Source organism: Mustela putorius, unplaced genomic scaffold (assembly GCF_011764305.1).
Source record: "Mustela putorius furo isolate JIRA1106 unplaced genomic scaffold, ASM1176430v1.1 tig00000145_pilon_pilon_pilon, whole genome shotgun sequence".
Classification (NCBI taxonomy): domain Eukaryota; kingdom Metazoa; phylum Chordata; class Mammalia; order Carnivora; family Mustelidae; genus Mustela; species Mustela putorius.
Genome location: NW_025421294.1, coordinates 3,400,975 through 4,538,198, shown reverse-complemented (window position 1 = coordinate 4,538,198; position 1,137,224 = coordinate 3,400,975). Strand labels below are relative to the sequence as shown.

General features: G+C 41.4%; 2 protein-coding genes, 4 long non-coding RNA genes and 2 pseudogenes across 18 annotated transcripts; 3 read left to right on the top strand and 5 right to left on the bottom strand.

Moving 5' to 3' along the window:
* Positions 1–42,885: 42,885 nt before the first annotated feature.
* LOC123390749 lies at positions 42,886–45,843 on the bottom strand. Its single transcript, XR_006605316.1, has 4 exons — positions 45,616–45,843; positions 45,235–45,518; positions 43,837–44,135; positions 42,886–43,264 (listed from the first exon to the last, which is right to left on the bottom strand). It is a non-coding gene; the product is annotated as an uncharacterized LOC123390749 (long non-coding RNA).
* Positions 45,844–247,943: 202,100 nt separating this feature from the next.
* On the bottom strand, positions 247,944–259,920 carry LOC101686787. Its single transcript, XR_006605432.1, has 4 exons — positions 259,255–259,920; positions 249,128–249,343; positions 248,895–248,962; positions 247,944–248,291 (listed from the first exon to the last, which is right to left on the bottom strand). It is a non-coding gene; the product is annotated as an uncharacterized LOC101686787 (long non-coding RNA).
* A 55,885-nt stretch (positions 259,921–315,805) lies between these two features.
* On the top strand, positions 315,806–878,619 carry MAST4 (microtubule associated serine/threonine kinase family member 4). Of its 11 annotated transcripts, XM_045075265.1 has the most exons (30): positions 315,806–316,487; positions 462,503–462,656; positions 485,990–486,114; positions 604,835–604,866; positions 619,978–620,013; positions 755,817–755,905; positions 800,465–800,534; positions 806,057–806,135; positions 812,529–812,686; positions 814,977–815,052; positions 817,131–817,340; positions 822,598–822,699; positions 825,030–825,162; positions 828,725–828,792; positions 831,205–831,290; positions 837,452–837,660; positions 839,040–839,178; positions 840,938–841,070; positions 841,954–842,119; positions 843,992–844,093; positions 849,846–849,968; positions 850,172–850,284; positions 852,103–852,230; positions 852,588–852,823; positions 856,988–857,188; positions 859,522–859,751; positions 860,299–860,421; positions 869,164–869,300; positions 871,653–871,834; positions 872,199–878,619. In XM_045075265.1, exons 1-30 carry the CDS (start codon positions 316,131–316,133, stop codon positions 876,068–876,070), a joined length of 7,869 nt encoding a protein of 2,622 aa, XP_044931200.1. In that variant the 5' UTR covers positions 315,806–316,130; the 3' UTR covers positions 876,071–878,619. The 11 variants fall into 11 exon arrangements, with proteins under 11 accessions (XP_044931200.1, XP_012917917.2, XP_044931201.1 ...); XM_013062463.2 differs by lacking the exon at positions 619,978–620,013; XM_045075266.1 differs by lacking the exon at positions 856,988–857,188.
* On the bottom strand, positions 690,280–707,764 carry LOC123390748. The gene is made up of 3 exons (XR_006605315.1): positions 707,534–707,764; positions 692,779–692,933; positions 690,280–690,534 (listed from the first exon to the last, which is right to left on the bottom strand). It is a non-coding gene; the product is annotated as an uncharacterized LOC123390748 (long non-coding RNA).
* Positions 878,620–882,427: 3,808 nt separating the features above from the next.
* Positions 882,428–901,586, bottom strand: CD180 (CD180 molecule). 3 transcript variants are annotated; one of them, XM_045075264.1, is made up of 4 exons: positions 901,326–901,414; positions 894,741–895,092; positions 893,874–894,040; positions 882,428–889,876 (listed from the first exon to the last, which is right to left on the bottom strand). In XM_045075264.1, the coding sequence occupies exons 2-4, from the start codon at positions 894,744–894,746 to the stop codon at positions 888,148–888,150; spliced, it is 1,902 nt and encodes a 633-aa protein (XP_044931199.1). In that variant the 5' UTR covers positions 894,747–895,092; positions 901,326–901,414; the 3' UTR covers positions 882,428–888,147. The 3 variants fall into 3 exon arrangements, with proteins under 3 accessions (XP_044931199.1, XP_004764570.1, XP_044931198.1); XM_004764513.3 differs by lacking the exon at positions 894,741–895,092 and having other exon boundaries at positions 901,326–901,586; XM_045075263.1 differs by having other exon boundaries at positions 893,874–895,092.
* On the top strand, positions 896,111–896,648 carry LOC101684565 (annotated as a pseudogene).
* A 21,302-nt stretch (positions 901,587–922,888) lies between the features above and the next one.
* Positions 922,889–933,344, bottom strand: LOC106007058. Its single transcript, XR_001181564.1, has 3 exons — positions 932,885–933,344; positions 927,611–927,738; positions 922,889–925,330 (listed from the first exon to the last, which is right to left on the bottom strand). It is a non-coding gene; the product is annotated as an uncharacterized LOC106007058 (long non-coding RNA).
* A 114,874-nt stretch (positions 933,345–1,048,218) lies between these two features.
* On the top strand, positions 1,048,219–1,048,347 carry LOC123390861 (annotated as a pseudogene).
* Positions 1,048,348–1,137,224: the final 88,877 nt, after the last annotated feature.

The following is a 1,137,224-nucleotide window of genomic DNA, read 5'->3' as shown; positions in this document are numbered from 1 at the left end:
TTCTATAATTATCTCTTTAAGCCTGATTGTTTAATCAGAGTAGATTCTTTTCCTGAATTGTGTTGCTATTCACCATTTTAGATCTCTTGTTCTTTCTTTTCAGCAATGAGATGAATTATTTATATTAAGATGGGCCTTCATGATAAGCTGGCTATTTTCATACGTGAAAACAAGTATAAATCCACAACTTCTGCAGTTGTCTCATTATTCTCTATCTAATCCAATTAATTTATAATTGCAAACACTAATCAGCTTGTGATTTTGTTCAGAATTCTTAAATTCAGGAGGTTCTATATATACTGTGTTGATCTTCAGAAATGTCTGAGGTTTAAATTTTGAAATGCTCAAAAATAAGAACTCATATTTAGAATCCTTTCTTTTTTGTGAAGAAAATAACTTCATTTGTGATATTAGTTATTTCTAAGACCTCATTCATTCCTATATATATGTTGCTGTCTTTATCTTAAAACTTAAAAAAAGCCCTTAATCCAAGTCAACTCTGAAGATATTAATTTAAAGGATTATAATATGTAGTGACAGGCTTTTAAACATTTAAAAATCTATTAGAAATAATATGATTTGATTTAAAATTTTTTTTTAGTAGTTGAATTAACTATTAAAATGAGTCCTTTTGGAGGGATGCATTGAGTAACTTAACATTTCAGTGAATCACTATATTTTCACTAAAACATACTATCTGGTTTTAACTGGGTGGGTTATGAAGTTGTCATTTCCACATGTTCTTTATGTTTGAGATTTTTAAAAAATTTTTATTTTACTACTTACATACTTAGTATTCTTTAGTATTTAGTGTTTATTTAGTGTAATGTTCATTTAAAATTGTTTATTTTCAGATTTCAAAAGTTAGTGCTCTTAAAAGGGCTAAATTATATTTCTGGAAGCAGTAGTCCAGTATAATGTAATAAAGTCTTTTAAAATAAAGTTGACTTCCCTACTTATTTTTGGGTTTGTGGATGTATTTGTTTTTCTTAAATCTTCTATTGGTGATTCTGCCTGAAGATTGATAACATTATTTAAAAAATAAAAGCTGGAGCTATTAATGACTTTTGGTCCCTATTCAGGTTGGTAGTAAGTAATAACTAGATTTCTTTCCATTCTATTTTAAGGTATTTTTATAGTTCCTAGCAACTAATTATAACTATTAGTTTATATTTAATATAATGTTTCTTAATATATTATTTTTAAAAGCAGTATTTTAGTTCATTGACTGTTTTTTTAAATTTACTTTGTATCTGGCTAACATTTTAATTTTGAAAATTACCAATCTTTGGGAAACTTCAGATATTTTACTGCTAAGACTTATTTTCCTGGGATTAGAATGGAATAATATAGTTTTCTCCACTCCTGATTCACTTTTATTTGCTAGATAGATAATTAATTGACTATATATGCAAGCCAAATTTATGAAAATCACACTGAAGGAATTAGAGTTGGAGGGATGGAATTCCACCAATCTGAGCTTGTGTGGCAGGCAACAGACTTTTGGGCAACAATCAACAGAGCTCCCTGATTTCCACTGAAGAGAACATTTGGGTGTATTATGTAGTTGTGTAAGTAGTTCAGTTTCATAGTTAACTATTACTCTCCTGAATCTTAACAGTAGTGTTCTTTACATGATGCTATGGATTATTAGGGGAAGAGTTTAAAATGTAAACAAAGATGCTGCATTAGGTGGTGTATATTTATGTGAGTAGGACTACTTCCAAGTGGTACTAGTAAAGATTTATCAAATGATGCTGCTATTGTGTTGCTATATTTTTAATAAAAAAATCTTCAAATCTTGCCACTGTTGAGTAGTAATTTCATGTGTTTCTGAGACATTTACATATTTACGGCTTTTAAAAAAATAACTGAAAAGTGGTAGTAAGCTTTTCCAGGATTTTGTCATGTCTTTGATTTGGGTTTAAAAGGGTCATGCTGGCCTAATAGGTTCAGTGGGAAAGTGTTGAGTTCCTCCTCTTTAGTTTTCTGAAGGACTGGGTATCATATTGTCATTACTTCTTCCATAGTGTTAGGTAGAATTTACTAATAAAGCCAACCTGAGTCTAGAATTTCCTTCTTATATTACATATCAATATTAAAAGTAGATTTAGGGTTATTCATGTTACTTACTCTTTCAAGTAAGCTTTGGTGTTGTGCGTCTTCAAAGGAATTTGCTGTCAAATCTATTGGCAGAAATTGGAAGTTCCCTTGTATTTTTTTTAAAAGCATTTTATTTATTTATTTGACAGAGATCATGAGTAGGCAGGCAGGCAGAGAGAGAGGAGGAAACAGGCTCCCTGCTGAGCAGAGAGCCCAATGCGGGGCTCAATCCCAGGACCCTGGGATCATGACCTGAGCCGAAGCAGAGGCTTAACCCACTGAACCACCCAGGCGTCCCAGGAGTTCCCTTGTATTTTAATAAAGTAAGCTACATGGTGATATGGTGATCTTTTCTTTCAGTCCTAATGACAACATGCCTTTTAAAAAAATCAGTTTTATATATTTTTATAAAATAGAAATATACAATTTTACATATAATATAATTTATATAATATAATATTAACAATTAATATTATGTTTATACTGCAGAGGAATAAGGAAATGCCTACACATTATTTTAGAGCTTGAAAAGATTTGGGAAATGATTTAGTTCTTCCCTTCTTGCTCTTTAATGGATGATGATCCCAAAACTCAGAGGACGTGAGTAGCCCCATGTTCACCAGGGGTAAGCAATGAGTCTGGACAGGGTTTGAATGACCTAATACTTGACGATCAGTAATTTCCTACCCAGTATTTAATAACCATTTTAAATTAAAATTTGAATAGTTTCTTTTCCCCCTCCAAAATGCTGCTTACATTAAAACCCATCTCAAAAATTCAGATAAAAAGGTAATTTTTCTGATTCAATGCGTACAGGACTGCCAAGCATCACTGTTTGTAGTATTTGGAAAGACACAATTATCATTTCCGTGGAATCATGGCTTCTGGCAGTAATAATTCCATTACTGTTGATGAACCAACTGAGACTTTAGAGTTAATGCAATTTGTGTTCAGAGATGTCCTCAAAGGCCGATGTAACTTCATTATCAGTACCTGACTTTTAAAAAGTACTACAGCTATTAAACAATGAGAACATCTTCGAACCTCACTGTAATAAGATTTTCTGTTCTTTCAGGCTAGGTGGCAAAAGTTTAATGAGCAATTTAATTGCTTGAAGAATTAAATATGTCTTATTTTCTGCTTCAGGGGCTGGGGTAACATTGGTTTGGATGAGATATTAGAGTTTGGGTGAGAGTTTTTACCTTTGGGGAAGAAAACCTACGTTAGAAATCATCTCTGGGTTCTCCAAATCCTATATTGGGCCTAACTTCACTTCTGACTAATTACTCTTCGTAAAATCCACAAAACTTAGAGCTACATTTTACTTTAGAAATTACTATCCTCTCCTCACTTGACTCAAGTGAGAGACGACCATCACAAACCTGGGTGGCTTAAAGCAACAAAAGTTCAGCCTCTCAGAGTTCCAGTTTTGAGGCTGGAAGTCCAAGATCAAGGTGTTGGCAGCACCATGCCGTTTCTGTAGGCTTCAGGGGATAATCTGTCCCAGGCTTGCCTTGTACCTCCTGGAGCTGCTGGCAGTCCTTGGCTCCCTTGGCTGATGCATACACCACTCCAGTCACTATTCTGTTGTCACCTGGCATTCTCTCTCACTGTGTCCCCAGTTTCCTCTTATAAGGACACTAATCATATTGGATTAAGATGAGGTCCAGTACGACCTCATCTTAACTGGTTATATCTGCAGCAGTCCTATTTGTGACTAAGGTCATGCCCACAGGTTCCAGGGATCAGGAAATGAACATATCTTTCTGGGGGATGCAATTCTACCCATTATAGCATGCAATCTTACTACTTCTATGGATACAGAAACACTACAGATAGTCCTTAATTCCTCTCCTTTCCTGTGGAGCTCTTTGAGTTAGGTGAAAGTGGGGTGCAGGGAATTATCATTTATGTCAATCATTCCTGTCCCCACAAAGCTTTTAGTCTAATGGAAAAACCGATAAGTCATGGATAGGTATTCATTAGAGAAAAATAAGTATGTACAGGACCCAGTTCACATAGTGCGATCAGGGGAGGCCTCTCTGAGGATCTACATTTAAACTGAGACAGCTATGGGAAGGTATGGAGAAAAACATTCCAGGTGGAGGCAGCAGCAAATACTCTGGCTCCAAGGTGGGAAAGAGCTCAGATCTCCAGGTATGGAAGGAACCAAGATGGAGAGATAAGGGAGGATGAGATCAAAGACATAGGTAGGCTCCTTAACCTGATGGGCAATGAGTGGCTCTTGAAGTTTTTGATCGTGACACTGCAGCTGAGAAATAAGAATACACAGATGCATATCTATATAACTGGACGGTAAAAGAGAGGAGAGTAGGTAGTAGTTAGATTTGTAGTTACAATTTGTAGGTGGGTCTCAGGATGCTAATGTACCTTGTGTGGGAGGGTGAAGGAATTCAGAGCAATGCTCGTTGTTGAGAGGAGTCCCCTCAAAAGCAGTACCCGTAAGCAAAATGGTGAAGAACGAGGAAGGAAAAGGATTTTGCTGGAAAGAGATGGACTGTAAATAAACAGTTCAGTGTTTGACATATTCCATTTCAGACCCCAAGAAATCATGGATGTGTTGCCTAGTGGATACATCTCCGAAGCTCAGGGATGAGATCTGGGCTGACAATATAAATTTGAAAGTTGATGACTATATATAGAAAGAATTTTTTTAAAAGATTTTTTATTTTTATTTATTTGACAGAGAGACATCATAAGTAGGCAGAGAGGCAGAGGAGGAAGCAGGCTCCCTGCTGAGCAGAGAGCCCGATGCGGGACTCGATCCCAGGACTCTGAGATTAAGACCTGAGCCAAAGGCATCGGCTTAACCCACTGAGCCACCCAGGCGCCCTCTATATAGAAAGAATTTAGAGCCATGAGAAGAAGATGAGATTTGAGGAAAGAGAGTAGAGAAGGAGAGTGTTTGGGCACAAGACTTAAGAAACTGAGAACAAATCGTGCTATTACCCCGTGTGTTAGTTACCATTATTTTGTACCTGACAGAGTGCACAGCACAAATGCTCCAGGGCATGGCAAGCCAAGGCTTGGAATGCCAGCCAGAGCAGCCTGTGAGTCCTAGGCCTGATTTGTCCCCCTGTGTGACTGCAGCAAGGAGTTTAATCTCTGTGCTCTGTTCCCATATTTGCAGAGTGGTAACAGGACTACCTATTTCACAGGACTTCAGTCCATACATGTTGATTTCCTGTCCCTTTCCTCCTGGGCATGTGTTTCAGGGCCGAGATGGTGGGGAGGAGAAAGGGCAAGAGAAGAAAGACGCTCTAGAGCAACTTGAACGTACTTAGTACTTTGTTTAACACCAAGCCAACAAGTATCACATTATGCAAGTATTTAATAGCATGAGGGCTTCCTCTTCTGTCACAGAATCATGGGCTCCTTACTCCTCTGCTGGGTAAATTGGGAGACCCTGATCTGTTACCTCCTGGGTGAGTCTCATTCTCTCTGTGGAGCATGCTGGCTGGGATTCCCTTTAGTGATACTTATTTCTCATTTAGGAGAGCTCCTGAATGCAAGTCAATTTCTTCATCTGGGACCCAATGGAAGGAAGACATCAGAGGCAATTTTGACTTTCCTGCACTTTTGCTTTATTTGCTTCAAGTACCTAAGGGAGCCATGTGATTATTGCTTATGTATTTAAAAGCCACTGGTAACAAAAGAGATCATGGATACTGTTCCTATTTGACAAGTCTCCTCTGAGTTCACACAAGAGATTGAAGATTGTGCTGTAGCTGAGTCCTTGCTCAGGTATTTAACAAAACTCCAGACCTACTGAGTCATTATGGTGGCTGTAGTTGGGATGGAAGAGGTGGGAATATAATTTTAACATACTTCTCTGGTTATTCTTATGCAGATTAGAATTTGAGAACCTTTTCTATGTGTTGAGGAGAAAGTTGTTATCCATATTAGATCCCTAAACCAATAATTTCTTGCATCACCTAATATCACAGATGAAGCTGACCTACAGAGGACATTCTCCGTGAAGCACATCTTACTTAGGAAGTGGGTGGCCTCTGCTCTTACAACTCTGAGTCTTTCAACCACGAGTTCCCAACATTTCTTGAGCCATGACAAATTGGGCACAAATTAAATCTCAGGGCACAGTAAAATATAGACATAAAATACAGTAATAACAAGTCACATTTTGACCTAAAAAACAACGTTTATTTAAGGAAGTTTTTTTTTTTTTTCCACAAAACAGTGTTTTGAAATATGAATCACTTGTTAGGGTTTGGAGTGGGTGCATATGTGCACGCGTGCATGTGTGTAGACAGGCAATCCTGCCTCCGTTTGAGATCCACAGATGTGGGCCTGCAGGCTCCCTGCCCCTACTCAGAGTTGTCCTCTGCAGCTCCAGTGATTTAACATGCTGCGGGTTCACACCAGGAAGGGCTGCCCTTCAAAGAGCAGTCATCATAGACTTGACAATTTTCTGGCAGATACAAGGAAGTTGTCTTGAGGAAGGAGTACAATTTTCTTGATCACGCAAAGGCTCTGTATGAGTCGGCAGGGGTGCTGCCTGTGGATCTCAGGAGCAAGTTTCCTTCCAGGATAACCTTAGTTTCGGTGTAAGTACATACTTCAGTATCGGGGTTTGGGCTGCTCTTGGGAAGTGGACTTGGGTTAAATCTCTACTCTGTATCCTATACCTTCTTTGTGACTTCTGTGAATTTCAGACTTTTTTTTTCCCTGACCTTCTTAACTGTCTTCTCCATCCAAGTGTGCTGTCTTAGTTTGACCCTATACGAGTGCCTTCATGAGCCTTGTTCTTATTTTTTTTAATATTTTATTTATTTATTTGACAGAGATCACAAGTAGGCAGAGAGGCAGGCAGAGAGAGAGGAGGAAGCAGGCTCCCTGCTGAGCAGAGAGCCCGATGTGGGGCTCGATCCCAGAACCCTGAGATCATGACCTGAGCCGAAGGCAGAAGCTTTAACACACTGAGCCACCCAGGTGCCCCCATGAGCCTTGTTCTTGTCCCCATTTTGTATCAGAAAGTCCAGGGACACTCCCATGATTTTGTGAACTCAGGAATGCTCCTGGAGTTCTAAGATGTTTCACTTCCACACTGGCACTGTTACTATTTTTTTTTTTTAAGATTTTTTTTTTTATTTGACAGAGATCACAAGTAGGCAGAGAGGCAGGCAGAGAGAGAGGAGGAAGCAGGTTCCCTGCTGAGCAGAGAGCCCAATGTGGGGCTCGATACCAGGACCCTGGGATCATGACCTGAGCCAAAGGCAGAGGCTTTAACCCACTGAGCCACCCAGGCACCCCTGGCACTGTTACTATTTAGTATAACACTGTTTTTTTCCATCTCTGGTTCCACTTGTTCCCAAAGAAGCATGGTCCCAATATTTAACCTTCCTTGGGTTGCAGTCTTTAGAAGAATACTCTCCCCCACAAGTATACTATTATTGGTCCAACCTTGCCTACTCTACCTTGAAATTCTGGGGGAATTGAAATATTTTAAAAATAAATATGTGTTTTTAAATTGTGTTTTAATTACTTCATTTTGAACAGGAAATTCAGTCTGTTTCAAAATTCAAAGGCCACAAAAGGATACAGTTTCCTTCCTCAGAGATCGTATAATTTGTTTCTTGTGTTTCTTTCCAGAGATACTTTCTCTCTCTCTTTATCCTTCCTTCCAAGATTTATTTATTTATTTATTTATTTATTTGAGAGAGAGAGTGGAAGAGGTACAGAGGGGTAGAGGGAGAGATAATCTTAAGCCGACTGAGCACAGAGCCCAATGTGGGGCTTGATCTCATGACCCCGAGATCAGACCTGATCTGAAACCAAGGGTCCGATGCCCAATTGCTTTTGCCACCTGGCAGCCCCAGAGATATTTTATTTTTATGCAAGCAAATGAGTTTCTTTTCTTCCATTTTTACACAGTTAGTAACTTACCATACACACAGCTCTGGACTTTTGCTTTTCTCACTTAATATTAGAATGAAATTTTTCTCTACCTCATTTCTTTCGTGCCCTGGGGGGGGCGGGGGGGGGGAAGGAGTGTTCCTTGTTTACAGAAAGCATCCAAGCTGCTCGGGTGGACAGCAGGTATCACTGAACGAGCAAAGCTGTGCCCTTGTGTGCAGACATTGTGAAATTCTAGAGGACTCGGTTGATTTTTCAGAAAGTCTGAAGGAGAAGGTGGATACTGGCTGGGGTCTGAAGGCAGTCAGGGAGAGAGCGTGCCTTTCCTTACCTTCTTTGCTTCCTCTGATGATAGAGGCTAGCTGAAAGGAAGACTCCGAATCTTCCCCAGGAGCTGGCAAGCCATTTTCTTCTCAGGAGATTCAGATTCAGGCAGGCACCTTCTGGTGAGGAGTTCTGGGTTGGGGCACTTCAGATATTTCAGGATTTCAAATTCTTCATTCCTGGGTTTGAAAAAATAAAGGCCGTTTGTGAGATGAGGTGTTTCAAAGGGTAAGTGGCTAGTGTAAACAAAGGCACCAGGAGCTGGTTCTGGAATTTTCCTATTTTCTCCTGAGGTTCAGTATCCCGAAGTGTCTCCTAAAAACCCATCTTTCAGGCCCAGGATGACCTAAGACATCTTCAGAAGATGTTAAGCTACTGAAATCAAAACCACAGAGATTATCACCTAAATAAAAGGAGCAAGTTTCCTTTGCTTCTTTCAGGCCGAACAGCTCTCAACCCGGTCTGCCGTGTGTGCGTGTATGCACGCAAGTGTGCACTGCAGGGCTTCTCTGAGGTAAACCGGAGTTCATGAGCCGAGACGGGGCTGAGCTGTCCAAATTGGTTTCAGCTGAGGGCCTTTGTTAGTGGAGGAGGCACTCCTGCTATCTGTCTTGATATTTTTTTCATTTTCTTTCTGAATTCATTTCTTGAGCTTGGGGCCTCAAAAATAACAAGCTTTTAAAATGACTGAGTATGCTCTCAGGCTCCACGGAGCTCGACACCCCTGCTTCGTGTTCTAAGCAGGATGCTGGGATCTCATTTTCCCGACAAGTCCACTAGAATGGTGGTTGGGAGGCACGTCTGTTAATGTCCTCGGCTGGGGGAGGAGGGAGATGAAGGTTAGGAGGGCAGGAAAGGCGAGGGCCAGAGGCATGAGGGAATGCTCATAAGTAATGGCTAAATTCTCAGGCATTCTTGAGCAAATTTCAGATGGTATCTAAGTTCAAAATTGCCAAGCAAATGCCTTTTGGTAAGGGACATACGCTCCGCTTCATGCTCTCTCGGACCATGGTGTAGGGACCCGTGGAAACAGCTAGGAACTTAGGCAGGCCTTGCCTCATAAGAGAGTTCCATCTTCCTTAAGGTCTGCCCCACCAAGATTTGCTTTTGACCAGAACCAGAGTCAGAGTGGAGCATAGCTCCAAGGCACAGAGGAAATGTTGTACTCACTGAAAGAACTGTAGGAACCGAGTCCTAAAGTGTCTACTGCCTCTGGGGGCTTGTGTGTGGCTGTAGCGCGGAGGTTTGAACTGGGGCTGTGGAGGACATAAGATAGATGGCAAGGGGAATTATCGATAGGGGAGCTCCTCCTGGCAAAGACATCTGGGCCAGTCCTGACGGCGGCTCGCTTACTTTCTGAGACAGAGGCAGAGTGGTGACCTACAGTTAACCAGGTGCAAAGCAGAGCTGCCCAAATGGAGTGCTGAGAAATGCTCTGGGGTACAGAGGGCTGGGAGTATTAGGAAAGATTATTTCGTGAGGCCAGAAAAGGGACCCTAACTATGTTCCTCCAGAGAACTAGAGCACACTCCCTTCACCAGGCTGATAAAAGAGTGTCCGGGGCCAGGGGGCAGGGGTGGCCCTGGGTGGCTCAGTTGGTTAAGCAACTGCGTTCGGCTTGGGTCATGATCCTGGGGTCCTGGGATCAAGCCAGGACCATGGTGTAGCACATGTAGCAAATGGCAAGGGTGTCCTGGGGAGGAGCGGCTGGACATTCTCTAAAAGCTCAGGGAAGGTGCAGGTGACAGGGTAATGTGCTGCCACTGAATGGCCACTCCAGTATTAATGGGGATGATCGAATCATCAGATGGCAGATGCAAAGTGGATGAAACTAACCTACTAGGGAAAAAAAGTGAACGCTGGTGAATAATGATAAAGATCATAGAACAATGGAGTTGACCTTAAGAAAGCTCTCCTCTGGGCATGTGGGTGGCTCAGTCAGTTAAGCGCCTCTGCCTTCTGCTCAGGTCATGATCCCAGGGTCCTGAGATCTCTTCTCTCTCTCAAATAAATAAAATCTTTTAAAAAAAGGAAAAAAAGAAAGCTCTCCTCTTTCTATGGACCATCATCCAACAGCAGCTCAGACCAGAAAATGGCAACCAGTAGCCCTAGCTCTCGCATCCCCTGCTCAGCGTGTGAACCTTGCTCTTGGATGTGAGAAATTTCCATCCTCATGGCTGCCAACTTCGTTCAGGCCCTCAACACCACTCCTGCCTTTGCATGGAGCCTATCAATGGCTCCCTCTTGTTCTCAGAGCAAAGTCCCATGTGGGGGGAAGGAGGGGGAAGAGGGGGTTGGTACTCAGGTGGGGTGACTGAGCTGGCCCCTACCTCCTGCTCTGAGTTGCCTTTGTAGACCTTCCAGGCTCCTCTGGCCTCACTCCTCTGCCCTGTTCCCTCAGCCTCCAATGTCTGCTCCTCTGACTATTGTTGGTCTGGTCAACGCTCCATCCTCTTTCAAGTCTAAGCACAAGAAGCCTCTCAATGGAAGCTTCCTGAGGCCCCAGAGAGAACTAACCATGCCCACCACTGTACCCTCTTCATCTCCACCCAGAGCAAACCTGTTGTGTCCCAAGTCACCAGTTCAAGGTACAAAAAATTCCAATGCCTTTCCTTTACAATGTACGTTTTTGCCATGTATACACAACATTGACACAATGCCCATGGATACTGTTATTACAAATGGAAACCTGCTTATTTTATACAACATCAGAGTGTTGCTGTTATAAAGTGAAAGTTCTCTCTCTTCTCTGCGAATCAGTGCTGACAGTTTGTGTGCAGCCTTCTGGATCTTATTCTGTGCACATACCAAGTTAATGTCTTTATCATCCCGAGCCCCTATCTGATGCCCCCAGGCAAGTTCATTCTGCATTCCACCTCCCCTCCGATGTTCAGTCTGAGACAAGCTTTGTGAGGGTCACAGGCTTGCAGAGAAAACACGGAACCCTGGTCTTTTCGAAGACCACCCCACCTACCCTTTCTCTGGTGCTGTTGCTATTTGGTTGTCAGGATAAAGACATAAGAACAGTCCTCTCCCAGTGCTTTGCTTTTCCCTATTCTACCATGGCCAGGACCTACCCTTGGGCTCCCTGGGGGGTCAAATTCAGATGTGAGCCCCTGGAGCTGGAGGGACCCTCCCTCATGCCTGACCCCTGCAGTCCACCCCATGCACTGTCACTGGACTTCCTTATGTAACTCTCATTTCTGATCAGTCATCTTCTCTGCTGGAAGACAGAAGTCACTGTCCCTGCTATTGTCTAAACAATACAGTGCCAACCTCCGACACTGACTTCCGATGCTCTCCACGACGTAGCCTTGTGGTAGACCGTGTTAACTGTTACTTTTGCCTTCCCTCTCCTCATCTTCCATCTTCTGGGTACAGGCCCTTTTCTGTGGCAATAGGGTGGGTGGATAACTCAGGCCCGGCCCACCACTGCTCCCCATTTACAGGCACCCAGCGACGGGTGCAGGGAGAGTTTAGGAAGTGTCTTGCACAAGGCCAATCAGATCAAGCTACTGCTCTAGGCGAGGGAGACGCTCTCCCACCTGAGTTTCAGACGAGGGGATGTATCCCTGTAACTGCTGCTGGTTTTTCGTTGACCACTTGAGGAAGTTGGCCAGCACCCATTGGTGAGTACAGCTGAGGGAAGGGGACAGGGACAAACGGAGGGTCTTTTTAGTGCTTGGATCCAATCTTACCTGAGTCTAGCAAGAGCCCTGGGTGTTCCAGTTATGAGAGCCCAATGAATTCCCTTCTTTTTTCACTCAGCAAACTTGAATTGGGTTTCAGTTCCTTCCACTGAAAACTCCCTTCCTAATGCAGGCCCTATCCTTCTTTGAATATACACCCTATGCTGTAGTCAAACTCTGCTCCCCGCACCTTGGTCCCCTTTCCTGGGCTCTGGCCTTCTCAACTTGGAATATCATCTGCTCCCTATCCCTCCAATCCCATTTCTCCAAGTCGAAATCCTCTTCTTCAATGCCCAGTGCATTGGGCCTCCTCCATGCCAAGCTCCCTCGGATGTTGTCTCAATCTGCTTGGACTGGTCTAACAAAATAGCATGGACAGTTTGGCTCATAAAAACAGACAACTATTTCTCATAGTTCCGGAGGTTGGCAAGTCCAAGATCAAGATGGCAACATGGTTGGGTGTGGGCCCTTTTCCTGGTTCTTAGCGGATACCTTCTCACTACATCTTTGCTTGGTAGAAGAGACTGTGTCTCTCTAGAGCTTGTTTTATAAGAGTACTAATCCCACTCATGAGTGCGCTACTCTCCTGGCATAAGTCCCACTGCCATACAAGTGTTTCAACATACAAATATGGAGGAGGTCACATTCAGACCATAGCAGACATGATAGTTGAACGGTTTAGATACTCTTTCTTTCTGTGTGCACTGCAGCTTGGCCTAAAACTTTCCAAGGTAACAATCCTGTTATGATGCTCCAAGAGTGGTGGCCTTTAAGAAGTAGATATGCTGGGCCCCGATGGGGCTGCCCACACAGCCCCCAGACAAGACAAGCATCACACCATTTATCATAAAAATCGATTTTTCTCCAGCACGTGTTGCTAAGATATATCCATCTTACTTTGAACTTGGAATGTGCTGCAGCACAGAAATCACAATAAGCGTTCAGCAGCAAGGTCAGTCGAAGGTATTGATGCTCAGAAACATAAATTGTTTCTCTCTGATCCTAGAATCCAGAGTGGTTTTGCCGTTTGCACAAAGCTCTCTTCAACTTTCTCAGCCTTTTCTTGCATGTTATTTGCGGGGAGGCTTAAGAGCCATAGTCAAGACCTCCCAGTTCACATGCATTTTATTGGCTTGGACTTCTCTGGGATTTATGGGGTTGAGTCCATTTCAAAATAAACCAAATGAGCCCAGTTTTGTCAGCTATAGAGTCAGAGGATTAAAGTAGAAGCACATTACCAAGGTCAGTCCAGCTTAGATTCTGTGAGCCCAGAAGATGCTTCAGGATAGATCCAACTTAGCAGAACCCGAGAAGTCTAATTATTGTAAACGCAACAGGCATACAAATCACAGTAGCTAATGAGACTGTGTCCTCTTTTGTTAAGTGGGGGATAATATTATCTGTCTCACAGGGTTTTGGTAAGAATTAGAAATAACATTTGTAAAGGGTTATACTTAGTGCCTCATCTGAGAGAAGATGCCTAACAGATAGTTGTTGATATATATTTTTTAAAGATTTTATTTATTTAATTAACAGACAGAGATCACAAGTAGGCAGAGAGGCAGGCAGAGAGAGAGGAAGGCAAGCAGGCTCCCTGCTGAGCAGAGAGCCTGATGCGGGGCTCGATCCCAGAACCCTGAGACCATGACCTGAGCTGAAGGCAGAGGCTTTATCCCACTGAGCCGCCAAGGCACCCAGTTGTTGATATTTTTATTAATATTACTAGCTACTATATTACAAAGGCTCTCAGTTATAAATCAAATGGCTAAGGGGATGTAACAGAAGGAAGTGAGAGAACCTTGATGAAGTCTTCATGGATTGAAGAAAGATGGGTGGATGAAGTTGGGTTTTGGCAGGTGAAAGTGAGGACAGACCTTTTGGTACAGGACTTGTTCTGGTTTGCAGAACATTCTCCCTGCCCCTGATTCCTATTCAGAGCTTGAACATCTTTTTCATTAATTTTGTTAATTAAGTTCTTATTCTAATACCACCACATAAGTCCCTTTACCTTCCTCACCGTATACAATAGTGATCTTCTCTATTACATCTACATCCAACAGAACCCTATCAGACAATGTTACAATTTTTGTGTTCATCTGCCATTGTTACTTTTATCAGATATTTACCATTTTTGTTTCTCTTCCTTTGTTTCCGAAGATAAGTTTCCTTCTGATAATGTTTCCCCAGTTGGAAGAACTTCCTAAAACAGTTCTTTGAGAGCAGATGTGCACACATGAATTCTCTTCGTTTCTCTTCGTGTGAGAATGGCTTCTAATCTGAGGAATGTTACCTCTGATATAGAATGCCGACAGTTCTATTCCTTCAGACTTAAAAAAGTATTGCTCTCTTCTTTCCAGTCTTCAGGACTCAGCTCTGAGGAAAAACCTGCCTTTATTCAAATCATTGTTCTCTGACAGCTTTCAAGATGTCTCCTTTGCTTTTGGTTTCCTGCAGCTTGTGTATGATGTGTCCGGGTGGGTTTTGGAATTGCTGGGCTTCTTGAATGGGTAGGTTTGTGTCTTTCACCAAATTCAGAAAACTTTCATTGTTTTTTCAAAAAAAGTGTTTTACACCCCATCTTTTTTCTCTCCTTCTGTTACTCTGGTGACATGAGTGTTTTTAGACCTTCTGGTATTGTCCCGACACTTTTGAAGTAACTCATAGATTCACCCTTTTTAAATCTTTTATTCTCTTTGTTGCTTGACTTATGTAATTTCTCCTGGCCTCTCCTTATGTATGCTCTTTCCTCTGTCATCTCCATTCTGCTAAGAAGTCCCTCCAATGAATGTTGTTTGAAATTTTCCATTTGACCCTTGTTTCTGTCTTCTGTTGTTGTTTTTTTAAAATATTTTATTTATTTATTTGACAGAGAGAGAGAGAGAGAGAGAGAGAGAGAGAGTGATCACAAGTAGGCAGAGAGGCAGGCAGAGAGAGAGGAGGAAGCAGGCTCCCTGCTGGGCAGAGAGCCCGATGCAGGGCTTGATCCCAGCACTCTGGGATCATGACCTGAGCCGAAGACAAAGGCTTATGTTTGTTTGTTTGTTTTTTTCTATGTCTTCTGTTTTTTTTTTTTTTTTTTTTTTTTTTTTTGACACTTTCTTTTGTTCCTTTCAAGAATGCTCACCATTACCTGGTGGAGGAATTTGGTAATACCTGCTGTAAACTCCAAATCAGGTAACTCCAACAACTATGTAGTGGGCTTTCTTTTTTTTTGGTATTGAGTTGTGTGAGTTCTTTATATATTTTAGGTATTGTTCATTTGTTAAAGATATCATTCACAGATAACCTCTTCATTTCAATAGGTTGCCTTTTCATTTTGTTGATGGTTTCCTTTGCTGCAGTAAAGTTTTTTGTAGTAGTCTCTTACCTGAGGTGACGAATGCTGAAAAATGGCTAAGGCTGATGTCCAAGAGATTACAGGCTGTGAGTTCTCTCTCTCTCTCTTTTAAAAAGATTTTATTTATTTGAGAGAGAGAGAGCAGGGGGAGGGACAGAGGGAGAGGAAGAAGCGGGCTCTCTGCTGAGCAGGGACCCCAACTTTGCAGGGCTGTTCTGATCTGTCCCAGTGGTGCCATCAGCCTAACTCTTTGGTAGTGGTTTATCCCTTAGTTCAGCTCTCAAAGTCGTCATTCGATTAGGATTAAGTTGGAGCTCGTGCAGTTTGGCAGTGAGGCCAGGGGTCATCAGCAACTCAGTGGGATGATTTTCCAAGTGCCTTTCTCTGATTGCTTCAGTACTCCATTTCCCCGGGGAGTCGCCTTTTTGGTACCTCCCTCAGAAAGTTGTGGCTTTATTTACCATGCTCTGCGGACCACTTCTGCAACCATATGGGCCTAGTTGACAGAACACCGAGGGGACACAGAGAAAAAGGCAACAGGATCTGCTCTATTCTTTTGGGAAGGCAGTTCTTTGAGAGAGTGTAGTTTTTTTCCGGAGTTTTATAGGTGGTCGCGGGCTACCTTTGCCAGAATCATCACTGCCAGGAGAGCTGGTCAGTGTTCCTGGAGCCAGATGTCTGGTGGGTGCCCACGGTGGCTTCCTGATGGGCCCCCAATACCCCCAGACCAGATAGGGCCATAGTGGAGTTAAATAAAATGGTAAGTTCTCTCCACTGAATCAGGGTACTTCCAGTGCCAATCTTCTTTCCCTGTCCTTTTGCTGCTGCTCTGTTTCCAGAATCTTCAAATTGCTGGTCCCCATGTTATGTCCCGGTTTTGTAACTGCTTTCAGTTGGGGAGAGACAGGGGTGAACCTGCTTATCCCATTTTCCCCAGAATGGGAACCCTACTACTCAGAACTAAACATTGTTTGTATTTTGGTCTTTTCTTCCAGTATATTTTCTTTGTGAACATATACACAAATTTGGAATCAAAACCTGTGTATAGTTTAGTAGTTTACCTTTTAAAATATCATTGTGAGACTTTTCTCAAATATTAATGTAGGAACAAAATATTTTAAATCTGATTTCAAAATGTTATATATTTATTGTTGAAGTATTGGGTAAAGGAGAAAATCATAAACAATAAATTAAAAAGGACATGTAGTTCCCACCATCAGAAATAACTCTGAGCATTTTGAAGTACGCCCTTCTAGTTTTCTGAATATTATCTGGACATAAATTTCTGTATGCACTACTCTAAGACTTTCTTTTAATTTAATAACATTGTGAATATTTCCTTACTGTTTAATAATAATCTTTAGCACATTTTTAAAAAAAGATTTTATTCATTTATTTGACAGATAGAGATCACAAGTAGGCAGAGAGGCAGTCAGAGAGAGAGGAGAGGAGGAAGCAGGCTCCCTGCTGAGCAGAGGGCACGATGTGGGGCTCTATCCAAGGACCTTGGATCATGACCCGAGCCAAAGGCAGAGGCTGTAACCCACTGAGCCACCCAGGTGCCCCTCTTCTTTAGCACATTTTAAAGGGCTGCATTGTAATCCATTACATGAATGAGCCAGAAATATATCATAATATATTTAAGTAACTACACAATGTTGTAAATTTAAGTTGGTCATGCTTTTTGCTTTTACAGGAAAAAAATTAATCACCATTTTTAGCATTCATAGAAATGACTCTTTCGTTCATCTCTTCTTTTATTCTTAGGATAAATCCTAGCATACTATTGCTGGGCCAGAAATTTTACACTTAGTGCCAAGTTGTCCTTGAAAAAGATTGTACCGGGGTGCCTAGGTGGCTCAGTTGGTTAAGTGGCTGCCTTTGCCTCAGGACATGATCCAGGGTCCTGGGATCGAGCCCCACATCAGGCTCCCTGCTCAGTAGAGAGCCTGCTTCTCCCTTTCCCTCTGCCTCCCGCTATGCCTACTTGTGCTCTCTCTCTCTCTTCCCCTGTCAAATAAATAAATAAGTAAATCTTAAAAAAAAAAAAAAGAGATTGTGCCTATTTAGAATACTAACATACCCTACACTTTTGCCAAATTAGGTATCATTTAAATGTATCTTCTAATCTGATAGGTTAAAATAGGCCATTAATTGCTTCCAGTTAATTACTGTTTTGCATATATGAGTGAAAATATCTTATGATTGAATAATATTTCACAATGTAATGAAGCATTCTTTAATTACTGGACATTTTGTATGCTATGTTACTTAACTGTCCCACAAATGTATGTCTCTATCTTTATCAATAATATTGGTGTTATCTATCATCTACCTAGTGTCTTTTCCTACAGCTCTCTCTCTTTTTTAATTTATTTTTTTCTGAGAGAGAGAGAGAGAGAGAGAATGAGCATGAGCAGGGGAAGGGTGGAGGAAGGGGCAGAGAGAGAAACAGATTCCACACTGAGCAGGGACCCTGATGCTGGACTTGATCCCAGCAGGTGCTTAACCACCCAGGTACCCAGCTCTATCTCTTTAATGTAGATTTATTGAATAAGCTTATTGTTACTGGATCTAAGACTATTCAATTATATAGATAGATAGATAGATAGATAGATAGATATAGTATACCCATATATATGTATATAGATAGAGAAAGAGACAGAGAGGTGGGGGGGAGAGAGAGAAGCGAGGAGGCTATTAGGCTATTTCAAAATCTAGAAGTGAACCCGGGGGGACTTGGATTAGAATGCTAGCTGTGGCTGCAGGGAGCGAAGTAAGAATGTGGATGCGTCTAGAATACAGAGCCCATAGGATTTCCTAGTACACTGGATGTGGGGCTGGTGAGGGAAGGTCTCCACAGTGTGGACAGAGACCTTTCTGAAGTGTAAATTTAAAATGTAAATGACTTAAAACCCTGCAAGAGCTCCCTCTCATTCACCATGAATAAATGCCGAGGTAAAATGTTGACAGAAACATCGGGGCCCTCCATGGTCCAGCCGAGGCTGTTCTCACCCTCCATTTTGCATTTTACCATTGCCTCCTCTACTTGCATCTGCACACCCTCTATGACTCAGCACATGCATTTGTTTTCCCTCTAAAGTCTTTCCCAATTCTTGATGTGTTAGTTTCCTATTTCTGTGGACCAAACTGACACAAATTTAGTGGCTTACCACAAAAGAATTATGTTCTCTCCTGGGTCTGAAGGCCAGAGTCCCAGTCAGGGTGTTGGCAGGGCTGCACTCTGGAGCCTCTGGGGAGGAGACTCTTCCTTCCCTTCTCCAACTTTCGGTGGCTCCTGACATTTCAAGGCTTGGGGCTGCTTCATCCAATCTCTTTTGTCCTCACATGGCCTCCTCTTCCAAGTGTCCAGCCCACATCTCCCTCTGCCTCCTTGGAAAGATGCTTGTGATCAGAGTTTGGCCCATTAGTATCACCCAGGATGACCGCCCCTTGTCCAGATCCTTAACTCAATCCCATTTGCAGAGGCCTTTCTTCCTTATAAGGTGGCATTTCCAGGTTCCAGGCTTTGAGGCCTGCCACCTTTGAATGGCCATCAGCTGTACTCATCGGAGGCCCTTAGCCAGGTGAGTTCCAGCACCGTGTTTCTTCTCCTGTGGCACTTACACACTTGTTCGTCCGACCTGTTTTCCCGTGGATGTTCACACATAGGTGTTCCCTCTAGGCTTCGATCCCCTCACAGCCGGGGAATGTGCACAGTTCCTGATCACCGTGTTCCCCTCACAGCTGATGGTCTGGGCACGGTGATGGGTGAGTGACCGAAGATTCAAGCAGCAGGTCTGAACGGCTGTGTGTGCCTGAAACTTAATCATCTTCTGGAAATTAAAGTAGGATTGGACTCTTCAGACATCTGCTCAGTGGCTCTCATGTGTCTTTCCTGTTTTCATGTCCAGCCATTGTATTAGGTTATTTCCATTCAACAAACCTGCTCAGTCTGGCCAGTTACAGCCCTTGATATACACGGGTATCATGGGATGGAAGGAGAATATATGTTTTCCTTGAATGGGTAGATGGAATCTAGAATTTAATATCTTTGAGGTTATCTGGGGGGGGGGGCTAGACAGGTTGGTCATGCTGCCTATTTGGGACATTGGATCTCTCAGCATTATTTTTTAAGATTTTTAAAAATTTACTTGACAGAGATCACAAGTCGGCAGAGAGGCAGGCAGACAGGGAGGGGGAAGCAGACTCCCCACCGAGCAGAGAGCCTGAAGCAGGGCTCAATGCAGGGCTCGATCCCAGGACCCTGCAATCATGACCTGAGCCGAAGGCAGAGGCTTTAACCCACTGAGCCACCCAGGCGCCCCATCTCTCAAAATTATTAGTGAGGGTAGCAGGACTTTCTAATCATGGTCTTTCCTTTGCCATGTGGGTAGTCCTGGCATTGTGTCAGGAGGTGAGTAGAGTCATCAGCGTTATTTCTTGGAAGTTACTCTGACTTTGGCCTATAAAAAATGTGCATTCCCTTATTTGTGTTAGGATTTAGCTGGGGCATTGGTTGACTTACATGGTGTGTGATACGAGGTCAAAATAACTCTCAAATTTCTACGTGGCAAATGGTTCCTGATTTTTATTTACATTTCCCAGGACTTAGTCATGCACCGCTACAAGAATAGATTCTTGTGGTTAAAATGCAAACCAGTTTGTTCTTCAACAGGCTTAATCGGTCCAGAAAGGGCATAGTATTTGCTTTTCTACCTTACAAATTAGTTTCCTATCATTTTCTCTCTATGTTCCTTTGATTATTATTATTTTTAAATTTTATTTTATTTAAATTCAATTAAGATATAATGTATTATTCATTTCAGAGTTAGAGTGTTCCTTTGATTATTTTGAGCACTACTTTGCAGACAACAGTGCCCTACTTTGCTATATTTAGTAAATCAAATTTATTATTAACCTATGTTGACAGAGACCAGACACACTCAAACATTACGCTGGTTAAAATCATAGATATTTTAAGATCCCTTTGGGGCAAACTGCAGCACATTTTAAAATCCTTGAGCCAAGTTTGGATAAATTTCCCCAGCTGTCATGGAAAGACAGTGATATGAATTAATCATCTGCCTGAACGCGAAGTCCTGAATGCACTCTTTTTAGTTATAGTCTTCCTTCGATCCTGGCAGCTTGTCCCCAGTGTCCCTTAGGCAGCCCAAGCCCAAGCACCACGGATCTCCCTTTTATCTGTGAGAAAATCCTAAAAATGTGTTGACAAGGAGGCATTCCATGACTGGGAAGTTGAAGTTGAAGTGGAGAGGGGAAGCGGAAAAGAGAGGTAGGAAAGCTCTTTCAGGCGGGTTCACCTGGGTCCCTTTATTTATTATTTTTTAAAAATTTTATTTTTTCAGTGTTCAAGAGTCACTATGTATGCACCACACCCAGTGCTCCATGCAACACGTGCCCTCCATAATACCCACCTCCACCCTCCCCTCCAAAACCCTCAGTTTGTCTCTCAGGGTGCACAGTCTCTGGTGGTTGTCTCCCCCTCCAGTTTTCCCCAACTCACTTCTCCGCTCCATCGGGGTCTTTTTTTTTTTTTTTTTTTTTTAAGATTTTATTTATTTATTTGACAGAGATCACGAGCAGGCAGAGAGGCAGGCAGAGAGGCAGGCAAAAAAAAGAGAGGAGGAAGCAGGCTCCTGATGAGCAGAGAGCCCGATGCGGGACTCGATCCCAGGACCCTGAGATCATGACCTGAGCTGAAGGCAGCGGCTTAACCCACTGAGCCACCCAGGCGCCCTTCGGGGTCCCTTTTTTAAAAAAATTTTATTTTTAAAAATTTTTTCAATTTATTTATTTTCAGAAAAACACATTATTTTTGCACCACACCCAGTGCTCCATGCAATCCGTGCCCTCTATAATACCCACCACCTGGTACCCCAACCTCCCACCCCCCAGCCACTTCAAACCCCTCAGATTGTTTTTCAGAGTCCATAGTCCATCGGGGTCCCTTTAAACTTGCTGTCACTTGTGACAATTTTGCGGGGACTCCCACTGAACCAGGCGCCGGCGGGGCGGGGGTGGGGGGGTGGGGGCGGTGCTTTGCTCTGCCGTGTGCTGAGCGCGGGAAAAGCCGAGAAGATCACGAAGGCGGCTTGCTCGGCCTAGAGGGCGCGCAGGACAAGAAGGGACGGGGTCACAAGGAGCAGCCTCGCGGCCAAGGGCGCCGAGCTGATTTCGCGCGCTGCACGAGGGCCTGCTGTTGGCGCGGGGCGTCGCTGGGGCGCTCCGCGGGGGCTGCCTGCCCGGGGGCGCCCTTCCAGCCGCCAGGCCTCTCGGACCTGCCAGTGCTGCAGCCTCTCGCCTGGCTTGCCGCCCCGCCGGGCCAGGCGCTCTCGGTGGGGCCCTCGGTGATGGGTTACCACGGAGAGGTCTCCCCGGAGAGGCATGTGCATTTTAAGAGCGAACGTTTCCAACGTATCTTTTTTTTTTTTTTTTTTTTTTTTACCCTTGTTTGGTAAATAGTGTGCCTGAAGTATAACGGACATACAGCAAAATACCCATGTTTTAAGTGGATCGCCTCAAGTCTTCCGAGGGAAAGCCCCAACCCGGATCAGTTCGTTAGCAGCACCTAGTGCCACTTTCGGAGCATCCTGTTGTCCAAGGTAACTGGTCTTCTGATTTTTGTGACCGCAGCTTAGTTTTGCCCGGGGTCAATGGCATTGTAAGGTATATGGCATTCCCTTTTGGGGGTGAAAAACCCTCACAACTTAGTCATTCTCTTGTTGATGAACATTTGAGTTGATTTTGGCTACTGTAAGCATGCTTCTGTGAATATTCTTTTTTTTTTAATAGTTTTTTTTTTTTAAGATTTTATTATTTATTTGACAGACAGAGATCACAAGTAGGCAGAGAGGCAGGCAGAGAGAGAGAGGAAGGGAAGCAGGCTCCCTGCTGAGCAGAGAGCTTGATGCGGGGGCTCGATCCCAGGACCCTGGGATCATGACCTGACCCGAAGGCCAGGTGCTCTTGCTTCTGTGAATATTCTTAAATATCGTCTTTCATGTGCATATGTGCCTTGCTTTGGGGGATATATCTAGGAGAGGAATTGCTGGGCCCCCTAGGAGTGTCTATATTCATTGGGGTTGATACGGGCAATTCCCATTGTAGTTATCTACCCATTTACATTCCTACCAGTGGTATATGAGTCCCAGCAACTCCACACCTCATGAATCTGCGGTGTTGTCGGGTTTTAAAACTTTGTTCATCTTAATTCTCTCCATGCCAGTGGGTAAGTAATGGAGTCTCACCATGGTGTGGATTTGCACTTCAGTGGTGGCTAGTGCTGTGGAGTGTGTTTTCATAGTCTTACTGGCCATTTCTATATTCTCTTCTGTGTGGTGCTTGTGCAGTTGAGAATAGATTTCTGTGGATGGTCTATCTGGTCACATATCACAAACATTAAAAACATGTATACTCTCTTATAGATATTTAATTTTTTCAAAGCATAATTGGGATAATGTAGGACATGCTTGTGATAGATTGATTGAAAATTGGCCCCAATTCTGTCTTTTTTTGTATTCAGAACTTCCGTAGTATGATTTTGCAAATTCCCCATCAAGAGGCAATGTCAGTTTTCCCTCACTGTTTCCTGGCCTTGTGATGCGATTTGCCCAATAGAAGGTGGTGGAAATAATAGCGTGCCAGTTCTGAGGTGGGGCCTTGAGAAACCCATGTGTTTCCACTCTCTCTACCCCTGCCTCGGCCCTGATAACCAACCCAGGCTAGTCTGCTGCAGAGTGAGTGAGCCCAGGAGCCTCAACTGGTAGGCACCATCAGTAGGAAGTCCTTTCCTTAATGACATAGTCCTTATTAAGGGAAAATAGCCAATTTAGATCTGGTAGATGAATATACTATTTTATTTTAATTTATATTTCCTTGATTATGAGTAAAATCGAACATTAAAAATACATTTAGTGGTCATTGCTTGTTCATATCCTTTGCACATTTTCTCTTGAGATTTTCATCTATTTGCAGAATGCTTTTTTTTTTTTTTTTAAAGATTTTATTTATTGGGCGCCTGGGTGGCTCAGTGGATTAAAGCCTCTGCCTTCAGCTCAGGTCATGATCCCAGGGTCCTGGGATCGAGCCCCACATCGGGCTCTCTGCTCGGCGGAGAGCCTGCTTCCCCTCCTTTTCTCTCTGTGTGCTTGTGATCTCTGTCTGTCAAATAAATAAATAAAAATCTTAAAAAAAAAGATTGTATTTATTTATTTGATAGAGACACAGCGAGAAAGGGAGTGGGAGCAAAGGGAGTGGGAGAGGGAGAAGCAGGCTCCCCAAGGCTCGATCCCAGGACCCTGGGATCATGACCTGAGCCGAAGGCAAGACGCCCAATGGCTGAGCCACCCAGGTGTCCCTTTGCAGAGCTTTTTATACAGAAAGGATACTCTTTGTGTTATATGCAGAAAAATCATTCTTCATTTTGTTGTTTCCCTTTAAAGTTTAATTATGTATCTCTCGTTAAAAAGTCTTAACTTTCTGTGTGGATAAATGTAGTAATATTTTCCTTTGTAAATAATTTCCTTTTGTGCAGTATTAAGAAAAATAATCCTGGGGCGCCTGGGTGGCTCAGTGGGTTGAGCCTCTGCCTTCAGCTCAGGTCGTGGTCTTGGGGTCCTGGGATGGAGCCCCACATCAGGCTCTCTGCTCGGCAGGGGGCCTGCTCCCCTCCTCTCTCTCTGCCTGCCTCTCTGCCTAGTTATGATTTCTGTCTGCCAGGTAAATAAATAAAATCTTAAAAAAAAAAGTTTTAACTTTCTGTGTGGATAAATGTATTAATATTTTCCTTTGTAAATCATTTCCTTTTGTGCAGTATTAAGAAAAATAATCCTGGGGCACCTGGGTGGCTCCGTGGGTTAAGCATCTGCCTTCGGCCCAGGGCGTAGTCTTAGGGTCCTGGGATTAAGCCTCACATCAGTCTCCCTGCTCAGAGGAGAGTTAGCTTCTCCTTCTCCCTCCAGCCTTCCCTTGCTCCCTTGCTCTCTCTCTCTCATATATACATGAGATCCAAAAAAAAGAGAAGAAAAATATTTCCTTTTCTAAGATTATATGGTTATTTACCTATGACCAGTTAAGGAACACAAATATTGAAAGGACTGAATCTCTAATTGTGGAACACGGCTACTTGGTAAGCTTTAAAGAGGATGATGGGGGCCGGGAGCCATTATCCAGTTAGAAGGCTTTTATATGCCAGTGACTGCAACTGTGCCTCAAATTAGTTAAAAATAAAGGCACATTTTACTTCACACAATAAGAAGTTCAGAAGTATGACACTTGCAAAAATTTGTTAAGTGAGCAGCTCAATGGATTTTTTTTGTATAGATTCAGGTCCCCTTCACACCCCCCCTCCCCCGCCCCCCATCTTGCTACAATTGCATTCGTGGGGGCTTGGCTTTGTCTTCACCTGGTTTTCTTCATGGCTACAGTATAGCTGCCAGTTAGCCAAAGAACAATGTACTTCCTTATTTTTTCCTGAGGAGGGAGAAGAGTATCTCCCCTATATTATATATAGCCCCCTCCCTTCAGTATAACGGGTTGCCCAAGTCGTGCTCACTCACAGACCAGTAACAGTGGCAGAGAGAACATCCATCAAGGATTTTCTTATTTTAATCAGGACTCTTCCCTTGGGAGCTGCAAATTTGATGATTAAGTATATAACATAATTGAGGTTTGAACAGGAAGGAGGGAAGGGGGGGAAAGATGTTGGGCAGGTCACCAGCAGGGGTCGCTCCAGGCCCTTCTAGGCGTACCTCAAATGGGATGCCACTTCCCAATTTGTAGTCCTAAAAAATTTCTAGCCATTTTCAATGTAGTCTTAAATAATTGATGGGCTTTGGATTCAGCTCCACCTTGATTTGGATCAAGGCTCTGCTTTAAATCATCTGTAGCATCTGCTGAAGCTTATTCAGCTTCTTTAAGCCTCAGATTTCCCTAGTCATAAAATAGGAATAATATCTAGCTTGGTGATCAGTATATTTTTAAAATTTATTTTATTTTATTTTATTTTTTTTTGATCAGTACATTCTTAAGAAGTGCTATTTATTGTTATGACCACTCACAAATCAGTTCATAACTCCAATTTCCTCTGTTTTGTGTCAATAAGACATTTGAGTCCATTTCTGCTTAATGTGCCATATATGACTTGCTTTGAGGCTGGTTTTATTTATTAATTATTTTCTGTTAAGGTTTTATTTTATTATTTTAAAAAATATTTTATTTATTTATTTGACACAGAGAGAGATCACAAGTAGGCAGAGAGGCAGCCAGAGAGAGAGGGGGAAGCACGCTCCCCGTCGAGCAGAGAACCTGACGCAGGGCTTGATCCCAGGACCTGAGCCGAAGTCAGAGGCTTAAAGCGCTGAGCCACCCAGGCGCACCTAAGATTTTATTTTTAAGTAATCTCCACACCCATTGTGGGGCTCGAACTTACAACACTGAGATCAAGAGTTGCACGCTCCCCGGACTGAGCCAGCCAGGCACCCCGTAGCCAGTGTTAAAACACTGACCTGGCTTTTCTTTCTAATAATATTCCCATTTGTACTTCCCCTAGCCTTCGCTTTATCTTGTATGCTTGGGACTCTGGGTGTTTTCTGTACTTTATACCTGAACGGCCTTGAATTATGACTTAAAGTTTTGCATTTACACAAAGCATTTACACAAAGATGATTCTCTCTGTGACAAAGCTGCCAACTCTCCAACACACGTCAAATCATCCTTTGGTTTTATAATAAAAATCAACTGCCTTTTCCCTTTTGAAACTAATGTAAGCAGAGCTCTTTAATTTATCTCATCCCACGCTTGTAGGTGAAGCCACGCTCCTCTCAGGGCTTCGTCTGTTTTCCCTCCAACACGACGCAAGGCCTTCTGCTGTTCTGACGGGTGAGGAAGGAGTGCCGTAGGTAGGAAGACTGAGAAGCAGGAAGTCTCCTCGTGCTTTAGTCTGGGCCAATGCATGTGGTAGAGCAGGTCAACGCTAACACCTGGGCCATGACCAAGTGCCGTGTTTTTGCAGCTGGTAGTCGTGATGGCCTGTGGTTGAGCTGAGGCAGAGTTTTGCTTTCCCTTCTCGTGACGGGATTGACTGCCTCCCCATTTATCCAAACAGTGCGTGAGCCATCTGGATCTCCAGAAGATGGGTATATGTTTTCATTGTTACACATGGGTTACCTTTACTCAAAGGCAATGTGACACCTCAGAAGCATTCGGATATTCTTGCCATCACTGTGTTTATTTTTTTTCTCAAGGGAGGTGCCTCATTACACCCTAAGGTTGGAAGGTGGTATACATTAATGATTAAGCATATAGCCTCAAAGGAACCTACACCCCCCGGTTCCTAGCTGTAGGACTTTTTGCAAGTTAATGAAACTCTCTGAGTTTTAGATTTCCTGTTTGTACAAAGAAGGGAATGATGGCCATTTGTGATATCGTAGAAAACTATTTAGTCTTTGTCCCAGGTTCCTGGCACAGAACTCCAAAAACCCTTGTATTTTCCGGAGTGAAAAGAGTGTTCAAGTGTTGGCCCTTGTGCAAGGAGAAGAGGAGGCTGGACTGCATGGTGCCTGTGAGCACTTGCTGACTTTGAGATGAGACAAACTGAGTTCAAATCCAGACTCCAGCAAATCACTGTGGGACCTTGGGCACTATTTAATATCTCTGAACTTTATTTCTCTAATCAACAGCATGCATAACCCCAAAAACAAAAAAACCCAGAGTGTTCAAGTGTCTTTGATTCTAGTGGAAGGACTCTTCATGGACCCTAGGTAGTTTTAGGATAGGGGTCAGGCCATAGAAAGACCAAGTCTTGAATGGAGTGTTGGCAGTTTTACCCTACCTCCCGACCTCTGGGTGGGGAGAGGGGCTGGGGGTTGAGTTCAGTCACTAGTGCCAATGATTTAGTCATACCACTGTAATGAACCCCCATAAATATATTTAAACAGTGGGGCTCGGATTCTTCATCTGGCTCTTCCTTTGTCTCCTTCATAATAAACTGCTGATATGAAAGTAAGTGTCTTCCAGAGTTCTGCGAGCTGTTCAAGCAAATCACTGGACCTGGAATGAGGTCGTGGGGGAACCCTCAACTTTGTAGCTGTGTCAGACAGAGAGTGGGTACCCTGGGTGCCCGATATTTGCAACCTGCAGTTTGTGGGAGAGAGCCCTTACACTTGTGGGGCCTGGTGTTGACTCCTGATAGCTCGTGTCAGAGTAGAGCTGATTTGTGGGATACCCACCCAGTTGGTGCTGGAGTGTTGGAGAACTGGTTGTCTGTCGGTATAGAAAAGCCCACATGCTGGATGTGAGAATTGCTGTGAGTGAAATCAGCTCCTGCTGCTTCAGGGGGCGGTGTGAAACCAGGGAGGTCCAGCTTGCTGCCTGACCCGCAGTAAACTCCTCACAAGTGTTCATGTTCGTACAGGGTAGGGCTTTTTTTTTTTTAAATTTTTTTTTTTTTAATTTTTCACCACAATTAGTGCAACTTATGAAAGGATGATACCTGCTTATTCACTTGGATGTTATTATTTTGTTTCATTTTTCCCAGTTGTAAAGTTGACTTCAAACATTCAGCATATCGTCCCTTTCTTGACAGTGTTCTGGAGGCCAGTCAATACCACTCATTTCTTTGTGGGATGGGGTTGAACCCACAGCCCCGGGATCAAGAGTTGTATGCTCCATCAGCGGAGCCAGCCAGGCGCCCTGGTGTCCATACTTCGCAAGGACCGTGGAGAAACACATTTTTGTAGAGAAATAGAGAAACCTCCCCCTTCTAATGAGCTGAAGCCCTGTTTGCATGTTTGTTTGTGATGTCTGTTTTCCTGTCTTGGTTCCTCTTCCAGGGAAAGGAACTGTGGTTCGACGTGCTCATCCCCTGCGGGCTGGTGTGGGATCCTTTGCACTGGGCACTCCGTGCAGTGGGAAGGGCTGAGAGGCAAGCCGAGGCAGGGGTGAGAGGGCTGCACTTACTCTCCCAGGGATTTTGCTGGCCTTTAGGGACGGAGCGTGTTGGTACAGAGGCTGGATGGCCTCGTTGCATGGTGGTCAAGATCCTGGTGTGGCCTGCATGAGCCCCGTAAGCCCATGAAACTGTGTTTGGCACCTGGCCTGAATAATTCCTCTCATCATAGGGACTCCAGGAAGAAATAAGGGGTGGAGGTCCTGCTGGTCCAGAAGACCGTCAGTTTGGCTGGCTTGTATTCTGTTTGCCCAGCTTTGCAGACTGAATATTTCTAGGAAGGACGCCCGGGGTGGAGTTGTTGGGGGGCTCCCCCCAGAATGGGGTCCTGCCCTCTGCCTCTCTGTGTGGTCAGGAGGATGTAACTCTGAGCACTGTTTTCTCAGTGTGGAGAAAGGAGTTTTCCTGCTGCGTGACCCTGAGAGCTGTGGCTGAGGTCCTCCAAATCATGGACAAGATCTCCTTCCTTCTGTCCCCTGGGCCCAGGCCACCAAGTGGCCCAGGCCACTGATCTGCCTCAGCGTTACAGGGCCAGGATGTGCAGGGGAGCTCCTGGATGGCGCGTGCGTGGGGAGCATCTTGAAGTGTTAGGGCTGAGGGCTCTGGAGGTCTTTTCTTTTCTTTCTTTTTTTTTTTTTTAAGATTTTATTTATTTATTTGACAGACAAAGATCACAAGTAGGCAGAGAGGCAGGCAGAGAGAGAGGGGGAAGCAGGCTCCCTTCTGAGCAGAGAGCCCAATTCGGGGCTCCATTGCAGGACCCTGGGATCATGACCTGAGCCGAAGGCAGAGGCTTTAACCCACAGTGCAGAGACCCAGGCGCCCCAAGGGCTCTGGAGGTCTTGAGCAGGGCCAGCTGCCACATGTGTGGGAACTATATGTGGCTCTTGCCAGAATGCCACTTCTGCCTGAGGAGATCTGGGAGGAAGTCTGAGGCTCTGTGTTCCCCCCAAGGTCCCTGGAGCTGCTGCTACTGGTTCTAGGACTACACTCAGAAGTCAGGGTCTTGAGCAGAGGGTCTCAGAGTGTGACACCACCCCCCCCCCGGGGAAACAGCTACAAGCACAGATACATGCACTTGACTCCAGGGGCATTGAAACAGGAACTCAGGGAGGGGGGTGAACCCATAGTCGGTGTTTTAACAGGCCCAGCAGGTGATTCTGATGTTTGCTCAAGTTTGAGAACCACTGCCCACTTTATCATTCTGATGTCACCAATGTATGTTTTCTCAGAAACAACAGAGTGGAACTTTTAGAATATTCATGTGTCCATGTGAAAGCCAGGTTTGAACAGAAAGCCTCTCCTGCAGATCACACGTAACCTCTCCCGACGTTACTGCCCCACACATGGCTCTTTCCATGTGGCTAGTAGCTGTGAATAAAGAGGAGGCAAACAGGTTTTTGTAATTACAGATGATGTCCTTGTTCACTTTCACAAAGTGCTAGGTACTGACATCTGCAGGCCAGAATTAGGTGCTAAGGGGAACCCAAAATGAACACTGCTCAGTGCCTGGGCCCCAGGGGATGTGCAGTATAGTAGGACCGAGAGGTGCTGTCTGCTAACTGACTGTTCAGGACAGTCAGTCCTGAACAGCTACAGCGTGCAATTTAGTGGCTGTTGTATGTATGTCCTTTCATTCATGCTTCACCACAGCCCTGCCAGGGAAAGGTGCTCCGTCCCTTTTGACGGGTGAGCACTGTGAATCCCAAAGGGGTTGGGTAGTGGGTCCAGGTCACAACTAGCACGTGGCAGGCCTGGAATTTGAACCCAGAACTGGTTTCAGTAGAAGTTCATGCACATTTCACTTCATCCCACGACTTCCTGTAATGGCCTAGGACTTGGAACACAAGGACACACTCAGCCTAATTGCATTTTTACAGATTTGAACCATGGTTAGCAAATTATGGCCCGTGGGTCAAATCTAGTCTGTGATCTGTTTTTTTGTAAATAGAGTTCTGTTGGCACACAGCTGTGCCTCTCCGTCTGTGTATTGTCTGAGTCTGCTTTCGTGTTGCAACAGCAGAGATGAGCGGTTGAGAGAGACCAAGTAGCCTAAAGGCCTGAAATATTTATTATCTAGCCTTTTACAAAGTTTGCCCCGATTTAAACAATGCCAAGCAGTCTCTTGTTTATCTTTAATCTTTAAAAATAAGGGCACAGCAAACTTGTCTCATGAAGATTTAGCTTTTGTGACTGTGTCTCTTTGTGAGCCAACTGGGACGTTCGTTCCGTGAGACTGGGTGGTCCATCAGTGCAGAGACCGTGGCCTTGGGTAAATGTGTACTCAGGTCCTGGTTCCACCACTTACCTGCTCTGTGGCCTTTGAGAGATGGCCTCATCTGCCTAAATCTATTGGTTCACTGATTCAGAATTGTTTATTGAGTATTTACTATGTCCTGTGTGTTGGAGACTTAGCAAAAAGAAACACAAAAACCCGTGCCTCTGTGGAGTTGGCATTCCACCGGGTGGAGGCAGACACTAAGGAAAGAAGTAAGGTTTATAGCATGAAGAGGACAGTAAGTGTCATGAAGGAAAAAAAGCAAGAAAAGGGGACAGGGTGGGGAGAGAGGGTGTAGAGGGGTTGTAGAGGGTGTAGAGGGGTTGTAATTTTAAGTTGAGTGGTTAGGGAAACCCTCGGTGAAGTGATCCGAGTAGGGACCCAGGAGAGAGGAGAGTAAGGTAAAACCCATCACAAGAAAACATTTTTACTTGAGGTGAGAGAAAGAGCGAGGCAGAAGCGGGTCTCGTATGTTGAATAAACAAAGAAGAATAAACAAAGCAGAACAAACAACGTGGTACTGCCAGGAAGGAGGTCCGAGAAGTGCTAGGGTGCCCTCACTGTAAAGACTTTGGTTTTCACTTTAAATGTGACTGAAAAGCCAGCAAAGAGCTTTTGAGGAGAAAAGGCCATAACCTCAAGTATGTGGTTGTTGGGTTTTTTTCTTCCTTTTTTTTTTTTTTTTTTTTTTTTTTTTTTTTTTTTTTTTTTGAGAGAGAGAGTGCATGGGAGAGCAAGTGTGAACAGGAGGGAGGGGCAGAGGGAGAGAAACTCTCAAGCAGGCTCCATGCTTGGCTTGAATCCTGATGCGGGGCTTGATCTTACGACCCTGAGATCAAGACCTGAGCGGAAATTAAGAGTCAGAGGCTTAACCGACTGAGCCACCCAGATGCCCAGGATTCTGGAAATATTTTGAAAGTAGATCCACTGGGATTTCTTGACGGACTGGATGTGGAGTATGAGAAAAATGGTCCACATGCCTGGAAAGATGGTGTTGCCAAGTTTGAGGCGGCCATAAGACAAGTGGGGATATAAATAAGCAGTGGAAATATGAATGAAATTCTTGAAATCAATGTTTTGGAGGGGATACCATTATTGGAAATGACAGGGTCTAGGGTATGACATTAGGAATGAGTGACTGAGGAAGAGTGGAGGACAAAACTTTAGGACATGAAAAGACAGCCTCTTGGTATCTTTAATATCTAAAAAGATATTAAAATCACAAAAAATAAAAACAAACAAACAAACAAACAAAAGATATTAAAATCACCAAGGATTTTGAAGAAAGTACTGTTGGAGAAAGGGACAGTGAGCCAAGAGCAAAAATCTTAGAGCAAATCGGTGATGTTGGGCCTCGGTAGATGACTGTAACCAGGAGGGGTAATGGGTGGGAACAGGGTGATGGCAGAAGATCAAAGCGGAGGTTGGAGGATGTCGGAAGAAGAGATCGAGAAGTGGCAGTGAGGATCCTAGGACAGCTACTCCATCCCCAGCCCAGTTGTTTAAGTAGCGCGAGAGGGATAACAGCCGTCACTTAGAAGGGCTGCAGAAGACGTGGTCTCCTCAGGTTTTAGTCAAGAGCAAGAGGTAAAGGAAATGGTCCTGGAGGGGGCTGAGAACAGCCGAGATTTCCCTGAGGACTGCTATGTGATTCAGCAGGTAGAGAGTTCAGAGGTGGGGGGGGGGGCGGTGGTGAGTGACGGTGGGTGGCAGGATCCATAAAGGGAATTCCAGGTGCTTTGTGGTCCTGAGCTTCTTGTGGTGGCTGCTGTAGCAGGAGAAAGGACCTGTGGCCCCAAGGCAGGTGGTGGTAGCCCGGGTGGGGGTCGTGGCAGGGGGTCTGCAGAGTTTGGAAGCTCCCTCTTGGTTCCAGCTGATGAAGGCGCCCAGGTGCGGGGGGGTAAGGTCTTCCTGGAGGTACAGAGCACTTTCTTCTCTCCCCGCCTCAGAGGCAGGGAGGTTGAAGCAAGGAGCAGAAGAAGCCAGTCTAGTTCAGGAAGAAGCAAGCTTGCTGGAAGATCCCTCACGGGCCCCAGGGCTGCTGGGACCTTGGCAGCGGGCGACTGCGACTCTTCTTTTTGGTCTGCCGCTAAGACTCAGCAATCGGCTTTGAGACCCCCCGCCCCTTGTTCTCTGGTCGAATTTGGGGTTTTGACTGGCTCAACGGACAGAACCAGGTGGCACAAGTGTGTTTCCAGGGATCCACCTCACTGGATGGCGGGGCAAAGACGCAGGGGTTCAGTGAGGTGAGAACATGCCTGTGAACAGGACAGTACGGACCCTTGCTGAAGTGTCTAACTCATTACATGTAAGATTCTCATCTGTAAGAGTGGGCTCATAATAGCATGTGTCTCATTTGGTTGAGGTGTAGATGAAATGAGTTCTGATATAAACAACACTTAGCACACTGCCTCATATCCCGTTGGCACCCCGGACCTGTTAGCCACCATTTTTATAATCATAATACTTTGTAGTCGTCCTGAGGGAAAAATCTGACTTATTCCTGTTGTGAGTGAATCATTCAGGTTGCGAGAAAACTAGGGGGAAGGCCTCTGTGTTTGGGGCAGGATGGGAACCCTGGGGTCTGGTGAGGTCCCCAGCAGGACTCCCAGCAATGGGCAATGACATTTCAATATGGCTTTGTTGTTCTTTACGTGGGTCTGAAAGGGCATTGTGTTTCTCTTGGTATTTTATTGCTTTTTATGGAGGAATCCTATCCTATAGAGACTTGTTTGAATATGGGGACCCCTGATGGTCTGGGGACTCATTCTCAGCTAATGCCAAGGGTCTCAGTGGGTCTCCTTTTGGTACCACCTGCTACTGGCTGCTATGGCCGCCCCTTCATCTCCCTGACCTTCACAGCCGACCTCTGCTAGCTTGCTTTTGTTTAGTTTCTCATTCAGTTTCTATTAGGAGAGATCTTGAACTTGAACAGCCATGCATTCTCCCCTTGAATAAGAATTTTAGTTCTTTTATTTAGTTATTTAGGATTTATTGGCTTATGTATCTATCTGAGCACTTGTGGGTAAATGTGGGCACAATACATAGGTGTGCCCTTTATTATGAGTTTTAAAAGAGAGCATGAATGTATTGATGGAAGCTGTGTGATAAGAAAAACGTGGTGTGTGCTGGAATATTTTTGGTTCCTACTGAGAAATCCTGAGGACGCCTAAGTGCACGGAGTCTGTAATGTATTATTGGAAGGGAGACCATTATAATTCAGATCACAGTGATTTGCAGCTACGGCAAGGTCACTGAGACCCTTTCTGTGATCTCCCGGTTGTCCCAGGTCGCAGAGAATGCTAAGCTGTGGATATCAAATGCTGATTTTTCTGATGTCTTGCTTTATTGCTGTGGATCTTGGTATAAAACAGGGGAACAATTTTGGGACAATAAACTGCTGTGGAATTGAGGAGCAAAAGTCCCAAGGCATTTTTGACACGAGTCATAAATAACACACTGTTGTAATTTGGGGAATATATGACTATAGACATTCCCTGGGCATATTACTGATGATATTATTTGATCAGTTTCTTCCAATTTATCCTATCAGATGTCTGAAAAAAGTAGATAAGTGACCGAAGACAGGTGTTTTGAAATAGATGGTTTTAAGAACATGGGCATTTTTATGCTTACCCTCTAGAGACAGACCAAGTTTCTGAAGCTAAGTGACTTTTCCTCATTATTACAAGTGACAAATGACGAGCTTCCCCATAAAATCTCTTATCAGGACTCGTATTCAATTACTCCTGTTCTTGAACAGGACATGGCGTATACTGGTCGGTCCTCTTTAGAATGCTTTAGTGTTTAGTCCCTTCACTTTCTCTTGTTTCGAAGGATTTCATGGCAAAATGCATACTTCATTAATTAAAGTGGATTCTAAAATACATGGTGAAATCCTGCATTATTATAAAATGAAGTAAATTGATTCAATTTGCCCGATTCTTGGAACAGGAAATTTTTAAAAGTTATCTTCAGTTACCAAGTTGCAGAGAACCCTCTTTTTATTGTGTAGAACAATCCATTAGGGTAAACATGGTATAAACACTGGATTTTATGTAGGGGAAAGGTTTTGATTATCACAGGCCATAAAACACAGTGCCCCGAGTCTTTAATTAACTTAATTCTAGACTGAAAAATAAAGCATAAACCTGCTTTATGCTCCGTTCTGTGGCTCCGTGTGAGATCCTGTTCCTCAGCCAGGCTGGGTCATGTGATTTGAGCAGCTCCGGGCGTGTCATCCGCCATGGGGTGAATTACCAAGCAAGCAGTTCTCTGTCAAGACCTCAAAAGAGAATGGAGAGGGTTTATAAATGTATATTTGGTGCAGGATCCAGCTGTGGAGTCAGGATGCGCCTTCATGCGTGGACCTGGCCAGTTTTTCTGTTACTTGTCAAAGCCGGTGCCGGTGTGTGGTCCGAGATCACAATGACCCTGGGTACCCAGCAACCATTTACCTCACACAGAGATCCCACTCCACCCCCATCAAGGGAACAGGGGCAGAGTCTAACTCTGAGCTCCTGCTCCAAGAAAACAGCTGCTGGTTTTTGTTTTTGTTTTATTTTAATTTTTACTTTATTATAATTTATTTATTTAATAACTTGCATATTTTTTTAAATTTAAATTTTAGGGAGTTAGCTAGTGTACAGGGCAATATTGATGTCTGGAGTAGACTTCAGTGATTCATGACTTAGATACAGCACCCAGTGCTCATCATAGCAAGTGCCCTTAGCACCCATCACCCATATAGCCCATCCCCACCCACCTCCTTCCATCAACCCTCGGTTTGTTTCCTATCATCAAGAGTCTCATGGCTTGTTTCTCTCCTTTTTTTCTTTTCCCCCTTCCCATATGTTCATCTGTTTTTTTTTAAGTTCTATATATGAGTGAGATCATATGGTATCTGTCTTTCTCTGACTTATTTCACTTAACATAATATACTCTAGCTCCAGCCTGTCATTGCAAATGGCAAGATTTCATTATTTTTGATGGCTGAGTAATATTCCATTATATATGTATGCATATATATACATATGTGTGTATATACATATATATATACATACCACATCTTCTGTATCCATTCATCAGTATCCATTTGTCAGTCGATGGACACTTGGCCTCTCTCCATAGTTCGATTGTTGTTGATAATGCTGCTATAAACATTGGGGTGCATGCATCTTTTTGAATTTATTTAAAAAAAATTTTTTTTAAAGATTTTATTTATTTCTTTGACAGAGAGAGATCACAAGTAGGCAGAGAGGAAGGCAGAGAGAGAGAGGAGGAAGCAGGCTCCCTGCTGAGCAGAGAGCCTGATGAGGGACTCGATCCCAGGACCCTGAGATCATGACCTGAGCCGAAGGCAGTGGCTTAACCCACTGAGCCACCCAGGAACCCTGTATTTTAAAATTTTTTAAAGAAATTATTTATTTGACAGAGAGAGAGGGAGGGAGAGAGCACAAGCAGGAGGAGTGGCAAAGGGAGAGGGAGAAGCAATCTCCCCACTGAGCAGGGAGCCTGATGTGGGGCTTTATTTCAGGATCCCTGGGATCATGACCTGAGCAAGAGGCAGATGCTTAACTGACAGAGCCACCCAGGCATCCCTGTATTTTTTTTTTTTTTTAATCTTTTGGGTAAATACCTAGTAGTGCAATTGCCGGATAGTTTGATAGTTCTGTTTTTAACATTCTGAGGAACCTCCACACATTGTCTACAATGGCTGCACCAGTTTGTATTCCCACCAACAGTGCAAGAGAATTCCCCATTCTTTTCTTTCTTTCTTTCTTTCTTCCTTCCTTCCTTCCTTCCTTTCTTTCTCTTTCTTTCTTTCTTTCTTTCTTTCTTTCTTTCTTTCTTTCTTCTTCTTCTTTTTCTTTTTTTTAAGATTTTACTTATTTGTTTGACAGAGAGAGATAAAAGTAGGCAGAGAGCAAGGCAGAGAGAGAGGAAGAAGCAGGTTCCCCACTGAGCAGAGAGCCCGATGCAGGGGTCCATCCCAGGACCCTGAGACCATGACCCGAGCCAAAGGTAGAGGCTTAGCCCACTGAGCCACCCAGGTGCCCCGAGAATTCCCCTTTCTTTGCATCCTTGCCAACACCTATTGTTTCTTGTGTTGTCGATTTTAGCCCTTCTGACAGGTTCTTTTCTTCTATTTCTTTGTGGTTTTGATTTGTATTTCCCTGATGATGACTGATGTTGAGATAGCTGCTGTTTGTGTGAGACTTGTCATCCCTTCCCCAAAGCGAGGTTTTTTAATACCCATGGATCAGTTAGTATCTACATGGAGAACTTCAATTGCTTTCATTTTTTCCATTTTCTCATCTCTCTGCCTTTGCACAGTCTCTTTCCTCTACCTGGAACACCCTTCTTGTGGCCCTTTCAGAGGTCAGGTTTGAGGTCTCTTCCTTAGAAGCCACTAGCTTAACTGAGATGCATTTCTAGCACTCTGCACTTCTGTGAGTGGAGCCCTTCTTGCTCCATCTTGGGATTTTGGTTTGAGTAACTCTCTCCACCACTAGGTTATACATTTTTTCTTAGTATTTAAAAAAAATTGTTTCTTCTTTATATTTAAATCTTTAATTCATATTGATTTAATTTGGTGCAAAATGTGAACTAGGGGTCAACTTAAGGAAGAATCCTTCCTTAATCTTTTCCTTACCTACATCTGGAAGATCACTACATACTCATTTGACATTTATAGAGGGACCACTGGGCATCAGCCACAGTAGTTGATGATAAGGATGAGAAATGCCTGATATACTCCTGATCTCAAGAAGCTTATGTTCAGTTGGAAAAGACCTAAATACAAACAAATAGTCATTAGTCAGACCATATGAAATTGCCATTTTTATAAGCCAATTACAGTCAAATCTTGGCAATTTCATGTGGTGTAATCCAATACAAAATAAGCACAATGTCTTAGCTTGACTTTCTCTGACCATGGAGCTGGAGGCAAGACACATGCATGTAGGCAGTTTATTTGAAAATGATTCAAGGGAGCAGTAGAGAGGGAGGGAAGAAGGGAGTGAAATAAGGAAGGAGAGAAAGCCAGAACACAGGGATGCTTATGGAGTTGGCCACTGCCCCAGCCACTGGCACTCAGTTTGCTGGAACTTCTAAGGACTTTGATAAAAAGTTAGTCAGAACATCCTGCCCAGGGGATGAAAAGGGCAACTTTATCCAGTTCCAGAGTATTTCTTCCATTTGGCCTTTGCATGTATCTAGTGGGTTTCTGTGGGTGTTCCATTATTGGCATCAGAGAAGGCCTGGGCCAGGCAGGGAGGTGCAAGTGGTGTGGGCCGAGGAGAGGGGGGTCAGATCACACCTGTGCGCAGCTGGTTGACATGGGGTTGACGCTAGTAGCTGCACCAGTGGCTGGAGTAAGAGACGGAGCTGAGACCATGGGAAGGGTTGTTGGGTCCAAGCAGCAGTAGTGGTACATCTGGGGATGAGTGGCTGATTCTGTGGAAGTTCGGCTGAGAGGGAGAAGAGCACAGTGACCAGGGAAACGGAAGAAGGGAGGGTTGAACTGAGCCTTCCAGGACTCGTGGGTACCCTCCAGGTGGAAGGGGGCTGGTAGTGGTCACTCCACATGGAGACAGCAGCATGGGCACAGGCCCAGAGGCCCAGAACCTGCTACATTTGGAGAACCTGAAGTCAACTGATATGGCTGTGTTATGAAGTCTGGGTGTGAGAGGTGGGATGTGGCTGGAGAGACAGGCAGGGGTAGATCAAGAAGCAGATTTGGGAGTTGTGTTACTTTACCTGGTTGGCCATCACAAAATACCACAAACTGAGTGGTTTGAACGACAGAAATTTATTGTCTCTGAGTTGTGGGGTCACAAGTCCAAGATCAAGGTGTTGGCAGGATTGGCTCCTTCCGAGGGATGCGAGGGAGAATCTGTCCCCAGCCTCTCCCCTAACTTTTGGTGGTCTGCTGCAGTGTCTGGCATTCTTTGTCTTGTTGACCCATCGCCCCGATCTCTGCCTCTGTCTTCACACTGTGTTCTCCTGTTAGTGCGCCTGCCTTCCGATGCCCCTTTCTGTAAAGATACCAGTCATACTGAATTAGCACCCACCCTACGGACCTTATTTTGACTGGATTATCTCTCTAAAGATCTGATCTCAAAAAAGAGGTTATATTCTGAGGAGGTCCTGGGGGGTATGAAGTTGGGGGAGAGGCACCATTCAGTCCATAAATGGAGGGAAATCAGATAATGTGTTGGGAGTCAGAAGTTGAACCGAGTAGGCTCTCCCGAACTCTGCTGACCTCTCCTTGCCACCATCTCCCCCCACTTTGCCGTGGGCCCCGGGGGCTGAGAGCTATTTCTGTGCTTGGACTTCTTTCCCCTCCCCAAACTCTTTGTGGCATTCAGGAAAGCACAGCAGCTACATGGGGCTGGGTATTTGAACAAAGAGTTTAGGAAATGTCTTTAAACATCTGAATTTGCAACATCTTTCCCAGGCTGGGTCACTTTGTTTCAAGTTGTCATAACCCTTTCACTAGAGCGTGTGTGTGTGTGTGTGTGTGTGTGTGGTTAAAGAAGGTTGATGTCAATGAGCTTGGGCTTTATTGGGTAGGAACTGAGGAGATACTGGTAAGTTCTCAGGCAAGAGTGGCATGATGAGTGTTTTTGAGAGATCATTATGAAAGCAGTGTGAAGAGGGATTTGAAGAAGTCTACATTGGAGGCAAGTGTTGTCTCATGCAGTGATTCAGATAAGGAACGGAGCATAAACTAAGGCATGGGTGCGTGGTAGAGTCCCTGGGAACTTTCACAATATCCGTGTTCAAACCCCACCTCACACGAACTCAACCACAGTCTCTGGAAGCAGGACCCAGACACTGGCCCAGTTTTATTAATACTGTCTTGGTGATTCCAGTCTGAGGTCAAGGCTATGAATCATTGACCTAAGACAAGACCATGGGGGAAGGTTCATAGCAGATAGATAGATGCTGAGGAAGTAGAACCACAGGTTCTGGCAATCATTTCAGTGAAAGACTGACAGGAAGGACAAGTATGGAGGGTGGGTTTGGTGTTCTTGCTTAATTGGGCATTCCTATCGCTGCTAGATAAGCGTTATGCATTTTTAAAGAATTAGAGCATGCTGATTTATACTAATACCAAAATTATATTAAATGTGATTTAATCTTTTATTCAGAAGGCATTTGGGATTTTCCAGTAGCCGTGTGGCACTGTTCTGTACATAACTGAGCTTCCGTTCAGCACTACACTAGATGTCCCCGTAGAAGGAAGGGTTGGAGCAAATCACTACCATTTCCATTGTCCCATGGTGCACCTTCTGACCTGTTAGGAAACCTTCAGGGACCCACCCGTGTTTATGTAGTAAATTCCACGTTCCTTGCCTGGAAATCAAGACATGATGCTTCCACCCATTCCTTAAATAAATAAACCCATTGCTCAAACTATTTTCTGTGGTTTTACAATATTTTACAATAAATTAGTATCTGTATTGGGTGTGTGATATGCATCAGCCACTGAGGCATTTATTTTATTTTATTCATTTTATTCTATTCTATTTATTTTTTAAAAAGATTTTATTTATTTATTTGACAGAGAGGGAGAGATCACAAGTAGGCAGAGAGAGAGGGGGGAAGCTGGCTCTCTGCCAAGAGAGCCCAATGTGGGGCTTGATCCCAGGACCCCGAGATCATGACCCAAGCCGAAGGCAGAGGCTTAACCCACTGAGCCACATAGGCACCCATATTTTATTTTATTTTTAACATATAATGTATTATTTGCTTCAGGGGTACAGGTCTGAATCATCAGTCTTACACAATTCACAGCACTCACCACAGCACATACCCTCCCCAGTGTCCATCACCCCTCCACCCCACCCCTTCCACCTCCCTCCCCTCCAGTAATCCTCAGTTTGTTTCCTGAGATTAAGAGTCTCTTATGGTTTGTCTCCCTTCCTGGTCCCATGTTGTTTCATTTTTTCCCTCCCTACCCCCCCAACCCCCTGCCCTGCCTCTCAAATTCCTCATATCAGAGAGATCATATGATAATTGTCTTCCTCTGATTGACTTATTTTGCTCAGCGTAATATCCTCTAGTTCCATCCACATCATTGCAAATGACAAGAATTCATTTCTTTTGATGGCTGCATAGTAGTCCATTGTATATCTGTACCACATCTTCTTTATTTATTCATCTGTTGATGGACATCTAGGTTCTCTCCATAGTTTGGCTATTGTGGACATTGCTGCTATAAACATTCAGGCACACGTGCCCCTTCGGATCACTACATTTGTATCTTTAGGGTAAATGTGCAGTAGTGCGATTGCTGGGTCGTAGGGTAGCTCTATTTTCAACTTTTGAGGAACCTCCATGCTGTTTTCCAGAGTGGCTGCACCAGCTTGCATTCCCACCGACAGTGTAGGAGGGTTCCCCTTTTTCCGCATCCTCACCAACACCCATCGTTTCCTGACTGGTTAATTTTGGCCATTCTGACTGGTGTGAAGGTTTTATTTATTTATTTGAGAGAGAGACAAAGAGAGCACACACACAAGCGAGGGTGGGGCAGAAGGAGAGGGAGAAGCATACTTGCTGCTGAGCAGGATCCCATTGAGAGGCTTGATCCCAGGACGCTTGGAATCATGACCTGAGCCAGACAGACGCTCAGCTGACGGAGACAGCCAGGCACCCCCAGGCACTATCTGAGGCATTTAAAACTATATTCTTCCTAATTCTTGTAACAGCATGATATGGTTGGCTTTATCATCTTACTTGTGACAACACTTAGGCTCATTCATGTTTTGCAGCCCCTCTAAATTCACCTAGTTAATAAATAGCAGAACTGGGATTTGAACCCGGGACTATAGCTCACATTATTCCTATCACACCACATTATCTATCCCGTTTGCTATGAATGTTTCAGCTTCTGCTGTTTTATACATGCTGTTACTTCTTTATGATGTGGCCTTCCTCCAGTGGTGTGTAAATGTTTCATAACTGGCTTTCTCACTGCAGTTCTGCTGTATTGGTTGACATATTTTTTTTACATAAAAGGTATTTTTAAAAAAAGATTTTATTTATTTATTTGGCAGACAGAGATCACAAGTAGGCAGAGAGGCTGCCAGAGAGAGGAAGGAAAGCAGGCTCCCTGCTGAGCAGAAAGCCCGATGTGGGGCTCGATCCCAGGACCCTGGAATCATGACCTGAGCTGAAGGCAGCGGCTTAACCCACTGAGCCACCCAGGTGCCCCCATAAATAGGTATTTTAGAATGTTTTGATCATCAATGGTGTGAGGGACTTTGCTGAATCACACAACAATTTTCAAATGCTGGAAGATTTCTTCAAGTCTTTGGTGTCATTCACGATGCAACAAATACCGACATAATTTTTTGTTTTTAAGATTTATTTTTAAGTAATCTCTACACCCAAGGTGGGGCTCAAACTCACAACCCCAAGATCTAGAGTCTCTTGCTCTTCTGACTGAGCCAGCCAGGCACCACCGCCCCCACAACATGGTATCTTTAAAAGTTGAATCTGTGTTATTAAGATTTTTCCATTACTTTCTTAGTCTAAACAACCAACAAAGCAATAAATCAAGCCCTGATTCTTAGCATTTGCAGATTTCTGCTATGTAAATGCTCCCAGCATGAAAGAAATTTGGAAGAGCTATGCAGTAGCTACATTATATTATATTAAAATATATATATATTATGTATATAGTATATAGTAATGCTGTGTATGATTACATAGCATATCCACCATATAGATACCATAGATGTTAATATCCTGAGCAGCATAAATTACAGTAAAATGCAGTAAAGTAATGAGGAAGCAGTGAGTTCTGAGTGTTTATTTAGATAATGTTCAATTATGTATTGATACTATATTATCCATTATAGTACTAAATAATATAAATATACATTTATAAGGTATAATTTATTTAATTTTAAGATTTTTATAATTTAATTTTTAGTCATGGTTGCATTTAATGGCTGTCTGACGGTATTCCTGAAAAAGGTAACCAGCAGCTCTCACGAGACCGTGTGAGCTGGCTCCCACACACCCCTGCTCTTCTTCCTCTCCACTGACCCAGACTCAACCCAGTCTGCAAGCTCTGGCCAAAACCCCAGCTTGCTACAAAACCCTCCAAGCACCCCATTCGGTTTTCCTTCCTGTAAATCCTTCTGTCCTTTTAGTGGATACCAGTCCTTAACACCTATCTGATGGGATTGTTTAATTCCATCTTTTATTTTTAGTAGGTCTGTTTCGTCAACAATCTGGTCAGCTCTTCGAGGGCGGGGAGCTTGCTTAGTACCTTTGTACTTTCGGACAGTACTTTGCATCATCTTCGCACGTGAAGTACTTGATGTTACACTGTTGGTTTTTGGATCCATTAGCCAGATGCAGTAGTACCATTCGTCCCCGTCTGCAGAGGAGCACAAAAATACCAGCCTGGTTCCAGGCAAATGGGAGCTGATTGTGTTTGCAGAGCTCACACACCACCGACTTCGGGGTCGGGGGGGCAGCAAAACTCACTTAGCGTGATCTTGGCACACACTGTTCACATCTTCAGACTCTCTTTCTTTGAAAAGCTCAGCCTTTGGCCCTCCGAGGCCCTGGCAGCCCGCATCCAAGCATCATTACTGTATGGCATTACTTGCCTCCTCCTTTTCTTATGCGGGAGTTCTATCTACCTGTTGAATTTTGAATGAAAACCCAATGAACAGAAGCTCTGCACTGAATTCTGTATTTTGTTCCTTGCTGGGCTTCCATGAATATAAAACACCAACACAAAGGGGAGAGTCAGCAGGTAGAGATCAACACCATCCATATTTAATGGGAAGGGAGCCTGACCTCATAGATGGGAAAAGCCATGTTAGAAGAAGGCAAAGTTCAGTAACTTGCCCATGCTTACTGAGTGAGTGCTGACAAAAAAAAAAAAAAAAAAAAGGAATATATGTCTTATAACAAATTTTCCTGATTTGTAGTACCATCATTTTAATTCTTAAGGAGAAAAATAATGCATACAAGTAAGGGATTACATAGTGATTGGTAATCAGGAGATTTCCTTCTCCTACCATGGGGTACAAAAGCAGGGACAGAGATACACCTCTTTCACTGAGAACCCAAGCTCTGTGTGATTGGGCTGGCCTTGTGCCCACTTTAAGGGAAGACAGTGGAACACTCACAGTCCCTACCCCCTACCAGAAAATCAAGGATTGCAAGGCAGAGATGCATAGAGCCAGAAGCACAGCAGTCTCCTTACCTGTCACCGGGTATGTGGCTCCTGATGGTGGGGTCCATGGTGGCTCTTGGCAAGGCTTTCCCAGTGAAAGTATGCCTCAGCAGTTTCTTCCCTGGTCCTCAGTGGTTTTCAACTTCTTTCTGAGGCAGCTTTTCTGGTGGCAACATGACCAGTAGCAGTAGCTTCCATTATAGCACCTGTAGCTCTCAGTAGCTGTGGCTTCCAAAATCCCCGTCAGGGTTCCTGGGATCTCCGATATGTCTCCAGACTCTCCAGTAGCTGCCATGTCTCTCTGCGGCTGGCAGACATCACGGCTTTTTCTGCATCAGATGTACAAATCAATACATGTTTACAATACCTACATCAACAGATATAAAACATGGAGTCTCACAGGGTGTCTGGGTGGCTCAGTTGATTAAGGGCCCAACTCTTGGTTTTGGCTCAGGTCATGATCTTGGGGTGTTGAGATCAAGCCCTGTGTTCTCTCTGATCAGCGCAGAGTCTGCTTGAGATTCTCTCTCTCCCTCTTCCTCCCCATCCCCCATCAAAGAAATAAATACATAAACATTTAAACAAAAACATGGAGTCTCACCATTGTCCCCTGTTTCTATTTACACATATTCCTTTTGCACTGGACATACAAACATCAGTGAATATCTATCCAGAAAGATCTAGGAAGGTCCCAACCTACACTCAGTGGGACCATGGGTTGAATTCTTATTCTACTACTGCTGCTTCCTCATTTAAATAGTTTTCCATTTATTCAGTCATTCAACCTCCCACTCAATATTTATTGAGCACCTATTATGTTCTGGGGACTACACCCTGGAGAATTAGACCTAATGTTCCTATTCAGGGTGCTCACTAAGTCTAATAATAATTGTTATTATAACAACAACAATAAAAAATACTCATAAAATGCTTAGTATGTGCCATTCCTCAATATCATCAGGTAAATACTCTCATTCTTCCCTACTTTCAAGTGAGAAACCAGGGCCTGGAAAGATACTGCTGCCCATGTTTGCACAGCAAGTCAAGTAAATGGGCAGTCTCTGTTTCATGTCCCAGCCCCTCGGGGGTGGGGCAGAGTGTATAATTGTACATCAGGTGTGATTCAACCCTAACCAGGTGGTCATAGAGTCTTACCCCCACCTCATTCTAAGATTTTCCAGAGGGAACACTATTTAAAAAAGAAAAAAAATAATTGTTTTTAAGAGGAACTAACAGGGAAGCAGTAACCATAAAATGAGAAAGTAGCCTTCTAAAATGGGAAAAGCATTCGGCTTTAGGATTCACATAACCTTCCCACATGTCTCTAGCCCTTCTGAACTCAACCTTATTTCTGGAGAAAGGGTCTTTACAGTGTTGATTTAGAAAGAGTCAGAAAGGTCTGTGATTGCTAAGAAGCTGTCAGGAAACCTTCTCAGGGGAGAAGAAATCAGGTGCGCGCAGAGCCCATCTCCTTGCAGCTGGGGAAAGGCTTTCTGTGGACCCGGAGGAGAGTCCCCAACTCCAGGGTATCAGCAAAGTCGCACCCTCCCTGATGTATGCTGCTTCAGTGGGGCAGCTCTTTGAATGGGAAGCGATGCCAGATCTCCTAGCACCAGTCTCTCAGGAACGTAAATCAGATAACCAACAGTCCGAGAGGATTCAACAATACACACTGTGGCGAGAGTCATGTAGTACCACAGCCATCATGGGTTCTGTCCATGTAGAGAAGAAAGGAAAAAGTCAGTACAGTACAATACTCCCCCCGTGCCCCCTTTTGGTCACAAGCTCAAAAGACGTCCTTAGACTGACCTGTGCAGCCAGTTGGCTTGCTGTCCTGTAGCGATGACAGCCCGTGGTGGGTTCCTGTGTTTTGGGTGATCATCTGCTTTGGTGATCAGCTGAGAACACTTGCTCTGGAGCTGAACCCTCCTGGTGGTATTTTTCCACGCCCGACTGGGGCTTGACAGAAGTTTTTCCTGTCCGCAAGAACAGAAGATGATGCCAAAAGGAAAGAGCTTAATGAGCTCTTGGCAGTGATTCTATATTATTTCTAGAAGAAAGGGCTTAAGTTCTAGTGTGGTTTTTCAAAGCAAAATTCTTCGTGGCCATACTTTTCCTAACTATGGGGAAACTGTGCCAGTAAATCTCTAAGTAATACAGGACATTTGATGAAAATCTTTTGTTTGAGGCTAAGAGATTTGGGGGGGCCTTGCCAATTATTTTTTTTTTTTAACCTTCATTTCTTTGATTATTCTCTTTCCCTTTTCTCTCTTCTTTTTCTGGGACTTCCATAGTGTATCTGCTGATATGATTGATGGTGTCCAGTAGGTTTCTTAGATTTTTTTTTTCATTTTTCTTCATTCTCTTTCTTTTATTTTCTCAGACTGTGTAATTTCAATTGACCTACCTTTAAGTAGTCAAGTTTCAATTCCAGTTATTGTACTTTTCAGCTCCATAATTTCTGTTTTGTTCCTTTTAATAATTTCTCTCTTTATTAATATTCTCCTTTTGGTCAGACACTGTCCTCACGATATCCTTTAGCTTTTTGAACACATGTAAAACAGCTGACTCATAATCTTTTCCTAGTAACACCAGTGTCCGGGCTACCTCAGAGATGGTTTCTATTGAGTGTCCCTCCCCTTCCCCCAGGTATAGACCATATTTTCTTGATTCCTTCCATATCTCACAATGTTTAGATGAAAAGTAGACAGGTTGAGCATTGTAATGTGTGACTTTGGAAACAAGATTCTCCAACTTCCCCAGGGTCTGTTGTTTCTGCTTGCTTTTAATGTTTGTTTTTTAGGGGCTTTTCTGAGCCAGAGTTTAAGTCTATATTTTTGTCATTTTTGACCTTTGAAGTTTCTGTTCTGTTAGCCTCCTGGTCAGACAATGAGTGGACACAGGTTTCCTTCAGTGTTCGGAAATCACATATCTCTGAGTTTTTGCCCGGGACTCTGTGTGTGTTGGGGTGAACCTTCAGTCCTCAGCCATGCAGTTTGTAACCCTGCTTTAGTCTTCACTTCCTGTGTGTGCAGAGTCTGGATCAGCCAGGGGTGAGGATGAAAGGTCTTCTCAGGTCTTTCCTGAACACATGTAGTCCTGTTTTTGAGGCTGTGGCTTTCCAGGTTATCGGAATACATTGGAAATTTTCCAAGCTCTTATGCCCCAAGGGTAATATTTCCCAGCGTTTCCTCCATGCTTTTTATTTTTCAAAATTTTAGAAAAGTTTTTTATTTAAGTAATCTCCACCTCCAACATGGGGTTCCAACTCATGACCCCAAGATCAAGAGTCACAGCTTTTCTGACTCAACCAGCCAGTCGCTCCCCCCACCCCGCCATGCTTTTTAATCTATTGTCTGTTCCAATTGTAAATTGTAAATGTTTTTACAACATTATAAATGTTTTTGACAAATGCACTTTGGGTAATGGTTATAGTACTGGGTGTGTTCCAGTTGGGGGAGATAAAACAGGCCTCTTTGTGGGCACCTGGTGGCTCAGTCAGTTAAGGATCTGACTTCAGCTCATGTCATGATCTCAGGGTCCTGGGATCGATTACCATATCGGCCTCCCCATCAGTGGGGAGTCTGCTTCTCCCTCTCCCTCACCATTCCCCTACCCCTGCTTGAGCGCCCCCCCTCAAATAAATAAAATCGTCAAAAAAGAGAACAAAAACATGCTCTTTGAGCAAGGCTTCCATGGAAGCATTAGATAGATCACCAAGGACAATTCTTTGCAAATGAGAATGGTTCTGCTCTCTCTGGAACCTCATAGATACTGGGACTGCGGGCTGTTACTTTCAAGGCAACTGTTAAGCTGAGGGCAGGCAAGGGGACTAGAGTAAATTAAAATGCCCCAGAGCTCACTGTTCTTACTGAGATTCAGCCCTTTTTGTTGATTGAGTGCCCCCCAAATTGTAGCCATCTATTGGGTTCATTTCCAGAGTTCCAGAAAAAGTGGATTCTGACAGTTCTTTGCCAGTGTTTTATTTGCTCTCACGGAGGAGTGCACTCCTGCCATTTCTTACTCTGACATTTTCACTGGCACCGCCTTGCTGGTTTTTCTCTCAGGGTTGTTGGACCTTGTTGTTGTGTTCTGAGAAGTTCTTCCTTCCTTTCTTTCTTTCTTTCTTTTTTTTTTTTTTTAGGTTTTATAAACATATCATGTATTATCAGCCCCAGGGGTACAGGTCTGTGAATCGCCAGGTTTACATACTTCACGGCACTCACCATAGCACATTCCCTCCCCAATGTCCATAACCCAACCGCCCTCTCCCGACCCCCCTCCCCAAGTTCTTTCTTAAAGATACTAATATTTTGTGATCTTAGCAATAAATAGTTTTGCCTAGTTCACCTTTTGGTTGTTGACTATGTTCATGGTGTTTTGACCTCTACAAAAGTTTTTGGTTATTATGTTATCAAGTTTATTAACCTTTTCTATGGATTTGAGCCATACTGAGAAAAATTGCCCTTCTCTCTAATTCTGGAGCTATTTACATATATTTTCTTAAGGTACTTATATAGGTTTATGTTTTATCTGTAAATCTCTAATCAATTTGGATTTTATCATGATGTGTATTATGAAAAATGGGTTTAATTTTCTCTTTTTCATATAGCCGGCCCCTCACACTGTTAGCATGACTCTTTCCTCTCTGACTTGAGATGCTTCCTTTATTGTATATGAAATTTCCATGTGCAGTTAGGCCTAGGTCTGGATTTTCTATTCTGTTCCATTGGTTTCTCTAGTCATGTGTTAGTGCCACACTGTTTTTTATTAACTTATAGAGGCTTTATTTTATATAAGCTAGTTCCCTGTCTTCACATTGTTTTTCTTTTTTTTAGGTTTTCTCCCCCTGGCATTATTGTTTATTCTTCTTCCAAATGAACTTTGTAGTACACTTACTTTGTGCCAGACAAAAATTCTAGTGATATTTTATATTGGAATTTTATTCAGTTTATATATTGCCTTCACGATAACTGATATGCCAAAACATGCTCTATTTCTGGACTTTTTCAAGGCGACTTTTGGGACACGAAAGAATCCTTTGCGCTTCCCCCCATAAAGATTTTGGGCATTTCTTATTAAGTTGGCACCTGTGTATTGATATCATAAATGGGGTACTCTCTCTCATTCTAAGGTTCTTCTTTGTATATATAAAGCCCACTAACTTTGGGACATTGATTTTATAATCTGCTGTTTTGTTCTTCTATAAAATAGCTTTTCCATGGGTTCTTTTGGGTTTTCCAAATATAAAATAATGCCAGCTGTTGGGATATTATGTTTGGGTGGCTTTAGTAAGGACTGGGCAAGCTCCCTTGTGAGAGAGTTCTGGACATCACTATTTATTTATAAGACCTATACGCCAAGGTAACCTCTCATATACTTCAGCATTTCTTAGGGTATTACTATGATTTTAGGCCTAAACTAGCCTCCACCAGAGAAGTTGAAAAGTTTCCTTATCGGGATCCTTTTTGTCTACAAATACACATGTATAAACACAACACGGACACACACAATCTGTTTGGCTCTTGAGAAATAAACATGTGTGCAGAGCTAAAGACGCTCTACCCCATGAGGTTACCAGGTAAATCAGGGCCCTACTGTTGACAGTGACCAGCAGCCCCTCACTGTGGTTCGCCAAAACGGAGATAACAATTCTGACCTTGAGGTGAAGCTCTTTACTTTCTCAGGGCGATTTTGTGCTTCACATTCTTTTTTACTCTAACGTTACTCATCCAGTGCCATGTGGGGGCAGTGGCAATCCCATTCCCATTTCCCAGAAAACAGGGCTTCCTGGGCTAGTCAGCTGGCTAAGGGAGGAGCACGGATTAGAACTCCGCTTTTCTCTCTTACTGTCTGTTCTTTCCAACATGCTCAAATACCTGCAAACCCTTTTGTTGCTATTAAAGCCCATTTCTTTCTTACCTTCCCTCCGAGGAGTCCGGACAGCATCCCCTATTATAATTTCTCTTCATATGTATGAATCCTGTGATTTTGCTCCCTTCCAGCTTCCCCTTCGGCAGGTTAAATCGCCCCGATTCCATTCCTCATAGAGTTTATCTCCCACCTCTTTTGTCAGTTTTAACAAAGAGGTTGTGACTCTTGGGTCCCTGCTCAACTGAGCTCTTCCTCATTATTTTGTAACCTTTATACCTCCTTCCAGGGAGAGTTAAATAAAGCCTGTGGGTTTTTGATACGAATGTCTGGCAGGCTCGTGCTCACACAGGAAGGTTTCCAGCCAGGCTCGCTGATGAAAGCCTCGCTCCGGTGACGGAGGCTCATTCATGGCAGATGAAAGGCAGAGCTCCTCTGCTCATTCCAAAACCCACAGATGGGGACGGTGCCCACATGAAGGTCCAAATTCCAGCGCAAGTCCCGTTCTGGCAGGAGGAGACAGGCTGTAATGAGAATATCGAGAAACTAGAAACCACCGGCTAATTACTTCAGGTGAATAATTCATTTTTTGGAAAGACACTGTTCTTCCAGCCTGTTAATCATGTGTAAAAATTATCCTTGACCTAGAATTCCATTATTGCACCTGAGCCAGCCTGAAAATTAGAGAAATTAAGTAGCATAACATATAAGTAGTAAAAAGGAGAATAAATCTTGAGAGTTAACGGCTGCGCGATGTTCTGTATGTTAAAGCGTGAAGCGTGTCAAACGTGCTTGGGTGGCATTTTAAATATGGCACCAGAATCTCCTTCTCTTTTGGCATCCCCAGTTTCCCTTCCTAGCTCTTTCTCTCTGCACCCACAAAGAAGGTGCCAGATTTGGATGATAGGAGGGCATGGCATCCATCAGCCAGGTGAATTGCTTTCTTTCTTTCTAGGAACGAGAAGTGGCTATCGCAGTCCTTCAGAGAGCACTGGTTTTGGAGTCAGAGAAACGTGCTCAGGCCTTACCTGAGCACCTCCTAAATCAGGCTCAACACCTTTATTTTGCGGAAGAAAGAACTGAGGTCCAGACAGAGCAAGGGACTTGCTTGGCTCCCCATCTCCACGACTGGAGCCCAGTGCCCTCTCTGTTGAGTTCATGGCTTCTCCGGCTCAGTGTTCACATAATATTTGTCAGTGGCTATATTCTGCTTGCGGCTTGGCTCAAGACGTTCACCTAAAGGTAATTACATCTTTTAGATTGAATACCTATACGGAGTTGTTAAGATTGTATTTTCAAAAATGGGGGTAGCGGTGTGTTTTCATAGAACTAAAGCCATCTGCAGATGAGGCTTATTTTCGCAGAAGATTTAAGAATCAAGTCACAGAAACCAGATCATTAAAAAAATGTAAAGATTAATTTGATTATCATACAATTCCAAGTATTTAAATCCTATTTTGAGATCATTATTTAGTTACGGTAAATTTTTTTTTTTTTGCTTCCATTTTCCTTTCTTTATCTTATTTAAAATGAGTCATTTTATTGTTCTCCAGAATGTATATTTTTAAATGAGTTAAAATTTTATATCACATTTTCCTTTATAACCTGAAATTTAATTATATTGCATTTAATTCAGTTAAGTGCTCATTTTCAGACTCAATTTATAAGTGTTTTTCAAGTTACTGGAAGGAGAACTTCTTTTTCCTCCTCATTCTTTTTTCCTTTGATTTCCTTCTTTCCTTCCTTCCCCTCTTTCTCCTAAAGTAAATGCTTTAGCATTATCTGCTGCTCCCAGGTTTTTCCAAGGTGTGGCACTTTGCAGCTCGGAGTGGCTGGCGAGGTGCTCCTGTCTGGGGGCTCCTGGTCTGTGGCTCACTTATACATGTGAAGCCCTAGGTAGACTTTTGTGGGGACCTTTTTTTGGGGTATCGTGATACTGTGTGCAAAGTTCTGTGTTCGTGTGCATTTCTCTGGGAAGAGGGTCTGTAGCTTCATCAGATTCTCAGAGGTGTCCTTGACCCCAAAGGTTAAGTGAGTGTCATTGATGAGAAAAGCAATGCCCAAGAAGTGCAAATGAATCTGCCAGGACCATGTAAATGTATAGTGACAGACCAAAGAGTACACTCTAGGTTGTTGGCTTCCAGTACAAGGCTCTTTCTCCTGCATTATGAAAGCAGGCTTAGTTTCAATTTTAGAGGAGTCACTGTACATGTAATCTTTATGTCTTCTTCTTCTTCTTTTTTTTTTTTTTTTAAGATTTTTATTTGTTTAATAGAAAGAGCACAAACAGGGGAAGTATCAGGCAGAGGGAGAGTGAAAAACAGGCTCCCTGCTGAGCAGGGAGCCTGATGTGGGGCTAGATCCCAGGAACCTGGGATCATGACCTGAGCCCAAGGCAGATGCCCTAACCAACTGAGCCACCCAGTCGCCCCTCTTTATGTCTTCTTAAATCTGTGTGCCGTGGATGGGTAAGGAATTAAACATAAGTGACTAATAAGATCAGAATAATTAAAACCTCTTATTGACCAACCCAAACCAAAATGCTCTCTAAATTTCAAGTGCTCCAATTCCTTTCATATAAAATTTCACCTACTCCCAGTGTGCTGGAATCATATGTATCTGAAGACAAAGTGAATGGGGCGCGGGGAGAGAGAAAGAGGCAGGTGGGTAGGGTAGGTTACGAGTGAGTGTTGGGGGTGTGGACTGGAGGTAAGCCAGGGAAAGGATCCATGGGAGGATCCAGGATTTGTGGAAATTTCCAAAGTGTTAGCTCTGCCATTGCTCTCGGTGAAGTAAGCTTGTCAGAAGAGAAAATTGCAACACCCCAGCAACTGATGATGGAGCCACAGGGACCCGGGACATCCCTGCAGGAACCACTGTGTGCCAAGTACCCTCTCGTGAAGTCTGCAGGCACCAGGCAGCCCATAAGTAGAGCTGGAAGAGGACAGTGTTTGCAGAGCACTCAGATCTCTTGTCCCCCAGGCCACCCCACAGATTCCTCATGCTGGTGGGTGCCGTGAGCCCTCCTGTAGGTTGTACAACCTAAGAAAGTTCGTCTCTTCTGGTTTCCACGTTTCCGTTTCACTGTTTCATCTTCATTTTTAGCTTCATGGTCCATATTAATGTAAATTACCGTCTTCACAGGCACAGTTATCAACTCTTCCCCAAATGTGCTGGTAGTGGCCAGCTCATTGATTGTTAATAACCATGAATGGATTTTAATTTCTCTGTGAACGGAGGTGTGGTCTTCAGTATGCAGGGAAAGGTGCTTTTTCTCCCCAAGGGTGATAAAGATGATGGTTTAATCTTTTTCTCTCATGCTCTTATATAATGGAATCAAATCATGCCCAGGCAGTTTAATCATACCTCTCATAATGGTGGCTGTAATTCTTTGGGTTCTGTTTTATTAGCCGTATTTAAAAATCTGCAGAAACTCAGATCGCTCAACGGGCCAAACATCTTGATGTCTCTTTCCAGACAACAACAAAAATTTTTTTAATAAAATAAAGGCAAGGAAGGAAGACAAAGTTAATTGAGTGTCTGATGGAGGCTATTTGGGCAAGGCCGTGTTACCGCCCGCTGCTTGAGAGGGGGTGGGGGTTCCAAAGGCAGAGAGCTGCAGAGGGGGATGCTGTACCCGAGCCCGGGTCACTGACCGCACACCCTTTAGTGTGCTAGTGAGACGTCGGGGTGGTTCTAGGGAAGGTGTTGAGGTTGGGTCTGCTCTGGGGGTTTCAAGTCTGGCTTTTTTCCTCCTTTGCTCCTGAGACTGCTTGTACCGGAGGGTTATTGGGACCTTCATGGTTGATGTGTTGGGGAGGGAGGTTTGACTCTGCTGGGACCCTCAGACACCCTTTCCTTGGGCATTTGGGAGCACAGGTAATGCACTTGCACTCCTCCACCGAATTGGCCATCTTTTCTCTGGGCTTTCAGGGGCAGGCAGTGATTTTTGGCAAGACTAAGGTCTCAGCAGCAAACAAAGGCATCTCTTTGAATTGTCTGCAATTTAGCACCATTTACTAAGCCTCTGGCTATGGGGACAACCCTATGGTGTCATGTTCTGGAGCATCCAGCATTTGGTGGCAGCCTCCTATCCTCCGGGGGTGGGGGTGGGCATAGGGATGAGTTTTTAATACAACAAGACCATGATTTTGCCTGTGGGAACGACCATCTGCCAGCATCCGTTTCCTGGGGGGAAGGAGGGAACAGGACGGCACATGACAGGCAAGCGTAAGCACTTGTGTTTCCTTGGCTGGTGGACTTAGGATCTGAGTTTGAAAGTTAGGTATCACCCTGTGAACTTCCCAACATATGGATGGCCACTGTGATATATGAGTAAATCGAAGCACCTGATGTCAGAAACATCTTTGAGTGACTTCCAGAGATTTTTTTTGGCAGAAGCTTCTTTGATGGATTTCCACAGATTTTTTGCATCATTGACATCAAAATTAGATGGAAGGGAATCTTGAACAGCTTGGCAGCAAGAGTGTGTGTGTGTGTGTGTGTGTGTTTGTGTGTGTGTGTTTAGAACCTTGGATCTTGATATTGAAAGGATACCCTATAACCTTTCAGGGGCTGTGTTTGGAGGAAAGCCAATAAATACTTAAAGAGACTTATGGTTTATTTCTTACTAAAATAATCACAAATATCCTGTATAATATGAGCATTTACTCCCCCAACCCAAACTACGCAACCTGGTAAGAGAATCTGGGAGGGATTGACAGTAATCATAAAGCAGATGGGTTTTGACTAGGAAAAACTCCTCAAGCTTTAGAGTTGTTTCCAAAGCAGATGGTCTTTAAAAAAAAAATGTCAGGAGGTATTATATATCCCACCTTCCTTTATCCTCTATCTATATGAACTTAGGTCCTATATAATTTGAAAATGATCAGTTATAATTTTTATGTCTCCCTCTTGGAGGCTGGAAGAGTAGATGTCTCCTTTCCCAACTTTGTATATCTAGGGAGAGCCTGAAAATCTCAAAAATTATCTGAGCATGAAGTGTGTGTGTGTGTGTGTGTGTGTGTGTGTATGTGTGTGAATAAAGCATTAGTTTAGGAGCAGAGATAGGAAGTGCATGTTGGGAATTCCAGTCTCTCATGTACTCCATTGGTTCCAGTATGAGAGAACAAGGAAGAAGAGGTTTGAAGTCGGTACCTCTGCAACAAATCGGTGATCAATTAGATGAAAACCCATGCAAAATCAAGAATTAGCCTGGGAGATTGGCATATCACACTCTCCATTGACAAACTCTAAGGCTAGATGTAGGTTTCATTCAAAGAAGAGAAAACATTGACATGGAGCCTGAAAAAAATTGTGTGGAGCCACAGAAAGGGTATAGGACCTGGACAACTCAGAGGAAACGCATACCTTTAAAAATCATCTCCCATGGAACTCAGAAGAAAATTTCATAAGGCTTCTTGACATTCTTGAAATAGTTCAAGAGGACTTGACCTCTGTGCATCAAGAGAGAAAGCCAGCAGTGAAAAAGAATTGCAGCGAAAAGGCAGCCTTATAAGATAAAAAGGCAGCTAGATGAATAGAAAGAGGATTGTTCACAGCTGGAATGCCTTTGCAGAATTCACAATTACTTGAAGGCAGCAAAAGCAGAATTGAGGTGAAAAAAAAAAAAAAAAGAGCTGAATTAAAGTGTCCCACAATCTTTTTTAAAGGAGACATATAATATGAAATTAACAATAATCCAGGTTTTAAAGTCCATATGATATTAATAAAAGAACCTGAAAGAATGGAAGAAAGAATGTGCTTCATTTCTTATCTCAAAAAGAGGCAACTGAAAAAAAAATAAAGTATTTTCTTGGTTCTGACAGAGAAATATAGGTGAAAGAATTATTTACAGAAGTAGTAGATTATTTAGTGCAATAAGAAACAAACTAATATCCAGAATTCTGGAGCATATAAATCAAAACCAAGTGAACAAACATAGAACAGAAAAAAAAAAAAAGAAGAAGAATCAATATAGTTAAAGACTTAAAACTAAATTAGCACTGAGAAAGCATTGACTACTGTGATAAAAATAAGAACAACCAGCTCAGTTGCAATGATAAATATAAATGGGATAAAATATCCTCATTAAAAGAAGTAGAGTTTCATACTGAGTCAGAAAACAGAATCCAACCTTATGCTATCGAAAAGAAGTAGACCTAAAACAAAGTGAAGCAAGTGCTTAAATGTAAAAGGATAAGAGGAGATAGATCAGATAATTGAACAAATTAAAAACAGGTGATAATGTAGATACAATAAAATAGAATCTAAGGAGCCAATAAATTGAGATTAAATAAGATTGTGGGGTCTTCTATGTTAATAAAACAAATTACTGTCAAAAATATATAACTATTGGGGTGCCTGGGTGGCTCAGTGGGTTAAAGCCTCTGCCTTAGGCTCAGGTCATGATCCCGGGTCTTGGGATGACACTTGCATCGGGCTCTCTGCTCAGCAGGGAGCCTGCTTCCCTTCCTCTCTCTGTGCCTGCCTCTCTGCCTACTTGTGATCTCTGTCTGTCAAATAAATAAATAAAATCTTTAAAAAAATATATATATAACTATAATGAACTCTTATGAACCAAATAATACCACTTCAAAATATACAAAGCAAATAATGTTAGAAGTAATATAGAAATATAATCTGAACAGCATCACGAATAGGGGTTACTCTGATATATAGTCTTTGCAAGGAACCATAAAAATATTATCAAAATCATCTAAAATAGATATTAAAGTAAATACATTTTACAAAGATTAAAAATTAATAAAACAGAAACTCCCACAAATAATAGGCATCATAAAACACTTTCCTAAATATCTCTAAGGCCAGGTGGAAATAAAAACTTCAAGTAAAGTAAATACAGAATAAGTAAGCATTGTCTCAGAGTCTCATTTTTTTCTTGATTAGAATGTTCTACTTCAGGATGTTGTGGAATCTTTTTCTCTTAATGACTATCGTTAAGAAAATCCTAGAATAGTGATGTTCTTAGAATGGTTGAAATAAGTCTAAATAAATGTTCAAATGGCTTAAATATTCTAATATACAGGGGTCTCCTGAAATTTCTGAATATATCTCCTAATTTTCCTAGAGTGCTCCAACCCAGTAAGAAAATTACTTCTTTCAATGAAGGAATAAAATTAAACAGACAAAAATCAAGGTCCCAAACAGGCAAAAGCTTAAAAACAAAACAAACTCGAAACAAAATTCCACTAAACAAAAACCAACCCTCCAAAACACACTGAAACACAACACAGTATCACCACCACCACCACCACCACCACCACCACCACCATTGTGTCCTTGAGATCAAGAACCTTTTTTGTATTTCTTCTTTTAAAGATTTATTTATTTGAGAGAGCGAATGAGTGCACGCACACATGAGTGGGGGGAACAGACAGAGGGAAAGGAAGAGAAGCAGACTCTCTGCTGAGCCAGGGAACTCATCTGGGGCTTGATCCTGTGACCCCAAGAACATGATCCCGGCTGAAAGCAGTAGTGTGATGCTTTACCAATGGAGCCACCCAGCTGCCCTGTGATTATGAACTTTTAAAACACACATCCTGGGGTGCCTGGATGGCTCAGTGGGTTAAGCTTCTGCCTTCAGCTCAGGTCATGATCTCAGGGTCCTAGGCTCAAGCCCCACATTGGGATCTCTTCTTGGCTAAGAGCCTGCTTCCCCCTCTCTCTGCCTGTCTCTCTGCCTACTTGTGATCTCTCTCTCTCTGTCAAATAAATAATAAATAAATACAATCTTAAAAAAAAATAAAATGCACTTCCTTTCCTGGCTCAAGTTTGTGTAGTACCAGTAGCCCCTGATTGTCTTACTTATTTGCGTTACTGGCCTGGCCTTATACATCTGAATTTGCCATCCTTGAAAAAGGTGAAGAGTTTAGACAGATTCTTACTGTCTTCATCTGTGTTGAAAGCTAATACGTGGGAGTTTGCGCTCATGGGATCCTCTGGGGGCAGGGCTGGAGCCGTCTCCCAAGTGTGAAATGAGTTCATGTGCAGCCAGCATTGTAAGGGCTCCGCCAAAACTCTAAGGAAGTGGGGCTGTTCAGTCCTGATTGGGAGGTGAGCCAACTACATCGTCCTAAAGCAAAACAGAGAAATGGAAGGAAGATTATGCAGTAATGGGTTATAGATGTATTAGGGTGGTTTTAATATTTCCTGTAGGCACTGGTATTTGGAGGTTTCTAAATATGTCTTTTAGGTAGATTTAGTTCCTAGGTATGCTTACATTCTTTTATTTATATTTGCCTCATTTTTTTTTAAAGATTTATTTATTTGACAGAGAGAAATCACAAGTAGACAGAGAGGCAGCCAGAGAGAGAGAGAGAGAGGGAAACAGGCTCCCTGCTGAGCAGAGAGCCCGATGCGGGACTCGATCCCAGGACCCTGAGATCATGACCCGAGCTGAAGGCAGCGGCTTAATCCACTGAGCCACCCAGGCGCCCCTATATTTGCCTCATTTTAAAAAGGATTTGAGGCTGTTACTACCAAAGGGTGGAGAACCATCTCCCCTAGAGATAAGCAAAAGAGAAATTTAATAAGAATTAAAAGAGAAGTTTAATAATAATAATAATATTTTTATTTTAATAATAAAACTGACTAGAATCCAGTTTGCTTTTTATTAGCACCTGTACCAGTAATTCTAAACAATACCTGTGGTAAAATATCCCTCCTCAGGAATCCAAGATGGATGACTCTATTGTTTACTTTAAATACAAAGAGTATTTGTATCTATTTAAAATAAGTGTTTGTATTTATTTCAAATCATGCTTCAAAATTGTGTATCATTTCCTGTAAATTGTAATATGGCTAGTGTCGATGCTTCATTTGTAATTTAGATTTATATTCAGTGCAAAATGTGTGCTATGCCTATAAAATAATGGGTCACATTCCTATAGGACTCAGCCCGTGACTTGATGAGATAAATTACCTGGTTAAGCTGCCTTTCTCATCAGACTGTTCATCAGGAATTACCAATAGCCTAGGCCTACTTGCTCAATTTAAGGCAGATGAACTAGAAAAAAAATAGAATTCTTGCTATATGCTAGTGTTTCAAGCCTGCACTTTTAAAAAGACAGGAAACAGTACCCTAATTCACGTTTTTTTGAAAAGTTGCCATGTATATTTAGTGACTAAATAGAGCCAACATTGTACCACGTGTAGACCCAGTAAAGTATTGGTTGGATGATTTTTCTTCACTTATCATCTATATGGATTTAGTCTCCTTTAAATAGCTCTTGAGCCGAGTCTGTGTATGTTCAGGGTTCCTGGTGTACGCCTTGCACCAGCAGCTCTGTTATCTGCCCGCTGATCATTGCCTGGCGTCTCGATCCAGTTCTGCTGAGAAACTGGAAGTGGAGAAACCATGGTGTACTGCTGTGTATCAGACTTGGTAACGATGACCACGGAAGTCAGAGATTCCCAATAGTTGTCACCAGGATCCTGAGATGTCACAAAGGGTCACATGTGTGCTGAAAGGTATTGTTACGGCTTGCCTTAAGGAGGCGGGGCAGGACCTGCAGGGACAGGAGCTTTGGAGCCCTCACAGGGGGCAGCTCAAGGGGAGCAGGGTCTCGTGGTTGCCCTGTGGTCGCATTGGGTGGCCAGCATGAGGAGCAACACGCAGCACTCAGGAGTCTAGGTTGATGTGCTGCGTGAAGGCAGAGTCCTACTGCCCAGAGACCTAATTTCGCAGCCAGCTGCAAAGTACGCATGTTGTGGACAAAGGCTTATGGAACTGTTGGAGAATTTGTGTTTCTGATGCCCTAGAAATAGGTGGTCGGAGGTAGGGGAGATGCAGAGGTTGGGTAAGTTTCCTTGTGGGTGTGGCTCCAGGTCCTGTCTCAGCATTAGTTTACATACATGTTTCAGTTTTCTATTGTTGCTCTGACACATAGCCACAACTGCAGGGGCTTAAATAATAGCAGGGATTTATTATTTTACTATTCTAGAGGTGAGAAGTCTGAGATGGGTTTCACTGGACCCACGTCAAGATGCTGGCAGGATCGCATTCCTTCTGGAGGCTCTAGGGGAGAACCTGTTTCCTGATCTTTTCCAGCTTCTAGTGGCCCCTTGCCTTCCTTGGCTCACAACCCCTTCCTCCAACAGCATGCCATGTTCAGATCTCTCTGACTCTACCCTTGGTTTCTGTTGTCAAGTCTATTCTGACTCCAGCTTTCCTGCCTCCTACTTTTCCTTATAAGGACCCTTGGGATTACATTAAGTTCACATGCATGACCAGGATCATCCTTTGAGCTGAAGACCTTTCATTTTAACCACATTTGGGAGATTCCTTTTGCCATATGAAGTAACATAGTCACAGACTCTGGGGATTGCAACAGAGACACTTCTGGGAATTTGATAATCAGCCTACCACACAGATGATGGCTCCATTATCTGTTTTGCAGCTGATTGGCCTTGAAGGATGACTTTCCTGCCCTCTCAGTCAGAGTGTTACCATTGTTTTTGGAATACTTGATGTGAAGATTTCATTGGATTAAAAATTCATTCCCATCATTAAATACATTTCAGTATTATGTTGCCAATGAAAAGAAAGAAGAGTGGTTAGATTTTTTTTTAAAGGGTAATCTTTGGGGCGCCTAGGTGGCTCAGTGGGTTAAGCCGCTGCCTTCAGCTCAGGTCGTGATCTCGGGGTCCTGGGATCGAGTCCCACATCGGGCTCTCTGCTCAGCAGGGAGCCTGCTTCCTCCTCTCTCTCTGCCTGCCTCTCTGCCTACTTGTGATCTCTCTCTGTCAAATAAATAAATAAAATCTTTTAAAAAAAAGGGTAATCTTCACTGTTGTGAATTTTTCAAGGGTGATAAAAATGATTTTAAAATTTACATTATAGTTCTGTCAATGAAGTTTCTCGCTTATGTGACTCACAAATTTGAAGGATCATCATTAAGACTTTTTTTTTTTTTAAGATTTTATTTGTTTTTGAGAAAGAGAGAGGAGAGAGAGCCCATGAGTGGGAGGAGGGGCAGAGAGAGAAGCAGGCTCCCCACTGAGAAGGGAGCCCAGTGCCAGTCTGGATCCCAGGACCCTGGGATCATGACCTGAGCTGAAGGCAGACACTTAACTGACTGAGCCACCCAAGCATCTGAGAATTCTTGATTAGGAACTATGTGTAACTATTTTAGCCTTAGGATATGATATAAGAACTTTAGTTTGCTACCTTCATGGAAATAAGCTCAAGGTTCTTATTAAAATATATCAAAAAATGTTGGGGGAAGTTTAATATACGTTCAGTATTTAACATATTCCCCAATATTTTAAATCTTCTCATCATGATTTTATATATAAAACAAATAAAATATAATGAGGATTTTTTTTTTTTTAACTGACACCAAGTTCCAAAGAGTTATGCTCCAAATCTCCCCCAGATTACCTTAGCCTATCATACAAATATGCTCATTTTCTATGGGTGGATAATGTGAAAAAAAGTTGGGGAGAATGGTTTTGAGTGACCCGATCCTTTGTGATTGGGTGGGACCAGCTCAAAACAGTTTCAAAGGAAAAATTACAGAAAAATAGGCGATTCCAATATGAGATCAATTGTAGTGTTTAGAACACACAATAAATCCCTTAATTTGGCCATAGAGACCTATATAGCATTTATACACAGAATTTCAGCTATTCCCCATCCCTACCAGGAGGCATTGAACAAATTCTTGCAGGCTGTTATTTGAACAGGTGCCTAACTATTAATTAGCCTTCTGTGGGTGCCCCGTATCTGAGTCTTTACAAATCTGGAAGTTTTCTGAGATTCTGGATGGTTGTAAAAGAAATCGTTAGTTTCCAAAGAAGTTGACTCAAAGTGTCTGAAGAAATAAATATTTTAGTAAGGATTGCACGGATACATTTATTTTCATTAAGAACGCCAGCTGAAATAGATCATAAAACCACATCCTGTAAGGGTGATCCCCATTTTTAATGCTTACGGACATGGAAGCAGAGTCCTGCCGAGGGAACCCTGGGAGGGAGAGTCCAAGAGCAGGTGTGTGTGGCAGGTAGGGAAAAGTTATAGGGAGGGAGACCACGTGGTGGGCCTCTTGGTCTTCCTCTGCTTTTAGTCACCTGTCCTCAGGTGGCCTCTTCTCTGCCTTCAGTCTCTCCTCCAGCCCTGTCATCCCCTCACCTGCAAAATCTGGAAACTGGGCTCCACACACAGCTTCTGGTCCCACCCTACCTTGTAGCATACAAAAGCAAAGCACAGTCCAAATAGTTCTTCCTTGCTTGGAGCTGATGCTACTTTGTTCTAGTTTTCAATTCCTTTCCTTTACTGCCTGGTCTTCCCGTCTCTCTCCCTGTCCCGTAGAAGGTTCTGAGGACAGTAACTGTAGTCCTTTCATTGCCAGGAGACTCGGAAGGGCAGATCTCCTAGGGGCGGTGGTTCAGTACTTGATTTATCCGTAGGTGCTTAACAAACGCCAGACTGAGTGAGTGGGTGTAAATGAAGAGAGGCGTTTTCTGAAACTGATTAGATTACACATGAAATCCAGGGAGAAAGTTAACGGAAACAGAAACTTACTGTTTCACTGGACGTGAAATCCTTAGGTTTTGTTTTTCTGATTGAACTTTTTTATCTTGTACTCTTATTTATTTATTTTTAAAATGTTTTTATTTTATTTTATTCTTTTAGTGTGTTATGTTAGTCACCATACAATAGGACTTAATTGTTTTTTTTTTTTTTTAAGATTTTATTTATTTATTTGACAGAGAGAGAGAGAGAGAGAGATCACAAGTAGGGGTAGAGGCAGGCAGAGAGAGAGGGGGAAGCAGGCTCTTTGCCAAGCAGAGAGTCTGATGTGGGGCTTGATGCCAGGTCCCCGAGATCACGACCTGAGCCGAAGGCAGAGTTTTAACTTACTAAGCCATCCAGGCACTCCAGGACTCAATTGCTTTTATTGGAAGAGTTATTTCTGCCCATTGTATGCATCTTTATGAGTTACAGAAAAGTATACAGAATGAAATAAAGATTATGTATGACCTCCTGTCTCTGAAGTAAGCACTGCTAACATTGGTATATTTGTTAGACTTTTTTCTAGGTACACAGGTACCACCCCTGACAGAACTATACCCACACTAATTTTTTTTTTTTTGATTTTACAAAAATGAGATTCTATGATCTCATTTCTAAAATGTTTTGTAAGATAGAACTTATAGTAGTAGAAATATAACAGTGCCTTGTTAAATGCCTTGTTAATATAGATCAATGCCTTGTTAATATAGATCAACCACCACCCTTATATTCTTAAAGAGTTTATATATATATGCATATAAAGTAAAAAATAAATATAAAAAATAGAAATAAAATAAATTTAATATAAATAAATGTGTGTATATATGTGTATGTACACACACACACACACACACACACACACGTTTAAGAGACTCCTGTTTCAAGGTCCTAATCACCGACCTGTTTCTGGACTCACCTGAGGTGTAAGGTTCAGACAGGCTGGGGCATTTCTAGACCTCCCTCCTTTGTGGGCTGTTGAATGAGTTAATTACCTACGTCACAACTGTTGTACACATCACAGGCTTATTGCTAAGGTTAAGGAGGTGAGATGTACACAGTGTCATAACTCCAGATGCTAATAGTGATTACCCAGTAAACGTTAACTCTTTCCCCTTTTAATTCTGAACTGAGAAAGATTCATGTCTCTAGGTCTCCTAGGTTTTTTTTTTTTTTTTTTTTTTAAGATTTTATTTATTTAGTTGACAGAGATCACAAGTAGGCAGAGAGGCAGGCAGAGAGAGAGAGGAGGAGGAAGCAGGCTCCCTGCTGAGCAGAGAACCTGATGTGGGGTTCGATCCCAGGACCCGGGATCGTGACCTGAGCCGAAGGCAGAAGCTTAACCCACTGGGCCACCCAGACGCCTGGCCTCCTAGGTTTTTTTAAGTGTAAAAATATCCATTTTATAAATAGACGAACTGAAATGGCTGATAGGTAGTCACGTCAGAATGAATAGTGCCAGGCCTAACTGCAGAACCCTGGCGGCTGGGCGTGGGGATGCCCAGGGTGTCTGGCCGTGAGTCGGGTGCAGCAGCAAGATAGTCTGCCACACACCCTCTCTCTATTCTCTCCTACACCCACATAGGTACTCACTTCCTAACATGTTTTCTGATACAAAGGACAGCAGACAGTTTTTGCTAAAAAGCCCAAGCTCCTGAGTGTGCCCTGCCTTTAGCTTTTTTCAGGTCTCGACAGGCGGGAGCTGTGTGGGGCAGGGACGCCCAGCAGAAGGACCCAGGGTGCAGACTTCCTACAAGGCCCAGCTGTCTCTGAGCATCCCAGCACCCCCACAGGCACGCACCCTGAAGTCAGCATCATCTGTGACAAATACTTAGTAAACCCCATTCTGCACTTGGTTTCTAGGTATAATAAATGAGGTGGCAGAAGACTTTAGGTTAAAAGGCCTAAATCCATTTAACGCCTGGATGGACATCAGAATTAGGTGACAGATGAATCAGGCGAAAGCCGAGGCAAGAAACGGTCTCTTGCTGAAGGGAGTATAAGCACTGAGATGCTGGTCTCCGGGTTGTTTCTTATATTTTATAGTCTTTATGTTTCAGGGGATGCTGGAGGTGCCACCTGGTAGATGTGGGTTAATTTATTGTGCCAAGGACTTTAGAATTAGATGAAGCATTCTCTAATTTACAAACATGCAAGACAAGTGATTGTGTGTGGTGTACGAAGAGGTCTGCAGGTGTGGTGGGGGAAAGAATTCAGGGATTGAAGACAGATGGGTGTGAGCATCTCTCTTAGATGAGGAGCGAGACTGTCAAGCTTGACCCATGGCCAGAGCAATCTGTCCTGCAGGCCTGGTGCCTCTGTTCCCTGAGTGTGCCCGTGCCCGGGGAGCCCACAAGACTGCCTAACTTCAGTTTGGGGATACATCCCCCAAAGCAAAGAGGCCTAGGCTTTGGCAGAAGTTTGCCAAAGGACTGATGCCTAGTGTCAGGATTTCTAGACTCTTGCATCCTGGGCGGCAGCGGGAAGGGGGCAAGCGAGGAGGGGACAAAAATGACAAGACTGACCCCCTTTCTCCCTTTTCCATGACCATTTCCTCCCTTGGCGGTTGCCCGTCTATTTATTCAACGAACATTACACAGCGCGGGGAGCTTTGTAGAAGCCTGTGGGACAAGGCAGGCCCTGTGCCCAGAGGATCGCGGGAGAGGCTGGTCAGAGGGTCTGCGTGGGAGGGGTGGAGGAGGGTTGAGCAGGAGGAGTGCCCCAGCAGAGGTCCGAAGGGAGGAAACACGCATAGCCAGGTTCTGTCAGCGACTGAAGGTCCTTCTGTTGGCTAATCCAGAAACCAGGAGTTAGTGCGGTGGAGAGCAGGAAAAAGACGTCAGAAACGGTGAGGAGACCTGTGGCAATTCTTTTCCATTCTCTCCTTTCCTGCCACCCTCCCTCCCTGTTTTCCTACCTACATACCTACCAACCTAACCTATCTGCGGACTTTGAAACCTCCCAGTTGCTGTGGACTTCCTCTAGAATGGAAACCTGAAGACTCAGAAGGACCAAATCAGCACTCCTCCCCCCACCGCCTGCACACTCAGTCAGACATGGCAGGTGCTCTTTCCTCTGCCTCCTTGCTGAGTGGTTCTCCAGTGCTTGCGTGTGTCGGAATTCCCTGGCGGGCTTTATTTTTAAAAATATTTTATTTATTTATTTATTTATTTATTTATTTATTTTAATACTAGAGCACAAGCTTGGGGAGCAAGAGGCAGAGGGAGAGGGAGAAGCAGATTCCCCACTGAGCAGGGAACCCCATGTGGGGCTCAATTCCAAGACTCTGGGATCATGTCCTCAGCCAAAGGCAGATGCTTAACCCACTGAGCCACCCAGGTGCTCCACAGAGACAACTTCAAACACCTTTTTTCATATATAATTGACACAATAAAGTACACATACCTAAGGTGTGCCATTTGACAGGTTTTGACATACATATTGATCTGTGAAATAATCACCAAACTCAAGAAGATGAACATATCCACTAACTCCTTTCCCATCCTGAGGCTTTCAGTTACTATAGATAAGTTTGCCTTTTCTAGAATTTTATAGAAATGGAATGATATAGTATGTACTTATTTTTTTAATGGAATATTTTACTCAGAATAATTACTGGCGGGGTTTTTAACACAGATGGCAGGACCTAGAGTTCCAGTGTCACTGTGTCTGGGGGTCAAGCTCACGAATTTGCATTTCTAGCAAGTTCCTAGGCTCTTTCTGCCTTGGATGGGTGGACCATTTTAGGGCCCTTGTAATTTTAAGGCCATTGGGCAGAACTTTATTGGCCCCATGCTGGCTTCAGAGATGGAGACAGAGAGGGAGACATGTGTAAGAACTATTAAGTGGAGAAAGGCTGACATACAAGACTTCTGAAAGGGCATGCACAAGTTGCTGGTGGGTGTTGTGGGGACACAGAGGGCTTGTATGTGAACGGATGGCGAATGGCTCAGCCCTTGCATCCTTAGTAGGAAGTGCCAGCCATCGTAGTAGCTCCTGGCTGTGCTCAGTAGAGCTGCTGTTGCTGAGTTGTTTTGGGTCATCCTAGTTATTTATCTCTCTGTGCCTCAGTTTCCTTACCTATAACATGGGAATAACACCCATTGAGTAGGGTTTTTCTTTTCTTTTCTTTTTTTTGTTAATAGACTTTTTAAAGAGCAGTTTTAGGTTCACAGAAAAACTGTACAGAAAATACAATGGGTTTTCTTGTACCTTCCTCTCTCCCCACTTATGTTGTACAGGTCTATGGGTCTTGACAAATGCATGTATATATCCATCATCGCAGTATATATCCATATTGCAGTATATATCCATATCGCAGTATCATCGCCGTGTCACGCCCCTAAAATTCACCTGTGCTTCATGTTGCTGCGTGTCCCCCTCACAGTCACTAATCTCTTGACCATCTCCACAGTTTTGCCTTTTCCAGGAAGTCATATAGTTGGAATCATACAGTGTGTAAACTTTTCAGACACCTGTCCTCCCTATTTTTGTGTGAGGTGTAAGGAAGTGGTCCGGTTTCATTTTTCTGCATGTGGCTGTCCAGTTTTTCCAGCACCATTTATTGAAGAGGCTGTCTTTTTTCCATTGGACATTCTTTCCTGCTTTGTGGAAGATGAGTTGACCATAGAGTTGAGGGTCCCACTTCTGGGCTCTCTATTCTGTTCCATTGATCTATGTGTCTCTTTTTGTGCCAGTACCATACTGTCTTGATGATGACAGCTTTGTAATAGAGTTTGAAGTCTGGAATTGTGATGCCACCAACTTTGGCTTTCTTTTTCAACATTCCTCTGGCTATTCGGGGTCTTTTCTGGTTCCATACAAATTTAAGGATTCTTTGTTCCATTTCTTTGAAAAAGGTTGACGGTATTTTGATAGGGATTGCATTAAACGTATAGTTTGCTCTAGATAGCATAGTTGTGCATACATTTTTATGTGCGTCAGTTTTCACATCATTTGGGCGAGTGCCTAGGAGCATGATTTCTGGAAAATATGGGAAGTCTATACTGAGCTTTATAAGACAGTGCCCAACTCCTTTCCAAAGTAGCCGTACCATTTCGTTTTCTTTCCAGCAATGAATGAAAATTCCTCTTGCTCCACAGCCTCACCAGATTCTGGTGTTGTCACTATTTGGGGTTTGGGCCATTCCTTAGGTTTTTGTATGGATTGAATAAAATAACGAATATAAGCCCTGGGCAAGGTGCCTGGTATGAGGCAGAGTTCAGAATCTAGAAGCTGTTCCTACTGGTTTCAGTTCCATTCCCCCTTCCCTCATGGCTTTCTGCTTTTCTTGGCCTGTTTCAATCCCCTGTTTTCTCTGAGGCAGAACCCTGGTCTGTAATCTCTGAAAACCCTCTCCTCTCCTCTCTGCCCGTCTTTCCTCCATAGAAAACCTCCTGTCCCTTCTAATTAGACCTGTGACATCACATACTTCTACAGTCACCTTGAGGGTTATATTAGTTCTCTAGAGAAGCAGAACCAGTAGGGCTGTGTGTGGTGTGTGTGTTCGTGGAGAGAGAGAGTGAGGGAGATTTGTTTTCAGGAATTGGCTCATGTGGTTACGGAATCTGGCAAGTCCGCAATCTCCAGGCTGGAGGCCAGGAGAAGAGCCAGTGTTGCAGGTGAAGTCCAAAGTCATCTACTGGTGGAACTCCTTTTTGCTTGGGAGAGATCAGTCTTTTTGTTCTATGCAGACCTTCAGCTGATTAGATGAGGGCCCACCCACAGTAGGAAATGCAATCTGCTTCACTCAGAGTCCCACTGATTTAAATGTGAATCTCATTCAAAAACCACCTTCACAGAAGCATCCAGAACAATGTTTGAATAAGTATGTGGACACTGTGGTTCAGGCCAGTCCCCCAAAAATTAACCATCACACTGAGAAGCATTTTGAAATTGGGAACCTTATTCTGAACTTCTCATGTCTTTGGCAGCTCTCACACCCTGCCAGTTTCCAAAAGGGGCTGTAAATGCTGGCTGTGGGGAAGCTGGAGGGAAGAAGTTACTTAATTGGCAAGATTCAGACCTGGTGTGGGGCTGAGGCAGGAGGGTTGAATGTGACGGTTCTACCACCTGGGGGACCATTGAGGCTGAGGTGCTTCTGCCTGGAGCCTTCATTGTGCAGGTTAATTTTGAATTACGTGAAAAATTTTGAACAAGTGTTAGAGATAATGGTATTTCTTTTCTTTTTTTTTTTAAGATTTTATTTATTTATTTGACAGACAGAGATCACAAGTAGGCAGAGAGGCAGGCAGAGAGAGAGGAGGAAGCAGGCTCCCTGCTGAGCAGAGAGCCTGATGCGGGGCTCGATCCCAGGACCCTGAGATCATGACCTGAGCCGAAGGCGGAGGCTTTAACCCACTGAGCCACCCAGGCGCCCCAATAATGGTATTTCTGAATGCAGCAGAAAGCAGCTTACTACCCTTTATGATTTTTCACTACCTTTATTTCCCTGCCTCCTTCTATCCTTTTATTCCTTCTTTGGAAGGGATATAAAATGATAATTATCTGAAAATATATGTGCAGATGTCTACAGTTTCCAAGGAGACAGATCTTTGTAATTGTTACCTTGTGGGTTGTTAGAAACTGGTCACCAGTGTAAAGAACTGGGAGTCTGTGCACAGTCAACATCTTTATATAATCAGTGTGGGAAATAGCTCAAGACCTCCCTCCCTCCAGAGTTCTCTCCCCCAACTTCATTTCTGCTTCTTCACGTGAGGACTCCACAGCACAACTGGAAAAAGTAAATAAGCAAAAGTCAAAGGGAATGGTAATATACAGGGTACTGACTATGTGCAAAGATTAATTTTATGTGTCAACTTGTCTAGGCCCATGGTACCTAGATATTTGGCCAAACATGTCTGGATGTTGCTGGAAAAGTATTCTTTGGATGACATTAACATTTAAATCAGCAGACTTTGAGGAAAGAAGATTATCTTCTATAATATGAGTGAGCCTCATCCAATCAGCTGATGGTCTTAAGGACAAGAGTTGATGAGCCATCAACTGAATTCGACAAACAACCTCAACAAGCCTCAAAGAAGATTGCTCCCTAGAATCTCTAGAGAAGACCACAGCCCTGCTGTCACTTTGATTTCAGGCTTATAAGACCCTGAGCAGAAGACCCACACATGTGGTGCCCAGACTTCTGATCAACAGAAGTGTCAGACGATAAATGGTTGTTATTTTAAGCTGACAACTTTGTGATCATTTGTTACGTGTCAAGTGGAAGCTGACACAAGTACCAACTCTGTAAGGTTTGGGTGAGGGGGAAAATGGATATAAAGCACTTAGCACAGTTTCTCACGCACAGCAAATGCTCAGGAAACATGACTCTCATCACTGATGGGTCCAGCAGCGCGCAGAGAAAAGACAAAACTTTATGCCTTTAAATTCTGATTTTGGATAAATTACTTAATACCTCGGAGTCTCAGGTTCCCTGTTAATAAAATGAAACAGTAGAGCTCAATAATAATACTGGTATATTCACAAGTGGTAGTTCATTTAATTGTTCCAGTAACCTAGAAAGGTAACGTAATTATTATCACGTTATTATTATTATTATTATCAGTACTCAAGGCGGCCGCATTCCTTGCCACCCGCCCTTATAGGCATTTCACAACATGGTTGTGGCTTCTTCTTCCAGGCCAGCAAAAATGTGTATCTTTGACTTCATCCTCTGACCAGCTGGAGAAAATGCTGTTTTTAAAGTGCTCACCTGATTAAACCAGGCTCACCAAGGTAATATCCCTTTCTTAAAGTCAGCTGTGCTATATCACATAACCCAGTCATGGGAGTGAGATCCATCATATTCACATTCCTGGAGGTTATACAGGGCATGTACAGAGGGAGTATGGGTCTTGGGGCCATCTTGGAATTCTTCCTGTTAATTAACATTTCCATTTAAAGGTCGGGAAACTGAGACCAAAAAGATTAAGTCAACTGCCCAAGGTTACACAGCACTAAGAGGAAAAGGCAGAAATCCAAATCCATGTTCATATCCACTCTGTTCCACTGCATCTTGCTGCTGCCAAGACATTTCCCTGGAGTCCCTTACGCGCTTGAGAAGATGCCGCTCTCTGACCAGGAGTAAATAAATAGTGTTGGATATACCAAATAAATCCTTCTTAGAGATGGCTAGCCTCCATGATCACCAAAGTTTACCCGATGAACAATATTATCCTTGAGTGTATTTCTCTTGCTTACTAGGATGCCTTAGGTCGGTCAGAACATTTTGGGGCCTTTAAACGATGTCACGAATCCCAGAAGTTTCAGACAACTTGCAAGAGCTGATGATGTCAAATGGCCTTTTTACTCTTCTTAAAAAGGTGTTGTGCAGGTGCAGGTCTATTTTGCTTCGCAGGGAAAGCATGTGCACCCCTGTGCACGCGGTTCTGTCCCCCCCTACCATCCTTTTCGAGGAGTTGTTGTGAGAACAGTGGGTGTGTAGCCGGACAAAGACACCTAAGTGGAGTTCATGATTCATGATGCTTTGTCATGCAGTCCCACATCTGCCATTTGCTGCTTCGTGATCCCCATGCCCTCCCATCTGTTGGGATGCACCTGGACAAGCACTCCAGGAGGGAGAATGTGGGAGGCTGACTAAGTGGGGTTTTGTTTTCTACTAGGTCGTATCCGTAGTGCTCAGAGGTGAAATAAGCACAAAGGTATCATGCTTGCATTTTATAATCTTTATTCACTGTTGGCCTCTCGAAGAGATGAGGGAGTTGAATGAAATAATCATAACCTCCCACACATTATCTTTAGCGTCCCGTTCCTTGAGGATGATCCTTGAACGGTACGACTTTAGTGCTTTGGCTTAAATCCCCAAGCTTTTGTGCAGAAAGCAGGAAAAGAGGGTGTTCTTTCTTTGGAACTCACTGCTGACCAGGGACATGGTGTTAGTGTGAAGACGGGGATGAGCAAGACTTTTCATGGAGATGGGTTCTGGCCAGCACAGAGAAGCACATTCTGGAACAAGAGATGTGGTTTGTAGCAAGCTGGTACCTTTCCATATCAGGTCTGGGAAACTTCCTTTGGGATTTTCCCCTCTTACTTGTTGGAAGATGTGCTCAGGAAAATGAGAGGAAAATTCAGACTCTGTTAGCACTCTGTGCTCTTGTAAGAATGCTGATAGTGACAAGTAGATTTATTTGACTTATTTGCTGGGAAGGCTCAAACCACCCAACACTGCCCTTCTAGCCCTATAGATGGGCATACTAGAGAGGCCTCATAGGATTTGTTTAAAAAAGAAAAAAAAGATGAGGGGTGGGGCGCTGGGGTGGTGCAGTTGGTTTCTGCTCAGGTCGTGATTGCAGCGTTTGGGGATCGAGCCCCACGTAGGGCTTCCTGCTCTACACAGCGTTAGCTTGGATTTCTCTTTCTCTCTGCCCCTCCCCATGCTTGCTCTCTCTTTCCCTCTAAAATGAATAAATAAATCTTTAAAAAAAAAGTGAGTGATGGGCGTGGGGAAAGCATGAAAGGCATGCCACAGAAAATGGAAGGAAGACATGCCTGTGTGTGGACTAGCCAGCAGTATAAGGGGAACAGTGAGCAACCCTTGATTGCTCCTTTGAACGCCATGCATCTGTGTGTCTGCCTAGTAGGGAGCAGTATACTGTGACTTCTGCCTCTGCAGATGTTGACCTGTGTGATTTGCCCCCCACCCCCTCCCCGCCTCCTTATCAGTCTGAGCTTATGATTGGACCTTATGATTCCTGTGCACAAACACAGGAAATGGTCTTGAACATTCCTATGCTGTTTTGTCATTCTTGATGTAATTCTTAAGGACATGGGTCGGGAAGGGCCACACTCCTCCTTCCATATTCTCTCTTCCATGGGAGCTTGAAGCCTGTAGACTACAATTTCTCCCTGTTGGATCTGGAAGGAGACAGAAAGTCTGGGGGAGGAAGGGAGCCATCTTTTTGGATGGCTTTCTTTGGGTACAACTCTCTTCTCCTTGGTTCTCCTTCAGCCCTACCACACATGTTCCCTTTTATTTAGCTTTTCTACTGCCTCTATACCCAGTGCCCTGCATTAGATTTTTATCCTCAAAACCTCCCCGAGGGTTTCATTTTCCTGAGTGAATCCTGATCCAGGTGGTCAATTTGACTCAGCCAAGACTGTTCTGAACTGGGGGCCCATATTTGCTTGCTTTTATTCTCGTAGTTTCCAGGTTTAGCTTGACAATTCTGTCAACTCTCCCTTTGATGATTAAGAACCATTAATATTATTATTTCAGGGTTAAATCTCTTTTTTAAGACAAACAGTCAAGAAGACGATGGACGTATCAATAAACTGTCATCGTGAAGCCAGGGCAGAAAGCAGAGGGCACTGAACAGTGATGAGATTTGCTCTTGCCTCAGTTCTGACATGCCTGTAATTGCCAGGAGGCCAGCCAGTAGACAAGCTTTGTCCAAATGTGACCAGATCTGTCAGCTGGCTTTATTGTGTGGGCAGCTGGAGCTGACATGGGTTGCTCTGCCAATTCCCCTTAACCTGTACTCTATTTCAGAGTCAGATGGGATGCTGGGGGCGAATATGGTTTAGTTGTGAAGAATCGATCAGGGCATCAGAGATTAAGTGGATTTTTCCAAATGTACATATATATGTATTATTTGAGGACATGTTTCAGGTGAGATAATTTTATTATGAGTAAAGCCATAGCATAGAGACCATAAGAGGACTTAAAAAAGAAAGATGTTTATGAGACTATGTCAGTCAAGGTCCAGAGATGGGGCAGGCTTCAATGCTGGTTTAATCCAGCAGCTCTTGCTCCATTTTTCTAAGATGTTCTTGGCTTTGCTGGCCTCTGTGGGTGACCTTCCTGGGCTGGTCGTGTTTGGCCATGTCTAGAGCAAGAGAACAGGGGTTGCTTTTAAAAGTTTGAGAAAGAGGGGCGCCTAGGTGGCTCAGTGGGTTAAGCCTCTGCCTTCGGCTCAGGTCATGATCTCAGGGTCCTGGGATCGAGCCCCGCTTCGGGCTCTCTGCTCAGCAGGGAGTCTGTTTCCCTTCCTCTCTCTCTCTGCCTGCCTCTCTGCCTACTTGTGATCTCTGTCTGTCAAATAAATAATAAAAAAATCTAAAAAAGAAAAAAAAAGTTTGAGAAAGATCCCAGAAAATATTTTCTAATGTCATGCTTGTCCAAATTCAGCCATATGCCTTTGTGGAGCCAGTCACTGGGAAGGAGTGGGAATGACATTACCTTTGTGGCATTGTGGAGCTGGGAAATGAGGTCAGATAACCCATACAGGCTGCACGGGGAGAGGCAAATTTCCTTGAAGGGGATCGGTTTCTGTTAGGGAGGAAGAAGAGTAGTGAAGAGATACTTGAATAATGAAGCCCCTGGGAGAGCAAAATGGTTTTCACAGGCCTTTTACTACTCTGACTCTGAAAAATCTCTCCATGTTATTGATTGAACGGATGCCTTACACCATTTTAGTCATTCAACAAACACTTACAGAACCATTGAGTCTGTGCTTGGTACTATGCCAAATGCTGGAGAGACAAAGAATAATAAAAATATCATTCCATCCCTTGAGGATTTTATAGTCTACTGGAGGAGACATATGAGGAACAAAAGTATAATGAGAAGGATATGAAAAAGTTGTTAAATAGAGATAAAACCAAGTTTTATGAAAACTCAGAGGAAGGAGCAACAAAATCTATAGGAAAGGAGGCTCAGAGGAGAATGGAAGTCTGGGAAGATGGGCACCCTGGTTAGAAGGAGCAGGATGTGTGATGGTATCAAGACATAGCAGAGGGTGGAATGTTCTGAACGTGCGACTACTTGTCTTTATGGGAAACACTGTGAGTATGGGAGGGGAATGAGGGATGACCCCCTAGGATCTAAATCATGGAGAGACTTGGATTCCGTCCTGTACATGATGGGGACTCAGGAAATTTAGTAGGTAGGGGGGCCATGAGATGGGACCAGACTGTTCTGGCTTTGGTGTAAATAATGAATTGGAGGAAGCACGCCTGAAGGTAGGGGGTGGTTTCAGTAGCCCAGTGAGAAACACAAGGTTTTAGGGGCTTGCACTAAGGCAGGAATAGAGGGACACATTACAGGAATAAGCAGCTACTGGTACCTGCCTGGATGTGGAGGGCATAGGAGGGAGTAGGTTGTGGGGGGCGGTGCGCAGGGAGAGAGAATGGGTCAAAGATGAGAGAAGCCCAGAATATCTGCTTGGTTGTCCAGATAGTGACAATGCCAGTAATTGGGTTGGGGAGCCCAGGGGCAGGAGAAGCAAGTCTGGACGAGCCCTGTTTTGGGTGTGTTAAGGACAGAATGCCTGCAACACATCCGTGAGTCTGAAGATCAGGACAGAATTCTGGCAGTGAACACTGGGCGGGAGTCTCGAGATAAACAGGGCAGTAAAGGCCATTGGGAGGAAGAATCATTCGAACAGATACCTGCATGGAATCCCAGAGCATGCCATACAGATATTTCAGACAAATAGCTAGCCAGTTTTCCAGCTGCTTTTCCTAATGGTTATAGAGCCATGGAGCCAAGGTTGGGAGGAATATGCCCACTGACGGCTAAATGTGTAACTACCTCCCTCCTTCTGCGAGTCTGTGGGTAGCAATCTGTCCATCTGTGAGCTCCAGTGAGGCTCTTGGCTGTGAAGTTGTGTGTGCTGGAGATGGCAGGGTTCCCCACCCTCCAGCCATGCCTGCTGCTTCTCCCTCCCACCCCTGATTTGGCAGACTGCTCTCCAGGTCTTCCCTAGGTCTTGGCGGAGTCTGGATCTGGTTGCAGGGAGCTCTGCTTGGTGCAGATATGGCTCCTCAACACTAGGGGGCTCTCCCAAGAACCTGAATCAGCCCGAATGACATCTAGGGCACGCTGTCCTTTGAGGGTGGTTTATTGCAGGAATGGGATGCAAGGGACCGAAACATTATATGGGTATTCCAGCTCGAATTACACTTTTAATTTGATATAAAAAGATACCTCATCCAATAAATTCAATGACAAAGACATGGAAATTTCATAAAAGTCTCCTTTCTCTTCTTTACTGATCTTAATCTTGAATTATTTGTTGAGTGAATGAATGGATGAAGGAAGGAGTACTTATGCCAAATCCCAGGAGAATTCTAAGAAAGGGCTGAGAGTGGGCAGTAAAGCAGCTGCTGTTTTCCTCTACTTGAGGCAAATCCCCTTGGAGTTTTATCTTTTACTTGAAATGACCCTTGTTCCTGTCACTGCTGATTTATACAGAGACCTTCTCTGGCTTCTTGGTAATAAAGCCCTCACAGGAATAGGTGTCCTAGAAGCTGAAGCTGGTGGCCATTTGCACACTTTAAGTTTTCAAAGACACACTGGAAAGGTATCCTCTTGCTACTTCAATGTCAAGGAATATGCTCGACCTATAAGATGGAGTTCATGTTACCCAGGACCAGATGAAATAGAATAGAAACATAGAAACAATAAGTCCAATGGGCAGTTGGGAGAATGGCTACTATTTGCAGATGAACAGCATCTTTTAAAAGTCTTTTTTTTTTTTTTTTAAGAATTTATTTGTTTGTTTATTTGGCGAGAGAGATCACAAGTAGGCAGAGAGGCAGGATGAGAGAGAGAGGGAAGCAGGCTCCCTGCCAAGCAAGAGCCCAATGCAGAGCTTGATCCCAGGACCCTGAGATCATGACCTGAGCTGAAGGCAGAGGCTTTAACCCACTGAGCCAACCAGGCTCCCCTTAAAAGTCTTTTTAAAGGGGAATATGTTTGGGGCATCTGGGTGGCTCAGTCAATTAAATGTCTGACTCTTGATTTCAGCTCAGGTCAAGATCTCAGGGTCATGGGTTCGAGGCCTACGTCAGGCTCCACGCTCATTGAGGAGTCTGTTTGAGATTTTCTCCCTCGCCCTCTGCCCCTTCCTCCACTTGCTCCCTCTCTCCCTCAAGTAAATAAATAAATAAATAAATAAATAAACCTTTGGGGGAAAAAGAGGGAATGTGTTGTTTGTTCCTTGTAAGAGGTTGTTGTTGGAGCCATGTGTCTTTAGCCTACTGTCTGCAGAAGAAGACCTATTCCAGGCACTGTTTCTTGGATTATTGGCCCACAAGGGCCATGTTCTTGTTTCTAAAATCCTCTGTCGCTTCTTTAGGAAGTCGGCTATGTTAAGCAGCAGTTCATAAAAAATGAACAGTACAACGGACTCGACGATGGCCTATTCTTCTCTGTTACTTTTGTCACCATTTGGTGCCATTGGATGTGGTTTCTCAAGTCGTGGTCTGTGGGGGATGGGCAAGTAAAAAGAAGAATTGTAAAAATACCGTTTCCACGGAGAGGCAAGTTTGGTGGCTTCATTGTTTTGCCAACCTCGAAATAACATCCGTGGATGCTTTTCTAGCCGACGCCACTAGATGTCACTAAATAACAAGCTTCTTAGAACAACTGGGTTGGCGGCTTTAACAGCCATTGCTCCCCTCATTCTATCAATATTTTACAAGTGTATTTGTACTGTATACATTTCCCACATCATTATTTTTTTCTGAATCTTTTACTTTTAATGCGACATTCATTCTCAGGAACACAGCTTCATCCTATCTGACTGTTCACCAGCTTATTCTTTGGACAGGGATAAGGCTTCTAGCCCATCCTCTGTGTGGCAAGAGAATTCAACATTTCGTTGGCTATGAAACTAATGTGGTAGGAATGTACATGGTTCTGTTTTTGACGTTGGTGGAATGCTTGATCTCTGATGTGTATCTGGGTGACCAAATGCAATGTAAAAAATTGAAAGCTTGATTGCCTTTTGTATAATTTAGGCTCCTCAGAAAGCATGAGGCCATCAGAGATCAGTGTGGTCATCAGACTGGGCCACCATGTAAACCATCCGGGGACACTGAAAAAGCCCATTCTGGTTTAAAGACCTCTATGGAAAAAGGTCTCTGCTAAAACAAAACCCCTTTCTTTGATGCCTCTTAATTCCTTTATCTTTCTCTAGGCTTCCTTGTCATATTTTCTGTGACAGCTCTCAGGGGACCAAGGCTAACAAAATTTTCTATGCCCTGGGAATATCTATCCCCATCAGTAATTCAGACAGAAGGAAGGAGGGCTTGTCGTGTGTCCCCGAGGGACCCTTCAATTGTGCATTTGATGTTGACAGCTTTCTTTGTCACGAAGAATGGAATTCTGGGGTGCATGGATCACACGGTCTAATGATAAAACTTTGGAGTTATATCAGGCTTTGCAATTTACAGAGCACTTTCAAATCTATTACCTCACTTTATTCTCAAAACCATCTATTAAGAAAGGCAGGATGGGTATTTTATTTCTGTCTCACAGAATAGGAAACAGAAGCTCAGGGAAGTTAAAGGGCTTGCCCAAGGTTGATTGCATATAAGGTGGGGCTGTTGTTACAGCCCCTTGTGCCTCCAGGTTCCTGGGCTCAGACACACCCCTCCGCAATGCCATGACACCGAGCTGCTTCTTGTGGTGGAATTGTGAGGGGCCACAAGAAATGGACTTACTGTAGCAAGGCTCCTTCCACAAAGCTGGCAAAGAATGAGAGATCTGGTGCTAGAGAATTCAGGGCAAGAGCAGAGGAGTCCCTGGTTTTTCTGTTGCCAGCTGCCCACCTTCACATGGCACCTACCCAAGGCACACCACTGCCTGGATGATGGCTAGAGTGGCACTGCTTGCTGGAAGTGCTATTTCAGAGACCTGAAGAAGATGGAGGGTACAGAGGACGCCTAGAAAAATGCCTCTGCAGTTGTGAGGTACTTTGGGAAGTCAAAGGAGTCAAGATACGGAGCTTGTTTCATTTAGAAAAGCAAAATTGAGAAGGAGACCTTGAATATTGTCATCAAGTAAAAAAGCAGAACTTAACCTCTCCTCAGAATGTCTGAGGGGATAGAAGGAATGGAGCACATAGAGCCTCTGTGGGACCATTTCCTGCCTCCCCAGACTGAGGGTGGGCAGTGGTGAGAGAAGCTGTGGGAGACCTCTTTTGTCAGTATATGGGGTACGGCCTGACCCTACTCCATCTATAAAGCATTTTGCTAACCTGATGAAAAACACTAGCTAGTCACTAAAGTACTCTGTTAATCTGCTGAGTGGTGACGTCCCTTTCCTGATGAATCGAGACTTTGAAAAATACTGCTTGATCGATGATGACGATGGAGCTAATTTTCAACTGCCTGGATATTCGACTGAGAGCAGAGCGGACACTTCCTACTCAGAAGTCAGAGGATGTTGGAACTGAAGGTACCTGTCCGCTGTTATTTCAGGAAGAGCCACTACCCACAAAATCCATGTTTGTGAATTGCATAGCAGCTTGCTTTCAGGGGACACTCTGAAACACTAGTCTTTCCACCAGATGCCCAATTATTTCTAAGGTTCAGCCTGAGTGGCATTTGAGAAACAGGCAGTAACGTTTGCCTTTGCTTCCTGGGATGGGTTTTGCAGGACTAGCCGCTCCCTTCTCCATAGAGCCCGTGGTTCTTGACCTTGGCTGCCTTTAGAATTGCTTGGTGAGCTTTATGAAATTGCTGATACCTGGGCTCCCCCCCGGATGTTCAGATTTAATTGAGTTGGGATGGAGCCTGAGCACTGGTATTTTTAAAAAATGTCCTAGATGATTCTAGTGCAGCCAGGGCTGAGAACCATGGTGTCAGAGCTTCTCAGCTGGAGGTACTTCGTTATACGATGCCCTCCTCATCGGTGTGGGTAACCAATGATCCTAGTTAGCATGGTTTTCCCCCCCCCCCCCTTTTTTTAAAGATTTTTAAAATTTATTTGTCAGAGAGCATAAGCAGGGAGAGTGGCAGGCAAAGGGAGAAACAGGCTCCCCACTGAGCAGGGAGCCCAATGAAGGACTCCAATGAAGGACCTGACTCGAAGGCAGACACTTAACCGACTGAGCCAACCACGCATCCCTATAGTTTTCCATTCTTTATTTTTTGTGTTTCGGTGAAAGAAAAAGGAATTTTAAAAAAAGATTTTATTCATTTATTTGATAGAGAGAGAGAGCACAAGCAGGCAGAGCAGTGGGCAGAGGAAGAGGGAGAGGCAGGCTCCCCACAGAGCAGGGAGCCCTATGCAGGGCTTGTTCCCAGGACACTGGGATCGTGACCTGAACTGAAGGCAGACACTTAACCAACTGAGTCACCCAGGGGCCCCCCGTGAAAGAAATTTCATGCAAATAGCTAAGTGTAAACATTCACTGATCAGTAATCATTCTATTAAAAAGCTCAATCACATTTTAATGCTAAATTGAAATGGTAGCATCACATAAGATATAATTTATTCCACAACTTAATATAACGTTTCTCAAAGTGTGTTTTATGACAATTTATACCAAAACCACCTGGGTGCTTGCTAATATGCAGGTTCCTGGGCCCCATTCCAGACCTACAGAATGGAGCACTCCCGGTGGAAAGCCAGGAATCTGCAATGTGGGCACTTGCTCTGGGGGATTTTGGTGAGAGTCAAGAAAAATGCTTAACTGGTTTTCATTAGTATTAACCTGTTTGTCCTGAGGGCCTTAGTAAATGTTAGTCCTTACGACATTCTTTTTTTTCCTCTCTCCCACCTCCCACACTTTTTTTTTTTTGCTTGCTTGTTTCTTTTTGTTTTGTTTTTGTAATTGCAAGACTTCTTGTAAACTCCCAGTACTTCTTCATCAGAACCACAATTTTTTTTTTAGTATAGACTGTTTGCTGATGAGAGGGATGGCCTGATTTAACCTTTCCTGTGTTCACGACCAACTGAAAATCTCTGGGTCTTCAATTCTGTAAAAAAGTGGAAAAAGAAAGAAAAATAAAGTAACAGTATGATGTCACCAGTCTGCTTAAAAACCCCATGATTGTCTATTTTCAATTAGCAGTTTCCCTGCTGGCTGGCCTCTGAGTCTCTCCAAGCTTGCCCTGGTATTAGGTATCCAGCTGCTTTGTGTTTCTGGTTTATTTGGATCAAATAGTCCCTTAATAACTATCTCTCGGGATCAAACACCTCTGCTTTTTGCATAGTTTTCTTTCATGAGTTTAGAGCCAACCTCCATCCATGATGTTAAATGGGTTATTAGAGAGCACAATGTAATTGTAAAGTAGCTAGCTGTAAAATGGTTTCTCCATGCAGATGAAATCTTTCAGATTTCTGCATTGATGTTGTCTCATCACCTGGTTCTGGTCTTTCTAACATTAAACGGATTCTGGATGTCTTCCTCATACTTCTACTGTCATATTTTTCTAAAAGAAAGCTGCTTTGGTTCTGATTCCTGGTTATACTGAAGAATTAATACAATGACTTCTGAATCAAAGGGTCAAATTGAACATGTGCTAAGAGACACTATTCCTACATCAAAGATATGGAAATGCCTAAAAACAATTATTCAGAGTCAAGTTAAAAGGAGCCAAGCAGAAATCTTAAAAATGAGAAATAGATTCCTAGAAATAAAAAACTCAATAAATGGGTTATAAATTAGCTTAGACATAGATAAAGAGAGAATTAGTGATTTGGAAGCCAAGATTTAAAGAGGCAGTGGCTGAATATTTTCTAAATATGAAGGGATAGTGTTCTAGAAAGAAGTCAAAATGCCAAGAAGAATTTAAAAAGAAAAAAAAATCCTTCTGTAGATTCCATTGTGGTGGGATGGTTGAATATAAAATTCTAAATTCACAAGAATTATTATCTACAAGGCTGTGGCCATCACACTTACAGCAGACTTCTTATCATAGATGTCAGAACACAATGACTACTACTCATAAACAGGAACCTAAAATTTCATACTCAGCTGTAAAGAACTAACCTAAGCCTATTCAATATTCAGTCATTGCCTTGTTTTGTTTTATAAGGGAAAGAGAGAAAGAGGGAGGGGAAGGGCAGAGGAAGAGGGAGAAAGAAAATCTTAAACAGGCTCTCACAACCTGAGCTGAAATCAATCAAGAGTCACATGCTTAACTGACTGAGCCACCCAGGCACTCCAGTCACTCACTCCTTGTTCTTTTGATGAATCTGGAGGACCTCCCAGTGATTAGTGGTGAGGTCCTCTTCTGCATAATCTTGCCACCAAGTAGAATCTTATAAAGAAAGCAAGTCTCAGATCAAATTCTGCTGTATTCACAAACATTTTTGGTAAGCAGGCACAGAAAAAAAAAAAAAAAAGTCTTACCTGTTTTTAGAAAATAAAGGAAATTCTACTGGGAGATAGAAATGCCTTTAGGCATTTCTCCCAATGGCTTGCGTAAAACACTCCCTAGAGGCAAATGTGACAATATTCTAGAAGTAGGGTATTCCTGCTGGATCAAAGGACAGCATTTTCTATTAAATAGTAGAACAGAGGTCAAAGGGGAGACCACTGCTCGGCAGGGAGCTAAGCTATTGGGCCAGCCCAGTTCTACACGCTACCCACACAGGAGCAGGAGGAGATATCTGTACAATATTTCTAACTGATCCACATAGCTTGACCCCCCAATTACTGCAACAATATATTTTTTTTTCTGTAAAATTATGCTCATTTCATGATCTCTGTGTGATTTTAGATAGCAGCATTTCCAGGGCCTATGAAAGTTGCCTCAGGGGAGGGAGTCTTCAGTGGACTCTGAGATTCAAGAGAACCACTCTTGGAGTGTTTATTATTGATTAGCATACTGCTAATCTTAACCAACCAGGACCACAGCCTAAAACCAGCATACATTCATAGATAGATGTCATACTATCTCGCTGAAACATTGTAAAGTAAATTATAGACTATTTAACACAGGAAAGTGGTATTTTTAAGAGTTAGGGCAAAGCCAGGACATTTTAAAACCTAAAAGAACTTTGAGACTTGGCCACCTGCAGATGCAGGGACCTAATACAGGATGTCTTAAAGCAGGGATGCAGATGGACCTGGAGGGAAGGCATGGGATGCAAGAGGAAGACAATACTTTATGTGTTGTCTTGAAATGTAATGAAAACTCTGATTGTAAATACAGCAAAGGTTTGAGACTGGGTTCATTTGGAAGAGAAGTTAAAGCCAAGCTAAGGTTTGTGAGGTGGGATACTGATAATCAAATAAGTCAATTATTTTCGTTGGGAAAATATGTAGTTAAGTATGCATTTTAAAATCTAAAAGTGAGGGGCGCCTGGGTGCTCAGTGGGTTAGGCCACTGCCTTTGGCTCAGGTCATGATCTGAGAGTCCTGGGATCGAGTCCCGCATCGGGCTCTCTGCTCAGCAGGGAGCCTGCTTCCCTCTCTCTCTCTCTCTCTGCCTGCCTCTCTGCCTACTTGTGATCTCTGTCTGTCAAATAAATAAAAAAAAATCTTTAAAAAAAAAATCTAAAAGTGAAAAAAAAAATCTGAACGTGAATCCCTGAAAGAATGGAAATTGCGAAGCTTTTAAACCAGGAGCAGAAAAGGCAGGCTCGTGAATGTAAAATTGTAGAAAAAGATGGACCAAAAAGTGTGCCCTAAAGTCGTGGTAGTGATTCTCTGAGGGGTGAAGGTTTGGGGTGAGAATGCACGTGTTAGACTCACAAGGAAAGAGAAAGCGGACAGAATCACTAATTCCGCATGGTGGGAGTGTGGACTTTAAGAATGTTATTGTTTGCTGTTTTTTGGTACTGTTTCACTACGAAGTCTTCAAAAAAGAGAAACAAATGTTGCAACTTTGGATCAATTTAAATATAATGCTGGGAGCCAGTCAAAAGCTTAAGTGAAGGAAGACCACCATGAGGCCAAGGACCCAGTGTTTTGATCACTGTATGAATTCAGCTCATGGTAGGACCTGAATTAATGCTTGTAGGTGCAGTAATCACTGTCTTCCTTCCTGGGCATTTCGGCGCCTCTGCACAGCTTCCTTTCTCTGAAGGTCCAAAGTTATTCTTGGCATTCTCTATGACCTTGATCTGCCCTTTCTGAGGTCCCTACCCCAGCACACCCTGCAGCGATGAGAGCTCCTTCAGCTAATCTCAGGAGGTCAGGCCTTCACATGTTTTCAAACTCTTGGGCTGGTGTTGAGGACCGGGAAGGTGTAAAGGACACGTCCTCAAAACCTTGCCTCAAAGACCAGCTCCCTGGGCTGCTTTGTTTCTGGGTCAGGGCACCTTAAGGGCACCAGAAGTCAGGCTGCCCCCCAGGCAGAGCTGTTTTGGGGCCAAGCGCAATGGCAGCTGAGGGCGGGCAATGGAGGGAGGTCTGTGACTCTGACAGATTGTCACCTCTGCTGCGTTTGCATTTCAACAGGGGGCTCTCAGTCCCAGAAACAAGTCTAGGGTTCAACAGAATATATCTGTAAGGTGAGATGTGGCCCCTTGAGTCCAGGGGGTGGGACATCTGTGGCGGGGCTGGGAGGATGACGTACAAGCGGGCGGCCCGGGCTTGCACCCTCCCTGGTCCTGCTGACCCCAGCTGCTAAGTCCTTCCCAGAGCGGAGCACCCTAGGAAGCCCCAGTCCCACTCACTCCTGTCTTGCCCCATCCTCCCTGCTGGCTGTAGGGTTCTGGGACAGAGAGGATTCCCTTCTGGGAGGAGCGGGGCTGGCCAGGAGCCAGGTAAGTCCGAAGGGTCTCAGACTACCTGGGTTTACATCCCTGCCCTGCCATGGACCAGCTCTAGGACTTTGGGCAAGTTACTTGAACTCACGATGTCTCAGTTTCCGCATCTATGAGATGGGGATAAGAATGGTACCTCCCTCACAGGGCTTCTGTGAGGATGAAAAGAGTTGTTTCATGAGGTGTACTAAGAGCTGCTAGGAATTCCTGGCACATCAAATATGCGGAACACTCATGTGGAAGTGATGGTAGGGGGTACGAGCTCTAAGGAGCCCTGGATCCGGTGGGTAGGGATTCAGATTCATACTCCGCTGCCTACAAGCCATGTGCCCTTAGATGAGCCTCTTCAAGTCTGTTTCTCATTCGTGAAATGGAGAGTGTACCTGTACCAAATGCTTGTGAGAAATAAATGAGATAAGAGGTGGAAAATATCTAGCAGGGTGTTTGTCGTTCATAGAAGTGTTCCATAAATGTTACATTTGCCGTAAAATGTCCCACTGAAGATTTAATTTGTGTTTTGCATGAGAGATGAGGTCAGTGCTGGAAAATGCAGGAGGCAGCTCTGTCCTCTGGGCAGGGGGGAGGAGAAGGTGGAGAAGCCCTGGGGAGGGACTGGCAAAGTGGGGTGAGGGGAAGGGTTGGAAGGGAGCTGGCAGTATGGATGAGGGCTCCGCTTTCTGCAGACAATCAATGGCTGTCCTTGGTTGTTTCAAAACAATTAAAGAAAAAGTCAGCTTGCCCTCAGAGGGGACAGAGAGCAGGGGACCAAAAGGGCTAGAGGATTCTTGCCACATGAACTAATTCTGACAGAACTCCGGAGAGCCCTGGCATCTGGGGATGGCTGGGGAGAGAGAAAGAGAACACCCGAATGAGCCACATTCTTGGCAACCCGTGTTGGGGGTGGGCATCCTCAGCTAAACGTGACATTGAAATCATCTGTCTTCCCGCAGAAGACCGAGAATACTGGACGGCGAAGGCTGGATGGGCACCTCAGGCTGGGGCAAGGAGATTTCAGCTCTGGTGACAGCAGGAAAGCAGGATGGGAGTGGGCGGCCTGGAGCCCCGCATGCTTCCTGCTGCCTGTGGAAGGCCGACTGGCCGTTACTTTGAAGCTGTCGTTAGGAGAAATACTGGACTGGGTGCTGTGGGGGTGAAGGGGTGGTCGTGCCAGTTTCTGTTTTTCGGAAAGAGAGTCTGAGAGTGTGTGAGGGAGCTGTGCCCTGGATGAGTGGAGCAGGTCTTCCTTCCTAGGACACCTTGGATGAAGGATGGCCTCTTCCCGTGGGCCTGGGCTCAGGGAAGGGGACAGTTTTGTGACAAGACATGTTGGACTTGGACACGCAGGATGCCCACAATACGTGTTTGTTACCACTTTGAATTGTGTCTTTTCCTTAGACCACTAAATGATCACAACCCCGAGGGTCAGTATTTCTGCCCACTTTAGAGACAAGAAAACTGAAGGCCATAGGGGTCTAGGAATTTGCCCCAGGTCTCCTGTGGATGTGGTGCTGTCTGACCAGGTCCCAGGAAGCCATTCTCCTCCTGTGAGATTGCCCACTTCTGGTGTGAATTACTCCTGGCATTGGAACTGTGTGCGGCTCTCGTGGACTGCTTCTGCTTTCCATATTGCGGCGAGTATAGGCTTAAGTCCATAAATAATACATAAATTAGTATGTGGAGCTGATTCCCACCTTTCTTCTATCAAGCCTTCAGCTCTTCCCGAGATCAATAAAGCTTAAAAGAAAAGAAAAAGCCAACTCAGCTTTTGTGTGGATCCTGGACTTTGCTCTCACACAGACCCCTTTCCTGGAGTGGAAGCCATGCTTGACAGCTCAGCTTTCTTGTCACTAATGAGTTGGGACGTGATTGTGCATTCAAAATCTAGTAAGGACTAAGCCAGCACAGTTGGATCCACACTGCTGATTAAACACATTTGATAAGATTTTTTTTTTTTTTTTGAGGACATATTTAAGAGGAGATGCAGAGAGAGAGAGAAAGAGAAAGAGAGAGGGTGAGAGTTGGGTGTACTCAGTGCTTCCTCTGGGCCAGGGCTGTGCCAGGGGCTGCCATGCTTTCCATGGAGGACGACAGAGATGAAATCAGACGGGTGAAATTAAAGGAAGAAAACAGTGACAACTCAGCACAATCGGAAGCCACGACAATGATATAATCATCCATTGGCCCAACTTAACACCTGGAGGAAATGGCCCACTGAGATCCCAGAGCTGCTGCCCACTCAGAGATGTTGGTCCGGTGCAGAGTGGGAGAAGACATACTCTAGGCACACACAGCTCTGCGCCGGCTTCATTTCAGGCTCTCTCACCCCTCACCCAGCCCCCTTCATGTAGGGAACCTCATCAGGGGTGTGCATGGGGCCCTGAGCATCCAGGTAATATTCGCAACCTTTCTTTTTCTCAGGTTTTCCTTTTTGAAAAAGGTCTCAGTAGCTCATTTTTTTTCTAGGGCTGTGAAGCTTCAGCCTCTGCCATGATGTGGAGATGAAAGATGTCTCAGGGATAAGAGCTAGAGGAAGCTTTAATGAGAGGAGCTTAGACCACTTTCAAAGCCCCTCCGCCGTGCACGGAGGGGCCCTAGAGCTGGTGGAGCCCTGGGTGACACTCCATGGGTGACACGTGGTGGCAGTAGGCTCTTGCTTGTGCTGAGGCCTTGCTCTGATGAGCTGGGCAATTGGGGGACTGTTTGAACAGACCAAAGAAAAATATCAAAAGGCAAATTGGAGTCAGGGAGAAAATGAATAGCCCATGATCTCCAAGGGAGATTACAGAGGTAATGACAAAGCAGTCAGGTTTTAGAAGGGGCCGTTATTCCAAGAAAGGTAATTTTGTTCAACTTTTTTTTTTTTTTTTAAATGGAAAAGAAGATGAAGAGATCAGAACCAGTTAAATCAGAACTGTCAGATAAAAGATAAATCTTTCATTAGGAAACATTTCTTTGCATGCCCTTTTGACATTGAAGAATATATTTGATGTAAGGATTTAGGGCTTTATCAAAACTGTAATATGCTAAAATAAACAACACCACAATGTGATGTTTTATTGGAGAAGAGCAGCCGTAAAAAAATGGAAGAGAACTTTCAAGATTAATAGCATGTTTTCCCCACAGGTGCTTTGCTCTTTTTAATCATTCTTGAGATCCCTACTCATGAATGTTTGCGCATTCAGCAAACACAGGCTTGGATAACAAGAGGGGCTGCCCCGATGCCCTAGAGATTCAGGTTCAAAACTTTCAGTGACTGCAAAGCTCCATTCCCTAAATAGGTTTCTTGTCCCAGGCCACGGCTGAGACCTGGCTTCTGCCTCAGGGGACCACTGACCTGCCGTCCACCTTTCCCATGCCGCCCGCTTCACCTAGCTCCCTGCCGCCCCAGGCTGCTCTTTATTCTGGGTGCATTGGGAAGGGACAAAAGAAACCCTCCCCAGGAAGAGTGGCTGCTGCTGGGTCTACTGGCACCTGGTCCTCACAGCGGGCTCCTGTCGTCTTTCTGCCTCACACTCCCCCCTTGGATCCCCTTCCACCGGACTAGGACTGCATGGCAGCCAAGTCTGGAGAGACTGGTGTGGTGTTGTCCCTCACAGCCCCCGCCGCTGACTTCTGAAGGCTGTCCCCAGTCTCCTGGGCATTCTAGTCCCATCTCCCTGTCAAGAGCTCTGTCACTTGGCAGGATCTCACTCATGACCTTGGGCTGTCATTCTTTTCTCCCTGCCCTTTGTCAGCTTCCTGCTTCTCTGCACACTGTCTACTGACTGCTGGGTTTCCTCCTCCTGTCTATAGCTGGCTTCACACCTCAATGTCTCTCCTTTTCTCATGGATAAATAACTTTCTTGGATTCTCAACTCCCTGGTCTTGCCTATAAAGCTCTGCCTCAGTAGGAAGAGCCTGTGGTTCATTTTAGAGCTCTGCCATTAGCACAGCCCTTTCTGTGTGCTGCTCTGTTTTCGGGGGGCTGAGTCTCCTCATCCTCCCCTCAGTGGTTTTGTTCTACTAAGTGTCGGTATCACTCATGGTGTGTGCTTCTTTGTTACGTCCCCTTGTACATGGCCCATTTTAACCTGCCTGTCTTCTATCTCTCTGTCTCTTTTTGTCTCTCAGTCTCTGTTTTCCCACCCCACCAGTTTCTCTCTCTGTCTCTGTCCTTCTCTCTACATTTATATAGAGAAGTACTATATAAATTTATTGATATATTTATATAGAGACATTACCTGCAGACAGTTTCATTTGGACACTTCTCTGGGGCTGTGGTGAGCACTGCCACTGGGCCCCACCCAGGTCCCCATTGTTGGGCCAGTGAGCCCACCCCCTAGCTGCTGGGAGCAATGCCTCCTAACATAGGCAGCTCATAGCTGCTCCTTTCTCTAGAGCATTATCCACTGCTGATAGGACATCAGATACCCTCATTGTAGGGGAGGTCCATAGCTGGAGCCTGAGGTCACATCTTTGCTTAGCCCTTTCCTCTTTCCAGTACTGCTTCACTTGCTCCCTCACAGGCATTTCTTGAAGAGCACTCTTTTTTTTTTTTTTTTTTTAAATCTATTTATTTAAGAGAGAGAGAGAAAATGAGAGAGACAGAGCAAGCAGAGGGAGGGGCTGAAGGCAAGGGAGGCAGGCAGACTCCCTCTTGACCAGGGAGCCCAATTCAGGACTCAGTCCCAGGACCATGAGATCATGACTTGAGTCAATATCAAGAGTCACAGACTTAACCAACTGAGCCACCAGGTGCCCCAAAGAGCATTCCTTTTAATAAAGCATCTGTGCTTGAATCCTTGTCTCAGGCTCTGCTTAAAAGCAGAGGGATGTGGCTTAGAGAATCAGTTTGCATCTCTATAAAATGTTGTAGGAAACTGGGCTAATGAGCTCTTAGGTCCCTTTCTATTGTGATAATCCATTGTTCTTTTGTTGTGCATATTGTCATTTCTGTTTTGCAAACAGACAAGGCTTAGAAGAAAACCAGTGATAAAATTGGAATAGCTGTGTTTCCATGTAGCTTATTAGATAATTGACATAAATTAAGGGATGTCTTTGCCATTTGGATTACAACACTTACTTTATTGCTTCTGGCAGTAGGATTTGGAGACATTCTAGGGGTGACCACTGCGGAATAGTAGCATGTATACTGAACGCATACAATGTTCTTGTCTTGCTGAGCCCTGCCGACATTTCAGGATGCTGAGTTTTTGAAATGTGGACCTAGGTAGTCGCTTATGTCAGCCTGACTTGTTACCTGTTGACACCTGGGAAAGCATTTGGAAGTCTCATGTGGTGGTCTTCACATAGAGTAATTTGTAAATCATTCAGAGCAATAAGCAGGCTGTGTTTCAAATTATTTATATCTTGAAAATGTTCACTGCACATGTGACTATTTTCAGCTTTGGCATGGATCATGGAAAATCTGAAGGTGAATTAGATCATCAAAGTTAATGGCACAAACAGCCCTACAAAAGAAAGGATCTTTCTCTAAATTAAAACTCTATAACATAGTTCCTCCAGCATAACTATTCCAAGCATCCAGTATTTCCCTTTCTTAAAAGATTTGTTTATTTTAGAGAGAGAGAGAGAAAGCGAGTGAGAGCAAGCGAGCAGGAGGAGGGGAAAAGGGAGAGGGAGAGAGAGAATCCTTAAGCAGACTCCCCATTGAGCACGGGGCTCCATCCCAGGACCCTGAGTTCAAGACCTGAGCCAAAATCAAGGGTTGGCCGCTCGACCGACTGAGCCACCCAGGCGCCCCTAACATTTCCCTTTGATATTCTCGAAACTTAATCGCATTTGCCCAAACTTTATCACATGACCCTTGCCGAGTAGCCATGAATTACTTTCACTTAGGGAGCCCTGTTAAACTAGGGTACTGCACATGTGGTTTTTAGTTTGGAACTCCAGACCTGACTCCCCTGTCTTCTACTTCCTTTATCTTGTTAGCGGGACAGGGCCATCAACACCCAAGGGGCTGAATAGTCTTAGTTATCAATGGGAGGTCATGATTATTCTGTGAGAGTTGTTTAGGGAACCCTTGATTGTCAAACCTGTGGGAGGGCGCCAAGCCAGCTCACATTGTCCCTTGAAACGCATACACCTCACCAGGATTATAGCAACACTGAATTCAGAATTAAGTCGTTCTCTGGTGCTTGTTGCCCCAGGTCTATACACAGTCTCAGCAGAGATGTTCTGCGGGGCTTGCTTGGCCCTGGGCTGCAATTTTAGCTCTGAGGGGTGGGGGCGTGTTGTGGTGGAAGATGGAAGGACTATGCTAACAGCATTACCCTTTGCCACAGGGAGCCAAGGAGTGGATGGCAGGCTCCTTTTACCCTTTGCTGTGTTTCTCCTCAGTTCTTATTTGTAATATCTAGAGCCTTCTGTGTCCCAAGGTTCAGGGTGGATGGTACCTGGTTTGGAATTGTTCAAGGGAGCGAGGACCAGGAGGCAGAAGTCCAGGCTGTAATGTTCTGTGTGAGCTTGGCCAAGTCCGTGTACCTCCCAGGGCAGAGATTTCTTCATCTGAAAGAGAAGATTTTCAGGAGAAATGTTCCTGTCAGTGAGAAAATTGTGTTGTTTTAGATATGGTAGAGCCCTAGAAATCAAGACCAACTTCTTCACTGATGGATGAAGAAATGGCACCCAATCACTTCTCCTGAGTCCCGAGTCTGTGCTCAGAGTCACTCAGCAGTGCAGCTGTCATCACTCTGACTACTTACCAAGCACCTACCAGGTTTGACACATGTGGCCTGGCCACCTGGTCCATTTTGATGATGTTGGCAACGAAGAGTCCGTTTCAGGGTATAGTTTGAAAGTGGACTTTGGATCCCTCTGGACAATTCCTGGCATCTAATTCACATGCATTCCTTGTATCCTATGTGGATAGAGTGGATGTATAAAGGGGAATTAGAAATTTCTAGTGTTCCAAGTTCTTTACATACTTGAGGAGATGGTAAAGGGTAAGGGGTGGGATTGGGCTGGCACTGGGCACAGACATGCTGGCACGTTTGGCAGTGAGCCTGTGCCCTGCTCAGAGCCCAGCATGGTGGTGGCAGAGGAGCTGAGGAGTATGACACCAGGTTGGTGAGAGAAGGGGGTGCGGTGTTCCTCAGCACATTTCCTAGTGATACTGGTTATGGACCACTTCCTTAAAAGTGCTTGGCGACCACAAGGCAGGGACACTATTGTGCGGTATCTTCCAGAGATGAGCTGAAAGAGTGCTTCTGGTCCTCCCGGGATTACCTAGAGCACAGGGACCGAGGGGAGAAGCTTTCCAAAATACTTGCTGGTAATCACTTCAGGTGTGAGGCTGTGGACACAGAAGGAGAAATCACAAGTAGATGGAGAGGTAGGCAGAGAGAGAGAGAGGGAAGCAGGCTCCCTGCTGAGCAGAGAGCCCGATGCGGGACTCCATCCCAGGACCCTGAGATCATGACCTGAGCCGGAGGCAGCGGCTTAACCCACTGAGCCACCCAGGCACCCAAGGAGAATATTTTAAGTGAAGCTTTGTACCATCCTTTGGAGAGTCTGACCACTTATGGGGAAAGGAGGCTAGCTCCCATTCAGGGCTGCACGCCGCCTGGGGGAGGATGGCAGGATTTTCTATCAATAAACTTAGAAATTTGGAGATCCATAAATTCTAAGTGGGGAATTGAGTTGGTATTCAGACCGTTGGATAAAAACTTGATTTCAGAGTCTCAGTGTGGGGTGGGGGTAGGGGGTTAAGGATGGCAAGGCTGCCTCACCTGAACAAATGAGTCATGGGAAAGCCTTCGGTCTTCCGGCCCCACCTTCCTCCACCTCAGAATTCCCTCACATGACAGCTCAGACAGATGAGTATACGCTTCTTGTTTCAGTTCTTCCACTGAAAGGAAACTTAGTCATAATATCTCTCAACAGTGATAGACTTGAACATTCCATTGTGGCACAGCCCTGGTTTTTAGAAACTGCTTCATTGCATGAAATTAAACACACCTCTCCCTGGTCAAGGTTTTGTTCTCTAGATATCAACGTTCAAATTTATTGACTTTCCGTGTCATTCAAAGTCCCAAAAAAGAGCTCTCAGCTGCCACCTTCACCCTTCCCTCAACAAGGGTTTTCTTTTTTAGTTCATTCTCTTGTTGATCGTATACACTACAGCTCTATATCCCTTCCTGTTTATCAAGATATTCTCTGCTGTGTCAGTGTGAACCACAGTCTGTCTCCTTTTCCTTCTCTGAGATGGTGGGTTTCCCTGTGTGTGGAGGTTGGGAGCCCTCTGGGTCTCTGTCTGGCCTGCTTTGTGTCTAGCAACTTATGGCTGCCCAAAGACAGGGGCTTTGTCCAGGTGGGAATAGAGAGGCCCAAGAAGTTAGATGTTCCCAGTAAGTATAGAAAACTAGATTGGTAAAGCCTTACCTGTCCTCTTTGAGGACCTGTCTTCTTCCCAGAAATAGTCCACTCTTCTCAATTTATCCCAGACTACGATCCCATAAAGTTCAAGGATAGAGCACAAAATTAACTTTGGCCCTAGAGGAGAGTAGATACTGATCTGGCATTCCTGACTTCTACCCATCCATCCGTCCGTTCACACATACAATCGTTTATCAACGTGTACTGAACATAGACATCATCACAGGCCACGTACTAAGTAAGCATGGAGACAGCACCTGTGGGATGTGGGTTCCTGCTGACTAACCTCTCTTACCTTCTTGAGCCCCACTCCTCTGAGAAGCCACATGCCCAAAGAAGACTTAAGAAAATCCAAGGGGAGTAAGACAGAGAGTTAAGGTCACAGTAGAAAATAAATTTATAATAAGCATTTCCAAACAGGGGAACAAAAGTGAACATCCTCATTTCAGTCAGGGCTTATTAGAATCTGAGGCCATGGGGGTGGGTATGGGGATTGGAAACTGGGAGAGAGGGAGAAGTAACAAGATTTGTTCAAAAAGCACATGCTTAGGGGCACCTGGGTGGCTTAGTGGGTTAAAGCCTCTGCCTTCAGTTCAGGTCATGATCCCAGGGTCCTGGGATCGAGCCCCGCATCGGGCTCTCTGCTTATTGGGGAGCCTGCTTCCCCGTCTCTCTCTGCCTGCCTCTCTGCCTACTTGTGATCTCTGTCTGTAAATAAATAAATGAAATAAATAAAATCTTAAAAAAAAAAGCACATGCTTAGATCACCATTATGCCTTGTACTTAATCAAAGTTGGTATATTTACTTTATTTGAAACTTGTAAGAGAGAGTGAATGTTTTTTTTTACATTTATTACAATAGAGCATGACTTCTTAAAAATACCACAAACCAGCAGATCATCTCTCCTTTGCATTTTGCCTGCCACTGCCTTGCAGTGCATTCAGTAGGCTTCTATGTCCTCTGTTCTGCCTTGGGTGAATTCTTTCACCGCCCACACCACCAGCCTCCACCCAGTCGGCTCACCCCACATTCGGTAGCCCATATGGGGAACCTCTGCCGGATTGAGACTTCTCCTGGATTCTCCAGGGATTTCTTGGGACCAACTCTAGTACTCCTTGGGGAACTGACGACTTCCAGCCGAGTTTAGTCCTTGATGAAGATCCAAATTCCCAGGGGGAGACTTGTTACACCCCCCTTGCCCAGAAGGGTGAGGGCCTTCTCCTCTTGCCCTGTGGAGGGACCCTGCCTTCCCTTTCCTTTTTCTTCCTTTGGCGGTCTAATCCTAGCAGTCCTCAGACGACTGAAGATCTCTGACCAGGTGAGCTCCCTGGTGTGGTCTGAAGGTCTAAGGGTGAGCAGGTTGGTCTGCCTGTTCCCGTGAGGGTGAGGGACCTCTTTCCTCTCTCGCTCTGTCCACTCCGAGGTCCCCTTTCCCAAAGTGTGGTACCTGTGGCAGCAGCAGCTCGTCCAGGGTGACAATGTTCATGGTGTGGACTCGGTTGGGACCCTTCCCTGAGACTGGCTGACTCTTAGCCTCCTTGCTTCTTTGGGGGCTCCTCCTTTGTTTCCTTTGTTTCCATGGATCCAGCCACTGTCTTGATCTCTAGGCCAAATATGGTCCTACACATCTGAGTGTCTTCCTCCCTCTGGCACCGTGCAACACAAGGATGGTTCTCCTGGAATGAAACCTGGTCGTGGCTATCACGGCTTCTTCCTTTCTTAGGACCCCTGGCTTTAATACTGATACTACTAATTCCTGGTCCCCCTCTCTTTAATCTCTTTTTAAATTTGTCTCCTCTAGAATCCAATACTTCCACATATGAATGATCCCATGATCCAGTGAATGATACAACAAGGGTCCCAGCCCATACCCTTGGAGGGTCCCCTCATCCTAAATCCTGTGGACCTGGACACCAAGGAGTCTCACCCTAATTGCTTATCATCATGTTGCTATAGTAGCTATGCTCTTGTCTGTAACTGCACAGAACCCCTGATGAGCCAACAAGTTTAGGGAGGCACAGTGTACCCCCGTCCAGCACGAAGCAGCTGCTGAACGAGACATCTGCCTAAATGCCAGAGGTTTGTCGTGGCCATTTGTCAATGCCAGAGTCTGTCTGGGGGAGCAGAGAGGCCGCCTCTGGGCAACAGGCTTGAGCAATGGAAACCCGAGTAAGACAGAAGGGCGCCCAGTGACCACTGGGCTGACTACAGACAGGCTCAAAGCCATAAGCCCTAACTGACCAATGGGCTACTTACACCCAGGTGGAGTTACGAAAGGAGGAAAATTCCATACTTTCTCATACCTCCTGACTCCCCCACTTAACTATAGCCCCCACCACTACCTCCTGGAAGACGGTGTCTCCTTTGCTGTCCTGCCTGCTGCTCCCTTGCAGTGCGGTCAATAAACTTTTATCACATTTTAAAAAAGATTTTGGTTATTTATTTGAGAGAAAGAGAGGGAAAGGAGAAGAGGGGGACGGACAAGCAGACTCTGGGCTGAGCACAGAGCCCCATATGGGGCTTGATTTCAAGACCCTGAGATCATGACCGGAGCTGACACCAAGAGTTGCACTCAACCGACTGAGCCACCCAGGTGCCCCCTTCCATCACTTTTTTTGGTTTTGTTTTTTAAAGCCAAAAGCCCAGCTTAGAGCTGATTTGGAAGAGTAGGTCCTTCTGTCGCTATTTCTGGTCTCCCTCCTGAGAAGGATGCAGTTATTTTTACTCTCACTGCTCATGGCTTACAGCTCGCTGATTCTGATGAATGGGGAGTCTTTTCTTGGCATCCCCTCTGGACCCACTCCCGGGACCTTCTCTCCTTTGGGTCTCTGGCTCCTCACAGAAGAGGGCCTCTTGCAGAGGCAGGGAAGAGAGATTAGTTAGCAGGAACCTGCCTCTCAGCCCTGCGCCCGCTCCCCAGTCTCCCACCTCTCTGCAGACCACTTTCTTCAAGTTCTTCTCTGATTCTTCCTGTTCCTGTGCCTCCAGACACTGAGGGCTCTTTGGCCACCCCAAACACTTTCTCTCAGGGAAAGTGAGTCCAGCCCACCCCAACCACGAGACTGATGTCCCGGAGGATTGTGGCCAGGGATGTAGGACCCCAGCAGTCATGCAGCTCAGAGTAGGCGGGACACTTCTTCACAGCAGAGAAATAGGATGGGGTGGGCAGCGTCTCACCGGCTGCTGGAGTCAGGGAGAACACAGCCCTACCTCCGTGCTCTCACCCCTGTTCCCAGAATGTGCTCTTTGTCCCAGGAGAACATTTCTCAGGTCAAATTGCATGAAATTTTACTCGCTCTAGGTCCTGGGGAACATCGCTCCTTTAGCTCAGTTCCTGTCAGTTCTGGGTGGGTTTTGCCTGCTGCCAAGATGACAGGACTCATCCTGCCCAGCTGGGTACTGCGTATATCGTGGGTACTTAGTAAGTACTGCTTGAATGGAAGGCAGATGGGGCTGGACACAGGGATGGTCTTAAATTCTGGGAAAGGTTTTTATGGAGGGGAATATGGCCTTTATATTGAGAGCAATGGCCTGGGGTAGATGTAGTACCCACTCAGTTACCCACAGAGAAGCTGGGGTGGGTCATATGGATTAGGAGGTCTGGAGTTGAGAAGGAGAACCTTCTGGTGTGTCTAGTATGCCCACAGGCTGGGATATCAGAGGAGCATCAAGGGTCTGAGCAGCTCAGGAAGCTTCTGAGGAGGAGTGAGCTGCCTCAGAGGAGACAGTTATTAAAACCCCATCAGTCTCAGTAAACAGGAGCAGGGCTGGCAGCATAGTTTGCTGGGACCAGTGTTCAGAAATTATTAAGAGTTTCAGGACAATGATGGCAGAACCTAGAGTGAGTGTGGGCTGTTGTGACTGCTCAGGCCACACACCCTTGAAGCCAGGTCTGGCTGTGGGTCATCGCCTGGCCTGTTTTTCAAAGTAGCTGAGTCAGGTCCTCTGTGAGGAGGTCCCCTTTTACACTCTTACTGGCCCAGTGTCTTGAGCCCACTTTGCTGCGGTTCCAGGCCTTCTCTGTTCAGTTTTATTCCCTTACTCCATTGTTTTTTTTTTTTTTTAAGATTTTATTTATTTGACACAGAGCGAGCAAGAGAAAGACAGAGAACAAGCACAAGCAGGAGGAACGGCAGGCAGATGGAGACACAGGCTCCCCACGGAGCAAGGAGTCGATGCAGGGCTCGATCCCAGGACCCTGGGATCATGACCTGAGCTGAAGGCAGATGCTTAACTGACTGAGCCACCCAGGCGTCTCATCCCTTGCTGCCTTGTTAGTTTTTTATAAGCCAGTGGCTCTCCATAGCTAACTAGGCTGTTACCGTTGATCTGATCTTTTGCTAGGGGTCTGCCATGTGCCCTCCTCCCCGTGTGCTTTCTATGCGTTATCTTTCTAATCCCTTCAGAAATACTGGGTGGCCTTTCTTGGTTCATTTTGAAGAGACAAAAGGTGATTTGGCTAAGGCCACATAATTCATAAAGGACGGAACCAAGATCAGGATGGCTTCAAAAAGCCATCTTCTTTCAGTTACCCCCTAGACTTCAAGGGCATCATTGTGTCTTCAAGGGCATCATCATTGTGACACTTCCGTGTCATTACAAAATTGGCCATACAGGTGTGCGTGTGCATGTATATGTGCTGAATGCCAGGGTTTGTGTCGGGAAAAGCAGGCAGAGGTGAAACTAGAGATAATTAGGGGTCTCGCCTCGTAGGTCACGCTCTGCTGACAGCAGTGTGGTGCCATCCCGTGGATCCTGAGCCCCTAAAAGAAAGATGGCTGCTGTATGGCCGGGGCTTCCTGGATTCCTGGGCTCCCCTGAGGTTAGGGGTTCCCTGACTCCGGCCTGATTTGCATCTCTTCCTGCCTCTCCCAGGCACCAAGCTCATCCCAGGCAAAAGCACTCTCGTGGGTGGTCATCTGCCTCGCACTCATCTCTTCTCCCGCTGGGGATCTGGGCTGACAGTGTATACAGAAACTCAACAACGTGGTGTCCTCTTTTTTCCTGAAGACTCAGCCAGAGCAGGTCTGGATCAGCCACGTCTGCTCCCTTCCCCAGCGCTGCGTTCTGACCCCTGGAAGCCTTCCCGAGGGCCCCTCCCAAACAGAGGGCAGTCCAGGAAGGCCAGCAGGGAGCAAGTGAACACCCAGGCAAGGAGATAGTTTTCTAATGATGCCAGAGTTTCCACCCCCAAATCTGGCGCGGCGGGAAGGGCATAGGAGGTGAGCCGTATTCCAGGTGAGGCTGTTGTATATGGTTGAGGCCTTATTTCATGCTTAATTGGATCCTCTTCCTTTGGGGAGCCTGCAGGAAGTCGGGTGGGCGGGTTTGGTCAACACTGTAGCATTCACTTAAAACCTCATTGCTCTCCGGCTTCTTTTATTTTTATTTATTTATTTTTGCCCTCCTGCTTTTTCAAGCAAGACTCACACATACTTCTTTGTGTTTCACATGCATACCCCGCTGTGAACAGGTGTGTGGTCCAGTCTTTGCCTTGGAGCACTGTTGTCACCTCCTGGGCCCTACCCAGCCTGGACACTTCACGAGGCCTGGCTTTTTGTGGCTTTGCTGTCCTTGTCGTCCTGCCTCATAAGAACCCCTGAGTCTCAGAGCTCGCCCACTAATTTAGAAGTCTGGGGCTCACACTCTGCTCTCGTTTGCCTTTGAATGGGATTAGGTTAGTGCCTGTGTGCAGCCTGGGATCTCACTCAGCCGACCTCCTCTCCCCCTGGCTTACGATGAAGAATAAATTGAGAGGACTCATAGGGATATTCTGCTGATTCTTACTGTTTGGGGAAAAGGGGCTGTGTTGGCAAATCTCATTTTGAAAGCATCACTTCTGTGTCCAAAATATTCAGCAGGACTGGTTTTTCCATAAATAATGTGGACAACTGATGGTATGTGCTTGTGGGGCCATAAGGGATTTCCTCTTTGGAATCACAATTTAAGCAACGAGATTGGGAGGACACTGCAGCTAACTGGAGTTTCCATTCGGAAGATCCTATTCTCAGGAGTCCTTCTGCGTGAGCTGGTTCAGGTTTCATGCTGTTTTGCTCATCTCTTTCCTGTGTTTAGGAGCAGCAGAGGAAGGAGGAAAACCAGGCTTACTGTCCATTTGCTGAAAAGAACAACATCAAAGACCAAGGGTCTCTAAAATATTGCTTTGTGGGTAGGTTGTTCACTTGGTGTGTGCATAGAGGAGTATTTTTTGTGTGCGTGAGCGTCCACTGGCTTCCCTGTGTGATGGAAAATAAGATGTGAACGCCATGGTAAAAAATAAGGACGGGAACGTTTTATAAAGAATTTTTCCCCTTTTGCTTTCCTTTTCCCCCCAAAGCTGCCAGCTTCCAGCTGTAATTACACCTTCAACTCAGGGCTTGCTGAGAATCAGTTCCGTGCACACTGTTGCATTGTTGTGTTTATCTTTCCATTTGGAAATGTGCTGGAGAGACAAAAAGGAGGATCAGAGTTCCGGAGTCTCAGGGAAGGCAGAAGCCAACTGAAACGTGAGACCACAGCTCTCTCTGTCTGCTTGGGGAGAGAAGTTCTAGCCGCTGGACTTGGGGCTCAGGCAATGCCTCCAGACATGGGCAGGCATCCACAGGCCATTAGAAAAACCATTGCCCGGGAACATGGGTCTGTAGAAGGAGGATGAAGAAAAGGTGGTAAAAGACTGCCCGAGACTGTAGCCACCAGAGGCTGCTGATGAAAATTGTGCATAGCTCAAAGAGCAAATAGCTCTCATTTCTCAGTGATTGCACTGGATTTTGAAATTAAACCCAGTGGGGAGAAAATACCTGCCTGAGCTTCTAAAGGGGCACTGGGCTTGCAGACTTGAGAACCAAGAGCATCTATTTTCCAAGCTCTGGCTCTGTGTGCCTGGGCTGCTGTGGCTTCCATGTGACAAACCGCAGCATCGGTGATCTCTTTTTAGCCCTGCTTTAGGCGGAGAGGAAGCCGATTTTACCTCTGAAGTTGGAGGGGGAGGGAAAAGGCGGGGCAGCCCAGGTAGGGAATCACAGCCCTTCATTGGGTCTCTCCACATCTGGAAGGCTTTAATCCTACTCCTCAGGCTATGCTTGGGGGTGACTTAAACTGTTGAAAGTAAAGACCTACTCTCAGAAAGCCTTAAAGATTTCCCCCGATTCAGATTCAAACGTACTCAGTGCTAAACCAACAGAAGAACAGAAGTGCTGGGCTGCTTCTTCTTAGGAAGGATTGGGTTCTAAAGGCAGTGTGGAGGGCGCAGACTGCAGGCGGTCCGAATTGGGCTGGAGAGTTCTGTTAAGTCACTTGCAAGGTATGCTTCAGGGTACTTAGACTGGGCCGGGCTGGGAGATGATCCTTCTCAAAGGGGAGGGCATGTATTCCTGTTCCCGTGGAGCTCATTTTGGGGCCTGTGCTCTTTGAGAGGAGCAGGGAACTAACTGGTAACATTCTATTATTATTATTATTATTATTTAGAAGATTTTATTTATTTATTTGAGAGAAAGTCAGTGAGAGAGAGCATGAAAGGAGAGAAGGTCAGAGGGAGCAGACTCCCCATGGAGCAATGAGCCTGATGCGGGTCTCCATCCCAGGACCCTGGGATCATGACCTGAGCTGAAGGCAGAGGCTTAACCAACTGAGCCACCCAGGCGCCCTAACTGGTAGCATTTAAATAGTTCTCCGCAGTCTCATCCAACCAGGTGGGCATTTTTGAGTTTGCTTAAATGAAATCTGTGTAGGATGCAGTCTCCTTGCACCAATGAGGGGGCGGTGTCCAAAAATATGCATTAGTTATATGTGGAGGAGAAGAGGAGGTGGGGGGATGAGAAGAGGAGAAAGAGAGAGAAAGAGAAAGAGAAAGAGAGGACTCTTCTGTCTTCATATCCCTAGCCTGAGCTCAGGGAACCTGTAGCTTCACTGTGACACGTTTATAGGGCTTCTGTCTAATAACAATAGCATTAACAATATTGTAGCACCGAAAATAAGCTAGGCCCCGGTCTAAGCATTTACTTGTATTAACCCATTCAATATGCACAGTAACTCTGTAAGATGAACTTTATTATCCCATTTTATAGATCAGGAAGCAAGGTCTTGGAGTCCATTCAGTTTGGTCCCTGTGGGAGTTTGAGATGAAGATGACCGCCAGGGGCATGTGGGCGGGAGCTGCAGAGAGGAGCCGAGCACTTCTGGCTTCCTTCTTAGGGGGTTGCTGCAATGGGGAGACTGCTCTGCTTGGCCTCTGGGGCTCCGTGGTGCAGCCAGGTGTAGCTGCCTTGCTCCCTGTCTCTGGACTTCTGCATGGGCTAGTCCCTCTCTCTGGCCTCCTCACTTCTTTTAACCATGTGAACTTTTACTCATCCCTCTCTGGCTCTTGGAGCTGGATTAGAAATGCACCATCCCACCCGTTCCTGCAGCTTCCATTGGCTCTGACCACATCCTGAGGCTGGAGGCTTGGCACAACAGGGCTGCTGGCTTCTTCCCCACTCTCTCCCCAGCCCTCAGCACAATGCCTGGCTCACTGTCCTTAGGAGGTGTCCACTGAACACATGTCGAGTAAGTGAAGAGCTACCGGGCATCACTTCCCATCCAGTCTCTAAAATACAGGCACCTTGCACTTAACATCAGTCACCCACATCTAAAAATCAGATCTTCTGGGGTGTCCGGGTGGCTCAGTAGGTTGAGCCTCTGCCTTTGGCTCAGGTCCTGGTCTCAGGGTCCTGGAATCGAGCCCTACATCGGGCTCTCTGCCCAACGGAGAGCCTGCTTCCTCCTGTCTCTCTGCCTGCCTCTCTACCTGTGATCTCTGTAAAATAAGTAAATAAAATCTTAAAAAAAATATATTAAAAATCAGATCTTCTGCCCTGAAAATGCTAACCAGAGCCTATTTCCCGTTATTTGAAAGGGGAAAATTATCCTGCGTTATGGATCAGTTCCAAGTTCCTAACCAATGTCCTAAAATGTAACAGAAACATAGTAAAACACCTACATGCGACTAAAAAGCTCTCATTTAGGATCTAGGATGGCTAAAGCACTCCTTCCTACTCGTGGAATGTTAGCTGCTCTAAGTACAGGAAAATCCTCCCTTCCAGGGCCTTTCGTTGCTTCTCCAAGTATTTCTTCAAAAGTTTCTCAAATTTTGCAGGTCTTGCTGCACAGCACGAAGCACAAATCAGGGCCATTCATCCAAGGCTTCTGGCAATACATTCAGGTCAGGGACACGGCCGGCAGAAGATGACTCACCCTGAGTACGAAACCTTACCAGTTGAATCTGGAATGTTACTGAAGTCTTTCCCCACATATTGTTTTGTTAAAAATGATACGTTGATTTTTGGAAATGTGAATATAATTTTTCTCCCTGAAATTCATCCACTGCCTGAAAAACTTTTTATTATAGGCAGTCCTTGCCTTTCTTCCATCTTTCCTTTAAATTTTCTTCCTCCTTCCTTCCTTTCTCTTCCCCCCCCCTTTCCCTCTTTCTTTCTTTCTCATTGATTCTATACAGTTTGGGTGAATAGAAGGGGTCCAGAATATGCTGCTGTGGCATAAGGATTATTTTGAACCCAAAACATTTGAAAATCAATGGATTCTGGAAGAGGTTTTTTTTTTCTGCATGCCCTTCACCTGCCTGCAAGCACAGCCTTCCAAAAGAATTCAACCATAGCAAATCCCCCTTTAAGGGGGGCTGCCTGCATTAGAGGGAAGGAGATGAGAAGTCAGGGCTAGATGCGGAAACAGACCTTAGGAAGACAAGCCTTCCCTGATACTAGTTTCCCCATATAATTCTCAGTCATTCCTTAATATTTATTATCCCATGACATACTGTGCCACTGTTCTTATTAAGATATGTATAAGCTCTAACTTCTAACCACTTCTTTGAGCCACTTTCTTTGTGAGCTCCCACTTGGGTAAGTGAATAAACTTTGTCTTTTCTCTTGCTCATCTGTCTTATGTTAGTTTAATTTTTTTTGCCCCCTCATACTGAATCTAAGAAGGTAGAGGAGAAGTTTTTCCTCCTTGATCCCCCCAAAATATTCTATTAGGAAAATGTAAATCAGAGATAATTCTGCAGGGTGTGCTTCTGCTTTCAAACTTTAAAAAGGTCCACTTATTATGCTCTGAATAGGACAGAGCACTCTCTGTCTTTTCTGAAATTTGTGTGAATGGTGATGCCTATGTGGTTCACTTGTCACTCCTCAAGGGCCCCCAGACCTGTGCCTGACTCTGAGTCTGTGACCTTGAAGTAGGATCAAATCCTGGTCGAAGAATCTGCCCACATGGCTCTTGGCTCCTCTATCTCACTGTAGTATAGAAATACTCAAAATTCTTACCTCATCAGAATTTCTCCTTATGATTAGGACACCAAAGCTTGTGTTATAAAAGCGCTTATCTTAGGATAGCAAAGATTGGTTTTTCTCTTCTTTCAACTGGTAAGAGAATCCCTGAGTTTTCCCTGGGCATGGAATGAAGATACATTGCCCAGCTTCCTTTGCAGATAGGTGTGGCCATATGATATGTTCTCCCCAGTGGAGTGTGAATCGAAGTGTATGTCACTTCTGGGGTGATGACATCTTTTGGAAGATGTGAGGTCAACACAGATACTCGATTTTGTTATAGACAGAGTTTTGCTCAAGTTGGGGCCTGTGTGAACTACTGAGAGCCTGAGGTTGCATGGCTCACACTGGGAGCATGTTCAGCCCAGTGCCTGGCACGAAGTAGATTCTCGACAAACACATCTGTGTTGAGTGAACGAGTGGGTAAAAACACGAGTGGACTGTATTAGAAATCTAGGTATTCGTGCAGAAAGGCAGTCATCTTTAATTATTCAGGATAGATAACTTAGGAGCCAAAGACTGTCTTAATTCTGCTTTCAGTGGCCCCCAGACAGGCTACTACTATCACCTGGACCTCTCCACTCCTGTCTGCAATCCCTCTAACTTTTTCATGGTAGTGCCCTCCTTATTTTGTGTGCCCATGCGTCCTGCCCATCCTACCTCTTCATAATGTTTTGGGGTCCTACGAAGAAATAGAGTTGAAACTAAGACATGGTATTTTGTGGCATTTGCCAGCCTGTTCTATATCATTGCCAGTTTCTTTCTTTTAAAAAGTTGTTCTCTAGGGGCACCTGGGTGGCTCAGTGGGTTGAAGCCTCTGTCTTCGGCTCAGGTCTTGATCTCAGGGTCCTAGGATCAAATCCCGCATCGGGCTCTCTGCTCAGCAGGGAGCCTGCTTCCCTCTCTCTCTCTGCCTGCCTCTCTGTCTACTTGTGATCTCTTTCTCTGTCAAATAAATAAATAAAATCTTAAAAAATAAAAAGTTCTCTAGACCCAAGTGCAAATTATCAAATAAAGAAACAGAAAGTCATTTTTTTGTGTAGGAAAAAGTAAGGACAATGTCTTGAGGGTAACAACTTTCCACACACAGGATAAGAGCACAAAGGCCCTGTCTGAAGCCTACCAGGGCCAGTTACCAAGAGGTAAGGAAATCAGATACTGATTTCCTCCAACCCAGTGTGGACTGGCTTGAACTTTGCTTGCAAGAGAATGAGGTCTCAGGGGAACAAACCCTCCTGCACAGCAGATCCGGCCTTTAGGAAGGGAGTTAAGCCCGATAGAGTTAAGGGAGGCCTTGGGAGCAGCTCGCCTACCTCCTTAGGGCTCTGTCCTTGGATTTTATCTTTTTTATTTGGAAAAACGTATTACAAGGACATGAGGCCTAATAGCATTGATCGTCTTGCTAGTTTGTTGATTAAGTCCAGGAGGTGCTGGGGAGTAAATTGTCCCTGCCCTCCAGCATGATACAATAATTAACTCTAATACTAACAACTAAAAGTTAATCACAACACGTGCAAAGCCGGGCTCTCTTTGTCTGCCTGCAAAACCTTTTTCCCACTGTGGCTTCAAGGTGTTCACTCTGAGGCTTGGAACAGGTTATCTGAAAAAGAGCTGTTCCTTCCAGTAAAACTGTTCCACATATTATTATTTTAATTTAATTACGTTTTAAAAAGGTTAGCCATGACATTTTAATAGCTTAAGCTCACATTAATATTCTGAGACTACTGTTCAGCCCAGCCACTTGTGATTCGAAGGGTGTTTTTCCAGGAAAGGAATTGGCTTTTAGGACAATTACTGAAAAATAGCTTTCATTTGATTAAGATGGCTATCTCGCTATTAAAAGACAGTTATTGAAATAAAATATGTATACGATATTGAAAAATGCAAAACCGTGGCTTGATACTATTTATTTAGGAGAAGGGGAGCCTGGGCAGTGTGTTTATGGAGATTATCCCGAAGACGGCTAATGTCCTTCAGCAATGAGCAAATTAGTGAAGTGTGCTTGTGATGTGCTGTGTGTTGTCAACCTAATGTTTTATTTATTTGCCTGAGAGCTGCTCTCTTCATTAGGGAGTTTAGAGAGCAAAGCAAGATGATATTTACTAGCCTGGCAAACTAATAAACTCTGCTCATGTTTCTTTTGCTATGATGGGCTAATCGCGGTTTTTCAAAAAATAGCCATTCCGTACGCTAATGGGTCCTCTAGGAACAGCGTTAAACCATAACTTCCTGTCCAAGGAGGCAGCAAGGACTAGGGTCAGCGTTTCAGACGGGGCTGGCTGGCAGGTACCAAGCCTTGTTCCCGTGGTGTGGAGATGCTGGGGCGGTGGACCGGCCCTCCAGGCACTCACAATTAGCAGGGAGCTGGCAGCGACCATCCAGCAACCTCTCATTACACAGTGTAATAGGCGCTCGTCTCTCCCCAAAGCAGCACGGGGGACGAGTAATTAGTTCAGCTTGGTGGGACTGGAGATGGCTGCAGAACTAGGAGGAGCTGGGGCTTGAGGGCTGGAAAGCTTTTTGCCTGGAGAAGCAGAGGGCAAGTCACGTAAGGCAGGACGACTGCTTAACCCCCTTGTTCTCTAAGTGTGGTCTCTGGCCGGCAGCTTCCGCCTCACCTGGAACTTGTTAGAAATGCACATCCACAGGCTTCCCGCAGGACCTGCCGAATGAGAAAGTTTGTGGGAGAGGGCTTGTGTCCACAGTCCACATTTGAACTGCTTTTCAGGCGATTCTGAGGCTCCTGAAAGTTAACAATGTGTGTAGTCATGGTCCCTCTGGTCAGCTGTGAGAAGTTTGATTTGACCTGAGCTTTGAGTTTGTTTGTTGGGCCGGGGGCGGTGGGGAGGGAAGGGGATGGAAAGACAGAGCATGGGAAAGAGCAATCGGGATCAACTATGGAGGAAGGATGGGGAGGTTATTAATATTTATATTTGCTATCTTTATGTGTGAGTTTTGAAAATAATTATGATGTTTCTGGAGCCAGGTAATAGGAACCAACTGGATGTAGCTCGAAGAGAAAATCGATTGAAAAAATACCGTGATATGTCATTGCTCCCCAAGGGAGAATTCAACAACCAGGTCTCAGGAAGATATTTTTTTCTCTCTCTATTTCATATTATTTCCTTAGGACAGATTCTGAAATGTAAGATCACTGGTTCAGAGAGTGTGAGCAGTTTCGTGGCTTCTGATTTAGAGCCCAGAAGCTTCCAAATGGTTGTAGCAGTATATAATGGCACAGGGTTAAATGTAAACACCATCTTTGTTGCGTACTCCGCAATCTCAGTTCTGTTGTTGCTAACTTGGTAGGGGGAGATGGCTCACCATGCTTGTTGTTTGCAATTAATGGATTCTTTATGAAGTCAGTTGTTTAAAATTGTGTTTATTTGCCACTTGTGTATTTTACTTGAAAAGGATTTCTAGTCCTTATTTTAGCAGGGGAGCATCTCTGCTCTCTAAGGATTTAGGATGAAAGTCATTGTAATGCAGTAAAGAGGAAATCAGACTAGTTTTGGCTGCTGTCCAGGCTGTCAGCGTACTACCGGCCACACCCTCATCACTCTCCTCACTAGCCGCTGAAAGGTCCCTGCCGTGGAGAAACCGTCTCCAAATTCCAGTCTGCCACTTACTGACCATGGGATTTGCTGTCATTTTCTGCACTTCTGTGAGCCCCAGTTTCCTCATCTGGAAAATAGGAAAAATCAGAATCACCCAGCTACATGGTATTTTAACGATCAGAAGGAGGTCAGGTACCCGAGCATGCTTGATAAACTCTAAAGCATTGTAAAAATGTTGGCTATCACTGTTGTAACATTGCCTTACCTGAGGTCATGCCAGGTCAGGACTTCTGCTGTTGAGCTATAAACAGAAACCTCCCTGGTCTAGCTCAGTGTTTTCACTTTTTTGCACACATGGGGCTCAATCCATAGATGCAAATTCGGGAAAGACATGGTCATAGTTCAGCTATATAGTTCTTTCCCCCAGCACACTTCACAGTTACACGGACAGACCTGATACTTCCTTCCTCCCGCTCTCACTCCTTCCTCCCTCACTGCTTTCATTCCATGTGCCAGGCCCTGGGAATACGTTAATAAGTGAGAGCCAACCCAGCCCTCACTCTGGTGGAGCTCGCATGTTTATTCAGAAAGGAACACTGGCTGTGTGTTCTCATGCCTGACACAGTTCTCAGCAGGCTGAACAGCGCTTTACAGTTTGTAAGACTCGCTTACAGCAATGCACGCGTTTAATCCTGCCACCTCTGTCATCAGGAAGACTCGGAGGCGTAATCTTTTGAAGTCAGAGAGGTTAGGTGACTTGCCAAAGGCCATGTAGCTGATTAAGCTGTGGGGCCTGGCCCTGTGCCGTCCCCTTGGCCCCTGGTTCAGCGCCTTTTCCACGATACGACGTTGACTGACACTTTCCATTCTCATACATACATACATACATACATACATACATAAACTTAGTCCTGCTTTGAGGAGGGAGTGGGAATGATGGGATTCTGCCATAAAACGCTAACTCACCTGAAAACTGAGTTGGCTTCTGTTGTGTGAAATATAGCTCTGCATGTAATTAAAAAAAGAAAACCCAGCAGCCAGAAACTAAAAAGCTAAAGAAAAAAGTGGTAGGCCTGGGAAGTCTCCACTGACCTAAAAAGCCAGGCAGTGGGGGCAGAGGGGCTGTGGAGTTAGTGGGGTGGGTCCTGGCGGTTCCGCTACACTCTCTGAGGGAAAATGTCGCCACTAGTAAATGGAATTAGGGGAGAGGGTTCTGAGGGATCAAGGGAGATAAGTGAGCCAGATAGAAAAGCTTGCAGAAAATTGAACAAAACCAGGAAAAGATGAGATGGGCTAAAAAAAAAAGCCGCTCAGGGAACCAGGGTAAGAAAGCAGTGATTCCTAGTCTCTCTTCATCAGGGTGGGAGAAAAAAAAGTGCGGTGTTTGCTGGCAGCCTACTCTGCTGGTCAGAGGAGAGGCAGTCTGAGACTTGGCAAGTTCCTTCAGTCATCCTGGGTCTACAGTGAGTGAGTGACTTCTCTGAGGGACCCCGGACTCCACTGGACTGCGGATCCTCAGAGGGCAGAACGCCCAAGTTCTGCTTTTACTTGCAGCATGCAGTAGGCTGCCCTTGAAGGAGCCGGCTTGGCCAACAACTATCACGGGATTGTGCTAAACAATGCTGGCTAAATCTCCTATTCATATGTTACCATCTTCAAAACCACTGATTTTTTTTTTTTTTTTAAGATCTTGTTTATTTGTGAGAGAGCTTGTGAGCACTAGTGGGGCAGGGAGAAGCAGAGGGAGAAGGAGAAGCAGGCTCCCCGCTGAGCAGGGGAACCTCCCCTCCCCACCTCATGGGGGATTCCATCCCAGGACCCTGAGATCACGACCTAAGGAGAAGGCAGATATTTAACCGACTGAGCCACCCAGAAGTCCTGCCACTGAGGTATTTTTTAACACAAAATAAAAAATGAATGCAGGATGCCGAGGTGGCTCAGTCCTTTAAGTGTCTAACTTCAGCTCATATCATGATCTCAGGGTCATGGGATCAAGCCCTGCATAGCGCTCCACACTCAGCCTTAGTAGGGAGTCTACTTGTCCCTCTCCCTCTGCCCCTGCCCTCGCTTGTGCTCTCTCTCTTTCTCACCTAAATAAATAAAATCTTAAAAAAAAATAATAAATGAGTGCTATTATATATACGGACTATTTCCTGACTCCCATGAGGTAAGGAATAGACTTGGAATAATTCTAATATACAATAGAATTATTGTATAGCATGAACCCACAGATGAAGTGGAGACGTGGGACAATTTCCCAATAATTCAGGCCAAGGTGATTTTTAAAATTTAAAAAAATTTTTATTTTATTTCACTTTTTAAAAAGGTTTTTATTTATTTGAGAGAGAGAGTGAGTGAGAGAAAGCAGGAACAGAGGCGGAGGGGGACGCAGGCTGAGCAGGGAGCCTAATGTGGGGCTCGATCCCAGGATCCTGGGATCATGAACTGAGCAGAAGGCAAACACTTAACCGACTGAGCCACCCAGGTGCCCCGCAAGGTGATTTTTAAAAAAATCCATATTTCTAAGAAACCTCTTCATTCTCTGACTTAATCTGATGGAAGAACGGTTTGACCGTTGCCTCCTAAGTCTAACGTGGGCTGTAACACTCTGCTTTCCAGGGGGGCACAAACAGCCAGCTCTCTGGCTTCGCTTTCTGACACCTGAAATAGAAGACAAGAAGGAACTTTTTTTCTTTATCTGTCTCCCTACTTCCTCTTCCACCTTTCACCTTCTCCAGCCTTATCTAAAATTTTAGGCCTGAGTAAGACAACCTAGAGATTTAGAACCCAGATGTCAGCTGCCTGAGTATCCACAGTTTTCCCCAGGTTTTTGGAGCCACTTTCCCAGTTGGCTTTCTAACAGAATGACTTGAGCCTTTATCTCATTGTTGGGAAGGCCATTGCGTCCCTGTATTTCCCAGAGTTGTAGATAGCCTTATGTTTCTTCTCCACCTCCATGGTCCTGCTACTGTTGAATTCTTTCTTGAAATCTTCTCATCTTTCCTCCTCTGCTCACACACACACTGTCCTTTCTGCGCCTCATATTCCCCATATGGGCATAGCTCTTTCTTCTTCAGTTCTCCAAGGCAGCCGTGCACGTAGGCCATGATGTGCTATGGCCTTGTTTTGAGGACCGTATGTACTGAAGCTGGTTACACTGCCATATCGCATGAGAGAGGATTGTCACAAAATTAGAAAAAATTGGATATTGGACACTTCTGTTTTTGGAACTTTTTATTTTCACTGGCTCTGCTCACCACCGTGTTTGCTTAAATTTTCCAGTTTCTTTCTCCTTCCTCATACCTGTCTTTTCCCTTTCACTCTATCCCTCCCTTGCAGATCACCTTTGGGAAGAGACTCCCAGGGGTAAGAAGGGAGACACTGAGCTGAGCCAGCCCCAATTACTCCTTTTTTTAACCAATCATGGGGAACATTGCAGAGGAAGAACTCCCAGGAAGAGGGATGAGAACCAACATGGAAAAAGGCCAGGAGAATTTCTCATCTTGGAAACTATTCTAAGCCTGTTGACATTTGTTTGTTTGCCATCCTTTATTCTCAGCCTAGCCTGACTAGCTTTCATATCTAAATGTAAAACCGAGGCCAGACAGTGGCCAGAAAGAGTTTGTGATTTTCAATGCTTCATTGAGCAGATAGTTTATTATAGAGTACATTCCTTTTGCTTTTAACTGCCACCATTCTTTTTTAGATGTCAGGTGTAATATGTCAACCAGCAGGTATCTTGAACCTTTATTTTTTGCTTTTGTTTTCTTCTTATTTCATGACAGCTGTTATTTAAAATCAACATTTATTGAGAACCTAATGATAGCTCTGAGCTAGGAATGGTGGAGTATACAAATGTGACTCACGCATATTTCCTGCCCACAAGGAGCTCATGATCCCATTGGAAATAAATATAAGTGTGTGTTACAAACTTTAACGTGTTTCTGAAAACATTATTGACACAACGATAAAACAGACACCCACCTCTTAAGGCCAGATTCACACAGCTTGTTAGTAATGGACCAGAACTGGAACCCAGGCTGTCGCTCTAGGCCTCATCCCCTTCCCGTTTCCTACACCACACTTAGTGCATCACTCTTGCTCTCAGCACATTCCTGGAAAGAGAAAGGAGTATTCTGAAGATTATTGGATTGGTTCTAGACATGGAGGAAACTCATCAGCTTTTGGGAAAAACAATATGTTGTGGTAGGTAGTAGCTTTCCTGTCTTCCTTTTTTTTCTTAAAAGGCAGTGTCTAAAACCATGTCAGCCTCAGTAAATCATATCAGGATGATTTGCCAGAGAATTGAATTCCAGAGGCCATTTTTGTTTGTTTGTTTGTTTGTTTTTTCTGGTTCGTTAGATGTGAGCTCTTGTTTCATTAGGGTTCTTTTCCTATTCTTTCGTAGATTTTAAAGCCAAATTTTAAGAAGATTTTCTTTATTTATTTGACAGAGAGAGAGATCACAAGTAGGCAGAGAGAGAGGGGGAAGCAGGCTCCCTCCTGAGCAGAGAGCCAGATGTGGGGCTTGATCCCAGGACCCTGAGATCATGACCTGTGCTGAAGGCAGAGGCTTAGCCCACTGAGCCACCCAGGTGCCCCGATCTTAAAGCAAATCTAACTTGCGAGAGTTGAATTCAATTTTGGACACCTCAGATGTCCCTCAGTTAATGTTTACTGAATGCATTATTAGGCAAATTATATGAAAAAAGTCTAGTTTGACGCAATTTGCTATTGTTAGAAGCTTATGTTTTCCTCTCCTGGTAGGAGAAAACCCAACAAGGAAGATACGATGTGCGAAGAGTGAGGTGGTACAATCCTAGAAAATGGAGAGGCAGAACAGATACTGAGTAACCTTCAACACCTCCTGAGCCAGGTTGGTTTTTTTTTTTTTTTTTTTAAGATTTTATTGATTTATTTGACAGAGAGATCACAAGTAGGTAGAGAGGCAGGCAGAGAGAGAGAGGAAGCAGGCTCCCCGCTAAACAGAGAGCCCGAAGTGGGGCTTGATCCCAGGACTCTGAGATCATGACCCACTGAGCCACCCAGGCGCCCCTGAGCCAGGTTTTCATACCATGACTTTCTCTTCTTTAGTCAAGGCTTTGTACATTCCAGAACAGCCATCAGGCAAATTTAACTCTATCTGTACTTCTGCATCCAGAACCATAAAACAGAAATGGAGATAATCTTTATCATTATTGTGTTGCTTATTAGTCAGCTCCTGAAGACTGTCTTACTTACTTACTTCTGGACCTGCTTCTGTATTGTTGGGGTCAGACTGATTTGAGGCTTTTGTTTATTTGTACAAAACCCAAAACAAATGAGGGTTTACTTATCTACCATTTTGGATTGTCTCTTTTCCTGTAGTGCTGTATACAGATTATCAAAATATGTGGGGGCATTTCTCTATTCTGGTCACTGATACATGTGTGGAAGTTGTATGTGTATTAGATTGTGGCAGAAAAATTAGTGGTGGTTGATATAAATTAACCAGCTCCTGGTATGGGGTCTGGCATGAATACTTGGTAAATATTTGTTGACTATCTGACTATAGGTCTCTGATAAATATATTTTATATTATCTCTCTCTTTAAACCATCACTGGGATATTAAATATTTGCCCTCATATGGCTTACTGCATTTAAATATGTCTTGTCATATTGCTTGGTATTATTTGATACATAGTAGCATTGTTGTTTGAAAATAATAATGATAGTTATCATTTAGTATATTCTAGGGGCTAGGATCTGTGCTCAGTATTTATTATGTGTTATTTAATTTTATCTTGTTAGATTTCTTTTTTATTTTATTTTATTTTTAAAGATTTTATTTATTTATTTGACAGACAGAGATCACAAGTAGGCAGAGAGGCAGGGAGAGAGAGAGAGAGAGAGAGAGAGAGGAAGCAGGCTCTCCGCAGAGCAGAGAGCCCGATGTGGGGCTCGATCCCAGGACCCTGAGACCATGACCCGAGCTGAAGGCAGAGGGTTTAACCCACTGAGCCACCCAGGCACCCCTATCTTGTTAGATTTCTATAAGGTGTTATCATTCCCATTTTGTAAATGAGGAAATTGAAGCTGTTTCTTGATGAAAACAATCTTAGCTTTAATATATTCAAATTTACGAATCTTTTTTATTTAAGAATCAATGCTGGATATATCTTCTTTAAGAAATCTTTCCTTATTCTAGGGTCTAAAATATCCTAAATTTTCTTCTATAAATTTCAATACTTTTTGACATGTAAGACATTAATTCATCTGGGATAAATTTTTTACATATGGGATCATTTAGAGATTCCTTCTTATCTTGTTCCATATGGAAAATTCTTTTATTGTTATTCTTTTATTGTTATTGTCTAGCTCTCTTTAGTTGAATTTCTCCTTTCCCCACTGATAAGGTCTTAAACTCTGACATAGATCATTGATCTATACATGGATTCACGTACTGGATATCACATAGCAGTTTAAAATATATCACCTACATGCAACAATATGAATGAATCTTTGCAATACGCTGGGCTAATGATGGGAATAGGTCATGAACCAGGGGTTGTGATGAACCAGATTCTGTCCATCTGAGGTCCTAGGGGGGAAAGAAACAAATCCAGGGCTAAAAGCAGTGAAATGATTTGCCCAACCTCACTTGGCTAGGAATGTGGTAGAACTGGGACTCAGAACCAATTCATCCAACTCCAGATGCCAAGTTTTCCATTAGACAGTGGGTACAGTCAATTCACAACCTTTCTAGAAACATATTATTCTTTGTTAAGATACCAGCGCTTGAGTACAGCTGTATTTCCTACTAGTAAACCAAATACCATATAAAGATAGTAGGCTCTAGGGGCGCCTGGGTGGCTCAGTGGGTTAAGCCGCTGCCTTCGGCTCGGGTCATGATCTCAGGGTCGTGGGATCGAGTCCCACGTCGGGCTCTCTGCTCAGCAGGGAGCCTGCTTCCTCCTCTCTCTCTGCCTGCCTCTCTGCCTACTTGTGCTCTCTGTCTGTCAAATAAATAAATAAATAAATTCTTAAAAAAAAAAAAAAAGATAGTAGGCTCTAGAACTCGCTCCCTTCCTGAATCCCGGAGTGCCTTGATGCATTAGTTATCCCCTCTCTCCCCTCCATATTCTTCCTCTCTCTTCCAGCTTCCTTTCCAATAGTGTCTATCTTTGAATTCTTGAATTTGTTTGGATATACTTGCATCTTTGCCTCTTGATTGAAGAAGCACAAAAATCCCTTATCCCTGCCACATCCCCTCTCACCACATGAAATATCCTAGCATACTCCTCCCTTGTTTGTCCCCCTCAGTACAGAAAGCTGTGCAAGAGCAGGGTCAGTTGCTGTATTCATTGTCACCCCTAGTACCTAGCATAACAGCCAGTGCAGAGGAGGCCCTCGATAAATGTTGACCTAATGAATGAAGAAAGCTGACATGCTTACCTAACCTCTGATTCATTATTTCTAGTTTCTGCCCCACTCCAAGCTCTTAAAAGTACCTCCCCACCTTTTTTTTTTTTAAAATTTATTTATTTATGGGGCACCTGGGTGGCTCAGTTGGTTAAGCAACTGCCTTCGGCTCAGGTCACGGTCCTGGAGTCCCGGGATCGAGTCCCGCATCAGGCTCCCAACTCCATGGGGAGTCTGCTTCTCTCTCTGACCTTCTTGCCTCTCATGCTCTCTCTCAAATAAATAAATAAAATCTTTTAAAAAAATTTATTTATTTATTTGACAGAGAGAGATCATGAGTAGGCAGAGAGGCAGGCAGAGAGAGAGGAGGAAGCAGGATCCCTGCTGAGCAGAGAGCCCGATGTGGGGCTCGATCCCAGGACCCTGAGACCATGACCAGAGCTGAAGGCAGAGGCTTTAACCCACCGAGCCACACAGGCACCCCACCTCCCCACCTTTTTTAACAAGAGAAATTTATTCCTTATAATTCTGGAGGCTGGAAGTCCAAGATCAAGATGTCAGCAGGTTTGGGTTTCTGTAAGGTCCTCTCCTTGACTTGCAGTTGGCTGTCTTCTCTCTGTGCCCTCACGTGGCCTTTCCTCCCTACACGTGCACACTCCTGGTGTCTCTTCCTCTCCTGACCTCCTGATTAGAACACCACCCTTCCGTTTGACCTGAATGTCTTCTTTAAAGGCCCTGTCTCAAAATACAGGCACACTGGGGATTGGGGCTTCACCATAAGGCTTTGAGAGGACACAATTCAGTCTGTAACAAAGGGTTACTAAGAGTTAGTTACAGATAAGCTGTGAATCGAGTTGTTGAAGGTGCTGGTGTTACTTGACGCCGAGTCCCATTTGCACCCTGCTGTGAGGCTCGGCAGCCATGCACACCGGTGCACCTCCGGCATCTGTGTTAGTTGTCAGAATAGCCTCACTTCCGCTTTTCCATGGTAGTGTTGTCAATGAAAGTGCCCCATTTTGAGGAGAGGGAATTCAAAGTTACTCTAGGTGCCTAGCTGGGGTTTTAATAAGCCAGCATTGTTACTAAATACCCTGTGACTATGTGTTTCAGCTCTAATAACCGGTTTCTTGCTTCATTCCTGGTTAGTAAGCTCCTGCCTTTGATTCTGCTTCCAGTAAACAGGTCCCTGCTCAGTTCCTATGGTAGCTGTCCAGGGCACATGAGCCCTCCCACGAGCCTTGATTCTCATGACTGAGTCCCTATCCCCATCCACGCATGTCCCTGACACAGTTCTGCCTTCAGTCTTCAGCGGAGAGACTTCTCTGTGTGGCCCCCAGCCCAGACTCCCTGACGTACCAGCCTCATTCTTACTCTTGTCTCCTGCTAAGGCCTTAAGGGAGCTGCCCTATCCCACAGGACTCCAGCCTTGGAGTCCATTCCTCTTCTCCATGCCTCAGGGGCCCATTCTAATGCTGTGGAGCCCCAGAGGGTCCCACACGCCATCCAGAATGTCCTCAGAATCACCTCAGGCAGAACCACTGATCCTTAGATTCTTGCGCTCCATGAAGAAGGGAGGGCTGGGTCAGGAAGGCAGGCGAGGAGCCGAGAGGAAATCCCCAGGAAACTGGCAGGAGCCACAGAGTTGCTCTGAGTCCCACACCCTGATCAGAGAGGAGATTTCATCCCAGTGGCAGTGGGTGACCCAAACTGAGGAGGGTGCGTATAGGTACTGGACGGGGAGCATATCTTACTGTCTGTTTATGCCCAGTCCCTGCTACAGAGACTGACACAACAGGCGGTCAGTCAGGACATGTTATGGAATGGCATGAACACACTCGAGCCTAAGCTGTGTCCCCAGTACCCTGAGTGACATGGGACCAATCCATTCACCTTTGAGCTTCATCTCTTAAGTGTAGGTCAAAGGGACTTTCCCACTGTTCTTTCAAGGATGAAGTAATTTAATGAATTTGGGAATGTGACATCAGTAGCCTCCAATATTTTTCAGGAGGTCCTCCTGTTAGTAGAAAGTTTAAATAGATATCCCACTGTATCTGTAGCTATCTATATCTTTTTTATCGCTCTCTCTCTAAATGTATATATAACACATATGTTCTTTTATATACGTACATAATGTATATTTTAATGGACAAGGCAAAAAGACCCCAGACACTCTAATATATTTGTCCTTTAACTCTCTGAATAATGTCATATACCCTTGGGGTGTGTTTGTCTTACTTTGGATATCATGACTGTGAAGTCTGATGTACACTTGGGGGAAAGGATGAAATGTTGAACTGCTTTGACTCCCAACACTTCTGACATCAAATGCATGGTGTCTGCTGCAACCAGGACAGCTCTCTGACGCCCGCTGTGTCCCGCAGTTCCATTACATTCTGACAGTGCTTGGAGTTAATGCCACATCACACAGGCTGAATGCTCAGTCCCACAAGACCGCCCCCACTTCAGATACCCGTCACAAGTCATGGACTGTCACTAGTACTTATGGCCAAGCAGCTGTAAATTTGGGGGGTACCCATAGCTCCCTCCTTAGGTTTGATAATTTGTGAGAATGACTCACAGAACTCGAGAAAGTTCTTCACTTGCCTGTTTATTGTAAAGGGTACAATTCAGAAATGGAAAAATAGAAGAGGTGTGTAGGGAAAAGGATGGGGGAAGGGGTATAGAGCTCCCTTGCCCTCTTCAGGTGCATCTCTTCCCAGTACCTTGATGTGTTCACCACCTTGGGAATTCTCTAAACCTCATTGTTTGGGTGTTTTGTTTTTTGTTTTTTGTTTTTTTTTTTTAAATGGAGGTTTTATTACATAGGCATGGTTCATGAAATCTTTGGCCACTGGTTATTAAACTCAATCTATAGCCACTTTCTCCTCCCCAGAGGTGGGGTTGGCACTCCTCCTCCCAGACACCCCCCCTCCCCAAAGCTCTAACCCTCTGATCATAGACTAGATTCCTCAGGCCAACAGCCCCCATCCTTAAGCCATCTAGGAGCCCATCAAGAGTCATCTCATTAGTATAAACTCAGGTAGAGTTGAAAGTGGCTTGTTATGAATAACTTGAGATGCTCCTATTATCTTTACCACTGAGGAAATTCTGACAGCTTAAGCTCTGTGTCAGAACCAACAAAGACCACACATATGTTTCTTATGATATCACAGATATCTATGACTTGCTGCTCACATTAGCATCTCAGTGGCTGAAAAGTAATGCCCATTGTCCATTGAAATTTGCCTTATCAATAAAATACATCATCTCAATGGTAAAAAATACACATCACTCCCTGTGCCCCATAGGACTGAATAAAGTTTCTCATCCTATTACATTTAGAAAGGCTGAGCAGGAAAGGTTGCTCACCGATAGGTTAATGTCAATAGTAACCACTTGTGTTTTTTGGAGATGTAAATTCTGGGGCTTGTTAAAGCAAAATGCTCCATAGGGTACTATAAACAGATGTTGTGGAGACATTACCCACATCAACAGAGCAAACTTCACTCTTCCTTTTGCTCCATCAAAGAAGTTACATGGGCAATAAGCTGGGGTCCACTGATTATTTCATTTAACACGTCCTCACTAAATGCCAGGTGCTGGGCTAATTCCTGCAAATGAGAAAGGAAATACAGCCCATGTGGGTTTTGCCTTCATGGAGTTGACACACCAGCTAAGGTGAAAGACAGCAATAAACAAAGGATACAGGTCTGCAGGAAATCCTCTCAGTGCCGACACAGAGAACTGTGGGGGCAAAGGTAGGCACAGAACCTCCTGAGAGTTAAGGAAGTTTCTCTGAGGAGTTTCCCGTGTCAGCTCTGTTTGTAGGCCAGGAAGCCTTAGGAAGTGTGTGTAAGTAAGCAGGCCATGGGACAGACTGGTGGAGAGCACGGGTGGGGAAGGGCTTAGAAAGCCTGACGACTGAAAGAGGCCAGTGTGGCTAGACAGTGGTAGCTGGGGGATAGGGGTAGATCGCACAGTTGGAGAGGAGGACGCTTTGGGCACCAGCGTTGGGGGAGGAAGAGAGGTGGGGGTCAGAAGCAAGAAGAACATAGGCCAATAGCTTCACATCTCATCTCTCTACATTTTCCTCCTAGTAAAGTTCTGAACAACTTCTTATGCCCCACTTTTTGTCACCCCCACCTGGCCCCTTATTGTCCCCAATGGGGAGCTGGGGCAGGAAACCCGCAAAGGCACTCTTCCTGTGAGCATTCCTTAGAGGTTCCTTTGCATGGGAAAGATTAGACAGAAGAGAGAAAAGAGAGAGAAGCTGCCCAGGTTCTGCTTTGTAATATCAGAATAGGATCTGAATATCAAGACAGTGAGAGCATCTTGAGAGAAAAAGGTGTTTTGCACATTTATGAACTAAGATCCTGGACTACACAATGGCCAAAGAAGATGGGTCCAAACAAGCTTTCTCCCATCCCAGAAACAAGGTGTTTGCGAGGCCACAAGAGCAGAGATGAAGAGCAGACTGGGGTCCAGGCCTCCCATAGAATGTGGTGACATGGGCTTCTTGAAGAGTGGGAGTGAGAGAGCGGAGAATGAGGCTTAGTTTTCCATCAGGAGAAATACTGTCCTCCTCATACACCCCTTTCACCCTGAAATGCCGTGCGGTGGGGGGTAAAAGACAAAATCAGGTTGAAAGGAAAGGGGTGTTCTCAGGTCAGAGTGAGTTTTCAATGAACACAAAGAGGCAGAGTAAGTAGTGAAGAGGTGAGGATTAGGGGATTTGTCTTTCATGGATTGTGTCTTCTAGGACAACTTGGGAGTCATTTCATGAGAGGAGAGTGGGTCAGGAAAAATGAACATAGAGTCAGTACAGAAGATAAACAATCAGAGGGACTTAGGTCTTGGACTGGGACCAGGCCATGTGAGAGACAGTGGGTCTGTGGGGCAATGAGGCTTCCACCTTCAGGAGCCTGGGGAGGACTCAGGCTTCCAGAAGGAGCCTTGACCAGAGATGCAGGGATTCCTATCAGTAGCCTCTTGCGACTGGAGGAATATTTATGAGTCTATGGTCCCTGACATGGAAATAGTGGTCACGGACAGTGTCAAGCCTTGTATCCTTCAGAGCACTGTACGCCTTTTGTGGCCCTACTGGGCACTTAGGAAATGTGTAATGAATGAAGAAAATTGTGCCTTCCTGTTATATTGGTTTGCTAGGTGTGCTGTATCCAGTGCTTAAACAACAGAATTTTTTTCTCACAGTTCTAGAGGCTCTTGAAGGCCAAGATTAAGGTGTCCATAGGGTTGCTTCCTTCCAAGGGCCAGAGGGACGATCTGTAGGACCCAAGGCAGGCTGCTCCAAGATGGGCCATTCTTGCATGAAGATTGTTTTGAGATCCTGTGGGCTAAAGAGAACTTCTTGCCCTTAACGATGTAAAGAGAAAAATTTTGCCCTTAACTACGTAAAAGAATCTAAACTGAGGTTCTTTCCCAGAATAAGAGTTTTTTTTTTTTTTTTTTTTAAAGATTTTATTTATTTATTTGTCAGAGAGAGAGCGAGCGAGAGCGAGCATAGGCAGACAGAGTGGAAGGCAGAGTCAGAGGGAGAAGCAGGCTCCCTGCAGAGCAAGGAGCCGGATGTGGGACTCGATCCCAGGATGCTGGGATCATGACCTGAGCCGAAGGCAGCTGCTTAACCAACTGAGCCACCCAGGCGTCCCCCAGAATAAGAGTTATTAGCAGAGATAAATTGTATCTGAGAGGCTTTTCTGTCTGGCAGGACAGGCATCTCATCAGCAAGCATCTGCTCTTCTTCTTACTGTCTTGTGAATTACATTCCTTCCCTCTGAAGTCCCAGACCCCCATCTCTTTGTCCTTACTTTGGGATAAACTTGTTTTGCCTGGCTGTCTTTGGAATTTCCATGTCTGTGTAGATTTCTCATACATGGGCTGTTAAATCTGATTTTCTCCTGTTAATCTGTCTCATGTCAGTTTGATTCTTAGTCCAGCTAGGAGGACCTTGAAGAGCGCAGGAGTTCCTACTCCCTGTCAGTTCTGTACCTCTCTCTTGCCTCTGTGGTTTGTTGAACATCTTTGGCATTTCAGTCATGTTCAGTGGCGTTCTTCCCGTATCTCTGGCATCACCAGGTTGTCTTCTTCTTCTTTTTCTTCTTTTCTTTCCTCCCCGCCCAAGGTTGTCTTCTTATGAAGACACTAGTCGTATTGAATTAGGGGCCCATCCTACTCCAGTGTGACCTTGTCCTAACTATTATATCAGTCATGACCCTGTTTTCAAGGAAGGTCACATTCTGAGGTACAGGGGACTTTTGCATATGAACTACTTGGGAACATAATTCAACCTATAACATCGTATTTCTTGGAAATCTAACCCATTGCAGTGTCCCCTAAATACTGCCTCCGAAATATGACTTAAAACCATTCCCTTCTTCCCAGCTCCTCTCCCCCTTCCAAGTCCGGGCTGCCATCCACACTTAGCCAGCTACTGCTCTTAGTCCTCGGAGTTGGGTTCTCACTTCTCGTGTACAGAAATGTAGAGTTTTGAATCTTCCTGTGGCTGTACTGAGTTTCTCCCTCCAGGCACTGTGGTGACTGATGCAGAAAGTTCAGTCTAATCATGGCCAGGTTGACTCAGTGAAACGCAGGAATTTCTCAGTTGACTTGGGCTTAAGCTCAGTCATATGCAAGTATTTCTACCCCACCAGCAAGGCAAGGCTGTTCCTGTTGGGGGACGTCACAGTGTAGTGGTACTTAGGAGGCACTTAGATTTGTGCTCACTCTGGGCTGGCGTCCTGTATGTTGTCTCATCTTGCTTGTTGGCTTGTGATGAGGATCCCATACTGGAATCCACTGAAGCAGTCTGGGCCCACATGTCAGGAACACACTGCTGCCCATAGCTGCACCTCGACCTCAGTCTGCAGTTCTCATCAAGCTCTTTCCCTGGAACCTGGGAGAATCTGGTTGCTCTCCTTGCTGCTGCTGGGATCTATGGGAACTTGGAAGGCAACCCCCCACCCCGACCCCCGGCCCCAGTGGCCCAGGAACTTTGCAGAGTAATTAGTCCTCTCTAGGTTTATCTGCTCGGTTTGCTAGGGTTCCAGAGCTCTATATGGAAAGTCAGCACCTGCTTCTTTTATTCCTGGATTTCCTGATGCCTATTTGAGGGTTCTGTTGTCTGTTTTTACAGGACACACCATTTATTGACTGTAATTTCTTATCTGTCTTTAGTAGGCCATAAGCTTCCTGTATGCAGCACAGTAGCTGACATATTGTATAGGTGCTTGATAAATATCTGTTGAATGACTGAATCTCCAGCTATCTTCTGAAGAGAATGTGTGACATCTAGGGTGCCATGTCTTAGGAGTTACAACATACTGGCTAAATCATGGGCTTTGGAGGTAAAGCAGACCCTCATTCAGATCCCACCCCTGGCTTTTGCTGGTTTTGCCACCTTGGGTAAGTGACTTTTGCTCTATAACCCTTAGCTTTCTCAGAAATACATGAGAGTCTTTTTCTTAGGTTGAGATTGGATATAAATCAAATGATGTATAGAAAGCACTTAGCATGCTTCTTGCTGCTTAGGTAAATGTACTATAAATGGCTACATTTTATTATTACTGTGCTTTCATTAGCTTCTATGAACCCCTCTGAGCTTTCAGGTAAGATGATTACTGTGAACTCTGAAGGAGGGACCAGTGCTGCTTGGCCTTGAATTTGCACTTAGCTGATCATGGAGAGTCGGGTTCCTCACCTGACTCTGCTCTGGAAAGGAGCAAGTGAAAGCAATGATCATCCTGGGTTTGATGCTTGCATCTCAGCTGGAAGGATGCGTGGTTCTGGCAGCTGTTCATGTGTTCAGATAGAGGAATGAACAAGTTACTGTGTCTGAAACATGAAAGCCACTTTTTTTTTTTGGTCCCCTGGAAGGTGCCTGATGATGGATTTGAACTGTAAGTTCTAGAAGCAGCAGAGATAGATCAAGAGATTCTAGAGTGTCAGGGAGGAAAAGATGTATTTTCCTGGCAGGAGATCCTTTTTTTTTTTTTTTTATTAATTTTGTCTTTATTTTTTTAAACTTTATATTTTTTCTTTCTTTCTTTTCTTCTTTTTTTTCTGTTCTTTTATTTTTTATTATGTTCAGTTAGCCACTGTAAAATACATCATTAGTTTCTGATGTAGTGTTCAATGATTATTAGTTGCGTATAATGCCCAGCTGGTGGGAATTCCTTTTGAAATTTAGGTGTAAGCCTCTGTGACCATTGGCCATGTGCTCTAATTACTGTAATAAAACAGGGGACTGTTGCTACCTTCTCCTCTTTCTGTTCTTGTCTTGGCTGGTTACGTTTGGAAGGGTCAGTATGGGGTCGGGAAGTGGTGACATCACTGTTTTCTGTCTCTCAGTCTGTCTCAAAGACCTGCTACTATTTTCCATAATTAGGTCTCACTTTGTTGGGGAAATTTCCCAAGGTGCCATCCTATTCTGAGTACCGCACTTTTATTTTAATGGAGAAAATCGAAGGGAGTCTAGCAAGTCTGAAATGGTGGGTGAGTTGGCCAGGAATACCAACCCTCTTGTTTCTAAAATGCACCAGGGGAAAATAAAATCACCCAGGAGCAGTACCCACAACACCAAAAATCAATCTTACAACCAGAGTGGAATTTAATGGGATAAGTAGTAAAACAGGAGACTGAGCTCCAGAAGATTCTACCAACAACTGGCTGCTTTGGTTTGCTTGTTTATAAAGTAAGGATGATAGTAATGAGCCCACTTAAATCATTGTCTGTTAATTAAGCTTCTAATAGAAATAATTGATAGTGTTTTTTGAGTATGTACCAGGGCTGTTTTTTTTTTTTTTAATGTTAATCCTCATACAGTACATCGTTAGTTTCTGATGCAGGGTCCATGATTCATTGCTTCCGTATTACACCCAGTGCTCCATGCAATAAGGGCACCAGGACTGTTTGTCACAACAACCCTTGGAAGTAGGTTTTATGACCTCCATTTTACAGGTAGAGGAAACTGAGGCCAAGGGAAATTCAATAATCTGCCCTAGTTTGTGCTGTCAGGAAGTGCAGCGCTGGGACTTGAACCCAGCTGGTCCGATCTCGGTCTGTCTGGCCCTCATCATACCCTCATCTGGCCTTTGTCACGAGACCTTCCCTGGTCACTGGCAAGGAGTGTGAGGTTGCCCTCTGCCAAGTGAGATGCAATGGTGCTGGAAAACTGTCTTGATAAAGGAAGCTTAACCCTGTAAGGCTTTAAGTCTCATGCGAGCCATTCGATAATGTCTTTCCGTAAACACCTTTCTTGCCTTCTACTCTTGAACAGAGTGGACAAAAAAAATGTCATTGTTCCTATGCTACCATACGTAGGCTCGCTTGCGCACTCCGTGCCAGAGCCGTTGCGGGTGCGTTGCCGCCGTTGTTGCGCTTGAGTCTCTTACTCACCAGAGAGACAGGCCCTGACCGTGACTCACTCTTCTGATAATAAAAATGAGGCACAGAGATGTTAAGGGACTGGCTTTGGGTCACAGAGCTGTGATGGAGCCTGCATCTGAGCCCAGGCAGTCAGGCTCCAGGAGCCTGCGCTCTTCCTGACCAAGAGTTCTGGATCGTGACCCGGTGGAACATGCGGGGCAGCATGATGGGAACAGATGACTTTGCCGCTTAAGATCCCTCAGTCGGTGCCAGGTACTGTGCCTGGAGCTTTATGAAGCTTAGCTCACTCATTCTCCTTCATGGACCTTGCCAGTGGGCTCAGTGTTGACCCCATTCTGTAGCTCAGGGAACCAAGCCTTAGAGACTTCATGTAATTTGCCCAGCATCACATCGCCAGTGGGTGACAGCGTTGGGGTTCTAAGTCACATCCATAGTGCGCAGACTCATGCTTCTTCAACACTACAACCCTGCCTTTGGTGCTGGCCTCAGTGAAAAAGACCTTCAGTGGTGACCGGTAATGATATGAGGTTGCCCTCTGGGAGGGGTGGCTCTAAGCTCCTTTGCGGCCGCTGTTCTGTTTGGCTGTGTCAGCCTTCCTGGTCCCAGGTCCCTGTCTCTCTCCGCGGTCCCCTGGCCACCCAGGATGAGCAGAGGCTGAGAGTGCCTGCTGGTGTGACAGCCACTTCATCGTCAGACAGCCTGCTCTCTGGGATGTGGTACCACTGCAGGGCACAGAGAGATTGAATTTGGGGTTTGATACAGCACAGAGGTCCTGTCTAATAGAGTCAGCCAGCTACAAGGCAGGAGGGGACCCAGAGGTGACAAGAGCCATCTGAGGCGAGAGTGGGGCCAGACATTGCTAATGACTGACTTCACCCTACAAATACTCTTATCTTGCTTCTTGCGTGCAGGCAAAGCCCTCCTACCCCAGCAAAGACCAAAAGCGCCAGAGGATCACTTTTCCAGACCCCTTTGCGGCTAAAGATGATCCTAGGACACAGTCTGGGCCTTGGAGATGTTAAGGGAAATTTGCTGGAAAGATTTTTCTCTTTGGTAAAAGAGAGAGGTATGTGAGGACAACTCTCCCTCCACCCCCCGCCCTTTCTTCCTGTTCTGGATTTTCTGGTGTGAGATCCTGGGGCTGAGAGCTGGTGACCATGAGAAGCAGGACTTGGAGTAGAAGCTGGGCGGGGTTCCACAGAGGAATGAGAAAGGGGTGGTCTAACTGAGTGGCTGCGGCAGTGCTGGAACTGTCTACCTCTGTGTCTCGTGTTCTGTGAACAAATAAGTTTATGCCACTTTCATGCTGTATGGAAGCGCCCTCCACAGTGCACTCCTTCAGGTGGGCTCCCTCAGTCACCTGTACCTTTTGCTCTTGCGAAGGGTGCTGCTGCACCGCTGCCACCGCCATCAGAGCCACAGGCTGACAGCGCACAGGCAGACCTAGAGCTGCACAGCAGACCCCTAGCTGGAGCTCAGGGCAAGCAAATGGGAAACAGCACTGTTGGGTGGGGGGGAGGAGAGAGGGAAGGGAAAGGCTGGTCATGCCGTTGCTCTCTCCTTGTCTGAAGGCACTCATTATGCTCTTTTGCAACCAAGCTATGTGTCACAATTTTTGGATTCAATCATACTTTTCCTCTTTTTGCATCCTTTAAGGTTTGTCAGCTTCAGGATAACTTGTTCCTTGACTACTGCCTTTATTTTGTGGTAGTGCTGATGGAAGCAATTTTTAGATTTTTTTAAAAGGTTTTATTTATTTGATAAATAAATAAAGAGATAGAGAGTAGAGGTGGCAGAGCAGCAGGAAGAGGACCCTGGGATCATGAGCTGAGCCGAAGGCAGACACTTACCTGACTGAGCCACCCAGGCGCCCCTCTGATGGAAGCAATCTTAACCTTGACTGGCATCAGGTAACTGTTGCTCCACTAGCTGGTCATCAACACCTGTTGTATGTTCCCTTCCTCCTCCTGGGATCCAGACCCAAAGACCAGGGCTCCCGTGAATAGTATGGCTGCCACCTGATGGCTTAAGAGGCAAAACTGGCATTCACTAATTTTTGTAGGATGGCTGTTGGTGACATTGGTGACATCGGAGCTGGGACTTGAATGGAAGGCCATTTTCCAGGCGGAGACCTAGAGGCCTAATAGCCTTCATCTGACTGGTGTTTGCCCTCACCTCAGTTTTTAGCACAAGTCAGGGCTCACAGCAGCGCTTTCTACCTGTTTGAGGGACAGAGAGTTGGTGGGCCTTGGAGGACACTGACTGGGAGAGATGGGAGAGGCCCTGGAAACACGGCAGGGTCACCCTCCTGCCACATTCCCACCTCTCACAGCAAAGCACTGTACGAGGGAGCTCAGAAGGCAGAGATGAAAGGATGAGAGGGCGGGGTGGGAAGAAAATCTAGGGAGAGTTTAGAAGTCCACAAGACTTAGGAGCTTAAATGAAGTGGCACTTGAAGTTGTGCCCTTATTTGGAAGAGAAGGCAGGGAAGGAAAGTCCGTTAGATGACGTGTGGTTCGCACTTTTTCTCCTATAGGAGGGCTGGCTTTCTGAGAGGATTTTTATCGTGAATTGTTGATGGGCACCAGCATTAAAGAAGTCCAGAAAAGCCCACTGCATAGGCAGAAAACCAATTCTAGTGAAAACAGAAGACTGGAAAATTATTATTGAAAAGTGGTTTTTCTGTGGTTAATCATTTCACATCTGAGAGTTGAGTTTTTTCATTGATGTAATTAGTGATTACATTTTCTACAGGACATTTTTCATGTCAAGCACATAATGGCTCCAAAGAAGAAGGAGGGTGAAGCTTTGTGGAAAGACAAAGAAGAGTTCACACTAATACAGGGAGGGGTGAAATTGGATTCAGTGGAGGTACACTTCCTGCACCATAAGTTACTCCCAAAACATCCGCAAGCATGAGCTAATTTTTGAACTGTAGTTGGAACCCTGTGATAACATGTCCTTTGGGATCGCCAAGTGATTTGGCTGTGGTGGAATTTTACGAGTTCAGTTCAATTCACTTAATCTCTCTTTCTCCTGCCTGGCCCCCATCCCTCCGTCCCTCTGTTGTTTTCTCTCTCTCCTCCAGTGGGTGTTAGAAAAACTCAGATGAATAAGACACAGTCTCTGTCCTCACACAGAGACAGGAGAGTACACCCCCACAAGGTGATTCAGTGTGTTCAGTGTCGTGAAAGGGGTAAGAACAGAACGCTGGAGGAACACACAGGACGGGCACCCAACCGAGCCCTGGAGGGTGGCTCACCAAAGGCTTTCAGAGAAGGCCATCATGTCTGAAGTGAGCTTTATCAGAGGAGTTACCACAGTTACTTACTTGGTTGTGGCTGCTGAAGTCTTCTTTGGAGCGAATGCTTCAAATTTGTTCTCTTTGTTTCAACCTGTCCCTGGGAATCTCCTTGTTTATGACTTTGGACCACCTGTCTTAACTCATCCATTAGAACTGTCACTAATATCAGCAGCATCCTGACTCCCAGCCAGTTTCCCATCCCTGATGGTCCCAACTGTGATAACTGACCCTGATCTCATGGCTTCACAGTCTTGCTCTTTTGGGCCCCTGTATATTAATTAGGCTTCCTCAGGTCTGAGTGTCACAGCCATGCTCTAGAGTGGAGGTGAACTGTGAAGGTCGCTGGAGGTAGAGGGATAGCGAATACCTCAGCAGGCGCATGGTCAGGACTCCCGTAGGTCTGGACCATGGTTCTGTCATGGGCAGCTGGGTGTGCTCCTCTACTGTGGGTCCTGGCTCCCTGCTCAAGCGACTCTCATGTGCTGGGTATCCAGCCTTCATCTGCAGGTTGTCTACTGCCTTGGCTGCTGCTTTTCTGACCTGTCCCTTCTTCTTCCTGCCTCTTTTATTTGAGTATCCTCTGGAAATTTCTTCCCTAAGTCTGGAACTAGTTGGCATTTCTTGGGTAGCACCTTTTCTTGACACAGATACAACGGTATATGTGCCTGCAGTCACCCAGAGTCTGCTTTGTCCAGAATGGGGCTGGGAAATGACACAAACGCAGGTATCCACTGATTGACTGGTATTTGGGATGAGTTTCCATTCCTGGCTATATCCTCAGTCCCAGAACTTTCGGGAATTCCTGTCTTACCTTTGATGCTAGCTTCGTACTAGGATTTCTACAGGAATCTCCCATTGATTGCCCCGCAGTGTGACATTACATCTCACTGCCATTAGCATCTTACCTTCTCACATTAGTGTCGCTTTGCCACAACATTGTCATGAGGTTGGGTAAACCATGAGGGCTATCTTTTTCAGGCTTGGTGACTGCCCAGCCCAGCCCCGCAGGCTCGCCGTCTGCCAATAAAGCCGCTCAATTTCGCCTTCTCAGATTCTCAGGGCAGAGTGGCTGCTTTGTGCTTTCTGTGCTTTAGCTGACTTCATTTTACTGCTATCATTCCACTTGTCATGGTTCTAGATTGCGTTCCTTTGAAAAAATATTTCTTTGCCATCACATCACCAGTTCTCTTAAAAAGTGAGAACCATGAAGCCCCAGATTAGGGGTCTAGCAAAGGTTCAAACAAGGCAAGCCAGTTCCACACAAGCCCCGAACCCACATAAAATCTGCCCCTGGTTCCTGGAAAGGCTTGGAGGTTGCAAAGCCAGCCCTCTGGGAAGGTCTGCAATTCCCCCATGCCCGGTGTTACCCCTCTAGGTCACTCAGCACAGCTGACTAAGGCTAAGTAAACTTAGCCTCAAAATTGTGCAGTAGAGCCACTGAATATTGGTGATTTTTGTTTTGTTTTGTTTTGTTTTTATTTGACAGAGAGAGATCACAGGTAGGTAGAGAGGCTGGCAGAGAGAGAGGGAAGCAGGCTCCCTGCTGAGCAGAGAGCCTGATGTGGGGCTCGATCCCAGGACTCTGAGATCATGACCAGAGCCGAAGGCAGCGGCTTAACCCACTGAGCCACCCAGGCGCCCCAATATTGGTGATTTTTAAAAGGCCCTTCAAGGTATATGTTAGTGTATTAGTTGACCGTAATAGGTCTCTGATGTTTTGCTCTTGGCCAGGTCTTCCAAAGCAGCATATACCTGTTAATGGACTGAGAGGGATGTAGGCAGTGTTCCTCTCATGTCAGTCTTTTATATGCTCGTCTCCGTCATTTCAACATTATGTCACCTAGACTACTATTGACTGAATTCAACTCAATTATAACATAAATACTTACCTAAATCTGGTCCTAATCAGTGATATATCTGAAATCATATTTTTGGTATATAACTTACATTTAAACTAATTAACATGAAATAATTTCAGTGTAGTTACAATAAAACATTTGCTTGTATACAAATTAAATCCTCATACATATCTATGGGGGCAACATATATCAACCACACTTTGTAAAACACATACACAGAGGAGCTTTTAGTGACTAGAATTCCTTATATGTCACCAGAATCCATTCCATCAAAATGATTAACCTTTACTCAAGGTAGGATTTCCAAAGGATTCTCCTTGATGCAACAACTCCTGATGCCTCCTCATTGTGGAAGTCAAGGTCACTTTCACCAAGGTCACTCTCATTTTTCACCTATTACTATACTTCAAACACTCTCAATTCTACAAATATTTGAGTGCTTACTCTGCGGATGGCATCACATGAAGCACTATGATTGGGGCACTCATGGTCCTATATTTAAGTGACCCACTTTCCCTGTGAAGTTACAGAACACAGTGGCAAAAGAATGCAAAGTCTCATTTACTGTGATAGGGGTTCATGCCAGAAGCCTCAGTAAAGAAGTCTTGGCTTAGCCTGATGGTCTAAGGGGGAAACTTCTCCCTCTTCTGAAACCTGAACCACTCGACTACCCATCAGCCACATCAGAGGATAGAAAATGAAGCAGATGAGAGAGTATGGAGAAGAAAAGAGAGAGAGAGAACCAGATGCCCAGACTTCCCTGTGCCCATTTATATCTACTATGTACAGAGAAAAGCACTGATGACTTGAAACATCAATGGTAAAGATCTCATTCTTTAGTAAACAAGGTTTACTCACACCCTGAACGCTCTAGTCTGAAGCATTCTGCAGTCCCTGTGTGGGAAATAAGAAGAGATAAATGGAGAGGCCTATCTAGAGAAAACTGCATCGACAGAGGTCCATGAAGGGTGAGAAGGTTTCCAAATGCATGAGTAGATTTAAAGTTCTGTCTGCTATCACCACTGTGGCTAGACTCCACTCTGTATCCAAATATAAATTAAGTCTATAAATATCCATAATTGGCAATTATTATGGTAGGGGCTTCTGGAATAATCTCCCCTCCAGGAAAATGTCACTGTGCGATGAGACATTCTTTTGTCACCAGTCTGTCCTGTAGAGCAGGGAAAGCGGATAGCCTTAGCTATGAGCCTGGTTGATACACATGGATAGGAACACTACAATTTGAGTGAAGTGTCAATGCTATGATGGACATTTTACTGCACCATTGTTCTCTAGCTGTACATAATGCCTTATAAACTTGTATTTGAAAGTATCACTAATCAAGATTTAGGACAGAACTGAGCTGGTACCAAATGGGTGATTTGCCATTTCCCATCCCCCAGGATCAGCCTAAGGAATGAGAAGAGCCCTGGGTCCCTGCTACTGCTCTTGCACATGCTGGAATGCTGGAAAATGTTGGGATGGCCCCACTGCCCCTGTTTAGAATCTGTATGAGGAGGATTCTGCCTAGAGTTGTGGGAAAATGTAACTTTGAACTCTCCACTTTATCTCAGGACCCTTCCCAGCCCTCCCCACTGGGTCTGGGGAGAAGGAGAGGCAGAGGGAAAGCGGTTTTGGGTTTTACGCATGCTGTGAATCTGGCTCTTTGTGCAAACTCCCATCAGTGTAGAAGAAAAAGAACTGGCTCTGTTTTTACAACAGGAATGAGTAAATGAGTCCTTAAACAGATGAATGCAACATCCACTCTGCCATCAGCTCCCTGAGTGTCTAAAGAGAATGGATGACTCTTTAAACAACAGAAGCAACAAATGGCATGTCATACACTCGTGAGAGACTCAGCTGATAGTTGTCTGCGACCTAGTGATTGCTAAAGGCCACTTGACACATCTGTCACTTGAAAGACACAGTCTAAGGTACATGCTTCCCATCACTTTCACTCCATCCTCCAGTCACCATCTGTATATTAATTCAGGCTTCCAGGAAACAGCACGCCAATGCTTTTGAGCTTCCTAAAGTAAGGTCTCACAGGGCTGAAGACTGAATGTTCTGCTTTTGAAAGTTCTGAGAGTTGATACAGCAAAAGGTCCTCCTGCCAGTGATCTTTCCTAACTTCAACACACCTGTTTTTGCGAGTGTCGCTCATCATCTGATGCATTCCTGAAATTCACTGCCAGGAGACATTGACCCAATTAATTTTTTTTTTTGTTGTTCTCTCCACAAACCTTTATTGGACATCTTGCGAGTGCCAGGCCCTGGGCTTGATTGGAACGTGGTGAACCAGTATGTTTTCTTTTATTTGATGTCACCCAAGGGGTATTCAGTTTTGCTCTATCTGGCACACCAAACTAAATTGAACATGCAAGGACAGTCCCTCCTCCCCGGGGCCAACTCTTTTGGACTCTTCTTTTTTTTATTGATTCAAACTCTGTTCTAAAAAGATGAATTTTCGGGGCACCTGGCTGGCTCAGTAGTTAAGCGGCTGCCTTCGGCTCGGGTCATGATCTCAGGGTCCTGGGATCGAGTCCCGCATCGGGCTCCCTGCTCAGCGGGGAGTCTGCTTCTCCCTCTCCCTCTGCCTGCCTCTCTGCCTACTTTTACTCTCTGTCTCTCTGCCAAATAACTAAATAAAATCTTAAAAAAAATAAAAAAGATGTTTTTTCATTTCTAAATATTCCTGTGGTACCGAGAAGTTCATAAGATGTCTGCTCTTCATACATCTTCCAATTCTACTCCTGGGTGTAACCACTATTGGCTGTGTATTGTGTATCATTCTAGCTACTAACACACAGAGACACACACATTGTCTTTCATTGCACATGCCTGTGACTCACACACTGGCACACCAGGACAAGGCACACCAGGACAGGATTGGAATGGTTCACCCCAGGTGCAGGCAATCAGGAAACGCGTTGTTAAAAGAGGATTGCAAAAAATAACGAAACCTAGAAGCCAGTCTGTTTTTTTATTAATGCTATGCACCAGCAATTCTAAACAATGTCCAGAATAAAATACTCCTCCCTCTGGGGTAGACTGGGTGCAGGCCCACCTCCTCCATTGCTGTAACACTGAATATACACACACAGGCAAATGCTTATGTATGGCGTACATGTGTGGGCAAATGCATATATATGTGTTTGTACAGCATATATCTTTTGCCAGATACAGATGGAATAGCATTATGCATTATTCTTACAATACTTTTTCTTTTTTTCAACTGGGCTCCACACTGGGCCCTGAGATCAAGACGTGAGCTGAGATCAAGAGATGAACACTTAACCAACTGAGCCACCCAAGCACCCTTCTCACAATACTTTTCTGTTAATTTATATTGGATTTACTTCCACATTATTTCCTACACATCTACTTCTTTCTTAATGACTGCCAGATATCTACTATATGAATATAGCACAACTTTTTTATTGAAGCTTCTTATTTTTCACTTTCAGCATAAATAGATGCGTTTTGCTAGTCCAGACTGAGTCTTGTCTTTTATTATATAGATTTATCTCGTTTACATTTATTTTTGGGAACACACATTTGCTGCATTTCATTTTATTACACTATTTATTTGGCTATAGTATATCTATATTCTCTGTATATTGTTGCTTAGTTTTTTTTTTTTGGGTATTCTGTACATTCTTTGTTTTACTTTTTTTTCTCTTTTATTTATTAGAAGTAATAACACTTCTAATAATAATATTTGAAACTTTGATATAGTTAAATCTCTGTTTCTTGTTTTATCAACATTGGACAGTTTTTACCTCATTGTAGAAGAAGAGGGGAATATATATTTCATACTTCATTCTAACTTCTTCCCCTCATCTTATTTTTTATGACTTTTTTGTATTGCCCAGATTTATAACTTTTACAAAGCATTGAGCTCTGGAAACATAATTAAGCAGTCAGTGGTAACCAGCAGTCTTTCTGTCCATGGCTTCCCTGTTCATGACATGACTATAAACATTTTCTACATGTCTTTGGGTTAGCTATATTTTGTTATGTTCTTTTCTTTTTAAAGAAGGGATCAGAAGTGTTGTATTATTAGATTTTTTTGCATTATTAAAACTATGCTACCTTTAAACACAAAAGATATATTTCTTTTTTTTTTTTTTTAAAGATTTTATTTATTTGACAGAGAGAGAGAAACCACAAGTAGGCAGAGAGGCAGGCAGAGAGAGAGAGAGTGGAGGAAGCAGGCTCCCCACGGAGCAGAGAGCCCGACATGGGGCTCGATCCCAGGGATCCTGGGATCATGACCCGAGCCGAAGGCAGAGGCCTTAACCCACTGAGCCACCCAGGCACCCCCAAAAGATATATTTCTTGGGCCATATATTTTTCTTATTAGAATTCTGTAGATATAGTTCCAGCAATTTTTGGCATTGATTACTGGTATGGAGAAGGCTGAGGTCAGCCATTTTCTCCTTTGGGCCAATACACTTTTAATTCCGGAGTGCCCCAAAGGTTGAAATTTGAGGCTGTATTTTCCTTTAACAAAAATTCAGTTTTCTGCAGATCTTAATCAGTCATGTCTTCCTTCATGTGTTCATGTCCTTCCTTTCTTTTGTTATCTTAGTATATTTGTTCTGTCCCCCACTTTAGGAAAATCAGCTACATGCATGATGAACCTAAACCACCTCACTTTTCTCTCAAGCCCATAGTTATTTTGTGTCCTTCTTGATCACTAATCTGTGCATATACAACTTTTTTATTCAGTTAGTGAGGTAGTACCCACATGCTTGAGTTTTCTCACTTAACAGAATATACACTGGCAAGTGTTTCATATTTGCAGATATTAATCTACTTTAGTCTTGTTAGTAGTGGCAGAGGGTTCTTTAAGACTCATACTCAGAGTATCCTGAATAATTTCGGCTGTCTGATTTCCAATCATGATGAGGGTACCCACATGCTTGAGTATTAACAGAATTTCTGTCCTTTTTGTTTTAATCTTTTAGTCTTGTTAGTAGTGGCAGAGGGTTCTTTAAGACTCAGAGTATCCTGAATAATTTCGGCTGTCTGATTTCCAATCATGATGAGGGAGTATTTTCTGTCCTTTTTGTTTCTTTTCTTTTCTTTCTTTCTTTTTTTTTTTTTTTTAAGATTGTATTTATTTTTTTGAGAGAGGGAGTGAGCGAGACAGAGCACAGACCAGGGAAGGGACAGAATAGAGGGGGAAGCAGACTCCCCACTAAGCAGGGAGCCTGCTATGGGCTCAGTCCCAGGACTCCAATGCCATGATCTGAACTGAAGGCCGGCACTTAACTGACCGAGCCATCCAGGTGCCCTGTCCTTTTTGTTTCTTCCAGGTATTCCCTCACCTCATAGGTTGCTTGGGTTGTCAGGATCCTGTGGAGGTCTAGTAAGGGGCAGAGTGAGGAGTGATCCTGTTTGTTAAAGGTGACAGGACATTCAGTACTTCTTGCTCATACCTTTGTCGGTGCAACCTTAATGTGCACAACTATGTGAAAAGTGATTGTGATAATTTGATAAAACAGCTATTAAAATGGGAAATAAATTTATGTAAGTGAATACGTACTCCGGATACCTTCATGTTCTCTCTAGTTCTTTTTGTACCCCAGGAAATGGAAACCCAGGAGATACCAAAGTGTGTTTTGTTTTGGCCTACCAGAAGGCTGGCTTACACAGCTGGCTTCTCTTTGTACTTAAAATGTTTTCCTTAAAAACAGTATAGTTACATCTGAGATTGGGACAGAAAATAAGTTAACAATATCAGATAGATTAAATAAATAAATTCAAGTAGGGTTGAGATAAACCAGTGTGGAACTTCTGGCCTCGGTGGGAGTGATTGTTAAAACACAAATCTTGAATCTGATCTCCCAACTTATATTTATTACCTTCCATTCATGAAGACAAATAGAAACTTCTCCAGGGGGGTTATTGGGAATGCTTTCCCTGGTTAGGTAAGGTTCTTTCCTGTGGTGCTACCACATGGAGTAGAATTCAGCATACGCAGTTGCTAGGCAAACCCTCTGCAAATTGCAAGTCTTTCGGTTGTAGTGGGAGTGGAGGAAGGGTGGGGCACTCTTATTTAAAGGGATCTTTTAAAAAAATTTATTAGATGTGCTTGTTAGACACCTGGCACTGTGCTCAGTATTTTATATGCATTATCTCATTTAATTTTCACACACAACATGAAGAGATAGATGTCAGATGCCTAGGATCAAATTCCAGCTCTGCCAACTCTTAATTCTTGGCAAAATTGTTCATCTTCTCCTGGCTGCCATTTTCTCATGCGTATGTTGGGAAACAGCGATAACACCCACCTCATAAGGCAGCATGAGGATCAAAAGAGGTGATGTATGGAGAGCTCCCAGCAGGATGCCAGGATCCTAGTCAGCGTTCATAAAATGTCTGATTATTCATAATATTACTCTTACAAATGAAGAAACTGGAACCCCCCCAGAGGGAGTGTCTTTTACCCTATCACCCAACCACTGGATGGGGAGAGCATGGACCCCATACCCTGGTCTGGCTGATGGTAGAGACTGAGCTTTTAAACACAGTGCTATCTGACCTCTTCACCATGCCCAACACTGAAGCTTAAATTTGGGGCTCAAAGCTCTTTGGGGATCCCATGTTCTCTAATAACACAAAATGCTTTTGATCTTCCAGTAAGAGAAGCATTCCTGAAAATTTTGTTCCTACTGAATCCTGGTTTTCCTGGCTTTCATTATATGAATGATTTTATGTTTATACCTTTCTTGTTTGGTATTTTCTTTTCTTTCCTTTTTTTTTTTTTTTAAAGATTTTATCCATTTACCTGACAGAGAAAGATCACAAGTAGGCAGAGAGAGAGAGAGGGAAGCAGGCTCCCCGCTGAGCGGAGAGCCTGACGCGGGACTCAATCCCAGGACCCTGAGATCATGACCCGAGCCGAAGGCAGTGGCCTAACCCATCCAGGTGCCCCTCGGTATTTTCATTCGAAGACTCATAAACACATTTGAATCCTATTTCACTCTCTGGAATCTTTATTATTCTTTCAGAGTTCTCATCCATTTACTGAAGAACTAGGCCTTGGCTAGAGTAAGTCATAGGAGGGGCTCAGTAGTCATGTGTTGGATGTCACTGGGAATCTCACTGATAGTGTCCCTTCACCAACTAGTGCATTCTTATTCTTATAAATGTTTTGCCTAGAACACAAGGTTGTTTTCTGTAAGGCCAAGTTGGTATTTATGTGCGAATGTTGTTTATGTTTTGTGTTTTACAAGTGTGCATTTATAGAGAGAGATAAGAATAGAGATTTTGTTATTTAAAAGTCTCTTTTAAAACAGTAATGCTTAAAATGAACAAAAACACAGTTGGTTCTCATTTCTTGAGGTAATCATGTTCTGAAAAACCATTGCAGGCACTGAAGTCGTGAAAACGGAACCATTGCTCCTGGGCAAATATGGGGTTAAGTTCTTGTGAGCCTCTGGTCACAACATTTTCATCAATCAATCAATACATAACCTTGTTTTAGATGTCTGTCTGTTTAAAGAGCCCTTATTTAGAATATTTTATTGACTTGCTAACATTGAGTTCATGGCCAATAGCACTGTAACTTGTGCCTGTATGAAGCTTCTCCAACGTACTCATTTTCTTCTTTGGGCACGTCCCAGGCTTCTTGTGCTCAGGAACACGGGATGGCCCTTTGACATCATACCTGGGGGCCATTTTATTTTATTTATTTTTTAAAAGATTTTATTTATTTATTTGACAGAGAGAAATTACAAGTACACTGAGAGGCAGGCAGAGAGAGAGAGAGAGAAGGAAGCAGGCTCCCTGCTGAGCAGAGAGCCCGATGCGGGCCTCGATCCCAGGACCCTGAGATCATGACCTGAGCCGAAGGCAGCGGCTTAACCCACTGAGCCACCCAGGCGCCCTGGGGGCCATTTTAAATAGGGAAATCATGGGCGCCTGGGTGGCTCAGTGGGTTGGGCCGCTGCCTTCGGCTCAGGTCATGATCTCAGGGTCCTGGGATCGAGTCCCGCGTCGGGCTCTCTGCTCAGCAGGGAGCCTGCTTCCTCCTCTCTCTCTGCCTGCCTCTCTGCCTACTTGTGATCTCTCTCTGTCAAATAAATAAATAAAATCTTTTAAAAAAAAATAAATAGGGAAATCAAAAAATTGCAAATAATGTGGCATGAAACCTACAGTTGACTCTTAAACAATGCGGGGGTTCCGGCACTGACCTCCCTCCTCCATTGCACCTGAAAACTCCATGTAACTTTTGACTCCCCCAAAACTTTACTACTTAAAGCTTACCGTTGATTGGAAGCCTTACAGATAACATAAGCAGTCATTCAACATATGTATGTTCTATGTATTATATCCTGTATTCCTAAAGTCAACTAGAGAGAAGAAAATGTTAAGAAAATCATAAGGAAGAGAAAATACATTTACAGTGCTGTATTCACTGAAAAAAAAAATTACATTTAAGTGGACCGCACAGTCCAAGCCTGTGTTCTTTAAGGGTCAAGTGTACTATGAAAACGGCACTTGCTTGCAGTGTGAGAGCTGAAATAAGGAAGCAGAACATCACCTTGAACCACCTCAGCAGAGGGAATGTGTGCACCAGGCAACTCACAGTTTTTACCGCTTTGCTTGTGTAGGAATGACTGCATAAGTGCCCCAAATATTGATTTTGAAGTTACAAATTGGTCTTTGCAGGTAGGCAAATTTGCAAATATGGAATTTGTCAACAATGAAGTTTGACTTTATTTTGTTTTCATAATATCACTTTCTGGGGCATGTGGGTGGGTGGCCCTGAGGTAGGTTAAGCATCCAACACTTGATCTCCACTGAGGTCTTGGTCTCAGGGTTGTGAGCTCAAGCCCTGCATTGGGCTCCACACTGGGCATGGAGTCTACTTGGAGAAGGAGAAGGAGAAGAGGAGGAATGACCTTTTTTGTTCAGGTTGAGGTTTTAATTAGGGAATTGTGGTAGACTGGTTTCCTACTATCAGGCTTTCTGCCTTGTAGCCCTTGGTCCCTTCCTATTTTAATTCCGGGCTTAGCCATGTGACTTTGCTTGGCCAACAGGATGCTCACAAGCCTGATGCCCACAGAATCTTGACAAATACATGCATTTTCCTCTTTCCCTCTTGGACTCCTGCCACCACCATGAGGACATACTGCACTGGCCTGCAAGAAGCATGTGAGACGCACATGGGAGGGAGCAGAGTTGTCTCATACAAGGCCATTTAGACCACCCGGCCTGCCAGCTGACCACATATGCAGGAGAAAGCCCAGCTAAGATCAGCCAAACTTGGCTTAGGTCTGCTAGGACCCTATCCAATCCACAGACCACAAGAGATAATCAATAGTTTTTGTTTTAAGCCTCTAGTCTGGGGGTGATCTGTTAGGCATCATTCACTAACTGAAACAGAGACTTGAGTACCATCAGTTTTACTTGCAGCCTTTAGCTTTCTAGATCTTCCAGAAAAGTGTCAGGTAGCCACTTCAATGGAAGATCAATATCTGCCACTCCATCAAAGGGGAGGTAGAAAAGACCAGTCATTTCAGTGCAGACCAGGGAAGATAGAAGGAAAACACTGTTAAAGAGGGAAGGACATTAGTCCAGGGCAGAACTGAGAGTATAGGTTTTCATGTCCGGTTTCCCAAGTCTTGATGAGTATCTGCCCATTCTTTTAACTCTCGCTTGGTGCAAATACAACCTGTTTTGTTTGTTTTGTTTTATTTTGTTTTAATTCTTCCATTGGTAAGGGTGGTTATTTTATTTACTTTGCACTGAAAGAAAAAAAAAAGGCAGCAAGGGAAAAGGAGGGGTAGAGGTGGAAAGAAGGGAGTAAATTATGTACAGAAAATAATTTCTCTTGTTTCAGCCTCAGAACATGAAGGGAAATTCACAAGGGGTACCGTACGTCAATAACTCCAGTATATTCCTCTAGAAAAACTGCTGGCCCCAAGGCATAATAAAAGTTACACTTAAGAATACCATAAACCTTTTAAAAGTCACATTTAGAATCAAAATAATTTTCTTATAAAATATTAATTCTCAAAATGTGTTGTAAAATATGAACATAAAATAGCTGAGGCTATTTTTATTTCTGGCAATAAGACTAAAATTTTTTGGAACGACAGCTACTAGAAGGTAGCTCTGAGAGGGAATGAGTGAAAATGAGTATATAGCTCCCTCCACTTCTGTTCTTTCTTCAGTCTGCCATCACCGCGCAGGGACCAGGCTCTGTGCTAGGCACTATGGGGGACCGCATTCCAGGCTGTCTGGAGGGAAATCTCAAAATACAGTCAGAGCTCAGAGTGCAATGTCAGGGTAACTCATCATTCTCGGGTTGTTCTGAACTTACTTCCTGGCTTTTGAAAATGAAAAGATGGATCTGAGCTAATGATACAAATCATAGGTAATTATTTTAAAATGTAGAAAAAATTAACTTACTTATTGAAGGACAGCTCTGAGTAGAACTGAAAATTCTGTAATTAACTGAAAATTACTTTATGGAAATTTATGCTAATATGGTACTTCACAGTTAATGGTAAAAGGATCAGTTCCCTGATTTATAAATTTTACAGTTGGGATTTTTGGTACAACCAGTATTGTACTTGTGATGGCCTGTAGTCAGACTCCCTGGGTTCAAATCTTAACTTTAGCATGTATGCAAAGTGTAATTCTAGGTAAATTGCTCAGGTTAATCTTCTCTGTGCCTCAGTTTCCTCATATGTAAAATGATGATAATATTAGCTGCTTCATTTTATTACTGTGTGGATTGAATGTGAGGATAGGTGTAAGTGGTCTTTCTTTATCTGTTACTGGTAAATGTATTTTAGCATCAACTAGGAAACCATAGAAAACCATCTGGCATTTCCCAAATCCATCCCCTGACCTGTCTTATGTGTTGGTTCCAGTTCCATCAATATATCATGCCCTCCTCCTCTTTTCCCCCAAAGCAGACAAATGTTACGGCTGACCATCAGAGTCCTTTCCCACCAGGAACACTGAAATGCAAAATCAACACAAATCCTTCTGGATTTGGGTGACTAGGCCTACTGCAGCTTCTTGTGTGGGAGACAAGAGGGCCCCATTCCCAGGCTCCTGCTGGACCCCATAGCACCACTCTCCCGTCCTAAACCCTGCCCATCACCTCCTGCCTCAGTGTCCCTGCTTATCTTGCAACCTGGAAATTCCCTCTGGTTCTGCGTTTGAGAAATTCTTGCCCCATCAGGGCTAGGCCCTGGTGGTGACATTTTCTGGAGCTATTGAAAATAGCTGTTTACATTTCTGTGCTGTACTTAAAAGTAACGGCACCATAATTCTTCATAAATGTGCACATTTGTATTTTCCCTACATTAAAACAGTCTGCTTATTTAGAGCTCCAGGTCTCTGGGACTTTCCTCTTCAACACTAGGAAATTCTAGGTACCTGGTGGTCTCTGACCCCCAAAGACACCCAAATAAACCAAGAGTACACCCTTGTTTTCCTCCTACCTCTTTTTCAGATCTAAGTGCAATTCCAGCCCAGAGCCTCAGGCAACTGCCTCTCAGAATCTTGAAGCCAACCTCCTGATTGACTGTCAATAGATCAATTCACATCTTGCCTTGCTTCACTCATGCTCTCTTGAGCTGTTGTTACACAAACAACAGCGCATGGGGGGTCACCAGGGGTAAGGGATAATTTAGAGTCGCAAGATGAGGTGCGGTTCTGTGAGGCCTGACTTCAGCTGACCCAGCCTCCAGCCATAATTCTCCATCGCCATCCACACTGACCTTCATCAATCTTTTCTCTTCCAATTAGCCCCCTTCCCTAAAGAACAGCAGCTCGCTCACAGCTATGTGGAGTCCAGTAACAAAGGTGATTAGGAGCTAGGTCTCTGAGTAGTTCTTCCCTTCCCTAGGAAAGGATTCCTCCTGTTTCTAGAAAATGGGGTTTAAAACAAAGCAAACAGAAAATCTGAGGGAGCGTGATGACATTACTGTGAGATGAAGCCATGCCTGTTGTGTGTTCGTTTGGGGGAGATAAAAAGGACAGAGGAAGACCGAGGCAGACTGAGTGATGTTATTTAAATAATAATAACAACAGTTATTATTATTTAATAAAGCAGTTATTAATGGCTAACATCGACTAAGCGTATAATACACCACACACTGTGGCAAGAGAGTTCCATGTTTTACCTCCTTTTGATGCCCATGACAATCTGTTAGTCATTAAAGGGACTGTATGCTTACCGTGTGCTCAAGAAGTAAAAAAGAATGTAGGTGTGACAGTGATAATGTTTTCAAAATATTAAGCCACTGCATTTCAGGTTTTCTCCCCACAGTGCCTCGCAGCCATCCTCTCCCCTATTAGAGCTGAGAAATGGAGTTTTCAGGATATGACACTGGAAGTCAAGGAAAGAAAGGAAGAGAAAGTGAAACCCTATTCCTTCCATCCTTGGGGGTTGTGGGAGGAAGAGGGAATGAACTAGGGGACAGAGGTGCTAGAAATATGTGGGTCCTGATCTTGCTTCCTCTGGCTGGAGTCTGGGGGGATAGGTGAGTGTTTTTATGGGTGGGGGACCACTGTTCTTTCTGTTGAGGTACATGTTGGTAGCCGAAGAGATCTTGCTGAGATACTCTCTTGGGCCCCATGAAGAAGACTCATAGAATGAACCCCACCTGGGGCTGCCAACTTACGGATCAGAGAGGGGCAGAGAGAAAGCCTGAGGGAGAACTTTGGAGCCCTGAATAGGATAAAATGGATGCAGTTGTTTCTGTAGTTTAGTGTGGAGATGACTGGCTGTCTCCCTACTATGAATTTCTTTGTTTCTTTTCTTTTCTTTTTTAAGAGAGTGAGAGTGAGGGACATGGGAAGGGACGGAGGGAGAGGGAGAGAAAGAGAATCTTAAGCAGGCTCCATGCTCAGCGTGGAGCCCAATACGGGGGTCGATCTCACAACCCTGAGATCATGACCTGAGCCACCCAGGCACCCCTCTCTGTTTTCCGAATTCCAATTTGGGGGCAGAAATGCACCCCATTGAAAGACTATATTGCAGTTAGGTATGACCATGAAACTAAATTATGGACAATGAAATGTGAGCAAATGTTTGAGTGAAACTTCTGGGATGGCTTTTTAAAGGAAACCAACGTAGCAGGGAGATACTCCCTGCCCTTCTTTCTGTTGCTTGGAAGCTGGACACAATGACTAGAGCTCCAGCTGCCTTCCTGTAGCTTGAGGTTGTCTGGAGCATAGAAGCATGCTCAGCAAATATAAGGGAACCCTGGATCCCTATTGATTTCATGGAGCTACAACCTTGGACTGTGTGCCTTTAGGTTTTTTTTTTAAATGAGAGAAATATAATCCTAAGAAGTATTTCGAGTCTGCTTAGAGTCAGCCTTCCTTCCTTCCTTTTGCTCCTCATTTGGCAGTGGTAAGAAGAATCAGAGCAGATATAGGGGGGAAAAAAAGGTACTAACTACATTTGTTTTGTATATATGAATATAATGCCTGCATTGACTTTACCACAATATGGATACTTTTATCCCCATGTCACTGAAACTTGGGAGTAGCTCAATGACTTTAAAGTCCCATGGTTATTAGTCATCTTCATATTTAATAATTCTATTTCTTTTCTTTAATATAAGATTTTACTTATTTACTTGAGAGAGAGTATGAGAATGAGAGAGAACGCATAGAGGGAGAGGGAGAAGCAGACTCCCCGCTGAGCATGGAGCTGGATGCAGGGCTCAATCCCAGGACCCTGGGATCACAACCTGAGCTGAAGGCAGATGCTTAACCAGCTGAGCCACCCAGGTGCCCCTAATAATCCTATTTCTAACAAATTTTAGGTTTAGAGCACTCTGTGTTTTAGTCCAAGAGAAGGAGGACTAGCACTTGCCACAGCCATGGTCTCCTTGTTCTGTGTGTTCTGTGTTGGATGGCAGGCCAAGCCAGAACCCCTCCTCAGAGCCTCACCGATTTCCAAATTCGTTTCTGCTAGGTCATGCAGTATTTAGGAACTGAGTGCTCTGCTTCTGACTCCAAAATATACCAGTATGCAGACATGAACCTATAATTCTTGGCTACTGAGACTGTCAACATATAATTGATTTTTGAAATGAAAGTCAGAAGCCTATAGATCCACATATAAAGTGTCAAAACTGAGTCTAATAGATTTAAAGGGTACTTATTCACCAGGGTGAAGCTAAGAGGAGGTGGGAATGGCCAAACCTAAAACAATGATCTTGGATCCTTGAGCTAGTGTTCATCGTTACATTATTCATTCATTTGTACACTCATTTATTAATTCATCAGATAGTTTTCTGAGGATCTATATTGAGCCAGGTGCAGACTGAGTGGGGAAGAAAAGACCAGAGAATAGCTAAATAGAAGCTGATCTCTCAGTGCTCTGTTATCTTTTTATTAGCCTGCCACATTTCCTACCTCAAATATTCCAGTTTTTTCAGAAAATTGTATTCAACCACTCATAATAGAGGCCACCTAGAACACAATCTTGTAAAACTGAAATGTCTAGGGTAAATAAAAAGATGTGAGGAATGTATACAGAGGTCTTCCCAAAGGATTGATACTTCTCATGTGTTCATTTCTGGGGTTCAGTTCTCTAAGTCATCAGTAAGATTTGTAGTTATGATTTATACTCTATCTTTCTGTATTTATCTACAAAAATGTTAGAGGGGGTGCCTGGGTGGCTCAGTTGTTAAGCATCTGACTTCAGCTCAGGTCATGATCCCAGGATTCTGGGATTGAGCCCCACATCGGGCTCCCTGCTCGGCCTGCTTCTCACTCTCCCCCTCCCTCTGCTTCTGTTCCCTCTCTCACTCTCTCATTGTCTCTCTCTGTGTCAAATAAATAAATAAAATATTTAAAAAAATGTTGGAGGAACATACACTTTGACCGAGATAAATTCTAGGTATTTATCCTTATGGATAGACTTGACCATGTGCTGAAACATACACACACACATACATACTCACTATGGCATTGTACAAAATAACAAAAGTCTGGAACATCCTAAAGGCCCATGCATATGGAACTGGTGGAACAAATGACAGTATACAGTGGAATATTCTGCAGCCATTGACACCCTGAAGCAGAGCTATAGGTCTACTGCTATCAGTCTAAGATGAAACAGTTCCAGCTTATACTGTGAAGTGAGAAAATGCAAGAGTCAGGAGTATGAAGACATTGTTATTTAAATAATAGCTTACTGGGCGCTTGGGTGGTTCAGTGGGGTAAGCCTCTGCCTTCGGCTCAGGTCATGATCTCAGGGTCCTGGGATGGAGCCCCCCCATCCCAGGATGGGGCTCTCTGCTCAGCGGGGAGCCTGCTTCCCCCTCTCTCTCTGCCTGCCTCTCTGCCTTCCTGTGATCTCTCTTTTGGTCAAATGAATAAATAAAATCCGTAATAAATAATAAATAAATAATAGCTCACTGGTTGGGAAAATTTATAGAGAGATCCCCAAACCCAAGAAAATTTATCTTTCTTATAATTGTTAGAAACCGTGTGATAGGTGAGACCCTCCCAATTTGTGCGATATGCTCTGAATGGGCATCTGGAAGACACATTGGCTCCCTATAAAAATAGTGATAGTTACAGTTAGCCGGAAGTTGCAATGTCATGACATGGTTGAGGTAAGCAGGGTTTAAATCAGGAGTTCGGAGACGGAGAGGCGCTGCCATGTACTGTGCTTGCTCTGCCTGGGATGAGGTGGGAAGAGGTCGGGAAAAGGCACAATGGAGTTTAACTTTTGGAAAGCCTGGTGTTCGGGAAGGCGGCGGGGAGGGCCTGGGAAAAGCCATGAGTTGAAGGCCTTGGATTTCCTGGGGGAGGGGGCGGGCAGCCTTCCTTGCTTCTTTCCTGTTTTCTTTTCCTGATGTGCTGTCAGTAAGGAAGCCTTCCAGGAGAGAGGTGCTGCCCCGCCCCTCACATTTGGAGAAGAGGAGCTTAAGGAAGAGGGAGAGAGAGCGATGGCTCCTCAGCAGTTACCCCTGGAGAGGGTAGGTCTCTCAGGTGTCCCTGTGGTCCCAGCCGCCTTTGTGTGCCTGACATTTAGGATTCATTATAATCATTCCATTGGACAGATTCATGGTGGGCAAACAGCTCTGAGTCACCATTTCCCTTGTGAATAGAATGTGAATGGAATTCAATATTTGCAGAAGGTGGGCAACAGATGGCTGTTTAGAAGAGTCTCATTTATGGTCATTAAACGGGACCTTTTGAAACAGAGCACCTGGAATACTGGCGGTTCCTTTCCAGGAAGGAATTATGGGGTTGGCCACAGTCTCCAGAGCCTGGTTCCATATGTTCCCCCAGAATCCCAAGCGACTGTTCTCCAGTTCTTTGTGCCAGGTCCCTGTGTGTCCCTTCACTGGTGCAGATGAATCCAGCCTGAATTCTGCTTTCTTCCTCTCCCTGTCTCGGGACCATCAGGGACCCATCTCCTACCGCTAAGGTCCTTCACTGTAGAGGAGCAGTGGTTGTTTCCTGGGAACAGATACTGAGGGGGGATACGGGCCCAAACCTCTGGTGGTGGCATGCAGAGTCACCTCTGCCTGAGACTGGCCCGGCCTGAACTTGTCTTCCTTATTTTGTTTTGTAAGTGAAGTACTAAAGTGAAAATATGTGTCTCATTGGCAGTAACAATAAGCAACCCTCCAGAGGACTGATGTGCATTAGGCCCTGGGGGCACAAGGGTACCTGTCACAGCTGTCATGGGCAGGGGAGGCCCAACTGCTCCTTGGCACGTTTGTGCCTTGAATCCAGAGCTGTCTAGTGTCTTCTGCGGCTACACAGCTGGCCTCCCGCACAGCTGAACTGGAAGCCCTCTCTCTTGATTCCACAGGGGTAGCTGTTCCCACATTGCTGAGATATGGTGAGGCGGTGTTTGATTCTCATAGGAAAGAAGAGGGGCTTTGCTTTGCAGTTTGCTCATTCTGTGGAGGCATTAGAGCCCTGCAGGCGAAAATCCCTTTAGACTCTGAAGACATGTGTTCTTTACACTCTCACCCTAGGGCACCTACCTCCAGAGCCTTCAGCCACTGTGTCACAGTCACCCACCTCCCTTGCCCCCTCACACTCCCGCTCAGCCCTGCTGAGGGCCTACACCTCTCACCCACTAGTCCCTTCAACAACTCTCCTGCCTCTCTCCTTCTCAGGCGCTTTCCACGCTCTGACTCCTGTGGCCTCTCTCCCCAGTCTGCTTCAAGGAACATGCAATCATCTTCGAAAAGGGCAGCGAGGTCTGCTGAAGAATGAATGCTGTGAGCTTCATGGGGGCTCCTGGCCAGGAAGTTACCACAGAAGTGTGTCTATTTTGGCCTCCCGCTCCATGACACTTGCTTTCCCTTTGACTCTGGTATCTGAGTGTCCCCCTGAGGCATGTGAGTCTACTTGTAGTAGAGGGTACAAAGGAAAAGAAGAGAACAGAGCCAATGCACTAAATGTGAGCCCCAGAGAGTGAAGGCAGGCTAGCCATGGGGGCATCTCCAAGGGACACCTGTGTTCAGTGAGAACCTTTAGCTGCTCTGAGTGAGCAGAACCCTGGGATAAGGAGCCAGGAACCAGGCCAAGGTTCAGAGGCTCTGCCAAAGTCCTGTCTTCTTAGGATCATAGGATCTTAGCATTGGGAAGGATTACAGGCACCAGAATTGAATTTCATACTCAGTGTTCCACATCTTTGACCTATTCACCATGTGCTTGCATACTTCCAGTGATGGGTATCTCACCCACCTAGGAAAGAAGTCCATTCCATTTTGGATACCTCTCCTGCTATCATTGAAAAAATTTTTTGTTTAAAGATTTTATTTACTTAATAGAGAGAGAGAGAGAGAGTGCACAAGCAGGGGGAGCGGCAGGCAGAGAGGACGAGGGAGAAGCAGATTCCCAGCCGAGCAGGGAGCACCACGTGGGGTTTGATCCCAGGATTCTGGGACCATGACCCAAGCTGAAGGCAGACACTCAACCTAATGAGCCACCCAGGCGCCCCTTAAATGTATCTCCTTGTGACTTCCAGTTGATCCAATTTCTACTTACGGAATAATATAAAACAGTTTATTTTTCCAGTTTCCCATCAGTCCCCCCCCCCATCCCTAAAGTCTCCTCTAGGCTGTGCAAGTTTAGTTTCCTGGATACTCTCATTTGGACTCACTGTATTAATAAAGTATCATATAGTGGACAAAGCATAGACCTTGAAGTCAAATAAGGGCTCCAACCTAGGCTATGTCATTACATTAACTTCAGGACCTCAGCATTTAAAAAGGTCTCTCACATCTGTCTTGTCTCTCAGCTCTGCCTCCTCTGTAAATCTGGGATTTCACCCTTGTCTGACAGCTTCCAGCTCTAGGACCAAGAACAGAACCTTACCAGGGGTGATGGTTCATTTCATGTGTCAACTTGATTGGGCTGATGGGGGGTGATGCTGAGATATTTGGCCAAATATTATTTTGGGTGTTTCTGTAAGCATGTTTTTGGAGGGGATGAACATTTAAGTCTGTAGACTGAGCAAAGCAGATTGGCTTCCCCAATGTGGGTGGATCTTACTTAATCAGTTGCAGGAATAAGTAGACCAAAAAGGCAGACCCTCCCTCAAGAAAGAGAGAATTATTCTTGACTAACTGTCTTTGGGATGGGACATGGTTTTTTCCCCCTGCCCTCAGACTCCAGCTGAAACATTGGCTCTTCTGGGTCTCAAGCTTGTCACTCTGCAGACCAGAGCTACACTATTGGCTCGTCGGGTTCTCAGGCCTTCAGACTCTGATGAAACTCAGTCATTAATTCTCTGGATCTCTGACTTATGCTACAGATCATGGGCCTGGCCATTTCCATAGTTACTCAGCTCAATTTCTTTCTTTCTTTTTTTTTTTTTAAGATTTTATTTATTTGGCAGACAGAGATCACAAGTAGGCAGAGAGGCAGGCAGAGAGAGAGAAGGAAGCAGGCTCCCTGCTGAGCAGAGAGCCTGATGTGGGGCTCGATCCCAGGACCCTGGGATCATGACCTGAGCTGAAGGCAGAGGCTTTAACCCACTGAGCCACCCAGGTGCCCCCTCAGCTCAATTTCTTATAAAAAAATCAATCTATCCATCTATCTATCTTTCTATTAAGTAAAATCGTATAGGTTTTGTTACCCTGGAGGACCCTGACAGCTGCTACACCACGGAAGGTTGTGCTCTACACTGACTGAGAATCATCAATCAATACACTAAAATGGAGATCAGCAAACAATGACCACTGCCTATTTTTAAATAAAGTTTTACTGGAACACAACCATGCCATTATATGTATGTATGGTTTATAGCTACTGTCACATTGCAATGGCAGAGGTGAATAGCTTTGTCAGAAACCATCCATTCTGCAAAGCCTAAAATATTTACTATCTGGCTTTTTGTAGAAAAACTCTGCCCTACAATATGGTTGTTTGGTCTAACTTGCCTGTTCATGTTCTTTTTTCCCCCTTTTTGGCTTGCTTATTTCCTTTATTGTCCATCTCTAAAATGTGGGCATGCGCATCTCTGAACTTGGAGCCTTTAGCTCCAACCTGGTTTCTGGCATGCCACCTAGGAATCACTGCATTAGAGTAGATGAACTATTTCTAGAACCATTTGTTCAGGGGTCTAGAATTTCTAGTTCTACCACTATCAACTATAGCTCAAAATAGGAGGAAACAGACTTCCAGTTAGCGGAGAGATTTAGGGGAGCTGTAAGGAGTTTCTCAATGGCACCAGTACCTACAGGCATCAGTACCCTCTGAATTTGGGGGACCCTACCCAGAGAACCTTGAGAATGGCCTAGGACTAATTTTCCTCATTTAACTCACAGGTGATTCTGTTCTGAGATGGGAGAATAGATTAGACCTGTGTTTTCCAAAACATAGTATGCTTTGCATCTGACAAGCAGCATATAAGATAATTTTAGATGATACCTGGGTCAACATTCCTTATTTTAATATCAATATACTAATTGTAATTATTAAAGAAATACCCCAATGTTAATGTGCATTAGAAAAAAATATATAACTAGCCCATCTGAGCTCCAATTTCATGGTTATTATTGCTTAGACTGGGGCTAAATAAAAAATCATTTACAGTTGATTTAAGGAAAATAGTAAATAAATAGAGTTACAGATATTAGGCCGAAATGGCAAAAATCATGAAGGTGGAGCACAGATGAGGGAGGCTGGGGGAACACCGGACTCCGCCGGAGGGCTCCTGCCCGTGCCTCTCCCTCCTGTGACCTTGGTAAGAATTTCAACGCGACGTAGGTCTTTGAGGTCTCTTTCTTCCGCCCCCTCCTCCCATCCCGCCCCCGTCGGAGTGACGAGAGAGATTTGCCCGGCTAATGTGATTTCCGGGTGTTCGGGGCTGAGGCCCTGCCGCTGACCTGGGTAATGAAGAGCTCATCTCCCTGGCAGCTCAGGCAGCTTCTCATCCGCGGTGCGGCGAGTGGTGCGCGGCCGCTGATGAAGATCGAATGGCCAGGCCTGCAGAGTTATTAATGCTGGCGCTGGAGCTGTGCGCGTCGGCGAGTGGAACAAAGTGAGATGCCCTTCACTGAAGCCCAGGAGGACAATGAAAGCCCGCATGCCGCCTGGACGGGTGCCAGCATGGGGCCTGTCCTCAGAGTCAAAAGAAATTGATCTGAGGAGATCTCTTAGCAAGGACCGAAGAGAAAAAGAGAGACACGCATTGCTTAAGCGACAGCAAATTAAAACTTTGTCGCTTGCTCTGGGATGCACTTAGGTCCCTGCTTCTTCTGCTGATTTAGGACCAGGAGGCCTGGTGGGGGTGGAGGGCCCGTGAGTGCCTGTGGTTCTCTCAATGCAGCTCGCCTGCCTCCTGAGCATTCTAGTCAGAAGCAAGGGCTCTCCAGACATTTCTGTATAGATGGCAGAATTCTGAACCAGGAGACATGCTGCCAACAGAGGACAGAAGTCTGAGGACCACTGACAGGGTAAAATGACAGCTGGTCAAAGTTTGCGAGTGTAAAGGGGGGGTAAGGCAGGTCACAGAATTTGAAGTGGGCCAGGAGTGTGTGGCAGTAGGAAGTGGCTAGGTCATAGCACCTGGGGGGCCCATGCCCCATTTAAACAGGGCTGCTTGGTAGCCCAGTGATATTTTTCTTTCTTTTTTTTTTTTTTTTAAGATGTTATTTATTTATTTGACAGAGATCACATATAGGCAGAGAGGCTGCCAGAGAGAGGGGGAAGCAGGCTCCCCGCTGAGCAGAGAGCCCAATGTGGGGCTCTATCCCAGGACCCTGGGATCATGACCCGAGCTGAAGGCAGAGGCTTTAACCCACTGAGCCACCCAGGCACCCCTCTTTATTTTTTTTAATTAAGTTTAAAAATTTGATTCCATTATAGTTAGTATACCGTGTTATACTAGTTTTGGCTGTACAATATCATGATTCAACAATTTCAGATATTACCCAGGTGTTCATGGAAACAGGTGTGCTCCTTAATCCCTATCACCCATCTAACCCATCCCTCCCACCCACGTCCCCTCTGGTAACTATCAATTTGTTCCCTGTACCCAAGGTAACCATCTGTTTGTTCTCTATAGTTGTTCTCTATAGTTTTGAGTCTGTTTCTTGGTTTGTCTCTCCCCCACCCTGTTTGTTTTGTTTCTTAAATTTCACATATGAGTGAAATTATATGGTATTTGCCTTTCTCTAATTTATTTTGCTTTTAATTGTACTCTCTAGCTCCATCCATGTCATTGCAAATGGCAGGATTTCATTCTTTTTTATGGCTAAATATTCCACATGTATATGTTGAATATATATATATTTACCTAATGTCTGTCATATTATTCATCTATTTCTATGTACCACGTCTTCTTTATCTGTTCATCTATTGATAGACTGTTGGGCTGCTTTTGTATCTTGGCTGTTGTAAATAATACCAGCCTATTTTTTTGATGAGAGAATCTAGGCCCTTGTTCCTAGATCTCCTGAGGTTTTAAAAGAAACTATATTTAAAAATATATAAACTATCCTAATAAAAAAGGTATTTTTTTAAAAGAGGAAAGAAAAGAAAACACCAGGCTGATGAAACAAAACATGTCCAATGCCTGGTTATGGCCTGTTGGCCTCTGTGGTGAACAGTGTATTGGTCCCCGAAAGATGTCTCTGTCCTAATTTCCAGGACTTGTAAATGTGTTGTTATATGGCAAAAGAAGAATTAATGTTGTCAATGAAATTATACTGCTAATCAGCTGAATTTGAGATGACATTTTCTTGGACTGTCACAGTGGATCCAGTATCATCCACTTCAAAGGGATCCTTTAAAATGGAAGAGGGAAGGCAGAGGGGCTGGTATCAAAGTGATAGATGTGAGGAAGAGTCAGTGCAGTGTTGCTAGTTTTGAGGATAGAAGGAGGCCAGGGGCCAAGGAACATGTGTGGCTTCTGGAAGCTAGAAAGGGCAGATTTGAGACACGCAGCTCTGTCCTGGGGGCAGTTTTGGAGCAATGACCCACAGGATCTCAAGGTCAGTTGTAATTAGCTTACCGTGGTGGAGATCCCTTGGTGTGCACTAATATCTGTGGATTAGCTGTATTTCCCTTACAGCTGGGTTGGAGCCACAGGGCCAGTGGGATATGAGCACAAGTGGTGTAGGCTATCTCCAGGCCAGGTGCTTTGATTAAACCCAAATGATCTCCAGCTCCTCCCTCTCTGTCTCTCTTTCAACACCATGGTGCTCCTGGAGGTCTTGCATTCAAGATGAATTTAGCCATGAGCTGGAGGAAGGCTGTCTCACCTGTGTTGTGAGCAAGAAATGAGCTTGCATTTTGTTGAACCCAAGATATGAGGAGCATCAGTTCACCATCAGTTATTCATCATCATCATCAGTTACTCATCAATTATTAAGTCCAGCCATGGACCCAATAAGATGAGGAAGTGAGTGTGGACAGATAACTGACTTGGGAATTCAGGGGGGAGGATGTGTGTGCTGGTTCAGAATAGGACCCTGATTTCCAGGTGCCACCTATCAACCATGAGTAGGACCTGAGAGTATGGAGGTGGCAAACAGAACAACACTTTAAAACTTTTAATAGGCATACATTTATCTGATAATACATTAAAAAAGATTTTACCTAGCATGGATGTCTACTCTGAATTTCACAGATATTTTTTGCTTAGAAGGAAATTAGAAGTAGCCCAAAATAATTAATGGCTATGTAAATGGTACATGGGAATGGAATGAAACTGTGAAGGTGGTGTTTGAATTACTGAAATTTAGGGACTATGAAAGTAGGCCACAGGAGAACAGAGCAGGCTTGGAGTATATTTCTGAAAAGAACAGGCAGCTGCCATGGCTTTGCTATGGGTAAGTCACATATTTAGCTCTAACATTTTAGGACTTAAGGGGGAATCTAAAATAGCCAGCTTTTTGTTGCCTTTATAATTATGTCTAACTTCCTCAGGCTGCCATTCAAGACCTTCTAGATGTCTAGCATATAACGGTAACTTACCTTGCCAGTTTAATTTCTCTTGGCCTCAGTCCATGACTCTACCTCTTAATTCCACCAACCTTTGAGCCACAGCTCAAATCCTTTTTCCTCCATGAAGTTTTCCCTTACTGCCCCCAAATAAAAATGATCTCACCCTCTTTAAAAGTCTTAGGGCAGCTATTCCTGGTAAGACCCAGACATACTGTCTTGAAGTAGAGTTCTTTGTATAAACATCTTGCCTTCTCATTTTAAAATTGTAGGCTCCTGGATGAGACTGATCTTATTCTTATATATTTCTTTGAATCTTGCACACTTCCAGATAATTTTTGGTAACATACAATCAACATATTTATTGTAAGTTTTTGTTGTACAACATCTGTTTCTCATGCTTCAGAGATTTTCAAAGCACAAGCCAAGAATTGCTGGTTGTAGCAGAATGAGCTGTCCTATGACATGAGGGTAATTTAATGAGCTTTCTGTTCGAAGAGAATTCTAGGCTGTAATGAAGATGTTTATTGGGAGTATCATGAGGCTTGTGAGTACCTTGTTTATTCAAATGGTCATGTTGGCGAAATGTGTTCAGGTAGGATGTTAAAGTCATGGTAGCTGCTGGAACAAACAGACTTCAAAATTAAACAGTAGAATTTAATTTCTCACTTAAACAATAGTCAAGTCCGGCCAGTTTCCCTCATCGTGGTTACCCAGCGACCAAGATTCCTTCCTCTGTGTGGTTTAGCCATTCTATCAGCCACATGATCAGCTGTATCCAGCTGGCAAAAGATAAAAGGGAACATGAAGCAGGTGCTCCCACTTTTCAAAAACTCTTTTCAGGAGGGGCGCCTGCATGGTTCAGTTGGTTACGTATCTGCCTTTGGCTCAGGTCGTGATCCCAGGGTCCTGGGATTGAGCCCCTCATCGGACTCTTTGTTTAGTGGGGAGTCTGTTTCTCCCTCTCCCTCTGCCTGCCACTCCCCCTGCTTGTGGTCTCTCTCTGTCTCTCTCTGTTAAATAAATAAATAAAATCTTAAAAACCCAAACAAAATCTACTCAGGAAATCATACACATGATTCAAACTCACACTCCCTCTCTGGGTGAAGACTCATTATGTGGTCACATCTAGATGTCAAGGGGATAGGAGATGTAAGCCCTAGGGGCTTCCTATCACAATTTTTAATTAGGATTTGGAAAGCATAGACTCTGGGTGGATGGTTGACTCTCTGGGGCACGCTGTGAGGTCCAGGCTGCTAGGTGTTCAGCCACCACTTAATTCGATTCACAAGGAAGAGTTTGTAAAATAAGAGCAACAGCAGAGGAGACGCAGTGGGATATGATAACCTGAGAAATCAGTAAAACATAAATGAAGCCCATCTGGGTCCCTCAGTCACCGTCTTCATCTTCATCTTCACCTGAAGAAAGGCCTTGCACAGGGACCTCAGCCATGTGTGTTGAATTCTGGAATGGGCCAGCATGGTAGAATGTGGCTCTTCTCACCTGTGTGCTTCTCAGAAGAGTCATTTTGGGGTTTTGGCCAAGTGGAGGAGTACAGCTCCCAGGCCCTTGTGTCTGACTGCTACCCAGCTGTGCTGTTTCTGTGGCCCCCCCCTGTATGGGAGAGAACTCGTAGCTCTTGCTGCCTTAGAGGAAGAACAGTGTATTTCTTTTTTTCATTGCATTTTCTAATTTGAACTTTGTAATTATCTGGTTTAATAGAGAATACTGCCACTTAGTAGACTAGAAAAGTGAGGCATGGAAGTGACCCAAGACCTCACATGAGTGTGTGAGTCAGGACAGCACCTGAAATCTTCTGATTCTATATTCAAGGCCCATTTCATTACAGCACAGTCTTCCCTCTGGGGAATAGGTGACTTTTGGTAAAAATGTGAAGTAGGTAAATTCTGTCCTGCAGTCTTCCAGGTTCTTTTTTCTATGACCTTTTGCCCTCGCAAATATCAGTTGACTAATTTTGAGCAAAACTTTCTCTGATCCCCGCATGCTAACTTGTGGCTCTCCTGGAGGCACTGGTGTGTTTTCTTGGGCTAAATATAAAAGGGCGTGGCTTTATTAGTGGATATCCTGTGGGAGGATGTTGATGAGCATGAGGGCCCTTCCCAGCACCTAGGAAACAGAATTAAACAATCACATGGTCCATAAAGCTGGCTTTGGCTTCAGCCGACATGGTCATAACCATCATTTCTTGCCAGAGGATAAATCACACAAGTCAGATTTCACAGCTGCAGGCACCTTAGAAATTACCCAATCTAGCTATTTATGTTTGGGTAATAAATATATGAGTACTTGAAAAAGCTGTGACTCCCACTCCTTTGCAATTAGAGCAAGGCAATTAAAACAATAAGACAAAGTTTGTCCCTATCAGATTGGCAAAAATGAAAACATACCCAGTATTAGCAGGCGTGTGGGAAAATTTCACTTTCTCATACACTGTTGTGCAAGTGTAGATTAGTAGCAACCTTTTGGTGGCACAGTAGCATATTTCAAAGCAAAAGTTGAAACAGTAAGTTAAAAAACAAAAATTTGGATAGCAAAAACTTTTTAAAGCAAAAAATTAAATTGACCCAGCAATTTCATGTGCAAGGGTCCTGATACCTGTGGAGTTATACAAAATTATGTGTTCATGAATGATCATGATTAATTATAACCATGAAAAATGGAGAAAATGTGAATGTATTTAAGAGGGGAAGTGTTACATTCATCATAGAACATTAATATTGCTGTATCGTGGGTTATTATATAGCTATTAAAAAGAATCAATTAGAAATGTAAAATGGTACAGCTGCTTTGGAAAACACTTGGTAGTTCCTCAGAAAGTTGAACAGTTACCATATGACCCAGCAGGATATAACCCAGAGCACTAAAGCGTATGTTCACATAGGCCCTTGAGAATGAATATCATGGTAGCATTATTCTTTTTTCTTATTTTTAAAATTAACATATTATGTATTATTGTGCTTCAGGGGCACACGTCTCTGAATCGTCAGGCTTACACATTTCACAGCACTCACCATAGCACATACCCTCCCCCACCCATGTCCATAACCCAGCCACCCTGTCCTTCCCCTCCAACCTCCAGCAACCCTCAGTTTGTTTCCTGAGATTAAGAGTCTCTTATGGTCCATCTCCTTCCCTGGTCCCATCTTCTTTCATTTTTTTCCTTCCCTACCCCTCACAAACCCCAGCCCTGCCTCTCAAATTCCTCATGTCAGAGAGCTCATATGATAATTGTCCTTCCCTCATTGACTTATTTCTCTCAGCGTAATACCCTTTAGTTCCATCCATGTCATTGTAAATGGCAAATTTCATTTCTTCTGAAGGCTGCATAGTATTCCATTACACACACACACACACACACACACACACACACACACGTATATATATATACACACACATATACCACATCTTCTTCATCCATTCATCTGTTGATGGACACCTAGGCTCTTTCCATAGTTTGGCTATTGTGGACACTGCTGCTATAAGCATTCGGGTGCACATGCCCCTTCAGATCACTACATTTGTATCTTTAGGGTAAATATCCAGTAGTGTAATTCCTGGGTCGTGGGGTAGCTCTATTTTCAACTTTTTGAGGAAGCTCCATGCTGTTTTCCAGAGTGGCTGCAGCTAGCATTCCCACCAACAGTGTAGGAGGGTTCCCCTTTCTCCACATCCTCGCCATCACCTGTCATTGCCTAACTGGTCAATTTTAGCCATTCTGACTGGTATGAGGTGGTATCTCACTGTGATTTTGATTCTTCTCTAGTGCACATGGTAGCGTTATTCTTAATAGCTAAAAAGTAAAAATAGCCCAAAAGCCCATCAGCTGATGAATGGATGAGCAAAAGGTGGTATACACATGCATAAGATGGAATATAACTCAGCCATAAAAAGGAACGGAAGCATTGATTCATGCTACAGCACATATGAACTTTGAAAACATTATACTAAGTAAAAAAAGCCAGACCCCAAAGACCACGTATTGCATGATTCTATTAATATGAGATGTCCAGAATAGGCAAATCCACAGAGACGGAAAGTAGAATGTTCATTTCCAGCGATCAGGGAGAAGAAAGGAATGGGGAGTGACTACTGATGAATCCAGGATTTCTTAGGACAGTAATGAAAATATTCTGGAATTAGGTAGTGCTTTGTGGGCAATATAGTAAGAGCCACTGAATTATTTACTTTAAAAAGATGCATTATTATGGTACATGAATTATTTTTTAAAAGTGTGTTAGATCTATTGGTCTAAAATACAGGGTTGTCCTTGATGCACTGTAGGGTTAAAGAACAAGGAGTTGAACAATATAGAGCCTACTTATATAACATAATATGCATGATATGACGTATATAACATAATATGGACCATATCAGTTATGGTCCAACCAGCCAGATATAAAGCCCTGTAAATATTTAAGAGAGGGAATCTCTTACAAAGGTGAAAAGCTCCTCTACATTGGAGAGACAAAGTGAAGAGAGTATTAGCAGAGCTCAGGTGCTAGGTCACTTCACTGGAGGTCTGAAGCCAGGGAGGAATTGTAGCCACTACCAGAGATGCCAGTGGAAGTGGAGTGAGGGGGAGAAAGGCCACGTTCTCTGCTCCCACCCTCCAGTCTTCTCCTGTCACCACCTGCTGGTCATTTCTACTCGGGAACCAGGAGGAAAGAGAGCCCTCGAAATGCTGTAGTTCCTGAAGTACAGAATAGAGCTAAAGAGGAACAGAGAGTGATGCGAAGCAGACAGCCTTGACCTATATTTCTTTTGTCACCTGGTGTCCATTCCTTTCTGCTTGACTTGAGGCACGTGTCCTATAAACAAAGTTCTCACCCTATCATCAAGGGGAGATGCCAAGTCCCATCACTTGTCATCTGTTGCAAGCACATATTTTCCAGTTGAGATGATCTTTCCCAAAGGTATGGATGTGGCTTCTTACAGTCTCGTGGCTTATCAATTTAATTGTGAAGTTAAAGATCATGAACACTTATCCTTTAAAAAAAAAAAAAGGAGAACATGAAAGAAAGAAACATAACGAAATATTTGTAACTGCTAGAGTCATCATTTCTAGAACTGGTCATGGGACCACAGTTGATATTTATCACAGTTAATATTTATCATTCTTCCACCACTCATCCCCTGTTGCCTTGTCCTTAGGCAGCGCTCTGTCTGATCAGGGTTCTTGGCCTGCTGGCATGACTAAAATCACAGTTCCTAGAGGTTCTAAGTCTTTAGTGGCCATGCCTTTATTGGATTGCTGTATTCTGTTGATTTTTGTTTGGAAGCTCTAAGGGGTGCATGAGATTATCCTCTGGGCTCCAATGATGCTTTTTTTGCCTCCACCATGTAGTAGCAACCCCATCCCCCTTGGGAATTGAAATCAACCCCATCCTCTGTCTGTCGATCAAGTGGCACGGAGAAATCCAAATACCTAGATGGCAGTCTCCCTTTCCTCTTCCCTGTGGAAGCCTTGGGGAAAACTCCCAAGATTGCAGGGATGGGAAGCGGACCTGAATATGAATATAATGAATAAAATAGTGAACAGGACCCGTCCTCAGCCCTCGGTCCTCCAGCCCATGTGACCTGGCTGCAGGAAAAAGAGCACCAGCCATTTATTGCAGTTTAAGGCATAGATTGTGTCCTACAGGATAGTACCCAGCTCAGTGGATGTTGTCTCTCATCTGGCACTCTAACTGGGTGTATACCAAGCCATTCTGTCTGGCCAGCTCCTTCTGGGCAACTGAGGTGAATGTAAAGTCAGTGAATTAATTCCATGGGTGTGAAATCCTCACTGCTTTTCCTTTGCTGTGAAACGTACTACTTGCTCAGAATGTATGAAATACCATGTTGATAAATGAGGCATTCCCTCAACCCATGGGCACTGGCTCTGAAAAACATGCAAAGGCCATTGTACCAGGGAAGATGGGGCATCCCGATGTAACCACATGTAGGCAGCTGCATCCAAGTTTCAGTCAACCACTCAAAGAAACTGTTGGAACTGTTTTGAGCTACATGATTTAGAACAGGATGTCTGGAATCCTGAGTTAAGTGTGTCCTTATTGACAATTTCAGCTTCATCTAATGCAATGTTTTCTTCTTTGGCTGTCACCTTTAGAATGTGATTGCACAGTTGTTCTCCAGGTCCGTGCTCTTAAGAATGGGCAGGATCTTACTTTTCCTGTGGTGTATAAAATGCCTTTTCCTAGAATGCTCCTTGGGAATGTGCTTCTAGAATACTATAGGATTCAATCCCATCTATGAGTCCAGAGGCAGAAAGAACTAGTAGGAGTGGGTCTTGAGGAGGCTAGTATCCCATCGCAAGAAGCTTCCTGGGGTAAGATCATTACATTACAGAGATTTTAATAGGGGAAATCTTGTTTGCACAGACAAGGGATGATGGATGGTCTCTGGAGGACAGGGAAGTTCAGGAGGGTTTTCTGGTTCAAGGTTCAAAATGTGTCAGCTCATCTGAATGTCCCCTCTCAAGGGTCAGGAGCCCAGTCATTCTCAAGTATACTCTGACATGAACATATGAGATATGGGTAGCTTTTATGTTCAGCTGACAGTGTGATTCTGCAACCTGTGCAATTAGATTTGGAGCCAAATGTTCACCCACGTGGCTATTAGAAATAAGAGATTCTTTTAAATACACCTAAGTAGCTCAATGGCTCTATACCTGTGCCCAAGCTCATAGTTGACTTTTGTAAGCTCTTTGCGTCTTTGGAAGCAGGAGGCCAACCGACAGCTTACGCCAGTTGTGGGCGGGAGTTACTGGATTCCCCAAAGCCTGGTCTTAACTGGCATATTATCCCAGGCGAACTTCAGGCAATAATTTAAGGCAGGTGTTGCCACTGCATGCCACATAGCCCTTCTGTTTGTGAGGAGATCAGCACTATATTCATGTTCTAACCGGTAAGCAACCCAAACCAGAATTCTGTTAAGAGAGTATGTTTCATAAAACCACTCCATGAGCTACATCAATTGGGGAAGTAGAAATGTCTCTAGTTTTTGTTTTGTTTTGTTTTGTTTTGTTTTTTAAATAGAAAGAATAGACTGGACACCACTGAACTATGCGTCTGGCTCAGATGATTTTATAAGTGAATCTAATACAGGGGATTGGCTCTGTGAAGTGGAAGAACAAAGGAACAAATAAAAGATGTGGAGCTTTTCCAGTGACTACTGACAGTGGGAAGCTGGTGCCATCTCTCTGCTAGGAGATGAGGAGAGAAGACAGGCCTTCAGAATCAGAGCCTCTCTGGGAGCTGACGGTGGTGGGCCTGTCCCATGGGGGTCACAAGCTCTGGAGGAGATGCTATAGGAAGCGGACCGGGGCTTCTTCCTGGCTCCTGCCCTCCGATCTCCCACAGTGCCTTCCACTGGCGGAGCTGACAAGGTGCCCATTGATAGAGGAGCATCCCAAGGGAAGGATAGACAGGCAGCTAACCTGTACACAAACCTCTTTTTAGGTATGTGAAAATGCATAGAGAAAAGTCTGGAAGCAATATAACCCAACGACAAACTAGACCATCTCAGTCAGAGGGGTGCTAAGACTTGCAGACAGCCCCCGTCCTGGAGAAGCCCTGCCTTTGCAGAGCCCCCTGGGTAGGGAGATGCTGTCTGCCAACAGAAGTAGGGACCTGGCAGGAGACTCTCCTCCCGCCAAAACGCGTCACACAGGACACCCTGTCTTCTGTGCCAGAGTTCTTCCCTGGGAGGAGCAAAGCTGGCAAGGCCCAGAGTCGAAGAGGAAGGCGCCTCTGCCGAGTGGTGAGCACTGGTTTTATGGCCTCTGAGGCTTGGAGCTGAGTGAGTGCTGGAAGGGGTGAGAGGAAAATGTGTGTGGGGGGGGGTTGGGAGGGGGAAAGGGAGCAGCAGGATACAGACCCACCACTGTCTGTGTGTCAAGTCCCAGCCCATCTGTATTCCTCAGGAAAAAAAGGGAGGGGGGAGAGTGTGGGCCGGAGTGTGGATGCCTTGGAATATTTGGCTTTCCTTCTCTTCGGCTGCATCAGTTCCAACATGTTCACCTCAGACTGGCAGTTGACAGTGTCTTTTTTAACCACGCAAATCAAACCTTCTGTGGGGTTGATGCAGAGTCATCATTAAGTGGCCCGCCTCTGGGAACTGGACGTACTGCTGTCGTCAGGCTGGTGCTTTTCTGTCAGGCAGGCTCAAGTCCGGCCACAGGCGCGGTTATATCACGACCCAGACACCACCACAGGGAGTGGAGGTGCCCTTGGGAACCCAGCCTTTGCTCTGCGTAGATCAGCATTGGGTCTTAACTGAATTACGTAAATCCCCATTAAAAAAAAAAAAATGTCACGATGAGGCAATTGCTTAAGCAGAATACATATATTTTGTGCGTGGCTCTTTCTCCTCTGTAGTTAAGGGGTCCCAGCAAGACCAGCCCTCCAAGTCCTTCGGGAGTGCCCAGAATGGGAAAAGTGTCTGAAGAGCAGGCAGGACACCCATCACTTTGACAGGCCTGAGGGATCCCTCCAGGGCTGAATTACCCTGGGCCTGGGTTGCAGGCCAGGAGCGGAGGTGGGGTCAGACACACAGACTGAATGTGTGCCTTCCCGTTATGGCCCCAGGAAAAGGGGAAGTGGCCGGTCCCAGGGCCCCGGGAAGACCCTGGGGAGGCCTGGCCCAGCCTCCCTCACACCCGGCGTGGTAGGCCACGGAGGCCTGCCCATCTGCCACACTGTGTTGGTTTTCCCAGAATCGGCTCACGTGCTGCTGTTCATTCCTAATTATCTGCTCTGGCCTGGCTGGCTGACGTGTTTATTTTGTGGCTGCCAGACTGGGGGAGATGGGTCTTTCATAAAGAAATCACACTCCTTTCAAGTTTAGTTTCTTTTTGCCCATCATTTGTTTTTGCAAACATTTCGGGATTAATTGAACACTCTTTCCCCTTCCAACCAAAACACATGCTCGCCTTCCCTGTGCAATATGGCAGTCTTGGCATTTGGATATGTGCACTCTTTCATTTCGGAGTCCCCAGTGCTGACAAAAGACTGGTCTCAAGTCACCCCAGGCTGCTGTGGGCGGGGGGGGGAAATGGTGCTTCATTTCAGATTAGCCTCTTCAGTTTCTGTCTCTGAAAAGCTCATTTTCTATAAATCTAGGTTTGGCTATCTTCAGCCTCACCTCAAGCATGCGACTGCATATCTTTTGCTCATCTTTTTAATTATAACGATAGGTTTGGAAGCTTCACAGAACATGTCATGTTTTGAGTAAGCGAAGGAGGGGGAAAGAGTCAGCTCTGGGTATCTTTAAGAGGTGTCCAATAAAAATTGTTCTTCTCTAACAATTTTGCTGTTGAGACTCCACTGGAAAAAAGGAGCTAGGAGTTGAAATGAATTGTCTTCTTTATTTCAACCATGGCACACCCTATTAAAAAAAATAAGACAGAAACAAAAAACTATTAACTCCATTATCATCCTCTTTCTTCTTCTAGCGTTGCGTATCCTGGCTGCTCAGGAAAATCACCAGGGGTGTTGACAGTTTTCCGTATGTGTGGCAATTTGAATCACAGCCTCCCAGAGAGGGCCATCTTCTAATCCCCACAGGCTGTTAGTTTTCCTGGGATTAAAATGGATTACATGGAATCCTGAGGGTCTTTCAAAGTGGAGAAGGAGGCAGAGGAAGCGAATAAGAGGGGGTTATAACTATGGAAGGAAAGAACAGAGACACAGTGTTGCTGGTTTTGAAGAGGAACAAGGGGGTTGCTTCTCAGAGCTGGAAAAGGCAAGAAAACAGGTTTTCTTTGAAGTCTGTAGAAAGGAACAGAGCTCGGCCAACACCTTGATTTTTAGCCCAATGAGACCCATGTCAGACTTCTGACCTACAGAATTGTGAGAGAAATTTGTGATGTTTCAAGCCATTAAGTTTATGGTCATTTGTTACAGCAGCAAGAGAAAACTAATGCATCGTGTAAATTCACTCTGATCTAATCAGATCTCAATTTGGACAGGTGAGCCCAGGTGTCAGTGAGTCGCCAAAGCTCTGCAGGTGATTTTTGCATGTGGTAGGACTGAGGGCCTATGAGCTGCACTGTCTCCACGTCTTCAACCTTCCTCACCCCTTGGTCCCCGGCAGTCTGGCCACTGCTGCCACCGCTCAGCGGAAACTTCTTCCACACCTGCCCCCTCCTCATTGACAAATCCAGTGGACACTTCTCTCCTCTTACTTTATTAGCTGTCTGACGCCATCGGCCATTTCCTCGTGCTGAACCGGTCCCCTATGCAGGCTTCCCTGACACCTCCCTGGTCTTCCTCGTGATTCTCTTTGGCTACTGGTTTTCTTCAGCTCAGTTCTTCAGTGTTGATGCTGTGAGGGTTCCGCCCTCAGGTCTCATCACTTTTTCTCACTCTGCACAGGGTTCCAGGGGTGTTTCCTTTATCACTCTGGCTTCTATAATGATGAACACCTAACCTAAATCTTCTGCCTAAGTCTCATTTTTTACTTTCAAAACCATATATTCAACAATCTGTTTTAAACGCAGTATGTCCAACACCGAACTCATTTCCCCCACCTTAATTCCCCTTCTCTCTGTGTGGCATTATTGGCCATGCAGAAACTTAAGCCAAAAACCTGGGAATCATACTTCCTCCTCCTTCTTCCTCACCCCCTCCCTCCTTCCCTAAGTCTAATTAATCACATCTCTGGAGCCTCTCAGTATCATCCTGGCTCAGGCTCCTTTCCTCTCTCCCTGATTATCACAATGGCCAAAGCCATCTCTCACAAATGAAATGTCGTAACTCTACATAAAACATTTAAACGTCTCCCTCATCCTTAGGAGTGAACTCCGAGCTCTTCCCTCGTCTTGAAGATGCAGTATCACCTTGCCCTATTTTCCTATTCTTGGCCTCTTTATACCTGCCTACCATCTCTCCAACTCTGCCCCAGCCATTTGGACCTGCTTCAGTTGTCTAAATTTATCATGCTTCCTCTCTTCCCAGACTTTGCGCATGTCTGCCGTTCTGCCTTAAATATAATCTTCTCCCACTCCAGGACTAGCTAAGTCTTCCCCGTGAATCAGGTTCAGCTTACCTGTTACCATGGACTTTTGTCAGTTTCAGCTGCATTCAGCCTTTCTTGAGCAGCCTCACTGCTTTCTGGATAATTAGCCTTTTTTCCTTTGTGTATCCTTGGTTAGATGGTAAAACAAAATGTCCATTCCTATCACAGAACTTAAAAGGAGTTAGCTCTTCCTCTCATGGCCCCAGTATGATCAGGTAGACGAAGTGGGACCTAAGCTGGTTAATCACCTGCTTTCTTCGTGGACTTTGAGTCTCGCAGAAATTGTGCCAGGTGAAAGAAAGCAGAATTCCTCCTGCCTCTGGCAGGGCTCTGATGGGACTGCTCTGGTTCAGAGACACTGCCTGGGCTCCAGTTTCCAAACTCTTCAAAACTGCCTTGATTGGGTTCCATAAAACTGTTTATCTAGCTGCTTCATTGACTCTGCTTGTATTCAATACACTTCTGTAAAATGTCATTGTTTTTAAGTTAAATTTGGTTTCTTTGTTGTTGCTTTTTAAAATCTATAGAGTCTTTTGTGGCTCCTTAGCCCTCCTATGGTCTTGTGCTTTTTATAGTAGTTAATACAATGCAATTAAAGTATCACTTTACTTTTCTGTTTGTCCTACAAGACCATGAACTTCTTGAGGGCAGGAACAATACCTAGTTCATTCATTGTATACCCAGAACAAAGCACAGTGGCTTATATATAATAAGCTTCGAATAAGCAATTGAGGAACATGTGAGTACGATTCATTCTTTTACATGAACAGAATAAACGCGGAAAAGACTCATCACTTACTAATCTCAGTATTTCCTAAACAGGCTATTGCCACCTTATATATTATCACCAGAAAGTTTAATTAAGTATTCCTCTGCCAGGTGGCAAAAACATGAAGGTAATTGTGCATGATCTGTGCAATTAAAGTCCAGACTAAACCGAATCAAATCCAAACTAAAAAAAGCAGAACAAGGATTTTCCCTTCTAGGTAGATGTAGAAGACATAGTTTTCTCTGTTCTACCCCAAGAACAACAAAAATTTATGGAGAAACATCTCTAATCATTAGGGATAATGCAAATCAAAATCACAGCAAGATTATCACCTCAGAGGTGTTAGAATGGCTATCATCAAAAAGATGGGAAGTAACAAGTGTTGGCAAGAATATGGTGAAACTGGAACTCTTACCCACTGTTGGTGGGATTGTAAATGGGTGTAGTCACTCTGGAAAACAGTGTGGAGATTCCTCAAAAAGTTGAAGGTAGTGTACTCCCATAAACTGTACTTCCAAAATCCTTGCAGCATTATTCACAATAGTCAAGACATTGAAACAACCTAAGTGTCCATTAATGGATGAATGAATAAAGAAAATGTAAGATACACACATATATACACACACTCACTCAAAAAAAAAAAAAAAGGAAATCCTGGGGTGCCTGGGTGGCTCAGTTGGTTAAGCGACTGCCTTCAGCTCGGATCATGATCCCAGGGTTTTGGGATCGAGTCCCACATCGGGCTCCCTGCTCCATGGGAAGCCTGCTTCTCCCTCTCCCTCTGTTGCTCTGCCTAGCTTGTGCTCTCTTGGTCTTTCTATCAAATAAATAGATAAAATCTTTAAAAAAAAAAAAGGAAATCCTGCCATTTGCAACAACTTGGATGGACCTTGAGGGCATTACCTAAGTGAAATAAGTCGGAGAAAGACAGATACTATATGATCTTATTTATATGTTGAATCTAAAAAACCAAAGTCCTAGAAACAGAGATCAGATGTGTGGTGGCCAGGGACGGTGGGGGAGAAGAGGGAGCTAGGGGCTGAGGAAATGGGAAGGTGGCCAAAAGGTAGAAACTTCCTTTTAAGATAAATAAGTTCTGGGGATGTACTTTATGAAGTGATGCCTATCGTTAACCATATGGTACTGTATGATTGAAAGCTGCTGAGAGAATAGATCTTAAAAGTTCTGGTCACAAGGAAAAAAATTGTGAATATGTGAGGTGATGAATGTTAACTTACTGTGGTATCATTTCATAATGTCTACATTTATCAAATCATTACACTGTATACCTTAAAATTACACAATGCTATGATAATTATGCACCAACAAAACTGGAAAAAACATAACAGTATACATTAAAAATAATGTGTAATGAGTCATTAAGGAAATGCAAAACTACAATGCAACACCACTACACACCCAACAGAATGGCCAAAATAAAAAAGTGTTGATGAGAATGTGGAGGAATTAGAATTCTCATACATTGCTGGCGGGAGTATAAATTGCTACGATCATTATGAACAATGGGGAGTTTTTACTAAAACTAATTGTATACATGTATTAGGACTCTACATAAATGGAGGGCTTTACCCTGTTTGGGGATTGGAAGAATCAACATAACAAAGATGTCAGTTCTACTCGAACTGATACACAGATTTCACATGATGTCTATCAATAGTCCAGAAAAACATTTTTGGTAGATATAGACAAAATTATTCTAAAATTAATATGGAGCAGAAAAGAATTAGAATAGGTAAAAAAAAATTGGAAAAGAATAAAGTGAGAGCAAATAGTCCACCTGACTTCAAGGTTCATATAACTATGGTAACTGAGATTGTGTGGTGTTGGTGGAAGGATAGACCCACAGAATAGAGAGCTTGTAAACAGACTCACATAAATATGCCCAACTGACTTTGATGAAATTTCAGTAGCAATTTAACGAAAGAAATATAGGCTTTTCAACATTGACATTGGATCTTAGATATGCATAGGGAAAAAAAAAAGAAGAGTCTTAGCCTAAGTTTTACACCTTAATATAAAACTTCTGTAAAGACATAGATAAATTAAAATTAAAGAGATAGAAAAAGATATATTTTGTAAACAATAACATAAGGAATTAGAGGAGCTTTACTAATATCAGACAAGGCAGACTTGAGAACAAGGATTATTACCAGCAGTCAAGGGGCATTATATAATGACAGAAGAATCGATTCACCAGGAATAAATAATTCTAAATGTGTGTTTCAGGCCTTGTTGTAGATCAGCAAGATAACTGGTTGGTTGTTGTTATTATTTTTAACAGCTTTGGCAGTGTAGGGAGAGTGTGAAAGAACAGGTCTATTGGAAATGAAAAGTCACATTTATTGTATCCAGTGATAACTTCCAAAATGAGCTCCTCATTGTTTTTCAGCCGGTGAAACATCCCTTGGAATCATGTTTTCTTCTCCTATCATCTAGGGTAGGAATCTTGAACAAACATGGCACCTGGCTTCTGACAGGCTGGTTCCTGACCCTAAAAGTTATGAGTGTTTGAAGCTCTAAGTCAGGAATGGAGTGAGTAATCACAAATGACCTCATACTTACTGCTCTCAGTCCCAGTATACTACAAGATTTTTGCGTCTGACTTAATGAAAGAAAAAAAAAAATACACAATAAAAAATAGAAACCAAAGCAATGACCTTAGAAATTCTCTAAACTCCCTGCCTCCGGAGCCCCCTCGTTCCTGGTAGCAGGAAGCCTTGATGGGCAGGTGGTCACATGACATGGCTCTAGGAAGTGTTTCCTATCTTTCCTTCTTTAATGGGATGCAGGGACATTACCTGATTCTGATTTCCTTCTGTGTTTCCTCACAAGTAAGTGAGAGGTGACAGGCTAGTCAGTTAACTGGCTTTTGACCCATCTGCCAAATGTGTCTTTATTTCATTTTTTTCCAAATGTGTCTTTAAGACACAGAATAGAACATGAGGAGGAAAATCAGAAATCAAGAAGATGTTGGTAGGTTGGGGCAATGAAATGAAACTTTAAGATGAAATTATCAGGAATAGGGGCGCCTGGTTGGCTCAGTGGGTTAAGCCTCTGCCTTCGGCTCAGGTCATGATCTCAGGGTCCTGGGAACGAGCCCTGCATCGGGCTTTCTGCTCAGCGGGGAGCCTGCTTCCCCCTCTCTCTCTGCCTGCCTTTCTGCCTACTTGTGATCTCTCGCTCTCCGTCAAATAAATAAAATCTTTAAAAAAATTATCAGGAATAATCATCAGGTCCAATATTTATGTATAAGAGATTAGTTTCATCATAATGGGCCTATAGGAGGCCAGTGTAAGGAACCCCTGAGGAAACTGGCAGCGAGGTCACTCTCTGAGGGTGCAGCTAGTAAAAATCAACTTAAAATAGACAAGGGCAAAGAACATACATGTATCAACACATACAAACATACAAATCTACAGATAGGCCTTCCTCGTGACAAAAAGTGCTAAAATACTGATACAATGGAATCATTGGAATGATTCCATGAGGAATTTATTACATAAATACAAGGCTGTTTCAGTATTTGCATATTAATGTATTTTGCTTTCATTGATATAAATAGAAAAATCATAGGATTATGTTTATGAGTGTTGAAAGGTTTTTGAAAAAATTGAACACCCATTCTCCATTAAAAAAAGGGATTTTGACAAAATGAGGATCAACTGATATTCTATTATGGAAAACCCCAGATTATGCACAACAGAGTGGAAGCATTCCTATTGAAATTGGGAACAAGGAAAGGACACACTATCACTTGTACAATTTTTCACAGTCTGGTGATATTCTTTGGCACAATTAGAGAAGAGAAAGAAACGAGTGGTTTAAAAGTTGAAATAGAGGACATGAAATTACAGTTATTATAGTTATTAGTGGAAAGCATAACTATTTGCCTCAAAAATCCAAGGGAGAGTACATTGAAATGCTGATACTATCAGGGAATTCTGAACAAAGATAACTGAACAACAATCACATATGGAAACCAAGAGCTTTCACATGTGCAAACAATAATTGATCGGAACAGGCGATCCCAACAGCAAATACAAAATACACAAAATACTTATGAATAAACTTAACAAGAAATGAGCAAGATGTATAGAAAGAAAACTTTCAACACTAGTGAAGATCCCAAATAGGACAGTGGAGTAAACGAACCATATAGTGAATGAATAGATAGGGAATTTTATGGCCATAAAGGTATTGATTCCCCCCAAGAAGTGCTAAAATTATAATATACTTTCAATAAAATACAAACTGGAGTTATAAAACTTATATGGAAAAGGAAACAATCCAGGAAAGCTAGGAAAATTCTTAAAGGGAGAAATAATGAGAGGAGACTGTCCCTACTAGATATGGAAACATAATCTTCAAAACAGAGTGACACTGAACCTTAAATAGACTAATGGAAAAAAAAAATAGAAAGTCTTAGAAATAGACCCTCACACATGGAGAAATTTATTCTGTAATAAATGTGGCTTTTCAAATCAGTGGGTGGGCTGGTTGTTAGCCCTCTGCTCCATTCTTAACCTTCCCTGCTCTCTCACGTTACAAAGTTGCTGGCTGGAAGCCAATGCCCAGACTCCCTTAATCATTTTCTTTTGGTTCAGTTCTGCGAATGGGTTTCACTGGTCCGGGTTAAGAGGCAAGTGAAGGAAGGGACCATGTTGTTGCTTCTATTGCCTTTTCTGGCTCTGGTTAATCCCATCAATGGTGGGCAATTTTGGTTTCACCAGTGTTAGAGAGGGTAGTAGCGTATTCAGCAACATTATTAGAGTTTCTGGGTTCCTGCTCAGTGTTTGCACTGAGATTACAAAACCAGAAATGACTGTGTGGCCAGCCGTTCCACAATGAGCATCAGCTGGTGATTTCCAGCCCAGAGCCCTGGATGCTTTGCGGCCACAGAATAATATCCCTTTTCCCCTTTGCTCCTTTAGCCCGTCCAATGTCTTTGTCACTAATTCATTGCATTAAATTTCCCTCTGCTTGAAATCTCTAGAGTGCTTTCAGATTTCCTGGCAGGACACTAAGTGATATAAAGAGAAAATAATGCGTATTCAATAAATGATATTGGTGAAAAAAGGTGGTCTCTGAAAAAAATAATAATAAGATTTGGTTCACTCGCTGACACCTTGTATCAAAATACATTTTAGGTGGATCAAAGATTTGAATGTAAAAGAAATAAGCCACAAACATACAGAAAAAAGCATGGTGGAATTAAAAAACAACAATCTCAGAGGAAAGGTCTTTCTAAGACAGTCCAGATAAGAAGCATTTGAACAATTGAATTCCATAAAAGATGTGGGCATGCCAAAAAAAAAAAAAAATAAATAAAATTCCCAGCACAAAGGAAATCAACAAACAGGAAAAAAAAATTTACAGTGGCTATCTGTAGACAAACACCAAAACCCCAGTGAAAATTCAACAAAGATCAGGAGAGAAAATTTGCAGAACGAATATATGAGTAATCTTAAGTCAGAAACTGGCCCTGGGCTTCTCTTTTCTGGGAGGTTTTTAAGATCAGTCTCCTTACTCATTATTAGGGTGTGGAGATTTTCTATTTCTTCATGATTCAGTTTGAGTATGTTTTGTGTATACAGGAATTTATCCATTTTCTCCAGGGTTTCTAGTGTGTTGGCACGTAACCCTTCATAGTGGTCCCCGGTGACCCCTTTTATTACTCTGGTATCAGTGATAATGTCTTCACTTTCATTTCTGATTTTATTAATTTGAGACTTTTCCTCTTTTTTCTTAGTTATTCTAGCTAAGATCTGTCAATTTTGTTTTGGAAGATGTTGGATGTATCCATTATGTGCGATGTTGATGAGATGGTATCTGCATCTGTCCGAACATCTCAAACTGTACACATTACATATGTGCAGGCCTTTCTATATCAGTCAGACTGCAGTGAAGCTATTAAAAATACTGTCTCAACTATCATATTGTTAGGGTCCGTGATCAAAGGAACGAGACTGATACAAAGCGAAGGTCAAACAAAACTTTATTTCGCGTCAAGCATCAAGAATCAAACTGACCGGTCAGGGCTGTCTCTTACGAAAAGGCGAGGACGATGATCCCGACAAGGTCACTCCCAAGAAGGCCGCTCCGGACGAGGCTGCTCTAGATGAGGCCGCTCCGCGATCGGAGCCGCTCCCAAGAAGAGGCCACTCCCAAGATGAGGCCGCTGCTCCATGAGGTTGCTCCCCAGACAAGGCCGCTCCCAAGAAGATGCCATTCTGGACAAGACCGCTTCCCGGATGAGGCCACTCCCGACGACGAAGAGGCAACGATGACAGCGATGATGACAAGGAGGACAACCCGGATGACACAGACTCTGCTCCCCACGATGCCACTCTGACCAGGCTGCCACCCAGAGGAAGCCACTGCTGTGGACAAGGCCGCTCGTGGCTCGGGGTAGCAAGGCATTTTGCGGCAAGGCTGCTGGCGGCTAGGGGCTGTTGGCATCTCTGGGCCACTGGCGTCTCGGGACCGCTGGCATCCAGGGGCTGCAGGCATCAGGACCGCTGACCGCTGGACTGCTGGTGTCTCGGCACCACTGACGTCTAGGGGCTGCAGGCGTGGGGACCGCTGAGCACTGGACTGCTGGACCACTGTATCTCGGGACCGCTGACCGCTGGAACACTGGAGTCTCAGGGCCGCAGGCGTGGAGGGACCGCGGACAGCTGGACCGCTGGTGTCTCAGGGCCGCAGATGTCGAGGGACCGCTGACAGCTGGACCGCTGGTGTCTAGGCAGCTCGGGGCTGCTGGAAGCTGCACGGTTGAAGGCTGCAGGTGGCTCGGGGCCACCAGAGGCGGGGCCTCAGGCGGCTTGAAGCTGCCAGCAGCGGCTGGGGACCCCAGGCGGCGGCTCGGGGCCGCCGGAGGTGGGACCGTCGGGGCTGGAGGCTGCAGATGGCGGCTCAGGGCCGCTGGAGGCAGGACCGCCGGAGGCAGGGCTGCAGGCGGCTGGAAGCTGCAGGCGGCTGGAGGCTAGAGGCTGCAGGCGCAGGGACCGCCGGTGGTGGGACCACTCGCGGCGGTTATAGCTCTTACAAGAGCTGTTATAGCTCCTCCACTCCGCTGACTCTTCTCTCCCCCTCCACTCTTCTGCTCCCATCAACTCTCCTGCTCCCGACGCAGCTCTCTTCCTGCTAGCCTCGCAGCAACCTTTATGCGGTTGGTTGAGTCCCACCCCTATACAGGTGGCCAATCGGATCTCAATCCACCCTAGTGGATATACACATGCTACACCGATTGGACATCTCCACCTGGCCTGCCCCACCCCTACATCGGGGTCCACAAGCAAGTTCCTCTGGGAGGGGCAGGCCCTTACAATATGATCTCCCTGATATGAGGAAGTAGAGAGGCAACATGAGGGATTTGGGGGTAGGAAAAGAATAAATGAAACAAGATGGGATTGGGAGGGAGACAAACCATAAGTGACTCTTAATGTCACAAAGGGGGGCCGAGGGGAGGGGTAGGGAGAGGGTGGTGAGGTTATGGACATTGGAGAGGGTATGTGCTATGGTGAATGTGCTGCGAAGTGTGTAAACCTGGCAATTCACAGACCTGTACCCCTGGGGCTAATAATACATTATATGTTTATAAAAAAAAATACTGTCTCACTCTTAATAAGTAAGTGCACATTAATGTCATAGTAGATATCATTTCCACCTATCAGATGGGCAAGAACAGAAAAAGATTGATAACTTATCCTTTTGGTTTTAAAATATAACCACAAGTTCTTTGATACTCCTCTTCAAGAGAAGGAACTTAATTTTCCTCCTTCCAAGGAAAGTCCGGTGTCCCCTGGACATAGTCCCTCACTTGTAATGAGCCAAATACACTAGACACGATGGTTTGGGACTTCTGAGATTAGGTCATGAAAGACATGGCAGTTTCCTGCTTGCACTCTCTCGGATCCCTTGCTCTGGGCCAACTGGTATGTCTTGAAGACACTCAAGGAGGCCTGTGTAGAAGTGGAGACGGCAGTATCCTGTGAGCCAACAGTCAACAAGGAACCGAGGCTTTCTGTCCATAGTCACTGAGTGACATACTTTGGAATTGGATCATCCAGCCCCATTAAGCCTTGGGATGACTGTAGTATCGGCCAACAAGGTCGTGAGAAACAGTAATGCAGAACCACTAGGATGTACTCCTCTTAAACTTCTATCTCACAGAAACTGTGAAAAAATACATGTTTTTTAAGCTGTTAGGTGTTATGGTAATTTATAATGCAGCAATTGATGACTAATGAACTCACTGGCTCCATCCCATGGTGAATGTATGGGAATAGGCAGCCTCATAAATTGGTGGTAGGAATGGAAATTGTATCAATGCTATGGGGACATATAAGGCAATATTAATTATAGTAAAAATGTCATTTCAGATCTAGAAATATTTCCAGAGATGCACAGGTATGAAATATTAAAGATTTATTATGTAATAAATACATTTGTTTTAAAATATAAATATAAAATATATAAATATATATTTATATTTTAATGTATTTATATATTTATAAATATAAATATATAAAATATACAATATACAATTAAATTTTTAAATTAAAATAATAAAAGTCGTTCATTGCAACATTGTTTATGATGACAAAGACTGGAATCTAAATGTATGTTGTTACTGGGACTATTTGAATACCATACGTCCATGTGACAGAATTCTCTGCAGCTGTTAAAAGGAATAATGTAGGGTGCCTGGGTGGCTCAGTGGGTTGAGCCGCTGCCTTCGGCTCAGGTCATGATCTCAGGGTCCTGGGATCGACTCCCACATCGGGCTCTCCGCTCAGCGGGGAGCCTGCTTCCCTCTCTCTCTCTCTCTGCCTACTTGTGATCTTTCTCTGTCAAATAAATAAATAAAATCTTAAAAAAAAAAAGGAATAATGTAATTCTATAAGAAGGAACAAAACAATACATGTGGCGTCCTACCATGAGTGTAATATGAAAGAAGAGAATGTATGGATTTTCTTTGAATGACTACACAAGAGATTGATAACAGTGGAGATGGGGATCAATCAGGAAGGGGAGAGAACTTTTCACTATATGCTTTTTTAAAAACATCCTTTGGAAGGAAATATCTTACCATGTGCATGCATTGTCTATTCAAATCATTAAATAGTTGGAAAACTAAAATAGATGAACAGTCTTCCGTTCAAAGAGAGTTTTCAAATGCATAGCCGATGTAGGACTGGAGAGCCTCCTACTACTATCATGATAGCTGGGAGAATATCTTCAAGCCTGGAATCTAACTTCAGAAAACTATAACCCCAGCCATTGTGTTTTCTTCTGTTTAGAGAAAGAATAGATTTAGAGGAGGTGAGTAGTCTGCTTAGAGTCTAGATAAAGAGAAATTGGAGAACAAGGATTTGTCATGTTTACCCAGACCCTGGGAGAAAGGCAGTATTTAGTAGACATGCATACTTAAGTACTAGGGAGGAATATTTTATACTATATTTATATGAGTTCAGAACATTCAGTTGCCTTGGTTTAGATTCTGTGCTCAATTGAGCAAACTTTTAGTTACTAATTAGGCTTCCCTGCATCTTTACAAGAGATCCCTTTCATATTAGACACAAGTATTGTTGTCACTGTAGCACTGTAGATCTCACTAGAAATTTTAAAATGGCATTTTAGGTTATATATCAATTTTTCAGGAGTTTTGTCTGAATCAGACCTAAGAACTTGAACGGCCACGACCACTCTGAAGCAGTCAGGTTTCCTGACACGTATAATTCAGAAGAAACGGCCACCTAGGTGCTGTCCTCCTCTGATGCCAATAGCATAATCAGCCCATCTCTCTTTTAGACAGATGAGTCTCCTTTTTCTTTCTTTCTTTTTTTTTTTTTAAGATTTTATTTTTAAAGTAACCTGTACATCCAAGTGGGGCTCAAACTCACAACCCCGAGATCAAGAGTCACATGCTCCCCTGACTGATCCAGCCTCCAGGAGCCCCAGATGAGTCTCTTTTTTTGAAATGTAGTAGGCATATACACAGCAAAGGGAGACCATGCCGATGACAGTGCCTATACAAAATCCCTTGGGCACCTGGGTGGCTCAGTCGGTTAAGTGCCCAACTCTTGCTTTTGGCTTAGGTTGTGATCCCAAGGCAGTGGGATTAAGCCCCATGTTGGGTTCTGCACATGAGATTCTCTCCCTCTCCCTCTGCCCTTCCTGCTCCTGCTCAATCTCCCTATCTCTCTCTCTCTCAAATAAAATGAAAATCCCTATGTGATCTGATGGTATGACCCAGCTAAGAAAAGAAGGCTGAAGGAGAGCTCAGTGCCACCATTGTCAGAGGCATCAGATAATGAGAAATTGTCAGTTACAATGGGATTCTTTGTTAATCCATTTGGAAAATCTTTTACCATTATTATTTGAGAGGAATGTGGCCTAAAATCCTCTCAAGTTCCCAGAATTTCTGATACCATGATAGAATATCTTTTGCCCTATGCCACACACACATAATAAAAGTCAGATTGAGATTTGAATATTGGAGTATCAACTAGGCACACTTATGGACTAAGTGGTTTAAATGACTTAAATGTCATATCAACCTGGTAGCATCAGTCCAGATTTTTTCTTTTCTTTTCTTACTTTTTTTTTTTTTTTTTTTTGCCATAACCAAAGGACAAATTACTATAAGGTGTGTGCCTTTAGAGTCATCATAAATAGTTAAAACCACAAGTGTTAACGTAGCGACTGTCAAAAGTCAACTGTACTTAGCAGCTGTACTTAGCCCAGGTCTGGCACCTCACTTAAAGAGCATTGTTGACAGACTTGAGAGGGTGGGAAGGCTAATATCTGTGCTCACCCTAGTGCTCACCCCTCCATTCACTTATTCATCTATTTAACTTGCATTTATTGAATATCTCCTATTTGTTGAGAGCTGTAGTACATTTTTTGGGTGGTCTGTTATGGGAACACTAGGGAAGTTTTAAAGGGGACATGGAGGCTATGTGAAGAGGGAGGAGGCTTTTCTGTAGTTTTTCTGGAGGGCACAACTAGGGAAAGTGAGCAGCTGGGAAAGAGCATCACACTTGGGCACAAATTGCAGAAGAACTTTTTGACTTTGGAACAAGCTGAGCAACAATGGAACCCACTGCCTTGAAAAGCAGTGATCTTCCTGCCAGTCAGGGGAACGGTCCGGGTACAGACAAGAAAGCTGGGGCCCAGAAGGACTGGATGACCGGAGCAAGAGCGCATGGCCAGTTCGCGCAGGGGCTGGTGTGGCACCTGCACTCTGAGTCAGCCCAGCCCAGCCAACTCTCAGCATGTGAGGCTTTAAGTGTTGTTGTTCTTTTAAATTCAAAGCTCCAGGATATGTTGTAATTTATCATTTTGATGATAGCATGTGGGAGTGAGTCCCCAAGCTGGCAAGCAAATACCACATCTCAAAGAGACTTAGAAGCTCTAGGCTTGTGGAGTACCCAGTAATTCTTGTTGATGTATCCCAGTGTTTTTCCATGACAAAAAGTAGTTACTGCTTCTGGTAATGAGCCAAAAATCTCAGGTTCCTATATGCTGTATGAAGTTTCAGATCACTGAGAGCGGCGTGTTAAATTCAGGGGTGATGTGGATCCGTAAGACGAGATCGTTTCCCAGAAGGTTCCACAGTTGTAGCAACCTGCCATAGAGGCGGATGGGGAAATATTCAAGAAGAACGAGATTTTGTCCTCGTTCGATTATATTGCGCCGTCTGCCTTGATCTTTTTTTTTTCTAAATAATTTGAGCAGCACTGGTTTGAAGGTATTGCACAGCGTCTCATGATATGAGGCTTCCCTGCAGGTCTAGGCAGGTAATGGGAGAATCTGGCCCCCTGTGACTTGATATTCCAAGGTGATGTGCCACAGTAGAGGCACCAGGTCCAAGACATTTCTGTCTTTCTCGTCAAGAAACAGGTCTCCTCTTGTCAGCTCGAGGCCTAAGGGACTGTTTCAGCATCAACAGTTTTCCCCTGGGTATCAAAGGCAGTTCAGTCTTTTTTTTTTTTTTTTTTTTGGAAGATTTTATTTATTTATTTGACAGAGAGTTAGAGAGTACAAGTAGGCAGGGAGAAGCAGGGAGCCCGATGCGGGGCTCGATCCCAGGACCCTGGGATCATGACCAAGCCGAAGGCAGTCACTTAACTGACTGAGCCACCCAGGCGCCCCAAAGGCAGTTCAGTCTTAAATAGTGAAGATAGAACCAAATTTTCAGTGGAAGACTCTATCCCCCACCTTACCCTCTCATATAAAAGTTCTTCAAGGGGTGCCTGGGTGGCTCAGTGGGTTAATACGCTGCCTTCGGCTCAGGTCATGATCTCAGAGTCCTGGGATCGAGTCCCGCATCGGGCTCTCTGCTCAGCAGAGAGCTTGCTTCCCTCTCTCTCTGCCTGCTTCTCCATCTACTTGTGATTTCTCTCTGTCAAATAAATAAATAAAATCTTTAAAAGTTCTTCAAGCTGCTGGAACAGCAGCATCTGCATTACTTGGGAACCCATTAGAAATGCAAATTTCCAATCCTCCCCACCCTCTCCCTTCCAGATGTACAGAATCATAAACTCAGGAGATAGGAGGGGTCTTAGCAACTAGCGTTTTCACCAGTGCAGCCAGGGAAACTGACAAGCGCTTGAGGTGAGGGACCGGATAAGACGGGCAGGACCCGGAAGACGGACTTGGGTTCAATGGACTTGGGTTCAATGGCTGGTTTATGTCCCACCTGGCCTGTCCAGGCTCCTTCTCACCGGGGAGGAGGAGAGCACCCATGGAAGCCAGCAGTGATCCATGCCATCCTGCTTTGCATCCGGAACAGTAAGTAGAAAATGCCGTTAGAAGCTTGCTGCTTGGCTCCCCGCGGCCTGGCTAAGGTTTAAGTGGCACCCAGATTTTTTCACAAGTGAAGAATGGATGATAAGTCATGAGCAGTGATTCAGTTTGCAGAAATGGGCCGAGACCCCCAAACCAGCTGCTTTTTGCATTTTCTACCTGCAAAGCTGTCAACATAGCACTTTCGCCAGCTCTGGTTTCCCTTAAGAAAGCCAAAGCCCAGTGATTTATGTGATTCCCATCTTTTATTACCAGGACCTTACCAAATGAAATGTTTCAAAACTGAAATAACACATTCTCTGCCTGTGTGTGTTTGGTGTGTGTGTGTTGTTCACCTGGTAAATATTTCAATCGTTGTCATTTTCCTCCTCCCTTAGTCACTCGGTTCCTGTTTTTCTTCTTTACTGCTGGCTGTGTTTATGTGACAGCTGTTTTACGTTGAAATAAACATGCACCCCACTTCTGTGGAATAAATGTCAGGAGAACAGCGGGAGGCCTGCTTCTTCCTGTTACATCCTCTTCCAGCTCTAAATGTGTGTGACCATTAATGACAAGTCCCAGTTTGCAGAGTCCACACCTGGAGACTAATCCATGGTGCCCATGTCTAGAAGAGCCCAGCGATGTGGGACGTCTCAGGGGTAAACCTTGAGTGGGTCTTCCGTAGCAGCCCTGGGTTCTACCCACTCCTGGTTGATGTCACCGGTGTATTTCTGGGGTCCATAAACCGCCGAGAGGGAAGGGGATGGCTAGCAGCAACACCACCGCAATCCAGCGGTTTGTGACGAGGGGGAGAAGCCCCTCACATTGCTGGATCTCCCCTACTTAAAAACATAGACTACTTGTCAGTTCTGAAGTGTCCTATTTCCAGCTGGTGCCCTGGCTAGCAGACGGCTAACTGCTTCATGGAGTCTTTTTCTCGTTATTGACGGCAGCTGATTCCAGACCTTAACCCTGAAGTCTCTGGTCTTTTTCCTGAGTCTGTGGAGGGAAGGGGGAAAAATACCAAAATTCAGATATTATGTCCAGAAATTCTAATTTGGGGAATAATATGTTTTGGTTGGCAAATGACCCTTAAAGATTTGAGATGTGGTTCCCTCTGACTAAGGAGGAGTGGGGGGCTCTCCTGTGTGTTCCCTGTCTTCTCTTCTGGATAGGGCTAGGGGCCAGGGGAGGAACTGGCCCCTAGGGCAGCTACTTAATGAATACCTGTTGTGTCAGGTAATTCTGGGTTTATGGGTAAAAGTGGGCCTCTTCCTGTAAACCTCTGTCTAGTAGCTAAAGGGCCATCTTGAATGAACAGACGAATCTAGGTTGGCCTTTACCTAGTTGGCAGAATCCATTCTGGTAGTTTGCTTGTTTTATACAAAACTTCTGTGTGCTAAACAAAGGTCAACAGAACAGTAGGGAGTCTGTTTCATCCCATTATGTCCTTGTCTCATCACAAACCAGTTTAGCCTCCAAACCTTCTCGACAATACAAGGCTTTGAGGGTGACTGTGCCACAGAACTCTGGGTGGCCCGGCTGTCCCACTGTTCTATTTATAGTCGTTTCCCTGAATGGCGTTCAGGATCCTGGTGGGGGCTGGGGTGGCTGAGATTGTATCTGTATCATGGGGCAGAGACTGGGTCAGCTCTTAGAGGGTCCTGTGTCCCTTCAGGCAGCCCTGACATGGACACTGCCACCTCCCAAACAGAAATTTGGGAGTTGGGCTGGGAAACAGGCAGGGAGTTGGTTGGAGGAAAGATTGATGACAGTCTATGGATTATGAAATGGAGGGTATTCCTAAAGACATGGGGGAGGGGCCAGAGCAAATCAGTGTGTTGTAACTCCAACTATTTTACCATGTTGAATCACATTAGGATGAATGACAAGGGAGGGGCCTGAAGTACCATGGATTGAGCATTTGCTATGTGGTAGGTGTTGTTCCTAATACATTGTGTGCATTGTCTCTAGTAGTCCTTAAAACAAAAGATTCTCTCATTTAATCCTCATAATAATCCTCTGATGTAGAGTTTTTTTTTTTTTTTAAGATTTTATTTATTTGACAGAGAAAGAGAGATAGAACACAAGCAAAGGGAGTGGCAGGCAGAGGGAGAACCAGGCTCTCTGCAGGGAGCCTGATGTGGGACTCAATCCCAGAACTCTGGGATCATGACCTGAACTGTAGGCAGCCATTTAACCAACTGAGCCACACGGGTGCCCCTGATGTAGACAGTTTCACTGTCTGAAATTTCACAGAATGAATGGAGGTTAAAGAACATACCTGGGGTCACGTGGATGGTTTAAGTGGAGAACCAGGGACTCTATTTAGATGCTTTAAATCCAGTCTGTACACTTAACCACTGTGAAGAACAAGTCTCAGACTTCACTGTGCACACGGATCACCCGGAGATCTTGTAAAAAGCAGAAACTAATTCCATTGGGCTGAGGTGGGGCCTGGGATTCTGTATTTTTTTTTCTTTTATTAGAGATTTTATTTTTTTTAAACCTAAGTAAACTCCACACCCAGTGTGGGGCTCAAACTCCTAACCCCGAAATCAAGAGTTACACACTGTACCAACTGAGCCAGGCAGGAGCCCCTGGGATTCTGTGTTTCTAACAGTCTCCCAAATGATGCTTGTGTTAGTGGGCTGCTCCAGGCTTTGGGCCGCCCTTAGGCAGGAGATGAATGATTGACCTAAGAGCCCAGGGCCTAGACTTTTAATCCAGGAAGAACACAGGGGAAGGGACTTTGGGAATTTCCACTGTGATACTTGCTCCCAGCTGCAGGGAAAACCTTTGCATTCATGACCAATGAGCTACCACCTCCCTAATTTCATGACCCTGGGGGCCAGAGTGTGCAGCAGAAAGATCATAGAAGCCATGTTGCAGAGAGCTATAGATTCACATCCTCCATCTTTACCCTTGGCTCTGCCCTTAGAGTCTAAATCCCATCTTATAGTCACAAGAAGACATTTTTGTGTGTCTCTTGTTTGTACTAGTGAAAGGGAAACAGCCCTGGATTGGACGGCAGGGCCGTGCGTTCCATCCTGAATTTACATCTTCATTTGGTCAGTGATGGGAAGCTAGAAGCTTAGCCTTTCTTAAGCTTCATTTTCTCTATTGCTAAATGGAGCTAATAAAACTAATGCCCAATCTGTAGCTTAGGAATACTCCAAAGATTAAGGAACTTGCATTTATAAAGCAATTTGTGCTCCCTTGGAAATAAGTTCTTATTATGGAAATGTATAAATAATAATATAATTATGGCCAAAATCTGTGAATGCCTTCTGTGGCATTCAGCCATTCATTAGACTTAATGACCAAGCCTTTCTCTTTGGTTTTAACAACCTCTTCTCATTACAGCATTTCCCTGAAGTAGTCAAAGGAAATGGCCTGCCTGAAATTCACACTCAATTTCACCATCCGTCAAACCCCACTTAAGTACCAAGACACTGCATTTTTCGAGAGAGAATGCCACATCCAGGCTGGAACAGTGTGTGGCTGGGCTTCTGTGCAGAAACAGTCAAACGCGGGATACGCTCCATGCAGATGGGCTACAATGGAACCCAGACTGTTTCTTTGTTTCCCTAAGAATAGCCGGTCTTTTGGTCAGTTCCCGGAAGCTTCGTATTTGCATCGCCCGTTTCACAGGCTGCATCAGTTGGAACAGCCAAGAGAGAGCTCTCTCAGCGGGCATCCAGAGCCTGAGAAGGACGGCAGGCTGTGTGAACACGTCTGACAGGCACTTTGAATCCCTTATCCAAAGTGCCACTTCTCACTTCCTCTGCAATACACAGAGAAATTGTTCTTGTCTGAGGGCAAGATTGCTTCATTCCGAAAGGGAGAAGTTCGCCCGGCGTATTGTCTGCCAGGGAATCAGGCAATCACATTGAGGCCATATTTTATCTTGTACACGGGCTGTCTTAACAATCTTTCAATCACTTCATTACCATGTTATGTTTTACTTCCCCTGGTCTCCTGACACACCGTGTGGAGTTCTCCTGCCTTTTCCCATTCGATACTCATTTGTTCCCCTGCCGCCCGCATTATGAAGCCAGGGGTTCCCATGGCTCAGAAATCATTTATATGCAGGTGGGGCAGGGCGGCCCAAATCCAAGTGCACTCAGAGACCTAGAGGGTTGATTGGTTTGTTTGTTTCCTGCCAAACAGATTATCTTTGATTTTCATGTAAACGGATGAAACGGTGAGTGGAGTCCACAGCTCTCCCAGTGGCCCTCTTGTCTAACTGGTCCTCCTGATGCGGACCCACTCTCTCGAGGCTGCTCACTCGGGTCCACGTCGCTCATTTGTCGTTTTAGTCTTTCCTTTCTTCTCAGTCTCTTCTGCTTCCCCTTCTCCCTCCTTTCTTCTCTTTTTCTTCTTCCAAGTCTTTACATCTGGGACAGCCACGTGCTTTCCTTGCCACTGTACTTAGCCTTCTGGTCTCCAAACTGTCCTCCGGTGAATCGCATCAAAGAAATCTAGACAAAGGACATGGTGACATCCCAGCACGACCACCTCGATTTCCCTCTCCCCTTCAGTTTCCAGTCAAATCGTTACCGGTCAGAATTGATTGTTCCCTTTCTCAGTAGGTTTGAATCCATTGCCGTGCCAGAAATAGGAGAATGTGTCTATAGCTGCTGTGGAAACAAAATCAAACCCTTTTATAAAGGACCAAGTCTCACAGCACCCAACCGGAGTTCTGGTTCTGCCTAAGTTGGCCAGTGCTCTGTTGTCCTGGTCCTGCCCTGCCTTCTCCAGGGAGCCAGGCAATGAAGGCCTGTGGGGAACTGGTTTCTTCCGGAGTTCAGGAAGAGCCATTCTTGCCCACTGTCCAGGTTCTGTTGCTTTCTGGTGATGCTTGATGTGCTGACTACCTAAGGTGTGGAAACATTGGTTTTACAACCAGTAGCTAGGTTCTTCTTGTTCGTGGCTGTTTGATTTGGAGCATAGTATCCCCATCTGTAAAATAGGAATGATACTCTGGACTACATGGGATTGTGGAGAGGCCAGAACCAAATACTCTACACAAAATATTTAGTACAGGGTCGCCTGGGTGGCTCAGTCAGTTAAGCGGCTGCCTTCTGCTCAGGTCATGATCCCAGGGTCCTGGGATGGAGCCTTGCATTGGGCTCTCTGCTCAGTGGAGATCCTGCTTCTCCCTCCCCCTCTGCCTGCTGCTCTGCCTACTTGTGCTCTCTCTGTCTCTCAGTCAAATAAATAAATAAAATCTTTAAAAAATACATTCAGCACAGAGTCTGGCATATATTATGGAAATGATAATTTATTAATTATTTCATCATCAGATACCTCTAAAGCATGGAAATGAGTTCCGTTTAGAACATAAAAGTAGCCTGCCCACCCCCCCACCCCCAGCAGTCCTCCTCACTGCACTGAGCTGCATGAACTACTCAGTTCACAAAACAATTCTCCCCTCTCCACCCCCACCCCTAACTTTTGTTTTTAGTCCTGGATACTTACTTTTTCCCCAGCAACCTGGATAGAGCTGCCTTTGACTCTATATAATTCAACCCCTGGAAGAAAATCTCTTTTTTTCTCCTTGACAGGGTTTTTTTTTTGTTTTTTTGTTTTTTTGGGTTTTTTTTTTTTCCAATAAAGAACCATAAGAAATCATCATTGTTATTATATGAACAAAACCCTCTCAAGACTTTTGGAAAGGCTTTGCCTACGTGGCTTTGAAATGCCCCATTTATAAGCACTAAGAGTTGACATCAAGCAAACAAAATAGTTCACATTTTCTTCATAATAAGAGACTTTGTCTCGCTTATCTAATTCAGTGCATTTGGCAAAATGTTTTCAAGAGAACTTTTCCAATGCTGAAGCTAGCTGCTAGATAAAGTTTATATTTCTTCCAAATAAAAACCCTCAGGACACTGACCTGGCCCCTCATTTATATGTTCTTGCTGGTAATATATACTTGGGAGGCACTGTTTTATTTTCATTTTAAGTGCTTTGGATTTTAGGGAATTGAGTTTTGTTTTGTTTTGATTTTTTTTTTTTTTAAGATGGGGTGGTGTGCATGCATGTGTTTTACTGCCTCCCAACCCGCTGACCCTCTTCCCTGCCTCTCTCTTTTCTTCCTAAAATAAATGATAGCTGTATACTTCTCAAGCACTCACTAAGATTCAGCATTTTTAAGCTCCACCAAGTCTTTCTTACTCATTTAAAATATGGATGCAGGGGTGCCTGGGTGGCTCAGTGGGTTAAGCCTCTGCTTTAGGCTCAGGTCATGATCTCAGGGTCCTGGGATCGAGCCCCACATCCCCACATCCGGCTCTTTGATCAACAGGGAGCCTGCTCCCCTCCTCACGCCCCCGCCCACCTCTCTGCCTACATGTGATCTCTGTCTGCCAAATAAATAAATAAAATCTTTAAAAAAAAAATATGGATGCAGGGGCGCCTGGGGGGCTCAGTGGGTGAAGCCGCTGCCTTCGGCTCAGGTCATGATCTCAGGGTCCTGGGATTGAGTCCCGCATTGGGCTCTCTGCTCAGCGGGGAGCCTGCTTCCTCCTCTCTCTCTCTGCCTCTCTGCCTACTTGTGATCTCTCTCTGTCAAATGAATAAAATAAAATCTTTAAAAAAAAATATGGCTGCAGAGAGCACCGTCCAGTGTCATGAGCCCTGCCCTCGCTCTAAATGGGGGTGATTCAAGGGTCAATACACTGACCACATCAAGGTCAATTGCTCCATGGTCACCAAGCCCTTGATTTGATTTGTCTTACCCAGATCAACCATTTGGCCTCAACAATTTAATTGTTGTCCAATGTACTATATTGTTTGTTTTTCTATTAGCCACAGCTGTGGAAGCAACCCATTAGAAAAGAAAATTACTGAATAGAGGTACCAAGAGAACGCTTTGAAACCTCTCTGTCAAAAGTAGAGCTACTGTCAGGGCATGTCAAAACTGCTTGGAATGAAATTCCTGAGTGGATCATTTTTTTATCGATTTGACTGCTTACTGTGGTCAAAATACCTATCAGCTGACCATGTGACCAATTTGGTCCATAATGTATATAGGACACTGAATTGACACAGTAGTTCATTCAGAATGGTCACTATAGCAACTGCATTCATTTATTCACTAACTCATGCCTTCAACACAAATTATTGAGCATTTGTTCTGGGTATTCTAGGAATTGGAGATACGATAAGAAGCAAAACTGTCCCTGCCCTCATGGAATTACATTCAAGTGGAGAAAAAGATGATAAGCAAGAAAGTAAACAATCCACGTAGCAATTGTAACAGAGAGAAATGCTCTAAAGAAAAATGAAGGGAGAGACTGGAGAACAATACAGAGAATCATTTAATATTGAGTGTTGAGGGGTAGGCAGCCTGGGAGGGTGATATCTGAGATAGCCTCCTGTAAGTATGGTGAGCCCACGAGGCTCTTCTCTTCTCTCAGCCTGCCCACCCTCTTCTGGAAGGAATCGTGGAAATTTCTGTTTTTAATCAACTTCTGTATCATCCAAAAGAAACTGCTTCTTCTGAGCTGGCCCACCACTGCTGTTTCTCAGATATTTCATTTCTGTGGGTTTTCACAAGTTATAGAATATGGTACAGTTGAGCAGACTTTTTGGAAAGCCACAGACAATATTTCATGATTTCCTCTTTATTCATTCAAACATGTCTTCTCTACTATTTTTTTTTTCCTTTTTGATTTAAGAGCCCCTTTTATTTTCCCACAAAATAATGGTCACTGTAAACAGAATTGAAGCAAGTACTCAGGCAAAAATCCATGTCAGGATGTGGAGATGAAACAGTTGTACCACAAATAAAGTCTCTTCCTTCCAAATCCTCTTTCTCAAATAGCATTTTAGTCAAATCCTCCAAACCTCGCTCCAAAAAAGCAAATGCCTTTGAAATTCTTACAGTTCCAACCATGAAATGTGTCTGTTGTGAGTTTTTGGTTTCATTTCAGAGAGTTTTTTTCCCTCCTTCATTGAAATCATCTAAATAAAGTATCTGATGCAGTTGGGATTTTTTCCAGTTTGTTTAGCTGAACCGAAGATGTTAATTGAATTTAGGAGTTTTTCCAGAGCATGGTTGCGTGAATGCATCATTGCCTGCCTATGTGGATTCAACATGTCTAAAGAAGTGAGACTCTGTTCTGTAGGTATAGGGAGGCGGAGTTGCTCAAAGCTAAGTTATTCAGAAATAATATTAGCAACTCACATCTATTAGTCATTTTAATGTGCCAGGCCTTGTTCTAAAAACTGGTTATGGTTCTGTGGTCATCCTCACGCTATAGATAAGGACACTGAGACACAGAAAGTTTAGTAACCATCCCAAGATTACAGAGCTAGAAAGTGGTAGAACCAGGGATAAAATCCAGTAAGAAGGGATCTGAAACCTCTTAACTTCTACCCGATACTGCACCTCAGTGGTAATAAGTGAGAGTCTTGAGGGCTACATAATCAGCCAGAATGTGATGGTATGATTTTACAGGTTGATGATGTCCTGGTGTTCCTGCTGACTGCTTGGTTGATGGCCCATTCTGATTGGTTGGTGCCCCTACTGCATTGATTGTTAAAAATTTTGATTCTATGGCAGCTTTAATCCATTTCTTTAATTCTTCAGGTAGAGAAGGAGTGAGTGATGTTTTTTTTTTTTTTTTTTTAATGATTTCTTTACATATTTTAGAGAACAGAGGAAGGGGCAGAGGGAGAAGGAGAAAAAAAAACTCAAGCCGATTGTTGAGCCTGGAGCCCTACACAGGGCTTGATCTCATGACCATGAGGTTGTGATCTCAGCAGAAAACAAAGAGTTGGTTACTTAACTGACTGTGCCACCCAGGCGCCCCAAGAAATTTTTTCATGACATGATATCCCACCAAAGCATCTTGAGATCTTGCCAGAATCATTGATTTTTTATGATATTTTATGTTGATTTTTTATTGCTTTACTTGGGCATTCCCCTACACCTTTCTGTCTCTCTGTAGATAGGTAGATCTAGGTACTACATAATAATACATATCCATCTGTTAGTCTATTGAATATATAATATATTGATGCTCTCCACGGGTCAAACTTTGTCCTACTTCTCAAACTGTACATTCAAATACATCCTTCTGGCTAACTTTGAACTGACATGGCTTCATTTACCACTCATATGTGAGTGATATCTATCCATTTTTAGGCTCATCTTCTCTCCTAAGATATTAACCCTTATTTCAAGCTGTCTGTTGTATTGGTTCAATGACTTAAGCTCAACATGTCCCAAAATAAAGTTCATTGTCTTCACCATGAATTAATTCTTTCTACAATATCCTTCCTCCATAAATCTCATATTTTTTTTTTCAAAAAGATGTATTAACTTATCTTAGAGCAAGGGGGGAGGGGCACAAGGAGAGAATCTTCAAGCAGACTCCCTGCTGAGCATGGAGCTCTTCCATGGGACCTTGATCCCAGGACCCATGAGATCATGAGCTGAGCCAAAACCAAGAGTCAGATGAGCTGACTGAGCCACCCAGGTGCCCCAATACCAATATTATCAACCTGACATCCCAAATGCTGACACCTGTGTTTCTTGTTCCCATTCTACCAATTATCAACTTTTATTGATTTTACATCTGAAATCTGAGTACTTTTCCCCACTTCAGCATTAATGCAGAGCTACTCATATCTCTTCTCTCTGCTGAGTTTCTTTTTTCTTTTTTTTTTTTTTTAAGATTTTATTTATTTATTTGTCAGAAAGAGAGAGCGCGTGCACAAACAGGCATAGTGGCAGGCAGAGGCAGAGAGAGAAGCAGACTCCCCACTGAGCAAGGAGTCCAATGTGGGACTTGATCCCAGGAGCCTAGGATCATGACCTGAGCCGAAGGCAGGAGCTCAACCCACTGAGCCTCTCAGGTGTCCCATCTTTTTGAAATGAAGTGTAATAAACATGTAAGAAACTCCTCACATCATTAGTGCACAACTGAACTCACCCACTGACCAAGAGCAAGGTCAGGAAGGACAGTATTACATCACAGCCTTGCTTCTGTCATGGCTGGGGTCTAGGATTCTACCATTAATGTTTAATGAGCTTAGAGCTCTGATACTTAATAAAATTCAAATATGCATGGTGGTGTAGCATTTTAAGTCACCATTAGTTTTGTATAGAATGTATGAATCATTTAAGAGCATAGTTTAGAAAATGCGGAGAGGGAGAGCATGGGCCACTGGGATTGGGAGATGAAAATTTACCCAAGGGATGAAGGTTCTGAGAAACACGGTTGGAGATGCTACACTTGTGTGCCAAAGGCAAGCTGCCCACTCCATGGTTGCTATGGGAACTAAATAGGGTAACAAGACTCTGTAACCCTCACATGTTCTGTTCCCTATTTGGATTCAGTTATTTGTTGTAAAATTTGAAAGAGTTAGAAATAATAATAACAGGAACAAAAGTCAGGGTGAAATTCATGGGATCTTCAAAGTCAGGGTGGGTAAAACCAAAGAACTGAAAACCCACTTAGGTAAATTTACTTAACTCAGTGTAGATCTGATTCATTCTCAGCTTCATAACACACAAAAGTACAGTTCTCTGAATTCAACTGTGTTTGAGGCGAGATCCTGAAAGATATACTCCTTATCCTTAATTAAATCCATGGGAGAAACATCTCAGAGCAAGCCTTCTGTAAGTTCATTGTTGCTCTTCTGGAGGGGCTCTTTGTCTAACTGTAGGATTGCAATTTGCACCCTCCACTAGACTTCTACTTTGGCGCTTACGACCACAGTTCCCCCCAGTTAAATAGCTGTTTGTTGAGGAAAAACTCTCTCCAGCTTTCTTTATAGCCATTATAAGAACATTCAGATTTATTTTTGATGACTAGAAAATAGAATAATATTACTGGTCAAAATTTTTTTAAAAGGGCCTCCCCTAGGGTGGCTTGAATGCAGAGAACAAAGGTTACAATTGTTGCATGCCACGAAGTTATGCAATAATTTTTAAGCCCAGCTGAATGGTGAGAAGAGATTTTCAAATGCAATTCTGTTGCTCTCAACTCTATCAGACATACTCAGTTGCCCTTGAACATGTCAACAAGCAACTCAGTTGCATCCGATTTCTTCAGAAACAATTAGATTGCTCCAGAGTAACTCAACTGACTCTCACTTTCTCAGTCAGAGCTCAGTTGTACAGAAAATGAAAGACATGTGGTTAAAGAAGTACTCAGTGGGTGTCAGGTAAGAATTTTTCAGAAGCTTTTCTGCACTGTAGAAGTTGTTGAGCTGGAGTAGGGGAAAACACACACACACACACACACACACACACACACAGACACACACCACAGAAGATGAGGTAATACTCACATATCACACATTTATTCTTGCCTTAAACAGTCTACATTCATCAGGTGCTGTTCTGGGAGGTAAAAGGGGAAGTTAGGTAGAAAGACCATAGCTCAATTCTTTTTGTGGCTATGGTCTCTGACTTTGGAGGTGGGAAATCCACCTTTCATCCTTGGTCTATGCAGCTTGCTGTGGGATTGGGGGGAAGGTTTTATCCTAAATTTTAGAGGTGGGATGTACAATCATGGTTTAAGCTAATGACGGCATCTCTTTTCTCAGCCCCAATGATTGTTTCAAGAGATGCATGTGACCCAATCCGATCCAATTAGAATGAACCTCAGCCTTTTAAGAGAGTTTTGCAAAGACTCTTGCTTTTTCTGCTATCTAAAAAGACCCTTGCTCCTTTATCCACATGAGAGGTTTTGTTTTGTTTTGTTTTTATTAATATATAATGTATTATTTGCTTCAGGGGTACAGGTCTGTACCTGTTCAGTCTTACACAATTCACAGCACTCACCATAGCCCATACCCTTCCCAATGTCACCCAGCCACCCTATCCCTATACCCTCTGCCCCCTAGCAACCCTCAGTTTATTTCCTGAGATTAAGAGTGTCTTATGGTTTATCTCCTTTCCCAGTCCCATCTTGTTTCATTTTTTCCCTTCCTTACCCCTGACCCCCCTGCCCTGCCTCTCAAATTCCTCATATCAGAGAGATCACTTGATAATTGTCTTTCTCTGATTGACTTATTTTGCTTAACATAATACCCTCTAGTTCCATCCATGTCATTGCAAATGGCAAGATTTTGGGGTTTTGTTTTGTTTTAAAGATTTTATTTATTTATTCGACAGACAGAGATCACAAGTAGGCAGAGAGGCAGGCAGAGAGGAGGAAACAGGCTCCCTGCTAAGCAGACAACCCCATGCAGGGCTCGATCCCAGGACCCTGGGACCATGACCTGAGCCGCAGGCAGAGGCTTTAACCCACTGAGCCACCCAGGTGCCCCGATTTTTTTTTTTTTTTTGATGGCTGCACAGTATTCCATCGTGTATATAAGCCACATCTTCTTTATCCATTCATCTGTTGATAGACATCTAGGCCCTTTCATAGTTTGGCTATTGTGGACATTGCTGCTGTCAACATTAGGGTGCACGTGCCCATTCAGATCACTACAGTTTTATATCTTTAGGGTAAATACCCAGTAATGCGATTGCTGGGTCGTAGGGTAGCTCTATTTTCAACTTTTTGAGGAACCCCCATACTGTTTTCCAGAGTGCCTGCACCAGTTTACATTCCCACCAGCAGTGTAGAAGGATTCCCTTTTCTCCACATCCCCACCAACATCTGTCATTTTCTGGCTTGTTAATTTTGGCCATTCTGACTGGTATGAGGTGGTATCTAACTGTGGTTTTGATTTGTATTTCTCTGATGCTGGTTGATGTTGAACACTTTTTCCTGTGTGTCTTGGCCATTTGTATGTCTTCGGAGAAGTGTCTGTTCATGTCTTCTGCCCATTTCTTGATTGGATTATTTGTTCTTTGGGTATTAAGTTTGATAAGTTCTTCATAGATTTTGGATATTAGCCTTTATCTGATATGTCATTTGCAAATATCTCCTCCCATTCTGTCAGTTGTCTTTTGGTTCTGTTAACTGTTTCCTTTGCTGTGCAAAAGCTTTTGATCTTGATGAAATCCCAGTAGCTCATTTTTGCCCTTGCTTCCCTTGTCTTGGGCAATGTTTCTAGGAAGAAGCTGCTGTGCCTGAGGTCGAAGAGGTTGTTGCCTGTGTTCTCCTCAAGGATTTTGATGGATTCCTATCTCACACATGGGGAAGTGCACCCAACTTCTCATTCTTCTAGTTTGCTTTCCTATTCTTCAGAGGCTGGAAGCTATAACTGTCTCAACTCCCTTACATTTAAGATTCTTGAATAGATTTAGGTTTCTTCAACTAGATGTACCCAAATGAGGTTTGAAAGACACAAGTGATGTATTGGACAGATTAGAAAGACTTCTGTTTTTGCAATATTTTGTTGGTATACACAGGTGGGGAGGTATTGGGTTTCTCTGCAGCAAGATGCCAGTGCCCAGTCACTGGCTTCATGGGTGTTGGTAGGTAGATTATGGAGTATCTTTTTTGGGGGGGAGGTGGAGATCAGATCTGGTGGACATTGCTATAATCTTAGAGCTCCAGTTGCAGCAGCAGTGACAGCTTCCTGATTCCTAGATCAAGTGAGGGTGCTGTTTGGGAAGTCAGAAGTTCATTTGGAGCCTTGTGAGTTCCTACCTTCAAGACAGAACAAGCCTTGATGGTTGTTCCTTGATGGTTGAATCTCCAACATGGTTGTTGGGGGCCCAGCCTTACCCCCACTACTCTAGGCTTTCTTGTGAATTTGTAAACATCTACGGCCCTCTATTAAATCTGTTTCTACTTAAGATAGCTAGAGTTATTTGCTGCTACTGAACCCTGATTGAGACAATCACCATGATCAAAAGCATTTATGAAGAAAGAGTTCTGTTTTGAGTACTATAAAAGCACAAAACTCTTTTCCTTCCTTTGAGAAAATCATACTCTAAGACAAAAAACAGATATAAGCAGGTTTTCATAGACTCAAAACATTGTGTACAGGTCAAGAAAGTAGAGAAGCAATGGGGAAAGAAGAGAATACAGAGTGTCTGAATTTGGTGCCCAGGCTGAGTGGGGTGAAGAGAAATAATTAAGACCAGGAAATCCTCAAGAAAAAAGTGAAGCTGGATTCTTATCTTATAGCATATATAAAAATTAATTTTAAATGGACCAAAGACCTGTGTGTAGGACTAAAACTCTAAAATTCTTTAGATGAAAGTGGGGGAAATTTTTTACAACATTGGATTTGGTAAGGATTTCTTTGATACGATATCAAAAGCACAGAAAACAGAAGTAAAAATAAGTAAGTTGGATTTCATCAAAATTAGGAAGTTTTGTATATCAATGGAAAATATCATGAATGAAGACATTACAGAATGGGAGGAAATATTCACAAGTCATATCTGATAAGGGGTAATATCCATGACATATAAAGAACTACAGTTCAGCTACTAGAAAAAAAATGATTTAACAATAGACAACTTGAATGGACATTTCTCCAGAGAAGATGTACAAATGGCCAATAAGCGCATGAAGAGATGTGCAACATCACTAGTCATTAATGAATGCAAATCAAAACTACAATGAGCTAGCACTTCATGCACATTAGAATGGCTATTATAAAAAATAACAACAGAAAACAAGTATTGACAAGAATATGGAGGAAGTGAAACCCTTGTGCTTTGCTCGTGGGAATGTGAAATGGAGGAGCCCCTGTGGAAAACAGTATGGTGATTCCTTGAAAAATTCAAAATGCAATTAGTATATAATGAAGCAATTCCACTTCTAGGCAGATACTCAAATGAAAACAGAGATTCAAACTGGCATTTGCACAACACGCTTGCAGTAGCATTATTGACAAGAGCCAAAAGGTAGAAGCAACACAAGTGTGTACTAATGAATGAATGGACATGTTAAATGTGGTATGTACATACAATGGAATATTCAGCCTCAAGAGGGAAGGAACTTCTGACTTAAGCTACAACATGTATGTACCTTGAAGACATGATGCTAAGTGAAATAAGCCAGTCACAGAAAGATTATTCATCTTTGTATGATTCTACTTATATCAGGTACCTAGAGGACTCTGGTTCTTAGAGACAGAAAGTAGAAGGATGGTTGCCGGGGGTTGAGGGGGAAGGGAGAATGGGGGAGGTTCGTGTTTAATGGGCACAGAGTATCAGTTGGAGAAAATGAAAAGTTCCGGAGATGGATGGTGGTGATGCTAAATACAGTGGCAACATACTTTATGCCATGGATCTGTAAGCTTAAAGATAGTTTAAATGGTAAAATTTTATGGGTATTTGACCATTTTTTTTCCGAAAGGAAAAATCATAAAGATAGGTTTTCGTTAGAAAACAGTGAAAGAGGGACATGCCAGGATGGTGTGGAGAGAAAGGAAGAATTAGGCAGAAAACAAAGTAATAACAGGAGATGTGTTTAGGGGATAGTTCCAGGGATGGGCTTTAGTTTAGTATTTCAGAGTTGCCTTATTTGAGATTCAATTATCTCTAAACTTTCAAAAAAACCCCTATATGTATATACTTCAGTAGTATTTTTTAAAAAATGGTAAGTAATATCTCCACACAGTGCTGATGATGTATGTTACGCTCAAGGCAGATTTCATGCATCTCCGATGTCCATTTTCAAATCTCAGTTTTAATTCCATAGTAGGATATTTTAAAATCCATTTTACAATGTAAAGTAATAATGACATTTCAAAACTGGCTTGGAGTGGTTGTCCATGTTACCTTGTAATGGTTCACCGTGTACTTTTATTGCTCTAATTTGTCTCAGTGACATCATGGCGAAAGTTCGATTCACTTATGGAAGATGATCTGTTAGGAAGAAGTGCCAATGATGTTTGCAAAAGGAGCTGTGTGTTCAGGAATACTTTGATTTCAAAGTAATTAATTCCAAGGGGAACCTTTCTGAGATGAAATAGTGAGGTTATTTGGTCATGAGAGCTTTCATAGTCATGAAGAAAAAAGGAAGCACAATTCTTTTATTAAATTGACATTGCATAAGGAAAAAGGGCTAAAAATGATTGATTGCAAATATAATGTAGGGGATAGAAGCATCTGGTTCAGACATAAATAACAAAGGCTCTTCAACATATGGCACTAATTTGCGTTTATGCCTATGTAATCTCACCTTTTCAAATTGCTATGCTTTTCTCAAGATGGGCTGTTCGGGGAATCAGTGTGGAGTCCTAGCAGGAGAGAACAGGTATCTCCTTGGCCTGTTTCTGAAAGGAAAAGGTGCTCAGTCTTATTACAGGGACTTGTGGCAGGTGTGTGTTTCTGGCTCGGATTCATCCGTGATCACAGCTGCAAACCAAGAATGGGATGGCATTAATTCTAGTGGTCTTGATTAAAAATCAGACTCCAAATGCTAAGTGCTGAAGCACTTCAAGGTTTAATTGAGGTTTAAATTCTCCTTCTTTCTAATGCAAAGCTGAAAACGTAGCTTTGGCAAAGCTTGAAAAGCTGGGTTTTTGTAGGCCTGGATCTCCATACCAACCATGGGAATTCCACTGTATTTAGCTTCAAGAAAACCCCAGAGGACTCAGCAGTCCTTTCAAGGTTGGTAGCACTAAAGAGGGTGTCTAGTTGGGGGGGGGGGCACCTGTGTGGCTCAGTGGGTTAAGCCTCTGCCTTCCGCTCAGGTCATGATCCCAGGGTCCTGGGACAGAGCCCCACATAGGGCTCTCTGCTTGGCAGGGAGCCTGCTTCCCCCCTACTCTCTCTGCCTACCTCTCTGCCTACTTGTAATCTCTGTGAAATAAATAAATAGAATCTTAAAAAAAAGAAAAGAAAAGAAAAGAGGGTGTCTAGTTGGTGACTGATCCAGAAGACAGGCACCAACATTTCCTCTCCCTTACCCTTTGTGGTCTTTAGGAATTTGTACCCCAGGCATGCATGTGAGCCCCAAGCCTTAGTCCTTGGCACTCGGCTCCTAAGAGCTCACAGAATAAGAAAGCAGGAGAAATACATTTGCAGAGAGGATTAGAGATATCCAATGGACCTCAGCTAATAAAGAATAAATCTGCCTTTGCTTTTACCTATTGAGAAAAATATCCCCTCCTTCTTTTAGAAAATGCTCCGTTGAAACCTGCCTTTTCTCAGTTTTCTGAGGAAAGAGCTCTAACCCCTGGCATAGTCCAGAGTGCTCCACTCTCAGCTTGACCTTGACTCATGGTGGCGCAGTGACTTAGCCCATGGCTGTCTGCAGCCATAACCTTGTGTATAATTTCAGGCTGAGATTTCATCCATGAGAATAGCAAGTCTTATTCTTATAAACAGCCATTCTGTTTTCTCCTGGAAGAAACTGTTCAACTTTTCGTAACCCTCTTCTCAGAAATCTTATTTTTATATTAAGTTTTTCTTAAACAATAAAAAAATAGAAGTCTTCCAAGTTGAAGAAGAACTAGAAGTTCCTTCTAGTCAGTTGCTGGCTGCTACCTGGAGCAGAAGTCTGACATGGGACTCCAAGTGTCTCGGGCTAAACCCAGAGCTTTACTAACTCTAAACTGTTTTATATAGATCACTTCTAACTTTCAAAATAAATATTTATCTTTTCATTTTTTTAACTTCCTTGCTGATATATGCAAACTTTCTTGACACTTGTATTCCAAGTCTTACCTCTTTGCTGGGACAAAAGCTTCTATTTCATGTTCTGATCTAACGAAACATAGCAATTGATTTAATAGAATTATTCTCCCTCAGATATGGCCTAAGTAAGTGAGTGCTTTAAGATTGTGTAGATAGAACATACAGTTCCTCCGTTTCTTTCATACTTGAAAAAGGTCATTTTAGTGTCAAATAAAGTTTAAAATGCCTATTTCAGCTCAGATCTTCTAATTAGGAAGTTCATCCCATATTCTAAATTTATCTTCCAAAGATTTGTCATCTCCATGAAAATCCATTGGCTGAAAAGCAGATGAAAAATGTTTGGGATCCATAATAGTTCCCTGCTGCAAAGAATATAAACAACCAACCGAAATACACACAAACCACACCTTTATGTCCAAAATATTTCTTCCTGTAAGTGTGATAGTTGCTAAAACACTTTCACTCCTCTAGGAGACTGCTTTCCTCAAAGAATGATACCCAATGGATAATTTAGAGGACAAAAGATGGTGTGACTACTCTTGTTCTGGAAGCTGAATTGTATTTATCCAAATTATAAAAAGTGGTTGTTTGCATACATTTCTGGAAAGAAAATTGGAAATGCCAAATTGTAGCAGTAAGAACTTTTAGACTGTAGCCTGAAACCACAGTCAAATAAATGTATCTGGTAAACCTAACAGCTACTTTGTGTCTCTGTGGTAGTGAAGGCTCTGGAGACATCTTCGGGGAGGAGGAAGGTAAAAGGCTCTGGGCACTTAACGCTTTCTGTAATGGAGTCGTGGCAGTTGAGAAAGCCATATGCAGTTGTCACAGGGGCAAGGTGGGGGAAGTACCTGGAGCACACTCAGTCTGAGCTTCTTTCACTGTGATACTTCATCAGAACTGGTGGTAAATCATTGATTTAACCTCATGGAATGAGTTGTTTTTTTCTGTTTGTTTTTTGTTTGTTTGTTTCAAGAAGTAAGTGTTTTTCAGGGGTTTTAAAAGTCATAAATATTATCATTTACCATTGACAGTTATTCATTTGTTTAGTAGTTGGGGGGTACTTTAAATGTTTATTAGAAGGTAGAGAAAGCACCCCTGTTTTTGTAAGATGTCTAAATCTTTTTTTTTAATTTACTTATTTGACAGACAGAGATCACAAGTAGGCAGAGAGGCAGGCAGAGAGAGGAAGGAAAGCAGGCTCCCTGCTGAGCAGAAAGCCCAATGTGGGGCTTGATCCCAGGACCCTGGGATCATGACCTGAGCTGAAGGCAGCGGCTTAACCCACTGAGCCACCCAGGTGCCCCTCTAAATCTTTTTTTTTCTTTTTCTTGTTCTTCTTCTCCTGATCATTTTTAAAAAAAGGCACTAAACCATAAGATGGATAATGTCAGCAGTATAGTTTGTAGGCATAGTTCATATACAAATAGCCTGAAAATATGGGAAATACAGAAAATCAAACTAAAACATGACTTTGATAAATAATCAGTAATAGATGAACCCCGGAGGAAGTTCTGTTTGTTTCTTTCTAAATGTACTTTGTGCTCCTTTTTCAGTTCTCCCCGATTGTCTTTTCTCCCTGTCTTTACCTGTTACAATTACATGATAGCCCCAAACAAGAACCCTTCAGAGGCCAGACATGATCTCCATGTCAAATCTCTGTAGAACCCAATTTCTGTGCCACTTACCGTGCAAAGGCTTGCAGGAGAGTTGACATGACATAGGTCCTGATTTGACTGGGAAGTCCAGATTAACTGCTTTTCCTCACATTCCTTCTTATTTAGTGTGTGTTCCAGGATTTTTGTTTTTGTTTGCAACAGAATCTTATTATTAGTAATGGTGTTAAATAAGCCAGGATGAGTTGGGTAGACCTCCACTTTGCACTTCCAGCTTCTGCCCAGGTCTCATCTAGTAGTCTGTGAGATATCCCTGTGCTGAACCCAGAACTCTTGTTTTAACACAAGTTAAATCTAAGGATGACCAGCAAAACCCTCTCTTTTCTTGAACTTTTTTAGATACAACATCGTCTAACATTTCCCTTTCAAGGACAGTAAGCAGGACATTTATTGATAAAAGCAAGGGCTTGGGAATGCAAGTAGTGAAGGCCAGCTTGCTCATAAAAGCCTCTGGTGGTGATGAAAGTGATTGGCATCGTTGCTTTAGCTGAATAGTGATGCACCAGCCAGTGTGCCAAAGCCTCTAGAAGCAAAGTTCAAGGCCTCCAGGCCACTTGGCGTGAGGGTCAGTGGAAAATTGAGAAAGTTATAGGTTGTACCACAAACAAGTCCAGAAAACAGGCTGAATGATCCTGCCACAGGGCATACAGAGAAGATTGTTGGAATGCTTTTGTTGCAACATTTCTCTGATTTATTATAGGATACAAACCAACGTTAGTTTATTTTATTGCTTGGCAACGCCTTTTATTTTGCAAAAAAAAATCTTGTCATGACATGAGGTTTATAGTTATGAGATAAAAATCCACAGAAAACTCACCATCCCAACAAATTTAAAGTGCCAAATTAAGTGGTTTTTTTGGTGTGCACACAGTGTTGTGCAACCATGACCATTATCTGATTCTGGAACATTTCTATCACTCCAAAAAGAAACCCTGTATCTGTGAGCAGTCACTTCCATATTTTCCCTCTCCTTCTATTGTCTGGCAACCATTCATCTACTCCGTGTCTTCATGGATTTGTCTATTCTGGATATTTTAAGTAAAGTCACAGAATATGAGGGATTTTGTGTTTGGCATGTTTTACTTAGGATAATGTGTTTTTTCCAGGTTCATCCCTATTGTAGTAGGTATCAGTCCTTTACACCTTTTTATAGTTGAATAATAATTCACTGTATAGGTATACCACATTTTGTTGTCCACTCATTAGTTAATGGACAATTGTATTTTTACCATTTGGGGGCTATTATAAATAATGCAGCTATGAACATTTATGTACAGGCACACCTCAGAGGTATTGCAAGTTCAATTCCAGACCACTGCAGTAAAGTGAATATTCCAACAAAGTGAATCATATAAATTTTTTGGTTTCCTGGTGCATATAAAATTTATGTTTATCAAGGATATTGGTCTATAGCTCTCTTTTTTGATGGGATCCTTGTCTGGTTTTGGGATCAAGGTGATGCTGGCCTCATAAAATGAGTTTGGAAGTTTTCCTTCCATTTCTATTTTTTGGAACAGTTTCAGGAGAATAGGAATTAGTTCTTCTTTAAATGTTTGGTAGAATTCCCCCGGGAAGCCGTCTGGCCCTGGGTTTTTGTTTGTTTGGAGATTTTTAATGACTGTTTCAATCTCCTTACTGGTTATGGGTCTGTTCAGGCTTTCTACTTCTTCCTGGTTCAGTTGTGGTAGTTTATATGTTTCTAGGAATGCATCCATTTCTTCCAGATTGTCAAATTTGTTGGCGTAGAGTTGCTCATAGTATGTTCTTATAATAGTTTGTATTTCTTTGGTGTTAGTTGTGATCTCTCCTCTTTCATTCATGATTTTATTTATTTGGGTCCTTTCTCTCTCTCTTTTTTTTTTTTTTTTGATAAGTCTGGCCAGGGGTTTATCAATTTTATTAACAGACATTTCTGCAAAGAAGACATCCAGATGGCCAACAGACACATGAAAAAGTGCTCCATATCACTCGGCATCAGGGAAAGACAAATCAAAACCACAATGAGATATCACCTCACACCAGTCAGAATGGCTAAAATAAACAAGTCAGGAAATGACAGATGCTGGCGAGGATGCGGAGAAAGGGGGACCCTCCTACACTGTTGGTGGGAATGCAAGCTGGTGCAGCCACTCTGGAAAACAGCATGGAGGTTCCTCAAAATGTTGAAAATAGAACTGCCCTATGACCCAGCAATTGCACTATTGGGTATTTACCCTAAAGATACAAACGTAGTGATCCAAAGGGGCACATGCACCCGAATGTTTATAGCAGCAATGTCCACAATAGCCAAACTATGGAAAGAACCTAGATGTCCATCAACAGATGAATGGATCAAGAAGATGTGGTATATATACACAATGGAATACTATGCGGCCATCAAAAGAAATGAAATCTTGCCATTTGCGACAACATGGATGGAACTAGAGCGTATCATGCTTAGCGAAATAAGTCAAGCAGAGAAAGACAACTATCATATGATCTCCCTGATATGAGGAAGTGGTGATGCAACATGGGGGCTTAAGTGGGTAGGAGAAGAATCAATGAAACAAGATGGGATTGGGAGGGAGACAAACCATAAGTGACTCTTAATCTCACAAAACAAACTGAGGGTTGCTGGGGGGAGGGGGTTTGGGAGAAGGGGGTGGGATTATGGACATTGGGGAGGGTGTGTGCTTTGGTGAGTGCTGTGAAGTGTGTAAACCTGGTGATTCACAGACCTGTACCCCTGGGGATAAAAATATATGTTTATAAAAAATAAAAAATTAAAAAAAAAGTTATGTTTACATATACTCTAGCATACTCTATTCAGTGTGCAGTAACTCTATGTCTAAAAAAAAAATGTATAAACCTTAACTTGAAAATACTTTATTATTGGGGTGCCTGGGTGGCCCAATCAGTTAAGCACTGCCATTGGCTCAGGCCACGATTCTGGGGTCCTGGGATTGAGCCCTTTGGGCTCCCTGCCCAGGGGGATCCTGCTTCTCTGTCTTGCTCATGCTTGCTTTTTCTTCCTCTCTCTCAAATAAATGAATAAAACCTAGGAAAAAAATTATTAAAAATTGTGAACTATATTCTGAGCTTTCACCAAGTTGTTATCTTAATTGGTTGAGGGTCTTGCCTCAGTGTTGTCAGCTGCTGAGTGATCAGAGAATGGTTGCTGAAGCCTGGGGTCGCTGTGGCAACTTCTTAAAATAAGGAGAGAGTGAGTTTTGCTGTGTCAGTAGAGTCTTCCTTTCACAAATGATTTCTCTGTAGCTTATGATGCTGTTCGGTAGCATTTCACCCACAGTAGAACTTCTTTCAGGATTGAAGTCAATCTTTTCAAACCCTCCTGCTGCTTTCTCAACTAAGTTTATGAATATTCTATATCCTTTGCTGTCATTTCAGCAATCTTCACAGCATCTTGCCAGGAGTAGATTCCACTTCAAGAAATGACTTTCTTTGCTCACCCATAAGAAACCAGCCCTCACCTATTAAAGTTGTAGCATGAGATCGCAGTAATTCTGTCCCATGTTCAGGCTCCACTTCTAGTTCTCTCACTGTTTCCACCACATCTATACTTACTGCCTCCACTCAAGTCTTGAACCCCTTGAAGTCCTCCATGAGGGTTGGGATCAATTTCTTTTAAACTCCTGTTCATGTTGAAACTTTGCCCCCCCCTTTTTATATTAATCACAAATGTTCTTAATGGCATCAAGAATGACGAATCCTCTCCAGAAGATTTTCAGCTTACTCTGCCCAGATCCATTCAAGGCATCCCTACATGTGGCAGCTAAAACATTATGAAATGTACTTCTTCTTTTTTTTTTTAAAGATTTATTTATTTATTTATTTATTTGAGAGAGAGACAGTGAGAGAGCCTGAGCAAGGAGAAGGTCAGAGGGAGAAGCAGACTCCCTGTGGAGCTGGGAGCCCGATGTGGGACTCGATCCCCGGACTCCGGGACCATGACCCGAGCCGAAGGAAGCTGTCCAACCAACTGAGCCACCCAGGCGTCCCTGAAATGTACTTCTTTTCTTTTCTTTTTTTAAAAAGATTTTATGTATTTATTTGACAGACAGAGATCACAAGCAGGCAGAGAGGCAGACACAGAGAGGAGGAAGCAGGCTCCCCGCTGAGCAGAGAGCCCAATGCAGGGCTCGATCCCAGGTCCCTGGGATCATGATCTGAGCTGAAGGCAGAGGCTTTAACCCACTGAGCCACCAAAGCACCCCTGAAATGTACTTCCTAAATAATAAGACTTGAAAGTCAAAATGGCTCCTTCATCTATGGACTGCAGAGTGGATGAGGACAGTGTTAATCTCCCTGTATATCTCTATCAGAGCTCCTGGGTGACAAGGTGCTTTGTGAATAAGCAGTAATATTTTAAAAGGAGTATCTTTTTTCTGAATTGTAGGTCTCAAGAGTGGGCTTAAAATATTCAACAAAACGTGTTGTACATGGGCTGTCATCCAGGCTTTATTGTTCCATTTATAAAGCACAGGCTGAGAAGATTTAGTATAATTTTTGAGGGCCCAAGGATTTTCAGAATGGTAAACGAGCGTGGTTTTCAGCTTCAAGTCACCAGCTATACAAAGCCCTAACAAGAGTGTCAGCCAGTGCTTTGAATCTTTGAGGCCAGGCATTGACTTCTCCTCTATAGCTATGATAGTCCTAGATAGCTTCTCCATCCAATAGAAAGCTGTTTCATCTGCATTGAAAATCTGCTGTTTAGTGTAGCTACATTCCTTAATTACCTTAGCTCAGTCTTCTGGGGAACTTCACGCAGCTTCTGTATCTGCAGTTGCTGCTTCACCTTATACTTTCGTGTTATGGAGATAATGTCTTTCCTTAAACCACATGAATCAAACTCTGCCATCTTCAAATTTGTCTTCTGCAGCTCGTTTACCCCTCTCAGCCTTAACAGAATTGAAGGGAGGACCTTGCTCTGGATTAGGCTTTTGTTTAAGAACATGGTGCGACTGATTTGACTTCTACCCAGACCACTAAAATTTTCTCCAACAGTAAGGCTGTTTTGCTTTCTTATCATTTGTATGTAAACTGGAATAGTACTTATAATTTCCTTTAAGAAGCCTTCGTTTAGACCTATCATGATGTTTGACATGCTTTCCTCACCGAGCTTAATCATTTCTAGTTTTTCATTGAAAGTGAGAGACATGTAACCCTTCTTTTCACTTGAACACTTAGAGGCCATTGTAGGGTTATTAATGGGACTAATTGCAATATTGTGTCTCAGGGGATAAGGAGGCCTGAGAAAGAGGAGAGAGGGGAATAGTAGATTGTTAGGGCAGTCAGTACCACACACAACATTTATCAATTAAGTTTGCTATCTCCTATGGGTACAATACATGGCACCTCCCCCCAAATTACAACAGTAACACTAGAGATCACTGATTATAGACCACTGAAAGAAACATGAGAACAATAAAAATGTTTGAAATATTCTGAAAGTTACCAGAATGTGACCCAGACACTCAAAGTGAGCAAAGGCTGTTAGGAAAATGGTGCCAATGGACTTGCTCAAAGCAGGGTTGCCACACATCTTCATTTTGTAACAAATGCAATTATCTGCAGAGTGAATAAAGTTCTGCCTATACAAACAATTATATATACACCTGTGTTTTCCATTCTTGTGGGTGTATATGTAGGAGTAGATTTGCTGAATCATAAGGTTACATTTTAAGGAGCTGCCAAACTATTTTCCAAAGCAGCTACACCATTTTACATTCTTGCCAGGGATGTAAGAGAGACCCAGGTTTTCCATATCCTCATTAGCACTTGTTACTGTCTGCTCTTTGATTGTAGCCATCCTTGTGGGTGTGAGCATGTATCTCATTTGTGGTTTGATTTGAATTTACCTAATGACTAATAAATAGTGTTGAGCATCTTCCATTTGCATATTAACCATTTGTATCTCTTTTGGAACACTATGTAATAAAATCTCTTGCTGATTTTTTAATTGGGTGATTTGTCTTTCTATTATTGAGGTATAAAGGTTCAAAATATGTCCTGGTATTAGACCTGTAACAGATATTTACAATTTTTTTCTTCCATCCTAGAGGTTGTCTTTTCAGTCTCTTGGTAGCCTCTTTGGCAAAAATGCTTTGCATTTTGGTAAAGTCCAATTTGTTTTTTTTCTTGTGTTGTTTTTATTTTGATGTCATATTTAAGAAACCATTGCCCAATTCAGGTCAGGAAGAATTACATATATGTTTTCTTCTAAGATTTTATAGCTTTAGCTTTTTGATTTAAACCTTTTATCTATTTTGAATTAATATTTATTTATGGTGTGAGCTAGTAACCCAGATTTTTTTCTTTCTTTCAGTTTTTTTTTTTTTTTTTTTTTTTTTTTGGCCAGGGTCCTTGAATATCCTTGGCTTAGTGTTTAGGTAATGATGGGACAGGGATTTCCTTCAATGTCTTGAACCAAAGAATCTCCTAATCTTTTGCAGAGGGGTTTCTGCAGACCTCAAAGTCATTCAGAGGAGGGCCTTCTCCCATCTTTCCTGAACTGGAACACAGCTGAACCCAAGCATGACCTGGGGATGTGTATGACTTCCTAAATTTTCTGGGATATGTCAGCGCTTTCCTAAGCCCTTACTTACTTTTTTTTTTTTTTTAAGACATCTCACTCCAAGACTTTCCTCCCAAGTTTTTTTGGTTCATCTGTTGTTTGCTCCAATGGTTACTTATTGAATTAGGCAGCAGGGACTACAACACTGGCCTATAAATATTTTCCGCAGAGTCCTGACCCTTTGCTTTTTAGCACAAGAGAGTACCAGTCAGGTCAGTCACCTTTTGAGAAACCCCTTCAGAGAACCACCAGTTAGGTCACCTGAGGACAGTTTGCAACTGATGCCTATCTGCTCTCTGCTCCACTGTTACCAGGAAGGTAGAATGTTATTTTCAAGGCTACTGTTGAGCTAGGGATTAGGAAACAGGAACAAAGTAAGTTAAGATGCCACAGGCCTCACTGTTCTTACTGAGATTCAGCCATTTTTCTTGAATAAGCACTTCTGGGTTACTGAAAGCCGTGGGTTAGTATAAGGGCCCATTTAGTCAGAGTGATTCTATTCGGTTAAACAGTGATTTTGTTGTTTATGCAGTAAAACTTAAACTGACCCTGCCCCCACTCCCCCCATGGGAACCTACTTAAAAGCAAGTCCAGGAAACCAGTAAAATACGGTCAACCAGTCCCAGATAACAGAGCCCAAATACAAGGGTGGGTCAGTTCAGGTGGGGATAACAGAGCCTGGATGCAGAGATGAGTCGGGCCGGGTAGAGACATCCAATCAGTGGGACCCGCAACTGTCTCCCTAGCTACCGAGGAGTGTGGGCCCCTCCTTTTGGGCGCCAGTTCTGACCAAGGTGATAGGATAGTTCAAATAGCTACTATGGGGTGAATTGTAATTCAATTGGTCACCTGTGTGTGACCTGGCATGACTGTGCAGCTTTCAATCTCATTGGCGCCAGGCTCAACCACATGGCCTTTGCTCTATAAAAGTTAGTCTGTAAGGCAGGGAGGGATCACCCTCTCTGTAAAAGGCGGCCCCAAATGGTCGGTTTGATTCTCAGTGCTGGCTCGAAATAAAGCCTTGCTTGACCTTCACTTTGTATTAGTCTCATTCCTTTGATTTAGGACCCAACAGTTAGTTTCCAGTGATTCAAAAAATTTGGTCATGTTGTTGTCAACTTTTCTATTGCTTGTATAGAAGAGTGGGCTTTTGGAGTTCCTTATGCCCCTATTTTGTCTAAGCAATGAGCTTTTTAAGTGTACATGTCTAATGAAGAATTAAAAACTGAATTTTAGTTTCTCAAAAAAAAAAAAAATCAACCATGTGATGTGAGCAAAAAAATTGTTAACCATTCACCATGGAGTCAGTGGTGACATCTTTGTCCACTGAAAAAGAGACACAAATTTGCTGAAGATCTGTCAGAATCTACTTGAAAAGTTGGTATTTATTCTAAGAATACAATGTTTAAAGACCATTAAACATGTATAGCTGCAGAAAGTATGTTTATACATCACTTTGTGAAGTATGACTTTTCCTTGGATAAAATGACTGTTGTTCTAAATTGATTTCTCTCATTTTTAATTGCAAATTCCTTGTGCACGTACAAAACAAATGAAGCAATGACTGGCAATGTGTTGTGTCCATTAGCAAAGAAAGAATTTGTGAACGGAAAACTTATGTCTGTTTTATGCCCATGACATCAGATGCTTCAGACAAAATCCATTAATATCAATAAGGCTTCGTTTTTTTTCATAAAATTAATGGCATCTAAGTAAAGCTTTTTGTAAGTTCATTGTGTTGAATTTGAAATATCTGACATCATAGTGAATTTCATTTCTAAATACAGTTCAAAGACTTAACGCTGAAGAGAACATGATTTGTTTTTGTAGTCATAATACAAATACAAATTTTGTTAAGGCACAGAGTCATAGCAATAACAATGTTCTTTCTAAATTAGGAAACTATGGAGCAGAAATGTATTTGGAATTGGTTGTATACATGCATAATTCATAATTGTGTATTCAAACAAGCTGCAGTACTCTACCAATAAAAATAGAAGTTGTAGTTGTTAAGATTTACAAATATTTTTATATATGCATAAAGTAACTGAGCTATAATTTTTTTTTAACAAAGCTGGTGCTGAATTTAGAAAGATCTTTCAGTCTGGCTCTATGTTGCTCTCTTTATTGTCCATTTTTAAAATCTTGAGCCTTTGGAAAACTGCAAGTCCACGTGAGTGACCCATGATGGTATTATGTAACTTTGTAAATGAGTCCTTTAAATATTGGTTGCATTTCGTTCATAAAAAAGCATTTTTCTTCTCATAAAAATCACTGTAATAACCAACAGACAATATATTTGCGAAGTTTTATCCTATAAAAGGAGAATTACTCTGAATTGAGACAAAAAGGGAAGTACATGTGAAAATACGGGGCTCAAATATTTATATTTATTTTAAAAGTAGAATTGAGAGGGCACTTGGCTGACTTACTCAGTAGCGCATGACGCCCTTGATCTTAAGGCCACAAGTTCAAATGCAATGTTAGATGTAGAGCCTACTTTAAAGAAAAAAAAGTAGAACTGAGAATATCTTCCATTTAGTAGAATTTGCAATGAGCTCCCCATTTACCTCAACCCTGTACAGAGTGGATTTTGTCATCTAAAATATTATGGCCTAGAGAGAAAAGTCAATTGATGGGGTCAACAATTGCAAATTTAGTAACTATAAATATAATATTGAAAATATTACAGTAAATATTAGGAAGATTTTAAGAATAACTGTACTAAATAATTATACTTAAAAGCTTTTATACAATGAAGGAAACTATCAAAATGAAAAGGCTATCTATTCAATAGGAGAAGATATTTGCAAATCATACATCCAATAAGGGGTTGATCTATAGAATGTACAAAGAACTAAAACTCAACAACAAAAAAAGCAAACAACCCAATTTAAAAATGGGGAGAGGATCTAAAGAGACATTTTCCCAAAGAAGATATATAGATGGCCAACAGGCACGCGAAAAGATGTTTAACCTTATGAATTATTAAGGAGATGCAACTCAAAACCACAGTGAGATATCTAACATCAGTCAGAGTGGCTAGTATCAAAAAGATAAGCATTATTGAGCTGGAGAGGATATGAAGAAAAAGGAGCCCTTGTACAAAGCTGGCAGCATTATAAATTGCTATAACCACTATGGAAAACAGAGTCTTCAAAACACTGAGAATGGAATTACCATATGATCCATTTATTCCATGACTGAGTATCCAAAGAAAATGAAAACACAACTTCGAAAAGATATATGCTCCCCTATGCTCATGGAGGTATTATTTATAATTGCCCAAAAGTGGAAACAACCTAATTGTCCATTGATGGATAAGTGGATAAAGAAGTAATTATATTTATGTAATATATATAATACATATTATATAAATAGGCATAAATATGTATATGTATATATATGTATATATACATATATATATATAACTCAGGCATAAAAAAGAATTAAATCTCGCCATTTGGGAAAACATGGATGGACCTTAAGAATATTATCCTAAGTGGGGTGCCTGGGTGGCTCAGTGGGTTAAAGCCTCTGCCTTTGGCTCTGGTCATGATCCCAGGGTCCTGAGATCGAGCCCCGCGTCGGGCTCTCTGCTCAGCAGGGAGCCTGCTTCCCCTTCTCTCTCTCTGCCTGCCTCTCTGCCTACTTGTGACCTCTATCTGTCAAATAAATAAATAAAATCTAAAAAAAAAAGAATATTATCCTAAGTGAATTAAGTCAGAAGGAGAAAGATAAACACCATATGATTTTACACATGTAGAATCTAACAAAATAAACAATGCCCCCCAAACAGAAAGAACCTCCCCAAACAAACAAAAAAACCCTAATGAACAAGCAAAACAGAACAAACTCATAGATCAGATCAGATCACTGGTTACCAAAAGGGAAGGAAGTTGTGGGGGGGGGGGTGAGAGGCAGGGGAAGGAATATGCAAATGAGGTGAAAGGCTATAGGGTGGTGGATAGTAACTAAGAGTTTTGGGGATAATCACTTTGTAATGTACACAGATGTTGTTGAATTATATTGTACACCTGAAAGTTCCACAATAAAAAAGTATATTCAGAAAAGTAACTGTGACATATTAGAAACAGATATGATTAGGGGCATCTGGGTGGCTCAGTGGGTTAAAGCCAATGCCTTCAGCTCAGGTCATGATCCCAGAGTCCTAGGATGGAGCTCCACATTGGGCTCTCTGCTCAGCAGGGAGCCTTGTTCCCTTCCTCTCTCTCTGCCTACTTGTGATCTATCTCTGTCAAACACATAAATAAAATCTTAAAAGAAAGAAAAGAAACAGATATGACTAAAAAACTGATTAAATGAAAATGTTCCAGCAATCTTTATTCAGTTTTTAAATACTCAGATAATCAACATAAGGAATTGTTGTAATTTTTACTTTAATGTACATGGATATGTAATTTTATTTTGGATATACTAATTGAAATTTTCAAGAAAGTTTTTTAAATCTGGAAGATTAGAATTTTTAAAGAAGATTTTATTTACTGAGAGAGAGAGCATAAGCTGGGGTAGGAACAGAGGGAGAGGGAGAAGCAGACTCCCTGCTGAGCAGGAAGCCCCACATGGGGCCTGATCCTACCCTGGGAACATGACCTGAGGCATGACCATTAACAGACTAAGCCACTCAGGCACCCCAGATTAGAACTTTTTTTTATAGATCCACTAATATGATACCAATTTGTTAATAAAAAGTGTGTATAATCATACAGTAGTAATTATTTTTAAAGTCTTTTTCCCTCAGTGATATCCTCATTTGAATGATAAATGATATAATCCTAGTTAGAGTATTAATCATGTACTCAGAATACCTGGGCTTCTGGGTTATCATGGTAAATCTATACATTGAGTCATTTCTTGTCCTATAAATTCCACCAAAACGACTGTAAGAGAATAAAATACTTTAAAGCCAGAAAGCCAGATTGGAAGCACGGAGACAACAAAGAATGTGCAGTAGCAATGAATTGCTACAAGATTCAAAGCAGGTGGGTGGAGGTATCTGCTGAAAAAGAGTCAGGAGGGGGTGCTTGGGTGGCTCAGTCGTTTAAGAGCCTGCCTTCAACTCAGGTCATGATCCCGGGGTCCTGGGATTCAGCCTCTGTGGGGTCTGGTCAGTGAGGAGTCTGCTTCTCCTTCTGCCTCTGTTCCTCCCCCCGCTCATGCTCTCTCTGTCTCAAATAAGTAAGAATCTTAAAAAAATTAAGAAGATTCAGGAGGCTTCAATTTAAGTGTCTACAGAGGGGCTAGCACGTCCTGCGCAGAACCCCACTAGCTGTAGGACTTGTAGTAAGGGGGGTGAGCTGTGGGGTTGAAAACCAGGAGAGAGTCTGAGAGTCTTGATATGCATTTGTTACTGGCCTTTCTCTTATGGGGTTTTGCAAGAATATTAAGTCCTATAGAGAATAGTATGAGGGGATATTCTTTCAGTTCTTCCAAGGATGGTACACAGTGCTATTTTTAATGCATAAGAGAGCAGTTCCTTCACTAACTGCAATGGATGCCTTAGCGCATCAGAGCCCAAGTGTCTTGCAGTGCCCAGCTGTTCGCAGTGCCAGCTGAGAATGAACAGCTGGACTCTCAGGGCTTTCTGTACCCTGAACAGCCACTACTGAAAACATTGAATTCTCAGACCCTCTGGCTCTTCCTTCACGCATCCACCACATTTATACTTCCTGAGGCAGAAGATTAGAAGGTGCTTCCTTGGGGAGATTGAAGATTCAGAAGAAAGAACTACAGGTGCCTGGGTGGCTCAGAGGATTAAGCCTCTGCCCTCGGCTCAGGTCTAGTTTTAGGGTGCTGGGATCAAGCCCTGAGTCAGGCTCTTTGCTCAGTGGGGAGCCTGCTTCACGCCCCACCCCCTGCCTGCCTCTCTGCCTACATCATTGTGATCTCTCTCTCTCTGTCATATAAATAAATAAAATCTTAAAAAAAAAAAAAAAAAGAAAGAAAGAACTACAAATATGGACAGTGAAACTCTCCGGTCAACAATCCCTACCCAGAGCCAGGGTTTTCCAAAGCAGCATTTTAGGGTCTCTCCCTCACACAGGAGCAATTGTATTGATCAGAGGTCTCCAGAGAAACAGAACCAATAGAATGTGTGTGTATGAAGAGATGATTTTTTTTTTAAGATTTTATTTATTTATTTGACAGAGATCACAAGTAGGCAGAGAGGCAGGCAGAGAGAGAAGAGGAAGCAGGCTCCCCATGGAGCAGAGAGCCCAATGCGGGGACTCTATCTCAGGACCCTGGGATCACGACCCCAGCCGAAGGCAGAGGCCTCAACCCATTGAGCCACCCAAGCACCCCTGAAGAGATGACTTTTAAGGAAGTAGTTCACACCCTCATAAATGTGGGAGAGTCTCAAGATCTGTAGGGTGAGTTAGCTAGCTGGAATCCCAAAAGAACCAATGGTGTAGTTCCAGGGAAAGTCTGAAGACCTGAGAACCGGGAAAACCAATGGTGGAGTTCCTAGCCAAAGGCTGGTAAGCGCAGGACTGGGGAAGAGCGAATATTTCAGTTGGAGTCCGAAGGCAGGAAATAATTCCCTCTTACTTGTGGGAAAGTCAAGCCAATTTCATATAAAATATATTTACATTTTCAACCAATTTCATATAAAAAATATGTAACAGTTCCCAGGCCTGAAGAACTATAGATATAGACTGTCCATCAAGTTCACTGCCCAAAGAATAATAATAATTTCAAAAAGATCCACATCAGTTTATATTAAAGAAGGAAAAAAAGCAGGGACGCCTGGGTGGCTCAGTTGGTTGGACGACTGCCTTCGGCTCAGGTCATGATCCTGAAGTCGCGGGATCGAGTCCCACATCAGGCTCCCAGCTCCACCGGGAGTCTGCTTCTCTCTCTGACCTTCTCCTCGCTCATGCTCTCTCTCACTGTCTCGCTCTCAAATAAATAAATAAAAAATCTTAAAAAAAAAAAAAAAAGAAGAAGAAGAAGGAAAAAAGCAGGTCACGTACAAAAGATCGGGTGTTAAAATGACACCAGGCTTCTCATCAGCAGTAGAGAAATCTTGAAGGTGCTGTAACAAGACCTTCAAATCCAAGCGAAAGTGACAATCGGCCTAAAATTAACACTACTAAATCACCAATAAAATTTAAGTATAGAGTAGAGATATTTTCAGACATTTAGCAAATGTGCTGTAGTAAAATAAGGAAGTAAATCAAGATAGGACGGGGTGAGAGTCCAGGAAATGGGTCCCAGGAAACCACTCACAGCAGCCTGGATGTGAACCATCTCTGACTGGACAAAAACAGGGGATGTCAGGGGAGAGGCTGCCCAGGAAGAAATGGAACCAACAGATGTCAGGTAGGGGTGACCCAATGAAGAAGAACATTGAGTGGTTCCAGAGAGCTGTTAGAACTACAGGAAGAGTCAGGGAAGGTTTTGTGGGAAATTGAGCAAATAAGAAAAACAATGAAGTTAATGAAAGGGAACAAGACCCAGGACTTGGCTCAGCAGTCCTCAATGTTTGCATCCACAATCATTGGGAGGAGGACAGTAGAAGGAAGGAGCCAAGACAGAAACACGTGTATTTGTGAAGCACTCAGCACCACTGTCCTGGCGCCGGTGGTGTATCCGGCTCTGTGCTGGACTGGAGGTGGCCACGTGATGAAGACAGCCGTGCAAGGACCGCCTCCCCTGAGGGTGAGATGGGAAAGTCATCTGCCTTAGTAGGATACTTCCAGCCTTTCCAGGCTGTGCTTTACAGGTGTGCCTGGTTCCCTTTTGAGAGCCGTGATCTTTTAAATGGTTGGCAATTTACACTTGAAACAGGATTTTTGCATTTTCACCGCAGGGCTCTTGTCATTGTGGCTTCCATTCTTTACCTATTCGTTTACACACCATTAAGTATTGCACATGGTGAGGTCTTACTGGAATTCTAAATTTCCTCTCCTAAGAGATAGAGTACTGTGTCTTTGAATCTTTAATATGCTCCCTCTGTTGCTTCACTGCCCCTTCCCTGGTCTGTGCTTACCTTCTTGAAGAAGACGAAAATCCTTTAGGCTTGCGCGTTTCCTTAAGTTGGTAGGCACAAGAGTTCTCCTAACATTCATTCATATGAGGCACTTACGATGGGCCTCATGATGAGACATATCTGATCCACTTAATTCAGAAACAGGATGTCTGTCCAGCCTGAGCACACCATTGGGAGGAGGTCTGGTGAAGCCTGAAGGTGGATGACATCCTCAGCAAGAGAGAAGGTCTTTAGAGCTTCGGAGAAGGGACTCGTAATAGTACTCTGCCCAACAGAACTTTCTGTGATGATGGGAATTTTGTATGTCATCTAATACCTTAGCTGTTGCAATCAAGCCCTTAAGATAGGGCTTGGAAGGGATGCCTGGGTGGCTCAGTTGTTTGAGCAGCTGCCTTCGGCTCAGGTCATGATCCCAGCGTCCTCAGATCGAGTCCCACATCGGGCTCCTTGCTCGGCAGGGAGCCTGCTTCTCACTCTGCCTGCCATTCTGTCTGCCTGTGCTCGCTCTCTCCCCACCTCTCTCTGGTAAATTAAAAAAAAAAAAAAAAAAAAAAAAAAAGATAGGGCTTGGAAAATCCAGGAAATGGAATTTAAATTTCATTTCATTTCATTTATTTAAATTTACATTTAAGTAGCCTTGTATATCTAGTGGCTACCATAGTGGACAATCAGGCCTAGAAAGAAATTGTAAATGTTTCTGGTTTTCGTAAGTTACACATATAAATTTTTAGGATTTTCTGAACTTGTTATTTCCTCCATAGGAGAACCTAGAACTACAAGGGTCAGACTGATTATTTTAGGGAGAGTGGAAAGAGGGAGGAAAGAGATTAGCTTGGGGAATAAGCTATCTTGGGGGAGGAAGGGGAAGCTATGGTTGCCACTGGAAATCAGAATGACCAAACTAGTCACTATCTTTGGAAGAAGAGAGAGGACAGAAGGAAGGAAGGGTGTTTAGAAAACTTGTCAGGGATGAATAGGAGAGCCCAAGGGCTGCAGCCTTCTAGTTGCTAGGGACCCAGGCTACTGAGAGATCATACTAGAAATAGTGTGATCAATTCTTTCATTCATTTGATCAAAGTTAACCACTCATTTATTTTAAGAAATACCTTTCAATTTAAATACTTAAATTTACTTTGAATAAATACGATGTGTTTACCTTGGTAAGTGTAATCAAGGCTATAATTCTTTTTAAAAGTAGTAGGTCAAATCTAATTATGTATTTACTAATGAATGATTTAAATACCAAAATGTGTACACAATGGCAAATGTGTTCACATACTGTTAATCTTACCTTACATCTTTTCTGTAAAGCATCTAGATATTTCCAACTTATTGACTGAAAAAATGTATGAGCAAAGATCCCAAGGAACTTCCTGTTCTCTAGAACATGTGATGTCCTTCCCTCAGCTTACTTTAAAGGATTCTACTCTAGGTAATCCAATTTGAACATATTTTATACACACACACACAAACACACACACGTCCTGCTTACTTTTTTTATTTGTTTGTTTTTAATAAACCTTTAGGTAAATGAATAGGTGACTTGAGTCTTCTGAAAACCTACTTCTCAGAAGATAAAACAAGTTTCTTCAGTCTAAATTTGGCCAAATGTCTTAAATATCAACATTTACTCTAAACTATCATAGATGTGTAAGTCCAGGACCTGAAAGATACTCCTTTTGGAAAGTAAAATGTAATTGATCAAGTAGTTCACATTTGACTTACAGCATTATTAGGAGGACTCATTGCTTTAGAGGAACAGTTACTGTATCATAGGGGATTGTGGGAAAAATTCGTGAAAACTCTACAGGTTCACTCAGGAGCATTTACTGACAGTGATCGCCAAGTAGCTATAGCAGTACTCAGAGTAATACACTTGATTATATTTAGGACTCTGGACTCTTTGAACAGTCAAAACTTGATCAACAATTCTTTATTTAAAGAGCTCTGGAGGGATGCCTGGGTGGCTCAGTTGGTTGGACGACTGCCTTCAGCTCAGGTCATGATCCCAGAGTTCCAGGATCAAGTCCCGCATCGGGCTCCCAGCTCCATGGGGAGTCTGCTTCTCCCTCTGACCTCCTCCTTGCTCATGCTCTCTCTCACTGCCTCTCTCTCAAATAAATAAATAAAATCTTTAAAAAAATTTAAAAAAAAATTTTTTTAAAAAGAGCTCTGGAGATTGGCAGGTTAGCACATTTCACTGGGTTGGTGAGAAAAATAAAGAGTACCGTTGAGGAAAAGAAAAAGACGTTTTGAATAAACTGTTCGTCAGAAAGGCTAGAAATTTTATTTTTTCCCTCTCAGCTCTTTCAGTTTTCATACTTGCGAATTACAAGTGTCCAGTTACCTGTATAGTCATGTAGGTCTGTCAGTCAGTGGCACTTGTTGGGTCTGTCCTCTGGGCAGAAGTGTGAGCTCACATGGTTGCAGGGGTTTCAAGAATACTGTGCACTGAGGTCTTCCTTTCAGCAAACAAAAAGAAATGAAAGCATATTCATAGAATAATACAGTGAGAGCACATGAATAGAGTAAAATCTCTAGGTACATAATTAATGAAGGCTCATTGAGTAAAGAGATTAAGAGAATTGGGTCAAGTTAATCAGAGAAAGTTCGTAGGCAGTGATTTTTGAAGCCAGATTTGTTTGGAAGGTGAGAAAGAGTTTAATAGAATGGTGCGGGAATACGTCCCTCATGGCTTGCCCGGCTTGCCCGAGGATGGCAGTGACTGGGGCTTGTGTCTCCAGTGTTACTTGTGTCCGTTGTCGGTGTGACCAAAGCATGGCGGCATCCCCCTGCGGCGCTGTTGTGCTGAGCTACGAGGCAAGCAGGGGAGGGGTGGTGTTCCGTGATCCTTCTCTCTGAATGCCAAGTTCGAAGCCGACTTCAGATGGGACAAGAGTACTGATCCTTCTCAAGAGAAGAGGCAGTTGAGGGCAGGGAAGTGTGCCGTGTGTTTGGGAACAAATGAGTTGCCGAAGAGCAGAACGCCTTGCAGGTACCAGAAAAGAAAGGAGGGACCTTGGGAGAGAGTGCCTGTCTGTGGACCACAGGGTGTGGGGGAGTGTTCAGTAGATCCAGGGCTGTTGGCCGCACCTAATATCTACTTCCTCAAGGTTAAGGTTGCTGCTTTCAAGGAGCAGGGATGGGGTGGGGACAGTGGGTGTGGAGAGAGCCCTGGGTTCAGGCAGTGACCACGTGGTGTTAGCAAGTGCTGTGATAGAAGGAGAGGGAATACGTCTGGGACCTGGGGATGTATTTTGCCAAGGGCTTTGGGAAGACTTCACAGAGTTGTGAGAGACATGTGACTTTTGAATTGGACCCTGAGGACTATGGTGTAGGTTTCTAGGTGGAGGAAGCAGACAGGGCACTTCAGGCAGTGGGATGAGCTGGGAAGAGAACGAATTTATAAAAGCATGAAAGGGGTGAGGTGCCCAGGGAGGCTGACTGTATCTTGGAGGGAGGGCCCTTCCTCAGGGGCTTGGAGAGAGAAGGAAAGAAATTTTGATTTCCAGACTTGTTTCACTCAGGCACTAGAGAGAACACGACTTCTCTTTTGTGGGCAATCCCAAGGGCAGGAGAACATATCGGACTGTGCCAGCAGGGAGCTGTCAGCCAAATCCAGGTGAGGCAAATTCTACTGGCAAAATGTCGTGAGCTCTTTGACGGATAAGTTTTAAGGAAAAGAAAAGGATTGAGGGGGTATTTGCAGGTTTGAAGAGACTTAAAATACACCTTGTCTTTTTACTAGGCAAGATTAAACCATAGTTTTTAATCACTTGGGTGAAAAACTCCAAGGGAACCCAAAAAGCCCTCTTTAAAAATCAGACTGGTAATGGCTTTGGGGGGAATAGAAGGTTCATGGCTGGGGCATGTCAAGGGGTTCCTGGGGTTTTTAGCACAGTCCTGTTAGCTGACCTGAATGGTGATTAAAAGGCTGTTTGCCTCAGTTGTTCAGTAAACTCTACCTTTAGTTTGCGAGGTTTTCTGATTTTCTGTATGAGAAGTTTTAAATGAGGGATGCTCTTCCAGGAGCGAGCTGACTCTCATGCAGAGGGTGGGCATTATGGATGGAAGAGATCTTGCTGGCACCAGCCCCAGCTCCGTCTTAACTGAGCCAGAGTGACAGTGACAGGCAACCCCGACGTGCTGATTACGACAGCGATCCGCTGTGCCGCACGCTGGCTGCTCAGAGCCCCGGAGCTGAAGCCATGGTGTGCTCTGCCTAGAGGGCCATTACCTTCCAAACCCGCCTTTCCAAAAGGAGCGTCCTGTATTAAAACAAAACAAAACAAAATACAACCGGATACCACAAGTATCCCTGACCCCGGTTTCTCTTGGCCCCCAAGCCTCAGTTCACTGCAACCTACTTTGATGAGTAACTTAATTTTAGTTAACTTGGCTTAGAGTATTTCTGTTCACTCTTTAATTTGCCTTTTAAGATGGGGATCGATGTGGTTCTAGGGCAGAAAAAGAAAAAAAACCAAAACCAACCACATTCATGTAAACCGCCTGCCTTTTCCTTTTCCCAATAATCTATGCATCAAGCAGTTTGGTGTTAAGTTTCAGATCACATCTCCCGGTTCCTGAGATGCTCACACATGTTTGTTTTATAACAAGGAGATAAGCCTCTCAAACTGTGGGTTTCAGCATCGAAGGTACATGACCACAGTGACATTACTGATATTAAACAAGTATAATAATAAAGCAATAAATAATGCGGTTAAACAAAAACGTTTCCTATTCTCTTTGTCTTCTTCAAATACTGAACGCAGAGGTCTCTGTCTCCTTATTAGTCCAATGCTTTGCTCCCCTGTCTGCCCTTCCTGAGGCATGGGTTGGGACCAGCGTGTCTTCAAGAGCTATTTCTTATGAATAAGGGTGTCAGACTCCCTTAAGTATAAACAAGGGAAATACGGACTATTTTTGTGCTTGTGGTGTTTCTGATACTGGTCCCTGTAGTAATTCTAGCTTACTCGTTTTAATGAGTAAGGTTTGGACCTTGCTGTCTCCATATGTACATTAAGTTGTCACACAAAGGCAGGGTGGATATGGTGTGAATAACAATTCAAGGATCAGAGGCTTCAGGTTAATAGGGCCTTCACAGACAAACACCGTTCAGTGTTATAGCCAAGGTCAATTGAAACTAAAGCCACCTGGGAGAGGGAGACAAGACCAAGAATGAGTCTTCAAAGTTGGAAACGGATTAGTTATCAAGAGTTAACCAGCCTGTGTTAGCTATTTTTATAAAACAGAGCTCACTTTGAATAGTTTTCATGCAGAACTCTCATCTAGAATTTGTGAGAGAGTTAGAATCTCCTTTTTCCAAAGCCTCACTTCTTTTGGGATGAGTCCTTTCAGAGAGCCAAGCACTCTGACCAGCCAGACTATGTTTTACATAGTCCCCTAACGGCCAATAGAAAGAATGCACACTTTGGAGGGCAAGAGGCTTGGATTACTCAGAGCCCTATTTACTCACTGAGCGTCTTTGGTTAACTATCCTTACTGGGCCTCAGTTTCTTAATCCGTAAAATAGGTATACTTGCACCATATAGTAAGTATTAGTTAATTGTACGACACTGTACGTACTTTTAGGTATTGGTTTCTCTGAGGCCACTGGCCTGGCCCTACTCTTCCAGTTTATGGAATGTCAGATAAATGTTAGATAAACACCTGGGAGAACACCAATCCCTAGAGGGGGCTCAGAAAGGATGGAAGGACCCCTGGTTTGAGAGGTCTTTGGGGAGACTGGGGTGGTTTGGGTAAGGCTGGCTCTAGTGACTGAGTAGACAGCGTCTTTGTGATGTGGCTGAGAATGATCTCCTGCCCCCAGTCTTTCCCATCTATGGGAATCAGGCTGCCTCTTTTGAGAGCTGACTTCAATGCTTGAGAAATTTCCTCTTAAACCGAATCTTGGAGGATGTGGCAGACGTGACAAGTCACCCAAAAGATGCCCCTGTAAGCAAGGTCTTACTGCCCAGCTTCAAAGAGCGTAATTAGTTGTAGCTTCCAGCTATTGTGAAAAAATGAACTTCTGTTGTCTGTAAGGCACCCAGTCTGTGGCATTTTGTTAGAGCAGTGGCGCAGACTAAGACACCAAGAGTGGGGTGGGGAGGGGCGCCTGGGTGGGTCAGTGGCTTAAGCCGCTGCCTTCGGCTCAGGTCATGATCTCAGGGTCCTGGGATCGAGTCCCGCATCGGGCTCTCTGCTCAGCGGGGAGCCTGCTTCCCTCTGTCTCTCTCTGCCTGCCTCTCCATCTACTTGTGATTTCTCTCTGCCAAATAAATAAATAAATAAATAAAATCTTTAAAAAAAAAAAAAGAGTGGGGTGGGGAAGTCTACCCAGTTGAATGGGGACCCAAAAAAGTGGTAAAATTTCCAGGCAGCCAGGGGTCAGCTCCAGGAGTTGGGGTTGTAGGGAAGAGGGTGGGTGCAGGTGAACGCTGTCTTCCTCACTGTAGGCTGAGGACTAGAGTTTGAGGGGATCCCCTTGGGGACATGGTAATCAGACAGGAACGCAGACAGAAGGACCAAGGGAGCTTTACATAGATGATCTTCAACCTTGCAACAGCTCTACAAGTTTGATATGAATGAGAAAAAATGAGCCTCATAGGAGTTAGGTAACTTGTTCCAGCTAGGGAATGGTGCCCATCTGTCTGATAATAAATCCCTTGCCCTGAGAAGTCTCTGGAAAGACTGAGATGTAGATTTATTACTTTTTTTTTTTGGTCTGTTCAGCACCTTTAGCCTTTGGAAATGGGCTGTCATGTAGCTTTACCTTTCTCCTTTAGGGGGTGTGGGTAAGAATACCCACCCTGCTACCCTGACAGGCTTGGATTGGCCCATCAGATGACTCAGAATCCCTGGGTCTAGTGAATTGTCTGAAAGAACATGTGACTCAAGGGGGCCATAATATTTTCAATGATTGCTGTGGATGTTGGGGGTGGGGGAGGGTTGTCTCCTTCTTTTTACTGGGATTGGAAGCCAAAACACAGTGTAAACCTGGATCTACTGGGGGCATCTTTCCTACCATATGGAGAGAGCCATTTTGAGGATAAATCCATCAAGATTATATAATTTGAGGACACTTTAGATACATAAGAGAAATGGATTATTTTTTATTCCTTGGGCTATTTTGGGTCTCTTCTATTTATTGTAACTGTGTATTTTGACAAAGACAATGCCAGTTGTCCAAATCTATCCTGTTGCTAAAACTGATACTGCCTCTAAAAAGTGTTGAGTTGTTAATCAGAAACTAATGTGATTTTTTTGAAAACTAACATCTGTTTCTAAAAAAGATGGCCTAATCCTGTTTACTTCTTAACAAGAAGCCAATTATACCTTGTTTGTAGGTCAAAAATAGTCATTTCTCTTAGATTTGTCAGGTTCTATAATGCCTTATTCTGATGCAGGGTGTTCTATCAGGGAAATACCTAATTTTGTAAAAAGTTGAGCATTCACGAAAAGCAATTGAAATGTGACCATTGGGTAGCAACACGAAACTGGGTATCACAGGGTCTGAGAAAAAATGAAAATGAAGATGTTCCTAGATTCTAAACCTGTCCAAAATGACATACTTCTTTCTGATACGTTACAAGAATCTCACTCTTCGAAATTGCTCATTAAAGAGAGGGAGAAGTAGACATCTGGGAAAATCATCCCACGAGTTAGTCTGCCTCAGAAATGATTCGTTAGTGGCAGTACTGCAGAGAATGAGGTATTTCTTCATTTCAGAAAAGGTTTTAGGTGATTCCCTTCAAAGGAAGCCATCAACGTAAAAACACCTATGGTTGTTGACAAATCCTCTGTAATCTTGGAAATGGAGAAGTGTAAGGACAAGTCTTAATGATTCAATACAGAATATTAAAGAAGAAAGGTTGTTGAATATTAATTCAGATTGGTACATGGGAGGAAGATACTATCTCAGCCTGAAATCCCAGACTCCATTGACTGACTTAACACACCCTCTGCAGACTTCTTTGGGCTCGACTGAGCTCTACCTGCTTCATGTTTCACTGGCTTTATGGGACAACTGCACTAGCTGCTGGTTAACGTGGTTGGCTTTGGGTTAAGTGCTCCCTCAGCCCTTCTGGCTTTAAGATTTTGATTCCTGTTGTACTCAGATGCTCCATCCCTGTGCTCCCTGCCCCCATCCCTGCTACCGAAGTTTGATTTGAGAGGTCTATTCAGTTCTTGTCTCATCTGCAAAACCCTATCACCCACCGGCGGCTAACTTGCTCACTTTCCCAAGTTCTCTGTTCTGTCCTTTCCTAATACCCAACAGCTCTGTTAACGCATTAACCAATAATTACTGTGCTTTTATATATACCTGGCCCTGTTTAGGTATTGAGGTTGTAATGGTGACAAGATAGACAAGTATCTGCCCTCTTGGAGTTTCTATTCTCTGAATAACTTGCAAATACGGTTTGACAAGTGGGAATGCCCTCAATGGATTGCCCACCCCATTCCATAAACAAACTTCTCTGTGTACATATGCATCCTCCCCCTTCCTCTCATAGATAAGCTCTTCTTCAACCTGTTCAAAACTAACCTTGCTACCTGAGATATGTCTCATCCCTGATGCCTCATGGCATTCCCCCCACCCCAATCAATTCCTCAGTCATCAATTTTTGCCTTCTTTACTTTATCAACTAGTTTTCCTTTGTAGATAAATATAAGCCAAATATAAATGAAGGCCTCGTGCAGTCTTTGGTTGGTAATGTAACAAGGGAACAAGCAACAAGGGGAAGATAGGTGGTAATTGCATGAAAACAAACACACGTGTACAAATCATTTTATTGCAAATCATTTTAATGTACAAGCACATTTTATTCTTGGTCGTGCTTTAAGAATAAGTTTCCTAGCACCCTTCCTCAACTGAAGAAAATTAAACTCTTGACCAACAGCGATCCCACAAAAATGCTATATCAACTGAAAGTCTTTCTGAAATAATTAGCTCCCCCAATCTGTCTCCATTCAGGCTGCTATTACAAAATACCACAGACTGGGTGTCTTAAACAACCCATAGTCAAGTCTCATTGTTCTGGAGGTTGGGAAGTCCTAAGATTGAGGTGCTAGCAGATGCACTGTTTGGTGAGGGCTCTTACTCTGTTTGCGGTGGTTGCCTTCTTGCAGTACGTACACAAGGCAAAGAGAAAAAGAGAGCTAGCTTTCTGGTCTCCTCTAAGGGTGCTAATCCCATCAAGCACACCCTACTCATGACCTCTTCTAAACCTAATTATCTCCCAAAGGTGCCACCTCCAAAAGCATCCCATTGAGGGTTTCAACCTGGACATTTTGAGGGGACACAGCCATCTGTCCATAACACCATCTCCTGGTAATTCAGCCTAAATTTCCTTTGTGTATATTGAGACTATGTTGTTAGATGTGTATTAATTAAAATTTTTTTTAACATTTTATTTATTTATTTTTTCTTTTATTGGAACTTAATGTCCTATTTTATCCCTAATGTTATTGCCTTAAAATTTATTTTGTCTGACAAAAGCTTTGTTATCAGCCTTTCCTATTTTATTTTCTTAGTATATCATTTCCATCTTTTTGAACTTTTGGTGTTGTTAAGTTCAAGGTGTGACTCTTTTTATAGCTTATAATTGGATTTAATTATATATATATTTTAAATATAACCTGAGTACTCCTGCCTTTTAAACAGAGAAACTTAACCCATCTGTATTTGATGCAAATTCTTGTATATTTGAATTGATTCCTGCCTGCTTTTTTGTGTTTTCCATGTATTATTCTTTGGCTTTATTTTTTTTTTCTCTGTTTCCTTTTCTGACTCCTATTGAATTGCAACTTAAAAAGACTTAACTTTTAATCCTTCTACTGGTTTTGGAAGTTAAATATTTCATTTATATTCTTGTGAGGTTTTTCTTTAAAATTTTTACCTTGCATACCTGACTTAAAATCTAAATTACTGTTGCCCATTATTATGGTTCCATCTTATTTTTAAGAACTTCAAAATCATTTATTATTATTAAAGCATATTTAATTTGCCCATTGAAAATGGATCTCTGGTCATCATTGCACCAACCCCTTCTTTTTGGGATCACTTTGTTCTCTCTGAAGTATACTTTTCCCTGGCCTTTTCCATCAGGGTATGTGAATTGTAAACTTCTTCAGTATTTGTTTCAAAATATCTTTACTTTAGCCTCACTCTTGAATGACATTTCCTTTGGGTATAGAATTGTGGGTTGTCTGTTATTTTCCCTCAGCTCTCTGATTTGATCCTTTTGTTTTTTGGATTCTATGTGTTAGTGATGAGAAATGTGTTATCAGCTGTTCTATTGCAGATACTCTGTTCTCCCTAGTTGTTTATAAAGTTTTTCCCTTGATCCTTGAATTCTGAAATTTCATTACAATGCAATTCAGTGTACTTTATTTAAATTTGTTTATATGTAATTTGCTTGAGACTCAATAGACTTATTCAGCCTAAAGATCAAGAGTTTAAAACTTCAGGAAGATTATTGACTCTTATCTGACATATTGGCTTTGACCCATTATCTTTGGACCAGTGGTCAGTAAACTATGGTTCGTGAGCAAATCTGGCCGCTGCCTGTGTTTGCAAATAAAGTTTTATTGGAACACAGCTATACCCATTTGCTTACCTATTGTCTTTGGCTGCTTTTGTACTAGAACTGCAGTGTTGAGTACTTGTGACAGAGATTACATGGCCCACAAAGTGTAAAAGATCTACACTTTGTAAAAGTTTGCCAGTCTTGGCTCTAGACTTTTATTCTGGAACTTGTATTGGACATAAGTGGACTTTTCATGCTACCCTTGTATCTATTTTTTTTAAAGATTTTGTTTATTTATTTGACAGAGAGAGGGGGAGAGAGAACACAAGCAGGGGAAGTGGTAGGTAGAGGGAGAGGAAGACTCCCTGCTGAGCAGGGAGCTGGACACAGGACCTGATTCCAGAACCCTGGGATCATGACCTGAGCCAAAGGCAGACATTTAAATGACTGAGCCACCCAGGCGCCCTAGCCCTTGCGTCTATTAATTTCTAGCTCTACTTTTTATAATTTTGTTTCTCTATGCTGCAGTCTTGGTAATATTTTTAAGTTTAGTATTTTTCAGTATTAAGTTTGGTATATTGTATTTTGTGTATCATTTCTGTGAATGTGTATCAAGATTCAGGGTTGGTTAGCTAGGTCCACCACATTTCAGAACCAAAAGTCTGCCTATCATGTCAATACATCATGCTAACTCAAGCACTCATGGCAGCCATTAACAAGTAACCTAATCATCTGGTATATTAGAGTTCTCCAGAGAAACAAAACCAATAGGATATTTATTTGTTTTAGAAATTTGGCTTGCAAAATTATGGAAGATGGCTAGTCTAAAATCTGCGGGCCAGCCGGCTGGAGATCCAGGCAAGAATCAGTGTTATAGATCAAATCCAAAGGCAATCTGCTGCAGAATTCCCTCTTGCTCAGGGTTAGTCTTTTGTTTTATTCAGGCCTTTAACTGACTGGTAGAAGCTCACCCACATGTTGAGGGGCAATTTGCTTTACTCAAAGTCTGCCAACTTAAATGTTAATCTCATCCAAAAATACGCTCACGGAAGCACCCAGAATAATGTTTGACCAAATATCTGAGCACCATGGTCCAGCCACGTTGACGCATATACCATCTCAGGTCCACGTTTTGTCAATTGAGCACCCATATTCATCTTCTTAAATCATATTTAATCTCCATATAAAGATAATCTCCTTTCTAGGGTCAAACTTAGGCTTCACAAGACACAACTATCCTGCATGAAATAAAAAATGCACTAACCCTTTCCCCAGAAAATGATACATAGTCCTTGGTGATGTTTATTTTTCTCTTTGATATCCTGTAACTGAAATATTATGATGTTAAGTTAGCAATTATTAAATACTATGCTCTAAAGTCACTGTATCTTATGTTACACGGTAAGGGGATAAGAGAAGAAAGGCGGCAGAGATATTTGCTACATCAACAATATGTGTACACACAAATATATTCATAAATCTATAAATACTCATAACAGTTACCGTCCTTGTTGCTGTAACTGGTCACATAGTTGTAGCTGATATTTAGAAAATTGTCTTTTACTACCCATTCCACATTATCTTCACTCTCAGTGAGCACCTCATTTGGTTATAGTTCTTTTCTTGGTGGCGTGACCCACAACTTCATTCCTGAAGAATCTGTGCCTTTAGAAGTCCTTCTTGGGTAGGGTTGTTACAGTTTTCCATTGACTTTTATCACAGCACATGGTAACACTAAGAGATATCCTAAGGGATCTCCTATATTCAAGCACTCTTCCTTACCTCCATTGTGGAGTAGCTGTCCACTTGCTCCTTGGCGTCAGGATCCGTCACCCCAGCCAGCACTGTAACTTGCTTTTTTGCTGTTAATTGAGAGGCCCAAGGAGGCCAGAGTAACTGGGTGGCAGTCTTCACTTCTAGTTCAGTGGAATCATTATTGTGCCTCCTGGTGGAATTGTTCCTCTTATTGAAATGAAAACGTCTAGACTAGCAGCAGAGCATAAAATTGTAGGGACAGAAAACAAAACCTTTGCTCATCAGTCTTTTGGGGGTAGTACTGAAAGGTGCCAATTTCCATCCCTAATTCTTTCCCTAATTCCTGGACCTCTAAATTGTGTCTGTAGGACAAAAAAATATAATTAGACATTTATATAGAACATGTCTATCCTCTTGGAGAACATTGACCCAGCCCCACAAGATAATGTCATCCAGCTAGCAGGTGCTTTAATCGAGTCTTCAAAAGGCCATTCCACTGTTCTGCTAAGCCACCTGCCTGGGGATGGTGGGAAACACAATGAGACCAGTGAATTCTATGAGTACAGACCCACTGCCACAATTCATGTGTTGTGAAGTGATTTCCTTGATGAGAAGCAATGCTGTGTGAAAAGGCATTCCATGAAGGCCATGGCCGGTGGTTTTGGCAGAAGCACTCTAGGCAGGAAGGGAAATGTATATCCAGGGTAAGTGTCTTTTTTTCTTTCCAGCACACAATGTACTAAGTCAAGTCTCCTTTCTAAAACTGTGTATAATCATAAACACAGCTGGTGGACTTGTTGTAGGTACCAGAAATAAACTGGAGCTATGGGAAGCTTGTGGAAGAATTAACAGTATTTTAAAACCAGGAAAAACATAATAAGTCTTGATATGACACCACCAAACCCACAAAAGTATTGAAGTATTCATATTCCAAAAATCAATCTGAGATACAAAAATGATTAAAACCTCTACAAATACATACTCATTTTCCCATGTGCTAAACATAGCTATCTTTTAAAAGGAAACACCCGCGATCCATATTTTTAAATGAAAATACTACCTTGAGTAAAAAAGCAAAGCCATTTAGAGCAGCTAATTAAAATGCCATTTAAGTCATTACAGTGGCCACCAGGATCACAAAATCATTTGCAAAGTAGCAGCTATGTCTGAAGCTTCCATATCTTCTTGAGGACAAGTCGACTGGCCAGGCTTCAGAGACATCAGATAACTGAAGTCACCCCATGCCGTTACCTCCTCACATTTCAGTGTCCTAGTTCTTTTCTGAAGAGCATGAGAGCAAAGAAGAAAAAGCTGTGGTAAGGAAAACACACCACGTCCTATGGTAAGGATTGGTCTGAAGTTGAGGCATAGAAGTTTCGTGTTGATTTCGTGTATATAAGCCATGTAGGTCACCTACACATTACTTGCATCTGTTAGTGTTTAGTGGGTGACTCTGGGGAAAGACAAGAGACATTAAATACTGGGAGATGCTTCAGCCTCATTGGAAAGACTTAGGCATTGAGTTAAAGCCCAAGGTGTGTACTGCAGGGTGAAATCAGGTAGTACCAGCTAGGAAGGAATTTGTGCCTCCCACACAACACAGCACCGCTCAGTGGGAGAGGCAGGGATTGCAGCAGATGGCGGAGTATGGGGAGGGTCTGGCCACTAGGGCTCCTCACCCTTAGTAGCTCTTGATGCTAGGAATGAACTCATATCCAGAAAAGCGATGTCTTATTTGGTTTTGATTTGCACAAAACCTTTTCATAATTTAAACCACCCAGTTATTTTGCTGCCTGGAGTGAGAACTTCCCAGGAAGCCCAGCACTCCTGCTCCTCTTCAGTGATGAATGCCATGCCCTGTGGGGCTCTTACTTGTTCTTCAGCTATACAGACAGACCTTTAAGGCCAGGACCAGGTACCCCGGAACAGGTGGTCTCAGGTGTTAAAGGACAGGATGGCAAACAGCTTCTGCCCTGAGAGCAGCCTCCTTCTTGGTATGTCTTCCAGCGTATTCTCCCTAACTCTGGACTCCAGACATCCCTGAGCCTCTACCTTAGAGCTGTGCCTCAGCCTTTCTGCCTTTCCAGGTCCCCGGTTGCTCCTTGCCTGACAGCTGATGTCGGCCTTGTGCTTCCAATTCTGTCCATTGCCCTTGATGGTTTTCATGGTTTCTCTGACTTGTCATTCCAACAGATCTGTTCTATCAGTGGGACTCTGAGTCCTAAATACTCCCGACACCTGAATCCATTGTGCCCTAGATGGTCTCACTCTGGGGAAACTGGCAGAGGAAGATAGTCCTTGAAGTGACTGCCTTCAGGGGCACAGTGCTGGCTTTCCGCCCTGCCCAGCCTTTTCATGTAACTATTCCTCAGGGCCCTGTCCTTGACCCACTTCTTTTTTTCACCCTGACACTTTCTCTCTGGACCCTGGACAATCTCATTCACCCCTGCGGCTTCTACCGCCATCTTTTCTCTGAGGAATCCCCAGTCCCTGCTTCAGGTTCCAGATTATAAGCTGGTTAGGGATCTGAGCTGCAAGCTACAGAGGCTTACTCAAGCAAAATGTAAATTATCAAAAATATATCTTGTAGCTCAATTAATTTTGCAAAACTTAAAAAGCAAGACCCAGCTAATGGGCTAGAAGAAAGGGAAGCCAAAGCTAAGCAGCGTCATGAGTCTAGAAGGGTCCCTGCTGTCCTAAGCACTGGACACCATAGTTTGCACTACCAGAGACCATTCTTCCTTAGAAAGTGGGTGTGTTGCTGCCTGCAGAACGAAGACTCCGTTGTCCTTGTTCCTTTTTTTTTTTTTCTTTTCTAAGATTTTTATTTATTTGACAGAGAGAGAGAGAGAGATCATAAGTAGGCAGAGAGGCAGGTGGGGGGGGGGCGGGAAGCAGGCTCCCTGCTGAGCAGAGAGCCCGATACAGGGCTCTATCCCAGAACCTTGAGATCATGACCTGAGCCAAAGGCAGAGGCTTAGCCCACTGAGCCACCTAGGCATCCCATTGTTCTTGTTTTTTTTTAAGTTACTCATTCCTAATTCATACTCATTCCTAATTCATTCCTAATTCATAGTCTCGGATGGGTGCAATTGATTGGTTAAACCTGCCTCAGGTGTACATATCTTAGCTACGATGGGGCAGAGAAAACAAAATCTGGCCCTTTAAGATTTTATACTGGGATGTGGGACTCATTCAGTGGGGAATTTCCCCTATACAAAGCAGGAAACATGGGCAATGGGAATAAATAAGAAGGAAAGGGAAAGGAAAAGAAAGGAAAAACAAATACCACCATAGAAACATATATCCAATTGCCCACTGTTCAACTTCAGTACATCTCCTACAAACACCTCAAATTCTATGTGTTCAAAAGTGAAATCTCCATCATTTACCCCCCAACACTCCTCCTACTCTCTTTCCTTTCTTGGTATCTGATGGAACTCACTCATCCTGCCACTCAGGCTCCCACACTCAAGCTCTTCTCCCTTCCCTCTTAAAGCCACTGGTCATCAAATCCTATGGATTGTACATTATAAATGTTTCTTATATTTCCACTGTATCTAAATGAGATCCCCAAATCATCAATTCTTACGGAGATAACACAGGCATCCCAGCCTCTAATATCTGTCCATGGCCCTTGGCTCTACCGCCACCCCATTTGTTATGGGATGTCTGCCCCTCCTCATCTCCAGTTCTACTTTCCTCTGATCTGTTCATGCCATGTCTTTATGCATCTGAAAGTAGAACAGTGAGAGAACCATCTAAAAATGGAGTTAAGTGATCACAACTCAGACTGCTGCTCTTGGCCTTGGCTCACTCTGAGGTTAGGAGAGCCGTGGAATGGCAATACTCCCCTGTAAAACGGACTCCCAGGAAAGAATGAACAGGGGGAAGAACAAAAAGGCCATGCTGACTGCACTTGGGTCTGGCATGGTGCTTATTTTTATTGTTGAGCTTGGAATTTGGTTAAAAACCCCTTAAATGGTACCCAGAGGACCACACCTTATAGTATATACCATTTTATGTTTCCAGCCCATTGAACCTGGGCTGGATCTTTGCCTCACTTTAACCGTAGAATTTGGCAGAAAAGACCTTATGCTAGTCCTGGGACAAAGTCTTAGGCAGATTTGGTAGCTTCTACTTCTATGCTTTTGGGAATCCTGGGCTGCCATATTAGAGATGTGGCTACCTTACCAAAGAGATCTCGTAGAGAGGCCATATAGAAAGGGAATTCCATGGGAATTCCAAGCCAACTGCCCCAGTGACCCAGCTGTCCCCAGTCTTTCAGCTGTCCCCACCATGGCACCAGTTCTTATGAGGGCTCCGGCTTGGAGGACCCAGCCTAATCATGCTCCCAGATGACTGCAGCCTCGCTGACATCATGCAGAGCAGAACTGCCCAGATGAGCCCAGTCAACTCACTCCATCATGAGGGTAATAAAATGGTTGTGGTTAAATCCACTGTTCTGAAGTGGTTCCTTACACAGTGATAGATAACTGAAACAGGGGTCATTGATTATGTGTGTGGTCTTGTTTAATTATTCATTTAACTGAATTCCACTTGCAGGCATTTAGTATGGTTTTTCTGTAGGTTAACACTAGCTGTTCAATGCAGAACCCCTTTTGTTCACTACCAAGACAGGGCTTTGATTTTTTAAAAGATGGGCTCATTTCATGGCCCTTATCAATATTTGAAGCCCAGGAAAGCACATGCATAACAAAACAATGAGCTTCAGGCTATCAGTTGAATTGGCCAGATTCCTCCTGCTCTTTTCTCCATCAGACTTAGCATAGCACAAGTACCTTGACCCATGAAGAGAGTTGTTGAAGACCCTGAAAGAGATAGATCTAAAATTCCTTTGATCTAAAATTCCTTTTAGATAGATCTGAAAATAAGGACAATGAAGAAGAGGAGTGAAGTTTTGATTTGGAGAAATTGTGTGGAATAGGAGGGGAATAAAACAATATGTCTAAATCAAATAATGTGCCTCGTGCTTGAAGATGCTATCCTTTGACCTAATGGCAGCAGGGAATGAATGCTATATTATACTGACACTGTATTCCCCCACCACAGGATAAGGCTGTCACTCGAAGCAGCTGCCTGGCTAGGGACCGTCCTTCCCAGCACTCTCTGCACCTGGGTGTCACCGTGTATTTGGTTCTTACCCACGGAATGCCAGCAGAAGTCCTGGATAACTCTGAGTCCAGAATTTTAAGAAGTCAGTATACCTTTTCCATGTTTTCTTTCCCCTTGTGCTCACTGGACATGATTGGCTTTAAGGTTCTAGGGGATGGCAGAACTTCCACATGGAAGAAAGCTGGATGTATGAATCATGATGGGGAGGAGACTTATTTACCAACTGGGAAGCCACCTTAAAGTGTTACATGAGAGAAATTAATTTTTTCTGCATGTGGGCTTTTGCAAACTTGAGTTTCATTTGTTACAGCAGCTAGCATTCCCCTAATGAATATAGTTGTTCATTCTTTTCCTTTGTTTCATAGGAGACATCATGGCTAGTTTTAAAATTGTGAGAAATTGAGTTCATTTTCCTTAGCTTCTGTGCTCACATCTATAAAATAGATATATAATGCTTGTACCTCGTAGGACAATTATTGTGCTAAATGAGATGTTATAGTATCTCATCTATTGTAAATTGCCATGTGCTAAGCAGTTTATACTTACTGAATCCTTCCAGTTACGCTTTGAAATAATTTCTATTAATATCATGGTTAGTAGGCAAGAAAAAGGAAGCTCGGAGGGGTTACATTCTTGTCTCGTGTTACCTGACTAGTGACTGCAGACCCAGGGTTTTGACCTGAGCAGTCTGACTTCAAAGGCCATGTGCCTAAGCACTAGACTATCATCAGGCCCAGCACAGAGCCTGACATAATGAATACACAGTAAATATAAATTTCATTTCCCTTCCATTTCAAGGAAAGAAGCAATACAAAACAGAAGTAGTAGTGTATGCATTTGCGGCTAAGTGTCCAACACACACGTACACACACAGAAACCTACGTGACTTCACCCCTCACTCAGCCTGCTGTGTTTAAACTGGCAACAAACTAGAATTTACTTGTGGTCACTGCTGCAGAGCACACGTAGGTCCTCTCACCCAGGAACATTATTTTGTGCTCATAGCCCAACTGCCGCTGCACAGTCAGAAGGATCAGCAAGAACACTGAAGAAATGGATCCCAAAATGACTAATGCATTTTCAAGTTGCTTGTGAAACATTCATGTTATCGACCTGCTGGAGGAAAATTGACAGAAAACCCAGCTCAGGATGAACATTGCTACAGGAAGTTGAGGGAATGCCGGGTCCCTAAAGTCTTTCTTATTTCACTTATTATACCACATATTTCTTGAAGGAAACTAGTTTAAAGCATCAGTCTGAGCTATAGCTTAGAAATAGACTGACTGTCATAGTTTTGGTCATGTGGTATTTTATATACCTGAAGTACTTAAAAAAAATTACGAAGCATGATAGGAGTGCTAGTGTTTTCTCTAAAGTCATATCAGCTATTATTAGATTGTCTACAGAACCAAGCTCTGAGTGCTTTTTCAAAAAGGTACAGCAATTTCCCCCATTCTAATTGCTGTACCAAGAGTAATTTGTCTTCTGGGCTTTGGGGCGGCTGAACTACTTTCTTCTTTTGCCTGAAGTTTTATCAAGGCAATATGCTTAATCAATGTTTGCTGATGTTTCTGGTCTAATGCTTACTGACAGCAGGTGCAAAAAAAAAGTAAATTCCCATCTGCATAAAGATCTTCCTTAAATTCACCTGCATGCTGTTTTGCTGTAATTTTAGTAGACAGGTGATTTTTCATGGCACCTTCATGCGTTTCATCCACCCCCATAGCTGGCTTCCTTTCCCTACCTGCTGTTCCCAGAAGCTGTGCTCTGCTTTGCACAACTGTGTGGCAGATCCTCTCAGTCTATCCTACTTGGCCTGTTGATGAACTCTCCTTAGTGCTTTGTGTTGACATGCTGGCCCAGGAAATAGACCCTCTCTCTGAGTAATATAGACTCTGGTGCTAATCCAGCAGTTAAGCCAAGCCAGAGGTGGGCTATGAAACTGGGCCTTCTGGATAACAGCAGAAACCGTAGAAGGACTTTGTTGACCTGAAGGATCTATTTCCATGGATTTCCATCTATTTCCATGGAAATTTAACCAAGGGAAGCCCATTAACCTTGATGATAGTCACTTGGCTAATTACCCATCAAAACCCTGGGAATGTGCATTTAGATGACGGCCTCTTCCTCATCAGTATTTGTTTACTGCAGCAAGGGAAGGGGCTCGCCTTTCTGCTCCCCACTAGAGAAGCGTAGTTTCTAAACCCACAACAGTATACAGGGCTTCTGGCAGGCATTTTTCCACACTGGCGTCCTCATTTCAGCTGGCCTTCGATTCTTTTCAGCAAAGGGGACACCTTGCCTTCCATTTCTGCTGAAGAGGAAAGAAAAGAAGAGTGTTTGTCCCTTAGAGAGACTCTTCTCTGTTGCTAGAGGTTCCCAGTGTCCTCTGTCAGCTTGCATGTCCGTTCCTGTCCTACCAGTGTGCGGGGTTGTGCTGAAGATCACGTGAGGTCCCACACAGATCTGAAATTGAAAGTGTAATATGAGGGCAAGGCCTTATTTTACTCTGCAGAAGGAAAATTTCAGTAGCACCGTGCACGGACAGCAGCCATCTTTGAGGCTCAGGCTACAATAAAGACAGTAGAACTGAACCACAGCATTAAGTGACTGTTTGGTTTGCTTGTTCTTTTTTTTTTTTTTTTTTTTATTTTTTATAAACAAATAATAGATTTTTATCCCCAGGGGTGCAGGTCTGTGAATTGCCAGGTTTACACACTTCACAGCACTCACCATTGGTTTGCTTGTTCTTATGGAACAGACGCAACCGCCCTGCCCCGGTGCACTCCAAAGACTTTCTGAGAATAAGGTAGACATTTTTAAACGGAATGAAGTTGTGAATACACCACTGCTGTTTCACTAATGCGGCTCCCTCCTCCCCCCTGCACATTATTTCCAAAACACTACATGCAGATCATCCTAAATCAGCTTTAAAAAATAAGAGAAGGAGGATGAAAGAAGAGGGAGGGGTAGAAATCAAGCCCCTCTGGGGGTTCAAAGGTCAGACATAAAACGACAAGCAAGTGAGAATTAAACAAAGCTTTGTGAGAGAAATCTTAAAACAAGATGCATCAGAACCAATAGAAATTCAAGATCAATTGTGTCAGCAGATCAAAGACGGGACCTAGCCTAGCGAAGAGCGTTAACCATCATCAGGGGAAATGCATCCCACTTACTAGAGTGAAATAGACCCCTTCCTTCTCTGTGGTGATCGGACTGGCTTTTGGGTAAAGAACCAAATGAGAGAATGCAGATATATTTATCCATAGTTTGGGTTTAGAGAAACTGAGAAAAGAGTATATTAGCTTTGTAAAAAGACTCTAGAGAGCTTGGGTACTAAAGATGATAGAGGCTAGAGTTGATGATCCTTGTTATAGGAGCTTTTCTATTTAAACAGGATCTGTACCCCACCGGCAGGTATTTTGTAGGAAGATTTCCTCTGACTGGGTTTCAATGAGTAACCCTTGCTGCTTATCTGGCAGATAAGCAAAAAACCTGTTCCTCAATTTTAATTTAGCAGACTTAAATAAATGTATCGTTGGCTGAAAATCAGGACCATGGAGTGATGGTAACAGTCATGGTAGAAAGACTTGGCAGGAACAACTGCACAGATTTGTCCAGACTCTATTTAGAGACCTGCATTACATGGAGGGTGATAGACTGCCAGCACTCTGCCTAGCTGCCAGGAGTCTATATTCATCTCAGTGCTGGAACATTTAAGACAATGCTCAAAATGAACTGTACTGTCCATGCAGGATGAGTGATACACATACCTACAAAAGGAATAATTTACAAGTGTAACCCTAAAATTGAAGTGTTTTGAATCTTTGTCTTTTGGGTTAAGATAAGAAACAGTACTCACTTGCCAAAGATAAGACCATGGTCCATTTTCTTGTTGGCCCATGGTCAATAGTAAAATAATTCTTGATTCCTAAAGCAAAGAATGGTATAATCGGAGCTAGAGCTTCAGGAGCAACAAGTGTGATTAAGCAGATGATTCGGAATGCAACTGAACTGTCATATAGTGGTTATCAATACATGGAATAGAAAAAAGCCCCAGCAAAATGGGACAGATTGACTGTTAATCGAATATTTGTGTAAGCTCTGTAATGTTGTTAGAAGAAAGTAAATTATTATCACCAAGGGGTACTTGAGAAACACACACAAAGAAGTAAGACCAGCCAATCCAGCTCGATGGGATGGACAGGTATATCTCAGATAATAATCCAGTTTCTGATCTACTGGTCACCTCATTGTAACAGAGTGGCTGACTACTGCTAAATACATATTAGGATTTTTTAAAAAACAGAGATAGTCCTCTAAGTCTATAAGTAGGCTGATGTGGAAAATTATCTCCATGACATTCCAGGCAGGTAGTCTTTCCCCAACCCTTCTAAAAATCTCTCAGTTGATATAGTTTAAGTAGAGGATGGGTGAGAAACCTTAAGACTTCATATAGAACTTGGGCCTCACATTAATTTCTTTGCCTTGAACAAAGACCAAATGGTATTATTATTACTTAGAATACTTTTTCCTATAGAGAATATATTTTACTCACAGCAATCATATAACAGAGTTCTTGCTGAATAAGGATACACAAGAGAGCTTAAATGAATAAATGAGCCAACTAATTTATTCTCAAAGTATTTTAAAATCTCCCAGTCTGGTTGTGGATTCATCTATTGCCCCTTGAAGTACTTTAAATTTTTGCTTTATATATTTTAACACCATATTATTATATGCATACAAATTTAAAGCAGTTTTTCCTTCTGGTGAATTGAACATTTTATAATAAGGTATCCCTCCTTATCTCCAATGATGGTTTTTACTTTAAGGGTTACTGTGTTTGACAATAAAATAGTCATGTTATTTTTGTTTTGGTTAATATTCAGATGTTCTTTATTTCCCCCTTGTTTTGCTTTCCATATCCTTATGTTTTTGATGTTCCCTCTTATAAGCATCATATCTGTTTTTTGTTGACTTCCCTCACCTCAACTTTGCTGCAGTCCTAGATTATACAGAAAAAGTCCTATATTCTAGCCACTACCTGTGCATTGTCTGTTCTGTGGTAAGCTCAGGGATTTCCTTGTTTCTCCTGGCATTCATGACATTAACGTTTGAAAACCCATTTTTAGGAGGTCAGACTTCAAGATGCCCTTCCAAGAAACCAGTCACCTCAGATGTGGTTTCTGTTCTCTTTCAAAATTATAGGGAAAAAAAAAGCTCCTTACAAAACGGAAAATACGATCCCAAGTTTACTAAAAATGTAGATGGCATCCAAAAACATGGGAGGCTATTTTCCAAATGATTTCTATGATTGTTTCAGAGCAGTGCGTTATTATAGATGGTGCCAGTTTACTTAGATATATATGGATTTGCATATCCTCAGTTTCAAAAGTGAAGGTATAATATCAGAAAAGAATAATGCATGTACACATATATATTTATGGTTGTTTTCCCATGTGTAAGTCTGGCATTTCCAACAGCACTGTATGACCTCAGATTCATAAGACAATAAGTTTAGAAAGGAGAGGTGAGGGGATGTGATTTAATTGTCCTTTAGTAGTGCTCTAGAATTCTATGTCTGAAATGTATTTTGAAGGCCTCTACTTAATAACACTCCTCACAGCTCTCCCAAGAGGCTTTCCCTTCGATGATCAACTTAAGTTTTAAGATGTGCTGATGTGTTGAGTCTCTCTTGAAAGTCAAGTTTCTCTCTCTTGGTGTTCCTTACTTCCTTTCCTGGTTCATGCCGCTCCTCTCCATCCTTAAAATCCAATGATGTGTGCAGACGCGGCTTGCCAGCTGGACTAGAGTTATGGCAAACGAAGTATTGACATCATCTGGCCAAACACATAGCCAAGGAAATGAACAGGCCTGATATACGTGTGTCCTGATTTACTTTGGAACGCCATTGCACGGCTCACAAAAAAAGTCAGTTGTATTTTTTCCATATGGCATCCCAAAACCCACATACTCGTGGCCAAAGGTTAGGGTGTTTTTAAGTGGTTAGGGAAAGACAGGAAAACCGGCCACATCATATGTACTCTGAACTGTCTGATTAGGGAGAGATTATGTATTTGATGTTATGTTTTGAATATTTTAACTCCAGGATTTCCATTCTAGACTGTGTGACCTCACCTGGTTATAATCTGCATTTTGCCAGAAGAGTCCGCGGAGCACTAACCCCTTTGGAGACATTACCTCATCAGTCCTCCCCGTGGTCCTGCAGGAGAGATGGGGTCAAGCGTGTTAGGGAAGAGGAAGCAGAAATCAGGCTTTCCTCTTCGGACTGCGACTCAGAGGCCTGGGCCCCAGTTCAGAAAGGAACGTGGGCTCCTACACTTGGGAAGTCATCAGGGGAATAGCTCTCTTTCTTTCTTTCTTTCTTTCTTTCTTTCTTTCTTTCTTTCTTTCTTTCTTTCTGTCTTTTTTTAAAGTGTACCTCCTGTTCCTGATCTACATGGTGATGCTAAGAACCTTCTGATGGGTGTTCTGTTCTTTGTTTCTCTTTTTCCCTATGATTTCTTTAATTTCCCAGCCCAGTCCAAATCCTTTTAGAGTTTAACTCAAACCATAAACCAAACAACTTGTTTGGGCCCCTAAATGTCATTCTCTGGTGTTTAGCCTCTTGTACAGACTGTAAACTTATGACAGGGGTGGTATTTTGTGATTTCTGTTATCACTCATGGCGCCCACCCAGAGCAGCACGACCCATGCCCGCCTCTCCCCACTTCATCCCTCTCTAGTTTTCTACTCAGCGTTGTTGTTCTGTTTTGTGCTTTTTACTTAGTGTGTGTCTCCATCTCTAGAATGTAATTTCCTTAAAGGCAGGAGCTTTGTCTGTTTTGTTCATCCCTGTGTCCCAAGTGCCTAGGATGGGGCCTGGGACATAGGATGCCCTCATGAACAAGTAAGTAGTCATTGAAGGAAAGAACTAATGTTTGTAGGAGGAATTCAGTTACAGCATGGACATATATTTTTGTTGCTATTAATTGTTGGGGTCTGGTTCTCCAATCACTTTGTTTGGATTGTGTTTTGTTTTGTTTTGTTTTTTTTCTTTTCCTGCTCTGAGGGTGTCCAAGCAAAAGATCACAACTGATAATTTTTGGATTTACAGAAATGATGAGCCATTTTTAAGTGGAGAAAGATGAAGGAGGCAGAGAACTCTCAAATGAATGTCATTTTTAGAGCATTGATGTTGCCTGGCATTGAAGAGAGCTTTTCATTCCAGATGACATAAAAAAATGTACGCTCTATCAGAGGGGCAGGGAGAGTGCCATTGAAATGCCAACTGGGTACAGGACACTGCATATCCATAGACTCAAAGAGGGCCCCCACAAACAGGGATGTAGGCAAGGAAACTGGGGTACAGAGAGAGACAGTCATTTACGCAAAGTAACAATGTCTGAGCTGACTTTTGATCAGATGATCCTTAAGAAGTTTTAATGGAAAAAAAAATCTACTAGGGCCTGTATCTGGTAAGCTTCTATGGTTTCTCAGCAGCCCAAATATATGTTATCTAGTTTTACAGTTAGTGTTCATATAGAATCAAGTGTAGCATGTTGTTCAGCTTCCGGTTGTAGCCACTCAAACCAAGTTCACCTGCTTTGGTAAGCGAGGCAGACCTTATAGCAAGACACCAGTTCCCCATGTTATAGAGTGCTCAGGTACAAATCTAGCTGGTCCCGTAGATGCTCAGAACTGCTTATTGCCTGTGAGTACACAAAAAAATCACCCTGGCAGGGTACTCCTCAGGTCCGGCTTTGTGAAAAGCCAAGCAGGGATAGAATCAGGTACTTGCTACGACAGCTTAAGGACTGTGTCCTTTTTTGTTTTATTTTATTTTTTTTTAAAGATTTTATTTATTTATTTGACAGAGATCACAAGTAGGCAGAGAAGCAGGCAGAGAGAGAGGAGGAAGCAGGCTCCCTGCTGAGCAGAGAGCCAGATGTGGGACTCAATCCCAGGACTCTGGGATCATGACCTGAGCCGAAGGCAGAGGCTTTAACCCACTGAGCCACCCAGGTGCCCCATGAGGACAGCTTCTTGAAAAGGAATGGAGCAGGAATGCTGCACACTCCCCCTGTGTGGGCTGTCAATGAAAGGTAGTGCTTTCCTTCTCTCCTTGGAGCTCGTGGTAATCCCAGCTTATGGCGTGGCTTTCTGATCTCCCCTCTTCTCCTCTTAGCCTTGTCATGTGAACAGGAGATAACACCGGAGTGAATCCGAGAGGCTCAGAAGCAACTTAAAACCTCTCTTTCAGCAATTGGAATCAAGTTGACACTCTTTGTGTTAATAGAATACCTGTTCTATGAAGATGTTAACGTTGACATTGTAGATTCATTCCAGAACCTGTATGTCTTTCTTAGTAGGACACAAGTTAGTGGCAAGGTACTGCTCATTACCCACTGTACCTTGTTCTTTGTCTCTCCTTTACGTTCACTCTTTTATCTCTCTTTTTCTCTTGTTGGCCCCTTCCTCCTTGCCTTCCCCCTCTGCCTCCCTCCTACGCTCCCTTCCACTTCACTCTTGCCTGGGTCTTGGGCCTGTGAGGGACGCTCACAGCCATCTTAGGTCTGTCATCAGCAGGCAGAAAAGTTCCTGATTCTCCAGTTGTCAAGATGTTCTCCAATATGGTAATTTCTCTTCATTCAAAATAGAATATTCTAGGCTGTGGTTTCTTATTGTTGCTGTAACAAATTACCACAAACCCAGTGGCTTACAGCAACACAAATTTACAGTCTTATTTCTGGAAGTAAAGAAAACCTAAAAATCAAAGTATCAGGAGGGCTGAGTTCCTTGTGGAGAATCCATCCCTTTGCTTTTGCTAGCTTCTAGAGGCCACCAGCATTTCTTGCCTCATGATCCCTTCATCTTCAAAGCCACCAGTATTGCATCTTCAAAACTCTCTCTCTTTCCCTCTTCCATCATACATGGTGGCTTCTCTTGCTCTAACCTTCCTATTTCTTTCTTATAAGGTATTTGTGATGAAATTGGGCCTACTCAGACAATCCAAGATGGTTCCTCATCTCAAACTCCTTAATTTAATCACATTTGAAAACTCTGTTCTGCCTTGCCATGTGGATATTTGGGGGGTCATTATCCTTTCAACCTGAGCTGTGAAACCAGTGACCTCGAAAGGAAGTTACTGGCTTGAACATTCTCATTCAAAGAACAAGCAACTTTATTTAGGTCCTCTTGTGGGAACAAGCTCAGTTTCCAAAAACAAAACAAATGAAATAATGAGCACGGTCTTGCCCAGAAAGAGATTGGATTTTAGCTGCTTGTGGGTGAATTCCCATCTCTAGTGGTTTGATTTGGAAAAGATAAAGCCACAAGGGTGATTAAGCAGAGCATTGGAAAAATCTAGATCCTGAGTTTGAGGTCTAGCTCTGGCATTTGCTATAGGATCTTATGTGTGTCTTTCTTAATTATAGGCAAATCTCTACTTAACTATAAAATGGGTATGATAATTTTACCCTCATAAGGTTGGAAGATTAAGACAATTATATACGTAATATGTCTAGTATGGTGCCTGGCTTATAGAAGTTACTTATTTTAACTCTTTCCTTGGTGATTAGATTAAAGGTCAAGAATGAAATTGCAAAGTGGACCAAAGTAATTAGGTTGAGAGTAATCAAATGGATTTTGAGCAATGGAATTTTAAAATAAACTCAGAGGATATTCTTACACAATCCAATGGGAACTGATAAAATCTATTTCTTCTTATCTGGCTTTATTCTGATTACATTTTATGTCTCCAAATTGAATGAGGATGTGTAAGGGAAGATTTGACCTGTCTCATGTCTATACCTGATGAATTGTACAAAGATAGCAAATAGCTCTCATTCTCAAGTTTGACAGAAACATACCATCTAAAGTTCCAGTGGGTCTTTAGGAACCATCCAGAACAACCTCACAACAAATGTTGGTGCTTTTTGCTTGTTTTTACTTAAATGTTTTCTGCAACGAGAATTTTATAACCTTTTGAAATAGTTCATTGCATTGTTGACCAGTTCTTATTAGAAAGTTCCTCCTTATTTTAGCTAGTGAACTGCTTCCCTAAAGTTTCTTTTTTTAAAAATTCTATTTCTTCTCTCTAAACTTACACAAACCTAATGCAGCATTTATAATAACAATCCTACAGATGCACACCCCCTCAGCCTTGTCTTTCCTAAGTTAAAATTCCAAGGTTTCTAAAACTTATCGTCATTTACTATTCTTTTCAGGTTTTTCCAAATCTTATAGTTTCCCTTCTTTTAGTGTGCTGTAGTTTATCAATGTCTCCCACAAAGTAAGTTATCCAGAGCTAAACAGAGTATTCTGGAGGTAGTCGAATTAGTGTACAGTATGCAGAGACTACTATTTCTGTTGGATCCGGCTTAACTTTCCAGTGATGAAGTCTAACTTCATCAGTTTTTTAAAAACATTAGTCTCATAGTTTTGTCATTTGGCTTTTTCTGAGCTTATAGTCAATCAGTGCTTTATAAATAAGCATTTCTTTTCCCCTATCCTTAGCTGTCCAATTGATTTATCAAAATGTTTATCGTACAAACAATATTATGAGGATAGATAAATATGAAATAACTAACCCAGGATCTTTTTATGCCCATATCTGTAATTTTCAATTATCCATATACTTTTTTAGTCCCCACTCGTAAGCTTCTGTGACTCTTACATAGTTTTCAATATAATCTAGATTATATTTCCACTTTAAAGACTAACATGCTAAAATATTCCCATGCTGCTACATTATATTTTATAATTACACTCAAAGATACATTAAATTCTATAAGATGTACTATTTACTCATCCATTTCCTGTCCCAGACATTGAAGCTGCTCTATCAATGTTCATAAAATGTTTTGCTTTGGGGAGATTTTAATATAGTCCTTGAAATCAATGACTTTTTGGGCCAAAGTCAGAATTTGATGTTTCTCTATTTCAAATTTCCTCCTTTTTAGTTTTACTCCTGTTCAGACCACTTCTTTATTCTCCTGATCTTTGCTCTTAACATCATCTTTCAAGTCTAAACAAATATAAGAGAGAAGTAAAACTAAGACTTCAGATTTTACTATCCACATTAATTCCTACAGTTAGTTCATAAGAATCTCTCCCTGAAACAGCAGCCCCTGTAAATGCCAGCCTAAGATCTCCAATGTCAAGGGCAATTAGGAAACCCATTTCTACCCTTCACTGCTTTTTTTCTTTCTGGTCAACTGATGCCTGCAATTACTGGCAGCCGAATTTGGTTAAGTTGCTTGGGGGCAGGCTCTGGGGTTGCTTTCCCTTACTACATAACAACCTCCTCATGGAGGGCTCCCAGTTAATACTTCATGGTAGAAGGAATGAAAGAAGATAATTAAAGATAAGATTTAACCATTTAAATCAACCTGGGGAGCTACATCTTCATTCACACTAATGAGTAATTTGTTGGTGTTAGACATTTCTCTGGGCACAGGTTTCACTACGAGAAACAAAGATTGTGAAGCGCTCCAGTCCTGTTGGAGAGAGGATAGTAATGGACTTGAACACCTCAAATAGGTACATTATAATTTGGTCCAGGGCCAGTCTTGGACTTTACAGACCCAAACTATTAGTGCTAGAACTAACCCCAGAGACTTAGAACTACTACAGCTCACGGATACTACTCTCAAATGTGTGGGATGCTTTGTGGCCTTTTAGAATTTTTATTATTATTATTTTTTATTTAGATATTTTTATTAACATATAATGTATTATTTACCTCAGGGGTACAGGTCTGTGAATCATCAGGCTTACACTTTTCACAGCACTCACCATAGCACATACCGTCCCCAATGTCCATAACCCAACCACCCTCTCCCTACCTCCGTGCCCCCCAGCAACCCTTAGTTTGTTTGTGAGATTAACAGTCTCTTACAGTTTATCTCCCTCCTGATCCCATCTTGTTTCATTTTATCCTTCCATACTCTCCAACCCCCCCACCCTGCCTCCCAAATTCCTCATTTCAGGGAGATCATATGATAATTGTCTTTCTCTGATTGACTTATTTCATTCAGCATAATACTCTCTAGTTCCATCTATGTCATTGCAAATGGCAAGATTTCATTTCTTTTGATGGCTGCATAGTATTCCATTGTATATCTATACCACATCTTCTTTATCAATTCATCTGTTGATGGACATCTAGGTTCTTTCCATAGTTTGGCTATTGTGGACATTGTTGCCATAAACATTTGGGTGCACGTGCTCCTTTGGATCCCTGCATTTGTATCTTTAGGAGAAATACCTAGTAGTGCAATTGTTGGGTCATAGGGTAGCTCTATTTCAACTTTTTGAGGAACCTCCATGCTTTTTTCCAGAGTGGCTGCACCAGCTTGCATTCCCACTGACCATGTAGGAAAGTTCCCCTTTCTCCACATCCTTGCCAGCATCTGTCATTTCCTGACTTGTTAATTTTAGGCATTCTGACTGGTGTGAGGTGATATTTCATTGTGGTTTTGATTTGTATTTTCCTGATACTGAGTGATGTGGAGCACTTTTTCATGTGTCTGTTGACCATCTGGATGTCTTCTTTGCAGAAATGTCAGTTCATGTCTTCTGCCCATTTCTTGATTGGATTATTTGTTCTTTGGGTATTGAGTTTGTTAAGTTCTTTATAGATTTTGGATACTAGCCTTTATCTGATATGTCATTTGCAAATATCTTCTCCTTTTCTGTTGGTTGTCTTTTGGTTTTGTTGACTGTTTCCTTTGCTGTGCAAAAGCTTTTGATTTCGATGAAGTCCCAATAGTTCATTTTTGCCCTTGCTTCCCCTTGCCTTTGGTAATGTTTCTGGGAAGGAGCTGTCGTGGCTGAGGTCGAAGAGGTTGCTGCCTGTGTTCTCCTCAAGGATTTTGATGGATTCCTTTCTCATATGGAAGTCTTTCATCCATTTTGAGTCTATTTTTATGTGTGGTATAAGGAAATGGTCCAGTTTCATTCTTCTGCATGTGGCTGTCCAATTGTCCCTACACCATTTGTTGAAGAGACTGTCATTTTTCTATTGGACATTCTTTCCTGCTTTGTGGAAGATTAGTTGACTATAGAGTTGAGGGTCCATATCTGGGCTCTCTATTCTGTTCCATTGATCTATATGTCTGTTTTTGTGTCAGTACCATATTTCTTGATGATGACAGCTTTGTAATATAGGTTGAAGTCTGGGATTGTGATGCCACCAATTTTGACTTTGTCTTTCAACATCCCTCTGGCTATTCAAGGTCTTTTCTTTTTCCATATAAATTTTAGGATTATTTGTTCCATTTCTTTGAAAGAAATAGATGGGATTTTGATAGGGATTGCATTAATGTGTAGATTGCTTTAGGTAGCATAGTCATTTTCACAATATTTGTTCTTCCAATCCATGAGCATGGAACATTTTTCCATTTCTTTGTGTCTTCCTCAATTTCTTTGATGAGTACTTTATAGTTTTCTGAGTACAGATTCTTTGCCTCTTTGGTTGGGTTTATTCCTAGGTATCTTATGGTTTTGGGAGCAATTGTAAATGGGATCAACTCTTTAATTTCTTTTTCTTCTGTCTTGCTGTTGGTGTATAGAAATGCAGCTGATTTCTGTGCATTGATTTTATATCCTGACACTTTACTGAATTCCTGTATGAGTTCTAGCAGTTTTGGAGTGGGGTCTTTTGGGTTTTCTGCATAAAGTATCATATCATCTGCAGAGTGATAGTTTGACTTCTTCTTTGCTGATTCAGGTGACTTTTATTTCTTTTGTTGTTTGATTGCAGAGGCTAGGAATTCTAGTACTATGTTGAATAGCAGTGGTGATAGTGGACATCCCTGCTGTGTTCCTGACCTTAGCTGAAAAGCTCTCGGTTTTTCCCCCATTGAGAATGATATTTGCTGTGGGTTTTTCATAGATGGCTTTGATGATATTGAGGTATGTACATTCTATCCCTACACTTTGAAGAGTTCTGATTGTGAAAGGATGCTGTATTTAGTCAAATGCTTTTTCAGCATCTATTGAGACTATCATATGGTTCTTGTTGTTTCTTTTATTAATGTATTGTATCACATTGATTGATGTGTGGATGTTGAACCAAACTTGAAGCCCAGGAATAAATCCCACTTGGTCATGGTGAATAATCCTTTTAATGTATTGTTGGATCCTATTGGCTAGTATTTTGGTGAGAATTTTTGTATCGCTTTTCATCAAGTGTATTGGTCTGTAATTCTCCTTTTTGGTGGGATCTTTGTCTTGTTTTGGGATCAAGGTAATGCTGGCCTCATTAAATGAGTGTAGAAGTTTTCCTTCCATTTCTATTTTTTGGAACAGTTTCAGGAGAATAGGTATTAATTCTTCTTTAAATGTTTGGTATGATTCCCCTGGGAAGCTCTCTGGTCCTGGGCTCTTGTTTGTTGGGAAATTTTGGATGACTGCTTCAATCTCCTTACTGGTTATGGGTCTGTTTAGGTTTTCTATTTCTTCCTGGTTCAGTTGTGGTAGTTTATACTCTCTAGGAATGCATCCATTTCTTCCAGATTGTCAAATTTGCTGGCGTATAGTTGCTCCTAATATGTTCTTATAATTGTTTGTATTTCTTTGGTGTTGGTTGTGATCTCTCCTCTTTCATTCATGATTTTATTTATTTGGATCCTTTCTCTTTTCTTTTTGATAAGTCTTGCCAGGGGTTTATCAATCTTATTAATTCTTTCAAAGAAGCAGCTCCTAGTTTTGTTGATTTGATCGACTGTTCTTTTGGTTTCTATTTCATTGATTTCTGCTCTGATCTTTATGATTTCTCTTCTTTTGTTGGGTTTTAGCTTTCTTTGCTGTTCTTTCTCCAGCTCCTTTAGGTGTAGCGTTAGGTTGTGTACTTGAGACCTTTCTTGTTTCTTGAGAAAGGCTTGTATCGCTATATACTTTCCTCTGAGGACTGCTTTTGCTCTTTCTCACAGATTTTGAACAGTGGTGTTTTCATTTTCATTTATTTCCATGAGTTTTTTCAATTATTCTTTTATTTCCTGTTTGACCCATTCATTCTTTAGTAGGATGCTCTTTTTCTTTTTTTAAAAGATTTTATTTATTTATTTGACACAGAGAGAGATTACAAACAGGCAGAGAGGCAGAAAGAGGGATGGGGGGAAGCAGGCTCCCTGCTGAGCAGAGAGCCCAAAGCAGGGCTTGATCCCAGGACCCTGAGATCATGACCTGAGCTGAAGGCAGAGGCTTAACCCACTGAACCACCCAGGCACCCCTAGTAGGATGCTCTTTAGCCTCCATGTATTTGAGTTCTTTCCAGCTTTCCTCTTGTGATTGAGTTCTAGCTTCAGAGCATTGTGGTCTGAAAATATGCAGGGAATGATCTCAATTTCTGGTACTGGTTGAGACCTGGTTTGTGACCCAGGATGTGATCTATTCTGGAGAATGTTCCATGTGTACTAGATAAGAATGTGTATTCTGTTGCTTTGAGATGGAATGTTCTGAATATATCTGTGATGTCCATCTGGGCCAGTGTGTCATTTAAAGACTTTATTTCCTTGTTGATCTTTTGCTTGGATAATCTGTCCATTTCAGTGAGTAGGGTGTTAAAGTCTCCCTCTAATCAATACTCTATTGGTTCCCTCTAACCAATAATATTATTGTGTTATTGTTGATGTGTTTCTTTGATTTTGTTATTAATTGATTTATATAATTGGCTGCTCCCATGTTAGGGGCATAGATATTTACAATTGTTAGATCTTCTTGTTAGACAGGCCCTTTAAGTATGATATAGTGTCCTTCCTCATCTCTTATTATAGTATTTGGCTTAAAATATAATTAATCTGATACAAGGATTGCCTCCCCAGCTTTCTTTTGATGACCATCAGCATAGTAAATTGTTTTCCATCCCTTCACTTCAAATCTGGAGGTGTCTTTGGCTCTAAAATGAGTTTCTTGTAGACAGCATATTGATGGGATTTGGGTTTTTTATCCGTTCTGGTACCCTGCGTCTGTCTTTTGATTAGGGTATTTAGCCCATTTACATTCAGGGGAACTATTGAAAGATAGGAATTTAGTGCCATTGTATTGCCTGTAAGGTGACTGTTACTGAATATTGTCTCTGTTCCTTTCTGCTCTACTACTTTTAGGCTCTCTTTGCTTAGAGGACCCCTTTCAATATTTCCTGTAGGGCTAGTTTGGTGTTTGCAAATTCTTTTAATTTTTGTTTGTCCTGGAAGGTTTTTATCTCTCCTTCTATTTTCAGTGACAGTCTAGCTGGATATAGTATTCTTGGTTGCATGTTTTTCACATTTAGAGCTCTGAATATATCATGTCAGTTCTTTCTGGCCTGCCAGGTCTCTATGGATAAGTCTGCTGCCAATCTAATATTTTTTCCATTGTATGTTACAGACTTTTTTTTTCCCGAGCTGCTTTCAGGATTTTCTCTTTGTCACCAAGACTTGTAAGTTTTACTATTAGATGATGGGGTGTGGATCTATTTTTATTGATTTTGAGTGGGGAGGGGGGGTTCTCTGTGCCTCCTGGATTTTGATGCTTGTTCCCTTTGCCATATTAGGGAACTTCTCTACTATACTTTGCTCCAATATACCTCTCTCTTTCTTCTTCTTCTGGAATCCCAATTATTCTAATATTGTTTTGTCTTATGGTATCACTTATGTCTTGAATTATTCCCTCATGGTCCAGTAGTTGTTTGTCTCTCTTTTGCTCAGCTTCTTTATTCTCTGTCATTTGATATTCTATACCACTAATTTTCTCTTCTGTCTCATTTATCCTAGAAGTAAAAGTTTCCATTTTTGATTGCACCTCATTAATAGCTTTTTAAATTTCAACTTGGTTAGATTTCAGTTCTTTTATTTCTCCAGAAAGGGCTTTTATTTCTCCAGAAAGGGATTCTCTAATATCTTCTATAACTTTTTTGAGCCCAGCTAGCACCTTGATAATCATTCTGAACTCTAGTTCTGACATACTGCCAATGTCCATGTTGATTAATTCCCTAGCTGTCAGTACTGCCTCCTGTTCTTTTTTTTTTTTTTAAATCCAGATATGAATATATGAACGAGAGAATAAAAGACTAAAAGGGTGGCAAAGACCCCAGAAAAATATATGCTAACCAAATCAGAAGAGACCCAAAAACTGGGGTGGAGGGGGGAGTAAAAAGGGAAAATTAAAATAAAAAATAAAAATTATATATGTATTAGACTGGCAAATAGAACAGAGCTACCCAGTTGATTTTGGTGTATTCTGGTCTCTTAGAAGAAACTACCTCCCAAAATTTAAAGAAAGAAAAACTTATATATACAGAAAAATAAGGGTAAACACGATGAAGTGTTGGAATATGACTGTAAAGATGAAAATTTTAAAAATATTCTAAAAAAGGAATTGATAAGTTGGTTGAAAAAAGAAAAAAAAAGCAAAAGAGGTGAGAATATGATTAGACTGGAGACTAGAACAAAGGCATGTGCTAGATAGCATGTATGTTGATCTATTAGAAGAAATTGTATCCCAAAATTTTAAAGAAAAATAAGTCTTATATGTATCCAAAACTAAGATTAAATACAATGAAGGGATAAAAATGACTATAACAATGAAAATTTTAAAAAAATTTTTTTAAAGATAATGTTAAGATAAAATAGTTAAAAACTGTTAAAAGGGGAAAGAGGAAATGTTAAAAAATATAAGAAGAAAAAAATAAAGTTAAAACAAATTCACTTTGCAAGTCTAAAGGATTATGGGAAAAATGCCATGAATTCTATGCATTGCTTTCCCCTAGGTCTGGAGTTCCACTGTTCTCCTTGATTGGTGAGGTTGGTCTTAGCTGGATGTTCTTGCTGATCTTTTGGGCGTGGGGCCTGTTGCAGTGATTCTCAAGTGTCTTTGCTTGAGGTGGAATTGCATTGCCGTTGCCAGACTAAGTAATCTGCTCAGGTTTGTGCTCAGGAGATTTTGTTCCCTGAACACCTTCCATACAGCTTTGGAGGACAGAAATAAAAATGGCGGACTCCCAATCTCTGGCCCAGAGGAGCCAAGATCTCAGGCCCCCTACTCCTCAGTGCGCCTTCAGAGAAAAGCAGTCAACCATTCCCATCTTCCTGGTCTTTGGCTGCACTCCGTGCTCACCTGGCCTGTGACTGGCAGTTTCTGTCTCTGGCTCATGGCCTTGCTTGGAGTCTCCAAACCCAACATGCTCCCCCACTGCTCCTCCCAGAGGAAGGAGGTGAGTCTCCCCAGATCTGCCAGTTGTGGGGTCCCTGCTCAAAGAGCAGTGGTATGACTGTGCCACGGATCACAGTTTAAGATAACCCTGAGCTGAGAGCTCACTCCTTGGCTCCATCTCTGTAGCTGGCTTCCCTACTCATACCTGCATGCTCTGCTACACTCAGACCCCCCTGATCCTTCTGTGACCCCTTGGGACCTGAGACCACACTGTCCCCACAATGGCTCCACCCCCACCTAGCCTCTAGAGTGAGGTCCCTCAGTGGAGCAGACCTGTAAAAGTTCTGATTTTGTGCTCCACTGCTCCACTGCTTGCCAGGAGCTGGCTCCTCCTCCCACAGTCTATCTTCCCGTTGCTTCAGATTCACTTCTCCACACGTCCTACCTTCCAGAAAGTGGTCGATTTTCTGTTCCTAGAATTGCTGCTCTTCTTCTCTTCGATCTCCTGTTGAGTGTGTAGGTGTTCAGAATAATTTGTAACTATTTAGCTGAACTTCTAGGACCTAATGCTGTTTCAGTCTGCTCCTCCTCTGCCATCCAGCTTCCTTCGCCTTTTAGAATTTTTGACTGATCTGTTTAACTTGGGCTGATGCTACCAAACAAGAGAATTTGCCTTTGCTTTTACTACAGAAATGTCTAGTGTGGGGCGGAGAGAATAATGGGAAATAGTGAAGACTTGATAGGATCTATTGAGCCCTAGTAATTCTTTACCTAGGAGCTAGCAGGATGCAGATGGCAGATTGGTATCATTTAGTATTCATTGTTCAATTCAAGACCTGACTTGTGAGAAGGATTATGAGGGTGACCCATCATCTCAGTTTGCCTAGGACTCTCCTGGTCCTCATCCTGAAAGTTCCATATCTCTGGAGACTTTCAGTCCTGGCCAGACTGTGACAGTTCGTCACCCATGTCCAAGAGCTTACCAGGAGCCCTGCCATGATTCTCTGAGAATTAAATGGAGAAAAGCCAAAGTATCCCCACTTTTGCAGATATCTCTCAGTTTTCTGACCCTGTCCCTTGGCAGTGGCCTTCTCTACCTCCCCTTTTTGCCCTGAATGTGTGTTTCATATCATGTGACCTAAGAAGTCACAGCAAAAGAAATTCCCTATCCAACCCTGTGTTCACAACTAGACTGTCAACTTGGCCAAGACACCTTTGGAGCCTAAATGATTATTTCTAGAAAATCATCTAGAATCATAAGTGCTACTGTAAATTGACTCATTCATATTCCCATTCACATTTGTATGGGTAAGTTTAACAAACCATCACTTAGAACACTGTTCTGAACTTAGGGGACAGCAGATAGGAATATTTTCATGGGGCCAAGGAAATAAGTAAATCAGGTGGGGCCTCAGTGATACTTTCTGTCCAGCCAGGGCAGGAAGAGACACTGGATCCCTTGGAAGGAAGTTACTCATTGTTTATAAACCAACTTATAATGCGTGTTGACTCTTCTTTAAGTTCCAGAACAGAGATACTCTCCCAAGTTACGAGCTTAGATTTGGACCATGCATATAATTAGTCCAATGGTGTTTTTCCTCGTGCTCTGCACAGCTGCACTGTCCCTGTGTGTGGGTCTCATTTACTAGACTAATGCCCAACACCTCCTGGTGGCAGGCTTATGTCTCTCTCTTCTTTTTCCCTTCTCTTTTTGCTCTTCATAAACTAATTTATTTCTTCTTCCATACACATATGTTCTTCCTAACTCCTTCCCCTTTTCTTGATTTAAAGTTACCCCCTTCAGCCATATTATTCTCTTTCCCTTCTGTGTCCCTTTACAAGTATATACATTCCTACATGTGTGTGTGGATGTATTCTTCCATGTACACACATGCATACACAGATATCGATATCTATATCCTCACAGCCTACTTATATATACTGTTTCAAGTAAAAATGATGGGCAGAGATTTGAAGTTAAATTCAACATGATAAAGACTCAAGACCTACAATTTCTAGAGTATTTGAAAGTGCTCAGGGGATTTTTTTTTTCACAATTTTTATAAAAATCTCCATCTGCCCCTTTATGCACCACTAATTTACTCAGCCTTTCCTCAAGCAGTAGCACTCAACATAAATAGAATAATTTCCTACTCATTTTTCCTTTTCTCCTTTCTCTTTTCTTCCTTTTCTCTTACTTAAAAAAAATGAGAACAAGCATGGTAGCAGCAACTTTTACTATTTCTGTTGTAAATCTAAGGCATATGCAACAATATTGCATGTTAAACAAGGTTTTGTGGACCAGGTAGAGACATAGACAGTATTTTACTAGAAATGATTAGAGACAGGGAAAGCAGCTGGCAAGGTGGCTTAAACAATGAGACTAGATGTTTGAGACAGTTAAAGACACAAGCAGGAATGCCTGGATGGCTCTGTCAGTTGAGCGTCCAACTCTTGGTCTCTGCTCAGGTCATGACTAAGAGTTGTGAGATGGAGCCCCACATCAGGCTCTATACTCAGTGGGTAGACTGCTTGAGATTCTCTCCCTTTGCACCTCTTCTTGCTCTCTCCCCCTTTCTCAAATAAATAAATGTTAAAAAAAAAAAGACACAAGCACATCAGGGTTTTGAGCTGTGATCCTTTATTTGTTGTGGGAGGGACCTCAGATACCTTCTAGAGACCTGAAATGTGGCATGTGTTGAAAATAGAGCACAGGGCCCCAGTATATTCTGGAAAGTTCTGTTACAGTCCAGTGGTCCTCACCTGAGAGTATAATGTCTCCCAGACCTTCAAGAAAAGAGGATATGTCAGTCTTGCCCTTCCAGCTGGATCTCCTTCCCTGCGGCCCTGGCTGCTGGAATGAGGAGGGCAGCTCTGGGCCGTCTCAGTTTCAAATAACGGATTTAAATTGCATCTGTATGCCAGTGACTTCTTGTATTTGACAGAGGTCTTTTTATTAATTCACAGGGCAAACCTGTAAAACACAGCTATTATCACTATTTTATAGATGCTAAGTAATTTGCCCAAGTTAATAGTATATTTGACTTTTCTTTCTCCCTCAGCTCCAAAGAATCAAAGCCTTGTTGATTTTCACTTCAGCATGCTACTCATGCTCATTGATTCTTTTTCATTCCTCTGTCACCCACCCTCTTCTAGGCCTAGGTCACTTCATGCCCACACCCCTATAGTAGCCTCCTCCCCGCCCTCCTGTCTCCTGCCTGCCTCAGCTTCAGTATTTCCAGATAGCCAAATGCTGCTGCTAGGGTTCAGTGTTTCATTGTCATTGTGCTGCTCTCGCTGTATACCTTCCCTATGCACACAGTTCAAGGACATTCTCATCCCTCTGTGAGATGTGACCAAACACTTGAGCCCTGCATTCAGGGTTTCCTGCAGTAGTCTCTCAGGCTCCCCTTGCAGGCTTATTTCAGTCCCCACATGCAGCATGACAGTCAAACTCTTAGATTCCTTTTGCCCCAAAACAACTCCACATTCACACTTCTGCTTATTACGTTTCTCCACTTGAAATTCCACCTCTTCTCCCTTCTGCCCATCTAAATCTGTGCAGCTCAGAACTCACCCTTCTGTGAAAAGTCATTCTTAGGGTCTATAAGCCCTCGAGGGTTCATCATGTAGATCGAGTGACACCTCTGTCATTTCTTTTTTTTTTTTTTTTTTTTTTTAAATATTTTACAGACAGAAATCACAAGTAGGCAGAGAAGCAGGCAGAGAGAGAGAAGGGGAAAACTGCTATGTGGGGCTCGATTCCTGAGACCATGACCTTTAATCCACTGAGCCACCCAGGCACCCCACCTCTGTCATTTCTGTTTAATATTGTTACTCTCCTCTTTATGGTTATTAACTTTTCATGAGTTTCCCCATTTTTCATGTTTTTCCAGTTATATAGGCAGCTTGGAGGCAAGAGTCATGTTTTCTACTGTTTTGATGTGGCAAGATAATATCTTGAAATATTAATCTTTGTGCTTTTGTTTTCCTCTTGTCCTTGCAAGTGATTTTCCTCCCTCATTGCTGTAGAGAGAAGAATAGGAGCAAGAGAAAAAGCAAGAGACTGTTAATGTTCCAGGTTTCTTTTTAACTTCTGCAATAGATTTTTTTTTTTCTGAGAATCAAAAGGGGCAGGCTTTATACAATAGCCAGAATTTATACCATAACAGTGGAATTGGAGAGTGTGTGCCATATTGCCTGTGGTCTACTCGGCAAAAGGAGGCCTGCATCTGCCTTAAGATTCTTCTGAGACCAGGTTAAAATGATCCACACAGATACCTTCTGCCAATACTGTGGTGCAGGATGCACGTAGCAGCACCAACCCTCAAAGAGGGCTTTGATACCCTGGGGGAGTTGGAAGTGGGAAAGGAAAACCCCAGCACTGAGGCTTGGGAGGACAGACAGTAGGAAGCTCCCCCTCTGTTACTTTGTATCTTGTATCTGTGCTGACCAAAACGGTAGTCATTAGCCACACTGAATACTTGGAATGTGGTGCATGGGACTAAGGAATTGAATTTCAATAACCACATGTGGCTAGGGGCCGCCATATTGAACAGAGCAGTTCTAGAGTACCTGACCATAGTCTCCCTGATTCCAATGATTCCCAGTGGCTAGCACCATTCCTGATGCATGGTAGGTATCCCATAAATATTTTTAGTATGAATTAGTGGCCGCCACAGTTTAGAAGCAATACATACATGTTGACCACCAGTTCAAGATAGACCTGAGGTCTCTGAGCTTCAGTGTTCTCTGTTCTACCGTTCATACAGAAGCTCCTGTGGTTTTCCCCATTTAAAAAGCTTTATAGGAATTGATTTTTCTAGTGGTGTATAATTCCCAGACCATTGACATCAACAGATAGCTAGCTATTGAGCCTGACAATCACTGCACTGCTTTGAATCTGAAAGCACCTAGACCAAGCTTGCCAAGGCTTTAAATTGCTCTCTAACACCCTGAAGGGAACCTGGGTCACAAGCTTTTTTTCATTTTTCCTAGCTGAGTTTAATTTTGCTTTAGATATTATATTTGGGCCCTCATTCCCAATCGGGACCTCCTCCGTCTGTGGATAGAGATACAGTCATATTGATATTCGAATGTCAGCAGCCCTGTCTGCCCCTTGCTAGGTCTGTGTCCTTCCCATGATTTCTACTGCTGCTGCCTTCTTGGACAAGCAGGTCTCCTGGGAGCTGCTTCGTGTCCTTAGAAATGTCTAGGCGCCAGTGTGGAACAGGGCTGACCTTTACTTTTCTACCTGGGCCTTGAGGCAGTGGCTGATGATCCAAGTTCCAAGACAGCTTTCATTTTGTTTTGTTTTGTTTTGATGAACATAGATCGTTCAGCTTCTAGCCCTCCCCACACTCCTTTGGGGATCCAAACCAGTTGATTAGACAGAAGGACTAGACTGAATTAAATAATCAACAAATACTTGTGCATTCTATTATATGCAAAGCTTCTGCTTTTTCTTTTTTCTTTTTTTTTTTTTTCCCAGTTAATAGATATTGAATAAGTACCCCGCCTACAATCCAGGCAAGACATCTTCCATCTGTGTCTCCTTCATGTAGGAAACTTGAAACTCCTGTACATTTCAGTTCATGAAGCTAGAGACCCATAAGTTTTACAAGTTAACACCAGTCGCCAGATGTTGAAACTTAGGTTGGGCTCAGCTGGGAATAATTACAAATCATTCCTTTAAGCCAAAGGTTATCAAATCTTAGTGTGTATCAGAATCACCAGGAGGGGTTATTAAAACCCAAGATGCTGGGCTCCACCTGCAAATTTAGTAGGCCTTGGGTGGGACCCAAGAATTTGCATTTCCAGCAGGTTCCCAGGGGAGGCTCATCCTAGTATGGAAAACACACCTGAAGAACCACTGCCTTAATCATTTGGTGACTAGCTTTCTGGAAAAACAGTTCATGCATGTAATCACAATCCTCCAACTTCATTTTCATTTTCACCTGTCCTAAATCTTAGTTTAGGCTCAGGCAACTTGTTTTGTAGGTGGTAGAAAGCAGTGATTCACTGAGGAGTCAAGGCGTTGAGTAATTTGGGTAAATCTCTGTATTCTCACCATAAGGACCTGTGAAATTAGGCAGAGTTCTGTCTGCTGTCTGAGACCATAAGAATGAGTCCACCGTCAGATGGACATTGTTACTCTAATTTTATAATATAAATTACTTCAGAACAAGATCAGACAATAGGACTTCTATGCTTTTCTTTATTTGGGTAAAATTTCCCCAAAGCTGCAAAACGTTTACTGAGTTCAATTAATTCATTAATGAATCACTTACCTTACAGCTGTTTCATGCACATGACTTTAAAGGATTAGCTGGATGAAATTTTCACTATTACCAAATGTGTTAGGAAGACAGAGCTTCACTTAAAATATTTTAAGAATATATTAAGAACTTAATATATTATTAATTAATAATTAATTCTTAATTATTAAGAACTTAATATTTTTAAGAAAACTATTTTAGATTTTTCTGCATGCTTACTCACCCTTCTGGTCAATAAGTTCTTCCCTCCATGCTCAAACTTCACTGTTGCAATTTAAACTCATTCCGGCTTGTTTCTATCTCATATAATGGGAATGAGCTGTACTGTTAATTATCTATTGGTAATTACTCTTAATTTATTTGAAGACAGCTAGTCACTCTTTTTCTTTTTCATGCAGAATTACCTCCGACCCTTTATAAAGCATTCCTCATAGATCCTAATTTCAGTCTCCTTAATTTGCTCGTAACTGTCCTCTAGACCCTTTTTTCCAGGCTTTTTTTTAAAGTGCAGACCCAGACTGTGAATCCCTGTGTCCTGACAGATGCGTCCTCCTCCTGTGGGCCCTCAAGAGTGAAGATTCCTAATCCTGTGGTTGCTGGGCCATCAGCCTTGTTGTGCTCCGTCTCTATCCCATGCAGTGGTAAAGCAGGACAGCCACACATCATCTGGTTTGAGAAACGTGGTGAGGTTGCGGGGTTCTCTTTTTAATAGTTTTTTTTTTTTTTAAATATATGAATTCAAAGAAGCTTTTAGATTTATACAAATTGGCTTGGTTTACCATTAAGTAAAATTAATATTGGGTTCAATTAATGAATGCAGATTTGTCTGTCCTTCATTTTCATCCCTTGGTTCCTCTGATTTTTTTTTTTCGGGTGTTTTTCATAAACAAAAGTTAAGGCAGTTCTCATGGGTATGTGACAAAAATAATGATTTTTTTTTTTAATTGTGAGAAACCTATTGCTCTAGGGAAAAAGCAAGATACAGACACCAATAGTAGCGTCTTTCACCCTAATTGTCACCACCTCCCTCATTACTGAGGTCTGGGGCCCCACCAACTTCCCTTCTCTTCTGGGTTCTGTGAGGCTCAAATCCATTGACTGCAGTCACCATTCTTATATCATTCTCCTACTGTGAGAGAACAGAATGAGGAAGAGATCTCTCCTCACAGGTTACACTTAGATCAGCATATGGTATAAAATCTTTACAATGGGTAGCCTAATTCCTGGTTTCTTGTCTTTTGTGATATTATTATAATTTTTTCTTCCTTGTATGTATAATTTACATTTTCAGAATATATTGATATTTTTATGTTAAACAATTACTTAAAAAAATTTTTTTTGAAAGAGAAAAATGTCTTTTTATCGACATATTTACCATTTCTGGCTCTCTTTATTCCTTTATGCATTTCCATCTGCTATCATTTTCCTTCTGCCTAAAGAACTTCCTGTTGCATTGCTTATAATTCATGTTGGCTGGCAGGGAGCATTGTTTGTCTGAAATATCTTTAGTTTGCCCTCAAGTTTGGAAGTTTTTTATGGTTAAAAAATTTTAGATCGCTGCTTTTTTCCTTTCATACTTTAAAGATGACTTTCCATTGTCTTCTGATTTGCATAGACTGTGGAGAAGCTTGCTAAAATTCTTATCGTTATTCCTTTTTACATACAGTATCTTTTCCCCCTGCTTTAAAAATTTTTTTCTTTATCACTGGCTTTAATAGCTTAATTATAATGTACCTCTTTTTTCATGCTTATTCTGCCCTAATTCATTTGAGTTCCTGAATCTGTGAGTTTATAGAAGTCATCAAATTTGGAAAATTTTGACCATTATTTCTTTAAAAATTGTTCCCTCCCTGATGTGGTTCATTATCACTAGCCATCAGGGAGATTCAAATTAAAACCACATTGAGATACCACCTTATACCAGTTAGGATGGCCAAAATTAGCAAAACAGGAAACATGTGTTGGGGAGGATGTGGAGAAAGGGGAACCCTCTTACACGGTTGGTGGGAATGCAAGTTGTTACAGCCACTTCGGAGAACAGTGTGGAGATTCCTCAAGAAATTAAAAATAGAGCTTCCCTATGACCCTACAATTATACTACTGGGTATTTACCCCAAAGATACAGATGTAGTGAAAAGAAGGGCCATCTGTACCCCAATGTTCATAGCAGCAATGGCCACGGTCGCCAAACTGTGGAAAGAACCAAGATGCCCTTCAATGGACGAATGGATAAGGAAGATGTGATCCATATACACTATGGAGTATTATGCCTCCATCAGAAAGAATGAATACCCAACTTTTGTAGCAACATGGACGGGACTGGAAGAGATTATGCTGAGTGAAATAAGTCAAGCAGAGAGAGTCAATTATCATATGGTTTCACTTATTTGTGGAGCATAACAAAGAGCATGGAGGACAAGGCGAGTTAGAGAGGAGAAAGGAGTTGGGGGAAATTGGAAGGGGAGGTGAGCCATGAGAGACTATGGACTCTGAAAAACAATCTGTGGGTTTTGAAGGGGCGGGGGGTGGGAGGTTCGGGGAACCAGGTAGTGGGTATTAGGGAGGGCACATATTGCGTGGAGCACTGGGTGTGGTGCAAAAACAATACTGTTATGCTGGAAAGAAATAAAATTTTTTTAAAAAATTCTTAAAAAAAAATTATTCCCTCCCTCCTTCTTTCTGAGATTATAATTGCATAGAAATTAGCCCACTTGACACTGTGTCCCAGGTCATGGCTGCACTTTTCATGTTTTTCCAGTTGTTTTGTTTCATTTTGGATATTTTATTATTGTGCCTTGATAATAATGAACTTTCCTCTTCAGTGTCTAGTCTTAATTTACACAATCTATTTTTCATTTCATGTTTTCTTTCCTTGAGTCTTTGGGTCTTTCTCTATCTTCCATTTTTTCCCACATCATGGTCATGTTTTCTTTTACCTTCTTAAATGCATGGAGAATATTTATAATAGGTGTTCCAGTTTTGTTTTGTTTTGTTTTTTAAGATACTGTTTGCTACTTCCACTCTCTGTCATTTCTGGGTCTGTTTCTATTAATTCAATTCTGTCCTGGTTTTAGGTCTTATTTTCTTACTTCTTTGCATGCTTGCTCATTTGTTATTGGATGACAGGTGTTGTGAATTTTACATTATTGATCGCTGGATTTTGTCATATTCCTTCAAATAGAGTTAGATTTTGTTCTGGCACCTGAGTAATCTACCTGGAACTAGTTTAGAATGTTAGAGATTTCCTTTGCTTTTAAATTTAATTAGAGCAAGTCCAGAGAAGCTTTTAGTATATTTCTGATGGTAATTTTCCTGGATTCATGTAGTTTCTGCTCAGACATGCACAAATTAGTATTCAGGCAAAGACTCCAAGCGACCCCTCAGTAAATTTTCTGAGCCTTTTCTTTGTACATATGTACTCTGTCTCATACATTCTTGCTGCCTTAACATCCTGAACTATTCTCTCTGTATCTTCACCTTGCAGAGTGCACTGGACTCTGTTTGATTTCCGCTTTCAAGCATCGTAGCTTGGACCTGTTTCCTGGTAGTAAGCTAAACAGTTGTTCAACTGACCCTCTTTATTTCCTTTCTGTTAGAAATTACAGTCCCTTGATAACTGTTATTGAATGCCTGTATGGTAGGCAGTGTCTGGGCTGGCCTTCAGTGATCTCTGCCTTCTGGTATTCATATTTCATGTATCCCTCTTTTCTTGAGTATGGGTGAGATCTAGTGACCCATCAAAGGATATGGCAAGTATAGTAGGATGCCATTCCTCTGACTACAGAAAGTTACAGAAAACTGTGACTTTCTTCTAGCTTGCAGACTCTTGCTTGCTTGCTTTGATGAAGCAAGCTGTCATGTTGGAGTGGTTTCAATGGCAAAGTACTGAGGGTAGCCTCTGGCCAACAGCCAGAGAGTAATGAAGGCCCTATGTCCAGCTGTCCACAAGGAACTGAATCCTGCCAACAACTCGGGTGAGCTTAGCAGTAGATCCTTCTTCAGTCCAGCATTCAGATGATACCACAGCACTGTCTGACTCCTCAGGTGCAGCCTCAGGAAAGACCCTGAGCTACAGACTCATTCTTGATATTAGTAATCTGTGGTAATTTGGTGATAGTTAAGCCATGTCTGGATTCCTGAAACACTGGATTCCTGAAACACTAAAACTGTGGGGTAATAAATGTGTGGTTTTATTAAGCTGGCAGATTTGGGGGTATCTATTCAGTCAGACATAACTAATATAGTCTGAAAGTCACCATTTCACATATGCTGTTTTTGTTCTGCCATTTAAGGCATTTTAGGTCTCTATTACCTCATCTTGATCAGAGAGAAGTCTGGATTATTCAAATTAGAATCTCTAGAGATGGGACCTAGAAAATAGTAGTGCATAAAACCTTCTAGGTGAGCAGGATCCTGTAATTCCTCTACTGGATATTTGTCCAAAGAGTAAAAAATACTAATTCAAAAAGACAGATGCACCCCTGGGTTTATTTATTGAAATATTATTTACAATAGCCAAATAATGGAAGTAGCCCAAGTGTCCATTGATGGATGAATGGATATAGAAGATATGGACTATATACAACAGAATATTACTCAGTCATCAATACAAATGACATCTTGCCATGTTCAGCAAATAGCAACATAGATGAATCTAGAGAGTATAATGCTAACTGAAATAATTCAGTCAGAGAAAGCAAATACTGTATGAATTCTCTCATATGTGGAATTCCTTGTAAGAAACAAAAAACTTAACAATAAATCAAAAGACAGGCTCCTAACTATAGAGAACAAATTGGTGGGAGAATGCGTGAAGTAGGCGAAGGGGATTAAGAGAACAGTTATTATGGGGCACCTGGGTGGCTCAGTTGGTTAAATGTCTGACTCTTGGTTTTGGCTCAGGTCAGGACCTCAGGGTCATGAGATCAAGACCTACATTGGGATCCATCCTCAGCATGGAGTCTGCTTCAGATTCTCTCTCCTTCTCCCTCTGTCCCTCCTGCTTGTGCTTTCTCTCTCTCAAATAAATAAATAAATAAATAAATAGATAGTACACTTATCATGATGAACACTAAGTAGTGTATATAATTTTTGAGTCATTCTGTTATACACTGGAAACTATACTGGAGATAAAATTTTAAAAAAGAAAGAAAATTGTCCAGGTGATTCCAATCTAGTGCCAACTATGAAAGCCACTATCTTAGATTATCATTCTTACCTGTTAATGTTCATTTGAATCTCTTGAGGATCTTGTTTAAATCAAGATTCTGGTTTAACAGATCTGGAGTGGAAACTGTGATTATGCATTTGCAACAAACTCCTAGATCCTGCTGATGACACTGGTTCATGGACCAAGGTTTGAAAAGCAAGGTCTTACATTATTGGGTAACTTCTGTTTATTCCATCTACTGAGAAACTTGGAACAAGTTCCTAGTATCTGTTCCAAAGAATATTTGAGTGGCTCTACCCACTTTTTTAAAAATTTAATTTCTTTTCAGTGTAACAGAATTCATTTTTTATGCACCACACCCAGTGCTCCACACAATATGTGCCCTCCGTAATACCCACCACCAGGCTCCCCCAACCTCCCACCCCTCCGCTCCTTCAAAACTCTCAGATTGTTTTTCAGAGTCCTTAGTCTCTCATGGTTCATCTCCCCCTACAATTTCCCTCAATTTCCTTCTCCTCTCCTCCCCATGTCCTCCGCGTTATTTCTTATGCTCCACAAATAAGTGAAACCATATGATAATTGACTCTCTCTGCTTGACTTATTTCACTCAGCATAATCTCTTCCAGTCCCGTCCATGTTGATATAAAGGTTGGGTATTCGTCCTTTCTGATAGAGGCATAATACTCCATAGTGTATATGGACTACATCTTCCTTATCCATTCGTCTGTTGAAGGGCATCTTGGTTCTTTCCATAGTTTGGCGACCGTGGCCAGTGCCGCTATGAACATTGGGATACAGATGGCCCTTCTTTTCACTACATCTGTATCTTTTCTACCCACTTATTTAAAAACACCCCTCTTTATTAATTGATGTCTCATTTCATTATTTGAACAAATATTCATTTTGTATTTCTTGTATGACAGTTGCTTTGCTAGATGCACTCTCTGTTCGTCCCCCACCCCAATCATCTTTTGCAATCTGGAACATCCTGTTTAGCCAAATAAGTATATAGGTGAGAATGTACATTATAAAGTAGGCTGATCGGCACAAAAATAGAAGCACAAATTAATTATGAATTCTCTTCTGGTCAGGAAGTCTTCTAAAAGAGGTGACATTTGAAGTTTGGAGTTATGAATGGCCTTCCCTGTGTGAAGTTGGGGAAAAGAATGCTAGAGTGAGGGTGAATCCTAAAACACCAGTCCTTCCTCTCTCTCTTCCTGAGAGCCTTAATCTAGGTATTCTTTGCTCTCACGTAAATTGGATTCACACTGGTCCACCCAGAAGTCCCATACCCTGAGCTATGCAGATTATGTCCCTCTCTTAGCCCTCACTGTCTTTACCCTCTGTATTTAGGCAAATTTAAGAAATATCTTTATTTTTGCCTCAAGTCCATTTTATTATAAAAAAAGTTTCAACTGTTTGGATGCCTGGGTGGTGAAGCATCTGCCTTCGGCTCAGGTCATGATCCCAGGGTCCTGGGATCTAGCATTCCAACAGGCTCCTTGCTCAGCACAGAGCCTGCTTCTCTCTCTGTCTGTTGCTCCCCAGACTCTCTCTCTCTATCTCTCTGACAAATAGATAAATAAAAGCCAAAAAAAAAAAAAAAGGAAAGTTTTAACTGTCATAAACTACCATCTTTCATTTTTATCTCTTCTCATGTCTCAGAAGGTGGGATGTGGAGTGGACAATGATAAGCTTCACACTCTTTTCATCCCATAGCTGAGTTCCTCGCTTTTCCGTCCAGGGGAATTATTTGTTGTGAAACCCCTTTCAATTCTTTCCCAAAATATTTCAAATTAATTAATGAAAGTAACAAATGAACTTACCTATGTTGAAAACAAAGCAGGAATTTCTAAGCTTTACTCAGATGGAATCATAAGTAAGAGAATGTTAGTTTATTTTTGTAGAATAGCCAGTGCAATATAGGCTTATGGACTGATAACAACCCAGAATTTTTCCCCTTAAGGTGGAAAAAATCAGCCCCTTAATATTACTTCACAATTTTTCAATAAAGATTGGAGAGGGGAGCAAGGCTCCATCCTCCTCATAGCTAGAACATGAGGTGAGGTCCTTTGCTGTTTCATGTCTGAAACTTCATCAAACTCAGCATCACCAGAAAAAGTGTGGTTAGGGAGGCAAGAGAGCTGGTAAATAGTCCAGCAGAGTCCTTGTACTCACTCACAACTTATAAGAGTATTGGAATTCTAGAACCAAAGTATAAGCAGTGTGGCATCCAAATTTAGAAGATTTGTTTTCTTTTAGTCGTAAGGATTCAGTGACTTACCTCCCCAAAGTCCAAGGACAGAATCCAAGTGAATGATTCCTATCTGATGTCTACTATCCTAATTAGGATTGTGAGGAAGAGAGTAAGTAGGGCAGTGTATAAGTTAGCTTTTGCTGTGTAACAAACCACTCTACAACTTAGTGATTTAAAGCAATAAACATTGATAACTTCTCAGTATCCTGTGAGTTTTATCAGCACTTCTTACCTAGATCAGCTTTGCTGAGGCCGATTGATTTAGGAATGTCTGGGGCAGAACCTCCATCCATTAGGTCTCTCATCCTCCAGAAGGCTAGCCTGGGCTTGTTCACACGGTGATGGAAGAGTTCCCAGAGAACAGCAACAGATGTAAACTGCAACGTGCAAGCGATTTTCAAGCTTCTGCTTGCATCACATTTGCTAATGACCCACTTGCCAGAGCTAGTTATATGGCCACGCCCAGATTCAGATAATGGAGAAACATACCCACCCCTTGATGGGAAGAGCAGCAAAAGTCCCATTGAAAAGGCCAAGCATGAAAGGATTTACAAGCTATCCCAGGCAGCCACATCTCCTGTTCTCAACACCCTGGTTGAATCATCCTAGGCCTCAGTTAGCCAGGCAGTCAAGTAAGTACAAACTGGCCACGAATGGTACTTTTCAGAGTAACCTGTTATCAGTCTCCAACCGTATACCTCCAGGTTTCTCCTACACATCTTATCTTGTGGCAAGAACAGCTATTATCTCTGGCCTCTGCATCAGGCAGAAAGGTCCATCCACAACATAGCCATTGAATGAACTCCTGTGGGTACACTGATCCCTGGTTTACAAATCACTGTTCTTGAGTCTTTTCATGACCTCCCCAGGTGGATATAGATGAACTCCCTGTCATGTGCTCTCAGATCACATTGTTTAGAACTCTAGGTTGCTCTGTGACATCACATCAAAATCTTTATCTGTCACTCCCCCTGGGCGACAGAGGAAAGGTGTTTTGTCACATTCATCTTTATATTCCTGGTGCCTGGCCCAGGGTCTGGTTCACAGTAGACATCTAATAATTGTTGCTTGAGTATGTGATACATAGCATAAATAATGCTGTACTCAGGTAGTTTTTGATTTGGTTGGAACAGCAATATATTTAAATAGAAATCAAAATAGATTTCTCTCATGCCAGAGGAGAGGACTGTGAAACATGTAGAGAATGATATAAATTATTCGCTGTAAGAATCAAAAGAAGGCAGGGTGGAGGGGGACAGTTCCCAATTCGGTTTATAGCCTCTTGCCCACCTTAACTTCTTTCTTTTCCAGTATTCCTTTTTGTCTTCTCCTTCCCCCAGATCTAATTAGTCACTATTTGCATGGCTCTGGACACAGTCACTTTGGGTCCTAATCCCCATCCCTTAGGGACTGCATACAAGTCACTTAATCTGGGTCTTGGTTTCCTCATCTGTTTTCTGAGGATCCGAGAGGACCAAGTAAGTTAAGACACCTAAAAGGAAATGGCCTGGTGGTCAGTAAATGTCACTTTGCATTGATGTTCGTAATACTGTTATTGTTACTACATTTCCAACCCCACTCCTGCTTCTGTTGGGTCTTGTCATTCCTTTCTGGCCTGTTCAAGTCACCTTCTCCAGACTTTCCCCTAACCTATCCTCTGATCATCTTTTCTAAAGCCACACATCTGACCACTTCTTTTACATGCTTCGAAACCTTTTCTGCTTCCCTTTGCCTCAATCAATTTCATACTTCTCAGCTCTCCTCCAAGCAGTACTAGACAATTTTCAGTTCCCTGAATATGCCCTGCTATTTTAAAACCCTTGCTTTGCACAAAGGCAGATTTTCAATGATGACAAGGGGTTTATGCTCCAGCGACTCATTTGCACATATACCTTCCAAAGCCTGGAATGATCTTCAGGATTCAGGGAGGAAGGAGCAGCCTAGCTAGGGGCCTGAACCAAAGAGTACTCTTGCCCTGTGGGGAGGTAGTTCTGGTACTGTAGGCAGAGCCATTGTGCTGTGGACCCTCCTTCTCCCTCTGCCCAGAACTCAATGACAGCTTCTCTCTGGCAACATCATTGAGCATCTGGGCTCTGTCTTGGACCCCCCAGTAGAAGAGCTGAAGTAGACAGCTTGGGGACAGTATGACTCAGGCTCTTCCTTGCATATTGTAAACCAAACCCAGGGTCAGTATCAGGGAATGAGGCGGCCTCTTATGCTTTCCTCTGCTTGAGCCAGAGCTGGAGAGGAAGTTAGAGAAGTTAGAGATGAGGCATGACTGATAACAAAGTTACAAAATGAAAAGAAATTTCTAAAACCATTAGTAACAAAAAACAGATGTCTCTCACCCATGCCACAGGAAAGACTGAATTGTCTTCCCAGGCTCTCTGCGGACAATAGAAAATCAGACAAAGGGGCCAAAATATATGGGGGAAAGTATCATAGTATCAAAGTGTCATCGAAGTGTTTCAGGCTGTTGATTTACTAATAATTTTGCTGTTCGCAAAAGAACAGTGTGCTGCTCTTCTAGAACTTGCAGTGTGTGTGGTATTTGTCAGCTTTCGAACTTTTAAAATTTTATCTTATTTGTGAAATTGCATTCTTTTTTTTTTTAAAGATTTTATTTATTTATTTGAGAGAGAATGAGATAGAGACAGAGACAGTGAGCATGGGGTGGGGGGAGTGTCAGAGGGAGAAGAAACTCTCTGCAGACCAGGAAGCCTGATGCAGGACTTGATCCCAGGACTACAGGACCATTACCTGAGCTAAAGGCAGTCGCTTAACCAACTGAGCCACCCAGGCACCCTGAAGTTGCATTCTTTTTTAATCAAGGGCCCCAAATGGCATTATCAGGCCCCACAAACTGAATTGCCCCGTTGCTCACATGAAGTCCCTTGCTCATAGAACATGAACTTGCTCTGAAGACACAGTTTAAACCTTGTCACCTGGATCCCTTTTCTCCGCTGTACCCCATGCACGAACCATTCCTGCTGTATGTCGCACTTCCATCAAAAATCACTGATCACCTCTCTCTACCTCTTCAGGGAAGGAAGCTTCTTTGACCTGTCTTTGTGTTCCCTACGCCTAATGTTGTGTCTATGACACAGTAATTGCTTCTATAAATGTTTGTTGAATACATGCATGAATGAGTAAATAAATGGGAGAATAGCTGGATCCCTGTGCGGTGAGTGGACATAATCAGAGAGTTTCACAGACCCCTGGAATTTGTGTGATAACTTGAAAGATGAGGAGTGTGAACATTCTCGGTAGTGAGGTCAGCTAAACAGAAGGTTAGCCAAGGGAGGTGACAGAAAGGAGGCGTGGCAGACAACAAGGGGAGCTTTCCAGGGTGCTGGAGCCATTCCGTGTCTTGATTATGGTGACGATTACCTGAGTCTGTGCATGCGTGTGCTAGCCGGCGTCCAACTGCACATCAGAAAGAAAGAAGCACATTTTCTTGTCTGATAATTTCGAAAATAAAACCTAAGTTAAAACAGCTGGGGCCAGACAAAACCTGGTATTTGGGACAGACAAGAGGGAAATTAATTTGATGCAAGTAAGTATTAACTTTTATTACTTGCATAATACAATTTCTAAAGTAACATGAAGCAAGCGATTTCTATTTTGGAGATGGTGGGAGATAACACTGAACAGGCACAATGACTGGGCTTTCAGCCAGGGCTGGTATCTAACTTTGATCCAGTATGTAGCAGAAAGACACGCAGGTTAAGAGATCGATCTGTGATCACAATGAGCTTAGATGACAGAAGTGGCATCAGCAGTACAATGAAAGTCAGAGAACAAAGATGGTGGTGGAGACTGGGGCTTCTAGGGCACTGGAGACGCTAGTAGGAGGCTCAGCTCCAGTGAAACAGCTGTCACTCCAGAGAACTCCATTCTCACTGCCTGGCTTATTCTATGCCAAGCTGTGCCCTCAGGATGTCCCCTGCCCCGTACCTCCTTTAGTCTTTACGGTAACCCTATGGGGTCAAAGCTCTTTTATCCGCATGTTATAAAAAAGGAAATTGATGCTTAGAGAGTTTAAGTCATTTGCCCAAAGTTATAGCTCGAGTGTTTTAAACTTTTTTAAAAAAGATTTTATTTATTTATTTGACAAACAGATCACAAATAGGCAGAGAAGCAGGCGGGGGGGGGGCAGGCTCCTTGCCAAGCAGAGAGCCCAATGCGGGGCTCGATCCCAGGACCCTGAGATCATGACCTGAGCCAAAGACAGAGGCTTAACCCACTGAGCCACCCAGGTGCTCCTCGTGTGTTTTAAACTCTTTTTTAAATTGAAGTGTAGTTGATTTATGGTATTATACTAGTTTCAGGTGTTCAAATAGGGATTTGACATTTATATATATTACAAAGTAATCACCATGCTAAGTCTAGTTACCATCTGTCACCATACAAAGTTAGTAAGATACTTTTGTCTATATTCCTTATGCTGTATTTTACATCCCCGTGACTTACTTCTTTGATAACTGGAAGGTTGCACCTCTGCATACCCTTATTTCATGCATCGTCCTACCCGCTCCCCCTTCTAGCAACTACCAGTTTGCCCTCTTACTTATGAGTCTGTCTCTGTTTTGCTTATTTTGTTTTTTAGATTCCATGGATAAGTGAAATCATACAGTATTTGTCTGTCTCTGATTTATTTCACTTAGTATAATACCTTTTCGTTCCATCTGTGTTGTTGCAAGTGATAGGATTTCATTCTTTTTTAATGGCAGAGTAATATTCTACCCTGTGTGTGTGTGTGTGTGTACATGGCACATCTTCGTGGTGTATTTATTTATCAGTGGACACTTAGGTTGTTTCTGTATCTTAGCTATTATAAACAATGCTGGGTGCTGTATCTTTTCAAATCAGTGTCTTTTATTTTCTTTAGATGAACACCCAGAAGTGGAATTGCTGGATCATATGGTATTTCTATTTTTGATTTTTTGAGGAACCTCCATACTGTTTTGCATATTTGCTACACCAATTTACATTTCCACCAACGGTGTTCGAAGGTTCTGCTTTCTTGGCATCCTCCCCAACACTTGGTATGTCTTATCTTTTTGATAGTAGCCATTCTGACAGGTGTGAGGTGATACCTTGTTGCAGTTTTGAACTGCATTTCCCAGATATTTGGTGCTGGTGAGCATCTTTTCATGTTTCTGTTGGCCATCTGTATGTCTTTGGAAAATGTCTATTCACATCCTCTGCCCATTTGTTAGTCAGATTGTTTTTTGGTCCTGAGTTGTGTAAGTTCTTCATGTATTTTGGATATTAACCCCATATTGGATGTATCATCTAGAAATATATTCTCCCATTCAGTAGATTGCCTTTTCATTTCCTTGATAATTTTCTTCACTACAAAAAAGCTTTTTAGCTGGATTTACCTATTTGTTTATCTTTGCTTTTGTTGCCCTTGCCTGAGGAGGCAGATCCAAAGAGAGTTCTTTAAACTCTTCAACTTGACCTGTACTTGTTACCTCTCTCCAATAAAGACATCATTTAGGTTCTATTTATTTTAAAATATTCTTAGGAAAAAATCTGAAGTGGTATGTAATGCTTAACAACATCACAGTTTCTACTCAAGGGCATAAAGTCCATTGTTACTTCATTTGTGCCCCCAGTTTGCTTTGTTTAATGAGATAGGTTTTATTGTCTTTTATACACAGAGCAGGCTGCAGTTACATTTGTTGTATGGTGGAGGCTTTTCCCAAGAACCAAGGTGCTTACAATTTAAATCTTTCTAGAATTGTTGTGCATCTCTGTCAGGGGGATCCATTTCCCAGAATTCTCTGTAGTTGGCTCTTTGGACATTGAATGTACACTCTGTGCAGAGTAAGATGGCACCCATTTCTCTCTGGCCGTAGTAGGCTAACGAAAACTATTTCTCTCTTGGCTTCATGTCCCCTGGTATGTGGCTTTCTGCCATTGCCAAGGCCAAAGATGAGTAAAGCAATGAGTCACATGAATAATCATTAATGTTTTCTTGACATATCGCAAAGGAATTTGCAGATGCTTATATGTTCCCATTCTTTCAGCTGAGCCTTCTTACATGGAACAAGAAATCAGAGCAGAAGGATGTGAATCACTTGGAAATGATGAACAGTGGCCTGTGGCAGAGAAAGAGCTATGTCAGGTGTACGATTTTTCTAACCCCAAAATATTTGCTTTCAATGCACTTAGCAGGATCATAATTATAGGGTGTTAAACTCTGAGGAGTGTCATGCCTACTCAGCACTCCACTTGATGATAATAATAAAAAAAATAACAGCTTTATTGAAATATAATTTACATATTTACAAAGTGTGCTATCATTATCTCTCATTTACCGGGCAGCTATCACTTTCCATTCCTCCCTCTTCCAGACCCTGGCAACTGCTAATTTACTTTTGGTCTCTATGGATTCACCTATTCTAGACATTTCATATAAATGGTCTAGAATTGTTGTATGGTCTTTTGTGACAGGCTTCTTTTATTTAGCATTATGTTTTCATGTTGTATCATGTATTGGTACCACAATATTTTTATGGTTGAATCGTATTCCATTGCATGGCTATACCATATTTTGTGTATCCATTCATAAATTGATAGACATCAAGTTGTTTCCACGTTTTAGCTATTATGAAAAATGTTTCCATGAATACTCATGTACATTTCCACACCATGTGGAAATTCTCTAAGGTATATATCTAAGAGTGGTATTGTTGATAATATGGTAACTGTATGTTCAGCTATTAGTAGAACCTGCTAAACTGTTTTTCAAAGTGGTTATACCATTTTACATTCCTACAATGGTCTATAAGGGCTCCAATATCTTTATATCCTCACCAGCACTTGTTATTACTTTTTAGTTATGACCCTTCACTGGTTGTGATGTAACACCTCTTCATGGCTATTCATTTGATCATGGTAAAATATACGTAACATAAAATATGTCATTCAAAGTATTTTTAAGTGTACAGTTCAGTGGCATTAAATACACTGACAATGTTGAGCAAGCATCATCATTGTTCATTTCCAGAACTTTTTCATCATTCTAAACAGAAACTACCCACCAAACAATAACTTATCACTTCCCTTTGTCCCTTCATTGTAGTTTTAATTTTTGTTTTCTTAATGGTTTCTAATGGTTGACCATCTCTTCATTTGCTTATTGATCATTTGTATATCTTCTTTGGAGATACGTCTGTTCAAAACCTTTACCCATTTGTAAATTGAGTTGTCTTTTTTGTTTTTTTTTTAAGATTTATTTATTTATTTATTTGACAGAGAGAGATCACAAGTAGGCAGAAAGGCAGGCAGAGAAAAGTGGCGGGGGTGGGGGGAGCAGGCTCCTTGCTGAGCAGAAAGCCCAATGTGGGGATCGATCCCAGGACCCTGAGATCATGATCTAAGCTGAAGGCAGAGGCTTTAACCCACTGAGCCACCCAGGGGCCCTGAGTTGTCTTTTTATAGTTGACTTATAGGAGCTCTTTACATATTCTGGGTACAAGTCTACAAGATATTTAGTTTGCAGATATTTTCTCTGGGTTGTTTTGCTTTCTTGGTGAAAAAAGCACAAAAGTTTTAAATTTTGATGAAGTCCCCTTTACCTAATTTTTCCTTTTGTTGTTTGTGCTTTTGGTGTGGTAGCTCAAAAACCATTGACTAATCCAAGGTCATGAAAATTTACTGATATTTTTTTTCCTAAGCATTGTATAGTTTTAGTTTTTGCATATGGGCCTATGACCCCTTTTCAGTTAATTTTTGTACAGAGTGTAAAATAGAAATCTGACTTCATCATTATATGTGAATATCCAGTTATACCAGTATCATTTGTTGAAAAGACTATTCTTTCCTCCACTGAATTGTCTGATGCCATTATGCAAAATTAATTGACCATGGGGACCTGGGTGACTCAGTTGGTTAACTCTTGTTTTTGGCTCATGATCTCAGGTGATGGGATCGAGGCCTGCATCGGGCTCCATGCTCAGTGGGGAGTCTGCTTGGGATACTTTCTCTCCCTCTGCCCCCACTTCAAATAAATAAATCTTCAAAAACATTTAATTGAACCATAAGTGGACTTTAATATAGATTCCATTTATCTACATGTCTGTCCTGTTAGGACCACAGTGTCTTGATTATTGCAGCTTTGTTGTAAATGTTGAAATTGGGAAATATAAGTCTTCCACCTTTGTCCTTTTTTTTTTTTCTTCAAAATTGATTTAACTCTTCTGGGTTTTTTTTCATTTTCATGTGGACTTTATGATCAGTTTGTTAAGGATTTTGATAGGGAATGCACTGAATCTGTAGATCATTAGATGCAGTATTGCCATCTAATAATATTATGTCTTTAGATTCATGAAGTTGGGATATCTTTTCATTTACTTAGGTCTTATTTAGTTTTTTTCAACATTATTTTATAGTTTTCAGCGTATAAATCTTGCATTTCTTTTGTTAAATATATCCTGAAGTGTTTTGTTCTTTTTGATACTATTAGAATTGTAATTGTGATCTTAATTTCATTTTTGGATTGTTCACTACAAGTTTATAGAAATATTACTCTTCCCCTTTATCTGAAGTTTAATTTTCTGGAGTCAGCTGCAGTCCAGAAGCAGGTGAGCCTCCTTCTTACCTATTGTCAGAAGGTCAGTAGTATTGTAACACTACATCATAAAGTCTGTGTCATTCACCTCCCTTCATATAATAAGGTAAATATTATTTCACATCATCACAAGAAGATTATATATAGTACAATGTTTTTAGAGAAGCCACATCCCCATCACTTTTATCACAATATATTGTTATAATTGTTCTATTTTATTTTTGCTAACCTCTCACTGTGCCTAATTTATAAATTAAATTTTATCATAGGTTTGTATGTATGGTGTATTTAAGGTTTGGTATTATCTGCAGTTTCAGGCAGTCTTGGAATGGGAGTCTTGGAATGCATCCCTCTCAGATAAGGGAGGACTACTGTACAATTAATTTTTGATGAGACTTCATCAAAATGTAAAACTTTTGTGTTTTCTTCACCAATAAAAGAAAACCTACGGAAAATATTTGCAAACCACGTATCTTGTGGACTTGAACGCAGGATATATAAATATATCCATTTATATTACATATGTAGGTATATAATATATTTTTTAAAAGATTTTATTTATTTATTTAACAGAGAGAGATCACAAGTAGGCAGAGGTAGTCAGAGAGAGAGGTGGAAGCAGGCTCCCTACTGAGCAGAGAGCCTGATGCGGGGCTTGATTCCAGGACCCTGGGATCATGACCTGAGCTGAATGCAGAGGCTTTAACCCACTGAACCACCCAGGTGCCCCCAGAATATATAATTTTTGAATATTGATACTGAATATTGATATTGATTTTTGAATATTCATCCTGCAACCTTGCTGAACTTTTTTTTTATTAGTTCTAATAGTATTTTTGACAGATTCTTAAGGATTTTTTATATATAAGATCATGTCATGTGCTGGTAGAAATAGTTCTCCTTTTCCAATCAGGAAGCCTTTTATTTCTTTTTCTTGACTAATTGCACTAGCCCAGTGCTTGTTTTAAATTCAATTTAAGAAGAGTCAAAAGAATTTAGAACTTCTTTTGTCAGATAAGGAAAAGATCAGCAAGGCAAGATCAAGAATATCTAGGAACCCACTGTCTTGCAAAGAAATCTATTTGTTGATATTCCTGTTTCCTCAGTTTCCAGTTAAACCATCTCTTCTCTGACTTCCCCAGAAGGTATATTTGAAGGAGGGTACTTTTATCTTTTTAAAATGTGTGTCCTTCGGTATTCCCATTGACCTGGTGACCAGCTTTCATTCAGTCCTCTTTCACCCCCCAATCTCCTCTCTCATCCTAAACCACCATACTAGATACAAAGGACAGGAAAATGTAGACTTTAAACAGTAGAAACCAATGGACTTGGGTTGATTTTCATTTATAAGCTTGGACTGGAATCCCCAACTACCAGTTTTTCATTTTTGGTCTTCTCACCCTGACTTGGGATACCTCATTGTTTATTTATTATATATTCCCACCTATGTCAATGTTGAGAAATAAATGTCCCAACTTAGAGACTGTGTTTATGATTGGGCCCCTACAGCACATACATTATTTAATCTTCTTATTACCTGGCCAATGTAGAGAATTTAAAGCATCAACATAAATCTGATTTTAATTTTCTCCCAATAAGAGCTGAAAAATACATCTAATTATAAGGATGCTATAGACTACAGTGGGAGAATATTCAGTTCCAGCTAATAACCCTGACAAGTCTGAAATAGTGTGTGATTTTTGGAATTGCTATATTGTGCTTTATGCTGGTAGAGCTATTTTTCAGGGAAGCAGCTAAAAAATCATAAAAAGCATTGCCTGCTAGGAGTGCAGTCCTGGGTTCTGGTTCTTCTGCAGCAGGCAAGCTGTGTAGCCTTGGCTAAGTTAAGACACTTGAGATCTCCAGGCCTGAAATGAAGGAATAGGACAGAAGAATCCCAGCAAACCCTGATAGCCTATACCCTTGCTTTGACTGAGTGTGCTTTATGCAAGCCAAGTACCATGTCATTTCAAGAGGTGCGTGACTTCCAGAAAGCAGGTGTGGGGCACAGTCACGGGAGGTCAGCAGAGCCTCCTGAAGGAGGGCGTGCCTCGGGTTTGATTATAAGTCCCTACCTACAAGTCTGTACAGTCTTCATCTTCAAAGATCACAGAGCAGTGGTGACCATACTTCGATGGTCATACTGAATGAAGCTTATGTCCTACCTGGGAACTGGTGTTTCCAGATAATTCTTAAGAACAGAGTTCATCTTGGGGCGCCTGGGTGGCCCTTACGCATCTGCCTTCAGCTCAGGTCGTGGTCCTAGGATCCTGGTTCAAGCCCCACATTGGGATCCCTGCTCTGTGGGGACCCTGCTACTCCTTCTCCCTCTTCCACTCACCTTGCCTGTGTTCCCTCTCTCACTGTATCTCTCTCTGTCAAGTAAATAAAATCTTAAAAAGAAAAAAAAAGAACAGAGTTCATCTAAGCAGGAGGCCACATAAACTTATAATCTCCTGCATATTGCTGGCATACAGCCTTGGGATTTTCTCATGGATGTTTATTATTCCTCAGCCTAATGACCTTCCTGAAGCAGGGACTTGTGGACCAGGTGAGGGTCCAGAAAAGGTCCCATAGCTATGGGCTCACACCTCTGGCTGCTGATAGGTGGACTCCACATCCCTGTTTGCCCGGGACAGTCTGTTTCTACCTGTTACCCCAGATAAATTGTTAATAGGGCCCTCTTCTTCTCTAAAGTCCCCTAGTTTAGATAATAAATTATATAAACACTCCTAGGTCCATTTGCTCAAGTGGGTTTTTTAGTAGTAAAATAATTAAAAATGTTATTCAATTAAGTTTCCTCACTTGCTTCATCTTCTTGCCTTAATAGCATAATGAGCTTCCGTTTATTCTCTAGCCACATGCAGCACACACTGGGCCAAGACTCTTATAGAGGAATTCTTTTTTTTCTTTAAGATTTTATTTATTTATTTGACAGAGAGAGATCACAAGCAGGTAGAGAGGCAGGCAGAGAGAAAGGGGGAAGCAGACTCCCTGCTGAGCAGAGAGCCCAATGCAGGGCTCGATCCCAGGACCCTGAGACCATGACCTGAGCTGAAGGCAGAGGCTTAACCCACTGAGCCACCCAGGCGCTCCTATAGAGGAATTCTTATTCATAGAACCTGATAGAGCGAGAATTATTAACCTCCTTTATAGATGAGGGAACTGAGGCTCTGAGAGCAAAAGCAGCAGATCCGGAATTTGAACTTAGGTCTCCTGGCCCCAGAAATCTTTTGTCATCATGCCTCTGTGTATGCAAACCACAGGCTATTTTTAACTTTCAGGAGGAGAAAATTGTCTCATTTGTCATTTTAGATTCAGAGGGGGTGATGATGAAAAGAAGGAAGCATTTCAAATCATGGCAGCAATGCCCATTGTGTGTTCTCTGTTCCTCAGTTTCCTCTTCAGGAAAATGGGGCTATTCGTAGTTCCTACCTCATAAGGGTGATAAGGGAAAATCTGTGTTCTGAGATGGCAGACCGAGTCTGTAAAGGAGTCCCAGCCACTACCCTAGGGCTCTTCCGGGTTCTTCTCTCTGCCCTGCTTCCTGCGTGCAAAAGTGCCTCGTATGCGGCAATAGTACAAGTATATAAATTACCCCCCTTTGTCTGTGCTCAGGGCTCAGACCTTTGGAGACCATTCTCCTCTGAGCCCGCTGGTGTTTTAATAAACCTCTGGTCCTCCAAAGTCTGCGAGCGCCGCTTTGTTCTGTCAGGACCCAGTCCAGGTTCCATAACAAGGGTATTGTCAAGATTAAGAGCTAATACATGCTGGGATTGGGAGGGAGACAAACCATAAGTGACTCTTAATCTCACAAAACAAACTGAGGGTTGCTGGGGGGAGGGGGTTTGGGAGAAGGGGGTGGGATTATGGACATTGGGGAGGGTGTGTGCTTTGGTGAGTGCTGTGAAGTGTGTAAACCTGGCGATTCACAGACCTGTACCCCTGGGGATAAAAATATATGTTTATAAAAAATAAAAAATTAATTAAAAAAAAGGAAAAAAAAAGAGCTAATACATGGTAAGTGCTTAGAATGGAGTTCCTGGGCACCTGTGTGACTCAGTCGGTTGGGAGTCCTACCCTTGATTTTGGCTCAGGTCATGATCTCAGGGTCCTAAGATTGAGTCCCCCGTGGGGCTCCCTGCTCAGCATGGAGTCTGTCTGTCCCTCTCCCTCTGTTCTTTCCCCTGCTCACCCTCACTCATTCTTTCTCTCAAAAAAAAAAAAAAAATCACTGCCCAGAACACTGAAATCTCTCCACTTTTAACGATACCATCATCATCACCATTTCCATTTATACTTGAATTCAGTGCCTCTAGTACGCGTGCCGTACTGATCAAGCTGCTGGTCCTCTGCTCTCACAACGGCCCACCTTTTCCTCCCTGCTGGTTTCCACTCACCTCGCCATCTGTCTTGGCTTATGGTAACTTTTCATAAACATGTCTGCACTATTATAATTTCATGAATACAAAATACGTAAGAATTGAATGTTTTTACTGTGTAAACATACGTTTTTTACTCTCTCTACGAGCGCATTTATCCTACTTTGAAAAACTAACGGGGTCTGTGGTAACACCTGAAATGACTTGAAAAGGAAACTAAGGGACCCATGATGACCTCTCAATTTGGCAATAATTCACAGTGTTATTTCACTCCTCTGTTTCTCCGTCCCTAAAATGAATAGAACAACAGTCTGAAGATTCTTTTTTTTTTTTTAAGATTTTATTTATTTATTTAACAGACAGAGATCACAGGTAGGTGGAGAGGCAGGCAGAGAGAGAGGGGAAAGCAGGCTCCCTGCTGAGCAGAGAGCCTGATGCCAGGACCCTTAGGTCATGACCTGAGCCAAAAGCAGCCACTCAACCTACTGAGCCACCCATGTTCCCCGGATACATATTTTTTAAATCGAATTTTTAAGCAATATTGCAGACATTGTCTTTTAGAAAGTCTGTACAAATTAACCTGCTAACTATGGGCATTTTCATAAAAAGTAACACCCTGGCCAATGTATTGGTTAATGGCACAATCAAAAAACTTAGAACCCTCCCCCCAAAAAAGAAAACTTAGAACCCACTCAGATATCTTAAAATTAGTAGAGGCAGGGAGATAAACTCTCCCACATGTGAAAGGATTTTGTTCTTTTTTTTTTTTTTTAAGATTTTATTTATTTATTTGACAGAGAGAGATCACAAGTAGGCAGAGAGGCAGGCAGAGAGAGAGAGAGGAGGAAGCAGGCTCCCTGCTGAGCAGAGAGCCCGATGTGGGACTCGATCCCAGGACCCTGAGATCATGACCTGAGCCAAAGGCAGCGGCTTAACCCACTGAGCCACCCAGGCGCCCATGAAAGGATTTTGTTCTTAAATGTTTGCAGAAAATTTAAAGACAATGACCCTACCCTCAAAGCTCTTGTATTTTACAGTAAAAATAAAATAAAATAAAATAAAATAAATAAAAAACGTGGGGAAAATCTTGTTCATTCCTATGAACTGGGGTTAGGAAGTTTTAACATAACAAACACTCTTAAAGTAGGAATCCAGAAGCACCAACTGGCCTGAACAATGTTGGGCCTTCTGTGGGCACTGCTGGTAAGGCAGATACAACCTGACCATGTCATGTAGCTTTAGTCAGCATGATGATCATACACTAGGCTTCCTGGGTCCCAGGCCCAGTAAGTAGTCTCACTCCAGTGTAGGGGCAAGTCCTTGAAAAAGCCATCTTGAACTCCCTTCATGAAGTCAGTTTTGGCTACCTGACGGTGCTCTCTTGCTTCTAGGCTTCTGCCACAAGAGCAGTCCTCTAACCCTGCAGTGCTATGGTGTCAATAAAGTCACACTGGGTGGGGACAGCAGCCTGTGGTGATGTAGCAGCGAAGCATCATCTCATCCAAGTTGGGTAAAATTTTTCTTCCCTTTGCCCTTGTGAAGAAGAGACTGACTTATATTCCCCAGGAGTTTCTTGTGTTTTTTTGCACTGACTACCTTCACAGTCACTGAGGTCTCTAGAGATCTCTCTGAAGAGAGAACCTATTTACTTGTTGAAAAAGTCGGTGTAGGGGTACACTGGGTACATTATACCTTTATTTGATTCCTCCTGTTCCTTTATTTGATACTAAGAGTCCCTATACTAGCACTGAACAAAAATTTCCAAAGTCTTTTTATTAAACCAAGGGAAAGTCTTGCCATAGATGATTTCTTAGATATAAATTACCCTTGCGTTTCTTTTATGCCCTAGGTTACAAGAGACTCCCATCTCCAGGCCCTGTACTGTACCTGGTCAGGGGTCCAAAGCTAACCGCCTTTTTAGAGACACAAGTGACACCTCAGCTCAGACACAAGTAACAACCTGGCTCAGCTCTCCGAGAGTCTCAGCCCTGGCGACACACTGGACTCTTCTTGGAAACCTTCGCGTTCAGATACCTCGATCCAGCCCCAGACTTCGACATAATTGGCCTGGGATGGGGGCTGGGCATGGCACAATTTAAGGAGCTCCCTGGATAATTCCAGTGTGCAGCCAGGATTGAGAATCTAGGCTTAACTCAGTCTTTTTTTATCTCATATTTTTGTCTAAGAGCTGGTTTGAATGTACGTCACTTGAGGGAAACTGGGGGAAAGAAGAAGAAAGAGAACGGAAGAGAAGTAATTTCTCTCTCTTAAGAAGGTCTGTTTGACGCTTTCAAATAACTACTGGGGAACAAGATCAGGGTTCTCTGCCGTCATCAACTTAACTTGCCTGGAGGGGGGTTGAACATTAGGGCAAAGACATGGACAGTGTGAGAAGATAATTTGAAATTAGTATCAGTTTAATATAAGTAACGCCTTCTTACAGCAACGTTGCTAAGCGGCCAGCATGCCTAGAGCAATCATTCCAAGCTAAGTTCTTGGCAATTTGGAAGAAGGCCCTTTTCCTCTGAATCAAGCGATTAATTATTTGATTTGTCTGGGATCTCGTTGTGGAGCTCATTACTAGATTCATCAGGACCAGAGGGTGTCAGAATGATGTAGCAGTCTTATAAATTTCTCTATATTCACTAGTGATTCTCATTGTATGTTAAATGCTGCAGAATGGCAGGAAGATGTAACTTATCAAAATGACTGGGGATGATCTTGAAACTTTTTTTTTTAAGAGGAGAAAAGAGCTGTGGAAAAGGTCTTTTAAATCCCCAAATTGCTGGGGTGCCTGGGTAGCTCTGTGGGTTAAAGCCTCTGCTTTCGGCTCAGGTCATGATCCCAGGGTCCTGGGATCGAGCCCCGCATCGGGCTCTCTGCTCAGCAGGGAGCCTGCTTCCTTCTCTCTCTCTGCCTGCCTCTCTGCCTACCTGTGATCTCTGTCAAATACATAAATAAAATCTTAAAAAAAAAATCCCCAAATTACTATTTAACTAAGTTAGCACTAATCCTATTCTCATTCAAATCCTTGATTGCTTTATTAGGAGTAATTGCTTATCTACGTTTCAGAAATTTGGTTGAAGCAGGTTTCTCCTTCACGTCTCATTCATATAAACTCTTTATTAAGTATTTTATATGTGTTTTAACTCTTAAAATTTTGTGAATTAGACAGGAACCTACAGAAGGAAGAGGTATTTTTTTTTACAACAATATATTACTCCTATTAAAAAAAAAAAAAAAAATTTCCCACTAATGTCAAATGGTCTTTTGGTACCTAATGATCTTGACAAGAACAAATACAACCATGCAGACTTGAAATTGGGAGAGAATATGGTCATTTATCTGTGGTGCTGTGGGAGAGACATTTTCCTTTTCAATTTTCTCCCTCCATTTTCTTATTACAATTACTGTTTTGGGTTCATTATGACAACTCCCATCATTATGACTTTTCTAGCTCACAAGCCAGAGAAAGATTAATGACAGAAGCAAATACAGTCTTTGGCACGAGAGCTACATCTAGCTGTTAATATAACAGAAATACATGAAATCCATTTATAAGATTTATGCTTGTGCTGGAGAAAGTGGTACAAGGTATAAAATGTTAAGGTGTGGAACCTGCAATCTTGGCATAGAGCAGGTATATTTCCTTCCTTCACTCACTCATTGAGCAGATCTTCAGTGCCAATTAATTGTGCATGTCACACACTGAGATAAAAGTAAGCCCTAATAAGATGAAATCTTGAAGGGATGTGGGGTGAGGATGCATGGGGGGGCAGGGGATGGGGGAGCTACTTACATGGTTTTGTGCATTCTGAAGGTGAGAATTTTGATTCTCATTATCTGGCAGAAATCCTTAGGTCTAAGGTATCTATGATAATGAAGACTAGTGGTTGTTTAACCCAAAGCTCTGTTGAGAATAACTGAATCCGTAAATGAGAACCGTGTATTTACTAATTCATCCTGTAGTACACAAACAACAAAGGATCCGCAGTGAGTCTGAGATAAGCCTCTAATTTCTCCTCACCAAAGAAATTGGTCTTTTTTTTTTTTTAAGATTTTATATATTTATTTGAGAAAGAGAGAACGAGAGAAAGAGCATGAACAGGGGGAGGGGCAGAGGGAAAGCAGGCCTGTATGTGGGGCTCAATGCCGGTCTGGATCCTAGGACCCTGGGATCATGACTTGAACAGGAGACAGATGCCTAACCGGCTGAGCCACCCAGGTGCCTCTTGGTAATCCTTTTTTAACCTTTGTGATAGAGGAGTTCTGGCCCAGACTGGGTTATTTTCCTGTAATGTAGTTGTATATCCAGGTGGCGTCTTTTCATGCTGGGTTTGGGGATACCTTCCTTGCTGCAGGTCTCTTACTCCTGGCCCCAGAGACTTACTAGACTCTGTTTCTTCGACTTGGGAGGGAAGGCCCCAGGGCTTTCTTGCAAGGGCCCTCCACATGTTCTCTCTCTGTGGCATTTTCTTTCTCAGCCCTATGGTTTTGGGTGGGGCATTAAAAAAAAAAAAAAACTAGGAAGGCAAAGAGTTGTATCCTACTTACAGGTCTAACTGTAAATGCTTTTTTCATTGCTCAGCAATGGGCAGTCTGGGACAATTGTTGTGCAACACCATTTAACAGCTTCCCAGGTGGAATAGGTTAGGAGTTAGCTTAAGGTTGTTGCCCTTCATCACTTCTTGCTCAGTCTCATGTAGGTTACAGTCAGCACTCTGCCAGGCACTGGAAATGCAACATTGACAGCAGTGTCCTTGTCCCTAAGGATTTCACAGTCCGCGGCTATCAGACAATGATAAAACTGTGCTGGGGCGTGCAGGTGGGGGGGGGGTACTATGGGATCACAGAGAAAGGTTACTTAATCCAGAAAGGCTAAAAATGCCAAAAGTTATGTTAAATAGCATGGTTTTTAGAAAGTTCATCTTCCGAAATAACCTGGAAACTTTCTCCACGGTTTTGTAGTTCTTTTTAAAAATACAAATTGGTGAAACTTGTGCTGTGTTTGTCAAGGTAGTATCCTGTTATCATGCAATTTCATTAACTTAAAAATGTGAGATGTATTCGGAGATAGTCAGGGATGGTTTCCTGCAAGAATCCTGCCGGGGCAGGGGTTTAAGGAATAAATGACAGTAAAACAGAGAAAACCAAGAAATGGAGAGGGAGTGTTCTTTGCAGGGAAACAGCACCAACAGCTCCCAAATGCTGGGAGACATGAGGAGAAGGGTCAGGAAGGTTGGGTCAGTGCTTCCCGTGCAGGATTAGGGAGGTGAGCTTAGGGCAAGGAAGGAATGAGGCTGGAAAGGTAAGCAGGGTTCTGACCATGGAGAGCCTTAAGGCTCCCCATTCAGATAAGGAGTTCCTACTTTAATTTGAAGGCAATGGAGTAGCGGGACAAGATCAGATTTGTATGTTAAATAGAACATTCTGGCAGAACCCTGGAGGATAACTTGAAGGGCCAAGACTGGAGGCAGGAAGACCAAAGGGAGGCTTATTCTATAAAGCAGGGAAGGGAAGCTGGTGACCTAAACTTAGGCAAGCACAGTGGGGCATAGAAAGAGCTGATGGATAGACAGATCATTCCCTGAACAGATTGGGTGACTGGTGAATAAAGGGATGAAGGAAAGGGGAGCATCTTTTTCTTTCTTTTTTTTTTTTTTTTAAAGGAAAATACAGATGAAGAAGGAATATTTCCTAGTCTTTCTTTTTTTTTTTAAATAATTTTTTTCTAATATTTTATTTATTTATTTGACAGAGAGAGATCACAAGTAGATGGAGAGGCAGGCAGAGAGAGGGAGAGGGAAGCAGGCTCCCCGCTGAGCAGAGAGCCCGATGCGGAACTCGATCCCAGGACCCTGAGATCACGACCCGAGCCAAAGGCAGCAGCTTTATCCACTGAGCCACCCAGGCGCCCCGTCTTTCTTTTTTTTCTTTAAATATTTTATTTATTTATTTGACAGAGAGAGAGAGAGTCGTAGACAGAGGTAGAGAGAGAAACAGGCTCCCTGCTGAACAGAGTCCAATGCAGGGCTCGATCTCAGGACCCTGGGATCATGACCTGAGTTGAAGGCAGAGGCTTTAACCCACTGAGCCACCCAGGCGCCCCTGATTATATACATCTTTGATAAATTCCCAGTAGAGAGAAGACAGCTTTTCCATTCAAATCTCTGCTACATGAAATCAACCTCTAGCTTAGATCTTAGAATGCAGATCCCATGAAGCTTCTCCCTCCAAAAGGCTTATCTGTTCTTGCTACCAGTTAGTGTGGGATTTGGATGTGGATATCCTATGATATGGAATAGCGTTACAGTCCCTCCGCTAGCTAAGGCCACACAACACTTCCTTTCTGTCAACATCCAAGTTAAGAAGCCCTGCCTATGTCAACCCGAAGTCTGGAATTTAAGCCTGTTGAATCTGTGGTGGTTCCATTTTCTTTCTTTCTTTCTTTTTTTTAAATTATTTTTATTAACACAGGGGTAATGGGTCTGTGAATTGTCAGGCTTATACATTTCACAGCACTCAGCATAGCACATACCCTCCCCAATGTCCATAACCCAACCACCCTACCCTCCACCCCCAGCAACCCTCAGTTTGTTTGTGAGATTAAGAGTCTCATGGTTTGTCTTACTCCTGATCCCATCTTGTTTCATTTTTTTCCTTCTCTACCCCCACCAACCCCTGACCCTGCCTCTCAAATTCCTCATATCAGAGAGATCACTTGATAATTGTCTTTCTCTGACTGACTTATTTCACTCAGCATAATACCCTCTAGTTCCATCCACATCATCACAAATGGCAAGATTTCATTTCTTTTGATGGCTGCATAGTATTCCATTGTCTATATATATATCACATATTCTTTATCCATTCATCTGTTGATAGACATCTAGGTTCTTTCCACAGTTTGGCTGTTGTGGGCATTGCTGCTATAAACATTCCGGTGCATCTGTCCCTTCAGATCACTACATTTGTATCTTGAGGGTAAATACCCAGTAGTGTGATTGCTGGGTGGTAGGGTAGCTCTATTTTCAACTTTTTGAAGAGCTTCCATGCTGTTTTCCAGAGTGGCTGCACCAGCTTGCATTCCCACCAATGCTATTTATAGTCAGTAGGAAAACTGAGAGGATAGTGAATGTCCCTAGGTGTTACTCAGAAGCTCAAATAATACTTGGACATCAGAAGAAGGAAAATGCTGTGGCCAAAACTGGGGGTTGTCTTCTGTTTTTCTCATGTCTTGCTCACTGTTAACATAAACCCTCTGCAACCCTGCAGACCAGCTCAGTGCATGGTGTCTGTTGATCTTCACTGGGTGCCAACTTGTCTTCCTCACCCCTCTCCCCCAGAAGTTCACATGTGTTGCCTCTCGGTATTGAAATGTCCCTACCTCCCTGCTCTCCCTGCCACTATTTTGCTCATGTGTTCTCTTCACAAGACAGGGACTCTGGGGTGAATTATCCCAGCAATTCACAAACTTCATTATGCTTCAGAGTCACTGGGAGCACTTGTTAAATCCTTGGTCCAAGGCCTATTAATCTGGATTTCCATCAGCAGGCACCACCTTATACCTCCTGGCCACACTTGGAGCAGCCCTCAGATTTACTGTGGGAGAACTACACCGTTCTTGCAATAGGAGACCTGGGTTTAGTTCTATCTCTTCCCCTGCCATTTCTTTGGCTTTGAGTGTATCCCACCAGCTTCGCACTCTTCTACTTCCTCCTCTAAAGCATGGCAACCCAGAAGAGAAATTGCATTGGAAATAATTAACTCCCTTGCCCTACTGTCTTTTCTTTTCAGCTGCTCAGGAAACCCCAACTTTGAGAGGTCCTGTAATGTACCTTCTCTTCCCTGTACCCTGGCTGTTTAATGAAACTAGAAAAAAAATCACTGACCTAGGCCCACTGGTACTGCTCAGCTGAGCTCTCCCCACAGTGCTCCAGCCACTCTCCCATTCTGCCCAAGCACTGTTCCAAATGTTCCTTTCTCTCCTCAGAGGTCAGACCTGACCACTTCCCCCACATCTTAGCATGTAAACCCACCTTCCAGCTCACAGAGAAAACAGAGGCCATGAGAAGGAAATTCCTTAACTTCCTGCCACCAAACCCACAAATGCTCCTGTTTCCACTCTTGTCCTGTCCTGCTTCCTTTCACGACATTGTCTCTCCTCCTAGCTAAGCCAGTGCCCTTGAATGCCCTGGATCTCGTTCCTCAGGGCTTCCCCATCTCTCTTGTATCTTCAGCATCTTCCTCTATGCAATTATATTCCTGCCACCCAGAGGTTAGTACTGTTAAAATATTGATGTATTTCCCTCCAGTTTGTCTATCTATATCTATCTATACATGGGCATACATTTTATCCATCATTCAGATTTTTATCAGTTTGAGTTCAAACAGGGGAGCAAAGCTACTATGCTACAGGATTTATTATAGGAATTGGACCTTACATGATTGTGAGAGGAGAGAAGTGAAGGTCCATGATGGGGAGGTGGGAAGAAGACAGGAGTCATTAATCAGTCAATTCAGAAGCCAAGGACATTATCTTGGATTATCCAAGTGGACTCTGTGTGGGAATAGATGTCCTTATAAGAGGGAAGAAGGAGATTTGAACACAATAGTAGCAAATGCGATGACAGAGCAAAGTGAGGAAGGGGTCATGAGCCAAGGGATGTGGGAAGCCTCCAGAAGCTGGAAAAGGCGTGGAAACAGATTCTCCTCTAGAGCCTCCAGAAGGAACCAGTCCTGCAAACTTATTGGCCTTAGCTTAGTGAAACTGATTTTGGATGTCTGGCCTCTGCACCTATAAGAGAATAAATCTGTGTGGTTTAAAGCCACTAAATTTGTGGCAATTCAGGTATAGGAGCAAGAAGAATCAAATGTCACAAAGTGAGATCACAGGGAAGTCTCTAGAAAGGGGTTGTTTCTGTGTGACTTTGTCCTCTGTGGATCTACAGGCAAGCCTCTTGTGCTGGGCCTGAGACCACTGTTGACTGGTCTGCAAGACCAGGAGCAAGAAGTGCTGAATGTTGAGGGGAGAAGAGCTAGAAGCTACTAGACATCTCTCGATCTGTCCTTTGTTGCATGTGACCACAAATGCCTTCAGAAAGCAATGGCAGCTTTGTCGTATTTGCCTTCTGAATCTCACACAAGTTCTTGCTTTGGCCAGCTCCAACCCATAGAGGGAACAGAAATTTAGTTCTGGGACCCACAGTTCCCAGCTTAACCAAGCTGACACAACACATTCCAACCTAAATTGCATGGTTTTAATAGGTTTTCATTGGAACTTTTCTCCCACTAATATTATAGCAAGACCATTTTCCTATGTCACTGAATATTCTCCCAAACTAATTTGGAAAGAAATTCTGATGACCTGTAATTCATTTAAGTATCCCTCTATTATTGGTGACTTCAGATGTTTTCTTTTATTCTGCGTTACTAATAGCCCTCCAGTAACTCTGTATGCATACATATCTTTGTCCGTGTCTCTGATATTTCCTGGGAATGGATTCCTAGAAAGGGGGTTACTGAGCTTTAAAAAAAAAAAAAAAAAAAAGTGAATTGCTACAAGTTGTGAGGATTCCTGCCAGACTGCTTTCCAGAAATGATGTATCAGCTTTCGTTCCTATTAACACTGGGCCCTGACCAGCCTTGAAAACTGTGTTTTAAATCCATTCAAAGAGGCACTTTTGGACTATTTCTGATGCTGGGAATCATTATTGCTTGAGAACTGGAAGTGAGATGAGCTGGCTGTAATGCTCATTCCAGCTGGCTGGAGAGGCTGGGGACACCTTCCTTCCTTTACCTTCACGGGCGCCTGCATCTTCAGAAGCTGGACTGTCGCTCTAATAGGCAGTCCAGCATTTTCCATTCAACAACTTGGGGAAATATATTGCCTAAAATTATTTATGCCCTCGATAAACACTTGTGTGCAAGGAAAACTGCTATTCCTATTTCACAAATAGAGAAACAGAAATTAAATGAGAGCACATTATTTCTCCAGCTATAACGAGCAGTCCCTAGCAGATTAATAATGCTAATTATTAATTAGCATAATTCCTGAAGTTTTCAATCATTATTTAGGACATCTCAAAGCATCTCAATTGTATCAAAAACTAGATTCTGGATCAAATGTAGGAAAAGCATATTCTCTGGTTTACTGCTTAAACACTAAAATGAATTACCTGGCTCATTCCCATTGCAAATATTCGAATTAATAAGGATGGCTTTATGGCACACTATTTTAAATAATCTTTTTGATTGTGAGCTTTCTTGCAACAGAAATGAGAAATAAAATGTGATTGTATAATGATGAAGTGACCCAAGGAAAAACGCCTCTCACATCAGAGAATTTTGTGCAGGGAATGATTAAGCGGTGTGTCTACATGTTTTCCCAATTTTATATTTCAGCTAAAATGTGATGGCTAGATGGATAAGAAGTAATTGGTACATTGAGAAAAGAAATTAATACTGACTTATCTTCTCCCCAAACTGCAAAGTTTATTTTTATACATAATTTCAGAATACTAATAAAATAATTTAGTTTACACTTTTTTTAAAAATTAGAGATGCCTGAATTTCTGATGACGGTTTTGCTTTATGAAAGCCTATTTTAGAGTTAACTGACTGTCTGTGATCTTTAGAGCTTTTGCATTAAGCAAGCCAACCAGCAGACAGGCACTTAACACATACAAAATCCTAGGAAGCTGAGCTACAAGGAACATGGCAGAGATGGTGAGTCGTCCTCAGGGCGGTCCCTAAACTAGCAATATCGGCACACCTTGGAATTGATCAGAAATGCAAATTCTCAAAGCCCAACTCAGACCTATTGGATCCAAAACCCTGGGGTAAGGGCTGGGCAGCTTGTGTTTTAACAAGCCCTTTCTACATGCTGAAGTGTATTTAAGAGCTTCTGATCTAGGATGATGCCTTCATTGTGCTGGTGAGGAAGCCAAAGCCCGGAGAGGTTGGATAATAGTCCTTGAATCACATGAGGAGTTAATGGCATAGCAAGACCAGGCTCCCTATCCTCTCCACAATTTCAATAGTCTTTTTTTTTTTTTAAATAATTTTATTTATTTATTTGAGAGAGAGTGAGCGAGCTTCTGTGTGAACTTGAGAGAGAGGGAGAAAGAATCTAAAGCAAACTCCACGCTGAGTGCAGAGCCTGACCTAGGGATCGTTCTCACAACCCTGAGATCGTGTGGAAACTGAGAGTCTGCTGCTTAGCTGACTAAGCTTCCAGGCACCCCAGTAATTTCAATAGCCTTTCACAACATGTGGTTTCTTGGAGATACCCAGTGAGGATAAAAGTGTATTTAGCATGCTCTGCCAATGCAGCCAGGCAAGCTGCATGGAAACTTTCTTGAGAAAGGAAAACCATGCTACAAAAAACAACCTACACAAAGCTTTGCCACAAAGAAAATTCACTCCTGTGGAACAGCCAACCGATCCTTTGGTTGATGAAGGGACTAGATCAAGGGACAGTTTAACTAGATGGAGGGACTATTATTATACCTCTTGATGAGGTATTTTAATCATGAATATTAGGGAAAGCTCTCTGTTGAGATCACAAAAATTCTCATACAGCTCTGTATAAAATTGGACCTGTTATCCATTTTGTAAAACACGAAAAACTGTGTAGCTTTACCTCTTGAGGGAAGTTCCCTGTTCAAATGACCTTCTTCATTGGAGGCAGATGAAAAAGGGAGGAAAGTTTGCCAAATTACATCTGCAGAGTTTATCTCTGATTTCTAACCAAAGGGAAATTTCTATTTCTAAAAAGAAACTCTTGATATATTATTTATGGGAAGAGAATGTGATGTTAACTGATTTTTGTGATATGTTAAGAATTCCATAGTTGACAAAGAAAAGGAAAAAAGTAAGTAATTTTAACTCATATTGTGACCTTATTAAATAATTAACTTTCTCTTCATTTAATCAAGTTGTATATCACCAGATGGAAGAAGGGATTTATTTGATTGAAATTCCTTCATAGTCACCAAGGACTTCCTAAGCCTCACAAATATCAAGGATATGATACCTCGATTTTAACAGTTTCCCAGTTTAGTGAGGATCAAATGATCCGTATGGCATTGTCTTTGCTAAAATACAGGTTTATCTGCACAACATAAACACATAGCTAAAATATGCCACAAAGAAAAGATCACTGTCTGTGATCTTTAGAGCTTTTGCATTAAGCAAGCCAACCAGCAGACAGGCACTTAACACATACAAAATCCTAGGAAGCTGAGCTACAAGGAACATGGCAGAGATGGTGAGTCGTCCTCATTAACACTTTTCTGTATATTGTGGACATGACCTGTGCTGTAAGAAATATTTGGAGTAAATACCTCTGAAATTCTCACATAAATTCAAGAGTACTTTAATAGGGCACAGTGATTTTTTTTCTGGAAAACCAGAATAAGACTATGAGCAGAATATTCTAGACTAGCCCAATAGAAATAGAGAAAGAGAAGTGGAATGTGAATAACATATACAATTTCAAATTTTCTAGTAGCCACATTGAAGCAAAGAAACAGGTGAAATTAATTTTAATGACAGTTTTACTTAACCCAATATATCCAAAATATGATTTGAACATGTAATAAATACAAACATTACTAGTGAGATTTTACATTTTTTCCAGTTTTTTGAAACTCATTGTGTAATTTATACATTTACACATCTCATTTCAAGAAGCCATGTTTTAAATGCTCAACTAGCTTTGTGTGGCTAGTGACTACTGTGTTGGACAACACCGGTATAAAGTCAGTAGTCGACTGAACATATTTCTAGATTCTTCCTTCAGCCTATTTTTATCCCAGTCCTAATTTCCAAAATGTCAACCTTACCCTCTGATCTCTATAAGTGACTCTTTTGAAATGCCTCTAGGTTTCATTCTTTGTTCTCTTTTTCTCGGCAGTCTCTCCTTAGGTCCAAGGCTTTAAATGCTAGCCATATGTCAATGACTCTCAAATTTATGTCTCCATCCTAAAGCTCTATTCTGAGCTCCAGACCCTCATATATAACTATACACTCAACATTTCCTTGTGGATATTTAGTAAACACCAAAAATGTAATGTAATTAAATTAAGTATTAATCACCAACCCCGGTATAATCACCCTATTTTCTTCTCCATAATCTTCCCTCCTGATAAGAAATGGCACTACTACCTACACATTTGTTCAGTGAAATAGCTCTCTTTCCCGCATACCCACACCCCATCTCTAATCCATTAGTCAACTCTGTTGGCTCTGCCTCCACAATGTATATGTATTCATACTCCTTTCGGCCTCCACTATTATCACCCGATTCTAAGACACCATAATCTCTCTCTGGATTACTGCAACCATCTCCTAACTAACTTTTTGCCTATAGTCTAGTTACCATTTAGCAAACACATTGAGCTTTAACATATACATGGTATCATATATTTTCCTTGCTCACAACTTCTCCATTGGATGCGCAGCATCTTTAGTCATTAAGGAAATGCAGGAGAAGCCTATGATGAAATACCATTTTGCATCCAGTAGAGCATCTCTCATAAATGAGACACACAAGAACACATGTTGTTGAGTTTGTGGAGAAATTGGAAACCTCATGCACTGTGGTCAGGAATATAAAATGGTGTAGCCACTCTGGAAAAACAGTTGGGCAGTTTCTCAAAATGCTAAATGTGAAACTACCACATCACCCAGCAGTTCTACTTCTAGGTATTTACCCAAAAGGAATGAACACAGATGTCCACTCAAAGACTTGGATGCAACTGTTCATAGCACCTTCATTCATAGTAGCTAGAAATGAGAACAACCTACCTACTCATCAGCAGGTGAATACATAAACAAATGGTGATGCTTCCATACAATGGAACACTATTCAGCAATAAAAAGGAATGAACTACTGACATAGAGCCTCAAAAATACTATGCCAAGTGAAAGAAGCCAGACACAAGAGACTAGATATTCTATGGTTCCCTTTATATAAAATGTCTAGAAAAGACAAATTTAAATAGACATGGACTTGCATGGGGCTAATGGTAGGACTAGAGAATAACTGTAAGTGAGTGTGAAGGATCATATTAGGAAGATGAGAACATTCTAAAATTTCTTTATGGTGGGGTGCCTGGGTGGCTCAGCCATTAAGCATCTGCCTTTGGCTCAGGTCATGATCCCAGGGTCCTGGAATCGAGCCCCGCATCAGGCTCCCTGCTCAATGGGAAGCCTGCTTCTCCCTCTCTCTCTCCCTCTCCCTGGCTTGTATTTTTCCTCTCGCCGTCTCTCTCTGTCAAATAAATAAATGAAATCTTAAATAAAATAAAATTGCTTTATGGGGATGGTTGTGTTCTTCAGCTGAAGTTATTAGAAATCATTGAACTACATAGTTGAAATTGGTGAATTTTGTGATATGTAATGTATACCTTAATAAAGGTGTTTTTAAAAACCCCAGAAGGTGCCTGGGTGGTTCAGTGGGGTAGGTAGGCTTCTGCCTTCAGCTTGGGTCATGATCCCAGAGTTCTGGGATCGAGCCCCACATCGGGTTCTCTGCTCGGCGAGGGACTTGCTTTCTCCTCTCTCTCTGTCTGTCTCTCTGCCTACTTGTGATCTCTCTCTGTGTCAGATAAATAAATAAAATCTTAAAACAAAACAAAAACCCAGAAACTTCCATTACACTTGAACTAAAACCCGGACTCCTTACGGTGGTCTACAAAGCCTATGTGATCGACCCCTACCTACCTCTCAGGCCTCATTTCCCCCTAACCTTCATTTTGCTCATCATACCCCATGTACATTGATCCTTTATCCTACTCTCTAACATCCAAAGTTCAGTGCTGTCTTAAGGTGTTTGTTCTGCTAGGATTGCTGTTCGTTCAGTTCACACACCTGCTTCCTTCTCAAAATTCAGGACTCATTCACAGAACTTCCTCAACTCCACCAGAGCTAAAGCAGCTGCTCCCCTCCCCTCTCCCACACCACAGTCCAAGTTCTGGGCAGTGTTGCTTCTTTCTTATCTCCATGGTAATTACCAGTACCTGACCTTATCTTTCGTATACTTGCTGTCATGATATGAATATTTGTGCCCCACCTCCAAAATCATACATTGAAATTGTAACCTGCAAAGATGATGGTGCTAGGAGGTGGGGACCTTGGGAGGTACTTGAATCATGATGGTGGAGCCCCAATGGGTGGGATTAGTGTCTTTACTAAAGTGGTTCCAGAGAGATCCCTTGCCCCTTCTACCAGATGAGGGCACGGAGAGATGTCTTTGATCTGGAAGAGGACCCTCCCTCCCCTGAACACACAGGCACCATCATTCACCCTGACTTTCCTAATTCCAGTCTCCAGAACTGTGAGAAGTAAATTTGATTTGTTTAGGAGCCACCCAGTCTGTGGTATTTTGTTATAGCAGCACCAACGGAATGACACCTGCTTAAGACACATGTTTACCACCGGTCTCCCTTTGCTAGCTCCCACATTCATGACGAAGGGACTTACCCACCTTTTGGACCCTGTTCAGAACATTATGTGCTGATACACAGGAGGCACTCACTAAGCCAGACAGATTGACTGACTTGCTGAATATTCTTGGATGTTTCATAAAATGCTCCGAGCCTTGAATTATTCTTCTGTAAAATAATAAATAATAGTATCTGTCCCCCCTCCCTCACAGGGCTGTTTGGGAAGGTTAAATCAGAATGATGTGAAACACTGTGGTCACAAAGCTAGCCATTATCATTTTTACCAGAGGATGATCTCATGACTCCTTTGGACTGTCCTGTTTATGTATTTTGGAGGCAGGAAACTACTAGAAGTGAAAGATGGAGGTAAACACACTATGTACTTCAGGATACAGGTGACACAGCACAGAAACAACCATTCTATGTGGTTATCCAAGGAAATCACTGCTCTACTGCTATGTAGGACAAACAATCCCTTTCCTGTCCCCTGATTCCACAAGTGAAAGGGAACCTCATACAACCTTATAGGAAACCAGCTATTCTGGTGACAATGAGGAATCTTTCGGGAAGTAGATCTGTTCATTTGCCCTTTGCCCTCACCATGTAAAGGGGAACAAGGGTAGAGCACTTTCCATATTAACTGAGAATATAAAACCCCAAATTCCATATATAAGAAAGTAAACTTCAAAACTGGATCATTTTGCATAAGTCACTAAAAAGATATTAGAAGGTAATCATTTTTTGCTGCCTATAAGTAAGCTACTGAATACAAAGTTATCCTCAGCTCACTTTCTCCCTTTTTCTTTCATTCTTTTTCTTTTATCTTTCCTTTTGTAATAAATACATATAATGTAGTCTATGTAGATTATGTATGATGTATATAATAACGTTATATGTAGCTTTATATATTATAAAATTTTGTATATATGTTAAATATAGATAATATATATGAAGACTTCACTTAGGCAGTTTTATTTTACAGCAAAATTAAGAGGAAGATACAGGAGCACCTGGGTGGCTCAGTCAGTTAAGTGTCCCCCTCGTAATCTCAGCTTAGGTGTTGATCTCAGGGTTCTGAGTTCAAGCCCTGCATTAAGCTCCATGCTGGACATGGATCCTGATAGATAGGTAGATAGATAAAACAGAGATTTCACATATATCCCAGCCCCACACATGCATAACCTCCCCCATTGTCATCAGGTCCACCAGAGCAGCATGGTCTGTTACAATTGGTGGGCCTACAATGACACATCATAATCACCTGAGTCCACAGTCTGCACAAGGTTTCACTCTTGGTGTCGTATATGCTGTGACTTCAGACAAATGTATAATGACCTGTATCCATCCTTGTAGTATTACGCACAGTAGTTTCACTGCCCTAAAAATCCTCCTTGGTCTGCTTCTACATTCCCTCTGATATTTTAACTATCTGATATTTTAGCATGTTTTAATTATCTCTGATATTTTAACTAGGTCTTGCTTTTTTCAGAATGTCATTGTTTGAGTTGTATAGTATGAAACCTTTCCAGGTTGGCTTCTTTTTACTTAGTAACATTCATTTAAGTTTCCTCTATATCTTTTCATGGCTTGATAGCTCTCTTCTTTTTAGCACATTCCTTTGCCTGGATGTACCAAAGTTGGCTTATGCATTTACCTGGGTGCTGAAGGACATCTTGGTAACTTCCCAGATTCGGCAGTTATGAATAAAGCTATAACAAACGTTCACACATGGTTTTTGTGCGGATATAAGTTTTCAACTTTTGGGGGGTAAATATCAAGGGGTGCAATTTCTGGATCATATGGTAAGAATATGTTTAGTTTTGTAATATACTATCAAACTGTCTTCCAAAGAGCTCACCATTTTGCATTTTTACCAGCAGTGAATGAGAGTTCCTGTTGCTCCACAATCTCACCAGCATTTGATGTTGTTACTACTCTGGATTTTCACCAGCTAAGAAGTATATAATGATATCTTGTTGTTTTTATTTGTATTTTCCTGATGGCATATGATGTGGAGCATCTTTTAATATACTTATTATTATAACTATACATAGTTATTAAAGATAACTGTATTCATTATTTTTTTTAAAGACTTTATTTATTTACTTGACACAAAGAGATCACAAGCAGGCAGAGAAGCAGGCGGGGTGGGGGGTGAGGGGGGAGCAAGCTCCCTGCTGAGCAGAGAGCCAGATGCGGGGTTCGATCCCAGGACCCTGGGACCATGACCTTAGCCAAAGGCAGAGGCTTTAACCCACTGGGCCACCCAGGTGCCCTTGTATTCATTATTATTATAAGCATCTAATAATACGCTTAATTTCCATCTGTATATCTTCTTTGGTGAGGTGACTGTTTGGGTCTTTGACTCATTTTTTAATTCTGTTGGGTTTTTTTGTTGTTGAGTCTGAAGTGTTCCTTGTACATTTTGTGTAATAGTCCATTATCAGATGTGTCTTTTGTAAATATTTTCTCCCAGTCTGTGGTTGTCTTCTCATTCTCTTGACATTGTGTTTTGCCAAGCAGAAGTTTTACATTTTAATGAAGTCCACCTTATCATTTGTTGCTTTCATGGATCATGCCTTCATTGTATCTAAAATGTCATTGCCATAACCAAGTTCATCTTCTTCTTATTCTAGGAGTTTTATACTTTTACATTTTACATTTAGGTATATGATCTATTTGGAGTTACTTTTCGTGTAAGGTATAAGGTCTGTATCAGGATTTATTTTTTTACATGTGAAAATCTAGTTCTAGCACCATTTGTTGAAAAGTCTATCTTTGCTCCATTCTTTTCTTTTTTAAAATGTACATCTTTAGCAGTTTCGTTGAATGTTCTCTTGAGAATTATTTCAAAAGCAATCAAAATCTTTCTTTCCTTCAGATTAAAATATGGTTTCCCAACTGCCTCAACATTTTAAAACTTTAATCCCTTATAAATTCTTTAATGCAACAAGAGCTACTTGCACTTAAAATTGTCATTTTCTTCTTGTCCTATAACTTGAATTTTAATTTTTTAGGAACAAAATACTGCATTCAAAATACTTTCCCTGTAAAACTGAGATTTCCTAGTGTCTTTCAGCATTGTTTTTTTGTTTTGTTTTTGTTTTGTTTTAGAATTCTGTGTTTCTAATGGCAGTATGGATACCCAATCAATTTACATTCTAAGTTGTTTTTTTTCTTCAAGATTTTATGTTTATTTGTCAGAGAGAGAGCGAGAGTGAGCACAAACAGTGAGGAGTGGCAGGCAGAAGGAGAAACAGGCTCTCTGCAGAGCATTGACCCCAATGAAGGACTCCATTCCAGGATCCTGGGATTAAGACCTGAGCTGAAGGCAGACGCTTAAGGGACTGAACCACCCAGGAATCCCCTCATTCTAAGTTCTAAGTCGTCTTCTCTCTCTCTCTCTCTTTGGGAAGTTTCTCTTGATCGTTGGTATTCTATAATTTTATCAAGATATATCTATTTAATTCTGCTTAGAATTAAGCAGAATTAAGCAGTTCTGTGGGTTCTTTCAATCTGAAAACATGTACCTTTATTCAGCTTTGGGAACTTTTCTTACATTATTTCTTTGATGTTTTGCCTCTGCCTGTTTATTATTTTTTTCCATTCTGGAGTTCCTCTTAAACCATTCCCACTGCATTAGTTATATTTTGTCTGCATGATTTGGTCTGTGGTTTACCAGCATGATCACGTCATCTTTTTTTTTTTTTTTTTAATTTCTTCAAAATTTCTGGAGTACTGAAAACACACTCTTTCTACTTTTCCAAGGCTGATTGTATGTATGTGTGTTAGTTTGTTTCTTGTGATTTGAGACTGAGAGTTAGAAATACGTGACTAATCGGCCATAATGATCTAGGCTCCCAAGTGATTATTTCTTTTTTTTAAATGCTTTATTTTAAAAAAAATTTTTTAAAAGATTTTATTTATGTATTTGACAGGGAGACACGGAGAGAGCACAAGTAGGCAGAATGGCCGGCAGAGGCAGAGGGAGAGGGAAAACCAGGCTCTCCACTGAGCAGGGAGCCCAATGCAGGGCTCGATTCCAGGACCCTGGGATCATGACATCACCTGAAGGCAGCTGCCCAACCAACTGAGCCACCCAGACACCTCTTTTTAGTGATTACTTCTGTAAGGCTGGAATTTGTCTGTTTCACATGTGGAAGTTCCCTATGTAAGATTTCACAATGCCTTCCTCAGATAAAATTTTTCAAAGAAATATGCTTTTTTTTTTATAGATACAGAATACAAAAATTATTCCTTTATTGTTGTGATTTCATGTAAGCCAACTCTTTCCTTTCTAGTCTGCCCCACTCCTTTCTAGGTTCTACTTTCTCTTAATAGTTGCGTTTTCCATATTCTATTACTTTCCATGGAGTATAAATATAGTCACTATGATGAGGCAAGGACTCTAATGTTCATCCTCTAAATCTTGAAGATCTTGAAAAGAGATGGTTCTTTTATGTGGTTCGGGGACGGAGGCTTTTTAAAACTTGTTGCGTAGAGAATTAACCTATGTCAGCAACACCTTTATAAGTTCTAAACATTCTAAGGGGAGAAGAGACCATTAAAGAAAGAAAGTGGTCATGCCTCTCAACTCCATAGTCCTGGGAACTGGTCAAAGGAATAATAATGCTCCAGCCAGAGTAATCAGAGCAAATATGGCTAATAGGTTCCAACTTGAATTGAAACAAATGATTGATAGGGGCTGCCTGGAGCACAGCTGTGTTGGAAAAGATTTTGAGGCCACATCTGGGTTCACAGGACAAAGTGTGATTAATGATGTCTGCCGTGATTATGAGAGGAGGTAGTGGTGGTGGCCATGCCATGTATATTTAATCCCTGAATAAGAGTCTTCTGATGAATAGAACTATTCATCCATGAAGTTGCCAGATTGCGGTTAGAAGATTATGGGCATGTTCTGACAGCATGGAGGTAAGATGCTAATGCCATTTGGACTGATTTTATTCAGCTTTTAGTCAGAATGATTGCCTGAGTTGCCAGCACCAGTAAGTTGGAAAAGAAACCGTGCCATATTTGTATATCTACCACTTAGTTCAAACTTAAGCACTGGACCATAATGCATCTCGGTGCAGACACGAACAGGTTGTTACATAGAAAACTGGGATATTAGGCTGTTAGAAAGATTTTTATTAGAATGATAATCCAGTATCTTAAAAGGCAGGGATGAATTTTTTTTTTTACTTGCTTTATCTTATACTTCATTTAACCTATATAGAAATACAAAGAAGGGGGTGATATTTATCCATAATACTTCCAGACACAAGTCACTATTATTTTGGTATAGAACCTTCTAGACTCTTTTCTATGTATACATTTAATATTAATGGGATCAGACTGTGCATCCTGTTTCAGCCGAGATTTCAGCGTCTTTCTAAATTAATAATAAATATAACCACATTATAGTATTTAATGGATCAATAGTATTTTGCCATATCTATATCTCATATTTATTTAATCAAGCTTCATAGGTTGTTTCCCATACTTCGTTATTACAAACAGCATTTGGGTGAATATCCTTGTACATGAGTATTTGTGTGCTGATTATTTCCTTAGAATGATTTTCTAGAAGAGCATTTCCTGGGTCAAATTAATCAATGCTTGTTTTTATTTTAAGAGTTTTGATACTGTCCTCCAAAAGGTGCTAATAATACACTTAATAAGTCTCGAAGAGAGTGATATAGAAAGTACAATAAAGTTGTTAAGATCACTCCTGTGAGCAAAGAACCTGAACAATTCCCCACCCACACAGTCTCTTTTCCTAATTCGTGGTGTTGTATCTCTTGATCATATAGACCGTTATAGTTTGAACTACAGCACCCAGTTCTGAAGCAGGCATAAGCACTTGGGGCCTATGGAGTGGAGCCAGATATGATCATGGGGGTGGCTTCATTGCACAGACCACACAGCTGCACAACTCCAGCTGTTCAAGGACTACTGACTCCCAGGAATTACTGAGCATTCTTCCCTGTACTTCCTAGAACATGCTGGGCTCATGCTGACACATTGCATAGGTCCCAGTTCCATTCTATCGTTTAATCTCTGAGGTTACCTGCAGGCATGCAGAGTTTGGAAGGCTGGCAAATGAAGGGCTGGTGGAGTCTGGAGGAAGCCTTGGCTGTGGTTCTTTGGGTGTCAGGGGTGGGGGGCAGAGAACTGCTTCACAAAGCAAATATTATAGGGAGGTTGGATTTAGTGACTTCCTTCTGGAAAGACTCAAATATTAATGGGTCAGGATGGTGTTCTTTGACCTATATGCCTTTTCTCTCTTCCTCTTCAGATACATGTCTTTATCCCATTCCATCATTTTATTTCTCTTGAAGTAGTTTTTGACCTTCAAAAGTTCCCTTTGTCATTTGTGGCAGCTGAACAAGTGTTTGGTGTTGTGTAGAAATACTGGAATAAAAAAAAACACAGTCTAGGGCATCATAAATTACAGTTCATACTATCTATAAAAAGTAGGAAATTAAACTTCAACTCATCTACACCTACATGTTTGGGGGGAAAAGTTGTCTTTCTACCATTTTCAAAGAGTAGCGTGAATATTTAGCTATCCCAGCTTTCAAGGTTTCATTCTCCCGATAAATTATTGTGTTGGTGCCTTTAAAAAACTGGAAACCAGAGCAACTGGATGCTGGGAAACACAGTGAACTAGAAGGTGGAGTGCATAACTGATCGCTCAATAGTATTTGCAGGGCAGGCTTCCAAACACACCCAGTCTGAGGAGGTGGCAAGAACGGTCATTATCAGTGATAACAGAGTTTAGTTTCAGACCTCGAAAATTCTAGTGGTGTGCACACACACGCACACACATCTCTCAGGAGACTAGAAAAAAACAATTACTCTCATTCCACTTTGTTTTTTTTTTTTTTTTTTAAGCACGTTAATTGTAGAGATTTGTTCTTTCTTTCAAAAAGAGAAAGTATTTAAGGGTAGGAGAAAACTAAAAACAACTGGGGAATTAGAAATATATTGAAATTTATTTCTGGAAATTTTTTACTCTTTATTTTATATGGAGAAGTAGAAAAAAATTTGTACATTTACAAACGTAATACATGTGTGTGCATTGCAGAAAATTTGGAAAATATGGAAGTTTAAAATACGGAATTACTTATATTCTTGCCGCCCAGAGACCACCCAAGGATAAGCAGTTGTGTTTCTTCTTCTTTGTATCTGTCTATGGAGATAAAATTTCTCCTCCTTCTTTATCTTCTTCTAAGTTTGGATCAGATTTTTTAGGTAGTTTTGTATCCTATTTTTTTCATCTAAAATTTTATCATGAGAATTGCCTGGAATTTTTGGGGTATTTATTTAACAGCTACTTATCAAGTGCTTATGATGTGTCATGTATTTTCCCAGGCAATGGGGATATAGTGAAGAAGAAAATAAACATGGCCTCGTCCTCTTGGACTTTGTAGTCAAATGAGAAGACAGGCAATTAAAAAGCAACTGTAATGGAATAAGGTAAGTGTCACTATGTGGGAAGAGAAAATATGAGAGTAACACCTAATTAGGAAAACTTTCTTGAAGAACAGAGCAGATAGTTAAAGGATGAGTAGAGGTTAGCCAGCAACCTCTTTTATGGCTACATAATATTCCATAATATAAATGCACCACAATTTACAATCTCTTGTTATTATACAACCTGACTGCATCTTGTTCCTTGCTGTTATAAATAATACTATAATGAGAAAGCTTGCATTTAAATCTTTGTCAATATTGCTGATATTTCTTAGTATCAGATTCCTAGGAATTAGATTACTGGGTGAAAGAAAACAAACCCTGCACAGTTTCTTGATACATACTACTGAATTGCTTTCTAGAAAGACTTCTTTATATCACCCCCAGCACGTGATATTACCTGTGGTACTCCTCTCTTGCTCTAGTTGAATATTATCATCATTTTAAAATATGAAATTGAGGGTACCTGCATGGCTCAGTTGGTTGGGCATCTGCCTCCAGCTCAGGTCATGATCCCAGGGTTGTGGTATAGAGCCCCATGTTGGACTCCCTGCTCAGTGGGGAGCCTGCTTCTCCCTCTGCCCCTACCCCCATGAAGTCCTGATCATGTTTGCTCTCTTTTGAAAAAATAAATACATAAAATCTTAAAAAAAAATAAAAATAAAATACTAAATTGATAGGTAAACAATATATTTCACTGTGTGTTAATTTGTCCTTCTTTAATCACCGGAAAGACAAAATATTCCTTTTTATATGTGTTAGCCTTTTGGGCTCTCATTTAGATATCTCTTTATGTCTTGTAGTCAGTTTTCTATTGGAGGTTCATTTTTTAAAAATTTTTTATTTTTTAAATCTCTTTTCAGTGTACCAGAATTCAATGTTTATGCACCACACCCAGTGTTCCATGCAATAAATGCCTTCCATAATACCCACCACCAGGCTTACCCAACCTCTCACCCCCCGCCCCTTTAAAGCCCTCAGATTGTTTTTCAGAGATAATAGTCTCTCATAGTTCGTCTCCCCCTCCAATTTCCCCCAACTCCCTTCTCCTCTCCATCTCCCCATGTCCTCCGTATTATTTCCTATGCTTCACAAGTAAGTGAAACTATATGATAATTGACTCTCTCTGCTTGACTTATTTCACTCAGCATAATCTCTTCTAATCCCATCCATGTTGATACAAAAGTTGGGTATTCTTCCTTTCTGATGGAGGATGCATAATACTCTATAGTGTATATGGACCACATCTTCCTTATCCATTCGTCCGTTGAAGGGGATCTTGGTTCTTTCCAGTTTGGCGACTGTGGCCATTACTGCTATGAACATTGGGGTACAGATGGCCCTTCTTTTCACTACATCTGTATCTTTAGGGTAAGTACCCAGTAGTGTAATTGCAGGGTCATGGGGAAGCTCTATTTTTAATTTCTTAAGAAATCTCCACACTGGGGGTGCCTGGGTGGCTCAGTGGGTAAAGCCTGTGCCTTCGGCTCAGGTCATGATCCCAGGGTTCTGAGATCCAGCCCTGCATCGGACTCTCTGCTCGGCAGGGAGCCTGCTTCCTTTCCTCTCTCTCTGCCTGCTTGTGATCTCTGTCTGTCAAATAAATAAATAAAATCTTAAAAAAAAAAAAAAAGAAATCTCCACACTGTTTTCCAAAGTGGCTGTTCCAACATGCATTCCCACCAACAGTGTAAGAGGGTTCTCCTTTCTCCACATCCTTTCCAACACATGTTGTTTACTGTCTTGTTAACTTTGGCCATTCTAACTGGTGTAAGGTGGTATTTCAATGTGGTTTTTGATTTGAATCTCCTTGATGGCTAGTGATGATGAACATTTTTTTTAAAGATTTTATTTATTATTTGACAGGGAGAGACACAGTGAGAGAAGGAACACAAGCAGGGGGTGTGGGAGAGGGAGAAGCAGGCTTCCTGCTTAACAGGGAGCCCGATGTGGGGCTCAATCCCAGGACCCTGGGATCATGACCTGAGCCGAAGGCAGATGCTTAATGACTGAACCACCCACGCGCCCCAATGATGAACATTTTTTCATGTGTCTGTTAGTCATTTGTATGTCCTCATTGGAGAAGTGTCTGTTCATGTCTTCTGCCCATTTTTTTTTTTAAAGATTTTATTTATTTACTTGACAGAAGGAGATCACAAGTAGGAAGAACAGCAGGCAGAGAGGAGGAAGCAGGCTCCCCGTTGAGCAGAGAGTCTGACTCGGGGCTTGATCCTAGGACCCTGAGATCATGACCTGAGCTGAAGGCAGCAGCTTAACCCACTGAACCACCCAGGCGCCCCTGCCCATTTTTTGACATGATTATCTGTTTTGTGTGTGGAGGTTCTTTTTTGTGTGTGTTGGTTTTTTAGAAACAATTTTTATATTACAATAGTGTGTGTGTGTGTGTGTGTGTGTGTGTGTGTGTGTGTGTAGAGGGTAATTTTAGGAATGGTTTGATTTCCAGATGTATCATATTACTCAGATCATTTGCTGTAACCTTACCTTCCTACGAGCAAGGATGGAAGGTTATTTAGTGAGCACGTATGCAGAGTAATGTTAGTAAAAGCTTAAGCAGTTGGGCTATAATCTTGCTTTAGATTCTCCTGTTCCCAGGGAATGAGCATGGGACTGTCTAAACAAAATGTTAAAATTCCCATACTATACAAATATGAAGACAGGGAGGGATTTAAGCTAAAAGTGACCCTTTTTCACTGACCCACCTGGGTCCTTTGCCTATCTTTACACACAGGCAGGAAAAGGAAATCCTACATAAAAGTATCTCCCGTTTGTGAGTTGAGGACGGGTCACGTGTGTTAAGCCCCAGGGCTAGGTCTGGGGGTCTGTCTTGGCAATCCTGGAGACAAAGGTTGGCAGGGTGCCTCACCTGGAAGTAGCAGATGTGGGGCTCAAGAAAGAATTGGACCTTTAGAGTAGGTCACCCAAATATCACACATCAGGACACTTCAGCCTGGGGCTGAGGACTAGGGACAGAGACCAAGAGAGTAATAAAGGAATTCTTGATCTATCATAGTGCCAAGGAGAAATTCTCCTTTAAAAGCATGGATCAGAAAGCCCAACTTAATTGGCTTAGTGTGATTTAGAAAAGAACTTAGAAATCAGTAGGAGTGCTGTAAATTTTTAATCTGTGACTTAATCCTAACCTAAGAGTAACTATAACCCAGAAAAGTTCCTTCTGCTTTAGCTGTTGGCCCTATACTTGAAATTTTTAAATTCCTTATTACCAAGCCATACGTAGATTTGATTCATTTTTCCAATAAACATGGACTATGCTATATGGAGTTTGGTAGTGTGCTATTTAACTTGACATCAATTTCTTTTTTTTTTTTTTAAGATTTTATTTATGTATTTGACAGACAGAGATCACAAGTCAACAGAGAGGCAGGCAGAGAGAGAGATAGGAGAAAGCAGGCTCCTTGCTGAGCAGGACCCTGGGATCATGACCTGAACCAAAGGCAGAGGCTTTAACCCACTGAGCCATCTAGGTGCCCCTAACTTGACATCAGTTTGAAAACATTTTCCAATTCATTAAGTATTCTCCAAACAATGTGACTTTATAGTTTTTCACTTAATAGATATATCACTTTAAATCGATAAATTTTTATTTTATTTATTTATTTTTTTGAATATTTATTTATTTATTTTAGGGAGGGAAAGCGAGTGAGGGAGAGACAGAGTGAGTGCATGAGTGGGGAGAGGAGCAGAGGGAGAGAATCTTCAAGCAGAGGCCTGGCTGAGTGGGGTACCAACACTGGGGTGGGGGCATGTGGGAGAGGATGGGGGGTGGGCAAGGGTGGAACTCCATCTCAGGACCCATGAAATTGTGACCTAGCCTAAACCAAGAGTCAGACACTCAACTGACTGAGCCACCCAGGTACCTCTCAACTTTCTATTTAAATTCTAGTTAGTTAATATATAGGAAATTGATCCATTTTTAAACTATCTCCTATTTTTTTATTATAATAAACTATAATGAGTATCTGTATACATAATGTTTTTATGTTTACTTTTAAGGTTTCTAGGACAAATATTAAAATTGGGTCAGCCTGGCAAATTTTACCCCATTTGTATTTTAAAAAATTAATATTATACTGTACATATTCACTGTCACTCAGATTTTTCACTTAGCAAATTGTGAGCATTATTCCATGTCACTAAATATTCATTATTGACATTTTTCTTTGGTTGCCATATGATAGTTTACTTTGTGAATATGCTATCATTTATCATTTTTTAGCCATTCTCTATGATTAAATAATCCAATTATTTCTACCTGCTTTGGTATTATAAATACTGTCACTGTGAATGTATTTGTATGCACATTTTATCTAATTAAGAAAACAGAATAGAATAATGAACTTTGTCATCTCATCCCCCAGCTTCAAAAATTATCAATACACAGCCAATCCTGTTTTCCCAATAACCTTCAAATCCCGATTCCCCAGTGGAATATTTTAAAGCATGTAGCCTGGGACATTTTTGTTGCAGAAAGCACAATAGGAAAATAGCCATTTGTAGCAGATAACAACTTTCCAGGGGTTTCTTGTTGGACATTTCTCAAATTTTTAACTCTGTAATTAATTAAGAAAAAGTATCAGAAGATGGACAAGAGGCAAAAGACAACATCTTTGAAACATGCCGTTCTCAAGTAAACACATTGTTCTTAATTTGAGTTTAGTAAACTTGAGGTTTTGCCTGAAGGCCCAGGAGTCCTCCATGGGATTCTCTGGCTGGAGCCTGTCTGAAGTAGCGGAAGTGAGCGCTGCTTTTCCCAGACAAACAAGTGTCACCTCTGACTCTCCATTCACTGGGAAAAAGAGGAAATGCTGAAAAGAGCTGAAAGATGTTTTTGCTCTATAACGTGTAGAAAATTTTCTGTGTCTTCATGTTGTGCTTTTAGCTCTGAAACTAGCAAGAGAAAAGAGTGAAGGGTGGCTTGTATGAGGAGAGAGATTGTTCCCAGTCGTCCTCCAGAAAGTCTGTGAGAGGCCTTTTAGAGTGTGGTATGCCATACCCCCACCCACTTGGAGCCCTGCGAGGGAGACTACAGCTGTAAACACATCCCGAAAATGTTTCAGCACGTCATAGGGCAGCTATCAGTAACAGTGCTCCCTTTCCTTGTCATCCAGCAGAACTATCTCTGCACAGAAAATTGTCCCTTCCTTCCTTATCCCCACACTCAGGCTTCCTCTGAGAACCTCCTTCCCCACCTTTGGTCATTCAGCAACTCTGTATTAATTACTTACAAGAGACCCAACAAAATAGGCACACTGGCTGTTAAGTCGTTTCTCTCACTGTAAATATTACAACAAAATTATTTTTTCCAACCAAAGGACCAATATTTCCCTAGTTCTGTTTTTTATATCATCCATATGCTTCCTTCTTTCTGCCCCGATTGACTGTAAGTGCTTCAGTTTCTCTTGGAAGCAAACAAATGCAGCCTGCTTTGTATGCCCCCCCACCCCCGCCTTAGTAACTTTCTGTTTTCTTACCTAGTTCTCCCTCCATTCATTCATTTTCTCAACTTTGCTCTATTTTCAGGCCCCCCACCTAAGATTTGATCGGAGCTTACCTTCTAATTAACCTCTTTACTTTCTCATCCTTGTAAAAATAAAAACAAAAGTGCTGTCAAGGGCATGTATACTCCCTTGAAATTCTTGCTTTGCTTTTCTGCCAGTGGAAAGTTAGCCCAACTGAGGTGATATCATTTTATCTCTTTCTTTTAAGCAATTGTAAACTCTAACTAGAAAAGGAAATTTTTGATGAGCTTTGCTTTGTAACCCTAGCCTGTTTTGGAAGGAGCTTTACATATGAAATCATGATTCAGGATTGACTGCTAGTTGGAAGAGAGAGTCAGGCTTCCTTTCAAGAGAGGGGGCTGGAGAGGTGATACGATGGATAACTCTCTTCTGGTTTGAGGAAGAGATTGTCCCACAGCTCCCACGGTGTAACTGAAGAGGTAGTACGTGTCTCTCTCTATATTCTCTCTCTGTTTCCACTAAGATTTCTGAAAAAAGAACAGAACAGAAAAAGAACAAGGATATGCTTTAAAAAGAAGAGAGAACTCGTGGAAAATTGCTTTAGCAGTAGCCTGGAAAAAAAGGCAGTTACAGGAATATTCCTTAATCTGAAATAGCCCAAGGTGTGCCAATTGGGGAAAGTCATCTAGAAGTTTGAGGTTTGATTCTTGGGAAAGTAAAGAATTAGTTAATTTTGTCTAAACTCAAGATAAACCCAGAATTAAATTGAGCAATGATTAACCACAAAGATTATGAGAAAGGAGGACAAAACTGTATCAAGAATCTTTCATTCCTTTAAATTGCATCCTAATTTTATGTCTAATTTAAAAGAGTGATTAGTAATATTAGTAAGTATTTGTGCTTTTATGTTTTAATAGGTTTACTTTCATGTAAAGATGCATAATTACAGGGAAAACATACTAATCTTTATTTTTCATTTCCTAATGCCTATAGGACATCATTTTGGGGGGTGGCAAAGTCATAACCACCGATAGTGCTCTGACAGTTGACACTATTTATAGTTTAAATGTTTATAGTTTAAGTCCTATTAATGGAATAAAAATCCTTTAAGGATTGACCTTGGAAACCCAATTTGCAAATGCTAACAAATGTTAGGCCAACAAAATTGCCTTTGTTGGAACAAAAAGTCATCAGCAATATTTTATATGATTGATCACTTACTATGTATAACCAATATAATTGAATAAATCCTTTGAAATATTATCTGATTTTTTTTGTTGGTTGTTCTTGGAAATCTTAGTCTTGTTTTCTTCCCATGGTATCAATGGTATTCATTAGAGGAAATGGCAAATGCAATGTAGAATAAAGTAATTTGCACTTTCAAGAAAGTTATTAAAGTCCAGAGCAAAGAAAATCATCTGAAAGCCAAAACATTTTTGATTTTCAAGAGCTCTTAAAGCTCTTATGAGAGAATGGGTTTGGAAGAGATGCTGAAAATTTGACTTTGTTTATGACATTCTATGCCCTGAATTGGTATTGTGACACAATAAGAAATATATAACGGTGTTTTCCTTTTTGGTGTAAATTTAGAGAATTTGTACCATGAAACTCTGAAGCAGCTCCTTTTTGACTATGGCTGCTGGGTGGTAGAGGAGGAATGACTGAAGGAGATGTCTGGCATTCTTAGGATTCTGCCCACCATAACGGAGGATAAATCTGCCATCAGCAGAAATGGGGGCTGTGTTCATTTCAGTTAACAAAAAGGAGTTTGCGCTTTACAATCTAAATCTTGTTAACAATGTGAAATTTAAGTTTGCAACACAAATAATTCACATCCACAAAGAGCTTATAACTTTAGAGAGACCTTAATATCTAGAAGTGTTCTCAAATAACAACCGAAGACTACAGTGAAATGGGCATCAGAGACATTCTGATTCTCTATTTGAGTGTTATTATTATTATTTTTTTTAATTTGGCCCCTGCAACATTTGGCCACATGACTCCTTCCTGCTCTTTGAAATGGTTATTTTACCTTGATTTGGAGGATCCATAAGCTTTGGTTTCCTTGCTTTTCCTCTGATCCTTCTCTTCCTTTGAAGGCCACCTTTCCTTTGCACTCCTGCCTGGGCTGACTTTTCTACCCCTGTCCCTGGGGAAGCTCATCCATGCTCTTGGTTTTCACTATCATCAATGTGCTTTTGACCCTCAAACCTAAATTTCCACTCCACTTCTCTCTTCAGATCCCAGACTTACATACTCAATTATCTCTAGAATAATTTTGTATCGATGTGCCACAGCCTATAAAAATCAGTATTTCCAACCTTATCTCTCTGTGACACAGTGCTTGGCACAAAACATGTGCTCACATAGTTACTGTGGACATCATGTAGTATAATTGCCTATGTTCTTGTCCATCTCTACCAGACTATAAATACCTTGAGAGCACAGATATTCTCTTTCTCAAAACCTGTTACCTCCCCTGCATTCAGCACAGTGTCTATCACTTAGTAGATGTCTCAATGCTTCCTGAATGAACGAGGATAGAGAATAAATCGTTGGAATTTAAAAGAGTGGGAGGTGATCCCAGGATAGGGGCAGGTAAAGAATTTATGGGAACATTATAGTTACTGTTACTGTGTGACAAATAATCCCCAAACATAGTGACTTAAAGCACCTATTTATTTTGCTTCTGATTTGGAGATCAGGAATTTAAGAAGGGCTTGGTGGGGCGAATTTTTTCCTAGGTTGTTGACTGGGGCAGTCATCTGAAGGTTGTGGGGGTAAATATCCAAGATGTCTTCCTTGACCAGTAATTTCAGTGGAACTCAGGTGGGCTGTCAACCAGAGTGTATGGATGTGGTCTCTCCAGCATGGGAGTCTCAGGGTTTTTGGACTTGGTGCCTGGCTGCCCCTAGGGCAAGTATTCCAAGACAGGAGGGAGCAATGGGCCATTTCTCACTGAGCTTTGGAAGATATGCAGCATTCCATTCCTTTTGTTGTGTTCTGTTGGTTAAAGGCAAATCCCTCAAAGTCAACCCAAATTTAAGGATAGGGGAGAATTGTCAAGAATTGGAGGAAATGTTTTAAAACTACCATGAGGGAGACTAGATTTTAGTTGAATTTGGGCAGATATATATTTGAGTAGTTGTCAGATTTAAATGTGTGAAGAGAAGGATAAATAAGCTTCTAGATGCATAGAATTGGGAGTAGAGTCTGGGTCACACACAGTGAATAAGCCAGTTTGGCATGAATTTAAGGTCTATAGAGAAAGGTGAACCTGGAAAGAGATGGGTCTTGCATGTTGGGCTAAGAATTTTGGCTTATATCTTATTGACCTACAGGAGAGTGGAGTGATCATAGCAGTTTTTCTGGAAGATGAGTCTGGCATGGGGATATAAGGTAAATTGGAAGGGCTGAACTATAAGCCAGGAGGTCATTTAAAGGGCAGTTGGAATAATCTCAGAGGTCATAAGCACCATAGTCAGGGAAGCAGAATTTAACATGGGAAATAAGGGATGAATGGGAGAGTTATGGGAAGAAAGACTCAATAAAACTTGATGAGCACCTGGCTATGGAAGGAGCATGAGAGCTGGAGCCAACGTCCTATGCTTCCAACAGAGGCAACAGAATGCTGCTCAGGTTTCCTGTGCCCGTGGAAATGGGAAGAATTCTATAACTCCTAGGAAGGTAGCTCCTGTTCCTACATTAGGCACCTAATTGAATAAGTACAATTAATCTTCATCCCAACAATTTCATATGCAAGATTATATTTTGAAATTACAAGCTACGATCATTGGAAGAAAGCATCAAGCAAAGGCTCTTTTCAAAATTTCTCCTTTGTCCATTCTCCCTGCTAAGTGCTAAATAAACATCTTATGTTGAATCCTTGTATTAGATATCTCCATAGTTGTGAATTCTTCATGTTTTTCTATAGGAAGACCACTCAAATAAACGAACCAACAAAACACACAACACAACAATAACAGCAAGAACAACAACCAATAATTGAACCTCATAGTATCTGGCCTTTCACCCTATTTGAGATGAGCTCTTGACTTCCCTCGTTGATAATCTATATTTCCATTAGTATGAACAAGCTGAGCTGTGGAAATCACTCAATGTTTTTATTTATGGCCTATTACCCAGCTTTCAAATTAGCTTATATTTGGTATTAGTAGATATTTATTACCTTTCTAAAATGCCATTTAAAAAACTGATTGCTTGGGGAGTAGATGGCAAATAAGGGAAAATTTCACACTCAGATGCTTGACCCTATTCATAAAATGTTATGTTTAGGCCTTCTATGTTTTGTATACTGCTACTTCTACTAGGGGAACCAGGCTAACTCTCTTCTTTGCATCTTTCTGTTTTAAAACAATTGTTACCTTGTTTCTAGAGGAAAGCTTTTTTTTTTTTTTTTTAAGATTTTATTTATTTACTTGACAGAGATCACAAGTAGGCAGAGAGGAGGCAGAGAGAGAAAAAGAGGAGGAAGCAGGCTCCTGGCCGAGCAGAGAGCCCGACAATGTGGGGCTCCATCCCAGGACCCCGGGATCACCCCAAGCCAAAGGCAGAGGTTTTAACCCACTGAGCCACCCAGGCACCCCTAAAGTAAAGCTTTTGTATTCTGTAAAACAACATGCATGTTGACAGCAAGACATAAATAATGAACCATCTAAAGCAACATTCTAGCTAGCTAACACAATTTAAGAGACTTATTTCTATTGGATTTTTTTTTTTATTAAAGAAAAACACACAATAAATGGAAAGGGGGAAGAAGCAACCCACTAGAAATGTAAAACTAAGAAATAAACAAGTTGTTCTCCCCAAGGAACATCCTGTATATGGATGCCTGAAAGGCTCAGAAATCACTCAGTCCTGGAAGCTGTAAGCCAAGTCTTCTCTGAGGTGCTTTTCTTCCCTTCAAAGAAGTCATAACAGGTATATATACAGATCTATAATGCTTTTCTGTTGGGGAAATGAAAGTACTTCCAAAACAATCTCATAACATTGTGATGGAGGAAATGATGGCAGGTTTCGTATTACCCCCATCACACAGGTGATGGAGGCTCGGATAAATGGAGTCAGGGACAAAGTCACAAACAGATGCTAGGCCTTCTGATGTACAGCTGGGACTTCAGTAGTTAAGTGAAAAATATGTTCCTATTTTACTCAGCTCTTTCTCATCTTGGAGAGAGAAACTATCTCATTGGTTTTTAACCCCTACTCCTTCCTACACTGACATGTATCCCACCCAAGGGATAGGGCTCCTGACTCAGATTTTAAACTTGAATCTCATATTGCAAAATGGTATCATAATCAATAAATGTTAAGATAAAAAAAATCAACAAATAGTTGGAATGTTCCCTCCGCTCCTGTAACAACAGGTTTATGATCATAAACTGATCTATTACAACTTTGGGTAGTAGTGCTTGGGGATCATGTACCCATTTGGAAATTTAATAAAAGCTCTAGGTGACCTCCCCAGAGCATTGCACATTCGCAATTACAAGAGCTCCTGAAGCCAGTACTACCTTTGAAAGGCTCACGAATGCGCTGGTTAGGAACCCAGTATTAGTACAAAGAGCTTAATTTGAGAAAGACCTTGGATTTTTAAATCCTAGCTCCATCTTGCTGTGTGACTTTGAGAAACAATATTTCATATCCCAGCACTAATTTCTTTATCTCTAAAAATGGGAATTGTATCCCTAAATTAGGCTTATTGAAGAGATTTTTAAAAAATCATGCTTCTAAAGCATTTGGTACAGTGTCTGACACATAGAATATGTATGATAATTCTTTTCCTACATGAGATAATTAGGGAAAGGACTGATGTGTGGAGCAGGCATCCTAAAACTGATCGTCACGCCCATTTTACCTGACAGCTGCAAGCATTATGCTGGGGGCAGGTTAGTACAATTAACCAAGAGCTGGAGAATTTTCAAGTTGATATCATTCTAGTTTACCCTGTTAGCCAAATCTTTTGACACTCTTCCTACATCATGATGGTTCCTCATGGTGTGAATCCCATCTTCCCAAGATAGAAAGCACAGCTCCCACATTTCTCAGTTTCTTTTGCCTCTAGGGTACAGTCATGTGACTTAGGCTTTGCTAATCAAATGCATAGACCGAGAAAGATACAGAAGTGATTTATGTGAGGAAGCAGGTTGGGGGCAGGGCATCCACTTCCCAGGCACAGATGGTGGGAGGGCCATGTGGTTCGGAAATCATCAGGAGCAGTGACTCCCTTTACAGCCAATTGTACAGTGAGATTCTGAGGACTGTTCCTGCAAGTTCACCCCAGAGCCTCCTTCTTCAGTTCTCCCAAAGACTCTTTGAGCATTCAAAGATCTTTTAATAAGTCACTTCCTACCTTAACCAGATAGAATGGATTCTCTGGCTGCCTTCTTCTTCTTCCTTTTTTTTTTTTTTTTAAAGATCCATTCATTCATTCATTCGTCATGGAGAGAACACATAGCAGGGCGAGAAGCAGGCTCCTGGCTGAGTAAGGACCCTGATGCTGGCCTCGATCCTAAGACCCCAAGACCATGATCTGAGCCAAAGGCAGACACTCAAATGACGTAGCCACCCAGGCATCTCTCTCTGGCTGGCTTCTAAGAACCTTGACTTTCACATGTTGACATGTCCCATGATTTCATGTCATCTTCCTTCCTGCCCAAACAGTTCCTTTGTATTAATTTTGCAACATGGCTAAGTGTTATAAAGGGTCCTAATATTCTTAGACAAGAATGGGGTTTCCAAGGGGCGCCTGGGTGGCTCATCAGGTTAAAGCCTCTGCCTTCAGCTCAGGTCATGATCCCAGGGTCCTGGGATTGAGCCCCTGCTCGGCAGGGAGCCTGCTTCCTCCTCTCTCTCTGCCTGCCTCTCTGCCTACTTGCGATCTCGGTCTGTGAAATAAATAAATAAAATCTTAAAAAAAAAAAAAGAATGGGGTTTCCATTAAAATAGAACTCTCTATTAACAAGGGCACAGGTTCTTCGTACCCTGACTAGTATTGCGAGGGGTATCCTTAGGTTCGTGTAGCTTGCAGTAGCCTTTCCTGCTTTGAAAACAGGCTGGACCAGTAAGAAATCACAAAGGCTTGTCAAATGTTCGTCCCACCCTATTGACACCACGTGCAGGTAGTTCTAACTAGTTGGGCTGTTTTAGGAAGGCAGGTAGTTGGGAAGAACCTTCGCTGAGCATGACAGTGATCGTGGTGTGAGCTGAAGATTTTAATGCAATTATTGTTTTGGTTTTTGTTTTTTTTTTTTTAAAGATTTTATTTCTTTATTTGAGAGAGAGACAGTGAGAGAGAGCATGAGTGAGGAGAAGGTCAGAGAGCGAAGCAGACTCCCCATGGAGCTGGGAGCCTGATGTGGGACTTGATCCCGGGACTCCGGGATCATGACCTGAGCCGAAGGCAGTCATCCAACCAACTGAGCCACCCAGGCGTCCCTGCAATTATTGTTTTTATTAATAAGAGGGACTCGTTAGGAATGAAGCCGGCTTATTACATAAATAGATTTTCCCCTCTCTAAAATGTTTTGGGTTCTTTTTAATCAAACTGTACAAGTCTCTGAGCAAACTGGAAACACAGAATTTTAGTAAAAGCTGTTTAAAGTCATGCAATAGCAGCAGTCCCATGCACTCACTCAAAAATCTATCATGAACTCTTCTATGTCAGATGTGGTTCTAGGTGTTGGCACAAATAACGTGCTGGGTAAATAACATTCTTTAGCCCTCAAGATCCTCAAAACCTAGTAGGAAGAGAGATGGACAATTCTGACATAGTGTGGTGTTAGGATCTATTTCTGCCATAGCTGGAAATATTTTTTTTTCTGCCATGTCACTATTTTTCTCAAACATCTTAACCTCCAGTAATCGAGATCTCTACTTACAGCTGAAGCATGAATGGTTTCTTAAGATTTGCTGGAAGCAGCATGCTTACTGAGGTCAGGAATACGTCTTTAAGTTCAGTATCACTCCTAGCTTTCCCATGGCATCCAGATCCCTTCTTCCCACCTGGACTGGGTGACCAGTGGATTCAGGTCAGGGCACCTGTATTTTTTACAGTTTCTTGGTGGCAAGCAATAGCTTGTTTTAGCTAATTCGTCAGAAGGAAGTTTTATTGTTAATTCAATCAGAGGAAAAACCAGAGAATAAAGCTTGAAAAAGTGCTGGACCCACAACAGTCCTAGAGCTAGTTAATGGAAAACAACTGAGAGCTTGGTCCAGACACCACTGTCTTACAATACTCTTCTCAAGATTCAAAGTCCAAGGATATCCCACTCTAGCATTAAGACCATCAAAGCAGCTCAGACGGAAATAGATAGTTTCTTACGAATAAATTGGGATGTTCTTCCCAAAAGGAGGCAGAATGGATATAGGGCAGTCAGATACTAAATACGTCTCTTGTTATGTTTACGCTCCAAGTGTATGGTCCCCATGGCACCAACCATGGACATCTTCCTGGGCATAACATTGATGTGGTTACTTACTCTGTTGCCCCTTATCTCAACTACCTCAAACCAGTCCACTTGATAAGGTCAAAATAGGAAAAAATAGTTTTCTTTGACTAAGGAGAAAGGAAGGAGGAAGGAATGTGGCTGTTGAGAGCTGGAATAGTCGTTCTCAATTTTGTCTGCCATTAGATTCACCTAGGGACTCTTGCTTTTTAACATTTTATTTTCAACTAACTTTAGATTTAAAGCGAAGTTGCAAAAATAGTACAAAGACTTCCTTAATATCCCTTACCCTGCTTACCCTAAAGATGAGCTTATATAACCATAGTAGAATCACCAAGAACAAGCATTAACATTGGTGCAATATTATTAACTAAACTACAGTCATGATTCACATTTCACCCTTTTTTCCACAAATGTTCTTTTTTACTCTAGGACTTCTTCCAGGATCCCACATTGCACTCAGTTATTACTTCTTCATTTCTGCAACAGTTGCTCACACTTTTCTTTATCTTTCATTACCTTATGTCTGTTGAAGAGTACTGATCAGTCATTCTGTACAATGTGCTTCAGTTTGGGTTTGTCATATTTTCTTATGATTTGAGTGAGGTTAGGCATTTTTGTCACGAATACCACAAATATGATGTGTATCATAGCGAGGAGTTTAAGATGTTGATATGTTGGGGCACCTGGGTGGCTCAGTGGGTTAAGCCTCTGCCTTCAGCTCAGGTCGTGGTCTCAGGGTCCTGGGATTTGCATGGATAAGTTGATGTCTGAGGGGTTTCTTCACTGCGTGCTTACTAGCTTTAACTTTGTATTGGATAAATATTGGGGGGCAGTATTTTTAGCCTATGCAAATCCTTTTTCTCCTCAAACTTCAGCTTGTTAATTTGAGCACACATGCTTTTTAAAAAAAAATTTACTTATTTATTTTAGAGAGAGAGAGTGCGTGCACATGAGTTGCGGGGAGGGGGAGGGCAGGAAGGAGAGAATCTCAAGCAGACTCTCCAGCGAACATGGAATCCCATGTGGGGCTCGATCCCAGGACCCGTGAGATCATCAGCTGAGCTGAAGTACTTAACCAGCTGAACCACCCAAGTGCTCCTTGAGCACACGTCTTTGTCTTACCCGCAGCAATTATTTCTTTGGTGTCCGCCTTTTGGTGATGCTCTACTTCCCTCTTCTTTTCTACATTTGTTAATTGTGAGGAAGCACTATCTTTGTTCTTACATTTAAGTTTTTATTTCATTATTTATAGGAGTTTGGACCTGTGGCTATTTATTTTATTCTATGGTTTAAAGTCCAGAACTATCATGATATATTCTGTTGCTCAGATGGGTCTACCTGTGGCCATGGGGAACTCCTTCATGGTGGTACTTATGTTGTTCTGACAATGTCCTACCTTTTTCCAGACATTCCTTAATTTGTGGTACCCTGAATTGTTCCAGGCTCATCTTGTTTTTCCTTGCCTTGGTCCTAAAATGAGCCATTCCTATCTAGGGAATTTGCTAAATCACAATGCCTAAGCTTCAACCAAATCACTTGTCAGAAAATCTTGGGGATGAGACACCAGTGTATTTTAAAGTTCCATGAGTAATTCTAATATGCAGCCATATTTGAGAACCAAACAGTCCTTTGCTAATCTTAATGTGGCTATGAAGTCCTCACAAATCTCTTAAGATTCTGATAGAGCAGGCTTGGGGTAGGGGCTGAGATTCTGCATTTGCAATAAACTCCTTTTATTGGAGTTATTGGAGTTATTATTTATCAGCTTATTGGCAAACCACACCTTGAGGAGAAAAGAACTAGAAGGCCCTATTTCTTCAAGTATGAAAAAAACTTAAAAATTGCCCTTAGCGTTGCAGACTGGCCCACGACTGTGGAAGGAGTTGCCACTTCCTAGGTTACTATTCAGCATCATTTTATTTTCTAATTAGTTAGGGTTGGTGGTGGAAGGAACTACTTGCCAAGCAGTGTAGACAGAGTCAAGGAAATTACTCTGTGAATTGAAAATGGGAAACAGAACCATTTGACTCTGAAAGCAAACCATGATAATGAATAAAAATGAGTAAATGTGTTTGCTTGTTTTCTGTTTCCTAAACAGGCAAAGAGTACTGAATAAATCTTTTTGAAAAATGAAGAGTGATAATAAAAGAACATTTCATGCTGAAAGCATAACAAAAAAATCCCAGATGTGACTATCCATCTTGTCTGTCTTGGAAAGACAAGTGCAAAAGATTGGAATCTTCCATGGGAAATAGGTCACCATTTTGAATTTTGTTTAAATAGAATCCTCAAGGGAACATTATCCTCAATTCTTTTTGTGTATTAGCTCAGTTTTTCCAGCTGTTTTCAGAACATGCATATTCCTGTCCAGCTGCTAAGTTGTCTTGGTCTCCCAAAGGTAGTTGTATTCCAGGAGAATAGGAACAAAGTGGTTCAAAGAGATGCCCTCTCTGTCAGTCAGGCTCATTCCAGTCACCTTCTATGAGCCATACACATTTGCCCGATAAAATGGCTCCTTGATTTCCAAATTAGGAACATCTTCAGTAATCCTCAAGCTTTAGTATACTTGACACTCCCTTGGAATGGGGCTTAAAAATGTTGATTCCCATACCTTCTTTGGGGCCAGGGAATCAGCATCCTTTGTTCTCATGCTTGCGTCCTGATCTGATGTATTTCTGTACAACTCACAGAGGAACCTTGATCTAAGAGATCAGATCAGCAGGCCCTCCCACCCCCTTAGGGCTGCGGCAGGCTTATTTTAACTTACTAACATAGCTTAGTTTCCCATCCTTCTCAACCTCTAGGTCAGAGACTCCAACAGCTGCAAGTCACGTTAGTACTCTTTCTCCCTTGTCCTTTTCAACTATCATTTAAAAATTCTACTTATCTTCTGGAACCTTGTCCTGTAACCCTTCCTCTCCTGGAGGCTTAGATACAGACAAAAGCCTGAGAAGCTGTGGGAGTTTTCCTCCCAGCTTGGTGGTCAGAAGCAGCCATGGGCTGTACTATGCTACACCTTTGGTTTAAATCAGAAATCGCAGTCTAGGCCACTTCAATGGCCATGTTTTCATTGACATTTACTTTGTCCTGAAATTGCATTTCATTGGTCAAGGGGGAGCAGGCAAACCTATCATTAATAATGATAATTAAGAAACCTGCCAAAAGTGTAAGATCATCATTTTCATAGTCTAAAGATAACATGATGGGCTATTAAAGAGGAACATATTTACTTGTAATTTTGCACTAATGTTTGTTTGGAGTTGATGATGCTCTAATTTCATGTAGGTAAGGCGAAAGGACAACTGAATTCAATTTTATTAAATTGTAAACCTAATCTTTAGGAGGAAGGTCAAAGCAATGGGAATGGACTAAGGATGTGATGACTCTTCCTCCAACATCCTCCATCACAGAGAGACAGAGCTTGATATTCACACTTGGCCTCACCCACAGAAAGAGACTGGCAGAGACAACAGAGACTCTCAGAGACAATATCTCCAGCTACTTAGGAGAACAATGTAGAAAACTGAGGCAAGTGTTTCATCACTGAACACAGTGATCACTGACTCAAGTGCCCAGGGGTTCCTGTCTTTGAACCAAGCACTTGGGAGCCTGTCTCATACAACCTATGGACACCGATCACCTAGTACTTCCTCATCTGTAGGCTGGTCTGGTTCTGTCATACAAAGCTATACCAGTGCTTCCCAAGAGCTATGACTAAGTCATTTTTATTTTTCTGGCTCTTGCCACAGTGACAATACAGGAAAAAAGCCATACTTTTATACCTAACAGTACGGACATCTATGAGAAGTCCTTTTGTTGGGGTACTTTCCTTGACACTGAGGAAGATGATTATAATTTATCAGACAAGAAAACCACAGGATTCGTAAATCAAAACTGATTTTGTTTCAATGGTTTGGCCAAACCTCAGCATTTGTCCATAGGTCTAATTGTGATATTTTTGAGGAACTAATCTGACCTTCTGATCACCTTCTATGTATAGAGTCATCCTTTGAGTTTGCCTAGTTCTGGTCTGGAAACTCTAAGCCTGTACCACAGTCATACTTCCCTCATGGGTCAGCCCTGGGGATGACTGGATACACTGCTTTCGACTGCATGTGTCAGGGTGGAGTATGAAATATATTTAGGTGATTGCAACTAGCATTTTTATTTTCAATGAAATACAATAAAATATCAGACTGCATTGCTTCTGGGAACTTAGGATAGGTATCATTTCATGGAATTTTATTTGTAGTTGCATTTATATGTGTCATGAGTTGTAAACTATATTTCTTATGAAGGGTTAAGGTTTAAAAAGTTAAATACTGATCCAGTACTTGATTTTGATCAGTAGAGTCTAAGAGCGTGAACGCTGAGGCCAAACTGTTCAAATTTGAATCCTGGCTCCGTCATTTGACAGCTGTGTGACTTTGGGCAAATTACATAAGTTTTCTATGCCATAGTTTTCACACATTTCATATTTGTAATATGAAATTAATAATAGTGGCTACCTCACAGGGCATAAGGATTACAAAGTTAACATTTGTAAAGTATTTAAAAACATTGTAAGTACCTGACAAATGTGGGGTGGGGGTGGGGGGAAACAATTTGTTCTCCAAGTATCCTTTCATATTCTTTTACATATTGAATCAAGACAACAGTATTCCTGCTCTGTGGATATTTGTAATGTAGCATGTAACTATGTGCTTGAAAGAGTGGTGTGTTCTGAATAGCATTATACTGGAATGTTGAACGGCGCCTCAGAAGCGTACCAGTGGGTTCAAACCACAGTTCTATATCTCGCTTGCTGTGTGACATTTGGCAAAGTTATTTGACATTGCAAATCTTCAGTTTCTTCATCTATAAAGTGGGGCCAATTGAGTCTGTCTTATAAGATTGTTGCCAGGGTTAAATGAGACCACCTATAGACAATGCCTAGGGCTCAAGCAAGAATTGCTATTATCGTTTCTTCTGTTAGTAATTCAGATCATGTCATCGCCTCTTCTTTTCCGATGCACTAAAAAGTAACCTCTCCTTTTCTTTCATGTGAATGGTTTGCTTAAGTCCTGATTTCACTTTGGCTCTGCCAAATCAGCCACATAGGGGTTCAGATAAAGACCAGTACTCCTGACTAAAAAAGCAATTGTGAGGTCCAGGACTGCATTCTGACCACCCCACTGTGCTCTCGCTTCAGCCTTGCTGTCACAACTTAGTCAAGGCACTAGAATTGTCCTTTTGCCTCAGCAGGTATTCACATCCCCACAGATAATCCTGAAGTGTCACAATATATGCCTGACAGCCAGAGCCCGCTTTGCTGTATATGGCTGTCTATGGCAATAGGTTCATGCCATATTTCCTTCCCCTTCATCCTGGGGGGAGGAAACTGATCAGGACAAAGCTTGCTGTCCAGTATAATGAAGCACTTTGTGTGATGTAGTACTTGTAAATACTGTGATAGCATAAAAGCGCTCATTAGCTGAAGGGGCTTTCAACTCCAGTCCTTTAGTTCTTAAGGACCTTTGGCAAAACTGTTCTGATAAAGAGAAATCTAAGATTCTTGAGGACCTGTTAACTGTTTTTCTGTAACTCTCCCCCATTCTTCCATGACACATTGTTCTTGTAGCACTACCACAGCTTTAAAAAATTAATAATGGAGCTATATTATGCAGCATCAATCTCTTGTCTGACCATAAGCTCCTCAAGGGCAGGGGACCTGCCTTATTCATCTTTGTATCCCCTGCAAGCACCTGGCACACAACTCAGTCAGTGTCTATGGAATTTAATCAGGTTGAATTTATACCCCAGGTCACAGTGCCAGATCTCAGAACAGGGCTGGAGCTGAAAGCAAGTGAGGAATCATTTATTTTCCACTGCTAGACCCAGTGCTGGCTTCCAAGAAATGTAAGTCACTTAGTCACCCAGAAGGTGCATTTTCCAGTCCAGGGGAGGACAGTAAGGTGAGTCTTGTGCCTTTGGTGAAAATTTTTTCTCCTAATTCTTAGGGGTAAGGAAAATGAAGCACTTGGTCTTGCTTCCTGCTGGCTTATAATCCAGGGATAGGAAAAACTAAACTGGAAATGTAAACTCTTTTCATGCTCTACTTAGCTGATGTGGAGAGACAGGCAATGGTTAAGGCCACAGAGTCCTTTCTAATTCAACTTTGTTTAGGCCTGGGCACAGTACTGGGCACATTCTTGTTCCCAATTAAATATAGGGGCATTGTTTGTTATTTTCTTCTCTTTCAAAGGTACAAGTCGTTGGCTTAAACTTTTAGTTTATACACAGAAATAAGGAAAATTGTCATTGGAAAAAAATATGTGTATATATATATATATATATATATATATATATAATTGATAGATAATGTTCTGCTTATAGCTTGACAAGACAAATATTAATATCTCCATTTCCAGCTGAGGAAACTGAGGCCCAAGGAGTTTAAACGGAGAATCCCAGATTGGTTAATAGGTCGGTTTAGATCGATTCAGTTTGGGACAGTTTCCCTCTTTCTGCTCCAGCAGGCATGTGGGTGCGTGACTGTGTTTCCTTTTACTCTTAAAGCCCTACTACTTTTTCTTCTGGTCAGTTTCCTCGATTTTACTTTTTCCAAACAAAGTCCAGTTCTTCTCCAAGGTCTCGCCGCCCCCTCAGCCATCTCTCCAAGGCATTCCAAGTTCGCAGTGCCAGGTTTTGGCTCGGATGCCTGATTCCACTCCCACCCTCCAGGGTCCCCCCTCCTCCTCTCCGGAGTCCCCTGGGCCCCAAGCGCTCGGGCGGGATCCCGTAGTCCGAGCCTCGGCCCCGCCTCCCCTACCTGACGCCCGTGCGGCCGGGGGCGCCGCAGCCTCCGCCCACCGGCGCGCCTGGCCCGCCATTGGTTCCCCGGACTGCCCGTCTCCTCCGCCGGCCCCGCTCCTGCCCGGAGGCAGGTTTTGCTGGCGTAGCCGCAGTCCCGGTGGCGCGGGCGCGGCGCGCACGGGTTGTGGAACGTAGAGCGCGGACTCGAGCTGGCCTGTCCCCGCGCGCGGCAGCCCCCGTCGGCCGCCAAGTCTGGGCGGCTGGTAAGTTGGCGGCGGTCTCCGGCGGCCGTGCCGCGGCCATGTAGTCGCCGGCGGGGCTCCCCGCAGCCCGGGAGCGTCAGCGAGAGCGACCCGGAGCCGCGCAGCCCGCTGCTTTCCCTGGAGACGCTGAGTGCGCGCCGCGTCCCCGCCGCCCCCCGGGCCGTACTTTGGGCCCGAGAGGGAAATGGGGGAGAAAGTTTCGGAGGCGCCGGAGCCGGTGCTTCGCGGCTGCAGCGGCCACGGCCCCGGAGCTCCCGCCCCTGCGGTGGCCGCCGCGTCCTCTGCAGGCGCTTCCTCGGCCGAGTCCTCCTCGGGTTCAGAAACTCTGTCGGAGGAAGGGGAGCCCGGCGGCTTCTCCCGCGAGCAGCCGCCGCCGCCGCCGCTGCCGCCGGGCGGCGCCGTGAGAGCCCGGCCGCCGGCCGCGTGGGCTCCCGCGCGCGTGGTGCTTGAGCTTGGAGTCTGTGCGCCGCCGCCGCAGCTCTCCGGAGGAACCGCGCTACCCCGGGGCAGCAGCGCGTCCCAGGAAGAGCAGGACGAGGAGGTGAGTTCCCCCTTCCCCCGCTCCCCGCCGGGTCCCGGCTATCGGAAGACCTCAGCTCTGCGCCCCGCGCGGGGCTAGTGGCAGGGCGCACCCGGGGCATGGGGACAGGGAGGGAACCCAGGTGCTCTGCCCGGAGGCCGGGGTGATGGCAGTTAGGAGCCTCTCGATGGTCTATTGACTACCCGTGACTGTTACCTCCGCTTGTGTGTCTTCAGGCGCTCTCTGAGAGTGTGCTTTCCAAGATGTCAAAGCCGCGAACTCACTGTCCGTATCTGCTACGATGGGTCTGGGTACGGGTGTGATCTGGACGCCTAGCTTGTCCCGGTAACTAAGAGCTCATTTTCCGAAGCGGGCGTTGCTTCCCGCCTCAGCTTTCGGGCGGAGGGGAGTGTGGTGAGGGGAAGAGACTGTGTGTGGGTCCTGGCAGACGAGTGCGGGCCGTGCCGCGGAGTTGCGCGGATGCTGTCAGGGACGCCGGCCCGCGGGATCTCCTGCGGGTGGTTTTGGCTGGTCCACGCAGCGTCGGTTTCCTGTGAGAGGGGCACTCTCTGCTTTCCGTCCGCCTGCAGCGCCCATTCGGGTTGTTCCCGGGTGTCCAGATGCGCGCGGGTTGCCAAACTGGATAGGGAACCTCCCATTTTCTGCGAGGGCGGGGAGGGGGACTGTGTCCATCCTGGTTTGTTGGAAGAATGTTCTTCCAAAACTTGTCGGTTGCGCCCCCGACACGTTGAGCATATGACTTTGGTGTCCTCTCCACTGCTTTCCTTGTTTTTCGTTTTTTGTTTGTTTTTTTTGTTGTTTGTTTTTTCGGCCTTTGGCGCACGCTTAGAAAGCATGGTGCTCTTCATTATCTTTAAGATTGTTTGCTTGGGACTGTGGTTGTGAAGAAGTCATCTTGCTCAGGCATGATTATAAATAAAACATCATCCTAACATAGACTCCTTGTGAAGTTAATTCTTCAGTGACAGAATCCTATTTTTCTTCTCTCTTGTGGGGTTAGCTTTAATAAGCAATTGTCCTTGTCTCTCAGAATATGCAAGTTGAGGTCAGTGTCCTGACATTGGGCCCCAGGGATCTCCGTCTGGACGCAAAGAGTGAATCTGGCACAAGGGGGGAGAGTGAAGTCCTCGATGTCACGTCAATGGCCAGCCTTCTGCCAGTATCCCTGACTGATTTCTCTATGCTCAGAAGGAATGTAAGGATCCTGGACAGGTGTCTGGAGACCTGCTTTCTAGAACTGTCTCTCTGCTCTTGAGTTGTGAGGCCTTGGGTGAATTGTTGCATTCCTCTTTCAGTTTTATCTGTAGAATGAGGGATTTGAACCAATTAACTTCAAGATAATTAATTAACACATAAATGTGGGTTTGGTTTTGTTTTTGTTTGTTTGTTTTTGCTGCTCAGGAATTTAGGATGGCTGAATCATTAAGATTGATCCTAGGGACAGGATGCTGGGAGTTAAGCTGAGTGCCATACCTATCACAGGGCTGTCAGGGTCCCTCAGTGGCTCTGTCTCATTTTGAAGATGCCAGGCATGTGCCAGGTATTTTCCCTGTGATATCTGCCTCAGCTTTAAGAGGAGCACACTTGTCATAGGGCAGCTAGGGGTATGCCCTAACTCATTGATTTACTACTGGATCTCATTTAATGTTGTCATTAGTAGAAAAGATGCCTAATGTTTTCTGGGTAGCTAGGAGAGGGTGCTCTGGGGTAAAGGACATGGTCTCGCGTATCTTGGAGGTGGGGGGATGTAGGTAACTTCTCACTTTGGATCCTGATTACATAGCTGATTTATTGCCTGGCCTTAGGGTGACAGTGTTTGACTTTCTCGGAAGTGGATATAATGATAGCTTATTTCACAGGCAATGCAGTGAGGCTTCGTTGATGGAAACATATTTTGAAAAGTGCAATGACTAAATAAATTTGATCAGTATTTGTGAAATCTCAGAACTGGATGTAAACTGATACAGTATTACAATTTATTGTGTAACTTACTCTGTGTCAGGGGTTGCTGGAAATTATCCAGGAGTGGAAATCTTGACTTGCTCTGAGGATTTTAAAGTGCAACTGTAACTGTGGAGTTTTTAACCTCCTTAGGAGGTACAGAAGTGGTAGTCTCGGTAAAAGGCCTTGAAGTCCAGTGTGTGGCGTTTCTTGTTTTGTTTTTTTATTCCCCTACAGGTGATCATATGGTGCAGTGATTTTTTTAACTTATGTGGGGATCATGAGCTTCTTTGAGAATCTAATGTAAGCTCTCCATCTGTTCCTATGAAAATGCTCATAGATACAAACACCGTCCCAGAGGGTTCAGTTAGGTTACAAACACTAAGTTTAGTGGGAAGGCCTGGGTTTGCGTCCCAATGCTGTCACATTAGATGTGGGATTGTGGACCACTCAACTCATGTAAGCCCTGGTTTTTGCACCATTAAATGGGAATAATAATGATAGAGTTAGGCATTTTATACATGCCATTTAATTTAATCCTAGCACAGTATCTAACATAGAGTATTAAGTGCTAAGTAAATATTAATTTTTCAGGTTAACTTGTGATGAAAATTTTGTGACATGAAATTACGAACTTGGGCTGGCTTGTTATTTTTATTTATACATAGATAATCTGCTGCTTTGAGAGAACCTGAGGCTGTGTCTGTTCAGGTTATTCTGATTTTATTAGCGTAAGCTGGGAAACAGATTTTATTTGTATCAGGTTGTGTTATGGCAGGGCAAAGTTAGTGTAATGTTAGTTATGCTCCAGCAAGGCCCTGAGTATAAAGCATTAAAAGGCTTAAGTGCAACCCATAAAATGGGAAAAGGCTCATTTAGTTTTTGAAATTGTTATGTCTAGCTTGGGAGAGTCATTGCTTTCCAAAGTGTGTTTTTTTCTTTTTACAGTAACATACTCTGTAACTTGTTAAAAAACAGCAAAATTCAAATACGTAGTATATAATTGTGGTGCTAATTTTTTTGGCAACCTTGTGCAAGCTGATTTGACTATCTAGTAGTGTCTTACAGTATTTTGTGTTTATCTTACTTTCAGTATGTGTGTGACTTACTAAGTGTTACAGGCCCTTTATGCTTTTGGTGCTTAAAACAATGGTTTGACAAGGCAGCGACTGTAGTTCTTTTGTACTTGAAACACTGGAGAGTTAGAGATGGCTCATGTCATTTTGTTTAATAAACTGCACCTGACTCCCTCTGCTGCTTTCTGAAGCCTTTGCATTTGGAGTCTGTGAGTTTTGAGAGGTAGTGGGCTCTATTAGTCTATTGTGATCTAGATTGGAGGACTGTTCTCTGATCACATGTCTCAGACTTCTGGGCACTCCGCTCTGTCATTTCTCAAAGCAACTGTGGAGGACACTAGTGAAATATTCAGGTGCTATTTTGCTGCTTCACTGAACTCCTCGATGGCAGGGATTTTGCTTTGTATGCCTAGCACAGTATGTCTAATACATTAGTAGGGACGCAGTAAATATATGTTGAATGAATAAGGAAAAAATGGCATCTTTGAAAATCATTGTGCATTTGATTGAAGGGTGACTGTATGTGTATCCATTTGTTTTTGTCTGTTGGGAGTTATGCTCAGACCTCTAGATCTCTTATCAAAAATATCTCATGGATCCAGGTTTTTCTTTTTTCTTTTTTTAAGAGAAAGGGAGAAGGAGGGAACAGAGCAGAGGGACAGGGAGATACTTTCATGCAAGCTCCATGCCCAGCACAGAGTCTGATGTGGGGCTGGATCTCACATTCCTGAGATCATGACTTGAGTGGAAATCAAGAGTCCAACACTCAACCGACTGAGCCACCCAGGCGTCCCAAGATCCAGGTAAAACCAAATCACTGAGGTTCTATTCAAAATACCTTTGAAAGGACTTGTGTATTAAATCTGCTTTTCACTGTATATATTAGAACTTGAAACTTTGAAGGATTCTTAGAATGGCTGAAAAAAAGGCTTAGTGGTTGAAAGGCTTTTCAACTCCATATAAAGCAGCTCACTTATACTCTGCAACACTGAAGGACTTGTTTTGTTGACATACGTTCGGAAAGTTTCCTGTGTTAAGTAAGCACAGTAATGGGACGTCTCTGAACTGTTCTATTAATTAGTGTTTGAGTTTGAGTACTGCTTTTAGTAATACTTGGCGTGTGCCATGTGATAGTGAGGCAGCAGATAAATTTCTAGTGTTGATTACTTAAGCAAATAAATAGCAAAAACAACCATGGATTCAGTAAAGCGCCCCCCCTTTAAGATTTTATTTTTTGAGAGAGAGCACGCTTGCGTGCACCAGTGAGCATGGGGCGGGGCAGAGTTGGGGAACAGAGGGAGAGGGAGAAGTTGACTTACTGCTGAGCATGAAGCCTGGCTCAGGGCTCTATCCCAGGACCCCAAGCTCATGACCTGAACCAAAGGCAGCCGCTTTACTGACTGAGGCACCCTGTCCCCTTCAGTAAAGCTTTTTGGGTTTGTATTTTATTAATCACAGCAGCTACATAATTTGAACAAAAGTAGTGTATAAATCTTGGTGCATTTAACAGCAAGAAATTTCAGCAAGAAAGCCATGAGTTTAAAGAATCAGTCAAGCAGTATGTATTGCATGAGATTCTTACAAAGCATTGGCCTCAGCTTTAAGGGTCTAGAGTGGATGAGACAGAGATAGCTTGGAGCTCACGGAGCTTCTAGTGTAGTTGGGGGGAGATAGTCCCTAAACATACAATTATTATGGTTTCCCAATTATTATTGGTTTCCCAGGTGGTAAATGGGTACAGAGGAGCAGACTGTGAGGGAGTGTGTCTGTATCATATAACTCATTTAATGTGGAGGTGAGCATTGCCTTACTGAGGTGGCGATATTTGAGCTGAGACCTAATGTATGAGTTCGAAATAGCTGGGAGGAGGGAAAGGGTCAGAGCGATGCAGAGAGCAGGAGGCTGTGACGCCAGAGAGAATATGGTAGGTCTGTGGGTCATTTGGCATGGAGGAGGGAGCATGGCATCCCTCCTGATGATGCTTGATAGAGATGTAGCGGGTCGTCCAGAACCTTGTGGACTTCATTACAAGGGTACTGGGAGCCATTGAAGGACTGAATCAAGAAAGTGGGATAAGATTTGTGTTTTCGGAAGGAGGGAAGCCTGAAAGCCTAGCTCTTGGGAGCTGCTCATGTAGCCTGTTTAAATGTTCCAGGGTTGGAGCTGATGACCTAGAAGAAGGCATCTTGATAAATGGTGTGTACCTGGAACAGGGCTCATTCCTGGTAGTTCAGGTTCTCTAGGTAAACACATGGGAAATATCCTAGAAAAAGAATTTAGCTCTCTTCCAGAGATTATCGTATTGTGATTATCAGTGCTCCTTTTCACTGTGATGAAAGCCTTAAGCCCATTATTTTCTTGGAGGAAAAACTTTTCATGGGAATGGTGACTGAGAAGAGGGGCTTGCAGTCGTTCATTTCCACAGTAAATTGTAGGAAAACATTTACCCAAGGTGAATACACGGTGAAATTGCCCTGAGATTGTATGAGCTTCCCTGTTGGTGGGAAGTGTGGTGTTTGTGAGCTAATACACGTTATGAGAGTCTAGCTTGTTTTCTTGTATTTTTCTGGAGAAGGAAGGGTCAGCATCAGAGAACTAAGGATTTTGCCCTTTCCACCTCTGGTCTGAGGTATTTTAGGGAAAAGTCAAGTATTTATATTTTGCCACTGTTTTAGTCAATGACCAAGCTATGTTATCTACACAACGTATGAATGAATCCAGTTGTTTCCCAGTTTGTCCCTTTGAGGAAGGGGATAGAAGAACTATAATGTGGGGTGCAAAGATGACAACATGTAGAAAGAGCTTGTTACAAAGTTTCTCACAGGGACACCTGGGTGGCTCAGTCCGTTAAGCGTCTGCCTTCGGCTCAGGTCATGATCCCAGGGTCCTGCCTACTGCTCCTCTGTTTGTGCTCACTCTCTCTCTGGCAAATAAGTGAATAAAATCTTTAAAAAAAAAAAAAAAAGAAAATTTATCACAATGAGGAGGATCGATAACCAGGTGGCCTGACACTAGAGAAAATTGAGTGTGGTGTATGTGTATGCATGCACATTTCTATCTTAGAAAAGATGATTACACTTTTTAGATGGAAGAAACCCCGTGCCATTTATAATCACATTATCACAGTCTGTAGTGTTGTCTGGAAAGGTCTTGTGCTCCTCTCTTTCCTCCCATCAGGTCTAGCAGCCAGGCCAGTTTTTCCTCTGCTCTAGGGTCCGTAGTGTCTGAGGGTTCAGACTAATGACACTCGTTCAGCCAGTAATGGGTTGTGTGACTTGGAAAGGTTTTTAATGATGAAACTGTTTCCTCATCTGTAAACTGGGCATGACAGTGTTTATTGCAGAGGGTTGTCCTGAGACTTAATGAGATGTTTTCTAGAGTCCCCAGCATGATGCCTGGCACATAGTATGTGTTCCATAATGGCATTTGTTCTTACTACCGAGTATGGAAGAGCTGGTTTATGCACACTGTGCACGCCATCGCCAGGAATAATTAGAAGCCTAGAGTTCCTTTCTCTGGTGAATTATGCTACCAGCATGTTTTATTGGCAGGCCCTTTCATTCATGAGTAGGTAGATACGTAACATAGTTATCACTTTTAATTTCATAGAGCATCTCTTATAATGTACTAACAGGAAAACTTTATGGTGTATGGTTCATTAACCCTTCTATAAAGATACTATCTCTCTTTTACTCATGGAACCTCCTCTTAGTGGTCATTTATTAAATAATATCCTAGGAGACTCTATGCATATGTAAATTACTTGCTGTGCCCAGGGATTTAGTCAGAAGGCAGCACATCAGCCTGGTGGAGAGGCTGGTGAGATGACCATGAGCTTAAACATTGTGGCTAATGATTTGGAGACTCAGAAGAGAGTGACAAGACACATTAAATGATTTTCTGGAAGCCATCTTTGGTTCACATAAGCATTAGGGTCAGGTGGGACAGAGAAGGCAGGTGTTCAAGGGGTCACCCCAGTTTCGCAGAAAGGAAATCTTTCAGAAGTGTGATAGTACTTTTAAAAGTGCAAGAATTCCTGTATGTATATTGTGCTGACCCCAGCCCCTTTTGTTTTGACCCTTTGGGGTCAGTGTAAGCATGTCATCCTTTAAGGCAAAAATAAAAATAATCTCGGAGCACTTACCTTATAACTCATGCTGGTGCAGGGACTGCGGTTTGTTTCCCTCTCACCAACCTCATGCACTGCCCTACAAGCCTGTTCAGGTCACTATTTACATAACTTTGCATTGTTCAATTCAGAGATTCTTGTTCTCTTATGTTTCCAATATTTTGTCTGATTTTTTTTTTAATCTGGTACTGTTGTTTTGGATTAAAGCATAAAAATTCAGCAGAAGTCTTGTCCTCGGAATCTTCTGTATACTTGTCTCTTTCCCTCTCTGTGCACACTCTCACTGTGTTCATAATCCCTGGGAAGGATAGATAGGCGAGAAACCGTTCCCCGGAAGGCGAAATGTTGGTTCAGGACCGTGGTCAGCGGCACACATACAATGGAGTCACACTTCAATGTATAGAATTCCTGTGCAGTTTCTGGTGGACCTTCCCATTTCTCTTAATGAAGAGCATTCACGGCTTATTTAATGATTTGAATTCACAACTGTCTCACATGTGTCTGTGAGACAGCCTATGAATTTGTACCCTAAGCTTGTACTCTTTTGCCAGCCCATCAATTCCTTTCTTGGACACAGTCGATATAATTTTGATTATGGTACTTATTTCCACTGAACCTTTCAGCCCAAATGGTTTGTACTGATATTGGGGGCCGGGGGGAGGTAGGGATGTGGGAGGGCGAGTGGAAATACTGACAAATCGGCTTTCTTTTCTTAACTAATTTTATACGCTATCATGTGGAAAATGAAAATTTAATTTTATTATTCTTGAATTTGTAATTTAGTGCTGTTTTCAGGGTCGGGCAAGCTCACAGGTGCAGCTTGTTTAGTTCAGGTAGTAGAATATACATTAATAAACTCATGTCAGGTGTGGGTCTCTTGGCCTCTGCCTTAGAACTTGGTCAGTTCATTTTTAATAAGCTGAAAAGGTAGGTGTGTACTCCTGGCTCATGATTTTGTGCCTTTCTCTGCTGGTTTTGAAAATAATACCATCATATCCCTGACTTCTGGTATTGACATTTGTTTTTAGGCATTCCTTTAGGCAGAGATGGGTATACCTTTTGCCCAGTAGGAACGGCTCCAGTGCATCATTGGTGGAAGGAAAATAAAATTGGGTTAGAATTGGTTAAAATCTTAGGTCACTGTATATGTCATTGGGACTTCGATTACAGAAGTTACAAATTTAAAATTGCTTCCTGGGGCAGTCATTGCTACCTAAGCTACATTAAGGTGTTGAAATAGGATGCAGTGGTGATGAAATCTATTTTGTATATAAAGGTTCAAGGATTATTTTCACAAACAGCTTTTTTTAAATGAATAAATATGTTATGGTGTCTAGCTCCTACACATGTAACATAAACTCAGAAAATCTGCTTTGTTACTCCTTTAGCTTTAGCTGGAATGCTTAGCTGAAATCCTCTGAAGCTTAATTGATATGGTTTGAGGCTTATTTGAAGTCATCATCCCCTCAGGCTTGTTTTAAGAGGGCAGCTGTGGGGATTCTCCCTCAGGTGCAGCCAAGGGAGGAGGGGAGAGTTGCTCCACACAGAAGGGCAGCCTGAGATTTGCTTGTTTGGAGAGAAGTCATCCTTAAAAAGTTTGACCAAGGGCGCCTGGGTGGCTCAGTGGGTTAAGCCGCTGCCTTCGGCCCAGGTCATGATCTCAGGGTCCTGGGATCGAGTCCCACATCGGGCTCTCTGCTCAGCAGGGGGCCTGCTTCCCTTCCTCTCTCTCTGTGATCTCTTCCCTTCCTCTCTCCTACTGTGATCTCTCTGTCAAATAAATAAATAAAATCTTTTTTTTTTTTTTATTTTATTTTATTTTATTTATCTATTTGAGAGAGAGACAGTGAGAGAGAGCATGAGTGAGGAGAAGGTCAGAGAGAGAAGCAGACTCCCCATGGAGCTGGGAGCCCGATGCGGGACTCGATCCCAGGAATCCAGGATCATGACCTGAGCCGAAGGCAGTCGTCCAACCAACTGAGCCACCCAGGCGTCCCAAATAAATAAAATCTTAAAAAAAAAAAAAAAGTTTGACCAAAAGAACACTTTATACTCCTCTTTCATGAGTAGAGTACCTGTGAGGAAGACGCAAGAAAAGGCTGTCCTTTCATTTTTGTGGCTCTCTTGTGACTAGCGAGTAGAAGCTCAGGGTTAAGTTGGTGCGGCTTTAGTTTAAAGATTATTGTGTGAGCATCAGAAAGCTACAGTCAAATCAGGAAAGACTGCCTTCTCTTTGCTCTGTGTATCGGTCGTTTAACTTACATATCTATTATTTGAAATACTACTTTTGTAAATTTATTGTACCACTTAATGTCTTTGGAATTTCTTGGTGTTTTTTTCTGAATACTTTGAGTAAGTTATCCTCATAAGCTGTTGACTGCTGGCTAGTAAGAAAAATAGGGTCAGAGTGGTTCTAAAACATTTTAGGACTACTTTTAATCTGCGGTGATGGATGGCTTTTAGACATAGTGCAAAAATCACTATTTGAAGAAGAGATAAAATGGAAATTACAAGTTGGAACTCTCTTAATTTTATTAAAAAGTCAACATCACTTATTTTCAGGAGGAAATTGGAACATTTCCACTTGGAGCAAGCTGAGGGTAACAGCTTTAAAATTGGGGAATAAGACCAGCTTGGGAGGAGTTATACCTGGAGAGAAGCAATTTGACATTTTGGCATTTTTTCTTTATTCCCCTTGTGAAGTGTGGCTGTCGGAATTTTAAAAAGAACATAACAAACTACATTAGTTGGAAGATTGTAGTAAACTTTCAATTGAATAGAATGTTTTGGGGAAAAGCCTTTTTTGGTTATGAAATTGTGTGATTTACCAAAAACTCAGAAACTCTTTTTGTTCTCACTTTCTGTTTTCTCTTCCCCCCTGTAATGTCCTGGTGTGGTTTTCCTGCCTTACTATTCTGTGAACAAGGTACTTTTTTCCTTTACTTTTTTTTTTTTTTAACAATTTGACATCTTGTCATGCTTTAGGGCTTTCACTTTGGGCATCAATCATCTTTGAAAACCATTGAAGATGTAAAAGTGTGTAAGAGGAGGTAGAGGGTGAGGATAAAAGTGCCTGCACTGTTCATGAAAGTAGATATCTTTTTTAACTTTAAGAGTTGAAGATCGCTCACTATGTTGTATACCTGAGACTAATGTAGCATGTGCCTCAACTGTACTTAAATTAAAAGGTGGAAGATAGCAGAAGTTCTTTTTCTAAGGGTTGTGCTGCATTTCTTTGTTCCTGGGTTATGCCAGATCTTGTCTTTACTGTTAACATTTGTACAGGACTTTACAGGTTGCATAGCCTTTTCTGATGCTTTATTTGATTTCTCAAATCAAATGTGGTATTATTGATAATTAATGTCTCTCCTCCACTAGATTGTAAGCTCCTCTGAGTGGGAACAGCATCCTATCAAGTCAAATCCCTGCTCCAAGAATAGTGCATGGGGTTTAGTGGACAATCATATATTGCACAAAATTGCATTTGAGGCATAGTATGTGTCAAGGCATCATTCGGAGGGCTCTACATGCATTTATTCATTGAACTTTTACCAGAGTTCTTTAAAATTTAATAATTCAGTTGGTCCACACTACCATGCTGTAGCTGTAGCTAAGTGACCTTCTTAACATTATATACCCTGCATTCCTTAAGGTCCCAGACTCTTGATCTCTCTGTATCCAAGAGCCTAGCACAGAACCTTAGATGATGTGACAAGAATAAACGAATAATCATTAATGAAAAGACATACTTAGCAGATAGGTCTCTGTGCCTTTGGCGTGAAGAGTTTGGTTGAAGAGTCTGTCTGTAGAACTTAAGGTCACGGCTAAGATTTAAAGCTCTGATCTGGAGTTTCAGGTCATTAGTTAATGGGCTGAGTGAGTTTCTACAAGTGAGGATTTTAAACTATAAACCAATTTTTATTTTCTGGTTGGCTTTGGGAAATTGCATTTGATCATCACAATCACACTTGTAGCAGTAAGCCGTTATTAGCCACATGTTGAAAGGAATTATTTTTATTTCTGGTGAAATATTGATAACCAGCTTTAAAACATTAACCGTGATACTGGGCTGTACTCACTGGTGCTTAAGAAAATGCTGCTGTCAGTGGAAATGAGTTGCAGGAATTCTGGTAATTTTATGAGTAGTGGCTGAGTATTGGTGGACGGGTTGGGAGCCTCAACTCTTGTCTTGACTTCTTATTAGGTGGATTACAGCCTCTGGGATTTTCACATGGGTTGAAACAAGAGGTCCTTTGCTGCTCCAATTTTTTGTTTCTCTCTTACTACAGTAACATTGGAATTTTAAAGTTCTTATCAGTGTATAATTTGTTCTAGAACTATTTATTCACATCTTTCCTTTGACAGACTTGGTCCCTGTGTTTTCTGATTTGTGGATAGGCATATATTCTTGAAAGGAATTCTGACAAAGACATTTACTCATAGATTCTTCCTTCCAGATTATGCTGACTTAAACATATAGGAAAAAAAAGTTTCATGTTCCATTTTTATTCATCTTTTAGAATTACTTGGTATGTTTCTGTCAGTCTTCCAAAGAAAGAGAGGGTACTATCTCTTAACTCCCAACCCCTGCAGAGGAGTTGAACTCTGGATAACAGGGTCAGTTTTGCATTTCGTTTGATGCTTTAGCATACTGTTGTGTGCATCAGAAGTGATTGTTCGGGGGCATCTGAGTAGCTCAGTCGGTTAAGCTTTCAACTTTTGATTTTTAGCTCTGGTCCTGATCCCAGAATTGTGGGATTAAGTCCCACTTAGGGCTCTGTGTTGAACAGGAGTCTGCCTGGGATTCTCTCTCTCTCCCTCTGCCCCTCCCCCTGCTAGTATCCTCTCTCTTTGTTTCTCTCAAACAAAAACTAAAAAAGAAGTGATTGTTGTAGGTGAAACTATAAAGGATGGTATGGTCTTTTAGTATTAGCTCCTGGGGACTCTGACTACCAAATTGGGTCTTTTCCTTTAGAGCCGACTGCAAATCCTTCATCAGTGGCAGAATCTGCTTTTTATTTTACTGTAGGCTCTAGATAGAAAAGGCTTGGGTTTGAAATTTTCTTACCGCCCAGAATTAATCTCTCTGGGCCACATGGCATGTCACCAGTCTATCATTCTCATGTCTAGACCAACAATTTTTATTTTTAAAAGATTCTTCAATTTGGAAGATTTGTATGGTGTCCGCTCTAGCCGGCAACTGGGGCTCTCCTGCGCTGTTCTAGCTCCTAGCTGCCCAGCCTCTGCAGTAGACTACAGTTTATGAAGTTAAATGACAATAAAGAGAACTTTGTTTTGGACCAACGTGTTGACTTGTATTTATTTTATGTTTTAAGACCAGAGGCTAATATCTCTTAGTATCTCTAGCTTAAGCTAATATCTCTAGCTTAAGCAATCAGGGTGGTTTTATAAATTTGTTTGAAAGTCTGTTGTTGGAACTCGGAGTGTGAAGTTCTACAGAGATGTCATTTTCAAGGGTGATTGGGTATCTCGATGAGCCTGCAAAAGCATTATGAAGGCCCAGAATAAATGGGATACTGGGGCAAGCCTCTTTTCCCTCTAGTGTTGGGGGTAATAGAGCAGCTTCTGAAGGTAGATGCTGGTGGCACAAGGAATTATTGGGGTTAATTCTCAACATCTGCACAGGCATGGTCTGGGCCCAGACCTGCTAGGTTTTCTCAGGGCCCAGGTGAGTCAGGGGAGAGGGAACTCTCACAACTCAACCTGTACTCTGGCCATGTGGTAGCTCTGGGGCTCCTCCTGCAGGTGTGACAGTCACTCTCCTTTGCCCTAAGGACACCTTCAGGGATGCCCAGGACTCCTTCACATGTGGGGCATTTCATTTGAACCCCAAGCAAAATGTCCACTGGCAGTTTTCAGTTCATTTCTGCTGTAGGAGACCTGTGAAGGCCAAGAATTTAAGGACACCTTTTAAATAAACCAAGTACTATTTTTTTTTTAAAGATTTTATTTATTTATTTGACAGACAGAAATTACAAGTAGACAGAGAGGCAGGCAGAGAGAGGAAGGGAAGCAGGCTCCCTGCTGAGCAGACAGCCCAATGCAAGTGTCGATCCCAAGACCCCGGGATCATGACCTGAGCCCAAGGCAGAGGCTTTAACCCACTGAGCCACCCAGGCGCCCCTAAATAAACCAAGTACTATTAATGGAAAAAATTAAAACTGGGAGGCATTTGCCCAAAACATGTTTTCTTTGTCAATAAAATTTTGGTGTAGGGCAAATGATGTTCTATTTTGCGTGGTCCCTCTCTCCCTCAGCAGTGGGCACTATTAAATTTCCCCTAGCTTTTCCTTTGTAGGTTAATTCCCATAACAAGATTTATCCTTCATCTATAGATGAGGTTTTAAATGATTGCTACATACCCTCCTTCCACGGGGGAACTTATTTGTTAAAAAAAAAAAAAAAACAAAAAAACAAGTAAGTGTTTTTAGGCAGTCTTTGTTTTCTGAACCCAGCTTTGCCGAGACTGAGGAAGGATAGCTACATCATTCTGAGCAGAGGGTGTTTTTACTCATCATGTTGAGAGCTGCTTGCTTTCTCTCTCCTGTGTGTCTACCCTCCTCTCAGGATGGAGTTAAAGCTAAGTTGTGGAATTAGTGCAATTGGTTCTTGCAAAGAGAGGGTGAAGGTCTCGTCAACGTTGCTTACAGCTAAGTTCCCCCAGTGGAGATGGCTCTGTCAGAGCCTCACCGTGTCCCTTCAGAGATTGTCAGTGGTAATTAAAGGGAAACCAAAACACAGATTGTTAAAAAATGATAAATACAGGTTTACTGTGTGATTTCATAATGATAGGTGTAAGCTCTACTGAGAAATGTCAGGGGGTGCTCACTTTATACTCAGGAAAATCCTGTGATCACTTGGGCACTGTGTGGAGTTGTTCAGATACTATTACCTGCAGTTCTTAGGAATTTATTTTGACACTTAAGGACATCTAAGGATGTAAATTTAATTATTGGTGCTGCTCTCTCTGTGGGCTTAGATGAAAAGTGGCAGATTATATAACAGAATTACCATTACTTTTTTTTTTTTTCAATCTTTGGCAGTCAGACTGATTTGACTTTTGGTGGGGGGATAGCTTTCCATTTGTGGGTAAAACAGTTGCTCAGCTAGGATGTATTAGAAAACTCAGGCCTGGAGTGCCTGGGTGGCTCAGTGGGCTGAAGTCTCTGCCTTCAGCTCAGGTTATGATCCCAGGGTCCTGGGATCAAGCCTCGCATTGGGCTCTCTGCTCAGCAGCGAGCCTGCTTCCTCCTCTCTCTCTGCCTGCTTCTCTGCCTACATGTGATCTCTGTCTGTCAAATAAATAAATAAAATCTTAAAAAAAAAAAAAAAAACTCGGGGCTGTTACAGTGGTGCTTTCTGAGGTGTGGGGGGGGGCTCATTTTAATGTAAGCTTGTAGGCTGGAGCTAAGTATCTAGTATCATCCAAGTACAGGGCTGGTGCCTCTCTTTCCATTGCCTTTTGGCCTGTACTTTGTGAGGACAGAAGGGGAGGAAATACTAGAGGGCTGGGTGGGTGGACACAGGGTCCTGCGATGTCGCAGTATTCCCTTAGCATGTTATTTCCAGACTAGGTACTGGCAAAGGTGACCTTGGAGGTGAGGTGTAGGGTTCCTGCCTGGCACCAATGCTGCCTCTAACCCTTCTTCCGCTGGGTCGGAGCTGGTGTGCAGGTGCCCATTGTTTCTCTTTGTCAGGTCCGTAGATATTAATTCACTTCTTGGAAAGCTCTGTGGGAGTTGGCAGGTGAGAGGGAAGGAAAGCATACGCAGAAGAAATTTGTAAAAAAATCTGGTCCTGCCTAAAGCAACATGCAGTCAGTTAAGGAGACAGAGCATACGTGGAGGGAGTTGACTTGAATGTGCACAGCGAGCTATGAACAAGCAAGAAGGTGATTCCTACTGAAGGTGGGTCGGGGGAGGGAAGGAAGGACAGAATCTAATGATGGGATTTTCCTGAAAGAGCATTTTCCTTGTGCCTTGAAGGTGAAAGAGGAGCAAGTTGTACCAGGTGAAGTGATTTGCTGTAACAGGTATGTTCACTAAGTATAGTTGTGGTCTCAGAAAAATCATTTAGTTTTCTCTTCCAAAGTAATAATATTGAGAAGGAAGAGGAGTTTGTAGGTTGGTGTTTCCATATGTTTATGGTTAATTCATCGTGCCTGTGTAATTTAAAATTGCTGGTACAAAATACTACCAGAATGGTCATATTTTCCTTAATACTTTATTTATAGCTTCATAACTTTCTAATCAAGATTACTTTTTCAAAGATTAATCTTTCCCTAGATAATGAAGCAATGTTTATGACAAATAGTATTTTAGTCACTGTGGTAAGGAACTTTGTGTTTTTGTTGGTGAGGGCAGAGTTCAGGAGAAAGTATGTTGGGTAAGAATTGACCAGTTAAGCCATTTTGGATACTATCTCTTGAAGATAGGACTTTCCTTGCTTTAGGATATCTTTTGATTACTCATGACTTGAAATTTGCCAAGTTTAGAGCAATGATGTCTTTGGCCCAGCTAGAGTTTCAGACACTCCCTTAATCTTTTTCCTTTTTTTTTTTCCCTCAACGAGCACTTGAGAAACTTGAAGGAGAAGCTCTCTTACCCTCTGGGTCTCTGGCAGGAATCATGCATGGTGTGTGTCAGAATGGGGCTCTTGCTTTAACTGAGGACTTGAACTGTGGCCATGGTAACCCTGGATCTAGGAGCATTTGAGACTTCCGAACTGTGCGAACTCATTTTAACACCTCAGCCTCCCTAGGCTAGCTGGTTTTATAAGGCAGATCCTGTGATTTTTATAAGGTAATTTCTCCAGACCCGTCAGGTAGCTAGTTCCCAGTGTTGGAGGTGGAGAGGGAAGTGAACCTTCTGAGGATAAAACCCGCTCTCTATAAAACTCCTGGGACTTAATGTCTGCTCTAGGATTCTGCAAGGACGGGAGAAAATTCCCTCACCAGAAAGTGAGTGATTCTGATCTACTGATGTGGGGGTCGTGTGTGATGTGGTGGTTGCTTCCAAAAGCCACAGTAAGTTAGAAAGCAAGGCATTGGGGGTACTGGAGAAAATGTGCATAGCGTGAGTGGGGAAAACTTACTGGAGGTGGTGCTGCTTAAAATGGGCAGACCAAAGTAGGATGATAGGGGTGGTTGTGCTTTTGCAAGTAACACTGAGCTCCCAAATGAACCTTCTTTGAGCTCAGTTCTTTATTCTCTGGCCTAGCATGTCAAGACTCTTCCTTCAGGAAAAATACCTGGGAAAGCAGTCTGTGAGGCCCCAGTGAGTGTCTGGCTGGTTGCATGAGGCCTTCAAGTGTTCCAGCCCCATAACTTAACATTGTGGCCCTGCCATTGGTATAATTTGACTAAAAATTTAACTATGATAATCCAGGTAGATAAGGTACCTAGAACTTGGTTTCTTTCCACTCAAAGGTCTTGTGCTTCCTTCCCTCCCTCTCTTGGCACCCTGCCCCCACCCTGCTCTGACCCAGGGGCTTCTTACATCCATCATCACCCATAGGTCTGTCAGTGCACTGAGCTTGCTGAATTGTAGTGTCTTCACCCCTCCCCAGACCACTAGCTTCGTAAGATGGAGCCCCTGTCTGCTTCATCTTTGTCCTCATGGCAACTGCATCCCTGTGTGCAGGAAATCTTTGAGTGAATGAATGCACGGAGGGCTGTTGACTGTGTAGTGGAAGAGAAGCTGAAGCTCTGCGATGAGGGGCACCCCTGGTGGGCTAGAGGACTTGGGCTAGACTTGGGCTAGAGGAACACCAAGCTGGAGTCTCCTCACCTTGCCTTGAGGATTGTGGGTGCTGTGGCATGGGAATGTCTCATTTATTCTCTGTCCCCATAGCTAGGTAAACAATTTGGAGTGGAATTCAAAGAAGGGATGATGAAAAAACACTTTTTGAAAAAAGTTTTAAGTGTTTTATGTTCTGGTTTTATGTCAGAATTAGTTTCTAGAAGTCTGGCACTGCTGGCTAGCCAGTTGTCACGAATTAGGCAGAATTGCCTGGAATAAGACCAGTGCAGCCTGGCTGAACATCTGAGCCCACTGATTTGGATTCCCTGGTTTCCTTCCTGTTGGAAGTCCTGAGAGGGCTGATCCAGGAGAGGGGGAAGCCCAAGAACTCCCTGGAGGTGAAGCACTTCCTTTCTGGATCGACAAGTGTTGTGAGGCCCCGGGGAAGCAAGGGTCTTGCTTTCCCAAGCTCCCAAGATGAGCCTCGGGCAGGGACTTCTGTGTCTTTCGATATGGGCCCTGCATCTCCATCCTCTGAAAGGGCAAATGTTTAAACATGTATGTAAAAGCAGGTTCGGGAACGAAGACTGAGACTTCCTTGTGTAAATAGATGGTAAGTACTGCTCCTTTCTCTTTCCTTTTACTAATTAATTTCCCTGACAGCTTTGCTGGCGGCTCTTATCCACAATTGGTTGCTGAATTGCAGTGCTCAATTATCTGTGTAATAACACACTATAAAAACATACAAAGCCAGGAAAAAATGGCTTCCACTAGAGAGGCTGAACCTTGAAAATAGACACCTTGCGCATTCACATCTGGACTGAAAGGAGAACCTCAAAGCTGTCATTAATGATTTAATGGACTGCATTTCTTCCTAAAGGTAAAAGGAAACATTAAATTTGAATATGAGGCACTTAGATTACCTTAAGACGTGACCCAAAGCAAGAGCTCATTAAAATACTCGGGATTTCTGATGCTGTTCTTTCGGAGTGGGGTTCCACGACGATCTTAATGTTGATGATGCAGTTCGTCCTAGGCTTTTTTGAAGGCCCACTGTGTGCTGAGCACTGTGTCGATGATTTGCATACATTTCTTGTTAAAATTCTGCCTTCAGCCTTTTATAAGGAAGGTAGGGATATCGCTGTCTCACGGTTATGGAACGTGAAGCTCACAGAAATAACTTCCTTGTTGTTTGTCTCATACCAGAACCAGTGTTCTTCCCCACTGGGGCGGGGGAGGGGGGGACAGCAAAAGCAGATCGGAGCTTTTTTTTTTAAGTTTTGCCTAAACAGTTGGACCAATTTATTTTGACAGTTACTTAACAAAATGTAAAATATATATATGTGTATATATATATATATATATATATATATATATACATACATACATACAAATGGAATTGCTGAGCCTCCTTGAATTCCTGGCTCCTAGGATTGTAAAGTGGAAGGACCCTGTGGTTCGTTTAAGTGACCCAGGTTTGTGGGTAAAATGGAACACACAGTAGATCAGCAGTTCAGACGCCATGGTTCTTTTCCCTTTACTCAGTTGCTCAGGATGTTCACCCTCCCACCGTAGCCTGCCCTCTCCCTGCATAGTACCTGCAGCTGTCAGGCGAGTGTACTACATACGCCTAGACGTGGAAGGGCCATTGATCACTAACCAGAAATAAAACACCAAACTTAGAGAGAAAGAAAATGTTTGGGAAATCCAGGAGCACAATAAACAAAACAGGGAGCCTGTCTTGTGGGCACTTGTGGTTGAATAGGGAAGTTGGTGCAATGGTGGTATTTTTGGTCTCCGCTTTGAGCACATTTGATTCCCCTGTGGAGCTTTGACAAGTCTGCATTCGGCTGGGAGATCCTGATTCTGTGGCCTTGTGTGTCTTAAAGGCAGCCAGGTGGTTCTGTGAGTAGCCAGCGGTGGGTATAGAATGGTGGGCTTTGTTCCCATTGGCTCGCAGTGGTGACTGCCCAGTGGCATTTACTGAGGGTCCTTTATGAGCAGGAGCTGTGCTAGATGCTTTGCATGGATCATCCTTTTCATCCTCCCTGAAGTCCACGAGGTCCAGGGCTGTAGCCTCCTCCTACTGCTGAGGAAACAGGTTATAGAGAACTCAAGTAGTTGTTACCTGCTTTTCTAATTAGTGATGGGCATGATTTTAACTCCTGCGTTGCCATTCAGCTGTTTAACTCGTGGTACTTGGATTTTTACTGACCTTCACCTTTGACCCAAGAGCTTTGCATAAAGGGTACTAACCTGTGTCTTCAGAGTAACAAAGGATTTTGATAGTTGGCTCTCCTTTTTGCATTGTTCATGAATATTTTGTAATTTGAAGATTCCATGGCATGCCTGCATGTGTGTGTGTGTTTGAATGCAAATTCATGTCCTCACTACAACTTAACTTTTGAACCAACTTGAATGTCTTTGTTTATAGAAATAAATACTTTTTCCCCATATTGAGAAAGGACTGAGAAATAACGGGAACACTGGTTTAAAAGACCTCCAGTTAACTGGATGTGACTTTGGATGTTTACCTTGATAATTGTTGAGTGGATCCTCAAATTGCAAAGCAACTATTAACACATGTAGTGCCCATTAGAATGATAGTGCTTTTCATTTCCTTTAGAGGTGTGTGAATTGCTGGTGAACATGTAATGAAAAGAGAAGGTTGTTTTTTTTTTTTTTAACTTAATTTTGCTGAACTGATGATTATTTTGGGAGTGTGCGGAGAGAGGAAATAGAGAAGGGAGGCTACCTGTCTGCCTTTCTAGGACATCATTGCCTTTCGGTGGCCTCCTCAGCCAGTGAAAGGATTTTGTGCAGCCACAGTACCTTTTATGAATGTAACATTGCCTTCTTGGCAGCTCCCTGAATGTCGTCCTGTCCCCCTGAGGCAGGCCTGTGATCCATGGGAGGGGTGATGGAGGTAACGAAAATAGTGGCAAGAAATTCACGGAGAAAGAGAGTTACACCTTGTATTTTTTTTTTTTTTAAGATTTATTTATTTATTTATTTGACAGACAGAGATCACAAGCAGGCAGAGAGGCGGGCAGAAGCAGGCTCCCCGCTGAGCAGAGAGCCCGATGCGGGGCTCCATCCCAGGATCCCGGGACCACGACCCGAGCCGAAGGCAGAGGCTTCAACCCACTGAGCTACCCAGGCGCCCCTACACTTTGTATTTTTGTTGTCATTTGTTAGTGATATGATCCTCAAACATAGTGTGACCGTTAGGTGAGAGTAACTTCTATAGGAATCACTGTAGTAGAAGGTTTTTCACCTGGGACTTGATGGGGTTCCTGCTTTGGAGTGTTGAGTCCCTCCTGGTAACGGGCTCACTGGATTCTGAACTAAGACCATGCCACCTGCCAAGCAGGGGCTTGGGGATGGCAGCCCCAGGGTGTGTGTGTCAGTTCCCCGGAGCTGTCATGTCTTACCAACCTTTCATTAGCAAGACTTTTCCTCCTGAAAACTCATAAAAATTCACGTTAGAATATCAATGCCTGCAGGATCCTGTAGAATTTTGTTGAGCTGCTTATACCCTTTTCTCCTAATAGATATGTCGTTCTGTTCATGTACAGGGATCCAGGTGTGTGCTTGCAAATCTATATAGACGCTCATGTATATGCCCAAGTAGGTTTGCTGAGGGAAATAAACTTATTTTCCCGCCACTGGTTCAGTGTGACTAAGACAATTCTATACATATTCTCAGAAGATTCCATTCTGGTGAATATTTTAAATTTCATTAACCTTGTATATATTTTACCAGGTAACTCTCAGCATATCTGTTTATTACAGAAGCAAAGCATCATTATGGTATTTGGAGAGAAGTAAAATGAATGTGTTTATTTTATTAATGATAAATATCTTTATTGAGGTCACTTTTTTGTTAGAAAAGATTTGCAAATTCTTAGCACCACAATGTATATTCTTGTGCCCTTAAATTAAGAAAAAAAAAAAGGGGTGATGTTAGCCTAACACATGATACCAGAATTTCAATATTTTAAATATAGGTCCTAAATTGCAGGAATTATTTAGGTTCCTACTGTTTTCTCCTTTTGGTAGAATGAGGAAAGGGGTAATATTTAAGAGTCCCCCTGGAATTTAGCACATTGTTACTGAAATAGTAGGGAAGATCCTATCCCATTACACTTATCTATATAAGATGAAGTCTTGCAGAGTATCAACTGGATAGCTTGTCCTTTTCTCTAGCACTTTTATTATGAAGTGATTATATTGGGTGTGTATGTTTATGAATGGAGGAAATAGGTAGAACTCTGCAATACTTATTTTCTTCTACCTTAAAACCATATGGTATTGTGCCTGTATCTAATCCTAAAAGTACAATTTGAATACAGTTTCATAGGACTTACCCTTTATTATGGGTAATGGAGTTATGCTATGAAATTAGAAATAGGCAGATCAGTCTGTGCTACAGGGTATTACAGCTGACAGCCTTGACTGATTGATGACCCTTGGAAAAAAAAAATTTCTTTTCAGGAATGTTAATTCCTGTAAAATGTGACTTCACATTTCTGTGGATTTGATGAGAAAATATTGTTGGTACTCCGAATCCTTTCTTCCTGCCTCTTTGTCCATTCTTTTCTTCTGCCCCATAGGAGGACAATTCCGGTTTTACCTACCCCGCCCCCCTTATGTCTCAATAGAAGTGATAACTCATTTTGTTAGAGTGGTAGTGATCTCAAAAGTAGAGGATTATGACCCTGCTGGGGGTTTAATCAGTTTGAGCAGGTGCATTCTAAGTAAGAGAGATACTGTTTTTAATGCAAATGTCCCCCCTTATTCAGAGGAAGGGAGACATGGATAGGAATTGACACAGCAGTTAGGTCGGAATTGTTTCTAAATAGATTGTTTTTTGTTTTTTGTTTTTTTTCCCCCTCTGAATTCTCTGGGCACCAGCAGCAGTCTTGTTAATAATGGAAGTGAAATATAAGGAGGAGAAGTTGAAGGTGACTGTCTTAATTTTTTGCTCTGAGGGATCACAAATGCTTAAGAAAAATGAAGTCAGAGGCTTACATAAATAAAAGGATCCTAAGTGGTGTAGTATTCATTTTAGAATGGAATTGGATTCGGGACCCCAGATAGGGGATGGGTATATTAAAGTGCCCAAAGCCTTCACGGAAGGCAGCTTAACTGACAGGGCCTGAGCCTTCACAGTGAGGGTCCGGAATTTTCCCTCTTCTTCCTTTGTCCTGAAGTGTGCTCCTGTGCGAGAAGGGAGACACTTTTGAACAGTGTTGAAGAACTGGAACATGCAGACTGATCCATGGCTCTCTGTTAGGTGAATGTGATCTGTTATGTGTAATTCCACATTGTATTTTAGTTAACTTTGGATTTTAGAGAGACAGTACTTTTGACTGAAATGATATGAGCCATATCCTACTTTTTAGGTGACGGTTACTTGAGCATCTGTAATTATTCCATTGTACTTTATGTGACAGATATATTTTTTCTGTGCATTTCAAAGACAGTTTAACGAGAAGTCACCAGTGTGTCCTTCTGAAATGAACTGTACCCATCCATTAATCATTAATTTCTTCCTCAGTCTACTAAAAAAACATTTATGGAGCATCTCCTATACCAGGCACTGTTAGTGGCCCTGGAAATACAGTAATAAACAGATAAAAGTCCATGATCTCTTGCATGGAGGGGAGAACAGCAATATATTAAACTAGTGTTAGAGGGGGCATCTGCAAACTTAGGGGCGAGATACTAGATCTAGGCCTTGTGGGCCAGGTAATTTCTGTCACGACTGCGTGACTGCCATTGTAGTATGAAAGCTGCTATAGGTTACACATAGGTGAATGGCTAGGCTGTGTCCCAACAAACTAATTTACAGAATCAGACAGTAGGCTAGATGAGGCCCATAGTCCATTGCTTGTGGACCCCTGTTAGAATATAGGATGCTGGAAGGAGAAAGGAAAATGAAAGGGAATCAGGAGCATTGGGATATGGGCTAGTGAAGAAGTGATTGATGTAATCCAGGTGAGAGAAGGTGGTGCTTGGACGAGGCTCCTGGTGGTGGAAGTGAGAAGCCAGCAGGTCTTGGATGTGCATTGACCATAGACTTGACAGGATTTGCTTACAGACTAGAAGTGGCCTATGAGAGCGAGAGCTGAAGGCGTTGAAGATGAGCCCACTGTTTTTGGCCAGGTCAACTGGAAGGATGGGGTGCCATTGACTGAGTGGGAAAGATGGTAGGACAACCAGCAGGACAGCCAGCCTAACAGCCAGCATTCTACCCGCACAGTCCCTGGCCTGATACAGCACACAGCTTGAGATGGAAAGCTCAGCGCAGTTCTGTTATCTCCTAGATTTGTGTGTGCCCTGGGGGCCAACAATGTCGACTGAACAAGGATGCATTCTGTGGCTTTCCATGTTGGCATTTGTTCCCAGTTTCTAGTCTGTTGCTGAGGTTTGTGCTTTATGCTACTCTGGGTCCCTGAGAGCCCTCAACTCCTAAGGGCAGGTGAATGTTCCACACAGAAGTTCCCTGAGTGAATTTTTTTTGATGCATAAAGTAATTAGAAGAGCTCCTGCTATCCAGTGGATCATCATGCAAGCTCTCATACACAGAGAGATGTGCGGGCTGGCATCTGGTGTCTGCTGTCTTGGTGGATTTTTGTAAAAGAGTCACGGATTCCACATAATATTGATGGTTCTCACTGTGCTGCTTGGAGAGAGTGCAGTACTCGCCCGTTCCACTGTTAGTGTGCATATAAATAACATGTAAAATTTGGTGCCAATAAGCAATTGAGGACAGTCATGCCTGCTTAGAATGTTCTGTAAATTGTCTGCTGAAACATCTGCAGATTGTTTCAGGAGTGCATTGCTAAATTTATAACAGTTAAAGGACAATAATGATTTGAAGACTGTAAGTGGTGGTTCTTGTTTCTAATAAGACAGATGCTTTGGTCTTTCTCTTATTAGGGAAATAGATGTCATCAGTGCTTAAAATGCTCTGCTGTATAGTACAGAGGGTATTCTGTCCTTTCCAGGATAGGGTTGAGATTTCTATTGGACATGTAAGTGGCAATGTGAAGAGATAGTTAGATAGATGATTGTGGAGGTGAGGAAAGGCAGTAGCCTAGGGAAGCACATTTGGGGAGTCATTCATGATTTATAAGGTTTTAGAACCAACAGGATTCCTCAGGGAGTTAGCATAGATGGAAGAGCCAAATCCTGGGGAACTTCGGAACTTAGAGGTCAAGGACATGAGGAGCGAGTAGTAAAGGAGCCAAGAATGCTTTGCTAAAGAGGAGATTGAAGACAAAAACCATTGGCATACTGGAAGCCAAGTAGAGAAGGTGTTTTGAGGAGCAGGAAGAGGAGGTCATCAGCCACATCCAGTGATGCTATAAGGCTGAAGGAGGTCAAGACTGGGAGCTTCACCAGGATGGAAGATCCTGATGACCTTCACTGAGAGCAGGTTGGATAGAGCAGCGTGTTCATCAGTTTTTAGATTCATGGCTGCAAATAATTAAGCAAAAAGAGTTTGGGCAGCTGTGACCTGTATTAGTGATCACCATTTTTCTCCTAATCATATATCATTATAATTTTAGTATTAGTTACATAAAATAATTGTATAGAGTAAAATACAATGTTGATTGACCAAAAAAGCTGAAGTAGGAAGATTTAAAGCTGCTTCTGTGAAACTTTGGTCTTTGCCCATTGAGCCATGTGACGTTGGGGTCCTAACATCATTATAGCATCAATGATTTATGCTTTGCTTTTGGAGATTTACTGGAAATTTGGACAGATTTATTAAATATTCTTGAGCTTCCCTTGGCTACAGTGCTATCTGTGCTTCTTTTTAAAAAAATGTAGAACACAGAGCTATGAAGCCGAATTCTTGACTGTAGATCAAAGGTGGGGCAGTTGCTGTGTATCTGTTGAGTTAAAATCACATTTTGATTGTGTACAGTTACATCAAAATGTGGTCAGGTTGGATTTCTTCCTGTAGCTCTTGGGGGAGTTTTTATATGTGCTTAGATGTAGAAGTTAATAGATCAGGACTTTGGAGCAAAGGGCAAATTAAAGGTAGAAGGGGAAATTACTAAAAGTGATAGAATGGTTTAGCATACAAAAATGTATGACAGCAGGTCTACAGCATTGCTGGAAGAGGGCCGAAATTTGATTCTGGATTTCATAGCATTCCAGCAGCCTAGGCTAAGAAAGAAACATTGGTCTATCAGTTAGCATTGTAAAGGCAAAATCAAACCAGTTACTCAGGCAAAGTGGAGTTTTTCCGGGTATTGAGGTCTGAAAAATGTTCTCATAACATGGGAAACCTTGAATGTTGAGTGTACGATGTCCTCAACAGTGTCCGTATAGTATATAGTCTGATTACCTAGAAGCATCTAACACAGAGGGGAAAATGTGAAAAGCAGGATTACATTAGGGCCACAAACAGTGCTCATGTTGATAGAGAAGACCTGCATAGGGTATTCAGTGTTGTTACTCTAAGTCATCTCTGTGTGTTTTGACAGTTGAGTGAGCAGAGGATTTCTTCTAGAGAAAAAAGCCTACTGGGGCTGTGTTTTTGCATGGCTAACCACCAACATGGGGGCGGGGGGAGTGATGCAAGAGAGGTCTGTGCTTCTTACCAGAATCCCTTCAGATAAAAACATACTTGGCATAGAAACATAGGCCCTCCCTCCCCCCAGATTCCTTCAGAAGGCTGGTCAAAATTCTGGTTTTGACACTGATGGTTTTGGTACAAACTCAAAGGTGAAAGTGGGCGGAAACACCTCTCCAGGGGGTCCTGCTTCTGATAGCTGTGTGTTCAGCTCTGTGATAAACCCCGCAGAGCTCAGACTCACACGCCCACCTGTGGATTGGCCTTTCCTTCTGTAAACCTTTTTCTTGCCAATTCCAGCTGTCTTAATCCCTTCAAGTTTTAGCAAATTACTTAGAACATTTCATATTTAACATTATGAACCATTTCCACCTGGGCATTCATTTCCCTGTTTATCTCAGGGAAAGAATTTCAAAGAAAGCTTCAGGGTGTTGGGCCCCAGATGTAGCTCTGCTCTCTGCCTGTCTGTCATTCGTTGCTCTAGGCCTAAATTCATGTTCCCAGAGACACTAGGAGACTTTGTCAGGCAAACGAGAACTGTAGGCTCACTAGTCCTGGGCTCTTGGTGGGGTGGGGGGCAGGTGCGGGATGACTGAGAATGTGGGGAGTAACGTTACTAATGACTTAATAAAAAGCTGGTGGTTACTAGTTTCAATCAACCATAAGGAATGCGTTTGAGTCTTTAATACTTGTATTTGAAGAGGAGTGTATTTTTATTTTGAAACACTTGAATTAATTATTGACTTACAAGTAAAATAGGTGGAATAGTGAGCTTTTTCAGAGTGGGTTGGAGGATTGAGTGTCCATTTTTTTAACTCTTCAGGTATGATCTTGATGGTCGAGAAAGAACAAATTCGGGATCATAGCTCTTGTCCCTGGCTGTCGTTTGAGTTTTGAGGGTGAAAAACAAAATTACCCAGCCATACCCCAGACCAGTTAAATCCTTTCTGCTGGGATGGAGCCTGCCTATGGCTTAAGTCCCTCACTGATTCGGAGTGTAGGCCAGTTTGGAGAAATGCTCGAGGTTGTTGTAAACTTTGGCCATCAGAATACAGTGCCATTGAACCACAGCTGGTTGTAAAGAGTTGATGGGCCCTCAGAACGGTCTTTTTTCCCCTCCAGCATTATCCTAAATCTGCATCCTGTTTCCGGGAATGCATTGAGGAACAGCAAATAGCTTTGCACATTCAGTGAGTAACAGTAGTAAATGGGATTTGGTTATTTTGGTGGTTTGGGGAGGACTTGGACTGACGTTTATTCCTGTTCTGTCTTGAAAAAGAGACTTTGATGCAACCTTTGCATCCTGAACAAAGTTCCTAGTGGAGTTTAATATAGGTGATAAAACAAATTTGTAAGCACTTAAGAGCAGATACTGAAATTTAGACTAAATATTGAGTTGTGCATGTGTTAAATCATTTCCTTTAAAGATGCTTTAAAATTGTACCTGGCAGACCTCTTAAACTAGTTTGTGTGTGTGTGTATGTGTAAATAAATATAAATATTAATTTATTTATTAATATTTATTTTCTCATATAGCTCAGTTGACTTCTGTAGAGAGAATCAGAACTTAAAGGGGAAAAAAAGAAATGGTTCCAGAGAGTAATCTCTCTAAATTTCTGCTGCTTTTTTTTTTTTTTTTTTTTAAAGATTTTATTTATTTATTTGACAGAGAGAAATTACAAGTACACTGAGAGGCAGGCAGAGAGAGAGAGAGAAGGAAGCAGGCTCCCTGCTGAGCAGAGAGCCCGATGCGGGACTCGATCCCAGGACCCTGAGATCATGACCTGAGCCGAAGGCAGCGGCCTAACCCACTGAGCCACCCAGGCGCCCTAAATTTCTGCTTCTTTTTAGATTCCTAAGGCTGGTTCAGTCATTGAGTGCCCACTCCGAGGTAGCTTTACAGATGTAGTAACTGTGCTGGGCCTTCAAGGTGCTGCGTTGAGGAGCAAGTGGAAAGGCATGCAGGGCCTTCGTCCTCTTGCTTAGTGCGCAGACTGCTTGGCTTCGTTCTTCTGTATTTCTATAGCATTTCTCTTCTTTTCTTTTCTTTTTTTTTTTTAAGATTTTATTTTTTTGAAAGAGAGATCACAGGTAGGCAGAGAGTCAGGCAGAGAGAGAAGGGAAGCAGGCTCCCTGCTGAGCAGAGAGCCTGATGTAGGGCTTGATCCCAGGATCCTGGGATCATGACCTGAGCTGAAGTCTCCCAGGCACCCTCTATAGCATTTCTATAATAACCTCCTCCCCTCTCCCTTTTAATTTGTGGCTTTTAATCTGCCACAGACCTGCAACCAAATGACCAAATTAGATTCGTGGGTCAAATCTAATAGGCTGTGATAAGGACCCAAGGTCCTTTCTAAAGAATAAAATCTGGGAATTGAGGCGGGGTCGGGTAAGGAGTTACTCTATGTACAGCATTGAAGTGGGGCCTTCAATGAGAAACATTCTGGAATTTGGAGTTTCCTTGTTTTGTATACACTTGTACTTATAAATCGGAATCCCGTGTCTCAGTGTGCAGCCTTGCTGAGGAGAAAATGAACACGTACACACATGCAGGAGAGAAGCCATGAGAGGACCGAGCGTCTCAGTGAGTGTGTGAGACCCGAGTTAGCAGAACAGAATTGAAGATTCATGTAATGACTTTTTCATGATAGGTAGTTCTCCGGTTTTCCATGGATAGTAAACCTCCTTCCCCACACCCCCAGTCATGTGCTCTAAAGTGTAACTCCAGACAGGAAGCTAAAAGCTATTTGGTGATGGTTGGGCGTTATGGAGCCAGACTCATGACAGACGCTAGGAGAGAGGCCTGGAGCACGCCCTTCCCTGGTGCTTCTGGAGAGAGCCTGGCTCTGCTGCCCTCTCTCAGACTAACAGTCACCAGAATTGAGAGAGAATACCTTTCTGTTGTTGAAGCTACTGTTTTGTAGTACTTTGTTATACTTGCCCTAACAGCTTGCTATTTGTATGTAGAAACTAAGTCTAAAGTTAGCACTACTGGAGCGGTAGAGATCTTGGGGGTATTTTTTAAAAATACCAATCCCAGTGATGCCATTGGTACCATAAGTACAAATGAGGTTCGTATTAGTGGGGGGACAACATAGTGGTTGTCCCCTTACCGACATGGTGGTAAGTGTAAAATGAAGTGTATTTTACATGTAGGTGTATGTTAAGTATTTTTAAAAATTTATATGCGTTTTATGTGTATTTTATATGCCACATGTAAATAAGAAACATTTTTATGAATAACTAAATCCTTGGGTTACAAATGAATTGGAATTATTTGTATTAATCAATAAATAATACTGGTTTTCTTTGCATTCTCTTCAGATTTCCTGTATTCGTGGTCATGAATGCTGATTCCTGGGGTTTGTCAGTATACTTGAAAGCAGCAGAATTCTCTTTGACAGGGTCTTCTATCTTTTGCTTCCATAACCACATATATTTTGCATCCTATCCTATATATAATACTTGAAAAAACTGTTAAATGACTACTAACTCGTATAAAATGGATGCCTTTCATGTCCCCTGTTCACTCTGAGGCTTACCTATGCATATTGTCTATCAAGCACCATTTGGGATTCAAGTACCTTCTTTTGAGAAACCTGGAGTCTTGGATCTCTATTTCTCCCTGTGAGGGAAGAGATCTTCAAGTTAGTGTTTGAGGGAAATCTGGCCCTGCCATTTCCTGTGACTGTTTTCCATAGTAGCTACTTCTGCCGCTCACTGCTCCACAAAGGTGAGCAGGCCTTCTGTTCAGGGCTGGCGCTGCCCTAACACATCACATATTTGTGTTTGGAGGCAACTAAAGTATTAGTTCTCTACCAGGTACTTAGTGGGGACTAGAACTAGGAATTAATAGCCATTTGATGATGTTGTGTTAGACAGGGAGACTGATAGTTACAGATCATTACTTGAAGAATATGCAGTCAGTCCAATTTTTGTAATTAAAAATATTTTATCCCTGAGACTTATTTGCACATCATTTGCTCTACTTTATTCTATATCCAATTGTATTTTGGGTGGTGTTGCCAGTTTCTAAAGATCCTTCTGACATCCTATTGGATTCTGATGGTGAAAATTTTAGAATTTTAATAATTTTCAAATACAGTTTCATGGAATTTAAGTACTTCCCCTAAGTGTTAATTGGAGGCTAGGTTGTTAACGTTTGTTTTTCCAGTTAAGGTATCTGTCTTACTGAAATTTGTTAATACATGCATCTCTAATTCTTTTTAAGGTTTTATTTATTTATTTGAGATTGAGACTGAGAGAAAGAGTACACAAGTGGGGGACAGAGGGAGAGCAAGGAGCCCAGTTTGGGACTCGATCCCAGGATCCTGGAACCATGACTGAGCGGAAGGTAGCTGCTTAACTGACCGAGCCCCTCAGGTGCCCCTCTAATTCTTTCAGATAAACTTAAATTTGTCACTGAATCACTTCAGCTCACTAGACTGTTCAGTTTCTGAAAACCAACTTTAGACCCATGGAATTGGTTGTCCTTTGGTTGGAGGCTGTCAGCTTTCACCTAGGCACACTCCTGAGAAAAGTCCCTTGAAACCCTTATTGACGGTAAGGCTCATGTTACCCAGTGGCCTCATTATGAGGACACAGGGGAGAAATTTCTCCCTGGTCTGGGTGCTATGAGTTGTGTTGCTTTAGGGTAACCAGTCTGTTTTTATGAAGGTTGCTCTCCATGTAAGCAATCCCGTTGCTTCCTTGCGTTGCCTAGGAGAATGCTAAAAAGCCTAATTTGTGGCCTTGCTATCTATAGTGCACAGAACCTCAAATCCTAGGGTGGTACGTTTTGAATTTTTTGAAAATTAAATGCAGACTCAGCCTCTTTGTTTTGTTTGTTTGTTTTTTAAAGATTTATTTATTTGACAGAGAGAGAGAGAGAGAGAGAGAGCGCACATGCAGGGAGAGGCAGAGGGAGAGGGAGAAGCAGGCTTCCCGCTGAGCAGGCAGCCGGATGTGGGGTCTTGATCCCAGGACCCTGGGATCATACCTGATCCGAAGGCTTAACTGACTGAGCCACCCAGGTGCCCCATTGGCCTCATTTTTTAAAAAATGAAACAAACAAACAAAAAAATTCGTATCACTTTTCTCTTTAGCTCTGATTTCTTAGGGAAAAAAAAATGTACACATGTTGTGAATTGACATTAAAGCCCCCCCACCACATGCTTTTTAGGAACACACCAGGTGCAAAACAATCACAAGAAGTGCTCAGTGATTAGAAGCGCATTCCCTGTAGTTTTCTTAGCAGTGATGACCAGATGAGCCATGTTTGATGGAAGCTGTTTGTCCTTCTGTGGCAGCTACCTTGCCCTAGGCGAGAGCACACTGGGAGGGCCCGAGTGATGGCCCTCGTCTCTTACCACGTGCCCAGTCAGTACAACCAAGCCCATGCTTCTGCCACCCAGCCTGAGCCTGTCTGCTTCCCTATCCTAGACAGTTCTCTTGAGGCTCCCTGTCAGTAGGCCCCTGACAGGCCTGCCCTAGCAGTGCTCCAGCTAGCACTAGACCTGCTGAAGATCCCAGCCTGCCACCAGGATGCAATCTCTGCCATGCTCCTGTTGTCTTTGAAAACCCTGGGGTCTAGGTTCCTGAGTGAGAGGTCTCTAGGTTCTCTTGACCCTCTGTCCCTTTAGACAGGCTTTGCTGCAGATGGAAGCACCACCCAGTCTCTCTAGCTTAAAGCACCAAAAATCCATTGCAGGGCTATGGGGGAACAGCTGTAGCAGCCTCTCTTGCCAGGCTTGCTTGTAATGGTGCCAAGAGGAAAAGAGCTCAGAGGTTTCCCCAAGCAGTTAAGGTTGTCTGATCTGTAAATGACACATCTCACTTCTGCTCCCATCTCCTTTCCAGAACTTGTTTGGTGGCTTGCAAGCAGAACATGCAGTGCTGTTGTGTGCCTGGAAAAGGAAAAAACTAGAAATACGTGGTCAGTCGCATTAATGACTATCACACTAAGTTGTGTAATTAGTGTGGTTTTTGTTTATACTTTTCCTACCTTTGTCTTCTTCACCCACTGGAAAAAAAGACCCACTTTCCTAGGATATGTGAACTTCAGCAAAACAAAGTTTGGGGTAGAAATGAGTATAGGGTTGTGAACTGTGGCAGGTATGCAGTATTGCAAATGTACACCAAGATGAACTGTCTGCTGGGTGAAGGTGGTGTTGGAAATCAAACTTGTTAGCAGCCCATGTGAACGCAGAACTTGGGGAAAGGAAGCTTGGTCCATGAGATGGGGGTTCTTCTCTTGGAGCCTGGGGAGAGGTCTCTCAGCTCCCTGAAATTGTAACCAGAGGGTAGTGTGTGCATGTCAAGAAGGAGTCGTGACTTCCATCAGGTTTTTGGGGGCACGTGTTACAATACCTCACATGGAAGGGTAAAAACCACTACTGGAAGTAAGCATAGTCCCTTACGTCAGATGAAGCCCGTGACCTTGGGATGCTAAACCTGGGCAGGAACTGTCCCCAAGTCACTTAACTCCGCTCATGTAGAGGAGACACAGGGCTGAATTTCATGGGCATGTTTATTATAATGCTCCCCAGTGTAGGCTAATGGAATTCCACAAGAGTGAATTCAGTGAAAGCAGGTGTGTAAGGGACTGGAGTGTAGGTTTGATACACTCAGTGGTGGCACTTGGAACACCAAGTGGTGAGACCAGAACTGCTTCTCTGTGGATCTGGTCTAATCTAGATGCACAATAGAAAAGAAGAGGTATGTTCATATCCTTTAGGCCATGATCCCTCAACCTCATTTCTTTTCACCCAGATTGTAATTAAAATAAATAATTATATAAAATAAATTATATATATTACATAAAATTATGTAAAATTATATGAAAATAAAATACTATTTTATAATAAAAGTAATAAAAATTTGGTGGTAACAATATTGAGATTGTAATTACTAATATTAAAGTTGATTACTATTAAAATCATATGAGTGTGGGCAGTTTATTAGTTTTTCTTCCCCTCTTACTTGTTTATTTATTTTAATAGAGTCTTATTCTTACTGAATTGTAGGAGTTCTGTATAGGTTTTACCATATTGATCCTTTCCTGTCAATTTTAGTAAGTAATACATTAATGGGGTATATTAACAATCTTCTTGTATCTTGAAAATATTTTTTATTTTGACTTTATTACATAACTATGTATTTTCTTGTTTTCTTGTTTAATTTTTTAAGGGATTTTTGTTTCCATATCAGAGGCTTAAAAATTAGGCATCTAATTAGTTTTAGCTCCTACTCAGGGATTCTTGAAACTTTAAGTATCATGAGCTCCATTGGCAGTCTGGTGAGATGAGTCAGGCTCCAAGGAAGGAGTGATGGAGTGATTCACTTAGGCAAATGAGGATATGAGAGAGAATTAAAAAAAAACAAACAAACTAAAATTGACAAAAAAGTTGTGTCCCCTTTTTATTGTCACAATATGCTGCCACTTTGAAGCTAAATGAATGTGAATGAATGCTTTTCCCGACCGGGGTGGATCTCTTCCACCTCTTACTCTTTCCTTACATCACTAGGCTGTGGACCCTTGCATGACTTGAAAAGCACAAAACAAAATAAGGATTACAAAGAAAACTAACTATATTGAAATACTGGTATCAAAACTGTTTACATGTATAACACAGAAAAAGATTAGCTTTATTAAATTATTGACTGACAAGCTCTCGTGGTGGGTTTAATAATTGTAGTTGCAAGGTAGTAATGAGAGTGATATTTCAAGATAACAAAATTATGAGATCTGAAGACTTCTACTGGTGAAAAAGTCACAGGTCTTGCAACGAGTACTGTAGATTGTTCTGCACCTTGATGATGAGTAGAAATGGTAAATTGCAGAGGATTCACTCTGCGATTTAGGATTTAGGATTCATTCAAGTTATGGAAGAAGGTACTGGTACATTTCACACTTCGGGGTCATGTGTTCAGATTGGTCTTGAAAGGATCACTGTGGATGCTGGGTGGCGAATCGTGTGTGTGGGGGGGGTCATGAACCTAGGAGGTCCATGAGGAGGATTTTGAAGCTGCCTGGGGGAAGGTGGGTGACACAGGAGATGGAGAAGAAGGACTCAGTAAAAAACAAAACAAAACTGGTCTTACAAGACTGGGTTGAGTTTGAAGCAGAGGCAAAAATCAGAGACAATACTTGAGTTTTCAGTTGGAGCCGTTGGGTGCCATTTACCAAGATGACGAAGAGGAACAACACTTTTGAGGGAGCAGTGGTGCTTTAAGGTTCTGTTTTTGTACGCATTTAGGGTGCTTCCTAAAAATCCAGGCACCAAAGTTTTGTAGGTAATTGGGTTTGTGAACTTAGAGCTCAGAGGGGAGCCTCTGGTTTGAGAGAGAAATTTGCAGTTCTTAGCATATATATGATGCCGAATAGCATAAGAATAGATATGTTGCTAAAGAGAAGGTACAGAGATGACAAGGGGTCCTGGCTTGAACCCCAAGGAGCTCCATGAGGTAGAGGTTTGGGAGAAGTGAAGAAAGAGAAAAGGAAAAATCACAGAGACAGGGAAAACCTGGCTGGAGAGAATGATGTCTTAGGAGTCATCATCCCTCTTTAAGGAGGGGAGTGTTCCTTAGGGACTGCTAGTAAGAGGCAGTTCATGTTAAAAACAAAACAAAACACGCACCCACGGGGCACTGGGGTGGCTCACTCAGTTAAGTGTCTGACTCTTGATTTAGGTCAAGTCATGATCTGAGGCCTGTGACCTCAAACCCTGTGATAACCCTGATGACCCCAGGGAGTCTGCTTGAGGATTCTCTCATTCTGCTCCTCCCCCAGCTGGTGCATGTACGTGTGGTTTTGGTCTCAGTCTCTCTCTCTCCCTCTGAAATATTAAAAAAATAAAAATAAATGGTAAATTTCAAATCGAGACAAAAATAGGACAGTGATCCAACTGCCATTAACAACTCATGGTCATTCTTGTTTCCTCGGTCCCTGCCCACTTCCCACCTTTCCAAGCATCATTTCATTACACCCGTGAAAACTTCTGTAACTCTCTAAAAGGTAATGCTTTTTCAGCATCAGCACAGTATCATCACATCTAAAAAAGACTGAACAGTAATTGTTTCATAATTACCTAGTGGTTGCTCACGTTCCCCACTTGTCACAAAATATTTACTTCATAGGAACACAGATTCAGATAACATCTGTACATTGCAAATGATTGATACATTTTTTAAAGTATTTTTTATAATTTTTAGTTTCCTACTCTGTGTCTTTTTTTGAAAATTTAATTCAATTAGCTGACATGTAGTACATTATTAGTTTCAGAGCTAGAGATCAGGAATTCATCGGTTTTATGTCACACCCAGTGCTCATTCTATCACGTGCCCTCCTTAGTACCCAGCCCCCAATTATCCATCCCCTCACCCACTTCCATCCAGCAACCCTCAGTTTGTTTCCTAGAGTTCAGCATCTCTCATGGTTTGTCTCCCTCTCTGATTTCTTCATGTTCAGTTTTCCCTCCCTTTCCCAATGATCCCCTTTCTTATATTCCACATATGAGTGGAACCATGTGATAATTGCCTTTCACTGACTTACTTTTCTTAGCACCGTTCCATCAAGGTCCATGTAAATGGTTAAGTATTTATCCTTTCTGATGGCTGAATATTGTGTGTGTGTGTGTGTTTGTTTGTGTACACCACATCTTTACTTTTTCATTTGTCGATGGACATCTGGGCTCTTTCCATATTTTGGCTATTGTGGATATTGCTACTATAAACATTTGGGTGTAGGTATCCCTTCAGATCACTACCTTTGTATTTTTGGGGTAAATATCCAGTAGTGCAATTGCTGCGTCATTGGGTAGCTCTATTTTTGAACCTCCATACTATATTCCAGAGTGGCTGCACCAGCTTGCATTCCCACCAGCTGTGTGAGAGGATTCCCCTTTTTCCACATCCTTGCCAACATCTGTTGTTTCCTGATTTGTTAATTTTAGCTATTCTAACTGGTGTGAGGTGGTATCTTCTTTTGGTTTTGATTTGTATTTCCCTGGTGCTGAGTGATGTTGAGCACCTTTTCATGTGTCTGTTGGCCATGTGGATGCCTTCTTTGCAGACATGTCTGTCCATGTCTTCTTTACATTTCTTGATGGGATTATTTGTTCTTTAGCTATTGAATTTGATAATTTCTTTATAGATTTTGGATACTAGCCCTTTATCTGATGTCATTTGCAAATATCTTTTCCCATTCTATTGGTTATCTTTTGGTTCTGTTGACTGTTTACTTTGCTGTGCAAAAGCTTTTTATCTTGATGAAGTCTCAGTAGTTCATTTTTGCTTTTGTTTACCTTGCCTTTGGAGAGGTGTCTAGCAAGAAGTTGCTGTGGAGGTCAAAGAGATTGCCATCCGAGTTCTCCTCTAAGATTTTGGTGGATTCCTGGTCTCACATTTAGGTCTTTCATCCATTTTGAGTTTATCTTTGTATATGGTGTAGGAAAACGGCCCAGTTTCATTCTTCATGAGACTGTCCAATTTTCCCAACACCACTTGTTGAAAAGGCTGTCTTTTTTTCATTATATCTTCTTTCCTGCTTTGTCGAAAGATCAGTTAACCATAGTGCTGAGAGTCCTTTTCTGGGCTCTCTGTTCTGTTCCATTGATCTATGTGTCTGTTTTTGTGCTAGTACTGTACTGTCTTAATGATTACAGCTCTGTAATAGAGCTTGAAGTCTGGAATTGTAATGCCTTCAGCTTCAGTTTTCTTTTTCAACATTCGGTTGGCTATTTAGGGTCTTTTCCATACAAATTCTAGGTGTATTCTGTGAAAAATGTTGATGATTTTTGATAGGGGTTCCACTGAATGTGTAGATGGCTCTGAGTAGCATAGACATTTTAACAATGTTTATTCTTCCAATCTATGAGCATGGGATGTTTTCCCATTTCTTTGTGTCTTCTTTAATTTCTTGCATAAGTGTTCTGTAGTTTTTAGAGTATAGATCCTTTACCTCTTTGGTTAGGTTTATTCCTAGGTATCTTAACAGTGTTTGGTACAGTTGTCAATGGGATCAGTTCCTTTCTTCAGTCTCATTGTTAGTGTACAGAAATATAACTGATTTCTGTGCATTGATTGTCTATCCTGCCACATTGCTGAATTCCTGTATAAGTTCTAACAATTTGGGGGTGGAGTCTTAAAGTATCATGTCATCTGTGAAGAGTGAGAGTTTGATTTCTTTGCCGATTTGAATGCCTTTTATTTATTTTTGTTGTCTGATTGCTGAGTCTAGGAATTCTAGTATAGTGTTGAACAGCCATGGTGAGAGTGGGCATCCCTGTTGTGTTTCTGATCTTAGGGGAAAAGCTCTCATTTTTTCCCCACTGAGAATGATATTCCCCTTGGGCTTTTTGTAGATGGCTTTTATGATATTGAGGTATGTTCCCTTGATCCATACACAGTGGAGAGTTTTAACCAAGAAAAGATGCTGTATTTTGTCAATTGCTTTTTCTGCATCAGTTGAGAGGATCCTATGGTTCTTGTTCTTTCTTTTGTTAAAGTGATGTATCACGTTGATTGATTTTTGGATGTTGAACTACCCTTGTAGCCCAGAAGTAAATCCCACCTGGTTGTGGTGATTAATCTTTTTAATGTACTATTGGATCCTATTGGCTAGTATTTTGGTGAGAATTTTAACATCCATGTGCATCAGGGATATTGGTCTATAATTCTCCTTTTTGGTAGGATCTTTGGTTTGGGGATCAAGGTAATGCAGGCCTCATAAAATGAGTTTGGAAGTTTTCCTTCCATTTCTATTTTTTGAAACAGCTTCAGAAGAATAGGTATTAGTTCTTTTTTTAAATGATTGGCGGAAGTCCCCTGGGCAGCCATCCAGCCCCGGACTCTTGTTTGCTGGGAGATTTTTGATTACTGTTTCAATTTCCCTGCTGATGATGGGTCTGTTGAGGTTTTCTATTTCTTTGTGTTTCAGTTATAGTAGTTTATAACTTTCCCTGAATGCATCCATTTCTTCCAGATTGCTTAATTTGTTAGCATGTAGTTGCTCTTAATATGTTCTTCTTATTATTTGTATATCCTTGGTGTCTGTCATACTCTCTCCTCTTTCATTCATGACTTTATTAATTTGGGTCCTTTCTCTCTCTTTTTTTTTTTTTTTTTTGATATGTCTGGCTAGGGGTTTATCAATCTTACCATTCTTTCAAAGAACCAGGTTCTAGTTTTGTTGATCTGTTCTGTTCCTTTGGTTTCTGTTTCATTGATTTCTGCTCTGATCTTAGTTATTTCTCATCTCCTGCTTGGTTTAGGCTCTCTTTGCTGTTTTTTCTCCAGCTCTTTTAGGTGTAAGGTTAGCTTGTGTATTTGAAATTTTTCTAGTTTCTTGAGAAAAGTTTATACCCTTAATATGTTTTCCTCTTGTTACTGCCTTTGCTGTATCCTGAAGGTTTTGAAGAGTTGTGTTTTCATTTTCATTGGTTTCCATGAATTTTTAAGAATTCCTCTTTAACTTCCTGGTTGACCTATTTATTCTTTAATAGAATGCTATTTAGCCTCCAGGTAATGAGTTCCTTCCAAATTTGCTCTTGTGATTGGGTTTCAGTTTCTAAGCACTGTGGTCTGAAAGTATACATGGAACGATCAGTCTTTTGGTACCAGTTGAGACCTGATTTGTGACCCAGTATGTGATCTGTTCTGGAGAATGTTCCATGTGCACTCAACAAGAATGTGTATTTTGTTGGTTTAGGATGGAATGTTCTCTGTCGATCTTTGAAGTCCACCTTGTCCGTGTGTCATTCAGACCCTGTTTCCTTATTGATCATCTGCTTAGATGATTTGTCCATTGCTGTGAATGGGGTGTTAAAGTCCCCTACTATTATTGTCTTATTATCAATGTGTTTCTTTAGTTTTGTTAATAATTGGTTTATATAATTGGCTGCTCCCAAGTTAGCATGAGTATTTACAGTTGTTAGATATTCTTGTTGGATAGAACCTTTAAGTATGAGATAGTGTTTCTTTTCATGTCTTTATTACAGTCTTTGGTTTAAAATCTCATTTGTCTGTTATAAGGGTTGCTACGCCAGCCTCCTCTTGAAGTCTATTAGTACTCTTGAAAGAGAGGAATTTAGTGCCCTTGTATTACCTGTAAAGTCCTTGTTTCTGTAGATAGTCACTGTTTCTTTCTAGTCTGTGTTACTTTTGGGGTTTCTCTTTGCTTACAGGATCTCCTTTAATACTTCTCCCACAGATGGTTCAGTAATCACAGATTATTTTGTTGTTGTTGTTGTTGTTGTTTTGTCCTGGAAGCTCTGTATCTCTCCCTCCAGTCTGAATGACAGCCTTGCTGAGTAAAGTATTTTTTGGCTGCATGTTTTGCTCATTTAGTACCCTGGATATATCATGCCAGCCCTTTCTGGCCTGCCAGGTGTCTGTGGATAGGTCTGCGGCCTGTTTAGTGTTCCTGTACCTGTATATTAAGGAGCTGCTTATGCTGCTTTCAGGATTTCCTCTTTATCTGAAATTTGTGAGCTTCACTATTATATTTCGGGGTGTTGATCTGTTTTTACTGATTTTGAGGGGGTTTCTGTATGCCTCCTGGACTTGAATGCATGTTTCTTTTCCCAGATAAGGGAAGTTCTCAGCTACGATTGGTTGAAATACACCTTCTGTTCATCTCTTTGTTTTTCCTCTGGGACCCCAATAGTTGTAATATTTTATGGCTTTATGGTATTGCTGATTTCTTGAAGCCTCCCCCCGATCCATTAGTTGTTTTTCTCTCTTTTCCTCAGCTTGCTTCCTTTCTGTCATCTTGTCTTCTATGTCACTGACTCCTCTGCCTCATTTACCCTAGTTGTTAGCACTTCCATTTTATTATTTTTTTTATTTTTTCTCAAAGATTTTATTTATTTATTTGACAGAGAGAAATCACAAGTAGATGGAGAGGCAGGCAGAGAGAGAGAGAGGGAAGCAGGCTCCCTGCCGAGCAGAGAGCCCGATGCGGGACTCGATCCAAGGACCCTGAGATCATGACCTGAGCCGAAGGCAGCGGCTTAACCCACTGAGCCACCCAGGCGCCCTAGCACTTCCATTTTAGACTGCTTCTCAGTTAAAGCATTTTTAATTTTGGCCTGATTAGATTGTATTTTGCACTAAGAGATTCTCTAGTGTCTTATCCTTTTTATAAGCCCATTTGGCAACCTTATAATTGTTATCCTGAATTCCAGCTTTGACATTTTAGTAATATTCATATAGATTAGATCTGTGGCAGAGTATTACCTCTGGTTCTTTCTTTTGTTGTGAATTCCTCCTTCTAGTCATTTTGCCCAGAGAGGAATGGGTGAACAAGAGAACAAAATAAAGAATATCAACCACAACCCAAGTGAAATACACACTAGGCAAATCTGAAGAGGTCAGAAACCATAAAGGAGAACAAAGAAAAAAGGAAAAAAGATAATATAATCTCACAGGTGGACAAAACAGTGTGATCCATTGGTCACTTGGTCCTGGGTGTACTTTGATCTGTTTCTTAGGATACACTAAATCCCAAAATTGTAAAGAAAGCAAAACTTACATATATACATAAAAATAAAAATACTGTGAAAGGAAGCCAAAAATGAAGAAGATATCTGTCAAATGTAAATGTAAAAATAAAAGTTAAAAACAAAGAGTTAGTAAAATAAGAAACTAGTTGAAAAGGAAAAAGAGAAAAAAGGAAAAATTTAAACTGAAAGCTAAAAGAAACCTGAGAAAAAAACCTGTTCTTCTATATATTGTTTCCTCCTAGCTCTGGAGTTGTGCCGTTCTGTGTGCTTAGTAAACTTGGTATTCCCCTGATGATGCAGCTGGTCTTCTGGAGCAGGGGTTTGCTGCACTGATTCTCAAGTGTCTTTGCCCCAGTAGAGTTGCACCACTCCTTGCCAGGACTCCTGGCTCAGTGTAAGCTGTTTAGGGTTGCTCTGTGTGCCTTTTGTTCCCTGAAGGCTTTCTGTGCTGCGTTTTTGCCCTTTGCAGGGCTCACGGGCTCGCTGACTGTAGTCAGTTTCCCTGCTCCAATCCTGAGAACTCTGCTGACTCAGGCTCTGTGTTCCTTTTGTGACCCCAGGGATACTGAGGTCACACTGTCCCACCTAATATTCTGCCCCACTTTGTTACCTGAGCACTTTTCAGGCAGGGACATGTTTCACTGGAGCAAATTTCTAAAGATTCCAATTTTACACTCCAGGGCTATATCACTTTCTGGTAGCTGGCTTACAGAGGCTCCCTACCCCCACTGTTTATATTCTGATATATCCCCTTATGTTCACATCTCCTTCCCTCCTATGTTGCAAATAGTGTTTTCTTTTCTGTTTGTAGAATCCCAGCAATTCTTACATCTCAGGTTGAATTCACAGGTGTTCAGAATGATTTGATAGTTATATAGTTAAATTCGAAGGACCAGATGAAGTGAGGTCCCCTATTCTTCTGCCATCTTGCCTCTCCCACCTCCCACTCTTGTGTCTTAATTTATTGCAGTGTATTGAAGAAACAGTAGCATTCATCTTTTTTTTTTTTTTTTTTTTAGATTTTATTTATTTATTTGACAGAGATCACAAGTAGGCAGAGAGAGAGAGAGGAAGGGAAGCAGACTCCCTGCTGAGCAGAGAGCCGGATGTGGGGCTAGATCCCAGGACCCTGGGATCATGACCTGAGCTGAAGGCAGAGGCTTTAACCCACTGAGCCACCCAGGCACCCCTAGCATTCATCTTTTGTGTGTTTCCAATGGTTTATAAGTTGCCAGTTGTATCTCCTTGGTGTCATTTAACAGCTTCCTCTTTCCCCTGTATTTCTTACAATTTGGCAGATCCAAGGACCTGAGCAGAATCAGGGTTTTATTTCTTTATTTTTCTTTGCACAGGAATACCTTCCAGGTAATCAGTTGCCATCAGGAGATACGAAGTATTTGTCTCTGTATGATGTTCAGAGCTTTTAATGATGACTGAATCCATTATTAAAGTTTGCAAAATGGTCAAATTCTAAATCTGTAATTCTTATTAATATTTACTATTAGCTAAAATATTTCTGTTAAGTGAAATATCAATCATTTGGGTCTTGTCCAATTCCAGTTGGAAAGGCAGGATATATGATTATTTTTTCTCTTTATTTTTAAAGAATTTTTGTTTATTGTATTAAGAACACATAAGTTTTTACTCTTCTATTGATTTTTTTTTATTTTAGATAGGGGGAAAGAGAAGGGAGAGGGGCAGATGGAGAGAATCTTAAGCAGGCTCCATGTCTAGTGTGGAGCCCCATGTGGTGCTCAGTTCCACAACCTTAAGATCATGATTTAAGCTGAAATCATGAGTTGGATGCTTAACCAACTAAGCCACTTAAGTGCCCCTACTCTTAAATTTTTTAAATGAACAATATATTATTATTAACTACAAGCACAGTAATTCTTTTTGTTTATTTTATTTTATTTTATTTTTTTATTTTTTAAGTTGCAGAGAAGTTTTTTTTTTTTTTGATTTTTGATTTCTTTAAAGCGTAACAGTATTCATTGTTCTTGCACCACACCCAGTGCTCCATGCAATCCGTGCCCTCCATAATACCCACCACCTGGCTCCCCCAACCACCCACACCCCCCCTTCAAAACCCTCAGACTGTTTTTCAGAGTCCATAGTCTCTCATGGTTCACCTCCCCTTCCAATTTCCCTCAACTCCCTTCTCCTCTCCATCTCCCCTTGTCCTCCATGATATTTGTTATGCTCCACAAATAAGTGAAACCATATGATAATTGACTCTCTCTGCTTGACTTATTTCACTCAACATAATCTCTTCCAGTCCCATCCATGTTGCTACAAAAGTTGGGTATTCATCCTTTCTGATGGAGGCATAATACTCCATAGTGTATATGGACCACATCTTCCTTATCCATTTGTCCATTGAAGGGCATTTTGGTTCTTTCCACAGTTTGGTGACTGTGGCCATTGCTGCTGTGAACATTGGGGTACAGATGGCCCTTCTTTTCACTACATCTGTATCTTTGGGGTAGATACCCAGTAGAAGCACAGTAATTTTTAATTTTAACTTCAGTTTGCATTTACATAAAATACTTACTTTGTTCCCAAGTGACAGCTACAAAACAAGATATATGTTTATTCCACCTTCCCTTCCCTCATGCCCCAAGCATTCTTTGTTTTTTTTCCCTCATAGTTTTTTTCTCCTCCATTCCCCCCGACCCCTGCCCAAGATAGGAAGGTGGGGAGGGGCTGAAGGAGAGAGAGAATCTTTTTTTTTTTTTCCTAAAAATTTTATTTATCTGTCTGACAGAGATCACAAGTAGGTAGAGAGGCAGGCAGAGGGAGAGGAGGAAGCAGGTTCCTTGCTGAGCAGAGAGCTCGATGCGGGGCCCGATTGAGCTGAAGGCAGAGGCCCTAATCCACTGAGCCACCCAGGTGCCCCGAGAGAGAGAATCTTAAGCAAACTCCATGCCCACTACCCAGGCACCCCTCCATATCTATAAAAGAATAAAAAAATCACTAGATAGAATTTTGGTGTTATTACCCATAGTTATACATTCTGAGACTAGTCAATTCTGAGAGTACTCAGACAGAATCAGTGGCAGAGCACTTAGTCAAATAGTTGTTGTGAATTGCAATGCAGTGTCTCTTAGAGTGTCTGCTCCCCTCCCCTCCCACCCCTGGAGTTTAGGATGGACATGGCATTAACAATACTTGGAGTATTCCGTTGTTTCTATGTTGTTACTGCTCATGTAGCTAGAGAGCTGGAAAGAAGCAGCACATGTCCTTAGTTAAAAATTGAACCTGTAGTTTTACCTATAACCCATCATGTAAATGTAGATTTCTGAACAAATACCATTTTCTCTTTCACTGGACTGAATGAAAATATGTATTTTATATATATACACACATGCATGTGGCTGACATAGGCTTCTGCAGAGATTTGTGTTCTAGGAGAAAAATGGTTTCTGCTTTGGCCACGTATCTGGTACTGTAGAGTGAAGTATGAGAAGTATTTGCAGGACATAGAAAAAAAATCTACTTGATAGGGTTTAGTCCTAAAATGTCAGGGGAAGCATATGTCCTTGGCAGACATAGTATTTGGACTTCCAGGAGTGCTGACTTAGGAAGTCTTTGCAGAACTTATTATTGAGGTATTATCTGTCAGAGCTATTGATGTGCCCTTTGCGACATGGTGTGTTATGATATCCACATCTCCTATTAACAGAGTTTGTTTCTGAGTATTAGAGTCACATGTAAAGTTCAAGTAGTAAAAGCAGTGAGATTCAAGGAATCAAAAGGAGTGAGAATAAAAAAATTGAAATGAAACCAAATGGATATTTGTGGACTTTGAGGAGTGTTCCTCAATATTTAATTTGCCCTTATGCTGAGGACTCGTACCCCATAGTGTGTCATCTTTGGACCAGGCATCGAGCTGCTATGTTTTGAAATTTCTCTTTGACTTTAGCTGTTTTGTTATTGTTGTTGTTTTCTTTATTTTGTTGTAATTGTTGTTGTTTTTAAATAAGTTTTTTCCTTTTGACATTCTTTTTGTTTTGCATGTCAAAATAATTTTTCCTTTCCTTTCCATTTTTTTTTTTTGAACCTATTCCTATGGGCTCAATCTGTCTCCAAAAAGAATTAAGCTGTATTCCTTCTGTTTAAGTCATCATTAAGTATAAATGCAAGTGGAAAATCCATTTACATTCCTAAATTGTTGCTGGTGTTTCTAAGGGATTTAATGGGAAAGAAAGAAGAACATGGCTTGATTTTATCATATTCAAGAGACTCAAATAACTTTCAGACGTATAAAATGAATTTCTACCAGATTTGTAGTACTCAGTATTTTCCATGAGTTACTGTGTTCTGTATTCTAAAGTCTTCTGCATAAATAAAAGTGTTCATTTACAAGCCTTTTTTTTTTTTTTTAAAGCTGTGCACTTTGAATTTCAGTACTTACAGTGTTTTGGTAGTTAATAAACTATTGGGGAAAACCTCAGTTTGGCTTTTTTCAGATTTCAAAGGGCTACTAAGATTCTATTAGAAACATATATGAACAAACCAATAGCTCTTATATTGTTGGAATAGTAGCAAACAGCATTATATAATAGAGATCTACTGATCAGACCTTCATTTCTCTAGGGAATATATCTGAGGGATATTTTACGTGATCATTGGCTTTTTGCCAGTTTGCATATAGGTCGAGGAAAGGATGGAAATGATTATTTAAAAACATTTTTTTTGTGTCAGTCACAGTATTTTCTGTGGGTGGTCTCTGTTCACACATTCCCCCCCTCTTACTCTAGTTGCCTCATTTCTTCATATTATTGAGAGACAAATCTCATTAGTTCTATTGAATTTATTGAATTTATAGGTCAAACTTCTCTGACAGAAGTAACTTTGTGGAATTATTACTGTTTCAGAATGGGGATATTTCACTGGGTAGGGTTGACTGTCAAGGGCTACAGGTGGAGTTAGTCAAGCCTATAGATGGTAGAATCCAGAGTGACCATACCTGACAGTATAGATCTGGAATTTGGCAGGAAGGTGCAGTTCTAATGAGTTAGTGTTCTTTGTTTTGGAAAGCTACATTTGAAGTAGCAGACTTCTTCTTCTTCTTCTTCTTTTTTTTTTTTTTTAAAGGTTTTGTTTATTTATTTGACAGAGAGAGATCACAAGCAGGCAGAGAGAGAGGGAGAAACAGCTTCCACTGAGCAGAAAGCCCAATGTGGGGCTCCATCCCAGGACCCTGAGATCATGACCTGAGCCACCCAAGTGCCCCAAGCAGACTTCTTTTTAACTGAAATTGAGTAAGAGGCCATGTGTAGGATGATTCCTAGCTCTTCCAAATGTATTTGACCGTATTATAGCCAGGCTTTGACCTCTAGTGCTAGGTGGGGGTGGCTCAATCTTTTCATTTTGGGAGGTAATTTATCAAGGGGTAGTACACTGATGACACTGTATGGGAACTGGTAGGACCCTAGAAGACCTCCAGAATGGGGATTGGATGTGGGGTTGATGGGTGGTTTTCAGAGAAACAGATAGTGACCCTTCTTTTCATACTTAATTATTGAATATTGAGCATGTGTCTATTTTTTTTTTTGATAGGGGATTATACTGGAGATTTAATTAAGAATGTGACCAGGAAACATTAGAACCACTCTCCACTCAGTTCTTTCGTGTTATAGATGATGAAACTGAGGCCCAGAGAGATGAGAAGCCATACTTCGGATCATTTGTCTGGGTTATCAGAAAAATTTGGATTAAGGTCTAAGTTTCTCTTACTCCTTATCTTTTGTATCTGTAGGCACACTGACTCTGTAGACTGTTATGTAAAATGTGGCTTCCTAAATTTCGTTCTTTTGGACTGTCAGGTAGAAGGGAAAACAGGCCAGTTAGAGTCTTGTAATGATGAGGAGAGAGCGTGACTAGGCCAGCGCTGCTTGAATATGAGGAACAGTGAGCTGGGAGTGATGTTGTGCAGTTGAGAGTTGCATATTACTTATTTTGCTTTGATGATTTTCAACTACCTGTGTTCACTGTCCTAGCCAATGAAACTTGTTAGAGAGGCTGTTGTCTGCTTTAGCTCACTCTGTAAATGTCTGCATGTAAGAAGAGGCTTGGATACACCCCCCCTCATAGTTAAATGTCTTAAAAGCACTCTTAAAATAATTGCTCAGCTGCCCCTTTATTGTTAAAAAAAGTAAGGGCAAATTAGGACTAAAGCTACGTGATTTTCTTTTTTTTTCTTTTTTTTTTAAATTTAAATTTAAATTTTTTTTCATTTTTTATTTTTTATAAACATATATTTTTATCCCCAGGGGTACAGGTCTGTGAATCACCAGGTTTACACACTTCACAGCTACGTGATTTTCTAATAATAATTTAGAACTGGTTGGAATTCTCTGGTAGTGTTTGTAATTGTTTATAATGTTCCTTTGAATTTTTCACTTTTCAAATAATGATCATCTTTGTTTTGTTTTCCAGATTCTAGTCTGTTCCACCTTTCTTCCCTTTTCCTCCTCCTCTGGCAGGATGTTGTTCATAAATTTGTTATTTTCTCCAACTTGAGTTTTAAAATACTTTGCATTTTTTTTTTTTTAAATTCTTGTAAGGCTTAAAATAGTTGTATTTTTGTTCTATATGGTTAATGCTTTGATTGTATTTTAACAGGTTAAAATGTTCTGGAGATGGGATTGATGGCATGGAGATTCTAAGACCTGTGCCAACAGTCGAAACCATGTACCTTTTTTGTATATCTTCCTGCTTCCCATTGTTTCATATTCATTCCCTCGAGAACATGCGGTGGATAAATTTTAAAAATCTTTCTTTCTGCCAGTCAGTCAGATATCGGGATGTGCTATCTTTTTGGTCATTAATCATTGATAAAGGATATACTTTCTAAAATGTTCTATGATAAATCATTTTGACAGGTTTTTGAGCTGAACATTTGTAGGGTTGCCATTGGTTAGAGGCAGACATCAGAAGTTGAGTTGTTACAGCACCGTATTTTAAAAATCTCAATTATGGACTCTGATTATAACCCTCCTCTTCTTTCAGGGCAGAGGCCATGAGCATCACTAAGTGCCAGAAATTCTCTTCAATTGTCCCCTTTAAAAAAGTGACGTTCTATACCACCACTTGTCACTTTTGCTTATGTAGATATAGCAAGAACATAGTGATAAAGTGTAAATCCACTAGAATTTTCCAGAAAGCTAGTATTACTACTTTAGAGGATATCATGTTCATTATCTGTGTTCATAGAGATAATATTAATTTATCTGTTTGAACACCAAGTATTAGAAAATCATTCCACCCTTTATTTTCTATTTAACTCCATTTCTTGTTTTGCTTATTCCTCAGCTTCGTTGGGTGATGTCAGAAGGGCCACAAAACCATTGACCATGTGATAATGTGATGAAACCATTTATCACGACTATAAGAAGAGGCCAAATAACTCGAGAATACTGTGGCCCCAAGCAGCTGCCCTAACTGGCAGAAGCAAATGTCAGAGTCAAGATGGACGTTACACTTCATCATACTGTCTAGGCTTAAAGCCTGTAACATTTAAAACTTGTCATTATCAATGTGATTGAAAATTTAAATGACTTTTAATAGGACCTTTAAATAAGCTGTCTAAGTAAGCTGTTTGTCTAAGTCATTCTTACTAATTTCAACCTTGGATATTTGCCCTTTGCTTGCAAATGTAATATAACATCAATTAATTTTTTTTCAGTATGCTGAACTGCCATTGTAGGACTAAGGTTTGGGATTATAAATGTAAGTGCTTCCTAAACACATTTCTGAATGATCTTTATGTACTGAATCCCTGGCCAGGTAAGCTGCCTCTTATAACCTGTGTCCCCATTCTCTTCTAAAAACACTTGGATGTTTTTCAAAAGTTTGGTTCCAGGATCACTTACTGGGACATTGTTTAAGTATTTTGTACTTCTTCAACAAATCATAAAATCTTTAAAGAATTGGTGAGTTGTCAGAGCCCTCTCCAAAACAAGTAATTCAGACCTCTGACTGACCCTCTCCTCCCATTCCCAAGTGACTTCTCTGTCCTTGAGTTCAGAATCTGATTTCAAAATAGCTAATAAAACATTTTTACTGAATGACTTAGCTTTTGTGCCTATGGATTTTTTTAATTGATACTTAATTTTTTTTTTTTCTTTTACGAAACTGAAGTTTGAAAGCTCTCATATGTGTTTTGCATAGGCTAACCAATTCGTAAAAGAAACATTACCTAGAACGATCTACAGAGTTTTAAATAAGAAAAAAACCAAACAAACGAAAATGCCCTGAAATAATCGAACTGGCCTCAGTGGTTTATAGTTTGAAAACTTAGTGTCTGTATAACCAAGCAAAATTCAAATGGCCCAGGGATGACAGATTTCAGGCTCCTCCTTAATGTAGCACAGGAAGCGAAGGTCCGTTATATACTCCCACATGGCTAACTCCTGTGTCTGCTGCCACTGGTGGGCTATCCTTGCTTCTTGAGAATTTACTGGACCATTCATTTTTCATGCCTCTGCCTTTGAAGTCTTAAACATGAAGGGAAAAGGCTGAATTTTTTAGTTGAACTTATGAATACGCGGGTCTAGGTAGGAATCGGAGCTAAAGCCTTATAACTTCACCTTAATTACATCTGGTAAGACATTTGCATATTGATCTGAAATTTGAGGGGAAATGTCTGTCTTTTAGCTCAAGTGTGTGTGTGAGTGTTTGCAGGTGTGAGAGAGAGAGAGCGTGAGAGGGAGAGAATGAATTGCACTTAGTATATCCATGCTGTTTCAGACTTGGGGGCCATGTGTGACTTTGGCCATAATATTTCTGAAAGTTTTAATTCTGAAACTACTTTTTGTTATAGGACCATCGCATTTTAAGGAATCTTTACTTAGTTATTTTTACTAGAGTTTGCTGTGCTATGATTAGAACAAGAAGATCTGGGAAAGTTGAACTTGGCATGGCAGCGATTCAGCCTGAGCAGAGAAAATATTTGGTGAAAAAAGATTCAAATAGACGAGATGCTCATGAGTACAGTCTGGCAAAAGCAAGAAAATAAACAGTGGGCCCGGGTTAGGTCTCCTTTTTTTCCCCCTCCTGCCAAGTGAAATTTTATTTATTCATTCATTCATTCATTAATTTTTTTCAGTGTTTCAAAATTCCTTGTTTATGCACCACACCCAGTGCTCCATGCAATACGTGCCCTCCATAATACCCACCACCAGACTCACCCATTCCTCCACTCTGTTAGGTCTCCTTCACAGTTTATATTTTGGTTTTTCTACTGGAAATTCCTTAGGGGTATATATATTTAAGGGTAACAGAGAAAGGCAGTAATGCTTTGGTGATGTAACTTCCTTTCCTTTTAAAAAATTAAATGATTATATCCTGTCTGTGGCATTCCTACTGAGTTTTTTCTATATATCTCTGAAGAAAATGGTCTTATTAATTTTAATATTTCATTGGAGGCTAACAGCCTTCAGAAGAAGAAATTGGTGCTTGATTGAACTGTATCTTGAGATAGTTTTAAATGAGAGCATTGTCAGATATTTTATTTTCCTTCTGTGTTTCAGTATTTGAATTGTCATCTAGTGGGAAGAATTTAGTATGCTTGATTTGCCAATATGACTAAAATGAAGTTGCTTTGTACATTATTTGCAGGACAGTTATACTTGCAGAATTAATTCTTAAAGCAAAAATCTTAGAGCAAGAGTTGTATGAATTGGGCCAGTCGAAATTAAAAGGCTGCATTTTAGAATACCTGTATGTTTCATTTTTCCACTTTAAAAAATTGCTTTTTTTTAAAGCTGGGTAATTTGGCCCTACCTTCCTAATTTTAAGTAATAGGCTTATACTTTGGATTTCAAAAAGAATATAAAGAATGTGGTGTTCTACATGTACACGCACTCTCTCCATTTGGGAGCATAAGGCGTTCCTTGCTTTTGGGATGCAGTGTTTCCTGGAGGCCCTGGCTCAAATACTGAATTAATCCACTTGGATGCCATACCAGTTATAGACAGTACTAGGGCATAGATGCTCTTAGGAAACGCTGACTCAACTTCAGCTGTTGAGTTTTGTTTCTGGGACGTGTTCAGGATTGTCCGGTAAGTAAATGGGTAAATCATTAAAGAAGAAGTGGGAAGAATGGCAGTCATAAGTGAGCACAAATATTGGAGCAGGTACTGGACTTATCCGTAGGCTTGCATGGATGAATAGGATCTGTATCTATGAGCAAGCCCCACCAGCTACAGGAAGAGCAAAGACGGACGGTGCTGTCATCCAGGTGGTGTTTCAGTACCAGCTCTGATGCATTTAGATCTAAACACCTGGCAAATCCTGCTCATTTCCCCCCTGCATTACCTTTCTTTTCTGATTTCTAGCAGCCTTCTGCATGATTTAGCAGGGAGTTAGTTACCTCTAACTGAACTGTTGGAGTCAGCTCAGCTCAGACCTCTGAGCTGAGAAGCCTTCTCCGATCCCATGGACTGGCCTGGATACCTTTTGGCTGTGCCCTTGCCCCTTCCTCACCCCTTCAGCACCCTAGACTGTGCTCCCCTTTTCCTCCCTGTTCCTCCCACCAGCAGTCATGAGCATGTCCAGTGCTTCTGTCCTGTTTGCTGCTGAATCCACAGTGCATGGTAGGGCCAAATAAATCCGTACTTAACATGCCTTTCAGGTCATCCCCCTTACACATTGCAAGGGCAGTGCTCCTGCTTCGCTATGGTTTTTATCAGTCTCCCAGTGGTTGCCCATCTGCATCTCACTTTCAGTGCCTATCCCAAGTGACTGGTTTGGTTTGATTTGGTTTTTAAAGGCCAGTCTCTCCTTTTCTGATAGACTAATTGAACTAACTCCTGTTGACCACATGTTTTAGTCGTTTACTGCCACAGTGGTGTGGGATAACTGACTCTCATAAATAAGCTTATTGAGTCAGGGTTTGTGCTAGGACCCTGGCTTCTCTTGGGTGACTGTGGATTGGCTGGTCTAGGCTGGGCTCTGCTGGTGGCCCTCCCTTCACCTGGTATCTGGCTGGGCTTGTCTCCTTGCCAAGAGTTGACCTCAGGTCTTCTGTAGAAGTGCTTGTTTTGGGGCCCTAGGCTGAAATTGTAGAAACCACAAGGAAGCATTTCTAAAGGCAAAAGAACACTGACCAGCTCTCTGGATGAAAAATAAGCCCAGATTTGTAGCATTTGCCCATTTCTGTGGTCTGTATACTCCATTCAGGGCTGATGTCGAGCTACAAGTATGACATCACCAGGAAGCATGCCACTAGGTGGTATTTTTTTATCATACAGATAGAATAGAAGACCTCAAAAGTACGTGTGATGGTAATAAAATAATTAGGAAGTTAGGAAATTGAGCAGCTTTGTTCTCAGTGTAATTTACTTTTAAGTTTATGTAACTTCATTTTCATTAATAGATGTGTTTAACAACTGTACATTTCTGAGCACTCAATCCATTTTTCTGAGGTTAGCACAAACACGTGGTGTGCAAGAAAGATCAGAAGTGCCGCATTGTCGCTTCTGTGTACATTCCATTGATCAGAACGAGTCTTAGGGCAGAACTCAGGGTCTGTGGGTGGGGAAGTGAGCTGCCTCTGCAGGGGGGACCTGCACACTTACATGGCACAGGGCATGGTAAGGGTGGGGAGAAGAATCAGTGCCTGGGAGTCAGTCTGTCACACGTGTTGCCTGCTGGCCGTGTTACATAGTGGAACGTTTTCTGTATCATGTGAGCTACATTTCACCCCATCTCTTGAAAGCTTAAACCCTACTTATGGGAGAACCTTGGATATAAATTCCATTATTTTAAGTGTCATACATTGTAAAAGCTGTTATTCAGGAAAAATTTGGGGTTTTAAAAGGAGGTACCTGAGGATACCTGGGTCTCAGTTGCTTAAGCCTCTGCCTTGGGCTCAGGTCATGATCTCAGGGTCCTGGGATCAAGTTCTACATCGGGCTCCTACTAGTGCTTGTTCATGGTCTCTTTCTCTCTCTCTTTCTCTCAAGTCATTTAAAACTTAAAAAAAAAAAAAATCTGATTTTTTTTCGCTGTGTTATGAGGCAGTGTCTGGCAGCTATAAATACAGAATTGATGTTTCCTGATAGACCAAGTGTTCCTTTATCATTAAGTATATTCTTCTATCCTTAATTTTTTCTAAAGACTTTTGTCTGATATTAATGTCCAGTCTCAATCGCCCTTTGTTTTGGTCCTAAGTGTCCTCAGTACTGCCAATACCTTCATAATATTTGTTAAAGTTCTTTTTCTGATGGTTGATTGACTTCTAGTTTAGGATACTAATGTTACCACTGGTGAGTTAATTAGATAAATTTCAGATGTATTAGATGATAGTGGATAAAGATAGCTTACTTTTATTTAAAACAAGGAGGGTCTTAAAAGGGGTTTTTAAAAACATCCACTTTACTGTGGGCCCAGATAGAGTTTTTTAAAACCTTAAATAAGATATTATTCTATAAATTGCATTTACATTATTGTGTTACCTATTGTTCTGCAACTGTTGATCCCTAAATCAGCAGCTTAAAATTTAAACATTTATTATCTTTCAGTTTCTGGTGAACAAGAATCTGACTATGGCTTAGCTGGGTGCCAGGTTTTTTGTAAGATTATAGTTGAGGTGTCAGCCAGGTCTGTGGTCTCACCAGAATCCTCCGCTGGGAGGGCAGCACTTCCCAGTTTATCCACAGACTTGTTGGCAGGATTCAGTTCCTGGTGGTTGTTGGACTGAGATCCTTGCTTCCTCACTGGCCGTTGGCTCAAGAATTCCCTCAGTTCCTCGCTACATGGGACTTCTCCACTGGGGTTGCAAGTCACAGTCTTTTTCTGACATGATCTTTGAAGTGATGCCCATAATGTTTGCCATTTTCTGTTCATGAGGAGCCAGTCACCAGGTCCAGCCCACATTTAAGGGGATGAACCACACAAGGGTATGAATGGGAGGTGGTGATTGTTGGTGGTTACTTTAGTAGTTTGCTTACTGCAGTTATATTGTTGTGTGTGACACCCTGCAAAATTCCCATTTTGTAGATAAATAATGGATTGGAGAAGTTATATTCTTTGTTTCAAGGCTAGGATGGTAGCATACGCTGTAAGTGATTCTTCAGCTTGGAATCTTTTCTATCCTGGAAGACAACATGAAAAAAATGAGGTTTAAGTAAGGCTAGGATGTAAACTGCAAGAAGGAGGGGTTCATTGTTCCATGTCATGCTGTACAGTATCAGAAATAAAATCAGGATTGCATAAATAGGTGTACTGATGATTGATGAAACAGCAAAGATAGTATCCCCCTGTTCTTCTCGTTTCCTTTCTGTGTATCTCCTTAGCTACAAAGATACAGTACAATATAACAAACACATCTAAATAGTTTTCAAGCTTGAAAATAAGCCATGAGCTTAGATTATTTCTCTTGCTGCAAGCTTTATAAAAATGGTTGCTCTCTGTTAGCTGGATCAGAGTAGTTAAGTATTATAACTGGTTTGTTGACAAAGCAGTTACAGTTAATTTTGTCTTTATTTCTGACTAAGGCATACAGAAAAATACAGCAAATATCCATAAATATCCATTTTTCTACCTAAATATCCATGTTGCCTAAGAAATAGGATTCAATCTTGAATGCAAGCTAGAGATAAAGACATACTTCTATTTTTCGACGAATAGTTCTTTGATCATAGCAGGTCCTAAGAGTCTTGTTCTCTGGTCGTTTTCCTTCCTTCCCGTCCCCCTTCTCCTCTCCCTCCCCCTTCCTCTTCTCCTTTCCCCTTTCCCCTGCGAGTCCTCCTTCCCCTTGCCCCTCCCTTCCCTTCCAATACTGTGTTTGGTTTTGGAGATTGGTGCATAAACTAGTATTATCTTTCAATTTAGATTCTTTAAAAAAAAAATTTATTCAAGGAAAACTTTCATTTGAGTGTTACCACTGCTTGCTTCTCTGTTCTGAGTACCAGCTTTGTCCTGTGGGGGGGGCGGGGGATCCTGATCCCTTTGAGAGGCCATGTGGCTCTGTTCTTTAGCACATCGTTAGGGAGCACTTCATGTAGAAAGCTATGGTTATTAGAAGGGGCAGAGCTGTGCTAGGTTCATCATAGATTTTCAATACTTCACGCTTACAGTCAACCTCACCAAACTAGTGTTAAGCATTAGCAGTTGGTATAAGGACTTAGCATGTGTCTTTAATGGTACTGTATCGTTCTCACCTCCTACGCTTGTAGTATATATTGATCTGGGGCCAAGAATACATGTAACTGGAAATCCCACTAAAACCCAGTAGTTTCTTCCTTTTTTGCTTTTAGTCTCCTTTTCTAACATTGAGATGGCCACTGTGAGAACTTGCAGATTTCAGTATTTGTTATATCTCTGTTCTCAGTATTGCTACCCTCATGACCAACAAGTCTTTGTTGGGTTCTTGTTTCCAGTCCTTTATTTGGCACCTAGTTGACTGTCATTGGTAAGCTCCTGTCCCAGTGCCAACATCCTACTCCACACCGAAGCTGGGAAGGTTTTCTTGACCGAGGCATCAAATATAATGACCCCTTTCTTGTGATCCAGGCTCCTAATCTGACCCTTTGTCATCTGTTTCCCGGCTCCCCAACTGCTCTCCTCAGTGGCATGAATCTGCATGTCATTTCTGCACAGGCCAGGCTTCTTCACGTCTCCTTCCTTCCGTGTGCTCTGCCAACTTCATCTCACTGTGGAATGCCATCTGCTCTCTTTTCCAGCCCCAATTTAATCCTTCCACCAAACACCAGCATGAGTCCCACATCATGCATGTGACTTTCTCTGATGGCTGTGTTGGTTCCTCCATCTCTTCCAGTCGTGATTCCTTTCCTGTTGGATAGCTTGTAATGTATACCATGCCTTTTGTGTATTTTTATCTGGTCAATCTTTCTTGTTTCTCCAAAAAAATTAGTAAGTTTGTGACATTCTAACCTTCCCAAATAAAATTGGTCCTAAATTGTAAGTTCTGTTACAGAGGGCCATATCTGTTGTTTTTTTTCCCCCCCTGTAGGGCCTGACCAAAGCATGAGGCCTCTCAGATGCCATCGACTGATTCAGTACATGCATAGTGAATACTGTGTGTTCTATGATACGTTGTGCTAGGTTATTGGCCTACGTTGATGCATGAATAAATTCCCTTTCTTCATGGGGCTTGTCGGCTGGTCAAGGAGGCAAGCAGTACATAAATAATGTGTGGTAAATGTTAGAAAGGAAACAGTGTGCTATATACGAAAGAATAGGGGGACTTGATGTGGAGCAGTCATGGGAGACCTCTCTGGGAGATAAGGTTTAATAAAATACTAATATTAAAAAAACAAGTATAAGATATTTCTCTCTTTTAGACATCCAGAAGGGAGACTAGTATCCATTAAACTTCCAATACCCTTACTGTTGTTAAAAAGGCAACCAGAGGTGGTTTGAATCTAAGGGACTGCTTGCTGTGGGGTAGATAATCTCTCAGGGAGCTTTGTGAAGGGAAGGAGGACCCAGGACCCAGGAATGCTGATGGGGTGGTCAGAGGAGAGAGGGAGGGGCCTTGAGGACAGTGCTGTAGGACATGCTGCCTTGTGACACTCCATCCAGAGAAGAGATGAAGTGGGGAGGGAAAGGTTCATATGGACAGATAAGATAGGGGGGGAAAAATGAAAGGTTTAACTTTGGATTTTTTTAATTGTACAAATTAAATAGCAAAGGTAGAAATGAAGTTGGAGGAAAGAATAACAATTATTGTATCAACATACCATTTTCTTGGAGCAGATAAACTTTCATTTTGCTGGTTAGGTGGCTTTATTTGGATTTTTTTTTTTTTAACAGGAAACAAGATTCTGCAGGGAGATGAGAGAATCCTACAAAATTAGATATGGAAATTCTGGATTGCTAAGATGTGCTTTCTCTCGATCGTAAGATGTTTAGTGACTGAGTGAATACTTGACAATTTCCTTTCATTTATTTCCTTTTTTGAAGGAATTTCTAAACATACTCAGTTCTGTCAACTAATTACATTGATATTACGGTTTTTGATGAAAATCTAAGGCGTTCTGATTATATTTCTTTCAATAACAATAATAATGGCTAGTACTTATTGAGTGCTTTAGTAAATGCTAGGCATTGAGCTAAATGCTTTATATTCGTTGCTTGATTTAACCTTCACCACACGGTAACATTGTGAGGTAGACACACTCTCAGTCCTTTGAATTAGCTCAGACATATTGCACCGAAATTGAAGTCTTAGAACTTTGTTGTTAAACGCTTCAAAACCGTCTTCAGCATTAGGGTATTAATGCTTTCGTTAGAAGATTGCTGCACTTGAAAAACAGATCTTAAATTTAGAAGTCCTGGAACTTTGACAGAAGAATAGGCTTCAGCATTTCGTAGCAGAGGGAGCTGAAGGACAGGAAAGTAAAAGTGAATTATTCAAGTAGTGCAGCTGGGGGGTGGCCCAGCTGAGCCCAGAACCCAGGAACTTCATTCCCAGTCAGTAACAAGATAAAAAGAGTCCGTTTTAGGAACTGGAAGTTACCTTGAGGAGCAGTGAGCAATAACCTGGTTGTTAAGAGACTCCATTTTTTTTTTTTTTAAAGATTTTATTTATTTGTTTGCCAGAGAGAGAGAGAGAGAGAGAGAGCGGGAGTGCACACAGGCAGGCAGGGTGGCAGCAGAGGCAGAGGGAGAAGCAGGCTTCCTGCCAAGCAAAGAGCCTGATGTGGGACTCGATTCCAGGACACTGGGATCATGACCTGAGCCCAAGGCAGCCGCCTAACCAACTGAGCCACCCAGGTGTCCCAAGAGACTCTATTTTTAAGTAAATTCGCCACAACCCAGTAATCTTCATGCCAGGGCCACCTCTGGTCCCAAGTTTATTTTTCAAGAAAGCCAGTCCCAGATTGGCTCCAGCCTACCCTGCAGCAAACCCTCAAGGGAGGGTGCCCTGAGAGGGCACATAAAGAAAGCTGAGTAGTTTCTCTCTCAAGGAGCTTGTACCCCAATTTGAGAAAAAGAATGATTGCTTTGTGATTATTCCATGGTCAAGTGTCCTGATGCAGAGGAAAGCCCCTGTGTATAATATTCATGCTGTGGAATTGGCTTATGCATACACAGGCCAGCACACCTAAAGTGTGCTCGGCCCTGTGCTGAGCGCAAAGAGTGGCATGATTCAGAAATAACTATGTGTTTAGACTCACACACACACACCCCAGTAGCAGTAAGTCCTTTTTTTTTTTTTTAATTTGGAAAATATTTGTTGGCAGTTTAAGCCTTTAGAAATGTAATGGCTTTAATAATTCACTAGTGGCGTATGAAAGCTGGGAATGGCATTTAAAAAAAAAGTTTAATTTATTTATTTTAGAGAGAGAGCGGGCTGGGTGGGGAGGGGTAGAGAGAGAGAGAGAGAGTCTTAAGCTGTTTCCCCACTCAGCAAGGTGGGTTCGGTCCCCTGACCTTGAGATCACAACTTGAACCAATACCAAGAGTTGGATACTCAGCCTGGAAGTGGCATTCTGTAGGAGATGAATCAAGAATGGGTTAAGGGTGGGGGCACCTGGGTGGCTCAGTGGATTAAGCCGCTGCCTTCGGCTCAGGTCATGATCTCAGGGTCCTGGGATCGAGTCCCGCATTGGGCTCTCTGCTCAGCAGGGAGCCTGCTTCCCTCTCTCTCTCTCTCTGGCTGCCTCTCTGTCTACTTGTGATTTCTCTCTGTCAAATAAATAAATCTTTAAAAAAAAAAAAAAAAAAAAAGAATGGGTTAAGGGTGAAACTGGTACCTGTGGCTTATCAGAGGCAAGAAAGACAGGCTTGCTGGAGGTGGCCACTAATGGTCCAAAGCATGGAGGTGAGACCTCTGGACAAGGGGCCATTTGAGCATAGAGATCTTTCTGCTTTGTACTTAATAATGGCTGCTGCATATCAACTATTACTCAGGGGGTTTCTTTCATTTTTTAAAAAATAACCCTGCAGTGTGAATGCTGTATGTACGTTACCTTTTCTAAGATTTGTCTTCACTAGCATATTTTCCTCAGAAACTGATGAGGTTTGGGAATGTTGTTAAATCCTGTTTCATCATATTCCGCATTTAACCCTTTTCCATTTATTCAGTAATTGAAATCGCTTTCTCAGTATGTTAACTCTGTTTAACAGTGGAAAATAAGCTTGTGCATATCACCTATCAGTCACAGGGTTATCTGGTCTTTTGTAATTGGGGAAGAAGAAGCGTGGAGGAATATTGATGAGAAGACAATGTGGGTGGGATTCTAGATTGGATTGAAGAAACTCTGATAACCTCACTTGATGAGGTTCACTGGTTTTTTCCATGTAATGGAGAGGCCATTCTCAGATAGTCTGTTTTATTGGCTAAAAGAATTGCTTTTTGCATTGTAAGTGCATCTTCTTGCTTATGTGACTGGGCTTTATGAAAAAAGAATACCTCTGACTTTTAAAGTACTGAAGTGTTAGGCTCTCATACATTTTATCAATGACTAAATGAAATGTTTTCCTTTTCCAGTGTTTTGGAAGGGAAAAATGCTTTTGTTTATACTTGTGAGAACTAATTCTTGGTTATATAATGCATGTAAGTTCAAATATTGGGTATATTGGTTTCATTTTTCCTAAGCAAAATCATATTTTGAAACCCACATACCTTATTTTGCCCAGTAGTGCCCAATATCTCTTGATTTCATGGGTTTATTTTGAAGATTGTTGTAAACATTGTTCACCATATTTCTAAGAAGATTCATAAAGGGAAGAAACTTAAAATGTTCCAAGAAAAATGTTTGTTCCAGAGGTTTTTTTGTTTTGTTTTGTTTTTAAGATTTCATTTATTTATTTGACAGAGAGAGATCACAAGTAGGCAGAGAGGCAGGCAGATAGAGAGGAGGAAGCAGGCTCCCGGCTGAGCAGAGAGCCCGATGCGGGACTCGATCCCAGGACCCCGAGATCATGACCTGAGCCGAAGGCAGCGGCTTAACCCACTGAGCCACCCAGGCGCCCCTGTTCCAGAGGTTTTATAAATAATTTTTACCTTATAGACCAATTGCTGATCACCTGCATGAAACTGATGTCTCTTTGCCTTTTATTAATGACTGATTTTGTCCAGTGTTCTTTATTGTTTTGGTATTTGGATGTCCAACCTAAATCAATAGCCTATCTAGTTTACTGGGTGACAAGCTTAGATAAAAATTATCACTGTCTTAACAGAGGATAGTGCCTTGTCACCAAGGAGAATATTTTCAGCATCTCTAATAGGTTAGCAGTCTGCGGACTGATCGCAGTTGGACAATGCCCAGATACCCCTTAATATTCTGATTATATCTTCATAAAATAAATATAATGCTACCCTAATACTCCCTGAAGAAGAAATTGCATATTGTGTTAATATGCTGATAATCTATTTCTCCCTGATTCAGTAGCAGTATTTTTCTTCAGCATTTTATAACAAAGTTAAATCGGTATTTGTAGTATGATTCCCCGTATACATTTCCAGTTAATTGAATTTTGCTTTTGTAAATGTATGGTCCTGAATGAAAGATGCATGTGTAAGTACTATCAGCTAGGGAAGTTTAATTTCCATTCAGCTGGAGTTCTGCTTATTTCTATATGCTCTTTCTTCCTCCTTTGCTGCCTGTCATTTTCCTTGTTAACCATGAAGATGATGGGAAAATGTGCCTTGCTTACTGATGGGTGTGTAGGTTCTTTAGTTCTCTCCCAAATGTGATAAACCTAGAAATAGTTAAACAAAGGAAAACACCCCCACAGGAGAAAGCAACCAGAAGATAAAAGAGGAAGGTTAAAAAGTTGAAGCATTCTTCGTTAAAATCCTTTATAGTACTCTTGTATTGGGGAGTGAGTTTGTGTTAAACTCTGCAGAGTGATTGTGTACCTATTTAGAACCTGAACCTGCATATAAGCATTTATTTGATGGGCACTAGTAAGATTTGGATTATCTGTTTGCATTTTTCAGTGCAAGGTGCAGCTTCTGGGTCTGCCACTTCCAAATCAGTTCATCACCTCTGAAGATCAGTATTAATTAGAATATGTACAGTGTATAGATAGAGCTGAGGGATAGGGATAGATGAATACCAACTACATTTTTCCACTTTTTAAATTTGCATTATGAAAATATATAGGTGAAATCTTCAGTTTTTAGTCATAACTGTGACTGTACCCTTGATTTTCCAGCTAAACCTTTTATGTGGGCCTGTCTAGATTAAAAAGGAATGTAGTTTCATTCTGGAGAAAACAAAGGCTCACCAAGACTGGCCTATTTCCAACCAGATTTTATGTAACTTTAACTGTTAATTGTAGAATGGCTATGGGTTTTCCCCCCCTCTTTTTAAATCAATATCAAATTAAACCTAAGCAAGTGGAATTGTCAAGGCAACAACTAGCATATAGTCCTTCAAGAAAACACTGTAGTGAAAGAGAACTAGGAACTGGTATTTTTAAACCGAACTTGCAGAAAAGTGGTCTTTTGTGAAAAAACATTATGAGCATGTAGGGTGTGGTAGGAAAAACCCTGGTCTTTCAGTCCAGGCACTGTCTTCTCTGGGTCATTCATTCCCTGACAGTCGCATACCCTTTAGGGGGTCAGACACTGTGCTCTGGCTCAGAGTGGCAGCAACAAATAAGGAATTTTTCCATCACAGCAGCCTGTAAGGTAGATGGGAAAGCAATGAATGTCTGGTAGCTGGGGAGTAGCCAGGCTGGGACTTGAACTCGGGTCATTGGTTCCTAATCTGTTATCTGTGGTTTACCACACTGCCAGGTAGTATCCTTTTTATCTGGATGCTGTAACCTCATTAGACCAGGGATGTGCAAACAAACGCTAACATGCTTCTTGAACGTGAGATGGCCCTGATGTCAGGATTAAAAGATGTTTAGGCCAAATAATAAGCAAAACAACTCTTTATTTTCCTTTATAGTTTATATTTAAAGTGAACTTAGCTTTATATTTATCCTTTAAGTTATAACTTAAATTTTGATTGATTTTCCTATGATATTAGTAATAGTGAGTGTGATCATGTAACCATTGGGTCATTTAGTCATTCCGCAAACTGTGATCAGTTTTAGTTCCATGTTTTTCATAGACGCGAAGCATGCAAATTTATAACACGGTCTTCATGACCCATCTATAGCCCATAAATAATAACAAAGAGATGATGATGCTGTGTAGGGCATGGTGTAGTAGAGGCATAAGTGAAACACCTTGGGCTAACTTCCACACAGAGGATGATGCGTTGGTTCTGGGTCTTACAGGGTCAGCAGGGGGTGTTTGGGTGGGAACAGATGGAAGGATGGCCTTGGCATATGGGACTGTGCTTCTGAAGACAGAGATGTGGTTCTTCATCGTGCATTGCCTAGGATTTGGGAGTCACTGTGGAGTGTGATGTCCATGAACAGTAGCCCCTTGATTCTCCCAAACCAGAGAGGGCTGTGAGATGGTAAAAGCCAAGCCTCAGATCCTCTCCTGCCTCAGAGTGACCAGGACTTACTTAAAGAACATCTTTGAGTGTTTAGTGAAACATCATTGTGTTGTCTGCAGCAACTGAAAATTTGTGATAAATACAGTAAAGCTGGCCAGTCTTGCTGATGGTGGTGTTGGAAACATCATTTTCGTGTTGCAAGTCAACGGTTTTTGCAGACTTTGGGAGAAATTTTAATTTTTGAAATTCAGTTGTTTTTTGATGGCAGCATATAGTTTGTGAACATTTTTTTTGTAAATGACTATTTTGTTAATTTCCAAGAAAAGGGAGATACCATTAAATTTTATAATTCAGACTTTTGATTGGTGGTGTATTGAGTTCCCAACCCCAACATGATTTTTTTTTTACTTAATTCAGTAAAAGACTATCTTCTTAACAGTTGAATTTCTCTTAGCAGCAGATGAGTCACATCTTAGGACTGTTGCCTGACTAAAATGGGAAAAATCAGATATTAGTAAGGTTAAGGAAGGCCCTACCAAGAGCTATATTATATGGTCTTTTAGTCCCCACTAGTAACTGTATCAGAGAGGATTCAACTGAGTGTCAAGAGATACAACAAGGAAACAGTGGCTTTAACTTAGTAGAGTTTTTCTTTTTCTCCCTGAATGATAAAGCCAGGTAGGTAGGCAGTATGCACCTGATACGGTGACTTCCATGTATCCAGACCTTTCTCAACTTTCCGTCAGCCATCCTAGGTGGGAGCATATCCCCTTAGGGACTTAGGATGGCTGATCTGCTCTCAGTATTAGTTTACACAGCAGACAGGATGAAGCAGGTAGGGATAGCACACACTCCTACCGTCTGCTGGACTGGAGCCCCATCTAACCACTTATTTATTCATTTCACTGGACAGAAATGTTACATGGCCATTCGTTGTTGCAAAGGAGTCCAGAGAGTGTAGATTTCTTTTTTTTCTTTCCTTTTCTTTTTTTCTTTTCTTTTCTTTTCTTTTCTTTTCTTTTCTTTTCTTTTCTTCCTTCCTTCCTTCCTTCCTTCCTTCCTTCCTTCCTTCCTTCCTTTCTTTCTTTCTTTTTGTTAGCTGGGCCTGCTGCTATTCTGAAATAACTCTGGACTCAGCTGGTGAGAAAGAAGGAAAAGGTATATTTGGTCAGCAGCTATAATGTGTGTCACCATACCCAATCTAAGGATCTGCAAGTATGCCTTTCCAGAGCCTGGATCTTACATGCATTTTGGTGTATTCCATTGGAGATAGAATTAACTTTCCCTCCAGCAAGAGTTTGGACCGAAAAAGAAAATTCAAATAAAACCAAAGTAGACACCTGTATTTGTCCTTAATAAATTGGGAAATCAAATAGGCTACGCAAAGAATCTCTTAATATTTGTAATGGAAGGGTGTGTTCTCAAATATTTAGCCAAATGGAATTAAGAGTCTGTGTCAATTTTAGGTCTACCTAGTTTTTATCTGGAAAGCAAGAGCAGCAAGTAATAATATTCTCTTTTATAAGTTTCCTTCGCACCCCCCCCCCCGAAAATACACTTTTTGAGTGCTAACCAAACCAGAGGGAGCCATGCACTTATAAGTGATATTTTTTCAGTGCTGGTGGTAAGCAGAACAGGTAGGTTTGCCCTATACTGTGCATTCTACTCAGGGTACTATTTGACATTCAATTTTTTTTTTCTTTTTATGAGCAATTAAAATGTATCAGGCACTATTCTAGGCTTCAGGGACCCAACAGTGAAGAATATCTCTGCCCTCATAGAAATCTGCCGCTCTCTGCCCAGCAAAACTCTCTCTCATCATAGAACTTGTAATTTAGTGTTAGGTGAGCTTTTCATAATCTAATCATAGTGGGTTGTTTTTTTTTTTTTTAAATCATTCTTGAGACTGTCATTGCCCTAGCATTTTGTTTTTCCGTCTTTGAAACTTTGGTTGGCTATGTGTGAGACATAATGGTTAATTAATTAAGCTACAGTCTTCAATTTTAGAAAGGGAAAACACAGGCAAAGAAAAGTTGTGAGTAGAAAGACCTCTTTAGAGTCTGTCAAATCATTTCATTTCAAGCTCTTCATTTCACAGTTCTATCTTGTAAGTTACCTTAATTACAGAATTCTTCTCTTTTCCTAATTAAATATTGTAATACAGTCAAGGATTTTAGTTCTTTAGGCATTTCATAATGTGTTCAAGAGCACGTAATATTTTGAACTTTGGGCATATTAAAAGTTTATTTTAAAATTAAAGGGGCAGTGGTTTTTGGAAAGAGCTATTGTCAAGTAATTAGAGTGCTGAGTTTGCTGGATGCCTTTTATTGCTTCCATGTGTTTAAAGATAATGAAAAGAAATTGGGGAAAAAAATCTAGGAGATTGTAGATCATTAACTGTAGAATGTGCTTTTTAAAACTATTTGATCTTTTAGAGATATTTAGTGATGGATTCATCAATAATTTTCATCTTTCATTAATGGGCTCTCAGTATTATGTGTTTGTACTTGGGTTGTATGCTACTTTGGTATTGGTGGATTTTTTACAATTTAAGTCAAAAATCCTCAAAGAGATACATCCATTTAGGAATGGTCTTAATCTATTTATATAAGTCAGGCAGGTACAAAGGAGTCATTTAACTTGTTCTTCATTATTCCTTCCTTCAAATAGTTATCTGAGTACCTACCACCTGCCAAGCTCTGATTTCTCAGCAGTGAACCAAATAGATGTAATTCCTGCTTTCGTGAAGCTTGAAGTCTTGTAAAGGGAGACAGTTGAGTAATATAAACACATGATAATGCCAAATGGTAAAAGCAGCTATGGAGGAGAACAAAGCTGGGTCAGGGGGAGGAGAAGTGTTGGACGGAGCTGCTCTTCTTATTCTTTGGTCACTGCTGTGAAGTCTTTGTTAGAAGATGGCATTGGAAAAATACCTAATGGAAATGAGGGACTGAGTTATGTGGCTGTCAGGGGATAGGATATTTAAGATGGGGGAGCAGAAAATGCAAAGTCCTGCATTGAGAGCATGTCTGACTTCTGCTTGTTCAGGGAATGGCAAGGAGGCCCTTGTAGCTGTAGTGCAGTGAGCACGAGACAGGGAAGTAGGAGAAGTAGGAAGTAGCTCAGAGGGATAACCGGGAAGATCCTATGGGGACTTCGGCACCACTTTAAGAATTTTGCTTTTTATATTGGTTGAGAATAAAGCCTGATGGGGGATTTTTAAGCAAAGGAGTGACTGATAGTTCTTAAGTCTTAAGGCCAAGATCATGCTACCATGGTCATAGATTGCAGGAAGCCAGAGTAGAAACAGGAAGAAACCAGCTGCAAAGGAACGTCAGTACTACAGATGAGAGAGGATGGTGCTTAGACCAGGCTGGTGGTCAAAGCAAGGGTGGTGACAGGTGGTGGCATCCTTGGTATCTTTTTCAGATAAATCCAAGGATTTGCTGAGGGATTTGGATATAGGGAGTAAGGAAGAAAGGAGACAAGGATACCTCTAAAGCGATGAAAGTAGAATTGGCATTTACCCTGATGTGGAACATTGCTAGAAGAGAAGGTAATAAAATCGAATTTGATTTTGAACATAGTAACTTTGGTGATAGGCTTATGAGACAGTCAAGTGTACATATGTCTAGTAGGCAGTGAGAAACAAGAATTTGAAGGTAAGAGGAGAGGTTACAGCTGGGAATATTAATTTGGGAATCATCCGCATAATAGGAGGCATTTAAAGACATGGTACTGAATGATGCCATGAAGGAGGTAAGCATAGAAATGGAAGAAAAGAAAAAAGAAGAGCTAATAAGACTTTTCTAAGAAACCAAGGGGACAGGGGAAAGAGATTGACAGGTAAAACAGAAAATGATTGCAAACTTAAAAATAACTGTCAGTATGTTCAAGGAACTAGAGAGGAGATTGAGAATTATGTTAGAAAACTAGAAGTTATAAGAACAAATGGAAGTGTTAGAGCCAGCAAATGAAATAATCAAAATACAGAATGTAATGGGTTTAATGGAAGATTAGATTTACTTGAAAAGTTAACCATATTCTTAACATATGATCCAGCAATTGCATTCCTTGGTATTTTTTTTTTTTTAATTTTTTGAAGATTTTGTCAGAGTGCACAAGCAGGGGGAGCAGCAGGCAGAGGGAGAAGTAGGCTCCCTATTGAGCAGGGAGCCCAAAGCAGTGCTCGATTCCAGGACTCTGGGATCATGACCTAAGCTGAAGGCAGATGCTTAACTGACCGAGCCACCCAGGTGCCCCTTCACATTTCTTGGTATTTTGATACAAAGGAATTAAACTTACACCCACAGAAAACTCTGCACTTGGATGTTTATTGCAGCTTAATTCATAATTGCCGAAACTTGGAAGCAGCCAAGATGCACTTAAGTAAATGATAGATTAAAAAACTGTAATAGGGGGCGCCTGGGTGGCTCAGTGGGTTAAGCTGCTGCCTTCAGCTCAGGTCATGATCTCAGGGTCCTGAGATCAAGTCCCGCATTGGGCTCTCTGCTTGGCAGGGAGCCTGCTTCTCTCTCTCTCTCTCTCTCTCTCTCTCTTTGCCTGCCTCTCCGTCTACTTGTAATCTCTCTCTGTCAAATAAATAAATAAAATCCTTAAAAAAAAAACTGTAATATGAACTATTACTCAGCACTGAGAAGAAACTACTTATCAAGTCACAAAAAGACATGGAGGAGCCTTAAATGCATATTAGTAAGTGAAAGAAGCCAATCTGAAAATGTTATGTGTTGTATGATTCTGAGTACAGGACATCTGGGAAAGACAAAAAGATGGAAGAAGTAAAAACAAACAAACAAACAGACAAAAAGCTATGATTGCCGGAGGTATTGGGGAGGGAGAGATGAATAGGTGGAGTGGAACACAGGATTTTTAGGCTGATGAGACTACAGCGTATGATACTGTAATAAATGTGTAATGACATGTATCTGTTATCCGGACCTATAGAATGTATAATACCAAGAGTCAACCCTCATGCCCCTTGGTACCCTAATAGAATTTGGATGACCTTGATGTATCAGTGGAGATTCATCATTTGGAAGAGATGTACCACTCTGGTGGGGGATGTTGATAATGGGAAGGCTGTGCGTGTGTGGGATGGGTATATTGGATAGCTCTCAATTTTTCTGTGAACCCAAACTCTTAAAAAGTCTTAAAAAGGGGGGCAAGTCAGGGTTTAAAAAGTTGAATGAGGGGTGCCTGGGTGGCTCAGTGGGTTAAAGCCTCTGCCTTCGGCTCAGGTCATGATCCCAGGGACCTGGGATCGAGCCCCACATCGGGCTCTCTGCTCGGTGGGGAGCCTGCTTCCTCCTCTCTCTCTCTCTCTCTCTCTCTCTCTCTCAGCCTGCCTCTCTGCCTGCTTGTGATTTCTGTCAAATAAATAAAAAAATCTTAAAAAAAAAAAGTTGAATGAAAGATGAGTCCTATGGCTGTCTTTAGACTGAAGCAGAGAAAGGAGCTGAAGAGCTCTATGGAATATGGTGGAAAGGTCTTAATGTGCATGTAACTGGGGTTTAAAAGTAGGGAAAAGGGAAAATAGGACAGACCAGGATTTGAAGAGCTCCCGGCCGAGTGTTTTTGTAAACTGATACAAGAGGGATGGGAGCAGAATTGGACGCAATATGCATATAGAACATTTTTCTGTGGAGTTTCTTGTGAGAGGAGGCAGAGAAACGAGGTGAGGACAAGTGGGGCCAGCAAGCAGGCAGCTTTCTTTCCTTAGGAACTGTTAGAGCATGCTTATACGCTGATGGGAATGTTCCCGGAGAGAGGCTGTTGGTATAGGAGAGAGGGAGGCTGTTGCCTGTGCTGTATCCTTTAGTAGGTGGTACTGCTGAATCCAGTGGTAAGACTCATACCAGCTTTGCTGCACAACTGCCCCCAAATTTCTGTTTGGCTTTAAATTACATAATGAACAAGGAAAGTAACCTGCTATAGGTTGTGTGGTGCTAACGATCCTTGATTTGCTCCGGTATTAATAGCACGTTGAAGCACAATTCTTCTCATGCCTCCTCTGGTGATCTACCTAAATCTCATGCCCCAAATCCTATCAGCTATGGAGAAATCTGCCTAAGACCCTTGGGCTTGTTCTTTAATGCCACTGTTTGAACAAGAGAGTCATTAAGAGAGCTGAGTTGCAGACAGACAGACTGCTGAGGTTTGAATGACATTTTCTTGACATTATTCTTTGTAGAAAATGGGGCAAATTATTTAAACTTCTAGATCCTCTTTTTTCCCCATTGGTACATTGTGGTGGATAGTGTACTAGTACCTATTCTGTAGGATTATTACAAGTATTGAATGAGTTCATATCCATTCCTAGAATTGTGCCTAGCATACAGGAAATATTTAAAAGTGTTCCTCACTATCGTCTCTGGTTCTGGGAAAACCTGTGGGAAGTGGAGGAATAGTTCTCACAAAAGTTATGCAGCCCCTTGGGGGTTCTTAAAAAAATACCGATGCCTGGGTCTTACCCTTTGTAGTTTTAAAAAATATGTTTTATTTAAGTAATTCCTACACCCAACATGGGGCTTGAACCCAGAACCCCCCCGAGATCAAGAGCTGCATGCTCTTCTGACTGAACCAGCCAGGTGCCCTCACGCTTTGAAGTTCTAATTTTTTATTGCTCCAGGGTCATCCCTAGGCCAGTAGTAATTTCTTAAAAATGAAAATACTTCACTTATTCTAATTTGTAGCCAGGACTGCCCTAGCCTTAGAAGTCATTCAGCATATTCCTGCCCTCACGAAGCTTCCATTAGTCTTCTGTTTGTCAAGGCATTTACATATGTGCTTCTGGCTGTGCTTTCAGAACTTGGCTCATATTTTTATTCTGGATGACTTTGAAATGTCTGTGATAGTAATTACATTTATCTCCACAGACCCCGCCCCCCCAACCAGCTAGAAAAAGTATGTATCATTCTTGTTGCCCATGTCCAATCTGGCAATCTGTATTCTGTATGATTGTTTCATATGGAACTTTGTAGTCTGGGAGAAATTGCAGAAATCACACCAAATGAATTGTGCAGCATGTCAAAAATAAAATGGAATATTCATGCCTGCACATTTGGTTTTTATGTGACTTAAAATGTACAGCCTTTGGGACAATGTTATCACGTTGACTCCATTATGGCAAGGAAAGCTAATTTAGGAGAGAAATTGGCTGGAGTGTCTCCTCTAATAGAAATAAACACAAAACCACTTTAGTGTCTCTCCTATTCAAGGACTGCTGTTTTTTTTTTCACAATATTTGTAAGACCACAGATGGATAGAGAAGCCCCTAGAACTCAGGTACCTGTGACTTGAAAAAATTTTAAGATGGTTTCTCCATGAATTAATAGTACCAGTAAATGTGGGCCCATTTTAAAATCACAGCTTACAAATGAAATGCAGTGTCAAGTTTTTGGCATATCTAGTTAAGGAGCCAGTGGAGTAAACAGACATTGATCATGCAGTGTGGCAAATGCTGAGCTAGGAATAAAAGCTAGGTTGCTTGGGGCAGTAGGTCTGTTCACCAGGGTCCTGCGTGATGGCAAGGAGTAGCACAGGGAGACAGGTGCCGTGTTGATGGACAGCTGCAGGATGAGTAGGGGCAGCCTGAGGCACAGGGAGGAGGAGGGGGAAGGGACAGCACCATCTTTTTTGTTAAGGGGAGGTGGGTATGCCAGGGGCCATGCGATGGTGTGGTCCGTGCAAAGTTTGACCATGCCTGCGCATGGCCATCCTGGGTAATTATGAATGGCTTCGCTTTTTACTACCAAAAATAAACTGATATGGGTAGTGGTTTGGGTGTCTAGTCCCCCTACCCATGGTGAAGACTTAGATACACGAGTGGTAGAAGGAAATGATTAGGAATTTCCATTCATTAGTTGCTTTTCATTCAGATGGTTTATCTTTGGTACCTGGCTAATTAGTCCATTTGGAAGTAGTAACTTATTCTGCATAGACAGCTGTGGTATTACTGCCAATGTCTTTCTCTTCTGTAGGAGACCTTAGCTATGTCTTTCCTTCCTTCCCAGAATTAAGTCCCATTTTAGGCTACATGATGGTCTTTGCTTCTTAGCACTTTTCTCTTGGCCCTTGCACTCTCTTCTTTTCACGATGTTATGTGGCCTGCTCTGGACCCCCAGTGCCACTGGCAACATCAGGTACAACAGTGCCTTTGGTCTGCAGCCCGGAGAGAACTTTATCTCAAGTTCTCATCTAGTTTCTCTGTCCTTGTTGATATGGTGTTCCCGCGTCACCCCGTCAATGTGGGTCAGTTTTATTCTGCTGCTCATTTTACTGCCCAGACTGAAATCTTGGGAACATTACCTACTCACCTAGGACTTCAGTCTGTGAAATGGGGTTGTTGCTACTAATAGCATCTCTAGGAAGTGGTGGTTGAGTTTGATACCCACATTCTCGAAATGCAATTCATTTTCACCTGTGCATTATAGATTGAAAATGTTAAGGGTCAGTGTCACTGTTTATCAACACAGAGCCTAGCCTTTCAAAGAATTGAATTTTGAAGTTGGCTTTTATAGTCAGTGACTTAATTTTTTCCTCCTATATTGAACTTGAGATTGCTTAATTTACTGCATCACGTCCTATTCACTATGTATTAAGGAAACTCTTAACACTTGAATTCCAATGAGGAGGACGGGATTCCATGAGATCAGTGAGTTAGCCCTTGCTTTTGCCCCAAATGCCACACCATTCAGAGCAACATCAAGGTTATGCTAGTTTGAAGCAATTTATTTTGCCGTCTACCTAATTCAGGGCTCAAGGAAAGATCTGCACTTACACTTTTTATTTTCAGCTTTATATTCTGTAAATAGATATCATGACCCATTGTCAGGAAGCTTACTGTCAATAACTCGAATGTCTAAAGGGATTTTATGTCTCGTCTTTATCCTGAGAAAGTCTCCTTTATTGTTCTTCTGGGCATTAGTATTGCCCGCTTTTAATTATTTGGTTTGACATTTTAGTTCTCTTGACTGTGACAAGTACACGAGATGTTGGGAATCCAATCTCCAGGTGTTTCTCACCCTTTTAAACAAAGGTCTGAGGATGGCTTTTCTGCTGAGGTTGGTAATTTGTACCTGGTTAAGAAAGGACTGGAGTGGGTTTTGGGAGATATTAAGGCTAGGAATCTTAGGGGGAATTTAGCAACTTGACTACTCACCCTAGTTGGGTCCCCCAGTAGAGAGTTGTCTTCTGTAAAACAGGGTCAGTAAGAGTACCAGTCCCACAGGATGGTGGTGGAACCTAAATGTTAATTCATGTAAAAGGCTTGGCACAGTGCCTGAAACATAGGAAGCATGGAAATGTTAATGGTTATTGGTTTGGTATAATTTTGCTTGAGAGAATTGCCAGGACATCATACTTAATGTCTCAAGGAAACTGTCCATGCTTGTAAAATAGGATTTGCTTAACACCCAAAGGTGGTAGAAATAAGAAGACAGGGTTAGGAGGACACCTAGCCTTGGCCCAGTAGATCTCCGGCTGCTGGTTGCGGAGCAAATTACCAACAGTGGTACTTAGCAGTGCTTTCTTGTGGCAAAAAGTGGAGGAATATGGGGGTTGGGGGAAGAGGTCTGGAAGCTACCCTAGACTTGCAGAGGGAAAGAAAGAATGGGGCAAGCATGCAAAGCTCTAAGAATCCTGAGCCTAGGGGGTATAACAAGAACACAGCATCTGTAGTGTAGGAGCCTGGCCTGATTCTTAGTCTGGTGCCTGGGCAGGAATTCAGCTAGAGGAAAATCACAGAAGCAGCATTCCTCTCATCATTGGTCACATCTCAGGCTTATTTCTGAGAGAAGCTGGTCTCAGAGACACACGGGGAGTGTTCTCAAATAATTTCTAGCAAGGTGTGCCCTGTGACTGGGATACCACCAGCATACTAGCAACTGAGAAATGTGCTTTGGCTTACTGGTACAGAGACGGGGCACAAATTCTTGGTGATTTACAAAGAGAGGAGATCAATAGGGATAGTGGAGGTCACCGGGTTTCAGATGGTTCTTCGTGTCCTTTGAGACTGTGTGTCTAAAGCATGATGTGGGCTGTTTGGGGTGAGGTCAGGGTTGGGAACGGGCGCCAAGGGTGGGAGCTGGTGGTGATGGGACATAGAGGCTGGCAGGCTGGTGCAGGGACTTGGAGATGTGCCCCCCTGGATTCAGCAGTGTGGCTGGGTATAGGAGCAAAGACCAGAAAGGCAGGAGAGAGCCCAGGCTGGCAGCTCCCTGGGTTGGGAAGCCCCACTGGTGAGGAGAGTATGGACTTGGGGCTCTTGGCTCAGGAGGGTGTTGGAAGTGATTGTCCACAGTTCCCAGACTGGAGACAAGGAAATTGTTGAGGGTCTGGAGGACCCTGTAAGCGCCAAGGGGAACTGTTTCTGCAGAAAGTGAGCTAGTACAGTGGGGAGCCAGGAGGAAAGAATTACTCTTCTGACCTGGGTCAGGGGGTGCTGGCATCTGAAAGAGCATGACATTTGAGTTGCCCCTTGAATGAAGACTAGAAGCTCACCGAGAGAAAAGGAGGTAAAGGCAGAATTGGAGGACAAAGCTTATCTCTCAACTTGAACTTGAATGTTTGCCCAGCTTTTTGGTGTGGGGAAAAGTGATAAGAGATGAGCCTGAGAAGCCAGGTTACTGCTGGGACGTGCAGGGCTTGATAATGCCTTGCCCAAGATGTGTTAGTTTACACGGCAGAATTGGGGTGATTCTCAGGGAAGGTGTGGCAATTAACCTTCTGCACTACGTGGTTAAAATTTTTGTGAGGCTATTACAGAAGTTGACAGTTCTCGGTGTCCTGATCTTATTCAAAAAGGAAGCATAAGAACAAACACTCCAAGGTCAACTACAAATGGCTTTTGGCGTTACTGTTACTTTGAATTAGTCATAGCTCTGTCAATTTTTCTCCTTGGGTACAAATCACCACTGCTTGGTAATGTATATGTCTTAGGTTTTAGAAGCATGTAATGAAAATATTCTAATGTTCACTACAGTGGTTGTAGTTTGTTAGAAATCTACCAACCCCTGATCTTTGTCTTAATTAGTAGATCAGTTCTTACAGAGCTTGTTACGGGAAGTTGGGATTATGGAAGCTACTTAGTGATGTTACTTTATGAGCATGAGCTATGTGATCCTATTTTAGATAGAATATTCTAGTTTAAAAGGAAGTTTCAGCTGAAGAAATTCTCAGAAAAACTACTTTTTATTGAAGGTGTGTAGAAAAAGGCTAAGCAAGAGGCTTTCTTTTCCCTGAGGATTGCAGGCAGAGCGTCTCACCAGAACTATTGCTGATTTCCTTCTAAGGACAAGGACAGAATCTGTTACAAAGAAGATGAAAGGATACAGTTAGGGGCTTGGTTAGAGAAGGAAGCATGATCATTTATTTATTTATTTATTTAGCTCTTTTGTAATAAGGTGAGATAAAGCTGTTATTTGTTTTTTTGTAAATTATTTATTTATTTATTTGACAGAGATCACAAGTAGGCAGAGAGGCAGACAGAGAGAGAGGAGGAAGCAGGCTCCCTGCTAAGCAGAGAGCCCGATGCGGGGCTCGATCCCAGGACCCCGGGACCATGACCCGAGCTGCAGGCAGAGGCTTTAACCCACTGAGCCACCCAGGCGCCCCTAAAGCTGTTATTTGAAAATTTTTGAACAAACCAAAACCCTGACTCATGTCTTACAGCTTGCCTAAGTCAGTGTCCATTCACACTCGTGTCAGCATAATTATTAATAGTGCCCCATCTCGCTCTTAGATTGTCCCACTACGGAAAGGGAAATTATTATTAATTATTATTTTTAATTTATTTGAGGGAGTGAGAGTGAAAAAGAACATGAGAGGGGAGAAGGTCAGAGGGAGAAGCAGACTCCCCATGGAGCTGGGGCCTCGATCCTGGCATCATGACCTGAGCCAAAGGCAGTTGCTTAACCAACTGAGCCACCCAGGTGCCCAGGAAAGGGAAATTATTGTCACTTGTCCCATATGTAGGCCTCCTTCTCTGATACATTATATGTGGCTCTTCAGTCTTTCACCAAACACATTAGTATTTTTTTTTTAATCATTGCTTTTATGGTGAACATGCCATCTCATAGTCTTTTCCACTTAATAGTCTCTTACATTTTTCTACATTCCTGCACAGTTTTGTGGTTTTGTTTTTTTTTTTTTCCATTGCTGCTGTATCAGGAGTGCGTTGAGCTAAAACTCAACTAGTAGTGGCTTCCACAGTAAACAGTTTGCTGATTTCACTTACTAAGAAACCTGGAAATAGATGGTCTGGGGCAGGTATGACTGCTTAAGGACACTCTTAAGGGTGGAGATGCAGTCTTCCCATGCCACCATCTTCGGGGTATGGTTTTAAACCTGCTGCACTTCAGGCATTGCCCCTGTACTCCAGTGGGAAGATGGGGCAAGAGCTAAGGGCAAAAGAGGCCCTCCCAGATAAATTTGTCCCTTTGTAGGAATTTTTCTTTAAGACCTATCCAGTAAATTGTGTGATTGTCTTCCTGGCTGGAAGTGGATCCCATGCTTATTTCTAGCTGCAAGGCTTTCTAGAAAATCTTATTGGAGGATGACAAGGAAGGTGGGTCTGTGAATGGTTTTTTTGATACCCAGTCTGCCAAAGTCTGTCACAGCTTTGAAAAAGTACCTTGAGGTAGGAGTGTGGTTGTTGGAATAATAATTTTCTTCCCTGCCACACCACTACAAAACCATGTGACATCCATAACTGAGCAAGGATTAGAGAGGTTAAATTGAACTTTTTCAAAGAATGAGGTCCAGTGGATCTTACACAGTGTCCAACTTAATTTCTTAATTTAATTTTGAAAATATAGCTGATTCACCAACTCTTTCAAGAGTGTGTATTTCATTAGCTTAGATTGTGTTAAGCATGACTGACTCTACAAGGTACTTAATGTCATTAAAAATTTGGAAAAAAATGCTGTTCAATTTTCAGAAGCATCTTGTAATGTTGAATATTTTACATTGGCAAACCCATTCTAATCTCTCATTTTTAGCTAAGCTAGAGACTCACCAAAGATGTAGGTGGACATTCTAATTCTTTCAAATCTTTGTTCAGTGGCTTGATTTTGTTTAATGTAAACATACAGTATATTTTGTGTAATATCCGGTGCTGCTATGGTTTCAAACCGTATTCATTCAATGTTGGATGCAACTGATGAAATGTAATTGACTTCCTAGCTCCCTTTCCTATTCTCAAACAAAAACCGTCCGTAAGCATTGCCCTTGGGATCTATGATCTTCTTTTTGTAAGTTGAAAATTTTGTTGGGTGATCATCCTTCCTTTTACCCTGTATTCAGTTTTTATGTTCTCCTCTCTCCTATAGACAGTCACTTTAATGTGTATTTTTTATTTGAATGAGCTGTTATAAAATAAGTATTTAAAAAAATAAGTATTTTATGTGAGTTTATTTCTGTATTCTATTTTGTATTGCTTTTATTTCTATTATTTGCATTTTTAAATATTATCTGTTCCTAAGGATGATGGATGGAAGAAAGAGAAAGGATACATAATATCTTGCAATGTATGTCAAATGTTTCCTACTTCTTTTACTCTATCCAGTGTATCTAAGACCATTTCCCCTTTAAGTACATGGTGTCTTGATCTCTTAACTGTTTGTGGGCTGCATTTTACTTAAGTGCACTGTTTCATCCATGGGTACTTGGGTTGCCTCCTGACCATGTCCAGCATTTTCTTCTTGCTGCTTATTAGCCCTAGATGGCATGGTGGTCTTTTCCTGGGGCATTTTTCATGTGCCGTGGAACACAACTTTCTACCTCCTTAGGTCCTTGCACATGCCACCTTGGGAGAAGTGCCAAGGCAAGCAGTGGCACAGGTCAGTTTTTTCAGAGCATGGCTTCTCCTGGACCCTGGGGTGGGGTATAGTCTTGCTCACCTTCTCTACCACTATAAACAAGGCACCAGTGACCATTCCCATCCATGTTGCCTTATAGACCTCTGTGAGAATTTCCATGGGACTTGAATACAGGAGCAGACCTGTTGGGTCATGGGATAATTGTATCCGTCATTGTACTTAAATAGTGCCTGAGTGCTCATACAGTGGTCGCGCCGTGTGCACTTCTGCCAGTTATGTGAGGTCTTCCCCGTCCCTATCCCTGGCTGCACCCAGTATCTTTCAGCTTCCTGATATTTGCCTGTCTGTTTGATGTAAAGTAGTAACTCCTGTTTTTAATGAGCTTTTCTCTGATTTCCTGACTGAGCTTGCCATCAAATGTCAACTCCTGGTTCACATCTTCTGCTCATTTTACTGCTTTATTTATCTATCTTTTGTTGATTTGTGAAGGTTTCTTATGTATTGTGGAAAACAATCTTTTGTCAGTTTTATGCATTCGAAATATCTGCTAACAGTTTCTCAGCTGTTGGTTAACTGATTTTTGCAGATTGCTAGGCTGACAACCTGGTTCTTTTTTTTTTTTTTTTTTTTTTTTTTTTGGTGCTAGAGTTTCAAAAAGCATTTATTGTACCTTAATTTTGAAGAAACATTTCTACTTAATGTGCTAAGAAATCACTGTGCCTTTCTGAGACATAAAGTACTGTATTTTTATCTGTTGCAACTATAATACTGTTGATTTTTTAAGATCTGTAGAGAAAGTAGTTTAGAGCAAATTGAAATAGCAGTTGAAAGTTTAAACTTCTTTGATAGCTTTCCAGCCTCTCTCTTCATTAGCATAACAAAGTGGTCATCTACTTGAAACTATACCTTGCATTTTTATATTGAGTTAAAATTTTAAAAACCGCATTATATAGTATAAGGCTCTCTAGGTTACATAAAGTCTGAAAAATACACGAGATGCAAGCATATTTATTCAGCTTTGTTTCCCCAATAGAGAACTTGGACGTATAACGTGAAAGTTAAAACTTAAGAATGTGCTGATCATCAAGTCATAGAATCTATTTTGCCTTAGCACATGAATGGGTATATTGTGTGGGAATTTTGAGAGTCTAAACTTGAATATAAAATTTATTAACCTGTGCTGGAACAAAGTGGAATGAGCAGTTTTTTTCGAGGGGAGGAGAGTTAGTAGGTCCTGAGAGAGTAATTGGCTTCTATTCAAATATAACCAGAAGCCAACTACCTGATTAGTTTGTTGCAGGAGAGTTTTTGGACTCTTGGGGCAAAGGCAGAGATAGAAGACCATTTCTTGGCATGTCTGCATGGATTATAGAGAAGAAAAAATATGAAATTTCTCATTAGCTTTTGCTTCCTTATTAGAGAGAATGATAGGATGATCTGGGAGTGTGACCACAAACCTTAGAGGGATTAGAGATGTAAGGTGAGTGAAAAGATCGGATGCAAGTGCCTTTTGATCATAATGAGTTCAGATTTTCTTTTTTGGATGAATTGCATTCCAGCATCCCGGGAAAATCTTCAGATGGAATTACTGAAAATAGAGTTCTCCCATCTTTCAAAACTTCTAGGGAATGAGAATGGTGCTGGAAGTAGGAATAGTGGGGTCTGGTTTCTGAAAGGTGTAAGAAAGGGGTGGGTTCCGCCATGTTGGTATGGTTTCCAGGCAGAATTCCGGTCTGCTCAATGAGTAGATGATGCAGCTCCTAACAGTCTTGAGTCCTGGGTTGGGAACATCAGGATCCAGCTCTGAATAACTGCAGTACAAACAGGTCTTACTAAAAGGATGTTGGGCATCTTAAAGGGAAGAGTTGGGGAGCTGGTCCTCAAATGGCAGACCCCAGAGGAGACCCGATGTGAAAACACAGTCAGCCCGTGCTGAGGGAAAGGAGCCCTGAGAAAGCTGCCACCAGGGCTCCTGCTGGTAGATGGTCAGGGCTGCCTGCTGGAGCCAGGGCTCGGCTGCCAGGACGCAGTCTGAATTGCCTTTGCTTTCCATGCTGTTTCCTGCAACTCGAAGTCCCTACTAGGTACAGCTGTTGGCTGAGCTTTGGAATGTTGCCCATGTTCTAGCTGCCTGGGTTTTGGGAGACTTTGCCTATATTTAGCATCCTTTTGCCTTCCTTAGAAGAAGGTGAGGTTCGCACATAGCCGCTAAGTTCTTTCTCTGCAGCACCCTCCATCATAGGAAAACTCAGAAATGGGAGAGCCAACAGGAGGACAAATTTTGCAGTAGTAGTCATAGGGAAGGAAGGAGCTTGCCCCTGGGAACCAGTGTGTTTTGAGCCGCCCATTGCCTATGAACCTACTTTTTTGAAGAAATTCCTCAGTTACCATGGTACAAAATTGTTGTTTTCCTGAGTTTTAGAAAGGCCTTGGTAAATGCTCTCCAGAAGTCTCAGGTACAAAGTCCTAAGTCATTGAGTGTCTCTTCTCTGAGAGTGTTGGGTAATGGGAGTGATGTCTTGTGGCCTCTCAAGAGGGGAGACTCTGGGCTTCTTAATGACTTGGTCCAGAACATCAGGGGATTTTCATCACATCTGCTGTTGGAGGTAAGCAAAAATGGCTGGTGAGTGCACTGGAACACAGAGCAGAATCTAATGGGCTGAAATTGAATAGGGAATAAATATTATATCTTGTTCTGATGTTCAGAAAACCAGCTGCCTATGTGTGTGATGAATAAAGTAGTCACCACTTTACAACATCACATGTAAAAATGTCATTAACATTTTAACTGAATGGAGGCACTACATGAGTCAATAGGTTGGATTTTTTTTTTTTTTTTTTTTTTAAACAGAACTCCAAATGCCATCTTAAAGTGTGTTCATGGAAATAAAGGCCTTCACAAGGGAGAGATTTCTCCCTGTTCTTTGTGGATCCGATGTCATATGAAGTATTCATTGATTCTTGCCACACACAAGAATGGTTTTTTGGGCGCAGGGTTACCAAAATACAAGCAGAGGTTAAAGCATGGCAGGGTCGGGGGTACTTAAAGGAATGAGTCATTACCGTCCAGTCCTGGGAGACACCGTTGCTGGCTCCATATAGAGGCAGGGGTGTGGACGGAAGAATAGGTGGTATTACCACAGAGGACAGAGCTGAAACCAGTGCTTGTCAGTTGCAAAGAGGGAGATTTCTAACACCAACACTGGCCACACTGTAGAGAGAAGTAAGTTGCATGTCCCTTGTGACCACTAATGGTGACCAATTAGACACTTGGGGAAATGAAAGCATTTCGCCAATATATTTACCTCCCTTCCTTTCACAGGCCTTAGAAATCCCTGATTGTTGAGGTTCCCCCAAAGCTCTTTATTTACAAGGCTATGAAACACTCTTAATATCCAGATGAGGTTAGTGAAAGTCTCAGAATTGCTTCAGGCCTGGGAATATTAATTCATCATAAAGCTGGAAGGGAAGGTCTTAATAACGAGCAACATGAGACAATAAATATTTGATTTGAAAAGCTAGGATCATAAACCAATCACAGCACTTGCTGAGAGGGAGGTTTTTTTCTTAATTGGCACCAGGCTGCCCTAACCCACGTGACGGCTCCCCCAAGAAGCTTGTCTTTTTCACATTTAAAGTGTTTTCCTTTCAGCTTCTTATCCGCACGATGTCAGCGTGTGAGAATTGCCTGGCCGATGAAGTAAATTCTAAAGGTAATTGCTAAGGGAGTTTAACTTGCCAGACACCTAGAGAAGTCTCTTTCATAGTTTAAGAAATATAAACAAGGAGCCGAATAATAGTTCTGTCAAGAAAATTACATATCGATTCATCATCCAGTATTGGGAATTGAGCTGAAGAGTTTGTTCATAAAACATCTCCTTTTTGAAGGTCATTTAGTGGGGGAGCAGCTTTGAGGGGTCTGTATACTTTGTAGGCAGTGCTGATCGCCATGTTCCCCAATGGACATGGATGGAGAGCTGCCTCCCACCATTTTTGCAACCATGGAGAGTTCTGGCACAGATATTCCAAATGAAAATTAAAAGTTGAAGAAGTGGTATTTTCTGGGTTTTTGGCCTTTTCGATGGCAAACAAGTGCCTGTGTCATCTTCAGTGGTAGTATTTATTGAGAGAGATTTGCATAAAAGTAGTTAGCTTGCAGCATGATTTGAAAATTACAGCCTTGTAAAGGATCCCCGAGTTACAATGGCGGGAAACATGGAGTCACCAGAAACTGCATTGTAAAGTCTGTCCTGATGATCCCCTGGATGAATTTCACTCCCTTGGCGCTTCTCCTCTCCCTCTCTAACCTTTCTTTTCATGTATTGTTCTGGGATAATGAAAGATTCTCTGAGGGGAAACACTGCCAGCTCCCCAGTCTGGATTTACTCAGAGCATCTGCATTTGTTTGTTGATTCAAAATATGGTCAGCAACATTTTATTCAGAACCTACTATGTGTCAGAGCGGCAGTGGTGATTAAAAAAAAATGTTAGCTGCAGCTCTGAGGCTAGTAGGAGAGATGGGAACACAATGTGGTCTGTTACTTTAACGAAGGGAGCTTGGGATGCCCGGAGGAGCGCTGTGTGTCTAGGGAGATGTTCCTCTGGAAGGGATGCTTGGTCTCATCTGGAAGGGTGGGTGGGAGTTAGCCAGGCACATTTGGGGGAAGTGGAGATTTGCGAATACATCTGCAGAGGTTTGAAGGAGGAGGGAGGGGCATGGACCACGGGACGCGAATGGGAAGGCTGCCGTTTGAACTTCAGGTCGGGGCTCTTGTGGTGTCATTCCATCAGAGTCACCTGATGACTTAGTTGAAAATGGAGCTTCCTGGACCCATACCTCTCTGCCTTCCCCTCAGGTCAGATTCTTTGGGTGAGGGGGTAGGACCAGGCACATCAGATGATGAAGTCTGCCGGAGTTTGAGAACCATGTTCTACGGGAATTGGGAGTGCTGAAAAATGGAAGACTGCTAAGTGCCATGGTCAGATTCGGTTTTAGAAAGATGACCATGACAGTGGAGACAGAGGAAAATGATGTGACATGAGGCAGACTGGAATTGGTGATTGTTCAGGAGAGGGGTGAGGGCAGAGGTTGAAGTTGCAGTGGTGGTTGGGGAGGGGGGCGGGTAGGGAGGAGACAGTTGTCAATCCTCTTTAGAAAATATAAGTGCCCAGATGGTAGTGATCAACAGGATATGCCCCACGTTGGGACAACTGTTTGGTTTCTGGCAGAAACTGAGAACCATTTACATTCAGAAAGATAATTCAGGAGCACTGTTCTGGAAGTGTTCATGGTAGCAGGCTTGAACATTGGCCATCTCTGGGTTCCTTCCTCCCTGCGCTTCTAAGCAGCTTCTCTTCTTTATGGGTATCCTCCACCGAAGAGGAGGCTTGGTGAGCCTTCCTCTTTCCCCTTGCCATGACCTCTTACCTCTCTTTTTTCCTTACTGCTGAAATTTGATGAACTTGATTGTCCTCGAGTAAAGCTGCTATATGAAAACATCCATAGTTAACATAACACCATCCCAGCTATTCCAGAGAGGTGGAACCTGCAGCTTTTTGGTAAGGTTCTAGGCTTTCCGGGGCCAGGGAGACAAAGAACTCTGCACTTCTGAGCATAGATGCCTTCCAGAGAATTCATGCAGCAGCTACTTGGGCCAACTCTGGGTGGAACCATCACTTGTGTCTCTCCCCTTGACTAACACTGTTGGGCTTATGGTGGAATTCATCATCCTCCAGAATCTAGATTTGGAATCGCTAAGCTCAATGCAGACTTTTTCCTTTATGTTACACATGATATTAGTTAATATTTTTCTATTATGCTTAAGTTTATGAACTGCATGGTTATAAATTAGATCTTCACTCAGCCTTTGGCGAAGACTGGTCATGTACACCTTGAGGAAGGAAGGATAACTTTACATCCTTAGCAGGGAACCAGTTTTAATTGTTTGCATTGGGCCTCTGGCATAACTTAAAAATGGTACACCTGCTTGGAAGGGTGAGCTGGGGAAAGGCTGGGGTACACTTGTGATGAGCCTGGGTCATGTTCTACTTACTGTTTCCTGACTTTTCTCGTCCTGGAAAGCTACACTCAATTGAGGCAGAGTTCTGTTTACTTTATTTATTCATTTATTCATTCATTCATTTATTTATTATAGGATTCATGGGTTTGTAATTTAATTTATTTGGTTGTCTTGGAAGGAAAGAAGGGAAAAGCCAGGCAGCAGTTGCTAAACCTATCTTCCTTGCTGTCATTCATTGTCCTCCAGGGTCCCTCCGAGCCTCATTGACAGTCCCCTCCATGCCTGCTGCCAGGGCCCCCTCCCTTAGTAATTAAACAGTGAAGGAGAATGTCAATTCAGCTTCTCACTGAGAGTTGGCACTAACCACGGATCTGATTTTAGGGCAAGGCCTTTCCCCTCTAGCTTCTTTAAATCCCCTATTAATTCAGACGCTTTATTTACTGAACAAACAAGCTGTGATTTCACAGAGTAGTGAACAAGCGCTTTACTTCTGGGTGGAAAGCTCTTTCTGTTGTTACACTCCTGCTGAAGCAGGAGACATTTTTCCTTCGTTCTCTGTGATGTGAATCTACCCCTGAGCCCTGCCCCCAAACCCATATCTGAAGTAGGAACAAACTAAGACTGCAGTGATGTCCTGGTGGGATGGATGAATGTTCTTTTCACTGGAAGGAACTTTGAGGAGTCTTTCCTGCAGAAGGGAGTCCCCCTTGAGTTGGAGCAAGAGTGCTTGGGAGCAAGCTGCTCTTAGGAGCCTAAGGGCACAGACCTCCCTGCCACGTGGGGCACTTGCTGACACCCTTCTATGTGGCAACCAGCACCTCTGACCTACCACCCAAGGGCTGCTTGCTTCTGCCCACAAAAGGGGGGGGGGCACGGCAGGGTATATATTTAGTTCCATGAACTACTACCAACCTGATAGTCCTAAATCCAGTTCTACTTTACTTCCCGTACTCAGACCCATAAATAAGTATACCAAAGGCACTAACTTTGAGAGTTCATGAAGCACACCTGTATTGTATCACCTCCTTTACTCTGTAAAGCACTTCCCACAGTCGCAGTATTCTGGGGTTAGAAGGGACCCTGAGAGATCATTTCCCATCTTCTCACATATTGGAAGTTGCAAAAGATCCAGAGAGATGAAAGGACTTGCCCCAGGTCCGGTAGGTTCCGAGCAACACAGGAAGGACCCGACTCCTTTTCCAGCTCTTTGTCTAGAAGTGCTTCCCCAGCTGCTGGGCAGGGACGACTCAAATTGGTGTGTGGCCAGAGCCACCTGCTCAGGTCACCTGGGGCCCAATGAGGTGCAGACCCCTGGGTCCCAGTTCAGAGTGACTGGATCAGCATCCAGGCGGGGTGGGAGTCTATGACCCGCCTTTAAAACAAGCTTGGCCCATGACTCTGAGCACACTGATGGCGAAGAAGTGCTGAAGGAGATCCTCAGGATTTCACCTGGGCTCTGCCCTTCTCTTGCTCAAGCGCAGGCTTAATCCTCAACGTGCTTCTTTGGATCCAAATGCTTTGTATTTGTGCTTCTCATACTGAAGGGTGCAGCTTGGCTGACAACAGGGAATTGCAGGGAGGGTCTGGGTGTTTGGGGAATGGACTGTGGTGGTGACAAGTGCAGTTATTTAATGCTGACCCACCTGGACCCCTGTCATCTTCTCTCTTCTCCCAGACTGCTTCTTCATTAAGGGACAACAAGAGCAAAGTTTTCAATTGTCACTGTTTTCCTGCGTTATCTCTCCTCTTATTGGCATTCTCCCTTCACCCCTACCCCCCTCCCGGCCCATGCCTTTACCGTCATGAGCTTTTCAGTTCAGGATCATTTTGGGGCTGGGTGATGACAGCTGGACCATCAGCTAAGTGACTGGTAACTCAGAATTAAGCAAGAGGATGGGACAGCTGGACATTCTAGTATGCAGGTGTGTGTTAACTGCTTTAATGTGTACACAGATGTTTAGGCCTTATTTCGGATCATGAATACACTTGCTCCATGACTATATGAGGGCATCCGGGTTGAATAGGTCTCTTGGCAGTCCCTGTGGTGAAAATTCTACAAGGACAGAGTTGTAAGACTGTCCCTTGGATCAGGGCTGAGAGGAGTCGTGGATGGACCTGCACCCCAGAAATGGGTTAGAATATGTCAGGACATGCCTGGCCTAATGTGCTGGGTGCTTAAGCCACAGGGGCACTGAGGTTAATTTCATCCACAGTTTCATTAATCCCAGTTAAAAATTATTAAGTGCTTTCATATGCTTGTGAGTCCCCGAAAGACAATGTGGGGAATCACCTCGACAGTAAATGTCACAGATAAAAGATGTTATGTCCGTGCTGATGCTGATAGCAGTGAATTGCATCAAGAGATAAGCTGAAAATGAAGGTGGTTTCGGGTTACTTAGAGCTCTGGAGTCAGACCTGGTTCAAATTCCAGACCTGTTTGGCTAGACTTAGAACTGGAAAAAGAGGAAATGGTTCAGACCTATCTCTTAGAATTGTTAAATTAGATCATATATTCACACACACATAGTTGTAAGTTCAGTAGAGTGACTGGCATAGAGTAATGAGGGAATAGATGTTATGAATTGTTATTATGGCCTGAGCGAAAGAGTGCCGTGTAGTAATAGCCTACTTGATAATCATGATCGTCTGAAGAGGTGAAGGGAGGTAGGGGGCAAATCATGGCCTAAGTGAGCTGAAAGAAATCTGGATTTTATGTCCTCAAAGGCGGACCTTTGAAGAGGTTGTTTGTTGAATTCTAGATTATTCTTTTGCTGGTCTATTGGCTGGTAGTCACAGGAAGCCCCGGATGGAATGGAAGTTGATGGGAGACATGGTGGGTCATTGGAGACCCAGCACTTACCTCAGTCAGAAAACAAGATTCCGCACGTTAGAAATGGGTGTTCACTGCCTTGCAATGGATGAGCAGCTACCTCACTGTCCTAAAACGCAAGCTCCTTTTTCTCCAGGGTTTTATCGGCACCATTTTGGATGCTGTTTAAAAAAAAATAAATTCCTTAACTTTCCCCATCTGTAGCTATGGAAGTTAGTCCTTTGGTATCACGTAGGTTAAAGCAAAACTACCCTGAAGATAAGAACCAACATTTGAATGCCCCTTTACCATTCCTTCCTTGAACAATTATTAGGGTATTTTGGACCCTTTCATGCTTTCTGCTCCCTCTTAACCATTTGTGTGTGACCATATTTCCCAGGTTGAGCTAGCATCCAGTCTGTTGACCTGATAGAATAAACATCTGTCTTCAGACTATTCTCACAGGGATGATCCTCTTCTCTGTTATTTGACCAGACTTCAAGCCTTTTACTAAGCATCAAGGCTGATGATTCACCAATAGGAAGGAAAGAAGAGTGTCCCAAAGATGACTAAGTTGTTAAACCAGTATTTCTGGAGCAGATTTCCATGGTCACCTGTGCGCTCCTAAAAGTTAGGTTCTAGATAGATGCAGATGGCCTGCCTTGGTATCCTTAAGGTTGTGTATCTCCAGAGACTCTCCTGAGATGAACTTGCCTTGCCTCAGAGTAAGCTAGATCCCTGTGACACGTCTTCCGGCTCTCTTTCTGGCTCTGAGGTAACCCCTGGGTACAGGTTAAACCTCAGTTTTCCCCTTGGCACTCTGAAGTGGGGCTGGAATAATGCAGAATCTGGTGTTCACATTGCCCTGGCCCCAGAATGTTCATGATGAAAGAAAAATTGGAATGGAGGGCACAGGTTTGGTGCTGGGGAGGTAGGAATTTTGCCTTGGGAATTGGGGCATATGAGTCTTAGGTGTTGTTGACTCTCATCTTTTAGATTTTGAAGAAGAGGTTTCACCACTTTAAGTAGTAACGTGGCAGCCTGTTTTTAAAGGGCACAGTAGGGTGAGTGGATATTTAAGGAAGGTCAGCATGTTTTTTCCCATCAAGGAAAGCCCAGGCAGTGCTGTGCTCTGCAGAGGCAGTTGGAGGATCTTTCCATCCAAATAGGGCCCTCTTCCTGCATGGCCATCCATGCCAGCCTGCCCCTGGCACGTGAATGTGGACAATGAAACTGGGGGAAAGGAAAAAATAAATGGAGGAAAGGAGTTTATTGTATGGTTGTCACAGGAAAACATAGTCACTTCTTGAATCTTCCAACTATGGCAGGAGGTTTGTTCCCCCCCCCATCTTTTTTAGGTTCTATTCTCAAAGAGCAGTAGTTAATAATTCATACACATTCACATTAAGTAGAAATTTCATTTGAAGCAACAGTAGGTTCAATTAAATGTGTTTGGAAATCAGGTGCATAAATTGCTTTGGAATGAATGGGTGTGTGTGTGTGTGTGTGTGTGTGTGCGTATGACTGTATGTTTTATACATAAATATTTGGTTAAAAGTCAGGGCTGAAAAATTTCCTAAAGGTCTAGTTGCCAGTCACATGTCTAATTAGTCACTCGTAGAAAATGTAACAGTTGCTTTGTCAGTTAAAAGCACGAGGAGTTTGCATTTTTATCCCAGTGTTCTTGGAAAGAGTGAGGTCTAGTAATTTTTGAAGGCTTATGCAGAAGAGGAAGGGTCATGAAGGGGGTCAGTTTCTGGGCCACGAGGCTCGCTGCAGAGAGTCAGCCTTTGGCAGTGGTCAGCCAGCACCTGCTGGGCCCTCGTGGGAGGTAAAAGGGCAGGATGCTGGCTGGCCTCTAGGATTCTGGTAACTCGTATGGGTAAGAACAGGAACAGATGGGTGTGGGCTTGGGCACGTGTACTTAACAAAGTAATTGCACACATGGCCACATGCATTCTACAAAGATAATCTGTCAAATTCTAAAGGACCCGGGAAGATAAAACAAGGAGCTAAAAGCAGGATCGAGGTGTTCAGAAGTAAAAGTTTGCATAGTTGTTTCAGGGGATGCAAAGATGCCAATCACTTGGCTACTACTTTCTAGGGAACTTTTTCTTAAACCATTAATAACATAAGAGTAGATAGGGAAGAAAAGTCCCCCCACAGATTGGTAATGGTTGACTACATATTTCTACAAACAGATTCACCATAATTTTGCCCTTTGTTTCATCTTGGGGGAGCCATGTTTAGGAGAGAGTTCTTCCCACTGTGTCTGTTACTGCAGAAGAATGGTGTGCTTTCTGCTCAGCTTGGCTCTAGAGGGAAGAGTGACGGTTGATGCCATCAGAGCATGCATGTTCAGAATATCGGCACTGTTGGGGTACCTGGCTGGCTCAGTCAGTGGACTACGTGACTCTTGGTCTTGGGATCCTGCGTTCAAGCCCCACATTGGGTTAGAACTTAAAAAAAGACCAAAAAACTGGTGCTAGAGTCAACCCCCCTAACTCAGAACCTTGGCCCTGATAATGCTTTTGTGACCTTAGCCTAGCATTAACCTTTCTTTTTTTTCTTTTCTTTTTCTTAAAGATTCTATTTATTTATTTGACAGACAGAGATCACAAGTAGGCAGAGAGGCAGGCAGAGAAAGAGAGGAGAAAGCAGGCTCCCTGCTGAGCAGAGAGCCCGATGTGGGGCTCGATCCCAGGACCCTGGGATCATGACCCGAGCCGAAGGCAGAGGCCTGAGCCATCCAGGCGCCCCTAGCATTAACCTTTCTAAACATCAAGCTCTGTATCCATAAAACAGAGATAGTAACAATACTTAACCTCACAGGGTGGCTAGAAGATGAACTGAATCGATGTATTTAAGTATTTCGACCAGATCCACAGTAATCTGCATTCAGCCAATGTTAGCCATGACTCCTTACTGTTACTATTATTGTTTGGCTTTGTTACAGTGGCGTACGCTTTCAGAAGGACATGACATTTTGAGAGAAATCTTTTTTCTAGGCAAGCAAGCTGAAGATTCCAAAGAATTTACTAATGTGGAGATTGAAAAGTGAGGTAAAAAATTTGTCATAGGGGACGCCTGGGTGGCTCAGTTGGCTCAGCGGCTGCCTTCGGCTCAGGTCATGATCCCGGCATTCTGGGATCAAGTCCCGCATCTGGCTCCTTGCTCAGCGGGGAGCCTGCTTCTCCCTCTGCCTCTGCTGCCACTCTGCCTGCCTGTGCTCTCTCTCTCTCTCTGACAAAAGAAAAGAAAAGAAAAGAAAAATCTTAAAAAGAAAAGAAAAGAAAAGAAAAATCTTAAAAAAAAATTTGTCATAGAAGTGAAGCTTATTTTATTAAGATTTCAAGGAAAGTCTTGCGTTAATATTTCTCAGCTGTCCCTTGCGAGGACAAGATTCCCTCACTTAACTCTGAGGGCAGAGTGGAACTTGAGAACAGCGTGGTTCACAGTAGCAGAATTCCAGCTGTATGCCCCAAGTCAGATTGCTTCCTCATCAGCCTGCAGTCAGCTCTGTGCCTTTGTTTCTTCTTTCCCACTCCCATCCCTACATTTTCTGCTTAAAAAAAAAAAAAAAAATCGCTTGGTAAGTTCCAGTTTCTCCCTACTGCATTTCAAACCTCCTCTGCACCCTCCCCACAACCTTGTGGGAGCTTGTGAGCTCTGTGGGCGGAAAGGATAGCATGCATGTATCTGGTATTGCCAAATATGTAATTGTGCATCTTATATGGAAAACATTTATACAAAATTTAAAATGTAAAATATAGCCATCATATTTTACACTTATTTAGCTAATCTTTTTAGTGGTTTTAAATTGACTGCCATTTATAAGGCTTAAAGTCAAGGGCACATAGAATGTCTTATTTAAAAAAAAAATATTTTTAGTGGATTGGCAGAAATCCTGACTTCTGACTTCAGTTACCTATTTGAAGTTGTTTGGTTTCATAACTTCCTTGTTTTCTAGGAGCTGTTTTTTTTTTTTTAAAGGATAATCTTGACTTTAAAAAAGACATTGATCATCAATTCAGTTGATATTTTCCGTCCTATTTGAGGGTGATGTGGCCGTTCTCCAGGGGTGTATGTATAGCACAGAACATTACATTGTGAGCCTATTGCATAAGCTGTCTAACTCTCTTTATAGCCAAGTCTTAGGTCCATGAGAATTGTCAAAATTTTCCTCTTTTGGGTAAACCTTTGGCTTGCTTTGGAGATTAATGCAGTGTGACTCAGAATCCTCCTAAGGTCATGCTCCCTCCATATTTGTTTTTAAGCACAGTTCCCACAAGGTCCAGGTGTCTTTGCCTTGGAGCACATCTCTGCCAGGTAGACCAAAGGTGATGACCTATTTTTCCAGACTGCTCTACATTAGCAGCGACACTGGGCTCTTTGGTAAGGGTGCCTGCAGCTTTGACACACTTACTCATATAGATGTGATGAAACCTTAGGAATGTTTTGGCCATCACACTTCCTGAAGCACTCTCTGGAGCCAGTTCTGTTCATGGTTTCAGAGCAAGTTTGGGTCTTTATTCTTTTCCCTCAGACAAGAAAACTACCAGTCTTGCCACATTCTCTCTTCAATGGTTGGCAAGTATGGCAGAATCTTTCCTAGTGCTTCTGGAATGAGACAGAGAGAAAAGCAGATGGCTGTACTGTAATAGACCACCTGATGGAAAAACAATTCCCATTCCGGGCAGTGATTTCCCCGTCTGAGGACTAGGGTGACATTCTGGGCTCTTACTAGGGGATGGGAGAGGTGGGAAACAATGTTTCTTGGACCATGACTGGCCACCCCAGCTAGTGGTGCAGATCCAGTAAAGACCTGCCCATGGCAGTCATTCCTGTGTGTGGGAAGTAGGGATGGAGTTAACCGAAGAGGAACATTTTGCAAAATTTGGCTCAAAAGGTCTACATTTAAATTAATGTCCCTAACCTTTCCTCATCAGAGTAAACCACAAAAGAACTCCCAGGCTTTTCAGGCATTTCAACGTTTATCCTATCACTGGGGGAAAAAAAAATTGAAAGGCGGATCTGAGAATCTCTTAGTAACAGTGTCTTAAGAGCCAGTAACTGCTCTGCTTAAGCAGTTTCCTTTTTTGCAATTTAAGCTTTAGTGAAGATGAAGACAGTTGGTGACTTTGATCTTCGTAAAAATGCTTCATATTCGTGAAGACCATTAATTGTTACTTAGTATTCTTTTCTTCAGGCTATCTGATCTCATGTTGCTTCAGCATTTTATTTTAGGTCTCTGCTGAAATAATCTTCTGAGCTGTTAGAGGGAGATCAGTGCCAGATTCGGTCTGTACCCTAGTCAGGATTGTTTATTCCCAGAGAGGAAGGTCGGTCTCCTTGAAGCACTTGGGTTTCCTGAGCTCCATGGGGATGGCTCTGCCTCAGTCTACTCTCTTCTTTTTTCTTCTCTTTTCTTTTCTTAATCTCTCTCTCTTTCTCTCTCTCTTTTCTTTTCTTTTCTTTTCCTTCCTTCCTTCCTTCCTTCCTTCCTTTATGTAGGCTCCACACCCAGCATGGAACCCAACACAGGGCTTAAACTCCCAATGCTGAGATTTAGAGTCAGACACTTAACTGATGGAGCTACCCAGGTGCCCTTGCCTTGTCTACTTTTGTCAATTCTCTTGACTGAGATTTCTTATTCTTTCTCATTGAGCTTTTCCATTCTCAGAGGCTTCTCTGTCTCTTCTTTTTCTTTCCTTGCAAAACCTACCTTTTCTTTTTGCTGGCAGAACTTCAGCTCAGCACCTGTCTGTTGGTTTGACCCACCTTGATCTTAAAAATGCAGCAGCTTCAAACTTGTTGGGAATTCTAAGCTGCCCTTGTCCACCCATGGTAGTGACCTTCAAGGTGCTTGTCCCTGAAGTTGATGAATAACATCTCCAGTGACTATGTAACCTTACCTCTATGTTTCTAATTAAATAGTTTACTTTTTATCCTAACAATCATTAAAAGGTACAGTGTCTGCTAGTGTAGTATACTGAACAGTGCTATCCACATGGTAAGCATAAGTATTACAAAGGGGTAACAGGATCTCAAATTACATTCTCTAGATCTAACTGTGTAGGAACGTAGCTCTTTTGGGTTGTTTTTTTCACATGATTCGGGTACACCGGGAATTGACCCCCTCTTCTGGAAAATTTTAGGTATATTGTCAAAATGTGATATGGAAATGTGATGTGGAAACTTTCTAGGGCACTCAGAATCCTTGTGGTTGCATTAATCATTATAAGTAATAATTAATCTGCGCGGGGTGATGGAAAAGCTCTGATTTAGGGAAACATTATTCCTCTTCCTCCTCTAACTGGGCATGTGACCTTAGATGAGTCATGTAGCTTGTAATGCCTCACTTTCTTCATTTGTGAACTGAGACCCGTGAATCCAGTCTTGTCTGCTTCCCAGGATCACTCATTTGAGGATTAGATAAGGAATAAAGAAACATTTGAATACCTTTGGGATATTTTGTCAGTATAATGTGTTCAGTGCTCTTACTGGGGTTGAATATCTGGGAATGAGATTAATTTTTATGTTTCTCGTATTTCAGACACCACATAACTTTTATTGAGAAGCCGTAGAAATTTGTTTAGAAAACCACAGCAAGTCAGAAGTACTTGCTGTGGTTTTCTTCTGGTTATTGCTTCCCTCCCTTGAGCTAAAATGTCACATGCCATTAGCTATTAATTTTCAAACTCCCTTTTCTCCTATTACTAAAATGTTCTGAAAGATACCTCATTGCTCCCCTCTCTGGCCCTGTGTATGATTACTTCATTCCAGCTGTGGACCCTTTATGGGCCTTCTTCATATACTTGTTTGAGTTGTGAAGAAGAAAATACAGTTAAAGAGTTTCTTATCCAGCCCTGTTTTGAGACGGTGACTTTGAAGACAAGGCAGGCCATAGAGCTTTTGATGGAGTTGATTTTACTTTAATAACCTTAAATCTGTTGTGGATGTGTCAGTGGGTCCACTGGTGATTGTGCTGATGAAACCTTCTATGTAGAATGGTTACTCTTCATCCAGCTTTATGAGGTCTTTGGGACATCTTGAATTGACATTGGTTTCAGTTTAGAGTGGTAAATAAGAATTGAGCATTTTTTTAAAAAAAGATTTTATTTATTTATTTGACAGAGAGAAATGACAAGTAGGCAGAGAGGCAGGCAGAGAGAGAGGGGGGGGGGAAGCAGGCTCCCTGCTGAGCAGAGAGCCTGATGCGGGACTCGATCCCAGGACCCTGAGATCATGACCTGAGCCGAAGGCAGCGGCTTAACCACTGAGCCACCCAGGCGCCCCAAGAATTGAGCATTTTTTACTTCACCACACTCATGGTGGGATTTTTATTGAGGTCACTTAGCTAAGTGATTGAGACCAACATGTTGAAGAACTGCTGTCCCAGGCCCAGTCCACACCAATAACTTTACACACCTCCAGAATTTTTTTTTTAATTAATTTTTTATTTTTTATAAACATATATTTTTATCCCCAGGGGTACAGGTCTGTGAATCACCAGGTTTACACACTTCACAGCACTCACCTAAGCACATACCCTCCCCAATGTCCATAATCCCACCCCCTTCTCCCAAACCCCCTCCCCCCAGCAACCCTCAGTTTGTTTTGTGAGATTAAGAGTCACTTATGGTTTGTCTCCCTCCCAATCCCATCTTCTTTCATTTATTCTTCTCCTACCCACTTAAGCCCCCATGTTGCATCACCACTTCCTCATATCAGGGAGATCATATGATAGTTGTCTTTCTCTGCTTGACTTATTTCGCTAAGCATGATACGCTCTAGTTCCATCCATGTTGTCACAAATGGCAAGATTTCATTTCATTTGATGGCTACATAGTATTCCATTGTGTATATATACCACATCTTCTTGATCCATTCATCTGTTGATGGACATCTAGGTTCTTTCCATGGTTTGGCTATTGTGGACATTGCTGCTATAAACATTCGGGTGCATGTGCCCCTTTGGATCACTACGTTTGTATCTTTAGGGTAAATACCCAATAGTGCAATTGCTGGGTCATAGGGCAGTTCTATTTTCAACATTTTGAGGAACCTCCATGCTGTTTTCCAGAGTGGCTGCACCAGCTTGCATTCCCACCAACAGTGTAGGAGGGTTCCCCTTTCTCCGCATCCTCGCCAGCATCTGTCATTTCCTGACTTGTTGATTTTAGCCATTCTGACTGGTGTGAGGTGATATCGCATTGTGGTTTTGATTTGTATTTCCCTGATGCCGAGTGATATGGAGCACTTTTTCATGTGTCTGTTGGCCATCTGACACCTCCAGAATTTGCTCAAAGTTTTCCTTTATTTGACCACCACTTCCTTCCCTTCCACTTACGTACTCTGCCATTTCTCCTTGGAAACCTCTAAACCTCGGGCTTTGCCTTTGTTTCACAGTCTGTCATCCCTCTCACGGTCTGGCCTTCCCTCCCAGTCCAGTATCTAGTATGTGGCCTGAACTCCAGCAGATGCCTTTTTGCTCTCCCTCTGCCAGTGGACAGTCATTAACATAGCCCTGACGATGTAAAGTGCAAGCGTGGAGCATGTAGTTGGATATTCTGCAGACCATCAATGAAACTGGGCTCCCTGGCTCACTGTAGCTCTGCTGTACCATTTCGTTCCCATTCCCTGGGTGGTAGTGTCCTGACGCCTCTCCTCCTTTGTTCTCTCACCTTCTGTGCTGCTTTGTCCGCCCTCACACACCCACACTTCATCTTCTGTCTCCCGCAACCTTACACGCTCCTGGTTTTCTTCTCCTTCACTGGCTGCTCTCCTCCTGATGATTTTAGAGGAACCTTCTCCTCTGCTTGATCTCCAAGGGTGAGTGTGGTTCGGAACGTTGTCCCTGGCTCTTTTCTCTGTCTAGACCTTTTTTCAAAAGTGACTTCCTAGTCCGTTGACTATAAACACAGCCATCAGGTGGTGTCTCCTGCCCTCATGTCTCTCACGAGTTCCAGATTTTTGGTCCAGTGGTCTTTCTGGCATCTCCCATCTCCACTTGGATATCTGAAGGTCATTTTCATAAGCACAAGACAGGGTTCTAGGTTCCAGGTTCCCCCATCTCATAAATGGAACCACCATGTATGCTCAGCCCCCCAAGCAGTGAATTACTTACTCTTCTTTCCCCTGTGTTCTTCACACCATCCACCTGAGTTTGTGCTGTTTCTGATCTGTGCTGCGTGGTGGCAGACACCTCTAGTCTGGGGTCTTTCTGCCTCTACAGCTGTGTCCCTACAGCCACTTCCTCTTTCCCTCCCTTGTAGCATTAAGTGTTAGGGCTAAATGGAAGCAGGTAATTTTGTGTTTGCTCTAGTGGCAGCAGAGAGAATAACAAATTGTAGTTTAAAAAGCAGATTTTATTACCTTTGCATTTGTTAGCACCAAGATGGTTTATAGAAATTTGTCTGCTGTTTCATGATGGAAAATTCTGGTAGTTCCTCTCTCACCATTGCAACCCCTGCAAATTGTTGTTCTCTTTTTTTCTAGTTGATACTTTCTAATCTTGGTGAAATACCCTAAGCCTTAGATTTTGGTTTGCTATGTGCAAGTTCTTTGACTTTTGTGTTAATGTTGTTATAACTCGTCAAATTTGGGCAGCCTATTGGAATTTTATCAACCGAAAGGTCACATTGAAGTAGAAAGAAATTGCTTATTGGAAGGCTTTATTAATAGTTAACATAGGGGGCGCCTGGTGGCTCAGTGGGTGGGGCCTCTGCCTTGGGCTCGGGTTATGGTCTCGGGGTCCTGGGATCGATCCCCGCATCGGGCTCTGCTTGGCGGGGAGCCTGCTTCCTCCTCTCTCTCTGCCTGCTGCTCTGCCTACTTGTGATCTCTCTGTCAAATAAATAAATAAAATCTTAAAAAAAGTAGTTAACGTATTTATTACTTTATTTTTCTTTTTAAACTTCTCAGTGCAATTCTCGTTTAGACGATTTAGCAATTTAGACCATTGAGAAGTGTGCCTTTCTAGTTGATTTTTCCTAAAGATTGTCCTGCGTGGAAATGCCTTCTCCCTGTAGCCTTCTGCATCTGAATGTTCATCTGTTATGATGGGAAGTAAGACTCCCAACACGTGCTTTGCCTGAATGAAATGGGGCTGTAATGTAGATATATGTCATCGCTGCATTAGGATTTCTGGATAACATGTTGAGATACTTTTTTTTTCTCCCTAAAGTGAATTACTTAATGTGTGTGGGTTTTTGTTTTGTTTTTGTCTCTGTAAACATACCTTTTTTTTTTTTTAAAGATTTTATTTATTTATCTGACAGAGACACAGCAAGAGAGGGAACACAAGCAGGGGGAATGGGAGAGGGAGAAGAAGGCTTCTCGCTGAGCAGGGAGCCTGATGTTAGGACCCTGGGATCATGATCCCCACCAAAGGCGGAGGCTTAACGACTGAGCCACCCAGGTGCCCAATATAATTATTGAGGTATTGATTATCATTGCTAATGATGAGTATTACTGAAGTCACTGCTACTGAGTATTTTAACATTTGAGCAGATGGTGATGAAGTTTGAATGGTAGTAGCTGACTCAGACTTGGCTATTACTGCGTAGGTTGGATGCGGATGGCACTGGAGATACGTTACACAGCTTGCTTTGCTACAAATGTATCTCAAGTACATTCTGAGTTGGTGGCACGCATGTTGCATGTCTTGTAGCACCTGGTTGTGTTTTCTTTTGTGTTGTTTTGCTTCTCTTCCATTTTTTAATTAGCAAGATGCATCCCTGTGTCTCTGTTCACAGAACCTCTCAGAACTAGGTTTCTGTTTCCCTCACTGATTTTCATGCTGGTCTGGATCTCACACCAAGGCAAGGAAATGTGCATTTACTTGTCTAGTTTCCTATAGTCCATTAGACCTTGATTTTCTCATCTTGAGTTTCTTAAGGGCTTAAAGCTACCAATATTTGAATTTAGATGTTTCTTTAGTTAGGGCTTCATTTTAAAGAAAACTTTTACCTTTTTTTAAAGAACTTGATCTTCAGTAAAACCAACGTAAGTGATGGAATAAGAAATAGATTTGAAATGGAGGGAATAGGTCAAGTCCTAATGCTGGAATTTCACAGTCTTGAGCCAATTGCTTAACTTACTTTTTCATTTGCTTAACTTTTCTTAATCTTACCAGATGGCCGTGGTGGGCATAGCTACCTAATAGGTTGTTGTTTAAAAAAAAAAAAAATTATAGATATGAAAATGCCTTGAAAATACTAGTTTTCACTTACTTCTCTGAGGATTCAGCTTTACCAAAAACATTAACTTTTCAAGTTAAAAAAATTTTTTTAAAGATTTATTTATTGGTTGGAGTGGGGAGAGAGAATCTTAGGCAGATACCCTTCTGAGCATGGAGCCTGATATGGGGTTCAATCCCAGGACCCTGAGATCAGGACCTAAGCCGAAATCAAGAGCTGGCTGCTTAAATGACTGAGCTGCCCAGATGCTCCTCAAGTTAAAAACTTTTTAAAGATTAATTCACATATGGTTCAAAATATACCTTACTTTTATAATTTTCTTCCTGGGCTAGTGTCATCCAGAGTTGATAATTAAGATACAGATTTGTGTACCTGATTTTTTTTTTTCTTGTAACCATTTATATGTCTTTATTATGTCATGTCTATATATATATATATATATATATATATATATATTTTTTTTTTTTTTTTTTTTTTAAGATTTTGTTTACTTGAGACAGATTACACAAGAGAGGGAAGGGTCAGAGGGAGAAGCAGGGTCCCCACTGAGCAGGGAGCCCAGTGTGGGGCTCAATCCCTGGTCTCTGGCATCATGACCTGAGACAAAGGCAGACACTTAACCGATTGAGGTACCTAGGCACTCTTGCCGTGTCTGTTTTGAATGTCAGAGTCATTCTTCTAAAAGTACACTCAGTTGGGCTGATTCATTTGTTGATCAGAAAAATAGCTGTAGTACAGAGTACTTACTAAGTGCCAAGTGCTCAGGCTTAGTTCAGCCTTAGTTAGGAAATGGGAACTGTAACAACTACAAAGACTACACGAGGTAAGGTATGCAAAGACTTAGTCAGGATATTTAAGAAATAACTGTTAAGTGATAGGTTCTGAGCTATAGGCTAGACTTTGTATTCCCTGCAGCTCCTGTTCCAGCCTTCCCCCTCCTCCCTGATGCTCCCTTCTCTACTTACCCTCTTATGAAATCCCTGCCACAGATCACCACTGTTCCTGCTCCTCTGCTTTATTCTTACATATCTTTTGTGTCTTCCTGTGCATAAGAATTTGGAGCTTATTGTCCTTGAAGTAGACAGAAGTTTCATATATTTTACAGTACCAGGTCCTTTAGAAGATGGATCACTCAACTAGCATGAGGGTTTTTCTGGTTTTCCTAAGCTGGGATCAAGCTGTGAGTATTTTGTGTCCCCCAAGCCGCACAAACTATACAGCATAGACATTATTGGTCCTCTGGGGACCTAGGTCCTGGATGGGACTCCCTTCCAAAATGTTCCAAAAACTGTTTCTGGAGAGCGGATATTGGAGGGGCAGATTTCACGTTTTTTATTTACGTGCAGTAATTTGGAATTCTGCTTGCACAGATTCATTTGAGATCATCTAAAGATTAAACTTACTGTGTGCTGTCTGCATTTCCCCATAGCTTCCTTTTTTTCTGTTTTTAATGGGTATAGCGTGAACATGTTTAGAATGATAATGACAGAAACCTCACCATAATTAAATACATGTGCTGCTTTAGTTCTACAAAAGTCCCAGGTGTGTTTCTAATCTCTGCTCTACTAGTACATAGGAATTTTTTTTAAGATGAAAACAAAAGATATAAATGATAAAAACAAAATCTGAGCCAAATATGTAATTATACAGGCGAATGCTATGGTGTGATTTTGGATAGCAAAGTCAAATAATGTTTCACAGGAATGGTTTCAGGTTCCCCTGAGTCTGTTCTGACACCTCCATTTAAGATGCTGTGAAATGAAAACCTTGTTGACTACAGAATTCCGCTTTCAGCATGTGTTCTTAGAACCATATGCCTGGCATTTACCATTAAACATTATTTAAAATCTGAGCACTCAGAACCTTGTGACTTATAATCAGAAGACATGTTTCCATGGTTCCCTTAGAATATTCACTTTGTTTTAATGTGTTAATCAGTGACTCAACCAAAATTAATCAATAAATTCAAAGTCCTTTTGTATATTGTAATTTTAACAACCCACATTTTTCAGTATGTGCTGTGGGTTAGGCAGCATGTTGAAGGCTTTGTACAGATGATTTTATGTCCTCTTCTGGCACCTCTCAGGGGCAGGTACTGTTGTCCCTAGAATATAGTGGGCAGGTAACTTCCCCATGGTCATACAAGTTATAAATGGTCGTACCAGAGGCTAAAGCCTCATGCCAGTAGCATGTACTGTACATTGCTTTGGGTCTTAAACTGTACTCAGTATAAGAATCAGGGGTGCCTGGGTGGCTCAGTCGTTAAGCATCTGCCTTTAGCTCAGGTCATGATCCCAGGGTTCTGGGATTGAGTCCTGCATCGGACTCTCTGCTCTCCTGCTAATCCTTCTCCCACTCCCTCTATTTGTGTTCCCCCTCTCGCTGTGTCTTTCTCTGTCAAATAAATAAAATCTTTATTAAAAAAAAATCAGTTGGGAAGTTGATTAATAACGAAGATGATCTGGACATTGTCCTGAGATTAGGAGCTCTCGCTGCAGCCTAGGAATCTGCATTGTTAATAGTTAGCCCCCTGTGATGCCAGTTGAGTTGGTCCAGGGACTTCTCTGTGAAATAGTGCTCTACTGTTCCCAGAATTTTTATTTATCTTTAACAGTACAAGGGACTTTAGGGTAGCGGAGAGACCTTCACGATGTAATTCACACCTGTGGTGATGACTGTAATCCCATGCTTGGGGCAGAGAGGACTCAGTAAGTATGCCAAGATGAGTTGGAGGGCAGAGCCAAGCCCAAACACACCCCTTATTCATAATACCTGGTGAAAGGGGGGGGACAATTTGTAATTTGAAATTTAAATTTATTGTAAAAAGAAGTAGCATAATAAATTATTAATAATTAACAATTATTAATAAAACAGGTCATTCTGTATATTTTTTTTTTTTAAGATTTTTAAAATTTATTCAACAGAGATCACAAGTAGGCAGAGAGGCAGGCAGAGAGGGAGAGGGAAAGCAGGCTCCCTGCTGAGCAGAGAGCTTGATGTGGGGCTCAATCCCAGGGTCCTGGGTTCATGACCTGAGCTGAAGGCAAAGGCTTAACCCACTGAGCTACCCAGGTGCCCCTCTTTTTTTTTAAGATTTTATTCATTTGACAGAGAGAGAGAGAGAGAGATCACAAGTAGGCAGAGAGGCAGGCGAGACGGGGGGTAGGGGGAGCAGGCTCCCTGCTGAGCAGAGAGCTTGATGTGGGACTTGATTCTAGGACCCTGAGATCATGACCTAAGCCGAAGGCAAAGCCTTAACCCACTGAGCCACCCAGGTGCCCCCATTCTGTATATTTTTTTTAAGGAATGTTAATTGTCATGATTGTTGTCTATTAACTTCTTTTTCCTGAATGCTACTCTGTCAAAATGTAGAATTTTCTAGGAAAATGCATGTTCTAATGGTGGAACAGAGAAATACTAACTCTTTGTTGTTTCACATGATGAGATGAAGCCCTCAAGCCAGTGTTTCATAAATGTTCTTCATCTTCAGTTAGTCCATTTCTTTCTTCAGACAGGCATTTTGAATAATTGCCATTGTATAAAAAGGGGATTTAGCTCTCTGGGGACAATCCAGCAGAGTTTAACTGAGATTTATAAATAGCCATAGCTGAATTTCTGTGTTGAGAAAATGCTTTGAGCAGAAGAAACTTTACTCTTAGGCCTTATCTGAACGTCTAAAAATAATAGTGATAATAATACAATTTCTTCATAATCTGATGTAAGTCAGGAAGCTACAAATGCAGTGCTAGTCTTTGGAAACTGTAATTTTTTTGTTTTACTTTAAAAACTTTTTATTGAAGAATTGATGAAGTATTGTATTCATTTCAGGTCTACAACGTAGTGCTTCGGTATTTATATACATTATGAGGTAATTACCACAATAAGTCTGGTAGCCATCTGTCACCATACAAAGCTGTTACAGTATTATTGACTCTATTCCCTATGCTGTACATTACATCCCCATGTCTTATTTTATAACTGGAATACCATATCTCTTCATTCTCTTCACCTCTTCTCCCTTCTCTACCCCCAACCCCCACCCCTCTGACAACCGCTAGTTTGTTCCCTGTATCTAGGAGTCTGTTCCTGTTTTGCTTGTTCTTTGTTTTGTTTCTTAGATCCCACATGTAAGTGAAATCATACGGTTTGGGTCTTACTCAGTCTGACTTACTTCACTTCGCGTAATACCCTGTAGGTCCATTCATGATATTGTAAATGTCAAGATAGCACTTTCTAAGCTACTGTAACTTTTACTTGAAAGTATACCTGCTCTGGGTGGCTCAGTTGGTTAAGCATCTGCCTTTGGCTTAGGTCGTGATCTCAGGATCCTGGGATTGACCCACACTTCAGGCTCCCTGCTCAGCAGGGAAGTTACTTCTTCCTCTGTACCCCCCTCACCCACTCATGCATGTTCTTTCTCTCTCTCTCTCTCTCTCTCTCTCTCAAATAACTAAATAAGATCTTAAAAAAAACAAAAACAAAACCAAAAACTTGCCCTAACTCTGAAAGATTTGTGGTGCTCCTGGACGTGAAGCAGTAAGGCTCCATTTTCTGGGCCCAACCGTGTTTTCCTGTAGGGAGGCTTCCAACTGAAGAGAGCCCAGTAGAGGGCCAGAACTCTTCTACTCCTGAATTCCAGTTCCTTCTCATGGAGTCCTGTGAAATAGCCACTATTGTTGAAATTGATAGAAAAGGTTGATCCTTTTGTGGACTGGAATTGCCGGATGGACTAGCATACAACAGGTTCTTCCTTAGCGCTCATTTGTGTCAGTTTTCAGGCACCTTGTGTGGTAGTGATGGTCACAGCTGTGTGTCCTTTGTACCTGGGTTGGGCTGCAGTTGGGGAGGATGGCACTCGATGGGTGTATTAGTCTTCTGGGGCAGTCACAACAAAATATCAGGGTCTTGGTGGCGCTGACAAGAGACATTTGTTTCCTCACAGTTCTGGAGGCTGGAAGTCCAAGATCAAGGTGTTGGCAGGGTTGATTTTATTCTGAGGGTCTTTCTCTTTGGGTTGTAGGTGACCATCTTCTTCCTGTGTCTTCATGTGGTGGTTTGTTCTTTATGCTTGTGTCTTAGTCTCCTTAGATTGGGTTAGACCTTGCTCCAGTGACTTGATTTCATTTTAATTGCCTCATTGAAGACCATGTCTCCAAATACAGTCACAGTCTGAGGTACTGGGACTAGAATTTCAACATACGAAATTGATGGAGGAGATAGAATTCATCCCATAACTGGAAAAAATGTTTAGACCCTGAAGTGATAACCACGAAGGGCATATGCTGTGGTAAAGAGCAGTGCCTTTCAATCTCTTTACTGTGAAGTATTTGAACTCTTTGTATGGACTTCAAAGGATTGATTTCTTGGGCCAGCATGCATTTAATACTGCTTAATGAAATAGTTATGACAAGGCGAGAGCCTGTGTTGTCATGGGTAATAATAACGACTACCATTTGAATATCCATGAGTACTAGATCTTTCACACATCTACTGTGGTCTTTACAGGGAGAGGGATGGTGCCTATAGATGTGTTTAATACAAGAAGACTGGAAATCAAAGAAATAACTTTTCTAAGTTCACAAAACTACCAAGTAAGAGTCAAACCCAGCTGTGTACAACTTGTCCTAGTTTTATTATACCCCGTGGCCCCTGTAGCTAGCATGTTTGCTTTTATGATTTGTGGAAAAGAGTGTAAGACTTGGAGATGAAAAATGAGATTAATGTCTTGGCTTAACTGCTGACTTGGGTCACACTGAACTCTGAACTGCATTTTTTTTTTTTTCTTAAAAATAAAATCTTAAAAAAAGAAATCTCTATACCCAGGGTCAGGCTTGAACTTACAACCCCAAGATCAGAAGTTTCATGTTCTCCTGACTGAGCCAGCCAGGTTCCCCTGCATTTTCTTTGTTTTCCTTTTCTTTCTTTTAAAAAAATATATTTATTTATTTGGGAGAGAGAGAGAGAGTGAGAGAGAGAGCACGTGTGCAAACGAGTAGGGGAGAGAGGGAGAGGGAGAAGCAGACTCCCTACCGAGCAGGGAGCCTGAACATGGGCTCCATCCCAGGACTCTGGGATGATGACCTGAGCTGAAGGCAGATGCTTACCTGACTGAGCTACCCAGGCAGGCACCCTGTCCTGCATTTTCTTGATTCATGAAGCGGCATGGGTATGACTGTCTGGGTGGCTAAAAGATGGCATGTCACTGTGAATGGGACTCTCAGAGTCTCAGGGAGCTCTTGGTGATGTTGAATTTTATTGGTGAAGGCGGGATTGCATAATTACACAAAGTATCTTTTGTTGGAACTCATCATATGTAAATTACTTCAGTTAGCTGCTTGAACTCTGGACTTTGGTTGCCTTTTCCATAAAAAGGACAGTAGTGTCTGGTATGTGGTAGCCAGTGTATGCTGTTCTGAGCGCCTTATTAGGACTGAGTTTGTGGTTGGCTTTCTGCATTGCCTAAACTTGGCCTTCTGTTTATAAGGGGTAAACAGTCATTTCCCCCTAGTTACAGTGAGCTGCAGTTTTGCCTGTTATTCAGGTCTTAGATGGGTTTATCTGTTGTAAACCCATTTGTTAGCCATTAATCATTTAAAACAGTAATGATAACATCCAAAGGAATTGAGTTTCAGTTTTCATGCATTTTCTCTGACTAGGAATGAATTTATTTCCTGGGATGGTAGCATGTATTTGAGAAAACAGAAATTTCTGGGGAAAAACACATTTAAAAATGCTGAAGTTTTAAAATAATGTGAAAATGGGATAGGTATTAATAAGAATTTACATTGAAAGATAATTATGGGGCTGCACCAGTAGAAAGCATATAATTTTCTCTGTTAGGACTTTGTTTTTCAAAGCTAGACTTCTTTAATGTCTGTTACTGGTTTTTTTTTTTTTCCTAAAAGCACCCAAAACTTTTTTTACAGGTGGCTGTTTCATAGAAATTTTCTGTGAAATTCTTTAATTTTTCCTTCTGTTAAAATCGACACTTTCCACAGTTTCAGAAAGGCACCAAGAATATCACAGACACCACCCAGATTTAGTTGTTGACATTTTGCTTTCTTTCAGGTTTTTTCTAGATTCTCAATTTCCCAAAGCTTCAAAATCCTTCATTGTTCTGCCTTCAGGTATCAGAGAATGTGCATTTTGAGTTTCACCATATCACCTTCAGGGACAGTGAGGCATCAAAATGCATTTTCAAAGCCATATTGACATTCTGGCTATTGATCTCTCCATTTCCTATTGAGTTTACTATAAAACTCATTCTTTATGCAATTATATGATTTCAGTGAAAATGTAATGAAATTAAGGGTTCAGTGGGATTGAGGTGTACAGTGTTCATTCTACATCTGAATTTTGGATTGGAGTACAGTATTAAGCCTACTCCAGTATCACTGTGTTAATGGTGAAACGGATTCACCAGTGACCACATGTGGGGTAAAGAGAATCACCAGGGTATTGGAATCTCCACTTGGTGACATACTAACTTTGTGATTCTCAACATTTCTGAGCCTCTTCTGGTACATGTAGGTGTTATAGTAAGGCGGTCTTAAGCCTGAGAAAATGAAGCATTCTGCCAAATGCTTTGGTACTATACAGGCATGTAGACTGCAAACTGTTGGAACTGTAGGGCCGACTCTTAGCTTTTCCAGTCAGTCACCAGATACCTTCATACCCTTGGCTCCAATAATATAAAGGAAGAAAAGGGTCTAGTGTCTATTGCTTCCCTCTGTACCTTGTTAAAGTCAGGACTTGCCTGCCCTCTCTGGAACTGGTGTGACTCATCTCTGCTTTGGTCCTCCTTGTAGTATTTCAAGTTTAACTTCTTCCCTGTCTCTACTGGATTTATTCACTTTGTCCTAGAAACTTTGTGACTTTGCATTGAGATTCATTCTGATCTGATATCCCAGAGGACGCAATGGTTGGGGTGTGTGTATATAATATATATTAGAGAAATAGTATAGGTTTCTTCTAAACTCTATCATGATATATATGGTGTTGGTTATGTTTTCTAATATGTATCATGTAAGGTCAAAGTATTAATACTTTTATTATTCTTTCACTTGATTAGAGTACAAGAGAGAAGGACCCTGTGGTGGCATCTCGACCTTGTTAGCTGGGCAGGCCTTTTCTCACCGATTGTTGTCTTTCTCCATCTTTTTTCCCTGGATGTGAGACTACAGACACATGCCCGTCTTCCCTAGCCCAGTGGATACACTGGAGCTTCTTTACTAAATTCTTAATCTAACTTTGTTAGTATAAAATATTAGATGGAATTGTTGGAAAACAGGAATTGTCACTCTAGACTCTTATTTGCATAAACATAATCTTTTGTTAGAATTATTGATTTATTTTTGTTTGTCCAAGACCTAACTCTTCCAGTTTCCTTATCGACTGAGTGGGTATAGTCAGTTACCTCCTTATCTTTGTTTTTTACCCTCACAGAGTGAGAATGGCCAAGCTCTGGATTGCTCCCTACTGGGGCCTCCCCTAGAGGGATTTATTTTATGAGTCATTTGGATCTAATGATAAAAAGAAAAAAACAATACAATTTTAAAATAACCTCAAAAAGCCCTCTGTTGATGTCTAATATTTGGATAGAAAAGTATACACCTTATATGTGTATAATTTGGTGAATTTTCTCAGAATGCATTATACCCATGTAACCACAACCTGTCTTAAGAAAGAGATCCCACTTCTAGATGCTCCCGGGCATCCTTACAAGTCCCTGCCACTTCACAGAAAAAACTGCTGTTCTGACCTCTAACCCTATGCATGAGTTTGACCTGTTTCTGAACTCAATAGAAATACCATCTTAGGGCACCTGGGTAGCTCAGTGGGTTAAGCCGCTGCCTTCGGCTTAGGTCATGATCTCAGGATCCTGGGATCGAGTCCCGCATCGGGCTCTCTGCTCAGCGGGGAGCCTGCTTCCTTCTCTCTCTCTCTGTCTGCCTCTCAGTGTACTTGTAATTTCCCTCTGTCAAATAAATAAATAAAATCTTAAAAAAAAAAAAAAAGAAAAAAGAAATACCATCTTAAACTATGCCCCGTTAGGTCTTGTTTCATTTTCCAAATGGGATATCTGTGAGAGCCCTTCCTGTTGTTATGTGTAACAGTTGTGTATTCTTTCCCTTTTCTGTATAGTATCCCGTTGCATCAATTTCCTGTTCCTGTTGTAACTAAGTATCACAAAGCAGTTTAAAACCACCCAACTTTACTCTTGTTACAGTTTTGCGGGTCAGAAGTTTGCAGTTTGGGCTAAAGTCACCGTGCTGGTGGAGCTCCATTTTATAGGCTCTGAGGGGAGAATCTGTTCCCTTATCTTCTCCTGCTTCTCAGGGCCACCTGGATTCCTTGGCCTGAGACTACTTTCTCCACTGTCAAAGCATGTCACTTGAGTATTGGCTTCCTCTTTAGCTTTTCTGTCCTCCAGTTTCCCTCTGCCTCTCTCTTAGAAGAACAAGTGTGATTACAATTACAAGATGTGACCTGGCAGCTTTGTTTCAGAATTTAACCCATCGATAGCTCCCATTTTAGACCCTTTGTATATAATTAGGGCCCACTTAGATCTTCTCCCCATCTCAGTATCCTTAATTTAATCACCCCTGCAACATCCTTTTGCCATGGAAGGTAGTAGTCACAGGTTCCAGGGATTAGGATGTGGACTTTTGGGAAGGGAACATTTTTCTGACATCACACCTATTGTGTGAAGATACTATCATTGATTTATCCCTTCTGCCATTAACAACCTGTGTTGTTTTCAGTGTGGACTCACTGTGAATCCTGCTGCTATGGGTCCTCTTACGTGTAGTTTTTCATGACAATTGCACTTATATATCCAGGAGTTGGCTATACAGTAATGTGTAAGTTCAACCTTAGGAATTAGTGCCAGTAAGTTTCTTCAAAGTGCCTATACCAACTTAAACCCCTCCTAGCAGTGTATGAAAGTGCCAGATACCTGTTTTAAGGAACAGAGCATAGATGTGACCTGGCAGCTTTGTTTCAGAATTTAACCCATCGATAGCTCCCATTTTAGACCCTTTGTATATAATCCAAGATTTTTCAAAGTACGTTTATGGAACAGAGTCCTGAAAAGTACTGTGAGAGAAACGTCTTCTTCATAAAATGAGGGTTGCTGGGGGTGGAGAGATGGAATGGCTGGGTGATGGACATTGGGAAGGGTGTGCGTTGTGCCGGGAGCCCTAGGTATTATATAAGACTGATGAATCACAGACCTGCTCCCCCGAAACAAATAATACATTATATGTTAATTAATTGAATTTAAATTAAAAAAATAATTTAGGAAATACTGGATCCTTCTAGGAGATTCACTTCTCCAATGAATATGGTAAAGATTTTAAGCCTATATTATTTCTATTTGACTTGTTTCTTAAATGCACTTAACTTGGACTCAGTTTACTTCTATTGAAGTCTAAAAGAAAAAGAGTTCCAAGGAATACTATTTGAATATTCTGGAAGAAAACCATTACTCAGGGTGATTTTTTTTTTTTTTTTGGTTACCCCCCCCCTTTTTTTTTAAGAGAGAGAAGTTTGTAGTTCACAAAAGAATGGAAAGGCAGGCACTGTGATTCCCTATTTAGTCCCTGCCCTGACATATGCACGTTCTCTTCCACTGTCCATATCCCCTACCAGAGTGGTATGTTTGTTACCACTGATGAATCCACATTGACACATGACATCATGATCACCCCAAATCCGTGGTTTACCTTAAGTTTCACTACTGCTTTTGTGCATTCTGTAGAATTTTGTACACATTTGAACAAATGTATAATGGCATCCATCATTATCATTCATACAGAGTAGTTTAACTGCCTTAAAAATCCTGTGTTCCATCTGTTTGTCCTACCCCCATCGTCTCAGTTTCTGGCAACCACTGGTCTTTTTACTGTCCCTATAGTTTAGCTTTTTCCAGAATGTCGTGGCTGGAATCATACAATATAGGCTCTTCAGATTGGCTTTTTTCACTTAGCAATGCGCATTTGAGGTTCTTTTTTGTCTTTTCGTGGCTCGATCGCTCTTTTCGCTCTTTTCGATTTAGTCCCAAACAATACTCCGTACTGTAGTATCCATACCCTACTGAAGGGCATCTTGGTAGCTTCCAAGTTTTGGCAGTTATGCAAAGAGCTGCTATAAATAGCTATGTACAGGTCCTTGTGGGGACATAAGTTTTCAACTCCTTGGTTTAAATACCAGGGAACATGATTGTTGGATCATATGGTAAAAGTATGTTAGTTTTCTAAGAAACTGCCAAACTGTCTTCCCAAGTGGCTTGGCTGGTTTGCATTCCTACCAGCAATGAGTGATAACCCCTGTTGCTCCTCATCCTTGCCAGAATTCGGTATTTGCAGTCCTTCAGATTTTGGCTATTCTAATGGGTGTATATGGCAACCCATTTTGTTTTAATTTATGTTTTCTGGATGGCATATGATAGGGAGTATCCTTTCATATGCTTATTTCTTATATATCTGTATCTTACTTGGTGAGATATCTGTCCAGCTTTTTGACTAAATTTTTAGTTGGGTTAGTTTATTTTTTTAGTGTTGAGTTTTATGAGTTCTTTGTATATTTTGGATAACAGTCTTTAATCAGAGTTGTCTTTTGTAAATACTTTGTCACAGACTGTGGTTTATCTTCTCATGCACTTGACACTGTCATCCACAGAGCAGAAGTTTTTAATTGTAGTCAAGTCCAGCTGATCTTTCTTTTCTTTCATTAATCCCATGTCGGTATTAAATTTAAAAAGCCATTTCCGTACCTAAGGTCATCTAGGTTTTCTTTTATGTTCTAAGAGTTTTATCGTTTTCTGTTTAAGTCTAAGGTCTATTTTGAGTTAATTTTTGTGAAGGGTGTAAGGTCTGCATCTAGATTTGTTTTTTTGCATGTAGATGTTCCACCATCATTTTTTGAAAGTACTGTCTTTGCTCCATTATGTTGTGTTTGTTCCTTTGTCAAAGGTTAATTGACTATTTATGTGGGTCTGCCGGATCTTCTCTGTTCTGTTGCATGAAACTGTCCGTGTGTCCTTTCCCCAGAACCGTATGGTCTTGATGACTGGATCTTCATAGTAAGTCTTGAAGTCAGGTAGTATCAGTCTTCCAAGTTTGTGCTTCTCTTAAAATTGTATTGACTATTCTGGATGTTTTGTCTCTCCATAAAAACTTTAAAATCACTTTGTCGTGTGCACCTTGTGGCTCAGTCCATTAAGCATCTGCCTTCTGCTCAGGTCATGATCCCGGTCAGGTCCCAGATTGAACCCAGCATCTGGCTCCCTGCTCAATGGGAAGTCTGCTTCTTCCTCTACCCCTTCCCCCAACTCATGTGTGCTCACTCATGCTCTCTCTCTTTCTCTCATAAATAAAATCATTTTCTCATTATCCACAAAATAATTTGGTTGGATTTTAATTGGGGTTGTACTGAATCTTATAGATCAAACTGGGGAGAACTAATGTCTTGGTAATAATGGTTCAGGATGATTTTTGCCAAAAACATAAAGGAAGTTGTGACATTTCTGGAAGGTAAAAACACTAATTATATCTGAGTATTCTTTCTATAATGTGAGATTCTAGAAACCATCAGAAAATGGGTTGAGTGGATGGAACTAGAGCATATCATGCTTAGCGAAATAAGTCAAGCAGAGAAAGACAACTATCATATGATCTCCCTCATATGAGGAAGTGGTGATGCAACATGGGGGCTTAAGGGGGTAAGAGAAGAATAAATGAAACAAGATGGGATTGGAAGGGAGACAAACCATAAGTGACTCTTAATCTCACAAAACAAACTGAGGGTTGCTGGGGGGAGGGGGGTTGGGATAAGGGGGGTGGGGTTATGGGCATTGGGGAGGGTATGTGCTTTGGTGAGTGCTGTGAAGTGTGTAAACCTGCTGATTCACAGACCTATACCCCTGGGGATAAAAATATATTATATGTTTATAAAAAATTTTTTAAAAATGGGTTAAATTTGCTTCTATTGAGTTTTTCTTTAGCGAGGCCTTGCCTTTGGAGAAAATCTGTGTTAGTGTCATCTTAAGTTTTGTACCAAACAGCCAGTATAAAAATAATTTCTACTGGGAACATTGTTATTTATCCCTCATGTACTTTTCCTCCACCTGGATTTCTCCACACGTTCCTCTTAAATCAGCCTGTGGTAGAGGGAGCATCTTGCTTCTTCGTTCTTTCTCTTGGTCTGTTTATTTTGTTTTTCTTGGTCTGTAGAGGGGGAGCTTGGCCATCACATCCTAGGAAACAAGCACTCAGCTAGAGGGAAGTAAAGGTTTCCGTGGGGCCTTGAACCTTAGGAGGCAGGGTTTTCCTAGTGGAGTTTGGACTGAATCCTAAGCTGAGTCCTGAAGGAGGACTGAGTCCTGACTGTGTAGCCAGGTAAGGGGGGGATGGAGAGAAGGATTCACTTTTGGTTAAACTGCTGTTAAAGAAAGTTGGCCAACGTTCCTGCTCCCACATAGCACACCCCCTCCACCCCCGCCAAAAGAACATAAATGCTTATTTCTTTGGTCTTTTAAACATAGCCTGTTTAAATAATTGTCTTATCTAGGTAAAGGACAAAGTATTTTTAATGTTATGAAGTCACACCTTACGCTCCTATCCATAAAGAGAAGACTCCTTTGGCACTTTTAGTTTTGACTATTTTCTGACAAACTGTGGGTGAGTAGCATATCCAATGTATTAGTTTTGACATATGGTTACACCCAGTGCAGCCTCAGCCAAGCTGCCTCTGGGGATTACAAAGGCGCAGAGTTAAATTTCCCAAGTTGGAAAAGAGGCTTTCAGAAATGAATTTCTCGCTCCACTCTCAGTGACTTTCTCTGCTATTTCCCTGGGGAGGTTGCTAGGCATTTAAAAGATCTCCATGTTAGAAAATTCTTCCAAGCATTTCCGTCTGAGGTATTTTGTATGTGTGTGTGTCCTTGGCCTCACTTTGGTGTTGTGGAGGCTACGTCGAATCTCCTTTATGTTCATATTTATGAAAGGTTTCTAGAAGATTATTACCTCCTCCCATTATCACTGGGCTAGCCCTCAGGTAGGAGTCATCTCAGTCATTCCCAGTTAGGCTTAGCCCTGTTAAGGTTGAAAGAAGCCATGTGACTTTGGAGTCCAAGCCTGGTTCTCACCACCTCCACACAGCTGTTAGCCTTCCTGCACCCCCGAGCTCTTGCTGGGACATGAGGGATTTCATTTCAGCTGTGACAGTGTTTTGTTGCTCTTGGCCATTGCACAGAGGCTCACATCCTGTATGCTTTAAAAATATCTTTGGAAGACTGTCTTCAGTATCTGTGGGGTTTATAAGGTATGATATGCATGTTTAAAACCAATTTTTTCTTTGCTTTGCCAAGGTAATAAAGCATAAGCAAAATGAAAGGGGACATATTGAAGGGTATTTTTGGAAGTATCTTAAGGTTTACCATTAAATATGGGTTATCAAATTACAAGTCTTCTTGACCATTAAATCAGACCTAAGGCCTCTTCTACATGCTGGTATTTTGTTAGTTTAGTTCAGGCTTTTCTTACTAAAGGCTCTTTAGAAATCTACTGAACTCCAGGGCCTAGGACCAGTTCAGGTGCCTGGCAGAGGCAGACCGTTGAGAACTTGACTGACTCAGTGTGTGGAGGGGACAACCTCAGGGCTGCTGGCTCTGGCAAAGTCACATGGCACAAACATGGCCGCTGTGTCTCCCAGTGGCCGTTTGTAGCGTAAAGGGCAGTGAGCCTGGTGAACAAACTTAGAGATCACTATTACAGTTTGTCGTATTTGGTAGTAACAAAGTTTCATGAAAAGCCCTTGTTTGGGCTTTACAAGCTTTTCTAATCTCCTCAATTTGATCTTGATTGTGCCCTGTTACTGTAATGCTTTGTTAATCCTCATTTCCTCTTCCTCTCTGCATATATCCTGTATATGAGGTCTTGTTCCTTCATGGTTACTCTCTCTGCTGTTCAGTTTTTCTTCCATGCCTCTTGTTTGACTTCCAGTCGAGTTCTTAAAAAAAAAAACTTAGCTTTTTTAAAGAGTAACCTTGTTTTGTACTCAATACCTTCGTCTTTCACGTGTTCAACTCATTGGCTCTGAACTGCCTCCTCTTTTCATTGTTCACAGCAAGTACAGTTACATCCTGGCATTTTCTAAGAAACAACGAATTTCCGGAATCCTCTGGAGGAAAAGCAATGGATCTTTCAAATACAGAATGGTTATAGTGAGTTATGGACGTGAACTGCATGTGTTTGGGAACTCTTTTCCTCTGGGAAGCTAGGAATCTGAGTATAGTGAATGTCATCAGCTCGCCTTGCACTAGAGTTGACTAAAACCAAAAAGGTATTACCACTTCGGTTACTTCCTTTAGCTTGGTGATTTAAAAGGCTTTCTCAAACCTCCAGAGTTTCAAGTGAGGATGTAAGTAATTTTTTTTTTTTTTGGAGGAAATCTAAACCAACTAATTCAATACCTAATGAGCTTTCTTCCCAGTGGGAAATCAGTGTAAAGTAAAGCTGGCAAGTTTTTAAAGTTTTCTTTTTCTCCTTAAGCTGAAGAATTTGTTACTTATAAACTACCAGCTGCGTTAAATATTAAGACCAAATGTTCAGTGGGTTATACATAATCGTATACCTTTTACAAGGTGAGCTGACATAAAATATTTTTGCCTAACCATTTAGTGTTGTATAAATTTGGTTTTCCTCAATCATTGAAATTAGGGTGCATATCAAGATGTACTACATTGTTAAAATGCAATTAAAATAGACATTTTTTCCTTAGAGAATTTGTGTTTCATTGTAGAAAGGTTTGTTGTCAACCTGCCTGAATTTATGCTTAAGTTTTTTTTAAGTATTGGCCATAGTTAACACCCTTGAGGACAGGGAATAGTTAACTTTATAATGAGATATTAAATATTAGTGGTAGGAGCAGACATTTTTTTTTCAGACATATTGTTTTAACACAGTGGTAATATATAGCTAAAATTTTTTGAGCACGGATTATATGCTTTTGAGGCTACTGGGAAGGGCTTTGGAAGTTAATTGTGAAACAGGATCTCAGAAACTGCCTGGTGAAAGATGTTTAATGTGAGTTTACTAAAACATCTTATTAAAAATGATTTTTGGGGGGCACCTGGTGGCTCAGTGGGTTAAAGCCTCTGCCTTCGGCTCAGGTCATGATCCCAGGGTCCTGGGATTGAGCCCCGCATTGGGCTCTCTGTTCAGCAGGGAGCCTGCTTCCACCTCTCTCTCTGCCTACTTGTGATCTCTGCCTGTCAAATAAATGAATAAAATCTTAAAAAAATGATTTTTTAATTTTTTTTTCCAAATGCAATTTTGGCATCTAACAATATCACATTATAACTGTATGTGGTTTGATAATTATATTAGGATTTTTTATTTATACTTATGAATAAGATGGATTTATATTTCTTCAACTATTTTTTGGAGTTTCTGTGTTTACGCTGGGTTTTATAAAATGAAATGGGAAGCTTTCTTTGATTTTTTTTCCCTATATCATATAACATTTTAAAAAGCATAAAAATTCTGTCTTGTAAAGGTTTGATAGTGCTTCCCTGTAAAATCATTGTCAGCATTGTCTATTTACATACAGTTATTGAATTGTTCAGGGTCTGGTTCTCGAGTCAATTTGGACAATTTATATATTCTTAGGAATCCTTTCTTTTCATCTAGCTTTTCAAATTTTCAGTACAAGATATGTATTCCCTTATACTTATATTACATATCCTTTTTCTCTTTGGCTTATATCCATTTTCTTATTTCCAGTGTTGTGTAATTGCATTTTCCCTCTTGATGAGCTTTGTGAAAGGTTTGTATATTTTATTGATCTTTTCAAAGAACCAGCTGTTCTGCTGCTTATATTCTAATCCCTTAATTTCTGTTTTATCTTTTTTTTTTAAAGATTTTATTTATTAATTTGACAGAAAGAGATCACAAGTAAGCAGAGAGGCAGGCAGAGAGAGAGAGAGGGAAGCAGGCTCCCTGCTGAGGAGAGAGCCCGACGTGGGACTCGATCCCAGGACCCTGAGATCATGACCTGAGCCGAAGGCAGCGGCTTAACCCACTGAGCCACCCAGGCGCCCTCTGTTTTATCTTTTTAAGGATTCTTTCTTTTGCTTCCCTTAGGTTTGTTTGATGATCTTGTAGCTTGTTGAATTGAATAATTGAATGCTTTATTTTCTTATTTAATAATGAAGATGGCTTTTTTTACAGTGACTTTTTCTGATCCCCTCTTTCCTCAGATTTTAAATATCTTTCTTTCCATCTTTACTCTTATATGATGAACTTGGTCCCTACATTGGTGAGAAAATTGAAACAGAAGAGAGCCTTCCTCTACCCAGTGTCTATACTCATATCCTCTCTCTTCCTTCTGGTTGCTTAGGTAACCATTCATGCTAGTCAGAGAATGGTCCTAAGTAACTAACATGCTCATGTCTAAGGCCAGTCCCTTTCTTAGTGCCCCCATCCTGTCTCCTCTCACCTAGTCAGAAGAAACCACCCATGGCCATTAAGGGTATTGAGGAGTAGTTGGTTAAAGGTACAAACTTGCAACTAATAGATAAATAAGTTTTTGAGAATCTAAGCCACCCCTTAGTGATTATAGTCAATAATACTGTATTCTAAACTTCAGACTTGCCAGGAGATTAGATCTTCATTTTACTTACCACAAAGAAGAAATAACTATGTGTCATGATAGAGGTGTTAGGTAATACAGTGGCTATAATCATACTACAGTGTGTAAATGTATCAAGTCAACATAATGTGCACCTTAAACTTTCACGATGTTATATGTCAATTACATCTCAATTTAAAAAAGAAACTACCTTAAAAAAAAAAAAAACAAAAACACAACTACCTTACCAATTCTCCCCTCTACTTCACTTGTGGCACACAAGCATGCTATTTATTACTAGTTGCATTTCCATAAACCTTCTCCCTAAAGCCCTGCTTTCCTACCAAGTGTTCACAGTGTCATTGCTGAATTGGGCAGCCGCCTCCAAAAAGTTATTTTGATTCATGGCCTCAAATTCATTCTTCTCCTCGTCTCTTGAACCCAGACCAGTTGGCTTTCATTCTCTTACTTCATAGACTTGTGGAGGTTATCCCTTGCCTCCAGGGCTCCTTTAGCTACAGTGGTCATTTCTCAGATGTCATATGGCATGTCAAAGTCTTTTTTTGGGGTGTGTGTGTGTCACATATGGACATATGGTCCTCACTTGCCCTCTAGGACATTTCAGACTCTTGGTGATCTTTGTAACTCACAGGTTGCTCCCTGGTATTCTTCTTTAATGGTTCTTTTTTCTCTGACCTCTTAATGTTGGAATGCCCCATAGTAGACTCTCATTCTTCTTGTCTATTTTTAATCTATCCTGTATGGCCCTATGTGGTATGATGGTTGCCACCCATATACTCATGGTCTCTGAATTTACATCTCTAGTCCTGACCTCTCCCATGCTCCGTGTGTGCATTTCCAGGTGCTTTTCTCTCTGTTTGAATGTGGCATCTCCAAGTTAATGTGTCCCTAATCAAGCTTTTTATCTGTTTCTTGATCCTGTTCTACAACTCCTCTCTGTCTCAGTCCATGGCTGCTTCCCCTTGCCACTTGCTCTGGCTATGTTGAAATTGTCCTTGACAGTTTATCCTCTTCTATGGCATATCCGGGCCATTGGACAGTTCTGTTGGGTTTGCCTTCAGGTATATTCAGGATCTGGTGTCTTGTCACTTTCTTCACTACCCTACCTGGGTCTGAGTCAGTGTTGTCTCTCACTCTCTGTACTGCTGTGGTTGTTGAATGGTCTCCCTGCTGCTATCACTACCCACTATGGTGTATGCCCAGCAGAGCTACCAGAGTGATCCTTTCAAAATGTAAATCAGGTCAACCTACTTTGCTGCTCCAAATTCTACAGTTGCTCTACGTTGCATTTATTTATTTATTTATTTAAGATTTTATTTATTTATTTGACAGATGGAGATCACATGGAGGCAAAGAGGCTAGGCAGAGAGAGAGAGAGAGAGAGGAGGAAGCAGCAGGCTCCCCACTGAGCAGAGAGTCTGATGAGGGACTTGATCCCAGGACCCTGGGATCATGACCTGAGCCGAAGGCAGAGTCTTAACCCACGGAGCCACCCATGTGCCCTCTGTGTTGCATTTAGAGTGAAAGCTGAAGTCCTTACACATGACATGGCCCCTGTTACTTCTCAGACCTTACCGACTCCTGTTTTGCCCTCCCTCCCTCCACTCCTCTCCACTCATGTGGCTTCCTTGTTAGTCTTGGTTGTGCCAGACATGCCATTGCCTCTACCTCTTCTATGACAGTTATCAGTCTCTGTTAGAAGTTCTTCCTCTGGATGTCCAGGAGGCTAATTCCCTTCCAGTCTTCACCAAATGTCATCCTTTTTTTGAGCCTTGCACTGACCACACTATTTAAAACTGCTGCCCCTCCCCTCTCTTCTCAACCCCATTTACTGCCCTCTGTTTTTTTTTTTTTTTGTTCTTGTTGATGTGGTGCTTTTCATTGTCTACCAAATTATATAACTGAAGATAATTTTTTTTTTAATTTTCTACTTCCCTTATTGGAATATAAATTCTGGGAGAGCAGAGGTCTTTGTCTGTTTTCCACTAATGTCTCTCAAGCACATAGAACAGTCCTTGGCACATGGTGGGAACTCAGTGAGTATTTGTCAAATGACTGGTGAGTTCAGGCTGCAGTTTGGCTGTGAGAAATACTGGCTGCAGCTCATCAATTTTGATGCTCAACATACCATTGTCCCTAGTTGCTAAATAGTTTTCTGGGATTTGTAGTGCCATTCTGAATGGAGAGAGCTTCATGTTTAGGGAGGTGGTCACACTTGAAGCAGCAAGGGGAGATATTCAGGGAGTAGTGCCCTCCTCATATCCCAGATCAATGTCTGAGGCACAGGAAAGGACAGCTGCCATCTATTTTAGCTGAAAAGGGATGTGCATGGGTCAGAGAGGTGGTAGAAAAATTAGAAAGTGGGGCGCCTGGGTGGCTCAGTCACTTGGACATCTGACCTCCTCCAGGTCATGATCCTGGGGTCCTGGTATCCAACCCCGTGTTGGGCTCCCTGCTCAATGGGGAGTCTGTTTCTCCCTCTGCCTGCTGCTCCCCCTGCTTGTGTGCTCTCTCTCTCTCTGTCAAATAAATAAAATATTAAAGAGAGAGTACATAAAATATTAGAGAGAAATTAGGAAGCAACGTCCCAGCTTTGTAAAGAAAATCAATTAATGAAGTCAAGTGAGGATGTGCTGTGGGCAGAGGTATGAGCATATCTCCGTCTTATCATACAGCGGATACTTTCCAGATTCTGACAGAACATTTTGTTTTCAGCAGGCTTGGTTTTTGGGGGTATTACGAACAGTCACTTCTTTCTGAACTTTGGTGACATCAAATGAGAGGTTGTGAAAGGTGGTGCCGGGGAATTGGCTGGACACCATTTTTAGTCAGCTGTCTCTTCCTCTAAGATGTGTGTTCGTGGAAGTGTCTGTCTCCAATGTTGTTTGATCTATTTCTAAGTTTTAAAAGATGGTTTGTTCCATTGGTTATTCAGACAGTCTTGTTAAACACGATGAGATCTCTTGTAGAATTCTTGACTCTAGCTCCTATTAAGCTTGATTTATTGAGTGGATGAGGAACAGCCCAGAGCAGTTACTTTCACTGTGGGGGGTGGGGGGGAAGGGCAGTGCTGTACACTGTAGTTGCTAAAAGGAGGTTTAGCCATGGCACTGCTGACTTTGCCCTTTCGAGTACTTCCTTCTAGAATTCTTTAAAATGTTGGAGAACCTTAGCGAGAAGAAAAAAGCTAAATATTCTTCATTTTTGATGATGCGTAGAAGTATGAAGAATTTGATAAGGAGACGTGCTTAATCCTTTATGAAAAAATTGAGCTTTCTTTGTGGCCGGGCAACTCTGAGCAAATGGGAATCTTCACAGGTGATACTTGTGTGCTTTTTCCAGGAATGATTTCAAACTGATTTTCATTTTTCTTTTTTAATGAGATGACTACATAATACTTTTCTCACTTTAAAACAGGTCATTTAAGGGGAAAGACCAAATTACTTAAAATCACGTAGGATTTTGATTACATTATGCTTTATGAAGCTGACTTCTCTTAGTCTCCTATTTTAAAAACAACAACAGCAACAATAACAACAACAAGAAAACAACTTTGGGAAAAACATTTGGTGATGGTCAAATTTACACTGGGCATACTATTCTGGAAGCTATTGCTGTTATGCCTCCCCACCTTCTACCTTTGCCAGATACATGACTAGGATATTTCTGGTGATGTGGGCTGAAGGTAAGCAGGGAGATTTTCAAAGTTTGACTCAAGGATATAAAATACATATATATGTAATATATAAAAAATATATCATTATGCAAATGAATGTATGTAGAAATTGTCACTTCGAATAGAATTATTTTATTTTCCAAGCAAATGTGGTTAGAAATGAGAAGCACTGGGTGCCTGGTGGCTCAGCTGGTTAAGAAACTGCCTTCGGCAGTTCCTCATCGGACTCCCAGCTCCATGGGAAGTCTGCTTCTCCCTCTGACCTTCTCCTCTACCATGCTCTCACTCACTCTCTCTCAAATAAATAAATAAAATATTTTTTAAAAAATGAGAAACATTGCCTCACCTTTTCCAGTAAGGTATTGTTTTTCTTCCTGGCAGAAAGGAGTTCTTGTTCATCCCTTTCTGTTTCCTTTTACAGCAGTCATATCCATGTTTTAATTCTTGATATTTGGTTGTAAGATACTGTTTTAAAAATACACTTGTAAGGTTTGGAGCACAGAAACCCAGGGCAGGGTTTTGTGTATTGGACTGTCACCCTGGTTGATGAGGTCATAGTCAAAGCAGATTTTAAACTCAGATACAGTCATCTATCCAGGTGGAGTTCTGACTGCTAATGATGAGTTAGGGATTTGGGTAGGTCGTTCTTGCCCTAACTTAGTAACTGGAGCCTGGGACTTAGGAAATGTAAAAACCTTTCACATTGTGTTACCTTCAGTGGTTCCTCTGTAGGCTTCTAACCATGAATTTGTTTCTCTTTGAAAGTTCCATTTGCTTCTTAGAACACTGAAAAGTGGTTGTTTCCTTATTTTTCATCCAAGTCCGCCTTGTTCTTAATGAAATATTATGTCATATTTAAGAAATAGTGCTAGTTTTCTGTTACAGGATTTTACGATTTTTCTTAAGTTTCTGCCAGTGTTAATTTATGTTGTAAGAATGAAGTGATACACTTTTCTTATTAGAACATCTATATTAATCTTTCATTTGATTGGAAGGAATATTTTTTAAGTGGCTTCATATTTCTTTTCTAGTTTCAACTGTTGGTCACAAATTTGTGTTTTAACAGAAATTGCTGTAGTACGTGTATGAGCTGTAGTTGTAGGCTTCAAGAACATATGCATATTTTATCATTCTCCTTCCATTCTTAATCTGATTTTTTAAAATGATTATAAATATTGGATGTGCCCATGACTTAGTAGCATAGGAAAGACGTCTTCCCCCCAAAGAATAAGATGTCTTTAGAGTTTTAATGGTTCTAATGTCAACCAATAGGAGTGCTGAAAATAAGCATATTGGAACATTTTAAGCTTTATGTGTTTATGGCACTTTAGGGAATGTATTTTGTTTTTTTTAATAATATCCACTTTGAAAAGACAACAGATTTCTAAACATGTTTTAGATGCCCTGCCCATATACAAAGTATGGTGATACTCTAAAATTTCCACTTTCCTTTCAGTCAGTTAACTGGTCTCTGTAGCCTTGTATTTCTTTGTATTCCCATTCTACTAAAAGGAAATGAATGTGCAGCAAAATAGACACTACAGCTTCTAAGAGTTTCTCTTTTTACTTTTTAAATAGAAGCACTTATTGTGTACCAACTCCACAGTGGGCATAACTTTGGAGACTCAAAGTTGAGTTGAGTTGCAACCTCTGATCTTGATGGTATTTGCTTATTTATTCATTAAACAAGTATTTATCAAGTGCCTCTTTATGTGGCATGCATTAGAATATTGCAGTAATGGAAGACATAAAATGGAGCTGGCATTCCTATATATGGAGACAGATACTAAACAAAGTATTAGGTTAAAAATATTATTGTATACTAACATTGTCCATGCATGTGCATATGTATAATATGTATACGTAGTATGTAATATGTATACACATATACATATGCACACGTGTAATATGTAATGTAACTAACTCATTATGTATTTTTATGTACTTACACATGAGTTAGACAGTGGTGAGTGATAAGGAAAAAAAGCCAGTGGAGAGAGCTGGGAAGGAGGTGGGGAAGCAATGACAGGGTATAAATTTAGATAAGGTGGTCAGGGCAGGCAGGGAAGCTCTCACTGTGAGAAGGTGACATTTGAGTAAAGACCTTAAGAGGTTGATAAAATCCTTCATGCCTAGTAGAAGAGAGAGGCACACTGGGAATCTAATTTTCATGGGTAAGAGATTATACAGACATCAATTTTACAGGTCGTGTTTAACTATGTTCCAAGATTCCGGGAAGACTCTGGAAGAGAAGGACTCCCAGTGAGGCCGCAGGCAAAGAGCCTGAGCAGAGAGCAGCTAGGTTAGGCAGGATGTGATAGCTGCTTGGGGGTTCCTACTGAGTGATGACAGAGACTGGAATTGTAGGAGATGAATTTGTAAGGTGTTTGGGGTTGGTTTGCTGAGCACCTTGTATGCCATGCTGAGAGGATTTGATTTGATTGTGTAGGCACTGAAAGCCTTGAAGTTGGAGAGTGTGATCAGTGAGTAGGGTCAGATCTGCATTTGGGGGGTGGGGCATGACAACAGAGGTCAGTTTAGAGGCTGTTGTAATTGTTCTGGTGAGAAATGCTTACCCGGGAAGTTGTACGGTGGACGGTAGTTGAGGTGTGGGGGTTGTAGAGGTCAGAATATATTTGCCAGGTAATCTCAGCAGAGTTTGTTAGTTGTATGTGAGAGGTAAAGGAGAGAGGAGTCAAAGAACTCTGCTAACCTACACTGAGATACATATTTTATATCACAGCCTAGTACACATGCTACAAATACACACCTAATTGATTATACCATGTTGCTGAAACAAAGTTTCACAAAAAATACATAGTTTTTTTATTTCCTTAGTAGTGTAGTACGTTTTGATTTTTTCTGCTATTGTATGTAGGAAGAGGGTGTACTTTAAAACATGTGGAAATGAGGAAATCGTATGTTGAGCCAACCGATGGCTTCACAGTAAGACAGTAACAGAGGAAAACACAATTTATGTCATCAAATTGCTGATTCCACTGGTGGGAAATATTATGTGGGTGTTTTTTTACTTAGGTGAGTGGGGGAATTGACCCACTGAAAAAGGGTGTCCTCATTAGATACAGAATAGCAGAATTTGGACTGCTTCATGTGTAGTGTTTGCCTGTGGCGCCCTGAATTAAGCTCATGTTTGAAACTGTTGTTGGTTTTCTGACCAAAGAACTCTATTCCACTGATAAGGATTACATGAGATAACATGTAGAAAGTACAGTGAAACATAGGATTTGTGCAATGTTGAAGATATGTAACTAGTTAACTACTGGAATTCATGCTGCAGTCCGAGTAGGAATGGTAGGATCTTTACTGGTGATGCTGGGATATTAAAGTACATTCAAGCTAAGAGTGTTCTAGAGTGGCTTCTGGGAGGTTTGGAATAGTACCTGTTGGCAAATGAAGGAGTACGTTAGAAATCGGGTCTGAGGGGACATATGTGTGTGAATGTGGACAGTTAAATTACCAGAGAAACAAGTGGTGCAAGTAAAGTCACCAAGAAAATCAGGAATTTCATTCAAAGCAAGGAGCTTTGAGTGAACTTCAAGAAATGACGGTGTTGACGAGCTCTGTTCCTAGGAATTCTCTCCATAAACCATTTGGTACGTGTTACCCTGCATGGCCAGGCATTCAGTCTGCCTATAACGTCCTTTTTTTCATAATGAAACGTATGTGACCTATGCAGGCCCTCCACGGAGTGGTGTTTTAATCATTCTCTATCGATTTATCCATCACTTCGATGCTGCCTATTGAGGACCTCTTCTTCTAAGTCTGCTTTACTCAGACTCTCATTCTCTACCTGACTTGCATAATGCTTTGGGACTCTCTTCACATTTTTTCCCCCTGTGGGAAGCAGTCATGATTGGGAAGCCACAAAAGGTCAGCCATATCGTTGCTTTCTCTCAGCTTTCTGAGGTGCAGAGAACAAATAATGGCATTAGAGAAATATTGTCACTGTCCATAACCGATAATGAGTATCAGAACTTCCTTAAAATTAATCAGTGCTGAGTTTCCAGCTTTGGCATAAGTCTGAATGATTTATTGCAAATGGCTGGTGCCAAGAGAATGTTTTGCATTTACCAAAGGAGAGGGGTAGTGATGGGAGGGCTGCGGTGATGGCTGAATTTCCTGCAAGGGACGGGGACATTCTAGGCAGGGCCTGAGCAGCTTTGTGAGCTGCGGTGGGTCTTTGAACCTAGGGTTGTTGCTACAGATTGTTACAAACTGGCCAGTACATATGAGATGATTTTATTTTATTTTCCTTTTGTCTTAATGTTAATTGGAGAGGGAAATGTAGATCTGGTTGATGTGGATGAAGGGTGCCTACATGGGCTTGCATAAGTAACTCGAATCCCTTGCCCTCCACCTGCAACTTTCAGAATCTCATTTGGACTGAAAGACTGGAGCTCAATTTTACATATGAAGGAAACTCGGCTCGCTTCATTATTATTCATGGTCAAATCCCCAAATCTCCTCCCTGAAGAAATGTATTCTTCCCAGCAAATTAAAACATCTTTTTTTTTTAGAGGCCAAATGATGATGGTGTCAGGTATTGATGAAGATGAATAAGTCATTCTTTTCTCAATTTATACATTCCTCTCCCCCTCCCCTCACCTTCTGTTCAGGATGGGGTTTGCTCCTTTAAACCAAGACCCAGTAATTCATTCCCGCTCCTCTCTGTAAATTGTACGCGTTGTGTTAATCTCCAGGCTAGGTAATGGAGGAAAATATTTGAAAATGTGATAGCTCATTATAAGGGCATTTGACATAAGCATATTTACTGATGACGGATTGCTGATCATTGGTAATTTAAAGGCATTCTGAGCAGTAGTTAAGGTAGAACATTTTCCTTGCATTCATCAGTTCAGATCAAGGTAGCCTAACTTACAGATACCTTTTAAAGTCTCTGAGTAAAATGCAGATTTGGAAGCTGGCAGTTATGTGAATGCACGTACAAACTGTGCTTACTGGTTGTGTTTTGTCCCCCTGCTTAATCAAGTTATCATGAAGTTGTTATGCCCCAATAATGGGTCTGTGATTAAAGGAGCGAGACTGATATAAAGTGAAGGTCAAGCAAAGCTTTATTTTGCGCCAGGCATCAAGAATCTGACCAAACGTTCAGGGACGCACCTCTTACAAGAGAGGGTGACCCTTCTCTGTTTCACAGACTAACTTTTAAGGGCAAAGGCCACGCGGTCGGGCCTGGCTCAGTGGCCACTGAGATTATAATACACACACAGGAAACTCCACAGTGATGCTAGGTGACCAGTTGAGTTACAGTTTACCCTAGTAGACATTTGAACCAGCCTATTACACCTTGATTGGGATTGGCGCCCAAAAGGCTCCCAAAGGGCAGGGGCCCATACTCCTTGGTAACCAGGCAGACAGTATGCATCCCCCCACTAATCAGATGTCTCCACCTGACTTGACCCACCTTTGTATTTGGGCTTTGTTACCTGAAGCTGGTTTCCGGGACTTGTCTCCAAGTAAATCTACTGGGGGAAGGGGAGCAGGGACAGTTTCTAAATCGGTCCTTACAAAGTAGGACGTGGGTTAACAACAGGCTGTTTTACTTTATGTATCCATCGACACCTGCAAAAAAAAGAAAAATTTTTTAAAGATTTATTTCTTCATTTGAGAGAGGCAGCGGGAGGGGCAGAGGTAGAGAGAGAGTCTGAAGCAGAGTTGCTCATTTGCTCAGAGCCCAACGCAGGGCTTGATCGCACGACCCTGCGATCATGACCTGAGTTGAGATGAAAAGCCCCATACCTAACTGATGGAGCCACTCAGGCGCCCAAAGGGCAAAGAATTTTTAAGCACATTTTAGAAGATGAAGTCTGGGACTAGAATAGCATATTTCCTTTGGCGCCCAAAAGGCTCCCAAAGGGCAGGGGCCCATACTCCTTGGTAACCAGGCAGACAGTATGCATCCCCCCACTAATCAGATGTCTCTACCTGACTTGACCCACCTTTGTATTTGGGCTTTGTTACCTTCATGATATTGACAACAGAAACAGGTCTCACCTCCTACTCTAAATAGGTACTGGAACTTTAATCTAGTGTGTTTTGAGCAGTATAATATAGTTAAACATACTCCTTAAAATATGCATTAGCCCACCTCTGACAGTTATTGCGGAAGTTATGTTTTCCTTTGTGGACAAACACTGTGGATGTGCCCCAGGTGAGTAATTATTGTTTAGAGGCATTTTGGAGCTTTTGAAGAGAGGCGCAGTGGCCTAATAACACTTCGGATTCATCATGACATGCTTTACGAGAAAGCAGCATTGGTGCAGCTTTGCAGTATCCAAAGATCAGAGCAGCTGTTATCTGCAGAGCCTCTGGGGTGTATCTGTCAGGTGTTTGCATATAGAACAAGGTGTTTCAGTTAATGTGTCATGATAGTTTAATTGCATCACCTTTCTTGGGAGTTTGCTTGATTCCTGGTTTAGGAGCATCCGGTGAGATGGTAACCTATCAGTTTTTCTTTCTGTAACAGCCTTCACTTGTTATTATTTGGTTCGGTTAGATCTGCTCATTTCTAAGACATACATAGGGGAAAAAATGTGCTGTGCATTTTACTCAGCTTCCCTCTGGCATTTAACCTTGTTCTTTAAAGAACCACCTTGTCCTGTTTTTGTTTTTGTTTTTCCCAACTCTTCTCAGTAAAAAAAAAAGTTAGCTTTTCCTCTGGTTCCCAGGCTTCTAGTCATCTCCCCACCCAGCTCTTGGTGGCCTCTTCTTTGTCTTCTCATTTTCCTCACTTCTGTCTTGCCAGCTCCCAGAGGGAATGCTTCTACCCCATGCCTCTCCTGTTGCTCACAGCAGGAGGTGCTTTTTTTTTTTTTTTTAAAGATTTTATTTGACAGTTTGACAGAGAGAGAGAGAGAGATCACAAGCAGGCAGAGAGAGAAGGGAGGAAGCAGGCTCCCTGCAGAGCAGAGAGCCCGACACGGGGCTCGATCCCAGAACCCCGGGATCATGACCTGAGCCGAAGGCAGAGGCTTTAACCCACTGAGCCACCCAGGCACCCCCAGGAGGTGCTTTCTTGACAGAGTCCATTAGAGTGTCCCAGAGGCAACCTCACTCAGTTCAACTCATTTAACACCAGTTTCCTTATCTTTCCTCCCAAGCCCAAGCTGCCCCCCTGCTACGTCCCCCATGTAAGAGCCCCGCAGGGATCTGTGACTTCCCACTGTCGTTGACCTTCCTCGCTGACAGGGACCCACACATGTCATTTTGCTTTCCCAGCGTCTGCCTGCTTGCTCTTTCCTGCTCCTGCTGCTGCTGCTCTCCCCCAGGCCCTGCTTTGCCAACAGCCTTCCTTGCTGCTCCCCTCCCCACCATGGCTTCTCGGGTCATCCACTTTCCCTCTTAGATGGTTGCTTGTGTTGGCTTTTTAAAGTATGGGCTTGATTTGTTCTCTTTTCTGGCTGAAGCATGTTCGGTTTCCTGGTGCCTTCGCACGCAGCCTGCCATTGTCACCAGGGCATGCAAGATCATTGGCATACTGGTAGCCCCCCCCACCCCCCCCACCCCCACTTTTCCAGTAGCAACTTCCTGTCTCGGTTTTTTTCTCCCCACCCTGTCTTCTGGCTTGTCTGTAGCCCTCATTCCTCCTACATACCAGGCACTTTTCCGCTTCCCTGGTTTGTCTATGTTGTGGCCCCTGATAGAAAAGCTCCCTCTTCTTGGAAGCCTTTGCTGACCCAAGCACAACTGTTCACCCAGTGCTGTTTGTTACGGGAGTGCTTTGTATGCACATGGAGTTCTTGCCACTTTGTGCTGTCATTATCTAGGAAGCTGATTTTTTTGCTGTGGTGTCTTATAGGTGGGGACTATGTCTGGTGAGCTCCGTCCCTCTGGTGCTGGTCCGTGAGAGGTAGACATTTTTTGACTTACTGAACAAACAACTGGATGCACACAGACTCTGTAGATGGGCTCAGCATCTGGATGTGTTGGGGCGTGGAGACAGAGCTTGTCCCTTTTCCTTCGCCACGGCCTGTTCTAGCTCATGAGGACAAGAAGCAGATCAGATGGGACCAGTGTGGCTTGTGGAGAGAGCTGATGAGCTGTCTTCTGTCTTCTCCCTGCCTACATCTTTCCTTTGGTATTTCTGTCACTCGGTTCCAAAAGCTTGTCATCTTGTGTTTAAAAATGGGAGAATCCTTTTTGCTCTTCCCATTGGGAAGTCCTGCCATTCCCCTGTCCCTTCCTCTGCCTTTTCTTACTATTACAACCAAGCCTTCATTTCATTAGGTTTACATTTTTATGCTTTGTAAATAGCCCTGGCTGGCCTGCCAAGTCCGGATTTGCTATATCACTTGCCAGGAACATCTACCCCACTTTTTGTTTCAACAACAAAAAAGTGGTTTCCTCTTATCTGTCAAACATAGAAATTCACATATAAAATATTGTATTAAACCTGTTTTCCACCTGTTCTTCTCTATCACCCACACACATTTTTTGATCCTATTTGTACAAATATGGCTCCCTTTCTTCAGGTCAACCATTTACAAATTCCCCCAAAAGAAATTCTTATCTCTTAAAGAAGTACTTTTTTAACCTGTAGGTTGAAATTCATAAGTAAGTCATAAAATTAGCCTAATAGGTCATAACTGCATTTTAATATAAAATTATAATAGGGAGTATCTGAACATAAACATTGAAACGAGGCTAAGTTATTACTCTGTGAAATGTTTTTCTCCTATGCCTACTGGATAATAATCTAAAATGTCTTACATATGTGGTCAAAATCTTGGAAGTTACTCTCATATAGTAATACAAAACAAATAGTTTCCTCAGTATTTATTGAATCAATTACTTCCTTTATGAACTCTTTAAAAAAAAAATCTCTACACCCAGTGTGGGACTCAAACTCATGACCCTGGGACCAAGAGTCACAACGCTCTACCAACTGAGCCAGCCAGGTGTCCCTCTTGAAACCTTTTGTGACAAAATAGAAACTCCATCATAAGAGCATTGCTCTTGGCTTTCTTTTTTAAAAAATGGCTCAAACTGAGTTTCTTGTTTCTCCATTATGTCACCTTTCCTAAATGAAAAGCTGTCACCATGTTAACTTCTGTTTAGTCACACATGTTGTATAACTCTTCTGTAGTTCCTTTTTGTGTTTTATAATTCCCCAGTTTCCCAACTTAAAAGTGTTTCCATTTTTTAGAGCATTCTGAGCAACCAGTAGAATCATAGACCTTAGAGAACAAAAAGGAGAAACAAATTTAGATGATTTGTCCAATCTTTGATTTTTCACTTGAAGAAAGTTGGGCTTTCCAAAAAAGGTCGTGTTTTCACGTTGATCTAATCTCCACCCATGAGCCAAAACGAATTAGGAGGCATGTAATGAAAATGAGTCTCTGGAAAAGATAATATTTGAATGAAAAGCAAAATGATACCTCATAGCAATAATGTTATGCCTTTCCCTAAATGCTTAAGATTAAATGCAGCATGACTTTGATATGTGGCTACGGAAAATATGTGGGCTAGAAATACATGAATCATAGATACATATCAAACGTTTTTTGCCCTGTCCCTCTCCACTGATTCCTGAAGCCTAAAACATGTCTTATTATTTCAGCCCTCTCTTTCTCCGAAGGGCATATACAGACTATTAGGAACACAGTAAATGTTGTTATTGGCTCATAAGGAGGAATAATCCACAGACCTTCCACTGGCTTGGCCGCTCCTGAGCCACTTGAATCTCAGATGGAGTCCAGCATGTTAGGGATTTTATCGTGTAATGTGGGACCAGTTCTCTGTGGCACTAATAATTCTTAATATTAACTATTGCATCTGCTTTGTATCAATTCATATTCCTGCTTCATTGTAAGAACATAGCTGAAAAGCTTTCATTTGTGAAACTGTGTATATTCCGGTTAACACTAAGGTTCTCAGTGTTTTCTGAGTTGGTGCTTTCTGGAATGGTGTTGTCCATTAGAGCTTGCTGAGAGGGTGGCAGCGTTCTCTACTCTGCATTGTCACCTAGGATAGTCATTAGCCATAGGTGGCTTTTAAGCTCTTGAAATGAGGCTAGTGCAACTGAGGAACTAAATTTTTTTTGTTTAAATCTAAATTGTGGCTAGTGGCTGCTATATTGGGCAGCACAGTGGTAGAAGCTGGAAAGTACTTCAGTTCATGTCTATTTCTGTCCCGTTATCTAGCCATGTCCTCACTCTCTCCCCACCCCTTGCAATGATATTGTTTGTCTCTTTGTTCTAGTGAGTTCTCATTTCTTCCACCAGACTCACCCTGTTAGCATGCCTTGCTCCACCCTAAAGAACATCCTCTGGGTTGGATCTAAGAACTTGGCTCTTGGAAGATCCTGGAGACTACAAGAGAAATTTTTAAAAACACCCATGGTGTCTAATTCGGTTGTCATTCATGTTTCCCTTTTGACAGCATAAATAGTTTATATAGAAAAACTGAGCCTTTTTAAAAAAGGAAAAATTCAAGTGAATCTTTGTTCCTACCAATATCATAGGCAAAAATTACTTAAACCGTTGAAACTAATGACAAGTGCTCAGCTTGCTCTCTTGCAACTACAGAAAATGTTTAATATTCAGAATTAATCATACAAAATAACTAGACATAGTAGAAGAATGAGGTTAAAAACTCAGGTTTTAGAAATTTAGGTTTCATGCAAGTTTTATTTCAGTTCAGTTGCTGTTGCCTGTAAAAAGCGATGCCAGAAATATTAGTAAAGCCTACCTTTCCATAAATGTTACTTATACATAAATAAATGTTACTTACATCTGTGTATGTATTTTGTCTTCTGCGATAACTGGTACTTGAGAAAACAGAAGGCAGCTCGGTTTTTAGCTGTTTGGAAGAAAAGGTTAATATCTAATGGTACATATCATGTAGCATATTTATTAAATAAACTTCTGCATGTTTTTCTCTCTTAGTAGATCAAACAGTGCTTGCCCTAGGAGTCATTGGCCCTAAGGATTTATGAATAGCTTGAAATTACTATAAAATTTTTATGTTTATACATGTATTTGGGGAGAGGAGGTGTAATTTTTGTAGGATTCATTTGTATATGTTCAGCTCATCAAAGCTTGAGTCACTTTCTACAGTGAAATGTTCCTGATAGCACTCAGGCCCCTGATTCCATAGAACCTTTGCAGAGAGTAAACGCTCAATAAATATCGTTGGAATGGAATTGGAAACCACTTCTTTCATAGGTGAGACCCTGCCTTTCTTTTTATCAAGGCAAAAGAAATCAATGATGACCTTTATTTTTTCAGTGCTTCTGATCTGAGCTTTTCATTATCCGCCCGATAGGGTGATATGGAATAGGTGATACTGGAGGAGACAGCTGTGGGATTTGGGGGATCTGGAGAAGTTAATTTTCACATGCCTACTGCTTGCTTTCTGTTGAAGTGGACTCAAGTGCAGGCCTCAGCACCTTTGTATTTTGTTGTTGTTGTTGTTGTTAAAGATTTTATTTACTTACTAGAGAGAGTTCGGGGGGGGGGGCAGAGGTATGGAGAAACTCAAGAAGAGTCAGCACTGAGCTGGACATGGGACCTGATCCTACAACCCTGAGATTATGATCTGAGTTGAAATCAGGAGTCAAATGCCCACTGACTGAGCTGCTCAGGTGCCCCAGCACCTTTGTATTTTAACCTTACCTGGCTGTTGAACCATCACCCTCCCTTCCATTCTAGTCCTCATCCAGGGTGTGTGGCTTACTTAACCTCTTCTCAGAAGTTAAACCTTGGAATGTTTAGTAATAGCTCCCTGCTAGGAGTTACACCCACCAACTAGGAAAAAGGCAGGAGATGTACAAGGCCAAGAAAAGGGGAGATTTTTGTAACTGTACATTCTGTCTGTTGCTGTGTGTGTGTGTGTGTGTGTGTGTGTGTACACATGTGGGCGTGCCTGGCTTTCTTGTGCCTCCCAGCCTGCTGATGAACTCGCACACTCACATGACTGTAGTTTTACTCTGGGCCCTTACTGAATTATTGCTGAATAAAAGAGTAAATGGCCCAGAGAATCAAATGTAAGTTCTGAACAGAAGTAGAAAGGCAACAGTAACTATTTAGCTGTTGAAATTGACAGTGGGTATTCAGTGTCAGGGGAGAATCCCTACCAGAGTTACTCTACTAGAGACTTTAACTCTTTCTGGGAGACAGTTAGACTACAAATAAGGAAAGATTTAAGTAGTCATTCCACAGTCCCATGTTCCAGTACTGTTAACAGTGGTCCATTCCTTGCTTAGCTGTTCTTGTAGTTTTCTGAGTCATGCTAGAGTGAAAGGTATATCACAGATGTGTGATAAGGAAATGAAACTGGTTTTCACATGTAATATACGACAAACTGTTGACAAAAGATCAAGATAGCGAGGAAGCTTATATTCTCTACTTCAATACCATGAACAACAAAATCTATGAGTAGGAACTAAGTAATGCTGTATTTGGTCAAATATGCTGGAGTCCTCTTCCTTCTGTCTGGGCCATCTGAGTCAGCGTGAAGTTCATCGCACAAGGTCACGCATACGGCATACACCCTCCCACACACACTCAGGGCAGAGGATGCGTGATGTTGAGTTATCTCCATTGTAAGAAATTATCTCTGAAATTTAACTGAAAGAATGAAAGAACACAAAGCCAGACCCAGCAACATTAGGATGTTTGTTAACATCCGGAAGTTCTCTTAGTAACTCAGGAGCAGCCAAGCTGGGCATTTGTGCTCAGGGTTGTTAGTGTGGTTGAAGCCAGGGCTGCAAAGAAGGCCTGCCAGGGAGCAGGAGGATCAAGGTCACCTTGAGGATGCTGTGACTCAGGTCTGCCTTCTGACTTCGTGACAGTGACAGGTGTTCAGCTACCTGCAGGCCTTTTGTGTTAAGAACCGCGTCATCCACGTGGACTATTCATAGGTTCTTTTCATCTCCCTTCCTTGACATTCTATTTCTCACTTCATTATATCCCATTATTGATGGATAACTTTTGGTAGTGCGGTATTGTGACTACACAAAATTCTGAAATGTAAGAATCCTGAAAAGGTTTTACTTCGAAGGCTTCTCGCTCACTGAAGTCTTGAATTATTGATACTTTCACTCATGGTTTTAATTGCTGTGCTGATAAAAGGTGCTTTAGTGTGAAGTAAAATATGCCATCACTTAATTACATGGGCTGGCTTGTATAAAGTCATTTTGGGGTTTTCCAAAAATAATTCTGAGAGTTGACTTTCCTGTTTTTTCCTATATTCCAAATCATTTGGGAAATGGGGAGCTGGTACATAACGTCCCATTTTGAGTGAAATACCATTTATAAATAACAAAAAAGTAAAATTTTTTTTCCTTCCAGTTAATTTTGACATTGCTGCCTTTCTCTGACCTGATGAACCACACCTTTCTCTAGTTGTTAGAGTTGAGGCCATTCTTTATTTACCTTGACCTCTAAACTCCTTGGGGCAGGAATTCTTGGGTAAATCAGAGAAGGCTCTATCAGAACAGAATAGCAATAGGGCCTAAAAGATGATGGGGCCCCTCCTCACCCAGCTCCTGGGCATTTTCACACACTTCATCCTCCTGTTGTTTTCCATGTATGGGCGCATTTTAACCTTATTTCACTTTTCTTTTCATTCCTTCTCTGTGACACATCTCTTAACTCCTTGGGTTACTTGTTAGTTAATAATATCTTCCGCTGTAAGTAAGCATTTATTTCTGTGACCTTTTGACCATATCAAACCTTTGCTCAGTTTTGGGGGAGCAGATAGGAGATTAGGAGTCCGGGGCAACAGGCATATTAACAGAGAATGGGATTGTTTTCTTGCATAAATGTGAAAATAGAGAAATTAGCAAATAATTTTTTTCCTTTGAGCAGGGCAAGTTAGCTTCAGTTACTCTTGCCTTTTTTCCCATTGAGTTTTTTGTTGCTTGCATGTATGGAGTGTACTCTGTCCTGTCTAGTGCATTTTGCTTTGGAACTTTGTTGTGAATGATCATTGGGTTTCTTAGTAGTAGTAGAGGGCTACTACTCTAGCCCTCCCTGAGGGCTATACCAGGGATTCATCTGCATACCTGTTTTAGGAATGCTTGGGAAATCCTGGTTGGTAAGCCCCCAAAAGTCTTGATTGCCTAGGGTTCTTACGCCTCTGGGAATCAAAGTGTGCATGTTGGTAGGCAGTGGTTTTAGGACTAATCACTTGTGAACAAAGCATTAAAGTCCGATGTAAACTCTTAAAAGAGAAGAAACAAGGTGGAAGTGTCATTATTGGTCCCTAGCTCTTACACCTTGGCTAAGTCACTTAAGTGCCCTAAGCCTCAGTTTCCTTACCTATAAAATGGGGATGTTGTAAGGTGGTCTTAAAGATTAAATGAGATGAATGCTTATTGCAGTTAGGATGGTGCTGGGCGTGTATCAGGTGCTGCGCCTCACTGGAGGAGGGACTGGTGGATGGAGATGGCAGAGAAAGGGGACCTGGTCTAGCCACCTCACTTACTTTTACACCAGCATTCTGAGCTCATTCTCACTGTGGGCACTGATGCAGCTCCCTCCTCTCTGTCCTTCAGATCTCTGTGGCTGTGGGCCTCTTTCAGTGAGAACCTCATCTAATCACCCACACAGTAGAGTGGCCGTTCTTCTCTGTCCCCTGTCCTGCTGCTGTTTCCTCACAGCCCTGTTACCCGCTGAAGGAGGGAGCTTGGCTGTGCTCCTTGTTCTCTTCTCAGGGCACAGACCGTGCTTGGCATGTAGTAGATGCTTGGTAAATGTATTGAAGAAATCAGGCGCTGGCAAACTTGTTTGGTAGAGGGCCAGAGAGCAAATGTTGTAGGTTTTGTGGGCCATATGGTTTCTGTGGCGACTGCTCAACTCTGCTGTGGAAGGCGGAGTGTGGACAGTCTGTCAGTGAAACGTGGCTGTGGTCCAGTACAGTTTTATTTGGTGTGTGTGGGCTCTAGTTTGCAGATCCCTGAGATATCAATGAGTGGTAAACATCAGGAATGGACCTTGAGGGCTGTGGTGGTTTGAGCTTGGTGAGAATGGGTGCTCTCAGCAGTAGGGGGTGACTGGAAGCATTAGGAGAATATATGACATTGGAAGACGAAACGTACAGCCCTGGTGGGGAGGCAACCTGGTTCTGGGAGCAGGGATAGCAGCGAATGGGTAGTGGTGGGGGTGGTATGTGTTTCACTGACCAGACGAGTCTGGTGGGCATGGCCTTGTGAATGACCACTGTGCTTTCATGGGTCGTGAGCTGGCTTTTGTTAATCTTTAGATAAACACTTAGGTGGAGGAATACATTGGTTAAAATCCCCACGGCAGGAGAAGAAATCTAATTCACCTACATATAAGAGCCATAGATGTTTCCCCTGCAAAGTTTATACGCGGTGTGTTTTCCATGTGTTCAGCATGCGGCTATCCCAGTAGGCTTCTGAACCTAACTTTACAAATACATCTTAGTGGAAGAAGAGTTACTTGAAAGAAGGTGTGTCTGCAGTGCAGCTTCAGTGAGTTACACATGCTGGGATTCCCAGCTGCTTCTAACACAGATTTGCAAACACTTATATCTTCATGGAAGAATGTGTTCCCCGAAGCACACATTATACACCGTGTTGTTTCATTGAGGTAAGAATAGTTCTATTCCCACATGTGTCTTCCCATCCATTGACACGCACATACCTGTCAGGGAAAGGAGAGGTTACTTGAGCGGCAGTTTGTACATAACTGTGTCGTTTCAGTGAGGTTAAGCATACAGCTCTTCCTGTATGCGTCTGTCTACACCCACATATAGGAACTTTAAACGAAAGAAGGTGATACGAGAGCCACAGAGTTTTTGGGAGGAAGGACAATCTCTCCCTGCGGAGTGGATTGCTCCGTTCTGAGGTAGATGGCAAGCTTGAGCTTGAAAGCTGCCCTGTCGTAGTAGCATGTCCTTTACCCCAGCCTTTAGATCCACGTGTCTTCAATGCAGAGTTCTTCTTCCTTTCACCTGTGAGGCTCCAGCAGGAAGGGGAAAATAAAGACTCAAGATGTGGGAACCAGGGTAGGTCAGATGCTGACTGTGAAGTTGCTTCCCGGGTTTGTCTGCCAAGTCCGTTTTGGACATGGTCAGAGGTCAGTGTGTGCATACTTTCCTAGGTAAGCACTGGCTGGCACTTCTGCTTGCCAGGTGCTTCTTTGGATTTCTTGAGTCTTGGCTGGTTTTGTGTTTGCTCTTTGGTGGGAAGAGAAACAGAATTGCTTCCTTTGATTGGCTAACATTGGCTGTATTTTAAATAGTAGTCTTAGAATTACTGCTTCCAGGGACCATTAAAAAAAGAAAAAAGGCAACATGATGAAACTTACACCTTTTTAGTTCTTGGTTGTTGCCTGGATCTTATTTCTGGAACTCCACCCAATCCTTGGGGGTTGTTTTGAGAGCCCAAGGGATTCTCAACAGTGATTTATCTGCTGTCTGTTGTTGTTACCCTGTGGCTTTGGGTGAATACCTCCTTTAGTAGAGTTGGGAACCTGTACCCAAAGGCAGAATCTTTACTTGATTTCATCTGGTTGTTGGGAACATCTTGATCTGTTCTTCACTCCTGTAACTTGGAGAAGAGTTTTCTTCCTGGCAAGTAAGGTGGAATCAGAGCAGAGATGCCCCTCTTCTTTTTGTGTAGAGTAGGTACAAACATGTCAGGAGGTTCCAGTGATGGTTGTTTGGCCGCTCTGAGTTTCAGAGGACGGTGTGATCAGGAATCATAGTATCCGAGAGATCAAGTTATTTCCAACCCAAGTGAATGGTAGAAGAGGAAGAAAAGTTAAGATGGATACATTTTCTGCAGAATCTACCAAGCCTCTCCTCCTTGTGTCTCTTGTTGCATTGCCCACCCCTTCCCTTCTTTGTCTTGTATGTCTTTCTGTGGCATTTTCTCCTTCTCATATTGGGAGCTTTAGTTCATAGCCCTCCTGGGGGGCTGGCCTGATGCTTGAGGATTGGGAGTTGAGGTGGTGGACAGTGTCTTTGGATTGAGCACTGGGAAGGTGTGAACCGGACTAAGGAAATCTGGGCTATTAGCCCATTACTTAAACTTCCAAAGCAAGCCCTAAGTCTAGCATGTGGCTCCCAGCATAGGTAGGGCAGAGGTCCTTCAGTTGGTCAGGCCATAGGCAGGCAAGCAGCACTGAGAGCCAGCACCATGGAGGGATCTAGTCCCTGGCAGGCTGTGTTTCAGAGGTAAGAGCCAGTCAGGGCAAAGCGCTGGGCACAAGACAGCCCCCAGACCTCGAGCTCAGAGAGCACACATCAGGGAAACTAGCATTTGAGAAGGAGAGACTCAGTCCTGGGAAACAGGGTAGGCATCAGGGCGGGAACCTAGTCAGATAGTAATCTGGGAGTAATAAGGAGCAACTGACTGAAGGTCTTGGCATGTATTAGTTTGTAGTAAGAGAATATGTTTATTGATAATTAATACATTTTTTTTTAAAATTTCTTGTGGTTGGGGGCGCCTGGGTGGCTCAGTGGGTTAAAGCCTCTGCCTTCGGCTCGGGTCACGGTCCCAGGGTCCTGGGATCGAGCCCCACATCGGGCTCTCTGCTCGGCGGGGAGCCTGCTTCCTCCTCTCTCTCTGCGTGCGTCTCTGCCTACTTGTGATCTGTCTGTCAAAAAAAAAAAAAATTTCTTGTGGTTGTTTGTTATTTGCTCCTTTTTCTAAGAGAGAAGACTGATCTTACGTTCTGTGTGGGACACAGCCCCTTGCAGAGGGGGAATGATGGGAGGATGGGGGCCGACAGGGGAGTAACTTCCCCAAAGCTCTTGTGACTTCACTTAATGCCTGTTTCCAGCTTCCTCTCCCATCCTTTCTCCCTCGGTCCTTTTTTTTTTTTTCTCTCTTTTCCCTCATGTTCCCAGTTTATTTGTTTATTTTTTTTCCCTCTTAAAGAAGAAATGAAGCTGGTAAAAATAGTTAGCATGACCCTTACCGTCCCGTCATTGTCCAAGCCCTCATTTGAGTTCCCCACTATTTCCTACTTTCTCAGTGACAGTTGTTCCTGTCCTTCTAAATGATTTCCATTTCACCAGATGAGACCTGATGATTTCTGAGGACTCAGGCCTCAGGATTCTTAGGAATACTTTTCTTAAGATTGTGTATTTTGCGGGGCACCTGGGTGGCTCAGTGGGTAAAGCCTCTGCCTTCGGCTCAGGTCATGGTCTCAGGATCCTGGGATTGAGCCCTGCATCAGGCTCTCTGCTCAGCGGTGAGCCTGCTTCCCCTTCTCTCTGCCTGCCTCTCTGCCTGCCTGTGATCTCTCTCTTTAAAAAAAAAAAAAAAAAAAAAAAAAAATTGTGTATTTTGCCTCTTGGGTCAGACTTGGGTTTGCTACTACTATCTGTGTAGACTCGCTCAAACATCCCGTTTTCCCTCTTAATGTAAAAACATGAAATGAATATTCATCCATATGTTTGTTCAGCTAAAGAGCTTAAACATTATTCTTTTTTTCCCTTAAACATTATTCTACACAGAGAGCATATTTTGAAGTTTTTTTTCTCAGAAACTTACGTAAAGTTTATTTTTAGCTTGAATAGATGTTATTTAAAAAGAAGTTCTAGTTCTTGATGATTTTTTAAAAAATGGTTCTGACAAAATGAACTATGGTAAGATAAGGAAAGGGGAAGAGAAGAAACATTCAAGTATTACCTCTTGCTGGGAACCTTATATAATAATCAATTAATTTAATCCACAGAAATCCTGTGAGGGAAATAGAATTATCCTTATTTTATAGATGAAATGATCGTCAAGTCCCTTTTGTATGGCCAAGTAGATGAGTGTTCTACTGGTTGTGGGCTTGCCTCAAACCAGTGTCGTCTTCCTCTCCTCAGTTTTCTGGTCCTCTCAGGAAATGGGAAGTGATGCCCCGAACTACTCCTAGAGCACCTGGCCCCTGGTGAGCAGTTGATGCCTCAAGAAGGATAGCTGATGAGGCTCAGAAAAGCTCTAGTCATGGTGTGGTATGGGTGGTGGGAAAAATTCAGCTCTGTATCTCCTAAGCCTTAGGACATGGTGGTTGAGTTGGAAAAATGCCAGTCCAGACACACAGTGAGCAAGTGTTTACATGTGGCTCTGTGCTCCTGGACTGGCTTCTGAGTATCTGAGGAGACCATAGTCTATACGAGTACATACAAGTCACCCCCTCCCCATTGCATTTCGGGCAGAGTAATACCAGCATTTTCAACCAACATGGACAAGAAATTGATTAGGTACCAGACCATAGCTGTGCTCAAAGCCACTATAGTCCCTCATACCGCATTCCATCCTTGCATCTGTTATGTTGTATGCTTTTTTTTTTTTTTAAGATTTTATTTATTTGACAGAGATCACAAGTAGGCAGAGAGGCAGGCAGAGAGAGAAAGTGGGAAGCAGGCTCCCTGCTGAGCAGAGAGCCCGATGTGGGGCTCGATCCCAGGACCCTGGGATCATGACTTGAGCTGAAAGCAGAGGCTTTAACCCACTGAGCAACCCAGGCGCCCCGTGATGTTGTTTTATGGTTGGGTTTTTGTGTCTGTCTGTAGCACTTGGGTAGAGGTCTTCTGAGGTAGGTGACTCTATCCATTCTGTTCTTAGTTTTTTCAGCCCTTCGCACAGTGCCCAGTCCATAGTAGACATTTGGCTAAAAAAATATTTAAAACAACCCTGAGTTAATAGAGCATGTATGAATAAAAGCCCCTAGATAACCCTACAAATCACTTACAACACAATGGGGAATATCTGTCAGGTGTCAGGAAGCGAAGTCAGTAAGAGAGCAGGTGTGAGAGGTAATGGATGGTAGGTCTGGAAGTTTGGGTTCTGGCCTATATTCATGCACTAGTTACCTTTTTAAACCTGGGCAGTTGACTTGTCTGGGCCTCAGTCATCCAAAAAGTGGAAATTAGACTAGAGGTGATTTTTAGGTCCTTTCTGCTGCTCATATTTTGTGATTCTGTAACTCTGGCTTTAGGATTCAGGATTTCATCCGTAGAAGCCCTAGAAACCACTTGTGTAGACTGCCAGCTAGGCTCGAACTGGAGCATTCAGACTGGTTGACATCAAACTTTGAGGTTGTTCTCCTCTAGGGAGTCGTCTTGTACCAGAGACAGACGAGAAAATTCAAGGGAACTTTCGGGGGTTTGCTGTGTTTCACCACTGTGAGCTCCCCTCTAGGGGCTCTCTAGGAGACCTTTGGGAACAGTCTTTCCCAACAGGGGCTTTGGGGAAGCAATCTTGGGCTTGATTCCTTTTGTACTGCCTAAGAAGCAGATCAGTTTGGAGGAGCTAATTTTGCTGAATATAGGTCCTTACTGGTAAAATGGGAATAATAGCACCACCTACTTGGGGGATTCCTCCCTCTGCCCAAAGGGAAAGTGGGAACATCACTTCAAGTTGTGTGGAGTGGGGAGCGTGTCCCCCTCTGACTTGAAATGGAGAATAAAAGTGTTCAGAAGACTGTATTCTCTGACTGCTTTAAGTATGGTCTGAGTTAGATCACTGATAGAGATGTGATGGTACCAAGGGAATTTAATGACTTCAGGTAAGTAAATAATTGCAGACATGGATCAAATTCCTATATAAAGGTCAGAAAAAGATTAAGAATATTAAAGTGACAGAAAAACAGGTGATGCTTATGTGAAGTCGAATCAGTATATTCCCCGTGCCTTCCCCAATGTCATGGTTCTCAATTAAACTGAAAATCTCTATGTTAAAAAAAAAAAAAAAAAAAACTAACATAATATTAGCTTTTCTTTTCTTTCTTTTTTTTTATCTGTAGACTATTGAATTTATTGCTTAATGTAAACATCACAGTTAAATGCCTGCTGCGTGGAGCTCTCTTCTTGGGATTGTGATAATAGTGCTTGCTGGTGGGGCATGTGTGGGTGCGTGTGTGTTTAGAGCCGTTCATAAGCAAAGGAATTGACTTTCTTGAAGTTGAGTTGACAGACAAAAGTGAGATAGCGGTATCAAAGTGCTAATTTACATATTTCTCTCAGAAGGGAAGAAAGAAAATCAATTCTCATAAGGGATGAAACCAGTGGTGCAGCTCTGTTTAGGTGAAAGCCATTGTAGTTTGATCTAATAAATGTATTTTAGGATGTTTCTGAAACACTTTTCATTTTGCTAATTGAAGTTCGTGATTCAAAGAATTAATTAAAAACCGAAGATGGAATATGATCCTGGTATCTGGTACATCTTTCAGCTTAAAGACATTTGATTGATGTATTATTTTTCAAAACATGATGTCCATTGGAGAAACTGAATTGCAATAAACAGCTAAGTAGTTTGGGTAAATTAATGTGGCTCTGGAAATTATTTGCTTAACAGACTCGTTGACGTGATTAATTTTTGCTAAGATTCCATCTGTGCTTTCCCTCTGTCCCTTTTCTTGTTCTCAGAAGGTCTTAAGATGACCTGAAATAACACATAACTCAGCAAGATAAATAACTTAAAAATAGGTGAAGATACACAAATGAAAAGTGAGTACAGAATAGCATTTGTTAGGAGTGACATGATGGACATTTTATGCTGGGTAATTCTTTCTGGTTGGGGCTTTTCTGTGCCTTGTCCTGTGTTTAGTAGCATCTGTGGTCTCTAGCCAGTAGATACCAGCAGCATCCACTGCTCCCTTTAAACTGTGAAAACAAAAAATGACTCCAGACATTGCCAAGTGTCCCCTCGGTAGCAAAATTACCATGACCTGAGAACTAGGCTGTAGAGGGTGTTGTAGTCAGTCTAGCCTACTGTAACACTGTACCATAGGCTGGGCAACTTAGAAACAACTGTTCATTTCTTGGAATTCTGGAGGCCGGTAAGTTCAAGGGCATGCCGCTGGCAGATTCACTGTCTGGGGAGGGCTTAGCTTCCTGGTTCATAGAAGTTGTAGCTGTGTCCTCACGTGACGGAGGGAGCCAGAGAACTCTGTGAGGTATTTTGTATAAGGTGCTAATCCCATTCAGGGGGATTCCACTTTCATGACTGCTCGCTTCCCAAAGACCCTTGCTACAAAAACTGTCACACTGGGGGCTAGTGTTCAACATAAGAATGTGGGGGCAGAGGACACAAGCATTCAGTCTCCAGCTCAGGGTAAGGTGAAATCCAGCGTGAGGTTGGTGCCACAGGCAGACCTGGGACGTCTCCATGGAGATGGGACCGGCCGCACTTGGTGGCAGTGGGCTGTGGAGACATGCCCTGTGATTTCTGGTGGTTGAACGAGAGTTCTGTGTTTTTTGGGGTTCCCAGGGTAAAATCAAGACCATGGCCCAGCAGAAACATGCCTGATTGTAACTACGGAGAATGAACAGCATTTTCTTTGGGCTTTTCTCTCCCCAACTAGAACGAAGCTTCTGACGGGTGAGGATTTTTGTCTCCTTCTGTGCCCAGCAGCATACCTTGACAAGGGAGATACTATGTAAGGGAGGTTCCTCCTCATTTGTCCAACAGCATGGCTGGATTTGCATGGTTGTTTCTTATAGTATCCTTAAATGGAAGCATGCATTCTGGGTGGCATAATCCAAAGGGAATGTCAGCAAAGTCAATTAAATGAGCCCTTACAGTAAATCTGGTGAGCCGAGATTATAGCCCTGTCAGTGTCTGACTCTGTCTCTGTAGTTAGAATTTAGGATGCCGGGGAAAGGGAGGTTGCATATTCTTCATGCAATGGTGAGCATGTTAAATTTTTTTTTTTTTCTCTTCTGGAGTAGTGTGGAATTAGGGGGAAGAATGGGAAAAATGCCTGAGAGATGCCACTCCGAAGGGTCAGGTGGAGAGGCATATGCTTTGCCAGTCAACAGGCTCAGGGAACGTGAGCTCAGCTCTAGTGACAGTTACCACCAATATTATTAGTTAGTGAGTGCTTATATGCGCCAAGCCCTTTTCATGCATCGTCCACCTGCATCCTCCCTGCCTCTGAGGCCCCCCTTCAGAGAGGAGTCACGTAGGTTGGCCAAGGCATGACCCTGTGACACTGCACCTAACGGTTCAAATTTGGGCGCTGCTCCTTACGTCCATACAGCTCAGCCTCCTGCAAGTTGAACCCCCTATAGCATGAGAGTAACAGCCGGAAATAATTGTAAAACAGTTCAAGCCCAGTTCTTCTTTGAGCCATAAAGAACAATAAGACAACTCAGTAAAATTGTAATCCGTTCAACTTCCTTGCAAGCCATTTGTGGTGAAGTACCCACGCGGAGACATTCGTGAATGGAGTGACTTCCTATATGGCAGTTTTAATAACCACCCCGGCGAACGTTTACTGTGCACTTTCTATGTTCTCTGCATTGTTCTAAGGGCATAGATGAATTCTTGTAATATCCACAATAACCTCAGGACATAGGTAGTAGTATTACTAACATTTTGTGGATGAGGAAATGGGCATAGAAATAGTTAATTGTCTTAATTAGTTAGAAAGTGTTGGTGTTTCTAACCACCACGAAATTAGTAGGAATTCAGTAATGACTGTCTTAATGATGGAACTCTATTCTACCAAATTTTAAAATGTTGTTTATAGGTTTTGGTTTAAAAGTAAATAAAGTCCTGTTTCGAAATAAAGTCGTTTCAGGTTGCTCATTGGATTTCTTATTGGACAGAGGCAGTAGAGCACTTAATTAAGATTACGGGCATAGACTGTGCAATTTTTTAATTATTCATTTTCGTACCTTTGGTGTTTTAGAGTATTTAATATCAAGAAACAATAACTGAACGTTGTCTTCATAACCCCATGGTACTAGTCAGTCTCTTTCTCTTTTTTCTTTTTTTAGCATAAAGACTTTACTGGTGGGTCTCATTGTGTATGCAGGTGACATTGATGATCCTGGTGAACTAATGAACTTTGCCCTTAGGGCACATGCATTCTGGATGGGTCTTTAAAATGCATGTGCCACATCTTGGGAATGAGCAAGGAATTACAGAAAGGAGAAAGGAGTGTAGGGAAAGGCATGGATTGATAGACACAATTGAATATGTTAGTTAGGATCTAGTTAAGGGGCCGAATAATTCATTATTTAGGAAGCACCTTCAGAGATAGCAGTGTTAAAAAATTAGCATATTAGTTTGTATATAGCAAAGATTCTTTAAAAAGATGGCGTTTGCTATAACCTCAGGGTCTTTTTCATACACGAAACATTCAATTTTGTCAAAATGCTCAAGACTCAATTGAGCATTTTCACCTTGAGGAACATGTAATATAATTTTGTTCAGCTTTTTCCAGCAGTAAAAACCCTTAATTGCATGTGTTCTTTCTTTTGCTGTTGTATTTTAAACAAAATACCAGAGATTGCCATTCGTTTGTTCTTTCAACCAATATTAACATGGTGCCTTTTATGTAGAGTGGTGGACAAATGGAACAGACTAGTGTGTAATTTCATGCAACTTAGGATCTGGTGAAAGAAGGACAATAAACTGGGGGCGCCTTGGGTGGCTCAGTGGGTTAAAGCCTCTGCCTTGAGCTCAGGTCATGATCTCAGGGTCCTGGGATCGAGCCCCACATCGGGCTCTCTGCTCAGCAGGGAGCCTGCTTCCTCCTCTCTCTCTGCCTGCCTCTCTGCCTACCTGTGATCTATTTCTGTCAAATAAATAAATAATTTTTTTTTTAAAAAAAAGGATAATAAACTGATATAAAAGATCTAACATGGGGTGATAGATATTAGGAGGAAAAGTAAAGAAGGGAATGAAGTGGTAGGCATGCTGTTTTACACAAGGCTGTGGGAGAGAGCCCCCTGGAAGAGTAATGTTTGAACAGGGACCAGAAGGATGGAGAGGGGCTGATGGGAGAGGGGATCGTGGGAGCTAATACCTGGAGTGAGTTCCTGACAGAGGCTGTGGTCAAGGTAATTGTGCTGGGTGACAAGATGCCCAGGGCACCAGAGGTCCAGCAATACACCAAGGTAGATTGACTGGAGTCATAGTGGCTGGGATCAGAGACTTGTTGGTAGAGGTGGTAGGACCTGCAAGTCATTGCCATGATTCTGGGTTTTGTTCTGGGTGGAGGGAAGCTATGGGGGATTCCAGCAGAGGTTGTGGACCATCTGGCTTGTGCTTTAGAAGGGTCCCTGACTGGGACCCTCTGTGGCTGACTGCTGTGCTTAGGCAGGTATGGCAACAGGGAGATCTGGACAGCAGGGCTAAGAGCAGTAATAGTAGAAGTGGGGAAGTGATTGGATTCTGGATATGTATTTTGGAGGTTGACTGAGAGCATTTGCTGACTGAATATGGGTGAAAACAGAAGTTCTGAATAAACTGTAAGGTTTTTGACTTTAGTAGCTAGAGAAAGGAGTTGCAGTTGACTGAAAATGGAAAAATACCTTTATGTTCACACAGTCGTTGCGATTATTTAGAAGCTATAGACTGGTGAACTCATGGCCTCATGCATGGAAGTATCTAGAAGGGGAGTTCTGGGAAAATGGTCAGTTCAAAAGGTGCACATTGAATGTTAATTGAAAGTTAGGATGTGCCCTTTTAGAAAGAGATGATACTATTCCTGGGGAATATAGCCATGGAAGAAGAACCCCACGGTCCATGTTTGGAGATAGTCAGGGTGGGGTAAGCAGAGACATCAAAGGAAGATGGCGACTGCTCAGTGATATGCCTTTACCTGTGCTTTTTGCCGCTGGACAAAGCCACAGCGTGTTCATGGTGGGTTCTTGCTTTCCTCAGCCCAATCACTGTAAAATGTCCCACAGAGGATGGATGTGATAAATAAAGAAAAGGCAGATGTGGAATTCCGGTGACTAGCTTTTCTGTAGGACTGAGAATTTTGGAAACGTTGGCCCCAATACCTGAAACTTGAAGCAGTTGTAGAATAGTGTCTGTACACCTCTTGTTCTCTAAGATGCTTCCATGTTTGGTGTGATAAACTGCTGCAGCAGTGGCAGCTGTTTCCACATAACTGGTGGTACACTCGCTCCGTGTTGGTCTGACATCAACATTTTGTGGCTCTTGGAACTACAGGAGGTTAAGAAAACTGACCTAGGAAACTGGGAGCAAATGGAGTCCACCACAAATTGGTATTTGCTATTGGTGAATGAAGTGAGGATGCATTTCTGGAAAATGTGTGTTGATCAGGGCCGCTCTGTGGCTGGCAGCGGGTGAGGTAAGCATGTGACAAGGCAGTCCATGATCTGCTTAGTGAGGAAAATTTGAAGTGTGTGAAGCAGGCGGGCCAAGTTCAGGCTTAGATGCCCTTACACATCACTGGAAAGTTTCAAAACAAGCTTTGTCATTGGTTGAACTGCTTGTAGTATGAAGACCTGGGGAGTTTGGAAAAGTTAGCAAACATTAAACTGAAATTATTTAAAGGGCAGTGTCCAAAGTGATAGGTTTGATGTCTACCATAAGCTCTAGGGTGTGCTGAAATGTTTGTAAATGGAGCATGAGTGTTTGAATCAGGACAAAAAATGAAAAATAAATTGCAAGGCTGCAGTGGACCATTTTGAGAAGCTTTGACTAATTGTAGAAAGAAAAGTAGAGGCACTGACAACCCAGCAAATTTGGAAAAATGATCTATTTAGAGAGAGCCCTGTTGGGACTGTGATTTGATGTGAAGAAGGAAATGGTATCCTGGAACATGGCCCTATGCTTACCGGTTTTTCTTCTTATGTTTTGTTTGAAACATTTACAGCCTCACAGTTCACTGGCTCCATTTTCCCAGATTTAAAATAATACTCTCCCCCCTTGGGGTTATGATTCTGATTAAAAAATGCTGACTTATGGACTAAGAGCTTGTGCCTCTATATGTGATGCAACGGATTTTCTTTTTTTGTTTTCTTACACTTTATCCTTGATTTCCTTCTTCCTGGGCATTCATTTTGTCTTGGAGGGCTTTGTTGGAAATAGGTAAAGAAATCACATCATTCTTATGTAGGAATTATCTTTCCTCTGCTTATTTTTCCACCCTCTGTTAATTGGTGATATAACAATCCTCCCCAGAGAGAGTAATTGTAATTCTGCAAGCTGAAAAATTTAACTTCAGGTGAAAAATAAGTAGCAGAAATTGATGAACCTTAAACAATAAATATTTGTATTTGACGCAGATGCCACTAGTAATTAGGAAGGAGATCACTAAGCGGAATGGAGTTGAAGTCACTCAGATACTCTGAGGGGTTCTTGGCGCATTTAGAGGACCCAGTAGCCAGCTAATAGGGAGTGTTTTGTTGAATGTCTGTGGCACATTGCCACCTTGTGGATGCAATTTTTCCTTTTAATGCAAAAGAGCAAATTTCTGCCAGTACGTCTCTATGATATCATCTTATTTTACCCTTTCCCTACTATTTATAATTTAAGTTGATAACAAAAGATTTGAGACATTTTAAAAGGTTACATATAATACAGGGTAGCAGAATTGAAGAGAATGTCCTTGTTCTTAGCAGAGGCAGGCTGAAGTTTTGAGGGGGGAAGATTCATAATGTCTGCAAAGAACTCTCTAATGTGTTGGGGTGGCAAAAGTGGTATGGCAGAAGGTTAACTATTCAGCAGGGGTCGTGGGGTAAGGGCACTCATTGTACTGCTCTTAAAACTTTTTTTGTCATTACAAATTTTGTTCTGAAGTTTTTCAAATTAGAAAAAAAAAATTGGAAAGAGGGGTGCCTGGCTGCCTCATTCGGTGGAGCACATGACTCTTGGTGTCAGGGCTGTAAATTTGAGCCCCACGTTGGGTATGGACCCTACTTTCAAATAAAAAAATATTTTAAAAATTGGCAGGGAAAATGAAAACAAAACAAAACACAAAACCCAAAACCAACTGGGGTAAGGGCTTAAAATGGAGCCAAGAAGAAAGCAAAATAACCTCTCTACATTGTGTAATGATTGGACTACGCTTGGACCACTGATTGTATTTTCCAGTAGCTGATGGGTCACTGACCAGGGTTCCCTTGCTCCAGTTTGGTGTCCATAAGGTTTAAGGCCAAGGTGTCTAAAATTAGATACAATTCCTTCTTGGAGGTCCTCCTAAGTAGGACACAGTTGTAATGAACAGCGGACTCAACAGATAGCTTCCAAGAGTGCAATCTGGAATCCCTTTTCCCTGCTGATCTGGCTTGCATACACTGCAAGGTTTTTGGGGACCTCTCACAAGACTACTGACAGTGAAATATAGTAAATAACTGATGGGCAATGGAGTTGGGGTTGTACCTACTGACAAGTGCCTGAAATCCAGCTTTTCTGGGTTACTAATGAATGCACTGAGCTTGGGGGAGAGTTGACATCTTGTAATAGCTGAGCCAGTGAGGTCTGTTCCACATGAGTGAGCTTGGGAGGAGTTATCCACAGGCAGGGTTAAATTTCTTTTTGTGCGGTGGTTTTGAATATGCTTCAGTACAAAGACAAGTAAATGATTTTGCCCCTAAATTTCATTTTCCTATAAAATATATCCTTGATAGTCTTAATCTGAAAAAATGCTGACAGGTATAATCAGATATCCTTCTCTCTGCCCAGGAAGACAAAACAAAACAAGTCTCAATGAAGCATCCTTAGAAATGCCCACATTTGAACAGTGCTACTGAAGTCTTGTCTGAATTTAAATTTCTACAAGGTGTTTTTTTTCTGTGGCACGTGGAATTTCCATGAATACCTTTTGTAATTCTTTCTTGTTCTTAATAACTGTCTGGAGATAGATATATGCATGGGAACGTTTTTGTCATTAATAACCATCTAAACCCATATATATGTGTCTGTACTTCGAAGGTAAACATTTTTAGAAAATATGGCCCTCTTCAAATATGAAAGTTTTTTTGTTTTTTTAGAAAAGGAGGACAGATCTTGAAATAAGGGATTCTTTTATAGAAAGCTGTTGCTTGAAGTGGTTTTAGCTTCTCTGATTCTTAGGACAGGTTTTCTTTTAAAAAGTGATCAAGTGATAGAGGGATGTATTGATTTGCATTCAGGGCCGTGCTGCTTAGAAATTGCCCTTCCCTGCACATATTTGTGAGCTCCAGAAGCTTGTGGATTTTCTTTTGTGAACAAATAAAGCAGTTATCTATTGATTCTCTATAGAACAATATTATTCATTTTTTAGAGCGATCATTGCCCAGGGAAAGACATATATTTGACCCCGTGACTCAGGACACATGTGCAAAAATAGCTTTATCAGACATTTCATGAAACCGTACCTTTCTTTCCTTCATTAGACTCTAGCACAACTAATACTGTACTTTAAAAAAAATGCTGCTTAGATCTGCTAAACTTGATTTCATGACCCACTAGTTTGTTGTGACCCACAGCTTAAAAATCATTGCTATTGAGATTTTGCAGTAAGCCTGAATGTTTTTCAGATGCAGGACACAACAGTGAAACCCTGAATTGCTTAAAGCAACCAGATGGGCAACAGGCTTGGGTGGGAGGGATTTCGAGAAGGCTAAGAAAAGAGGAGCCTGGGACCGATTGGTGTTGCATGGTGGGTGTCTTGAGAGTGTCCGCAATGAGTGACGCCCCTTCTTTCTCTCTGCAGCTTGACCACATACTCTCCCCACCACCCATGCCGTTTCGGAAATGCAGCAATCCAGATGTGACTTCTGGCCCTGCAAAGTCACTGAAGTTTAAAAGACAGCTGAGTGAGGATGGTCGAGAGCTGCGGCGGGGCAGCCTGGGAGGGGCTCTGACAGGTGAGTCCTGAGGGACGGACGTGGCAGAGGAGGACCCACCAGCAGGGGCTGACAGGGGCCCGGTCCCGTGTGTAAAAACCCACCCACCCCTCTATGCACTGTTTGGTAAAAGCTGATCCAATCCAGACAGCAGTAAAATTGAGGATTTTACAAATGAAGTTTCTAATTGAAATAAAATTCACATACAATAAAATGGACTCATTTTAAGTGTCCATGTGTATGGATTTTGACAAACGTATGCTGTCCGTAGCCACCCCCACAGTCCAGGTACAGAATGGATCCTTGGCCCCGACTGCGTCGTTCTCACCCCCAATCCTCCCTTCTTGGCCTCAGGCAACCAGAGATCTGCTTTTCGTCACTGCAGCTTAGCTTCATCTTAAAAATTTAACATGAATGGGGAGCACCTGGGTGGCCCAGTCGGTTGGGGGGTTGCCTTTGGCTCAGGCTGTGGTCCCGGGGTCCTGGGGTCGAGCCCCACATCAGGTTCCCTGCTTGGCAGAGAGCCTGCTTCTCCCTTTCCCTCTGCCTGCTGCTCAGCTTGCTTGTGCTCTCTCTCTCTGTCAAATAAATAAAGAAAACCTTAAAAAAAAAATTAGCACGAATGGAGTCAAACAGTACATGTTCTTTGTGTCTGGCATCTCTCACTCAGTATGTTTTTAAGATTCATCTATGTTGGTGCATGTATCTGTAGTGTATATTGAACTTCATAAGAAACTGCCAAACTGTTTCCAAAATTGTACTGTCTTTACATTCCCACCAGCAACAGATGAGCGATCTAATTGCTCTGCGTCGTTGCCAACTTGTGGTATTGCCAGCCTTTTTAATTTTAGCCATTTTAATGGGTAGACAGTCCTGTCACGCTGTGGATTTAATTTGTATTTTCTTGACGACTAAATGATGTTGAACGTCTTTTCATGTGCCTGTTAGATATTCACTTATCTTCTGTGAAGCATCTCTTCAAATCTTTCATCCTTTTTTTCCTTTCATGCACTTTTTCGTCATATTGTAAAAAATTAAACTTTTCCAGATACAGAGAACTCACAAATCACTTGTATTGACTTGAAAGATAGCCAACTTAAGGTAATTTTTAAGCATTCTTAATAACTCACTGTATAGATTTTCATTTTATTAGACTTTAAGTCACTGAAGGTTAAATTTCTATTTCATTTTGAGTGCTTTTTCCTCTAAATATAAATAACCTTGCAGAAAATGTTTTTTAAACCCCAAAGCAAAGTTTTCTCAGTATGTGATGATCTTCTCTGCCTGTTCTTCAGTGGTCTGTAAATAAGTTGAGTTATTTACATTTTTTGGAGAATTATGGATTTTGACTTTCTGGAGACGAAAATTCTGGGAACAAAAATGATTCTGACATTAGGCTCAGCAGAATCTAGAACATTTGACCCATTGTGGCATACTGTGTCATACTGTTGGAATGCAGGGTGAAACTGACCTCAGACCAAAGGGAAGAAATTCATCAAAAAAAAAAAAAAATCAATCAAACAAACAAACAAAAAACCTGCTGTACTTCACTAAGTTTAAGTAAATGTTCATGCCTGAGTTTTACCGATGTTCTTTTAATGCTTGTTAGGGAATTTTTCTTTGCTTTCCATTTATAGATTCAGACGATTTGCTTCTTTTCAGGGAGTTGCTAAAAATTAGGTAGACCCACCTTTATTTTGTAGGTGGGGGGATTAAATGTTAACAGTTAAAATACTCATCCCTTTGCTTACTAATTTCACTTAGGAGATTTACTTACTTTGGTTAAACTATTTTTGACCAAAAGTAGGGCAGTAATGATTCTCTCCAATTTTTGCTGAAGGAGTTGACTTAAAACTTTAAAACAATGCAGGGGTCTAGGTGTTGATGCAGATATATGACCTGAATCATGAAATGTGGCTTACAGCTTTAAAAAAAATTCTATAATTGATTTCCATTTCATAATTTCAATAGCTCTGGCATTTCTACTCTTAAAAAATTTAGTATGCTTTACAGTTATTTTAGATAATTAAATGTGAGGTCAGATAACTTTCAAAAACGTTTATTAGTCCTTAGAGAGCTTAAAAGAATCTCGTGAGCATCAGTCTGGTTTTAAAAACAGTTGCTTGTAAGTTTTATTGGAATATGAAGAAAACATTCTAATTGGTCCTCTAAATAGCTTAGCTGAGGATTTAATGAAAGAATTTATGCGAAGCACTTAGCCACTGATGGGTGGCTATTACTATTATGTGCAGCATAAATTGAATTGCAGTTGATGGAGAACTTGGGCTTCTGAACATCACTCTGAATCCTGTGTCCACTTTGTTTCTACTTTGTGTCAGGCAGTATTCTGGTGTCCAGTTGGAGCAGAAAGAAAATCTCATTTCTGATCTTCAAGAAACATAGTTTCCACTAGCTGTAGGCAACTATGAATAATCACATGTGATCTTACCTTGGAACATACTTGTTGCTAAACTTAATTAAGTCAAACTGGTTTTGCCATCAGAAGTCTGTGCTTGATAGATTTTGTATGTAAAGACCAGCCATCTTCCTCTTGCTTAGCCTTGTTTTAATCTAAGTCTTTTCCTTGGCAATTTTCTACTGCTTTCTTTGAAACATTTTTTTTTTTTTTTTTTTTTTTTGTGAGGGCCTGTGGCTTGAAACTTTTGTAACCCAATTATCCTTGACAGGTTTCATTAAACCCAGCTTTCTGGGAGGAAGATGTGTGATGTTTTCATCGTCTTATCACTAATAATAGTGACAGCTAACTTTAAGAGCTTATGATGTGGCATGGACTGTTTGCAGGGAATTACATTTATTGACTGACTTAGTTCTTAAACATATTTATGTATTTGTGAGGGAGGCAGTCCTATCCCCATTTTCCAGATGAAAACACTGAGGAACAGATAGTTTGAATGAATGGCACAAGATCCAGGTGTTCACAGACAGCAAGCCAAGACTTGAATCTGAGTTTTAACATTGTCAGAGGTTTACAATATGTTTTTGTATGAAACCCATTGTTGAATGGTCTCAAGGCATTGCTTGCTTCATCGGACTTGCTGTAAATGTGATTAAATAATTGTATGCTTAACAAGGAGAAGGAAAACAATTCCTGTCTGCTAAGGAGTTTTCTCATAGTGGGATGGTGGTTGACTGGGTTCATTGTTAATGGGGACATGAAGGATGCTATGGCCTTTTTTCACACCTGCAACTCAACACATGAGACATTTTTTTGCCACTGAGGTTTGTTTTGTGTGTGTGGGGGGGCAATACTTGGTTTATCAGCTGGTGACAATAATATTGTATAAATACAAAATTTCACTGGCAGACTAGTGTTTCTTTCTCACTCACGTGGCCGCAGGTCAGCTAGGTTTTGGATAATTTAGTCTGACCTCTGCTGGGATTGGGTCTAGGGTGCTGTTTGGGTCCAGATTTGCTCTGTGTCTCTCTGCTTTCCTGGACCAGCAGCTACCCCAAGGCATCATGTTCTGGTAAAAGACAGGAGCATGAGACTGCATGTTCGCCAGCTCAGGTGCATTTCAAGCCTCTTGGGCATTACATCTGCTAATTTTCTATTGGCCAGAGCAAGTCACATTGTTAAGCCCAGAGTCTAGGGGCAGAAACATGCTCTACCCATGGGATACCTTGGCAAAGGTGCAGGTGTATAACCCTACTGCAGGGGAGCAAAGAATTGGGACCAATGATTCCATTTGTCATAATTGGCCTCTTTAGTTTAAACAGTCCTTTACAAGAAGAATATTTGTATGTGACTATTTTTTAATTAAAACAGTGATATATCTGTTTAAGGTAGACAAATTAGAAAACAAAGGGGAAGGAAAAAGTCTGAGAAGCCCTTACTTCCCCCATGCACTGATAGTCATAGCTGAACTTTTTGGTGTTTTCTTCCCTAACTAAATTTGGGATTACTTACAGGTAATAAATTAAAGGGGGAAAAAAAAATCAGTATCTTTTTCATAGGCCTAACATTTAAGCAAAAAACCCAGAGCTTACTATGTGCAACCCTGCCTGAAGGGGGGAAAAAAAAAAGTAAAAAATCTTTTTGGAGGCGATGGTATTTTATCTCTTCATGGCCTGCAACTTGCTAAATAGGCACCCAGAATTATCCTGTAAACACTGACTGAGCTTTGGAGCCCCCTAATGAGTAAGAGGAGCATTATTCTAATCATTGTACAGACCCCCAAGTCAAGTCAGAAATATGTGGTAAGGTGCTTGACAGTTCACTATAAGGAAGCTGAACAGTGAAGGAGAGATCATCTTCCTGAGAGAAGGATCTTGCATCCTGGCTTCTTGACAGGCAAAGGAATGCCCTGAATACTGGTCCTGAATTTCACAACTGCGATGTATGTTGGAGCCCTAATAGTCAGAAAAGGTGTGAATGATCCTTTTTCTACTGAAGAAAGGCATATTTTTCAAAACATCATGGCTTGTATGGAATGTAAAACAAAGAAGAATCTGTATGTGTTTGTAAGTTGAATCCAATAGTAATAAACCAACTTTGTAGATAGCATGATCTAGAATTTCTAACACAGTTAGGACCCAGTCTTCTGTCCGGGGTAGGGGGGAGGGGAGGGAATATTAAGACATTTTTCTTTCTTGGACTATGGTAATTGGTTTGGAATGACATCTGAAAAAATTTTAAAACCATTTCAGAGGGGATTTTACCTCCAGAGGGAAAGGGAAAAACAAACAGCACAATCCTAGAAAACATTTTTTTTTCTTTAAAATTAACCTGGAGGCCTTTGTGTTTCAGTGTTGCATAGAGCTTCATGGGTTTCTCATCCTAGATGCCTTCTTAGCTTGGTGGGTGAGACAAAGAATTGAGATTAAAGTGAATTTACATAAAATAAGACTTTTTTCTGGGTAGCCTTGATATTTAGTAAATAGTGCTTCTGAATCTTCTCTTTGATGTCCTAGATTTCTTTGTTTTCATAATTCCATCAAAATAATGCTGAGATAAAATGATGGGTATTAGAAAGTGGTGATGAGCAAACCAGAACGTAGCAACGGCTTTGCACAATACTCACTCATTTCTTGCTCATGCACATGTTGCTGGTTAGCAGGCAGCTGTCTTCCTCCTCATGGTGAGTCAGGGACCGACGCTCCTTTCATTTTCTGGTTTTATTCTTCCTTGCGGCCATAAGATGCTATGCTTCCAGCTGAGAGAAGTAGAAAAACAGAGGTAGAAGCTTTCCAACTTCTTAAAAGTCCTAGCCTGGAAGAGACACATTCTTGCTGTCATTCACATTCTTGCTGTCCAGAATCTGTCAAGTGGTCACAGCCACATGTCAGCCTGGTGCGGCTGTGGGGGCCACTAGAATGGCCCTTGCTGGACTGTTGCCTCTGTACACAACTACACAAGAGGCAAGGGGCAACATGACGCTTGGCCCGAGAGAGAAGTAGGTTTTGATAACGAAAATGGGATAAATTCCGTTTTCAGTATGTTAAGTTTCGATACCTGTAAGACTTGCTGACTGGGTATGTCAGATAGGACTGTGGAATCATGGAAAGGGAGAGAAGTGTATTTTGGGAAAGAGAGGATTGGCTCCATCTGGAGAGGAAGATGATGATAAGACATTGTCTTCTGATTAAACAGTAGGTCACTGGTTACTTTGGGGAGAGTGGGGAGGTATGGAAGGAAGCTAGAATGGAGTGGGTTAAGAGCAAACAGTAGTTAAGGGATGAGAAGTAGGTAATTGGCTGATAGTTGAGTATAGATAGCTCTTTTTGAGAAGTAGGGCTGGGAGGGGGACTAGAGATGTGGGTGGGAGCTGGAAAGGTATGAGGGTTCAGAGGAGGCCTCTTAATGTGGGTCCATGTGAGCATGTTTGTCAGGTGTTGGTGTGCTACCAAAGAAAGAGAAGATAGCCAAAGGGAAGTGCTTTGGGAGGAATCTAGCAACGTATCTGCTGCACATGCTGGCTTTTTTATAGGCGAAGGGGCACTTCCTCCCTTGAAGCAGGAGGAAGGAGGAGCAAAAGGATGCAAAAGTTGGTAGTCTAGGTACAGCTATATCACGGAACACTATTCAGCAATAAAAAGGAATGAACTGTTGATGGGGATGGCAAATCTCCAGGGAATTAGACTGCATAAAAAAGCATGCTGTTTAATTCCATTTGTGTATGCCATTCTTGAAATGACACAGTTGTAGAAGTTGAGAACTGGTGAGTGGTTGCCAAGGCTTAAGGAGGGGGAGGTGGGAGGGAAGTAAGTGTAACTATAGACAGGCGACATGAGGGATCCTCTGGTGATGGACATGTTCTAGATCTTGACTGTGTTGGTGTCATTCTACTGATGATTATAGTACCCACTACAGGGTGTTACCAGTGAGGAAGACTGAGTAGAATGTATCTGGAATCTCTGTGTATTGTTTCTTTCTACTTCATGTGAATGAAGAGTATCTCGAGAGTGAGAAGTTCTGTGTTTAGATGTCTCCTTTCCATATCACTGTTTTCAATTAATTAGCTTAATAAAAAGTAGGTAGTTTAATAGATTTGGTGGCTTCACCTTTGTCAATGTGTTAGGAGCCCCCAGGTAGTGGTCAGGAGGGTCTTAGGGGCATAGAGTAGGGAAGAAAGTCATAGGGTCTTGGAGAACAGGAGGAGAGCTATAAATGTAATAGAATTGCTTGGAAGCATTGACAACTGATTTAAGGTCTGAGGTCATGAATCAAAAGTGAAGGCTATCTGCATGTTTGAGGAAAAGGTTAAGACACTATGGAAATGGGTATACCGGGAATAGTCTTTCCACAGAACAAAGCAGAGAGGCCTGGTTGAGGGTTGTTTAAGACAGTGGTGGAGGAGAGTGGAGCCAAGCTGTATAAGAATGAGTGAACTTTGGGCGCCTGGGTGGCTCAGTGGGTTAAGCCGCTGCCTTCGGCTCAGGTCATGATCTCAGGGTCCTGGGATTGAGCCCGCATCGGGCTCTCTGCTCAGCAGGGAGCTTGCTTCCTCCTGTCTCTCTCTCTGCCTGCCTCTCTGCCTACTTGTGATCTCTCTCTGTCAAATAAATAAATAAAATCTTTAAAAAAAAAAACAAAAAGAATGAGTGAACTTCTGGTGCGTTTAGTGGAATTGCTCAGAGGTGGAGTCAAAGGGAGCTTGGAAGGAGAACTGACTGTAAGTGGGGACCTGGGCATGTGGCTGTGTTGGGGACTAAGCATGGGGTGGGCTGAGTTGGACTTAACCAGGCCCTGGAGGATGAATGAAATGTTAATATTTTGAAATCTGGCAAAATTTGAAACTCTTAAAGGGCAAAGACATTTATAATCGATGTAAATGATGCTCTCTTGTGATGCTTTCAATTTGGGTTCTTGGCTCTCAGCCACCAGGAGAAAACCCCAGATCCACAGATCACTTAAGGTTGCATTGGTTTAAAAGCCTCTGTTTGTTTTGCTATTTGTCAATGTTTGAAAAATCTTTATTTAAAAAAAAGTTTATTTCTGTTTGTTTTGCTGTTTAAAAAATCTCCAGGCTGAAGGTATATAACTGGGAGCAGGCATTGTTTTAGGTTGGTTTACTGTTTTGTTTTAGAACTTGTAAAATTGTTAGTTCATCAACAGTTGTTAATGAAACTGGAGGAAGTCTACCCATTCTTCTGGGTTGCTAGGCAATTAAGAGGTAACTCCTTTAGCATCTTCTTTCTGGTTGAGAGTGCTGGCTTTTAAGTAGCCTTTAAAACCACTGCTGTCTTCACCACTCTCATGTCCATTTATATCTGGATATTTTGTTGGTTTCCAGGTGCTCTAACTAGAAGATGATTCTCATGGTGTATTTTTGTTGTATGATTTCTCCTTGTCAGAGTAGGAAAACCTCCAGAGACTTCTACTTAATGGGGCCTGTAGCTTTTGGCCAGTTCCCTTGGCAGATGCTGCCTCCCAGTGGCCCTCTGTCAGGGAGCCTTTTGCTGTGGCTCAGGAGTCATGGCTTCCCCCTAAACAGGGTGATCATCAGGTGGTTCCAAGGCCCGTGGTCACCTGCTACTTAGGAACTGCCATTTGGCCACCTTATTCAGAACCAGGTTGCAGAGACCTACTTGAAACTCTAATAGTTCTTTCAGGTCTTTGGTACCATGGAAGCCTTCCCAAGAGGTGATGATGTCAGGCATGTTGGGAGAATTAATTACGGGATGAGTCTACATGAGGGCTTGAAGAATCCTGACGTGGTTTTCTGATACCGAGAATCAGATGAGAGGTGAGGCTGTTAGCTTTGAAGGGGTGTGAGCTCCAGAGAGTGCTGGGAGCCATGCTATGTCAGCAGAGCTGGCTCATCAGAAAGCCATTTGATGGGTTTCGTATCAGATTGAGTTAGAAGGACTTAAAAAATTAGTGAGTAGTAATTAAGATGTTGATAGAAGACTCCATCTCGGGGCACCTGGGTGGCTCAGTGGGTTAAACCTCTGCCTTCGGCTCAGGTCATGATCCCGGGGTCTTGGGATGGAGCCCCACATTGGGCTCTCTGCTCAGCAGGGGGCCTGCTTTCCCTTCTCTCTCTGCCTGCCTCTCTGCCTACTTTTGATCTTTCTGTCAAATAAATAAATAAAATCTTAAAAAAAAAAAAAGAAGAAGACTCCATTTCTCTTAAGCTTTTTGAGGTGCCTTCTGCAGAGCAAAAATAAATAATCATTGTTGACCTAGAATTTGAAGGTTGCTAGGATAGGAAAATCAGCTGAATACTAGGACTGAACCATTCTCACTTGCAAAGTAAGTTCACCTGCTTGACCTTCTCCTGGGTGTGGTGGGTGTGGCAGATCAAATGTTGTACCTGAACTTCTTTGAAGTACACCAAGGAAGAGTGTCTTTTGAAGTTTTTGCTGTTATTATTTTAGAAGTTGTGTGGGTCTAAATAGATAAGGAGGCTCTCTGTATCAAGCTAATGAAGAAACTTTACAGAAACAAATGAAAGGTAGATGCACATCAAGATCCACAAAGCACTAGACTTCCTCCTTCCCCCTTCCAGTCTCTTTCTTGCTCTCTTAATGTCTCCTCCATATTTCTTGTGTTCTAGTGTGGTTCTATACATAATGGACTTTGGTTCTTCTTGGGAGAAATCTGAATTTATTGAATCCATATATCAAAGATGATTCAAGTAGTTGGTTCTTCAAGTTTGCTTTAGAATAGAAAGTTGATTTTTTGGGGGGTGTTGGGGGCATTTTTATCAAGGAGTTGATTTTTTGAATGGACGCAATCATGTTCTTTTTTGTTTTCTCTCCACTGGTTTTGTATTTGTGTACATTCCCAAAATTCTATTTTGTTCTGATAGGGTAGACTGAGGCCTGTATGACTGGACATAGTTTTCTTATCCTTTATGAGTTGTCTACTTTCAGGTTCTGAAAAGTGTGCAGATTCCAAGCTTATCTTCTCAATTCCTTATATGCATCATCTATAAAAGATGAAATGGTTTTAAGTCCCTGTGACACTTACCATATATGTGAGGAAGCCACAAAAGTTGAATTGGTTACACTATGGTTAAGAATATGAAGTACAGGGGCGCCTGAGTGGCTCAGTGGGTTAAGCCTCTGCCTTCGGCTTGGGTCATGATCTCAGGGTCCTGGGATCGAGTCCCGCATCAGGCTCTCTGTTCAGTGTGGAGCCTGCTTCCCTCCTCTCTCTGTCTCTGCCTCTGTGCCTACTTGTGATCTCTCTCTCTCTGTCAGATAAGTGGATGAAATCTTTTTAAAAAAAAATATGAAGTACAAATTGAAGTAATAGAAAATCAGTGTTGCCTGTTAAATCCCACACAGAGCCCTCCTGGAATTACTAGGGACGGGGCAAGAAGGTTGGGGAAGGCCAGGGAGATTTCCCGCCACCCTGGAGCTCCTGCATGCAGCTGGGTGTGGGTCAGTGGCTCTCCTGGGGACGTTTTCTTAGCTTGTACAGTGAAAGCATACTGCCTCTATACAGAGCTGCATGTAGGGTGCTCACTGCTCATGTGCTGGAACCCCCTGGATAACACTTGGCAGTTGGGTGTGATGCGGTCACGATTAGGGGAGACGTGTGTCAGGAAGAGAATGGGATACGTGGGTTACACTGATAGGGTTTAAAGATGGAACGCAAGTGAGTTGGCTGGGTGGAGTTCGCATCTTGACATGCTGTGCACTGCTGTTACGAGATGTGATAGGAATCACGAAATGGGGGTCAGAGGCCCAGATTCTAGTCAGATGGACAGCTCTACGTGAGGCCTGCCTTGGTTTCTGGTTCTTTATTTAGTCATCTGTAAAATGAGTGGATGGGATCAGACAGTCTCCAAGTCCCTTTGAGTTTGAGTAGTAAATAATTTTAGCTACCAAGACGGGGGGCAGGAGGACGTCTTTGTAGAGACGCGTTTCCCTTCTTTTTCTCCCTTCTCACATAAATACTTGCTCCATTGTTGAGCATGGAAGCCCACTGTCTTCTCTAGAGGAGCGTTCCAAGGATGTCCTGTCATCGGCCGCTGAAACCCATCCATCTCTTGTTCAAAACTCGTTTTCAGTGGCTAATCAGAGATTAAGAATGTAGACCCTTTTCTTAACTTCCTGGGTGGAAGTGGAAAATGAAGCTGACTTGGTGTCAACGCTGCAGTGGAAAGAGGAGGCAAAGAAATGCAAATGCCACCAACCGGGAAGTTTAAAGATTTATAAAAATTAGTGTTTCTGCTATATTAATGACTCTGGTGGTGGTAGCCTGCATTTGTCATTGTCATGTTCCATTGTCATTCAAGTCCTTAATCAACGCATATTGTCAGAGCCACATTTATTTTCCCGAGTCTGCCTAGCCGGATCATTTCTCCGTTCTCTGACTGTGTCAGGTGCACTGCCTCACACCAGGGCCAGAAGGGAGAGCTGGAGGGTCAGTCGCTGCTTTGCTTTTTAACCCATTGCTGACTTGTTCACTGCTGCGGGTGAAACTTTTAACAAGAAAGTGCAGTCTTATGGAAATGTCTGGTTCCCTTTTTTCTGAACAAGAACACAGGTAGAATCATTCCCACCTTAAATGGTGAACCCTGAACCAGATTAGGCTTGAAGGATCTTGCATATGGTGATCTTGCATAAGGCATTCAAGTCCCTGTGAAATGTATGTATGTAAAATAACGGACCTTAACCCAGTATGTGTTGACATGTACGCGTGTGTGCATGGCTGTGTGCCCTCTATCGTTACTCAGTGTCCCGTAATTAGGATGCGCCTCTAGTTTTGCCATTTTTCACTATAGAGGACAGGAACAATTATGTTTGTCAGTCAGTGGCCTTTTCTTTAAAAACTTTGAGGCCAATTTCTCTGGGCTCAGAACAAGGAAAATGAGTTAAATTAGTCTGATAAATTTGAATTCTTTCTTTGGCTAAGTAGTAAGAGTTGGGTCACCCACTGTGTTTGCTTTGGTTTCCAGGAATGTCAGTGCTAAAGCATTTCTTTGTTCTGTTGTGCTCTATTACACTAGGTTTTGGCAGCAGCAGCATATATAAATAATTTATTAAAAAAGGGAAAATGATATATCCCAAATACATATATAGACTCACAGCAATAAGGGGTGCCTGGGTGCTCAGTTGTTAAGCATCTGCCTTCAGCTCAGGTCATGATCCAAGGGTCTTGGGATGGAGCCCTGTGTCCGGCTCCCTGCTCAGCAGGGTGCCTGCTACTCCCTCTGCCCCTCCCCCTGCTTGTGCTCTCTCTCTCTTTCTCTCTCAAATAAATAAATGGAATCTTAAAAAAACAAAAACAGAAACAAAAAACCTCACAGCAATGAGATGCCTCCTTCGGTGTACAAATCAGGGAAGTGAAACTCACCGTCTTCTGCAACATTCAAATCCCGTTCCAAGCACCTCTTCGTATCACTGGCTGGTTCTTCAGCAGCCCTACTTGAGCTGCCTCCTTCCCCCTCCATTGCTTACATTGCCCTCTTCTTAGAGGATGGGCCACTTCACATTTTCTATTTTGGTATACCCATCATCCCTTTTACTAGCTGATAAATTCCTCCAGGAACTTTTCCTTGTATCCTCAAAGCCAGGTTTCCTGCAGTGCACATATTAAGTGCTCAGTAAATAGAATCGCCAGACAAAAATGCATGACATCCAATGAGTCATATCAGATAAACCACTAATAACATATTCAGTATACTCAGTCCAATATAAAATTTGGGACATATGTATTCAGATTTATCTGAATTCAAATGTATTTAGGCATCTTATATTTTTATTTGCAGCGTCTTTCAGTAGAGACTGGACTGGTTTTGTACCTAGGCCTTCTCAGAGCTATTGTCTCATAGGGACATGCATGGTGAGAAAGGCAAGAGTTTTTAGAGGCCTTGCACATAGATATTAGTACAATATCCTTTTCTTATGTTTTCTTGGACCCTCTGGTTGGTTAGTCAACTCAGAGACAGGCCCGTCTTTGTGGACAACCAAGCAGATCTGGTACACGATACTCTCTTTGATATATGCAAGGCTGTATACAACCTTGTTGCCATCCTTTCAACAGTTGTAGTTCTCTCTTGTGGATTCATGTCGTGGGAGATGAAATGCATTTAATAAAACTGTTAGAAGAAAATGATCAGAATGTCAGGCTTGAGAGATGGTTATTTGGAGGGTGACTGGAACAACCAAATGGCTACCTTCCTCTACCTCAGCGACGAGCACACTGATTTCCCCGTAATCATGGCTGAATTCTTTAAAAAGGAATGCTGACTAGTCTAGTGATACTGTTACTTCAAAACATGAAGAACTGACCCTGAAGTTCAAGGCTGCTTAATGCCCTCTAAGCTTTCAGAAGAACTTAGTCACTAAGGAATAGACCAGAAATGAGGGGGTGAATTCCAACCCTGTGCCTCTCATTAATTTCTAAGCAGTGCTAAGGCAATCAGGAGGATGACCCTGGCTTTAATTTTTCTCTTCTTAAAAACAAGGGCAGTTGGGGTGCCTTGGTGGCTCAGTGGGTTAAAGCCTCTGCCTGTGGCTCAGGTCATGATCTCAGGGTCCTGGGATCGAGCCCCGCATTGGGCTCTCTGCTCCGCAGGGAGCCTGCTCTCCCTGCCCCCTGCCTGCCTCTCTGCCTACTTGTGATCTCTGTCTGTCAAATAAATAAAATATTAAAAAAAAAACAAAAACAAAAACAACAAGGGCAGTGTTGTGTTAGGTTTTAGAAAGCATTTAGTGATTTGCTGGAGCTTAATTCGGGGTATCGAATGTAGTTTGGATAACATTATTCCTTAGATTTTGTTGCTTTTAAACCAGGTAGGAGGGACATTAACTTTACTACTAAGAGAGGAATGAGAGGAGGCTATGCACTCCCTGGTGGAGGTCTCTATCCCCGGAAATGGGGTCTTTAACAAACTACCTTTCAGAATCCCTGGGGGAGGTCTACTAGATGGTATGTTTTGAAGAATCATTTCACACGTTGTGTTCTAGATTTTTTTGCTTACTCATTAACTAGTATCAACAAACATCTCTGAAGACAAAAATACTAGTTTCTTCAAAAAGTGTAGATATGGTTATTGAGGAGTAAGAATTTGAAATCTGTTTGGAATAAATGTCAGCTTGGAACTAGAAACTGTTCCAAATAAATATATGTGGAAGTACATTGTTAGGTGACTTAGGCTGTGTATATACAAGTTTTCTTAGGTAAACAGAACTTATTGGGAAATTCAGACTTGTCTGGAGATTTCTGCTTGGATTGTGACATAGAGTTTCTTTTATCCCCTTGTGGCTGCCTTTGTTCTTCTTGTTTCTCTTGTAAAGCTCCTGACGGCTAGCTCCTCCTTGGCCTCTGTCATAAGTGTTTAGATGTAGGGCAGTTGTCAGAAATGTTTAGCATCCCAGGGCTGCAAGGGACATTTGGGTGTGTCAACTTAAGCATCCTACTGTGCAAAAGAATGTAATTGTGTAGGACTCATAATTTCTCCCAAAGCAAGATGGTAAGTACTAATTGTCGTCTCATGTTTTCAGTTTACTTTGAAAGGATACAGTGTTTCATGGAGGTGTTGGACTTCTTTTGGAGATGAGTTTTAGAAGTGAAAGTCAAAGCCAGGAAAGGTGACCAGTAAGGCTGCTGAGTCTTTGCCATTATTGTTACAGAGCTAATGATTGAACCAAATTTGAGTATTTTTCTAGGCAATGTGGAACAACACAGTGATGGAAAAATATGAACCCTGGTAGAAATACAAATGAGAGATGGAGTAGAGAATTACTATACACAGACATTAAGTATGTGATCATGTAGGGGCGCCTGGGTGGCTCAGTGGGTTAAGACCTCTGCCTTCAGCTCAGGTCATGATCTCAGGGTCCTGGGATGGAGCCCCGCATCGCGCTCTCTGCTCAGCAGGGAACCTGCCTCCCCCTCTCTCTCTGCCTGCCTCTCTGCCTGCTTGTGATTTCTGTCAAATAAATAAATTAAAAAAAAAAAAAACCTTTAAGTATGTGATCATGTAAAAATTTGGTAGCTTTGTTATCTGGGATGTGACATAAGGCTGTAAACACATATGAGGTTCAGTCCCAGATGACGACAGAGTTTACACTGGAGAGAGCATGATGTGGTGTGTATTACAATAAATGGGACTCTGTGCATGAAGCCACATAGGAACAGGTGGTATGATTGGGAAGAGGAGGGCTAGCAATGCCTTGGGGTATGCGTTCAATGCTCTTGATGGCAAGTTGGGTAAAGCATCCTGGAGGGGGACCTAAACCACCACTGAGCACAAATTGTGTGTTTCACGTGTTACTGTCATCCTCACTAGAGATTGGAAAAGAGAGCTCAGAGAGGAAAGATTATGTATCCAGGATTCTCTAGCTAATAAATGGGGAAACCAGGATGCAAACCGGTGTATGACTGGTTTCTCCCTCTAGGCTCTTGAGTTCATATGATGAAGGAATGAGAACCAGTTCTTCCCGAAGTGCCCTGTGCTGGAGAGAATTTGATCCTCTTTGAGGACGATGCCGAGGAGGAATTCCCTGGTGGGAAGAAGAGTTCTGCACTGGAAAGAAGAGGGGTTGTCATTGTTTATCCCGGGACTCCTCTTAGCCAGATGGTCTGAGAGGCTCTCTGTTCACATTCTTGATTAGTCCCCACAGCCACAGTACGGGCTTGCTCCATCATCTCCATTCTCCAAAAACATGTGCTAGAAAGGGGGTGTAGGAGAGTAAGCAGTCAGACCAAGGCCATGCAGCTACCACAGGGTCATAGGCCGTGAATCTTGGCTTTCAGCCTCGTGACTGGGGCTAAATGGTGATGGACTTGAATTCAACACTTTGATGAGTTTACACACGGACCCTATTTCCAGGATTCAGAGGAGAGTAGTGAACTTGTTTAGATGGAAAGATATTTGGGGAAGAATTGGACTTATTACTGGACTGGGAAGTCAGAGTGTGACAGAGGAGGTGGGAAGGACTCCTACTCATTTGGTTGGTGTTTTGAAGCATACAAGATTCTGGTCCTCCTGGGGGTTTTAGAAAGGTCTGGAGGCAGATGGGGAAGGGGAAGGAGCAAGAGGAAAGGAGAACGGCAAGCCTGACAAGGAGTTTAACAGCTGCTCCACATATCCGCAAAATGACTCTGAGAAAAAATGGTTCTATTTATTTGCCGTTTCCTTCCATATATCTTCCCAACAGCATTCATCAATATCTGTCATTTCCCAGGGGGTTAGGCATGTCTAGCAATTCATTCTGCTGAATTATATTTCAATACGTGGATGGAGGGAGGCCAGATTGCAGATGTTAACTCTGACCTATGCCCAGCGTTGCCTAGACACGGCCACCACCGTGCTCCCGGGTACCCTCACACAGACAGCCATTCCAAGCCATACCACTTGGTGTCCGATTTTTGTGACCATGTTCTCATTAGAGTAGGCTCTGTTTAATACTTGTTTAAAAATCAATTTTAAGTTGTCCCATTAGCCTTTGGTCTATATAGCTAGCGCTTAGGGCAAAAGCATTGTGTTATTTTTTTTTTTATAAGAGTTTAAAATTCAGACAGTGTTCATCTGAATGGAGACATTTTGGGGATGGAGGTGCCGCAGGGATTTGCTGGCCAGGGCTGGGTCTCATTGCAGAGCAGGAGAATTTGCCGGGTGTTGTGAGTACTTGTAGTAATAGAAACACTGCAGTTTACCAAGCTCTGTTTCCTGTAGTCATTTGATCCTGGTATCTTCCTGTATTAGAGTTTGAGAGTGGTCATCTTGGTGGATGAGAAGAAATACTGCCTCCTAAAGAGAAACCTAAGGGAAAACAAGAGAAAGGAAAAAGAACAGATATATTGCTAAGTATGGATTCAGGTTGAACCATTTAAAAATGTACAGTGTGTTGGCATTTTTCCCATTTTATCATAAAATGCCAAGGGCAACATGGTGGCTGTCTGTGGTTGAGGGTGAAGAGAGTACCTTTGAATCATGTTACTGTATTGCCCACAACTGAAGTTACTTTGGATTTGAAACTTCAGCTGTAGTTGATAGTGGCAGTGGCAGCCAGAGATGGTGTGTCCAAAGGCTTTGGCTTCTCTAATGTAGACATGAGTTTGCTGTTACTTGTCCACAGTCCCTGGTGCTCTCACGGTGCGAAACTGGCCTTTTGCGACTCCCTGAAACCTATGTCATGTACCCAGTCTGGGCTTAGTGCACTCTTGCTTTCTGCTGCCTGCTCTGCGTGCTGCAAGCTTTCTTCTAAAGTGTCCTATAAACTTTCTCACCAGGCCCTTGTTCATATGGTGGCCTTGCCATCCTTTGTTAAGTACAGAATGCTGATGATAGTATTCTACATAGTGCAACAGGGCATCTCCGTCGCATTTGAGTCATGCAGCAGAACCGAGGTTTGGCGACAGCTGCATCGTGATGTTAGTTGGGTTCAGACCTTGGTGTCCAGATGGCATCCCATGCCATGATGACCAGCCTCTCAGAAGGCATGCACACACTCTCCGTTCAGCGTTCAGCTCCCCTGTCAGTTAGAGATCCCTGTATAGGAGCCAGTGATGTCTTTAAGGCTTAGGGTCAAGGCTATACTTTGGACTTGCCTTGTGCAAGTAAAAACACCCCCCTCCCTTTTTTTTTTCTCCTTTTAAGGCAAGACTAGCAGCTCAGTATAGGAGTCAGTGAACTTTGCTCTCTGGTCACAGGTCTGTCGGTTTCTCAAATTATATTTATTTGTGCCATTAAGAAGAATGATTTAGCAGCATTGCCCATACTGTCTAGGTATAGTTATTCTTTTGCAGTAGGACAAGAAATTGGAAGTCAGTCACCCATGTGAGAGGGAAGATGGAAGGAACCATGTCTCTGTGTTGTAGTAGCAGCTGAAGATGAATAAAGGGAAACTCTAATTGCTGGGAGGATGACAGTCACTATGATGAGGAAACCAATGTTTGGGAGTGAGCAGTGGAGCAGAGAAGAACATCTTGAGGATGATGAAGTAGACTTGAGGACAGCGGCTGCTGACTCATGCGTTCTCCCCGGCTTCAGCCAGTAACTTCTCCTGGCCTTTAACCTTCCTTCATTTCTAAACCCGGGAGCGCTCTGGGAAAAACTCAGTTCCTCTGATTCGTAAATGATTCCAAGTGCTCAAGTTATTTATGTGTCATTTGCAAGAGCACGTGCTGCTGTAGTTTAATGTAGATGCCTCTGACACAGTGTAAGAGACTTATTTTTTTCTCAGGAAGGTGCATAGTTTTAGCTAAGCAAGTGAAGGGGTGTGTGTGTGTGTGTGTGTGTGTGTGTGTGTGTGTGTATTTTAAGATATACATAACAAAATTCACCATTTTAGCCATTTTTAAGTGCCCAAGTCAGCAGCATTAAGTACATTGACAATGCCGTGCAACTGTCCCCGCCATCTCTATAACTTCGTCATCTTCCCAAACTGAAACCCTGTGCCCGGTACACAGTAGGTCTCCTCCCCTCTCTCCCCAGCCCCCAGAATCCATGATTATACTTTCTGTCTCAGTGAAATTGGCCATTCCAGGAACCTCTTGTAAATGGGGTCATACAATATTTGTCCTGTGTCTGCCTTATTTTATTAAGCATGTTTTGGAGGTTTACCCGTGTTGTGGCGTGTGTCAGAATTTCATTCCTTTTTCAGGCTGAACCGTACTCCTTTGTATGTATATACAGCATCTCTCAGTCGACTCCTCTCTCAGTGGAGGTTTGGTTTGCTTCTACCCTCGGGCTCTTGTGGGTAATACCACTGTGAACTTGGTGCCCACATACCTGTTCAGGTCCCTGCTTTTAGTTCTTCTCTCTGTATACCCAGGGGTGGGATTGAGCCCCGCCTCACCACAACCATGGAGAGCAACACAGCCGCTCCCTCAGCTTCCCTTTGCTCCTGGTTGGTGCCTTAGATGGATAAACAAACTTTTTCAGAGTTTTATGTGTAACCGAGTGCCTGAAGCTCTATCCGAAGACAGCTTTGTTAGTAGTTACTAGGTCTTATTTTCCCTTGGATGGCTTGTTTGTAGTCCAAGAGAACTCACCCAGCGTAAGACTGTGGACTGACGGCTAAATCTGTGTTGCCCTTCAGGTGATAAGGAACTTTTTTACTGGAAGCTTTTAAATCTAGTCAGGTACCGTTATTCCCAGATGATAAAGTAGTTCTCCAGAGGCTGTATTTAATTCTTTATATAGCCATTCTGCTAAAATTATTGCTGACCTGGTATTTTGCTACTTCAGAGGGATACTTCATGCTTTGGGGGGCTTCAAAAGCATGTATTTCATTTTTGAAAGCATGCATTTATGAGGTCTTCTTGTTTCTGGGGATACAGGGTGGAAACAAAGGAAAACACACCCCATTAAAGAGACCATATGTAGCCTGTATAGAACCAAGGTGCACTCTGGGTCTAGGCTCAGTAGTCTACTTATTTTAATATATAATCTTAAAAGGCTGCGTATCTTCCACTCTGTTAAGTAGAGGCCCTGTGACCAAAACAGTAACAATAACCAATATAAAAAGCTCATTCAAGCAACTCGTACCTCCATAATGGAAGCCTGACAAGTTCTTACGTCAATTTGGCCAACTGATTTCAGCTTTGATATGGACCTCTATTTATTGCTACTCAATTTCTAGTTATGTCAGTAGAATATATGTAATAAATGCTGTAATAAACATATCAGAATTTTATAAATGTGTTTCCAGAGAGCACAGAGCTGACCACAGTTCCGGCTGTAACAGCAAGCTCAATTTCCTATTAAAATAAAGCAGCCAGATTGGTAGGCAAGCTCACCTCTTGTACAAGAAATTAAGAATGGTATTATCCATTAATTTCCACCCTGTGCAGCTGAATAATGCAGTTGACAGATGCTAATTTTCTTAAATTGTAGGCAGCAAATGATGCATGAATACAACCGCAACACACTTTTTAGAGGCTCTTGGTAGTCATCAGAAAGCAAATTTATATAAAATCTGATGAAGTCACTACCAAGTATGGCGTGATGTTACTGCCTTCTAATGACTGCCTTAAATCCATCTGTTGTTCTCTTTTCCCTATTAACACTAATGGGGGTCTAGGCAGGAATAAACACCTCCCATGTGTTGTGCTAACAGACCATTCATTTGTAACATTCATGTGATTCCTAAGGATAAGACTCATGCAAGAATAATGACATCTAAAATCTAACCCGTGATAGGATAATAAATATTTCATTGTATGTGTGCGTGTGTTTCCTAATTTAATTATTTTTCCAGTGGCTTCACGAAAGTCTATTTCTTTGCTCCCCTTATCATATACAGTGTCATGGAAAGCTTTTTGTGTTTCTTATTTTTTAAGTTGTTGTTACTGAATGTCCACTGTATGATGTTTTTTCTTTTTCGATTTTAGGAGCCCCCCGTAAGTTTACCCCTGTTGCCCAGCTGAGGAAACAGACTTGGGGAAGTTCGTGAATAAGTGGTGTAATCACTGCTGGGTAGGGGGTCAGAGTTGGCACTCAGCAGTTAGGTGGTATCAATCAATGGTATCAATGACTGGCAACTTTCCCTGTTTTATATCCTATTGGGTTTGAAGACTATATGAGGTAAATATATGGACTAAGTTGAAAAACTTAGTTCAAACTGAATTCCAGAACTGATCAATTATTGAACATCAAAATGTCTCCTTTGGGTTGGGGTCTGGTGACAAAATAAAAGAATGGAAGCCTGACGGAGAGTCTGTCCTTGACCAAAGTCTAGCCAGGTTCCTCTGAGCCTCCTTCTCAACCAGGCCTCAGACTTGGTCAGTAAAGTCACAGACACACACTAGCATAGGTTCTAACAGCTCAAGGCAACCTTCTTAGTATTTCCCTCATTCTCTTAAAGCGCCTGCTTGAGAAAGCTCAGGGCTGTCAAAATTTTTTTTCTGTTGGGGTGAACAGATTGGGTCTCTTTCTCCCAGCCTCTGTGGGAGGGTAGAGTCTGAATTTGGTAATTGTCAGCTGGCAGACAGAGCTGGCCTGGTCGCAGTTCCACTGCAGGACCTTGTGTCGTTTTTCACTCCCCCGACTCGACTGAGCCCTCACTGGCTCCCTGCCCTACTCTCTTTCTCTTATAAAAACACTCAGTGATTGTGTACAAATTGAAGGTGAGTTCAGTTCACACTGGAGTCCTTTTTTCCTTTTGAAGTCATTACTACTGATTAAAATCTGTCCTTACCACTTTAGTGTTAACACTTGGTTTTCCTTTGATAATGCACACGTCAGGCCTTGTTGCCAAGATGAGACTTAGACATGGTACAGTAGCACATAAAATGTACGGTGGTGGTCAGCAATGGCTTTGGAGGAGAGGACACATAGGGGTCCTGTTAGCCGTGGTCTTCGCTTGCTTTCGAGTGCCCTGTGGGAGCTGATGAAACTGTATGGAGGGAAGGGAAGTGGTTCTGTCGCTTGTGTTCACCCCCTTCCTTCCTCAGTGCTTGTTCTGAGTCTGACTTCCCATCTGAGGTGGGACTGGATTCCCTGAGCAAGGATCCTAGCGTATGAATTTCCTACACCGAAGATTTATTCTAGAACTGTCCCTGTTTCCATTCTGCTCATATTTATTGAGCACTTACTAAGGGCCAGGTACTGATACTAGGGATAAAGAAATAGATACCTATTTTTTCAACTCAGGCAGGGTCATAGGGAGAGAGTCTAAGAATTACTTTCTCCTAAAAGGAAAAAAAGGACTGATATATAGAATTATCCAGTTAACTGAAATGTCTACCTTCTAAATTTTTCTATTGCTACATCAAATTCTTCAACTGTTTTTGTATCTACCCTTGGTTTTCTTTAAAATGAAAATTCTGGGGCAGAACAGTGGTGAGGCCAAAGTTAATTTTCTCCATGATGTAAACCTTTATATCACATAGCCTCTGTACCTTCTCTCAGGCTTCTTTCTGAAATATGAACAAAGAAAATAGAAACATAAAATATTAGGAAATGAAATAGAAGGAGTCAAAAGGAAAAAAAAAAGCTATGGATTCTGATTACTGGAGATCGGTATATTTTTAACAAGTGATGTCCTTCAAAGATATTTCTATATTACATCATTTATTCATGTAATACTGATTTTAGTTTTCTTAAATGTAGTCTATAGTTTTCCTGTCCTTCTTTATTAATGTCCTGCTTTTGGATCTAAAGGGAGTGGATTGCCTAAAGGCCCTCTTAGTCCAGCTTTTAGTTCATATTTTTAAAAAGACAAGGAAAATAAATTCTGGACTTCCAATTCTGTCACCTTTCCTGCATAAAAATAGAGCTGAATGTTTTTGAGGTGGTGGCCAGAATCACAGAGGGTAATCATATTTGAATTTTCAGTGATAGAGTTTATGCTTCAATTAATTGACATTTTCTATACGTATTTGTTTGGAAAAGGTTGTCGTCTATTATGTGGGGTTGGGGAGAGCGGGTAATAAAAATCAGAATGATTCCATTTTTGTAAGCAAATGGAGGTAACAGAAAGAAAGTCTGGTAGAAAATCACTGAAATGTTGATAGTGGTTTTCCCTGGTGTGATGACAGGTGACTTTTTTCCTTTATATATATGTTTACACTTCCTGCTTATGAATAAAAGGAGCCAAACCCAAGAGAAAAAGATACTTAACCATTTTTACTACTCTTAGGGCTAAGTAGCTAAGGTTTACTCAGTGCTTTACTTAGAAAATTCTTTAATATCCTCAACAATTTACACAGTCCCATTCTCCCCATTTTAGTGGTGGAAAAACCAAGACACGGAAAGGTTGGCCATATTCCTTCCCCATTTGTCACCGAGGCAAGGTGAAGATCTCAAAAGCAAATCTTGTTTTCTGTAGAGTGTGTGCTTTCACTCTATAATTAAACAGTGGGATGTGCTTGTTGCCTGAAGTAGGAGAGTGAGGCTCTTTTACAAGGAACAGGTCTGTTGGAGGAAATCCAGATGTTGCTTCTGCTGCAGGGCACCTAGCCACATGTGCTACAGTCCCTCATGTTTCTGATTGATATCTGGCTGGAACCCCCCCCCCCCCAAAAGCTTGAATGAGGTTCTGTGGGTTGCCTGCCACCTTTTCTCTTTGCCAATGTGTCTTTTGGGAAAAGAAGCTCCCACTTGTTCTTTAATCATTCATGAGATACTTAATGAGCACCTACTATGGCCAGTCATTGTGCTAGTATTCATGCGAAACAGAAAAATCAAACGTTTTCTACTTTAGCTGAGCTCCATTACTGCAAGAATATTCACGTCCATCCTAACTCCCTGAAGTCAAGGAACCTTATTTCCTGTGTGTTGGTATCTAGTTTAGTCCTTGTGCTGAGGAAGTAACATAATGTGAATTGGTCCACCTGTTTGACTGTTAAAGACATAGACCTATATTAGATTTCAGGGTTGATATAACTTGCTCGGTGACATTGATGTCACCGACATATGCGAATGGATACCATGTGTGTCCTGTGGGCCTGATTGGATGACCACCAGTTCTTCAGAGAGGGAAGCTTCGAGAATGAAGCACCAGCTCCATTTCCCCTTGAGAGAATTCTAGTTCTTCCTTTTGTTGGTCATGAGCTCTACTCTGTCAGCTCTTTTCTCATTGATCCTGAGATCATTTTTCGTATTAGATATTTAAAAAGTACATTTGTAAGTGCAGACTTACTTCTGTGATGCTGAGGGTGCTTTGTGTGTATGCTCTGTATGCTCCACAAGTTCCTGTGGGATAGGCAGAGGTCACAAGATGCTGTATCCTGCCCTTGCTGAAAGCTGCCCATGCTGGAGCTGGAGAGGTTTCCTTGGGTTAATGTGGGAAATCAGGGTCAGAACTTGGGACTGGATCCCTTGACTTAATTAAAACAATATTCCTCTGGTTCCGATGAATAAATATAAGGAGAATGACAGAAGCAGTATGGAAGGATGACCAAGAAGGGACCTGTGGTCGACACAGAAATGGTGATATTCTGCCTGCCACTTACCTTGTCTTCTCTTTCACCCCAACAGGGAGGTACCTCCTTCCAAACCCTGTAGCCGGGCAGGCCTGGCCAGCCTCTGCGGAGACGTCCAACCTCGTGCGCATGCGCAGCCAGGCCCTGGGCCAGTCGGCACCATCGCTCACCGCCAGCCTGGTGAGTGTCCTCTGCTGGGGTCCGCGGTGCATCGATGCGGTGTCCTCTCCCCACCACCATAGGGACTATTTTCAGTTTATTGAATTTGACTAGGTTTGAACTAAACCACATTTAGCATTAAGCAATGTGACATTTTTTGCACGGAGTGTGCTACTTTTTTCCCAAGTCTCTTCTCCACACCCCCAACCTAATCTGTAGAGTTTCTGACACCTCGACTGTTTCCTCTCCTCCCTCCCCAGAAATGAAAATCTCTCTGAGCTTTTTTTTTTAAATACTTCATTTGAAAATAACGTCAGCTTTCCTAAAAAGTTGGAAGGATATGAAAAATACATAGAACATATTGATCCAGCTATTAATTTCTTGCCAAATTTGTTTTTTTTTTCTCTCTCCTTGGATATACGCTGAGGTAGGTACATACATATGTGTTATACATATCTGTGTACACACACTCAGATAATTGCTTCAACTATTTGAGAGTAAGCTGTGTCTCTCATGGCCTTTTGTTACCACAGTTAGGAACATTGGTAAATTTATGGTGACTCAAGCCATTCTGTGTTTCATTTTTATCAACTGGCTCTATCGTGTCTTGTGTAACGTTTCTCCTCCAGTGTAGGATTCAGTCGAGGGTCATATATTGCATTTAATTGTCATATCTATTTTGTCTTTATTAATCTGGATTTTTTCTGCAGCCTTCCTTTGCCTTTTGTGATGTAGATATTTTTGAAGACTATCCTCTCCCTCCCAATTTTAAAGAATGGGATGTTTCTCCTGTTACTCGTGCCTGACATGTCTGATGTTTCCTCTTGGTGAGGTTCAAATTTTGCATTCCAGGCCAGAGTAGAGCATGGGTGGTGATGTGTCCTTTCAGGGCTTACCTTCTGCAGGCCCATCATGTCCATCCGCCCCTCACTGTGTTGTTAATTCCAACCCCCCATACCCCCCCTCCTGCCACACACACACATAGTCATGGTGTTGATGCCTCCACTGGAATTAGACTTTTAATCTTGCCATCAGTAAGCATTCTGTGGGAAGGTAAATTTCAGGCCATGAGAACATATTTTTTCTCATCAAAAATTTCCCCTAGATTGCCTATCCATTGATGATTTTGGCCTGGACCATTTTTTGTGGTAATTGAAACTGATTGTTACTCCCACCTCAGGGCTCTCTGCACATTTACCTGTTGGCCCTTGGCATCCATGTTTGCATATTTGTTTGCAGCTTGGCATCTTGCATTCCAATTCATTTCTTCCAGTGTTGATCTTTATTTTCAACCACGATGCTTCCTAGAATTTTGTTTTCTTCTGGGTCTGTTCCTTCTCTCCTTCAACCTTTGGCACAGCCTAGAAGTCTCTACAAGTTAATTTTTGGTGGTAGGGTTGTATGTTTTGGGAATAGATTTTTAAATATCTTTTACTGATGGAGATGCAAATAATATATTAGTGCATTATGGTGCCTTATAATTTTATGCATTAATAATAAGTTGGATATTTGAGACTCATTCAGTAATGCAGAGAGATTTGATTTACGTCAGACCTCTGACTTAAGATTTAAGTCAGATCTCTGACAAAAGTCTTACTTTGCCACTAGGTAGCTATATAAACTTGGGCAAATCATTTAGTTTCTCCTATGTTATCAACTCAGCGTGCCTGCAAGATGAAAGGAGTATTTAAGCAGTTCCTGGAAATCAGCTTTGGAATCTTTTGATTTAACTTCTAGAATAATAAAGATTGTGAAGATTGTGAAAAATTATTCCTAAAAAAGTTTCAGAATATTTTGACTTCAGAATTGACTATGGTCTTTGAACTGAAGTTCATTGTTTTCCTCTCTTGAAAATTTTAGGACTTGTATTTCAAGGTACAGTTAAAATGATGGTAGTTACCATTTGCCATCATCCCATTCCCAAATTCAATGTTACTTTTTCTTCTTGGGGAATTTTATTGAAAGCTAATTTTACTGAAAGCATTTACTTTTTAAGAAAAGAGGGAAATGCCTCACAATTATTATTATTATTAATTATTATTATTATTACTTTTTTAAGAGAGGTGCTTTTTGGGTCACTGCAGAATTACTCTTCACACTTGGATAGCAGTCCTATGTGTTGCTTGGCAAATAAATTATTCTGAATAAAACAACACTGTTAAAAGGAATAATCTCATCTAATACTGGTAGTCCCATACTCAGAAACAGAAATTGATTCATTCATTGGTAAAACACATGTCAGGTGACCTAAGATAATTTGGAATAAGCTAAAAAGATAAAGAGAACTATTAATAGATAACACAAAAGAGTACTCCTCAGAATATGTCTGATGAAATTCTTACTCGAGTCATTTAATTATTAGCTTATCAGTCCTGTGAGTTTTTATACTGTTTGCTTGAGAGCAGAACTAGAGAAAGTGCTAAAATCCCATAGACAGCAAGCTTAAAATAGTACCTGGCACATAGCAAGTCTCAATTGTTAGCAATATTACTACTTCTGTTAATAGCATATTTTGGGTAAGCTTGAGTATGAAAGCCAGACTGCAGTTAATCTTTGACTTGACAGTGAAGGTTTAACTCATTGTCTTTCCTTCAGAGACTTCATTACTTCCTGATGCTGGTCGAAGGAAAACTATTTGCAGACTGTTTGACCAAGTCTTCTCCTGCCCCGCCCCACATTCTGTCCTAATAAGAGCAGTAACAGCTGGAGGAGAGCTGATAGGCAGCGTGCCATCTTGATTTCCTTGTTGTTCTGCTAACTGCCCAGCTTTCTGGGCCATATCGCTTATTTCAGTATATCGCCCAGTTCAGGCTAATGACTTTTGCTGCTTTTGGTACCCTTTGCAGACCATTAATCTGTTTCATATTTCTTAAATTGGATTACATCTAAATTACCTTACTGATTACAATAAACTATCTCTATAGTGATAGAGAATGTTGGTTGAGAGATGGAAATGCCCACTTATTAGAACTTCTCCTTTTTCCTTTTCCCTCTAAACAAGTGATGTGTCACATGGTGCCCTGAACTGTGGAAAGTGCTTCACTCTGACCCTCTCTCCAGGCCACTATTCTCAACTCCACTGCCCCATCTTAGAACTTTAAGTCACTCTTCCTGCTATATGGCAAGCTCCTTGAAGGCAGAACTAGTGTCTCCTCTGATTTGTACTCCTCACTCTTCCTGGCACAACTTCTTGCACATAGGAAGCATTCAATAAATATTGTTAATGGAATGAATAATAATAATAATTATTATTATTATTAATACGATTAATAATTATTCCTACAAAGTAAAAGATGACTCTGCTTGCAAGGTGAGAGTGATGATGCAATTCTCTGTGCTGTAATGGGTGTCCTAATAAGACTATCCATCTAAAACCTCTTTGTTTTTGTTCTGTGTGTATCTTAAATTCGTAATTAGCCATGAAGTCTGTGTAATGGACCAAATCTTGTGTAGTTCCACATTGGCCGCTCAAAAAATACAATGACAAAATAGTGAAGAGAGGATCCCTGTCCACCTTGAAGGAAGTTCAGTGAATATGCTTGTACGCAGTCACGATGGGATCACATTGACTTAAATGTTCTGTTGTCTCACTGAAGAACTAAGTTGAAGTCATATGTGTCTTCACATATGGAAAAATTTGGAAAAACAGAAATCAAAATGTCCACATGACAGCATTACACTGGATAAAACAGCATTTCCTGCTCAACACACCAACAAACATTTCAGAAAAGTATGACTCTCCACCTGAGAGGTATCCATATGTTAGTAAGATATAAATGAAGGCCTCGTGGCTTGCTAGGTCTGAATTTTAGTAACTGCATGACCTATAGTGATTTAAATGCCATAGGCAAGCTGGAGGGTAATGCTAACTACCTTCTCAAGGAGGAGATTAATTCCTAGCCTGAAGTATCTAGTTTTCCTGGGCAGTGCTAAATGTCGTTGTGCTCCCTCTTCCAGACATGTTGGGCATTTCAGATAAATGGCATGTTGCCAATTCATCCTAAGTAGTCTGGTAGCTGGCAGAATCCATGCTCAGCCAGTATCCGCCTGCTGGGACACCAGCCGGGAGTGCTGATGAAGTGTCAGATGTATACTTCATATACATTAATCTGAAGAGGGGAAAACTCATTTCTCCATTTGCTCCTTCCATCTTTCTGTCCCTCCCCACACACATGGGTAGTTTATCAAAGAAGTCAGAGTTGTCAGAAGCAGGGGGATTTATACAGATGCTGCTTTCTGGCAAGAAAGATGGAGATTTCAAGAGACAAAAGCAGGACCTGTGGTAACTTATTTTTCTGTAGGAAAATAAGGTGGTGTAAGCCTCGATGATTAAAGTTTAAAAACAGTGTATGTGGCTATCATGTAAAATCCTCCCTTCTTTTGTACTTTGGAGTCATGGACAGATGGTAGAAACACAGTGAAAACCAGTTGACAGTGTTTTTCTCCAACTTTCTCTTTGATTTGAATCATGAGCTTCATCTGCGTGGTGTGTGGACCTGACCCCATCATGTTTTCTCTTGCTGAGGTCCTCCTTGACCATCTTGTTTGAAACCGCTCCCCACACTGCAGGCCACACTCCCCACTCTTCTCCAGAGATTCATCCTCTTCCAGTATACGACAATTTAGTTTATTATTGTGTTACATATTTATTAACCATTGTCATGAAAACTTCATGACAGTAGAGGGATTTTTCCTGTTTTCCCAGCTGTCTTCCCAAGGCCTGGAGTAGTGGTGACACAGAGTAACTGCCCATTGAAGACTTGATGAATGCATAAACAAATGTTATTTCCTATCTACACATTTTTGGGCCCTAGAGTGGACTCCTGTTTATTTTTGTTGGCTTAATTTTTAATCTGTGGTTAACATTTTAGGTTTAGCCTAACCGAGAAGCTAATCTTCAAGACAGAGACCAATTCACTGTGGAAACTATATTCCAGAGTTAAACTATCATGGTTAAGTTGGGAAAAGGGCATTGGGGTTGGGGAACAAACCGATTAAGAGATCAGCTCCACTCTCTAGCACTTAGGAGCTGTGTAAGCCTTGGTTTATTCATCTATGTAGTAACCTTGTAAAGTTTTGTGAGGATCCCATGAACCATCTCATGGGCAGTCCTTTGCCCGTTGCTTGTTTCCTAGGAAATGCTGGGGTTGATGTACCTGGTGTTTATCAGAGCAGTGCTTCCTTGGGGTTGTCAGGCTTAGTGGAGGTGGTATTATTAGAAGGGTGGGAAATGAGCCCATTCTCTCAGATCAGCTGCTAAGAGCAGTAGTGTAATCTTTCTGTCCTTCCTGCCAGCTTATTTCTTGCTTCCTCATTTTGACTCAATATTACCTGACACACTGGAAGATACTTTCTAGAATAGCTAACATTTTTGAAGGGGGGAAGTGCTTTCAGATAATGTTTTTCAACTTTTAATATTAGGTTCAATGGTGTAATTTCATGTTTCTTCAGTGGCCTTCTTTTGACATAGTATCCATTTCTTTTAATGAAAAAATTATGTTTCATGATGTACTATAAATATTAAGACCAAACTATTTTAACTGTAATAAATTCAAAGAGCCTTGATGAATATTCATCTTTTCCATTTGCACAAATGCATGATGAAGAGTCTGGGAAAATTCACTAAACGTATGCAAAAGTGCATTTTTCCTTTTTAATTCATTCAGAATGCACTGGCATAATGTCAGCATTTATTTAGGGCACAGACTTTATTTGCAGTCATTTAATCTTATATCAATACTTCATTAGCCTTATAGCTCAAAAACAAAAACCTGAGCTGAAGTCCAATTAGTTAACTCTGAGAGAGTGTCTGTTAAATATTGATGCAGGAACAATTTGAATGCCCTTGGATAAATTGCTTAACCAAAGTTGTAGAATACAACTATGAGTTTGCATTCTCTTTAGCCGTCATGACTCAGTTTAAAGATTGCATCATATTCCATTACATGGATTTCTCAAAAATTTCTCCGTTTAGGTTATTTAGTTTCAGTTTTTAGGTTATTTCATTTTAGGTTATTTGGTTGTTCCTATTGCAGATAATGGTGATGAGCAGGCTTTTATAACTCCTTGTTCACCTCTGTTTTTAGGGTAACTTCTTGGAGTGGAATCACTGTGAAAAGGGTATGAGCCCTATGGAAGGTTTCTGTACTTCTGCTAAATATTGCTTCTATGAACACTGTTCAGATTTATATATTTATATATTGAGAAAGTGCATCTCACCACACCATGGCCAGGAGTCAATATTGTCTTCTTAAAAAAAAAAAAAAGAACAACAAACAAAAAAACAACTTTGCTAGTTTACTACATGAAATAATTATTCTTTTAAACTTGTTAGATTTTTAGTGAAGTTAATAAGGTTATTGGACGTATTGAACTCTTACTCCTAAGCCTCTGAATAAAGCAAATAGGAAGTTAGGGTTATCTAAGCTTCTTCCTGCAACTTCTTCCTTCCATTCCCTAAATCAGCTTCCCATACCAACTGTTGGTAACCTTGTTGCTCTTGGGACATAAGAACTCCGAGTGTGATTACAGTATATGTAGCTGAAGGCATTATTCTGTAGTTCAGAATTTTTTTCATCTGGAAAGTAGTAATCTCAATTGTGAAATAGTGCCTTCAGCTGTGGACATTATAATCAGAGTCTCAAGAGTGCTTGTACTCCAGGAGTAATACGTCTCCCAGTTATTACCCTCTGAGCTAGGTTCTGTTTATAGTGAAGGGAGGAATTTTCATAACTCAGTGCTGAAATAGCCATAGGGAGCCCTGAGCAGATTATTATAGGTCAGGCCTAATCCATGAAGATAAATCTCATTATAGGTTCACCTGGGCCCATCCACAGAGCCGCTGGTTTAACATGAGTCTGTAAATCAAAGGTCAGGTGAAAATCAAACTATAAAATCCTTGTCATAATCCCAACTCTTGCCTCTGTGCCTCCTTACTCTGAACATGCTTGGATGCTGTGAGAATAATTAGCAGAAAAAAATACACTGAGTTCATTGTGATTCAGTGTGTTAATGACTGAAATACTATGGATCTGGCAGGTGAGGGTGGGGGCTGGGGGTGGGGTAGGTTTTTTCCCCTAAAATGAAATGCAGCTGGATTCGTCACCTAAAACTTCCCCTCTCAGTTTTCTCCTCCTGACATTTGCAAAGATTAGAACAGTCCTTACCTTCCTTCTGTGTTGTCTTTCCTGGGAAGGATGGGGTACCTGCCAAAGCGGCTGTCGGGGGAGGGGGGGATGCCTGAATGCACTGGCCAGTTAGGGACTGGATGTTATCAAAGGCATTTGAGTATCAGTGGGATGAATAGTGACCAGAAATATCTTGGGGGATTTAAAGAGTAGATATGTGTGCCCTGTTTTAATTTCTTATCATCATAGAGGGGATTTAATTTAATTAACAGTAGCAATACCATATATATGTGTATATATCGGTTTGTATGTATGTTAAAGCTTCGGTTTCACTTATTATCCTCTTACCCAGCTGGTGTATCTGTTTAGAAGCTGGTTCACCTGTTCACCAAGCAGTATGAGATGACCCAGGGGATGCCAGGTTGTGGCCCCTCAGCTGTCTGAGCCCCTACAATATTTTTAGCACCCGGGGTACTGCCTGATATGTATTTAGTGCTTAGATGATGGTTGTTTACTAATAAACATTTAGGAGATCTTAATTAAAAGAACTTTGGGTTTTCTGAGGCTCCTTCATTTGGCTTCCTGGAGCTCAGACTAGTTGAATTGCCAGGCTCTCAATGATTTGATTGACCTCTGTGTCTGGGGAGGTAATCCACATAAAGGCGGTGAAGCAGTTTTGACTGCCATCATGGTAGGATCCCTTGATGCACCAGTGAATGGGTGCCACTGTTATGGACTCCTGGTCTGACACAGCATGTCCCTTTGCTCTCCTGGCAAAACCTGAGCACTTGATTATTTGCTGCCTCGTTGTCAAAAGGATTCTGTCACCCTGGAAAAACAACAAGCCTGTAATAATTAGAAGGTGGTTAGTGGGAGGGAGGACATGGGGATGGAACATTTCCTTTCCTGGGAAAAAAATGAAAAATTATCATTGTACTTAATAGGCTTAAGAAACTTTTGGGTTTTGTGGTTCTGGAAAAGCCTGCATGTTTTGATGCTTTTCCTACTGTATTTTTCTTTTTTTTTTCCCCCTACTGTTTTTCTAGACTTAAACTTCGTGGTTAGTGAAATGAAGAGTATTGGTGAGAGTTCATGTATTTAATTGGCATGAGGTGTCAATCTGGCATTGGATTCTGAATCAGTGTATATCTCATTATGTTAATTAGTTAATTGACTATTAATGGAGTTCCTATTTTACAATTAGTATTAAAATCTATATGAGGGAAAAATAGAATGAAAGCTTCCAAACACATTCTATGAGGCCAGCATTACCCTGATACCAAAACTAGGCAAAGACACCAAGAAAAAGAAACCTATAGGCCAATATTCCTGATGAACATAGATGTAAAAACCCTCAAAAGCAAACCACATTCAGCAATACAATAAAAGGATTAATTCCTGAATTCTTGAGAAACAAGGGCGGTTGAATATTCCCAAATCAATCACCATGATGCATCATATCAACAAAATAAAGGATAAAAATTATATCATCATCTTAACAGATGCAGAAGAAGCATTTGACATAATTCAAAAAGAAAAAAAAAAGCTTCCATCAGAGTGGGTTTAGAGGGAACATACTTCAACATCATAAAGGCCATATATGAGAAGTCCACAGTTAACATCATACTCAATGGTGAAAAACTTGAGAGTTTTTTCTGTAAGGGCAAGTACAAGATAAGGATGTCCACTCTTACCACTTCTTTTCAGCATAGTGCTGGAAGTCCTAGCTATAACAATCAGACAGGAAAAGAAAAGAGTCATCCACATTGCTAAGGAGGAAGTTAAACTGTCACTATCTGCAGATGACATGATATTATACCTAGGAAACTCTAAAGAATCCACCAAGAAACTGTTAGAAGAAATAAATGAATTCGGTAAAGTTGCAGAATATAAAATTAATACCCAGATGTTGGTAGTATTTAAAATCCTAATAACAAAATTGCAGAAAGGGGAATTAAAACAATATCATTGATAATTGCACCAAGAATAATGAAATACCTAGGAATAAACACGACCAAAGAGGTAAAAACTATAAGACATTGATGAAAGAAATTGAAGAAACATAAAAAATTAGAAAGCTATTTCATGGATTGGAAGAATTAATATTGGTAAAATGTCTGTACTCCCCAAAGCAATCTACAGATTCAATGCAATCCTCTCAAAATACCAACAGCTTTTTTTTTTTCTTTAACGGAACTAGGACAAATTATACTAATATCCATATGGAATCACAAAACACCCCAAATAACCAAAGCAATCTTGAGAAGGAAGAACAAAGCTGGAGGTGTCACGGTTCCAGATTTCTAGATACACTACAAAACTTTAGTAATCAAAATTGTGTGGTACCAGCACACAATTGAAACAGATAGATGAATGGAACAGAATAGAAAGCCTGGAATTAAACCCATGCTACTTTGGTCAGTTAATCTAAGACACAAGAGGGAAGAATATAATGGGGGAAAAGGACAATCTCTTTAACAAATGGTTCTGGGAAAGTTGGACAGCTACATGCCAAAGAATGAAACTGGATCACACTTTCTTTCACCATACACAAAATAAACTCAAAATGTGTTAAAGACCTAAATGTGAGACCCCAAACCACAAGAATTCCAGAAGAGAATAAAAGGAGTAATGTCTTTGATATTGGCTGTAGCAACAGTTTTCTAGCTATGTCTACCGAGGCAAAGGAAAGAAAAGCAAAAATAAACCTTTAGGACTACATCAAAATAAAAAGCTTTTTATACAGTGAAGGAAACCATCAACAAAACAAAAAAGCAACCTTTTGAATGGGAAAAGATACTGGCAAATGATTTATCCGATAAAGGATTAATACCCAAAATACTTAAGAGCTTAACACCAAAAAAACCCCAAATCAAACCAAACCAAACCAAAACAACACAAAAATGAAACCAATACAAATACTGTGATTAAAAATGGGTGGAGGACCTGAATAGACATTTTTCCAAAGGAGATGTACAAATGGCCAACAGACACATGAAAATGTGCTCTAGATCATTACTCATCATCGGGGAAATGCAAATCAAAACTACAGTGAGATCACCTCACATCTGACAGAATGGCTAAAGTCAAAAAGGTAGTACTAGAAGGTAATAGAGTGTTGGTGAGGATGTGGAAAAAAAAGCCCTCCTGTTTTGTTGGTGGGAATATAAATTGGTGCAACCACTCTGGAAAATGGTATGGAAGTTCCTCCAAAAATTAGTAATCGAAATACCATATGATCTAGCAATTCCACTACTGGCTGTTTATCCAAAGAAAATGAAAACACTAATTCCGAAAGATACCATTCCACCCATATCCATATGCTTCTAGCCACATTATTTGCAATAGCCAAGATCCAGAAGCACCCCCCACCACACACAGTCAGCCATACAAAGGGTGACAGTGTGGATGGATCTGTAGGGTATTATGCAAAATGAAGTAGTTATTTGTGGAGTCTAAAAACTAGAACAAAGGAATAAACAAAAAGCAGAATCAGACAAATACAGGGAACAAAGTGATGGTTGCCAGAGTTCTGGGGGTTAGGGGCAAGGACAACATGGGTGAAGGGGAGTGGGAGATACAGGCTTCTAGTTATGGAATGAGTAAGTTCTGGGACTAAAAGGCACAGCATAGGGAATATAGTTGATAATAGAGTTAGTGTTTTGTGGTAACTGATGGGTGAGCACGGTATAATGTATTCAGAAGTTAAATCACCATGTCATAAGCTGGAAACTAATATAACATTGAGTGTCAGTGCTACTCAAAAAACTTTTTAAAAACCTTACATGAAAAATATGTGACACATAGGCTTTTTAAAAGGAGCTTCAAAGCTAGCTGAAATGAGACTTGTGAAAAATCAGCAAAGTAGAAGAAACAATGTGTTGGATAGTGTGCAGCTGTGAGAATTTATAGATCTGGAAAAGCGAGCGGGCTGCAGACTTCTAGCAAGTATCATCAGGCAAACTTCAAGGTGCAATGGCATTACGTACATAGTGGAATGGGGTGGGGGTAGTGGGTAAAAGTGGACAGCGTAGTGTGAATAGTGACATTTTTTCTTAGTATAATGTTTCTAGAATAGTCAGGGAGGGCAAGGGACCACATGAAAACCCAGAGGCTCATGGCTGAGGCTCATGGCTGAGGCTGTCACTGATGTGACAGAATAGTTTCTGGTTTAATGTGAACCCTGGAAGACCACCACCATCTGTCTGTTTGTACAAAGAATGTCGTTTTTACTTAGGAGACCTCCCAGATGCTAAGTCTGTTATCTGCAGAGATTTTAGCCAAAAGGAAGTAAGTCTTCAGTTTTGCTGGATTCATGGATTCATGGCTAGATGGTAATAATGGCTTACTGAGTTACAGCTTTTCTTTATGAGCCGATACTGTTTATTTGTTTTTAAGGGAAGAATGGGACATGTGCAATTTTAGTTCAGCTGTTTGTGATCTCTTAAATACTTGATTGTTCAGGGCAATGGTTTGTGTAAGTGTGTCTTTTTTTTTTTTTTAATTCCTAGACACAAGTAGTGATAGATTTTTAACCTCATAAATAATATGAATCGATGATATCATTTTGTCCATTTTTTATATAGCTTTTTTATATAGCTCTGATCAAAAACTCATTAATTAAACTTTAAGGAACTTACCTGTCTCCTTTATTTTCTGGAAAACATCCATTCTATTGACAGATTCATGTGATGGAAGGCTATGAGTTTTTCATATTTAAGTGCTTCTATGCATAGTTCCTCTTTTTGTCTGACCACTGCGGGTCTATACTTAAGCGCGTGGACTTTCTCTTCCAGGAGCCTTCCTTCACATGTCTCCACACTTAGTCTTCTTTCAGTTAAGCATATCTGAACCAAAGCATTTGTCATACAGGGTTTCTTTGCTTGCCTTCCCTGCCTTCCCTCTTCCTCCTCCCCAAATTGTCTGATTTCCTAAAAGGCTCAGGATAATGATCTGCAGCTGATTAAGACAGGAGTGTAGAATATCTCATGGGATGGGCTCTCAGAAATAACACGAAATGAAATATGAGCTTGTGTTGGGTTTGCCCATAGCACCTCTTCTAAGCCTTGTTTCTGAAAATGAATTCTGGAATTGGAGAATTTTATGGATGGAACAGACCTTAGATCTGGAGAGACTGGGTATTACAGTGTCCTTTAATCTAAATTGTGTTCATTTTTTACAAGCCCTTGATTTAGAATTTAATTACTGTAGGCAGTTTAATGTTTAAGAGCATGAGCTTGGGAACCAGGCTGCCTAGGTTGGAATCTAGAGTTTACTACTTAATAGTTGTGTCCTGTTGGCCAAGGAGCATCACCTTCCTGTGACTCTGAAAAATGGGAGTATTAACCATACCCATCTTCTGTAGTTGTTGTGGGAATCAGGGATTATATCACAAGAGCACCATAATGTTAACTGGTACCATCTTGTTCAAAAGTAGTAAGTTCATGTGAACTTAAACCAGGGGACATAGGTTTTCTTGAATGCTTATCTGAAGTTTATGATTTAAAGAAGTGATGAAACTGGCCTGGTAAAGATAAGTTTGTCTCTGATTATGTTCCGATAACTGCAGGTCTACTCCATTTTCTCTAGGATAATTTGTAATACAAGAAGCTTATTTGAAATTCTAAGTTAAGAGAAAGTGTAAATTGGCATTTTTTTTTTTTAAAGATTTACCTGTTTTAGAGAGAGAATACGCACGTAAGCAGGGGAAGGCGCAGAGGGACAGGGAGAAGCAGACTCCCCACTGAGCAGGGAGTCCGATGTGGAGCTCGATCCCAGGACTCCCAAGACCGTGACCTGAGCTGAAGGCAGACACTGAACCAACTAAGCCACCCAGCTGCCCCTGTAGTTTGGCATTTTCAACATGAAGTAAACTTTTAGGGATGATATTGTCAAGTAAACAAAAGTAAAAGGGTGACCAGAGAAGGGAAACCCCAACTCCTTTTTTTTTTTTCCCATTTTCCTCATTAGGTTATATGAAAGACTTAACAGACTCTTGGTCTTCATGAATATTTTTTTTTTCTTTTTTAAAAAAGCAAAAAAATTATTTGAGAGAGAGAGAGCATGCAAGCACAAGTGGGGAGAGACAAAGGGAGAGGGAGAAGCAGACTCCCTGCTCAGCAGGGAACCTGATTCTGGGCCTGATCCCAGGACACACTGGGATCATGACATGAGCCAAAGGCAGCCACTTAACCAGCTGAGCCACCCAGGCATCCCTGAGTTAATATTTTGTATACTTAGTGCAGTGCCGTTGTATCTGGATCTTTGGTATACCAACATCTATTTTAAGATAGAGTTGATTTTGCCATCACTTTTTGCCATGGGCACATTTTGCTATCATTTGTGCAGATGTAATGAAGAGAATGCCTGGCAGTCTTCAGGTATTTTTGCTGACTCACTCCATCACTGAATGTGTCCCTACTATGTGAATGTATTTTAAAATGATTTACATGTACTTAGAGGTGGTGTTAAAAAAACAATTTAGGGGCACCTGGGTGACTCAGTGGGTTAAGCCTCTGCCTTCATCTCAGGTCATGATCTCAGGGTCCGGGGATTAAGCCCCGAGTTGGGGCTGAGCAGGGAGCCTGCTTCCCCCTCTCTCGCTGCCTACTTGTGATCTACCTCTCTGTGTCAAAAAACAAAACAAAACAAAACAAAAACCAATTTAACAGACCTGTGCATCTTTACTAGGAAACTGTTAGAATGTACTGTTAGGGGTTTAGCAGGGGTCTAGAGGCAGCTCCATTTGCCAACTTTAACCATTTAGCTGCCATGACGTGGACAAGTCCCAAGAATCCCAGGGATGATATGGGGAAGATAAAGTGTACACAGAATGATTGAGGCAATGACTCTTTGCCAACCTCTAAGGAGGTATTTTAGCCATCAGAACTGGTGTGTTTTGGCTGAGCATCAGCCTGAATATCAACTAAGGAAATGTACTTAATGTACTAAAGCCAACAAAAAAGAAGAAACACAGAAAATGGCAACTGATATAGTTTCCCCCTAAATTTCATTTTATTATATGTACCCCTGAGGTGTCCATATTCCACTTTGTAGATTCTTGGAATAAACTGCAAGGCCTTCCTTCTTAAACCTGCTACTGCAGAGTTTTGTTGATTAAATGATGTTTTGAATGCTCATTGAGGCTGCCTTTTCTCTTTGGGAAGGGCTTATTTTATTTTGTCAGTGAAAGGAATAGCAAATCTTTGCTACACATGTCATTAACTGCCACTAAATTGACACAAATGTTGACAGTTACTGTGAGAACTGTTTCAAAGCTAATTATGCTAATTAGAATGTAACATACCAGTAATTGCATGTATTCAGACATCATACCATCACTTTTTGTATTTTCTTCTCCAGATGTAAGACATTCATTCATTTGTTGCTTGAAAAGCTGCAGAATTATAGCTAAGATAACAAATAATTGCCAGCAAATAAAATTGGTTCTTTAGAAATATGCTCTAATTGGTTAGCTATGTAAAAGACAGAAACAAATGTTAGCATGTTAAGCATATAAATTAGGAGCATTGCTTATGAAATCCTTAGTTTTGGGCTTTTCATTTAAATAAGCCTTCTTATTGCAATTAATATTATCGTTTGGTTTATGACCCTTAAAAATATATTTCCTTTCAGCATTTCTTGGAGTTCTAATTTAGCTTTCTTATACATGTTAGATGATTTGCAATTTAGATTTTAATTTGATTTCCATTCTTTAAAATACCATTTTTCTTGTATTTCATTTTTATTTAAAGCATGATTCTCTGTATTCGTAGAAGCTAAGCATAAATGACTAGGAAAATCAAGCTCTTAAGTGAGCCCAGAACATAAAACATTTTAATAGGAATTTCACATAACTAAGTAAGTATTTGAGAGTCCAACCAAGGAATTATGGCTGTTTGGAAACAAACTTTATGGGACATAGTGTTCCTAATTTATCTTCTCTTAAAGTTCTTTTAAAAATAGCGTTTCTTTTGTTGATTTAAAATCACCACTACTTCTTACATATGTAGAGCGTTATATATGTGTTTCCCTGGTTATTTTAGGACCATATCTACCTGAAGAGACAGTTTTGGTCTCTATAGTGCTTTAGAGTTTTGAGTATATATATGTTTTTTTCTCTAAAGAGTTTTGATATGAGTGGGGGCACCTGGGTGGCTCAGTGGGTTAAGCCTCTGCCTTCAGCTCAGGTGATGATCTCAGGGTCCTGGAATGGAGCCCCTCCTCAGGCTCTCTGCTCAGCGGGGAACCTGCTTCTCCCTTCTTTCTGCCTGCCTTTCTGCCTACTTGTGATCTCTCTCTCTCTCTCTGTGTCAAATAAATAAATAAATAAATCTTTAAAACAAAACAAAAAAAAGAATTTTGATACGAGTGTTTCTCTTGTAATTGGAGTGTGTGTGGGTTTTTTTCCTCCCAGTTGTGACTCACATAAATTAGCCTAACACTTGAGGAACCCTGACCCCAATTCTGTCGGACTTGAGCATCCATGCCCTTCTCAGTTGAAGTAAACTCACAGTGTGGATCTGGTGTGATGTCCTCAGAAGGGAAGTGTGTTTCTTTTAAACCCCTCCTGTAACGACCTCTGCATGATTCTGCTGGCAGATGCTGTGTTGTACCTATTTTTTGCTAAAGACTTTCAGAAGCTGCTGTTATCCTTAGTATACAGGCCCTTTGTCTTGGTTTATTTACCAACATTAAGAGATAGTAGGTGATGGAAAAGATTGACACGTGTGGGCTTGGGAAACTTAGGACTGAATTCTAGTTACCTGGCTCTGTAATTTCAGGCAATTGTCACTTAACTTCATTGAGCCCTGGTGTCTTCATTAGTAAAATGAGAATAGTTAATCCTGACAGCATTTGTTGTAACAATTCAGGAATACAACATAACATACATCAGAACTAACTACTAAGTACTAGGCTTTCTTTGTGTATTTTTTCTATTTCTGGGCTTCTCTTTCTTGTAACTGGTCTGTTTGTCTGTTTTTGTGCCTATATCACACTTTATTTCTTTAACTTGATAACAAGTCTTATTATTAACTGGTCAAGAAAAGTTCTTTATGTCATTGTTCTTTAAGAGTATTGGCTGTTTTGGCATGTTTATCTTCTGTATAAATTTACTTGTGAAGTTCTTTGAGCTAATTAAATTTTGATTAGAATTATATTAAATCCTGAGATCAATTTGGGAAATTGATAGTTTTATGACTGAGTTTTATTATTCTAGAACATAGTATATTGCTTTATTTACTTAGGGCTTTTTAAATGTTCTTATCTACAGAATGAATTTGTATATCCTTTATTAGATTTACTCTTAGGAATTTTAAATAACATCCTTTAAAAATAAACATGTACACCTGTTTGCTAATGTCTAGAAATTGAACTGACTTTTGCATATTTTTAAATTAATCAGCCTTGCTAATTCTTACTGATTTTTTACATATCTGTAGATTTGGGGATGGGAGTTTTTGTAGACAATATAGGCAATGATGATCTGCAGATAATAACAGCTATATTTCTTCCTTTTCCAGTCTTCATAGATTTTATTTTCTTTTAAAAGTCTTAAATCACTAATCAGGATGTCCAGAATCATGTGGAAGGGAAGTGATCACATGCATTCTTGTCTTGTTCTTAAAAACAAAGAGTATTTTGAACATTTCCTTTAAGTATGATGAATGCTTTGGTGGTTTTTTTTTTTTTCTTTTTTAGAAGTTCTTTATCAGGTGAAGAATTTTTTTTTTGTTCTTTTTTTAAGTAACCCCCCTTTTTTCCCCATTGTTGATTGTTATTGATCTGTTGTTTTTGAAAAAAAAAATGCCACATTGTCATGACACATAACTTTAAAAAATACATTTGTACAGTTAGTTTACTAGTATTTTATTTAGGGTTTTGTCATTCCTGTGTATTAATGGTATTAGCTTATAGTTTTCCTTTCTTGTGTTGCCTTTGTTAGGTTACGTTAGCTCAACAAAGTGAATTAGGAATGTATCAGTCATTCCCTTATTCCAACCATATTGCTGGATAACAAGCCACAGTTTCTCAGTGGCGTCTGTCAGGAGTATTTATTTCTTGCTGTGGGTCTGTGGTTTGCCGGGGGGAGCTGCTTTAGGTGGTGAATGTTGGGTTGGCTTGGCTTAAATCTAATCTGTAAGTCAGGGTCCTGTCTGCTCTGCAAGGATTACTGTGGGACCCAGGATGAAGGGAAACACTAGTCTGTAGAATGGTATTCTCGTGCTGGAAGTTGGAAACTTCTAGGGGGTGAGCGGAATCCATGCTTAAGGATTAGGCTTGAAACGGCCATAGTGACACTGCTGTCTTTTGGTGAAAGCAAGCCGCATGATCCCAGCATCAGTAGGGGAGAAGAAATACCTGCTAAACAGCAGTTGTATCTAGCACGGGGGGGGGGGGGGGGGAGTTTCCTTCTTTTTCTAATCTTTGGAAGAGTTTGTGTAACAATAGCTTGATTTCTTGACTGTTCTGGATGTTACCTGTTTTGTAGTTTAGTGGATCCGTTTATTGTGTTTGAAAATTATGTTTATTGCATGGAAGCTGCAGTTTTGATTCTTTTCCCATTCTTATTATTGTTTAGTGGAGGGTCACTTGGGTGGCTCAGTCTCTTAAGCATCTGACTCTTGACTTTGGCTCAGGTCATGATCTCAGGGTCAGGAGATGGAGCCCCATGTCAGGCTCCACACTCAGTGGGGAGTCAGTCTCCCTTTCCTTCTCCTCTCCTTCCCCTACTCATGAGCCTGTTTCCTCTCTCTCTCTCTTTCTCTCTCAAAAATAAATAAGTAAATGATCTTTTAAAAATTATTTGTGTCTTCTCTCTCATGCTTTGCCCCCCTCTTCTCAGTTCTGCCAGAGGTTTGTCCCTATTAACTCATTTTGAATGGCTCTGAGTCTCATGTCATGCCTAGAAAGGTATTTCTTCTTCTAGAATCTTTAGATTCTAACAATTTATCTCCTATTTTCTTTTATGTGTTTATTTTCAGTGTTTATATCTGTAATCAGTTTGGAGCTTATTTTTGTTGAGGAGTATAAAAGAGCAGTCCATCCTACTACTCTTTTCCCCACTGGCTAGCTAGTTTTCCCAGCACTATTACCAAACCGTGTCTCTTCCCCTCTGATTTGTAATACCACTTTCAGAATGAGTTAAATTCCCAAGCGCATTATAGGTCTATTTCTTGGCTCTGTTCTGTTCCTTTGCTTTGTTTTCTTGTAGTTATATCATATAATTAAATTCCTTTAGTTTCATGCTATTTTTAACATCTAGTAGAGCTGGTAGGGGAGCCTCCTAACTCTTGTAGTTACATTTATTTACAATCACATTTAAAAGACTGTCCCTCGGGACGCCTGGGTGGCTCAGTTGGTTAAGCAGCTGCCTTCGGCTCAGGTCATGATCCCAGCATCCTGGGATCGAGTCCCACATCGGGCTCCTTGCTCCACAGGGAGCCTGCTTCTCCATCTGACTCTGCCTTCCACTCTGTCAGCCTGTGCTCGCTCTCACTCTCTCTCTCTTACAAATAAATAAATAAAATCTTTAAAAAAAAAAAAAAAGACTGTCCCTCATTTTAACAATTTTTTTTTCTATCTCTGGAAATAACTTCCTCATTTTCTTTGAAAACCAGTGAGAGGGCAAAAAAATCATCCTTTGTGAAAATATTACACATCTGCTCTTTTTTTTTTTTTTATAAATCCATAGTTGCAGTGGGGAGAGAAATCATTTATTCTCTTGTCAGGCTTCCATGTCAGTCTCCTGGCCTGTGTGCTCTGCCACATTGGGACACCATTTGCTGGGACTTGAATGTGCCAGGTTCTAGTGGAGTGGTGTGACCCAGAACCCTGGACCTTGCTGCTCTCTGCAATGGGGCTCCCCAGTGATGGCTGCCACCAACCTAAGAAACTGGAGCCTGCCAGAAGCAGGTCTCCAGAGGCTGTTCCAGAGACAGGAGCTGGGAATGTGACATTGGCATTCCTTCTACATGTGCAGAAGGCTCCTTTGATTTCATGAGGGCACTGACTGCGTTACCTTATAGCTCAAAGTTGTGAAATCCAAATGTTGCCCACACGCCACACTACCAACTACCACAGTACCTATAGAAATGTCCTCTGCTATTGCAACTTTTCCTTGGTGGCAGCATCAGAAGAGCCAACAAAAGAAGTGAAGTTAGTGCCTGCACTTTTGCTGGCTCTAGAGGTTTTTCACAAACTGTTGTTTCTCTGAATCATTCAAAACATCCTCTGCCCCTTGTGCTAAAGGCAAAGGCCATGCTCAAAGGGGGATGGGCACTGACAGCGCAGGAGCGATAATTCCCCTCATCCATCAAGCCTGACAAGCCTCCGATCCCTTGCCCTGTCAGAGCCAGCAGAGGCTGGAGGAGGATTGAATAGTCCCCACTTGTCTGGCATTTTAAGCAAATCTGAATTTGATATGAAATTAACTAGAAGCAGCTGAAGTAGCTGGTGACAACAGTTCTCACTAAAGTCCTGAGCTTAGCGTGTCCCACAAGGCAGAAGGATGTGACAGTCGTGCATCTGAATTACGACCGTCACCTATGCCTGTCAGGGCTGATAGCTCTTCATTAAGAGGGGAAGGTTAGGAATCCAATATCAGGGCAAATTAAGCCACATCTTTGGTCTGCTAGAACTTTATTTACCTTTTCATCCCCAGAGTCTTAGATTGGGTAGATCAATTAGGAAATTCAGGATTAATTTTGGACTATTAATATTAATAATTCAGGACTTCTGTGTTCTTCATTTTTTTATTCTAAAAAGAAGAGTTTATTTTTGTATCATAAGTTGATAAATTCCCAGAGAACATTTAAACATTTTTCTTAAAAGGTAGGGATAAAAATCATGTATACTATACAACCATTCTTAACCTGTTTGCTCTAAATATAGATTTTCTTTTCATGTCTCCTAGTAACTTGTGGTAGCTTATAGGCATACTTTATTGCTCAGGTCTGTCGTTTCTCCCATGATGTCAGTCTCGGACTGGTTACCTGTCTGATTTTTTAATTTTTCCCTTCAGTTTCTTTCTGCCTGTTTTCCTTTTCTACAGTTTGGAACTCCTGAGAGTGGAAGTCTGAAGGTGTTTATGTCTCAGCGGGTGCCAGCCCTTTGTCCCGGGGGCCACCTCTGACCGTTGGTGCCCATCTTTTATTCATGTGTTCTCTTCCCTCTTGTTCTTCTAGTTGCTCGTGCCCCAATTTGCCATCACAGAGGATTGTACATCCTTATGCTCATGGGAATTGTGGAGCTGAAGCCTCTCTTGTCTGTCCGCCATTTCCTCCTTGTGTGCCCTCCCCTCAGACAAGGGGGCACCTGGTTCCTGAAAGAACGTGTCTCTCTGGCAGCTTCTTCCCCTAAGCCCGTCAAGTCCTCCGCTTCCCGGGCCTTCGGCCCTTTTGTGTTGGCTGGCCTGCTATCAAAGGCGATATCCCTAGATACCTCTAGATGGCAGCATCCACCTCCCTGTGCCTTGCGGCTAGCATAGAGAACACTTGACTGGAGCCTCAAGGGTGATGCTAGTGTGGCCGCCTGGCTTTGCTGGGAGTGCCTCCTCTCACCCTTTCTTCTGTGTCTACGTGTGTTTTTAAACTCCACAGGCAGCTATGAAGTTGGAATATCCAATACACCCTTTTGCTGGGTCCTTCCACAGTCTTTAACTCTCAAAGACAGAGACTTGAATTATTCATTGTGTGTTTTATCTAGTGAAAATTTTGTTCTGTGGAGCACTGCTTTAACATGTGGCTCGAGGTTTCCTGGTTCCCTGCTAGTTATATTTTTTTAAAAAGTTGCTCACGAGGGCTCCTGGGTTTTGCTGCCGGAGAGACCTAGGAGCTGATGTGTTAGATGCGCTGGCTCTCCTGGTTCTTGGCAGGTGCTGTGGTTGGTGTAGCTCTGAGTTCATTTTGTGCAACTCTCTTTAACGATGATAGCAAGTATATGGCCCCAAATTTAATGACGCTGTTTCCTGTTCAGAGTACTTTAAAGGTAATTACAACGTAGACGTGAAATCAAGTACAGGGGAGCGTTCTGTTTTTTAAAAATATTATTATGTTGGAGGGTTTGAGTAGTTGTAATTTTTTTTTTAACCTATTTCCCGATGAAACCTTGGATGCTGGGGAGGCTGGCAGAACTGTGTCTTTGTGTCCTCTGTTGTCCTAGATCCAGGTCAGCACCCACAAGTTTCTCCAGAAACCTCTCCTTTACTAACAGCATCCTCTTTGCCCTATATTTGGTTGTGGTTCTTGATACTGTGGAACAAACCATTTATGTCAGAATATTTAAACACACATTCTCTCTGCCTTAACTTCTGTGTTCCGGTGGAATTGTGTTCAGTTGATTTAAACAAAATATCCAACAGCTCAGCGAGCACGTGCATTCTATTGGCTGTGGCGCCTGCATCCCAGGTCAGCCTTTTTCTCTGCTATGCTGGAAATGAAACTCAAGCAAAAGAGATGAGCTAGACTCTGCATCGTAAGATGCCTTTATGCACTTCACTGAGAGATGTGCAATTGAAGGTAGACTCCCTTTTCTGAAGGGTATTGTTTAAAATGAGATGCAGAATTTCTCCTGGGGTTAGGAGGGAGCCTTTCTGAGTACAGCCTTACCAGAGCTTACCTGTATGCCAAGAGATGTCCCCTTCACTCTGTGTTTTTTTTTTTCTTGGTGCCTCTCCTCACGGTTTCAAACTGAAGTGCTTCCCCCCTCCCCCTGCCCCATAAAATGTGGCATTAGACGAAGAACTTTGAAATCAGAGAATGGCGCCTGAATTCATCTGGGAGTGAACTTAACGTGGAACGGGCTCTTCAAGCATTTCTTCAGTGATCACTAATCAGAAATGCTCTTGCCACATGTTATTTTCCTAATAAACAGAAGAGTCATTTACTTATACCCGTATAAGTAGGGGAGCCTTATGGTCACTCATGACACCCATACAAATTCAGAATTATGTAGTTCTAATTGGCCATCACTCAGCAACAGTCTCCTAGTGTCCTCACTTGGGAGTTGATCTGCCTGGGAGGAGGGGAACACTCATTCATTCCACTGACGTGACCCTTCTTTCATGCTGCTGATTTACATTTTAATGGTAATATACATATATTTTTTAAAATATAGGGATCTTTGAAAAAATTAATAGCCCACAGTGTTGCTACCCGTTGATATATTTTTTTCTAAGATTTTATTTATTTGACAGACAGAGATCACAATTAGGCAGAGAGGCAGACAGAGAGAGAGGGGGAAGCAGGCTTTCTGCTCAGCAGAGAGCCCATGTGGGGCTCAATCCCAGGACCCTGGGATCATGACCTGAGCCAAAGGCAGAGGCTTTAACCCACTGAGCCACCCAGGCGCCCCCCCTCACCTCCCTGCCATTGACGTTTTTATAAAAAGCCATACATATCCAGTATTAGAAAATACCAAGAATAGGAAAAGGTAAGAAAAAAAAATGATTTACTTCTCTTTGTCTTTCTCCCCAGAGGTAATCGTTACTAATTGTTTCTTGTTAGTTGTGGGAAAAAAATAATGTATGTCTCCCTAAACGTCTACAACTAATTTTTTTTGGAATTTTTGGGAACTGCTTTGACTTTACTTTTGAATTTAATGTGAAGATATCTCACATTAGCACAGAAAAATCTCCTGTGCCCTTTTTAATGATGACACACTATTTCCTCACATGGATGTACCATTGTATAAATTGCCCGAGCGGTCCCCAGGGTGTGGGCTCTCAGACAACTCTGAAAGCCCTGCAGCTCTGACCTATGTGACATCCACTGTGCGAACACTTGCACGCCATTATTTTTAGTGGGAGGCTGATTTGTAGTTTTTGTGAGGTAAGTTTTCTCCCAGTGTTTAATCAGGATGATTTAAGAGAGCATTGTGTTACAGTAAATAAATGTCATAACAAGCACACTCAGTTTTGGCTGATTTAGAAGTTTCTTCAATATTGTTATTATTTACTTGTATAAACCACGGGTATTTATTTCTCCCTCACTTCCAGGCCATTTTGGCAGAGGTAGCTTCCCTTCCACACAATCCATCGGGACCTCAGGCTGACAAACGTTCTGCCATGCTTCTGTTCTTTCTGAGTGTTAATGCCCAGGTAGGAGATGGAGAGGAATCACATCTACTTGCTAGTCCATTGCCTGGACCTTGGTCTCGTAACCACACCCAAGTCCAAGAGAGCCTCGGCAATGTATTCTAGCTGTGTACCCAGAAACATGAAGAAGTGGTGGGATGAACAAGTAAATAGCTAGTCAGTATGACAGAAAACATGAATGGGAGCACCACCCAAGCCTCACGTGTCACTGGAAATGGTGCTTCTGGCTGCCTGTTCTCTGTTTAGATATTCCTGGTACAGGTGTCCCCTGCTTTTCAAAATTTCACTTCATTTTTGTGAAGAACCTGCATTAGTGCCAAAAGAAATCTGAAGAGGGTTTTCATGTTGGGAAAAATGCTGAAGAGCCAGAATAGGGTTCAGTGTTTTGCCCCAAGTTTTTACAGAGGCAGGGCATACACACACACACACACACACACACAGAGCCTTGAGAGTGACGCTGCCAGGCTCCTCCCTGTGGGAATTACACTCAGCCTCTCAGCATCAGGCTGCCGTGGCTTTGAACATCTGTGCTTTATCTTGGGCATCTTTGAGCATGATGTGTCCTAAGTTATCAAAAAAGCCTGGGAGGTTGTTTTCTTGGTTCTGGGCGTGCTCAAAAGGTCCTCCATATTAATTAGTGGTAATTGCTTCTTTGCTTTATGCTTTCATGGCTTATGAAAGATTTCATAGGATAGCTGGGGAAATCTGTATCAAGTGGATGGGCTAGTTAATCCAGAGAGAATACTTTCTGCTCTGCTCTCCCAATTCCCTTTGTGTCCCCTCTCTGCCCTCCTTCTACCTTCACCGTTCTTTACTGACGGCATAGCATAGTGGCTATGCAGAGGAGTTAATCCGGCGTGTGGTTGAACTTGAGTGGCAAAGAGAGGGAGAAGGGATGGAATGGGAAGGTTTTTTGGCCAAGTCCCCCCTTTAAAAGGCTTTCCTCTGAAATCAGGAATTAGAGGATGCTGCTGTCCTTGTGTAGAACCACTGTGTTTCTGCTCTCTGTGTCCTTCTGAGAGTAACTAGTCGGAGGAAAAACCTTACTGGCTTTCCAGGTGGTGACTTTGTGCATAGAGGAGGGCCGTGCATGCCCAGGATCTGGGTAGAGGCCCAGAGAATCTGCCTGGCAAAGTGGTTCATGTTGGCTTCTTGCTCCTACCACCAGGACTCTCTGGTAGATGGTCCCTCAGCGCTGCAGAGAGATGTCAGCATTGCTCTTACTGCCTTTTGCCTCTGCTTGCAAGGAGTGGTGGGGAGGAGGGCTGATTCCCAGCCTGGCTATGGCAAAAACTGTTGGAGAATTAGTAAAATATAGCATCTTACTCTGCATCTGTATTCTTTTTTTTTTTTTTTTCCTAAATAACGTTTTAGGGTGGGAGTGAAAAATAGCAGCTATATTCTTGGTCTCTGGATCTATTTTCTTGTCTTTTCTTTTTTTTTTTTTTTTTAAAGATTTTGTTTATTTATTTGACAGATAGAGATCACAAGTAGGCTGAGAGGCAGGCAGAGAGAGAGAGGAAGTAGGCTCCCTGCTGAGCAGATAGCCCGATACGGGGCTCGATCTCAGGACCCTGGGATCATGACCGGAGCCGAAGGCAGAGGCTTTAACCCACTGAGCCACCCCAGTGCCCCTGGATATATTTTCAATGTGAGAAATAAGACAGACATGTCCAAACACATTGGAAGTTTAAATGAAAAAGTGATCCAGGAAATGTTTAGGAAAGAAAAAAAAAAAAGAAAGAAAGAATGAAAGTGTTTGTCCTTCCAGCTCTGCACCCCCCCCAACCCCCCACTGTCCCACCACCTTTCCTTTTGTTTATTCAAATAATTTGGATGCCTGTCAGATCTAGGGCAAGTTTTGGAGTTATTTCTGAAGCCTTGATAGAACGCAACAGCATAGTCTGGGTAGGTTAACGTCTGTTAATGTATGCATTTTATAATTCAGTCACGTCAAGAAAGTGTTCAGTCTGGTCCGCATCTTGATTTAGTTGTGCCATGGGTGCCCGTGTCACTTTGTCAGGGAGGTAGATGGACACATTAAAAGGCATAAAAAGACCTGTTTCGTTAGTCTCGATTGATGAAGGCATTGCACCTCTTTAAATAATGCTACCTGTCAAATTTTTGGACACTTTTCCAAGAGAGGAGGAAAGATATTAAAAAGATAGCTGCGAATGCAACAGGGACTGACCGAGAACCTGGTGGCTTTAGGAATCGATACCATAATTGCGTACCTATGCTGTAATTTATCAAAGCCCCTCAAAGTATTTTACAAGGGAGTTCAAGAGCGCTCTCATTTTGCAAATGAAGCTGCTGATGGCTGGCTGTAAACTGCTCCTCAGCCACAGTCTCGGTCTGCGATGGAGTCAGGAGGCAGAGAAGAGGAAACAACAAAATAAAAGACCCGTGAAGGCCAGATGGACCGTGGTGCCCTCTGCGTTGGAATGCCGTCCGTCCGTATCATGACAAGAAAGCCGGTGGGTGCCAGACTGATCTCCAAACCACACCAGACCAGGAAGAATGCCAAGAAATGATCGATAGAAGATGTATTACTGAAAATTAATATTCTGCGGCTGGATTATTCTTATTGATTGAGGGGTTTTGAAACTGGCCATGGATAATTTTGTAAACAAAAGGATTTGTATTTCTGAAGCAGAACGCCAAAATAACAGAGGAAATCCCATCTCTAGCACAAAGCCTTGAAACACAGCTCAGGAAACCCAAAACCAGACTTGTGTAACCTCAGGAGGGTCTCTCCCTCTTCTTGCTTAGAGAGGAGGTTATCCTGCAAAGCCAGACATGGTAAAGCTTCATTTGCCATGGTCACATCTTTGCCCTGGTAGAACCCGTGTTTAATAGTCAGAGGACACGTTAACGGCCTAATCTATAAAGAGGAAAACCAGAGATGCTTGCGACGCCTGAAGCAGGGTCAAGCGTTTGAAATAGGGGAATGTAAGGCTGAGGCTGGAGAGGGAATTCTCAGAGTTTGGGAAGAGCCGGTTCTGGTTTGCTCCAAAAGCCTGCTGTCCTGCATTGCCCTTGGAGCGTGGTAATGCTGCATGGTTGCAGGTGAATGTCAGTGGGTTTAGGGAGCTGCTGCCCTTGACCATGCCTGGCTACCTCCCATACTCCCTTCAGTCCCCTTCCTCCTGGTGTTCTCATTGTCTGCCTACATCCCCACCTCTCTTGCATTGAAGTGTATTATTTATAGCAGACACAAGGTGATGCAGCCTCCCTGGATCTCTCTTCTCAGCTTTCTGAAGGGATGGGTTTGAGACGATTTCCCACTTGGAAATGGAGTGATTCTGGGGTTCGTCTGAGACTGACCCTCCTCATTGAACCATCTCCTGGAAAATGTTAATGACAGCTCTGTGTTGTTCTAAGAGTTTTTAAAGAAATAGAATTTCCTGATAAAAGTACTCTTGGGAAACCTGAATATACAGTTACTGACCATTTACCACCTTCTGGTGGGGAGATTTTTACCTAAAGCATTTTCTCTGAAGTCAAAAATTCCATTGTAGTTTCACAGATACTTAGAGCAAAAGAAAGCACAGACAAATGTTTGTAATTGAGGAGAGGTGAAGAGTATAAGTGTATTTGTTGCATTCTTTTATATTTTCTGTAGGATTGAAAAAATTAAACATCAGGGTATAAATGGAGGGTAAAAATGGGCAGGTGTCTTTTCCTTTAAGGAAACTAAAACCAGTTGCAGGAAGTGATTTATTAAATGACTTTCCCAAGGGCAATCAAGAGCTAAGTGTCAGAACCTAGAATGGATTCCAGTTGCTCAGTTGCCATTCTTGTGCTTTTTATTCTTCAGCCATACTTCTTCCCTAAAAGAAAAACAGAGGAAGGAGTTGCCTCCAGGTACTGCTTCTGAACAAAATGTCTGAGACTGGCCACATTGCTGTGTATTTCTGCTTACAAACGATCTGAATGAGCAAAGCAGGGGAAAGGTACCTGCCTTATAAAACTGCTGGTTGACTGGCATCTTGTAGATCTTTCACCCACTGAGAAGAAGTGGGTGGTTCTAGTTCTGAAACCAGAATTTCCATTTCCGACCGCTTGAACCAGAAAGAGGAGTCCATGGCAAACAGTAGCTAGTAGTGAAGGATGGAGGGGTAGATACAAATCTCATAGGCATAGTGCACTCTTCCATTGTAACCAGAAGGGAATGTTCCCTTGGAGGGCTTTGGGATCAGAAGAGTATAGAAGGTTTAATTCTCTTGGAGATTTAGGAGAGCGGTGTTGAACGCTTCGTGGGTTCTGCCTGATCCAGGTCTCTGGGGGTTAAGCGGGGAGATGGGTTTCCAGGGGCAGCTTTGCAGGAATAGACAGTGGTGCTTGCCTGGTGCTTTTCCTCATCTCCTCTCTCTCGCCGCTTCTGGAATCTCAGGGAAGGGGGGTCTCCAGATACTTTTCAGAGTTTTGGGACATTAACATGCCTAGTAACAAACTATGAAATCAGAGTAACTGTCTATGATGAGTGCATACCTCACTGAGGTTACAACATACTTAGAAAGCTGAGAATCTGTTACTTTTTGTAGTCAGTGTGGGGTGAATTCCTTATAGATCATCAGCTTTTTGGGAGGCGATCACTTTCACCCAGGTCTTAAGCAAGCATCGTCCTTGCTTGTTTGGATGATAACCTTGAATGCTTTCATGACCCTTGGTTGCCTCCCTTGTGCTTCATCAAGTATGATGAGTAGCCATAGGTGTGTAGAAGAGGCCAGTCCTCCCATAAGTACCATTTACAACATTACCACCTAGAGTACTGTTGATGGGGCAAACTCAGTTTCTCATTAGATTGCCCTCTAAAAATAGTTTCTTGGATCTTCGTCTCCATTAACAGAGAGAATCTAAAGTTTTAAAAGTCCAAAGAAACAGTGAAGAGCACTGATGTAAATGATATTTTGTCCAGTAGGTGGCACACCAGCAAATCTCATTTGCAACTGGTAGAAGCAAGTAGGTTGAGGACTTTCAAAAGTTGCATCCATAATGCATGTGAAGGAAAGATATACCCTACATGCAAGGTGGTTCACTAAGTTAAGTGGAAAAAAACAATTGGCTGACTTAAAACTAATCTTCTAGTTGTTAGGAAACTGTCAGGAAGAACTTTATAAAAGTTAATATCTGGTTGAAATAAAAATGCTTTATCATGTCACATGGAGATTTTTTTTCCGACAACACTTGGGCTGCATATCACTGCTGCAAGTTAGAGAATATGTAATCTCGGTAGTATTTTGAGTTTTAGAGAATAATATATGGTAGATGTTTTGGTATCTTTTTTTTTCTAGAAACATTTCTAGAAATGTGCTTCATTAGCTAGGGCAGTGCCTTCCAGTAACTTTAAAAAAAAGGGGGATTTTAATGGAACATGGTGCATGTAACTTCTTTTTTTTTTTTTTTTTAAAGATTTTATTTATTTATTTGACAGACAGAGATCAGAAGTAGGCAGAGAGGCAGGCAGAGAGAGAGAGAAGGAAGCAGGCTCCCTGCAGAGAAGAGAGCCCGATGCGGGACTCGATCCCAGGACCCTGAGATTATGACCTGAGCCGAAGGCAGCGGCTTAACCCACTGAGCCACCCAGATGCCCAGGTGCATGTAACTTCTTGAAGAAATCGACGTCATGCTGCTGGGATACATTATTAGAAACTCCATTGCATGTGCAATTAAATACTACAGCTGAATGAGTAACTCCGTGCTAAATCTATTAGTTACGGTTTTTATACTCGAAGATGGTGAAAGATGCATTCTTCAGAAGCATGTAAAGGAAGTGACCTTCTCAGTTCTTAAATACAAGTATCCCCTCTAAAAACTGAGTAGTGAAATAGGTGACATGTTTCCAAAACCTGTATTTCAGAAGACAAGGATTAAGAGAAAATCCTCCTCTCCTGTACAGTATTCTTATTATTTATTTTCCCTAAAGAAATCTGTATTTTTTATTGACGGCTTAGAGTAAGGAATCTCCGTGTACTATTTTACAAAATGAAATCAGATCTGGTCTAATAACATTTGTGAGTAGGGAAAACATTCAGGATATATACTGGCTATTATAGCTAGTTTTCTTCAGTGGACAGTTAAAGAATACAATGAGTGAGCTTTTCACAGATGTCCTTTTCTCCTGTCTCAGAGGACAGTGGCGATAGGCATTCAGAGTTGTCAGGCGAGCTATGAAATCTTCACCGGAGAAACCTCAAAAGGAAAAGCTGAAGGATCCTGTTTGCTTTTAATAATTGAGTCATGTAATGTGTTTAGTAAGGCCAAGACCGAAAGGACTTATCCAGTTCACTGAACTTCAATTTTAGAGGAATATTGTGCAAAAAGTGCCTTGTCTTTCCATGAAAATGCTTGTCTTTGCTGAAAAGAGATGAAAATCCTATTCTTTTATAACCACAGGAATTCATCCTTCCCTTCCCTTACTGTTTTCTATCACTGGGTCCCCTGGCCCCTTTCTCAAGTTTGGTAATCACGCATGGGGAAGATGACAGGAATTCTGTAGTAAGAAGGTTGCTCTGACTTCTGGGCTGAGTACCCCTGTGCCCTTCCAAACAGGGCTGTCAAACTTCTGCACAGTGGAATCACCTGAGGAGCTTCAGAAACTGCTGATGCCTGGGGCCCACCCTGGGGGTTTGTGATTTAGGAGATTGGGTGTGGCCCTATATTTTGAAATTTATAAAAGTTCGTGCAGGTGTACCTGGTTGGCTCAGTCAGTTAAACTTTCAGCTCAGGTCGTGATCTCGGGGTTGTGAGGCTGAGCCCTGTGTGGGGCTCCCTGCTCAGTACAGAGTCCACTGGTGATTCTTTTCCTCTCCCTCTGCCCCGCCCACTATTCTCTCATTCTCTCAAACACATAAACAAACAAATAAGTAAAATCTGAAAAAAAAAACCTTCAGTGATTCTAATGAGTGCATAAATTTGGAAACCTCCCTTATTCGCCACCTACCCTTTGAGTTCATCCTTCCTTGGTACTTGTGTCTTGGGATCCCTGACTGCATTCTGGAAGGACTGAGTCTGTCTTTCCCGTTCTCAGCATTCATCATAATGCCTGGCTCATTGTAGATGTTTAGTACTTGGCTTTTGAATCAAGGGGATAAAAAATGTGTATAGTAATACAAGGTGTAAACAAATTGATTCACACACTTCTGACTCAGGGCACTTTTATTGCCCAGGTAGATATTTCTCCTTTACTTGAAGAGCACAGATGTCCTTTTTTTTTTTTTTTTCTTAAAGCAATGATAAATATATAAAATTACAGAGGAATAGGTTCTGTTGTGTGGTATTAGCTAGAGTCACAAAGGCCAGCTTTAGATAAGAGGACAAAGAAGGGCTAAGCCTGTATTCAATAAGGCTCAAGGAAATGAGTGTCAGGAGTTGTCAATTTCTAACAGAATAATTCCCTATGGTCTTACTTACAGAATATTAATTTATCTAATTGATGATAATCTGGTCAATTTATTGTAGCATTAAAAATGCAAATTAGTTACCATACCAAAATATTCACTGATGTGCCTGGGACTTTTTAAATTTCATTTTATTAGGTGATAATGGGAGGCATAATTGTTAATGTTTGATTCTGGAAAAATACAATTAGTTTCTGTGAAACACATTGTGCATTAATGATATCATTAAGATTAATGAATATAAATGAAAGAGCGGTGGATTTCAAACAGCACGTAGTGACTTTTTATCAGTCTGTAAAACTTGAGATCTTGATTTTTAAGGATAACGTGCTAGAGCTGCATTCTTACATAGACTCAGAAGAAACTAAGTCCAAGAAATCAGCAATCAGCAAGATCAAAGTTTTCGAACACTTATTGTCCTTTTTTAGAGAATATTAATTTTTGTTAAAGCCATTTCTTGGTCTTACTTAGAGAACTACTTTGAAAACAGTTTTAATAGCTGTTTCCAGGTCCTTTATGTAGAAAAGTGATGAATAGTTTGGTGTTTAAAAAAAAAAAAAGAGCAATGTATCACCGTTCATTAACATTAGATAAGACTATTAGATAGGACTTGGAGCGCATCTGCCTTGGGCTCAGGTCATGATCCCAGGGTCCTAGGATCGAGCCCCACATTGAGCTCCCTGCTGAGTGGGCAGCCTGCTTCCCCCTCTGCCACTGCTTGCCATTCCCCTTGCTTCTACTCTCTCAATCTCTTTCTCGGAGTCAAATAAATAAATAAAATCTTTTAAAAAATTATATAGGACTTTATGGTGGCTTTGCATATTATAAATGTTGTATAATAGAAATTAGTTATATTTATAATTTTGAAATATTAAGAAAGCTAGACAAGTGTGTTGTTTTGTTTTTTACAAGTGTTTTTTTTTTTCTTGAGCTAAAAGAAGGAGAAAGGAGAAACAGGCTGTTCTTCAAGGTCTTTGGATAGAGTCATGGACTAAATGTGTGACATAATCCCAAGAAACACATGGTATTTTGAATATTAATACATGACTATATGTTCTTGGAGAATAGAGGGACACTTAACCATTAAAAACAAAAACAGTTTATCTGTGACTTGTGCAGTTGAAATACTGTTTTCAACTTTGTTTTGCTGAACTAGATAGACATTACTACTGGGTAATGGGGACAGTGCTTAATGTGACTTGTCCCTAAAGAATTTATCCTTGGTCTGACATTTATTTAGTGCTTCTGTTTTTTCATCTATATGCATATCAATGCATGGGTATGCACACATGAGTTTATTTGTTTGTGCATCTATCTGAAGGTTTGGCAGGGGAGTCCTTGCGCTTGAATTCCTGTTAAAATGTTGGTGGGATGGGCAGTGAAGACAGATGAGAAAAGGGGGAAGAATTTGGGGACATGGCTGATGTCTGGGCTCTCGTCCCTGACCCAGAAGCCTGAATTCTTTTGTTTGCTCTGTTTTTTGTTTTGTTTGTTTTTCAACTGTTTTCATGACCTTGGACTCTATTTTTAACCTCACTGCCTTACTTCACTTGTTGGTAAATTGGACCAGTCTCTTGCCTTGCTACTTTACAAGAAACTGATGAGGATTAATGAGCTAGACTCTGGAGCACATTTTGTGTTTCTCTGAAGAGCACATTTAAGGGAAGCTAGAAGACAGAGTTCAAACTCTGTAGAGAAACAGTGTTCTGTCTCGTTGCCGTGTTACATGGCTGAGTCCCAAGGAGTTCTACTTGGCATTATCCAAAAAGGAGTGCTAGCAGCAGCCCCATGTCTGTTCACTTCCAAATTGAATGACATGTTAGTGCAGAGTGATGGAAAGAAAGGCCGGCTCTACATAGGTATCACTGGAGTCAGAAACAGGTTTCAAGGGCAGTGTCTGACTTACGTCTGCCTACCTGAAAGATGCTGAGTTGTTTTTTAAAAATCCCTTTTGTATGTACCTCTTAGACTTACTTAGCTCCTAAGTATTTATAAAAGAGTCACCAAAATTGTTTGGCTCTGGGGGCCTAATGCCAGCAAGTTCTAAAAGAGGTTCCCAGTCAGAACCTCAGAATTAATGAACACTGGCATCTCAAGGTAGAGTAAGGCTCTAGACATGATTTTATAGGGCTTAAAACAATTCCCTTGCATGCAGCTCTTCCCATCTGTATTGTAAGCATGTTGGGATAAACATACCTAAGTACGAAGAGTGATTGACTACCGAAGGTATGCAATCCTATCCTCATTTTATTTAGCGTGCTATTTTAGGACTGTCTCTTTTTTTCAGACGCTCCTAAAATACTTAGTTGATACCAGGAGTGTTCCTACTTCCATATGTACCTATTGACTTACTCATTTCTAAAGTTTGTGCGGTTGGTAGGTATCCTGTAGCCGCAGGACTGCCAAAATTACTTCACTCATCTACTCTGATCTTGATAGATCTATTAATATGGAATATAGGAGTTCACTGACTGCTAGCTCACGATCCCAGTGTTAGCTGTGTATCATTTAGAGATGAAGGGACATAATTGAAAAAAAAATATTGGAGCTATTTCCGATTGTCAGATCTTCATAAATGCTCTCGTATGAAAAAAATGAAGTTGTATTACCCAGTTTTATTAGAAATGCTATATTTTGTTGGATCCGCGTGTTCGCAAACTAGAGAATATTTTCCCTGCCGTGATTGATGTTAGAACATTTATGGGGATAGTCTGCTATATTTCATATGTATATGAGGATGTCATTGTTAAAACGTTCAAAAGAAAATTATGTATGTGATTTATATTTTATTATTTCCTCCTAGGATGTAATTTTTTCAATACCATGATTCCTGTCATATTGTCAGTAGTGATTTGATGGGTAATATGCCAGAAATAATTAGATAAAAAAAGGTGATGCAAACGTCAAGACAATATAGCTTTCTTGTGAAAAGCCTGAAGCGAAATCATGCATGTTACATGGTAAAAATCGCCAGTCGCATACATTTAAAGAGTCTTCAGGATTACAGGCGGGATGGAAAATGGAGCTAAATGCAGGACGCGTGGGATGCAGCATATTTCGTAGACATATGCTTGCTAGTGACCCCCACCTGCAATTTCTGCTAAATGAAACACGTGTTTGAGAAAATGCTACTCCTTGGACAAATTCAGACTGCGGTGTCTCGTATGTGGGAAGGTGTTAGATCCCTCCCTTTTCCTTTGAATCGGAACAATTCCATCTTTCTCTGGAAGGCAGGCAGCCTGTCCTTTGTTTTAGTCCTCTTCCCGACAGGTTTGAGCACTTTTCTTTGGGGAGAAAGAGACATGCAGTATGAACTCTTTCTTTACCTTTGTTGACCTTAGAGATTAGAACGTTCCTTTAAAATTTCAAATGACTATTTTAAAATACAGGACAAGGTAATTGATGGTTTCAGTGTTGCCTCCTGTGTATAAGATCTCCTGGAACTTTTAAATAGAATGGAACCTGGGACGCCTGGGTGGCTCAGTTGGTTGAGCAGCTGCCTTCGGCTCAGGTCATGATCCCAGCGTCCTGGGATCTAGTCCCACATCGGGCTCCTTGCTCAGCAGGGAGCCTGCTTCTCCCTCTGGCTCTGTCTGCCGTTCTGTCTGCCTGTGCTTGCTCTCTCCCTCTCTCTGATAAATAAATAAAATCTTTAAAAAAAAAAAATAGAATGGAACCTGTCTCCAAGTGTCTTTTTACTTTAGAGCATTGATGACACAGGTGATAAACCTTGGGTTCACTTGTATGTTACTTTAACGAATAACGGATATTTCTAAAGATGAGACAGTAATACCTTTGACAATAATATTGTCCTATTACAGTATTAATATTAGGCTGGAATGAAGATGAATGCCAACTAGAGCCAAGTATGTAACCTTTCTTCAGAGTTAGAGTGCAGACCTTGGTGTGTGTTTCCTCCCCCACACTTCAGCCCACCCCTGGTGACTGCTTTGTCACTTGGAGGATGGGGATAAGAAACAACTACTGGGAAACAGCTCTGTCTTCTGCCTCTCCTGTGTTCCTGGGCAGGCAAAGGAGCCTTGTAGTCAGAAAGTGGCTGAGAAGTACCTGATGTAGGTACTCTGCAGGCTGATGTGGCCTGCAAGATAATGGAAGAGGAAGGAGATTGTGGAGACATGGCTCTGGGGCCAGAAGGGAGGGACCAGGTGTCCTGAGTGGATCGCTCTCACCTGAAGGGCAGCGGTATCAGTTTCCCAGACAGTGGCCTCCTCCTCTTCCCCAGCTTCCTGGCGAAGTCTGTAGTCATGTCTTCATTTTCTGTCACAGAAACTGAAGCCCAGGGAAGTTGAGGGACTTGCCCCAAGTTACTGGGTTCTTCTTTGGCACAGTCTGGACAGGGACAGGTCTCTGTACTAGGGGCTTTCTCTTACGGACTCTGGGGAGTTATGACTTCCAGAAAATGAGGGAGAAGACTCAGTGCTGTTGAGAACAGGGCAAGCAGCCTCTCCCTGAGTCATTTCACCTGAAAGGCTAGAGTCATTTAAGGAGCGCCTTCAGTGGTAAATTCCATAGAAGATGAGATCGGGAAATGAGGAGCTGCCAAAAAGCCCCACAGGTCAATGGGGATGTGTAGCATGTCTGGCACAACAAAGGGTACCTTTGGTTTTATGGAATTTACATGTTGATTAAAAAAAAAAAAGACACTTTATTTGGAATTGAATTGTTTCAGAGCAGCCAGAAAGGTGAGGTTGTTGACACTCAGAGGGAGTCCCTGGAGGCCCAGAGACAGCTAAGAAGAAAGTAGAAACTACCCTCCCTCACTTGTCTCTGGCTCCCTTCTGCCTTCTGTGTCTGAGGCGGGGCGGGGGGGGGGGGGCTCTCTAGCTTCTGTCCTGAAGCTGTGGAGACCCTGCTTCTTTGCTTTTCGGAGACATGTGGCCCATGGAATCTGGAATTCTTTATGCTTTCTCTGGTGTGTTTTGACCACTTGACAACTTAGAATGTGGTAATTTTTCCTTAGGAACTTAAAAATACCTGACACCTTTCATGTGTTCCTTTAATCTGGAAAGCTCTTTTTTCCCTTGGTTTAAACCCTAACAGGCAATAGGGTGGTTAGCAACCAAAATTGGAAGAGTCAGCTTTTTGGTTATTTCTGCCTTTCCTTGAGTGTGTGACCTTAGGAAGTTGCTTGATTTCTTTGAGGGTCAGTTTCCTCCTCTGTAAAATGGGGATTAAATCTTAATTCATAGAGTTTGTGTGAGGATTAAATGAGATAAACTTTATGAAGTACTTAGAACAGGGCTTGGCACACCCTGTATGGTCAATAAATGCTGGCGGTTATTATTTAGAAGTAAAACATGGAGAAAAATACAGTGCAAAAAATGGAGGAGTTTCAATGTAAATACAGAAATTTACTTTTTAACAAATCTCACGGTAACCTTGGTCATTGGCATCTGAGGTTCTCTTTACCACTTACCTTGCAGTATGATTATATTCCCAGTAATGGATACTTACATGCATTCTCCAGAATGGTCTGTTTCTCCTTTAAGTTTTTATGATCTTTTTATTTCCTTTTCTTAAGTACAACACATTCATTGGCTGTTGGCATTGAGCTTCTGAGTGGGAAAAGTAATCAAATGGTGAATGGAAGATTTGTCCCTTGGCCACAAAAGACTTACCTGGTCAGTGAACATAAATAAAAGAAATTTATGAATCCTTGGTCTATTGTTTGCAAGTAACAGAAAAGGTAGAGTGGTAAATGCATTTTGTGGCTGTTTGTCTATTTTGCTTGATTTGAAATAGTGATTGCTGCCACACGTGTGTAAGAATACACACAATGGGGCGGTCCCACCACGGATGGTGGTGATGGTCTAGAGATCACGTTCAGAGTATCCTGACAACTCTTACTGGTGGGATGAGGGACGGGTAACAGCAGCGTTCTTCTGACTCTTCTCCCTGTGCCTGATGGGGAGGGAGAAACCTTCTTTTCTGCCAGGAAACCATTCTCACAGTCCCCTCTGATCTGGGCTTCCTTGGCTTGTAGGTGGGTGGTCCAGGAGCCAAGACTGAGAGCTGCTGGTAGGGAGTGGATTAGGTCAGTGGGTGGCGGTGGGCAGGGTTAAGTCTGGAAACTTACCGAATCTTTGTTTGTGTTTTTAAAAAACAAAACAAAACAACACTCCTCAAAGCTTTCCCCACGGCAGCTCCTCAGTGACCATTCAGTTGATGAAGAGTGGGTGTATAATCAGAACGAATGCTTACTTTAGGGTAACCTAAAGTTACCTTCACTGGTTCCAGTGAAGGTTAACTTATTTTTAAATTTGTGAAAAATACCTGACCAGGTAAATCAGATGGCAAACCTGTATCCTTATACCAAACATAACTGCGGACAGTAATTACAAAATACCAGTTTACCCCTTTGTTGAAAATGTGTGTAACCACATGCTTTCTCCTGTCCACCCCCACCCACATTTTTCTCAGGATTTAGAATTGTTTTTGTTTCTGTGAATCATTTATTGTAATAACAATTAAAATTTAAATTTTACCCATATTATAGCATCCGTGGATTTTGAGTGTTCTTTGAAGTAAATTTCACCTGTGATAGAGTGTGCATGGGGTGTATCCTTACAAATACTTTTTTAAAAAAATCAACTACCATGGAGCCCCCAGGTTTAGATAACAATTGATGATAAAGCCTAAGAAATTTTATTTGAAGACATATGTAACGCATTAAACATTGAAGTTGGTATTTTTTTAATTGAATCATGATATTGTGAACATATTCATGAAGGCATAAAATTGCTGGAAAAATGAGTTTATTAATGGAAATTAAGCTAGATCGTAATTATTACCTGTGAATAGTGTCACCATTTGAAGTTTTTATTGCATTTTAACACATGGCTTATCTTGATGAGAAAATATGTAGCAAAGGGTAAATGTAGCAATTTTCCTTTTACTATTCCCTCTGCTAAGTCATTATTGCTTGATGTTATTTTTCAGCAGCCTTTCATTTTTGTCCCAAATGTTTTTGCCTCTGGCTGGTTTTATTTCTTTAAAACGTATGTATCACTTCTCAAAGTGATACATTTTGACAGGTAATCGATATTTTTTCATACGAGATTTGATGCTGCAATGGTCATAATCTTCATCTTAGACTTAGTTAATGGTTGAATACTAAACTAGATTTTTATCTCAAAATACTCTTTTGTTAAGAAGGATACTTTGTCTCCCCCCCACCCCCGCCCCTCCTCCTTTAACCAAATTCCTTTTTATCACTCCCACCCACCAAACCTCTCTAGCTGCCACAGAGCGTGTGACGCATAGAGTCCACTTACCTGAGATACACATCTTTTTGACTGTTTGACAGTGTGTCCTCGAAATGTCTTGAGAAAGCATTTCCAGCTAGCTTACCCAATTGGGCACAGAAAAGGTACTTCTGGACACTACCTTTTTTTTTTTTTCCCTTCCTCCTGGCAACCTGTGATCTTTATTTAAAGGGGAAAAATCTTTTCCCTTCCTTCTCTGTATTGAAAACTTTGTACCCTCCACTAGACCCCACTTTTTCTAGACCAGCATAACAAGGATCCCAGTATTCAGAGCACAAGCATATGTAAGGACACCAGGCTTGGCTTTTGATTTTGGAAGTTCAGCTTCTTAGGTCATGATTTTTTTTTTTCTTTGCCTAAAACCAGCTAGGGCTTCCTTATGCCTCTGTGTACAGATGACAGTGATAGTCTAAGCTGGTAAATGTATTCTCACCTGCTGCCAAGGCACTTTGTCTAAGATGGGTCTTCAGATTTCAGGCAACCGTTCGTGCCCCCTCTCTCAGGAGGGTGACTTGAGGGAGAAAGGTCAACAGCTGCCATACCTTTTGTTTTCATTGAAGGAAAAGGTCTCCCTTTTGTGGGAAAAGATAAAAGTACAGGTGGGCCTGTCAAGAATGGGTATCTCTTTCCACCAGCTTTCCATATCCCCCACAGATAGCAAGCTGACCTTACTCTCCTGGCTCTGAACCTTTCTTTTAGGCTGTTCCCCTTTTGTTTTTGTTTATGTTGTGTCCTTCCATGTAAGCAAATACATATAGGGTTTTTTTTTTTTTTTTTAAGATTTTATTTATTTATTTGACAGATGGAGATCGCAAGCAGGCAGAGAGAGGCAGGCAGAGAGGAAGGGAAGGAGGCTTCCCGCCGAGCAGAGAGCCTGACGCGGGGCTCAATCCCAGGACCCTGGGATCATGACCTGCGCCGAAGGCAGAGGCTTTAACCCACGGAGCCACCCAGGCACCCCACACATACAGTTTTTAAATTTTTTTTTTTTAAAGAATTGTTTGTGCTAGAATTTCGTTGGTCCCCTTTGGCTTGCCCAGGGATCACTTAGGTGCTGTTTCTTTGTTTCTAGAGATTGTACTACTTCTGCATATGGGAGAAAGAACTAAAAACTCCCAGGGCTTCCTTCCTTAAGTGGTTTCAAATGAGCATACGAAAGTGGAAGAACACCCCGATACCCATCTTTGCTGATGCTTCTGCTAGAGCTACTGTTTCTTGACAGGGTTTCTCTCTGTATGTCTGAAGGCTTATGCAGACACTGTTGGGGAACATAAAATGCAATCAATTTTCCTCAGTGGTTAGATTCATAAATCCCCAAGCTATTTTTAATGACATAATCTAATCAATTGATAGCACTCCTAATAGTGTGTTGACAGCCAGAAAGAGACAGAAAGCTAGTGTAATAGCAGGTGGATGGGTAAGGAACCTCTAGACACGCCCCCCCCACCACCACCCCACATTAAGGAATCTGATATCTGGATTAGGTAAAACCCAGGAAATGTGGATTTTTAAGAAAATGTTATGCCGTCTTACCTCCTTTCTTTCAAGAAAGAGACTGTCTAATGGCTAGAACGAAGGAGAAAGTGGTTTTCAGACAAATCGCCGAGAGTCCTAGAATCTGCCTCCTCAGAATCAAACTGTAATCGCAATTTAAATATCTCTAGAATGGAAATCAAGGGGGAATAATTTATTATAAATTGGTAGTATTGTATGTTGTTACTCTTGTGCCAGGCCAGTAATGAAAACTTAATATTCATCTCTTGGTTGCTTCGAATTGAAATAAGGTGAGGATGAGCAGAGTAAACAAGCTGAAACAGACTGTGAAATTGCACATGATGGGAATCTTTTTTTTTTTTTTTCAGCTGCTTGTAGACTGTAAATAGGTTAATATTCCACCTAATGATGGCTCTTTCGATTCCTTCTGCCTTTTTATATTTTGGTCAGCTATCAACAAAACCAAGTTACTACCAGGAGCGACATGAATAGCTAAAATGTATCTATCTGAGGGCCAGGAATCTCCTGGCAAGGTATTTATGTAAATGAATTGGCTTTCACACTGGGAGGTGGAAAGAGTTCTGCCAAGGCTGGAAGAGCAGCCACCCAGAGCCCTCTATTCGCAGGGTTTCCAGGCAGCGTGCGTGTTCTGCTACATTTTTTTCTTTAATGCCATCAGAAAAGATGAGTGGCAGGCATGGTGGTGCTGCTTGGCTGACCAGCTGTGCCCTAGTTTTTCACCGTCCCAATCAGTCGCTGCCTTTTGCAGAGGTGTCTGTCACCACTGATTTACTTAGCCACTCTGACCTTCTAGTTGCTTCAGAAGGGGCTTGACCCGGAGCTCCTGCTGAAAGCCATTTACTGGTCGTCCGGAATGCCAGAGCCCACGTTTTGAAGGAGAAGGAAAAACAGGGACCCCACAGTTTCCTGCCTAATTGCCAGAGCCCTCCTCCGCCTGGCTAAACGCTTTAGGTACCTGAGCCCACTTGCTGCACTCTCGCCCCAAACTGCAAGCCTCCGTGATCTCCGAAGTTGCTGGAGTGCATAACTAAGCGGGACCAGCTGACTCTGGGCTCCAATCAGCTAGAGCGTGATGTAAGTGTTCAGCAGCTGCCGGGCTCTGAATTAGCGTGCTCAAGTAGAGGTAGTACAGCATGGCTAGACTGTTGTGAGGCTCAGAGAAAGCGGAGGGGGAGATGGATGAGTCCAGCATTCTAAGACGAAGAGGGCTCCAGGTAGGAGATCCTTCTGTTCTTGCAATGTAGCATCCTCAGTGGTCTGTCGTTGAGGATTTCAAAGTTCCCTTTTCATTCCTTTTCTGGGCACGGATAGCGTGCACGGTTCCTCGTATCCCCTTGGCAATGGGATACACTAAGTCTCTGGTTAACAGGGTTCAGTGACACATCACAGGGCTCAATGAGAAAGGCTCTTTTGTCAGAGACAATGGATAGGACTTTTAGTGTGATACTTTGTGCGTTGTTTTTCTGCCGGTTGTTCAAGAATAGTTAAATCGTGGCTGGTGGTGACAGCTGAGGAGCCAATTTGGCATTCTGTCAAGTGTCTGGGAAGTCTGTCGAGGGTGGCAACTCTGTTCAGTTCTGGGAACGCAGGACTCAGTTTTGTGTCAGGATCAACCTCCGAGCGGCAGCAGCATCTGTCTGATGGTCTTGCAGATGTGTGCAGCTGCTGAGAGTTTTCTCCTGTCAGGGAGATGAAAGTTTCTGCTGGCAGCTCAATCAACGTTGACTGTAATTTGTTTACATTGAGATGGGGAAAGATCCCCATCTTACTGCCTTGATTTTTGTGCCCAAGTTTCTCTAATTAAATTACTCCGACTTCAGTGTACAAATGTATTCCAAGTCAAAACTTGGCAAATCAGACAACTTGAAAAAAAACATCTGCTTAGCGATTTGTAACTTTAAGGAAGCCAAAACCTAAGTATGTTCAGAATTAGTATGTTTAACTCTTTGATAACTCTTTCTTTTGTGTATAAGTGGTATTTTTTTTTTCTGAAAGAATCTAGTGAGTAGCTATTGTTAAACTCTCATTCATTATTTTTGAAAAAAAAAATGTCAAATGCATGCTTGACAGTACAGAATATATAGCACATTTAGGAATGCTTCCAGATAGTCCTTAATAGGCGTTGACTTCCAACTGGTCTAGTTGTCTGCTTTTTTTGTTCTAAGTGTCCATTACTAATACAGTTATTATTCATATCATAATATTGTGGGTAAATTAGGGGATTATTTGCAGGTAAACAAAAGAGGGATTAAAGAAATTGGGGTTAAATGTCATGTATTGTTCCCAGCCTAAGTAAACAGACTTGCCTCTTTAATGATTTTCACTGTGGTCATTGTTTTGAATGTACAGTGTGGTTAGTCACTGCTGTGGATTTCCTTTTCTTTGTTTTCATCACATCTATAAAGTTCTGGTAATGCACAGCTGTTCGTGGGGCTCCATGTCCTCTTTGGGGTCAGTGGCTAAATATGGAAAGTCTCTTTGTTAGAAAGATGATAAACTGTTAAGCTCCCCCGTGGTTCAGCTTATTAATAAGTGGCAGTTCAGCTAAGTTTTCTCTTTCCTTTAATGCATTTTGGATAATTGCTTAATGTATGGTTGATCAGAAGCTCCTTTTTATGGTTTATTTCTGTAATATATATTCTCAAAACTTCAGAGGATATGGTTGAAACACATGGTGCTTTTGAGGGATAGAGATCTCACAGAACTTTTAATTTTAGAAATAAATAATGATTGTGGTTATTTAAAATACTGGAGATACTCTTGTCAAAAACATTTGCAACAAAACAAAGGAAGCATAATTCATTGATGTAATACTTGGACAGCTAGATTGTTGTCATACTCAACATACTTTAACTACATCTACCATAAGCTATACAATGGATAAAGAATGTCTGATTTCTTTTATGAATGAGATACAAGTCTTTATTCTGTGAGAAGTAACAATATGAAAGCGTCTCAAAGTTCTGCCCCCCTCATGGCTACAACTTAACTTTGGCTCAAACAAAGCTTTTTTTTTTTTTACTCCCATTATATCTAATACATTTTTAAAAAGCCATCTCTTACATAGAGTAGTTTTTTAAAAGAAACTACTGTATAAGGAATCTATTTATAAAATATAAAATTTAAGAATTTGTATTACAAAAGATACTGTGGAGTTCATGAGAGTAACGCCACCTAGTGAATTTAAACATTAATTTTCAAATATACACTATTTGAAACATTTCAGCATGTCACTGAGATACATCTGTAGTAGGGAAGTGAAGGTGAAACCTACACATTTTGTATTCGTAATTCTGACCCTTTGTTTGCGAGGTAGTCTTGAGCAAGTCCTGTCCCCTCAGTGTCCGTTTATTTATTTATTTATTTTTTTAATTTTTTATTTTTTATAAACATATATTTTTATCCCCAGGGGTACAGAAGTGGTGATGCAACATGGAGGCTTAAGTGGGTAGAAGAAGAATAAGTGTCCGTTTATTTTTATGTAAAGTATTTCAGAACGAGACCTTTGAGTGTACTAAGTAGGAGATGGGTATAAATGAGGCCTAAAAAGTTAATGGCTATATAATAAATACACTAGCACATAATAGACAATATGTTGGTGAATAGCAAGGGATAATTTTTATTTTTGTAACACTGTGTCATAACTAGCAAGATGAAATGGTTACATTTTTACTCCATGTATGCTATTGGAGTTTGTTTTTAAGTTAGAAGAATCAGCAGCAAAGATAGTAAACATTATTTATTTACAGGGATCATTTTGACAGGGCTATAGGATTTTATATAATGATAAGAGTCAGTTGATGTGCCACACTGAATAGAGAGGCATGCTTTGTCAAACAGGTCAGTTATTTAGAAAACAAAAAGCCCAGTCAAAAATCTGGAGCACACAAATATTCTAATTCCATAAAGTGTATTTTTATAATAATGTAGTATGTGTTCAGTGTAAAATGTGGTATGTGTTTAGAACCTACTTTCAGAATTTCAGTACCCCTAGCTCTTAAAACACAGGAATACTAGTGGTATTTTTAAAATCTGGTCTTTGAGAAATTTTTTAGTGAGAACATACAATTTCTCAAGGACTGACTCCCTCATAAAAGGGCAACACAACTGAGTTGTTCATCTTAAGTGACTCACTTCTCCATCTTTTCTGTGGACTCTATTAATATTTCCTGTACTGCTGATAGCACTTCAATCACTGCCTTTGAAATGAGAATGGGGGAAAGAGGCCCCAATGGCTTCCACTGTTAGAACCTGGGAAAGTTTTCACACTGCATCTCAAAACATAGGAAATTCTGAAGGATGGATGGGCTTGAGCAGACCTTGGACTTGGGGCAATTTGAATTTCTAGACAGGTCTAATTCATCAAAGGATAACTGGCTCCTTTCAGGGCTAATATTCCTCATACACAGATCATATTTTTTAAATGTCAGGGAAATTAATTGTTTCAGTGATTTTTGTTACATGTTTCCATTTTGTTTGTTTTAATGAAAGTATCCCTATCTCTAATATGATAGCTCTCAAGGCTGGAGAAGGATGGATAGGCATCATTAAAGTATCAACAAATCACTAAAAGAGGGAGTAGTCTCCTAGAGAGATGTCATAGGATTCCATTCCTGTCCTCCTGTGGTATTTTGCTCTGCCTGCTATCATCTGTTGATTTCCCTCCTCCCCAGTTATGTATTGGCATTTCAGTCCACTTCCAGATAATCACATGCAGCTAGCATGAATTTTTTTTTTCCTATGTGATGTAGTTAATGACTCATCTTTTGACTATAGACTTCCAGATTTGTGTTAGGTTTTTTTGTGTGTGTGGGTTTTTTTTTTTTGTTGTTGTTGTTTTGTTTTGTTTTTGCTTTCCTTTTTACCTGACTTTGTCTCCCAGCCTTAAGTGAAACAACAACAAAAAGCTAACATTATTACTTTGGTCTAGGCTCTGATTTTCCACTGGCCATTGTCTCAAACTAATTTTGGTAAGCAAAGAAGCAGTTGGACTCTTCTGTTCTCACTGGGTATCCAGCTACCTCTGTTTTCCTCAGTACTTAAATGTGGGTCATTCAAATCACAATGCCTCAGTGTGTCTTCTCTATCAACTTTAAAGTGATTTGGATGTGTTTACACTTGACCCAAAATTCCATCACAGTATTGTTGTGTGGGACTCTTCTCTGTCCTTAAGATTCTGTGTAGTTACATGTCAGAACTCTAGTTAGAGGATTAATTTAATAAAAAGTTATGATAATAGTTTGGCATAAAGAACTTCTGTTCTTCAAAGTTTCCAGAAAGGCAAAGAGGCTTTTTTTGGGACAGGAAGAATCAAGATGGTAAATTAAAAAAAAAAAAAAAAATTTTAAGAGAGAGAGTGCACAAGCAGGGGGAGGGGCAAAGGCAGAATAAGAGAGAGAGGGAGAGAAAGACTCCTAAGCAGGCTCCCCTAGCATGGAGCCTGGCAAAGGGCTTGATCCTGAAGTCCTGAGATCATAACCATAGCTGAAATCAAGAGGATTTCCTTGATTTCCTCCTAACTGATTGAGCCACCTAGGTGCCCTGATGGTAAATGAACTTTTGGTAGTTGCAAAAGCCTAATTAATTAGACCAGGTGTGGCCATATCTAAAGTGGTATTTCTTAGCTGTTGAAGGAGTTCACTTTTTGTGTCTGAGATGGAAATAAAATGTTGTGGTTTCCTGATTCACAGAGGGTAAGGATGGGATGCCCTCAAAAGCTTATGTTCCCTCAAATTTCTATTTTATGCTTAAATAATTGTTTTTTCTTAACACCTTTTTGTAACCATGTAAAATAGATTACTTTGAATACTGGCTCCTCTTTTGCACCTTCTTATTCTCGGATATAGCTGATAAACTAGAAAATTGTCATCTCTTTTTTTGTCTCTGAAATACTAATTTTTCAAGTCATCTCATTCCCACCTTTGATTTCTCCATCTGTTACCTGCTGTCCCTAAGCCTTAATAATTCTACCATAAAAATATGTCCAGTGTCTAGGGCTATACTCTTTTACCTCTGAATTTCTGAAATGTCTCATATCCCTTTGTGTCCAGGCCCTTCTCCAGTCTATGCTGGTTGTCAGCCTGGATCCCCACACAACCGCATGTTTAAAATTCCTGTGTGACTTATTATCTACCTCTGGATAGAGTTAAAACATAGCTGACTCTTTTTAATTTAGCTTCTGTCTACTTTTTGGGTTTCTTTGCCAACTCTGTGCCTTCCAAAACCTTATCCCATCACCCCTCTCCAGATGTCATAGATCCCTAGATCCCCTTTACCTAAAATGCTCTTTCCTTATTTTGCTCAAATTCTTGCTGCTCATTTTAGGGACCACAGTAAATTCTCATTCTTTGATGAAATTTCCCAAAATTACTGCAGTCCATTCTGGTCTTGGTAATAGTTAACATCTATTTTATTTGCGTACCTAATTCTATTGCATGGTGCATTGTTATAAAATGATTTGAATGTCTTACACTGAAATGATAAGACCATTGAAGATTCATGGTTTTAGAATAGGACATGTGTTCAGTGACAATGAATAGCTCTGTAACTTTAGACACAATGCTTAACCACATCTGTAAAATAGAAATATTAAGGTATTTTAAGATTGGAGGAGGTTATAGGTCATGTAAGTACTGCACCTGGCACACAGTACTTAATAAGTTAACCTTAGCACACTTGCCTCTCTATTGCCACAGAGCCTTATGATTTTAAATACTCAAATGTGCATATCAGACAAAGCCTTGCATAGTGTGATTTTAAAGAGTTAAATGTGGGTATCAGGCAGGGTCCAGGCGGTAAAAAGATGGCATGCATAAATTGGATAATTTGAGAAGAGTTTAATGAAAGGGAAAGTGTAAAGGTATGTATAGGCAAGGTATAGGTGAAGTTTAAGGGATGGTGCAGTCCCAGAGGGTAGGAGCAATAGGAAGCCATCATCTTCATAGGCCTGAAGGAGTGAGGGAGGGAGCCGTTGCCGAAGGTCCAGACGGAGAAGGCAAGTGACAGGCGCCTTAGATGAAGCTACATAGCCCTTCCATGGTGATTCTGCAGGGAGGGGCTGAGGGGACATCACAACTTTGTTGTCCTCCTTCCTTCTGCACTCTTTATTTATTTATTTATTTGTCAGAGAGAGAGCGAGCAAGAGCAAGCACAGGCAGACAGAGTGGAAGGCAGAGGCAGAGGGAGAAGCAGGCTCCCTGCGGAGCAAGGAGCCCGATGTGGGACTCGATCCCAGGACGCTGGGATCATGACCTGAGCCGAAGGCAGCTGCTTAACCAACTGAGCCACCCAGGCGTCCCCAAATAGAATGTGTGTGTGTGTGTTTTGTTTTTTTTTTTTTTTTAAAGATTATTTATTTATTTATTTGACAGAGATCACAAGTAGGCAGAGAGGCAGGCAGAGAGAGAGAGGAGGAAGCAGGCTCCCTGCTGAGCAGAGAGCCCGATGCGGGACTCGATCCCAGGACCCTGAGATCATGACCTGAGCCGAAGGCAGTGGCTTAACCCACTGAGCCACCCAGGCGCCCTCCTTCTGCACTCTTGAAGGTGCTCCCCATTGGCAAAACCCAGTCAGAAGGCAGAGGGGCAAGTGATCCCATACCTGTTGTCCGTGTAGGCAGACTCTAAGGTTCGGGCGTAGGTCTGGATGGGCAATGGAGGTACAGACAGTACGATGGCATGTAATGATCTGCTCTTCGCTCGCTCTGGCAGCATTTTGCCAGCCGTGGTCAAAATGATCAGTTTTCCTCGTGCAGATCTCTGGAGCCTGAACTGAGTTCAAGCACTTAAACGGATTCAAAGCTGCTCTTTTGTGAAAAGCCCTGGCCCTCAACCGTTTCCCACTTACATGTAATGATGTCTTCTTTCTAGTCAGGCTGCGAATCCTCTTGGGAGAGTGTTCCTCCCCTTCTACTTTAGTGTCTGAAGCACATGGTCTTCTTTGAATCAATAATGCAGGACACCTGCACTTGAGATCCTGCAAGCAATCTCAGTTTTGAATTGCCTTACTCCTCAGATCTGGGCTCAGAGAAGTGGGGGTGTGAACACCCCGGGTGATCTCTTCCTGTTTGTCCCCCAGCTTCCCTTAGCTCTGCCCTGTCACAGTCTGACTGTCCATCTCTGCTCCCCTGGAAATCCTTTGACAGACTTACGACTTCACATCATGTCCTTGGCTCTTAGTGAGAGTTGCTAAAAGAAATGGCTGTGATTGTCCATCTCTGCGCTTTCTGGAAAACTCCCCTTGAAGTCCTGGCCCTTATGATGTGCGTTGTCTCTTGCATTAGGCCCGCATGATAAATTAGCTTAGCATTCACTACTCACAATGGTCCTTCTTCCAGGTGAACCCGTTTGCTTCTTCCAATCAGGTACTGGGAGCTGGCTCTGTCTTGCCAGTTTTGTCTCAGCTGGTCAGAATGGTTACACACTCAGCTGCAGTAACTTTTGAGATAAATGTAGCCACCACTTCTCCACTGTTGGGTTCTTAGTTCCTGCTTTGAGGACTTGTGTGGTTTTATGTATTATATCTTTGAGAAATCTTAAGTTGCCAGAAACGGTTTTTCAAAGTAGATAATACCTGAAAATTTAATAATCTTGCACTTAGAGCACTGAAATTATCTAAAGAATAATTTTAGAAGAAGACAAAAGGAGACTAAAAGACCAGCTAATCAATGAATTAGGTTAACTCTAAAAATTGTGAATTACCTGAAATTAGAAAGCTCAATCAATATTCATGCAGCCACCAATCATTTTATCGTTGACATCAGAGTGTAATAAGAATAGGGTATTTGATTTTACTTGAAACTTGAATTGCAAATAAACTATGAGCAACGGTAGAGCTTTTTAAAAAGTCTTTGAAACCATGTGTCTGTCTTGGAAGCAACCAAAAGCATGGAGGTTGGCAAATGACTTTGGAGACATACATGTTAGAAGACAACATTGCCATTAAAATCATGCGTTTGACGAATGTTTCGTGATCGGGAAGAAGCTGATAACAATGATGAGAAGTGAAAAAGCAAAGTGTATACAAAGGTTGTATAAGTCTATAAAAATGTGTAGCACCTACCCACACATTAGTCTGTATGAGGCAGAAGAGGAGAAGTTGGGGGTGGTGGAAAGAAACAACAACAAAAAAATAATTCCTATCTCACGTATATTAGGAACCTGTTTTTTGTTTATTTATTTTTTTTCATGTAAGATAACAGGGGGGAAAGCACTAAAAGGTTAATTACATCTTGATGGCAGGATCTAAGAATTTTTCTTTAACTGTTCTATAGTAAGCATGTATTATTTGTATAATCAGCCAAAGTGAGATTTGAGAGCTTTTTTATGATTTTTTTTTTTTTTTTTTTTGCTTTGTTGTCTAAGAAGTTGTTTTATATCCCTCACTAAGATCATTGAAAAGCTCTCAAAGATTGTTTATTTTGTGTCTTTGTGGATTTGAAAAAGGTAAATCAGTTCTAATATGATACATGGTTCCAGACCTTAGGACAGTGGTTTAACAGAGGCTGTCATTTTGAACAACCTGCAGAGCCTCTAAAGCCTGAGACCCAGATGCAGTCCCCATGGATTGAATTAGCACCTCTCAGTGGCGCAGCTGGGCTTGAGACCCACTGCTCTGGGTGGGATCACCCGTCCAAGGAGCCCAGAGGCATGGAACCTCCTTCTGTACTTCCAAATGCAAAATTTGACAGTCTCTAAAAAGGCATATGTGGCAGCCCTGGCTTCCTTTCTTCCAGTAAGACGTGGGTTTGTTTTTATGGAGAAGAAGGTGGAGGTGGATGTCCTCCTTGTATTTGTTTCTTGAGTTCCTAAGTAATGGCAATGGTAGTAATGTGAGAGCATTAACAAACCCACGTTCAGGGGCAGTTACGAGATTGGGATGGCTGGAGGCAGCCCTAGACCATTAACCCCGGACCCGTTAACCAGGACCCAGGGCACTGCTGCTGTCCAGTTCCATTTTTACATTTTTAAAAAATTGCTGGTGCATGCCCTGTGCTTTACTTCTAGAAACCACCTCAGGTATGGTAAGAGGTAGCTTTGTCCCTTGAAGCATTATCTTAATGCGGCCGATAACAAACACGTGTGATTCGGGGCTCTTGCTGTAGATCTTCTGTAGTGCCTTGCTTGAGTTCTCAAAACACTTACTACCCTTAGATTGTGAACGCAGATGCTTTTGATTCACGCAGTCAGGGATAGAACTCCATTCTTTGCCTTTCTTTCAACAGACATATAATCATAATGATGATAGCAGCAACAGCAGCAGCATATTTTGACCAGACGGGTGTCAGACGACTGAGTGTTGTGTGTTATGTATACACCGTTGGCCTTTTCATTGCCAGCTCCATCAGCATAACAGGAGTGGGATATGGCGCCCACCTGCAAGGGGCTTCGCACAGCAGTCCTGGCAACAGCCAGCGCTAGGTCCCACATCTGTCACAGTGCAGGGGAGGGGGGCACGGTAATAGTGCCAGGCTGTGCCATGGGAGGCGGAAGGCTTTGTGCAGGTGGGGAGGTTGCCGCCAAGTGGTGACAGATGACAAGGCGCGGGTGAGGCAGGAAGTAGGTTCCAGGCCAGGGAAGCAGCTGTGCATGCCAAGATGGGGTGACCACATGGAGTACACCCTCCCTTTGGAAGGAGCTACAGGTGATGCCTGTGAGAGGGAGGAAGGGACCAGCTGGAGGCCCAAGAGCTATGTCTTGTTGAGGGATCTGGACAGGATCCCCCAACAATAGGAAGCCACTGAAAGAGCTTAAGCGGGGCACAGCAGTCTTGTGCCAGCTGTCACTTGTTGTGTCACGTGTGAATAGAGGGTGCTCCAGGAGAGGCTGGAGGTGCCTAGGACGTTAGGAGCAAGGAAGTGAGCAGTGCCACCACTGCTCCCGAGTCTGTGGCTGCAGGAGTAGAGAAGAGGCAGCTCAGTACAATTAAGGCATGGTGACTCTTGGGATGGGTGGGAAAGAGCTGGGAGAAGCTGCAGGTGACCTCCAGGTTTCAGACCATAGGACCAGCAACAGCTAGGGGCCAGAAATAAAAATGATCTACATGGTGAGAGGATGACTAATTCTGTGCATATATAATGGAAGCACCTTGTAGGCAGAGATGTTCGGTAAGCTACTGAACGTATGGGTTTAGGCTTGTTTCCACACAGAGGTCAAGGCCAGTTATAGATTCTGAAGTCATCTGCTTTAAATAATTAATCGAAGTACATTATGAATAGGAAGAGAGGGCAATTTCTCACAGACTAATAGGTTTCTCTTAGAATAGCTTCCAAGAATTACTATTATGTGTATTTTAACACTTCTTTTGCAGGACTGGTTATAGTTATACTAAGAGCAGAGTCATTTCATGCTGTAGTGTTGGATCTTGAAAATAATGTATCCATTTTGAAGATGTAGGAGTTTTTTGTGTGTTTTTGTGGGTTTTTTGTGTGCGCGTATTTTTGTAAATTGCTTCCAACTTTGACGACTTGCCTACAAAGTCTCATTTCAATACAATTTTGAAAAGGCAAAATGAAACATCTCAAACTAGAGGCTGTAATGGAAAAAGCAATTCATTCTTAAATGAAGATGATGAGGTTGGTACCATATTGCTTGAAACAGTGAGTAAATTTAAAACCTGAGTGAGATTACATCAAATTCAGCCAAGATTTTTGTTCCCTTTGAATGGAATAGCTGTAATTGAAGACAGGGGGTTCAACCAAGAAAGACAGATGGCATGTGTACAATTTTATCAATTTTCTGACACACTGTTGCCAATTTGTGTATGTACACACAAAGACATGAAATCACATTGGTAAAAACTGAACCCTCTTAAGAGTGAGAGGTAGAATGTGTTGCAATGAGCAGGAAATGACTGTAAAAAACACTTAAGTGTTTTTTAATGGATTGTTTTAGCTTAGTGCTTATTTTTAGATATCAGCCACGTCAAGAAATTCATTTTATAGGATTTTTATCATAATGATATTTTTTCCTGATGAGACGTGGTACTTTTGTATTTTCCAGTTATCTATTCTTTCAATTTTAGTATTGTTCTGAAGGTGAAGGTGGAATAATACCATGGATTTGACTATTTATACTTTTTCATTAGAACTTTAAATTATTGAGCTCACAGATTCTTTTTCCATTAACTGTTGAACAGTCCAACTAAAAGATATGGTAAATACAAATTGAATTTGGTGAGTGTGGTGGATACAACTACTCTCTTGATTTTTTACTCCTCTGTATATATTCAGTCCCCTGCCCAGGCCTCATGGTTTCACGGTGGACATGGCTTATTTCCCATCGGTGGACTTTGGGCTCACCTATGTGACCTGCTGGGTCCAATGAGCTGTCAGCGAATGTGTCACAAGCAGAGGCTTGAAATAAGTTTGTGGAGTTGGTTTCACCTCATTGCACTTTGGTGATTTTCTGTGAGAAGAACATGCCCTGAGTAGCCACTGGGTCCCAGAGCAAATCCTTGTGGAATGGACCCTACAGAAACGGGGAGCCAGGAGTCAAGACGGGCAGACTCATAGTCAACATGTAGACTTGCAAACATGAGACTAAATGATAATTGTTGTAAGTGCTAGTTTTATGTGGGTTTGTGACCCAGAGTTATGGTGGCAGTGGTGACAATACAGGGGATGAGCTCGTGTTGTGGTTACGAGTATAAGAGCAGTGGCGTTGAAGTCTGTTAGACTTCAGTGGGGGTGTTGATCCAGCACCTGTTGCCTTGATTATTCTGGGCATACTGCTCTCTTCTACGCTTCAGTTTTGCTATCCATAAAATGGGAATACTACTCACCTCCCAGCAATGCTGTCAAAATAATTAAGATGGATGTGTGTAAATTACTTTGGAAAGTATCAAGCAGGTAGCAAGCACACAGTACATGATCATGGCCATCGTTACTGTATTTCTAGATAGCTGAACCTCTTTCTTTCTCTGCTTCCCTTGGACTATGTCACTTGCCACATCCCAGTGGTGTGACTCTGGAGCAGGTTAAAATTTTTATGTGTCTTGGGGTGTGTGTGTGTGTGTGTGTGTGTGTGTGTGTGTTGCTATAATGTAAGGATACTAACATTTACCCAGCAGGATTATTAGTGGACTACAGCAAAGGTAGGTAAATATCTAGTTGTCTTAGTTCAGGCTGCTGTAACAAAATCATATGGACAGGGGGTCTTAAACAACAAACATTTTTCACACTTCTGGAGCCTGGGAATGTCAAGGTCAACGTGCTACAGATTGCATATCTGGTGAGACCCCTCTTCCTGGCTTTCAGATGGCTACCTCCTGGCTCTGTCTTAGCGGTGGAGACAAATCTCATGTCTCTTCCTTTTTTCTTTTTTTAAGGGCAGTAATCCCATTACTAGGGCCCCACCTTCATGACCTAGTCTCACCCTAATAATTTCCTGAAGGCCGTACCTCCAAGTCAATCATGTTAGGGCTTCACCATATGAATTTGCATTGGCAGGGGGAGGAGCCACAGACATTCAGCCTGTAGCACTAACCATGGCGGGGTGGGTGGGCACTTAGTAAAAGGAGCTCCATGATTTTTACTATCCACAAATTGTCACCATTTCTTTAAATTCAGGTATCTTTTCCTAAGTTCTTGAATGCCTCCTATGAGCCAAGCATAACACCCTGCTCTTTGGGCTCACTTCTGGATTTCTAAAATCTCTGTCTTTATTGAAAGGAAAGACAAAAGAGTGGAACATAGAAAACGAAAGTCCATAAGTGCTGCAATTGAAAAGGCATATTGATAACATTCTAATATGTAATAGGTGTGTATTATACTTCTACTCCTGTGAGCATAAACTAGCACGTTTGGAATAGGGGAATTTATAAAGGGCAAAGAGTAGCTCATATGGTGCCAGTAAAGACTTTTAATGGGAAGAGTGAAAAATGCTAATAAGGAGAGATTGACCATTAGGGTTCATGGTTTGGGTGCAGTGTAGCTGCAGGATAGCAGAGCTGACATCTGAAATCCCTTTGTTTTAAATGGACAAAAATTGCTACACTTATACCTTTTTACCTACTGGAAAAATGTTTTGATGTGTTGGCTCTCAGTCTATAGTTTTTGCCTTTTCTTCTTTTCTGTACAAATTTTGTTGTGAACTGCCTTGTCTATTCCATTTCTGTGTGTGTCCCCTGGCCCCATCAGCCATGAGCTCCTGGTTTTGCATGCTTCCTAACCAGAATTTGCTCTGTGCAAAGTCTCTGTCCTCAACATCCTTGCATCAAAATTACTTTGATCTGTATCAGCTGAAATAGATTCTGAGATGCTGGATTTTAACATCTGTATGCCACTTTCTCTAGTAGCTAATTGACTGATTGGGGATGGAGGAGAGATGAGAGTCTATACATTTGACCAATTTCACAGAGCTTACCTTGCAAGCCATTGAAATGCAAATACAGGCTACACTTAGAGACTCGGAGAACTCACACGTTCAGTTCTTTGTTTTCTTCTGAAAAATAAGCATTCAAAATTCATGCACATTCTATTATTCATGTGGTTTATATTTAGGTTCCGCTTGTACGTCTAGATAAATCTTATCACCATTATTTAAAATTTCATGAATGAAACTTTGCATCTCTAATGCCACACTAGCCTAGACACCTTTAACCAATCACAATAATTTGAAATGCAGCCCTTAAAGGAGTTCTTGTGTGTGTCTGTATATCTGCATTTACATATGTCATTTCCTTATCTATAGCTATTTTTATGTAAATCTACTCTGGGCAAAGTGGGTGTGAATTCAAAACCACCTTATTTTGTTTTGTCCCAGAAAATCCTGAATTTTTAGTTTGTGGTATTTATAAGGCTTCCATGAGATGGAGTGTTGATGTCACAGCACTTATCTTTTTGGACGGCTGTCACATTTGTGGTCCTGAAACAGGACACCTTTTTCCTGTACTGTCCATTCACCTGCATTTCCAGGACCGTCACTGGCCACCTTTCATCTGTCAGGCGCTCTAAAAGAACATGGCATGTCAGCAAGGCAGTTTCTCTGTCATTCAGTATGCTCTCCAATTTCGCTTTCCTTGAACACTTAGTGCCTTCAGGAATCCCTTTTTTCTTGAGCTGTGGTCACTTCACTTATATCAGAGGGGGAGAATAATTTTCCTAGCTGTGTCCAGAGCCCTCTCACCCATCTTCCTGCTGGTGCTGGCACTAACTTTTTCTTATGAGGCCTTCAGTACATGAGAAGCTGATTAGCCAGTGTTATGTGTATAAGAAGAAACACAGGCTTCAGTAGAACCTTTTCTTCAGTCTGGGGTCCTCACAGAGTAGTACTGGTGATGGCTTGAATGAAGCTTTCTGGTACCTTCTGGGAACCATGTGGAAATGGGTCCATTCTCTTTGTGCTCTTGTAGGTTCTATAATTTCCAAGTCAGATAAGTTGCTCTGGGAAGATAATATACATTCATGGGGATTTGGATATAAGAAGAGCCAGGGTATATCTGTGCTCATGCTTAGAGCAGAAAGGAGTGGCATAAATTATTGTGACTGGACACTCTGGTTTAGGAGTCATTTCAGTTTTGAGCCTCTTTTTCTTTCTGGGCCCTCACATGTGTTTCAAGTGGCTGTGCTGGGGTAGGGAGTGGTGGTGGTTGTGGTGGTGACAGTGGCTGCATCATTTCCTGCCCCCTCACACCAGGAGGGTGTCTCTCATTATTATAGTCCTTCCTGTCATTGTGAGATGCTTTCCTTAAGTTGTTCTTAGCTGAAAAGTGGTGTGAAGTCTGGCATTCATCATTAACAGCTGGTCCCAGCCAAGGGTGTGTGTGTGTGTGTGTGTGTGTGTGCGTGCGCGCGCGCGCGTGTGTGTGAGCACTTGGGGGTATAGGTTGGTCGTGAGGTGTTGGTTTCTGCTTTCCACAATTTATTCCCCTCAGTTTTCACAGTTATAGACTATGACCTTTTAAACCTCCAGGCACACATATGATCTTTTTTCTATCTTTATGAAAAGTAGTCTGGCTTTGGACATAGTGTAAGAATGTTGATTTGATTTAAGAAAGTATCTTTGGGATTTTATATATGCACTGAAAACAGTGATCAGCTACATTCTTCTAGTACCTTCTTTCTTCTGTTCCTGCTATTAACAGACCATTTATGGGACATGTTTTTAGCTCTTCAACATCAGTCCAGTGTCATGGGAACATTCATTCCCTCATCCACCAGGTTTTTTATCATGTGTTTTTATTTTATGCAAAGCTGGTGATACAAGGACCAATAAGATCCAATTCCTGTCATCTTCTGGGAGCTTATGATCCAGAAGGAGAGAAGGCAGACTAGTAAGTAGACAATTGAATGCCGAGTTTTGTGTGTTATGATGGTTAGCTGATCTCAGAGTAGATGCTCCACGGATGAAAAGATGGATGGTTAAACAAGGGGAATATACAATAGGATGCCATAGAGGCACATAGAGGAAGTTTACCCAATGATGGGGTTATCAGAGACGTGGCATCAATGATGGAAATTAGCATTTGATTTCTGTTCATTTCTCTTTTGATGTTCTGTTTATTTTAAGTTCCTCATATTTAAGGGGAGATATCTGATAGACAAGATGGCATGGAGAGATAAACAGCTTGGAGAGATAAGGACAATAATGTCCTAGAGCTAGATATTTAGGTGGCATTATCCTGTGGGTGATGGCTGAAGCCATAGTCGTGGGTGGAATCAGCCAGTGGAAGTATGAGCATGAGAAGAGAGAACGACCTAGAAAATAACTCAGATCCATTTAGCATTGCTAAGCTTTAGAAACGCTTTATGAAGGACCAAATTAATGCGTAAAAAAGAGTAATATCAACAGTATTAACTGGGTCCTATTCTGTGCTCTTAGACCAGCTGTGGTAATTGGCATAAACAACATTTATTGAGCTGGGCAGTTTTCTGACTGCTTTACGTGGATCGGCTCATTTTACCTCTCCAGTGGCCCCTTGAGAAAGGCTGGGTGGACATCAGTTTCCAGAAGTCAGAACTGGCAAGTGAACTAGCCTTTCCAGGTCTCAGAATTCATTTAGTTAACAAATGGCAGAGCCTGGCTTCAAAGCCTAGAGGCCTAGATTCAAATCCAGGTGGTTTGAGCACATTTCTAATGGTCCTGTGATTTTTTTTTTTTTTTTTTTGGCTTCCCTAAAGTGGGTAAGACAAATAGCCCAATTGATAATTATCATCTACTATGACTGGCTCAATAGAGGTTGTATCTAGGATAATATGGAGGCTCAGATGTGGGGTGGTAGTATTTCCATGTAAAGGTCGTAAGCTGGTATGAGACAGTAACAAGTTCCCTCATCCGTACTCCTCCAGTGGCCTTGAAGAGCTAAAGCTGTGTTGTATTTTTGCAATAGTAGACCTCCATATTAGTTCTGAATAGTTTTTCATGGAAGGCAGGGTGAAATAATGTCCACTGCCCTAAGAGGCAGGAGGGCTTGGTCTTTGGAAGGGCAGCTAGTTTATTGATGACTTGGGTCCCAGAGAAAATAGAGCTAGTCCAGAATTGTACCTTACAAATGGTGTAATTGTATCAGAAGAGGTGTATCATGGTTTAAAAAAATCCCTGGACCGTTCTCTTAAAGTCTGGAAGGATTTTGAAAACTAGTTGACACGTGGAGACCTGTGCTAATAAACAGAAGTGTATAAGGCAAAAAAAGAGATTTTAAAATTGGACTTGCTATTTAGGGTAATTTTAGTTCTTGGGAAATAGGAGTAAAGACAACCAAGGACCTTTGGAGATCACATGGTATTACTTTTATTATGAAAAACAACTGAGTTGGAGCTTATGACTTGCCTGACTTAACCAAATTGAGATCTGATTAGAAGATCTCAATTAGAAGATTAGAAGTGGTTCCCTGAGGCCAAATAGTTCCCTGGTATCCATTCCTCCTTTGCTCCTTCCATGCATCCCCGATTGCCATTTGATGAAACCCATGTGGTTTTGGACATGCTGACTTGGGTCTAGATCAAGGCAGGTGGATGGTATAGCCAGGCAGGTGGAGTAGAAGGGGCTGATGAGCATCTTTGCTCCCTCAGACCGCAGTGATGGCGGGGTTGGCATGTGGACCACACTGAGTCTGACAGAGTGGACTTCTGTCCCTTTAATGGGAAGACTGATGCCAAGAGGCTCTTTCTCTTGTTGGACATTAATTAGGAAGTACATCACCTCAAGAGTAACTGAAAAATATTTTGGGTATGTGAAGAAAGCCTGCTGTAGGAAATGGCAATGCCATGAGAAAGCAGGACCAAGGGATTCAAAGTAAACCAGGTCCTTAACAATGGAAGCTGCTGAGTCAAAGCTGGTCTGAAGCAAATCCCTTCTGGGCTTGGCACACACCACTGGGTGACTCCTTCATTTTGTTGTAGCCATTTTGAATTGGGTATTTTGTTACCTGGGACAGAAATCACCCTATCTTGTAGTTTTTACTTAGTTATTTGCTTCAGATAGCTATTTTTCCTTTTAAATATTTAGGCATTTTTATTTTTACACCAAAATAGATTGACTGTGTTTCCCCCTAAGCTATTTCACATTTTTCCTCTACAAAGATGTCTTAATTTTATTTTACAACGTCAATAGGTTTTAACGTACGGGGGTTTTGTTGACGGAGAGGTTAGAGGAAGCGCAAAAATGTGATTATTAAGGAATGAAAATTTATTTCAGTGACATTTGCAATAAAAATGATAAAATATTTTCTTCTTTGAAGGATTAGTGGTGTGTGCTCTTACTCTGCTAACCTCTTAAAAGCAGGCCGTTATTTGTTTAGCAAGTAAAGAATTCCTAGGCTTGACTTCACCAGTGATAAGTTAGCCTAAGTTATTGTAATTTTATCCTAAATGTTTTGACAGTGATAAATAGCTGATGTGGCACATCAGCACGAAGCTTCATATTGTTACTGCCTTTATCATTTCTGCTCTAAATAATTGTTCACAACTGTCGGCTTTCCGATGGAGCTGTGTGAGGATTTGGGCGTATGGAACTGGAAATCCTTGCTAGTGGTGTTTTGTTTTTTTTGTTTGTTTGTTTGGTTGGTTTTTTGTTTGGTTTGTTCTTTGTGTCCTCTGTTTCTTTTCTGTCTTTTCTTCTGAGGTTTTTTTCTCCTTTTCGGGACATTGACTTTATGCAGTGTTCTCTTTATGAGATGCTATGCCCACAATGGGAAGATAAAGTTCCACAGATGCTCTGGCCGGCCAGACTAGGTCCACAGTGGCGTTTGTTCACCTGAGTGAAGGGAAGGCCGCTCGGAAGGCTGGCGTGCTCAGGGCAGAAAGCTGCCTCAGACACGTGGAGGCACTTGACATTCATGCTGCCCTCCCCAGCTTCGTGTTCTCTTCACATAGTCAGTAGACAGGGTGGAGTTTGGGTGAGGGCCACTGCCTCTGCGAAAGAAGAAAGCTTTTGGACTCAGGGACTATATTTGGGATGATTGGGGGTGCCCTTGTTCTGGGTTTCCTTGGTTCTTTTGGGCATCTGTGAATTGTGATGTAGTCATGGTGGTGTTCTAAATTTGGGTCCAGAGGTGGACCATGAAGCCTTCTTGTGGAGTTGATGATGATGGTGAGGGGTCTGTGGAAGTTTGCCAGATTTGCTCCATTCAGACTGATGCACCAGTGGGAGGTGGAGGAAGCAGGAGGAACCCAGATCTCTGCCCTCTCCTTGGAGCAATCTACCCCCTTCCTCTTCCTCTGCTGCATGAATTTCCCCATCTTCTTCCCCCTCCTGCTTCCCTCCCCTCACCTGCCCTTCCCTCTCTCTTGCTCTCCCTCTCTTCCTCTTGGCCGCCTCCCTTTTCTTCTGCCCCACCTCTGTCTTGTCTTCCCCCGTCCTTTCGTCCTTTCTCATTTACTCATGCCCTCCACTTTCTTGAGTTTACTTGGACGTACTTTTGCCCAGAGCAGCAGTTTTCCACTCTGAACCCCCAAGCCTGGGTAAGGTCCCCATCAGACCACATCTCAATTGTCTGTTCTCTTGTCTGTCTCCACCTCAGGAGTCTTAAGCTTCATGAAATGAAGAAAATTATCTTATTCCCTGTTAGATCCCAAATACATGGTCCGACATGGTAAATGACCAATAAAGCTGGTTGTTGTCAAGGGCTAGGTTCCAGGTGATTCTAACTGAGTTTTTGACCCATTCTCTTTTAAACTTATTTCTTGTGTGTGTGTGTGTGTGTGTGTGTGTGTGTGTGTGTTTAATTTTCTGTGTTTTTATAATCAGAATAGGAAACTTAAAAAGGAAAGAGTGAAAAAGCTCTGTGTGAAATAAAGGAGACTCTCTCAAGATCCTTTCAGTTGTTAATGAGGTCTTCGGCAAAGAGCATATTACCTCATAGGCATGAGGCCATTATTTGTAGTGGTTACATCAGCCAGAATAAAGATGATAAATTTCAGATACTTGTCCCTGCACATCCTCTGACTCACTGCAGAATTCCAGGTAAAGAAGTTGCCTGATTTGCCTTTCCTTGTTGCTGTGAGTTCTCCCAAGTCCAGGTTTCAAGCTTTTCTGAAAGGGAAGTGTCCCTTTTTCTTCAAAAGCTAATGTCTGAGATACTGAGAATGAGAGAAGCACTGATTTTTAAGTCCAAGAGAGAAACCTTGGACTGACAGTTTTAGGAATTAAGGCAGATCTAATCTAGATCTAATCTAAGATAGATCTATTCTAGCTTAATTCCTTCATCTTTCAGCTAAGAACACTCAGTTTCAGGGAAATAAAGTGACTGAACTCAAGTTATCAAAATAGTGAATATCAGAATCAAAGTGTTTGCATTCATAGTCTGATCAGTCTACCCTCCTGTGCATAACAAATGCTTGAGTCCCTTTGTGTGGTTATACTGAGTATATTAACTTTTTAAATATTAACTTTTTAAATAAGAAAGTAGTGCTTGCTTAACAAAGGATCCCGTTTCAGAAAGTTCGTTAAGATCCTTGAGTGAATCTTATGATTTAACTTAATTGCAAAAACCTATCCCATGTTGTTGCCCCCTATCATTTTCTGGATTTTGAATAAATATCTATTAACTATTTCATTTAATGTTTTAAGACTGTGAAGGCCAACAAAAATATCCTCAGGGACTAGAGGCATAAGATACAGGTGTAAAGCCAGCTAGGGGCACAGTAGGGAGTGGTGGGGACTGTGGCTAAACTGAGAATATATGTCATGCTTTAGGGATATTCAAATTCCATTTTTATTGGAAACCCTAAACAGAATATAACCATAACCTTTGAACCTTGTGTTTGTGACCCCTTTCAAATTTAGGCCCTCAAAATGTGTGTGTGTGTGTGTGTGTGTATGTGTATGTATATGTATAAAGAATGCATTTTAAACCTCTTAAAAACAAACAAACAAACAAACAAACATAAACCTTGTAAAATTGCATCCCAAGGGGAAAGAATCTTCTCTTGAAATGAAGAGGGTTTCTCTTGCCCATAGAGGCAGTGTCTCTCCTTAATGCATGCCTTACATTTCCTGATAGATGGTAATCTCCATCTTCTGTAATTTAGAATGGTTTAAAATAATTGTAAAAACAAAAGAGACTTCAGCAGAGTATTCCATCTTGGCCCTATTTTTTCATGTATAAGAACCATAATCTTACCTACTTATCTTGCTATCTACCTACGTAAAGTCTCTGCAGAAAGTCAGGGAGTAGAGAAAAGGAGTCTAATACAGCATCATCTTAGGTAGGGTTTAATAGAAGAGCAGGCAGGGGCCGCGGTGTTATTGAGTAGGCTGCCAGGCAATTTGAACCAACTCGTTCGTTCCTTACAAATTTTTGTTACGCAAAATTTAACACTCATGGCGTGAGCCGGAGGATGCTCCAAGTAGCCTCTGATGCATTCTTTTTGTGTTGGCCATTGCTCTTAGAGGACAGTTTAATTTGTGTGAGATACTGTTCCAGCTTGCTGTCTCTTTCATTTCTTGGGAAATGACTCTTAAGAGTCACCATTTTCTTAATGTGTTAAAAACCTGTGCTACATATCTAAAACCCTTTTTGTTTTTATTAGCACCACATATCACTGGATTATTATAGCGTGCGCTCCCCTCCTCTCTGTTGGGTCTTTCTGTTAGCAGTGTCTTGGTGTAGATTTTCTTCTGAAGGTGAGCAGTAATTAATGGGGGAAAAATTCTTTGTAAGAACAGTTTCTGTCTCTACCATTCCTTTTGACTGGTGACAGATTTGCCAAGTGGTACCTGATTTTACTGCATTGTTGATTTTGAGCTAGCTTCTGGAGGATCACCTGCTCTGATCTCCCTATTGAGGACCCACTGAAGTTATCTGACACTAGCTAAGCTCCTGTTATTTTAAGGAATAACAAGTTCCATTAATCATTCTAGTATTGGGCTCAGTGTGGTAGAATATTTTGGAAATACGTAATAATAATAATAATAATACTCTTCCATAGTGTAATGGATGCCTACTAAATATTAGATGTTCTTCTCAACACTGTATGTATATTAGCCCTAATTCTCAAAATGACCTGGCTAGGCATTGTTAATGCCATTTTATGGAAGAGGAAAACGAAGCGCAGACACACTCCGTAAATTGCCGGGACATCATCAGGCTGGTCTGTGTGGATATAAACCTGTATTTCTTTGCCGCTACAGCTTGTACTTAACCCCTTTACCGTGGTCTGGTCCTTTCTTACTCCGCAGTGATTTGGTAGGAGGGGAGTGTGCCGAAAGACATTTTGCCTAGCTGACAGCCATTAATTAGCACTACATTTCCCTCCCCCCCCCCCATTTAGAAACACAGCTAAATCCTTTATATGAGAGTATAGTTGCAGCATAGATGTGCAAAGCTCAGTTGTGTGCAGTAAGTTTACAAAAGTTGCACGGATATCTCTTGGTATTCTACAGAGGACACCCTAATAAAGTATAAATGACTTTTCCCTCCCTAAACAGAATTCCCATTAAATTCCTGCTGGTGAGTGAGGACAGGGACGTGCGGAAACTGTGATGAGATGAAGAGTACAGTACCACCACATTTGAAATTGAAAAACAAACCTGGGTGACCTCCTCTTCTTAACAGTGTCATGGAGGGTGGTGCCTTCTGGTTGATACCCACAGCAACTCTGAAAAGATGGTTAGTAAGTGTGACGTTCTTCTGTGATCTCCCCTCCCCCCACCCACCCCACTCTGGTTCCTTTGTTCCATGTCCTCACTCCCAGACTGGTGGAGCATCAGGGTATCACTTCTGGTGCAGGTTAACGTCTCTGAAAGCCATGGCTGGTTACAGACGACTGTAAGGATAAAAAGGTAGTAAGTGTGTTTGATAAGGCTGCATGACTGGTGTAATAATGTCTGTCGCATTCTAAGAGATAAACCTAGGATAAGCTTAACTTTTTCTAGTCATGTGGATTTGAGAGATCTGAGTGTCCCTGTGTCTGTGTAAATTTTTCACTGAAAAACCACTTCCCCTTATCTTTCTTTTTCTCTTTTGTCCAAATGGTCATTATTTCTTTTAAGTCTTCCTTCAGCTGTTTGTGATGCTGGGGGAAAGCTGGTGGGATTTTAAAAAATAAACAAATAGGACTCAAGAAATATTTTATGGATAAGCAAGAGAATGCCCCTACTTTTATCAGTTTGTTCCTTCTAGTTGGTGTCACGTGAAAGGGGAAAAGTTTTGTCACAACAGATGAAGGTCTCACATGTGTAATATTGTTAAGAAATGTTTAAATGTTTGTCCAGAGTTTGCACAGTGGTTCCTGAGTCTCATCAGAGACTTAGAGGAGAGTGTAGACTTCCAAGGAGTCAACTTGGAAAATGTTACAGAGTGTTTGGACATAAAGTTTTCCAGCTTACTGCTTCACGGGCTTTTCTGCCTGTGGGAATAGTTTTTTGAATGAATGGAAGGAAAAGGCCTGATTCCTGTAAGAATTTCTGTAGAGAAGAAATTCAGAACTCTTTTCTAAATATATATCTTATGTTTTGAGCAGATGGAACAGACCCTTAGGTATATTGCAGTGAGCACAAAGTGCATTAATATAGCCAAGACACTCAATTATATATTTAATAAACTGCCTACAGAGTCAGCAGAAATTAAACATTTATAACAAGTCCTAGTTTAAAATAAGCTAGTGAAGTTGCATAAATAGGTTTACCAGAAATTTTGCAAGCTTGCCTTTTTCCAAGAAGGCAGGGACAGTATCTTTTTAAAGTTAGCTTGGTGTCCACATGGCCTAGCACATAGTAAATGCTTATTTAATGAATATGGGTAGGAACTAGACATCAGGCATGCTCTAACTCTAGTTCCTACTCTAGATACTGCTCTGTCTAGACTATATCCATATCAGTGATGACTTTTAATTGTGCTTGGTTTGTGCGTTGTTTAGCCACAGCTGGGTAACACATCTTCCCAAAATGTAGCTGCTTTGAACAAACATCACATCCTAGCTTTTGTGGCTGAAAATCCAGGTGCAGCTTCCCTGGGCGATCTGTCTCCCGAGCTCTCACAAGACTAAAATCAGGATACCGGCTAGAGCCACAGTTGCTTTAAGGTTAGACTAGAAGTGGACCTGCTTCTGGTCACTAAGTGGTTATTGGTAAGATTGAACTCCTTGCAGGCTCTTGGAGCAAGGGTCTCCGTTCCTAACTGAGTGTTGCTGGGAGACCATCTCCTGCTCCTTGTGACATGACCCTCCCCCACAGGGCAGTTCCAGCATGACCAGCTCACTTCCATTGGAGTAAGCAAGTGAGAAAACGAGAGAGGACAACACGACAGGAGTCACAGTAACCTAACCTCAGAAGTGATACCGCATCACTTTTGTCAGACTCTAATCTTTTTTTTTTTTTTTTTTTTGACAGAGAGAGATCATAGGTAGGCAGAGAGGCAGGCAGAGAGAGAGGGGAAAGCAGGCTCCCTGCTGAGCAGAGAGCCCAATGTGGGGCTTGATTCCAGGACCCTGGGATTATGACCTAAGCTGAAGGCAGAGGCTTTAACCCACTGAGCCACCCAGACACCCCTCAGATTCTAATCTTGAGGGAAGAATCCCTAAGCTCCGCACACAGGGGGAAGTGATTTGAAAATGGTATGCTTATTAGGCACTGAGATCACTGGGAACCATTTCAGAGGCTGCCTGCCTGTGTTGGAAAAGGGAATACGTGTGGACTGGGAACATCTCCACGGACAGAGGCAACCACTCCTGCTTCAGGACATGGTCATCTCTCATGTGCCTTGACATTGGCTTCTGTCACATTCACTCTGTGTGTCTGTCCATGCGTGTGTGTGTGTGTGTGTGTGTGTGTGTTCTCCCTTACAAGACTGTAAGTTCCTTGATGACTGAGGGCTTACCTTGTTTATTTCTGTGTCTATAGTACACATGTTCTTTGGCACTTAAATATTTAGAAAAGAGTAGAAGTCAGGAATTAGAAAAAAGCCATTCAGAGCTGGCCTAGATGGTTCTCTTTATTTGACTTCTCTGGAGAGCAGAGCTGGATACAAGGTTGTGAGGGCATATAGGAGGCACATGGAAGGAAAGCCAATCTAAGATTGTAGCAACGGGCCCTGGAAATGTCATTCCATGGGGACCTCTTAAGATACACATTGAAAGAAGCTCTCTCGGAACCTTCCATTTGAAGGACTCTTTAAGGAAGCTGGAGTATTTACCTACCACCAGCCCTTGGGCCCCACTGATTGAAGGTTGTCCCTGAGGAATCAGCTCCTTCTCACTCTGGGCCCTACATGCTACCATGATCTTAGAAAGTGTCTGGGGCAGAATTAGAAAAATATACAGTGTGTGTCGGAGATGAACACTGTCAGCGTCAGGTGAGTCTGAGCTTGCTCTTAATCGCACCGCAGTGGAGACTGAAATCGGGAAGGATGTGGGACAACTGTCAGGGGCATGGTGCAAGCCAGGTGTGGTGCCTGCTGCATGAGCAGTGGGAGTGAGGCCCTCGTGACAAGAAGGATCAGAGGAAGCCCTTGATGGTCAGGGTGGGAAAGTGCAGGAGGTCACTCTTTGACCCTTACCTAGAATTGGAAGGGATAAATCCTTTTGTGTGGTAGTTTCTCGAAGTTCTGTGCTATTTTATCTTACTGTTTTCACTTGAACATAAGGAAAAGTAAGATACTGATCTCAGTTTTGAAGGGTTATTAATTGCCCTCACATGTGCCAGTCAATGTCAGTGCTGTCTGGAGGAAAAGATTAGAAATTCCTGTGTGTTGTCTTTATCAGGAAGACACATACTGACTGATTGCCTTTCTGATTTTAAATCTGATTTTCTTTTTATCTGACTATGAATCAAAGGCTATGCATCGCACAAAGACAGTCCTTATGCCCATGTTATCATAGGAAGATCTTTGGATTGTGCTTTGTATGAAATTGGAGTGTCCTTGGTTTAAATACTGACCTAGACAAGAGTCACAGTTACATGACCAGCAATCATCAGTGCTCTTAAAAAAAAAAAAGAAAGTTCCTAAAACACGGCAAAGAGTACAGAAGGATATAGCACTTCTATACCAGACATCTGGAATTAATAAATGTGTACATTTTGTCCTTTTTTTCAGATAATAGTTATAATAAAAGTAATTGAACATTATAGCAACAAAAAAAAATGTTAAAACATCCATAACATGACTAAAAACTCCTTCCAAGAATTTTGTTTTTGTCCACCCTCCTTCCCAAAAGTAACGCCCCTGGTAAATTTGGTGTGTATGTTGAGTTTGTTTGTTTGTTTGTTTGTTTTCATCTATTATTTTGCAACTTTCTTTTCTTTCTTTTTTTTTTTTTTTTAGATAGATTTAGGTTGATTCACATAGATTTAGTTCATCCATTTAAAATACTAGCATTTCGGGGCACCTGGGTGGCTCACTGGCTTAAAGCCTCTGCCTTCGGCTCAGGTCATGATCCCGGGGTCCTGGGATCAAGCCTCGCATCGGGCTCTCTGCTCTGCAGGGAGCCTGCTCCCCGCTGCCTGACTCTCTGCCTACTTGTGATCTCTGTCAAATAAATAAATAAAATCTTAAAAAAAATAAAATAAAATACTAGCATTTCATCTTAGGAATAGGCCACAGTTTTTTTCTATCCTTTCCATTAATAATAGACATGTCAGTGTTTCTAAGTTTCCTGTTACAAGAATGCTTCAGTGGACATCTGTGTATGGATTTCTTGCTTCCTGTATGTAAGGATGATCTAACGGCGTGTGCCAAGAAGCAAAATTACTGGTTTCTATTAGATACCTATTTTCACCTTGAATAGATAATGCTGGAACTTTTGTCTGTGTGCTTGAACAAGTGCACACATGGAGACTAGACTGTGGTTTTCTTTTCTTTCATATTCACTGCAACTGCTGTTTTGAGACTTTTTTAACTTTTGCTTTTCTCATGGGTGAAAAGTGATTATTTTCTTCTTCTTCTTCTTCTTTTTTTTTTTTTTTTTAAGAATTACACTAAAGTAGGTTATGTATCTTTTCATATGTGTAATGGCCATTTTGGGTTTCACCTTCTCTAATATGTTGGGTCCTATCTTTTGCCCATTATTTTTTTTTATTAACTCCTATATTTTATGCATTAAGAATATCTTGTTTCATTTTGCACCTTTAAAACTTAAGACATCATTCTGTCATAGAAGACTACAGTTATGATGATGCCCAATTTATTTTTTATTATTTTTTAAAGATTTTATTTATTTATTTGACAGAGATCACAAGCAAGCAGAGAGGCAGGCAGAGAGAGAGGATGAAGCAGACTCCCTGCTGAGCAGAGAGCCTGATGTGGGGCTTGATCCCAGGACTCTGGGATCATGACCTGAGCGGAAGGCAGAGGCCTCAACCCACTGAGCCACCCAGGTGCCCCGATGAAGTCCAATTTATTGATATTTTTTCACGAGTTTTACCTTGTATACCTGTTGAGGAATATATGTACTTATTCATAGATTAAAAAATATCTCCCACTTCACTTTTTCTTGTAAAATATTTAAAGTCATATTTTGACATTAACTTTCTCATTCATCTGATTTTTTTTAAAGTATGGTTTGTGGCATGGATTAAATTCATATATTTTCCCAGGTGGAAAGTGAGTTTTTATTGTATCATTTACTGAATTAGTCTATCTTTTCTTCGTTGGGTACTCTGTCTCTATTTTTACTACATTCCCATCTGTGCAAGGGTCTGTTTTTGGGTTCTTTAGTTGCCCCAATCTGTTTGTTTATTCCGTAGTGAGCACCACATGATTCTTTAGTACAGTTTTAAAATAAAGCTTGACTTCTGTAGGGTAAGTTCTTTATTTGGGGGCTTCTTTTATTCAGAATGGATTTGGAGATTTTTGATTATTCAGGCTTTGTAGTGAATTTTAGAAACAATTTGTCTAATTCCACCAAAACAAATTGACTTAGAATTTTTATTAGATTGCCAATGTCTATTCAGATTAGTTGGGGTATCTACGAATCTTCCCATCTATTTGTGACTTACGTCTCCATTAGTTCCAGTATTCATTTATACCCATTAAGCTGTTTTTACAGTTTTCACTGTATAGATCTTTTTTATCTTTTTGCTTTGTTTTGTTTTACAATGTTTTCTGGACATTTATGCTACTGGTAAGTAACATTGTATTAATTTAAGGGATACCACGTAATTTTTTTTTTAATATTTTATTTATTTGACAGAGAGAGAGAGAGAGAGCATAAGTAGGCAGAGAGGCAGGCAGAGAGAGGGGGAAGCAGGCTCCCTGCTGAGCAGAGAGTCCAATGCAAGGCTCCATCCCAGGACCCTGGGATTATGACCTGAGCGGAAGGCAGAGGCTTAACCCACTGAGCCACCCAGGTACCCCTCACGTAATAATTTGATATATGTTTATGTTATGAAATGATCAACACAAATTTACTTAACATCTATCACCTCACATAGTTTCTTTTTTGGTGTGTGATGAGAACTTGTAAGATCTAATCTGTTAGGAACTTTCAAATATATAATATGATGTTGTTACAGTAGTCTCTATGCTGTACTATACATCCCCAGAACTTACTTATATTTTACTGGAAGTTTGTAAATTACTTCCATAAACTGGAAGTTTGTATCTTCTGACCCATTTTGACCACCCCCTCACCCCTTACCTCTAGCAACTACCAAACTGTTCTCTGTTATCTATGAGTTTGTTTGTTTGTTTGTTTGTTTTGGATTCCATATACATGTATATTATACAATATTTGTCTTTATGTCTGATTTATTTTACTTAGCCTAATGCCCTCAAGGTCCACCTGTGTTGTAGAAAATGGCTAGGCGTCTCTTTTTTATGGCTCAGTAATACTCCACTCCACGTTTTCTTTATCCATTCATCTGTCACTAAACACTTAGATAGTGTCCATGTTTTGGCTATTGTAAATAATACTCAGTGAACATGGGAGTACAGATCCTTTGTGAGTTAGTGATTTTCTTTTCTGTGGATATATCCCCCAGGTCATATAGTAGTTCTATTTTAAATTTCTGGGGGAACTTCCAGAAGTTTTCCATGGTGACTGCACCAGTTGGCATTCCCATTAATGGTATATACAAGGAGTCCCTTTTGTCGACATCCTTGTCAACACTTACCTCTTATATTTTTGATAATAGCCTTTCTAAGAATTATGAGTTATATCTTATTGTAGTTTTGGGTTGCATTCCCTTGATGATTAGTGATGTTGAGCATCTTTTCATTTACCTTTTGGCCACTTATATATTATTTAATCTTTTAATGGATTTTTTTTTTTAAGATTTTATTTATTAGAGAGAGAGAGAGAACACAAGCGGGGGAGTGGGAGAGGGAGAAGCAGACTCCCTGCAGAGCAGAGAGCCAGATGTGGGGCTCAATCCCAGGATCCCGGGATCATGACCTGAGCCTAAGGCAGATGCTTAACCGACTGAGCCACCCAGGTGCCACATTAGATATATTTCTAGATACCCTTTGACTTTATTTGCTATCATGAATTCTTTTTTTTCCCCTTTTATGTTTTCTGGTTGGTTATTGCTGGTATATACAAATACTGTTGTTTTGTTGTTTTTAAGATCTTATTTATTTATTTGACAGAGATCACAGGTAGGCAGAGAGGAAGGCGGGGGGCGGGGGGAAGCAGGCTCCCCATTGAGCAGAAAGCCCGATGCGATGCGGGGATCAGTCCCAGGACCCTGGGATCATGACCTGAGCTGAAGGTAGAGACTTTAACCCACTGAGCCACCCAGGCACCCCTAAATACTGTTTATTCTGTGTGTGATCTTGTATCTAAAGTCTCTTTTAAGCTCCTTTAGTCATTCAACAAATAATGTCTATAGAATGTCATATATTAGTAGAAATATTCTGTCAGCTGCAATTATAATAGTGTCCCCATTGTTTGTTTCATCTTTCTCTAACTGCATTCATTGGTGGGGACTTCTAGTATGTTGTTAACTCATACCAATATTACAACAGTTCTTAATTAGTTGCCTTGCAGCTAGAGAATTACATACAACTTCTTTTTCATAACCTTTTGTGATCACTATTAGATGTACATTAAAATTTCTTATTTTTTTCCTCTCCATATTGGTAATTACCATTCTGTTCTTTGGCATTTTGGTATTCCTTGAAACTGTGCTGCATTTAAGTAGCAGAATAATGGATTTGATGTTGGCATCGTACGTTTATTTAAGACACAGGTCAGTGGCTTCCCTGATTCTTGGTTCTCTCTCCTAGCTGATTTGTGCTTCTTTCCCTCCCCTCTTCCCCAAACTTGGTACCTTCCCAATAAACCCTCTTCCTCACACAGCAATAGGACCAAACTAGAAAGCTTTGTCTTGGCTAACTTTTAGTTCATTGACGTCTTTAGACTACATTACAGTTTTCTAACGGGCATTTTTATCTTACCTTCTATTTTTATCGAATTCAGAGATAATTAGGAAGCAGTGATACTAAGGAATGGATTAAATGTAGTCACTGGGAGCCACGTGAAGGCTAGTCACTGAGTTTGATATCATATGGAATGAATGATTTAAATACAAGGAGGAGACTATCTAATGGGGACAGCATGGTCCGTGAGCAACTAACATGCTTGGAGTGTGAGTGGCCTCAGTGGTTGCAGGGAGACCACTGTGCTACCCTGCATATGGGCTCTTTACCCTGGAAACCGGAATGCCACTAAGACTGCAGGGCACGTGGTTTTAAGACTGTCCTAGAATTGGACTTAACCATTGAGCAGTAAGGTTTTGGTTTTAGGAGGAATTTGTGAGTCGTTTATAAACCATCTCAGACTACTTGAGGTCACTGAACTTAAAAAAAATTTCGAACTGATTAATCCGTACTTCTTTGAAAAAGTGGTCTGATACATCTAGTTACTGATGGACTGTGACCCGTGAAGGTTCCTTGGAGGTAGGGATTGAGAGCACAGGCTGTGTGACCTGTCTGCCTTTGAATCCCAGCCCCACTTCTTAGCAGCTCTGTGCCTTCAGGCACATTTTTTAAAAACTTCTTCATGCATTATGTTGTCATCTGTAAAATGGGGATACTCACACTGCCCAATTTGGAGAGGTATTATGAGGAATAACGTAATTAATACACAGCATGCCCAACAGAGCTTTGCACACAGCAAGTGTTATGTGTAACTGTTAAGTATTTAGAAACTCAGGTTCACAAGAATATTTGTTCTCTTCTATGGACCTTGCAGTTTGATTGAGACAATAAAATACACGATGCTGGTTTTTTGTTGTCGTTGTGTTTGTGCAAGAAGAGAGGTTCCCCATTTGGATAGCTGTCGCTTGTGGCTGTCAGTGATGGAGTACCCCTTACTCCTGCAGGAGTGTTTGAGGAAAGTATTCCCTTGGGATTAAGTGTTAAGGAGTTAAAGACAAAAGCCTTACAACATTTCTTTAAATATCTGTTTCAGCTGCATAAGATTAGCACATTTTTCTTGGCAGAGAACACCTTTTCCTTTTTTGCTAGAGTCCCTCCCCCGCCCCCCCATCCATGGCCTTTCTTGTTTTTCTCCCACAAACACTTCCTCTGAGGCTTCTGTCTTTCTGTCATCTGCCCTGGTTATCTGCCCCATGCTTCAGCCCTTCCCTCCCACCACTTCCCATCGTCTGACTGTTAAAAAAAAAAAAAATCCAAACTTGGTCATGGATTGTTTAGCATGTTTCCTTCCTCTTTTGCATTCCCGTGGGTGTCTGGGACAATCAGAGTGGAAGTGCCCTCAAAGCATGGGAAAGTCACTGTGTCACTGGGGATGGACGTCACTTTTAGAGTGCAGGCAGGACACGTGATGAATGGGGCCCCAGACACAGTGCCTGAGTCTGGTGCTTGGAAAGCAGGCCAGGAAGCCGTCTGCTTCTCTTCTCTCGTCACTGCTCAGTTATCTCCAGAGAGGTTAGTGGGCTCAAGATTGGCCTTATCTGAGATCACTGGAAGTGGGCATCGTCTGCTGTCACCCTGTAGGATTTCTTTGCGTGAGGACAGGGAATACGAGTCATCCGTGATCTCCCCAAAGCCTGGAACTCTGGCGTCTAAGCTCTGTTGCTCTGCTTACTCACAAATGGAGAAAATACCCAAAGTACTCACAGAATCAGTTACATCAAGTTTTAACTAGAAGTGAGCTGCACGGATGTTAGAGGCACTACACAGTTACCGCGGGTCCTCACAGTACCTCGAATGGCCAGCATTTGTCACACTGACTCATGCCAGGCATGTGCTGAAGGTGTCGCATCCCTTATTTCTTCTCATACACTGTGGAGGCAGCTGTTGTTCCATTTAACAGGTGCAAACGTGTGGGTGTTTCAGACCTTCTTCACCGTGACAGAGTGCCTTTCACATCTGCTTTATGCACCTCACAGGCCAGAGCACAGCAAGGAACTACGAGTAAAGAAGACAAAACGCGTTTTTTTTTTTTCAATACTCTCCAGATCAAAGAGGGTTCAGATTACAGAGGAGAGGATGAAATTACAGCATTGTGACTTGAACTTGAGGATCCATCTATTTGTATCTGTTTAAAAGTTCACGTCTTCTAAGCATCCAAAGCCTTCCTAATGAGAGGGAGTGACAAGATGACCTTTTATTCATATCCCTACTCAAGGATTTGTAGCGAGGACGCGTGGGTAAAAGATGCAGTTGTCATTGTGTTACGGGTTAGCAGTGTTAGATCAGGTGTTCAGTGTTGTAATTATGATCGGGGTGGGTGTGTAGGCCCTTAATCTGTTTCGTGTATGAATCTTTGAGGTAAGCAGCTGCCAGACAGGTCAGTGGAATGCCATCGGACCTCAGTCTGCAGTGCCGGGTTGCGTTTTCGTGCCTGGGCCCCTGGCTATTCTCCCCATCCCGCCAGAACAGGCAAAACAAATCAAAACAGCTTTGAGAAGTCTGGTGCATCCCCCTGCTTAATTGAAACCCCAATCAAGTCTAATTATCAGAGCCATATTACTTGCTGGCAAGTAATTTGCTTTGGGTACAACTCAGAGCTATGTTGGAAATTTTATTTTGCCTTCAGAAAATTGGTTTACCTTTAAATTTCCCCCCCCAGATTTCCCTGTGGAAAATTGGTTCTCTTAATTTAGGTATCTTGAAATTTTTCTCATTAAAAAATGTGTGGCATGTGATAGCATTAGATTTTTTTTCTAAATTGAAGTGACTGAAGTGGGTTGACATATGTGCTGCGGTATAATTGTGCTGTGTTTTTGGAGCTCAAGACAGTAATTACATCCATAAACTTATTGTCTATGGTAAAATATGTTAACTGGTCGTTGACATAAAATTCATTAATTTGAATCAATATATAATGTTCTAAAATGCTCTAACAAAGGATCATTGACGGATGGGTAGAATACCCAGGCAGAGACCCAGACATTTCTCTATGAACAGCAGTAAACATAAACATTTCTAAATAGCAAGTCAATACTGTGATTCCCAAAACACACATACCACGAAGCCTACAAGAAATCTGAACTATGACAGGAGCCCAGTAATTGAATTTACTTGTTTTTCAGACAGGGCCTCCTGTATATTTTTAATCTGTACCATCCTGAGCTCACATTCCTAGAGAATCTTGCCATTTCAGACATTCAGATGCATCACAGTTGGTGACAGGTGTGGGTGCCGAGGTCCAGCAGGGCTCGGTGACTGGGACGGTCTTCCTTCACCCTTCCGGGCTGGGAGGAGGCTGGCCCTCCGCATTTGCCACTGGCCTTTGGCGTGCCAGAGCCCCCTTCTGCAAGGAATGTTACGGGACTCAGTACAGACTGGCTTTTCTCCTCTCCTAAGCTTGAACAACTTTAAAAGGCAAACTGAAGTGTGCTTGGGCTGGGAAGTGATTTTGAATTCAAAGTAAGCATTTCCTCAGGAATCCAAAACCAGGATTTTCTTCTGGCTTGAGACTGCAGATCTCAAAATACACATGCATGTAAAAACCTGTTGACAAAAGTAAAAACCCCTGCCGTTGGATACATGGTGCTTTACAGATAATACTGAGTTCGCCCCCTGAGTATTTCTGGGAAGCAAGAGCCAGAGAAGAAAAGTACCACTTGGATTCCCTGCTTAAATTTTTTTTGGTCTCTGCTCCCTTCAAACACACAGGCATGTCTGTAGTGATTCGGTGCGAATACGTGGATCGTAAGCTGTTTAGCAATGGCAATTTTTTTTTTTTAATGGGTAATGGTCTTTTTCCTAATTCCAGTAGAGTTAACATACAGTGTTATCTTAGTTTCACGTGTTCAGTGTAGTGATTCAACAATTGTATACGGGACTCAGTGCTCATCAGGCTCCGTGTGCTTATCCTTAATCCCCTTTACCTATTTTCCCTGTCCCTCTGGCAACCATCCATTTGTTCTTCGTGGTGAAGAGTCTGTTTTGGGGTTTGTCTCTTTTTCCTTTGTTCATTCATTCTGTAGCTTAAATTCCACCTGTGAGTGAAATCGTATGGTATCTGACTTTCTCTGACTTATTTCACTTAGCGTTACACTCTCTAGATCCATTCACGTTGTTGGAAATGACAAGATTTTGTTCTTTTTTATGGCTGAATAATATTCCTCTGTGTGTGTGTGTGTGTGTGTGTGTGTGTGTGTGTTCATGTCTTTTTTATGCATTTATCTGTCAGTGGATACTTGGGCTGCTTCCATATTTTGGCTTTGTAAATATTGCTGCCCTAAACATAGGGGTATATGTCTTTTTCCTTTAGTGTTTTTGTGTTCTTTGGGTAAATTACCCTGTAGTGGGGTTACTGGATCATATAGTAGTTTAATTTTTTACTTTTGGAGGAAACTCTGTACTGTTTCCCATGGTGTCTGTGCTGGTTTGCACTCCCACCAAGAGTGTACGAGGGTTCCTTTTTCTCCACATCCTTGCCAATGCTTGTTCTTGCTTGTGTTTCTGATTTTAGCCTTTCTGACAGGTGTGAGGTGATGTCTCGTTGTGGTTTTGATTTGTATTTCCCCGATGATGAGTGATGTTGGGTGTCTTTTCTTGTGTCTGTTGGACATCTGTATGTCTTCTGTGAAGACATGTCTGTTCATGTCTTCTGTCCATTTTTTAATTGGGTTATTTGTTGTGGGGGTGTTGTGTTGCCTAAGTTTTTTATATACTTCAGATGCTAAACTTTTGTCAGATGTTATTTAGCAGGGGAATTTTTTTTTTAATTTCTTAAAGATTTTATTTTTATTTATGAGGGAGAAAAAGAGAGACATGGGACTTGATCCCAGGACCCAGGGATCATGACCTGAGCCCCAGGCAGATGCTTAACCAACTAAGCCACCCTGGTGCCTCCAGCACCAGGGGAACAAGTACTGTTTCAGAGTCAGGACCGGGCAGGGAAGAGAGAAAGGAAGCAGTCCCTGTGTTTACAGGTGTTAACTGGGGCTCAGTTGCCCTAGGGTTACTCTGTAGCTTCTTTTTGACTTACAAATCAGTTTGTACCTCTCTGCCTTCCTCTCTTTGTCCTCTTCTCTACTCTCCCTTTCTCTCCCTTGCCCCACTTCTCTTTCTTTTTCCTCCTCTGTCCTCTCCCTTCCTAGTTCTCCATTTTCTTTCTTTCCTTTCTTCCTTCCTTCCTTCTCTTCTTTTTCTCTCTTATTCTTTCTTTCTTTCCCTGACTCCCTTTCTCTTTTTTTCTTTCTTCTGCTCTTTGCACTACCCATCTCCCCTGCAGACTTGCATCAAAGGGCTCCACAGCTTTTGCTGTCAGGTTGGGTTAGGCCCAGTGGGCAGGAGCTTTGGAAGCAAGGAGGGGAAATAGAGAATACAATAGAAGCCATTCTCTGGTTCCCTTCCTGTGGCCTTAGCCCAGGCTGGCTAAATGGTCTTATGAAAGTAAGAGCCCTTGTCAGGTGACCCTCTATATAGTTCTGTCCTACACGTCCTGGAAGCAGCTCCTCCCTTTGCCTCTTCTGGCCTACGGGTGAGGAAGGAGCCCTACTCCTCTTACTTCTTTGTAAATAATTTTGACTCAAAACACCTTGTCTGAGTTATGCACTCTTTTTTGCTGCGGAAAACCCGCTGAAATATTGGGTGTGAATGAGCTGGTATAATTGTGCATCACATATATATATTTGCTTCATTTGTTGGTTTGATAATTATTTATCCAGCATCCATCACATGCCAGGCAGAGAATAAATGAGACCAACCTCCCAGCCTTGTAAGAACTTAGAGGAAAAAAAAGATGAACACATGCATGTATAGTATAATATCACAGAGTAGTCACTGTTAGGAAGTAAAGGAGGAGAAGGGGAAAGGGAGGGATGGGGGTGGTCTTTTAGGGGAAGGGACATTGGAGCATTCCTGAATGCAGTGAATGGGCATGCTTTGCAATAGTCATAGGACTGTTTTCTAGTGAAGGGAATCACAGAGAACGTGAGTTGGGAATGTGCTTGAAGAGCTCAGGAAACAGCACAGACACCGGTGTGGTCAGAGTGGAGTGGGGGTTGGGGCAGGGCTGAAAGCATAGGATCCAGACAAGTACCCAGGCCTGGACTTCGTAGGCCCTCGAAGGACTTGCGGTGTGTAGAGGGGAAATGCACTGGAGGGCTTGGAGAAAAGGAATATTGCATGTATTGTACAGGGTGGCTTTGTCTGCTGCTGGGAGACCCTACAACAGCAAAAGTAGCAGAAGGGATGTGAGGTGTTGCTGGATTCTGGATGAGTTGGATGGTGGTGTGTGTCGAATTGTCGGCCTCCACGTACGTGGAAGCCTTAGCCGCTGTATTTCAGAACGCAATGTTGCTTGGAGACAGGGTCTTTACAGAGGTAATCAACTTAAAAGGAAGTTGTTAGGGTGGTCCCCGATCTAGTGTTACTGGTGTCCTTATAATAAGGGGAAATTTGGGGACAGAGGCAGACCTGCCTGGGGAAAGATAGCGTTCAGAGACACAGGAAGAAGAGGGCCATCTAGAGGTCAAGGAATGAAGCTGTGACAGCTCCTTCCCTCAAGGCCCTCAGAAGGAAACAACTTGCTGACTGACCCCTTGATCTCAGACTTGGGGCCTCCAGAACTGTGAGAAAGTAAGTATCTTTTGTTTAAGTTGCCCCTTTTGTGGTAATTTCTTATGGCAGCCCCGCAAATGTTATAGATAAGTGTCTTGGATGAGGTGGGTAATGATAAAAGTAAGAAGAATTGAATTTGAAATATGTTATGAAATGAAAACCGATAGGATTTGGTGGTGGATTAAATATGGGTGTGTGGGGTTTAGTATCTGGCCCATGCGAACTGAGATTACGAATGAGACAGGAAGGTTGATGCTAGGTCATTGGTTAGAGCAGTTGGGTGAATGTCAGAGATAAGGGAAGATGGAGATGAGGTCCACTGAGGAGAGCAGATTTGGGGGACAGAGGTCAAGAATTGGTTCATGGACTTGTAAAATTCGCAGTTTTGCAATTTGCTTAACATCTCAGAGTAGTTAGTTAGGGTTGAGGGGGAGGTGTTAGGGTAGAGTTGTAAATGCCCATTTGCAGTCACCACCCACCCTGCCCTCCAGATAACTCCTGCAGAGCCTAGGCTGCTCCCTGCCGCCCGAGATTGTATGAACAGCACTGGTTGCACAGATGAGTATAGACAGTACATGGATATTTTTATGTCGTGTTCAATATAGTTATCTTAATATATATTAGAAAAAAATGTAACTGGGGTGCCTGCGTGACTCAGGCGGTGAAGCATCTGCCTTTGGCTCAGGTCATGATCCTGGGGTCCTAGGATTGAGTCCACTCAGGGAGCCTGTATGTCTGTCTCCCCACCCCAGCTTGTGTGCTCTCTCCAATAAATAAATAAAATTCTAAAAAAAATGTAACCGGAACAACAAAGCCAAGATTTCAAGATATTATTACTTAGGCGATCATTAAAAATTGAAGTATTCTATTTTTTTTAAAATGGAGCTGTCTTTCAAAATAATTAAAAGAATAACATACATAGTAGATGTAATAGAAAAAGTACATGAATATGGGAAAAATGACTAAGTGCATGATTGAAGTTTGGGACACAACTTAAAACATCAGGGTCTAAAGATCCCTGTCTTACAGTCTAAGAACCACTTCCTTGCTGTGGTTTTGAACTGTAGGTCAAATCCCTCAGATGTGGTAGCTAGAGACGGGCCTTTGTTTAAAAAGAAACTAGACTAGATGAGCAAATAGATCACACTGCTGGCGGTATCGTCCTGTGTTGCTGAATGATGGGAAATACATTTCTCGCTGAGCATCGCAGTGACAAAAGTTAGCCATGGTGTTAGGGTTTGCTTTCCCAGGTGAGAATATCCCTTCCACCACCCCATTTTGGTGACTCTTAAACTCTAGTCAAAAGTTTGAAAGAAAAACAAATGATGTACTTTCATCTTTACAAGGTTATTACTTACGGAGGTTTTTATAAAGTATAGAGGGATTAGTTCCACGGGTTTTAGAATTGTACCATGTCCTCATTGAAAATGTGCTCTCACTTCTAAATGGCACATTGCTTGCATGTTCATTTGGGGTTTTTTTTTTTTTTTTTTTTTTTTTTTTTTTTTTTTTTTTTTTAATTTTTTTATTTTTATAAACATATATTTTTATCCCCAGGGGTACAGGTCTGTGAATCACCAGGTTTACACACTTCACAGCACTCACCAAATCACATACCCTCCCCAATGTCCATAATCCCACCCCCTTCTCCCAAACCCCCTCCCCCCGGCAACCCTCAGTTTGTTTTGTGAGATTAAGAGTCACTTATGGTTTGTCTCCCCTCCCAATCCCATCTTGTTTCATTTATTCTTCTACCCACTTAAGCCTCCATGTTGCATCACCACTTCCTCCTCATATCAGGGAGATCATATGATAGTTGTCTTTCTCTGCTTGACTTATTTCGCTAAGCATGATACGCTCTAGTTCCATCCATGTTGTTGCAAATGGCAAGATTTCATTTCTTTTGATGGCTGCATAGTATTCCATTGTGTATATATACCACATCTTCTTGATCCATTCATCTGTTGATGGACATCTAGGTTCTTTCCATAGTTTGGCTATTGTGGACATTGCTGCTATAAACATTCGGGTGCATGTGTCCCTTTGGATCACTACATTTGTATCTTTAGGGTAAATACCCAATAGTGCAATTGCTGGGTCATAGGGCAGTTCTATTTTCAACATTTTTTGAGGAACCTCCATGCTGTTTTCCAGAGTGGCTGGACCAGCTTGCATTCCCACCAACAGTGGAGGAGGGTTCCCCTTTTTCTCCGCATCCTCGCCAGCATCTGTCATTTCCTGACTTGTTTGATTTTAGCCATTCTGACTGGTGTGAGGTGATATCTCATTGTGGTTTTGATTTGTATTTCCCTGATGCCGAGTGATATGGAGCACTTTTTCATGTGTCTGTTGGCCATCTGGATGTCTTCTTTGCAGAAATGTCTGTTCATGTCTTCTGCCCATTTCTTGATTGGATTATTTGTTCTTTGGGTGTTGAGTTTGCTAAGTTCTTTATAGATTCTGGACACTAGTCCTTTATCTGATATGTCGTTTGCAAATATCTTCTCCCATTCTGTCAGTTGTCTTTTGATTTTGTTAACTGTTTCCTTTGCTGTGCAAAAGCTTTTGATCTTGATGAAAATCCCAGTAGTTCATTTTTTCCCTTGCTTCCCTTGCCTTTTGCGTTGTTCCTAGGAGGATGTTGCTGCGGCAGAGGTCGAAGAGGTTGCTGCCCGTGTTCTCAAGGAGGATTTGATGGATTCCTTTCGTACATTGAGGTCCTTCATCCATTTTGAGTCTATTTTTGTGTGTGGTGTAAGGAAATGGTCCAATTTCATTTTTTTTTCTGCATGTGGCTGTCCAATTTTCCCAGCACCATTTATTGAAAAGGCTGTCTTTTTTCCATTGGACATTCTTTCCTGCTTTGTCGAAGATTAGTTGACCATAGATTTGAGGGTCTATTTCTGGGCTCTCTATTCTGTTCCATTGATCTATGTGTCTGTTTTTGTGCCAGTACCATGCTGTCTTGATGATGACAGCTTTGTAATAGAGCTTGAAGTCCGGAATTGTGATGCCACCAACGTTGGCTTTCTTTTTCAATATCCCTTTGGCTATTCGAGGTCTTTTCTGGTTCCATATAAATTTTAGAATTATTTGTTCCATTTCTTTGAAAAAGATGGATGGTACTTTGATAGGAATTGCATTAAATGCGTAGATTGCTTTAGGTAGCATAGACATTTTCACAATATTTATTCTTCCAATCCAGGAGCATGGAACATTTTTCCATTTCTTTGTGTCTTCCTCAATTTCTTTCATGAGTACTTTATAGTTTTCTGAGTATAGATTCTGTGTCTCTTTGGTTAGGTTTATTCCTAGGTATCTTATGGTTTTGGATGCAATTGTAAATGGGATTGACTCCTTAATATCTCTTTCTTCTGTCTTGCTGTTGGTGTAGAGAAATGCAACTGATTTCTGTGCATTGATTTTATATCCTGACACTTTACTGAATTCCTGTATAAGTTCTAGCAGTTTTGGAGTGCAGTCTTTTGGGTTTTCCACATATAGTATCATATCATCTGCGAAGAGTGATAATTTGACTTCTTCTTTGCCGATTTGGATGCCTTTAATTTCTTTTTGTTGTCTGATTGCTGAGGCTAGGACCTCTAGTACGATGTTGAATAGCAGTGGTGATAATGGACATCCCTGCCGTGTTCCTGACCTTAGCGGAAAAGCTTTCAGTTTTTCTCCATTGAGAATGATATTTGCGGTGGGTTTTTCATAGATGGCTTTGATGATATTGAGGTATGTGCCCTCTATCCCTACACTTTGAAGAGTTTTGATCAGGAAGGGATGTTGTACTTTGTCAAATGCTTTTTCAGCATCTATTGAGAGTATCATATGGTTCTTGTTCTTACTTTTATTGATGTGTTGTATCACATTGACTGATTTGCGGATGTTGAACCAACCTTGCAGCCCTGGAATAAATCCCACTTGGTCGTGGTGAATAATCTTTTTAATGTACTGTTGAATCCTATTGGCTAGTATTTTGTTGAGTATTTTTCGCATCTGTGTTCATCAAGGATATCGGTCTATAGCTCTCTTTTTTGGTGGGATCCTTGTCTGGTTTTGGGATCAAGGTGATGCTGGCCTCATAAAATGAGTTTGGAAGTTTTCCTTCCATTTCTATTTTTTTGGAACAGTTTCAGGAGAATAGGAATTAGTTCTTCTTTAAATGTTTGGTAGAATTCCCCCGGAAAGCCGTCTGGCCCTGGGCTTTTGTTTGTTTGGAGATTTTTAATGACTGTTTCAATCTCCTTACTGGTTATGGGTCTGTTCAGGCTTTCTATTTCTTCCTGGTTCAGTTGTGGTAGTTTATATGTTTCTAGGAATGCATCCATTTCTTCCAGATTGTCAAATTTATTGCCGTAGAGTTGCTCATAGTATGTTCTTATAATAGTTTGTATTTCTTTGGTGTTAGTTGTGATCTCTCCTCTTTCATTCATGATTTTATTTATTTGGGTCCTTTCTCTTTTCTTTTTGATAAGTCGGGCCAGGGGTTTATCAATTTTATTAATTCTTTCAAAGAACCAGCTCCTAGTTTCGTTGATTTGTTCTATTGTTTTTTTGGTTTCTATTTCATTGATTTCTGCTCTGATCTTTATGATTTCTCTTCTCCTGCTGGGCTTAGGGTTTCTTTCTTGTTCTTTCTCCAGCTCCTTTAGGTGTAGGGTTAGGTTGTGTACCTGAGACCTTTCTTGTTTCTTGAGAAAGGCTTGTACCGCTATATATTTTTCCTCTCAGGACTGCCTTTGTTGTGTCCCACAGATTTTGAACCGTTGTGTTTTCATTATCATTTGTTTCCATGATTTTTTTCAATTCTTCTTTAATTTCCCGGTTGACCCATTCATTCTTTAGAAGGATACTGTTTAGTCTCCATGTATTTGGGTTCTTTCCAAACTTCCTTTTGTGGTTGAGTTCTAGCTTTAGAGCATTGTGGGTCTGAAAATATGCAGGGAATGATCCCAATCTTTTGATACCGGTTGAGTCCTGATTTAGGACCGAGGATGTGATCTATTCTGGAGAATGTTCCATGTGCACTAGAGAAGAATGTGTATTCTGTTGCTTTGGGATGAAATATTCTGAATATATCTGTGATGTCCATCTGGTCCAGTGTGTCATTTAAGGCCTTTATATCCTTGCTGATCTTTTGCTTGGATGACCTGTCCATTTCAGTGAGGGGAGTGTTAAAGTCCCCTACTATCATTGTATTATTGTTGATGTGTTTCTTTGATTTTGTTATTAATTGGTTTATATAGTTGGCTGCTCCCACATTGGGGGCATAGATATTTAAAATTGTTAAATCTTCTTGTTGGACAGACCCTTTGAGTATGATATAGTGTCCTTCCTCATCTCTTATTATAGTCTTTGGCTTAAAATCTAATTGATCTGATATAAGGATTGCCACTCCTGCTTTCTTCTGATGTCCATTAGCATGGTAAATTCTTTTCCACCCCCTCACTTTAAATCTGGAGGTGTCTTCGGGCTTAAAATGTGTTTCTTGGAGGCAACATATAGATGGGTTTTGTTTTTTTATCCATTCTGATACCCTGTGTCTTTTGACAGGGGCATTTAGCCCATTCACATTCAGGGTAACTATTGAGAGATATGAATTTAGTGCCATTGTATTGCCTGTAAGGTGACTGTTACTGTATATGGTCTCTGTTCCTTTCTGATCTACCACTTGTAGGCTCTCTCTTTGCTTAGAGGACCCCTTTCAAGATTTCCTGTAGAGCTGGTTTTGGTATTTGCAAATTCTTTCAGTTGTTGTTTGTCCTGGAAGCTTTTAATCTCTCCTTCTATTTTCAATGATAGCCTAGCTGGATATAGTATTCTTGGCTCCATGTTTTTCTCGTTTAGTGCTCTGAAAATATCATGCCAGCTCTTTCTGGCCTGCCAGGTCTCTGTGGATAAGTCAGCTGCCAATCTAATATTTTTACCATTGTATGTTACAGACTTCTTTTCCCGGGCTGCTTTCAGGATTTTCTCTTTGTCATTGAGACTTGTAAATTTTACTATTAGGTGACGGGTGTGGGCCTATTCTTATTGATTTTGAGGGGCATTCTCTGAACCTCCTGAATTTTGATGCTCGTTCCCTTTGCCATATTGGGGAATTCTCCCCAATAATTCTCTCCAGTATACCTTCTGCTCCCCTCTCTCACTTTCTTCTTCTTCTGGAATCCCAATTATTCTAATGTGTTTTTTCGTCTTATGGTGTCACTTATCTCTCGAATTCTCCCCTCGTGGTCCAGTAGCTGTTTGTCCCTCTTTTGATCAGCTTCTTTATTCTCTGTCATTTGGTCTTCTATATCACTAATTCTGTCTTCTGCCTCATTTATCCTAGCAGTGAGAGCCTCCATTTTTGATTGCACCTCATTAATAGCTTTTTTGATTTCACCTTGGTTAGATTTTAGTTCTTTTTTTATTCTCCAGAAAGGGCTTTTATATCTCTCGAGAGGGTTTCTCTAATATCTTCCATGCCTTTTTCGAGCCCGGCTAGAACCTTGAGAATTGTCATTCTGAACTCTAGATCTGACATATTACCGATGTCTGTATTGATTAGGTCCCTAGCCTTCGGTACTGCCTCTTGTTCTTTTTTTTTTGTGTTGAATTTTTCCGTCTTGTCATTTTGTCCAGATAAGAGTAAATGAAGGGGCAAGTAAAATACTAAAAGGGTGGCAACAACCCCAGGAAAATATGCTTTAAAACCAAATTAGAAGAGATCCAAAATCGTGAGTGGGGAGAAAGGGGATAAAAAGAGGTTCAAAAAGGAAAGAGAAAAAAGAAAAGAAAAAAAAAAAAAAAAAAAAAAAAAAAAAAAAAAGAAAAATTTTTTAAAAAAAGAAAACACCTAAGAAAATGTAAAAAATATATATATATATATATATTAGATAAACTAGTAAAAAATCGTTAAAAAAGAAAAAGGTAACAGTTAAAAAAAAAAAAATTTTACCCGAAGGCGAGAAAAAAAAAAAAAAAAAAAAAATGAAAAAGAAAAAATTAAATTAACTGCAAGACTAAAAAAATCACAGGAAAAAAGCCATGAGTTCCGTGCTTGGCTTTCTCCTCCTCTGGAATTCTGCTGCTCTCCTTGGTATTGAAACCGCACTCCTTGGTAGGTGAACTTGGTCTCGGCTGGATTTCTTGTTGTTCTTCTGGGGGAGGGGCCTGTTGTAGTGATTCTCAAGTGTCTTTGCCCCAGGCGGAATTACACCGCCCTTACCCGGGGCCGGGGTGAGTAATCCGCTCGGGTTTGCTTTCAGGAGCTTTTGTTCCCTGAGCGCTTTCCGTAGAGTTCCAGAGGACGGGAATACAAATGGCGGCCTCCTGGTCTCCGGCCTGGAGGAGCCGAGAGCCCAGGGCCCCACTCCTCAGTGCGCCCTCAGAGAACAGCGCCCAGTTACTCCCGTCTGCCTGACCTCCGGCCGCGCTCCGAGCTCACCGAGCCTGCGACCGGTTCAAGGTAACACGGAGCTGCGAGATTACTGTCGGCTCTGTCTCTGTAGCCGGCTTTCCCGTTCCAATACCCGCAAGCTCTGCGACACTCAGACACCCCCGATCCTTCTGTGACCCTGCGGGACCTGAGGCCACGCTGACCCCGCGTGGGCTTCGCCCCGGTTTAGCCTCTGGAGCGATGTCCCTCAGCGGAACAGACTTTTAAAAGTCCTGATTTTGTGCGCGGTTGCTCCGCCGCTTGCCGGGAGCCGGCCCCTCCCCCCGGGGTCTATCTTCCCGTCGCTTTGGATTCACTTCTCCGCTGGTCCTACCTTTCAGAAAGTGGCTGATTTTCTGTTTCCAGAATTGCTGTTCTTCTTCTCTTCGATCTGCCGATGGATTTTCAGGTGTTTGCAATCTTTAGATAAGCTATCTAGCTGATCTCCGGCTAGCTGAAGCAGTCTCAGCTTGCTACTTCTCCGCCATCTTGACTCCTCCCGCTCTCATTTGGGTTTTTGATCCTTATTTTGATATGCTTGGTAATTGTTAAATCTTCCTAGCTTGGGGATTCTTTGAATCAGTCTGTTTTCAAGAAGTTTCTTGACTTTGTGTGGTCCTGGATTGCTTGATAGACATGAAGGATCTCCCTTACTAGTAACTTTTTGCAGGGGCATTGTTGTATTTTAGTCAAGTGTTTAGGAAGAGCTTCCCTTGGAAGTAAAATACACTCATCACAGACAGAAAGATGTCTCTGAGTTGGGAGAAAATTTTTATTACCTGAGAATGCATTTGATTTTTTCCAGAGTTAAAATTGTTTTGAATGGACTTTTAAGAAGTTGTCTGGAGCCCGTGAAACCATTATGTTTATTTTGGTTGTTATCTTATATAAAAATATCTAGGCTGGGGGGTGCCTGGGTGGCTCAGTGGGGCTCTGCTTTTGGCTTGGGGTATGATCCCAGGGTCCTGGGATTGCAGGGAGTCTGCTTCCTCCTCTCTCTTTCTGCCTGCCTCTCTGCTTACTTGTGATCCCTGTCAAATAAATAAATAAAATCTTTTTTTTTTTTAAGATTTTATTTATTCATTTGACAGAGAGAGATCACAAGTAGGCAGAGAGGCAGGCAGAGAGAGAGAGAGGAGGAAGCAGGCTCCCTGCCGAGCAGAGAGCCCGATGCAGGACTCAATCCCAGGACCCTGAGATCATGACCTGAGCCAAAGGCAGCGGCTTAACCCACTGAGCCGCCCAGGCGCCCAATAAATAAAATCTTTAAAAATAAAAATCTAGGCTGGAAATGTCCAACGATAGATTTTTTTTTTTTTTTTACAATAATGAGATTAATGCCAAACTTACAAATACACTGGGTTTAAAACTTTTCTTGTGGCTCTAGTTTTGAGATAGATAGAATACCTTATACATGATGTAAAGAAGTATTTACTCTAGCAATCAGATGTCAGCCACTAAATTCACTGGACACCCATTATTTCATGCCTGATAAATTGTTTTCCACAGAGTATTCATTTGTATGGTGCAAATTAGGCTAAAGTACGATGCTATCGGATCTGTAATGTTTAGGGAACAATAATTTCTTTAAAAAGTATGATCTGCAGTGCTAAGGGATGTTTATAATTTCTAAAATGACTTACTTAACAGGAGAAGGCTTGATGAAAGCATTTAGCACGGAGATGAAATATGTCTCATTAAGTTTCCAGATTATGCACATGTCAGTACTTCCTTTGTTATTTTTTAATAGATTATTTACATAACCCAGGGCCGCTCCTTTTATTAGTGGTGGTTATCACAGCAAAAGGATTTTGGTTAAATTAACCTGAGCAATATAATGTACTTCTGTTTTCACAAAACTGATGGTGAAGCTTCCTGCCCTCTTTCTCCTGTTCCTTCCCTGGTGGTAAAGAGCCCCTATTTACATATGCAAATAAGCTGCTCCGTGGAGAGCCCCCTGAGCCACCCAGGTCCAATCTGTTATTTTGCTGATGTTGATGGAATTAGCCAGGAGGTAAATGCTACCTGGAGACTGATGTCTCAGTCTGGAATGACAGATACCAGAGTCTAAAGGCTGTCATTTCAGAGGAAAAATAGCTTCTTGGGATTAAAAGTTGGGGAAAAGAAAATGAAGTCACATCTTCTGTCTTTAACGTTAGCCTGAATGATATAATTTTCTGTTTTTCTTGAGTAGGGAAAAGCTGTATGTACAATTTTTTTTTTCTGTAAGATGTTGGTTTCCTGCATTACCGTTAATAAAAGCCCTGTTTGCTTTTTTAAAAATGTCAAGTATTTCATAATTGACTTTATACGACTGCTTGTGCTCCACGGTGCATTGTTCGTACTTCCCCTGGTTGTGTCAGGACATCTGGCCGATAACAAAACTGGAAAAAAGAAAAGAACACACTTTTAAATGACAACAGGTATGGGATCACTTGCCCCTCTGCCTTCTGACTGGGTTTTGCCAATGGGGAGCACCTTCAAGAGTGCAGAAGGAGGGCGCCTGGGTGGCTCAGTGGGTTAAGCCGCTGCCTTCGGCTCAGGTCATGATCTCAGGGTCCTGGGATCGAGTCCCGCATCGGGCTCTCTGCTCAGCGGAGAGCCTGCTTCCCTCTCTCTCTGGCTGCCTCTCCGTCTACTTGTGATTTCTCTCTGTCAAATTAATAAATAAAATCTTTAAAAAAAAAAAAAAAAGTTTTAACCAGTACCTAGCTATCTATGTCTTTCCACAAAGCCTCCGTATCCAACTGATTCCAGAATATGTGAGTAACTGACCATGACTAACTCCCCCACCCCCTCCAGTGGTAGAATACAATGCGACTATTCTATTGAGAATTAAGATTAGTTTTAAGATAGGAGTCATAGGAAGGAAAAACTTGGTGTGAGCTGTTCACAATTCCTTTATTTTCTCTCCATATGGAATTCATTAAAATGACATCAATCCTCCAGACTGTTCTTTGGTTTCTATTAAGATGTATTACCAGAATCTGTATAAATGTATTGATTATTTCATACACGTATTTGTTCACTGCAAGCAGACTGTTGTCACAGATCCATTGTACTTGATGATAAATGAGATAAAATGGAAACCAGGCTTCAAAAACCTGTCTTCCCCACCACCCCCCTCCTGGAAAGATGTGCTTACTCTCTTTCAACTGGCCTTCCACAGGGGGGGGAGTTTAAGATTCAGATTCTAGTTTTAATATCAACATCTGCCCCCTGCTGAGTTCATGGTGCAATTAGCTAATAAAAAAAACAAAAAAACATTTTCACCTTGCAGTGAGAAGAGCAATAAACCGCAGGCCTAGGATTTAGTTAATTTGCACATTGACTGTAATTGTATATTTAACGCCAGGATTAATTTTTTTCCTCATAAGTGGAAGCCTGGCACTGTGCATTGGAACTCTTAAATCAGTTGTAATCATTTCACAGGGAGGTTAATAAGGGCAGATAGATCTCCAGATATATTAATGAGGCTATTTATTTGTTTCTATCAAATGACTTTTTTTTAGGAAGAAAAAAACCTTAAAACCACTTTTTTATAAGCCATTAAATTTAAAGGAGACTTTTCAAAGCCAGCTAAATAAATAATCTCATGACTTAAAAAACAAAGAGTAGGGGTACCTGGGTGGCTCAGTCTGTTAAGCTTGTGCCTTCGGCTCAGGTCATGGTCCCAGTGTCCTAGGATTGGGTCCTGTGTGGTAAGGCTCTCTGCTCAAAGGGGAGCCTGCTTCTTCCTTTCCCTCTGACCCCACCCTATGCTCTTTCCCCCTTTCTCTCTAGCTCGCTCTCATAATAAGTAAAATCTTCTTTAAAAAAATCATAAAGCTATTTCTCCTGCAAAACTATTGATTGTTTTGAGTGAGAAGTCATACTCAGTTTTTTGTTTTTGTTTTGTCAAATATTCAATGCATTATTGAGCATCATTTTTTACTGTTAAAACTCTGGTACATTTTCTAGGTCAGCTGAGATTTAAAACTATTTCCTTGGATTCTTTCAGAAGAGAGTAGGGAAAGAATGCATGTTGGCAGAGCAGTTACTAGGAAAAACATAATTCTGACTTGCGGTCTGCTACTTAATGACATTTCCTTTTTGAAAGGTAAGCATTATACTTTGGACACTGAAGTAGTAGTTGTGGGCATTTCAAGTGGATGTGATTGATCCACATGTTAAAAGTAATAGGGCTGTTATTCCTAGAAGAAAAAGAATTCCGAAGTATTATAATAGAGACACTGCATTCTCACTTAAGTAGAAGGCCTTGTGCTATGCTCTGTGAACAGAGCTGAGCGGACACTAACACTTCTGCTCCCTGTGTCTCTCACTGGAACCAGGGATTTTTTGAGACCTTCTCTCTGTTGCTTTCATCTCCCCATCACTGAAGTTGATGCTCACAGTGGATCAATCATGTTTGCTTCTTAAATTCTTGAGAGAATGGAGAAGCGAAACGCTGTACAATTTATGTGGACCCCTATTCTAAATTTGCCCTTTAAAAGATAATTTCTTGGAATTTTTATTTGGTGTAAATGTTTGGCATGGAATAAACAATGGGGAAGTGCTAAGTCTTTCTGTGGGATCCGTGTGTCCTCTATATATACAGGAGAGTTAATAAGACTGGTCAAAGGAGAGACCACCCTTCTACATAGATCAAATGATTAATTTAATGTTTGGTCTCTATTGGGGCCAGTAAAATGTTAAGTGCATTCAGGGACAGAAATTTTGGTGGCTGCCAGGCACCAGGAATTCTGCCAGGATGATGCAGAGAGATGGGAGATGTTACATGTTTTTGAGGAAGACTATGATTCCTGTGTCATTTTGGTGAATCATGGGTGCCAAGTCTGACTCTTAAGAGTGCTCCTTTAATACCTTTTGCTGTTCCAGGAAGATCGACTTCATGTTCAGGGAAACCGGGTTCCAGTTCTCCTTAGTATCCTTAAAATATAATGAGAGACAGTGTCAGATAAGGGAAGAATGAAGGTTTGATGGGAAATGTCTGGATGCTGGGCTGTGTTCATAACCTTATTACTTGCATGTGTATATAAGGCCATTTTTAACAAAAGAACGTAGGACTTGAATGTGGCATGTGCTTCTGTGGGGGAAAACGTCGTGTTTTTATTGTTGGGTATCAGCTGAAAGAATCAAGTACAGTGCCGTTAAACGCTGTCCCTCTCCCTTTTCTGACCATTTCCCATCATCCCATGCCCCACCTTCTCCCCTTCCCGTCTCTTGTTCACACCCCATCTTCCATTCACTGTCAGGAAGGGCAGCCTCCGAAGAGCCATTTCAACTCAGCCCGACATCGGCAGAGACTAGTGGACCCAGCTGCTTCAAAAGTGAGTGTGTCCTGTCGCCCCAGGCGGCACGTGTGCATGGTGGTATGGTTCCTCTGTGCAAAAGGAGGTTGTGGGTTTTTATATATGCTGGTGTAATTGAAGGTCTCGGAGGAAGCAAAGTCTGCTCTAGGAATTCAAGGCCATCCGTACCAGAGGAGTTCTGGTTTAACAACCAGCCCTGAGAAAATCAGAACCCTGATCGGCAGCGTTTGCCAGTTTCTGGGGCTATTCCCTCCGCAGCCAATTGCAAGACCCACTGTGATACAACTGACCTCACAGCGGGAAAGAGATGCTTCGGAGAGCACTGTTGCGTGGTTCGTCTACCGTACCGCTGAAACTGACATCAGCTGTAGTGAAACAGAACAGCCTCATTAGGAAGTGAGTCAGTTTTGAGCCTCTTTTATCGTTGATTTCAATGTAATGTATTTAACTCCACATTTAGATATTTTACAGTCATAATAACGACTGTGTTCTGACTTGTACAACTCCTGACACCTTACAGCGTGGTGAGGGCGGGCTCCAGGGCTGCAGCCATGTGTTATGTATGTGTTGAGAACAGTCCTAGGCCAGTACAGTCATGCTCAGTTCTTCACTTGGTCATAGTCAAAAGGCCAAGAAGCGTTGGGTCATGCTCAGTTCTCAGGTTTGATAGATAGCAGTAGCCACCAAAGAGTGGGTGAAGGTTTGGGTAAAGGCTTGCTAATCCCACACACCTCAAGTTAGTCACGGGCTGTGCTGCTGTACATGGACTTTCACTGAACACACACGTGTGAACAGATAGGCACAAAGCATTCCTGCAGCCGCCTGTCCTCTAAACCCAGTGAAATCCCTGCTCTCTGGCCCTTTAACGGCTCCAGCTGGATCTTTTTGGAAAAGTTCCACTCAAGGTCAATGACCTGACAACTTCTGGCAGGCAGGATTCTCTCACCTCTGTAGTGGGCATCAAGCAACAGAGCTCCTCTAAGTCACCTCTTGGACAGGAGGCCATTGTGCATTTGGTCCTCCTGTGTCAGTCGTGCGGGTGCGTTATAGGCTTCCCTACATTTGTAAGCCCTGCCCGTGCAAGGATAAAGAATGGATTTCTTCATTCTAGATGGATTTTGCCCACTTACCTTGAATATCATGAGTTTCAATAGTGACAGCCTGTGTGTACCATCCATTATGGCCATCAGGAAGCCACTGATTTTGAGTTCAGCAATGAAAACCTCTTACATGGGGCGCCTGGGTGGCTCAGTGGGTTAAGCCACTGCCTTCGGCTCAGGTCATGATCTCAGGGTCCTGGGATCGAGTCCCACATCGGGTGCTCTGCTCAGCAGGGAGCCTACTTCCCTTCCTCTCTCTCTGCCTGCCTCTCTGCCTACTTGTGATCTCTCTCTCTCTCTCTCTCTCTCTGTCAAATAAATAAATAAATAAATCTTAAAAAAAAAAAAAAAAGAAAAGAAAACTCTCTTACATGATGCCGTTTGGTAAACTCTCCAGTGTTGACTAAAATGGTGATACCTCTTATCTAAGCCTAGCTGACCACTCTGAGGGGAGTAAATTGTGGTCAGGGCCACTGACTGTGTATAGGGGATGATTTTAACTCATACCTAAAATTACATTGCCCATGGTGAATATTCGGAAGTGGACTCCAGATGTCATAACCCCTAGCTCCTCCAGACAATTCATTTTAGGCTTATAATTCTTGTGATGAAGTCATGGAAGTCTTCTTGTGTGTGAGGGGTAGGAATAAGCCAGCTTTGAAGAAGCTGGATGGTTGCATCATGTAAGATGTGAATTTTGCTGGAGTAGAACATAGATCCATGTAGACGGGGTCTTTCTTGGGCCAGACCGAAGAGATTTAACTAAGGAGGCACTGAAGCATCACGCTGTGCACAGCCCAGACTTCCTGGTCAGTGATGTTCTAAGGACTCCACTTAGCATATGCTTTGGTTCCTCTTTGTTTTTCATGTATTCATTTCATTCTTCCTTGGCATTTTCAGAAGTACCTTGCCTTGCCATGCAGTGTAAATTACACTGTGAGTTAGCAGATTTTCTTTTAATGGTAGTGAGGGTCTTTTTGTTTTGTTTTGAGCAAGGATCATATTTTGTTTTTTGTTTTGTTTTGTTTTGTTTTGTTTTCGAAAGACTTTAAGTCATTAAGCTCCTGTAGAGAAGTTATCTGGTGCTTTAATGTGCATGTGAATAGGTTCAGCCCTGTTACCAAGCAGGTTTGAAAGTTCTGCTCCTTTTCTTCCCAAAACACTGCAGTACTAGAAATTTTTAGAAGGGCCTAAATATCTTTTCTAACATTGCGGAGTGATAGGGGAAGCCACTGTTAGCTGTGTGGATATGTTACTTGGACAATAAATAGCAAATGGAAATGTGCATCTGTGTAGCCGGTGACCTTTCATTAGAAGCACGTTGCTTTAGAATCTGCACTGTATCATTTTCAATTCAATAACCCGCGCTGTAGTAAAGAACTCTTGCAAATTATAGGTGCCCGTGTTGTGGGGGTCAGAAACAATTTATGGTAAACCAGCTGCCAGATCTTCTGAGGGCATTGATTTTGTTCTGAGTCAGTGTTGTGTAATCTCAAAAGAAGCGTGATCAGGTAGAGATGTTTAGTTTCCCCGTAGCAATATGGAGTGATGGAAGAATAAACTGGACTGGGTTGTACAGTGAGCTTTGCCATCAACCAGCTCTTGGTAGCCACTTAACACAGAGCCTTCGTGGCTCTAGATTTTCTCATCTATTTAAATGAGAATATATGAAATGTTCTCTTAATCAAATTAAGCCATTATTTTTCTTTTCCCTCAAGGCTATTTATAACATCACTTTGCCATTTAGTCTGAGATTTTTGAATGGCATTTCTCAATCCTAAAATCCCTCCACCAATGACATCATTCCTCATTACTTGCAAAGCATTATTATTAGACAGTCTTCTATCACTGTCTTCAGTGGAAGTTAATTTTTAGAACAGAATTACATTAAAGCTATGGGGAAAATATGGACCAGACATAAGGGGCTCATTGTCTGCTCAAGGAGTTGGCTTTTTTTTTCTGTAACCTGGATTCTTTTTTTTTCCTTTAGTCTTAGAAAGCCTTTTGTGCTTTAAGTATAGGAAAACAAGCTTTTAAATCTCTTTTATTTGAATAAGTATAAAGGGTTAGGAAGAAATCAAAGGTAAGTAATGTGCCTCTGATTGGCTAAGCTTGTCCACTGGGAATTTCTAACTAGGCTTTCACTTTGAGAATATGCTCACCTGTCTGTCCCCCAGTATGAATGCTGGAACACAGTAAATGAACAAAGAATGAAGCAAAATGAGCAATAGGAATAATAGTTCAAAGACCGCAGAGCAGTTATTTGTGGAGCTGGTAAAGGCCTCTGTTAAATAAAAATCAATTTGCTATGGAAGCATCAGGGACACGATGTGGGGAGACGAGAGGTACACAAGGAAAGAACACAGGAGAGTACAGAGGATTACTTTTCAAATCCTCCGGCATTTCCCCACAAAAGGATGATGAAGATTTATTCTAGATGAGCTGTCATTTTCCATCAGAAGCTTTGCTGATCCAGAATAAATAGGTTCATAAAGACTGTACTTAAAATTTGAGCATGTGAGAGTAAATAGTGGGAGGCACAGCATCTAATAAATTTCAAAACCAGAAGGTATTGTAACATTCTCTCTTCCTTTAAAAACAAACCAAATGTCCTGCTTGCACTGACTATCCAACTACCAGAAACCCAAATATAATTCCAAACTACATTGTTTTAGTCAGCTCCAGGGCCTGAAAATCCTTTCTAGTAATTCCCAGCTATTTTTCTACCTTTTCTAATGAGAATAAGGTTTATCAAAACTGGGCTCCCCTGCCGGGAAAATGAGCCCAGAGCTCTCTCAGAGCAGATGGTCTTCTCTTCTCATGACCGTAAACATTTTAGGATTGATCCCTTTTTTTCATTTTTTTACCTATCTGAAGAGTAAATGTCTTTGAGACCTTAGAAACCCACTGCTCAGAGAGGACAAGAAGCTATGATGACCAGTGTTCTCGGTTGCAGAGATGAGGTGGAATGATGGCAGTGGAAACCAAGGCATTGCGCTCCTGTCTGTAATAGTAGAAGAATCTAGGTTGGTTTTTGAGCACTAAGGGGTTTGGTTTTAAAAATGTCTACAATTTTGAGCTTTATTATGCATTGAGTTTCCGGATGGTAATTAACACCTTCCTAGTCCCAGGAATGTCAAGTGTTAAAGAATAATTTCTTTTTTGGGGGTTGTAGTACTTGTTACTCTATTTAAGGATATTGGAAGAGGGGGAAGGAATTGGGAAGACCAGTTGCTATAATTTCTTAGAGTATTTTAGTCACGTAAAGTGTTGTATTATGTTTAAAAAAAAAATTAACCAAGGCTTTTGGAGGTGGTAGATTTCTATCAGAAACTTTTGAAGCTGGGGCGCCCGGGTGGCTCAGCGGGTTAAAGCATCTGCCTTTGGCTCAGGTCATGATCCCAGGGTCCTGGGATCAGTCCCCACATTGGGCTCTCTGCCCTGCGGGGAGCTTGCTTCTTCCTCTCTCTCTCTGCCTGCCTCTCTGCCTACTTGTGATCTCTGTCCAATAAATAAATAAAATATTAAAAAAAAAAAGAAAGAAATTTTTGAGGCTGTTTATAGTTTTCGTTCATTAGTTTTGACATCAGCCATCCACAAATTACCTTTGGCCCCAGTTAAAAGGGACACGAATCCATATCTGAAACTTACTAGCTATGACTTGGGCCAGTCATTTAACTCATCCAAGGGTGGGGGGGACAAAATAATATCCATCTTACTAGCTTGTTCTGATGAGTAAATGAGATAATGGATGAAAAGTTTTTCCCACACAGCCAGTTAAGGAATAAATTGGAGCTATCCTTTAAATTACAGTTAGTGTTATCAAGGTTACTAGTTAATAATTATTCAACTAGAATTTTCCTCTTATTTTGTAAAATACGGGGTTAGGACTAGATGATTTTTTTGAGGTAAAATGTCTGCATTGTTTAAACTCTGTTCTACTTATGAGTGCACTCGGCAGTTAGGCTCCGAGGAATAGAACTTGCAGGACTGGGTGCTTATGTTCAAGAATGTAATAAAATTAGCACACAAATAAACCAAAGACAATAGCAAATTGCATATTGCATGGTTAACAGTATCAGTACGGTACTGGGTATCGATTTTGAACTGAGGGAAATCTGTGAGCGGCAGTCAGAAAAGATTTCCTAGAGCTCATGAGTTTTCATCTGGTTCTTGAAGGAGGAACAGGACATTGTAAACAGCATGAATGCAGAGGTCAGGACTCCGTAATGCACATAGGAAAGCTGTCTGCCGTATGGGGATGGGGGGAGTGTGACATGAGGGCGATGTGGAAGGTTTGCCCTTGGTGTGACCGTCCATGAGGGGGGATGCACAGAGACTTTGGGATCGGGCAGACGTGTACTAGCTATGAGACTGACAAGTCTCCTCTTTCCTCAGCAGTACACTGGGGGAATAACACTGTCTCCTTCATTAAGAAGGTTGTTGGACTAAAATGTCTGGTACAGCCATTCCACAGAGTGATAAGGCTGTTTGGGGGAGTAAACTGGCAGCTCTGAGTTAAACTGGGCATGGTCTGCCCTGTGACCCTGACATCTCCATCTGGAAAAAGTGGCCTCTGCCAAGGACGCGTGCACAGATGCCTCTTGCAGCACTGTTGTCGCTCCAGAAAGTTCAGGGGTATTGTGAGTGTAGACAGTTGAGAGAATGGCTGGGAAAATAGGGTGGATGCCTTCCCGAAACTTCCAGCAGGTAGAAGCAGCAGCCCAGAGATGTGCAGCAATGAGGACAGAGCTGAAAACATGTCACTGTGTGAAGACAAGTTTAGAAATTCAGTTCTGTTGTACCACACTTCTGTCATCAGTTAAAAGTACATGCACACCAGGGGAGCCTGGGGGTCTCTATCAGTTAAGTGTCCGACTCTTGATCTCAGTCCGGGTCTTCTTGATCGTGGGGTCGTGAGTTCAAGCCCCATGTTGGATTCCACACTGGGCATGGAGTCTTAAGAAAAAAAAATAGATGCACACTATATAATTGACATTTTCCAGGAGCTGATGCAAATAGCGGAATATCCATTTGGGGCATTAGGAGGGTAACTTGGAGTCAGGGAAAGAGAAGTGGGGAGAGGGGGCACCGAAGTAGAAAGCATTGTAAGTAAGTAAGCTGATGGGTAACAAGCATATGCTCCAGGCCAAGCAATATGATTACCTCTGTCCCATGCTCTGCACTTGAATCTCCCCAAGCAAAATTAGATAGGCCAGGAGATAGGCTATGAGGGAGGCTTCATGCTGCAGAAGTGGGAGCAGCCTCGTGTGAGGGGAGTATCGCGGCTACAGATCATGGAAGAGCGAACACGCAGCCAGGCATGTGCCAGCGTGGTTCCCCGTGCTTTGCACACCGAACCGACTTCTTTCCTCTCAGCAGCCCGAGGAGGGTGGTGGTACCATGAGCAGGCGAGGAAACTGACGCATGATGGAGTTAAATCTCCTGCACAAGATTGCGTAGCTGGTGACACAGAAGCCAGTATTCAAACACAGTCAGCCTGGCTTGGAGTCCCTGTTCTGTAGCATGCAGTCTGGCTGTCTCGTGAGGGACACAGCTGAAATGCTGAGGGACGAGTAGACACTTTCCCATACACGGTGCCCTCAGCACATGTTGGGCACTTGCAAATTTGTGGATTAAGTGTGTTGTTGCTGTTGTTGTTTTTTAATAGTGTGTGCTTGGGGTGTGCATGTATATAGTACTTTTTACGTGAAATATCTATTCAGAAGTGTACAGCAGGGTGAATCTCCACAGACTGAACAATCCTGTGCAGCCAGCTCGCAGAACAAGATACAGAAGGGGATGGGCAAATCTGCCACACAAAAACTTCTGTCATTTTTACTGGGCACTAAGTTTACAATGCTGAAAAACGACACCGCGAAACCTATAAGCCTTTAAAAGCCCAAACAATGGAAATATAAAACATTCCAAAAAGTTGCTACATCTTATGGGTGTTTCTAAAGATAGGGAAAACAAAACAAAACCTACCTTCCATTGATTTTACCACAGCTAGTGACTTATGTTAAAATGGGTTGAGGGCTGTAGACAACTCATGAAGGAAAGCAGGGAAGTCTCAGTGAATTTCAGGCAACCCCGCGCTGTTACAGCATATAACAGACTGGGCAGCAGACGTCAGTTAGACATAAATAGATAGGTAAAGGCTGTTAGGGTTTGGATCATAAGGAAGACCCTCCAATGGGAGGATCAATGGTATTTTCATCTCTCCCCTCCTTGTTTTTTAACTCTTTGGTGGTCATTCTCAACTCTGTGGACTCCAGGTACCAGTTGACAGAGCACAGCCATGACAGTAAACATCACACTCAAAGAAGTAATGTTTTCCCACGGGACAAATGATTAATCCCCCTTTTTTCATGGCCACGTAGAATCTCATGTTGAATTTTGGGACCATGCTTATACAGTGATCTTCCGCCTGGCAATCTGTGCAGAACTGTTCACTGCCTTTGGCAGGACGGCACAGAGAGGTTACCGAACTTGTCCAAGGTCACAGAGCTAGTACAAGGTGAAGCCAGGACTCACACGCAGTTACTCCCTGTGCATAGCCTCCATGGTATCTGCCTTGCCACCACCATCTTTATAAAGGGGGACTGTGCCTCTTTCCTAGGGGATGGCCTGTACCAGTCAGTATTTCTCAGGTCACAAGGTAGGCAGCCACTATCCTTAAGGTGATGTTGTTTTTTCCTCAAGCGTGGGATACAGTCTTTGGCCTCCATACCACTCTCTTCCACCTGATAACACCACTGCTTTGAATCTCTGTATGGCTGCAAAGCTGTCTGTAAAATGTTTATTCTCCTATGATTCCTAAGTGTGTTTATCCTAATTTATAAGTATTCTGGCTTTTACAGAATTCCACACTCCTAACAATTCAATCAAAAAATCAGCAAAAGTCTCCCCATTTTTTTTTTTTTTTTAAGGCTAACATCTCTCTACTTAGATACATTCAAGAATTCCAAGGGAAGTGGATTCCCATTACTACTTCTCTATGAAGTGTTATATAAATCCGGTACTAAAGCATTCAGAATTACAGTGCTGAAACGTGTCTGTTGGAATTCAGTTCCAGTAGCATATGCTTACTATCCATTTTGTAGTTAGGCACTGGGATTTAGTGCCTGGATTTGAAGGTGATTACAGCCTGCTGCCTTTTGAAGAATTCCTACCTAGTCTTCTAAAAACATATTTTTACTAAGATATAAATGTATTTTAAGCTTGATATTATCCCACAGATCTTAGACACTGATTCTTCTTCTGTAAGAATAACACAAAACCAAAATGTGCGGTTGTCTGTGAACTTTTACGCACTGAGTATACGCACGTAACAGCCCCCTCCTTGCAAAACACACAAAAAACCCAGCATTAGCAACACCCCAGAGGCTCCTCTTGTTGCAGTTTTCAGAATGTTTTAAATTTCTATTTTTTTTGTCGAAGTTTTATGTCTTTCCTCGTACTGCATTCCAACATCTGATTTATTATCCAGTAAATGGTATTTGGTTTTATTTTCCTCTGATTTTTAAGAAAATGATGGGATTGAGCTTCAAAACACAGGTAAAAAGAACAAGCCTATAAAGATCACAGTCATTGTGGCTTTCAGAATTTCAGTTGCTAGAATTTCTACTTCAAGTCTGCTTGCATGTTGTGACAGAAAACATGAAGGAGGAAAAAGTATTTAGTTTGGCCCATCCCTCTTCTCAAACAAATTCTTAGATCGTGATCTTTCTCCATTTTTTTCCAGCTGGCAAAGGTTAAGCATGCATAGGTGCCTTGATTGGTTGTAGCTCAGCCTCTTTTGTCCTTAGGTGGGTTCCCCAACCATCCCCCCTCCCCCCACCAGCCAAGGGCTTTAAAAAAGTCCTGAATTACATTTGTGGGCTTTTCTCAGACTATTCAGAGTTGTGCTCACCAAAGATGTGTATAACAGGTAATTGGCCAAAATAAGATTAGCAATTTATTTGGAGGACAGGTGTAGGAAATCCTTTTAATTTAGAGGTGAAAAGATTACAAAATGGGTTAAGTACAGGGTATCCAATTTGGCTCTAGATTTATGAGGAATTACTGAAATCATCCCCTTACCTTCAAGGATTTCTGTGTCCTCTCTGCCTCTCTATCCCCCAGCCCTCAGGCAAAAGGAAAAACAGATCGAAACTTAAATAGCAACTCTGAAAAAGTAATGTAGACATTTAGCCAGGCTACTCTTACCTTGACCCTGGAGATTCTGTGGATCCTGATAAGGTTTTGGAAGGAGTGTGTTTCTTAATACTTGGGAAGAGTGTTCTCAACAGCTCAGACACATTCGCTGGCTAATGCTCACGGACCAGAATATCATTTTGGTAGCTGGATTGCTTATCTAGCAAACTCTGTTGCCTCTCTTAACATTTCTATATTAATTGGGGGGGGGCATTCCCTTGCCATTCCCACACACACATTTACCTACTTACTGCCTGAAAAAGAGATTTAACTTTGATGTGCCCAAGATGACTTTCTTTGTATTTTTTCTGCTTAGGATTCACTGAACCTCTTGGATATGTGGATGGATGCCTTCCATCATTTTTTTTTTTTATTTGAAAGTCCTAGGTCTGTATCTTTTCAAAGAAATGTATCTTCTACCTCATTTTCTCTCTTCTCCTTCTAAGACTCCATGTATACCGATGTAAGCTGTTTTATATTGTCACGTGGATCTTAGATACTCCTCTTGGCCTTTGGTTTTTGTTTTGCTTTGCTTCTCCTTAAACTTAACTTTGTTTTGCCCAGTCAGCTGGTAAGTCCATTTCATTCTGGTGTCCCATCTTTCAGTCTCAGTCTCCCCTTTTGTTCTTCATTATTACTGCAGTTTTTACCTCTATACAGAAATTTCCTATGTTTCCTACATGTTCATGTTGTCACGCATGTTTACCACTCTATCCTCTAGCATAGTTCTTTTTGAGTCTTGGTCTGATAACACCCAGATCTTGGTTATCTGTGTATCTGTGTGCACTGCCTGTTTCTCTTCTTATCTATGGGTCGCAGCCATGGCCAGACCCAGCTCTAGTGGAGAGCAGAATGACTCAGCACCGTTGATCAAGTGGTGTGACATTGAAGAGACACGCTTTTTCCAGACCTAATTATTTACCTCACTTTCTACTGACTTATTCATAAAGTTTGACCTCTTCAAAATTAGGGACTCAAAGAAGTAAAATCTCCTATTTCTCAGTCTTCCTTTTCTACTTGGGAATATAGATAATGACAAGAATATAGAAAATGACAATGTTGCTGTTACTTTAACATTCAAAACAAGCTACAATGCTGTAGCTTAACAAAAAATAATTTAAAAAGCTAAGGGCACAAGTAAACCTAAAAAGAAAAGCAAATTCCAAAAAGTGATAAACTCTTGAAGCAGGAGGCCCACAGCTAGCTCTCAATCATGATAGAATGGCGGGACAGGGAGAATACAACGAAATCTCCACTTTTCATTTTTCGTTTTTCTTCATATCTTCATTCACGTTGTTGAAAGTAATGGTCCCTTATGATTGTCTACATTCACAGTGGAAGTCCAAGTCTCAGAAATAGGAAATTTGTTCAGGGAGATCAGGAAATGGGCCAGTAGTGCAAAGAGAACAAAGAGAAGTCTTGCCTATTGATAAATAGGGGCCCAGCTCTGTTATTCCATTGCTGTTATAAACACATGGATGTAGTAATGGTTTTTATTTACTGTGTTTGTCTGGCACATGCACTCTAGGCCTATGGAATAGTAGTGCTCTTATTCTTTGCGTTTCATTCCTTAGAGATCTGATCACTGTGATGCACCAGTATTTGTGTAGCTCTTGTTTGCAGTCTCCTCTTGGATTAGTTGTACAGTCTTGCCAGGTGTAGTAGGGGACACTTGATTGAATTACAGCATAAGTCACCTCGAGGGTTCGTCATACTGCGATACAAAACTGTGAAATTCAAAGATCCTGACTGTAGTGACTGGCATATTACATGACAGTAATTTGGTCTCTGCTTTTCCTATGGCCGTCCTAACGTTGTACTAAAAAGAGGGCTCTGTTAAGCCTGCATTTCTCAAAGCATGTTCCATGTGCATGCCTTAAGTGGAGCTCCCCTCTCAAAGTGTTCTGTGAACCCATTATTTTGCAGAGCACTGTTGACCATACCCCTTGCTCTGGTTAGGTAAAATGCTAGTAATGGCAAAAATCTTGCAACAAGTAAACGCTCTGCCCTGTATTTAATGATGTGCTTCTCCAGCTTAAGTGAATACAGAGCCTATCGTCCAGAAACCCATTAAGCACATTCACTGGGAAATGTGAAGTTATGGGGACCCTCTTGCTCTTTATTCCAAAGACTGTGAATAATTCATATGACTGCCATCCTGTAACCTGGAAACCCTCCTCACCGCTGCTTCCTGATAAGGAAGCTTTCATTTTTGGAGGAAAGCAGAACTCTAACCCAGAAGGCTACCTGATGACAGTGTTATTGTTTAGGGCTTCCCACTTACAACAGTGTTAGTGTTGTATTGCTATGTCATTGTAGGGTATTCTGGTCTTGGCTGCCTAACTTGTCCAAGGACTGCCCTAGTTTGCTAGTCCAAGAAAATAAGCTAGGTCAGCTGTCATATCCCTCCAAATGAAAAAAGACAGCTAGCTGCCTGGACTGCAATTGGAAGGAAAGGTCAATCAATATATTACCTTTCCTTCGGTGTGTTCCTTGCCTGCCGGCTGAGTTGTGCCTTCTCAGTAGTGGTGGTAATCTCTTCTGCTAAATTTTATTTTAACCTTGCAAATAGGTTAAAGGAAGGGCACTGTTAATAACGTCTTCTCTTAGACACCTCTGAGCATATTATTTGGGCCAAACCTTGGCCCCAACCCCCCCTCCCCTTCATCCCAAGCCCAGCATCATCTTGTTTAGATGGAGAGTTATGCAAGTAGCTTCTTTTATTTATTGTGGGAATTTCTCCTAGAGCTTGGTCATGCTCTTGCACAGACAGAATGCAAACATTTTTGTGATTTTTGACAGTAGCTGGGATCTATGTGGAATAGGGGTTTTTCAAAACATTTCTCAGTCAATATGTTTACTGTCCTTCACCAGCCATGCGGTGTGACACGGTGCATCACCAACACTTGAAATAGACTGCAACAGGAGGTCAGAATGGAGCATAGATTTTCCAACACAGCATGTTAGATGAAATGATTTTGTGTACTTTGAAGTGGAAAATTCAATCAGAATTTTCCACACTTTCTAGTTAAAGCAACACTGTTATTTATTGATGAAAGGTAGACTAAGAAAAATACAGAATGCAGAGTAGACAACAAATCCAGCCTTATTCCTGGTCAGAGCAAGAAATACCTTCTCACTTGTGATTTAATGAAACCCACACATGCTAAAAAAGGTCTGCTTAAGATATGCACAATAGAACGCTTGGAACATATGCTGACTTGTTTAGCATGTGGGGGGATAAAAATGGAATCTGGCTTTTTTAGGAAGTTTGGTTTCCATTGAGATGGACTTCATACTTGACAAAGAGCATTTACAACTGTGAGGTAATCTGTTTTGGTTTCGTTTTAAAGGAGCAGAGCTCATCTGGAAGCACCTGAGAGTATCAATAAGAAATGCAAAGATAGATTCTTTAAGCTTTTATTTAAGCAGGCTTAGAGAATATTTAAATTTATTACTGGTTTTCATCTGTCCTTTGGTGCACAGAAGATACATCAGCATAACTACCTATTATGTAGATGAACACTTTATACTTTTAAATTGCAAAACCTTAAGGTTGCAATGTCAGATTTGCACATGAATATTTAAAATAGAATAATAACCTAATATTAGCATTCTCGATGTATGCCAATCACTTTCCTAGGTACTTTATGTGTATTATTTCATTGAATCCTCACAATAAGACCACCTATTATTACCTATAATTTCCAGTGAGAGAAGAGAGCCACAGAGAAGTTAAATACTTTGCCCAAGGCCATACTCCTAAACAAGTTTACTTTCTTTCTTTCTTCTTTCCTTTCTCTCCCTCTCTCTCTTTCTTTCTTTCAGATTTATTTATTTGAGACAGAGAGCGCTGGGCATGGAGCAAAGGGAGAGGGAGACAAGCAGCCTCTCCACAGAGCTGGGAGCCTGGTACAATAAGGGGCTCAATGCGAAGCTCGATCCCAGGACCCTGAGATCATGACCTGAGCTGAAATCAAGAGGTGGACGCTTAACCCACTGAGTCGCCCAGACGCCCCTCCTAAGCCAAGTATTCTGAGCCACCTTGCCTGGCTGCCTCTCTGAGGCTCTGCCACTTAAACACATTCATACTGGTGGACCTAGGCATGTGTGGGTAACCAGCTTTATTCAATTAGTGTGTAATATTTAGCACAGAAGATTTTTGTATTTACATTCTTTCTTTAAAAGAGACATATAATCTCTTCTGTGTGAAATCTATGAAAACCCAAACTCAAAGAAACAGAAGCATGGTGGTTACCAGGGCTGGGAGTGTGAAGAGATGTGGTTCAAGAGTCCATACCTGAAACTAGTAGATAAATAAATCCTGGGCATCTTATATATAGTTCAGTGCTTGTAGACCATAAAACTGTATGTCCACAGGGAACTTGCTAAAAAGACCAGATCTTACTTGTTCCTACCAGGTTGCCTGAGTGGCTCAGTGGGTTAAAGCCTCTGCCTTGGGCTCAGGTCATGATCTCAGGGTCCTGGGATCGAGCCCCACATTGGACTCTTGGCTCTGGGCTCTCTGCTCTCTGCTCAGTGGGGAGCCTGCTTCCCCCTCCCCACTCTGCCTGCCTCTCAGCCTACTTGTTATCTCTGTCAAATAAATAAAATCTTTAAAAAAAAAAAAACTCTTAATTGCTCCTACCACTAGAAGAATTAATAATTATGGGACATAGTAGAATGGAGCAACCATACTGAACATAATGTATCAAATCAATATGTTGCACACCTTAAATTTAAGCAAAGTTCTATGTTAATTACATCTGGATAAAAAAATATCTAATTCTTTAACAGTCTGTTTTACTTAGGTACTATTTTTTTGATAAATTATTAAATTTAGTGTAATTAAGTTTACTTTTTCTTTCTTTTTTTTTAAAAGATTTATTTATTTATTTATTTATTTGACAGAGAGAGAGAGAGAGAGAGAGAGAGTGGGAGAGCACAAGCAGGCAGAGAGGCAGGCAGAGGGAGAGGGGGAAGCAGGCTCCCTGCTGAGCAGAGTGCCTGATGCCAGGCTTGACACAGGACCCTGAGATCATAACCTGAGCCGCAGGCAGTTGCTTAGCCCACTGAGCCACCCAGGCACCCTAAGTTTACTTTTTCTTTTCTTTCTTTCTTTCTTTCTTTTTTTTTTTTTTTTGAATAGCTTTTAAAAGTGATAAAACCCTTTAAAAGCATTAGTGTGAATTCATCAGCTTGTCTAGATAGTGTGGCTTTGAAAGATAGTTCAAGTGTGACTTTGTATTCTTTAAGGATCTAAAGTTGATTCCCTGTCTTTGTTCATAATATTGTTTGGTATCGTCAGTTTTTTTTTTTTTTTTAAATTACTGTGGTTTCAATGAGATAAGCATGCAACTGTTTCAATATCCTATGCATGTTTTCTCAGCTTTTACTGTTATTGTTGCTTGCTTTCATTCAAAAGACAGTGAGTCCAAAATTAACCGTCAGTTTCAGGTTTCCAAGGTAATCCAGTCTAATCCATCATGAGGACACAGAGCTTCCGTGTGATATAGTAAGTATATCAGTACAGTAAGATCTATTATGCTTCTGATTTTTCAAAGGAAGAACCCAATTAGTATAATAAAAACCAAAGTGGAAACCACTTCCATTCACCCCGAATTATAAATGGCGACATTCACATATTATAAAGGAAAAATCTTACTACTTGAAAATTGCTGGGCGCCTGGGTGGCTCAGTGGGTTAAGCCGCTGCCTTCGGCTCAGGTCATGATCTCAGGGTCTTGGGATCGAGTCCCGCATCGGGCTCTCTGCTCAGCAGGGAGCCCGCTTCCTCCTCTCTCTCTCTGCCTGCCTCTCTGCCTACTTGTAATCTCTCTCTGTCAAATAAATAAATAAATCTTAAAAAAAAAAAAAAAAAGAAAATTGCTTTATTTTTTCAGTCAGCAAAAATGAGAAGGCCACCTTATGAAAACTTTCTTAGGTCTCAAATTTAAACATCCACTTATTTTGTAGTCCTTGAGATACAAAAACATCACAAGGGATCTTTTGACTTTGAGAGAAGGATTCATTCTATCTTTGCATTAGAACATAATTCAGTCTTTGGGAAGAAGCAATTAAAAACCCAAAACCTTTTATTGCTTTTGATGCTTTAAAAAAAAAAGGCAAAAACTTCACTGCACTGTAATATTTTCTGCTAATTAACTGTCACAAATGTGATGCCATTAAATTTGGAATCTCTTTAGTTAACTTCAAAGTCATTAGCACACACTGTGCAACCCTCTCAAATCTGTTTTGAAAAAAGGAACCACATCGACGGTCTGTAACCAATGTTGTCAAAGTTTTGTTTCTCATAGAATCTAATCTTAATTTCAGGAACATGGGTCATTTTCTTTGAGTACCGAACATCAGCCCTTCTAATGCTCATAATCGGTGGTGCCAGGGTCATCTTTTCTTTTTTAAGATTTTATTTATTTATTTGACAGAGATCACAAGTAGGCAGAGAGGCAGGCAGAGAGAGAGAGAGAGGGGAGGAAGCTGGCTCCCTGCTGAGCAGAGAGCCCGATATGGGATTCGATCCCAGGACTCTGGGATCATGACCTGAGCTGAAGGCAGAGGCTTTAACCCACTGAGCCACCCAGGCGCCCCACCCAGGGTCTTGATGCTTAGTGTGCCTTTAGATACTCTGCTCCAAAAGTGACTTGAAAAGTTCGGTATGAACTGTTTTTGGACACTTATCAGGAATATGTTTAGCTGCAAATAACAGAAAACTAAGAGCAGTTTAAATAAATAAAGATTTATTATTTCTCCCATAAAAATGTTTGCCTGATGAACACCCATGGCTGGTACAGTATGGAAACAGGGTCCCTCACCCCACTTTTGTCTTTGCTCTGCTGTCCTTTGCCTGAGTCCTCTAACCTGGAGCAGATCACAGTGTAACTCTTCCAAAACTCGGTTTCCCATGAGAAGAAGTGGTGGTAATATTGTCTGTAATTGCGGGGCTGAAGTGAGTCTCCAGTGAGATCGTGTATGAGAAAATATGGAGCACAGGGCCTGGCACTTACCGGGGCAAAGCTGGTGAGTGGCATTGTGGCGGCAGGCAGAGCAGTGCCGATTTTCCTGGTGGTTTTGCTGGGGGAGGTGCAAAGTAGGAAAAGGGAGATAGCTTAACTCGTGTTCGTCAGTCCTGGGGCTCCCGATTCCAGCATCTTCCAGGTACTGTTACTTGAAATAACACATTGGGGAAAATAATCTTAAAAGTCAGCTACCGTGCCCTTTAGCAAATAGGAACTATTACTTACTAAGTAAAAGATATATCCCCCGCAAGCCAATTGTTTATTTTATTCTGTGACCTCCTTACAATAAATTTCAGTACCATTAAAGGCTTAAGTCACATTATTGATTATTTGAATATGTGTGTCATTAATCTTCCATCACCTTTGTACATTTTATATGTACATTTTAAGTGTCGTCTTTTGCATTTAGATGGAGAAGAGTGTCAGAAGAAAGCAGGCTTGTGGGTATTAGCTTCATACAGCACTTCAAGAGCTCCCTGGAGCTGATTTGCCAGTAAATTTCTACACTAAAATGGGCTTTCAGAAGAGTGACTGCTAGATAAACTCTAAGGGGCCCTTAGTAAATAAAAATGATTAATCTCAGCTGAATAAATTCTATATCACTGGTCAAATAGTCTCATCCAATTCTGGTTCCTGGTTCTATAAAAAATCCTTTTCTTTTTGTATTATGGCTGTCTGTAATTTTAATGGAACCTGTGAATTATTACCTGATTTTTAAAAATTGGTTCATAAAAGGATATTGATTCTTTGAATTAGGGGCAGTTGAAATATTGTTTATGGGCAAACTGCCGTTCTTTGATCGAACCTGGAAGCTACTGTCCAGAAAGCTTACTTAAATCGGTGTTAAGCTATATTTTCTAAAAAATGATCACAACTGTTAATAATTGCCCCTGGATTGGACATTGACATCAGCGTGGGAATGCAAGGGAACCAAAAGAGGAAAGTGAAGATCCATTAAGTGGGGTTCTCTCTAATTGCTTAATGTTTATTCCCAGTCACAGATACATTTTCCTGGGTAATGAGAAGATTTTAAAATCAAATAAAGCTTTTGAACATTGAAGATGTTTGCTAGCCACTCACTGTTCTATTGAAGAATCCTATAGATTTATACTGATCCTAAGAGGTGTCTCATATCCACTGTATTAACCAGCTTTTTAGAAGCTTATGAACATTGTAGCTTTTATTGATTCCAGGGAATTGTACCCAACAATAAGCAATAAAAGTCGATGGTAACTTTCTTCCCATGGGGGGGTGTGCAGATCAATATTTTGAATTTACTATAATTTGTGGGTAATGGATGGAAGAACTGAAAAAATTGCCAAGCCTTGTGGGGCACAGCTGTGTGGTGTTGCCTTTTTATCTAAGCTCACTGTAGGTCACAGGCTTTCCCGAGTAACAAGAAACATAGTTAAGTGGCAGGGCCGATACGCGTATTTATCAAGATCTTTGTTAAGACTCTTCTCAGGGAAAAAAGAAAAATCACAAAACTTGTCCACAGTGACCTTAATTTTATAGCCCTGAAGGGTCTCTAAACTCGCACTGTCTTAAAGGCAATTAAAATTCTAAATATCTAGCTTTTGCGTTTGATCTCCTGTTATAGGCATTTTTTCTGATGATTAGTAACAGTCCATGATTTCCCTGAAGCCGGATTGGCTTCGAATCTTCCAGGTGGTTCCCAGAACAGTGGCCGGGTTCTACACTGAGAGAGAGGAGGAGGCGTCTTCTGTGCCTCTTCTTTGACTTCCCCCCATTTCTGTTTCTCGGAGCTCTTCCCTTGTGCCCTGGGTGCCTTGTCCAATGTGAGAAACCTGCTCACATAGTAATAGCTGACATTTAGGGTGCTCTCATGTCTGAGACCCGGGCTTAATGCAGGACCTGTGTTCTCATTCAGCTTCTTAACACTTTAGAGCATTAGTTGTCCTGTCCTCCTGTAATAATTCAAGAGACTGAGTCCTACACAAGGTAAGGGAAATTTTTAAGGATGCTTTCTAACGTTTGGAGTAGAATATACGTGTATGTGAGTCTAAATCTTCTCCATTTAATCATTATGGAGTATACGATTGGCTTAGCTTAAATAGTTTAAATTAAATATTAGCTTAAATAGAGATTTTTTTTAGCCTGAAGTTTGGCTGATCTAGTATGTTTACTTATTTAGCTGCTTTTGTTGCAAAGGACTGCGACTCTTCTAATTGGATCTAAAGGAGTTTCTTTAATTTCAAAAAGGACATGCTTTCTCTTGAAAGAAATAGTCCTTTGTTCTTAGAGAACAAAATAAGCACATAAAGTAAAATTTGACTGTGCTGGAAGCTACTAATAATGAGGAAATAAGTTGCCCTTCACTTTAGTATTTAATGAACACTTAGTAAACCAGAGATGTTACTAATGTAAATACTAGCTATTATTCAGCAACCCATGTAGGAGTGGAAAATCTGACTTCGAAGTGGATTTCCCATTCATAATACTAAGTTGGAAGGCAATGTGGTTACAAATATCAGATTCCCAAGCTTGATTTTTTTAAGTCAAAGGTGTAACATGTTACAAACCATCAGGAACCATCATAATTGGCTGGGAAAGGAAGCTTGTTTCATTTGCTCATTTACTTGGGGTTAGCTGGATATTTGACTTGTTACGCTTTTTTTCTGCTGTAAAAGGTCTGTGTTAAAAGTAATGTGTTTTCAAGGCTTTGCTTCAAATACAGTCTGTAAGAAATAATTTGTGTGAAATTTGCTTAGAAAGAGCTACAGAAATCGGTAGAACCCCTTTCTGAGAGTTATTGCTAGTGTGTTATCAACTACGAGGACACCCTGATAGCCTCCACGAGTCAGGGTCCCAGTGCAGGCAGACCAAGTCTTCCTTGGGGATGAAAAACAATTAAACTGCTCTGGACTCTGGCTGATGTGTATTCAAAGACAGGCTAAGCCATTTACCAGCTCCGTGACCTTGTGTAAGCTACTTAACCTGTCTCTGTCTTGGTTCTGTAAAATGGAAATGGTGGGGAAGATGAAATGAGATAGCGTACATCAGCACACGGTAGATGGGAGCTGCGGTTCTTATATGGAGGGAGACCGATGAGCGTAGTAAAGGAAAACCACTTCTGCCCTGTGTGTATGAATCATAAAGTGGAAGAGGGGTTTGTGATGATTGATTTGTAACTTTCATGTAAGAAAGACCCAGGATATTGACCCTTGCTCCTGCCTTACTCTGGATCTTTATCTCATGTTCCTGCCCATCAGGGACCCTGCGGTCTAACTTACATGGTTTTTCTATCCCCTCATCCATTCAGATTTCTTTTATTTAACTTTTGAAAGGTTCTCTGTACTTTGGGATGGCCCTTTTTCCTAAGCTCTGCATGGCACCCTGCCCTTAGCTCCTAGGGTTCTAAACCTTCCACTAGTTAAGCATTTATTCTCAACACCTTATAGATCCTATGCACATGTCTGTCTTGAATCTGCTCCTCTCTGACTTCCTCACTGCCTCTTCCTTGGTCCCTACTCCACCATGCTTTCCAGACAACTTCATAAACCCCCTAATTCCTTTCCTGTTTGTCCTTAATAAGCCATCTGACACCCTGATGGCAGAGTGATCTTTTTTAATGTGCAGACTTCACCATTTTTTCCCTCCTATTTAAAATGTTATAGGGGCATCTGGGCAGCTCATTTGGTTAAGTGTCTGCCTAAGGCTCGGGTCCTATCTCGGGGTCCTACGATCAAGCCCAGTGTCTGGCTTCCTGCTCAGGGGGGAGTCTGCTTCTCCCTCTCCCTCCATCCTTCCCCACAATTTGTACTCACTGTCTCTCTCTTTCTCTCAAATAAATAAAATCTTTCAAAAATAATAATAAAATGTTACTGAACTGCAAGAAACAGAACCCACAAGTTAAACTAGTTAAAACAGTAAAGAGAATCGAATGGCTCATGTGTCATGTATGAAAGATACCACCCAATACCCAGTTTCTAACCTTCTGTCTTATCTGCCATCTTCCATGTCTGTCTACCCTACGGCCGCCATTAGCTTCTTGGGGTTAGTGCACGTTCCTTCCAGGAGTTCTCTCCCAGGATCCTGGAAACACACATTGTTTTGCATCTTGTTTTCCCAGATTGAATCACATGCCATCTCTGGCCAAAGCAAATGAACTTTGTCATTAGCTTCACCGAACCTGAGCTAAGCCTGAGGGTTGAGAGTAGTGTGAGTTCCACCAGGTTTTGTTATCCCAAATAACAGGTAGCATCCTTGGGCGATAAGCAGTACTGACCCTCCTTACAGAAAACTGATCACCTCCTCCTTTGGTCCTGTTGCAAAATTTTAAAAGGTCTCTCTTCCAGGTTTTTCAGCACTAAAATTTACAGCAAATGGAATCCTTTCTCCCCAGAGCCTGGCACAGCACCCCCCACGTGGCCCTTATTAAAAAGTGTGTGCTAGAATAAAGGACCTCCATTTGCTTGCTTTCGTCCCTCCACGAGCCCCTGGGCTTCACCCTTGGCCAAAGATTGTGATTTATGCTTTTCTGAAATTACAGACCTACCTGTTCACAACCTGTATCATTCTTACTCTTTAGAGGAAAGGCTGCCCTCTTTGGTTATTCATTCCAGCCCTCTTTGCACAGGTACTCATTCAGAACCCCTCTCAGTGGCTCACATCTCCACCCTGCACAGTCCGTTGTAGGGGAACAAATTGGAACCTTATGACACTGGTTCAGATTCTGTTTCCAACATGTCCTGGCTTTGTGACTATGAGGCAATTACTAGTCTCCCCTGGGCTTTCAGTGGGAGGGCCTTAGGGTCCCGGCAGATAAAAAGGTGATGATGTTGTAAAATTCTTAGATTGAGTTTTTGATAAGAGCTTCTAAAACCGAAAGAGACAGATAGCCATATTGTGACTTAAGAAACTTTTTGTCTATGGAGAGAGCCTGTACGCCTAATGCCTAGTCATGTACCAGCTGATGACTTGGGTTCACAGCAGAAAAAAAGCCAGCCTGGCAAGAAAGCAAGATGGTAGCCACTTTCTTATTAAAAGAAAGTGAGGATGTGGTTTCTGATCAAGGAAAATGGCTATGGAAACCCAGCAAGCGTTTTGTGTCTACCTTTTATGGTTGATTGTATTGAGCTTTACAACTGCAAATAAATGCCTTTAAGTGTTTATAGATACAAAAATAGAATGAAATAGAGCCTGCGAGAAAGGGGAGATCCTTTGGGATTCTCCACCGATCTCACATTCCCACTGAGGGATTTTAGGGATGTTTTGCAGGTCAAATGGTATGAATATCCAGGCAGATCTTTGGAGGTCGACCTGCTGCTTTTCTAGCTGTACACTACAGGCTTTTAATGCAGAAAACCAATTCCTTTATGGGCCATTCACTGGAGTTTTCAAGCGCTGTTTGCACATAAGTTGCTGTTGACCACTGCTCTGATCCTAACCAAAGTGTCATGTAAGATCTGGTTCTGTAGTGTGAACTTGCCTGACCTGTGCTTCTGTCTTCACAAGTGACCCTTAGAAACAGAGGCCAGAAAAATGGGGCCCAAATCCCTTCTCTGGGAGAACCAGTTCCCAGATGAATCTGTACTCTTTGCTCATTTTATACCCTCCCACGTAGAGGGAGTTCCACTGAGGGTACCTCTCCTTGCCCTCCAGTGCTTCCCACTTGCAAAGGAAATAACTGAAAACTTGGAAGTTCACTCTTGTAATGATGGCAAGAAAACTAATATTCCATAAAGAAAAAAACCCGAAGGCAAAAGATTTATGCATATTCATTGTTCTTAAGGGAACTTAAAAGTATTGAGGCACCTGGTGACTCAGTTGGTTAAGGGTATGACTCCTGGTTTCCACTCGGATCATGATCTCAGGGTGCTGAGTTTGAGCCCATTCCCCAGTGCGGAGCCTGCTTAAGATTCTCTCGCTCTTTGTCCCCCCTGACCCCCATAGCTCTCTCGCTCTCTAAATAAATAAATAAATAAATAAGCGAGCAGATAAATAAATAAATAAGCAAGCGAGCAAGCAAGCAAGCAAGCACTAACCTCCACTAAATAACTTACACAGACCACTCTCCTTCTCAATCTCCCCGGGTGGAGTTCAGACATTGTTATTTTGAAAAGCTTCCTGGATGATATTAATGTGTCACCAGTTGCATTCAGACCCACTGCCTGAGCTGAATTATCTTCTCCCCTTTTATCTTCTGTCCACTGTTAGTGTTTACATGTTCAGGTAAAACTGCATAATCTCATACCTGGGATCTCTTTTCTTGTGTGCATATATGTTTCACCAGTTTGCTTTTTTTTTTTAAAGATCTTATTTGTCAGAGACCAAGAGAAAGAGAGAAAGAGAAAGAGAACACAAGCACACAAGCAGGGGAGTGGCAGGCAGAGGCAGAAGCAGACTCCCCGCTGAGCAAGGAGTCTGATGCAGGACTCGATCCCAGGACCCCAAGATCATGATTTGAGCCGAAGTGGAGGCTTCACTGACTGAGCCACCCAGGCATCACAGCCCCCCCTCCACCAGCTGGCTTTTGAATCTGTCATATTTTCTTTCCTCCTTAAGTGCCCTAAGCAGTGCCTGAAGTATTGCCCTGCATATCTTGGCTCTTTGGACTCTCTCCCTAAATTAACAGTTTGTCTGCAAATGTAGAATAGTTGTAACTCTCAATGACATGGTGAGTTTACCAATGACTATTTCTCCCACTGTACTGGTGAAGGGATCTAGTATTCTCCTCTGTTCCATGGCAGCTGAAGCAGAGTCCCAGGTATGATCATACTAACACTCTCAAAGAAGGGGAAAAACCCACTAGGAGTGAGGAGGGAAAGATGCACAGGCAGTTAAGTTTCACTTCTTGGAGGCTGGAGTTAAGTTCAGTGTTCAGTTGTGGGGCTGTCCCGAGTGTGGCCATGTTGTCTGGGGTTTAATTTCCTGGATTTTGTCCTGTTTTCTGATCTTGTCTGTGCTACCATCCTGTCACCTGTGTGAGAGCTACTATCCACCCAGTAGATTTTTTTCTACTTGTCGCCTGTCTCAATTTCTTGGTTATTAAGAACACTAGTTGCTGGGACGCCTGGGTGGCTCAGTTGGTTGAGCGGCTGCCTTCGGCTCAGGTCATAATACCAGCGTCCTTGGATGGAGTCCGCATCGGGCTCTCTGCTCGGCAGGGAGCCTGCTTCTCCCTCTGCCTCTGCCTGCCACTCTGTCTGCCTGTGCTCACTCTCTCTGACAAATAAATAAATAAAATCTTTAAAAAAAAAAAAAACCCTAGTTGCTGCATGTGCAATGCACCATTTAACAACACGTAGCATGATTCTCTGTCCTTGAAGATTTGAAATGTTGAGGTGCCCATGATGATGCATAAGGGTGTGCCTCTTTCTTCCCGTTCTTTTCCTGTCTCAGCCAGCCCGGGGCTTTACATGCCCTGTGTAGGGTAATAACTCCAAAGTCTTTTCCCAGCTCCAACCTCTTTCCTGAAACCAGGCTCGCAGAAGTCCAGCCACCTATTTGGAAATTTCTACTTGGAATCCTTAGAGTCATCTTGGATGAAACATGTCCAAACAAAACTCTTCTGCCCGCAAACTGTATTTGCTTAGGCAGAAAACTTCCTTGATTCCTCTCCTATTCTACACACAGTTCTTTTATAGGTTCTATAAAAATGTCTCTCAAATCTGACTGCTTCTCACCATCTTCATGGGTGGACCTAACCAAGTCTTCTTTCACAAAGATGACTTGCATAATCTCCTAAAAATTGGGCTAAACGTCTCCTTAAAATAATCTTAGAATATTTGGATGTTGATTTGTTCATCCTGTCCATCCTTCCCATCAGTTTTACTTTCTCCCTACCTCTCTTTCTTCTCCTGTGTGAGAAAGAACTTTTAAAATTTTTTTGAAATAATTTTTTTTTTAAAGATTTTATTTATTTATTTGTCAGAGAGAGAGTGAGCGAGAGCGAGCATAGGCAGACAGAGTGGAAGGCAGAGTCAGAGGGAGAAGCAGGCTTCCCTGCGGAGCAAAGAGCCCGATGTGGGACTCGATCCCAGGACGCCGGGATCATGACCTGAGCCGAAGGCAGCTGCTTAACCAACTGAGCCACCCAGGCGTCCCATTTTTGAAATAATTTTATATTTATAGAAAAGTTTTAAGACTTGAGAGAATTTCTGTATACTTTTCCACTGTGTTAATATGTTTCCTTTTCTTTTAAGATTTTATTTATTTATTTGAGAGAAAGAGAGCCTGAGCAGAGAAGCAAAGGAAGAAGAAGATCTCCCACTGAGCAGGGACCCTGACTCGGGTCTTGATCCCAGGACCCAGAGATCATGATCTGAGCCAAAGGCAGATGCTTAACCGACTGAGCCATCCAGGCACCCATCCACTATGTTAATATCTTTTATAGTCTGAATACATTTGTCAATAGCATGAAATTAACACTGGTATATTACTATTAACTAAACTCAGACTCTCTTTGGATATTAGCAGGTTTCCCCCTTTTTCTGATCCAGAAACTAGCTCAGGATCCTACATAGATTACATTTAGTCATCTCTCCCTCCTTTAATCTCTGACAGTTTCTCAAATGTTTCCTGTTTTTCACAATCCTGATGTTTTAAAGAGGACAGGTCAGATGTTCTGTAGAACGACCCTCAATTAGGGTTTGCCTTATGTTTTTTCATGATTAGACTGGACTTAAGGGTTTTTAGCAAGAAAACCTGAGGTGAAGCCCCTTCCCATAACATTGTATCAGGAGCACATGAGAGCGACCTAACTTAGCAGGTGGTGTTAATCTGAATCACTTGGTTAAGACCTTGTCTGTCAGGTTTCTCCACTGGAAAGTTGTTATTTTTCCCTTTCCCTATTCTAGTTTTGGAAGTGTGTCACTAAATCCAGCCAATCTCAGGGGGAAGAGAATTAAGCTCCACCTCTTAGAGAGAGGGTTATCTAATATATATATATATTTTTTTAAACGATTTCATTTATTTATTTGACAGAGAGAGAGATCACAACTAGGCCGAAAGGCAGACAGAGAGAGGGAGAAGCAGGCTCCCTGCTGAGCAGAGAGCCCAATTCGGGGCTTGATCCCAGGACCCCAAGATCATGACCTGAGCTAAAGGCATAGTCTTAACTCTGAGCCACCAAGGTGCTCCAATATATATTATTTGTGATATAATCACATCTCCTTTCTTTTAAAATCACAGAATGACCCATCAGTTAAAAAGAATAGCTCAGAGTCCCTAAACATATGTGAACATATTGTTCTAATTTTGTATGTATAACTATTAAAAATATTAAATAGGGGCACCTGGGTGGCTCAGTCGGTTAAGTGTCTGCCTTCTGCTTGGATCATGATCCCAGGGTCCTGGGATCAAGCCCCACATGGGGCTTCCTGCTCAGCGGGGAGCCTGCTTTTCTCTCTGTCACTCCCCCTGCTTGTGTTCCCTCTCTCACTGTGTCTCTCTCTGTCAAATAAATAAAACCTTAAAAAAACCCATATTAAATAGTACATTCTTTTAAAATTACCATTGTGGAAATTGTCTATACATATGAAACATCGCAGTTTTCTCTCTTGCCTTCATGAATAAAACAAGTTATTTTCTTCTTTTGTGCCCAAGGTTGATGGGGGTGGGGGAGTATGAGGTGGAGGGGGTCCGGGTGGGGGGAAGAAGCTGAATCATTTCGTAGGACTCTTTTGTTCCCGGATTCTCCTAAAATTCTCTTACTGGGTTTGAGGGACCCTTGTTTGTCCTCACTCTTATCCAGGAATCACAAGAAGATCACAGTGTTCTCAAACAAAACTAACTTAGCTTCATTCACCCTTATTTTCCGAATGCATATAAGCTAGTTAGCACTTTTAGAAAGGGGGGGTGGGCAAAGGAAATCGTACTGTCAGCAAGTAACGATACACAGCAATTCTAAAAAGATGTTAGAAATCACTGAGAAATCAGTATCCATGAAAACCATTTAAAAAATTTTACTGTTCTTGGGGCTCCTGGGTGGCTCAGTCAGTTAAGTGTCTGCCTTCAGCTGAAATCATGATCCCAGAGTCCTGGAATTGAGCCCCGCATTGGGCTCCCTGCTCAGCAGGAAGCCTGCTTCTCCCTCTCCCTATGCCTGCTGTTCTGTGGACTTGTGCCCTCTATCTCTCTGTCAAATAAATAAAATCTTTTAAAAAAAATTGTAATGTTCTTGAATGTACTCTTAGGAGTGTCTTTAATCCTGTGATGATTAATAGTTCCATATTGTTTAATTCAGGCAGATACTTCCTGACCTTTACTCTCTTTGTCCCACACTTCTTCCCTCCCCTAATCCTTACCTGATGCTAAATTATTAACGTGCATTCCAGATCTCCTAAGCAGAAGCTTTGGTTTATGACTCGGACCAATACCTTATGTCTTACCTAATTATCTAAGTATGTGTTAGTGCCCTTCACATGACATTAAGAAAATAAAATGAAGACATGTGCACGATGTACGACAGGGGCTTCGGCAGAAAATGCACTGCCGCCGCTCACTGACTTCTGCGGGCTTCGGCTCGATCAGTGTGTGGTCCCCATGCATGAGCCACCCATTGCTCTGTCTGCAATCGCTGGGTCCTCCTGGAATCCGCTGCCATTTGAAGCCACTGTTCACAAGGTCTTGGCCACAGCGCATTCATTTCTCTCACTTTATTACCATCACATCTGATTCCAATTTGCTCCCAAATTGAGTTTCCAGTGCCGAGTCTGACATTCAAACCGTCAGGTGGATTAGCTCCCTCAGCTTGGTTAGCGTGGAGGCTTCAGGTCAGTCGACAGTGGCCGATTAAATGTCCTCTGCTCCTCGTCCTGGAGCCTCGGAGGCCGTCCCATGGAGCAGCAGCACCAGGTTACGCACCGTGACCTTTCTCCTTGCTTGGAGCTCATCATGCTAGATGCTGGACCTATTGGAAAGACTTCTGATTAAAAACAGAGTTGGTTTTTATCCCTTATCTTGCTGTTTCAGCAGTTTGTTTTTTTTTTTTTTCTTCTCAGAGCAGAGCAGAGCAGCCAGCTTACGGTTGGGTCATTTGGTGAACTGTGATTAATTGAACTATTTGGGGATCATTCATTTGGCCCTTTGCCTCTCATATCATGAGTGATCTATTTGCATATGGAGTTGAAATAACATCTGACTGACTCTGTTATTAATGATAACCCATCAGCCCTGCCTCCTTTTCTTGCTGCGCTGTTGTCAGATCAGCTCACAGGACCACAGTGTTTTCTTTCTCGAGCTCTAGGCCTTTGCTGTGCAGCGGGCTTCCATAATTCCTTTCTAATAGATACACGGACCCGTGAACGATTGCTTCTAGGGAGTTGTTCTTCTCTTCTTGCTTTTCTCTTTTTAACCTGCAAACAAAACACATGTCTCAGTGCTTGTCATCACCAAAGATAGACTTGCTCATTGGTTTTCCATTTACATCTCAGTTCACAAGGAAAACAGGCTTGACCAGAGACTTTTCATCTTGTCCTTAGGGGGTTTAGTAAATGAAGGTGCACTTAGGTTTCACAATCAAGCATCCAAGTTGAGCAAGCCCTGTAATTTCTCGGAGATAATCAAGGATTGGAGAAAAAAGCGAAACAAAACAAAAATACAGTGTTTCATCTCTGAACCTTGAGGCTCTTGAGAAGAGAAAGAGCTCCTGCTTCTAAAATGGTTTCCTTGTTTCTTCTTGTAATTAAACAGTGATAGGATTATTATAACTGTATGGGAATACATTTGCCAGTTAATAAGTAGGGTGGGTTACATTTAAAGCAACGTCCTCCCCTCGGTCTGCTCCTTTCAAGGCCGTGTTCTGTAAGCTGTGCTGGGATAAATTGTGCTGTTTAGAAGTAAGATCTGCGGTCATTGTCTGTGACACCCATTTAGGGATCCAATAAAAATAGGGGACAGGAAAGGTGAATTTGAAGCCGAGGGGGAAACACCTTTCAAAAAAGCTTTTGGAAGGCAAAAAAAGAAAAAGGAAAAAAAGGTAATTATAGGAATGAAAAACTAAATTTAGTCAAGTCTTTCAAATTTATACTAGTTTTCTTTTGTTTGTTTGTTTAAATAGCCTGATGACTCATGACTTCCTATTCCTTAATTATTGTTATCACATAATCATTCTTGAGGACCAAGGCTTCTGAAATCTCCATTCCTGGGTGAAGATATTTCTGTATCCCTTTCTGTCTCCTTGGTTGGCTTTTTTGTTTGTTTGTTTGTTTTCACAGTCTCCCCTATAGTTAGGTGGATAGTGATCTTAATTAGTGATTAGCGTGAGAGCACCCTTTTGAAGACTTTAAAGCACTCTATTAATTGTTGCTGTCTGGTTACCTTTCGAGAGATTCATTAACCTACTTTTAAATAACCAAAGTCCTAAACTGCATTTATGTTAAGAAATGAAACCAGAAGGATATCTTTGGGTTTATTTAAGCAAATCATAGTAATGTGTAATCTTTGGTATGCACAGGGTCTTGCACGAGTTTATTTCTGTTGGGGGTGAATAGCTGGATTTCACTGCCCCCCCCCCCATTTCACCTCTCATTTAATTATAATCCTGCAAAATTTCTGCTCCTCCTTCTATCCCTTTTCTCTTTGGATAAGTCCTTTGGTTCCTCCAGTTTTCCCGAAGCTCAATTTTAGGGCCATGGGGCTCAATTTAGTATTCTATTGTCCTTGCTTTGAGAGGAATAGTGCCTTTTCTGTTTTGGAATTTAGATGAACTATGTTTGTAATTTCAACACAACATGTAAAGAGAACAATGTAAGAAGGGATCCAGCCTAAAATCATGACGTTAAAATCTTTTCCTTGTGGAAAATGCTAAATCAAGCATAATGAAGAATTAGGCTATCTCTTTGGTGCCTTATTAGGCTAAGGTTAATGTGACCTCTCATGTAGGTGTTTTGTTTTGTTTTTCTTTTGCAGAAGGAGCTCAGTCTCCCCAGAAGAGGAAGTTTGTAAGTAGCCTAATTTTGTTTCCTTATTATTACTATGTTGTACAGTTTGTAATGTGGTTATTCTCCAACTTGTTAGGATTTTCAGGCAAATGGAGGATTAATGATAATCAACTGAATTGAGGAAACAGACACTTTGCATTTACTTATAAATGTCACATATTCATTATTTCAGGATAAGCTGAAGAAACTTTCTAGATTTTGTCCTTATGGGTGTTGTAAGCCAAAATGCTTACTTATTCCTGGGGCAATCTTAATTAAAAAAAAAAAAAATTCTCTTAGGTAATCAAGCAAACACATTATTTGGTCTGCAAATGGTATAAATGGATCCGAGTCAAAAATTAGTGTTCTCCTATATGTTCTAGAAATCTGTGATTGTTTTTTATGCTATGGATTTTATGCAAAGGAAATGATAAACTTTTGCCATGATGATGAGGAATTTAAGTCAGCTGAACTTTCTGTTAGATCTGGATCTTATTGCATTGACTGATGTCATGGTCTTATTTTAAAAATAGCAGATTTATGAACCTCAACCTGATTTCTTCATAGTTTGTTCCAACCTTTTGTTTTGAAGGCCAATAATATATTTGCATAAATCATTGTTTGTTTTGGTTTTTTGTTTGTTTGTTTTACCATTAGCAAGTTGCAGAAGGAAATTAATTACTTTCTGTGTTCCACTAAATTTAGGGTAGATTTGTTACCAACCAGTGTTGTGTAAGGGCTGATCTGGAAATACTGGGATTTGGTATCTACATTACAGAATCGAGTGGATGGGCAATGTCCTTTTTATAGAAAAGTATAATATTTCAAGTAGGTTGATACAGATCTCAACTTAAAGTATTAGAATTGTATGTGGTAATTGTTGGAAGATTGTATTCATTTTGTTTACCAGTTTTTAGATTATGTCAGTTTTTGCATCTGAGAACCAAAATTTCATCTTCTATGAAGATTTCAGTACTATCTATTTTGGTTCTTAACGTTTTACAGCTTTAGGGTGCCTGGAGGATATGGGATCATTGTTTTTGAAGACTGTGTCTGGATAAATTTTCACAGACTTCCAGCTTTCATCTGTGTGTGCTAGAGGTTAATGACCTAAAAGTTGGCCGTAGAAAATGCCTTTAGAATAAAAACCTTGGCTTCTTCTGAATCATGATTAGGACTCTCTCCTAGACCTGGAAAAGTCCAAACATTTTGGTATTTCTAATCAAGATAAAAAATAAGAGATAAGAAAACCCGAAGTAAAACTACATGAAATATCTTACTAGGAAAAAAATATCTTTTCCCTTGTACCTTTATTTAACGCTTAAATTATCCTAGGTTTGTCTTTAATACTTTATTTGAGAAGTTCAGAATTTCAGTCAGATTTTCTTTTTGCCTTTATATTAGGTTACTTATTTTTTCTTTTAGTTTTTGAGTTAGTATGTTTCCTGTAAATTTTTATTAAGGTCATGTTAATTACAAATTAGATTCCCCATGTCTATTTAAGGGCCTCCTTTTGTAGTATCTCCTTATCTCACATCTCCCTGTATAAGTCTGTTAATGTTAGCTGATAACTGTGGGTTGGTGGGAGAAAATAGAAGATACATTTAAATTTCTTGACTTGGGAGCATAGAATCTTTCATGAATGAAAAGGGTGACGGCATAAGTTTCTTTGACACCCATGCTTTGAAAGCTTAAGAGAAACATAGAATTACATTTCAGTCATTTAAATCTCATCCTTGGGGCACCTGGGTGGCTCACTGGGTTAAAGCCTCTGCCTTTGGCTCAGGTCATGATCCCAGGGAGTCTCCTTCCACCCCTCTCTCTCTCTGCCGACTTGTGATCTCTGCCTGTCAAATAAATAAGTAAGATCTTTAAAAAAAAAAAAAAAAATCTCATCCTTAATAAAAGTCAATTGATACATCAATCAGATAATGGAAGTAAAACATAGCATGTACATCAACATAAATCTACCTTTTCCTTTTTTAGTGAATTCTGTGGAAATTAATATTCCAAGTTAAAAAAAAAAGAAAGAAGATGCTCTTTTGTATTTTTTAAATTAAATTAATTCATTTATTTTCAGAAAAACAGTATTCATTATTTTTTCACCACACCTAGTGCTCCATGCAATCTGTGCCCTCTATAATACCCACAAGGCACCACAACCTCCCACCCCCCGCCCCTTCAAAACCCACAGATTGTTTTTCAGAGTCCATAGTCTCTCATGGTTCACCTCCCCTTCCAATTTCCCCCAACTCCCTTCTCCTCTCTAACTCCCCATTGTCCTCCATGTTATTTGTTATGCTCCACAAATAAGTGAAACCATATGATAGTTGACTCTCTCTGCTTGACTTATTTCACTCAGCATAATCTCTTCCAGTCCGGTCCATGTTGCTACAAAAGTTGGGTATTTTTAATTAAATATTCCCAGTAGAATTAATGGTGTATGATAGAGATGTTCTGGGACTTGACACCACTCAGCATTTTCATTGACCCCCATATAAAACGTTAGTAATTAATTTCCTCATGCAGTTGTTTTATGACTTGGAGAAAAAGAAAATTTTTTTGAAGATTTTATTTATTTATTTGACAGAGAGAGAGAGAGAGATCACAAACAGGTAGAGAAGCAGGCTCCCTGCTGAGCAGAGAGCCCGATGTGGGGCTTGACCTGAGCGGAAGGCAGAGACTTAACTCACTGAGCCACCCAGGCTCCCCAAAAAGAAAATATTTTTAAAAATAATTGCTAGAGTGATTTAATACAAGTCTAATGAAAAATCTAATGAAGAAGGGCACAAGTCACGCTTGTCAACGTAACTATTCCTGGTTATTAAAACTTGTTAACACTTAGTTCTTGTATTTACTGGTTAAACGCCTCTGGCATAAGTGTTTTCAGATCTTGTAGTATCTTCTCCCAGAGAGATTGAGGATTTGATTTCACTGTTCTGTTGAATCTTGTTTCCATGTTAACAGTAAGCAAATACACAGGGTGATGGATTCCTCATTGCTTGTAGTTAAAAAGTGGTGCGGCGGAATGTGTTGGGGGTAGGATGGGCTGGGGGTGGAGGGGTAGGGGAAGATGTGTGCCTTCAGAAAGGCTGTGCTCCTGGAAGAAGGTGCCTGATTTTGTTATACCTGGGGCTTCAGCTTTGTAGGTCTTGAAGGATGATATTTTTAAAATGCATTGTCATCATTCAAGCACTTAGGGATTTATCAGATTTTTTAAAAGATTTAGTATTGTCTTACAGATAATTTTTATGTCTGGAATCACAAAAACATGTTTTATATATGTGAAAGTTAAAGCTATCACAATGGATCACAGAAAATAGGTTTTTCTTTTTATTACTATCTTAAAGTATAACAAAACCAAACTGCCTTCTGTCCAAAAGATAATCCAATTCCTCAGGAATTTGTAAAATATGATCATTTTCTCAAGAAATCACTTGAAATCTGTGTTGTTTCATATATGTTTTAAAAGGTTGCAAAGGGAATGATTCTGTCCTTTTTTTGTATGGGGCAAAGGGGCAACAGAGGAGAAGTCAAAGGACCTGCTTTCCAGGCAAGATGTTACTAAATGACCAGTGACTCCAGATCAGATTTTCAGAGGTTTTCTCAGTCCTTTATCAAGTTAAGAGTCCCAGATGTCCTCTCCATGCTGACTGCTTGGATAGCTGGACTTCAGCTACTGCCTTCCCCCTTTCAAGGAGGAAGCCACATGCTAAGTAGCCACATGCTAAGACTTGATCCTAGATCCTTCCAGCACTTTCCGTCTCTTTCTCTTTGGAACTAAAGTTGTGATACTCTCTGCTCTTTCTCCTATAAGCTACCTGTCAAAAACTGGAGACCCTTTGAATAAATCATGATATAATCATTCAGTGAAATACTATACAGCAGGTAGAATGAATGAACTGGAACATAAGTATCAACACATAATAGTATCAAAAATGTGCAGAACAGAAGCTAAAAGCAAATTGCATTTACAAGAAAGTATTTACATGATAAAATTTTAAAATGTGCAAAATAAGACATTTGTTGGTGAATGCAAACATGTACAGTAAAAATATAAAAACATGCATGGGTGACAAATTATAGTACTAAATGCTACAGGGGTTTCATGTGTGTAATTGATGTGGTAGATACATGGATATTTACAGTATACTCTCTCATTTTGATATTCTTGAACTATTTTATTTAAAATACTCAGTAATTACATGAAGGTAAGATTTCAGACTGTTTTATCCAATATGTATGGAGAATTTAACAATGATTTGAAGGGGAAAATTAGGTAAATTTTACCTGTTTTGAATGAAAGGTTGTACCCAATCTGTATTTATTTTTGTTTTACTCTTGTTTTTTTGTGACTTGAAGATTGGCTCAAATGAGTACAGTTTTATAGTTGCTGGAATATCTGCTGTGGCAGGTACCTTACTAGTTAATGCCAAAGCATCGTAATAAATTTTGGTACTTGTGGAGAAAGGAGGCATGTGAGATGATATCTGAAATGGGACATTATGACATTTAGCTGCAGAATTAGATTTGTTGTCTTGAATTTTCAGGCCTTTAAGAGAAGTGACTGACTTATCTTTATCTATCACAGGATGCCCAGTATGGTCACATACAGAGTATGGGTGTTGGGAGATGACCCACAATGTCTGTCTCCCCCTAGCCAGACAGTGAGCCTCCCAGCAGGGTGAACTGTCCTGCTTTTGCTCAGAGTTCCTGTCACAATGTGTTGAGGACTCATAGTGATTCTGTGTCTGGTCAGCTCATGCCGATCTTTCTTGGTTTAAATTCAGTGTGCAATACATAGGTGCTCTTGAAATTCTTTTTATTTTCCTAATGACAACGAATCTAAACAGTCCGTATTGATGTAAGTGCTCATGGTGTTTTGGGTCCCTTATCTAGTCTTTACCCATAGTTAGATCAGAGCAAGAGGCAAGACTGGGAATTGTTTGTTTTCGGACAGAGAAGGTGCTAAAAACCCAAGATAAGTGGTGAGGAACAAGGCCAGGGTGGCCCAGGCAGCTACATTTTATTTTTTAAAGGACCCTTTTGTGTTTTGTTAATTGTCTGAGTGAACATTTCTCCCAGGCAGAGACAACCTCTGTTTTCATAGAATTCCTCCAGGGAGAGGTGCCGGAAGTGAGCTGGAGTCCAGTCCCTCTCCTCCTCCGTTGTTTTCCAGCTATCTTTCAGATGTCTTTATACAGAGAAGGAAACTGCACTATCTATTCTTAGCAAGGAAATTCTCCTTGCTACTTAAATAGTGTTTCTTCTATGTCTTTTAATCATGAGCATAGAGGGCACTGTTTTATGGAGCTGGGTTGATGTAGAATTCATAAAACTATGTGAATAGTTACCACTTGATTAGAGTAGAATCAGTGACTTGACACTTGGCCAGGTCTTTGCCCAGACACCTTTTAAAGCAGCATCCAGCAGTTGAAACCCAAGCAGATGCCGCTCCTGGTGTGCACAAAGGTCCTGAAAAAGTGTGTTTCTGCATGCCCAGCAGTCTTTGGGAGGATGGAAATGCCTAAAAGACATCTTAGGAGTCTTGGCTTATTTTAATAATTTCTTGATGTAGCAACAGTACTTGTTGTATCCAGTAATTGTTCCTCTCCCTGGAGTCTTGTCCCCTCTCCATTCACGCTTTCCGTCTGCTATCTCCAAGTTCAGGAGGCAGCTGGGGGCTAGCAGGAGTGGGTGTGGCACCCGTAGCTAGCTGTCTGCTGGCATCCAGCTGTTTCAGGTCTCCTAGGAAACCCACCTCCCCATGTACAGAGAAGGCAGGCATCTTAAATATACCTGCCACAGTGCCAGACATCCTCGTACCAGAAATCCATTCAGTTAGAGCTCGGAGATGTTTTCTCTTCGGTGTCTCATGGACTTGTGCATAGCTTTGGGCCGCAGGTCCCTGTGCCGTTTAGCACGGAGGCAAACAGTTCTTTACTGGAATTCGTCTCCTGGGTGGGTGGGACAGGAGGCCACCAGATAGGGGAGCAGCCTTCCAGAACTCTTCTGCCCCACGTGTAAGTTAATGAACATAGGAATGAGTGGCAGACTGACTTCCCTTCTTTCTAATTTTGACTCTCTGGGGCAGGGCAGGAAATGGATAGGAGATGAGTCAGCAGCAGAGGGAGAGTGTTGTAAGAGGGTGGTCAGGACAATGGAGGCAGAGGACCTTGAGGGTTGTCGAAAGGTTCTGGGTGGAACTGGGCCTGCTGGACGTAGAAGGTGGCTTTTCTCACTGTAGATATATTGAACTGAAGGTACAGGGTTAGGATGGAATTTCTCGTTTTGAGACCACCTGGGAAGTGGCCCTCCGTGTAATTTAATAGGCTTGGGACGATGTGCTTGGCATGTGTAGAAATGTCTGTTTTCTGAAAAGAAGGCTTATTTTCCCACTGGTTTCAGCCAGAGCGTACTCCCTTGACTTTCTAAACAGTGTTCAGAAAAAGTAGTTTGAGTAAAATGAGTAGTTTCAGTCTAGACTGCAAGGAGAGGGAATCACCTTCATTTCACAATGGAGTTGCATTAGATTTTTGTGAGATTTTCAGCAAGGTGAGGGCAACATTTCCTGAAATGGAGGGAAAGGGCTTAATCCAAGCACACCAAAGGCTATGTAAACCACACTTGTTATTTGGATGCATTTTAAAATAAATTAGCTTCCTTTTTAGTACTTTCTTCCCTCCCGCACCCATAGATACGGAAGCAAAAACACAATATCTCTTGTCAAAGCTGAATGGAAGTCCAGTGTCATTTTTAATGTTAGAAACCCAGAAACAAAACGAAGAAGAAATTGAGTGTTGCATCCGAATTAGCATTTAAAGTGGCATGTTTATATCAAAAGAGAATGGTGTAATATATCCTGAGAGTAAAGAGAGGACTGCAGCCTGTGAAAGAATGTCAATTGCATTTATATATTCATCGAAGAGCTGGTTTGGTATTTGGCCTGTGTTGGCAGCGGCCTTTATTCTGCCTGTCCTCATCTTCTGCGAAGGGAGCTGGGGAGGGACCTGCCAGGTGGAAGCAAAGTTGGATTGATCCTCTGACCTTAGAAAATTGTAGGGAAACCTTAATTTTGCCCCAAGGCAAGAAGGGCTAGGTCCCCTCGGGAGGGTTCTCAAAATACACCTGCATTTCCAAACACACCTGGGAGTGCAGATTAGAATCTGGGCGTGTTGGGGGTGGAGGCTGTTAGACCTTCACCCGGTTCTCCACGTGAGCCTAAAATGCCGCCCCCCCTACCTCCCCATGGTGAGAAGTGTTAGAGCTTCAGGGCCTGTATGGTGGCAAAGTGGATTTCTGGATGCCCCTAAGGCCAGAGGATAAGTTCTCTACTTCATCTTTGCTAGAATAACTCTTTAACAAAAACGAATCAAGCAGGAATTTGGAGAGTTTTTCAGTGAGCACTCCTCACTCTGAGAGGCTTGTGTAGGCTTGTACAGCAAACCCCCGAGGCTGGTGAGTGATTGCCTCTGGTTTCTCACTAAAAGCCACCTTTTCAGGTCTATTCCTCAGTGGGCATTTCAGAGCATGGGCTGAGGAGCCACACACACTGCCTGGATTTCAATCCTACTTCTGCCATTTAACTAGTGCTGTGACTTTCAGAAGGTCACTGAGCCTCTAGGTGTCTTTGCTTCCTCATTTGTAAAATGGGAAGTGTCTTGAGAATTAAATCAGCTAATATTTGTAAAGTGTTTACAACAGTGTGTGGCCTACTTTAAGTACTAAGTACATGTTCTGTAAAATAAAGAGTACCAGCAGTGAAGCCCTCCCTGTGCCATCCCCTCCCCCATCTCTTATTTTTGTTCTCTAGAGTTAGACCAAAGACTGCAAAATAGGCTGGGAAAATTCCTTTAAAGCTGGATCATTTGCAGAGCATTTTCTGAGGAGCTGAGATTTTCTCAGCTTTTGTTAGTGGTGAGGTTTTTAAGAGGGCGTTTGGCCCAAGAGCCTTGGGTAGACCTTTCCCTTGCATCCCATGATGGTCAAACCTGGTAACAGGAGATTTCTAGGTGTGCTGTGGGGACGGACTCCACACGTGTTCTGGCTCTGTGTCATCAGGCTATGAGGGAACTCTTTGTGCTCAGTGACCCCTCTTCCAGAATAAGCCATCACCCTAGACCTGCCTATCCTTTTTCTCAGCATACTATACAGTTCAGTTCTTAAAATTGTGTTTTGGGGTAGACAGGTGTTGAGGAAAATGAAGCGGGCTATTATTTATGTCCGTACCAAAAATTTTAGTCAGAATTTCATACCTGGAAGAAACTTGAACAGAACTCTGACTGGGCAAACCTTTATTTGAGAAGTGTGGAATTAACAACACAAAGGATTGGAGATTTCCTTGTGCTTAGCCTAGTTCCTTGACTGTGAACTGTGACCAGAATTTAGGGTTCCTGCCTCCAGGGATTGGAAAGCAGCCTTTCCTTTTTAAGAGTGTGCTTGAGGGACGCCTGGGTGGCTCAGTTGGTTAAGCAGCTGCCTTCAGCTCAGGTCATGATCCCAGCGTCCTGGGATCGAGTCCCACTTCGGGCTTCTTGTTTGACAGGGAACCTGCTTCTCCCTCTGCCTCTACCTGCCACTCTGTCTGTCTGTGAACACTCTCGCTCCTCTCTCTCTGACAAATAAATAAATAAAATCTTAAAAAAAAAAAAGAAAAAGAAAAAGAGTGTGCTTGAGTTAGAAAGACATAATCAGCAAGGAAATGGGTGTGCTTTGTTCTGGAAGACAGGAGTTTTAGCATTGACGTCCACAGTGTGGATCAAATAAATGGTAGACGCCCCCCGTATGCTTGACTTCACCATGCTTGTCTTGGTTTCTTGGGACATTTTGGAAAGCTTAACCCCAACTTTTCTTGAGTTTCACACTTAGAACTGCAACCAAAGGGAAGGCCTCGAGGTACACCCCAGAACTGCCAAGGAACAAGGTTTAGTCAGACTAATCTGGAGACTGGGGAGAGCCTGGCTGTGTGGCAGCTTCAGTAAGTGCTGTCCATTATTCCCTGAGACATGAGACAAGTGGCCAAGTTCTCTGTTGCCCTCAGTACCCTGTGGTGTGGAAGTGAGTTAAGCCCTCTGAGGGGGATCTCGGAGAGGTGGGTGGTAGCTGCAAGATCGCATGTGTGTCTTGATGTTTCTCCTTAGAATCTCTCCTGTTTCCTCAGCTGTTCCTGATGCCAGAGAATTCAGCTCCCTGCCCTTTTACTCTTTGTGGCAGCTGACTGTCCAACCTCCATAGCTGGGAAGAAGTTATTTGAGGATTCCCTCTTTGTTTTCCTGCAATAGGGTTCTCACCCTCTGAGAATCCTGGTGGGTCGTTTCTTTCATCTGAATACATGTGCATTGACTTCTCACATTTTGTTCGATAAAGTCCCCTCTCCTTGGATGAGTTAGAGGGCGTCTGCGCGCTCAGGTTGTGGAATATAAGATGAGACCATAGAACATGCCAGCAGCTGGACACATCTCCTCCCATGGCCTTCTGGGCTCTGTTTTACCTCAAACACCACCCAGGTAACTTTTGAGTAGTACCATAAGAAAATTCTATGCAGAGAGTTCTCTAATGAGGGGGAAGAGTTTCCTTAAGGGTGTTCTATTACTTTTTTTTAAAAGATTTTATTTATTTCTTTGACAGACAGAAATCACAAGTAGGCAGAGAAGCAGGCAGAGGGTGGGGGGGTGGGAAGCAGGCTCCCTGCTGAGCAGAGAGCCCGATGTGGGGCTCGATCCCAGGACCCTGAGATCATGACCTGAGCCAAAGGCAGAGGCTTTAACCCACTGAGCCACCCAGGCGCCCCTGTTCTATGAATTTTACTTGCATGTGGAATAGGTAACATCTATTTGAGCTACCAAAAAAGGTTAAATTTTTATTTTTTTTAAATGAAGTTTGTAATCATAATAAATTCAAATATGCATATTATATTGAGGGAAAGATTTTGAAATGCCTTTATTCTATAACTATAAAATCTTTCAAGAAATATTTGCCTATTTTGTAAATGTTTCTGTGAAAAGTGTTCTTGTTCTGTTAGAAAATATTACTTTGGCCTATGCTTTGTGCTCTCTATTGTATAGGAAAAGTGATTTCTAACTTCTGTGTGTCATCCAAATCGATGGGATTAACACGGGAATGGCATTAGCCCTGGGTGCCAGTCTCTTACTAGACCCTGATTTTCCAGTGCTGTCTTTTCCTGTGACTGTCGGAGGTGGTCTGTACCTATCCTTAGGCCAGTTTTGAGCAGAGCTTATCTTTGGGGTTTATTTTCATGTTCCAAGAACTGAAAAGGGTATTTGCTTTGAGAAGTTGGCACCATATGACTTGCTTCTGTAGCTGCTGCAGAGCATAGGGTAATGTTTAATGCAGGGACAGTGGGGACCATCCCTCTAAGCTGGCAGCAGGACAAAGCGGGGGTGTGTTCTTTTCTTAGCTCCCCTTGGCCTCTGTGCTGAGGCACTAAGTGGTATTTGCTCTGCATGGGGCACATGAGTGAGATCACCAGGGGTTTGGCATTTCAGGGTATAAAGCATAGTGTTTAGTATCTTAACAAATCAAGAATCAATTATCTGGGAGAATAAGCAGAGGTTTTTTTTATGTCTAGGATAGATTAGTTTAAATGCTAAAACCACTTCTTGTGGATTAAAGAAGCATTTGGAGGCAATGGAGTCTAATTTTTAAAATGCACTTGACATCACATACCAAAAAGGAATTAGTAGATTAGTACATGGGTTTTATGTCTTAGGGGAACAGGGTTGGTTTTTGTTTTTGTTTTTGTTTTTGTTTTTGTTTTCAGGTGGGATTCCAAGGTATTATCAATTTGTATGTAAATGCAGTTGATCCTGATAGAATTGCAGGGAAAAACACTGTCATCAAACATCTGGTTAAAGCATGTTACTTAATTATTATCTTTGAGAATTCAGGCCACTTAGTTTATTCTCATTTTTCTTTCCCTTTTTCTGAGAGGTGTTGGTCAGACTTATCTTGAAAACCACAGGAGGAACAGTCATGGTGGTTGTTGTTTGTGGAGATAACTTAAAAGAGGAATTATAGTAAAGGTAGTGGACAGTGGTACTTCTTGAGGCTCTGTCAGATCTCTCTCTCTGTCCAGCACAAACCTGTAGGCTCCCATTTAACATCACCTAAGCTGTATGATGTTAAGTAGTCAATGAAATGGATTTCATTTGTATTACTCTGCAGCAGAATTTAAAACCGTGTGAAACAAGCACGCAAAACACACCAGAAAAGCTTCTTCTCATGAAATTCCATGTAGCATGACCCAGTTACAGCTGCGCTAAGGGCAGTAGAGCCCTACGTGATCTAGCAGCTAATGTTTTCCCCAACAGCTAACAGTGCCCCACCCCTGCCAACACCTTTAAAAAGGAAAAAGAAACAAACAGCTTTATGCAAGAACAATTCACATCCAGTAAACTGCACTTAAAGTGCATAATTTCATAAACTTTGTCATACACCCGTGAAACCACCACCTCATCAAGGGAATGAAACAGTCTTGCCCAGAAGTTTCCTCTTACTGGTCTGTTAGGACTCCCTCTACTGCTGCCCCCACCCCCCACCACCATGTGAAATCAGGCAGTTTTTAATATTTTCCATCCCTAAAGGGTAGTTTGCATTTTCTAAAATTTTCAATAAATGCAACAATACTGTTTGTACCGTTTTTTATTTTGTCTTGTTTCCACTCAGCTTGGTTATTAGGAGATTCATCTGTGAATTACTTTTTATTGTTAAGTAATGTCGTATTGAATGGGTACAGTTTGATTATCCATAGTTTGATTATCCATCCATTTGTTCATGAACATTAGGGTTGCTGATAGTTTTTGGCCATTATAGATAACACTGTGATGTATGATTGGTAAATTTTCTCCCAACTTGTGGCTTGTGTTTCCAGTCTCTTTACAGCATTGATAATGAACAGATGTTTTTAACTTTGATGAAGTCTGTGTTATCAGTTTGTCCTTTCAATGAACATGGTTAACCATCTTTGCCTAACCCAGATCACAAAGCTTTTCTCCTGTTGTTTTTCTAGAATGTTTATAGTCCTGAATTTTACAGTCATGAATTTAAGCAATCCCTTTTGAGTTCAGTCTGTATATGGGTGAAATATGGATTGACGTTCATGTTCCTGCATGTAGGTATCTAATTGTTGTAGCACCATTTGTTGAACAGATCATTCTTTCTCCCCTGAATTGTTTTTTAATCCTTGTTGGAAGTCAGTTGTCTTTATTTGTATGTGTCTTTTTATAGACTACATTCTTTCTCATTGACCTATTTGTCTTTATACCAATACCACATTGTGTTGATTATTGTGGCTTTATACTAAGTTTAAATATTAAATAGTGTTCATTCTCCATCTTGATTTTTTTCCCTAAATTTTATTGGCTCTTCTAGGTTCTTTAATTTTTGAATCATTTGGTCAATTTCTACAAAAACAAAAAACCTGTTGAGATTTTTACTGGAATTGAATTAACTTTGTAGATCAGTTTGAGAAGCTGTGAAGTTTTCCAGTGGTGGTTACAGTGAAACTGTAGTCTTAGAGATGGATTAGGGAGGATAAAATGTGGGGTATTATAGTGTGGAGAGACAGGGGCGGAGTTGCCCGCCAACATGGACTGATGGAGGAGCGGGGAGGCATAGTTGGCAGAGTCTGAATTGAGGAATGAATGACTATAAATGAGCGAGCAAATATTTCATAAGAAAAATCCCCTCAGAGAAGCCCAAGAAAAATGGTTGGGTGGTTTGTTCTGGAAGCCAGTCAAGTAATTATTTCAAGCTGAAGTTAGAGGGAAGTAGGTGCATTTCTTCTAGAAAGAAGAATATAATGGAGAGCTCAGGGTCAGCATAGTTGGAAAGGGAGGAGGAAGACATGAACAGATGGGATTCTAGAACCTCATGTGTTTATGGAAAGCTTGTAATACAGGGAACAAACTTTAATATTTTCTACAATGACTCAGTCTAACAGAACAATGAAGGTTACTTGTGCACTTGAACTGGTGGTTGATCTAGAACAGTAGTTCTCAGCCAGGGGCAATTTTTGTCCACAAAGAGGATATTTGACAATGCCTAGTGACATTTTTGATTGTTGCAACTACGGGAGAGTGGGATTTCTTTTATTATCTAGTGGGATGCTGCTAAACATTCTACAATGTTCAGGGAAATCATAGTCTCCAACAAAGTCTTATCTCCCCAAAATGTCAATAGTGTTCAAGTTGGGGAACCCTGGTCTGGGGAGGAAGGACTAGAAAAGAGAGTAGAGTGAGAGTGAAACTGATAGGTTTCTTTGGCTCCTTTTGTCTGTATTGTCTGGAGGAGAACTACTCTGTTGGGTAGTAACCATGGACAGTTATTCTGGATGATGAGGAATTAGTCTGTGGAAATCTTCAGGTATTTCCAAAAGATATCTAAAAATGTTACCAAATAAAGCTAGTTTAACAAAAACATGGCTTGACTGCAGATAAATGGAAGAAATGTTGAACATCTGAGTTAATTTGCTTAAGAGGAGATTATTTGTTTAGATATGGTGTTGGCCATAGATGAATATCAATTGGGATACTTTTTTTTTTTTTAAGATTTTATTTATTTATTTGAGAAAGAGAGTGAGAGAGAGAGATCAAGAACAGGGAAGCAAGGGTAGAGGAAGAAGTAGGCTCCCTGGTGAGCAGGGAGCCTGCTGGAGGACTCGATCCCAGGACCCTAGGATTATGACCTGAGCTGGAGGCAGATGCTTAACCAACTAAGCCACCCAGGCACCCTTCAGTTGGGATACTTTTGATTGCAGGTCATAAAGAAAAGTTCACTCAAAGTGGCTGAAAAAATAAATGAACTTTACCAGCTCATGTAACTAAATGGGCCATGGTCCTGGCAGGGGTTGATCCTAAGGTTCATTGTTGACACAGGACCCATTTTCTCCTTCATCCCATTTGAGCTTTCCTTCATAGGTCACACATGGCTGCCAGGAGTTTTCAGGGTTAATTTTTTCTTATGCATTCTCGTCACAAGAAGATATTTCTTCTTCTGTCATGATGAGTTGTGGTTTTTTTTTTTTTTTTTAAGTGTGCCATTTTAAATTATATGTCCCCCTTGAATATGGTAACATTAAAACAATTCTTCCATTAGCTTGGACTCATGTTATCCCGTACGGTAGCCACTAGCCACATATGGCTATTGAGCTCTTGAAATACAGCTTATCTAAATTGAGATATGAAATAAGAATGTGGAATAGCTAATTAATAATTTGTATGTTAAGTATATGTTGAAACAGTAGTATTTAGGGATTTATTGAGTTAGAATGCAAGTACATAATTGGAAATATTTCCATGCGGTTGTTTTTTTTTTTTTTAATTTTTTAAAATGTGACTACTAGAAAATTAAAATTCTAGAAGTGGCTCCAATTGTGTTTCTTGTCTACAGAATTACCTTAGACCATTCAGGTGTCCCTGGGCGTCTGACCCACCCAAACCACATGCTAACAGACATATGGGAGAGAGATGGAATGGTGACCGGGCAAGCAATTAAACATGGATACTGTGTTGACTGGCATAATCAAAGAAAGGAACGGTTATTTGCTACTGTTTCACTGAGGATGAATGTCTGGAAATACGGCTCTACTACCGCTAATAAGAGTTAATAATTGTTTCTGAAATATATTTTTGAAAATTTTAAGAGTATCATGGTGCCCTTAGCCACTAGTGAAACAGCACAGAAATACACTAAGAGAAAGTGAGTAATCCTTCTCCCTTCTAATCCCTGATTCCACTTCGATCCGTAGGTAGGTGTTAATCTGGTCTGTGTTCCTCCCTGCCTTCCTTCATGTACATGTGAGTGCATCACACATGCTGTTCTGTTGCTGCTGTGGCTGCCATTTTAAGAATGGGATTATGGCACTTCAGTTTGCTTTTCTTACCTTACCAGTTTGCTTTCATTGCCTCCAAGTTAGCATCTACCAATTTATCCTGTTCTTTGAAATAATTGCATATTATCGATATATCACATTTCATTTAACTGTTTCTCCCATCCTGGGCGGTATGAGATTTCCAAGCCCCCATCTTCCTCTGCCACACAACAAACAATGCTGCAGTAAACATCTTTGTACCTGTGTCCTTACGTACTGGTCCTTTTTTTTTTCTTCTATAGGATAGATTCCCAGAAGTGGAATTGCTTGGTCAAACGGTATGTGTATTTTTAATTTTAACAGATAAAACTAATTATTTTCCTCAGAGGAATAGCAAATGATATTTATGCGTAAGAGTGCCCATTTCCCACATTCTCATCAGCATTAGATGTCATTGCTCCTTTTAATTCTTACCAATCTAATTGTCCCTGATCATTCATTTACCTTTTTCCCACTACTGTTGATGTTGAGAATATTTTCACATGTTTATTATCCATATGAATTTCTCTTTTCTTCACTTCATCTTCATTTCCACTGCCCATTTTTCTGCTTGGTAATGTGTTTTTTTTTGTATTTTCTGAGAGTTACTGTGTTTTAGAAATGTTAATCCTGGTTATATGTGTGCAAATATATCTTTATCATTCTTCTCTCCGTGTGGGATGTCTTTTGCCACATGAAAATTGTTAATTATTATTTAATCAAATATGTCTGTCTTTTTCTTTATTGCTTCTGAGATAATCTGTTTTGTTCAGGGTCGTGTGTGTATCTCAAGGTCATATAAATATTTTCCTCTGTTTTCTCCCCAGTTTTTAAAACCTTCAAATCTGCCTGCAATTTTTAAGTTTTGTACATGATATAAAGTAGGATTCTGTCTTTTTTAGTTTATAGTTATTACAAGAACCTTTATCATGGGATTGAAATGTTATCTTGCCACATATAAGGATGCCATATATATTTGAATCTATTTCTGGACTCTGTATTCTGATCCCTATCCATTTCTGTGCCAACACCATTCTGTTTTGAATGCAGTGGCTTTCTAGGGAGTTGTAATGTCTGGTAAGTTGTCCTTCACTGGTCTTCTCATAGTTTTCATTGTTGTTTTTAGCCATTTGTTTTTTCCATACTTAAATTTAAAACTTAAAGTTGGAGAATTTTATCTTAAATGTTTTGAATATAAAAGGTCATATAACAATATATAATAAATAGAATTAAATTAGTAATTCTCAGTTTGGGGATCTTGTCACTTGGTATTACTAATTGGAAAATATTTATTGATAAACTGAGGACTTGTTTCTTTTGTGACTTTTGATTCTTTTCTTTATAAATTAATTTATTTTCAGAAAAACAGTATTCATTATTTTTTCACCACACCCAGTGACTTTTGATTCTTTAAATGTGATTTTACTTTGTGTCTGTGATAATTGTATAATTACCTCAAAATGGAGAAATGGGGGTTACAGGCATGCCATGGTTGAAATCTATCCAAAAAGTAGATTATTGCATTAAAGCTCCAGTAATGAATGCCCTCAGTGACTGTGACCTTGTAATACTTTGTATTTCTGTTTATGTGCCAAACTATAAAATATACTCAGACTTGGATTGGTTGGTGGCTAGCTAAATAATATAAAGAAAGAACTGTAGACGGGCATAACAAACCATGTATCTTGTGATCTTTTATGATTTCATTCTTCTAAACCTTAAATAATCTTGACCTAAGAAACTGTCACACCTGAAATTTTGGGTAAACTTGTCTAATATTTTACATGTTTTTGATACTTCTCAACTTTATGTTACTGTGATAACTTAATTGTGTTCACTGATATTTTGCTTTTTTGGAAACTTTACTTATAATATTAAAACACTAAATAACTGTGTTTTTCTAAGGGGATTTGAAATATAACCATTAAAAGTGCATGTGATAAAAATAATAGTAATGTTGTCTTACAGAAAAATATATATACAAACACATACAAGGTCTGTATTTTGCTTATGAAAGCAAAGGGATTTCCCCATGTAGAGTCCGCCCATGTTTCATTAATTAATTAGAAAAAAACATTAGTTTTGTAGCCAAAAATGAGATGGTAAAATAATTAATGTATTGTGATTATCATTGAATGAAATACTTGGACAAAAAACAATTATGTTTTTAAAAAATGAGATTCTTCGTAATTTTAATGGTATTATAATTCAAATAAATTAATTGGTATGGCAATTTGGGGCATGTGTATGAATATTAAAGACAGTAATTTAGAAAAGGAGAGGGAATTCATTTAAATTATTCACACTGAGACCAAAAAAAGGACTTAGTTTAGTTAGAGTTAAATTTAAACCATCTATGTGAACTTTGAATCTTATTAAATCATAGATAGCCAAGTGGAATTTTTCTCTTCTGTTCTAAAGGTACTGAACAGTTAGCTCCCAGCTGCCATCCAGTTCATAGATCCAGTGCCATCCTGCAGACACTTCATGTCCCTGCCTTCTGGCCTCTAATACTCCTTTCCACTAACGGTCAACCAGACTCTTTCAGGAGTATAACCGGCAGCCATGATTGGGGTAGGGAACATTTTGTTGGTTTCAGAATGGATTTGTTTGGTTTTGTTTTGTGCTAAAGCTCAAGGATGCTTTCAACAGTGTGTACAGGGGTGGAGCTGTTCATGTCAGATAAACCAAATTGAAGGAATGTCTTCTGCAGGGCCCTAGCAGAAATTTCAGGGACAGAGGAAATGGTACTTAGAAGCCACTGAACAAGTTGAGCCTACCAAAAGCCCCAAGCCCCGATCTTGTTCTGTCATAGGTAACAAGTGATATAAACAGTGCTAAATAAAAGGCTTATCATGTTTCTGGTGTTGCCAAAGAGACTGTATTTTAATCCACTCAGATTCTGTTTTCTGTCCTCAAGTGTTAATCAGGATCAACACTGACAGTTGACAAACATAAACTTAAAAAGATATCATTGGACTATATTTTAAATACAATCATGGATATAAATTCTACATTGTTAATTTTAAGACAAATTTGTTATTTATTTTTAGGATTTTTATTTATTTATTCGACAGAGAGAGACACAGCAAGAGAGGGAATACAAGCAGGGTGAGTGGGAGAGGGAGAAACAGGCTTCCTGCTGAGCAGGGAGCCTACTGGGGGCTCGATCCCAGGACCCTAGGATCATGACCTGAGCCAAAAGCAGACGCTTTAACCCACTGAGCCACTCAGGCACCCCTGTTTTTAAATATATGCAGGCTAGTGCAGGAACTGAAAAGCATAGTAAAAAAAACAAACAAAAAGCCAGTAAGTAACTATATGATAAGGTTAATAATAAAGGAATTGTTTTCAAAACTAATGTCAAATAGTTAAGACTTCAAGTAGCTCTAGGGCTGCCTGAACCTAGAGACTTGGGAAAATTTGTTTAAAACAGGATAGAGAGGGACACTTAGGTGGCTCAGGCTGTTAAGCCTCTGCCTTTGGCCCAGGTCATGATCCCAGAGTCTGGGATTGAGTCCCACAACGGGCTCTCTGCTCAGTGGAGAGCTTGCTTCTCCCTCTGTCTCTGCTGTTCCCTCTGCTTGTGCGGACTCTCTCTCTCTCTGACAAATAAATAAAATCTTTAAATAAATACATAGATAAATAAAAATAGTATAGAGAACCCCTCTCTGTGTTTGTCAAACACACATAAACAACCATCATAAATAAACCGCATAAACAACAAACATAAACCACAGGCTCTGGTCAGGGGTTGGAATGACTGTTTATCAGGTTTTTTTCTTGAAGCCAGAAAAACCACAGTTCCCACAGTATATCACCAATGTGTTTACAAAGCCACTCTGAGTAGAGGCCTTGAAATCTGACATGGGGAGGATACAAGAACCAGAAAAATCAGAGTAATGCTCACAGGACAGGAAGAATGAGGAGGACAATCCCCCACATCTGCAACACTGTATCGAATACATCACCTCTGCTGATTTCAATGAACTGACCAGGGTTACTTGGAATCCCTGCACTTGACAAAAAGATGTGAAGCCAGTGATGGTACTCCTGTGCTGCCCAAAAAAACAGCGACATAGCTCCCAGAGGATCGCAGGTATTGGGTTCGAAGCAATATTCCCGAAGCCTGCAGATATCATTCCTGGACCTAATGAGATGAGGTAAACCGTAGCCCACCTTAACTAATAGGCATTCTTAATCTAGATCACATTGAAACAGAACACCTTATATGATATTGTACTTTCAAACAATGGAAAAATCTTAAACTAGAAATTAAACCTGAATCAAGGTAAATATTTTGTGCAGATTTTCGCTTTAAGATTTGCCAAGGTTGCCTCCAAGTGACCAAGGCAGAATGTGACTTCACGTACCACTGGAGTAATTTAATCTTATCCTCTTGTTCTTGTTAAAATCTTACCCTCACTGAATATCACTTTCATGTGTTTTGCACTGTCTGAAGTGATCTCCAAGTAGAGTATTACCAGTTTCTCATCTTTATTTTGCTTTAGCCTACTGCTAGAATATGTTAAACCTTCCACACATGGGAGGTGGAAGAAAATATTGATGCAACAGATCCAGTGTAAAGTGTGAGACTTCCATATTGCTTCGATTTTAAACAGGTCTGTTGCTAGTAAAGTGTAGTATCATCAGAGAAGATTTATGTCTTAAGGAGTGAGCTCCCACCCTGTCCCTGGGCTGGTGGCAGAAATTATAAATCAGCTGTGAGTGTGACGAAAGCACTTGTCCTTTCTGCTGTCAGGGCGTTTCCCCTTGAGAACTGTGTTGAGACTGCTCCATTATACAGGTCAAACTGCTGGGTCAATAGTCAATGACCCTTCCTCTCTGTGCCTTAAAGAGGAAAGCTGCTGCTTTGGGGAAACCTCTTATGAGCTGGGGACACGTACTGCCAGCTGCATCTAACTTCCAAGTTAAATTATGTCACAGGATGACTTTTTAAAATGACACATTAAATCTGACCCCGAGTTATTAGTCCCCACGATATTTTTATACATCTTTTTTTTTTTTTTTTTTTTTTTTGAGAGAGAGAGAGAGATCACAAGTAGGCAGAGAGGCAGGCAGAGAGAGAGAGGGGAGGAAACAGGCTCCCGGCGGAGCAGAGAGCCCGACGCAGGGCTTGATCCCAGGACCCTGGGATCATGACCCCAGCTGAAGGCAGAGGCCTTAACTCACTGAGCCACCCAGGCGCCCCTATTTTTGTACATCTAAATGTTAGAATGTCAGTCTCCTTGAGTTTTCTGTTGTCATTTCTGCTACCATTCAAATTCTAATGAATGGAATAGCTATTTGGAGAGAGAGAGAGAGGGGAAAAAAAAAAAGAGCCACCTCCATTGGTATCTTCTCCTGCTATTAGATTTTTCCAAGGCCAGCTTACAATCTCTTAGAGAGGGGTAGGTCTATTCAAACGTATGAATAGAAAACTTCAAAAGTGAACCTCTCAAAGCAGTAGAATATAAAGATATTTTAAATATAATTGCAGTTGAAAAAAATATATATATATACAAATGCACCTGTATTCAGTAGTAGGAAAAAAAAATCAAAGCATTTCTCCTTAATGCCATCCTGAGGTATGGAACATGTTGTAAGAATGAGTAGAATATTCACAGGAAGGAGTGCACCTCAGCATTCTCCAATTTAGGACAGCACATGTCCCCCAACCTTTAATTTATCTGACCGGGTCTCCACCAGATCTGTTAAGGCCCCTTCATTTTCATCTTCTTAGACACCCAGCCATGGAGCATAAGATCACATTTGTAGGGACACTGTGACTGAACAAATATTTTCCTTTACATGGTGCTTTCAGAAGAATCCTTTTATCTTCTAGAGGGCCAGGATCCTTGGATGTCTGAACAATGAAGAATCTTAGCCAGCTATTTCCACACCAGAACCCTTGGAGCTTAACATACTTTGAAGCAGATTGCTCCCCATTGCAGGGCCACAATAAAAAGTGGGTTTTTTCATAGTCTTTACATTGATGTTTGCAAAGCCAGATGGCTTTGTGAAATGAGCCCCAAAGCAGTATAACTGATTAAAAGAAATGCCAGGTAGTTGAAGGCTTTCGCACCCAATGTGAGGCTGACAGAAAGAATTGTTCTCTTGGGGTCCGTTAATATTGGGGAATCTCATGCCCATCTTTAGGGGTCAGCCAATGACAATTGAGACAGGTGTTGGCAGCAGGAGCCTTAAAAAATGAAGGCTGAAAAAAATCTTTCTAGCCAGCCGTTGGGAGACCTGCCTGAAAAAGAAAGGAAACGGGCCAGTGACGAAGTGCTTTGAGGACCGTAGGTACTTGTGAGGCTGCGGCTCACATACTTCAGGCTATCTTCTCGTTTTTGGCTTGCTAGTACTGTATCTTGAATATGCATCCACCAGAAACCCCAAGGTTCCTCTGCCTCACGCCTTGGGGCCACTGCCATCCTGCTTCTCTGTAAATGACTCTGTTGAGGAGGGCAGAGCTCTGGCTTTTTTTTTGTTGTTGTTGTCCCTGTAGAAATTATTCTGCTCGTGTTTGTGACCCTGAGCACTGACCTTAACCTAAGAGCCCAGTACTGTATATTTTAGGCTGTTGGTTGGAAGACTGATGGAATCTGGCCTTGTCGCTGGAGGCATTCAGAGATGTAACAAATTGTTCTCTGCCTTCATAACCCACCGTCCGATGATTGGGAAATGGGGTTCAGAGCAGACGCAAGCTCGAAGATGAGCTTTAAAAACCTGTCATCAAGAGGGAGCCGGCCCTGAGTTCGGTTGTTTTTCTATCATCAGAAAACACTTCAATCCTGCAATGTATGTAATGTGATAGAGGCCTGAGAACCAGACCTTCCTGTTCCATTTTCTCCCTGTTGCCGTCTCCTGTCAGTGAGTGACTCATCAGACGTGGTGTTGATATGTTGACAGAGCAGTGATGGCGGAAGACCGAGGACTGCTGTTCCGTGGAGATAGCTAATTTATGAAGAGTTGGTGCATTGTAATCTCTCTGAGCTTCCCTGGTGTCCTTGTAAGGAGGGAAAGAATTCAAACCTGGAGGCATTTCCAAGAACTGTTTTTATGGCAGGAACTGATATGTGTATTCCTATTGTCTATTTCTTGAGTAATAATGTATAATTTGTAATATCTTAATAAGTTACAGCCAACTGGTCTTTATAGAAAATGATACTTACTATTAGTCACACAGGTGACCATCATAAAACTAGAAAATACAGCCGGGAGAAGACGCATTTGAAATTACCCCTTATCTTATCACTTAAAGGAAAGACAGTTTAAAAAGCAGCGAATGTAGCTTTCACTTGTGTCTTTTGATGCATTAAATAATTTTTCCTTTAGGTGTCTATAGTGTTAGAGGCTCCTAGCATTTAAGAAATGGAGTAGCATTTTATTTTGCCGTGAAAATTCTCAGATCATAAAGCATTTATCATTTTTTCTCATTATTTCCTTGTAGAAAAGTAGAAAAGTATAAAGAATAGAAGTTTTCATCCATAATCTCACCATGTAAAGATAGTCCCTGAAAGCATTTTAGTCTGTTTCTCTTCAGGCTCTTTTTAAACTCCTCATTACTTGATGATGATTGATTCTTTGGTGCGCGTTTTTCTTCCAGCAGGGAAGTACTTTCTGGAGCTTCGACCAGTCATAGGTGAGCTGAATACTCTGCTCAAAATGTGGGCACATTTTCTGTGCCTTTGAACCGAAGAGCCAGGAGAGCGACGAGCTGGACCGTTACTCATGGTCATATATGCTTGTTTAGGTACTGAGGCATTTCCTTACTTTGTGTAATTCATTCCAGAAAACTAAAAAATGCTCACATTTTTTCTGCAGCTGTTGGCAGTATTTGTTTAGGTTCAAGGAAGCTTTTAGTTCTTATGTGCAGAAAAATCACTTCTCACAACACATTTTAATAGGTTCCCGTAGTCAACAAAGAGATGACATATTCATTTAGGGAGTAGAACAGTTTTTCTTTGTGTTGCTCTAACACTTGGGGCTCTTTCAGATTTCCCCCGAAACCAGCACTGCAGCCTTTCTTAGCCATGTTGTGGTTTGTGGAGTGATTCATTGATCAGGGAGGGTTTCCCAGAGTTGCTCAGAATGTATCATTAGAGTACCTTTGTGCACGTTGTCCCGCTAGAATGGAGGCTCCCTAGGGCCAGGAGGTTTGGGCCCCTGCTGTATCCTCGGCGCCTAGAACCATGCCTGGTGTATCAGAGTTGTGCCACAAATATTTGTAGATACCATTTTCTGTGTTTTTAAATCCATTATTTCCCTCACTGCTTAACACTCTCATTGACTAACCCTTTAGTTGACTGAGCAATTCCTGAATTCCTACATTAAGTTGTTCCAACTTCTAATAATGTGGTGAGCTCCTCGGGGTGCCTGGGTGGCTCAGTCAGTTAGGAATCTGACTTTGGCTGAGGTTGTGATCATGGGGTTGTGGGATTGAGCCCCAAGTCGGGCTCCATGCTCAGCAGGGAGTCCACTTGTCCCTCTACCTCTGCCCCTCCCTCCACTTGTGCTCTCTTTCTCTCAAATAAATATTAATAAAATCCTTTTTTTATTTAAAAAAAAAAAGACTGTGATGTGCTCCAAATATGATAGATGTTGGCTTGTCAGCTTAATTTATTTGTGTCTAGCGCAGTGTTATATCATTGTTTGCATTTAAGTATTTTATGGAAACTTGTAAAAGTGATGAAATAGTTGCTGATTAATATTTCAGTGTTCTTCTAGTCCTCTGTGTAAAGAAGTACAAGGGGCGCCTGGGTGGCTCACTCCATTCAGTGTCCAACTGTTGATTTCAGCTCGGGTCGTGACCTCAGAGTCCTGGGATTGAGCCCAGGTCAGGCTCTGCATTCAGCACAGAGTCTGCTTGGAATTCTGTCTCCCTCCTCCTCTGCTTGCGTGCTCTATCTCTCTCTCTCTCTCTAAAATAAATAAATAAATAAATTTAAGAAGTGCAATATAAATTTAATACTATCCTAACTTCTAATTTATCCGTTCAGTTTTTTTCTCCAGGAGAATATTAAGCATAAGTGATGTACACTTCCATTTACCAATCTGAATTGAGTGCCAGAAATAGATACCTATTCAAAGTGTACTTCCCATTGTTCCGGCTTGATTTCATTAGATCACAGATTTGTAGGGGAAGGGAACAAGTAACACAGGTGAATAAAATAGATATTCTTTGACAGGAATAAAAAAATAGCTGTTTGTGGTTATTCCTGCCATCCTTTTGAATACATTTGTCTGATAATTACTCTCCTGATAGATGGGAGAAAGAAAGAAAAGAGAGGGGGAGAAAAGGGAACCAGTGGATAATGTGGCCAAAGAACACCACCATTTTAGGTGGGTTGTTTTTGTGGTAGAAGTGTAGCGTGTGAAAGCATGTATGAGAAGAGTAAAAGCACGTATGAGAATAATAAAGACCAAATTTGTGATGGTGGTTACCTCTTCAGGGAAGGAAGGGAGCCAAGATCATGGAGTGGGAGCAGGGGCCTCAACAGTATTTATTTTTGACATGTCAAGTTGAGTAGTTGTTGATAACCAGGTGGGTATATTATACTATTCCGTTCCTAGATTTTTCATTAGAAACCATAAAAGAGAGTGGATGTGCATAGAAGTGAGACTTCCTTCAGTTCACTTCTATTTATTAAAAGGCTTAGCTTTTCCAGCCTCTTCCATTTCCAGTGTCTTCCAGCCCCATGCTCTGACAGAAAGGCCAGGAGAGAGAGAGAAAGGAGAGGTGTTATGGAAGTAGAGAAACATGTTTGAGAGAGATTGACAGAGAGAATACATTTTCATATGTGAACCTGTTCATCATGAGAAGTGATTATAGGGCCTTCTGTGCTGGTCCTTTGTTCTCATTTTTTCCTTTGACTCAGATACTTCTGTCTCTGCAGAAGCTTTGGCAGTTACCTCTTGGTATAGTTCTTGGTATAGTGTCAGCAGACTCTGACACATAGGTATCCAACCGTGCAGTGTCTGACTTCTCATGGTCTTGGTCACAGTGGTAGGTGATCCACGTTAGGGTGGAGGGTCCTGTGGCTACCCCTCATTCTCACACTGTCTTGGTGAACAGTCCTGAACCACCCCATAGAACATGCATGCTTGGAGCCTCAGTTACATAAACGATGGTCGTGGAAAGCGGTGGCCCTTGACAAGTAGCTTGAGGTGTGGACATTTGAGAGAAAGGGAGCTTTGCCCCAGGCTCACGGAGGTGAGTGGATGTGATCCCGTCACCCCATGTATTAGTGTGCTGGGGCGGCTATCACACAGTGCCGCAAACTTTAGGCTTAAACAATAGAAACGTCTTATCTCACAGTTCCAGGGGCTAGAAGTCAGGGATGAAGGGGTCTGTGGGGTTGTTTCCTCATGAAGTCTGTGAGGGAGGATCTGTTCTCCCAGATCCTTGTGGTTGGCTGGCACTCTGGCGCTCCCTGGCTTGTACATGCATCACCTCGATCTTGGCTTCCATCGTTACCAGGCTTTTCCTCTGTGCATGACTCTTCCTGTGTCCAAGTCTTCCCCTTTCATAGGGACATAGTCATTGGATTAGGATTCACCCTTATGATCATCTCTAAAGACACTATTTCCAAATAAAAGTCTCATTCACAGGTACTGAGGGTTAGGACTAAGTATTTTCTGAGGTGTGCAGCTCAATTCAAAAAGCCCCTCTGTTCTTATTCCTCCTGCTCAAATGTGGAAGGCAGATTCCCCCTGCCAGGAAGTACTGTCCTATTCGAGCTTGTAGTAGTCTGTGCAATGTCCCCTTCCTTTTTCCTGGACTCCTCTGACTGGAAAAACAAAGACAAGTTGCTTGTTCGGGAGAGAGCATTGGAAGGGTGTACTTGGCAGAGAACAAAGCCAGCAGGAAGTAGGAGTTGGTCCTTGCTCTTCCTTTTTCTTTCCATCCAGGCTCTCCTCTACACCTCATTAGAGTAATCTATCGAAATCCAATCAGTTCCACTTTAGATGATGGCAAATGAATACTATTTTTGCTATTTCTGCTCCATTACTTGTGAAGTGGTCCTCTGTGGATGGACCTGGAAACCTCTCACGATTTGTCACATTGTTTCTCTGACAACTGTGATCTGGTGTCTTAACTTTCAAGATGTACCTTTAGAGTACTGCCTTGTATGCTGTTGAGATGAGCTGGGTATAGGCATCTTGGCAGGCCTGGAGGCACTGATGACCTTCTCCCTGCCTTGTCAGGGTGCTTGGGGGAAGGTGCAAAAGGACACGCGGAACCAGTGTGCTCTTCCCTACTTGGAGACTGCCATCCTTGGCAGTGGTGTCTAGTGAACAAGGTTGGACCTTCAGGTGCTTTAAGGAGTCCCTCAAGACAAGGCTCATGCCCAGAATGAAAACTGGCAGAGACACGGACAGAGATATCCAGCTGTGTGCACGGTATTCATGATTGCATTTTGGTTCACAGGTAAAACTGTGATTTTTATTACAATGGTAATGTGCTCAATTAAATGACTATGCCTAACGAGACTTCTTACCTCACAGCTAGATAGAGTTATGGTGGTATTACATTTTGACCAGGGAGATCTAAGTTAAAGTTGCTCAAGAGATAACACAGTTTGTTGGAATCCTTTTTCTTTTACTTCCTCCTTCCAGTATGGAATGCATCTGTGTTGGCTAGAGCTCCTGCACCCATATTGGTCCCTGAGGAGACCATTAGGATAGAGTTACCTACTAAGGATGGTTGAACTGGAAGGTACAAGTCTCTTGAGTCTGACCATCTGGTAGTCACCACTCCCAACACTGGATTCTGGGCTTCTGAGAAAGCAGTAAGCTGTTTTGTTTAAGCCACATATGTGGGTTACCAGTCATATAAAGTTACAGCTGTGCCTAATCCTAACTGATCTAGAGATCTTCTCCACAGGAACCCCAATCACTGCCCTATAGAGTACACAGTATCTCAGGAAGAAAAGACTGGTCCAAGGAAAAGGAAGAAAGGAGAATTTCTTCCCAAGACCTAAAGAAGGACTAGTCTGTTGTGCCCCATGACATTTTTTCCCCCTAAGGCACCTTCTAGATGAAGTCAAAGAGAAGATTGTGAAACTGTATCCTGCTTAACTGCTCCCTTATTTACTCAGAACTCTGTTTCCTAATGGTGTAGACAGTGTTAGTCATACCCATTTTCTGCCAGCCAACATTGACTTTCAGCAGCATCCCTATCTTGGCAGTACAACACTGATGTGAGCATTTCATTGCTTTTTACCATTGTTTTAGAGAGTTGAATTGAAAACAGAAAAGAACGTGCCGTATCAATGATAAAAAGTGTAGCTCTCAGACAGTTAATACAGCCGACACCAGAGGGAAATTATCTGGCTTTCCAAAACGGACTAATAGTTAGCTTCAATGAGACATGGACTCTCCTTGGGTCAGTGGTGTGTGTCGTTGATAGAGAACAAAAAGGACAAAACTGAAAGGATGTGGACAGGTTGGGAGCGTATCAGTGAGGAGTGTGTGAGCCATAATTAGAACGTTTGAACTTTTTTTTTTTTAATCGTTCAAGGAATGAAAAATTGCCTGATAACATATATTTGACTTCTTGAGGAATGTATGAAGCAAGAAAGTAGAGAATTGCTTTCATAGGTGGGTTCCCAATGCTTTTAGCATCTGATTGTCCTGTACAAGGCAGTGAATAGGGAGGAAGCCAAGATGGGTGAGGCTGCTTTGGGAGACCATACGGGGGCAGCCCGAGAGGAGGGATGATGGGCATTTACCCAGCTGCTGGGGCAGGACTAAGGTTCAGTACCTGGTGCTGTGGGCAAGACATACTTTGTGCAGCTGCGTGGGATAAATCAAGGTTTTGCCATAGCTGTCCTCAGCCTTCTTGAACTCTTCATGTTTCTCTGCAGCTCTGGATTCACGGCTAGCCCTAGGCATGACGATTTTCATGGAGGTCCGGATTTCGGGGAAACACCGCTGCTCAGAACTTTATCTCTAACAAGGCCAAGTCATTTTCTCAGTGTCTCCAAGTCACAGTGATGTGAGACCCTAAAAAGTAGCTCCTGCCTGAGGTACTTTTAAGACAACTAATGCTCTCCTTTTATACTTGAAGTATATAAAATGTCACATTTTCTCGCTGAGCATGTTTCCCCTTATTTTTATCAGGTTTAATACGTTTAGCAGAGTGTTTGAAAGTTTACTCGTAACCTCATATCCTTAGTACCCCATTTTCCCCTCAAGCTGTTGATTTTATCAATTGTGTGTTTGCCTTTTGGGCACATATCAGGATCCTAATTCTTTTTTTTTTTTTTTTTTTTTAAAGATTTTATTTATTTATTTGACAGAGATCACAAGTAGGCAGAGAGTCAGGCAGAGAGGCGGAAGCAGACTCCCTGCCAATCAGAGAGCCCAATGCAGGGAGCCCAACGCAGGGCTCGATCCGAGGACCCTGGGATCATGACCCGAGCCTAAGGCAGAGGCTTCAACCCTCTGAGCCACCCAGGATCCTAATTTTTATGGAAGGAGAGGAATTTCTGCCCTGGTTTTAGATAAATGTCTTCTTTCCTTGATTGATTGATTGATTAATTGACTGGAAGAATGGAGAGTGGTGAGGTTGGTAAAAAGGAGCCTAGCTAACTCTGATTTACAGTTTTCTTAACGCATTCCTGATGAAGTTACTCTAGTTAGCAGCTGAACCAAAAAAAAAAAAAAAAAAAAAGAGATTGAGCATTACATTATGTTGGTTTTCATTTATTAATTTCTAGTTGTTATCTTCTAAAGCTCCTAGATTGTAAAGCTTCTAGCAATCTAGAAGCTTTAAAAATTATTTGTATTTCGTTTATCCATACTATCTGTCCCTGGCCTCCATCACCGAAAATATTCAGAGTCTACTGAAAGCTGTGTTGCTTCCTGGAAAGATTGTATATATTAAGATACTATAGAAAAGGGATGCCATTCAATTTCTCAAATGCAGGACTCAGTTTCCCACTGAAATTCCAACCAGTATGGGGATACAGACACCTGATGATGTATCACCACTTTTTAAAAAGATGTATTTATTTATTTGAGAGCGAGAGAGAACATGTTCATGCTCCCAAGTTAAGGGGACCAGCAGAAGGAGAGGGAGAGAATCTTAAGCAGAATCCCCACTGAACATGGAGCCCCATGTGGGGCTCGATCCCAGGACCATGAGATCATGACCTGAGCCAAAAGGGTTGGATGTCTAACTGACTGAGCCACCGACGCGCTCCTCACCACTTTTTTAAAGTACAGTTGACCCTTAATGCAAGGTGTTTAAAGGTGCTGACTCCCTGTGCAGTCACAAATTGAAGTATAAATTTACCCCCCAAATTGAACTACTGACAGCCTAATGCTGGAGAAGCCTAACCCATAATATATACAGTGAATTAACACAGATTGGTATATTCTTATAATAAAGTAAGCTAGGGAAAATAGGCCGTTAATAAGAAAATCCTAAGGTAGAGAAAATACATTTTATGATATGGTACTATATTTATAAAAAAAAAAAAATCCACATATAAGCGGAACCATACAGTTCAAACCTGTGTTGTTTAAGGGTGAACTGTGCATGGAAGGAACTGTGAAGTCACATTATCTTCAGGAAAATATGGAAATGCTATAAAAATGGGTGTGTATCCAGCATTCTTTTTTTGGAGGTGGTGGTGATATGGATGTTATCTCCAAAAGATAACCTAGCAGGTAAGAAATAGAAAATATGGACTATCTTCTATTACCTGTCCATTCTTAATTGCTGTTCATAAAATCTTAACCAAGAGGGCTTTTTCGTAGTTAAGTCTGTCAAACTAAAGTTGGAATTATTTGAGAGGTTTCTAGAGATGAGTAGCGAGGCAGTGTTGATCAGGGAAAGCTCTTCCACCTTTCCTAGAAAAGATGACAAAAACTTCCTCAGTTCTAGATGAGATTGGCTTTTTCATTGGAATTCCTGGGCTTGGAGAGAGGAGGCAAAGCCAAGAAATGGATGTCTTGTGTTAACCTCTAGTTTGCTTACTCAAATGGCGATTTCATAAGATGCCCTTTCTGTAGAAGACTTTGGTTTTATTATTTTATTCTAGCTGGAGAGTTCGATTTCACAAGTGGAGGTGATAGAGAACTCTAGGCCACCCTTGTAGGTTGTGTGTTTCAGGAATTAACACAGTTTGCTTTCTTCTGAAAATAAAAAGGAAAAAGTGGAGAAAAAAAGGAGATGAAATCAACTTAATGTTAAAATTGTGCTTGCACTTTGAATTAAATTCCCTGCATGACTGGTTCTTATTAAAACCAAAAATGACAAAACCTTGATGTGAGGGCCACATTATAAACTGAATAGGTGGTGAAGGTTTTCACTGTATTGGGTGGTAATTAGCTGTGCATGGGTCGTGGGTTGATGATTAGTTGTGTTCCTCAGAGCATGTCTGCAATCTTTGATATCTACTTAAGCTATGTAAATAATTTGGAGTTTTTATTATGATTTTTCTATTAATCTTTGGTAGAGTGAAATTTGGGTATTTTTCTCTATGACACACAATGAAATTTAGCAATTAAGTCCTTTCATTAATTCAAAGTCTGCACTTGGCTGAAATAAATTTCAACAAAATGTTGTGTTGGGGTTTTCAAAATATTACCTATTGGTTTTTTCGCAACCTGTAAGCACAACTCTTCATCAGTATTTCCAATTGGATAGATGTATCCTTTAATTCTCATCCTTACAGATATCATATTTTGAAATCCACAGATACCGGGAAGCCAGAAATTCTTTGGCTTTTGCAAAGCCTAAGGTGGCTTTTGCTTATCTGAAGTTCATTATCATTTATTACCATATTTAGCCACCCATAGATTGTGCCCATATCTCTTAACTGGAATAGACTTACTACTCATATTTCTGATAATTTGCTCTGCCTGCATTGTACTTACGGGCTCCTTTTATGTAGAAAAATTTCCCAATAAAAATATTTCAGTGACGATGAGGTATTTTTTAAATTTGACTCTCCGAAAATGAGCTTGTGAGATTTTGAATTGTGTATTTATTTGAGCAAAAATTTCTCACCCAAACCTATTAGTTGTTCCTGATCCCTTTTGGTGATCCAAGTAGTTTCGATGTTTTGGTCCCCACTCTTTCTTTCCTGGTTGCATGTTGCTTACTAATTAAAAAGAATAAACCACCTCTTCTAAACTATACTTATTTTCCAACAAAGGGTTTTCACTCTGGACACCTGACAGCTTTCTGAAATCGCTGACATTATGTGGGAACCTGTATATGTTTCCCATAGCTTTCACAGGACTCTCCCATGCCTCCTTGGCTGCCAGAAGTCAAAGTTTCTGTCTAACTATGTGTTAAGCTAGTTTCTTCCTTTCTTTCTTTCTTTCAATTATTTTTATTAACATATAATGTATTATTTGCCCTAGGGGTACAGGTCTGTGAATCATCAGGCTTACACACTTCACAGCACACACCATAGCACATACCCTCCCCAGTGTCCATCACCCAGCCACCCTAACCCTACCCTCCCACCCCCTGGCACCCCTCAGTTTGTTTCCTGAGATTAAGAGTATCTTATGTTTGTCTCCCTCCTGATCCCATCTTGTTTCATTTTTCCCTTCTCGTGGTAAGCAACCTGTGGTAAGATGCTTTGCGTCACACGTGCTCTGCGTGGAGTATGCAAGAGCAGGGCAGCAGTGTGTGGGAAACTGCTCACGGATTTCAGTGCAAACCCATGTAGAGTTGACCGTTGAACAACGCAGAAGTTAGGGGCACCAATGCCCGGGCAGTCACAAATCCACATAGAACTTAGGACACCCCCAAGAACTGTCTCCACCTGGTCTGCCATAGACCAGAAGCCTTACCCATAAAATAAACAATAGATTAATATATATTTTGTATATTTGTTCTATACTCTTGAAGTGAACTAGCGAAAAAAAATGTAAGAAAATCTTAGAGGGAATGTATTTCCAGTACCATACTGTATTTATCCAGAAAAATCTGTGTATAAGTGACCCCATGAAGTTCAAACCTGTGGTGTTCAAGGATTTGAACCTGTATTTAGACCTGTTCCTTTACTTTAAAGGATGTATAAGCTTCCATAAAAAAGAAATGTTTTCACGGCTACAATGTTATGTAAATATATTTAGTTTAATGATACTTTATTATATATGAAGAAAAAAGCCAGATACAAACTCAGATTCACTGTCACCACTGCAATTAAAACAAATACAACAAAACCACCAAGAGTGACATTTACAGGGGCGCCTGGGTGACTCAGTGGGTTAAAGCCTCTGCCTTCCACTCAGGTCATGATCCCAGGGCCCTGGGATCGAGCCCCCCACCAGGCTGCCAAGCCTGCTTCCCTTCTTCTCTCTCTCTCTCTGCCTGCTTCTCTGCCTACTTGTGTCTCTGTCAAACAAAATCTTAAATAAACAAAATCTTAAAAAAAAAAAGAAGTGGCATTTACAATAATAGTATTGATTTAATATTACCTGTTTTGGAAAAGATTTTTATTTATTTACTTGAGACAGAGAGAGAGTGTGCGTGAGCAGCAGGGAGGGACAGAGGGAAAGGGAGAAGCAGACTGCCTGCTGAGCAGGGAGTGGGACTCAGGGCTCCATCCCAGGACCCTGAGATCATGACCCCAGCCAAAGGCAGACACTTAACTGAGTCACACAGGTGCTCCTGATATTATTTATTAATGATGATATTTGGCTAAAACAAAATCCCTCTTGGCTGGTATGCTACCTGCTTCCTTCATTTGTTTGTTTTTTGAATTGACATATTTATCATATGCAGTGTGAAGCTCAGTTTTGCTGTGACTTTCCTGCCAGAAAGCCTTTCTCAATGGTTCCTCAGTGCTCCATAATATCATTTGGCCCTCGCCTTCTTTGTATATTCAATCCTCTGGTTTTTTTTCTCATTAGCTCGGGAAAATTGAAATGTTAATACAGGGCCAACTTGATCATTACCACAGATGGAAACATGGCACTGAAATCATGGAGCAATCTGAATTTAAAGGATAGTCATTCCAGAGTTCATATTTTTTTAAGACTCTCAGTGAAATGTCAACAAAATTTTTTATACTGCATTAATATTCATCTCCCTAACAGTCATTTTTAGTCTCCAGTTTGAGGAGGAGGACTGGTATAGAATACACGAAGGTCCAAAATTGGTACAAATTAGCTTTAGTGTATTCTTGGATGTGACTTGGTTTTTAAGTAGGTTGACTTAATATTTATCCTTGAAATAGGTGAGCTTGTGTTCAATTAATTCTTGTCTTTCTGTTTTTTACCCAAATAAGTATTTGCACCTAAGCTTTGTGGGTTTTGTTTGTTTGTTTGTTTTGGCTTGGTTGTTTCATATACAAAACCCAGCCTTGCTTTTAGCTGCATTACTTAGAGCAAATAATGAACCTGGCAACAAAGGAAGGATCCAAGGGCAGGCGTGGGGACGGGCCAGTCGTGTGTTAATGAGTTAAAAGGTGGTGGACCTCTGCACTGGATGGAGAAATGGTACTCTTGAGTTAGTGATTCCATATTTTCTCTGAAGAGGTTTCCCCCAAACCTCTGTATTTATAAGTAGTAGCTGCTGTCGTTAAAATCATAGGCTTTTGGGGGGACTCCTGGGTGGCTCTGTCCTGGAATTAAGTCCCATATCAGGCTCCTTGTTCCTCAGGGAGCCTGCTTCTTCCTCTGCCTGCACTTCCACTGCTTGTGCTCACTCTTGGTCTGAAAGATAAATAAATAAATAAATCTTTATAAATAAATAAAATCATAGGCTTTTTCTTTTTCAGTTGGTGGTGTTACCTTCTGGCCCAATTCTCCTACTCTGTAGCTATGTTACTTTGCCTCTGTTACAATGAGGATGATGGAAATGAGACCATTATGAGGCTTCGGAGAGATAATGTATCAGAAATGCTCTGCACAGTGCTTGGAACACGCTAGGTGCCAATCAATTTTTGCCAGTTCCTAGTGGTACAGGTATACTGTAAGAAAGGGATTCAGAGTATCCCTTTCTGATTTTTTTTATTCATTTTACATGCAGAGGAGACTAAGAAGAGACTTCCTCATGTCTCCGTTTCATCATTAGATTTTGATACTGTGCAGTGCCATGTTTTCCCGTAGAAGGTGATGTACTTGTATCATTATTAGCACTTTTGAAAGGGGAAGTAGCATCTTCCAAGGTGCCTATGGAGGCCAATTATATTGTAACCTTGCAAACCTCTTTGCTACCCACTGAATCTGCCCTTTGTGCCCTTTTCCTACCTGTTTAACCCCCAGTCCCTTTAAATTCTTGGAGCCATCTTTCCAGTTCTGTGCTTTCTTCCTTCTCTATCCTGGGGGACCCCCACAGTGAGCGTGGCCAGCTCAGAATGCCCTGTGACCCTCAGTGGTCATGCAGCTATTGCCACGTTTGCTGCAAGTTGTCCAGAGCTCTGTGGTCCCCCATTGCCAGGTGTTCCTCTGTAGATATTTTTCTCTCAGTCCTTACTTCTGAGGCTCGGTTGTTTTGTCTTCATTTAACTGATGTGAAAACCAGAGTGCTGAAATGTTATTTAACTTGTCCAGGGTGTCACAGCTTTTAATTGATCGAGAATTCACACTCAGGTCTTCCTCACTGCTTAGACTCCTCCTTTTATTTCTGAATGTTCTGTTATTCCCATCTTAAAAGAAGAACATGTTAATTTGGTGGCCATGCATTTGGGATGAATTCTATCAATGGAAACTTATTTTTAACAGCCTGAATTTAAATCCTGGCCTTTACCACTTCATAATTACATACCCTTGGTCAAATTGCTTAACATCTCTTGTCCTCTTTATCTTCATCTATGGAAGAATGTCATAATAGCACCTGAATCATGGGTTATTATAAGGATTGAATGAAATAATATTTCTATGAGCACTTCAGCAGTTCCTGGTGTATGTTAAGCCTCACATGGGTGTGTTAAACATGTACAGTAAAATGCCTTTGGAATGTAACTCAATGAAAAGTCTTTTTTTTTTCCTTTTCTTTTTAGGGAAAGTTTTTTTTCCTTTTTCTGCCAATTTCTTTTTCATAGGTAATCTTTATCTTTGAGCACCTCTGCTGCCAGCCTTTGCTTTTAGAAAGTCATAATACTGAAATGTTTAGGTTGGTCTTAAGCTCACGATCTTTAGCAGTATCTTCTTTGCTTCTCAGAAGTGCTTTAAACCATTTTTTCTCTACTCAGTTGTCTGTACCTTGACCACCTCTTTTACCATTTCCCTCCTCGGGACAGAATTTGGCATAGATTGAGAAACCTGAAAAATACATTCTCATTTTCTTTAATGAAAACTCCTCCTTCTGTCCCTCAGATCATTCTGCAAATGACAAATTACAGTAGGTTTTCCAACATTGGAAGTGGAAGGACAAGAACCGATGCTTTTATACAGGAAACATACACAGAAAAGCAGTCCTATTATTTTGTAGCATCTTTTGTATCTTTTTTTAAAAGATTTTATTTATTTATTTGACAGAGAGATCACAAGTAGGCAGAGTGGCAGGCAGAGACAGAGGGGGGAAGCAGGCTCCTCGCTGAGCAGAGTCGATTCCAGGACCCTGAGATCATGCCAAAGGCAGAGGCTTTAACCCATTGAGCCACCCAGGCGCCCTCTATCTTTTTATTCCATAAAAATGTGAGCACCTGTTGTGTGTCAGACACTGTGCATTTGTGTGTGAAGGCATTTGGGTGGGGGGCAGGGAATAAGGCACACATGGTACTTTATGAGTTTCCTAATGCTCATTCAATTTAGGATGATAAGTACTTCCGGCTAGATGGGACTGGGGGCCTCTGTGAACTTTCTTATCTGCTCCTTTGTTTCTTAGACTGTTCCACTGTCTTTTCATCTTGGTGTCTCTGGTACCTACCAGTGTCTGACATCTACGAGCACAAAATAAATGTTGTCTAAATGTGTTTGTAATTTATTTTATTACATAGTAGGTTACAGTTTTCTTCCCATTTTGCTAACCAGTTACTCCCTCCTGCCATTACTAAATAATTTTCTCCCGACTAATTTGTTGTCTCTTATATTTAATATATGCCTTATCTCTTCTCTATTATCCATATTTCCTTTAACTAGGGCTATACTATATTTGATAACTTAAGATATATTTCCATATTTGCTCTTGTTTTGCAGACTTTTAAGTGATAAAGTTCATCTATTCATTTTTTTCTACATAAATATTAGAATCATGTTTGGGGTTCACCCACAAGGCCACAGTTCCCTAAGTGAAATATTAAAAGCATACATTTCATTTAGAAGAAAGTGTCATCTTAAGCTATGTTTTATCCTTTTAGAAACATTTATTAATTTAATGACTATGGTATCTCTCTTTCTAAAAAAAATTTTTTTTTGGTTTTTGGTTTTGTTTTTTTAACAGATCACATATATTTCTCCTTAAGATATCTTGGAGTGTTTATTTATTTATTTATTTGAAAGTTTATTTTAAAGCCAGTAGTGTTAACATACAGTGTTAGATTATTTTAGGCATACATTATAGTGATTCATCAATTCCACACGCCACCCAGCACTCATCAAGATAAGTGTATTCTTGGGGTGCCTGGGTGGCTCAGTGGGTTAAGCCTCTGCCTTCGGCTCAAGTCATGATCTCAGGGTCCTGGGATGGAGCCCTGCATCTGGCTCTCTGCTCAGTGGGAGCCTGCTTTCCCCTCTCTCTCTGCCTACTTGTGATCTCTGTCAAATAAATAAACAAAATCTTAAAAAAAAAAAAAAAGTAAGTGTATTCTTAATCCCCTTCGCCTGTTTCACCCATCTTCCCCGCCAAGCACTTCCCCTCTGGGAACCATTTATTCTGGAGTATTTTCATTTATTTAATTTTATGTGAGTAGGGTTTGTAAATAAGTCCTTTTTTTTTTTTTTTTTTACTGGTAGTGCAACTATTGGATTTTATATATGTGGGATCTGTCCAAGCTACTTAACTTTTCTTTTAACTCCAGTAGTTTTTTAATTGATTCTGTTTGGCTTTCTAGATACAAAATTATATCACGTTTGGATAGCAGTTGTTTTTTTCTGGTATTGGCCTTTTCCAATATTTCCTGTTCCCAAGTAAGCATCACATAATAGTCATGGTAGGTGGTTTGTTCCTGGAATGCTGCTAGTGTCTATGATAAATATAAAGTGTTAGTGTGAAACATACTCTGTGATGTAAGAAATATTACACTTAAAAGGGAATATAGCTAAATTTCTTTTAAGTTACATGGTAATTTTATCACAAAATGCCTTCCCTTCTTCATATTCAAGGGTTGCTTGCCATCCAGAAAGAGACAGTGGCTTCCAGAGATGACTAAATTGCCTAAATTTAATGGACTATTCCTTTTTAATATTAAGAACATTGTTTTGGTTGGTTTTACAGTGAGAATGCTAAGTTTTATGTTCCAGACATAAGTTTAGAGAGGAGTTGGGGCAAAGACCCACTCTTTGCCCATAAGGGCTATCCCAAAGATTTAAGTTAGAATTTAGGGACTTAAAAAAAAAAAAAGTGTGACTAGTATGTTAAAGAAGAAAAATGAAAAATTGGAAAATTTCACCAGAGAATTAAAATTTGTGGGGGAGAAAAAGCAGCAAGTAGAAAAATTGATAATTGAAAAATACAATTTCTGAAATTAAGGATTCCATGGGCAGTTTTAATAGAACAGACACAGCTGAAGACATTATTAGTAATGTGGAGGACAGGTTAATAGAAAATACCCAAATTGAACCTGACAGAAGAAATAACGTATGCATATATTTCCACTAGCTAACAATTTGAGAAGCCACATTTTTCCATAATCTGCCAACAATAGGTATTTTGACATTGTTTATAGTCTGCCACTTGACGTGTAAAGTGATACTTTGTTGTTAGTTTAATTCACTTTTCACTAACAAAACATTTTATTATCTTTTCATTTAGTTTGCTATTGAGATGTTCTTTTCTGGGAAATATCTATTCATATGTTTGCTGTTATGTCTCTGGGGTTAGTATTTTAATCAGTTTGTATTTTTTGTATGTGAGTTACAACTTTTGTTATCTCCATTACAAACATATTTTCTAGATGTGTGTATAAAACATTTTATTACTATGCTATTTTTCTTTAGCAGAAGAGAATGTGGATTTGTGTAATGGAAATTATATACTAGAAGACTATGTAAGTTGATAAAAAAAAAGTTTGCACATCATGATTCTGAGCCACTTTCATGAGGCTGTAGTTATTATTTTCTGTTTTCCATATTGTCCTCTATACAAGTTTGTGTGTCCATATATCTTATCATTACACTGGAAATTGAGCTTGTTTGAGAAGAGTGTTAGAGATAACTTTGTTATCAGTTAAATTTCTTCATGACTTTGTTTTTGGTCTTGGATTAAGTATGGCAGATTCTTTTAGACCTAGAGATTAATATAAACATCATCTGATTAGCAAATTAAGGGTCTATTTAGGTATAATTAAGTAGACAGTATCTTTCATGAGTTTGAGGTATCACTGTTGGTACTCATATGAGGGTGTGTCTATGTATGATAGAAAGCAAGAATGTTGTTACCTTGTAAATCTAAAATTGTTAGATTATGGGCATATATATATGTACAAAAAGTTTCCATTGATTTCTCCCTGTCATGGTAAAGTACCCATGATACATAATCATGCCTCATTACAGTTTCTTATGAAAGACAGTTAAAGATAATTTGCTTATTTTGGCTTTGGAGATTGACCATCCCAGTTCTATCATGTACCACCCAACCTAACTGTGGATAAGTTAAATAATCTTTGGTAGGTCTTAATTTCCTTATTAATGAAATGAGTTTGATGAATGTATACCTGATAGAATTGAGTATGGTAATGCATGTCCTGTGCTAGGTCAGAGCAAGCACTTATAAATGTGGCTAGCATTTCTAGTAAAACATGGCTTTTCACACAGTGGATAACATGCAGAGTTTTGAAGAAATAGTTACCAAACATGAAAATGCAGAGGTCAGGTTCTGAGAATTAGGACTATTTAAAGATTCTTCTTGTTACCTAAAGTTGTTATTGCTTTTAAGAAATAAGGAGTGACTGCAGGGATCTTTTGGGTCCCTAAATAGTTCTTGTTGGAATCTGTAGCCTAACAGTTGAAAATACATTTTTGTCAAATTAAGATACTAGCAAATTCCAAAAGGCTCATTTGCTTAATGGAATGGCACAGTAAATTCACTACCTGGTGTTTTTTTTGTCTTTAAGCAAATATCATTAGTAAAAGTACTTAAAATTTTTTTTTATTATTTGAATATTTCCATTCTATCCATTCTATCTCCTGAAATACTGGACTACCGATTACCAATATGTGCTTACAGAAAAACTGCTGTCTTTCCCCTATGGAAGCATTTCAGAATGTTTTATGTCTATGCTTGGTGCTTGTGCTTTTTTTTTTTTCTTTTTTTTTTTTTTTTTAGAATCAGAGTTAGAGCATACTAAATGATGGAAATTTCATTCTGAAGTCACACAGATGTGTTTTACATTCACTGGTTTTCTCTGGAAAGTCACTCTCAGTTTTCAGGGACTTCAAGTGTTCTTGGGATGTTAATTTTACATGTCTTGCATAGATGTCGAGACCTTTTAAAGTATAGGCAACGCTTTCCCCACTTTTCCTCCATAAATTTATTAAAGTTTATGTGTACGATTTCTATCAAAACATGATGTGGCTGTTTTCTGATTTTTGCCACTTAAAAATAGTTCATAATTCATAGATTATTCTGAATGTTTTTGGCACAGCCAGTTGCCTTCTGCATTGTCATATGGATTTATGTGTCCTCTATTTCTAAAAAAAGGTGTTTCTTTTATACTTACTCCACCAGTAGAAAAAAATTGGTTCTGAATGGCCTATGTGATAAGTGCTGTTTGATTTTGTATAGTGCTTCCAAAGTCACAATCACCTACTATTGGGTCATTCTCAGTGTCCTTAAAATAAAATTCTTCAAAATGAATAAATAAATAAATAAAAATAAAATTCTTCAAGGTACCTGGGTGGCTCAGTCGGTTCAGTGTGTCTTCAGCTCAGGTCATGATCCCAGGGTCCTGCGATCAAGTCCCACACAGGCTCCCTGCTCTGTGGAGAGTTTGCTTCCCCCTCTTCCCCTCCTCCCACTCATGTTCTTTCTTGCATGCTCTCTCTCTCTCTCAAATAAATAAAATCTAAAAGAAAAAAATGAATAAAATAAAATACTTTAAAACCATGTTTTGATTATATCCTTTTGCTGATTAAAAGATTTCTATCAGGAGCCTGATGAAGGGTATTAAGGAGGGCATGTATTGCATGGAGCACCAACAATGAATCATGGACCACTGCATCAAAAACTAATGATGTACTGTATGGCGACTAACATAACATAATAAAAATTAGAAAAATTTTAAAAAAGATTTCTATCATGATAATGAAGTAAAAAGTTTTATTAAGTTGGTGGTAATTGGGCTTGAAATAGAAACTTTACTTTAGAGTAATAGAAGACACTAGAACTTTCTAAATAAAACTCTTTCTTTATAAGAGTTAACATTTGTTCAGTATCTGCCAGAGTGTCTAGCACAATACATCTCAAATCTTTCTCCTCCCTCTCTTTCTTCTTCTAATATGTGTGTACTTTGTTATTTCTGATGCCTCTTTTCCCTAGAGTTATAGAAACACATAAATTTATAGCTGTGTTCTGTTTCAGTTTTCTATTGCTGTGTAATAAATTACCATAAACTTAATGGCTTAAAACAACACCCATTTATTATCGCACAATGCTGTAGATCAGAAGTCAGGACAGGGCTCAGCTGGGTTCTCTTCCCAGCTCAAATGTTTGGCAGAATTTGGTTCCTCACAGTGGTAAGCTCACAGTGGCTAGCTCACAGTGGCTTTCACTGTCTTCAAGGCAGGTAGAAGCATTTCTCTGATGCTTCACCGTCTCCTAAGGGATTTACCTGATTAGGTCAGGTCCACTCACCCACTGTCATCTTTTGAATAACAGTCAGCTGATTAGTAACCACTCCATGGGAATAACGTTCCATCATCATCAAAGGTCTGCCTGTCAGAGTGGACAGGGAGGGGATTACGTAATAGTTTAAGCTCCTGGAGGTCATTTAAGAGTTCTGCCTACCATATTATCGGCAAAAAAAAGCTTATACAATTTTTCTACGGGGAAAGAAAGCGTGAACATCTGTTGACTACCTCCTGGTCGCTAAGCATGATGTTATGACCTCCATGTAACAGATGAGCAAAACCTAATTTTACAGAGACTTGAGTCAGAGCAAAACCTAGTTTACAGAGACTTGAGTCAGTTCAAGTTCCCACTGAATTCAAGAGCCAAACACAAAACCTTAGAGACAAAGTCTCTGAGAGCCTCTTTTTCTGTTGGTTGTTTTCATGAACAGCTATGGGCTCTTTTTCACCAGTTCAGATCTAGATGAGTTGTTGAAAACCTGTGAACCTGTTTCCCCAGGGAAGCTATGTTATATGTGATGGTGAGTTCCTGGGCTGTCCCACAGAATCCAACTTAACACATACTTTCAGGAAGGTTGTCTTCTGAGTAATCCAGAACCCCTCAGGTCCTAATCCCTGAGCCCCCCAGAGGCATTCAGAGTTCCTGACACCTTGCAACTGTGCTGTGTGGAGCAGCTCCACAGAGACAAAAGTGCCCTAGAACCGGGGCCACACAGGGAGGGCAGGAGCAGCCCCTTCCTCAGCTGTAGGAACAGTTTCCTGCTCTGAGAAATTGAGATCACGTTTAGTTTATTGTTTAGGTAGTTATGTCATATGCTACATACAGAATCTTGTTAGTGTAATTACCTGTTAGAGTGAATCAGTTACCTATTGCTATCAGGTTTTTAGGTGGCTCCATTGAAATTGCACAGTGGGTTGAGAGTGAACGTGTGTGACAATTTTTTTTAAATCCTTCCGTTCGTTTTCTTTAATGTCTGTATAAAAAGCCAGCTTCTGAGGTTTATACCCAACCAACGTCTACATGTTAGGTGGAATAGTTGAAAGACGAGGCAGCCTCTCTTTTTCCACTTGCCCATCTTGAGTTCCATCAGGTTCCTCCTGTCTTGATGACGAGCTTGAGGAAAGAGGGGAGACATGAACTGTACCCAGGGAATCCCTGAAGGAGGAAGGAGCCACTCTGAGGCTGATGTGTTGAAGAGAATCGCGGTGATGCTCATGGCCGGAGCTCGGGAGGAGCTATGCCTGCGGAACGGGGGCACACGGGGGGCACTGCTGAGGGGGAAGAGTCCAGGAAGGAGCGCCAGGCTTTCTTTTCCTTGAGCTCTTTCTGGTGCTGTGGCTTCGTGTTCTACCACGGTGTCAGTCATGGCTTTGTGACTTAGACGAGATCATTGCACTTTATGAATCTTGGGAACCGAGTCTTGATGTTTGCCTATAGGTGAACTTCTTTTAATCCTTAATTTTACCTTCTTTTCATTCATTGCCTCTGGTAAAATAAATAAATAAATGGTTCCTGTTCCCTTTTGATCTTCATTTCAGGTTATTCAAAATGTATGGCCGACAGCCTTCAAAGGAAGGATGCGGGCACGGGATGTTTTATTCAGTGTATCATTGCTCCATCCTTTGGTGCAGCTATTCAAATTGCTTTGGAAGTGCCTGAAAGGTTGTCATGCATTTTGCCAACAGTAAATGACAGGTGGTAATATATATGGTGAATATTCCGGCTGTCTAGGAAATTACTGTTGCAGCCTCTATTTCACGGAACTTGTTTGTTTCTCACGTCCTGCTCAAAGTTCAGTCTGAGTTCTTCAAGTCAGAGAGATGCAGGTCTTCCCTCTCATGTAACACGGGGAGTAAAAATAATAGAGAATGCGATGATGTGTGGGAGATGCATACAGCACATGGTCACTTTTTAAACAGTTTTAGTAATTCTGTGCCCTTGGGACAAATGACATCCTCTTCTTAGGCACTCTCCTCCCCTACCCCCCAGGACATCCACTTCCTCTTTCCTTGACTGCAAGTGAAATCTTTCGAAGATCATTACCTTAGTGCCCCCTAATGAAATGTAAATAAAATGAATGATTACAATTTGATTATGGGTCCAGTATTTATGAGGCTCCTGGTAACTTGCTGCATAAATTTAAGTATGTGAGTAAATTCTCCCGGGTATAGTCAATGTGAGAGTATTTTATTTTTCTTTCCTATTTTTTTATGACATACTAATTCTTTTCACCTCTGAATTCTTTATTGTTGTTTCTGCCCTAGAAGAAGTAGGACCCTGGAAAATAGATATATTTTTTTCCCTGGGTGACTTTTATGGTCCCTGTAGGGTTTGGACCAGACCTAAGTTTCTGCCTGATCCCAACCTGTCACGAGAATGTTGAAATAGAGGAATGCAAACTTGCTTTAAATTCCCATACTGTATCCATCTCCACACGAAGAAAAGCGTATGAACATTTCTCTCCTCGGCCTTTTCTGGTAAAGTGCATCAAATTTCAAGTCTGTACTTACATAGAAATCACAAGGGGATGGGTTAACCCCATTCTTTGATTACTTAGGGATATTGAGCATTTTAAGCTTTCTATTTCACCATCTAGATACTGGAAGCTAGCCTCCCGCTCGCTTTAATGCTCAATATCACTTTGCCCTGCAGTCTTTTCTTTCTGGAAGAATTGTTCTGGTGAGACTTCTACAGGGCATACTCTTTTCTGCCATAACCCTTGCCAATCCTATGGAGTATTTTCTATGGCAGGACACAGAATAACCCTTAAAGCTTGGGCATGTTACCCAACCTGGTTGCATCCCATAGGAAAAGGAAGTTGAATTTTAATTTAGTTCATAGGAGTTTAGTTTTAGTTCATGAACTCCCATGGGATTTCATGGGAGCATTTCACATCATAGGGCTGGGTCTCAAGAATCCCCTGTTTTTGAGGTAGTGACCTCTGATGTCTGGACAAATCTTGGAACTGAAACGGGTGAAAATACATTAATAGCCAATTATCTGTGGGCTTTCTGTTTTGTTTTTTAAAACTTCTTTCCCCTGCAAAATAGAAAGGAAAATGGACTATCTGAACGACAGGCTTCTCTTATAAAGTGACTTCCCTCCGGCACACAAGGCAGCTGTAACACATCCCCTCCCATTTTGAGTCCCACATTGGTAGAGAAGGGGGTGAGCTCACGAAGGAGACTGCCAACTTAGATCACTTACATGCTCAAAGACTGATTTCCCAAGTTGACTGAGCAGACAGAAAAGGAAAATTGAAGATGAGAACCCTTGTCATACTGTGAATTGGATTATTTGTCAAGGAACCAAAGACTATGTTCCATTCGAATGTGGGGTTGATAAGAGATCCTTCCAATGTGATTCCAGGTTTCAGGTTTTCTGGGAAAAGGGTAAGACCTTGTCAGTAGTCCGTCACCAGAGGTCTTTCTTAACTAGGTGTCAGCTGTTTGGCATGATGACAGAATTATCAAAACTTGTAGCTTTAGACTTCTCCTTTCCTACTCCCTGAACCCAAAGTCTTCTTGTTGCCTTCGCCAACCCCCACTTCATCCCCATCCCTGGTCCAGGGCAGAGCAAAGCACTTGAGGATCTTTGTCTCCCAGAGTAGCTCTCAGCTTTCCTCTGAAGCCGTTTCCAAGCTACATGGCTATGATGGCGCTTTGTAGATGATGCTGTACATATCACTGGCTGGCGTGGAGTTGAGTAGCAGGTAATATGTTAGACTTCTCAAGATAGCCCAGAATAATCCTGATTATTCCAGTCAGCAATGGTAACTAAGCCTTCTAGAAATATTCCCCCCAGTTGAATTTGATGCCTTCACCCCCTGTGCTTATACTTGCAATGATTTTATTAACTATTAATTAACTCTTTGCTTTGTCCTGTATTTATTTAATGCCTCTTATATGTGAGCATTATGCTAATTATTTAGTATAAAACGGTAAACAGAAAAGGCATGACCTTTGCTCTCTTCGGATTTATATTAATACATTTTATTTAAAATATATCCTGATTTTTAAAGATGTTCTGAAGGAAAGGAGCAGAATATTCTAGGTGAGGGTAATTGTGGGTCTACTTTAGATTGGGAGGTCAGGAGCATAAATGTTAGTTGAGTTGAGTTCAATATTTTAATTTAGTAAGGTAGAAGAAAGGCATTTTTTTCTCAGATAAAATTTGCTGTTCTGTTTCATCATAGGGTATTTCAAGCAGTTGACATCATAGATCCTTTATGTATATTTAAAATCTTAGAGTGCTAATCAGGGAACAGACTTTAGATGTTACAGGAAAAAAAAAAAAAGGCCAAATGGAGTAATTCAAAATGTATAACATGTTTACAGATAATTCTATTAAGGGGAATAATATTGGGGACAAAAAATAAGTATTGTGGTAAGTGAGTAAAATATGGAAAAAATGGGGGTTAGAAACAAATATGCCACTGGAGAATGAAGATAATTATTTTGGAAATAGGAAAATTCTAAATTCAGATCAACAAACTTTGACATGGGACAGAGTGTGTGCCAGGAGATGAATAAAATGTGCTGGCACCCCTCACAAGTATACCGTTTAGTTCAAAAACAAATGATGTCCTTCAGCAATCCTAAAAACCAGAAATGCTGAGTATACTGTTCTAAGAGGTACTTGTTTTTTTGAAAGGGGGCAGGCATTTTAACACAGTATTATCCTTATTAGGTGAAGTAAATAAAAATAAGTTAATTAGGATGTGAATGGATCTGTATTGAATTTTACATGCTATAAATACAGACTCTATCTTCCCACCCCACCTTTCAATACTTAAGGAACATTCGTCAAATCGATCCTTCATTAGACTACAGAAAGCAATCTCGGTAAATTACCCAAAGCATATTATTAAGGGTTCTGTTCTTTTTGTAGATGGGTGACCCTGGACAATTTAATTACTACCTCTACACCTGCCCCTCCTCACTTGTAAAATGCGGATAAGAATGCCAGTATTTAAATTTACACAGGGGTTAAGCTTTTTCGTACAATACTAGTAATTAATATGTTTTCAGAAGTTTTTGAGATAATAGTCTCCTAAAAATTATTGGCTAGAAGAAAAAAAATTAGAAGCTCTTGAGAAGATAATAATGATCAACCCAAATGCTAGTTTTTAAAATTCAAGTCCTGCTCAGGATAAAATCAGTAGTTTGTAGCACATTTTTCAGCATGTTTTTATAGAATATATTTTGTGTTTTCAGGTGACTCATCTCCACATCAACTTCAGTGATCAGCTGATATTCTTGGAAAGTTTATTGCTCTCTAGACTTTGTAAGATGCTTATTTCAGCCATTCCTAGTGGTCCTGAAAGGGCTCTATATTTGCATTGAAACATAATATTATTTAGCAATTTCTGGAAGATATAGGAATTGGAAAAAGATTTTCATGTTACCAAAAAGTTAAATTTGTGTTTTGGACTGTATTCTCTTGTTTAATTGTTTTTTGGGGGTCATGATGCCAAACAGGCCAGAGTTCTTTGTACTTGGGGTACAGTGTTACAAGTTGCAGAAAAAATAAGTGAGAAGGAGGGAAATGAGACAAGATATACCCTTCTTAAACTTTAAAAATACACATTGACGAAGATGTGATAATACCACATTAACAACAGAATGTAAGTTTCTTTGCATTGCTTAACTCATCAAAACAGATAGGGGTAAGGCCTCATTTTCTCATTTGCTGATTCAAAAAATTCAATCAGATGAGGTGATCACAAAGCCTACCTGAGTGTTTTTTTTTTTTTTAATTTTATTTATTTATTTGACAGACAGAGATCACAAGCAGACAGAGAGGCAGGCAGAGAGAGAGGAGGAAGCAGGGTCCCTGACAAGCAGAGAGCCCGACTGGGGGCTCGATCCCAGGACCCTGGGATCATGACCTGAGGCGAAGGCAGAGGCTTTAACCCACTGAGCCACCCAGGTGCCCCGCCAACCTGAGTCTTTACAATACAGTCTTCTGGGTGACCCCTTTTATTGTTCACTAGAATTTTGAATATCAGGATGAAAATCAATTTAAAAGTCCACTGTTAAGGCAAGTAAGTTTGGGCCAACATGTGCCTTTCTCCCTCTCTTCCCCAGAATATAGCCAATAAATGTCTTTTTCCACAAAATTCTATTTTTAAGCCAAGAAAACATTTTATAATGAAGCTAAGAAATACAAATTTTCTTTATTCTGTTTTTTTTTTGTTTTGTTTTGTTTTGTTTTTTGCCTATAGTAGGTGTTCAGTAAATGTTGATTAAAGGAATTATGGTTACCAAATATGTAATACAAAGAAATAACGTTTCGTTGCTCCACTGGTCTCCACAGCATGCATTTACACCCAGCCATGGAATTCTAGTACTTTATTAACATGATTTTACAATTTTTTGCTTCTCTGCTAACATGATTTTGAAAGGCAAAGAAGTACACATATATGGATCATCTGTTACCGATTGTCAAGTCATCTTAGCATTTTATAATAACCAAAGAGTGTATTTGACTTGGAATTTGTAAGATATGTTACAGAAAGCAATCTCAGATGGGTGAGCGTTTGTTAAGAGAAGAATATAGACCTTCAGTGGTGATGCAAACCTTTGTGCCTTTTCTTTACACATTGTCTCCTCCAGGTTTCAAAACTCGGTGTCTATAAATGCTGATGATAAGATTTCCATAAAGGACTTAATTAAGCTCTTACATATGGCTTTTCAGGTTTAAAATCTGCTGCCAATCATCTGAATTTTTTTTTTCAACTGTTTCAAATTTACAGTTCTCCTTGTCCTGTTTAAAAGGCAAGGTTTTTATTTGTGAATCTTCGCATTACTTCTTTTAGGTGCCTCTAATTCTGGTACAGACGGCTACTCTTAGTCCCAGATTTTTTAAAAAGGAATCCTTTGCTGTGGCTTATTCTTAAGATACTGTCTCTGGATCAATGAAGACATCTTTTCCTTTCCTAGCCTCAGAAGTGCTATCTGATTTCTGTCCTTTTTCTCTAAGGGACACTTCTCATCCTTAATGCACACCATAGATGTCTCTTAAATGAAAGATTCAGAATGTGAATCCACTGTGAGGGACCCAGTTGGACTAGTGCCTGGAGGCTGAGTGAATTAACAGAGGCCAGTCTGCCTTGAGGGGTCAGTGAGAATCAGGAAGTGGAGAGACATTGCATCTATTTATAAAAATCACAGAACTTCAACTACGCAAAGTATCTTAGTTGTATCATCACACCTTGACAATTGAAAAAAATATTAAAAATCAGGTATCATTAGGATAGCCTTTAGTAGGTCTAGAAGGCCTTTCTCTAATGAGGAACTCTGCTAATCAGGTCACATGTATGTCAACCATTAACAAAAATGGAAAATGCTGAGGGTGGTGCTGTCTTCCATAGTCCTGATAAGCTGTACAAAAACCAGGGGACAATCACGGTGTTGCTGAAGTTACCTTCAGTCCCCCAACCCTCCCAGCCCGGTTTCTATTTTTTTTTTTTTAAGATTTTATTTATTTATTTGAGAGAGAGACAGTGAGAGAGAGCATGAGTGAGGAGAAGGTCAGAGGCAGACTCCCCATGGAGCCGGGAGCCCAATGCGGGACTCGATCCCGGGACTCCGGGATCATGACCCGAGCCGAAGGCAGTCGTCCAACCAACTGAGCCACCCAGGCGTGGCTCTATTTATAAGACTCCAGTGTGATCCCCATCCCTACCCAGGGTGCCTTCAGCTCCTACCAAAGACACTAGAGAACCCCATCCCCTCACAGACACTGACCTCAGAGGCCCCACTTTGGGGCCCCCAGCCTCCTACCACTCTCCTATAGCCCCTCCCAGTGCCCCTTATCTCTCAATACTGATGGTGCCTTTGTTCTTCAGAACATAGATCTCAACTTCTTCCCCATGCTGCCCCTACTGTTATGGGGAGCAAAATTATCTATATTTTGTAGAGAGAGCTCTCTATTTGTAGGGGATGCAGGGTCCCAGGCTGGGTCCCTGTCTTTGTGTATAAATTCTACATTCCATTTTTTTTTTAAAGGAAATAGAAGAAATCTTTTATCCATTACCTCCTCTAGAGCGTACCTTGGTAGCTTGTGCAGCTTTCTCACAAGCCTCTGTAATTGACCCTGATATTTTTGTGCGTTGTCCATTTTTGGCAAAGTTTTTTTTGTTTTTTAACAAGTACCTCCAGCTTACCTTCTGGATGATGTAGCTAACATGGATCTGACTTTATGCACTATGTTTCCAAAAATACTCTCAAAAATAAAATTTTGGTGTTAATCTAATATGTTGGATATCTTATCTAGAAAAATGTTCCTGGAATGATTTGGTCAAAAAAGTCAGTGTCTGTACTTTATGCATGATCTGGAAAAAGTGTGGTAAACTGTAATAACATAAAGTAGTTGGGTCAGAAAATTTGACTTAAAATCCTGCCTTAGTCACTTAGAAAATATATAATGTCAGGGAAGCAATTAATTGTCTCAGTCCCGGGTAGCTCTGTAAAATTCACCCCTATTCTTGAGGGTGCTGTATTTTCTGCATATTTTCCCCTGGATTTGTCATCATATTCCATTTTCAATTATTTTTTCTGGCTCTGATTTAATTTCCTTTTTTAAACATTGCTTCATTTGTAAATTTAACAAATAATGATTTAGTAAGCTGTGTGTGTATTCTTATATGTATTGTCTCAAATCCTGTCTGGAATGATGCTGGGTATAAATAACTTTCCAAAAATAGGAAGTGTGTTTGAAAAGTATGTGAGAAAGCTGTAAAGCCTCAGAAAGAGATTCTTTTTTTTTTTTTTTTTAGAAAAGATGCAGCCTGAGACTTGAAGGAATCTCCAAATTCACAAGTTTGAGGAATTTTCACAAAGTGCACACATCCATGTTACTAGCACTAGCTCAAGAAACAACACATGAGGAGTGCCTGGGTGGCTCAGTGGGTTAAAGCCTCTGCCTTTGGCTCAGGTCATGATCCCAGGGTCCTGGGATCGAACCCCACATCGGGCTCTCTGCTCGGCAGGGAGCCTGCTTCCTCCTCTCTCTCTCTGCCTGCCTCTTTGCCTACTTGTGATCTCTGTCTGTCAAAATAAATAAATAAAAATCTTTAAAAAGAAAGAACACATGATTTCTGCCTCAGAAGTCCTCATACTTCCTGGCATTCCCTCCCCGATGCTGCCCACCTATCTCCACAGCCACTGTGCTGACTTCCAGAGGAAAAGATTGGTTTTACCTGATTTTGAACCTCATATAAATAGAATCGTAGGATAGGTACACTTTTTCTTTTTTGGTTAAATTGTGGTTAAATATACATAATATAAAATGTGCCATTCTTTTTAAAGATTTACTTATTTATTAGAGGGGTGGGGTAAGGACAGAGACAGAGGCAGTGAGAATTCCAAGCAAGTTCCATGCTGAGCGGGGAGCTCCGTGCAGGGCTCAATCCCACAACCCCAAGATCACGACTTGAGCTGAAACCAAGAGTCAGACACTCAACCGTTACCACTCACGCATCCCTAAAAGGTACCATTTTTAAGTAAATGGGTCTATGGCATGAAGTACCTTAACTTTCTTGTATAGCTATCATCACTGTGTACCCACAAAACCTACTCATCTTACCAAACAGGAAGACTCCATGCCTGTTAACAGTAACTTCCCATTTCCCCTTCTCCCCAGCCCCTAGCAAGCACCATACTACTTTCCATCTATAAATTTGGCTCTTCTTAGTACCACATTTAATGAAATCTGACAGTATTCTTTTGTGGCTAGTTTGTTGCTCTTAACATAATGTCTAAAGCTGTATCCATGTTATAGCATATGTCAGAGTTTCCTTCCCTTTTGTGTATAGATCATATTCTGCTTACATGTTGGTTTTTTGTTGGACACCTGGGTTGCTCCTAACTTTGGCTTCTGTGAATAATGGTGCTATGACCATGGGTGCCCATATACTTGTCCAAGTCTCTGCCTTCATTTCTTTTGTATATATACACGGATGTGGCATTGCTGAATCACAGGATGATGCTGTTTTGTTTTTTGAGGCATCACCATGCTGTTTTCCACACTGGCGGCATCATTTTACATTCCCACAGGATAGTAAAACTTTGCTTTCCTCAACATTATGCTTGTAGGATTCATCTACATTGCTATGCACTTATAGGTCATGTATGCTCACTGCTGTGTGGCGTTCTGTTAGTTAATGTGCTGCAGTATATATAGCTGTTCTCTTGTCGATGGGCGTTTGGGTGGTTGTAGGTTCTGGCCATGATAGGTAGTATTACTGTTACAGTGCATTTTATAGTCAGGACTTAAGGATCTGTGGCTTTGTTTAGCATTTTAATTTTCTTATATTACGGGAATAAAAATGGTTACGTTTATGGAATTATTTGTACTCCTAACAAAATTTCCTTATGGTACTGCTTGATAATCTTTAGTACCTCAAGTGACAGAATATCCAGCCTACGTTGGCCTAAAAAAAGGGACTTGTTGGATCATATCCCTGGAAAGATTCAGTGTCTGGCTTCAAGCATGGCTTGGTCCAGGGCTCAGACAATTTCATTCACACTCAACTCTGCTCTTGGCCATGTTGGTTCCATAATAAATGACAAGCGCAGGAAATGAGACAGTGTTTCAGTAAAGGGGAGTCAGATGAAATCCAGAGATATAGCAAGGGATGACTGCTATCTACAATAGCTCATCTTTTCTTCTTTCAATTTTATTCTTATCGGAATAATGTACATACATAGTTTTAAAAATTAAATAGTACTCTGAGGCTTGTGAAAAACTGTAGAAATCTACCTCACTCTTCCCACTGTCCAGGCCTGGTTCCCTGAAAGAACAGCTTCAACTCTCAGAACTCTTTCTTTAAATGATGTTCTCCATATTTCAGAACTATGCAGTTTTGTTGCTCTCTTTATCAACCTGGACATTATATATTGACTTCCTAATATGGAACACGGAAATGTATCTCTTATTCAACCTCTTCTACCTCTTTTTTCTATCCCCCAACTTGCCAGAATAGTTAGACCACTGTTATGGTACAGTGTTTTTGGCTAAATCAATATTCAGCATTCATCTTAGGTTATATGTGTACTGGTTTCCTATTGCTCCTGTGACAAAGTACCATGAACGTGGTGTCTTAAAACAACACATGTGATCTCAGAGGCCTGAAATGGATCCTAGGAGGCTAAAATCAAAGCTTGCATTCTTTCTGCAGGTTCTCGGAGGGAAATCTGTGCCTTTCCTTTTGCGGCTTCTAGAAGCCACCCATGTTCCTGGCTCCCGGCTGCATGGTGCATGGCTCAGATCTCCCTCCAGTTGTGTCTCTGACTCTGACTCTTTTGCCTTCTCCTGTTCCTGTGTAAGGACCCTCGTGATTACATTGGGTCTTTTGTAGATAATCCAGAGCAATCTCCTCATCAGAAGACCCTAATGTAATCACATCGGCAAAGTTGCTTTTGCCATGCTCAGTACACAGATTCTGGGGATTAGGCCATCTTCAGAGGGGTCATTATTTTGCTACCACTGTGTGTGTGTGTGTATTGTTTATTTTATTTCTTATTGTATGTATTTATTATAATATTTTAATATTTTATATATTAAATATATATAATATTTTTAATATTTTTTTCAAATTTTATTTATTTATTTGACAGAGAGAGATCACAAGTGGGCAGAGAGGCAGGCAGAGAGAGAGGAGGAAGCAGGCTCCCTGCTGAGCAGAGAGTCCGATGTGGGGTTCGATCCCAGGACCCTGGGATCATGACCTGAGCCGAAGGCAGAGGCTTTAACCCACTGAGCCACTCAGGCGCCCCAATATTTTTAATATTTTAATTTTCTTTTTTCTTCTCCTCTCTCCTCATCTCCTCTTTCTCCTCCTCTTCCTCACCACGGATTCTCTTCCCCCTCTTTCATACCCGTGTTTCTCTCGGAGTAAATAATTTCTGTATTGTTCCTCCCCTCAGACTTTATGCAGCCCACACAAATCCTTCCCATACTCTTTACACAACTGTAAAACCTCTGTGAGCACTTTGCGCGTTACCCGCCGCACCAGCTCACCTGCAAGTCCCCCGCCCTGGAGCCTCTTCCTCAGCGCGTCGCCACGGTTGCCTTCCCAGCGAGGCTGTGCGCTGTCCGGGGCTGACACACGGCCGTTTTCCGGGGATGTCCTCTCACCGTCGTGACCACCATCCTGCTCCTTCCCTTCACTCATCTCTGTGCATCACCCTTCCCCCTCCTGCATTTCTCTGACACGGTTTGCTTCCTCGCTGAGGGGCAGCACGTCCTCCAGTCATTTCTCGAGAAAGTGTGTATAGATGGTAGTTGGGGTGACTTTTATGTCTTAAGCTATCTTCAGCCAATTATGTAGATAACAGTGAGGAACTGTCTCTGTTGAAAAAGGGTCTTACTTTTGTGGGGGAAGGAACAAGAACAGGAGAGGGCAGGAGAGAGGAGCAGGTCAAGGAGTGGAAGATGCCTCTGCCCTGATCTTCATGTGTCAAGGCCCGCTAGGACAGGGTCTCTCTTACTCACCTTGCTTCGCTAGTATCGTGCTCACTGGAGGCACGTAACCTCGGTTCCTCAGTGAATGAACACACGCAGACGCCGTCGTGGTGTTGTCTGAAATTGCTCTATGAAGCGTTGGAGAATCTTTAGAAGCCACTAGCTGCGTCTCACAAAGGCCTGCTTGAAGAGTTAATTCCACTTATTAAAGATACCGTTAACATTGAAACCAGATTCCTTATCTCCTTGACCCATAGGACATAAAACTTGTTCCCACTTGAACTTTTATTCTATTCTTCCTCCTGCTACACTGAACGTTATCATTCCCTAAGAACCAGACTTAGGTGTGATTCATCTCTGCATATCTTATAATGCCATGGTTTATATAAATGCTCAGTAACAATGTGTTGGATTTCTGCATATCAGACATAGGACCTTCTTCATGACCATTAAATGACTTAGCCTTGTCCCCAGCTTCGGAGGCTTTGCAATTGCTCTTCTCTCTGCCTGTCGTTCTCTGGTGCCGTCTCCTCACCCTTCGCATCCCACCATTGAAACTCACGCATCATCTGTTTTCCCCACCCTGATCTAAGGGCACTGTATACTCCCGGGTCACTGACCATCATCCCACCTGTGCTGGCACCTGAGCAGTACCCGTCCTTATCTGAAATGATTCCATCTGTGTCCTTACTTTCTTTCTCCAGCTTAAATGGATTCCACAGATGGGTTTCTGTCCTACCCACTCCTGTATTCTGGCACCACATATAGTGCTGAATGAAATGGATGAAATGAGTAATATTGGCTATTAAGAGAGTGAAAATGTTCATAACATGCTCTGATTTTTACTGGACTGCATGAGTGTTGAAAGGAGGTAACATACATCTTTTCTGAAAGTTTTCCTCAACCACGCACAGCTTTTAAGGATGTATAAATAGTTGAACATTCAGGGAGAGTGATGCTCTTGCCTTAGGATTTCGTACATCTTGCTTTGCAAAATTCCCTATCTAGGTTGCTGGCTGAGTGTGGCCAGGAGACACTGTTAATTAGGTTTCTGTGACTTACAGATACTTCTGGGGCTCTGGCTATAAAAAGTTTTTCCCCCTGAAAACAGGACAGAGGCATCCACAGACACTTAGGTTGACAGTATTGCTGAGAGAGGAAACGGGATGATAAGTGAACAATGCCTGCTCTTTTTTTTTTCTTTTCCCGAAACTAAGTCCAGTGAAATCAGAACCAAAATGTTTCAATCTAGTGAATGACACTGAGAGTCCTACAGAAATTGACCCTTAACTTTATAACAGAGTTTCTAGAGTTACACTATTCACTTGTGCTTGGATAATTCTGGTATGGGGGTTGTCTTTGTGCATGGTGAGATGTTTTGCAACAACCGTGGCCTCTGTACCCCTTTCCTCTCTGGTTGTGACAACCAAACATGTCTGGAGACATTTCCTGGTTGAGGAACTCCCTGGTTGAGAACTACCATTCTAGAGTGTGTGTAGAACCACCCAGCCTTAAACTATGCCAGTGGATTTCTTTAGAACTCTTATTTCCACCATTAAGTGTACATTGGTTTCCCTCCCTGTAGCAATAGAAAGCTGCTTAACTTCAGCCTTGTTGTGTAGATGTCTTCTCAGTCATTCCAGTGTAGTTTCAAACAGTGTCCTCTCCACATTCTACCAATACATAGCACAGTGCTCTAATGTTTCCTTAGGTTCCTTCTCTGCGCACAAATGAGTGTGCACCTAGTACTTGCTGTGTGCTTTCCAGCCAGTAGGGGTCTTTCTGGGTCTTTCTGTGGTGTCTGAACAAATCCTGACTCTCCTCTTTCTTGGATGCCACTCTCTGAGCTGCTGGTACTGTTTGGTTAGTTATCAAACACTGTGAAGAGCTGTCATTGTAAGAAGAAGGAGGGTGAGTGCCCTTAGTTGGTAATTGTACCAATATGGGGAGACTCATTCATTCATTTTTCAGATTTTTTTTCTTTTTTTATTGAGGTATAGTTAGCATACAGTGTTATATTAGTTTCACGTGTATAATGCGTACAATGTAACAATTCAATGATTCTGTACATTGTGCACTGCTCATCAAGATACGTCTGCTCTTAATCCCCTTTATCATTTTTGACCACCCCACACCAACCCCCTCTTTGGCCATTACCAGTTCTCTGTATTTAAGATTTTGTTTTGTTTTGTTTTTCTCTTGTTTTTCCATCTATTCCTTAAATTTCACCTATGAATGAAATCATATGGCATTTGTCTTTCTTTGTATTATTTCACCTACCCTTGTATCTTCTAAGCCAATCCATGTTTTTGAAAATGGCAAGATCTCATGCTTTTTTTTTTGGCTGAGTAATATTCCTGTGTGTAGGTGTGTATGAACACAGACATATACACTGCATTTTTTAAAAAAGTTTTTATTTATGTGTCAGAGAGTCCATGTGCATGTGCACAAACAGGGAGAGTGAGGGGACAGAGGGAGAAGCAGGCTCCCTACTGAGCAAGGAGCCATGTGGGGCTTGATCCCAGGACCTGGGGATCATGACGTGATCGGAAAGCAGACACTTAACTGACTGAGCCACCCAGGCGCCCCTCCTCTGCCCATATTTTTAATCAGATTATTTGTTGTATGAGTTATTTTCCCTTATCACATATATCATTTGCAAATTTTTTTCTCACATTCAGTAGGTTGCCTTTTCATTTTGTTAATGGTTTCTTTCACCGTCCAAATCTTTTGGTTAATTCCAATAGCTTGATTTTGCTTTGGTTGCCCTTGCCTGAGGAAATATATCTAGAAAAATGTTGCCAAGACCAGTGTCAAAGAAATTACTGTCATTTTCTTCTAGGGATTTTATGATTTCTGGTCTCATATTTAGGTCTTAATTCATTTTGAATTTATGTTCATGTTTGGAGATAGAAACTTATCCTGTTTCATTCTTGTGCATGTTGCTATCCGGTGTTCCTGGCAGCATTTGTTGAAGAGACTTGTCTTTTCCCCACTGCATATTTTTGCCTCTTTGGTCTTAGATTAATTAACTATATAAACATGGGTTTATTTTGGGGCTCTCTGTTCTGTTCTCTTCATCTGTGTGTCTATTTTTGTGCTAGTACCATACTGTTTCAATTACTTCATCTTCATAGTGTATTTTAATTTTTTAAAAAGATTTTTATTTATTTATTTATTTATTTGACAGACAGAAATCACAAGTAGGCAGAGAGGCAAGCAGAGAGAGAGGAAGGGAAGCAGGCTCCCCACTGAGCAGAGAGCCCGATGCAGGGCTTGATCCCAGGGCCCTGAGCTGAAGGCAGAGGCTTTAACACACTGAGCCACCCAGGCGCCCCTTCATAGTGTATTTTAATGTCAGCAGACATTTATTAAATATCTGAATGGACTGTTCTTGGCACTGGAGTTAGAACACAGTTACTTCTTGGAGCCCACAGTCCTGTAGAGGAGAGACAATAAATGAATTTAAAATATGTCTCAAGTCACAGGTGCCGAGAAGAGAAATACATCAGAAAGAGAAGGAAACAGTTGGTGGAAGGGATGCTTGCAACTCCAAGCCTGGTCAGCGAGGTTGTAAAAGCCACTCCATGGGATGTTTGGATGACTCAGGGGACAAGAGTTGGTGGCAGACAGAGCAGTCAGTGCAGAGGCCGTGAGATGGAAGTGGTTTTGGGGTACCAGAAGGATAGTGAGGAGTGGAGTTCAAGGACAGAGGCCAGGAAGGGTGGGGGTGTACATGTCACATGGAGCTTTGTGGGCATGGTGAGAACTCTCCAGTTTTTTCATTATGCTAAATTTCAGGCAGGTACTGCAGAGAACAGTGTAGCAAACTCTTCATATGCCCATTACCCAGATTGGTAACACTACTTTTACTAATTAATATTATATCTTACTCTCCCTCCCTAGATTATTTTGAAGCAAAGCATACTTTATTTAACCTGTAAATATTTTTATGTGTATCTCTGAAAGATAAGAAATGAAAAGTGATCCTGATCCCAATATTCTCTTAAAATAGTTAATATTACTACATACCCAGTCAGTGTGTGTGTCTGTTACCCTGATTATTTCCAAGTATTTGATTATGTGTGTGTTTGGTATCAGGACCCACACAGGTTCATAGGCTGCCATTAATGGATTTGTCTCTCCATTCTTATTTAACCCCTCCGTCTCTTTCACGTCCCCACTTGAACATTTTGGTTCAAGATACCAGGTCCTTTGTTGTGGTTTTCGCTTTTTCCAGTCGAGCTTTTGCAGACCACGTCTCTCTGTCCCTGTGTATACTGTAATCGACACTTTGATGTGGAAGCTTGATTGTATCCTGTGGTGGTGTGTCTTTTTCCGTAGGATTACATCATAGATGTTGCACCAAGAGGCACAGAACACTCAGTCATCATGATCATGGCTTAGATCCAATCATTTATTAGGGTTTGAGAAATGGTACTCTAACTGGAGCACTCTTTCTCTATTCACCTGTTGGAATAAAGAGAAGCATCTTCTTACCCATGAAATGCAGTCCATAGGGAGATCAGGATAAGTAGTAATTTTTTTTTCCTTTTCCAGTTTTCACAATGAATGGGGTAGTTCCCTAGCATCTTCCAAGGGGCGCCCTGACTGGCTGGTTCCCTCCCTCCTCCCTCCCTCTCCGTCTGTCCATCTGTCCTTCCTTCCCTCCCTTCCCCCCCTTCCCTTCTTCACTCTTTTCTTACCCCCTTTCTCCATTCTCTCCTTGAACTCATGGCATTAAACTTCAGGTGTGTTCTAGTACATTACCATTGTCATTCCTATTCATGCTCGATTTTCTGGGGCTTTTCGGCTAAGTTTCCTAGAATTTTTAGGCCTTACTTAGAGAGAGAGAGAAACTGTTGGAGTGTTTTGAACACAGGCGTGCTATTCTGGAAAAAAATCACTCTGGAATTTGTGTATCCCACAAAGCATAGAGAGTGCCACGGAGGCAGTGGAGAGATCAGTGAGAAGAAAATTCTAATCGTCCAGCCAGGCAGGACATTCCTTGCATCAGAGTGGTTCAGGGGGAAAGAATGGTGAGAGTCTGGATATTTTTACATGGCATGGGAATTTATTTGGCACAGAGAGGAGGATGGGGAGTTGGGTATTGGATTTTTAAAATAAGAATAAATTCAAGGGAAATTATTTTGTTGTCCATTGACAATGTGTAACTAAAATTCACTTAAGATCTGTATAGAGAAGTCTTTTGAATAAAATTCTAATGTGATTCTTTTTTTTTTTTTTTTTAAGATTTCACTTATTCATTTGACAGAGAGAGACACAGTGAGAGAGGGAATGTAAGCAGGGCGAGTGGGAGATGGAGAAGCAGGCTTCCCGCTGAGCAGGGAGCCCGATGTGGGGCTCCATCCCAGGACCCTGGATCACTACCTGAGCTGAAGGCAGACGCTTAACAATTAAGCCACCCAGGCGCCCCTCTAATGTGATTCTTAAAGTAGTTTATTTTAAGAAAATAAAAAGTTCAGAAAATTTAGCTTTTGGGGAGGCAGAGTGGAATTCTTTCTTTCCTTTTTTTTTTTTTTTTATCATAACCCTACTTTTGCCATGCTTCCTTTCATGCTTTCCCTAACTTTACTGAGCAAAGTTGATCCCCCTTCTACTATATCTTTATCATTTCTTATTGTTGTACTTTTCATATTAGTTAAAATGGCCTCCCTATGATCACTACACAATGTCTATGTTCCTGGTATGGATTTGCTACCACTGAGAAGTCGATATGGTTAGTTTTCTGTAAGCCCACACAGTAGGAGACGTCGTTACCTAGTTAACAAATACCTTGGAGCATGTTGGCGGGTTAGGGGTTAGAGAAGGATTCTGGGAATATTTTATGAATCTTCTCTAGCCCACACGAACTTTGGTACAATTAGAAACAGGTGACCCTCTAGATGGATGCAAAGCTGAGGGTATTTTTGTTTAAAATGGGGGGGGTGGGGAGGAGGTGGAGGTTGTGGAAGCAGCCTAGAGCGATACGGCAGGTTTGGTAGGGTGGGAAGCAAGCTGGACTTCAGGCTTCATATCCCCCCCACCCCCCCACCCCCACCGCTCAGCCCCTTTGTGAAGGGCACAACCTGAACAACTGCACATGGCACCCCTGCAAGTGAAGGCCTTTGGGATAGGGGAATAAATACACCAGCATCTAACCCTAGCACTGTCACCAGTTGTACGCCTTCAGTTTCTTTGTCTGTGAAATGATGAAATTTGACTTCGTAGTTTTTTTTGTTTTTTGTCTTTTTAAAAGATTTTATTTATTTGACAGACGGAGATCACAAGTAGGCAGACAAGCAGGCGACAGAGAGGAGGAAGCAAGCTCCCTGATGAGCAGAGAGTCCCATGTGAGGCTCGATTCCAGGACCCTGAGATCATGACCTGAGCCGAAGGCAGAGGCTTTTAACCCAGCGAGCCACCCAAGCGCCCCTGACTTCATAGTTTTTAAATGTAACTACTCAAACATGGTTGTTTGATCACAGATTGGCTGTGTGGACCAGCAGCAATGCTTGGGAGTGAGAATTCTTGCTAAAATAAAATTTAATTTGATCAAGTACTTCTCAGCAGACCGGTGGTGACTGAATTTTAAAACATTTTAAAATGCATCAGAAGAAATGAGTCAGATATGTTCTTCATACACAACAATGGAAGTACACTTAGTTCCCAGTTAGGAGTACTGTGCAAAATTGTGTTATTTGAATAAATACAGGATGAAACTTTCCGGCTTCCAAAATGTACGTTCTCCCTTTACTTCCTTATTCATATTTGATTGCTTTTGTAAAGTATGTAGCACCATGGTGTTCTTAAAAATCACTTTTCAAAAAATAAAAACACAAGCTCCTATCTCTTTCATTTGCAGTTGGTATTTCCCATCGTAGGGTTTTGCCTGTTCATACAAGGGTTTGCTTCACATCAGAGTTCAACATCCCCCAAATTAATGCAGTTAGTTTATTCCTCTTTCTGATGATTGCCTTATATAGAAAAAAATCTAATTGTTTTCATTCGGCACCATTCCCGGTGTCTTTCTTGTGGCACCTGAGTGATTTTGTTAACTCCACCAAAGGAAGAGTCAACAGAACTTCTCCCGGTGGCCCGATTCTATTTGAGAGCATCCCTGGGAGGTGGGAAATAGTTGAGGTTGGCTGAGATAAACTCTTTCCCAAGTATGATACTGTTGCTTTATATATATATATATTTTTTTTTTCCAGCCTGTATGATGAAAGGACTTTTCATTTCACTGAGGTGAAAACTGGGTCTGTGAGTGGAGAGACTTTGTTTTAAAAAAAAAAAAAATCAGAAACCAATTACTTGATAGGCAGAGCTGAAAGCCTCATTCCCTTAACGAAAGCAGTGCAGTGTGCTCCGCTGTTAACCTGAGGAAGGCGGCTGACATCTCTTGATTACTGCTAGAGGTGGAAGGACCCAAACTTGCAGGATCCCCCTCCCCCTAGAGAGATTGTTAGTCCAGTCCTTTCTAGAGGTTCGTTTTGGCTCTCTGTCATCACCGGGACGCTGGCAGGGAATGTGTGTCATGGTTACAATACAGTGTGGTAACATACAACAAGCATGAAAGCCCAGCGGGAAAGGCTGCAGATTCCGGGGCTGACCTTGGAGTAAGTATTGTCTGTCTTTAATATTTTAATGCTTTCTGCATGGTACTCCGCTTTCTTGCAACCAATAGCTCTTTAGCATTTGTTTGTACTGCCAGCCTCAGAGCACCGCAGTGTGAGGTGGAGGAACATGTCTTAAATGCATGGCTTTTGGTTTTCAGCGGAGGGGGAGAGCCAGACCCTGCCTGCATTTTGCACTGCAGTCAGGAGAAGCGTGGCTGCGTATGTAAAGTTACTAAACCTCAGTGCTGGAAACATCTTAACAGCTCATTGTGAAAGAATGCCTCAGCAGGCCATGGTGTAGCTGTCTTTTTCTCCTCTCTCACTGTTTGTTTATCCCCATGCTGCCTTTTTCTCAAGAAAGGCCTCTGTCTGCATTGAATAACAGGAGACGTGACAATGGATTAGAGTACAAGAGAAGGGTTATTTGTAACGTTCATTAGATGTGATCCATGTTTTATTTGTGCAACAGAATATTAATGAACTGGAGTGCATTTTGAGTCCTCTCTGCAGTCTCCAGCCACTGCATATGCAGTGTTTACCTAGTTGAGGATCTGTGTTTGCTTAGCTGGTTTTTTTTTTTTTTTAACCCGTTAACTCATCTGACTGCCTTCTGATTTGATGTCGCCCCGTGAAAATGCCCACATCTCATTTGTGGCGCAGAAGTTAAACATCTGTGATGCAGGAAGTGTCAGCAAATTTTTATTTTAAATCTGTTAGTCAAAGATGCAGGAACTGTGAGTTAGTCTGTGCTTGGCACGCCGAAAATAATAAACAGTCACATGTAAATCTGGTAGGGAAAGAGAGATACCCTTTTTTCTAACTTCCAGTGAAGATAGAAAATTACATTTTAGCTGAAATTCATACAATCCCAGTCATTTTGTGCTGGATTACTTCCAGGGAAAACCTGCAGGAAGAGAGTGCTTTGTCCAGTTCCAAGTATTGATTATTCCTCTTAAATCCTGGATATGCATCATATGAGGGAAATTATTACTCTGTTAATAATAAATTAATAAAAACACTACATTTCTGAAGTGATGTGAATACTTTTCTAGTCAGTCCTTGCTCTCAAATTTTACACTGATTTTTTCTTAACAAGTACTTGCTTAGAAAAAGTTAGAGGGCTCTTAGAACCCTCTTGCGAGTTGTGGCATTTTTCATAATGGACATACAAGCCATAGTTACCCATTGCCCATTGCCCCGTGCCCTTCTCTAACTCCACCCTAGCGTTCAGCCCTCACCGTCCTCATGGCACATCCAGTGGCATGCACTCAAGGCACCTCTCTCTGGCATTCTGGAAATGCACAGCTCAGATGCCAGTGTTTTTATGCTTAAGACCCAGGGTATGAACCCCAGCGTTGTTTCACCTCTGTTTCTGGTTGTCCCACTTACTTGTTTTTTTCAGACTTAGTAGTATACATCCTTCCACATTATGCCTTGTTCTTTTGTTTTTAGCATCTTGTCCAATTTAAGAGGTTACACTTGAAAGGAACTTCTTACTAGACAAGCTCAGTTGTATCAAATGTTCTACCTATAATGTGAGAGTTCGAGGTAGGCCACAGATTTTATGACTTTGTCAATGATGACCCAGTGTGTATGGATCAGCTAAACCCGGGGGGTTCCCTGGATTTTGTGCTGGATCAGGTCACACCCCCTGGGTCTAGCCTCTGAATGTTACTGCACATTTAAAATCGATTACTCCTCCATTCAGGGAGCTTTATATGCTAGACTAGGGATCACTATTAAATGTCACTGTAGTGTTAGCATAAAATTTACTGTGAACATTTTGCTTATCTTGAAACGTAAAATCCCTCTTAGATAGACATAGTTAATTTTACATTCATTCATGGAGAAAGCAAATTCTGCAGTCTCTGAGTAAATTCATTTTCTAACCACTGCATAGAAATATTCTAATGGGGGGGGGTCTTAAAAATTACTGATTTTATTAAAAGCAGATTTAATATGTATATTATTTTAATTATTTGGGGACTTTATAACACACCAGCTACATGGAGTGGTTCTTGAACTTTCTTCCACAGATAATACTATTTCCCTTTGAGGAGAGAGTGTCCTGTAGGCACTGCGGCCATGGGCTATGACACCAGCGTGTTTTATACTCTGTAGATACAATTCAGACTTTTCCATCTGACTTAGCAATAACAGGAATCACTTTTCTGGATTTCTGGATATGAGATAACCAAATGCATAAGTATTTCAGAAGTTAATGGATCATTAATTTACTCGGAAATTTCTGATGTATAGATAGCATATACATGGCTTTACAATTTCTGAGGAAGTAAGTTGCTTTTTTTCTTTTTTTCAATATAAGGGTAGAAATTGGTTCAAGGATAGAAATAGACACTTGGGAGCACGTATGATCCCTGTCTCAGCTTGGCACCATGGCGTGGTTTCAGTGCTTATGTATGCCTATTTTCAGACCCAAAGGGACAGATAAGATTGTACTGAGGTTAAATAATGTCTGTATCAGTAGACATTCCTGAGAGTTTTCCAATGAGCTGCTAAGTTAAAGTACAGCATGTTTAAGAGCGGTGGCTTTTGAACGTGCTCTGAATGTATAAGGAAATCCGTTCCTTAGTTTACTAAGTAGTGGCGCCAAACGGGAAAATGGTTTTAAAAGATTAAAACAAAAAACAAAAAACGTTGTGGAGACATTTTATTAATAAGTGGGAGCATTTGGAGCAGTAATTTTATCTTTCAGTTTAAGACAAATACAGCCACATCTCAATTATCCATATAATGGGAAACAAGGACCGATGAGAATTTGATAAGCCCAACTCTGATTTTAGCCACCGTTGCCATTTCTCTGTTCAGTAAAGGGCACAACCAGCTGGAATCAGACAACATACAGCTCCAATCCAGGACCCCTTCTCGAAGATAGGCAAACATCCAGGTACGGTGTAGGGTCATGGCCAGTAGAGAGGAACATTCTAAAAGAATCTCGTTGCACTGTCGTGGGAATTTCTCCTGCTCACTTCAGCCAAACAGTTGGTACCAGAGTACCTGGCTATTTCTAATTTTGTTTTCGGCGTGTAAAAATAATTGGGAATTGACAAGCATTAGATTCATACTTTGATAAATCCATTGGCAAAATTTTTGAGTGGGATATTTGACAAATTTAAGTTATATCTCTTCCCTAAAAAAGGAAATATAGGAGGCCAAAAGGAAAAAAGATAAAGGCAATGTAGGCTCACCACCCTGTGATGAATATTTGAGATCTGGCTGGTGAATGGGCTGGATGGTTTGGATAGATTGGTGGGGGTGGGGATTATAATGGTCCTTTGACAGATGAAATTAAAAAAAAAACCTCTCTAGAAAATTAAATAATTTATAGTAATATGTGTAAGAAATTTTCACATTACCTATTATAAATGTAAGAAACAGTTTTTACCCTTGCCCTTGAGAATTACAGAAAATGATGTTGGGTGTTTTTCACGGCAAAGCACTTAAAAACATATCTTGCTATTTGGAAATGTTTGCCGCTTTGCCTTTTTAAAAACTATAGTATTTAACTTGAATTCTGTTGCCTGATAACTACTTCCCTCTCGTTCTACTGATTTACCATTGATTGTTGATCAGAATATACTGAGTAGAAGAGGACTAGATTTTCTTTGCAGACCTCACAGAAGGTACCTGCTAAGTTGCTCTGTGACAAAGACAAGGCATAAATGCAAATGGCCGCGGTAGCTTTGAGGCTGTCAGTTTTCCGAAGGAAGCACTGCCCTTGTTCTCTAGTTCAGAGCTGGAAAATGGCAAGTGGTGAGCTGATCACCTCGGAGTATGGATAGGCATGCCACAGGGATTCTGGCCTGAAGGGAGCACAGTCCCTTACATGAGCATTGCTATTTTTACTGCCATCATTTCCCCAATCGGAATGACATTATTTTAACTTTCAGTCTCACTCCAAGGAGCCTGAGTCCAACCCCATCCAGCCCAGGCAGCCCCTGTAGTCCTCTCTTCGCTTTCCACTTCTGGAGGTAAGCGCGCTCCAGTGCCGGCCCGGCCTGTGGCTGCTTTGTCTCTGCCTTCCCTCCCCCCCAGACCCCACAACCTATATTGGAACACCTGTGACTCTGCAATACACAATTCACCGTCCTTTCCGACTGTCATCTTAGTGTTAACAGAGCAAGGCAACAGAGTAAGGAAGACTGACTGAGTTGTTTGCTTGGTGATTTACGGGACCCCCTGGAAAATGTACGGTGCTTCTCCCAGTTAGCTCATCTTAACTATATTTCACTTCACGCCTGGTGATTAGTTGTTTAACTCCTGTGCGTGTGGTAGTTTTTCCTCTCGCTTTCTTAGGAGACGATCTGCTGAATTGGACAAATTTTGACCTGTCTCTTACAGTACAACTTATTACAGTTTCTAGAAAGCATTTCCCAATTCAAATTAAAGTATTGTAATGTGGGTTGCCAGGAATTAGTTTATATCCATCCTGTTATTTACAGGACAAAATGTTTAAATTGTCTAAAAGGATTAGAAATGTTCATCTCTTTTAGAACTCCCAACTACATCTCCGCCTTCTCATTCACAGGCTGATGTAAATTATTCTTCTCTTTTCTTTCAAGAAAGATCTCCCAGGAGCTCTACTTATGTTTTTAGCCCAGTTTGTTAGAATAATTCATGGTAGAAAGTACTGTTCACATTGTATGTGTAATACCTATGTTCTATTAATATTTTCATGAATTCAGTGTCTGGTTAGAGTGGGTCTCTCCATACTTAATTAGAGGATACACGTATCCTCTGCAGTACGCAGCCACCACCCCCCAACCTTTTTTTTTTTAATCCTAAGAGAAAAAGTGGAATGAAATTCTCAGTTGATGGAAAGAGTGACTGAAATTATTTTTTGTTACTGAATACCTTTTTCTGCACATACTCAAATGAATAAAAAAAAATTCATGGCCATTGCCTATCACTGGGTCAGTTTAACCTATTTGTTTCTCTTATTTTCTAAAATAAGACTGAGCTAAAAATTTGTGAAGAAGAATTGACTGGGGAAATGAATTAATGACTTTGAACTTTGGTTCTCCTCTTCTGCTGATAGGATTATATTTATTGTAAAAGTGACTTTCAACATTAAAGTTCCATGTAATAGCTTTCATAAAGCATATAATGTATGCTCTCTGAATATAATAGATCCTAAAGCATGGGAATCGTTTTCTGACAATCCAGAGAATTTTCCTGAGCTTATAATTTGTCTTTTTTTGGTGATCCAACTGAAAGTAATTGGACTCTCTTCTGAATTTTTTCTTCAGCGTAACATGTCTTCATTAAATGCTCACATTCCCTTTTCTTTTTCCCTTTCTCAAGACAATAAGCTATTCAAAATGCAGGTGCTATCCGTAGTAGGGGAGAAAAGAGTCTGAAACGAACGCTGTTGGCAGTATGGAAGAGGAGGGGGTTGAAAGAGTGCTTTTGGAGAAAGATGTATTGGACCTGGTGATAATTGAACTGGACCTTGAAAAATCTTGGTGTTTCCGTGGCGGGAGAGATGGTGGTAAAGAACAAAAGCAGGCCGAACATAAAACAGTGAAGGAGGTATGCAAGTGTGGTACTCTGTAGACAAGCCGTGTGTAGCTGGAACTTAAGACGCATAAAAGAGAAGAGAGCCAGGAGTTGTAAAGAGCTTGATGTGGACTTAGAAATTAATTTGGGAGCATGAAAACTGAGCTAAAAAGTTTGACTTCCATTTTGTAAGCATTCCAGAGTTCTGAATCAGGAAAGGACCAAGGCGAGCTCAGACTAAGAAAAGTGAACCTTTACCCTTAATACCCTTAGTGGGTATTAAGAACGGATGGGATTTCAGGTGGAAACTCCAATGAGGATGCTGATACAACACTTCATGAGTACCAAGTCCTGGATTAGGACCAGTGCCATGAATTTAATTCACATGTGCAAAGTACTTTATAGTCGACTAAATGCTTTCATATACTTGATCTCATTCAATGTAATCCACCATTGTAAGACGGAAAGGGATAATGCTTCTGTTTACAGGTGAGGATGCTAATACACATAGAGATAAACCTGCTTTGCTAGCCAAGGATTCAGAATGAAGTCTCGTATTTTTCCACTGTGACTAACTTAAGATACATAGTGCTCTGAGATCATTTATATTGAATTTTAATTATCTGGTTTAGGTAGACCTGTGACCTCTCTTTGTCATTTTTATTTCCCTGGTGCTTCTCTCAATGCCTAGAATGTATTAAGTGTTTCAGAAGTGTTTATCAAAGAATGAATAAATGAGCAGATTGGAAGGAAAAGATGTATTAGTTAAATCACAGCTCACACATGAACCACCAAATAGAGAATGACTCACATTCTCACTCCCAGACCAAGAGCATGAGAGACTCACTGCTCCACATGGTGATTTAGGGATCCAGGGGGCTCTTTAGCACATGCCGTCAAGTTTGCCCTGGGCATCAGCTTCCAGCTGGTGAAATGGGAAGGGGCATGGGAGGTGGTGAACTGCCAGACATGAAGATGGCACACATCAGTTCTATTCATATGGCATGCCCAGGATCTACCGTTCTGACTACACTTATGGACAGGAAAGGCTCAAAGTACAGCTTACTTGTATTCGGGAAAATGAGTTTGCTCAATAGTTAGCAGTCTTGGTCAGAAAAGTTGATGAAAGAAAGTCACCAATGATCGGTCTTCAGTAAATAATTTCAACTAAATGATGGGCACTGAGATTTCTAGCATTAAATGAATAGACTTCAAGAGAGCAGAGTTTGGGAGGGAGGAAAGTCGTCACCCTGAGTCTGACCTTGAACACCCGGAGATATCTCTAGGTTGTGATACCTGGTTGTCAGCTTGGAACTGGGCAACATTCATGGTGTGCCCCCAAATAATAGTCTTGTATGAATGGAGAGATTCCAAATACGTTCATGCTATTACCACCAAACAGGATTTATTGTAACGCTGCACGGATTTTTCTTTCCTTGATTGTGATGGATCAGGTTTCTTCTCTGTTCTTTTTTTATGAGTAGTGTTTGCATGTCTAGGGGGAGAGTGGTGGTGGGGAGCGTTCACAGTGTATGTGCCCTTTTGAGGTGCTGACACACAGTTTCTAAATATGGCAATGGAAGATTCTGTTCCTTTCATAGTAAAGCCCTGGAGGCAGACTATGCTGAGACGGGAGTTAGTGTTCCAGCTCAGGCTTCCTGAAGGTTGCCCAGAAACAAGACATCTGCAGATTCTAGGGCAACTCTGATGCTAAATGAAGTTTAAGTTGAGCTTAGTCCATCTTGGGAGCAGAACCTTGCACCATTGCATGGAAACCACAAGGTAGTTTGAGGGGCTGTGGGCTCATGGGCAGTGGGCTGCCTCACTAAACCTTCAGTTTCGTGCTGCTGGACGTCTTCCAGAAAAGCCAGCTTCCCACTTAGCTGGAAGGATGCAGAAGTCATTCCTACAGCCAGCAGAGCAGTAGGACCATACAATTCCCAAAGTCCCTTCTGCCCTGAAATTCTGACACCTTTGTTGTCTTCCAGCAGGGCTGGAGAGAGATCCAAAATACATAATTTGTCAATGAGTATATATATATATATATATATATATATATATAGCCCAAATATTAGTTTATTAGTACAAACATGACCGGGAACATCTTAAAAACCTTGATTGGAATTTCTGCATGCCTTCCCTTTTCCCCGTCTGAGCCAATCAGAGTGACTCAGGATTTCCATAATCCTCAGTGTTTCATAAATTGGTGACAGTTGAGTGTCTGGTCATATAATGATGACGTCAGTGCCTCATGAGCAATTTGAATATGACCCGTGTCTGCTCCTAATCTCGACTGTGATCATGTAGCAAGGTTCTAAGGGAAGCTGCCTCATTTTACATTCTCCATGTCTTTCTTGGCACTTAGCCTGCCTCGCCCTCAGTAGGGACTCAGTAAGTAGCTGGTGGCTGGCTGCCTTTACTCAGCAGCTGCATTTCTGTTGTGATCGAGCATGTTCTTCTGTGTCTCCATTTCATGCCCCAACTTCTTGGTGGACAGCCTCCCTTGGCACTTCCATGGCACTTAGTACACTCCTCCTGTTGGACTTCTTCCATCCTTAGTTTACCTCTCCATTTGTTTCCTAGAGTCTCAGGTCATAGACACACAGTCAGCTCTACTAGAGTCTGCAACGAAGCACATATTCCATTTCTTCTTAGGTTCTCCCGAACCCCCATCGCCCTACATCAGCTGTGACTACAGTCACTCAGGCCACATTGCTGGTAGGTCTCAGGACTCGTTTCTAAGAAGAATATCGCCGCTGTGCTACACATCCCACAAGGACAATGTGTTTTGTCTCTTTTTCTTCACAGATGTATCCACAAAGTCTAAAATAGTGCCTGACACACATCGTAGAGTCTCCTTAAATATGTACTGCTGGAGAAATGACCATTATCCTTGGGGCTCAAGGCTCTGCTGATGTTTTTAACTTGTCCTCAAAACATGGCCTATGCTTCTATAATATGTGCACTTTTTTAAAAAAGATTTTATTTATTTATTTGACAGAGAGAGAGATCACAAGCAGGCAGAGAGGCAGGCAGAGAGAGAAGAGAAGCAGGCTCCCCGCTGAGCAGAGAGCCCAATGCGGTGTTCAATCCCAGGACCCTGAGATCATGGCCTGAGCTGAAGGCAGAGGCTTAACTGAGCCACCCAGGTGTCCCTAGTATGTGCACTTTGAGAATGGTGTTGGCACTTGGGAGAGGTAGGGCGTACATTTTGATTCTTTCATAAATACTAAATGATAGCCATCAACATGTAAAAACTGACCAGGTATCATTTACAAATGAAGTAAGATTCAAGGCCAGAGTAGACCGGCATTATCAAAGAGAGGTGAACCCCAGAGTATATCAGAGACCGAACCTCACTCTAATGAGGGACTGAGAAAACGATCTCGAAGTTGTGTTAGATCCCACACCAAAGAGGATATATCACTCAAAGGGAAGGCAGATGATACTGTCATAAAAGAGGGCATCAGGGGCCAGTGTCCCCTAATCTCATTTTGCTAAGAGCTTGTCCATTTGTCCTATTGCTGCTGGGAGGGTTCCTAGCTTCACAGCTTCCTGAATGCCCTTCATTTGTGGCCATGGTGAGGGGGAGACATAACAAGTATTTACCCAATACATGGTTGTATGTTATGATTTTGTGTCTCCTTTACCTGGGGAACCTGGAAGCATAAGGAAGTCACATGACGGCTAAACCCTTCTTGTTTCATTGACTTGATAGTATGAGCAGGACCATTTCTTTTTAATTTTGGTTTCTCCACTTTAACTTGATGGAGAACATTGAGCAAATCGGAAGAAGCTGGTACCAGATGGCATTTTTTTTGTCCTGTATGAATTCCAGTTCCCATGCTTTTGTGAATGTGATGGGTTTAATGAATTGCCTTATGCATACTTGAATTTTATTTCAGAATTGCTATGTAGAACTGACTCCGTTTAGTGCACACAGTCCTAGGACTGGCTCCGCTAAGCAAAGCTGAACTGGATCATGAACACTCTGCTGTTCCCGTGGGTGTGGGTCTGGGTAGAGATGGGGAAGGCTGGCATCAGAGGGGGGTAGAGGGTGTGTGGACTGGCTGGTTAGGCACTTCCCTGGGCCCCACCCCACTATCTGCCTCTGCCACCTCCTGGAAGCTTCTGTTGCTTGTAAGAATCCAAAGAGGCAAGAATGAGGTGATGTGTGTGAGGTAGTCCAAGAGAGGATAGCTTGGGAGTAGACTCATGTGGGGGAACGGGGAAGGGTGATTAATAAGCTTACTGCAGAAAGATGCTTTGGGAGTTTTCCTTTGAGTTTCTTTTTCTAGAACACTTTATTTTATTTTATTTCATTTCATTTCATTTCATTTTAAACTGATATGTAAACTTAGCTGTAACAAAGTTACTGAGCCTAAGGCACTAAGTCCTGTGAGGTCAGACAGCAGGCAGAACCCTCAAGTTCACTGGCGTCCTGGGAACGCATGCCTCCTTTCCTAACCTGTGCTCGTGCATTTTCAGGCATCTGCCCGTGCCACCCCCAGGGCGGCCTTCCAGGGCATTTGTTTCTGTCATGATGATTCTCAGGTTTTAGTTAAGTGTTTATGTTTTCATGTGCTCTGCTCTCCGGTTTAAGGACTTGCTTGAGAGGCCAACATGACTAACTTAGCTACTTGCCTCACTGTTATCTTAGTTCTCATTTGTCAGGAGCTTGCTGCATACCCAGGGCTGCTCTTCGTCCCTCACAGAGATGAGTTCATGCAGTTGTCACAATGTGCCTGGGAGGCAAGGCTGCTGTTGTCATTCTACAGACGGGAAAATGGAGGCACAGAGAAACAAAGTCACATGCGGTCAACACACATCTTGGTTTGCCCTGGTTCTGTTCCATTTATGCCTGTTCTCCCAGGGTGGTTCTTGAAAGGCGTTCCCTGACTTTCAAACCCTCCCAAGTGTGGGCAACAAATTATACCCACCTACCTGTGTCAAGAAGGCGGCCTGATGAGGTTCAAACTAAAGCATCTGGTGAGAGAGCCCACATTCTCACTCAGCGGCGTGGAGGTGAACTCCTTCAATACCCTGGAGTCAGCAGTCATGTGAAGTTTGCCTTCTGATTAGAATATTCTATTCACAGGAGAGTTGATTTCATCACTCCATTTGGAGTTTTTCTGCTTGGGTCACTACATAAGTACATTTTTCAGTCCTCTGTTGAGAGTGTGGTCATGGAACTAGGGAGTATGTTTTGAGTTGGGGTGCCCTTTTTTTTCCTCTGTATAAAAAATTGATTTCAGACAGAGCCTAGATCGTGCAATGAGGGTTAAATTGGTTTCACTTGATAGTCAGGCTGTGCACCCCAGCAGCTCTGTTACCTTCTGCTGCGCTAACCTGAGCAGTCTGTGCCGGGTTCCCTCAGCCAAACTGGCTTGCTTTGCCTGGGGGCTGACAGCCTCTCCCCATTGCTCTGAGGGTCCTAGGCCCTTGGAGCTCTGCTAGAAGCCACATGTCCTCAGGCTTGAAGAAGGATCCCCTCCCCCCCCCCCCCCCCCCCCGCCGCCCCCAGCAACGAACGTGCAGGGAGCTAGGACTTGCTCTGTGGCATTCCCCATTAAATGTTTGTGTGACCCTACCATTCAGGAGCAGTCATTATTATGGTCTTTCTAGACCAAATACTGGGTGGGAACAACTTTTTAAATTTTGGCTTTAGAATATATTTAGAAGATAAATTTTAATATTTAGAAGATACTCTTGGGGAGTTTTAGCGGCTATCTCTTATTTACATAGTCATCTTGGGGCAGATGAAGAAATTACTTTTCTGTGTGTGTATGTGTGTGTGTGTGTGTGGCTGAGGGAGTGGCGGTTCGGCTCTATATTTTCTTTAGTTTCTGTATTGCTTTTAGACTAGAAAAAAGAGATTTCACATCGTTTTTTAAAACCTATTTCCTGTACTTAAAATGTTGCTGCAGCCATTAACACCCACCCTATTGATCAGAGAATGAAGTTGTGATATTCCTTGAAAGCAGAAGATGGTGATGATAATACAAAGGTGTCTCAGTAAGTGAATACAAATGCGGAATTAAAATATTCTCAAGTTTCTCCGGCAGTAACATGAGGATAATAATACTTCTTGGAGGTGTTTTGAGAATTAATTAGGCAGCATTTGTGAAAAGTTCCAAGATGAGTGTTCTATTTTATTATTATTAGCTTCATATTGTTCTTGGAAAAACAGTATTGAAACTGAGCTACAGAACCCAACCCTTGTATGAAAAATATTGCATATTCCAACATGACAGTGAGTGATGAGATACTATGAAACTGGGATAACTGTACTAATGATCGCAAGTGAATAGGAGATGAGCTAAATTTCATGGCTTCTTAGGCTTTTTATGGCTATTCCCATGACAATATGCTCTGTTGAGTCATTACCTGATCCAGTTAATAAAAACTTTGGTGAAGGGGCACCTGGGTGGCTCAGTGGGTTAAGCCTCTGCCTTTGCCTCAGTTCATCTCAGGGTCGTGGGATTGAGCCCCGCCTTGGGCTCTCTGCTTGGCAGGGAGCCTGCCTCCCCCCCACTCTCTGCCTGCCTCTCTGCCTACTTGTGATCTCTCTGTGTGAAATAAATAAATAAAATCTTTAAAAAAAAAAACTTTGATGGCGTTACACCAAAGTGACCTAACATTGTTTTTCCAGGAGTGGTGTCAGAATTTTTTTTTCCTTTTCTCTTTAAATAAAATATGTATTTGGCTCCATCTTAACCAAGTTCAGAGTTAAAATTATCTTTAATTGTCCTGCCACCCCCCACCTTTTCCTAGTGTGTGTATATGGCAGCATGTGAACACATCCTCCATCAGGAAGTCCTGTTGATTCTTTGCAGTCTGCTCTGCTTACTCCTTCTTTAATACCCCCTTAGTCTGAGCCACTGTCACTTCTCCCTGGATGTTTGTAGTAGCTTCCTAACTTAATGCTTCAGTTCAGCCTCTGCCTTGCTAAGGTCTGTGCTCCAGCCAGCTCTCTGAGGGATCTCTATAGGGTAAGTCACTCCTCTGCTCAGAGCCTTCCAGTGGCCACCTTCCCGTCTTCCATGAGCTGCCTTCCTGCTGCCTCTCACTCATTTCCTTCTGGCCACATTGAGCTCTGCTTTTTCTGGGCCGTCCCAACTGTGTTTGTATGGGCACACATTGCCCCCCTGGTCCTGAAATACTCCACCCTGTCCTTTCACCTTTAAACATTTTTACAAATGCAGACCTACAAAAACAAGTTGGAAAGATAGTACTGTGAATGCCCTTACTCCTCTTGACTCACCAATTCACACTTGCCACCTTTGCTGTATCATTCTGCCTCCTTCCCTCTTAGCCCATAGGTAGATTTTTTTTTCTTTTGCTGAACCATCCGAGAGTATTTCGCAGACATTCACTATGCCCTTAAATCCTTCAACATTTATCTCTGAAGAACAAGTACATTCTTCTTCATAGGCATGGTATCATCCTGTCATTATTATACTATCAACTTGAGCATGATTACAGTGTTATCTGGTAGGCAGCCCATACCACACTTCTCTAGTTGTCCCTAAAAAGTTCTTTTTGTTGTATTTTTAAATCCAGGATCCTAGTAAAGATTACATATTCCATTTAGTTGCCATATCCCTTTGGTCTCCTTTAAATTATAACAGCTTTACCTGTTTAGAATGGCTGGGGGATTGGGAGTAGGGGTGGGAGGTGTTCTCTTCATAATGTTGACATTTTTCAAGCCTATAGTAAATGCTGTGTTGACTGTCCCACAATTTCACTTTATCTGGTGGTTTCCTCTTCACTAGATTCAGGTTAAACATATTTGGCAGGAACAGACGATGTTGTCTTCCCAAAAACATCGCATTTGGAAGCCCAGAATCCCACGTCTGCCAGATTTTTCCCTTGTGGTACCATGTTTTTTGCTTTATTAAGTAATCTCTGGAGTGACATTAAGAGTCCACGTGAATAATTGTCTCCTTCTAAGCTTTCACCCAATGGATTTTGCATTTATTGGTGACCTTGAGTCAGTTAATATCTTGCCATTTGTAAAATGACAGTTTTTTGTTATTAGTTGGTGTTTTTCAGTTAAAGAACTTTTCTCCTCCTTCTCCTCCCACTGTTGGGAGTATTACTATGGAGTCATGTATTTTTTAAGGCATAAAACAAAAAACAAATACATATTTGGTGTGTAATGACCCAGGGCCATCATTGCCCTTTTTGCTGGTCAGGTTGTCTCAGAATTCATCAGTGGAAATTCTTTCAGGCTGACTACTGGGTCATTTTGACATGACCGTCTTAGGGGTTTTGTTCGTTTGTGTTTGTTTTCTAGCATTTCTTCATTTTTCAACACAACAAGGTCTAGCTGCGCAGGAAAAGTAGTGGATCCTGATCACCAGTTACCTCATCGCTCCTTCACATAAATATCTGAACTAAACCTCCCTGCCACAGAGGGCCTCCCCTCCCCCAGCCCCACCATCTCCCTTTCCTGCTTCATTATGTTTCCTGCATCGTGGTGCATATCCGCATTCAATCGGTAACATTTATTTGCTGTTCATCTAACCCGTTCACCACCGGGTCCCTAGTGTCTGAAACCTAGAACATCCCCAGCAAATAGCTGTTGAAAACCCGAGTGAGTTTACCCCCATCTTGAGCCTCCTTCAAGCTCTTCCAGATTACCTGCTGCTTTTCTGTTCTTGACACTGAGATGAATCGAGCTGCGGGATTTCCTCACTCATTTGTCTGGATTTCGTCGCAGTTTTCACACCTAGTGGTCCTCCTGTCTTTGGATTCTGGCGATATTTGAAACTCTCACGAACAGTACAGCATGGATGACGTTCTAGCCAGGTACTCGGCAATTCTCTCTTCTCCAGCTACTCGGAGCAGACGGGCTGGCTATTTAAGAAATAACAGATGAAGCACTTGACATTATGTTAGAATTTTTACCAGCATACTCGTGTTGGGAACGGAAAATTAAGTAGAACAGAGGTTTTATTTTCTAAATGAACAAATAGCCATTCATTCTGTACATAATACGTTAAAAGCCTTCTTGGGACTTACAGAGTAGGAGACGTCTTATCCTTGACGAATTTCTGTTCTAGCTGAGATGATAAGGAACAAGAAAAGAATATGGGACAGGCGTTGTACATGAACACTCAGTGTAATTGGTGGGTGTAGTGGGCTGAATGGTGGCCCCGAAGAGATCAGAACCTAATCCCTGAAACCTGTCAATGTTATCTTAATGGAAAAAAGGTCTTTGCAGATGTGATTAATTTAAGGATTTTGAGATGAAGAGATTATGCTGGATTATCCCTGTGGGTCCTAAATCCAATCACAAGAATCCTTGTAAGAGTGAGGCAGAGGGATGTGCTACATGGAGAAGCTGGAAGAGGCAAGGAACAGATTTCCCCCCAGTGCCTCTGGAAGGAGCAGAGCCTGCTGATAGGTTGATTTGGGTCTAGTGGTACTGACTTCAGACTTCTGGCCTCTACAACTGTGAGAGAAGACATTTTCGTTGCTTTAAACCACAGACTTTGTGTTCATTCCTTATATCAGCCACAGGAACAAAATATAATGTTAAACTGTACATTCTTTTACTTCAGTTGTGACTCTCGAATGACCCTCTCAGAGGTGTGTGGTGAGGACTGTGACCTCGGTTTTGGTGAAGAAGTAGCCCAAGGACTAAGGGAGTCACGCCATGTGAATCCGCTTTGCCGATTCCAAGCTCAGCGCTGTTTTGACCCAGGTATTCTCCTCCTCCATGAAACGAGGGCCAGTGAGTGTTGTGAACAGTGCACACTGCTCATAAGTGTTCATAAGAGACAGACCTATGAGAGGCGGGACCCCAAGGGCATCCTCCCTGGAAGAGGACTAGCCCATTTCCCACAGTCCAGGGAACTCCTTTCCTCTTGAAGTAGCTGTTTTAAGTGGCTTCCAGATTTTGGATGCCCTTGAGCCGTGTGTGTCTCTGTGTCTGTGTTTGCGTGGCAGTGAGAATCCCTCCCTCTCTAGTTGACTGTTAGCCCCATCGCATGGAGCCATGGTCTCTGTGGTTTCCAGGGGCTGGTAGGCCAGGAGGCAGTAGGGTCTGTGTTAGACTCTGGGAGACTGCAAGGAAAACCATGTAATGAAGTACAGTTCCAGTCCTCTGGGGCCCTTACCCCCTCCTGGAAGACACCTGCTGGGGTTCACTCTTTCTCCCTTAGGAGCTATTAAAAATCTCCAGCCACAGGCACACACTCTAGGTATCATCACCTGTACCGCTACTCCCCCGAATTTACCCCAATGAGGAGGATTCACGTCCCCTGATGCTTTCAGTCATTTTGCTTCTGAGAGCCAGATGTGGTGCTGGGGGAGATGAAAGTCCGTGGGATTCAGACAAGGAAACAGCTTGACCGAAGTGTGATAGCAATAATAGGGCAGTGTGCTCCCGTGCTGCTCCCTCCTCAATTAGGAGAACACAGTGTTGTATTCAATACAGGGCACTCTGTAGGCTCACCCAGGATCCAGGGTGTGGAAGAGAATCCCTGGAACCTGTGGCATCTTACAGGAGGATCTCAACAGTTAGCATCCCCACGACATAGATCTGGGTGTCTTTTATGCGGTGATTATAATGGGCTTTGGTTTATCCTGTCTGTACCTACCAACTCTGTAGAACTTACAGCATTATCTGGTTCATATGGGCTTCGTGGTTCGCTCAGTGTGAAGCACAGTATGGATAACTGAACATTCGTTTGATTCTTTCAATGGCCACTGACCACCTTCCTCCGCTCCTTTGCATCTGTATCCTTATATCCATGATGGAAGGTATAAAAGGAGCTAAATTTTGTAAACAGCACAGAGACCAGCAGCCTGAGAGCTTGAACAGGCTGCAGCACTATGTGGCATTGGATGATACGTGGGGTTAGCCTCAGGGATCTGAGATGGACAGCTTCATCTTTATGACTCTGGGATTCCTTTTTAATGTGAGGCATTTTGTAGATCACCCACATGATCCCTGGATTGAACATATCTCTTGAAAGAGAAAAGACAGAAAGCAGAGAGTGACTGCAGATTCCAGAACATTTAAAATTGTCTAATTTATTGATCACAGCAAGAGTTGTAGGCATTTGCGGGGGGAAATGTGCCTCTATGCGTGGCTTTGTTTATTCCGGCTCTCGGCAGTGTCTGGACTCTGACACCTCATGACAGCTTCATGAACAGAGTCCCTGTTCTTCACCTTCCTGACCCATCAGATCATACTCTGAGCTTACACTGGCCTTGTGTCTTTCCAAAGGGGGGAAAAAGATGATAAATCACCAGACCTACAGGAATAAGTAAGATTCCATGTGATGCTATATTCTTCTGTGAAAATAGCACTGAAGAAATCTGAGAGAAAATCCAATTTATTGTGTTTTCAGTGTTTGCCTAATTAGGTATATTTCAGTGCCATTTTGATACAATGGCAGTGACTACTGAGGAATTGAACTTGGCGCTTGGAACTCTGTTTCTCCTCTCTCCTAAAGCATTTTCATTTCTATTTTCTACTTCTTTGGAGCTTCAGGGTGGATTTTATTTTCCAGTTTGAATCTGTTGTGTAGCGCTGCTATGAAGTCACACATCAATTTTTATATTGCTTGCTTATTTTGAGGCACTGTTTTATTCTGTGTTTAAGTTTGTAAGTTTGGTTATGAATGAACATGAGTGAAGATACACTTTGGAATTATTGTGTTCCTTTTAGCATAGTGTTAAAATCAAAAATAACCATTTCAGTAAAGTAAAATAAACTCTTCTGTTCTCCCCTTCCCTCCAAAAAGGATAATTTCTTAAGAGCTTCCACAGTTGGGTGGCAGTGGGCGAGTTAGAATAATGAGAGTAAGGTTTACTCAGTGAAGGCGAAAACCTAAAATGTACCCACTCTGGTTTATTCTGTGTTTTAAAAATCAGTCCTTAGGAATCATCTCAAAACTATTTATAAGTTGTAGCATATCCAGTAGTTGGCAAAGAACCACCTATGTTTGCTATACTAATATGGAAGAAGATGCCAAGAAGAGATGTTCCACTTTTCTTGGAGCTTATTTTGGTTTTTAGTAACAATAACACCAAAATACCTGAAAAAATAAAAAAAGGTTTTGTTACAAAGGCCACCTAATTGGTGCAGCTGGGGGATTTAGGACTATAGGAGGAGGATGTGAACTAGACTGACTATGAAGGTTGGTGAGGGACTATGGGAGAGGAGAGGAAGGTAGGTCTTGAGGGATGAACATGCAAGTAGGAATGGAAGGAATGGTGGAGACACACATGGTCAAGGGTGAGGAATTAACCAGCTTGTCAGAGAGGTTGAGTAAGACTAGACTTCGCATAGAAGGGATTTCCTAGGAAGGAGAGGTGGGGAGCCAACTGTGGACTGTCTCACATGCCAGCTTACAAACCTTGCATTTTATTTTTTTAAGTGTGAGATGTGTCTGAGGTTTTTAACCAAAATATTGGTCTGATGAACTTGGTAGTTTGGTGAGATTTCTGCCCGTGGCATGAATAGGGTAGATGAAGCACAGTGCGGGAAAGGGAAAACACAGAGTAGACCAGAAGGACAGCCTTGAAAAGGGGAAGGAAGAAGGCAGAAGGTGTTAGGAAAGAGGAGTCGGTAGGCCTTGTGGAAGGATGGAAGCGTCATATAGATCAGAGGAATTGTGTTGTCTCAGAAAAAGGGAAGTTAGAAGAAAAACCCATTTTCAAGAGAGTAATTTCATTTTAGCCATATTTATAATGTGATGTCTGAATATGATACTGAAACAGCCAAGTGGAAACATCAAGCATGCTGCTGGAGATGGATCCCAGAGCTGGGAAGCGTTGCCAGGACTTCTTGCATGATGTGGGTGAAGGTGTGGGTGGTATCATCAGACACCAAGAATGCTTTCCAACTGCGGGTGGTGAGGCAGATGCCGTGCAGAATGCACCGCGCTCGTTGTTCCTGTGGTTTGGGTCTACACTTGGGGCAAAAAACAGTGAATAGTTCCCAGTTCAGGGAACAGTAATTAGCCCTGGGAAGGCAAGTTGAGTGGCAACTTAGAACTGAGGTATCTTCAGTCCAGTTAACTGTGGACTAAGCCTGCATTTGGAGATTTGAAGATACCAGAATCATTTGTAGTTCCAGTTTGGGCATATAGCCTCTTGCTCTCTTAGAAATGCCCCAGAAACTGGGCAGAAGAGCTCCTCCTGCTTTTGATGCTGGTAAGGAGCCTGAGGAATTCTAACTGTAACCAAGGTCTTTGTTTTACTTGTGGAGATGAACTGCAGCCCATTGTTTTTTGTTTTTTTTTTTCTCAAGAAAGAACAGAATTATCCTAAAGAAAAAATAGCACTGGACTCAGATCCCCAAGCTCCATGCAGTGGACTGTGGGAGGGATCATTTGGCCATAAAAACCTGAAAGGCAGAATTTTTACAAATGGCTGCCTTTTCCGTGTACCTCATAATATAGTACAGCGTGTGACTTTGAATAGCTTTGCCTATTTTTAAGCCTCCTAGCATGAAATGCTTGGAAAATGTTACCTCGAATGGCTGAATATATTGATCTCATGAATGAATTTAATCTCAATGCTTTTTTATTCATTGGAAATTATCGGCTCAAAGTAGAAATTTCCACTTTGGAAAACATTTGACGATAAGTCAGCTGCTCATTTCTGTGCTCTAGGGATGGCTAGCGAGAGACGCTTCATTCTGACTACTCTTCTGTAAGACGGACTCCGACCTCCATGCAGAGATTTTTTTTTTTTTTAAAGATTTTATTTATTTATTTGACAGACAGAGATCACAAGCAGGCAGAGAGGCAGGCAGAGAGAGAGGAGGAAGCAGGCTCCCTGCTGAGCAGAGAGCCCGATGTGGGACTCGATCCCAGGACCCTGAGATCATGACCTGAGCCGAAGGCAGCGGCTTAACCCACTGAGCCACCCAGGCGCCCCTCCATGCAGGGATTTTGAGGATCTGTGAGAGGCTTAGTGACTAGAAACTATAGTCAATCAGCAGTACTTTCTGTGGGCAGCACCTGTGCCATCAACTTGCCACTGGAAACTGTGTCCCTCTACTGGCTAGTTGCATTGAATTTATTTTGACAGAAATTGTCCAGAAGCTTTAGATATTAAAAAAAAAAAAAAAAAAAAAGCCATTCTAGTTCGTTGTACCTCGAGAGCACGCATTCTATCACCCAGTACTATAAATTGATAAACTGATTTGGGTGTTGAGGGATAAGGAAGGCTAGGGCCAAGCTTATTTTGCGCCATTTAATTTTGGGATTTCATTTTTACAAGAGACTCTCTGACCCACTTTGATTCTGAGGGCTGTGCAGTGGTATTGCTTCTGGAGGAAGATTAAATACTCGGCGTCTCTGCCAAGCTCAGTTCGGCTCAGTAATTGTGAAGTGCCATCCAGTTCAGGGGCACTTCTCACATACACATGCTAATTGGTTCCTCATAAAAACCCAAGAAGGTCATTTTTCCTGTTTGTTTATTTGACCTTTATCCCGGTTTCAGGCAGCCCCAAATGATTTGAGGCCTCCACTTGGTGGGAATAGGTAGGATAGGTAGAGTTACTCGGTGGTGTTACTCCCATGGTATAAATGAGAAAATGAGAATTTACAGAGATTAATTTACAGAGTCTCACCAATGAGAAAGCAGTAAGGTCAGGACCCCCTTTCTCTTGGTAGAGAAAAGCCCTGGGGCTTTGCAGCCTGAAACAGGTGGAATGTTCTTTTTCCTTTACCATCTCTGGCCTTGTCCCATTTTGAACTGTTGCATCTGTCTGTCTGTCTGTCTGTGTGTCCATGTTCGTGTTCACCTTGAACCTCTCCATGTATCTTTACTTAACGAGGCTGAATTTGATCTTAGTAAAGGTTTGGTGAATTTTCTTACTTGGAGGGTCACTCAGAGATGTAGTTGAGGGATAGGAATGTGTCTGGACACTGTTAACCTGCATAGATAGGTAGGGAAGTTATGTCACAAAAGAGTGTTTAGAATGACAGAAAATTTCTTATTTATCTCAGCATGTATATCTGAAGTCATCATGACAGTCTATTGGAATCTCCTGTTGGTTGTCAGGGAGAACTAGCAAGTCCTAAAAATATGACATCAATAAAAAATCACTTAGAGAGCTGACATTGGAAACAAAACTCATGTTCCTCTTGAGAATGTTGCATTGCAGCTGAAGCCCAAACCCTGGGCTGTCTTGGCTTCATTCCAGCGTCTTGCTTTGACAGCCTTTTGTTCCCCCCTAGCTGATATTTTGGCGGTACATATCAGCCCATCAGTTAACGTGCTTTCCCTCCTGTAGGATCTGATTTGACTAGTTACGTTTGCTTCTATTTTCTCCCTCATTAAAGTGCCTATCTGCAGTTCGTTTAAGGGAGCCTGCGACCAGCGCTGGAGTGTGGTGCTCTTCTGCGGATGATTCACTGGCCCAACCACAGAGGCCTCGTTGTCTAGTTAGATCTAGTTTTAATACTGATCTAAAGTACATTAAACTATGTAATGAGGAAGGCTGCACCATTCACCAGAGAATTTGAGATTTTCTTGGGCACATAGCATTTATATAGCATTTTTATTTAAGGAGTTCAGTGGTGACGTTGCTTTGTGTATCTGACTTCATTTCACAGGGGTAGCTACATAGTTTAGAGTTCTGTCCCTTTGCTGCCAGTGAGCTTTCCTTCTGAGCATCTGTGTGTAGCTTCTCGGTTACAAGGCTGTGAAATGTCACTAGTGGATAGTTTGAGTTTGGTGGCAACATTTGTGGTTGAGACCCTGAGTGAAGTCACCATGGAGGTTTTGTTCTGGAGGCCTTAGCTGATGTCACTCACTTTTGTAGTGCTTCTTCTTCATGATAACAGATGGACACCGGTTAGCTTTGTTCCAGAAATTTGAATATGACTCGGGATCTGAGCATTCTCAATTTTGACAGAAGCTGGGATTTGGGATGCTGATTTAAAGGTGAAAAGACTATCATTTACTTCAGTGTATCTAGCCCTCCCTGTGAGATGGTGTACCCTGCCATTTGTGAGGGACATATGGCTTTGTCATTTGCTTTAAGGGACTTGGGATGAGTTATATAGGATCTCTGGATCCCAGTTTCCTCGTCTGTTTAATGGGAAAGTTCACACACATATCTTTGCATGTTGATGATGATTGACTTCAAGGCACAGAGAAGGTGATGAGTCAACAGTAGCTGTCAAGCTGAGGAGGGGTAGGTGGGCTTGGATTTACTGTGTTATGTTGTAACAGCAGGAGGTCTGGCAGAAGACCTTCTGTGAAGTCTTCTTAAAGGTAGGGATCCTGGAGAAGTACAGTGATGCAACTTACGACATCAGCTGATGGGCACAGGGTATAGACTATCAGTAACTCTAAAAAGAAAGCAAAGAAATGCTTTGAGCATTTCTTCTGAGCAATGCTTCTCAAAGTGTTTTGGCCAAAAAATGTTCAGGGTGACACAGGGAGACTCAGGCATTCTGTCTGACTTCCATTCACACAACGCTCACTCATTCTGAGCGTCAGCTACTGGTGAGGCTGTGTTCTAGAGTCTGAGGACAGAGGTCTCTGCTGTCATGAAGATTACATCCTAGTGGGGTAGGGGATGGGAGGAAAGAGGAACTACCCTAAAACAAGCCAGGAAAACCCTGGAGGGTAACAAGTGTTTTGCAGTGAAATTCAGCAGGATGGTCTGATGGTTTCTTTTTCTCTGAGGGAGCGACATGCAAGCTGGACCTAAATGAGCGGAAGATACCAGCCATGAGAAAACCAAAGCAGAGGCATTCCAAGGGGAAAGACAAGCAGGGCAAGAGCAGCCTAGAGAAGAGCCACATGGGCAAGGAGAGAGCATGTGGACAGATGGTGTGATGTGATGGGAGATGGGCAGAACCTGGTGTGAAGGACTTAAAGGGTCAGATTTGCTTTTCCCTAAGCCTGAGGGGGAAGTACTTGAGACTTTGAGATAAGAGAATAATGTGAAATTGATCTGCTTTTTTAAAAAAGATATATTTATTTATTAGAGAATGAGTGGGAGGGGCAGAGGAAGAGGGATAGAGAATCTCAAGCAGACTCTGTGCTGAGCTTGGAGCCTAGCATGGGGCTCGATCCCATGACCCTGAGATCAGGACCTCAGCAGAAACCAAGAGCTGGACCCTTAACCAACTATGCCACCCAGGTGCCCCTGATTTGTGGTTGTTCAAGTTTCCTTTGGCTGTTGTGTGGTGGGTGGATTGCCCTCAGTTTTGTGGTTGAGGGAGTAGTCCAGAATGAGAGATAGGGGAGGCCTGGACTAGGGGATTTGGAAAGAAGTGGTTAGATTCTGGCTGCTCTGAAGGGAAAATGCATAGGACTTATGAGGGAATGAGTTGGAAGGAAGGGGTTTGAGGCAAAGAACAAAATCAAGATGAGTTTCTAGATTGTTGGCTAGAGTAACAGAGTAGATGGTAGGTCTATTTCCCAAGGTGGGGAAGGCTTGGAGAGGAACAGCTTGTGCCAGAAAATCATGAGTTTGGTTTTGTTCATGTCAAGTTGGAGAGGCCTCTGTGATACCCATGTGGACTCTGGAATTCCCAAGGAAGGTTAGGCCCAGAGAAGCAGATTTAGGGCCTGACATAAGGTCATGGGACTGGATGAAATTAACTGGTGGGAAGTGGCCCTGGGGTAGGTGTCTGAGATTCTGCAGATCCCGAGTTCACATCTGGATCTGCAGGTCAGGTGACCAGGGATCGGACGAGGAAGGGACGAATGGCTTCACAGAAGTGAGATCACAGAGTTTCCAGCAGGGAAACTCTCAAGAATATTCCCCTTGAGAGTGATGCTGAGGTCAGTGCTTCCCTGGGTACAGGCCGTGGAGTTCAGGGGTCTGTGGTGAGGAGAGCGATGCGTGGCAGGTAAACAGCACATACCAGAAGAGACACAAGACAAAGGACAAAGACCCGTGATACCAGCCACGTGGGGCTCTTGATTGCCCTTCTGGGAAATTTGGGGCTCTTGCTCATTGTGTGACATATGAGAACTCTCCGTTTTGATACCTCCCATTGCCAAATCAGGTTTATCTTTAGTGCAGCCTTATGTGAGCAGTAGGCCTTGTGTGACTTAATGACTTAGATTTTGTCTTCCTTCAGCCCACAGCTTACGTGCACATGTCTGTGTAGATGGTAAAGGCCTTTATGGTACCTATGACAGGAGACTAGGCTTGGAGGAGGGATAAGATGTGGGAGGCAGAATAAGCATGTGGAAGATGGGGAGGGAGCTAGAGACAAGCTGAGTTAGAGAGAAAATGAGCAGTTTATTTAACATGCTGGTGAAAAGTCTAGTACGTAGTCCAGTAACACGGACACTCAGGTTTCACTTATGACTTGGGCCCCACCTACTTCTAACAAAGATTTGAAACCACGGACACATAGATAGATACACATCGTAGAACCACTCATTCATCCTACAAACGTGTATTGATTGCCAGGAATGACCCCACAGAAAAGGCTGGGCTACCACGATGGATGACCCATGACCTTCCCTCAGGGAAGACAGACAAGAAAACAGTTAACTGTAATACAATAACAGACAAGGGGAGAGAGGATTAATTCTGTCTGATTCAATTTCAACGGGGAGCTCCCAGAGGAGATGCTATTTGGCTGTAGAAGGATGAAAAGACGTCAATCAGGAAGAGAAGAGGAGCTAGCAGGGAAGCAGTCCTGGGCAAAGGCCATGGCAGGAATCGCTCAGGAGCAATGTTGTGGTTATGAGGGAGTCATGGTTCCTGGGGAGCCCAGTGGTAGGCGGTGGAAGGCTGAGGCTTGAGAGGGTGGCTGAGCCCAAGCTGAGCTTCATTTTTGCAGGCAGAGCAGTTCTGGGGTTTGGTTTCATTTCATTAAAGAATAAATTACCAGTCATCTGAAATGCCTTTTGGCTTAAAAATGCAAAGTTTTTCAATTTAAATTTCATTTAATGTAAAGTAATCTCTACAGCCAACATGGGGCTCGAACTCATGACCTCAAGATGAAGCAAGAGTTGAATCTCCCCCGACTGAGCTGGTCAGGTGCCCCAAAATATAAAGTTGGTGGTTTGTTTATTTTTTTAACTTTTTATTTTCAGTTGACTTAATTTTTCATAGAGCACATTTAGTTTCATAGTGAGGGGACGGAACAGAGATTTCCCATATGCCCCATCCCTGACCACACATACACATATGCTCCTAATCAGTGTTCACCGCCGCAGTGGCACTTTGGTTCCCGTGGGTGAGCCTACACTGACACAGGTTGGTCACTTGACATCCATAGTTTGTGTGAGGATTCACTCTTGGAGTTGTATGTTCTGTGAGTCTGCACGAAAGTACAGTGACAGATAACCGTCAGGATGGTATACAGAGTATTTTCACTGCCCCATAATTCCCGTTCACTGCCTATTCATCCCTTTTCTGCATTCCTTGGCAACCACTGATCTATTTACTGACTCCATAGTTGGGCCTTCTCTACAACGTCATTTAGTTTGGATCACACCATATGTAGCCTTCTCAGATTAGCTTCTTTGACTTAGCCATATGCACTTAAGGTTCATCCACGTCTTTTCTCGGCTTAATAGCTAATTTCTTTGTAATCCTGAGTAATATTCCCTTGTCTGGTTGGAGCACAGTTTGCTTATCTGTTCCCCTACTGAAGGACATCTCGATTGCTCCCAAGTTTTGGCGGTGATGAACAAAGCTGCTCTAAACATCTACATGCAGGTGTTTGTGAGGATGTAAATTTTCAGCTCCTTTGGGTAAATTCCAAGGAGGGCGCCTGCTGGATGTTTCGTTTTGTAAGGATCATAGGCCTCTAAACAGAGAAATAACTGACCTTCATTAGGGAAAGCAAATTTGTAAATGGGCCTATCAGTTTTTCACCCTGCTCATATCTATCTAGTCTTGTTGCTCCCAATGCCGAGAGAAGATCAGTCCTTAGATGAACTGACAGCTCATCAAATAGAAATGCTGAACACCTATATTCTTCCTTCTCCCACACTGTGTTTTATTGCACACAAATACGCATGTGTGTACTATTATACACCTCTTGGTATCTTAAGCGAGCATGAAATTATGTAGATTTATTAGATTCGTCATGGTACTTTATGTGCTAGAGAAAATATTTCTTGAGGTTTGTGTATGTAAGAGCATGAAAAAAAATACGCTTTCTAATGGGTGTATTTTAGATCAGAGGTTTTTAAAAGTCAAATGTGTGTATATGGCTTCTGTAAAAGAAAAAACAGGAGAGCTTTGTTTTAGGAATATCTTCTGTGTCTTGTAGGTGACTTTTTTTTTTTTTTTTTTTTTTTTGCTTTCTAACATGAATTTATAAATGAAAAATGAGCCCCTTTTGCAGTGTTTTTGGTGTAACCTTCCTTTTTCCACACACAGCCCAGAGTGGATGCTGATGAATCATGTGCAGTGGGGTTTTAGAATCAGAACGTTTCAGAAGAGCTGGGTGTCTGAGTGTCTGAAACGGCTTAGAACATAAACGGCTAAGAAGTAATTTCAGCACTCTTAAGGAAAATCCGGTTGCCTTTGTTATATATTCCTCATGTAACACAACTGTAATGAAAGATGTCTTTTCCCTTTTTTTCTTTCTTTTTTTCCTGTCTCCCCATATGCATGCGAAGTTAATGGTTTAAGGAAAATACTCCAAGCCCAACAGATCATGTCAAATATTTGGTTTGGTAGGATTAATATTTCACTGCAAAGCGACAGTGGGAGCGGTGTCCTAGTTTTGGGGATGATTATGTAAAGTAATGAGCCTCATCTGTTAAAAAACTTAGAGAAGGAGAAAGCTATTTATCATGTGGACTACACTGGCTGTACTTAGAGGACACTGAAGTAGGTATTAAATACTTATGGTGGGGTTACATTTAATTAAAATTGTTCTTTTTGTGATGTTAAGGTTAATGATTATGACACTGTGCAAATGTCTAATATTTATTTTTTTTAAAAAGTCTCAGTGGTTTGTTATTCTGTATCTTACTCCCCACTGGCTTAAAATTGGCTTTTCACTTTACCATCCTCTGAATTATTTCCATTACAACACATCTCAAGAATTATACTTGGCTGGGACCGTTGTAATTTTGTATCTCAGCCACTAGAGGGAAGTGACTCTATTATTTGTTCTGGGGAGAGGTCTTTAATCTCTGTGATTCTGTTCCCCTTCATTGACCCTTAACCCAGATGGGGTTATCCTTACCATTGGGACCACCCCTGCCCCTATTCCTAAGAAGAAACTGTGGGAAGGAAAAGAAAGAACTAAGGACATTGATCTAGAGGACTTGGTTTGTCTTGATGTCTCCCCAAAATATGGGGTCTGTCCATTTCTTCAAGACAGCTCCCTGTGGATGAGCAGCTTTGCTGGGGAAAATGAGGGGTTCTTTCAGATGCACTTCATCTGCTGGTTGTGAAGTAACAGTAGCTTGATTAATACTTTTTAAATGCCAGGCAGTGCTCTCAGCATTAAAAACGAGCATAATCCTAGCAACAGTCATATGAGTATAATTCTAATTTTGAAGAATCAGACACTAAGGCACTTAGAGGTTGAATAACTTACCCAACATCCCATAACTACTAAGTACTGATGCTGTGATCACAAGCCGGGCAATGGTTCCAGTCCATGTCGTCAGCCGCTCTGTGGCACTGCCACCCCATATACACCCCACGTTCTGTGCATAAGGGGACATTCATGGAACTATGACCAATTTGAGTCTGTAAAGGGGAAGATATTTTGGTTCAAAACAAAACAAAAGGAAAGCCACAAAAGCAAAATTTTTACCATATTTTATAGCATTATCCATGAAAACATATATTATTTTTACATTTTAACCTACCGGGAATCAGGTTGTTGGCTCATAGCTTTCTTAGAGGAAACAAGATATTTGTCTGAAAACATAACATCAACTCTGTTAACCATTAAATTTAACAATCACAAAAATGAAACTTTTGGAGACAGTTTCTATTTTAGATCTTTTCATCTCATAAGAATTCCCAAGTATGTGTGATGATTGCTTAGAAATGCAGCAAACAGAAAATACTCACACCATGTTTCACAGGAGAAAAGGCTTAATGTGAGATGCAGAAATGTTTGACACTATGTCAGATGGGGCTTGGAAAGGTAAGATCCCTAGAACCTTGACATTTAAAAATTGTTCCTGAATTTTGCCTCTTTTCAATTCTTGGAAGCACCTTTAAACCATCTCTGTCTTTCCTCACACTTTCTTGTGCATCATTTGCTTGGGGCTATTTATTTTTCTGTAAGGAAGCCAGTTATTTTTATAAAAAAAAAAATTTGTAACAGTAAGAACATTTGGGGAGAAAATTTGTCTTCAGAGTGATTTTGTCCAGTCCTTGATAAGTTAAAGTTCTCACTGTCCCATAGAAGTATGTGGTGACCCAGAATTATTCAAGCAAATTGAGCCGAGTCTGTGGTATTTGGAAATGGAGGCACAGCAGCAATTCCATGTATGGGTCTAGCCAAAAGCTATATTGACACACAAGGTGTAGCTGTGTGAAAAATGTTATTTTATATGGTAAATTGTTACTGTTTTCCCCCACTGACATTTTGAAGCCAGCTCTTCTGAGGAAAGAAATGTAGTTGCAGATAAATAACAACATGCAATTAAATAAATATTCACACTAGGCAAAGTTGTTTCAACCAAGGAAGAAGGAAATACTTTTTCTAGAATAAGTAAAACATGATCAATATTTTCTGTTGTAACAGGAAAGAATTTTTAGACTATCTTAAATCCCTTTTTAAAATGATACTTGGGGGTGCCTGGGTGGTTCAGGGGGTTAAGCCTCTGCCTTCGGCTCAGGTCATGATCTCAGGGTCTTGGGATTGAGCCCTGCATCAGGCTCTCTGCTCAGCAGGGAGCCTGCTTCCCTTCTCTCTCTGCCTGCCTCTTTGCCTACTTGTGACCTCTGTCAAATAAATAAATAAAATATTTTTTAAAAATTTAAAAAATAAAAAAATAAAATGATACTTGTATCCCATGTCCCATTTCCATTAATATTTTTTTATCAATAGTCAATCACAGAATAGTCAAAGACTACACACACACACACACACACACACACACACACACACACTGAGAATTTTGCTTTTGTAGCTTTATTCTAGATCTCTCCCTTAGGACTTTTTTTTTTTTTTTTTTCCTCTCCAGCAAGCCTCCAGCTTTTATAGGGAGATGTAGAAGAAGTGAAATTCAGACTTCAGGTTTGCCAGGTGTTGATAGCTTCAGGGAAGCTTCATTGTGACAGGAAGTTAAAATAATTACATAAGATGTAATTTATAGATTATCAGGAGATTTCTCTTACTCATGTTTTGCTCATTCTTAACAAAGAAATTGATACAAATTTTTATATGGCCCTGGAAACTCAATTAGTTGTTCCGAAATCAGAAATAAACTTTTATTAGAAGTGTATTCTATTTATGAAGTCAGTTTTCATATCCAAATTTAAAGAGCCATATGACCACAACTATTCTCTATTACTTCATCTCTCACTTCATGATAAATTTATCTGGTCATATTAGTCTCTGAGATTGTTTGTTGTTGTTGTTTTTAATTACTTAACTGGTCTTGGAAACTTGTAGGTACGAATCTATTCTAGAGTTTCCTGGAATCTGACATGTAGATTAGTTGTAATTTCATTGGGGAAACATGTTATTTATTTATTTATTTTTTATTTACTGGAATTTTTTAGGAGTATAGTATGTTATGATTTAGTCATTGCCTCCTGAAATGCTGGTTCTTTTTTTTTTTTTTAAGATTTTATTTATTTATTTGACAGAGAGAGATCACAAGTAGGCAGAGAGGCAGGCAGAGAGAGAGAAGAGGAAGCAGGCTCCCTGCTGAGCAGAGAGCCCGATGCGGGACTCGATCCCGGGACCCCGAGATCATGACCTGAGCCACCCAGGTGCCCCTGAAATGCTGGTTCTTTGGATGAAAAATAAAAATAAGGGGCACCTGGGTGGCTCAGTGGGTTAAAGCCTCTGCCTTTGGCTCAGGTCATGACCGCAGGGTCCTGGGATCAAGCCCCACATGGGGTTCTCTGCTAAGCGGGGAGCCTGCCTCCCCCCTCTCTTTGCCTGCCTCTCTGCCTACTTGTGATCTCTTTGTAAAATAAATAAACAAAATCTTCAAAAAAAAAAAAAAAAGAAGGGCGCCTGGGTGGCTCAGTGGGTTAAGCCGCTGCCTTCGGCTCACGTCATGATCTCAGGGTCCTGGGATCGAGTCCCGCATCGGACTCTCTGCTCGGCGGGGAGCCTGCTTCCCTCTCTCTCTCTCTGCCTGCCTCTCCATCTACTTGTGATTTCTCTCTGTCAGATAAATAAATAAAATCTTAAAAAAAAAAAAAAGAAAAAGAAGCATGATTTGAAATTGTGTCAGTGAAAGATTCTAAGACATGACTCTGAAATACAGGACCTTAAATTCCAACTCTACTCAAAGAAGCAGTTATGCCCTAATTTACTCCTAAGTAGTAAACTGGGTAGAAGAGGTATGTTACAGATTCTAGGCATGACATTTTCCCCACACTTAGTGTGCATCTATGAAAGATGGCTGTCTGGGTTTCTAGACATGCTCTGGTCTGTTCATTTGTTTATTGTTTTCCACCTGTTCTTTTGTTTGCTTCCCTTAGAAGCAGCTCATTGAAAAAAAAATTGTAATTTATATCATGACTTATATTTATGAAACACTACAAAGACTTCTTTTCCCCTTACCCTCCAAAATTGTCTTTGTTTGTATACCTACATTAACGGATGGGCTTAACCCATAGACCATATGTTGACTGATGGATATTAGATCCAGCCAGAACTTCCATTGCCTGTTTTATGTTTTGTAAGCACCCCCTAAAATGTCCTTTGTAATTTGGGAGAGCAGAGCTCTGCAGTCATGTAAGTTAAACGCAGTAGGCTTTGCTCCCCATTAAAGCTGACAATAACAAATAATGTGTTGTTTTTAGGTGTCCTGCAGATACCTGGCAGCTCACTGAAGCAAACCTCTTCCCATTTCTGGGACAGAATCACTGAATCAATTTTTCTGAGCCATGAACTCCACAGTAATGTTTTTAAAGCCATGGTACTAGGCACTAACAAAGGGTAAATAAAAGAAATGATTCTTTTGAAGGCGAGAGGAAGGGCTTTGATGTTGTCACCATGCCATCCAAAATGCTCATTAATGATTATGTTTATCTTTGAGCCCCCCCAGCAGTTTATTGTCCACTATTTTTGAACAAGTGAAGTTGTCCCTCCCTGAGTGTCCACCAGAGACAGCCTGGGCCCTACTACCTTTTCTGTGTGTTTTCCATCAAGCAGTGTTGTTTGCAGGGAGCTGGAAGATGAGTTCGCATGAAAGCAGTTTGATGTGATAATGAAGCAAGTTACCTACAGACCAGGAAATACTGTTAACACATATGATGTGCTTTGATATATATTAAAACACAAATAACAGAAATGAAAGAGTAAAATAAATCACTTAGGATGAATTCTTTCCAGTTTCCCATGATACATACAAATCCTTTCAAGTATGCATATGTGCTTTGTGAGATGGGAATCATACCATAGTAAGGCTACTTCTGAAATACTTTTTTCCATGTAATGTATTATTATTCTATTATATAATTTGTGATGATCATTTCTGGTGGCTGCATAATTAGTAAGTAAGCCATCAACCTTTGTCATGTGTGTGAAAAGTCATACAGTAGTATCCGCATCAGGGCCTGATAACCCTCTCACTGCAGGGTTTTACAGCTTCACTTCTATTTTTCTCTAGTGAAGAGGGGTTGGGAGTTGACTTAGTGGCCATTGCTCTCGAGGAGCCCATCTCCAGATTCAGATTGACGTCACTCACTAAACACGCTCCTACAGTCATGAGTGGACTCTGCCCTCCTCCTCATACCTTTCTCTAAAACTTTTAATTCCCTTTCGTATATAAACCCTGCCAGATAGTAAGATCTTCAACATTATCAATAAAAATGTTAATTTGTAGGGACACCTGGGTGGTTCAGTTGGTTCAGCATCCAACTCTTGATTATTGGCTCAGGCTGTGATCTCAGGGTCATAGGATCAAGCCCTGGGTCAGGCTGCTCCCTGAGTGTGGTGCTTGCTTGGGATCCTCTCTGTCCCTCTCCTTCCGCCCCTCCCCCATGCTGTCCCTAAAAGAAAAACAAAACAAAAAAAGATTAATTCTTAGACCCCTAGATGGGATTGGTTGACTGTGGTATACAAGCAAGATCAAGATGTAGAAATAGGCATTTGCCAAAGAGGAGGAGAGGTGCTAGGAGAAGTAACAGATCAGCTGTGTCCGTTCCTCCTGAATGGCTGGGAGAGTTTTGCTGAAGAGGTTGACATACCAGAGCTCAGAGCCTGGGACTCTGAGGTGGTGGCCAACAGGTTGCAGACCTTGAACACTCTGGCCTTGGTACTCAAAATTGTCATCTGTTCACTGCAGTGGGCGAGGAGGGTGTGCGGAGGCGGGGGCACACATGTTGATCCTGTCCCCAGGAGGGTTGAGTTTCCAGCCTTGGAAAAATGTCACTCTGCATTTTTAGTTATCTTTTCAGAGGCAGCAGGGTAACACTTGACTTAAGCCATACTTGTGATGGATTATAAAAGCTAATAGTGTTTTTTTGGTTCATTTCTTAATGAGCCATTAAAATCTGCCTAAAAATCAGTCTTAAATTTTCATTGTTCTTTTTATTAATAATCATGAAGGTTGTCCTTAATGACAGTGCTTTAAAAGAAAAGCCATCCAACCAATTGACAAAAGGCAATAACAGGTGTGTGTGTGTGTGTGTGTGTTTTAAATCTTACAGTATCCATGAAGTCTGCTGGGTATCTCTGATGTACTTAGAGACCTACACAGATGAATAGAAACTATCCTTGTACTCAGAGTGCTTAAAGCCTTGTGGAGAATTGGACCTGTAGACAACTGTGCTCTAGGAAAATGCTCTAAAAGAGGCATGTATATGTATAAAGTTCATTCGAGATCCAGAAGGGAAACCTCTTATGTCTTCAAGAGAAGGTCAGACTGACTTAGCTGGGGAGGTGACCTTTCATCTCTCACTTGAAAGATGAGCAGAAGTTTTCCAGGCAGAGGAGATGGAAATTCTAGGAACTGGGAACAGTATGTGCAAAGGCAATGAGGCAGTGAGGTATGGAGCAGCTCCTGTGTCTGGGGAGCTGAAAGTAATTCACTTTTTCTGACAAGTACATACTTTTTTTATTATTGGAGCATAAACCACAAAGGGACATGTGTCAAAGTATGAGGCAAAAGCAGTAAGGCTCTGTATTTATAAAGTATTCCATTTAAAGAGGTTTTGTTTTTTCCTACGAAGAACCTCTCAAACTCTAATGTGCAGAAGACCCCCACCCCCCTGGCCACTTAGGTGGAATGCAGATTCCTGGGCTTCATGCCCAGAAATCCTCAGTCCGTGGGTGTGGAGAAGCCTCCTCAAATCTGCACGCCAGCAATTCAGTGATGGTGGGACAGAAACAGTTCTTGAAGGAATATTGCTAGAACAGTGCGGGAACCACTGAATTTTCTTTCAGGGGAGAGAGGGAGGGTCAAACGCCGTGCACACATTAGCGCCGGTGGTTTTGGAGGAACAGTTTGGAGTGGGGAGCAGGAGGACATTTTATGAATCCCAGCAAGAGATAATGGAGGCCTTGACCAGACAGCCCCGTACAACGTGAAAATCTGTGTTGTTGTTGTTGTTTTTTTAACTTTATGGATGGTGAGCACTTCATTGACTTTTCTCTCAATTTCTTATGTTCCCAACTAGTGTATTTTTGTTACATTTAAGTCAGTTTTTTTCTACTCTCTTGAGTTTTCTATTTCTGCGGTGTATGTGTCATCTGGTCTGGCCTTGACTTCCTTTTGTCATTGGTGTATTAGCATTCTTTATAATTCTGCATGTGCTTCATGAGCTGAAAGCCACCTGTGGAGATCACTCATCTATCACCCAACTGCCCCTATATTGGATGACATGATTGACTGTTGCTATAGCTCTTAAACCTGGAATAATTTCTTTTTGAAAGTTTTTTTTTGGTAACTGTTAACTTTAATATTGGTATCTTCTGTGATGTGTCTTACAATACATTGGTTCAAAGAATGTTTCTTTGGTTGGTACCAGAAACTTGGTCTGTGCCTTTCAGTCCTCATAATCCAGCTAAGTAAAAACAGTAAAATCTAAATTATCTAGCAACATGGGAAATAACAAGTTTGTGTTTGCTGGGGAGAGGGGAGAGGTAATCCCAAATTACAGATAATATAATATTTTGAAGTTAAGAACATCTTTTTTTTACTGCATACTAGTTGGCCAATATTAAAATGGAGCTTGCTTTATCAAAAGTAAATGATTTGGGGGGTGCCTGGGTGGCTCAGGCAGTTAAGCGTCTGCCTTCAGCTCAGGTCATGATCCCAGGGTCCTGGGCTGAAGCCCTCCATTGGGCTCCCTGTTCAGTGAAGAACTGCTTCTCCCTCTGTCCATCTTCCCCAGCCCCTACTTGTACTCTCTCTGTCTCTTTCAAATAAATAAAATCTTTTTTAAAAAAAGTAAATGTTCTGAGCAATGAAAGAAGAAAGTCTTCATATACAGCACAATGAAATAATTCTGGAATTCAGAATTGGTCACATAAAATGCACAGCCTGACCAGTCTACAAATAACAACATATATATTCAACCCAAAACACAGCCGTGTATGGATTTATAACCAAGTCAGTTTTGAAAATACCCATTTGCCCAGTTGCCATAGACAGGTAAGGATTTATGTGTAGAAGCAGTTATTTTTCATTTTTATATTCTGAAATTCCCGGGAGTAGGAAAGACTTCATTTTTAAAGCAATGTTAGTATTTCTAAGGTTTTTAGAGCTTTTACATTTGCATTTTATTTTGTCAAAAGATGCTAATCCAGTTTTATGAAAATGTCTAGTAAAGGCACATCATTTAAAGTTTGTAAACTTCACAGTAATTTAAAATTCGCAGGAACATGAAATTTCAGGTCATGGTAAAATGACTGTCAGATACATGGCTTCTGGGATTGGAGGTTTTTTTTTTCCCTAATTAAAAATAATAGGATTTGCTGTAAAAAAGAATACACACACACACACACACACACACACACACACGTATGTATAAAGGAATAAAATCAACCATAACTCCACACTTACAGATGGCCATGAAAAATACTTTGTTTAGTTCACTTTTTTGTTCATATACTTTCATGTCTATTATAAGCAAGTTATATCCTAACTGCTCCATTTTGTTTTTAAACACATTTCAGGAGCGTTTCCCATTATGTATACTTTACAAACGTGGTCTTGGTTTCCTATGGCTACTGCAACAAATTATGACAAACTATAATGGTTTCAAACAACATATATTTATTCTCCTAGAGTTCTAATGGCCAGAAGTCTGAAATCAATCTTACTGGGCTAAAATCAAGGTGTCTGCAGGGCTGAGCTCCCTCCAGAAACAGTAAGGTAGAAAATTTCTGGACTTTCCCAGCTTCTTTCATGAGCTGAATTCCGCGCATTCCTTTCATTCCTTCGTCCATCCTCAAAGCCAGCAGCCTAGCATCCTGCTTGTGTCACTGTGCCTTCTTATACAGTCGAATCTCCCTCTGTGTCCCACTACATTTAGGGCCCACCTTCATAATTTATGAAAATCTCTCCATTTCAAGACCCTTAATTTAATCACATCTTCAAAATTCCTCTTGACATATTAAGTAACATATCACAGGCTCCAGGGATTAGAATCTGGATATCACTGGAATCTATTTTTCTGTTCTTATTGGTTTCATAGTATTTTATTTTATGGCTCTTTTGGTATTTATTAGCATTTGCCCTAATAAAGTTACATTTGTTAACATGTTGTACCATTAGTTTTTGTCACCATGCTGTGCTTTTATAAGGAATTCTGAGATTAATTTCCATATGCATAAATGTTTATGTATGCAGTTGGCTGTATTTGTGTAAGTTCCAAGATGTCAGTTATGGTTAAAATGTCTATTTGTATGTATGTATTATATGTATACATATGTAGCAGACATGTACATTTATGTGTGTATGTCTGTGTATAGGTGATATATGTGTCGGGGATGTGTGTGTGTGGGCATGTGTGTGTGTTTTTGTTCTCCAAATAGCTTTCCCAGTAGTTAGTAGAGAGAACTTACATTTTCATGCTCTCACACCACTGATGGTCTTTTTTTTTTTTTTCAACTTTGCCACTTAAACAGGTAAAAATATTTAATTGATGCTTTGACTGCATTTCTACAAGAATAGTTAGACTGAACACTTTTCATTCTAAACATTAATTATTCTGTGAATTAGTGTTTCTTTAAAAATCTTTGTTGGGGGGCACCTGGGTGGCTCAGTGGGTTAAAGCCTCTGCCTTTGGCTTGGGTCATGATCTCAAGGTCCTGGGATCGAGCCCCACATCAGGCTCTCGGCTCAGTGGGGAGTCTGCTTCCTCCTCTCTCTCTGCCTGCCTCTCTGCCTACTTGTGATCTCTGTCTGTCAAATAAATAAATAAAATCTTTAAAAAAAATAAATAAAAATCTTTGTTGGTAATGAAAATGACCTAACTTACTAGAGGCTTGCCTGAGAACTCCTTAGCTAAAATATTTTGTGTCTTCCCTAAAATAATAGTCTCTGATTTGTGGAATAATGTAAATCAACTTGCTTAATTGACTGAAATTCTTACTGTTAGCAGAAGCACATTGTTTTTAACCTCAGTCTATATATACTCCCTATGTGGTACTTAGATGGAAACCTTACCTCTTATTTTAGTGGCACAATTTTCCTTAACTTTAGATATCTGACCTGGAAAAATATTCAAGAAAAGGAGAACTGATAAATTAACTTTAATCTTACATTACAGACAGGTCTTAGTGTCGGCTACCAAAGGGCTAAATATAACTACCCTGACCCACTTAAACCAAATTGACACTTGTGATAATTGCACTGTAATTCATGCTCAGGAACCGCAGAAGAAATGATGAACCTTAGGCCCAGGCTTCTGGATCAAGAAACTCCATGTCCTTGAAGTTAATTCCAGATTGAGAGACTAATGCAATGATTACGATCTGGGGGTCACTGTTACAAGCAAAAAGCAGTTAGTATTTCATATAAACGAATTATATGCATGTATATGTGTACATACATAAAACTATTTATGCGCAGTCTCTATTTTCTGAGATTTTGAAATCTGAGACAATAGACCTGCCTAATAGGTACAGCAATGGAGTCATGAAATTTAGGAGGACTAGATCAAAAAAAGCTTTTTAAAACAAACTGAGTCTCCAAAATGTACAAATGTACAAAATTTAATGTACAAACTGAGTCTCCAAAATGTCAGGAGACTGACTTTGCTGTCAAGTATCATTTTAACCCTGAGCAAATCTTTTTTCCTCTCCTCCCTTCTCTCAACATTCATCCAAATGGTTGTATTGAGGATTGAAAGATGAAGAGGAAAGAGCCCTTCCCTCAAGGGGCTCTTATTCTGATGGGGATTGAGCTGCAAACAGATTTTGATTTTGATACTGTGGGAGAACATTTTCCCTACAGAAGTTCTCAGGAGCAGAGGCCAGTAGAGGGATACTCAACAGCAGGGATAGGGAACCTCAAAGGAAGGCTGCCTAGAACAAGTGGCAAGAAGTTCGGTCTTAAAGACAGGAGTTAGCCTTCCCATTTGTGAAATGAGGAGTCTGATCTCCAAGCCATGTTCTCCGCTCCCAAATTGGGTTGCTTAGCTCTGTTCGAACTATGACTCTGTGTCACTTATTGGCGGATCTTGTAGACAGCTGGTTTAGAATGGAGTGACACAGTCATCTCTGGTTCCCTGTCATCTCCTATAGGATGACCCTTGCAGCAGCCCCATAAGGGTGATAGACCTTTTCTGTCCACTTCCTGTCACAGGGGTAGAGCTCTGTCAGCCTGACTGTGCAGCTTCTCCCAGGACCTTCGCTTGCTGGTAAGGCAGAGGGCAGAGAGGTAGGGTGACGTGCTTGTAAACAGTGATCGTGCAACCCAGCCCGGTCCTGTATGCTGGACTGTTGTCACGCATGTTCTACTCCACTTTTCTGTCCTACCCATCAAGGAGTCACCAGTGTGGGGGATAAGTACTCCATGGTCTATATTCATCTGTTCTCTCCTCATGGGTTTTTTTTTAAGTCACTGGTTATTTGCTACATTTCTGAGCCAATGATTCTCCTAGAGTCCAAGAAGTACCTGAGGACAATGTTATGTTCCCTTCCCATTCTAGTTAGTCTCCACCCTGCCCGTTGCGCTCTCGGGTCTTATCCTTAAGCCAGCCCTTGGAATCTCGCAGTTCTGCTCAACCTGTTAAGAAATAGAAATCAGTCTAATTGTGTTTCTGTTTTATCTTCTCACTCTATAAACGTGAATCTGCCTTATGATATTGTTTAATATTTTTTCATATTCCAAGGATGATGTAACCTCCTTATTACCATCTCCTGATACTGGGCATTCACATTTCTCCCTACATGATAAGTTTCACTTATCTCTTTTATCTTCTTTCATAGTTTAGTAATGTGAGCAAAAAAAAAAAAAAACAGTTTAATAACACTAGTAGAGTTTTCTTTCAACCTAATCCACTTTGATGCAACTTTCTTCACATCTCTAGCTCAGCCTTTAAGCTTTATTTCTTAATATGTGCTATGATTACAAGGATGGCTTATTGAGGTCAGTCAGTTTGCTGCTCACACTTCTGCCCTTCAGTTTGCAAGGCAGCATTTAGAAGGTGAACAAGGCAGACCTGTACATATGGACAGTATTAGGGAAGTAGTCACTTCAAGGTGCTCTAAAAACGGGGTTGGATGAAAATCAGAGTTAGTTTATAGCACAATCCCCAGAGGAGGCCAAGATTAGGTAGAATATATTAGGAACTCGGTATCAACACCACTTTTCTTGGTGTCTTCTCCTTGGAATGGCCTTGTAGCCAGAGTGTCAGTGCAGGGAGCTGACGGATTCCTGGGCTGCACACCTGCGTTAGAGAGCTTAGTCTCCCACAGTGTTGAAGTTCAAGGAAGGCTCCAGGGATTATTATCTGCTGTTCTGTGGAGGATGGGAGGAAACCCTATTGAGTGGGCATGGGGCAGAGGGTACCAAGTGGATAGGAGAATTCAAGTAAGTGAAAGAACATGGGACTTCTTTGTATATAGGAGGGAGGTGAACAATGAAGAATTTGACCCATTCTTAACTACTCATTTCATTCTAAGCCAGCATTTCAGTATCGTGAGAAGCTTATTTTTCTTTGTCATTCACCTTTCTTATAAAAACAATGGCTCATAATATCATCTGATTAAATGAGTGAGCATTCCGGATCACAAAGCTTGTCCATTACTGTGTAGGCTCAGTTATTGTGCAATAAGTAGAAAATCTTGAATATCTGTATATTGACTTAGACCAGTTATAGTCTTAAGAATTTCCATTAATTTCAATTTCCTCTTAGTTTAGTAGCCAGTTTCACTGTATTTGCAACCAAACTATAGCTGTAGCCCATATAATTATTTCTCTGTAGGAAAATGTCAGTAGTTCTGACAATTTTAATTCTTGTGTTTGCTAACTGCATTAGCTTCTGAATCATAGGTTCCCAAATCAAGTCAAACAGGTTAGAAGACAAGTTACACTTGAGTGTCACACCTACTCTTATCTTAAATGAATGTGGGAATGTATCAGCCACTTTCACTGTGTTAAGTAGTTCATTTCTGGCCCCTCATGTACTTTACCTATTTTTATTTTTTTCATTTTGGATACAACCCCAATTTTCCCAAGCCACCTAAGTGCAAAACACATGTTTAAGTATACGTAGTTTAAAAAAAAAATGTTTTTTTACCCATCCCTTTGAAAATCTGCAGGATGGATTACCCAGTATGTACAGAGTGGAGGCTGTAATGACATCTGCTCCCAGACCAGGATATGTATCATTCAATCAAAAGAAGAAAAAATGTTTTATGTACTCATTTACCCATTTTAGTTATCATTGTTAATGGGTATTGCCCCAATAAAAGGGCTTTTCCAGAAGAAACAGAATATAGGATTTGGGAGCTAGAGTCATTAGTTCTTGGAACCATCCAGAACTTGAATTCTTTGCACTGCATCTCCTTCAAGTTACCTCTACTCAGACACTTTTATAGGACATCCTCTCTTGACCTATCAGCCCTTTTCATCTTTGGATCCGAAGGCTCTTCCACATAATAGTTATTTCAGTATTCAAAGACCACTGTCAAGCTTCCCAAATTTTCTCTTTCTGCACTTGGAACACAGTTTCTTCACCATGTGATGCAGATAGCACACTTTCATGTCTCCTTTCACCTTCTGAGGGTCCTTCTCGGGGAGGTATCTACGATGTAATTTTCCTTCTTAAACTCGAGTACCTATTAACTCGGCACACAAAATTCCCTGGGCTTACCTTTGGAGATGCAGGTAGTGGGCGGGATACAGAGAGGGTTTCTCTTAGTTTTGGTTGCGATGTGAGGAATTACAGGACTTTTGTTTTCAGTTACAGAGTGTAGATAAAAATTAGTCAATGGGAGAAATTCTTTAGAAATTAAAACTATGTTCATGGGATTCATAAGAAGTTAAGATTCTTTGACAAAAGTCAGTTGACCTGCTAAGACCGATAATTTTAGGGCAATTTGAGGGAAGCTCAAGTATCTGAAGCATCTCCATTCAAAAGTATTTACTCACTGCTTAGATAAATCGGGAACTGTCAGATCTTGGAAACAGAGAAATCAGTAAAACATGACCACAACCTTGAGGAACTTACAGACTAGTAGGGAAGACAGCAGTAAACAGTTTATTTACACCTCAGTGGAGGCATATTCTGGCCACCATGAAAGTAGAGGACACGGTGTGCAGTGTCCTCTGCTCTATTCCTACACCCCTCAGCATTGCATTCTTTTAACTTCTGTGTACTGCTGACATTATGTGCAGTGTGTTCTCAGCACTGCTTATAGGGGCTTATATATGTCATCTCACTTATGTATGTTGATCTCTTAAAAGTTTGTCCTATCATGTGCCCCCCCAAAATGGGGAAATGGACAGAGATTAAGTGACTTGTCTTAATTCATAGTTAAATATTGGATCCAGAATTCAGACCCAAGTTTTTTGCTCTTCACCAATGCTCTGCGCTCCCTTTCTCAGAGGGAGGCTTTATTTAAGGCAGTAGTGGTTCTCAGCCAGGGGGTGATTTTGCCCCCTAAGAAATACTTGGCAATGTCTGTAGACATATTTGATTGTCAAAACTGGCATCTAATGGGTAGAGGTCAGGCGTGCTGCTAAAGGTCCTCCAATGTACAAGACAACCCCCAGAACAAAGAATTATGCACCCTCACATGTCCAAGGAATGAGGTTGACAAACAGCGCTGGAACATGGGTAGTACTGTCTTTCTATCAGCCTTTAAAAAATACCTTTTTAAGAACTTAAAAAAAGGGGGGGGGGTGGAGGAGAGATGGCTTAGTATGGAACAAAACATACTGAAAAACAAGTTCCTTAGTGTCTGGTGAAGTATATTTTGGCACTTGTTAAATTGAGGAAAAATTGCCGCTTTTGTCTTAGTAGATACCAAGGATCCGAGGAGGCTCAGTGAGAATTTCAGGAGGTAATGTGTAATAAGGACTTGTAAAATAATGATGATCAGAAATTCCTAGAGTCCTTGGGGTGAAAATATTTAGGGAGTCCTAAGAATTAGAGAGGATCCCAAAGTACACTTCTGTTCTTTGTTTACCCCTCCCTTTGTCAGCTGACCTCCCCTCCACTTTCTTATTTCTGTAAGCAAGTTTGTTTCCAGTATTTAGTAGGTGAACTAAACCATTTCTTATGAGTCTTTTTTTTTTTTTTTTTTTTAAACTCTTGTGAAATTTAGTAGCTGTAATGCCAGATTTAAGGCAGGTAATTTAAATTCTAATTTTTTTTTTCCTTCATAGACTTTCACACAAGCATTTGTCAGTTTGGGAAGTTATTTGAATTCCATGCCTTTCTCCAAGATGAACGACAGAAACATGGATTCAACCTTGCCTTTCACTCCCTCAAGTCTGAACACACGTGGAAGGGAAATAATCGAGCATTTGTTAAATAAATGCCAAGTAGTGTCTTCGCAGGTAGTAGCTCCCCATTCCCTGGCGGTGTCTGCCCGTCCACGAAGCCAAACAGGTGTGCCTGTCGTAATTCATCAAATGAATGTAAACTCATAAATATAGTTGACTGAGGTTTTTGGGCGAGTGTGGCATCCCATCGGCGTGCTTTTCCTGCAAACGGCGTCCGGGTAAAGAGTAATTACTCACTTCCTAGGAGTGTTTTCGTGGTGATCCATTCTGCCGTGAATCACAGACCAGCCTTCAGGTGTGCGCCACGCTCGCCTCCCCGGGTGCTGGCCGCGGCTGGATTTGTTTATTTATTTGGGGGGGAATGATCCATCTGGGGCCGCGAGCTGGGGGCGCGGGGCGCGGCGCGCGCGGGGCAGAGGATGCTGGGGTCGGGGCTGCTCCGGGGCTCGCGCACCGGAGCCCCCACCTCCCACCCCCGCCGGCCCCCTTTCCCATGAGGCCCCGCTCCCGGGGGAGTGTCTGCGGGGTGGGGAGCCTCCTCCCCTCCGCAACCAGCGCCCCGGCCGCCGGGGCCGCACAAAGGTGTCCTGTTCTAGTCCGCCTATAGGCCAGTTTTCTAAAAGTGCCTGTAAGTTTCCTTTTTTTTTTTTTTTTCTTTTGCAAAGGGGGAGAAGAGGCGCTTTTTGTATTTCAGTTCTTTTCCTTGTATGCAGATACCAAAAGGAAACTCGGCACTGGGCATGTTCGGATGTTGAATGGTTTGCTGATAAGCAACAGCCTCCCGGAACCAGAGACTTAAAATAGTCATCCCGCCCCCCCCACAACACCCCCCCGCAGGAGCTGCAAATGGTATCTGCCAAACAGATGACAAAGTACCTTGGACTGAATCACACACAGACAGCATTTTGTGCAGAACGCACGGCCCCACTCTTGTAATTACTGTTTATAGCTGCCCAGGGCCGGCCAGGAGAGGGCAAACCCAGGAGGAAATAAGTTTCCTGAACCTGGGAGAAATGGCTGTGCGTTAATTAAAGGCTAGGACGGGTACTTTTCAGACGGGCTCCAAGTTCTTGAGATCACAGTTCACAGCACGTTTCCTCTGGAGGAAGCGAGTAGATAATTGGGATATTTTTCTTCTTCTTCTTCTTCTTCTTTTTTTTTTTCGTCTTTTATTTTATTTTATTTTTCCATTTTACCGTCCCCTCCCTGGTTTGGCCTTATGGCCTTGAACCCGCAGTGAATTGAAGAGAGAAAGAAATGGATATGTCTGACCCCAATTTTTGGACTGTGCTCTCAAACTTTACTTTGCCTCATTTGAGGAGTGGGAACAGGCTTCGGCGAACACAAAGGTAAAAAACAACAACGCGGCGATACTTTGCCTGGAGAGGGAACGTGTTGGCTTTGGCGGCAGCCACGCTGCCCAAGCCCCTTAGCAGCTGGGGTTTTGTTTCCTGGGCGACAGTTCGAAAAGTTTCTCCCCTGCCAGGGGGGCCCTGTTTCAGGTGTTCTGTCTGTCTTCCTCGCCGATTTCCTGCGGAATCCTACTTGCCGGTGCTTTTCCAGTTGTTCTTTTGAAATGTGGGTGAGAAGGGTGTGAGTAGAGTGAGTGGAGGGGGGAGTGAAAGGGAGGAGGAGAGATACTTTGTCTGTCTCTGATCTGATCAGATCCATCCCTTTCCCTCACTCAGGCACTGGAGGCTTCTGCTTCCCTTTGTAGAGCCTTTCAGATGTTCCTTCCTATTAAATATTTGACCTTTGTAAGATGCAGATGTGCAATGCAAAGATAGCTCCAGTTAGCCTGTTTCTAATTGTCTGCTTAAAAGAGACAGGTCTGCATAACTTTGACTTTTTTTTTTTTTTTACTGGTTTGCTGACATTTATTCCTAATACAGGCTGGCCTTTTCATTTTTTAAAGGTATTTGACAGAATAGGTGGAGGACAAGAGAATTTTAAAATCTGGTTGAAGCTGGTGGCAAAAGTGAAAGGCAGTTCAGAGTTAGCTGCTGACACTCAGATTGAGAGAATAGGATTTTGAAGGGGAGTGTTTCTCTTCTCTCCCCATTGTGTCCAGCACAGAAAGGTGGCATTATGGTGGTTTTAGAGGGGCCTGCCTTCTGAGTTGCCTAACCCTAGGTTCTTCGTTTTTCTTTGCAACTTGACTCTTACGTCCCCACGAGCACGTTTAAGAGCAATGGTGTGCTCACATAAACAGGATACTGCCTATCAGATTGGGAGCTTCATAATCTCTGTGCTCCAGGGTTGAAAGAACACCAGAAAATGGTGTATTCTCTTTGTTTTGCCTATAACTTTGTGGAGCAGGAGTGCAGATAGCTCATACTTTGGAAAACTCAGTAAATTTTCCTTCCGAAACTTCCCTTGGTGTTTCATAGATTTCAGCGCATCCCGGAATATTCTGATGTGCCCTATTTGTAGGCTCACATGCAAATATACACCTATAACACACACACACACACACCCCTTTGTCTGATCCTGAGTATACTTTAAAGTCACACTTACCTTTAATACAACTTGAACAACATTGGTCCAGCGACACCATGTTAGAGTTTCGATTTAAGTAAGGTTAACTAGGCTTTTCTTGTTCTGCTCTGTGTGTTTAGAGACCTGATGTTTTGGTGTTGGTCATTTTTATTCAAGATGTGTCATCCATACCTGACCAGCAAAATAAATGCAGCTAATTAGCTAAAGAGATAATGCTATCTATGAATAAGACCACAACTTTCGTGGCAGTACATCCTATAACGTCTTGCCTTTCAAGTTTGTCAGGGGCCCCTAAATATTTGAGTCGTGTAGTCCTGGCTATGATGAGGTCTCTACTCCCAGTTGGGGCCACTTCGCAAAGAGATCGGCCTGCTCTGGCGTTACACCTGTGTTTCTCCACCGAAAGGCTTGGAGCCTTTCTTTGCCCTGTCTACCTGTTGATAATATTACTGAGAGAATTCTCAGGCTAGTGTGACCCTGACTTTCCAGCCCAGGGCATTCCAATCCAGAACACTGCAATTCAGACCACTCACACTGGCACAGAGCCCGAGTCCCAAGTTCCTTCTTAGGAACTGAAGTAACTTAGGCTCTTCCCAGCAAAGTGGAAGAGTGTGGGAGGCCTTTCCCCATTCCCCAAGTCATAGACCCGGTTTTTTTCCAGTTCAGTGAAACAGAAAAGGGGATGGATTTTCTTCCCTCCCTTCTATTAGTGGAGGTTGTCCCAGCCTTTGTGACTGGGGATTTCCAGGATTCTTAGAGTTTGGAGATAGGTTTCCTGAAGATCATCTCTATGCACATCTGCTTATTATAGGTCTCAAAGAACCAGCACTGCTTTATATTTATTATGGAGATCTGGAAACTTGAAGGACAACTGTCTTCCTGTCCAGGGCGGTGTATGTAGCTGTTGCATTCTCTTATTATACAGTGATCAATTCCGGTTCTGTGTCCTTCTCTGAGGGCGTGTAGCATATGCTTACAGTGGGACTCTTCCCATTCTGTGACCTCCCTTCACTGCTCTAAATGCTGTCTCCTCCTCCAACTGCCACTTTAACCCCATTCCGCACCTGGCTGATCAAGTTCCCTAAGTCTGTCCTTTCGAAAGGACCTTGCCATCCTCAAGTTGTCCTTTTGCCAGTCTCATTGTGACTGTACCCAGTGTCCAGGTGAGGACACCTATCCTGCACCCTCAGGTGCGTGAGCCCTAGCCCTGGGAATATCTCTCCTGCCCAAGCCCAGCTTCTTCTCTGCATACTTGCTGACTTTGTCCATCAGATCATTCATTTTCCTTTTTTTTTTTTTTTCCTAGCCATTTGTTCTGATTCACATTGTAATTTAGAGGACTTCATCTTAACCTTTTCTTTAATATCAGCTTCATGCATCCTTCAAAGAGTAAATCCTGCCTTGAACATGTGAATGAACATTTCAGAGCTTTTTGTGGTAGGATATATGTACCATTTAGACAAAAAGGAGAGATGGAAGGGTTTCACATTCTTCCCTTAAGTCTGTATTATGGTAGACATTTTCATCATGGAAGCCCTTTTGGTTGGTTCCATTGCATTTGCCTTGCCAGTTCAGCATGGTACTGGTTTGTTGCCTTGCTCTGTTACAGGAAAACTTTGAAAGTTTCTTTTCCAACTGGGCCTTCGTGGGCCTATACCTTTTAACTCTCTGGGTTCTTAGAGAGACAATCTGATCATAGAGACCTGATCTCAGGCCTAGATTTTTACACAGTATTGAACTGATGACAATCCTTGTTCTGTATCCCAAAGGCAATTTACTGTTCCCTTCATTGTTTTTTGTCTTGACTGTTGCAGACAAGAGGTTGGCTGGAGGCACACTGACTCGGTCCGATGTTTTGCTGGAAAACTTACACATTCCATTGGAAACAGTTTATTTATTTATTTTTTTAATCATATATTCTTTATTTAAAGGGAAATTTTCTTCTTTTAATTTTAGGAAAACATCTATCAATACTCTATAAAGTCTTAAACCTTTCAAAATACCCTTTCTCTTGCCTTGCTGTCATTTAAATTTCATGAATGAGTTTAAGTGACACAGTCTTAAAGCTTATACTTCTAGGGAATATTTGCATGGAAGAAAACGTCAAATGTTCTGTCAACTAATTATTAACAAATCAAATCCAGCAGTGAATGAAAATAGACATCATGATCAGTTTATCCCAGGTATGCGAAGATGGTTCAGCACTAGACAATCAATCAATATAATCTGTCCCAATAATAAGCTAAGTAAGGATTATCACATGATCAGGTTAGTATATGGGGCAAAAGTACTCCACAGAATCCAGTACTCACTCATGACAAAAACTCTCAGAACACCAAGCACAGAGGGGAATTTCATCAACTCAATGAAAGATACCTACAGAAAACCTTCAGCTAACAGAATCCTGAATTCAGTAGTCCCCCACCCATCTCTGATTTCACTTTCTGCAGTCCCCGTTATCTGGGGTCAGCCACAGTCCAGAAGCCAATGATAGTGGCCTGAGACCAGGTCACAGCGCCTACGTCATTCACTGCGCTGCATCTCATCACACACACATTTTATCTCACATCATCACAAGAGGCAGAGAGAGGCCATATTCACCTAACTGCTTTTTAGTATGTTGTTATAATCTATTTTATTATTAGTTACTATTCATCTCTTACTGTGCCCAGTTTATGAATTACATTTTATCATCCATATCTATGTATAGGAAAAAGCATAGTGGATATATAGTGCTAAATACTGTCTGCAGTTTTAGGCATCTACTGGGGGTTTTGAAGCATGTCTTCTGTGAATAAGGTGAACTACCAAAGTGAGAAACTTGGAGTTTTCCTTGCTTAGATCAGGTAGAAGGCAGAGATATCCCATCTTATCACTCCTCTTGAACAGGAAACAGATTTTTGGTTTTTGTTTTTTTATGCCTGGCTTTATCTCCTCTGCCCCTCGATTCTTTCCACAAGGTCAACTGAGTAGAGCCATTCACCTGCTGCTTCGGGAGACAGAAATCCCGGGCTGCTGTATGTTACCCCTGAGCTTTATAACATTTTTCTCCCTTTGGATTAAAAACTTTGTGGAGGGAGGGAAGAAGATCAAGCTTCTCTCCTTTCTTTAAGCTTCTTTATTACTTATATCACATATGTAAGGAAAGGACTACTGTTGGTCTATAAATATCGCTGCTCAGTTTTGAGGTGCAACTTTAGTGTTGCTAAAACACAATTTAGAGATTCTAGAAGATGTTTGGTTTTCAACCTCATTGGTCAGAAATCTGTCGGACTTTCATTGAGTGAGTGTATGTGACAATATCCAAATCTTGGTGACAACTAAATCAAGCACCATTCTCCACGCCAGTGGGCAGCTTGTGACTCGATTCATCAGTTGGAGCAATTTTCCTAATGTGGTTTGCCGGGAGCCCATGGGATAAAAGTTGGCTTGGGGGTTGTGTGTGTGTGTGTGTGTGTGTGTGTGTGTGTGTGTGTTTCTGAATCCCTATTACTCAGCGGTTGCCTTGAATAACAGGGATACTCAGGGATCTTAAACTCACTGCTGCAATGGTCAGAATGTATCAAATCTTTAGGTATGCTGCATCCTCTTCAAAAACATCTGTAGTGTTGCATGAGTTTTTGTTTTGCTCGTGAATGCGTGTCTTTTAAAAAGAATGGAGAATACATTTGTCTCTTGTCCTGACATGTTGGGTATTATGGCATTTGTACTCACCCCTCCTATGGAAAGTCCAGTTAAAACACATTTATTGAGCATCTGTTGTGAGCCTGAGCACTGTGGCCCAGAGGTGAGTCATGGGATTGCCCTCAGTGAAGACATGGGAATGAATCATTGCAAACCAGGGCAATAGAGACGTATTTGTAAGGTACCTGTAAGCTTCAGGAGTGGTCACTGGGTAGGCCAGGCTTTGGTCTCAAGGAGCCAAAAGACCACGTAGAAAAGGCAAGACCTCAGGGAGTTTTGAAAGGATAGTTTGGTATTTATCAGACAGAAGGACAGGGCCTCCCAAAGGGCAAAAGAAATGGTGTGTACAAAGGCATAGTGACCCTAACAGCAGAGTTCAAGGGACTACACATAGCTCAGTGTTGCTGGAGCATAAAAAACTTGAAGCATAACCCAGTATTGCTGATGCAGGAAGTTTGAAGAGGCAGTATAATATACCACGATGGTGAAGAGGGTTGACCTAAAGCCAGTTGCCCTGGGTTTGAATGAGATCGGGGAAGTTTGTTAGACTTCAGTTGCTCCATCTATAAAAAGGGACAAGTAAATTACTTACAGGATTGTTACAAAGAGTAAAATATGTTCATATGTGTAAAACGCCTAAGGCAACAACGAGCACATAAAAACTCTGTAAATCGTAAGTATTCACACTATTTCTATCATTACAACGAGGGGATGGGTAGTGGGCGATGAGGCCAAGAATGAGAGTTGAGGCCCTTGATATTTGTGGGCACTTTCTTGGTGTTTACCCAAAGGGAGAAGGTATGTCTGGCTGCACTAGGGCTTTTAGTTCTGGGAGGGAAGGGAGATACCTGGAAACCAATTAATACATTATTGTAGGAGCATGTCTAAAGGGTTTTTTTGCAAGTCTGACCAAGGAATATGGTAAGACTGTGGCTTTGAGAGACCCTGAGGATATAAAGGTGATCAAAGTTGATGAGCCATTGGCTCTGAGACACAAGGAAACATTCCCCAGTGGCCCTGGGGATTTTGACCTGGGGGACCAGGGAGATGAATGAGCTCCCTGTACATGCAAGAGTGGGGGAAGGGAAGACAGAACTTGTACTCATTCCTTTGATCCCCAGAAGCCCAGTTAATCTACATTTGTTGAGCATCTGATGTAGACTGAATACCGTGGAGCCTTCATTCCTTCACTCAGCCAAGATTCATAGCACCAATATCCTGAGCTGGGCAAGGGCTCTAGTGGTGAACAGGACAGAGTGTTTGGGTCTTGCAAATAAACAAGCATCTAAATAAGTCAGTTGCCCAGTAGTGGTCAGTGTTCCAAAGGCTATAAGCAGGTGTTGAGAAGAAAGCCACAGTATGGGGGGGGCTACTTTAGCAATGTGGTCAGTGAGTATCATTGAACAGGAGACCTAAAAGATGGTAAAGAGCCATCAGTGGGGAGTACTTGGGATAGGCACCTGGGAAGGGCAAAGTCTCAGAGGCAGGAAGGAAAGAGCCCCCAGGCAGGCTGTTGGATGTGAGAGTTCAGGGCCCCAGAGAGGCTGGATCAGAAATAATAAATTTGAGTGTGATCATTAGGACCATGGGAGAAGTAGGTTAGGTTCATCTGTGGGAGAACTAAGGAGGCCCCATTTAAAGAGTGGGCCGAGATGCAGGCAGGCACAGGCTAGGAGGCCTGGAAGAGAGTCTGGTAAAAAGGAAGCCACACAGTGTTCTCAGAGAGATCCCAAGAGGAATCTGGACAGCACTGACACTCCAGGATGACAGGGAAGGCAGTGATGACCTCAGCGTGAACCGTAGTGGGGGCCATGGGATAGTAGGGGCAGGGGAGGGGGTGAGGCCGAGGAGCCGGGCACCAGCCCTGAAGTAAGGAATGGCAGACCATGGGTGGTAACCACTCTCTGTGGGGAGCTGACTACAGCTCAATGACAGTGACTACGTCACTGTGTCCCAGCTCCTGCACATTCACAGCTGGGCTGTCAGCTCTCCTCCCTGAATCATATCCCCTTACTCACTGTTGCTCACTTTATTGTCTGCCTCATCGCCCAAACAAACAGGCAATGACAGTTTCAGACTTTTCACCACCTGCCTGGAAGCTCAGGCTTTGTTCATAGCCTTCAGAGTCTCTCTTTCTGAGAGCTCTGGAAGAGCTCTGGTTCAGAATCCTGGCTCTGAGGGCATCTGGATACTTGCTCCCTCCCTTGCCCACCAGCCCTTTATCCCCTGAGTTTGAGCCCTGCCTCTCCCAGCCTGCTCCGCAGGAGGCTGGAAGCTAGCTCCCTGGCTGGCCTCCTCTCAGACTCTCCATGCCTGACCTGCAGGCCAGGCCCCTCCCCGAGTCTCTGCACCCGTTTCCTCCCACTCCGTGCTCTGCCCAGGCCTGTTTCTTACCCGCTTCCTTTCATCCCTCTCCTTTCTTCCAGCTCCAGACTGTGTGTTCTGCAGGCAGGACAGGCCTGCCTGTCACTGCAGGACTCACCCTTCAGTCCTCTCATGGGTAGCTCTGGCATTGGTACTTTTCCGTGAAACCCTCACTCCTGGATCGCCCGCCCCAGCCTAGTAAAGGGGTACTCTGAGGGAAGAGGAGAAAGCTGAGGCCCAGGCCAGGAACTTCCAACAGGTGTGTCAGTGCTGTCTGGGCAGAGCCTGGCCACCCTCGACCAAAGCTGCACGTTCTTACCAACTCCTTGTGTATCCTGTAGCCCATTAAAGCTTCCCAGGGACAGAGGACATGAATAGGAACACGCACACAGGGTGATAATGTTTTTCTTCCTTAGTGTGAAGCTTTCCATAAGAGATTATAAATCGTTTGGCTCCTAGAATAGGTAGGTCTTCCAAGGGTTAAGAGGGAGGGAGAAAGGAGAGAGAAGGAAGAAACGAAAAGGGAGTGTGTGTGTGAGAAACTGCAAAAGGGGGATTTTAGAAGTTCTTTAAAAATAAACTGTTAGAATGTGGAGCCTATTCCATGGCCAGGCGTGGGCTATCCATTACTAGAACTTGTCAACACCGGGAAGAGTGTGTGTGTGTGTGTGTGTGTGTGTGTGTGTGTGTGTCACTAAATTCACAGTGACAGGGTAAAACATTATATGTTTTATGGCTTTTCTTGCTTCTCTTTACACGTAGATCTAGTTATCAGAAGCCCAGGTTGTATCTTTAAAACAAGAGGATCATAAGCTTCACAACAGAGACCATCTGCTTTCTGGGCTGAAAACTGACAGATGTTGGAGTAAAGGAATCACTCGAGTCCCTGTGTGGAAATGGGTCATAGAGGAGAAAACGGGGAGTAGGCTTCCTTCTAAATAATTTGGGAGACGGTTCCTTGTATTGGTTGAAATGGAAATAGTCTGATTTCTCAGGGAGATTACGACTGGAAGCCCTGAACTCCCCCCCTTCACCCCCATACACACCCATCTCTTGTGTGAGTAAGCATGTGCGAACTCTTAATCTGAGCTGTCTTTACTACATGTAACCTAGTCATTTGAGAGTGACGTCATGGTAACTGAGTAATCCCTTTGAAAGTTAAGTGGTAGAGTCAAGATATTAAAATGGTCCTGGGGCTACCTGGATGAAAGTGGGCACAGGGTGTGTACAAATCCATTTATTAGAGGCACAGTCTCTATCAGTGGAAGTCTTGATTCTAAAGTAGCAAATTTGGTTTTTGTGATACTTGGGATCTCTAAATAGACATTTCCGTGGTCATTAACACTTGCCATTCTGATTCTTTATTTTCTTTTCCTCTGTCTTGGTAATTAGGAAGTTTCCTTGTGAGCTTGGTTGTAAATTCTGAAAATGTTGACCTTAAATCTTATTAATAGTGTGAGAGGAACTGTAGGAGGGTTTAGCTACACTAATCGCCATTGGACATGCTTATTAGGGAAGGTAATGATACCAGTATCAGCCTGAAACATCATACTGCTGTGTTGTTTCGTTTTGTTTTTTTAAAGGCCTGAGCAGAGAATTTAGGCTTTGATCAGCATTTGAAGGTAAAATAGACTGGTAAGGAGAAGGGGCAGTCATTCATGCTTCTCTCTTAAGCTTCACATTGCTCGGGTTGTTACAGAACCCTGGGACTTTGTACATTCCACTGACTTTGTGATCTTAGATTAATCCATGGCTCAGATTGGGTTACAGTCTGGGATCTCTTAGAAACTGTAGTTGCAGACAAACATACAGGCAAAAAATCCAGGTTTTGGCATGTGGTCACCCAACTGCCATTTGTGTTTCGAACTCCTCAAGTATGCTTTTGCTCTTCCAAGGTAAGAACCAGCTCCACTTCCCTGGAAACTTTCTAACATGACATGGCAGTTCAAATTCCAGATCTTTTGGGGAGATAATGTATTAGGTCGTGAGTGAATCACCTGGGTGGAGGAATGGGGAGCTGATGACACTTGCTGAGGGCTCCTAGGATCATAGAATCAGAAGAAAACTGATGGGTTCACCAGGCTCATTTTGCCTTACGACTATCCGCTGAAGCTGTCTTTGTTTTGCTTTATTCTAATTTTAAACATTACAGTGCATGTTGATATCTCAGGACCCTGACTTTGACCTTACTGTGTTTCTCTCATGAGTCACTTAGAATATCATCTAGCCACTGCCAGAATTCTTAGCTATAAATTAGAAGAAAATCACTGAACCCATAGCTTGCATAAAAATCACCTGTGTCCCTTTAACATTCAGACCTTTTTAAAATACTATATGATGGGGATCTTTAAATTGGAAACCATAATTATTAAATGTTTTACTTTTACAGATATATGGAGGGTTTAAGAGAAAAGAGTGTATTTGGCATGGGAAAATCTGCCTGCTGAATAAAGCACTCTAGGAAATATGGTAAATGAAACCTTTGTTACTGTAAAACAATAGCCTTTAAGTGACTATTATGTAATGTTATTTCTTACGTCTGATTTGGAATGGCTTGTTGATCTTGAAACTTGAGATAAAATTCCTGTAAAAATACTACTTTCATTTAGCTAATCTCAAGACTTCGGATGCAGAATCAAAGGCTTTTCCAAGTAGATTACCTCGGTTGGACATGGGGCCCTAGAGCTTTTGAAGCTATGTCAGATAGATTTTTTTTACCCCCCAGGTAAGGATTAATTTTATCCACTTGGTATTCTCCATTTGAGTACCTATCCAAATAAACACAAATTATGTGCTAATCCAAAAAATAGTTTGTTGTAAAATTAGCTTTTGCTTGCTCAACCACTCCAAAGGGCACACAGGTGGCAAAACAGCTGATAGGCACACTCACCTAACTTGGCAGTTTGAATGGTTGATGATGAATTTGCATTTTCCATAAATGATGCATTTTTAAGCAAAGAAAGTTTTAAATCTTAGATCTCAAATGGCTGTAGTGGCTAATAATGGAACATGGGATTGTTCAGGGGTGTTTTAGGTCATAGTTCTTTTTATGGATTCTACAAAATGAACTTCTGTGCTTAAAATTATAATTTTCCTTTGTGTTTTAGGATTTGGTATTTGGGGTTAGATGTCTGGACCCAGAGAGTTAGTAAGGGATAAAACTTGTCATTATTTTTACTCTGTGACCTATAAAATTTGTATGTAGTGATCTTTTTCAGTAGTTGTTTTCTCCCTGATCAATTTCAGATGAGTTAGCTTTGCATATCTAAGATTTTTAAAGTGAGAAATTAATAGTGGTTTGTATAAGCCTTCTTAACATAAGAATCCAGGCTCAAGGGGCACCTGGGTGGCTCAGTGGGTTAAAGCCTCTGCCTTTGGCTTGGGTTGTGGTCCCGAGGTCCTGAGATGAGCCCTGCATCAGGCTCTGCTTGGCAGGGAGCCTGCCTCCCCCTCTCTCTGCCTGCCTCTCTGCCTACTTGTGATCTTTCTCCGTCAAATAAATAAATAAAATCTTAAAAAAAAAAAAAAAATCCAGGCTCAAGAGTTCTGCTCTCTTCAGATCAGACTTAGAGCCTGGTCATTTTGATGTCATTTTATCAGCAACATCATTGCCGAGATGCCTTCTAGGTAGGTAGGTGAGTTTTCTTGAAATTATGATTGATGACCTATCATTTGTTGGTTTCTTAAAAGAAGTTTTTTAAATAATAGAAGTTGTGGTTTGTCTACCTTATGAGAATTAACCTTCAAATTAGTCTACCTCCTCACACCAGACCAAGGGTGATTTGAGAGTCGAAAGGTACAGACAGTTGAGCTGTTTAGATATTAATATGATGCAGCCTTTTGATGCCATTTCTAGGAAACATATTCCGTGGAATGGGTCCGAGTTTAAAATCCATGAGGAAAAGGGTTCTGACTCTTGGCACTAATAAGCATATTCAAAAATGTTGTATTCAAGCCAGAGTAAATATATATGCCCTTTACACTTTCTTTCAGTTAGCAGAAGTCACCTCCAAACACTTATTTTGGCATTAAGGAAGCTCGTCATGACCTATTGTTCCAGAAAGATTATAGTTCTCATTTTAAGCCAGTTTTCTGGTTCCCGTGTGAGTGGCATGCCCAGCCCAGAGCCGAAGAAACAAGCTTGGCTTTTCAGACCTTCCATTCTTTTAGGTGTGTCCCGCAGGCAGTGGCTTGTAGCTGTTTCCTCAGCTACTTAACAGGTTTGATTTCAAATCTATTTAATAAGAAACTAACATGTTTGGAGGGGATTCATGGCCCAACATTTATGGACTTTGTTGGGAAGTTCCAGGTGTGTATATATCTTGAATTCTATGTTAAGGCATATTAGACTCAAATGATGTTGCTTTTGTTTTACTTGTTTTGTTTTAGCCTTCTAGTCATAGACTGAGTTCCTTAGGGTGTCTTAGGGGCTGGATTGGGACGGGATGGCCCCAGGTACTCCAGGCCATGTGGCTCTTCTTCTGGTTTACCTTAACAGCACTAAAGAGGAATCAAATGATTATAAACTGGACCTAAAAACAGAGCAACCAGAGGCTTAGAGCTGGGGGATTCGCCTCTGAGTGTGGGATGTTGTTTTCATTTAAAAATACTTGGAGGGGTTATTTATGAGTTACACATCTCTGTGTGGTCCTTTTCTTGCTTTGCGGCTTGCGAATAGCCTGAAATCACCTTTGGACTCCTGATAAGCCAATAACTCAGTTTGTCGACATTTGACTTCTGTGCACTGGAGGCTGGGGGTTCGTCGCATTGCCTCATTTACTTATTTATATACAGATATTTATTGAGTAGCTTTTATGTGATCAGAGCTGTGGTTATCACCTGGGAAACGATGATGTGTATGACATGATCCTTTTCTAGTGAGGTTAGAAAGCCATATAGCCAGGTTAATTACAGTAATGTGTAATGACCGGTAGGAGATAGACCAACATCAGCAAAAGAAGAGGGAGAGGCAGAATATTTGTTGAGGCAGTTGGGTACCTGTTGTCTCACTTAATCCAATCTATAGTATCTATTATACAGATGAAAGAGTTGAGGCTTAAAGGGATTAGTTAACTGTACCCAAATATCAACAGTAGTAAGAGGGATCTAGATAGAAACTTAACTGTACTATCCTGTCTCCAACAGACACAGAGCTCTCAAAATATTCTAATTATATTCTTATTATTACAAATAAGATTTTAGGTTTTATAGTACAGAAGCCTCCTGGCAATTTGAGGCTATGGGTGGAATGAGCCTGATAATTTTGATCTTTGCTATAGAAATGCCACCTGCTGTCTGAGCGAAGAGAGTGAAAAATAGAAGTAGGTTTTACTTTGTTTTAAAATGCCACCTGCTGATTCTCTCTCCCAGTAATGGAAATTGTATATGTATTCTCCTGCAATTTCCTCATCTTAAAGAATCAGAGTTTATAATGGTATTTGAGTGGGCGTGTGCTTTTAAAATTGAGGTTTTACTTATGGTATAGCTCTGAACAGGCCTTTTGAATGAATAACACTTCTCTGCACCCCATGCCTACTTTTCTGAGATTTCACTCTCTGTATTATAAAATCCTTTCCATTCACATGAATGGATGTATTATGGGGACATATCTCAGAATCACTGATCTTGTAATAATGCATATAGGTCATTTCATAGAAGGACAAAAGGTCTTACGTCCTAAATGAGAGTAGCATATGAATGCCCCCCCCCCAAAATGTTGAGATTTTAGGGATAAATTTCCTATAGGCTCCTTAATTAAAAAAAAAATAACAATAATTCCTTTTAACTATGCTAATGCTGTCTTTTTTATTTTTTATTTTTATTTTAAAGATTTTGTTTATTTTTGTGTGAAAGAGAGAGAGAGTGAGCAGAATCAGGGAAGGAGCAGAGGGAGAAGCAGACTCCCGATGACCAGGGAGCCCAGTGCCGGGCTCACAGGACTCACAGGGCTGGATCCCAGGACCCCGGCATCATGACCGGAGCCACAGGCAGAGGCTTAATGACTGAGCCACCCAGACGCCCCTAATTACCTTTTATTTCCTTTTTTAAAAAGATTTTATCTATTATTTATTTGACAGAGATCACAAGTAGGCAGAGAGGCAGGCGGGGTGGGGGGATGGTGAAGCATGCTCCCTGCTGAACAGAGAGCCCTATGATTTGGGGCTCTATCCTAGGACCTTGGGATCATGACCTGGGCCAAAGGCAGAGGCTTTTAACCCACTGAGCCACCCAGGCGTCCCCCTAACTACCTTTTTTAAGAAAAGGAGATGAGTTGGTGGCATTCACTTAAATACATCTTTCCCTTGGGAAAGCCACTGTATTTAAAGAACTAAGAAGTGACTGCTTTGTTATCCATACCACAATTGTAAAGGAATAAAGTGTGAGTAATCTGTAACATGCAGAAGGCACAAATACTGTATCCAGAATTCTCTAAACCACAGAATCCTTCACTGGCCATCTTGTGGCTCTCAGTGGTACAGTATGTGAGCTGTTTTTGAGGAATGGCTGCCCTTCCCTGAGGACAGAATGGAAGAAGCAGCCCCTTCAAGTGCTTTTTCAAACGTTCCAGATGCTTTTCTTCATGGCCATTAACCCAGGCCCAAGCCTTCTTCAGATTCCTACTGATAGAAAGTTTACCAGTTGTATTCACTTGCTCTAGAAAAATCAACTCCAGGGAGATAGAGGTGTTTTGTTTTGTTTTAATAAGGTTTATTGAGATAGAATTTACAGATAGTAAAATCATTCCTTTTAGGTTTGCAACTCCACAAATTTTGACAAATAGTCATGTAACTACCACCATGATTTCCAGCCCCTCAGAAAGTTTTTGGTGTTTTTTAATTGTTTGACATCGCTAATATAGGATTAGAGTAAGATGTTTTGTTTTCCTGTCCCCATCCTCCCTTTTTTAAAAAATTAGTTTCCATATGTAATTAAGCCTGCACTTGGTTTTTTTCCCCTAATATCCTTCTTCTGTGCCAGGATGCCATCCAGGACACCATGTTACCTTGTATAATCCTTTTTAGAACTCATTTTCATGAGGAAGATGATTAGGACATAGGTTGATTACTTGGTTGGTAGTATCCAGGAGGTACCAGTAAAACGCATCATGAGATACTTAAAAGAAAAGCATAAACTACCTCATTCGTGTGGTGTATTATTAATATGTAATAGCTCCTTGGAGCCAGCGTAGGGGAAGTTCTAAGAAACCAGATTAACTATTTCCTGCTACTTAGACTTGTTTAAAGTAATCTGGCATTGTTCAGTGAGGGCCATGAGGAGGAAGATTTGGAAGGTATGTAGTTCATGACAGATTCTGGTTGTGGGAAAATAAACACAGAGATCCAGAAGGACTCCTGGAGTTTTCCAATGTGAACGAAGACAGAACAAAACATACATTTTATAAAAGATAAATCCAAGCTCCTTGAATTGTTTTATAAAGTAATTTATCATATCTTACCACTATTTTTAGTATGTTTTAATTTCAGTGGAATGTATGTAGCTTTTAAAGAAAAATTGAAACACAATCGATGCTGAAGACAGAGTGGAGAAAATATAAACCACTGTAAAATAAAAAAATCTCCCCAAATTCTAGTACACACACGTAACCACTATTAAAAATGTGAGGTTATCCTTCCGAGTTCTTTTTCTGAGTGCATGTGTGTGCATATGTGTATATACATATCACAAAACTCATATTTTGTATCTACTGTCTTATGAGCGGGTTTTTTCCCTTAAAGAAATGTTTTAGGGACACCTGGATGGCTCAGTCAGTCAAGTGTCTGCCTTCGGCTCAGGTCATGGTCCCAGGGTCCTGGGATCGAGTCCTGCATTGCACAACCTGCTTCTCCTTCTGCCTGCCACTCCTCCTGCTTGTGCGCTCCCTCTCTCTGACAAATAAATTAAAAGAGAGAGAGAGAGAGAGATTCTTTTAAATACCCACCCAGGGGGCGCCTGGGTGGCTCAGTTGGTTAAGCCGCTGCCTTGGGCTCAGGTCATGATCACAGGGTTCTGGGATCAAGTCCCGCATCGGGCTCTCTGCTCAGCAGGGAGCCTGCTTTCTCCTCTCTCTCTGCCTGCCTTCTGCCTACTTGTGATCTCTCTCTGTCAAATAAATAAATAAAATCTTTAAAAATAAATAAATAAATAAAATTAAAAAAAAATACCTACCCAGCTTTACAATGTTATAATTTCCAGAAAATTTGAAAAATACCTCTAGCCTATAAGAAGGTGTGTGGGCATTATCTATGAAGTTGTGTGGAAGCATTGAAAACCCCATTCTGAAAGCCACTGAGCTAATACACAGCCTTCCCTTATGTAGCCATGGCCGTGGCTGTGGCTGGCTCCCTGGTGTGCAGTCCGAGGGCCAGCCCCTGACACCAGGGATGTCACCTTGGATGCTCTCACTTTTTAGGTCTTGTGTTTCTCTCCTCATATTCAGATCTCTCTTGAAGTGTTCCCTTTAAAAATACTAATGCTAACTCAGAAAGATTCCAATTACCATCTCCCCACAGGCTTAAATGTTAAACCTCAAGTTCTAAACTTTATCCCTTATGTATGTGAGCAGGCTTGCCAGATGGCAGGCCAATTAATATATTTTTGCAAGGTGTAGAAATGTTTCTTCTCCATAGGGGAACAAAGAATCCATCTGCTCCACATCTTCCTTTCCCCTCTGTCCTTTGGGGAAAATCATCATTTAATTTTCAGAAATAATTGTGCAACCCTCTAAGTGATACTTTCTGCTTTTTAACAGAGATAGTTTTAATAATTGAAACTTTTTCTTACTATGAGGATTTAAAGAACCCTATGTCATGGATTAAAATATGTGGACATCTAAGTTGGGTCCCGGTTATTTCCTTTTTGATTGTTGACATACAGAATTGTGTTTGACAAATCCATTCAACGAAGGCTTAAACTTGGAAAAGACTTTCAGAAACATGTAGTCAAATCCTTTTACTGTAAGATGAGGAAACTAATATTTAGGCATCAGACTTTCAAGCTGGTCTTGAATCCTGAATGGTCTTGAATCCTGGTCTTCAGGTTCCAAATGAGGACAACCATGGTGGAACTAGAATCTTTTATTTCTCAGGAGGAATGAAAGGAGCAAGAACTTTGAATAGGGTTCACATAGAAGCAATCACGCCCTCATTTTCATCGCCTCTTCTTCCTCGAGTTACTGGCACTGAGCTGGACCCATCACCCTTACATAGTTTCTTTACATACTCAGGTGGCTTTTCAGATCAGCAGGTAATGATGAACTGTTTAGTGCCTCTGTGTTGCCTCCAACTCTGTAGAAATTCCTAAAGGACAAACGCCACACCATTTTTTAAGCACTTTTGTAGTGTGCTGTCTGGACCTGAAGTGAATGAATTAGGGAATATGTGAATAGCAATGGGATTGTTTTTCCAGAGTCTTCTCTGGAAGTTTTGCAGTTCTAGGAGAGTGACTTCATTATAGCTTTCCAATGATCTGACGCATTATAATACAGAATTTGGTTCCTTTTTCCTTCTGGTATGAAGGGTTTCAGTACTGAGTATTCCAGAAGCTTCTTTGGGGAGGAGTGTTTCAATTATATCCCTAAATATATTTATTTACCAGCATTTTTGCTGTCCTCTATATTTTGTCATAGGTGGGCATAGATTGGTTAATGTTAACCAGGAAGAAGGATTTTGACTTGTCATTTTTTTTTCTTCTTTCTTTTTTTCTTTTTTCTTTCATTCAACATGAACTTCTTTATCTCTTTTCAACCTAAGAGAACCTTTTCAAATAGAGAATTCAGACTCAGGCTTTAGACGTACCTTGGTCAGAATCCATACTCCTTAACAAAATAGACATGTGGCCTGGCAGGTCACGTTACTTCAGATACTTGGTTTCCTCATCCTTAACTAGGAAAATAAACAGCACACCTTTTGTGCCTTATATGAGGTATAAGCACGTAGGTCAGGCACGTAGGGTAGGCAGACTACAGCCTCTGGGTGCAGTCTGGCCTGTCTTTGTACATAAAGCTGTTAGAACTCAGCCGTATCAATTCATTTAGGGATTAACTGTGGCTACTTGTGCCACAGGAGGAGAGCCCAGTAGTTGTAACATGAGACTCTGGCCTGCAAATCCAAAAATGTATGCCGTCTGGTCCTTTACAGGGGGATTTCCCCAGCCCTGAGCCTATAGCAGTGCCTAGCTAGTGCAGGCTCTCAGAAAACGGTAGTCTTGCCTTGCCTTTAGTCTTCCCATTGATTATTTCAAGTTCAGGCTTTCTCTGGAGGCCCTCTTGCAAGATAGTTCTGGTGTGGCCTTCTCTAACGTTCCTTCCAAAGCCCCTATCCACCTCTGGAATATGGCCAAAGCTTTGAGCCATGACACAGGACAGAACACGTTGAGGGAGGTCTCTCCACAACTCCCACACCCTGAGATATAGCGTGTCTGGACTTGAACTGGGCGGTGTGCAGGTTGCAGGAATAGAATTTGCTCTAATCCAAGTGTAAATACCGTCATTCTAAGTAGATAGCAACGTGTCCCACTTCAGTTTAGGTTATTTCTCACTCTCTTACTAGGTGTGTCCGATCTATACTTCTTCAAAACCTTCCCCCAAACTGGAATTCTTTTCATTCCTGAAGATGTTAACAAATTGCTACTAATTACAAATACCACGTTTAGCAAAGGACCTCCTTAGCAAAGCAGCAGCAGTTTTGTGACTTAAATGATTGGGCCATTTCAAAGAGGAAGTTCTCAAAGGAGCGATTAGATTTGCTGTTGTTGTTTATTTTGTTTCGTATTTTAAGCAAAATGAACTGGGAGTTCTTGGCAGTTTTGATTAGGGACGCCTTGGTGTCTAGCAGAAGACTAAGACGGGGAACAGACTGATTGAATGTACCCGATGAGGACTTAGTGATGGATGGGTGCACGCCAACTCCCACACATGGTGGAGAGAAAGATGGCGGGGCTTTCAGAAAGCTGTTAAGGGCAATGATGGGTGCTTGTTGTTTTTTTATTTTAGAAGTACTGAGGAATGTTTTTTCAGAGTAATAAAATTTTTTTCAGTACTTTAACATGATCTGTGTCTCTAAAAAAAAAGAAAATACTGTGAAGAGATGGTAACAGCATTACCCCCAATTTTGCAAAGTCCTTCTTGACTCTCTTTGCTCTTCTTTCCAGTGCATTTCAGTGTTTCTAGTGCTTCTGTACAGGCCTGTTAGCATTTATCCCAATTTGTTATAATTTTCTGTATACTTATCTGAACTCCCAGCTGATGTTGAATGTCTTAAGGCAGAGAATTTATGCCAGCATGGTACCTGGCACGTAATAGACAGTTGATCAAGGTTTATTGAATGAAAGCACTCCACAGTGAGCACATTCATTCATCTAGCCTTTTCCGTCTTTTGGAACTATTTCCTTAGAATAAATTCCCAGAATAGAGATTTCTAAGCCCAAGTGATGTGCATATGTTTATGAATCTTGATATATAATGCCAAGTAGGTTTTATGTCTACTTGTGATTCCTTCCAAGTTTGTGACTCTCCTGTTGCATGGTGTGTTATTGCTAGATTGGCAGTCTTGGCGTTCCACATTTTCCCTAGCAAAAGAAATGGAAAGGAGGGTACAACATCGCTGCATTTAAGTCTGGAATGAACATTGCATATGCTTAAGGATGAAAAGCTTCTAAAAGCATAAATATTCCTGCTGTCGGACTTGGAAAATGAAGGAAGGTGCGCAGCAGGGGCAAGGTATAGGATAAAGTTACATTACAGGGACAAAGCACTCCTGTTGTTGTTGTTGTTTTAATTGCTTTGAACTTGTTCTAGATTGTTATCACTATTTTAAGAAAGCATTTGGATATTTTTTATTTACTTTTTCCTCTTCAGCACACTTAATGTTCAAATATGAAACATTACTAAATGCAAATTGCTGTTAAGACACATTCCAAGGTGTGCTTTTATCAAGGTTTGAAACTTTTTGTCTAATATACTAGACATTTCCATCTTCATTTCATCTGATTTGTGTGTGAAAGAAGATTGAGTCTCTGTTCTGTGACATTGGGTACCCACAGCTTTTTTTGAGTTTGATTTTTTTGCTTTCCCTCATCTAATGTTTGACTGCCTCAGAAATTACCAGCGATAAATAGCAGTATCTGCCTTTTGGTACAAGTATGGTATTAATGAACACATAGAATCACCTAAAAGCCACCTTGTAGATGGTATTATGAAGTTTGTGGGGGCTAAGCTGAATAGAGCAAAGCTAGTGTTCAATTAAAAATTCCCTGTGTGGGACAACTGGGTGGCTCAGTGGGTTAAAGCCTCTGCCTTCAGCTCAAGTCATGGTCTCTGTCCTGGGATCAATCCCCGCATCAGTCTCTCTGCGCAGAGGGGAGCCTGCTTCCCCTTGTCTCTCTGCCTGCCTCTCTGCCCACTTGTGATCTCTCTCTCTGTTAAATAAATAAATAAAATCGTTAAAAAAAAATTCCCTGTGTGGAAATTGAGGATTTTAGTGAGCTGGATGGTTCAGCAGATGTCCTAAAGAGAATTTGTACATGCTCTGTATTGTATATTCCATTATACACACACAGTTATATATATACATATATATATATGTATATATATATATATGTATATATATATATATATATATATATATATATACACATATGTATGTATATATATATATGATTCACCTGGCTGAGAAGTGAAAAGTGAAAAATGTGCTGGATTTTCATTACTTATTTTACTGTGCCTATTACTAGTAAAGCCCAGGAGTATATTAAAACAAACAATAGGAACATGACAGTGGTTGAGGCACTTGTCACCCTGACCATTGCCTTTGGAAGGATCCAGAGACCAGGCCTTGTGGGAATGTGACTGTGTCCCCTTCTTCTTGTCTAGTAAGCTGTGTCCTTACAGTGGAGGAGCATGTTTCCCTCAGTGTCTTGCCATCAGAGCATCATCACCTCTTTGTCATAACCACACGCATGTGGCCATGAATGTGCAGAAATCACGTGCTGCCCCTGCCTGCTTCTCAGGCTTGAATGACATTGCCCAGCTGGAAAATAAGATCATTGAAATAAAAAGAAGTTAAAGAATAAAATTGATAAAGCCCTTCTCGTTTGCTAATCTTAAAGTCATCTTTTTTCTCTAGAGTCTGTGTTTTAATGACGGTCTGAATATGTTCTAAATAAGAGGAGTGGCAAGCAGAATTTATCCTAATCCTTTCAGAGAATGGAAGCCATTGCTTCTCATTGCCTGCCTGCCAAGTTCACCTGGGCATCTGGGGGAGGGAAATTTGGGGGCGGGGAGAGAGAGAACTACGAATGCTCTTAAATGTCCTGCCATTTGACTGTTAAAACATCATCTCATGACATTAGCCTCTAATGGGATTCTTTTTGGCTTTGCGGTTGCCTTTTAAATGCATCCATGTTAATCTGGATTCAGACTTCTAGCCTAAAAGACCTATGAGTAAAGCAAAGTGTTGAGATTTGATTTGTCCATCTGCTTGTGAAAGGTAATTCATGCATCCATAAGAATGCTTTGTAAACATAGAATCATTCTCAGGTTAGAAGATCTCTACCAAATTAGATAGGAACCTTGAAACTAGGCTATAAGCAGTTTCTCCTCCCTTCGTTGCTGCTGTGGATCAATATCTTTTATTGACTCTTCTAGAGTTTGCATGCAATTTCCTATCACGGTCGTTTATGCTAATCAGCATAAGACAGAATCATTGTAAATCATAGCCCCTTAGGCACATTTTCCCCTCCTTTAACACTCAAGACCACAGAATTCTCTTCTGAAAAGATGAAAAAAGCAATCCATCATTTTTTAGTGACACATGGAACTGACCTAGATGTGGATGGCAAAGACTCCCTCCCTCCTTACCTTTGGGCTTCCCCTTATATTTTAATGCAGAAGGCAAACGAAAATGAAGCTCAGTGTGGTTAAAAAAAAAAAAAAATCAGGTTTAAATTCACCAGTTACCTTTATTTGTGAGAAAGTCCAAATAAATGTGGAAGGTAGAATAACTATAATATGTTCTATTTTCGTGTTTTTACATACGACTATTAAAAGTTATATTCATCAGGAAGGAATGTTTATGTAATTATTGTAAATTATCAGAGTTATTACTTGAAGATGTATAAGGATATTTATTATCTGCATATTTAATGATACAACTCAGATAATTAGCGTAGAAGACAGCAATTTTTTACTTTAATGTTGTACTAAGATAGATGGCTTGACCACCATTCACATTTATTTGTAGCACAGAACTCATCAGAATATATAGTTATTACAAACACAAAGTAAAATCTCTCTGTCTTGACCAGTAGCTCATGAATAAGTGTTTTATTCTCTTCCGAGTCCAAACTGTGCCGCGGAAGCAAAGTCAACTCTGGCCGTATCCCATATCCTGTACGCATCCCCCGGTGCACGTCATTGTGTTAGGCTCGTCTGTTTTAAGCACTTGGGAGAGACAACATCCTTACTTCCTGGAAGCCACCCCTTAGTGGAGGACCTGTTGTTACAGCCGCCCCTGAGTTTAAGAAGATCGGCCTAAAGCACGGGCGATGTCATTTGCGGGATGCGGCTTGGGATTGCAGTTGTGTGCCATCTGCCCTCCACCCTGTGCACCTGTTTATTTGTGAATTCAGTAAATATTAGCCCAAACACCTTCCTTATGTCGGGCATTGTGCTGGAGAGGGAGAGGTAAAGGAGAGAGATGGTCCCTGCCCTTTTGAAAGCTTGCAGTTTCATGAGAATTGAGGTAGGGGTGGTTTCGGGGGCATGGGTGGGTAGCAAGGATAGACGCAAAGATTCACAGGAGCTTGCCGTGTTGTGTGCGGTCGTGTGTCTGTGGTTGCCTCTCTTAGCCATGGTGTGGAGGGTCACGAGGAACTAGAAATGGTATTGAGAGCATCCCAGGGCCCATAGCAGTGGGTTATCAGGGAGACCAGGTTGGTGACTGAGAGAGGTGCCAGTATATGGTGGAGGAGAATATTCCAGGCACAGAACCCTCGGAGTGAGACTCAAAGAGGTTGTGTTAGAGTGCTAGAGGCCTGGAATTAACTCTTTTGGCAGGAGGGGCCGATGAAGGGTTTTACCTTAGGGCAGTGAGTGATAAGATCCCATTTGCCCATTGGAAAGATTCCTGGCAGTGGAGGAGGAATTGGAATGGGGCAAGGAGGAGGCCAGGCTTCGAAGCCAGAGATGCTGGTGAAAAGACGGTCACGGCTTTAGTGGCCATAAGCATGAAAGGAGATGGAATCCGCAGGACTGGTAGACCAGTTGGATGGTTCCAGTGAGGAAGGATGAGACTGGAGCACAGGAAGCAGGACAGGTTGAGGCAAGGTGATCATTTTGGTGAGCTCCTTTACAGACTCAAGTAGAGGTGTACAGCTAACTCTTGGATGCAAGGGTCTGGAACGTAGGAAAGAGTTCCGGGCTGAGGATAGAGAGTTGTCCACATAACGATGAATGAAGAGCATCAGAGTTGATGACTGTCAAATATTACTGTTCCAAGAGTCTTTAGTGTTTAGGGCTGCCTAGACCTGGGGACTGAATCTAGTCTTTCATGTCCTCTGTATTCCCAAGTTAAATGGAGGTGAGGGGGGAGAGGATTTGCACACGATTTAAGTAGTGAACCATATACCTAATCTTTTCCATAGGTATGTGTGTTTTCTTTTACTTGCTTAAATTTGGGTACTTTCTTTTACTTGGGGGTAATGAGGATTTAACCATCATTGGGCATATAATCCTGTAGCTGCTAAACTTGTAGTACTGCACTGTTTTCCTTGTAGTTAAAAATATAGTGAGGATGGGGCACTTGGGTGGCTCAGTGGATTAAGCCACTGCCTTCAGCTCAGGTCATGATCCCAGGGTCCTGGGATCAAGCCCCGCATCGGGCTCTCTGCTCTGCAGGGAGCCTGCTTCTTCCTCTCTCTCTGCCTGCCTCTCACTGACTTGTGATCTCTGTCAAATAAATAAATTAAATAAATCTTTAAAAAAATATATATATAGTGAGGAACCTTACCATCTATGTAAATTCTGTCTCTAAGGAAAAAGAAATCAGGACAGAAAGAGATGATAGGACGTGAGTAAGAAACTGGACTTGCAAAGCTCTGTAGCAGTCATGGTGGTTTTTGACTGTCGGGTTTTGATGTTTTGCTTTTTTGCCTTCTTTCTCTTGAACAGAAAGTATTTTCTATTTAGAAGTCCTCTCTTGGCAGCATGATTTCTGTGTCCACAAAGAGGAAAACTATGGTAGACAGAATGGTGGTTTTAGAAGGAAAACATGTTTGCTTATATGGGAAAAGGGTATGAAAAAGTGAAACAGAAGTTCATTCTTGCTGAATTTATAATCGGATGTTAATCACATCATTGAAATGGCTGTTTGTGCTAGGTATGGGTCTATACAATGTTAATCTGAATTGGAGACTTAGACATTTTTTTAAACTTTTTTTTAAAGATTTTATTTATTTATTTGACAGAAAGACAGCGAGAGAGGGAACACAAGCAGGGAAGTGGGAGAGGGAGAAGCAGGCCTCCTGCTGAGGAAGGAGTCCAATACAGGGCTCGTTCCCAGGGCCCCGGGATCGTGACCCAAGCCGAAGGCAGATGCCCAACGACTGAGTCACCCAGGCGCCCCAGCTTTAACATTTCTATACATGTCAAACTTCACTCATTTATATACTGCAGAATTTCATGTAATGAAATTTGTTTAAATTAAAAAATGTAGACCTGTTACAAGTTGAAATTCACTATGATTTCCACAATTAAATGTGAAATGGTACATAGATTTAAAAACGTGTAGAGAATTGTAAATCCAGATTCCCAATTAAGTACATATTTTTTTTTAAGTACATATTTTTTATTACCTAATGTTTCATATCCCTGTGGATAAATATCACTTTCCCACATTTTTTTAAAAGACTGTTTTTATTTACTTGAGAGAGAGAGAGAGCAAGCATGAGAGTGGATGAGGGGCAGAGGGAGAAGCAGACTCCCCACTAAGCAGGGAGCCAAATGAGGGCTCTATCCCGATCCTGGGGCTCCGGGATCATGACTGAGCTGAAGGCAGACGCTTATCTACTGAGCCATCCTGGAGCCCACTCTTTCACATTTGTATAGGTCTTCATTAAACAAACAATTTTTCAGGGCAATATGATATAAAATCTCCATACTTAATTTAGTAATTCCATGATACAATACCTCTATTCCCTATCTCATTTCTTTTATGGTCTCGGGCATTATTTGATGGTTTAAGGTTGTTGTCCTTGTAAACTTTGGCCTGAACCAGGTTAGTACTGAGTGAGAGCTCAGAGTTGACCATCAGATGGTTATTGGATAGCTGTTGTAAAATGACATATTCATCAGTTTGGTTCTTGGAGAGGTCCCCATAACCCCAGTGGCAGAAATAGATCGTCTGAGTGACATCTTAAATCGGCGGGGGGGGAAGAAAATAGCTCTTCATTTCTGTCAACCATCATTCCATAGCACTTCTGAGGCAAATCATTAAAATTCTAGAGGTGATATTTGGAAGAAGACCTGTTTCGTATACAGTAATGAGACTGTGGTTTTATACCCCTCCATTCTATTGGAGTTTCAAGTGGCTTTAATTTGAAACATTAAAACCACATGAGCCTTATATATTTGGGGAACCTAATGTTTTGTAAATTTTCTTTGCCTCAGCACTTTCCTGTCTTTAGTGCTCCTGTCACTTTCTTACAGTGTTTCATTTTGTAGAGCCTTGAGTGTCTCAGTCGCTCTATTTTTATTTGGTATCTTGGTTCAGTAGAGCTTTGTGCTAAAGAGGCCAAGGTTAGGAATGTCGGTCCCATGCCAGTCAATATTTAAAATGAAAATTATTTTTCCTGTAGTTGCAACTGGTGCTTCAGAACGGGCTGGAAATATTGGGCTACTTTTTTTTCAAATATGAATGAGAACACCATACTCATTAACTCTCCTGGAAAAAAATAAAACCCATGTCCGTTGGGTGGAATCTTTCCCATTGGGGACAGTAGTTTTTCCTGTGTGAGGGAAAGCATTTACTTCTATCTGTGGATAATCGCCCACTAGAGTAAAACACATGCATTTCAACAGACTGATTTGAATGTAAGTTCCGGGAGAATGGAGGCCATTGGTCTTCATAGTACAACCCCATCCTGGTGTGCTCTCCCCAGACAGGAATGATCAGCTCAGCTTGTCTGCCAGAGCAGAAAGTACTGGGCATTTCCTAGAGTAGGTGGCAGAGGGGGGTCATCTCTTGCCACCTTTTTAACCTGATTTATTGCCTCAGAATTTTTTAATAAGGACATATTTTAACTTCTGTCTAGGGACTGAGAGCTCTGATCATTCATGCAGTGAACTTTGAATAAGTTGGTAAGATTGGCCAGACCCTATTACCATAATGGATGGTGACTGTTTGACATTTACAGTGGTATGCTCCATTTGCACTAAAATAAATGAATTTGTATTTAAAAAATAATTTACCCGGTTTTTTTTTCCCCCTGCCAGACCTAAAATAGAGGTTGTTGGCATTCAAAGCTGAAAACTGAAAAGCTGCGTGCAGACTTAGTGAAATTTGTCGAATATATGTTAATTAGTGCAGCCCCATTAAACCAGATTGCATCGATCTGTTAGCTGGAGAAAGAGAAGGAATCACCTTATTCTCATGCCCCTAAACTCTTACCAGATTTTCTGAATACACAGAGATTTTTGTTAAATGCGTATCTGTTGTCAGGCCTCTTGACCCTCCTGCCCGTGGGACTATTTATGGATTAGGACGGTGGTTCTCCGTGCCACGTCAACTTTAATTGTAGATTCTTTCATTTGAGAATGAATTTGTATGGCTCTTCCTGGCGGAGCATTAGATCACTGGTATCCTTTGCTGCCCATGATACGTGTGGAAATGAGTCAGTGGAAAATTCACTTACTCATCATGACCTACTTCTGTCACTTGCGTTGAAGGTGTGCTTATTTGTCAAAAGCCATCTGTCCCCTTTCCAGAAACTCTTGCTCAGTTGCTACTTTAACCCCTTGGCCTAAGGTTCTTTTAGAATTTTTGTGGTCACTTGAATCTGCCCCATCAGTTCTTCTGTGGTACATGTTATCCCTTTTAGAATGACCCTTGGAGACCAGGCATGTCTGACCTTGTATGGTTCTCACTAGATCCTCCCCGCCCCCTGCCCCCCGCAACCAATCACTGCTTTCTAATGAAGATTGGAGGAGAAACTAAAATGGTAACTTTAACCATTTTAAAAAAGGAAGATTTATTAGGCCACGGTTTATTATGAGCACACTTTCCCCTGTCCCATTTTCAATAGAACTTTGCTTTTTTCATTTTTATTAGCTTATTCTTAGGTTCATGTATCTGGCGAGGTTTAGGCCAGGATGACTTTGTGCCAGGTCAGTAGGGGCACCTGAAGAGTAAGATCTGTGCTTGCCAACAGAGAGTTGACAATTTCCTGTAGGAGAGCTGCGAGGAGGCATTTTAGAGTAAGGCCACTTCTAAATTCCATTTGAAGTGAAGGGTCGCCTACTTAACACATCATATATGTCAGGTGTACCATAGTACCATAGTACCATGGTGTACCATAGATGTTTGTGCAAATATGAGAGGCTTTATGGAGACTAACAGAATTCTGAACTCCAGAAAAGGAAAGTGATGTGTCTTATTTTATGTATTTTATTAAGTGCAAAGAAATATACGTATGTGTGGCAATTAGAAACCTATAAACATAGGGTAGCTCAGATTTATTGCTTTCTTTCATGTCCAGTATTGTACCTCAAAGTATTAGACGTTATATGCCATTATTTGCACATTAAACAAGATAAACCTCAATTCAGCATGATTTAAGATGACTATTTCATCTTAGAATAATTTTAAAAAAATAAAACACTTTTTGCCCTGGTCTAACTCTGTTTACAGACTCACAGGTTAGCCATGAATGATCATACTTGGAAGCCAGCATTTGATGATAGAATAGTATTCTGTTTGATATCCATCTCTTTCTTGTCTGTTAATTACTTCTTCTTGTGAACAATTCACTCTTAAAAAACCAAAAACAAAAAAATTCTTGCTGACTTGATAGCACTTTTTAGAAAGTGGCACCTACTTACATGAAAATAACCAAGCGGAATTTGGTTCCCTGCTAACTAATGAATTTTAATTTCTTTGTGCTTTTTTCAGGTTGTTACTGATAACTTGTGATACTTGGAGGAGACCCAGTAGAGAAAAAAGTTAGGATCTGACTGAGCTCATTTGTTGGGATTCATTACAACATAGGCATGGTTTAGATTGCCGAAAACGTTCTGTGCTTTTAGACTAAGAACCAGAAGCTTCTGCTCAAAGTCCTAAGTGGAACACCCAATTCTAAAGTAACTGAGAGCTAGCTACGCAGAATGACAGCATGGAAGCAATGGTGTGTGGTACGCTATGAATTTTGTCACGTTAGAACGATCTAGGTTTTGCAGTGTGATAACCGATTAACTTTGATTCTACTGTGGGAGACAGTCTGCTTGTGTTCATTTGCTCATTGCCATCGTCACCTCTATCTTTGCTTTTGCAACTGTTGTCTGTGATGAGCAAAATAAGTTCAAGTTTCAGCGGAAGGAATCAGTTTGTCCGATACTGTGACACTGTGAATCTGCATCTCCATACCCTGTCCATCTGGAGATCCGAATAAACAATGAAGTCTGTGAGCAGGTTTCTACACTGTATTACATTTCATCATGGGTGTAACCCTGTTTATCTGTTTGGTTCTCAATGAAAGAGGCCTTCATGGCAGCTTACTCTTCATACCAGACCACATTTCAAACAAGAGATTAGAGCATAAGCCAGTTGGCCAGTGACTTGAGTATAAAATGTCTTACCTGGTCTGGTACGGTCTCTTTGTTTAAAACTATCTGCCTAAAAGGCTTATTTCTTTTGTTGTGGTGTCATCACAGGCCTCACCTAGAGAATTTGGAATTGTTCTTTAGTCCCTATTCAGATATTTTCTGCTAAGCTGTCTTTAAGCCAAGTATTGAGAAGCTGCAGATCCCTTTCTAAGCTCTGACCTCCTATGATTGAAATGCTGTCACCACACAAGCATGGCACTTCTGCAACCAGGAAAATGGATGAGGTCCCTGCCAAGTGGTACTTGTGGGCATTTGAGTGGGGTATGGGGCAGAGTGGCAACAGGGAGCTGTGTAACAGTGATTCCAAAACCACAAGGTATCCCTGTTCTCCCTGTGCTGCCGGATTCCTATTTCAGGCTTTTCCCCCTATCTGTTCTATAGCTACATGTTCTGTAGAGAGGACCAGGGGCTATGTGATAACAGATGACTCCTCCATATAACTAACCCCAACACTGGGAGCTTTTTTAACGTGTGACACAAAGCTTCTGTGTTATAGCTTTGACTTTGTAAGTGTTCTGCACATTGAATGTGAGACACTTGATATTCCAATGCAATATGGTAATTACCACCTGAATATACATTTAGTAATTAAAGCTCCAAAAGGAGTGATGATATTTCACAGGAAATGCTGAGAAAAGTTGAGGTATGTAGAGTTGTTTTTTGTTGTAGAATAGCTGATTCTGTCTGCCATTCTGCAAAAGTGTGTTCTATGTGGATATTCAAAAAGGGTAGTCTTCACTGATGGAGCATACTTGTGTAACTGAGGGGGCTAACTGATGAACAGGAAGGTTCCCTTGAAGGCCTGATAGACTACTAGTTGAGAGGCAACCAGTGAGATTACCTGCTTTTGCTTTCAGATCTCTGCAACTCCAGGGTTGTATGTGGTGTTTTCATTGACATTTTAAGTCAAGGAGACCTTTTCCCTTTTGGCTTTGCTATTAGTCAAGTTGACCAGAGTCAGCTGCCGAAGTCTGGCTGCGTCTCCCCTGTGTCATTAATAACTATTAGAATTGTCCTGCCCTGGCTTTGATGAGCACCGCTGTGTTTCCACAACCAGAAGCAATTCGATTGTAATTAAAGGGTGCCAACGATTCCTTCCATTAGCAAACTCTCTGGTCACCATTCTGTGCTTGGTTTCTGGTTTCATGTTTTAAATCAGGTTCTGAGGAAATATGAGCTTTTGCTAAAATACTGAAATGATATTTGTTGACGATTTACTGAAAGAGACACTTCCCTGGTAGGCTGGGTTGCAGTGAGTGAGTTCATGTTGGCTGCTACGTCATAACCGAGGGGATCTGGTATGTTGGTTTTGTTTTGTTTTTTGTTTTTTTGATTCTCTAGATGCTTTCTTTTTAAAAAAATCACTTTACTGAGGTATAGTTGACCTAGAAAAAGCTACACATATTTAATGTATACAACTTGATGAGTCCAGAGGTAAGCGAATATTCATGCAGTCATCAGCAGTCTCTGTCATACTAGAGCTGCTTGGTGTAGCCTTTCTGATCTGGCCTGGTGATGTGGAAACCCATAGTTGCTTCCGGCTCATCGGAGTTACTTACAGTCAAACCCTACATGGGATGATGAGGCGTGTTCTAAGCTGAGGTGTGGTATTCCTGGATGCCTGTGGTGGGCATAAACATCTGTAGCTGATACTGGCCAAGCAGGCATGACTCCTGTTCTTAGTTCTGTCCTGCTCCCTTTTGTCCCCCAGGGCCTGCCATCTTGTACCTCCTGGAGCCCTGCATTGGAAAGGAGGAGACAGAGGTCCTGGCCAGTCACAAGTCAGACACACAACCAGGCACTTATGCCTTCTCCCCATCTCAGGAATGCCCAGGTCCTCTTCTAGGCTTGGACAGTTCCACCCCTTCCATTCCCTGTAGCAACTGGGCTCACGGGCTCTTCGGTCCTCAGGGAAGGACCTGGGTAGAGATTCACCTCCATGGCTGCCTCCAGACTTCTGCTCTCACTCCTGAAACCAAAACTCTGCACAATAGGCCCTGTAAGTCCCAGGAGCCAGACTCTGGCTGCAAGGATTTCTTCTTCTTTATACTTCGCATCCTCCTCCAGGGGAAGGAATACTACAAATAAATATCTCAGTAAAGTGTCCTGTCACAGGACACGTACAGGGTCCCTTTCTACCTCCCTCCATGCCCCTAAAGAATCATGGCCAGCAGTATTCAAAAGGGCATCTGCTTAAATTCTCACATCACACACTTATTTTTCCAGATTAAGAGGTTACAGAATCCAGGTTGCAGTGTTGTGAAAACTAAACACAAGGACACACACTTAGACTTCCACATTCCTGCGCTGAGGAGTAATCACCGTTATTGTTGATGGACAATTCCTTCCCATCCATTTTCTTTGCCTTTTCATGTATTTTAAACATGTTTGATCTCAGGTTTTGGACCGTTTGTTTGCTTTTCACCTATGTCTTTGCAAGCACTTTTGGAATAACACCCCATCTTACAGCCATAGCCTCACTTACTGTACTTTTTCATTCAGGGTTTTTAGGAGAAGAGACTGATTGTCATCATTAGTTCTCTGCCATCTCAGAAAAAGGACCAAAAAGGGATGTGCATAGAGAGGGAGAGTGAATGGTAAAGATGGCTTGATTAGAAACAGAACACCTTCCCCAGAGAGGAGACCGTTAATTCTAGGTAATTGTCAAGTGATCTTACAAGGAGAGCAGTGAGGATCTTTTTGCAAAGTTCCAGCTCCTCTGTCCCCAGGGGAGGGACTGTCATGGGCCAGCCTTGGTCCTGGAGCCACCTCAGACCACCCTTGCTTTGCTCACTTCTGGACTTTTTCAACACTGCATTTCAGGCTGCCGTGAGTCAGACAGAACCAGGTCTTTAGTGCAGGGGAGATTTTTAAAAATAGATTTTTCATTTAGTACATAAAAAGCATTTGGAGGACAGAATGACCAAAAAAGGAGCTTTCCTAAGAAAAGTTGCCAACTCTATTTCTATTCCTGAATCTTATCAATTTTTAACAAACATTTTAAAAAGATGGGGAAGTACCTTTCTTCATTTCTATACAAATTGATTAACTTTTTCATAGATGAGTTAGAGATTAATCTTGTTGAAGTAAAATCATATCTTGCAAGAGGAGGTAGAAAACTAATCAAAGTTCTTTCTCTAAGAGGAAGTTTTCACAGTTGAAAAATGACTCATCTCTGAAGCACGGCTGTGGCAGTGAGGGCCAGGAGGATTTGGGGGGGGTTATCATTCATAATTAATGTACCATTAAATTCTTCCAAACTATGGTGCCAGACATGTTGCCGATTCTTCTGCCATTGGTTTTGTTGTTGTTGTTGTTGTTGTTTTTTTAATTAGAACACACACATTAATTATTGGTTCTGCTGGCATTTGCTGAAATAGAATAATTTTAAAAATTATTTTATGAATGGAATTACATGTTTTAGTTTAATGATGTATTACTAAATAGTCTTCCTGGGACCTCTGCTACCTTCTCATTCCCTACTTCATGTTTATCAATGATCAAATTATTCCCTTTCTAGATATCTTTATTGTCTCTTGTACTCACTTGAGAAAATGCCATAACCTGACCAGGATTCACCAATTTGCCTATCCGGATATTGAAACTTTCAACAGTTGCATTTCTAATTTAGATGATTATATGTTAATTTGTTTCATTTTATTTCACTTTGGTTTGTTTTTTTTTTGTTGTTGTTTTTTGATCTTTTCTTTTCTTTTGGTCCTCAGATACACAGTGTGGCTTAACTAAACAATGGAGCTATTTTAAAACTCTGGGAAATGTCTCCCTCCCCAGATTTCCTGATTGCAAACTCATAGGCACATCTCTTGGGTTCTGGTACCAGCCCTCCTTTGCCCAAAGCAGAGACATTCTTTACAAAATGCTTGGGGATTTTTGGTGGAACAATAGACCTGCCCATGAGAAAAAAGGAGTCAAAACAAGAAAACAATGTTCATAGTTCTATCCTTGGAGGGGGTTAAAAAAGACAACTCTATCTTATGAGAATTTATCACCAGGTGCTCGCTAGGTCTCCAGTTTGTAGAAAGGTGACATGACCTGTTGCTAACCGCTCATCTGCTTTCTTTTACATTATTTTAAAATATCGGAACTTTCAAATGAAAAATTACATAATTTTTTTAAGTAAAATGAGAAATGATTTTCTGTCATTTGAAGACTATAGCATCACATTTTTGATGTACTGTCCATGAGGCAGGTTAGCTAAAGGTTCAGAGGGTTTTTGCTCCTTACCATATAATGAGTAGAAACTTCAGAGCCTTTTGTTAACAGTGTTGCTAATATATGAAGACTCAGGCAGAAAACTCTGTGTTATACAAGTGAGCCCTGTAATTTTATGATTATACTGTGAATGAAAATACGATGTGACCACAAAGCCAAAGGAATGACTCACGTGGTAGCTATTGACAGCTTTTATTTTGAAGATTGTTTAGTCGTGTTGTTGTTTTCATATGTATTCTGTTCTTTCAACAACAATCTTTAGAAAAATAAGAAGAGCAAAAGTAGCCAGTAAAAGATTTCACATTCATTCTTTCATCGGGTCACTGACTTGTTTTCAGTAAGTTCAAGTATCATAATTCTTGTCTTGATAGGCAATTTAGTGTCCTGTGGGCAAGTCCGCAAGGATCCTTTTCAGTGTGGACATTTTACACAGTAGGGTGCTTTCTCTCTATAGCATTGAATTTCTACTTAGAAATGTTGTCATGTGAAGGTCAGATTCCCTAACTGTAATAAACAGGAATCCAGGAACACCACGAACAGGAACTGCGTGAGTCACTGCAGGGAATGCAGAATGAGTTTGGGTTGGTCGCCTGGTGAATATGGTGAAGAGGTGGAGTTGGTGTGTTACTCTTGGAGCTCAGGGTACTTACTTATAAGGGCCAAACCCCAGGCTAGGGACAAATGAGGTCACCTCTTTGAGCACAGGCTGGCCCTAGGAGAAATAAGTGGCCGTGCCTGTGAGAGGCAAGCCAGCAACCTCGAGGTGAATGAAACCAGCCTTCAACTTTTCCTTAGTAACTGATGATTTCGGGGCGCTCCAACCTGTCCAGACTCCCGCCATAGTTATAACAACTCACAGTTCCCTGAAGGCTCTTTCCACAAAGACATGTTCTCACATGTTCTGAAAGTCTTAGAGGTCTTTCGGCAGCAAGAATGGGGGAAGATGCCAGACTCAGGGGATGACACCTTGAAAGAATAAATGCCACCCAAAAATCTAAGAATTGGGGGCACAAGTCTATAGAAGTTGTAAATATATGTACCTTTTATAATGAGTTTGTTTTATTTTGAGATGTCTCATTTTGTAAATATTTCAAGTTATAAAAAAGTTTGTCTCAATAGCACAGGCAGTATAGCTTATGAAACACTTTGCACCTTCTGCTGGCCAAAGTCACTTTCTGATGCACATTACAGTGTGTGCCATCAATCCTTTTCTCCAAAGCCTGCGCTCACAGACATGCTTCACATCAGAAATCTGACTTCTTTATTCTCTAATACTGAGTCAGACATCTAGAAAGAGGGAAAGAAAATATATATATAAAAGGGAGCATGATCCAGAAGTTTAGATTTAATTTTGAAATCTATTAAGAAACAATGGAACAAAAAAAATGTGATTCATACATGCTTAAGCACAATTCTTTTCTCTAGTTGTGTCTGTCTAGTCCAGCTGGTTTAGAGAGGGCCAAGGCAGCAGTGTCTGTTTGCCTTGGGTTATCTGTGAGTTGGGTCATTTGCCTTTGGATCCTTGACGCTACCCTGTGGAGATGGAAATGTCCACAGAATGACATCTGACTTGTCTGTCTATGTGAGCCTGGACATCGGGATGTCCATCCATCTAGGTCAGGCTTGCTGCCTCCAGAAAATTCTCACGATCTGATGTGAAGCTTGATGGCTTGATGTCCCCTCTGTATCTCTGAACATGAGGTTGTAGGCTCAAAGACCTGGTACTGCCAGGATCCCCTCCATCTCTTTGGCATGGACCTGTAGTTACCAAGCTCACTGTTGGATGCACAGGACCAGAATGCTGAGATACTAATTTACAAGAATAAACATAGTAATTACTGGGACACCTGGGTGGCTCAGTTGCTTAAGCGTTTGTCTTCGGTTCAGGTCATGATCTCAAGGTCCTGAAGTTGAGTCCCACATCTGGCTCCTTGCTCAGCAGGGAGCCTGCTTTTCCCTCTGCATTCAGCTCTCCCTGCTTGTGAGCTCTCTCTCGCCGACAAATAAAAAACAAAATCCTGAAAATAAATAAATACAGTCATTAATGAGCTTAAACCCCTCAGAGTTCTTTTTCTCAGTCTTATAGACACTTGCACAAGATAACTGCAAGCACAGGTTCTGAAGGCAGACTGCCTGGATGTGATTCCAGTTCTGCCTCGTACTGCTCGTGTGATCTTGTCAGAGAAGCCTCTAGACTTCTCAGATCTTTGGTTTTCACATCTGCTAGATAGGGATAAAAAGAAATCCCACCTCACAGGATTGTGAAAATTAAACTGTTTCTTGGCATGTATTCAGTAGTTGTCAAAGTTAGCAGTTACTATTATTGCTGTTTTTGTTCACGTTTGGGCATATCTCTCCATGAAGCTAGCCAGAAGGTTGCTTGGGGAGGATGGTCGCTATGTGATCGAAATGATGGATGGCCCTGGGCAAAGGGGGACCGATGCACATGGTTTTGACAGTTGGTCTGAAACAGTGAATGGGTGGGGCCCCTTATACGTCCCTCCACCTTGGCATTGCCAGTTTGAAGCCCTTGGTCAGTGCTTGGATTGACACTTGAACTTGTGATTCCGCAGCTTTTGTTTCTCTGTGTTTCTAAAAGCCAACCGATAAGCCTTTGTGTTGCTACATTTTTTTCTGTAACTGTTAGTATTTTCATTTGCTGTCATCAAGTCCTGTCGCCTTAGATCTAGCCTCTTTACCTTTTACGTAATTCGTTGTCCTGCCCTTAGAAGTTAATTCTGTGGGTAATCTTAATGCCTCTTGTTCTAAGAGCCTTGAGGGAAAGCCTCAGCGCTGCACTGTAGGTACTAAAACATCGACGCGTGAAAGAACATACGCAAGAGAGACCAAAACGTCTTATTTGGACAACTCCTGTTTATGAAGCACTTGCTGTGTGCCGTGTGCTGTGATGACAGTTTCTTTACATGCATTATCTCATTTAATCTCCACCCAGCTCTCTGAGGTAGTTCGTATTCTTATCCTTATTCTACAGGATGGTGAATTGGGGCTTAAGAGGGTTGGAATCGGAAAACCGATCTACCAAGAGCAAGTCCTTACATTTTATAGCATTCCATGAAATCTTAAAAAGATCTAGCTCTCTCTCTCTGGGATAGAATTTTTATACACCCATGTAAGTCGTAGTTAAATGTATTTCTCTGTCTAATGCAGAGTTCCGACTTTGACGGTACCCTGGTTGTGAGAGCCACCTGACCTCCCATCCTTGGCCCTTTTTACCACGACTTGGTCACGCTGCCTTGGCAGACAGCATGTCATCTTCTAGAGCTACTCTTCTATTGCTCAGCCCCCAAATGGCAAGAGCAAGGTGAATTGGCTACCCACACTGAATACTGGGTAACAAACTCACCAGTCAGCATCTTCTGGTATCTCTCCAGCCCTCCTGTCTTTACCAAGAGAATCGATGCCTTGTGGCCAGTTTCATCTTTGCAAAATGAGAGGCCCACTAAGAAAACATCAGTGAATACAAATGAGGAGGGGGGGAAAAAGACATTTGTCCAGTTAATTAAAGGAAAACATGCTTTGACACCCCCTCCCTTTTCACCAAGATAGGCTGTTCTTCCCTCCTTAGAGGGCTCCATCCTTCTCCTATGAAGAACAAATAGGGGTGGGGTGTGAGTATGGGACGAACACACAACTAATGCTCACATCCATTTGGCAGTTTTCCTGTTGTTTCTCCATCTAGGAAATGTTTTCTTCTACTCCTGCCCATTACCACAGTTTTGACATTCCTGTCATTCACAGAATGTCATTTTGCAAGATACAGAATTAGGCACAGCTAGCAACAAAACGTACTGAACAGAGAGATAATGACTTTGTGCCACATGACTTTTCCTCGCGGAAGAGAACAAAGTGGAGCTCTGCTGTCGGCCTTACACGTGTGCGTTTGTGTTCTGACTGGAGGCACGTGGACTCGGGGGCGGTTCACTCTTGGGCAGGCCGTTCTGCCAAATCGTGGCAAATGCAGAATGCTTTAGACCTGGAGTGGTGTTAAATAGTCGTGCTGCTCATCCCATGTCTGACATACATTTCTGTTGAGTCTCATGAAAGATCGGGTGTTTACAGAAGCAAACTCGCCTCCCTTTTGTGGGTCGGAACCAAGTGGCCCCAAGATCCTCTGAACCAGGAAGAAGGAACAGAGCCTTTGATTTTTGGGGGGGGGGGTGTTTAGCTCTGTAGCTAAATTACCCTACCAGACTAAAATATATCCACCAAATTGAAAGTGTCTGGGTATAGCAAGTGAAGCTGAGATTTCATTTCTGGATGGAGAAGTCTGGAGTGGGTAAAACAGTATTACATACAGCAGTTCAGCTGTTCTGTATATGCCCGAGTAAAATTTGGAAGTAAGAAAATCTTACCATTGAGCTTTCTAAAGGTGTGGAGCATTTCTTAAAAGTGATAAAAATTAGAGACCAGTAGCTATTGGAGAAAGAAGTTCATAGTAAAACTTTATTGTGGTCTTTCCGGAAAGGCAGATCAGAACATTGGATTTAATGTGATGAGTTTACTCTGGTTTGGTACTGCTGACACTATCTAAGGCTTTTTAAAAATTTATTTCCTCATCATTGGCCAACTGAGAATAGTTCAATGTTATTAAATTAAATTGATTAACAGTAACTTTTGTAGTTGGACTTTGCACTTGGTTTTCTGCTCCTTAGGAAAAAACATATCAAGTCATAATTTTCATCCATATTGAGTATGAAACATGGGAATTTAAAAAAAATATTTAAGTCACAAATTAGCCCACCCCCCTTCTGCAACACACACACACACACAGACAGTGGAAGTTTAGGGAAACATTGGTTTGTATTTGTATTTTGTTTATTCTTTCTTAACTCCCCAGTAGGTCTGTTCACTTAACCTTTGGTTCCTGTGTGCAGCCACCCTGGGAACAACCAAAGGCTTGTGTGAGTCTCAAAAGTATTCGACCCTAGCCCTTCACCCAGTTATGGAACCAGGGCCACCGCCCCCCAATCTGTCTCTCTTTGCCAGTCTGATAGCCTAGCCATAGGTGGGCCCAGCCAGGTGATAGCAGCTCTTCAGCTTTGCAGGATAGATGACACCATAGATTTGAATGACTCCATACAGTGTTTTGGCTAGATCACCCTTGGAGCAGTTTCCCAAGATACAAAACATGTCTTTCAACTCCTAGGTCAAAATTAATCGCCTTGCCCTCCCAACATTCTCTTCGCACCCTCATCTCAGGTAGGAACAGTCTTTACTTTGTGTCTTCCATGTAGGTTTGAGCTTTTGTGTCCTCCCTGAGCAATCATAAGTTCACAAGTCATCTGTGTCTCATTGTTGACTTTCCTAGCCCTCAGCTGTCCTTATTAGATAGATGGAAGTCTGAGGACTTCTGAAGGGCATATGGGCTAGGTACCTCCTAGATTTTGTTGCAGATAAATTGCACTAAAAATTTTTTTCTCGGGTCCCCCCCCCAACTTGAATTACTTTTTACTTCTAACATTTTTAGCAGTTCGGCGCCACCCTGCTTCTATAAATACCCCTATCACTACCAGCTCCTCTTTGACTTTGAGTCATTTAAGCCTCTTTTAATTCCACTGATTATCCCATTGTAATTTTATTCAAAACAACGTGTTATGTAGGTTGTTCCAGAAAGATGTGTCATGCCATAGATTCAGCGCCACAGTCCCATCAGTTTTTGTGTTTTTTCAGTTACATGGCTTTGATCAATGAGGTAGTATTAGACTGTATTATATCATCTTGGATCAGTTGAATCTTCCAAGCGACACTATGTCCTCCAAGTTAAATTATAAACTTCTTAACGACTGGAAACAGCTTCAGCAAAGATTCAGTAAATATTTTTGAGTGATTAAAGTTAATTAACTAAGGATTCATCATTCAAAAATACTTACTGAATCTTTACTGAAGTCATTTTTATTTTCTGCATTCTGGGTACCCAAAGAGATTCGCTAGTATATAAAATACAATGTTTGGTGTCAAGGAACTCATCCCCCCTCCTAGATTATAACCTCCATGTAGAATACCCAGTTATGTTTACTGAACAAATGAGTGACTCCGGGCTGGGTACTCTGCTTGCCAGGATCCCTCTGAAACAGTGTGGTGAATGTCAGCCCCCGATCAGCTGAGTGGCCCACATACAACATTAGAACTCACCATGTCAGCCACATAGAAATAGCTGCGTTGCTATGTCTTGTTTTCAGACAGTCAGAAAACAGACTAAAAAGGAAGAGGATGTAAGAATATTTTATGCCAGGCAGATCTCTGAGATGAAGGGATTATTTAGAGAAAACCTATGAAATGGAAGGACAGTTTGCCATGCATGGTATATACTATCAAATTCTAGTGCTTATTATTTATGGAAATAGGTCTCAAGGATGATTGGGATTCTGTGTCACACTTGAAACAGCAACACATTTTGTTTTGTACCTGTCTTTCAGATTCTGCCCTTAGAAGTCAGTTATCTGTGAATTATTCTTATCTCATTTATACTTGAAACACTTGGAGAATGTTTTCTTCATGTTCTTATCTCTCATAGTAGTTTGTTTGTGGGAAAGGACATTCCATTGCTATCTGTTATACCAAATAGTGTCTTCTAATATCCTCTCTTCCTCTGTGAAGACAGAAAATTGGGCCAGACTTCATTACGGGTTATCTTAAAGGATTAGATATATGTCCAAGAAGTACTGTATACAGTAATATATATTTTTTCTTGTTGATTTTCCTGAGAACTTTTTAAAGCTTGGGAGACCTATGCCTTCTTCTAGGTATGTAATCAGCCCCAATTTTTTGCTCCTAGGTGAAAACAGTGTGAACAACTCTTCATTTCCATGACAATTAATGCCTTGAAAAAGGAGTTTTTCCACTAATGGGAAAGTTAAGTTTGAGTATCCAGCCGATAACATCAGCTGTAGTCGTTATTACATTCCCTGAATGACTGCGGGAACTAGGTCATGGTGTTGGTGCAGTTACGCTGAGGCTGGTAGCACTCAGGCTTGGTCGTGCCCCCACGACGGGCACTGGCTCTTTCTCCTGTTGTTTGGTACTGTACAAGACAGCATGGGCTGGCATCATGCTTACATTGAGTTTGGGAGCCATTTTTGATAAAAGTTAGTTTTTAAATAAAATATTATAAACCATAATCACAGGAGTTGATGAGTACATCAGCTTAACTTCCTAACTGGCCTCCTGACTTCCTCCTTTGGTTACTTCAATCTAGTAGCCTGAACCTTCCTCTTTAGACAAAAGTCACATTATGTTTGGAACCTTCCAGCACCGTTCCTTTCCACCTGGGCTAGAAACTGAAACTTCACACTCCGGGCCTCGCACGCTGCTACAGAACTGTCCCTGCCCTCTCTCCCCTGTCTCTTTGGCCACTTGCTGCTGGCTCACTCAACTCCTGTCTCAGGGCCTCTCCTTCTCTTTGTGAATGCTTGTCGCCTCCTCCTTCTGGTCTCATTCACTCCTCACCTCTCCAAGAGGCCTTTCCTGACCACCTCTGTACAACTGTGATGGCCCACAGCAGCACTCCCCACTCTCTGACCTACTTCCTATGTTCTTTTTCTCCATCGCTATCTCTCTCACCATAAATGTCCTCACCATCTCCTATAGTATAGTATAAATTGTACTCATTTACTGTGTTTACGGTCTGCTTCTTTCTCCAGAAAGGAAGCCCCTGGAGGGTAGCAGGGATTTTTACTAGTTAGAGTATATCTAGCATGTACTAGGGATTCAAAAAGTAATTTGTTGAATGAATTACTGAGTGCCTAGGAGGACTGATTTATAAATCTTCTGGGAGAAGACAATAGTATGAAGGCAGAAGTGAAGATGGGGACAGAGCAGCCTCTGAAGGAATAAGCAGGATTTGGGGGAGGGTGTCTACAGATTTTTAAGGAAGATTTGCTTTATGGTGCTTAATATAATTTTTCTTTCAAAATACAGCCTCAAAGATACTTCCCAAGGCTTTTGCATTTCAATTTGCGAACACATAGAAGTGATCTTTTCGTGTTGCAGAAAAGGAAAAAGAAATGTCCATGATATATATAATTTCAGTGTGTTTTAAGAATTCTAAAATTTGCTTCAAGTGAATAATCTAAAAAAGGAATGCATTAGACCCATATATTTATGTTGCCATGGTTAAATCTCAAAAATACATGTTGAGTGAAAAAAGTAAGTTGCAGCATACCTATAATTTATAGTGTGAGCTAAAGTGTAATTTATACGAAAGTCAAAAAACACGACTGTCCTAGAAATATAAAATGACCGTATGTTAAAGATTTTATTTGTTACTAATTAATGAGGGTAGCAGTAACCTATTAAAAAAGATTAAAGGATTGTGAAACACACACACACACACACACAATAGGAATGATGACATGAATTTGCCAGTAGGTGCAGAACTGGTTAATATCTTGTAGGACAGTGCTATTAAGTGTTCAGGATCATCTCTCCATGGAGATTATGAGTTATGTCTGTACCATACAAAACTCATTTGCATTTTGTGAACAAGAATCCCTGCCTTACTACCAATTTTCTATAATTTAACTTCTCCCCCTACAGAGTTTTTAAATAGTCTAGTCAAGAAAGACCATGGAAGCTGTCCATTCTTAGAGAATCAGGTAGTCCTTGCCGGGGGTGATGGTAGGGGGGGTGGTCCACGGTATAAAGCCTAATGAGCCATTGAAAGGCAAGCCATTCATCCCTTTTGTGCACTCCCCCATCTTTGTCATTTCTTCCTGGTATGGGAAACCACTCGTGAAACTGTAAACACATACAGAGGTGTTGTTCATCTGATGCACGTGTGTGTGGTCAAGTTCCAAAAAAGATATAAGCCACAATTTTTAGTAGTTCTCTGGTTGGGGAGTAGAAAAATATTGATTGGTTTGCATGTCCAAGGGTACACTTCCCCCCTATCTCCGCTATGTGATTAGGAACAAATAGGACAAAATGATACAGTTCTTCATGCCAAGGGGTGGAGATGATTATTTTTCTGTATGTCCTCTTTTTTTAAAACATCTTAGACAAAAGAAAAATAAATGTATCACTCTTTTTCTCCCTTGGTGTAGCCCGTTCCCTGTACAGCGAGGGACACGGAAGCCGGCCCAGTTTATAACATGTAGTCAGCCGAGCCCCACGAGCCGGGCCGTTTGTCTCACAGTCATGCCCCCTTTCCTCGCCTGGAGCTTTCCTTTTCGTTGAAGGAATATTCAGATGTTCTGATTCTGTTAAGGTATTCAGAATAACAGATGTTCACATCCTGTAAAGCTTTGGTCTTTAATTGGTCCACTGTGCATATTTATCCGATTTTTCATCAAGATGAACTAATAAATTACAGCCTAGCATCTGAGTTCCTGGGGCCCTCTCCATGCAGTCCACGGCATGATCACTGCCCCTCAGTCATGGCTGTTCACACGTCATCCTGAGCTTTGGCCTTTCAAATCAGCTCGGAATGTTAGAAATTACTGCCTGTTGGGGTTTCCCCTCTGCCGTGTGTCTTGCTATGGTCAGACGTGATGAGTATTCATGTCTCAAAATGAGTGTAATTTAAAATGAAGCTGGAGCTCAGCTACTCAGAACAGTTGCAAAAGGCTATAGTCTGGTGGACCTTCCACTTTCATACACCTGGTTGGGGATAATTAACAGGTTCTTTGGCCAGGAGAGATGTGACAGATTCAGATGTGAGAGGTTTGCCGGTCCTGCCAGGCCCTTCATTGGAGTCCTCAGCATAAGGACAACCTGCACAGATAAAGAATATTATTGCTTTGGACCCAAAATATGTACATCACATTCCTCTCTAACCTCACTTTTGAGTCAGGCCTGACTTAGATGGTAAAATGCGGGCCCTGTCTCAGAGCGCCTGGGTAGCTCATTCGGTTGGACATCTGCCTTCAGTTCAGGTCATGATCACAGGGTCCTGGGATCGAGCCCTGCATTGGGCTCCTTGCTCAATGGAGAGTCTCCTCTCTCTCTTGCTCTCCCTCTGCGTGCTCTCTCTCAAAAACAACAACAACAACAAAAAAAACTTTGAGAAAAAATAAATAAAAATAAGATACAGGATCTCTTGATCTTCCTGGCAAATGGGAGGCCCTGTTGGTGTTGGTTAGGAAATGGACCAGCTCCTTGTAGAATGCTTTGTGATCGGATCGGTGAACTCGGAGCAGGAGGCATGCCCTGTGCAATCCTCACTTCACCTGCCAGAGCCCAAAACCAGGCAGACAAAACAGTTTTTTTGTGCTAGCCTGGTGTCACCCTACAGTATGCCCACACCCTGTGCCCATCTAGCTGTGATGTCCCTCCAGGTCATTCTGTCTCTCCCTGCCTTGCTTCCTAGTGCACCCACCCCGAAGTACTTCCATTGTCTTTCCACTTCCCATTCTTCTCAGATCCCAGGTCCATGGTCAGCGGTATTTGTTGTACTGTGTGCGTGTTGCGTGTGTATAGTTCGTGCATGGGTGGAGGAACTAAAGAATGAAGTAAAAAGAAGTACTTTCTCAAAATCTTCATTCTCTATCCTGGTCTACTGTTTGCCTTGGTCTCAGGTTGTCTCTGGCTGCTGCTTGGGCTCAGTTGCAATTTTGCAAAAAAGAATCTGTGTCATTGCGTCACCTTCCAAACTGATGGCACAAAGTGCGCATGTGCTGCAGAGGCGGCATGCCTCCCTGTGTTGCTCCAGGCAGAGAACCAAAGAGGCGAATGTGCCTCTTTGGGTATTCCTGTGTTTGGCTCCCACATCCAAGCAGAGTCAGGGGAAAGGGCTTCCATTCTTTTCTGAAGAGTGGAGCAGAGAGAATGCACTATGGGATGCAGAGCTGAAACTTGGGTGTATGACCATTCTTCAGTTTGACTTCTGCAATCCTATGACCTTTGTTCCAAAGGCCAAAAACTGGAAACAGTTCTACAAGCTTAGACGAGGATCAGTTTTAAACAAGTTGAGTTTTCTGCTGCGGTAGAAGTGGTAGTTCTGTCTTAACTGGCAGGACATCCCCTGTTTTTTTTCCTGGGATGACTCTGCTTGAGAAAAAGCAAGGAAGGCTGAATGGACTCAGTCATGCTGGGGATAAAGGAATGAACCTGAATTTTGTCTATGGGGCAGCGTATCTATCTCCTCTTTCTTCACTTTATGGATTAAATGAGTGTGGCATAGTCACCACCATGTGGGGAGCTCATTTTGTGCTTGGATACCATGAGCCTCTCCTTACGCCTGCAGGACAACCTGGAGGAATAAATGATGACCCCAGAGGTCCACTCAGCATTTTGTACCTGTGTCATCACTGTGGGCAGTGTCAGGTGCAGTGGCGGTGTATATAGTAAATGCTCATGGGTCCTGCCAGCTAAAAATTGTTTTACTAGGGGTTAAAATCAGATTTTTTTTTTTAATTCTTTTTTTTTAACTAGGCTCCACCCCCAGCGTGGAGCTCAGTGTGGGGCTTGAACACACGGCCCTGAGATCAAGACCTGAATTGAGCTCAAGATTCGTGCACAACTGACTGAGCCACTCAGGTGCCACTAAAACCAGATTTTAATTCATTCATTGGGAACCAGGTACCTAGAACAATAAAATGAGGTAATGTCAGGGTTATTGGAAGCAAGCTGTATTGAGATTGGATGAATGCCAGTGTCCCCTCCCCCACCCATGGAAAGTTGTCTACAGAATATCACAGAGTACCCCAGGATTTTATTTTATTTTTTTAAAAGATTTTATTTATTTATATATTTAAGAGAGGGAGAATGAGAGAGAGCATGAGAGGGGAGAGGTTAGAGGGAGAAGCTGAATCCCTGCCGAGCAAGGAGCCCAATGTAGGACTCCATCCCGGGCCTCCGGGATCATGACCCAAGCCAAAGGCAGTTGCCTACCCTACTAAGTCACCCAGGCACTGGGACCCCAGGATTTTAAAAGCACTAATATTACACTAATATATATATATATATATATATATATACATACATACACACATACATATATATACATATATATACAATATATATACAGATATTACATATATATGTATATACATGTGTATATATAATATATGTATACATATATACATATATATGTATTTCCATATATATACATATATTAGATACAATATTATGTTATATATATATCTATATATATATATATATATATATATCTCAAGAATTAGGTATTTTGGGGTTAAATACAATCTAAAATTCCTCTTTACCCTAAGGATTTTAGCAATAAATAAATTTATTTGTGAGGCCAAGGCACTACTTCATGAGTATGGAGATGTAATACATAGGAATCTGTATTTTTATAAAGTTTGGTTTTGTATTTCATGTTAAAAAACTTCCTGTTTGATTGTTGAGAGATTCAAGTCTATTTAATTTTAATACTGTCTCTACCTTCATGCTCAAGATCATAGAGAGGTTAGAGAAGACCGTTTCGACTTTGATTGTTCGTAACATTTGTCAATAAGATATGCCTCTGATTATTTAAGGTTTTGTATAAAATGTTCCCTCTGCCTTGTTTTTAACTTTTTCCTTGTTCCCATATTCATAGATGAAGAATCCTTTTTTCTTTTGCTCTAAATTGCATTCATAATCATTAGTTTGTAAAGATTACTGTCTTTTTAGAGAGTAGGCAAACAAAGGATGAATGTAATTTAAATTTACCATATTTTTATACTTTGTATTTTAATGTTTTTTACAGTAAGCAAACAAGTGTATTCTATTTCTGGGTTTTATTTAAAGATTTCTTTGTGATTCTTTTTTTTTTTTTTTTTTTTTTTAATCACATTTTTAAAATCAGAACTTTCCTGCCTTTTCTTGGTAGGCTTTAAGTAACTGACATAATTTTGAAAATTTCTTTTGTTTTTCTTTGTTTTAAATTTAAATCATTGTCTATTTATTTTGCCCATAGTAGTGTACTAGTTATTCTATATGTTTGTTGGGAAGATTCAATTTTTTAAGGTTTTCTTCAAGAAATACCATTTTTTAGATTTTAAGTTCTTATGTTTCACCTGTATCCCTCATTAGGTTACTATTTCTATTGATTTACATTTACTGAAAACTTTATTTACATATATAAACATTAGTAATTGAATGTCAAGAGAGAATCTTCATAAGTGATTTAGATCAAATGCTAAAGTGCTCGCTTCGGCAGCACATATACTAGATCAAATGCTAAATGTAAAAAATAATACAGCCATCTTTCTAGCAGTTAACTCATATTTCAGTTAATTTGGTTAAATTAACAAATAACTTGGCTGAGATTTCCAGAGTATAAATCTGTCATTTGTAATTTCTTTTATTAACATTAACAAGATGATATGTTTACTATTCCTGTATTGGAATGAAAGAAGACATCAATTTGAATTAACACTAAATAAATTATAAAGTATCTTTTTAAAACAATCATACTATCTGATTTAATGATTATGAATTTTGAATTTAATAGGTCATATATAGTTCTTGATAGATGAGTTGATAGTATCACAGTCCACCTTTATAATTAAGTATCAAGGGTCTATTCTTAATCAGCAATTCTTTAAGGCTAAACGTGATCTTAATTACACTCACAGAAATGCTAAGGGATGTTGATTGCTTCAGTAAGGAAAATAAAATGATGCAGCCTGACCTTAACAAATTATAAATAAGGGAATGTTGACAAATGATAATAAGCAGCAAACTTTTAAGGGAGAGGATTGGTTCCCAAGTCAATATTGCTGAAAGAAATTGAGTTTGGTCTTTAAATGTATTATTTGAATATTGAGAAATGTTCCTTTCAAATATTCCGCGCAAACTCTCAAATATGTCTATGGTATCTAATTTGGAAGTCAGGTGAAAACTTCTCTTTGAAGCGCCTGTTAAAACAGGTATATTCTGAATTCAAGAAGAGATTATGATAAACCTTCAGTGGTAGTTGAGGGCAGCCCAAGTGTAGGAGGATAGAATGACAGTGCCCTGAACCTTACTATAGGTGAATTTGGTGAGGTGACCTGCTGGATTTTACTCCCCTTTTTCTCACTACTTTATTGCTAATAGAGAATGCAGTGCCAGTCTGCACTGAAGGAAAAGTACATGAAGGGGAGATCATTTTCGCGTCATCATCAGCCAGTTTCATGTTTATCTTATTCTTTGCTGCTTGTGAGAGTTATCTGCGAATCCAAATATGTATTTTATAACTTGGTCCAGGCAGAAACAGGAAAGAGTAGTTGCCCTTTGCCCGAATGTAGCAGGTTGTTTCTATTGAGTGGGTACCCAGGATAAAAAGAGTAGGTAGTGTGCCTTTGGCAAAAGGCTTTCACTATTATTGTAATACCAACTAGGGTCCATTTTTATGATTCCAAAATATTTACCTTATTGAGGAATTTGAGTGGAGTATTCAAGATGAAAAATGAATCAGTAGTGAAATACATCTTGGGCATCAGCTGCTCTATTGACAAAAGGCACAAATAGGAAATTTGTCTAAATAATTAGATTTTTAATTAGTGCATCATTGTAAGATGAATGTCATTGCGCTTCACTGCATGTAATTTTGTATTAGAAATTTCATGTCAACAGAGATGCTACCTGTGGTTTGCTGATTTGAATCATTAATTTATCACTTGGGTGTATGGCGTGTCACCTATTTGCAGTCGGGAGCAGAAAGAAGGCATTTAATTACAACTTCACTGGTAGTGAAACATATTGACGGTGTTATGCAATATGAATACATTATATTTTCTAATATTCAGGGTGCAGCCACCCCTCAAATATTAGTTGAGTGCGTATTAACTTGCAAAGCTTTAAGCCGCAGCCTGAGCAGATAGGTTGCTGAACCTCTAGTATCTGTGTATATTGAATATTCCTGGACATTAGTGACATTATATGTGCTTTTTAAAACTTTGATTTTGTTTTTCCTTTTCACAGTTGCCGAACAAGCAACCGGAAAAGCTTGATAGGCAATGGACAGTCACCAGCACTGCCTCGACCACACTCACCTCTCTCTGCTCATGCAGGTAACGACTTACCCTTTCTTGAGTTGTGTCTTCCTTCTTCTTGCTGGTTCTTAAAATAATCCAAGCATTTTGAAATTCAGGTGTGGCTTTCCCGCTTATCTTGGTTTTCCTTTTGTTTTATCAGTACTTTGTTCTTTCTGATAAGTTAGCCCAAACCTCATCCTCTCTTTCAGAGTGTTTGGACACTGAAATTGAGAAGTTTTTTTTATATGGGATCCTTTTTTAGTTATTGATTTCTCCATTTCTAAATCTGTGGATCCTGCAAGACAGGTTTCTATGTTGGGATTATCTCTGGGTAATGCAGATGTGTTAGTTCACATGAAGAGGATCAGTGTTCAGAACTCTGGGGAAGGAAAAATACCTTTTTCCCTGCCCTTTTAAGTTCTTCACTGGGAGCCTTCTAACCCAAGACAGATTAACAAGAGAAGAGCAACAGGTTTATTTAATGAAGATGTCTATGACACAGGAGCCTTCATGAGGGAATGGAAACCCAGAGACATGGTTGAACTGAGTGAATTGATGCTAGGTTTGAGGAAGAGTGAAAAGTTGTGCGAGGAAAGGGCAGAAATGAGCTAACTCTAGTAAACCGGGGCAAACTGAGCAAGAGCTGTACATTTGCAATCTCTATCCATTGTCTTCAGGAATCAAGACGCTCCTTTTCTTTAAGTGCAGATCCACAGAACCTTCCTGCACATGCCATTTCTCCTATTTCTTCAGCTTAAAATACTGTTGGTCAGGATGCCATATTTTGAGGCTATGTGTCTTAACCTCTTTCAGAACCATTCAGCATTTATTCTCCCTAAAGTTGAACTTACCCGTTACTTACATTCCCTGTTACAAATAATGCTGCTAGTAACAGTCTAGGATATATCTTCTCTAGTATGTGTGCAAGAGTTTATCTCAGATCTTACCTGGAAATGGCAGATATAACTTATTTATTACATCTATAATCATTATAGGGATAGTGAAGATTAAGATATGAGTCCTTGGGGACGCCTGGGTGGCTCAGTTGGTTGAGCGTCTGCCTTCGGCTCAGGTCATGATCCCAGCGTCCTGGGATCGAGTCCCACATCGGGCTCCTTGCTCGGCAGGGAGCCTGCTTCTCCCTCTGCCTCTGCCTGCCATTCTGTCTGCCTGTGCTTGCTCTCTCTCCCTCTCTCTGACAAATAAATAAAATATTAAAAAAAAAAAAAAAAGATATGAGTCCTTGGCCTCAAGTACCAATTATAAGCAAAGTATAGCCACATTAGAAAAACTGTGTAGTGAAGATTACTGTGAATGTTGGGGTTTTTTGTTTTTTGTTTTTTGTTATTTTTAATTATCCATGATGTTGCAAGGTAGAGAAGGGTTCATTCCAACCAGGAAAGTATGGGAGAGTTTGAAGGAGCCACTTAGTCAAGATGCTGAAAGCCAAGCAAGACTCGGGCTGGTAGAAATGGGGTGAGAGAAGAGGCATTGCCAGTGTGGTTGGAGTGGGGCATGCTTGTTGGATTGTAAGAAAACATGAAGGTGGAGAAAGAGGTGGAAGAGAATCCAAGGGATTTGGATTTGGATTGCCTTTCAAGGATTTGAGGAGGATCTGTGTTTTGAGAAGCTGGCTTGAGGATTGTGAAGGATGACGGGTGGAAAAGATGGATGAGTAAGCCTTAAATCATTGTACTCTGGTAGAAGCTCTAACCCCAGTGGGCTTTCCGATGATACTCATTTCCTATTTAAAAATAGGGCTCTGACTCTTTCCTGAAGGCAATCCTTTTGCTCAGGGGTTGCTTTCAAATTGAGATGGGGAGTTAACAGTAACCGGTTTGGGGAGAAGAAACAAGAGAGAGAGAGATAGTTGCCCCTTAGGAACAAAACTTTATTTTCTCTTTAGTAATAAATAAAAGATGGCAAAGCAAAAAAGGTAAAACAAGAGTTGATAAAATTATGATACTAAAGTAAGACCACGGAAGTTCAGAGATACCATTCTCAGATAGAACTTGCACGTATACACAGGAGGGCATGGTCTAGACTCTTCGTAGCCACACTGTAATAGCTAAACATCTGAAGCCCCCTAAGTAGCTTTCGGTTGAAAAATGGGTAAATGAGTTGTGGCATAGTCATCACAGAACACTGTGCACAAAGGAAGTATTAACACCACGCCTGTCTGCATGGACGCAACTCTGAGAGTGTTGGACAGCAAAAGCCAACTTGCGAAAAAAGTTAGTTGAAACCATTCATGTAAGGTTAGCATGAAGCTATAAACAGTATTTTGTTTAGGGATACCCACATATACTCTTAAACATGTATATACATTTCTTTTAAGCGCCTAAAGGAAAACATAATCCTTTTAAAGAGAGATTCCATGGTAGTAATCACCTCTGAGAAGGTGTGAGGGAGATATCGCTGGGGGAGGGGGAAGCAGTTGGTAATAGTGGATTTCCACAACTCCTCGATGACCACCCAGCTACTTCTGTCATTACTGTTTATACCGTGGAGATGTATATTTACATCATTATCAAAACAGTGAAAGGTGACAGAGGGGCAAGCAAGGCCAAATACCTACTTGGGGCTGGAATTCTATCTATCTTTTTTTTTTTTAAGAGTTGCAGTCTTGGGGCGCCTGGGTGGCTCAGTCGGTTGAGCTGCTGCCTTCGGCTTGGGTCATAATCTCAGGGTCCTGGGATCAAGTCCCACATCGGGCTCCTTGCTCGGTGGGGACGCTGCTTCTCTCTCTGCCTGCTTCTCTGCCTGCTTGTGTGCTCTCTCTCTCTGTCAAATAGATAAATAAATAAAATCTTTAAAATAAAAAAAAAAGATGGGCACCTGGGTGGCTCAGTGGGTTAAGCCACTGCCTTCGGCTCAGGTCATGATCTCAGGGTCCTGGGATCGAGTCCCGCATCGGGCTCTCTGCTCAGCAGGGAGCCTGCTTCCTCCTCTCTCTCTCTCTGCCTGTCTCTCTGCCTACTTGTGATCTCTCTCTGTCAAATAAATAAATAAAATCTTTAAAAAAAAAAAAAAATAAAATAAAAGAGTTGCAGTCTTGTTTTTTTAGAGAGAGAACAAATGTACGTGTAGGGCAGTGGGGGAGGGCAGAGGGAGAAGGAGAGAGAGAAAATCTCATTCAGACTGCACACCCAGCATGGGGCCTGACGCAGGGCTTGTTCTCATGACCCCGAGATCATGACCTGAGCTGAAGTCAAAAGTTGGACGCTTGAGCGCCTGAGCTACCCAGATGCCCCTGGAATTGTTTCTTTACTTTCATCCTGAAGAGTTGGGGTAATATACACAAGTGCTAAGTGTATCATGAATTTTATTTCTTATGTGTAATTCAGTAGTGATTAAAAACTTCAATCCTATTCCTCTCTGTAGTGTTCTGTAGTAATTGTACCCTAGTTTATGTGCCCGCTGATGAGTCTTTTTATTGCTGTGATTTTCTTCAGTGCTAATATTGAGAGTAGAGAAAATGTGGTGAAGACTTTAATGATCCTTTTAATTATTTTTCTTTTTCTCTATGTAGACTTAGCTTGAATTCTTTTCTCTTCAGACATAATCAGAGGAGTAGGCAGAGAGAAGCCTGTCTGTCAGGTTCTGACGGCATTTTCCCTCAGGTCGAAGAGCCAACAGGTTTTTATTTGCTCAGAACCTGTAGAACTCTGTCAGACTTAATTTGTGAGACATGGTATTTGTCACAATCTGGTAGTTTCCTATTTATGTATAATAAGAGGAGGAAATGTAAATTAAATAAAGACCAGTCCTCCTGTCTTGATGATGGTAAATGCCTGCCCATTCACCTTGCCTCATAGCCTCTTCCTTCCCGTTGCTGTCTTCTGTGTCATGTGTTTGAGACAAAGAATGCCAGGGAGAATTCCCAACTGTCTTTACAAAACACAAGCGAAAGAAAAACCACCATCTTTCAGTGCTTACTGACCCAAAGATAAAGTTAGACTTTTTATTTCTTTATTTATTTTAGGTCAGGCTTATGTGAATCAGGCCACTCATCGCTGACACATGAATTAATCCCCTGTCAAATGAATTGTTAGAGATGAGAACATGAGTTCACTTGTGCGGATGTGTCGGTAGGGCTCTAAGGAAAGAGAGCCCGGCATAGTGTTCTGGAGCTTATCTCTACGAACAAAATAGTGTTTGTTGAGAGCAAGGGATTCCTGAAAGAGCAGTGAATAGGAGTCCCATTAAAAAACAAAACAAAACAAAACAAAACAAAAAAACAAAAGCAGAAAATCACAGGCTCCTGGTTCTGGGAAGATTTTAAGCATGAAATTTAATCCAGAGGCTCCAAAGGAAAAGACTAGTGTATCTCCCCTAACATGAAGATTTCTCTGTAGTAAATAAAATCAAAAGGAAACGAAGTGTGAGAAATCTTTTTATGCCCATAATAGATAAGTATCTGATTGCCTTAACACAGGCACAAAGAGCTTGTATAAATTGATAGGAAAATGGCGAATGCACCCAAGATGTCAATGGCACATCATAGAAAACAGATCAAAATGTCCCCCCAAAAGTATGAAATGATTCATTGCACTCGTGAGAGAAACGTGAGCCATAGTAGAGTATCATTCACCTGACATATTGTCAAAAACTATAAAACTGACAGACTCCAAAGACAGCAAGATTGTAGAGAAAGAGGTCCTGCCACGTGACATCAGTATCAATGATGTGACTGGTGATGCCCTTTTGGTTGTAGCAGTTTGCCCTGTTGGTGAAAACTGCAACTGCATTTACCCTTTGGCTCAACCAGTTCATCTCTAGGAAATAATCTAGTGAGATTCTCGCAAAATAACAGAAGATAACAAGGCTAGTGACTTGTAAATCACAGATGGAAAGTAAAGTTATTACCATTTCATCATTTAACATGTCCTTCAGTAGGGGACTGGTTTTGTGGAAAATGATTCAGACGTACAGCCCAGCACTGCATGGTTGTTAGAGAGAGATAGACTTTCATGTTCTGATATTAGACTGATGCTCAAGATGGGTGGTTAAGTGAAAAAATACACTGTGTAATTTTCTATGTGTGTGTGTGTGTTTTAGACAGCATAGATGCATATAGGCACACTTGTATATCATGCATATTCATAGGCAATTTTGGAAGGAGAAAGGAGAGACTTAGCACTGTTAATCGTTGGGGACTAGGAAGGTAGGGAAATTAGCATACAGTGGTTTTATACTAAAATAAGGCTCTAAAAATAAGCCAATAAAGAAAACAAAACAATACCCACCTTAGTTTTCTCTTGTAGTGTAATAAATTACCAAAAATGTACTGGCTTAATACACTTAATACAGTGTCCGTGTATTAATTTTATGCTTCTGTGGGGCAGATATCTGGGTACACTGACTTGCTTGAGCTCAGGGGATTCTCAAGCTATCAGAAGGCCAAAATCAAAGAAAGGTGGGAAGTCCCAAGTTCCTAGTTCCCGAGGACCCCTCACCCAGTGTTTCTGCTTAGAGTATCATAAGTCCAAAATCAGAGTATCTGTTGGGCTGGGCTCTTATCTGGAGACGAGGAAAGAATCTGCTTCCAAGCTCGTGGAGGTTGTGAACAGATTCACATCCCTGCGAGTAGAGGAATGAGATCCCTGTCTCATCTTGACCATTGGCCAGAGGTTCCTTTCACCCTCTGGAGGCTACGGTCCTCTCCCTGCAAGCCTCTGCCAGCACAGCCAGTCCTTCTCATGCTTCAGGTCTCGAACTTTGCCTGCCATCAGCCAGAGCACATTTTTTCTTTGAAAAGGCTTATCTGATTGGGTAGTGACTCCAGGCCTTTTAAGTCCTAAGAGCATACGTTGCCCCCTTCCAAAATACCTAACCTTTTGTGTCTTCAGAAGTTGTTCTTACCAGGAATTTGCAGGTAACTGTTGAGATTCATTTATAAGAATGTTTTTGGAAGAAAAGATGGAAAGGAGTCTCACGTTCCTATTGGACAATGCTAGGAATTGTTACAGACAGGAAATATCCCTAAGGTTAGGTTAATATGTTGTTGGAAAAAGGTTCATAAATTATTTTATAATAATGAAGTACCTCATGTCTGAAGGGTGAGTCACTGGCTTATTTGTTGCCGCAATGTTCACCAGGCCCTTCTTCAAAGCTGTAACTGGACTAAAGGGGGCCTGTAGAGGCAGAAATAATCAGAGAACCGGAGAGCGTCTATTCCACGGAGAAATTTAGAACACACGGAACAGCACTGGGATGGGCGCATGGAGGTTGGGCAGCACAACAGACCATTGCTTGTCCCTCTCGTGTGACTAGTCCCTGTGGACGTTGTGGTTCATGTTTCATCATCTTCCTTCTTCCCCACCTCTTGGGGGCCAGGAGACGTGGGCTTAACGACCCACTGCATGCATTAAGGGAGAAACTATGAGATACCATGGGTATTTTTTCAGTAGGGTTTTTCTCAGTTCAGAAAATGGTGAGTACCTTCCTCTTTGGGACTTGTTTTGGAGTTTCTTCTTGAGCCCCACAATGAGAAAGGGTGAGTCCACTTTACAACGTGCATTTGTGCTGTATTGGTGTTCTCATTCATCAGGCGGGACTCTGAAGAGGACTGAGGTACACGCAGGAGTTTCTACAGACAGGTATTGCTGATGCAAAGAATTGGAAGTGAGTAGTCTGGCAATGAGATAGAGACAGGGAAAAAATAAACACTGTGGAGTTCAGAGAAGATAATCTGGGGTAGAACAGGGGGAGCAAGGGTTCCAGGGTGCCAGAGGTGTCCCTGAGACTGAGGTGTTCCCCAGTGTTGGTGGGGAACTTTGTCTCTACATACTGTGCCGAGAATGGGAACCCTAAGCTTGGAAGGTATGCAGCTGGGCAATAACGGATTTAGCAAAACCTGAAATGTGGGCGCTGAGTGCCAACCAAGTCCTTAATCGGCTTACTAACATCCACATAATGCGGTGCCATTTTAAAGAAGAAGTGTAAAATCTCTTAAGAAATGCAACAGGCCACATGTCCGTGATTCTGATCTTCCAGGCTGGTGTGGCTAAAAAATAAAATGGAATATTCCGATTCTTACAGTGAAAACTGATAGTTTGTAGGAAAGAGGAGAAATGTCATGGAAGATAGGAATATCCTATCAAGTTACACAACCACTTGCTAACATTTTATTTCTTGTCCTTTTTCCTGTGGGTGTGTGAACTTGGGTATATGTGTGCATGTGGCTGTTGAAGTTTCTGTGTTAGTGCACCCTTGCCAGCGCTCATGGTATAGAGTTTTAGGTTCCACAATATAAGCCAAACAATATCATAGAATTTTTTCCAATTTAATTGAGAAATAATCGACATAGAACATGATATTAGTTTCTGATGTACAACATAATGATTTGGTATTTGCATCTATTGGGAAGTAAGTTTAGTGAACATCCATCCCCTCATGTAGGTTTTACTTTTTTTTTTTTTTTTTTTAAAGATTTTATGTATTTATTTGAGAGAGAGAAAGAGTGCATGAGCAGGGTGAGGAACAGAGGGAGAAGCAGACTCTTTGCTGAGCGAGGAACCCAATGACAGGCTCGATCCCAGGACCCTGGGATCATAACGCGAGCTAAAGGGAGACACCTAACTGATTGAACCACCCAGGTGCCTCAAGGTGATACATTTTTTCTTATGATGAGAACTTCTAGGATTTACTCTCTTAGAAGCCTTAATTATACAGTACAGTTTTGTACAGCAAGGTGGGTTTAGTTAACATTACATCCTGGAATTTATCTTAGAGTTGGAAGATGGACCTTTTGTATTTCTCAGAATTATTTCGCTTAGCATAATTTCATGATCCATTCATGTTGTTGCACTTGCAGTATTTCCTCCTTTTTTTAATGGCCGATTAGTAGTCCTGTAATTATACGTATACCACATTTTCTTTATGTATCCATCTCTTGATGGACACTTAGGTTGTTTCTATGTTTTAGCTATTATAAATAATGCTGCAGTGAACATATCTTCTTAGTGACTTTGTTTCCTTCAGATAGACACCAGAAGTGAAATTGCAAAATCATGTGCTATTTCTTTTCTTTTTGTTTTTTAACACTATCATTGTTGTGGTTTTTTTAATTAACATATAATGTATTATTTGCCCCCAGGGGTGTAGGTCTGTCAATCATCAGGCTTACGTACTTCGCAGCACTCATCATAGCACCTACCTTCCCCAATGTCCATAACCCAACAGCCCTCTCCATTGCCACCCTCTCCCCAGCAACCCTCAGTTTGTTTTGTGAGATTAAGAGTCTCTTATGGTTTGTCTCCCTCCCCAGTCCCATCCTGTTTCATATTTTCCTTCCCTACCCTCCAAACTCCCCACTTTGCCTCTCAAATTACTCATATCAGGGAGAGCATATGACAATTGTCTTTCCCTGATTGACTTATTTCACTCAGCGTAATACCCTCTAGTTCCATCCACACTGTTGCAAATGGCAAGATTTCATTTATTTGGATGGCTGCATAGTATTCCATTGTGTGTGTATATATATATATATATCTCACATCTTTTTTATCCATTCCTCTGTAGATGGACATCTAGGTTCTTTCCATAGTTTGGCTCTTGTGGGCATTGCTGCTATAAACATTCAGGTGCACATGCCCCTTCAGATCACTGCACTTGTATCTTTAGGGTAAATACCCAGTAGTGTGATTGCTGGGTCATAGGGTAGATTTTTCAACTTTTTGAGGAACCTCCGTGCTGTTTTTCAGAGTGGCTGCACTAGCTTGCATTCCCACCAACAGTGTAGGAGGATTCTCCTTTCTCCGCATCCTCACCAGCATCATATCATTTCCTAATTTGTTAATTTCAGCCATTCTGACTGGTGTGAGGTGGTATCTCATTGCGGTTTTGATTTGTATTTCCCTGATGCCGAGTGATGCTGAGCACTTTTTTATGTGTCTTTTGGCCATCTGGATGTCTTCTTTGCAGAAATGTCTCTTCATGTCTTCTGCCCATTTCTTGATTGGATTATTTGTTCTTTGGGTGTTGAGTTTGATAAGTTATTTATAGATATAGATATCTCTTTATCTGATACATCGTTTGCAAATATCTTTTCCCATTCTGTCAGTTGTCTTTTGGTTTTGTTGATTGTTTTCTGTGCAAAAGCTTTTGATCATGATGAAGTCCCAATAGTTCAATTTTGCCCTTGCTTCGCTTGCCTTGGGTGATGTTTCTAGGAAGAAGTTGCTGTGGCTGGGGTTGAAGAGTTGCCACCTGTGTTCTCCTCAAGGATTTTGATGGATTCCTTTCTCACATTGAGGTCTTTCATCAATCTTGAGTATATTTTTCTGTGTGGTGTTAAGGAAGTGGTCCAATTTCATTCCTCTGCATGTGGCTGTCCAATTTTTGCAACACCATTTGTTGAAAAGACTATCTTTTTTCCATTGGACATTCTTTCCTGCTTTGTCAAAGATTAGTTGACCATAGAGTTGAGGGTCTATTTCTGGGCTCTCCATTGTGTTCCATTGATGTATGTGTCTGTTTTTGTGCCAGTACCATACTGTCTTGATGATGACAGCTTTGTAATAGAGCTTGAAGTCTGGAAAGCTAATCAACATTAGCTTTCTTTTTCAACATTCCTCTGGCTATTGGAGGTCTTTTCTGGTTCCATATAAATTTTAGGATTATTCCATTTCTTTGAAAAAAAATGGACAGTATTTTGATAGGGATTAACGTGTATTAAACGTGTAGATTGCTTTAGGTAGCATAGTCATTTTCATAATATTTGTTCTTCCAATTCATGAGCATGGAACATTTTTCCATTTCTTCGTGTCTTCCTCAATTTCTTTCATGAGTACTTTATAGTTTTCTGAGTACAGATTCTTTGCCTCTTTGGTTAGATTTATTCCCAAGTATCTTATGATTTTTGGGTGTAACTGTAAATGGGATTGACTCCTTAATTTCTCTTTCTTCTCTCTTGTTGATGTATAGAAATGCAACTGATTTCTGTGCATTGATTTTTATATCTGACACTTCACTGAATTCCTATACAAGTTGTAGCAGATTTGGAGTGGAGTCTTTTGGGTTTTCCAGATAAAGTATCATATCATCTGCAAAGAGTGATAGTTTGACTTCTTCTTGCTGATTCGGATGCTTTTTTTTTTTATTTTATTTTTAAAGATTTTATTTATTTATCTGACAGAGAGAGATCACAAGTAGGCAGAGATTTAGGCAGAGAGAGAAGGGGATGCAGGCTCCCCACTGAGCAGAGAGCCCGATACGGGGCTCGATCCCAGGACACTGGGATCATGACCTGAGCCGAAGGCAGCGGCTTAATCCACTGAGCCACCCAGGCGCCCCGATTCGGATGCTTTTAATTTCTTCTTGTAGGCTGATTGCTGAGGCTAGGAGTTCTAGTACTATGTTGAATAGCAGCGGTGATAATGGACATCCTTGCCATGTTCCTGACCTTAGCAGAAAAGCTCTCAGTTTTTCTCCATTGTGAATAATATTCGCTGTGGGTTTTTTCTAGATGGCTTTGATGATATTGAGATATGTACCCTCCGTCCCTACACTTTGAAGAGTTTTTATCAAGAAAGGATGCTGTACTTTGTCAAATGCTTTTCAGCATCTATTGAGAGTATCATATGGTTCTTGTTCTTTCTGTTATTAATGTAATGTATCACATTGATTGATTTGCGGATGTTGAACCAACCTTGCATCCCTGGAATAAATCCCACTTGGTCGTGGTGAATAATCCTTTTAATGTACTGTTGGATTCTATTGGCTAGTATTTTGGTGAGAATTTTCGCATCTGTGTTCATCAAGGATATTGGTCTGTAATTCTCCTTTTTGGTGGGGTCTTTGATTTTGGGATCAAGGTAATTCTGGCCTCATAAAATAAGTTTGGAAGTTTTCCTTCCATTTCTGTTTTTTTGGAACAGTTTCAGGAGAATAGGTATTAATTCTTCTTCATATGTTTGGTAGGATTCCCCTGGGAAGTCATCAGGCCCTGGGCGCTTGTTTTTTGGGGAGATTTTTGATGAGTGTTTCAATCTCCTTATGGTTATGGGTCTGTTCAGGTTTTCTCTTTCTTCCTGGTTCAGTTTTGGTAGTTTATATGTCTCCAGGAATGCATCCATTTCTTCCAGATTCTCAAATTCGGTGGCGTATAGTTGCTCATAATATATTCTTATAATTGTTTGTATTTCATTCGTGTTGGTTATGATCTCTCCTTTTTCATTCATGATTTTATTAATTTGGGTCCTTTCTCTTTTCTTTTTGATAAGTCTAGCCAGGAGTTTATCAATCTTATTTATTTTTTCAAAGAACGAACTCCTAGTTTCATTGATTTGTTCTATTGGGGTTTTTTTGTTTGTTTGTTTTCTATTTCTCTGATGTTTATTATTTCTCTTCTCCTGCTAGGTTTAGGCTTTCTTTGCTGTTCCTTTTCCAGCTCCTTTAGGTGTAGGGTTAGGCTGTATACTTGAGACCTTTCTTGTTTCTTGAGAAAGACTTGTATCACTATATCCTTTCCTCTGAGGACCGCTTTTGCTGTGTTCCACAGATTTTGAACTGTTGTGTTTTCATTATCATTTATTTCCATGAATTTTTTCAATTCTTCTTTAATTTCCCGGTTGACCCATACTTTCTTTAGTAGGATGCTCTTTAGCCTCCATATATTTAAGTTCTTTCCAACTTTCCTCTTGTGATTGAGTTCTAGCTTTAGAGCATTGTGGTCTGAAAATATGCAGGGAATGATCCCAATCTTTTGGTACCAGTTGAGACCTGATTTGTGACCCAGGATGTTATCTATTCTATAGAATGTTTCGTGTGCACTCGACAAGAATGTGTATTCTGCTGCTTTGGATTGGAGTGTTCTGAATATATCTGTGATGTGTGTCTGGTCCAGTGTGTCATTTAAGGTCTTCATTTCCTTTTTGATCTTTTGCTTGGATGATCTGTCCATTTAAGTGAGGGGGGTGTTAAAGTCCCGTACTATTATTTTATTATTGTCAATGTGTTTCTTTATTTTTGTTATTAATTGGTTTATATAGTGGCTGCTCCCATTTTAGGGGCATAGATATTTAACATTGTTAGATCTTCCAGTTGGACAGACCTTTTGAGTATGATATAGTGCCCTTCCTCATCTCTTATTATAGTCTTTGGCTTAAAATCTAATTGATCTGATATAAGGATTGCCACCCCAGCTTTCTTTTGATGCCCATTAGCATGGTAAATTGTTTTCCACCTCCTTTAAATCTAGAGTTGTCTTTGGGTCTAAAATGAGTTTCTTGTAGATAGCATATCAGTGAGTTTTTGTTTTTGTTTTTTTTTTTCCATTCTGATACCCTGTGTCTTTGGATGGGGGCATTTAGCCCATTTACATTCAGAGTAACTATTGAAAAATATGAATTTAGTGTCATTATATTGCCTGTAAAGTGACTGTTACTGTATATTGTCTCTGTTCCTTTCTGGTCTACTACTTTAAGGCTCTCTCTTTGCTTAGAGGACCCCTTTCAATATTTCAATATTTCATTTCAATATTTCAGTAATTGGTTTGGTGTTTACAAATTCTTTTAGTTTTTGTTTGTCCTGGAAGCTTTATATTTCTCCTTCTTCTTCTTCTTTTTTTTTTTTTTTAAAGATTTTATTTATTTATTTTACAGAGAGGGCACAAGTAGGCAGAGAGGCAGGCAGAGAGAGGTGTGGGGAAGCAGGCTCCCTGTTGAGCAGAGAGCCCAATTTGGGACTAGATCCCAGAACTCTGAGACCATGACCTGAGCTGAAGGCAGAGGCTTAACCCACTGAGCCACCCAGGCACCCCTCTCTTTCTATTTTCAAAGTAGCCTAGCTGGATATAGTATTCTTGGCTGCATGTTTTTCTCTTATAGTGCTCTGAATATATATCATGCTAATTCTTTCTGACCTGCCAGGTCTCTGTGGATAAGTCTGCTGCCAATCTAATATTTTCACCATTATATTACAGACTTCCTATCCCGTGCTGCTTTCAGGATTTTCTTTTTGTCACTAAGACTTGTAAGTTTTACTATTAGAAGATGGGGTATGGACCTGTTCTTATTGATTTTGAGGGGGTGGTTCTCTGTGCCTCCTGGATTTTGATGCTTATTCCCTTTGCCATATTAGGGAAATTCTCTACTATAATTCATTCCAATATACCTCTGCCCCCCTCTTTCTTTCTTCTTCTTCTGGAATCCCAATTATTCTAATATTCTTTAGTCTTATGGTATCACTTGTCTCTCAAATTCTCACCTCATGGTCCAGTAGTTGTTTGTCTCTCTTTTGCTCAGCTCTTTTTTCTCTGTCATTTGGTCTTCTGTATCACAATTTCTCTCTTCTGCCTCAATTTTCCTACCAGTAAGAGCCTCCATTTTTTATTGCACCTCATTAATAGCTTTTTAAATTTCAGTTTGGTTAGATTTTAGTTCTTTGATTTCTCCAGAAAGGGATTTTATTTCTCTGGACAACGTTTCTCTAATATCTTCCATTCCTTTTTCGAGCCCAGCGAGCACCTTGAGAATCGTCATTCTGGACTCTAGATCTTACATATTACCAATGTCCATATCAATTAGGTGCCTAGCCTTCAGTACTGCCTCTTGTTCTTTTTTTTGTGGTGAGTTTTTCAGCTTTGTCATTTTATCCAGATAAGAATATATGAATGAGAGAATAAAATACTAAAAGGGTGGTAAAGACCCCAGAAAAATGTACACTAACCACATCAGAAGAGACCCCAAATCAGTAGGAGAAAAAAGGGGGTAAAAAGAAATTTAAAAAAATTTTTTTAAATATATGTATGTATTAGACTGGTAAATAGAACAGAGCCACCCACTGGTTTGGAGTGTATTTTGATCTCTTAGAAGAAACTACCTCCCAAAATTTTAAGGGAAGTAAAAACTTCTATATATATACAAAAATAAGGGTAAACATGATGAAGTGACATAATATGACTGTAAAGATGAAAATTAAACAAAATTCTAAAAAAGGAATTGATAAGAAAATTTGTTGGAAAAAGAATGAAAAAAAAAAGTGGAGAGAATTTACTCAGCCTGGAGACTAGAACAAAGCCCTGTGTTAGATTGAGGGTCTATTTTGATCTATTAGAAGAAATTGTATCCCAAAATTTTTTATAAAAAGACCCTATTTGTATACAAAAAATAAAGTTAGATACAATGAAGGATAAAATTGACCATAATAATGAAGGTTTTAAAAAAAGTTTTCTAGAAAGTTATTGTTAAGATAAACTAGTTAAAAAACATTAAAAGAGGAACGAGGAAAAGTTAATAAAATTAGAAAAAGAAAAAAAATAAAAATTAAAAAAATTTAATTAACTTTGCAAAACTAACGAATCATGGGGAGAAAGCCATGAATTTCATGCTTTGCTTTCCTCTCCTATGGAATCCCACTGTTTTCCTTGATCAGTGAGCTTGGTCTTGGCTTGATGTTCTTGCTGATCTTCTGGGGAAGGGGCCTTGTGTCGTGATTCTCAAGTGTCTTTGCCCGAGGTGGAATTGCACCACCCTTGCCAGGGGCTGGGCTGCATCATCTGCTCCAGTTCGCTCTTGGGAGCTTTTGTTCCCTGAATGCGTTCTGTAGGGCTCTGGAGGACAGGAATGAAAATGGTGACCTCCCAGTCTCCAGCCTGGAGGTACCAAGAGCTCGGGGCCCCATTCTTCAGTGCGCCCATGGAGAAAAGCGGTCAGTCACTACTTTCTCCCTGGTCTCTGGCCGTGCTCCAAGCTGGTCCAGCCTGTGACCAAGGGTTTCTGTCTCTGGCACACGGCCCCGTTTGGAGTCTCCAAACCCAACAGATTCCTGCTGAGCTGCTCTCGGAAGAAGGTGGGTTCTCCCTGGATCTGCCCTTTGTGGGGTTCCTGCTCAAAGAGCAGTGGTCTGACTGTGCCACAGATCACAGTTTAAAGTGTCCCCAAGCTGAGAGTTCACTCCTCAGCTCCATCTCTATAGTCGTCTTCCCTGCTTTGATACCTGCAAGCTCTGCTACACTCAGACACCTCCATCCTTCTGTGACCCCACAGGACCTAAGACCACACTCTCCCTGCAAGGGCTCCACCCCCACTTAGCCTTTGCAGTGATGTCCCTCAGTAGAGCAGACTTCCAAAAGTTCTCATTTTGTACTCTGCTGCTCCACCACTTGCCAAGAGCTGACTACGCCCCCCGCCCCCGCCCCCGCCCCCAGTATCTTCCCGTCACTTCGCATTCACTTCTCCACACATCCTGCCTTTCAGAAAGTGATTGATTTTCTGTTTCTAGAATTGCTGCTCTTCTTCTCTTCAATCTCCTGTTGGGTTTGTAGGTGTTCAGAATGGTTTGATAATTATCTAGCTGGACTCCTGTGACCAGATATCATCTTAGTCTGCTCCTCCTCTGCCATCTTGACTTTTCTCCCTTCATGTACTATTTCTGATTTTAATTTTTTTGAGGAACCTCCATTCTGTTCTCTATAATGGCTGCACAAATTTATATTCCTCCCAACAGGAATATTGACTATCTCTTTTTGATACTAGCCATTCTAACATGCGTTAGGTGAATATCTTAGTATATTTGGTATTTTAAATGGGTATGTTTTATTAGTTTTTATGTTTTATTAGTTTTTTATTAGTTTTTTGTCTTATCACTGATAGGCATTCTTGATTTGACTTTTTTTTTTATTATTGCTTTGGTAATGTAAGGGTTTTTCTTTTCTTACTTTTAATTTTTCTGTGGCCTGATCTTTTTCCTTCTGATTTCTTCCACTTTTGCTGTCCTTGTGCCTGGTTTCTATAAGATATCTTTTTTTTTTTTTTTTAAAACAAGGTTGTTCTTGCTCTAAAAATTGTCTACTCTGACCTCACTGTTTCTCCTGCTTGACAAATTTAGTATCAGTCAAATGTTTCTTTACCTTCTGTTCTATGGGATGATAGTTTTCCCAAGCAGTGTGTTTTTGAGCAAAAAGAAGCTTTTCTGAATACACTTATGTATTTCTTCTCTGATATATGTGGTACCAGGTTTGTATGTTGCACACAGACAGAGGGAAAGCTGTTTCTTATGAATTTTAGCTGACTGGTGGGAAGGACTTAGAGATTAGTGATCTTTAGGTATCAGTGAAAAATTTATCCTTAGATAAGGAGAGACTAGGGACACAGCCCCAAGTGTGATAGTACATCTGTTTCATTTTTTTTGTTACTGTCATTCAAAAACCTTCAGCAGGTTTCCCATACTCAGAATGATGTTTGGCAAATTGTTGTAGATCTCCAGTAAACATTTTCATTCATCAAGGCATTCACTTCCTTTGACCATATAGACATGATGATGGAGGATGAATAGTTCCCTTGCTTTTTTGTATTTGGGGAATAGGACAGAGCAAAATTATGTGCCCACAGAGTCATACAAATTGATTGTGAGCTCTAATGGAAATTCTTTTGTGATTCTCCCGTATAACTACTTTCTTTAAAATGGTAGAAACTGTGTTTTTTTTGTTTTGTTTTGTTTTGTTTTTGTTTGTTTGTTTTAACTCAAGAGGAATCTCTGATAGGTTACTCATTGCCTTTTTTCCAATTATAAGCAGATCTCAACCAACTTAAAGTTATAAAACCTTGTGTTTAGTCCGGAGCACCTGATGTCCTCAGAATTTCATTTTGTGGAGCTTAAAATTAGAAAATCATATGGATAAAAATAGTCAAATGAAACATCACATTGGAATTGTCTGTTTTTTTGTTTTTTTTTTTTTAAAGATTTTATTTATTTACTTGAGAGAGAGACAGTGAGAGAGAACATGAGCGAGGAGAAGGTCAGAGAGGGAAGCAGACTCCCCATGGAGCTGGGAGCCCGATGCGGGACTCGATCCCGGGACTCCGGGATCATGACCTGAGCCGAAGGCAGTCGTCCAACCAACTGAGCCACCCAGGCGCCCGGAATTGTCTGTTTTGATTAAAATCTTCAGAGGGCCCAAGACCAGATTTCCTAGTTGAGTGTGTTGGTCTAAGCTATATAATTTCACAATGCATCTATTCTGTGACTTCCAAGTATTTCAAAAATCATTTTCTCTGAATTATAGAGAATACTACCTTTCTTATTCCATGCTGCATTCAGAGTTTTATAATTCTTAGCCTTTGTGTAACTGTCAATTGTTGGCTTGAGTAATGACACATACTGCCCTTCCTGCTTAAGGAAAAGTATGATAAAATCAGGTGGACTGACGTCAGTCAGTGTATTTTCCTAGTTTGGGGTATTGCTTTGTGTTGAATCACTAATCGGGGGTGTATATCAGCATCATTAGTATTTCTTAATTCCTTCATGTAGATCATCTGCCCTGTGACCTCAGTTTGTCATTTTGGCCCTTTAAGAAGACTGTAAGTGTATATGTACTCGTTTCCTAGCATTAATTTAACAATTGACATCTTTCTTGTATCCCTAAACTCTAAATGTAGAATTTAATCTGAATGACCTTTGATTTAGGTTTTTATTTTCTCCTTCAATTATAAATTGAAGCTTTGGTGAAGCTGCCTTTTATTATTTTAAACCTCCCCTGTGTCAACAAAAGTGCTAATAGTTTTTTGTGGGTTTTGTTTTTGTTTTTGTTTTTAATAGAACATAGCAGCCACTTAGGAAGGTTTGACACTCTCATCCATTGGGGATGGCTCTTCATTTTTTTTAATCAAAATTTTATAACTTTTTGTGTTTACACAGTAGCTGGATCTTCTTTGCCTTGGTTTAGTTGCTTAAGTGCCACTGGATCTTAATTGCCTGCTTTTCGAGTTAGAATTGACATTATTTAGTGGTATGTTAGCTGTCGGGTGAGAGAGAATTGATCAAAGATGGCATGCAGGTGTCTTGCTGAGGATATGGATGAACAGAAGGGGCATTTCCCAAGAGGGAGGGGGCGGAAAGAACAGAGCTGAGCTAATGCTGAAAAGTTCACTTTGTTGCTTAGTGGGTTTAAGATGCCCATGATACATTTAAGTGATGTAAAGAAGCAGTTGTTTTATGGGTCTGAAACTCAGAGGTTGAGCCTGTACTGGCGATACCAGTTTGGAAGCCATCATTCATTAGTGGTATATAAAACCTTGGGAGAGAATGAAATCAGTGAGGCAAGAGTTTGGGAGTGAAAAGAAGACCAAACCGGGCAAGGTGGGGGTGCTGAGTCTACCAGGCCAACATTGAGAGGTTCTGAGAGGACAGGTCGCCAGCTGGAAACTGAGAGGCAGCAACTGGAGAGGCAGGAGGGAAAGAGAAGAAAGTAGTATCTCAGAATTTAAGAGAAGACAGAGTGCCCAGAAAGAGGGAGTGGTACGTTTTAATAGCAAGTCCTCAGTCTTTACCAGGCACTTAACAAATATTTATTCAAAGAATAAATGACGATTCATAAAGAAATGGACAGAGCTTCATTTTACTCTGGTGACCAAAAATGCAGCATAGTCTCCAGATGGAAGATTTGTTATCCCAACAAAGAGAAAGTCCTCTGAAATAATCTAATTAGGTAGAAATTCCCACAGATTTTAGTGCATTATCTTAATAACTTTATTTGAAAAGTAGTTTTAGCAAATCTTTCATTTATCTTATCCATGATATAATCTGTCTCAACCCTGGCTAAAAGCTGAGAGGGAGCTCCCACCTTTCATAACTGCTGGATAGTTTGGATGCTAAGGGACTCTTGCCCACCTCCCAAATCTACAGAGCAGTCACACAAGGCAGTGTTTCACCAAAATGAAGGAAATCAGAGCTGTAGATGATAGACATTGGAATTTCTTAAAGTTATTTTTGCTGTGAGAAAAGAGATTTTTGCAAATTTTGGAGGGGAGAAGATTCTCCCCTCCAAAATTTGAGAAACAAAGGTCTCAAAATAGACTATTTTCTTGAAAGTCGGTGAGGTAGATAAGTCTTTTTAATTTCATATTTCATAAATATTACAACTAGAAATTAAAATAATTGATTATCAACAGCATTTACGTTTGGATTAGACATTTATGGATTTAAATCTTACACTGTGGTAATTACATATTTCACCATTTGAAAACAGATAAATGACATGTGTCCTTAGGTCTTCTAAATGTCTAGAAGTTTATATACTCTAAATGTCTAGAAGTTATATATTCATTTATATATATTTTTTTTATTTATATATATATATATATATGTGCTAAAAAGAGTCTTTTTTTTTTATGTACCCATTGAAAAAGAAGAGATTGCCTTAGGTGTAGGGTTGCTTTTATGTTCATACAGATGGTAAATAAATGATCACCTAAAACGTAGAAAGGTCAAAAGTTGCATTTAAATTTTTTTTAAAGACTTTATTTGACAGAGAGAGATCACAAGTAGACAGAGAGGAAGGCAGAGAGAGAGAAGGGGAAGCAGACTCCTTGCCAAGCAGAAAGCCCAATGCAGGGCTCTATCCCAGGACCCTGAGATCATGACCTGAGCTGAAGGCAGAGGGCTTAACCCACTGAGCCACCCAGGTGCCCCCCAAAAGTTGCATTTAAAATCCTTGCTTCAATCCCTGCTGTCTTCATCCTCAAGATTGTCAGAACTTGATGCTCTCAGACTGGACAGCTTTGGTGATTGTCACAGTGACTTGGGTTTTTTTTTTGTTTGTTTGTTTGTTTGTTTTTGGTACTACAGTGTTCCTGGCATGCTCTATATCCGTGTACCCCCACATGATCTCTGAGCTTTAGTTAAAATCTCTCATTATGGATATGGACATGGACAGACTGTCTTCTTCAGCCCATTAGCTAGTGAGAGTGTCTGGATTTGTATCCCAGGAAAAGAGCCCATTCAGGAGAGACAAAAGAATTTGAGACCGGTGTCCCATTAGTATGGGATGAGCCAACTGTCTGCACTCAGTGGCAGCGCCCTTGGTAGAAGACAACACACTCAACATAACCTAAGTGGCCTGAACCTATCAGGTAGTCTTAAGTAAGCGAGGTTTATAGGCCTGTATTTTAAATTTGAGTACCTATGCTAAAGAGCGTTTGCTTAAACATGCACAGTAATGCCATCTCTGTCTTTGAACTTTCTGACTCTGGCATAATTATAATTTCAGCTTTAAGGATGCTTTAATGTACATTTTTTGTGTTTGTTACAGCAGTTTGCAAGTACTTCTCCAGAAAGCCAGGCAAATTGCAGGCTTTTCAAGTTCTAAGCTTTTATGGTAGGGGTAACAGTGGGTAATTATAGAGCTTGTCATGAAATGTTAAGGTATACGTATACTCTGGCAACCATCACAAGTTTAGAGGGTTCAGCTGTGGGGAAGGAGAGCCCATCAACACTCTTGCATTGGGGTTGATAGCAGATTTGGCATCCCTATAACCCGGGAAGAGAGAGGTGGAAAGAATTTAGAACAGCATGCATACAAGCACAGTCATGTAGTTTTAAGCAAGAGAGATGATCTTTGCTTTTAAAAAAGAAATACTTTATGTTTTTTAAGAATGTCTTTAAAACCCTTTTTCTTCCTGTTTGCAAAAACTGTGTGTGTTTATTGTAGAAAATTTGGAAAATATAAGAAAATTTAAGAAGAATGCAAAAATCATCTGTGCTTATCCACCAATCAGAATTAGCTACTCCTAACATTTGGGTGTTTTTGTCTAAATATGTTTAGTTTATATATGTACATCTATTATAACTTTTATGATACTTGTGTATACATAAATTCATACATAAAATATAAATTTTTATATATACACATACTTTGTCTAGAGCTGTGTGTGACCCATGGTATCATAGATAAAATTTTGTATCTAGATCATTTTTCTTTCTTTGAGATTTTTAAGTATCGTTAAATGTCTTTTTTTTTTCCCCAAATACTTGGTTTCAAAAAGTCTAGAATACTTCCATTTCACAAACATGCCATAGTTGCCTTCCCCTAATGAATATTTTGACTGGTTTCCTGTTTTTTTGTTCTTATAAGTAATGTCACGGTGAATAACATTACGCATCAGTCTTTGTGATCAACTCTGATTCGTTTTGCAGCCTACTCTGGGAGGGGCCTCTTTAAAGTGCTGGCCTCCTATTGTCTTGTGCTTGCTTTGTCCGGTCAATCCTTATTGTCCGCTATAGCTTTTTGAGGCCCTAAAGTCAAAGATAGTGTCCAAAGGAAATGCTCTTTAATGCTTGCTGCAAACGGCATTTAATAAACATCAGGAATGTGTTGTGTAGGCACCGGAATAACTTTACACGTATCTAAGTACATCTCAAGTGTGTTCTCTCCAGGTGAAACAATAGCTAATCTGCTGAACTTCCAGGAACTCTGTCCCCAGTGACATCATGGTGACCTGGTGAAGTTAGGGAAGTCAGTGAAGGGGGAACCATAGCACAAAGCTGCCTAGCTGTTCACGCTTCACCCCGTGTCCCCGCTTTCCCAGACACCGAGGACTTATTAGACTCTAGTGTAGAAACCTCCACCTGCTATGTCACCCCGATCCTGCCACCGAACCCTTTTAATTTGGAGATCTTTAACAACCGATGAAGGACTAAATGGTGTGTGTAATAAACGCTGGGCCTTGGGGTTCCGATCAGGATTTTTGCTCATCTCTACCATGTATCAGCGTTGCTCCCTTGGGCAAATCACTATATCTCAACTTCCTTATATATAAAAATTTAAATAACAGAACTTGCCCATGCTACCTCATACGATCGCTTAAATATGACTTTGTTTGCAGTATTATAAAGTACCCCAGCAGTGAGAGGTTTTCAGAAAGTCTTCAGGTGTTTTTTGTGACCAATCTGCATCCATAATGTTAAAATAATGGGATACCATGGTGTGAAAATACAAAGCAAGTTAGAACACAGGCTTGTTGCAGTCTTCAGGTGGGCTGCTGACAGTGGAATGTGACGTCTCTGTCATGGTCCCCATTGCAGTACAGGTATCATAGTCTGTGATGTTCCCCTTTCGGCATTCCAGCCTTTGGAGATCCCTCAGCTGTGTACTTAGTCTGATTTAGAGCTGCTTTGGCAAACAAACAGCATATGTTTTAAGAGTCCATTCCAGGGGCTCCTGGGTGGTGCAGTCCATTAGGTGTCTGACTCTAGGTTTCAACTCCAGTCATGATCTCAGGGTCATGAGATGGAGCCTCAGGTCAGCTCAGTGCGGAGTCTGCTTGGGATTCTCTCTCCCTCTCCCTCCCCTCGCCACGCTCACACACTCTCTCGCTCATCAATCAATCAATCAGTCAATCAAAATAAAAGTAAAAAATAAAAAGTCAGTTCCAGTGGACGAGAACCGCAGTAGTTCCAAGAGGGCCTGCCTCAGGGGTCGGGAGTAGGAAGGGTTATGTAGTTATTTAGGAGGGAGGTTCACAGCCCCCTCCTTCACCTGTGCTTCAACCAGAGAAGGTTCCCCTTTGTCACATTTTGGACTGGAGAGGCCTCTTTTGCCTGAGTGGAAGATTTACTGTGTATATGTGTGTGCACGCCCACGTGCGTATTTCAAAACCATTCTAGGAAGCGGAGACCAAGTGCAGCTACGTGTTCCCAGTCACGGGGCTTATTGGTATCAGAGCTAGGTCTGACACCCGGTTTCCCAGTTACTGCCTCTAGCACCATTCCCAGCAGGACTCTGTGGTATAGTCCCTGAAGTTGTCTTTTGGAAGGATCGGGGAAGACCGGGAACATCCCCAGAGTTAAGTTTGATTCGTTTTCCTCTGCTGGGCCTGACACAGGTTCTAGATCAGCAGTTTTCTTCATTTATGTTTCTTCTGTACTACTCTGTGAAAGAGCTTGCGTCTCCCACCTGAAGTGGAGCAGGGGGAGCTCACTTTTCATAAATAAACATGTCGATTTATAGGCATCTTGTTATTATAGTTACCATGTATGGTATGTTTTGAGGAGAGAGAACAATTTCAGATTATATTAGGAATTAATTAAGTTGCTTTAATACATGAAAAGAGTAACTATTGGTCAGGAGACAAGCGTGTCAGCCATATACTAACAAGACCCCACATGACTAATCTCAGTGAAGGAGGGTCAGCAGGAAATCACACCTACCTAGTCAACAAGTGACTAAGAAAGGGCAGGTTTCCTTTTTATAAAAACTGTGCATGTCTTAATCATAGATTGCTGCTCACTGTCCTGTCAACATCCTCCTTTTGGGCACAGAATCTCTAATACAGGTACACTTGAGAATTTCCCCCAAAGCATAAATGTTCCAGACTGGTGCATCTGTTGTGGTCTCAGTTGTCAGTGAATGAAAAAGCAGCATTTAATTACATGTACCTTTTTTCGGTAGATATAAAGTAGTTATATTTCAGATTAATTTTCTTTTCGTTCTATCACGTGTTGTTATTAATCATGGATGACTTTGAACAGTTCTCTTATCTTCACTTGCCTTTAATTTCCTTTCTGTTAAAGGTGGAGATTGGATTATATGTATTTATTCTAATTTTCTTGTTTAATATTTATTCCGAGGCTGTAACTCCGTATTTCCTGTTCTTCCATTTTAAAGGAGTTTTTCCCTTGCATCATGTTACTTATCAGATTAATTTATACTGGCCTTTTGTTTTTCACTGGGTACATGTTTCTAGTACTCTAGGGGCTGATGAAAAAATGGTTTATCAGCATCTAAAATAATAAGGAAAGGATTTAGAATAAGAAACTAGATTGGACCCTACAGACTTAAGATGGAGGGCAGCATGCCTGAATGACCTACAGGCATATCCTGGACATGGCCATGGATATCATCTGAGGATGGATATTCCATCTGGAAGTACTTTGGTTGGGAAAACTGGTTGTCCTGCGGCCTGGGCCTCCCAGTCACAGTCTGAAAGCCATCCCTGTGTTTACTGGAGTGGCAGTTACGTCTCCGTTTGTGGTATGTCTGTAAACTAGAGCATTCAGGCATGAAAGCCTTATTTTTGCCCATGTGGACAAGTTCTGGAACACTATGGTAGTGACCAAAGTGACCCCTTGATCATATGAATTTAGTTTTGAAGATTTGAGAATGAGGGACCAATCACATGTGCGTACATGGCTGTCTGTGTTTATGTGTCTGAGAGAAAAAGAGAGAGATTGATCTCAGGCAAAGAGCAAACCCCACTTCTTGTTGGCATATGTAAAATATTTTAAATTGGCTAAATGTAGGAAGTGAAGCAAGCTCCTTGATTGATAAAAGCCCTCTTCCTTGTAGGATCAGTAATTTGGTGTGGGACATTCTAACATCCTTGAAATTGAAAGAAAAAAAAATTTTGAGTGGTTTCACATTTGGTGTTTTTGTGTCCTTATTTCAGTAGGAAATGTGGGTTTGAAGCTTATCACAAGTCATTTCATTTGACAGTTTTGATTTTCAAAAGAGAAAGGCCAAATGTAAATTCTTCATCCTTCTCTGGAGACCCAGGCAGATTTTTACATCAGGAGATGTACATAGTTCCTCTGCAACAAATTTCCCATAAGCAGTCGCAGTCTGCTTTGTCAGGAGCTCTGTGAAGTTGGCATATTTCACTTCTCCTGTACTTACTGTTGACATAAATGATGGATGTTCATTTCTTGTGGTCATGTGAGGCCTTAACTATTTCTGTCATGATTATGGGCCTGTCTTACCTGACTCCTGCTTAACATTTCATTTCCGCAAATTTTCTTTACTAGCAAAGGTAGAAGTTACAAGACCTAAATTTGAGTCTCTGACATGAACATACCTCACGGTGAGTGGCTGGCTTAAAACTTCTGTGTTTGTTAGCTAATCATACTTTTCACTGAAATGCCTGTAATGCCCCATCATCCCCAGTTTGTAAAACTGAAGTAACACGGAGTAGGTGTTTGCCAAAGACTGGGCACGTGCTTAGGAAGAATTAACCTTACATATAATATAGAATCTCGTGATTCTAATACATTCAATACATGGCTGGACCTCAGAAACGGTCTAAGAGCCTGATAGGCAGAAACAGAACATTTCCACAAGATGGTGAATTTCACTTTCCTGTGCTGCATTTCCTGACGTCAGACACGTTGTACCTCAGCCAACAAGCAAAATATTTAGCAGTCTCCTCCTACTACAAGAAAGCCGTTTTACATCCATTGTTCTCCCAACAGCCTTATCTTTCTCTATTATATCTGAGGAACTGCACTTTTTTTTTTTTTTTTAAAGATTTTATTTATTTATTTGACAGAGAGAAATCACAAGTAGATGGAGAGGCAGGCAGAGAGAGAGAGAGGGAAGCAGGCTCACCGCTGAGCTGAGAGCCCGATGCGGGACTCGATCCCAGGACTCTGAGATCATGACCTGAGCCGAAGGCAGCGGCTTAACCCACTGAGCCACCCAGGCGCCCCTGAGGAACTGCACTTAATAGTTTTAAACATCTACCTCAGATAAACCGAGGGTTTGTTAATTAATTTATAACAATATATTTTTCTGGTGGGGAACCAGAAAAATGAAATGAAAGCAATAATCAAAGATACTTTAATGAAGACCTGTGTTGGAAGAGAGACCAAGTAACAAAAACAAGAAACAAAAATTCATCTCTGCCCTGGATATAGTTCTGTGACTTTCTTTTTTTAAGCAGTGAAAGAAAAACACAAGTGTACTTCTGAACAGAAAAGAATAAATCGATTGCTGACAAAGGTATAAAATTTATTCTGGTGTCAGACTTCCTTCCACAAATTGCCAGATAATGATGTTGTGGCCACAGAGCTCTATTTGATAAGATATTGTATGTATGTATATATGAATGCATTATCATTCATTGGAGGTCACATAAAATACACTTTTCATAAGTCTTTCCTGAGGAACTCATTTAAAGATAGGTAGCCAAGAGTGAAAGAACTAAAGAATTGGAAAGATGGGGTATAAAAGTATTATGTTGAGCATACTAAAACTTTGAAAAGATAGTTTGGAAGTGCAACAGTGTAAATAATGATTCACTAACAACAGGATAGATCCGGAACTCCCATCAGCCAAAATGAAAGGTGGAGATATAAAGCAAAAGCACACATAACGCCAGGTTTCTCAGCTAACTTTGGGGAGTGAGGCAGAGAACAAGTGTTATATTTACTCTTTTTGAATGTCTTCATTAGCAAGATAGACATTCAGGTATGTTTTTTAAACATTTAAAATAAACGTACTAGCATGAAAAGCAGTGATTTCCTTGTGTGTCACGGAGGGAAAGAAGAAAATACTCTAACACAGAGTAAGAAAACTACCACCACACCTCACTTTGAAATATAAGTGTGAGAGTTGTAATAGGACTCTGTGAGAGTTATTTACTATAAACTACTAAGGTTTATCCCAAGAATGCTGATTGATTTAATGTTGTGAGTGGTACTAATACATCAAAGCAGCAGGTCAGATGTTTATCTCAGTAGATGTTGAAAGGGCACTTCATAAAATTAAACATCTATTCTTGCTGAAAATGTTTTAGAAAATGAGAACACACAGAGGGTTGCGTAATACAGGAAGACACATCTAATTCAGATAGCCAGTCTTACCTCACCAAAATACTGTCAGCATTTTATTAAAATATCTCCCCATTATTATTTAACTTTACTCTAGAGGTTCTTTGTAGTCAAGCAACACATAAAACTAAAACAAAATCTATAAGAGCTAGGTAAGGTTTGTTGTATTCGGATGACAGATATAACCTAGAATATGCAAGAGAATTAAGTGTGTAAGTATGAAAATTAATGAAAGTATTCATTAAGCATATTATATACAAGATGAATATGTAGAAATTAATAATGAGTATTATCAGCTATAACCAGTTAGAAATGATAGTGAAAGAAAGGGATCAATTCATGTTAGCATTCTACTCTTTTTTCCTATACCCTCTTTTCCACCAAAGAAATGGCATAAATACCATGCCTTTGAAGTGACCAAAAGAGACTTGAAAAAGATGGCTATGTAGAAGCAATAAAACTTGATTTGAAAGCAAAACTGTTTTTTGAATAATGGAAAGACATGTCCTGTTTATTGGAGAAAAAGCTAAAAAATATAATCTCCCCATGTTAAATCATAGTTCTAAAGCAACTCTAATCCAAATACTCCTGATAGTGTAATTGTGGGTGTAGCTGTCTCATTGCAAGCAACATGTTCACTCTGTAGTTGAAGAGAGGAGGAATTTATTAAGGTGTATTAGGTAGTTCAGATAATTTTCAGAAGGACAAAAGAGAGAGCATCGAAGTCCACATAGCCTCAAAAATGCATAGACCACGTGGTACTGTGCAGAGCAACTCCTGGCTACTGGCCCTGATCCCTGAATTCCAGAAACTCAAATGCTGCTGCCCCCACTCCCAAGAGATGTGCTCCTGCCACCACTCTTGCCATAAAAATTAATTAGTCACCTGCTTCCTCATAGTGTTTTCTTTCAAGCCAACGTTGAGTTGAGACTTAATTGGCAAAGCCTCGACTACGCCCTCATTGCAAAGAAAGCTGGAAACATGGATGGTGGCATCCTTCCTGGGGAGGCAGTGGTCCTGATGTGGGAAATTCCTCTTCTCTAGGAAGACCAGTCAGAAGCTACTGGGTGAGCATAAGGATGCAAATACTCACTCTAGTAACTGGACGTAATGACTAAAGTATATCTGGAAGACTGTGTAGTTACCCTTGGCCACATAAAGTCAAGGACTTGGACCTGACTACCTGAGTTTAGCAGACACCATTTAGGGTGAGGACAGTGCAAGCAGTTGATCACATGTGAAATAAAAATTACCAGGGATTGATAATGATATGCTGAGGAAAACATCACACAGCCCTGAGAAAGACAGAGTTTAAACCAGCTAGTCGTAGTGTGAAGATTGGCTATCTGTATGAAAATACAGGAGGTGGACTCCCTTCATGCTATATGCAAAAAGGATTTTCATCCCGCTGTTAAATGATATGTAAAAATTAAGCCCTAAAAAGTAAAAAAGAATATGTAGTTATTCAGGATGAGGAAATAATTTCTTAGCATGAAAAAGTCGAAGAAACAGCTAAGGAAAAGGTGGGTAATATGAGTATATTAAAAACTCATAATTCTATAAGTGAAAACCACCGTAAAAAATGAAAACACTAGTAACTAAGACTATATCTCCAACAAATATCATGAGCAGAAGTTTAGCATTATTAAGTCATAAGAAACTCTCTTGAATGAACGAAAAAATTCTAATGTCCCACTAAATAGGCAAAGGACATGAACAGACCACTCACAAAGGAAGAAGTAGAAATGACGAATGAGAAGTCCGACCTCATGCTAATCAAAGAAATGCAAATTGAAATAATGAAATACCAGTTTTACCTGATTTGCAAATATTAAAAAGCAGCGCATGGTAATAATCATTTCTGGTGATAGTGTAGTAAGATAGTAATGCTCAGTATATTAATGTAAATTTATAATCTTTTTAGAAAGCAGAGTGGTATTTTATCAAGAGCACTAAAAATAGTTTCCATCACTTGAACTATTATTTGCACTTCATGAAATATAATTTAAGGAATTAATCAGAAAAGTACTCAGAAATACATATTTAAGGATATTAATTGCAGCATTATTTATAATAGCACAAAAATGGGCAACAACCTAAATATTGTATATAGTAAGAGGAGTGATGCTTAAATTGTAGTCCATCTGTGTGATGAATAATGTGTAGCCATTAAAAAACCATCATAGGAAAAAAAATGTAATGGCATAGGATAATTGTGATTACAACCTAATTATAAGGAACAGGATACAAAAACTGAATATGGTTTGTGATCCTATTTTTTTTAAAGATTTTATTTATTTATTTATTTATTTATTTGAGAGAGGGAGAGTATGAGGGGGAAAGGTCAGAGGGAGAGAAACGAACGAGCACCCAATACGGGGGACCATGTAGGACAGCTGAACGCAGTGGCTTAGCTGAGCCACCCCAGTCATCCCTGTGACCATTTAAAAGTAGGTTTCCCCCAGGGATCACAGCCTCTGCTGAACGCAGTGGCTTAACAAGCTGAGCCACCCAGTCATCCCTGTGATCCTATTTAAAAGTACGTTAAGGGCGCCTGGGTGGCCTGGTGGGTTAAGCCGGCCTTCAGGTCATCGGGTCCTGGGATCGCCCGTGGGCTCTCTGATCTCAGGGAGCCTGTGAGTTCAAACCCCATGTAGGGTGCAGAGATGACTTAAGAAAATAAAATAAAAGTGTGCGTGTATGTGCACACACTATCCATAAACGGGCTAAAGAAAAATACCATACTACGTTAAAAGGATTACCACTTTCATTTTTATAGTTCATTTTCCAAATCTTCCAACATGAACACATGTTACCTTTAGAGTCGGGTTTTTTAAAGTTATTTTAAAATTGAGCAGTTCCTCTACTGTGGATTTTCAGCATTTCACCAGCAAAATCCCACGTGCATATTGCTTCCACCCTCACCATCTGCCTTCAGTTCGAAGCAGTTACACAGTTTTATGTTTAGCATTTTCCAATATTAGGAGCAGTACTAAAGTTATCCCCTCAGTCTGGTTTATCCTTACTCAGCCCCTCCGTGCTGATGGGCATATGCTTCTGCGTTCTACCTAACTTCACCTGGAGACACATGCTTCTGCCGCAGAGCAGCCAGAATCTGCATGAAGATCAGAATGCTTTTTTATGACATGTGTTGTTAAATAAAAATGGGGGTTCTTTTGGGGTGGGAGGGGTAATCTGAGTTAATTGCTGTTGGAAAACATTTCAAAACTATTTAGCAGAACTCTTCCATTTTCTAGTTAAGAAGATGTTAATTAGAAATATCCTAAGGAAAATGGGCCTGTGCTAAGATTGAAAAATTGTAAATCCTCTGGCCTATAACAGAGGAAAGGCTTTTGTCTTGCTGTAGCTTCATAGCATAAAATGCAAAAGCATACCCCTCACTTATATATTATCTCAGCCAGTTTCCACCTGAGAGCACATTTTTTTAAAATATTTTTTTAAACATTTTATTTATTTATTTGACAGAGAGAGATCACAAGTAGGCAGAGAGGCAGGCAGAGAGAGAAAAGGAAGCAGGCTCTCCACGGAGCAGAGAGCCCAATGCGGGGCTCGATCCCAGGACTCTGGGATCATGACATGAGCCGAAGGCAGAGGCTTTAACCCACTGAGCCACCCAGACGCCCCTGAGAGCACATTTTTAATAGGAGGTTTTAAAAATCATTCTGTGAAATTATGAGCTATTATAACATTTAAAATTTCTTTTAAAATTATAAGTTGATTAAATTAATAACCAAGTGCGGATGTTATTATTATGTTTATTTTATGTCTCCGTGAAGTCGAGCCAGCAAGTCCTACTCCATTTCCCTTGGGAAACTAGTCAGGTCCAATGTTGGCCAGCGTTCACTGATGACATAAATGAGAGGCATGACACTACTCCCATCGCCCTGCTCCACTAAAATCATCATCTCCCAGTGGTCAGATCAGTGATTTCTTTATAAAATATTATTATTCGGCCTGAGCTCTATAGAGGATTTAATATCAGGAACCATTTCCTACCTCTTGATAATTTCTATTCCATTACTTCGTCTAATTCTTTCTTCAATATTCCCATCCTTCCCATTGGCTCCTTTCTGTGCCCTCATCCATTTTAACTATTGGAATCTTCTTGTGTTACATCCTTTGTCACCCTTTTACCTGTGACAAGCAGTCCTTTCCCAAGACCTGGTACTTCATGCATGTGCTGATTTTTCCTCCAGTTCTATCCTGGGCCTGGACATTTTGTCTGAACGCAGATGCATATTTCTATTTGCCGGAGCTTTCTCCATCTGAACATGTCCCAGCAGCACCTCAGCTCCAGCTGTTACTCAGTAGGCAAGCTGATTATCACCAGTTCTGTTCATTCTCACTTTTAGCAATGTCATTGTACCTGGCCACCCAGCATCTTCCATGCCACCTTCCATGCTAAGTCTTAGTTTCCCTCTGAAATTTGACCTCTGGTGCTTCGTCCTGGCCCCTGCCCCGGTTCAGAACATCTGCAGCGGAGTAAGGACCAGGTTCCCTCTTTTGACCTGCTCTCACTGCCTGTGTCTACCTCAATCACATTTCTCTTTGTTGAAATGTTTAGTGTGTGTGTGTGTTTTTTTTTTTTTAAATACATAAATGTAATTATATCTTTAAAGCAACATTCATGGTTTGTCCTGACATACATGAGTGTAGTGGTACCCACATGTGATCCCAGATCAGCAGCTCCAGGAACTAGTTATAAATACAGAGTCTAAGGAGCCAACCCATACTTACTAATTAAGTAATTCTGGGGGTGGTGCCCAGTGATCTGTGGTCTGATTCTCAAGGTGATTCTGATACACTCTACGGTTGAGAATTATAGTTCTGTGAATTCTGAAGCCTCACTGCATATTCGAATCACCTGCAGAGCTTAAAAAAATACCAGGTCCCAGACCAATTAAATCAGAAACTCCATGTATCTGACCTGGCATCAGTATATATCTTTTTTAAAAGCACCCAAGGGGATTTTTGATACTTAGTACAGTTAGAGAACAACTTAATCTGTAAAATTCACTGGCTTTAGCAGAATCTAAAACAGTGTTTTTCAAACTTGAATACACATCAGAATCACCTGGAAAGCTTTAAAAATAATCTTGCCCCATCCAAGGTCCTCATTCTGATTTAATTGGACTGAAGTGTGCCTTGTCATTGAGGTTTTTCATTTGTTTGTTTTACTGTCCGCTGGACTATTTTAATATGAATCCAAGGTTAAAGAATCACTGTTCTGAAGTTAGGATTCCGAAAACTCTAGTGTGCCCAAGAATCGCCTGGCGTACTGGACAAAAACAGGGACTCCAGGGTTCCCACTAGATACAGAATCACCTGGAATACTGTCTTAAAGGATAGTTCCACCTGGCCAGCAGGCTTTTCTAGTTTGATGTTCATTCATTCTTTGTGCTTCCCACCATTCACCGCCCTGCCCTGCCTTAATTCCTACAACTTTGCTTCCATGACACCAATGACTTGGCAGTCCTTAAATGTGCCTTGCTTAAATCATTGGGGAAAATGTAGATTGTTAAGGCCAATAAATGATCTTGAATCTGCTGATTAGTCATTTAGAAAATAAATAAACTGGACTGCTACCTCCATCCATACACAAATAAATCCCGTGTAGATACAGAAAAAAACTTGATTAACAAGAAACCATAAAAGTACTAGAAGAAAGCATGGCTGCATTAAGGAAAGACTTTGGAAGTGGAGAAGACCTAAAGCAAGGTACAAGACCTAAAGTCATAAAGGACAATGGTTGATATAAATTTGGTTAAACAAAAATTTCTCCTTGGAAAAATAATATAGCCAACATAAAAAGATAAGAACAAATGGAACATCTTCAGTGCATTAACAGAATTGCCTCAGTGTAAAAATACAAAAACAGAATGAATCAATTAAAAAAAAAAAAAAAGACTAACCTAACAATTCGGAAGAAGAAAGTTTGAGCCAGGTAGTTTGTAGAGAATGAAACAGAGTTAACATATTTTTAAAAAATCCTCAGGATCACTCACGCTGCAGATTGGCCAGTGGCAGCTTTAAGAGCAAGGGAACTTATTTACAAGGCAGCCTTGAGGGGCCTCCAGGGGAGCAGGTATGTGCCTCGTGACCAGAATCTTACAAGTTTACATAGAAGATGTAACTGGGTTCAGTCATATATTTAGCCCAGCTCTCTCTCAGGGCTCTGTCCTTGGAAGACCTTTACCTATGGGAACGGTGAGCAGAGTATACATTCCGTGGACCACGGAGGGGATCTGCAGCCTCCAATTACCTGGGTCCCTTCCGGATCCAGTGGAGGTCACATCCTCTGAGTGACCTCCTCCAGAAAGTATTTACAAGATACTGAATCTTCAAAGCATTGACATCAGTCTAATATCCATTAATAGGAAACGAAGTAAATTATGACATACTGGAATTTTATTTGATGATAAAGATGATGACAGATATCGGTGTGGTGGTACAGAAAGATGTAGATTATGAAGAAAAAAGCAAATTTAAAACTATACATACACAAATAAATGGCATGGTATTCTTTTGGGATTTTTTTTTTTTTATTCATAGTACATGCTTGCACATCTATATGTATTTCTAGATAGATCCATACCCTATTGAAAGAGGTTGCACCTGAAGAGTAGAATTGGGGATTGGGATATGGGCACAGGAGCCCAGAACCTGCTGCCTTACATGATGCTTGAGCTTATAGTAAATGTCTGAATGAATCAGTGAATGGAAGTCAGACTTCGGGAGAAATTTTTAGTCTTTATTGTGTCCTTTCTTGAACCATTTGTTTTTTGTTTTTTTTTTTTTTTTTTTTTTTTTTTACTGTGTCTGTATAATTGCTTTTGTAGTAAAACTAGAGTAGGTAAATTAGGCCTTCTCTTTTGTACTCTGTCCCTTTGCTTGTTCAGTTTCCTCTGCTTCAGAAGTCTCCTTTCCTTTCAGTCTTTCATCTACCATTTTCCCTGGAGGTTCAGATCGGAGGTTGCCTCTGTATGGCCTTCCATCCCTCTTCTGAATGCATGGTTCCCTCGTTTTATTTATACCACATGAGTGCAGGATCTTATTATGTTCTGTTTCCATCTTTCTTCCTTGTCTAATGTGAGAGAGCCTTGTGGTCAGGGATGGTCTGACTCATCTGACTTCCTCCAAAGGCTACCAAGAGTCTGTCATGTCAATATTTTCCTGTTGAACTCCAGGCACTCGTCTGCCTTACTGTCACGCTTCACCTCACACAGAAAGTGAGTGGCCCTCAGGTATTCTAGAACACAGAGCTCTAGTCTCAAACACAGTCTCCAGAATTGCCAATATTCCATTTCACCCATCATCATCGCCAACATCACTTGAAGGAAGCCACCAGTACCAATGATCTTATACTTAATGGATCTAATGACATACCCAGCGTATATTGGCTTACCTTCCCCAAGCTTTATGGAGACATTATTGATCATTAACATATATGACATATACAACATGTTGGTTTGATGTATTGTAAAATGACTGCCACAATAGGGTTAGTTCCAACTGTCATCCCCTCACGTAATTATCATTTTTGTGTGCGTCGTGGTAGCATTTAAGATCTGTTCTGTAAACTTTCAAGTTTGTATTGCAATATGTAAATTACAGTCACTATACTTTACATTATTATCAGAACTCACCTTCTACATACAATGTGTACCTTTTGAACAACATCTCACCGTATCCCCCAGGCACTGGCAGCCACCATTTGACACTCTGCCCTTATGAACTCGGGATTTTTAGACTCGACATGTAAGTGAGAAAATATAGTATCTGTCTTTCTCTGGCTTATTTCACCTAGCATAAGACCCTCAAGTTCCATATGTGTTATTGCAACAGACAGGGTATCCTTTTTTATGATTGAATAATATTCTTTTATGAGACAACCACAGTTGTCTCATTCATCAGGGGACACTTAGGTTGTTACCATATGTTGTTACATATGTTTATGTAAGTAAAGCTACAGTAAACTTGGGGTGCAGAGATAGTGATTTCATTAACTTTGGGTAAATACCTACAAGTAGTGATTTCATTATCTTTGGAGAAGTACCCCAAGATGGGATTTTTGTTTCATGTGATAATTCTATTTTTGATTTTTTTTTTGAGGAATCTTTGTCCTGTTTTCCATAGTGGCTGCATCAGTTTACACTTCCAGCAGTTATGCATGAAGATTTCTTTTTCTCCACATCCTTGCCAACATTTGTGGTCTCTCGTCTTTTTGATAATAGTTATTCTGATAGATGTGAGGTGATATCATTATGATTTTGATTTGTATTTCCCTGATCATTATGATTTTGGTTTATATTTCTCTGATGATTAGTGATGTTGAGCATTTTTTTTTTCATTTCTCTCTTGATCTATACATCTTTTTTGGAAAAATGTCTAAGGTATTTGCACATTTAAAAAAAATTTTTTTGTTGTTTTTGTTATTGAGTTGTATGAGGTCCTTATATATTACCAGATGGGTAGTTTGCAGATATTTTCTTCCATTTGAGAGGTTGCCTTTTCATTGTGCTGTTTCTTTTGCTTTGTAGAAGTGTTTTAGAAAGTTTGATGTAGTCTTATTTTTTATTTTGTTGATGTTGTGTTGTATTCCAAAAATTGTTGTCAAACTCATGTCAAGAAGCTTTTCCCTGTTTTCTTCTAGCAGCGTTACAATTTCTGGTATTGAAATTTAGTTACGTAACTATTTGTCATATGATTTAATATGTGATTAAAATTTGTACCTAATTTTTTCTTTCAGAGGGCCATAGATACCTAGTCATGCGGTTCAAGAAGAGTAGTCACAACTTTATTTCCTACCTCAGTGCCCCTGAACATACCTGAAGGGTTCAACACATTGTAATTAATAGTTGTGACTCCTGAAGTTAGTGATTTTCTAAAAGTTTGTATTTGTGCAGAGAATCTCAGGGTTGTCTGTGGTTTGAAATAAGCTCCCTCACCCCATCCATCATAATTTAGGATTGTATGCTAAAAATGCCCTAGATACATGTATAGAACATACATAGAATAAGGACCTGAATGGGCACATCTCTGTCATGGAAAAGACCAAATCATGTTCATTTGTTTTCTAAATTTTTTTAAAGATTTTTTTCTTATCTTGAGAGAGAGAAAGAGAGAGAGCGCATGCACACACACATACTCCCGTGAGATGGGTAAGGGGCAGAAGGAGAGGGAAAGACAGAATCTCAAGCAGACTCTGTGCTGAGCTTGGAGCCCCACACAGGACTCTGTCTTATGACCCTGAGATCATGACCTGACCTGAAACCAAGAGTCAGACGCTTAACCAACTGAGCCTCCCAGGTGCCCCCAGTCCTGTTTTTTTGTAAGAAGGAATGATTGGAATGATTAGAGTGATGTTATTTTTTCTTCTGATAATCACATGTTGCCTTGAGGCCCCGTGAATTGATTTTAACTGTCCTAATAATTTTTAAAATTCTGGTACTACATGAACCAAATACTGGGCATTCTGCCATGAGAAAATGAAAGCAGGGAATATAGTCTTAAGGCAAATATTTCACTCATATACTATTAGGTGGTGATTGAAATGAAAACTGGTGTTTAACTTTGGGTAATCAAAAGATTAAGACTTGATAGTAAAAGTGTAAGCAAGATTATGGTCAGTGGAGGTGCCTGGGTGGCTCAGTTGTTAAGCATCTGCCTTCAGCTCAGGTCATGGTCCCAGAGTCCTGGGATCGAGCCCTGCATCAGGCTCCCTGCTCGGCAGGAAGCCTGCTTCTCCCTCTCCCACTCCCCCTGCTTGTGTTCCCTCTCTCACTGTGTCTCTCATTGTCAAATAAATAAATTAAATCTTTAAAAGACAAAAAAAAAAAAAGGATTATGGTGAATGAATTTTTTTTCTTATGTTTTCCTTTTACAGAGACTTTTAGACTTAATTTAGGAATATAGGAGTGATACACAGCTAAGCTTGGGTGGGATGTTACACCCTGTTTGAAAAAAGCGAAAAATTGTGGAAGTAAGGAAGTGAGTATAGAAGAAATAATAGAGTGAGAATAATGAAGTGAAGGGTAGCAGTAGGACTGGGTAAAGGAAGTATATCATTTATTTGATTAACCTCAGAGAACACATGTGGGCAGGTGGGATTTCCAGCGTGTTCACATGGTAGGATACTCTTTGTTTGGATTGATAGGGGAGGAATTTCAAGCATTAGTCCTATTTGGACAATACTTGGAGGTCACATGAAGTGAATCTGTAAAAGGAACATTGAACTATTATTGTACCTGAGACAAGGAGGGAAGTTGCACTATAGAATGACATGGGGAAGTGAAAAAAAATATATATCCAAACTTCCTGGTTAAGTGGTCTGAGGGACGAGTGGATGTTTCGAATTTGATTTATAGTATATAAGCAAATTCTAAGGTCATGCTTCTGAGTCCTGGCATATTACAATCACTTCATTTAAAAAGGGTCATGTTAGGGCCTGGATATCAGCATTTTTTTTTTGAATTATTAATTTTTTATTTTTTATAAACATATATTTTTATCCCCAGGGGTATAGGTCTGTGAATCACCAGGTTTACACACTTCACAGCACTCACCAAAGCACATACCCTCCCCAATGTCCATAATCCCATTTTTAAAGCTTCCCAAGTGAGTCTCTTATGCACTGCAGATGAGAACTGTTTATTGATACAAGGACATGAAAGAGAAGAGTGAAAGAAAAATATTAGAGCAAAGTCTCAGGGCCAGGGAATTTCCAACATCATTATGGTTTATGGGAACTCAGAGTCACAATTCTGAATTGTTAGATACTTGGCACATAGCATATTATTTTATAATGAAGCAGTAGAATTGAATGTCTTTGATTCTTTTAAGTCTGAACCTGTTTCTGGAGTTACTCACTGAAAATGATTAGGTAACTATTAAAAGAAAAAATGTATGTATTTTGCTTCTTTCAGATAGAATACTGGTGTACCAGCAGCCAAAGAAACATTTAGTATTTGTTAAATGGGACCCTCTTAAGTCGAAAATGTATTTTTTTTTTTAACTATGAAGAACTGAAAGGAAAAAGTAATAGAGATTTATATAATAGAGATACATTCAGATTTATATATAATAGAGATTACATTCAGGTTATATTTAGCAAGATATATGCATATGCACCATGTCATTTAAATACTTGCTCTTTGACTAGAAATTACTGAGCAGTTGAAGCAAACAATCTGAGAAGAACCAATTTCCTGATGGCACCCACCCTACTCTTCTAAGTAAAAAGGGATATTCTTTGTATCTAATTATGTTAAAGAATTGAGATCCCTTCGTGTATGACAGAAAAAGAAAACATGCACCGTAGGTTACATTCTTTAACTTAGTCTTTTATCCTGTTTCAGATACTAATTAATTATCTAAGATGAAGGAATGCATCGAGTTTCATAAAATTGCATGAAAGTTAGGAGTATCTGTTACAGTGGCTATGTTATTAACTCCCCTTCCTTGACCTCACCAGTGCTACTCAGCAACTTTAAACAAAGACTCAAAATAATCTTTTCTCTATTGTGGGGAGATGAATTACTGTAGATGGGAGGAAAATACACAACTAAAAATCAACTTTCTTCATCATTCTTGACATTCACCGGTCTTTACTCGGGATCACCTTGAGATGTGACATCAATTCAGAGTAATAAGGAAGGGTCAATGAAAAGCTAAAACATTCTCAAGAACCCATTATAACACATCTCCAAGGGATTCGTGTCAGTGCCACAGCATTTCAAATAGAGTACACAAATTCCAGAGGACCAGCTTCATAAAATGGAGACAATAGGCATCATTGGGAGTCTTATGACATAGAAATTGACCTGTTATTGGATCTCTCTTTTACTCCCTGCATGTTTTCCACCTCCAGCCTCATCAGTCATTCCTTAGAAAGCATGCTGTGTCCATTTCTCAACAGTCTGCTGTGACACAGTACATTCTCCATATGGTATTGTCATTGAGCGTTCATTTTTAGTAAGTAATTTTGATACATTTAAGAGCTTTGGCTTAAGAACACTTCTTTTTTCACATGAATTTGGATCCAGAATTGGTTTTGCAAAATGAGTCTAGAGCTGGCTGATATCTAGAGTTAGCGGCCTCTATCAGATTTTTAGCTCTTTGGGTCTTGTTCGCCACTTAATCTGTTATAGTACGTAGCCCAAAGCTGTGAACAAAAAGATCTTAATACATAATTATTTGGTTTAAAAAGCTGTATGTTTCTAGTTTTCTATATCTTAGAGACTAGGTTGGGCACTGAGAATTCAAAATACACTTTGTGTGTATCTACATGTATAACTAAAGCTTATCCTCCCCATCAAATATTTAGAAATAGCAATTAGAGGAAGAGAGAAAGGGAAGAGAATACACGTTGTTAAATTCCATTTGGTTTTACCTGTGGTGACACAGACAGTGATTGAAGTTATCATTACTCAATCTTCAATATTTAGCCTATAGAATTTTCCTTCTCTATAAACCCTTCACTAGCACTCTTGAGTGGTTTGAGTGTCTGACTCAGATCAGGATTATTCAGTCTGTTAGGCATTTAAAAATGTGAGCAGAAAAATGTTACCTGCTCTCAAGTACAGTAACAACTATAACAGAATTTTTATATAACAGAATTTTTACATAATTAATATAAATGTTACATGAGAACTGCAACTAAGTATAACATTGTTATATATAATTGCATATGAGTACATTTTGATATATTTGAAATTATTTGATGTGGTGTCTCTGTAAGTGAAAGAGCCTAATACCCACTCAGATAATGGAGTTATGTTCTTAGTTCTGTCTCACACTTTTTTTTTTTTTTTAAAGATTTTATTTATTTATTTGACAGGCAGAGATCACAAGTAGGCAGAGAGGCAGGCAGAGAGAGAGGAAGAAGCAGGCTCCCTGCTGAGCAGAGAGCCCGATGTGGGGCTCGATCCCAGGACCCTGGGATCATGACCTGAGCCGAAGGCAGCGGCTTTAACCCACTGAGCCACCCAGGCGCCCTGTCTCACACTTTCAAACCCTATCCTCCCCTTGGTCTTTCCTGTCTCAGTTAATGCTACCATCTTACTCACTGGCTTAGTCTTAGAATCTAGGAGTCCTCTTGGTTTCTTCTGTTTCCCTTATCATTCCACTCAGTCCAGTTTTCAGCCAGTCCTATTTGTTCTAGTGCCAGAAAGCACCTGAGATCTTAAGTCACCCCACCCAGAGTATCATTCCTTAGCTTGTCTGAGCTCGTAGCCTCCTAACCGATCTCCCTGCTTCTGCTCACACCTGCTTATAGCCCATAGGCCACAGAACACCAGATGGATCTTTCTAAAATGTAAGTCAAATCTTATTGCCCTCTACATGGTGTGGAGGATTGATACATATTTGTTGAATGAATGAATCAAATGATAGTAGTGGTCTTAGCTTCTGGAAGGATCGATCAGTAAGCAATGAGGGACAGGGGAAACCAAAACAAGTTCAGAGAACCGAGATTTTATGACAGTTTTGGTTCATTGTCTGCAATCTTGTATTTACTTGAAAACCAGGCAGATGAGTCTACTTCTACTCATTGGCTTGCTCTAGACCCCTCACAGACTACCCAGAGACAATTCCACAGAAGGCCAAGCAAGGTTTTTCTGTGTCCACTTAGACTCTAAACAGCTGCCCAGCTTTAATTAATATTCCACAATCATATCTGGAGAGGAGCCAGTTGCTGAGACAGCTGTCTAAGTGAGAGGAAGACTTAACTTTTCTTGTATTAGCTCGGTCTGTTAGGCTAGAGTCAAAAGGGTCAGGTGTTGGGAACTACTGTCTTTGCAAGCTCACTCAGCCTGAGGTTCCTGCCTAACTGTTCCCGTGCCCATCTTATCTGCTGAAATTCATCTTGGAAGGAGATGCTAGGTTTGATACTTGCAGGTTTGGTCTTACACTCTACAGCAATGGCAGTATGTTACTCAGAGTCTCCTACAAAGCGACAGGAACCATGGTATTGATTGTTACAGCGTAAAACGCCACAAGTCATTTAAGCTGATCATCAAGTAATGACAACAAGGATTCAAATGGGGGGCTTACTCTTTGATCCACCAGGAGTTTCAGACGGCAATTATCATTATTTCTTGGATTCCCTCAGTCCAGATAGAAAAATCAAGGCAACCAGAAACTATCATTTTGTGAACAGACAGCTATTAAAAGCACATTAATAATCTGTGGTGGGTACAGCATATGCCTTTTAAAAAGATTTGCAGCTTGTTTCTCTGCGGTAAAGACACAGGACTTCTCCAACCTAATTACAAAGCAATCAAACAATTTAATTAATCTGGAAATCACTTTCTAAACCATAACTGCCTTGAAAATGAGGCACCCTGTGCAGAGCCATGAGGTAAAGTCCCATTTTGTTATACTGCTTGTATACTGGCTGTGCTAGTCCTCCCCCCACCCCACCCCCGGGACCCTAGCATTAATTACCTACCAAATGCCTGACCACTGCTAAGGTTTGCTTTACCAGGTCAAAAACATCAGCAGTGATAACAGCGGTCTATGAAGTGTCCTAGCACTCAAAGATCCAAGAGCCAGCAAATCCCTGGGAGCAGCAGGATTTGAGTTATAAGCAAGGGCTGCACATATGGGCAGAGAATTAACTGGCACCAGTTTTCATTGGAAAGCCTCTCAGGTATTGCTTTGCAGATGGGTGGATGAATTCAGAGAGCAGTGCTGTGAGGAGTGAAGGTCATGTATAGGACTCTGGTTTCAGTCCGTCTTGCTTTCTCATCCTGGAGGCTTGCTGGGCATGTCCACAGCAGCCTGGTCCTCATTTCTTAAGAATACATATATAATTTAATCTGTTCTAAATGAGTGGTATTTTCTTCACTGTATAACAAAAGTATGTCCCCCAGGCCTCAGAGACTGAGTAGGTAACATAGAAATCAATTTTTCTTTCAAATAAGATCACAGACTTCAAAGATTAACTCCCAGCAGTGCCCGGGTGTCTTTGGTGGTTAAGCGTCTGACTCTTGATTTCTGCTTAGATCATGATCTCAAGGGTCCTGGGTCCTGCTGGATGTGGAGCCTGCTTAAGATTCTCTCTCTCTCTCGTCTGTCTGTCTGTCTGTCTCTCTCTCTCGCTCACTCGCTCGCTGTTGCTCTCACTCTCGCTCTGTCCTATCCTCTCTAAAATCAAAACACAACAAAAACAGAAACGAAGATTAACTCCCACCCATCTAATCTCCTAATCTTTTTACCTCTCCCGAAGGAAGATGGAGGAATATTCTGTAATAACACAAAAATCTACAGACTCATCCACCCTTTTCCTGTCCTATCACAACCACTCCACTTCTTCTCTCTCAAAATTTCCAAATGTGGGTCGCTGGTAACCTAGAATATTTTCATCACTTCATTTCTACTGCATCACTAATTATGCTTGGTTTGCTCACAAAGATGTTTTTTCTGTTGGCCTTCCATGTCCTAATCTACGCTCCTAAACTTCCCTTCTTTGGCCACTCACCTGTCCACCCAACACGTTCATGCCAGATTAAAATCTCTAGCGTCTCTCTCTTGCCTGCTGATGTCTCGTAAGGCCCTACCCTGGTTAATACCAGTAAACATAGCTCACAGCTCATTGGCTATACCAGTCTGGATCTCCTGCTGCCAGAGTGTCTATCCCTACTGTATCATCCTGCTCTTTTTGGGTGGTTTCTGTCCCCTTCCTGAGGTTTTTCCATTCTTCTGTTGAGCTTGCCCAGCTGTCCTCAGGTTAAGCTGTAATCTCTTATCTGTAATGAATTATCAGGTATTCTAGTTCAGGCCACCATCATTTTCTCTAATATCCCACTCCATTTAAGAACCTTTGTGATAGGCAGGGAAGTGGGGAGGGGTGTGCATGTGTGCACACATTGGCATTTAAACCTGGCTTTAGAGCTGCCATGAAACAGGAAGAAAGATCTGTTAGGAACAAGATTATGCAGATGGCCCTGTAGTCTTGAAGTTAAAAATGTGGGAATTTGGGTTTGATTCTATAGCAATGTGGGGGTGGATGAGAAACATTTTCAATCGATGGGCTTAGAAAATTAGCGTGAAATGGAGAGGCAAAAACCCAAAGATTAGAAATGGTTATGGTAGCGTTGGTTTTTTTGTTTTGTTTTGTTTTGTTTTCATTAAGAGCAGAGTTAAATTAACCTACCTCTATATATCTTTGTCTCAGCCTGTTCATCTTCAAAGGGATCAGTTGCCATGTATTATAAGATGTTACATGGCTTCCTGGGGACCAGTCATTAAAATCTCTAAACGTGAAAAGGGTTTTAAGTTAACTCCTGTTTCTCCCTTCTTCAGAGTGTTGAAAATAGGCAGTAAGCTCTCTCTAGTTCTAGTTGATCTCATCATAATCTCCAGATACAGTGTTCACTTTCTAAAAGAACCTGGAGCTAAGAGTTTGGTATTAAGTTTCATGGATCTTATTATTTACTCTTAGTGAATTCGGTAGCAGGAATTACTAAACTGATCATACCTTGGCTTCCAACAATCAATTCTTCTGTTTTTCCTGATAACTTACTGGTAGTTTGCTCTATATGGGATGTGAGCAAAGTGAACTCTTTTTCCAAATAAACAAAATCCACACTAAGATTTCTGGCATTAGATTCATCTCCCTTTCAGAATCAAGAATTTTTAGCTATCTTGAATTTTTCAAGATCTTTTAAGGCTACAAAGAATAATATATAAGCTAAGATGGGAAAAGACAGGGTGGTGGGAACGAAGGCTATTGGGAAAAGTTGATGGAACTTACTTTAGCCGTGTAGATAGATGGACAAAAAGAGTCCTGGATTACTGGATAGCAAAAGCAGAATCCATTTCTCCAGGGGCCCAAGGAACAACAGATGCAGAGACATGATAAATTTCATTACAAAAGAGAGAAAAGTTCTTCTAGAGTCTCTGTCCATAAAGAAACAGGCTTTTCAGTGCTTCCTAGTCAAATGGCTTTAATTGTGCTGTCTGTCATAAAGTTAATGGCATCCGTTGACAACATCTCTATAAAATTTGCAACCTTAAGTTAATCGAAAAATTTCAGTACAGATGTAACCAGCCCAGAAGTCCTCAAGGTAACACTAATGGGTTGGTCTCTTCTTATTTGCACGCAGGCGATGCATTGTTTGCAGCTAGGTACTGCAGTCTTGTATTCCTCACACCTTGCCACAGTTGTCACTTCCATTTCTGAAATCAGTAATGTGGGAACTGGCTGGCTGGTAGGGATTAAACACAGCTTCCTGATTTATTCTCCATGTTTCAAGACAGTATAAGGCTAGCCTGCAACCTTTCCTCACCTCCTCCTTTAAACCAGCTACATACAGTTCCCTCCGGTCCTCAGATAATTCTGCCAATCTAATTAAACACGCGGAGGGAAGCCGGGTGGTCTGGGCTGTCCTGAGCTGTCCCTCACCAGCTGCCTACCACGCATTCTCAATGACCAGCAGCAGGTTGGGTGTTCTGATGGAGGAAGTAACAAGCCCCCAAGGAGCTGTGCTCTTTGCAGCGAGCGGTCTGTGCTCACCCGCCTCCGTGGGATGCAAGGAAAACACTCTCTGAGAAAAAAAAAGCCTTTGTGGGGTAGTGGCTTTGAACGTCTGCCTGGCCAGTCACAGCCCAGATGCTTCGAACTGGGGTTGGGGGGCGGTGTTGAAGAAAATAGCTTTAGGGGCTAGATCTGGGTCATTGGAGAAATAGGTCCAAATGACTGGGTTCTTCCCAGTATTTTGTGATGCATACTGACATTTCTGCTTTTAAAACATGGATTTACAGGGATTTATTTTTGAGTACTTGGTTTCCGTAAATAAAAAATCCTGAGGCTGCTTCCCAAAATAGAAAGCCCCATCCCCACCACCAGGTGAAGCATAGGCCTCCACAACTGTCCTGTCGCTTCAGATGTTAACATCTGGAAGACTGAGAAGCAAGACATTTATATATACATTATTCTTTAGGACGGAAATGTTTAGGTTATTAACCCCTGGGAGACTGCTGCTTGGTGATGGATGGATGTGCTTGTTCATATATCTTGCACCCTCAGAACACTGTGCTGGGACTCAAGGCCTTTCCCTCACTCTCCCTCCCCCCCCCCACTCCCATCCCCCACTCCAAGGAAAACTGAAGCATTTTTGAAGAGAGGAATGTGGGATGAGAATGTACAGAAACGTATTACTAGAAAGAAGACGATCCTGGATGTGGATAATGTTACAAAAATAAAATCATGTTGTGATTTTTTTTCCCTCTTTCTCTTTACAGGAAACAGCCCTCAAGATAGTCCAAGAAATTTCTCCCCCAGTGCCTCAGCCCATTTCTCATTTGCACGGAGGTGAGGACTTTCTGTGGGTCAAACAGTAAAGTGTTATGTCGAGAAGCGCGTCTCCTGAATTCCCTCTTCCTCATTCCCGCCTTGTTCCCCTGCCTTCTGCCTATGAGATCCCGCGTATTATATATGGCCTCTGAAGCTCCCTGGCCAAAGATAGCTTCACACCGCCACCCAACTTTGTTGAAAACACTCATGCTTTAACGGTTTAATAATGATTTCTGACTCAGGTTAGAGTTCCATGTACCTCTCTTGGTCCCACACAGACGCTGGGCTCCCAGTGAGGGCGAGAGGTGATGGTTTCCTTTTTTCTCTCTTAACATGTAAGACTCTCACCTATTGTTATTTTGTAGATTTAGTCCAACAGGGAAGAGATTGCCCTGTTTTTTAAATTATTCTTGACTGAAGGGATAAAGATCAGGCTTATTAATGTTTTCTTATCTTACTGATACCATTATGTGTTGGGGGTGTGTATGTGTTTGTGTGTATGTGTACAAGCATTGCCTTGTACATGCTTGAGGTTTAGCAGATTTTTACGGAACTACCCAAACTTATGTTACAAGGACTTGACTCATCTCTGTGTCCTGATACAACTGTTATTGTTGTTATTGAAATACTTTTTCTTTTTTAAATCACCTTCTTGAGATCAGAGGGTATGAACTCTAAGATGCATCTTTACTTGAGAGCACGAAGCCACCAATTTGTGATCCCTTTGAGATAAAGCCACGCATGGACTATAGGATAGTTAATGTTTTCTGTTCATATCTTAGTTAGAATTTGATACCAAGCGCTGAAGATACATGTGTTCTATCTGGGTCATTGAGCCACAAGGAAGTCTTGTTGTGAATTAGGAGGATCATAGGCCTGTGCCATAACGTGAAATCCTACAGGTTCTGGATCTTCTTCTGTGACTTCTCCAAGTGAGAGGAGTCTACACAGCTACATTTTCTGTGTTCTATTTGTGGGATCAGTGTACATCTCCCTGTCTGATTCCAACCTTCACCCTCCTGGGTTCTGTCACCCCTCTCATACACCCTCGCCCCTCCTGCTCCGGGAAAAACAGAAAACAACCGACCTTCATCAGCTGGGTCGCTGAATATTCAGGTTGAATTCATTTATGGTTGACATGTCCAGCATACTTGCTCATTTTCCTCAGGCACTTCCACCCAGGAAGTGGGTTAACATAGCACTTAATAAAGACACATGTGTAGGTTTAAAAAAAAAAAACAGATTTGTTTTAACACGTGTTCCTGACTAGCGAAACCTGCAGTGAGCCCACTGCCATTGGTCAGCACATAACGTACTTACATTACTATATCCAAAGAAGAGGACCTGTTGGCACTATTTCCCAAATTCTCTGTAACTGATATCCCTTGTAAGTATTACACATCCCCCACCATATGGCAGGTGCCTGTGTGTGGAAAGTACCTATTCTCCATCATGGGCAGGACACCAGAACCATAAGACAGGCTCTCTAAGGAGCTTGAGACCCCCACCCTGACTTTTTCCCCAGTTCAACTTCTCTTCTTTTAGGAACTTGTTCTAAGCACTATAAAGAAAAGGTGAAAATTACTGGTCCCACAAAGCCTATGTTCACCCAGTAGATATTAATTCATGATAGTGCTACTCATCTAAGTGGAAATGAAAATCTTACAAAAATGGATGAACAAGAACCCACCATAGTCTTTAAAAGAATGTGTTTAATTACTTTAAGTAATAAGAAAAATGCAAATCTCATTATAGTGTGCGTTTAAACATGACAGAAATCATAGTCTCTTAATCCTGCCAGATTTATAAAAATGAAGAGAATCTGATAATTAAGTGGGTGACTGGAGGACAGATGAATCTGGTTTCCCTGCTATTTAAAAAGGTACACAACCCCCAGGCATGTTAATTTTTGACAAATAAACCAGAAACCATGACAGAAGATTATCACAGGAGACCTGTAGTTCATTTTGCATGAATTTCCAGATGGAACTCCCTCCACACTCTTCAAAAAATATTAATTTAGATTGGGGCATGAGTGATCATCTTTTTAAACTTTTATTCAAGTAAACAGAACCCTGCATTTGCTTATAAAAACTAAAATTGATGTGTTTTTATTTAACATCTGATGTCTCTCTCCTCCTTTGTAAAGTTCATTTTTATTCAGGAAAGACCACTCATGGGTCTCCATTCCATTCCATTCCGGTGTGCATTTTTGAGACTTTAAGAAGTAATATCATTCTGAGACTCTCGCATGTTTTTATTTTGTGTATTTAGTCCAACAGAGAAGAGATTGCCCTGTTTTTAAAATTATTCTTGAGTGAAGGGATAAAGATCAGGCTTATTAATGTTTTCTTATCTTACTTATACCATTATGTGTGGGGTGTCTGTGTGTGTGTGTGTGTGTGTATATAAACATATACCTTACATATACCAGTATGTGATAATACGCCCCCCACTAGACATCCCCTGTAATGGAATAGTTTAATTTCAGACTGGAAAATAGGATGGCACTCACTTGCTATCTAATACATCCGTAAGAGTAAAATTATCAAGCTAATTTTTTACTAATGAGTTAAAAAGGATGAAAATGAGCGTTATAGCATAATAAGTTTCATCAGGAGCAAAGAAGCATATATATTCTTTCCTAAGAACTGTGATACAGATTTACAGTCTGATAACAGAATTAACGTTTTTTTCTTTGGCTTAAGATGGAGGCAATAACATTGCTCTACCATTCCCAAAAGTTGATGGAGTTGACCCATTACATACTGCTTTTACTTACATTGGAAACACAGAGCCCTGACTGCATGCCATGGGTGTTTCCTAGTGCCTCATTGTTCCTTACCAGGGTAAATCTCAGAATATATTTCCACAAGCAAATTACTAGAACAGACTTAGCTGCTGGGTTCAGGTCATTGGACACTGGTTGAGCACCTGGCATAGTTCACCTTATTCCAGTATCAATCAAAATATAAAAGATGTCATACCAGGTGACTGGTAAACAAATCAATCTTCTTGCTCTTTCTACAATTATAAGACTCAGGTTGATACTGGGACTTTCCACTTTTCCTTTGTTATATACAGTATTAATATGATTTTTTTTCAGTAGTGTTGAAATGATGTTTTTTGCAAAGTCTTTTGTATTCTATGTTCCCATCAGATGTTTTTCTCTTCGTTCCTTCTCACTTAGTTTAACACAGAGATTTCCACCCCACCCCACCCCCCAAAAAAAATCACTTCAGGAAAGCCTTATTGCTTTGGCTGCAATGTAGGCTGTCTTCCAGTAATATTTTATTGGTAGCTTCTGCAAAGAAAAGACAACATTGTTAGCAAGATCTAAATTGCACTTGTGTGACAGCTTTCTTGAAAAAAAGGGCATGCTCTCTCTTAAGTACAGTATATAGCATGTAAAATAACTTCTGATATGCGGTCGTCATGGTAATGAAAATGCAATGGTCCTTTGTGCTCCGTTTGAGTAAATAGACACCAAGAACTTGGGGAACTTCATGAGACATAAATTATTTCTGGTCCATGGCTGCACTTTCTTGTTTAAACATCTTTTAGTTGGGTGTTTTCCAGAGTAAGCAAATGTAATTTATGTTTCAAAACTAATAAGAATGTGTCTTTCCTTGGAATTGTTCATTCATGTGAAATATATTCATTGATACCTGAGGGAAAGGAGAGTTAATGAATCACAAAACAAAGTCACAATGGGGGAAATCGTGCCTGCGTTCTTTCCAGAGACTAGTTTCTGATAATTGCTATTAAATGGACTGAATAATCCTTTTAAAAATCATATCCTCCACCCTTTTTTTTTTTTTACTTCTAAAAATTGGAGGTGTTTAAAATGTAAAGTACAGCATGGATTTTTAAGTCTTCAGTAAGTAGCCAAATAAAATAAAACTAACCTGTGTCCAGTTAATTGATGTCTTTAGAAACATGTTCTTATAACTATTTTATCCATAAATCTTTAACATTTTTAATTGCTTAAAAATATTTTTAAAGAACATATGACTTAATTATTCCCGTTCCTTATCTCTGGCATATTTACAAATATTTTGTTTTGCTTCTTTTTTAAAAAAACAAACTTGATCCAATTGTACTCCAATCATGGTCACAGAAATGACAGGTAAATTTTACTCAAATTTTAACATTGTAGTATTTCTGTGATTTGTCCACTTGAATTTCTCCATTTTGTCTTTGTGGACCATTTGCATTTATTGGAGACAACATCCAAGGTAGTCTGTGATTATATTTTCCCTTGACGTAATTTAGTCTCAAATATCAGTTTTTTTTACATAAACATCTGATTGTGACATTTCTCAAATTCAAGTCTAATGCTGTTGAATCCCCTGACCTCAACTTCCTGTGAATGTGTCTGTGGTAAATTTGGCCCCCTCTTACCTCTCGCATAGTAAATGAGTACAGTCGTAAATTATAAGAAGCCTATATAGGATAGACTACATCTAAAGAATGCAGTATAGGCCTTTATAATGTGTGTTTTTCCTGTTTTTCCCTTGGCAAATGCACATCTATTTGTTTTCACAGGGGTATATGATGTTGAAATCATAGTCTTACTTAAAACAGGATAAATAATAATGACTCTGTAACACCCGAGAGTTCAGAAGGTTTGCTTTCTGTTCCCTGCAACAGTATCTCTATTATTTCATTCAGTCATCTGAGACCCTTGTAAAGACCCTAACTCATAACCAGAATCTACCCTGGAAGCTACCCTTTGACCATTTGGCGAGAAAATCGCTCTCTTCAAGGACTCCTGACAGTTTTGCCCCTATGACTGGAGCAGACACTGGTACTCTTCTCATTAGGTTCTGTGACTAGTGGAGAATTTTCTTTCTGCCCCTGCTGTCCTGGGCCAGAGCGGGGCTACCTACTCACAACTCTCTGCAAGAGACTTTTGTTGTAACACTTGAAGCCAGGTCCTGTCAGAAGACAGTAAGTCTTAGAGATTCTGACCGTAAGGTCAGTCACTATTTTAGTGTGAAAGTTTTTTTGCTACTTAAGACTTGAAACAGCCCTGGGCCCCACTAATCCCCTCCCTAGGTGTGAGGAGGAAGACAGTTCCCTTGAAAATAAGTGGAGAGTTTTTAGGATGTCATCAAATTCCCCACAGGCTCTTAGACCTTGCTGGAATTCAGGCCCTTCCAGAGACTCGTGACCTCAGTGATCAGCCTCCAGACACAAGTATTTTTTCCTCCTCCCTTTCTGTTTTTATTCATTTGAATCTGCTGAGTCTGACCATTGTAATTATCCCCAGTATTCATTTTGTCAAAGTGTGTTAGTGAGAGATCAATAATATGGATCAACCCATTCACTTTCTACTTGTTTGGCTATATCGATTCAGTTTAAATAAAAGTCAACCTGCTGTATAATGTTTGTTTACTCTGGCCCGTGCTGAACATTTCCACATCTTCACTGACCGTATTTGTATCATTTGTTTGACTAAAAATGCTCGGTTTCCCTGGGGCCCCCCTGTAACAGTGTTCGAGCGTTGGCCAAAGCTAATCTCCCTCTCTCAATAGGACTGATGGACGCCGATGGTCCTTGGCTTCTCTCCCCTCCTCGGGCTATGGGACAAACACGCCCAGCTCCACAGTCTCTGTAAGTACTGAACTGTTCTCCTCTCTGGCACAGCACGTGTCTTCTCTGGGTGTTTCCTGGTAGGAAGGAGGAGATAAATTTGGCATGTCTGTCACTCTGAATAGGTTCCTCATCACATGAGGGACTGACAGATGTAAAAAGGACATACTCTTTGCTGCAAGCTTTTAAACAATGGTGCATAAATTGAGTTAAGTCCCAGGATCACAAGTTTGGAGGAGATTGGGAGCTTTTGTTTTAATACCATTTGGTGTAGTTTGGGGGGGGGGGGTGGAGGGGGAAAATGCAATCTGGTTTTATTGCTTTGGTTCCACACCAGTGATATCAGTACTGAAAACGCCATTAAACTTTGATGGCCTGGGTCTTTTTTTTTCCTCTTGTGTGGCTTAGATGCAGGGATTTTTTGTTTGTTTGTTTTTGCTGTTTTGTTTCTTTGTTTTTTCCTTCAAATTAAAAAAAAAAATGGCAAGCCTTAAATCTGTACCTCCTAGGTAAGACATTTCTTTAAGGAGAGATTAAAAGAATTTCGTAGTAAGTTAAGACAAAGAGACAAAATGAAACCGTGGAAATAGGATAAAGAAAGAAGGATGCTCTTGCCCCAAACCGTAACATTTCAACACGAGCTCTAGCGACGAATGGAAACAATTCAGTAAGTTTAGATAGATGCTTTCTCAGTTTAAATTAGTGGTGTTGTGGGTTATCTGTCTCTGCAGAGCTTTGGAAGCTGGAGGTCATTTAGAAACCCCAGGTCTGTTGTAGGCGTTCAATACATACCTAATGGAATGGTCCGAATGCCCTTGGACAAGCCAGAAATGTGGACCTGATGATTTTAGATTTCCTTCTGGTCCATTTCCATCTTCATTTTGGGAAAGTCTGTGGTTTATTGTGTAGGATTATTCATCCATTGTTTCACTGGGCTGGTGCTGCTGGTTTTTCACAGGCCCCAGCTCTGTGCTAAGCAAGTACATTCAGCACGTACTTATATTGAAAAGACATTACAGCTGGGGCACCTGGACGGCCCTCTAGGTTAAGCGTCCAACTCTTGATTTCGGCTCAGGTCAAGATCTCAGGATCTCAGAGCTGTGGGATCCAGCCCCGCAGCAGGCTCCTCACTCAGCAGGGAGTCTGCTGGAGATTCTCTTTCTCCTTCCGCCCACTCCACCCCCTTCCCCACTACCTTGCTCCCTCTCTCTCTCAAATAAATGCTTTTTTAGGAAAAAGAAAGGACACTATCATTGTTTATAAACTAACTGGTATCATTGCTGCCTTACATTATGTGTTTCCAGAATTCCAGATGCAATATAATGTGAATTTTCTGGAGCACTTTAATATTGCCTTGCTAAAATTCATTGGATTATTTTTTACCATCTCTCTGGTATTTTATTGAGGAGAGGTAATTTATTTTCTTATCTTCTATTCCATTTAGTATGGTATGTGAATTTATTGTCCAGTTCGATAATTTTGGTGAAGCGTCCTGACAGCCTTGAGTCATTTCAATGACGCAGAAACCTCGCACCTGGAGAGGATGCTTCAGACTCATGGATGGTTTCAGTGGATAAAACTGTCACTAAAAAACAGTGAAGCCACCCTGGGCTGCTGTGTCCAGAGTCATTACTGGTCATTTGTTGATTTTAGATGTTGAAAATGTGGGTAACTCCAGTGTGAAAATAGATGCTAAAACTGAATGAAAAGAAAAGCAAGGGTAACTTTCTGAAATTTGAGTATAGTTCTTCTACAGACTTTCAGAGGAGTCTTTGTCTCCAGATTCTTGTTCATTTCAGCTCTATGACCTAACTTCGCCCTTCAGTCAAATTTTAGTGTCGTATATATACAGTAATTTGACCGTTGCGAGAAAAATAAGCGAGAGCACAAGATCTTTCCATCTGTAACTATTAAATCATACATCACTTAAAAAAGCCAGTCTCTCATATGGTACAATCAGACCTCATTTGGTACAAATAATTTTAAAAGCCAGTATAGAAATATTTATTATGTGCTAGACATTAGCCTGACTACTTCCAGTACGCCATAGTAGTCTTGTTTAACCCCAGCAACACACTGTGTTGTGCAATTGCTACCGTTCTCTTCCTTTTATTTATCAGAAATGTAAGACACAGGGAACGACACACTGAGGGGCTTTGACCAACCCCTTCTTTTCTCAAAGATACAGTCAGGTCTAGACTCCAGGCTCTTGGCTCTTTTTAAGGAATTTACACGGTATTTCTTAAAATAAATATTTTAATTAATAAACATGACCTGGCCATCTGGCACAATGAATTACCACCATCCTTGACTTCCATATGTGTCTAAGGAAGAAGCCCCATGAGACCGCATTCAGTCACACACGCACACACATTTGCTGTGTTTCTAACTGACAGCTGCTGACCAGCGTTAAGATAGCTTCTAGGTTTTCTCTTTAATGTTTATTAAAGAAGATGGTACATAAAATTGTTGACCTCATGTTCCTATGTTTTCCTTCAAAATAAAATTTTCTTTCAAGATTTTATTTATTTATCTGATAGGAGGAGAGAGAGAAGGAGAGCACAAGCAGGCAGAGTGGCAGGCAGAAGCGGACTCCGCACCGAGCAGGGAGCCAATGCAGGGCTCCATCCCAGGACCCTGGGATCATGACCGGAGCTAAAGGCAGACACTTAACCAACTGAGCCATCCAGGCGCCTCTAAAATTTTAGCTTTCAAATTACTTTGTGCCAAAAGATGCAAAGAACTGTTAAGTGTGTGAAGTGTAGGTGCTCCACATATAAAAAGTTCAGTTATCTATTCTCCCTATTGATTGTTGATAAATATAATGCGTGAAAATTTGAAAAGCTACTTTTCATTTCTCTCAGGGTTTTGGGGTTCTTGTCCTTTACATAGTGGGGCAAAATTTGCCCAAAACTGCTTAGTAGTTACATTTTCTTTTTTTCTTTCTTTTTTAAAAAGATATATTTTATTTTTAAGTTCATCACTATGTCCACTGTGGAGCTTGAACTCATGATCCTGAAACCAAGAGTCACATGTTCCACTGACTAAGCCAGCCAGACTCACCTCATTTTCTTCTTTTCTAAATCTTATCTGAGACACTCGCCAGTTTTCATTTTGTGGGTTAACTGTTAGTCACGAGGCCAATCAAAATGCATTTCAGTTATTTTTTAAAAGTAAACATACAGAACACAAAATGACAAACACTTGGAACATACCACTTAAGTTTGGCAGGTAATTGTGTTGTTTGCTGAATTCCAGCATTGCTATTATTGAAATGTAAACATCACATCTTTATCCTTTGGATATATGGCAACTGTACCATTGGCAAGTGTTAAAAATGCTGAATTCTAACATTGAAAAGATTTGGTCATAGGAAAATATTTGGTTTTGCAACTTCTTTCAACTCCAGATTTTTCCATTAAAATTAATCAGTGGGGAACTTTTCCAAGATAATATTGCAGTCATAATTTTTAATTTCAAAATAAGTAATACAGAACTGCAGCAGGAGGAGGACAGTCCCCCATATTTCTTAACAGGTTAATTATTTTCTGCTGAGGAAATGGAAATAAGAATATAAATACCTATACATATGTGAGGTATGACTATAAAATGATACTACATTTAATAAGAAGTAGGAAATTATGCATTCATATGAGTATTGTCTGTTGCAAAACGGTTATCTGGAGAGATTAAATGATATCATTATTCAGAACAGTTTTGGGAAAGTCTTGTACAACTTTTTTACGTAACTCTCTACTCTATGAATGTGGGTTTGATTTATAATGCTATCAAAAGTCATGTGCAGACCATTTGGGTGAGGAGACCTGACACCACACATAGAGAATATGCTAGAAGTGTAAAGTAATCAGACACAGTTTATCAGAAACTCCCAGACCAATTACTGAAGCTCTCCTCCAAGTGGGACTCCCAGGATGCCTTTGACCAGTGGAGGTGGTTTGAAGTATGGTGTGCGGTCTTGGGGCAAGCCTGCACCTCTGCTGTCTTGTCCCTCACTGGCTTCGAAAGTTCTCCACTGAGTGAGTTCCTGATCTTTGCAAAACCCTCACCTTGGATTTTTCGATTGTCCAATATCATTTCCCTTTTGGGGCCCCATTTTCCTGGCCTACAGTTGTCCCCAATGCCATGAACCCATCCTTTGTCCCTTGAATAGGTTATCACCCTCCTCCCATTTGTACCTTGCTTGTTCCAACTGAGATGAAGGAGTCTCTCTCCCCAGAGGAGTCCTTGCCTCCTCACTTCTTTACTAGTGTTAAGGTTGGAACATTTAGCACCACTGCACCATTCATTTTGCCTTATTCCCTATCCCTAAACCTGGGGCACATTCCTTAGGCAGTTTTGTTCTGTGGCTGTATATGTGGTAGCACCACAGAATCTTCCACACTTGCTAACATTTTGTTACATTTGCTAGGGCTGTTTTTTAAAATAAATTGTTATTTTGTTTAGTAAATGTTAAAGGTACAAGTAAAACGCTGCCCCCACCCCAGTCCCCTTCTGCTCCTTCCTTCCAGAGAGGGAACTTACCCTTCGAAGTCGCTCGCTGTCATTTCCATGTCACTGCAGGCCTCTGATACTTTACGTGAAACTCTAGAGCCCAGTGTGTTTGGGAATGAATTTTCATATTTTAGAAAGGTAACGGGATCCCTGTACTTTCCCTGACAGCCCAGCGGTACCTGGGCCAGCGGCTCACAGTCAAATATATCAATATTTCTACAGAAGCCTGAATCAACATTCCCACTAAGTGGATTGAATACATATTTTAAATAGCTTTCCATGAGCTCAGTTGATGCTAGGCCATCAGAAGGGATTCCGATAGTCTTAGGAATAAACTTCAGGGTTTTAGAGTTTCGCAGTCCTGGATACAGGACTGTGGACATTGATTTTCCTCTGAGACCTACGTACAGATTCTTACTTACATTTTTTTATTAGCTAATTTCCTTATCTTCACTTTGATCATTAAGGCTTCTTTCCTGCTTACGGTGATTTTATTATTCTTTTCCTGATTGCTGGAGTTGACTTAGATTGTGTTTTATTTGTTGTTGTTTTTTTTCCCCAGCAAAAAGTGTTTAAGGCTGTGCTTATACTCTTCTGAATAGAGACTTGGTTTAACTCATAAGTTTTTCCAGTGGTGTTTTCATTTTTATGGCTTATAAAACAATCTCATTACATTATAAAAATTCCTCTTTGTCTCTGTGTGGACTTATAAGGTGTTTTATAATTTCAAGGTGTGAGGGTATTTTTAAGCTTTAGTCATTAATTTCTAGTGTTACTGCATTGTGATGCTTCAGTGTTTATGAAGTGCATTTATTGTTGAACTAATGACAGCTTTAAAAAAAAACTGTTAAAACGGAGATTTCGGATGAGTGTTAACTTTACAAATTTGCTTATTCTAATCATGTTTCTCTTGCTCAAAAATTTCTCAGTCTCTTTTGTTAGAATTGCTTATAGAGTTTACCTCCCAGTAAAAACAAAAAGAAAAGTCTGTTTGCTTTATAGGTCTATTTCTCAGATTGATTAAAAACAGTGTTATTTAGTTACTCATTTTTTCTGTGTTACCTTTCTCTAAATATGAAGTGACAGTTTTCAGAAAGCAAATCTATACGCAAGAAATTAAAAAAAAAACACCACTGCAGCTGCTTTAACAAAGGAAAAGAGGGGAGGGGATATGTGCTATGGTGAGTGCTGTGAATTGTGGAAGACTGATGAATCACAGACCTGTACTTCTGAAGCAAATAATATATGTTAATAAAAAGAGAAAGAGAGAGAGAGAAAGAGAGGGAGAAGAGGAAGTCTTAGCCAAAGGAATAAAGGAAGAAAAAAAATTCCAAATTTTAAAACAATGGCATTAGTGAGAAAAGGATCTTCATCTCTTCCCCTTTTCACCCAAGGCACATATCAATGTATCTATAGACAGCATGCCTTGTAAAGGAAGATCTCATTACGTTATTTATAATCACACATCATAAAAGTCATTTTATGTTACTCACCGGAAAGCCACTGTATTTAATTGTGAGCAGTGGTCCAAGCAAGGGTACCATACTCAGTTGAGAACTAATCTGTCATTTCATGCACCCAGATTGTCCAGGTATCACTTTCTTGCCTTGGCTTTGAACAAGTCCTCCCCATTTTCAGAGCCTGGGTTTTCTGCAAGAGAGGAGGAAACTATCTTTTGGGAAATGGTCAAGTAGACAAATGAGATGAAATATGGAAGGCATTTTGACCTCACAGAGAAAGCAGTAAGGGTATACGTTTGGACACTAATTACTGTAATTATAATGTGAAAGGGAAACTATAAAATGGTGATGTCACCCAGGTTCACTGCTTTGATTGTGAATTCACTTGAATTTGAATTCACTTTCTCACACGGTCCCCTAACCTCCCTGTGGTTTGTTGTAGTCCTCCTCTTCCTCCCAGGAGAAGCTGCATCAGTTACCCTACCAACCAACGCCAGATGAATTGCACTTCCTGTCGAAACATTTTTGTACTACCGAAAGCATTGCCACAGAAAACAGATGCAGGAACACGCCTATGCGCCCCCGTTCTCGAAGTCTGAGGTAGGTGGACCTGATTGAAAAGTGTCACTTAATTGGATTATCTGTTTTTAACCATTTCGAGGGAAGTAGTTTGTTCCTCTATTTCATCTATGTGTGAATTGATTTGTGCACTACCCCAAAAATCGTGTGATTTTTCCAATCTCTACATGATATTGGTAATTACCACTGAAAGGCATCTTACTGTTTTTCTTTATTTGTTCCTATTTTTTTAAAAGATATTACTTATTTTTTTTGACAGAGACACAGCAAGAGGAGAACATAAGCAGGGGGAGTGGGAGAGGGAGAACCAGGATCCCCACTGAGCAGGGAGCCCAATTCGGGTCTAGATCCCAGGACCCTGAGATCATGACCTGAGCCAAAGGCAGATGCTTAATGACTGAGCCATCCAGGCCGCCCTTTGTTTTTCTTTGCATTTCTTTCAATTTGTAAATTGGGATAGTAGCAATAATCACGAGGGACTAAAGAGACCTCCTGTAAAACCTTCTTGCATTGGAAATTTCAAGTCAATCTAACTGTGGTACAGGAGCACTTAGTGTTCTTATTTTAAGATGAGTAAGCTTGGCTAAAAAGGAAGGACAGCAAAAAAAAAAAAAAAAAGATTTTCCTTTAGATTCCACATTATAAAAGTTCATCTATATTTTTCATCTTTCTTCCCTTCATGAGTTTTTACTTTTTCCAAGCTTATGAATTAATTATTAGGAATATATATCCCTTCAATTTTGACCTTGAGTAGGGCCAGAAATATATAGAGATAGATTGATGTGTTTTACAAATTTTTGTTTGGAGTTGTGTTTGTTTATTTGTTTGTTTGTTTGTTTAGGATGTAGATTCTAAAACATATTTGTGTTTGGGATGTTTATTAGGGGGTGCTTAGGATTTATCCCATGTGAGGAAGGCCAGCAAGCTGACTTGAACAGAAAGAACTCTAGGTGCCACACAGCTGACTCCACAGGGAACTCTGGGTATGGCATGACCATTAGAGTTACCCCTCTCTGCCAAATGGCCCTTACTTTTTATCCTTACCTCAGTTGCTGAGTGCAGTACCCTGGGAAGAACTTGGCCTGGGTGAGGTGACTGCAGCTGAGGCCATCTTTGAAGGGACCGAGGGCTGATGGCTTCTGTAGTCCCAGCTGCTGGGGCAGCAGGTCCTTCTCTGCAGGATGATCAAGGCAGTCCATCTCCACAGTATGAATCTTGCTGCTGTAGAATTGGTATACTTTCCTGTTGAAGATTTTACTATAAAAACAGTTTGTCAGGTGTTCAGTTGAATATCAAAGTTTACTGATAAGGGTTTTCCCCCTTTCCCCTTTGTACTACATTTTTTTTTTTTTTTTTTTAAGTAAACTCTCTACTAAACATGAAGCTCAAACTCATGACCCCACACCCAAGAGTCTCATGCTCTACTGACTGAGCCAGCCAGGTGCCCCTGACTGGGATATTATTTAGGGTAATAAACTGATAGTTAATGTACCCACATTGAATGATTTGGCAACGTGTTGTTATTTTGAGTTAGGGAATAAAAGTTCAATGTTATGAATTCATTTAGGGACATTGTGTTTTACCACATGGGTGCCCCTTTTATGCTTTTATGAAAGGAGTTACTTGGGTATCTAGTACAGCCTGTATTCTCCCAGAAGGGTAAACACTGTCCTCACTGAGGTTGCCCAACTCTGTAACACTAAGAAGAAACATGAAACTGCTATTGAAAGGAAGAAGAGCACACAACAGCTCCATGCCTCTGTTTCATATTGTACGTAATGCTGACTTCAGCACCCCCAGAGAGATCTTTGCAAGGCTAGAAAATGGATTTCAGTGGCGACACCTGTGCCGCAGAAGGCCGTCAGACCTCTTCAGTGGCACGTGGCAGAGCGCAGGTGTCGGAAAAAAGTGTGAAATTGCACTGTTCAGTGTGTCCTCGATGTTGCTGTTTGGAACGATCTTCTTTTGTTTTATATTGCAATTCATTAATTGGTTTCCAGAACAATAGAAATGCATTCTACATACAGAATATAATCTCAATTTAAGAACGTTTCTGACATCCTTTATATTGTAGCTCTCATTATTTCGTGGCATTCCATTTCTAGAGCTTCCTTTTTGAATCCTGTTCAGGATGTCACTGTTTGTGGGTATTTATGTGTGTACTAATGACTGATTTTGTAGTTTATTACCTAATATTCTTTTCTTGCAAAGGTTGTATAGTACTTTGATCCAACCAGTTGTTTATAAATAAAAAGCTTATTTTCATTTCATGCTGAGGCAAGTTTCAAAGGGTCATTTGCTTTGCTTACAGCCCTGGACGTTCTCCCGCCTGCTGTGACCATGAAATAATTATGATGAACCATGTCTACAAAGAGAGGTTCCCAAAGGTAATGAACTGAATTGAAGATGTCCAGCATCTAAACCAACGGGCAATATGGGTGTAGCATCCATAAGGTGGTTTGTTATGGGAAAGCATGGGCCAATTGCGTAGTAATGAATTAGACCTGTATAGAACAGCACCACAGCTTCTAAGAAAGGTAAAAATTACTGAACAATTTTTATTTAAATGGCTGAGCACTACCCACACTCTCTGTGTGCTGAGCTCCCTCTAAAGCAAATCCTGCTGGTTGCCCAACCCCCTGGTTGGGCCTGGTGGGGTCCCACAGGGAGAGGGAGCCTCTGCACCCACATGCTCCCCTGCCCATTGTCTGGGCCTGCTGTATAGTGCCAACGGCAATCCTTTTCCTTCCTTAGACACCTGGAGAGTGGTATGTGATGAACATCTTTTTTTCTTAAAAAACAAAACAACCCCCAAAAAACCTCATTTTTCTTTTCTGTGACTTCCTGTGTCTTCAGCAATTACATGTCTAACCCTATTAATTTAGAAGGGAAGGTGCAGTTGCAATGTTCCCCAATAGAATGGTGAAGGGAATTCACACTGAGCCCGAAAAGACTTGCTGAGGAGTTGCTGACAGATGCCCCAGCTGTGGAAAGCTGCCGTTTGACGTTCCCTGACCCTGGCTTGCACGACCTTTCCCCTAGTGCTCCTGCACAGTCAGGAGAGGACAGCCTCTCCATTGTGTTCCTGTTCCTCCCCAGCTACTCGTGTAGCCCTAGGCAAGAAAACAAAAGGAAATCTCTGGTTTCATAAATCACATGTAGAGTACTTATTATTTGTAATGAACCCAACATTGATGTCATTGATTAAAGCCGTCTTAGCTATTAATTACCTGTCCCTTGTCACCAGGGAAATAGGTTCTGACTCTTCATAGTCTGTGCTGGTTGGGATTTCAGAGAGGAGCAGGAGGCAGAGGGCACCCCTCTCTGCATAGACAGTTAATATAACCAGGGGATACTGATTAGACACTAGGGCATCACAGAAAATGAAATCAAAGTTGCAAAGGAAATTTTGATAGATGTACCCAAGGAATCTCCTTGGCCTTTTGTACAAGATGTAGCTTTTTGAGAGAAGGGTAAGGATGTTCCTGGTGCATTTAAACCTGCTACAAAATGACTCTTGGCCCACCCTGTGGAATTCCAGCAACAGTCCTGAGTTTTGTTTTTGTTTTTGTTTTTTTTTGTTTTTGTTTTTTTTTAAGATTTTATTTATTCGATAGATCACAAGTGGGAGAGGCAGGCGAGAGAACATCCATGCTGAAAGAACCCGATGTGGGGCTCGAAGGACCCTGAGATCATGACCTGAGAAGGCAGCGGCTAACAATGCACAGAATATAAAAATTTAACTGGGTATTTGAACTTATTTGAAAGAAAGAGCTTGACATAACAATGCCCAGTTTCTTATTTGAAGAAGCTTGACATAGCCCATTTCATATTTGATAGGATAGGAAAAAAATCATTATCACCCTTGGATAGTCAGTTTCCCTTTACCTCACATCTTTCTTGCATGAGATAAGGCTGCTGTTGCTGCTTTAAAAAAAAAAAATTTAAATGAGCATTAGGTGTTATATCCAACTGATAAGTCACAGAATTCTACCTCTGAAACTAACATACAATATTTGATAATTGGATTTAAATAATTTTTTTTTAAAACAGACTATTTTTTAGAGCAGTTTTAGGTTCACAGTGCAGTTGAACTGAAAGTACCAAGAATTGCCATATACCCCCAACCATGTCTCCGCAACACCCTCCCCATTCCAGCACACCCATCCAAATACCCTCCCCCATGAATATCCCCCATCAGAGCAGTCCATGTATTAACAATTGATGAACCCGCCTTGACACATCATAATCACCCCAAGTCCATAGTTAACATTTAAGGTTCACACCACGAGTTGTATTCTGTGGGTTTTGACAAATATATAATGATATTGTGTATGCACAATTAGTTTTGAGAAATCTGTTTCATAATTTGTGGAGGCCTCTGAAAATGCTACATAAATGTAATGATTGTCCGTGTGTGTGTTTTGTTGTATTTCATCTGTGTGTGCACGTCTTCTCTCACTAGGCTACGGCTCAGATGGAAGAACGTCTGAAGGAAATTATCACCAGCTACTCCCCTGACCACGTTCTTCCTCTAGCAGATGGAGTGCTTAGTTTCACTCACCACCAGATTATTGAACTGGCTCGAGATTGCTTGGATAAATCCCACCAGGGTCTCATCACCTCACGATACTTCCTTGAATTACAGCACAAATTAGATAAATTGCTACAAGAGGTATGAACCACATACCGTGTAAAGTTTTCTGATTCGTTTTGCTTTTCCCCTGAAAAAAGAGAAATTTCACGAGTGCATTTGCTTCCACGTTTTAACCGTGAGATAGAGTTCATATTCGGAGGGAAGCAAAGAAGAAGAAAAAACTGATTGCTACTTTCTATAAATTGATTGCCGTCATCATTTATAGTAATAGAAAGTTAATGTAATAACCTTTATAGGAACCTCAGGATCCAACCATCTATGGCTCTGGGATAAGTGGATTGTGAAGGATTTTGAGGCAGTCATTTTTCCCCCTACCCCCAGCCATAAAGTTATAAATTGCCTGAGTGCATGTGTGTTATTTGAGGATGCTATCTAGTCCTAATATCTGAAAAAGCTAAATGGAAAATGGCTGGCTTCTTCCAGGCCTGTGTCCTATTAATTGACCTGCACGTGGTATTGGGCAGTAAATGGTAACTTATATTTTCATTAGTGTCAGTTCCTCTTCTAACGAAACATCCAATTTCCAAAAGACAGATAAACACAGGGCCTGCCTGAGCCAACCCCTTGAATGTTTAGCTCCCGATAACAACCAGGACAGGAAGGAATGTGTATGGTAGAATGCAATTAGTGTATATATTGCTCTACTGACTGAAATTGATCAGCAACAACCTATAAGTAAAACCTGTTTAGCCTATATATTCGGATATATTGTATTTCTCTACCTCACAGGGCAGAAGCTATGCCATGTCAGCATGATTGTACGTGTTTTTCTCTAACCATGAATATGTAAATAATTGCGTGGACCTGAAGGAAAATAGTAGCATCCTAGTTTTCTGGAAATTATCTGTCTGCCCCAACTGAGTTTAGTTCTGGTGAGATCTCTCTCTGACCAGCAGCCACTATTTATCTTTTCTTTCCCATCCCAACATCCCAACAGGGTTTTCTGTACTTTGGTCCCATTACTCATATTTCAGCCCTTCGTGGTCCATTAAGGCAGTGTTTCTCACCATATTTTAGGGCTGGTAAATATGTTGTTTTTGGGTTTGGGTGTTCATTTCCAATTTGTCTTGCACCTATTCTTCCACATATTAAAATGAAAATAAATTTATAGGAAAATGATCTTGCATTTGGATGTATAAGCAAAGTAAAAATATAAGAGCTGCTAAGTGCTTACTCTCAGTAATTTTACTCACGTCATCACAGACTGATGGCTCAGGGACTCTCTGCAGCATAGGCTATAGTGGCCGTGTGGGCAGGGATTTTGTCTGTTTGTGCATCTAGAATAACGTCTAACTCATAGGAAAACGCTTGTGGAGTGAATGGTTCTGACCTCCTCTCACTGAACTCATTGAAGTCCATTCTCCTCCTCACTGTCCTATCCACTGCGCATTCTCTCAGAGCAGCCTGTTTAACTGAATATTATTAGATTTAGCAATACTAAAGTTTTCCCTTTCTCTCTTGCTAACCCTTCCCCCTCCTTTCAAGATATTCTTATTCTTGGTACCTCTAAAATTACTAATTTCTTCTCTGCTTCTTCCAAGGGCTCTTCTAACTTGTGTTTTCTAGAAGTTAGCTTTCCCATGTCTGATTGGTGGCCCACGGCTCCTCCCCCCTGGAGATATCTTGTTGGCTATCTTAAAGACCCATGAACTCTAACGGCTTCCATTCTGCATCTCAGATCAGCAGCTCTCTCTTAGATTTCAAATTCATGTGTCTGCCTGTCTGTTGAGTGTCTCTCCACCAAGGCAGTAATCCTAACTCCCACATTCTTGCTCCTATGAGGCTGTAAGAACATATATCTAAGAGTCTTCAGTGGCTCCATTCTGCCTACAAGTAGAAACCCTAACATGACCCGTTGAGCACAATGCATTTTGCAATGATCTGTTTGGGGGTTTCACTTAAACAGCATGAGAGAGTTCTTTGAAAGGAAAGGGGGCTCAGAGGGAGAAGCAGGGTCCCTGCTGAGCAGGGAGCCCGACACGGGACTCTATCCCAAGACCCTAAACTCATGACTTGAGCTGAAGGCAGATGCTTAACCAACTGAACTACCCAGACGCCCCAAATAGTGCATTTTTAAACAGAAGAAGCAGTTAAGAGAGTATCTGTATAGTCAGCTTCTGTGAGATACTCCTATAATTCCACATACATGTCCCAGAATATTACTAAAATTACTAGTTTAGTCCTGCGTTTTTCATTCCTTCAGAGGCTTTCTCTGAAAAGGATAGAATCAATGTCCAGAGTGATTTGCTTTGAAATCTGCCCCCAGTGGGGTTCCTGGATGGCTCAGTCAGTTGGGCATCCAACTATTGATTTCAGCTCAGATCCTGATCTTGGGGTTGTAGGGTCAGCCCCACACTAGGCTCTGCACTCAGCATGGAGTGTGCTTGTCCGTCTCCTGCCCCTCCCTCCTGCTCACACTCTCTCTTTCTTTTTCTGTATCTCTAAAACAAATAAATAAAATCATTAACCCCCCCCCACACACACACACACTGAATTTTATTTCTGTTTAACAAACCTGGCAGATTGTTTCATGGCAGTTATTAAAAAAAAAAAAATCATAGCTTTCAAAAATCATGTGAATGCACCATATAAGAGACAAAAATTGTTGATTTTGAGGTTGCCTGGGTGGCTCAGTTGATTAAGCCTCCAACTCCTGATTTCAGCTCAGGTCATGATCTCAGGGTTCTGAGATGAAGTCCTGTGTTGGGCTCCACACTGGGCTCCAAGCAGGTTGGGAGCCTGCTTAAGATTCTTTCTCCCTCTCCCTGCCCCTTGCATGCTCTCTTTCTCTTTCTCAAAAAAAGAAAAAATTAGTTAATTAATTAATTGTTGATTTTTAGGAAAATTTGTCTTTTCAGCAGGGAAGCATGTATGTTTGTGGTATGAAGAGCAAGTTTTGATTATGAATAGGAATTTCTTATTTATCTTCACAGATAAACATTTCCTTCAGTCAGTCCTTGTGGGAAAATTGAAACAGTCTTCAGAATCGCCTTAACAGTGTCCTTCCAGGGTTTGGAGCTAAACAGTCACAGGGGAACTTGTGCCTTTTAGTTGGAGTCTTATTGTGGGAATTGCCTTTGCCTTCCCCAGGATGCAGTTGTTGTCACTTCCCAGCTGCGGCATTGTGTGCCTGCAGGGTATCTCCTGGCCACTTTCCCCATTGTCAGTTTTTTGCAGACCCAGGCAGGGTCCCCCTGTGGCTTTGAACAGCTTGATTTAACTGATGTCTTTTTAAAGTCCCCAGGTCTAGGTCAATTCCAGATGAATGCTTTTATGTCTCCCTGTGTTTTCTCTCTTAGGTGTATTTGCCAAAGAAAATACTATACATAGGAAGCTATAACCTACTCAAATATGGGTCTCAGTGTTTTTTATAGCAGCCAACACTTAAAATACAAACACAGGGTATCCATTAATGTTGGTGCTTGCTGTTAGCAGCCTGGAAACTCTCTCTGTTCTCGTGCTAACTGTGTGATTTTGTTTGGTGTTGTCTTAACAAAACTCCCTTCCCTATACTGTTAGTAGATAGAATGTTGTTTGAGTTAACATTACCCATTGTGTGTTTTGGCCTTAGTTACAGCGGATAATTCTTAGAAGTAACAAGCAGGAATGAACTGATTATTTTTACAGTTTTTAAAATGGAATTTGTGTAATCTAAACTAACTAAAGATTTTTTTAAGATACAGAGTTCTTTTTTCTCCTTGAAGAGTTCAGCAAAACACATTCAGGCTTTTTAGATTTTCTTATATTCCTGAATTTGTAAAGCAGTAATTAGTACAGTAAGAGGAAATTCTGTATGTAGCCCACATTGTCAATCACGAAGTTAGGTGGCTTTTTTGTTTCATCTGTAAGGTTTTCTGTTTAGTTTTGATTAAGAAGAAGCTCTAAAGAAGGCATATATATAACCATGCTTCTTGGCATTCGTTATCTCTTCCAAAGTCTCTCTTTGGTGTAAAACAAAAATTAGAAAGAAAACCAAAGGCAGTTTAAATATTACGTATAACTCCTTATACATGTCTTAACATCCCAGCTGATTGCTAGGACCTGTAGTTGTTGCTACAAGTTGGTTTTCTTTGAACGCATTCTCTTCCACAATTATTCACTAGTGGTCTTTTTCCCCTGTGTTTTTTTCTTTGAAATGTTGGCTCTTTTGCTTTAACCTATATATATGTTTCCTATACCTACATTTTGGAAAGTTGCCTTTGATTTGATGGCTTAAAATTCGTAGACCTGTTACCACTAAATTTAATAATTTTTCACAGATTTAGTCTGCCACTTCTTTTCATGAGAGGGTTGGTTCTTAGAATAAAGCACCTTCAAGAATGATTTGAAATATTTATTAGTATGTCTGTGAAATTATGTTCTATTGTACCAGCATCTTCTCGATGTGTGTTTTTTTAGTCCTTAGAGGAAAGTAAATCATGCCAATTTAAAAATTATGACAGCCTTAAAGTGAGTTGGCATAAAAGTTTACATGTTTAAACTTGTACAACTTTGGTTTTATGACTGCCTTGATGCAGATTTACCTCATTTCTTCAAAAAAGTATCATTGAAAATTTTAATGATGCAAACTGAGTTTTATTCTCAGGATATTTTTGTGCTTGATGAGGCAGCATGTGACATAAAATTTAAAAAGATGGAAAGTCAGTTAAATTTTACTGAGTTGAGTGCCTAGGTATTATTTAATCAATATATGAAACCAAATTCGTATGTGTGTGTGTCAGTATAAATGTTATCCCCCTAACATTTGAAGTAAGCAATGCACACTTCTTACACATTATAACATGGTGAATTTATAGGCTAATTGTGGTACCCATGTAAGATCTATTTCATAACATAAATATATTAAATGCCGACAATAACAAAAACAGACCTTCACTATATTAGCCATTTCATACTTCATTTTGCGACATCTGGCAAATCAAGTCTCCTTATCTGCCCCTCACTCCACGTGTACCATGGGCTTAATGTGTCATAATCTGTTAATCTCTCTATCATTCATGGTTCACGTTGAGAGTTTCAGTGTTTGATTTTTAACACAGAATAAATCAAAGTTTTACAGATGAAATTTCGCTAATAGAGCCATTTTGTAGATAAAAAAATTTAATGGTGTCCATTTGTGAAGCGATAATGTTCGCTTATCAGTCCTTAAAAAGTATTTTCTAAATCACTTAATTTTCAAATATTTGCAATTATCTAGTTAATGTACTTGGCTGATTTTCTTTTCCATTTAGTAGAGCAACCCTGTCTCACCTTTCTTTTTGTTGCTTTCTCACAGGCTCATGATCGTTCAGAAAGTGGAGAATTGGCATTTATTAAACAACTAGTTCGAAAGATCCTAATTGTTATTGCCCGCCCAGCTCGGTTATTGGAGTGCCTGGTAAGTTGCCCCTAGAGGGAACTCCATTATTTATTGTTAACTGTGGGAAAGCAGTGACCATCAGAAACCTCCAGTTTCATTTGGCTTCCAACACCAGAGTTAAATGGAAAGAGTCCACAGGAGCTACAACTTGTGAATGTTTATGAGCACATCCCCATGTGATTTTGTTTTCTGGTTTTAAGTAAAAATTCTAGGACTTGTGCTGTATTGAGTGATAATCATATCACATTCTGTTCAAAGTGGAAATATCATTGTGAACTAATAGGCTTAATCTTATCTCAGCACCATTAGTGTGTGACAGCTCATTTAAAACATTTGCTGGGCCTCACTTTTTTGGAGCTGGCAAGACGCAGAGAGAGGGTTTGTCATAACCTGCGGTTACTAGTATTTGTTCTTAAAATGTGGCACGTTAGAAACAGATGCTCGGCAGCAACCCACTAGGGAGAATACAGTAGCGTCCCAGATAGACTGGAAGAAGAGAAACTTCCAGAGATGAGTTCATTTTGTCCATTATATTGTCCTTGGTCATTTTCCTACTTTAAAATTTTTGTTTCAAGTAATTTTGGCTGAAATTTCAGTCCACCCTGTGAACAAATATGAAGCTTTGAAGATAAGACGAGTTTTAAGGGGCTTAACATAGTATCAGCACTCACTTTTAAGTTCTGCTAGCCATTAAAGTGTAACACTCCATGCAGTACGGCTTTTCAGAATTAAACATTCACACATATACATATAGGGGGGTATTGCTAGGGTTTTGATCTTATTTTGATTCACATGCATAGCTTTTTATAATAGTGAAATGTTCACAAGCCCCATAAATATCTACCAATGCACAGTGAGTCATGTGAGAGGGGAAATCTTGAGGAAACGGGGAGGGGCATGGTGGAGTAGGTGTTTCCATCAGTGGCCAGGACCCTTAGAACCACAGATTCAAAAGCACCATTTGGCATTGTCTCTGGAAGGATAAAGGGGAACAAATACTCTGGGAGAACCGTGTGACTGGCAAATGCAGGCAAAAGGAAGTCTCATTTTGTACTACGTCTCCCATTGTACTTTTTCTGAATTATGCACCACATGTTTGTACTTCCTGTATTTGTTTCATTTGGGGAAAAAATAGCATTTAGTATTAAAACTTGTTTCTCTGGACAGCCACAGATATGCTAATAGAAGATTTTGCCTTAAAAGAGGAAATGAATTTTTTCAGTAATCCCTCCTCACCAGAAGTGAAAAAGTAAAAGTGTAACCTTTCAGGGATAGAAACAGGTGACCTTAAGAGTAGAATTGAAAATGTTACTGTTCTCAGCACTATTAAAGCTCAAATGAAACTGGAGCTTCAGAGTTTGAGGGGTTGGTTTCCAACCAGTGGTCTTAGGCCTGCTGTTTCAGGCCTGCGCTTTGTGTCATTGTAGGTTTCTAAAAAGGGCGCTGAGTGTATATGTTGGTTTTGACTTTCCTCCATTTGCAGCGAGATTTTTTTTTACATGGCCTTTAGAAACCCTTGAGTGATCTTAGGTGAAATGCTGATATTCTAAAGTTGTCTAGTTGGGGTATTAATTAAAATGGGAAACATCTTGAGGGGATAACATCTAGGAAATTTAACTAAAAATAGCCTCTGTGGTTTAAATCTTCAAACATAATTGTATACAAGAAGTAAACCCATGACATCAATTTAGAGTGATGGAACTCTAAAGAGTAGCAACCAAAGAGAATAAATACATAGGCAAAATATGCTACCAAATTTTAAAAATAGACACAGGTAATAGCATTAGTTTTATAATTTTGTCTTTCTTAATCTTCACATTCCATGAATATTAACTTAATTTTAGAATGTACTAATAAAAAGTGGTAATTTTGATATTTTAAAAAAATACTTTTGCACCCTTTTGTACTAATGGAGTTTCCTGCAAAACCTTTGAGAATATGGATTCTAACATTACTCCTTTGAGGCTGTTTATGCAAAGAGAGAAACTGAATCTTCTGGATGAGATTTTGGATCTAAAAATTTTACTAAAAAAGGCATTATTTGAATTTCAGACATGTTCATTTTCAATAAGATAGCAGTAGGATATCTTCAAGGTTGCATTTTAAGGAAACTGGAAGTGGTTCCTCTATGAGTTACCAAGGACATGCATGCATTGCCTTAGACTATGAAAGCCTTCAAATATGAAATAAGAATTGTGTACTTTTTTAAAAGCCATTTGCTTCCTTCCTGCATAAATAACCTGCAACTGTGTATATTGAGCAAATCTTATTGTGAGAGGAATTTATGTAATAAAACCTCAGGGAATTTTGGCTCCAATAAGTATACATCTGTGTTTGTCTTCTGCTAGGAATTTGATCCTGAAGAATTTTACTACCTATTGGAAGCAGCAGAAGGCCATGCAAAAGAAGGACAGGGTATTAAAAGCGACATTCCCAGGTACATCATTAGCCAGCTGGGACTCAATAAGGACCCTCTGGAAGGTACGTACCTTGGTTGGGCTCACCTTTCACTTGACTGTGCACTACGACTTCAAACAGTAACTTAGCAAGTCTTTACTTTTTCCTCATGATTTAGCTCTGTCTGTTGAAAAGTGCAAATTTGGGGAGCCAGTTGTGCTTTGAAGAAAGAAAGCAACCCTTCACTATGGGGTTCACAACTCACTACGTTGAGTCCCAAAGAGCGGGTGAACCTGACCCATTTTGTGTTCTACCTAGAGTGTGGGTCTGAGGCCTTGAAATCCCAGAGGCCTGTCAGCCTGACAATACCACAGCGTCCTGCAAGGGTTCAGATTACAGCCTTCTCTGAGTACTTTTTCTCTTGCAAAGCTCAGTAGGGTTCTTCTCAAGTGTACTTTCAATTTTGAAGATGTTGCTAAAGAAATTAATTATAATTAATTTAAAAGTGACATTTAAAGTAATTGGGGAGTAATGCAACTGATGATAGATTTAGACGAGGTACAGTGTTGGTAGGTAGATTTTTGCGTGTAACAAAAAATTGTGAAAAATGGTAATATACAGGAAGGCCAGTGGGGGGAAAATATTTCTAAAAGCTTATAGGTCTAATGTTATTAAATACACAGAAGATTAAGCGTCTTGTTAGTGGTTTTTAAAAAATTTAATACCAGTAAACTACTCCTCTGCCCCCAACCCTTTCTTGCTCTCTATTATTTGGATTAGCCTTTAAAACACTTAAGTTACATACCGCCTAGGAAGAGTCAAAAGCAATCAAAGACTCCTTCATTCGAAATCCTCTTCCTGGTTCATAAAATTGAATTTGCAAACAGCGTTTATCTTGCTAAATTGTTTGTAATGATGGTAACTGTTGGCACAGATATTTTCCCATCTAAAGCCCAGGAACCTGCTGCTCTCTGCCCAGCTCTCCTGTTACCCCCGCTTTGTTTGCTCTTGCGGCCATTGGATCTTTGCTTCCAGTGAAATGATGCATGCATTCCTGGGAGATAATGCCAGATAAATTTATATTGTCCTGAAAGCAATACCACATCAGATTCATCACTTATCAGAGGCTGGTGGCTGCTTTTCCTGAAAAGTTCCCTGGGGAGAGATTTTTTCCCCATGGCTTTTAAATTACCATCTTTACCTTTTTGAATCATGAGTCTTCAGAAATGGTTTAAATCAATGAAATAAAAAGGGCAGATGTTTAATGGTATTTAGATGAGTTTTAAAAATCTCTTCAGGCATTGCAAAACGATGCCTTAGCTTCCTGCTTCAAAAGCTGACTCCTGGTTCCATTCCATTACTACTCACTGCTTGCAAATAATATGTATTTCCCAGATAATAGTTATTTAGCAGAAATCCTATTTAAAACAGCCATCTTTTAATTTGCTTTTTTTTTTATGAAAATAATTGGAGTGGGGAGGCTGTCAAAGTACATTAGAGTGACTGTTCACGCTGGTAGAGTTGAGGTTGGTTCAGCCCTTGAACTGTAGAGCAAGTGGGCTCTTTGCAGTTTTCTTAACCCGGCAGTAAAGATCACTGTGGGTTGAACTTTGGTAGGTGAATCATCTGAGGCCCATTTATGTGCCTTTATAGAGACTCTAAAAAAAAAAAAATCTTAATGGTGATCTTGGACAAGTTTTGAGTTTAGTGATACAAATTCATCGCTGGGAGTCGTGTTTTTAACTCTTGATGCTTCATATTCTTGATTCTGATCTGACGGTGATTTTTAATCTCTTTGTTACCCCTTAACATGCCATTATTTAGACTCTCATCTCCATTTATTCCCCTTCTTGTCAACATTTACACTAACAGACCTACAGCCTGAGCTTGGAAGTTTGGGGGTGAGGATGGGGAGTGGAAAAGCTCAGGTCTGCACGCTGGCCCCAGCCCTGTGGGCCATGACCTTGACCCTGCAGCTGATGAGCTTTTGTGCCTCAGTATTCTTTCCATAAAACCAGGGAAATGGGACCTATTTGTAGAGTTGTTTTTAGGATTATAGTTCATCTCTCCCCCCAAGATGCAGTAATGCGTAATAAATTATAGGTACTGTTGCTCTTTTATTTAAACAATATTAAAATCCGTCTTATCCTTGAGAGTCCCTGAGAGTGAATACATTTGCGCCCACCTCCCAGGCCCCCAGTCTAAAGTGCCTATCATGCAGGAAGTTAACATCACGTGAATGACACTAAGAAATCACCTGGTTTGTACTGAGCTCATTTTTATTTTTGAATTTCCCCTACTGGTAAATTAGGAAAGTTAGTGTCAGTCTTCAGTTATTTTAGATTCTGGAATTTGTTGGTTTTTATCCGAAGACAACCCTCCAGTATTGTTTTGCTTCGTATCTTTTATGGGTAATCTCTCCCAAAAAGGATGATGATATTTGTAAGAATATGAATACATGAAATGAGAGTCTAAGGACTACTTTTAGATGCATACAAAAATAGGTAACTAAAAACTATAACTTTTGCATAAGTTACTATATATAATTTAGTATACATGTTCAATTTTGAAAAATTAGAAAATATAAGTATCTATGATCTTACCACTCAGAGATAACTAACTCCCTGTCAGCATTTTGGAGAGAATTCCTTCATGTTCTTTTTAATTAAGCACCTATTTTTCTTTAAAAATAAAAATTAAAATGAACAATTAAATGAATTAGGTTTCTTCATTTACTTATATAGACTCAGAGATGCATTCCATTGTAGACTGAGCAGTTAAATGCCGTTTTCTTCTTCTTTTTTCTTTTTTTTTTTTTTTTTTTTTAATTTTATTTTGGTTTTGTTTCTTAACTAGACCACCAGGATAGTACTTAAGGTGGTGTCAGGCATGTGGCATCCAGCCCAGGATTGACTAACTTACAGGGTGTAACTAATAATCATAAATAACCATCAATATTAAGTGAACACTTCACTTTTGTTAGTTGACATACTAAGAGCCCTACAGTAATATCCTGTATCATACTTACAAGAAACTCTCAGACATGAATACGTAGTTCCCATTTTACAGAGAGGAAAGCCTGTGGGGTGAAAGGTCCCTAGGATGTGCTGATCATGGTGGTGTGCTAAGTTTTTTTGTTGTCCAGCCCCTCTCAACAACTACTACTTCGTTTGTGAAAAATTGCAAATTCTTCATGTACTAGGCAGGGGATATCTCTCAGTGGCTGCAAAGAAACAGAACAAGGAATATTCAACCTCAAGTTGAGGATCATCTCTGAGCTGGAGTTAGTGCGTCTTCCATGCCTGTCTGAGCCTGGAAAGACGTGCCTCTCTTGAGAACCCGATGATAAGAACAGTTATTACATACACACCCCTGCCCCCCAACCCTAAGTTTGTGTTGGCCAGTCAGTCCTGCTAGCTGAAGCAGAGGTCCAGCTCTGAAGTACCTAGGATCTAGGTGTTCATGAGACAATGTCCTGAACAATTTTCAGAATGTCAGTTATCAAGTCTTGCCATTTTTGATTTAAGATTTTCCCATGAAGTATAGAGCAATTTTTTTTTTTTTTAGTATTGAAGAAGTTACTTCTTATCTAGTTGAAATTGTCCTATTCTCTTAAACCTTGTTTTGTTTTGTTTTTTAAATTTAGAAATGGCTCAGTTGGGAAACTATGATAGTGGGACAGCAGAAACACCAGAAACAGATGAATCAGTGAGTGTAAGTATCTTTCTCAATGAAATATGGTGTTGGTTTTTCTGTTTATCCGCTTCTGGAGATTTGCAGTGTGTCAATAACTTTATTTCTTCCATAAACATGTGTTGTGCTTCTATGTGCAAGGCAGTAAGCATATAATTTCAGCCCGTCTTTCCAAAGAGAAAGAGATTAATAAAAAGAAGCCATACACAAAAAATAAAAATGATAAATTCGAAGAAGATGTACAAAGAAAAAGGGCCCTGTGCTACTAAAACATAACATTGACAGAGAGTGACCTTAGTCTTCCCAATCCAAAAAGATCTCCTGAGGAAATGGCCCAGGAGCTGTGGTATGAGAAGTTACTAGGGTGAGAAGGGCATGGAGGGAACATTCCAGGCCCAGGGTGCAACCTGCACAAAGACTGTGTCACAAGGGATCAGAGTGCATCTGAGGATAAGGGCAGGGACACCATAGAGACTGGAGAGCTGGGAGCAAAAACCAGACATAGAGGTCCTTACTGTTCATCTTTGTCAAATCCTTCCTTTCAAAGAATGGTGGGAAGCTATTGAACTTGGGAAGAAATGAATGTGTTTGTGGAGTGGGACAGATGGACAGGAAGTTGACCCAGTCAGAGTTACAGCTTAAAAACAATCTTACAACGGCGGTATAGATCACAGATGGGGTGGGGGGGCAGATAGGGGTGACCATGGAGAAGCCACTCAAGAGGCTTGGCAGTGGCACAAGAAAGAGTTCCGGGATATTGGTGCCATTGTCCCTAATTGTGAACACCAGAAGGGGAACCAGGCTGAAGCAAGTTGGGGGTGGTCAGGAAAGAGAGGCAGCTGTGTAGCTTGGGGGCTAAGTCTCTAGAGTAAGATGACCTGGATTTGAAAGCTGGCTGCATCTCTCACTAACTGTGGACATCTTCTCTGTGCCTCAGTTTCCTCTTCTATAAAATAAATATATAAGGTGACAAAATAATAAATGAGATAATTTATGTGAAATGGTTAGATCAGCAACATTATTACATGCTAAATAAATGATAGTTGTTCTGTTAACTTTATCCTAATTATTATAATTTTGAATTTTATATTATATATTATATAATTATATTATAATTTTGAATTTGGGTATTATAATATTATAATAATATAATAATTAATACTAATAAAACTATAATATTATAATTTTGAATAAGTGTAGACTTAAGTTTTGGGGGGACATTCAAGAAGAGCCATTACACTAGCATCCGTATACATGGTATGGGATCTCCCAGTACTTGGAGGATTTTGGGGAGTTCTGAATGGGGTAAGAGTCATCCATGGGCATGAATGTGGTCACCTGGGTGGGGAAGAGTTAATGAGACAGGTGGGCCTTGAAAAGAATCTTTGAGTCCAAAGCTGCAGGGCCCCATCAGAGTGGAATGGTAGGACAAGTGAGTGGTTCCAGTCTTGAATTATGTCCTCTGAGATAGGGTGTTAGCAGTGATGACTAGACCCAGGGCCCATGGCCAGAAACCTTGGTGAAATAGAGAAGAAGAAGAGTGGCTTGGTTGAGCAATATAAGTAGCCCAGAGGCCACTTCATGGCCCCTGAAGTCACCCAGGATAGTGAGAGAAGCATAGAGGAAGGTGGGAAGCTAGGTACCCAGGTCTTCCTTTGATAAATGGGACAGTGTGTCAACTGATGACAGCATCCAGTGGGGGAGGTTGACAAACACCTCAGACTCATGGGGTTTCTTCCACAATTACAGGAAAGAGCTCTGGGCTCTGCAAAAGGAGCAAAGAGGCTGTCCATGCTCATCCTCTCAGACCTAAGATATGTGGAGTATGAAAGAATATTTCCAAAAGAAACAAACAAACCCATTTTACTTATTATTACCCTTTGAACTCAACTTTTTAAAGAAATGTCTTTTTGAGAATAGATTATCTAAACCATGGTAAGACTAATGATGTGGAAGTCAGGAGAGGCACACATTGCCTCGTTGTTGCTGACTGCCTTTTCCAAATAAGAACGGTTGCCACAGGAAGGACAGACATCCTCTGATCAGGGACAGAAATGCTGCACCAACTGAGCAGCAGGGAGCCCAATTTGGGACTCAGTCCCAGGATCCTGAGATCATGACATTAGCTGAAGGCAGAGGCTTAACCAACTGAACCACCCTGGCACCTCCAAATTAGAAATTTTCAAAAGCTTGGTGCCATCATCTCCCAGAAATGGAGGTTCACTTAAACTAGACTGAGGCTCCGTCATGAGAGGCAATCTCTCAGCACCGCCCTGCAGAACTCAACTTGAAAGCTGTGTGCTTCCTTTGGCTCGGATACTGCCCTTCAACAGATTCCACACCAGAGCATAGAATGCAAATGTTATTTGTGGTACTATTAAAACCATTTTCTTGAGTTCTCAACTCTCCTAACTTCCTTATTTTGTTTCCAAGAGCTCGAATGCTTCCCTGAAACTTCAAAGGAAACCTCGGGAAAGTGATTTTGAAACGATTAAATTGATTAGCAATGGAGCCTATGGGTGAGTAATTCAAGAAAGCTCTCTATTGTATTTTAACACACCTGAGTAATACATTCTTCGCATTTATCCTAGGCCAAATAGACATCATTAGGGACTTGAGTTTTCAGTTCACTGCTCCTCCGCTGGTGGGTATAATATGCAGCCCAAATCGTTTTTCATTTAGATACTCCATCAAGAAAGCCTATCAAGTGACCTGGAGTTATTTTAGAGGTATGAAGGAGACTTTATAAAGTAAATGTACATTTTTATATATACCTGTTTCCGCTTCCTTTACTGTGCCCTTTGGGTGCAGAAATACCTGATTCCTGGTCGTATATATGCATACATACATTTCTATCTGGATATATAAATAATCTATATCTCTGAAAACATGTAATTTCATATATAGATAGCATCACTACTTAAGAGTTAGCTAGTACTTCCTCTCTGACCGCCAGTCAGTCTGGTGAGAGAAGTACTTAAATGAGAAGACTGCTTGAAAATTTAAAGCAGTATATTTCCCTCAGTCTTTATATTATACCAGCATTTTGTTTTGCTTTTCAGCTGAAGTCCGTGTTCTTATCTGGTCACAGTAGCGATGCCCCCTTCTTGCTTCTTATTTAGAGACACAGGGTTTTCCTCTCAGGGCGTAGGAAGGGTCAGTGGTGACGGGATCCTGCTGAGTTTCTAAGAAACAGTTAGGAAGGGTAATTAATACACATCCCGTGTCCTGATCCGTTTTAGACAGCCCAAGAGCTCTAGTTTAATTAAGTATTAATCTCAATTCCATCTGTATATGGAGGGCAATAAACAATCCCATAGACATTTATTGCCATTTATCACACAGATGAGCAGATGAGATAAAGTGATTTTTGTTATGCCACAAGGGATGTTTCTCCTTATGACTTTTTTTGTCTCTAATATTTTCCACACCATTAACTTCGTGAAGAACTTAAATAGTTGTGAGTCCTTTCTGTGCTTCACTGATTTATTTCCAGGATTATGTCAAATGGTATATTTCTTGATGTGGCTTGTAAATGTTTTCTGATGTCCTATTTTCATAACATTGTCTTTCATTCAGGGGCCTCGCGGAAACTTTATCCCCTAAGAAAATTGATTTAGCATATAGTCGTTTGTGAGTTTTGTTTGTTTCTTACTTGGTTGTAGTTCCTGTTGGTTCTTGAGATCCTCCGAGGATTTCTTCCTTCATTAGGGAGAAAAATGGGTCTTTGATTTAATGGGTCTCTGGGCTGGAGCACTGATAGATTTTATTGGCAGTGGAATTCTAGAATAAGATGATCTGTGAAGCACCACTTTTATCAAATTTGGGCATATATCTTAGCAGTATTTGGAGTTCTAATTGGTTGAGTAAACTCATTTGTAGTGCAATTAAAGCGCTGTCTCGTAGATGAGGTATATCACACTTCGGGGACTGGTTGGGAATATACAAGAAGTTAAACAAGCTGTGAATCGGTAAACAGCCCGGATGCAGGCCAAGTCATTAATGGGCTGACAAGCTGCCTGCGGGAACTTCTGCCCAGCAGCCAAAACTTCTTTCCCTCTTTTGCTCTCCTTAGATTTAATCTCCCACTACATTTCTGACAGATTTCCCCTTCGTTTTAATTCTTTTTAATTTAAAATTTGAATGGCGCTAAACCCATTGGTCTACCCAGTCAGGATGCTGATGGCAGGCTTCCGGAACCTGGCTAAACACGGGGATGCTTCTCTGGGCGGGTGAACTGAGGCTGTTGGATGTTTCCTTGGCATTTGTGTTAAAGTCCGCCACTCACCTTGGTGGCTTCGAGTGACCTTGATTCTGCGATGTGGTGAAAATCGCCTGTGCTGGAAACTAACCCTGTCATTAGAAGGAGCTAAATAACACATCAGGGTTTTCTCAACATCATACTTAGTGACAGTTCATGTTGTAAACCCAGTCTGCTAATTTGATATCATCCAGTCTCCTCCGCTGAACATGTTTTGGACACTGAGCACTGGTTTATATATATTTTCTTCTCGCAAGAGCCCCAAGTGCTGTTGATGTTATTTCCGCCTAGATGTGGGGAAAGAGGGGCTCAGAGGCACGGCTGGTCACAGGTGTGCTGATTCCAAGCAGTGTTCCTCCCTTCTCCAGGTACTGCTGTTGCAACTTGGAGCCGTCTTTTCTTGATTCCACCTGGACTTTTAAAGGACAGCTTTGGATGTTTTCAGAGTGAAAGAGTAAAACTGACTTAATTAAAAAAAATTAAATTTCAAAGGCACAACATTTCTGTCCCACTTTGCTTTTTGTTTCTAGCTTTGCTGTACATCGTTCTCTCTGATGCCTCAAAAGATGGGGTCATTTATGCGACAGATGCATGTGCATAGGTTGGTGGCTACAGCTCTCTCCCTACAGCCTTTCCTCTAATACGTTCACTCTTGTTCACATTACAGATTTGCTCGCACGGATTCATGTCCTGGGCTTTCGGGTTTATGCATTATTTTATACACATGAGATACTCACACTCCAGAGAGGACTGATTCATTCTGTTCTAGATCCCATCAGCTTTTGATTCCATCTCTCTCTACCCTCCCACTCCTCACTTCTGCCTGGGGTGAAAAAAAGCTTGACTGAGAGAGGACAGGTACCCGGCTCCATGCATCATCCCCCGCCCTTTGGTTCTATTATTTACCAGGCAGATCAGTGTAGGAAAAAAGAGACCGAAGCAGCCTTTTGAAAGAAAGCAGCCTTTCTTTCAGGCCAGACTGCAGAGAAATGAGGGGCTGAGTCAGTTCAGTCCAGTTTTATAACCTTGGATGGTGTATAGCTGTGCTTAGCAGTGTTAGAGGTCTTGTCCGTCAGCCAGCTTCTGTCTGTCTCTCTGTTTCAATCTCTCTCACCCTGAATTCTCTGCTGAATTAAGTCAATTTGGAACATCAGCTTTCAGGAGAGGAAGGAGGGTGTACATGAGAGAGGACAATTACTGCTCAACAACCGGATTTCAGCATTAAAAAGACTATTCCTAAGGCAGTAAAGAACTGTAAAAACAAGAACATAAAACAAAGAGATAAGTAGCTACAGCAGATTCTAATTAAGAAGTGTAGTTGACTTTTGCAACTTGATCAAGATATGAGCGTCCCCGGGCAGTGATGTCTCAAGCTACCTATAGGATTAATTTCTGTGGATGTAGGTAAATTTCCCTAGGCATTGACTGATGATGTTAAGCACATCCTACTAAGGCAAAGCAAAAAGTCATGAGGTTCTATAAATTGCAAGTCTGAGAGTAAAGGTGTGGGTCCTTCCCCATTCACAGAGTGCCCCTAGGAAACCTAGTCCGGATGCCAGTCAAACTGGGCCCGAAGCCTCTTTCTCCTTTGTTCTTTCATTAAATGGCGGAAGGCTGTTCTTCCTTCCCCACTTCCTGTTGTCCTCAGACATACGGCTGAGCAGTTTTCCATGTAAGAAACACTGATAGTTGATTGAAAATCCCATGGCAGCCCTCTGACAGTCTACAAGTGAGGTTCCTAGTATCATGTCTGGAGGGTCCTCAGTGCAACATCTACTCGGTGTGAAATATCCAAAGAGAGAACGTGAGCTGTATTCCAGTTGACTCTCGGTCGTAGGCAAGCACTTACGTAAAGATACTGTTTTTTTCAACATTTCAAATTCTAAATTTCATTTTAAAATGTAAATTCCCTGTTTCAGAAATTCGTCTTCATAACAATATTTGTTCCCCAGTGTTTGTCTTCTGTTTCTGAGTAAGTCAGGTTATTTTCTGTGCTCCCTTTGTATCTGTCTGTCCACTTTCCAACATCTGATTAGGAGAAGCTCAAGGTTTTGGGGGGATCTTGATTTTATTCAGTCAGTATTTGAAAAAGAAAAATAGTGTAAAAGCCTTTGATCCAGAAAGAAGTAGTAGTCGGTTGGTTAATTAAATTGGTCAGAGTTGGAAATCATTAAAAAAAAATGATGTATACTTTAAACATACTTTTAATTTCAGATGCATCCTGAAATTAAACATTTCAGTGTAATCTAAATATATATAAATTCAGAGGTGCCTGGGTGGCTCAGTCAGTTAAGCATCCGACTCTTGATTTTGGCTCAGGTAACAATCTATAGGTTGGTTGTGAGATCCAACCCCATGTCCTGCTCTGTGCTGGGCATGGAGCCTGCTTGGGCTTCTCTCTCTCCCTCTCCACCCCCCCACCCACCACTCGCGTACTCTCTCTTCAAAAAAGAAATGATGTGTGCGTGTGTGTGTGTGTGTGTGTGTATAATTTCAGTAGTCCTCTGATATAAGGCCTTTTTAGGACAGCCTATATAAACCATCTTTCTAATACATTGTTTTTGTTTTCTACTTTTCGCTACTTTAAATATGAAGCAGGAACTTGAAGCAATCTACGTGTAGGAATCTAGACTGTATTATTTTTCCCACTTTTGAAAACCTTCTCACCCATACTAAATCAATAGGATTTTTATTTAGTAGCTCATATTTACCATATCTATCAGTACTTTCCAAAGCATTCCATTTTTTAAAAAAATAAACAACAAAGTTTTTCTTTTTCACACTCCTGTTTCATCGGTTTAAATATCTGTTTAAATTAATTAATCCTGATATCAAGCCTCACCAGAAAAACGGGTGTAGGAATAAACCCAGCTGGTGAGAGCCCCAGCGTTTGACATCCTGAAGAAGACTGCTAGCCTGTGTGGAAAGTGTTGGCCACCCAGCTGGCCAGCTCCCCCGTCAGTTTGTGGTACAGTGGAAATAACAGCGCTAGATTCTTCCTTGAGTTGGTTATATAAAGTGTGGGTAAAAGAGATTTTTTTTATACAGTGAAGGAAAGAAGAGAAGACCAAAGAAATATTGGGGTGGGGGGGAGAAGTAAAGCAAAATCGAAAAGGTAAGGTTTAAACAGAGACCCCAAAAAAATGATTTTGCAAGTGAAGGAGAAAGACGGATACAGTGAAAAGGCAAACATACAGAGTTGAAAGAAAAATGAATTTCTAGTTGAACAGTTGGGAGGAACATGTGAATATCAGTTAAAATGAGATTGAATATACTTCAGATTTATGTAAGTGGATTTTACTTACTATTATGCATCTCAGATCAGGTAACTCCTTGTTTTAGGATGCAGACGTTGGACATCCTTTACTGCGAGTGATAGCTGTTTAGGTAAATTATTATTTATTTGAACATTTCCTAACCTGAGAGCTCACATCTATTCCACAATAATGACTAGTGAGGAGTAACTTAGGAGAAAATGAGCCAGTTGAAGATACTTTCCTTGTTGCTCATCATTGCCAGGTGAGGTTTTAAGCCTCCTCCTCCTCTTGACTGGTTTCTTCCATATCAAGCATCAAAGAGTCCATTGTCTTTGCCCAGCCAGAATTGGTTCTCTAGAGTAGGTGCGTGAGTGCAGCCTCCTCATTTTACAGTGAAGTTGGCTGTCACCTTGACCATGGGTCGGATGGACGAGTGTATTATTGGCTTCCTTTTATGTTGGGAAATGCATTTTCTGTTGAAACAGCCATAGGTGTAAATGATACTGATGTGTGTAGTGAGGAAATACACTGCTCTCCATTGCAAGACAGCCTCACGTGACCTATTACATACTTCTCATTTATCTGGGATTCCATGGGGAGTAAATCACCCTCAAGTTGGAAGCCACCTACCCTAAGAAGCTTTGGTCCTTTTTGCAGATCCCAAGGGTACCGTGTAGAAAATTACCGCTTTAGTCAGTCTAGGAAAAAATGCCTAACATCTATCTAATGCTTGAAAGGATATAGCTCATGGTTGTATATGTCCTTTTTAAAATTCTTTTCCCACTCTGACTTATATATTGAATTTTGCTTTGTTTGTGGAAGAACTGAAAATATCGGTTAGCTCTTGGAAAATAGCTCATTCTGGAGACTGTCCATTTCTGTCCTTGCAGTGAAGATGAATTTGAAGCCTTATGTGTGACCAGTGACATTTAGCGAAAGAATAAGAAATAAATAAATGGTGCCATAAGATTTTGGCCTGGAGTGGGATGTTTGTAACTGCTAGGATAGTATGTATGAGCTGAATTCCAGCGGCCATGTGAATGCAAAAAAAAAAAAGAAAGAAAGAACAAACGAAGAAAAGAGAAGCTGGCCATCACATGGTTTACTGTATCCAGAAGCATCATCACTTCCCGTGAACCCCAACTCTTGTGCTCCTTTTCAGGGCAGTCTACTTTGTGCGGCATAAGGAATCCCGGCAGAGGTTTGCTATGAAGAAGATTAACAAACAGAACCTCATCCTCCGAAACCAGATCCAGCAGGCCTTCGTGGAACGGGATATCCTGACTTTCGCAGAGAACCCCTTTGTCGTCAGCATGTACTGCTCCTTTGAAACAAGGCGCCACCTATGCATGGTCATGGAATACGTGGAAGGTAAGTCAGTGTCTGACACAGAGAACATGACACCTGTACCCAGAAATCACTGGCTCCTTTGTGCGGTGGAGGCCTTCCCTGTTGGGCTGTGGAATGGTTGTAGCCGCCCAGGAATTGAAGCCAGGCAATGAGATGGCTGTATTCCCAGTCATCATCTTCTGATAATTGCTTGTAGAGTGCCTGCTCTACTATAACAAAGGGAAAATTAGTGCTATTTGGAAGAAGGTTGTTTTTCTTTTTTAATAGCTTTTAACTACCTCTTCTCAATTGGTCATTAAAGTTAGAATGTAGGTGATGGGATTTTTTTCCTACTTACTTTTATCACATAGCATAAAATCATTCATTACAATTGATCTTCTTAAAGAATGAATTAAAAATACATCCTTTTTTCGTCTATGGTGTGAAATTAAAAATGAGTTAGGGGAAAAGAACATAAAAGTCAAGAAAATTTACCTTTTTTTTTTTTTGACGTTTATGGCTTACCTTTTAAATATTCTTATTTCCTTCCATTTTACATTCAATTTCTGCATTTTTGGCCATGACTTATTGACATAAACTAGGTTAATAAAAAGAATATATCAGGAAGGGCCAAAACCGTCTGCAGAGCATCTAATTTAGAGCATCTAATTTAAGCTCTAAAACTTATAGGAGCAGAACCCCAAAACTATAAAACTCAAAGAAACATTAAATATCATCTAGTTCAACCTTTTCATTTTGCAGATGAGTGAACTGAAACCCGAGAAGGGGGGAAACTTACTAGATACTTTCCTTGTGGACACAAGACAAAATCATAGCTTACCTGATTTCCACCCAGTTTTTTTTTTTCCCCCATGCCAGCACCGGGCTTTATTAACCTTGGTTGTGTTTACCATAGCTGACATTTGTCACATGTTTAATAAATACTAGCAATATCCTAAATTCTTTACATAGATTACCTCATTTAGTCCTCACAATAATCTGAAAAGGGATGACAGTCTTATATCCTAATATTACAGGAAAGAGCCCGGTCTAGTTTGACTAAGATCTACCTGCCTTAAGAGTCAAGGGTAGGATTTGAACTCAGTACACTGATTCCAGAACCCAAGCTTTATGCTGGTGTATTTTGTTCTTCAAATGTCAGTTCCGCTTCAGAGCAAGTCCGCTCTCTTGCTTAGAAAAAAAAGCAAAAACATAAAAACACTTTTTTTTCCCCCCACACCCCACACCACATCTTAATTAGAGATGTGATTACTCTGTGCATGGTCTCCACTTAGGAATTTGAAATGCTATGTCTGGGGATAGAGGGCATTCTGCTTTGAAGGTCTCTAATCTGAACTGATGGTCTTCTTCCATCCTAGCTGATAACTCCACCTGCTAAATCTTGTGCTTGGGTTTTATAGGAGGTGACTGTGCTACATTAATGAAGAACATGGGACCTCTCCCTGTTGATATGGCCAGGATGTACTTTGCTGAGACGGTCTTGGCCTTGGAATATCTACATAATTATGGAATTGTGCACAGGGATTTGAAACCAGACAAGTATGTACACCAAGGAAACACATCTCTTTTTCCACACTATACAAAGAGTTGTTTACTGTCTCTAAAGATGTTTTCTTTAATGTTGCTTTGCACGTTTTGAAGTTCTCCTATAATGTTCCCAAGTGAGTTATTTTAGCAGTTTATATGATAATATTTATATAATAATTTAAAGACTTTGGTGCTTATAATAATAGCTTGTAAGAAACAAAAGAAAAAGATGATACAAAGCCAGGATTAGTTAAAATTTTTTAAGTTTTTTGTCATGTTCAGTTTTGGATAGCTTCTAGAAATGTGCTACAAGTTTTTTTCTGGATAGTTTCTGCATTTGGTATTATCCCTATTCCTTCCTATTCCTATTCCTTCCCTACGCCACAGTGATATACTTGGTATTATATTCTGTCTCACATTTAATACTGAATTTAATTTTTAATCTTCATGACATTCGTTTTAATGTCTGATTTGAGATACAGATAGACTTTTTTCCTCCTAATGACTAAGTTATTCATCTTGACACCATTTATTAAATGTTTTATGCTTTCTCTACTAATTTCATATACCTCTAAAAGCATTACATGTTAATATGTAAAGATTCTAAGCGTGCTGAAAATTTTATGATTTACAATTAATTCATGCTCATTCCAGAGAATTTTGAAGTACAGAAAAACATGAAAAAATTCATTCACAGCATTACCTAACAAAAACAACTGTTAGAATATGAACTATTTCCTTTCTGTAGCTGTTTTTTCTCTTTTCACATCCTCTCTTCCTTTAACGTTTTAATTAATTAAAATTCTAATTTTTCCTTTGAAAATGAAAACTTTAAAGATTAAATTAATAAAAGTGTCACATGTGAATTCTTTGCATTATATAAGAAATCTGCATTTTGTGCTTAATGAGCAGAAATTTATAATTGATCCACAAGTTGAAATCTTGAACAGTAGTTCATTTTTCTATCCAAGTTCTTTATCTTATGTGTCACTTAAATCACAGATGGTTGCTTATCTTAGTTTCTGATGTATGGCATGGGATTATTGAGAACACTTCTCTATTTTATTATTCTGAAAATAGAAAGATATCAGAGTCCCATGCTTATATTTTTCTAAGTTTAAACCTGTAAATGATACTGTATGTGGCTGCTCCAACAAAGATTAGCCAGGCCAGGTGTCTGGCCCTCCCTTGTGAATCACACTCATGAGCCAGATACACATATGTAATGTGTTAATGGGACCCCATCTCTTCCCAGGCTGGTTTTTTGTTTTTGTTTTTGTTTTTGTTTTTTAATTTTGTTTATTTGACAGTGATCACATATGGGCAGAGAGGCAGGCAGAGAGAGAGAGAGGAGGAAGCAGGCTCCCCGCTGAGCAGAGATCCTGATGTGGGGCTTGATCCAGGTCCCTGGGATCATGACCTAAGCTGAAGGCAGAGGCTTTCACCCACTGAGCCACCCAGGCACCCCCCAGGCTGGATTTTATATTGAGACTGATACCTCCGGAACCTGGGTGGCTCAGTCGGTTAAGTGTCCCAACTTTTGATTTCCAGTCAGGTCATGATCTCAGGATCATGAGGTCAAGCCCCGTGGTGGGCTCCACGCTTAAGATCCTCTCTCTCTGCCCCTCTGCCTTTCCCCTCTTTCTAAATAAATAAGATTGATACCTCTACAGTAAATAGTCTTACAAATTGCCAAGAAAAGGAGAAAATCTAAACAGAAAGAAAAGAACTTCAAAGTAAGTGTTACCGTATGTGTCCTTTTGCTTCATAGTTTGCTGGTCACCTCCATGGGGCACATAAAGTTGACAGATTTTGGATTGTCCAAGGTGGGACTAATGAGCATGACCACCAATCTTTATGAGGGCCATATCGAGAAGGACGCTCGAGAGTTCCTGGACAAACAGGTAGGCTTGGCTGCAGCTCAGCTGGAGAGAGAGAAAGAAAAAGTACGATATTGCCACTGACATTCCGAATCAACTTGTGTAAGCCAGGTCTGCATTAGGACTGGGCGTTTAGATGTCTGTATGAGCCTTACGTTTAATAAAGTGCAAATTGCTTCCATTTTTCTCCCTGGGCCTCTTTGAACTGTCCGTTCCTCCACATTCCTCCCCCAGCATTATGGTCTATTAGCAAGACGAACGATGTAATTGCACACAAGTGAGAATGTGAGAGAGACAAATGGAAAACTGTTTTTGTAAGGAATTCAGGAGTCTCAGCAGAGTACTCATGAAACTCATGATGCATTGTACAATCACGGGTGCTAAAATCCGAGCCATGGCCCATTTCCCTTTAAGCATGCCTCATTACCATGTGCCCACAATCTGTTCATTGTAAAGTTACTTAAGGTAAACACATCTCAACCGACATGCTTTTCTGAAGTAACCAGGATGTGACTCTATTTTGGTCATATAAATACTAAAATTATCTGTGGTGGTGACTGATTAAACATGTATCATTATATTAACTTTGAGGATTAAAAATGTTTTTAATACTGTGAAATAAGTGAAACCACCAAATAGCATCAAACCTTCCATTCAAAATTACTCATTACACATAGTTTAACATTGCCCCAGCTTTTTAAATTTCCCCTTTTTGCTGTTTAAATATTTCATTGCCTTTGGTGTTACGGATACTGACTTTTAATTGCTGTTCCTAAGTTCTTTGTCCGATTGGATCTCTGTGATTGAGCAGGTGCGCTCTGGGCAAAATAATTGGTGTGTAGCCATCTTACTCATTTTAATTCATGTCTAATATTCCAATTATTCTAATATTGCAATCATCTTTTAGGTCTGTGGCACACCTGAATACATTGCACCAGAAGTGATTCTGAGGCAGGGCTATGGGAAGCCAGTGGACTGGTGGGCCATGGGGATTATCCTCTATGAATTTCTGGTTGGATGCGTGCCATTCTTCGGGGATACTCCAGAAGAGCTATTTGGACAAGTCATCAGTGGTAAATATCATCAAGCATTCTCTTCAAGCGGCTGTTGGGAAACAGCTATTGCATGCAATTCTGTGGAGTATTGCCATTTTAACTACTAAAATGTTAACCTTTATCAAACAGTTTAGCCAACACATTAAAAGAACTCACTCATCATAGCACATAACTGACTTTCACAAATCTCAGGGGATCAATCTGTGTTGAAAATTGATCTGAGGAAGTTTCATTAACATGGAATTTGGAAATGTGCTAGCAGTGTGACCAGTTTTTATGTGTGCTTTTCTGCAAAAGAAATTCATATGGGATTTGTAAATTATTTCATTGCCGTCCAGTCTTCCTTTCTATAATAGGAAAGTTGCACCAGGGAAGAAAAGGTTAATGTGGGTAGCATTTACATAAATGGGGGAAAATGGCTAATGACGCAATGAAGAAATTAACAAAAATGTAATAAACCCTAAAACAAATGTCTACCAAATAATAAATAATGAGAATGGGAAGGAAGCAAATTTAATCCACAGATTGTTAATGATTTCATTGGTGGTTGTTATGGTGTAATGTTATTTCTGTAACAGCTGTTCATCTTTCATTTAAAATTCAATAGCCTTTAGATCTTAACCTGCACACTGACCCTCACTATTGTTATGCGGCTTGTGGCAAAACTAAATGATAATTAAATAGGTTCTATTACTACCCTACCTGCTGTTTTTATAATTTTTCCCGAAGCATAGATCAGAAAGGCCTCTCCTCCTCAAAGTTTACCAGTTATCGCTAACATCCGCATCACCCACTCAACCACCTTTTGGGCTGTGCTACAAGGTCTATCAGTGGAAAGAGAGGGAAAATTTGTGGTGGTATGAGGAGTCCCTTAATCACGGCATTATTCTCTATCATTGACTTTGCAAGCCAGGCATATTTGTAAACTTTAACAAAGTAGATTTGTGGGTTGCCTGCAGTGTATAACCCTTTTCTACAATATCTGAGCTGTTTATGGATTTATAACTAGGCTGTTTTCTGATAGACCAAGGCCTGAATGGCAAGAGGAATCAACTGTTTAATTAACACAAGCAGCAAATGCTGGCTTTGTTCTCCATGCCTTACGGCTCAGATGCATATTCATGTTTTATTTTCCAAATCAGATTTAAACTGCAGCAGAGGAAGCTGGAGGCAGGCACACACAGAAATAACTCATGTTTTTATTGCATTTCCATACACACAAGCACGCACACCTTATCTTCAGGCGAACTCCTGTGGAATGTAGAACATATTCTAATATTTATGGACAGACTTTAAATACTTCCATTATTACCATGATTACTTTGGATTTTTTTGTCTCCAAGCTTAACACTTTGGCCTTTCGTTTGTCTCTAGAAATAGTTATTTTTGCAAAATTAATTTGTGCTTCTGGAAGCTGAAGAGCTCTAAGGGCAGGGTCAAATTCACATTTGAGAATAGTGAGAAAGAAAAATCATACTCTCTTGATTGCCTGGAAGGGCGACCATCTAAAACACAGGTATTAAGGGTGTTTACCATATTAAGTCCTCTTAATAACTAGAAGGAATAATTTGTTTTGAGCCAAGTCTGCCAAAAAGAAAAAAAAAATTGAAGAATAAAAAAAGCAAATAAATGGAAGATACTGATTATTGAAATATTTTCTCCCTGCCTTGTTGTAAGCTATGCTGGTTCATGTCTCATGAAACAATGCTCCTAAAACTTGACTGGGCCCAGAAATCAACTGACAGTCCTGTTAAAATGCAGGTTCTGATTCAGGCTGGGATGGAGCCTGACATTCTGTTTCTGTAATAGACTCCCAGGCAACCTCCTGGCTATTGGGACCCAGACTGCTGTTTGAACAATAAAGTTGTAAATGACCTATCTCCCTTCCAGATGAGATCAACTGGCCAGAGAAGGACGAGGCGCCGCCCCCTGATGCCCAGGATCTGATTACCTTACTTCTTAGGCAGAATCCCCTGGAGAGACTGGGAACAGGTTAGAGCACATGTGTTTTAATTGTGCTAATATGCAAAAAATAATGTCTTTGTGGAGCACTCAGAGGTCTTTGTTTGTGTGGGGGGGTTTTGCATAAGAAACATCTGTCGGTTGATGTAGGACATGACTACAACACATCATAATAATAATATTTTGGATTTTTTTCTGAAAGCAGTATGTACACTAGGAAGGCTGGTGGTTGTTTGTCTTTGATTTTTGTTTTTCTTGTTTTCGTCTTTTTTTTTGCAAAACAAAAGTTACTCTTTTTTTTTTTTTTTTTTAAGATTTTATTATTTTTTGAGAGAGAGAGAGAATGAGAGAAAGCATGAGAGGAGAGAGGTCAGCGGGAGAAGCAGACTCCCTATCATGCAAGGAGCCCACTACAGGACTCGATCCTGGGACTCCGGGATAGTGACCTGAGCCGAAGGCAGTCACTTAACCAACTGAGCCACCCAGGCACTGGCAAAAGTTATTCTTAATTTATTTCAATAAATAAAATTGGTCTGGAGGAAAAACTCTGAGGGCGCATAATGGAACTCTTGTATCCTGAAAAATATGCATTTTTAAATTAAAACAGAGGATTTGAGATGTAGAACTTTTTTGTTTGGATTTTTTTAAAAATACATATATATATTCCCAAAAATATTTGATCCAGCCCGTTAACTGTTTATAGACTTTGAAATGGTTTATCAATACTTGAACTAATTAATTACTAGAAATGAGTGTCTGGGGTTGAACCATGCTGTCTCATCATGGTGATCAGCACCCTAGCCCAAGAAAGAGGATTAAAACCATTGGCTTTCAAGATGAAGGAGATAATATAGATTTGTTTCTTGCTGTTTATTTTTTCCCCAACTCTTCTACTTAGAGTTTTTTTTCTGCTTCTCCTCTTCCTTATATTCTGAATAGACAGAGATCCCAATATGGAGTTCCAATCTGCCCCAGTATTATCTAGATAGGGCTAAATATTAAAATATAAATATAAACACCACACGCACACGCACACTGTGAATAGTATCCATAATTTTCAGCAATGAAAATTGTTGACTTGATGGAATATTTACTCTGAGCTGTTTCATTCTACTTCATTATAATAGAAAAATCAGAAAATGCTGAACAAATCATTCTCTCCCTCAGTTTTTCCAATAACTCCTCCAAATACACACGTATACTGTCCATGTTTGCCCACAGCATCCCCCAGATGGAGGGCTCCATTCTTGCTTAAGTATGCTGTGCTACTGGAGTTGATGATGGTGCATTGAAACCCATAGATCATATTCTTACCTTGTAAATAAAGTTTTATCGAAACACAGCAGTGCCATTTATACACATTGTCTGTAGCTGCCTTCATAGTACAGTGGCAGAGTTGAATCCTCAAACTGTATGACCCACAAAGCCCAAAGTATTTACTCTTTGGCTTTGTACAGAAAAATCTCGCTGACTGAATCAAAGAAGACTCTGGCCTCGCTTACGAAAACCTTTTTGAGTTGAGCCTCCTTCTGGAGTACCATGTGCCTGTATGTCTTTTGCAGTGGATGAGTGGGCCTTCGGCGAAGAGTGGAAATTAAGAGCACAAACTTCACAGTCAGATTGCTTGAGTTTAAATCTGGGCTGTGTGACTGTGGGCAGGATGCTTCCTTTTCTGTGCCTCATTTCTTCATCTGTAAAGTGGAGCTTAGAGAAGTACCATCTAGCAGGATTACCGTGAGGATGAAAGATCACCCATTCTGGCTCTTAGCGCCAGGTCAGACACTGCTGCCACTGGTACTGTCATTTTAATTTCCTGCCCATATAATCTGGTACTTTCCCCTGTGGATGTCTGAGATCCAGCAATGGTGGTGGTACCCCCACCTTTGAGCTAATTGAACTCTTTGGACAGAATATATTTCTTCCCACCCTATTTGGTGTTCCTTTTGTCTGAAGCAACTAGCAAAGTTGTTCCTCCCTACCTGCTGTGACCTGCAGTCACATTTGCTTTCTGGCCCCAGAGAGAGGAGTAGCAGTCAAAGAGTCCGTGTCAAGCTTTGACTGGGGCAGAGTTTTGAGGAGTGATTTTTTACTCGCTTGAGCCAAATAAGAGAACCAGTAGCATTTCCAGCTTGTCCTGCAACAACACAAGTATCAATGTCCATGTCCTACTCAGCTGTCCTAGAGAAGCATTGTCCTGAGATATGACCAAAGATAACAATAGAATTGACACATGCCTTCCCAAGAGCCTGCTTCTCTTCAGTGTTCTTGGGTCAGTTTGGAGAGTTTTCCCACTGAGTCTTCTGTCTGTTTCCTTCCTCTGAGAAGACCGGGAATCTTTTTTTTTTTTTTTTTTTTTAAAGATTATTTATTTATTTATTTGACAGAGAGAGATCACAAGTAGGCAGAGAGGCAGGCAGAGAGAGAGAGAGGAGGAAGCAGGCTCCCTGCTGAGCAGAGAGCTCGATGCGGGACTCGATCCCAGGACCCTGAGATCATGACCTGAGCCGAAGGCAGCGGCTTAACCACTGAGCCACCCAGGCGCCCAAGACCGGGAATCTTGACTTCAACAAAACAGGGCTATGATGCTGGTCAGCATGCCCATCTTTCTATATTATATGCTGTGAGTTATCTCTCTGTGCATTTTCTCCCTGACTGCTGCTTGTGTTCTTTTCAGGGCTTGACAATTAGAGATGCGAATCTCCTAGCAGAAGCTCAAAAGAGACATTTAAAAGACCCTGCCGAAGCTCTTAGCATTTCAGGAAGTACTTGCCAAACAGTCAGGTCCAATGTGACAGATCCCAGTAGGGCCTGGAGAACGAGGCTGAGAATCCCGCAGGCCTGCCATGCTGCTTCCAATGACAGCATTTTGGATTTAATGCATATTTAGCGGGCAAAATAATGCACCGTGAAAATGTGTGAATTCACATTTGCCCGAGAGACTAGAGAGGCTAAGAAAAGGAGTGTGAAGAACATAATGGATGTTTAAGAAACTTCCATGAAAGGAGAGAACAACGCAAGGGAGAACATTAGTGTGAAGCATGACTTAGAATTTGGAAACTTGTCCTACTTGAACTAGACTTTTGAACTTGTGAGCTATTGAGCAGCAGCCTGTTTTATTGGACTTTATAGGTCCAATAAGGTGACTGGCTCCCTACCGTGTACCAGCTGAGAGGTCTAGAGTAGTTTCTTCATGATCTAGGTCGCAGTTTCCTAATCTAGGAAAGTGGGCATGTTACCATACCCCTCGCAGGAGGATTGCGAGGACTGAAGGCGAACACGGTCATGAAGTGACCAGGCACATTAACGTAGTGCATCACAGGAGCTCCAGACATAACTGTTCCCTGTCCTTCCCTGCATGGTGAATTGTTACAGTGAGCACTGTCCCCTGCATGAGTTCTAGGGCTCGATCATTTTTTTCAGGCTCATAATGCCATCATCTGCATTGCCCCAGCAGCTTAGACCAGAGGTCATTTCTCCCCAGTGTGTCCTTTTAATTCTTTTGTTCCCCATCTCGGCAAAAGTGCGTGAGAAACAGGACTCCATGGTCAAGGAACCTCTTCTTGGGGCAGGGGTGGGAGGGTAAGGGGTGTGGCACAAAGGCCAAAGGGTGAGAAATGTGGGCCGTGACCCTATGGGGAGGACCCCTTGTCGTCATCCACAGAGATGAAGTAAATGTCCTCCCCAACTTGGGTTCCAAAGAGTGCCGGGTGGAGGAATGTGAACCCCAGTCCTCCCGCTATGGTCCGGAAGTGCCCTGTGAGCCCTTAGATCTAGAGAACTGTGCTTCTCTGAGTAAAGCTGAGTGACCTGAGGGTATCCTCTGTCATCGTTGTGTCCCCATGAGCAGGAGTGGAAGTGAGAGTCCTTGCAGCGCAGTATGTGGTACGCCGCTCGGGAGGGCTTGACCCTGTGGACCTTAGTGTCATAGGCACAGTGAGGGAGCTGGATAGATGTTGAAGATCTTTCAGCTTCTCTGAGATAAGAACGCTGGAAGAGTGTGTGTCTGGCAGCTTTGTGTGGGCGTGTTGGCATCATGACCCTGAGGACGGGCCTGGCTGTTTTTTAAACAGACTTCAGCTCAGCCTCTCCACGCTTTACTTAATAGGCACTCGTGGTCCAGTATGCTTTCTCCCTTACATGTTGTTTCCCCATCCACACATGGAGTTGACACAATGCCTACTTTGCGGGGTTGCTTTCAGTGATTTAATGAAAGGAAACTAGATGCCTCTAGCGTGGAGTGCAGTCCTTGTCCAAGTCAGCCCTCCCACCGGAGTTGCTCGCGCTACTGCCGCTGTGGTTGAGGTCAGACTTCGGTGTTGTGTTGGAAACATGGGGAATGCTTAGTAACAAAAAATCTCTTCTTCATTTCTTGGGGTGATTTTCCCACTTTGCTTTTTTTCTCTCCATTGTTCTCCATACACCAATTGGTCCTGGTTGGGTTTGGGGCCCTGTGCTACAGCAGTCTGATGGGGACACGACCCCATCTCTGAACCACAGAGACAGCTCCCCCACCCCAATACCCAGGGCCATTTCTCCTTCGCTTTGCATTTTTCCTCTTTTTTCATATTGCACAGAGGACAGGGTGGGAAACATAGTGACAAGGGCATGAAAGAGGCTTGAAGTCACCCCTACAGGGTGTCTCCTGGCAGGGAGGCGATTAGAACCTCTGTTAGTCTTGTGTGAAATCTCTCTTCCTGGTGTTTTTTCAGGATAGAGTCTTCCTTCTCTCCCTCCTCAACAGTGTGGGCGGGCGGGAGGTTGAGGGGACGGGCAAGCCAGAGGCCGGATGCTCACGCTATGACTCTGGGCCTTCTTCTCTTTGATGGCGTAGGGTATGATATTTGGTGGGGCTTCCCCTTCCAAATCCTCTTTTATGAGCTGAGGGATGCCTGGGTGGCTCAGTTGATTAAGCATCTGCCTTTGGCTCAAGTCATGATCCCAGAATCCTGGGATCAAGTCCCACATTGGTCTCCCTGCTCAGCGGGGAGCCTGCTTCTCCTTCTGCCTCCCTCCGTGGCTTATGATCTCTCGTCCCCTTCCCTGTCTCTCTCTCTCATATAAAGAAATAAAATACTTTTTTAAGAGAGATACTTTTAAAAATAATAAAATAAACCTGAATTAGAAACATTTTACTGAATTGCGTAGTCATGCTGACTTGGGGGGAAAAAAAAGCCTAAACTTAAGAATTGTGCCCGCTTTTCATCCCATCCTTTATAAATCTGTCAAACAGGTTTGCCAGTTTCTTACCTAAAAACCTGTAACCCACAGCGTCAAAGTCCTACCTATATTAACAAGCGAGCCAGTAAAATTGAATGGAAACCATTATATACTTTTTAGGAAAAATTCATCTTTATTAACCTCGCCTCCAGAGGAAATATTGCTGTGAACACATTTTGCGCCTTGTTAGAATTTCTCTGGTTTTGTACTGAGCAAGTCTGCTGTGGGCCAACGTGCGTCCGCATCCCCAGGTTCGACGTAATGTGGTTTTATGTGGCCGCATCATTAACCTTTGAAAAATGGAGGAAGTCATGGAAAAATTAACCAAGAAACGTGTGCTGTAACAACTGCTGTTAGCAAAATCAAATCCTCTGCTGATCAATTATGGGGAAGAGATTCTTTTATGGGGCGTGTTGGTTATAGAATGACAAAGTAAGATTTCCATGATTCTTTGATTTTTTTCTGTTGCTAAATTGGGGGGTGGGGTGGGTGTTGTTCTTAAAAGCTTTGCTGGAGGGTAGTTTAACATCTCCCCCTCTGTCCTTTCCCCCCTCCCCGCCCCAAGGTGGTGCTTACGAAGTCAAACAGCATCGATTCTTCCGCTCTTTAGACTGGAACAGTTTGCTGAGACAGAAGGCAGAATTTATTCCCCAGCTGGAATCCGAGGATGACACAAGTTATTTTGATAGTACGTGAATTGTCTGACATAAAACATTGTTTGACCTTTACTTTGGTAGAAAATTATCTCCACTTAGGGTAGAACCCTCCAGTCTTGAACCTGTGAGTTCTTACACATAAGGCTGCTTTGATATAGGAGCTCCTAATTACTGTATCTAAAGTAAAAGCTGAAATGCTGAGTAATTGGAACTGTGCCCACACCTTTCCCTGCAGCTCGGTCAGAGAAGTATCATCACATGGAGACAGAGGAAGAGGATGACACGAATGATGAAGACTTTAATGTGGAAATAAGGCAGTTTTCCTCCTGTTCACACAGGTTTTCAAAAGTAAGTGAAATGTGGCATAAACATGCAGGGTCTCCCCAGAGAATCTCCCTCAGACCCTATAGTGGGCATCCCTAAACAGCTGGACAAGATCATAAAAACTACCTACAGTGTTTTTGGACTTGGGGTCTCCTCTATTTAAAATTCCTTGGAGTTTCGGAAGAGTGACTGATCCCACCATCCTGATAATCCAGAGTTCCTGCCAGCTCGTCACGCTCTCCATACATGGGTATGGGGTTTTTTTGGAGGCCCAGATTTGGACTTGGAGTACTATCTTCAGAGAACACCATAGCCATATATATGCAGACCTCGCCCTACAGGACCGAGTCTAGTTCAGTGCCAGTCAGGAGAGGAATCTTCCACCTCTCTGATGCTTCAATGAAGAACGTTGAGCTAGAGTCCTTGTGTACACTGCCCCCTCTTACTATCACAAGAATACAACACAAGGGAGCAGTCAGAGTCCTTGACATCAGCTAGGACCCTTGGGGATAGTTGCTGTGAAATGGGAAAGTCTTGTAGTCAGTAATAGAAAATGTAAGTTACATGACAGAAGCCAGATAAAGCCAAGCTAGAGTTTTGGAAACGGGAGAAGGTAATAAAATCAATGTCCGACAAGGATGCTTCTTACTGAGAGTGGTAACGTGAAAAAATTCTTACCACTCACAAAGAAATCGGACAGTCCTGAGACCAGACAGGGCCCTAGGAAAATGGAAGGGCATCTGGAGGGCCCCCTTCTCCCTTTTGTGCTTTTCAGTAACTATGTAATCCCTGTTGCCATGGCGTTTTGCGTGTTGATTGTTCAGATCTTCTGTACCATGTAGGGCTTATGAAGTGTGCGTTTTTGTACATGACTACTAGATAGAGCATATCTGCAAATGGGCTGGCACTGCCTTCACTGTTTAAAGGAAGGCCATGGAGAGGTAGGGGTCTCCTTGCAGGGTCTGCTGGCCAGCCTGCCCAGAGCCAGAACTGAAGCTTTGCTTATCCTGAGGACAGGCTTTCCTTCGTGCCTGTGCTCTGGCCCATCCAAGCTAGGCCCTAGACTCTGTTCCCTTCCCACTGTCTCCTGTGCGTTAGTCACCCTGGGCCTCACCACAGTACATGATATGCCATCTAAGGGCCATTCCCATGAGAGCAGCAAGGGGCTGTGTTGCTCTGTGGGGAGTGCTTCCTGCCCTGGGCTTTCCACTCCCGATTTTTCTTTCCATCTTTCCTGTGGGACAGCAGAGATCTCAGGTCTCCCTAAACTCTGCTCCCCTTCAGAAACACCGGTCCTATCTTAGGAAGCTGCCTGTGTGTGCATGTGATCTATAATCCAGACAAACCCCTCTGACTCAGAACCAAATGTGCATTGCCTTCCCCTCACACACATCTTGAACCAGGTAATTTATTCTTCTCTTCACACTCAATTCCAATTCATTTCTCTCCTTCTCGCTCCTGACTGGTGGTTATTAAATCTTCTTCTCTGTGATTTTCTTTTTCTGATAGACTTCATGGTTAAAAAGTCATCTAAGATGTGCATTGATCCCAGGGCTTAGAAACCCCAAAGCATCTGTGGACTGGGTTTGCAGATGCAAAGTCCATAATGAGATAGGGAGAGAGCGTGATGACTTCATAACTCCCCACTCCAAGGAGAAAAAAAAATAGATCCACGGCCCATTCATCTCAGGACTCATGTAAATAGCATCGGAAAGTACCTTCTGAATACACAGTTCCAGCTGAAACTTGAGTTGTACTCTCAGATTTTCTCCCCAAGTTTGGGGTTTTTCTGACAAGCTCTTTCAAGAAGGTCGTAATAAACCCCAGCGCTTGGCCTCACAGGTCTTCAGCAGCATAGACCGAATAACCCAGAATTCCGGAGAAGAGAAGGAGGACCCCGGAGACAAGACCAAAAGCACTGTATTGCCGTCCACAGAGACGTTCAGCTGGAGCTCGGAATATTCTGAAATGTACGTGAAACGCCTGTTAAGAAGGGTCGTAAGCGGTCACTGCTAGTGCAGTGGTTCTTCAGGCTGAGCGGGCATCGGAATCTCCTGGTAACCCTGTGAGAACACAGATGGCGGGGCCCATCCCAGCGTATCTGCTCCCCTAAATCAGGGATGGAGGCTGGGAACGTGCCTTTGGCCTAAGGTCCAGGGGATGCTGTTGCGGCCAGTCCGGGGATCGCGCTGTAAGAACCACTGCACTAGACACGTGTTGGTTAGCCTGCCCTCCGTTCCATTTTTACCTCCTTTCTTCCCAGAGTCTCCTCGAACACAGTTTCCTAGTGTGTATGCATACATGCCTCTGTTTTGTTTTTAATTAAGGCAACAGTTATCCACATCCAACTCTTCAGATACTGAAAGCAACAGACATAAACTCAGTTCTGGCCCACTTCCCAAACTGGCTATTTCAACAGAGGCAGAGAAAGATGAAGCTGCTCCCTGCCCCAGAGACCTGTCCGAGGAGCCAGAAAAGCCATCCCTTCCTCCTGCAGAGTGCACTCAGGAGGAGCCTGAGGTCACCACGCCAGCCAGTACCATCAGCAGCTCCACACTGTCGGGTAAGCACCTGGGCATGCTGCCTGCCGTCCACCCAGTATCCATCAGCTGGAGGGTCAGGGCCAGGGTTGGAATCCCAGGCGGCCTCCCTAGGCGGTGACGATGGCTGTTCTGTGCCACTCTGCTCCCTCCTCGGCCCCACGTCTAGGACTCGGGCATCAGCTCTTATGAACTGAGGTCACCCGTCCCGACCACATGGCCAGAGAGTGAACCCTCCTCACTTCAGTTTGGCCCAAGAGCCAGCCTTTGCTTTCACAGCTGGGCTTCGATGGGGTTCTCAGGTGGCAGTCAGAACACCCTAGGACCGTGTTGTGTTTTCTATTGTTGATGCAAAAGCGGGTCTCGCACAGTGGTGTGTAAGTCAGAGTTGGGAGTTGGGAACTGTATCAGACAGTGACATGTTCAAAATCACTCTCAAACATGGCTTCAGTCACCCAGAAGGTACACTATAAAGGCAGCTTTCTTCCGGTGTTGCAGTGGGTGGTGGTTTCTTGGAAAGAGTTGGTTTTGGTCATGGGGCCATGTTGTGCCAGATAAGTTCCATATATCCACACTAGACTTAGCACAGCAAGATGCTTATTCTGTGAGATTCCCAGGTGATCTCCATACATCTGGGACAAAGACGGGGAGGAGAGAGTGAGAAATACCAACACAATTCAAATTGGTGTTTCATGCACATATGAAAGGGTCCCGCTGTAGGCACAGGTTACCATTCCAGTCCTACCAAAACTCCATAGACACGGGTCACTGTTGGTGAGGCAGTCCAGGGGGATTGGGCTTTTCTTGGAGAGTACTTTACAGTGTCACTTTTGTGTAACGTAACATTCCTGACAGCAGAGACAGTATCTTCAAAGGATTTTAAAAGGCTTACTGTGTCATTAGGTGATCAAACTTGCATTTCCCTCAGACCAGCCAAGAGCACTTAAAATATTACTTGGTTTACAACAACTGTTTGCACAGCATATCCTTCCACAGAGAAGGGTACATTTATGCTTTTTTTTTTTTTAAATGAAACGTGGATATGGCTTAGGGTTGCTATGATAATTTTCATTAAGCTATATTCAATATGCTGTATTGATAACCATGAATGATTCCAAGAATTTTTATGAACTTTTTTTAAATCTAACTGAATATTCCCAGCATAACTCTTTTTAAAATCATTTCAAGAAAACACATCTTACAGCTTAGGTTTATTTCAGCCAAGCTGAAAAGTTTGCTTCTGTGGAGCTTTTCATGTGCTTCTGGTTTATCATAGGGAAAAATAATGTGGGTTTGTTTGTTTTTTTTTCTTTCTCCCTCTTCCCCTCAGTTCTGTTGCCATGTAGTATAATTCCCCTTATCTTTACTTTTTTATAAAGCCAAGGGAATAGCGACGTAGAAGTAGTGTAGGCACAACCTAGTGGTCCAGGATTCTTAATTCTTTTTTGTTTGTGTATGTGGTCAAGCCAAATGGAATTATCTCAGTATTTTATATTTCTGGTTACTAAGGTCTCTGTTTCCTAGTTTATGATCATGCTCTAAAGAGAGTATACTTAGCTCCATTTAAATTTTTTTCTTAATACAGTAGATCACTTAGTCTCCGTGCCCTGGTCCCCATCAGCAGTGTCGGAGGGAAAGGGAGTCTAAGCAGTTGATTGATTACTTTCATAATTTAAAAAAAAAAAAAAAAAGCTGCTAGGTCCTGCTGTGCATTTTGATTAATTGATTCAAACCACCTTTCTGTCTCCCCCATACACACACTAAAAATAATCAAAGACCTTGGGGGCTGTACAGAATAGAGAGATGAGCTGGTCTGCTCACGGCCAAGGGTAATTAGGAAATCTGAAAACCGTGACTGTAGTAAAATTAAATTTGTTGATTTTTATATTGCTCCACCATCAAAAAGAAGGAACCCTTGACATTTACAGAACATTAAGGTGACATTATCCACCACTGGCAGAGCAGAAATGCACGCTTAAACCTAGGGCTATGAAATGAGGTGGTGGATGCAGGAGGGAGGGATGATAGAAAACAGTACATTCACGTGCAGACCTTTAAGGGAAGTAGAGCTTTACACCTCTTTGTTTTCCTTTGTGACTTAAGTTGCTTTTGAGTGGGTGAGAAGTAAAAGTCCTGAGGTCCTGGGTGTATTATTCACTGTGAAGAGATTCAGCTTTTCATTTTGCATTTGTCAGGGATCCCACCCGCCCCTGATTAGCAAGGAGAAGAGTGTGTGACTTACCCGAAAGGAAGCTTACGGATTTTGAGATGAGGTGTTTGGTTCGTGACACGGTATTCATCAAGTCCTTGAGCTGTTGATTCCTTTATTTAGAGAGCGCAGAGTAGATGGACTTGAGTGAGATTGTGTTGAGCAGATGGGAATAGGAGGGCTGCTGATACATCCCTTAGGATTATCCTTCTCTGTAGGTCACATGGATGTCACATGGATGTCTGAATCCTTTCCTGCACCCACAGCACTCTGCCAGATCCCAGCTTCCCTTAGCGAGGACTCCACCTCTAGGGCAGGTGCCACTTCTGTGCACAAAGGCCAAACTCGAGCTATGCCATTGAGTGGTACGGTCAGCAGCAGAACAGCAATGTGAGCTAAGTCTTATCCAGCCTAACCCTTTCCCCGGCAAGAGTGTTGTGTCCTTTAAAACCTGTCGACTGGGCTTTCAAAGGGTCATTTGTGTTTTGTTTTGTTTTGTTTTTGTTGTTTTTTTTTTTTAAGATTTTATTTATTTATTTGAAATAGAGAGAGAGAGATCACAAGTAGGCAGAGAGGCAGGCAGAGAGAGGGAGAAGCAGACTCCCCACCAAGCAGAGAGCCGGACGTGGGACTCGATCCCAGGACCCTGAGATCATGACCCGAGCCGAAGGCAGAGGCTTAACCCACTGAGCCACCCAGGCGCCCTCAAAGGGTCATTTGTAATGGTCGTTTGTATCAGATTCTCTGCATGGATTGCAAACCTTAAGGTGATGATTGTCTTGATGGTTTTTAAAGCACACGGTGGAGAAGGCCTTGTAACACAGCATTTAGAAGTCAAAATGATATCAGCTTTGCTTTTTCTGGATAGACAAAGATAAACTATCAGTGATTTTTAGAAAAGAAAGAAAACTGGTAGTCTGCAAAAGCAAGAGTAGGAAGAACCAAAAGGGGAGGCTGTTCACCTTTTCTCTGCGGGAACTCCACATGTGACTTCTGCCCAGAAACTTTGACTCTTTGTGTGCCATTGCCCAGACAGACATCAGTGATTTTCCATTTTTATCGCCTCCTACATGGTTATATTCCCTTGGGATCCCCTCCTGAGGGGAGTCCTAATTTTTTAACTAAAAACAAGGAGACAAAAAGAATACCTCCAATGTCTCTTAAGAGTTAATAAACAAAAATAAAGGCACAGCAACCTTAGAGGAGAAAGGATCTTACCACGGGTCCCATAACTTCAGGACAGAGCCAATGACACACTGCCTGGAGGAAAAGTCAGGAGGATGTAGAGAGCCACTGAGTAACATAGTGGGTAATAGGCTTTGTCATCCTGTGAGGTTTGCAAAGAGTGGAGAGTATAAGGGGGCATATGGCATGAGAAGTCCAAGGTGACACCTCCGACACTCTTCTATCAGTTAAAGTGTGAGCCTAGTATAGGTGTCCTGGGAAGATGGTATGAGGTGACACAGGCATAAGTCTACACGAAGACATGAGGTGATGTCCACTTACCACAAAGCAGCGTTGTCCACATTATTAAGACATTGCTAAGGTTGATCACTAATATCACCGGATAACCATATTAGACAGCGGACGGTCATGGTGTTGATAAGGTGGTGCTGGTTTATAGCATGGCCTTCTGTGGGTTGGGAATGAGGGGGAGGAGTTGTCACTACAAGGGTTGTAAGATAGACATTCTAGAAAGGAATGAGTCTTCTAGGCAAGGGGAGTCACGGGGCTGAGAAGAAGCAGACTCGTGGACAGGTAGAGTGACACCTGAATGGACGCCACTTTCCTCTCCCTCTCTTCCACGTCCCCTTTCTCCAACTGGTCATGACTGTAATGTTTGCCTGACACCATAAGGCCCGTGAGCCACAGGGGAGGACGTTTCCCAGTTTGTTCTTCCTTCCCTCTCTCTTCCCCTTTCCCTACCTCTCTGGTCCCAGATTTCCCTGAACGTGTTTATCCCTTCTTCTTTGTGCAGTTGGCAGTTTTTCAGAGCACTTGGATCAGATAAATGGACGAAGCGAGTGTGTGGACAGTACAGATAATTCCGCAAAGCCATCCAGTGAACCCGCTTCGCACATGGCCCGGCAGCGATTAGAAAGCACAGAAAAAAAGAAAATCTCGGGGAAAGTCACAAAGTCCCTTTCTGCCAGTGCTCTGTCCCTCATGATCCCAGGAGGTAGAGAGACATCTACTCGCATGAAATTGTGTGATGTGCGCATGTGACCCTCCTTCCCCGGGTTGGGAATGCTGATGGGGATGCAAGATGGCTAGAGGCGATAGCGAGTGGTAGCTGGTTGACCCTGCTGTTCCAGGAGCTGCTCCCTGCAGGCACTCCAGGCCTCCCAGACAGCATGTGTCGCTGATTTCTTCTGGCTTCTTTCTGCATCGGGAGAGGAGGCAGGCTTCCTTCCCACAATGCCTTCCTTCTTATATTTGTTTTCTTTCCTGTTCTGCTCCTCTCTCCCCAAGTTCAGTAGTAAATTTACCTCCTCTGAATAGTTTTTCTTCTTGAGATGGGGCATCATTTATATACTTTACTGAGCTGCTTATAGCATCTGTGTTGGAAAGCTAAGTATAGTTTTTCCTCATCTAATTAATGAGGAAATAGACATGGAGGATGTAAGTTTTTCATTTCCAGGGATGCAGAGAGTCACAGACAGCACTGAAGTTCTACTTTTTCCCAACGCTGTCTGTTGAGCTATGCTTCCTCCTACTGGCAGTCAAATCATTTTCTTCCATGTATTGGAAAACTGCTTAATGATGGTTTTGTGGAATTGCAATATTTTTCCATAACTGGGTTTTGCCTCCACAAATCACCAAGTCCACAGCAATTCCACTGGAAAAGATGAAATACACACCCTAGGGTTGGTGACTTACCGGTAGTTCCAATGGCGGCAAGGGAGTGCAAGTAGTAACTGAATTCTGTTGCAGACAGCTTGCATTGGGAAGAATACAGACCATGTCTAAAAGGAATCATTGATATTTTCAAAATTTCCTGTTTCAAAATTTTCCTGCTTGTGCAGAAAGACATTTGACAGAAACAACTGCTTCCGTGGAGGTACTGCTCCCTCTAGTATATCTTTGCTGGGAGACATCCCCTCTAGTACCATAAAACAAACACCTAGTTTGTTTGAATGACTGCTCATAACCCAAAGGCAGTGGCCCCCGAGCAGCTGTGGTGGGGAAGGTAAGTTCGCTTTCGAAAGGTGCTGAGAAGGTCCAAATCTTAGTCAAGTAGAGCAGCTGTTCCGCTTGGGAGGGAAGGGGTCAGGGACTTGGCTTTCCAGCAGGTTCAATGTATGTGTGTGTCCACTCTGTCCTGTGCCTGCTTGCATGGTTCAAAGTTCACTGCCCACCGGTGTGTGGTGTGTGTCTCCTCACCTGGTCTTTTGACCTTTAGAGAAAAGGTAGCCAACAAAAGAGAACCAAGATGCCGCGTGCAGTCACAAAATGAAGGAGCATGGTAGTGAGACACTTAGCTTTGTTCGACTTTGGCCAGACCTAAGAACGGGAAGAAATGATAGTGTGGATAGTCTGAGCTCTCTGTGTCCACAGGGGACTCAGTGCACCTGGTGAGGCTCAGCAGCCCTGGGGCTCAGTCGGCTGGCTCCCATGGGGCTCACCCTTGCAACCTCAGTGTCTTCTCTGGATTGTTCTTCTTGTCAAACACACACCCAGTTTCCTGTGACCAGTTAAGATCTGTTTAGATTCACACAGATTCATAAGATGGAACGCAATGGCAACAATTAAATTAGAAGTGTGTTTGCTTCTTAAACAAGAAGAACAGAGTAGAATTGCTATTGTGGAAGGTGAACAAAGTGTTTGTTAAAATTTCTCTATTTCACCTGCATTATCCTCTCAGAATCATTGTCAGAATTGTAGGTAACATATGAAGACAATCAGTTGTAGTCAGAGGAATGAGGAGTGATTCGTTGAGAAATTAACATTGCCCTGTTGCTTGATCAAAATCGCTTCATGAGTATTAGCTCAGTAATACTATAGAAAGCAACTGGGGTGTTGATAAATGGCTTTCCTAACCGTGCATGTTTGAGAAGAACCGTGTTCAAGTTGTTGAGGGCAAGATTTGAAGCCCGAGGATCTCTTACTCTGGGCCACACAGTATTCTCTGTGTAAAGGCATACTTGAAATTTGTGCATCTGTGATTTGTTTCTGTAATTAAAATAAAACATGCTAACTAGAACTATCACAGCCAGGTAGGAGCTAGGTTTTGGGTGTGTTTTAATTAGTGTAAGGAAATAAGAAATTATAACTTCAGAGAATTCATTGAAAAATTAGTTAAAATAGACACTTTTGAAGTTCTCTTAATAGCCTCTGTTCAGAAAGCCATGCTAGTTAAATAAGTATTTTTATATTATTTCTTGATGAGACATGAATGAGTTGGTCTTGCAGCCAAGCTCCTAGTCATGGCAGGGCTGATGCGTTGTGGGCTGACTGCACAGACATCTGTGTGATCAGGATTGGCTTTGATGCCTGGCTTCTGTGTTGCAGATATGTTTGCTGTTTCTCCACTGGGGAGTCCAATGTCCCCCCATTCCCTGTCCTCGGACCCTTCTTCTTCACGAGACTCCTCTCCCAGCCGAGATTCATCAGCAGCGTCCGCCAGTCCACATCAGCCTGTTGTGATCCACAGTTCTGGGAAGAACTATGGTTTTACCATCCGAGCCATCCGGGTGTATGTGGGAGACAGTGACATCTACACGGTGCACCATATTGTTTGGGTAAGACCACCAGCCTCTCATCCTCGTTCATTTCCACTCCCACCCATCCTGGAAAATGAATAAGTTGGGAGGCTGATCTATGAGTTGTTTTTCCATTAAGCTGACATTGAAGACCTGTTCATGCCCTTTCCCTTTATGGGGAGTGGGCATTGAATTTAACAAAAAACTAGTAATTTCTCATAATTCTGTCAAGCTTTCCTGTTTGTCCACTCTGCATAACAAGCTGGTGGAAATTGTCAAAGATTGTCCTCTTGCCACGTTCCTTTTTTGGGGCTTTTTGGTTTGGTTTGGTTTGGTTTTATTTTTGTAATCTTTTTTCTGATCTTCTTTTATTTTAAAACAAAACTACCTTCTCCACTCACCTGAAATTTTGTAAGGAATGGTCCTATTTTAGGATGATGACAGAAAAGGAATAATAACCATGCCTTCTTGATTTCCGCTTAGGATCATTTGCTGATAAATTCAGAATATTCTCCCAGAAGAAACAGCAGATGTTAGGGTTGCCATTTGTTGGCTTATGAATGTGTACTCTGTTCTTGGACTTTAGAATGTAGAAGAAGGAAGTCCAGCATGCCAGGCAGGACTGAAGGCTGGGGATCTGATCACACACATCAATGGAGAACCGGTGCATGGACTTGTCCACACGGAAGTTATAGAGCTCTTGCTAAAGGTATTATCTTTTTATGTCCATGCCATACAGGGAAAGCAGGTCATCAGAAAGAACTGGTACCAAGAATTCTCTCCTTAAGTTCTATAGTTCTTCTCTGTGGTACATACTCAGTCTTATCACTGAGAAAGCTATTTAATAGTCTAAGGTTTAATATAAAGGAGAAGAGAATATGAATTCTCTGGTTATTTATATCATGAAAACCATGTTCCTATATCTGCCCAGTCACTTCCTAATTGAACTTCTTATTCTAAATCACAGATAACAAAAGTTTTTTGTTTGTTTGTTTTTTGGTTGTTGTTTTTTTTCCCCCATTTTATGAACCTCACATAGTAAAATGTTTGGAAATCACCTATCCTAAGGGTAATTTTCTTCAGGATCATTAAGTTTTATTCTAGTACAATGGAAGATGAAGTGGTATTAAACTGTGAGGTCAGATATGAAGGTTCATTCTTATAGTTGAATTTCCTTTGAAAGATAGAATTGTGAATACAGGGACCTCTGGGTGGCTCAGTGAGTTAAGTATCGCACATTTGGTTTCAGCTCAGATTGTGATCTCAGGGTCATGAGATCGAGCCCCACATCTGGCTCTGTGCTCATCAGGGAGTCTGCTTGAGATTCTCTCTCTCCCTCTCTGTCTCCCCCTCCCCCCACCATGTGCACGATTACTCACTCTCAAATAAATAAATAAATCTTAAAAAAAAAAAAAGAATTGTGAAAATAAGCACATATACCATAAATGACAGAAATAGGTAGTAATGGAGGAGGGGGTGGTAGCAATCATTAGGCCTTCCCCCACCTCATACAAATGAATTTGAACATAAATCATTTTCTGTTGTAAGCTGAATAAAGCTTATAGAGTTAAGATCACAAGAAGCGTGGACATGAGCGGAGGGAGAAAATCTACACTGATCCTCTCATTTCTGTTGAGTTACTTGCTGTGTCACCTGCTGACTGTAGAATATAAAGTTAGAGCTCCAAATATGGGTCTTGTAAAAACAAAGATGAAGTTTGTGTTTGCCTGTAAAATCTGTTCAGAAAAAGAAGTCTGTGATCCGAAATACAGTCTCTAATTGGAGGATTATTTTACACACCCACAGGTTTATGGATGACCTCTTGCTTTTTGAGCACCAAGGGGTCTGTAAGGGACTTCTACACAGAGAGGTGGTGTGAACCATAGCTTCAAATAACCTACAGGGTATTGAGAGAGCATTAATTTGTATATGCTATTTAAATAATGTGCATTTAGACCATTTTCAGAATACGTGCTCTGAGTCCAGTGCCGGATGTAGATGGTAGATGTTGATAACACAGGAATTGTTATAGTCCTTGCCCTTGGGAAGTATGGGAGATGCAGGAGATGTATGGAAGCACGTAAAGTTTAACTTAACTAGTCAGAGGGAGGGCTGTCATACTTTCTCAGAGAATATTCTGTGAGTAGAGAGACATCACAGAGAAATTTCATTGATTTGAAACATGAAAGAAAATTAGAACTCTAGAAGGCACTACAGAGAAGTGGGTATGCTAAGCCTCCCAAAACTTAGGGCAGTTTAATGACTTTTTTCCTTTCCTGTCATTCCCACAGCTAATAAGAATATATTCTTCAAAAAATTAAGAGTCTGGCCTAGGTTTTTAAGAGTAGTTAATAGCAGGCATATCCCAATGTCCATTGTAAAGTAGCAGATTTTAAGAAAGTTATTGCCATTGATTAATTCACATTATTAATGAAATTTGGGTCTTGGGCTCAAAACTGAAGTCTGAATGGTTGGGGCCTGACGTTGCCCTCATAAATTCCTACAGATTGTTACCTAACACTAGCCAGCTTTCTCACAAATGCATGTATTGATCACTGGAGGGATGGGACTCAATATTGAGAGAACGCTGCAGGGCCATAGGCAGTGTTGGAAATCCGCTGAAGGTCGTGCTGAACACGTAGCAAATCCGACAGAGCCCTGCAGGGCAGATCTTAACTCTTAAAGCTGTCCATGTAATCCCAGCATGCACCTCATACCTGGATATAGATGGGTACCCAGTAACTGTGGGGTTGAGGTGAACAATGGGGTTCTCCTTTTCCTGCTGTCCAAAAGTTACCATGGGAGGCGCCAAGTACCACACGTTGCTCCTGTTATGTCTTGACTCATGTCTTTGGTGTACGTGCCGTTCAGTTCACCATTCAACATTAAATGGCTCGAGTTAGGCTCCGCTTTTCAGTGTGCCTTCCGAACAGAACAGAAGACATGGCGGGTAAGACCTGAGTTTTTTCGTTTCCTTCCCCATCTATCCTTGATAATATTCTTTGTCCACCCGGTGTGCAACAACTCACTCCTAATAAGTGTCCAAGAAATGGGAGGCACAGCAGTGACGCTGACTTGGAGGTCCTTTGGCTGTGGAAGTCACCTGAAATGACTTCGGGCTCTACAGGGCAAAATTCTAGAAGGGATATACAGACTCATGAGTCTGACCAGCAGCTTCTTTCACAGTCCCTGCTCCTGTGGTCCAAGGCTGCCTCCATTGCTGGCTCACAGATTGCCCCTTTGTGAGGAAGAGCCCAGGGAAGTTGTTTTGGGTCCCCCCACCCACTGTGTACATATCCAATATAGAAACCTCTCCACCGAAGAAGCAGGCAGGCAGAGACAGGTGTTGTTTATCTATCTCTAAAATGCTCAGTTGCTCTTCTCTAGGAGCTCACCTTTTGTTTTAGATTGTAAGTCTGTGTTTTACAGGTGAGGTTCTGTTAGTTGTTATTCATCCTGCTAGAGCTTTTTCAGATCTTGGCATTAGCATTTAAAAGAAGGTCAAAGGGATTTGAAATGGTAACATAGTTTGGCTTCCTGCCTTCCTTACAACAGCATTGTTATATGCCGCATGGCTCCAGCCACAGTGTATCTCTTTGTCATTTCATGTATCTGCTCATAAAATCACAAGAAATAATAAACAAATATGTATATACATATATATAAATGTGTGTGTATATATATATATATATATATATATATATATCTTTAGAAAATATGCATTTGTTTCCTTGGCTGAGACATTTGATGATTTTCATAATTTGTTTTATATTTGATATGATTCAGGATTTTTAAAACCTGCTTCTGTGGAATTTGAATATATATTTCTCCTGAAGGTCTCTGGCAAAGCCTCTTGGCAGAATCCAGTCCCATTTGTAACAGTGTGTCCTCCCCTGGTCATGGAGCACCTTCGTTCCTGGATCTAGTCAGTGTGGCTCTGAAATTGCGTACACACAGCCGCAGCGCGTTGGAGAGCCCTGGCGTCTCTGTCACAGAGCCAACCGGAGGATCCTGCCTCTGGTTCATAAAGGAAGCACTGGAGAGGAGCAACCAGTGTAATGAAACAAAAAGGATACAAGGGATTTAATTATCTTCCCAGTGAACTGTGTAATCATGCAGCTTTCTTCCAAATTTAAGCAGCAGTTCTTGGACAACTCGTGAAGTGAGGGATACCCACACTGGGCGCCCTCATGCCGTCGCTCGCGGAGCACCAGGGTAACAGCTCTGTTTCGCTCCCTTGGATGCTGCTTCCTTGACGGTTTATACTTGCAGGCTGCTTCGTGAAATGTCGTGGCACCCTTAGGCAAAGGTGGGGGCTGCCATGTGTCTGTTTAGAAATGCTCCTAGAGTACTTACTTAGCTTTTGGAATGTGAACGCCAGAAGCATTTTCCATTTAAGGTCTTTACCTTTGGTCTCATTGCCCCTCACAACTTGCAGGGAAACCCGCTGGGGAGCAGGGACTTAGGTCCGCAGTCATTTCACATGGCGGATCCATGGAATTACAGAATCCTGTGACTCTCCAGGTCAGCGCCCCACTGCCTCTCTGACTCCCGTAAAGTGTGCTTCTTCACCTTTGCCTCCCATGCTCTCCTGCCACCAGGAGTTAATCACCTTCTTTCGGCTTTCAGGTTAGCCTTCTCCGAGAACTTCGCCAAAGCAATAAAATCTTTCTTCACCCACTGCTGTCGTGGGTGACGTCCCTGTTGAGGCACATAACAATGTGTCTGGCTTTACCTGCCTAATCAGGAAACTCCCAATTCAACCAGGTTGCTTTTTCAGGATAGCATTAGTTTAAATGCCCAGTGCATACAAGAAGCCCTAAAACTTCATCAGCCCCTGCTTCAGAAATTTCTTTTCTATGAACTCTGGGGAACTTTTAGATACTAAAATGAAGACCATAAGATAGTGTCATTATTACCCTCCCTACCTATTCACTGAGCCCAGAAAATGTACAAAGCATTGTGTTAGGTCCTGAAGGGTCTTAGAGCAGAGGACTCTGAGAATAACAGGTAACAGACAAACTCCCACAATCCTTACACCCTGGGAGGTAGGTGCTGTAAATAACAGTGTGCGCCCACTTCACAGATGAAGGAATCAAAGCAGGAGAATGTTGGCTGAGCAGTCCGAGGTTACCTGCTAAGAGGGAGTAGAAGAGGGTTTGCGCCCTGCTGTGTGGTGTCAAAGCACATGCGTGGCGTTAGTCCAACCAGAGTGCCCTATACCCGAGGTTCTCTGATTGCCAGTAATGCAGTACAGTGTTCATGTGGAAAGACAGTCCAATATCGGTCTGCAGTCAAAGACACAGACTGTAAATATGGCCCAAAGTCCAAAGGACAGACAGCTTAAACTAGGGTAGACAGGGAGGAAGAGTTGGAGGTTATGGGTGGAGCGTTAGTGTGTGGGAAGGGAGTGCATTATGGTCTCAGTAGAGCAGAGGGAGTGTGTGCAGACAGAAGGGCAAGAAAACTCAACGTGCTTGAGGTACGTGAGTAAACGGGCGTGGCAAGAGCCCGGGTTTGTATACAGGTTGGGGCATGCAGGTTGGTTGGAGCTGGATTGTAGAGGATGTGAAGCAGAGCAAAGACATTGATCTACAGAACGCGCAACAGTCCCCTTGTGTGTGATGCAGAGAAAGGAATATAAAAATAGTCTACCTCAGGAAGCTATCCAAGGCCAACCGATAAGCTCACGTGGAGCCAGGCTGAGAGGAGCAGTGCGGTTAGCCTGCTTTTGTATTGAGTTCAGCCAGCTTAAAGCAATTTCCCTCCCACCGTGCACAATTACACAAATAGTTAATAGGAAAAGTCAACAAATTGAACATTTAACAGTCTGCTGGCCCCCTTTTTTGTTGTTTTTTAAACAAGTACCACAGAATTTCTCTTAGAAGAGTTCACTTGTTCTTTGGAAGAAAGTATTGAGGAGGAACTGACCCAGTAAGACAAATTGCACTCGGCTCAGACAGCCCTCCATGTGGCCAATGCATCCACCAGGTGGCAGGCTTTACGATTCCTAACCCTGTTGGCGGAAAATGTCGTTTTTCTATTCGTTTACCATTTTCGTTGTCATTAATGCTCCTGGTGAAATATTTGGAGTCTGTATCTTCTGTGTCTGTAATTCCTCCTTAGGGAAATTCTCTCAGTGTATTTACGTCAGTCAAGCAAACGGTCCCCCGGAACAAGTCATATATAGAAACAAGGAAGAGAAAACCAGAGCTGGCTTTTATAGGGGAAGGGAACATTTGTAGAGAGCTCAGTATAGCATTAAATCCTGATGTGCTCTGATTTAAAAAACGTGGTCATAACTATTTTCTGATGAGTAGGCTTATCACTTATGTTTATCTCTTAAAATGTTTATGCTTCTTTTCTATCTCTTCATTTTCTTTTTGGCAGTCTGATGTGTTGATCATTCTCTATGTTAATCCAGTACCTGGTTCCCTCACCACCACCCATTAAGTATAAGCCATGCTCTGTGGGGAGCAAGAGAGGTGAAGGACCAGGGCGTGCCATGCCCATGACGAGTGGCACAGGTGATAAGGGTCAGAGAGCCAGAGCTCTTCCACTAGGCTCTGTGACCTTGGGAAGAAGAAACCCCAGTGTCCCTGAATCTGTTTTCCCCATCCTTCATACAAGGATAACAATTCTTTCCCATCTCACCAGGTGCAATGGTAAAATATTGTAAAATATTTATATTATTATATACAAATATATGTTGTATATAATATATTAAATATATATAATTTAAATATAGGATATGTATAATGTATATAATTTGTATCTATTAAATATGTACAAATATTTATTGTAAAATATTTACATTATTTGTAAAAAAATAAAACATCCTTCCTGGTGTGGTGGTGAAAATAAAGCAAGAGAATATATGTGAAAAACACTTTAATGCCCAAGACGCACTTGAAAAAGGCTGCATGGCATTGTTAACTGCTTGTAGATAAAGATAGGAAAGGTGATGGCGAATTATGTTAGGAAGAGTAGAACTGGACTCAGGTTCAGTGACTCACATACTAAGAGAGCCTCAGTGGTCACGAAGGGTCTCTGTCCTGTCTGTATGTGAATATGGAAAAGGGTTGAAAGAGTGGCAGTGAAAGATGAACTCCAGCCATCCTGGCTGCTCTTTTCATTCACCTAAGGCATGCAGAACAGACTCCTATTTTCGCAGGACCTCCCGCAATTGTGAAGGGAAGATCCTGTTCTAAACAACCTGCATTGGTAGGCCTTTCATACGTAGAAGCTGAACATTCTATGGAAACAAGAAATAGACTGTCAGTCTTTACCATCAGATAAAGGGTTATTCTTAAAGTTTTGGCATTTGCATGCAGAACATATAGTTTAGTCTTTCAGAATAATATTTTTTTTCCTTTCGTTTCAGTTCAAATCCTATTTCCCTAATATATACACACACATATATTTACATATTATATATGTATATATACATAATATTCATGTATGTATATATATGTTTTGTTTTTGTTTTTTACAATTAGGACATTAGGTATGGGAATACATGTCTTAAATGTACAAAGAACTCTACAAATCAGTCAAAATACTAAGACTTGCTCATGCTAAAATGGATATAAGACCTGGACAGATTATCTCCTGAAGAGATAGAAATGACCAAAATAAATGAGACACCATCAAAGAAGGAAGATGAAAACTTGATACAGCTTATTTGTATAAAATTGGGAATTTGTTTAATGTTAATACTCAGTTTTGACAAACCTGTGGTAAGAATTGTATTTATGGGCGTACTTGGGTGGTTCACTCAGTTAAGTGTCTGACTATCTCTCAAATAAATCTGGGGGGGAAAAAAAGGTATATATGTGCTGCCCATAAATATACCTATTGACATAAACTTTCTGGAAAATAGTGTATTAGTTTGTACCAAGAGTCTTTAAAAAGTTTGGAAAGACCCTTTGATTTGCTACATTGACTCTAATTATGTAATCTAAGGAAAATGACAGAGATTAAAACAAGTGATTTATAGATGGGGCTATTTATGACAACCCTTAAAAGAATTGAAAAGTAGAAAAGTATGGAAATAAGTTTTGATTCACCCATCTCATGGAATATTATTTATACAGCCAATAAAAATTATGTTCTCAATGAACATTCAATGATGCAGGGAACGTTTTCCAAGTTGTATAATGTGAGATGGAAAAACAACATAAAGCTAAATATTAGATTAACTAAGATTAAAATCATTTCTGAAGTATGTCTGTATATGTGCATAATTTATACGTACCCGAAAAGAGATCAAGAAATATGCTGAAATATTATCAGTGTTAGCTGAGTGATAGGTTTCTCCATGATTTTTATTTTCACTTATGCTCTACAATTACTTCTTATAATATCATGTATTATTTCCCAAATTGAAGCAGCAGAGTAGATGTTAACATGAAAGCAGTCAGTCCTCCTTGGTTGAGTCCCCTGACCCCCACCATACTCAACTCTCCTATCACTTAGAGCTAAACTGCTAGGTGTTTCCCAGGCTTAGACCTTTAAAAAGAGCTTTCTCCTTATAATTCTTGTCTTTTCGAGGTAATCAGGGCCACTGTGGCTTTGAAAGGATATGTTTCTCCCCCAGTTATTAAGAAATTCAAGAAGAGGTCATTGATGTGGGAGTGAAGGGAATCAGTCTTACCATCTGCCCTCGGCACCCCTCAGCCAGGCTTCTGACTCCACTGTCTTCTCTAACCTCAGGGCCTTCCCAGCAAGTCCTGTTCCAGCAGTGAGTGAAATACCCAGTAATCTGCCAGGAGTTACCTCCCCATGTATGACCTGGTTAAAGAGAAGCTGTTTTATACTCACTGGCATCAACTTTCCAGTTCTGCAAGCTGACAAGTTTTAGGGTGACAGGAAAGAAATCTTTTAAAATACTTAAAAATAAAAGTCTCTTTCAGTTTTCCTAGTCTATGATTTCTAGGTCAAAGGAAAAACACAAAAAGGAGAAAAAAGTAAAATAAATCAACCAAGAACAGACAGCCCCTGGGCACATTTATACTCCATACCTATGGATGAAGGTAACTTATTTATGGAGCACTTTCCACATGTCACACTTGGTGCTAAAGCCTTTCTTAACTCCATCCCGTGGAGTCCTCACATGAGCCTCTGTGAGGTAGGTCTGATTCCGCTGGTAGACAGGGCAGGTGTTTGAGGCCCAGAGAGGAGAAGCAATCTCCTGCAGTCACAGGACTTGGATTTGAACTCACATCTGTGGAGTCCAGAGCCTCTTAAAGAAACCTGTCGTTTTGCTGTCTACCCTTTGTGTTCTATTAGGATGTTCCTGCTTTATTAAAAGGTTACTTAGAAATGGAAGGCTTTTGTACATATGTCTTTAAGTATCTTTATTTGTCTTTGAATCTCCTAGCCCAGTTCCAAATCTTGTTTCCTCCCAGAATATCCCTTTAATCCTGTCCCATTTTTTTTTTTTTTATAGAGTGGAAATAAGGTGTCAATCACTACTACCCCGTTTGAAAACACATCAATCAAAACGGGACCAGCCAGGAGAAACAGCTATAAGAGCCGGATGGTGAGGCGGAGCAAGAAATCTAAAAAGAAAGAAAGTCTAGAAAGGTTAGTTAAAGCAGTATTTTTGCGATTTTGGTATATACCTTGTTGGAGGAAAGTTACTCCTTACTTAACTTAAACACGTCTGTGTGAGAAAGACCCACTGCTCTGTGAGAAATTTCATGCTGTGGTACAGATATTTGTACATTAAAGTTCATATTCATAATAGCATTATTTTTCACAATGAAAAGATTTACAGAGTTATATTGTAGGAGAATTCAGATTGGTGTTTTGTTTTGTTTTGTTTTTTTGGTTTTTTTTGGTTTTTGTTTTTTGTTTTTTTACTGTGTGAGTACCATGAAAAGCCATTTACTGTTTCTTAAGCCTCTAGAATTCATTTCAGGTGAGTTGGATTTAAGGTGTTGGCTCTTCAGGCAGTTTTTAGCATTAAATCTACATTTAATAATAGCCTTTACATTACCTGAAAACATACAATTTTTTAAATGGCAGATATTTGGAAATAACTATATCTTAAAAGCATCCAAGTAAGCCTACAAGTAAAGAGGTTTTGTTTTACTGGCTGAAGATCTAACTGGGGTACACATTTACAATCTGGGAGGCACTGTGAGTGTTTTTGTGCTCTCTGCACACACTGGCAAGCTTCGTGTATGTGCTTGCCGGGGGGACATTTCTCCCTAGTCAGCTGTCTGGATGGGCTCCCTGCGTGATGTCCCAGCAGTATCCCTCCTTTGCCTACTTAGATCTAATGTGTCTGATTGTATTAAGAGGATTTTTAGTGATAGAAATGTGGGAAAATAAGCAAATGAAAAAAAGAATGCTTATTAATTCCAGGAAAGACAAAAGCATACAAGAAAGGAAGTGGAATCATGCTTTGCCTAGCCCAGCCGTGGACAGTATTTATAATATAAAAATAGAGAGGAAAAAAGACCACCCTTTTCTCTAACTGAAAGTTTTGGGTTAGTTGTAGAGGGAGGAATAGAAAAAGGGAAGTGTATTTGGTCAGAAGGCAGAAGGGTGCTTGGGGAGAAGCTTAATCCTCATCTTCTGTGCTGGGAAGTCAATAGATAGTTTCTAAAACTGAAAAACGAAAACATAGTATAAAGAGGTTCTGTAGCAATGTGCAGACAGAAGAAACAGCTCAAGGAGTAGAAAGTGATTTCTCAGCCAAGTGTGCCAAGGACAGAGTAGCACACTTGCTGTTCTTCATTACGAACTGTATAAGATGATGTCATTATTTAACCCAACTACATTTATTGCTTTGATTAAAATTAAACACACCAGTTCTGAGATGTGTAGTCTATTAGATATTAGATAAATGAGTGATTCCTAAATTTTTTTTTTTTTAAAGATTTTATTTATTTATTTGAGAGAGAGACAGTGAGAGAAAGCATGAGCAAGGAGAAGGTCAGAGGGAGAAGCGGACTCCCCGTGGAGCTGGGAGCCCGATGCGGGACTCGATCCCGGGACTCCGGGATCATGACCTGAGCCGAAGGCAGTCGTCCAACCAACTGAGCCACCCAGGCGTCCCGATTCCTAAATTTTTTTAATGTGTGCTTTGTATCTGGATTGTGCTTTAAGTTAGACAGAACACACTTTTTCCAAAGGGGTAGCAGTGTTTAAACGTGTGCTTAAGCTCACTGTGGGGGTGAGTGAGGCTTGCATAATGGCAAAGGTAAAAGAACTTTCTAGAGCCACTTGCATTTCTTAGCCGTCAGAAGCTCTTTTTTTTTTTTTTTTTATTGCTTTAAGATACGCTTTTTGAGCACTAAATACACATTTGCTTCTGCTGCAGCATAGCGTCTGGTGCCCTGCTGACACGATAAGCTTCGGTTCACCTTTCTTCACCTTTCTCGCTTTTTCTATGTTAATGTGTAGCCTGCATTGTCATTAGGAATTTTCAAGAGCCCACTGTGGTATAAGCACCGCAAACAGCCCCTTCTAGATAAAGCCACTGCCCAGCGTATCACCATTAAAGAATTCTATATCTAAGATAATGGTTTTTCTTTCAGAGATTTACTTGGTATTACCTCTTAATTAAATTGTGTTATTGAATCTGAGGGTACATGCTCAGAAGCTTTCAGGTCAAAAACACCCTCCTCATAAACCTGACAAAGAAATGAGTAAATGTCGCATGTGTTTTATATTTTTCCTTTTTTCTCAGCTCTGCCTGAAGTATTGGAGAATTGGGAGAGCTTCCACTGTATAATATCAAAGACTCTTCCTTTCTAAGTCACAAGGTTTTTAATTTGAAAGTGGGAACCTGCACCTTAGGGTAGGATCTGCCCCGGGACCGCTGTCCATGCTGCCGAGGTGTGAACTGACTGCAGAGGTGTTGCACAGGGGACGGGGAGGCCCCAAGTGTAGAATCTAATCTGTTGTCTCCGGTTTTCACTCCAGGAGAAGATCCCTTTTCAAAAAACTAGCCAAGCAGCCTTCTCCTTTGCTCCACACCAGCCGAAGCTTCTCCTGCTTGAACCGGTCCCTGTCCTCAGGGGAGAGCCTCCCGGGTTCCCCCACGCACAGCTTGTCTCCCCGGTCGCCGACGCCCAGCTATCGCTCCACCCCCGACTTCCCATCAGGTGAGCTAGTCTCCTGGCCCACGCAGCAAGGGAGAGTTGAGAGGTGGTCAGAATCACCATGTGAGCTCCTGAGGGACAGGAGGCTTATTCCAGGTTAATGAAAGATGGTTGAGGGTGTAGATGGTAGTGAACAGGATTTATGGGGCCATCGTGAGATATGGTTGTTTAGAACATTAAGACAGGAAGTACTGGGTTGGACCCTGATGTGGGGAAGATGTATCTGAAAAGCATGTATTCATTAGAGTTAAATGCTGAGACAATTTGCTGACCTTTATCTAAGTTGATAGAAAAGAGTTTGGGTTGGAAGCATGGAAGGGAAAGGGAAGGAGTCCATTGCTCATGGCTTTCTGTTTTCTACCCACAGGTACTAATTCTTCCCAAAGCAGCTCCCCAAGCTCTAGTGCCCCCAATTCCCCAGCAGGGTCAGGACACATCCGACCCAGTACCCTTCATGGCCTGGCCCCCAAACTCAGCGGACAGCGCTACCGGTCGGGAAGGCGCAAGTCGGCTGGTAGCATCCCTCTCTCCCCACTGGCCAGGACCCCCTCTCCAACGCCACAGCCCACCTCCCCCCAGCGGTCACCATCCCCTCTGTTGGGACACTCGCTTGGCAATTCCAAGATCGCTCAAGCCTTCCCCAGCAAAATGCACTCCCCGCCCACCATCGTCAGACATATCGTGAGGCCAAAGAGCGCAGAGCCCCCAAGGTCCCCGTTGCTCAAGCGCGTGCAGTCGGAGGAGAAGCTCTCCCCCTCCTATGGCAGTGACAAAAAGCACCTGTGTTCCCGCAAGCACAGCCTGGAGGTGACCCAGGAGGAAGTGCAGCGGGAACAGCCTCAGCGGGAAGTGACCTTGCAGAGCTTGGAGGAGAACGTGTGTGACGCACCCTCACTCAGCCGCGCCAGGCCCGTTGAACAAGGCTGCCTGAAGCGCCCTGTCTCCCGGAAGCTGGGGAGACAGGAGTCTGTGGACGAGCTGGACCGAGAGAAGCTGAAGGCCAAGGTGGTAGTGAAGAAACCGGATGGGTTCCTGGAGAAACAGGAACCCCAACAGAAATCCCATGGACTTGGTAGTGATTTAGAAAACCTCTCGACTTTGAGGCTGGAAGAAAGAGAGAAGAAAATATACCCAAAGGCTTTAGAAAGGTCAAACCATTTTGAAAACAAAGGGGCCTTGCAGGAGACCCAGTCCCTGGGCAGTCTGCTGAAGGGGGCTCTTCACAAGCAGGCCAGCGTTCGGGTCAGCGAGGGGGTGACCTCAGAAGGGGCAGCAACGGGCCATGTCCTGGGCCCCGGGGACCACAGCCAGGGCATCTGTGACTTCAAGCGCACCTCTGCTGCCAGCACCCTCCAGGACAGTCTCTGTCACTCCACAGACAGGTCTAGCTCCACGAAGGGGGAGAACGTGGAGAAGGCCTCCCAGGCCAAGGATTGTCTCCGATGTGAGAAGTTAGACAGCAAACTGGCCAACATCGATTACCTCCGAAAGAAAGTGTCCCTTGAAGACAAAGATGACAGCCCGTGCTCTGTGCTCAAGCCCAAGATGACCTCGAGTGCCCACGAAAGCCTGCCTGGGAACCCAGTCCGGGCTGTGGGTGGACAGCAGGAGGCCCTGCCAGCCTCTGAGAGCCGAGCATTCATCAGCAGTGCCCACCCGGCTCAGATCAGTGCTGCTGCTTTTGTCCCTCTCAAGGCCCTCGCTGGCCGGGTGGATGGTGGAGGGGAAAAGCCGGGCTTGGTCGCTCCTGAGTCACCTGTCCGCAAAAGTCCCTCTGAGTATAAGATGGAAGGTAGGTCCGTGTCCTGCCTGAAGCCAATTGAGGGCACTCTGGATATTGCGCTCCTGTCTGGACCTCAGGCCTCCAAGACAGAGCTGCCGTCCCCAGAGCCTGCACAGAGCCCCAGCCCAGCCAGTGATGTGGAGCCCTCTGTGCCACCAGCTCTCCCCAGCGGCGGGGGCATGAAGGGTGACACAGCGGGTCAGAGAGAGCCCTCCTCTGCCAGCTTCAGGATGAGTAAGTCCTACCTGCTTGAGTCCCGGTTCCCATCCTCTAGCCGGGCTCTTCAGAATTCACCAGCAGCTTCCTTGCCTGAGCCAGACATAAAGCGGGACAGGAAAGCTTCCCATGCTGCCAGGAGCCCAGTGACGGTCATGGAAAGCAATCCCCAGCAGAAGGAGGGGGGCCCCAGCAAACACCAAGACCACAGCCCCGACATTAAACTCCTCCCCTTCCTGGGGCAGAACCCCCACAGCACCGACCCATCCAGGTCCCGCAGCCTGCTGCCCCCTGAAAGTACCCCCTCGAGAGAGAAGCTGAGTGGGAGGGAATCCTCTGAAAGGGGCCCTTCCGCAGCCAGAGGCGAGCGGTCTGCTCTGAGGGTTGACTCTCAAAGAGACCCCTCCACCGAGCTGTGTCCTCCAGAAGCTGCTAAAACCCGTGATGATTCCAGAAACCTCCCCTCTGGGGGAAGGCCCCGCCCTGACTGCTACACACAGCCCCACCCCACACAGAAAGCGTGGGGGTCTTGTGGCAAAGCAAGCCCCAGAGATGGCCGCGTGGAGGTGAGGCCTCTGGCGAGGGAGGACTCTCATTTGCCTTCAGCAGGGACTCTTGAGAAGGAGCTGGGCAGAGGAAGAGGTGGCACGGAGCCCCAGCCAGAAGCCCCTCCAGCCCGGCGTTCCCAGCCGCCACCCGGCCCTGAGAATGGGAGAGGAGACCTCCTCTCTGGTTTCCCCGTCTTGCCGAGAGACAGTCCCAAGGAGCTGGAAGGGAAGGAACAGCCTCCGCAGAAGCATGTCAGCGGTAGCTCTCAGCCAGTCCCAGTCACCAAAGAACTGCACGGCCTGGCGGCTCGGCCACACAGCAGCTCGCTGAGCCACGGCTCAGGCGGAGAGCCCGGGGGCAAGCCCTGTGCTGCAGAACCCGGCCCCGGCCTCCAGGGCCCTCCCAAGCCGACCACAGCGCACCGTGAAAGCAGCAGCCACAAGCCCAGGCCTGGCCCTGACCCGAGCCCTCCAAAGTCGAAGCACCCAGACAGGGCCCTCTCCTCCCAGAAGCTAAGCAGTGGTCCTGCAGTGGGCAGAGAGCCTGGTTCTCAGCCCCCTGCTGGCCCCAGCCGAGAGGGGAAGGGCTGCAGCAAGAGCATCTCGGATGCGTTCCCTGCCCTCCCAGGTTCCCAGAACACAGTTAGCGATGCGATGGGCCAGGGAGGAGGTGGACCCTCAGTCCCACTGCAGGCCGAAGGGGGTCTTCTAGACACCAGGCTGAAACCCACCAGTTTGGGGCATCCCCCGGAAGGGCTAGAGAAGCCCACGCTCCTGCCATGGCAGAGACGCCCAGGAGTAGATGAGTTGGTAGACCAGAAACCCGCCACTGTCAGTGAAAAGCAAAACCTGTCTCCAAAGCACCCCAAACCATCCACTGTGAAAGACTGCCCACCTCTGTGCAAACAGACAGACGTGAGTCCAAGTTCACTGGCCACCACCACCACTGACAGGAAGTCTGAGGGCAAGAAATGCACTGAAGCACTTTATGTCGCCACAGAGAGTGGGAAGCCTGAGGCCAGCCTTCCCCTGGCATCTAGCGAGGCCAGGCCAAAAGGCACAGAGAGGCCAGCAGCTGCTGTTGGGAAGGGCTTGTCAGAGGCCAAGGGGAAAGGGCTGAGTGCCCAGAAGCCGCTGAATGAGGCAGGCAAGCCCAGTGGCATGAAGCGGTCACCCTCGGCCACTGGGCAGAGCTCTTTGCGATCCACTGCCCTCCCGGAGAAGTCTCTGAGTTACTCTTCCAGCTTTCCTGAAGCCAGACCAGGGGCGCGAGAGGCCACCACGAGTGGCAGTGACGCGTCTTCCACCAAGGCTGGCGGGGCTGCGGCTAAGGCCCTGCCTGGGGGGGATGGCAGAACCCACATGACCAAGAGTGACTCCTTGCCATCTTTTCGGAGCCCCACCGTCACTCTGGAATTGCACCACCCTGGCCCGAGTGTGGCGGGGGGTGCCGGCCACCGGGACAGGGCCCTGTCAGTAACTGCCACCGCAGGAGAAACCAAAGGGAAAGAGCCTGTCCCAACCCAGCCCCCTCAGACTCGGAAACAGAACCCAGGCAGAGAAGTCACCAAGGCGTCCCCAGCTCCAAACCCTGACCGGCCCATCACCCTTTCTTCTGAGAAGGACTTTGTGGTCCGGCAGAGGCGGGGGAAAGAGAGTGTGCGTAGCAGCCCTCACAAAAAGGCCTCGTAGTGGGGCAGGCCCCAGGCCAGACTAGGGAGACCCGACCTGAATGTGTACCTGAGTCTTGACTACCTTTCGAAACCAGCACTGTGTGGCAACGCCCGCCGGGCAGAGCCTGGTGCCTCACTGCGGATGGACTGGGAGAGGGAGAGAAAGTCGGAAAGAAAGAGGGGACCTTCTTCCAATTGCCTTCCCGATCGTTACCGGTAAAACTGTTACCAGATAGTGTTTGTACAAACAACAACAATGGAATAAACTTTACAGTTGAGGGTTGCTGAGGAAAAAGATTTTCTCTGTAAATACCTAGCAATGTGTTTGGTTTGGGACTGAGAGTCGGTACCTTGCTGCTGTGATTGCGTTGTTTACCACAGCTTTGTTTTGTTTGTTTTTTTTTTCCCCAGTTAAGATTTTTGCTTTACCACTTATCATAATGTAGTAATGAAGCAAAACGGTTAAAAATGGGTGTATTAAAAAGTAGAGCTACGCTCCTATTCGTGTACATATGCACCCACCCACATGTTTTGGTCTGTGGTTTAAGAGAATATTTCAAGACTACATTTTTCTAAGTTAAAGCATTCTAAGTAGAGTTAAAGGTGGAAGAAAGTCCTAGATACAGTAGATCGTGAGTTTTTGTGTGTACTTTTCAGGGGAGATTTTGGTAGTACTGTATCTGGCTACCTGTGTTTCCAGATCCGAAAGCAAGAACTACTCTAATCACCGCATTTGGAAGCTTTCCTCCGTTAGGAATGGCCGGAACCAAGGGAGCTAACCATTGTCACTGCACAGCCATTAGTGGACGTTCTGATCCTGGGTCCAACTGTCTGAAAGGCCAGTTGTCCTTGTCTGTGAGTGTGTGTGTAGGGTCTTCACCCTCGCTGGAGTGTGGGCTATAAACACACGTCAACTTTATTGCTCTTACTTTCCCTTCTTTTTCTTTCCATGCTCTTAAACTCAGGCCTTTATGCTATGAGTCACTAGTCCAAGAAGCACACATTTCATAGGACTTTTGCACCAGCCCTGCTCTTGAACAAAAAGGAAAATTACTGGCTGCACACGAATCTGACAGTGCTTAAATCGAGTAAGAAGGATCAGGCATTGGAAGAGGTTTTAAATTTTGCTTTTTTCGAGGGGAAAAAGGGGGTGGATTTTGGCATCATAGCATATATATTAATGAATAATCAGGACATCAGATACATTTTAATACATAGCTGGGGCCTTATGTTGTAGATGAAGCTTGCTGTTTTTAGCAAGTTCCTGGGTTTCACATTCATTTCTGATGCATCGAGTAGCTCCATACATTACATAACACAATCTCTTTATTTGTATGCAAAAAAAAAAAAATAAATACTGTATTAATAAAGAGCAGCATTTTTTTAATAAAAAAAAAAAAAGACTCGGTGGAGCTATTTGGTGCTTGAATGTGTCCTTTTTACTTTTGCTAAGCCTTATTTAAATTTTGTATACCATGGAATATGTAGAATTTGTCAAATCATTTTAGTGCTGAGGGGGTTTTTGTTTGTTTTCGTTGCAGTTGTCCTGGTGGCTTGTTTTATATTGTAAGACGACACTTGCTGACATAAGTACTAAAGGCACTAAGAGAAAATACACACAGATAAGTCTTTATAAGATGTTTGGGATCCATAGCAGGATTTTTGTTCTGTTTTGTTCTTCAAGAGAAAAAAATATTACCAATAAATACTAATTCGGCACCCAAACCCCCTCGGATGTCTTAGTATCTTCAAGCTATAAAATTGTTCCTCTAAGCACAGCCTCTGGATTATAAATTATTTAGTGAGGCTGTAAACCCTGCTCCAAAAACAAAGGCATAACTTAACTGACTGCTTGGTTGTCCTTCATTGTACAATGAGATGGCAATGGAAAAAAATAAATAAAAGTAAAAAGTCTCCTTGCCCCTGATTTTTTTTCCCCCACGTAGTTTCAGCTCTTCCCCATCGCTCTGTCGTGAAATTGTAGAAGAAATAAGTATTGTAAAAGAACTCAAATGGGTTTCCAAAGTGGTCTCAACATTTATAATTCATATCTGTGTTTGGTGGTTGTCATAACCCAGTCTTCTATATCCAGACACCTCGACAGATGTATCGGGGAGGTAGTTCATGGTTTACAGCCTTTGCTTTTTAACTGTCCAGTTTCCTTTAAAGCACAACTAGCTGCTCGTTTACAAATGATATTTTTATGTATATTTTGTATAGTGTATTATCATTTTTGCCAAATATGTTTTTGCATTTTGGATGAGTAAAGAGTACTTCAGGTTGCATTCATGTAATACCTGTTTGTTGTTGTAAACCTCTCCAGTCAGCTGGTAGGAATTCTCCTGTGTTCTCTCCAGTCAGTCTCCTGTGATTGTAAGATGTGCTCCTCGGTAGAACTCCCAGCTGTAGGTTGACCAGCTTCAAAGTCTGTTAGGATCTGTGCAATAAAGTGTTTGCAGTCTTATTTTCTCTAAGAAGTTCCCTATGGATGTCCTAATTGTTGTATATTGAACAAATATTTATACTTATGCAGTTGCATAACATTGAAATAAAAATTTAGCATGAAAAGATAATGACTAACATGTTCTTTCCTTATGTGTATACATAGATCCCTAAAATGTTACTGAATATAACTGTATATTATGGGAAGTATGCAGCTTTACAGATGGCTTTTTATGGAGGGGAATGGTTTACTAATTTTTTTAAATTTTATTTATTTGAGGAGGGGGAGAGAGCAAGAACAAATAGGCAGAGAGGCAGAGGGAGGGGGAGATGCAGACTCCCCACTGAGCAGGAGCCTAATGCAGGACTTGATCCCAGGACCCTGAGATTATGACCTGAGCCAAAAGCAGACATTTAACTGACTGAGCCATCCAGGTGCCCCTAATTTTTTTTTTTTCTTTTACTTACACAACAAATGCTTTCTTCTTAAAGATTAAGTCTTCCTATAACGCCTTCCTATGTTTTCTACCAACCTTATTCCTTGCCTGCAGAACTTGACACCTTCCACACCACAGTCACTGTCTCCATACAGTCTCCTTCTCAGGGACACCAGCTCCTTCAGTTCTCCAGAAACCTTCCTCCATCAATTGCATTTTGCCCTGTCTTCGTTCATTTTCTCTCTTCCTTTCTCCCTTTTTATAATCAAAGCCATTGAAACCACCAGAAATGAAAGAAGCAGCCTAACATTTATTGTATATTTAGGTGTGTGTGTGCATGCATAGTGCTGGGCAAGATACTTTTCATCTTCCATGTCATTTGAGCCCCAACCCAGATGGTAGCAGCATCCCTATTTTTCAGATGAGGAAATAGCCCCAGATGGATGATGTCATTCACTTAATATACACGCTGTGAAGAGAGTCTATATTAGCATCCAGGTTTTTTTTTTTTTTTTTTTTTTTTTTTTTTTTTTTTTTTTTTTTTTTTCCTGGCTCTAAAGCTGTCGACCTTTCTAAACATCTCCAGATGTCATGTGGTTGCATTCAGGTCTGGGCCCCTCTGTGAATGCTCGAAGCCATCTCATTGTCTCTTAACATGCAGAAAAATCATACAGGGCAAAATTACATGTTTGGTAATTGGTGGGAGACCTCAAGCCAAGGCAGCTAATCATTCTCTGTAATAGGGCTCCTTGATTAATTCTAATGAGTCAGTTGGCAATTTCCCATCTAGCATTTTCGGTTCGTAACACAAATGTAACATGAAGAAGTATAGCTTAATCTTAACTACAGAAATCTGCTTCCTTCCATACAGGCCAGTAATGAAGCAACTCAAGGGTAGGGCAGCTCTCTAAATTTTAATTTCCCACCTACCAATATGGTTTTAACCCATTCTAAAAGCAGTGATTTGTGTTAGTCCTCTTTTTTTCTAGGTCTGTGCCCATGAATATTCTCCACATCTTGTCTATCTACAAAAGCTAGAAATGACCGTGCCTTTGTTGAACCTCGGGTTCATTACTTTTTGCCTATTGAAAGTCAGTCAGTCTGGCTGAGATTCAAGTTCTCTGGCAGTTCAGACTCCTTGGGCCACAGGCTGGGATCTTCGCACCAGTCCTCAAGGAAAAACACACAACAACATCCCACTGATTTCTGGAACCATGCCTTCCAAAAGCCCCCAAACTTGACTTCCCTTTGTCCTCCATGATGTGCCAGTCAAGCCTGTTCTGATGTTGAGAAAAGAAAGATCTGCTGTCTATGATTGCTAGGTCTTGCCGCACACAGCTTTGCAGAACATCTATTACCACGGTGCAGCTGAAAGCCTGTAACAAATGCTCAGCTCCTGTTTCATTAACACTGCTTGGAGACGGCTGTCAGTAGCCAGGACGTGAAGGATGAAGATGTTCGTGGGGCCTGAAGCAAGCGTGTTGCGTTGACTGGGGTTTCATATGTCAGCCTGCCAACACCATAACCTCCAGCCCTAACCTGCCTAAATAAAAATCCTTTGCCTGAAAATTCTGTCCCTCTGGAATACATACACCATGTTACACAGTGCCATGAAGTGCTGTTCCCAGGCTGGAGACAGATTGACTCTTTGGGGGACTAGGGTGATTCCTGCAGATACCTGCCCACATCCTTCAGGGTGGTGCTGGCCTGTAGTGCGAGCCCCGGCTCCTCAGCCCCCTGCTCCATCCACGCGGGCATCCTTAGAACAACTATGGCTCCCTGACCTCATGGAAACACATAGAGCCTTAGGAAAAGGCAGCTTCATTTTCCAGTTCCTGTAAATTGTCACAACCAGTGACCTCTCTATTCTTCTTGCCCTTGTTTGTAGAAACAAAAGAAGTCTTTCTTCAATGACAAAACTTTTCCATGCCTAACATGGTCATAGGAGCAGATTCGAAGTACAGAGATGAAGAAAAAGGAATTGCTGTGATCCCACCAGGTGTTCTGTCATTCTTCAATTTATATAGGTTTTTAATTTTTTTCAAAAAACTTAAGTAACAGGGGACATGATGTTGGCCGACCTCCCTGGATGAGTATTAAATCACAAATATATTTCAATATCTATAAATACGCTTCTGCAGTATTGTTCACAATGGCTGCGTGGCATTTCATTTTATGGATGTGCCGTATTGCTTTCCTTCATGGCAGGGAGCCTCAGAGGCAGACGCTTGGGGTCGTCTTGCTCTCCAGTTCTCAGCCAGTTTATGCCAGAGTTCATTGACTCTATCCCTACACTTCTTTTCACCCACTAGGCAGCCATGTGAATTAACTGGTTTATCTTCTTGTGTTCTTACAAAAACAGGTATGGTTTTGTATCCATGTATTTTTTTTTAATTTTTTCAATTTATTTTCAGAAAAACAGTATTCATTATTTTTTCACCACACCCAGTGCTCCATGCAATCCATGCCCTCTCTAATACCCACCACCCCCAACCTCCCACCCCCCACCACTTCAAACCCCTCAGATTGTTTTTCAGAGTCCATAGTCTCTCGTGATTCACCTCCCCTTCCAATTTACGCCAACTCCCTTCTCCTCTCTAACACCCCTTGCCCTCCATGATATTTGTTATGCTCCACAAATAAGTGAAACCATATGATAATTGACTCTCTCTGCTTGACTTATTTCACTCAGCATAATCTCTTCCAGTCCCGTCCATGTTGCTGCAAAAGTTGGGTATTCATCCTTTCTGATGGAGGCATAATACTCCATAGTGTATATGGACTATATCTTTCTTTCTTTTTATTTTTTAATGGTTTTTTTTTTTTTTAAGATTTTATTTATTTGTCAGAGAGAGAGAGGGAGAGTGAGCGAGCACAAGCAGACAGAATGGCAGGCAAGACAGAGGGAGAAGCAGGCTCCCTGCCGAGCAAGGAGCCTGATGTGAGACTCGATCCCCGGACGCTGGGATCATGACCTGAGCCGAAGGCAGCTGCTTAACCAACTGAGCCACCCAGGCATCCCTGGACTATATCTTTCTTATCCATTCGTCTGTTTAAGGGCATCTTGGTTCTTTCCATAGTTTGGCGACCGTGGTCATTGCTGCTATAAACATTGGGGTACAGATGGCCCTTCTTTTCACAACATCTGTATCCTTGGGGTAAATACCCAGGAGTGCAATTGCAGGGTCATAGGGAAGCTCTATTTTTAATTTCTTGAGGAATCTCCACACTGTTCTCCAAAGAGGCTGCACCAACTTGCATTCCCACCCACAGTGTAAGAGGGTTCCCCTTTCTCCACATCCTCTCCAACACATGTTGTTTCCTGTTTTGTTAATTTTGGCCATTCTAAGGTATCCATGTATTTTTAATGTCTAAAAATGATTGTGTTAATGTGTCATTTGGGCTTTTTTTTTTCCCCTATCAAGCTCTCTGTTTGGTTCACAAACTGGCTCCTGTCCCAGAAGAGGAAGGAGAGGCAGAAGGAAGAGGCAGGTCAGTCCAGGTTGGTAGGTGGCAGGTTTAATAAACAAGGAAACTTGCATATGAGGCTTGTGTTGGGTGACCACAGACAGGTAGATCTCTGCATCCATGTGCCAGAATCTTTCAAGTTTATACAGACCTCTTAATAGGGTTCAGGTACATGTACCATCCAGATCAACAGCACGTGGCTCCCTGCAGACTGCTCCTTCAAACAGCTCGCATTGTGGGAATGGGGGTAGAATGTCCATTCCAAGAATGGGAGGGCGTGTGTAGCCTCTGATGGTGCAGGTCCAGCTCATGGGTCAACCAGTAGTCATGTCCTATGGATGACCTCCTCTGACACGGTGTGTTTAATGTTCCAATACACAGCCATAGCTATATATAACCCACTGTTCCCGATGACTGTATAATACCCATGGTGGGAATCTTCCACATGTACCTACCCATTCTCCTGGTAATGAACACTCACACTGCTTTGAAGATCCTCCTCCATAAATAATGCCACACTAAATATTGTGGAAATGTGAGATTTTCTTGGGAAATACACCCTCGCAGAACGTGTGGGTCACATATTTAACTTGACTAATTGTTGTCACAGGGTTCTTGAATGGCTTCACCCATCTATGTCCATAAGCATGCACATAGTCCCTATAACCCCACATCCCTACCGATGCTATTATTCAGCTCTTTCTTTTTGCTTGACTAATAGATATAAACCTTTATCTCCTTTTAAGTTGTATTCCTCCAACTCCTAGTCATACCAACAAGTTTCCAATGTTCCTATCCCACCCAAGAATGTAGAACATCTCCCAGTTTGTTCACATCATCTGACTTATTAAGTCATTTATCTATTATTGAATATTTAGGTTGTTTCCAAAGATCAGAGAAAGCTAAAAAGGGAGACCCAAGGTGGCCCTTGTCCTCTGCCAACTTTTGTGGGATCTAATGCCTTGTCTTGAACAGTCACATGCTTAGAGAATATCTCAACTTGGGGAGATGAGAGTTCAGTGAAATTCCCTGTTTAATTTTTCATGAACAGTAATGACTTTTTAAAATAATCCGTAGATTAGTTCTTTCTTTTCTCAAGACCAGCATTATTCAATAAATGATGTCATACTGTAAGTAGAAGGGATGGAATGGGAGTGCGGGTGGAGGGTCGTAAGGGGAGCACCAGAGTTTAGCAACAGAGTCTTGTGGCCTGGCAATTGTAGCAAGAGAATAATAGGCTGCATGCCCTGGGATGTCTCGCTCTTGGGTTTGAAGGCTCCTTAGTCCCTTATTCCCGTTATTGAACATTGAGCAGTTCTTCAATTCATTTGATTCATGGAGCCTAACATGTGACTCAGCTCTATATTGATGAATGTAAGATTAGGGAAGGATATTTTGCATGCGTGAAATCATTTGGCTTAGAGACTAGAGCCAAACCCAGTCTAGCACAATTCCAACATCTAGGGGTTAGGCAGAGGAATTTGTTTGGTAAGTAATCCCCCAGATGATTCTGGCCATAAACCAGTATCTGGGAGCCACACCTGGCTGGTCCATTCTTTGAAGCCTTCAAGCTAACCTCACCTTCTCCCTATGAAACATTCTAACTCTTAACTTTCGAGGCAATTGATTCTGGTTAAACACCCAGGATCCCCAGCTGTGACTTGCTTAGAACTCATAACATTCCTTCTTGCTATGTCTCAAGCTAACTTTTTCTTCAGCATTCAAGCGAGAAAACCATGGCAGCTGCCCCATTTGCATCTTATACAAAAAATATTTAAAAGCCATTTATCTCATACTTTGTAAAGTTCAAAACTGCAAATGATACTTAGTGAGGAATTGGCTGAGTAGGAATGAGATGAGAGTTTCCTGCCTGGGAATTCTACAGATACTGCCTGTGTTTGGGTCTGTGCTGTGTTTGGTTAGCAATGATGGCCCCTGGCTCACGGGAAAGGTATAATTTGCCACCAGACGGTGGGAGTTGCAGCTCACACAAAGAGTCCTCTGTGATGGAGGCCAGTCAGCTTTTATGGACTTCAATGCTATTTGCTTCAGTACACTTTGAAATGCAGGGTCAGCTCACTGAGCTACAACATGCAATAATAACACATTTTTATAGGAGTAGCTTGTCAGAGCGGTAACAACATGCGATACATAAAACCAATAAACACACCATGTCTTCAGATTCTATCCTAGTAACCAGGATAAAGCAATAAAATTGACAGCAGCTATCAAAAAAAGCTCCCTTTCTGACTTTGCAGGGTGAATTTACTGTTGCTTAAAACAGAGGAACTGTCACAAAGCCTTAGATCAGCGTGCGGTTATGGAATAGCAAGTTGCATGACACGGAAGGGGCGCGTGCCTGATTTAGATGAAAGCAAGATGGGCAATTACATTTTGCTGGGCCTTAGGACCCCACTGTCTTTCATGTGATGCCATGTGCATCACGGATATCCCAAACAGAATATTATGTTTTTGTTCTTCCACATGAACTACTGTGGAGGACAGTGTGGCTACGGAGTGGTAAGTCAGTAGTTAACATTTTGTGTCTGCAGCTTAAATCCTGGAGAACCTGAATTTGCTAGAATGCACAGGGAACTCAGTGGCTTGGTTCTGTCTTAGACTGGATTCAGAGAGCCTGGACTTCCATACTCTGTTATGGATGAAGGGAGGAAGGAAAGCATGAAACCAGCAAAGAAGGAAGGAAGCAAAGTGAGGGGAGGAGAGCAGGAAAGAAGGTAAGGAACCCCAAGGAAAGAAAAAGGAAAGAGAAAGAGAGAAGGGAGAGAGGGAGGAAACAGGGAGCAGGGTGTTTGCATCTTCACCGTGACTACCAGGGAAATCTCCCAGAGCTTCCAGAGCTGATCAGCTAATTTGCTACAAGCAAATGAACACCATCAATGAAACAAATTGACTGTGTGTTCTGCTCCCTTCCCGCTTGACTTGTCAAAGTTAAGTCGTGGCTCCAGCACGACAGTGGGCCACATGGGCTGCTGGAGTCGGCAGGGGTGCTCTCTCTCGACTTGAGAAGGTTGGTAGCCTGAACTCTTAAACTAACCTTGCTTCTAGGTCCCCAGAATGAGGAGACTTTCCTGTAGCAGCTGTTAGGAAGCTGCTGGCTTCCTAACAGAATAGCCCCCACTCTGCACACCGACGGATCCTGGCCAAGGCAGCCCCATCCACTTTTGTATCAGGTCCCTCCTGAGCCCACAACTCAGTGTAAAAAGGCCTTGGTCACTGCCATACTCAAGGCCAATCAATACCAAACCACGGTGGCTCGAACTGGTCTTCTAAGAATGGTGCCCCACCATCCTAGCCAGGGAAGAAAGGTAGATGACAGGTGAGGCCCAGTCTCCTCATATTTCCAGCCCTTCCTTTCTCTTTCCACACACACATGTAAATGACAACATCTCCAATGTTCCCTCAGGAAAGTTCAGGAAAGCTTCCTTTTCAGGCATCTGTTTTCCCAAACGCTGATATTTGAGATCATTAAACCAGCTAATTGTGTGATATTTCATTTCATCAGCAGAGTGGTACTCAGCCTGCCCTCGCTGGTCAGGTCAAGGTTCCCTAGAGCTCAGGGGAATAAGGTACCCATTCATCTCTGCCCCCTCTCTTGGCTTTGAAGGAAGGATGCCTGGGAGTCCAAGAGTTGGAAGTTACCTGAGGATGGGGAACAAGGTGTAAGTTCTTGGACACTTTGGGCTACTTCCAGAAAGTGAGGGGAAATGGACAGATACTTCTGAGTAAAACTGAGATAGCATATGCCCACTCATAGACCCCTAGGTGAACTGTGGCCTGGGAATTAGTTGGGAATCCCTACTTCCTAACATTCCTCAGGGTGGCAACGGGGTAATGACAGTGAGACACCCACCCTGGGTGCTAAATTTAAGGGAGCACCAAAGAACTCAGTAATGAAGATAATATTTTATGCAACATTAAATTAAAAAACTAATGCAAAATATCAAAATTTTGAACAAAGTCAGGTTTAGATTTTTCCTTTTGCCTCAGGCTCTAATATAGTTCAGCATGGGACTATTATTATGGATCCTGTTTTTTTAAATGTTTATATTTTATTTACCATGTATTTCTGTCATTAAAGTTTTTAAAATACTGCATTAAAATGTTTTTGTCTTGCTTACTGAATTTTTTGGTTTCCCCCTTAAGTTTTGCACCCAGGAGAACTTCTGAAAAACCTGGGCCTCCCATGCAGGACTGCACAAAAAAAAAAAAAAAAAAAAAAAAAAAAAAAAAAGCCCCAAGGCTAACAGAGCATTTGCAGTAGAGGTCTATGGCATTTTGTCAGCATTTCCTGTCTTTCCTGCGGTTCTCAGGGATACAGAGGTAAAGAGAGCTTGCTCCCCAAGTTTCTACTTTGTTACTGTGATACACTCTTATGCCCTCATCTGAAGGGCTAATCAATTCCCATTGGATATGAACGTTAATCAATGTTATTTTGATAACCAATCAGATTTTCATAACTCTATGTTACCATCTCTAGCCTAAAATTAGTTACAGAACTTAAGACCATATAAATGTAACATCTAAGGGCAACAGGTTCCAGCTCTTGTCTACCAGGAAGACTACAGAAGATCAAGGCGTACATGAGAATGACCCTTTGTACCTTGTAAGGCTCAAGTCAAAACACTTTCCTCTTCACTGTCCTCTCTCCCTCTTGACATTCAACAGTCTTGTCCTCTCTTTTCCACTGGTATAACCATTGCTGACACCCCCACCCTCACTGGGACCTCAGTAAGCCAGCTTATTGTTCTGGAAGGCTAGCTTACAACTATGCTTTTTTCCACCAGTTTTCAATGTGAATGTGCTATATTGATTGCTGTCCCAGGTAAATAGAGTGTTGAGAGCTGGCCTGGCAACCGAAGCACTATTTATTTCATAGCTCCTGTGGGAAAGAAGCTTCTAAGGACCAGACATCCAAATGAGAAGATCATTTGGACCACAGCCCATGTGTAAGGTAGGATTTATAACATAAGAGCAAGTGCCCCAGATAGGTAGAAGGAGCTTCTGGGATTCTGAAGAGAGGGTGGCCAATGGAGCAAAACTCCTAGACGTTGGGAGCCGGGGGGCTAGTGGGGGTGATTTTTTTTTTTTTTTTGGTAGCTATTTACACCCTAGCTGCTTTGTAGAAGGCTTAGAGACCCAAGGATTAAAGAGATCAGTGAGGTTGATTTTAGGTCAGATTCATTTCTCAGCCTCTTTTAAATTCGCTGTGTATCCCCTTTTCCATTTAAAATAAGCTTTGAGACTTTATCCTCAACACATTTTTCAAGTAAATATGCCTTACTGAGGATTCAGAGCCAAGCATGATGTCCAAGCTGTGGGAGACAGAGTTTGGGCTGCCAAACTCTGTCCACACTGCCTAGTTGGAGGAGTTGATTTCCTCTTAGAGTCATGGTAGGAGCTGCTTCAAGGGGTATCCACAACCAGAAGGGAGATGGCTTCCTGTGCATTCCTCTCCTGGCCTTTCCCTGCCAAGGGTCCTCCAACCACCTTCCATGTGAAGAAATGGCTCTGGGTCTCTCACAGCTGTTGTTGGGCCCCCTAGCCCTAGTCAGTTTAAGTTCCAGGAAGGTTCATTAGCTCTAGGACTCAGAGAAGCACAGTGAATCCCTGCCCAGCTACAGGAACCAGTCCGAGAAGTCTGCCAGGCTGAAAAGGAACAGACAACTCTTCCCTTTCTTCAGGCATTTTCATAAACATATTGACTTGACATCTCTAGAAGCGTTCAGCATTAAATGTGCTGGTATTTCCACCTCAGAAGGAATTTAACCGAAAAAATGAGCAGAAGGGCAATCAAGAATAAAAATACTACAAGAAAGAAAATGCCCATGGCCGTAATCCCACAAGACAGTTTGACATCAGACAGCTTAACTCCCTTTAAAGACGGAGGGTTTGCGCACTTGGTGTCCTCCGAGCCCTCAAATTTCTGTAGGTTTTCTTTGTACCATGTTATAAAATGAATATTCGAACAAGTGCAGTCCAGGGGATTGTGACTTAAATTAATGGTGCTCTGCTGGGACAAGGTGAGGAGGAGATGAGATGGGATGACATGAATGTTATTGGCGGCCATATTGAGGTAGATTCCCTGAAGATGACTAAGAGCATCAATACTATTGCCCATCAGGTTGTTGTAGCTTAAGTCAACGTGACTCAATTTCCCAAGGCTCTGGAATGCTTGCTTGTCTATGGAGAGGAGGTCACAGGAGGATAAAATAAGAATCTCCAAGCTCCTCAAGGTCTGAAGTAGGTTGGTCTTTGAGATACTCCCATCTTGAAAGTGATTCCCCTGTAAATTTAGATGGCGGAGATCCACCAGACCTGTTAGAAGATGCTGATTGCTGGTATCCAGGAGACAGTGAGAAAGATTCAGAACCTGTAGGATATGGAGGTTTTGGAAAGGACTTTGTGGACCCTTAACATACCAGCGAGTAAATGCCAAATCTAGACCTTCTAGCTGAGGACATTCTTTGAACGCCTGACTCTGGAGTCCAAGAGGCTCATTGTAGCTCAGGTTTAGGTATTGTAAGTGGGACAGGTTTTTGAGTTGAATATTGCAGCAGTCAGAAGCCTCTATATCACTGTGGCTTAAATCAAGTTTCTGAAGATTTTCTAGTTTTTCCAAACAGCCGACACCGAGGTCAAGTTTCTTCTTGTTGCCTTTGATAGAGAGGTCTAGAAGGGATGGAAAACTGGCAGCACTGATTTGACACAATTGGTCAAATATGTTTACATTGAGAACTAATTTCTTGAGAGCCTTCATCCCCTTGATCCCAGAGGGGAGCTCATTTAAGTGATTTGCTGTCAGATCCAATTCCTGGAGTTGAGTGAAGCACCGAAATGTAGTAGATGAGATATCAGAGATATATTGCTTCTGCAGATTGATGCTTTCAACAGACATTTCACAAAGTCCATCAAACATGGCTGAAGTAAGGTCTTGGTCATCCGTGTCCTCATATGACCCCAGCCAGAGAGACTGAATAGAGGAGTTCTGTAGACCTTTTAATACAACAGACAAGTTAAGAGTCCCTCCAAAATTCAAACTTTGGAAGATTTTTGAATGGAAAGCTCCAGCCTCAATGCCTTTAATGTCATTGCCATTGAAATTAAGGCTTAGGTTGGTGGTCTTCTCCAGAGCATGCAAGTCTTCACTGGAGAGGTAGTGTATAGCATTATTCTGAAAATCCAGAACTTTCAGATTCTGGGTTGGGAAGTTTTCTGGGAACTTAATGGAGGAAATATGGTTGCTTCCAAGATACAAGCTTTCCAAGTTTTCCAGATTCTGACTTGGGATAAACTCGAGATTGGATATTCCTGTTTGGATTAGGAAAAGATGCTGCAGTGACATGGGCCCGTTAAGAGAGGTTTCTGCCATGAATATCAGAGGATTTCCAGTCAGCACAATTGTGTTCAATTGATGATGGTTTTGAAAAGTATCTTCATGTACCCAGTTAATCTGGCACCTTGAAAAGGTAATAGGATTTAACAATAATTAATTGGAAAAAAGAAAAACTCTGTCACAGTGACCTATATTAATAGAACCATCTTTTGTGTTTAGTAAAAACACTATATGTTGTTACTTAAAATAAAACATAAAAAACTTTCTTAAGTACCAACAGATCACCTGTGGAATTAATGGCTAGCCTCAATTCTGAAAACTTTGATGTAGAATTTTTTTCTGGATATCTTGCCCCTTTGGATTGAACTCTTTGAGGTTTGTGTTTGGACTCTAGGGAACAATTAATGGTTTGATTGTAGGCACAATCCAACTATTTACTATTTAAGTAATATACAGTATGTTATATATAACATGATATGTAGTATATGTATCTCATTCTAGGCAAATCACAACTTATCTCAACCTCTTTTGTTGTGTCTATAAAGTACAGAAATGGTGGGTACTTTGAGGAACAGTTGTTAGTCAAATGATACATATGAAAATGCTCCATAGAAATATGGAACAGTCGAGTTTTCATCCTGGTATTGCACCTGAAAATACTGGATTATGCATGCACACATAGGTGTAGGCATGTACGTGCATGCGCACGCGTGCGCGCGCGCGCACACACACATACACACATAACTCCCCTGGAGATCAAGAAGGAAATTCCTTAGAATTCTAATTTCCTTAGAAAAAGTTGGAATCCCTAGGAACAAGTGAGCCCTGGAGCTAGCTTTGTCATATCTGCCAATGTCTGCCAGTTCTTGGTGGCTTAGAGCCTGAGTTGTGATAAGCCATATGCACCATGACAGGAGACAAAGGTTGGGGTCCAAGCAGGGTAGGAGGTCCTATCAAAAACCTGTAAACCACCAAGACCCTCAAAAAGGATTCTTTCGGTGGATGACCTTGAAAAAAAAAGTTCATAGAGTGTGATCTTGGGGATATGTGTTTTTCTTGGCCATAGCTCTGGATGGAACAACAATAATGAGAGAAGTCTCTTCTGAGATTCTCAAACTACAAGCTTCCACTCCTGAGGAGTGTGGCCTGAGTTGATGCTCTGTCTGTGAACCACCCAAAAGAAGCTCGTGTAGAAAATTGAGTTTCAAGCAACTCCAGGATGATAGTGACTTCAGGTAATTGGCAGAAGTAAACAGAAATTTCTTTGGGAGTAATATACCTACTTAATTAATTTTTAATATGGAAAATCTTCAAATTTACATAAAAGTCAAGATCATAGTACAATAAACTTTCATACATCTATCTCACAGTGGCAACGGTTCTTGAGATTTGGCCACATACACTTCTTTGCTTCTTCTGTTTCCATCTTCCTCCTGAATGATTTTAAATTAGATCCTAGATATCCTGTACATATTTTATTATGCATCTCCAAAAAATATAGGCTTATTTTCTATAGCCATAATGCCATTGTGTAATTCCAGGAAAGTATTTTAAACAATGATTTGCATCAAGTTTCAAATGATAAATAAGCTCAAAGTAACATTTTACTCAAGACATAAGGGAATTAGTTAGTCAAAGTCAGTTTTTAAAAAAAGTGCTCTAGAGAGGGGCCTGCGTGATGCAGTCGGTTAAGCATCAGACTCTTGGTTTCAGCTCAGGTTGTGATCTCAGGGTCATGGCATAGAGTCCCTGTGTCAGGCTCTGTGCTCAGCATGACTCTGCTTAAGATTCTTTCTTCCTCTCCTTCTGTCCCTCCTGCTCATGCTCTCTCTCTTAAGCAAATAAATACATCCTTTTAAAAAATGTTCTACAGAATCAGGTTAAAACAAACAGAATTTTACTGGAATTAAGAGGTACATCTGATAACATATATATATGATTTATAAAGAATATGTGATATATCTGATATATATTATCAGAATATATAATACATATATTTCTATCAAACATGTGTTTGATATGTTTAAAGGAAACAGTATAAACCAATAATATGATGAAGGAAAAACTTATTAAAACTGATGTGATACATTTATAAAATGAAGTCATTGAAATTTACTGAAGTAGGAAGTTAATGAAATTGAAAAACCAAGGACAGTTTACCCAAGTGATTAGACAAAGCTGAGGAGGATACTAATGGACTAAAAGTAGATGTGAGAAAATTACCTAGAATATAGTCTAAAACCCAAAGAGGTGGAAAACAAGAAGGGCATATTGACATATATGAAGGGTGGATGAGAAGATGCAGTATAAATCAAATCGGAGATCCAGAGAAGATGAAAGAGTGAATGGGAGCAGGCCAAGTTGCAAACAAATAACAGCCGGAATATTTTAGAATTGATGAAAGACACCCCTTGCAGATTCAAGAAGCCCAGTGATTTACTCAGTGTAACACTGATATTACAGAGTACTGACGGCAAAGAAAAACTACTGGAAACACCAAGAGAGGAGAGATTGCCTGCATGTATACGGTGATTACACAGACAGGTGACTATCTAGCAGCAACCAAGGGAGAACGGAACGGCAGCACCAACGGGCTGAGAAAAATAACTACCAACTTGGAATCTTGTCAGGAGAAACTGTCTTTCAAGAATCAGAGTGAAATAAAGACATTTTTGGAAAAACAAAAACCGAGGGAGTTGACCACTAGCAGACTTTCACTAAAGAAATTGTTATGTACCTCAGGAAAAAGGGGAAATTGTTCCAAAAGAAAGTCTGATAAGTAAGATGGAAGAGTAAGCAAAGAAAAAAAAAAAAAGAAAACATGTTGATAGAGCTATTAAAAAGCAAAACAAAACAAAACAAAACAAACAAACAAAAAAACCCCCCAAACCCAGTGGCTATTTAAAGTAATAAAAAATAGTGTCTGACTGGTGGCCCTGTGAGAGGCAAGGGCGGACAGAGCTAAGGAGAGGGTGTTTAGAAAGTACGAGGTCCTATCCGTATCACCATTTGAGAATAACAGAAGAGGAAACCTAGAGGGTTCTAGCTGGACAAGCTATCCTGGCCCCATGCATTCCTTAGAAATGTGGTCAAACTCATTTCATCTAAAAGTGAGAACTGGTAAGGTAGAGGGAAAGTAAATATCTCAAGGGCACAAAGGGTAGGTAGTAGAACGATCTCTGTCCCTGTCTGAAAAGGCAAGGCTTTGTCTCAGTGACATACTGCAAGGCAGCTGGTGGAATCTTGGCTGTGGAGGTGGCTTGGGGTTCTCTGGGGGAATCTGGACTGTGAGTCAGGAGAGAAGAGTCCTAGTTCCCTTACTCTGTGACCCTAAGCAAACTCACAGAGTCTCCCTGAGCCTCCATTTCCTCATTGAACATGGGTTAAATAATATTCAGCATTAAAGTTACAAAGTTGAAATAAAGTTATAAAGTTGAAATAGGCTTGGGGATGTGAAGGCTCTGCCACTCTGGAGACGCTCAGGCTGAGACACCAAAGAAAGAGAGCTGCTGAAGCAGTGTAGACCCCATCTACATGGAAAGCCCTTTCCCATCTTACACACACACACATACACAAACACACACAGGCATGAACACGCGCACCCGTGCATGCTGTATTTCCCTTCTGGTTTCTTCCCTTTTTTTCTTGTGATACTTCTGCCCACTGGTTCACAAACCTGATTCAGCATTTGGAATCCTGATTTTGCTTCTAAAATTAAATAATGGAACTCTTTTCTCAATCTAGAGGGGGGAAAAGTTAGTAGTTTATGTGTCTCTCCTATAAATTTTTCTTAAAATGTCATCACCCAATATAAACTATGGTATCTGATATAATACAAGATTTGTTTTCTAGTTTTTTTTTTTTATCAGTATTCCTTAGAACTTCTTAACACTGCTGATGCAATCTAGTTTTGAAAATAAGCCACTTTTCTCTCTATTGACTGGGTTTTTAAAAATATTACATTTCACCTGCATAAAAACATTTCATGGGAAAGAGTAAACCTGAAGGATAGATAGAGTGTCCCTGCGCTCCCAAAAGAAGATCCTGGAAACAATTTGAATGCAAGTTGTGTTATTACATAAGTAAAATATCAGCTACAGACGAGGAACTCAGATACATACCTGGTTAAGTCCAAGAAGATCAGATCTACAAGTCTGCTGAAAGTTGTATTTTCAAGTGTAGGTAGGAAATTAAAGCCAAATTCCAAAAATTCTGTTGTATTTGGTAGAGTGTCAGGAACTCCCGTGAGACCTAAATTTTCACAGTTATATGTGCTGTTGGCTTCTTTCTGATGAGAGAAACAATGTAAATTCCTAACAGAGTTGGTAATTTGATCGACTAGCAAAATTACATTTATCCTTTGAACAGCAATCTCTCTTCTAGTGATCTTGACCAAATAAATATCTGCAAAGACACAAAGTGGCTCATGCAAAAGATTATTTGCTATAGTCATTTTTGTAATTTTTGTGATACCAAAAGATAGGCAATAACCAACTTATTCATCAATACAGGACTTGTTAAATGAAATACAGTACATTCACAAGATGGAACCTTCTGCAGATGAAGACAGGATGAGGAAAACCCCCACATGCTGACATGGAGTGATATCCAGGTATGCTGTCAGGTGTAAAAAGCCAGGTACAGAATGCTCCTACATGGTACGTAGTACATGTATATGGTATGTAGAATGTTGCATATTTTATGCTACCTTTTCTGATTCAAATAAAGCATTAGGAAAAGAGATTTTATGGACTATCAAGAAAAACTTGAGGATAGCATATTAGAAGATCTTAAGGAATTGTGAGTTTTGTTGATTATAAGTGCAATGTTCGTATTCTTTAGAGAAGCCTTTTGAAGTATTTCTGGGTAAAATGACTTCATGTTGGGGATTTCCTTTAGAATACTCAGGGAAAAAAGGAAGGGAGGAATGGTTAGGTGAAATCAATAGGCAAAATAATGATGATTGTTGAATATAGATATATACTCACAGACATTCTTTATAACTAACGACTTCTGTATCTGCTCAGAAATTGTCATAATATTTAAGGAGGGCACGTGGTGTGATGAGCACTGGGTGTTATATGCAACTAATGAATCACTGAACACTACATCAGAATTTTTTTTTTCTTAAGACACAATGTAAACAAACTAGCAGGGTGGCATAGCCCGTAGGTCATGAGACTATGCAACTTTGAAGCATGACTCATTTCTGGATCTTTGGAACCACAAGCTACTGATACCAGACCCCAGCACTGGGGAACAGCCATGCATTTAAGTTCAGATGATTGCCTCATCCTAGGTTCCATGGGAGCCAAGTATTTTGAATTCTGCCCTTGATTCCTGGGAGAAAGAGACAAATGACAAGAATTTCAGCTTATAAGAGAATTTAAAAAAAACAAGCACATTTTGGAAAATGTCCTAAGCTGCATACACACACCCATCCTCTCCCCTTTGGTTTTCATATTCACACTCCTGTGCGATCACAGTTACTATATGAATGGTGGCTCGGAGCGCCCCGTGCTCTGCAATCACTCAAGCAGTGTTAAATCTGTTGCAGTCTATCATATATTTTTTAAAGATTTTATTTTTAAGTAGTCTCTATAGCTACAGTGGGACTCAAACTCACAACCCCAAGGTCAAGAGTCGCAGGCTTTACCGACTGAGCAAGCCTGGTGCTCTGGTCTGTTGTATTTTTTAAGGCAGGAAGCACACGCACACACACACACATGCGCACCCCCCCCCACACACACACACTCACTCTTCTCATCCTCTTTTTTGTTGATAGTAAATTGCAGATATCATGTCCCTTTACCCCTCAATTTCCTGAGAACAAGGACATCTCTGGGGCACCTGGGTGGCTCAGTGGGTTAAAGTCTCTGCCTTCAGCTCAGGTCATGATTCCAGAGCCCTGGAATCGAGTCCTGCATCAGGCTCTCTGCTCAGCAGGGAGCCTGCTTCTCTCTCTCTCTCTCTCTGCCTGCCTCTGTCTACTTGTGCTCTCTGTCAAATAAAGAAATAATATCTTTAGGAAAACAAAACAAAAAACAAGGACATCTCTTCTGTAATCACGGTGCCATTACCAAATTCAGACTACTGAACGTTGATACGATATTATTGTCCAACATAGAGTTTGTATTCACATTTTGGCAATTGTCCTAATATTGTCCTTCATAGTAATTTTGTTTTACTAATCCAAGTTCACACATTGCATTTAGTTTTCATGGCTTTTTAGGCTCCTTTCGTCTGAGAAAATTCCTTAGCCTTTTGTTGTCTCTCATAGCATTGAGATATATATTTTTATTTTATTTTTATTTCATCTTATTTTATTTATAACTAACACAGCCTCGTATCTTACAGAATGTAAGCTTGGGGTCGTAGCTCGCTCGGCCCGCCCGCCCGCGCCCACCATGGCCACCATTCAGCAGCTGGTAGGAAGATGGCGCTTAGTGGAGAGCAAAGGCTTTGACGAATACATGAAGGAAGTAGGAGTGGGAATGGCTCTGTGAAAAGTGGGTGCAATGGCCAAACCAGATTGTATCATCTCTTCTGATGGCAGAAACCTCACCATAAAAACTGAGAGCACTTTGAAAACAACCCAGTTTTCATGTAACGTGGGAGAGAAGTTTGAAGAAACTACAGCTGATGGCAGAAAAACTCAGACGGTCTGCAACTTCACAGACGGCGGCGCATTGGTTCAACATCAGGAATGGGATGGGAAGGAAAGCACAATCACAAGAAAATTGGAAAATGGGAAATTAGTGGTGGAATGCGTCATGAACAATGTCACCTGTACTCGGGTCTATGAAAAAGTAGAGTAAAAATTCCATCATCATTTTGGATAGGAATTAGCTGTGAGGATGAACAAGCCCAGTTCAATGAGCAAATCTCCATACTGCTTTTTCTTTTTCCATTACTGTGTTCAGTTATCTTTATCACAAACATTTTACATGCAACTATTTCGAAGTGTTGATTTAATTAGGATCATCCCTTTGGTTAGCAAATAAATGGGGTCGCTTGGGGTCGTATCTTGCCTCCTGATTTGATTCGGGTTATACATTTTTGGTAGAAATACTATGTGAATGAAGTTGTGTCTTTTTCGCTGTCAGGATCCATGTGGAAACTTTGTGAGAGTGTGATTAGCAGAGCGCAGGATTCCGGGACTGTAGAAGGTCAATGCAAGAGAGAGGGAAGGAGCAGGAGGCAGAAAGGGAATACGGTGGGGCCATGGCCCTTCTGCCCCTGGGTGGGGCTGGCTGCCAGGGACACGCGCTCAGTGCTTCTCCAGGCAGACACCTCATTGCTCGTGCAGCCCCTGTGGTTCCTCTGAGTTCCATGTGAGCACTTCTTATGAAACCAGCTCTCCTTCTCTAGCCCTCAGTGCGAGGTCACTGTGGCAAATGACCTCCTCACTCCTGCTTTGGCTGGTTCCGTAGCAGATGGGTAGCTTGTTGCTGGGAATTCCTGCCGCCGGCAGGGCTGTGCAAGGCTATGGGGCCTACACAGCTGCTGTCCCAGGCCTCCCCCACTCCCCAGACGTGAGGCATTTACTCAGGACCCCATGTGCACTGGGACCTGCACCACCCACTCCGTCTCTAGCGTCCTGCCGGAGCTGTGCCTTTTCCACAGATCAGGACTTCCAAGGGCTGCATCGGTGTTTGCCCTCCCTTTCCCGCCCAGGTATTCATTTGCATTTTTTCAATCAAGATCTTATTTTGCCGCCTTCTGCTGTAGCTCTAACTTCCTGCTATCCCACTGTATTTTCTCTTGTCGAAAGTGTTGAAATATTCTAATGTTGAACCCTTTGAGTTTCCCCAGGTGCCAACTCCCACCTTTCCAACGAATGTCTTGTCTGCATTCGGCACACACAGTGGCCAGCTTCCCCCTGCGCGAGGAGTCTGGGATGCCGAACACTGACCTTCCCTCCATTTTTCACTCTTTTCTACCCAGAGATAGCGTTATGACTGTATCAAATCCCAGGGTAACAGCTGCCCTCTAAAAATAAAACAAAATATTCCCAGAAGGGCAGAGTCCTAAAGCTTGGTGGTCTACCTGACACCTCCAGGCAAAGGGCATCCCAATTATATGCAGTTCATTTTCTATTTGTCTGGCGGACAAATTCCGGCTCTCAACCACTTAACTGTGTTCTCTGAGCCTTCTTTTTCCCCAGCTAGAGATGGGGGATAACCTTGTTTGCGGGTCCTAAGGATTAATGAGATAATGTAGGCTGAGCACTCATAAGAGGAGTTCCTTTCACTGGATCATCACAACATCATGTTATTGACAACTCTTCAGAAGCCTTTGTATGTACGAACTTGTGAACTTGGAGTTCTCCTAAAAAGAAGTTCTACTGGGGCGCCTGGGTGGCTCAGTGGGTTAAGCCGCTGCCTTCGGCTCAGGTCATGATCTCAGGGTCCTGGGATCGAGTCCCGCATCGGGCTCTCTGCTCAGCAGGGAGCCTGCTTCCCTTCCTCTCTCTCTGCCTGCCTCTCTGCCTACTTGTGATCTCTCTCTCTGTCAAATAAATAAATAAATCTTTAAAAAAAAAAAAAAAAAGAAAGAAGTTCTACTAAGCACTCTCCACCCCTCCCTAGGATGGAAGGACTGCCTTCTACCGTAGTTTTGAGGGGACAGGGTAGCCAAGATGAGTTCATTTGAAATGAAGAGGTGTGTCTACACTTCAAAGTAATTATTCAAGAGTTCATCTAAAGTGTTATCAGAATTCAGATCACAGGACACTTATTCTAGTTATGCTTTGCACATTTGTCAGCCTCCAAATACCTGGTAATGGCTCTAATTTTGTTACTTATGATGTAAGCACACACACACACACACACACACACACACAGAACATGTAGAATATAACAATGGAAGATTCCACATGAAGTGTTTATGGATGTTCATTATATTTTTAGAACTTATCTAGGTTTGAAATATTGAAATAAAATATTTGAAATATTTTAATTCAGTGTGGACCATAGATGTAAAAAGGAAACCAAGCAACAGCAATAAATACCAGGCATACTTCTAGAAAACATAGGATATATCTTTATGGCCTTGGGGTAGGCAGAAATTTCTTAAACAGGACAGAAATGCACTGAAAATAAAGGAACAATAATAAATTAACCTACATTAAAATTTAGAACTTCTGTTTATCAGAAGATATCACTAGGAAAGTGGAAAGGCAAGCCATGGAGTGGGAGAGGATATTTGCAATCTAATGAAGGACTTATATCCACAATACTTAAAGTGCCCTAACAAATCAATTTGAGAAAGACCAATAATCCAAGGGAAAATGGGCAAAAGACTAGAAGAAGCACTTCCCCCTCTCTCTCTCACCCCCCCCCCACACATACACTCACACTTAAGGATATGTCAATGGCCAATGAAGTTGAAAATGTACTGACTTTAATCATCAGGAAAATAAAAATTAAATCCTAGTAAATACACTACTCACCATCCTTCAGAATGGCAAACATTCTTAAACAATAGTGAGGCTCCTGGGATACATTGCAATCCGAGCTCATACACATTGCCCGTGAGTATATCTGGGTACCAGCCCTTTGGAAAACCTTTTGGCAATATCTACTGAAATTAAATACATGTATACCCTATGACCAAATACATCCCCACCCAGGTATACACCTAATCAAGATTTGCACATCTGTTTTCTAGAGACATAGATATAAATGTCCAAGGCAGCAGCATTTACAATAGCCAAGAAATCGAAAACAAGGCAAATGGCCATTAACAGCTGAATGAATAAATAAATAGTGGTTCTCTAATACAAGAGAATACCACAATACACTAATACAAAATATACAGTCTGTGATTAAAAAACCAAATGATTGCTCTATGCAGCATCTTTGGTAGATGTCACATGTTTAATGCTGAGCAAAAGAAGCCAGGCACCAAAGAGTACAGACCAGGTGGTCTCCTGTATATGAAATTCACGAAAATCATTTTTTGGTCATAGAAGTTAGAGTACTGGATGCCCCTGGGGGCTGGTGATTGGAAAGAGTCATGAAGGGGCTTCTGAGAATGTGTGTTTCTTGATCTATGTGTTGGTCACATGGATGTGCTCTCTTGGGTGAAAACTCAGGGAGCTGTACACTTAGGACTGGGGGACCTTCTGCATGTATGTTCTACTTCAATAAGAGATTTATTAAACTCAAAGCAAAACGAAAGCCTTGTTTTCAGATTAGGGCCTGATGAGCTAATGGCCGCCACAGGAGCACATATACAGGACGTGGTTAATTCTGCTTAAACTGGAGAGGAGAACACAAGAGGAAAGTAAGGTGAGGGGGAGGGCAGGGCAAATTGGGTGACCTGTGTGTAATTGGCCTTCCAACTTGAATGATGGGGAGGTAGCCTTCTGGGGTTGATAAAAACCTCTTCCTTGACGCCTTCTTTTGTGGACTGATTTGTGTTGCCCCCACATTCAGTTGTCTTAACCCAAGTACCTCAGAATGTGACTTTGTTTGGAAAGAGAGTCTTTAAAGAAGTAATTTAGTTAAAATGAAATCCTTAGGATAGGTCCTAATATAGTATGACTTGCATCCTTAGGAGAAGAATACAGTAGGACACGGATACGTCAAAGGCCAGACGATGTGGAGACACAGGGAGAAGGTGGCTATCTACAGGCTCATGAGAGAGGTCTCCGAAGAAAGTAATTCTTCCAGCACCTGGATCTTAGACTTCTGGTTTCCAGAATCATGAGAAGTTTCTCAGCAGGAGAGAGGTTGAAGCACTTTAGAAGTTGACAAGAGACAGATCCTTCTCCTTTATGTCTCTCACCGCCTTCTCCAAGAACTTCCCACAAGTTGGTAAATATTGTTATGGGGCAAAACAGAAGATACAATCTGGCTCTATTCTCCAGTATTACTCCTGTGGGTTAACAAAACAGATGGAGGGCTGTCCGATGCGAGGAGAAAGACTCGTTCAGAGTGATCTTTCTGTGCTCGAAAACCTGGCACAGGCCATCTTCACTAATCTCCAGGACACCAGAAAGCAGTTTGTGGCAGTGACCGTATGCTAGGAGGTGGAAAAACAGCACCTCCAAGCTGGACGCATGTTTGGAGGGCTGCCCTTTGCCCTGAGCCCCTGTTGGTATCTTATGCCCCAGTTAGGATCCTTTTGAGGGAAATGTTTGCAGGAGGAAAACCCTCACTTCTTCCAGTGAAGAAGCTTCCAGATCATCCCCTTGCGGAGCTCTATGTCTCCTTCACTCTAAAGAAAAACCACCACCCGCCATGTCACCCCCCCCCTTTTTAAAAAAAGATTTTATTTATTTATTTGACAGACAGAAATCACAAGTAGGCAGAGAGGCAAGCAGAGAGAGCAGGGGAAGCAGGCTGCCTGCCGAATAGAGAGCCCGATATGGAGCTCGGTCTTAGGACCCCGAGACCATGACCTGAGCCAAAGGCAGCGGCTTAATCCACTGAACCACCCAGGCGCCTCCCGTGTCACCCTTTTAAAGACAGTCGATATTGAGAGACTAAGGCTCAGATAGGACTGTCAAATCTCACAATTTCCAGGTAGTTTAATCTAGATAAAGACACACAGTTCAGACTCACCTCAGTGCACATCTGATTCAAGGAGGTGATGGCTTTACAGCTCATAGAAAACACCACCGCCAGTAAGAAGCAGCTGGCATGGGGAGCCATCATTGGAATGAGGCCACCCCAGCTTGGTGGGCTTATCCAGTGCCTGGAGCGGAGAAATGGTATCCAAGTATAGTGGCCTCAGTATTTCGGCAGGCAGAGAGATGCTCAGAAGGGTGATATGGGAATAAGAAATGCTGTTGATTGCTCAGTTTTTGCTAGGTCTGTGCTAAAAAAAAAAAAAAAAAAAGAAAGAAAAAGAGGAAGTTCCTTTTGCATACCACCAATCCTTGCCAAAAATAGCTGAGAACCCAGCCCCAGAATGGTCCAGGGCATTTCCTGGCAAGCATGAATCAGTTGAACACCCCTCTGGTGCATGTCACCCGGACTCTCAGTGTGATGGTTTTTATTGAGTTAGGCCAGCTTCAACAGTTTGGCTACCTCCAACAGCTTCTGGTCCCTTTCCACAAGAGAGGCCATAGAAGCAGGAAGCTGGCCTCACAAAGGAAGCCGTTTCATTAGCTGTCCTAGGTGAGCGCCATGTAGAGGCGCTGTGGCATGCTGGTGGTGGTGGTGGGGGGTGGTGCAGAGGGAAGGACCAGGTTCTGAGGCGGGGCCTGCTGGAGGTAGGCACTGGAGCAGGAGGGGACAAGGCCCCTCTCCACGACTGCCTAGGCCTCCTGGTTGCTCCTGCCTCTGGTCTCGGTACGGGAGGATGACACATCCATCCTTTGACCCTGTGGTTCAGGCTGAATACAGCAGCTCAGGGGGAATGGAATCCCCCTTTTTTCCCCTTTCAATCTGGGGAAGTAGGGAACCCTGCTGTATATGGGGCAGTCCGGGGGGGAGGGCAGGATTAAGGATGTCAGCCTTGGTTCTACCTCTTCTTAGAAATAGCTTCAAGCAGGATTGCAGTTGTCCTCATCATGACACAAGATGGGGGAATGATTAAAGAAAGTCAAAGTTCAGCCATTCCTCACTGGGCTGAACTGAGCTCCCTCCAGACATCAGAGGCGCTGCTTGGCGTTATGGTTCCCCCAGTCCATTTCCCAGAGCCCGGTTCTTTACTGCAGAGCTCAGAATGACTTGAGAGGCTGCTTCCATTACTTCATCACAACTGTTCATTAAGAATCACCAGAGCTGCTATTTATTGAGCCCCTGTTCTATGTCAGCCTCCAGGCAGGGTGCTGTTTTGTTTGCGTTTATATCTTTATCCCATGTCCTACCATAGAGGTGCTGTTGTTTCTCCCTCTTTATAGATGTAAAAACCCATGCTTGGAGAAATTACATGACCTCTCCAAGGCCGCATAACTAGGAAATGGAGGACGATGGCTTGAGACCCACGGTCTCACGATGGAGACTGTGCTCTTACATACTGTAATTTAAGGAAGAATTTTGCCTCCTGAAAGAGTGAAGAATGGTTGGGATGAAGACAGTGCATCATCTGGAAATGTCGGAAATGTCAGACCAGACAAGAAAAAGCAGAGGGGGTTGGAGAAACTGTGGCCTAGGCACCGTGCGAGGGCTACTACAAATATTTAGGCTTTTCTCATCTCGCCCCTCAAATGCCATTCTCATCGACAGAAGAGGCTCCGAAGGTGCTTCTGGTAAGACACAGTGCAGGCAAACTGGATGACAGCCCACCTCGCCTTAAAGGCATGTATCTCGGTGCATGGCAAGAGCTCTGGTTTTGAAGGAGCATAGTTTTGGGCCTCAAGTCTGCTGATGACCAACCAAGTGAACTTGGGCAAGTCATGTCACTTGTCTGTATCTATTTCCTATCTAAAAAATAGAACAGGAATTCCAATTCCTGTTCTGCCCTCACAGGGTAATTATGAGGATCAAATGGGATCATAGCTGTGAAAATGCTTTCTTAAACTTTAACTCCTATGTAAATACAAGGGATGTATTACTCCTCTGATTAACCAATTCCAATGTCATGGAAATATCACTACCAGAAAGTTGTCTCCTGGCCAGAGACGTGGAAAAGGTGTATTGCTTTTCTTTTTAAAGAAAGGTTTGATGGCTCAGTTAAGGCCATAGGATTTTGTCATTTTCTGAGGCCATGCTATTTGCATATGATTTGCATACGTTTGCATAATGGATTCAAAAGACTCACTGCAAGTGTATAAGAGTAAAAGAAAATAAATGAATATGAGTGACCTTCTGCCACAGCATTCAAATCAAATATTCAGGGCATAATACCCTGAAATATGAAATAGATTAAAATTTAAACTATTGCAAACAGATGGGAAGATAGGTTTAGAGTTCAAAAGAAGAATAAACCCTTATTTGGTACCAGGTTGTAAAGAATCACAGGCTCTTAAAGGTCACCCCATCCAAATGATTTTCATGCCTGAATTCTTCCCTCCACACCCCTTGCCCCACCCCTTTCCATAGACAAAACATAGACACTACATTACCTCCCAGTCTATTCTGAAATTCTTCAGGTGACAGAAAATTTACTGTCCCCCAACAAATTGTCTTGGCAAATTTTGACTGTTTAAAACCTAAACCACCAAAGCACTGAAGTCTTCCCTCTGACTTCCCTCCAATGCTCCTCCTTTCCTCAGGCCAACAGAGTAAGTTCAAGCCTTTATTGCTGGTCCTTTGCTGCTTGACAGTAGTTAAGATGTCTCTGAATCACAACCTTCCCAGGTTTAAAAAATCTCTAGTTCCTCCAACCCAACCATAGCTACATGCATCTGAATCCCTTACGGTCTATCTGAATGTTTTCCAAATCTTCTAAGGAAAGCAATGACTTGAATTCTTGTTCTAGCTTTGCCATCAACTCGTGCGTCACTGGAACGTCCTTCTGTATCTTAATGTCCCCATCTGTCAAATGATGGAGTTGGACTAGCTTATCTGTAAGGCACTTCTGCATCTAAAAATCCAATTTGTCTATTTCAAAACAGTGGTTTCCATTTTACTTATATAACTGATTGGCTTGAGCCAGTAAAATAGTCTCCTACTTGCTGTTTGTTGACAATGACTCTTTCTTATTCCAGGTGAGCTTGCCCCTTCTTAGCAAAGAGAAAACAGAGAGAGGTTTGCCTGGAGTGGTGGACATCATGGCTGCTATGATTCCAACCGATTCACAGAGCCATTATGGGATAGAACTGCTGTCCCTTATTTTAAGAGCCAGTTCTTATAGAGATATGGAAAGGGAAAGGAGAAGTTAAGAAAAGACATTAGAAACTCATTTATTTCTAAAGACAAGTAACCAGGGAAATTATTGTTCTTTTATTCCCCCATGTTCCCATGCGTTCATCCATTGGGTCAGCAGCCACTCCATGGGTGACTTCCCAGAACCGTCCACTTTCATGTCTGGGAGACCCATGACCTCACTTTCTCGTTTTTCCATTTGATGATAGTCCGCGGAGTGACTTGGGATCCTAGGATAACTTGTTTGCTTCTTTAAGCCCTTTCTTAGCTAAAACCCAAAGGCTAATATGCCTTTTTTCAGGGATTTGCAAACCCAAATATGCTTCTGTCTTCCACCTTTAGCAAAGAACTAGACATTTAATTTCCATGTACAGCTCATGGGCACCAGGTGGTGTACAACTGTCCTGTCTTTCTTTTTTTTTTTTTTCTCTTGTACATTTAGTTTTTGTTCTGCTTTTGGGTCGTGCCTGACCTTCCCCCTGTTTCCTCTCCCACCCCCAGATGCTAATCAACTTGCATCTAAAATTCTACTTCAACTTGAATATTCTAATGCTTCTTATGATCAATTTAATGTCTTATCATTATATTTCTCCATATTCGTTTATGTTACTAAACCATTAAGGTTTACAGCAATGAAGCTCAGAGGTGAAGACCTCCTAAAATCCTCCCCACCACTCTCTTGGGGGTTCCTGGCGTTCTGCCTTGTGGGCACATTAGAACAGAGCCTTCAGGTCTAGACATGCTCTATGCCTTCGCCTTTCGATTGGTGGCTCTTGTGATATCCCCAGGCTAAACAGAGCCCCTTCACCACCTGGAGGGGAGACATGGCTCTTCTTACCACGTGCTCACGTTCAAGGTCATTTGTGCTGATGGCTTTGCCATGCTGCCCTTGATTCTCTTGCTCCAGAACTGCCTGTTTCTCTGCTCCATGTTTGATGGTTCTGTTATCACCATCTTAACCAAGTAGGCACCATATCCTCACATGGCCTGTGGACCCAAGTTCTTGGGACATCCCTTCTCCTCCACAAAATTACCCCAGGCCTTTTCACATCTCAGAGCCCAGGCCTCCTTGGCCTTAGTATTCAGAGAAAGGGGGAGTTCTTCTTGCCTAATCCAGGGACAGTTTGCATTTCCTGCCCCAGGATTTACCCCTCTGTGAGATGACTCATAGCAAAAATAGCCACTCCCTGGACTTATAACCACTTAAACTGGATTTAAAAATTATAGCATTTGAAGCTTATAGCCATTTAAAAAAGGATATTTTAAAAAGGACGTTTCCCCAAATCAAGGCTTCATTATTATCTGTGGACACCTGGTTACACATATATGGTTCTGGAAATATGTGTAACATGTAGGAATATTTATCAAGTTTTAACTTCCAATTAACCATAAGGTCAGTGCCATTTACTAACTTTTTTTTTTCATCTGGTATATTTTATAAGGGCATAAATGTTAAAGGTGTCCTTGGGGTTTTTCTCTCAAGCTTTAAATGAATATATTAACAGGCACTGGGATACAGGGACTAGAGAATAGTACTGGGAATTGGGATTCTGAGATAAACCCTTAACTCTGAAATAAAGTGGTCCTAACAGTGGTATATTAATATTGGAAATTTTAAAACTAAAAATAAGCTTTAAAATAATCTAATCCAACCCTGTCAATTTTTTTTTTTTTAATTTTAAGAATATAAAAGAACAACATGAGCCTGACATTCCCAAGAGCTGGGATTATTCATATTATTATCAAATCATTTATTTTAGCCCTTTTGGAACATTTTTCACATCCTGTCTCTTGTCAGGCTTTTTTTCTGTGAGCATCATATTAGATTAAATTCTCATAGCCCTTTACAGTGCAGTACAAGAGGAGAGTACTTGCTGAACTAGCAGAGAGGCAAGACAATTTCTGTAAATGGCCGGATGACATCCTTTCTTCATTCTAGTGAACCCCAGAAAAGTCCCACTGGTATGAGGGGAGACATTTGTTGGGGGCAGGATGGTGGTGGTTTGAGGGGAGCCTGTTCGTTCCTTTGCACCATGTGGAACACTGACTTCCCCAGGGGGCGATTAGCAGCAGACAGGAATTTAGTAGCCTTTATGGGTTTCTGTCTTCAGACTCAGATACCTATGTGACCTTGGACAAGTCATTAGCCTCTCAGAGTCTTGCCTTCTTCTATAAAAGAGGAGTAGCATCTGTCCTGCTTACCTCTCAAGTGTGCTTATGAAGGGTAACCTGTAAAGGACTACGGAGAATAATTTATTTGTGTGTTTTTTTTATAGTTTTTTATTTTTTTATAAACATATATTTTTATCCCCAGGGGTACAGGTCTGTGAATCACCAGGTTTACACACTTCACAGCACTCATCAAAGCACATACCCTCCCCAATGTCCATAATCCCACCCCCCTTCTCCCAAGCCCCCTCCCCCCGGCAACCCTCAGTTTGTTTTGTGAGATTAAGAGTCACTTATGGTTTGTCTCCCTCCCAATCCCATCTTGTTTCATTGATTCTTCTCCTACCCACTTAAGCCCCCATGTTGCATCACCACTTCCTCATATCAGGGAGATCATATGACAGTTGTCTTTCTCCGCTTGACTTATTTTTTTAAAAAATATTTTATTTATTTATTTGAGAAAGGGAGAGAGAGGAAAACAAGTAGGGAAAAGGACAGAGGGAAAGGGAGAAACAGGCTCCCCACTAAGAAGGGGAGCCTTCTCCCCTAAGCCTGACAAAGGGCTTAGTCCCAGGACCCTGAGATCATGACCTGAGCTGAAGGTAGACCCTTAATCAACAGAGCCACCCGGCACCCATAATTTATTATTTCTAACAAAAGGCATATGCGGTGCCCAGGCTGGTTCGTCACCCCCATTCAGGTCTCCATTTCTAAGAAGCAGGTTCTCTGAAGGCAAAATAAGGCTAGGAACAAAACTAAGGAAGGCTTCTTAGAAAATATATGCAAGGAAACCTTATTAGGAAGAAGCCAGGTAATCTTGTAGGCGCTTGACATGCATTATCTCAAAAAAATTTTCAAAAAAAACTTGTCAAGGAAGGTCTTGTTGTTATTGTAGATTTATAGGCCAATAAACTGAGGCCAGAGTGGTTTAGGGATAGGCTCCAGCTTACAGGTCAGAGTGTGGAGGTTCTAGGACTCCTAATGGGCCCTGTCTGATCCGAGAGTTGTGATCTTGCTCCTCACCACACTGGCTTTCCAGAAATTCCCTTGCTTGCAATAGGAAGCATTCCAGAACCACAGCCATGTGGCAGGGGGTTTGCACAGTGTCTGTGTCCCAGACCCTCAGGTTCCAATTCGAGGCCTCCCGGTTTGCTGCTGTGTACAGGGATTCTTCTGGCACTTATTCGACAACCACATTTTTGAGGATGGAGAGTGTATTTGGAAGAGATGTCAGCCCTAGAAATTTAATCAGCTGGGCTGAAGGCAATCAAGATGCCATCTGGACAGACCCTGACTTCCTGCCCAGAAGATAAAGACATCTGGACCTAGTAAATGCCAAGGACATGCTGACTTGGTCCCCAGGCCTGTGGGCTGCTTCTTGCTTCACACAGATGCATTTTCTTAATTGTGCATAATCTACAGCTCTGAGCCACTGCCGGGGCCGCTGAAGGCCAAATGCTATTGACCACCAAGGGCCTCCTTGCTCACAACCAGTGATTACTGTGAGCTGTAGTGACTTTCCACTGCTAAGGAGATGAATTGACTGCAAAGGTGACTGTAAATAGTCCTCTTTCATGATGGAGCAAGAGGTGGCTGCCCCAGGCCCAAATTATTGTTGTGATCAGGACACATCATGGCTCCTGATTGGTAAGTAGGGACAAGGGGAAATATTTATACAAAGAAGCTAATTTAGGGGGCTCACCAGGTTGGCCTGCCCAATCTCTGCTTACTACAGCCACCTCCTGTGAAGGAGGCTTTCTCCAGTCACAGGAGTTCTTGAGCAGTTGGCCAGCATGGGGGTTGCAGGGGCGGGGGGCTGGGTAGAGGACAAAAGACTTTGGGGAAGAGCTGAGGGACTAGAAATAGAAGGTTAAAATTCTGCACAGAGAGCTTTTCTTGTGGCAACATCTGAACACTGGCACATGTCTTGCAAACGTGTTTTTAGAGATGGCATGAATCTCACACACCAGCTTCTCTCTATTTTAAAGCAACAGTTTGGTTCTCCAAAAAGTGCCCAAAGCTACTGAACATGGCGGGGTTGGAACCAATCTCTGTCCAGAGAGTCACTGTTTGTCCCAAATAGACACCCTAATTATACTCCAAGTAGGTCTCTCTTAGGTCCTGTATAGTTGGAACATATTGAAGGTTTTTGGTTTTGGGGGAAGATTTGCTATCCTGGGACAATTTGCATTTGGAGTGCTTTATTTCAAAATGCTGAAAAATAATCATGTTTTTTTTTTAAATTTTTAAATTTTTTATTTTTAAAAAACACAATATATTTTTATCCCCAGGGGTACAGGTCTGTGAATCGCCCGGTTTACACACTTCACAGCACTCACCAAAGCACATACCCTCCCCAATATCCATAATCCCACCCCCCTTCTCCCAATCCCCCTCCCCCCAGCAACCCTCAGTTTGTTTTGTGAGATTAAGAGTCACTTATGGTTTGTCTCCCTCCCAATCCCATCTTGTTTCATTGATTCTTCTCCTACCCACTTAAGCCTCCATGTTGCATCACCACATCCTCATATCAGGGAGATCATATGATAGTTGTCTTTCTCCGCTTGATTTATTTCGCTAAGCATGATACACTCTAGTTCCATCCACGTCGTCGCAAATGGCAAGATTTCATTTCTTTTGATGGCTGCACAGTATTCCATTGTGTATATAGACCACATCTTCTTTATCCATTCATCTGTTGATGGACATCTAGGTTCTTTCCATAGTTTGGCTATTGTGGACATTGCTGCTATAAACATTCAGGTACACGTGCCCCTTCAGATCACTACGTTTGTATCTTTAGGGTTAATACCCAGTAGTGCTATTGCTGGGTCATAGCGCAGTTCTATTTTCAACATTTTGAGGAACCTCCATGTTGTTTTCCAGAGAGGTTGCACCAGCTTGCATTCCCAATTAATCATGTTTTTAAGTTTGTACCAAGTTACCAGGGGCGGTGACCTACAAAACCAGACAAAACCAAACACAATCGCAGGAATTCATCAGTACAGAGAGTAAATGAGTCGGAGCCCTGCAGTTCCCCCTGGACTCTGCTCAGGGAAAGGCCTCTTGGTCCTTTTCCTTAACGTCCCCGTACAGGAGCCCTTACTTCCACGCCTGGCTCCCACTCCACTTCTCTTGTATTTCCTTTCTGAAACCCTTTTTCTCGTAAAGTTTGTCTGTTTTGTTGGTGTTCAGTTCTTGTTTCAATTATCTTTCTCTCACACTTTTCTTCCTCTTGGATTTTTATACTTCTTTCTACTTTTGAGCCTCGACTTCAGTGACGGCTTTTCATCATCCTAGCACCCCATGTATCCCTTGCTCTTCAGAATATTTTTTTTCTGGTCTTTGTCTCTGGAAGGCCCAAGCAGCACCCATGTGTTTTCTCTCCATAGGTCTGCATTCTTCCAAGACACTGTGGGGTTGCCCAGATGCCCGGTCAGGTCAGTAGCCAGCATGGTGACAAAGGAAAAGGCTTGAGCTGCCTCCATTTCCAGGGCTGGGACCCAGTGGTCTGCTGAGCCTGGCCAGGGGCTTGTGCCTGGCTGGAGGGAAGTCAGGAGTAGAGGGCCCCAAATACCTGAGATGTACCCTGTCCCCCAGCCCCGACATTGACCAACACGATAGGCAGTTTATCTCCAAGATGGTACCCATTTAGCTTTAGGCTTTTCCTTTTTTTTAGGCTTTTCTTTTTTTTCCCTTTTTTAAAGATTTTATTTACTTTATTTGACAGACAGAGATCACAAGTAGGCAGAGAGGCAGGCAGAGAGGCAGGCAGAGAGAGAGAGAGGAGGAAACAGGCTCCCTGCCCAGCAGAGAGCCTGATGTGGGGCTCGATCCCAGGACCCTGGGATCATGACCCGAGCTGAAGGCAGAGGCTTTAACCCACTGAGCTACCCAGGTGCCCCTAGGCTTTTCCTTTTTAAAATAAGATGCAAGCACCTGGAACCTGTGGAGAAGAAAACAGGAAGCCAAGAACTGGTCTTGGGATTTTCAACAGGAGAGAGAAAATCCATTTTGTATTTCTAGATAAACATAGATTGTGATAAGATCAGCCATAAATAAACAACAAGGTTAGAGGAAAAAAAAAATCTTTACATGGAGATGCAACCAACAGTGGCTGAGAACGGGAAAAATTGTGATTATAGCTTCAGTTCTAACATAGTCTTCCTCTTTGGAATGCAGTTCCCTCGCATTGAAGGTCTATTAAAAAAAAAAAAAAAGGGGAAGGAGAAAGAGGAAATTCTAAAACTTCCTTTTCACTTTCTAAATATAGTTTAATTCATTTTTAAAAAAATCTACCGTTTGTAACACTTTGAAATTTGTTACACTCATGAAATTAGTCCTTTAACAAAGGACTCAGTTTATCTGTGACTGCAGGACACCCTCCTTTAAACTGTAGCCAAATCTAGTGCATTTTTGGATGACCTGATTTTTCAAAATTTAACTATGCCCATATCTGCTGTGTAAAGTGAGGCTGACTTACAGATTTGAAACGTATGCAAGGTAAGTATTCGGGAGCCAGAAATAAACCAAACAAATGACAGTGTTTGCTTCGTATGAGCCAATAATGTCAGAGTCAGTGCTGGAATTGTCTTAGAGCTATCCCAAGCTGTGGTTTTTCTGAGAAGGTGTAGAGCCTGAGCAGGGGCAGTACAGTTTTGTAGTGTCTGGAGAAGTCAGCTGTCATGTCAAAATGTGCTAATACAAATGACTGAGCTACCACCGCCATTAAGACCTGTGACAGGTTGCTCTGCACAAGCTGATGGCTGTTTTTTCTGCAGGAGATGGAGCAGAAATCTGGATAGCTGAGGATCTGGGTTCTTCCCAGGGCAGGAGGTGGCCTATTCTACCTAGAAATCTACCAGCCTGACCATGGTTCACAGTTGCAGAATAGATGTACTTTTTGTTGACTTGTTATTTTTTTTCTTTATACTCTCAGCTGCAAAATTGGGATTGGAAGTATTTTTGCTTTTTAGTTAGTTTTTTTTTAAAATTCTGACTTAGAATGCCAACTCTTTATCACCTTCATGAGGAAGTTGAAAAAAAAAGTTATGAGAAAATAATAATATCTACTGCATAGTGTTTATTATGCCCAGGTACTGTTTTAAGTACTTCACAGATATTTTTTCATTTAATCTTTATGAGTACACTCTGAGTAGTCTTTTCTGGGTAAAGAAACACAAGGAAACTCAATAACTTGTTCAGTCATTCAGGGATGTGTAGGGTTTGAACCTAAGGAGTTTGACACTAGAGATAAAACAGGAGAGGGAAGGTGACAAGGAAGTTTGAAGAAGAGAAAAAACCATCAGAACAACCAGCTTTTCCCAATGCTTTGAAGAAACCTTCGAACTCTCTTCTCTGCTCCCCCTACCCCTTTTGAAAAGCCTCTCTTAGGACAGTATCTGAGCTGAGACCAGTGCCCTGAGAACAGAGAGGGGTCTAGCTTTCGAAGTGGGGGACTGTATACAGAAAAAGCTCTGGGTTAATTTTGAAAGACCCTTCCCAGCCACCTTGTCTCCCCAGGACTTGGATCTTCTGTCTCTTTGGGCTAGAAATGAAAAAACAAAAACAAAAACAAAAACAAAAACAAAACAAAGCAAAACAAAAAACCCATTTGGTCAGGGTGTCATGCTTTAAGAGTGGGTCAAAGTAGGGGAATGCCAGCCCACTGCTCTGTGGAGCCCCCCACCCAGCTCAACCTCATTCCTTAGCCGTTTCCTGACCTATGTTCTCTAGTCCCTCATGTTACATTAACAAAAGCTCTATTGCATAGGAAACTTGACACATCCTTCTGAGAAACAATGGGAACCACCTAAGTAATTTTTAATTTTCTTGTAGCCCACTGTTATAGACTGCATGTTTATGTCTCTTCAAAATTCATGTATTAAAGACTGTATATCCAATTTGATAGCATTTGTAGGTAGAGCTTTGGAGAAGTCATTAGATCGTGAGGGTGGAGACTGTGATGTGATTTGTGCCCTTTTAAGGGACACAAGAGAGATGATCTCTCTCTGCACCAAGTGAAAATAGAGTAAGAAGGTAGCTGTCTCCAAATAGGAAGAGGATCCTCACCAGACACTGAATCTGTCACACCCTGATTTTAGACTTTCAGCTTCCAGAGCTGTGAGAAGTAGATGTTGTTTAAACAAACTAGTTAGTTGATGGTATTCTGTTACAGCAGGCTAAGACACCTACAATAAAAATAAATACTATGTGAAGTTGGTTTTGGTAATGCATTTTCATCTCATATATCAAAATATTATATTTAATTCCATGCAATGTAAAAATCATTGCAGTCAGTGTAAAATATTTATGAGATATTTACCTTTTATTTTTCATGATGTATATTTTACCCTTATACCAGATCTCAATTTCATAGTACATTTTGTTTGGAAATTCTTGGTCTGTATTTAGATTTCAGAAAATTTATGGTTAAAAAGGATTCAACTTGGGATTGACATACCCAAGTTGTTTCAAGCATAATTGAGAGTTTTTCCAATAATTGAAATAGAATATCAGCTTTTATATTTACATGAATTAAAGAAAATACAATTAAGTATTAGTTTCTCATTTGCACTAGTCACATTTCAGGTGCTCAAAGAGGTCCATGTGACTAGTGTCTACTTTATCCGACAACATAGTTTTTAGAGGCCAAAGAGACAGGAGACTAAATAACCATAGGCTAATCAGTTTACATTAAACAGTGACCCAAAACAACCAGTTTATAGTGTTCTTCTCCTTGCTGGTCACACTGGCACAGGAAACTCCCTGGGCGGACCAGGAAGTTTGGTTTTGGGCACCAGCTGGTATCTGATTAGTTCCTACACTTGGCAAGTTATTTTGCAAATGTTAATCCTGCCACCTAGTGACCACTTTCTGAATTTCACATGGAAATTACCATGTAGAAAATTCCACATTGACTTCTGCATTGGCACCCCTTCTGAGCTCTGAGACTTTCTCCTGTTTGCAGATGCCACGTGACACTATGCTGCTGGTAAGGTCATTAAATTTTGCAGCTGCTTTTGTCACGTCTGGAGAATAAAAGCTGAATTGTCATTTCATGTCAATTTCATGCCCTCCCTTTCCCCACAACAGTCAAGTTCTGGGAGTACAATGAACATGGCTGAGGGCCTCCTGTGTGCCATGTACTGTGATGGGAGGAGATGCCTCCTGTCCCCATAAGGGTTATGGTCCCCACTATCCCTTTGACGGAGTAAAGCTCCTGAATCTTCTCTTTACGTATATGTCTACTTTCTCACTGAATTGTGAAATCTGTGAGGACATTGTCTTGCTTATGTTTTATCCTTACTGCCTAGTTTGGTGTCTTTGCGACAAATGATGGATGGATGGACGGATGGATGGACGGATGGATGGACGGATGGTATAGCTGTAAATTATAGCAGCGCTCTTGCCACATTTCCCCAATTACAGGTCATCTTTTCAGCGCTCTTGCCAGGTTTCCCCAATTAGAGGTCATCTTCCCTTTTCCATTCTCAGTATGAACTAAGTCATCTTATTTTCCTTTTCTTTGGCTCTCAGTCTTCCCTTATTCCATTATATCCTCAGGACATACTTAGCACATGACCTTGTCTTGAATTTTGAAAATATAACGGTGAAGTTGGCAACTCCCTCACTTACACACAGCAAACCTCCAACCTGTGCCTGATGCTCCTTGGACTCAAGGCCTTGATTTCTGGGTGTGCTCTGAAGCCCCTGGTCCACTTCTTGGAATCACCTGGGAAGCATGCACAGCAACTGATGTCTGGGTCCTAACTCAGGAAATCTGATGCCATTTGTCTTGGGTGCAGGCTAGGCAGTAAGATTTTAAAATTATCCCCAGGAAATCCTAGATGACAGCCCAGATTAAGACCTGCTCTCTGTGTGTGCTTCCCCTTTCAGCCTTCTCAGGCTTCAGCCAGCAACCTCACCTTCATTTGCATTTCCAATTGTTTCTATTCTCTCAGGTAATTTTCCAAGCACAATGCCCTGATGCCCTAAACTCTCCTATTTAAAATAAGGACCCCCCCCCCAAAAAAAATCTTCCCAGAGCCCCAAATTCCTGGCAACTCTCTGCTCTCTTTATTTACTTTCCAAACCAAACATACTTTAAGGATAAATTTTCCACACAGGCTGTTCCTGCCTCATCGACCATTCACTCTTAAATCTCCTCCACACTGGGTTCTGCTCCAGAGCTGAGGACCATGTAATTCAAAAACTCTCACCTCTGTTGGTCTCCAAGACCCCATGCTCTCTTGCTTCTTTCTCAAGCTATCCTCTTTCCCGACCCCTCACTGTTGAGACTGCTTCAGGATGTGGCACTCAGCTGTCCTTCCTTTTACTCTGCTTCTTATGCTTTCCAGTCTGTGGGCTCCGGGGTTTATACCCCTGCTCAGACCGTTCCATCAGTTCCATACTTGCATTCCAAATCTTGATTTGACCTGCCTCTCCCCTAGGTGTGTGATAGGCATCCCAGATTTCATGTTCCAAACCTAATCCTGATGCCCTCCTGCCCCACATCTCCTCTTATAGTGATTCCCATTTCGTCAGTGTCCTGTGACGTTTGTAACAACTGACTGCAGTCAGATTGGCTTAAAGTAGTATCCATTTATAGTCTTAGAGTCCCGGAGGCCAGAAATCTAAAATCAGTTTCACTGAGCTGAAATCAAGGTGAATCTGTTTCTCGATCCTTCCAGTTTCTGATGGCTTCCAGCATTCCTTGGTGTATTAATTAGGGTTTTTCAGAGAACTGAAATCAATAGTGTGTGTATGTGTGTTATTTTTTGCAAGGAACTGGCATACACAACTATGGAGGGTGAGAAGTTACAAGATCTGCAAACTAGAGACTGAGGAGGACCAGTGGTGGCATGGCAGCTCCAGTGTGAGGGCAGGAAAAGACAAATGTCTTAGTTCAATCAGTCAGGCTGGAGGAATTCCCTCTAACTAAGCATTTTTGTTCTCTTCAGGTCTTCAGTTGATTGGCTGAGGCTTACCCACATTAGGGAAGCAGTCTGTTTTACTCAGCCTTGCAATTCAAATGTTAATCTTATCCAGAAACACTCTCACAGACACAACCACAATGGTGTGTGACCAAATGTGTGGACATCCTGTGGCCCAGTTAAGTGGACACATAGAATTAATCATCATAGTAGACTTGTGATCCCATCACTCCCATCTTCAATGCCAGCATCTTCAAATTTCTCTTGGTTCCATCTTCATATCGCCTTGTGTGTGTGTGTGTGTGTGTGTGTGTGCGCGTGCATATCTTCTGATCTCCCTTTTATAAGAATACATGTGTTATAAGGATACATGTGATTACATGTGAGTGCACGTAGGGCCCAGCCAGATAATCCAGAATAGTTTCCTGTTCCTAAGATCCTTAAATTAATCATACCTGCAAATGTCTTTTTTTTCCAGATAAGATAGCATTTACAAATTTCAGAGATTAGAACATGTATATCTTTGGTGGACCATTATTTAGCTGACTCCACTACTCTAGCAAAGGGCACTTTCATCCACTCAGTTACTTAAACCAGAGCTTTGGGACTTACCTTTGTTATATATTCTCCCCAACCCCACCTAATACATTTATATCTCCCGTTACATTTTCTTTACTAAATAATCTTTAATCTGCTTAGCTTTTTCCACCTCCTCTACCACCAACCCAGTACAAAACATAAAGATTTTCCTGGACTATTTTAATGGTACACTACGTTGGTAGTAATGATCTCATTTGTGCAGTTATGTGTTGAGTATCTGTCTCTAGGCACTAATTTGTAAGTTCCATGAAGGCAAGAAGTTGTACATGTTTTGTTCACCATTGTATTTTAGACTCTCTAGCATAGTGCTTGGTATAGATTAGGTGCGCAATAAATACTAATCACATGCGTGAATGGATGGATGCCACATTTCTTTTTATAGAGGAGCTCCTGGTCTGGCAAAGGAGCCATTCAGTGGCTTTTGACCTAAATGACTGTATTTGTTTATTTAGAAGATTTGTGTTGAGAATCATCTATATCTTGACCATCTAGTAGGCTCAAAGAATTCATGAGTTAACAAATTATGTAAAACTACCTGTGTTCACGGAACTTTGCATTTTTGTGTGGGGAAAGACAGACAGGTAGTGTAATAAATATGTACTGTGTAATAAATATGTTCAATATATGAAAATGTGCTTATTATAACATTAGAAAGTGATAAATTATATGAAAAGAAATAGAACACTTTAAGAGGAATTTGTATGCACAAAAGAAATAGAACCGTTTAAGGGGTAGAGCTTTATGAGAAGTCGATATTTGGAAAAAAAAAAAAAAGCCTGAAGGAGCTGAAGGGATGAATCATGAGTATATCTGGGGAGGACATTTCCAGGCAGAGGGAACTGCATTTGAGCAGGTCCCTGAGGCAGGAGCGGTCCTGCTCAGTTCCAGGTGGATGAGGAGGCCAGTGTGGCTGCACTGAGTGAGGCTGTAAGGAGGTGGAGGTGATGGCCTCGTGGCCATGGGTCCACTCCCTAGAGGTCCTTGTAAAGCAGTGGAAGGACTTTGGTTTTCCTCTAAGTGAGAAGGGAAGCTATCACAGGATTTTCAGCAGAGAAGTTGACTTGCATTTTATTTATTTGTTTATTTATGCTGCTCAAATAAATATTTATTTTTCTTCCTACAAGTTTTTATTTATTTATTTATTTGCTGAAATTCGATTAGCCAACGTGTAGTACATCATTTACATACTTCTGGTGTAGTGTTCAATGATTTGTTAGTTGTGAATACCATCTAATGCCTATCACATCATGCAACCCCCCCCCCCTTAATTCCAAGTTTTTATTTAAATTCCAGTTAGTCAGCATACAGTGTAGTATTAGTTTCAGTTGGAGAATTTAGTAATTTATCACTTACCAAATTATCGCTCTGGCTGCTGTGTGGACTATATAGGTGAGCAAGGATAGAAACAAAAACCGTAGGGAAGTTATTTCAGTAATCAAGGTGAGCAATAATAATGACTTGGACCAGGGTGATAGATAGCACAGACGTGGTGGGAAATGGGCAGAAATGGATATATTGAGAAAATAAGGCTGATAGAATTTCCTAATAGACTGGATGTTGGCGGGAGTGTTGGGAATGGAGCAGATGTGTGTCAAGAATGACACGAAGGTTTTTGGTCCGAGCAACTGGAAGCCAGACTAAATTCAGACTTTTGTCTGGGACTCCTACTCCAAACATCTTAATTCCCTAAAGTCACTGGAACAGCTCAACAGCCCTGAACTTTCCAGACAGCTGCGCGGAGTTGTCATCCATCCTTCCCTGGAGAGTGTCTGATCCCTTCCCTAAACTTACATCCCACTCCTCTTTCTCTCACATCTGTGCACAGAGGACAAGGTCAGTTTGCCTTCAGCACAATGCTCAGCCTACATTCCAGCCTTGACACACTGTCACAGTGCATTCTGGGCCTTCCTCTTGAGGTTGGTCTGACACTGTCCTGTCCTTTTGACCCTTGGTTTTGTGTTCACTCCTAAGGCTCTAGGAGGCTGACCTGATTATTATTTTGCTCAGAAAAGTTTCTCTTTGTTTTGGTCCAGAACAATTGAGGTCACTCAGTAGCCCCTGAACCTCTATTGACCCAGGTGGCCAGGCCAAGTGCCACTTTAGGTAAACTATGCCCTATTTATTTATTATTTATGTAATTATTTATTATGCCCTATTTATTCAACTTCAATATTTTTAATATTCTCTTTGACAGAGGCTGTGGGTTATTTATATGACAGGCTCAGTGGAAAGTCCATTCCGTTAAGAAGCTGCAGCTGTTAAAAAAGAAGGCTCATTTTCCCTATGTATGTGCACTTATGTGTGTACGTGTATCGGGCGCTCTAAGGCTTTGGGAAACGTTTGGGAGAGTCGGTGGCAAGAACAGGTGTCTAAGACAGACCTTGTTTTGACCCAGTCCCTCACCCCACATAAGCCTCTCAGTAAAGTAACATGAAGGGGTCAAGCCTCTCATGTTTCTTCCCCTGTGAGCCTCAGGATGCCACTGTTTTTCCTTCTCTTTCTGCTTCTCCTCTTTTCGGTTGCTGAGTGGTTCCTGTTAATGTGTGCACATGTGTCCGCGAGCCCACAGGGGTATAGGTACCTGCAAAGAAGTCTGGGCGGGGTGGGGTGGGGGCTTAAACTTAATGGACCCTCAACTAACTGTTAAGGGGCAGTGTTTAAGTTGCCAACTTCCCTTTAATTGCAGTCACAAGCTCTCCCAAATTCCACCCTTGCCCCAAACGCCAAAATTCACAGAGCTCTTGCCAGTCCAGCTCCCATGGCCCCTGCCCCTGCCCCACCCAGTGCCCAGGCTGGCAAGGTGCATTCTGGGTAGGCTGCGGAAAGATCCTGGGCAGTGAAAGGCTCATCAGGTATGCAAATGAGCCCGAAGTGCTGCGGGCCTGAGGTGAGGGAGCTGAAAATGGCGAAAACTGGCGCCTTCGTCAGAGCTTCCCAAGTTCTCTGACCTGAAAACTGCTCGTGAGGACTGACAGGGACTCTGCGGTCATCTCCCAAAGCCAGCGGAACACGTGGCCTTGTCCTCGCTGGAGTCACATCTGATTTCACACCTCCTGTGTGTTCTGCTCTTATTAGGGGACACAGGAAGGGTTGGGACCGGAGCCTGAGGCAAGGTTACTGCAGCTTACCTTCTAGAAACATTCTGGGACCTAGTGCAGAGCTGAGCCAGCTCGGGCAGAACGTTCAGGGAGCTGATGCCACAAAGCTAATCGTATCTGGCCGAATGTATCCTTCTTGCCCTGTCATCAAGGCAAAGTGCAAGAACGTGTTTTGTTTTTACTCCTCCGCCTATTGTTTAGACTTGGGGATTAGAGGGAGGGAGGTGTGATTTTAGTTCGGAAGTGTGAGCTCCGGGGTGGCCTTTTCCCCCAAATGCCACACAAAGGGGAGAGGTAATAGCCAAGTCTGCAGGGAGTCTGCCTCACATCCTCTGCCTCACATGCCCTCTGGATGTGAGGGGGGGAAGAGCACCCCGGAGCTCTTGTCCAGTGAAACCCCCAGCCTTTATTTGTATGCTTCTGGGGTCTAATTGGTAGAAACTCTTGAGTGCTGGGATGGCCTCTGATACACTCCACCTGAATGTTACTTAGCCCTTGCTGTGGGCCAGGAACCGTTCTAAGGGCTTCGCATGTATTAACTTAGATTTACAAGTTCCTGAATGTGCTAAGAACAAAAATCAAGTTGTACAAGAGTGTCCATTGTGTTCTTCTGTTCCTCTAAAAAAGTTATTCTGTATTTTGTGTGTATTTCCAGGAGAGGGAAAACTTCTGGAAGGGTATTTCAAAAAATGATGTAATGGCTGCCCTTTAGGAGACTGAGAAGCTCCTCAGCCAAGGAACTATGGTCTTGTGAAGGAGATGTTTCATTCAGAACTTCATTCAGAACTTTTGTTTGCTTGAATTATTTTTAACCATGTGTGATGTATTCGGGTTTCCATTGAAAACATGCCACAGTTATTTTGAAGGAGAATGGAATGAAGCTTTGTACGCCAGAGAGCATTGTGGATCGGATGCTAGAGCTGAATCTTGGTGGAGGAAAGTGTAATGTGATAGAATGGATAGAGTACCAGGGGTGGAAGCGCAGGGGTATTTTTGAGGAGGGTGGTTTTGACGCAAAGGAGCTTGCTGTCCTGGTGACTAAGCAGTAGCTGTAATATCAGATTGGAAGGAGGATTGGAAATAGCAGTGAAAGTTCATTTGACGTGAATCATTGTCACGCTTAAATGGGCAGTGTTGCACCTGTAACTCCCTTGCAACGAATATATCAGTCTAATTCCAAGATTGTCTCAGCCTGCAAGACAAGTCCACCTCACTTTCTCCTATGATTAGACTCAATTGCAGGTGGTGCGAAGCTATGGTGTGATCGTTATCACCACTACAAACAGACGATTGGCTCAGTCATCTGGTCCTCAAATATATCGAGGGACATTACTGTGCTAGCGTGGTGAGGAGTCCAAGGCCAGTGAGACCCAAGCCTGCCACATCGAGGATCCCACTGTTCATTTGAAAGTTTGGCGATGATGTGCAGAACAGAAAAGAGGCTGCTAGAGCATGGTGCTCCGGAGGAGTAAATGGGAGTGTTAGGGTAATGGGAGACGCAAGCACCATTTGGTGATATTCAGACGGGAGTATTTAGGTACAGAATGGTAGACTGAAGAGGCAAGGGACTGATACAACCAAAATTATGTGTGGGAGCTTAGGAAGAAGCAGTTTGGAAAGGAAAGAGACCTTTCTGCTTTTGAAATAGGAGAAGCAAGAGACAGAAATGGCAAGCACGGGTTGGGGCAATTTGTGATGGTAAGGAGGGAACAGCAGAAGAGTTGGGATTGATGTTTTGTGTGGCTGTACTCATGGGGCTGAATTCAGGGCAGGACCCAACACATGTGGGGAAGATTCTGGGAGCAGGGTCCTAATTCGGCAACCTACAAGTGCCTATTTTTTAAATTTTTAAAAGATTTTTATTTTTTACTTTTGGGGGCACATGGGTGACTCAGTTGGTTAAGCATCTGTCCTTGGCTCAGGTCATGATCTTGGGGTCCTGGGATTGAGCCCCACCTCAGGCTCTCTACTCAGGGGGGAGCCTGCTTCTTCCTCTCCCTCCTTGTGTTCTCAATCTCTCTCTCTCTCTCGCAAATAAATAAATAAAATATTAATTTTTTTTAAAAATTTTGAAGTAATTTTTATTTCCAGCCTGGGACTTGGAACTCACAACCCAAAGATCAAGAGTTGCATCTCTACCAACTGAGCCAGCCAGGTGTCCCTTAGGTAGTCCACCATTGCTATTCTATCAGCTGATCTCCAGGATCGTTCAGGCTGTGGGTGAATCATCCAGATCTCTGAGGTGCATTTAATAGTCATTTCGTAATGGCAAGGAGAGGCTGATTTTCTCTTTTAAAAATTGTAGACCTATGTTAGTATTTAAAAATTAGAGTTTATTGGATACCTTGAATATAGTGTAACATTTGGACTTAGTTGAATTTGCCTTTCACCTCACATAATTTTTTTTTTGTATTGGTGGGTACTCTCCTTCACTAAGTATAGGAAAAATTTTTCCCGACTTCCATGATAACAAAACATTTCTCATTTTCCTATAGTTCTTACTCTCTCTCTTTTTTTTTTCTTTTGAGATTTCCCGCCCCCTCCAGAACCAGACAACTTCATAGAATTCTTAGATGAGTGTCAGATTGAGATAATGTGACTTACTTGTTACTGATAAATAATACTATACCCTGCGTCCTATAGTTTCTGCATTTCATTGGCCCCTCAGTGCCCACCATTGCTATTCTATCAGCTGATCTCCAGGATCGTACAGGCTGTGGGTGAATCATCCAAATCTCTGAGGTGCATTGTATGGAAGAAGAGGTCCTCTGTGGGATGATTTTAAATATACACGTTGGTGGGGGCTAGGAGTGGGCTTACATTTGGCCAGTGTGTGAAGAATTTTATATGGAAAGCTGAGTTCACTGACAGCACGCAGGCTGATTTATTCTCATGTTGGTTTCGTGCACCCATTTAATAAATTGATGCTTGTAGGGGCTTGGATGGCCACTTATTTTTATGGGTTTGGGTAGGGTTTAGGTTGCAATGTGGAGTCCATTTGCTGTTGGCATATAGAGGATGTGAAAGTAGGTCTTAGGCACACAAAAGGCACACAAAAGGACCAGTGAGCTTCAGACAGGGACGTACTTGTTTGTGGCAAAATGACCTAAGAACAGACCAGAGTGATTCTGTCCAGAGGCCAACAGGGTGAGCACCAAAATGGTGGGTTTTGCAGACTCATGCCGAGCCAGTGGAGCCAGAGTCGAGTGCGGACTGATGGTGGTGGCTCAGAGAGGGAGAAGGGGAATTAGAGGAAGCTCTGCTCAATTTTCAGACTTTCAGAAATTTTGTGAAATAATCATTTTGGTGAAATATTTTTAAAGTTATTTAAAAAATACAGCTCTATAAAAATGATAATTTAAAAAATGCTTCTTTGTGGGGTGCCTGGGTGGCTCAGTGGGTTAAGCTGCTGCCTTCGGCTCAGGTCATGATCTCGGGGTTCTGGGATCAAGTCCTACATCGGGCTCTCCGCTCAGCAGGTAGTCTGCTTCCCTCTCTCTCTGCCTGCCTCTCTGCCTGCTTGTGATCTCTCTCTGTCAAATAAATAATAAATAAATCTAAAAAAAAGAAAAAATGCTTCTCTGTGAATTACTTGGAGGGCTATCACTATAAGCTTCATGTAACTGGACATACTTTTTGTTTCTAAATTATCCCTGGTCTGGTATGAACATCCACATTATTTGTTTGTGGCTACTTTCCACAAAATAGGTTTCTCATGTGAGAAAGCATGACATGTCATTTAACTTTCATTTCACTTTTTCTGTCAATCACGACGGGGTAGCATTGTTCACTCATATGTGCTGGGAGCAGTGATCTATGTGGATACTGTTAAGTCTTATTAAAATGATTTGTTTAGCATTCACAGAAGGAAGGATAAAATTAAAATCATGATCTTGGGCATCCCTCAGCCTCCCTGAGTTTTGGTTCCCTTATTTTAAATGGTCACAGGGTGAGAGTGGGTGGGGTGGGCCAGATGGTTTCTAAGACATTTCCCTTTTTAAAAGTCAGAGGACATGACCGTAAGATAGGAGATAAGGTATTCAGGACTGAGTTTGAATGTGCTAAAAGATAAACTGAGGCATATTAAATTGCTAGCTTGAGTAAACAGGGTTTCTAATTGGGCAGAGACTCGCTAGAGTAGTTAGGAGTCAGAGGAAAGACTTTCAAAGGGAAGACTGGGAAGCAAGCGAAGGAATGATTGGATTCGGCTGTAGCGTAAGCGGTTGCCTTGCTTGGGAGGCCTAGTTGGCTGTTTGTTGTGAGTGGTTGTCCTTAGGTTTCAGGTTCTTAACCTTGAGGCATTTACAGGATTAGGTATGGGTTCGCTCACTAGGCGACTGAAGGATTAAAGTCACCTCAGTCTAATGGCTTCCTTGTTTAATTTAACATATGTGACCAGAATCAGAAGGCAGCTGAATGAAGTTCTCGGCTTAGAGTTCATGTTTGTTTGGTTTGTGTTGTGAGAGCTAGGCCATTTGTAGCACTGCCTCCAAAAACTACTGAATTCTAAGAAGATAATTACTGTCCGTTACATGTTCAAAACTCCTTATAGCTAGAATATACACTTGTAGACTGAATACAGTAGAGCTGTTCTGCGAACACAGGGAGGCCTTGTATTATTGGTTCATACGATATATTTATCTTATTTTGCAGGATTTAGGACATGATATTAGTACTTTAAGTGATTCTACACCTGATGGTTTCTACTCTGGTTTTCCTGTGTGTTGTAGGATAATGCTGCTGTCCAGAATCTGGCATCTAGGACCCAAGAACAGGGTGTCTTTCTTGAAGTGATCCCACTCTTCAGTCCCTGCAGAAGTGAAACTTTTGCAGAGAAATTCTTAAGGAATGTTGTGGGTCCCAGTTGTTGCAGTTTTACTTCTTTTCCTGGTCTTCAAGTCAGTCTCTGAGTGCCGTCCTTCTGCTCTTGACCACTGTTGTACCATGGGCCATCATGGAGGAACTCTGGGAGGAGGAGAACTTCGCTGGCTCCACCTGGACACCCCTTTCCAGTGGCCAGAATCCCACCTCTCAAGTCAGCATATTAATCTTCTCCATAGAAAGGGTGTCATCTGCTGCTATTATATCCAGTACATAACGAATTTCTTCATTGGATGTCTGTAATTTTAATTTGGTAGCCCGGCTTTCTTTATCTGTGATTCCTCTGGACACTTCTGCTTTGGAACATGGCTGCACTTACCAAGGGTGATATTACGTAGCTGGTGGACTCTGGTTTCCTGATACTTAGCTACCAAGTCCACCAAAACTTATTCCTTCTGGGTATATCAAAATATTTTTCCATAATATTCCAACATTATCTTTTATTTTTTTTTTCCTTGCTTGATCTTGCTATGACTACAAAAAAAAATTATTTTTTCTTGTCAAGTGTGTGTTTCTAGCTCAGTATCTGCTTCTATTTTGGCTGGACAGTCGGTTGGTTTTAATTTCTTAAGGATCTGTTTCACATTGGTTCCAGGGGATTACAATAGCGAATGATGACTAAGAGGTAATAATAGGGCATTTATTAAACATACCTGTGGACAGGGTATTGTGTCATGCACTTCCACATAGATCATCTCTAATCTTTCTTGCTAGTTAGGTATTGTTCAAAGATGTTTTTGTGAAGATGTAGAAGTTCAGAAAGGGTCACGTGCCTTGCCTAAGGCCCCACAGCTACCAGGGGCTGACCAGGAATTTGGAAGCAGCTGATTGCCCAATTTGTGAGTTTTCCATTGTACCATGCTCTCTTCACTGGGACTCGAGGGTGTGTTTGAGTTGATGGATTTGATTTTTCTTGTTTCCAGCTTTTCCCCGTCTTCCAGTCTCACTCATTTGCTCCTCATGTTCTCATCCATGCACGTAATCCTCATAATTTAAACCTCACTCAAACAAAATTCTTCTTCCAAGCTATAACTCAGCAAACCAAACCCAACTTTGATGAAGCTGTTCCATTGCTGGTGTTCTGGTTATCTCAAGTGTCTGGGAGAGACCTGAGAGCACAATTTCATCCCTAAAAGTACAGTTATCAGTAAATGCTTATTCACTTTAAAAAACGTTATTACCAGTATAGTTAACTTGCTGTGTTATATTAATTTCTGATGTACACCCTAGTGGTTCAGCAGTTGTGTACATCACTCAGTGCTCATCAGGGTAAGTATACTCTTAATTCCCATCACCTGTATCCTCCATCCCCCCACCTGCCTCCCCTCCAGCAACCATTAGTTTGTTTTCTATAGTTAAGAGTCTGGTTTTTAATTTTTCTCTCTTTTTTTCTTTGTGTATTTTGTTCCTCAAATTCCACATTTGAGTGAAATCATACTGTATTTGTCTTTTTCTGACTGACTTATTTTGCTTAGTGTTATACCCTCTAGATCTTTTTGTGTTGTTGCAAATCATAAGAGTTTATTTTTTTTATAGTTGAGTACTGTTCCGTTATGTGTCTATACCACATCTTCTTTAGCCATTCATCTCTCAATGAATTAGTGTTTTTTAAGTCTTTGAATTAATACCTAGTAGTGAAATTACTGGATCATATGATAATTTGATTTTTCATTTTTTTTAAAAGATTTTATTTATTTATTTGACAGACAGAAATCACAAGTAGATGGAGAGGCAGGCAGAGAGAGAGAGGGAAGCAGGCTCCCTGCCGAGCAGAGAGCCCAATGCGGGACTCGATCCCAGGACCCTGAGATCATGACCTGAGCTGAAGGCAGCAGCTTAACCCACTGAGCCACCCAGGCGCCCCTGATTTTTCATTTTTTGAGGAACCTCCACAGTGGTTTTCCACAGTGGCTGCACCAGTTTGCATTCCCTCCAACAGTGTAACAGGGTTCCCCCACCCTTCTCTTCATCTTTACCAACACTTGTTCTTTCTTGTGGTTTTGAAAACACACTTTCAAAACAGTGACTTTTGAAAACAGAAATTATATGGTTTTTAATGATTTCTATCTAATTCCCAGATTATATAAGGCAGTATAAAATAGTGTATGTAACACTGTGCTAGATCTTTTAGGTACATTAATACTTTTTCCTATTAAAAAACTTAATAGATCAAAGGAAAAAACCTATGAGATGAGGATTATTATTCTTTTCCAAGTTCGCATAATGAGAAAGGAGCACATTCAGATTAAAGCCTCCTTTCTCTGGTACCCAAGCTCTTCCTACCACACCTGACTCCCTCTTTACTGAGTTGTTTATGATATTAATTACCATATCACCCTGTTACATCAGTATTTGGAGATTAGCATTAGCATTAGAATTTGCTCTTTATTTCCTGGTAGAAGAGGAATGCAGGAAGATAGACAGTTGGGAAGATTTAGGGGAGATTGGCACAGATTGGAGAGGAGAAATGCTTATGTTAAAAATATATATATATATATATATATATATATTCTTAAACACTTAAGCAAAGATTTTAAATGGTAAATTTGACAGGGAGTTTTTCACTGAATTAAAAAGTCAAATTGTAATTCAATGAACAATATTTGAAGTCAATATAATTGAATTCCAAAATGTTAAATGTTTTGAAAGTGAATTATTTCACGCACTGAATCCAATCCTCCCGCCTCTGTCCCCTTGATGGACAAGTCTTACATGCCATTCTGAGGATGAACTCGTTCATTGCAGAAAAACCCAGTGAGCAAAAGTCCCCTTCTTTGTGTCTACAATACAATAATCCCATATCTTTATTCTGTTTCTTCTGTTGGTGTGTTTTTTTGTCTCCACCTCTGTGTTATAAACTCCTTGGGAGTGAAGACTCCCCTCTTCTTGTTCTCTCCTGTCTTTTCAGGAAACTGATCAGGGGCAAGCCTACTGTATGCTCGCTGATTAGTGGCAATATAATCGGATGTGCTTTGAGGCCATGAAAGGAGACGTTCATGTGTAAACTGGGGAAAGGAGAAGACAACATGGGTGTGTGGTGGCAGAGACTGGTTGTGCAAGAGTGTAACGGGCTCCGTAGCCTCACTGTCTGTTCACAGGCCTTCTTGTTTGTACTTTGGTAACCTCAGTTGTGGAGATCCCAGCACTTAAGGTCCTTACCCCTCCCTCCACCACAAATGGGGACCCAGGTGGGGTCACAAGGCATCAGGGATCTGCCATGTTATCAGGTTGGGGGGGATGTGCAGGCAGATATTTGTTTTTAAATAACCAGACAGGCTGTCTCCTGAGATCTGACCCAAACTGGAACTTGGAGGAGATTCAGCTGGCTTCGGTTTAAACCAGACAAAGTGAAACAATGCTAACGGCCAGGGGAAGGAGGCTCGAGACCTTGCCGGAAATGCTTACTCACCTTCAGCCTGAAGTCCGCAAAGTCTAAGCCCGGGTATGTGAGCAGCTTTCGAGTCCTTGTACACTCCCTCACTGCACAGAACCGGGGGTACCCATTCTTCTATGGAGTAGGGTAATGGTTGCAAATTTCTAAATAATAATATTAAGTGATATTGTAGTTTTGTGCATATATTGTAGATAGAAATGACAGAAGCATATTTACCACATAAAAAATTCTTAGCTTGTGGAAAATTAGTCTCATCTCCTTAGAGAAATCCTAACACTCCTCATTATTATCCATGACCAGAACGTTAGGCACATGCAATTTTGTGGACTCAGGTGGGTGAAGAAGGTAATGACTTTCAGAGGGAAGTAAAATGGAGTGGAGAACTGGTGAGTGGTCCATGTTAATACTTTGGAAGCAGGCGGTCTGCTAAGCCTAGTGACAACCGACCGTGGCCCTTTTGGACCTGGCGCCTCATCCCACGTGTTTTATCCAGTCCTTTCAGGTCAGGGCATAAGAGTTAGCTTGAAGCATAGCTGCCACGCTAATTTCACGGCATCTAGCTTTGTCTGTCTTTCTCTTTCACACACACGCACGCCCACACACACACATACTCACGTTTTTATGAGGGAGAACAAGATGGAATGAATATAATGTGGTTTAACTTTCAGAACTTTAAATGAGAGCCTCTTTGTTAGTGAAAAGCAAACAAAGCAACTGGCCACAGGGTCAGCATGCTCTGGAATGCAGAGTTGTTTGTCGCCAAACAGCCGCCTGATGCTGGGTTTACATAATGTTTCAGTAAACTGAAACAATGAGGACATTTACCATTCACTCTAGGCCTGAGCCATAAAATCAGAATAGGGAAGATCAGGGTCACCAACTCTGATCCTTGAGGCCCTAAACAAACAGCCCTGCCCAGGGCAAAGTAGCTCCTTAGGCTAAGTCGTACACATTTATTAAACACCTAGTGTTTTACTAAAACCTCTCTGGATAGGAAGATGCGAAGGCCCACACCCCTTCACCCACACCCCTATGGAATCTTCATAGGGCTTGGGTTCCAGGCCTGCAGCGAGATCTAGCTGGCAGGCAAACACTACTAATGGGAGGGTGTTAACATTAATGTTAAAGTGATTTTCTTTTTAGGCAAAATGCTCTATATGAGTATAAATAGAAGAGAGTGTTCAAGTTCACCTACGGAGCATAGATATTCCAGAAACCACTAAAAATAACTTAGTGGTGTCAAATGTGAGGTGGGGTGTGGCAGGAGATCAGGATGGGGAGGTGGTAGTCGAATAAGAAGGGTCTTGTGTGTACATCAGTCTAGGTACTAATGTTTAATCCTGGGCAAGGAGGAATGTCAGTTAAGTATTTTGAGCAAAGGTAATGATTCTGCAATGACTGTGTCTTAGAAAGATCACTGCAATGGCTTCGAGGAGGACAAGTGGGAGGATGGGTGACTGGAACCACTGAAGTGGTCCTTTAGGGGTGGGTACAGGCAAGTTTGCTGTGGACGCTTTGACTGGAACAGATTGAGGAGTTGTTAGGCCTAGGAGAATTGTCAGAGACCTGCACTGGAAGCCATGGGATTCATGAGGGGGACAGCGGGACAATAGGAGCGAGATGTAGGGTGAGTCCTACCTTCAAGCAAATGCCAGGGCTCTGGAATTAATGTGCATGGCCCCAGGGCCTCACCTAACTTCTGAGAAGCCATTCTGAATACTGGGCAGTGGGTTTGCCACTGCTCTGGGGCATCGGGGACTAGAGTCAGGCTGGGCCAGCTTTAAGCAGGTACTGCTGCTCTGCCAGTGTCTGGAGCATAGCAGCGGGTCTTAATAAATACTTGTTGATTGACTAGAGCCCAACCCTCATATAGGAGCAGGGATGCAGCAATGAGCATATCACACAAAGACCTTGTCTTGGAGGAGGGTACATTCCAGGTGGTGAGATAAGTGACCAGCAAAAGAAACACAATGCCTAGAAAGTTCAATGGTGAAAGACACTATGAAGAAAAAATAAGGTGGGGAAGGTGGTTTACAGTTGTAATTAAGATGTTCAAGGTAGGTTTTATTGAGCAAAGACCTGCACGAGTTTGGAAGGCACCTCTTGGGATTTGTGGGAGGAACAGTCCCCTTCAGGAGCCAGATGTCAGAGCTGCGCATGTTAATATGTTGGGAGCAGCACGGAGGCCAGTGTGGCTGCAGTGATGTGACTATGGGTGAAGCGTGGTGGGGGAAAGGAGCTGGGACTTTTGTTCTCCATTCGGCGGAGGGTGATGGAAGGTTCTGTTTGCTGTCCTGCTAGACATAGTCTGGACACATGCAAAAGCCACTGTTGTTGAAATAAGAGGTAGGAGGACTGCTCTATATTTAAAGAGCTGAAAGAGCTATAGCAATCAAATGCAGTGCTTTAATTCTCAGGATGAGGATGGAGATTGGAATGTGGGCTAATATTAAATATTATGGTATTCCTCTTGATTTGCTTAGGTGTTATTATTCTATCAATAGGGGAATGCAGAGGAGAATGTCATTGTGAGAAGAGGCATGCTGAAATATTTAGGGGTGAATTATCAGGATATCAGGAACTTTCCAGTTATTCAAAATACACACAAATGCACACCCCCCCCCCACACAGTTGAGTGGATACACACATCCATAAAAAATGCCAAAATAGCAATAGGTGTTGCATCTGGGTGATGGGCATATAGATACTGGTTATACTAGTCTGTCAGCTTTCATTTTAGAGAATTTTCATATTGAAAAGTTGGGAAAAACCCTTTCTGCTATTGTCCATTTTTCTTGGCTCTGCTTTTGTTTGCAGTTACTTACTCCCATGAGATTCTGACCAGCCCGTAGGCAGTTTATTTACTTTGGATCAGAAATGTTTACCTCTGGAGACTTCCAGGAGACACAGAGCATAGGGATTTGGATGGGACGTCTGTGGGTGGTGTTCTAAACCCTTTTTGGCTAGCAATTCTGAAAAGGACAGGACTGGGAGTGGAAAGATGGTGCATGCCTCACAATTTTAAAAGACACTTCTAGGCAAGGGGAGGGCAAAGAAGAAATGGAGCGTTGGAGAGCTACTTCCTCTTTGGAGGGCATGATTTCCCCTGATATCTCAGGTTCTGAATTATTCCACCATTTACTTGCTCTGTGGCTGGACAAAAGTATGTGAAGTGACTTAGAAATTCAGTGGTCACCTAGAAAGTCTGTTTCTGGTCAGGTACTTACCAGCCTCTGTCAGGGGATTGGTGTCTGGTCTATTAAATCCCAGATTTAATCCAGGGGCCAATATATCTGTGAATATTAAAGAAGCTCAACTGCCCTTGCATGGGTCATATGAATTCCATATGGTATTTTCCACGTGAAAGCAAGAAGTAGTGCATCCAGAAAGCTGGGATTAGCACCTTAGATCTCCTGATAAAATTTCAGCATATGGTTAGGAATGTGAACATTTATACACACACCCCCTCTGTCAGCCACATAAGACAAAAATAAAAAATAACTCTGGAAAAATAACTTAGATCTCAGAGAAAAGAAGAACGTAGGTGGTAGTATATAAAGGACTTCCTAAAAATGAAGTTGTTTGCAGCCTTTTATTTGGTTTTAAAAAAAGTCTGTTTGCTGTAGGAATAACAATAAAAGATAAAAATCATTTCAAGCTAAGTAGGGGGAGTAGAAAAATGGTTGCAAATTGTAGTTTTGTCTGTTCTGAGTCCTGTAATAATACTAGCAATATAATGATACTTAACATTCACTGAGTGAATGTTACATTTGTAATATGTTACATTTTACATTTAACTGATTGAATTCTCATGATGACCCTATGAGATAACAACTATTACCTTTATGTTTAGAAAGCTGAGGTCCAGAGAAGTTAAATAACTTGTGTGAGGTCATATGGTTACTTTTACCAGAGAAGGTAAAATGATCTTTGAAGTAAGCTAAATAAAATTCTATCCTGTTTTTCTAGAGTCCCATTTTTATTTTTTCCTCTCTCCTTGTCAGGGCTTGTCTGATCCCTCTGCAGACCGATCAATTGTTGGTCTCACACGTTCCTAGCAAGCCAGGTCTTTAAGTAGCCTCTTGAACGGAGTGGCTTTCAATTTGTGACTCTGGACCTTGGGGTACTGGTGATTTACTGTTACCACTAGCAGTAGTTTGCTGAGTGCCATGTCTTCCACTCTCTGTTTTTTATGTTTTATTTCAATATTAAAAAATACCTTTATTATTCACCTTTATTATTCACTATTAAAAAAAAAAGTGATGTACAGCTGGAGTTAGACCTATATATTTGAAATAAAATTTTCATAAAACAATTTTACCATATGTGATACTCTTTGCGATTTCCCATTTTATTCTGTTTCACTTTAAAAATGCTGATTGTGACATGCTAATGGACTTTATGTCTTGCTTAATGATTTACAACCCACTGTGTAGAAAAATACTTCTTTAGCTCATTTCACCTTTCACAGTAATCCCATCAAGTCAGTATAATTCTAACTCCCATCTTACAGACGAGAGAACTGAGTTCATTTGTTCACAGTTGTAGAAAGAAGTCAAGTACAAGTATCTTGTACTTGGGATAGTATATTTTTTCAAAACAGATGTTGGTTGTGTTAAAACACAGCTCTCTAAATTCTTATGTGCTTAACGCATTGTTTGTGGCCTGAATACACAGTCTTATACATATGGGTATATGGGTGCTGTTCTAGATAGAGTATGTGAAGATGGGGTTGTGATTTATCAAAAGCAAATATTTCTAAGTAACTAATGTTGTGGTAGTTTTTAGTTATTATACCCATTTTCAGTCATTTGTTTAAAAAATCACAACTTCTATCATATGGAGGTCTGAGGGCTTCTTTGAAATTGAAGTTGCTTTTTTTCTAGGAAAAGGATTGAAACAGAGGCCACACCTTCAAAAGTGTGGCTAGCAGACTTAAGTGAGGATTCATGAATTACATCTTCAGTTTTATCAGCCCCCAGCGTAACTTTAGCATATGCCTCAGCTATTACTAGGCAACTATCAAAACAGTATTAGCAGCACGTAAGAGTTTGTCACCAGTAGAAATTACTGATATCACCTCACAGCGTTACAGGTATAACTACACAGAAGTTATGCTAGTTATCAGAGTCACCATTAGATCTTGATATTTAATGGATTGATAGAGAAGCACATATACTAGTGTATCACAAAATTTGTTCTTACTATTTTGGTAATTGCATTTCAATATAATTTTATGCTTTCAACTACATTAGAAAATAGAAATAGGAAAGGGTCTGTAAGTCTTACCAGACTTCTGGCTTGGGCCATGGCTCCAAAATGAATTGAAGGGCTTGACTAAAGGAAAGGTGGAGGCTTCAACATAAGCTGATGGTCTCTGGATGCCTCTTTGGAATTGTCTGATTTCTAGCCACTCAGCATCGACATCACTTATTGTCACAGTTTGGTGGAGGGAGAGATGGGGTACTTGCTCTTTCTAGGCAGTGTGGAAACTGAAGCACAGAAAGTTCTTTGGTCCTCTCAAGTTTTTTTCTCTTGTCTCTGAGTCTGTTCCTTCATGTTCGATTTCCTTTTCATTGTCTTCCTCTTCATTATTGTAACTCTGCCTCTTGTATTTGGCACACAGATTCACAGAAGGAGCATTAGAACTACTCTGCTGTTTTGCTGAATTTAAATTGAGGAAGTCAGGGCACCTGGGTGGCTCAGTGGGTTAAGCCTCTGCCTTCAGCTCGGGTCATGGTCTTAGGGTCCTGGGATTGAGCCCTGCATCCGGCTTTCTGCTCAGCAGGGGAGCCTGCTTCCCCCTTTCTCTCTGCCTGCCTCTCTGCCTATTTGTGATCTCTCTCTCTCTGTCAAATAAATAAAATAAATAAAACCTTTAAAAAAATTGAGGAAGTCAACTTTGTTTATTAGATGCCCATTGTTTATGGTGACTGATTTTCTTGTCAACACCATGGGAAAAACCTATATTTCTGCACTGAGTTCTGTCATTAGTCTTCCTGAATATTCATGTTGTTTTGCCAAAGCTAAGGGCCAGGGAAATGACCAGTAGTTTAAATTATTTCTAGGCCTACATTATAGTGCTGTGAGCATTAAATAATAAATTAACGGACCTACCCTCTCACAAATGTCTCTGCTTTGATGAAGGCTTGCAGCTGTTTTCATTCAGTCTTGTGTTAAGTTTAGCCATAATGTTCTGTATATGTACAGAAAAATAAGTTATTTTGTGTTCTATGAATTGGCATGTTTGATGGAGCTGAATTATTTTAATCTTGGGATCATCAGGATACACAGAGTTTAATTTACTGCTGAAGTTCCTTTGAGATGATACAAACTCCCTTCCGTGATGTTATTGGAGTTACCTTTCTTGTTAAAAACAAACTGAGCAACTCCATTCCTTTTTCACAATCCTAACATGTTCCCACTCTTGCCAGTAGAATGGAGTTCAAGGTGTGTCAGATGGGACCTGGGGTCTCATGGTCTGGGCCCTGCTGCCTCTTTATGGCTGACCATTTCCCCTTGTGTTACCTAGATGTCATCCTTTCTAGAGTCCTATTTTCCTGCACTCATTCTCACTTGAACTACCATGACTCTGCATAGATGATTCATTCTTTCATTCTGTTTTACTTCCTGAAAAACTCTTATTCGTCCTTTGAAATCTCTTGGGCCTCATGCTCCTTCTGAAGGCTTCCTTTTTTTTTTAATTCATTTTAAATTCCTGTATAGTGTTATGTTAGTTTGAAGTGTACAGTATAGTGATTCAACAATTCCATTCCTTACCGATGGCTCATCATAAGTGCACTCCTTCATTCCCAAGAAGACTTCCCTTGTATTCACATCCATTCCTTGCTCCCCATCCAATAGAGGTTGGAGGATCTGTCTGTGTTTGCATATTAACTGGTGGTATTAATCTGAATGCATTAAAATTACTTATTTCCAGAGTCAATCCTCCTTAAACACAAGGAACTCTCCTTAAACACAAGGATAGTGTCTTCATCTCTTTATTTCATGTCTAGTGTGGGGAGATGTTCTTCTGATTTTGCATGAAGGAATATTGTGATCATGCTAACTTAATTGACGGTGTGCCAAGAGGATGGGGTAGTAGAATTTAAATATTACATACTGTATGGTCACTTCTTGTGCCATTATATCCTCTTGGCCTAATTTTTATAATTTTCATTCTTTTTTTTTTTTTCAGGATTTTATTTATTTATTTCACAGACAGAGATCACAGATGGAGATCTCTGGCAGAGGCAGCCAGAGAGAGAGGAGGAAGCAGGCTCCCCGCAGAGCACAGAGCCTGATGTGGGGCTCAATCCCAGGACCCTGGGATCATGACTTGAGCCGAAGGCAGAGGCTTTAACCCACTGAACCACCCAGATGCCCCAGAGATATGAAGTGATTTCACCATGAAACTTTTATAGCATACATTTTCTTTTTCTTACTAGCTTTTAAAAGGGTTTTTAAAAAGTTTTATTTATTTATTTGACAGACAGATCACAAGTAGGCAGAGAGGCAGAGAGAGAGAAGGAAGTAGGCTCCCCGCTGAGCAGACAGCTCCATGTGGGGCTTGATCCCAGGACCTTGGGATCATGACCTAAGCCAAAGGCTAAGGCCCAATCCACTGAGCCACCCAGGAGCCCCCTCTGACTAGTTTTTAAAATTTAAATTTACTTGCTTAACATGTAGTGTATTATTGGTTTCAGAGGTGGAGTTCAGTGACTCATCGGTGGCTGTAACACCCAGTGCTCATCACATCCTGTGCTCTCCTTAATGCCCATCACTCAGTTACCCCATCCTCCCACCCACCACCCCGCCAGCAACCCTCAGTTTGTTTCCTAGAGTTAAGAGTCTCTTGTGGTTTGTTTCCCTTTCTGATTTCGTCCCATTCAGTTTTTCCTCCCTTCCCCTATGATCTTCGCTGTTTCTTATATTCCACATATAAACTGTGTGATAATTGTTTTTCTCTGATTGACTTATTTCATTCAGCATAATACCCTCCAGTTCCACCCACATCAAAGTAAATAGTATGTAGTATTTATCCTTTCTGATGGATGAGTAATATTCCATTTTGTATGTGTGTATGTATGTATATATAAATATATATATATTATATAGTGTGTGTGTATATACACACACACACACACATATATCTCACATCTTCTTTATTCATCTGTTTGAAGGACATCTCAGCTCTTTTGATAGTTTGGCTATTGTGGACATTGCAGTTATAAACACTGGGATACAGGTGCCCTTCAAATCATTACGTTTGTATCTTTAGAGTATTGTAACCAGTAGTGCAATTTCTGGGTCAAGGGTAGCTCTCTTTTCAGCTTTTTGAGTTGAAAACAGAGGGGGAACACTCATGCATCCCCACCAGCAGTGTAGGAGGGTTCCCCTTTCTCCATATCCTCGCCAGCATCTGTTTTTTACTGACTTATTAATTTTAGCCATTCTGACTGGTGTGAGGTGGTATCTCATTGTGGTTTCTTTTTTTTTTTAATAAATTTTTAAAATTTTTTATAAACATATAATGTATTATTAGCCCCAGGGGTACAGGTCTCTGAATCGCCAGGTTTACACAGTTTACAGCACTCACTATATCACATACCCTCCCCAATGTCCATAACCCCACCACCCTCTATCGACCCCCCTCCCCCCGGTCACCCTCAGTTTGTTTTGTGACAGTAAGAGTCTCTTATGGTTTGTCTCCCTCTTGATCCCATCTTATTTCATTTATTCTTTTCCTACCCCCCAAGCTCCCCACATTGCATCTCCACTTCCTCATATCAGGGAGATCATATGATAGTTGTCTTTCTCTGATTGACTTATTTTGCTAAGCATAATACCCTCTAGTTCGATCCAGGTCATCACAAATGGCAAGATTTCAATACTTTTGATGGCTGCATAGTATTCAATTGTATGTATATACCACATCTTCTTGATCCATTCATCTGTTGATGGACATGTAGGTTCTTTCCATGGTTTGGCTATTGTGGACATTGCTGCTATAAACATTCGGGTGCACGTGCCCCTTCAGATCATTACGTTTGTATCTTTAGGGTAAATACCCAGTAGTGTGATTCCTGGGTCATAAGGTAGCTCTATTTTCAACTTTTTGAGGAACCTCCATGCTGTTTTCCAGAGTGGTTGCACCAGCTTGCATTCCCACCAACAGTGTAGGAGGGTTCCCCTTTCTCCGCGTCCTTGCCAGCATCTGTCATTTCCTGACTTGTTAATTTTATCCATTCTGACTGGTGTGAGGTGGTATCTCATTGTGGTTTTGATTTGTATTTCCCTGATGCCATATGATGTGGAGCTCTTTTTCATGTGTCTGTTGGCCCTCTGGATGTCTTCTTTGCAGAAATGTCTGTTCATGTCTTCTGCCCATTTCTTGACTGGATTATTTGTTGTTTGATAAGTTCTTTGTAGATTTTAGATACTAGTCCTTTATCTGGTAAGATGTTGCAAATACTTCTATTCTGATGGTTGTCCTTTGATTTTATTGACTGTTTCCTTAGCTTGCAAAAGCTTTTTATCTTGATGAAGTCCCAGTGGTTCATTTTTGCCTTTGTTTCCCTTCCCTTTGAAGATGTGTCTAGGAAGAAGTTGTTGAGGCGGAGGCTACAGAGGTTGCTGCCTGTGTTCTCCTCTAGGATTTTGATGGATTCCTTTTTCACTTTTAGGTCTTTCATCCATTTTGAATCTATTTTTGCGAATAGTGTAAGGAAATGATCCAGTTTCATTCTTCTGCATGTGGCTGTCCAATTTTCTCAACATCATTTGTTGAAGAGACTTTTTTCCATTGGACATTCTTTCCTGCTTTGTCAAAATTCAGTTGACCATAGAGCTGAGGGTCCATTTCTGGGTTCTTTGTTCTATTCCACTGAGGGTCCATTTCTGGGTTCTCTGTTCTATTCCACTGATGTATGTGTCTGTTTTTATGCCAGTACCATACTATCTTGATGATGACAGCTTTGTAATAGAGCTTGAAGTCTGGAATTGTGATGCTACCAGCTTTGGTTTTTCTTTTCAACATTCCTTTGGCTAATTTGGAGTCATTTCTGGTTCCATACAAACTTATTTGTATTATTTGGATTATTTGTTCCAGCTCGGTGAAAAAAGTTGATGGTATTTTGATAAGGATTGCACTGAATGCGTAGATTGCTCTAGGTAGTATAGACATTTTAACAATATTTGTTAAGCATGGAATGAGCATGGAATGTTTTCCCATTTCTTTGTGTCTTTCTCAGTTTGTTTTGTGAGTGTTCTATAGTTTTCTGAGATCCTTTGCCTCTTTGGTTATGTTTATGCCTAGGTATCTTATGGTTTGGGTGCAGTTGTAAATGGGATCAACTTCTTAATTTTTCTTTCTTCTTTCTCATCATTAGTGTATAGGAATGCACCTGCTTTCTGTTCATTGATTTTATACCCTTCCACTTTGCTGAATTCCTGTATGAATTCTAGCAATTTTGGGGGGGAGTCTTTTGGGTTTTCCACATAGAGTATCATGTTATCTGCAAAGAATGAGAGTTTGACTTCTTCTTTGGTAATTTGAATGCCTTTTATTTCTTTTTGTTGTCTGATTGCTGAGGCGAGGACATCTAGTACTATATTGAACAAGCATGGTAAGAATGGGCATCTGTGTCGTGTTCCTGATCTTGGGGGAAAACGCTCTCAGTTTTTCCCCATTGAGACTGATATTTGCTATGGGCTTTTCATAGATGGCTTTTATGATATTGAGGTATGTTCCCTCTATGCCTACACTGAGGAGACTTTGAATCAAGAAAGAATGCTGTACTTTGTCAAATGCTTTTTCTGTATCAATTGAGAGGATCATATATGGTTCTTGTCCTTTCTTTTGTTAATGTGATTTATCATGTTGATTGATTTGCAGATGTTGAACCAGCCTTGCAGCCCAGGAATAAATCCCACCTGGTTGTGGTAAATAATCCTTCTGATGTATGGTTGGATCCTATTGGCTAGTATCTTGGTGAGAATTTTGGCATCTATGTTTGTAAGGAATATTGGCCTGTAATTTTTCTTTTTGGTGGGGTCTTTGTCTGGTTTTGGGATCAAGGTAATGCTGGCCTCATAAAATGAGTTTGGAAGTTTTCCTTCCATTTTTATTTTTTGGAACAGTTTCAGAAGAATAGGTATTAATGTTTCTTTAATGTTTGATAGAATTCCCCTGGGATGCTGTCCAGCCCTGAATCTTGTTTGTTGGGAGATTTTTGATTATTGCTTCAATTTCCTTGCTGGTGATGGGTCAGTTCAGGTTTTCTATTTCTTCCTGTTTCAAATTTGGTAATTTATAAGTCTCTAGGAATGCATCCATTTCTTCCAGATTGCTTAACTTGTTCTCATATAGTTGCTCCCTCCCAGGGGAGATAGGAGGGTCGCCACTTTTATGCCCTTTGAAGGACCCTGCAGGGAGAGTGGTCACCCAATTATGCCATGGTTTGTGGTTTCTAGCAATACCAAGGTGAAAGCCCACTCCTGGACTTGCTGTTTGCAGTTGGCTTCCCTGCTGTGATGTTTGGGAACTCTGCTGGCTCAGGCACCCCTGAGCTTTTCGGTGACCTAAGGGATCCTGAGGCCACAATGTCCTGCCTAGGATTCTGCCCTACTTCACCACTTGAGCACCTTTGAGGCAGGGACATGTCTTACTGGAGCAGAATTCTAAAAGTTTTGGGGCTCTGTCACCTTCTGGTAGCTGGGTTCTGGAGGCTTCCCCCACTGCTGTTTATCTTCCGATACATCCCATCAGATTCACTTCTCCACATCTCCCTCCTTGCAGAAAGTCCTCACTACTCTATTGGTAGAATTCCAGCAATTGTTTTCTTACATCTTGAGTTGAATTCATAGGTGTTCAGAAAGATTTGGTAGATATCTAGCTGAGCTGAAGTCAAGGGATGAAATGAGGTCCTCTACACTTCCACCATCTTGCCTCTTTCCCCTTAGCCTACCTTTTTTTTTTTTTTTTTTTTTTTTTTGAGAGAGTGAGAGTGTGTGTGCAGTGTGGGGAGGGGCAGAGGGAGAAAGAGAGTTTTAGGCAGATTCCATGCTGAGTGTAGAGACTGACCTGGGGCTTGATTTCATCACCCTGAGATCATGCCCTGGGCCAAATCCAAGAGTCTGATGCTTAATCAGCTGCACCACTCAGGCATCCCAGCCTACCTTTTGACTCCAGCTGTTGCTATGACAACTGTGTATACTTGTGACCCATCAGCTCCTTGTTTCATCTGCTCCACATAAGTCTTGCTTTCTGACCTGGGGCTTCTCCACTCATTTTGCTTGCAGCGGCCTGGCCACTCATTCTGCCCCATGGTCACACTGGAGGTGAGAGTGAAATAAAGCCATGCGCCAATGATGTTAATTGCTGTATGAACACTACCAAGTCTGCATATTCTGCAGGAACATATGGGGGCTCATTCTACAAGGCAATTCAAAGCATCCCAGGGGGTGGATTAGCCCTAATTGCCCATAGCAGTCACTATATCAATAAAGGGTCCTTGGATTGGCTTCCCTTCCCCTCCCTGTTTCAGTCTGCCTAGTCCTTTACTTCTGTACCTTGGAATCACTTCCCAAAATAATGATCTTGTCTTAGGCTCTGCTTTTGAAGAAAGCCCAGACTAAGTCAGAGCCCTGATTTAAAACCAGCTTCACTATGTTATGTTTTTCTTAGCTTGAGAGGCGTTTGGAGACTATTTGCAAGTCTCAAAGTAGCCAGATGGTATGGAATACAAATAAATAGGATAGCATCAACTGAATTTTATATAAATGTGCTATAAAGTATGAAATATTTTGTGAATTAGGGATTCTTATTCCTTTAGTCAGGAGACAGACTCAGACAGTTGTTAAGTTATGTAAAAACACTTCTCCATAATTCTACAGCTGTGCCTTAGGTGGTAACTGATAGTGATGTTTTGATCACAGCTTTACAGATGGTGAGGCCCTAGACACACAGCAGCTTTATCTGAGCAAGTGGTGAGGCCCTGAAAGCCACATGCCTTTCCCACAGAAGGTCAGTTTAAGGAGCTTGGGTGGGAAACCCTGTTCTTCTATCTGTGGACTGGATGGCTTGCCCTGGTGTGTGTGTATATGTGTGCGTGTGTGTATGTATTTGCCTTTTAAGCACAAGGTAAGATTCCAACATAATGATTTTAAATATCACAATCCTTGGATTACAAATAGAAAAATGACATTTTTTTGGAAAATGTACAGTAAAATTGGCATTTGAAATGCTGTGCATTACCAAATGTATAAATTACAGAATTGTTGTGTCTTTTTCAGCTTGGCAGAGGCATTCAGGGTTACTGAGAACTAGACAGCCAGATAGTTTCAACAGAGCCAGGACTATGAACTAGCCTTTGGAGTCCCCATCTCCTGATCTCTGTGGTATACCATACTGCCTTCTTTTGAGGACCTTTCTTTTTATTTTTTTTAAAAAGATTATTTATTTATTTATTTGGCAGAGAGTCAGGCAGAGAGAGGGGAGGAAGCAGGCTCCCCGCGGAGCAGAGAGCCTGATGCAGGACTCGATCCCAGGACCCTGGGACCATGACCTGAGCCGAAGGCAGGGGTGTTAACCCACTGAGCCACCCAGGTGCCCCGAGGACCTTTCTTTTTATTTAATTAATTAATTTATTTATTTATTTATTATTTTTTTTAAAAGATTTTATTTATTTATTTGACAGAGAAAGATCACAAGTAGGCAGAGAGGCAGGCAGAGAGAGAGAGAGGAGGAAGCAGACTCCCTGCCGAGCAGAGAGCCCGATGTGGGACTCGATCCCAGGACCCTGAGATCATGACCTGAGCCGAAGGCAGCGGCTTAACCCACTGAGCCACCCAGGCGCCCAGGACCTTTCTTTTTAAAGTGGAGGTTGGCAAACTTCCCCTGTAGAGGCCCTAATAGTGTAATGTAGGTTTTAGAGGCCAGCGGTTGTTCTTGCAGCTGTTCAGCTCTGCCATTTTTGTGTAGAAGCAGCCATAGAAAGTACTGAGATGAATGAACATAGCTGTGTTCCAGTAAAGCTTTATTTATAAACACGGTGGCAGACCTAATTTGGCCTGGGGGCTATAATTTGCCGATCCCTGTTTTATACCACTGGAGTTACAGTAACTTCTATTTGTTGGTCACTGTCAGGCTACTGGGTCCTGGAGAGTTAAAACCTCCACCTAGCCAGGAGGTGAGCTGGGCTGTTGCATCATAGCCCACACATGATTGGGCTTCCTTCCAGGTCTGTGTATGGTCAGACTCTGAGCCAGCAGCCAAGACAGTGAGCCTGGCACCCACAGTGCTCCGGTTTCCAGAAGGAATCACAAATACCCTTCCTGTGCAGATAAAGGAACAATTGTATTGTGGGAGAACTTACTGGAAAGTAATGTGGGGTCACCAGGAAGGAAAAGGAATTCATTTCTCAGTCACAGTCTTCGGTCTGGTTGGGAGTCACCGAGACCTGGAAAGGTCAGCTAGGATGTCTGATTTTGGCAGGCCTCCAGGGCTCTGCACTCAGGAATAATACTTTGGATTTGGTGATTACAATGGCTCACTCAGAGCTTCCTTTCGCTGCTCTAATCATCTCTCCCTCCTCACAGTCCGGTCCATGACTCCTCCCAGTATTTCACCCTGGCTTAGCATCTGCTGATGCTAAGATTTCTTTCTGTTAACCAAAATCTCCAGTAGACACAATTTCTCTTCTTTCAGTTTTATCTTACGCAAACTTGACAGCTTGACTTTTGAGTCTCCTACCACATGCTTTCGTCCCCGGGATCTGGTCCCAGGTCTGAGGCTCTAGAAGCCATAGGAAAGGCATGACTTTCCATGGAAGGTCAGTGTAAGGAGTGGGGTTGAACCCTATTATGCCAGTGGACTGGGTGATTGTCCCTGTGTGTGCCTATGTGTGCACATACATGTGTATATCTGACTTTGACCTTTAAATCAGAAGGTCATCCTTGGGCCTCTCTGCTCAGGGAAGCTCCTTCTGTGGCCTGGATGCCCTTATGTAGACTCATGAGTGGATATTCTCTGGCCATAATTCTCAAGTCTTACCTTTACTCCTTTTCATCAGGTGGATCCACATCACGATCTGTTTCAGAGTTGAAAGAGTCAAGGGCTTTCAGAGGCTGGATGAAGTTTTCATTGGGTTTAATGATCGAAACCAAAAAAAGTACATGTGTTACCTGTTTTGATGGCCAGCTGGCCATACCTGCTACTGGGCGTAAAAGCTCTTTAATGAAGGTCTAAATTTTTAGTGCTGAAGTGTTAGGGGGAAAAAATCATACATTATTATTTTCCCCAAGTAGCACTCTGGCCATTGGGAGAAGGGATGCTGGTAGTTATGTGAGAGGAAGCTGAAATGAGGAGGAAGGAAAGAAGGCAGGAATATTTGATTATTTTTTTTATAAACAACTGATTCCTTTAGCACCTGGCTTTGGCTCCCGCTGCTGTGAGAAGAATATCAATGGCTTTAATATTCTGTTGTTTGTGGCTGGGAAGCATTTGCTTGCTGTTCTAAGTTGCTTGGCTCTCAGATTGGCAATGGGCAGAAAATGTGTGGATATATGAAGAGAAGTAGCCAAAATGCCTTAAATCAGGTTAGCTTTCCCTTTAAAACCCATTTGGGATTCCTCCCTCTCTCCCTCTTTTTCTTCTTCATAAATCTCTGATTTGTAGCTACATTTCTTGCCCCAAAGAGTGGCATGTTTTTAAGTGTATGGGTTCTACTGTTTTGCTCACATTATGCTTTTTGTTAGTATTTTTAATGGCTTTTTAATGGCAAAAAAATTGCTTTTTTGTTAGTATTTTTAATGGCTTTATTTGTTTTGATGAAATCCTATCTTCAGTAACACCAGCGCTGATGAATGATAAATGAATACAAATGAAAAATACCACTCGCAAAACAGAAAAGATGGGGGAAGAGACAGTGGGTGGATGAGTTAAAAGTGGCTTATTACCACAAGGTGGCGCTGGTAAAACACCTCATTTTAAAGTCCTAAAAACAGATTGCAAATAAAGAAGGAAAACACAAAATTAAAGAGCCTTTCACAAGAAAATACTTTGTATCACAGGAGTGGAGTGCACATGTGTGATGGTTATTTGTGTGAGCATGTGTATTAAAGATGTAATCATTTCAGGAAAAGTAAATGTTACGGGGAGCAGTGATAGAATTGTGTTGTATTTGTTTTTTGAGGGAGGTGTTCAGTGATTGATACTCTTGTAATTCAAATATTAAATATTTTTATTGGATTTCAAATATTTTTAGTTCCAACCAGATCTTTCCTGGACTCTTCTGAAGCACGACATTGTAGACATCAGAATGATGGGTTAAGTTTACGATTACTTAATGTACTTGCATTCTACATAGACAGCTTACACACTAGAGGCCTTTATTTGAAAATAATTAGTGCCCCATTAGGGGAAACTTGAGGCTAGCAGCGGCTCAGATGTTCTTGACTGCTGTGGGAACTTGGTGTGTAGAAAGTTGGTAAGTTAATACTTGGGAAAATAACCCCTTACTTAAAAACATAATGTCTTTTATGTGACTCCCTTGATGCCACTAACTGCCACTAATACTGTTATTAAAAGTGAACGTTTTCATGTTTGTGCATTCTGTGTGTGTCTAGAGTATCATTTACTGATAGACAGAGAGATAAAAAGCTGATTTTTTTTCAAGCTTGTGCTTTGAAGGGAGGGTGTTCATATAATGGTCTAAATAATCTTACTCCTGAATAAAGGCAGGAGTGGAAAGTTATCTAACACAAATGAGTAGAAGCATCCAGAACTTTATATGGATGTTCCCTTATTTTGTCCCCATAGCAACTCTCCGAATCAGATGATGTTAATATCTCCATTCTCAAGAGGGGTTCTGAGAAGTTAAGTAACATGTCAATTGTCTCAAAGCCACTGTGTGGCAGATCAGGAGTTGAGTTCAGAAATTACTCAAGGGAGGAAATACAGGAAATGAAAAGGAAAGGTCTAGGTTGTCTTGCAATTTGTATTTAGATAAAGCCTGGTAACATAATGTGGATCACTTTGAAAGGAAAAGAAACCTGCTTTCACTACAACCAGATGAGGACTCTAAATAGAGTAATAAACACATGTGTGTATATACATACATACATACATACATACATACATATATTTTTCTATTCATCAACTTCCATGTAAGCATAACTAACATTTCCCACTATCCTCAAGACAGGGGGCCTGGGAAAACTAGATTTTTACCATAGCTGGGGAAAGCAGTACAAGTTGGTATGAAAACTGTAGCTGTGATTGCTCCCAGCTAATTAATGCTGCCGAGACATTGACTCAGCTGGAAATACAATTCATGATGGAGAAAGCAACTGGTTCCTGCTTAGGGAAAAATTATGTTAATGAGAGTATGTAACTCTAAGGACAGTGATCTCAACATGTTGGCAGAATCTATGCCTATAGTAGTATAGTATAATCATCTTTTTTTTTTTTTTAACCATCTGAGCAGTATAACCAATCGCTTTTATTGTTATGAAGTATCTGCAAGAATTACATATCTACAATTAGACTTTAAAATTGAATTATATTAGGGTAGTAGTTTTTAGCCTCTATTTTGCAGAGATACCTATGTGTCCATCTAAGAAGTTGTATAGAGGGAAATACTTTGTTTGGGGTGTGTGAAGGGAGAGTGATGGGGGAGACAGGCTGGGGTCATCTACCTGAACTTACTCTGGAGCAGGTGGACTATTTCTGATACATATCGTACTTTTGTATACTGGGATATTCAATTTTGGTGTCAAGTCCTATAGCACATGGGAAGTCTAAGTGGTTTATTTAGGACAGTTCATCACACAGTCATACTTAAAATATTCAGGTATTTTGATGATTTTTTTAAAATGAGAAAAGATCCCCTGTATCTTATAGCTATCAGAATTGAATGACATAGTATGTGAGAAAAAAAAAAATCATTATAGATCTCAGAGAAGGGCATCACAAAGGATTTGAATTCTTAATTTGAGATTTAAAAAACAAAGGAAAGAATCTCATTCTACGATAGCATATCTTGAACCAGCCAGAGGCTGATTAACATAGAAGTAAAAGCAACTGAGAAGCATTTTGACAAGCAGAAGACCTGGGGTTTATGCTGCAGTTTCTAATTGTGTCTTCTAGTGGTTCTGAAACAGTAACAGGAGTGTCATTTATTTGGCTGTTTCTATGTGCATTTATGCATTCATATATATTATGAAGAGGTCTCACATGCCTACTATAGAGAAGGGAATCAGAAGACCTAGATGAACTGAGAGCTTCCAGTCTTCTTTGCCTGTGAGAAAGATTTGTTACCTGTCTTCTAGCCAATTAATGGTATTCTCAGAATAACCTCTTTGATGTCAAAAAAGGACTCCCTGCTTGTTGTTGGAATTGTACCGCTGCCATTTACTTCTTTTGCTGCAGCTGAAGCACCATGTGATTTAGTCCAGTTCGCAGCTCCTGGAGACCACAGGAAACCTAGACAGGTACCTGCTTGGTTCTCCAAGGCTGCAGACGGTCCTCGGTGCGTACCTGGTAGTACACACTGCACTTCGTGCGTCCTGCCCACGCCCAGCTGTCAGACCATCACCCAGAGGTCTTGGGGAATACTTGGGAGAATTTCCTTGATTTGGTCTCAAGTTTAAGCAATCTGTTTTAGACCGTAGGAAACTTAATGTAAAGAATTTTAAAGATCTCATAAAAGAGATTTGAAGGGTTGGCTTAGAAGTTGGTTTGTTAACGAGATTTGAATCATACTTATCTTGGTACTTAATCAGTTAATAAATTATTTCAGTATGCTATTTCCTTTTTTCTTAAAAGAACTTTTCCCCTGACCATGAAGGGTTGCCAAGAATATAGCACAGTGGTGATTTCCTGTGGTGTGTCCATTTTGCATTTCTTTTCTTATGATACTGCGCTCTTTTCCAGTATGGAGAAACAATAGAGGAAAGAGGAGACTTAGGGAAGAAAACTAAATGCAGGATAAGGAATCAAACAGAGATTTCTGGGTTCCAGGTTCAGTGCACTGTTTTGGCATTGTTATTAGCAAACCAAGTATTTAATAGCTGATCAACAAGAACTTGAGACTGGAGCTCCATTTTTGAGATTCATGTTCACAAAAAACTAACTTTTAGGAAGCAACACTCAAAATGTGTGTGTATTACTTATTTATTTACACAGAATCTCATTCTATAAAGGAAATTACTGGTGTACAGCAATAAAATGTCCAATAAATAATGACAAAGTAGAAAATGGAGGAGCTGGAATATAGAGATCAAGACAAAAAGTTGGTGTGAACTTAACCAAAGGACTCCAACAATGTTACCTGAAGGCTCATCGGCTGTTACAGTCCAGCCTCCTGGCTGACAGCAAGCCAGGCTGAAGTCAAGTGTAAAAAGGACCACAGGCAGAAAGTAAGGAACACGGAAGACTTCCCTGACAAAAGTATCCTCTCTGAGTGCCGAGAATTTTCATCATTCCTTAATCATTCATTGCACTGCACACTAGATTGTGAAAAAGCTTAAGAATATTGATTTATCTGTATATTGAATCACTCTTTATTATTATAGGATAGGGCAGGAGACAGGTACATTTTATTGGCAAAAGCACCCTGAGGGTGAGTCCCAGGTGGGCAACCCAAGAATCTGGTACCTGCGAAGGGAGAGGAAGTGTGCAGGTCAGGAGCTCTGATGACAAATGTGGTCGATACCTTAGTTGTATTTTTTCCTTTCATTGGTCTTAGTATAATAGGATTACAAAATAAAAGGAAGTCAAGGATTTAGAATTGCTTTTTAGAAATGGCTGTAACAATCATTCTAATACAGGCAAGTCAAGACACAGGGAAGCAGAAGATTCAGGTTAGCATAATTTTATTTCATAGTCTTTTGTAGACTCATGGGTCATACTGTGATACATGTAACAGGTATCTGCAAACAATCATAGATACCTTCTCTGCGTTGCCTCAACAATGATTCAGCTGGTCCTAGGGACTTCCCTTTGCCAGGGGAAAATGTGTCCAAGTTCAGCTTCTCGTATGACGGGTGGCTTTTCTTTCGGCAAGGAGGCCTGTAATCCCACAGGGGCCACAAGATCTCTGGATGCTGGGTGGCTGGTTTTCCTGGACAATTACGGTAATAGATAGCATCTAAACACAGCTCAGTTATATGGTTTCACTTACTTGAGCATAAGGAATAACACAGAGGACATTGGGAGATGGAGAAGAGAAGTGAGTTGGGAGAAATCAGAAGGGGAGACAAACCACAAGAGACTGTGGACTCAGACAAACTGAGGGTTTTGGAGGGGAGGGTTGTGGGGGGTTGGGTGAGCCTGGTGGTGGGTATTAAGGAGAGCATGTATTGCATGGAGCACTGGGTGTGGTGCATACACAATGAATCTTGGAACACTGAAAAAAAAAATCAGTTATATCAAAGTAAAAAAAAAATAAATAAAAAATAAACACAGTCCACCTAGCAACAGGAATCTGTCTGCATTTCCTATAACAAGGCCCCTTTCTCCTGCATGTCCTTAACAGAGATACAGAGGAATGGGCCTTGTGTTCCTTTACTGGACCATAAGCCATACTGCTTGAGTGTCCTGCCAGCTCCTCTTCAGAGGGCAAAGGGTGATCCCACCTCCTCTCTTCTCTTGCTGAGCCTGGCTGTGCCAGCTGCCACTTTCTTTGATAAAAGCCTTTTCCTTAACCCATATTCTGTGACATTGCAGTTCCTCTAATGTCTATGCGTGACAGGTTACAATTCAGGAGACTCACCTTTAGAGCAGTTGTTGTAAAGGCAGCAGGAATGATAGTCTTGTAACTCACATTTTAAGTAACCCAGAGGTCACTAGAATAACATAGCAAAATGGAAGTTTCTTCGTGATTAAAAATCCTCTTGTGTTCAAGGTTGGCTCTGTACCTGGAGCTAGTTGACTCTTAGGCACCATTATAGCCTCATAGGGTAGAATGCTCCCTCTACTTCAATTCTAGATTCATTCCTATTCATTGTGTTGCCCTCTGAAGGTAAGTGTTAAGTAGGCCATAAAATGAAGTGTTTCTGGTCAGATATCATACAGACTCCTGAGTGAATGATGCATAGCACTGTGGATGGCTTTGTCAACATGATCACTGACACTAATGTGTATTTATCCACCTCATCCTGGGTGCTCTGCTCTCCTGACTGCGTGCTGAATGATTCTAGCACTGGTAACAAATAGAGGTTCTAATATCATGGAAACAGTAAAGCCTTATACAAGTGTAAAGTTATCACTTGGTTTTTATTTTTTTTTTATTGTTGTTGGAACATTGGTTAATTGAATTCTGTCCTCTGAATTGAACTTTAACCAGGATTAGTTTTTATGACAACTAAGGGCATTGCTCATGAATGAAGGAAAATAAGGACTGAATTGATTTTCACAAGTCCTTTTGAGCTTTGTGTCTGAATATCATAGAACCCTGCTGTTTTTTTTTTATTAATTTATCTTTAACACAGTTTATTGTGTGAATGCAAATAGGTCATGAGTCTATAGTGTCCCCTAAAACAGAACATCTGCTTATAATTAAAGCATTATACCATATGCTCAACTCACTTATGGATATTGAGCGCTCTCTACCACTTTCCATATTAACATAGGATTTCATTAAACTTAGACAAAAATCTAAATCATTCCATGAAGTAGAACACTGAGTGCTATTTAGGTTGAAGTGCTATCCAAAGATAAATAATTATAATAATAGGTTGAGAATTATACATTGTAGGAAGTTTGTTCTCTTTACTTTTTATTCTATTTTAGTACAGGATTTTATTAATTATTGATTATGATCTTTGGTTCAAGACATGTGTGGTTCATTATTTTTAATAGGATAATGAACACCTGTGAATCTACTCCCCAACCCCAAAACAAAACCATCACCCAAAATAAAACCTACTCTTACTGCTACTCTTTTATGGTAAATTAACTTGTATTGCCCCTTACAGGTGGTTTCGTTATTATCAGCAGCACCGTCATTATTATTTCCTTGAACTGACATAGTAGCTACTAAATTTTATCCCCACAGGCTATGTAAACTGCATGCCATAAACGATGAAGCTGATACAACCAATACTGGATATTTTGATTATTCAAAAATTGCCATGTTCTCTTGGGAGTCCTGTTTTTGTGATTGTAGTGTCAACTACATACCTAAAGAGAGAATTGTACTCCTAACAGATGTCACCATCTCATGTTCCTGAGGCTTCCCAACCATTTAATTGTAATCCTTAGTCAATTAATTCATTCATCCATTCATTTATTCAGAGAGCATTTCCTGAGAGCCAGGCATGGGGGTTGGTGCTAGGTTTTCAAAAACCAAACTGGGAAGGCAGAGTTGCAGAGAGGTCATTGGAGTTGGAAGTGATGAGTGTGAGAAAGCTTTGTGTAAAGGGAGCTGCTTGGGCAGGAGAAGATGGCGGCTGTTCTTTCTGTTCTGAGAGAGCTAGTGAAGCCCATCAGATGAGATGATGTTTGTCATGGGGATTTTCCTGATGAACAAGAGATGGGGTTTTAAGCCAACACTGAATAAAGTACAGAGGGAGTTTTGAGATTACATCTTAGCTGCCTCTTCCTCCTCTGAAATCCTGTTGGCTTTGTCAAATTGTTCATACCTGCCACTAGCTAGAAAATGAAAAAGTATAAAGCTACCTGGAGATCCAGTTCTTAGCTGGGGCTTGTTCTGTGCAGATACTGCTAGAGCTAAACGTTGGAAGCAAATGGAATAATACACTTGCACTGTCTCTGAATGTGCAGTGGGCGATATAAGAAGCACACAAGCACATCATTGTGAGAGGCTATATGGTTGCAACATCTTTCCTAAACCCAAAGATAAAAAGGTATATTGTAATACTGGTAATATTACAGTGCTATCCCAAAAGTAATTGTCCTCTTGTCTTTTATACAGGCACTCAATTCTGTGTTTTTTCTACAATGGAAATACAAAGCACATTTGGAAAAAACCCAGAACCAAACAGAATACAGTGTCCCCTGAGGTATCTCCATCATCTCTTTGCTGGAGGTAATGGGGAAAGATTAGTAAACAAAGACTAGAAAAGCATCATTTGGATGTACAGTCTTTATAATGGTGCTGTAGCAATAATTCTTTGTTTCTTACAGTAATCAAGCCAAAGGCTTATAATAATATGATTCTGAAGCCAGAGCAGACGGCGGATTTCTATGGACCTGAGTCTCTCAATTAGATTTCTGTGGCTTAGCTGCAGGAAGCCATCAAAGGTTAAAGACTTAATTTTTCTCAGTGGTGTTTCTGGAAGAAAAATGATCAGTATGCAGTTTTCCTAACCACCTCTCCATCTTGAAACATTTTATTTTCTCTGCTTTCTCCTTTCATTGTCATTATGGCTATTCATTATTACAGTTGTGATGAATGGGCTCTTGCTGTCTTAGTTCTCACTTTCCTGAATTATCCTCTAGTTAAGAAGAGTCTGCACTGGTTCTTAGGGGAGACCCATAGCTTATCTGGCTGCCCAATACCTGTGAACTGCCCTCTTTGGTTAGCATCCAGATTAGGTTCTTCTTCCCCCTACAAACCTTGGTTTTAAAATCACTCCCATCTCATGGTTTAAAAAACCCCCCCAAAAAACAAACAAACCAACCCTTCACTTAAATTTTTTCTCAGCAGATGGGCTTCTCTCATGGCAGGGAATGCAAGTTATTTTCAGATTTCAAAGAGATCATCTAGTGCTCAGGGGGCAAAGGTGAGACAGCATAGTAGTGAGTAGTGAGTAGTGAGGTATGGGGCGCAGTTAGATTGGCCCTCTAAAGAGTTTCAAGGTTTTTTTTTTTTTCATGTATTTTGGGGAGCATTAGAATGGTGTTTTCTTACTACTTTTGACTCTGTGGGGACCCTCTGAATGAGGAAATTTTGATATTTTATACTTGCCCATGCAGTGGATCTGCATCTTTGCCCTGAAAATAGGTCACAGTTTATTATGACACTTGTAGGAAGTGATGCGGAGGTCTGGAAACCCAAGGACTAGGGTTTAATTACTGTATCCTTCTTTGATTTTTAAGATGAGTGGAACTGGATTTTTATTCATTTCACTGATGCCATTTTTTCACTGATAAAAGTGAGTGGATGACTCATGTTTACTCTTTCACCTTGTGGGACAAAGGAGGAACAATGTGGGACAACGTGAATAGAGTCCCCGTTTATCACTCCACTAAGGCTGTGGGAGGGGCTCATCTCATCTCACTAAGGACACAAATTCACGGAACAGAGACATGAAGCTTCTCCCTTGAGTTGTAACTGGGTTATAGAAAGCTTTTAATTAGCTCTACTGAGTTCCCTGAAAATCCTAACTCATTAAAACTGTGTAAGGTAGGCACTATTATCTTCCTCATTTTACAGACAAGAAGACTGAGGCACAGAAGGGAAAAGTAACTTGCCAAGGTTCACACAGCTAGTAAGCTGTAGAACAGGGATTCAAACTCAGCACTATGGTCTGGAATCTGCACTCTCAGTTGTTATGCTTGGCTGATACTCCTCCTTCTTGGTGCTGGCTGGTTCTTTTCTAGAACTTCTTGGGAAAGCATATGCTCCATTTTTTTTTTTTTAAAGGCTCACATAACCTCTTCATTATAGGGTACGACCTATAATTTTGTGCCCACTACTTTCCAGGTAGTATTTCAGATGGAGTGAGTCCTGGTTTTAAGAAGGGCTGCTCGCAATTGGAAGGGTACCATGAGCAGGGATTGCTGGCTTTCTCAATGACAAGCCTACAATTCCTGAGATTTAGGAAACTACATTTTATCCATGGGGTTAAACCCTAAAAATATAAACAAAAGAGGAAACAAAATGAACTGGCTTTTCAAGTGTAAACTCTAAAGGAAAGTGCAAAAAAAAAAAAAATCAATGGTGGTGTTTTGATAGTCAAGGTCAAAGAATTCATTTCCTTTTTCAGAATGAACCACTTTTACTGTGTCAGACTTTATAGTCTTATATAATTTATGTACTCCCCTGATATTGGTGGCTCATGGAAATTCAGTGAAATTGCTTTAGGAAACCATAATCATCGATTTATTTGAATTTTGGATCCTCCCCTGGAGAGTGTTTAATGCCCCCTTTTATAGTTCCAGTGTGCTATATGGCATCTGAGCAATGAGTATTTTCCCCTAATTTGGCCTTAAGATTAAATACCCTAATGGTGTTGATTTATAGCAAAACAAAATTTGTTGTTGACTTGTTTGACTGTCCTTGTCTTTGACTCTATGTTGTAGGTTAGGCTAGGGAATAATTTGCTGAAATGTCTGTTCCTTCTGAATTTCAGAAAGCAAACTGCAGCAAAGACCTATCTCAGATGTCAGCGCTTCCTGTTTTATACCTACTTTGAAAGTCTGATTTAACCTAATATTGAGACTCTCTGGGCACTAAATTTCTCAGTTTCCCAGGTACGATATAGGTTAACATGCTAGTTGGTAAGTCAAAGTAGTTCAGGAATAAAACAACAAACCTATCTTGAGTTCATTTTATGTGCTAGGAATTGTACTAGTGTTTATACTAGTGTTTTCTGATTGAATTGTCAAATTCTATTATGCATAGAATTTGCATAGAATGTTACTAATCTCCCTGTTTTATGACTGAAAAAACCAATATTCCAAGACTGGGTATTTTCCCCAGGAACTCACAAGGACTAGGACTGAGAGGCAAACACAGATCTTCTTTGTTGTAAAATGCATGCTGCTTCCACCAAATGGTGCTCCCCATGACCCAGAAAAATGTTTGTTCAATTATTGATTTGTTCCACAGATTTTTATTGAGCATCTGCTGTGTACCAGGTACTTAACTAGTCCCTTGCAATCCAGTAGTGTTCAAGACAGAAATTATGACTATTTTAAGACTTTGCCTCCAAGATGGAGTTGGGGGAGACCGACTGAGAGGACATGATACATAATACACAAATTAAAATTTCATGATCAATGTTTTTACAAAAATAAAGCAGGAAGATATGATAAGAGTCATGGCATCTACTTTAAATTGGATGATCAGGGAAGATCTTGTTGAGTAGGTGACCCTCAAGGTGAGCTTCGAGTGTGGTCAGAAGGGGCAGCCCTCTGGAAGAAGCACTCTGAGGCAGAGGGATGGTGGGGCTGCTGAACGAAGGCAAGAGTGGTGGAGCACGCCAAGAAGGGAGCACAGGGAGGCGTGGTTGGAAAGGCACACAGGGTCATCTTGTAGAGCCCTGGATTTTGGATTTAAGAGTCCCCTGCAGAGTAGTAAGCTGGGGAGTGGTATGATTTGTTTATTTTTGAAATTCAAAGAATAGATTAAAGAGTGAAATGTGAAATCAGGAGTGTCATTTTGGAAGTTATACCAATAACGGCCTAGGCAAAGTCCTCAGAGTCACTGGTGCCATGAGCAGGGTGGTGGTGGTAGCGATGCGGAATTGTGGACACATCTTTAGGGATAGGGCCTGGAGATAGTGTCATGGGGACTAACTGCTGTCTCTAATATATCCTGTTGTGTTACACATGAAGAGGGTGACTGCGTATCAGCTTTACCCTCGTCAAAATGAGGACCACTTGGATTCCAGTTGTATGAGTTTCATCCCAGTTGTAAAATATAACAGGAAGAAGACACTTTTATTCATAAAATGGCACATATTATATATGAAGAAAGTGAATGCTTTATTGAGAAAAATAAAAAAACTTGAATAAGTGGACATGCCTTCCTTGTTCCTAGAAGGAACAATTTACTCAAATTGTAAGGCTATCAGTTCCTTCCAAATCATTATAATGATTTAACACAGTTCTAACAATAATGTCATTTTTGTTTGGAGGGGGAAATGACAGAATAATTATTAAATGCACTTGAAAGAATAAACAGTTGTAATAATGATGGGAAAATTGCCCCCGAGACATTAATATGGCTTTAAAGCTGTAATAACTAAAATAGATAATAGTAACATAGGAATTAGAAGGAAATAGGTCTATGAAATAGATCAATAATGCTAGAAATGAACATAAGTATATATAAAGTTTTGGTATAAAATCAATATTTACAAATGAATTATGAATTTATAGATTGTTTTGTAAATTGTATTTGGACATTTGATTTAATAAATTATAAGAAGTAAAATACATCTTACACCAAGAAATTCTAGATAAACTAAATATTGAAGTGTTAAAAAATACTTTGAGGTATAAAAAAACTTAGATATTTTTATAACCTCAAGGTAGAGATTCTTTTTATGGATGATGATGATGACAGAAACCAAAGAAGAAAAGAAAAATTTCAAGTTCTCTGCAATTGAAAAAAAATTTAGAAAATGCAAAAATTGGAAGAAATGTATTTAATCCATTATTTTGGCAAATGATTACTATTTAATGAGCCCTGAAAGAAAATCATGATGGACATAGATATTTGACAAAAGCACTAATACAGATACCAAGGACATGAAAAATGCCCTGCCCTAGTGCTAATTAAGGCAGAGCAAATAAAAGATCAATGAGATTTTATTATTTCCCATTTAAAATTGGCAGAGATATAAAATGCTAACACCCAGTGCTGGCATGGGAAAGAGGACACTCTTTAATACATTGCTGGTAAGAATGAAAATTTGCACTTCTGAAGGTAATTTGGCAATATGTGATAAACCTATACTTTGTTTCTAGGAATTTATCTTAAGGATATAAAAACGTGTGTAAGAAGTCGGTTATTAGGATATTTATTTCATCACTCTGTATAAGAACCACAATGTCGCAAGGGAGGACTGATTATACGTTATGGAACAGGGATAACAATGAAAAACAGTCATTAGATACAATGTGGAAGAAGCGTATTGACATGAAAGACCTCCACACAGTATTTCTAATGAAAATGCAAAGCTTATACAACAATATGTTAAGAATGATCTCTGCTCCCTTTTTTTGCTAAATTGTGGGGATATGTAGGATACATGTAGAAGAGATTTTGCCAAGTTGTCTGTGAGTGAATGTAATTTGTTTTGTTATCCTTTTTACATATCTAATTAGAAAAAATTCTATTGTAGATGTATTTTAAAGCATTGTATCTAAGAGCATGGGCTCAGAGGTCAGATGGACCTGGGCACATCTACCTAATTTCCTTTGACATTGGTTAGTTAACTAAACCTGAGGTTTCTCTCTATAAAATGTACATCATAATAATACCTGCCTGATAGATAGCTGTGTTAGAATAATGCATAAAAAGTGCATAGCATATTTTTGTCACAGCTATTCCTGTTATTTATTTTAATTTATATTTTAGTATTGGTATTTTATCAATAATTTAAAAATATTCCTTTAGGGACACCTGGGTGGCTCAGTTGGTTAAGTGTCCAACTCTTGATTCCGGCTCAGGTCATGATCTCAGCGTCCTGAGATCAAGCCCAGCATCAGGCTCCACTCTTAGCTGGGAGTCTGCTTGAGATTCTCTCTCTCCCTCTTCCCCTCCACCCCCACCCTTTCTTTCTCTCTCTAAAAAATAAAATAAATAAATCTTTAAAAGAATATTATATCCATAAAAATATTCTTTTAAAATAGAATCTGTCATTCAATGAGGATTGGATAAGCATCAGCTTGTCATCTCGGCAGGTCAAAACTAATCAATCTGCTTATTTCTCACTTTTCCCAAATGTCATCTCTGGATTGCACAATCCAAGTTCCACCACTCAGGGCAAGGCAGTTATCACTCCTAACCAGGACGATAAAACCACACTGACATGAGTATTTCTGGGTACAATCCCTGAGAATCCCACTGCTCTCCAAGTTCAGTTTGTCAGCTGTAAGACTGTAAGACTTTGATTTTGGAGAAGAAAATAGACTAAGAATAGTACCTGAGAATACCCTAAGTAATCCTAATGTCTCCCTATATGATGGATAAGCAAGATGAAGAATATTAAAGCAATAGTGAGAGCCTTTAAAAGTTTGGTTTGGTGCAAAGGGTTTGTGGTACAGATCCAGTACGTGTGATTCCTTGTGAAGTACACCCAGAAAGGGGCGGTGGACCAGTTCGTGCATTATTTATCACGAAACATGTCTTTGTTCCTGCATACCTGTGGTCATGCCATGTATGTTTCGAGAAATATTTTCCACAGCATACTTCTTAGGCTTTTGCCTAGCCTCACATACAGTTATCTGGGGCTTAAGATAAGAAGGGGGATTAATTATGCTTTTTAAATGAGGGTCTAATTATTGTTGTTCAACTCTTCGTTCCTCATTCTTTCTTTCTTCCTTGTTCACTTACTCCTTCTTCCTTATCCGCGAAGCACGTTCATCAACTGTTAGCACTTTTTATTTAACAGTTGTAAGGAGGGCTTTATCCACACATGCTTCATATTTTTTATATATTTAAACACATTGGTCTGTCTGAAGACAGCAGAGAGTAGGTGGGTAATGAGTAATAGCAAAGCTTTGCCTTGTTAAGGAGTATCACCAGAATTTTTTAAAGGGGTTTCCATCTAGTCCTTATGCTGTAAGTTAAGAAAGTGGCTAAATCTCTAGTACTGGCTGGGATCTATTTTTCATTTTTCCCTCCATCAGGCATTCATTTGAGTCACAAAAGAAAAACTGGATCCAATAAGACAGATGCAGGTTGACAAGTGGCTTATTTAACTTAATATGGGAAAATATAAAATAATGGAAACTAGGTCAAACATGGCAAAAGGATTAGGGCTTAAAAAGGAGGCAGGCTTCCAGACAATGAAAGGAAGAGGATCCGGCAGTAATAGTGTCTGTAAAGCCCGACCCATCAGCTTCATGTCTGGCAGTAATTAGGAGGCCGAGGAATACTGCAGTGAATCAACTGAGGACGAGCATGGAAAAGAGGAAGGGTTGATAGGCTCTGTGAGGCTGGATGGCCTTACAGAGAAGGGGAGGACTTGCGGAAGGAAGTCCCCTGTGTTAGAAGGAGACAGCAGGGGAGCCTCCTCTCTAGCCTCCTTGTGGGTGGCCGTATGGCTGACACAGATGAGAGAGGACACAGAGTAGTCAATTGAGGAATGGAGCAAAGGGCAGCAGGTTTCTTATCACCGTGACCTGTTGGGAGTTCAGGTGCTCCAGCCTGTGACTTCCTCAGGTTCTCTAGTTTGCCCCCTGTGGGCCTTAGGGCCCGCCTGTCCCTGCTGATTTCCACCCATCTCCTTGGCACTAGACTCCAAGAAAGAGTCAGCTCTTTAGAAGGGTCTGTCTCACTTAGGACGCCTCCATCTTTTCTGACGTCCTGCTACTGAATCCTTTTCTCCCCAGAATCCTGCCTCCCAGGGGGGCAAGCAGACTCAAAAACATGACAGTTTTTTGGACTTTAGCACTGGGTTCTCCAGGACTTGCCAGTCTGTTCCATTATTTAACCAGGACACATACCAGCTGGGTTGAAGAGTGCAGCTGGATGTCTTTCAAGGCTCATCTGAGCTTGAGCTGCAGTGTACTTCTTGTGTTTGTCTACATCGGGGTTGCCAGTTCACGCTGGGAAGCGGAGCAGGAATCCTTTCTCTTCCATTTGCTCTGTAGAACAGCATGTGCAAGGCGGTGTTCAGTCAACACTCTATGGCAGTTAGGATTGCTCCAGAGACAGGGGATTGAACTGTGCAAAAAGAACCACAGGCTCAAGTAGACATGCTGGTTTCTGGAATTTGAATTCAAATACAGCTCTTTTCTGTTGTTGGAAACAAACACAATATCCCAGGACGATGAGAAAAGCATGGTCCACATGGTATCTTTGATGAGTCAATCCTCAGTGGGGGTGGGGTGAGGCTCTGAGGCCTCTTGGGATATGAGAGAAAATACCAAAGAGTCCAGTTTAGCAAAGAGGGAAATTAACTCTCGTGGGTCACCCAGCATTCTCGTACTACCCTCTACCAGGAAGGACCTAGACACTGGCCTACAATTGTCTTATTGGTAGGACAATCAAGTTGTTCACATGGACCATGTCTCCTAATATGCCTGCATGACATTGGATGCCCACTTATGGGACAATGGCTGTTGTTATTTGGAGTTTTTTTTTTTTTTTCCATATTTGTATTTTCAGGACAGTTTTGAGCTACCTAGATGTTTGTATGCAGATGCAGCCAGCCCTTTGACAAGTAAAGATACTGGCCGCCTGGGTGGCTCTGTGGGTTGAAGCCTCTGCCTTTGGCTCGGGTCATGATCCCAGGGTCCTGGGATTGAGTCCTGCATCAGTCTATCTGCTCAGCAGGAAGCCTGCTTCCCTTCCTCTCTCTCTGCCTGCCTCTTTGCCTACTTGTGATCTCTGTCAAATAAATAAACAAAATCTTAAAAAAAAGAAAAAAGAAAGTAAAGATACCAATTTTTGCCCTCCAGGCTTATACTCTTTGGTGGGTGGTCAGAGAAAACACAAAATAAGGTATTGCTTATAGACTATGATGGATGGTGGTAACTTGTATTTATGAAAAAGATGAAAGGACATAGGGAATGTCAAGGAAAGGGTTGGATTTGATTGTCTTGAGATATCCAGATGTTTGACAGTAAACGAACGTAATTTTAAATGTCTGGGCATTTATTTTCAGTTATCTGGGAAATATTCAGTTTGTGTGCATAGTAATATTCTTGATAGTACATTATAATTTTCAAAGCACTTTCATATCTATTATTTCTATAGACTGTGCCTCTCCAAACTAGAGAACCTGAGGAAGTCACAGGCTGGAGCACCTGAACTCCCAACAGGTCACGGTGATAAGAAACCTGCTGCCCTTTGCTCCATTCCTCATTTCTATAGACTATTATTTCTATAGACTATACACTTCATGTACATAAGTACTTGGCTCCATTCAGGATTGGATTTGAACTCTATTACATTTGGGCTTAACAACACATTTAGGCGACTTACTGCAAAAATGCTCCTTTCCATCTTAGGAATGTCTTATGGTGAACGACATCAATCATTCTGTCAGGAAGCCAAAGAGTGAGACATCCCCTCGGTGGCCTGGAGGACTCTTGAGAAGCTCCGGACTGTGGAGTCTTGAATACAGCAGCATGTTAGGGTTCTCCTATGCTGCCTGGGATAGGTTTCTGTGTCATGTAAGTGACAGAGAGCCCTTGCCAACCATCCCAGTCACTCCCTGTCATCGTCACACCAAGGGCCTAGCACCCCATCTCCAACTCTGTTGTGCATTTTACTGTTACACTGAAGTCACTTTGTGTAAATGGAGCTCATCCGCCTTACTTGCCTCTTCCAGTCTGGTTTCTTTTCTTGAGTCCTCAGTCTTCGAGGATTCCTTAGATGTTCCCTTTTATCCCAACCTCCTGCTCCATCTAGTAATCTGCCCATTCTTCCCGTTCCTTTCTTCCAGTCACCTCTGGGCCAGGTCGAGACTTAAAAACTTAAAAACTCTGAACAAGTGTCTGAATAATTATATTTCTTCCCTCTCAGGTCACTTCAATTTCAGTGTCCATTTTCGTGTTCGGCTTCTCATCCTTCATCAGCACAGACCACATCCTCTTGCCAGACCAATCTGAAAATTCCTTGCATCTTTCCATTCTCTGTGCTCTTTGCACATGGCCCTTCCTACCAGTCTCCAATGAGAAGAACCAGCCCCCCTTTCTCTTTGTCCTCTCTAAATCTGACTCATTTATCAAGTTCTTGCTCAGATGCAGCCTCCTCAAAAGATAGGCTTGCCAGATAAACTACAGGATACGCAGTTAAATGTGCACTTCAGATAAATCAATATTTTGTTACCATAAATATTTATCAGATATTGTATGGGATACACTTACACTAAAAAAAAATTACTCATTGTTTATTTTGTTTAACTCAAAATAACTGGACACTCAAATTAACTGGACATCCTATATTTTAGTTTGCTAAATCTGGCAACTCTATTCCAAGAAGTCTTCTCTAGCTACTCTGATTATATATTCCCCAGACCCATGGAAGGCCTATAGCACTTACATTCTTTGTACAAGAGGGTAGAGTTAAGTAGTGAATTAAGAACTAGCATTGTTTGCAATCTTTGATTCAGTGATTTCTAAGTAGCTACTGTGTGCCAGGCACAGTGTAAGACAGTATGGGTGCAAAGATAAAGATAGTGCCTGTTCTCACTGGTGCCTGGCTCAAGCAGCAGCCCCCACAGCACACAATTACAGTGCAGCATTTTCATGGCCACTGTTCTTGCTGGACAGTGACTTCTTGGGAGGAGATATGTTTTGAAGGATGACTAGGGAGGAAGGAAGAAGGTCCTTCTGGGCAGAGAGAGAGAAATATATGCAGAAGTCCGGGTAGAGGAGAGATTAGGGTATGAGCAGGAGGTTGGTAGAAGTTCCTTGTTGTTCTAGGGGAAGTGTGTCTGGAAGATAACACATGGTGTGTCTGGAGGTCTCGTTATTCAACATTTACCCCTGAAGATGAGGTTTGGAAGGCTGGACAAAAACCAGATCGTGAAGATTTTATATCTCACATTTAGGAGGCTGAACATTGACCCCAAAGCTGTGGAGAATCACTGAGCTGTTTAGAGAAAGGACACACTCAAATTTATATTTCAGGAGGGAACTCAGAGAATAGACTCAAGGGTCAAGACTGGCATAAGGGAGACCAATTTGGTGGCAGCTACCATGGTTCAGGGTAGCTGGGATTCAGAGGTGGACATGTTCAAAAGATGGGACGAACATAGCATCAGCAGGACCTGGGGCCAGATTGGACACATAGGGTGATGGGGGGGTATAAGTGAACATTCTGTCTTGGGCATAACTGTGGCGATGACAGAGATGTCCATCAAATTATTGGGTACAGGAAGTTAAGCAGGTTTGAGGGGGTGAGAATTATGAGAAGATCTGTCTGAACGTGTTTTATCTCACACTTGGTGTTTATTATATTTGGTTGTATTTTGTTATTCATCTCTTCAAGTACTCTGTTGTCTCCCCTGGTGGACTGTGATCCTTCTGAGGTCTTCTAGCCAACCTGGGGATGCCCCGGAGCCTTTAAACTCATTACCATGTCCCCACCCTTGCCAGTTCTGCTCACCACATGAAGTGTGGTGTGTGAAGTGTGGTGTGTGCGAAGTCCCAAGCTAGGCCTGCCAGCAGCTGCAGGCAATGTGGTCTGCAGAGCTGAGCATGACAGGAACTTTGAGCTGGGACACAATTTCACCCCAAAGATGTGTTCTCCTCTGAGGGAAGCAAAACACCCGAGCTGAACTTGCCCCCTTCTGAGAGGGAGGGCTGTATCTCAGGGTGTCAGCAGGAGGCTGGAGGTCAGTGGGGTGATGACCAGGCCCTCAGAGACCCTGCTTTCTCTCTTCACAGAACCCCATAAATCCTTCCAAAGGGAGTAATTCCTTCAGGATCAAGAGAGTCCTGTACATTCCTAAAATCAGTGAAGGCAAAAATGTACAGGGATTTCTGAGAAAAGTAAATGTGGTGTGAGCGTGATCCCTGGGTGTTACTATGCTGCAGAGAAGCCCCTCCCTCCTTCCCCCCTGAATGGTGTTCTTTGCTCTCAAGTTAACTCATGCGCTGGATTTGGTCCAAGTACATTTCGTTTCTTGATTTCCAGCCAGGCTTCTCTCAGTTGTGGTGCATTCTCCTCTTTGCTTCCCTCCCTCCCTGGTCCCCTTCTCTCTTTTTATAATTATTTCAGCTTTTCTGTATGACTGAACTGATACAGAGGAAAACCCACCAGCTTAGGTAGGGCTTCCACCAGAGTGAGGCCAGAGGGACTCTGGGAATGGCTGGCCCCTCACTCTGCAACAGCCCGCATGGCAAGGTACGTCTAAGAGCAGCTGAAGCAGAAAGCGTTTGAACTCTGCCCCTGCCAAATGACTTCCAGATGTGTAAACCCCAGCCTCCCTCTGCTCTCTGATTGTAGCCCTGCCAACATACATCTGCAGATTTCTGGTGCACAGGAAACATGAAAGAGTATCTTCTACAACATCTGTTCTCTTTCCCTAGCTCCCCCATCAGTCTTCTCGGACTTTGCCCTATATTTCATCTCCCACTAAACAAAGTCATTAAGGAATCACTGCACAATGCTCCTTGGCCCATAGATGCCAGCTCCCACTCTCCCCACAGAGCCTGTTCTTGGCTCTCTGGACAGTTGACCAAAGCACCACTAGAATCATTAAGGACACGTATTGACTTGCTACAAGAGAAAAGAATGGAGTTTTCTCCATTGGGCTGGTGCCAGGCCATAAGCTGCATGCGGAGATTTTGGCCACAAGGAGGACAGAGCAGAGCCTGAAGATGACAACATGGGTCTCCATGAAGAGTTTGCCTGCTGTACACCCTTGGGAGAAGGTGAGATCTTCTTTCAGGCAGAAACTTTTTCTGTGGATGTTTAGTTTATTGGAACAAACCAAGCAGGCGTCTGGAAAGTTGGAAGCATTTACGTGTGGAATGAATTCTTTGCCTCTCCCCCATCCCCTGGGGTATGGCACCCATGAGGCTAAGAGGACAGAAGAGGACCTGTTCTTAATGTAACTGAAACGGGGAGAAAACAGAGATCCTTTGAGCCAAATGGAGCAGGAGATTTTTATGGAACCACTCACTCTCATTAGGAAAATGATTTGACTGCTGTGTAAATAAATGCTTGACCTTCATTCTGCCCTTCATTCATATGGACCCAGAATCCTCTCCAGCTCCATCCCAGGGGACATGGAATGGAGCCGAGTCACAAAATCTGGGAGAGGGAAAGAGGGTACACTACAAAAGGGAGCAGAGAGTTAGAAGGGGCCTTTGGGCTCAGGGGCCTGAAAGAGGAACCGCTACAGGTGAGAGGTCCTTGATGCTCCAGAACATGAATCATTAAGCATGCAGGCCCACGTGGGAGCTAGTGGAGATCCCAGAGGTTAAGGAGAATTGCTCCTGATTACCCGCCCAGGGTAAACTTACCCAGTGGCTTGACAGATGACTTTCTGGACCCTGGGGGAGACTGTCCTGCCCTGTGATCTGAAGGGCATAGTAGAGAGTAGGCAATGTGGACGTCCTGCATTAATAGTCCCAAGCACCTCAGTCTCTGGCTTTCCCAAGAAGCCCTAAGATTTGGCTGGAGTTTGCTATAGTATCCTCCCTATTTGAAACAAATAATCCATCAGAAAAAACAAACAAACAAACAAACAAAAAAAAAACCCCAAAAAACAACAAAAAACCCCCCACCAAAAAACCCACATTGATCTCATACTTCAAGTAGAGCTTGTTGCAGAAAAACAAATGGAGGAGATAAATTTGGTTCTGGAATTCCTCTCCCTCCACCTGTGACTCTCTGTGCAGTCCCCCCAAAGACATTGGAATACCTGTAGCTACAGTAGCTCCTTCCTGAAGAGCAGAATCTATGGACTCTATGAAAGGATGAGTGGGCTAACGGTAAACAACTTTTTCTTCTGCAGAAGAATTTGCCCTTTGGTTAGCTGTGGAGCTCCATTGCTTCGGCAACCTCTTTATGCAAACTCTACCGTATTCCTGATGATATAAATGACCCTTGAGTGGGGAATTGTATCTGGAGTGGGAGGAACTGCAAAGAACCATAAATTCCTGCTAGGGAGACCATGCTTTGAGCTTTCCTAAGTGTGGTGACTTGTGTAATGGGTGTCCTGTAGGGGTGATGAAAGCTATGTCTAGGGACTTGTTACAGGGATATTGGCTGCTTTGGGGACTGAGGATTTTAAACCAGGTTAGCTCCCATACTTGGCTATTGTGGATCTCATCCCTTGTACTTGAACTGTCCCTGGGGAAAAGTCGGTGCTGAATGGCTGTGTGGGCTAATAAATGGGCTTTCATTGAAGGCAATCTCTGGCTCCACCCTGCTCGTGCTCTGGGGTCCTGCTCTGCAAGCTTCTAGGTACACCACTTGTGGTTTATGGTCATCTTGTAAGAGTATCTAGCTCAGGCTAAAAAAAAAAAAAAAAAATCCTCTGATGGCAGGTTTAGAGAGTATAATGGCCTGTTAAATCGTCTCCCCTATTCTTTGCAAAGATAGAAGAAGGGGTGGAAGACTTACTTAGGGGGCTGGAGAACTGCCCAGTGTGCCCAGAGGACACATTCTGTGTTTAGGATTTTCAGCCTCATCTCAAATGATGCCCAGGAAGAAAACGGGTGTTGCCTGATTGTGCTTTGCTGTTACGAACGATAAATGTCACAATGATCTTTGCCCTTATAAAGGCTCTAACTTCAGAATTCAGGGAAGTAGTTTGATGGTTTCCATCCTCTAAGTTCATCCCAATTATAACCTCAGTTACTAGAGAAATAACTAATGAGTCTACTGTGGGATGGATTTGGACCAGAATTTCATTTATCACCTGTTACCCTTACTTTCTTTCTTTCTGTTTTTTTTTTTTTAAAGATTTTATTTACTTATTTGACAGAGAGAGAGAGATACCACAAGTAGGCAGAGAGGCAGACAGAGAGAGAGAGAGAGAGAGAGAGAGGGAAGCAGGCTCCCTGCTGATCAGAGAGCCCAATGCGGGGCTCGATCCCAGGACCCTGAGATCATGACTTGAGCCAAAGGCAGAGGCTTAATCCACTGAGCTACCTAGGCACCCCTCCATACTTTATTTTCTAACCAGAGAATAGTAGTGACATTTATAGTAAGTGACATTTATGATTTCTTGGTAGCAGTGTACGGTCAAAACATTTCTGTGTTTTCCTTTCTCCTGTACAGTTACTCTGAGAAGTGGTCACAGGTCACTTTGGGGAAGGATGGAGGTAATGTTTACTGTATATACTTGTAATAGACTTGGGCTATTTTTCAAGGAAAACTGCCTCCCCTTCAGTCAGTGGGCTCTGGGTCTATGAACTGATTGAACTGGAACCCTGGTGGAGGGCCACGATTTTTCTGTTATGGCTTCTGATTTCAACTTTCTGTCTGCCAGCTCTTACTTTTTTATTTATTTTTTAATGTCAAGAAGCATTCTACTGCTATCTGTCTATTACCTTCAAAATACCATGATCTGTATGCCCACCATCACAGTCTTGAAGCAGAGCACAGCCAGGTTACACCTGTGTCTAGTTGATCACTATCTGGGACTTCTACTGTGGTGTTAGCTAGAGTGGGGGGTGGGAGTTGAGAAGATTTGAAATAGAACACAGATGTGTTAGATCCACTTAGGTGAGGGCTAACCAGTCTTCGCTGGTTCCAGGTGATTTCTGCCTCCTGGTATTATGTAAGTCCCTCCCCTTCTAACCACTGGAATATGACAATGTTGAAGGGCTGTCACTTCTGTGACTGGGTCAAAAAATTTTTTCTGACTTCAAGTTTTGCTAGAAAACTCTCTTTTTTTGGTTTGGATGAAACAAGTTGCCATGCTGGAGAGGTCCTCATAGAAAGGAACTGGGGGTGTCTTTGGCCCACAGCCAGCAAGTAGGTGAAGCCTTTATTCCAGCAGCCCTGAGAAAGGGAATTCTGCCTATCACCACCACACAAGTGAGCTTCGAAGTGAGTCCTCCTATAATTGAACATTCAGAGGAGACCTCTCCCCTCTCTGACACTTGGATTGCAGCCGTCCGAGAGGCTGTGAAGCTGAGGTCCAGTGAAACGGCTTGGTTTCCTGATGCACAGGAACTGCAAGCTCAAAAAAGAGAAAAAAAAATATTGTTTTAGGGCATTGTGTTATCAGGATGACCAACAGCCTCATTTGCCTGGTGCTGTACTGGTTTTAGCCCTGATAGTTCCTTTGTTCTTTCTTTATAGAGATCAAACTGACATCTAACATTATATTAGTTTCAGATGTATAGCATAATGATTTGATATCTGTATGGGTTGCAAAATGATCACCATAACAAATTTAGTTAATGTCCATCACCCTCCATAGTTCCACATTTTTTTCTTGTGATAAGAACTTTTACAGTACACTCTTAACAACTTTCAAATATGAAGTACAGTAATATTAACATTTCAGATATACATTATAGTTGCCATGCTGTGTATTGCATGCCCATGACTTCTTTATTTTATAACTGGAAGTTTGTATCTTTTGACTCCCTTTACCCATTCATCTCACCTCCACATCCCTGCCTCTGGCAACCACCAATCTGTTCTCTATATCTTTGAGCTTATTTATTTATTTATTTTTAAATTTTTTATTTTTTATAAACATATATTTTTATCCCCAGGGGTACAGGTCTGTGAATCACCAGGTTTACACACTTCACAGCACTCACCAAATCACATACCCTCCCCAATGTCCATAATCCCACCCCCTTCTCCCAAACCCCCTCCCCCCGGCAACCCTCAGTTTGTTTTGTGAGATTAAGAGTCACTTATGGTTTGTCTCCCTCCCAATCCCATCTTGTTTCATTTATTCTTCTTCTACCCACTTAAGCCTCCATGTTGCATCACCACTTCCTCATATCAGGGAGATCATATGATAGTTGTCTTTCTCTGCTTGACTTATTTCGCTAAGCATGATACGCTCTAGTTCCATCCATGTTGTTGCAAATGGCAAGATTTCATTTCTTTTGATGGCTGCATAGTATTCCATTGTGTATATATACCACATCTTCTTGATCCATTCATCTGTTGATGGACATCTAGGTTCTTTCCATAGTTTGGCTATTGTGGACATTGCTGCTATAAACATTCGGGTGCATGTGCCCCTTTGGATCACTACATTTGTATCTTTAGGGTAAATACCCAATAGTGCAATTGCTGGGTCATAGGGCAGTTCTATTTTCAACATTTTGAGGAACCTCCATGCTGTTTTCCAGAGTGGCTGCACCAGCTTGCATTCCCACCAACAGTGTAGGAGGGTTCCCCTTTCTCCGCATCCTCTCCAGCATCTGTCATTTCCTGACTTGTTGATTTTAGCCATTCTGACTGGTGTGAGGTGATATCTCATTGTGGTTTTGATTTGTATTTCCCTGATGCCGAGTGATATGGAGCACTTTTTCATGTGTCTGTTCGCCATCTGGATGTCTTCTTTGCAGAAATGTCTGTTCATGCCCTCTGCCCATTTCTTGATTGGATTATTTGTTCTTTGGGTGTTGAGTTTGCTAAGTTCTTTATAGATTCTGGACACTAGTCCTTTATCTGATATGTCGTTTGCAAATATCTTCTCCCATTCTGTCAGTTGTCTTTTGATTTTGTTAACTGTTTCCTTTGCTGTGCAAAAGCTTTTGATCTTGATGAAATCCCAGTAGTTCATTTTTTCCCTTGCTTCCCTTGCCTTTTGCGTTGTTCCTAGGAAGATGATGCTGCGGCAGAGGTCGAAGAGGTTGCTGCCCATGTTCTCCTCAAGGATTTTGATGGATTCCTTTCGTATATTGAGGTCCTTCATCCATTTTGAGTCTATTTTTGTGTGTGGTGTAAGGAAATGGTCCAATTTCATTTTTCTGCATGTGCCTGTCCAATTTTCCCAGCACCATTTATTGAAGAGGCTGTCTTTTTTCCATTGGACATTCTTTCCTGCTTTGTCGAAGATTAGTTGACCATAGATTTGAGGGTCTATTTCTGGGCTCTCTATTCTGTTCCATTGATCTATGTGTCTGTTTTTGTGCCAATACCATGCTGTCTTGATGATGACAGCTTTGTAATAGAGCCTGAAGTCCGGAATTGTGATGCCACCAACGTTGGCTTTCTTTTTCAATATCCCTTTGGCTATTCGAGGTCTTTTCTGGTTCCATATAAATTTTAGCATTATATGTTCCATTTCTTTGAAAAAGATGGATGGTACTTTGATAGGAATTGCATTAAATGTGTAGATTGCTTTAGGTAGCATAGACATTTTCACAATATTTATTCTTCCAATCCAGGAGCATGGAACATTTTTCCATTTCTTTGTGTCTTCCTCAATTTCTTTCATGAGTACTTTATAGTTTTCTGAGTATAGATTCTGTGTCTCTTTGGTTAGGTTTATTCCTAGGTATCTTATGGTTTTGGATGCAATTGTAAATGGGATTGACTCCTTAATATCTCTTTCTTCTGTCTTGCTGTTGGTGTAGAGAAATGCAACTGATTTCTGTGCATTGATTTTATATCCTGACACTTTACTGAATTCCTGTATAAGTTCTAGCTGTTTTGGAGTGGAGTCTTTTGGGTTTTCCACATAGAGTATCATATCATCTGCGAAGAGTGATAATTTGACTTCTTCTTTGCCGATTTGGATGCCTTTAATTTCCTTTTGTTGTCTGATTGCTGAGGCTAGGACCTCTAGTACTATGTTGAATAGCAGTGGTGATAATGGACATCCCTGCCGTGTTCCTGACCTTAGCGGAAAAGCTTTCAGTTTTTCTCCATTGAGAATGATATTTGCGGTGGGTTTTTCATAGATGGCTTTGATGATATTGAGGTATGTGCCCTCTATCCCTACACTTTGAAGAGTTTTGATCAGGAAGGGATGTTGTACTTTGTCAAATGCTTTTTCAGCATCTATTGAGAGTATCATATGGTTTTTGTTCTTTCTTTTATTGATGTGTTGTATCACATTGACTGATTTGCGGATGTTGAACCAACCTTGCAGCCCTGGAATAAATCCCACTTGGTCGTGGTGAATAATCCTTTTAATGTACTGTTGAATCCTATTGGCTAGTATTTTGTTGAGTATTTTCGCATCTGTGTTCATCAAGGATATCGGTCTATAGCTCTCTTTTTTGGTGGGATCCTTGTCTGGTTTTGGGATCAAGGTGATGCTGGCCTCATAAAATGAGTTTGGAAGTTTTCCTTCCATTTCTATTTTTTGGAACAGTTTCAGGAGAATAGGAATTAGTTCTTCTTTTAATGTTTGGTAGAATTCCCCCGGGAAGCCGTCTGGCCCTGGGCTTTTGTTTGTTTGGAGATTTTTAATGACTGTTTCAATCTCCTTACTGGTTATGGGTCTGTTCAGGCTTTCTATTTCTTCCTGGTTCATTTGTGGTAGTTTATATGTTTCTAGGAATGCATCCATTTCTTCCAGATTGTCAAATTTATTACCGTAGAGTTGCTCATAGTATGTTCTTATAATAGTTTGTATTTCTTTGGTGTTAGTTGTGATCTCTCCTCTTTCATTCATGATTTTATTTATTTGGGTCCTTTCTCTTTTCTTTTTGATAAGTCGGGCCAGGGGTTTATCAATTTTATTAATTCTTTCAAAGAAATGATTTGTTCTATTGTTCTATTGTTTTTTTGGTTTCTATTTCATTGATTTCTGCTCTGATCTTTATGATTTCTCTTCTCCTGCTGGGCTTAGGGTTTCTTTCTTGTTCTTTCTCCAGCTCCTTTAGGTGTAGGGTTAGGTTGTGTACCTGAGACCTTTCTTGTTTCTTGAGAAAGGCTTGTACCGCTATATATTTTCCTCTCAGGACTGCCTTTGTTGTGTCCCACAGATTTTGAACCGTTGTATTTTCATTATCATTTGTTTCCATGATTTTTTTCAATTCTTCTTTAATTTCCCGGTTGACCCATTCATTCTTTAGAAGGATACTGTTTAGTCTCCATGTATTTGGGTTCTTTCCAAACTTCCTTTTGTGGTTGAGTTCTAGCTTTAGAGCATTGTGGTCTGAAAATATGCAGGGAATGATCCCAATCTTTTGATACCGGTTGAGTCCTGATTTAGGACCGAGGATGTGATCTATTCTGGAGAATGTTCCATGTGCACTAGAGAAGAATGTGTATTCTGTTGCTTTGGGATGAAATATTCTGAATAGATCTGTGATGTCCATCTGGTCCAGTGTGTCGTTTAAGGCCTTTATTTCCTTGCTGATCTTTTGCTTGGATGACCTGTCCATTTCAGTGAGGGGAGTGTTAAAATCCCCTACTATTATTGTATTATTGTTGATGTGTTTCTTTGATTTTGTTATTAATTGGTTTATATAGTTGGCTGCTCCCACATTGGGGGCATAGATATTTAAAATTGTTAAATCTTCTTGTTGGACAGACCCTTTGAGTATGATATAGTGTCCTTCCTCATCTCTTATTATAGTCTTTGGCTTAAAATCTAATTGATCTGATATAAGGATTGCCACTCCTGCTTTCTTCTGATGTCCATTAGCATGGTAAATTCTTTTCCACCCCCTCACTTTAAATCTGGAGGTGTCTTCGGGCTTAAAATGTGTTTCTTGGAGGCAACATATAGATGGGTTTTGTTTTTTTTATCCATTCTGATACCCTGTGTCTTTTGACAGGGGCATTTAGCCCATTCACATTCAGGGTAACTATTGAGAGATATGAATTTAGTGCCATTGTATTGCCTGTAAGGTGACTGTTACTGTATATGGTCTCTGTTCCTTTCTGATCTACCACTTGTAGGCTCTCTCTTTGCTTAGAGGACCCCTTTCAATATTTCCTGTAGAGCTGGTTTGGTATTTGCAAATTCTTTCAGTTGTTGTTTGTCCTGGAAGCTTTTAATCTCTCCTTCTATTTTCAATGATAGCCTAGCTGGATATAGTATTCTTGGCTGCATGTTTTTCTCGTTTAGTGCTCTGAAAATATCATGCCAGCTCTTTCTGGCCTGCCAGGTCTCTGTGGATAAGTCAGCTGCCAATCTAATATTTTTACCATTGTATGTTACAGACTTCTTTTCCCGGGCTGCTTTCAGGATTTTCTCTTTGTCATTGAGACTTGTAAATTTTACTATTAGGTGACAGGGTGTGGGCCTATTCTTATTGATTTTGAGGGGCATTCTCTGAACCTCCTGAATTTTGATGCTCGTTCCCTTTGCCATATTGGGGAAATTCTCCCCAATAATTCTCTCCAGTATACCTTCTGCTCCCCTCTCTCTTTCTTCTTCTTCTGGAATCCCAATTATTCTAATGTTGTTTCGTCTTATGGTGTCACTTATCTCTCGAATTCTCCCCTCGTGGTCCAGTAGCTGTTTGTCCCTCTTTTGCTCAGCTTCTTTATTCTCTGTCATTTGGTCTTCTATATCACTAATTCTTTCTTCTACGTCATTTATCCTAGCAGTGAGAACCTCCATTTGATTGCACCTCATTAATAGCTTTTTTGATTTCAACTTGGTTTGATTTTAGTTCTTTTATTTCTCCAGAAAGGGCTTTTATATCTCTCGAGAGGGTTTCTCTAATATCTTCCATGCCTTTTTCAAGCCCGGCTAGTACCTTGAGAATTGTCATTCTGAACTCTAGATCTGACATATTACCGATGTCTGTATTGATTAGGTCCCTAGCCTTCGGTACTGCCTCTTGTTCTTTTTTTTTGTGTTGAATTTTTATGTCTTGTCATTTTGTCCAGATAAGAGTAAATGAAGGGGCAAGTAAAATACTAAAAGGGTGGCAACAACCCCAGGAAAATATGCTTTAACCAAATTAGAAGAGATCCAAAATCGTGAGTGGGGAGAAAGGGGATAAAAAGAGGTTCAAAAAGGAAGAAAGAAAAAAAAAAAAAAAAAAAAAAAAAAAAAAAGAAAAAAAAAAGAAAAGAAAAGAAAAGAATTTTTAAAAAAAGAAAACACCTAAGAAAAATGTAAAAAAGAAAATATATATATATTAGATAAACTTAAAAAATCGTTAAAAAAGAAAAAGGTAACAGTTAAAAAAAAATTTTACCCGAAGGCAAGAAAAAGAAAAAAAAAATGAAAAAGAAAAAATTAAATAACTGCAAGACTAAAAAAAATCACAGGAAAAAAGCCATGAGTTCCGTGCTTGGCTTTCTCCTCCTTTGGAATTCTGCTGCTCTCCTTGGTATTGAAACCGCACTCCTTGGTAGGTGAACTTGGTTTCGGCTGGATTTCTTGTTGATCTTCTGGGGGAGGGGCCTGTTGTAGTGATTCTCAAGTGTCTTTGCCCCAGGCGGAATTACACAGCCCTTACCCGGGGCCGGGGTGAGTAATCCGCTCGGGTTTGCTTTCAGGAGCTTTTGTTCCCTGAGCGCTTTCCGTAGAGTTCCAGAGGACGGGAATACAAATGGCGGCCTCCTGGTCTCCGGCCCGGAGGAGCCGAGAGCCCAGGGCCGCACTCCTCAGTGCGCGCTCAGAGAACCGCGCCCAGTTACTGCCGTCTGCCTGACCTCCGGCCGCGCTCCGAGCTTACCGAGCCTGCGACCGGTTCAAGGTAACACCGAGCTGTGAGCTTACTGTCGGCTCTGTCTCTGTAGCCGGCTTTCCCGTTCCTATACCCGCAAGCTCTGCGACACTCAGACACCCCCGATCCTTCTGTGACCCTGCAGGACCTGAGGCCACGCTGACCCCGCGTGGGCTTTGCCCCGGTTTAGCCTCTGGAGCGATGTCCCTCAGCGGAACAGACTTTTAAAAGTCCTGATTTTGTGCGCCGTTGCTCCGCCGCCTGCCGGGAGCTGGCCCCTCCCCCCGGGGTCTATCTTCCCGTCGCTTTGGATTCACTTCTCCGCCGGTCCTACCTTTCAGAAAGTGGTTGTTTTTCTGTTTCCAGAATTGCTGTTCTTCTTCTCTTCGATCTGCCGATGGATTTTCAGGTGTTTGCAATCTTTAGATAAGCTATCTAGCTGATCTCCGGCTAGCTGAAGCAGTCTCAGCCTGCTACTTCTCCGCCATCTTGACTCCTCCTCCCTGAGCTTATTTTTTGTTGTTATTTGTGCATTTTTTTTTTTTTTTTTTTGTTTGTTTGTTTGTTTTGGATTACACAACAGTGTTTGTCTCTCTCTGACTTATTTTACTTAGCATAATACCCTCAAGGTCTATCCATGTTGTTGCAAATGGGAAGATTTCATTCTTTTTTGTGGCTGAGTAATCTTTTTTTTTTTAATAATTTATTTTTGTTTATTTTTTAAAAAAATTTTTATTTCTTTTCAGCGTTAACAGTATTCATTGTTTTTGCACCACATCCAGTGCTCCATGCAATACATGCCCTCTCTAATACCCACCACCTTGTTCCCCCAACCTCCTACCCCCTGACCCTTCAAAACCCACAGATTGTTTTTCAGAGTCCATAGTCTCTCATGGTTCACCTCCCCTTCCAATTTCCCTCAACTCCCTTCTCCTCTCCATCTCCCCTTGTCCTCCATGTTATTTATTATGCTCCACAATTAAGTGAAACCATATGATAATTGACTGTCTCTGCTTGACTTATTTCACTCAGCATAATCTCTTCCAGTCCCATCCATGTTGCTACAAAAGTTGGGTATTCATCCTTTCTGATGGAGGCATAATACTCCATAGTGTATATGGACCACATCGTCCTTATCCATTCTTCCGTTGAAGGGCATCTTGGTTCTTTCCACAGTTTGGCGACCGTGGCCATTGCTGCTATGAACATTGGGGTACAGATGGCCCTTCTTTTCACGACATCTGTATCTTTGGGGTAAATACCCAGTAGTGTAATTGCAGGATCATAGGGAAGCTCTTTTTTTTTTTTTAAATTTTTAATTTATTTTTAATTTTCAGCATAACAGTATTCATTATTTTTGCACCACACCTAGTGCTCCATGCAATCCGTGCCCTCTATAATACCCACCACCTGGTACCCCGACCTCCTACTCCCCGCCCCTTCAGAACCCTCAGATTGTTTTTCAGAGTCCATAGTCTCTCATGATTCACCTCCCCTTCTGATTTCCCCCAACTCCCTTCTCCTCTCTATCTCCCCATGTCCTCCATGCTATTTGTTATGCTCCACAAATAAGTGAAACCATATGATAATTAGCTCTCTCTGCTTGACTTATTTCACTCAGCATAATCTCTTCCAGTCCCATCCATGTTGCTACAAAAGTTGGGTATTCGTCCTTTCTGATGGAGGCATAATACTCCATAGTGTATATGGACCACATCGTCCTTATCCATTCGTCCGTTGAAGGGCATCTTGGTTCTTTCCACAGTTTGGCGACCATGCCCATTGCTGCTATAAACATTGGGGTACAGATGGCCCTTCTTTTCACTTCATCTGTATCTTTGGGGTAAATACCCAGGAGTGCAATTGAAGGGTCATAGGGAAGCTCTGTTTTTAATTTCTTGAGGAATCTCCCACACCGTTCTCCAAAGTGGCTGCACCAACTTGCATTCCCACCAACAGTGTAAGAGGGTTCCCCTTTCTCCACATCCTCTCCAACACATGTTGTTTCCTGTCTTGCTAATTTTTGCCATTCTAACTGGTATAAGGTGATATCTCAATGTGGTTTTAATTTGAATCTTGCTGATGGCTAGTGATGATGATCATTTTTTCATGTGTCTGATAGTCATTTGTATGTCTTCATTGGAGAAGTGTCTGTTCATATCTTCTGCCCATTTTTTCAAGAGCCCAGGACCTGATGGATTCCCTGGGGAATTCTACCAAACTTTCAAAGAAGAAATAACGCCTATTCTCCTGAAGCTGTTTCAAAAAATTGAAGCAGAAGGAAAACTTCCAGACCCTTTCTATGAAGCCAGCATTACCCTGATCCCCAAACTAGGCAAAGACCATACCAAAAAGGAGGATTTCAGACCAATATCACTGATGAATATGGATGCTAAGATTCTCAACAAGATCCTAGCAAACAGGATCCAACAGCACATTAAAAAGATTATCCACCATGACCAGGTGGGATTCATCCCTGGGCTACAAGGATGGTTCAACATTCGCAAATCAATCAATGTGATAGAACAAATTTATAAGAGAAGAGAGAAGAACCACATGGCTGAGTAATCTTGTATTGTATATATATACCATGTTTTCTTTATTTATCCATGTCTCGACTGTTGTAAATAATGCTGCATTGCACATGTGGGGGTTGGTGCAGCTATTTTTTTTTGAGTTTGTGTTTTTTTTTTTTTTTTTCCTTTGGACACATACTTAGAAGTGGAATTGTTGGATCATATGCTAGTTCTATTTTTAATTTTTTGAGGAGCCTGTATACTGTTTTCCACAGTGGCTGCACCAGTTTGCATTCCCATCAGTATTGTACAAGTGTTCCCCTTCCTCCACAGTCTCACCAGTGCTTGATATTTCTTTCTTTCTTTCTTTCTTTCTGAGGATAGCCATGGTGCAAGGTGATATCTCATGGTGGTTTTGGTTTGCGTTCCCTGATGGTTAATAATGTTGAGCATCTTTTCATATGTCTGTTGGCCATTTCTCTGTCTTCTTTGGGAATATGTCTATTCAGATCTTCTCATTTTTTAATTAAATTTTTTGTGTTTTTTTCTATAGAATTGTATGAATTTATATGTTTTGGATTGGGTATTAATCCCTTATAAGATATATGATTCACAAATATTTTCTCTTATTTGGTAGGTTGCCTTTTAATTTTGTGGTTGGTTTCTTTTGCTGTGCAGAAGATGATGTGATGTAGTCTTACTTGTTTATTTTTGCTTTTGTTACTTTTGCTTTTGGTGTTAGATTAAAAAAATTATTGCCAAGACCTTTGTCAAGGAGCTTATTGCCTATGTTTTCTAAATTTTAGAGTAGTTTGTTTCTAGGATTACCAGCAGTCCATTTTTGTGGGTCTGTTTTAGTTTTAGTGCTGAAAGTTCTGAGTTTCAGTAAACCCCACAGTCCTGTACAAACCAGGATGGTTGGTTGCCATATTTATAATGCAACAACAGATACTTAATACACCTATGCATATGTTATTTCCCACTCACACAGGGGTATTATCAAAATAGATTCCTAGAAGTGGGTTCTTTGGGGTCTGAATGGTAAATTCGTTTCGAGTTTTAGTAGGTATTCCCAAATTCCCCTTTGTAGGTATTGTACCATATTGTATTCTGATTTGCAATATGAGAGTGCCTGTTTCTCCATGCTTTCCTCAGTTTGTTCCCATTAGCTAGTTATTTGATAATTAATTTAATATTTGACTTTACATGTAAGAGTAAGCTGATTCAAATTATCTTAGAATAAAGAAATACATTTAAACATTCATTAACACTTGTAGAATTAAAGTGCATGATTTATACTTTTGTATATTCCCACAAATTCATTTTATTGAATTTTTAAAGGGGAACAAATGAACTTCACGAATCTGGTCAGTTCATCATAGGTTGGGAGTGTGTGTGTGTTTGTGTCTGTCTCTCTGTCTCTCTGACTGTGTCTCCTTGGCCTCCCTCCCTCATGACTTGGTTTCATGTCATTGACTAAACTTTCCATTTCACTTGCAGTCTTTTGATCCATCAGTAAGTAGAATAAGCTCAAAAGGCATGTTTAACTTCATGACTGTCCTAGGGTACCAAAGGAGCCTGTGATGTGGTAGAGGGCAGCAAGGATGGTCGTTTGAGATGACACCTTTGTGATTGCTACCACTTCTGGCAGATTCAGATGTTTGTGTTGTCAGGCAGTTAACTCATGGCAATGAACATGGTTGGGTTAGGAAGTCAATGAGCTGTGTAGTAAAGGCCCTGTATAAACAATCAACTCCAGCAGTCATGTGGCCATGGAGGAATGCAGGCCCAGTGTTACCATTACAGTTTTTCAAGATAAACTGAAATAGTAGTTTTAGAAAAATATTTAGTTGTGGGTTCATTTCTGGGTTTTCTGTTTTATTGATCTCTGTGTCTGTTCTTGTGCCAATACCATATTGTCTTGATCTAGAAAACAGTATGGAGGCTCTTCAAAAAGTTAGAATGACCCCATGATCCAGCAATTGCACTACTGGGTATTTACTCAAAGGACAAAAAAATACTAATTCAAAGGGATACATGCACCTCTATACTTATATAGCAGATTATCAATAATAACCAAATTATGGAAAGAGCCCAAATGTCCTTTGACTGATAAATGAATAAAGAAGAAGTGCTGCATGTGTGTGTGCACTTTACTCAGCCATCAAAAGAATGAAATTTTTTCCTTTGCAATGATGTGAATGGAGCTATAGAGCATTATGCTAAGCAAAATAAGTCAGTCAGAGAGAGACAAATGCCATATGATTTCACTCATATGTGGAATTTAAGAAACAAAACAAATGATCATGGGAGGAAAAAGAGGTAAGCCGAGGAACAGAGTCTTCACTACAGAGAACAAACTGATGGTTACCAGAAAAGGCGGGGGAAATGGGTGAAATAGGTGATGGGGATTAAGGATGGTGTTTGTGATGAGCACTGGGTGTTGTATGTAAGTATTGAATTACTACGTTATACACCTGAAACACTGTGTGTTAGCTAACTGAACTTTCAATAAAAACTGAAAAAGAATTTAATCCTGGTGCCTTAAAAACACACACATACACAGTTTGCAGCAAAAACATGTTTTTAGGCCAGCTTTGCCCTACAGGTTGATTACTTGGTTATGGTTACAGGCTGAGGTTATGGGAATATAGAGAAATGACAAAGGAATCAGGATATACTGAGCTCCTATAGGTCATTGTTTTTCACCTCATCCTGGAATAAATGCATTATCAACATAATTTCCTGATGAAGAAGCTGAAACTCAAGGAGGTTAAGTAACTAACATAAGGTTGAATAAGAAAATTGTGGAGATTCATGTCCAAGCCTTCAGATGCTGGAATCTTGATTCTTTGCACCCTACCAGTCCAAAGTCACTGCTCTCCATGGTGTGAATGGGCTTTTAGTTTTGCTCAGATTAAGTTTCTGAGCTGAAATTCAAGTGTAATTGAAGTGATTCTTTGTTCCTCTCAACTTTGTTACCTAATGTCATAAACAGCACAGACACCTTGATGTGTGCAGTTGTTTGGGAAGCATCCTTGATGTGGCTCCCTGGGGAGGGCTCCATCTCTCATCCTTTGTGTGAGTGTACAGTGGCTTCCTTTCAACTGGAAGTGTACCCCACAAAAACTTGTCACTTTTGTTTTTCCCCCACACTGGTTTGAAACTCCCTGTTACAAAACATTGTGGGGGTGAAAGAAACTCAAGTGAGGGTAAGATTAGATTAGGAGCCCAGTGTATATGAACTGTTCTGCCTTAAGTCCTGTACCTGGCAGTGCCTGTGATCTTGTTTATTATGTCCTCTGTTTATAGTCCTTGCAGTCCCCAGTTGGCTCACCCAAGATGGTGTGTGAGGTGGTATGAATGGAGGATTTGTGAACTGGTGCGAAGGGGGCTGTTATAAACAGAAGTGAGGCCCCAATGGTTTAGACCCATGGGCAGTCAGTCACACCAGCAGCTGGTCCTCTTCTATAACCTGAAAAGGTTTTTTTTTTTTTTAATAATTATTATTCTTATATTTTATCATTTAGTCTAGCTATTCTTTTTATAAATCTGCTTTTAAACATTTTTAAAATTTACTTAAGAGAGAGAATGACAGAGAGAGGACATGAGCTGGGGAAGGAGCAGAAGGAGAGGGAGAAGCAGACTCCCCATTGAGCAGGGGAGCCTGACGCAGAGCTAGATCCCAGGACCCTGAGCTGCTGATCCAAGAGTATGGAATGGTCTTCCATCTTTTTGTGTCTTCTTCAGTTTCTTTCATGAGTGTTCTGTAGTTCCTCGAGTACAGATCCTTTACCTCTTTGGTTAGGTTTATTCCCAGGTATCTTATGGTTCTTGGTGCTATAGTAAATGGAATCGATTCTCTAATTTCCCTTTCTGTATTTTCATTATTAGTGTATAAGAAAGCCACTGATTTCTGTACATTGACTTTGTATCCTGCCACATTACTGAATTGCTGTATGAGTTCTAGTAGTTTGGGGGTGGAGTCTTTTGGGTTTTCCATATAAAGAATCATGTTATCTGCGAAGAGAGAGAGTTTGACTTATTCATCGCCAATTTGGATACCTTTTATTTCTCTTTGTTGTCTGATTGCTGTTGCTAGGACTTCTAATATTATGTTGAACAAGAGTGGTGAGAGTGAGCATCCTTGTTGTGTTCCTGATCTCAACGGGAAGGCTGCAAGCTTTTTCCCATTGAGGATGATACTTGCTGTGGGTCTTTCATAGATAGATTTTATGAAGTTCAGGAATGTTCCCTCTATCCCTATACTTTGAAGCGTTTTAATCAGGAACAGATGCTGGATTTTGTCAAATGCTTTTTCTGCATCAGTTGAGAGAACCATGTGGTTCTTCTCTCTTCTCTTATTGATTTGTTCTCTTGCATTGATTGATTTGTGGATGTTGAACCATCCTTGTAACCCAGAGATGAATCCCACCTGGTCATGGTGGATAATCTTTTTAATGTGCTGTTGGATCCTGTTTGCTAGGATCTTGTTGAGAATCTTAGCATCCATATTCATCAGTGATATTGGTCTGAAATTCTCCTTTTAGGTAGGGTCTTTGCCTGGTTTGGGTAATGCTGGCTTCATAGAAAGAGTCTGGAAGTTTTCCTTCTGCTTCAATTTTTTGAAACAGCTTCAGGAGAATAGGTGTCATTTCTTCTTTGAAAGTTTGGTAGAATTCCCCAGGGAATCGATCAGGTCCTGGGCTCTTGTTTTTCGGGAAGTTTTTGATTACTGCTTCAGTCTCGTTAGTAGATATCAGTCTATTCAGGTTATGAGTTTCTTCCTGGTTCAATTTTGGGAGTTTATAGTTTTCCAGGAATGCATTCATTTCATCTAGCTTATTGGCATATAACTGTTGATAATAACTTCTGATGATTGTTTCTACCTCCTTGGTGTTAGTTGTGATCTCTCCATATTCATTCATAATTTTATTAATTTGGGCTTTCTCTATTTTCTTTTGCATTAGTGTGGCCAATGGTTTATTGATCTTATTTATTCTTTCAGAAAACCAGCTTCTAGCTTCATTGATACGTTCTGCTGTATCTCTGGTTTCTACCTCATTTATCTCTGCTCTAATCTTGATTATTTCCCTTCTTATGTGTGGAGTTGGTTTGATTTGTTGTTGATTCTCCACTTCTGTAAGGTGGAAAGACAGCTGGTGTATTCTGGATTTTTCAGTTTTTTTTTTTTTTTTTTTTTGAGGGAGGCTTGGATGGCTATGTATTTCCCCCTTAGGACCACCTTTGCTGTATTCCATAGGTTTTGGACTGAAGTGTCTTCATTCTCATTGGTTTCCATGAATTGTTTAAGTTCTTCTTTGATATCCTGGTTGACCCAAGCATTCTTAAGCAAGGTGGTCTTTAGCTTCCAGGTGTTTGAGTTCCTTCTGAAATTTTCCTTGTGATTGAGCTCCAGTTTCAAAGCATTGTGATCTGAGACTATGCAGGGAGTAATCTCAGTCTTTTGGCATCAGTTGAGTCCTGATTTGTGACCCAGTATGTGGTCTACTCTGGAGAAGGTTCCATGTGCACTTGAGAAGAATGAGTATTCTGTTGTTTTAGGGTGTAATGTTCTGTATATATATATGAGGTCCATCTGGTCCAATGTGTCATCAATGCTCTTGTTTCTTTATTGATTTTCTGCTTGGATGATCTGCCTATTACTGAGAGAGGCGCGTTAAGATCTCCTACTATTATTGTATTCATATTAGTATGATTCTTTTATCTTGATTAATAGTTTTCTTATGTAATTGGCTGCTCCCATACTGGGGGCATAGATATTTACAATTGTTAGATTATCTTGGTGGATAGTCCCTTTAATAATGATGTAGTATCCTTCTGTATCTCTGACTACAGTCTTTATTTTAAAATCTAATTTATCTGATATGAGAATCGCTACCCCGTCCTTCTTTTGAGGCCCATTGGCATGAAAGATGCTTCTCCATCCTTTCACTTTCAGTCGTGGTGTATCTTTAGGTTCACAATGGGTCTCTTGTAGACAGCATATGGATGGGTCCTGTCGTTTTATCCAATCTGCAACCCTGTGTTGTTTTATTGGCGCATTTAGGCCATTCACATTGAGAGTGATTATTGATAGATACATTTTTATTGACATCGTGTTACCTTTGAAGTCTTTCTTTCTGTAGATTGTCTCTATTCTGTTCAATGATATTTTTAGGATTTTTTCTCTTTTATAGAACCCCCCCTTAATATTTCCGGCAGTGTCGGCTTGGTGATTGCATAGTCTTTTAAGCCTTGCCGGTCTTGGAAACTCTTTATCTCTCCATCCATTTTCAATGTCAGTCTTGCTGAATAAGTATTCTTGTCTGCACGTTCTTCTCATTAAGTGCCCTGAATATATCTTTCCAGCCCTTTCTGGCTTGCCAGGTCTCTGTGGACAGGTCTGACATTATTCTGATGGGCTTTACTCTGTACATAAGGAGCTTCTTTGTCCTAGCTGCTTTCAAGAGAGTCTGCCTACAATTATAATTCTTCATTCTTACTATTAGGTGTCTTGAGGACTTTCGAGAATCTATAATCTTGGGGGGAAACTGTTCTGCCTCTAGCACATGAATGCTGGTTCCATTCATGAGATTGGAGTCTTCTAGACTTCTTTTTTTCTCCTCCCCTTCAGGGATCCCAATAATTCTGATGTTGGAATGTTTCATGGCCTCATTTATTTCCCTGATTCTGTTTTTGTGGCTTCTAAGCTGTTTGTTCCAGGCTTCCTCCTGATCCTTTCTCTCTGTTTGTCCTCCAGATCACTAATTCTATCTTCTGTCTCAGTTACCCTAGCTTTTAGAGAATTTAGATTAGATTGGAACTCATTGAGAGCATTTTGAACATCATCTCTGGTGGCTTTCAGTTCTGCCCTAACATTGTGAACATCATCTTTGGTGGCTCTCAGTTCTGCCCTAATCAGTTCCATTTGGTCATCCATGGCTTTCTCCAACCGAGCTATTGCCTGGATAATTGTTAGCCTGAATTCCCTTTCTGACATATTGTCTATGTCGATAGCTATTAGCTCTGTTGTATAAGGCCCATCCTCTGTATTTTTCTTCTGTTGGGCATTCTTCCTACTAGTAACTTTGGTGAGAGATGACTGAACGGATGTAGCTGGATGTATCCACCGTGGTGGAGTCAATGTGCACCCTGGAATGCTTCTGACCAATCAGGATTCTCCATCCAAACGAGAGAAAGAAGAAAAGAAAAAGAAAAAAGAGAGAGAGAGAGAGAGAGAGAGAGGAAAAAAAGGGAAGATAAAAGAGAAGGCTCAGCCCAAATGGGCCCCAAGGTAAGATTTATGAAGTGTACAAACAAATACAAACAAACAGAAAGACTGATAAAAGTATATGACAAGAGAAAAATATATATATATAAAAGCAAAAAAAGGAAGAACCTCATCAAAAACAACCCCAAGTATAAGACTTATATACTATCAGGACAAACACAAATACACAGAAACACTGGTGGAAGAAAAAGATGGGAGAGTGGTTATAAATTCTCAGTGTGGGGGAGGAAGATTATTTTGATTCTTCCTGGATGTATCTTGAGATCTTTGTTAAAGGATTCAACTTTCCTAAGATAAAGGGGGATTAAAAATCATTTACCGTTAGGGGTAGCATTGATTGGGGAAAGGGGATTACCTTGAAGTTTAACTCTATATGACTATTAGAAAATAAAAATAAAAAAAGAATAAACTAGACCAAACTACACTAAAATTTTAACAAAAATTAAAAAAATATAAAAGCAAAAGAAAAACACGGGTGTATGTATCAAAAAGTTCAGGTTAGAAGGTTATTATGGAATTTGATGTACTGGACATCTCACTGTGATGGTAAATAGGTTAAAAAATTATCTATCTATCTATATATATATATATAAAAAGAACCAGAATAGTGGGAATGAGTTAAAAATGAAAGTTGTACCTATGAAGTAGTGGTGGTTGTTCTCTTGTCGTCTTTTTTTTTTTTTTTTCCTGGTTGGTTTTCTGGGGGAGGGTCCTGCCACGTGGATTTCCAGTCAGTGATGTTCCCTGAGTTAAGTCCTCCTGCCCCCCTCAAGGGGGTGGGCTCTGAGGAAATTGGTTTTTCAGGCTTCTTTTCTTTGGAGGTTTTTATGTTTGTTCATTTGTTTTTTCTCACCTTGACAGCTTTTGATGGTTTTTGGAGGTTTAGGGGAAAGCAAACTGCACCCTGACCTCCCTCTCAGAGAGAAGCCTCAGTCTGCTCCCCTGTGAGTGCTCCAGAGCACATAATTTCCCCCTTGGCTGCGGGCAGAGCATGTTCCGAGTCGCAGTCCCTGGAGACGCAGGATCTCCTGCTTGTACCCCAAACCACGGCAGCGGTGGCTATCTGTCTGGGTAGCTCCAGACCACCAGAGAGGTTCCAAGCAGCGATCGCACACTGTGATGTTCCCGCTGGTTCAGGCTGGGAGTGCCTAGTCTTTCAGGTCAGAGAGCACCAGGCTGGGGCCTGCGCGCACCTCTCCCAGGGGAGAGTGAGGGGCGTGCTCGTCTCAGGCTCTGATAGCACGGTGCGGGTCTAAGAGAGCCAGGCTGGTGCCTGCATGCACTTCTCTCAGGGGAGGGTGTGGGGTGCGTGTGTCTCAGGCTCTGTTAGCATGGCCCGGCATTCTGCTGTCTGGCGAGGCTCCCAGCCCTTCATAGGAGCCAGACCCCATGCGTTCTTGGGTGCACTGGAGACTCAGGGAACCAGACCTGGTTTCTCCGCTGCACTCTCTCTGGCTCAGCATCAGGGGAGGCTGTCCTGGGTCTAGGGACTTAAGCCCCTGTCCCTAACAGCCCCAATTCCCACAATTTCCCCCCTGCGATTCTTTGCTCTTTTTGAGTGCTTTCAAGCCGACTCTGAGTTAATGCTGGTCCCTAGACGCAGGGCACTCTCGTATTGGGGTATTATTTTCCAATCGGTTGCCTCTGGTGGCTCCCTCCCTCTTTTGTTTATCTTCCGATATCAGTCCCATGTTCCCACTCTGCTTTACCTGCCCACTGGCGTCTTCTGCCCCTGTAGAGATCTAGATGTGTATAATTCTGATCTCAGGCTGATTTCATGGGTGATTGGAGTTCTTTGGTGGGTAATCAGCTCACTTTAGGGTACAGGTTGAAACGGTGCCTCCTCCTACTTCCCTGCCATCTTGTCTCCCCTTCACAGGTGTTTTGATGCTCTTTGAGTTCATTGAGTATTAATATAAGAGGACAGGCAGTTAGTAATTTGGTAGCTAAAGTAACTTAATCCTGATTTGGAATAAGTAACAGGGATGGATACTATTTTCCTACAGTTCTGGGCACATAGAGTAGTGTGACTTATAACTTGTACATTTCTATCCATTTACAGTTTAACTGAAAGAAAGAGCAAACATTAGTGAATTAAGGTAATAGAATTCATCTATGAGATCTGCAAATTCTTCTCAGAAAGTTAAACCAAGGTAAAAATCAAGCTATCAACAATTTTTCATTTTTAAATCTGTAGCTTTCAGTATCATTTTATAAAGTTAAGTAGATCATTGAGTCATTTAGGTATTGCTTTTGACTGCTATTAACAGAGTCAAAATAATGCTGGCTTAAAAAAAATAAGACTCTTTTTGTCCCTTTTATGTAAAACAGAACCAAGCAGTCCAGGACTAGTATAGTGATTCCATCATCATTAGGAACCCAGGCTTCTTCTGTCTTTTTGCATGCCTTTTGTATTCAAGGTCACCTCACTGTCAGGAGATGGCTGTTGGCGCTCCATCCATCACTTCTGCCTTGCAAGCACAAGGAAGAAGGAAAGGAGGTAGGTAAAAGTACTTGTAATTAACTTCTTTTCAGGGTCTTTCCCTACCATTTCTTTACTACCCAACTCCTATACTTTTTTTTGGGGGGGGGGGAGATGACTTGATAATGTCTATAGGGTATGTTGTCTCAGGCTCAGGGAAGCCTAGAGATAATATAGCTTCCTCCGGCTTGGCTTATTCCATCATTGCCTCTATCTGCATTTCCATAACCCCATGTACTCTGCTAGGCTGGAGGCAAATGGAGCACTGAGTCCCTTCTCCTTCCTCTCCCTGGCCTGATCATGCCCATCCTGCAGTCCCTCCTTACCACCCAGTGCCCTGAGGCCCCAATGTTCCCTGCATGGCCTCTGAACCTCATGTCATCTGGGCCAGTTCTCATCATAGAACATCCTTATTGCCATGATTTCACTTACTGAAAATTTTTGGTATTTGAGACTCTAGAGGTAAGGCCTAGGCATCTTCCTTATTTCAGTGGGGGGGGGGGACTATTTTCGGATCATAGGAAAATCTGGAAAATAAAGAAGAGCATAAAGGGAAATAAAAGTCACCATAACATGTTGCCCAAAGAACATTACTGCTAACATTTTGCTGTATTGCCTTGTTTCCAGTTTTTCAGAAAAGCATTCTTCAAGGTTCTTATCCTATTTTGTCACTTCATATTTTATCAAGATTTTTTTCTGTCTTTAAATATCGTTTGAAGTTATTAATGGCAATAGAGTATTCTGTTGTATGGATGCAAAATAATTTAGTCAGTCCACCATTGCTGGACATGGGATTTCCTTTAGGGAAGCCTCCTAGAGTTGGGGTTTTGGGGAAAATTGGAATGATTTAAAGATTTGTCATGTATACTGCCAAATTCTTTCACAGAGAGCTTGTCCCAGTGTGTGCTCAGAGCCAAAGTACCTGGGATTGCACATACAACCACATCAGCAAAGTGTTTCAGTTTTTATCTTTGCCAATAACATAGGTAACAGAGAGCGATTCCTTGAATCAATTTGGTAATCAGTGAGTGTTGGCATTTTAGCTCAGCCCCTTGCTGTTTATGTGACCTTTCACATCCAGTCCTTTTTCCTGTTACGACAAAATGGGTAATTTAATAGTACTTCCAATAGAATGGGTATAGTCATAACAGCTTCTTTGCTTTCATTTCAAAGTACTTTTTTAAAAAAAGATTTATTTACTTATTTTTTTAAAAAAGATTTTATTTACCTGAGATAGGGAGAGAGAGAAAGAGTGCACTCACAAATGGGGGGTGGGGGAGTGCAGAGGGAGAAGGAGACTCCTGGATGAGCAGGAAGCCTGACACAGGGCTTGATCACAGGACCCTGGGATCATGACTCAAGGCCAAGGCAGACACTTAACCACCTGAGCCATCCAGGTGCCTCTTTATTTATTTTATTTTATTTAAAAAAATTTTTTTTTTATTGAGAGAGAGACAGTGAGAGAGAGCATGAACGAGGAGAAAGTCAGAGATGATTTCTTTTTAGAGAGAGTGCCTGTGTGAATGAGCATGAGGGTGAGGGGCAGAAAGAGGGACAGAGACAATATCAAGCAGATTGTGTGCTCAGTAGGGAGCTGGACATTGGGCTCCCTCTCACCCCCCTGAGATCATGATCTGAGCTGAAATTGAGAGTCAACTGGTTAACTGACTGAGCCACCCAAGTCCCCCTCAAGGTCCTCCTGATGATTAAATGAAATAAGAAATGTAAAAATATTTTGTAAACCATAAAGTGCCTTCCACACATATTGAACTCTGCTGCATGGTCCTTGAGGATGGCATGGTATAAGGACTAAGTAGAACACAATTTTTACAAGTGAAAAATTTTAAAAATTGGTGCTATTTCACATGTGGGATCCTTACAGCAACCACGTGTCCAGAATTACTTGTGACTGGCATCCTTTTTCTGCAAATTCCACATGTCAGACACTGTGTCTCAGTTTTTGGTTCACAAATATATTAATCAGACATAATGCCTACTTTATTGGAGCATTCATAAACTTGATTGGGATTAATAGGCTTAGCAGTTATTTTTGTAATTGTGTTAATTTTTTTTTTGTTTTGAAAGATGTAAAAGCCTGGTTGTCTGAACATAGTACTTTCGTCATTTTTGGTGAAACTGACACATAAGCTGTGTGTGTGTGTGAAGCAGAGAAAATATCTGTTTACAAATACACTTTTAATTGGTAAAAATGCTCTCTTTCCTGTCAGGAATTGTATTAACATGATCAGTTTCATTTCTCCCTCCTTTGATATAAAGTTGATTTTGAATCAACTAAACACAAAAGAGTGCCTTGTCTCAGATGTTTTCTTTCTTTCCTTTTTTAAACTTTCCAGTAACTTGATCCAGCCAAGCAAAAATCTTCACTCTTTGCCAAAAGTTTGTTCTCAATTATAAATTGATATTATCCTATAGTCTTATCCCAAAAGAAATAGTTTTTGTTAAAGATAAAGATTCTATAAAAGAAAGCATTTTCACAAAGAAAATATAAAAATATTGTTTCTGCAATATTACTGAGCAGGGCAGCACGTTTACCCCATTGGTGTCCACACGAGCTTGACTCGGAAGGAGGAACAAATATTTTCAGTGATCAGTCTGTCACTTCCAATCCTGTGCTTTGATGCAGAACGACAAGATTAATGGATTTTGATTGGAACTGTGTGCCCTGGGTCTTACTCCACATAAGATTTTAAATGAAGGTATCATTAAAAAACACAGTACTTGGGCGCCTGGGTGGCTCAGTGGGTTGAGCCGCTGCCTTCGGCTCGGGTCGTGATCTCAGGGTCCTGGGATTGAGTTCCGCATCGGTCTTTCTGCTCGGCGGGGAGCCTGCTTCCCTCTCTCTCTCTCTCTGCCTGCCTCTCCGTCTACTTGTGATTTCTGTCAAGTAAATAAATAAAAAAAAATCTTTAAAAAAAACAAAAACAAAAACAAACCACACAGTACTTGTGTGTCAAATTATTCTTGGTCTTTTCAGACATAAAGTAAGCAGAACCCCTAAACTGTGTTTCCAAGGGCCTGCTGCTCTGACTGTACCTGCCATAAACATAAAACCAAACGTAAGAGTTTCTACCTTCAGAGGCCCACACCTGGATTCTGAAGCCCCCCTGGATGGGCCTACTGGAAATCGGATGGGGGAGCTGAAAGAAGTGGGGCTCTTTTCCATCCCTTGCCATCCCTCTCCCTTCTTTTATCCCACTCCTCTTCTACCACTGAGAGGTCCTCTGCGTCCTTCCCTAGGGAACCTGAGGCTCCTGAGATGGACTGGTGTTGAAGGCCAGACGGTCCCCTAGCTTACCATGCAAACCTTTACTCTCCTCTGTTTCTTTTTCTTTTTTCGATTTATTTAATTATTATTATTAGTATATAATGTATTATTTGCCCCAGGGGTCAGGTCGGTGAATTATCAGGTTTACACACTTCACAGCACTCACCATAGCACATACCCTCTCCAATGTCCATAACCCAACCACCCTCTCCCTACCCTGTCTCCCCCCAGCAACCCTCAGTGTGTTTATGAGATTAGGAGTCTCTTATGGTTTGTTTCCCTCCCGATCCCATCTTGTTTCATTTTTTCCTTCCCTACCCCCAGACCCCCCACTTTGCCTCTCAAATTCCTCATATCAGGGAGAGCATATGATAATTGTCTTTCTCTGGTCGACTTATTTCACTCAGCATAATACCCTCTAGTTCCATCCACGTCGTTGAAAATAGCAAGATTTTATTTCTTTTAATGGCTGCATAGTATTCCATTGTATACTATGAACACACTATGAAGGTAGAAACACACGTGTGTGTGTATATATATATATACACACACACACCACATCTTTATCCTTTGATCTGTTGATGGACATCTCGGCTCTTTCCATAGTTCAGCTATTGTGGACTTGGTGCTATAAACATTCAGTTGCATGTGCCCCCTTCGGATCACTACATTTGTATCTTTGGTGTAAATATCCAGTAGTGCAATTGCTGGGTCATGGGGTAGCTCTATTTTCAACTTTCTGAGGAACCTCCATGCTGTTTTCCAGAGTGGCTGCACCAGCTTGCATTGCCACCAACAGTGTAGGATACCCTCTGTTTCTGCCCCAAGGCCAAGGGGGAGTGGTAGCATGCAGGTTAGCTAAATCTACAGAAAAATGTTTTCAACAGATAACTTCCCAAGTAGATTTAAAGCATTACCAACAAACAAAGAATGCCCTGGTGAGGCCTAATTCTTCTTCTTCACAGGATTCACATTGCTGCTGGGGCAGGGGTGGTGGGGAGTGGTAGGGGGGAATAGGGAAAAGCTTGTGCTGAATCAAGATTTGTGGTTCTTTGACAACTCAGTCATAAGCAGGTTCAGTTCTGGTATTCTCCTACCTGGATACACCTTTGGGTAGATACAATATCAAGGAAAGAAATGAGAGCCAAGTATCTGTGCCTGCCCCACACAGAGGCACTTTGTTGCACAGAGTCTCAGCTGAGGTGGAAGGAAGATAGCAGAACCTCTGAGAATATCCAGTTTCTGCTGCAGTTCCCTCCCAACTGCCTTTCTGAGAAGAGTAGCCTGATCGAACCATGATTTTGACAGAAAAGTGTTATGTCCCTTAGATCGGGTAGAGGTGGAAAAAAGAAACAATTTGGCTGGTGAACTTTATAATGCCACGGGCCAGTGATCTGGTGCTGATTTGCACGGCCAGACTAGCTTGCCCTGCGTCTGGGTCAGGTTTGGTGTAGTGGAAAGCAGAACTGGTGGGAGCTAGATGTTACTAGAAGGGATTGGTTTAAAGGACTGTGCAAACTGAAATCCCTGGGCAGTCAGTCTGACAGGGGGAAGATGAAGAGCAGGTTGGAATCCCCCAGACACAGTTGGAAGCTGTTATAGGTAGGCAGGGAGGGAAGATCCTGAGCAAGCCTAACAATGGTAGTTCAGATGCAACTTGGAAGATGGCTCAGGGAGGGCGTGAAGCTTTATCACAGGGCTGCCACTGATTAAACCAGGCCTGCCAAGATAATCAGAAAGTCAATGAATTAGGGATTTTAATTCAGTCTGCAAATGCCTTCATAGCAGTGCCCAGATTAGTGTTTGATGGAATAACTAGGAGTGTTTGCTAGTTATGTATGGGTGTATGCTACAAAATGGATGCCACCCCCCTCTCCTAGCCCATTTGGCATACCAAAAAAAACTGCACTCACTTGTTTCCTCGCTCCCCTTGTCCCTCCCTTCCTTCCTTCCCAAAGAGATTCAGAACTTTTTATTTGAAACTTAGAATAGTGAAGCATTTCCAAAGTGCAGACTGGATTTTTTGGAATCCTTTTTCTTGGAAGAATTCATGCTGTAAGCTAGAACTGTGTTGGCATGTGTCCTCCATGTCCAAGTGCTCCTTTGGCCTTTTCCCTTCATTTCAAGATGACTGTTCATTCTCACACTCAAGGCACTGGCCACTCTATGTGCTACCCCATCTCCAGATCACTCCAAGCTGGGCTGTCAAGTCCAGGAGTGTGGTAGGCAAAGATTTATGTAACTGGAGATTTAAACACTAAACACTCAGAACAGAGACTTTAATATGGAAATCTCCCCCCTTGCCAAATCTGTGCACATGGAGCAGCCACAACAAACAGGGCTATAAACAATGGTAATTGTGTTGACTTCCCAGCACACACAGATGCAGCAGCTTTTCCGATTCATTTTAACAAAGAGTTGAATCAGACTTGCTGTTGGCCAACAATCCCGCATTGTCTTCCCACTGTCCCCTCAAATGGAGGAACATTCTCTGAGCTCTGAGAGGCACTGAGTGCTTGGGTGTCAAGCTCTCTGGGACACAGTAGATAAATGCCAACTCTCCCGAGATCCAGACTTGCTTGACACTTGATCTGAACATTATACAAAGAGGGTGAGGTTAAATTCAGTCCAAATAATTTGCATCTTGGGAAGGTTCTTTAATCAATGAGGTAAGTCCAGAGGTCTGATCTGAGGGATGTGTGGAATGTCTGACAGATTACTCAGCCCTGTGCCTCAAACTGGGAGACTGTTTGCTTCTTTTTTCCTCCTCAGTGTTTAGCTGATGTAGTGACACATTTGTGTGATTACAGCATATTATTTACCATGACATAATAGAGGAGGCCTGAGTGCAGGAGCTTAAAATGTGCAGATCATTTACTGTAATGACTGCACAACCTTGGAAATGAACAGTGGGGTCAGAATCCTATGACAGAGTCATTTGTCTTAGGCCTTAGTATCCAGGAGCACCATGGTATTCAGGTTCTTGCTTTGGTGAGGGAATCTTTAATAGGGAAAATTGGTCTCTTTCCTCATGGTCCTGGGAAGTGATACCCAGAATGTTCCCTGTTCTTTACTCTTTCCGCCCTGTGATCTTAGAGAGAGATGGGGAACTTTTTTTATTCACAGCCAGATAGTGAATATCTTAGGCTTGTGGGCGGTGAACTGTTGCAACTACTAAACTGTGCCATTGTAACTGAAACTCAACCACAAACAACATATAAATGAACAAGTGGTGCCATGTTCCAATAAAACTTTATTTATCAACACTGAAACATTTAAATGTTATTTTTACTTTTGATATAATACTCTTTTGATTTTAAAAATCATTCTTAGCTTGTAGGCCATGTTAAAACAGGCAGTAGGCTGGATTTGGCCCATGGACTATAGGTGTTAAACATTGCCTTAGAGCATTTCTGGATGCTACTTAGAATTTGGAAGGGGAGGTATCTGAGGGTTCCTTCTAGATCTAAGGACCTGACATTTGGACAGAAGCCCTAGACCTGGTCTTAGTTTCCTCGTGTACTCTCTGAGGCCATCTTTATTTCCCTAGCATCCCGATGTGAAGTGATGTAGAATGATTGCAAAGTCTGCAAAGAACTATATATTCAAGTTCAAATATCTTTTTATTTATTTATTTTGACTTCCATTTTCTCACGTTCATTGTGGATTTAAAACATTTTGTTCCTTCTTAGCCACCTGTCCTGAGAGTTTTGTTGGTTTTGAGGATTGTAGTAGTTTGAATGAGATAAGCTTGTCATAGATTTTGAAGTGTGAAAAGTCACTGAATGTCAACATGCTGATAGGGCCATCTGAGGTTTTGTTGGCACTCCTTCAGCCAGGCTGGGCACCCAGTGGAGCCCACTTAAAAGCTTTGTCTTGTCCATTTCTCTGCTTGTGTCTCTGCATGGAAGAAAACCTTTCTCAGATATCTTTTCATTTCACTGTGACATATTGCTTTTGTGGTGCATTAAATGAAAGAAATACTTTTGAACATCTATGTGTCAGACGTGATTCTGTACTTGAAAATATAGTAAGGTCTTTGGATAACATGGCTTGTGAGAATTTAACCACAACTTGTAATTTTTGTTTTCCTTAGGTCTGAGCCACTTTTAACATGCTTTTAATTTTTCTACCTCTGCTTAGAGGATTTCAAATCCTCATGACCTCAAATAAAAAACCAATACAGAGGAATAAGAAAACATGAGAGTGGGTCACAAAGGGCCCCCTCTTGCCTTTGTCTGCATTGATTCTGGTCTTAAAAAGAACTGGGAGATAAGCTTACAACACTTTGTCATCCCTTTGGCAGAGAATAGGACTGCACCAACAGTGGCCTCTCCCTGATATTCTTTGGCAAAGAAAGACAGAAGGGAACACTTTTGTCCATTTTAAGGCACTGAGGTTGGGAAAGAATCTTGTAGTACAGCTTATGGTAAATTAGATTGAAAATCATATGTGGTTGATGACACATGGCCTCTGAAAATGCTCATAAGCTTTATCATTCATGTGCCAAACTTCAGCATGAAAGCAAGGCCTCAGCCTCCTCTGCTCAGACACACAGCAGAGGCCAAGGCCCACTTGAGCCTCCAGTAGGCCAGGGAGCAGTCACGGGTCCCAAAGAGAGTCCAGCCCATTGCTGTTCTTGCTGTGAATGGTTGTTGCCTATTCAGGGTTATTTTCAACACCAGGCAAGCAGCTTTTGTGTGTTCCACCTACTTAGAGATAGGTAGAGATGGCCTTGAGTGTGGCTCAGGTTTCCCTAGTCTAGAGGGTGAGGGGACTGATAGGGTTCAGGATTTCATAACAGTGACAAAGGTTTTGCTCCGCTTCACTTTCATGGTTACCTGCAAATGTGGCATGACAGCTTATGTCATTCTGTTTGCCACAGAGGGATGTGGTGGCACTGGAACCACAGTTCTGGGCACACAACCCTCTTCTTTCTCACCACCTGCCCTACCCACCTGCTCAAGTCAGTCATTGCATTGTGCCCTTCTCTCTTTCCAACATGTACATGTGCATGTGTGTGTGTACACACATGTGTGCATGCACACATAATTTCATAATTTCCCCACACAGGATCAAAGGCCAGGTGTGATGCTCATCCACAACGGATGGCACCCAGACATGCAGGTGATAGGAAAGGCTGCTGTCATACTGAGATCGAGTGCACCCTCAGAACCTTTAGCTGCTGGTCTCTGTTCCTCTCATTTGCTGGTCAAGTGAATACTAATACATTTCTATTCTCTCTCTTACCTTGCATCAAGAAGCAGAATGATTGGGGCGCCTGGGTGGCTCAGTGGGTTAAAGCCTCTGCCTTCGGCTCAAGTCATGGTCCCAGGGTCCTGGAATCGAGCTCCACATTGGGCTCTCTGCTCCGCAGGGAGCCTGCTTCCTTCTCTCTCTCTCTGCCTGCCTCTCTGCCAGCTTGTGATCTCTGTCTGTCAAATAAATAAATAAAATCTTACAAAAAAAAAAGAAGCAGAATGATTGGCTTCACGTAAAATATGACATGCACTCAGTTGTTGTATCAAATAGTGATCGAGTGACATTCAGGCACTGAGAGATGAGGGATAGAGTGATAAGAAAAATGATAGGCGGCTAATTATCTGTCAATAATTAAGCTGTGTGACCTTGGGCAAGTTACTGAACTTCTCTGGAACCGACCTAATCTCTGGTATTGGCTCTTTCTCCTAAAGATAGTGTAAGAATTCAACAGACAGGAGGAAGGGGGAAGGAAGGGTAGCTTTGGTGTCTGTGGAAGAAATGACTCCTGAAACGATGTTTTCTAAGTGGCAGGACAATCAAGAAGAAAGAGTAAGAAAACTGTCAATAAGACAGTGTCCACATGGACACGAGGAGAAAACGGCCCTTTGTCAGGGGAACTAATCAGAAGTGGAAGTTCTCTTCGAACAGCGATCATTTGCTTCTTTCATAATAAGATGCTCTTTGTCATACCGGTCATTTAGCGAGGGAAGAGGAGAGGGAAGGTGTTCTCTTTGTCTGGTTGTTGCCTTGGTCTTGTGTTCCTTCACTGAACAGGCCAAGGGATCTGAGTACCTTTTGGCATATGAGGATTTAGACTACAAGTGGGGTGGGGGAAGCAAAACAACTCTTCAAGCCCCTTAAAGCCACCTTGCATTACACTCTCACACTCTTTAATGTCTTGGTGTGTCACTGTTTCCTTCTTTCTGCAAAGGGAACTGATGGAATTCTGCATGGGAAGGTGCATATACTCTTCACAGTGGCCTCACATGCATGCTCTTTCACTCCTCCAGGGAGGCAGAGAGAAAGCAGCAGATGCTGACTGGTGCCTTTGGTAATTGGCTGTCCTGTGAACAGCCTATCTGTGAGAAGTGTTTGGACTCTGGTCTTGGTCCGTCTAGGGTGACTTCTGACTCCTCTTTTAGGAGACTTTCACTCTTGAGGTCCTTCAGACTCACAGCAGGTATAAAGGTTGTTGTTATAAACATCACTGGTCATACTCAGTGCCACATTCTGCACGTGTGAGCTGGACCTATCTCTAACCTAAGAGATGTGTCTCTCTGATAACTGGCCTGACGAGATCTCATAAGCATGAGACATAACTGAAGCAGGCACGGGGGCTTCTAGATGCCCAGAGCTAGTGCCTCTCAGGTGGCTGGCTTTGTAGATAAAGTACTTAGTATATATGAGTGGTAGATTCTTCCATCTAGTTATCTCTAACCTTTCAGGATGAACTTACGAATGAAACAGCAGTTTCTTTATTCTTCGTGCCAATAGAATGTTGAAGGAGTCTTGGTGTATTGTGCACTGAAAGCCCTCATTAGCAATGCAAGCACTTCGGAAGGCAGTGAATGACTCATACAAGGTCCAGAAATAGTACTGAGGAAAATTGCTTTTATGTAATTTTTTCTCAGAATATCAAGCTGTGAATACTTACCATTTCAGCAAGAGCACGTAGGAAAGATGACATCTTCCAGGGGCCACAGGGATGCTCTGTCTCCCAGAGCCATGTCATTGCTTCTGAGGCCTTCAAGAGCCCCCAGCCACTTTAGGGAAGTTGTTGAGGCACAACAAGGGAGGGAACAATGAAGGAAAGCCCAAGAAGTGACTTCTGTTTGCAGTTTCGGTAATATTGCATTCAGCATGTCTGCTCCAAAAAGGTGACACTTAGGTTAATTTTTTGTCAGTTTTGTTTTGCTTCCAAAAGTAGACCCTTGAAAAACTTTTTTTTTTTAAAGATTTTATTTATTTATTTGACAGAGAGATTACAAGTAGGCAGAGAGGCAGGCAGAGAGAGAGGAGGAAGCAGGCTTCCCGCTGAGCAGAGAGCCCACGTGGGACTCGATCCCAGGACCCTGAGATCATGACCTGAGCCGAAGGCAGCGGCTTAACCCACTGAGCCACCCAGGTGCCCCGAAAAACTTTTTTAATTGAGGCAAAGTATGTAGAAAATGTACCATTTCAACCATTTGGCACTATATGTTTCAGCAACATTAAATACATTCACAATATTCTGTAGCTGTTACCACCATCCATCTCAGAACCTTATCATCTTTCTAAACTGAAGCTCTGTACCCATTAAATAATACCTCCCCACTTCCCTCTCCCCCTCAACCCACCCCAGCTCCTGGAATCTCCCACCCTACTTTCTGTCTCTATAAATTTGAGTACTTTAAGTAACTCACATAAGTGGAATCACGCAGGATTTGTCCCTGTATGTCTGGCTTATTTCACTTAACCATAATGTCCTCAAACTTCATCTGTGTTATAGCCATGTGTCAGAATGTCCTTCCTTTTCAAAATGGAATACTATTCCATTATATATATATATATATATATATATATATATAATATCACATTCCATTATATATATATATATATATATATATATATATATATATATCACATTTTGCTTTTCCCTTCATCTGTTGATGGACCGTTGGGTTGCTTCTTCCTTCGAGCTGTGTGAGTAGTACTGCTTTGACCATGGGTGTGTAATTATCTGCCTGAGTCCCTGCTTCCAATTTTTTTAGGCTTATATCTAGAAGTGGAATTGCCAAAAGTGGACTCTTAAGAATGAAAAGGGAAGGTCCTGAAGGGAGAGGGTCATACAGTTTATAGGGCGTCACCTTACAGGGAGATGGTCCGGGATCCTGAACCTTGTGGGAGTGATGGAGATGGTCACCCAGACAAAATGGGGAAGGTGACAGGGGGTGGGCTTGATGTTCATGGAGCCCAAGCCCTCTGGGAGCTGAGGATGGGATCTTTAAATACTCTCTTGTGAGGTTGTGGCCAGCTTCGTGAGAGCTCCAGAAAGATGAGCCAGGACCAGCAGCTCCAGGAGCCATTCAAATGTACACCACCATGTGACCGTGCAGAGGAACCAAACTGGCTCTTCTCCCCTGTGCTTCTGGTGAAGGCCTGCCACAGACACCTCTGCCCCTTGCCAGAGACGGACCAGCGCCAGCATGAGTACTGGGCCTTTCAGATCAGAAGTAAGGATGATGTCAGAGTGTTTTGATCTTCAAGCTGTTCTGAGGGAGTAAGGATGGGTCCATCTCTTGCAGCTTCCTGAATTCACCTGGCACGTTGGAGCCAAATTAGATCTGGAGTATAACCCATGTTTCTTAAGGGGTCCCCGAAAGGGGGCTCTGCTGTGTACAGCCTCCCAGCTGTGAAAAGCCTCTGGGTGGGAGGGCACATGAATTGGGTGAAAGCTTGCAAGTTATGGTGCAGGCTTAGGATAGTCCCCCTTGGTGGCCTGGAATCATCTATCCTGACACCGGGACATTCCCTCCTTGGGACAGGCCCAGCCAGTGCCTCAAGGACCCACATTCTTGTTCTGTGCTGACTTTCCCATGAAGCAATGAGGACAGCACCCCAGATAATGAACAATCTTGAAAAAATTAGCATTCTGCATACTTGGTGAAAATTTTTTTTTATGAAACTGGTGTTCTACTTTTTCCTAGAATCTTTGCCTCTCTGAGGAGTAGTCCTTCCTCTTACAAAGTGAAGAACGAATGGGATCCAAGAAATATTGGACCATAATAACTTTCATTTAGCACCCCCAGCCAAATGATAAAGATATATTATATGCTTCGAAGTTCTGTGAGAGTCCTCTCAGATCCTTCATTTCTTAAAGGAGCCCTGTGCATTAAATAGCTTACACTTTGGACTCAGATTTTCAGAGGATTCATTAGTCAGTGGCAAGTGGGGGGTTTGGCCCCATGACAACTTGGCAGGTTTGTCGTTGAGTTGGAAAGAAGAGCGCTCATGTTCTGAATGGAGAGAGGGAAAGGGGACAGAGTTCTCAGCTGAACACTAATGAGAATAAGATGAAACTCCTTCCAAAAGATGTCCACCCAGCAGTCGATGAGACAAGTATGCTTGTGGGTGGCAGATGGTTCGAGCAAGGTCTGACATGGATAAATGGGTGTTCTCTTTAAGAGTATTTAGGGGACTCTCAACAGAATGGTTTGTACCCTAGAATTAAAAACAAACAAACCAGAAACAACTCAGTCTGTTTATAAAGGCAAAGATGCTCTTGTTGAGTTGTCTAGATCTCTTACATTTTGCTCTGTGGCCTCTTTAGACATGAGTAGTAGCAAAAGATACTAATTTTTATGTAAATTATCTTAGGGGCGAGATAGTTTTAAAAAGGATAGAAATTTCTTTTAGTGATTCACAAAGCAGTAGGAAGAATTCTGCTCTAGAAATTGAGGGAAATGGGACAAGATTTGGTCCTGTGACAACTCTGACTACTCAGAATTAGAGGTATTATTATCCCCAGCGGGCTCTCTGCTTTCTCATTTTATAATGGTGTAGCGGTGGGTAGGAGGCAGCTGGGTCAGATGTCTATTGCTCATGATGCAGGGGGATTCGGAGATCTTCTGAACCATCTGCAGTAGTTGGTGGTGTGTTATGTCTTTGTGCATATGGGCATTTTTCTGAAGAAAAGCTCATTGCATTTGTCATATTCCCTAAAGTGGTCTATGGCTCCCCAAATGTTAGGAGTCTCTGAACTGGGTCTCTAAATATCTTAACAGTTTATGAACATGCTGTGGCACATCTGTGATTTTAAGATTATTCTGGTTTATTCTGAGAGGGGTCTGAAATGGTATTTTCCTTAAATCTGTTGTTTTCAGTGTAACTTGAGAGCTGTTGAAGGTCCGTGCTGTGGTCCTCTCTTGTTTCCCCAGTCTCTGCTGGGCTCTCTTGGGGAAACAGTTAAGAAGTAGGAAATAGTAGTCTTTCAGCCCCTGTAATCATCCTGACGGTGCTTGTTCATCCCAGCCTGGCAGGGGCTCAGACAGCAGCACTGTGAAGCCCTGCAGTTTTTGCTCTTATCTTTTGCTGCTGGGTCCCTTTCACCGTCTCTCCAGCCCACCACCCATACCTGCCCATTCACTGTCCCCATCTTTAAATCATTGACTGTAATTGAAAGGTAAATAGGGCACAATTTTTGGGTAGATGAACATTTTCATACCTCCAGGATACCCTCTGCCTCAAGGAACATGAGCTGAATTATTAACTTCTGTGTATTCAGAAAAAGGTGGAGTTGGGGAGGGGTGTGTTCTTTTTGAAGAGGAGTGTTTCTAGGGTGAATTTTCATACTGGGTGAACTTGTTGGGAACACCCACGCCAAGTGGCACATCAGCCCATTCTGCCCACAAGCATTTGAAGAAACAAAATGCAATTAAATGATCCTCTGTTCAACATATACAAGGTCCAACTGTTTCAAAACACTTTCAGCATGACTTTTGTTCCTTTAGATTTCTTGTTCCAAGGAGTTTGCCCCGCCCAGTAGGGGATTATTGAAGATTCTGAGAACTGTCTTCTGCCCTGAATCTGAACTTCTAGTACAATAGCACGATCCAGGGATGTTCAGAGACAGAGTGTGGGCTACTTAATAGGAGTGGAGGGGGTTTTGGCCTGGGAAGATGATTCTGCCCCTGTCACCATGTGGTGTTTGTTAAGTGACGTCATCTTTGTTTTCCTTCAACTGTGGGAAAAACGTTTCCCTGAAATGGCACCTGGGATGGTCCAGTTCTGAGGCACAGGGTGGAGTGAGCTCACAAAGCTGCTGCTAGTTCTCCGCTGTTCCCGGTTAGCTTCTCTCTGCTCTGCACACGTTGCTGAGGCATGAGTGAGGGTGTGATAGTGAGACCTTCCTGTGTCTCTTACAGGCTGCTGTCATTTTGTTTTTAGAAGATAAAAGGTTGAGCTAAAGCCATTTGGAATTTTGGAAACCATGGAATTTCTTTTCTTACCTTCCTTCTTCCCTCCTTGAAGCTCTTCTCCATCTGAGAAATGTCAAATGCAGTTTTGTTTAAGGGAATTATTTTGTGGATACAAATTCATGGGCTCCATTTCGCACTTCTTATCCTGTTTCAGGTGTGTGTCGGCACGAATGCTTGTGACCCCACAGTTCAGTTCCCTATTTATGAAGAATGCATTTCAATGGTTTTTGAAAGTTGGGACAGTTCAGTATTTCCCTTCCACTTCATGATTCTCTTTTACCAGCTTCAGCATTTTCTCTAGAGTATTTCAAGAAAGAAAATGTATAGAAACATTTCTATTTGTATCACATGTTATCAAAGTGCTCCTGTGGGAAGAAGTTTAACTCTTGAAAGGGGCTCTTTGATAGCTAAAGATTTGGTGTTCAGCGATTACTGCTTTTTTGAAACTCCCAAGTACACCCAGCATTGCAGTTTTTGAAACAATCATCTTTTCTCTGGTTTCTCGTCTCACTTGACTCCCATAGAGATCTGAGACAGGCCCTCTGTTTCTGTTTAAGTAGAGCAACAGACATTTATGGCCTAGCCAGAAGTATGGTGTTACATTGACTGATTCAGGCTTCCTTTTTTTTTTTTTTCCCCTCCAGCTGAAAATGTGATACAGGTTTGTTATATGTTTGTTTAATCTTAATTCAGGCTCATCTATAAAAATCCTGCTGGGAGAAAGAAAGCAAAGCTTCAACATATTGTGTTGAACTTGGAATAAGAAACTTTAATCACTAGAAAAACAGTACTGTGTAAATTTCAGATTGTAACTAATCACAATATATTCAGACAGTGGCAGGAACATTTTAGTTTCCATTTTAATATTCAGTTCACACAATCATGCATTAGAGTGACCTTTTGAATGCATATTTTTCTTAAAATTTTTTTAGGCTTATGTTTATTTTATTTGAGTGAAACCCTAGTGGCTTCTATGAAGTAAAGCAGATGTTTTCTGTTTACAGAAGGTGCACCTGACAGTCAGCCCGCACAGGTTTGCTGCTGGCCAGCTGTTCACGTGCAGCATCAGTGTAGATTTTAACTGCACAGAACAAGTAAAAGGTTCCATGTACTGGACTCTTAGTGATGGGCTCTGATTAACTAATCTGTTAGTTACATGATAGTAGGAGACAGATCTCTTATTAGACCATTACTTCATTGGAGAGAAAACTGAGGATCAAAGAAGATAACTTTTCAAAGGTCACAGAGATTTAAGTTAGAAAGCAGAACTGGGGTTTCTGATTACACATTACTACTGTGTTCTATCACCTCCACACAAATGTCACCTGGAACCCTCCTGCCACTTCAGATATGAGTACACAAGATTGCCTTGAAACTCACCTTGATCCAAAAATGTGAGGAAAAGTCCAGTAGCATTTTCCAAGTTTCTGGGGACATATCTTGTTTTCAGGAGAGGTAGCTCAGATTGATGACTCAGGGCATGGGCTGTGGAGCAGGTGCTCAGCCTGTCCGTGCCTCCTCTTCTTCATCTGTAATGTGGAGGTAAGAGTGGTTCCTCCTTCAGAGGGCTGTTCTGAGGATTCAACTGTTTCATCAATGCAAGCTCAGGGCAACCTTGCAGGTCAGCTGTTGGGATTGCTATGGATGTTACTTCCCCACCCAGAGTCCTGCTTCTGCTCAGTAAATTCAGTTTTTGGAGAGTCTCATCCTTGGGGTCCTGGGAGTAACCCTCATGCCACCTCCAACCTAGAACCCATTCTATTTGAATTCCATAAAACTGCCACTATTTCCCAGGTCTCTGTGTGTGTATGTGTTTAGTAGGTTTTACCAAGGGTTTTGGGGATTCAGGGACATTTACTTCTTTACTTCTCTGAAAACTACATAATCTCATTTGGAAAATGGGTGCACTTTTTCTTAAAAGTCCATGTTGTATCATGTCATAGCTGTTGGTTGCCTTGTCTCCTGCAGACCCCTGTCTTCACAGCCTTATAACCTACCTTGTTAAGTTGTTTCCATAAATAAACAGCCTCCTAAAGAGAATCCTGGAGCTGGCTGTTAAGGTAATTTTGTTTTTTTTAACTCTGATATGGATTTCAAGCAAGAGGCTTCTTTGTTGTGTTGACCTCCCCCCTTTTCCTTTCTCTGCCCCCTTCTTTCCTTCCATATTCCAAAACATGAGAAAATACTGAATTAATTGGTTGGATATTTTCTAATAGCAAGATTGGTAGGTATCTTGAAATGTTATATTATCCCATTTCAGGGCTGCTTGAATGTTCAGAGAATCCTTCCTTTTTCTCCCACTTACCTCTTGGAATAGTTCCCTGATGGTGTTCACCTGCTATCTTTCACCCAGAGTGACCGTGGAGCTTCTGCAGAGCTGTCATCTGACAGCAAGCTTCTCCCTTTGCCCATGCTTATGGGAACTCACCCAGAGTTCCATCTCCTTTCCAGGCTCTGTGGTCCTTGGCACATACAGTAGGTGGGGTGAGGTTGCATTTCTAGACTGCTTTCTTCCCTTCAGGGAGGGAGCTCACTTCCTCAGAGAAGAAAAGCAGGGAATGAGCAAAAAGGTAGCAAGCAGGTGGCTAGAGAAGAGGAGAAGCCAGGCAAAGAAAAGAGGAACCGATTAGAGCTGGACTTACCGGCAGATAGTTTGGTTAGTATAAACTGTGTGTGTATGTGCACATGCATACACAAAATTGCTTAGATAATTACTTTTATAAGTGTATGATTAATGCATTTAAAATAATTTTGGTTGGGAAATTTGGAAAGTATGGACAAATCCAAAGGAGATAAATAAAATATTGATAATTTTACCATACAGAAAAATCTTTGTTAAAATATTACTATGTTTCGGGGCACCTGGGTGGCTCAGTGGGTTAAAGCCTCTGCCTTTGGCTAAGGTCATGATCTCAGGGTCCTGGCATCGAGTCCCACATCGGGCTCTCTGCACAGTGGAAGCCTTCTTCCCCCTCTCTCTCTGCCTGCCTCTCTGCCTACTTGTGATCTCTATCTGTCAAATAAATAAAATCTTAAAAAAAATAAAAAATAAAATAAAATTTTACTATGTTTCTTTCCACTTGTCTTTGCCTAACCACAAACATATCTATATAACATGCTTTAGACCAGAAATGATTGTATCCTTGCCCATTATTGATACCTCTGTCTAGTCTCAAGTAAAATACACGTTTTGTTTTGTTTTGTTTTTGTTTTCTGGAGAGAGGGAGCTCATTCGCTTCCCTTTTCTGATCTTTCCAGTGTTCTCAGATCCTATGCTTCTTTGCAGTGATGTCACCATTTAGCTCAGCTCAGTCATGTACATTTTTGCATTTGCATTCCTCCTCGTCCTCTTTCAGGATGCTTTCCTCACTTGTTAGTTAAGTCCAAATAGCCTCAATTCTCTGTCCCTTAGCTGGCCCCATCTGGAGATTCACAGACAGGAGTACCCATTTGCAAAAGTTTTTAGACGTGGATAAGCAGTTGCTTCACAGGTGCCTGTGAAATGGATCATTTCAACACTGAATAAGAAAGCAGAGTAGTATTAGGCTTGAAAATATAAGTCTAAGTTTTGGTCCATTTCTTCAGCCACAGTTTTGTCATCTAGTAAGTGGGTATCTAAAAGCAAGCACCTGATTCAGGATTACTGGAAGGACTCAGTGAGATAACTCAGGAAATGTGCTCAGCCTTGTGTGCATGACATGGGGAGTACTGAGTTTCCAAACGTAATGGTTCACTGAGTGTAAGACTAAAGACTATAGAATAAAGTATTAGTATTAGACTATATATATAGACGGTATTCAAAGGATGTTCTCCCAAGGTGAACCAAAAAGATGGAACTTTCCTACAAAGAATAACTGACCCAAGGGGTGAACTGAAATGGGATTCATAAACCACTACAATAGTAGCAGTGTCTGAATACTTCCTATGTTCTGAGGACTTCACAGGGTTCCATTTAATTTTCACTGCAGTCCTATGAAGTGGATACCACTACTATATCAGTTTAAATATTTGAAATCCCAAAAGCAACCTGGCTTAAATGATAAGAAAACTCATTCTAGGGTGCCTGGGTGGCTCAGTTGGTTAAGCAACTGCCTTCAGCCCAGGTATTGATCCTGGAGTCCCGGGATCAGGTCCTGCATCGGGCTCCCTGCTCAGCGGGGAGTCTGCTTCTCCCTCTGACCCTCTTCCCTCTCATTCTCTCTCTCTCATGTAAATAAATTTTAAAAAATTAAAAATAAAAAAAAAGAAAACCCATTCTGTCTCATGAAAGGAAGTGCAGAATTAGAGCAGTCTTCAGAGTTGGTTGATGCATTGATCCAAGATGTCAAGTGCAGCCCTGACTCTTTGTCTTTCAACTGCCATCCCATACATTGGCTTCAGTCTCAAGCTAGAAGCAAGATGGTGACAGTAGTCCCAGACATCACAGTCAAACACAGCAAAGTCCAGAGGGAGATCCTTTCTTTGTGTGGCTCTCTCTTTGAAGTGAGAATAATTTCCTCAAATGTCTGCAGTGGATTTTTCTTTAATTTTGTTGTTCAGAATTTCGCCCCTTTCTGAACCAATCAGCAAAAAAGCAAATATAATTATTTTTAGATCAGTGAGATTCCTTCCTAGAGTTAAGAGTGGGATTAGCTGCCCTGAGGCTCAGGCTTGCATGGGATGGAGTGGATGGATCCCTGGCAACACTGGGGTCTTGTTAAGAAGAAAGAATAGATGCAGAGTTGGCACCCAATAGCATCTGATTACAGGATCATGCCTATTTTTCAGATGAAGAAACTGGCAGTCACAAAGCTGAAGTAAAGTATCTGATGCCCTGTGGCTAGCAAGGGGCAGAGACAAAATTACAATCTGTAATTGATGCAACTCTAGTGATTACACATTTGTGAAACAGGTAAATACATAGTTGTCCTGGTCTTTTGCAAATACATCACGAGGGGATGACTGAAGCCTGATTCTCTCAGAATACTTTAAAAGCTTAAGGGAAAAGCTCCTGAAACCCAACACTTAGCAGCATGGAATGTTGAGAATACTGCATTTGGCCTGAATGATCTGGCACAGAGCCAGAAGTGGGGTGGTGCCTCTGGTGAGACACTGGAGGTGAAAAGCCTAATGCTTCAACAGTGACACATTGTACAAATGGTATGTGTAGTCTTGTGCCACAGTTCAAGCTGTCAAAAAGACAGAAAGTAGTGTCCCCATTGTACATCAGTGCCACCTTCCAAGCTCTGTGTTCTTCATAAATGACATCCTAACTGTTATGATGAAGTCAAATAGAGGTAAACACTCTTCTCATCTATATACATAATGAAACGGAGAATCTTGACAACTCAGAGTTTAGCCTAAGGCCCCAAATCTAGAGCCCCAGTTCCTCCACAACTAAGAGCTCTAACCACGTTCCTGTCTCTCAGGTAGCTCCATCAGCTGCCTTCCCTTCGTGTGCACATGGATTCCATCCTGGACCCTCACTTTACATGTCTTCCTTGACTTTGTCTTCAAAGATAGCCTGAATGCCAGTGATGTTTAGGTCTAGGTTTCAGACTCCTGCCTCCTTTTGCCTGAACTCCAGAACTTTGTTTCACCTACCTGTGGACACCTTGATCTGATTACCTCAAAGTCTTCTCAGACTCAGTATGTCCAAATGAATTTATATCTGCTCCAACCCCCACCAAAGCCAAAATAGGAACATTTGTTTCTATTCTATAGTCTTTTGAGTCAGGTACCACCGTCCTGCTGGTAGCACAAGATGGAACTCTTAGGTTCATTTTGACACCTGACATCTAATGGACATCTAAGTGGTCACCATATCTTTATTGCCACTTTTCCTGTCTAGCAGTCTTCTACCTCTCCATCCCTGTTGACTTTGTTCTCCTTCAGGCTTTTAGGCTTGGGCTTTTTTGCTTTTTTTTTTTTTTTAACAGTTTTGCCTGTTTTCTCCCCTTTCTCTTCCCCATCAAACCTGTCCACCACACTGCCCCTGAAGGTATCTTTCTTAAACATAGACACAGTCACACCACTTCACTGAGTAAACTCTTGACAGGTCCTCCAAGTTCATCTCTTTTGGAGTCTCATATAAAGCCTTTCACAATCTTGTCCCAGTTTTCCCCTGGAGGACTTTTGTCCCCCAAGAACTAATGCATGTCTTTCAAGACCCAGCACATGTGTTCCTCCTGGATTCTCCATGCTTGTGGCGTTGTGTTGTAATGCATCTTTTCTTTTTTAGGCTGTGCCCCTCCGAACTGGGCATCATGGTTTTCTTTATAGTTGTGTCTCCCATACAGCTAGTGGAGCCTGGAAGATCAGTGTTGCTGGAAATGAAATAACTTCTCTCAGCTATGTATCTATGGTTAACATTCATGGTTTAGTACTAACCTGACCAATGCCTGTGTTTCAGTTGTTTCTGTTTTGTTTTTTGTTTTTGTTTTTAGCCTTCACAATATTCACATAGATACCCCTGTCCCTTGCAGCAAGTCTTGTTTTGGGTAATGATACTCACCTTTACACAACAGTGTAGATGTTGGTGCCCTTTGTACTCCCTGTTCCTTACAAAATCAAACCTACTTTCAATATAAAGGTTGACTAACATCAGGGTATAACCATTACTTTGCTTATACTTTGGAGAAAACAAACAGGATCCTGTCATTTGAAATACATCAGAAACTAATTTATAGCCATAGGTCTTTTTTTTCTCTTGGTTTCTCTCCCCTCTTCCTCCCTCCTTTCCTCTTTTTATAGGTAATTAACCTATAGTTCTCTCTAAGTCAGTGCTGTTGTTTCAGTGGGTTTGCTGTCTTTTGTGTTTGTTTTGGGATCATTTTTCTGCAATTGTGGATCCCCTCTCCACCTAGAAGGCTTTCCCTTTAACTACCATATCTGCTTGTTTTCTCTCTACACTGCCACTTAGGATGCAATGTTTGATATGAAATGTGTGCTAAACAGTGGCTTGGGGACAAGCTCCCTCTGTGGAGGGGACTCTGTTTTCCCCAGCCAGCCTTCCATGGCTCCCTGTTTGTACAGGGGTGACCAAGCCCTTCTTTGTTCTCTGGGTCTACCTTTTTTGCTTCCAATCAAGTCCCTGCTTAAAATCTGTGATACTTTGTGAAAGCTGCTCCTGAGAAGTAGGAGAGAAAACACTGGGATGGAAGAAGTCATTAATTTGTAGGATTGGATAAGTCCAAGGGCTGACTTGTTTAGATTACAGGAGATAAACCCGAAGGAGTCTTTAGAGGAGAGGGCTGGGCTATTTAGGAGCTAGCCAATGATCTTCCCTTCTTTTAATTTCTCCCTAACTTATTTTTCTTCACAAACACTGAAGACCTGCTTAGGCTTCCCTGGTAGAAGGAGTGCTTTATGGTGGCATAGGGAGGGAGCTGGATTACAAAATGTGTGGACTCAGTCTCATTAGAATCCACTTGGTGATGTAATATTGTTACTAGATTCTGTGCTACAGGTTTTCCTTTTGCTATGTATCACAACTGATCCTGAGGGTTTTTTTTTTTTCCATTTTATTTTATTTCTTTTCAGTGTTCCAGAATTCATTGTTCGATCTTGAGTTATTTAAGTCTCATCACTATGGGAGGCAGAGAGGGACAGGGAACAAACAGAACACATGCACACACACAAATTTCTGATGATGTATTGTTCCACAGAGTGTGAAGAGCACCATGTTTTTGAATTCTCAGCCTGGTGGACTTGTGTTCTTCACGTGCTCACCTGCACCAGTCTCCTCTGTCTGGTCCAAGTTCTTTGTGAAATTCTGAGTATTGGGAGACCTTTCTAGTACCACCCTCAGGAGAGAGAAATCCTGCTGCAGGCTAACTCCCTGAGAATGGAGAAATGGAACTTCCATCGCTGGCCAACTGAAGCAGGAATGATTCATTTCCTGTCATTAACGAAGTGAAAAAGATGTCGTTCACAGAGTTCTTGAAGCTGGAAAAGCACATTATGCTAAATACTCAATTTCCTGATGGATGGCATCAGCTCTCCTAATTTCCTTTCAGCAGCAGCCCTGCTTGGGGATATTTCAGATTTGGGAGGCTGTTGGAGCACATGCAAAGCGGTCCAGGTGCTCCATGCACAGTCAGGGCAGAGAGAGGATATTGCACTAACTCAGCCCTGGATTAAAAGAGTGACGTCAGTTTTTTCCTCACAGATGTAGTGATGTTTAATCCTCAAGTTGCTATAGAACCTTTCTAAATATTTAGGGATTGGATCTCAGGTTAAAACTTGAAGGTTCAGGCCCACCTGGGTGTAAATCAACCAAAACAAAACAAAACCCAAAAACCGAACTCCCATTTGAAATTGCAGTGGGTATTGCTTGTAGATAAACCTTTCTTAGGAGATAAATCTTTCCACTAGAGAAACAAGTTTGTATCAAAGTCTTTTTAGTTCACTTTTTGATGTGATGGGCTTATATCATCATAGGTTTGAATAAATAGGCTTCTCTTCAAAAAGTTCCAAGAATTTCATCTTCCTTCCTATGAGTTGCAAGAATACCCTCAGAAGAAACAAGATGGTAACTAAATTTCCCTTTATACTGGTGTTCCAGGCCCTAGAGCCACAGAGAGGTTAAATGATTTATCTAGGGTCCCATAGCTAGAGTTGAGGTCTGGTGTACAAACATATTTGCTCATGCACCATCTAATGCTGCTAGCGCCTGACCTTGATAATGCATCTCGAGTGACTCTTAATCTCTGTGCATGGTATACCTAAAGAATACTCCCCAGGCTACACATTGGGGTTCAGCCTTGTTTATGTTTGGGCCTTCCCTGTAATTCATTTGGCCGCCACAAGAGCTTTGTGAGGTTGGCATTGCTATCCTCATTTCGCCAATGAGAAGACTGGGACCCAAGGTAATGCTCTGGTTTAGACTCATCTGATTCCTCCTCGTTGGCTCGCTATGGAACATAGACAAGCAAAGAAGTCTGGACATGAACAGATAAAGCAGGCAGTGTGTCCACCATTCACTGTTATTTGCAGGGAGTCCGTATTCTCAGAGAAACTAAGAGTGAATATTCAGATAAAATTTGATTTGCTAGTTCCTGGTTACAATAAAATAATATGTGTTTCCTTTTGGCCAAAGTTAACATTCTGAGAGAGGGCTGTTGCACGCAGGGTTTTGCTATGACTGAGGAAAGGACAAAAACCCCAAAAGAAAGGCTGGTTGGAGAGGACTTCCCCAGAGCGTGGCCTTGGTGGTCCTGTTTATCTTAGGAGAGATCTGATTTTGGGCAAGAACACTGGGCAGAGTGAGAGAAGGGGCCCTAAATACAGCTGTTAGTAAGATGTAATTAGCCTTGAGGGGCCTGGGAATCGCCTGACCTGGGGAAGGTAGCAAAACCATTGAAATGCCAGAATCTCAGTAGGGGAACTGAAAATCTGAGAGAGAGGCGAGAAGCCCTTCAGAAATGCGTTGGGGGTGGGGGGAGAGGGAGAGAATTACTCTGTGTTCAGGGCCTCTTTGCTGATCTGGCAAGAAAATCTCTGGCTTTGGAATTAAAGCGCTGTCCTGGTATTGCTTGGGAATCTCTCAGAAATCACCTGCTCAGGGCTTCCACCAGACCTCCTGAATCAAAAGTGCTGGCATGGGGGCCAGCCAAACAGGTTTTAGCAAGCTAAAACTAAACCTAAGTCCAGGTTTTGGATGCACCTCATCTTTGAGAAGCACAGCTCTGAAACATACAGGACCTTCCAGGTGATCTCTGCTAATGGAGTGAGGGAGAAGCTTGTCACAGGTATCATTCTGCATTTATTAGTGTGATGGTTTGATGAATAGCCTTGTATAGTACTAGGCTCTGAGTTCAGAGTGTGTGCCGGAGAAGGCTAGATGTTGACTAATCTTGTTTACTGGGCGCAGAGGAAGACTAAGTTTCCCAGCCCCCTCTCGGAGTTTGGTTTGCCATGTGATTGGATTCTGGCCAATGGAATGTCATGGAAGTGAGGCAGTCCATGATAACACATGGGTCCTGACAGGTACACTCACAGCCAGTCTGGGACTATAAGAACAAACTTTTATTATATTAAGTGACAAAGATCTGGGGATTGTTTCTCACAGCAGCAGCTTTTTAAAAAAAATTTTTGATTTTAGTTTTTCAGTGTTCCAAGATTCATTGTTTATGTGCCACACCCAGTGGTCCATGCAACCTGTGCCCTCCTTAATACCCACCACCAGGCTCACCCAACCCCTACCTCCTTCCCCTCCAAGTTTGTTTCTCAGAGTCCACAGTCTCTCATGGTTCGTCCCCTCCTCCAATTTCCCCCAACTCAATTCTCTCCATCTCCCAGTGTCCTCTGTGTTATTCCTTATGATCCACAAGTGAGTGAAACCATATGATAATTGACTTTCTCTGCTTGATTTATTTCACTCAGCACAATCTCCTCCAGTCCCATCCATGTTGATACAAAAGTTGGGTATTCGTCCTTTCTGATGGAGGCATAATACTCCATTGTATATATGGACCATAGCTTCCTTATCCATTCATCTGTTGAAGGGCATTTTGGTTCCTTCCACAGTTTGGTGAATGTGGCCATTGCTACAGCAGCAACTTCTATTAACTACCTTGAGTAATACAGACTAAGTGAAAAGAGACCAAGAACCAGTCCGTTTTTGTTCATTATTATATCCAGTGGTGATATTCAATATGTTAACAGTTGCTATGACCTGGTCAATCCACACAGACACTGACTTGAGCACTGGGTACATCACGGGGGCCCTCTGCATTTCCAGATATTAACTTTGTAGTTGAAAAAGTTGGGGCGAAATCCAGGGGTTCCGGAAGGAGGGGACATTGGTTGGGAGACTATGGAAGAATTTCAATACTTTAATAGCCTATACAGCTGTGGTGGTGCATGCCAATTATATCTTTGATGTTGGGCACAATCCTTGCACAGGGAGGTGTAAAATTAATTTTTTTTTAAGTTTAAACCAGGTAATTTGAATATAATATAGTTAACGTCCTAATCGAGCATTGAAGGTACAAGTTGCAGACATCTGTTTGGAGTCTTTCCTGGTGTAAATAATCTGTGGGATATAGGAACATCCATATGGGCTCCATTTGATCTACTTTTTTGTCCTAAAGGATGGATAAAGACCTCCTTTTAGAATTGAGTCCTCGACCTTTGTTGGGTTTCTGAATGCTTTTGGCTTTTAATGAAATTTAAAAGCTCCCTTCCTAAAGGAAGGTAAATATATGCATAAGTGCAAGGAAATGGATTATTTTTTAGGGGGTTCATCAGTCATTTGAGCTCCATTTCCAGGAATGAGCAGGAAAACAGGAATCAGTTTCTGGAAGTCGCTAAGTATGGGTCAGAACTTTCTTGTCTCTGAGCAAAGAATATGTATAACTTGTAAAAACAGGACTTGGGAGGTTCCTGCAGCATCTGTAAATTCAATGATGTTTGATTTTTTCTCAGTTCCTGTCTTCTAGCCTGTAGTGAATAATGGCCTAACTTTAATTTCTTTTTTTAAAGAGTTTGTGGCTTTGTATAGAGACACGTATTAGGATTCATGTCATAATTTGTAAATTGGGTTTGACTTAAATATTACGGCAGTGTATAAAAACATGCATATCACGTCCATGCACTTCCTCCTCTGTCTCAGATTCTTCTTAGAGAAGTGAGGTTCTTCACGCTGCCAGAGCTTGTTTATTTTAACACCCACCATAGGGAGACCCGCCTTCCTATTCCTTTACTGGTTATGAAAACTGTTGGAGGGTGAACCTTGCGGATCTAAAGGGAGGAATTACTGGCAGGTGGGAGGTTGAATGATTCACTTCCTGACGTCGGTGCAGTGAGAAATCTCATTCATGAATGTTCTCTCCCTTGTAGCAACTTTAGCTTTAGGAGGTTTTTATTACTGGCTCATTCCAGATTTTGATGAGTTTTTGGCACGGACTGGAGGGATGTGAGGACACTTGTTATTCTACAGTGTAGGGCCACCCCTGGGACCAAAGATGGACAGTCATCCTGAGGAGAGGTCAAGGTAGTGCCAGACAAAATGAAGTGGCAGTTTGTTTTAAGGTAGTCCAAACTAAAAAAATAATAATTCTTGCCAAGGTTAAAAAAAAATGTTGCTGTTGCCTAGCTCTGTTGCTGTGAAATGTGCTCTTTGGTGCCTAAGAATTGGGTACTTTAGGGGGAGGTATTTAGAGAGCCTCTGCAGTTTGCCAATGAACTGAAAGCAGAAAGTCCTGAAGCAGACAGGGCACGCTGCTGGCTGTGCTTCTGCTCGGCTGCCACAGGTCTCCACAGAGAGGAGTAGTGGGAGCAAAGCCAGAGGAGGCTCAAGTGAAAAGATGGGTATAGTATGGAGCGCCTCCGCAAGAGTTTGAGCTTCATTCTGTGAGCCATAAAATACTGTTCAGAATCTCAGAGTGTGAGAGAGAGGGGAGCAGTGCCATGATTTGTCCAGGAGATAAGCCAGGAGTAGGAGAGACCTGACGTGTTTTGTGGGTGTGCCAAAACAGATCAGCTACTCAGGTAACTCTGCCTGGGACCTTCTGTGAGTTTGCTCCTCAGACATTTAGTGGTCATTGCCTTTGTGCCCTGGAGGAGCTCCATTCTCATATATATGTGATGGGCTGGCATGGTTGAGCCAAAGGCAGGGTTGGTCCTGGAAGGAGAACGTGGTACTGGGAATGAAAGAGGTAAAGCAAAGGTCAGTGATGAAGTTACAAACTGGAACCAGAGAGAATGTCAGAGGTTGCAGAGTCAGGACCAGTGAGGAGCTGCGGAGCTTACAAGTTTTGGAGAGCTTTATAGTGGGGCTCACTAGAGCGACATCCAGGCAGACAGAGCAGCAGTGTCCAGAGAAAGAAGCATCATGTGTTGGCCTATGATGGGGCCTGTGTAGAGGCCCATGGGGCCTCTCCCCCATGGGCTCTGTACAGGCCTCTAGCAGCTTGATGCCCACATAACCAAGTCTCACAGAGATTTGGTCACTTGCACTGAAACACACATCCTGACTTTGCCAAGACTGGAGCTCAAACTCAGTCTTGGATATGTTTAAGAGCCATGTGGGAACTTAGAGCTGGCTCTGAAGAGGGTTTGGTGTTCATCCTGGTCTAATAGGAAGTGGGGGCTGGTCTTTCCTTGGTGCAAGCCTGTCTATGTGCTAATGAATACCCCCAACAGGTCCCAGAGAAGCCCAGGACTGTGGAATCTGGGGGTTGCCTGCCTTCATTTCACACAGATGGCAGATAGAAATCTGATAGCCAGACTTGGTATGGCAGTCAAGGCTATGCTGGCCTTGAGGCTGGGCCACCTTCTCCCTCACTGAGACTGCTGCCATTCTGTGAGGTGGATGAGTGCTTTTGTTCCTCAGAAGGAAGGAAGGAGAGAGTAGAAAATGGGTGGAACACAGGTCATGAGAGCATCCTTTTCTGGGAAGATGTCTTTTGTATTTTTCCGTGGATCAACTTGGAAAAACTGCTTCTAAGAGAAAGAGCTCTGGAGTCAGAATGCCGGAGTTTTATCTTGACTCTATCACTACCTGCATGCGTGAGTTTGGGTACGTTATCTACTTTCCCTGGGGCTCAGTGTCCTTATCTGTAAAGTAAGGCTAATGATAATAGTTCCCCCTCATGCATATGTTTTTGGGATTGAATGAAGTGACACAGGAAGAGGACCAGATTAGTGCCTGACATAGAGTATTCCCTCAAAATTGTTAGCTACAACCAGGGTAGTGATAATGAATGACCTCATAGTCTATACCAGTAACCCATGACTACACATTAGCAAAGAGGTATTTCTCATATCTAATGGGGAAAGTGACACTGAGTAGGGATATTTTGGTGGGAGTTGTTGACCTTATAAAGAGAGTTTGTGAGGGGTTCTGCCTGGAGGAGTTCACGAGTCCTGAACAATTACTTCTTAGCTGGTGAATCCAGTGCTCTTGGATGACTTTCTGGAGGAAGTGAGCTACATCGACAATGACGAGGGGGATTTTCCTCCCATGCTGTGGAATGGGTGACACTGTAGACCGAAGAATGGGGTTAGAGGTAAAAGTGTGATGTGGAGGGGGAAAGGAGTGGGGTGGTGGGAGAGAGAACCGGTGGCTAGAAACTGAACATACCTCAAACGGAAGACGCCTTATGAATCAGCATTAAAAGTCCCCTGTAAAGGCCGTATGTGCAACCCCATGAAAAAGTTTATCCTCCAGATGTGACATTTTAATGTGATTAAAACAAGCCTTGACCAAATTGAGCCAGATGGGGGCAGGGAGTAGGGGTGGTCTGTGAACTCCTGTGGATTCTTTGTGAGGTGAAGAAAATGGATAGGAATTCTCTCAGAAGCCTCGGTAGACCAGTAATTACAGATTTTATGTAGTTCTAATGAGAAAGCATTTTAGTTTGGCAAACACATCTGTGCTGTGTGTCCCCAAAGCCCAGCGGTATTCGCCTGCTTGCCTTTTGAACTCTGAGAAGTGGCACAGCAATCTCCAGTAATCACAGGAGATTTCAGATTGCCAATGAGTTTATACCAGAAACATCTTAGCACAGGGCTTAAGAAAACCTCACACTCCAATTATGTGCTGAAAAAGGTCATTGGGTGGAATTTCCTTAAGAACAATTCCAGTGTTTCATACAGAGAGTCCAGCAGGCAGAGGCCATTTTGACATCCTGCTGCAAAGCCAGCTTTTTTGTCCAATTTCCATGGAAAAGTGGTGAAGAATTCGGTAGCCATTAAGTCTCCGTGATTTTGGACTGCTTTTCCTTCTAGCAGTGGGTCATTGGTAAAGAGGATTCTAAGAGAGTGATGTATGTGGAAAAAGCAGGCAGATTTTGAAGATTTGAAGATAACAAACACATTCTTGAGGTTCATGTGACTAGAACTCTCTTGTGTGGTTTGAAATGCTGGGTTCTTGGACTCAGTTTTCAGCCTCATCTCACTGTGGCCTTTGTTCAGAAAATCTTTGTCACGGTTCCTGCTGAGGTTCAAGAGAACAGAAGATAATTCTATTCCTCCATGTTCACGCTCAGTTGGGATTAGAGAGGGTGAGCTCTCACTGGAGAAGTTGTGTGGTTGTGTCTGCGACATTTTTCTGTGGCGTGTGCCAGACACAGCGATAGTGCAACTAGCCGCAGGGGGCATGAGATCCAGAAGGCCAGGAGAGGCAGGAGGTGTAACCTTGAGGTGGGCTGCGGGTGCCGACATGTCCACAGGCAGCATGTCTGTGTACACCTGCTTCTAAGTCAGGGTCACGTTGGTATGAGCATGTAGATACTACTTTAGTATTTGTTGTTCTAGGCAATGCCTGTGACTGAGTTTACCTGTTGAGATAAGCTTATCTGGGAAGGGAATAGTTTAAGAAGGTTTGAGGTGAGCATGTTCTTTGTTACAGCCAAGACTGTTTTCTGGAGCCTGCTCACCCTGAAGCTGTCTTCTAAAAGAAAAGAACATGAAGAATTTCTACTACTATGCATTAAGATTTTTGGGGGGTTCCTTTAATTAATAGGATAAGACTTCTATGTTGAGGGTCCAAAACACTGAGAGCCCTGGGAACTGACTTCCAGCTTTTAGCAAGGCATTCTTCCTCCTCAGCCAACCATTATTTTTCCTCCTTCCAACTGTTGACAGTAACAATTAGTGATCACACCTTTTGGGTGATGAAACCTTTTGGGTTTGTCTCTCCTCATCCTGTTTTCTGTTAATTTAATTCTGAGTTGTGCCTGAGCTTTTCTGGGTTGGAAAAAGAAAGGCTTGACATTTGGTTCCGTGGGGGTTTTCTATTTGCTGGTACAGCCTGTAGAACATAGAACATGGTGTTCGGTCATAAGCACAATTTGCCAGATACTTCTTGTTCTTTGTCCTGGGTGTGTGTCTTTGTAGGCTACATGTCCCAGACCCCTGATGGTCAGGAGAGACCATTTGAATGGACCTGGAAAATGAGTAGTGAGCAAAGGGGACATGCATCACCTCTGAATTGGAGTATCACATTGCCTACGTGAGATGCTTCAGTACTTTCTTCTTTGGGGATCACTCAAGATGGTAACTTGACTCTGATAATCTGACTACAGGGTCCCTTTTCCCTGTTGTGTGTGAGTAGCCTACTGTGTTTTTAGAGGTTCCATAAAGGCTATTCTACTTTAGAATCCCACTAGTTTTTATATCCCACACACTGCTCCCAAGCTTGCCCCACCTAGCTGAGTCCATGTGACTTAGGGCAAATCACTTCTTGCCTTTCTGGGTCTTTGTTCTCTGATTTTAAAACAAGGGGTTGGGTGAGATGGCCTTCAGGGCCAGAGTTGGCCCTCTGCTATGTGTCTTAGTGGAGAATTGGTCTCCTAAGTACCTCTTCTGGTAAGGCTAACAGCCTGAGATGATTGTGGTAGAGTTCATGGATCTTTCTCTAAGGCCATGAACACTTCTGCCCTCTGCCTGTCCTATCTCCATTGTCTTTGCATGTTTTATTCCTTCTGCCTTCATCACTGGGCTGCTGGGAGGTCGATTGTCATCTTCCCATGGAGGACTCCCTTGAAATCTGGTGTTTAACACAGATCATTCATTCTCATTTAATCTGATTTGATTTTCACCAGGGTTCTAACAGTACTTGCAATGGTCACATGTTTTTATTATTTTATTGTCTATTTCTCCTTCTAGAAAATAAATTGCTCTAGAGCAAGGACCTTGTCTTTGTTGTTCATTACTCTGTCCCCCACACTTAAGACCAAGCCTGGCACATAGGCCCTCAGTAAATGCTGGTTGAATTCTTGCCTCCTTGCTAGGGTCCATGGAAGCTAAAGGGAATAGCCCAAGCCATGTGTGAGCTGGCCAGTGCCTCAGTAAGTGGACTGCCTCCATGCACCTGCCCTTCTGGTCACAGTAGGCATATAAGAGCTGGTTTTTGGGAGCCTAATCAGAATAGAGGCATTTCCCCCTTTGGCTACTACATCTAGAGTATGACCCTTTTAGAATTCAGGAATACATTCAAGGTAAAGTCAAAGTAGAGTTTGCAGAATTCCCAGCCCTCTGAGGAGCAAGGCAGCAAATCAGAGACAGGAAGAGCTGGCCTAGGACCCCAGTGACATAGGCAGCCTTTGTGGCCCTCTGCCTCTAGCTACAGATGAGGACCAGAGTAAATGCTCCTTCATTTATTTGCTTAGAATGATTACAACACTTAAAAGGAAGGTCTTTTAAAGAGATGCCTCCATCTCTTTAAAGACATCCACTGTGTATACACTTGGCAGTAAATTTCCAAGGGACTGTGTGAATGTTGGTTTCATAAAATCTTGGTTTTCTTTTCATGATTCATTATTCTTTTTAAAAATATGTCTATTCAGTAATAGCCAGAAAGTGAAATAAAACCCTGACAATAAAGTCTCATTTGGTTTTGAATGGGAGAAAAAACTAGCTAGGTAAGTAGCATCCAAATTGCCTTGAAATGAGTTGGAAAGGGTCAGTTTCAGAGCAGAGAGGTCTACCTTCTTTTCTCACTTTCAGGTGACATGAAATACAAAAGAACATTGAAGAACTGGTTCTTAGAGTCCTCAGAATTTTTTTTTTTGTTTTTTTTTTTTTTTGTTGTTTGTTTGTTTTTTAGAAAATACTCATTTATTGCCAAACATCTGGTCTGTTGGGTACCAATAATGTCCTTGTACAACCTATGTGGATGTTGCGCAAAAAGCTGGCTAAGCAAATTGGGGTTCTGTTCAATTGATTAGGTGTTTTGATGCTTTCTTTAAGCTTTTGAAGAGTTGATGAATCCAAATGTCTGATTCATAAATTAGAATTAATTTACCTTTAAAAAATTTGGATTTTGTGCATCATGCATTTTTTCCTTTTCTACTTTCAGAGCAGGAAGGGAATGGCCAAGTCTCTGGCTCCCCCATTCATACCAATCCATTTCTGGTTGCATGAGAGGACTTCCTTCCACCCAGGAGATTCAACCTGCATGTGATCTGGCTGATGAGCATGCTGGGCAGCTCTCAGCTTGATGCAGAGAATTGGGCTCAGCATACCCTGAGCATAAGGGCCAATTTATTCAGCTCCCACTGTTGGCAAAGCAGCAAATTGCTCTTTTGTGGAAGTTGGGGAGGTCACAATTGGCTGTCTGTTTCTTGATAGACACAACAAGGAGGCAGGGTGGCCTCTTTTCCCCAAGTCCAGGACAAGCATTCAGGAGCTTTGCCTCCTGCCTTCAGCTCTCTCACTAATGGGCCTTAGTCCTGTGACTCAAACCCTCTGTGACTCAGCTCCTTTCTTTGCAAATTGAGGGTGGTCAGATTAATTTGGGAGCTGTGAGGCATGTTTGAAAAGGTCTTTGCAAATTCCAGCTCATGTAGAATGACTGGCTATCTGGTCTGTGGTTTAGGAACTGACACAAAAGTTGGGGAATTTCCCTTTCTTGGATGGACTTCTTTGGTTTTCCATGCAGAAGGTAGAGCTGGCCTGCTATAGAATTCCCCTGATCTCATCCCCTTCCTCTTGGGACCTGAGCCCTGTGATTAGGACTCTACCCTTGGCATTCAGAGCCCACAATCCCTGCCATGTCCCAAGTCACCTCTTATTCTTTCTGTTTCATGCAAAAACTCATTTTTCATTTTTCAAAGAATTTGAACACTTGGCTTACGTAGAAGGAAATATAGAAAGTCAAATATCACGTGGCACAAATACATAGCTTTGAAGATAATTGAGGAAATGAAAATACAAACAACTTGAGTCAGCAGAAACAATTGCTAACCCCTAATGGGCTAGGGGACACACATGTACACATTGTTTGTTAGTGGCTCTCTGTTGTTCTAGTCTGTCTCGGCAGGGATCTGGCATGGTATAATAGCTACACACTTCTTTGAGCAGTAGACTCCCCCCACAAGAAAGAATGATATATTAAAAAAATGTCCATAGCAGTGAAGTATATCAATAAATATATGTGAAAGGGAACAGTCACCAAGCGATCATCAGAGGCATAATGGTTCCCGGTTCCCCCTCACTGTGAAATGTTATATGTCAGTGAGGCTCAGAATAGGGAGCAGGAGTAAGGGGGCTATTGAGCATCTATTCTGACACCCTGGTAGTAGGGTGTCATCTTAATAAGGTATATTGGAATAGAAAGGAGGATAAAAATTACTATCAAATACAATTATCGAAATGATATTTATTTAGGTTTGTGCAAACACATGAAATACGTGACAATACTTACTGAAAACCACTTCATAAACAAAGATTATCACTATGTAAAAAGACATTTATATGTCTTTATGGCTCTCCAAAATGCACTGAGAGTGATGAACAGTGATGTGGCTTTGTTTCAATATTTGTTATAAAACAGGAAGTTCTGTGATGACATTGGTAATGACAAAGCAAACAAAACGAGATCCTGCCACTTTCCAGTGTCTCCCTGCAGGACAGAGAGGGATTTTTACTTCTCTTTTCTCCTAGCACCTGACACATAGTAAGTGCTCAGTGTGTGCACCAGTTGGAAGTTGTTGAATGACACCCAGTTATGTTAGGAGTAGGCTTTCTGCCAGTAAATCTGTGCCAGGTATCTTGACCAGCTGATATGTAGCAATTCCTCTCCCTGTCTTCTCCACTTAATAGTTTTATCCAGGTTAGTTCAGATGTATCCAGAGGGTTCTTCAAAAAGCAATTCAATGCCAGGAGTTAAAAACAGCATGCCAGGAAAGTAAAAAGGGACTGGATGGTTTTGGTGAGAAAGTCCCTTATTTGCCATTCAAATTAAACAGGGAAGAGAGCTGAATGAATGTCTTCTAGTAGGCCTTGTCCTGGCTCAAAGCTATTGAGGGGGAAGGTGTCTCCATGTCATATCTGCCTTGGGATGTCCTGTTGTAACTCAAAGGGAAGTGGAGGGCCATGCAGACAGACTTCTGAGCATAACCTCATGTAATAAGCTGAGATTTTCCTCTGAGAAAAAAATGAAGCAATCCTTCCATGGCAGGAAGCAAGGGGGCTTTTAAGACTAGAAGAGGGAAGGAGATCTTGTCTCTTCTAGTCTCAAAGGTGACAGCCATCTTGGGGCTGGAGGGGAGTGCATTTCCTAACCCAGTATGGTGAGAGGTTGAAGCTCCTCCTATCCCAGCTTCTCTTGCATGAGGTGGAGCTGCAGTGTTTTCTGAGAGATGACGCGTGAGTGTGTGCCTGTGCTTGCCTGTGCACTGAAAGAACATCGTAACACACTGCAGTAGCCTGGGGGGGGGGGGTGCCCTGGCTACAGTGATGGAGCATGAGTAGAGCTGTATGTCGCATATATGGAGAGAGATTTTCTCCATGTACTGGGAACCCCAGATGTTTCACTTTCATCATCCCTGGTGGAATCTTAGCCCAGATTTACCGGAAGATAGCCCAAGGGAAAAGCTTCTGCCCTTCCCTGTGCTTTCTGGAGAGAGTACCATTCCAGGGAAGCCAGAGTGAAGAGATATAAAGATGTGAGGCAGGGAGGGAAGGAGAGGAGAATACAAGAGAATGTGATATAGAGAAAACCACAGCTCCGGTTACCAAGCACAGGTGACTTCTCCGTCATGTGGCACGTCTTCAAAGCACCCTTATGAAGAGGTGTCTCAGAACTGCTCACCCTCTTGCACTCCTGGATTGTGGACCTGGTCACGCTGGGAAACTGCTGGAGCAGCCAGTGCAAGGGTCCATCTTGGCCACTTTTGGCATGGAGGCCTGTGGTTGTGGTGGTGACAGTAGCCCCAGCGGTGGCAGATGTGTTCCACTTATGGGAACATCTTGGGCCATCACTGAGCCTCTGTGGTGAGGAACCGATGGATGAGACATGCGTCGAAGACCCAAGGCCTGAGCAGCATAAACAATCCAGTACAGCTGGACACGCGTTTAGATCACTGTAGCTCCTCAAGACCTTTCTTCTGCATCACGCTGTGGGGATACCCAGTGTCAGCAGGGTGAAGGACACGCTAACTGCACTGCACTGTTGCAGAAGTTACAGTGATTGTGCTGGGCTGCTCTTTCAGCAGCACCTAGGTAGTTATTTTTTTTTTTTAAGATTTTATTTATTTATTTATTTGACAGAGAGAGAGAGAGAGAGAGAGAGAGAGAGAGAGATCACAAGTAGGCAGAGAGGCAGGCAGAGAGAGAGAGGAGGAAGCAGACTCCCTGCCAAGCAGAGAACCCGATGCAGGACTCGATCCCAGGACCCTGAGATCATGACCTGAGCCAAAGGCAGCAGCTTAACCCACTGAGCCACCCAGGCGCCCAGCACCTAGGTATTTTTCCAGCAATGGCAGCAGTGCATAAGTTGGCTATTCCATGGAGGATGCTCAGATGGATTTTGCGTTTTTCTTTCCACAAGGGGGATCACCAGAACTGATTCCTTCCTGGATAAGCATTCTTAGAATCTTGGACTTTGTACAGGTAGAGAAGACAGTTACTCATTCTTGGTAAGGAAACTTGAAGTCATTTAATAAGCATAGTTAAAGATAAGTGACCTAGTTTTCATATCCCAACACAGTGAAAAGGGACCTATACAACATTAGTAGTCATCCACCAAACTTGATCACATTCCTATTTATGAAGAATTCTCTTGTCAGGTAAAAAGAGGGAATGCAGAACGTGGAAGAGTTAGGGAAAGGGGACTTACTGTTGTTACTTGGTAGTGATTTTATGTCCGTCCGGATGTGATGGCAGAAATGAGTTATAAGTTGCCAAGGCTCAACACATGTATTGTGACCGATGTATTCCAAGTATTCAGGTTTAAGCTGAATGTGGAATATACCCGAGTCAAGAACATCGAGATCCACACCCTTCCCATCTTTAATGTCTTAGTTCACATGTGCCATGCTATTTTCGGGGATTAATAATAATTGGCTGTGGAAAACTTGAATGACAAACTATCATATGATGTGTATGACAATTTTATTTTCTTAATCAGCAATAAATACTTACTGAGTACAGATCTGAATTTTATTATTTTTTAAAGATTTTATTTATTCAACACAGAGAGAGAGGCAGCAAGAGAGGGAACACAGCAGGGAGAGTGGGAAGGGGAGAAGCAGGCTTCCCGCTGAACAGGAAGCCCGATGCAGGACTCGATCCCAGGACACTGGGAACATGACCTGAGCCGAAGGCAGATTCTTAAAGACTGAGCCACCCAGGCACCCCCTAATTTGAGTTTTAAATGGTCTTTGGTTTAGGGCCAAGTAGGGGTTTTGTCTTGATGTTACATATGTTTAAATTTGAGGTTAGATTCAATTAATGAACTTTACATTCAGAGAGTCTGGCATTTCTCCCAAGAGCATCTTGGTGAATTTATAGATGTGGCTACTTGAGAAAGTAATATAGCATATGGCCGCAAAATGAATAATTGATTTGAAATGCATATCGATTAGGACACAATCAATGAAGAATAAGAAAATTTATGTTTTTGTGTATATAGAAGGAGTATCATATTATTTGGAGATGGAATAGTAGATCTTTGGGTTTTGTTTGCTTTCCCATTTTTCTACGCCTTCACAAGATTGACACCTATTTGTTGTAGTATCTTATCGCATTTATCACATCCTACTTCATATTTAGGATGCTCATTTTACAGTACTCACTTTTTCACCTAGGTTTTAAGCTCCAAGAATTCTAATCCAAATTAGGACACTATCCTAATTTCTGTTGTCACCCTCATAGGTTTTTGAATTTAATAATTTGTGTGTTTTGATTGTGTATGATCTGAAATTTCTAGTAAAATTTCCAGAATTAGCTAAGGGGTGTTTAAATCACCACAGAGCTCTCAGCTTTTTGAAAGTATTCTGTCACCTTGCCTTGAATCACATCATGAGGAAGATTCTTGTAAATTATCTGCAAGCAGGTGAATGCTTTGGAATGTCATGTGTGGGCAATCACCTGGGACAGGCGTTGATTTTTGACTCCTTCGTGTTCCTGAAGATACATACATTCCATGGTTGCCTCATTACAGAGACCAATGATGATATCCGCTAATGTTCTAGATCTTTGAGAAAACTGTAAGCATCTGCATACCTGCTTCTTCTGAGCAGATTTCTTTATTTGCTTGGTAAACACTGGTTCTTATGCTACCTTGAAAACTAGGCTAAGCCCAGGTAACTGACAGGGAGGATTCAGAAGTGCTTCATAAAAGAAAAATGGCGTATCCAGATTTCCATGGAGGCAAGTTTTAGGTTGAGAAGTACTACTATTCCTGTATATCAAACAGCAGTGTTTCTGTGGTAGCCTCCTGGTAAATGTCCCAGGAACTGTTAATGCTTCTGACCTTCTAAAGCCCTGCCAAGAGACAAGGCTTAGCAGAGAGACAGTACTCTGGAAATCAGACTGAAGACTTTTAAAGCAGTTTTGCACATTCTGAGCAGACATCTTTGGTTCTGTTTTTAACTTGTTGCTTTGAGCCGTGAGCCCCCAGGTACTCAGCTGGGCCTTAAAGGTGGTAGTGGACAATGTCGGACTGGACACCCACCTCTCAGCCCACTGGAGTCTTGAATGTAAATGTACAGGAAGTGGGAGTTTGTATTATCACCAACACATCCAACCTCTAGGGCTTGGTGGTATGGGGATATGTGTGAGCACATGGCACTGCTTTTCTTCTTTGAATTTTGAACCCCCCACACCCTTTAGAAAGACAGCCCAGTGAGTTCAAGCTGCCTAATACCACTTCCCTGACCCTCTCCTAGGTTTTAAGAAAAGTGTCCCAGAGGAAATTGTGTACTCCCACCATGCCCAATTGAAGAAAAGAAAAATGTATCTTCTTCCAGGGATGCCTGGGTGGCTCAGTAAGTTAAGTGTCCGAGTCTTGATTTCAGTTCATGTCATGATCTCGGAGTCATGAGGTTGAGCCCTGAGTCAGGCTCCATGCTGGACATGGAGCTTGTTAAAATGACTTCCCCCTACCCACCTCCTCAAGAAAATGTAGCTTCCAGCCATGTCAGCAGGGTGAGCACTCACAACAGCAGCTTCTGCTGGGGCTTATTTGGCACTCTCATTTAGGGGAATCAGCCCCTGCAGGTAGGCTCCTAATGTGTGTAGGCGTCTTTCCTCCCTCCCTGTCATGAATATGCATGAATTTGCCTGTAATCAGGTCACAGAACAGATGCTATTAATCATATCATTACCAGGGGAGATGATATATGGTACCATATAACCAGAGATACTAAGGTTTTATCCACATCTGGAGCTTCTTGCTTTCATTTACGAAGAGATAGTACAGAAAGGCCTGGTATAAAGCTGAAATATTTGCTTTCTGTTTAAAACAGGGTACTCTCAGGAGCAGACGTTATCTGGCATGGGAGGACTTGCTTACTTGTGCCAATGATGATTAAACAACAGCAACTAGAAAACAGCCCTGGTGCCCAGTGCCCGCTGCCATTTCTCATTCTTGTCAGAATGTCTTCAATTGCCCAGGGGTGTATTTTCTCCTTGTTGTTATTGGTTTAATTATGGCAGTGCCATCCTATGGGAGAGAACTAATTAACCTTCTGTCAAGAAATCAACTCTCCTATATTGTATGTGACATTAATGGCCTTGTGTGTTTCAGGGCAGTTTTTAAAGGTACTTTTCTGTTTTGTTGTTGCTATTGACACCTGAGTGGAAGCCGTTTTCTAATAAGTACAGATGTATGCAACTCTCCAAGGCAGATGTGGGTATTGTATTGCTCTTAATAAGTATAAATAAAATGATGGTAAACAGAGGATAATTTAGTGAACTAGAAACAGTTTCTCACAGGAGTATTTACTATCTGAAGTATGCAGAAAAGAGATACAGAAGTGGAGAGGGAGAGAGAGGGGAAGAGAAGGAGCCAGAAACTCACATTCCCTGGGCTCCTGCCACAGATGAGTCACTTCGGAGACCCACCCCCCTGCAAAGTGGGATTTATTTTTCTCATTGCAGACATCAGAAAAGTTGAGGTGCTGAGAGGTAGTAAAAGTAAAACACAGAGCCAGTGGGCACACTGAGATTGCACGATTTCAAAGTCTGGGCTTTTTGTAGAGAAACAAGTAATAGCCATGTAGCACCTGTTACCTTCACAGGCACTCTTCCATCTGCGATATCCTTCATCATCCCCAGCCGTCCAGTATGTGGATTTCCTTCTCAGAGCAGATATTTAAGTCTTTATGCGATTAACCATTTTAACTGTATCCCTGAATCCATTTTAAGTCACAAGTCTTGTTTTTTTCTTTTTTTCTGTCTTCCCTCAGTTCCATTTCAGGTGCCATCTTTTAAATTACATATTCATGGTACTTGTCATCACTCCTTTCCAAAAGAGCATAAGGCATAAATAAATAATAATGATTTTCATAGTAACCCCGTATGGTAAACGTAATCACTCCCTTTATATTAGAGAAGTCACTTGCCTAGTCCCACACCTTTTTTAAAAATTTTGATTTTTTAAAATTTAAATTCAATTAATTAACATATAATGTATTTTTTTTAAAAGACGTTATTTATTTATTTGACAGACAGAGATCACAAGCAGGCAGAGAGACAAGCAGAGAGAGGGGAGGAAGCAGGCTCCCCGCTGAGCAGAGAGCCCGATGTGGGGCTCAATCCCAGGACCCTGGGATCATGACCTGAGCCGAAAGCAGAGGCTTTAACCCACTGAGCCACCCAGGTGCCCCTATAATGTATTATTTGTTTCAGGGGTATGGGTGTGTGATTCATCAGTCTTATATAATACCCAGTGCTCATTACAACACATACCCTCCCAAGCGTCCATCACCCACCCACCCCATCCCTCCACCCATTGTTTCCTATGATTAAGAGTCTCTTATTTTTTTTCACACCTTTTAAGTAGAGGCATTGGGACCTGAACCTCGTTCTTTTTATCCTATACTTGCTTCACCACACCACATGACTGATTTTTATTTTTTATTATTTTTTTAAAGACTTTTATTTATTTATTTGACAAAGACAGAGAGATCACAAGTAGGCAGAGAGGCAGACAGAGAGAGGGGGGAAGCAGGCTCCCCTCTGAGCAGAGAGCCCAGTGTGGGGCTCGATCCCAGGACCCTGAGACCATGACCTGAGCCAAAGGCAAAGGCTTAACCACTGAGCCACCCACGCACCCCTGATTTTTATTTTATTTTTTTCCAACGATTTCATTTATTTATTTGACAGACAGAGATCACAAGTAGGCAGAGAGGCAAGCAGAGAGAGAGGGGAGGAAGCAGGCTCCCCGCTGAGCAGAGAGCCTGATGTGGGGCTCGATCCTAGGACCCTGAGATCATGACCTGAGCCGAAAGCAGAGGCTTTAACCCACTGAACCACCCAGGCGCCCACCCCTGATTTTTAAAATCAGTGGAGGACAAAGTACTAGAAGTAAGGACATACTGAATATATAACTTATACTGAGGGGTGGAAGAATAATGCACTCTTTAAGGAAAGAGAAAATGTACCAGAAGGAACATTTTTACCTATGTGGTAAACCAAAAGCAAGTGGGACTTAGAATATTATTAGAATGTTTCTGTAGAGCCAAATACATTAATTTTTGTCCCTGTTTTTGTTGTTTGAGTCTATTAATTCACACAAATAGAGGAATAGTTTCCAGACCCAAGTTGGTGGTTAAGATCTTACTTCTTTATTGTACTTTTTTTTTTTTTTTTTTTTTTTTTTTTTAATTTTTTATTTTTTATAAACATATATTTTTATCCCCAGGGGTACAGGTCTGTATTGTACTTTTGAGTGAGAGTGACTCTATCTCCATTAGAACCCTTACTAAATATTTTCCTAGGATCTTCTGAATAGAAGACACTATATGTAATTTGAAGGTACAGTGTCTTCTCTGTTGAGGTTTAAAAATAACTGTAGACTTAAATCTATTTTTCAGCAAGTTAATGTGCAAGTAAGTGTTACTTCTTAACAGGTAAATTTGAATCCACATTTATATGTAAATACCCTTCCATTTCAATGTTTGAGACCTCTGGAAAAAGCATTAAAGTTAAGCCAGTCCCACCTCCTTGCACTGTGTACATGACAAAACTAAAGCACAGAGAAGGTAGGTTTGTATAGTTATCTAATAGGTGATGGCCTCTCAGCTCTGAGTAACCTGGGTGTGAAGACTGGACTTACCCTGTAGACATTTTACAATAAACTTCTATACTACTCATCCATATGGATTTTGTCATTGACTTCATTGTGGAAAAATCAAGTAAAGTTGACCTCCTGCTTAAGATCACATTCCTCCAGCATGGTGAGGCAGAGCATTGTCCCTAGCATCCTTGGGTGACTTCTTGTCCTAGTTCTATCTTAAGACACTTCATTCATCCCATCCACTGAAGAAGCTAGAAAGCTGCTAGGAAGACGTCATTTCTGAGCCTCAGATACAATGTCTAACAAGAATGTATTGCCCTTTCTGAGAGGAAGTAATGCTGAAAGGACTTGGTCGTATTTCAAGACATTGAAGGAGCCACATTTTCTTGTGGAAGAAATGCCAGACATGGGCATGGAGGTCTGCTGCTTCCTCCACCTAAATTATGTTTAGAACAAGAGGTTGGCTCTAGATTTGTTTCTCTTATCCTTCTATCACCGTGTTGCCAGTTAAGTGGGATCTTTCTTCTCTTCTCACAGAAACATTTAAATATTGGAAAGTTCTCATTTCATTTAACTTGGTAGCTGGAAGGGAAAGACCATCTTGAAGTCTCAAGCCTCCTTCAAGGACTCTTGTCATATTTACCAGGGTATTCTGTATTGTGGGTTATGTGCACCTGGCATGTGGTAAGGTGGAGGTTTATTTCCAGGTTTCCATTGTCCTATATGCATATTTCCCCTAGGAAACCACAGGGCTTGAGGTTAGAGATGGGGCTGGTGGGATGAAGATGAGGAGCAGGGCTCACTGGGGAAACACAGACTTGGGACCTTTCTGTATTCTTCTGGCTCTATGGTCATGCTATTGCCTCATCTCTCTCTCTCTCTCTCTCTCTGTTATGTGTCTCTCCTTGAATGCACATTAGAAAGCCTTTCTTCCTGGGATCTACACTGGGAAAGGGCAGTTTCTGGATGGAGACAAATCTGAGAATGTGAGATGAGACTCCAAAGCGGTCCTGGCCCTCTTGGTTGAGCCCAGGATAGAGACTGGTTTGAAGTCTGCCCTATTTCTGGATCTTCTGGTCATTGATTAAAAAAAAAAAAAATCCTCTATTATTTAAGCCATTTTGCGTGGGCTTTCTGTTAATTGCAACTGAAAGGATTGTAAACCTGCAGAGGTGACTTCCGAGGCAGGGAAATTTGAGGAGGAGAGGAGTGGAGGAGGGCAAAGCAAGTGTGTTGAACATGGCCAGATAAATAGAAACTTCACTGCTTCCAGATTTTGTCTGCAGACGATCTTCTTTCGAACTGACTGTCCCTCCCACTTACCTCTTACTTTCCTCCCGCCATCCTTCATATTCTCTCTTTCTTCCTCAGTCTCTTAATCTCTTTCTGTCTTCCAGAGTATTTTCAGGGGCAGGATGGGTTAATGACAGTATCTTTTACTTTAATAGAAAACAGTGCTGAGTTCAAATCCCTTTGCTAGCTGTCCCAAGATGTGGCCTTATCCATGACACTTAACCTCTCACAGTCTGGTTGCCTTACGTGTAAAAGAAAGATCATACCTGCCTCATAGAGATGAGGGGGGGGGTGTTGATGAATAAAGCAAGGACATGAAACTCATAGCACAGACTGTGCTCAATACATATATATGTTCCCCTTCTCTTGATTTGATGGTCTGAGAAAAGATGGCCTAACAATTAGGTTCTGGTTGGATGTTGAAACATTATTCAAAAGTAGCTAATCCTGTGTAAGTGGGGTATCAAATTGCTGCCACATTTTGTAAGGCCTGGAGTTTTCTATAATTAATGAAGCACTTTCCCAAACAACTTGTCAGTGGTAAGAATCCCAGTGAAAGAGCAAAATCTGGCTTTCGAAAGAGGTACTGATGAGTGTCCTGATGGTCTCTTTTCAAGCCGAGCAGCTGTAGAGCAGTTATAAGACCTTGCTCTCTGAAACCACAGGGGGACTCATTGCAGGGCACCTATATTGATTTGGGAAGATACCATTATCTCTGCCTGGAGCAAATTTCCAACTATGGCAAATACCTGAAGTCATATGTTTTCTTTACTAGCAAATCCTGTATGTTTATATCCATGGGAATCAACAGGCTCTCTGTGGACCTCTGACTGAATGGTACGGGTGCATTGCAAGAGCTCTTTGTGCTGCTTTCCCATCATAAACCAAATGCTTTTCTTAGAAATAGCTGACCCTTCTGAGTTTTATGCAAATTCCTGGTGTCCCCTCCTTAACAGCAGAGGTAAGGGAGAGCATATGTCTATGGTTAGTTCCATTCTGAGGCAGTTTTGTAGATTAACTACTGCGCGCATGCTCAGGGGAGGCTGTACAGCTGAACAGCTGAGTGTTCTGTTGCAGTGTGTTAAGGTCTCTGTGGTCTGTTTTAGGATTCCTTCTCAAGTTTATTACCAGACTTTTATATATGTCATTTGTTTCTTATTTTATGCTGCTCCAAATTGTAAACATGCCACAAGTAATTTCCCTTCCTCTTCTTCTTTTAAACCTTCTTTATTTTCTTTGGAATGCCCACAGACACATCTTGATACTCTGAGGCGCTGTCGGTTATGTGCACCTCTGGAATCAGACTAATTTTGACCAGGAGAACTGGCATCTTTGAGGTATCATGAAAAAGGTCTCCAAATCAGTATTCTAGACCTGGAAAATGCCACCTCATTGTTCAATAGAGTGAATGTGGGCCAGAGGGAGACAGAATGATGGATGTACTGGGATTCTTTGATGCTGTGGATGAACATTTAAAAAAAATAACTTTGTATTTTAGAATAATGTTACATTTGTAGAAAGGTTGCCAAGAGAATACAGAGAGTTTCCAAACATTCCTTACCCATTTTCTCCCCATTGTTAACATTTTACATTACCACAATGCATTTGTCAGAACTAACAAATCAACATTGTTACAGTACTATTAAGTAAAATCCAGATTTTATTTGTACTTCACAAGTTTCCACATTAATGTCTTTTTTCTGTGCCAGGAGCCAACCCAAGGTGCCACAGTGGAATTAGTTTTCATGTCTCCAGAATCTCTGGTCTGTGACAGTTTCTCAGTCTCTGTTTGGTTTTTAGGACCTTCACAGTCTTGAGGAATTCTGGCCAGGCATTTTGTTGATGCTCTTCATTTTGAATGTGTCTGATGTTTTTCTCATGGTTATACTAGGGTTATGGGTTTGGAGAAGCAAACCACAGAGTATGTCTTCCTCATCAACTTGACATGTTATTATGGACATATGAGATCAACATGACTTTTCACTGATGTGATTAACCTTGGATCATTTGATTTAGGTAGGGTTTGCCAGCCTTCTCCACTGTGAAGTTAGTATTTTTTACTTTTCTATACTCTATTTTTTTATGCAAATCACTAAGTCCAACCCAGGCTAAAAGGCAGGGTGGGGGGTGGGGTTTAAACTCCACTTTCTGGATCCAGGATATCTGTTTACAGGTTTTTGAATTCTTCTAAAAGAGAGATGTGTCCCCTTTCTCCTGGATGATATTTTGAGGTGTGGATGTAATGGCATTCCTCTGAATCAGTAAGGGGTCTATTGGTGTTTGTTTGGGAGAAGTATACACTTTGATTTTCCTATGTAGTTCCTTGGGATCATTAAGACACATGAGGAAATTCCTGGGACAGTCATTTCTGCAACATCAGGACAAAAGGACCAAATTCTTTAGATCCTCTTGGACCTTGTTTTCCTCATGTACCCACCTAGAGCCTGTACCACTCCTTCAAGATCATGCTTCGGGTACCCGGGATCTTGGAATTCTCTGCCTTGATGGTCCTGCATCCACTTCTAGGACCCCTGTGGGCCTCTTCTCCAGGTCTATCTCCAGAAGGTAGACTGGGCCACTGATGTGAGGGTAGTCAATAGCTGCTGTGGACAAAGTCTGGATATGCATTCTCATTGTCCACATATATGTGATTAGAGGTGCAGGATTGAGTTAGGTTTGGGAAGGCAAAGGGACGGTACACAGCGCAGAGACTATGATTTCTCCCCTCAATGCCATCCTTTGATGTCATGTTCTGATACAGTCCTGGGAATTGTCATTTTGAATCTGGCTATCCAGGTTGTTGGGAAGGTGTATCTGTTAAGATAGGGTAATAGAACAAATTTTATTTAATAGTTTGTTTGCTGGGCTTATAATTGAGATACATGGCATGTGGACCTCCATTTATACTCTTGCCCTAGGCTCTGAAATACTGGAGGCAGGCTTGTCTATGCACAAAACTAAGTGAAGAGGATGTTGGGGCTGTTGGCCGTAATTTGCTCTCCAATTCCAACGCTCTGGAATGCCATGCCCTCCAGATGACAGTTATGGCCATGACTGTGGGGGCTTCCCTCTGGGACACAGAGTGTCCTTTAAATTCCTTTAGAGGTATGAGTGGAGGGGCTTCTCTACTGTCACAATAGAGGCCCTGTCTTTGCTTTCATCTACCTAAAATCCTATTTTATTCACTTAACTCTGTTCTTACTGCTCTTACCTGTCCAACCCCAATTACCTGAAATTCTACTTTTCCCATGACATTTTCCTTGGTTATACAAATCTCTTCTTCAGAAATGTGATATTGCTACTCATTTGTAGTTGTGGTTCTCCCCAGGTCACTGCCCTTTTCCTGTGTGCACTTGGAATGCAGTGGTCCCAAACTCTATGTTATCCCAACTCACAGTGAACTGAGAACTTAACATAACTTTGTATTCAACATGGCTTAGTATAACTATTCTATCCTAAAATCTATTTAAGTAAAAATATTTTATTTTATTTTTTATTGTATTTTAGGGGGGGATACCCATAGTGGGAGAGGGAGAGGAAGAATTTCAAGCAGGCCCCACACCAAGTGTGGAGCCCGATGCAAGGCTCGATCCCATGAACCGGATATCATGACCTGAGCCAAAATCAAGAGTCAGATGCTTAAACGACTAAGTTACCCAGATGCCCCTAAATGAGAGCTATTTTAGAGCAAGGCTGAGAGAAATGCTTAAGAATAGGTACAAATAGGTGGTTATTCACTAATCATTGTTGATTCTTTAATCAAATCATGATTTTATCCTAGGACTATTAGAATGTTTTCTGTAGGGGCGCCTGGGTGGCTCAGTGGGTTAAAGCGTCTGCCTTTGGCTCAGGTCATGATCCCAGGGTCCTGGGATCAAGCCCTGCATTGGGCTCTCTGCTCAGCAGGGAGCCTGCTTCCTCTTCTCTCTCTGCCTGCTTCTGTGCCTACTTGTGATCTCTGTCTGTCAAATAAATAAATAAAATCTTAAAAAAATAAAAGAACGTTTTCTGTAATTCTCTGCAGTCACTTTTTGGATTCAAAAGTTACTTAGGGAAAGATGAGGAATTCTAGGATTTCATGTAACCCTAGGAAGTGCCAAAATCCTATTATCATATCTGAATTCAAGAGACTTATTGGCTCTTTTTAAAGAATATTTTATTTATTTATTTTGACAGGCAGAGATCACAAGTAGGCAGAGAGACAGGCAGATAGAGAGGGGGAAGCAGGCTCCCCACTGAGCAGAAAGCCCAATGTGGGGCTCGATTCCAGGACCCTGAGATCACGACCTGAGCCGAAGGCAGAGGCTTTAACCCACTGAGCCACCCGTTTTTTTTTTTTTTTTTTAATTTTTAAAAATTTTGATTTATTTATTTATTTTTAAAAGATTTTATTTATTTATTTGACAGAGAGAGATCACAAGTAGGCAGAGAGGCAGGCAGAGAGAGAAGAGGAAGCAGACTCCTTGCTGAGCAGAGAGCTCGATGCAGGACTCGATCCCAGGACCCCGAGATCATGACCTGAGCTGAAGGCAGCGGCTTAACCCATTGAGCCACCCAGGTGCCCCGTTTTTTTTTTTTTTTTTTTTAATATTATGTTTAGTTAGTCACTGTACAGTACATCATTAGTTTTTGATGTAGTGTTCGATGATTCATTAGTTACGTGTTTATCATAACATATGTCCTTTTCAATACTCATCACCCTGTTAGCCCTCTCCCCACCCACCTCTCCTCTGAAACCCTCAGTTTGTTTCTAGGAGTCCATAGTCTCTCCTGGTTTGTCTCCCTCTCTGATATCTCCCCCTTCATTTTCCTTCCCTTCCCCTGTGGTCCTCCATGTTATTCTATATGTGCTACATATGAGTGAAAACTTATGATAATTGTCTTTCTCTGCTTGAGTTATTTTTCTTAGCATCATCCCCCTCCAGTTCCATCCATGTTGATGCAAATAGTAGGTATTCGTCTTTTCTGATGGCTGAGTAATTTTCCATTGTATATAGGAACCACCTCTTTTTTACCCATTCATCTGTTAAAGGGCATCTCAGCTCCTTCCATAGTTTGGCAACTGTGGATTGGCTCTTAATGGTCATTTTTCTTTTCTAGTCATGCATGGGCCTCAGTTCTTCTCTTTTTCATAGTCTCTTAATTACTTTTTTTAAAAGAGTACTTATAAAAGAATTGCCTTTTCATTTGGGGGGCTAAGCCAAAATTCACAGGAGATAAACCAGAGAATGATGTCCATATTAGAAGGAGCTGTTCCACTTGTCCCTCCTGACACTGTATTTTTCTCAGTAAATTGTTAAAAGTATGTTATTCTTCTTATCTTTTTAATAGTTTTCCTTCTCTAAAGACCACATATTCCTCTTTTGTGTTTACTAATTATGTTTTAAAAATAGGGTCACTATGGCTATGATAAAATATAGGTAAAAGAGGGTAAAAAGTGTCAAGGTTTTAAAACAGGAATATGAAGTGATTTCACCAGGAAACTTTTATAGCATTTTCTTTTTCTTGTTAGATTTAAAAATTTGGATTTAATTATTTAACATATAGTGTATTACTAGTTTCAGAGGTAGAGTTCAGTGATTCATCAGTTGCATGTAACACTCAGTGTTCATCACATCATGTGCTCTCCTTAATGCCTGTCACCCAGTTACCTCAGCCCCTCAACACACCCCTCCAGAAACCCTCAGTTTGTTTCCTATGGTTAAGAGTCTTTTATGGTTTTTTACCCTCTCTGATTAATATCTTGTTTTATTTTTCTCTCCCTTCCTCTAGGCTCCTCTCTTTTGTTTTTTAAATTCCACATATGAGAGAAATCATATGATTATTGTATTTCTCTGATTGACTTACTTTACTTAGTGTCATATCCTCTAGTTGCATCCATGTTGTTGCAAATGGCAAGATTTCACTTTTTAAAAATTGTTTAATTTTTTTATTGACATATAATGTATTATTAGCCCCAGGAGTACAGGTCTGTGAATCACCAGGTTTATACTTCACAGCACTCACCATAGCACATACCTTCCCAGTGTCCATAACCCAACCACTCTCTCCCTACTCCCCTCCCAAGATTTCATTTTTGATGGCTGAGTAATATTCCAGTGTGCGTTTATGTGTGTGCAAGCACATGTAGACGTGTGTGTGCATCTATGTATGTGTGTATATCACATATTCTTTGCCCATTCATCTGTCAGTGAGAATCTGGGCTCTTTCCATAGTCTGGCTGTTGTGGACATTGCTGCTATAAAAATTGGGGTGCAGGTACCCCTCTGGATCACAACCTTTGTATCTTTGTACAAGCAGTACAGATTGCTGGGTCATAGGATATAGCATATATTTTCAATTTTATATAATTTAACTTTTATATTCTTTCTTGCATTAACTTGTTTCATTTATTCAACAAATCTGTATCAGATATCTCCTATTATATTAGGCTGTGTTCTGGATATAGTAGTGAACACCTAGGTAAAAATTACTGCTCTCACAAAGCTTCCATTTTAGGTAACTGAGGCAGTAAAAAGAAATAAGTAAATTAAACACACTTTTGGATAGTGGTAACTCCTTTTCTTTAAGTTTTTATTAATTTGACAAACAGAGATCACAAGTAGGCAGAGAGGCAGGCCGAGAGAGAGAGGAGAAAGCAGGCTCCCCGCTGAGCAGAGAGCCCAATGCAGGGCTCAATCCCAGGACCCTGGGATCATGACATGAGCTGAAGGCAGAGGCTTTAACCCTCTCAGCCACCCAGGTGCCCCTGGATGGTGGTAACTCTTAAAGAGAAAAATAAAACAGGAAAGAGGACTAGGGGGTGCTGTTAGGGAGTTACAATTTAAATAGGATGACCAGAAAGGCCTTAAAACAAAGGTTCCAGCAAAGACCGTTGGAGGTGGGAGAGCAGGGCACTTGGATCTGGGAGAAAAAGCGTAGGAAATAGCAAGTTCAGAGTCCTGGAGGGAGCAGGGCCTGTTGTGCTCACCAAGCAGGGAAGAAGTGGGTGGTTACAGCAGTGAGTGATAGGGGTTAGAGAAGATGATGCTGAAGTGCCAAGTGGGGCCAGTCTGTGTGTGCAGGGCCACTTTGGCTTTCACTCCACTGTGATGGGAGCCAGTAATATCATCTGACTTAGGTTTTCAAAGGGTTACTATGAGCTGCTTGGGGAAAAGCATCCAGGTAGAGTAGCAAGAAAAACCAGTGTCCAGTCAGGTCCAGAGGCTGCTGCAATAATGTAGAGCTGGGGTGATGGTGTGGGCTGTGTCAGTCATTGAACAGATCCTGAGAAGAGGTCAGATTGTAGAGATACTATGTGTACGTATGCTTTTTAAAAAAATAGCAAGTTTATTGAAATATACCATCCACTATACCTATTCAAAATGTACATCTCACTGGCTTTTAGTAGGTTCACAGATTTGTTCAACCATTAACACAACATATTTGAGGACATTTTCAACACCTTAAAAAGAAACCCTGTACAGCTTAGCCATCACCCCTCAATCTCCTTCCCTCAAGCCCTCGTAGTCACCAGTCTATGTTCTCTCTCCGTTGGCCTGCTTTTTGTGGACATTTCACGTAAATGGAAGCATACAACATGCAGTCCTTTGTCACTGGCTTCTTTCAGTTAACGAAATGTTTTCAGTATGGATTTATTTTGAAGATAATGCTGAGAGAATTTGTTGTCTGATTAGATGTTCAGTGTCAGATGAAGAAAATAAAAATGAGTCCAGTGTTTCTAGTTGAGAAACTGAGATGGGGAAAACTGTAGCAAGTACAGGTGTGGGGGATTGTTAAGAGTTTATTTTTAGAAATTCTTTTTTTTTAAAGATTTTATTTATTTATTTGATAGAGATCACAAGTAGGCAGAGAGGCAGGCAGAGAGAGAGGGAGAAGCAGGCTCCCTGCTGAGCAAAGAGCCCAATGCAGGGCTCAATCCCAGGACCCTGGGATCATGACATGAGCTGAAGGCAGAGGCTTAACCCATTGAGCCACCCAGCTGCCCTATTTTTAGAAATTCCAATTTGAGATGCCTATTAGATATTTAAGTTGAGAAGGTAAATTGGCATTTGATCATGATTTAAAAGTTCAGGGGAGGAGATCCGTCTAAAGATGAAAATTTGGGAGTGATCAAAATATGTATATGAACTTTATGTTAGTGAGTTTGTTAGTTCCTCGAGGTCATTGTTAGTTCATGGATGCCCGTCAGATTACATGGACCTTCCCTACAGTCATCCCATGTTCATATTAGTGAATTGCTGCCAAGAAGTTGCCTTGGTCCCCACTTCTGCTGACCTTGAAGCTCAACCAAGATGGCAGGCTCCACGTGAAGGAGCTTTTGACCAGCCTGATGTAGCTCTTTTAAGCTATCTTGTGACCTTCCACAGCAACAGAGGTGCTCAGTCTGCAACCCTGCTCCTTGACCCACTCTCTGTACCGTGTTTCTCCCTACCCACCACTCTCCCAACAACTGGATCTTTTTCTTCCTTTGTCTCCTTTTCAGTATGTGACATGCAGTATCATCTTCTCACCTAGAGTAAACCTTGGGTTGTCAGATCAGCCATCCTAATCCTCTTCTCCATAATCTTGCTGTAGAAGAATCTTAGGAATGTCTGTCACTATTCAGCCAGCTAGTGACCATCTGACCTGTTACTCTTTACCTCCAAAGCAGTTTCTTGGTCTCAGCACTACTGAGGGCTGCATAAATCATTGTTTGGGGGCTCCCCTGTGCACTGTAGGGTGCTTAGCACCATCCTTGGTCCCAGATATTACCAGATGTCAGTAGTACTCCACCAGTTGTGACAACCAAAAATGTGTCCAGATACTGTCCACTGTCACCTGGAGCATAGTCCCTTCTTTCCTCCATTTGAAGGGAAATGTGGTCATGGTGACTATGGTTCCTTCCATTTCTAAAATTTGATTATTTTGTATCTACTTCAAGCCGTCCTTCACTCATTCATATACCTAACCTTTTAATTCCTTCTATTATACTAGACTCACTAGATTGTGATCATGCTCACTTTTCTCTTTTAATTTCTCTGTTCTTTTTTCTCCCTCTTGTGAGTTCATCTAGGAGCCATCTGTGAGCCACAGAATAGTGATACTTGTGGAAAATAAGTGTAAAAATTAAGGTGTATCCACATATTGTGCAAGAAAGAGGAAAATCAGAAGTTTTAATTGAAAAATTTACCCTGAAAAATTAATACTAAGCTCTGAGAAATATATATGCCTCGGAATCTGTAAAATCATCTCTGCCTACCTCCTATAGTCATTTGATTCGGACTCTTCCTAAAGGACCAAATCAAGTTGAAGGAAAGCCTTTTTGGATTTAATTTAACATTGTTGCCGTTGATATTGTAGAAGTATGGCTTCCCACTCACAGGATCCACGCTGGCTACAGAGGGAACTGAAGGGATTGTTTTGGGATAATACACTTGAAGTTCCAATAAATGACTTTGAGATGAACTCTCGGGAACTGCTTCTAAGCTAGTGACAGCATCTGCTTTTCATGATTGAATTACAGCAAAGAGCACAGAGAGGCAGGTGGTGAGTTTTGTGCAACTGAGGGTGTTCTAGTGTGGCTTAGACCAGTTCTGTTTCTATCTCAGGAGATGGAGCACTGAGAGGAACAGTATTACAGATGCTTCCTGGCATCACCCAGCAGCATCAATTACATTTCTCACTAAGTGCTAGGTTTTGTGAGGAGTTAAAAAAGCATTCATGGTCCTCAAGTAATGTTCTGTCTATGGAGGCAGGCAAGAAAAATAGAATGATGTATAGAAAATGCAAATCTGTATAGCTGCATGTTCGTTTATATCATTCTGAGAGCTAAATAATTGTTGCTGTTGGAAAGAGAATGAATAATGAGAGCCAAGTGGGGTCAGTCAATAACCCCCCAGAATAAATTGCTAATCAGAAGTGGAGCTAGCACAGGCTGATGAATAACAAGGTTACTTGATCTGAAGAAAGAACCTGCTTCCCCTCATGTCGGTAATTATATCAATATAGGAAAAGAGACAACTTGGCTTTCATTGGGTTACAGTCAGATGATGTTGTAAATCAATTACCCGTTCACAGGCATCCTCTCCCACAGTTGCCTGCCAGGGGTATAAGCAGCAGCTGACCCCAGTGTGAATTGCCCGGGCAGCTTAATGATTGCCTTTGTACCTAGTGTATGTCTGCGCCAAAGAGCTTGGCCTCAAATCCATGCAGAGGCGTGCTTTCAGAATTTACTGTGCACAGTGATTACCTGGGGATCTTGTTAAAATGCAGATTCTGGTTCAGTAGGTGTGCGGAGGGGCTTGGGATTCAGTTTCTAATAAGATCCCAGGTGATTCTGGTGCTGCCATCCACAGAACACATTCTGACTGGAAAAATACCAGGAAGGAGAGTCTGCAAGGGGAGAAACGAGTGCTATTGGAAAGGAGTGGGAACTGAAGTAAGAAGTGAGTGGAATCCATCCTTTTCTGTTTTGGATTTTTCTCTTCTCTTCCTTCAGGGCTGTCCACCTCTTCCTTTGCCTCCCCTTGACCTCCTTTATACACATTAGTCCAGGAGATCTGGATTCAGTTGCCATGGCCTGGAGCCTAGGCATTGGTCTTTGTGACTGCTCCCTGTGTGACTGTCCTCTGCAGATCAAGTGCAGATACGCTGGTTTATCATCTTCTGAAAACTACTTATGTTGATACTTGACTGTGTCTTAATTCAACACATAGAATTGTCATACACTGTTGAAATAAGAATAAATCATTTTTGGTGGTGAGAAACTATATCTACTATGTAACAGTTTATGATTGCCCATGAGAAGCAGAGTGGCCCTGGTTTTTACCTGGATGTCCAGGCATTGGCAAAGGCCTTGGAAGTGGACCCCTGCCCCAGTCCATTTGTACACGGCAGCCGGTTCTCCAGGTCCTCAACAGCCTGTGGGTATTCCTGGGAGCTTGTTCCAGGGGCAATATTCTAGGCCCCTGTCCCAGACTACTGAACCAGAATCTGCATTTTCATCAGGTCCTCACTTTCACTCTTGAGCACATCACCTTTAGAATGCTGTCCTCACTGCATGCCCTCACTCTGTGTGGGGATACCCTGAGCTCAGGACTCCAGCGTCCCTGTTCAGAACAGAGGCACCTGCTGTACCTTTACCCGCCCTTCCTCCTGGTGCTTCTGCTGCAAGTTGCAGTGTGTCAGACGCTGGGGTAGCGTGAGTCATCCTGTGAAACCACACACTTGTTGGGTGGAAATTTTTCTCTTATGAAGCCGAGTTCTGCTAAACTGAATGTGTCTTTGGGTTTGCACTCATTCATGAATCCCAGGGCTTGCGGCAGAGTGGGGCCACACTGAGAAGTCCCGCTCAGGTTGGTGTGCAGGGTCTGGCTGATTATGGTTTTGAAGCAGCATCTTGCATTCTTGTCCGAGGACTTCTGCTCAGAGATGCACATGTAATTAACAACACTTTGGGTCTCTGTTGATCCTTTCTGGAATATAATCCTGACAGCCCAGATTACATGAATGTCCCCACTGATGAATGGAAGTGTCTGTACTCAAAAGCGAACATGCCAAAGGCAGCTCAGACTATTTTTCCCCCTGCAGCTTCCTGTCATTTGTGGTGTTCTCTTCATAAACCACAGGGCTCAGCAATAACTAGCGGCTGTTTACAGAGCTCCGGTGGTAATTAAGTCAAATTGGATCTGCTCTCTTAGTATGGTGAGGGCATATACTGACATCCATTATGTACAAGCTGGTTGGGGGGAGAAAAGCAATTCTTGTCAGTTTTGATACATGTTCAAGCTGGGGAACATGTGAAGGAAGAAAACCTTCTGTGGGTGAAAACAGTGTATGGTGTGAGAAGCACAATTGCCTTTGGAACTCTGAGGCCCTGAGTTTCTGAAGAGAGGAGAGGAGAGGCCAGATCTCTGGTTGGCATGAGAGCAACACAGTGGAGTGGAAGGGGGCACGTTCCCTGGAAAGTGCCGGCTGGATTGGAACGAGACTTCGTGGGTAGTGTCAACACTGTCTGTGTGAATGTTCCAGAAATATCCCATTGAGAAAGGAAGTATTGCCCTACCTCCCCCGGTCATCTCTATCACTTCATTGTTATTGTTCTTTCATAAAATTGATCACATTGTGAAGTAACCCTATTTATTTTGTCACTTGCTTATTGTTTGTCTTCTCCAATAGAATTTTAGCTACATGAGAATAGGGACCTTCCTTGTCTTGCTCCTTGCTATACTTTTGGTGCTTGGTACCGTGACTATAAAATACCAGGAGCTGTATTAGTTTCTTGGGGCTACCCTCACAAATCACCACAAACTGAGCGACTTCCAATAGCCACATTTATTCTTTCCCAGATCAGAAGGCCAGAAGTCGGAAATCATGGTGTTGGGAGAGTTGGATTTTCGAGGAGGTTCTATGGCACCATCCTGTCCATGCCTCTCATCATTAGTGGTTGCTGGAGTACCTGATGTTAGCTCCTTGGCTTGTGGCTGTATCACTTTAGTCTCTCCTTCCGTTGTCACCAGACCTTATTCCCCATGTGTATATCTGTGTGTCCTCCCCTCATGTGGATTTAGGGTTCACGCTATTCCAGAATGACTTCATCTTAACTAATCACATTTGTGGAGACCCTATTTCTACATAAAGTTATAATCTGTGGCCCTGGGTGGATGTGGATTCTGGGGGAAGCACTATTCAAGCCACTACACATGTTCAACAAACACTGTTGAATAAATGAGTCATATGAGGTTTCCTTTGACCATCAGGTTTAAGGCCCTGAGTAAATGGTGGAGAAAAAGAAAGGGAAGGGACACCTTTGGTTCTAAATAATCTTGGGGCAGTTCACGCTGTCTGCTGAGTGCAAAAGCCCATTGTTCTCAGGAATACTGCAGTAGGAAGACACTGGAGAGGAGCATTGTGTTTTACTATGGGTGGATTTTTAAGCAAAGGCAACTGTGATGTTAGTAGGGCTCTGGAATTAGCTCCCATGTACAATGGGGGGGGGGAGGTTGGCGCTCTAATACCGGACATAGTGGTGGGCTTCCCAAAGAAGCTGAGTGTCCTGGGGGGCACCAGCAAGGAAGAATTTCAAAGAAAATGAGAGCACCTTTGCACTAAGTAATTATTTGAAAAAGCACCAAAATCATCATAGTGAGAAAAATGAGAATTGAGTTGGATTTCCTAATACTTAAGCTATGGCTTTAGATTGTTTTAATTTTGAATTTTTTATAAGTTGGGAGTACTATAGTGTTATCAGTACTCTCCAGTGATTTAATCTCAGCCTTATTGAAACCTTGTATTTTTGAACCCTCAATCAGAATAAAGTATGGAGCTGGAGAGATAGCTGCTCTTTCTAGGCTTTTCGTAGTTTCTGCTTAATGAAAGTTTTAAGTAAACTCCTTAAATTTGAAAACTGGTTTATGTAAGACAAAGCTCAAATCAAGTTAGGACAATAAAGATTCAAGAGGTTCTTCCCGGTGATACGGAAGTTACCTTTCTTGAGGTCAGAGTTGTATTTCTGAGAGATGTTGCCCAGAAGGGCCAACCAGTGACCAAGGATACAGAGGAATCTGTGTCCTCGTGGAAGTGCTGAGCAGGCTTGTATTACTTGATGTCCAGTCTGAGTAAAGTACAATATCCTTCCCTTCTCCCACCCGAGTTTGGCAAGCCTAGGAAGAATCAAGGTGAAAGCAGGGCACAGTACCTAGGGAGTGGCCTGGTCTGTGCACGCTTGGGTGGGTGATGTCCAACAGCCAGATGAAGATTTTATGTCTGCATTGTTATTCCCTTGAATAGCCCTTAGCCTCTCCATCATTAGACACTATATTCTGGTCTCAGCCATTCTTGAGGGTGTTAATGTTCAAGGAAAAAGACAGACCAGACAACTAGTTGTGAGCCAGCAAGTGATGACCCACAGAAGGGACAAGTTGCTGAGAATAAGATAGCAGATAGAGGTGGCAGGTGACAGTCACGACAGACACCTGTGGAAGTATCTCCATAAAGATTTAGAAATAGTTGAGGGAGGAAAATTCCCCCAAAGAGTGGGCTTCTTGAAGTTCTGCAGAATGGTTTCTCAGAGCAGGTGTTCAAAGCAGGAATGACTGATGGCAACTCAGGACATTGGGAACCTGGATTGCACACTAATTCATATTTCTCCAGAGTCGCTCGATTTTCCCTTTCAGTATATCCTGATTTATATCGTCTGCTGTTGTGTCCCCCTTCGTGCCCCCTCAACTTACCATTCTTCACTGACCACGGCTAATTTGCTTCTTCAGCTGTTCTGCATGTTGCTTATAAGGTGCCCCATCGACCAGCACTGCACCAGCTCCGCACAGCTGAGCGGTCGCCAGCTTCAGCAGCGCTGTGTGTGGGACTCATGGGCCTGGGGCTTTGCCAAGATCTGAAGGGCAGTCGGTGATGTTCACTAGCAAAAGTGCTGGCTGTGGTGAGGCACTGCAGGGACGAATAATTAGCATGCAATTTTTAAAAAGTGTTCCTTCATTCAGAGTAGCTGTATTTGTTTTTATGTAAATAATGGACAGTATCCTGTTGTGTGGAGTCTGGAAATGAATGTTTTAAAGCATGTGTCCTCTTAGAAAATAACTGGCAGTTTGCATGCATTTGCATTGTATGGTTATTATTCTTGTGAGTAAAGTGAAAACATGGTCTACTGTATTGAGTGACTTGGAGCCTTCCCTTAAGGTGAGGAGCTTTGCTCTGTTCCAGGGTGAGGGAGGCCCAGGGTTGCTTGAGCTACTTGCACGTGCAAAGGCTTCCATGGGCACCAGTTTGATCCTGAGGACCCCTTCTGCTTTGGAGTCAGTGACATCTTCTGCTCTGCAGTAGAAAATTGAGTTTGAACTTTTTATGGGTTCTGATAGCAGCTGGGGATTCCTTTCCGCTTCTGTTTTCCTGCCACCCACAGCCTCCCAAGAGGCAGGATAAAAGAGAAGGCCTTTGCTCTTCCTTTCTTCTCTGGCTTTGATTTCCTCCTCTTCCTTTGTGTTTCCGAAAACTTTAAAACAAGCAAACAAATAAAATACTATAGTTCATCCCCTTCCGAGCCTTGCTCTCCTCTGGTGTTTACCCCCCTTTTACTTGCTGACTTTCTTCTCAGTTCCTCGTTCTCTTTTCTCTCTTTTTATGAGGGTTTGGCTGCCTCAAAGTCAAAGAAAGACAAGTGGCTCAAAGTAGGTAAATGTTTCTCTCTCAGATGACAGTATGTGTTGGTGGCTAATCAGGAGGGCTGGGCAAGTCGGCTCTGTGTGGAGATCTAGGGACCCAGGCTTCTTCAAGTTTGTTCTGTCACCCTGTGTTCCTGGTCAGTGTTAACATTCCACGTCTGATTTCCCTCCCAAAGGAAGGGACAAGGACGATGTGGAGATAAAGCACAAGCAGGTAGGTCCTGGGAATTGTCCTCAGTGTTTCCACTCACATCCTTGTGGCCATATCTAGCTACAAATCTAGTTGGGAGAGTGGGTGTCTAGGTAGTAGCCAAGTGTTCCAGTTAAAACTAAGAGGCTCTGTTATGAAAGGAAGAAATTTGAGAATGATATGGGGAGACAAATAACCAACCATTCCCACCACACCACTTAATGCTATAAAACTCTGTTTGAGCATGATTGAGCATCGGGTGAGACAGACTAGACTGCAAGGTGCTCATGGAGTAGAATAAGGAAAGTGATAAACTGTTTCAGTAAGTGCAGATATATCCAGTGCCCAAGGCACGCTCTATAAATATACCGACCCCAGAACTATCACTCAGAAGGTTCTATAGGTAGCTTAAGGAATTAAGTGTAATGGGCATTGATGCCAAACCAACAAAGGTGCCAACCCACCTCTTCCTTTCACTTGCTGTCAGATTTTGACAAGGGACTTAACTTCCCTGAACCCAGATTTCCACAAGTCTAAGTTGGAATAATAATGATACTTACTTTATTATAATGATTAGAGGTAGTATAGGAGAATCGATTTTTATGATGTGTGGTACAAGGTGATCTCTCAAGAAACATTGATTGAGGCCATTTCCCACAGAAGTTGTTTTGAAAGCTATGCATGGTCTCCCTAAATCAGAAATCCCCAGGTGGAAATGGCAGTTGCTCAAGTGCCCATGGTGGAATGGGGTGGCAGTGAGGAGCTGCAGGAGCTCCTTGTTATGGAAGGCTCTTTTATGGGGGTTAGATTGAGTGTTTCCAGAAGGAAACTCTGAGGACAATTAGCCTGTTTAGGAGGTGGTCCCAGCAAACACTGGTAGGAAAGTGGGGAAGTGAAGGAAGGAAGGGAAGGAAGTCAGTAAGGACATTATTGACCAGATTTCTGCTGTGTACAGCCAGGTGTCAGTCCTGGGGAATTCTGGGAAACAGTGTAGAAATGTCTCAGGTTGTTCCATTCATGGAGATAGCAATCTACCAACTTCTACCAGTTATTTATAGAGGTCTGCTCCAGGGGATATTAACTCCCTGGTGCTTCTACCTCCCTGACGCTTCTAGCTGAGTGGGCCAGAGAAAGCCACCAGGCAAAGATCCAGTTGCATTCAGCTGGAAGTATTAGATTGGTCAGTGCTGAGGGGGCATAGATAAGGCACCCCAGGGTAGCCTTGGCTATACTGGGTGGCCTAATACAGAACATAGACCTTCCACCCTATGGTCTATAGGTGACTATGAAGGTGGTAGAGAATGCCCAAACTCTTGCCTTTTATGGCTATGCTGCAGTTTTGTGCTTTTGAGAATAATGCAATCATTTGCATTGTTTAATAATAACCAGCACCCATTGGTAACCACCAGAAGTCAATGATCAGTATATTTTATTTTCCCCAAATGGAGGTTGATGTGGTAAGTAAACTCGTACCTCATGGATCAAGGTAATCTGGCAGTTTATCTGGTAATGTAAAGGCAAGATTCCTACTGTGCTTCTTCATGATTATGGTCAAAATGGATTGAGTGCTTTCATGGTACTAGAAACTGTGCTATAATCATTGCCTTATGATCTTATTTAATCTTCATGACTTCCTGTGGTCTATGCATTATTCCCATTTTGCAGAAAATGTTGAGGCTTAAAATTTGGGACAGAATATCAAATCAATGCTTCTTTGCTTTTACAAGGCAAGGGAGGCTTATCCCATGAATATACTTGGGAGTGTAGGTGGGTTTGTGCAATATTGCTTTGGACTTTTCAACAAAGATGTCACTACCGACATGGAGACCTCCATTCTGTCCTGCTCACCCTCTAACTTGGCCTCATCGCTCACTCTTTTCTTTTTTTCCTTCTCAAATCTCTTATGTCTGGCAGAAGAAAGATCTTTGCTGGAGGTTAATTTGTCAAAGTGCTGGCGTATGCGATGAAAAGAAGAGCAGAAAGAAACACGAGGTGTTTCAGAAGGGATGTCTCAACCAAACAGTGCCAGTCTTAGTGTGTGGCAGTCAGAAGCAATCTCTATAATTTAGACAGGGAGTACTCTGTGTAGAAGGCCAGCCTTTCAATTTACTTGAAAAAATAATTCTCGAACTTCTAAAAGGTCTTCTTCCTGTTGAGTAAAATCAGAGAGTTCAGATCAGTAATAGCTTTCTGGTCAGTCTACCTTCACCCTGTCAGAGCTGGCCCACCTGGGATACAGCTCAGTAGCTGTGATGTGTTTTACATTCTTGGCCCTTTTGCTAGGCTGCCCTTATGCGTGCCAGTGGGGAGAACAAATTGCATTATGTGGGCATATTTCCAATCGGTTAGCCCAACATTTGACTCCTTTTACACAGACTGGTAAATAGCCCTCAGATGGTAATGAATTATAACTGTAACAAGGGAGGAGGGAAAAAAAAATGGGGCCAGTTATTTCAATGTATGAGATTCCATCCCTACAATCCCTGCAATCCCTTGGAGCAATCTGGTCATTCAGAGCAGTCTGCCATCAGCACACATAAATGAAAGGCCTGATTGAATTTGCACTGGGCAGCTCTGGTGAGTGAATATATTGGTAAAAATTCTTGGATGTTCTAGGGGATGCTTGTTAGCAACTGGTTACTCCCTGTGGTTTCTCTCCTATAATTGTACACAGCAGGCTGGCATGAGGAGTGTCACCTTTTTTAGAGGTGTGAAAAAGCATTAAGTTGTGCTATTATTTTGAAGTCATGACGAACACCGAAGTGAGCCACGTGGAGTATATATACATGGGAGAGTCCACACCATGAGCTTTCCACAACCTCTTCTTTTTTTTTCTGTTTCCCAAAGCATACTTGCAACTGCTTTTTTAATAGGCTTTCGAGAGTAAAATCTGTATGGCAGTTTATGTATGGGTATAGATACATTTAAAAATATTTTCATGGTGGTATGGGTCAGAATAAAGCACCAACTTTTTTTTTCAGAATTACATTCATTCGTTAATTAAGCATTAATTGACTCTTTGCTGGACCCTGTGCTGAATGCAAGTACATAAAGACAAAGAAGACCTAGAGAGACTCATAACATTACTTATAAAATAAATTAATATTGCCATATTGCATGACTTCTCGGATGTAAATAATGGAGAGACAGTTATAGATTCATAAGCTTATCCAGATACAAATGACATCCCCTTCAAAAGCTCTATTCATACATAAGATCGTTTACAGTCACATAGAGAATATGTTTTTATTGTAAATATTAATATTTAGACTCCAAATTCCTCTGCTACAGTACTGCAGCATAAGATTTTATTAGATTTTTCTTGTATCCAGGGAAATTTCTGGAGTCCCAGTGTATAAATGCTGCTAGCTGGACACACTTACCTGCATTGCCTTTACTCTTTCCTTTTCACATACTTTGCAGTGATGGAGGTGTCTCTCTTCCTGTCCAGGCTTATCTCCTGTACCTTTTCTCTGAGTCCCATCCATTCTGACCCCTCTGAGATGCCCTATACCCCTTCCTTCTTCTGTAGAGCTCCCTTCCTGCTGAAGTGAGTTCCATCAAGATGTCAAGGTATTCTCAACTCTCCATAATAAGAAGTCCCCTTCTTGACCCCCAGCTCCCTCCTGTAACTGCCATACCTCTTCCCTTCTCTTTATAACCAGTCTTCCAGATTGAGTTATCTACACAGATTTTCTCCTCCTCGTCCCCCACTTTAAGACAACTACTTCCAAATGCAGCCCCATCACTCCACTGAAAAGACTTCCACCAACCCTCTCATGATCTCCTTGTTACCAAGCTAATGAATAGTTTTCGTTTTCATTTTACTTTTTATCTGCTTGGTCAATACTGTCAACCACTCTCACCCTTTTCCACAGACTTAAACTTGTGTACAAATATAAGAGCACTCAAGGCAAACTCTTCCGCCAGTACTGGAGGTCCACTAGTGGTGAGTTAGTCACCTCCTCCTGTCTGTGAGTCTCCAGTTTCACTTTCTTAAGGACCTGTTTTGGATAGTCTCTTGCAGAAATATTCGATTCAGTTTCAGTATGAGAAAAAACCAAACAAGTAGATTGTACCTCACGTACTATTTTTTAACCTGCTCTTTTCATGTGATTTATTTTGAACCCTTCCACCTATCAGCAGGTAGAGATCCCATTTTTTGATGAGAGCAGTATCTTGTTGTAAAGTTCCTCCTACTGAAAGTTCCTACTCTCCAGACCATAGCAGCTCCATATCCTTCTTCTGAAGGCATCTCTGTGCCCTCCTCTGCAAGGACCTTTCCTGGCCCCGTTTGGAGGCTTGGAGTCTCTGCCCCTCCTTCTCTGTGGTAGGAGTCCTCTCCTCCCATGCCCTGCCACATGCCGTTGATACACTCCTCTCCTCTCTCTGTCTACCTCTCTTTCCATACTTACCTGCTAACTGCGGACTTCTGCTTGAACATACTGTCTGATGGAGAAGTAAGAACGTTGGGAACTCAGCTTTCTATTCTTCTTCATTGTCTTCCCTCAACTTGCTTTTCTCTCTAGTTTCCTATCCTAGCATATGTGATTCCTACCCCACAGATTGTTCATGCCAGACACCTGGATTCATCTTTCCTTCCTTTCTCTTTCTTCTAACTTTCACATGTAACCATCAATTCTTAGATTTCATATCCTAAATATTTTTTGAACACAGTCACTTAATTATATGCCGGTTGTTACCCCTCAATGCAAGCCATCATAATTTCTCATCTGAATTATTGCAGTAAGCCTCCTAATAAATAACTCCTCCCCACTGTAATCTATTCTCCCCATTGAAGAGGGTTATTTCTAAGACACAAGACATAACAAAGTCAAAATTTCTTCATGTGGCTAATAAGAGACTTCAAAGCTGAAACCTTGTCTCGTCTCCTGTATCACTGAATTTCACACAAGTCAGTTTGAACTTCTTTTGGAGACCTGCACGAAACAGGTTATTTCTCATCTCAGGACCTTTGCTTATACTGTTCCCTTCTTCCAGAGCCCTTTTTCCCTGTTCACATTCCCTTTGCTGCACCGTGATTAACTCTTATTCACTTTCTGGTTTCAACTTAGATATCATTTCCTTTAGCAAGATTTTCTTTGTTCTCTCCCAAATCTGGTTCTCTATCCCTATCATCTGTCTGCATATAACCTCCTTCCCACACCCCCCACCCCACTCATTTCAGTTCTAATAACAATGTCTGTTTCCTTATTTTCAGCTACCTCTGTGCTATAGACCTTCTGACAACAGCAATCATCAAACAGCTCTGTCAATCTTTCCTACTACCTAGCCAGAGTAGATTCTCATTAAACATCTTTAGAACAAGCTTTGCACAGTGGCAGTATCACAGCCAATGAGGTTTATCCGAGGCACGATTATTGCTAATAGAATAATTCATGAAATGATGTCTTAGCTTCAGTGGAATTGACAATTCTTTCCTAATTTTCTTTGATTGAGATAGAGATATACTTATGCCATGTCCTCCTATTCTTCCAACCCCTGTTTATCCCCAAATTCCACATCTTTTTTTCTTCAGAGAACTTAAATAGAAACTGGACTCCTAGGTCCTTCCTTAATAGCATTAGGAAATGCTAAATAACCTTTTCCAGTGTTTGTCCTAGTTTATATGCATATTTATTCTCTGGTGATGTCCTCCCAGGGCACAGAGGGTCTAAGGCCATTTTGGTGTTGAAAACATCTGCATATATGACTTATCACAGTCATGGGGCTGCAGTATCATTTTGATTCCCATAGGATCCCTTCACCATAGCTAATAGATGACCTAGCAAAAAACTGAATCCTAGAATTCTCAAGAGATGATTACATGCCAAAAGAGAAATTGGGCTGGTAAGAAGAACACAAGATGCCAAGGAAAATTAAAACTGCCCATCAGGTGACTACAGGGGTAAAAACTAATTACTGGCAGGGAAGAAATGTGTGCAGTCAGAAGAGTGATGTGTCTCTTGAAGAAGACCGTCAGGTCCTATGTATCCTGGGTTTAATCACTAGGGCAAGGCTGGGGCCAGATCAGGGCAGCTTATAGAAATTCATGATTCTTTGACTTACTGATGGAGCGATATGATGGATCCTCAGAATATTTGGATTGCACAATTTCTTAAGATTTCTGATTGGATTTGGGGAATGGCAGGAGTGGGGGAGAAGGGTAAAAGGTTTCTAGCTTGGATAACTAGATAAATGGTGGGGCCCCCCAAATTGTGGAAAACAACAACAACAAGGAGAAGTAGGTTTGAAATTGGAAGATGAATAATGTGATTTTTGATGTTTTTAGTTCCATAGGGGATACTCAGGTGGAGATACAAGGTTGTAGGCTTGTGAGAAATACTGTGCCAGAGATAAGAGATCTGAGAATTCTTCAGCATATAAATGGTAACTGAAGTCAGAGCAACAGGAAAAATTGGATCTTAATTTTCTTTGGTAATTCAGTCAAAGGTTGTCTGTTCAACTCTGCTACCTCTTTGCTCACATTTTCAAACCAGATCTTTCCCATCCTTGGGTCCAACACGATCTCCTGCAACCCCAGCACAGATGGGATACCCAGGTGCCTCTTTGTTGTGTGTGTGTCTAGAAAGGGAATCTGAGAGTGAACATGAGTAGCATAAGAAAAGCAGAGGAGCTTTCACATTTTAGAGGTAAGTGGAGGCAGAGGAGGGCACTGGGGAAACAGTAGGACCTTTCAGTAAAGCAGAACGGACTCCAGAAGAAGCTGTGATGTGGGAGAACTTCAGGAAAGAGTGTTCAAGAAACAACTCTGAATTTCCCTCAGACTTGTTGAAGTATGGATTGCCTCACATATGCTATCGCAGAAAACAGTGACCACAATTGCTCTATTGCTCGTTGTTTGCTAGGTTATTTATTCATTTTTAATGAAGTCTCTAGAAGGAGCCAGTGTAAAGTAAGATGGAAGTTTTCCCTTGAGGAAGCCCAACATGTGGGGGAATTAACTACTTGGAGAAATTGCATTTAACGTGATTCATATACCAAGTCTTATCTGGGGAGGGGAGCCTCAGTCGCCTCTTCCTCTGACCCGCATGCCTGGGGAGGCTATTCCATTGGTTTTCTAACTTGAGCAAGACTGTTGCCTTAAGTCTGCCTCTGTATTTGAGAACTCTTTCCTTGTATCACTGAGCCTCGTATAGACCACAAAGATGGGTACATGTTACTTTAAGATGATTTTTTTTAAAAAAAAATTTGTTTTTAAGGTATAATATGTCTCGCTTTTAGAGTTTTAAGTGGAATTTTTTTTTTTTTTTAAGTTCTGTTTTAGGTTCACAGCAAAATTGAGAGGAAGGTACAGAGATTTCTTATACATCCCCTGCCTCACACCTATGCAGCCATTATCAACATCTCCCACCAGTGTGGTGCAAGTGTTAGAACTAATGAACACTGATACCTCATTATCACCCAAAGTCCGTAGTTTACTTAGAGTTCATGCTTGGTATTGAGCATTCATATGGGTTTGGACAAATGTACAATGCCTTTTGAGCTGTGTGTTTGAATTAGGTTATAAAAATAAGTACTAAATTTTCCATTTAGAAAAACTTAAATAATGTGGGAAATAGATATTCTTAATCCATCTCTTAAGGAAGAACTTCAGAGTCAAGGTGAAGGTCATGATGGAATAGAAAGCCAATGATACCTGCTTTGTGCCTTACTTTGTAATTTTCTTTTAAAAAGTCATTTTACATTTTTTCATAGATGTTTTGATAAGGTTGTGTCCCTAATAGTCTCTACAAATCAACAACTGAGTCAGAATACTCTGCTTGGGCAAAAGTGCTCCCAACTATATATGTTCTCTCGCCTTATACTGTTAACCACTGTTCTTTCAGTTGTGAAGTGGTCATTTCAACTACTTGGGACCATGTTTGTTTCTAGGGCAGTGGAAAAGGAGTTTTGAGTATCCAGCATTGTGTTGGGTGCCTCCCGCTCACACATTATTGTGTAAGTATTATTATCCTCATTTTCCCCGGGAAGGAACGAATGATCAGAGAAAAGAGCCTGTCCAAGGCCACATCATGCAGGTTGCAAGCATTTATGACTCATAAAGTCCCCAGTGCAAGAAGATTTCTTAAGAAAAAGATGGGGCATACACTTGATTTGGGGAGCACAGTGCCTTTAAGTGTAATTTTTGTTTCATTGCCAATAATGACAATATTTTTCCAGCAAGATACTGATGTTTTGTCTTTTTTCTCAACTTGCTCAAATGAGTCAGAGACTTTTAAAAGCTTAAAACGGTAATTGATTAAACTGTCCTTGTAAAAGCACTGTGGGCTTAAGAAGGTTTGACTGTTCCAACATATTTCAAAGATGGAGAATTATATTTTTAAGATAATTACATGTTCCTTTTGATAAAGCAAAAACATTCACAAACACAGGTGTAGCTTCAGATGGGTCTGCTGAGCTGGCTACTGGCTGTGGTTAGCTTGTGGTAACAAGTCTTGTACTCCCTAGGAAGAAGCAAGTGCTGTAGGATCTTAGAGGATGAAAGAAGTGCAGACTGGCTTAGTGGGTCCCACTTCATATGTAACTGAATGCTGCCTCTATTTAGAAAGCTGTGAGTAAAGACTGTTACTCACTGATGATTAAGAAAGGACATAAGTGATCCTGGGAAACATGAACTGAAGTTGGATACCTACTTGAGTATGTTATTTCAGCCTTCTGAAGGCTTCCATAATTTGTATTGCACTAATAATGTTCATTAATTATTCTTTCTTTGTTTCCTTTGCTGGTTTCTTCCCACCGTCCAGACTCTACCCTTTCTAGAGTAAGGACCCACTTCTTCCATCTGCTTTCATTATCTTATACCAACTCAGCAAGTACCATCTGGAAGCTGATGACTTCCAAAGCTAAGTCCTCAGCCCAGCTCCTCCCTCAAAGTCCAGGGTCAGTTCTAATGTCTTCCTTGACATTTCCTCTTGATGTCTCATAGACTTCCAAACTATCATGTCCAAAATGGACTGATCTCCTAATCTCCAACTTGCTGCCTTTCATCATCAGCCCATTCTTTCTGTATCTCAGTGAAAATCTGTTTTTCTGGTGGCTCATGCTGAGGAACTTTGAGTCATTCTTGACTCTTCTCTTTCTCTCATTCTCTACCTGTAAACAATCAACAACAAAGCCTACTGCCGTATCTTCAAAATATATCTGGAAGCCAACTGCTTCTTAACATATATATTTCTGTCTTCCTGGTCCAAGCTTCTGCCTTCTCTTACCTCCCTGGTGCCTACTATCTGCTCTCGACATAGCAATCACAGTGGTCCCTTAAAATGGGATTTAAAAGATACGTTCTTCTGCTTAGAACCCTCTGGTTATTTCCTTGTCACTTGGAACACAAGTCAAACTCTTCGAAGTGTTCTGCAGCCCTAACCACCACTGCCCCATTGCCTTTTGTCTGTCCCCCCTCTGGTTTACTTTACTCCAGCCACACTACCCTCCCTGCAGGTCATTTAACATGCCACATACATCTGTCACTGGAAGGGCTTGGTAAAGTACATTTCTGGGCCCTGCCTTCGGAGTTTGTGATTTATTAGGGCTGGGCTCTGACTGGGTTAATTTGCATATCTAAGAGATTCCAGGCATTGTGGTTGCTGGTGTTGTAGGATCATACCTTGAGAACCACTGGTGGTATGCCAATAAAGCAGATATCTGGCTGGCTGGATGGAAGGCCTGCCTGATTTACAGTGTCTGCTGATTTCTGGAAGATGAATACACTCACTGTGGCCATTGTTAAACTCCCAACATAACATCAACTGGTTCACAAAATTCCTGCAGTTAAACACTTGGATCTCATTAGCACACAACCAGAATGGAACCATTAGTCTAGAATAACTCTCCAAGCCCTGCTTGAGGGAGAAGTTGGGGAAGAGAGTGATCGTTTTTTCTGCACTTACTATATGCTAGTCATATGGTAAGCTGTTTTAGTCCTTGACATAAGATTTTCACTAGTCCTTATAACAAATCTTTGTGATTATGTCTTTTTGTTTGTTTGTTTTTGTGGTTATATCGTATTATTTCCCTTTATTTAGATGAGAAATGAAATGACTTCTCTGAGTCACACAACTGAGATTTGAATCCAGGACTGCCTGAACCCAAAGTCTCCCCCTCTAGAAAAACAAAAACAAAAAATTTACCTTGGGTCTCTTTGGGTGGCATTTTATCACTGGGGCTAGGAGATGAAAGATGTGGCAGCTAAAGGTAATCTGCAGCATAGGTATATGTAGTTTGACCTTAGGGGTGACTAAAGTCTTTCAGTTGAATCTCTGGAAGGGAACCCCAGTGAGTAAGCCTATACATGAAGTAAACTAACTATGTGGCAGCTACAACCCTCATTGCTGATCACAGCCCATGGGCCAAGTACAGCTAGAGAACATGTTCTTTCCCTTAGTTACTGCCTGATAATCCAGGAACTAGTAAGTGCAGATCAAAGGAGACTGCAAAGCTCATATATTGAGAATTCTGATGCCAGGTGCTAAAATAACCTTCCTTTGAGGGCAAGTAAATTCTCTCAATTGATGGGACAGAAGTTGCTCCAGGCAAAGGCCCCACTTGTTCCCCTGCTTAATTGCCTCAATACCCTTATTCTGGATTGAGTTTCAATCATTTTACTTTCTAAGCTTGGAAACCCCTGGGACAGGTTTCTACTGGCATGCTTTGCAAGCAACGGGGGCAATTATCCAGGGATCAAAATTGCTTTCCTCAGGTCTTTTCTAGCCAAGCTCAGTCTCTGTTCCTCCAAATTGCCTGGAATGCTGCCCTCTCCCTCACCATCCTGTGCCGGTAGAGACCTGGTGTCAGGCTGGGCAGTCTAGCTATCTGGCCCCAGTGAAAATATTCGAAGTCCAAGCCTACATATTACAGATCTTATGCTAACCCCAGTGTCCAAGGCATTGCAGAGCAGAGTCCAGTGTGATGAAAATCAAGCTGCATGTTCCTCACACTTTTTATTAGGTTACTGAATGAGGAGCTTCTGGGCTCCAGCTGCCCCTGAGACATTTCAGTGGGGCAGGATAGTAACCCTGAAGAATATCAGAGAGGTTCTCATCTCTCTTTTATAGATGTGCAAGCAAAAGACATTCCATTTCTTTTATCATTACTCATTTATTCATTGATTCATTCAAATGCCTTTAGACAAAATACAGTGGAGAAGTAGAGGGTAACATCAGTCTGGCTATCACAGACCAGAGCACACTTCATGGAAAACTTTAGGAAGGATTTTTGGAGATGTACTTATGGGAATATCATAGATGGAAGAAAGGAGGAGACACAAGACAGTTATGAGCCCAAATGTCCTAATGTCAGAATGCTTTTTTACCTAGTGTAAAGGACAAGAATCAAGTTAAAGCCATCAAAAAGTAGAGTTTTCATAACTTGTTCTGCTCCATCTCAGGGCTTTCTTGTCACCCTCAGGGTGGATTAAGAGATCTGCTGCTATTTCCCTTTCTCCTAGCAGGGCCTCCTACACCTCAGGAGGAAAGAACAGAAAGTGACATACTGCTTTCTGTCCAATAAAAATCTACTCAGAAAGAGTGAAGGCTATTTTTTGTTGGAGTTCCTATCACTACTTCTCATTTGTCAGGGTTCTTTGAAGGGACCTAACAGCAAACAGAGTAGCAATATGTCAGCTTTACTATGTGAAAACCTTAGTTTGGGTGATGGTTGTATGATTCTAGGCAAGATGACTAGCTGATGTCTAGCCTAGACTAAGCAAGCTCACCTGACCAGGCACCAGCATGGAGGAACAGAGGTGAGTTAGCTCCTAGCGTGAAAGAAGCAAGATGCTGGGAGAAGAAGGCTTGGTTTATTTTTTTCATTACCACTTCACTTTCCTGAGGTGGAGTAAGAGAAGGGGAGATAGACCAGGATTTCTGTCCCACTGGGCCCCCTCCACATAGGATATTAGGAGTGAGGGAGAAGCAAATACTCCTAATATTATACACTAGTCCGAGAAAGAAAAAGTAGTAGGTGGGTGTGGTTGTAGGGAAGGCCTTCCACAGAGACCAGGTGAACTTCTACAAAGCGGGACCATTATAAAACATTTTCAGCAGGGCATTTCTTTCTTTTCTCCCTTCCCCGCCCCCATGAGATGTTGAGATGGGAAAAACTTAACTCACAGAAACTTGAGTTGCTGGCAGGGTGACCCTGAGTGGGTTCCATTGACTGTTGTTTCTGGCAATCATGAATAAGAGGAGATAAAAGAGAAAAGGCCTGACTCAGTGAGAGACAGGACTCTGAGACCTCTGAGGCTTTGGGATAAAGAGGATTTAACTTGATTCCATCTCTCCAGGACCTTATTAAGTGGAGAAAGGACAATGGGGATTTTGTGACAGAAGAAGAATAAGGCTGAGTTTGTACTCTCTTATGCATTCAAAAGAGAAGGAAAGAAGGACCAAATATGGAATTGGACTTCATTTCCAAGCGTGAACCTTCATCACTTTCATCAGTAGCCATCTGGCATGCAGCGTTCTATGGCATTTCTCTAAAATGACTGGCAACCTCCAACAGTTTCCTTGGCAGTGCCTCTGAGAAGCCTCAGTTCTTAGCAATGTGCTAGAAATAGTCAAAGCTCAATACAGGCAGGTAATGACACTTACATAATCAGCACCTTATTTAATCCCAATACAGAGAAGCCCTCATCCCTGTTTGATGCCTCCAGATGCATATTCAGACTTCTTCTTTTGCCTGTGTCTCAGGAGTCTTCTGGAAAGAGATGCCAGCTAAAGGGAAAAATGACACAAACACAAACAAAAATCCTCTCCTCCTTTGGGTTCCACGTCACTGTATTCACATACCTTTGTAGCATGTATTATATAGTACTCTAATTACCTATTTATATAGCTGTCTCTTCCAGTAGATTTTAGCACGTAGAGGGGAGAGAATACACTCATTTTGTCTGTTTATCCTCATCCCAGAGCACAGATGCTCAATGACTTAGGTGGACAAATGTTTTGGTTTTACACTTTGTACCCTTTGTACATTTGGTTCACAACAGTTAAACTAATCACCCTTTCTCAGAATATAAATAAAACTCTTCACTTTTTGAAGAATGGGTTCTTCTGAAAAGGATTTTTTTTTCCCTTCTAACAAGTATAGACTATTCACAAGTTGCTATGCAAGGAACCAAGCCAACACCCAAAGCAAGTCTGACCAGTAACACCAGGACACTTTCCACAAGCAGGTTTTCTTCCTGAGGTGGAGCTCTAGGCAACATTTGGAACGGGCAATTTTATCTGACTTAATCCAAGAATTGATTCAGGCTTTCAGGAGACCAAACGGAGTCTCTTAGCATTTTGGAAGAGAAAAGAATGTACATATGAACAAAATCACACAGAAATTTGAGAGGTCCATAAATGTTTATGATGATTATGTAATAAGAAGCTTACCGTATGCCAGAGGGAATGGGAAACACATAGAATGAAGAATGAAGGTTTGGACAGAGCGAAATCTTGGAGGAAAGGAGCCCGCAGCATTGGCAAGCTTCTGTAACATTATATGAAAAAAAAAAAAAAAGAATCTGATTGAGCAAATAACTTTCACTGATTTGACTTGTATATTAAAATAGAGCTCTAAATACTTACTTTAAATTACACCTGGTTTCTAAACCTGCTGTTCTGTGTGTATGTGTGTGGGTGCCCATGCTTGCCATTTATTCGTTAATATCCAGTGATGTCAAATGCTTGACTGAACAAAACAAGTGGGTCTCGAAATCCCAGGTGATGGCTAAAGTATGCAGCAGAATTTAGGGAGAAGTGAAGAACTTATACTTTATCTTAGAGAGTGTCATCATGGTTTTGGCTTGTTATAGAATTTTTTTGTATAATTTCTCCAACCAAATGCTCTGGTATGGAGTAACTTCTTCAGTAGTCAGGGCTTCCTGAAACTATGTAGGCTCTGATCATATTTGTTTGTATTGGCATTTGGATATCCTCCTCCAGACTCCACCTTACAGAAATTCCATTATTAAGATGTGCATGTAGGGGCGTCTGGGTGGCTCAGTGGGTTAAAGTCTCTGCCTTTAACCCTTCGGCTCAGGTCATGATCCCAGAGTTCTGGGATCGAGCCCCGTATCTGACTCTCCTCTCAGTGGAGAGCCTGCTTCCTCCTCTCTCTGCCTGCCTCTCTGTCTACTTGTGACCTCTGTCTGTCAAATAAATAAATAAATAAATCTTAAGGGAAAAAAAAAGATGTATGTGTAAATACCAAGAAAATTGGAATATTTGCATAAAACATGCATTTCTCTCTTTATTGCCTCGAAAATAATAAGGATGTTTGGTTCATTAAACTAGCCAGATAACACCTTTGGAAAACAGTGTTTGTCTAGCTTGGAAAATATTGAGCCTCCTTTAAATTAAAGCAAATTTAATGAAATTTCAGAAGTAAATTTATTTTAAAAAATAAACTTTCTCTCCTTTTTTATTAAAAAAAAAAGCAAAAGAAAATTCCTCAGTATTCCCTTGGAAGTCCTTGGAACCCAAGTTGATGGACATTGACTTAAGAAATTAAAGTTTTAGTGTATGAAAGTATCTTTTAAAAGGGAATATCAAAGACCCATGCTGCTTCTGACAATCAGTTAAGGAAACATACAGCGATCATTTGGTAGATTTTTACAGTCAGAAGGAAGCTGAGAACAAAGTGTGTACCTATAAATGAATTCTGTTGAGCTCTACCCTCCAAAAGTGAATATTTTGAATCTTGATTAAATAAATGGCAGGAAAGAACTAATGGTTCCTTACCTTAAAGACTTTAAGATTAAAGAGAAGTAACTAAGCTTTTGAATTATATACAGATAGTTATTTTAAGCCTTGCTTTAAAAGTACTTTACAGTGTGCTGGAAGAGTGTGCTCTTAAAGCATGAACTTCCATAATGCACATTATTAAATTGCAAACCAAATATAATGTCAATTCATTAATAGACATACCTTGAATGGTGTGAACCCATTGTTTGGAATATGTGTGGCATTTATAACTAGGATCCGCAGATAAATCAAAGCTCTGCAGAAAAAGTTGAAGTACTTTGTTTTAATTGCTGGTTTTCATTTTTCTGTTTCTCATTTTTGTTTGTGATGGAATTGTCAGCAACATTGTTGAGAGCTGAGATGACAGATATGATGGGGAGTCCTCTGAGTGTGAGGAAGGAAGTTCTGACAAAATATTTACCTTTGTTCAACTTATTTGTAGCTTACAATAGCAAAATATACACAAAATGCTTTATTAGAAATATAAAAATATTTTCTAATATAAATATGAACTTCTCTTCCTTTTAACATATTTTTTTTTCTCCTTTAAAACACGTATCATTTTACGGGGCACCTGAGTGGCTCAGCGGGTTAAAGCCTCTGCCTTTGGCTCAGGTCATGATCCCAGGGCCCTGGGATCGAGCCCCGCATTGGGCTCTCTGCTCAACAGGGAGCCTTCTTCCTCCTGCTTCTCTGCCTGCTTGTGATCTCTGTCAAATAAATAAAATCTAAAATATAAAAAAATAAAGTATCATTTTAAACATTTTATGATAGCCTGATATTTTAAAATTTTGAACTATCATATTACTCATGAACAGGTTGATTTTAACATTGTTCTATTTTTAAAAATAGGAACTTTCTATTCCCTTGCAACTGCTGAATGAATGGAAAAAGTGTTAATAATTCAGTTGAATAGTAACTGTATTTGAATCCTAGCTATTCAGACTATGGTATCATTATAACAGGATGCCATCCACATTGTGATGGCAGACTCTTAATTTAAAATACCCCATACCTATAGGGAAAAGTCTATATTCAAGGCTTTATACATTCTGAGCATCATCTCTGAATTCTTCTTTATGTTCCTGTCTTCAGCTCTAGCAGTCTTCTTCTGGATGCTGAAAAACAGGCATTTTGATTTTACCATACTGGTTTTCATGCTGTTAAGTATATTTAGAATCCTCTTATTTCAGTGTGGCAAGTTTTTGCTTATTTGGGCCAATTTAAATGTCAAGTTCTCCAAATCAATTATCCTTGTGTTTCTTTCTTCATGCCATGTGGACTATGGCACAATTAATGGGCTTCTTTTGCTTGATAGTAGTAGAATGAGAATGTAGATTTTAGAGTCAGAAATCTATAGTAGTAGATTGAAGGCTCACTTTTAGAAACTGGCTCTGAGATCTTAGGCAAGTTACTGAACCACTCTTTGGCTCAGTGTTCTCAAGGAAAAGTGGGATTAATTATCCTTCAGGAAGTTTGTGAGGCCTAGAAGAAAAGCATATACAGCCTGATCACTATCATATAGTAGACAGTAAATGGTTAGGATGATTTTTGCTCTATGTATGTTTTTTTCTTATTATACTGACACACTTGAGGGCAGAGACTGTCTTACCCATGTCAGTATACCCAGCATGTCAAAACATGGAGCAGTGTTGTAGCTTAACACAAGTTAAGCAATGATTAAATGAATGAATGGCAGAGAAAGTAAAACCAGTTCCTGAATCCTTGCTTACAACCTATACATTTCATTATTTGCCAGCAAAGGGATTTTCTTGATCAATTTGCTAAATACAACATCATCTACTTTTAGCTAAAAAATAAAATAATGAAGTGATGAGAAAGCCTCATACCGATTTTTAAAGCTTACTATACTCTTTTTCTTTGTAATTATCTTATCCAATTAATTAGAGCCTGGTGCTAAAGAATTTGAAGGCTTTGATTCCTAAATGAAGAAGTTAACTGACGGTATTCTTAGTCACAGTGAGTTATTTAGAAATGTTAGCCACTATTCTCCAGGTAATTTGGGGTACGGACAGGGGAGAGTATGATCAGCCCAACAACACTTAAAAATTGTGTATCATTATTTTGCCTATTACAGGTGGGAATTTTACTTTAGAAGTTATATCCTAAAGATGGCGCTAAGGCTGGAAAACTGATGAATCAGATAATTAGGGAAATAGAGATGGAGAGGTATATGACCCATGACTCCCAGAACTTAACCCCCTCTACTGGATATCCTGACTGTGAGGGTTAATTTTATATATCAACTTGACTGGACTTCAGTGCCCAGATAGTTGGTCGAACATGATTCTGGATGTTTCTGTGAGGGTGTTTTTGAATAAGATTTACATTTAAATTGGTAGACTTGGGAGTAAACCTTATTGTACTCTTTAATGTGGGTGAGCCTTATCCAATCAGTTGAAGACTTGAATAGAAGACAAGATGACTTTCCCTGACCTAGAGAGAATTCTCCAACAGACTACCTTCAAACTTTATATGCTACATTGGCTCTTCCCAGTTCTATAGGAGGCTGTCTCTGGACTCAGACTGCAGTTGCTTCTTGAGTCCCAGCTGCCAGACTCTCCCATCTGATTGTGGATTTGCCATACCTCCATAATTTCATGAGCCAATTCCTTGAAATAAATCTCTCTATATATGTACATTCTACCAGTTCTTTTTCTTTGGAGAACCCTGACTCATACACTGACATATAAAACCTCTAGCTTTACAAATTGATGATTATTATGTTACTCTCATCTTGTGGCATCATTAAACAATCTCACCCCAACTTTGACCCAAAGATTTTTAAAGTGTTTCTCAAAGGGTTGTAACCTATTAGATTGTATACCTGTACAGTGGATGGCTTGCGCCAGGCTTACTGGGGGAGCTTGCTAAAATTCACATTTCCAGGCTTTACCTCAAACATTTTAAATCAGATCTGGGGTTTGGTGATCTCTATCTTTGACCAGTTCTTCTCCTGATTCTTGTGCACATAAAGCTTTGAGAACCACTGGTTTCTCTGATAGGTGTTTTTTACTTACCCAGACAGTGAAATTATTGGAGAAGAGCTTCTTATAACTAAGACCATAACTGGTGACCAAAAAAGGATTCAGCAGTAGGAATAACAAATATTTAGATGATAATTTCTGTATGGATTATATATTTTCTCTTAAATATGGGTTATGGGTAAGCTATATATTTCTTTTAAAGATGGAATCTGGTTGTTGTTATTGAATCTTTTAAAAAAACCAGGTTTAAAAAAATTTCTTAACAGTATAATTGACATGTAATATCATATTAGCTTCAGGTGTACAACATGATTCCATATTTGTATCTATGGCAAAATGATCACCCCAGTAAGTCTAGTTTACATCCATCCCATGTATGGATGTATGGTCAAAATTTCGTTCTTGTGTTGAGAATTTTTCAGTTATACTCTTAGGAACTTTCAAATATGGAGTACCATGGTTAGTGACTATAATCACCAAGCTGTACATTATATCCCCATGACATATTTTTATGTGGTAACTGGAAGTTGGTACTATTATTCTTTTATTTAAGGGGATGTGGGGAAGATACCAAAGAAATGTACAAAGATGTAAAAGAGGTGGAAGGGTGACCCTGCAGCCCATGGAGGTGAAGCAGGTGACTGGACAGAACAGCAGGCAAACAGGGCCTGCAACTTGGGGCCCAGTTTTTAGAAATGCTCCTTAGGGAACTGATGGAGCATATACAGTATCCAGCTTCTGGCCATTGCCAATCCTTAATTTTCTAAAGGAAGGTGGCGGGTGGGAGGAAAGGAGGGATGGACCTTGACTTGTGTAGATGCCAATTGTGTAATGTGTAACATATGGGATATGCTTTTCATCAGTGCTGTGCCAGAAACAATCTGACCCACCTGGTTGAGAAACGAGTGGGTTTGTGAAACAATTAGCATATGGAATAGATTATGAAGAAAGTCATCTTAGCATCTGGTTTACTGAAACCCCACATTTCCTATAACTCTAGGATATAAGGAGAACAATTCCCATAACAGATTAAGGCCAATAACATTTGAAGAATGACTTGTTTTGACCCAGGGTGACCCTTGTATTTATTAACATGGTATTGATTTCCTGTTTGCTTTTTTCTGAGTCAACATGGAAAGTGATCTTTAACCCTTAAAAAAGTTATGGGGACTAAATAGTCAGACAAGTGGGCGTTGATGAAAGAATCTGATTCTTTATATTCGTTTGACTTCTCTGTATGCTATTCATACGGGTTGATGAATTTTTCAGAGAAAGGCCCACTGGTTAAGTTCGGATGCTGACAAGTAGTTAAGCTCAGAAGCCCGATTCTCTCTCCCTTTTATAACCAGAAAGTTTTGGAAATAAAACTATGTAAAATCTTTGGAAGTTTAGACTACCTAAGATGTTTTTAAATCGAAGGGGTTGGACTGACGTGTTTTACTCTTCAGAGAAATATAGTCAAATTATTTAGCTATTTTAGGCAGAAGGATCTGTTAGTTTAGAGGCCTATAAATTTTACATTTAATTTTAGTACCCTTGGGAAGAGAATTACCTATGAAAAAAGAATCCAGTGTCTTATAATTGCTATTGAACAAACAAAAAAACACCACCTCTCCCAAACAAAAACAAAAGCTAGTTGTAAAATCTGAAAGCATTTTAAAATTTTATCTGGTTCATGGGACAGGGTAAAAAATAAAATGCAAATAATACATCCACAAAGTTGTTCTAGTGCAGAAGTTGACAAACTGGCCTGCAGGCCAAATCCAACCTGCCACGTGTATCAATATGGTGTGTGAGCTAAGATTTTTGTGTTCTCAGAGTGTTGTAAAAAATATGATAAAGACAAATGTGCAACAGAAGCCATGTGTGGTTGCAAAGCCTAAAATATTTACTATCTCTCTCCTTCCAGAAGAATTTGCTGACTCCAATCCAGTCTAAATAAGAAATGATACAGAGCTGTTTGGTCATCTCTGTGATCCCAGGGAAACTGCTTGTCTACTCTGAGCCTGCTTTCTTACCTGTGACTTTGGGACGATTAAGCCTGGCAGTCTCACACAAGAAAGTAAATGCGGAGAGGGTAGTTTGAAAACCATCACCTGCAACTAGATATTAGTTTGTGGTATCATCAAAAACTTGGAGCCTACTGCCACTGAGAAATGTGAGTTTTGAGGGACAGCTTTTAAATTTGGTGGGGGAAAAGGACACAGAATTTTATTTTGTGGTGAAATTATTTTAGGGACAGCACTTTTCATCCCATTATTTGCTTTGAGCTCACATTGGACATCGTCCTCAAATTAGACTCTGGTACTTTCGACCAAGTCTGGGCTCTGGCTTCTCTTTGTTTGGCACACAAAGTCTCCCTTCACAGGTTGTGCCAGTTATGCATGGAAAAGGGACTGTGCTTCTGAGTGAAGGAAGGGGAGACTATTTAAGATACTTGAAATCAAACTGATTTTACCCTTACTTTGGAGACAGGAAGGTGATATGAGGTCCTGGGTGCTGGGAAATCACCAAGGTTTAGAAACAAGTGGAATGCCAGTGTCTGGAACAAGAGAACAGTGGAAATTAAGATTTAATTACTCCCAAGAGCTGAGAAAGTGGGGAGCACACCCACAGCCAAGGCAAAAACTGTTGGGGGGGGGATCTAGTGGCATGGAGCGAGCAGAATGAGGCAAGTCAATTACTGACAGATCAAACTGATGGGAAGGACCATGATTTAATACTCACTCCAGATCTGGGTTAACCACTTTGTGTGCATCATCTCCTTTAATCCTCAAAACATAATCGTGTCCATTTTATAGGCGAAGATATGGAGCAAGTTTACAGAGAAGCTAAGTAATTTGTCTAAGATCAAGCTGGACAAGAGCAACCGGGAATTTCTCCAAAAGAGGAGCAGGTACAGAGCAGGCAGGAAAACAGATAACTGACTGAGGCCCTGAAACCTCAGTCTTGATCAGTAAACATCTGGATTCTATCATGTTGGTTACATCTGTTAACCTCGTGATACCCTACCTAAAATGAGTTCAACTGAGAACTCTGCTGGTGGTGATTACAAACCTGATTGAGTAGTGAATTTGATACCGACGTTTAGAGAGTTATGGTTTTGTTTTGTTTTTAACCACTCACGTGCAAGTCAGTGAAATGGAAAATAGCTGCATTTTTCTCTCTTGATTGAAGTGGGTGCTTTACTAGGTATTAGCTTAGTTTACTTGGAAGTGACAAAACCTCAAATATTTTACCTTTCAGATTGGTGTGAATTTCTCCACAGTTCATAGTAATTCAGGTAATTCAGGAGAGGGCTTGCTGTGCATGGACTTATGGTTAGGGGACTACCCCCATCCCTATTTAGGGATACCTCTAACCTTCATGTCTTAGTAGTTCATAGTGTTGGATATGGAAGAAGTTTCAGGGAATATTTAGTCCAATCTCCTTTCATAAAAGGAAATGGAGATGCAGAGAAGCTATGTGATTTGCCTAATGTCATGCAATGCACTTGGCATTGTGGCCATGAGCTGTGCATCATCATCTGTAGCCTTGTTGCCTCTAAATGTCCTCCCTGTCTGCAAGAAAGACAGATCTGAGCCCCTATAAAAGCATATTCCTTGAGGAATCCAAGGAATCCACTTGGTGGCAAAGTGGCTACATGGGCCTGCCCTGGAAAGGCTAGTGGTTCATCCTCAGGGATAGATATCTGTTCTGGGTATGTGTTTGCTTTTCCTATCTGCAGAATCTCAGCCAGCATCATTATTCTGGGACTCACAGAGAGCTTGACCAACAGATATGGATTTGATTAGGGATCCAACATTACAGCAAAGGAAGAGTGGAAGTGGGATCAGGCTTATAGCTTCTGCTGATCTTATCACATTCTATACCATCCATCATTCAGAAGGAGCTAACCTCAGAAAATCCTGGAATCGTTCGAAGGGATGTCTGATGCACTAGATTGGAGGCAACTCTGTGAAAGGATGGAGGGCTTTCCTTTAAGATGCAGTATATACATTAAATCAGAGCCCTTTCTATGACACCATGTCCCCAATAGGAAAAATATACAAGTCTGGGAAATATGATTAGGTCACGGGGAAATCACTCCTGGTGCTTTTTCCCAGTGGAGATTTTGTGCTTTCTGTCCCTCACACTCTGGGATGGAAGGCTTGAAGATGATAACCTTCTGTCAGAGGCCTCAGTCACATCCTCCTGAAGTTCACATTACCTCTGCCACCAAAGCGCTTTAGATAGTTTGTGTCCAGAGTCAGCAAGCAAGAAGAAGTCACCACCCTGTCCTCAGGGCAGTAGAAATGTTTGCGTAATGGGGCCAGGGGGAAGTGTGTGTGCAGCCTTCTGATCCACTTTGGCATCTGCTGGCATCCCCTTAACCCACTGCATTGTGGGGTAGCCATCTCCTACCCAGAAAAGAGTGATTTCCCAGAAGAAAGGAAAGTTTGCTTCACACTGCCAGATGAGCCACCAAGCTCTGCCATGGTGATGGTGGAGGGTGAGGGAATTTCTAATAGATGGTGGAGGAGGGATAGGGTGAGAACCAGCTCTGGCCCTGAGACCACTAACCTTGAGTAAGAGATGGTACCCAAGAACCATGGAGGAGCTTCTCCTAAGACCATATATAGAATCAATCTCTGTTGCACAGTGGAGTGTGGTAGCCATGAGAATGAACGCTCAGGTTTTCTGCTGCAGGAGCATGATTGACAACCCCTGCTGGTGTCCTTCTGGACCCACCACCTTATTCCTGCAGGAGCCTCACTTCTACGGGCTTTTCTCAACCAATGACCAGCACAGTGGGTGACTAATACAGGCCATATTCCCTCTAGGATATGGACAACTTTGGCTTGAGTCCTTCCCATTGACCTAAGACTTTCTTGGACTTTCCGAGACTCTCCCTGCCCAAACTCCTTCTTCACAGGACTCTGACCTGCAGCTACATCTCAGGGTTCTCGCCTGCCTTCTCTGGTTCCCCTCCCCTGCTTCCTTTACAGGTGCTTCCTCCAACACATTGCTGGTGTATCTAATTCTGTCTTGGTTTCTACCTCTCAGAGGTCCTGAACTAACACAGATGTCCTCTTGGTGTTTTCCCTGAGTCCCCTGTCACTGATGCTGGGTGTGGGCTGCCTCCTGGCCTGTGTCTTCCTTTCCTCCCTGTCCCCCCCCCCCCCCAAAATTTCTCAGTTGTCCTGACCCAAAGATTGTCTGTTATGGAGTGGACATCTCCCAAAGGCCAACTTGTTGCTCCTTTTTTTCTACCACCTGCTCAGATTATTATTATTTTTTAAAGATTTTATTTATTTGTCAGAGAGAGAGAGAAAGAGCACCTACACAGGTAGGCAGGGTGGCAGGCAGAGGCAGAGAAGCAGGCTCCCTGCTGAGCAAGGAGCTAGATGTGAGACTTGATCACAGGACCCTGGGACCATGACCCGAGCTGAAGGCAGCTGCTTAATCGACTGAGACACCCAGGCATCCCTCAGACTTTTTATGTCTAAAACCTTGAGTTAAACTCCTTAAACCCCCCTTAGTAGACTACCTGCTCCCCTCAGTCTCTTTACTTGAAGTGCCTACTCTTTGCCATAGTGAATCCCTTGTGACTGAGAGACCTCCTCAAATGCAGTGGTCGATCCTACACTGCAGACATGTGCAGATCCAGACTTACCATGGCCTTGTAATGTCCCTCATGAGTCCAGCACTCATTTCAGGGACTCATTTAATCTCGACAACAGTTCCATGAGGTATGGGTTCTTGGTATCCCCTTTTTATAGGTGAGGGAATAAGGGAAGATCATTTAAATAACTTGCCTGGGAACATACAGTTAGTAAATCCTATGAAAGCAGGATTTGATCCAAGGCTGTAAGTGAAAGAGAGAAAGGAATTGATAATTAGAAGAGGAGATTAGGTCAAAGGAAAACCTCTTTTTGCAGCCACAATTCTGGACCTATTTTTCTTTTAAAATCTGGAACACGCATATGTTAGACCAAATGATTTTCTGCTTGCTCATTCATTTATTTTTCTTGCTTGCTTGTTTGTGTGCATAATGATAGAGGGGGGGAAAAAAGCACTCGTGGAGCTGCAGACTTCTCTGTGCTTTCTTGCTTTGTCCCCTCTCAGCTCTTCTGGGGTCAGAACTTAGAATACCACAGCTCCTGGATAGTCTTAGCTGCAGATATGCCAAACTCTCCTAAAAGCCCTGATACTGCAGTAATCCGATCGATTTCTCTCTCTTGTTCTTTGTTTTTAAACAAAGATAAAGAGGATATATAAACTCTTGTAAGACCCTGCACACCACAGAGCTGGGGCAGATGGAAGCTTTTCTCATCTGAGTGTGTGGACACCATGTGTGAACCCTCTGGCAGTGGCACTTGTGTGGGTAGGGACGGGTCTGGAATAATCTCAGTGAAGTCCCTTCATGTCACAAGCCTGAGGCCCTCCTGACACTCAGCATGTCGGAACAGAGTTAGTTGGAGCCTGGAGGATTTGTGCAGGTGGGACAGAACAAAAGGACAGAACGAGCTGATCAGCTTTAAACGTGTAGGCGGCTAAATCAGGATTAACCTTTTTGGCTTTTGTGCTGATGAAATTCAGAGAGCCCTGCACATTGTCCAGCTTACAAGTAGACTTTCTGCTAAATAAGATCTGTGTCATAAATAGTAGCCTAGATATGCACCACTGGTTAAAAAATAATTCCCGAATTGAAATCTGTATGTTAATTTCAAATTCTGTTTGAATTAACTGGAATGGTATTAGGGAAATAAAAACCTTTGTCAGTACATTTTAAGCTTTGCCAGCAGGAAAGGCAAAACACTGCAGACATTTTTACCACCCTCATTTTTTAGTGTATCTGTGGAGGATGTCCTCTTTCTTCCCACAAAATAATTAAGTACTTGATGCTACTTGATTGTGCTTTGTGGACTATGTAGTAAGTGCCTAAAAGCATGTACCCAGATCAAGTCTCTGTAATTCTAGTAAGTGGCTAAGGCTGAATCCACTTTGGGGAATGTAATATTTGTAAAGTTGTACTACATGCCAGGTTTCACTTCTTCAAACATCCCATGTTCCAGTGAGGGCTCTGCGATCCAGAGATGTTAGGTAACTTCCCTGGGGCAGGTGGCAGAGCCAGCATATAGATTAACACATTGTGAATTGAAATCCAGTGCTCTCTTCCCCCCATTTGTTAGTGGATTTACTGTGGAGTCTCTGCAGGAAAGGGTGAGATGCTGAGGGCTCTGGAAGCAGAAAAACCCATGATCAGTAGGCGTCTCTGTGTCTACGCAGGTTGTGTGACCCTTGGAAGCCTCTTAATCTCTCTCTCTCCCTTTTTCCTTATCCTTTTTTAAAAAAGATTTTATTTATTTATTTGACAGGCAGAGATCACAAGTAGGTAGAGAGGCAGGCAGAGAGATGGGAGGAAGCAGGCTCCCTGCTGAGCAGAGAGCCCGATGCAGGGCTCGATCCCAGGACCCTGGGATCATGACCTGAGCCGAAGGCAGAGGCTTTAACCCACTGAGCCACCTAGGCGCCCCCCTTTTTCTTTATCTTTAACAAGGTGAGAATTTTTAACACACTGAGCTCCTTCAATGATGACTGATGTGTAGTACTGACATAGCATGGGTAAAACCTTGAGCCCGTTGCCTGGTTTGCACTCAGCTCTCCTGCACTGGTTCCCAGCTCTTTTTGTTGTTGGAGTTGTTCCCCATCTTAAAGTCAGGCCATTGGATGCTGTTGGCAGAGCAAATGACAAGGGATAGATGCTTAAAATTGTCACCCTTTTTTTCCCCAAAGATTTTGTTTATTCACTTGACAGGCAGAGATCACAAGCAGGCAGAGAGGCAGGTAGAGAGAGGCAGGGAAGCAGGCTCCCTGCTGAGCAGAGAGCCCGATGGTGATGTGAGGCTCGATCCCAGGACCCTGGGATCATGACCTGAGCCGAAGGCAGAGGCTTTAACCCACTGAGCCACCCAGGAGCCCCAATTGTCACCCTTTTTGAAGTAACTTTCAAGCCTCATGTTTTACCATATCTCCTTTTGTGGTGGAGGAGTGTTTTATACACAAGAGAGGTTACATAAGAAAAGAGAAATAAAGTTGCTTCTGGGATGATGAAACCCTGATCAGTACCCACTAAAGGTGGGACCTGGGGACTTAGTGGCCTTGGATCATGTCACCATCTGAACCCCCCTAAGCTTGTTCTATTATTTATGTTTGTTGTTGTTGTTGTTGTTTGTTTGTTTTGGGTTTTTTTTGTATCAGTTCTGCGGATCTCACTAGATCAGACCAGAATTTTGAGGTCAAAGTTAAGAACCCTGTAATGCTAGGATTTGGATATTTGGTGAGCTAAGGTGTGAGATGAGATCTCAAGGATAACGTAAAAGGCTTGCCTACACTTCTCATGACCCCATGCCCTCTGTGGCGGGTTGGCCTGTCAGAGAAAACTGCTCTCTCATGAAGGGCTTGGAGTCTTTCACTCCTTGGAGGGGGCCTAGGATGGACCCATCAAATTCCGATCTGTAGAAAAAAAAAGCTATAGCCAATTTTCAAGCCATGTATAAATACCATATGAGCTAATTTGAGTATGTAATAACTGTGCAGATAAGTCACTGCAGCGTTTGCCTCGTCCCGCACTCAGGCATCCATCCATCAGCAGAGTTGGCGAGTTCATTGCCATGTGCACTTTTACCTCTTATTCCCTATTAATGTTATTCTTAACTTTTCTCCAGCTCTGCGTTCTTTTGGTTATTCCAGCTACCTGTTGTCCCAGAATAGGTTGCAATTTTCATTTCCTGCAAAATAGTTTTTTTTTTTTAAATTGTAATCCCTCATTTAGATGCCTAAACAGTACATGCTATCAGTATAGAGAAAACTTGCAAATATATAATCGAACCATTTCCGCTTTATAAATGACATTCAGCCTTCGGGGCAAAGGCAAATCATGCTTATAGTGTCCTTGGTCCTTTGAATCAAGCCATAAAATTTCCAACACTGTCAATGCTGCCCAGTTGTAAACGGAGAAAGAAGATAGCAAATGTGCTCATTTGACTACTTAAACATTTGGTTCTAGCCATATCGTACACATACCATCATGCGAAATACATCACACACAAAGGCTGAGGATTTATTCTGTCTGTCCACTTTATTCATCTTCATTTTATTGCTTGGAGGTTGGTGATTGTGCACAGATGACTGTGAAAATGTGCATTAGCACCTAGGGAATCTGAGAAATGGCTTGGGCAGGTGTAGGCAGCTGATGCTGATTTGGGTTAACAGCCTCTTTCTGTCAGTGCCCACATTGAAAGTAAGATTGTTCCATCACTCAGAACTTATCATTTACATGCACATTATATTTTGTGTAAGGATGTATGAACCCGGATAGAGATATTTCCCAGTCAACTTTTTTTTTTAAAGATTTATTTATTGATTTATTTGAGAGAGATAGAACGTGCACACATGGGGAATTAGGGGGCAGAGGGAGAGAGAGAAACCTAAGCAGACTCTGTGCTGAGAACAGAGCCCCACAGGGAGCTCGATCTCATGACCCTGATCACGACCTGAGCCGAAACCAGGAGTTGCCACCTTACTGACTGTATAACCCAGATGCCCACACAGTCAACTTTTAATGTGGATTTTCACCGGTGGCCAGGATGGGAATGATTGTTAACCTTTTTATACCTACAATTTTATATTGTTTGATCTGTTACATCAGACATAGTACTTTTGAAAAAATCCAATAAAATGAAACCAAAGGCAAAATATGATATTATAAGGAAAAGTTATGAACTAAATCAGTGCTTAAAATTTAATTTGCTTTTAATTTGCCTGTGGATCTTATGAAAGTGTATTCTCATTCAATGGGTTTCAGATGCAGCCTGGTTGCTGCCATTCTAATAAGATTCGGGTGATACCAATGCTATGGACCAGTCCACAGATCATACTTCGAAGAGTAAGGACTTATGATGGGAAATAGCTAACAAGACTTGGTTCTCATCATGAAAAACAAGAAGGAAATACTATTGTTTTTTAGTTCTACATCAGTTCCTCCTACAAAAAGAGGGAAGCTTCCAGCAATTACTCAAACATAAATTAACTTGAAAATACTTCTTTAGACTGGAGAACCAGCTTATTGGGCATTTGCTTCCTGGAGTTCAGTGCTTGTGCAGAGGAGGCAGGCCACCTAAGCAATTATATTGAAATCAGTCAAGATGTGTTTCCTCTAGAAGTATTTGCTTTAGAAGAATTCATTGTGGCCTGTGACCTCAAAGAATTTACGTTCATGTTGTAGAAATAAGACTTTGAAGTCATGTGTGCCTGGTAGAAAGTAGTACTGTTTGTAGGAAAGTGGGAGGCAAGGTGGCTTGAAAGCAAGTATGAGGTAAATAAAAGGGGCCCTTAAAGAGGGCTGGTATTCTGGTGAGAGGCAGAACTTGGACTAGACTCACGGATCCAGAAGAGTTGGGTGATGGAAAGAGCAAAGGTTGCCTCTTTAGATGCAGTTGTTGTTTCTAGAAGCTGACTCTTGGGTGCTTGAGAGACGATGAGAGTTAACTAGCTTCAGGTTTCATGCAGCCCAAGTGAGATTAGCTGCTGATTAGCTAGGAATTGCTGACCAGGATCAGTTCTGTCCAGCAAAATCTCATTCTCCTCATCACATCCTCATATTCAATTACTCTGACTAAAATAAGTATTTGAGTTGTGTCTGCCAGATGGTCAGCTTCCTTTGCTCTAGAAGAGTTGTTCATTTAAGTGGATTAGGGGGGAAATACTTGGTAGGAAACAAATAAATGAATTATTATATCTTTGTGCTCTCATTTGAAGATTCCATATGGGAAATGGAAAAAGACAGAAATACTGTTTAGGTCAAATGCCTGGTTTTCTCCTAGCAGATTAGGCAGACCATGGGCCAGACTGTCTGCATCTTTGGATTTCGCACAGCAAGCATGACTTATGGCTTGTTAAGTTTGTGACTTACTTGGAGTATAGATTTGCTATACTTGCTAGTCATATTTTATCCATTATCATTATTCACGTGGGTAGCTTTTTATAAATATTATCATTCTTATGTGATTTTACAGTGACTTTTCATTTAGGAACCTGTTGTTTTTCAGTGGGAAACAAAACGCAATTTGTATGAAATCCAGTGAGATGAAAGGACTCCTATAATGGAAACTGGATTTAAAGCAGTTTTGCAGAATTGTGTTCATGGCATTAAATTGAAGCTATTCGCATTACCATATGTAATTCAATTATGGCTAGTAGTCCAAAATAGAAGAAATGAATTTTCTACATTTCCAGTTACCTGAGATGAATTGGTGACAGTTTCATTCAACAACCCAATCAGGTCTGTGACCTGTGATGGTATGAACAGGAAAGTATTAATATATGAGCATTTGTGAATTAATGCTAACCTTACTAAATCAGTGAATTCAGAGTTACCTGAATTTTCTTCAAAAATTTTGATTAACCATATTTAATTATTATTCAGACTTAGCCTTTTACATTAAATTATAGGTGTGGAGTTTTGGAACGTGGAGGGGGTGAGATTGAGGATGGAGGAGTAGACCCCAGGAGAAGAACTGTGCAGAGGCTAAGTGTTCAGATCTGGAGACAGAATTCAGTTCTGGTTCAGATCTCATTTCTTCGATTACCATCTCTGTGATACCGGTGAGTTGCTTCATTGCATTTCTTCATTGTTAAAATGATAATCTAGCATCTAACAATTTCAGAACAATTACTAGGTGTGCAATATGCTTCACAAAGCTTGCCTTCTTTAATTACTACCAGTAGAAGCCACTTCACAGAGGTGTGGGGGCGGAGAGTAAATGAAACAGAAATGGCAGTGGCTGCCGATGATGGCTATGAATTCTGTGGCTCTTCTCATCATGGTCTTCACCGCTATCTAGAATGAAGTCTATAAAAGAGGAGACCTACTTGGCTTCTAATCAAGCAGAGACCATTGATGTTTATCAAAGCTAACAGTCTGTAAAGTGCTGATCGAGAGGTTCTTAGGGCCTGTACCGGATATATTTGAAGGATATAAATTATGCTTTTCATTCTTCGACAGGTTACTTAGAACTAAATGTCTCACAAACTTACTTATATAATCGCCTTGTCCAGAATCTTCCTCAAATATCCACAGGTTTGTTGCACATTTTGAGTCCTGAGGTACTGATGTGTTTGGCAAGAATGTGTTTGGCAATTACTTAGCAAGAATCATGCATATCTTCAAATGAATAAGCATTCATTGGTAAGAGTAAAGCTCCCTGGAGCTCATAAGGCATTTGGTTATGACCATTAACCCTCATATACAGTCTAATTACCTAAAATAAGCAAACTGTTCTGATGGTAGTAAATAAAGATTAGCATAATCCTTAACATTCATTTCACAAATATTTGCTAGTGCTTCTGTATGGCAGGCACTATTGTAGGTGTTGGGGATTGAGCAGTGAATGTCACAGACAAAAATATCTGTATTCCAGGGGCACCTGGGTGGCTCAGTGGGTTAAGCCTCTCCCTTTGGCTCAGGTCATGATCTCAGGGTCCTGGGATTGAGCCCCACATTGGGCTCTCTGCTCAACAGGGAGCCTGCTTCTCTCTCTCTCTCTCTCTGCCTGCTTCTCTGCCTACTTGTGATCTCTGTCTGTCAAATAAATTAAAAAAAAATCTGTATTCCAGAATTCACATTCTAGTGCAAGAGACAGACATGCAGACTGGTAGCAAATACATACATATGTACAAAGATATGTACAGACATATGTTGTGTGTGTGTGTGTGTGTGTGTGTGTGTGTGTATGAGAGAAGGGGAGAGCAGAGCTAGATGAGAAGGGCTAGGATTAAAGTTTTAAACAGGGTCTGAAGGAGATCGCCTCTGAGTGAGTACAGCTGAACACTGATAAGTTCAATAATGTAGACTGTTAGAGATACATCTTTTGCTCATTGTCAAGATAAATGACACCCACAGTGTACTTTGGGTGTCCTGAATATTTACTGCTAGCTCTGTGTCCTGATGTATTAATACCCTGTGAATGGGAGTTAGCCAGGATGAATGACCCATAAGGGGTAGATGACAGAGTCCCTAGTGGGACTGCATATCTCTAACTCAGCAGCAGTGGCAGGCAGCCAGAATAGGACAAGGCTGAAGAAGGGGACTGAGGGTGCTTTGGCTCAGCTAGTGCAGGGTAAAAATTTCAACCATCTAGAAGAATTCTTTTTCATTTTTGTATTGGCCCTTATTCCTTCCAAACTGTGTTGGGTTTTCTCCAGTGCTCTTTTCTCCCAGCTTTTTAGATTCGCCTGCTCTAGAGAGCCCTGGTTTCATCTGCCAGATGGGGCCTTTGAACTTTCTTGAACTGAGCAAGGTGGTGTGAAAGAAATGGCCAATGAACTCTGTCCAGCACTGTGAGCATATATTCTGCCTCCTCAGGAATTAACCCAGGATTGCTGGGTGTACTTAAATTATATGTTTATTCTACTTTTTTTTAATTTTTTTTAAAGATTTTATTTATTTATTTGACAGAGAGAGATCAGAAGCAGGCAGAGAGGCAGGCAGAGAGAGAGAGAAAGAAGCAGGCTCCCGGCCGAGCAGAGAGCCTGATGCGGGGCTCGATCCCAGGACCCTGGGATCATGACCTGAGCCGAAGGCAGCGGCTTAACCCACTGAGCCACCCAGGCGCCCCTATTCTACTTTTTAATGTCCCATCTTAGTAAGCATTTTACCTTTGTTTTGTTATATCACATTTTGGGGCTTTTGATATGAGAATAGTTAACAACTGGTAGATGTTCTGTCTTCATTTTAGAAAAAAAAAAGATTCATAATTCCTGAAAAATATATGTGTATATATTTCAAGTTTAGTTCTTTTAATTAATTTCTCAATATAAAGTGAGTCTAATTTAAGATAGGGGAAAGGAATGGGAGAAAGGACTCTGGTTTCTCTGAGGCATCTTTGAGCACAGTGGTCAAGAAAGAATTCTTGAGATGTTTCACAGTGCAAGAAAGTGTTTTTAATATAGCACAGGGACAGGACCCATGGACAGAATGAACTCCATCGTGATTGGAGGGAGTGACTGATTTCATAGGGTTTTCTGTCTTATGGAGGTGAAGGTGATGTTAGGGCTCTAGGAAATTGTGTCTGTAGGTTCCTGGAGGTCTGATGAATAAGACTGTGTTTTTCTTGTGAATCATTAAGACAGTTACAGACTGTAAGAGGCGTTTCATGTCCTGTGTGACTGTGATCTTTATCAGTTGACCATTTGTTTCTCTGCTACCTTTGTTCTTAGTTAGTCACAAGGGCCTGTGGAATGTTGTACATACCCCACTTTGGGGGGGGGTGCGAGAGGGGTTGCAGGTCAGCTCTGGCGCACCCTTGGCTTGCCTTTTGCTCTGTCTTCAGCTTCCATTCTTCCCTCTTCTCCCGCTGTGAAATACATAAGTTACCCTATGAAAGACTCTGGGTCTTTCCTGTTGCTGATTTAACACTCTCAAGGGGTTAAAGTTTTTATACCCATATACATACCCCAAACAACACCACTTAGTAACCTTTTAAATATGGAATTAATTTTAGAATCTCTTCAGCGTTTTATTTTTTTAATTAATTATTTTTATTAACATATAATGTATTATTTGCCTCAGGGATACCAGTTTGTGATCATCAGGCTTTTACACACTTTACAGCACTCACCATAGCACATAACCTCCCTAATGTCATAACCCAACCACCATCTCCACACCCCCCTCCCCCCAGCAACTCTCAGTTTTTTTGTGAGGTCAGGAGTCTCTTATGGTTTGTCTCCCTCCTGATCCATCTTGTTTTATATTTCCCTTCCCTTCCCTCTAAACCCCCACTCTGCCTCTCAAATTCCTCATATCAGGGAGATCATATGATAATTGTCTTTCTCTGATTAACTTATTTCGCTCAGCATAATACCCTCTAGTCCCATCCACGTCATTGCAAATGGCAAGATTTCATTTCTTCTGATGGCTGCTTAGTATTGCATTGTATATATATATACCACATCTTCTTTATCCATTCATCTGTTGATGGACATCTTGGTTCTTTCCATAGTTTGGCTATAGTGGACATTGCTGCACATGCAATGGTGCATGTGCCCTTTTGGGATCACTACATTTGTATCTTTAGGGTAAATACCCAGTAGTGTGATTCCTGGGTCACAGGGGAGCTCTATTTTCAACCTTTTGAGGAACCTCCATGCTGTTTTCCAGAGTGGCTGCACCAGCTTGCATTCCCACCGATAGTTTAGGAGGGTTCCCCTTTCTCTGCATCCTCACCAACTGTTGTTTCCTGACTTGTTAATTTTAGCCATTCTGACTGGTGTGAGGTGGTATCTCATTGTGGTTGTGATTTGTATTTCCTGGATGCTGAGTGATGTTGAGCACTTTTTCATGTGTTTGTTGGCCATCTGGATATCTTTGCAGAAATGTCTGTTCATGTCCTCTGCCCATTTCTTGATTGGATTATTTGTTCTTTGGGTGAGGAGTTTGATAAGTTCTTTATAGATTTTGGATACTAGCCCTTTATCTGATATGTCATTTGCAAATATCTTCTCCCATTCTGTCTTGTCTTTTAGTTTTGTTGACTGTTTCTTTTGCTGTACAAAAGCTTTTGATCTTGATGAAGTTCCAATAGTTCATTTTTGCCTTTGCTTCCCTTGCCTTTGGCGGTGTTTCTAGGAAGAAGTTGATGGCTGCTTAGTATTCCATTGTATATACATACACATCTTCAAGACCTCAGACCTTGCAGCTGAAATCGAAGAGGTTGCTGCCTGTGTTCTCCTCAAGGATTTTTCTGGATTCCTGTCTCAGATTGAGGTCTTTCATACATTTTGAGGCTTTTTTTGTGGGTCATGTAAGGAAATGGTCCAGTTTCATTCTTCTGCTTGTGGCTGTCCAATTTTCCCAACACCATTTGTTAAAGAGTCGGTTTTTTTCCATTGGATATTCTTTCCTGCTTTTATGAAGATTGGTTTACCATAGAGTTTAGGGTCTATTTCCGGGCTCTCTATTGTGTTCCATTGATCTATGTGTCTGTTTTTGTGCCAATACTATACTGTCTTGATGATGACAGCTTTGTAATAGAGCTTGAAGTCTGGAATTGTGATGCCACCAACTTTGGCTTTCTTTTTCAACATTCCCCTGGCTATTCAGGGTCTTTTCTGGTCCCATATAAATTTTAGGATTATTTGTTCCATTTCTTTGAAAAAAATTGATGATATTTTGATAGGGATTGCATTAAGTGTGTAGATTGCTTTAGGTAGTATAGTCATTTTCACAATATTTGTTCTTCTAATCCATGAACATAGGATTTTTTCCATTTCTTTGTGTCTTCCTCAATTTCTTTCATGAGTACTTTATTGTTTTCAGAGTCTAGTAAACCTAACCAAAGAGGTTAGGTTTATTCCTCATCTTGAATTTTTGGCTACAATTATAAATAGGATTGACCCCTTAATTTCTCTTTCTTCTGTCTTGCTGTTGGTGTATAGAAATGAAATTGATTTCTGTGCATTGATTTTATATCCTGACACTTTACTGAATTCCTGTATGAGTTCTAGGAGTCTTGGAGTGGATTCTTTTCGGTTTTCCACTAAAAGTATAGTATCATCTTCAAAGAGTGAGAGTTTGACTTCTTCTTTACTTATTCAAATACCTTTTCTTTCTTTTTGTTGTCTGGTTGCTGAGACTAGGACTTCTAGAACTATGTTGAATAACAGTGGTGGTAGTGGACATTCCTGCTGTGTTCCTGACCTTAGCAAAAAGCTCTCAGTTTTTCCCCATTGAGAATGATATTTGCTGTAGGTTTTTCCTAGATGGCTTTGATGGTATTGAGGTATGTACACTCTATCTCTACACTGTGAAGAGTTTTGATCAAGAAAGGATGCTGTACTTTGTCAAATGCTTTTTCTGCATGTGTTGAGAGTATCATATGGGTCTTGTTCTTTCTTTCTTTCTTTTTTTAAAGATTTTATTTATTTATTTGACAAAGAGAGGTCACACATAGGCAGAGAGGCAGGCGGGGAGCGGGGGGGGGCGGCAGGCTTCCTGCTGAGCAGAAGGCCTGATGAGAGGCTCGATCCTAGGACCCTGAGATCATGATCTGAGCCAAAGGCAGAGGCTTAACCCACTGATCTACCCAGGCACCCCTTTTCTTGTTCTTTCTTTTATTAATGTATTGTATCACATTGATTGGTTTGTGGATGTTGAAACAACCTTGTAGCCCAGGAATAAATGCCACTTGGTTGTGATGAATAATCCTTTTAATGTACTGTTGGATCCTATTGGCTAGTATTTTGGTCAGAATTTTTGCATCAGTGTTCATCAAGGATATTGATCTATAATTCTCCCTTTTGGTGGGTTCTCTGTCTGGTTTTGGGATCAAGGTAATGCTGGCCTCATAAACTGAGTTTGGAAGTTTTCCTTCCATTTCTATTTTTTGGAACAGTTTCAAGAGAATAGGTATTCTTCTTTAAATGTTTGGTACAATTCCCCTAGGAAGCCGTCTGGCCCTGGGTTATTGTTAGTTGGGAGATTTTTGTTGACCATTTTAATCTCCTTAGTGGTTATGGGTCTGTTCAGGTTTTCTGTTTCTTCCTGGTTCAGTTTTGGGTAGTTTGTATGTCTTTAGAAATGCATCTATTTCTTTCAGATTGTCAGATACATTGGCATATATTTGCTAATAATATGTTCTTATAGTTGTTTGTCTTTTTTTGGTTTTGGTTGTGATCTCTCCTCTTTCATTCATGATTTTATTAATTTGGGTCATTTCTATTTTGATAGGTCTGGCCAGGGGTTTATTAATCTTATTTATTCTTTCAAAAAACCTAGTTTGATTGATTTGTTCTACTGGGTTTTTTTTTTTGTTTCTATTTCATTGATTTCTGCTCTGATGTTTATTATTTTTCTTCTCCTGCTGGGTTCAGGCTTTCTTTGCTATTCTTTCTCTAGCTCCTTTACATGTAGGGTTAGGTTGTGTACTTGAGACCTTTTTTGTTTCTTGAGAAAGGCTTGTATTGCTATATATTTTACTCTCAGGACTGCCTTTGCTGTGTCCCAAAGATTTTGAATAGTTGTGTTTTTATTTTCATTTGTTTCCATGAATTTTTTCACTTCTTCTTTAATTTCCTAGTTGACTCTTTTATTCTTTAGTAGGATGCTCTTTAGCGTCCATGTATTTGAGTTCTTTCCAACTTTCCTCTTGTGATTGAATTTTAGCTTCAGAGCATTGTGGTCTGAAAATAAGCAGGGAATGTTCCCAATCTTTTGGTACCGGTTGAGATCTGATTTGTGACCCAGGATGTGATCTATTCTGGAGAATGTTCCATGCGCACTAGAGAAGAATGTGTACTCTGTTACTTTGGGATGGAATGTTCTGAATATATCTGTGATCCCCTTCTGGCCCAGTGTGTCATTTAAAGCTTTCATTTCCATGTTGATCTTTTGCTTGGATGATCTGTCCATTTCACTAAGCGTGGTGTTAAAGTCCTCTACTATTATTGTATTTTTGTTGATTTGTTCATTTGATTTTGTTATTAATTAGTTTATAGAATTTGCTGCTCCCATGTTAGGGGCATGTTTACAATTGTTAGATCTTCCTGTTTGGACAGACCCTTTACATATGATATAATGTCCTTCCTCATCTATTATATTCTTTGACTTAAAATCTAATTTATCTGATAAAGGGATTGGCACCCCAGCTTTCTTCTGATGTCCATTAGCATGGTAAATTGTTTTCCACCCCCTCACTTCAAATCTGTAGATGTCTTTGGGTCTAAAATGAGTTTCTTGCAGATGGCATATCGATGGGTCTTATTTTTCCATTCTGATACCCTGTGTCTTTTGATTGGGACATTTGGCCCATTTACATTCAGGGTAACTGTTGAAAAATAGCAATTTAGTGCCATTGTGTTGTCTATAAGGTGACTGTTACTGTATATTATCTCTGTTCCTTGCTGGTCTGTTACTTTTAGGTTCTCTCTTTGCTTAGAGGACCCTTTCAATATTTCCTGTAGGGCTTGTTTGGTGTTTGAAAATTCTTTTAATTTTTGTTTGTCCTGAAAGCTTTTTATCTCTCCTTCTATTTTCAGTGATAGCTTAGGTGGATATAGTACTCTTGGCTGCATATTTTTCTCATTTATTGCTCTGAATATATTATGCCAGTTCTTTCTGGCCTGCCCGGTCTCTGTGGATAAGACTGCTGCCAACCTAATATTTCTTCCATTGTATGTTACAGACTTCTTGTCCTAAGCTGCTTTCAAGATTTTCTCTTTGTCACTAAGACTTGTAAGTTTTACTATTAGATGACAGGGTGTGGACCTATTTTTATTGATACTGAGGGCAGTTCTCTGTGCCCCCTGGATTTTGATGCTTGTTCTCTTTGCTGTATTAGGGAAATTATCTACTATAATTCGCTCCAATATACCTCTGCACTCCCCCCCATTCTTCTGGAGGCCCCATTATTCTAATATTGTTTTGTCTTTGGGTATCTCTTATTTCTTGAATTCTCCCTTTGTGATCTAGTAGTTATTTGTCTCTCTTTTGCTCAGCTTCTTTATTCTCTGTCATTTGGTTTTCTATATCAATAATTCTCTCTTCTGCCTCATTTATCCTGGCAGTAAGAGGGTCTGTTTTTGATTGCACTTCATTAATAGCTTTTTTGATTTCAACTTGGTTAGATTTTAGTTCTTTTATTTCTCCAGAAAGGAATTTTATTTCTTCAGAAAGGGAGTCTCTAATATCTTCCATGTCTTTTTCAAGCCCAGCTAGCACCTTGAGAATTGTCATTCTGGACTGTAGTTCTTACATATTACCGATGTCCGTATTGATGAGGTCCTTAGCCATTGGTTCTGCCTCTTTTTTTTTTTTTTTTTTTTTTTTTTTTTGGTGAGTTTTCCACCTTGTAATTTTATCAAGATAAGAATAGATGAATGAGAGAATAAAATACTAAAAGGGTGGCAAAGACCCCAGGAACATTACACTAACCAAAGCAGAAGAAATCCAAAAGTGGGGGGAGAAGAAAGAGGTTAAAAAGAAATAAAAATTAAATAAAAATAAAAAATTATATAAATATGTATATATATATATATATATATATATATATATATATAGACTGGTGAATGGAACAGAGCTACCCCCTTGATTTTGGGTATATTTGGTCTCTTTGAAGAAGCTACCTCCCAAAACTTTAAAGAAAGGAAAACTTACATATATATACAAAATTAAGGGTAAACACAATGAAGGGATGGAGTATGACTATAGAGATGAAAATTAAAACAAGTTCTAAAAAAGGAGTTGATAAGATAAGTTGGTTGGAAAAAGAAAAAAAAAGAGGAAATGTGCTCAGTCTGGAGACTAGAACAAAGCCATATGCTAGATTAGGGTATATTTTGATCTATTAGAAGAAATTGTATCCCCATATTTTTTAGGAAAAAAAGTATATGTGTACAAAAAATAAAGTTAAATAAAATGAAGGGATAAAATATGACTATAACAATGAAGATTTAAAAATATATTTTTTAAAATTTTATTTATTTATTTGACAGAGATCACAAGTAGACGGAGAGGCAGACAAAGAGAGAGAGGAGGAAGCAGGCTCCCTGCTGAGCAGAAAGGCCAATGTGGGGCTCGATCCTAGGCCTCTGGGAACATGACCTGAGCTGAAGGCAGAGGCTTTAACCCACTGAGCCACACAGGCGCCCCTAAAAAGATTTTTTATAGAAAGGCATTGTTAAGATAAACTCATTAAGAAACGTTAAAAGAGGGAAGAGAAAAAGTTAAAAAATAGAATAAGAAAAAAAGTTAAGTTAAAAAAAATTTAACTTTGGAAGACTAAAGGATCATGGGAAAAAAGCCATGAATTTTATATGTTGCTTTCCCCTAGCACTGGAGTTCCACTGTTCTCCTTCTGGGTGGGCTTGGTCATGGCTTGATGTTCTTGCTGATCTTCTGGGGGAGGGGCCTGTTGCAGTGGTTCTTAAATGTCTTTGCTGGAGGTGGAATTGCACCACCCTTGCCAGGGGCCAGGCTAAGTGATCTGCTCGGGTTTGTTCTCAAAGCTTTTGTTTCCTGACTGCTTTTCATATTGCTTGGAGGATGGGAATGAAAATGGCGGCCTTCCAATTTCTGGCCTGGAGAAGCTGAGAGTTCGGTCCCCATTCCTCATTGGGCCCTCAGAGAAAACCACTGAATCACTCCTGTCTCCATGGACTCTGGCCTCACTCTGGGCTCACTTGGCCTGTGACCGAACATTTCTGTCTCTGGTGCACAGCCCTCTTTGGAGTCTCCAAACCTAGCAGATTTCTGCTGCGCTGCTTGCAGGCAGAAGAGGAAGGTGAGTTTCCCTGGATCTGGCACTTGTGTGGTCCCTGCTCAAAGGGACGTGGTCCAGTTGTGCCTTGGATCATGCTTGAAGGTAATCCTGATCTGAAACCTCACTCTTAGGCTCTGTCTCTGTAGTTGGCTTCTCCACTCCGATACCTGGCATCTCTGCCACACTCAGATACTCCTGATGTTTCTGTGACCCTGCTGTACCTGAGATTGTCCCTGTGAGGCCTCCACATCTGCTTAGCCTCTGGAATGATTTCCCTCAGTGGAGCAGACTTTTAAAAGTTCTCATTTTGTGCTCCTCTGCTCCCCTTGCCTGGAGTCAGCCCCTCCTCCTGTGATCTATCTTCCCGTCTATTCGGATTCTGAAAGGCATGTCCTACCTTTTAGAAAGTGGTTGATTTTCTTTCCCTAGAATTGCTGCTCTTCTTCTCTTCTATCTTCTGTTGAGTTTGTAGGTGTTTGGAATGCTTTGGTACCTATCTAGCTGAACTCCTGTGATCTTATGTCATTTTAGTCTGCTACTGCTCCACCATTTTGCTTCTCACTCCCTCTTCAGAGTCTTCATAAATGGAAAAACTACTATTTCTAGGCCGGGAAAATGATTTGTGTGGAGAGTCTTAAATTTATGTTCTGACATTTGTCTTCTGAATAATGGGAAACCTGTAAAAGGTGGTAGAAACTTAAAAAAAAAATCCCTTTTTATTCACTCATTTCAAAAATACTTAATTTTTTTTTGAAATTATACTTACCCTGATATTACTTTCAAATTTAATTTTGCAGTTAGTTCCTGTTGTGTCTTGTAGGGGCCTACTTAGCCAGAGCAACTCCATCTCAATTTAACAACCATTTTGTTGTTTGTGCAGTAAAACTTAAAATGACCCCCCCCCCCCTTCAGGAACTTACATAAAAGCAAGTCTGGGAAACCAGTAAAATATGGTCAATCAGTCCCTGATAACAGAGCCCAAATACAAGGACAGGTCAGGTCAGGTGGAGATAACAGAGCCTAGAATGCAAGGATAGGTCAGGCCAGATGGAGACAATCTCATTGACCAGGCTCAACCACATGGCCTTTGCTCTATAAAACCTAGTCTGTGAAGCTGGGGGTGGTCACTTTCTTCATAAAGATGGCCCCAGCGGTTGGTTTGATTCTCAGTGCTAGTGTGAAATAAAACTTTGCTTGGTTTTTGCTTTGTATCAGTCTTGCTCCTTTGATCACGGACCGCATAATGTCTCATTTATTTTCATCTTGTCTCCTTGATTTTTATTCAATTAATTTATTCATTAAGATTTTATTTATTTGAGGGACGCCTGGGTGGCTCAGTTGGTTGGACGACTGCCTTCGGCTCAGGTCATGATCCTGGAGTCTGGGATCGAGTCCCGCATCGGGCTCCCAGCTCCACGCGGAGCCTTCTTGTCTCTCTGACCTTCTCCTCGTTCATGCTCTCTCTCACTGTCTCTCTCTCAAATAAATAAATAAAATCTTAAAAAAAAAAGAGAGAAAGAGAGAGATAAAGAGTATGAGAGCAGGTGAGGGGCAGAGGGCGAAGCAGACCCTGCCTCTCCCCCCTGAGCAGGGAGCCTGACATGGGACTCGATTCCTGGGTTCCTGGATCATGACCTGAGCTGAAGGCAGATGCTTAACTGAAGGAGCCACCCAGGTGCCCTTGTCTCCTTCATTTTTAAAGTTCTACTTGTAGAGTCTGTTTGCAGTTGCTTTTTTTTTCTTCCATTTTTTCTTAAATTTATTTTCAGCATTAACAGTATTCATTGTTTTTGCACCACACCCAGTGCTCCATGCAATCCGTGCCCTCTCTAATACCCACCACCTGGTTCCCCCAACCTCCCACCCCCACCCTTTCAAACCCCTCAGATTGTTTTTCAGAGTCCATAGTCTCTCATGGTTCACCTCCCCTTCCAATTTCCTTAACTCCCTTCTCCTCTCCATCTTCCCTTGTCCTCCATGCTATTTGTTATGCTCCATAAATAAGTGAAACCATATGATAATTGACTGTCTCTGCTTGACTTATTTCACTCAGCATAATCTCTTCCAGTCCCATCCATGTTGCTACAAAAGTTCATCCTTTCTGATGGAGGCATAATACTCCATTGTGTATATGGACCACATCTTCCTTATCCATTCATCCACTGAAGGGCATCTTGGTTCTTTTCACAGTTTGGTGACCGTGGCCATTGCTGCTATGAACATTGGGGTACAGATGGCCCTTCTTTTCACTACATCTGTATCTTTGAGGTAAATACCCAGTAGTGCAATTGCAGGGTCATAGGGAACAGAGTAGAGAGCCCAGATATGGACCCTCAACTATATGGTCAAATAATCTTCGACAAAACAGGAAAAAATATACAGTGGAAAAAAGACAGTCTCTTCAATAAATGATGCTGGGAAAACTGGACAGCTATATGTAGAAGAATGAAACTCGACCATTCTCTTACACAGTACACAAAGATAAACTCAAAATGGATAAAAGATCTCAATGTGAGACAGGATCCATCAGAATCCTAGAGGAGAACATAGGCAGTAACCTCTTCGATATCAGCCACAGCAACTTCTTTCAAGATATATCTCCAAAGGCAAAGGTGAAAATGAACTTTTGGGACTCCATCAAGATCAAAAGCTTCTGCACAGCAAAGGAAAGAGTCAACAAAACAAAGAGGCAACCCACGGAATGGGAGAAGATATTTGCAAATGACAGTACAGTCAAAAGGTTGATATCCAGGATATATAAAGAACTCCTCAAACTCAACACACACAAAACAGATAATATAAAAAAATGGGCAGAAGATATGAACAGACACTTCTCCAATGAAGACATACAAATGGCTATCAGACACATGAAAAAATGCTCATCATTACTAGCCATCAGGGAGATTCAAATTAAAACCACATTCAGATACCACCTTACACCAGTTAGAATGGCCAAAATTAGCAAGACAGGAAACAACATGTGTTGGAGGGGATGTGGAGAAAGGGGAACCCTCTTTTTTTTTTTTTTTAAATTTTATTTATTTATTTGACAGAGCGAGATCCTAAGTAGGCAGAGAGGCAGGCAGAGAGAGAGAGGAGGAAGCAGGCTCCCTGCCAAGCAGAGAACCCAATGTGGGATTCGATCCCAGGACCCTGAGATCATGACCTGAGCCGAAGGCAGAGGCTTAACCCACTGAGCCACGCAGGCGCCCGAGAAAGGGGAACCCTCTTACACTGTTGGTGGGAATGCAAGTTGGTGCAGGCTCTTTGGAGAACAGTGTGGAGATTCCTCAAGAAATTAAAAATAGAGCTTCCCTATGACCCTGCAATTGCAGTTGCTTTTTAATATAGAATGATGGCTTTAAGCATTTTTATCTGTATTGAGAAGAATAAACTATACTTCTCTGATGAAGGAACTTTTATGTCCAGTTGACTTCCATTTGCTGCCCATTAAAGTTATGGGTTTCCTCAGGTACATCAGAAGGAAACTTGTTTTCTTTCCTCTTGATTCCTGCCCTCACACTGCTTATCTATCCTTGATTCAAATATCACACTTAAGTAGAGTACTTGCGTGCATCTAAAACCACACTCATCTTTCTCTGAAGCCCCACTCTAGGTTTGCCTGTTTCCTTCATGTGCCCCTGTTTCACTGCATCTGAAAATTTCCATCTGCCTTGTTTTCCTTCCCCTCCTATCCCTGATATACATAGCAGCCATTCAGGGTTCCATGCCATTGATACTTCCAATCTACATCCTTCCCCTCATCTCATTTTTGTGTCTGTTTGACTCATCTCCCCTTTTGCCCTCACTCACCTCCCTTGTCTCATTTCCTCTCTGGATAATATGTACATTAAGGAGGGGACTCTGTGTTAGAGCTCTTACATCCCCAGAAGAGACATTTTCACAATGCATCATTCAAATTCTGTTTTTTTCAAAGAGCAAAAGGTCATTTCTGATATTTTCCATATGTCTCTGGTTAGAAATTTGAAACTCAACATTGTGCAGACCTCTCTCTAGAAGTAATGTTATGCAGGTATGTTTATTTTCTGTGATTAGTAGTTGAGTAGGAGGAACTCTAAGATTTCTTTCAACTTGTAAATTTCTCAGCTTTAAATTTCTGTGATAATGGCACTGTAAGCAGATTAATTACATGTACAACACAGTGTGGGAAAATATATAATTTAGGGTTCTAATACACATTATTATTTGAGAAATACATATTTAAATTGAGTAAGAACATCTTTTTTCTCTTAGTTTTTCATGTTAGTTAAAATTAAAGATTTTAAATTTACAGTTGTACATTCTCCTGGAAAGAGAAAATATATATTTATGAAATAACTATTTTAAGCAAATATTTAAACTCAAGAAGAAATAATCTAGTCTGCCAAATGGTCTTTTAAATAAAGAAGAGCAGGCATGCCTAAAGTTAACCAATAGTAGTACTTAGTCACAGTAGGATGCAAATCATTTACTCTGAAGAAAGAATCATAACTTATTTAACCTTTCTCTTTTCGACATGAAGAACTTGGGAGCATAGCACATGTATCTTTTAAAATGTTTGCCCAGAAATATGAGGCATGTGCTTTGGATGGAAAACAGTACATTTTTCCTATGCCACAGTTATAGATGGACTTAGTTTTAAAACATTATTTTACCTAATAGCAAATGATGACAACAATAACAAAATAACAAAATCCATCATCACTATCACAAAACCAACAAACAAGAACTCCTGTGCCTTTCTTCCCGTAACTTAGATCCAGTGTTTTCTAGTGCTGCTTGACTGGGAAAGGGAAGTCAATGTGGTCGTATTTCTTAACTGACTTCTTTTCTCTATCCAACTCTTATATGCACTAATCACCCATTGTGAAAGGAGCCCTGAGAATGCTATTGGACCTATGTCTCCAAAGATGATTCATCATTTAGTTTTGCACTCTGTCGAAATTTTAATTGCCTCTTCTCTGCAGGATTTATCAATCCTCATTGGACTGCAGCTTGCTCCAAGAAGGTGAATTCCTTTGTCTTTATGGTGGGTATCACACATGGCCTTTTGAATCATGTAATTGAGCAAATCTTCAAGAAATCCAGACCATCTTAGTGACCTGATTTTACATTCAAAAACAGAGGAATCATGTGGTAGATTGATTCTCTGCCCAAGCCACTGACGCCTGGATTATACCCCAATCTCTTCCCAGAAACAATTTTCAGTAAAGTTACCATTGACTTCCCAAATTTCTAAATCCAATGGACATGTTACCCATCTTATGTGACCTCTCAGTGGTTAACTCTTCTCTCTCTGAAAAATTTTATCTCTTGATTTTCATGATACCATGTTCTTTGCAATCCTTTCTTCTCCTCTGATAGTTCTGATAGCTCTTTCTCTGGTTGGTACCTTTACATATAAAACAAAGTATCTCCCTGTTTTACCACCCAATAATTATTGGAACTACAGGGCTTAGTCTTGGACCATTTTCTGGCCTTAGTGAGGCTTTCCCTCTAAGCATTTTCATCTCCATCATGGTATAAATTGTAGCTATACAGAAACCCAAAATTTCAGCCTCAAGCTCATATAAAGCTTATATGAAGACCAGAACCACAAATATGAAAAGATGTCCTAAATTTCACTTAGGTGTACCATCAACATCTCACTTTTTTCCCCCATGGTTGTTCTTCGCAGTTTTCCCCTGTCAGCATGTGGCTCCTTCAGCCTATGTTTGTGAGCCAGTAACTGAAAGTCATTTGTGGCTTCTGTCTCTGCTTTACTTCCCACATCCTGATGACTTTTTCTCAGAGCATATCTTAAATCTCTCTCTGTCTGTCCCTCTTTGCTTTCCCCACCCTGGATCAACTAAAAATCCTATTCATCCTCAAAGTGCTTTCACAGCTTCCTGCCTCGAGCTTCCTGGTTGTTCCTCTTCTTCATACCAGCTCTTCAACTCTCATACCTTTGTCCTCTGTATCCAGAATGACCTTTAACACTTCAAATAGCCTTTTGCTCCCTTTATTTAAATCTTCCAATGGCTTCTTATTGTACTTAGTATAAAACACAAGGTCTTTGACATGGCTGGTGTGCAAGACAATGTGAGATCTGGCCCCTGCCTTCTTCCTTGGTGGTATGTTGTGCTTTTTTCTTACTGGTTCAGGATAGTTTCGTAGTTACTTGTTTTTGCTAATCTCCCTCCCCTTGCTTTACTGAGATTAAATTGACTATAACATTGTATAGGTTCAAGGTGAACAATGTGATAATTTGGTAAACTTATATATTGAAGGAAATAATTATCACAATAAAGTTACTTAACACATCCTTCACATCACATAATTACCACTTTTTATTGTTGTTAAGGTCTGTTCTCACAGCCGCTTTCAAGTGTACAATAGTGTCACTAACTATAGTCATCATGCTTTACATTAGGTTTCTGAAATTTATGTTTTATAACTGCAAGTTTGTAGTCTATGGCCAACATCTCCTGTATTCCCCAGCCCCTTGTAAGTATCAATCTATTGTTTCTATGAGTTTGATATTTTAAGATTTTTACATATAAATGTGATCATACAGCATTTATGTTTCTCAGATTTATTTTAATTAGCATAATGTTCTCCATTCATTTGATGCAAGTAATAGGATTTCCTTCAGATGAATAATATTCCTCTATGTGTGCGCATTTGTGTATGTGTATGTATATCACATTTTAAAAAAATTAATTCTTCTGCCTGTAGACACTTAGGTTATTTTAATATCTTGGCTATTCTGAATAATGCTGCAAAGAATGTAGGAGTATGGATATCTCTTTGAGGCAGCAGTTTGATTTCCTTCAGATATATATCCAAAAGTAGGATTGATGATCATGTTAGTCCTATTTTTAATGTTTTCAGGAACCTCTGTACTGTTTTCTGTAGTGGCTATGCCAGTTCACATTCCCACCAGCAGAGTGCCAGGTTTCCTTCTTTTTCACATCTTCACTGGCTTTGTTAATATTAAAAAAATTATTTTATTTAATAACAAATAATGACAACAGCCATTTTCCTTGTTTTTGATAGTAGCCATTCTAACAGGTGTCTGATAATATATCATTGTGGTTTATTTTTGCATTTCCCCGATGTTTAGTGATACTGAGCACCTTTTCATATACTTGTTGGTCATTTGTGTCTATTTTGGAAAAAGTCTATTCAAGTTCTTTGCCCATTTTTAAATTCAAGATTTTTATTTATATATATTTTTTGCCATTCCAGTTGTTTGAGTTCCTTGCAGATTTTGAATATTAACCCCTTATCAGATATTTGGTTTGGATGTATCTTCTATTCCCCAAATTGCCTATTCATTTTGTTGATTTTCCTGTTTGTTGTGCAAAAGCTTTCTAGTTTTATGTAGTCTCACTTATTGATGTTTGCTTTTATTGCTTGTGTTTCCATGTCCTATTCAAAAAATTATTATCAAGATGGATATCATGGAGCTTCTTGTGTTTCTTCTAGGAGTTTTATGGTTTCAGGTCTTATGTTTAAGTCTTGATTTATTTTTAGTTAGTTTTGGTGAGTGGTATAAAATAAAGGTTCATTTTCATTCTTTTGCATGTGAATATCAGGTTTTTCCATCACCATTTATTGAAGTATTTATCCTTAACCCCATTGAGTATTCTTGGCTCCTTTGTCATGTACCATGTTGACCAGATATGTGTAGGTTTATTTATGGGCTTTCATTTCTATTCTGTTGGTCTATGTGTCTGTTTTTATGCTAGTAACCATGTTGAAGCTTTGCAGTAGAGCTTGAAATCAGGAAATGTAATGCCTCCAACCTTGTTCTTCTTAAGACTCCTTTGGCTTCTTGGGGTCTTTCATGGTTCCATATGAATTTTAGCATTGTTTTTCCTATTTCTTTGAAAAATGAGATTGGAATTTTGATAGGGATTACATTGTATCTGTAGAGGGCTTTAGGTACTGTGGACAGTTGAACAATATTAACTCTGATTCATTAACACAGAATATCTTTCCATATTTTTGTCTTCAGTTTCCTCAAGGTCTTACAGTTTTCATTGTATAGATCATTAATTTCCTTTGTTAAATGTAAATAAGTATTTTATTATTTGATGCTATTCAAATGGTGTTCATTTTAAATTTCTTTTTTAGATAGATCATTGTTAGAGTAGAACTTGAAAACAGATTTTTGTATGTTTATTTTGTGTCCTGAAACTTCTCTGAATTCATTTATTTAAACAGTTATTTTTGTGGAGTTTAGAATTTTCTGTACACAAGGTCATGTAATCAACAAACACTGTTTTACATCTTCCTCTCTTACTTGGATGCCTTTTATTTCTTTTTCTTGTCTATCTGCTTTGGCTAAGACTTTTAGTACTATCTTGAAAAGGAGTGGTGAGAGTGGACACTTTTCTCTTGTTCTTTATCCCAGAGGGAAACCAGGTCCCTGTGTAGTGGCAGGAACCAGCTGAAGACATATAGTTAGTGGTGAGGGCCAGGGCCAGCAGCAAGGGCTAGAGCCAGTTTCAGGCACATGGGCAGCTGCAGGGGCCCCATCTGTTGGAGTGTAGTCCTGTGGCTGCAAAGTCTCACCATGGTTATTTTACAGTAGTGAAGCCTGGTGCTGAGAATTTGGCCAGTAGGGTGCAGGGGCACAGCTGGAGGAGCTAGCTGCAGGTAAGCTAAGCCCTCCAGGCCAATGACAGGAGTCAGGGCCAGATTTTGGCCTGTGAGCAATTGTGAAGGCCCTGGCTGTCCCATGTACCCCTGTGGCTCCAGGCTCTTGATCAGATTCCCATGGTAAATACCAGAGAAAAATCCCTTTCTTAGTTCTTAAAACATGCTTTCCCCATCTCATGGGCCTTGGAGTCCAGTTCCTGGAATACGTTCCCCCAAGTCTTCCTGGCAACATGCACTCATATTTTAGTAATCAGCCTAAAAGTCATATCATCAAAAATGTCTTCTAACCAGGTCTCCCTGTTATAATCTCTTATTAAAACCTTTCTCTTTCACTAGAAGGACTTATCTCATCCTGTATGTGTTTGAGACATCAGCTATTTCATATCATGCCCCCTTGGAAACTTAAAGCCCTGAAGCTTCTCTCTCACTCACTCTAGCTTTTGTTTTCTCTTTTCATAATGTGCACAATGGGGCTCTGATTGTGCCCATCTCATAAAAGTTCCCCTGTTAGTGAAAATATGTTGGTAGCTTGCAACTGACCATGGTCAGAGTATTTACCCAATTGAACACATGACTTGGTGAAGGTAGGGCTGTAAAAGAAACATTGCTTAACCTTCTATTTTCTTTAATCCATAAAATCCTGTTGCTGACCTCTGGGAACAAGCACAATGTTAATCTTTTGTTTTAAATGTATTTAAATTGTAGGATATATTCATGGGTTTTTTTAAATTTATTTTTTATTTATTTTCAGCATAACAGTATTCATTAATTTTGCACCACACCCAGTGCTCCATGCAATCCGTGCCCTCTATAATATCCACCACCTGGTACCCCGACCTCCCACCCCCCAACCCCTTCAAAACCCTTAGATTCATGTTTTCTTAGTATACTAACCCCTACTACCTTTCCCACAGCAACAGTGAGTATTATAAGACAGCTGAATATTGTGTCGAAAACTTAAGGGGAATAAATATGAGGAAAAAGCTGTTTACAACCCCAAATTGTCTCTCAAGTGTAAAGACAACAGACTGACATTCTCAACATGAAATACTTCAGGGAAATAGAGTTCTTCTGCATAAACTACTATACTATGAAATCTGGCCAACCAAGAGGTGAATCAAAATCAAAAACACATGGAAAAGATGTTGTAAAAGAAGTGAAATTCATCTTGAAGTTCTTTTAACTTTAAAGCTTGAAACCACTAGAGGACTTTGATGGTAGAACTGAATCTAAATACTATAGGTATTTTGCATATAAAATGATATAACTAACAAAAGGGATGTGCAGGAAGGCTAATTGGGAAGATATGTTAATACATTATCTTTATAGGGCATCAATGGATATTGCCTAAAGTTAAAGAAAATTGTTCTTATTTCTTTTTTTTAATTGTTCTTATTTCTTAAAGGTTTTATATATTATGTTTTTAAGATTGGAAGAATCTATCTAAAATCTAGCTATTTCTTTAATTTTACTTTATTTCATTCTGGTAAATTCAAGTAAAATTAAATTCAAGTTTTTTGTTCAAAAATAGAATATATACTGTGGATCTATTTTAATAAAACGATCCCAGTCTATCCATAAATATATCTACTCATCTTTTATTTAACCATATCCATAAAGAGATATCTAGAAAGTTGTCTACCAAACTTCCATGGTAATTTGGAAGATTGCAATGATTTTTTAAAAATTCTGTGTTATTGGGTGCCTGGGTGGATCAGTGGATTAAGCCTCTGCCTTCGGCTCAGGTCATGATCTCAGGGTCCTGGGATCAGGGCCTGAATCGGATTCTCTGCTCAGCAGGGAGTCTGCTTCTCCCTCTCACTCTCTGCATGCCTCTTTGCCCACTTGTGATCTCTCTCTGTCAAATAAATAAATAAAATCTTCAAAAAAAATTAAAAAAAAATTCTGTGTTATTACTTGATTCTTTGGGAGCAGGCAGGCATCAGTTTTACAAAACAATCTATCCTTTATGCTTCAAAACATCACTTTGTTTATTGCCTCAAATATGATGATTATGAAGAATGCGAACTTAGACAAAATATCACCTAGGTAGTAATTTTGTTTGTGTGATTTAATTAAACATATTGGTGAATATGGAATCAACTCTGAGCTAGTCTTAAAGTGTAATTAATTAGGATATTAGAAATTAACTCTGCTTTGAGTTCAATGGAAGAGCAAGGTTTACACAATCTTTCCTCTCTTCATTAGTGAGAAACACTGGCGAGGCATCCCAGGGCATGTTCCTGGGAAGCAAATGATATGATTTCCCCATTTAACCACCTTTGACTAATTATGCTAATTATAGAGCAAGCTTCAGGGAGCAGGAAAACATGATGATTTGAATTTTACTCTAAGGATTAGTTATGAGTTGCTAAACAGAGGCACAGTATGGACTGTTAAAACCATTTCTGTATCTGTAATAGGTATCTGAGCAAAGGGAAGAGAAAAACTGGTTGGTTAGTAACTTGATGCTAAGTTGAAGAGAGATTTAACAAAAAACTTCAGAAAAAAGGCCTAAAATAACTGTAAACTCAGGTGCCTGTACTTGACAAATTTAAGGGGTGTACCTATACTTTGAGAAACATTGTCCTCATCACTTGGTAAATCATATAGTGTTGCTCATGTTGCTTCATGCTTCCCACCCCATGCTATCTTTCCCTTTGCCCAGTGCAACTGGCATGTAAAGCTTTTCTTTGCAAATGAGTCAAAGAAAATAAAAATATTATTTCAAATAGCCTCACTGTTCTTTAGATTAAAAACTACTTATAGGTTGGTTTGATTTTTCAGCCCATGCTGACACTCAAAAAGCCAGGTAAGAAATTTTTTGGTTGCTATTGATTTTGCAATAGGGTGGCATTTGGGGTTAGAAACTGTGTTCTCTGTTGCAATGCTTTTTACTTTTGGAGGAACTCCTTGCCATGATACTGAATGTTTTTACTTTCCAAGGGCACTCTTTATGATCTGAAATCACAAACTTCTTCTTTTTTAAATTTTTAAAAAATATGTCTTATTTATTTATTAGGGTGAGAGAGGGCACATGCACAAATGGAGGAGCAGCAGGCAAAGGGAGAGGCAGAGCAGGGAACCCAATATGGGGCTTGATCCCAGGACCCTGGGATCATGACCTGAGCCAAAGGCAGATACTTAACCAACTGGGCCACCCAGGTGTCCCTGAAATCACAAACTTCTAGAGTGATCATTGCAGCCTTCTATTTAGTATGGTTTTCTACTGTCTTTCATTGTGAAGATAAACTATGTTGGCTATATATTTGTTCAAGAATCTCTCATGGACTTCTCTGAAGACATAACTACTATCTTTAACATTTCTTTTAATGGAGAAAAAATGGACTCAAATTTCAAGTTCAAGTTTACAAATAAAATTTTGGAACACAAATCATTTTAAAACTGTGGCTTGCTAAAAATGTAGAGTTCTTTATTGAGTTTATGGTGAGCACCTATTATGGGCAGTGGTTATCAGGAGGAAACAAAGTATCTACCTTATGGGGATGGGACATACAATATGCAAGGAACTTATAGTGAAACTATTAATATGACACAACAATGTGTGTTTGGTGCTGAATGAATGGTTTCAAATATACATGTCATTGAGGGTCAGAACCCATAAAATTATCCAACTGGAAGAATATACTTTAGTCTGTCCAGAATTACCTTTAATTAAGTCATTTGTCATGTAATCTCATGTATCAGAGAGGAGATATACATAGGAAATGTATAAAAACTATTTTTTCATATTGAGACTTTGAAGAGTCTTTCTGTGAAGGGAAACACATGACCTGTACATCTTAATTATTTATGCTTTTACAATTTTATATTTTAACCCTTGTATTAGGGGTGGTTGAAAAGGATACTGTATAAACCCTTTAGTAACCATGGTTTTTAGAAGTCATTTCCGTCTGCACTGAAGTGTTTGTATCAAATATAAGTGTCATGTAGCTATTAAACACAAATGGTCAGCGAATTACTTCAGAGAATTTTCCCCAGGAGAACTGCATGGTTGGTTCTTCTCTCCTTGCCTTCTTCAAGGGAGTAGAAAACTCACATTTTTTTTTTTTTATAGTAGATCCATTTGAATGATAAGGCATTTATTGTTTTGGATCTTAGCAAGATTAGTTGTAGGAAACCTCAGTATGGATGACCATGTCTTTCCTCACTATTTCCTCTCTGAAATCATCTTCATATCCTCCGGTATCATTATTATTAGTATTTTCCTGTGTGGTTTTCTGGGTCAAACTCAGTTCCTCTACCTTTCCTCTAACTCATCGCTTTGGTAGTAGCCAACTGTCATTCTTCTTGTCAATCTTTGTTCCCACAGAGTCTGATTTGGTTTAGACACCTACCCTCTTCCACACGGCCATGCACTTCAGGAGGGGCTAACCCATCCTCCCTCTCAGAGAGTGGGTTCTGATTAGTGATTTCAGTTTGCTTGCCAGTGATTGGGTCCAGCACTGGCTTCTCATATGTTTTACAGTAATGCTATGTGAATAAAACCATTCTCTGGACTTCTAGGTAAAAGCTAGAAGAAAAAAAAAAAAAAGCTTCCTTGTTCTTATAAGAGATACAAAAAAAAAAAAAAAAACCAGCTTTTTTTTTTTTTCTGCCTGGGGACATTGCCATACTTGAATATGATACTTGGAATATCTACCTTTTGACCTGGAGTAGGCAGTTTGAGCATAGAGTCAATATATGGAAGAGAGCTGAACCTAACAAATTATAAGAAGGTAGAGATAGAGCAGAGGTCAGTGACCTTTTCACGTAAAGGGTCATATAACAAATGTTTTATGCTTTGTGTCGTATGGTCCGTTTTATAACTACTCATCTCTCCTGTGGCAGCACAAAGGTGGCCGTAGATAATACATGAATGGCCAAGGCTATGTTCCATAAAACTTTATTTATGAAAAACAAAAACAAAAACAAAAAACCACCCAGGGATACCTGGGTGGCTCAGTCGGTTAAGCCACTGCCTTTGGTTCAGGCCATGATCCCAGAGTCCTGGGATCAAGTTCTGCATTGGGCTCCTTGCTCCGCAGGGAGCCTGCTTCTCTCTCCGCCTCTGCCTGTCACTCTGCCTGCTTGTGTGTTCTGTCTCTCTCTCTGACAAATAAATAAATAAATAAAATCTTTAAAACAAACAAACAAACAAAAAACCAAAAAAACCCCAAGACAACAGCAGGCCAGATTTGGTCTGTAAGTTGTAGTTGCCAAGTCCTGAACTAGAGCCTATCTTGGTATTATAATGTTTCTACTCAATACTTCTGACACCAAATATGTGGGGGATATTCCTCACACAATCAGTTCTCCAACTCTGTTAATACCAACTGGGCATTCTGCAGTTCATTTCAATTCAGACACTAGCCCCTGGAAGTTAGCATGGGCTCTGTAGATTAGGGACTGTGTCCCATAAAATTGCTTTCCCTTTAGATGCCAATTGCAAATCTCAGACTATCATTACTTCTGTCCACCTGGCTATTAAGTCAAGGGACTCTCACAATCCTCTTGTCAGGTTCAGTAATTTGCTGAATTGGCTAATAGAACTGTTGGGTCACAACCCTCTCAGGAACTTCCTTAGTGTATTCTGAAACTGACACCTGTATACAGAGGGCAGGAGAGACCTAAGAAAGAGGCAGGCTACTCCAGGTTGGCAGGTGTCAGTTTTAATAAACAAAAGGAGCTGGCATATGAGGCATGTCTTGGATGGCAACAAAATGGGTGGATCCCCACACCCTCTTACCAAATCTTAGAAGTTTATAAAGAGGTCTTAACTGGGGCTAGTCATGTGTAGGTGACTTCAGTACCACATTACCAATTCAAGGCCCTGTCTTGGAGCAGCCTCTGGAAGCAAGAAAGCAAGTGGAGCCCATATTCAAAGGTTAATAGAGTGGGTGAGGAGCCTCCAAGTGCCTAAGTCCAACTCATGGGTCAGTCAGTGGTTGCATCTTCTGATGACTTTTGTCACTAAGAACTCAGGAAAGCACTCTACTTACTGCTACAGGTTTATTATAAAGGGTCAGTTTTAGAACACACAAATGGAAGAGGTGCGTAGGTCAAGGTATAGAAGGAGGGGTTGTTCAAGAGTTTTTTAAGAGCTTGATATCAATCCCCTTGTCCTGTTCTGGAGGTTTGTGGGTAGGATTGAACGTTCCAGTCCTCTGGACACTTAGTCTTTCAGCCCCTTTATGGGGCTGTTTGGGGACCTCACCCTAAGTCACCTCATTAGCATAAACCCAAGTGTGATAGAACAGGTCTGATAATGAGTAACAAAGTTACCCCTATCACTCAGGAAACACCAAGTGTTTTAGGAGCTTTGTGCCAGGAATCAGGGACAAAGACCAAATAAGTACTTATTCTACCACAGTGTGTGTCTAGAGCTTTCTATATGTGAGATCATACATTCCTACATGTGAGATCATAAATTTTTTAATTGACTGAAAACTAATTTTCTAGTTTTTAATTTAATCTTTTATTTATTTATTTATTTGACAGACAGAGATCACAAGTAGACAAGAGAGGCAGGCACAGAGAGAGGAGGAAGCAGGCTCCCCGCTGAGCAGAGAGCCCGATACGGGGCTCTTGGTCCCAGGACCCTGGGATCATGACCTGAGCTGAAGGCAAAGGTTTTAACCCACTGAGCCACTCAGGCACCCTGAATCTTTTTCTTCTTCTTCTTTTTTTTTAACCTGTGCCCATAAGCATCCTCAGAATCATGATCTGAGATAGTAAGATAAGACCTACCTTATCTGCTCCTAATTAGTGCCTATATTGCAAAAGAAGCTTTCTGGAAACAATATCATTCTTTGTTGTTTAATCTATTCTTTTTTGTAATGACTCAAATCTTAGACAACTCTAAGTTGATAAGAGGTTAGTTATTCTAGGGCAAATGACGTGTGATGGAGAATCCTAAATGCCATTGTATTAGAAGTTGCCCCCGTCACTCATAGCACCGGACAGAGTGTGCTTTTTTTGGTGGCTTATTGTGGTGTTGTGATAACTGCTGACCATTCTAGATATGGATGTTTCTATTCACTATTCTCACAGAAGATTTGGTTATGACATCTTTGCTCTTTCCCATCAGTGTCACTTGTGAGCTTCACAGGGTATTTGAAAAAGTTGGTGTGACTGCTCTTCAGAAACAGTGGCAAATGCTTCTGTGAGAGAAGAGATCAGTGGTTCCATGAGAAAGATGTAATGACAATGTTCTGTGAGTAAGCCCTTCCAGGCTTGGGTACTTCTTGCTTCTAACCTTGGTATAAATCTTCATAATGTAACCATGAAGTTTGTAATTAAATTCTTTTGGCTACTTTGGAGTATACCAGGAATGTTTTAATTACTTTTTATGGGTTATTGTTATATTATTTCCTCAGAGGACTGCCTCATTTGAGTAATTCCATTCTTTTGGATCACATGTTGCTGTTTTAAAAATACCAGTTATTCTAGACATACTTCTTTCCCTCTTATATTGTATTTTTAACTAATCTGGGTGCATAGTCTCTTTGAGAATCATTGTGTAGGAGGTCCAAGTACTGTTAATTCTTTTGAAATAGATGAAAGCTAGAAGTAAGGGAAGAGAACACATGAGAAAGAAAACTTGATGGCAGAGGCAATAAAGGAAAGCTGTTAAAACTTTAAAAATACAAAGAAAGTCTGCTTGAATAATAGATTTGGTGAATATATTAAGACCCTGACCAACAAATCTTCAAGAGACTAGAGATTAACTTCACCTTCTTAATTAAGGTTTGGACTCTGTTCTAATTGTCCCTATTTTACTCTTTAATTCTACCTTTGCTCCCCCACATAATCAGTTGAATTGTTTTTCTTGGATGCAGTATATCTCAGATGATTAAAAACAACAAAGTAAATGATGTTAGTATCTGCTTGTGTTAGCAAGTAACACATCCTTTTATGAGGATGATGGTTTTACCATGCCGTGTGTTCTGTCTGTGACCTTCAAAATTACAGTCAACAGCCGCTACAAGACCAGCAGGAACAATCACAAAAGGAATTCCTTGAGAACCACTAATTCATCTTCCTGTGGAAGGAAGTCCTCAGGGGGGCCCTATCTACATATCTGTGTAGTGAAATTTAGAATTCTTTGCCTATTCCATTGAATTGAAGCTTTACTGTGGTCATCTCTGCTTATATTCACACTGTAAACACTTGAATTTTTGGGTTGACCAGAAAGAAAGTATAGTTTGCCCCCCATTGTGTGACTCAAGAACACAGAAACAAAAACAAAACTTCAAATGTTATGCAGTACCTGGCTCCATCTTTAAATCTGCAGGGAAGTCAATTTGATGAGCTAGAGTTTCATGAGTGAATTTGGTCTGCATATGGAAGGTGGGGGAAAAAATAAAAGATCAAGTTAAATGTCAGAGAGCAAGAGGAGCCTTGTCTGACTGCAGTCTTTTTCTCTGCCAAGTCACAATACTGCCTAGAGGCTCCTTGGCTTGTAAGGATATCCAGGAAAGAATCTTCCATAGCTCCTTATTTAGTATTCCACTAGTTTTTGCAGTTTCCAGGGCTCAGAGGTTTGAATTATTTAAAATGAACAAATAATAAAGATGCTTTGACTCTTTGGATTTTCTTAAAAATAGAAATCAAAAAAGAATTTTTTGTCATTAGAGACAGTGGTTATGTGAACAGTTTTATTTTCTCTAAGGGGCTGAGATGGACAGGGAAGGAAGTCGTGGTAACCTTGGGTTAGTAATTTACTTAAAGGGAAAGCATCTCTGTCTGCTTGGTCATCATGGAGGGCACGTATTGTATGGAGCACTGGGTGTGGTGCATAAACAATTCTGGAACACTGAAAAGAAACTAAAAAAAAACTTAAAATTAAAAATAAATAAAGGACAGCTTTCAGTTGGACCCCCCCTTGTTTTTTTCTTGTTAAGCACAGATGAATTTATAGTAGAAAATTGTTTTTCTGTTATCTTTTTTTTAAAAAAAGAATTTATTTATTTATTTATTTGAGAGAGAGAGAGAGAGAGAGAGCACCAGAGTGGGGGGAGAATCAGAGGGAGAATCAGACTCCCCGCAGGGAGCAGGGAACCTGACACAAGACTTGATCCTGGGACTCCAGGATCATGACTTGAGTCAAAGGCGGTCGCTCAGCTGACTGAGCCAGCCAGGCTCCCTATTTCTGTTATCTTAAGGAGAATTAAGCATAATGATTTTCTTATGTTGATTAAAATCTCACTGCAGTACACTGTCTTAGGAAGTAGAGATACATTGACCAGGATGAAGGAGCTTGATCTTCCAAGACTTGTTCCAGCCTTCCTTGCATTCGTGCCTATCCCAGTTCTCTACTGTCTCTTACCAAGCACGGCAAAATGTAGGGATGATGCATACCCTGAAAACAGTTAGGCATGTACTTTGTATAAATACAAAGTGTAAATATACTTGGGAACCTGATGAAATAGTTCTTGATTTGATCCAAGATTGAGTTGAAATTGCAAATGACACTGCTCAGAGCAAAGTGAATCTCTGGTTGCGGATGGTGCTGGTTTATGTTTATCTGCCCTGGAGAACTGAGAGTAGAGTATGGGGTGATAAAAAGAGGATGGAGACTCAGAGAACAAAGCCTACTGCCCATTCCTTAGTATTGATATCTCTCACAGCTCCACTTCCTGTTTTTCCTCTCTTAAATAAGGACTTCCCCTAGGCATTCGCACCCATTCCCCGTGCCGCAGTTTTCTACTGTATTGTTAATGATTCCCAAATCTGGACTTCCAACCAAGATCTCTGTCCTAAAATTAAATGCTATATATGCAACTATTTCTTCACTTTGTACTTAGATGTACCATAGGACCTGTTTAGAACTCAAATCATTCTCTTTCCCCTTCAATCAGACACTTCTCCATTCCCTAATGCTGCTGCACATTTGTTCATTCAACCTCAGAAGGAAAACTTGTATTTATTTATTTTCTTCATTCCTAAAATCACTTTTTTAAAAGATTTATTTATTTAATTGAGAGAGAGAGTGGCAGGGAGGGGCAAGTGAGAGGGAGAGAGAGGGTTTCCATCAGACTCCACGAGCATGAAGCTCCACTCAGAGACCCTGAGATCATGACCTGAGCTGAAAGCAAGAGTCGGATGCTTAATTGATTGATCCACACAGAAACCCTTGAACTCACCTTTCTAACCCTGGTCTCAATTATTTCTCCTCTTTTCTCTTATTTTTATCTCCTAGATGAATCTCTGCCTTTGCACCTCAATCCTAATCATCATCATTTTTTTCAGACATAGTGAGCTGTAATTCACTGAAAATAAACTACATATATTGGAAGTATACAGTTTGAGAAGTTTTTAAACCATCGCCACAATAAAAATAATGAACATAACTTTCATTCTCAGAAGGTTCCATGTGCTCCTTTGTTATATGTCTCTCACTGTCTTCCCCCACATACCTCTGTTCTCAGGTAGTCATTCATCTGCTTCCTATTGCTATAGATGAGTTTGCATTTCCTAGAATTTGATGTAAGTAGAATATTATTTTTCTGACTTGTTTCACTCACTATATTCTTCTTTTGTTTCCAATTAAGATTCCTTTTGCCTCTTTATTTTGCTTTATTACCAATACCAGAAGCTTTAGTACAATGTTGAATACAAAGAATAAGAGAGGACATCTTTGCCTTTTTTGTGATGCCAGTCTTTGAATATTAAATCTAACGTTAGCTGTAGGTTTTGCATAGCTGTCTTTTATCAAGTTGGGGAATTTTCTTTCTATGGTTAATTTGTTCTTGTTTTCATACATTTTACTTTTATATATAAGACCTTGTTGCCTTAGTCACTTAAATTTTAAATAAATTTTAAAAATTAAAAAAAAAATTTCCAGTGCTCTTCATTCTTTTTTTTTTTTTTTTTAAGATTTTATTTATTTATTTGACAGTAAGAAATCACAAGTAGGCAGAGAGGCAGACAGAGAGAGAGGGGAAAGCAGGATTCCCACAGAGCAGGGACCCTGATGTGAGGCTTGATCCCAGGACCCCAGGATCATGACGTGAGCCGAAGGCAGAGGCTTTAACCCACTGAGCCATGCAGGTGCCTCCTCTTCATTCTTTTGATAATCCAGATTTCCATGGGTATTACTTTCCTTCTACCTGAAAGACCTCTTTTAATATATTTTTTAGTACAGGTCTGCTGGCTCTGAATTATTTTGCTTTCACATATTATGAATAAGTCTGTATTTAATCTCTCTTTTGGAAAGATATTTTACCTGGGTATAAAATTCTATATTGACAGTTATCTTTTCTTTTAGTCTTTCAAAGATGTTACTCAATGTCTTCTGCCTCACATTATCACCAGGGAAAACGCTGCTGTTATTCTTGTCTTTGTTTCTCTGTATGTAATGTCTGCCCCTAACCCCACTTTTATGATTTTCTATTTATCACTAGTTTTTAGCCAGTTGGATTATGATGAATGTTGGTGTCACTACATCCATATTTCTTGTGCTTGTGGTTTATTTACGTCCTTGAATTTGTGGGTTTATTGCAGATAAGCATTTTTAAAATACTTTAAAATACTTTTCCATATTTCTTTAAAATTATTTCCTATCCAGCCTCTTTTTTCTTCCTTTAGAGACTCAACACATCCCATAGACCACTAATACTCATTTCTTTTTGGGGGGCAGGCAGGAGGGGTTTCCTCTGTGTATGTCATTATGGATAGTTTCTATTACTGTGTCTTTGGGTTCATTGGTACTTTTTTCAGTAGTGTCTAATATTCTGTTATCCAGTTTATTTTTCGTTTTAGGCTTTTTTATTGGGGGGGGGTCTCTAGGTGTTCAATTTAGGTGTTCTAAAATATCTTTTATATCTCTACTTAACGTACTCAAAGTTCCTCTCCTTTGACATTTGGGAATTTGGATTATAGTTATAATCTTTAAGGTACTTGTTTAACAATTTTGTAATCTTTATTATTTCTCAGTTTGTTTCTGTTGATTGATTTTTATCCTCATTACATGCTATGTTTTCCCCCTATTATGCTGGCTTAGAACCTCTTTCCATGAAGGAATCTGGTCAGTTAAGGCTTTGTTCATTTCTCCCCTGCTTTTCAGGAGTCAGTGTATAGCACTGCCTCTTGCCAATGTCTGTAAACCTTGTTTCATGTATTTTGTCTACTTCTTTTTAACAGTTTTAAGCAGAAGGTTAAATCTGGTTCTGTTTATTGCATCTTTGCCCAAAGTCAGAGTATCTTTTTTAGTTTATGTTTTGTACTATTGCTTGAAGTATTGTTCCGAATCTCTAATCTGATTTTGTCATTTTCCTACTTAAAAATCTTTGGTGATAACCTTTTATTTTCATGTAAAAATTCTGACCTGTAGTAGAGCATCTAAGGCCCTTCATATTGTGGCTCTTTTCACATTCATTGTAGGCCATTAAATTTCCCCCTCCTCACCTTCCCTTCTACACAGATAGATACCCTATAAGCAAACACATTTAATTAACCACAATTCCTGGAATATACCATCCTAGTGTTTTGATCTTGTTTTTTTTTTTGTGCGTACTCCTTTCCCTTTTGAGGCTGATCAGATCTTACCTCCTCTATGATACACATGTCCTAGTTCAAATATACCTTCTACTGCAAGACCTGTGACTTTCTCTCCACTGTCCTCAGCAAGATTATTAGTCTGGTGTTCCCTCACCAAAACATTTCTGTTCCTTATGAAGCACTTACTGTAGTATTAGTTGGTCTTACTAGATTGAGAACACTTGCAGAGCAGCCCCTGGAAAATTTATTCTGTAAAGGGCCAAATAATAATTTAAAGTTAGAAGGCTCTACTGGTCTTTGTTGCATATTATTCTCTGTTTTTCTTTACAACCCTTTGAAAATATAAAATTCATTCTTAGATTAGAGGCCAAGCAAAGACATGCTGCCATGGACTGTGGTCTACTTAGAGAAGAGAGATTGTATTTCATTCTTTTACCCAGTAGAGTGCCTGATACCAAGAAGCAGCTCCATTAAAACATACAGTTCTTTAATAATTACCATAAAATCTCCTATAATATTTAAATGCTTCATATGTGTAAGTAACACTTCTAAGAGCTTAACATGTGTTTTCCTATTTGGTTTGTGCAACATTCGGTCATTTGTTAGCATCATTTTATGGATTAGGCAGTGTTCACATAAAGAGGTTTAGGGATTTGCCCCAATCATACAGCTACATGTCTTTAAGAGGTTAGCCAGGGGACAGAGGCAGTGAAGTTAGAAAAGTAGTAGTTTGGGGACAGAGGCAATTGTATATGTTCTTTCTCTATTGGGATAGGCTCCCAAAGAGGACAAAATGTCTCTGCATTTGATATATTCAACATCTCTCTCTGTCTTTTTTTCTCTTCGATAGAAAACAAATGTAGATTGACATATAGCTACATATACTTTGACCTAAAGATTCATCAGTTTCAAGAGAAGTAATCACATCAGCTGACTTTTATGTTTATCATATAGTTTGGAAAAAATATCAAAATTGGGTTTGTAGGAAAATAGGTATTACTTTTTAAAAATATGAAAAGTCTCATATATTACCATCATATTCTCCCCTTTAAATTCTAGAAAACTCCTATTCCCTAAGTATTATAATACCCTTAAAAACACTTTGCCTAAATTGGTTTTCTTCAAAGCATATGTGGTTGAGTTAGATGCTGAAGAAACATATCATTTGTAAAGCACACACACAAGTGTTTTGTTTTTTAAATTTTTTGGTCAGAAAGGAATAGAGAGCTGTCTTTGTGCTTATATAAAAGCACATTACCTCATGGCTGACAGTTTGTGACAGAATGAACTAATATGTGCTGATGCTGAGAATCTTGAAGATGCTTTTTGGAAATCCCAAAGTGGAATTAGAACTCCAATAATCAATCAAACCATCATTGTGGACCAAAATACCCTAAATGCAGCTGCCATTTATAATTAAGTGATAACAATCTTTATAGGAAAGATTACAGTGGCATAAAAAGCACCTGTTGTCAAAATTAGCTTTTCAAAGAGCAGAGGCTGCTTCACTGCATAACTTTAAGCAATAAGTATTATTAGGCCAATTTAAAGCAAATTAGTAGGTGGTTTAGAGTTAAATATACAATATATTTACATTAAGAGCAGTATTGTGAAGATAGTTAATTTTTCTCACTGGAAATTAAATGTGTTTTATCAAATGAGAGCTATACTCTTCCCTAAGTTGAATTCTGCCAGCGGGAAGATAAGCAAAAGTAGGTTGTGAGGGGACAGAGACACTGAACCTGAGGTGGGCTGCTGCCCAGGCAAAGGCCTATTCTTCAGAATTATGTAACTAGAATTTATTTCATTTTCTAAATATGAATCTCTTTAGCTTTTAATATCTGATATTTCTCCTTACTTCCATTATTTTATGTTGCTTATGTCATTGTGTTCATAAGAATCGTTACTAACACTCCAAACAAACAAGAACAATAAAATTTTAAAAAAGATGCAGGAGCAGCATTAACATGGAATATAGATGGGTTGTTACAAGGTGGTCACTGCCAATTCTTGCAAATGTCATCGTTATCTATGAGAATTAGGGAAAACTGGAGTTGTAACATTCCTTTAAAATAGACTCCTATATTCCATGCTTCTGCGAGGATGCATCATTTCTTTTTTATTTTTTAATTTTATTTATTCATTTGAAAGAGAGAGAGTCAGAGAGAGAGCATGAAGAGCAAGAAAGGCAGAGGTAGAGGGAAAAACAGACTATCTGCTGAGCTGGGAGCCTGGCATGGGGTTCAATCCCAGGACCCAGGCATTAGCACCTGAGCTAAAGGCAGACACTTAAGAAATCTGAGCCCCCCAGGCATCCTATGGACACATCATTTCTAATCACTGGTTTAGTTTAAGTCAGGTCTTCAGGTTAAGAACTGAGAAGACAGACTGAGTCAGTTGGCTTGTTAGGGAGAACTTGGGAGGGGACAGTAGTTGCCAGTTACCTTTGGTTTACTTGGCATAAAGCCACACATCTTTCCATAGCACAAGTAGCCACCAGGCAGTGGGGTTGGGGATGGGAGCTCCTGTCCCTGGATAAATTCAAAAATGAATTTCTCACATATCTTATGTGAGGTACAATAGCATATACCATAGCAGGTAGGGATGAGAGGTCTACAGTTTGCTTTATGTAGCCAGTGAGATCAGGGGATTACCATTGAGCTGGTGAAATTGGTAATTTAGAATGCATTTCCAAAGAGTGAAGCAAATGCCACAGATAAATTGGGAATGCTTATTTTACTTATCACATATTTTATTTATCTAATTATTTTATTGTCCACATATATGAACAGTAGCTACCTGAAAAAAAAAGAGTATCTAGGTAATGATTTGCTCGTTTTTTGCCTTTTTAGCCTGAGTTGCATTCAATGACAAAATAGATTTTCTCTGTGTCCTTGGATTGTAGGTGAAGTTTCTGTGGAAATGACATTGCTTCATTAGGATCCTGTTTAATTACAAAATCACAGGAAGGGGCCTTCCTAGATGCTCCTTAATTCCATTGACATCTTTGTGTTTTCCCAGTTGGAACCACTTTTTCTTTAGTTTCCATAGCATGTGCTCTCCAGTCTTACTCCGTTTCTCTGTGGACATGGTTGGATTTGAACCTCTTCTGTTCATTTCCTCTTCTTTTCTACTTAAATGCTCCCCCAGCACCTGCGCTAAGGTTTACCTCCCCACACTCTCTGCTTGAAGAGTGTCATGGCATCAACTTTCACCCTCATAAGTCTGTATCCTCGGCCCCGACAATCACTTACATTTTTGGCCTCCATTTGTTTTTGTTATTTGTTATTGTTATTTACCTTCATTCATGGCAGCCCGTTCAAAGCAACATACCCTCAACTTGCTGTCTTTTTTTCAAACCTGCTTGCCTCTTTTCTCCTCCATCCTTTGACAACTGCTGCTCCACCTTCCTAGCAGCCAGGCTTGGAGTCTCAGTATCAACTCTGACCTTTCCTCCTCTTCCTATTATCATCCCTCAGTGACCCTGCCATTTCACTGTCACTTCTGCAGGGTGTGGCAGATTAAGAAACAGGGTTCTGGAACCAAAGGTTAGGTTCCTTAAGGGATGTCTTTATGCAGTAACCTTCTGTGCCTCAGTAAATCTGAAATAATAGAAATTAGCTCAAAGCTCTGTTGTGAGTTTTAGATGTCTCAGGACAGTGCAAGGTGCACAGTAAACACCCAAAAGATGTGAGTTTTTAAGATTATTATTTTTTAAATTATTTTTATTAACATATAATTTATGACTTGCCTCAGGGGTACAGGTCTGTGAATCATCAAGTTTACACATTTCACAGCACTCACCATAGCACATACCCTCCCCAATGTCCATAACCCAGCCAACCTATGCCTACCCCACAACCCCTCAGCAACCCTCAGTTTGTTTCATGAGACTAAGAGTCTCTTACGGTTTGTCTCCTTCGTGATCCCATCTTGTTTCATTTTCTCCCTCCCCACCGCCCATTACACCCCGTCCTGCCTCTCAAATTCCTCATATCAGGGGGATCATGTGATAATTGTCTTTCTCTCATTGACTTATTTTGCTTAGCAGAATACCCTCTAGTTCCATCCACATCGTGGCAAATGGCCAGATTCCGTTTCTTTTGATGGCTACATAGTATTCCATTGCATGTATGTATGTATGTATGTATGTGTGTGTTAAGAAAGAAAGAAAATGTGGTGTGTGTGTATGTATGTGTGTGTGTATATGTTTGTGTGTGTGTATGTGTATGTGTATGTATATATATATATATATATATATATATATGTATGTATATATATTCATTCTTTTTCTTTATCCATTCATCTGTTGATGGATATCTAGGTTCTTTCCATAGTTTGGCTATTGTGGACATTGCTGCTATAAACATTCTTGTATGCATGCCCCTTCAGATCACTACATTTGTATCTTTTTTTTAAAAAAAGATTTTATTTATTTATTTGAAAGACAGGGTTCACAAGTTGGCAGAGAGCCAGGCAGAGAGATAGGAGGAAACAGCCTCCCTTCTGAGCAGAAAGCCCAATGTGGGGCTTGATCCCAGGACACTGGGACCATGACCTGAGCCGAAGGCAGTGGCTTTAACCCACTAAGCCACCCAGGTGCCCCATTACATTTGTATCTTTAGGGTAAATACCCAGTAGTGCTATTGCTGGGTTGTAGGGTAGCTCTATTTCCATATTTTTGAGGAACCTCCATGCTGTTTTTCAGAGTGACTGCACCAGCTTACATTCCCACTAACAGTGTAGGAGGGTTCCCCTTTTTCCACATCCTTGCCAACATCTGTCGTTTCCTGACTTGTTAATTTTAGCCATTCTGACTGGTGTGAGGTGGTATTTCACTGTGATTTTGATTTTGATTTCCATGATGCCAGATGATGTTGAGTACTTTTTCATGTGTCTGTTGGCCATCTGAATGTCTTCTTTGCAGAAATGTCTGTTTATGTCTTCTGCTCATTTCTTGATTGGATTATTTGTTCTTTGGCTGTTGAGTTTGAGAAGTTCTTTATAGATTTTGGATACTAGCCTTTTATCTGACATGTCATTTGCAAATATCTTCTCTCATTCTGTCAGTTGTCTTTTGGTTTTGTTTACTGTATCCTTTGCTGTGCAAAAGATTTTGATCTTGGTGAAATCCTAGTAGTTCACTTTTGCCCTTGCTTCTCTTGCCTTTGGCGATGTTCCTAGGAAGAAGTTGTGGTGGTGACTGGGGTCGAAGAGGTTGCTGCCTGTGTTCTCCTCAATGATATTGATGGATCCCTGTCTCACATTGAGGTCTTTCATCCATTTTGAGTCTATTTTTGTGTGTGGTGTAAGGAAATGGTCCAGTTTCATTCTTCTGGATGTGGCTGTCCAATTTTCCCAACACCCTTTGTTGGAGAAACTGTCATTTTTCCATTGGACATTCTTTCCTGCTCTGTCAAAGATTAGTTGACCATAGAGTTGAGGATCTATTTCTGGGGTCTCTATTGTGTTCCACTGATGTATGTGTCTGTTTTTGTGCCAGTACTGTACTGTCTTAATGATGACAGCTTTGTAATAGAGCTTGAAGTCTAGAATTGTGACGCCACCAACTTTGGCTTTCTTTTTCTTTCTTTTTTTTTTTTCTATTTAGGTTTCATTTATTAATATTTTTTTAATTTTTAATTTTTTATAAACATATAATATATTTTTATCCCCAAGGGTACAGGTCTGTGAATCGTCAGGTTTACACACTTCACAGCACTCACCATAGCACATACCCTCCCCAATGTCCATAACCCCACCCCACTTCTCCCAACCCCCATCCCCCCAGCAACCCTCAGTTTGTTTTGTGAGATTAAGAGTCACTTATATGATCCATTCCCTCAATAATACCCACCACCTGGTACCCCAACCTTCCACCCACCCCCGCCACTTCAAACCCCTCAGATTGTTTTTCAGAGTCCATGAGGGGTTTGAAGTGGTGGGGAGTGGGAGTTTGGGGTACCAGGTGGTGGGTATTATAGAGGGCATGGATTGCATGGAGCACTGGGTGTGGTGAAAAAATAATGAATACTGTTATGCTGAAAATAAATAAATTTAATTAAAAAAAAAAAAAAAACTCCTGATTAGGGATCTACCTTCAGATTTATGTGTTGTATCTTTGGGATTTGAATGTAGAAATGTGTGGAATTGATATTGGGAAATGGAGAACACATTGACTTGAAATAAAGATTTGAATAACTCCACAATACCTCACAAATGAGATCAATAAGAAGATACTGCAGAAAATTTGAGCACTTAACCCTTTTGAGAAAAAGAATTATATAATCCAATGGTCCTTTGGGGAAAACCCAAAAAGACTGTGTCAAATGACTGAAAAATAGAAAATCAGAATTTGTTCATTAAAAAAAAAAAAAAAAAAAAGAGTCACTTACGGTTTGTCTCCCTCCCAATCCCATCTTGTTTCATTGATTCTTCTCCTACCCCCTTAACCACCCTTGTTGCATCACCACTTCCTCATATCAGGGAGATCATATGATAGTTGTCTTTCTCTGCTTGACTTATTTCGCTAAGCATGATACTCTCTAGTTCCATCCACGTTGTTGCAAATGGCAAGATTTCATTTATTTGATGGCTGCATAGTATTCCATTGTGTATATATACCACATCTTCTTGATCCATTCATCTGTTGATGGACATCTAGGTTCTTTCCATAGTTTGGCTATTGTGGACATTGCTGCTCTAAACATTCGGGTGCACGTGTCCCTTCGGATCACTACTTTGTATCTTTAGGGTAAATACCTAGTAGTGCAATTGCTGAGTCATAGGGCAGTTCTATTTTCAACATTTTGAGGAACCTCCATGCTATTTTCCAGAGTCGTTGCACCAGCTTGCATTCCCACCAACAGTGTAGGAGGGTTCCCCTTTCTCTGCATCCTCACCAGCATCTGTTATTTCCTGACATGTTGATTTTAGCCATTCTGACTGGTGTGAGGTGATATCTCATTGTGGTTTTGATTTGTATTTCCCTGATGCTGAGTGATATGGAGTGTCTGTTGGCCATCTGGATGTCTTCTTTGCAGAAATGTCTGTTCATGTCCTCTGCCCATTTCTTGATTGGATTATTTGTTCTTTAGATGTTGAGTTGGCTAAGTTCTTTATAGATTTTGGACACTAGCCCTTTATCTGATATGTCGTTTGCAAATATCTTCTCCCATTCTGTCAGTTGTCTTTTGATTTTGTTAACTGTTTCCTTTGCTGTGCAAAAGCTTTTGATCTTGATAAAATTCCAATAGTTCATTTTTGCCCTTGCTTCCCTTGCCTTTGGCGATATTCCTAGGAAGATGTTGTTGCGGCTGAGGTCGAAGAGGTTGCTGCCTGTGTTCTCCTCAAGGATTTTGATGGATTCCTATCTCACATTGAGGTCCTTCATCCATTTTGAGTCTATTTTTGTGTGTGGTGTAAGGAAATGGTCCAATTTCATTTTCCTGCATGTTGTTGTCCATTTTCCCAACACCATTTATTGAAGAGGCAGGTTTTTTTTTTTCATTGGACTCTTTTTGTTGAAGATTAGTTGACAATAGAGTTGAGGGTCTATTTCTGGGCTTTCTATTCTGTTCCATTGATCTGTGTGTCTGTTTTTGTGCCAGTACCATGCTGTCTTGATGATGACAGCTTTGTAATAGAGCTTGAAATCTGGAATTGTGATGCCACCAACTCTGGCTTTCTTTTTCAATATTCCTTTGGCTATTGAGGTCTTTTCTGGTTCCAAATAAATTTTAGGATGGTTTGTTCCATTTCTTTGAAGAAGATGGATGGTACTTTAATAGGAATTGCATTAAATGTGTAGATTACTTTAGGTAGCATAGACATTTTCACAATATTTATTCTTCCAATCCAGGAGCATGGAATATTTTTCCTTTTCTTTGTGTCTTCCTCAATTTCTTTCATGAGTACTTTATAGTTTTCTGAGTATAGATTCTTTGCCTCTTTGGTTAGGATTATTCCTAGGTATCTTACAGTTTTGGGTGCAATTGTAAATGGGATTGACTCCGTAATTTCTCTTTCTTCTGTCTTGTTGTTGGTGTAGAGAAATGCAACTGATTTCTGTGCATTGATTTTATATCCTGACATTTTACTGAATTCCTGTACAAGTTCTAGCAGTTTTGGAGTGGAGTCTTTTGGGTTTTCCATATATAGTATCATATCATCTGCGAAGAGTGATAGTTTGACTTCTTCTTTGCTGATTTGGATGCTTTTAATTTCCTTTTGTTGTCTGATTGCTGAGGCTAGGACTTCTAGTCCTATGTTGAATAACAGTGGTGATAATGGACATCCCTTCCGTGTTCCTGACCTTAGCGTAAAAGCTTTCAGTTTTTCTCCATTGGGAATGATATTTATGGTGGGTTTTTCATAGATGGCTTTGATGATATTGAGGTATGTGCCCTCTATCCCTACACTTTGAAGAGTTTTGATCAGGAAGGGATGCTGTACTTTGTCAAATGCTTTTTCAGCATCTATTGAGAGTATCATATGGTTCCTGTTCTTTCTTTTATTGATGTGTTTTATCACATTGATTGATTTGCGGATGTTGAACCAACCTTGCAGCCCTGGCATAAATCCCACTTGGTCGTGGTGAATAATCCTTTTAATGTACTGTTGAATCCTATTGGCTAGTATTTTGGTGAGAATTTTCACATCTGTGTTCATCAAGGATATTGGTCTATAGCTCTCTTTTTTGATGGGATTCTTGTCTGGTTTGGGGATCAAGGTGATGCTGGCCTCATAAAATGAGTTTGGAAGTTTTCCTTCCATTTCTATTTTTTGGAACAGCTTCAGGAGCATAGGAATTAGTTCTTCTTTAAATGTTTGGTAGAATTCCCCTGGGAAGCCGTCTGGCCCTGGGCTTTCGTTTGTTTGGAGATATTTGACAACTGTTTCAATCTCCTTACTGGTTATGGGTCTGTTCAGGCTTTCTATTTCTTCCTGATTCAGTTGTGGTAGTTTATATGTTTCTAGGAATGCATCCATTTCTTCCAGATTGTCAAATTTGTTTGTGTAGAGTTGCTCATAGTATGTTCTTATAATAGTTTGTATTTCTTTGGTGTTAATTGTGATCTCTCCTCTTTCATTCATGATTTTATTTATTTGGGTCCTTTCTCTTTTCTTTTTGATAAGTCTGGCCAGGGGTTTATCAATCTTATTAATTTTTTCAAAGAACCAGCTCCTAGTTTCGTTGATTTGTTCTATTGTTTTTTTGGTTTCTATTTCATTGATTTCTGCTCTGATCTTTATGATTTCTCTTCTGCTTGGTTTAGGGTTTCCTTCTTGTTCTTTCTCCAGCTCCTTTAGGTGTACGGTTAGGTTGTATACCTGAGACCTGTCTTGTTTCTTGAGAAACGCTTGTACCACTATATATTTTCCTCTCAGGACTGCCTTTGTTGTGTCCCACAGATTTTGAACCATTGTGTTTTCATTATCATTTGTTTCCATGATTTTTTTCAATTCTTCTTTAATTTCCTGGTTGACCCATTCATTCTTTAGAAGGATGCTGTTTTGTCTCCATGTATTTGGGTTCTTTCCAAATTTCCTCTTGTGGTTGAGTTCTAGCTTCAAAGCATTGTGGTCTGAAAATATGCAGGGAATGATCCCAATCTTTGGTAATGGTTGAGACCTGATTTAGGACCAAGGATGTGATCTATTCTGGAGAATGTTCCATGTGCACTAGAGAAGAATGTGTATTCTGTTGCTCTGGGATGAAATGTTCTGAATATATCTGTAATGTCCATCTGGTCCAGTGTGTCATTTAAGGCCTTTATTTCCTTGCTGATCTTTTGCTTGGATGATCTGTCCATTTCAGTGAGGGGAGTGTTAAAGTCCCCTACTATTATTGTATTATTGTTGATGCGTTTCTTTGATTTTGTTATTAATTGGTTTATATAGTTGGCTGCTCCCACGTTGGGGGCATAGATATTTAAAATTGTTAGATATTCTTGTTGGACAGACCCTTTGAGTATGATATAGTGTCCTTCCTCATCTCTTATTATAGTCTTTGGCTTAAAATTTAATTGATCTGATATAAGGATTACCACTTCTGCTTTCTTCTGACGTCCATTAGTATGGTAAATTCTTTTCCACCCCCTCACTTTAAATCTGGAGGTGTCTTCGGGCTTAAAATGAGTTTCTTGGAGGCAACATATAGATGGGTTTTGTTTTTTTTATCCATTCTGATACCCTGCGTCTTTTGATTGGGGCATTTAGCCCATTAACATTCAGGGTAACTATGGAGAGATATGAATTTAGTACCATTGTATTGCCTGTAAGGTGACTGTTACTGTATATTGTCTCTGTTCCTTTCTGGTCTACCACTTGTAGGCTCTCTCTTTGCTTAGAGCACCCCTTTCAATATTTCCTGTAGAGCTGGTTTGGTGTTTGCAAATTCCTTCAGTTTTTGTTTGTCCTGGAAGCTTTTTATCTCTCCTTCTTTTTTTTTTTTTTTTAAAAGATTTTTTATTTATTTATCAGAGAGAGAGGGGGAGAGAGCAAGCACAGGAAGACAGAATGGCAGGCAGAGGCAGAGGGAGAAGCAGGCTCCCTGCTGAGCAAGGAGCCCGATGTGGGACTCGATCCCAGGACGCTGGTATCATGACCTGAGCCGAAGGCAGCTGCTTAACCAACTGAGCCACCCAGGTGTCCCTTATCTCTCCTTCTATTTTCAACAATAGCCTAGCTGGATATAGTATTTTTGGATGCATGTTTTTCTTGTTTAGTGCTCTGAATATATCATGCCAGCTCTTTCTGGCTTGCCAGGTCTCTGTGGATAAGTCTGCTGCCAATCTAATATTTTTACCATTGTATGTTACAGACTTCTTTTCCCGGGCTGCTTTCAGGATGTTCTCTTTGTCGCTGAGACTTGTAAATTTTACTATTAGATGACGGGGTGTGGACCTATTCTTATTGATTTTGAGGGGTCGTTCTCTGCACCTCCTGAATTTTGATGCTTGTTTCCTTTGCCATATTGGGGAAATTTTCTCCAGTAATTCTCTCCAGTATACCTTCTTCTCCCCTCTCTCTTTCTTCTTCTTCTGGAATCCCAATTATTCTAATGTTGTTTCGTTTTATGCTGTCACTTATCTCTCGAATTCTCCCCTTGTTGTCCAGTAGCTGTTTGTCCCTCTTTTGCTCAGCTTCTTTATTCTCTGTCATTTGGTCTTCTATATTGCTAATTCTTTCTTCTGCCTCATTTATCCTAGCAGTGAGAGCCTCCATTTTTATTGCACCTCATTAATAGCTTTTTTTATTTCAACTTGGTTAGATTTTAGTTCTTTTATTTCTCCAGAAAGGGCTTTTATATCTCCCGAGAGGGTTTCTCTAATATCTTCCATGCCTTTTTCGAGCCTAGCTAGAACCTTGAGAATCATCATTCTGAACTCTAGTTCTGACATATTACCAATGTCTGTATTGATTAGCTTCCTAGCCTTCAGTACTGCTTCTTGTTCTTTTTTTTGTTGTGAATTTTTTCACCTTGTCATTTTGTCGAGATAAAAGTATATGAAGGAGCAAGTAAAATACTAAAAGGGTGGCAAACACCCCAGGAAAATACACTTTAACTAAATCAGTAGAGACCCGAATCGTGGGGGGGGGGGAGAAAGGGGATAAAAAGAGGTTCAGAAAGAAAAAAAAGGAAACAATTAAAAAAAGAAAACAAATAAAGAAAAAGTATAAAAAAGAAAATATATATATATTAGATAAACTAGTTAAAAACGTTAAAAAATAAAAGGGTAAAAGTTAAAAAATTTTAGCAGAAGAGAAAAAAAAATTAAAAAAGAAAAAATATTAAATTAACTGCAAGACTAAAGAATCATGGGGAGAAAGCCACGGAAGAAAGTTCCCTGCTTTGCTTTCTCCTCCTCTGGAATTCTGCTGCTCTCCTTCGTATTGAAACCGTACTCCTTGGTAGGTGAACTTGGTCTTGGATGGATTTCTTGTTGACCTTCTGGGAGAGGGGCCTGTTGTAGTGATTCTCAAGTGTCTTTGTCCCAGGCGGAATTGCACTGTCCTTACCAGGGGCCGGGCTGAGTAATCCGCTCGGGTTTGCTTTCAGGAGCTTTTGTTCCCTGAGTGCTTTCTGTAGAGTTCCAGAAGACAGGAATAAAAATGGCGGCCTCCTGGTCCCTGGCCCGGAGGAGCCGAGAGCCCAGGGCCCAGTGTGTTCTCAGAGAACAGTGCCTAGTAACTCCCGTCTACCTGATCTCTGGCCGGGCTCCGAGATCACCGAGCCTGCGACCAGTTCAAGGTAACCCAGAGCTGGGAGCTCACTGTCGGCTCTCTCTCTGTAGCTGGCTTCCCCGTTCTAATACCTGTAAGCTCTGCAACACTCAGACACCCCCGGTCCTTTTGTGACCCTGCAGGACCTGAGGCCACGCTGACCCCGCGTGGGCTTCACCCCAGTTTATCCCCTGGAGCGATGTCCCTCAGCGGAACAGACTTCTCCGCCAGTCCTACCTTTCAGAAAGTGGTTGATTTTCTGTTTCTAGAATTGGTGTTATTCTTCTCTACAATCGGCCGATAGATATGTAGGTGTTTGCAATCTTTAGATAAGCTATCTAGCTGATCTCCTGCTAGCTGAGGTAGTCTCAGCCTGCTACTTCTCCGCCATCTTGACTCCACTCCCTGGCTTTCTTTTTCAACATTCCTCTGGCCATTCAGGGACTTTTCTGCTTCCATATAAATTTTAGGATTATTTATTCCATTTCTTTGAAAAAAAAAAAAGGATGGTATTTTGATAGGTATAGATTACTTTAGGTAGTGTAGACATTTTCACAATATTTGTTTTTCCAATCCATTAGCATGGAATGTTTTTCCACTTCATTGTGTCTTCCTCAATATCTTTCATGGGTACTTTATAGTTTTCTGAATACAGATTCTTTGCCTCTTTGGTTCGGTTTATTCCTAGGTATCTTATGGTTTGGGGTATATTATACACAGGATCAACTCTGTAATTTCTCTTTCCTCTGTCTTGCTGTTGGTGTATAGAAATGAAATTGATTTCTGTGCATTGATTTTATATACTGACACTTTACTGAATTCTTGTTTCATTTCTAGTAGTTTTGGGGTGGACTCTTTTGGGTTTTCCACTTAAAGTATTGTATTATCTGCAAAGAGTGAGAGTTTGACTTCTTCTTTGCTGATTAAGATGTCTTTTATTTCTTTTTATTGTCTGATTGTTGCAGCTAGGACTTCTAGTATTGTGTTGAATAACAGTGGTGGTAGTGGACATCCCTGCTGTGTTCCTGACCTTAGCAAAAAGCTCTCAGTTTTTCTCCATTGAGAATGATATTTGCTATGGGTTTTCCATATATGGCTTTGATGATATTGAAGTATGTACCCTCTATCCCTACACTGTGAAGAGTTTTGATTAAGAAAGAATGCTGTGCTTTGTCAAATGCTTTTTCTGCATCTATTGGGAGTATCATATGGTTCTTGTTCTTTCTTTTATTAATGTATTTTATCACAGTGATTTGTGGATGTTGAACCAACCTTGCAGCCCTGGAATGAATCCCACTTGGTCGTGGTTAATACTTTTAATGTACTGTTGGATCCTATTGGCTAGCATTTTGGTGAGAATTTTTGCATCATTGTTCATCAAGGATATTGGTCTGTAATTCTCCTTTTTGGTGGGGTCTTTGTCTGGTTTTGGGATCAAGGTAATGGTGGCCTCATAAAATGAGTTTGGAAGTTTTCCTTCCATTTCTTTCTTTCTTTCTTTCTTTCTTTCTTTTCTTTCTTTCTTTCTTTCTTTCTTTTTTTTTTTTTTGAAACAGTTTCAGGAGAACAGGGTTCTTCTTTGTTGGGAGATTTTGATGACTCTTTCAATCTCCTTACTGGTTATGGGTCTATTCAGGTTTTCTGTTTCTTCCTGGTTCAGTTTTTTTGGTAGTTTGTATGTCTCTAGGGATGCACCTATTTCTTCTAGATTGTCAAGTTTGCTGGTATATAGTTGTTCAAAGTATGTTCTTATAATTTTTTGTCTTTCTTTGGTTTGGGTTTTGATCTCTCCTCTTTCATTCATGATTTTATTAATTTGGGTCATTTCTATTTTGATAAGTCTGGCCAGGGGCTTATTAATCTTATTTATTCTTTCAAAGAACCAGCTCCTAGTTTGTTTGATTTGTTCTACTGCTTTTTCAGTTTCTATTTCATTGATTTTTGCTCTCATCTTTATGATTTCTCTTCTGCTGGGTTTAGGCTTTCTTTGCTAACCTTTCTCCAGCTCTTTTACATGTGGGTTAGGTTGTGTACTTGAGACCTTTCTTGTTTCTTGAGAAAGTCTTGTATTGCTATATGGTTTCCTTTCAGGACCGCCTTTGCTGTGTCCCAAAGATTTTGAATAGTTGTGTTTTCATTTTAATTTGTTCCATGAATTTTTTCACTTCTTCTTTAATTTCCTGGTTGACTATTCATTCTTTAGTAGGATGCTCTTTAGCCTTCATGTATTTGAGTTCTTTCCAACTTTCCTCATATGATTGAATTTTAGCTTCAGAGCATTGTGGTCTGAAAATATGCTGGGAATGATCCCAATCTTTTGGTACAAGTTGAGACATGATTGGTGACCCAAGATTTGATCTATTCTGGAGAATGTTCTATGTGCACTAGAGAATAATTGTATTCTGTTGCTTTGGGATGGTATGTTCTGAATATATCTGTGATGCCCTTCTGGCCCAGTGTGTCAATTATAGCCTTCATTTCCATGTTGAACTTTTGCCTGGATGATCTGTCCATTTCAGTGAGTTTGGTGTTAAAGTCCCCTACTATTACTGTATTATTGTTCATTCATTCATTTGATTTTGTTATTAATTAGTTTATAGAATTTGCTGCTCCCATGTTAGGGGCATGTTTACAATTGTTAGATCTTCCTGTTTGGACAGACCCTTTACATATGATATAATGTCCTTCCTCATCTATTATATTCTTTGACTTAAAATCTAATTTATCTGATAAAGGGATTGGCACCCCAGCTTTCCTCTGATGTCCATTAGCATGGTAAATTGTTTTCCACCCCCTCACTTCAAATCTGTAGATGTCTTTGGGTCTAAAATGAGTTTCTTGCAGATGGCATATCAGTGGGTTTTGTTTTTCCATTCTGATACCCTGTGTCTTTTGATTGGGGCATTTGGCCCATTTACATTTAGGGTAACTATTGAAAGATAGCAATTTAGTACCATTGTGTTGCCTGTAAGGCATCTGTTACTGTATATTATCTCTGTTCCTTTCTGGTCTACTGCTTTTAAGTTCTCTCTTTGCTTTGAGGACACCTTTCAATAATTCCCGTGGACTTGTTTGGTGTTGTAAATTCTTTTTTCTTTTTTTTTGTCCTGAAATTTTTTTTTTTATCTCTCCTATTTTCAATGACAGCCTAGGTGAATATAGTATTCTTCGCTGCATATTTTTCTCGTTTAGTGCTCCAAATATATCATGCCAGTTCTTTCTGGCCTGCTAGGTCTTGGTGGATAAGTCTGCTGCCAATCTAATATTTCTTCCATTGTATATTACAGAGTTCTTATCCCGAGCTGCTTTTAGGAGTTTTTCTTTGTCACTAAGAGTTGTAATTTTTTACTATTAGATGACAGGCTGTGGAACTATTTTTATTGATTTTAAGGAGGGGTCCTCTGTGTCTCCTGTATTTTGATGCTTGTTTCCTTCACCAAATTAGGGAAATTCTCTACTATCATTTGCTCCAATATACCTGCTGCCTTTCCCTCTCTTTCTTCTTTTTCTGGGATCCCAATTATTCCAATATTGTTTCATCTTATGATATCACTTATCTCTTAATTTTTCCCCTCGTGGTCCAGTAGTTGTTTGTTTCTCTTTTGCTCAGTCTCTTTATTCTCTGTCATTTGGTCTTTCATATCACTAATTCTCTCCTCTGCCTCATTTATCCTCAGAGTAAGAGCCTCCATTTTTATTGTACCTCATTAATGGCTTTTTAAAATTTCAACTTGGTTAGATTTTAGTTCTTTTATTTCTCCAGAAAGGGATTTTATTTCTTCAGAAAGGAATTCTGAGCCCAGCTAGCAACTTGAGAATCATCATTCTGAACTGTAGTTCTTATATGTTACCAATGTTCATATTGATGAGGTCCCTAGCTATTGGTACTACCTCTTTTTTTGTGTGTGTGTGAGTTTTTCCATCTTGTAATTTTATCGAGATAAGAATAGATGAATGAGAGAATAAAATATTAACAGGGTGGTAAAGACTGCAGAAAAATGTATGCTAACCAAATCAGAAGAGACCCGAAACTGTGGGGAGAAGAATGGGGAAAAATGAAATAAAAATAAAAAAATAAAAAATAAAGTCTTTGTATATGTTAGACTGGTGAATAGAACAGAGCCACCTCCTTGATTTGGGGTGTATTCTGGTGTCTTAGAAGAAACTATGTCCCCAAATTTAAAAGAGACAAAAACTTATTTAAATACACAAAAGAAGGGTAAACATTATGAAGGGTGGAAAATAACTGTAAAGATGAAAATTTAAAAAGAGTCTTAAAAAAGATTTTATTTATTTATTTATTTATTTGACAGAGAGAGAAATCACAAGCAGGCAGAGAGGCAGGCAGAGAGAGAGAGGGGGGAAGCAGGCTCCCTGCTGAGCAGAGAGCCCGATGCGGGGCTCGATCCCAGGACCCTGGGATCATGACCCGAGCCGAAGGCAGTGGCTTAACCCACTGAGCCACCCAGGCGCCCCAAAAAAGAGTCTTAAAAAAGAATTGATAAATTGGTTGGATAAAGAACAAAAAAGAAGAGGAGAGAATGTGATCAGGTTAGAGACTAGAACAAAGCCATGTGCTAGATTTAGTGTATATTTTTATCTGTTAGAAGAAAATGTATATCAAATTTTTAAAGAAAAATCCTGTATGTATACAAAAAGAGGATTAAATACAATGAAGGGATAAAATATGACTATAACAAGGAAAATTTAAAAAAATTTTTTTAACGTTATTGATAAGATAAAACAGTTAAAAAACATTAAAAGCAGGAGGAAGAAAAGTTAAAAATATAGAGTAAGAAAAAATTTTTTTAAAAAATTTAACTTTGCAATACTAAAGGGTCATGGGAAAAAAGCCATGAATTCTATGTGTTGCTTTCCCTTAGCTCTGGAGTTTGGCTATTTTTGTTGATAGATGAACTTGGTCGTGGCTTGAGGTACTTGCTGAACTTCTGGGGGAGGGTCCTGTTGCAGTGCATCTCAAATGTCTTGGCCTGAGATGGAATTTCACTGCCCTTCCTGGGGGCCAGGCTAAACAATCTGTTCGGTTTTGCTCTCAGGAGCTTTTGTTCCCTCAATGTTTCCCGTAAAGCTTTTTGAGGACGGGAGTGAAAAGGCGGCCTCCCAATCTCTGGCCCGAGGACCTGAGATTCAGGGCCCAACTCCTCAATGGTCCTTCATAGAAAAATAGTCAGTGGCTTGTGACTCCATGCTCACCCAGCCTGTGACCAAGCATTTCTGTCTCTGGCGCACAGCCCCATTTGGAGTCTCCAAATCCAGCAGATTTCCTGCCATGCATTCCCACGGCACTCCTCCCAGAGGTGGAAGGAGGGGGTTTCCCCCCAGATCTGCCACTTGCGGGGTCCCTGCTTAAAGAGCATGGCTCAACTGTGCCTTGGATCATGGTTTAAGGCCACCTGGAGCTGAGACCTCACTCCTGGGCTCCTTTTCTGCATCTGGCTTCCATACTCCAAAATCTGGGAGCTTTGCCACACTCAGTCAGCCCTGGTCTTTCTGTCCTGGGACCATACTATCCTCGTGAGGGCTCCACCCTCTGCTTAGCCACTGGAGCGATGTCCTTCAGTGGAGCAGACTTCTAAAAGTTATGATTTTGTGCTCTGCTGCTCCACCACTTACAGGGAGCCAGCCCTTCCCCTTGTGGTATCTATTCCTCTCTCTTCGGATTCACTTCTCTGCATGTCCTACCATTCTGAAAGTGGTCAATTTTCTGTCTCTTGAATTGCTGCTCTTTTTCTCTTCTATCTCCTGTTGAGTTCGCAGGTGTTCGGAATGGTCTGATAACCATCTAGCTGAACTCCTGGGACCTAATGATATTTCAGTGTGCTACTCCTTTGCCCTTTTGCTTCTTCCCTGTTACAATTATTATTAGCTTTCGTGGGTGCCCTCTCCCATTCTCCTTATCATGATATTAGTCCAGGCACTTGCTAGTTCTTGGTTGGACCCTGAAGTAATTCCTGACTAAGCTCATCCCCAGGATTTTCTCAGTCTACTTCACCTTATATTCTCCTGCCAGAATGATCTGGCAGATGACAGAGATTTTTTACTCTCCTGCTCAAAACGATTTGATTTACAAAAGAAAGTCTTTAATTCCTTTATTATGTCACTGCAGGTTCTGTACTGTTTTCTACTGTCATTGACCACTATTTGCCTGCAGGGACCTTTCATCCCAGCCATGGTGAATATTTTACTTTTGTCCATTCTTTTTCTGTATTTGCCCTCCTCCTCGCCATTGCTCACAGTGGATCATTTGCCTGGATGGCCTTCCTCTTTCCGTTCTTCCCTATGTGGCCAAGTGTTCTTTATTTCTGAAGGCTTACTCACAAGGCTCTATCCATAGAAACTCCTTTTACTGTTTCCATAGCTCCACAAAAGGTATTTACCCTTTCTTTTATCTCTCATAGCAACTTACCTGTATAACTCATTCACCTCAGATATGCCCAATATGTATTGAAAAAGGAATGGATAAAATATATGTTCTTTATTCCCACACAATATTATATATTATTTATAGTAAAGCCTCTCTGACTCTTTCTAGTAGAGTTACATGTGATCTCTTAGAAACCACAGCACTTAGGAATCCATATAGACCTTAGAAGGAGTAGTCCATCCCCAGAGCGGGGAGAGTGACTAATCCAAGATGCAGATCCAGTTATCAGAAGCAGAGTGTCTCCGTGACTGAGACTGCTGATGGATTCTGTGCTCTTGGGCTCATATGCTTTCCTTTCCATTGTTCTTAAATAGTCTCTCTGGTCTAGGAGTAGTAATCAGAGAATTTGAATCAGGTTTCTTTCCAACTGTAAAATAATTTCCAATGGGAAAAATTATTCACCATTGATGAAGACATTATAATTAGCATAATGGCACATCTTGAAGAATGAGACAATTTAAACTGCTGAATATCTGTGATACTCAAATATAAGAGGTGTTGGAAACACTGGAAGCAGTGGGGTAGGAAGACATTAGTGTACATAGATTCTTTCTGAATGACAGCTGTCAGTCCACAAACTGTTCCTCTGTAGGACTGGTCATTTGCACACACCTTTCACTTCCTCTGTCATAAAATCATTGTTTTTCTACCCCTTTTGCACCCCTTAGTGAATGATATTCTTCATCTATAAAATGTAGATTATAGTGTTAACCTCATTGGATCTATGAGAATTTAGTAAGAGAATGTTTATAAAGCCCCTGATATAGAGCAAGTACTTAGCTACTATTATTCTCCATTTCTTCTTTGTTTCCATAAGATATATGTTGCCATTTCCTACTTTATGTTCAAATTAGACATGTCAAAATTTTCCTAATAGTTTGTGGCTCCCCCCAAGGAGGGCCTTAGAATCCCTTTCAGACACTGTCTTCCAGGCAACTACTATCAATCAAATGGGTTTCACACATGAGATAAGACTCATTTGTCATCACGTACTGGTAAATGAGAGATGATTTTCCCCCCACTTCTAAATACGGTTCAGCTACATCTGTCTGTTTGTTCCCACCCCATGTCAGTCTAGCACTTTGTCTTCTGACTTTGTATTAGTTCACATTCTAGTCCTCTTCTCTCTTGATTTCTATTTCTTGATTTCTTTTTTTATTTCTATGCCATATTCTAAGAAGTGTTTCAAAGAAACCAAAGATATGACTTAATAGGACTTAGATATATAAAGTTAATGCTATGCTGAATTGATTGTAGTAACTTAGTTTGGTTATTCCATTTTCTTTTTTTTTTTTTTTTTTTTTAATTTTTTATTTTTTATAAACATATATTTTTATCCCCAGGGGTACAGGTCTGTGAATCACCAGGTTTACACACTTCACAGCACTCACCAAATCACATACCCTCCCCAATGTCCATAATCCCACCCCCTTCTCCCAAACCCCCTCCCCCCGGCAACCCTCAGTTTGTTTTGTGAGATTAAGAGTCACTTATGGTTTGTCTCCCTCCCAATCCCATCTTGTTTCATTTATTCTTCTTCTACCCACTTAATCCTCCATGTTGCATCACCACTTCCTCATATCAGGGAGATCATGTGATAGTTATCTTTCTCTGCTTGACTTATTTCGCTAAGCATGATACGCTCTAGTTCCATCCATGTTGTCGCAAATGGCAAGATTTCATTTCTTTTGATGGCTGCATAGTATTCCATTGTATATATATACCACATCTTCTTGATCCATTCATCTGTTGATGGACATCTAGGTTCTTTCCATAGTTTGGCTATTGTGGACATTGCTGCTATAAACATTCGGGTGCATGTGTCCCTTTGGATCACTACATTTGTATCTTTAGGGTAAATACCCAATAGTGCAATTGCTGGGTCATAGGGCAGTTCTATTTTCAACATTTTGAGGAACCTCCATGCTGTTTTCCAGAGTGGCTGCACCAGCTTGCATTCCCACCAACAGTGTAGGAGGGTTCCCCTTTCTCCGCATCCTCGCCAGCATCTGTCATTTCCTGACTTGTTGATTTTAGCCATTCTGACTGGTGTGAGGTGATATCTCATTGTGGTTTTGATTTGTATTTCCCTGATGCCGAGTGATATGGAGCACTTTTTCATGTGTCTGTTGGCCATCTGGATGTCTTCTTTGCAGAAATGTCTGTTCATGTCCTCTGCCCATTTCTTGATTGGATTATTTGTTCTTTGGGTGTTGAGTTTGCTAAGTTCTTTATAGATTCTGGACACTAGTCCTTTATCTGATATGTCGTTTGCAAATATCTTCTCCCGTTCTGTCAGTTGTCTTTTGATTTTGTTAACTGTTTCCTTTGCTGTGCAAAAGCTTTTGATCTTGATGAAATCCCAGTAGTTCATTTTTTCCCTTGCTTCCCTTGCCTTTTGCGTTGTTCCTAGGAAGATGTTGCTGCGGCAGAGGTCGAAGAGGTTGCTGCCCGTGTTCTCCTCAAGGATTTTGATGGATTCCTTTCGTACATTGAGGTCCTTCATCCATTTTGAGTCTATTTTTGTGTGTGGTGTAAGGAAATGGTCCAATTTCATTTTTTTGCATGTGGCTGTCCAATTTTCCCAGCACCATTTATTGAAAAGGCTGTCTTTTTTCCATTGGACATTCTTTCCTGCTTTGTCGAAGATTAGTTGACCATAGATTTGAGGGTCTATTTCTGGGCTCTCTATTCTGTTCCATTGATCTATGTGTCTGTTTTTGTGCCAGTACCATGCTGTCTTGATGATGACAGCTTTGTAATAGAGCTTGAAGTCCGGAATTGTGATGCCACCAACGTTGGCTTTCTTTTTCAATATCCCTTTGGCTATTCGAGGTCTTTTCTGGTTCCATATAAATTTTAGAATTATTTGTTCCATTTCTTTGAAAAAGATGGATGGTACTTTGATAGGAATTGCATTAAATGTGTAGATTGCTTTAGGTAGCATAGACATTTTCACAATATTTGTTCTTCCAATCCAGGAGCATGGAACATTTTTCCATTTCTTTGTGTCTGGTTATTCCATTTTCTGATAAGAGAAAGTATTTATCTTTTGTTTTAGGGAAAAAAAGAAAGGAAAGAAAGATTTTAGTCCAAAACACATTTTTTGAATGCTTGCAGACCAGAGTGAAAAAACAAAAATAAAAGAATCTGAAGGTAATATTAGATATTAGGTATATGTAGATACTTCCTATAAATCAGAGAAATCTTAGTTTGAACATATTCCCTTTTTGAATTTTGGAATTCCTTGAGTACTTTCTAGTCCTTAAGTATAATCTGAAAAACCAGAATAAACCTTTATCCTGGTTAGGGAGGACTTACAAGAGGTAATTCATGAAGAATGCTTTCTTAATGTAGAGCCTGTCACTGAAAACGGATTCAAACAATCTCAGAAATTACCATTAATTTATCCAAGTGTATTTTCAGTGTGAAAAACATGGAAAGTAATTCTGTAAAATTTCCACTGGGAGAATAGCATCTTATTTCCTTCTTCTGAAAGAATGCATGACCTTTGACAAAAATCTCAAACTTTTAAGCAAAAAATTGCTTAATGAACTAGTTTGCCAGGCATGGAGAGATGTAATAGAAGTTCTTTCATATGTGGATCTTCTTCCTTCTTTTTTATAAAATAAATTTTCTTCAAATGGTCTCTATAGATAGCTAAGATGATTTTTTTGAAAAAAATAACCTTAATCGAAGAAAATAGTGTAATGGAGCTTAATGTCAAAGTTGAGCTCAGTTAGCATTAGGAGCATACTTTAAATTGAAATGTATCTCTATGGAATGATATATGCTAAACTATTAAATAATGTGTCTTGATGGGGATAGAATAAGAGCTGGAGATGAAGATTCATTTTTAAAATTTATATCTTTGTATTACTTGAATTGTTGCAATAAGCATATATTATTTTTTGGTAGTGAATTTTTTAAATGCCATTATATTTTTAATAAAAGTTGTTTTTAGTTTTGGCCCTTGGTAGAATTATGATGCTGTGAAAATTTGTGGTATGGGTCTTCTACCTCTTTGTACTATAAGGTTTGATTCCATTTTCTTCTCTCCATACTAAAGCACCCATATTACTTTCATTCATAATTTACTGCCAAAAAAAAGAGCATGAGAAACATATACATCCTAAAATAGAAGTCACTTATCAGTGCATACATTTTTGTCCTTCTGAAATATGTTTGTTATTCATTGAAGATCAAAGTCATAGGTCAGACATACAAATACCCCTACTTGAATTTCCATGATCTATCAGCAAAAGAGGGGTTTTAAAGTGAGGGCTTTTCAGATCCACAAAGTCCTATCATTAATATATTGGAAGTGACCTATTCTGCCTTCTAGGATTCTTGACTGATGAATGCTGGTGATCCTGCCCCAGTATGTGTCGATCATATATATATATATATATATATATATATATATATATATATATAATGGTGAGAACTTTAAGATTGTATGTTGTTGTTTCAGTGAAGTGAAGAGCTCATCAAGAGTTCAGATTAAAAGTGTGACACTATCTACCTTAGTTTTTTTTTTTAAGAGTTTATTTATTTATTTGAGAGAGAGCACACATGTGAGCTGGGGGAGGCAAAGTAGGGGAAAGACTCTCAAGACTCCATACTGACTATGGAACCCAACATGGGGGTTGATCCCAGGACCCTGAGATCAGGACCTGAGCCTTAAGCAAGAGTCAGGGCTTAACAGACCCAACCACCCAGATGCCCCTTTCCTTAGTTTTAAAATGATTGCTCCAAAAATAAAATAAGATAATTGCTCAGGCTATTGGGTTGAAAATAGGCTATGGTAAGGTAAGAAATCAAAACAGAAAGATCTTTAGGAGGCTACTGCAATAATTTAGTTGAGAGATAATGGTAGCATGGATAGATTAGGAGCAGTGGTGCTAGTATGAATTTGTCAGATGCTGGGTATATTTGAAGGTAGAGCCAACAGGCTTCTCTGGTGGATTGGCTAGAAGATGCAAAAGTCGCTGATGATTCCCAAGGACTTTGTTATACACAATTAAAAGGATGAAGCTGCTGTCAACTGCCATGGTGAATGGTGTTTCACAGAGATTCTTCTCAACAAGGGGTACAGGTGAGAAGTTCTTCTAGCAGGGAGTAAGGGAAGTACTGGTTCTCATCTTCATGGTCTGTCTTCTCTCATCTCCTGCTCTGAGAAGTTTGCTAGCTATCTCCAATTTCTATCTGATTTAGGTCAAATGAATAATGTTTTGCATCAGGATTAATAGACTAACTGAAGATAATTTTTTAGATTACTTTCTTCACTTGATGAAAGATCCCATTTTAAGTCCAGAATCTTCATGAACTGTCTTAATAAAGATATGACGATTTATGTTCTGATTAGTACTCATGCATCTGTATGGTAGTAGAAGGTAAGGAGATGCAGCCCTCTGATAACTGCACTGGGAATAAGTGTCTGCTGCAGAACTTTGAAAGTTTTCAAGGAGTCCCTGTTCAAATCACTGCAGTGCAATGCTGCAGTGTTGCTGAATTAAATGCTACCCCCAGCCCAAACCGCATTAGAAATTTTCTTTCCATTTAAGTATCTCCTCCCCAATTATGCATGGATGACATCAGACCAATAAAATCACTGAGAAATCTGCCAATTATACATTACTATTTACTTATATTACCCATTCTGAGAATGTTACCTGTTTCTTATCCATCTAACAAAGAAGAAACAATAGAGAAGACATTTGTTCATTTGTCCTTTAAAAGTGTTTCCTTTCTGGCCTGGACTATAGGGCAAATAAGGTTTTCATTTTTGCAAGAACATTATTATACTTTCTCCTTGAACCCCAAATGGCGCGAGAACATTTTGTGATTATATTTTCTGAGCACAGTTAAAGAAATCAATGCAAACTAAGCTGTATGGCTATAAAATGTTCTGGAACAACTGTTAAGTAGAATCAAGGGACTAAAGAGGAGGACTGGGGGTACTTTATGCTGTAGCCCTTTAAAAAAGGATATGGATAGAATAGTTTTCAAAGACTAAAGCAAAGTTGTTTTCTTTACCAAACTATTATTTTAGTCCTTGCATGATCTTTCCTTTTCTTCTTTGGCTGATTAGTATTCCCACTAATCACAATGAGGTAAACAATCTTTAACAAAGAGAGATTTTTACTTTGCTGCATCACACAAGGGCTCTTAATGAAGACAATGCAACAAACGTTGTAATTGGTGAATAGAACCTGAACAGCATTTCTCCAACTTCTGACAGAAAAGATAAAAGCAACTTAATGCACCTATCAAGAAAAATAGCAAAATTTATTTTCTCTTTATCACTTTTGTCTCTCTTCCTTTCCTTATCCCCTCACATGCATGAGCAGGGTATGCACAGGGGTCATTCCTGCAGTTAGAGGGAAGTAGTCTTTCAAAGCATGACAGGAAATGTAATAGAGGAAAGAAAGGTGAGGACTGGTCACTTGAACTAGTGGATCTGTAAGCCTCCTTAGGACTTTGTTTCTTCAAAAACAAAAGAGTAACAGACTTTCCCAAAACTTGAGGAGTTTAAGTCATTAAAAGAAGTCCCAGAACCACCTTCCTTTCTCATCTCCACAGCTCCAGGCAAGAGACCATTTGAATACAATAAGCAGATTGACCATATGTTCCAGTCATGTGCATGCTCTTGCCCTTGTGTATTTATTAAAACTGTCAAAGCTTCCCAGTTTGAATAATTAGTTATATGATCGTCTGAGCCATAAGAGATTCTGATCTACAGAGAAGTTTCACTTTGGTTTCACTTTGTCTAAATGAATGGGCTAAATGTCACTTTCAAGGTTATAAGAGATTCACATGTGTAGAGGTGATAATCACACCTACAAACAAATTTAGACTGGTTCCACAATTCAGGAGGTAAACTTCTATAGTCCTGTGCCATATAAGGCTAGCTTTTCAGGTATGCTTTGCTGGCTTTCTTTCTTTCTTCTTCTTTTCTTTTCTTTTCTTTTCTTTTCTCTCTCTCTCTCTCTCTTTCTTTCTTTCTTTGGTCTTCCTTAAACAAATAAGTGTTTCCACAGGTAAATACCTGTTTGTTTGGGAGGTATAATTTTAATCATGAATGGAAGTACACAGGTCCCAAATTTCAGACATTGGAAAGTTTTAGGTATGTAACAGTTTCCGTTGAGCTATGGCTGTTGAAGTATGTGTGTGTGTATTTCCTCTACTTGGGATAACTTCTAGTAATGGTCTTATAGTTCCATGCATTATAGAAAAAATATCAGGCTTACTTTTTCTCCATTAACAAATATAAAACTGGATGAAATATTTGAGGCATCTTTTTTTTTTTCAGGCATTGGAAAACAGACTGCACAGATCTGTGGCCCTTTAAAGGGGTGAAATAGTTAAGATAAGCTCCATATTCAACCTGGCTTTTTTGTGTGGGGGTACTTTCTAAGTGGTAGCACCTGGAAGAAGAGCCCACACAGAAAACAGCTATCTTGCTGGACAAAGGAAGTGAATCTCAAAATTTGTAGAGTATTGAGACTTGCAAGGTAGGGTATTAGAGTGTAGGGTGCTAAATAGAGAAGAAATATCAGAAATAAGAATTTGTGTTTCTTTGAGTCTATAGCTGACTATGCATTTGTAGATGAAACTCTGCTAGTTTTGGCAGAATGTAGTTAATGATGGTTTTAGCTGAATGGATATTATGAAAGTGACAAAGAGTTGGGAAAGGTTGGAATTCCCAACATTCAGGGGAAAGAGACCTCAATGAATGTATTAGATGTTTAGTTGAGACCAGAAAGACCATGCATTAAGAGTAAGTTACTTTAGCCCTATAGCAAGGGTTATTGTACCCTTGCCTTAACAAAACATTTGGCAAAATCTTTGACAGGATAGAAGCTATCTACTAATCAGTTTAGTGCCTTCCAGGAAAAGAAAAATTAACAAGCTTTAAAAGAAAAAAATAAGATCTAGAATCTCAGTGATGTAGCATTTATAATGTCTAGGTAATAATAAAACATGAGACAAGTGAAAAAACAGAAAAATATAAACCATAATAAGGAGAAAAACAGTAAATAAAGTAGATCCAGAGATGACTTAGATATTTGAATTATTAGACAAGATTTTGAAAAACTATTATAAAAGTTAGATGATTTAAAAGAAAAGAACTTAATGATTTAACCCATGGAAAATCTCAGCAGAGAAATAGAAATTATAAAAATAACCAATGAAAGCTCAAGGGCTAAAAAATAAATTATCTGAAAGGAAAAATTCACTGCATGAACTTATTAGCGGATTGGAGACAGGAGGAGAAAAATCACTGAATTTTAAGACTAGGCACTAGAAATTATCTAAATGGAAGCATAATAAAAAGAAAACATAAAAAATGGACTTATAGGGCAGTATCAAATAATATAACAATGTATAGTTGTATTTTCAAAAGAAGTATGGAGATATTAGGAAAGGAAGATATTTGAAGACACAATATCATAACTCTTTCAAATTTGTTGGGCACATGGGTGGCTCAGTCGGTTAAGCCATTGGCTGTCTTTAGCTCAGGTCATAATCCCAGGGTCCTGAAATCAAGCCCCGCGTTTTTCACTGGGCTCCCTGCTCAGCAAGGAGCATACTTCTCCCTTTCCCTCTATCTGCTGCTCCCCCTCCTTGTGCTGTCTGTCAAATAAATAAAATCTTTTGGGGTACCTGGGTGGCTCAGTGGGTTAAGCCATGATCTCAGGGTCCTGGGATTGAGACCCGCATCTGGCTCTCTGCTCAGCAGGGAACCTGCTTCTCCACCCCCCTCTCTGTTTCTCTGCCTAGTAGAGAAGTACAAGTTGTAATCTCTCTCTGTGTGTCAAATAAATAAATAAAATCTTTAAAAAATCTTTAAAAAAATTAAAATAAAATCTTTTTTTTTTTTTAAAGATTTTATTTATTTGACAGAGAGAGCAAGAGAATACAAGCAGGCAGAGCAGCAGAAGGAGAGGGAGAATTGATTCCAGAAGACCGTTAGTGACATCTTTAAAGCACTGAAAGAAAAAATCAACCTAGAATTCTCACCTGCATAAAAATATCCTCCAGAACTTAAGGCAAAGTACCAACTTTAAAAAGCAGCAAAAACAGGGGCACCTGGGTGGCATAGTCAGTTAAACATCTGGCTCAGGTTGTGATCTCAGTGTGGTGATCTCAAGGTCTTGAGATGGAGCTCCATATCAGACTCCATGCTCAGCACAGGGTCTGCATAAAACTATCTCTGACTCTCCCCACCTCCCACAAATAAATAAAGAAATCTTTATAAAAATAAATAAAAACCGGCAAAAGCAAAGTTAATAAAAAATGTTAAAGGTAGTTCTTAACCTTAACACCCAAGTGAAATGATAATCAGTTAGAGACACGGTTCCACATGAAGATACATAGGATGCCAAAAAAATAAGTATTTGGGTAACTGTGATTACTTATTAGTACTAATTTCTTAACTTCTTTATAAGATAACTAAAGTTTATGGTAATAGTGCAAAGAATACAAATCATATATATGTGTTTGCATGTTTTGAACAAAGCTACCAACCAGTTTTGCCAATCTGTATTTATGGAACACTTCATCTAAAAGGTCAAAACAAAGACCCTTTCTCATGGTACACAGAACACTCATAAAGACGGATCATAGGGTGAGTCCTAAAATTATTACTAGTAAGTTCTAAAAGATTGAAATTCTGACTACAGTAGAATCACAATAGTAATCAATAGCTAGAAGACATTTAGAATGTACTCATCTATTTGGAAATTAAATATCACATTTCTAAATTGGAGAGAAAACTCATGGGGAAAACTTTAAAATATTTCAAACTGATTAACAATGAAAACCAAATAAAAAAGTTTTGTGATATGCAGATAAATCAGTGATTAAAGGGAAATTTATTTATGTTAGAAAACCAAAAGTAGGCTAAATATATAGGTATTTAACATATATGTGTATGTATACAAATGTACCATATATATTTGTACAGACATATATATGTAAATATAAAATCATTAATTATAACCAAATAGAGTTTATAGCAAGAATGCAAGATTGATTTATTATTGGAAAGTCATCTGTGTAATTCGTCATTCTGATGGAATAAAGGGAAAAATAATATAACCATCTCAATAGATTGAGTAAAGCATTGGATGAATTCAATACCTATTCACCATTAAAGTTCTTAGAAAACTAGGAATTGGGAATGAAGCAAACTTTTTTGATCTGACAGAGCTCATCCATGAAAAACATACAGATACTATCAGATTTAATGAAGAAAGACTGTTTTCTTCATCAAATCAAGAATAAGGCAAGGATTTCTCACTACTTGTTTTCATCATTATACTGGGAGTTGTAACCAGCGCAATCAGGGAAATAAAAAACATCATATGGATGGGAAAGAGAGAAATTAAAAAAAATATTAACAGATGAATTGATTCTGAACATTAAAATCCTGTAGAAACTTAAAAACAACTACTAGAACTAATAGATGAATTTAGCAAAAATGTTAGATATAGACACTCATATTGTTAAAATTAATGCATAGATTCAATACAATCTCAGTAAAAAATCCCAGTAGGGTTTTTGCTGTTGATATTGAAATTGACAAACTAATTCTAATATTTATGGGGAAAGTACAAGGACTAGAATAAAACAAAGACCAAAGTTGGATACGTTCTGATTTCAATATAGACCATAAAGCTACAGTAAATAAGTTAGTGTGATGCTGAAGTAAGTTTAGACAAATAGATTAATGGAATAAAATAGAATCCAGAAAGTAGAATCACACAATTGTTTTTTGATGGGTGTTCCAAAGCAGCTCAGTAAAGAAAGAAAGTTTTCAACAAAAGGCACTAGAACAATTAAATATCTGTATGGGGGAAAAAAAAACACAAACTCCTATCTCTTATATACAGAAGATATCAATAAAAACTAGTTTGGCAGAAAATATTCACAAAACATAAATCTGACAAGTTCTTATATCAACAATATATAAAGAATTCCTATGATTCAATGATAAAAAAGATGAATAACTCTATTAAATATTGGGCAAAAGATTTGAGCAGACATTTCACCAAGGAAAATATACGAATAGCCAATATAAATATGATAAAGTGATCAGTGCAATTAGTCATCAGGGAAATGGAGAGGAAAACCACAAGGAGATATTACTACCTACCTACTAAGTTGGCTAAAATTAAAAAGACTGCTCACAACGTTACTTCTGCTGAGGATGTGGAACAATACATTGCTAGTGAGAGGATAGAATGTGGTATTATCAAAAAAAAAAAGGTTTTGCAGATTAAAAACAATTTTCTTGCAAAGTTAAACATGTATGCAGGTCCCTGAAACATTGTCTACATGTTCATAAGAACAGAACTGTAGGTAGATATGTAGGAACCAGTTTGTAGCACCAGGTACAAAGGAAAAGAAGAGCAACTGGAGAATGAGAAAATGTGTTTTGTACATCAAACAAATATTGTGAACATGCCTTACACATGTCCTGATGTAAGTTTCAAAATAAAGAATATTCTTTTTTTTTAAAGCTTTTATTTATCAATTTGACAGAGAGAAATCATAAGTAGACAGAGAGGCAGCCAGAGAGAGAGAGAGAGATAGGGAAGCAGGCTCCCTGCTGAGCAGAGAGCCCTATGCGGGACTCGATCCCAGGACCCTGAGATCATGACCTGAGCCGAAGGCAGCGGCTTAAACCACTGAGCCACCCAGGTGCCCCCAAAATAAAGAATATTCTTAAAAAAAAAAAAGTTAAACATGTACATGATCTATGATCCTTTTTAGTATTTACCCAAGAATAATGAAAGCAATCATCTTCCAAAATATTTCTTAAGGTATATTTATGGCACATTTGTTCTTAACAGCCTATAACTGAAAATAGCCTAAATGTCTGTCAAGAGGATAATGGATGAATAGTTAACGGTGCACTCATATAATGTAATACTACTCAGCAATAACAAGGAACAAAGTACCAGTACACTCAGTGACATGGTTGAATCTTAATACATGCTGAGCAAAAGAGGACAGACACACACCAAAAGAACATATGGGATGACTCCCACTTTTATAAAATCCTAGTGCAGCCAAAACTATTCTATGGAGGTAAAGAGCAGTGCTGTTGTCACCTCTTAAAGGGAGGGTCAGGAACTGACTGGGAAGGGGGGCATTCGGGGAAAGTTCTCAGGCAATGGAAATGTTCTGTATGATGACATAGGTAATGGTTATACAGAATTATACGTTTGTCAGAATCCATCAAACTGTACAATCAAGAAAAAAATGACTTAATTTGAACTAATAATAGAAAAAAATTAAAGGCCACAAAAGAAGTCTACTTCTCCCTAGAGACTGTAGCAGAAGGAGAGGGCACTATACATCTTGAGGGATAGGACGAGAGGGGAGGGGAAATTCTCAGCAGTTCCAAGCACAAATGCACTGTTTCAGCAGGAAAGATACAAGATCAATGAGATTTCTTGGCCCTCAGTAACTCTAAGTTGGAGGGTGTGGTGGCACTGAATTGAGGTGTTTTGGATCAGTTACGAGGTGACTCAGAGTTCATGTCCTTTCTGATTTATAGCTCATTCTTTAAAGTGTTGTCCAAAGCTAGTTTGGAAGTAGAATGGTAGGTTGAGCACTCAGCCTTAAATCCAGTACAATCTCTGCTCTCCCGAATTAATGTATTTGTGTCAAATTCTTAACCCATTGTAGACTTCAGCTGTGGGAATAATTTAAATTTTATCAGATGATACTGGTCAAGGATATTGGGATGTAGGAATGAAAAAGTGATGAGGAAAATATTGGTCACTTTTTTTTTTTACTATAAAGATGTTTTCTGTCTCTCTCCCTCTCCCTCTCTCTCTCTCCTCCCTGTCTTTATCTGTCATTGAAACTGAGCTGTTACAGTAACTAATTCATGTCTTTTGCTCTTAAGTAAATGACTGTTTTGTTGCTAATTCTGGGTGTGTTTGCTCAGGTATTAAACTATCAACTATTAAAGCACTTACTATACTCCTACCCTTCCTTCATATTTGTTCTTAAGATTTAGAATGCCTTCCCTTCTGAAGAAGGCGTGCTTTTTAATAAATAGCACCTTTATAAACCTTGCAGCTCAGATTGAAGATGGGACTTTTAGAAGGGTTTTTTTTAATAGAGAAATACTTAAAGTCCAGTCAATGTGTTTTTATTTTTAGATTCTTCTAAGATTTACTCAGGATAAAAAAAATCTCATTAAATTAATATTTGATTAAAGCACACTCTAAGCAGGGAAGTTCCTTCCTTGCTCTCATATTAGCCCCTGGGCTTTTTTCCCCCCCTTTAGCTGTAATGTTGGCCTGGTGTGCTCATGGGAAACTTTTGGGCCCAGGAATGGCTCACCTCCAGTGAGGCCATGGTTAAGCTTTAGGTGTTGATCACACTGTCTTCTTTGCTTCAGTAGCTGGGCTCTGGGCATCCTGAGGACAGGAGCTGTGCTTTATCTCTCTAGGAGCTGTGCTTTATCTCTCTTCAACTCCTAGAATATTGTCTAATACATCCTGCTTGCTTAATTTGTGCTGAATACATGGACAAAAGAGAAATGAATGATAGTAAACAAATGAAGTAAACCTTGTTATTTTCTTAAAGTTATTTAGGCTTTTAGAAAAAGATAAGACTTCTATTCTGTTTGTTTGAAGAAAATATACCAAAAACATCTTATTAAAGAAACTCCATTTCACATAGAGTTGTAATATGTTTAAAACTGTAAATGAACTTGTTTTAATATCTGGAATAAATGAATTGCCGAGGATGAATATGAATATTTCTGCTTATGTGGCATGAAAGAAGTCACCTTCTTTTATTACCTGCAGTCTTGGGGCTGTGTCCTAGCCGAGTTGTCTCAGTGACCCATTACAAGGCCATTTTTACCGGCAAGTTATAGGGCTTGGTATAAAAACATAATATGCTTCTCAGGCTTTCGTGAAGAGGATTATTATATTTAATTGAGAAACATTACCTAGTATTTCAGCTTCATTTACTTTCATGATCAGCTGAATGGCCAACATATGTTTGTCCTAATTGTTTGTCCCAACAATGACTACGCTAATTGTTTTTCTGAGTAGAGATGGAGTTCTTGGGAGATAGAACACCAATATTATCTGTGATTCATAAATGGATTTTTGGTAGGTAGACATTTTCAACCCCGGATCCATCTTCCAGGGCTTCCTGACTGGAAAAGGGAAGCACAGTGATCTCTTATGGAGCCTGGGTTGAAGGAGAAAAGATTGCCTCAAGAGAAAAGACCGCCTCAAGAGAAAAGACCCAACACATTGTTTTGGTGATTCTTAGTATTCTTACAATTACTGTGCTTTCCTGATGAGACTCTGAGCTACTTGTTGGCAGGGTCACCAGGCTTTGTCCCTCTTTATCCTCTATCTCTTTTGCTGAGGGTGTGGAACAACAGTACCTTGTTCGGTGAGAGAGTAAAATGTTGTACCCTCCAAATAAAAAGGATTTTCAGGTTACATTTTTTTTCCAGTTTGCACTTGGTGAGCAAGTAATAAGTCTTTGTCAAATGAATGGATGAAATTGGGATATGCTACTTAAGTAGATCAAATACTACTTAAAAGCAGTCTCTCCATCCTGTTATTTAGAAAGATAGACATATAGTGTTTTAGCTGGACAGTTCTTGCATCACTTAATTTCCACTTATATTGTAGTTATTTAAGTGCATATTTAATCTTACTACTAGATTGTCACTTTCTTGTCCAGAGGAAATATTTCTAAATTACATTTCCTACAGCACCTACCCTTGTTCACCATCAATTAGGTCATTTGTTGAATGAATGAATCATAAGGAGCCCTGTGAAAGTTCAAGTGATATTTTTTGCTACCTACTTATTAATACCCTATAAATATTTTATTGGAAAATAAGGAATTTTATCTCCATTTCTATCAAGTCAATCAAGCATTTAGTCAGTGACCATTGTTTTTTCTTCTGGGCATGTGACATGTGGAGACCCTTGAGGATGCCTTGTTTAAGTAATGTATAATGTGGGTGAGCATATCCTTCTGTGAGTTCCTAATTCCAGTATTCAACATTTCTTTAATTATATTGCCCTTCTATTAGATGAACGTGCTGATTCTCACAGAGTGCTGACAGGAAAAAGATGCTTTTAATTACATATCAGTTTAGCTTATGACTGGTCAGCCACAAGATTGTAGTTATTAGAGAATCAAATTAAGTGTGTAGCCCTTGGGCTATGAACCTCGAGTCCTTGGTATCTGGCCTGTAATGTTAAAGGTAAAAAGATTCATTAATTGTGTCCTACCTTGGGAAGACTTTGGTAGAGAGGTCTGTGAGCTTTCACTGACTCCTTGGACAAACTCATTCAGCCTGAGATTATGTATCCAAGGAAAATTCAGTGGTATCTCATGTCTTCCCCTAGTCCCTTTTCTGAGCTAAAATCGGAG

Bases quoted from the DNA above. Each gene is read 5' to 3' on its own strand.
- CD180 (XM_045075263.1), bottom strand. From the start codon at position 894,205: ATGACTATAGCAAATAATCTTTTGCATGAGCCACTTTGTGTCTTTGCA. The intron at 889,877-893,873 runs GTATGTATCTGA...TACCTTTTCAAG, and splicing joins ATCTTCTTGGACTTAACCAG to GTGCCAGATTAACTGGGTAC.
- MAST4 (XM_045075265.1), top strand. From the start codon at position 316,131: ATGGGGGAGAAAGTTTCGGAGGCGCCGGAGCCGGTGCTTCGCGGCTGC. The intron at 604,867-619,977 runs GTAAGTAGCCTA...TTTCTTCTATAG, and splicing joins CTCCCCAGAAGAGGAAGTTT to GATAGATTCCCAGAAGTGGA. The intron at 800,535-806,056 runs GTGAGGACTTTC...CTCTCTCAATAG, and splicing joins CATTTCTCATTTGCACGGAG to GACTGATGGACGCCGATGGT.